This window comes from Schistocerca americana, chromosome 10 (genome assembly GCF_021461395.2).
Source record: "Schistocerca americana isolate TAMUIC-IGC-003095 chromosome 10, iqSchAmer2.1, whole genome shotgun sequence".
NCBI lineage: Eukaryota > Metazoa > Arthropoda > Insecta > Orthoptera > Acrididae > Schistocerca > Schistocerca americana.
Window position 1 is genome coordinate 142,710,053 of NC_060128.1, and position 1,153,433 is coordinate 143,863,485.

The 1,153,433-nt window shown below is 42.8% G+C and overlaps 4 protein-coding genes, 1 long non-coding RNA gene, 3 other non-coding genes and 1 pseudogene across 9 annotated transcripts; 5 read left to right on the forward strand and 4 right to left on the reverse strand.

The window, feature by feature from the left end:
• The first annotated feature begins 50,962 nt into the window (after nt 1-50,962).
• Nucleotides 50,963-61,192, forward strand: LOC124552549 (mitochondrial import inner membrane translocase subunit Tim17-B-like). Of its 2 annotated transcripts, none has more exons than XM_047126866.1 (3): nt 50,963-51,098; nt 51,492-51,681; nt 60,587-61,192. In XM_047126866.1, exons 2-3 carry the CDS (start codon nt 51,509-51,511, stop codon nt 60,897-60,899), a joined length of 486 nt encoding a protein of 161 aa, XP_046982822.1. In that variant the 5' UTR covers nt 50,963-51,098; nt 51,492-51,508; the 3' UTR covers nt 60,900-61,192. The 2 variants fall into 2 exon arrangements, with proteins under 2 accessions (XP_046982822.1, XP_046982823.1); XM_047126867.1 differs by having other exon boundaries at nt 51,004-51,106.
• A 12,145-nt stretch (nt 61,193-73,337) lies between these two features.
• LOC124552574 lies at nt 73,338-144,521 on the forward strand. The gene is made up of 5 exons (XM_047126897.1): nt 73,338-73,484; nt 109,058-109,196; nt 123,247-123,459; nt 138,425-138,649; nt 144,243-144,521. The coding sequence occupies exons 2-5, from the start codon at nt 109,059-109,061 to the stop codon at nt 144,360-144,362; spliced, it is 696 nt and encodes a 231-aa protein (XP_046982853.1). The 5' UTR covers nt 73,338-73,484; nt 109,058; the 3' UTR covers nt 144,363-144,521.
• Nucleotides 144,522-154,793: 10,272 nt separating this feature from the next.
• Nucleotides 154,794-196,905, reverse strand: LOC124552535 (WD repeat-containing protein 61). Its single transcript, XM_047126851.1, has 8 exons — nt 196,769-196,905; nt 195,658-195,779; nt 195,397-195,560; nt 187,919-188,154; nt 184,693-184,786; nt 179,377-179,470; nt 160,033-160,204; nt 154,794-155,151 (listed from the first exon to the last, which is right to left on the reverse strand). The coding sequence occupies exons 1-8, from the start codon at nt 196,769-196,771 to the stop codon at nt 155,062-155,064; spliced, it is 975 nt and encodes a 324-aa protein (XP_046982807.1). The 5' UTR covers nt 196,772-196,905; the 3' UTR covers nt 154,794-155,061.
• Nucleotides 196,906-197,239: 334 nt separating this feature from the next.
• LOC124552612 (unconventional myosin-Ia) lies at nt 197,240-927,880 on the forward strand. Its single transcript, XM_047126936.1, has 26 exons — nt 197,240-197,304; nt 480,508-480,633; nt 602,750-602,865; nt 650,973-651,095; nt 651,246-651,328; nt 684,018-684,064; nt 684,619-684,682; nt 684,778-684,791; nt 692,279-692,363; nt 708,856-708,968; nt 715,581-715,728; nt 731,595-731,824; nt 742,245-742,478; nt 769,504-769,658; nt 782,090-782,226; nt 786,665-786,854; nt 812,415-812,631; nt 847,884-848,033; nt 856,033-856,119; nt 865,834-865,971; nt 866,772-866,878; nt 879,400-879,535; nt 887,242-887,394; nt 903,832-903,840; nt 903,877-904,058; nt 927,757-927,880. Exons 2-26 carry the CDS (start codon nt 480,514-480,516, stop codon nt 927,878-927,880), a joined length of 3,162 nt encoding a protein of 1,053 aa, XP_046982892.1. The 5' UTR covers nt 197,240-197,304; nt 480,508-480,513.
• Nucleotides 412,007-412,081, forward strand: Trnap-ugg. Its single transcript has one exon. It is a non-coding gene; the product is annotated as a tRNA-Pro (tRNA).
• On the reverse strand, nt 536,299-536,416 carry LOC124552831 (annotated as a pseudogene).
• Nucleotides 561,396-561,470, reverse strand: Trnat-ugu. The gene has a single exon. It is a non-coding gene; the product is annotated as a tRNA-Thr (tRNA).
• Nucleotides 641,488-641,562, reverse strand: Trnat-ugu. Its single transcript has one exon. It is a non-coding gene; the product is annotated as a tRNA-Thr (tRNA).
• Nucleotides 927,881-972,248: 44,368 nt separating the features above from the next.
• On the forward strand, nt 972,249-979,675 carry LOC124552715. The gene is made up of 3 exons (XR_006967963.1): nt 972,249-972,361; nt 978,624-978,777; nt 979,354-979,675. It is a non-coding gene; the product is annotated as an uncharacterized LOC124552715 (long non-coding RNA).
• Nucleotides 979,676-1,153,433: the final 173,758 nt, after the last annotated feature.

A 1,153,433-nucleotide genomic window follows, 5' to 3' on the forward strand; every position in this document is an offset into this window, starting at 1 on the left:
TCACTTTACAATGCATTTTCTACCACCACAGAGTCTCCACTAAGAGTATCATGTCCATACACTTCCCTATCCACCCGCTAACTCCTAGTCTGTCCAACAACAGAATCTCTTGCCGAGGGTGCAGAGCGCTGTCAGTGATATTAACACAGTCTATTATAGTGCTGCCAACATACAAACAGACTACTTACAACCTGTCTGAAACTTCGACAAAGATTAAGGGGAGTTTTCTGGTCTAGAAGTGTCAAAAAATCGATTTTTTATTGCATGGAAATGAATGCTCCAAACCAACTGCAATTGCAATAAGGTTATATATATATATATATATATATATATATATATATATATATATATATATATATATATATATATACGACAGGCCATATTCGGCCAACTGCCGCTATCGAGTGACGTCTCGAAGCTACGACCGTATTGCATCTATAGTGAAGTCTTTCTGTCATGTCTCCGAAAGTATAATAGTTCTTGTATTTACGAAACATAAAAATGCGTTTTTATCAGATATTTTGACAGTTCAGTTTTGACACTTCATACTTACCGAGACATGACAAAAAGACTTCACTATAGATGCAATATTGCCATAAGTTCAAACTAGACGTTACTTAACAATGGCAATAAGCCGAAACAGGCCTGTCGTGTAAAATATTAGAAAACAAATTACCTTATTGCGGCTGGTTTGGAGTATTTATTTTCCATAATGTCTTACACCAACAAATACTATGCTGAGGACCCAACAGAACGCAAAATTTTTGTTGCATATTTCGATACCACATATTATGGAGAACAACGGGCGAAACCGTTTTTCCCGTAAACTACCGCAACAGTCGAAGTACACGACCATGAGACCGACAGTCTCGCGTCATCGAGCGCCTACGGCTGGCTCTCAGAGGCAATCAGACCTGTATACGAAGACCCATCGAATGACAGTTTACTGGAAAGGTGCAGTGGCGCGAACACTCAAAACTCTAATGAGTCGATAAATTCTATGATTTGGACGGTTTCCTCAAAACACATATATTCCGGTAAAGAAGCAGTCGAAATTGCAAACGATTTGGTTACAATTATCTTCAACTGCGGCTTCACGGGTGCTGCACAGAGAATGAATGTCATGGGCATTCGACTTGCCAACGCGGCGTCCGACTTTTGCAGAAGGCACAAAGCGGACCGCCTCGTACGCTCAGAGTGCCGCACGTCTACGACCAATAAGAAGCTGTGAACGCGAACGAGATTTACGAGATCGATAAAGGCGTACTGCATGCTCCAGGCATCGCAGACTGATCGCAAGTCCCAAATAGCTGACGAAAATCCTTCATAAAACTTTAAACACGATATCCTAAAAACCACATTTTTTTGCTGGATGTCTGGATTACCGAAAAATTACTTGGCCGATTTAGATGCCGCTTAACTATTATTGTAGAGAATTGAACTGGCTATGGTCCTAACCCCTATATGTTAAATAACTTTCAAAATATCGATTTTTTGTGTACGTTTGAATGCCCAAACAAAGTTGACCTTTCTTACTTTTTTCAAATAGCCGCCATTTTGTGAAAAAAATTTTTTCACTTTTTAGGGGTCTGACCATAGCTACACTCGCATATTTTAATAATTTTTTGGTTTGGTCTGTTTCAGACCACACAGTAACCTGAACCAGGTTCATCGGCCTACCGGTGTACGGCGTGCATTACGATGTTCGGGGCTACTTTATTTAATAAGCTCTTAACATTTTTGGACAAAAGAATTTTGTAATGCAGGTAAAAGATAGATGAATAAAAGGATGTAAGCATTGTTTGACTTATGTTTTGATTTCACGTCAAAAAAAAGTTGAAAATGGAGTAAAAATCGGATAGAGGTCCAGAAAACCCCCTTAGCCTCGTGGCTGCTTTAGCGCCTGAGGGTTAGGCTACCCCTTCGACTCTTGTCAGGCGGGGTTTGCACTACAGCAGCCACAGGGCAGAATGTGTGTCCAAGTTTCAGACAGGTGTAGGGGTGTAGGGGTTTGTCTACCTTCATGCACTACAGCAGCCACAGGGCAGAATGTGTGTCCAAGTTTCAGACAGGTGTAGTCACTTCAGACAGGTACATTCGTAACGTGCTCAGCCAAAGTGCGGTAGTGGTACCCAGGGTGTTGCAAACTGGGTGGTCTTAGAGGGACCCCTTGCCGTTTTCTTCACGCGCACCTTAATGTTCACCCCCCTCCCCTTCCACCCCCGCCCCGTGATCACGCCGTAGAAGGGAGCGAAAAACGAGGGATGAAAATACATAAGTATCCTTTCCTGCCACGGACCACGTTCAAGTTTCGTCGAATGGTTTTGAACGGTCCCAAGTGGTTCCAACTTGTACACAAGAGCAAAAATTGCGGTTGTACTGCCCTACAAAGGGGTCAGATCACGTTTAATGAGGATGCAGCCCTACAATGTCCTTAAAGAAGAGTTGAAACGTCCGAGGCTATCAGCAGTGCCAAAGGTTGGAAAGTTTTCCTCGGCCACTCGTAAACAAACTGTGTAGTTTCAACGCAGTCAGGCGTTTCTGACCTTGACATGTCCAGGGTGGCACTAGAAAGAATTGTTTGGTTCTAATATGATATCATCAACCCACCTTGCACATCACATCAAATTGTGAGCGCTGGTCTTTTTTCTCGCTCGTGTTGACACCTTGCTGTTTGAAGAATCGTGGAGCCAGAGAGTGAGGTCGCAGGGGGCCACGCTTTTGCACCGCTAGAGAAGAAGGTTGTACACACCTTTGAGCCAAATTTCAAACGTATGCATCGGAATGGGGGACAATTACGGGGTTTCGAAAAAGCAAATCTTTAGTTCTGCTGCCCAGTGTAGTTGGAAGTTCAAATGGCTCAAATGGCTCTGAGCACTATGGGACTCAACTGCTGAGGTCATGAGTCCCCTAGAACTTAGAACTAGTTAAACCTAACTAACGTAAGGACATCACAAACATCCATGCCCGAGGCAGGATTCGAACCTGCGACCGTAGCGGTCTTGCGGTTCCAGACTGCAGCGCCTTTAACCGCTCGGCCACTTCGGCCGGCAGTTGGAAGTTCGCTTGTATCCATCAGTGTAGATGAAGAAATAACCTGGCCATTTATTGAGCATCTCCCACACATGTTTGAGTGGATACGACGCTATCCTTCTCCGAACTAACAATTAGACTTGTAGCTGAGTAATACATTATTGCGGAATAATCACTTTCATAGCCGGCCGTTCTGACCGAGCGGTTCTAGGCGCTTCAGCCTGGAACCGCGCTGCTGCTCATCATTCATCCCCATTACGGTCGGAGGAAGGAAATGGCAAACCACCTCCACTAGGACCTTGCCTAGTACGGCGGTGCGGGTCTCCCGCATCGTCCCCTACGCTCCTCGGAGTATGCGACCTCATCAGCATCATCATCAATCACTTTCATACATTGGAGGCTTCTTCGGGACAATTACGTATCTTGTGACTATGGCATACGGCGGGGGTGATTCTTCTTCTACAGTTATCTCTGGTCACAGTAGAAAATGACTCTACGTTTTTGGTTGCAAGGTGTACTCGATCGACAGTCTGTTTAAATGATATTTGAAGGGGGCATTTAAAGTAGACTGGGGCGGCACTGAGAATTTGGATCGAAGGGGAGGCGTGCCAGCGTAATCCGTGCAGTAGTGGGAACCGCTGTGCCAAGGTCGCTTAGTGGCTGACACACCTACCTAGTATGCAGGAGACCCGGGTTCGATTCCCGGGCTTGGTATAAATTTTCACTCGCTGCTTCATTCTATATACAAAACGAAAAATCATATCTGTATGAGACTAGTAAAGTTTGAAATTGTATCATTACATTTAAATAACATTTATCTGCCAGTAAGTGTCTTCTGCTGGATTATTGCTGCGCAGTATGGGATCTTTACAAGGTAGGATTGACGGAGGACATCGAAAAAGTGCGAAGAAAAGCAGCCCATTTCGTGTTATCGCGCAATAGTGGTGAGAGTGTCACTGATATGATACGCGAGTTGGGGTGGCAGTCGCAGAAACAAAGGCGGTTTTCTTTGCGGCGAGATCTATTTAAGAAATTTCAATCAGCAACTTTCTCTTCCGAATGCGTAAATATTTTGTTGACACCCACCTACGTAGGAAAAATGATCATCATAATAAAATAAGAGAAATCAGAGCTCGAACGGAAAGATTTAGGTGTTCCTTTTTCCCAGGCGCCATTCCAGTGTGGAATGGTAGAGAAGTAGAATGAAAATGGTTCGATGAACCCTCTGCCAGGCAGTTAAGTGCGAACTGCAGAGTAACCATGTAGATGTAGATGTCGATGTAGAACTGTCTTCGTAGGTAAATTGTAGTTTCGCATGTTTCCACAGTGAAAGCGTTCGTTGGAGTCATTACTCCGAATCATATCCTGATGCATCTGTACTGCTGTTTATGCAACTTGTTTGAAATGGCCTTCGTTGCTTTCTGTCACACATGCTGATTCCTATTAACGTTTAAAAACCTACGAAGCAACGCAGATGACGCAAAGAACAGTAATTTAACACAAGAATTATGGGGCGCAAATGTCAGGAAATATCCCAAATGATATAATAAGGGAAATTAGAGCTCGCAAGGAAAGATATAGGTGTTCATTTTTTCTACGCGCTGTTCCAGTGTGGAATAATAGAGAATTAATGTGAAAGTGGGTAGTCGATGAACCCTCCGCCATGCACTTAAGTGTGCTTTGCACAGTAGTGATGTACATGAATGACATTAAGGATACAGGGTACTTATAAATGGTGGAAAATGGAAATTTTTTATGACTTTAAATTCTGTAGCCTTTCCTGATTACATTGATAAATACATTATAGGGTTTCAAATGAAAAATGACCTATACAGGGTGTTTCAAAAATGACCGGTATATTTGAAACGGCAATAAAAACTAAACGAGCAGCGATAGAAATACACCGTTTGTTGCAATATGCTTGGGACAACAGTACATTTTCAGGCAGACAAACTTTCGAAATTACAGTAGTTACAATTTTCAACAACAGATGGCGCTGCGATCTGGGAAACTCTATAGTACGATATTTTCCACATATCCACCATGCGTAGCAATAATATGGCGTAGTCTCTGAATGAAATTACCCGAAACCTTTGACAACGTGTCTGGCGGAATGGCTTCACATGCAGATGAGATGTACTGCTTCAGCTGTTCAATTGTTTCTGGATTCTGGCGGTACACCTGGTCTTTCAAGTGTCCCCACAGAAAGAAGTCACAGGGGTTCATGTCTGGCGAATAGGGAGGCCAATCCACGCCGCCTCCTGTATGTTTCGGATAGCCCAAAGCAATCACACGATCATCGAAATATTCATTCAGGAAATTAAAGACGTCGGCCGTGCGATGTGGCCGGGCACCATCTTGCATAAACCACGACGTGTTCGCAGTCTCGTCTAAGGCAGTTTGTACCGCCACAAATTCACGAAGAATGTCCAGATAACGTGATGCAGTAATCGTTTCGGATCTGAAAAATGGGCCAATGATTCCTTTGGAAGAAATGGCGGCCCAGACCAGTACTTTTTGAGGATGCAGGGACGATGGGACTGCAACATGGGGCTTTTAGGTTCCCCATATGCGCCAGTTCTGTTTATTGACGAAGCCGTCCAGGTAAAAATAAGCTTCGTCAGTAAACCAAATGCTGCCCACATGCATATCGCCGTCATCAATCCTGTGCACTATATCGTTAGCGAATGTCTCTCGTGCAGCAATGGTAGCGGCGCTGAGGGGTTGCCGCATTTGAATTTTGTACGGATAGAGGTGTAAACTCTGGCGCATGAGACGATACGTGGACGTTGGCGTCATTTGGACCGCAGCTGCAACACGGCGAACGGAAACCCGAGGCCGCTGTTGGATCACCTGCTGCACTAGCTGCGCGTTGCCCTCTGTGGTTGCCGTACGCGGTCGCCCTACCTTTCCAGCACGTTCATCCGTCACGTTCCCAGTCCGTTGAAATTGTTCAAACAGATCCTTTATTGTATCGCTTTTCGGTCCTTTGGTTGCATTAAACCTCCGTCGAAAACTTCGTCTTGTTGCAACAACGCTGTGTTCTAGGCGGTGGAATTCCAACACCAGAAAAATCCTCTGTTCTAAGGAATAAACCATGTTGTCTACAGCACACTTGCACGTTGTGAACAGCACACGCCTACAGCAGAAAGACGACGTACAGAATGGCGCACCCACAGACTGCGTTGTCTTCTATATCTTTCACATCACTTGCAGCGCCACCTGTTGTTGAAAATTGTAACTACTGTAATTTCGAAAGTTTGTCCGCCTGAAAATGTACTGTTGTCCCAAGCATATTGCAATAAACGGTGTATTTCTATCGCTGCTCGTTTAGTTTTTATTGCCGTTTCAAATATACCGGTCATTTTTGAAACACCCTGTACATACCAAATTTTAAAGTTACAGTCATGTATGTCGCCACGCCCCTGTAACAGAAACCAGTATCATTTCGAAAAGAACTGTCGCTGAAGTATCTATGAAACGTGCAGTAGAAGAAACTGTAAATATTAGTGCAACCAGGAACATTGCTAATGCACTTGATGAAATGGAAATCAGCGTTTGGCGTCATTGGCCGGGAGACCCCTTACGGGGCAGGTTCGACCGCCTTGGTGCTGGTCTTATTACATTCGACGCCACATTGGGCGAACTGTGCGCCAGATGGGGATGAAATAATGATGAAGACAGCACAACACCCTGTCCCTAAGCGGAGAAAATCCCCGACCCAGCCGAGAATCGACCCCGGGCCCCTTAGGACGGCAGTCCGTCACGCTGACGATTCAGCTATCGGGGCGGACATACTGCACTGGATGAGACGTGGCAACGTCGTGGACGTCGTTCCTTGAAAGGTGTTGTAAGTGCTACTCCTCTGGAGAATGGAAAAGTTGTTGATGTTGAGTGCTTATCTAAGTAGTGCCACACCTGCCATGGTAACACTGAAGGACATATTGAACATCAGTATTCTAAGAATTATGATGGTTACAGTGGAGGTATGGAGTGTGATGGCATTCTAGAAATATTTCAGAGGTCGGTGTCGGTTTATAACGTTACATACACGAAGTACCTAGGTGATGGGGACTCTAAGGCTTTATATCAAATTAATGAGTTCAATGTTTGCGATGATACATTGGTAACAAAACTGGAGTGCAAAAGAGGATGGGTGCTAGATTGAGGAAGCTACGAAGGGAAATGAAAGGAAAGTTGCTATCTGATGGAAAACCTTTGTCTGGCAGAGGCAGATTGACAGAAACTGAAATAGAACTTCTTCAGAGTTATTATGGTCTGTCTTCAAAGTTATTATGAACTGGCCATTTGGCGAACTGCACCTCTGAATGATGTTACAGCAATGAGAAAAGCTGTATGGGCCACCTACTTTCTTAAGTTGTCCACAGATAACCACCCTGTTCACGGATTCTTGGTGTGGTTACCAAGAAGCAAAGGATAGTGGTCATCATAAGAAGTCTCTTCCTGAGCCTGTTATGAATGAAATAAAACCATTTTTAGAGACCTGAATGACCCTGTTTTGCTTAGTAAATGTCTTCATGGGGGCACTCAGAATACAAATAAAAGTTCCAACCATTGCATACGGGAAAGATTATCAAAGAATGTTTTTGTAGGACTAAATACATTAAAGTTGGTGTACTAGATGCAGTGATATGTTCCAATAATGGAGTGATAGGATGGTTGGAAGTCCTGAGAAATTTAGGCTTAAAATGTGGCCCTAATACGGAAGATCAATTGCTTGCGTGTGACAAGACAACGGGTGCATGGCGCTGAAAGATCCGCTCTTCAAGTTATCAAAGGAGGAAGAAGTGCTAAAAGGAATGCCAAGAGGAAGCTTGAAGATGACGAAATGCTGCAGGATGAAGGCTATTCTTCAGGAACGTTCTGAAGCACACTTTAATTGGGCTCATATCTTCATTCGCAGTTTGCCGCAAGTTGTATTTTTCTGAATTCAGATATAAATATTTCCTAAAGTTTATAAAGCGGTGCTGTAATTTTTTTCTGTAACTTGTAATAGTCCATACTTATGTAGTAGACCTAAGCTTTATTGCAGAATCAACTAACTTACAGAAAAAATAACATTTTTATTAGGAAAAAACTATAAAAATTAAAATGTAAGATGTGATATTTTTTAACCTTGTAATATACATAATAGGTGGAATTAAATAGGTCTAGTACCTCAGCCATCATGTCATGCACATCTCGTAAAAATTTGGCCTCTTTCAAATGTATAACATTGGATTTAATGGTACCTCAATTTGAGGGAGCATTTTTGGGAAAAAATTGCATCAATTAATTTGTAATTTTTTTAATAACCCTAAGCAGGTTCAAAAATATTGAAAATACTTCTAATTTGTTTAGAAGGTGTTCTGCATTATCTGATATCAACAAAAAATCTGTAAAACATATACATTATAAGCAGTGCCTGGAAGAAATAGGTGTTGACTTTTACATAATATTAAGTCGATCACATGTAATTCAATCCCCTGCACGCGATTGTGGTGGTACGACATATAGAGACACAAATCATATCTTATTACAATTTCCGAAATATCAATAAGTTGGGAAAAATATTACTAATAATTTACATTAACAGCAATTGACAGCAGCTGACGTCAGTTAAGGCTCTGTTATATACAGCCAACAAAAAAAATCGATAAATTCTAAAGTATGATTCCACCGTCAACTTTGATCAGTGACGAATAATTCTAGCGAACGATTTCACCAATTTGCTTTGACCAGTGACGTCAGGCTGGACTCAAAGATGTTACAAGCAGACAAGATTTCAAATCCACAGACCATATATAACTTAGACAGCGCATGTCCCTATTTCTGCCTTATATGACTTGAAACCAACATCTAAGTCACGTGACTCGAGACAGGTAGCCCAGTTCCTGTCATTATTCGTTATGTGAAGTGGAGCTGATAGTTAACAGTTTTTCCCATTTATAGCTGAAATCAAGCACTGATTTTGAAAAGTCAACGAACTGCAATTTTCCTGTTACACATATATCAGTGCAGTTAACCTAATTTCTCCGAAATTCCTGATAGTATAGGAATGGTTATCGTTTTTACAAGTGGTCAATAAGAAATGCATTGATAGTTCTTTTTAGCAAATGACGGAATCGCTGTTCTTTAGTGAATACTTTTTTGCGCTGTGAATTCTTCTAGTTCACCGCTTCCACAGGAGTGGAAGACAAAATAACAATTTTGCAAGCAGCATTTGTTCTTTAACGATTTCACATGAATATGTGTGAAACGCTTTTGTAAGAAATAAAATTCGTTTCTGTGCATAATGTCAGGAATTTACGCTAAAATTTGCGGGTATATTTTCTGACGTTTGCTTCATCCAGTACAGATACCGAAACGATATCAAGATATGAAGCGAAATACATTACAAAACGTTGATTATACTAGTGTAGTGAGCTAGGTATTAACAACATGTAGTCTCAAAATCTTAGTCACTCATCGAGTATTAGATCCATACTAACTTCCAACTCATGGAAATATCTCTGCAAGGACTTTCAAATAGTTTCCTTTCATAACTGAGATTTTCATCCGTTTGTGAAGTGTGTAGGGTCAAAAGAAGACTTCTCTGGGCATATATGAAGGTTATTAATTATGCTGCTAATACAAAGCACCAAATTTGATCTGTAACAAAATTACAATGTAGATGGAGAACGCTCAGGGCTGTGGAATGACTCAAGATCTACAGTAACAACAATCTGTATTGACATTAATATACCTATCTCTATGCTGCATAGTTATATTCATACCTACAGCGCTGCTCTGAAAACAGCTGCTGCATCCACAGTTACACTAAATAATTACTGTTTTCCTGCCACAGGTAGCTTAATACTAACTTGATTATACTTGAATATTTCAAACAAAATGGTTACTTACATTTGCAAAAACTGTCCACCTTCCAGTGTGCTACTATTTACTATACAGGGTGTTACAAAAAGGTACGGCCAAACTTTCCGGAAACATTCCTCACACACAAATAAAGAAAAGATGTTATGTGGACATATTTAAGGAAACGCTTAATTTCCATGTTAGAGCTCATTTTATTTTCTTACACCTACGCCCAATGGAGCACGTTATCATGATTTCATACGGGATACTCTACCTGTGCTGCTAGAACATGTGCCTTTACAAGTGCGACAGAACATGTGGTTCATGCACGATGGAGCTCCTGCGCATTTCAGTCGAAGTGTTCGTACACTTCTCAACACCAGATTCGGTGACCGATGGATTGGTAGAGGCGGACCAATTCCATGGCCTCCACGCTCTCCTGACCTCAACCCTCTTGACTTTCATTTGTGGGGGCATTTGAAAGCTCTTGTCTACGCTACCCCGGTACCAAATGTAGAGACTCTTCGTGCTCGTACTGTGGACGGCTGTGATACAATACGCCATTCTCCAGGGCTGCATCAGCGCATCAGGGATTCCATGCGACGGAGGGTGGATGCACGTATCCTCGCTAACGGAGGATATTTTGAACATTTCCTGTAACAAAGTGTTTGAAGTCACGCTGGTACGTTCTGTTGCTGTGTGTTTCGATTCCATGATTAATGTGATTTGAAGAGAAGTAATAAAATGAGCTCTAACATGGAAAGTAAGCGTTTCCGGTCACATGTCCACATGACATATTTTCTTTCTTTGTGTGTGAGGAATGTTTCCTGAAAGTTTGGCCGTATCTTTTTGTAACACCCTGTATAGTTTTACAACACACATTCGTACCTGCCAAGTAACCAACAGAACTTTTTAAGTATATATCCAAGTATGAAAAGAGTGCCTAATTTAAGTATAGTTTTCTTTTGAATTAGTAAAAATTCCCAATTTCTTGCTTGATGTCAGATGGGAGCTTGTTGAATACTTACCTATGCAGCAGAATCCATTATTCCTCTCAGAACACTAGCCAAGAGTGCAAAGTGCACATGAAAATAATTTTGATTGCCTTGTACCAATTATATTAAGTACATCACAGTTCAGCTGACACTCGCTTTTGTTGTCAGTAAGAAAAATCATTGAGGAGTACGGATACTGGGGAGAAAGCATTCCAAGAGGCTTAGAAAGCACTCTGCACAATATGTAGGTATCTCCTTTAACAGTAATCTTGCTGTTCACTTCTGGTGAATAGACACTACACATGCCCAAACACTTTATTTACTTAAATTTCCTTGTCCCAGACGATTTATTTACAACGGAGTGAAAATATGCTAACACCAATGCCCAACACTTCTCCCCCCTCCAAAGAAAATCATCGTTTACGTGGACAGCAATGTACACCCAAAACATTTCATACAGGCATTATTCAAGCTTGACACCAGTATGTTCGTCTTAATATTATTGAATATTTCTTATAGATGAAGTGCTCTCTCGGAAGAATAAGGTAAACATAAGGTAAACAACCTTTCTTAACAGAATCATTATCAATTTCATAACTTCCTTAGGATTTGCAATAGGCTATATTACCTGTATTATGGTTGCAGCGTTTTCTGGTAAAGTGTCAGGCAGAAATACATTTCTGATGCCAACATTTTCACTTTCTGACCAGGTGACAAAAAGTTGAACAGAATTCTAAAATCAGCGGTTAATACAAAATAAAAATGAAAGAACTGATACCAATAATACAAGCATTTAATTTATCACAGAAAAACAGCACTTATGCAAAAATTATACCATCGTACTGTGGAAATTTATTATTGTATCACTTAACACAGATATTTTAGAATCAACTTTATTTAACCCAATCGTTGCTGAACTGGAAACTCTGTATGAGAGGGAAAATGAAAAAAGTATTCAGTCATCTTAGAAAGTAAGAAGATAACAGTTTTAAGGCATAGAAATTTGGAAACTGATGTTCTGAATTACACACTGAAACAAATATAAGGCGTTAGTTTCAAACTTGTCACCAACAGAGTTAAAGAAAAATACAGAGCAAGTCTACAGAAAGAGACTGAAATTTATTAATTTATTTCACACAAGCAAACAAAAAAAACTACAGTTCAACTGTAGGTGACTGGACTTCTGCAGCTGTAGGTGCCACCACATGTTATGTAATTCTATTTTCAAAACAATCACAAAATCACTATTTTTGTGTAGACACTTCTAATTAGAGCATGGTGTAGCTTCTTGCAATGGAGTCTCACTTCGTCATGTAGCCTTCTTTTACACTACTCAATGAGCATAGCTTTTTTGCAGTTGATGAACGGGATTATCAAGGGGAGGACTATTCGGACCAAGTTTATTCAGCTGAAGGAAAACATCGTTCCTTATGTCTGCAAAGCTAATGTAACCAATTACTTAAAAGAATTTTTCACATTAAAAATGGACATTTAAATAACCAACTTCTGTTTTTCCTGTTCAAGATACCAGTACTACAAATTTTAGAACACAGTGAAATTTGCCAAACGTGGCACTCCAGTTTTTTGTTGAGTTTTTAAGCCAAATACGAAGTATAAGAAACTAGATGAGGTATGTAATCATAGTCGTTATTTCTGCAACGGCAGAGCAATTAGCACTAGTAGATGTACCAGACTGAATGTGTACCAAAAATCCACACTGTTGGATTGATACTCTTCCCCTCCATGATTTATCAAAGCGTTAAAAACCATTTCCATCACTAAGAAAGTTCTTCGTGGCGACATGTGCTTCTGACAGGGTCATACACAACTAAAGGTGAATGTAAACTGCTGACTGTACCTAGAAAATCTGTTCGTGTTTAGTGAACCAGTTAAGTTCCATCAGGAGATTCTTAACTGTCAATCTTTTACTTGCTTTAGATAGCTCCGTCACTAAGTGACAAAAGTCATACAATATGAACACTTACGTTGCGTAAAAACCGGACCTTACGGTTATAAATGGATTTAATTTCTTATAAAAGTATAACAAAACATTTTCACAGTGTTGATGAGGACTCGTCAGAAAAGTAACGTTGCCTGCCAAACTGACATTTTGTGTTCCACTCTTGCAACAGAAACAAGTATTCACTGAAGAACTGTAATCTTGTTGCTTGGAAACAGAACTGTCAGTACGTTTCACTTCACCATATGCAAAAACGATAATCATCGCATCAATATTAAGAATTTCGGAGAAATCAGATTAACTGCACTATCACATGTGTAATACACTCCTGGAAATGGAAAAAAGAACACATTGACACCGGTGTGTCAGACCCACCATACTTGCTCCGGACACTGCGAGAGGGCTGTACAAGCAATGATCACACGCACGGCACAGCGGACACACCAGGAACCGCGGTGTTGGCCGTCGAATGGCGCTAGCTGCGCAGCATTTGTGCACCGCCGCCGTCAGTATCAGCCAGTTTGCCGTGGCATACGGAGCTCCATCGCAGTCTTTAACACTGGTAGCATGCCGCGACAGCGTGGACGTGAACCGTATGTGCAGTTGACGGACTTTGAGCGAGGGCGTATAGTGGGCATGCGGGAGGCCGGGTGGACGTACCGCCGAATTGCTCAACACGTGGGGCGTGAGGTCTCCACAGTACATCGATGTTGTCGCCAGTGGTCGGCGGAAGGTGCACGTGCCCGTCGACCTGGGACCGGACCGCAGCGACGCACGGATGCACGCCAAGACCGTAGGATCCTACGCAGTGCCGTAGGGGACCGCACCGCCACTTCCCAGCAAATTAGGGACACTGTTGCTCCTGGGGTATCGGCGAGGACCATTCGCAACCGTCTCCATGAAGCTGGGCTACGGTCCCGCACACCGTTAGGCCGTCTTCCGCTCACGCCCCAACATCGTGCAGCCCGCCTCCAGTGGTGTCGCGACAGGCGTGAATGGAGGGACGAATAGAGACGTGTCGTCTTCAGCGATGAGAGTCGCTTCTGCCTTGGTGCCAATGATGGTCGTATGCGTGTTTGGCGCCGTGCAGGTGAGCGCCACAATCAGGACTGCATACGACCGAGGCACACAGGGCCAACACCCGGCATCATGGTGTGGTGAGCGATCTCCTACACTGGCCGTACACCACTGGTGATCGTCGAGGGGACACTGAATAGTGCACGGTACATCCAAACCGTCATCGAACCCATCGTTCTACCATTCCTAGACCGGCAAGGGAACTTGCTGTTCCAACAGGACAATGCACGTCCGCATGTATTCCGTGCCACCCAACGTGCTCTAGAAGGTGTAAGTCAACTACCTTGGCCAGCAAGATCTCCGGATCTGTCCCCCATTGAGCATGTTTGGGACTGGATGAAGCGTCGTCTCACGCGGTCTGCACGTCCTGCACGAACGCTGGTCCAACTGAGGCGCCAGGTGGAAATGGCATGGCAAGCCGTTCCACAGGACTACATCCAGCATCTCTACGATCGTCTCCATGGGAGAATAGCAGCCTGCATTGCTGCGAAAGGTGGATATACACTGTACTAGTGCCGACATTGTGCATGCTCTGTTGCCTGTGTCTATGTGCCTGTGGTTCTGTCAGTGTGATCATGTGATGTATCTGACCCCAGGAATGTGTCAATAAAGTTTCCCCTTCCTGGGACAATGAATTCACGGTGTTCTTATTTCAATTTCCAGGAGTGTATGTTCAAATCAACCATTATTCGTAAACAAACGAATGTACCACAGAAACAAAAGATAATAGATACACATGGGTATACACCATAAATTACAATCACAGGTCACGCGAGTACCTATTTAACAACCACAGATAGCCCTTAACATCCACTTCAATATTCCGCATCGTAAACTTACGTCGTAGTATCACGGTCACTCTTAATAATAAATTTTGAATTTAACTACACGGGGAAAGTGGATATTCTAGGCGGAGACAAAGTATAATCAAACATAAGAACCGCAAGTGGTAACATCTACAAAACGCACAAACGACAGAAACAAGAAATAGCGGAAAATAACACATAAATCCTAAAAGTACAGCATTACACACGTAACGAAAATACTCGACAAATCACGAAACGTGGAATCGACAAGTAGAATTTATCCATATACGAGTAGTTGCCGATTCCAAGGTATGTTATATCTCGCGTTTTTGAACTGCACTTGGGTCTCCTTTTAGGATTTTCATTTTTGGTATCTAACTGTCGATTCCACGATCCGTTATTTTTCCTGGTTTTTTGTTAGCTGTCTCCAGTTATTTCGTTAAGAATGGATTTTTTTCGCATTACTCTGTGTACTATTGCCAAAAGGCGATAAATAACAAATCTCGGAATCGACAACCAGAAGTCGCTTACAAGGCAACTCTCTCTGCCAATTCCTGGATTTGTTATTTTTCACGTTTTTTCGCGAGATGTGTACCGTGCCTCCTTTCAGGATTCCCATTTCTGGTATCGCTCTATGCCCTTTTAGGTTCCTGACTAATTTATGCCTAAACTCATCCTCGGAAATCGTGCCACATTCGAAAAAAAGACAAATCTTTTTGAGAACGAAGATTGTACATATGATTGCTGTTCATTTCACTTGCAGTAATTTAATCTGAACTCTCAGGTTCCTGCCTAACCACAGCGTCGGAAATCGCGACATATTCGTAAGAAACAGCACAGTTTGCGCCAGATACTAAGCCAACCGCGGATAATACACTCCTGGAAATTGAAATAAGAACACCGTAAATTCATTGTCCCAGGAAGGGGAAACTTTATTGACACATTCCTGGGGTCAGATACATCACATGATCACACTTACAGAACCACAGGCACATAGACACGGGCAACAGAGCATGCACAATGTCGGCACTAGTACAGTGTATATCCACCTTTCGCAGCAATGCAGGCTGCTATTCTCCCATGGAGACGATCGTAGAGATGCTGGATGTAGTCCTGTGGAACGGCTTGCCATGCCATTTCCACCTGGCGCCTCAGTTGGACCAGCGTTCGTGCTGGACGTGCAGACCGCGTGAGACGACGCTTCATCCAGTCCCAAACATGCTCAATGGGGGACAGATCCGGAGATCTTGCTGGCCAGGGTAGTTGACTTACACCTTCTAGAGCACGTTGGGTGGCACGGGATACATGCGGACGTGCATTGTCCTGTTGGAACAGCAAGTTCCCTTGCCGGTCTAGGAATGGTAGAACGATGGGTTCGATGACGGTTTGGATGTACCGTGCACTATTCAGTGTCCCCTCGACGATCACCAGTGGTGTACGGCCAGTGTAGGAGATCGCTCCCCACACAATGATGCCGGGTGTTGGCCCTGTGTGCCTCGGTCGTATGCAGTCCTGTTTGTGGTGCTCACCTGCACGGCGCCAAACACGCATACGACCATCATTGGCACCAAGGCCGAAGCGACTCTCATCGCTGAAGACGACACGTCTCCATTCGTCCCTCCATTCACGCCTGTCGCGACACCACTGGAGGCGGGCTGCACGATGTTGGGGCGTGAGCGGAAGACGGCCTAACGGTGTGCGGGACCGTAGCCCAGCTTCATGGAGACGGTTGCGAATGGTCCTCGCCGATACCCCAGGAGCAACAGTGTCCCTAATTTGCTGGGAAGTGGCGGTGCGGTCCCCTACGGCACTGCGTAGGATCCTACGGTCTTGGCGTGCATCCGTGCGTCGCTGCGGTCCGGTCCCAGGTCGACGGGCACGTGCACCTTCCGCCGACCACTGGCGACAACATCGATGTACTGTGGAGACCTCACGCCCCACGTGTTGAGCAATTCGGCGGTACGTCCACCCGGCCTCCCGCATGCCCACTATACGCCCTCGCTCAAAGTCCGTCAACTGCACATACGGCTCACGTCCACGCTGTCGCGGCATGCTACCAGTGTTAAAGACTGCGATGGAGCTCCGTATGCCACGGCAAACTGGCTGACACTGACGGCGGCGGTGCACAAATGCTGCGCAGCTAGCGCCATTCGACGGCCAACACCGCGGTTCCTGGTGTGTCCACTGTGCCGTGCGTGTGATCATTGCTTGTACAGCCCTCTCGCAGTGTCCGGAGCAAGTATGGTGGGTCTGACACACCGGTGTCAATGTGTTCTTTTTTCCATTTCCAGGAGTGTATTTAATACCAGGCCACTTAAGCGTCCCTTAGACAATTAATGTTTTCCCTAGACTGCTCAATAATACTGTGCAATAATACAGTGGTTCAGAGTGATAAAGACGGTGCTGCTGCGATAGTTGCTCTACTTTGTTGCGTGCGGGAAAAAAGGTGGATGAAAAATTGATACCTGGAACGTCAGAGATTCACTGACAACTACTTGATGAAAGAACTGAGGTTGCAGGAAAGATTATCATAACGTTTTACATGTTGATGGTCAAAGAGGTAAATATATATAAGAAGATGGTATCTGTTCTTTCGGACATGTCCGAACAGATGCCATCTTCATATATATATATATAGTTAAGGCTCACCGGCCATCTGACCATCTTCTTCTGTGCAGATGCACAAACAGTGCCCGAACTCTTACGGGAATCGGCGGTAAAGCCGCGAGTAATGAGTATGATGGGCAGGGGCACTATGAATATAGTGTGGGAGACTAAGTTGTGAATGTGGGTCTCACGGGAAGCGCGCAAGGGATAACTCCCTGCAGTCGCGCTATTCACCTGTGTCCTCGGTGGCTCGGATGGATAGAACGACTGCCATGTAAGCAGGAGATCCCGAGTTCGAGTCCCGGTGGGGCACACATTTTCAACTGTCCCCGTTGACTTCAATCAATGCCCGTACGCAGCTAGGGCTATTCATTTCATGGTAAAGTGGTAAAGGTTCCCCTCGTATACTGGCGTCCCCCTGGATAGGCACTGGCGCTCTTCATCCGCTCAGATAAATTTCTTAGAATGCCCATATTCCCACGATTAAATAAGAGACCGAAAGGCACAATTCCACTAAGTCACCGCTTATCTATTACGTTATAATACCTTGCTACTGACAGTGCTTTCACCTCAAAGTACAATGAGGTAACAAAATTCATGGGATACCGAGTCGGACTCCCTTTCAGACAGAGAAATGCAGCAGCTCAACGTGACATGGACTCAGCGAATCGTTCGATGACCCTGTAAAAATATTGAGCCATGCTACATTTATAGGGCTCCATAACTGCGAAAGTGTTGCCGTTGCAGGATTTTTAGCACGAAATGACCTCTCGATTGTGTCCCATAAATGTTCGATGGGATTCAGGTCGGGTGATCTGGGCGGCCAAATGATTCGCTCGAACTATCAGAACGTTCTTCGAACAAGGCGCGGACAGTTGTGGCCCGGTTACATGGCGCACCGTCATCCATAAACATTCCATCATTATTTGGGAACATAAAGTCCATGAATAGCTGCAAAGGGTTTCCAAGTAGTCCTGTTGAACCAGAGTCACAGTCCATTCCACATCTACATCTACATATATACTCCGATAGCCACCAAGCGGTGTGTGGCGGAGGGCACAATTCGTGTCATGTTTCTACCTCTCTATTCCACTCGCGGATCGCGCGAGGGAGAAACGACTGTCTGAACGCCTCAGTACGAGCTAATGTCCCTTATCTTTGAATGGTGATCATTGCACGATTTCAAAGTTGGTGGTAATAGTATATGGTCTACATCCTCGGCGAAGATCGGATTTCGGAATTTAGTGAGCAGCCCCTTCCGCTTAGCACAGTGTGTCCCACTTCAAACTTTCTATGAGATTTGTAACGCTCTCGCGATGGCTAAATGTACCAGTCACGAATCTTGCCGCTCTTCTTTGGACCTTCTCAATCTCTGGAATCACACCCAACTGGTAAGGGTCCCATACAGACGAGCTAGCGTATTGTAAGCCATTTCCTTTGTTGAAGGACTGCATCGCTTCAAGGTTCTACCAATAAACCGCAATCTAGAGTTCGCCTTACCCGTTGCTTATGTAATCTGATCATTCCATTTGAGATCACTTCGAATAGTCACACCCAGATACTTGACGGATGTTACTGCTTCCAAAGACTGGGCATTTATTTTTTACTCGTACATTAATGGGGATTTTCGCCTTGTTACACGCAGTAGGTTACACTTACTAATATTGAGAGATAATTGCCAGTCATTAGACCAAGCATTTACTTTCTGCAAATCCTCATTGATTTGTTCACAACTTTCGTGTGACACAACTTTCCTGTAGACTACAGCATCATCGGCAAACAGTCTAATGCCGCTGTCAGTACCATCAACCAGATCGTTTATGTAAATCGTAAAAAGCAGAGGACCTATTGCGCTGCCCTGGGGCACACCTGAAGTTACGCTTGTTTCTGTTGAAGTCACCCCGTTCAGGACGACATACTGCTCCCTGTCTGTTAGAAAACTTTCTATCCAAGCGCATATGTCATCGGATAGACCGTAAGCGCGCACTTTTTGGAGCAAGCGACAGTGTGGAACCAAGTCGAACGCCTTTCGAAAGTCGATAAAAATGCCATCAACCTGGGAGCCGGTATTTAGAGCCTGTTGAATATCATGCACAAAGAGGGCCAGCTGTGTCTCGCATGACCGCTGTTTCCTAAAACCGTGGTGGTTTCTGCAGATGAGCTTGTCAGAGTCTAGAAAGATCATTATGTCTGAACACTAAATATGTTCCACGATTCTACAACAAATCGATGTCAGTGAAATTGGCCGGTAATTATGTGCATCCGATTTTCTACCCTTTTTATAGATTGCATTCCAGGTAAACACAGCCCACACCATTATGGAGCCACCATCGGCTTGCTCGGCACCTTGTTGACAACTTGAGTCCGAGTCGGCGCCGCACTCGAACCCTGTCATTAGCTCTTACCAACTGAAATCGGGGCTCAACTGACCAAGCCACAGTTTTGCAGTCGCCTAGGGTCTAACGAGCTCAAGAGAGGCGCTGCAGGTGATGTCGTACTGCCAGCAAAGGCACTCGCGTCGGATGCCTGCAGCCATAGCCCACTGAGGGGAGGTTTACTATCTTTTGGCACAAAAAATCGATTTTTCTTAAATTGCGTTTTTGGATCCATATAAGTGTTTAGAATCCACCCCTGAAGCCTTTTTTTCCGAATACGGATAGGAAATGTTTGTCATTCGCGGTGGAAAAAAAAATTCACCTGCCTGAAATCGGCCTTTTTCAAGCACCAGGTTTTTTTCTTTCGGTGCTTGGGAGGAAACACACAAAATTCAAATGAAAGTTTGAACGCGTGTGTTTGGAAGTTAGCCCCCATGTATTTGCATACTGGCGCGAAGACTGCGGAGATGGCGACTTTTCTTGGCGGTGAGCGGCTTCAACGAAGGGCATTCAGCAATTCTGAAGACCATGACAACGATGGACGTCACCCTAGGACTCTATTCGGACGAGCACCGGATTGAAGCGGCCGAAAACCGCTACGAAAGTACAGGGCGCGTGGTCTCAGACGTCTTGTCACGGTTCGCGCGGCTTCCCCGGTTGGAAATTCGAGTCCTCCTTCGGGCATGGGTGTGTGTGTTGTTCTTAGCGTAAGTTAGTTTAAATGATAATTAGTTGAAACCCTCAGCTGCCGACAGATGTTGTTGACATACCTCGATGGGGACAGCTGAAAATGTGTGCCCCGACAGGGACTCGAACCCGGGATCTCCTACTTACATGGGAGACGCTCCATCCATCTGAGCCACCGAGGACACAGATGAATAGCGCGACTGCAGGGACTTATCCCTTGCACGCCTCCCGTGAGACTCACATTTCCAACTGTCCACAATCTACATACGTAATGTTTCTAATAGATATTTGGCCATCCACTCATTACTCGCGCCCACTAAGGTGACGATTCCCATAAGGGTAATTTCCAAGAATGATTGCCTATCGAAGTTGGAGCGCTCCAAACGATACATAACGAAGTTGCGATAGTAAATCGATTATGGAGGTCTCGTTGCGCGTGTTATGATAAATTATTTGTGATCGTCATTTGTATCAGTTTTGCGTTGTTTCTTCAGTTTCAGTACATTACGTTCCGGCCATAATTGTTTGTGACATTTTCCCTTCATAGCTAGTGTAATGAATGCTGCTTCTCAAGTTTCGTCTGCGGATTGCCTCACATGGAGAACTCTCATTCCATGCATGTGCAGTGTAGACAAATATTTGACTTTTTCCCGGAAATATGGACTTCTGCCCGACGACGACACGAGAGACTGTATTGACGGTGGTGCTGCCAAGTCTGTGAAACTGCGTAAGATGAGTGCGGACGCTGAGATTCCATTGCAATTTCATTGCGGACTTTGTGGAAAGCGAACCAGCATCAGGAAAAATACGCGGTCTGAGTCCTCTAAATTATCGATTGAGACGAGCATAATTCTTGTGTCGTGCTGGATTCGTGATTACACTCTGCAAGCCACAGCATCAGAAACTGAGCTATCGGCGAATACTGTCTGTGATTTCTTCGGGTTTTGCCGGGAAGTGTGCTACGTCATAGTGACAAACGACAGTGTGCCAATTGATGGACCGAATAAAGTAGTCGAAGTAGACGAGTCTCACTTTGCTAGGCGAAAGAATCAGAGAGGGCGGCCTACTAAAACTGAAGTAGATCATATTTGGGTTTTTGGTGGCATAGAAAGGGAGTCACGCAAGTGTTTCGTTGTCAGGGTATTGCCACGAGACGAGGTGACTCTAGTGGGTCTTATAAAGCATTTCATACTGCCTGGAACAAAAGTCATCACCGACGGGTTTCAGTCATACCAGAGTCTCAAAGCTGAAGGGTTCGAGCACGAATTTGTGAACCACTCTGTAGAGTTTGTCTCTTCAGATAACGCCAGTGTCCATACCCAGAACATAGAACGCCTGTGGAAGTCTGTCAAGTCAACCATAAAAAGAGAAGGCTGTCCAAGAGAGAGGGACGAACTCTATTTGTTCCAGTACCTATACTTTCACAACTTGCGTCTGCAGGGGAAAGTCGACGCATGCGACACTCTGCCGATATTCCTACACGATATTGGCAGAGTTTACTCCGGGTATGGCAAAAAAGGACTTGTCCCTGCAGCTGTCACAAGACGATAACACCGACGGCGCCTAAGGTAAGTCGTCTCCTTTCAATTTACCAGTACTTATCTAAAGCTTTTCCTCTGTCGTTCCCTAGTAACACCTTCAAACATACTCGTAACGTGCGCCACGAGACCTTCATAATCGATTTACTATCACAACTTCGATATGTATCGTTTGGAGCGCACCAACTTCGATAGGCAATCATTCTTGGAAATTAAGAGTTCAGGCAACCTGTGCGCATTCGCACAGATTGTGGACAGCTGGGAATGTGGGTCTCAAGGTCGGGACACACATTTTCAGCTGTCCCCATCGAGGTATATCAACAACATCTATCGGCAGCTGAGGGTTTCAATTAATTATCATTTATTCTAGAGAAGCTGCACAGTCAACAATGGCATCTTTCGAGAACACTTACTATCTTTATATTAGTCGAGTACATGTCACGTCGTGTAGCGGCACTTCCGCGTGCTCGCGGGTGCCCTACGCGATATTAGACAGGTGTACCAGTTTCTATGGCTCTTCAGTGATCTAGATGTATCGAGAGTTGCACAAGACGTGGTACCGACCTGCTCTGCGGCGGCGGGCGCGTTGTCGGCGGCCTTCCAATAGCGCCGGGTCCTGTCGAGCGCGGTCCAGAACTCGGGCAGCGACGCGACGCCGACGGTGAGCACGGCCGTGGCGCACCAGTACACCAGTTCCGCAGCGCGCCGCAGCTCCGGGTCCGGCTCGTCGCAGAAGGGACTCCGGACGCCGGCAGTGGCATCTGGCGGCGGCAGAGACCGCGCCACCACGTACGTCATGAGCACTGCCACCGGCACCAATAACAGGCTGCAGCACAGCATCGCGCCCTCTGCTCTCTGCCCAGCTCGTCACTGTTTACATGTTGCCGTGGCAACCACAGATCACAAAACTATCGGAAATGCAACGCCCGTATTGCGATACGGAAACGGGTAACACTCTTTTCACAACACTTCCCGCAAGCGTAATGTCATTTTATCGCCACGTGCTGTAACTATGACCGCAGGAACCGCGGGTCAACTAAAGAATACTCGTCGATATTAATGTATTTATTTTCGACCCATAGATAATAAATCTGTTATCTTCTGTGTTGAAGCGTTATCATTGTAAATTCAAACAAATAAGTATCTTTGTAGACATTGTGTACGATTTTTGGGTCTAGTGAAGAAGGGGATACAACCCGTTGGCTTTGACCAATGACGTCATACATTACTCATAGATAATAATGGGGTCAACTGAAGTACGGGATACAAATATTATGTATGTAGGTCTTTTCGCATTCGCTAGTAGTAGTGTCTACGTAAGAACAGAATGCTAGTAGTAGCGGAGGCGAAAGTACCAACACCTATAAAATTTGTGTCCTGTACTTCAATTGACCTAAATAGGTCTACTGAAGAGTAAATTACTAATGCTAATGAAAACGAATAAATCGACCTAAGTTAAATTCGTTTCCCGTACTGCAGTTAACCTATACAGATCGACTGAAGTTTCGGATACAACTCATATATATGTAAACGGAAGTATTCCATGCTAATGTTACTTCTATCCTTTTCTTCTTTATTTTGTACAGAAGTATTAGGACTGAAACAAGCGATATATTTAACATAATGTTAGAAATATTAATGGACGTGATATAGTTTATCATCTGTTTCCTCTCTGCTGCATTCCTTTGTTTACGGACACTCATCTTTCTTGTTAAATCTGTGTAATAAATCATCTCTGGCAAATTCTGACGTCACTGGTCAAAGCCGACGAGTTGTATCCCGGTCTTCAGTAGTCCCGCGACAAAAAATCGGGGTCTAGTGAAGCAGGGGATATAACCCGTCGGCTTTCACCAATGACGTCAGAATTTGCCAGAGATCATTTATTACACAGATGTAACAGCTGACAAGAGTGTTCAGAAACAAAGGAATACGAGAAACAAAAAATATGGTTGACATATATCAAGGCAAGTAGTATTTTCACGTTAAAGATATCGCGTGTTTGTATCGTATTATTTCTGTGGAAAATGAAGGGGGAAAAATGGATGGAAATATTGGTAGCATATAATACTTCACGTCACATATATATGGGATGTATCTCGAACCTCATTCGAACTGTATCCCCTGCTTCACTAGACCCAACTCGTCGGCTTTGACCAATGACGTAAGAATTTGCCAGAGATGATTTATTGCATAGATTTAACAGAAAAGAGGAGTGTTCGTAAACAAAGGAATGCAGCAGAGAGAAATGGCTCTGAGCACTATGAGACTTAACATCTAAGGTCATCAGTCCCCTAGAACTTAGAACTACTTAAACCTAACTAACCTAAGGACATCACACACATCCATGCCCGAGACAGTATTCGAACCTGCGACCGTAGCCGTCGCGCTGTTCCAGACGGAAGCTCCTAGAACCGCTCGGCCACACCGGCCGGGCGCAGCAGAGAGAAAACAGATGATAGACGTATATCACGTCCATTAATATTTCGAACATAATGTTAAGTATATCGCTTGTTTCAGTTTTAGTAATCCTGTAAAAAATAAAGAAAAAAAGGGATAGAAGTAACATTAACATGGAATACTTCAGTTGACGTATATATGAGTTGCATCTGAAACATCAGTCGATCTGTGTAGGTTAACTGCAGTACGGGAAACAAATTTGACTCACATCGATTCATTCGTTTTCATTAGCGTTAGTACCTTATTCTTCAATTGACCTATATAGATCAATGGAAGTACGGGATACAAATTTTACAGGTCTTGCTTCTTTCGCCTCCGCTACTACCAGCATTCTGTTCTTAAGTAGATACTATTACTAGCGAATGCGAAAAGACCTACAAACATAATATTTGTATCCCATACTTCAGTTGATCCGAGGATACATTTGCCCAACACGTTTAAGGAAACACTTAAACGGGCAATATGTAATAGGTACACTATGCCTCCATGAGTATTCATCTAAATGGATCTGTAGTGTCGAAACGCGTCGTTTCCCCCTCCCTATAACATATTTCATGGCTGACCAATAACCTTCTATACAAATACCTATATGAAGAAAAACCATCGGAAATAGCTACAGAACCCTCTGCAACATGATCTTCAATTAATTTAACCGACACTTTTTTTCGTTCGATTAGGAACTACTTAAAAAAAAGACATTATCACTTTCTAGACCTGAAATTACAGCCCCCAAACCCACAATCCCACTGCAAGTTCCCCCCCCCCCCCCCCCCCCCCATCCGCTACTGTACTTCGTTTTGCCAAAATGAGACTCATCGATGTCGACTATAACACTCCCCCCCACCCAAGGGCTCCCTATACGATAAGTATTCCCCACAAACTTCCCTACAAAACGAGTAGCACTCTAAAACGGCACGACGCTCACTCACACGGCATTCATGCACATACCACCACACAGGATACCTCAAACATCAACAGTATATAATTTTTATTATATCTCTCACGGCCAGCTTCGATTACGCAAACAATGTTCCTAGTCTAATTGAGCGCCACAGTCGATCCTTGCTGCACCTCCATATGAATAAATCGTGAGTACGACGAGCAGACACACTTACCAGGCGCATGTGTTCGCCGCACTCACATCTCTTGAGTATCGTAGTACTCCTTCAAGGCTTATATAGTTGGTGCATTATTAATTGACATTTAATTATAATGGTGACGTGTTGGTGATGAATTATCAGTGCTACTTGATCTTGAAACAACATATTGCAAATCATAATACAACGTGATTCATGCTTAATTTGTAAATTATTGATGACGTCACATCCAATATCGGAAATCGATGCAGCGGACGTCACAATCTAACGTAACAGACACGACACTTTGTCTCATTTTTATTACCCAAAGCGACAGCACTAAACTATGTGGCCAGCAAGTGACACTTCTCAATGCACTATTCGATGAGTGGAAATGCTAATGTTTACACTGAATTGCAACACTGCTTTTACAATAAGGTGTGCATACAGAGCCTTAAAAATCGACAATAACTAAAATATCACACCACATTGGTCTTTCATTAGTTTTCTAAGGACCTTGGGACATAACGAAACGTTACATTACGTGACAGATTATTTACGATTCTGTCGTAAGGTGCAGATATTTACTGAATAATATCGTTTTCCTTTAATTGCAAAAGACTGCTAGTCAACACGAGTAGACTTGACCTTTAGCAGAAGTACGTCGTGTTTCTACCCAACAAAGGGGAGTTTCGTTCGCTTCACTTTCTGCCAAATTTATGAATGTGAAACGTAGAAAACCTGTTTGGTATGTATTAAATACTCTATTTATGTACAAAATTAAGTCATCACACTTGCAGCTGAATGTAAAACCACCCAGAGACGTGGTAATAAAATACCAAAAACAATAAAACTTCCCCAACAAAGATGAAACTGATTCCACAATTCTCGGTACATCTAAAGCACAAACGGCTAGTATCTTCAACACATTCGCATTAAAGTCAAAAGAAATTTTATTTTCAAAAATTTCGTGTATTATAATGTGTAAGAATGAGCTACTCACTAGACACCGCAAATAATTTTTTAGTGACGAAGAAAGAGCTTATCGTTAACAAGGACAGAAAACAAAAGAGATGCACTACTGGCCACTAAAATTGCACCACGAAGATGACATGCTACATACGCGAAATTTAACCTACAGGAAGAAGATGCTGTGATGTGCAAATGATTAGCTTTTCAGAGCATTCACACAAAGTTGGCGCCGGTGGCGACACTTACCAACGTGCTGACATGAGGAAAGTTTCCAACCGATATCTCATACACAAGCAGCAGTTCACCAGCGTTACCTGGTGAAACGTTGTTGTGATGCCTCGTGTAAGGAGGAGAAATGCGTACCATCACGTTTCCGACTTCGATAAAGGTCGGATTGTAGCCTATAGCGATTGCGGTTTATCGTATCGCGACATTGGTGCTCGCGTTGGTCGAGATCCATTGACTGTTAGCAGAATATGGAATCGGTGGGTTCAGGAGGGTAATACGGAACGCCGTGCTGGATCCCAACTGCCTCGTATCACTAGCACTCGAGATGACAGGCATCTTACCCGCATGGCTGTAACGGATCGTGCAGCCACGTCTCGATCCCTGAGTCAACAGATGGGGATGTTTGCAAGACAACAACCATCTGCACGAACAGTTCGACGATGTTTGCAGCAGCATAGACTGTCAGCTTGGAGACCATGGCTACGGTTACCCTTGACGTTGCATCACAGACAGGAGCGCCTGCGATGGTGAACTCAACGACGAACCTGGGTGCACGAATGGCAAAACGTCATATTTTCGGATGAATCCAGGTTCTGTTCACAGCATCATGATGGTCGCAGACGTGTTTGACAACATCTCGGTGAACGCACATTGGAAGCGTGTATTCGTCATCGCCATACTGGCGTATCACCCGTCGTGATGGTATGGGGTGCCTTTGGTTACACGTCTCGGTCACCTCTTGTTCGCATTGACGGCACTCTGAACAGTGGATGTTACATTCCAGATGTTTTACGATCCGTGGCTCTACCCTTAGTTCGATCCCTGTGAAACCCTACATTTCAGCAGGATATTGCACGACCGCATGTTGCATGTGCTGTACGAGCCTTTCTGGATACAGAAAATGTTAGACTGCTGCCCTGGCCAGCACATTCTCCAGATCTCTCACCAATTGAAAACGTCTGCTCAATGGTGGCCGAGCAACTGGCTCGTCACAATACGCCAGTCTTTATGGACTGTGGTATCGTGTTGAAGCTGCATGGGCAGCTGTACCTGTACACGCCATCCAAGCTCTGTTTGACTCACTGCCCAGGCATATCAAGGCCGTTATTACGGCCAGAGGTGGTTGTTCTGAGTACTGATTTCTCAGGATCTATGCACCCAAATTGCGTGAAAATGTAATCACATGTCAGTTCTAGTATAGTATATCTGTCCAATGAATGCCCGTTTATCATCTGCATTTCTTCGGTGTAGCAATTTTAATAGCCAGAAGTGTATATGGCTCTCATACTTGATATATGTATTTATATTCTCTTTCTTTCAGCGGAGTTAGGTGCTGTTATACACATACTCGAAAGTATTTCTTCATGAATAAGTTGAAGCTTATGTCATTGAATCAGTGAGAGTCGGTTGTCTTTACTTTTATTTCACGATAATTCATGCCTCTCGGTAATTTATTAATGCATAGTACGCTAAATATAACAACTATTTTATCAGTTAAGTACGAAAATAAATAAGAAGAAGCATACAATGCGTAATACTAATCGCTTCCTTACCGCTTGGAGCGTTAGTGTCGCTCCAGTTACCAAACGGCAACATCTTTCGCAACAGAGAGTTCCTTGGCTGCGTTTACTCGTATTTCACTGTTGCAGACGTAATATTCATTTTAGCATATTTAGCTGTTTTGTATTATAACTTCCAGTATGCCGTTGGGTAACACTTGTTTCCAAACATTTCCCGGGTACATGACTTCATTTTGACGTCACGCGCAATATCGACAACAGCAGGAGCTGCTATCGACTTTCGCTAGCGTCCGATATGGGCCTCCTAGAAGATTTCATGCAACATATCGGATATTTATAAGAAACATGTCATTTTTGGAATGATTTATTTATTTATTCGTTGGGGACATCTAGGATCTCTTTAAGTTCTCTCACACTTAGCACTGAGTCTGGCTTTTATCTCAGCCAAGATTCCCCTCATTTGTTATGAGTGGTCCTGCTTGCGCTCTTATGTCCAAAGAACACCGTGTCTTCTTTTCTGTTGCTCGGCCGGTTTGTTCCGTTTGTCACTATCTTCTTTCGGAAAAGAACTCTGTCAAAAGCATCTTCGGGTTTGATATGTAGTATCTGGAGGTCTTTGGTGTTTTTCAACCATGGCACGGTAATTTTTTGTTTTAAATCAAAAAAGAGAAATATATTTTTGATTAACCTATTTCTGTCCATTCGTTTGAGGTGACCATAAAATCGTGCCTGTCTTTCAAGGATTGTGTCTGTAATTTTTTTTTCTATTTTACTGTAGACTTCCTTATTGGATCTGCTTTGATGGATGCCATTTTTGTACTTGGATCCTAGGATTCTTGCAATGATTTTGCGCTCTTTTTTCTCCAGTTCTTCGAGGAGTCTTTTATCAGTGTTTAGGGATAATAAACTGAAGCGCCAAAGAAACTAGTATAGGCGTGCGTATTCAAATACAGAGATATGAAAACAGGCAACACACACCGCTGCAGTCTGCGACGCCTATATAAGACAAGTGTCTGGTGCAGTTGTTAGATTGGTTACTGCTGCTACAGTGGCAGGTTATCAAGATTTTAAGAGAGTCTGAACGCATGAGCGATGGGACACAGCATCACCGGGGTAGCGATTTAGTGGGAATTCTCCCGTGCAACTATTTCACGATTGTACCGTGAATATCAGGAATCCGATAGAACACCAAATCTCCGACGTCGCTGCGGTTGGAAAAAGATCCTGCAAGAATAGGACCAATGACGACTGAAGAGAATCGATCAACGTGACAGAAGTGCGGCTCTTCTGCAAATCGCTGCAGACTTCAATGCTGGGCCATCAACAAGCGTCAGCGTGCGAACTATTCAAAAAATGGTTCAAATGGCTCTGAGCACTATGGGACTTAACTTCTATGGTCATCAGTCCCCTAGAACTTAGAACTACTTAAACCTAACTAACCTAAGGACATCACACACATCCATGCCCGAGGCAGGATTCGAACCTGCGACCGCAGTGGTCGTGCGGTTCCAGACTGTAGCGCCTTTAACCGCTTGGCCACCCCGGCCCGCACTAACTATTCAACGATACATCATCTATATGGGCTTTCGAAACCAAAGGCCCACTCGTGTACCATTGATGACTGTACGAAACAAAGCATTACGCCTCGCCTGTGTCCGCCAGCACCCACATTGAACTGTTGATGACTTGAAACATGTTGCCTCGTCGAACCAGTCGTTTCAGATTTTATCGAACTTATGGACACGTACAGGTATGGGGACAACCTCATGAATCCACGGACCCTGGATGTCATCAGGGGACTGTTAATATGGTGGAGGCTCTGTAACGATGTAGGGCAGGTGCAGCTGGAGGGATGTGGGACCTCTGATACCTCTAGATAAGCTTCTGACAGGTGACACGCACGTAAGCATCCTGTCTGATCACCTGCATCCATTCATGTCAATTGTTCATTCCGACGGATTTGGGCGGTTCCAGCAGGACAATGCGACACTCTACACGTGCAGAATTGCTATAGAGTGGCTCCAGGAACACTCTTCTGACTTTGAACACTTCCGCCGGCCACCAAACTCCCTAGACATGGACGTTATTGAGCATATCTGGGACACCTTGCAACGTGCCGCTCAGAGGAGATCTGCACCCCCTCGTACTCTTTTTATGGACAGTCCCGCAGGATTCGTGGTGTCAGTTCCCTCCAGCACTACTTCAGACATTAGTCGAGTCCATGCCACGTCGTGTTGCGGCACTTCTGCGTGCTCGCGGGGGCCCTACACGATATTAGACAGATGTACCAGTTTCTTTGGCTCTTCAGTGTATATTGAATTATTCTTTAAACTTGGGAGGATACAGCTGCCTGTCTCCAGTCACGAGAAAATGGAATGTACTTAAAGCGCTCTGTCACGAACTCGTGCGTCAGTGAAAAAGCTAGAATGAAATATTCATAAATTCTTCGTATCTTATAAATGTTTTGAGATATCGAAACAAGATTCTGGCAAATGGTAGCGCCCAAAGACGAAGAGTGTTTTGTCATATGATCAATATGCGAAACTTCCAGATCCACCACTATATTAAAGAGACTACAGATTTTTTCAGTCAAATAACGTGATTATTGAGGGCCATCGATAGCTGGTGAAGCGAGAACTGCTGTGAATTTTGTAGCAATATAAATGGTGAAGCTACATGTTTATTTTTGTACTGATAATGGTATGTTTCGTAAACTGTTGACCTGACTTGCACTCAGTTGTTGGTTTGTATTGTATGTTAACAAGGGGCCTAGAAACGACGGAGAGGCTCCGTCCCCGCCGCAGCCGCAGTGGTCCTGAACCCCACGACGACTACCGCAGTCCACTTCACCCCTCTGCCGCCCCACACCGAACCCAGGGTTATTGTGCGGTTCGGCCCCCGGTGGACGCCCCCGGGAACGCCTCACACCAGACGAGTGTAACTCCTATGTTTGCGTGTAGAGTAATGGTGATGTACGCATACATGGAGAACTTGTTTGCGCAGTAATCGCCGACATAGTGTAACTGAGGTGGAAGGAGGGGAACCAGCCCGCATTCGCCGTGGCAGATGGAAAACCACCTAAAACCCGTCCACAGACTGGCCGACTCAACTGGACCTCGACACAAGTCCGCCAGGCGTATTCGTGCCGGGGACCAGGCGCTCCTTCCTATCCGCAAAGCCATGCGTTAGACCGCACGGCTAACAGGGTGGGCCAGTTGTTAGTTTAATAATACACTATTTCAGGATTCTGTCACAATTTTAACTGCATAAAAATGTTTGTGAGATGAATATTTCTAAACTTTGCTGCATTCTGACAAAATAAGCAGATTTTAACATAGCAACTATAGAAGTTACATATTCCTTAGGACTCGTCACAGTTCTCCATGAATGGCTGGCTCTTCAACCATCTTCCTGGTATGGCTGATAACTCAAGACCAGTCCTGTCGTGTAAGATGTGCAGTGGTTTCTTTTGTCAGCATTTCAACCTCGGTTAGTGTCAATTTCTTGCTGTTTTAATGCCTCATTACTTTTCACCTAGGTCCATATACTCTCAGTCGGATTTAAATTAGCATGATACGGAGGAAGCCCGGTTAAACTACGCCCTTTACCGTTAGCCAGTTCGTCGACTCGGTAGAGAGGAGTTTTGACTTATACAACATTACAAGCTCCGTTAACTTCGCTTTATACACGCTAGGTTAAACTTTATCTCATGGACCATTTCAGAGCAAAATTCAGCTTTCCTCTGCTGCACTGTTGGAGCTTTACGCATCACAACAGCATGGTATTGCGTTTTATCCATTACTGTTTTCGAATTCTGAGGAATGTTTTGCAGCAGAAGGTTGTCTTCTCAGCCGGTCAACGTGTTCTTGGACGACAATGTTATTGCAAATGTCGTATTCAGATGTACTGCACTGTTATTAATGCAACAACAAAACAATACCTGACGACTGCAGAACATTTCAGTGCGAGAAAATACGACTTTACAATGCGAGCTGACAAACGCTGATGCACCTAATGCGTGTCATCACGTGGTACTGTTTACTCACGGTGTGGCAACAGGGGCGCTTACCGCTGGCGTCGTGGTAGGGAAAGCCGGCTCGCCATCGGTGTTACCTGGGCAACAACGGCGTCTCGTCCTCCTCCGGTCAGCCAAACGTCAAAAGTCTCACTACGTAGTAACTATGAAACGAAAACAAACATGGAAGACTGAAAATCAGCCAATAAGAAAGCGAGATGATGGACTGATGAACTTACAGCGCTCCAAGTGGCCTGGCAGCCAACTAATGCTGCCTTACCAGAAGTCATTCTATGAGTTTCACATCCCCGTAATGGCAACGCAGTTACACATTGGGCCTACATATTAGGTTTGTTCAAGCAGCTAACAGCGGGATCATGTGCTTGAGCAGAGTTGAGATCGTGTATAAGCAGGGCCTTCTCCCACTTCTCGCTACTGGTAGTGTGGCTGTTTGCTGAGCAAAGAGTAGGTACGTTCAAGAAGCAGCCCCCTTCGCTTTTCCTCTCCTCCCCCCCCCCCCCCCCTTTTTTATTTTACCATCATCTGTCCAGTTCCCCCCACCTGCCATCGGCTGTGGTATGTCATATTTGCCAACTTTTTAGTGCAGTGTTCAAGTGAGTGTTCAGTGTTGTTCGTCTTTGCAAAGTGTTGCGAACAGACATCAAGCTATCGCTGGGTGTGAATTTTATGTCTCTTGCGAACAGAAACCAGACTGTCGCCGTGTTTTTTACTTGTCTGTCTATTATTTTACCTGTCTTTCCACGATTTTTCCGCCATGTTACCATTTAAGTCTCCGATTTTATCGCCTGTTTTTATTATTTATTATCTTCATCTTTTTAAAACAAATTCTGTAGGCCGAAGAGTGGCGTACTAAGCTGCTGCCAGCCCGCCCCCTTGGGGAAGGGGGGGATCGAAACTCAATAAAGAAAAAAAAAAGCAGCCAGCAGGCTCACCGACTGCTCTATGACAAAAAACAAAAGAAAAAAAAATAGCGCATCACGAAGCAGTTATCTGAATGGGACAAAGATCGGTACATATACAAACAAATGATTACAGTTTCAGAAAAATGCGATGACTTTTTCAAGAGAAAGAGCTACACAAATTAAGCAAGTTTACAACGGGCTGGCCGGCTGCGGTGGCCGAATGGTTCTAGGCACTGCAGTCTGGAACCGCATTGCTGCTACAGTCGCAGGTTCGAATCCTGCCTCGGGCATGGTTGTGTGTGATGTCCTTAGGTTAGTTAGGTTTAATTATTTCTAAGTCTAGGGGACTGATGACCTCAGATGTTAAGTCCCATAGTGCTTAGAGCCATTTGAACCATCTGAACAACGGGCTGGACCACCTCTGGTCCTCATGCAAACAGTTATTCGGCTTGGTATTAATTGATAGAATTGTGGATGTCCACCTGGAGATATCATGCCAAATTCTGTCCAAATGCTCATTACATGGTCAAAATCCCATGGTAGTTGGAGGGCCCTGCACATAGTGGTCCAAACATTCTCAAATGGGGAGAGATCTGGCGACCTGGCTGGTTAAGGTGGGGTTTGTGAAACATGAAGACAAGCAGAAGAAATTATTGCCCTGTGCGGGCGGACATTACCTTGCTGAAATATAAGAGCAAGATGGCTTGCCGTGAAGGGTGACAGAGTGGGATACTGACTATCGTCAACGTACCTCTGCACTGTAAGGGCGTCGCAGATGACAACCAAAGGGATCCTGCTATGAAAAGAAATGGCACGCCACACCATCACTCCTGGTAGTCGGGCAACAGTCAGGTAGGTATACTGGTATTCCATCGCTGTCTGCGGCGTCTCTAGACACTTCTACACTGGTCATCGTGGTTCAGTTCGAAGTGGGACTCACTACTGAAGATAGTTCCAGGCCGAAGACGTGTCTAGACACACACAGAACAGCAAGCAAGTCGCCGATATTCTACGCCTCGTTTTGTTGCCCTTAATGGCAAGCGATCCTGGGTCTACATTTCAGCATGATAACGCCCACATGCACACGGCTAGAGTTGCTATTGCGTGTCTTCTTGCTTACCTAACCTTACCTTGGCCAGCAAGGTCGCCGGATCTCTGCCCAATTGAGAACATTTGGAGCGTTATGTGCAGGATATTCCAACCAACTCGGGATTTTGACCATCTAATGCGCCAGTTGGTCAGAATTTGGCATTGCGTCCCTCAAGAGGACATCCAACAACTCTGTAGATCAACGCCAAGGTGAATAATTGCTTGTATAAGGGCCAGGTTTTGATGAGCGTATTACTGAGTTGCTCAATTTGTGAAACACTACACTTTAATAAATAATCCAATTTTTCAGAAATTGTAATCATTTGTTCGACTGTACATGAACATCACGTCCACCAATTTCCGCACCATTCGGATAATTACTTCGTGCTGCGTTTTTACTTGCCTTAAAGTGGATACAAAAATAAATACACCAGTAATCAATCTTTATTGAGATGTGTGCGTGTATTTATACCCTGAGCAGGTACGATTCTCAAAAGAGATTCATCAGTTGTGTAGGTGGTTGACTGCCATGCATCCAGAGTGACACTGTGATTTCTGTTGTTCCTCATAGTGGGATTCCACAAATTTCTTTCCTGCTGCTAAGGTTCCAAAAACTCAAACACTTACATGTTTCCAGAATGAAAGCTAGGAGACGAGGTACTGGAAGAAGCGAAGTAGTGAGGACGGGGCGTGAGTCGTGCTTGTGTAGCTCAGATGGTAGAGCACTTGCCCGCGAAAGGCAAAGGTCCCGAGTTCGAGTCTCGGTCCGGCACACAGTTTTAATCTGCCAGGAAGTTTCAACTTACATGTTATTCCCCTGTTCCTGAGACACTGTACTTTCAAATATCCAGCCTGGAAGTACGAGAGACAAATAAACTCGGTTTTCGAAATGGCAACCAAAATGAACGACAGTGGTGCAAATGTGTGTTGATATTGGTCCCAGTGCCCTCTGATGTTAGGTCCAAATACCAACATGCAATGGAGTAGTGACAACACTTGGGCCATTGTTGGTTCCAATACTATTTCCTCGAACCACGCAATGGACCAACATTGTTGGCGTCATCGTTGCCTCCAACGTGTGGACCCAGTCTTACACGCTACCAAACTTCTGCAAGACTAAAACCGGAATTTTGGGAACTGTCTTCCGCTGTCGTATTTACATGTTAAGCATGAATTGGTTTCGCTAGCCTGATCAGATACCTGTTTTTCAAGAGCCCGTTGTTTTACACTAATGGCACAATCTAAAACATACAGTTACGGCAGTCCATTTCATTACTGTTATACATTAAATGTGCGTTTACGGCTGATACTTTCGTCCAAAAATATAACTCGAGTATTGTACAGAAAATCGCTTTGGTTGTTTACATGTCGGTACTGACGGAAATCACTAGAAATTTGTATCACTGATATGTATATGACAGTCCCTAAAAAGTTATAATTTGTCTTAAATGTGTGGCCCGCTTAGGTACTTTTACATCTGACAGTTACTGGATGCTACACATAAATGTGACCTGTGTCGTATGTCTGCCTTGTTCTGCTTGCCATGTTCAAAGCTTCGAAACGCTAAATTTCAGTGTGTGTAATCATTCTAAAGACGTCAAAAAAGAATAAAAATCATTCTGTGTGGGTCGTAGAATGGATTTGGGGATTGAAAATTTCGTTGCTTACAGTCAATTAATGTCTGAAATTGGTATTAATGATCCAGCGCGGATTTTAAATTTTTTAATAATAAAACCAGCTAATTTCTAAAAGCTTGCTTGTAAAATTGGCCCAATGACTACAAAGCAAGACACCAAATTTAGAAAAGCTATTGATGTAACAGAACGACTTTCTCTAACTTTGCAGTTTTGAGCATTAGGAATTTTATTTAATGAAATGTTTGAAATTGAACATTATTACAAATGGTGATTCATACCCAAGCCTAAATTCTTTATTCAGAATAGCAAAAAGTACAATGAGCTTCAATGCCATTGCAGTACGCAGAGCAGTTATGTTTTCAGAGCCACTGGAATTGCAGATTTCACTGAACCAACGGCGACAGGTCTCAAAATGACTCCTCTGCCAGGAAGAAGATCAATTGTGCCACATGTTTTTGTAGCAGACGATGCTTTTCCTTTGCAGCCTCTTAGTATGAAACCAAACCTTTTTAATATTGAAGTTTCCATGAGCATTAATAACTAGACACGCTCTAGAACAAGAAGATAGTGGAAAACACCTTTGGCATTATGGTTCAAATGGCTCTGAGCACTATGGGACTTGATATCTGTGGTCATCAGTCCCCTAGAACTTAGAACTACTTAAACCTAACTAACCTAAGGACATCACACACATCCATGCCCGAGGCAGGATTGGAACCTGCGACCGTAGCAGTCGCGCGGTTCCGGACTGAGCGCCTAGAACCGCGAGACCACCGCAACCGGCTTGGTATTATGTCTAGCCTATTTAGAGCACTAAGGAAATCGTTTCTTTTTGCTTCAGAACGTGTGGAATCTGTCGTTTTGGCCGTTTGCAGTTTAGATCATTGTTTATTGCCTGAAAAATATTCTGCAAGTGTATATGCTACCAGTGCACGTCCCCACTGAGAAAATTTAGAATCGCGTGAAATAACATGCGGAAGCCTACATGATAAAGATGTGCCAGCTGACAGCCAGCTACCACCATCACTAGGCAGTAACAACTACTCCAAGAATGCTAAAGAAGTACATGAAGAGCATATAGACCAGGAAAATTACACCCAAAAAGTGGGCTGCCTTCCAAATATTAGTGGAATTCTGGAAATTGTTTCAATCGCTCAAGAAGCTTTCTAATATGAAAAACCTGAGTTTTCCACGATTTCTGTTTCGAGGTTTAGTCGTGATGAAATGAAAACCACAAAAATTTCGCAGTTTTTCTGTTTTTCTAACTCCTCTGAAACTAAGCATTTAACCAAAACAGCCAAGAACATCAAAATGTAGGGCATTAAATTCTGCACCGATTGAGTACCAAATCTTTGCTGTTTGATTAAACATTACTATAGGAAAGCTACATATTAAACCTCTTATTTTTCATACTTTCTGAGAAACAATCATTTTGTCGGAATAAAACGTGCAACACTTGAGAGCTGGCGAACTTGGTGAATAGGTTAGGTTAGGTTAGGTTAGGTTAGGTTAGGTAGGAGAAAATTTGTACAGCGAACTGTATGTCAAAAAGTCAATGAAAGTGACAAAAAAACTAGCTTGTAAGCAAATATCGCTATTATTATGTTTTAGGAAACCAAATGGGAATCCCTGGAGTGAAGGCGACCTTCTTTCCAAGGAACACTATTGAGAAAATTTAGAGAACCAGAGTATGCAGCTGACTGCAGAACGATTCTACCGCCGCCAACATGCATTTCATAAAGATGGCGAAGCTAAGATACGAGCAATGGCAGCCCATACGGATGCATTTAGATTATAGACAGTTGTTTTTTCCTCGCTCTATTTGTAACTGGTACAGGAAAGGATATGATTAGTAGAGGTACAGAGTATCCTCCGCTAAGCATCTTAAGGTGGCTTGCGAAGTATGGATGTCGATGTAGATATAGATAAGCACATTCTATATTTTTCAAGAATATCCTTCACATTCGATTTCGTCGTTCCACAATCCTCCACGCGGTTCCCCTCCGTATTCCCTGTGACGATGCAAGAAAGGCAAAGTAGGATTGTGTCAAGAACAGATAAGGTAATTGGCCTTGCCCTTTGAAAGGAACCATCCCAGCATTTGCCTAGAGTGATTTAGGGAAATCATAGAAAACCCAAATCTGGATGGCCGGACGCGGGTTTGAACCGGTGTCCTCCCGAACGCGAGTCTAGTGTGCTAACCACTGTGTCACCTCGCTCGATGTGTGTGACAGTGGAATTGGAGGGGGTACAGTACTCGCTGCTCAAAGACCAGCTCTCACTGTCTGCTCACAGAGCACGCTGGCTGTGAAGCCCTGTTACCGAGCGAGATGAATTGGACTGGTGGCTGTTTCTAGACCTATGTAAAGCCCACGATCTGATCAATAATGACCTGATGTTTCCGCCTCCATATCTACACATTAACCCTGCAGACAATGGTGAACTGCATGGCACAGATTACTGCCAAATGTATAGGATGACACACGGGAGACGGACGGTTTTGAACTGCGTAGTACTGAGGGCGCGGTGGTGGGAGGTGGTCGTGATGGGGATAGTTCTGATCCACACAAGACGCCATTTCATTTACTCAGTCACTGTGGAGCAGTGGGACTTGCAACGTCGAGTGTTTGTCTATAATAGTTTCGTGAAAAGTGGTGAGTCTATTACTGCTACGTAGCGATTGTTTCGTGCGCGGTTTAATGTCGGGGTCGACATGGAGCTGTTCTGAGCCGTAATACAATCCTCAGATGGGTGGAAAACTTCAGATTAACTGGAAACGTACCGGATAAGAAGCATCCTGGCCCGAGACGCAGAGTAACGACACCAGAAAATGTTGAAAAGGTAAGGCAAGCGGCAGTCAGAAGCCCAGGACGGTCAGCTAGTGAGTTACGAATCAATCGTGAATCAGTTACATGAATTTTGCATAAAGAATTAAAATTCCATCCCTTCAAAATGCTCATTGTCCAACAACTTAAGGAAACTGATTTTGCTGTACGAGAAGACTTCGCTTACAGAATGCAAGTGATTTTGGGATCGAATGAAAAATGAAATTTTATTGATGAGCGGGACCGCGAATAAGCAAAACCTACGTTACTGGGCTCCAGAGCATCCACACCTCATCCACCAGCGTCCTCTACACTCAGAAAAAGGAACAGTCTGGTGTCCTCTTGACTCTGTTGGCATTGTTGGACTTTATTTTTTTGAAGAGAACGGGGCCACAGTTACTGTTAATTCGGTTCGTTACATTCGTATATTCGAAACATTCTTGAAACCAGAACTAAGAAGACGACGAATCCCTTTAAAACGCGTTTGGTTCCAGCAGGATGGGGCAACGTCGCACACCGCAAACACTTCAATGACAGTTCTTAGACGCATGTTTCCTGGCCGGATTAGCTCACGTTTTGGCAATGTTCCTTGGCATCCCAGGTCTCCCAACTTTTCAGTATGTGACTTTTTTCCTTAAGAACTGTGTCTATAACCACAAACCACGAAATCTGGACGCATTGAAGAATGCAGTCATTCAAGAAATTGCTGCCATCCCTGCAGAGATTTTAGTCCGTGTAATGGAGGATTTTGAGAAGATTCGAAATGATGGACATCACCTTGACGACATTATTTTTCACAAGTAACTTTGTTAACTGAAATGGCAAATAATGAGCTTTGATTTTGTGTAAATAAACATGCATTAATTTTAAAGTTGGCTGAGTATTATTTCATTAAAAACCGCCCGTCTCCCGCGTGTCACCCTGTACCAGTTGTTGGTGGGGACAGGAAAATTTTGTGAAAATGGTAACGCGAAATTGACAATATTAGCAAAATAACGAGAAATTGAAGATTTTTACGGAATATCATGAAATTTATCATTTTACAATTTAAAGATGGTATAAATCTGAGGACAACAGTTTACCAATATTCGTAACTGTTCCAGCGTAAAGACAAGCGCCGCCACAACCGGCCAGGAAAGTTGCAGCAGAGAGGCCCGTGAGACGACGTCAGACATTAGTACGCTGGCGGACCTCTCTCTAGGACGAAACCGAGACAGCAGCGGCATCTAGGAGAAGAGACTACAAGCGCCGCGCCGCCTGGCCACGGCCCAGTTGAAGTCTAGGCAGTCTACGAACGCTGCAGTAGTGACTTAGGAACTATATTGTTTTTCTTGTGTAACGAATTGTATTCAGGGTGGTCCATTTATCGTGACCGGGCCAAATACCTCCCGAAATAAGCGTCAAACGAAAAAACTACAAAGAACGAAACTTGTCTAGCTCGAACGGGGAAAACAGATGGCGCTATGGTTGGCCCGCTAGATGGCGCTGCCATAGGTCAAACGGATATCGACTGCGTTTTTTAAAAATAGGAACCCCCATTTTATCACATATTCGTGCAGTACGTAAAGAAATATGAATGTTTCAGTTGGACCACTTTTTTCGCTTTGTGATACATGGCACTGTAATACAAACATATGGCTCACAATTTTAGACGAACAGTTGGTAACAGGTAGGTTTTTTAAATTAAAATACAGAACGTAGGTACGTTTGAACATTTTATTTCGGTAGTTCCAATGTGATACATGTACCTTTGTGAACTTATCATTTCTGAGAACGCATGCTGTTACAGCATGATTACCTGTAAATACCACATTAATGCAATAACTGCTTAAAATTATGCCCGTCAACCTCAATGCATTTGGCAATACGTGTAACGACATTCCTCTCAACAGCGAGTAGTTCGCCTTCCGTAAAGTTCGCACATGCATTGACAATGCGCTGACGCATGTTGTCAGGCGTTGTCGGTGGATCACGATAGCAAATATCCTTCAACTTTCCCCACAGAAAGAAATCCGGGGCGTCAGATCCGGTGAACGTGCAGCCCGTGGTACGGTGCTTCGATGACCAATCCACCTGTCATGAAATATGCTATTCAATACCGCTTCAACCGCACGTGAGCTATGTGCCGGACATCCATCATGTTGGAAGTACATCGCCATTCTGTCATGCACTGAAACGTCTTGTAGTAACATCGGTAGAACATTACGTAGGAAATCAGCATACATTGCACCATTTAGATTGCCATCGATAAAATAGAGGCCAATTGTCCTTCCTCCCATTATGCCGCACCATACATTAACCCGCCAAGGTCACTGATGTTCCACTTGTCGCAGCCATCACGGATTTTCCGTTGGCCAACAGTGCATATTATGCCGGTTTACGTTACCGCTGTTGGTGAATGATGATTCGTCGCTAAATAGATCGCGTGAAAAAAATCTGTCATCGTCCCGTAATTTCTCTTGTTCCCAGTGGCTAAACTGTGCACGACGTTCAAAGTCATCGCCATGCAATTCCTGGTGCATAGAAATGTGGTACGGATGCAATCGATGTTGATGTAGCATTCTCAACACCGACGTTTTTGAGACTCCCGATTCTCGCGCAATTTGTCTGCTACTGATGTGCGGATTAGCCGCGACAGCAGCTAAAACACCTACTTGGGCATCATCATTTGTTGCAGGTCGTGGTTGACGTTTCACATGTGGCTGAACACTTCCTGTTTCCTTAAATAACGTAACTATCCGGCGAACGGTCCGGACACTTGGATGATGTCGTCCAGGATACTGAGCAGCATACATAGCACACGCCTGTTGGGTATTTTGATTACAATAGCCATACATCAACACGATGTTGGCCCTTTTCCGCAATTGGTAAACGGTCCATTTTAACACGGGTAATGTATCACGAAGCAAATACCGTCCGCACTGGCGGAATGTTACGTGATACCACGTACTTATACGTTTGTGACTATTACAGCGCCATCTATCATAAAGCGAAAATAGTGGTCCAACTAAAACATTCATATTTCTTTACATGCTGCACGAATATGTAATTAAAAATGGGGTCCCTACTTTAAAAAAACGCAGTTGATACCCGTTTGACCTATGGCAGCGCCATCTAGCGGGCCAACCATAGCGTCATCTGGTTTCCCCCTTCAAGCTAGACGAGTTTCGTTCTTTGTAGTTTTTTCGTTTGACGCTTATTTCGTGAGATATTTGGCCCGGTTACTATCAATGGTCCACCCTGTATACTGAAGCGCTTGCTTATATATAAGGAGCGTCCAAAAAGAAACGAGCCGGAGGCATAAGTACAGAAAACAGTACCTTTATGTTAGAAGTATTGACCCTGGCTGTTGAGGCACTTATTCCACTGTGACACAAGGCGGCGAATGAATGTCTCATAAAATTCCCGGGACTGCAATGTTAACCAGTTCTGCACATACAGCTGGATGTCTTCATCTGAGATGAATCGTTTGCCCCTATGCTGACGTTCTTCTTTGAACAAGATGGCCCCCTTCTGATTCACTTCCTGCAGCACAGGACAACAGCGAATGTCCAGCGTTACTCGCAAACCTTGACCACCCTTTGCCAAGCGATCAAATCAAAACGACCAGGCAACTCACCTGTCGGGTCATTCTGCTCCACGACAATGCAAAGTCTCATACGGTCAACTCAGTCGCGGCACTACTGCAGAAATTCAAATGAGAGGTTCTCGGCCACCCTCCATACAGTTCGGACCTCTCTCTCTGTCATTGCGCCATTCCCCTTAAAAAGGTTCTGAGGAGCAAATGATTCACCTTGGACGACGACATCCAGCTGCACGTGCAGAACTCGTTAACATCACAACCTCGGGAATGTTATGAGATAGCCATTCACCACCTTATGTCACTGTGGGACATGTGTCTCAACACCCAGGGTAAATACTTCTAACATGCAGGTATTAGTTTCTGTAATTATGCATCCAGCTCGTTTCTTTTTGAACGCCCCTTATGTTTGTCAGTCCCTTATTGCTCGAGACACTTCTATAACTCACAAAGTTAAGTATTGTAATCATATCCTTCTGTAATAAACTCCATAAATACGATTTGCTTGAATTATTGTCTAGCGATACGAGAAAGTATTTTTCCTAGGCACCTTATATTTGATGAGTGGGCAGAACACAACAGTCACTGACAGTTATTGAATGTTGAAATTACATTTTGCCTTGTTTCTCACCAAGACTGATGTTCGTGTATAATCCTATACTGACAGCACACTTCCCACATAACAAACTGTGACGTAACTTCAAAAATAGCACCAAAATTGGCTGGAAACACCGAATTTCGCAAAACATTACATCTACTTTGGCAAAAGAAACACTGAATCTGCTTTAAAAAAAAGACAGAATCTGGCAAGCAAGATAACACCGAATCTGCCATAAAAAGCCAAAATGTGGCAGAAAATAGATCCGAATTTGTCACAAAATAGCACCGAATTTGACTAGAAATAGCATCAATTTTGGCCAAAAATAACAATCAAACTGGCAAAAGACTACCTCTAATTTGGCCAAAAACTACGGAAATCAGCAAAAAAGCATCGAATTTTGAAAAAAGGGGAAAGTATAGCAACGAAACTGGCAAAAAACGCCAGATGTATCAAAAAATAGCATCGAATTTGAAAAAAATAGTACCTAAATCAGCAAAAAATAACAAAGAAATTGGCAAAAACATAACACCAAATTTGGCAAAAAAAGTAACAACGTAATCGTCAAAAAAATAACCACAAAATCGGAAAAAATACCAAATTTGGTAAAAAAATCACTGAAACTGGAAAAAATGACGTCGAAACTGGAAAAAAATTATAGCAAAATTGGAAGAAAGAACATAGAAAATCAAAATATTACGCAGAAATTGGTGATGAAATACCACTGAATCTGGCAAAAAATGACACCAAATTTGGGAAAAAATAACTCCGAAATATGCCGCAAAATAAAACGAGTTTTTCATGTCCATAATTACTAGGGTTTCTTCCCATGCCATTCACTATGGAGCCCAGGAAGAATGATTACTTAAATGTCTCTATATGTGCATTAAATAATCTAATCTCGTCCTATCGATCCCTACGGGAGTGATACATAGGGAGTGGTAGTATATTCCTAGATTCCCCACTTACAGATAGTTCTTGAAACTTTGTAAGTAGGCTTCCTTGGGACACTTTACAGCTATCATCAAGCATCTGCCAGTCCAGTTTTCTTAGCATCTTCATGACACTATCCAATAAGTCAAACAAACTTGTGACCATATCTGCTGCCATTCTTTGCATACATTTAATATCCTCTGTTTGATATGGGTCCCACACACTTGGGCAGTATTGTAGGATAGGTCACACAAATGATTTGTAAGCAGTCTCCTTTGCAGACTGACTACATTTCCCTCTATTTTTCAATGAATCAGTCTGACACCTATTTTAACTATAACTGAGCTAATGTGATCGTTCCATTTCATATCCCTACAAATTTTTACACTCAAGTATTTGTATGTGTTGACCAATTTCACTTGTGACATTGATATTGCAGTCATAGTGTTCTGGCCTAACGACAAGCTCTGGCACAAAGATGAAGAATGCAAGAGCAGAGGGGTCTGTGAGGCGACATCAGCCAATAGCAGGCTGACTAGGACGTCACCATGACAGGAGCGGCATCTAGAAGAAGAGAATATAAGTGTCGCTCGTGCCAGCCTCAGAGGGAGTAGAAGACAGACACTAGTGGAGGGACTAGCAGAGAGGCTTAGAAGAGCAGTGATATTAATGATAGCAGTGACTTATGAGCGAGTGTGAATAACTTGCATGGACATTGTAATTAGTGAAGAAATTTGATCATTTGCATGTCGTCATTCATCTGCAACCCAAAGTTAAGTATTGTCAATTTACTTTCTTGTAATAAAAATCACTAATGTGGTTTGCTTGAATTCTTTTATATCTATCCAAGAAGGTAGCATCCTTTAGGCACCCTATAAGAGACAAGTGGGCAGGACCCCACACATAGGGTACTGCATATTTTCTTTTTGTGAACTGCGTTATTTCTACATTGCTGAAAATTTAAGATAGGTTGCCAGGCTTTGCACCACTTTGAAATTTTGTCAAAGTCTGACTAAATACTTGTGTGGAATTTTTTCTGCATCAGCTGTGAAAAGTCTGACCCTGCTATTAATATCATCTACAAGCTCATTAATATACAGTGTGAAGAGCTAGGGTTGCTACACAGTTTCCAGGGGCACAGCTGAAGATGCTTCTACATCTTTTGATGACTCTTCATCCAAGATAACATCCTGCATCCTCCCTACCAAGATATCCTCAATCTAGTCTCAAATTTTGCTTGAAACTCCATATAATTGTACAATCGATAATAATTGCGGAAATGTACTGAGTCAAATTCTGTTTGGAAGTCGATACATACTACCTCTACTTGACTGCATTGATCATTGATGGTTTTCAGGATATCATACAAAAGAAGTGAGAGTTGGTTTTCTCAGAATCCATACTGGTTTTTTTGCTAGCTTAAGAAGTTATACAGTGCCTGCAGAATAGCCTAGAATTACTTTACGTTTTATCTTTCTGGCAGGCAACAGATGGCAGGAAAATGTCATAAAAATAAAACTTACTTTTCAAGTTACAGCAAAACTAATTGCTGTGTACCTCATAGCTCCATGTTGGACCCTCTGTTACTCCTGATTCTTGCAAATGATTTATCGTAAAAATCGTCTGTGGTAGATCCAGCGTTGTTTGCAGATATACTATAATTTTTATTAAACTACAGAATTAAGCAGAAAGTCTCTGTGAGGACAGAAGAAGCAGAATTATGGTTTAGAGACAATGTGAAGGAGGTAAATGAGAAGAAAATGGTATGGATGAGCTTTAGGGAGGTAAGCACAAATGACAGAAGTAATATAATCCTAAAATTAGTGGCTGTAGCCACAGATGTCTACAGAAATTTAACTAGTGGGGGTGAGTGAGAAGACTCTAAAATTGCCGTTTTTTATGGAAATGAATTGGTCAGTTTTGAGATGTATCACACTACAAAAACTAAATTCTATAGATGACAAAGCTTATTATTTTCCAGAAAACTGATGTATAGCCAGTCAGTCATTTCTAGAAGCGAGAATTCTGCAATGAATGAAACTGTGTATTCTTAGAAAGGGAGCAGTGAGTTCTCCCCTCATTCCCTTCTTGCAGATGCCTATGGCTGTAGCACTGAACATGAAGTTTCAAGTAGTTTGGTCAGGTGACTAGTTTAGGTAGCAAAAATACACTGAACTACTGAATAAAAGGCTTGAGTAATACTTAGGGACTTCTGTAGTACTTTGTGCTTACTTTAAAAATGTGCATAGCCTGTAAAAGTATGGTGTATTGCTCTGGAGGAATTGAAGTGTTACAAAACAATAATTTTGAATTAAAAAACGAGCAATAAGAGTTATGAAAGGGGTGACATATATGTAATCATGCAGAAACATTTTTACAGAATCAAAAATTTTATCTCTTGCAAGAATGTATATACTGTAAAGGAAAGTGTGTTACCTTAATCACATACTGAATTTTCAGCATTAAATGGCGAGTTCCACAGTTATAAAGCTATAAATACGAATTATTTTCATAGATATGTAGATACTAGGCCCTATATCAATAAACTATGTTAGATAAACATAAAATAATTTACGTTATGCTGTATGCAGATATAAAAAGTGTAAAAATACTGTATTAGATATACCAGTATTAAAGAAAAAGTTGAAAAAGGTGTTAACACTCCATGGCTTTCTACAGCAGTGAGCCATGTGTACATTATTTATATTGACATGTCTGTCACTTTGTTCAAGAATGGGATGTGTTTTACTATGTCTTTCACATAAAGAAACTTCCTGCTGCTGCTTCTCTGTTCTGACCATTTCAGTCAAACAGTAATTGAGAAAGCTGTGGAAATGATGAACCATGAGTAAATGTGAACAACACAAGTGAAACAAACTTTAATAATTTACCAAAAGAATTTCATTGCCACAAAGTTGTTGAAATGAGCTTGGGAAGGAACAATAGAAATTGCATGAGTGAAATTAACTCTATAAAAGAGTTTTATGATCTGATTAGTGCTAAGATCAGTTTGTATCAGCGACTATACTCACCATCTATACTACTTATGAGGATGTATCAAATATATTATATAATAGTTATTAGCATGTATGATAATAGCTACATTCACTATTGAAAGAATTTTTGTGCATCATATATCTTAAATTATTAATTGCATTTAATCATTGTGTTTACTGCATCAATATATTTTCAGTGTGTTGGTTATGTATGCCAACTATGTTCACCACATTACTAACTGTAATGTGGAATGAACACCATATTCACTCTCTTAATATTTATACTATTTACAAATTCCTAGTGCATCAGCTCTGTTTACTGTAAATAGCGTCAGAATTTTTTAATTTTATTTGTACAAAAGATGAAACCTACACAGACCATCCAAAACATTATGGCCACTGCCCAGTGTGACGTTCGATGCCGCTTGGTGGTATTTTGGGAGCATGACACACTAACAAATGTGTATAACTGTAGCAGACATGGACAGGGGATCACCATAGCGAAGACATTGGCTGCAAATGCGAAAATCCATTGAGACAAGCCCTTTGACAAAGCGCAAATTATTATTAATCAGAGCCTCTGAACGAGTATCTCGAAAACAGCGAAGCTGATCGAATGTTCACATGCTACTGTCTTGAGCATCTGCAGAAAAAGGTAGAAGGTCAATGATACTACCATTAGGTGCTAAATGGTTGGGTGTCCACGACTCTTCGTAGTATGTGGCGTTCAGAGGCTTGTCTGCTCTGTAAACTCTATAAAATAGGATACATGGTAAACTGTGATATCTATTTTGGAAAAACATAATGCTGGTGCATGCACAAGTGTTTTGGAGCACACCGGTCATCATACACTGTTGAATATGGAGCTTCGCAGCAGAGCACCCCTATGTGTTCACATGTTGGCCCAACGACGTCCTTAATTATGACAGAAATGGAGATGGGGCCACCGGAATTCGACCGTTGATCAATGGATACGTGTCGACTCTTCAGGTCAATCACATTTTTTGTTACACTAGGCTGATGGTTGTATACATAAACGCCGTCATCGAGGTGAACTGAGGCTTGTAACGTGCAGCGTGCCATGGATGCAGGCTAGTGGGAGCAGTATTATGCTATGGGAGACACTGTCCTGCACTTGCATGGGACCAGTGGTAGTAATCCAAGACACGCTGAGAACTGCGTGCGCCTGTATCCCTCCATGCTTGATGTCTTTCCCGACAGCGATGTCGTCTTTCAGCAGTATAATTTCCCATATCTCAGAGCCAGAACCACACTGCAGTGGTTTCAGGCGCGTTATAGTGAACTCACGTAAATGTCTCGGTGACCAAGTTCGCCTGGTGTAAATCCTATGGAACCCATGTGGGTCGCTATCGGACGCCATCACCCCATATACAGATCAGTGGCCCGTTATTTACGCGAATTACATGATTTGTGTGTAGACACTTAATGTCACATACCTCCACACACCTACCAACAAACTTTCGCATCCGTGGTGTGCAAAATAAGTGGTGCATTTCGTTCAAAAGAGGGACAAACAAGCTATTAACTAGGTATTTCATCCTGCATGATCAATACTCAATAGCAAACAGAGATTCTTGATAGGTCTAAGAAGTTCTGAACTGGTGTCAGTGTTGTGTGTGTGTGTGTGTGTGTGTGTGTGTGTGTGCGTGTGTGTGTGTGTGTATGTGTGTGTGTGTATGTGTGTATGTGACTCTAGAAGTGTTGAAATATCACATAGAATATAATACACTCCTGGAAATGGAAAAAAGAACACATTGACACCGGTGTGTCAGACCCACCATACTTGCTCTGGACACTGCGAGAGGGCTGTACAAGCAATGATCACACGCACGGCACAGCGGACACACCAGGAACCGCGGTGTTGGCCGTCGAATGGCGCTAGCTGCGCAGCATTTGTGCACCGCCGCCGTCAGTGTCAGCCAGTGGCATACGGAGCTCCATCGCAGTCTTTAACACTGGTAGCATGCCGCGACAGCGTGGACGTGAACCGTATGTGCAGTTGACGGACTTTGAGCGAGGGCGTATAGTGGGCATGTGGGAGGCCGGGTGGACGTACCGCCGAATTGCTCAACACGTGGGGCGTGAGGTCTCCACAGTACATCGATGTTGTCGCCAGTGGTCGGCGGAAGGTGCACGTGCCCGTCGACCTGGGACCGGACCGCAGCGACGCACGGATGCACGCCAAGACCGTAGGATCCTACGCAGTGCCGTAGGGGACCGCACCGCCACTTCCCAGCAAATTAGGGACACTGTTGCTCCTGGGGTATCGGCGAGGACCATTCGCAACCGTCTCCATGAAGCTGGGCTACGGTCCCGCACACCGTTAGGCCGTCTTCCGCTCACGCCCCAACATCGTGCAGTCCGCCTCCAGTGGTGTCGCGACAGGCGTGAATGGAGGGACGAATGGAGACGTGTCGTCTTCAGCGATGAGAGTCGCTTCAGCCTTGGTGCCAATTATGGTCGTATGCGTGTTTGGCGCCGTGCGGGTGAGCGCCACAATCAGGACTGCATACGACCGAAGCACACAGGGCCAACACCCGGCATCATGGTGTGGGGAGCGATCTCCTACACTGGCCGTACACCACTGGTGATCGTCGAGGGGACACTGAATAGTGCACGGTACATCCAAACCGTCATCGAACCCATCGTTCTACCATTCCTAGACCGGCAAGGGAACTTGCTGTTCCAACAGGACAATGCACGTCCGCATGTATCCCGTGCCACCCAACGTGCTCTAGAAGGTGTAAGTCAACTACCCTGGCCAGCAAGATCTCCGGATCTGTCCCCCATTGAGCATGTTTGGGACTGGATGAAGCGTCGTCTCACGCGGTCTGCACGTCCAGCACGAACGCTGGTCCAACTGAGGCGCCAGGTGGAAATGGCATGGCAAGCCGTTCCACAGGACTACATCCAGCATCTCTACGATCGTCTCCATGGGAGAATAGCAGCCTGCATTGCTGCGAAAGGTGGATATACACTGTACTAGTGCCGACATTGTGCATGCTCTGTTGCCTGTGTCTATGTGCCTGTGGTTCTGTCAATGTGATCATGTGATGTATCTGACCCCAGGAATGTGTCAATAAAATTTCCCCTTCCTGGGACAATGAATTCACGGTGTTCTTATTTCAATTTCCAGGAGTGTATTTTGATTATATTTCTACATAATAAATATGAAAATTTGTTATCATGTTACATTATCTGGTATGTCTGTACATCTCTTTCTAAGTCACTTGCACATATAATTGAAGAAAATGAACAAAAAGTGAATGGCAATAATTACCATATTATTACTGTGCCAGGGACATGTCTCATTGGGACAAGAGAATATGACTAATGCAATAAAACATATACACAGAAGTGCAAGTATTGTGCACTTGTACCATATGTTCGCTGTCTGTTTTCACAGAGATGTTGCAAGTCGAGGTAATTATACAAGTTGACAGGCATAGACCATAGGTGACCAGTATTGACTTGATTCTGCTCGATACCAACCTTAGTTCATGAAGCGCTTGATTTGTAAACTAAAAGAGATTTCGGTAATGTGACCTTCCGGGTGGCGTTTTGGAAATTTAGACTTCTTAAAACTTTATTTTAACTTTTTTCTGAGCATTTGAAAAGTGTGAATACAACATTTATTTCACATCGCTTCAAGAGCAACAGAGTTCTATCGTAGCACATCTCAAAATCTGTGGTTCGAAATTTTTTTCTTTTTTTTCGCCAGAGGTACCGGTAATGCGTACCGATGCGTACTGTCACAAATCAAGCACTGATTTTTACTGTCTCCTTTAGAACTGTGCGTCAGTATTTTGTAATTTGTATCAACAATATTTAAGTTTCAAATGTATAAAATCATTTAAACTGTCATTACCTTCTTGTGTCCCCTCTATTATCACAGAAACAATGTGCCTATATGATTTCTGTATGCTGACTGGCTGCGTAGCGTATGTGTGACGCAAAACCGACACACGATTCCTGCACCCTCCGCGCGATAATACTTTCTTTAAAGGCACATGTAATTGAGGTTTTTAGCAGATAATCATATCGAATATTGGCAGCACCGTACTCTGGAAAATATCAGTAAAACAGTAAAACGTAAGCATAGAAAATTGTTTCAAATTAATATGCTGATCGAAAACCGACAAAGACATAACACGATGCACGTTGATCTATGGACAGAAACAGAACTGTGATTTCTCTGAAGCGATTTTCTTTGGTGTGCGGTGGAGGATAGTGGTGGTACAGACTTGAAGTTTGAAGTCAAAAATTAGGGTTTAGTTACGTGTGTCAGTATTCCTGTAAGTAGGTCTTCAATGTTCTGTATGCGGGTATTTTTATGGTTATATGTCTATCTTGTTTGTACGTTGACCACACTATACATATGTGTAGGCGTATAGGTTAAATGATGCAATGCTGGACTCTGCTTTGTGAAATTAAATTCTCTTTAAAATTTTGGCAGTTGTCCATTATACACCACAATATCGACACGAGTGTGTTCTGCAATGTAATCGCACATCTTTAGCAAACAGGTTTTGTCACAGAGTTTACCGTACCAGATTAACACACGTTTTTCCGCATGATGCTAAAATACCAAGACATGTTTTACCATTTTTTAAAGCTCATTCCATGTACTGACAATTGCAAACTTTGTAGTATATAATGATATTAATTGTTATTATATATGGTTGCAGTAAAACAGCCAGTCGTAATGGAAGAATATGCTCGAGAACCTTGCCCATGGAGAATAGTTGACGATTGTGGTGGTGCGTTCACAATGGGTTGTTTGGGTGGTGCTGTTTTCCAGAGCATTAAAGGATTCCGTAATGCGCCGTCGGGAATCTCCCACAGATTGATGGGCAGCCTCGCAGCGATTAAGCAAAGGTCAGTAAAATCCTGTATCTGAGTAGTAGTCGTACTATTGAATACGTCAGTGGTTGTAAAAACATTCTGTATAGTTGCTTTACAACTTACTGATCTGTTTTGAAACACTTTTAATTTCGTGTAGTTATAAAATTGAAATCGTTTTCGGTTATTTTGTGTATGTTGTTGGACTCATTGTTTACTTCAAGAAAATGAGTTTCTGTCATTGCCTTACTTTCACAGCTGTTCTCACACTGTTTGTGTAGCGTTATGATACATCTCTGAGGGTGGATGAATTTCAAAATATATCGCATAGTTAATGTTAATTTCGGAAACTTTCAATATAATGTAGCATTCTGCGTATCTGTTGTCACAATAAGTTTGTTTTTGTTGACAATGTCCTAACAGCAGTAAGTCATCTTGTTCTGCTGGTTAATTGTAACCTTCGTTACTGCCTGATGACATTGACTGTCTTCATTAAAATGTATCTTTGAATTCCAGTATGTGTAATGTGTGCTGTATAATAGCACATATCTCATGTGATTCCATTTGTTGAATTTCAACTTACAATCATTCTTTTCATCTTTGAACCCAATGCAGACCTCAGGCTATGCTAAAGATCATTGTCTCCATTACATTCCTTCTAAAATATAGTATAGACTTAAAACAATATATTTTCATTGTTTGTTTATTTTTGTGTTTGTGAAGCTACCTTGTGGTGTTACACACCACAAATTACCATGGGGTTGAAGTTTTCTTGTTGCTGCAGGGTTTGCTGTTTTGCAGTTTTAAATTTCAATAATAACACTGGAAAAATGAAGTTGAGAATAAGGTCTATAATTTATTCTTAAAATCTGTTTGCAAATTTCTTATGGTCAGGATTAAAGATGCTTCCAAATGGAGAAATCAGGAAATAAGTTCTCTCAGAAAAGATAACGCATGGCATTTCAGTGTCACAACAGATTAGAAATGTCCAGCATGCTAGAAGTGGTGAATTGTTAAGTATGGTAGGCACCGTAGGCATTAGGGTGCCCATTGTTTCATGCTTACTCAGTACAAAGAGTACTTACTTCTAACGCTGCTGTACTTAGCTTAGCAGTCTTATGTCGAAATTGATGGAAAAAGATTGCCAGTCTAAGGCTGTTAGATAAAATGAATCAGAATTTCATAGACTGTAAAATCATTCTAGGGCATCTGTCATCTTTCTATCAGTTCCCATAAAGACTCTGTATGGAAATTGACAGTGTGCTTGCGAGCATAGGTACTGTTGTGGGGTGGTGAGAGAATAAGGATCTCGTGCAGGAAGCCAGTGTGTTGTTAGTGGTATGGCACGTATGCTCGTCAGTGGAAGTGACAGCGGTCCAGTAGAGCTGTGCCAGAGGTGGATTGATGTATTGATCATTTCAAACTGTGCTCAAGTTTAGTCCCCCCACTTGTGGGGAAAGGAATGCACATGGTGATGTACTTATGAAAACACCACAGAGCCCTTTAGTTAATTATCCGGAGGCATTTCTTGGAACACATGCTGTCAGAGACAGCAAAGGACTTGGAAGAGCAGTTGAATGGAATGGACAGTGTCTTGAAAGGAGGATATAAGATGAACATCAACAAAAGCAAAACAAGGATAATGGAATGTAGTCTAATTAAGTCGGGTGATGCTGAGGGAATTAGATTAGGAAATGAGGCACTTAAAGTAGTAATGGAGTTTTGCTATTTGGGGAGCAAAATAACTGATGATGGTCGAAGTAGAGAGGATATAAAATGTAGGCTGGCAATGGCAAGGAACGCGTTTCTGAAGAAGAGAAATTTGTTAACATCCAGTATTGATTTAAGTGTCAGGAAGTCATTTCTGAAAGTATTCGTATGGAGTGTAGCCATGTATGGAAGTGAAACATGGACGATAAATAGTTTGGACAAGAAGAGAATAGAAGCTTTCGAAATGTGGTGCTACAGAAGAATGCTGAAGATTAGATGGGTTGATCACATAACTAATGAGGAAGTATTGAATAGGATTGGGGAGAAGAGAAGTTTGTGGCACAACTTGACCAGAAGAAGGGATCGGTTGGTAGGACATGTTCTGAGGCATCAAGGGATCACCAATTTAGTATTGGAGGGCAGCGTGGAGGGTAAAAATCGTAGAGGGAGACCAAGAGATGAATACACTAAGCAGATTCAGAAGGATGTAGGTTGCAGTAGGTACTGGGAGATGAAAAAGCTTGCACAGGATAGAGTAGCATGGAGAGCTGCATCAAACCAGTCTCAGGACTAAAGACCACAACAACAACAACAACAACAACAACAACATGCTGTAATTATTGTACTAATTCCCAGTGTATTGCTTGACTTGGTATAACTCCTGCCATAAAACCAGTGTTTGTATTCGTGTTTCATTGAAGATTATCACTTGGTTTTGAACCAAGTGTGACAGCCTTTCATCACTTTAATAATCTTCAGCCAGTAGGAATGAGTATGCTATAAAGAAAGACAGAATTATCTCTACTATACAATAGATATGCATACATCTCCAGCCTAACCGATGGAAGTATTTTATTTGTTCCACGTACAGTAAGTACAATACATTTTTTTAGTGTGAGCATTGCCAACTACATGATGCTTGTTTGCAGAAGTCATGAGAATGGTGTGCTATGTGGTGAACACAGTGCACATAAAATACATTTGCATTTTCATTCACCATAGAAAGACAGCATTTGTGCCCTTTGTTCACCATGCATGGCTTAACCCTTAGATTGTCAAGGTAACAATCTAGCATTACCCTCTACTGGTGCCAGTACTGTCAGAGTGCCGATTTGTCAGGACTCTGTTTACAGTTAGGTACTGCGTTGTTAGTTTGTTGGCTGTGTGCTTAATACTAATGTTTACATTTCGTTATTTCATCTGATGTTCTTGTGCATCATTGTTGTTTAATATTGTTTCTGCCCTATTTCTCTTTAAGTTAATGTTATCATTTTGTTTATTTCATTCACTTTTTAAATTTATTTTTTAAGAATGAGTTATCGGAAAATACTAGTGCTACAGAGTATTTTAGTGTAAGTAGTAGTGGTTCACAAAGTCACAATTTTCTTGTGGGTACAAAATGAAGACAGAACATAAGACATAGTTCACTAAAGTGATTGCGTCTGAAACACTAAAACTACCACCATATCCATTTCACAAGGTACCTGCACTAAGGCATGTGCCACCAGTGGGATCTTCTGGAATTGAATATTTCAATTTATTTTTCAGTGCTGGGTTACTTCAAATAGTTGTCACTGAAACAAGTTGCTCGTGGAAGCAATTGATATCTAAACATGATGCTACTGTGTTCAGCCCATATAAAAATGGAAGAATAGTTTGTTGGTTGGTTGATTCAGGGGAGGGGACCAAACAGCGAAGTCATTGGTCCCACTGGATTAGAGGAGGATGGGAGAATGAAGCCGGCCGTGCCCTTTCAAAGGAACCAGCCCAGCATTAACCTGAAGTGATTTACCTGCAGTGGAGTGTCCACTGATATGAAACTTCGTGGTAGATTAAAACTGTGTACCAGACACACTCGCATCACAAGTGTGTGCAATTCGAGTTCTCCAAATTGAGGCAGTCGGTCCATTCACTGTATCTGTAACATCTTTGTGCTGCTGAGATGTTGCTACTGTTCTCAAGGAAGATCCAATCACTGTACTGGCATGGAGGGGCCTTGAATCAGATGTAATATCCACACTGCACAAGATGTAGTAGTAAGTTTCTACTACTGGGTCTGTAACACCTTGAATTCTAACTTGTCTTAATTCATCATCTATCAATTCTATATATGTTGGGTGCCAGTAGAAGACAGCAGGAGGAAAGCTGAAGCTAAATTCCGTGTTGTGGAAATCATTTGCGTAAGAGGATTGTGTAGTCACACTATTGCACATACTACTGTTTGGAGAACGTACCAATAGGTATCCCTGGCATAGAGAAGCAAACGAAAGAGTTTATAACCAATGTCACTAGCTCCGGATGGAATCCCAATTCAGTTGTACAAGGAGTACGTTACGGAAGCAGTTCCTTGCTTAGCTTGTGTTATTGTGAATCTCTCGTAGAGTGCAGAGTCCCAAGCGACTGGAAAAAGTGCAAGTTACTCCTGTGTATAAGAAGGGTAAAAGCACGGATCTGCAAAAGCACAGACCAATCTCCTTAACCTTAGTTTGGTGCAGAATTCTTGAACATATTCAGGAAACATTCAGAGTTTATCATAAATTTCCTCGAGGTAGAAAAGCTTCCGCGACAAACCAGCATGGATTTAGAAACAACTGCCCATGGGAAACCCAGCTTAATCGTTTTTCATGTGACATCCTGTGAACTGTGGATGAAGGGCAACAAGCAGACTCCTTATTCCTAGATTTTCGGAAAATGTTTGACACTGTCAGTGCTTACTAATTAGATTATGAGATAGGTATATTTTGTGATGCCTTCTTAAGAAACAGAACAAAATTTGTCGTCCACAGTGGTGAGTGTACATCAGAGAAATTGGTACCATCAAGAATCCTGCAGGGGAGTATGATACGACCACTCTTGTTATCTTTATACATAAATGATCAGACATACAGGGCAAGCAGAAATCTTTGACTGTTTGTGGAAGTTGCTGTGCTGTATGGCAAGATGTCATCATTGACTAGTAGAATATGAAATAACTGAGAAAAAATTTCTAGTAGGTGTGGTGAATGGCAGTTTGCTCTTAATGTAGAAAAATGTAAGGTAATTCAGATGAGTAGGAAAAGATACCCTCTAATGTTTGGATTCAACATTAGTAGTGTGCTGTTCTACACAGTGATGTTCATTAAAAATCTAAGTGTAGTGCTGCAAAGCCATATGAAATGAAATGAGTGCATAAGGGTGCTAGTAGGGAAGACAAATGGTCAGTGTGTTTTTTTGTTTTGAGAATTTTAGAAAAGTGTAGCTCATGTATAAAGGCGACTGCACATATAACAGTAGTGAGACATGTTCTTGAGTACTGTTAGAGAGTGTTGGGGATTCCTACCAGGTCAGATTAAAGGAAGACGGAAGCAGTCCAGAGGTGTGCTGCTATATTTGTTACCGTTAGGTTCGATCAACATGCAAGTGTTATGGAGATGCTTTGTGGACTCAAATGGGAATTCTCGGAGGAAAGATGGAAAATCTTTTTGGAAAAAACACTATTGAGAAAATTTAAGAGAACAAGCATTTGAAGTTGACTGCAGAAAGTTACCTCAGGAGATGAGTCTGGTGGGTGATATAAGCATCCAGTTATCATCTTATGCCCACTCCTGATATTGAGTCTTGCCCAGTCTCACATGCATCTTCAATTTCTATGTTGGTAGAACTGAGTTTCTTGTCTACTGCGACAAATACGCTGCCTCCATTTGCCTGTCCTTTCGATATACACTTAAATTTTCCTCAAAAATCTCATTGCTATCAATTTCAGGTGTCAACCAGCTTTCTGCACCTAGTATTATGGGTGCTTCACTGCTTTTTAGGAGTACTTCAAACTCGGGCACTTTGTTGCAATGATGTGGCAGTTTACCATTAGGATTTTAATACTCTCACCTGTGGGAAGCATGTCTTCTGATCTTACACTGATACTTCTGGGTTATCTGGATTGGATGGAGAGTCACCTGAAAAAAAAAAAAAAAAAAAAAAAAAAAAAAAAAAAAAAAAAAAAAAAAAAAAAAAAAAAAAAACGGAGATACGGAAGCGTCCAATCCCGCCCGTCTGCTTTGACCCATGACGTCACACATATGGCGGATACAACCATAAACCACGATCCCAATATGGCGCGTATAAAGTCGTTACGTACACATTATGAAGACGAAAACACACACACACACACACACACACACACACACACACACACGTTCCACAAAAAGCCTAATGACACTAAAGGGACAAGTGCGGGAAATGGGGGGGGTTTTGGCTGGGGACAAACTAAATATAAACAAATTTAGACACCCACCTCCATACAAAACCACGCAAAACGACGAAAAAAGCGGACATCACAGAACTCCCCAAATACCACTAAACACAATATCATCTGAAATTGGACACTTCCCTTGACCTATATAGCTCAACACGATGACATCTAGAAACACGCCACACAAACAAACCAAACTCCGCGCCATCATGACGTCACACACAACACCCTTACATCATGGGTCAAAGCCGACATGTGAGATCGGACACTTCTCTTGACACAAAGAACCTTATGTGCACCCCACACACTGTCAGCTACTTGAGTAGCAGCCTTTAATGTTTAGTGCATACCTGACTCATTTAGGGGGAGCTGACAGTTCTCAACCCTATTGCGCAAGTTCAGGAAGTCACTGCCTAGCTTGTCACAGAACTTTCGAAGTATCTGGTTCAGTCCTTCCATTTGATTCAGAACCAAAAGAGCATGATCAGGTCTGGGCACAGTGCTCCAATTTGTGAGCTGCTTTGGTACTCCATGCATAATGCTGGAAGGAGCCAAGGATGACCTCACAGCCCGGTCAACATGCATCATATGTTCCAATGTGCACTACAATCTGCAGTTGGTTGCACCGTGTTCCCTCAATAGCTGTTGGAACAGCCTCTTAAACATGTTGAATGAGGCTGCCAGGCATACACTCTAAGTGCGCCTGGTGTCCTTCCCTGTCCCTTGCTGCAATTTCCCTAAGGGGTACCATCCTTCACCGTGCATTTCAAGTACCGACGATTAATAGACCCCCTACCCTTTTGCGTTTGCTGCCTCCTGGCACCGGGCAAAACAGGTTTCCCCAAAACAGGTGAAGTAAGTTCCACTGGCTCATTTTAAGTGAAAGACGCACCTCAAACTTTTTAGTTAGGGGGATCGATACAACACCGCGAGTCCTCCCTGGTCCCCTTCCACCCTGTACTGGACACTTGGAGCTAACATTGACATGTCACTCACAATAAAGTGGAAGACTAATGACAGATCTTGTACTTTTAGCAGAGGGGACTGGATCCACAGGAGAGGATATTACCTGTACCTCTGCTGCAGGTATCACAGTTACTTGGCTCTCAAGAGCTCTTCCAACACAGCAATTTGCAGCAACTGCCAATTGTTTGACAGAGGTCAGGCCCCTTTTCAGCTGCTAAAGGCCCCGTAAAAAATTAAATGTGTTGGACAAAATTGCTCTTATCTAGCCACTGATTTGCCAAGCAAACCTGTACACATTCAATGTTCCAGTCTAACCTCACTTGGAAGCAGACACTGTCATCTTTGTAAGTATTTTGACAGTAATCTGAACTTCCACAAATGCAGACAAACCAATCCTGGCACAGATTCCAGCACTGTGTTTGAAGAAGAAGACTATAGTCCAGGGAATGGCGTAAAATGAGAGATTCGCCTGTAAATATCCGATAAAGGAAACATTAACCTCCTAAAGGAGCAAACTTAACTGTTGAGCTCACTCTTATGTAGCCACGGATGTATCAAAGAAGCCTGTACACTTACCAAGAAAGCTTGTCAGTTTAACCTTACTTTTGAAGCAGGAGCTTTTCATGTGTGCTGTATTTTGGCACTACTGTAAATGGCAATAGATGCCGATAAAGCATTTCTAGTACTGTGGAGAGCTACATCAAGCCACTCTTCTGACTGAAGACCACAAAAACACCACCACTTACTCTGGCAGTAAAGACACTGCTCCAGGGAATTGTTAAAAATTATAAGGAAATATATAACTGAAAACATTTTATTGGGAAATATTACATTAAGAACCTGATGATTACATCAACTTTCTGTGGATGGACAGTGAAACGTTCAATAACTTGTTCGGCATTACTTCACCTTCACATTGAAAAAGAAGACCCAAGTACGCAGATAATTTATTCTGTACTACTTATCCCTTTAGGACAGCTCAGTAAAGAGCACAATGTAGGAACATATTGCTCACATTGTCTGTGAAAGAACCAGAAACTTAGATTTCTTTTATTTCATCCCACTTTTTTGTGAATGAATGTGTGGGTAAAATATTAATTTTGTTTATAACTTTTTCACGTGTGATACATGACTGGCAAAAATTCTATACCTCTACCATGTTTGTAATTGTCAGTGCTTTTTTTTTATACTTCACCACAGTTTTCCATGGCTGTGGAAATTCACAATACTAGACACATAGTATTAAAACAATTTTTCACTAAATATGTGCGGCGAAATATCATCACAAATAACATCCGCCATCTTGTCAAATTTCTTGCCAATCAAAATTTTTGGTAAAAGATCAAACACGATCTGTGCTTTACAAACATGTCAGACAGAACCATACATGGTCAAATATTTGGCAAGCATATTAAAGTTTGACAAAATGTTTTATGATTTATGGTGGCCTTAATGGAAGCTTTTTATGGAAATCTCCTGTTTTAGGAGACAGATTGGTGTAGAAGTTATGATAATCAACAAGTGCTGTTAAAATTGGAAACAGAGTGGTGAGGAAAAGCCACCATGCACCCTATAAAAGAAACGTTTAGCAGTGGGCACACACAGAGTATTGGTAAAAGTAATTCAGCTATCTAACCATCATGTTAACCACATAGCAACGGATCCGTATTAGTTAACTGATGTTATTTTTCTGCAAATGTAAACCACCTGGAAAACATGAAATTTATTTACCTACTAGCTGTTTTCCTTTAGTCGCTACCTACATACGTACATACATCAATACATACATATATACAAAAACAGACCACATGTTGCATATAAAGCTATACACATAGCAGGTATATTTAAATGAAGTTTAAAATGTGTTAGTGTATTTCAGTGTTATAGTGCTTTAAAAAGTAAGTGTGTGTGTGTGTGTGTGTGTGTGTGTGTGTGTGTGTGTGTGTGTGTGTGTGTGTGTAACAGTTTGAAGTTCCCATTAAATTGTGTGTGAAGTTTCGCTCCTACATCATGTTGAGATGAAATTTATGTCCACAGGTCTCCTATCATAGCTGGAAACTTTGCCGTATGGGGAGGCATGTTCTCAACTATTGACTGTACACTAGTACACTTCAGACAGAAAGAAGATCCATGGAACTCAATTATATCGGGTGCAGCAACAGGCGGAATCCTGGCGGCTCGATCAGGCTTGCCGACCATGGTAGGCAGTGCTGTTGTTGGGGGAGTCCTCCTCGCCCTAATTGAAGGGATCGGCATAATGGTAACAAGACTCACGGCTGACCAGTTCCGACCTGCCAGTCCAATAATGGAAGACCCTGGCCAACTAGGCAGACCACCAAATGTACAATAGCATAATACGAACAGCCATTAGTTGCCGAATTACCTGTTATGCCAGTGGACAAATCTTTTGTGATTCTATGCAGTGAGCATATTTGTAGTGCTCTTCAGAAACTTGGCACTCGCTGCCTGTGTTTTAGGACCTTTGAGGATTACTGGCACATGTTGAGATCTTTTGTGTAAATAACTGTAATGTATATAATTCCATAATTTTATGTACTGTAGTAATAGATGAAGGTGAAGCAATAGTTTCTGATTTTTAAATTTGAGAGTTGTTTCATTTTTTAATACAACTGCACACCATTACTGGTACAGTTTTTTATTTAATATAATGTTAAAATGTGTTCCTTACTGTACATCAGTGTCCTGTTACTAGTCATCATGTGTGCACATCTGATAACATTCCTTGTCATTTTTTCGGCTCAAAGAAATATTATAAATTTACTGTTCGTTTCATGACTCTGCTTCCAGTCATTTCATTTCTGGATTGTTGGTATTATATGAGACTAGTCTAGTAAAATATGCTGTGGCGTGAGGTCAGACTAGTGTGATGTAAATACAGAATTTCAAAAGTCAGTTGGCATCTGCTGGGAAGAAAGTATTCTTATCTGACTTGTAACTCATAAACAGCTCAGTTACTTTTCTGATTCCTAATGTGGAAAAATAATGAACAGATTTTGCCTGTTATTGCTGTTTACTATGTTTCCACTCCTCTAAAAACTACTGATTAGCTGTATGTGGTAGTCTTTGCTGCCTTAATAAACTATTACTCTTCTTGATGTGTTGAATGTCAGCAGAAGTCATTAACAGTTCACAGCATATATACTGTTCACTTACGAAATTAATGTTCACACACTCAAAATTGTATTTAATAATTCCCCAGTGTCAGATTTAAAGCAGGTACACAATTGACATCAACAGATTGGCACCGACTGATGGTTTGTTTACGCTAGACAAAATGTCCACATCATAATGTTTATGATGGAGCGTGATGTAGTTTCAGCGTTAAGATCTGAAAGAATGGGAAAAGTGTGGTAACTGAAAGTACAGATGCAATGTAAATAATTTAACAACAAACTAAACTAATCTAGATGCTGAATTGTCAGAAAGGGTCATAAACAATAACAAAATTTCCTCTAGTTCAAATTCTTGCTCAGTGTTTTAGTATATAAAACACACACACACACACACACACACACACACACACACACACACACAAACTTGAAATGGATGCAGCATTGCATTGTTTGACGCTTTCCCATATTTATTGACTCAGTTATTACAATGATCAACTTGTATATGATGCTTCATACATTGTATTCATCACAGGTTAGCATATACATTACATAATAAATAATTTGATAATGGTTACTGTGGGTCCTGCCCGCTTGTCTCTTGTAGGGTACTGAAAGGACCTTGGATAGCTATACAAAAATTCAAGCAAAGCATATTAATAGTTTTTACACCCCTAAAGTGAACTGGCAATACTTAACTTTGGTCTACAATGGTGTCGCAAGCGATGGGCGACATGGAAATAATCAAAGTCCTTCGCTAATTAGTGGTCATGTATGCAAGTGATATAAGGCACAATTCTCAGTATAACAGTTAAGATGACGGCTCATCTAATGCCCGGATACTACTCCCCAGCCGAGGCTGGCAGAAGAGGCACTTACAATCTCTTCGTATAGAGGTTGCTCCTGTCAAGGTGCGGTCCTAGTCAGTGGGCTATTGGCTGTCATCTCACAGCCTTCTCTGCTCTTGCATTCATCTTCGTGTTGGCCCTTGTTGTTATGCTGGAGCAGTTACATATTGGTAACTACATCTGAGAAATTTAATGATATTTACAGACTGACTTGCCACATGACATCACAGAAATGAATGCGAACTACTGACTGGCTGAAGTATAGTTAGTTTCATATTCTATGGATCATTTTGCACAGTAAAAAGCAGTGATGTGGAAAGAATCATTTTACATCCACGTCACAAATTAATTTGCACATATGGTTATATTCTCAACATTTCTAAGCGTTTTTCTTTGTGTAAAACAGTAATAAATGAATGAAGATGTGAGTTAGTAATTCCTACCCACCGATTTTACATATCACAATAATCAGAATTATCCTACAAAACAGGAGATGTCATGGAGAAACTTTCTCAGTTTGTCTCAAATTTCCCTCCACAACCATTTATACAATTGCATGAAAATAATAGTTCAAATTTGTCATTAAATTTTGATTTATAATAGGAAAGCTAGCAAAATTGGGGGGGGGGGGGGAGGGGTGCGCAATTTCAGTGAATTAAGGAGTAAGCTGGTTGACGTGTTGGATAACAAGAAAACTGGCAAAGTTATATGTATTGTATTGTGGATACAACATGTACTTCCATGTGGATTCAAAATTCCCATTAGAAAGCCTAAAACATTGAATGGGCATATTTGATTTTTGTAATCAGAAAAACTAGGGATACAAAACAATGTAACTGAATTTTGGAAATAATCGATAATTGAAAATGGATCTTTCTTGAAGACATGAACTTTGTGTGGATAACTTTTCAAATACTGTATGGTAGTTTCGGAAATAGTAAGTTGTTTGCTAAGAAGATGGGGGTGAGGGCTTTAACCTGAGGTGGACCACTTCAGCCAGAACAAATTATTAGCTCTCACCATATTTGATCTAGATGTGTTTCTACCAATTATCAAATTATTGGTATTTACTCATAATAAATTATTTTTTGTGTACATCAGTTAGGTTATAAGCATCAGTAATTGTGGCATTACCTTTGAACATCAAACTTTAAGGTTCTTTGCTTATATAAGAAAATAGAGAACTTATGTAACAATTGTATGTATGTTCATCATAAAACCAGATCATATAAAGGTAAAAATGTATATTACCATGAGTAGTGGTACAAGAACTGATAGGATGGGCACACCTTCCTCTGTTTCAAATGGAGTGAGGGTTGTGTTGGGTTGAGTAGATGGGGGGAGGGGACTGGGAGGAGGTGGCAACAGGTGTGTGGTATCAAAATGACCTCAGCACTGGTGAGTTCATTCTGGCCTCAGACAAGGGGGAGTAGTTCAGTGATAATGTGGGGGAGTGTATTGGGAAGGAGAGAGAGAGAACAGAGGAGTGGAGACGGTGGGGAATAGTTAGTGGATGCCGGGTGAGTCAGGTTAGGGTCCAGGGGCTGTGGAGATAGCAGAGTTTGAGCCAAGAGAATTGTACAATTAGTGTTCTTTGTGAGGTCAGGTGCCGTATACATAAGTCAAGGAAGCTGGTGTTTGAGAGGAGGATCCATATGGCACAGGTTTTGAGTACAGCCACTGAAGTCGAGCACACTGTGTGGTCAGCAGCTCTCAGCCAGAGTTTGACAGTGGCCAGTTATTCTGGTTAACATCTTCTTGGTCTTGCTCATGTAGAATGTTGTGTTGATACTCCATTGCTTAGCCAGTGCAAATCAGGCTCAGCTGTATTAACAGCACTGGGAAGATGGGACTTCCTCTGAAAGGCTGCAAGGTTCTTTGTTGGTCTTCACAGAGCAGTGACTCTGTCCTGATTACACAACAGTGTTCTTCACACTACCAGAGGACAGATGTCCTTCATAGTTAGATGAACAATGTGTAGACAGTCAGTTTAATTTCTAAAATTTTAGGTGCCAGTCTGCACGTCTTCAGCAATACACTGCCCTCCCCCCCACCCCACCCCCTCCCACTATCACAGCCATAAAAATGAAGTTGGTCACCTATTTCACATTCACTGGTTCCCAGTGCAGCAGCAAATTTTAATTACATTGCAATTTAATACACACATACTATCTTAAATCTCTGGTGCTGAGTTGTTCCAGGGAAGTGCTGGAATGCCGTTTGGCTGAAATTTAGCCCTGGATACAGTGTTGTAGTATCAAACAGTGTAAGGGTGCTAATTAGACAGCTGTTGGGGGTTCTGATGCCTAATTTCCACTGAGTGAATAAAAGCAAGCACAAAGGAATGAATATTCAGACAATTTGCCACTGTTCACTACCGTTCTTTTATTTGTGTGAACTAACAACTGCAGTAGAGGGAACAGAGTATAGTACCAATCCCATGATCACTTTGTTTTTGCTAATATTCACCACACACATTTCACTCGAGAGACACTAGCAAAAGCCACAATGTAAAACTGTGATGTTCAGGTAGGATTATTTTCCATGGAAAGTTTGCTACTTTTTTGAAGGGGAAATAACATACGAAAAGAAAAATGTAGGTCTGAATGAGAGTGAAATGCTTATAGGTAGTGCACTTGATCATTGAACTATAGCTTCAGACTTCCATAGCGTTATTCCAAAACCGTGCATACATCTCGCCTGACACTTTTAAGTGGGTTTGCATTATTGTTAAAAAGCTAGTTCGGTCTTGTGCTTCTTATACCAAAGTAAGTTCATATTTTGAACATTTTATAGCCATAATAAAAGTATACTGACATCTTTGTTCTACCAAGATCAGCCAGGAAGATCCTCCCTCAAAGTGATGTTAATACAGTCGAGCCCTGTTTGCACTGGCTAAGCAATGTGGTATCAACAAATGAATATTCTCTTCAGTGTAAACAGTACATGAGCACAAACAAACATCATTCAGTCATGCTGACCAAAAATAAATATGCATGGTAGAAAATTGCCATAGCACTCAAATATCCATCTGGGAAAGTGGCAAGACAAAAACTTCCATTAGTTGCTTCCATCAAGCAGGAACAGAATGAAGAGGCACAAGCAGTTGTATTCCTTTTTATTGAAAAGGGGCAGCACAATTTCATTGAACACAAGCAAATACAAATATCTAACTTTCAGGGTGATTAATGTCAAATTGAAAGTATGCAAAAGACCTGCTTATTTTTATGGCATGCTTTAGATTTATAAATACTGATTTATCACTGTTATTTTATTATCTATTGACATAAAAGCTTTGTAAAGAAATACCATATTATCCCTTGATCACACTTTTCCCCCAACATCCAGCTAGCTTTTTTGAAGCAGCCATTGTGACCAGCTGTATGTATATTATACATTAATTGTATTTTTTACATTAACTCCTTTCTGTATACCTTGAGTGCTTCATATACATAATTTTACATCAGAAACTGAGATATAGCAACTATTGAAATTCAAGAGTTGCATCAGTAACTGTCTTAATTTGCTAAGTACCAGCAAGTTAGCCTATGTTGCTCGTGGCTAATTAATGTCCTGCTTTTAAATTCCCCCATCAATTGCAATGCAAAGTCAGTGAAAAATGTCGGTTCACATTAGGGTGTCCATTTCATTTTCATTGAAAAAGGGGACATTTAAAATAAATCAGAGAAAAACCCGGGACAATGAAGAAAAAAATGGGACATGAATATTGTATTGACTGAATTTAATATACATACAAGTTTACCTTTACAACGTGCACTCAGATGATCCCAAATCACTTTTTACAATTATTCTGCCACACAATCACCGTACTTTTCACTTTTATGTACTTTATCACGAAGTGCATTTTCGTTTGAAATTGTATCATAAGTCAGTACACGATACACCATTAAAGTGTGTTTTGACAATGACCAAGGCCCTCACTGTTTCAACTTTCATTCTGTTTTTTCATCTGACCACAAAGAGTTCACTAACGAAAAAACACGTTCCGCAGCAGCATTTGACCCAGGAACTGCCAGACAAAACTCCACCAAATGAATCATGTTTTTCATGTTAATGTTTTTACTTTTGAAATAAGCAAATATTTTACACCACGTTGCAATAACACTTTGTCTCCTCCTTCACTTTTTATGAAGTTCTGTGCAGACGAAAATTCATCGAACAGTTTGTCTTCAACAGGAAAATTTGGTACAATACTTTTTAACAAAAACACAAGTCCTGAATATGCTCCCACTGTAGCTGCTTCTTTTCAGTATTAACCCAGTCAAATGCTTTAAAAGGTGTGAGAAATGGTAAACACCATTCTTAAATATACTCAATGCAAGAGTCATAGAAGATGTCAGCATAAATATGAAATTGTTCTACAGTAATTTCACCCTTTTCCAGCTTTCTTAGTCTCATGTACAAAGAATGTGAGAAATCTTTGGGATTTTCTACATTGTAACTTGCCCAATAATTTATTTCTTGATAAACTTCCACTATTGTGATTTCTTGTTTCTCAATACATTTAATTGTTGTGGAGAAAGGTTTTAGCTGGCTAACAATAAAATATAAAAGAACAATAGACACAGGGTTATCGAAGAATTGCTTAATGATAACAGGACACTTATCAAGGGAAATGAAATTGATTTCAAAGCAGGAAATATCTCTACAATTCTTTCTAGCCACCTTGTCTTGCTGTGCCCAAGTACAGTTTTGTATTCAGTTTTAGTAAACTTACAGAATGACTTCAGAGATTCAACCCTTACTGTATATATGTGTAAATGCTGGTAGATCTTATTTGCAATTAATTGGCAGTTGATGGGTAGGCAATCTGAGCCAGTTTGTAAGGAATTCTGCACCACATTTGCTGGACAGCCAACACCTGCTATATTATTCACTGTGTTCTGTTGCAGTTTATAGAACAAATTGTTTTTTCCTTTCCTCTGCTTACCACCAAAATTGGTGTTAGTGTTGTCTGCAGAAACTGCAATCACCTTTCCCTCAAGATCATATCTCTGTAAAACCTCCAGCACATAATTCTGAAATAAATCTGAAGTTTCTCCAGCTAAATTAACCAATTTGAGCCCTTTCACCGTGATGCCATTTTCAGGGTAAAAATACCTGATAAGGAGAGGAACCAACTTCAAATCCAGATGATTCGATGTATCAATCATTACAGAAATGAATCGAGCACTTTTCAGTTCATTTAGAACGTGCTGTCCTGCATACGGTGCAATAACATTTGAAATGATTGCATTACATTTTGTGTGTCCACATGTGAATTTAGGATCGTAAAGGTTTTTAACAACTGCTGTAGTACAGTCCATTGACTTGAAGCTATGGTTATGCATTGCACTGTGGTATGCAGACGTAGCTTCTTATGCTGCCAACTGCCTATCCATTTCTGTTACTGATTTTATGTTTACATAGTAGTTACGCATTTATTTGCTCTTTTTGTTTGATCACTCATGCGATGTTTCTTCGTCTTAATGTGGTTCACAATGTCAGACCTTCCACCATGACCAATAGCAAATTTTGATCTGCACAACGTACATTCTACAGTTTCTCCACTACCAGTGATAAAAGGAAACTAGCTTTTTATATTGCTGTTAAAATTACACTTCCGTTTTGGCATAATGAAACAGTGATTGCACAGGGCAAAACATTAACAGTGTGGTGATGAAAGCGAGAGAGCAAGTATCAGTGGTGTAGAGTATCTCTGGACCGAAAGGACAGATTCAGTGGATCGATTTAGAAGAGAAGAATCTTCTTTGTTATTTGTAACCTATAGTGTGTTTAAAATTACTTGCGATTTTTGACAGTTCGGTACATGTTGGGGGTATGCTGAAAGTCATCACACGCTTCCTAGTGTAAATAATTGTGCAATTAATAGCGAGTCAAACAACCAATAGTGTAAAATATTCTAGCCAAGCAAAATCATAAAAAGGGACATTTGAGCGTCCCCAAAAAAACTTTCGGGGCAGTGGGACATTTTGGTAAAAAATGGGACTGTCCTGGGAAAAATAGGATGAATGGACACTCTAGTTCACATACATGCAAGGTTTTGGAGTAATGGTATAGACACCTGGAGCTACTTCAGTGATAAAAGTCCACATTACCACTACGCATTTCAGTATTGCACATTTACATTTTTTCTTATTCTGTGTTATGTTGCTCCTTAAAAAACAGCACACTTCCCATGTAAAATAATCCTATTCAGATATCAGTTTTGCATTGTGGCTGTCAATAGTGTTGTATGGAATGAAATGTGTGATGAATATTAGTACAAAAAAGAAACAATAACAAACTGATCATACGGCCGCTACTCTATGATTGTACTCTTCTGTTCCACCTAGGGTAATTGTTCGTGTGCACAAATGTGAGAGCAATTGTATATGTTTACCAGAGGACGAAAACAAGGTGTAAACACCCTGATGCTGGAGACTGCAATGCCAAGCAGAGGTAGATATTTGCCACCTGCCTTGCCAGTGAACTAAGCTCTTCTATCCTAGATGTCTTAAATATTGAAAGCCTTATTATTTTAATATCTTGATAGATAAAAAGATACACACAGCAAAGTACTTGTTCCTTTGTGTGCTGTAGGTACTAGTCAATAAGTATGCAATGTATTTTTATCCTCAGTCAAATCTTGTTGAAAAAAATAAGGAATGTGTTGTGGAGTACTGTGGAATATTTCTGCTTCAGTCTCCACTGTTTCATGAAGCTCCAGCAGGTAGCAGTACTGTATGTTGCCCTCAAAATGGCATCTCTAATGGATGTGTGTACCAAGCAGAGAGCTGTCCTTGAGTTTCACTTGGATGAAAACCAAAGCAGCCCAGATATTCTTAGGCATGTGAAGAATGTCTATGGAGACTGGCAGTGAACAAAAACAGGGTAAGTTGGGCGAGGCATCTGTCGTCGCAACAAGATTGCACAAGCCTGTCTGATCTCCTGCATGCCAGCCGGCTGCACACAAATGTGATCCCTGCATGTCAGAATGTGCACACACTCTCATTGAAGACTATCAACGGATCACTATTGGACACTTTGCTGCTAAACTGGATGTCTGTTGGTAGTGCTGACATACTGACTCAGCAGTTGTGGTATTCATAGGTCTGTTCCTGCTGGGTTCCTTACCACTTAACTGAAGACCATCTGTGCACAATTGGTTTTGTGTTACGAGGCTGATCATGATCGTTTTTTGTTGAACATCATCACAAGCGGTGAAACATGGGTTCGTCACTTTGAACTGGAAACAGAACAGCAATGCATGAAGTGGTGCCACACCACCTTTCCTAGGGAGAAAAAGTTCAAAGCTGCATCTCCAGCCGGTAAAGTCACAGCAGTGGTCTTGTGGGGCTCAGAAGCGTAAATTCAGAAAGCGACTCCAGAATGTTCGTCGTCCCAAAAAAGCAAACGAACTGCTACTACTCCATGACAGTGCAAGGCTTTCCACAAGTGTGCCCACATGAGGCACTCACAAAACTTCATTGAATTGTTCTTCCTCATCAATTCCACAGCTTGAATCTCAAATCTTTCATCTGTTTGCACTCCACGGGAAGCAGCACGTGGACGGTGGGGAAGTTATTGATGGAGCAAGACGTTGGCTCCAACAGTGACCAGTAGAGTGGTACCATTCGAACATACAGGCCCTCCTAGTAAGGTGGCGCAAGGTTCTTGCATTGAACGGAGATTATGTTGGAAAATAGCATTTTGTGACCAAAAGAGAGGGGAATAATATAGTTTATTGGAACCCAGAATAAAAATAACATGCTTTCAGAACATCTTTTATATAATTTACAGTAAACTTCGATATCTACATCTACATGGGATGCTCTGCAAATCACATTTATGTGCCTGGCAGAGTACTTATCGAACCACCTTCACAATTTTCTCTTATTCCAATCTTGTAGTGTGCGCGGAAAGAAAGAACACCTATATCTTTGCGTACGAGCGCTGATTTCCCTTACTTTATGGTGGTGATCGAGTCTACTTATGTAGGTCAGTGTCAACAAAATATTTTCTCATTCAGAGGAGAAAGCTGGTCATTGGAATTTCGTGAAAAGATTCCGTCGCAACGAAAAACGCTTTTGTTTTAATGATGTCCGGTCCGAGTCCTGTATGACTTCAGTGACTCTCAGTCCCATATTTTGCAATAATACAAAACGCTCAGCAGCAGATATGACGTATTTTGTTTACTCTCTTGCTTAACTAATGGGTCAAGTCTTTCACGAGAAATGTATTTGAAATTTTCTCTCTGCCACAATCCTTCGTTTTCTTGACACATGGGCCTATTCTAAATAGGTGCAACTTGGGTTTCTAATGGTGACATTTGTTTGCAAGTGGGAAGAAGAAAGACTGTATGCAGCTGAACAGTTAGCAAAGGCATTCATGGACAACTTTGTATGTGTATTTTTTATATTTCTCGAGTGGATTCTACCGAAATTTGTGTCTCTGAGTCAATATTTTCAAACCGAGAAATTAGTAATTTGTTCTTTGCATGATAGAATGTGAGAAACGTACAAAGAAGTCCTTCTCTGTTATATGTCTCCTGATTATATCAATAAAACTGATTTGACAGACATACATCCAGCAAACCCCGCCGAACTTGTGCCTTATACGCAAATGTATTTAGGTGTAGGTGTGATGGATTTCATGAGCCAATCTGAAAACATCTCACAAAAATCTAAAGTGACTGATTTCTACTACAGAGTGCAACACTTTCTTATAGTATCTTGTTGTGAGATAAAAAAGCGGTATGATTTCAACAATTCTGTTCTAAAAATGTTGAGTTGGTTAACACCAGAAATAGCATTGTCAAAAAGTGCTACAAGGCCCACAATGCTTGTTCCACTTATAAAGTCGGTTCAGAGGATTTCTCCAAAAGACAAAAGGCTTATGCAAATGATTGATGATCAGTGGAGAGCATTGCCACATGCAGAATTTCCCGAAAATCTACGGTCTAAAGAGGTGGACGAATTTTGGTTGTTCGTAAAGAACGCTAGGGACCTTCATGGTAACCAAGAGTTCCTCCAAATAGGAATCTTTGTGCTAAGATATTAGTTTTACCACATTCTAGTGCTGATTGTGAGCGGGTCTTTTCAAAAATGAATCTAGTGAAGACACCATTGAGAAATAAGTTGCATTCGGCTACAGTCAGCGCAGTAATGCTCACTTCCCAGCGTGTGAAGAATTGTGTACAGTTCGAACCAACCAGCGCAATGATTGCATCAATGAACACATCGAACATTCATGCTAAGAAGAAGTAATCTCATCGGCATAGTGACGCCGATGTGGAGTTCGACAACGATGCTTATTAGGGCAAGTTTAATTACATTATTATTTTTAATTATATTACGTACACAGGGATACTTTTAGATCGGGGTTAGCGAATTTTCCTTGCATAAAATCTGTGATGCTTTGGACACTTCCGAATTTATCTGGTTCTGAACGTATTTTTAATACGTAGCATCGCCATTAAAGACGTTTTGGTTCGTAATTAGGTGGTTTTATGGATAAAAATTTTAAAAGATGAGAAGACTTTGCCATTCGCGATTGAAAACGAATATTGTGTACGTCATATTATCAGCATTATTGTTTTTTTTTTAAGATTATCAATATACGATAATTTTAGATAAAAAACGATAATTTTAAATACAAAATGCCATAATTTTATCTTCTGGGGTTGGCAACGCTGATTCTAAATAGGTGCAACTTGGGTTTGTAATGGTGACAGGTTTGTTTGAACCACAGGAGAGGGCCACGAAAACGCTGGGGGGAAAAAAAAAGAAATACCGCATGCATATTAAGGAGTCATGCGCAAGCGTGTTTGCACCAGCGTGCACAAATTTATCGCGCCTCCACTTATCAAGCATAAGTTTGTCAGAAAATTTCGAGCTCAGACGACGATGCGTCGGCTTTGGCAGCCATTTTGTACGTTACGAAATAAAGACAAAAGGGGAAACGTGATATTTGGAGTAAAGAAGCGGAAATAATATTCCCACATTAACTATTCGCAGTAGACACGCTGCGGAACTTTTGAACATAATGCAACTTAACCGGACCAAATAGAAAATCAAATCACTGACGAATGCTTGCTCAAGTCTCCCTATTGTTGGGACACATACATACGCCTGAATGCTGGCACAAGCGTGCATAATCGAAATTCGATCAAGCCGCGTGAACACTCCCACTGCTACGCAAATGTATCCTACACAGGATCAAGAATGCTTGGACAAGCACACTTACGCATGCGTGCTTGACAAGCACGTTTGGCTGCCTTGAGCACGTAACTGTCAAAGCGTCTGCGCAATAAATGTAATTCTGTGGCGCAAGGGCGTGACCACGCTATTGGCCTGACGCTAGAGTTTCTTCGCCGCGTCAGAAGTTGGGAGTGGGTACTGTCTGATAAAATAGCTATTTCAAAGCGTCTTTACTGTTCTAGTGCGGTACCATTGTGGGCTCCCAAAATGCTGTGATTTTTTTCCTCTGCTAAAAAATCGTACGATTTTGTAATTGGACAACTGCCAGATTTTCGTGGGATTTCTACAAGCAAAGCTGGAAGCATACCACTTCCGCGTTACTGGTATTTACATGTCACAGCATTCATCCATCTATTTAATGACAATCATGCCGCCGCCTCCTCCCCCCACCCCCTTTCCACGCCCACACACACAGAACTGATATGATACATTTGCGACAGTTGTTTATGTGATGTGCGTAGGTATCATTCGCTGATCATTCTAAACGGAACACTTTTGGACTGGTTCCTCGTGGACGTAGCTTGCTTTGCGTCATGTTTATCCCCCTCTCGCAGCTTCTGTCTGCCTCCAACCCGTTCTCTAAACTTAGCTCCGAGACGGCGTAGTATTAATAGAAAACTCAGTAGCGTACACAGAATGTAGTTTGGTACCAGCGAACGCTGTGTGTGGAGATCTGCTGCGATTGCGTCTGAAGGTTAGTGTACATAGGCGCATTAGAAAGCATCTTCTACAAACTCGCTGCCGAGCTGTAAACATTGCTCTTAAGAATCGAGTGCGGCTAATGCTGGCCTCTTAGTTACCACGAAGCCTAATGGGAGTGATATTGTAGTGAATTTGAATCGCCTTGATTTGTAACAAAATAAAGATGAGCGTGTGAAGTAAAAACTTTTAGTTGAAGATAATGGTTGATGCCCGATATAAGGCAATAATGGCGTGTCATTGTTTCGCGTCGAAAAGAACCGCAACAGTTAGCATTTCAAAACTGTCATTCACCTCCGCAGTAGAAATACTATCAAGGTGTACTTAAAGACGTCTATTTGCTTTTCCCGCGATTTCGAGTTCTGTAATTTTGTGAAGTTTAATTTTACAACCGCACAAGAACAACGCACCTACTCTGGAAGGAAACATCGCACATGATACTGAACACGTGCGTAAATGTTTCGTCGGCGGACACGTGAATCTTTCAGGAGCTATATCTTACAACAATAAATTAATTCATCACAGAACACCGCAATGGAATATACATGGCTGGTCATTTCACAACCCGATGATATCAGCGTTTTGGAGTCTATATGCTCAGATAATCTTCGACGCTCTCTCTCTCTCTCTCTCTCTCTCTCTCTCTCTCTCTCTCTCTCTCTCTAAACCCGTGGAGATGAAAAAATGCACACTCATTGAACGAAAATGTCCTTCAAAGAAGGGTCATTTCTCGAGGAGTATTGCAATTACAAGATAGGTTATCATTAACCAACGAGTTTACCTTGTTTTATGCATGCCCCTTAATGTTTCCCCTTTCAAAAACCCGCTGCAATACTCTTTTCCATCATTTTCTTTCTCTGTTTTACAAAGTGAGCTTTGATTCTGAAGTAACTTATATATCAGTACAACACGTCAAAACCTTTTTGATATATTGAGTACAGAAATTAAGTAACTATTAGTACCTTCAAGCGGCATTTCCCAAATTAGTAAGCAAGCAAGCTTGCAGGTACCAATAGCTACATACATTCTCTGTTTGATGTTTGACACATTGTACCGGTAAATAAATTATTTAGTCTAAATAAGATAAGATATGATTAAAGGATCTCCGTGGCAAGTGTCTGGTCATCAAGAGATCGTGTGATTGATACTGGTAATGCAGGTTGCACGGGGCTGGAATATAGTAGCCCTTCTTGTTGCACAATATATGTGAACAGTTACCTATGTGAGAAAATTCTACTGTTCTCTATGATATAAATTCACCTACATACGTTTCTATTTATTTCGCTGTCAGCTTGCTGATTCAACTGATACATAATCTTATAACTAGGAGACTAGGCATACAACATGTGCAGCTGTTCAGTCATGGGCACTTAAATTGTTAGTTCAGTGGTTGAGGATTGATTTGTTTTTGTAGGATTGTAATTGAGTTAAAATAATAGATCAACATCCCAGTTCAGATTCTGTGTGGGCTTCTTTTAAGATATAGCAAATGCAAGTGGTGAAAAACTCTCGGGTGGCAGTTCTAAAATCAGATATGTACACATTACGCTGTTAATCTGCGTTTGCCTGCCTGTTAACCAGGCAGGCAAGCTACTGCACGTTATCAGCAGAATGGGCAGGCTGCTTTACTCCTGTCCAAGCCAATGTATGTCCAACTGAAGCAGGCTCAAGGATTCTTGCTTGTCTGCCCATCTTCTCACTGTGCTACAATATGTAGCAATTTATTATGGTATGATTTCATTGGACTGTTATGAATAGGGTTGGCAATTCAATGAAAAGCCTTTTTTATCCAAGTATCACAAGGCAAGGCCCATTGAAATGTATATTCATTTTGTGTCATTGTAGGCTACAAAATGGTGGATTTTATTTGTCCTTTTCAGTGTCTTTTTGTGCTTATTTATTTATTTTGCTATGAGAAGTTTTCTCTGGAACTTCACCATTTTTCGTCTAGTACTGGCAATTTTCTATTCGAACTATCTTCACGTCAGCTTTAATACATGTTTCCTGTAGTAAGCAGACCCATCTCTGAAAGTAAGCAGACCCAGCTCTGAAATTTGAGATCCTTTACACCAAAGAACCTGAAAATGTCTATTACACTGCAACACCAACTAAAGTAAGGTTTTGAAAGTCTAGTTTCTGCAACCTCAGGGTTCTCCAACAAAATATGACCCCAGTTATACCAGTTTTAATTACTTTTTCCAGGATGTGTATTGTGAGTTTGCTGAATTCATTGTAAGTGGCCAAAATAGTTCATTCTAACTTCCCCAAATGCATTTCAGCAAACATGAAGTTAGCTTTTTTATTATGTTAATTTAAGAAAGTATGTGTCTGAAAGAAGAAGCTTTTCTTTCGTACTAAACTCTCTTTATGCTATATTGCATACTGACAGAATGTAGTGTTTAATATCCACTGAGTCATACTTTTTTCCCATTTCAATGTTTGCCCTAAATTTAGAAAGTCTATTCACTGCTAAACTGCCTCAAGTCCTTAGCATACATTTCAGTATACTTGTCAGCCCCTAAATGTACATCCTCTTCCAAAATATGGTTTGGAGTGAGGAAACTGCTGGTCAAATTTACAGATACACTGTAACATACCTGAAGCTTCCCAGTGAGTGTATGGTAAGTTTTTACACAATATGCATTGTGAGACACTCCCTATTTATTTGAAACTGCCTCATAAAAACATTTCCCCTACTGGACTATGGATTCTTTTCATGACTGGTTTATATTCCCCAATTCTAAATTTCTCCTTAATCTCCTGTAAGTTTGGTTTGTTTCTTTTGCTGCTCCAACTGTTACGATAACTGAGCTGCAGTGAAACTTCCTACGCAAACATACATCTGGCTAGTGATGTTGGACTGATAGTGCAACCTGTTGTAAGTTGCAGCAGGCTGAACAGATCCCATAAAGCTTATCAGGCTTGTGTCAACCCTAGTTAGCATGCTTTAACCACAGTATTACTCTTATTTCTCCATTGTGACAGGTTGAGCTACTTTAATGGTTGTGGTGGAGATAGGGGGCAGGTAGGCTAGAATGGGAATTTGTACACCTCTGGCTAAAATACCACATTTCAACAAGTATCATACTCATTATCTTCTGGTGACAAATTTGCCAGAAGTATGACACTCTCTGAAATGTCATGGCATTTTAGCAGTGCCACATGGCTGGAAATCCAAAAGCTTTTCATCAGTAGTACACAGTGGTAAAGTCTACATCCATACAAGTGCTAGGATTATTCCTTCAATAATGGAATAGCCGATTTTCTTATCCTTTGATGAATGATTAGGGTCAGCACTCAATTTTTTTATATATATATATATATATATATATATATATATATATATATATATATATATATATATATATATATATATATATATATATATATATATATATATATATATATATATATATATATATATATATATATATATCCCTCTCTCTTTCCCCCATGTCAGTAGACTGTCAAATCTAACCTACTGTTCCTTTAATTAGGTTAAGCAAGGTGAATTTACTTGAATGTTTCATTACCGGTACTTATAACTTATCGTGATGTGGTTGCAAATTAGTTTCTTTGCACTTGTGTAAATAAAGTTCTCTCCGATACCACTACCAAGACATAAAAGTGATGCCATTGTATTACAGTCGGCACATACACCAAAGAGCCCAAACATTGTGTCCACTGCTCACCACAGTATTCAAGGCCACCTGGTGATGTTGCAGGCACGTGATGCATATAATAAAGTATGTAATGGATATATGTGGAGCTGAGATGAATGAGCAGTCCTTTTAGGTGGAGAAAGCCACTAACATAAGTGACTTTGAAGACAAATTCATATTTTTGTTTCTCTATACCTGGTAATGGGTATCTCTTAAGCAGTGAAGTTACTGGAATGCTACTGACATCAGTGGCTTGTCTGCTCTGTAAAGCAGACTGGGCAGAGATGTGTGGCCGCTGTGCCCACAGTGTACAATGTCGGTGCAGGCACAAATGTTTAAGACCATACTATTCGTCACATGTTGTTAAACGTGGGACTTTGCAGGAGGTGACACATACATGTTCCCATGTTGACCAAACGACATTGTCATTGGACTTTGGAACAGTGGAAAAATGTTGCCTTGTTAATGGCTACAGGAGAGCTTTGCCAACAAGCAAGTAATAAAGATTTTCATCTAGCGGTAACAAGAGCAGAGTTCCTTTCTGCAATAACTGCTCAGGAGTCAGTGACTCCTGGAATGATTGAAGGCTGAAGTAGGCCTATTAGTTGAGACTGTTGTGGAAACCTCTAAACATAAACACATGACATTTTATGTGTTAATATTACCACTCTAGAAGTTATCATTATTTAAAAATGAGTGTAAAATCTTTTCAAATGCGGCTTGCATCCTCACAATGATTGGTTTTTGTACTACCTACAAAGAACAATAATTGCTTTTTGAAAATACTGGAATTCACAACCTCACTCCCCAGAATATTAACACATAATTAGTTTCTGCTGCTAATGATAAAATTCAATTTCTTTATATCTTAGTGTTAGAAAGCACAAATAGTTTATAACAGTTTAACAACAGGCTGTGATTAGTACATATTTAATAGCTGCTTCACTTTTTTGGTGGCTATCTTGATTCATTCCTTATTTCTAGAAGTTCTGCTTCATCACAGATTCCAAAAACGTCAGTCATGTGAAATGCAAACTGTACTTTTCTCACATGACATCCTGAATGTCACAGAACAAGGCAGTCAGGTGGATGCAGTATTTCTTGATTTCTGAAAAGCATTTGACTTGGTACCACACCAATGATTATTAACAAAACTACTATTATATGGATATCAAAATTTGTGACTGTACAGCAGAGTCCTCCTAATCTGAACCCCGGTAATCCGAACATTCAGTTAATCCAAACATGAAAAATGTTAGTCTAAGTATGGAAAATTGTGTGGTTAATTGCTGTTCATACACACTATTTTAATTTACACAGTACAGTAAACATTTATTAGAAAAATTAGCAAGAAAACATTAGGTTTAAACAATGCATAACAATAAAAGAAAAGCTGTCAAACTTACTAAAATACAGTGGACATTTTATCTCTGCTTTTTAGATGACAAAAACTCAGTCGTTTTTTGGCGTAATGGCATGTAGTTGCACCATCATCTCATAAACATCAAATCAGCATGTGTAGCAATGGGCTGTTGCTCCAAATAATGTTGCGCAAGGTCAAGGGCTTCTGCTGTGGCACTGTGTGGCACCAGCTCTCCTTTGTCGCTTTCAGGCTCATTGTCACGTCCGTCACAGCAGTCCACTTCTTCCAGGTGTCGAGTCACAGCAGCAACTAAATCAGCATTAGTAAGGTTCTCCACACATGCCCATCCGCTGCCATCCTCTCATCTATGTCTCCTTCACCAGCTTCTTCACATCCAGGGATTGTCTGTATCATTTGTAGTAGATTTTCCTCTTCATTTTCGACTATGTTGTCCTGAAATTCAAGAGATGTCCACAGTTTTCTCTATGATTTTCTCAGAGTATTTTCTGGAATATTCTGCCATGCCTCAGCGACCCAATAAACAACATCCTTCACATTGGTCTTTTTTATTTTGTCTACTAAAGGAATGCTATCATCTTGGATCAGCATTCTTAAAAATTGTTTTCTGTAAATCAGTTTTAATGTATGCAGTACACCCTGGTCCGTTGGCTGTAGAAGTGGTGTAACATTTGGCAGTAAAAACTTCGTCACAATTTCTCCATCACATAATTCCTCAGTGCTGGGGTGAGATGGCGCGTTATCAGTCAAAAGGATTGCTCACAGAGACAAGTGATTTTCCTTAGAAAGCCGTTGAATAGAGGGAACAAACTGACCGTGAAACCATTCTTTGAACAGCTTACCATCCATCCATGCTTTTTTCTGGTTGCGATAATATACGAGCAGGGACTACATGTTGCAGTTTTTAAAAGATCTGGGCCTAGCAGATTTGCCGATCAGCATTAAAGGCAGCTTTTGATTACCAGCAGCGTTGCTGCCTGCTAATAAAGTCATACGATCTTTGCACATTTTAAAGCCAGGAGTATGATCTTCTTCTTTTGATGTCAAGTTTTTTGTTGGCAATGCCCTAAAATTAAGGCCAGTCTCGACAGTGTTATAAATTTATTGGGGAGAATACTTTCCCTCTCTTAATTTTGTTTCAAACTCACCTGAGTTGTATTCCTTCACTGTATCATGGTCAGAAGAAAGGTTCTCTCCAGTAATTGTTAGCTGATGGATTCCATGACGTTTTGTGAATCTGTCCAACCAACCCGTACTTGCACAAAAAGACTCATCACGATTCATTAACTTGTTCATGTAATCAACCTTGTCCTGAACCAGTGCTCCACTCAAAGGAGTTCCCCTTTCTCTTTCCTGTGCAAACCAAAGGAAAAGAGCTTCATCCACTTTATCGTATTGGGACTGTTCCAAATTCTGCCGAATTTCAAGTGTTTTTCCCGAAGACGTTGCACAGGACTGTTCAAGCTTCACTCTGTTCTTCTTCCAATCACAAATGGTTGCTTTACCAACACCCAGTTCTGTTGCCAGTTTAGATACATTCTCACCATTGTCTGACCACTTCAAAGCATTCAGTTTTTCTTTGAGAGTTAACGTTGTATGTTTACGTTTACTCATGGCGAAAATACATACACCACTACACCTGAACGAATACAATACAACTGTTACGCATGCCAGCGATCGATAACTAACATAACCAAGTGCTTGCGAGCCAACTGGCATGACCTCAGACACTACAAAGGTCTCAACAATGCACAACAACAAGGGCAGGGAGTGAGAGTGAGCCATTGTTCCCACAGTTATTTGCAGTTGTTACCATGGTGTACCTACTTATCTGCTTGATATACTTCATTCTAGAAACTCGTCACTGTAATTCCTGCTAATCCGAACAAATTGGTAATATGAACAAGGTCCGGTCCCAATTAGTTTGGATTAACAGGACCCTACTGTACCAGTGAAAACAATCAATTATTGACAAAGTTATTTAATTGGAGAGAGAAAAAATCTACTCACCAAGCTGCGAAAGGGTTTTTACATAATAGATGGTTGCCATTGGCAAGCTTTTGGAGCCAGTGGTTCCTTCTTCAGGCAGGAGGGTGGAAGGGGAAGGAAGAAGGGTGAAGGAAAAGGACTGGAGAGGTCTAAGAGAAATGTTAGATTTTGGGAAAGTCAACCAGAACTGCCGGTCAGGGGACACTTGCCATACGGAATGAGAAGGAAAGCCTGATTGTTGGGGACTGCATTGGTTGAAAACCTGAGAGCTTAAAGGTTTGCATTGTAATTAACAGAGGTGGGTGGGGGTGGTGAAAAATAGGCAGCAAAGACAATGAAAGATGTAAAAAACTAAAACAAAGTGAAGCAATGAGTAGTTACAGTGCAGAATTGCTCACATGGAAGAAATTAACATAAATCAAGGCCAGGTGGCTGGCGAGAACCAGGGATATGTTGTAATGCTAGTTCCCACTTGCGGAGTTCTAAGAAACTGGTGTTTTGGGGAAGAATCAAGATGGCACGCGTGGTGAAACAGGTGCTGAGGTCACGAATGTTACGTTGTAGAGCATGCTATGCAACAGAATATTGCGAGTTGTCAATATACATCCTCTGCCTATGCCCATTCATCCTAATTGATAATTTGGTGGTAGTCAGCCGATGTAGAAGGCCAAATAGTGTTTACATAATAGCTGGTATATAATATGTCATTTCACAGGAATTCTCTCTTTGAAAGTATGTGTCTTGCCAGTTACAGTGCTATTATAGGTGGTGGTAGGAGGGTGCATAGGGAAAGTCCTGCAGCGGATAGTCACAGGGGTAGGAGCCATAGGGTAGGGAGATGGGTGCAGAAGGACTAGAATATTAAGAAATTAGAAAGAAATTTAATTGGGAGAAGGAAAATTTTACATGGCCCTATTCTGAATCCCATGCCACTTTGATGTTGATCTCATCCTCACTGAAGGCAAGCTACACACTTCCGTCCACATTAAACCTACCAACAAACAGCAGTACTTACATTTTGACAGTTGCTATCCATTCCATGTCAAACGTTCCCTCCCATACAGCCTTGGCATCCAAGGCAAACGTATTTGTTCGAATGCAGACTCTTCACAGCAATACATGACCATTCTCATCCCAGCCTCCACTGCATGTAATTACCCCACCAACCCAGTTAAAAAGCAGATTTCCCGGGCCATCACATCCAGTCCTGGTACTGCTGATTCCTCCACAAAATAGCTTCGTAGCACACCATTGGTGGCACAGTATTATCCTGGCCTGGAATGTGTTAATCAGTTACTTCGACAGGGCCATGACTTTTAAAAGCATGTCCTGAAATGAGATCCATTCTGTCTGAAATTTTGCCCACCACACCTAGAATAGCTTTCCATTGCCCTCCTAATCTCCACAGTATTCTTGTCAGACCCTACACTCCTTCTGCACCCATCTCCCAGTGCTACGGCTCCTTCCCCTGTGACTGCCCCAGCTCTAAGACTTTCCCTATGCACCCTCTTACCACCTCCTATAATAGCACTGTAACTGGTAAGACATATACAGGGTGTTTCAAAAATGACCGGTATATTTGAAACGGCAATAAAAACTAAACGAGCAGCGATAGAAATACACCGTTTGTTGCAATATGCTTGGGACAACAGTACATTTTCAGGCAGACAAACTTTCGAAATTACACTAGTTACAATTTTCAACAACAGATGGCGCTGCGATCTGGGAAACTCTATAGTACGATATTTTCCACATATCCACCATGCGTAGCAATAATATGGCGTAGTCTCTGAATGAAATTACCCGAAACCTTTGACAACGTGTCTGGCGGAATGGCTTCACATGCAGATGAGATGTACTGCTTCAGCTGTTCAATTGTTTCTGGATTCTGGCGGTACACCTGGTCTTTCAAGTGTCCCCACAGAAAGAAGTCACAGGGGTTCATGTCTGGCGAATAGGGAGGCCAATCCACGCCGCCTCCTGTATGTTTCGGATAGCCCAAAGCAATCACACGATCATCGAAATATTCATTCAGGAAATTAAAGACGTCGGCCGTGCGATGTGGCCGGGCACCATCTTGCATAAACCACGAGGTGTTCGCAGTGTCGTCTAAGGCAGTTTGTACCGCCACAAATTCACGAACAATGTCCAGATAGCGTGATGCAGTAATCGTTTCGGATCTGAAAAATGGGCCAATGATTCCTTTGGAAGAAATGGCGGCCCAGACCAGTACTTTTTGAGGATGCAGGGACGATGGGACTGCAACATGGGGCTTTTAGGTTCCCCATATGCGCCAGTTCTGTTTATTGACGAAGCCGTCCAGGTAAAAATAAGCTTCGTCAGTAAACCAAATGCTGCCCACATGCATATCGCCGTCATCAATCCTGTGCACTATATCGTTAGCGAATGTCTCTCGTGCAGCAATGGTAGCGGCGCTGAGGGGTTGCCGCGTTTGAATTTTGTATGGATAGAGGTGTAAACTCTGGCGCATGAGACGATACGTGGATGTTGGCGTCATTTCGACCGCAGCTGCAACACGGCGAACGGAAACCCGAGGCCGCTGTCGGATCACCTGCTGCACTAGCTGCGCGTTGCCCTCTGTGGTTGCGTACGTGGTCGCCCTACCTTTCCAGCACGTTCATCCGTCACGTTCCCAGTCCGTTGAAATTTTTCAAACAGATCCTTTATTGTATCGCTTTTCGGTCCTTTGGTTACATTAAACCTCCGTTGAAAACTTCGTCTTGTTGCAACAACACTGTGTTCTAGGCGGTGGAATTCCAACACCAGAAAAATCCTCTGTTCTAAGGAATAAACCATGTTGTCTACAGCACACTTGCACGTTGTGAACAGCACACGCTTACAGCAGAAAGACGACGTACAGAATGGCGCACCCACAGACTGCGTTGTCTTCTATATCTTTCACATCACTTGCAGCGCCATCTGTTGTTGAAAATTGTAACTACTGTAATTTCGAAAGTTTGTCCGCCTGAAAATGTATTGTTGTCTCAAGCATATTGCAACAAACGGTGTATTTCTATCGCTGCTCGTTTAGTTTTTATTGCCATTTCAAATATACCGGTCATTTTTGAAACACCCTGTACTTTCAAAGGGAGAGCCCCTGGCAAATGATACATGTCATACATCAGCTATTATGTAAACACTGTTTGGCCTTCTATATCAGTATGACTACCACCAAATTATCAGTTAGGATGAGTGGACATAGGCAGAGGATGTATATTGGCAACTTGCAATATCCTGTTGTAGAGCATGCTCTACAACATGACATTCGTGAACTAGGCACCTGTTTCACCACATGCGCCATCTGTATTCTTCCCCCAGACTCCAGTTTCTCAGAATACCAATTACAAAATTCTGAAAAACTGGAATTGGCTGATGCTTGAAGATAGGCACCAATTATCCCACACAATCCTACTAACAAAATTTTAGGAACAGTATCAAGTATTCCTCATACCTCTATGTATTGCTCCCTCAGGGACTACGAAGGCAAGATTAGACTTATTACACACACAAAGCCATATAAGCAGTTATTCTTCCTGCCCTCCATAGTTGAAACAGGAGGAATCCATACATGTGGTATCATGCTAAGTATCTTCTGAGATGCACTTCACAATGGTTTCCAGAGTATGCATGCAGATGTAGATGAAACCAGCAGAACACTGTCTTAATGTATATAAAGCTGAGACTTTGTACAGATATCTGGAAACTGCTCCCAGGCCCCCCAGACCGAAGTGGACCAAATGTGGCACACAAACTACTTGCCCTGATGGGATCTACATAGAGGGTTAATAATGGTCTAGTTCTGATATTTATGGAGATACAGGAATGCAATGTTTTTTATTTTATTTATTTTTTAGCCACTGCCATATAGGCTGCCCTGTACAACAGATGCGTTGTGTGGGAATGGTATCGACCTGCTCTGCAGGGCGGCCTACATGTCAGGGACAAGAAACAGTTTTCCAACCTCCAGAATGCAGGCTGGCCATCACTGTGTTGTGTCTTTGTGTCATTTTTTACACAGCAGGAACCTGCATCTTTATAGGCGGTATCGGTCACTTTGGGAATGAGAACTGTGAGTGTGTGGATTTACAGAACTACCGGATGGTTATAATTAAAGTGCAGCTACTCGCAGAGATCCAATGTGGGCTGTAATTATCATATGGCAGCGAAACTTGGCTGATATTTAAATGCATTGACACGGATCTGATTTTTGCTGGAAAGAAATTAGTACCAATTTTGGTCACCAAGTCCAAATCTGGTGCAGCGAATGCAAGAAAAACATATAGAAATGTTTCCATATGTAATGGATTAGGAACAGGATGTGGGGAGAAAGATCAAACAAGTGAGAAAGGCATAATGTTGATTTTATAATTAACTACCACTTATACAGTTTATTCAATATGACCAACTGAGACATCGATGAGGTGCTGTGCAGCACCAGATTTGCACCTGGTGGCCAAAGTTTGATTTAACTTTTTTCCAGTGTAAATCAGTTCCGCAAAATGCATTAACATATCTACCAAGTTTGTCTGCCATATGATAATTACAGCCCACTAGACCTCCGTGAATAGCTGCACTTTAACTATAACCATGTGGTCCAAGTTTGATTATTTTGTCTGCCCTGTTCTTAGCCTTTGCATATGGTTTACCCTTGGCACCAGAGGACTCTTCATGAACTGTGCTGTTTGCTGATGATGCTAGCATACTGATAAAGAACACAAACACATCCTTACCAGACAAAGCCAAGAGCATAATGGAATGAGCTTACAGCTGGTTCATAGTAAATGTTTCATTGCCATCACCTTAATGCTTAATCTTACAATAATTCATATCCTCCTGAGACCTGGCAGCAATTGTCATGAATTTTTTTTTAAACTGATTTTGTATGCCTGTTAAACAGAAGGCAGTGAAAGGGAATTTACAAAAATTTTGGAATTATTTAAAAAAATATCATAGTTTTTCAGGTATTGCATTGTACACTGGGTCTTGGTGACATTTAAGTATGCATTGGAAGAAAGTGAAAAATTTAAAAGAAGTATGTTATTTTAAGAAAATACAGTCCAATAGGAAGATATCACTTGCATCACATACCAGTTACAAATCTGAAAGAAAGAGTGAGATTGAGACAATTTTATTTGTAATGATACTGAGAGAAACAGTTGTTCTGTGGTGCTAAACAGAGGAAAAAGAGTCCTCATCATCTTCTTCAGGACGTTGTCGATCTTGGCCATTTAACAAATGCTCACCAGTTCTTAGTTTGAAATCAAGGCACTGCAGAATACTCTTCTTTGGCTCATAATTCTTGATTTTGTGAATCCTGTACTGAATCCAGCTGTTTGCAATTCGTAGAACTAGGAAGTGAAGAATAGTTTTTACAGTCCAATTTACTCTGCTCTCTCGGGGAAGGAACATCATCTTGCTGCACTGCATCATCTGGCAGATCGACATCCCCCTCTTGCTCCTCCTCCTCCTCACTGACATCAAGATCTGAAATGGCTCCATTCAAGAGAGAGTCTAAAATATCTTCCGAATGGAGCTTTGATCTGCATCCTTTAATAATATGGTTGAATTAACATATTACGTCCTTTGATTACCAATAATAATAACAATGCCAGATAATGTAATTTAGCAAAATTCACAAGAAAAAATGTATTGGAAATTAGTGAATATAATCACCACTGAGGCATAGGGACCATTGCTCGAAAATTTGACACGAAGTCCCAGTGTGCATTACAGTGGACAAACGGTACTACCAAAAATTATTACACAGTAAAACCATATAAAAATGAAACTTCCTGGCAGATTAAAACTGTGTGCCCGACCGAGACTCGAAGCATATAAAAATGCTTTAAGAAATTGCCTCCAATAGGAATATATTTTCATGAAATAAGTTTTGAAAAATACACAGTGATGGAGTACTTACCTGGCACAGTATTATGCTGCAAAGAAAGCTGGTACTTGGCACCAAGTGATTGTAGTGACCATTTTTCCCGCCATGTGGCAGCACCGTACTGTCCATTCAAATGGACCAGTGATATTATGATGGAAAATGCAGAATCTTTGATAGCAGGACAGAACTCTTATGTCTGTTGTGATGAACATCATGCCTGAGAAGGATATATGCAATTTCAAGCAGATAAAATATTTAAAGATGACAGAAGTAGAGATGATATAAATACACTGGATGTGGCTTCATGTGTGAAGTTTAGGATCATCCAAATGGATAATAAACAGAGGTGACACTAGAACAAGGATAAGTTAGTGAAAAAGTGTATATGTACAGAACTATGAGGTTAGAAATCTCTCTTAGTGTGTTGACATGCAGGTAAGTGAATTTAGGATGCACTTTGCAGTTCACAACCACAATAGTAGAAGTAAAAACAATTTCCAAATAGACTGTGTAGTCTGAGCTAATGTTCAACACAGAACTTTATATTCTGGAACAAAAATCTATAACAGTTTATCAGCAGACATCAAGTAGAAAATTTAAAATACTCAAATATTCAAAAACAAAGTAAAAGAAAACTTTGTTAGCCACCACTTCAATTTTTCAGAATATTTGGCCTGGGCGATGTGAATTCCGCATAACTGTAAAGTTTGTGTGAAACAGATCTCAATGCTTTCAGTGTATGGGCAGCTGATAGTGGTCTGTTTAAGGATACATAAAAGCTTTGTTTGAAGTACTAGATGAAAAGAGCAGGTAAGCAGTTTAAGAGGAGGGGCAGTAGATCAAAGTAGGTACCTTCCTCCCAAAACACATAAACATCTATGTGGTGTCCCAATAGGAATCCTCAATATTCAGGGATATAACAGGAATATAAATATAACATTTGCTGTATTCCAAATGGTTTCTTAGATAAAAAACATTTAATGTATAATTGTTTTGGGCTAGAGGCACCCGCATGTGTGTGTTAACCACCCAACCTCTTTTGACATTTTATGCTAGCCCAGCCTAACTCATTGCTTCCAAACTCTTTGCTTGGGGTATGTTTCTGCCATTAAACTAGCTCTTCAAATTCGCAGTTGTCCACAGTTTGTGAGTACTGAGACTATATCAGGATGAAGCATTGGTTAATTGTTTGTACACACACTAGTTAAACTGCCACACTTCTATCCTAATGAAGAATATGCAAATATGGTGTATGTTTATGGCTTCTACAATGGAAGCGGCCCTGATATTGTCAAAGAGTACCATCAGCACTTCCTGATAAGTCAAATTCCTGATCACAGTGTGTTTACCAGAGTTTTCAGCACACTGCATGGAACAGGTATTCTTCCACATTTCATTTGTCTTATGAACATGTAGTTCTACAACCCTTGCAGGAACAGCAACACAGTGTGATATGGTGCAGGATTCTCCCGCTACATGCATACATTGACTTTCTGCACACAACAGAGCCCCACAAACATGTGTATGACCAACATAACATGAAGAAAACTTGTACATATTTCCCATGCAGAATGTCCACAACCTTCATACTGGTGACAATGCTACACGACCTGAATTTTATCACTGAATAAATGACAATTGTCATTTGCCTCCTTTAATACTTTCACTGATGAAACCACGATTACACAGAATGGTATCAACAACACACGTAGTAATCATTGATTGCCACAGGAAAATCCACACGATACAGTGGAAGGTAATTTTCAAGTTCTTTTTTTGGTCAGTCTTTGGTGTGGCACGGTTGGTAACATGTTAATATGAGGGTGGTTTGAAAAGTTCTTGGAATCACCACGAGAGGTCAGCACTAGTGCAATGAATTTTTCATGTGATATTCAGTGGACTGTTGCCTGTAAAGACGTGCCCCATCAGTGCTCTCGGAAGGGCGCTGTGGCAGTGATGTGGCTCTGTTGTTGTTTCCACGTAGTGATTTGCGAAGATGGAAAAAATCGAGATTCGAGCAGTGATTAAGTACTTTGTAAAGAAACATATGAAAGCAAATGACATTCATGCCGATTTCCAGAATACGCTGGGGGACTCTGCTCCTTCATATTCAACTGTTTCCAATGAATTTGGTCGGGAGAGCTTAGAAGATGATCCGCCCAGTGGTTGGCCAAGAAGTGTCACTACTCCAGATATCATTGCAAGAATGCACAAAATGGTCATGGAGGATCGCCGATTAAAAGTGTGTGAAATTTCTCACACTTTCCAGATGCCATCTGAAAGGATATATCACATTTTAACTGAAGAATTAGAAATGAAAAAATTATCCGCAAGATGGGTGCCACGACTCTTGACGCTGGATCAAAAATGCATGAGAATGGACATATCGGAACAATGTTTGGCCAGTTTTAGGAGAAACGAACAACATTTTTTGCGCCAGTTTGTGACCACAGATAAAACTTGGGTGAACTAGTATACCCCAGAGACAAAATATTCTAAGCAGTGGAAACATGCTGATTGTCCACCACAAAAGAAAGCAAAGACAATTCCTTCAGCGGGAAAGGTCATGGCATCGGTGTTCTGGGATGGAAGGGGATTCTGTTTGTAGATTATCTCCCCACTGGGCAAACAATTACTGGAGAATACTATGCCAACCTCCTAGACAAATTGCAACAAAAGATACGCAAAAAAAGGCCTGGTTTAGCAAGGAAGAAAGTCATCTTCCATCAAGACAATGTGCACCTGCACACGTACCATCGCCATGCCAGAATTACACGAACTAAGGTATGAATTGTTACCACAGCTGCCTTATTCACCTAATATGGTTCTGTTAAAGATCCCTCTCTTCCCAAAACTGAAAATTTTTCTTGGTGGACAAAGATTCACTTCAAACGAAGAATTGATAGCCAGAGTTGACAACTATTTTGCAGGCCTGGAGGAAACTCATTTTCGAGATGGGATCAAGGCAGTGGAACATTGTTGGACCAAGTGCATTAACCTACAAGGAGACTACATTAAAAAATAACAGAAGTGTCAGTTATGTGAGTACTTTTTTTCTATTCTGTTCTGAGAACTTTTCAAACCATCCTTGTAGATCCAGTCATTTTAGAAGAGTGAATGACAGGACAGAATTACTTACATTTTTTTGGAAAATTCATTTGTTGAACACCCTGAGTACATTCCTTTGGCCCTGCAGACTGCAATGTACTTCCAACACAACAGAGACCCTCGACATTTTACCAGACAAGTGAGTAAGCCTCTCAGCCCCACTTACCCTTGTCGCTGGATTGATCATTGCAGTGCAGTTAATTGGCCACCAAGATTTCCAGACCTCACACTATTAGTTTTGGTTTATGCAGTTAGGTGAAGTCCGAGGTGTACAAACGAAAGCTGAATATGTGAAATCCTTGGTCACATCATGTACACTGCTGCCTTCATTAGGGAATGCATAGAAGCAGTCAGAGAAGTAACACAGTATGTTCTCTCAAGAGTGAACAAATGCAATAAAGTTCATAGTGGGATATTCGAACATTGTTTGTGAACTGTACAACAACTGTAATAGGACATGAATGGTAATGCTTAGAGGTGAATGTGCAAAAAATTTGTATTTTTCAATTTGTAAAATGCATGTTGTAATGTTTACTAACTGTTGTACACATGTACATGTTTAGTCATGACAGTGTATTGAAAAATGCAGGAAATAAGTAATAATGTACGTTAAATGTACTCTATCTTGGAAACCATTTGGAATACTACATGTATCCATATGAAGTTTTTGGCTTCAAATGATCATTTCTGTCATAATCCTGAATAATGTCCATTCCTTGTGGGACACCTTATATAAAGGAATTTAGTATTCATTACCATAATTATTAATACGAGTAGGTTAGCTCTAGTCATTACTGTGTTGCTACCAACTATACTGCACATAAGTAGCCAGCAGGGATGACATTGCCTATTGATGTATAACTAGACATGTTTCATGTCCCTGAAGGCTGTCCTTTGTGATGGGGTTGACAGAACAGCATGTGCAATTGAATGAATAAAAGACATGCTTCTTGCTTAAATATGTGCAGTTTTTGATTATGTAATCGTACAATCAACCATTGCTTGAGCTCAGTTCATGGAGGAATATCCTCAATAAGAAAAAAAGTAAGTATAAGTGCATAGTGCTGTCAGTTTGGTTTCCTGATTTGAATTCCACAGAGCATGCTGGGGACCTCCTCACTAGGAATGTTGCTTTTCACAACGAGAGTAGCTCTCCTATATTGTTGCTCAGGGTAGTCACACTCCATGATGATATTACCCTTCAGCAGACTGACCACTTCACAGACAGGGGATCACCCTAGTGAATATATGGGCTGCAAATGGTGAAATCCATTGAGATAAGCAGCTCTGACAAAGGGCAGATTATTACACTGAGCCTGTGAATTACACTCCTGGAAATTGAAATAAGAACACCGTGAATTCATTGTCCCAGGAAGGGGAAACTTTATTGACACATTCCTGGGGTCAGATACATCACATGATCACACTGACAGAACCACAGGCACATAGACACAGGCAACAGAGCATGCACAATGTCGGCACTAGTACAGTGTATATCCACCTTTCGCAGCAATGCAGGCTGCTATTCTCCCATGGAGACGATCGTAGAGATGCTGGATGTAGTCCTGTGGAACAGCTTGCCATGCCATTTCCACCTGGCGCCTCAGTTGGACCAGCGTTCGTGCTGGACGTGCAGACCACGTGAGAAGACGCTTCATCCAGTCCCAAACATGCTCAATGGGGGACAGATCCGGAGATCTTGCTGGCCAGGGTAGTTGACTTACACCTTCTAGAGCACGTTGGGTGGCACGGGATACATGCGGACGTGCATTGACCTGTTGGAACAGCAAGTTCCCTTGCCGGTCTAGGAATGGTAGAATGATGGGTTCGATGACGGTTTGGATGTACCGTGCACTATTCAGTGTCCCCTCGATGATCACCAGTGTGTACGGCCAGTGTAGGAGATTGCTCCCCACACCATGATGCCGGGTGTTGGCCCTGTGTGCCTCGGTCGTATGCAGTCCTGATTGTGGCGCTCACCTGCACGGCGCCAAACACGCATACGACCATCACTGGCACCAAGGCAGAAGCGACTCTCATCTCTGAAGACGACACGTCTCCATTCGTCCCTCCATTCACGCCTGTCGCGACACCACTGGAGGCGGGCTGCACGATGTTGGGGCGTGAGCGGAAGACGGCCTAACGGTGTGCGGGACCGTAGCCCAGCTTCATGGAGACGGTTGCGAATGGTCCTCGCCGATACCCCAGGAGCAACAGTGTCCCTAATTTGCTGGGAAGTGGCGGTGCGGTCCCCTACGGCACTGCGTAGGATCCTACGGTCTTGGCGTGCATCCGTGCGTCGCTGCGGTCCGGTCCCAGGTCGACGGGCACGTGCACCTTCCGCCGACCACTGGCGACAACATCGATGTACTGTGGAGACCTCACGCCCCACGTGTTGAGCAATTCGGCGGTACGTCCACCCGGCCTCCCGCATGCCCACTATACGCCCTCGCTCAAAGTCCGTCAACTGCACATACGGTTCACGTCCACGCTGTCGCGGCATGCTACCAGTGTTGAAGACTGCGATGGAGCTCCGTATGCCACGGCAAACTGGCTGACACTGACGGCGGCGGTGCACAAATGCTGCGCAGCTAGCGCCATTCGACGGCCAACACCGCGGTTCCTGGTGTGTCCGCTGTGCCGTGCGTGTGATCATTGCTTGTACAGCCCTCTCACAGTGTCCGGAGCAAGTATGGTGGGTCTGACACACCAGTGTCAATGTGTTCTTTTTTCCATTTCCAGGAGTGTAATTCCTTAAAAATGGTGAAGCTGGTCAAATGTTCACATGCTACTGTGATGAGCATCTATGGAAAGAGGTAGAAGGACAATGAAACTACCACTAGGTTTTAAATTGTTGGGCATCCACAACTCTTCACAGAATGTGAGTTTTGGAGGCTTGTCTGCTCTGTAAAATAGCTTAGATGGTAATCTGTGGCACAACTATTTCAGAGCACGCTGTTCATTGTACATAGTTGAATGTGCAGCTCCACAACAGCCACACCTACATGTTCACACGTTGAACCAATGGCATCGTCCATTATGATTGCAGTGGGCATGGGGCCACTGGGATTTGACCATCGATGAATGGAAACGAGTCAGCTCTTTGGGTGAATCACATTTTTGCTACACTAGGTCAATGGTCATCTCCACAAATGCTGTCATCGAGGCAAACAGCGGCTCGAAATGTGCAGCACACTACAGACACAGGCTGTTGGGAGCAGTATTATGCTATGGGAGACATTCTCCTGTGCTTGCATGAAGACACACTGACACCTGTGAACCACATGCATCCCTCCATGCTTGACATCTTCCCTGACGGCAATGCCATCTTTCAGCAGTATAATTGCCCATGTCTCAGAGCCACAAATGTGCTACAGTGGTTTGAGTAGTGTTATAGAGAACTCCTGTTGATGTCTCAGCAATTAAATTTGCCTGATGAAAATCCTACAAAATCCATACGGGTCGCTATCGGGCACCTTCACCATGTACACAAATCAGCGGTCCATTATTTACATGACCCGTGTATAGATATCTAATGCCACATGCCTGCACAAACTTACCAACAAACTGTTGGATCCCTGATATGCAGAGTCAGTGATGCAAAGATATATGAACAAACTGTTAAGCAGGTAGTCATAATGTTCTGAGTCATCAGTGTATACGCTGCACAACAGGATTTCTTTTGGAAAACCCCATATTTCCCACCCATTGCAATGTGTAAGTACAAAATTAGGCCCAGTGGTGCATATATCAGTACTCTGTAATGGTGCAGAAGCTTGGCAACCTGTGACATTGCCCTCAGGCTCGGTAATGAGTCAGACAGCAAGGTGTCGGCACTTCTGAAAAAAAAAGGCCACAGCTCAGAAGTGGCATGTAAGGTGAGTTAAGAATGTCACATTGGCACCAAATTTCACCACAGTTCTGCCCAGTCACATGATGGGAAGGTCATCATACCTTCTCTTACCTACGTTCCACACCTTCTTCTGACTCCTATCCGATGGCTGTCAGAATGGTAACACCCAGCATTGAAATCATGCTGTTTTCTTATGAGTGTCTAAGGAAAACATTCAAGATGTACCACTGCACAGAATTGGCACAAAAAATCTCCAGAGGTTGGCACAGAGGGCATCAGTGAAACCACTCCTTTCCCTGGGGCATTGATTTCCATACATTTTGTGGTCGAAAACAACAGTATGCAGTGAGATGAGTGACAGGCAGACATTCTTCAGAACCTTTGACACTGCTGACACCCTCAAGGGTTCCAACCCTTCTGTAAGGACATTGTGGGGCTGTATCCCCATCAAACATGATCACTCCCATTTGGAGCACAGTATGACTACAAATTTTGCTCTTGTCTACAGGTTGAACCTCTAGTGAACATTCAGAACCATTCAACAAAATATGATAGTGACCCAAAGCAGGGAAGGGTGCTTATGCTTTTCAGCACTTTTGCTTTGTGTCCTCCTGTGGCGTCGTCACGGGGGCTGCAGCACTGACACACATGTGAATAAAATGACGAAGGGTCCCTCTAAGACTTCCCAGTTCCAAAACCATAATGTATGAGACAGGCAAAATACCCTCAGACTTCAAGAAGAGTATAATAATTCCAATCCCAAAGAAAGCAGGTGTTGACAAATGTGAAAATTCCTGAACTATCAGTTTAATAAGTCACAGCTGCAAAATACTAATGTGAATTCTTTACAGACAAATGGAAAAACCAGTAAAAGCCGACCTCAGGGAAGATCAGTTTGGATTCTATAGAAATATTGGAACACATGAGGCAATACTGACCCTACGACTTATCTTAGCAGAAAGATTAAGAAAAGGCAAATCTACGTTTCTAACATTTGTAGACTTAGAGAAAGCTTTTGACAATGTTGACTGGAATACTCTCTTTCAAATTCTGAATGTGGCAGGGGTCAAATACAGAGAGCAAAAGGCTATTTACAATTTGTACAGAAACCAGATGGCAGTTATAAGAGTCGAGGGGCATGAAAGGGACTGCTTGGGAAGGGAGTGAGACAAGGTTGTAGCCTCTCCCTGATCTTATTCAATCTGTATATTGAGCAAGCAGTAAAGGAAACAAAAGAAAAATTCGGAGTAGGTATTAAAATTCACAGAGAAGAAATAAAAACTTTAAGGTTCACCAATGACATTGTAATTCTGTCAGAGACAGCAAAGAACTTGGAAGAGCAGTTGAACAGAATGGACAGTGTCTTGAAAGGAGGATATAAGATGAACATCAACAAAAGCAAAACGAGGATAATGGAATGTAGTCAAATTAAGTTGGGTGATGCTGAGGGAATTAGATTAGGACATGAGACACTTAAAGTAGTAAAGGAGTTTTGCTATTTGGGGAGCAAAATAACTGATGATGGTTGAAGTAGAGAGGATATAAAATGTAGACTGGCAATGGCAAGGAAAGCGTTTCTGAAGAAGAGAAATTTGTTAACATCAAGTATAGATTTAAGTGTGAGGAAGTCGTTTCTGAAAGTATTTGTATGGAGTGTAGCCATGTATGGAAGTGAAAAATGGGTGATAAACAGTTTGGACAAGAAGAGAATAGAAGCATGTGAAATGCGGTGCTACAGAAGAATGCTGAAGATTAGATGGGTAGATCACATAACTAATGAGGAGGTATTGAATAGAATTGGGGAGAAGATGAGTTTGTGGCACAACTTGACTAGAAGAAGGGATCAGTTGGTAGGACATGTTCTGAGACATCAAGGGATCACCAATTTAATATTGAAGGGCAGCACAGAGGGTAAAAATTGTAGAGAGAAACCAAGAGATGAATACACTAAGCAGATTCAGAAGGATGTAGGCTGCAGTACGTACTGGGAGATGAAGCAGCTTGCACAGGATAGAGTAGCATGGAGAGCTGCATCAAACCAGTCTCAGGATTGAAGACCACAACAACAAGAACAATGTCCTTAGAGAAGGATTGAAATGCCCAAGGGTATCAGCAGTGTCAAAAGTTGTCAAGAATGTATTCCTGTTACTCATTGCACACTGCTAACTGCTGTTTATGACTGCAAAATGCGTGGGAATCAGTATCCCAGGGAAAGACGTGGTTTCAATGAGGGCCCCGTCATGTTACGCCCTGTGGGCTGTTTGTGCTGATTCTGAGCAGCAGTGTGTCTGGAGGGTTTTCCTCAGCCACTCATAAGAAAACTGCATGAATTCAGTGCTGTGTGTCATGGTTCTGATCTCCATCACAAACTGGTCGAGAGGAGGGATAAAATGTGGGTAAGCAGGGCATGATGACCTTCCTATCATGTGATATGTCAATGGTGGCATTGGGCAGAATTGTGGTGAAACTCAGTGCCAATGTGACATCATTAACCCATTATGAACCTTTTTTATCATTATGTCTCAACACCTTGCTGTTTGAAGCACCATCGAGCCTGCAGGTGATGTTACAGGGCTACATACTTTTGCACCATTACACTTTTGAGCCAAATTTCAAACTTAAGCATCACAATGGGTGGGAATTAAGGGGTTTTGAAAAAGTGATCCTTTAGTTCTGTTGTTCAGTGTATTAACTTCTGACTGGTTTTATGTGGCCCACTAGGAATTCTTGTGCAGTGTCAATCTCTTCATCTCAGAGTAGCACTTGCATTCCATGTCCTCAATTATTTGTTGGGTATATTCCAATCTTTGTCTTCCTGTATAATTTTTATGCTGTATGGCTCCCTCTAGTACCACAGAAGCTATTCGCTGATGTCTTAAAATATGTCCTATCATCCTACCTCTTCTTCTTACCAATACTTTTGACAGTCTCATAGATTCTACAGACCAACTTCACTAGTCTTTTGTTGTCACTTCCCCCAGTGATTTTAGAAATTCTGAAGGAAATTCATCTATCATTTCTGTCTTACTAGACTACAAGTCTTCAAAAACTTTGCTAAACTCTGTTTCAAATGTAGACTTCCTTTCTCTTCCATTTCAGCCCTCTTCTCACAGATTCTGCAGGGAACTTCCCCATTTCTTACCTTATCAGTACACCTGACTTTCAACATTCTTCTATAGCACTGCCCCCCATCCCAAATGCTTTAATTCTATTCTTTTCCAATTTTTCCCCAGTTTGTGTTTCATTACCATACAATGCTCTGCTCAAAACTTACATTCTCAGAAGTTTCTTCCTCAATACCAATAGACTTCTTTTGGCTAGAAATACTCTCTTTACCAGTGCTTGTCTGCTTTTTATGTCCACCTTGCTCCATCCATCATAGATTACTTTGCTTCCTAGGTAGAAGAATTCCTTAACTTTATCTACTTCTTGGTCACCAATTTTGATGTTAAGTTTGTCACTAACCACAGTGCTGTTACTCCTCATTACTACTGTCTTTCTTTGGTTTACTCTCAATCTGTACTATGTAATCATTAGACTGTTCATTCCATTGAGCATGTTCTGTAATTCTTCTTCCCTTTCTCTAAAAATAATAGTGTCATCAGTGAGTATCGTCATTGATATTCTTTCACCCTGAATTTTAATCCCACTCTTGATCCTTTCTTTTATTTTCACCATTGCTTCTCCGATATCTAGATTGAACAGTAGGAGCAAAAGACTGCATCGCTGTATCACACCCTTTTTAATCCGAGTGCTTTATTCCTGGTCTTCCATTCTTATTGTTCCTTCTTGATTTTTATACATATTGTATGTTATCCATATTTCCTTTTAGCTCACTCTTATTTTTCTTAGAATTTTGAACATTTTGCCCCATTTTACACTGTTGAATTCTTTTTCCAGGCCAACCAATCCTATGAAAGTGTCTTGCTTGTATTATCAACTGCAATGTTAGAACTGCCTCTATGGTGCCTTTATCTTCCCTAAAATTTAACTGATCACCATTGCTGTTTTTGGGATTGCTTGAATGATATTTTTCCAATAATTTGTCTCCAGTTGCATAGATTCTACACACCAATTTGAATAGTCATTTGGTTGCTACTTCCTCCAATGATCTTAGAAATTCTGAAGGAAAGTCATCTATCATTTCTGTCCTATTTGATTACAAGTCTTTAAAAACTTTGTTACACTCTGACTTTAATGCAGGATCCCTTTTTCTTCCATTTCAGCCCTAATTTCTTCTTCTATCATGTTATCAGGCAACTCATCCCCCTCAGAGAGACCTTCAGAATACTCTTTACATCCATGCATTCTTTTCTCTTAACAGTAGAATTCCGATTGCACTCTTAATGGTACCAACATTGCTTTTAATTTTGCTGAAGGTTCTTACGACTTTTCTATATAGTGAATTAATCCTTCCAATAGCTATTTCTTTTTCAGTTTCTTCACAATTTTCCTGCAGCCATTTCACCTTGGCTTCTCAGTATTTCTCTTCTGTTACCCAAGGTTTCTTTGCAGTTATTTTCCTTGTACCTATATTAGCTTGTCCAGCTTCAATGACTGCTGTTTTCAGTATGTCCATCCCTCTTCAACAGAACTGTGTATTTGTGGTATTAATTGTCACAGTATCTACAGCATAACACAGCTGAAAACATGCCTCATCATTTCCCAGTACTTCAGTTTACTCTTCATCATTGTGATCTGAGTGTATATCTGCTCTTGGATATGCCTTACAATCCAATATCTGATTTCAGAATCCCTGTTGACCATTATGTAATGCAACTGGTATCTTCCATGTCTCAAGGTCTTTTCAAAATATACCACCTCCTATTGTGATTTTTTAACTGTGTATTCGCTACTACAAACCGAAATTTATTGCAGGACTCAATTAGTCTTCCTCCTCCATCAGGACTACTACCACATCCATATTCTCCAGTAACTTTTTCTTCCATTCCTTCTCCTACTTCTGTGTTCCATGCCTTATGATCTTTAGATTTCCATCTTTATTTACATGCTGTATTACCTATTCCAGATCCTCTTTAAATTCTCTGCTTCTTCATCTTCTGCTTTTGATATCCACATATTCACTGGAATTACTGTTGTTAGAGTTGATTTACTGTTGATTTTGATGAGAACAACCCTATCACTGAACTGTTCACAGTAACTCACTCACTGTCCTACCTTTCTATTCATAACAAATTCTACTTCTGTTATACCATTCCTACTGCTTTTGATGTTATTTATCTGAGCATAAATCGCTGTCTTCTTTTCATTTCACTTCAGTGGCCCCTCTTATATGTAGATTGCACCTTTTCATTTCCCTTTTTTAGATTTTGTAACTTTTCTACCACATTAAAGCATCTAACATTCCATGCTCTGATTCATGGAATGTTATTCTTTCATTGGTTATTCCATCTTTTTCTCATGGTCACCTCCACCTTGCCAGTCCCCTTCCAGAGATCCAAAAGGGGGACTAGTCCAGAATCTTTTGCCAAATGGAGAACTCGTCATGACATTTTTTTTCAATTACAAGTCACATGTTCTGTGACTACACATTATTATGTTTCTTTAATGCAGTGGTTTCCATTGCCATCTGCATCCTCATGCCATTGATTGTAACTGTTTCTTCCCAAGGGCAAGAGGATGCTTTTATCAGGCTATAAATACTGTTATAATTAAATGAAATGTATTAGAAAAGCCTCAAATCTACACATTTCTATTAATTTTCTAGTCAATAACCATCAGTGTCTGAGCTAAGGGATAGGTGGTGGGGTGGGAAGGTGGGGAGCTTATGTTAGTTTAATGGTGAATAATAAAATAGATTAGAGATTTTGTTACTAATGATTCTGAGTACAGTTACATCTAGTCAGTACACATTACATGTATTGGATTTTTTGGAAGCGACAGTGAATTGATATGTGTATATGTTTGGGAGGGGAGGATATGAGACTGCCGGCCACGGTGGCCGTGCGGTTCTAGGTGCTCCAGTCCGGAGCCGCGCTGCTGCTACGGTCGCAGGTTCGAATCCTGCCTCGGGCATGGGTGTTTGTGATGTCCTTAGGTTAGTTAGGTTTAAGTAGTTCTAAGTTCTAGGGGACTGATGACCACAGCAGCTGAGTGCCATAGTGCTCCGAGCCATTTGAACCATTTTTGAGGATATGAGATTGGTTTGTGAAGACTTTTTTTTCTAGGAGTGAACAGCTACCTTTTCTGTTGTCATCCCTAATATGAGAGTTGCACCTTGTTGGTTACACCCTTAATACTCATTCAAATTTAATTATTTGTCTGATCTCTTAACCAGCAGACAAATCTCCTCTGCATAAAAACAAGTGTCTGAGGTCCCAGCCAACCGATGACACTGTCTTGAAATCCATCACAGTCAAAGCATTTCGAGTTATAAGTAGGCATGGAAATCACTTGAAGCCAAGTCTGAGTTAAAGGGTGAATATTTCAAAATGGCAAATTTGAACTGAAATCATGCAGAGTGGCTGAACATTTACATGCAAAAACTCAACATTTGCGATTGAGCAACTCTGACACTGGTTTTGGATTACCCACTTCAGATGTCTTAATGTGCAACAGTAGGCTTCAGAATTTAATGTCAGTTCAAAGTTCAATAAAATCCATTAACAAAATTCCTTAACTGTGGTGCATTAGATTGTCAAAATTCTGAACCGGTTGAGGGCCCTGTCCATAGTGTTCCAAACATTCTCAGCTGGGGAGAGATCTGGCGACCTTGCTAATTGAGGCAAGGTTTGGCAAGGATGAAGACAAGCAGTAGGAACTCTCGCCATCTGCAGGCAGCATTATCTTGTTGAAATGTAAGCTCAGGATAGCTTGTCATTAAGTGCAACAAAACAGGGCATAGAATATTGTCAATCTACCGTTGTGCTGTACAGGAACCATGAATGACAACCAAACAGGTATTTGTATGAAAAGAAATCACACCCAGATCGCTTCTGTTGTATGGTGGGCAGTAGTCAGGTTGGTACCTCACTGTTGTCTGGGGCATCTCCAAACATGTCTTCCACCTGGAATCTCATTGACTGGAGTAGAATTGTCATCAGTGATGAATCCCACTTCAAACTTAGCTCTGATGGCCAGCTTGGACATGTCCCTAGACATCCTGGATGGCTGTGCAATACAAATCTGACAGTTGACACAATATTCTATTAAATAAATTAGAAGCATTAGGAATAAGATGGGTAGCTAACAACTGGTTTCGATCATACCTAACAGATAGGGCTCAAAGAGTAGAGATAACACATACTTGAAATAGATCTAAACATTTAGTAAAACACTTATCAGAACCAAAATACATTAATATAGGGGTTCTGCAAGGTAGCATATTAGGACCAATACTGTTCCTGATATACATCAATGACTTTCGCCGTAGTGTTACTCATGGTGAAAAAATCCACTTCGCTGATGACAGCAATATTATAGTCACTGAGAAAACAAGAGGACTCCTTGCCGAGAAAGCAAATGAAACTCTCAAGGAAGTTTATGATCAGTCAATAATTAATAAAATGACATTTAACATAAAGAAAACTAATGCCATGAATTTAAGTCTGAAGAGGAAAAATGACAATGTTAAATTAAATGTAGATGGCACTCTATAGACTGTGTAACAAATGCAAAATTTCTAGGAATGAATATTGATTCTCAGTTGAAGTGGTGTGAACACACAAAGGTACTTGCAAACAGAGTGTCATCAGCATGTTATGCCCTTCGAATCCTATCATCAGTGTGTAACATGCAGTGTCTTTTAGTTACATATTATTCAAATGTACACTCAATTCTTAACTATGAAATTCTTTTTTGGGGAACAAATGCACAAAATGTGAACACAGTTTTCAAACTCCAGAAAAGAGCCATAAGAATAATAACCAAAAATACTAGTCGAGCTCATTGAAAAGATCTGTTCAGAACACTGGGGATCTTAACTGCTCCATGTGAATACATTTACCGGTCAGTTGTACACATAAAAAATAACATTGGTAATTACTGCACAAACAGCTCTGTCAATGACCATGCAGCAAGAGATAGACTCAACTTACATTTACCAATAAAAAATAAACATAAAACTCAAAACAGCATTTTCTACCAAGGAATAAAGCTGTACAATAAATTATCAAAAGAGATTAAAGAAATTGCCAAAATACACTTATTTAAAAAGGCAGCTAAAAAGTGCCTGTTATGCAATACATTTTATACATTGAAGGATTACTTAGCTAAAACAGAGTTGGGGTTTGATAAAAAATGTTACACAAATAAATATTAATAATAATGATAATAAAATATCCAGTGTGTGCAGTGACTGACAGTGAAATATGAGTGAACAATGTGGCATTACATTATTTAATAAGTTATTTGTCAAAAAAAGTATTGTATACCAGAAGTAAATCTAATGATTGTCTCTAACTAGAAGTCTGTAAATATATGTGTATACAAATTAGCTTATTTTAAATTGATCTAAATTTGTAAATACTTTCACATGTCCTATATCCTAGTAAAAAGAGACCTACAGATGAATAAAGCTACTACTACAACCAGGAATGATGGCCTCGGTGCCATTTTGTTGTCATATGCAGCACCCTTACAGCACAGCAGTATCTCAATGATAGTCTATGCATTGTTTCATTGTATTCAATAGCAAGACATCCTGGGCTTACATTTTGGCAAGATAATGCCCACCTGCACATGGTGAGGGTTTCTACTGCTTGTCTTCATATTTGGCAATCCCTACCTTGACCAGCAAGGTCACCAGACATCTCCCCAATTGAGAATATTTGGAGCATTGTGATTATGTAGAATGTTACCTACCATCACATGTTCTGGTTCAAATGGTTCAAATGGCTCTGAGCACTATGGGACTCAACTGCTGAGGTCATTAGTCCCCTAGAACTTAGAACTAGTTAAACCTAACTAACCTAAGGATATCACAAACATCCATGCCCGAGGCAGGATTCGAACCTGCGACCGTAGCGGTCTTGCGGTTCCAGACTGCAGCGCCTTTAACCGCACGGCCACTTCGGCCGGCTCACATGTTCTGTCTACAGTGAAATATAGAGGAGGTGATGTTAAGATATGGAGGTGTTATTTGTGGTTAGGGTGTGATCCCCTTATTGTACTTAAGAATATGCTAAATGTAAAGAGGTGGGTACATATTTTACAGCATTTTGTACTGTGTACAGTAGAGGATCAGTTTGAACATGAAGCCATTTTATATCACAACGACAATATACCCTATCACAACACAGCATCTGTGAAGCAATAACATTCCTGATTGGGCTGGCTTGCCCAGAGTCCCAACCTGAACCCAGTAGAACACCTGCATTAGAACACTGATTTTGCCCCAGATACCAGTGTCTAGCATGATTAACTAGTTTTGGCTCTTGAGGAAAAATGGGCTGCAATTCCCACACAGGCATGCAGACGCATTGTTGAAAGTGCTCTAAGGTAAAAGGAGGACACAACCGAAGTTAGTGTCACTGGTAGGTGTCTTGATACTTTTGGTCACATAGTATACAGGGTGATCCATTGATTGTGACTGGGCCAAATATCTCACAAAATAAGCATCAAACGAGAAAACTACAAAGAACGAAACTCGTCCAGCTTGAAGGGAGAAACCAGTGGCACTATAGTTGGTCCGCTAGATGGCGCTGCCATAGGTCAAATGTATATAAACTGTGTTTTTTAAAAATAGGAACCCCCATTTTTCATTACATATTTGGGTAGCACGCAAAGAAATATGAATGTTTTAATTGGGCCACTTTTATCGCTTTGTAATAGATGGCACTGTAATAGCCACAAACATATGGCTCACAATTTTAGACAAACAGTTGGTAACAGGTAGGTTTTTTAAATTAAAATACAGAACGTACGTACATTTGAACATTTTATTTCGGTTGTTCCAATGTGATACATGTACCTTTGTGAACTTATCATTTCTGAGAATGCATGCTGTTACAGCATGATTACCTGTAAATACCACATTAATGCAATAAATGCTCAAAATGATGTCCATCAATCTCAATGCATTTGACAGTATGTGCAATTTCATTCCTTTCAACAGCGAGTAGTTCACCTTCTGTAATGTTCGCACATGCATTGACAATGCGCTGACACATGTTGACAGGTGTTGTCAGTGGATCACGATAGCAAATATCCTTCAACTTTGCCCACAGAAATAAATCCGGGGATGTCAGATCCGGTGAATGTACGGGCCATGGTATGGTGCTTCGACAACCAATCCACCTTTCATGAAATATGCTATTCAATACCACTTCAACCGCACGCGAGCTATGTGCCGGACATCCATCATGTTGGAAGTACATCGCCATTCTGTCATGCACTGAAACATCTTGTACTAACATCGGTAGAACATTACGTAGGAAATCAGTATACATTGCACCATTTAGATTGCCATCGATAAAATAGAGGCCAATTATCCTTCCTCCCATAATGCCGCACCATACATTAACCCGCCAAGGCTGCTGATGTTCCACTTGTCCCAGCCATTGTGGATTTTCCGTTGCCCAATAGTGCATATTATGCCAGTTTACGTTACCACTGCTGGTGAATGACTCTTCATCGCTAAATAGAACGTGTGCAAAAAATCTGTCATTGTCCCATAATTTCTCTTGTGCCCAGTGGCAGAACTGTACACGACGTTCTAAGTCGTCGCCATGCAATTCCTGGTGCACAGAAATATGGTACGAGTGCAATCAATGTTGATGTAGCAGTCTCAACACTGACATTTTTGAGATTCCCGATTCTCGCGCAATTTGTCTGCTACTGATGTGCGGATTAGCTGCAACAGCAGCTAAAACATCTACTTGGGCATCATCATTTGTTGCAGGTTGTGGTCGATGTTTCACATGTGGCTGAACACTTCCTGCTTCCTTAAATAACGTAACTATCCGGCGAACAGTTTGGACACATGGATGATGTCATCCAGGATACCGAGCAGCATACATAGCACATGCCCATTGGGCATTTTGATCACAGTAGCCATACATCAACACGATATCGACCTTTTCTGCAATTGATAAATGGTCCATTTTAACACGTGTAATGTATCACAATTTGTCTGCTACTGATGTGCGGATTAGCTGTGACAGCAGCTAAAACATCTACTTGGGCATCATCATTTGTTGCAGGTCATGGTTGATGTTTCACATGTGGCTGAACACTTCCTGTTTCCTTAAATAACGTCCACACTGGCGGAATGCCACATGATACCCTCCTTATACGTTTGTGACAATTACAGCGCCATCTATCACAAAGCAAAAAAAGTGGTCGAACTAAAACATTCATATTTCTTTACGTACTACACAAATATGTAACAAAAAATGGGGTCCTATTGAAAAAATGCAGTTGATATCCGTTTGACCTATGGCAGCGCCATCTAGCGGGCCAACCATAGCGCCATCTGGTTTCCCCCTTCAGGCTAGACGAGTTTTGTTCTGTGTAGTTTTTTCATTTGATGCTTATTTCCTGAAATATTTGGCCTGGTCACTATCAATGGGCCACCCTGTATATGTAAACATGTCCAGTTCTTACAGAGACATGTTTCCCAAAATTTAAGGTGCTGTGGTATACATTCTTGTACTATTTATCATTTAAGTACAAATGTAGAGTTATAATGAAGGGATTAAAACAGACTGGAATGGAACAGCATGCACACTTAACAAGGGCAACATTTGGGGATGCTACATCAGTTTTATTGAACTGGCACTGCTACAATCCAATAGCAAAAGGCACAGTGATCATATGATCCAGATCTTTGCCATGAGCTGTTCCAGCCTGCTGTGTTTTAATTATTTTATTGTAACTCGACATTTGCACTTTGATGATAAGTAAGAGGACACATGACAACGCAAAAACTTGCAAACATGACTGTAACTATCACATTTGTTAACATCCATTGTTCCAAGCTAATGTTTAGCTTTTTGACACATAACAGCTCAGGTATAACTCTTATGAATCTACTGGTCACAATTTTCTGTTATTCAGTGTTGTTTCTCCTGTGGCTTGTGCTTCTGTAGTCTTCATATTCACCAACCTTTGAGCATTGATTAGTTACGTAGTTAGTTAGTTACTTTCATGTTCCATGGATCATTTGCACAATAACCTGTAATAATGTGGAATGAGTCGTTTTACATTCACATCGCAAATTAATGACTATGTGCTGAACAAATACAAGTTCTTATTTTGTTTTATTATTGTTATTATTATTATTATTATTATTCTTTCTTTCTTTTCTCAGACGTTATGTCTGGTCAAAAATGGAAAGTGACGCGCACCTTGATCAAGCGTGACTTCCTTTTAACTGTACGGTATATGTTATATTGCATTTAGGAACTTTCGGGTAATTGAACATGTATCAATAGTTACGGATTTCTGTAGTTGTATATATAAGTTTGGATGTAGCTGTATTGCATTGATGTACTGGTGGATATTGTGTGATATGACTCCTGTAGTTGATAGTATAATTGGTATAATGTCAACTTCATCCTGATGCCACATGTCCTTGACTTCCTCAGCCAGCTGGATGTATTTTTCAATTTTTTCTCTAGTTTTCTTTTGTATATTTGCTGTATTGGGTATGGACATTTCTATTAGTTGTGTTAATTTCTTCTTTTTATTGGTGAGTGTGATGTCAGATTTGTTATGTGGTGTTGTTTTATCTGTTATAATGGTTCCTTTCCAGTATAATTTGTATTCATCATTCTCCAGTACATTTTGTGGTGCATACTTGTATGTGGGAACGTGTTGTTTTATAAGTTTATGTTGTAAAGCAAGCTGTTGATGTATTATTTTTGCTACATTGTCATGTTTTCTGGGGTATTCTGTATTTGCTAGTATTGTACACCCGCTTGTGATGTGATCTACTGTTTCTATGTGTTGTTTGCAAAGTCTGCATTTATCTGTTGTGGTATTGGGATCTTTAATAATATGCTTGCTGTAATATCTCGTGTTTATTGTTTGATTCTGTATTGCAATCATGAATCCTTCCGTCTCACTGTATATATTGCCTTTTCTTAGCCATGTGTTGGATGCGTCTTGATCGATGTGTGGCTGTATTAGATGATACAGGTGCTTGCCATGTAGTGTTTTCTTTTTCCAATTTACTTTCTTTGTATCTGTTGATGTTATGTGATCTAAAGGGTTGTAGAAGTGGTTATGAAATTGCAGTGGTGTAGCCGATGTATTTATATGAGTGATTGTTTTGTGTATTTTGCTAGTTTCTGCTCGTTCTAGAAAGAATTTTCTTAAATTGTCTACCTTTCCATAATGTAGGTTTTTTATGTCGATAAATCCCCTTCCTCCTTCCTTTCTGCTTAATGTGAATCTTTCAGTTGCTGAATGTATGTGATGTATTCTATATTTGTGGCATTGTGATCGTGTAAGTGTATTGAGTGTTTCTAGGTCTGTGTTACTCCATTTCACTACTCCAAATGAGTAGGTCAATATTGGTATAGCATAAGTATTTATAGCTTTTGTCTTGTTTCTTGCTGTCAATTCTGTTTTCAGTATTTTTGTTAGACTTTGTCTATATTTTTCTTTTAGTTCTTCTTTAATATTTGTATTATCTATTCCTATTTTTTGTCTGTATCCTAGATATTTATAGGCATCTGTTTTTTCCATTGCTTCTATGCAGTCACTGTGGTTATCCGATATGTAATCTTCCTGTTTCGTGTGTTTTCCCTTGGTATGCTATTTTTCTTACATTTGTCTGTTCCAAAAGCCATATTTATATCATTGCTGAATACTTCTGTTATCTTTAGTAATTGTTTGAGTTGTTGATTTGTTGCTGCCAGTAGTTTTAGATCATCCATGTATAGCAAATGTGTGATTTTGTGTGGGTATGTTCCAGTAATATTGTATCCATAATTTGTATTATTTAGCATGTTGGATATTGTTATTATTATTATTGTGGTTGTTGTTGTTGTTACTGTTATTATTATTATTATTATTATTATGTTAATACTTCTATGGAATAGAAGGAGCAGTCAAGGAGAAACCTTTTCAGTTTGTTTTCAAACTTTACTTTGCTGTTTGTCAGACTTTTATGAGGTGCTACCAAAAATATCCAAGAATTTCCTGCTAAAAATCAGAAAACTATACTTACATCCTAATGTCCTCTGTCACCTCCAGACTAGCCACCTTTGGCATGCATGAAATGATCCCAGCATTGTTTCCATCTATGAAACCACTCCTGGAAGTTTGAAGGGTGAAGGGTGTTCAGGACCCATTGTGATTCCCCTTGGATATCTTCAATCAAGTCAAAACATCACTTTTTCAATACGAATTTCATCTTTAGTAACAGGTAGAAGTTGTACAGGGCTACATCTGGTGAGTAGGGAGAGTGGTGGGTCATTACTATTTTGTTTGTTGGCCAGGAATTCTTCCATAATGAGCCAGGTGTACACAGGTGCATTGTCATGATGTACTAACAAGTCTTTCTTTCTCCGCAACTCTGGCTATTTACACTGAATGTTTTCTGTCGCTCATGTCAGAACCTTGCAGTAAAACTGCCTGTTGCTAGTTGGATCAGGTGGAACAAACCCCTTATGTACTATTCCCCAAATATAAAAAAAATGACCAGCATTGACTTTACATTGGTGTAAACTTGTTGAGCTTTGTCCTGATACACACCACTACAACTCACAACTGCATGCGCCAAAGACAACACGACATTTTGCCACAGTAGTTAGGCTGTGTGCCTTGAGACATTAGTGGCAGAATGTTGTAGTGCTACTGGTTTGACAGGTACAATGAATTTTTTCAGATATTTTGGGTAGCATCTCGTATGTCACTGGGTGAGTTACGAAAAATTTTATTTGTGATATTGTGCACCCCATTTTGTGCAAAAGACAGCCTTAATGTGGAGTAATGAATGTCATTTCTCCTTCAGTTACTGTAATAATATATGTCATAGTTCCTTTTGAACTGCAGTGGATTATTTCCAACAAACTTCATAAGGGAATAAATATACTGTGAAGCAGAAGTCATAATGCCCAATGTCTTAAATAGGTGTCTACAAGACAACTGTGGGCAAGCACCACATATTATTCTTCCTGCATTTTTATTTTATTTTTTTTATTTTTGAGCAATGAAGACTTTCTTTTTTAAAGATGAACTATCATAGAACATTATTCCACATGACATTATTGAACAGAAATATGCAAAATATGTCAACTTCCTGATTTGTCTCTCCCCAAAATTTGCAGTGATTCTAAGTGCCAGCTGATAAATTGTCTTTATGGTGGTAGAACAGTGAAATCTACATATTGCAAACCAGTTTTCATATGTTTTTAACCATTCAAACTGGGCTACTTCCCTCATAATTATAAGCTTCACATTTGTTTAGGGTTTCACTAGCAATTCTCACTTTGAATAACCGCTGCAGGTGACAGGAACATTGTGGCTTTGCTGTTGCCACATCTCTTAAAGCACTTACCTATTGTATGAAGCAGTAAAACACATATTCTGCCCATGCCACTCTGCCCCCACTCTAGCATTTCCCTCCCTACATGAAAATGAAAGCCACTTTCTGTGTAGCCCTCACTTTTGTGCCTTGTAATGTGTACTAAACATTGGCTAAGTTTCATGTAATTTGGCACATCACTTTACTATTGTTCCATCTGATTCATCACAGGATGTCGGAGGATAAAAGCAGTCAAGTAGATGGCAGCACGCAGGAACTGGCAAAACCGGTGCAGGACCAAGGGAGTCAAGCGACAAACCACAGAGACGAGGCCCAGGAGGAAATAAAAAGACTGCAAGAACAGATCAAGGTAAAGAGACACTGGAAAGCAGCTAGGGACACCTCACCTCATTATTCTGCCAATGCAAATTTCTCAAAGATACTTTATACCTTGTGCAGTAATCAACATACTCATACATTGAGGTGTCAAAAATCATGGGATACCTCCTAATATTGTGTTGGACCTTCTTTTGCCTGACATAGTGCAGCAACTCGATGTAGCACGGATTCAACAAGTCACTGGTAGTCCCATGCAGAAATATTGAGCCACGGTTTCTCTATAGCCGTCCACGATTTCAGGATTTTGGGCACAAACTAGCCTCCTGATTATGTTCCATAAATGTTCAGTGGGGTTCAGGTCAGGTGATCTGGTTGGCCAAATTATTCGCTCAAATTGTCCAGAATGTTCTTCAGACCAGTTGCGAACAGTTGGGGCCCAGTGACATGACACATTGTCATCCATAAAAGTTCTATAGTTGTTTGGGAACATAGCATCCATGAGTGGCTGCTGTTGGTCTCCAAGCAGCCAAACCCATCCATTTTCAGTCAATGATCAGTTCAGCTGGACCAGAGGACCAAATGCATTCCATGAAAACACAGCCCACACCAATATGGAGCCACCACCAGCTTGCACAGTGCCTAGTGACAACTTGGGTCTGTGAGTTTGTGAGGTCTGTGCCACACACAAAACCTACAATCAGCTCTTACCAACTGAAACCAGGACTCATCTGACCAGGCCACAACTTTCCAGCCAACTAGGCTCCGACCGATATGATCACAAGCCCAAGACAGTTACTGCAGGTGATGTCAAGCTACACTACTGGCCATTAAAATTGTTAAACCAAGAAGAAATGCAGATGATAAACGGGTATTCATTGGACAAATATATTATACTAGAACTGCCATCTTATTACATTTTCACGCAATTTGGGTGCATAGATCCTGAGAAATCAGTACCCAGAACAACCACTTCTGGCCGTAATAACGGCCTTGATATGCCTGGGCATTGAGTCAATCAGAGCTTGGATGGCGTGTACAGGTACAGCTGCCCATGCAGCTACAACACGATACCACAGTTCATCAAGAGTAGTGACTGGCGTATTGTGACTAGCCAGTTGCTCAGCCACCATTGACCAGACGTTTTCAATTGGTGAGAGATCTGGAGAATGTGCTGGCCAGGGCAGCAATTGAACATTTTCTGTATCCAGAAAGGCCCATACAGGACCTGCAACATGTGGTCGTGCATTATCCTGCTGAAATTTAGGGTTCAAAAATGGTTCAAATGGTTCTGATGGCTATGGGACTTAACTTATGAGGTCATCAGTCCCCTAGAACTTAGAACTGCTTAAACCTAACTAACCTAAGGACATCACACGCATCGATGCCCGAGGCAGGATTCAAACCTGTGATCGTAGCAGTCACGCAGTTCCAGACTGTAGCACCTAGAACCGCTCAGCCACCCCGGTGGTGAAATGTAGGGTTTCACAGGGATCAAATGAAGGGTAGAGCCATGGGTTGTAACACATCTGAAATGTAAAGTCCACTGCTCAAAGTGCCGTCAATGCGAACAAGAGGTGACTGAGAACTGTAACCGATGGCACCCCATACCATTACGCTGGGTGATACGCCAGTATGGCGATGATGAATACCCGCTTCCAATATGCGTTCACTGTGATGTCACCAAACATGGATGTGACCATCATGATACTGTAAACAGAACCTGGATTCATCCAAAAAAATGACGTTTTGCCATTCATGCACCCAGGTTTGTTGTTGAGTACACCATCACAGGCGCTCCTGTCTGTGATGCAGTGTCAAGGGTAACCGCAGCTGTGGTCTCTGAGCTGATAGTCCATGCTGCTGCAAATGTCATTGAACTGTTCGTGCAGATGATTATTGTCTTGCAAACTCCCCATTTGTTGACTCAAGGATCGAGACATGGCTGCACAGTCCATTACAGCCATGCGGATAACATGCCTGTCATCTTGACTGCTAGTGATACGAGGCCATTGGGATCCAGCACGGCGTTCCTTATTACCCTCCTGAACCCACCGATTCCATATTCTGCTAACAGTCATTGGATCTCGACCAACACGACCAGCAATGTCGCGATACGATAAACCACAATCATGATAGGCTACAATCCGACCTTTATAAAGTCGGAAACGTGATGGTACGCATTTCTCCTCCTTACACGAGGCATCACAACAATGTTTCACCAGGCAACGCCGGTCAACTGCTGTTTGTGTATGAGAAATCGGTTTGAAACTTTCCTCATGTCAGCACGTTGTAGGTGTCACCACTGGCGCCGACCTTGTGTGAATGCTCTGTAAAGCTAATCATATGCATATCACAGCATCTTCTTCCTGTCGGTAAAATTTCGTGTCTGTAGCATGTCATCTTTGTGGTGTAGCAATTTTAATGGCCAGTAGTGTATTAGCAAAGGCTCACACATCGGTCGTCTGCTGCCATAGCCCATTAACACCAAATTTTGCTGCACTATCCTAATGGCTACATTTATTGTATCTCCCACATTGATTTCTGTATTTATTTTACACAGTGTTGCTTGTCTGTGAGCACTGACAACTCTATGCAAATGCTGTTGCTCTCGTTCATTAAGTGAAGGCCTTCAGCCACTGCTTGTCCTTGGTGAAGGGCAATGCCTGAAATCTCGTATTCTCAGAACACTCTTGACACTGTGTATCTCAGAATATTGTTTTCCCTAATTATTTCTAAAATGTAATGTCCCACACATCTAGCTCCAAAGCATTCAAAGTCTGTTGATTCCTGTTGTATGGCCATAATCATGTTGGAAACGTTTTTACAGGAATCGTCTGAGTGCAAATGACAGCTCCACCTGATTATACCTTGTGTACACAATACTAATGCCATCTGTATATGTGCATATTACTATCCCATGATGTTTGTCACCTCAGTGTAATAGGCTCCCATACTCAAGGAGTGAATGTTGGACAGCAGTTGCAGGAATCCTGCATCACCACTTATGGCAAGATACTAGTGGAGGTGGTTTGCTGTTGCCTTCGCCGAACTTGATATGTAGTGTCATGTGGTTTAGTGTGATGAGTGCTTGCACAGTGCAGTGTCGGTTCATGTTGTTTTGGGTGAAGGGAAGGGAGAAGGTGGAACACAATGCTGGAACATAGCCTACTATTTTCAAACAGTGCCAAGAGGACTGCCAACCTCAATGTCCCCATCCAATGAATGGATCACCATCAACAGTTTCATGTGCCCTCACTTCATGAAACATTGTGGAGAGGTTTGGAATTTAATGCAGGACATTGGCACAAGGACTGGTGATCAGGAACTTTTATGTCACCACCCATCTTCCCCTTGTTGCCCAAATACTGGAAGTGAGAATTTTTGCCACCAGGGTTCAGACCGGATTATGTCCACATCAGTTATGGGCGCAAGTAGTAATTGACATAATGTCAAATGAGGTGATTGCAGACACTAGGGGGGGGGGGATTTCAGACAGTATGGTGTATTTGCTATTTCCTGCTTCGCAATAATGAATTTCTGCTCATTTTCATTTCTGCATGCCACTTATTTTAAGCACAAAATTGTTTTATCGCATGCCATGACTTTTATTTTTGGTTGATTGTTTACCAAGGTAAATATCTGATGAACAGTCTAATTGTTGAAAGATCAAGCAGTATCATCAAGTGGAAACTTTCTGTTGTTGTGACCAGCAGGAAAGTATTATAACTGCAATTGTGATTGAGCTCAGTAGCCTACACCATTGGGACAATTCATGTACAAGTTTGTTGAGTTCTTTGTGTAAAGCTATAAAATAATGACAGTTTTTACAGAACTGTGAACTGTGTGGTTCGATTTTGGACAATGGCAAGAATGTATAAAAGCAGGAAAGGTGCTAAAGTATGGTGTAATTGTGACCAGGAACTTTTAGATAAAGTTGTTCAGAATATTCAGTGTGGCAGATTATTATGTAGAAAAGTGTGTGATTTGTAGGGTGTACATACATCAGCCCTACAAAATAAAGTGTAGTAAATACATCCAAAAGATTGGGAGGAAAGCCAGTACTAAATGAGGAAGAAGAAGAGAAAATGTTGAAGTGAGGTATCTTGAGGGCTAATCATTGAGGACTTCCTTTCTCTAAATTGGATATTAGATATTTAGTTAAAGGCTATGTTGTTAAATCTGACTGAAAAGAGAAGAAATTTTCTAACAGTTTACTGTAAGGGAGGTCAACCAGCACTAAATGAGGAGAAAAAAGAAATATTGAAATAAGGTATCAAAGACCTTTAATGTATAAAATACATTATATGAACACTTATCACCTATCTGTAATGATGGACAACATTAAAATGTGTCAAAAGTTACTAAAATCAAATAGGAAGAATGTAGAATTTAAAAAAAAATGTCAATTTTTGTACAAATTTCGCCATATACTTTGAAATTTTGAACAGAGATTTAAAAAACATATCTGAAATCACCCCTATCCATGGGGTGATTTTGGACATTTTATTTGTCTGCTCAGGCAAATAGAGGTACACACAAATTTTCTGTTTTTGGGATATTTTGTTTGTTAAACGTATAGCCACCATTCCTGTAACAAACAGTTAAATCTAACAAAAGCTATGGAAGTTATGATGAAAATAAACACAAAACTGTCCAAAATCACCCCATTGGATGGTACTCATGAGCATTTTGCTCAGTTAGCAACCTGTAGCACTGACCTTCTCCCTGATGATGGGTGTGGCTCATCACAACACGGACTACACAAAGCACTGAAAGCATTGCAGAGCCACCTTGTTCCACAACTACTCGACTCTACCCACAACTCATAGAGATTGCTCAGAGTTGGCTCTAAGGCTGTTCACATCTCACTCAGTGTTGTCTCAGATGTACTAAATAGCACTGAGGCAGATGGCATAAAGGGCCACAGAAGTTCTCCCATACCCATGAAGTGTTGCTGTAACCATTCTGGCTCAGTTCAGGAGCAGTGGCGTGATGCAGTGCCTTGCTGGAGTTAAAGGCCATCTGCAGAGTGCTGTATGTAACAAACTGGTACAGAAGTTCAGACATGATCAGTCCGGTAAGAGGCAATGGTAGACCTATAAGGAGACCCACTTCATACCATGCAAATATCTTCTTCTTCATTTCAAAAAATCTGTACAGATAAGAGAAGTGTTCAATAAGTAATGCAACACATGTTTTTCTCAACAAATTTTGGTTGAAAAATGCAGAATTTGTTGTGGAACATTATGAAATATTCGCAGTTCAACTCCTATAGTTTCGTGAAGTTCCGATTTGTGGCAGTGCTATACACAGCCTTCAAAATGGTGTCTGTAACGGAGGTGCATTCAAAGCAGAGGGATGTCATTAAGTTTATTTTGGTAGAAAACCAGAGCACTGCAGATATTCATAGGCACTTGCAAAATATCTGCAAAGACCTGCCGGTGAACAAAAGCATGGTGAGTCGTTGGACGAGGCATCTGTCATCATTGCAACAATGTCACGCAAACCTGTCTGATCTCCTGCATGCCAAATGCCTGCACACAGCAGTGACTCCTGCAATGTTGGAACATGAAGACACTTTCATTCGACATGATTGATGGATGGCAATGAAACACCTCACTGCACAACAGGACGTCTCTGTCGGTAATGCTGACACCCACGTCCACCAGTCGGGGTATTCAAAGGTGTGTGCCTGCTGGCCTCATCAGTGCCTAACACAAGACCTTAAAGAGCAATGCAAGACCATCTGTGAAGAATTACTTGTGCTTTACAAGGCTGACTGTGACAATTTTTTGTTGAACATTGTCACAATCGATGAAACACGTGCATTCTTTATTCTTTATTTGTCTGTAGGTCATATCTTACAATGATATTGGAAACTTCATGTTTACGTAAATCTAGCATATATATAGCGGAAAAATAGTGATATATATCAATTTATGTATGATTGCATGTATAGTCTGTCTGTTACATATATTTGCTAGTTACAAAAAGATAGAAAATGTCATAAAAAGTACATTATAAAAAATGTATACTGACACACTATTTAATTTTCTATTTTAAGATATTCTTTAACACTGTAAGGGCAAATATTGATCAGATATCGTTTTAATTTTCTTTCAAAAAGAGACATACTTTCTGTCATCTTTATACATTGTGGCAAACTGTTAGTTTTATCCTACTTCCTTCTATATGATGGTCATTTTTTATTCTTGTATTATGTTTGTGATAGTCTCTGTTTAGCAATGCAGTGCAGTTAGTTTTTAAGTAGATATTTATACTGATGCTACTGTTAAAATTTTTAGCTCCTTGAATTTATTTCTGTGGGATTCTCTTGCAGGTCATGTGTTGTAGAACTGGTAACAACAAATGAAATGTCGTCTACACTATTAGATACTGATTTGGTCATATCATTGACATAAAAAATGAAAGGTAGTGGACCAAGGATGAATCCTTGAGGAACTCCATATTTCACAATTTCAAAATTTGAAAAGACACTTGTAATATTATTTTTCACTTTTTGCTTTATTTCTACACACTGCTCTCTATTTGCCAAAAATGATTTAATGATGTCTACTGCTTTCCCCGTTATACCATAACAATAAAGTTTTTCTAAAAGGATGTCATGAAATACACAATCAAATGCTTTAGATAGATCCAGGAACATACCATAGACTTTCTTCTGTTCATTAAGTGCTTTAGTTACAAGTGTTACAAATTCAGCTGTTGCTCTTTTGGTAGATTTGCCCTTTCCGAATCCATGTTGTTCATCGTTGAAAGTATTGCGTGTTTTTATAAAATTTAATATTCTATCTTTTATTGTGGTTTCTGTTATTTTAGAGAGTACAGATGTAATAGTTATAGGTCTGTAATTTCCTTTTTTTTTTTTTTTTTTTTTTTTTTCCATCCTCCTTTGTGTATAGGGATTACTTTGTTCTTTTTCAGCCACACTGGAAATATTTCTTTTTCTATAGATTAGTTTATCAGACAGGCCAATGGGTTTACTACCCATTGTAAACAGCATTTGATTAGTTTTAGGGATATACCATCTAGTCCCTCAGTGTTTTTTGTTTTTAGACTATGCATTATTTTTATAATTTCTGATTCATTGGTTTGGGTCAGGAATAAGCATTTTGTCTCATATGGAATGTTTATTGTGTTTATTTTGGAAGTATTATTTTGAGTTACAAATTTGTCCACAACTTCAATATAATGTTTGTTTAAAGTATTGCTGACATTTTGTGCATCCCTGAGTTCCCTCCCATTTATCTCAAGTATTATGTTATTATCAGTGTTTTCCACACCTACACCATTCCTCTTTCCATTTATGAGAGACCATATGGTCTTAGTGGTATTTGTTGAGGTTGCTATCTTGTTCTCATAATATGTCGATTTAGTCTCTTTTATCAGTTTGGTGTATGTTTTCTTCTTTTTGCTATATGCATCCCTATTTTCTTGGGTTGGCCTTAAACAACAATTTTCATACATGCTTTTCATCTCTTCCCTCTTCCTTTTTACCATCACTTTGAACAGAAAACCAAATGGCAATCCATGAAGTTGTGCCACACTACCTCCCCTCCGAAGAAAAAGTTCAAAGTTGCACCCTCAATTGGACTTTGAAGCAGTTATTCTGTTTGAAGTTCTCCCTCATTGTGCAACAATCATCTCAGAAGTGTATCATGCTACCCTCAGGAAACTGAAGAATGATTTCAGTTTGTTTATCACCCCAAAAATAAAAATGAACTCCTTTTCCGTGACAATCCAAGACTTTATACAAGTCTGCACACCCAGGAGAAGCTCACAAAACTTCATTGGACTATTCTTCCTCATCCACTCTACAGCCCGGATCTCACACCTTCTGATTCCCATCTGTTTGGCCCAATGAAGGGTGCACTCTGCAGGAAGCAGTACATGGATGATGGGGAGGTCATTGATGCAGTAAAACATCGGCTCCAATTTTGACCAGCAGAGTGAGATACCATGCAGGCATACGGGCCCTCCCAGTAAGCTAGCATAAGGCTATCACATTGAATGATGATTATGTTGAAAAAAAAAGGGTTTTTTAACCAGAGGAGTGGGGAATAATATGATGAATTCTGAATAAAACCAACCTGCTTACAGAAAAAAGGTGTTCATTACTTACTGAATGCCCTTCTTGTTTGCTATAATGTTCCCCCTTTTCCAATATATATGTATTCAGATCAGAGTTTTTTGACTTCCTGTAGCTCTGAGCTTCTGCATCTGAAATTAAATTATATTCTGACTGTGCCACTGCAATTAGTATGGTCTTATTCACTGGTGCAGCCTCGATTATGCTGGAGTCGAAATGCTCCAACATATATTAAACATTTGTAAATGAATATGAATCATTTCTTCTGCAACAAATTCCATATATTGTTCAGTAAAATATAACTTCTTCTACTCTGAACATTACAAGATTTCCATGTTCATCTGGCATCACAGGAGGGATAAGTAACAAAAAATTGTTAAGATAGCTGATATTGGAGACATTAATCTTATAACATATATTTGCATCTCCTATGAAAAGACAATGTAAAGCTGTAGCATGTGCTGAATACTGCAATAGAGTGCACTGTTTAGTGCAAGGAATTTGTGTTTGTGTGTCATGAAAGCTTACTGCCAACAAAAATTGTCCACTGTAATGTGCTCATGTTATAGACTATTTACACATCAGATCTAAAATAATAAAGAAGAGAGGGGTGGAGGGGAGAGGAATTGGGTTGATGTATGACTAAGTTAGAAAGAACATAATCTTCAAGATAAAGTTCTCCATTTTAGGAAATAAGATGTGCAAAAACTGTAAAGCTTCATCTGAACTCTGTTATAAGTTTTCTTACTCCACTATTGGAGAAATAAATTATATAGTACAACTATATAGATAATTGGGCTGTTTGGAAAGTAAGTTCTGATGCTGTCTGGTGCATGGAGGAGTGGAGACAGTGGAGTGATTTTAGCACAGCTGTGGCGCTGGTCTAAATATGAGACTACAAATTTGTCAGCACTGCAGGAAGGTTATTGAATTGTCATTTACACTATCAAAATGGCCACTATCATAAAAAGCCCTGCCAACTGTGAATTAAGTGCTGTGATCCATTCTCAACATACAAAACAAAAAGAAAGCTGTATACATTTGTAGTGAATTTTGTGCAGTGTGCAGATAGAACATTATGAGTGATAGAGCAGTGTGAAAATGATACTGTTTATTTGGAAAGGATGGATGAACTTGTTGAAAATGTTATTGACAAAATCAGAGAAAATTATCAATTCATTTCACAGAATTGTCAGTTTTCCTCTTATATCAGAGGCAGTGTTGTATGAACTTGTGGCTGATAAGCTTGGTTATCACGTATGTGCTGCAAATCCCATGTTTCGTCAGTTTCACCCTGTCAACGACAACTGCTGTCTATGAGTGCATCAGTTCCATCCTAAACCTGATGGACAAAAAACAGGAAACAATAGGAGTCTTTATTGACTTGTCAAAAGCTTTTGACATGGTGGACTATAAAATTCTGCTATCAAAGCTAGAAAGATATGGTATTCAAGGTCTGTCCAACAAATGGATCAGGTCCTTCCTGACAAATCGTATGCAGGCAGTATGCGTCAAGCACAGAAATATTGAACTAAAAACTGTATCTAATCACTTATCTGACTATAAACAAATAAAATGTGGTGTACCCCAAGGATCCGTTTTGGGACCCCTTCTGTTTCTTCTGTACATAAATGATCTAAGCTTAAATATTGATGCACACAAATCAATCATATTTGCAGATGACACCACGATTCTACTAAAAGGAGACGACGATGAACAGTTACAGCAGACAGTAAACACGGTCACGAAACAACTTAGCAGCTGGGCACAGAGTAATCAGCTTGTAATAAACAGTAAGAAAACCGTTGCTCTAAAATTCCACAATGTTCCTAATAAGGACATGTTTATCCCATCAGTCTCTATCAATGACGAACCAGTTGGTAACAGTACTGAAACCAAATTCTTAGGACTTTGGCTGCAGAGTAACATCAGATGGAATAAGCATATTGAATATCTCAATGCAGAACTGAGCAAAACATGTTATCTTCTTTGTTCATTAAAATCATGCTGTAGTGAGAAAACAGTATTGAATGCATATCATGCGTACTTTCATTCTTGTCTTAGATATGGGGTCACCTTCTGGGGAAACTCTAAAATAGCTAATAGCACTTTTAAACTACAAAAAAGGGCCATTAGAATCTTGTTTGGGTGCAAGCCTAGAGACTCTTGTAAACCCCTGTTTAAGAAATCTGGTATTCCCCCATTACCATGTGTATACATTATGGAAACCCTTTTGTTCTTTAAATTAAATGTAATAGGCAAGGACCAGAGACTACAAAAAATCTGTGATATACATGAGCACTTTACCAGACAAAACAGAAACTTACATATGACTCAAATCAGCACAGCACTGTGCCAAAAAGGTACTTTTCACATGGGAGTTAAGCTTTATAACAAACTTCCTGAAAACATAAAAGCTATCACTGAGGTCAATACATTGGGAAAATCTCTAAAGTCATATTTACAGCATCACTGCTTCTACTCCATTGAAGAATATTTATATTTATGAAATGTGTTATATAAATACTTACGTGTAAAGTGTATTATTGTAAGCTTAAATATGTATGCCTTGAAATTACTTTCAGACTGTATATTTATAACTTGACTTGTCCAATGTCTTATGCATAAGCTGCTATGTAGACAACAGGATCAATAAAATACAATCTACAATCTACAATCTACCTTAGATATGTCTGCATAAGCAGAAGAAACTAATGATCTAAGTTCCAAAACTATTTATTGGACTGTTCAATTAACCAAAACAAATTCTCCAAGTATAACACCAACACAAAACAGTGATCTGTTTTCAAATCACAACTACATACAAGAATAGTATAGAAAACAACTGAAATAATTTCGTACTAGTCTCCGCCATAGACTTCTCTGATATACCAAGCCTAATCCAGAGATCAGCGACAAGATCCAAGCCGGGCTGCCGGGGCGGCAGCTATCCATGTCTGCTGGCAGTTGATGAACTGCCGATGTGCGGCCGAGTGCCGGCCTTGGGCGGATGAGTACCTCAGAACTATTTTCCATCACGTGGCTTGACATGTGGAAATAGTTCCAGGATTTGCAGCGACCTCTTCCTTATGTTTATGTGGGTCAGTAGTGGCCCCTGGTGGCTGCTGGTGTCTTTGCTGTGGTGTTGTTGTTGTTGTGGCCGTTAATCAATATTGCCTGTCGGTTGTGTAGTGCTTCGATGTGCCTGCAAAGCGGGCAACCCGCGGCTGCAGACTGTCAGTTTGGTTGCTGGTACTCTAGGCACCATGATGTCTGGTGGAGAAGGCCACAGCAACTTTCATATCATATTGATGGTATTCCAACACCCCACTGCATCTGACAATCTGTTGTCTCTGAGAGTTTTGAAATTGTTGCCTGGTGCAGTTAATGACAGAGCATTTGGTGTACACTATCCTGTAATTTCCAATACATAATACAATCTATCCAAGACTTGAGACCTAAAATGTAAAAACATACTTCATATTTTCAGTTGCATGTACAATATTTCCTTTTCTTATTCAACTCACTGGTGAGCCTATACTCTTCATTCTGATAAGGAGGCCTCCTTACCCATGAGGCCATTTACTAGGCTTGCTTTGCTGTGTGTCTGAGGAGGATTTCTCTTCATTCTGTTTTGTGGCTCTAATATATGTTAACAAGCCACAACTGTCTATAACACACTAATCTGAACTCATAGTGTATGTGTGCACACCTAACAGCGTTAGGCATGTATGCACAATTTCTGCAATGGCCTGTAAACTGCCTTATTAGCACTTTGCAGTCTGGTTTAGAAATACCATAATTTTTCCAACATAGGTACTGCTGCAGATTCCTTATTTCATTTTTATAAAGGGTTAAAACCACATCATCCACCTTGCATAGTTCTAGGAATGCTTCCAGCTGACATCCATAGAATGAAAAGATTTGGTAGCTGCATTAATGTTTCTGATGCAGTATGATGTAGGAGGAGAGGAACTCCTTAGTCACATTGTGGCAGGAGAAGACACATGAGTTGCATGTGTCAGTGTGGAAGCAAAAAAAACTAATCAATGGAATGAGCCCACAGTAGGTGGACATATAATTCTTTAAAGTGCCACCAAACATTTTCTGCATGAAAGCTAATGGCAACTGTTTTTGGGATAGGAAAGGAGTACTCCTTGTTGATCTCATCAAAAGAGGCACTACATTAAACTCCGAAATTTGCTGTAAAACTCTAAACAAGCTCAGAAGCGTCATCCAAAACAAAACACATAGGATGTTGAGTTCCGGCATCATTTTTGGGCATGATAATACTAGGCCACATACAGCCACATGCACACAAATCTTGCTTAAGGGTTTGAAATGGGAATCGTCTGATCATCCTCCATACTGCACTGATTTGTCATCCTTTGATTTCCAACTGTTTCTCAAGAAGAAAGAATTACTAGAGTCACAGCAGTTTGAAGATGATGACGAGTTGAAGGAGACTGTCAAAGTACAACCACAGTAGCTCATTGTGTAAACCTGAGAGCTGCTTCCCCATAGGTGGCAGAATTTTATGAAAAACTCACCCCTTAGGAGAAAGTTACGTACAAAATAGCTAACATTTTAGCTTTAAGTTGTATATAATACAATAAACTTGTAATGCATTAGCATTTTTCATAAAGTAACAAAACTTTAGTCTCTGAATAGCCCTCATAATACAGAGCACCAGGCAATTTGATGCTTGACATGTTTGTTTGTGTCATATGAAAAGAGGATGATACGCTTGCTGTGATGGTTTGAACGCTTGTCTTGTGCCTGGTGCTTGCAGGGGTACATAGTCATAACACACGACACTGCAATGATGTAAGAAAAGACTACTGCTCATGTACCAAAACTCTAAACAGCTTCAAACACACATCTGTAAAGCTAGGTAATAAACTACCAGAGTCAGTTAAGAGTCTGGAGCTGAAAAAATTTAAAATATTTCTAAGAGCTTTATTAATTCAAAATTGTTTTTATACAATGGAAGATTTCTGTGAGCATAATTTCTAACATAGATTAATTATTTGTGTATTTATTGTCATTGTTGTTTGTACATTTATTGACATTGCTTATACAAGCTTTACATCCCTGTAAATGTTTTGTTTTTGGCGATAAAAATCAATCAATCAATCAATCAATCAAACCTACCAGTTACACACATCTTCCCAGAATAGTAGATGACTTTTGTGGATTCAATTTTTCATTAATATCTTCTGGATACTATGGTTGCCTATAAATTTATCTTGTAGAGCTGTTCCTGCTATTCAGTTCCACCTGATAATCTTCTTCACCTCACTCTGATTCTCTTCCCTGAAGATTTTGTGAGTTAGCTGGGAAAAGAGCTCACTTCTCTTCTCAAACTACATAAAGCATTCATAACCGGAATACCACCTTTTCAACCATATATTGTCAAATTAAGCACTAGTACAATGTACTTTACAATGAGCTCCGTGCCCCTTCTTCTCTCCGGTCTGTATGCAACAGAGTAAGTCACATATGTTACATTTTGCATAATGTTCATTGCTAATACAGGCTCTTTGGTTCTTCCTTGGTGAGCCACCATAAGACCTTCCATCAGCAGCTGCACGGAATAACATGTTCACCACAGCAAGTGATGATGTCCGTACAATATTGTTGGCTCTGCATTAACAGAAGACTAGTGACAATGTCGACTCTAGCTCAGTTAACTTAAAATAATAGTTTTTCTCTCTATATTCATGTGAATATCTCTCCTTTCTTGAAGAGCCTAAGAGTGTGCCATGGCTTTTCGTAAGCCATAGCAAGCCTCTAAAAATGGCATATTTCATAATTGGTGTTGGCTCCACAGTTGAAAATTTACAGCAGAAATATTTCTTTTTGCACAATTATGTTTTGGGTTCCAGCTGCATAACAGAAGCCTAATGAACCAATTATTATATCAATTACATCAGGCATATACAATAATGCATTCATTCCTCTTTTCCAGACAAATACTGTAGAGCGGGAAGGGTTTGAGAAACGCTTGCAGCTGCAAGAGAGTGAGCTGGCAGAGTTGCGTCAGAAGCTGGCTGCTGCCACCAAGGGCAATGACTCACTGGACGAACTGCGAGCAGCTCTGGCAAAGGCTTCGGAGCTCCTGCGTGACAAGGATGCCGTGTGCAACAGCCAAGAGCTCAAGAACAAGGCACTCCTCAACCAGGTCTGCCCCCATGTTCTGCTTTATATTTTGTACATATATTACTTTTCCTGAGCGCTATCATGCCCATCACCATTCGTCCACTGCTGGATGTATGTAGATGCAACCCACACATTTGTTAATCAAAATGTAATCATGATGTTGTACAAACAGCTGCAAAGAAAACCAAACACAAGTTTGGAAAGGAAATAAAAATTTAAGGGGGTAACAAATTAAAACTTTGAGTTTTGTTGATGACACTGTAATTCTCTCATGGATTATAAGGGTCTTGGAAGAGCAATTAAACACAATGGGTAGTGTTATGAAAAGAGGTTGTAAGATGAATAATTATGAAAGTAAAACAAGTGTAATGGAATGTAGCTGAATGAAATAATATATATGTGTGTATGTGGTGACTGTTCTTTTGGACATGTCCAAAAGAACAGACACCATTTTCATCCAGCAGCCACAGTGAATTGACATGCATGGGAATTACAGACATTGACTGTGAGTGAGCATTAATTTAAATCAATGGAGAAAGTTGAAAATGGCAGTTGCATGGACTACCTTAGCATACCTCCTGTTAGACCCAAATCCTCAACTTATACACCTACTACTAATGTAGTGCCCCTGCCCATTATCCTAATTACTCATGGCAACATGTACCGGATGATCAAACAGTCAGTATAAATTTGAAAACTGAATAAATCATGGAATAATGTAGATAGAGAGGTACAAATTGACACACATGCTTGGAATGACATGGGGTTTTATTAGAACCAAAAAAATACAAAAGTTCATAAAATGTCCGACAGATGGCACTTCATCTCATCAGAGTAGCAATAATTAGCATAACAAAGTAAGACAAAGCAAAGATGATGTTCTTTACAGGAAATGCTCAATATGTCCACCATCGTTCCTCAACAATAGCTGTAGTTGAGGAATAATGTTGTGAACATCACTGTAAAGCACATCCAGAGTTATGGTGAGGTATTGGCGTTGGATGTTGTCTTTCAGCATCCCTAGAGATGTCGGTCGATCACAATACACTTGCGATTTCAGGTAACCCCAAAGCCAATAATCGCACAGACTGAGGTCTGGAGACCTAGGAGCTCAAGCATGACGAACGTGGCGGCTGAGCACACGATCATCACCAAATGACACGTGCAAGAGATCTTTCATGCATCTACCAATATGGGGTGGAGCACCATCCTGCATAAATATCGTACATTCCAGCAGGTGTTTATCAGCTAGGCTGGGGATGATGCGATTCTGTAACATATCGGCGTACCACTCACCCGTCATGGTAGCAGTTACAAAACCAGAATCACGCATTTCCTAGAAGAAAAGAGGCCCGATAACGGTAGATGTGGTAAATCCAACCCATACCGTGACTTTCTTGTCATGCAATGGAGTTTCCATGACAGTTCTAGGATTTTTGGTAGCCCAGATTCTGCAGTTGTGGGCGTTGACAGATCCTCGGATCGTGAAATGAGCTTCGTCGGTCCACAACATGTTACTCAACCAGTCGTCATCTTCCGCCATCATTTGAAACACCCACACCGCAAATGCCCTCCGCTTCACTAAATCGCCAGGTAACAGTTCATGATGCCGATGGATTTTGTATGGATAGCATCGGAGGGTACGCCTAAGTGCCAACCAAACAGTAGTGTATGGAATGCTGGTGCGGCGTGCGACTGCACGAGCGCTGGCTTCCCCATGCATAGACGAACCCGCTACAGTCTCCATTTCTTCCTGAACTGTCTCAGCATCATTACGCCTTGTGCTTGGTCGGCCACTACGGGGTCTATCATCTAAACAACCCGTGGTTTCGAACTTTGAAATCATTCTTGCCACAGCTGCATTTGTCAACGGACCTTTACTCGTTCAAATCCCCTTCCTATGGTGATAGGATCGTAATGCTGAACTAGCACATTCCCCATTCTGATAATACAGCTTCACTAAAAGCGCCTTTTCAGGTAACGTCAACATGCAGCGACTGCTGGCGCATCTGATTCTCTCTCTCATTACAGCTCCTTCTATACGTAATTGTCATGCGCAGTCACTGACATTTTGCTGTCCAGCGCCATCTGTTGGACATCTTGTGAACTTTTTTTTTTTGGTTCTAATAAAACCCCATGTCATTCCCAGCATGTGTGTCAGTTTTTTACCTCTCTAGCTACATTATTCCGTGGTTTATTAAGTTTTCAAATTTATACTGACTTTTTGATCATGGAGTAAATGCTATCATCAATGGGGAGGTGCAGGTAACAGTTCTGCGACAACTTTTAACTTATGCATTTCACAACTTCACACGATCAATGTCTTTATGTCATTTTCAAGTGTGAAGTAGCTCGCGTGTAATTCAGGCATCCATTGATCTCTTCAGTGAAGATGCACACCAGGCTCGAACTCTTATGGAAACTGATGAAATGCCATCAGTATTGAGCATAATGGGGAAGGGGCACACGAATGGTACATTAGTAGTGTGTGGATAAGTTGAGAATATGGGACTGATAGGAGGCATGCTAAGGTAGTGCGGTTGCAAAGTCTGGATGGCACAATGGCCAGCGCATCTTCTTTGTAAGCAGGAGACCTGGGTCCAAATCCTGGTTTGGCACAAATTTTCAATTTTCTCCATTGATTTAAATCAATACCTGCTCACTGCCAATGTTTGTAATTCCATTTTGTCGGAATTTAATAAGGCATTACTGATGGAATTAGCTTGGGAAATGAGATATTAAACATAGTAGATGAGTTTTGCTACTTGGGCAGCAAAATAACTGATAATTGCCAAAGTAAAGTGGAAGCAAAATGTGGAGATATAGAATGTGGACTGGAAACAGCAAGAAAAGTGTTTCTGAAATAAAGAAAATCTTTGACATTGAATATAAATTGAAGTGATAATAGGCTTACTATATGTCGGGTTTAGCCTGGACAGTCCTTGTTTTTTAGCACTGTCTGGGGTAATATCCAGGAGTGCAAAAATGTCCGGGGCTTGAGAATTTTGTGACTGACGAGAAACTTTTTTTAAACCTTAGGGCTATGTGTTTGACATCATGTTTTTAAACATTTTTTATGGTGATGCTTCACTCAGCCAACCATGGAGCAAGTGCTATCATCAATGGGGAGGTGCAAGTAACAGTTCTGCGACAACTTTTAACTTATGCATTTCACAACTTCACACGATCAATGTCTTTATGTCATTTTCAAGTGTGAAGTAGCTCACATGTAATTTTTTGATCATTTTATCTCTATTAATTTTTCATCTCATTATTTAGCAATGGGCAAAAGAAAGTGTCTATTTCATGTTAACATGTAGCTGGAATAAAAGTTTTTAAAGCTGTGTAATAACAGTAACAAATAGGGTGTTTACAGCATGCTATGTACTGGAGAATTTTCTGTTGTGCATAAAGGAATGAGTGCTGTTAAAGACCATGTGAAATCAGCTAAACATAGGAATGTTATTCATGCTATAGCGTCACCAAATGTAAGAATTTTTTTTAAAAGCCAAAGATGGGAATAACACTGATCTGCCTTCTACTGCTAAAGAGGCTATGTTTTCATGCACACAGCTAGAGATGAGCAGCATTTCTGAAAAAAGTGATGTTCAGTGAAAAATACAATAGAATAAACAAAGTTAATGTTCCAATAAGCTGCTTTAACTAATTTCAAAGATATGTTCTGGGCTGGACCCAAGAAATATGGCAAGTCTAGCGATAGGAAGCCTTTTCTGAAGGTATTTATCTGGAGTGTATCTATAACATAGGTCTCTTGGGAGTAAAGCAGTTAGCAGACTTTGGTTTGTTGGTAGAATAGTAGGGAAATGCAATCAGTCTACAAAGGAGACTGCTTTCAAATCACTCATGTGACTCATCCTAAAATATTGCTCAAATGTATGACCTGTAACAAATAAAACTAGCAGTGGATACTGAATGTATACTGAAAAGGGCAGTATGAATGGTCACAAGTTTGTTTGACCCATGGAAGAGTGTATTAAGATGCTGAAACAACTGAACTGGCAGATGCTTGAAGATAGACAGAAACTATTCTGAGAAAGACTACTAAGGGAGTCTCAAGAATTAGCTTTAAATGATGACTCTAGGAATATACTACAACTCCCTACGTATTGCTTCCATAAGGACCGTGAAGACAAAATTAGATTAATTACAGCATGCACATAGACACTTAAACAATCATTTCTCTCGTGGTCCATAGGTGAATGGAACAGGGAAAAGACCTAATAACTGGTACAGTGGAATGTACCTTCTGTTGTGTACTTCACAGTGGTTCACAAAGTATAGGTGTAAATATAGATTTATGGATGTGAAGCAGGAGTGGTAAACAGTTCAGACAAGAAGAGAATAGAAGTTCTTGAAACATGATGCTACTGAAGAATGATGGAGATTAGTTGGTTATATTGAGTAAGTAATAAAGAACTATTCACCCCAATCAGGAGGAAAAGAATTTTGTGGCACAACGTGACTAAAAGAAGGGATCGGGTGATAGGATACATTCTGAGACATCAAGAGACTATCAGTTTGGTAATGGAGGGAAGTGTGCAAAGGAGTAATAATTGTAGAGTGAGACCAAGGAAGTAATATACTAGTCAGGTTCAAATGAATGTAGGTTGCAGTAGGGATGGGAAAACCAACTGGTTAAAACTGATATCCATATTTTAGTCCTGAATAACCTGTATTTGAAGGTATTTGTTTGGTTTCAGTTATAACAGGTGTTTTTTATTTTTTACTAAGACATATCAATCAGCCATAACAGCAGTGCTAAAGTTTTTCATTTTTAAATAAACCATTTTTGAAAAAGGATTAATTTTTATCTGCAGAATTTGCATTGGTTTGAAATGTTGTGTTATTCCAGAAAATGTGAAAAATGATCAGTGCTATTGTAATAACAGTGCCGACAGAAACGAGAAACAAACACATGGCATAAGAACTGGTACAGCATTGCTGAGACAATAATGTCCTTGTTGCTGTGTGTTGCAGCTGAGAAACTGTTATTTCGGAAACCAGTTATTTTGAGTGGTTTTAGCAGTCAGACTAAACTAGTGTGGTGAAAAACTGATATAACTGAAAGCTGGTTGTTTCAGTGATAACCATCATCCCTAGTTAAGTAGCTTTGGAGAGATGACAAGACTTGCACAGGGTAGACTAGCATGGAGAGCTTATCAAACCAGCCTTCATGGAAAAGATCACATCTACAACAACAGTCAAATGTGACATAAAAACAATGGTAACACAAATACACGCAAATAGCAACCACATTACACTCTGTGATCAAAAGTGTACAGACACCTGGCTGAAAATGACTTAGAAGTTTGTGGCACCCTCCATCGGTAATGCTGGAATTCAGTGTGGTGTTGGCCCACCCTTAGCCTTGATGACAGCTTCCACTCTCACAGGCAATACCCTCAATCAGGTGCTGGAAGGTTTCTTGGGGACTGGCAGCCAATTCTTCATAGAGTGCTGCACTGAGGAGAGGTATCACTGTCAGTCGGTGAGACCTGTGATGAAGTCAGCATTCCAAAACATTCTAGGTCAGGACCCTGTGCAGGCCAGTCCATTACAGGGATGTTATTGTCATGTAACCACTTCGCCACAGGCCGTGCATTATGAACAGGTGCTCAATCGTGTTGAAAGATGCATTGCCATCCCCGAATTGTTCTTCAACAGTGGGAAGCAAGAAGGTGCTTAAAACATCAAAGTAGGCCTGTGCTGTGATAGTGCCATGCAAAACATCAAGGGGTGAAAGCCCCCTCCATGATCACACCGTAACACCACCTCCTCCAAATTTTACTGTTGGCACTATACACACTGGAAGATGACGTTCACCAGGCATTCGCCTTACCCACCCTGCTATCGGATCGCCACATTGTGTACAGTGATTTGTCACTCCACACAACATTTTTACACTGTTCAATTGTCCAATGTTTATGCTCCTTACACCAAGAGAGGCATCGTTTAGCATTTACCGACGTGATGTGTGGCTTATGAGCAGTGGTGTGATGTGTGGCTTATGAGCAGCTGTTCAACCATGAAATCCAAGTTTTCTCACCTCCTGCCTAAATGTCATAGAACTTCCAGTGGATCCTGATGCAGTTTGGAATTCCTGTGTGTTGGTCTGGATAGATGCCTTTACACGTTATGACCCTCTTCAACTGCCGGCAGTCTCTGTCAGTCAACGGACAAGGTTGGCCTGTACGCTTTTGTGCTGTGTGTGTCCGTTCACATTTCCACTTCACTGCCACATCAGAAAGAGTGGACCTAGGGATGTTTAGGAGTGTGGAAATCTCGTGTACGGACATATGACACAAGTGACACCCAATAACCTGACCACATTCGAAGTCCATGAGTTCTGCGGAGTGCCCCATTCTGTTCTCTCACGATGTCTAATGTCTACTGAGGTAGTTGATATGGAGTACCTGGCATTAGGTGACAGCACAATGCACCTAATATGAAAAACATGTTTTATGGGTGTCCGGATATTTTTGATCACATAGTGCATGTACAAACCGAATGGAGAGTTCACCCTTGTTCAATGAATGGGAAGTAACCTGTGCTATGCACTCACAATGATTTGTAGAGTATGGATATGAATGTAGATATGTTTGGAAGCTTAAATGATTTAACAAAAAATTAGTGAAAAATAAATTATCTATATCACTAAGCAACTAACCGAGAACCCTGTGTCAGTTACAGGTCGCCTGTCTGACAGCTTGCAGGGATAACAAAAATTAGATTTTCAATATTTCATGTAATTATTTAGTGAATTACAAAATTTAAAAGCTGTCACAAGCTATTCATTAAGGGATATACTCTTACGTTAAAAGTTAACCTCAATAAGGCGAGCATTGTAGTTAGAAACTGCATGTTTGTCTCAAGGCAATGTGACTGACAGTGTGCAGATATCCAGACTTTATTCATCGAATATTTGATAATGAAAGTACTTAGTGATTTCCAACAAACTTTAATGTAGTTTCAAACATTTAAAAACTATTTATACCTGGCACTCCCTATAAAATGAAAGTTTATCACTTTCTACATTTTCACTGTTCATGCAGCAAAACTTCAACATCAGACATGACTTTTTAATTTATTAGTATTTTACTACTAACTCTATGCACAACACAGCCTGCAGACAGTATCCACATATACCACTGACTATACCTGCAAAATTACTTCATTATACAACACATAATTCAGGAGATATGTCATAGACATTTAGATGCATGAATAACTAGTCTTTGCTCAAAATGAAGTGCACATTACTCAAACTATATTCATCCAATGTTTCATAAGTGAAGCACTTAGTGACTTCTGACAAATATTAAGAATAATTCCAAACCTTTTCTTTACTTTTTCTCACTAACTTGTTTATTATGAAATATTTAGCACATTAACTTATTTGTAAAGTAATCAGACATTTGCAGTTGTTTTATACATGGTAGTTCAATTCTTTAAGGAATCAGAGGTTTACTGATAGTGTACAAAACTGTTGAGGATTTTGCAAGCCAGTTTTTGACTTTTTGTTTGTTGGTACCCTTCTCCTGAGCTTTGGCTGACAGTCAATTAGGATCCCAAGGTGAACATCGACAGGCAACATGTCAAATTATAATATTTTTGTTGGACCTCAACTACTAGCTAACTTTATGCAGAATTTATGAAATTGAAAACAGAAATTGAGGCTGATTGGTATTTATCATCATATCCCACATCATTCCATCTCATTTTGTGGGTCAGTGAGTGAAGCTTCTTTTTCAATTACAGTCCTTAAACTTCTCTCCCTCTTCAGTGCTGTCCCTTTCTGCTCTGGTTTTTGCCATATCCTTGTACCTCACTCTTGGTCATCCTCTGGTGTTTTGCCTCTGCATTTCAAATCATACATTAGTCTTTACATGGTAGATAGATAGATTTAGTCATCTCATAACATACGATTTCAAATCATTGTTGATTTTATGCATTAGAGACATATCACAGTGTTTAATTTATTTTATTTGCATTTCTGAGATATTGCTACACAATTAAATACTACTGTTTTCAGTATATGAAAGTAAATGTATAATTTCCTTGTTTAAACTGTAAAACTACCCTCAAAGAATTCTTCAGTAGAATAGTAGCACTTTTCCATCAGAGAGGTCTAAAGTAATCTTCTCAGCAAACCTAACTCCATGTTAAATATATTACAACCTTTTATTTTACTGTAAATTTTTACCCCATATACTCTGATGGTTGGGTATAGAGTTTTAAACCATGTGATGGGAGTTTAAATTTCTCTCTGTGGTGAGTGCTGTAGTTGTGGCTGAAATGGAAAGAGTTAAGTACATGTTGATTTTTTACATAATAATTGCAATACCTCTTACATTTAAAGGGAAGGAATAGATAGTATTTTTAGATTTCTTTAACAGTTGTCATCATGATGCCTGTTGTTTGTCAATACACATGTTCCTATTTTTTTAATTTTTTGTAGTACTGGGTGTGTCATAACATTTGCTGAATTTCCTCAGAAGATTATGCCATAACAAGTAACTGACTCAAAGCAAGAATGATAGACTATGTTTTTGATGTCTACATACATTGCAAAAGCTAGGGTGTTAAATTTGTTTGCTAAGTAGTCTATGTGTACCTTCCAATTTAAATTTTTATCAAGATTTGGGCCTAAGAACTCCATTTGGTTTGCTTCTCTGTTATTCTGATCATTGCAAGTAATCTTTTTTTCACTTCATTCAAATGATTTATCTTCAAATTACATCAATTTGGTTTTAAGTTACATTTAGTTTCAGTCTATTTTGATGGCACCAAGATTCAAGTTTCTCTAAAGTATTTACGACACTTTCCAGAATTCTTCCAGGCACTTCATTTTCAGTTGGTTTGCTAGCTTGTTGGCATCCATGTATCGTGTATCATCTCAGCCACTGTGAATTTATTTTGTCTTGTAGTCCTATAACTTGAGCCTATTTTTGGATATCCTCATTCAGGCTTCTATCCCTCTCTGTCTTCCCTGCCATGTTAGGAACAAATCACATCTCAGCTGCCTGAATTCTGCTGATGTTTTTATTCCTCAATTTTATTGCCTTAAGCAATTTAGGGAAATCATGAAAAACCTAAATCAGGTTGGCTGAATGTGGATTTGAACCATTGTCTTCCCAAATGTGAGTCCAGTGTGCTAATCACTGTGCTACTCTGCTAAGTTTTCACTTCAATTATACAATTGTTTTTTACCATTCCCATTGGGACAGAGTTGCAGTTATAGTTTCATCTGATTAGAGGTATATTTATATTTTTAGCATGCAAACTACATGCCACAAAAAAAAAATGGAACAACATCAAGGATGAGGTCATTTTATTGACAAGTGAGGTGACAGGCAGTTCATCATTGTAGAAGTATATGATAATAAGCTCAGACTAAATGAAACACGTGTCACAGTAATGAGTGCCTAACAGTCGCATCAATGCAGAGGAAGGGCAGTTGTTGTACACCACGAAGAGCATGTTGCATCACAATACCCATATGTGGACATGCATTGTCCTGCTGAAAAAGCACATCACCTTTCTGTCAAAGAAATGGCTGAAGCATGGCTACAACAACCTGTGCAATGTAGCAGGCAGTGGTTACTTTACCCTGTAGAAACACCAAATGTGACTATGAGTTGCAACTGATGGTCCCTCACCTAGAAGCCTGGGATGGGATCTGTATGTCGTAGGTGAATGCACTCTGGAATAGGCAGGTCACCAGGTCTATACCATATGCATGCACATCCAACACTTGCATACAGGCACAAACTACTCTCATCACTGAAGGCAACAGAGCACCATTCTACTCTACAGCTGATTCTTTCATGACACAACAGGAGCCATGCTTGGCGGTGTCATGATGTCAGTGGAAGTCCAGCCAGAGGCACATGTGATCTTAATCCTGCTGCAGATAGTTCAAAATCATCCTTGGTGACACGTCCCCAGATTTTGTCCCTGGGTGGTGTTTGGTTGGCCACCACTGCTTGTGCAATACGTCAAACTTGATGTGTAGCTGTAATCGAGAAGTAGAGTGTGATTGCGAAGTTATCTGGACATGTTTAACAGGGCTAGGAGAAATAAAGTTAATTGTTGGGTGTTATTACCGGCCACCAGGTTCCATCGTAACAGTTATAGAACCATTCAAAGGGAGTCTACACTCTGTATTGCAGAAGTACCCGGATCATGCTATATTAGTCGGAGGGGACTTCAACCTACCAAGTATAGACTGGGATGTCTATGGATTCATTACAGGTGGTACAGACAAGCCGTCGTGTGAATTACTTTTGAACACATTATCCAAAAACTGTCTTGAGCAGCTAAATCAACAGCCAATGCAATGGAAATATTTTAAATCTGGTAGCCACGAACAGACCAGACCTCATCGACGGTGTAAGTGTTGAGACAGGGATTAGTGATCATGATGTTGTCATTATGACTATGGTTTCAAAAGGTTAAAAGTCAGTCAAGAAGGCTAGGAGAGTATTCTTACTTGAAAGAGCAGATAAGCAGTTGTTAGCATCCCACTTAGCAAATGAATTGACTTCATTTACTTCCGGTACGATGGACGTGGAAGAATTATGGGCAAATTTTAAACACATTGGAAATGACGCATTGGAGAAGTATGTGCCGAAAAAGTGGGTTACGGATGGAAAAGACCCACTGCGGTTTAACAGCACAATTCGGAGAATGCTTAGGAAGCAAAGACAGTTGCACTCGCGGTACAAGAAAGATCAGGAGAATGAGGACAGGCAAAAGTTAGTAGAGATTCATGGTGCTGTAAAAAGAGCGATGCACAAAGCATACAACCACTACCACCGTCATACCTTAGCAAAAGATCTTGCTGAAAACCCAAGGAAATTCTGGTCTTACATAAAATCGGTAAGCGGGTCAAAGGCTTCCATCCAGTCACTCACTGATCAGTCTGGCCTGGCAACGGAAGACAGCAAAACGAGAGCTGAAATTTTAAATTTAGCATTTGAGAAACCTTTCATGCAGGAGGATCGTACAAACATACATTTGAGTCTCGTGCAGATTCCCGTATGGAGGACATAGTGATATACATCCCTGGGGTTGTGAAGAAGCTGAATGGGTTGAAAATAAATAAATCGCCAGGTCCTGATGCGATTCTAATTCAGTTTTACAGAGAGTACTCTAATGCATTGCCTCCTTACTTAGCTTGCATTTATCGCGAATCTCTTGCCCAATGTAAAGTCCCGAGTGACTGGAAAAAAGCACAGGTGACGCCTGTATATAAGAAGGGTTAGAAGGACGGATCCTCAAAATTACAGACCAATACCCTTAACATCAGTTTGTTGCAGGATTCTTGAACATATTCTCAGTTCAAATATAATGAATTTCCTTGAGACACATAAGTTGCTGTCCATGCATCAGCATGGCTTTAGAAAGCATCGCTCCTGCAAAACACAACTTGCCCTTTTTTCACATGATATATTGCGAACCAAGGATGAAGAGTATCAGATGGATGCCATATTCCTTGACTTCCGAAAAGCATTTGACTCGGTGCACCACTGCAGACTCCTAACTAAGGTACAGGCATATGGGATTGGCTCCCAAATATGTGAGTGGCTCGAAGACTTCTTAAGTAATAGAACCCAGTAAGTTGTCCTCGATGGTGAGTGTTCATCGGAGGTGGTACGAGGTACCATCTGCCATGCGCCGTATGGTGGATTGCGGAGTATGTATGTATGTAGATGTAGACGTAGATGTAATCTACAGACATCCAGAACCTTATCCACAGACATGAAATGTTCCACAAACCAATGCCAAAAGCAGCAACACACACTAATGCACTGTGTCCAACATGTGCAGCAATCTGTCAAGATATCCCACAAGCCCACAATGCGACCACGTTCAGATGGTTCAAGCTGTTCCACAGGAGTATGTATTCATCACTGGGGCATTGTTCCATCATAGAGTAAATGTTGGTAACACTGTTCGCCTCTAAACTCATCACTGTTATTGCCTGCAGATTCAAAATAAAGGGTGTGTAGACGGGCCTCCTGAGTGCCATCTGATCAACGATAACTAACACTACAACCCTTAAAATACACATATCACACCCTGGTGCCAGAGGACACTGTCCTTGAGTGTGTTGCATTTTTTTCTGACCATGTATATCTCATATCCCCCCCCCCCCCCACCACCACCACCACAAAAAAAAAAAAAAAAAAAAAATCAGTCCTCTGACTCGATTGATGCAGCCTACCAAGAATTCCTCTCCTGTGCCAACCTTTTCATCTCAAAGTAGCACTTGCTACCTGTGTCCTCACTTATTTGCTGGACATATCCCAATTTCTGTCTTCCTTTACAGTTTTTACCCCCTACAGCTCCCTCACGTACCATGGAGGTTATTCCATGATTTCTTAACACATGTCCTATCATCCTTTCTCTTCTCCTTGCCTATGTTTTCAAGTCTCATAGACTGTACATGCCAACTTGAATAGTCATTTGGTTGCCACCTCCCCAGTGATGCCCTACTATTCTGTCCCTTCTTCTTGTCAGTGTTTTCCATATATTGCATTCTTTGTTAATTCTGTGGAGAACCTCCTCATTCCTTACCTGATCTTCAGCATTCTTCTGTAGCACCACATCTCAAATGCTTCTTTTCCCTTCTGTTCCAGTTTCCCCATACTTCATGTCTCACTACCATACACTGCTGTGTTCCAAACATACATTATCAAAAATTTTGTCCTCAAATTAAGACCCTGTTTGATACTAAAGTGCGTGTCATTTACGATGGCGGCCGAGTTTAGGTTCGTTCTGTGCATCTGACATCACTAAACAGTCAGCCAATGAACAGAGAACGACGTTGCCAGAGCTCGACTGCAGTGCGGGGCACGGACGAGTGTCTTCAGTTTTCGAAACGTTCAGTCATAAATAAAGTAATTGAACAAAAGCAATGTCTAGATAGCAGACTTTCTTTTATAGAAAGTTTGGAAAAAGCATTCTTTATACCAATCGCTTCATATTCTATTAATTAATTAAACCAAACAAGCAATAAGCCTCCTAATTCAGGTGATAGCAAGGAAAGGTGTTTGTATCATTCTCACTAACCGCTTTTTCACAATAAAGAACAGCGGTAATTGTTTATTTCCTATTGTACTTCGACGAAACGTGAGTAATTCATAGTCATACCAACAGTGTTTGTCAGTATTTTGTGTGATATTTAAAGTCCTCCGCCGGGAGATCTATTAAATGACGGGTTGCGTCAGCGTAATGGTTAAAGTGTATGGCTGCTAAGCGAAAGGTTCTGAGATCAAACCTTCTTTGGAGTTTAATATTTTCTTTATTTAAAAACAATATTGAAGTGTTTTACTACATGAATTTTATTCGTTTGAATGTAATTTTTTTGAAATTTCTGGTGGCAACTAAAATTGACCATACGGAAATTATACGCTATGGACTTTTACCTCTGCAAACTCTTCAAAATTTCATGCAATGGTTTACTACATCTAACGCTGCACAATAACTGCGTTGAACATCGAAACAAAATTAAGTCATTTATGGGAGGAAGGTATCAGTCAAGAAGATGTGTAAAAATCAAATTTTTGGGCCAAATAGTTTTTGTGAAATCGAATGATAAAGTGTGTCAAAGCAGTTGAAACACCATGTGTCTGCACAGGCGAGCAGTGCAGTGATGACAAAATCGCGCACAGCGCGGATTGCGGGGAGCACGTCTCTGTAGCAGTGAAAGGGTTATTGCGGCCGTGATGGCTTTACTTCATAAATTGCGCACTCCCCCCAAACGTAAGTTTGCGAACTATACTATGGTGCTGCTTCTCTTGGTGCGTACAACTGGCAACGCAGCAATCTCCCGCATCTGGGCGGGCATGCGCGAACCGACAAGGTAAAAGAATTGAACTATAGTAGACTTGTCTTGGCCAGGATTGCCCTCTTTGCCAATGCTAGTCTGCATTTTATGTCCTCCTTGTTGTGTATGTCCTGGGTTATTATGCTGCCTAGGTAGCAGAATTCCATAACTTCACCTACTTCAAGGTCACCAGTTATGATGTTAAGTTTGTTACTGTTGTCATTTCTCCTACTCCTCATTACTTTAGTCTTTCTTTGATTTACTCTCAATCCATATTCTATACTCATTAGACTGTCCAATCCATTCAACAAATCCTGTAATTCTTCTTCACTTTCACTGAGATAGCAATGTCATCAGCAAATCTTGGCGTTATATCCTTTCATCTTGAATTTTAATCTCACTCTTGAACCTTTCTTTTATTCCCGCCATTGCTTCTTTGACATATAGATTGAATAGCAGGGGTGAAAGCCTACATCCCTGTCTTACACCCATTTTAATCTCTGTGCTTCATTCTTGGCCTTCCTCTCTTATTGTTCCTTCTTGTTTCTTGTACATATTGTATCTTACCTGCCTTCCCCTATAGCTCACCCTTATTTTTCTCAAGATTTTGAACATCTTACACCATTTTACATTCTTGAACAATTTCTCCAGGTCAACAAATACTGTGAACATGTCTTGATTTTTCTTCACTCTTGCTTCCATTATCAACCACAACATCAGAACTGACACTCTGGTGCCTTTACCTTTTCTAAAGCCAAACTCATGATCATCTAACAGATCCTCAATTTTCTTTCCTATTTTCTGTTTTTCCCTAAAAACTATTATTTTGGTATATGAAAGATTACAGAATTCTTCAGGCTGCCCCTTATTGATATTGCAGATATTGTGTGGTGTCAGCCAATCATTTGATGTTGATGCTGGGATGGATCGTTTAACAGGGTCCACATTGTTGTTGCCCCCCGCCACACACACACACACACACACACACACACACACATTCTTGTGTAGTTGAATCCCCAATAAACTCAGTGTTCCACTGTATTCAAACACGTCCTTTTTTCTATTACAGTTTTCTGTTTCTTTTTGTTATTAGCAGGTTTTCAAATATTTGCTCTTGTAATATGGATTTCAGGTGTCATCATTGAAGGAGGTTGTAGCCCTTACAAAGGACATGCTGAACATCCGCAACATGGAGGTGGAACACCTGCAGCGTGACGTAAATGCCATGGAGGAAAGGATCAAGGGAGAGAGGGAGAGGTACGCAGAAGCCGTCAAGAAGATGCAGCTCGCGACACGCCTGAATGCTGACGTCAAAGCAGAGTACGAAAAGCAGGTCGCTCTCTTCAATGACTTGAAGGTATATACTGAGCTGAAAATTCTTACTGTGCAACTTAAACTTAGGGCTAAGAATCACAGAGATCCTATGCTTGTTACATAAAGAACATACAGAAGTCATTGATACTGTTTTGATGCCAACAAGTAAATAAACAAACAAATATTTCTTCTTCTTCCTTCCAAGAGTAGGTTCTATAATACTGTTACTGTGTCACCAACAAGTTCTCCTGCCATCTTTCCATTGGTTGACGAAGTGATCTTACACCATTATGGTTTTAGTGTAAAATGGACTTGTAGATATTTTCTCCAGTTATTTTGGTAGTTCTGTATACAATTTGTGATGGACTTCACTCTATGTGCCTTCAAAACATCTTTATTCCTTTTGTGATTTCCTTTGGTGTAACCAGTTGTTTGTCTCAAGAATTTCATTTGACAGACTGTTTATCGTTTTGCATCTTTTGCCTTTTTGTCTGGATTCGCTGCCACAGCACAACGCTGCTGTTATAAAGGCGTAATGTGGTGTATTTCTGGACTAGGGAATGTTTTATTGCATTATTAGTGATTCGCATTGTTTTTCTACATGTGGTAGCTTTTTCAATTAGAGCTGTTTCTCGCATAAAAGATAATTTATAGCTTAAATATTTGAATGTGTCCACTCTCCCCAGTATTTTATTTTTCATGCAGGTCTCACTCTGTACCGGCTGTTTTCCCTGTTGTATTCCAGCATGGATTCTGCCATATTCTGATAACTTGCCCTCTCTTTATACAGGTTAATTTGTTCTCCACATTTTATAAATATTTTTGATAACTTGCTTGGGAACCTGATCTACTGCCAGAATCTGTAATAATTTGTTTCTGTTAACCTTATCAAAACACAGTTCCATAAGCAGCAGTGGTGTCACTTTTATATGTGTCTGTCTGCAGTAGTACATATTTTGCCTCCCGAATGGATTTACTGGTCAGCAATTCCGTCTCATAACTTAGTACTTTTTGGGCAGAATTTTCCTTTTGATACAATTAGGAATGTATTTATACAGTTATAATGTTCTTGAGCTTGAAAATTAGGCAACCTTTTTTTATAAGTTATGACTTTCACTTGGCTTATCTAAAAAAGTATTTCTTGTTCAGTGTAATTCTAACCTATTATAATAAACAATTTGGTAAGGTCAGTGATAGGAAAATTATAGTTCGAGCTAACACCACAGATCCACAATTTCTTCTAATGTCTACAGTAAAAGGCTCTATGCTCAAGGGTACATAGTACTGTGTTATGCAAAGAGAAATTAAATTAGATTAGATTCAGTTTTCGTTCCATAGATCCAAAAATGAGATAATTCCCATGGGTGTGGAACAAGTGAGAAAGTGTAACATAAAACATTTGAATATAATGCTACCTGCACTGATCATTTGTCAGGAGATTGTCAAAATATGTTAATACATTACAGTAAACTGGAACTGCTAATATTTACAGAATTAATAACCTGTCAGGATGAAATATAGTAATGCGTTTTTAATAAGTTTGTCATACACAAAATACCTAATCCTTACTGTTGTGACCGAAATCTAACAGACTTTTTACTGAAGTTGGTCTTACAGTCCCTGTTAAGAAATTCATCTATAGAATAGGAGGAGTTACCTATCAAAAAAATCTTTCAAGCTCTGTTTAAACTGTACTTTATCTGAAACCAAAGCTTTAATAGTTGCTGGAAATTTATTGAAAATGTGTGTTGCTGAATATTGGTCCCCTTTTCGGACCAAGGTAAGTCTTTTTAGGTCTTTATGTAGATTGTCCTTATTCCTAGTATTGATGCTATATTTTGAGCTATTGGTTGGAAATAGATACATATTACTTGCAACAAATTTCATTAAGGAATAAATATACTGAGAAGCAGTGATTAGAATACCAAGTTCCTTGAACAGGCTTCTATATGATCTTGAATTTCCACCCCATGCTTTTGCACGTTAAAAACTTTTGTTCAGTTTGATGAGTTACCCCAGAATATGATCCCACATGGCATAATAGAATGAAAGTAAGCAAAGTATGCAAGTTTTATTTTTATATATTTAAATTTCTTATACCTGACTTCATTCTCACTGCAAATACAGACTTGTTTAGGCGCTTCAGCAATTCTGTGGTATGCCCTTCCCAACTGAACTCATTATCAAGTTGTAATGTCAGAAATTTGACAGATAGGCCAGTGAGTGGGCTGGAAGAGGGACTAATGCAACAGATTTGTGTTTTGGTGAGTAAATTTTAAAGCATGGATGAGCCATCCTAGATTAGGTATTCAACATTTTGTCTCTAATACTATACATAAACATAGGGGAAATTCCTTCACACATTCATTATTTTGGTGTATTTTATTTGTCCTGTTGTGAGGGAAAACCTCCGGTGATGTGGAATGGGATAAACTATTCATTAACAAAGTGAGGGAGCTGCATTAATAATCAGCCAAATATGAAACCTTGCATACACCATTACCAATGAAAGCAAAATTTTCTGGGTGATTAGGCTGCAACAGTTTTCTCCTTTTACTTCTGTTAACTCAATGTTTCATCATATTCATTGGGATCTTCTTCAGGAGGGTTCTGGTGAGAGAACACTTTTGTTAGTCACTGTCACATCTGCATGTAAATGGGTGTGTTTAATGTTTTTTCTGAAGAAGTGAATTTATCAGATAAAATTTCTCAAGAGCTCATGATATGCCACTGTTTTGGTTCCTTACTGACACCAGGTCATGCAAGGAGTGGGGCCAATTATTAAGCACATCATCATCATCATCATCATCATCGTCGTCATCGTCAGACACTAATGCGGTGCTTTCCCAGATAGCTTCCTGGAAATTATTCTATATTATTCATGTGGTATGTTTGGCTTGTTACTTGCTGCTTGATCACCAGAAGCCATGAAACCGATAATCTGTAGACATCCTATCTGTTGAAATCAGACACTTTTGTAGATATTTCCACATCTCCCCAGGCTTTCCTTTTGCAAGTATTCCATTTCTTGTGTAGAGGTGAAATGCAAAGCTGCAGAAACACAAGTAGATATAATAAGGTTAAATGCTGATTGCAAGAAAATTGAAGAAATTTTTGGAGAAAAAAAGCAGATGTATGAATATCAACAGCTCAGATGCTAAGTCAGTATTAGAAGGGAATGCTGAAAGATGGGAGAAAACACACAGGAGACTATACAAAGGAAAGAAATCTAAGGACAACATTATGGAAAGGAATATGGAAATAAATGAAGATGGAATGGGAGATATGATACTGTGCAAAGAATTTAATGTAAATGGATAGATAAAAACTTACTCACTAAGCAGCAGCGGGAGAACACACACACACACCAAAAGATTTAAATTTTACAAGCTTTTGGAGCCAGTGGCTCCTTCTTGTGGCAGAAGAGTTGAAGGGGAGGAAAGAGGGTTGAAGGGAAAGGTGTATTCCACTGTTAAGCTCTTTGGTTTTAAATCTCATCCAGTGTAGTTCCCAAGAATCAGTCTTTCCTTCTCATCCCATCTGGCAAGTCTCCCCTGACCCGGGATCTGGGTGGTTTTTCTGAACTGTACCCCTTTTCCTTATCCTCTCCAATCCTTTTCCTTCACCCCTCTTCCTTCCCCCTCAACTTTTTTGCCAGGAGGAGGAGCCACTGGCTCTGAAAGCTTGTAAAAGTTAAACCTTTTTGTGTCTGTGTTCTCCTACCACTTCTTGGTGAGTAGATGTTATATCTATTCATTTATGTTACAATATATTGTCAATAATTGATTATTTTCATTGTGCAAAGAATTTGACAGTGCACTAAAGGACCTACATTGAGAAAATCATCTTGAGTAGATAACATTCCATTCATGATATGAATATAATAGAGGGAAACATTCCACATGGGAAATATATATATATATATAAAAACAAAGATGCTGTGACTTACCAAACGATAAAGTGCTGGTAGATAGACACAATAAAAAAAACACAAACACACACACACACCAATTTCAAGCTTTCGCAACCCAAGGTTGCTTCATCACGGAAGAGGGAAGGAGAGGGAAAGATGAAAAGATATGGGTTTTAAGGGAGAGGGTAAGACACAGGCAGACATGTGTCTGTATATGTGCAGATGGATATATGTGTGTGTGTGTGTGTGTGTGTGTGTGTGTGTGTGTGTGTGTGTGTGTGTGTGTGTGAGTGTGTGTGTGTGGGCGCGCGCGCGAGTGTATACCTGTCCTTTTTTCCCCCCTAAGGTAAGTCTTTTCGCTCCCGGGATTGGAATGACTCCTTACCCTCTCCCTTAAAACCCACATCCTTTCAACTTTCCCTCTCCTTCCCTTTTTCCTTTTAGAAAACCTTTTGACAGTGTTGACTGGATTTAAGTCTACGGATTCTCAAATCATGACACATAATATACTGCAACACATCTTGCTAAATGTGGACACAAGAGATTCAGTTGAACACGTATATCAGGCACAAATCTTGATAATTCTAATTGATCACCTTACGTCTTCTAAAGCTGAGTCCCTCTCACAGAAGATCACTCACAGTTGTGGTCCCATTTATGACCTGTCTCTATGAAATTGTTAAGGGAATGTGCAGGTCTACCTTCGAGGAATGACTGTGTAATTTTCTTTAAGGGCTGTCATGAATTTATTTCACAAGTGCAATGCTTGCCACAGTACTTTTCATTGAATTATACAATCACCGTGCCTCCTGATACAGACAGTGAACACATTATAGCTCATACTGTGAACTTTCGTTACAAGTGTGTTCTCATTCGTGACTGCTGTTGGTGGTGGACACCACCCAATTATTCTGTGAACTGGCAGTGCAGTCTCTATCTCATACTTCTGGTGACTCAGAGGCCTAGAAAAGCAACACCACCATACGAGGTGTGATCAAAAGGTGAAGGGGAATTTTTCTTTTCTTTAGGGCATCCTCCCTTTTATTTTGCCATTCTGCAGGAGCTGGGTTGCCACATTATCAGTAGTCACACTCATAAAATTGTTTTGTGATTTTACAGGGTTGCCACTCAGGTTTTTCAGCAGTTTCCAGGCTTGTCTACTGTTCAGCTTCATGTCGAGTTTCTCTACCAGGTTACTCCACTTGGCCTTGCAAGTTGCTGAAATGGCTTGCGGCAATATTTCACCAGCTTGGCTCGTTTCTTCTGCAAATGGATCCTCTCCATAGAGTGTTTGGTATATTTCTAACGACAGTTTGTCGTCATTGGACATGCCTGGAACATACTGAGTCCTGCATCTTCTCGGAATAGTTTTCCTCGAAACTTGCTGGATGCATTTGATAAAGATTTTGTACATTTCAGGTTGCGGTGGAGTGTTTATCACTTTTGAGTCACGATCTTCACTGAACTGCCAGTCAGCCTTCTTGAAGTTAAACCTCCTCTTGAATCGTACCTCTTCAGGCGCTACTATAGAATTACTATGCTGAAATTATTCCATTCATCCAGTATCACAAATACAGGAATAACTGAGCAATAGTGGTCTGTTTATTGTGCTTTTTACCTTGAATTGAAGCAATTTCCATTATTACTTGTGTGTTCTGGAAACCCAATAGTATAATTGATTTAAAAAAATTGCAAAGATGCCTTTAATTATTTTTTTCCACAGCAAAAATATGAAGAAAAAGTACAGTTACTCATCAAGGAGAATGCAAGACTGCGGGAAAACGCCGCTGCGGAAAATGAAGATTTTGTTGATGCTCATGAGGACCTCAATGGTTCGGCATGAATTATTCTTGCATAATAAAGGGACTGCTGGTGGTATACAAAACTGATGTGTGATATGATGTACAACTTATATCTCCACAATTGTGCTTGATGGCCCATTTTGAATAATTTGTTACTTCATTTCTTATACATCAATTTAATAAAAACTTTGAGAACATAATTAACTTTCATTTATTGCACATATACACAACGCCTCCTCTCATTCATTTATGTCAGCTTAGAGCAATTTTTTTTTTATGGATCAAGGTTAACACAGTAACGTGGAATAGTGAATGGTTATAGCTTAAACACTGCTGCACTTATTAATCTAGGTCTTAGTGCAGATGGTTTCTCTCTGTCTTCATCTAACCTGTGACCTGATTCACCCAGCAAATTATGTGGAGCCTGCAGTTTAACATACAGTGGAAAGCAGTGGGTGACATAGCACTTTTTCACATACACGAGAGACTGAATTACATTCTGTTTACAGGATTTGTAGAGAGAGGTTGATAAATGGGCTGTGTAATTCATTACCAATTTCCAGTAGTCACTGTGCAAGTGTTGAGGAAATGCTCAATGATATCCAAAGCCCCTATGTGAAAACACCATTAATTGTAGGAGGGGGAAAATGTGTTGTCCTGTGCCTATGATGTCACCAGTAATCAGTATGGGGTTGTTGGGTGTTAATGTTGATTTCGTCAGACCAAAAATGCTAGTTTCCCCCCTTGCGACCCGAGTGTATGCTGTTCCAGTCCTCCCAGTTAGTAAAAAATGTCTTGGTAACATTGGAATTCAAAGGTGTGTCCTCCAAATGACACACACAATGATCGTTCAGTTAAGCAGAATAAATTTACTGTAAATCTGCCATGGTTCGTCCTTTGTGGGCACCCAGCAAAGCTTTTTTTTCCCCATTAAAATGTGATTGCTATATTTAATTTTGGACAATTTCATTTTTGTGATTCAGAACCAAAAATTGTGGTGGTAAGTATTCTTCCCCCTACCCTTTTGTGCACTATTGTGGGTTGCCATTACATACGAAAAAACAGAAGGTGGCACTTTGTGTTTCTATTTTACTTTATTACAAAAACATTTAACTTTATTTCAAATGAGTAATATTTATTTCTAAAATAAATAAATAAATTTTCCATGAAATTGGTGATACCTGGAGGTACTCTGCAGAAGCTGCGTATTCTTTGTTATCTTGTTTCAAGCTCTTTTGTAAAACGCATTCAGCACTATCTGTAGGTTTTTCCGAAATAGGAATATGATCTAATTTTGCCAGTCAAATAGCATGCATTAAGGCTTTCTTCTTGGTTGTAAAAGTTGCTGGATGGCCTTCCTTCGTGCGGTATGAGAAACCGTTTATCAGTTGTTTCACAAGTTGCAGTCAAAAGTTCAGTTGATTTTGGTATCTTTTTTATCCTGTATTCATTTTGTACAAGAATATAAAGGCATTTACAATTGCCACACATAGTAGGAAGCAGAGAATCGCACACCACCCATCACAGGAGCCTCAACTTAATGCATTACGTTCTCTTACTTGACTGCAGTGGCAGGTTTATTGTACATCCATTTTACAGCTGAAATACAACTTTTGCTTTGGAACTGAAATTCTTCTCTTTTCCAGGCAAATTTCTCTTTCATCACTGTAAGCAATCCTTTCCAGTCTGCAGCCAATGTCTACAGAACAGATACCATTGTTGAACAGCATTTGCATTATACTCACAGTGGAAATGAAGTTTACAGATGCCATCAGAACACGTAAAACAATCCTAGAAATTTTGTTTATCATGCAATAGAGAGATCAGGAAAAATTTAAGTCACGATGTAGAAATGAAGCAATGTGATCAGACTTTACAGTCAACAACAGCAGTAATCTCATGACAAAAACTTATTGTTGAAGTTTTTGTACACATGATACAGCATACTTCCACAGTATATGAAGTACATTCGAAGATGGTAAGACAAATTCCCATGAGCATAGTAAAACTATTATGTTAGTGGTAAGTATACCTCTCACAGTCCAGAAAAAAGAAATATTAATTTTGTTTTAAATATATTTCCCATGACCTATTAAAAAATTACTTTGGTGGCAAGCATATTTTCTGATGGCTTTCAAACAATTTTGTATTTCACAACAAATTACAACTGATCCAGCAAACTACCCCTAGATGCCAGGACCTATAGAGACGGTATGATGTATTCCTATGAAAGCAGTAGGGAAATCCAGTTGGTGTAAAGCACGTTTCCCACTGCTTACAAAAGAGTTTGCGGATAGAGCTATTATAAAGTGCTCAAAGTTCTGAAAGATGATGTTTCATGACAAGTAAAGAAACATATTTAGGGATGTAGAAAGTCCAGGACACTCTTGCTCTGAAGTAGCGTGCTGGGTCCTGACGCTGTTCAGTACATTAAAACTGTCTACCGGACCAGGTTTTAACCCAGAATATTACCTTACACAGGTAATGCTGTTACAGACTCAGTATCATCTTCAGTTCCACCAGCAACTCTCTTCTACTTTCCAAACTTCATAGACTTGCAGACCTCGCTGGACACTAGCATTCCTAAAAGAAAGGATATCGCGCCAGCCATATCTCAGCTTAGCCGTATCTCTAGGCAGTACCTACATTCCACCTGTGAATTAAATAGGAAGGGAAAGGAGACGAATTTTATGGCAAACAACACTACATTCTCCACATGTGACTGTAAGTGATATGTTGACAACATTGCCGAAATCTGTTGCACTAAAAGATCTGGCTAGTAGTATTCCAGATACACATAAATTACATTTGATAAATAAAACCTGAGGGACAAAATATCTTATTGCAAGTTCAGAAAATATGGATATTTTCCAGTAATGTCACGTAAGTCCTTATTCATACTTACACATTACATTTAGATCGTATTTCCCTGAACATCCTTTATGGACCATCTAGCCAACAAACCAAGCATTGCCCAGGTATTCATTTCGCCGATTTTCTATTAGAAATGAAAACAAAAAAGAATTGCATTTGTAGTGAAGTATAAAATTTCATTTCCATCTGTTCATAAAGTAATTTTGAATTACAAAACAGTTGTATGCATAATGTACAAATGTATAAGTACAGTATACAAATTAAAAAACATGGTCCCGGACAATTTCTGTACACTGGGTGCAGCTGTTCTGCATGTCTACAATGCAGTTTTGTAAATGTCGCTTCATAGCTCTACAGTTGGTGATTGTTTTTACCTACAGCCATTTGCACGTTTCAGTTGAAAGCTGTCAAAAGTGCTGCCAGCTGTCAGGTATTTCCTTAAGTTGACTCAACTGTAGGACTATCTTAATAATAAAGAATTAGAATATTAAAACTTCATGTATGATGCAACATTTTTTCCATGTATCTCAGTGTTTATAATGTCATATCCCTTGAACTGTGTCATCCAATGACATATTTGTCTAGGTACGTTCAGTGTCATACGTTGATACTGCTAGCGAAATATGTTGCGAACAGAGTAAGAAGAGCAAAGAAGTAATAAATTTAAATGTCTTGCATGATGCAACACTTTTAAACACAGCTCAGTGTTTATGATGATGTACCAGGTGGTTCTTACACCCATGGCGACTGTTGCCTAACAGTAAGAGAAGTGTGTACAAAGCTTTGTCGAAATTGGTCCAGTGGTTTAGGAGGAGATTTAGGGGAAACACACACACACACACACACACACACACACACACACACACACACCTTATTTCTAGAATTCAATGACTCAGTCAATAAAAACAGAACCTAATACGAGGGTTGTTTTTTAAGTAAGGGCTGTTTTTATTTTTAAAAAAGATACAAATACTTTTGTAAAAAAAACTTTTATTTTCTGATTCTACAAACTTTTACCTATTTTTCTACATAGTTGCCTTGTTTATTTAAGCACTTGTCATACCGTACAACTAAGTTTTTAATTCCCTCTACAAAGAATTCGGCCGCCTGCTCCGACAGCCAGGAGTTCACGGCCGCTTGCACTTCATCGTTGTCATTGAAGCGCTGCCCGCCAAGATGGTGTTGTCAGGTACCGGAAAAAGTGAAAATCGCTAGGAGCAAGGTCGGGGCTGTATGGTGCATGGTCCAGAACTTCCCAGCCAAAAGAATCAATCAAATCCCGAGTCTTTTGAGAGGTGTGAGGCCTAGCGTTATCGTGCAGGAGCAAAACTCCTTTTGTCAGCATGCCGCGCCTTTTGTTTTGAATTGCTCAGCGGAGCTTCTTTAGAGTTGCACAGTAGGCATCTGAGTTGATTGTCGTTCCTCGTGGCATAAAGTCCACTAGCAAAACACCACGCCGGTCCCAGAACTCAGTTGCCATAATCTTGCGCTTTGACAGCGTCTGTTTGGCTTTGACCTTGACGGGTGAGGTTGTGTGTCGCCATTCCATCAATTGTCGCTTGCTTTCGGGAGTGATATGGGATACCCATGTTTCATCTCCAGTGACAATTTGACTCAACAGGTCATCCCCTTCTTCCTCGTAACGAATCAAAAAGTCCAATGAAGTGGCAAATCTCTTCCCTTTGTGGTCCTCTGTGAGGAGTATGGGTACCCACCGAGAACACAGTTTCTTAAAGTTTAGGTTTTCAGACACAATTTTGTACAAAACCGATCTTGAAACTTGTGGAAATTCCAAAGAAAGAGTGGAAACTGTGAATCTTCTGTCCTCACGAATCTTTGTTTCGACTGCAGCCACCAAATCATCAGTAATCACAGAGGGCCGGCCTGAGCGTTCTTCGTCATGGACGTTTTGACGGCCATTTTTAGACTCTCTAACCCATTGATGCACTTTATCTTCACTCATTGCATTCAAGCCATAAACTTCTGTTAACTGACGATGAATTTCTGCAGCTGATAGGCTTCTCGCAGTCAAAAAACATATCACTGACCGTATCTCACACGCGGCGGGCGATTCAATAATCATAAACATTATAAAGTAGCACAGCGATGCGTACACGTCAGCTACAGAGCTGCAACTTGCATCACTGTGAACGGGAAGGATGCCGGCAAGTGGCGCGGTGGCTTGTTGCGGCGTCCGCGCGAACTACGGGACAATACGCGCGAATGGCCCTTACTTAAAAAACAACCCTCGTAGGATCACTTTGTTGCCTGTGTCTGTCCATCTGTCTGTCCAACTGTTAAAAATTCTTTCTCAGCAACAGGTAAATTTATCACATTGAAATTTATGCCACATACTGAGGTCTATGGACCCTTGGTGGTGCAAAACACTGAAGCTTCTAAGTCAATGAAGTAAAAAGATATGGCCACTTATGTCACACATTTTGATACTCACAAACTCACTCTTCAGAGTCTATAGAGTACTCCCAATTGACCTAGAATCATGAAATTTGGCAAGAAAAAAGTGTTCACAGTAGAAAGAAAGGAAAAAATTCTAAAATACTTAATTTGTAATTATATCACATGAAAAAAATATTTATTTTGTCTTCTGTTATCAAACTTGAAACTGAAACAGCCGACAGTTCTGCATTCAGGCTGACTGGGTTGCTACGGTAAAAGTAAAAAACAGGTAAGGAATGAGTTTATTGTTGGAATCCATGGGACTGAATTCTTGCCAGTATCAATGTCGATAAAAGACAGAAATTGGGATTCTCGATTCCCGGCATGGATTAACTGTCTATATAAATAATTACGTTTGTACACAACCCTCAATGAGCAATTCCTACTCGCACCTAGCCAATTTTTATATGTATGGATTATGTTTCTTACAGACAGGAAGCAATCAAAGACAATTATACTAAAACTCAAATGATAAACTGTAGAAAGAGATACTGTAATGGAAATTTCTTTCAACAACTGCTAAAGGTATGTATGGACAGTTTCACTTTTCTGTGGGGAGATACCTTTCCAGCCCTGGAATGAATGAAGGATGTAACCAATAGCTATTCGCTAGAACGGAAAACAGCACCTGACGGTGAAACGTGTCGCTAAGCGTGTGGCAGTCAACGTATTACGGACAGAGCACTAGCTTGGATTACAAAAGAATCCAAATGAAAATCAGCGATACCCTTTTAAAAGAAATTGTCCTGGAAATTGCCCTATGCGATTTAGGGAATCTGAATGGCCAGAAGGGATACAAGCCATCTTGTTGAGTATGAGTCTATATCTTTCCACTGCAGCATCTCCCTCAGGTCCATAGACTGAGGTGACAAAAGTCATAGGATACAACCTAATATCATGTTGGACCTACTTTTGCCCGACTCAGTGCAGCAACTCCATGCGGCATGGACTCAACACGTCGTTGGAAGTCCCCTGCAGAGATAATGAGCCACGCTGCCTCTACAGCCGTTCATTATTGAGAAAGTGTTGCCGATGCAGGATTCTGTGCACGAACCGATCTCTCAATTGTGTCCCGTAAATGTTTGATGGGATTAATGCATACACAATACTTCTGCCATCTGTATCTGTGCATATTGCTGCCCTATGACTTGTCATCTCAGTGTACGATACAAATGTAAATCGCAGTACGCAATATCAGAACTCCTCAAAACGATAACAGTGGTTGCAAGAACAATTAGCTGACGACACACGACTGGATTTTAGTGAATGGCAACAGATATTTCTGACAGTTTCTGGAAAACCGACAGCTCCCATCTGTGTGTTTGTGGAGATACAACATTCAGGCTATTACCTGCAGTTTTTCTAACTGCTGATCCTACCTCCCTAGTTGGGCACACAGGGATGTTCTTCAGCAATGGATCAGATTTGGAAAGTCTCGAGTTTTCTGTGGTTTTCACAGAACAGCAAGTTTTTTGCTTCGAGTATGGTGAAGGAGTAGGCCAGCAACGACACAGAAGAACTTCCTAAACTGTACTGCGAAAGTATTACTTATCTCAACATTTGTGCTGCAATCCTTGTGAATTTTAAATTCTCTTAATGCTGCCCTATAGTTAAATATCGAAGCATTGCAGATAATATGCTTTTATGGTGGAATGATTTCATGCATTAATGAGTCCTGTTTCTGTAGCATGGAGCCCACCATTTCTAAAAACAACATCAAAGTAAAATTTGCTGTACCACATGCTCTACACCAACTATATAATGCTAACAAAAATGAAAGGTAGACACCTAAAAGGGCACCGGAATTGTACAGACTCCTTTTATGTTCTTGTAGTTATCAAGGTCAGGATCAGATCCATATAGCTGTAATGTTACCTTTAGGCAATCGATTTTGTGCAATTTTCCTTTCAAGGAGTACATAGCGTAAAAACTATTGCTGACACACAGGTATCTTCCTATTATTGTCCATACTAACTTCCTCTCTCTGCGATATGAACACGTTTCAAAATACAAACTGTACTGCATTAAAATAATACCTAAAACACATACAATGTACCTCAGGGGAGCACAGCAGAGCCACAACTGCTGATATCTTCCTGTCGCCTCTGCCCTGACAAGCATGAATCACAGTCCTTGGTGCTTATTTACTCCACTCACAGAGAGACCTGGCCTCCAGGCAAATAAGAGAATGACTTGATCCATCTGGCAGGACCAGCACATTAGTGGAAAATGATGGGTTTGAGATGAGCAGGCCCGATCCGTCAAAAATATGCATGGAATTGGTCTGCCAACATGGTGGATTGCAGAAATTTGCTTGTGTGTGACAAGCTATTGTGCCAATTACTGTGTTCATTATGACTGATAATTTTTTTCTGCTTTTAGGGACAACGGAGGCTGTTCAGGAAGCAGTTTGTCATCACAAGTGGATAAAATGACTTAAATTAGTGTACATTTCTATGATGACAAGCAACATAAGCCAGATTAAATTAGAATAAGAGTAAGAAATAAATGGAGAGACTGCTTATAATGAATTAATACCAACTGGATCCAGTTGTGATGAAAATAATTTTGCGTTTCCTTAATGTCATAACTGCAAGTAACTACCTTAAGAGAGTATTCCAACAACAGATATAATACTTATTTTTGTACCTTCAATAACAGGGAATATTTTAGAATTCCATTTTTGTAGACCACTTTGAGATCTACAGTATGCTCTCCACAATATTCTGTGTTCCATTGTTCCTTGTTAGGTGTGTTCCTAAACAATTACATATTTTTTCCCAAGAGCTCCTCATTCGATACAAGATGCTTTCCATCAAATAACTATTGTAAGTTTTGAAAACTTAGCTGCAACCACTGTGTCTCTAACTGCGTGTGCATGACCACTAACAAGTCATCTGTCCACATGAATGACCAGTGCCAAACTGTGGCCAAGAGACAACTGGACCACCCTATTGCTGAGCAGACAACGCAATCCAATGTGCTTGACTTTACCTGCTGTACAGCCTGTGCCATCTGGATTCTCCCCACTGATACCAGCTTTTCTGAACTGCATAGGTGGGAACTCTCCCTGTAACAGATCCTTCATTCCCGTAAGTATCTGGTCTCAACCTTAGCTTGTCCCTGTCTTCCCAGATACATATCCCCTTCCCTGTTCCCACTCCGGCACTACACGAGCATTATACCCCATCAATGCATCTACATAGGCACACCCCCACAGCCAGTGAAGGTAGAGTTCTATCACTCTATCCAGTAAAACTTTGTGTGTGACCCATGTTAAAGCCTCATTGATGTAGCAACAAGAATCATATAAACTTCCCAGACTCATTTGGTTCTTTACTCCTAATTTTTCTATATATTTAAACTTCCACTCATTTCCCAAATCTGGAGGGTTCGTTGCATACACAGCAATTCTCAGCTGCCATCTCCGAAAACAGGAGACTTGTGTACTTCATCCGTACGTTCAGGGCAGTAAAAAAAAACACACACACACACACACACACACACACACACACACACACACACACAGTTACCCCGTGCACTAGCGATGGGCAGCCAGGCCACTCTTCCTTTTACAATGACAAAATATTTTGCTCTTTTGATACACAATTTCTTATGTATAAAATATCCACTTCTCACTGTTAAAAATATCACTGTGGGCAGCTGGCTAAATAGGAATGGCAGAATAACAATGCTGACTCCACAGAAGTCTAGCCTGACTTATAAACTATGAATTCAAACTACTCATAGTTTCTATTGCATTCTACACACCCATTAGCTCTTCGAAAAAGATTAATGAGAGTAATGCTGGCTCTAGCAATGAGCCCCATCAGGTACTGAGTCATCCAAGTGAAAGCAATGGCTACAATTATAGTTACTGTGGATGGCCACTTACTTTTTGTAGGCTTGAAGATGCAACTCCCAGTGAAGCAATGTCAGGCTGTGTCCTACCTGCTCCCATCTTGGGCTCTAAGCAAAATTCCATAGAAAGTACTAAAGTTCTTAGTTAGGCATATTTAAGGCTGCAATGAAATAAATGTCAGCAGTTCAAGAAACCAATTCTGGACGTCATATTCCCCATTAATTGCCAAAATATTTCTGAACAAAAGGGCTATGATATTACTGGCGGGTACTAGTTGATGTCCCAGTAAGCCTCTGGAGCAACTTCCCCTCTCCCCCTCCGCCATGAATGGAAGATATGTTAAAATAAACTGCTGACAGCTTGCAGTTGGGACTCTTCGCAGCACAGCCTGTATGCCATGAACCGATTTACCTTACATTTCTGGGCGGAGACTTCCAAAATGACAAGACCACATTTCGTTGATGGCAGTGGCTGATGACAGCACGTTGGACTGAATTATCGGAGGCCGAGATGAATGGTGGGAGCTCTGTGAAGTCCCCACCACCACCCCACGTCACTTGTACCACATTTACTGTGAACGATCCACCTGCCTCCCCAGTGGTTCTGTCATTAGCAGTGACTGAAGTATCACTTCATCTAAGCCTTCCCTTGGTTAGTTGTTCCAGTTTTCTATCTTGTTCTATCTTGAAGGTATGTAAGACACACACACACACACACACACACACACACGCACGCACGCACGGAAGTGCGCGTGCGCAAATGCAACTCGCACACCCAACTGCAGTCTCAGGCAGCTGAAACCAATTTAACCTTCACCTGTTTCAGAAAATAATTTACACTCCCTGTTTACAATTTTAGAGTAGTCTCTACATTCCCTTCTTTGTCAGCATTAAATTTAATATTATAAGTATTCCATAGTTACTTCAGAAACTCCTTTACTGCCTCCTCACCAATGACAGGCTTCTTGCCAATTGCTAGGACCACTCGTCCCTCCTTGTCTCAGTTCACTACGTCACAGCAACTAAGGTATCCATTCTCTTTATTCCACAACATTACTAAAATTTTCAACAAATCTCTTTTGGACAAAAAAACGTAGCTGTTACAATTTGTGTACCTGAATTTTCTGTATTGATTGTTCAATTGGAGGAAGTCGGAGACTGTGACTGAAATGGCAATAAACTCCTTACGACCAGAACTCTGTGGCTAATAGCAGCAACTGTTTCTGTTGGAGTCCGACAAACAACACAATGCTTAGAAAGAGAAGAAATTCTTAACACAGTTTGCGCATTAAATAAATTGCACTTTATTTTGATTAAATAGAATTTCTCCTGTTAACAACTCAAAACAGAACTTAAATGCACACAATCTCATTACATCACTTCATTATTTTAACAACAGTGCTTTCACAACATGGAAAACCACAGGCTCCAATAACGGGAGATAGCAGCCAGCAAGTGTTTTGCACACTTAGCCTGGCTCCACTGTGCTCCAACTGCAGCCAAAAAGCTGTGAGATTTCAATACAGGCATTCTGCCCTCTGTTACATTTCAGATGGGACACTCATACACGTTGATGGAACGATCTTCCGACACTGAGACAACTTTGTTGCCATCAGGATTGTACTTCACACCCCACACCTGGAAGCAGATCACACAAGTAAAAGATTTTAATGATGCAAAGCTTCTTGTTCAATTCCTCACAGATACACTGTTCACTCTACATAAATCAAATGTCTTAATTAATTTATGTACAAAGGCATTGCAAAGAAAAGTACTCGAGGTACACTAACATAATCATAGTCAACAAGAGACTGAAATGGCCTTTTATTGGACTAACACTTTCAAATCTTCAACACTACTTTGGATGCTCCACAGAAAAAAAAGTACTTAAAACAAGTATGTCAGTGGCACTGAAGCTGGACTGCACACAACACACAATGGAAATTGACATCTCTTTCAATTTCAAGTTGGTCGAGTGTTCACAGAAATTTTTAAGAATTGCTCTAGCCTGAATGCAGTATTACAAATGGTATTCCCATTTAAAAAATGGCTGGGTATAACTGAAAATCACTGTCATTCAGAAAGGCCTTTGACCTTGGAGAAGTGGCTGGAATTTCAGTTGGTTCGTGTCTTGAGATTTTAAGCTAAAAATCAATGATTCAATTTGTCAAAATTGATTAAGATGTATGCACTGCACTGATTACGAAAAACATTTGGTATTGTTCATACGCCAAAAGATTAAACTGATGAATTTTGCAAGATCAACACTGAAGTTCTCATCCTCATTACAGTACACATGTGATCCTAGTTAAACTTATGTGCAGCAATTGAAATGTGAATTCATAAGCTGACATGAATAAAATGGATGATACTGAACAATACGATGCCAGGGAGGGGGCGAAGCAGAGAGAGAGAGAGAGAGAGAGAGAGAGAGAGAGAGAGAGAGAGAGAGAACCATTTTCAAGTGCATAGCATAACCTGTCATTGTCACAATTTCTTTAAAACAGTTGACCGCAAATCATTCTTGCATATGTTAAAACAAATGTTAAAGACCTGAAGTCCAAGGATAAATTTATGGGGAATTGCAGATCTTTTTGAGTTGGACATCCTTAAAAACTGGTGCAAAAAAACCTAGCCACAAAATTGAAAGAACGGTCACTTTAGGCAGAGGCAAGTTATCTATAGATTGCCTAGCATTTGCAAATGATTTAGCAATTATAACTCTTCACATTTTACCAGCTTGAAATCAAACTGAACTCTTACAGGAAACTACAGAAAAAGTCAATCTTCAGATATCTTCCGAAATAAGCAGCAAAATTAACAGAGACAAAATATGGCAAAATCGAAAAATTTCCACAATTTAAATGTCTTGGTGAAACCATTTAGGAAAATGGAATATAAAGAAAAGCAAACAAAATTAGATGCCAAAAGATGGAAACTGCATACCGACTTATCTAAAATATCTATGGCAAAAATGTATCTCCAAACACACAGAACTAAGACATTACAATACTGCAATTACACCAAAATGCCTCAATGGATCAGAAACACCAATTCTGAGTAGGAAAACAGACACTGAAAACAATAAGAGAATGGAAAGCAAAATTGTAGGAAAAATTCTAGGTCCAAAACTTGCAGACGAACAATACTGGCTCACAGTCTAACAGGAATCAAACAGTATACAAATATCTAGCCATTAGAAAATGCATATTAAGATTCTATGGACACATTAAAAGGATGTACCCAGATAGACTTACAAAACAAATAGTCAGATTCTTTGACAACAGGAGTAAACTAAAATGGACACAAAAGAAAGGACTGACAACCTGAAATTGGCAGGAATTACACAAGATGCCAAAAAATGTGAAATTTTCAGTTCCAAAATTTACAAATGGCCACAGGCAGTCAATAAAAAAGAGAAGGGCAAATGTTCATGACCACATTTAAGTACTTTATATAATCCTATTGGCTTATTCACAAATAATAATAAATGAACAAACAAAAAGATGCCAGGTGTTTCTTGGTATCGTGGAGTTAATTTTATAATTCAGCCTATCCACTGCATTTTAACAATGCATGACCAACATCTGCCTTCTGTCCCACATTTTCAATGATATGAGTGAGAAGCTTAAGGAATTGGAAACAGAAGCTCAGAGAGTTGGATTAAAAATAAACATGGCTAAAACAAAAGAGCTTAGGATGAACAGTAAGAACAAGAATGCACTAGCCCTGAAAGATGAGGAGATTGAGTAGGTGGAGAACTTTTGTTATCTGGGAAGTATTGTTTCCAAAAAAGGAAGGGCAACAGAGGACGCCAAAAGTAGGATAAAAAAGGCAAAAGGAGCCTTTGCCCAGCTGCGACCAGCTTGGACATCTCGTGAAATACTGTTGGTTCTCTTTTACGGGTGTGAGACGTGTACGGTGACAGCACAAATTAAAACAAGAGTACAAACCTTCATCAATAAATGTTTGAGGACTATAGTGGGAGTACATTGGCCAAATGTTATACTAAACCAAGTACTATGGCAATGCACCCAACAACAAAGCCGAGATAACTGTAAAAGAAAGGAAATGGAGATTGATTGGATACACCCTCAGAAGAGGCCCACAACATATTCCAAAGCAGGCTTTAGAAAGGAACCCACAAAGAGCAAGGAGGAGAGGCAGACCGAGGTCGACCTGGCACAGGACTGTTGAAGCGGAGGTGGCAGCCACTGGCCACTCCTGGAGTAACATCAAGAAGATGGCAACGGAGAGGGTCAGATGGTGAGTTCTAATATGTGCCCTATACTCCACATCGGAGTAAAAGAAATTAAGTCAAAGTCATGACCAACATACGTTTTGACTGTAACCCAAAAATGTCTGTCAGGTTATACACTACTGGCCATTACAATTGCTACACCACGAAGAAATGCAGATGATAAACGGGTATTCATTGGACAAATATATTATACTAGACCTGACATGCGATTACATTTTCGCACAATTTGGGTGCATAGATCCTGAGAAATCAGTATCCAGAACAACCACCTCTAGCCATAATAACGGCCTTGATACACCTCGGCATTGAGTCAAACAGAGCTTGGATGGTGTGTACAGGTACAGCTGCCCATGCAGCTTCAACACGATACCACAGTTCATCAAGAGTAATGACTGGCGTATTGTGACGAGCCAGATGCTCGGCCACCATTGACCAGACGTTTTCAAATGGTGAGAGATCTGGAGAATGTGCTGGCCAGGGCTGCGGTCAATCATATTCTGTATCCACAAAGGCCCGTACAGGACCTGCAACATGCGGTCGTGCATTATCTTGCTGAAATGTAGGGTTTCGCAGGGATCGAATGAAGGTTAGAGCCACGGGTCGTAAAACACGTAACCAATGGCACCCCATACCAAAACGCCGGGTGATACGCCAGTATGGCGATGACAAATACACACCCCCAATGTGCGTTCACTGCGATGTCACCAAACACGGATGCGACCATCACGATGCTGTAAACAGAACCTGGATTCATCTGAAAAAATTAACGTTTTGCCATTCGCGCACCCAGGTTCGTCGTTGAGTACACAATCGCAGGCGCTCCTGTCTGTGATACAGCATCAAGGGTAACCGCAGCCATGGTCTCCGAGCTGATAGTCCAGGCTGCTGCAAACATCGTCAAACTGTTCGTGCAGATGGTTGTCGCCTTGCAAACAACCCCATCTGTTGACTCAGGGATCGAGACATGGTTGCATGATCCGTCACAGCCGTGCGGATAAGATGCCTGTCATCTCGACTGCTAGTGATACGAGGCCGTTGGTATCCAGCACTGCGTTCTGTATTACCCTCCTGAACCCACCGATTCCATATTCTGCTAACAGTCATTGGATCTCGACCAATGCGAGCAGCAATGTTGCGATACAATAAACTGCAATCGCGATACGTTACAATCCGACCTTTATCAAAGTCTGAAACGTGATGGTACGCGTATCTCCTCCTTACAGGAGGCATCACAACAACGTTTCACCAGACAACGTCAGTCAACTGCTGTTTGGGTATGAGAAATCGGTTGGAAACTTTCTTCATGTCAGCACGTTGTAGGTGTCGCCACCGGCGCCAACCTTGTGTGAATGCTCTGGAAAGCTAATCATTTGCATATCACAGCATCTTCTTCCTGTTGGTTAAACTTCGCATCTGTAGCACGTCATCTTCGTGGTGTAGCAATTTTAATGGCCTGTAGTGTAGTATACACTTGGAAGCTCAGTCTGTTAAGTAGTGAAGAATACAAAATGAAAGGGTATTTTAATCCGAGCATTCAAAGCAGAGGAGCTTATTGTTGCATTTTTTTATTTTTTTTATTTTCAAAACACTGCATAACAGACAGGTTAATGTTTATGTAACTGCTGTGGAACTTTTGAAGTGTGTGCAAACTGTCATTTGTTCTCTCTTCTTTTTCGCCATGAGCTCAGTTGCAACAAAAATAAAATTCTTTTAAACCAAAAAATTTCAGTCCCCTCATGCCACATTAAACATTTTTCACTTTACACTGCTTTAAACAGCAGTTTTAACATTACAGTGCTTACTGTACCCTTGTCTAATAGAATGTGATATGGCCATACGGCCTTGCATTTGTCCAAGTGAACCCATTACCCCTGGCATTTATAGCTGATCATTGCACAGCAATGTGGAATACAAATCTAGGTGAAAATTTGAATTTTCCGTACAGTAATACAAATGTCACAACAACTTGAGATATCCCAAAACCAATGAAGGCTCAAGCCAAATATCTTTACAGATCTATTCTGAAACTGCAACAACACTGCCACTAATCAACTGCTGAATTCCGTAAAGTCAACTTTCTTTGCAGTCTAGGAAGAGCCATAAAAATATAGTTTCTTATAACATTGTTCCATTAATTATTTTGTTATATCAAGTCCTATACTAATAATTTCCTTACCTGAAAAATCTGCAGCTGTAATTAGCAGCTTGGCATATAATACACTAAGTAGACTGCATTTCAGTGTGACAGATTTTCTTACCTGATCTGTGTGCTCATTGAACGTGTGAACACACTGTCTATTGCTGAGGTCCCATATGCGAACTGTGCGGTCAGAAGAGCCTGAAGCAAAATGTTGGTTGTCTGGTGAAAATGCGACACTCAGCACCCACGAGGCATGTCCTGAGAGCGTTCCGACAACATTAGCGTGCTGCCTGCAAGATGAAATAAAACAGTCTGCTTTATTCCAACGAAACTTTACTCCATAACTTCATTTATGTCCTATTTACCACTATTTATGCATTACTGTCTTCATATATATTGTCTTTTTCTATGCATTATACCATTTGATCACATATATCTTCTAAGAATGATGGAATGAGTAAAAGCTACTACTCACAAAGAATGGAAAAGCATTTACTGCATTTGCACAAATACAGACAATGTGGCAATATAGACTGAACCTAAACTTTTGACATGAGATTATGGTACAAGTAAACCTTAAATACGCCCGCCCGGTTGGCTGTGTGGTCTTAAAATGCACGGCTTTCCAGGCAGGAAGTAGCGCCTGGTCCCCAGCATGAATCCGCCTGGCAGACTTGTGTCGAGGTCCGGTGAACCGGCCAGTCTGTGGATGGTTTTTTGGCGGTTTTCCATCTGCCTCGGCGAATGCGGGCTGGTTCCCCTTATTCTGCCTCAGTTACACTATGCCGGCGATTGCTGCGCAAACAAGTTCTCCATGTACGCGTACACCACCATTACTCTACCACGCAAACAAAGGGGTTACACTCATCTGGTGTGAGACGTTCCCTGGGGGGGTCCACCGGGAGCCAAACCGCACAATAACCCTAGGTTCGGTGTGGGGCAGCGGAGGGGTGAAGTGGACTGTGGTAGTCATCGTGGGGTTGTGGACAACTGCGCCTGCGGCGGGGACGGAGCCTTTCTGTCGTTTCTAGGTCCCCAGTTAACATACCATACAATACATACAAATCTTAAGTATAGGCTGCACTACTAAATTTAAAATAAAATTCAGTTAGTATGTTGAGTTGCATCTCTCTCCTCTCCCCTTCTACAGCTACCTCATAACAAAGGATGACTACCAACAGGGCTGGTTTGGCATATTAGGAGATCTGGCCATGTGACTAATTTAACAGAAACTGTAAGGAAGTTGTTCAAAGCTAAGACTGAGAAGAAAGTTGAATATGTGGTTTGTGAGTGACAATGTGAAAGGAGCATACTAGTTCTACAGTGAAATTTAAACTTCAAGTTATCAGCTACATAAAAGAATACAGAAAGTGGGAACCTGGATGCAGATTTTATGTTGATGGGGAGTTTGTCGGTGGTGAACAAGTGAAGAGAACCTCTTAACCTTTTTGCTCCTACAGATGTGCTCTTCACACTCCGTGCTGAAGAGCTTTTGTTATGGATGTATTGCTTGTCAAATGCTGGTGCCTGTGCTGAAAGATAGCCTTCTAACTGATATGAAATACTTATCACCTGATTTTTTGAAAATTATTATGAAAAATGTTGATTTTCACACATCTTACAGTCTGATGTCTTTGCTCATTAAAGACTTTAATTTCTTTTCGTTATATGCCATAGTTATTGTGTTGCATCAGATTAGGTAAAACACTGCGCAAAGTTTTACAAATTTTGCGGCGGTAAAAATGCACGACATAAAGTTTGTATATGACTGATTTTAACTCACACATTGCGGCGATTGAAATGTCTATAAGATTATCAAAATTTTATATAAAATTGAGAGCAGAACGATCTCTCATTTCATTCTCAAGTTACTGGGTTTCATACCAGATGGACGGTTGCGTGCGACACGTCCATTCACGTCCTTGTGCATTGCAAATTATGTGGTCATAACAATCGTTATATCTCATAAATGATTCAAGATATCGAAATGAGGTTTTTTGTACATTATAGCACACAATGAGGCACACTCAAAACTTTTTTTATTCACTGAAGCATGGGAGTAACTTGCCCACAGCAGTGAGAGGTCGGCAGCTGAGGACGCATACAGACATCCACAGCAGTGTAGGAAAACCATGCAGTCCGCATATCCGTGTCCACAGCACTTGAGGAAATGATGCAGCAGGAATGTGTAAACACTCCCACAGCAGCAAAAGGGTTAAATAGTTCAAAAAGTCGATGTTCATTTCCAAGGTAAAACTGCAAATACTCAGAAGTGGGAAAAGACTTGCTTGATTTTGTACTTCAAAACAGAAAATGTGGATATATCATTACAACCAAAATGGTTAAAATTGAGGGCTCCAAGATAAACATTTTGCCAATGGAATTTAAAGTTTCATATGGGTGTGTTCGGTGATTTGTGGAATGAAATAAGTTATCTGTGCATTGCAGAACTACAATTGTGCACAACTGCCTCAAGTTTATGTAAATAGTTGATTTACTTTTTCTGCAAAACATGGCCCAACTTTAATGAAAATTTTTTATTTACATTCCCAAATAGGGAATGCAGACCAAAAAGTGGTCTATTTTGACATGCTGGACAGCACTACAGTATATGATGTAGCGGGATATAGCATGCACATATGTAAATGTGGTGCTGAAAACAGCGCTGCACATATTGAACATTATGGCTGATGGATGAAAACTGCCACCATATGTGGGTTTTCGATTGGAAAACCCTTTGCAAAGGAGAAAGCTTCTCAACTGGTATTATTGTAAGAACTCACGATGGTGGGTGGATGACAAGAGGAACTGGTTTTCAGCAGCATGGAAGAAGAAGCCAGGTGCTCCTCTTCGCTAACAACCAGTGCTTCTATTGGATAGTTCTGCTAGCACACTGGTGGTTGAGAGAAACAAATACTGAAAGAAGGAAATTGTGACCTAGCGATTATTCCTGGCAGTGTGGAAAACATGTTGGAGCCTTTGGATATGTGTATCAACCATTTGTTCACAGCTTGTGTATGAAAACTCTATAGAAATTGTATCACGAGCCTAGTAACTTCGACACCAGGAGGCCATTTGCAACGTGGATCTCTGTCAGAAGCATGTCATTGGATTTTGGCTGTTTGGCAGTGAACATCAGATAAGCTCGTAATAAAAAGTTTCAAAAAATCTGAAATTTCCAATAAATGTGATGGGACTGAAGCTGACCTCCTTGATAGTGACTGAGCAGCATTGTGGATCATCCAGTGAGGACAAAGAATCAGATGCTAGTGATGGTGGGTTGTGGAAATGACTGTGCTCGATTTGAGTAGCAAGAACAGCTGCTGTATTAATGAACATGTTTTCTACTAATTTCGTCTTAAGTATTTGATGGTTTCCAAAAGAAACTGCAGTACTTACAATGGCATTAATTTCTACCAACAAGATATGTGTACATGTCATTTCTGTAATTAATGACTTATGATCTGAGGGAGAAATACTTTTGTTTTACACTAAAGGATCATGAAAAAGCATTGAGGTGTGAGCAGGATCATTATCGTGATGCAATTTCCACGATTGTTTTGCAACAACCCTGGTCGTTTTCTTTGGACTGCTTCATGCAAATGGTCCATAACTTCCAGGTAGTATTCCTTATTGATTTTACGACCACAAGGAAGGCACTCATGATGTACTATCTCATTGCTATCAAAGAAAACAAAGAATAACCCTCACATGTGATCGAAATTGTTGAACTTTTTTTGATCTTGGCTCTTCAGGTATCTACTGGGACAACTGGGCTTTACTTTCAACATCATACCTGTATACCCATGTTTAATGACATGTTATAACCTCCTTTAGCATCACATGTTATAATCTCCTTTAGAAGTCCTCGAGCATTGTCGACTTCTTATGTGACGTCATTTTGGGTCAAAATTCAACAATTTTGGAACAATCTTGGCTGCTACTAGTTTCATACCCAAAACATCTCAAAAAATTGCTTGAAATGAGCCAAAGGATATGTTGACATCATCAGCGACATTGCTGACAGTGATTTGGCGATTTTCCAGTACAATTTTCTTTACTTCTTTCACATTTTCATCAGTAATTGATGTGCTGCGTTCAAGGCACTTGTCATCTTCAATATCTTTTCACCATTTTTTAAATGTTTATATCACTACTGAACTCATCTTACTCATAGTAGATTCGCTAATAGCCACAGTCAACATTTCAAATTTGGTGCTGCACTTTCTTCCATTTTTCAAGTAAATTTAATGCAGATTATTTGAGCCATCTTTTCTGAAAGTAAAAATTCAGCGAGCACTCGAAAACACATCTACACTTTTCAATTGTCAACAATAAACTAAATATTCAAAACAGCTAAAAATGCAAACCTACACAAGAGCACATGTGCTAATAACATAAAAGTTGTTTTGAAAATCGCACGTATAAAGCCCACAAAATTAAAAAAAATTTCGATTACCTTTTGATCACACGTTGTGTTCGCATATATAAGCCATTGATTCTATTTGCATCTCACCCAGAAATCTCTGCTGTCACATTTCCCTCTTTTGGTTCCTATATTTATTACATGCATTAAGTCAGAGATTTGTTCCTCTTTTATGAATTCTATATATCAGCTTACTTGCATTAGAAACTGTGTACACATCTATTAACAACCCGTTCTTTGAAGTCTCCCGTGATAATATTAACAGATGCACTGCCATTCTCAACTAGATCTATCATGTTTTCCATAGCCACTTCAAGTGAATGGCTTTAACATCACTGCAAATTCCCTGTCTAGTTTCAATAGTTCTTCATATTTAACGATATGGATAACAATAGGACATGACAATTTGACTTTCCTTCTATCTTAATCACAATTTCTACTTTTATTAACTATCATCCATTCATTTCCCCCTTCAATATCAGCTGACACTTTCACTCTGTGCTAATATTTATTTCTTTGTTCAGGCAAAAGAACGACCATAATGTGCTGTCTTACAGCCATCAACTATTTTCATATGTCAGTTTCAATTACATTAATTACAGCATTTTTTGTAAGAGGTCTTACACTTGGTATGGAGTCCAAGCACTACGAAAAAGTTAAATAGTAAAAACAGTAACAGCCAAAGGAGATTATGTTTGTACTGGCTGTGAAAAGTTGTACAATAAAAGACAAATTACTGGCAGAAAAATGTAGACTGTGGTTCATGGTAGCAACAGATACACAAGATGAGATGGAAGAGGAAGAGAAAGATGAATGTGGTATGACATGTAATAAAAAGCAGAGGATAGGGAAAGACAGCAGCATTGAAGGAATTGGAGGAGGAGGAGGAGGAGGAGGAGGAGGAGGAGGAGAAAGAAGAAGAAAGCAGTTGTTTGAATGAAAAAGAAAGGAAGACAAAGGAGGGGAAGGAAGATGAAGTGAACATTTGCTTCACTGTCTGGCAGAGAAGAATGGGAATTTATGAGAACACAATGCAGACGGATCCCAAGGTTACACGTGTTTTGTGTGCCAACTGTTACGGGTGGCCCTCGAAATGGCTCATGTTTTCTACATGCTGCCTGTGGATGCCACCTGACGTGATATTTTTTAACTACATCTATTTAGGTCTTACATCACTAATCAATGAATCAAACTTGATTGCCTTCATGTACCTTTGTTTATACAGCATTTTGATATTTCACATAGCTACTATTTTTGTAAAGTTCCTCCTGCTTTAAGAGACAGTCCTCCAGAAAACTGGATGAAATTAACAATCTTAAGCACTTTCTGAGGTTTTTGACGATTATTCAGATGTTCCTGGAGATAGCGAAGGTCCGAATGACTGTGTGAGTTGCACGTTTTTACGGTTCAGAGGACATTTCCAGTGACAGTGACATCATTAGACTTGTAAAGACATATAAGGTAGCAGTGTTCTCAAGTGATTAAGAAAATAATCATGCAAGTGATTCTGTTCTTGAAAATGATTTGTTTTGTCATAATGTCACCCCCTCGACATATTCGCTATGCCAGTGGACGGGTGAGACTCGTTTGCTATCTTGAATGTGTTTTAATTTTTTGAGGAAAAAAAGTTGACAAAGTTTTTAAATGTCACAGAATATTTAATTGCACATAGAGTGCATGGTAGCTTGCTTCAGAGAATGCCAGTAGCAACGGAAAAGGTTATTTAAAAACTATTTCTGTAACATCACTGATGCAAGACACACCAAGCCTCAGAGCGGTACATATCCTACACCCCCTTTTCAGATACAAAGTGGTACATGCAGTCCAGCAACCACAATGACCTTGTGTACAGAGTTAAATAGAATGGGGATACAACTGCCGAGCAGGCCTTCAGAAGGCATACATTTCTGTAGTCGAGGCTAAGTGATGCTTGAGATGGTGTAGATAGTGGTGCCAATGGACAATGGATGACTGAAAATGAGTGATTTGGATTGATGGACCACACAAAACTATGTATCACTATGATGGAAGGGTTTAGTTTGACAAATGCTGAAAGAATGTTCCCTGGCATCATGTGCAGTGCCAACAGTGAAGTACTGAGGATATGGTGTTATTGTATAGGGTTATTTTTTGTGATTAGGGTGTGGTTCCCTTATTGCGCTTAAGGAAACGTTAAATGCAGAAGGATATGAACACATTTACAGCATGTTATACTGCGTACAGTAAAGGAACAGTTCAAGGGCTATGACTGTCTCGGCATGACAATGCATCCTGCCAGAAAGCAGCATTTGCAAGGCATGATTTGTGTGCAATAACATTCCTGAAATGAACTGGTCTGTCTGGAGCCCCACCCTGCACTTAATGGAACACCTTTGGGATGATATAGAATGTCAACTTCGCTCCAGACTCCTGTGTGCAAAATCACTACCTCCTCTGGTCACGGCTGCCGTTCCTCGACAGACGTTCAGACACTTCTCTGAAAGTGTCTCCACAACAGATTCACTCTGTCGTACGGGTGAAGGGTGAACACACCACATATTAATTTTACTAATACCATTTATACAATGAATAATCTGCACATTTTTGCCTGAATTTAAGGACAAAAAACCGGGGTGGACGAATCAATTGCAGTAAGGCTGGTACTGCTCTGCCTCCAACAATACATCCAGTTATACTACAGTGTTGTTGCAGCGCAGTTTGTGATGTGTCAGTAGCATGTTAGAACTGAAGTGTTAATCACATGTTAACTTGTTAATTATGTCTACAAGTTCTCATTATCACTCGTACAATGGTAGAGAAAACCTTAAAATTATAGAAGAAGCAGCAGTCTTTGAAAATCGTACAATGTGATTGGGTTGTATTCAAGACTGGTGGAAATACAAAAAATAGCTTCAAGAAATGAACAGTGATCGTCAGGCATTTCGTAGCCAATAAGTGAAGTGTCCAGATCTTGAAAAAATGCTCTGCAATTACATATATGAGGACTGACAATACAGAAGAGCTGGAACTAGTGAAAAGTGCGAACTCAAAGCACTGGCTTCAGCCAAAGAACTAAGCATCACTACTTTCGAAGCTAGCTAAGGTTGACTATCAAGATTTTTCAATGTGGATTAAAAGGGGAATCCGGCATCACAATACAAACTGGTAGCAATGAGAAGCAGAGGTGTACTGAGATATGTGCAACTGGAATTGATAAAAGCTACCATCTTACGTGATATTTAGAAGGAAAACTATTTAAAAAATATCAATGGAAGACATATTGGTGAGAGTGAATCTAAAAGGGTGGACAGACAATGACCTTGTGGTTGACTGGCTGACCCACGTTTGGCAGTGTCGCCCCGGTATGTTACTGAATATCCATGACACACTGAACCCGGACAGCTTATGCTGATATACAACTGAGGAAATGTGAGGAAAGTTACATGAAGGGGAAACTGAATTGGTCGTTATCCTTTGAGGTCTACCATACATCCTGCAACCACTAGATGGGTGCATAAATCAGCCATTCAGAGCTGCAGTTAAAACAGCCAGACACACAATGGATGGCATACACAAACACAAATTAAAGTCAATATTTCCTTTTTTTCATCCCTTAAAATTAGGGGACACTGATTATTCAATGGTGCGGATTCTTCGCATGTATATAGTAGGTGTCCATAAAGCTTTAGTCAGATAGTGTACTAAAACAACACTGCAAGTGGTCACTTTGAAGTATATTCACTTGAGAAAATTATAAAATTTAAGGAGCCAGAACTGTTGGCTAGTACTTATCTTTGTGAAGTGAAATTTCTAGTACTGCCAGCGGGGACAGTTAAAATTACACAAGATCATAACTAACTATAGGAACTTTTTCTCCCTTCACCCTCATGACAGGGGAGTGTTTCAAACTGGGTCTGAAAATTTCCAACACTCCCCGAGGCAGGAACTACAAGTTCTGAGCACTGCCCCCCCCCCCCCTCCCTCTCCGGCCCCCGCCTCCTACTTTTCAATGCATCTATCAATAATATTCGGAGATATGAACTTTGGTGGTCAATGCTGGCCAGCCATTTTGCCTCCTTTTAACTTTGCAATTTACATAATTCCTGTCTGTTATACTTGTGCTAAAGCTAAGTCCTAACTATGAGACATATTCCAAAAGCAAAGTCCAGTGACCTATATTTAACTGAAGGTAAGCTTGAATGAAGTTTCACATTTTCAGCACTGTCTACTGACACTTTAGGAAACCACTGCAGTGTTGGTTTGATTCAGTAGTCATTTGCTAATCGGTGAGGGCAGATCGTCAGACCAACGATATCGTGAATCACGTGAACCAAAACCCCTGAGGTGATTGGGAATTGACCATTAGTGCTGTGTATAATGAATTTCAGAATGTTGCTTGAACCTCAAGTTACAGGTTTGTCACTTAACAGCTTGGACATCAAAACTGTATGCGAGGGGGGTTCAAAAAATTCTCACTGATCGTCACAAAGAGCAAAGAATGCCAAGTGAATGACAGTTTTTGGAATGCTACAGACAAGATGGAGATGATTTGTTTTCCCACATTGATATGGGGGTACAAGACATGGATATCATACACCACTGCAGAATTGAAACAACAGTGGTGCCATTCAAGTTCACCCCCCCCCCCCCCCCGTGCCCCCAAAAAAAGGGAGGAGAGGGAGGAAGGAGGGGGGGAGAGAGAAGTAGCCATCATTCTCAAGACAAAAAAGAAAAGCCTACCTTTTTTTTAAAATGTAAAGAGCGTTCTGATTGATTTCATGCACCGTGAGTCACCAATTACAGCGGACATATACTATACCGCGAAACACTAAACAGACAGAGACGTGGAATCCAAAAGCCATGCCATGTTTAATTCTCATCTGGTATAATCCTCCTTAACAACAACACACATCCACACTGCTCCCAAAACCAAGGAGAAGATTCAAGAGTTTCATTGCAAACTTTTCGATCACCCTCCGCACAGTCCCAACTTTGCATCAAGCGATTACTTCCTCTTCTTTCATTTGAAAATGTGGCTAGGTGGACAACAATTTGAAGACAACAACGAACTCAAGACTGGTGTAATCAACTGGTTCAGTTTCTAAATGGCAGAGTTCTAAGCAGAGAAGTTGAAGCTGGTGCAGCATTACAAAAAGTGTACAATTGTGAATGGCAATACGTGGAAAAGTAAAGTTGATATGTAGTAAATAGTACTGCCGATAAAAAAAAAAAACCTTTTCTTGTGAGTATTTTTTAAGACAAAACAGATCTTAGTTTTAGAATGTGGCTCGCATTAATGTGTATTCACACTTTTACACACGGCAACACATAAGTTGCATGAATACATTTACAGTATTTGACTGTGAAGATTGTTATTATGTTAGTAAGTATTTACACTCTTTGTAGCTCAGGAAATTCCTAATAGGTGGCTAAAAACATTTCAGAACAAGAAGCAGTATCAAAGAAGGGTGGGCACCTCCTTGTATGTGCTTAAGGGTTAAAATTTAACACTTGCAAAAGATCCTAGTTCAAAATGGTTCAAATGGCTCTGAGCACTATGGGACTTAACATCTATGGTCATCAGTCCCCTAGAACTTAGAACTACTTAAACCTAACTAACCTAAGGACATCACACAATACCCAGTCATCACGAGGCAGAGAAAATCCCTGAACCCGCCGGGAATCAAACCCGGGAACGAAAAGATCCTAGTCCGAATACTCACAATGAATTATGTAAAATGTAAGACTTCTCTGAATATACCATGCCTGAATGACTCCCAATTGCTCTGTTAGTATATTAGAATGCTCTTAACATTTCAGTAGAATAACATGTCACCGCTGCCAAGTAACATGATGTTATGTTAACACATGTATTCGTCTCTTTCTATTATCACAAACGATTTAATGTTGTTTGACAGGTGGGAATTTAAGGAGATGGGACCTGGATAAACTGACTAAACCAGAGGTTGTACAAAGTTTCAGGGAGAGCATAAGGGAACAACTGACAGGAATGGGGGAAAGAAATACAGTAGAAGAAGAATGGCTAGCTCTGAGGGATGAAGTAGTGAAGGCAGCAGAGGATGAAGTAGGTAAAAAGACGAGGGCTAGTAGAAATCCTTGGGTAACAGAAGAAATATTGAATTTAATTGATGAAAGGATAAAATATAAAAACGCACTAAATGAAGCAGGCAAAAGGGAATACAAACATATCAAAAATGAGATCGACAGGAAGTGCAAAATGGCTAAGCAGGGATGGCTAGAGGACAAATGTAAGGATGTAGAGGCTTATCTCACTAGGGGTACGATAGATACTGGCTACAGGAAAACTAAAGAGACCTTTGGAGAAAAGAGAGCCACTTGTATGAATATCAAGAGCTCAGGTGGAAACCCAGTTCTAAGCAAAGAAGGGAAAGCAGAAAGGTGGAAGGCTATACAAGGGCAATGTACTTGAGGACAATAATATGGAAATGGAAGAGGATGTAGATGAAGATGAAATGGGAGATACGATACTGCGTGAAGAGTTTGACAGAGCACTGAAAGACCTGAGTCGAAAGAAGGACCCGGGAGTAGACAACATTCCACTGGAACTACTGACGGCCTCGGGAGAGCCAGTCCTGACAAAACTCTACCATCTGGTGAGCAAGATGTATGAGACAGGCGAAATACCCTCAGACTTCAAGAAGAATATAATAATTCCAATCCCAAAGAAAGCAGGTGATGACAGATGTGAAAATTACCGAACTATCAGTTTAACAAGTCACAGCTGCAAAATACTAACGCAAATTCTTTACAGACGAATGGAAAAACTGGTAGAAGCCCACCTCGGGGAAGATCAGTTTGGATTCCGCAGAAATGTTGGAACACGTGAGGCAATACTGACCCTACGATTTATCTTAGAAAACAGATTAAGGAAAGGCAAACCTACATTCTAGCATTTGTAGACTTAGAGAAAGCTTTTGACAATGTTGACTGGAATAGTCTCTTTCACATTCTAAAGGTGGCAGGGGTAAAATACAGGGAGCGAAAGGCTATTTACAACCTGTACAGAAACCAGATGGCAGTTATAAGAGTCGAAGGGCATGAAAGGGAAGCAGCGGTTGGGAAGGGAGTGAGACAGGGTTGTAGCCTGTCCCCGATGTTATTCAATCTGTATATTGAGCAAGCAGTAAAGGAAACAAAAGAAAAATTCGGAGTAGGTATTAAAGTCCATGGAGAAGAAATAAAAACGTTGAGGTTTGCCGATGACATTGTAATTCTGTCAGAGACAGCAAAGGACTTGAAAGAGCAGTTGAACGGAATGGACAGTGTCTTGAAGGGAGGATGTAAGATGAACATCAACAAAAGCAAAACGAGGATAATGGAATGTAGTCGAATTAAGTCGGGTGATGCTGCGGGAAATAGATTAGGAAATGAGACACTTAAAGTAATAAAGGAGTTTTGCTATTTGGGGAGCAAAATAACTGATGATGGTCGAAGTAGAGAGGATATAAAATGTAGACTGGCAATGGCAAGGAAAGCGTTCCTGAAGAAGTGAAATGTGTTAACATCGAGTATAGATTTAAGTGTCAGGAAGTTGTTTCTGAAAGTATTTGTATGGAGTGTAGCCATGTATGGATGTGAAACATGGACGATAAATAGTTTGGACAAGAAGAGAATAGAAGCTTTCGAAATGTGGTGCTACAGAAAAATGCTGAAGATTAGATGGGTAGATCACGTAACTAATGAGGAAGTATTGAACAGAATTGGGGAGAAGAGGAGTATGTGGCACAACTTGACAAGAAGAAGGGACCGGTTGGTAGGACATGTTCTGAGGCATCAAGGGATCACAAATTTAGCATTGGAGGGCAGCGTGGAGGGTAAAAATTGTAGAGGGAGGCCAAGAGATGAATACACTAAGCAGATTCAGAAGGATGTAGGTTGCAATAAGTACTGGGAGATGATGAAGCTTGCACAGGATAGAATAGCAAGGAGAGCTGCATCAAACCATCTCTCAGGACTGAAGACGACAACAACAACAACAACAATGCAGTATCACTTGATAGAATACATCAAAATAGTACAAGAATATCAAATATGGTGCACATAAAATATTGGAAGGTCCTAGGTAGAATACAGATTGTGGATGGAGTAGCTGTAGCACTGAACAATTCACAGGCATAAAAACAAGATAGAAATCGATCAGCTAATGCAGACTTTCACAACCTGTATTTGCATTCTTGATTAATTATCTTTCATGGGCATTAGGCCATGGTCCGAAGCACAGTTCTGTGCTGATTACCTCAGACCACGGCCTAATGACCAGAAAACAAAATTCACTGAAGATTGAAATTGTAGCTACATTTTCAGACAATGTTAATTTATTCATGTTCATGGCAGTTGAGCTCTGTGGCTTCAGACTGAATTACAGAATTTTGAATGCTGCAGCTGCTCTGTGCAAAACAACAAATTATTTTGTAACAGAACAAAAGTGCACCTATCTATTAATAAAACATAATTACACAATTTGGGAAACTAATTATTAGGGCAGCTGCAACGTGCAAAATTTAGTTAATAAAAGAGTTGTTCTGATAAATATACAGGGTGTTCCAGATTTGTTGCAACAAACTTAGAGCGGATGTAGAGGGTGTCTTGTAGAACAAATTGAGAATAGGAACTCATGTCCAGAACCATCATCTAATGACACTACAGAGTGGCTAAGTTATAGGCCTTAACACCTGGCACTAGGCTACCCTTCAGCAGCGAACGTGACTTTGTATGCAGACAGATCGCAAGTGGAACATCTTACAATGTTGTTATTCAGTGATCATGGCTGACTGCAACAAATGCCAATGGAGAAGATGGAGCTAGCTGCTGCATAGAGAAGTCTTGTCTCTCACTGATGCAATGCTCTGTTGCTTTGGCGGAGGACAGCTTTGGATATGGGTTTCCATCTGCAGTTTATTTTTCTCCTGTATACTGAAAAAAACTGGATATTTTAGAGGGTTCGACAAGAAAGATAAACTGTGAATGGAAACCTGTGCCCGACGCCATGATCCACCGAGGTAAATAGCATCACACTCATACGAGACAAGGCGTTTCTACCCAACAGCTAGTCATCGCAATCAGTCATGATTACTGAATAACTAACAACATTGCGAGACGTTCCGCCTAAGGCCCATTTCGTCAGCGTACAAAGTCATATTTGCTGGCAAAGGGAGGCCTAGCTGCAGGCACCACCACCTGTAACTTTGATGCTCTATGGCACCGTTAGATGATTTCTTCGGTCACAGGTTACTATCTTCAATTTGTTCCTCAAGATACCCTCTACAACAGCTCGAAGTTTGTCACAAAATTTTTGGGACATCCTGTATAAATGTATTACACCAACTGGAGATGGGTGGGAATCTGAAACATCTCGGCTCAAATAAAGCTATACAAAAAGTGGCCAGACGGTGTTATTTTGTCATGTAATTTCAGAAAATCTTTCATAGAGTTAACTAATAAAACCACATATAAGCAAACATGTGGTTACATTGGCCAGGGCAGGTGGACTGCTCTGGTTAGTGAGAGGAGTAACAACAAGGGGAGGGGAAGGGAGGAGCAAGTACTTCAAGGCTTGCCTTACAGTTTGAAGAGAGCAAAATCAATCATTACACAAACTAGCAGCCAGCGTGGGGCCTATTAAAGTAACCACTATGATAGTACACAGTATTTAGTTTGCATCCAATACAGAGTTGTGCACATACGTGAAAGACTGCCAAATGTTAATCACACAAATACAGCCACAAAATGGTAGCTTAGCTTACGAGTTTTTATCCTCCTTTGGAGCACACAAACATAGACTGAATTCTAACAAGGACTTTCCAGTATCGCATAAAATTGTTCACACTAAACTTCTAAAAGTAACATTAATAACAAGAACTATACTATGAGGAAACTTTAACTTACTGGAACAGATACATCTACGAAAACAACAATATTATAAAAAGGAAAGTTGCTACTCATCACACAACAGAGATGCTGAGTCACAAATAGGCGCAACAAAAAGACTGTCACAAATAAGCTTTTGGCCAACAAGGCCTTTGTCAGAAATAGACAGACAGACACACAAACACCATCACCACGCAAACATACATGTGAATTGCGTATGCATGACGCGTGTGCGTGTATCTCTCTGACAAAGGCCTTGTTGGCTGAAAGCTTATTTGTGACAGTCTTTTTGTTGGGCCTCTCTGCGACTCAGTGTCCACTATATGGAGAGTAGCAACTTTTCATAATATTGAACATTCCATCCTGGATTTTCCATTGTTTTATGAAAATAAATGTGAAGCCAGAATTATGGTCTTTGTATAGGAACACAGATGTATGCTAGAAGCAGTGGTCTTATTATACAATGTCACTACAAGAGGAAGTCAAATGAAAACCTTTTTTTATTAAAAAAAATAGTGAATACACAGCATTATTTTATCAACATAGTCACTTTCATTCTCAACATTATTTTGAAGAGTTTTGCAATTTTCCCAATGAAAATAAAGTGTTTTCAGTTTAATGTGTTCTATCACCTCTGTAGCTTGTGGATTACTGCCTAAGAAACCACTTCCACATGTCTCTGAAGCAACTCATGTAAAGCCCAGAGAACATACTCATCAATAGTGCAGTTTAACTCATGATGCCTCTTCGAGTAGGTCAAATAAGTGGAAACTGCTGATGGTCAGACTGGTAAGTGTGTTTGTATTTCAGAACACAAGCTCCTTAATGTCAATTGTTGCACAGACAGTATGTTGACATGCATTGTCATGCTGCAAAATGACACTGGTAGAAAGTAAAACCCTGTCACCTCAATATGATTGCAAAATACTAATTGTTAGACAATAAAATGGTACACCAATGACAGGATTCCTCTTAGAAATGTGGTGCTCCATCACTGTTTGCCCAAACTGACATAGCACAAAATTCCCACCAGAAAAATGTATTTCACAATTCCCAAGTTCCAGTAAAGAACCTCCTGGACAAATTGCAACAAAAGATATGCAAAAAAAGGCCAGGTTTAGCAAGGAAGAAAGTCATCTTTCATCAAGACAATGTGTGGCCGCACACATGTGCCGTCGCCATGGCAAAATTACACCAAATAAGGTATGAATTGTTGCCCCACCTACCTTATTCACCTGCTATGACCCTGTCAGACTTCCATCTCTTCCCAAAACTGAAAAATTTTCTTGGTGACCAAAAATTCACTGTGAACAAAAAATTGATAGCCGGAGTTGACCACTATTTTGCATGCCTGGAGGACACTTCATTTTCGAGATGGGATCAAGGCACTGGAACATCGTTGGACCAAGTGAATTAATCTACAAGGAGACTACATTGAAAAATAAAAACAGTTTCAGTGATGGAAGTACTTTTTTTCTATTCCGTTCCAAGAACTTTTCAAACCACCCTCGTACATAACCAAAGAGGTGAGAAAACAGTGTTCAGAATAGCATGGGCATGTGATGAAATTATGGGGTGAATAAGGGCTGCAAAACATACATTGCTGGGAACCTCCATACAAGAGAACGAGAGGAAGACCTTGTGTAGAACGAAAAATTCTAGTGTAAGAGGAAATGCAATAAAGTAAACTGAACAAGAAATTGATACAAGGATCAAGAGGTAAGAGTACATGGTTATGAAAAACATCCCAAAGAGCTGTAAACAACTCTGAAATATATGAACAACCAACAGTATTATGTGGTCTGCAACTAATTTTACTTTACAGACAAGAGCATCTTCAGACATTCGTCGCCCTGATGCTTTACTGACAATGGCACTGAGCGGCAGTTTGAAAATTACATGCTGCCATCAGAGCAATGAATATCTGAGTTGCTCTTACCTGTTCAGTAAAACAAGTAATAAACAAATAATATATGGCCTGTGGCAGTGTAACTGTACCTTTATTCCTCATGGTCGCTGTGTTTCCTGCGGGTAATACTGGTGTTTGCATATAGACTTTATTCTACGACTACACTGCGCATGACATAAATTCTCAATTCACTTCATAAGAATTCCTAAATGAGTTTAAGCCAGTTGCATGAATTACACTACAATATAATTGGCAACTGGAGCATTTTCACTTCAATAAAAATGCTGTCAACAGTTGTGGAAGAACTCTGGTACTTTATAGCATTTCAAGTAGGGGCAACTCCACCACTTCCACATGGGCAAGACAAAAATAATGCCATGTACCAAAATGAGTATGTGTTCTTCTATATGTCCAGCTGTGTTCACAGATTCACTTTTTTCTGTACTATTTTTTAATGACCAAACACAGGTCATCCACCTTTATGTTTGCACAGCTCAATGACTGCTCTACTAAATTTTAGGTGTGGAACCATATAAATTTTCTTCGTCCTCCTCCTCCTTGTAATAAATCATACACCCATCTTCAGACTGAGCTAATTGTTTTTAGTGGAGGATTTTGAGAAAAAGGCACTGGAATCCACTAGCTTAAAGCCCACAGTGTTTTGGAGATATGTTGACGACATGTTCGTATAGTGTGCCCCAAGGTGATGATAAACAACAAGAATTTTTAAACCACCTGATTTCCGTCTATGGACAAATCCAGTCTACAATGGAAACTGAAAAGGAGTGATGCCTCTGATTTTTGAATGTCTTGAGTTTGGCACAAAGAGAATGGTACTTTGGGACCCAGTATAACGGAAACTGGACACATACAGACATATACAAGTATTTATGTGTAAATAATTTCCACCATTCTTCCCGGATGATTAGTGTTCTCAGAACTTAGGTTCACAGAGCACATATTATTGCTGATGAGAGCAGTCTGCAGGATAAGCTTCTACACTTGAAGAGAATTTTTGAAGCCAATGCGTATTCTCCACAGCAGATACCTAAAGCACTACAAATTAAATCATAGGTGTCACAAGGATTGCAGAAAAAGATATGGAAAGATTTAAATCCACGGTTTTCCTTCCACTTATGGGAAGCCAATAGCCAAAAAGCACAGCAAGCACAAAGTAAAAGTGATTTTTCATCCTTTCCCGAAGAAAGCACCACTCTAGGGTTCCATTAGAGATGATCTGATGCTTCAGGAGGCAAAAGTTTACAAGATCCCCTATGAATGTGGTCATTCATACATCGGACAGATGCCTCTTACAGTCCATGAAAGATGTACAGGACACTGAAGGTATACAGGTTCATGCAGATCTCACAGCCCAATAAAGCTGCTGTGGCAGAGAATTGCATTGACTCTGGTCACTTAGTTACACGAAAATGCTGAATTTTAGCATCTACTTTATCGTTTTGGAACTCAGTGGTCAAAGAAGCAATAGAAATTCACTTGTTAAAGAATTTAATTAAAAGAAAGAGTGGCTTCAGCATTTATAATTTATAGAACCCGGCGCTTTCTGCAACAAACTTACAAACACATCACAGTGCAGCTCACAGTGATACGTCAACATTCCAGTGTAGACTGACCGCACAGCCACAGATCTAAATGATGCATATTTTACTTTTTTATCATCTATCAATGTCTCTGGCAGCTGTGTATCTGTGGACGGATACGCAGAGGTGCGGTCTGCAAGTTATGAAGGATGGAGCAAGTGCTGGAGTGTCAGTCTTTTGGTTCACTCTGGAGATGGCTCAAATATTGGGAGAAAAACAAGAAGAAGAATATACACACTAGTGACACTATTAGTTGATTATACCCTTTGATATTTTCTCACACACTTCCCTCTCCCCTGTCCCTTTCCTTTCTCCTCTTGCCACCAAGTGCCTGAGCTGATGGCCCATGAACCACATCCCTCTTAGAACAACCACGTAACAGGCGAGATGGCTGGTAACACTGACAAGGGAACCTCCCCATCGCACCCCTCTCAGATTTAGTTATAAGTTGGCACAGTGGATAGGCCTTGAAAAACTGAACACAGATCAATCGAGAAAACAGGAAGAAGTTGTGTGAAACTATGAAAAAATTAGCAAAATATGCAAACTGAGTAGTCCATGCGCAAGACAGGGAACAACAAGGAAAGAGCAAGGTCAGGATTGCCATGGTCCCGTGGTTAGCATGAACAGCTACAGAACAAGAGGTCCTTGGTTCAAGCCTTCCCTTGGATGAAAATTTTAACTTTTTATTTTCGGTTTACGGTTTATGTGACAAACACTTATGTTTTCATCACTTTTTTGGGAGTGATTATCACATCCACAAGAAAACCTAAATCAGGCAAGGTAGAAGAATCTTTTTACCCATTCGCCAAGTGTACAAGTTAGGTGGGTCGACAACATATTCCTGTCATGTGACGCACATGCCGTCACCAGTGTCATATAGAATATATCAGACGTGTTTTCCTGTGGAGGAATCGGTTGACCTATTACCTTGCGATCAAATGTTTTCAGTTCCCATTGGAGAGGCACGTCCTTTCGTCGACTAAACGCACGGTTTTGCGGTGCGATCGCAAAACACAGACACTAAATTTATTACAGTGAACAGAGACGTCAATGAAACGAACGGACTTTTCACCCGAGGGAAGACTTGAACCAAGGACCTCTCACTCCACAGCTGCTCACGCTAACCACGGGACCACGGTGCTGCTGGGCTCACATTATCCTTGATGTTGCCTATCTTGCACATGGACTAATCCGTTTGTATATTTCGCTTATTTTTTCATATTTCCACACAACTTCTTCCTGTTTTCTCGATTGATCTGTGCTTAGGTTTTTAAGGCCTATCCACTGTGCCAACTTATAACTAAATCTGAGGGGGGTGCGATGGGGAGGTTCCCTTGTGAGTACCAAATCCCTTAGCCTAGTTCTCAAGTTGCACCTTTTATCTTCATTTATCAGGTTCTCTGACAACTGTATTTGATAGATTATCCTGTCACAAATCCTCAGGAAGTGGAAAAATCTGTTCCAAATTCCATAGCAAGAACTAGGAGCCAGCATTCTTTACACCATTTCCCACAACACTGCCAACATATGGTATACTGGCACGTTTTCAATTTTCACTTTACATTCCAGGTTTTCATTTGACTTACTCTTGCGTACACTAATCATTAATTTGCAGATATTCATCGTGGCACGTACACGTCATACAGCTTCATGTGACCGTCGTCCGATCCTGTCAGCAATAATTGGGAGTCTGGAGAGAAGCACAGGGAACGTATAGGCATAGCGTGACCTGTCGACATAAGAAATCACCAAATTTAATGTAATGAAAAGTTTCAAATGATCATACAGTCAGCAAAAAAGATTCAGCACATCAAGAAACCAAAAAGCACAATGTATTGACTGAATGTTCTCTCAAAATCGAACAAATCAGTAGCTTCAAAATAAGTGACTGATTTAAAGAAAATGTTACAGGTAGCTTACGTTAAATGCACTTCCTCCCAGCACAGACAATGTTTATTTTAATTTACACTGAGGTGACTAAAGGCCTCGGACAGCGATATGCACATATACAGGTGGCAGTAGTATCCCGTACACAAGGTACAAAATGGCAGAGCAATGGCGGAGCTGTCATTTGCACTCAGGTGATTCATGCAAAAAGGTCTCCAACATGATTACAGCCATACAACGAGATTAGAAGACTTAAAGCTGAATGATAGTTTGAGCTAGACACATGGGACATTCAATTTTGGAAACTGTTAGGGACTTCAATATTCCAAGATCCACAGTGTGCTGTGAATACCAAATTTCACGTATTACTTCTCACCATGAACACAGTGGCCGATGGCCTTCACTTAACGATCGACAGCAGTGTTGTTTGAGTGCCAACTGACAAACTACACTGTGCAGAATAACCACAGAAATCAATGTGGGACATACGAAAAATGTATTTGTTAGGACAGTACAGCGAAATGTGTCATTAATGGACCATGGGAGCAGATGATCTATGAGAGTGCATTTTCTAACAGCACGACACTGCCTGCGGTGCCTCTCCTGGGCTTGTGACCATATTTGTTGGATACTAGATGACTGGTAAACAGTGGTCAGGTCAGATGAGTCCTGACCTCACTTGGTAAGAGCTGATGGTACAGATAGAGTGTGGGGCAGACTGCACAAAGCTAAGGACCCAAGTTGTTAACAAGGCACTACGCAAGCTGGCAGCGGCTCCACAATCGTGTGTGTTGTGTTTACATGGAACAGACTGGGCCCTCTGGTGCAACTGAACTGATCATTGAATGGAAATGGTGATGTTCAGCTACTTGGAGACCATTTGCAGCCATTAACAGACTTCACGATCCCAAGCAACTACTGAATTTTCATGGATGAAAATGCGCTGTACCACTAGGCCACAACTGTTCACAGTTGGTTTGAAGAAAATTCTAAACAATTTGAGTGAATGATTTGGTCACCCTCACCCGACACGAATACAATTGAACTTTCATTGGACATAATCGAGAGGACACTTTATGCACAAAATCGTACACTAGCAACAATATTGCAATTATGGATGGCTATACACGCAGCATGGCTCAATATTTCTGCAAGAGGCTTCCAAAATTTGTTGAGTGTATGCCACATCGAGTTGCTACACTATGCCAGCAAAAGGAGGTCCAACAGGATATTAGGAGCTATCCCATTACTTTTATCACCTCAGTGCATAGACTAAAATAGAAAAACACAGTCCCCGAGCAACATAATATGACTCAAAATTTCGAGAGGTTTGTACTTTATGAGGGTACAGATATGTTGGTCATTATTTTAGGGGTTTTGTGAAACACCTGTATCCTTAGCCCTTCGACTGCTCCTGTACAACACACAAAATGCATTTAAGATGACGATCCAGAAAGCAATCTTACAATATTTAGTCATCAAGACATTTAATAAAATCTACAAAATAGCAACCTGGCCTCTAGTGAGAAAGCAACACTATAAATCCAGGTTTCCACAGGCACGAATTTCTTAAACACGCGTTCCCTACCACTATTCTTACATACATCTTAATGTTTTCAGATGCTGAAATTGAAAATGCTACTTAGGCAACTTTCAAGATGACGACAAGCAAAGGTTTTTATAAGAAGTCATGTGTTGAACAAAGCTTAACAGTAAGTTACAGGTGAAAGTAAGTTCTCCCTGTAGGGAAGTTAAATATGCTTGAACAGCTTTTAGTCCAAGAACTTAATCTGACACTGTCCAAGAAAAAAACAAACCCACAAATGTTGGATACAGAAAGAGATATATTGTAGAAATCGTTTGGGAGACATGCAGTGTGTTAATAAGTAAGCTACCTGCCAAGGAAAAAATCATTTTCATGACTGCAATTCATGTATCACACTCGGAAGACTTCTATTTCTAAGTTTTATTTTATGTCGTAGCGGCCCCTCATTGTTAGAGGGCCCACAGAACCCAGCAGCGCAGAGAGAAACATCGCCAGCGGACAGAAACAGCAACAGACTTTCCAAATAAACACAGAACTACTTCACCAGACAACAAGTGACAGTGTTCGACCAATCGGAAATCATATGACTGTTGTAGCACTCCGCTAAACTGGCTTTATAAGCACGCCTCGACCCTCAGATCAGCAGTGTTTACCAACCACTAGGAACAGCTCCAGCCAGTACTTAACGCAGGCCCTAGCCTTGTATTCACTCGCCGTAGTCTTGTAGTAGTATGTTGTATTTTGTAGAGTAGTTTTGCTCAGTATTTTCTTTCATTGTCTTGTTTTCTTATCTGTTTTGCTACCACAGAGTTGTGGTTTTTTTTTTTTTGGTTCTGCATTTAAAACTTAAGTGTATGCCAAGAAGGCATTTTTTTTCTTTAATTGTAATAAAGTGTGTTCAAATCGACTGTTAGTTCTTTCATGATGACCACAGGACACTACAGTTATTGGCGAGGAGGATAAAACTTTCATTTTTGAAAGGAATGGCCTCCTCTGAGGAGCTTCTTCAGTCCTACAGCAGATTCATGCAACGCTCATGCATTCAGAAATTTGTTCTGACTTGCCAGCATTGCAAGAAGTAGCCGATAGGGTTGATTCTATCGCAGGTAAATCGAACAGGATGCACGTGGCTCCACCCATGTTTCAGGCTTTCAATAGGGCTGTTGAACCATGGTCAAATTATGTCTAACGGTCGGAACAACATTTACTGGCGCATGGGATCCACGACAAAAATCAAAGTCGGGCTGCTTTTTGGGCAACAGTCGGTCCACAGGTATATCGTTTAATTCAACAGTTGAACCCTGAGCAGTCCCCTCGAGATCTCTCATTTACTCACATAAAGGGCTGCCTTTTTGAGTACTTTGATGCACAAATACATATCACCTCCAGCTGTCATACTTTCTTTTCTTGTCGGAAGTCTCCAGGTCAGACTTATCGGGAATGGATTATGACACTCCAGGGTCCCTCCCACAATTGTAAATTCTGGTGCAACAACATCGCCTGCAACCAGTCTTATCCCTCTTCATTGAGTCGCGATATGGTGGTGTTTCACGCACCCGACAAGGGTCTTTGAGCTGATATTTTGAAGTTACAAGATCCGTCCCTCAACAACTGTCTGCATATCATTCATGCGTTTGAACAGTCTCACCGGCAAGCAAGATGCACGGCTTGCAGCCGAGCGGGACGTATCGCTGTGGTGTGCCGGGCTTCACAGAAACAGCACGCCAACACCACCCTTTCTGTGCATGCACAAGCTTGTCATGAATCATCACCTCAGGACCTGGAAGCCTCACATTCGACCAACGACCAAAGCCAAACTGTGCTTTACACATCTGTGACGATTTTAAGGTCACAGTCAATTTTCAGTCCGTCATTGATGCCTATCCAATCCCATTGCTGGACGACATACTCACACGTCTTGCGCACTCGACTATTCTCGCCAAAATTGATTTGCGCGACACTTATTTGCAGTTGCTGTCTGACGAGGAATCGCAGCAGATCCTAGTCATCAATACCCTGTGTGGCCTTTTCTGGAGCAACCGCCTCCTGTTTGGCACTGCCAGCAGCCCCGCCATTTTCCAACGTTATTCGGATCGCCTCACAAGCCAGGTGCCCGGGGCGGCCAATTATCTGGATGACGTCACTGTCAGTGGTTCGTCCGCAGTGGACCTCGCGGACAAGGTGGACCAGCTGTTCCAGGTTTTTTCCCGAGGCTAACCTAAGTTGTTAGAAAGAAAAGTGTGACTTTTTTGTGCGAGAGGTCAGCTATCTCGGGTTCACGATTGATGCCCGTGGCCTACACGCCTGTAAGGAGTATATTGAGATGATTCAAAACCTGCCTCCTCCCAACAATGTGAAGCAATTGCAGTCCGTCCTTGGTCAAACCAACTGCTATCAGTGTTTTATACCCCACGCCGCCAAGATTTCGGTGTCCCTGACTGGTTTATTGCGCAAGGGTAAGAGTTGGGTTTGGGACACAGCGTGTGAGGTGGCTTTCACATGCCTCTAGTCAGCTCTCTCCCACCCTCCTTGTCTGGCCGCTTACGATCCGTCCCTGCCCCTCATCGACGTCATCGATACCTCGGTTTATGGCCTGGGTGTGGCCCTCTCACATGTGGTCGACAGCGTTGAGAGGCCGGTGGTTTTCGCAATCAAAAAACTGACCAATGCTCAAACCAAATATAGTCCACAGTTTACTTTGACCAAGTTTAAGCAATTTTGTACTGCCAATGAAATTGCCCTCATCCACACTGCCCCATTTCACCCTGCACCAAACCTCCGGGGTGGAATTATTTTGTGCGGACATTCAAGACTCAGCTCAATAAGCTGCTGAGCCATAATCTGCTGGAGGAGGCCGTGCTTCTTTACTTGACTACATACTGCACTGAAATTTTCTTTATAATTAGACAGAATATTTCATTCAGAAAACAAATTTCTGGTTGTGATAACTAGGAAGACAAAAACTTCTGCTAGTGGTTAAGAAGTAATGCCTATGAATTGAGATCTAAGCAGACATGGATATAATAAAATAAATGAGTTCAGCACAGGAAGAGAGTGAAGATGAGATGCTAAAATACATTTTATCTGTTACTAGAGTATGCAGGACCATATTTGTTTCACTATTCTGATGCTCTGACTCTGTGGGGCAAAAAGTAGTAGTAGTTCAGTTATTAGCCAAAACAGAGATGAAAGTAAGCGCTCACACAGTGTGTTTCTAATGTGACATGTAGCGTATTTTGTAAATACATTAGGTAAGTTTCCAGTATAAACCATGTCTAGTTTCGAACATCCACATTTTTTCAGTTACATGTCTAGCCTAAAGTCCATGTTAACCCATATAATCAGGAGCATACTGTGCAACCCCCCCCCCCCCCCACACACACACACAAAGAGAGTAAGAAAGCAATTTTGTCTGTTCTCTGATAGAAAACAAAAAAATTAATCCAAAATCCAGTTTAAATATCAATACTTATACTTCTTAAGACTTCAGATAATCTTAAGTGTTCCAAAAATATTACCTTCAAGCGTATGTACAAGTTTTCCAGAGCTAACGTCAAACACGTTAATGATGCCGTCAATCGCACCACTTGCTATGTATTTGCCATCAGGACTCTGAAAATACAAAACACATCTATTAAATTTTGTGATAGTAATTTTATCAATAATCAACATATTGTAATTCAGCAAGTTAATATGTGCTATAGTGGATTATTTGTCTCAGTTACAGTTGCAATTTAATATATGCATTAAACAGCTTTGGTGATCTTTATAGTTTTGTTACAGTGTAAATCACCTACTTGATCAGTGTGTATGGCATGATAAATATTAAAATACTGTACTGCCAGTACTGTATATGACATTAAGTTTCAACATTAATGTTGCAGCCATCTCTGATAAACAGTCTTCTTCGCAATAACTTAACTGAAATTCATTGTACTTTCAATTCATGCAGTAATCTTTATACCCGTTGTCACCCTATCTCTAGCATGGAAGCATGAAGTTGAACAGAGTGGCGAGGGCTCCTCTCAATGTAAACTAACACCGGAATTGTTCTCCAAGGAACATGCTGGTCGAATGCCATATAATGGCTTATTTTTCAGGCCTGAAATAGTTTCTTCAAAATTGTGTACCCATGTTGCAATTGCATGAACAGCTAGGATATGTCCTTAATGCTCTATCTGGTAAAGTTGCTTTACGCAGTGCCCTAAAACCACAAAACTATCACCCTGGTTGTAAAATGCTCTCACAGCAATAGCATGTACTGCACCATCCCATGCCGCACAATTACTAAAAGGCAACACATTCAGAGTGCCTACACATTTGTTTCTACCAACTGGTGGCTATATAGTGTTGACAACACTTAACATTCAAAATTACCTATTTCCATGCAGCACTCCGCATAATGTCCTAGACTGTGTTAAAAAAAAAAAAAAATGAACACAACATGCTCATGCTCCAAATCTCAATAGTTTCATAGTGGTTGCATTCCACCATACAGAACTAAGCCCCTTATTTCACAGCCATGACAATTGTGTGTGTGTGTGTGTTTTGAGGTTTTCGGGTGCTAAACAGCGTGGTCATCAGTTCCCAAACGCATAGAAACAGGAACACATGCGGTGAAGGGACGAAGACAGACAGCGAACAATGAGAACGGCTAAAAGACACAGACCTGACGCAGTTCCAAATCCTCACATACAGAGGCAAAACAAGAGGAGAAGAAACGCACTAAAAAAAGGAAAGGAAACACAAGGAAAAGAGAACAGAAATCGAAGGGAAACAAGTAAGTAATCGTGACTGGTGGACCTCTTACCTAAAACCTGGGTGAGCCAGTCACCAAGCAGCACATTAAAATCCTCTCCCTAAAATCCGAGGCAACAAATTGGACAGGACACAAAACCGGAAGACCTTAACCACAGTCGTTGCGTCGTCTTGCAAAATAGAGGGCAAATCTGGTGGCAAGGAAACCACCGCCCTCTGGTCAGAGAATAAAGGACAGTCAAGTAAAATGTGGCGGACAGTAATCTGGACGCCACAAGCACTGCAGATTGGGGGGTCCTCCCGCCGGAGTAAAAAACCATTCGTTAAGGGACTGTGCCCGATGCGGAGGCGAGTGAGGAGAACCTAATCATGTTACCTTCTGCAGAGAGAACATGAGGAAGTGGACATGTAAATGACTTTAATCCTCCTACAGTTCGATCAACAAGTTGTAAAGCAGGGAGTGAGCAACCAAACAAAGCCCTGAGCCATGATTTCACTTAATAAACACAGTATTGAGTACGCACTATGGGTTTTGGGAAGATTTCCTGCTTAATCACTGTAGAATCTTGTCTCATTCAACTCAACTTCTGACATACCATATTATGCAAAGAAGTTTCGTGCAGGGCAAGTTGTCACAATTAGCAGATTGTTTAAAGATCTGTTACCAGTAAGACAGGTCTTTCCCATCTCTCTATTTTGTCCAACGTGAACAGAACTATTCCAGACTATACTGAAAAATGTATAGAATTACAGCAACCAGTCACATGTACTGCACCTTAAACCACAAATGATTGTGCACATTTTGGAATGGTTTAGATTCAGTGTGGATTCCTCATAAAGATAGTGCATAGTTTTTACTGTAACATGTGGTAGATTAGCTTTTAGCTTAAGCTGCTCATTTACATCACAATCTGAGGCACTTTAGATTGGGGTGCAGTGTCCATTTGTAAATAATAACAAGTTGATGAAGCTTTTAAATAAGTTTATCAACTGTGTGCTGCAAACAATTGCATGAAAAATCCATCCTTAAATGGACACCACCTGATGACAAGTAGGACACGCTCCAAACTGATCACGTAATTTCTGTGGACAAGAGCTGGAGTAACTGCTCAGTGGCAGAACACATTGCTCCATGTTCAATCTCAATTGCTGCGCCACAGCTCGAGTCATCTGGATGTTTTCCCTCGGCATCAGCTTCTGTGAATTGTACAATGGTATTTACATTCTGCCAGGACTTTTCATTATCGTATTTTGATTGGCTGCTTCCAGAAATAAAATCATGTGACAATTAAAAAGATTTGCATACATAGGAGATCAGGAAAGCACCTGTTAGGAAATGTTGAACTTAAAATTGACAATTTGTTGAGCAATATCCTACAGATATGGGGTGTCCCAGGAGGAATGGCCAGTATTCAAGGATATGACAGGAATGACCACTGGAAGCAAGAAAGTCTAGTACACACGGGCTACAAAAGACATACCTTAATGGCTATGAGCATTACATATTTGTGAAACAAATCTCATTTATCGCAGGCTCTTTGCATTACATATGTTGAGAGGTGATAGTATGGCCCAAAATGAGAGAAAAAGGTCCAGTAAACGTGGGAACTATGAGCACTTGCTCGTCTTTGTTACTGTCATAAACATATCTTCTACTGAAACAGAGCAGACAGTTCTTGAAGTATGCATTTTAGAGCCCATGTTTATTGGAATTTTTTCTTCTTCTTGTTTTGGTGCATACTTCCTCCTCCCATGTTATGGAAAGTGAAGAGCTTGTAGCAGAAGAGCTCTGTTTCACAATATCGAAGGTGAGGAAGTGCTCATATCTCTTAAGATATGCATTTTGGAGCCAATGTTTGCCAGACTTTTTTGCTCTGTATGATCTTTCCTGTCTTATTCCTGAATATTGACCATTCTTCCTGGGACACACAACAGATATGTTATGTAGTCATAACCATTAGACAATTGAATGCTACAGATACTTACATATGCTATACTCAACGTAAATTTTCCTCTGGAATCCAGGACTTGTTCCTGCTTCCCAGATTCAACACCGTACATATTAATTTTGCCTGAATGACTCCCAGATATTATGAATTTGTCATCAGGTGAGAAGGCTACAGTCCATATGTCTACAGGGCCAACTTCAATATTCCCTATCTTCTCACCAGTGTTAAGGTCCCACAGCCTCAAGCTGGAGTCAAGAGAACTAGATGCACAGGCTGTAAGAAGAGAAGTCCGTATCACAACAGAAACTAGACATTATATCTTGTTTTGTAATTATACAGAGAAGAAAGGTTACTCATACTTATTGGTCGAATACAGTTTTTTAGGCTTTTTTATTTGCAGCATGATCCATTATAATACTTGTAATACTAAATCTATGTATATTTGTGTGTGTGTGTGTTGTTGTTGTTGTGGTGGTGAGAACACTGGCACAAAGTCTGGTGGTCAGGAGCTTCATGCCACCATATCTCCTCCCCTTGCTGGCCAAATAGTGGCAGTGAAAATTTTTTTCACCAGCAAGATTCAAACCGACTTACCACTGGGTCAAGAGTTTTAGGTGTTTTTATCAAAAATTCAAATTTAAAACTGCCAACATCACAAGCGAAACTAATGAATGCAAAGTCTCCTGTAGCTACATCATCCTAAATTTTGTCTCTCTCATAGAGGATAAGCAATGTGAGGTGGTTCACGGTAATGGAAGGGCTGCTTCTTGCCTTTATCACAATCATTCTTCACATGTCCTTCACATGTCTGACTCCATCACATACCCCTTCTGCTACAATTACGCAACGGTTTTGAGAAATTATAAAATAGGTGATGTACTGGGCCAAGCCTAATCAATTACTTGTAAAAGTGGTCACATTAACAACATATTTCCAAACTGCTGTAGCAAGGAATCAGTTCATTTCCAGACATGGGTTTCAATTCAAAATCTTGTCCCCTCTACAATTTTTAGAAGTTTGTAATGGAACTTTCCGAACATCCTGTAATTGCACATACAGTAAAGACCACTTTACATGAATAACTTTCTTGTCTCAATCAATTACTCACCGTGAGTGAGTCTACTGCAGTGGCTCTGGCTCATTACTCTGGTATTGAGCCCCACCTGTCAAGAGTCATACTGGCATGAAAATTGTGTGTGATGCAAGAGCTGTCTGCCATGCAGTTTGGTACCTGAATGGTGAAAGTGAGGCAATGGGGGCCAACCTTCTTATAGGAAATTGTAAATATAGTAATATAATTAAGGAGCTGGCAATGAAAATAATTTTTAATTATGAAAACATAATTCACATTGGGTGTCCTTCACAAAGATTGTATGGTACATTCTCTATACTGGTGAGGAATAAAAGAATAACAAAGTTGAAGCTGAACATTTCATAACACATTCATTCATTTGCTCCAGAAAGCATATACATATAAACACAACAAACAATATTTAAAGGCAGTACATACTGTCTTTACTTTATTACTTGTATCTTATTTCCATGAAAGTAAATCAGTCCTCAATCCAAAGGCTGGTTTGAATTCCAAAGTGCTCTATTAGGCATGGTCATGGAGGTGTTATCCCATCACCTTCTTCCAACTTTTGAACTGACTTACAAAGCCAGTTATAGGATGACCTAGGGATTACAGAAGTGTCCGATTCCACCCATCTGCTTTGACGCATGACGTCACCAATATGGTGGAAATGGCTACTCTAAGCATCTTCCATATAGTGCCTATGATGTCACTACATACACATGGCAAAAAACATAAAAATATGTATAAGACAGCAACATCTCCCTCCAAAAACATACTCAAACTAAAGGGACAACAACAGGAATTTGGGTGGGGGTTCATCCCAAAACACACAAAATGAAGAAAAAAAAAATTACAAAATCTCAGGAATCGGACACTTCCCTTCACCTATATAGATCAACCGCAGCTGACGATACCAAACACCAACGCTTACAGCAAAAACAGTGGAAACTGGAATCAGACAATTCCTTTGAACACAGCTGTCGATACCGAAACACCAGTACCAGCATATAAAAGTGTACGAAAATTGTAATCGGTCAATTCCCTTGACCTATATAGGTCAACCATAACTCTTGATACTGAGCCGTGGCGGCTCATATCAATAGTGCCACTCTGGTGGTTTATCTTTCCTGCCATGGTCAGGGTGGTAAGCAGCGCCCTCTGGGACCTAGGCGAGAAGTAACGAGGCGAGGTCCTGTGGGGTGTGGTGCTCTGGGACGTGGTGGAAGACGGTTGTCGGGTTGACGCAGCAAGTGTAGGACCGGACCTATCGCATGGAGATATACAAGTTGGCTCTGAACGGAAGGTACCGTAGCAAGCAGTGGGAAGCGGGCGTCCTGTAATTTGTGTGAAGGAGTAACAATTTTTGCATTGGATGTCCCAGTGGTTCCCGAGAGTTGCGGTGGCTGCTTTTGGAGAAGAGAATTGGTAAGAGCTTGTGTCTATGCTCTTTTCCGTACGATGTTGCTGCCTGCCGTTATAAACGGGTGAAAGTCAGGCGCTTGTATTGACTACACGGGAACTGGTGATGTAAAATTACATTTGTGATTGAGTCTCACTTGTACTGTGACAATTTAGAGGCGAAAACTGTGGTGGTTTCATTAGGTCTCGTTCTTTGCTGTGCAACTAAGGGAGTCAGTTATTTGGGGTAACTGAGGGAGCACCATTATGTTGGTAAGTGATACGTTCTCCCCGTTTTGTCTAGGGCTTTGCGAATCGAAATTGTGGGGGAGTACACGTGTGAGTAATTTGCTGTTCTATTGATGGTTATGTTGTGAAGACTGTTCTCTGGTGTGTTAAATTGCGCCGATTTGTAGCCAATCCAAGAAGAAGTTACCATTGCTACTTGCTTATGTTTTACTGTCCTTATGATTGGCATTGTTTGTCTTTCGATTGTGGGTGTGCTCACATTTAAAAAAAAAAAAAAAAAAGTTGCGGTTACTATTCATAAGGGTTGTCTAGTAAGCAAACTGCTTAAGCTTTTATCATATGCTGGTCTGTTTGCCCATCACATTGGCTTTCTATGCAGTAACTGGAGGAATGTGTATGGTGGTTCAAGATGGTAGGCTGACTAGTATTGGAACTGGTGTTGAGGTTAAGGGTGAGATCAGCATCCCGCAAAACTGCACGCTGCGCGTGGTTAGATGTTCCGCTATTGGGGAGCCAGCTCTCTGTTCTTGGATTTTGTAAGGATACGTGATGAGTGCATCGTTGTAGTTTTTCGTGTGCTAAATTGCGGGGTGTCGGTGCCATCCTAGGGCTAGACTTGTGATGTATGTTATGTTGAAAGGGAATTAACTGTACCAAACTGAAGAGAGCTTTTAGTTTGTTTTAGGTCTGTACATGGAATGATGCTGATATTTTGTCAATTGCGGCAATAACTTCCTGTGTGGGGAGATCCTCTGAGGGACTTGTATTGTACTGTTGCAGTGCAGTCCATCTGAAATGTGCTGCTTAAAACTTGGGACTGCAGCTCTCTGATGTTATATATTACTGTTTAATCTTAAGTGTCTTGGATGTAATATAGTTGTTGAGGATTATAGAATTACTTTTGATTGCTGGTTCCTTAAAGGAAGTATTTCGTTTTAAAATATGTGCTTGGTCAGAGCCTATTTAAATATGATTTTAACTCATCATTCAAATTTTCTAGTCTTGCTTTCTTAAAAGGCTTACAGTTAAATGATTGCTATTTGCCTGTTTAAATGTCTGAGTGACTTAAAGGAAAAGAATATTATTTTGTAATTTTTACTGATTGTTCCGTTTGGGTAATACCTGACTTACGTGTTCAATAAATGAATGTCTAGTCAATGGTGATGCACTGTTCTATTGATGGCCTACCCCTTCCACTCCACAGCCTATTGAGCTGCTTTGTGTTGAAATTGTGTTCAGAACACCCATCTGACCTGACACCTCAGATACGAAAAAAGCAACACCTAAAACTATGAAAAACAGAACCAAAACCACAATACCTTACAAATAAAAAAGTCAAATATCCCTACGTAAATTAAAACACATTCGATACACAATAAATACACAAAACATTACAACTCGAGGGAAAAAAAAAAAAAAATTTACTTATCGCGAACAAATTTCGGCGCTGCAAAGTAGGTTGGCCATCTCAAAACACACACACACACACACACACACACAACAAGACGACACCTACAAACACAAGCAGCTCATAAACTGCATGCCGTAATGACGTCACACACCACAACACCCTTAAGCCATGGGTTGAAGCAGGTGGAATCTGACGCTTCCGTTGATCCATGACCTGTAGTTTAATGTAAGATTCCAAATCACGATTTAACTATAACAGAATATACAAAGCCAGTGGCAAAGACAGAGTGCTGGGAACTGGGCTCTGAACATTGCTGACCAACACCACTGCCACTACAGCAGCTGAAGCCACCACTTCTGTGTGCCAAGGACCTGGTCCACTGACCAGCCTCCAGGAAGTTTCTCCTGTTCTTCCCCTTACCAGGGGACAACAGATGGATGCCAGTCACCGAAGCTATTCCAGATTCTTCCACAGCAATGCAATTATGAAGTCCCTTCTACACAGTCAGCACTGAGCATCTGCATTTCAGACCCCCCCCCCCCCCCCCCCCCCAATCTCCACCAGACCAGCTGTTGTCATCAAGCAACGCAGCTGCACCCAGTCTGTGTCAGCCACTGTCTTTTAGTCCCCATTGAAGCCTTGTTGCTGCTATATTGCTGTGGCCAGGCCACAAGCCGAGAACCATTTCCGACTGCCCAGACCTCTGAGGCCAATGCTCTACTGCTCAACACCTTTCTGCTGCTGGAGACCACCGCCTGCTGCTCTCCATTCTTCGATCCGGAGGGACAAGCAGCACTGTAACCTACCACAAGTGAGAAGACATCACTGCCCTGTCTTGTGTCTGTAGTGGGGCTGTAATCAGTGCTCTGTGCCGCTATTGACTGAGCTTGATTTGCCCACAATGCCATCTCTTCGCATTGTCTCCTAGCAGAAGATGGGCCCTCCACAATACACTGCCTCGCCCACCATTATAAGTGTGAATATTACAAGCCGATGCCAAACCACACTACAGACGGAGTACTCAAGAGGACTGCCCGAGATGCAGGAATTAATAAAGAACTGTTTATGTTCACTGTTTGTTTCTCTACAGCTGCCCAAATAACTTCGTTCTTCCAAAATATCTACAAACCCTCAATCCCCAGTGGAAGAGCCATTGCTGTTCTTAACACAAGAACAGCAGCTCTTCCACCCCTCCACAGCAGTCGTTGCTACCCCAAACTGCAACATTTCAATGCCTGACAGGGTAAATCTTCCTGCACCACTCCACAGCACTGTGTTTTCAAGAACCCCAGACCTCTGGATACATAGGCTGGTAGTCTGCCACCTCATCATAAAGGCTTGCCTTGTTTTCTTTCAAAGTGCCAAATAACATTCAACATAATTTTCTCCTTTAATACAGATGACTTCACTGTTGAAATATTTTTAATGAAAATTTTTTCACCTATTTACATTCTTATTTATGCAGAGTGTAGGCTTTTTCCTTTGTAAAAATTTCATGAACCCTGTAACATTTTTTCTTTAGGATATTTGGTGTATCTTGCGGTAGATCACTCATAGCAAAATTATAGATCTCTCATGGACCTGTTGACGGTGCCAGAAAAGCCACAGGAAAAAATACCAGGTAAAAAAAAGGAGGTTCAAATGGCTCTGAGCACTATGGGAGTTAACATCGGAGGTCATCAGTCCCCTAGAACAACATCGGAGGTCATCAGTCCCCTAGAACTTAGAACTACTTAAACCTAACTAACCTAAGGACACCACACACATCCATGCCCAAGGCAGGATTTGAATCTGCGACTGTAGCAGTCGCGCGGTTCCGGACTGGAGCGCCGAGAACCACCGCAGCCGGCTGGTTAAGAAGGAACAGAAGTTCATAATCCATTACTATAATACAAGCGAGCAAGGCAAAGGCTGGGTTTATAATTTTACACTTGGCAGAATCAATCAGTCAATCGGTTGGAAGATGACTGGTTATGAGCTGGCAAAGCCAACAAATGTGTCATTACAGTCTAGTTTTCAATACACTCCACATACTACAGTTACATTTAAATTTCAGTTAGTGGGTGCTACTGGACCCCCCCCCCCCCCTCTCCGGCCCCCGCAAAAAAAGCAGCAGCTTTGTTCTGCTGATAAAATCAGCAATCACAGCCTGTAGTCTAGATAGGGTGAAATGTGATAATTTGGTTGCGAGCCAACAAATGTAAATGTCAAAGTTTGTGGCAAGACATTACCCTGTGGTAAGACATTAACCTGTAATGTAATAATGTTTAACACAATTTTTGTCATGAAAACTAAAACTTAAAAGTAAAATTAGAAAATTATATTAGATAATGGACATGTCTTTGCTGAGCATTTTGATGCATATTATGTATATATACCATACATTAACTACGAAAAATACAAGGGAGAGACCCACTATGCAACTTTTACTCAGAAATTCCCACTGCAAACACCTGTTTTCCCTGCCAGAGGCTGATATTTAAGCTAGGCTGACATTTAAGCTATTGATATTAGAAGACATGAAGACATTAACAACAAGAACATTCCCACTAATAAATCCCACATTTTAGCACAAGATCCAATATTTTATTTAATATGATGTGGGATTGTATGAGATAATGGTCACCATACTAGTTACGTAGTGCGGTCACCATACTAGTTATGTAGTGCTGACACACAGTTGCTACACTGAAAAGAACACATGACGAAGGTGACATGTTCAGTCATATTCTTCACTATTTGTGAATATTTTGTTTACACGCATCTACATAGGGAGACATGATCATCATAATAAAATAAGAGAAATCAGAGCTCGAACGGAAAGATTTAGGTGTTCCTTTTTCCCCGTGCGCCATTTGAGAGTGGAATGGAAGAGAAGTAGTATGAAAATGGTTCAATGAACCCTCTACCAGGCACTAAAGAGTGAATTGCAGAGTAACCATGTAGATGTAGATCTGTATTTAACTCCAATAACGAACAATCCCCCCCCCCCCCAACTTCACTACATATATAGTTGCACATGATCATTTCGTAGTGATGGCACTCGATAGTGGAATTATTAGCAACTCTACTATAATTTAGGGACAGCCTGCAGAGGTAAGTTGAGGGTCCTTGTGGCACCACTTATGTCTTCTTCCCCATTGCCATTTGCTAATGTCATGTTGGAAAATAACTGTCACTAACCTACCACATGAGCTCTGTTTCCTTGCTCTGGTAATTCTGTGAGGTGAACGTGGTGGACAGACTGTTTTTACAACATAAGCTTCCAGAATTTTAACAGTAAATCTCTCCGCAATGCACAAAGTCTTCCTTCTAGATTTCACATGTGACACAGGAGATATATAATTTTGATATTAGAGTGTTCATTTTGATAACCTACTTGTTCCATCCGAACTGATGTCAACACACACAACACCAAGGGAATGACCTTCCAGTTTGTGTTTCAACTTCAATTGGTCATCTCTGAACTGCCAAACCTTTACAAGGTCATCAACACCACCAGTTACAATGTAATCAGTTGGTTCTTCAGTAGTCATGGAATCCCTAAAAAGAAACAAAAATATGCAAACTGACTCAAGTAAAATGCACATTTCTACAACATTGCATAAATATGAGAATATTCTAAATGTAGAACACATACCTCGAGTTGTCACCCCCAGCATTTTCCGAGTTTTCGTCATCTTTTTTCTTTTTAAGTCTTCCCCAGGCACAGCTCCAGACACTGTCATCATGTGCATTGTCCAACCTCACTTGAAGAGAGTGCTGGGGAAAGAAATGAGCACTTGAATTTTCAAAACAACTAAATGCTTATTTCATTGGCAGAAAGGACTAATATAGTTCAGAAATTAATGAGTTCTAGATCAAATGGCTAAGGCATTTTAAGATCTAAACAGTTCTCCTAGGATGCTAGTAATAAGTACGTAACTTCTTACTTTGTGACCTGTCAACAAGAATTTAAAAAATTATCTGACTTCATCCTTACTTTCAGTGTTGAAATAGCTTTATTTACGGGTGCAGATAATGTGGTATTTGCCACAACCACAGCTATTTCTGCTTTTAAAACTTGGCGCACTACTGTTGGTAGGGAGGACACAACAACTTATCGTTGGTGAAGAGTCATCAACAGATGTAGAAGCAACATTGGGTGTGCCCCAGGGAAATGGGAACATCTGCTATTCATTTTGTATATTAATGACCTTGCAGACAATAACTACCACTACTGTTGCACCACAACCAGTTTCGCTCCTGTTTTCTACAGCATAATAACACGCTCAGTTTTAATTATATAGTAACATAAATTTTAACGTTTCCTCATAGCCTTTCACTACTGCAATTTGGTACATTCATCAATGTAATGAAGAGACTCCATCTTAAGACTATCACATCGCAAACATGGTGCAAGTGGAGATAAATTGCAAATATTACGAAAGCGCATCAGAAATATTGATGAGCGTGGTTCGTGAAACATGTTTCACGGGATTTAGGGAGAAAAAAGGTCTCCCGAAACCGGCAACAGCCGGCATCTCGGGAAAGTGCACTACAGAGAGGTAAATACGAATAGTCAACACTTAATACAACCTTCTACTTATTGTACATATATGCGGCACATTGGCTGAGAAAATGAATGCGATTAACAAATTGAATGTGCGGTCACGATATGCGTGAAAGACATACTTCATAACCCCAATGGAACTACAAACTAAAAGAAAGTGTTTTCAGTAAGGTCTTGTCTTATCATTATAAGTACTGACCATATTTTTTGTAGCTGTCAAATACCATAAAAAATCACTATATTACATCGACTTATCACTTCTTTTCCGAATCCCACGCCCGCATACCAAAGATTTACACATGTGTGTGGTACAGACCTCACAAATGCCAACATAACAAACAGAAAAAGAAAAAGTGAATGAAATCTTGAAAAATTAAGTGGCAGTAAACTATGAGTTTACGATTGTGCAACTAATATGAAACAATGCAGTGCTTTATTTACCAGAAAGTAAACATTTACAAAAAATTTATTGACATTTGTACTACTCCCCTTGGTTTGGCGGTCCTACCGCGGGATGGCGCTGACATTCAAATGTTTCCTCAGTCCAACATGGCCGGCGTCATGTTAAGGATGTTAGAAGTTTATTCCTGGAATATTTGAAGCTAAAATATGTAATATATGTACAGTGTTGTGACAAATATGCGACATGAACAATTAAATATGACTATTTTGTATTTGTTATGAATATGGAATGTACCGGTATCCTGAATTCTTAGGAAACCGGACAGTATTCAGGTGAGTGCAGACGACGATAATCCTTTCTGCTAGTGACAGGTCTTGATGTTCATATATCGAAACAGTGTAGTTACGCTTGATATTTGTTTATTATCGCTGCCTTTCATACAGCTTTGTAGTGTATAGACTGTGGAGTCTTGCAATGTACTTCTGTAAACGACGAAAAGTAAAAGCTGCGATAATCGCTAACCTAAATCGAACTTTGGCCTAATAAGCCCCACGCCAAATGTTGTACGACTTCAGTGGGAAGACATACGGACTAAATCATCTGAAAGCAACTGCGGCAATGTAGCACTCCCAGACCATACTTACAGTTCGTAGCTATTTTACAAAAATTTGTGGTTTTTACAGTAGTTGATTTAGGGTTTGATTAATAATCATCTCGTAAAAAGTTGTAAAGAGATTGAGCGCTCTAGATACATCACCTCATGAAAGTCAGAACGCAAATAAACTCAAAATTGTTAATTTATTTTATAACTAATGTAGCAGCATTAAACTCTGCAAGTCACTAATTCACGTATATACTTCCGCTGTTTTCTTAGTATATAATGCCGTGGGTTCGATTAATAGCAGCAAGGAATTTGAATGACAAGGTGGCCATACGTTCGTAAAAAGTATATACCGGTATTGGAATATAAGAGGTAAATCTGACTAAATGTTGCTTTTTGGGTAGAATAGTGGAACATGGCTCAGAAACGTGGTATACCTGTACTCCTCAGCAAGTGATGGAAACGAGTGGAATTATCTGTTGGTAGCGTTCGTATGGTTTCTGCTGCCGGTGGGTAGTCATACGGTATTTGTGCTGCTGCTTTCTACTGCTTCAGGTTTCGTCGCATGTGACTTTCTTACTACTTTTACTTATAAACTGACGCTGAATACATTGAGTTTTGCTTGATAGCAGCACGTCCTTTTCCAAAAGGCACAAGAAAAGAATGGATAAATAAGGGAGCACAGCTAAGACATTACAGCGTACACACCGATAAATCGTTTATGTCCAGCTGACGTCGATGCTTAAGTTACCGTACTTAAGTTTTGCCTGAGAAATAGTTGCTTATACGTCCCTACACCATAATAGTTACACAAATCTACATGAATCCAATGCTGTATGTTGTTTACGATGACGCTCGAACAAGTTCGTAATTACCGCGTGTGTTGTACGTCGGTTGCGCACTTGGAGCTTTCCGTTCAATCCCCTCCTACGTATCTAGAATTCAGATAGCGTGTGATTATTTAACATTTTTCAAGTTCAGAAAATAACCGGTGCATAGGCGTGTGTTTATATGTCCAAGGAGTATTTTTCATTTTATCGTTTTATTTTTGGGTGAGACGTTGCACCAGCGACATGGTTGCGAGCAAGCTATCGAACTTTCATAAGTTGTTTACAAGATGATGAACAGCTTATTCTTCTATTTGAGACGATAAAAGTATTCCTGCGTTCTTCTTCGCTTGCTGACTGTGCAAGACGAATCATCTAGTTGTTTATATATAAAAACCTCAATTGATTTCTAGCGTTAATCTGACACCATACCAACGCTATCACTGCATCACAATTTAAGAATACCCTGCGCGGCAAAAACGGTAACTTCTTTCTGCCAAGGTAGCGTACTTTCCTCCGGATGGATGGTATTTTTTTCGAAGCAGTGGACGACGAAGACGCGGAATGCATTTGAATTATCGTATGTAATTGCAGTTTCGTAGGTATCCGAAGACGTGCTGAAATGTAATGCCTCCAAATTTTTTAAGCGGTAGCTCTCAAATCTTTTTTAACAAAATAAACATTATTAACATTCTACGTATTTGTTTCTCATCGGTCACCCTTGGGACGATCACATTTCTTCCAACAAGAAACCAGTTCCTTGAACCGTCACTGTAGAATGATTGATTTTGTTGACGGAGCCACAACCATAACTTTATTTGTACTGATTCATCGCCATCAAAGTGAAGTCCTCGAAGGTGTTCTTCAAGTTTTGCAAACGGATGGAGTCAAGTCGGGAGTGTATGGAGGATTATCGATGACAATGAACTCGACGCATCCGATTGTAGCAGATGTCACAGCTATCAGTGTATGGTCTGGCAGTATCGTGCTGAAGGAAAGGGTGTTCGATGTGTGCAAGAACTCTTCGACTTCGAATCTCAATTACAGCACGCTGATTCTCATGCGTCCAAGTAGTTACTGTACGCACGATACAATTCGGAGCCCTCTAGTGATAGAGGGCTGAAAATACATAGACACGAAGAATAAAGATGTAGAACGTTAATAACGTACCTTTTATTTAAAAAGCTTCCAGTTTTCACACAAAAAACGGAGGCATTATTTTCAGCAGCTCAGGTATATCCGAAAATCGTCAGCAATCTCACAGGATGCGTTTTTTCTTGCTGACTAGGAGCGGTTCGAGTTTTTCCACACGATAGACGTATTATTCGGCGCCTCCCGCTTTCCAATTGATTGCCTTTCCTTCGGCTCTTGGTAACAAAATTTTCAGGTAAATGTTTAATTTAACTTCACGAAACATTAAAATATGCACATGGTGTAGAAGGAAATCCGCACTTTCAATGACGCAACACAGATTTGCACTCGGTACTTACGGAAATTTAGGCAGACGCCAGGGTGCAATACATTCACAAAGCTGTTAGGGCTGGTTAGTATGGAGGATTGCAAGTTGCGAACCTGATAGTCCCATCTACTCTCTAGCGTGTCGTCATTACGAGATACGTTTTTTTCTTTGAATACAAGCCTGCCTGACGACTGTACTGACAAAGAATTATACTATTAAAAATACCGTACCGTTTCTCATATAAAATTCGTACATTTTTGTTAGGCAAGGAAGAAGGTTTGAAAACAAGCAACTAAATTAAGCTCTTACCTTTGTCAGCATTGGTTCAGCTCTTGAAGAAACAGTTGTAGCTGTATGGAGGTCGCCACCTAAGTTCACAGTTCTTCTGTTTGGAGAACTTTGAACAACTTTACAAGATTTTCCGCTCTTGCAGAAGGCGGCGTAAAAACACTTTCTTAGCGTTAGTTTCTGTTTCACCTCCTTCCTTTCCTCAGCTTTTCTTTTCGATAAAATGCGCCAGAAATTTTGCTTTTCGACCATATTTTCGTTTGTTGGTACACCGTCACGACGACAGTAACGACACAGTAATTTCACAAAAGTCCCCCTGAGCGGACGTAGAACAGAGTATTCGCGCGATGCAGTTGCACGGTTGGAGACCAGCTCAACACTGGTCTGGAATGTAGCGATGCTGCGACATTGTTTAGAAGTCATTGTTGGCTATGCTGTGGGGAAGGTAGACAGTGTTGTCAGATCTACTGTTCTGCAATAGATTTCCTGCTTTAAAAAAAATCTACTGCTAAAAAGCAAATAAAACCGAAAATCTCCTGCTTTTTCGCTCACGTTCGTGTCTATTCCTTCAAAGTAATTTTGGCGAATGTTGGTACACCAGCTGACTAACTCTTTATTTCTTGGGATACCAGTTAAGTTTTGGACTACCTTCTGTGAATTCCTTACCCCAGAGACTTCTCTCTTATCACTTTCAAGGCCTGAGTGACGTTGCTCTGGTTTTATTTTCGCATGGATACTATTTAAAACCTCTGTTTATCCGTTTATGCCTAGGCAACGATAACCCACCCTATGTGTGGCTGCGAGAAGCTGAACAGATTCTTAAAGTACAGTCAAAAGACTCATAACGTTCTCAGATGGAAATGTCTGTCATTTATTTCCATATAATGCTGGCAAAATAAGCCTGCAGTAGCCTCTTTGTTACTCATTTCAAGAAAATGAAGCTGTTCACATGGTGTCTGTTTTCTCGTATGTGTGAAAAACGTGGGTAACGGTGACTGACGTGCTTGCAAATCTATGGTGTCGAAGCGTTGTAGAGAAATGGTGATGGTAAGATGTTTCACTTGGTATCAACTGACTTGAGTTACTGGAATGATATGAGAGAAGGGTTTGAAAACGTAAATAATGTAATCGGTTATAGCGGATCACATTGACAATAATTATTAGTTTACTACATTTCAATGATGAAGTTAAGGTGCTTCAGTTCGCTGTTTTTTTTTTTTTAATCTCATTTTGTTCGTTTTCGTTCGTTGTATCTGCTCGGGGCGGACGTCACAAGACACCCGTTTCTATTCGTCGTTGATCTAATAGTTTTTTTTATTACAGAGGGTAGCTAACCCGCTGACCGACCACGCTGAGTTACCGTGCCGGTAACTGTTAGTACTACGTGGTGTACATTTCCAACACTACAGTTACTGTTTTCGTTAAAGTTAAACGCAAAAATGAGTGCACCCCAGAGATAGGAAAAAATAAGTAATACTCAAAAGTGAGTGGGAAAGTGAAGTTAATTTAAGTGTCGGTTACAGCGTAGTAAAACGGGCGATAATTTTAGATACGTTGTTTGCGAAATCACTGTAGTAATAATTTCCTAATTTGGTGTGAATTTTATATATGTTTTATAATTTTTAACGTATAAGGAAACAAAAGAAAAATTCGGAGTAGGTATTAAAATCCATGGAGAAGAAATGAAAACTTTGAGGTTCGCCGATGACATTGTAATTCTGTCAGAGACAGCAAAGGACTTGGAAAAGCACTTGAACGGAATGGATAGTGTCTTGAAAGAAGGATATAAGATGAACACCAAAAAAGTAAAACGAGGATAATGGAATGTAGTCGAATTAAGTCGGGTGATGCTGAGGGAATTAGATTAGGAAATGAGACACTTAAAGTAGTAAAGGAGTTTTGCTATTTGGGGAGCAAAATAACTGATGATGGTCGAAGTAGAGAGGATATAAAATGTAGACTGGCAATGGCAAGGAAAGCGTTTCTGAAGAAGAGAAATTTGTTAACATCGAGTATAGATTTAAGTGTCAGGAAGTCATTTCTGAAAGTATTTGTATGGAGTGTAGCCATGTATGGAAGTGAAACATGGATGATAAATAGTTTGGACAAGAAGAGAATAGAAGCTTTTGAAATGTGGTGCTACAGAAGAATGCTGAAGATTAGATGGGTAGATCACATAACTAATGAGGAGGTATTGAATAGGATTGGGGAGAAGAGAAATTTGTGGCACAACTTGACAAGTAGAAGGGATCGGTTGGTAGGACATGTTCTGAGGCATCAAGGGATCACCAATTCAGTATTGGAGGGCAGCGTGGAGGGTAAAAATCGTAGAGGGAGACCAAGAGATGAATACACTAAGCAGATTCAGAAGGATTTAGGTTGCAGTTGTTACTGGGAGATGAAGCAGCTCGCACAGGATAGAGTAGCATGGAGAGCTGCATCAGACCAGTCTCAGGACTGAAGACCACAACAACAACAGCAACAATGGTGAAGTATTAACATGGAGAGTAGGTTATCCAGTATCTGTTGCTATCTCCTTTTTCTACATTTTCGAGTTTCTATCTCTTGATTTCGGGACTGTTGTATGTGGCAACACTGAAGGAGGGGAGGGAGGCACAACAACTCACAAGGGCACGTGATTGTGTGTCCGTAAACTGTTTATTCCTCGTCGCTGAGCATTGCAAAGCTGTCGGTATTTTGCTGTGGAGAGCAATTGTAATTTATTAATCACAAGACCCTAAGGTTAATGATATTTTACTCGTAGAGGAACCATACCTAAGAGTGAGCAGTTCAGTACTATCGCGAAATAGGGGAGATAGTGGCACAGACATGATACGTGAATTGTAGTGGCAATCATTAGAACAAAGGCGTTTTTGGTTGCGATGGGATCTTCTCATGAAATTTTAATCGCCAGTTTTCTCCTCCGATTGCGAAAACATTCTGTTGGCACCCACCTACATAGGGAGAAACGATCGTTACGATAAAATAAGAGAAAATAGGGCTCGCACAGAAACATTTAAGTGCTCGTTTTCCGCGCGCGGCGTTCGAGAGTGAAACAGTAGAGACAGCTTGAAGGTGGTTCATTGAACCCTCTGCCAGGCACTTTATTGTGAGTAGCAGAGTAATCACGTAGATGTAGATGTAAGGAGTAACCATAAATATCTATGTTATTATCAATAGGAAAACAAAATCATAGTAGGTTTGTATTTGTTAACACAAAATCTACATATTCAGAAAACTACAGCTGCAGAGAGGCCATACTTTTACTGAACTTTTCAAAAATGCAAAAAACGAGAAATGCGCACTCTTTCGGTCACCTGCACTTAAGAGTACGCACAACATGCCCAAAGAGTGCGCATTTACCAAATGTCACAAATGAATGCAATATCACCCTCAAATGAAGAGCACTTTTCGAGCCACCGTCTCCCACATTTAATGCACTGGATCCAGTCCTCTCTACACGCCAAAATCTATATTCTCTGCCCACAGTTTCAGTATTTTCATTAAAGCAGACTCCTTCGTAGCCGGCCGCGGTGGACGAGCGGTTCTAGGCACTTCAGTCCGGAATCGCGCTGCTGCTACGGTCGCAGGTTCGAATTCTGCCTCGGGCATGGATGTGTGTGACGTCCTTAAGTTACACTACTGGCCATTAAAATTGCTACACCACGAAGATGACGTGCTACAGACGCGAAATTTAACCGACGGGTAGATGATGTTGTGATATGCAAATGATTAGCTCTTCAGAGCATTCACACAAGCTTTGCGCCGGTGGCGACACCTGACATGAGGAAAGTTTCCAACCGATTTCTCATACACAAACAGCAGTTGACCGGCGTTGCCTGGTGAAACGTTGTTGTGGTGCCTCGTGTAAGGACGAGAAATGCGTACCATCACGTTTCCGACTTTGATAAAGGTCGTAGTGTAGCCTATCGCGATTGCGGTTTATCGTATCGCGACATTGCTGCTCGCGTTGGTCGTGATCCAATGACTGTTAGCAGAATATGGAATCGGTGCGTTCAGGAGGGTAATACGGAACGCCGTGCTGGTCCCCAACGGCCTCGTATCACTAGCAGTCGAGATGACAGGCATCTTATCCGCACGGCTGTAACGGATCGTGCAGCCACGTCTCGATCCCTGAGTCAACACATGGGGACGTTTGCAAGACAACAACCATCTGCACCGACAGTTCGACGACGTTTGCCCTTGACGCTGCGCCTGCGATGGTGTACTCAACGACGAACCTGGGTGTACGAATGGCAAGACGTCATTTTTTCGGATGAATACAGGTTCGTTCTGTTTACAGCATCATGATGGTCGCATCCGTGTTTGGCGACATCGCGGTGAACGCACATTGGAAGCGTGTATTCGTCATCGCCATACTGGCGTATCACCCGGAGTGGTGGTAAGGGGTGCCATTGGTTACACGTCTCGGTCACCTCTTGTTGGCATTGACGGCCCTTTGCACAGTGGACATTACGTTTCAGATGTGTTACGACCCGTGGCTCTACCCTTCATTCGATCCCCGCGAAACCCTACATTTCAGTAGGATAATGCACAACCGCGTGTTGCATGTCCGGTACGGGCCTTTCTGGATACAGAAAATGTTCGACTGCTGCCCTGGCCAACACATTCTCCAGGTCTCTCACCAATTGAAAACGTCTGGTCAATGGTGGCCGAGCAACTGGCTCGTCACAATACGCCAGTCACTACTCTTGATGAACTGTAGTATCGTATTGAAGCTGCATGGGCAGCTGTACCTGTACACGCCATGCAAGATCTGTTTGACTCAATGCCCAGGCGTTATTACGGCCAGAGGTGGTTTTTCTGGGTACTGATATCTCAGGATCTATGCACCCAAATTGCGTGAATATGTAATTACATGTCAGTTCTAGTATAATATATTTGTCCAATGAATACCCGTTTATCATCTGCATTTCTTCTTGTTGTAGCAATTTTAGTGGCCAGTCGTGTAGTTAGGTTTAAGTAGTTCTAAGTCTAGGGCACTGATGACCTCATATGTTAAGTCCCATAGTGCTTAGAGCCATTTGAACCATTTGAACTTCTTCGTACCAAGAGCAACGGCAACCTTTCTTTGCTTTCTCCGTTTTCAGTCCGTTGTGTGGCCTCATTGAGCAGCTCTCCAGTTTATATGGGTTTCCTGTCCGAGTCATTCAGAAACAAAATCTATCCTTCGGACTCCACAACGCACTCAAGAAGTACAAATTTGCAGTTGTGCCCTGCAGATACACTGGGCGAGATGGCGTAGTGGTCAGCACACTGGACTCGTATTCGGGAGGACGACGGTTCAAACCCGCGTCCGGCCAACCTGATTTAGATTTTCCGTGATTTCCCTAAATGGCTTCAGGAAAATTGTGGGATGGTTCTTTTGAAAGGGCACGACAGACTTCCTTCCCCATCCTTTCCAAATCCTACAGGACCGATGACCTCGCTGTTTGGTCCCCTTCCCCAAATAAACCAACCAACCACTCCCGACTCCTGACGAGAACGCACTCACTGTTTGTGGACGTTATATGAGCGCTCTTGCGTACAGAAACGATGATTCCAAACGAAGTCATCAGATGAGAGCACACGCCACATTTGTACGAGGGTAATCCCCAAAGTAAGGTATCCTATTTCTTTATAAGTACATAGACCTGTTTATTTCTACAATGGTTTACATCAGTTTACAGCTTGAACATTTAGCTATTTTTCGACATAATCACCATTTCTGTCGATGCATTTTTGTAGACGCTGTGGCAGTTTATGTATGCCCATGCCATACCAGCTCGCCGCCATTCTGTTCAGAAAGTTACGAACCTCTTCTTTCACCTCGTCGTCGGAGCTGAATCGCTGGGAACACAATTAACGTTGACAGGTACTGTGAGAGACTGAAAAAACTCAAACGGGCAATTCAGAACCGGAGATGAGGCATGTTGAGCAATGCGGTACACATTCTCCATGACAACGCTCGCCCACACATCGGTCGGCAAACCGTTGCTCTCCTGCAGCAGTTCCAGTGGAACATAATCGCCCACCCACCCTGTAGTCCTGACTAGGCGCCCAGTGACTTTCACCTGTTCCCTAAGTTAAAAGAACATTTGGACGGAAAGCGATTCAGCTCCGACGACGATGTGAGGTTCATGAGTTTCTAAACAGCATGACGGCGAGCTGGTATGACATGGGCATACAAAAACTGCCACAGTGTCTACAAAAATGCATCGACAGAAATGGTGATTATGTCGAAAAATAGCTAAATGTTCAAGCTGTAAACTGATGTAAACAATTGTAGAAATAAACAGGTCTATGAATTTATAAAGAAATACGAGACCTTACTTTTGGGATTACCCTCGTATACTTTGATTTGATAAAGTACAATCTTTATGTGTTTACACTAAATTTTAGACACTCTCAACAATCCGGCGCTCCCGCTAATCAGGTATCCATATGTGCGAGGGATAAATTTCACTCTGTCAGTTTTCGCTACTGACAATGAGAGGACCCCAGCCGTGGGATCCACTTTTTGAAACCATCTATACGATTATGTAAGTTAAGATCCCAGGTGAAACTTCCTGGCCGGCCGCGGTGGCCGTGCGGTTCTAGGCGCTCCAGTCCGGAGCCGCGCTGCTGCTACGGTCGCAGGTTCGAATCCTGCCTCGGGCATGAGTGTGTGTGATGTCCTTCGGTTAGTTAGGTTTAAGTAGTTCTTCGTTCTAGGGGACTAATGACCACAGCAGTTGAGTCCCATAGTGCTCAGAGCCATTTGAACCATTTGAAACTTCCTGGCAGACTGAAACTGTGTGCCGGACCGAGACTCGGGACCTTTGCCTGGCAGATGTAAGGCTATGAGGACGGGACGTGAGTCGTGCTTGGGTAGCTCAAATGGTAGAGAACTTTCCCGCGGAAGGCAAAGGTACAGAGTTCGAGTCTCGGTCCGGCACGCTGTTTTAATTTGCCAGGAAGTTTCACAGCAGCGCACACTCCGCTGCAGAGTGAAAATCTCATTCTGGAAGATCCCAGGTGTCACACACTGCAGCCATTCACCCTGGTGGGCCCTCATTTGCGAGTAATTAAGGGAAAAAAAATCAGAATTTTGTGTGATACTCAAGAGCGTAGAAAAAGAGTAGCCTCACATGCAGGAGGTTGTGGTATCGAATCTCGCGAGGCGCAGTAATTTTTCTACTTTTAAATCCTTATCGAAATGACATTCATCATCACTATTATTCAATCAATTGATTTACATGCAATTTTTTATCTCTATCCCTTTGTCACATCATATTAATCGTAAGTTCAACTTCTTCATTTGCTCTTATTTTTCTTCCTGTCATTCTTTTTCCACTTGAAATCTTTGTTCATGTGTTTTTAATTAATTTTATATATTATTTCGATTTAATTTCTTTTGTTTCATCACCCTGTTTTTTTGTCCACATTATTGCGTGTATCTATTCCTCATTTTGTTTGAATTTCGTTTTGTTTATAAACCCTCCTTTCATTAAAATCTTCATCTGCGTAATTTTCTCCATATTGAAATAGGTATTTAGCTCATATTTTAAATGTTTGTATGTCGATTATCATCCAAAAAAATCTCATCTTGTAACGAAAAATACATTTTTCACACAAATATACATGAAATGTAAATAGTTTATTTGGTCTTCTATTTTTTGGCTGATAGGAATTTTCAAATAATTGAATATTGTAACAGTCAAGTATAATTAAATTCATATTCGCACAAATTCCGACTGGGAAAAGAATGATATATAGAAATATGAAACAATTGGAAATAGTTCATACGGTGATTAAAATAATGTTAGAAAGGAAAAGAAATGAAAAAATAAATGTAAATGAATTAATTGAATAAAATGATAATCAAATCCAATCCGATAAAAATTAAAAAATTACTACACGTGACGAGATTCGAACCCACGACGTATTGCATGTGAATGCTTTTACCATCTCACTTACACCACACAACCAAGCTATGCAATTCAAATTTTTTTAACAATCTTAACCTGCATCCCCGTATATCTGAATTCAAAAAGCGGCAGCGTGTGTCGCTTGGGCCTTAAACCGGCCCTGGTTGCGCACTGTTTTAAGTTCAACGAAGTTGCGAAGCTAAGTGACACAAGACACCAGAAGAAATGCAACGAATCAGTGACGAGACTGCCGCCTGGGTTGCCAGATGTTCGGTTTTTTATCGAACAGTTCGGTGTTTGAGGCCATTGTTCGGTGCCAAAGTATCGACCCGTTTATATGCGGCTTCCAAAACCAGATCTCGCAAACCGATTTCCCAATACCGATTCCGGGTGGTCATGTAAACACTTTAAAATTGAATCTAGAAATCCGCGTCTGGTTGCTGGTTTTCCAACTCCGCAATCGATTTTCAGTCCCATGTAAGCGCAGCCGGTTTTGGAGCGTACATAGACTTTCAGGTATCGTCTTGTTTAAAAAAAAAAAAAAAATCGGCTGATGTGGACGCAGTGGCTTTTTGTACAGTGAAAGATAAGTTGAAATATTAGAGTGAATCTGTTTACGCCGCGGCTAATTGGAGAGAAAGAGCGACTGTGCTGAATAAATCAGAAACTGACAGCTGTTTCTCAGGCACCATATTTAACTGGGTTAGCAAATTCACTTCAGACCTTAACATGTAAACAGGACAGCGGAAAACGGTTTCTGAAATTCGATTTTCGTCTTTCGGAAGACGTGTCACATGTAAACGTAGTCTATGAGCGGTTCGGTATTTTTAGTATTCCATTTACAAGGGATGTCCACATATTATTCCTAGATTTTAAAAAGGCCTATGATATCATACACCGACAGAAACTCCTAAATATAATGAAGGAATTTAAAATACCATCAAAAGTAATCAAATCAGTTAAAATGTGTATAGATGAAACTTTGTCGCATAAAGTCACCGGTAGGAGAAACTGAAGATTTTAAGGTGTACACTGGACTGAAACAAGGGGATACCATTTCACCTGTTTTATTTAACTTTGTTCTAGAGAAGATCGATAGAGAATTTTCTAAAACCAGTCCACAAGGGATCCAGCTACAGGATGTGACTTCCCTATGCAGATGATGTAGCACTAATAAGTAGTTCCAAAAGAGAATTAATCAGAATGATGCAAAATTACTACAAAATTGCTGAGAAAACAGGATTACATGTTAATGAAGAAAATACAGAATACTTGCCCATAAGTAAGAAAACCAGAAAAGATGCACCTCTGACTGTAGATGGATTCAATTTCAAGACTGTTGACCGCTTCAAGTACCTAGGAAGTCTTTCTAGTAATAACAACAGAATAGATATGGAAATAGATGCCCGTTTATCAACAGCAAACAAGACACTTTTTAGTTTCATCAAAATTCTAAGAAAAAGATCACTTAGCAGTAACTTCAAAATCCGCTTATATCAAGTTCAAGTGGCTCTGAGCACTATGGGACTTAACGTATATGGTCATCAGTCCCCTAGAACTTACAACCACTTAAACCTAACTAACCTAAGGACGTCACACAACACCCAGTCATCACGAGGCAGAGAACCGCTTATATATATCGACCATTATACCTGTGATGTTATATGGATGTGAAACATCAATATTTAGAAAGAAAGATGAAAAACTGTTAATATTCGAAAGAAAAGTACTAAGAAAAATTTTTGGTCCTGTATACGACGAAAATAATATGGAATGGAGAATAAGAAGAAATTAAGAATTAAGAGCGCTGTACAAACACCGTAACATCGTTGAAGTGTTCAAGAGGAGAAGGTTGAATTGGGCAGGCCACATAGCAAGAACGACGGAGAATAGACTACCTAGAACGACATTCAGCAGAACAATAGATGGATCGAGAGGAAGAGGGAGACCCAGAATCAGATGGCGGGATAACATTCGGGAGGACACAACTAGGGTGAACAGCAACAGCAGCTGGACAAACAGCGCATTGGACAGGCAGAAGTGGAAGAGGCTCATAGAGCAGGCGTATGGTCGATAAGGCCCTTGCCACATATAAAGTAAAGTAAAGTAAATTAATTTACCGGGGATAGGCAAAATAATGTGAACAGTGGTAGAAAATGGCTCTGAGCACTATGCGACTTAACTTCTGAGGTCATCAGTCGCCTAGAACTTAGAACTAATTAAACCTAACTAACCTAAGGACATCACACACATCCATGCCCGAGGCAGGATTCGAACCTGCGACCGTAGCGGTCGCTCGGTTCCAGACTGTACCGCCTTGAACCGCACGGCCACTCCGGCAGGCGAACAGTGGTAGAAACGAGATGTTTGTGTTTGACAGTCAACAAGGCAGGTAAGGCGCGTGTTGCACTGGACTCTGGGTGTTCAGTACGGACTAGGCATCGGTGCAGGTTGTTTCGTATTTGCATTCAGAGGCCGATGTCGACGTGCAATGAAAGACCAAACAGAGCAAGATTGTGGGGGGCCTGATTAGCTGGAACATCAGTAACCAAGACAGCAAACTTGTTGTATGCTTCAAGGCCAACTGTTTCAAGGTCCTGACAGCCTACACAAAACATGGAAAGACATCATCGTCTAAACGTAATAGTGAGCGCAAATCAAAACTAAATGACAGAGATCGTCGTACGGTAACACAAATTGTGCCAAAACAACGCAAAACTACAGCAGCTAAAGTGACTGCAGAGCTCTACAGCCTTCTTCGAGACTCTGTATCTATCAACGCTGTTGCCGAGAACTCCATAAAGCGAATATTCGTGGACGAGCTGCTATGTCGAAACCATTAGTGACGACAACAAACGCAAAGAACCGTAAAACATGATGTCAGGAGCATACGAGGTGCGACAATAAGGTAATGAGACTGATTTTCTTTGCAAGATGTGGCAACCCTGCAGGCTTGCGTAGGCACAATATCTTTGACCTTGGTCTATACGCTGCTTCTAGTTCAAGCGGCACATCGATGCAACTGCTGTCATGAGTTGTGCTGTAAAAAGTTAACACGTGTTTGTGTCTCTCGTCACGGAAATGGAACCGCATAATATTGCGCAATGGTATGCCATTTCCTTTTGCGCTAAATTGGGTGAAAACGCGACGATAACTTACGTTAAGCTTCAGAAGGCGTTTGGAGAATAAGTTATGTCAAGAGCTCAAGTTTTTTGTTGGCATAAAATGTTTAGTGAAGGCAGAACGAGTGTTGAAGATGAAGACCGCAGTGGACGACCACCAACCTCACGGACGGATGTCAACTTGGCCAGGGTGCGTGAACTCGTGCGATCTGATCGATGATTATCCGTGAAAATGATTGCAGAAGAACTGAACATCAATCGAGAAACGGTTCGTCTAATAATAACTGAAGATCTTAGTATGAGAAAGATTTGTGCAAAAATGGTCCCCAAAAATCTCTGTCAGTACAGCAATTTTTAACCTCAAAACGAATTTCAGTATTACCACAGCCACCTTATTCACCAGATATCGCTCCGTGCGACGATTTTTATTTCCAAGAGTCAAAACGGTGGTCAAGGGCCACCATTTTCAAACAACACAAGATGTCCAAAAAGATGTGATGAGGGTCTTTGAGGATATTACGGAAGAAGAGTTCCAGAAATTTTACCATCAATGGCAGAAGCGCTGGAAAAAGTGAGTGCAATCAGAAGGGAGCTACTCTGAAGGAGACAACACTAAACTTGACTAAAGTGGTAAGCAACTTTTTTTTTCACACCAGTCTCATTACTTTATTGTCGCATCTCGTAAATCATGTATGGCTGATCAGTGGAAATACGTCATATGGTCCGACACGTCAATGTTTTCGTTATTTCCAACATTGGGCCGAAAGAATCCTACAATCCTGATTGCTTGATTCTAACTGTTGAGTATGGAGGCAGAAGTGTGATCGTGTGGGCAGCCATATCATGGTATTCTGCTGGTCCCATCATTATTCTCAAAGGCCGTGTTACATCCAACGATTACATGACATATTAGGTGATCAAGTGCACCCCATGATTCAAATGTTGTTCCCCAACAGTGATGCCGTACTTCAGGATGATACTGCACCCATAATACAGCCAGTACAATCGGGGTATGAGGAGCATGCAACTGAACTGCAGCGTCTTCCGTGGCCAGCACAGTCCCTGTACTTGAACATCATCGAATTCTTGTGTGCTGTATTGGAGCAAAGACTCCGGAGAATATTTCCGCCTCCCTCGTCACTGCAGGAGTTAGAAGAAGTTCTGACTGAAGAGTGGCATAACATTTCACTGGAGACTATACAATCGTTATATGCCAGTATTCCAAGAAGAATTGCAGCTTTATTATGGCCAAATGGGGGTCCAACCCCTTGTTAATAAACCACTCCCAAGTAATTACAGGTGTTCGTATTATTTTGCTTATCTCCTGTATATCACCAAATTATTAAAATAACAATGGTGCTTCCATGCGGCAAATACTGTGTGGAAAGAGTTTTTAGCCACATTAATCATTTATGGGCTGATGCAGAAAACAATTGAATCTCAATGTGGTAAAAACAGAAGAAACCTGAAGATGGCAACTTGCAAACAGTTTTATCTAAAATGTAAAGGTAACAAAAATTTTTTGAAAGCTGTAACTAGCAATAATATAATTTTTAATGCTTACTTGTTGTTTTATTGTGTTCACCCTTCAGCTTAGCAGATCCTTTTGCCAATCAATATTCGATAATTTTGTCAATTTAGTCTGGCAACCCCACACCTTGGGTCCTTTACGCTAAAATATTCAACAGGTATCTCTGAACAATCTCTCGGTTGTAGTTTTACGTATCGGCTGAATTATTCATTCATTCTTTCGAGTGAAACCAGTGTGTGGGGGCAACCGAATGAAAACAGACCGGCGCAGTTAGTTCTGAACGGGAACATTCGATAGTTTCACCGTTGTTAGATGATTACTGTTGACTGCATTGTTTTACCGCCTGTCGTCAGTGTCAGTCATATCGAAATTTGCTCTTTATTAAGCGCCAGAAGGTATCTTTTAGTTCAGTTATTCGTCCATGTTTATGCTATATTTGTCTGAATCAGAATGCCGAAACACTCAATGACGTGAGAAATGGAAGAAATAATAAACTAGATAAAAAATGTCCCTCAAATCAAATTCGTTGGGGTACACTGTGTCTAAGAAATGGTTAATATTAGAAAACTATAGTAATTAAAGTAATTCAAAGAAAATTAACAAATGATGACAAATATTTCTCGCAAAAAATACTTACGACAAGTGACAGTATGTGCTTCAGTCCGGAACCGCGCTGCTGCTACGGTCGCAGGTTCGAATCCTGCTTGGGCATGGATGTGTGTGTTGTCCTTAGGTTAGTTAGGTTTAAGTAGTTCTAAGTCTAGGGGGCTGATGACTTCAGATGTTAAGTCCCATAGTGCTCAGAGCCATCTGAAGCATTTTTGAAGAAGTGACAGTATATTCTTAAAAAGTAAGTCATTACGTCACTAAACAATTTTTTAAAAAATACTTCTTATACGAGGGTAAGTCAATTATTATCCGCAATTTAGTCGTAGTTATAAAATTTTATTGTAATCAAACAGGAAATTTACAAGAACATCATTTTCGACAGTCTCCTTGCGTTTCATCGCACTTGGTCCATCGTTGTACAAGCTTTCTGATGCCCTCATAAAAGAAGGTTCTCGGTAGAGCTGCGAGCCCGGAATGCACCGCTTCTTTCACTGCTTCGTCCGAGGCAAATCGACGGCCCCTTAATGCCTGTTTGAGTGGACCAAACAAGTGATAATCAGAAGGGGTAAGATCTGGACTATATGGAGGAGACCCAGTACTTCAAATTTGAGTTTCTGGAGCGTTTCAGCAGTGTGGGCAGTAGTATGCGGACGGGCATTGTCGTGCAACAACACAACGCCTTTTGACAGCAAGCCTCGGCGTTTTCTTCGAATTGCAGGCTTTAGCCTGGCAGTAAGCATCTCACTGTAACGAACACTGATTACTGTTGTGCCCCTTTCCCCATAATGTTCCGGTACTGGACCTTGTGCGTCCCAAAAAACGGTAAGCATAACTTTTTCTGCGAACGGTTGGGTCTTGAACTTTTTCTTGCACAGCGAATTTGGATATTTCCATCCCATACTCTGCCGTTTATTCTCCGGCTCGTAATGATGGATCCATGTTTCTTCAGCAGTTATGATCCTGTCTAAGAAGTTGTCCCCTTCGTTATCATAGCGATCCAAATGTTTTTTGCAGATGTCCAAGCGCGTTTGTTTATGCTACTGTGTGAGTTGTTTTGGGACTCATCTTGCTCAAACTTTAAGAAACCCAAGTCTGTTGTGGATGATTTCGTAGGCAGAACCGTGACTAATTTGCAGACGATGTGCCACTTTGTCAATAGTTAATCGTCTGTCTAAGACAATCCTTAAAGCTCAATGCCTTCTTCATTTGTGGCGGTAAACGGTCGTCCGGCTCCATCATCGTGCTTAACACTTGTGCGACCATTTCGGAATTTTTCAATCCATTCGTAGACACTCCGTTGTGGCAGAACACTGTTACCGTACTGTACCGAAAGTCTTCGATGCATTTCGGCCCCTGATACGCCTCCTGACCACAAAAACCGGATCACTGAACGTTGCTCTTCTTTGGTGCAAATAGAGAGCGGAGCAGCCATGATTAACAGCACGGCAGCGATAACGAAACTAACCTAGCAGCTTGAAAATTGCAAAGATATAACAACAAATAACCAAAGCATGCGTCATCAACGTAAAACGACAGTACTACCAAAATAAACAAAAATATAACTAAATTGCGGATAATAATTGACTTGCCCTCGTATTTTTTTTTCCTCCACATCGCCTCAGTGACTACCAAATGTTTCAAATGCCTCTAAGCACTATGGAACTTATCAGTGCCCTAGACTTAAAACTATTTAAACCTAACTAATCTAAGGACATCACACACATCCATGCCCGAGGCAGTATTCGAAACTGCGACCGTAGCAGCAGCGCGGTCCCGGACTGAAGCGCCTAGAACCGCTCGGCCACCGCGGCCGGACAGTGTGTACCGAAACAGATTGATCGGTGATGGCTGCAAACCAGTGGAGGACAGACAGAGCTCCAATGAATTTTAATTAAAAAATAATTGTTCATTTATTTAAATATAAACTTACACAGTGAAATATGCTCGTATCATACCACAAAAAAGGCGAATATGTCTTGGGTAGAGTTACGGATGTAACCTAAGGGAACTAACTTTTCAACTTATCTGACATCTTCAAAGACATTTAAATCAAAATATCTTGACGTATTAGGCCTTTTTTTTCGAGTTAACCCTATTTCCCCAATGCAGTGAGCTCTCTTAGACCCACCCCTGTTACATGTATGGTGAGGGGTTTAAGGGGCTCCGGAAAGGCTCAAAATCATGAAAAGTTCAATTTTTACTTTTTTGCGTTTTCTGAATCTGCAGACTATTACCTTTTAATAGATATATAATTTATTCAATTCCGAAGACTACAACTATTTTTAAATTTTTTTTGAAATGTGTTCTACATGGGCGTGACCCACTGTGGCGCTGTTAAACTGCTGTCAAATGGTGTTATTATTAACGTCCGTGTTCATCAGGTACATTTTAGTGATGTGAGATAAAGTATGTGTTGTGGCTAACCTGTGATGGTTCAATATATATCGCTGGTGTGATTGTCGATTGTTTCATGTTTATTTACTCTGTCGTTATCTCGAAAATATTCGTAATTAATTCTGTTTCTTGAGTCTCTGTTTTGTTGAAGTATAATAATGAGTAAAAGTAAAAGGCAAATTACACAAAGTGTCGACGAAATGAAGAAGGCTGTTTGGGCTCTTTTCTTCATACTTCTTGAACCGATGAAAATCCCCAACATAGCTTGTGTCCCAAAGAAGAAGACAGTTGGTGTAAATATAACAAAGGATTGCTAACTGGTGAAGTGTACACTCATAAGCATAGTCTGCCTCATGCAATAATGGAGGTGATAAAACCTATTTTCAGAGACTTAGCAGCACCTGAACTGTTGAAAAAGTGTATTCACGGAAAAACTCAAAACCCCAATGAAAGTGTAAATAGTGTTATATGGTCGAGAATCCCCAAGACTGTATTTGTTGGAATAGAAACACTTCACTTTGGTGTGTATGATGCTGTTGCGACTTTCAATGATGGCAACATTGTAAGGTGCAAGGTATTTAGAAATATGGGAATGAAGATAGGTTCTAACATGGTACGAGCTATGCTTGCTTTAGACAAGGAACGCCTTAGGGCTGCAGACAGGGCTGTAAAGAGTCTAGAAATACAAGCAAGAGTAAACAGGAGGAGGACAAGAGGAAGCTGGAGGAGGAGTTTGCAGAGGATGAAGATAATCCATCCTATGGACCTGGAATGCACTAAAAAGTTAATCCAATCTTTGTCGCTCGATTCCCAAAACTTTTATTTTCTCATACTAATTACATGTTTTCTAAGGATCTTCCAAACATATTTGTTTCAAACTTTCAGTAAATGTTACACAGTACCTTCTGCATAATTTAAAACAGCCATTTTCCAAAAAACTGTATATTTTTGAATATATAAATAAAAAATTGCAAAAAAATGTTGTGAATTTTCATTACAATTGAAAAAAAATCATCTTTAATAACTGAACTAAAATTTTGTAAAATCCCTGTGTTAAGTTGTAGCCCATATTCCAATAAATAATCTGTAAAAAGTTCAACTTCCTACCTCAAATACTTTGTGAGGAAAGATGTAATTTATAAGCGTTATTTTAACATTGCAAGTATAGGCCGTTCCGGAGCCCCTTAAGAACAGACAGACACAAAGTTATGTGCTTCCAGGGACTGTGATGCGTCTACATAGAAAGTATCCGAGGGCGGCGGTACATCTATAACAGAAAGGATCCCAGGGTAGGGATGCGTGCATCCTAAACTTTTATGACACGTTGTGTCACATGGCACTACATGACGAATGCCATGTTCGATGATATGATGGTGTATGTCATGTTATGCGAATGACATCATGTATCGTGTTACTTTACTTGACACGATGTATTATGTTACAGAGTCAGCGGATACCCCCTAATATCGTTTCAGACCTCCTTTTAACCTGTGTACTACAGCAACTCGACGTCACATGGACTCAACAAGTCGTTGGAAAAGTCCCCTGCAGAAATACTGCGCCGTGCTGGCTCTATACCTGTCCATAATTGCGAAAGTGTTGCTGGTGCAAAATTTTGTGCACGACCTGACTTCTCCATGACGCCCCATAAATATTCAATGGAATTCATGTCAGGCGATCTGGATGGCCAAATGTTCTCCAAACCAGTCGTGAACAACTGTGGTCCGGTGACATGGCGCATTGTCATCCATAAAAGGTCCATCGTTGTTTGGGAACATGAGATCCATGAATGGCTGCAAATGTTCTCCAGGTAGTCGAACATCACCATTTCCAGTCAATGATCAGTTTACTTGTACCGGAGGGCCCAGTCTGTTGCATGTAAACACAGCATACACTATTATGGAACCACCGCCAGTTTGCACAGTGCCCTGTTGACAACTTGGGTTAATGGCTTCGTAGGGTCTCCACCACACTCGAACCATACCATCAATTCTTACCAACTGAAAATCCAGACTCATCTGATCTGGCCACAGTTTTCCAGGCGTGTAGTGTCCATCTGATATGGTCACGAGTCCAGGGAGGCGCTGCCGGTGATGTCGTGCTCTTAACAAAGGCACTCACATCGGTCATATGCTCCTATAGCCCATTAATGCCAAATTTCGCCGCACCGTCCGAACGGATACGTTCGTCGTACGTCCCACATATGTTTTTGTGTTCATTTCACGCAGTGTTGCTTGTCTGTTAGCACTGACAATTATACGAAAAACGGTGCTGCTCTTGGCCGTTAAGTGAAGGCCACCGGCCACTGCGTTGCCCGTGACGAGAGGTCATGCCTGACATTTGATATTCTCGGCATACTCTTGATACTGTGGATAACGGAATATTAAATTCCTAACGATTTCCGAAACGGAATGTCCCATGTGTCTACCTCTAACTACCATTCCGCGTTCGAAGTCTGTTAATTCTCGTCATACGGCCATAAACACGTCGAAAACTTTTCCACATGAATCATCTGAGTACAAATGACGGCTCCGCCAATGCACTGTCCTTTTATACCTTGTGTAGGGTATGGTATGTTATGTTAACCGGGGGCCTAGAAGCGACGGAGAGGCTCCGTCCCCGCCGCAGCCACAGTGGCCCGCAACCCCACGACGACTACCGCAGTCCACGTCATCCCTCCGCCACCCCACACCGAACCCAGGGTTATTGTGCGGTTCGGTCCCAGGTGGACCCCCCAGGGAACGTCACACACCAGACGAGTGTAACCCCTATGTTTGCGTGGTAGAGTAATGGTGGTGTACGTGTACGTGGAGAACTTGTTTGCGCAGCAATCGCCGACATAGTGTAGCTGAGGCGGAATAAGGGGAACCAGCCCTCATTTGCCGAGGCAGATGGAAAACCGCCTAAAAACCATCCACAGACTGGCCGGCTCAGTGGACATCGACACAAACCCGCCGGGGGGATTCCTGCCGGAGACCGGCGCTCCTTCCAGCTCGGAAAGCCGTGCGTTACACCGCACGGCAAACCGGGAGGGCTTGTGTAGGGTATACTATCACCATCTGTATGTGCATATCGCTACCCCATGATTTCCATCACCTCGTTATACATAACGTGGGTACTGCACTGAAGAGCCAAAGAAACTGGTACACATGCCTAATATCGTCCCCGCGAGCACGCAGAACTGCTACATGACGACATGACATGGACTCGACTAATGCCTGAAGTAGTGCTGGAGGGAACTGGGACCATGGCTGTCCATAAGAGTACGAGTGGGTGGAGATCTCTTCTGAACAACACTTTGCAAGGCATCCCAGACAAGCTCATTAATGTTCATGTCTGGAGAGTTTGGTGGCCAGCGGAAGTGTTTAAAGTCGGAAGAGTGTTCCTGGAGCCACTCTGTAGCGGTTCTGGGCGTTTGGTGTGTCGCAGTGTCGTGCTGGAATTGCACAAGTCCGTCGGATTGCACAAGTCCGTCGGAATGCACAATGGACATGCAGGTGATCAGACAGGATGCTTACATACGTGTCACCTGTCAGAGTCATATCTAGACGTGTCAGGGGTCCGATATCACTCCAGCCGCACACGCCCCACAACATTATAGAGCCTCCATCAGCTTGAACAATCCCTTGTTGACATGCAGGGTTCGTATGGTTGAATTGGCTCTGAGCACTGAGGTCATCAGCCACCTAGAACTTAAAACTACTTAAACCTAAGGACATCACACACATCCATACCCAAGGCAGGATTCGAACATGCGACCGTGGCGGTCGCGCGGTTCCAGACTGAAGCGCCTAGAACCGCTCGGCCACAACGGCTGGCCGACATGCAGGGTCCATGGATTCATGTCGTTGTCTACATCTCCATTCTTGACTTGGGTTGCCAACTTTTTTTAGAGACAAATGACGCTCCTTATTTCAAGGAGAAGTGAATAAAAATTCCTCACATATTACTAAAAATGAATTGTTTCAAAATTTATACAATTATTTACCTAAGTACGAATTTTTCGTACTTCTGATACTAAACGGGGACTTTTGATTGGTTTTGAGAGGTTAATAACTGGTGCTACATTATCGTTACAGCGCTTCCGCGCTGTAGCAAATACACTAGTGGCCATTAAAATTGCTACACCACGAAGATGACGTGCTACAGACGCGAAATTTAACCGACAAGAAGAAGATGCTGTGATATGCAAATGATTAGCTTTTCAGAGGATTCACACAAGGTTGGCGCCGGTGGTGACACCTACTATGTGCTGACATCAGGAAAGTTTCCAGCCGGCCGCGGTGGTCCCGCGGTTCTAGGCGCACAGTCCGGAACCGTGCGACTGCTACGGCGCAGGTTCGAATCCTGCCTCGGGCATGGATGTGTGTGATGTCCTTAGGTTAGTTAGGTTTAAGTAGTTCTAAGTTCTAGGGGACTTCTGACCACAGCAGTTGAGTCCTATAGTGCTCAAAGCCATTTGAAAGTTTCCAGCCGATTTCTCATACACAAACAGCAGTTGACCGACGTTACCTGGTGAAACGTTGTTGTGATGCCTCGTGTAAGGAGGAGAAATGCGTGCCATCACGTTTCCGACTTTGATAAAGGTCGGATTGTAGCCTATCGCGATTGCGGTTTATTGTATAGCTTAGCAGAATATGGAATCGGTGCGTTCAGGAGGGTAATACGGAACGCCGTGCTGGATGCCAACGGCGTCGTATCACTAGCAGTCGAGATGACAGGAATCTTATCCGCATGGCTGTAACGGATCGTGCAGCCACATCTCGATCCCTGAGTCAACAGATGGGGATGTTTGCAAGACGACAACCATCTGCACGAACAGTTTGACGATGTTTGCAGCAGCATGGACTATCAGCTCAGAGACCACGGCTGCGGTTACCCTTGACGCTGCATCACAGACAGGAGCGCCTGCGATGGTGTACTCGACGACGAACCTGGTTGCACGAATGGCAAAACGTCATTTTTTCGGATGAATCCAGGTTCTGTTTACAGCATCTTGATGGTCGCATCCATGTTTGGCGACATCGCGGTGAACGCACATTGGAAGCGTGTGTTCGTCATCGCCATAGTGGCGTATCACCCGGCGTCATGGTACGGGGTGCCATTGGTTACACGTGAGTCCATTCTTGTTCGCATTGACGGCACTCTGAACAGTGGAAGTTACATTTCAGATGTGTTACGACCCGTGGCTCTAACCTTCATTCGATCCCTGCGAAACGCCACATTTCAGCAGGACAATGCACGACCGCATGTTGCAGGGCTGGCCGGTGTGGCCGAGCGGTTCTAGGCTCTTCAGTCTGGAACCGCGGGACCACTACGGTCGCAGGTTCGAATCCTGCCTCGGGCATGGTTGTATGTGATGTCCTTAGGTTAGTTAGATGTCCGTAGTTCTAAGTTCTAGGGGACTGATGACCTCAGATGTTAAGTCCCATAGTGCTCAGAGCCATTTGAACTATTTTGTTGCAGGTCCTGTACGGGGCTTTCTGGATACTGAAAATGTTCGACTGCTGCCCTGGCCAGGACATTCTCCAGATCTCTCACCAATTGAAAACGTCCTGTCAATGGTGGCCGAGCAACTGGCTCGTCACGATACGCCAGTCACTACTCTTAATGAACTGTGGTATCGTGTTCAAGCTGCAATGGCAGCTGTACCTGCACACGCCATCCAAGCTCGGTTTGACTCAGTGCCCAGGCGTATCAAGGCCGTTATCACGGCCACAGGTGATTGTTCTGGGTACTGATTTCTCAGGATCTATGCACCCAAATTGCGTGAAAATATAATCACATGTCAGTTCTAGTATAATATATTTGTCCTATGAATTCCCATTTATGATCTGCACTTATTCTTGGTATAGCAATTTTAATGGCGAGTAGTGTACTAAAAGGCTAACCGAGGGCACTATACCTGTTGCAGGCTAACTATCTAACAGTTCCCAGCGGCAACAAAAATTAGTATTTCAATATTCTGTACAGACTTTCCACTTCCTCTTTGACTCAATAAATCAAATGGTTCAAATGGCTCTGAGCACTATGCGACTTAACTTCTGAGGTCATCAGTCGCCTAGAACCTAGAACTAATTAAACCTAACTAACCTAAGGACATCACACACATCCATGCCCGAGGCAGGATTCGAACCTGCGACCGTAGCGGTTGCTCGGTTCCAGACTGTAGCGCCTAGAACCAGACGGCCACTCCGGCCGGCTCCCGTACTCGAACCCTTATTTAAGCTCTTGCCAACTCGGGACTCATCTGACCAACCCACAGTTTTCCAGTCATCTACGGTCCAACCGGTATCGTTATGAGTGCAGGACAGGTGATGCCATGCTGTTAAAAACGCACTCTTGTCGACCTCCTGCTTCCAGTATCCATTAAGGCCAAATTTCATCACATTGTCCTTCTGCGTACGTTCGTTGTACTTGTTACATTGATTTCTGCAGTTATTTCACATAGTGTTGCTTGTCTGTTAACACTGGGAACGCTACAGAATCATCGCTGTTCTCGGGCGTTAAGTGAAGGCCGTTGGCTACTACATTGTCTGTGGTGAGAGATAATGCCTGAAATTTGGTATTCTCGGCACACTCTTGACTCTGTGGGTCTCGGAATTTTGAACTCCCTAGCGACTTTCGAATGTGTTTAGCTGCAACTGATATTCCACATTCAATGTCTATTAATTTCCATCGTGCGGTCATAATCGCGTCAGAACCTTTTGACAAAATCAACAGGGCAGAACTTTTCACAAAATACGTGATACTACGGCCATCTGTATGTGTGCGCATCACTATCCCGTGACTTTTGTCACCTTAGTGAGTCAGAGAATACGAAAATCTTGTGTCGTAATTGAAGGTGTTGTGGGTTGCATAAAACCTAGCGGTAGGGGCAACTGAATCACCTGTGTGTCTTGCGTCAGTGTAATTCACAGTTCGCACATTACCCAGGCTACATCCGTCCAGAGAGTAATTAGCAACTTCCTGCGCACTTTACAAACAATTTCAAACGTTTACGCAACCTTTTCTCGCTGACACCCAACGCAAAATGAGACAAGGAGAAAAATTCATCTCAATCCATTTTCGCTGTTCATGCAGTAAAACTGCAGCATCAGGCATGACTTTTTAATTTGTTGCCTCTTTACTACCAACCCTGCTCGCAACATATTTTGCAGACAGTATCCCCATATGCCACTGAAGGTACCTGCAAAACTATACCAGTGTGCGATACATACGAGGGCCGTTTGAAAAGTCCGTGCAAAAATAAAAACTACTTACTTGTTTGGGGTAAACCTTTTTTGTTTTTCGACATAGTCTGCTTTTACACTTATCACTTCGTCCAACGCTGTTCTAATTTGTTGATCCCTTCCGAATAATAGGAATTGTCCAAGTCTGCAAAATAGCTATTAGTTGCTGCAATCACCTACTCGTTTGATAAAATCTTCATCCTGCCAGCCATTTCTTCAAACTGGGGAACCGATAGTAGTCCGAGGGAGCCAAATCTGGAGAATAGGGGGTATGTGAAACGAGTTGGAATCCTGTTTCCATTAATTTTGCGACCAAAACTGCTGAGGTGTGTGCTGGTGCATTGTCATGATGGAAAGGACTTTTTTGCGGTCCAATCGCCGGCGTTTTTCGTGCAGCTCGGTTTTCAAACTGTCCAATAACGATGAATAATATGCACCTGTAATTGTTTTACCCTTTTCCAGAGGGATTATCCCTTGTGAATTCCAAAAGACAGTCGCCATAACCTTTCCGGGCAAAAGACTGGTCTTCGTCTTTTTTGGTGCAGATCTCCCTTGGTAATCCATTGTTTCGATTCTGGTTTGGTCTCAGGAGTATAGTAATGGAGCCATGTTTCATCCACAGTGACGAAACGACGCTTAAAGTCCTGTGGATTCTTCCTGAACAGCTGCAAACCATCCCTGCAACACTTCACACGATTCCGTTTTTGGTCAAGCGTGAGCAATCGCGGAACCCATGTTGCGGATAACTTTCTCATGTCCAAATGTTTATGCAAAATATTATTTACCCATATTTGAGATGGCCACAGCACTAGCAATCTCACGCATCTTAACTCTTCTGTCATCCATCACCATATCATGGATTTTATCAATGATTTCTGGAGTCGTAACCTCCACAGGGCGTCCAGAACGTTCGGCATCACTTGTGCCCATATGGCCAATCCGAAAGTTTTGAAACCACTTATAAACTATTCTAATCGAAGCTGCAGAGTCACCGTAATGTTTATCAAGCTTCTCTTTATTCACTTGAGGAGTTCTGCCATTTATAAAGTAATGTTTAATCACCACCCGAAATTCTTTTTCGTCCATTTTTTGACAATCACTCGACATCCTTGATTTACACGAATGCCAAAAACAAAAAAATAGACCAATATGGCTGAAACTTGGTGTGTGCTCTCTCCAAAGATGCTACTAACTAAACATGACCTCGATAAACGCCGGTTGTGCCATCTCTCGGACTTTGCACGGACTATTCAAACGTCCCTCGTAGGTCGGAGATGTGTCATTTTGTACACTGGAGTTCGATGCTTTAAAGAATGAGGAATGGGAGTTTGTTGGTGTGCCACAGATTTAGCAGATCTTCTCATTATGCCCATAGAAACACAAATAATGGTCCTAACGTGGCTTGATAGTGGGATTGGAGTGGAGGCTTGTGAACAGACGCGTATGGCGCCTGTCCAATATGTGTCCCGTGTGTTAACTAACTGCGTCGAGGAACAGCGCAAACATCGAGGAACGGGAGCAAATTTTAACTGTGCCAATCACTACAAGCTGTTCAGTGTCTGAAACTGGCAGTTTAATTACTATTTGTTATTGCAGCCTTACGTCCTGTCTACGTCGAGCTGTTCCATGCTGACTTCCATGTCCCCTTATCGGATTTGGAGGGAATGGATTAGAGTCGGGTCGTCACATTACATTCTTGACACATTAAATGTTACGAAGATCAAACTAGCAAAGCTTTGTTGACCCTTTAAGTGACAAAATGTTTTATACAGCATGACAGTGAAATACGTCCCACTGTATGCACTTTGCGAATAGTAATTAATGAAACTGCTCAATTTATAAAGTACCAGCTGTAACGCCACTTCCTTTGGACGCAAGATTGAAAATATAAAATAGTACCGAAAACCCAATAAAAGTCTCAAAATCCAAGATCCAGATTTCAAGTCCCACTGGAATATCATAACTTGAATAGTAGCAAGTGTATAGAAAAGAAATCCAGTATAAGGTGAGTCCATTAATTTCAAATTAAAATAATAGTAGATCGCAAAGTAGTGTACTTATAGATCACGGAATAGAACGAGTGAACACAAGGAAAACTCTCTGTGAGTACTCTTTGAGGACACTGCGTAATACAGAAGAAAAAAATCGTACATTGTTAATGTGCTGCTAGCGCTTCTGGATCATGTCGTATCTCAACGTGTGCTCTTGTACGTAGGCGCGACGAGATTGTTTTTGCGCAGTTTTGCGATCTGCTGCGAATCATTAAACTTGAAATAGGTAGATCAGCAACCTTGAGTATATCACTATGTAAGGCCAAGAGAGCAAAAGACCCGAACTTTTCTTAATTGGTTATTATACAGGAAAGACTGAACTTTGCCCCGAAGTAATAGACTGTTAGAAATTTACCGAGGAAGTGCCGGCCGGTGTGGCCGTGCGGTTCTAGGCGCTTCAGTCTGGAACCGCGTGACCGCTACGGTCGCAGGTTCGAATCCTGGCTCGGGCATGGATGTGTGTGATGTCCGTAGGTTAGTTCGGTTTAAGTAGTTCTAAGTTCTAGGGGAGAAATGCGTACCATAAGGTTTCCGACTTTGATAAAGGTCGGATTGTAGCCTATCGCGATTGCGGTTTATCGTATCGCGACATTGCTGCTCGCGTTGGTCGAGATCCAATGACTGTTAGCAGAATATGGAATCGGTGCGTTCAGGAGGGTAATACGGAACGCCGTGCTGGATGCCAACGGCGTCGTATCACTAGCAGTCGAGATGACAGGAATGTTATTCTCATGGCTGTAACGGATCGTGCAGCCACGTCTCCATCCCTGAGTCAACAGATGGGGACGTTTGCTGGACAACAACCATCTGCACCGACAGTTCGACGATGTTTGCAGCAGCATGGACTATCAGCTCGGAGACTGTGGCTACGGTTACCCTTGACGCTGCATCACAGACAGGAGCGCCTGCGATGGTGTACTCAACGACGAACATGGGTGCACGAATGGCAGTACGTCATTTTTTCGAATGAATCCAGGTTCTGTTTACTGCACCATGATGGTCGCATCCGTGTTTGGCGACATAGCGGCGAACGCACATTGGAAGCGTGTATTCGTCATCGCCATACTAGCGTGTCACCCGGCGTGATGGTATGGGGTGGCGTTGGGTACACGTCTCGGTCACCTCTTGTTCGCACTGACGGCGCTGTGAACAGTGGACCTTACGTTTCAGATGTGTTACGACCCGTGGCTCTACCCTTCATTCGATGCCTGCGAAACCCTACATTTCAGCAGGATAATGCGCGACCGCATGTTGCAGGTCATGTACGCGTCTTTCTGGATAGAGAAAATGTTCGACTGCTGGCCTGGCCAGCACATTCTCCAAAAAAAAATGGTTCAAATGGCTCTGAGCACTATGGGACTCAACATCTGTGGTCATAAGTCCCCTAGAACTTAGAACTACTTAAACCTAACTAACCTAAGGACATCACACACATCCATACCCGAGGCAGGATTCGAACCTGCGACCGTAGCGGTCACGCGGTTCCAGACTGAAGCGCCTTTAACCGCACGGCCACACCGGCCGGCCACATTCTCCAGATCTCTCACAAACGGAAAACGTCTGGTCAGTGGTGGCCGAGCAACTGGCTCGTCACAATACGCCAGTCACTACTCTTGATGAACTGTGGTGTCGTGTTGAAGCTGCATGGGCAGCTGTACCTGTACACACCATCCGAGCTCTGTTTGACTCAATGCCCAGGCGTATGAAGGCCGTTATTACGGCCAGAAGTGGTTGTTCTGGGTACTGATTTCTCAGGATCTATGCACCCAAATTGCGTTAAAATGTAATTACATGTCACTTCTAGTATAATATATTTGGCCAATGAATATCCGTTTATCATCTGCATTTCTTCTTGATGTAGCAATTTTACTGGCCAGTAGTGTATATATACATACATTCTTCCGCTAGTTGGTCGTAGCACGAATTTCATCAACGAACAATACCAATGTACCTTAAGAGGAGCAGTTACATAAAAATTGGCGCACCTATATAATAATCAGTTAAGACAAGTTTGGGTGTTTTGCGTTCTTGGCTTTGCGTAATGATGTACTCAAGGTTGCTGATCTACCTATATCAAGTTTAATGATTTCTAGCAGATCGTAAATTTCCAAAAATGCACAAAAAAACATTCTCGTCGCGCCTGCGTACCAGACCACACGTGAGATACGACATGATCCAGCAAGCGCTAGCAGCACATTAACAATGTATGACTTTTTTCTTCCGTATTACGCAATGTCCTCAAACAGTACTCACAAAGAGTATTCTTTGAGTTCACTCGTTCTATTCCGTGATCTATAAGTACACTACTTTGCGAGCTATTATTATTTTAATTTGAAACTAATGGCTTCTATTTCGTTTCTTTCCCTTTTCGAAACATTAAGTCACGTTATACTGGATTTCTTTTCTATATACTTGCTACTATTCAAGTAATGATACTCCAGCGGGACTTAAAATCTGGATCTTGGGTTTTGGGACTTTTGTTGGGTTTTGGGTACTATTTTACAAGGTGTACAACTTTGCTTCCGCCGTTTTTCCCAAAACATTTGAGGCTTTAATGAAACAAATTGGTTACACATGTATCAGTCAAAGTATTTTCCATCGCTGGCCACTACTTTCCCCATCTTTCGGCCACTACTTTCTCCCATCTTTCGGGCACTGTACGAATCCCGCGTCGAGAAAATTGTTAATGTTTTGAAGCGATCTACGAATCGATCCAATTTGTGACTTCTTCATGAGATCGGAAGTGTTGGTCAGCCAGGCCATGCGCCATTGATCTAAACAGGTGATAGAGGGAGCAATGTCTGGATAATACGGCGGGTGGGGTAGGACTTTCCATTTTAACGTTTCCAAGTACGTTTTGACCTCTTTTTCATCGTGGGGTCGATCATTGTCGTGCTGCAAAATCACTTTATCGTGCCTCTCGCTGTATTGCGGCCGTTGGTCTTTTAATGCTCTGCTCAAACGCATTAATTGCGTTCGATAACGAGCACCTATGATTTTTTAACTTGGTTTTCGGGCACCTCATAGTACAAGACGGCGAGCTGGTCCCACCAAATGCGGAGCATGATCTTGTGGAGCCGTAAATATTCGGTTTGGCCGTCGACGTGGAAGCTTGGCCGGGATTATATATCCATGATTTTTGCGTTTAGGGTTATCGTAATGAACCCATTTTTCGTTACCGGTCACAATGCGATGCAGAAATCCCTTCCGTTTTTTCCTCTGAAGGTTGCCAATTATTCCTCTGAAGGAACTGTTCACAAACACACAAACGCCGTTCAACGTCTCTTGGTTTCAGCTCACACGGGAGCCAAGTTCCTTCTTTCTGAATCTTGCCAATAGCCTTGAGACGTTTTCAAATGGCTTGCTGTGTCGCTCCCACTAATCGTGCCAATTCTTCTTGAGTCTGATGCGAGTCTTCACTCATCAATGTCTCCAGTTGTGCATCTTCGAAAACATTCTCTCTTTCACCACTATGACGGTCTACGACGTTAAAATCACCGTTCTTGAAGCGTTGAAACTACTCACGACACGTTCTTTCACTAATAGCGTCATTACCATGTGTACTTGAGACCATTCGATTAGACTCAGCTGCTGTTTTCTTCATACTCAAACAAAACAGTAACACCTACCGCAAATGAAGAGAATTAGGCTCGTAAACTGACATTTTCAATCAAGAACAGCTTTATGATGCAGACACAAAACGACTAATGTTTGAATGAGGTTATGTTGACCGAGGTCCAAGCTAACTGCCTGACGTCTGCGAACTGTTTCTTTCGACTGCTACTTATCGTTGTCGCCACCTATCGGCAAACGGCGGAAGCAATGTTGTACGCCTTGTATATTTTCAATTTTGCGTCCAGTGGAAGTGGCGTTACATAACGAACAAACCTGGCGTTGTCCGGGTATTCATTTTGCAATTTTGCTGCTATTAGAAACGAAGAAAAAGACCAGATGCTAGGATGACTCGCGCACTGAAGGGCTCTGTACAAACTTAATTATGTATACACACAGTTCTTTCAGCCCAGGAATAGAGACACTCGACCATTTTGGCTGTTAGCGACATTGACACTGGCAAGATATCTGTTCCAAATATTCCAAGTTTTTCGAGAATGTTTTAATTTCAATAATTTAAATGTGACATAAAATCATGCAGGAAGCAGACGACCATTTTTATAATAATCAGAAGTTGTCCATTCAGACTGACTGGTCGCAGTGGTAAAAGTCAAACATCAGACAAGCAATGACTATTGCTCATAGGACGGTCTCGGAATTTATCCATCATCAGATATCGAGGAGCGATTACTTCACGTAGATATGGCGTTTAAAATTGTATGTGAAACAAATATTCGCTATCGTTCGTGGATATGCGTCGTAACAGCAATGAAGGCATCCCTAGTGTGTTGTCTGACTTTAACCATTGCGACACAGTCAGCCTGAATGCAGGACTGCTGATTGCCTTAATTGCAAGTTTGACGTCGGATAACAAGTGACAAAATAAAATTCTTTGCGTGATATAATTACGAATTGAGAATTTTCGATTTTTTTATCGTTTCCTTATACTGTGGACCTTGTTTCATGCCAGTTTTCGTAATTCCATAGGTTTTGATGAATGAGTTTGCTTGTATCAAAATATGTGACAAATCCCCGTACATTTTGACTGCATTGACGTAGAAGCTAATGTTTGTTATACCACCATGGGAACATAAGCCTTAGTATGAGACATTTACACTGAAGCGCCAAAGAAACTGGTATGGGCATGCATATCAAATACAGAGACATGAAAACAGGCAGAATACGGCGGTGCGTTCGGCAACGATTATATAAGACAACAAGTGGCTGGCGCATTTATTACATCGGTTACTGCTGCTATAATGGCAGATTATCAAGATTTAAGTGAGCTTCAACGGAGTGTCATAGTCGGCGCGCAAGCGATGGGACACATCATCTCCGAGGTAGCGACGAAGTGAGGATTTTCCCGTACGACCATTTCACGAGTGTACCTTGAATATCAGGAATCCGGTGAAACATCAAATTTTCGACATTGCTGCGGCCGGAAGAAGACCCCGCAAGAACGGGGCGAACGACGACTGAAGAGAATCGTTCAACGTGACAGAAGTGCAACCCTTCCGTAAATTGCTGCAGATTTCAAGTGTCAGCGTGCGAAGCGTTCAACGAAACATCATTGATGTGGGCTTTCGGAGCCGAAGACCCACTCGTGTACTCTTGATGACTGCACGACACAAAGCTTTACTCCTCGCTTGGGCCCGTCAACACTGACATTGAACTGTTGATGACTGGAAACACGTTGTCTGGTCGGACGAGTCTCGTTACAAATTATGTAGAACGGATGGACTTGTACGGGTATGGAGACAACCTCATGAATCCATGGACCCTGCATGTCAGTAGGGGACTGTTCAAGCTGGTGGAGGCTCTGTAATGGTATGGGACATGTGCAGTTGGAATGATATGGGACCCCTTATAATTTTAGATACCACTCTGACAGTTGACACGTACATAAGCATCCTGTCTGATGTCCTGCATCCATTCATATCCATTGTACCCGGGCACTCCAAAAGAAATGCACACTATTTTTTTAAAACCCATCTTGTATTCTACATGTTTCAAAGTTTTACAGTGTGTAGATACATCCTTTAGCAACAATATTTTCATTTCTCCACATAATTTCCATCCTTCTCAACTGCCTTACGCCATCTTGGAACTAGCGCCTGTATACCCGCACGGTACAATTCTGGACCAAGGCGTTGGAGCCACTGTTTGGCAGAATGCACAAGGGAGTCGTCATCTTCAAACCTTGTTCCACGAAGAGAGTCTTTCAGTTTCCCAAAGAGATGATAGTCACATGGAGGCAGGTCAGGACTGTAAGGCGGGTGTTTCAGTATTGTCCATCCGAGTTTTGTGATCGCTTCCATGGTTTTTTGACTGTCAAGTGGCCATGCATTGTCGTGCAACAGCAAAACATCCTGCTTTTGCCGATGCGGTCGAACACTTCCTTCCCCTAGCCCAACGTAGCGTGACAATTCGTTCACTGTGATGTGTCTGTGAGCAGTCACCAATTCGTTAACTCTCTGGAGTGTGTGCAGTACTAGGCCTGCCGTTACGAGGACAATCCTCAATATTGCCGTGCCCGCTTTCATCACATAACCTGCTTGCCCACCGCCTAACTGTACTGCGACCGACAGCAGCATACTCCTTTTTCAACCTCTTGTGGATGTTTCCCACTGTCTCATTTTCACAGCACAGGAATTCTATGACAGCACGTTGCTTCTGACGAATGTCAAGTGTAGCAGCCATCTTGGAGACATTCTGTGACGGCGCCACTCACGGCAACAGGTTGAACTTAGTTTGAAAACAAGCGGGAAGGATGTATCTACACACTGTAAAACTTTCACACATGCAGAATGAAAAACTGTATTTTTAACAAAAATAATGTGCATTTCTTTTGGAGTGACCCTCGTACTTTCCGACGGACGTGGGCAATTCCAGCAGGATAATGCGATGCCCAACACGTTCAGAATTGCTACAGACTGGCTTCAGGAGCACTCTTCTGAGCTTAAACCTTTCCGCTGGTCACCAATCTCCCCAGACATGAATGTTGTTGAGCATATCTGGGATGCATTGCGACGTTCTGTGCTCCACCCCTTCGTACTCTTACGGATTTATGGACAGCCCTGCAGGACTCATGGTGTCTGTTCTCTCCGGCACTACTTCAGACATTAGTCAAGTCGATGCCACGTCGTGTTGTGGGGGCCCTACCCGATACTCGGCAGGTGCACCAGGCCTTATGGCTCTTCAATGTACTCCAGGTTGCTGCGTCTATCCGTTCCTGAGATAAAGGGGTCTTAACAGACGGACGGACAGGCAGATAGTCTGATAACAAATAACAAAAAAATGGTTCAAATGGCTCTGAGCACTATGGGACTTAACATCTATGGTCATCAGTCCCCTAGAACTTAGAACTACTTAAACCTAACTAACATAAGGACATCACACACATCCATGCCCGAGGCAGGATTCGAACCTGCAACCGTAGGAGTCACGCGGCTCCGGACTGAGCGCCTAGAACCGCTAGACCACTGCGGCCGGCAAACAAATAACAGCAAAAGCTCTTTTTCGTTTGATATACCGGTTACTACAAATTTACAATTTTCGGATTTTTTCCTTTGGCTGTACTGTAAATGAAGAAGGGTTTTTAACAGTCGGACAGACAGCGATACACACTGACAGACAGACGACAAAGCGAAACTATACGGGTTTCGTTGTTACCGACTGACGCATCCTAAAAATGAACCGTGTTTGTAGTGAAGTATCGAAAAAATGTCGTTTCGTTATATTCGTGAAAATACCTTTGAAACTATAAAACAGTCGTACAAAGAAATATACGTGATGTACAAATGTCTAAGTACAGTATCCAAATTAAGGAACATGATACTGGACAGTTTCTGTTCGCTGGGGGCAGCTGCTTCGCGTGTCTACAACGCGATTTTGTAAACGTCTCCGCGGCAATGCCTCTTCATAGCTCTATAGACTGTTACTGTTTTCGCCTACAGCCGTTTGCGCTTCGCAGTTGGAAGCTGTCAAAAGCGCTGCCAGGAATTCCTTAATTTGACTCGCTTGTACGAGCGTCTTGATAGTAAAAAATAAATGTATGGAAGCTTAATTTATGATTCCATTTTTCACGCACCAGTGTGTTTATGACGTCTTCTTCTTCTTCTTCTGCTACTGCCTTTATCCTGCATTGTGCGCAGGGTCGGCAGGGTTAAGTACGGAATTGGCATGGTTAATTTTTAAGGGGTGGCCAGATGCCCTTCCTGCCGCCACCCCATAACCCCCCCCCCCCCCCCCCCCCCCCCGGGATGGTTCCTTTGAAAGGGCACAGCCGACTTCCTTCCCTAATCCGATGAGACCGATGACCTTGCTGTCTGGTCTCTTCCCCCAAACAACTCAACCCAACACCCAACCCAACCCCCCCCCCCCACTCCCCTGGGATGGAAGTAGTGTACCCCAGCTGTCTGTGTCTAGTGTAAATCGTGAAATAGTGTGAATGTGTTTCACATGTCTGCGAGTTGTGTAACTGAGGTGGGACGTGGGGACCATCCCGGTATTCACCTAGTATGATGTGGAAAACCGCCTAAAAACCACATCCCGGCTGGCCGGCACACCGGCCGTCGTCGTTAATCCGCCGGGCGGATTCGATCCGGGCCGGCGTGCCTACCCGAGTCTAAGAAGCCGCGATTTAGTGCTCTCAGCTACCCTGGCGGGTAGAGTGTTTATGACGTCATATCTCTTCAACTATGCGACGTGCAGTGATGTACTTATGTAGGTAAAAAAAAAAATTGTTCAAATGACTCTGAGCACAATGGGACTTAACACCTGAGGTCATCAGTCCCCTAGAACTTAGAACTACTTAAACACCTATCCAACCTCAGGACATCACACACATCCATGCCCGAGGCAGGATTCGAACCTGCGACCTTAGCGGTCGTGCGGTTCCAGACTGTAGCGCCTAGAACCGCTCTCGCTGTATTGCGGCCGTTTGTCTTTTAATGGTCTGCTCAAACGCATTAAATGCGTTCGATAACGAGCACCTATGATTGTTTAACTTGGTTTTCGAGCACCTCATAGTACAAGACGGCGAGCTGGTCCCACCAAATGCGGAGCATGATCTTGTGGAGCCGTAAATATTCGGTTTGGCCGTCGACGTGGAAGCGTGGCCGGGATTATATATCCATGATTTTTGCGTTTAGGGTTATCGTAATGAACCCATTTTTCGTTACCGGTCACAATGCGATGCAGAAATCCCTTCCGTTTTTTCCTCTGAAGGTTGCCAATTATTCCTCTGAAGGAACTGTTCACAAACACACAAACGCCGTTCAACGTCTCTTGGTTTCAGCTCACACGAGAGCCAAGTTCCTTCTTTCTGAATCCTGCCAATAGCCTTGAGACGTTTTGAAATGGCTTGCTGTGTCGCTCGCACTAATCGTGGCAATTCTTCTTGAGTCTGACGCGAGGCTTCACTCATCAATGTCTCCAGTTGTGCATCTTCGAAAACATTCTCTCTTTCACCACTATGACGGTCTACGACGTTAAAAATCACCGTTCTTGAAGCGTTGAAACCACTCACGACACGTTCTTTCACTAATGGCGTCCTTACCATGTGTACTTGAGACCATTCGATGAGACTCAGCTGCTGTTTTCTTCATACTCTAACAATACAGTGACACCTACCGCAAATGAAGAGAATTGGGCTCGTAAACTGACATTTTCAATCAAGAACAGCTTTATGATGCAGACACAAAACGACTAATGTCTGAATGAGGTTATGTTGACCGAGGTCCAAGCTAACTGCCTGACGTCTGCGAACTGTTTCTTTCGACTGCTACTTATCGTTGTCGCCACCTATCGGCAAACGGCGGAAGCAATGTTGTACACCTTGTATATTTTCAATTTTGCGTCCAGTGGAAGTGGCGTTACATAACGAACAAACCTGGCGTTGTCCGGGTATTCATTTTGCAATTTTGCTGCTATTAGAAACGAGGAAAAAAGGCCAGATGCTAGCATGACTCGCGCACTGAAGGGCTCTGTACAAAGTTAATTATGTATACACACAGTTCTTTCAGCCCAGGAATAGAGACACTCGACCATTTTGCCTGTTAGCGACATTGACACTGGCAAGATATCTGTTCCAAAGATACCAAGTTTTTCGAGAATGTTTTAATTTCAATAATTTAAATGTGACATACAATCATGCAGGAAGCAGACGACCATTTTTATAATAATCAGAAGTTGTCCATTCAGACTGACTGGTCGCAGTGGTAAAAGTCAAACATCAGACAAGCAATGACTATTACTCATAGGACGGTCTCGGAATTTATCCATCATCAGATATCGAGGAGCGATTACTTCACGTAGATATGGCGTTTAAAATTGTATGTGAAACAAATATTCGCTGACTAGTCAGCTATCGTTCGTGCATATGCGTCGTAACAGCAATGAAGGCATCCCTAGTGTGTTGGCTGACTTTAACCATTGCGCCACAGTCAGCCTGAATGCAGGACTGCTGATTGCCTTAATTTCAAGTTTGACGTCGGGTAACAAGTGACAAAATAAAATTCTTTGCCTGATATAATTACGAATTGAGAATTTTCGATTTTTTTTATCGTTTACTTATACTGTGGACCTTGTTTCATTCCAGTTTTCGTAATTCCATAGGTTTTGATGAATGAGTTTGCTTGTATCAAAATATGTGACAAATCCCCATACATTTTGACTGCATTGGCGTAGAAGCTAATGTTTGTTATTCCACCATCGGAACATAAGCCTTAGTATGAGACACTTACACTGAAGCGCCAAAGAAACTGGTATAGGCATGCATATCAAATACAGAGACATGAAAACAGGCAGAATACGGCGGTCCGTTCGGCAACGCTTATACACTCCTGGAAATGGAAAAAAGAACACATTGACACCGGTGTGTCAGACCCACCATACTTGCTCCGGACACTGCGAGAGGGCTGTACAAGCAATGATCACACGCACGGCACAGCGGACACACTAGGAACCGCGGTGTTGGCCGTCGAATGGCGCTAGCTGCGCAGCATTTGTGCACCGCCGCCGTCAGTGTCAGCCAGTTTGCCGTGGCATACGGAGCTCCATCGCAGTCTTTAACACTGGTAGCATGCCGCGACAGCGTGGACGTGAACCGTATGTGCAGTTGACGGACTTTGAGCGAGGGCGTATAGTGGGCATGCGTGAGGCCGGGTGGACGTACCGCCGAATTGCTCAACACGTGGGGCGTGAGGTCTCCACAGTACATCGATGTTGTCGCCAGTGGTCGGCGGAAGGTGCACGTGCCCGTCGACCTGGGACCGGACCGCAGCGACGCACGGATGCACGCCAAGACCGTAGGATCCTACGCAGTGCCGTAGGGAACCGCACCGCCACTTCCCAGCAAATTAGGGACACTGTTGCTCCTGGGGTATTGGCGAGGACCATTCGCAACCGTCTCCATGAAGCTGGGCTACGGTCCCGCACACCGTTAGGCCGTCTTCCGCTCACGTCCAAACATCGTGCAGCCCGCCTCCAGTGGTGTCGCGACAGGCGTGAATGGAGGGACGAATGGAGACGTGTCGTCTTCAGCGATGAGAGTCGCTTCTGCCTTGGTGCCAATGATGGTCGTATGCGTGTTTGGCGCCGTGCAGGTGAGCGCCACAATCAGGACTGCATACGACCGAGGCACACAGGGCCAACACCCAGCATCATGGTGTGGGGAGCGATCTCCTACACTGGCCGTACACCACTGGTGATCGTCGAGGGACACTGAATAGTGCACGGTACATCCAAACCGTCATCGAACCCATCGTTCTACCATTCCTAGACCGGCAAGGGAACTTGCTGTTCCAACAGGACAATGCACGTCCGCATGTATCCCGTGCCACCCAACGTGCTCTAGAAGGTGTAAGTCAACTACCCTGGCCAGCAAGATCTCCGGATCTGTCCCCCATTGAGCATGTTTGGGACTGAATGAAGCGTCGTCTCACGCGGTCTGCACGTCCAGCACGAACGCTGGTCCAACTGAGGCGCCAGGTGGAAATGGCATGGCAAGCCGTTCCACAGGACTACATCCAGTATCTCTACGATCGTCTCCATGGAAGAATAGCAGCCTGCATTGCTGCGAAAGGTGGATATACACTGTACTAGTGCCGACATTGTGCATGCTCTGTTGCCTGTGTCTATGTGCCTGTTGTTCTGTCAGTGTGATCATGTGATGTATCTGACCCCAGGAATGTGTCAATAAAGTTTCCCCTTCTTGGGACAATGAATTCACGGTGTTCTTATTTCAATTCCCAGGAGTGTATAAGACAACAAGTGGCTGGCGCATTCATTACATCGGTTACTGCTGCTATAACGGCAGATTATCAAGATTTAAGTGAGCTTCAACAGAGTGTCATAGTCGGCGCGCGAGCGATGGGACACATCATCTCCGAGGTAGCGACGAAGTGAGGATTTTCCCGTACGACCATTTCACGAGTGTACCTTGAATATCAGGAATCCGGTAAAACATCAAATTTTCGACATTGCTGCGGCCGGAAGAAGACCCCGCAAGAACGGGGCGAACGACGACTGAAGAGAATCGTTCAACGTGACATAAGTGCAGCCCTTCCGTAAATTGCTGCAGATTTCAAGTGTCAGCGTGCGAAGCGTTCAACGAAACATCATTGATGTGGGCTTTCGGAGCCGAAGACACACTCGTGTACTCTTGATGACTGCACGACACAAAGCTTTACTCCTCGCCTGGGCCCGTCAACACTGACATTGAACTGTTGATGACTCGAAACATGTTGTCTAGTCGGACGAGTCTCGTTTCAAATTATGTAGAACGGATGGACGTGTACGGGTATGGAGACAACCTCATGAATCCATGGACCTGCATGTCAGTAGGGGACTGTTCAAGCTGGTGGAGGCTCTGTAATGGTATGGGACATGTGCAGTTGGAATGATATGGGACCCCTTATAATTTTAGGTACCACTCTGACAGTTGACACGTACATAAGCATCCTGTCTGATGTCCTGCATCCATTCATATCCATTGTACCAGGGTCACTCCAAAAGAAATGCACACTATTTTTTTTAAACCCATCTTTTATTCTACATGTTTGAAAGTTTTACAGTGTGTAGATACATCCTTTAGCAACAATATTTTCATTTCTCCACATAATTTCCATCCCTCTCAACTGCCTTACGCCATCTTGGAACTAGCGGCTGTATACCCGCACGGTAAAATTCTGGACCAAGGTGTTGGAGCCACTGTTTGGCAGCGTGCACAAGGGAGTCGTCATCTTCAAACCTTGTTCCACGAAGAGAGTCTTTCAGTTTCCCAAAGAGATGATAATCACATGGAGCCAGGTCAGGACTGTAAGGCGGGTGTTTCAGTATTGTCCATCCGAGTTTTGTGATCGCTTCCATGGTTTTTTGACTGTCGTGCAACAGCAAAGCACCCTGCTTTTGCCGATGTGGTCGAACACTTCCTTCCCCTATCCCAATGTAGCGTGACAATTCGTTCACTGTGTTGCGTCTGTGAGCAGTCACCAATTCGTTAACTCTCTGCACATTGTCTGGAGTGTGTGCAGTACGAGGCCTGCCGTTGCGAGGACAATCCTCAATATTGCCGTGCCCGCTTTCATCACGTAACCTGCTTGCCCACCGACTAACTGTACTGCGACCGACAGCAGCATCTCCATACTCCTTTTTCAACCTCTTGTGGATGTTTCCCACTGTCTCGTTTTCACAGCACAGGAATTCTATGACAGCACGTTGCTTCTGACGAATGTCAAGTGTAGCAGCCATCTTGGAGACATTCTGTGACGGCGCCACTCACGGGAACAGGTTGAACTTAGTTTGAAAACAAGCGGGAAGGATGTATCTACACACTGTAAAACTTTCACACATGCAGAATGAAAACTGTATTTTTAACAAAAATAATGTGCATTTCTTTTGGAGTGACCCTCGTACTTTCCGACGGACGTGGGCAATTCCAGCAGGATAATGCGATGCCCAACACGTTCAGAATTGCTACAGACTGGCTTCAGGAACACTCTTCTGAGCTTAAACCTTTCCGCTGGTCACCAATCTCCCCAGACATGAATGTTGTTGAGCATATCTGGGATGCATTGCGACGTTCTGTGCTCCACCCCTTCGTACTCTTACGGATTTATGGACAGCCCTGCAGGACTCATGGTGTCTGTTCTCTCCGGGACTGCTTCAGACATTAGTCAAGTCGACGCCACGTCGTGTTGTGGGGCCCTACACGATATTCGGCAGGTGCACCAGGCCTTATGGCTCTTCAATGTACTCCAGGTTGCTGCGTCTATCCGTTCCTGAGATAAAGGGGTCTTAACAGACGGACAGACAGGCAGATAGTCTGATAACAAATAACAAAAAAATGGTTCAAATGGCTCTGAGCACTATGGGATTTAACATCTATGGTCATCAGTCCCCTAGAACTTAGAACATAAGGACATCACACACATCCATGCCCGAGGCAGGATTCGAACCTGCAACCGTAGGAGTCGCGCGGCTCCGGACTGATCGCCTAGAACCGCTAGACCACTGCGGCCGGCAAACAAATAACAGCAAAAGCTCTTTTTCGTTTGATATACCGGTTACTACAAATTTACAATTTTCGGATTTTTTCCTTTGGCTGTACTGTAAATGAAGAAGGGTTTTTAACAGTCGGACAGACAGCGATACACACTGACAGACAGACAACAAAGCGAAACTATACGGGTTTCGTTGTTACCGACTGACGCATCCTAAAAATGAACCGTGTTTGTAGTGAAGTATCGAAAAAATGTCGTTTCGTTATATTCGTGAAAATACCTTTGAAACTATAAAACAGTCGTACAAAGAAATATACGTGATGTACAAATGTCTAAGTACAGTATCCAAATTAAGGAACATGATACTGGACAGTTTCTGTTCGCTGGGGGCAGCTGCTTCGCGTGTCTACAACGCGATTTTGTAAACGTCTCCGCGGCAATGCCTCTTCATAGCTCTATAGACTGTTACTGTTTTCGCCTACAGCCGTTTGCGCTTCGCAGTTGGAAGCTGTCAAAAGCGCTGCCAGGTATTCCTTAATTTGACTCGCTTGTACGAGCGTCTTGATAGTAAAAAATAAATGTATGGAAGCTTAATTTATGATTCCATTTTTCACGCACCAGAGTGTTTATGACGTCTTCTTCTTCTTCTTCTTCTTCTTCTTCTTCTTCTTTTACTACTGCCTTTATCCTGCATTGTGCGCAGGGGCGGCAGGGTTAAGTACGGAATTGGCATGGTTAATTTTTAAGGCGTGGCCAGATGCCCTTCCTGCCCCCACCCCATACCCTCCCCCCCCCCCCCACTGGGATGGTTCGTTTGAAAGGGCACAGCCGGCTTCCTTCCCTGTCCTTCCCTAATCCGATGAGACCGATGACCTTGCTGTCTGGTCTCTTCCCCCAAACAACTCAACCCAACACCCAACCCCCCCCCCCCCCTCCCCCGGGATGGAAGTAGTGTACCCCAGCTGTCTGTGTCTAGTGTAAATCGTGAAATAGTGTGAGTGTGTTTCAAATGTCTGGGAGTTGTGTAACTGAGGTTGGACGTGGGGACCACCCCGGTATTCACCTAGTAGGATGTGGAAAACCGCCTAAAAACCACATCCCGGCTGGCCGGCACACCGGCCGTCGTCGTTAATCTGCCGGGCGGATTCGATCCGGGCCGGCGCGCCTACCCGAGTCTAGGAAGCCGCGCGTTAGTGCTCTCAGCTACCCTGGCGAGTAGAGTGTTTATGACGTCATATCTCTTCAACTATGCGACGTGCAGTGATGTACTTATGTAGGTAAAAAAAAATTGTTCAAATGGCTCTGAGCACTATGGGACTTAACACCTGAGGTCATCAGTCCCCCAGAACTTAGAACTACTTAAACACCTAACTACCCTCAGGACATCACACACATCCATGCCCGAGGCAGGATTCGAACCTGCGACCTTAGCGGTCGTGCGGTTCCAGACTGTAGCGCCTAGAACCGCTCGGCCCCCCTGGCCGGCTATGTAGGTACAACCATCTGCGTATTTGGATACTATCTGTGATATATGTTGTGATTAGGGTTAGGAGCAAAGAAGTAATGAATTTGAAGGGCAAGCATGATGCAGCAGTTTTTCACACGTCAGTTTTTATCACGTCATTTCTCCTGATCCATGTGTCATACAGTGATACAATTTTGTAGGTACATTCTGCGGTGTATCTGGATACTGCGTTGCAAAATGTGTTGAGAATAGAGTTATTAGAAAAGGAGTAACAAATTTATACATGCACAGTGCTGCAATTTTCCTCCTCGCATCTCAGTGTTTATGACGTCATATCTCCTGAACTGCGTGTGTTGTCATGATACACTTTTGTAGGTGAATTCAGCGAAAAATGTGGATACTGTCTGAGAAATTAATTGTAAATAGAGTCAGTTGCACAGAAGTAATAAATTTAAACATCATGCATTATGCATGACGCGGGAGTTTTCCGACGCGCCGAATCTCCTTAATTATGTTAGCTAGATGATTGTTACATACTCAGCCATTGTTGCCTGATTGGAAGGAATATGTGTACCAAGTTTGGCCGAAATCGGTCCCATGTATTAGGAGTAATTATATATATATAGGGTGTTACAAAAAGGTACGGCCAAACTTTGAGGAAACATTCCTCACACACAAATAAAGAAAAGATGTTATGTGGACATGTGTCCGGAAACGCTTAATTTCCATGTTAGAGCTCATTTTAGTTTCGTCAGTATGTACTGTACTTCCTCGATTCACATTCAACATGCGTGGGCTGACGAGAATCCGCACGCAATTGTGCAATCACGTCATCAACACAGATTTTCTGTGAACGTTTGGGCAGGCATTGTTGGTGATGTCTTGATTGGGCCCCATGTTCTTCCACCTACGCTCAGTGGAGCACGTTATCATGATTTCATACGGGATACTCTACCTGTGCTGCTAGAACATGTGCCTTTACAAGTACGACACAACATGTGGTTCATGCACGATGGAGCTCCTGCACATTTCAGTCGAAGTGTTCGTACGCTTCCCAACAACAGATTCGGTGACCGATGGGTTGGTAGAGGCGGACCAATTCCATGGCCTCCACGCTCTCCTGACCTCAACCCTCTTGACTTTCATTTATGGGGGCATTTGAAAGCTCTTGTCTACGCAACCCCGGTACCAAATGTAGAGACTCTTCGTGTTCGTACTGTGGACGGCTGTGATACAATACGCCATTTTCCAGGGCTGCGTCAGCGCATCAGGGATTCCATGTGACGGAGGGTGGATGCATGTATCCTCGCTAACGAAGGACATTTTGAACATTTTCTGTAACAAAGGGTTTGAAGTCACGCTGGTACGTTCTGTTGCTGTGTGTTTCCATTCCATGATCAATGTGATTTGAAGAGAAGTAATAATATGAGCTCTAACATGGAAATTAAGCGTTTCCGGACACATGTCCACATAACATATTTTCTTTCTTTGTGTGTGAGGAATGTTTCCTGAAAGTTTGGCCGTACCTTTTTGTAATATATATATACAGGGTGATTCAAAAAGAATACCACAACTTTAAAAATGTGTATTTAATGAAAGAAACATAATATAACCTTCTGTTATACATCATTACAAAGAGTATTTAAAAAGGTTTTTTTTCACTCAAAAACAAGTTCAGAGATGTTCAATATGCCCCCCTCCAGACACACGAGCAATATCAACCCGATACTCCAACTCGTTTCACACTCTCTGTAGCATATCAGGCGTAACAGTTTGGATAGCTGCTGTTATTTCTCGTTTCAAATCATCAATGGTGGCTGGGAGAGGTGGCCGAAACACCATATCCTTAACATACCCCCATAAGAAAAAATCGCAGGGGGTAAGATCAGGGCTTCTTCTCGGCCGTCCAGAACTTTTCCCTTTGCACAAACACCCATTCTCTGTAAACTGTTTATACCAACGTTTAATACACCACCGATCAGGAGGTTTAACACCATACTTCGTTCGAAATGCACGCTGAACAACTGTCGTCGATTCACTTCTGCCGTACTCAATAACACAAAAAGCTTTCTGTTGAGCTGTCGCCATCTTAGCATCAACTGACGCTGACGCCTAGTCAACAGCGCCTCAAGCGAACAAATGTACAACTAAATGAAACTTTATAGCTCCCTTAATTCGCCGACAGATAGTGCTTAGCTCTGACTTTTGTCGTTGCAGAGTTTTAAATTCCTAAAGTTGTGGTATTCTTTTTGAATCACCCTATATATATATATATATATATATATATATATATATATATATATACTCTTACCGGGTGCGGGCGGTCATTATCTTGCTGAAATGTAAGTTCAGGATGGCTTGCCATGAAAGGCAACAAAATGGGGAGTAGAATATCGTCGACGTACCGCTGTACTGTAAGCGTGCCGCGGATGACAACCAACGAGGTTCTGCTATGGAAAGAAGTGGCACCCCAGACAATCACTCTTGGTGGTCGGGGTGTATGGCAGGCGACTGTCATATTGGTATCCCACTGCTGCCAGGGCGCCTCTAGACATATCTTCAGTATAGAATCTCAGTGACATGAGTAGAAGGGCTTTTAGTGATCACTATCTGGAGCATCTCCAGACAGTGATCTCTCTTCGCTAGTCATCAGGGCTCACTTCGAAGTGGGACTCATCACTGAAGATTCTATTCCAGTCAATGAGATTCCCGGCCGAAGACGCCCCGTACAGCGATGAATTACGAACCTGACTGTTCCCTGTCATACAGTACCTTGCCGAAACGTAATCCCAGATGGCTGGCTATGAAGGACAACCAAACAGGCTATAGATTAACGTCGACGTACGGCTGTAGTGGATAGATGCTGCAGAAGACAACCAGTTCATAGATGCACCCCTTTGGTTGTGATTCATGGGGTCCTTACAATACAGCAGTACGTCGACGATATTCTACGCCCCGGCTTAGTGCCCTTCACGCCAAGCCATCCTGCCAGCCCGCGCACGGTGAGCAATTCTATTGCTTGCCTTCCTCCTTGCCAAACCCTACCCTTTACAGGAAAATTTTTCTCGATTCCGAACGAGGACAGGTCAGAAACTCAACGTTGTGGAGGTAAAACAAAAAAATTGGCCAGTTCTTGCAGTGGAGAAGATATTGTGAATAGTGTATTTCATAGAATGAGATTTTCGCTCTGCAGCGGAGTGTGCGCTGATATGAAATTTCCTGGCAGATTAAAACTGTGTGCCGGTCCGAGACTCGAACTCGGTACCTTTGCCTTTCGCTGGCAAGTGCTCTACCATCTGAGCTACCCAAGCACGACTCACGCCCCGTCCTCACAGCTTTACTTCTGCCAGTATCTCGTCACCTACCTTCGAAACTTCACAGAAGCTCTCCTGCGAACTTTGCAGAACTAGAACTCCTGGAAGAAAGGATATTGCGGAGACATGGCTTAGCTACAGCCTTGGGGATGTTTCCAGAATGAGATTTTCACTCTGTAGCGGGGTGTGCGCTGATATGAAACTTCCTGGCAGATTAAAACTGTGTGCTGGACCGAGACTCGAACTCGGGACCTTTGACTCTCGCGAAAGGAGACGAGATACTGGCAGAAGTAAAGCTGTGAGGACGGGGCGTGAGTCGTGCTTGGGTAGCTCAGTTGGTAGAGCACTTGCCCGGGAAGGGCAAAGGTCCCGAGTTCGAGTGTCGGTCCGGCACACTGTTTTAATCTGCCAGGAAGTTTCAGTGTATTTCATAGTTTGTGTCAGGATATCCAGCCTTTTAAAATGGTTCAAATGGCTCTGAGCACTATGGGACTTAACATCTGAGGTCATCAGTCCCCTAGAACTTAGAACGACTTAAACTTAACTTACCTAAGGACATCACACACATCCATGCGCGAGGCAGGATTCGAACCTGAGACCGTAGCGGTCGCGCGGCTCCAGACTGAAGCTCCTAGAACCGCTCGGCCACTGCGGCCGGCTATGCAGCCTTTTAGTTCACCTTAGTCACATTGCAAGAAGACAAGTGTTTCTGGGTACCACACAACTTGAACAACCCAAAAAAAAGTTGTGTATATATATCTATGTGTGTGTGTGTGTGTGTGTGTGTGTGTGTGTGTGTGTGTGTGGCTCAAAAATGGTTCAAATGGCTCTGAGCACTATGGGACTCAACTGCTGAGGTCATTAGTCCCCTAGAACTTAGAACTAGTTAAACCTAACTAACCTAAGGACATCACAAACATCCATGCCCGAGGCAGGATTCGAACCTGCGACCGTAGCGGTATCGCAGTTCCAGACTGCAGCGCCTTTAACCGCACGGCCACTTCGGCCGGCTGTGTGTGTGTGTGTGTGTGTGTGTGTGTGTGTGTGTGTGTGTGTGTGTGTGTGAGAGAGAGAGAGAGAGAGAGAGAGAGAGAGAGAGAGAGAGAGAGAGAGGGAGAGAGAGAATAGCGTCGTGTGACGTGAGGTTCAAATTCAAAATATGTACTTTATCGTAACTTTACATTAGCCCTATAAACGGAATTTTATGGATTTTTAATTCTTTTTTCTTTTTTCTTTCTAACCCGATGATGTGACATATGCTCACTTCATGGGTCACATTGACATTTGCTTTTGACCGCATGTTGTCTGCGAGTTTCACACCCCTGCTCTGTATGTTAGCTAAAACAATTTGTTATTTATTCTACAGTCTCAGTTGCGCATCTCCAGATTTAAGTAACTGCGTCAGCAGTGTGTCTTGTCTATGTCAGAATGTCATCTTAGGGTACAGTACTCTGATACGTGGTTCTGACACAGTCAGAACGAGTTGCTGAGGCGGGCTTACGCTGAGTTCGCAACATTGTTCGCGGCTAGTAATGGACTACCGGTGTTCGCAACACAAAATCAACGTACGGGTGCGTCCGTAGAGATCAAAGAAACATTGTTCGTTGTCTGCTACCACTAAATTCCGCTACGCACCGCTAGTGTTCGTTTGCTCTGAGTGAGTGTTTTGGTGTTTATTTTGCTGGAGTTTAGTGGTGCGTTTATTTCATGTCCCTTCATTTTTATTTGAAATGGAGTGGTCGCGAGACAAAATTTTCCACCTGATGTCGCTCTATGAGGCAGAGGAGTGCCTGTGGAATGTACGTTGCGCAGGTTACAAAAATGCTAAAATCAAACACGATTCATTACAAAAACTTGCTGCCGCACTTGGCACCAGCAGCAGTGACGTGGACAAAAAAATTAAATCTCTCTTGTCTCAGTACCGACGATAGAAAAGAAAAATAGAGGAAAGTAAAAAATCTGGATGTGGTACTGACACACTCTACGAAACGAGGTGGTTTGTATTAAAATATCTACGTTTCCTGGATGATAAGGAACTATTTGAGATATGGCTGACCTTCATAGGAGTTTCCTGATGCCAGAAAACGAAGAGTAACAGTGTTGTATTCTCCAACAGTTTATTGAACGTAACTTCTTCTACAATACAATAGCTGGCTGTACAGTAGATGTAGACGTCCGTCGATCTAGCTGGAGATGTGGTTCCTGTCGGTCGGCTGGTACTTCGATCGACGGTGCAGAACAGTGGCTTCGATGATATCTTCCCGGAGACTCTGCTATAGCGGTTGCCATTAGCAGCGGACGAAGACTGGTCTGTCTTCGACCGGCCGGGCCAATATAGTGAGCTGGAGCCAATAGAAACCCGGCGTAGGAATCCGTGGCCGGATATGTCGTGGCGACCTCTGCAAGGAAAGGTTCCTATTAATCGGCTGGAATCTTCGGCGCCTTTACCTGATGTCTTCGCCTGTTTGGCTGTTGGTTTGTTTCCCTCGTAGCGTGGCTGTTATGCGGTGCTGCCTGCCATGTAGGGGAACCCGATGGCAGACAGTACAAGCAGCAAGTCTTTGGTGCACAGGGATTGATTTTCTGAAATTTTTGTCTTTCTTTGAAACAACTGGTCCTATAATATTCAACAACATTTCAAAATCTGACGGCGACATCCTAGTGAAGTTAGGAAAGCCAGAACCGTCTTCCAAATTCAGCTCACGAAGCTTGTCATTCCCGCCACGTCTTCTATAGTAGGTTTTGGTCCACCAACGACGACTACGTCGTTTTCTTCGTCTGTTCATTTCGTTAAGTATTATTAATGCAGCACCAAATGTCATTAATTCTTCCTCTTCACTTGGTATCTTGATGTGAATACACAAAGTAACCTGTCAGTTCACCGCAGCAGACTATGCGAATACGCAGAAATGTTGGTCGCTAGTGTAAACGGGAATGTGTACAACGAACAATGTTGCCAACATGTTGAGGGAACAAGTTGCACACAATGTTCCGAACAAAAACATGTTCTGAGCTCAATGTAAACGCGCCTTTTGAGGAGGTTCTGACACGGAGAAGTCTGGTTGCTGACACAACTATTTACATCTGTCGATGATCAGAGAGAGCGAAACATGCCATGTAATTAGAAATGTGCAACTGAGACTGAAGAATAAATGAGGATTGGTGTAAATATCAGTACACGTGCCGATTCTGTCGACTATAGTTTATACGTTACGTTGTTACTCTACTACATACCAAGAATCAGTAAGTCAAAACAAATTAAGAAAAGGGTTGTCAAAAACAAGTTACGAGTTTAACAAGTTTTGAAGCAGAACCTATTGGTGAATAACACGAATTTCCACTTTTAAGACAGGCAAAATGAAGAAACTTTTAGTAGCCAAGATCCGCGTTCGGTACTATGTATTCCTCAAGACCGTTTCAAGAGTTGAGACAGTCATGTTCCCATCTTCAGAAAACTTGTTACACGTCCCGTTCCATTATGACAGCACTATACAATCCCATGTTGACATTATGATAGAGGATAGTATGTAGGACATTCCACACAGGCTTGTTAAAAATAAAAATAGGTTTCTCGTAAATAAAACAATACAGTTAAAAAGCACTTGTTTTGTGTTATTTGTGGCACACCTTTTTTTATTATTAACAAGCCTATGTGGAGTGTCCTGCATAGTATCCACTATAATGTCAACATGGGACGTATGGTAATGGAACAGGACGTATAACAACAAGTTTTCTGAAGATCGGAACGTGACAGACTAAACTGTTGAAGCCGGTCGTGAGGAATAAATAGTATTGAATGCAATCTTGGCGGGCCGGCCATAGTGGCCGAGCTGTTCTAGGCGCTTCAGTCTGGAACTGCGCGACCGCTACGCTCGCAGGTTCGAATCCTGCCTCGGGCATGGATGTCCTTGGGTTAGTTAGGTTTAAATAGTTCTTATTCTAGGGGATTGATGACCTCAGATGTTAAGTCCCATAGTTCTCAGAGCCATTTCAACTTTTTTTTTCAATCTTGGCTATTAATAGTTTCTTCAAAGCCGAAACAGATAGCTCCTTCCAGTCTCTAATTCCGAGAAACTTCAAAACAGGTAAAATGGTTAAGAGATTAAAGAAACGCAGTTCATTTAGAAGTGTCACATGTTCCGTGGTAAAGCCCCTTCCTCTGTTTCATGACACAAGAGGATGCACGTCCAACTAAGTGCGGCTCAACTTAGTTCTCACAATAAAATTTTGTGTATGAAGAACTAACAATACACTACTGGCCATTAAAATTGCTACACCACGAAGATGACGTGCTACAGACGCGAAATTTAACCGACAGGAAGAAGATGCTGTGATATGCAAGTGGTTACCTTTTCAGAGCATTCACACAAGGTTGGCGCCGGTGGCGACACCTACAACTTGCTGACATGAGGAAAGTTTCCAACCGATTTCTCATACACAAACAGCGGTTGACCGGCAACGGCCTGGTGAAACGTTGTTGTGATGCCTCGTGTAAGGAGGAGAAATGCGTACCATCACGTTTCCGACTTTGATAAAGGTCGGATTGTAGCCTATCGCGATTGCGATTTATCGTATCGCGACATTGCTGCTCCCGTTGGTCGAGATCCAATGATTGTTAGTAGAATATGGAATCGGTGGCTTCAGGAGGGTAATAAGGAACGCCGTGCTGGATCCCAACGGCCTCGTATGACTAGCGGTCGAGATGACATCTTATCCGCATGACTGTAACGGATCGTGCAGCCACGTCTCGACCCCTGAGTCAACAGATGGGGACATTTGCAAGACAACAACCACCTGCACGAATAGTTCGACGACGTTTGCAGCAGCATGGACTATCAGCTCGGAGACCGTGGCTGCAGTTACCCTTGACGCTGCATCACAGACAGGAGCGCAAGCGATGGTGTACTCAACGACGAACCTGGGTGCACGAAAGGCAAAACGTCATTTTTTCGTATGAATCTAGGTTCTGTTTAAATATCATGATGGTCGCATCCGTGTTTGGAGACATCTCGGTGAACGCACATTGGAATCGTGTATTCGTCATCACCATACTGGCGTATCACCTGGCGTGACGGTATGGGGTGCCATTGGTTACACGTCTCGGTCATCTCTTGTTCGCATTGACGGCACTTTGAACAGTGGACGTTACATTTCAGATCCCTGCGAAACCCTACATTTGAACAGGATAATGCACGACCGCATGTTGCAGGTCCTGTACGGGCCTTTCTAGATACAGAAAATGTTCGACTGCAGCCCTGGCCAGCATATTCTCCAGATCTCTCACCAATTGAAAACGTCTGGTCAATGGTGGCCGAGCAACTGGCTCGTCACAATAGGCCAGTCACTACTCTTGATGAACTGTGGTATCGTGTTGAAGCTGCATGGGCAGCTGTACCTGTACACGCTATCCAAGCTCTGTTTGACTCAATGGCCAGGCGTATCAAGGCCGTTATTACGGCCAGAGATGGTTGATCTGTGTACTGATTTCTCAGGATCTATGCACCCATATTGCGTGAAAATGTAATCACATGTCAGTTCTAGTATAATATATTTGTCCAATGAATACCCGTTTTTCATCTGCATATCTTCTTTGTGTAGTAATTTTAATGGCCAGTAGTGTATATTCCAAATAGGTTTAATATATTATACCACCGTCAAATGTGTAGAATGCGCAATATTTAGAAACGCTGCACGAAACACACCCTGATGTCTAACAACAACAACAAAACTGTAGAAAATCGCGGACTCTGTTTATGGCTGTGTCTAGTACGTATTGCTTCTAGTGATTTTAAAATCAATCATTAGACTGAAGTACTGACCAAAAAACATCATGTGTCCCTAGATACACTATCGTGTAGGTACGCTCCTCTACATCGGACGCTGGGTGGGAGTGTTGTAGAAACAGAAGGGCATTCACGGAGTTGGAGCAGACAAGTGATTTAGCAGTCGCAACAAATCCTGTCTGTTCAGGTGCAGTCCAGTTCGGATGTAATTCGGCATCGAACACTGTGTGTGTGTGTGTGTGTGTGTGTGTGTGTGTGTGTGTGTGTGTGTGTGTGTATGTGAATGGAGCGCGGCAAAGTGTGGGACGGACTGCCGAATACGGTTATCAGGTCAATCGATGCCACCTCAAGAGCCGTAGGCGCCGTCCGTTACGTAATCAGCACGTGGTCTCCCGCCAGGTGAAAAACGGCCGTGTGTTCCTGTCGTCCTTGGCCAGCCGATCTGTCGAAAAAAAGCGTTTCATTAGTAATGTCGCCAAGGAATATCGCAACAGGCAGGGTAAAACAGGCATAGACGCCCATGATTTTCTTCAAATGCCAATATGAAACAGTAATACACAAAAAAAAAAAACTGCGAAACTCGCATATACAGCTTTATAAAATGGCGAAAAAAATCTCAGCACCAAGGAGTCTGGCATGTAGGCATGTTTTTACACCTGAAAAACGATATCTATTCACATTTCGCGCCAGTCGCATAACAGTGTAACTACGCTCATGTTCATAAATTAAGGATAATGCTGATAAATGGTGAAACAACGCTCTGGGAGGTGGCGCAGTGGTTAGCACACTGGACTAGCACTCGGAAGGACGACGGTTCAATCCCACGTACGGCCATCCTGATTTAGGTTTTCCTTGATTTCCCTAAATCGCTCCAGGTAAATGCCGGGATGCTTCCTTTGAAAGGGCACGGCCGACTTCCTCCCCCATCCTTCCGACCGACAACCTCGCTGTTTGGTCTCTGCCCCCAAACAACCAACCAACCAACGCTCTGCCGGGTTTAAATCATCTCTGGGTAAGATCATGCGGTGCATTTGACCTGCGGTCGTCGCACGGTGGCGCTGGCAGAAGTCCACATACGCAGAGGTGTGTTGGTGCATGTCAGAGTACGATGCAGCGAGTAAGTGTGCAGACGTTTCCAGACGTTCTAATGGTGACTGGTTCAAAGAACACATATTGATGACGTTATGAGTTGTAGAATATTAGGGCGATTGGAGGCTGGTCAAACACAGCAGGTCGTGGCACGGGCCCTCCGTGTGCCACAAAGTGTGATCTCAAGAGTATAGCAAAGATTCCAGCAGACAGGGAACGTGTCCAAGCGCTACAGTACGGGACGTCCACAGTGTACAACATCACAAGAAGACCGATATCTCACCATCAGTGCCCGCAGACGGCCACGGAGTACTATACGTAGCCTTGCTCGGGACCTTACCGCAGCCACTGGAACACTTGTCTCCAGACACACAGTCTACAGACGACTGAACAGACATGGTTTATTTGCCTGGAGACCTGCAACGTGCATTCCAGTGACCCTAGTCACAGGTGAACCGTAAAGCCTGGTGTCAAGAACACAGTACATGGTCATTGGAACAGTTGTCCCAGGTTATGTTCACGGAAGATTCCAGGTATGGTCTGAACAGTGATTCTCGCCGGGTTTACATCTGCCGTGAACCAGGAACCAGATACCATCCCTTTAATGTCCTTGAAAGGCACCTGTATGGAGGTCGTGGTTTGATGGTGTGGGGTGGGATTATGACTGATGCACGTACACCCCTGCATGTCTTTGACAGAGGAACTGTAACAGGTCAGGTGTATCGGGACGTCATTTTGCACCAATATGTCCGCCTATCCAGGGGTGCAGTGGGTCCCACCTTCCTCCTGATGGATGATAACGCACGGCCCCACCAAGTTGCCATCGTGGAGGACTACCTTGAAACAGAAGATATCAGGCGAATGGAGTGGCCTGCCTGTTCTCCAGACCTAAACCCCATCGGGCACGTCTGGGTTGTTCTCGGTCGACTTATCGCTGCACTTCTTCAAATCCCTACGACACTTCAGGAGCTCCGACAGGCACTGGTGCAAGAATGGGAGGCTATACCCCAGCAGCTGCTCGACCACCTGATCCATAGTATGCCAACCCGTTGTGCGGCCTGTGTACGTGTGCATGGTGATCATGTCCCATAGTGACGTCGGGGTACATGCGCAGGAAACAGTGGCTTTTTGTAGCACATGTGTTTCGGGACGGTTTTCTGAACTTATCGCCAATACCGTGGACTTACAGACCTGTGTCGTGTGTGTTCGCTATGTGTCTATGGTATTGGCGCCAGTTTTGAGTAGTGTCACGTTGTGTGGCACCACATTCTGCAATTATCATTGATTTATGAGCATGAGTGTAGTAACTCCACTACGACAATGCAAGTCAGGTTTGGTGAGCGTTAGTTACCTTTGAGACTGGGCGTTGTGAGCTGATGTTAGTCAAGAATGCCTGTATGGCGACAATGACGCCATAATCGACACCTCACTGAGTTTGAACGTGGTCGTGTATTAGGGCTAGGAGAAGCTAGATGTTTCTTCTCCGTTATTACAGAAATGTAACCACTGTACACAATTGCTGGCAGTGATGTTCACGAGAATGTATGTTCGCAAGAAGATCGGGCTCTAGACGGCCGCGTTGCGCTACCGAGAGAGAAGACCGTGGTTTTCAGCCAGGCTCTGGCGCATCGTTCTGCATCTGCTGCTGCAATCTGAGCAGCAGTTGACCTAACGAACTGTTAGAAATCGGTTACTTCAAGGGGAGATCCGAGCCAGACGGCCTGTAGCGTGCTTTCTGCTGACCCAAAACCACCGCTATTTGCGACTTCAGGAGCAACATGCGAGAGCTCACCGGAGGGCAAAAGTGGAGGTCTGTTTTGTTTTCTGATGAAAGCGGGTCCTGCCTCGGTGGCAGTGATGGCCGTGTGTTGGTTACAAGGGGGCCAGTTGAAAGCCTGCAACCAACCTGCTACACACACTGGACCTACGACGGGGCGTTTGTAAAGTCCGTGCAGGTGTTTCTTCATTTTCGTCCATTTTTTGAAAATCACTCGACTTTCTTGATTTACGAGGCGTGTTTTTTAAGTAAGTACCGTTTTGACATTAAAAAAAGACGTGCTAAAATACGAGGGCAGTTCAATAAGTAATGCAACACATTTTTTTTCTCGGCCAATTTTGGTTGAAAAAACCGGAAATTTCTTGTGGAATATTTTCAAACATTTCCGCTTCGTCTCGTATAGTTTCATTGACTTCCGACAGGTGGCAGCGCTGTACGGAGCTGTTAAAATGGCGTCTGTAACGGATGTTCGTTGCAAACAACGGGCAGTGATCGAGTTTCTTTTGGCGGAAAACCAGGGCATCTCAGATATTCATAGGCGCTTGCAGAATGTCTACGGTGATCTGGCAGTGGACAAAAGCACGGTGAGTCGTTGGGCAAAGCGTGTGTCATCATCGCCGCAAGGTCAAGCAAGACTGTCTGATCTCCCGCGTGCGGGCCGGCCGTGCACAGCTGTGACTCCTGCAATGGCGGAGCGTGCGAACACACTCGTTCGAGATGATCGACGGATCACCATCAAACAACTCAGTGCTCAACTTGACATCTCTGTTGGTAGTGCTGTCACAATTGCTCACCAGTTGGGATATTCAAAGGTTTGTTCCCGCTGGGTCCCTCGTTGTCTAACCGAACACCATAAAGAGCAAAGGAGAACCATCTGTGCGGAATTGCTTGCTCGTCATGTGGCTGAGGGTGACAATTTCTTGTCAAAGATTGTTACAGGCGATGAAACATGGGTTCATCACTTCGAACCTGAAACAAAACGGCAATCAATGGAGTGGCGCCACACCCACTCCCCTACCAAGAAAAAGTTTAAAGCCATACCCTCAGCCGGTAAAGTCATGGTTACAGTCTTCTGGGACGCTGAAGGGGTTATTCTGTTCGATGTTCTTCCCCATGGTCAAACGATCAACTCTGAAGTGCATTGTGCTACTCTTCAGAAATTGAAGAAACGACTTCAGCGTGTTCGTAGGCACAAGAATCTGAACGAACTTCTCCTTCTTCATGACAACGCAAGACCTCACACAAGTCTTCGCACCCGAGAGGAGCTCACAAAACTTCAGTGGACTGTTCTTCCTCATGCACCCGATCTCGCACCGTCGGATTTCCATATGTTTGGCCCAATGAAGGACGCAATCCGTTGGAGGCACTACGCGGATGTTGAAGAAGTTATTGATGCAGTACGACGTTGGCTCCGACATCGACCAGTGGAATGGTACCGTGCAGGCATACAGGCCCTCATTTCAAGGTCGCGTAAGGCCGTAGCATTGAATGGAGATTACGTTGAAAAATAGTGTTGTGTAGCTAAAAGATTGGGGAATAACCTGGTGTATTTCAATGCTGAATAAAACAACCCCTGTTTCAGAAAAAAAAGTGTTGCATTACTTATTGAACTGCCCTCGTATCTCAATAAATTAATTTTTTCACGAAAGCTTGTAAGTTAATATACTATTCTTCATAATTCCCGTCAATATTGAGGCACTTGTCATAACGTTGTACCAGTTTTTGAATACCCTCCTCACAGAAGTCTGCCGCCTGACTTGTTAACCACTGCGCCACCACTGTTTTGACTTCGTCATCGTCTTGAAGACACTGACCGCCCAGGTGTTTCTTCAAGTGCAGTCACTGGGCGCAAGATCGCGGCTGTACGGAGGATGATCTAGATCAGTGCTTCCCAACGTATGGTCCGCGGACCCCTTAGGGGTCCGCCGGCTCTTTCTAGGGGGTCCGCCGCCACCCTTCACCAAAACGTGTAAAATAATGAGTAAAATTATTGAATAAAAATGTGAAAATAAAAATCATCACTGTTTTTTTTCGTGTGAAAAACATGTGTACTTTTACTTCAGGTCGTATTCCCAAGCAGCCTTTGCGGTTCCTAAGTGAGAACGTATACACAGTTTAGTGCCGGATAATGCGGCTGCTCTGATCGACTGTTTCCCAACAATACGGGGGTCGTTTGCGCGCCGGCTCGCGGCGGTAGATGCACGGAAACCTGTTACGCATGCGCGGACCGAGGTTTGTCGACCAATCACAGCGCTCTCTGGCGCGTATGCGGCCCCAGTCATAATTAAATGTTAAACTTCCTTTGTCAGTGCACTACCTATTTCATAAGTCGATTTTTGACCTTCAAATTGTTTTCATTCATCTCTAAACCAAACACTATTGATACTTCGGGTGGGGAGGGGGGGGGGGGGGGTTGGAGTCATCGGGAACATGGAACTTGCATTAAGGAGCTTTCAGTTCCCATGGGTTTCGCCCTGAAATTTAAAGTTACTGTGCTCTTGACTGACTATGGGTCCGCCATGGATTTTCGACTGAAGAAGGGGTCCACCAGCTGAAAAGGTTGGGAAGCCCTGTTCTGGAGTTTCCCATCGAAAAGATGTGATGAGATCTTTGGTCTGATTCGCCACATGCGGCGCGTATCGATGTCATGTTGAGTTAGTAGCATCGTTGGAGAGAACGCACACCAAGTCTCAGCCACATTGGTCTATTTCTTTGTGTTTGACATTCGTGTATGAGGCGTGATTTTTAAGTAACACCGTTTTGAAATTAAAAAAAAGACGTGCTAAGATATCTCAGTAACTTTATTTTTACATGGAAGCCAGTACCTTAAACTACGCACTGACGCCATTACAGTCTGGTTCTTCCTTGTTTACGTTGTGTACTGAGTGTTTAAGATGCCTCCGATAATCGTGAGTCCTGCCGACTGTGAAGTACGGGCTGTTATAAGATTTCTTAGTGCTGAAGGCCTAAAAGAGATCGATATTCATCGTCAGATCTGTGCAGTTTACGGAGAAAACATTATTAGTGATAGAATGGTAAGAAAGTGGGTGAGAGCATTTGAAGATGGCCGGACAGATGTGCATGATGAACAACGGAGTGGGCGTGCTTCGGTCGTTAATGAAAGCTTGGTGCAGGAAGTGGACTATAAGGTGAGAGAAGACAGACGCTTTACGTTTTCCTCCTTGAGGGATGACTTTCCTAATGTTTCTCGTAGTGTTTTGTATGGCATTGTGACCGAGCACTTGAATTACCCAAAATTGTGCGCACGTTGGGTACCGAAAATGTTGACGGATGTGCACAAAACCAAACGTTTAGACAGTGCATTGACTTTCCTTGAGTGTACCACAACGACGGTGATGATTTCTTAATCCAAATTGTTACGGGGCATGAAACATGGGTGGCCTACGTCACGCCAGAATCAAAGCAACAGTCCATGGAAGTTGAGCAAGGGCATCGTTTTGCTGCAAGACAATGCCCGTCCGCATGTGACGAATCAGACCCAAGATCTCATCACATCTTTTCGATGGGAAACGCTAGATCATCCTACGTACAACCCCGATCTTGCGCCCAGTGTATACCATCTGTCCATGCACTTGAAGAAACACCTGGACGGTCAGCGTCTTCAAGACGATGACGAAGTCAAAACAGTGGTGATGCAGAGGTTAACAAGTCAGGCAGCAGACTTCTATAAATGGAAATGTCGTGTGGCTAGGGCCTCCCGTCGGGTAGACCGTTCGCCTGGTGCAGGTCTTTCGATTTGACGCCACTTCGGCGACCTGCGCGTCGATGGGGATGAAATGATGATGATTAGAACAACACAACACCCAGTCCCTGAGCGGAGAAAATTTCCGACCCAGCCGTGAATCGAACCCGGGCCCTTAGGATTGACAGTAGACTTCTATGAGGAGGTTATTCAAAAACTGGTACAACGGTATGACAAGTGCCTCAATATTGACGGAAATTATGTAGAAAAGTAGATTAAGGTACAGGCTTTCATGTAAAAATAAAATTATTGAGATATCTTAGCACGCCTTTTTTTAATTTCAAAACTTACTTAAAAAACGCGCCTCGTAAATCAAGGAAGTCGATTGATAGTCAAAAAGTGGACGAAAAAGAATTTCGTGTGGTGACTAAACATTACTTTATGAAAGACAAAACGCCTCAGGAGACTAAAGACAAGCTTGATAAACATTAGGTGACTCTGGACCTTTGATTAGTATAGTTTATAAGTGCTTTCAAAGTTTTTGGAGTGGCCATATGGGCACAAGTGATGCTGAATGTTCTGGACGCCCTGTGGAGGTTACGACTCCAGAAATCATTGATAAAATCCATGATATGGTGATGGATGACAGAAGAGTTAAAGTGCGTGAGATTGATAGTTCTGTGGGCATCTCGAATGAACGGGTACACAATATTTTGCGGAAACATTTGGACATGAGAATGCTATCCACAACATGGGTTCCGCGATTGCTCACGCTTGACCAAAAACGGAATCGTGTGAAGTGTTGCAAGGATGGTTTGCAGCTGTTCAGGAAGAATCCACAGGACTTTAAGCGTCGTTTCGTCACTGTGGATGAAACATGGCTCCATTACTATACTCCTGAGACCAAACCACAATCTAAACAATGGATTACCAAGGGAGATCGGCACCAAAAAAGACGAAGACCAGTCTTCTGGCCGGAAAGGTTATGGCGACTGTCTTTTGGAATTCACAAGGGATAATCCCTCTGGAAAAGGGTAAAACAATTACAGGTGCATATTATTCATCGTTATTGGACAGTTTGAAAACCGAGCTGCACGAAAAACGCCGGCGGTTGGACCGCAAAAAAGTCCTTTTCCATAACGACAATGCACCAGCACACACCTCAGCAGTAGTGGTTGCAAAATTAATGGAAATAGGATTCCAACTCGTTTCACATCCCCTCTATTCTCCAGACTTTGGTCCCTCGGACTACTATTTGTTCCCCAATTTGAAGAAATGGCTGGCATGACAAAGATTTTATTCAGACGAGGAGGTGATTGCAGCAACTAACAGCTATTTTGCAGACTTGGACAATTCCTATTATTAGGAAGGGATCAAAAAATTAGAAAAGTGTATAAGTGTAAAAGCAGACTATGTCGAAAAATAAAAAATTTTTACCCCAAACAAGTAAGTAGTTTTAATTTTTGCACGGATTTTACAAATGCACCTCGTACACCCGGAGTTACGGTCTGGGGTATGATTTCGTATAACAACAGGAGCACTCTCGTTCTTATCCAACACACCGTGACTCAAATTTATACGTCAGTCTAGTAGTTTGGCCTGTTGTGCTGACGTTTATGAACAGCATTCCGGGAGGTTTTTTCCAACAGGATAACGCTCGCCCAGATAACGCTGTTGTAACCCAACATGCTCTTCAGAATGTCGCCATGTTGCCTAGGTCTGCTCGATCACCAGCTCTGTCTCCAGTCGAGCACATATGCGACATTCTCGGACTAGAGCTATAGAGCCATCTACACTACTGGCCATTAAAATTGCTACAGCAAGAAGAATGCAGATAATAAACGGGTATTCATTGGACAAATATATTATACTAGAACTGACATGTGATTACATTTTCACGCAATTCGGGTGCATAGATGCTGAGAAATCGGTACCCAGAACAACCACCACTGACCGTAAAAACGGCCTTGATACGCCTGGGCATTGAGTCAAACAGAGCTTGGATGGCGTGTACAGGTAAAGCTGCTCGGCCACCATTGACCAGACGTTTTCAGTTGGTGGGAGATCTGGAGAATGTGCTGGCCAGGGCAGCAGTCGAACATTTTCTGTATCCAGAAAGACCCTTACAGGACCTGCAACATGTGGTCGTGCATTATCCTGCTGAAATGTAGGGTTTAGCAGGGATCGAATGAAGGGTAGAGCCACAGGTCGTAACACATCTGAAATGTAACGTTCACTGTTCACAGTGCCGTCAGTGCGAACAAGAGGTGACCGAGACTTGTAACCAATGGCACCCCATACCATCACGCCGGGTGATACGCCGGTATAGCGATGACGAATACACACTTCCAATGTGTGTCCACCGCGATGTCGCCAAATACGGATGCGACCATCATGATGCTGTAAACAGAACCTGGATTCATCAGAAATAATGACGTTTTGCCATTCGTGCACCCAGGTTCGTCGTTGAGTGCACCATCGCAGGCGCTCCTGTCTGTGATGCAACGTCAAGGGTAACCGCAGCCACGGTCTCCGAGCTGATAGTCCATGCTACTGCAAACGTCGTCGAACTGTTCGTGCAGATGGTTGTTGTCTTGCAAACGTCCCCATCTGTATACTCAGGGATCGAGACGTGGCTGCACGATCCGTTACAGCCATGCGGATAAGATGCCTGTCATATCGACTGCGAGTGATACGAGGCCGTTGGGATCCAGCACGACGTTCCGTATAACCTCCCTGAACCCATCGATTCCATATTCTGCTAACAGTCATTGGATCTCGACCAACGCGAGCAGCAGTGTCGCGATACGATAAACCGCAATCACGATAGCCTACAATCCGACCTTTATGAAAGTCGGAATCGTGATGGTACGTATTTCTCCTCCTTACACGAGGCATCACAACTAAGTTTCACCAGGCAACGCCGGTGAACTGCTGTTTGTGTTTGCACGCTTGCTTTCAGTATTCCGGCGGCACACCGGTTATTAACGTACCAGCATTTCACATTTGCGATCGGCTATCTCGCACTTACATTAACCTGTGATCTGGCAATGTTAATGACTTGAATATGTTATCTAGGAAAATGTATTTTCGAAATTTCATTACTCTACGTGTCCGCTCCCGGTAGCTGAATGGTGAGAGCGACAGAATGTGAATCCGAAGGGCCCGGGTTATTTTCCCGGCCGGGTCGGAAATTTTCTCCGCTCAGGGACTGGGTGTTATGTTGTCCTAATCATCATCATTTCATCCCCATCGACGAGCAAGTCGCCGAAATGGCGTCAAATCGAAAGACTCGCACACGGCGAATGGTCTGCCCAACGGGAGGCCCTAGCCACACGACATTTTTTCTCTACATGATTTATTTTTTTGGTGTTGCGCCTTTTTCCGTCAGCGTGTATGCAGAAAGAAACAAAATAAGACTTCTTTCACAAAATATACCAAATTTCAAACTAAGTACGATTTTTCAAATATTATGTAACACTTGAACATTTCACTCATGTATCAGGGTTACATGGTAAGACACTCAAAGTATAGATGACCACCTGGCGAATCACTTTAAAAATAAAGAGGAAATCATATTAAGAGTATTGAACAATCTTAACATGTCTTTACTGAACTACTTGTAAAAGGATTATGTGAAATCACACAAGTCGTTCCGCTTTGGCTAAACCCAAATGGGAGCGTGGACCGATTGCAGTTTTACGAATCACAACCGGTTTTTTTCATTTTTCCCACTAAGGTTTTCCTTGGAATACTGTGTGCTATACAACCGTCTGTGACTGAATTTTATTATTTTATTTGTTAATTATTCCTTTAACTCCTTGTGTAGAGCATTGGGCTGCAACAAAGGATCGCCATCTTGTTCAGTCTTCTGCTCGTTTTTTCACTTCTTCCCATCCTCTTCCTTGCTGTCGACTTCTGCTTCAGCGTGTCGTTTCCATATCATTCTGGGCCTTTCTCGTGTGCGTCACCCCTGCAGCATCCAATAAAATGCTCCCTTCGCTATGTGTACCGAGCGAGGTGGCGCAGTGGTTAGCACACTGGACTCGCATTTGGGAGGACGACGGTTCAATCCCGTCTCCGGCCATCCTGATTTAGGTTTTCCGTGATTTCCCTAAATCGCTTCAGGCAAATGCTGGGATGGTTCCTTTGAAAGGGCACGGCCGATTTCCTTCCCCATCCTTTCCTCACCCGAGCTTGCGCTCCGTCTCTAATGACCTCGTTGTCGACGGGACGTTAAACACCAATATCCTCCTCCTCCTATATCGCTATGTGTTCATTTGGTCTCCTAAGTGTATGTCCTAACCATATCCACTTCCTGCTGCTTATTTGGAGCTCAATTGGCTTCTGGCTGGTTCTTTCCCCGGAGTGTTTCGTTAGAGACTACATTTTGCCATCGTACCCCCCAGGATGAAACTTCCTGGCAGATTAAAACTGTGTGCCGGACTGAGACTCGAACTCGGGACCTTTGCCTTTCGCGGGCAGGTGCTCGCAGGAGAGCTTCTGTGAAGTTTGGAAGGTAGGAGACGAGGTACTGGCACGACTAAAGCTGTGAGGACGTGGCATGAGTCGTGCTTGGGTAGCTCAGATGGTAGAGCACTTGCCCGCGAAAGGCAAAGGTCCCGAGTTCGAGTATCGATCCTGCTCACAGTTTTAATCTGCCAGGAAGTTTCATATCAGCGTACACTCGACTGCAGAGTGTAAATCTCATTCTGTACCCCCAGGATGTTCCTCAGACATCTGTTGTTGAATGTCTGCAGCTTATACACTCCTGGAAATGGAAAAAAGAACACATTGACACCGGTGTGTCAGACACACCATACTTGCTCCGGACACTGCGAGAGGGCTGTACAAGCAATGATCACACGCACGGCACAGCGGACACACCAGGAACCGCGGTGTTGGCCGTCGAATGGCGCTAGATGCGCAGCATTTGTGCACCGCCGCCGTCAGTGTCAGCCAGTTTGCCGTGGCATACGGAGCTCCATCGCAGTCTTTAACACTGGTAGCATGCCGCGACAGCGTGGACGTGAACCGTATGTGCAGTTGACGGACTTTGAGCGAGGGCGTATATTGGGCATGCGGGAGGCCGGGTGGACGTACCGCCGAATTGCTCAACACGTGGGGCGTAAGGTCTCCACAGTACATCGATGTTGTCGCCAGTGGTCGGCGGAAGGAGCACGTGCCCGTCGACCTGGGACCGGACCGCAGCGACGCACGGATGCACGCCAAGACCGTAGGATCCTACGCAGTGCCGTAGGGGACCGCACCGCCACTTCCCAGCAAATTAGGGACACTATTGTTCCTGGGGTATCGGCGAGGACCATTCGCAACCGTCTCCATGAAGCTGGGCTACGGTCCCGCACACCGTTAGGCCGTCTTCCGCTCACGCCCCAACATCGTGCAGCCCGCCTCCAGTGGTGTCGCGATAGGCGTGAATGGAGGGACGAATGGAGACGTGTCGTCTTCAGCGATGAGAGTCGCTTCTGCCTTGGTGCCAATGATGGTCGTATGCGTGTTTGGCGCCGTGCAGGTGAGCGCCACAATCAGGACTGCATACGACCGAGGCACACAGGGCCAACACCCGGCAACATGGTGTGGGGAGCGATCTCCTACACTGGCCGTACACCACTGGTGATCGTCGAGGGGACACTGAATAGTGCACGGTACATCCAAACCGCCATCGAACCCATCGTTCTACCATTCCTAGACCGGCAAGGGAACTTGGTGTTCCAACAGGACAATGCACGTCCGCATGTATCCCGTGCCACCCAACGTGCTCTAGAAGGTGTAAGTCAACTACCCTGGCCAGCAAGATCTCAGGATCTGTCCCCCATTGAGCATGTTTGGGACTGGATGAAGCGTCGTCTCACGCGGTCTGCGCGTCCAGCACGAACGCTGGTCCAACTGAGGCGCCAGGTGGAAATGGCATGGCAAGCCGTTCCACAGGACTACATCCAGCATCTCTACGATCGTCTCCATGGGAGAATAGCAGCCTGCATTGCTGCGAAAGGTGGATATACACTGTACTAGTGCCGACATTGTGCATGCTCTGTTGCCTGTGTCTATGTGCCTGTGGTTCTGTCAGTGTGATCATGTGATGTATCTGACCCCAGGAATGTGTCAATAAAGTTTCCCCTTCCTGGGAAAATGAATTCACGGTGTTCTTATTTCAGTTTCCAGGAGTGTAGATACCTGCTTTGTCACTTTCCATGTTTCACATCTATATAGAAGCACACATTTTACATAACTTCCAAATCTCCGCAGTCTGGTCCTCAATGTTATTTCCTTCGATATCCAGATGGAGTGGCGAGTTGAAAAAGCGCATTTGGCTTTGTTGATGCAGATGTTAATGTCTTCTGTTGCACCACCATATGATGTAATCATGATTCTGGGGTAGCAAAATTTATCCAGCCTTTCGATTACCTGGCTCCCAAGCTTAAGCTCTGCGGTGTTGTTATCGTTTGTCGGTACGTCTTTTGTTTTTTTGGACAATAATTTTAAAAGCGACTTTCTTCGCTTCAGATTTAAGATCTTCTAGTTTCTATTTCATGTCGCTGAGATTGTGGCATAGAAGGCAAAGGTCACCTGTTAAATCTAGGTCTTCTAGGTTTTATTTCTCTCACTTTATCCATTCCTTGCGTCATTATAACATTCAGTACTATGTTAAATAGTATCGGTCAGAGCATCCAACCTTGCTAGTTCCTGTTTCCACTGCTATTTGATCTGAAAGCTTATCTTGATGTTGAACCTAGCACACGTAGTTTTTATACACTGAAGAGCCAAAGAAACTGGTACACCTCCCCAATATCGTGTAGGGTCCCCGAAACATGCAGAAGTACGGCAACACGACGTGGCATGGACACGACTAATGTCGGAAGTAGTTCTGGAGGGAACTGACACCATGAATCCTGCAGGGCTGTTCATAAATCCGTAAGAGAAAGTCGGGGTGGAGATCCCTTCTGAACAGCACATTGTAAGGCATCCGAGATATGCTCATTAATGTTCATGTCTGGGGATTTTGGTGACCAGCGGAAGTGCTCAAACTCAGGAGAGTGTCCCTGGAGCCACTCTGTAGCAATTCTGGATGTGTGGTGTGTTGCATTGTCCAACTGGAACTGCCCAAGTCCGTCGGACTGGACATTAATAGATGCAGGTAATCAGACAGGATGCTTATGGACATGTCAACTGTCAGAGTCGTATCTAGACGTATCAGGGGTCCCATATCATTCCAACTGCACCCGCCCCACACCATTATAGAGTCTCCCCCAGCTTGAACAGTCCCATGATGACGTGCAGGGTCCATGGATTCATGAGGTTGTCTCCATACCTGTACACGTCCATCCGCTCTATACAGTTTGAGGAGACTCGTACGTCCATGCAACATGTTTCCAGTCATCAACAGTCCAGTGTTGGTGTTGACAGGCCCTGGCGAGGCGTAAAGGTTTGCGTTGTGCAATCATCAAGGGTACTCGAGTGGGCCTACCGCTCCGAAAGCCCATATTGATGATGTTTTGTTGAATGGTTCGCACGCTGACACTTGCTAATGGCCCAGCGCTGAAAACTGCAGCAGTTTGCGAAAGGTTTGAACGATTCTCGTCGTCGGTGGTATCGTTGTTGCCGAATCTTTTTCCGGCCACAGTGACGTCGGAGGTAGGATGTTTTACCGGATTCCTGATATTCACGGTACACTCGTGAAATGGTCGTACGGGAAAATCCCCACTTCATCGGTACCTCGGAGATACTGTGTGCCATCGCTCGTGCACCAACTATAACACCACGTCCAATCTCTCTTAAATTTTGATAACCTGCCAGTCTAGCAGCAGTAACCGATCTAGGAACTGCGCCAGACACTTGTTGTCTTATATAGGCGTTGCCGACCGCAGCACCGTATTCTGCCTATTTACATATCTCTGTATTTGAGTAACATTCCTATACTAGTTTGTTTGGCGCTTCAGTTTATAATCGTACTGATGAACGGAAGGAAAACTTTCCGTCGTTCCTCGTCTATCCTGATCCTCTCCCTACAGAGAAATGGTCGAGCTATCTCGTTGTTGAAATAACTATTGTTTTTGAATGTCGACCATAGATGTTCAAGCTCATCTTTTAAACAAGTCAGTTCGCAAATTTTGTGTGCCCTGTCTACCCCGGTTTTAATCACACCTCTCTTTTGTCAGGGATGACGGTTGGAATCCTTACGCGGGTAACGGTTAGTATGCGCGGCTTTTCTGGGTGCAGTTTACCCCTGAAGATGTCTCCCGCAGTCGGAGAGCTTTTTAGACATCGAACCCGGCCTACTAGCGTGGAAGTTTTAAGCTTGAGAGCGTACAGTGTATACTTGTCAGCTCTTACAATTGATCTTGGTTTAGCTGCGGTTGTTCCTTCTCGTTTCCACTTCTCTATCATACGGCAAACAGTAGATTTGGGCAACTTTAAAAGTGCTCAAATATCACTGAGGGATTTGTTAGTCAAGTGATATCCAATGGCTAACCAGTGAGCCGTAAGGCTTCTCTCATGACAGCACAATATCTCCCTCTCTCCTTTTATGCGGGTGGAACCGCCTCTCGCCACATTTAGTGGCCAATTCCACATTATATAGTGATGTAGGGATACTTTTGATCACATAGTGTAGACGTGCAGTCGGTGCTCTGGTGTGGTTAGCTCCCCTGCATTACACGCGGAGGCCTGCCCTGTGACCTTATCAATATGATCATAGCTGGGACGTGGATGCACACCGGGGCATGAGATTGGTTTATCAGTGCATGCCATCGCGTGATGGGTTAATTCAGCGGGTAGTGGCGTATAAACATCGACACAGGTGTGCTTTGCGTTTTACACAGGAATGTACGAAGTGGATATGATGAAAATTCCAACACGAGGCAACAGTGAGCGCGGGAACGAACCAGCAGTTAAAAAAAGAAGGGAGGTGTAGATGCTGTACTAGAGGTGAAACGGATATCTGGCAGCTATCCAATATCCCACCTCATCTAACTATCCGGCTGCATACAAGATAGTGGGTCGGTATCCCGCGGATTTTCGATAAATTTCATAAAATCGACTTTATTTAATTGATATGTTAATACTCTAAACACAAACGATATCTTCAAATCAAAACAGCATTTATTATTGTCTAACAGAAAAATAAATAAATAACATAAAAATATAAATTTAAACAAATTGGCCAGGTCGAATAGAACTAGCGCACTGAGGGTTCTGTACAACCTTAATCTCTATATAGAAGGCAATTTCCTGATTGATAGACTCATCATCCCCCAGCCGAAACCGCTGAGGACGGAAACTTGAAATTTGGCGAAATGGTTCAAATGGCTCGGAGCACTATGGGACTTAACTTCTGAGGTCATCAGTTCCCTAGACTTAGAACTATTTAAACCTAACTAACCTAAGGACATCACACACATCCATGCCCGAGGCAGGATTCGAACCTGCGACTGTAGCGGTCGCGCCGTTTCAGACTGTAGCGACTAGAACCGCTCGGCCACTTCGGCCGGCAAATTTGGAGAAGATGTGGATCTTATACTGCAGGCGTCGTTTAAGAAGGAACTATCCGAAATTCCAACGCTAAGATGATGAATAGGGGATGGAGGGGTTTTTTGAAAAATGTCAGTATTAAGGCAAATTTGAAGCTAGACCTACGAAAATTGGTATTTGGTTTCTCGGTCAGAAGTAAAGAAGTACGCGTTTGAGCATTTTTGTTAATTCAACCCTACGTGGGTCAAAAGTGGGTGAAACTAAAGAACTACTAAAAAAAATGGCTCTGAGCACTATGGGACTTAACATCTGTGGTCATCAGTCCCCTAGAACTTAGAACTACTTAATCCTAACTAACCTAAGGACATCACACACATCCATGCCCGAGGCAGGAATCGGACCTGCGACCGTAGCGGTCACGCGGTTCCAGACTGAAGCGCCTAGAACCCCACGGCCACACCGGCCGGCAAAGAACTACTAAAGTATTTTTAAAGCTATATGTATGAATATTGGTATTTGACTTCTCTGCTACAAATAAAAAAATACTTGCTTCACTGTTTTTGGAAATCGAGTTCCTATCTTGAACGTCATATCTGTGTGCAGTAATCGTTCCTGGGTATCTGACGATGCATGGATTCCGAAACGCGTCACCTGAGTAGTAAAGTCATTCCTTCCCTGATGTTTGATTTTTACCACTGCGACGCAGTAAGCCGGATTGCAGAACTACTGATTGTTTTAATTTCAAGTTTGACGACGGATAACAAGTGACAAAAGAAATATTTTTTCGTGTGACATAATTACGAATTATCAATTTTCGGATTGTTTTCCTTGTATTATGAAACCTTGCTTCTTGCCAAATTTCATTACTGCAGGTCAACGGGAAGAGCCCTATAGGTTTTGAAGAGTGAGTTTGCGAGTATCAAAATATGTGACAAAAATGGCGATATTTTTTTATTACAGTGACTTAGAAACTTCAATTTTTACACCGCCAAGGGACCGTAGACCATCAGTATGTGACACAAATTTCAAGTTGATGCGTCTGTCTGTTCCTAAGAAAAAGTGGTCTTAACAGACGGAGAGTTAGATAAGAAATGACAAAAAAATTTTCTTTCGTGTGGTATGATTACAAATTTACAGTTTTCGGATTTTTTCCCTTGGTTGTGCTGCGGAAGCTACGGATTCGCCCAATTTCACGACTCTAGTCCAACGAAAGGTATCTTGTAGGTTATGATGAATGAGTTTGGTAGTATTAAAATACACTGAAGCGCCGAAGAAACTGGTATACGCAAGCGTATTCAAACAGAGAGATATGCAAACAGGCAGAATACGGCGCTGCGATAGGCAAAGTCTATATTAAACAACAAGTGTCTGGCGCAGTTGTTAGATCGCTTACTTCTGCTGCAACGGCAGGTTATCAGGATTTAAGTGAGTTTGAACGTGTTGTTGTAGCCGGCGCTTGAGCCATGGGACACAGCATCTCCGAGGTAGCAGCGAAGTGGGGATTTTCCCGTACGACCATATCACGAGTGTGCCGTGAATATCAGGAATCCGGTAAAACATCATATCCTACAAGAAAGGAATCAAGCCGGCCGAGCGGTTCTAGGCGCTTCAGTCCGGAACCGCGCTGCTGCTACGGTCGCAGGTTCGAATCCTGCCTCGGGCATGGATGTGTGTGATGTCCTTAGGTTCTAAGTCTTGGGGACTGATGACCTCCGATGTTAAGTCCCGTAGTGCTTAGAGCCATTTGAACCAATATTTTGAACGGAATCAACGGCGACTGAAGAGAATCGTTCAACGTGACAGAAGTGCAACCCTTCCACAAACTGCTTCAGATTTCAATGCTGGGCCACTAACAAGTGGTAGCGTGCAAACCATTCAACGACTCATCATCGATATGGGCTTTCGGAGCTGAAGGCCCAATCATGTACCCTTGATGACTGCACGACACAAAGCTTTATGCTCGCCTGGGCCCGTCAACACCGATACTGGACTGTTGATGGCTGGAAACATGTTGCTTGGTTGGACGAGTCTCATCTCAAATTGTATCGAGGACATGTACGGGTATGGAGACAACCTCATGAATCCATGGATCCTGCATGTCAGCTGGTGGAGGACCTGTAATGGTGGGGGACGTGTGCAACTGGAGTCGTATGGGACCCTTGATACGTCTAGATACGGCTCTTGACAGGTAACACGTACAGTTCCCTCTAGCAGTACTTCAGCCATTAGTCGAGTCTATGCCACGCCATGTTGCGACACTTCTGCGAGCTCGCGGGGGCCCTACACGATTTTAGGCAGGTGTGCCAGTTTATTTGGATCTTCAGTGTATGTAATTTAAATAGCCGTATCTTTTGATTGCATCGGCATATTACCTTCAATGTTTTACACCGCTAAAGGATCTTAGACATCAATATGAGACACAAATTTCACCCGGATACGTCTACCGTTCGTGAGAAAAAGAGTTTTTAACAATCGGACGGACGGACAGATGCACAGACGGAAAACAAAGCGATCCTCTAAGGGTTCAGTTGTTACCGACAAGGAACCTAAAAGTTAAAAAAAAAATGGTTCAAATGGCTCTGAGGACTATGGGACTTAATATCTGAGGTCATCAGTCCCCTAGAACTTAGAACTACTTAAATCTAACTAACTTAAGGACATCACACAAATCCATGCCTGAAGCAGGACTCGAACCTGCGACCGCAGCGGTCGCGCGGTTCCAGACTGAAGTGCCTAGAACCGCTCGGCCACTCCGGCCGGCCCTAAAAGTTAGTTCTCGTACTGAACTAGGGGCAAAGCGTGGTGAATGAATACCAATTTCTCGGCATTAAGAGATAAAACAACGCCAGGTTCACCGACAAGTCTTTCGCTATGCACGCTCCTACAGAACACTAAAAGATAAATTATGGCAAACTTTTCAAATTCAAGTACAGTGTCAGGTTATCTGACCACAAAATATGAGTGTAGCGATTGGGATCGATTCGAAGTCTCTGCATTCGCATTTCTTTCTTGACCGTCACACTGACGTTTGTTATTTTCATTTTATACCTTTCTAAAGTAATCCCAAAATGTGTCGTGAGCTTTGTGAGTGAATACTGGTTGAGTCCTGTCTCCCGTACTTCTTTTAGCAAGCACTGCAGATGAACTGCTTGTTTTGGAAGATTCTTCGATAAATTCCAACAAGGTTTTCTGTCGAACTCTTTCATGGACCACGACCTTACATCCCGGAAAGTTTACCAGAAGATATGTCATCCGGTCGTGAAAGCCTTCATACTATGAACTCTTTCAGCTTCAGCAACGCCCAGACTCAAATCATGGTTCTAGAAAAGTCGCAATTAAGTAATTTCTATCGTCGGTTAAGGAGCTGAAACGACTTTCTGATTCGCCTATGAGGCGTTCATGTGCGGTAAGCGAGGAGTTCTTTGTGGTGTCTCATTCTTATCCAAATACGTATTTAATGCCGAGAAGGAGATAAGTGTTTAACGTCCCGTCGACAACGAGCTCATTAGAAACGGAGCACAAGTTCGGATTGGGGAAGGATGGAGAAGGAAAGCGCCCGTGCCCGTTAGAAGGGAACCTCCCGGCATTTGCCTGAAGCGATTTAGGGAAATCACGGAAGACCGAAATCAGGATGGCCGGACGCGGGTTTGTACCGTCGTCATGTTCGCCCCGATAGCTGAATGATACCCGGCACGGTAGCTCAGCGTGTTCGGCCAGAGCTGGTTGGCCTCTGTAATAAAAAACTGAGTGGAAGGATCAGCCACCGAACTTGAACAGGATGTCTTGCGACGTCCGCAACGACCAAACACAACGATTAATAACGAATAAAATGAAAAAAAAAATAAAAAAATCAGCGTGATGGACTGCTGTCCTAAGGGGCCCGGGTTCGATTCCCGGCTGGTCGGGGATTTTTCCCGCTCAGAAACTGGGTGTTGTGTTGTCTTCATCATCATTTCATTCCCATCCGGCGCGCAGGTCGCCCAATGTGGCGTCGAATGTAATAAGACTTGCACCATGGCGGTCGGACCTGCCCCGTAAAGGGCCTCCCGGCCAATGATGCCAAACGCTCATTTCCATTACCGTCGTTCTCCAGAATGCGAGCCCAATATGCTAACGACTGCGCCACCTCGTTCGGTCATAATGCCGAAGTACGTAGTGTCACTTCAGATTTGCAGGAGAGACCAAAATTTATTTTTGTTACTTCTGCAGTAGGAATACAAACGTCTCAAAAATGAGATCTACAGGAAGTGCAAAATGGCTAAGCAGGGATGGCTTTACAACTTTACAACTTTAAGTGTCTCATTTCCTAATCTAATTCCCTCAGCATCACCCGACTTAATTCGACTACATTCCATTATACTCGTTTTGCTTTTATTGATGGTCATCTTATATCCTCCTTTCAAGACACTGTCCATTCCATTCAACTGCTCTTCCAAGTCCTTTGCTGTCTCTGACAGAATTACAATGTCATCGGCGAACCTCAAAGTTTTTATTTCTTCTCCATGGATTTTAATTCCTACTCCGAATTTTTCTTTTGTTTCCTTTACTGCTTGCTCAATATACAGATTGAATAACATTGGGCGGAGGCTACAACTCTGTCTCATTCCCTTCCCAACCACTGCTTCCCTTTCATGCCCCTCGACTCTTATAACTGCCATCTGGTTTCTGTACAAATTGTAAATAGCCTTTCGCTCCCTGTATTTTACCCCTGCCACCTTCAGAATTTGAAAGAGAGTATTCCAGTCAACATTGTCAAAAGCTTTCTCCAAGTCTACAAATGCTAGAAACGTAGGTTTGCCTTTCCTTAGCCTATTTTCTAAGATAAGTCGTAGGGTCAGTATTGCCTCACGTGTTCCAACATTTCTACGGAATCCAAACTGATCTTCCCCGAGGTCGGCTTCTACCAGTTTTTCCATTCGTCTGTAAAGAATTCGCGTAAGTATTTTCCAGCTGTGACTTATTAAAATGATAGTTCGGTAATATTCACACATGTCAACACCTGCTTTATTTGGGATCGGAATTATTATATTCTTCTTGAAGTCTGAGGGTATTTCGCCTGTCTCATACATCTTGCTCACCAGATGGTAGAGTTTTGTCACGACTGGCTCTCCCAAGGCTGTCAGTAGTTCTAATGGAATATTGTCTACACCCGGGACCTTGTTTCGACTTAGGTCTTTCAGTGCTCTGTCAAACTCTTCACGCAGTATCATATCTCCCATTTCATCTTCATCTACATCCTCTTCCATTCCCATAATATTGTCCTCAAGTACATCGCTCTTGTATAGACCCTCTATATACTCCTTCCACCTTTCTGCTTTCCCTTCTTTGTTCAGAACTGGGTTTCCATCTGAGCCCTTGATATTCATACAAGTGGCTCTCTTTTCTCCAAAGGTCTCTTTAATTTCCCTGTGGGCAGTATCTACACTCCTGGAAATTGAAATAAGAACACCGTGAATTCATTGTCCCAGGAAGGGGAAACTTTATTGACACATTCCTGGGGTCAGATACATCACATGATCACACTGACAGAACCACAGGCACATAGACACAGGCAACAGAGCATGCACAATGTCGGCACTAGTACAGTGTATATCCACCTTTCGCAGCAATGCAGGCTGCTATTCTCCCATGGAGACGATCGTAGAGATGCTGGATGTAGTCCTGTGGAACGGCTTGCCATGCCATTTCCACCTGGCGCCTCAGTTGGACCAGCGTTCGTGCTGGACGTGCAGACCGCGTGAGACGACGCTTCATCCAGTCCCAAACATGCTCAATGGGGGACAGATCCGGAGATCTTGCTGGCCAGGGTAGTTGACTTACACCTTCTAGAGCACGTTGGGTGGCACGGGATACATGCGGACGTGCATTGTCCTGTTGGAACAGCAAGTTCCCTTGCCGGTCTAGGAATGGTAGAACGATGGGTTCGATGACGGTTTGGATGTACCGTGCACTATTCAGTGTCCCCTCGACGATCACCAGTGGTGTACGGCCAGTGTAGGAGATCGCTCCCCACACCATGATGCCGGGTGTTGGCCCTGTGTGCCTCGGTCGTATGCAGTCCTGATTGTGGCGCTCACCTGCACGGCGCCAAACACGCATACGACCATCATTGGCACCAAGGCAGAAGCGACTCTCATCGCTGAAGACGACACGTCTCCATTCGTCCCTCCATTCACGCCTGTCGCGACACCACTGGAGGCGGGCTGCACGATGTTGGGGCGTGAGCGGTAGACGGCCTAACGGTGTGCGGGACCGTAGCCCAGCTTCATGGAGACGGTTGCGAATGGTCCTCGCCGATACCCCAGGAGCAACAGTGTCCCTAATTTGCTGGGAAGTGGCGGTGCGGTCCCCTACGGCACTGCGTAGGATCCTACGGTCTTGGCGTGCATCCGTGCGTCGCTGCGGTCCGGCCCCAGGTCGACGGGCACGTGCATCTTCCGCCGACCACTGGCGACAACATCGATGTACTGTGGAGACCTCACGCCCCACGTGTTGAGCAATTCGGCGGTACGTCCACCCGGCCTCCCGCATGCCCACTATACGCCCTCGCTCAAAGTCCGTCAACTGCACATACGGTTCACGTCCACGCTGTCGCGGCATGCTACCAGTGTTAAAGACTGCGATGGAGCTCCGTATGCCACGGCAAACTGGCTGACACTGACGGCGGCGGTGCACAAATGCTGCGCAGCTAGCGCCATTCGACGGCCAACACCGCGGTTCCTGGTGTGTCCGCTGTGCCGTGCGTGTGATCATTGCTTGTACAGCCCTCTCGCAGTGTCCAGAGCAAGTATGGTGGGTCTGACACACCGGTGTCAATGTGTTCTTTTTTCCATTTCCAGGAGTGTATATTTGTCCAATGAATACCCGTTTATCATCTGCATTTCTTCTTGGTGTAGCAATTTTAATGGCTAGTAGTGTATATCTTCACGTATTTAAGCGGCCATTAAGGAGGAAAATTGCAACAAAAAATCCACATCTTCTTCAAATTAGATGGATCCTTTCTTCGACGTAATGCACCTGTTCATTCCACCATCAAGACTCAAGAAACAATCTCTGAATTCGACACTGAGGTGATGCCACAATCACATTATTCCCCGGACCTGGCGCCGTGTGACTTCCGCCTATTTCCTGCAGTGAAAAAAGAGCTTCGGAGTCGGTATTTTCAAATGTGCCTCTTTCCTGGTGGAATGACTGGAACTGATCGGCTGTCGGACTCCCTCCGTCTAATAGGCGCTGCTCATGCGTGGTTGTTTACATCTTTGGGCGGGTTTGGTTCAAATGGCTCTGAGCACTATGGGACTTGACTCCTAAGGTCATCAGTCCCCTAGAACTTAGAACTACTTAAACCTGACTAACCTAAGGACATCACACACGTCCATGCCCGAGGCAGGATTCGAAAATGCGTTCGTAGCGGTCGCGCGGTTCCAGACTGTAGCGCCTAGAACCGCTCGCCCACCCTGGCCGGCTCGGTATATTCATAATGATCGAGAGCTTAACTATAAATATTCGGGTGTACTGAACAGATTATCAAAAAGTGGCCTCAGGGAGGATTTTGAAATTGGACTGAACTGTGGAATCGGTGTATTGTGCCCATGGGAGATTACTTTGAAGGTTTGTAATGGAATTTGAATAATGGTGAGCAGTATTTTCCATTAAATAAGTAATTCTGGTTATTGTTTGACGCTCTCCTCATAGGAGAGGGACAAGTTCTTTCGCATAATCTGTGTAGAATGGAACTGGTACCCCGTCAGTTCCAATGGCATTTCATCTGTTGAGCAATTTCATTTGCTTGGCTATCCTTTGGTCACGTATTTCGATACTTGTCATTTTGTGGTTCGTGCGGCAGTTTAAAAGAGGAAGTGGAGTGTACTCTGACTCTGTGAAACAAAGACGTTTATTACGTGTTTCTTCCTGTGTGTGGTGTCACCGCCAGACACCACACTTGCTAGGTGGTAGCCTTTAAATCGGCCGCGGTCCGTTAGTATACGTCGGACCCGCGTGTCGCCACTATCAGTGATTGCAGACCGAGCGCCGCCACGCGGCAGGTCTAGAGAGACTTCCTAGCACTCGCCCCAGTTATACAACCGACTTTGCTAACGATGGTTCACTGACAAAATACGCTCTCATTTACCGAGACGATAGTTTAGCATAGCCTTCAGCTACGTCATTTGCTACGACCTAGCAAGGCGCCATTATCAGTTACTATTGATATTGTGAATCATGTACCGTCCAGGCCGACGTTCACCATTAATGGATTAAAGTTAAGTATTCCACCAGCTACCTCCTTTTTTGCTAAAGTCTAATTTCCTTGTCCTGTTCCAGACCTCACGCCAGCCTGCGTGAGCTAAAACGCGTGCCTTTCGGCCGCCTCTAGTAACACGTTGTTGGCTCTCCTGCCAACCAAAACACTGTGTTTCAGTGCAATTATTGTCACAGAATGTCGGGACAGATGGCTCCGAATTTTACTTTCGTATTCGTTGAACGCTACACACACAGCCCTCAGCAATCGTGCTAAATCGTGCATCAGCTGATGCTCCGGTAAATTTCTCTTTTTTTGAATTGCCTGCAGCGTTTCTTGAACTAGCATAAGTGACTGAACCACTCAGGTATCGGTTGCTGCAGTTGTCTCCATTTACTGAGATCACCCTGTGATTTACGGTCAATGCTAACAAAATTTGTATTACGCAGAGTATTGGATGAAAGAGAAGTCCGTACCTCATTTTTGAAGTCAGGCCATTTTGTAGTACTGGACAAGCAACAAAGCACTACTTAGCATAAACACTACTGACATGAGAAACTAATTAAAACAATTTGAAATTATGGTGTAACGTGAATGGTTGTAGAAACAAGAACATTGTATTGAAGGCTTTGTTTGAATTGCCGCAAATTTCGTGTCTAACGCAACGCTGGCACCAACAGACGAGCGGATTTTATTTTGAAACTGTTGGATCGTTTGGTGCTACTTTAAATACTCTAAAATATTTTGATTGGTGGACAAAGCGCAAAATACACACCAAACTCTCGTTAAATATTTGAACCAAATGTGAATAAAAGATCTCTGTCACTTCCACAGTAATGTTGACATTTGCGTTATCGTGCGGCTAAAATTAGCTCCGAATATGTAATGATGCTGTAATCGAGGGAGTCATAATGTTTCACTCTGAATTTATAACCACTGCGAAGCGACACTGCTCTCATGTAGTTACGGTATATGGTATAGAGGAAGACATCAGATAAACAATATGATCAATAACTAAGAAGGAACGTTGAGAATGGAAGGTTAAGAACGAAGTGATGTGATTAGAATGGGCCTATAAAGAGGGATGCGATATTCTTCCCTATTGTTCTGTTTGTAAGTTGAAGAAGCAATGGCGGAACCAACAGAACGCTTCAGGAATGGGGTTCAAAATCAGGGAAAGAAGGACAATGCTTAATTTCTAAAATTTTAGGTGTCATAATGCACCTCTTCAACGACACTCCCACCCTCTCTGCCACCCACCCTTTCTCCACCCCCCCTCCTCCACCTACACCATAAAAATAACAAGTATCGATTTTCGAAAGATATTGGTTAAACTTACAATGAGAAATAATTTTTTACAAAATACACTCCTGGAAATGGAAAAAAGAACACATTGACACCGGTGTGTCAGACCCACCATACTTGCTCCGGACACTGCGAGAGGGCTGTACAAGCAATGATCACACGCACGGCACAGCGGACACACCAGGAACCGCGGTGTTGGCCGTCGAATGGCGCTAGCTGCGCAGCATTTGTGCACCGCCGCCGTCAGTGTCAGCCAGTTTGCCGTGGCATACGGAGCTCCATCGCAGTCTTTAACACTGGTAGCATGCCGCGACAGCGTGGACGTGAACCGTATGTGCAGTTGAGGGACTTTGAGCGAGGGCGTATAGTGGGCATGCGGGAGGCCGGGTGGACGTACCGCCGAATTGCTCAACACGTGGGGCGTGAGGTCTCCACAGTACATCGATGTTGTCGCCAGTGGTCGGCGGAAGGTGCACGTGCCCGTCGATCTGGGACCGGACCGCAGCGACGCACGGATGCACGCCAAGACCGTAGGATCCTACGCAGTGCCGTAGGGGACCGCACCGCCACTTCCCAGCAAATTAGGGACACTGTTGCTCCTGGGGTATCGGCGAGGACCATTCGCAACCGTCTCCATGAAGCTGGGCTACGGTCCCGCACACCGTTAGGCCGTCTTCCGCTCACGCCCCAACATCGTGCAGCCCGCCTCCAGTGGTGTCGCGACAGGCGTGAATGGAGGGACGAATGGAGACGTGTCGTCTTCAGCGATGATAGTCGCTTCTGCCTTGGTGCCAATGATGGTCGTATGCGCGTTTGGCGCCGTGCAGGTGAGCGCCACAATCAGGACTGCATACGACCGAGGCACACAGGGCCAACACCCGGCATCATGGTGTGGGGAGCGATCGCCTACACTGGCCGTACACCTCTGGTGATCGTCGAGGGGACACTGAATAGTGCACGGTACATCCAAACCGTCATCGAACCCATCGTTCTACCATTCCTAGACCGGCAAGGGAACTTGCTGTTCCAACAGGACAATGCACGTCCGCATGTATCCCGTGCCACCCAACGTGCTCTAGAAGGTGTAAGTCAACTACCCTGACCAGCAAGATCTCCGGATCTGTCCCCCATTGAGCATGTTTGGGACTGGATGAAGCGTCGTCTCACGCGGTCTGCACGTCCAGCACGAACGCTGGTCCAACTGAGGCGCCAGGTGGAAATGGCATGGCAAGCCGTTCCACAGGACTACATCCAGCATCTCTACGATCGTCTCCATGGGAGAATAGCAGCCTGCATTGCTGCGAAAGGTGGATATACACTGTACTAGTGCCGACATTGTGCATGCTCTGTTGCCTGTGTCTATGTGCCTGTGGTTCTGTCAGTGTGATCATGTGATGTATCTGACCCCAGGAATGTGTCAATAAAGTTTCCCCTTCCTGGGACAATGAATTCACGGTGTTCTTATTTCAATTTCCAGGAGTGTACAATTCCGAAATTCAGGTTTTTAAAACATGATTTCTCATAGTCGAAACGATAGAACCACAAGATTTAATACAAACAACAGGTGCTACCGTCTACCCTCGTAGCGGTGTCACTTTGCTCCCTAGTGCTGGTCGATACGTATCGGCACATTTCGGCACTCTTCGTCACTATAAGGTCATGTTTTCAACTGCATCAGCCGCAACGTTCAAACATTTGCCTTGTAGCATCTCAGTGGAGCGGATGTTTTGGTGTGCACTTGCACTCCTACAGTTTAGAAAAGCTGACCATGAATTTTCTGGAAATTTAAATCTTCCGATTGAAATATTTCATTAACTAACATGATATTCTAGTTACTGTAGTTACGGAGCACCTTGCCCCATGCCGCTGCCCATCGCAATACGTCGGTCACCTATTGTCACGTTTTTAGAAATTTGTGGTAAGGTCTTACGAGACCAAACTGCTAAGGTCATCGAAAAAATGTTCAAATGTGTGTGAAATCTTATGGGACTCACTGCTAAGGTCATCAGTCCGTAAGCTTACACACTACTTAACCTAAATTATCCTAAGCACAAACACACACACACCCATGCCCGAGGGAGGACTCGAACCTCCGCCGGGACCAGCCGCACAGTCCACAACTGTAGCGCCTGAGACCGCTCGGCTAATCCCGCCCGGCTGAGGTCATCGGTCCCTAAGCTTACACACTACTTAATATAACTTATGCTAAGGACAACATGCACACCCATGCCCGAGGGAGACCTCGAACCTCAGACGGGAGGAGCCGCGCGAACCGTGACAAGGCGCCAAAGACCACGTGGCCAACCCCCCGCGGCTGTCACGTTCACTGGTCCCAGCGGGGCGGCAAATCATAGTTACGTTGGAATTTGTTACATGACACGGTCGAGTCACATTAATATGACCTCTGTCCATGTCCGACGTCGACGTGCAATAACCACTCACAGGCGGAAGGTTCAAATGGCTCTGAGCACTATGGAACGTTAACATCTGAGGTCATCAGTCCCATAGAACTTAGAACTACTTAAACCTAACTAACCTAAGGACGTCACACACATCTATACCCGAGGCTGGATTCGAACCTGCGACCGTAGCAGCAGCGCGGTTCCGGACTGAAGCGCCTGGAACCGCTCGGTCACAGCGGCCGGCTCAGACGGCAGGTGGCAGGAATAACAGTGGGGGGTGGGGGGAGTATATAAAGCGTGCCGGGGGAACGCGGAAAACATTGCAGTTGTTGTAATGCGGTAACAGAGCAGTTTGGCTGACGCGCAAAACGACTTGATCATTGGCTGTCGAGCCAAGGTTGGGAGAATGTCCGAAATGGCTAACCTTTTAAACTGTTTGTGTGCTGCTATGGTTACAGTGTACCATGAATGACAAAAATGTTCACATGTGTGTGAAATCTTAAGGAACTTAACTGCTAAGGTCATCAGTCCGTAAGCTTACACACTACTGAACCTAAATTACCTTAAGGACAAACACACACACCCATGCCCGAGGGAGGACTCGAACCTCCGCCGGGACCAGCCGCACAGTCCATGACTGCAGCGCCTTAGACATGAATGACAAAACGGCGCTCTGAGTCATTGTGGTGCACCATAGACCGTAGATGACAGGAGTGGAAGATGGCTGCGGAGATGTGTACAGGTGAATAGAATTGCAACTGTTGATCAACTGACCGGCCAGATGAACCAAGGGGCTACCAACAGCGTCTCCTCAACAATCGTTCAGCGAACGTTGATGCACATGGGCCTCCTCAGCAGGCACCTGGTTCATGAAGTCATGCTGACTGCTGTTCGTCAGGGACGAAGGCTGGAATATCCACGCCAGTTCCGAAACTGAACGTTCACTGACTGACGACCAAAGTGGTCTTTTCAGATGAATCGCGTTTTATGCTCCATTGGAGCTGTAGGTGTGTACCGTGTGATACGTCTGGAAAAAAAAACAGCATGCAATAATCGTCGGAAGGGTCCAGGCCAGAGGGCATTCCCTCGGTGATTTCGTCATTCTGGAAGGCACAGCGGATCAACACAATTATGCACCTCTCCTTGGGGGACAATGTACACCTCTGCATGTACACTATTGGCCATTAAAATTGCTACACCACGGAGGAGACGTGCTACAGACGTGAAATTCAACCGACAGGAAGAAGATGCTGTGATATGCAAATGATTAGCTTCTCAGAGCATTCACACAAGGTTGGCGCCGGTGGCGACACCTACAACGTGCTGACATGAGGAAAGTTTCCAACCGATTTCTCATACACAAACAGCAGTTGACCGGCGTTGCCTGGTGAAACGTTGTTGTGATGCCTCGTGTAAGGACGAGAAATGCGTACGATCACGTTTCCGACTTTGATAAAGGTCGGATTGTAGCCTATCGCGATTCCGGTTTATCGTATCGCGACATTGCTGCTCGCGTTGGTCGTGATCCAATGACTGTTAGCAGAATATGGAATCGGTGCGTTCAGGAGGGTAATACGGAACGCCGTGCTGGATCCCAACGGCCTCGTATCACTAGCAGTCGAGATGACAGGTATCTTATCAGCATGGCTGTAACGGATCGTGCAGCCGCGTCTCTATCCCTGAGTCAACAGATGGGGACGTTTGCAAGACAACAACCATCTGCACGAACAGTTCGACGACGTTTGCAGCAGCATGGACTATCAGCTCGGAGACTATGGCTGCGGTTACCCTTGACCGTGCAACACAGACAGGAGCACCTGCGATGGTGTACTCAACGACGAACCTGGGTGCACGAATGGCAAAACGTCATTTTTTCGGATGAATCCAGGTTCTGTTTATGGCATCATCATGGTCGCATCCGTGTTTGGCGACCTCGCGGTGAACGCTCATTGGAAGCATGTATTCGTCATCGCCATACTGGCGTATCACCCAGTGTGATGGTATGGGGTGCCACTGGTTTCATGTCTTGGTCACCTCTTGTTCGCATTGACGGCACTTTGACCAGTGGACGTTACATTTCAGATGTGTTACGACCCGTGGCTCTACCCTTCATTCGATCCCTGCGAAATCCTAAATTTCAGCAGGATAATGTACGACCGCTGTGTACGAGCCTTTCTGGTTACAGAAAATGTTAGACTGCTGCCCTGGCCAGCACATTCTCCGGATCTCTCACCAACTGAAAACGTCTGGTCAATGGTAGCCGAGCAACTGGTCGTCACAATACGCCAGTCACTACTCTTGATGAACTGTGGTATCGTGTTGAAGGTGCATGGGCAGCTGTACCTGTACACGCCATCCAAGCTTTGTTCGACTCAATGCCCAGACGTATCAGTGCCGTCATTACGGCCAGAGGTGGTTGTTCTGGGTATTGATTTCTAAGGATCTATGCACCCAAATTGCGTGAAAATGTAATCACATGTCAGTTCCAGTACAATATATTTGTCCAATGAATACCCGTTTATCATCTGAATTTCTTCTTGGTGTAGCAATTTTAATGGCCAGTAGTGTAGTCTGTTTTTGCTGAGCAGGATGGCATCAGGAGAGCCAGATGTGTCACACGGCATACAGTGTAGAGCACCAGATTAAGTTTACTGTACTGGCGACCAAACTCCCCAGATTTAAACCCAATCGAGAATATGTGTGACCATCTCGTTTGGGCTGTTAGCACCACGGATCATGAATCGAGATATCTAGCGTAGCTGGGCGCAGCACTGGGGTCGGTATGGCTCCACATCCCTCAGACGTCCCAGAACCTCGTGGACACTCGTTCTGCACGTCTTGCAGGGACCCACACTACAAAACGACAGGTTTCTGACAGGTGGTCACACTATGTGAGTGGACAGTGCACTGCAGTGTGCATCTCTGGTGGATCTGAACCTGTCCCACTCTTTGAGACTGTTGTGGCTTGATATCCACACCATCACTCTCCCAGCCAACCACCGTGATCGGCACCGCTATCTTTGGTAGTTTTGGGCGCCTGCCGGGAGCAGGCGGACAGCAGAGTTGGGGGTTGAGGCGCCGGTGCGTGGGCAGGTGCTGGAGAGGTCTGAGGGCTACACGGGACACAGGCCTCATTGTTTGCCGTCGGCGCGGCCACAAAGCGGACAGCGCTTCGAGAGGCGGCCGGCCCCCACCCACCCACGGCGATCATTAGCCTCCGGCGACGATAAGGTGTGACGTGACCTCGCGCCGAGGTGGCTCAGTTCTGGCCCTGCGTTCAGGGATTGGAGCCTGCCTATACGGCCCCCAGCGGGGCTCTTCTTCACTACCGGAAGACGAGCGGCTTGTAGGGGTGGCGCTTATAGTCGAAAACACCGGTTTTCGGTTGTATCTGTTATTTTCCATGCCACTTTAACCGGACTATTAAAGCCGCTCAAAATAACCGGTTTTCGAGATAATAGATTTTTGAAATCATGTGTGTGGAGTGTGGCATGCTATGGGTGTGAAACATGGACTCTCGGAAGACCAGAAGCTAAATTATTTTGAAAAGTGGTGCTATAGACGCATGCTCAAAATAAAATGTATCGACAAGGTCACAAGCGAAGTGGTTCTGGAAAGAGCAGGTGAGAAGAGAAGCTTCTGGAGTTTCATTGTTAAAAGAAGAGTGCAATTTACAGGCCATCTATTAAGACATAAAGGACTCCTGAACACAGTCATAGAGGGATATGTCGAGGGAAAAAGACCAAGAGGAAGACCACGACTGAGGTACATGGATCAAATCGTGAAAGATGTGGGATGTAACACCTATAAAGAAATGAAGAGAAAAGCTGAAAGACGCACAGAATGGAGACAAGCTGTCATTGTAGCTGTTGCAAACCAGTCCTTGGATCGACCTCTACAGAAGAAGAAGAGATGGTTCAAATGGCTCTGAGCACTATGGGACTCAACATCTGAGGTCATAAATCCCCTAGAACTTAGAACTACTTAAACCTAACTAACCTAAGGACATCACAGACACCCATGCCCGAGGCAGGATTCGAACCTGTGACCGTAGCAGTCCCGCGGTTCCGGACTGCAGCGCCAAAACCGCACGGCCACCGCGGCTGGCAGAAGAAGAGATGTTCTGTATCTTATTCCTCTTGTTTCCTGTAATAAACGTCGAAATCGAACAAAGATTGAAAATTTTGATTCCCTCAGTGTCAAAGTACGTATACTGAAGAGCCAAAGAAACTGGTGCACCTGCCTAATATCGTGTAGGGCCTCTGCGAGTATGCAAAAGTGCCGCAACACGACGTGGCATGGACTCAACCAATGCCTGCTGGAGTGACTAGACACCAAGAATTCTTCAGGGCTGTCCATAAACAGGCAAGAGTACGAGGGGATGGAGATGATGGAGATGTCTTCTGAACAGCAAGTTGCAACGTATCCCAGATGTGCTCAATAATGTTCATGTCTGCGGAGTTTGGTGGCCATCGCAAGTGTTTAAACTCAGAAGAGCGTTCCTGGAGCCACTAAATAAATGGATCTGAGCACTACGGGACTTAACATCTGAGGTCATCAGTCCCCTAGAACTTTGAACTACTTAAACCTAACTAACCTAAGGACATCACACACATCCATGCCCGAGGCAGGATTCGAACCTGCGACCGTAGCAGCAGCGCGGTTCCAGACCCTGGAGCCACTCTGTAGAAATTCTCGACATGTGGGGTGTCGCATGGTCCTGCTGGAATTGACCAAATCTGTCGGAGTGCTCAATGGACATGAATGGATGCAAGTGAACAGACATGAAGCTTCCATACGTGTCACTTGTCAGAGTCGTATCTAGTATCAGGGGTCGCATATCACTCCAACTGCACACGCCCCACACCATTACAGAGCCTTCTAGTATGATAAATGAAAAAAAGTTAAATATATTTCAATTTTTTCAATTTTAATCTGATAATAATATATGTATTGTGTTACATACTAGAATGTCGTGTTCCCAGTTTGGCACAGCTTTGCCACAGGACACACGAAAGCGGTCGAAGACGTCCGTCTTCTGGTCGGCTCCTGATCGTTGTCAGAAGGAGGCTACTTTTTGATTACGCAAAGGCTTCTATTATTTGGAAACGAACAACCCGGATTCCTTTACGTAATCAGTATGAATTTTGTAATTACCTATGGGACCTTTAACAATGAACATTAAAAAAATTGCATTTGCAAATGAAATCATTAATAAATGGGGCAGCTATGAGTTGTATAGAAGACAGGGAGCGGCCTTCTGTCTACGACCAGGATGCCGCAGTATTCTCTGCTGTAGTAAAGGCCGTTTGACATTTATAAAAATAATATGACATGGAGGTAAAAAGAATGAAGGAAAAGAGTAGAATAAGAAATCTGGTAAACACTTAATACATTCAAATAATTCTCACAAGCAATTAGGGCTTATTTATACAGCATAACTTACGTAAGTAATTTTCTGACTGTATGGTGCGATCAGATTTCAGCCTGTCCTGTGCTATCTTCTTGGTTCACGTTTTTGTCACAAATTACAGTCACTAATTTTCTCCTTCCTTCGAGACAATTGTTGCACCGTGCAACACCTTCATAACAATAACTTGCCGGTTTATAGCATCGAACATAAATTACTCGAATTTTATTATTTAATAATGTTGTATGCACGCTGGCAAGACCGCTCACTTTTATGGCTTAAAGACGACCTTCTTTACGCTTTCACATTACAAGCAGAAGTACGATAAAATCTGAAGATCCACAAATATTTTTACTGTCATCTTTTATTTAGATCGAAGCGGAACGTTCAGTACAGCTTCTGTTAAAATGTTTCTTTGACTGCGCAATCCATGTATTAGCGTCCGCACTAGATGCGCATCTTTACAGTTACGTAAATTATATAAAACAAATGTCTTTCAAAGAATAGGTCTCATCTCATAAGTTCATCATTTAATATACAGCTAGGTGAATGCCTTTCCAAGGGTACTCACAGCTTTCATACGACGGAAATCCCAATTATATTACAGCCTCCACCAGCTTGAACAGTTCTCTGCTGACACGCAGGGATTCATGAGATTGTCTCAATACCCGTACACATCCATCCGCTCGACTCAATTTGAACCGAGACTCGTCCGAGAAGAAACATGTTTCCAGTCATCAACAGTCTAATGTCGGTGTTGACGGGCCCAGGTGAGGTGCAAAGGGTACACGAGTGGTCCTTCGGCTCGAAAGCCCATATCGATGATGTTTCGTTGAATGGTTCGCACGCTGACACTTGTTGATGGCCCAGCACTGAAATCTGCAGCAATTTGTGGAACGGTTGCACTTCTGTCACGTGCGGCGACTATAATGCCACGTTTAAACTCACTTAACTCTTGATAGCCTGCCACTGTAGCAGCAGTAACCGATCTAACAACTGGACCAGACGCTTGTGTTACATAGGCGTTGCCGAACGCAGCGCCGTATTCTGCCTGTTTACATATCTCTGTATTTCAATACGCATGTGTATACCAGTATCTTTGGCTCTTCAGTGTAGTATCGAAAAACTAAATTAAATATGCAAATAAAGGAAAAGTTGGTCAGTCCACCGTTTGCTTCTTTTCTTGAAAAGTGATAATTTGTTGATACTACAAAAATGACCAGTATTCTCCTAGTGATTCTATTTTTTTTTTTTTCAAATTGTGCTCAAAAATCATATTGTAGTCGGGGCTCATGTTTGGACATTACGAATAGCCATTGGTAAAGGGTGAAAGCTAAGGTCGAAGTACTCACGTTTTCGTGTTAATTTGCCTGTTTTCAAGGGCTACAACCAGATAAACACATCTTATGTAGATACAGAAGATCAGCTACTTTCTATTTTTATTGTAAAATGGACTGTTAAGTTTTACGTTTTTTCCCTTATATTATATTACAAGTTGCTTGTGGCTCCTCCAGCATTGTACTTCACTGATACCGCACTTCGTAAAATGCTACCGGACTAGGGACGGTGCCATTTTGTAATAGAACTGGAGTATGAAGATGCCAGTGATAAGCTATCATACAGACCAGATGGGACACGTCTCGCCCACTACGTGCTCGTGGCTGCCATCCAGTAGGTCACACCAGATGGTGAAGAGGTACATTCTCTCACCAAAGCTGTACAAACTTTTATGCCATGTGTTTGTTGCTCTTTTCTGTCGGCGTTGTTACTAAAATAGTACAGATAGTTCTTCCCATTTCCTATAGCACTCCGCCTTCAGGCCACAAGTGGCCCATCGGGACCATCCGACCGCCGTGTCACCCTCAATGAGGATGCGGATAGGAGGGGCGTGTGGTCAGCACACCGCTCTCCCGGTCGTTATGATGGTTTTCTTTGACCGGAGCCGCTACTATTCGGCCGAGTAGCTCCTCAATTGGTATCACGAGGCTGAGTGCACCCCGAAAAATGGCAACAGCGCATGACGGTCTAGATAGTCACCCATGCAAGTACCTGCCACACCCGACAGCGCTTAATTTCGGTGATCTGACGGAAGCCGGTGTATCCACTGTGGCAAGGCTGTTGCCCCATTTCCTACAATAACAGAATATTTGAAAACAATGAACATCTTACGATTAAAAATTACTTGTTGTTAAAAAAAGATTTATTTAAAAATCAAAAAAGTTAGCGCTGTTCCTATGGATAACTGATATTTGTTTTTTTTTTTTTACATCGGTATTAGTAAAAGATGTAAACTCTTGTGATAACTGAGAGTAGTCAAATACCGAAAAATACCGATCACACAGAGCTAAAGTACCGGTACTGGTTTTAACCTTTTTTCCGGCAGCTGGTCACACACTACAGGCTTGCGTAGCTGGTATTTACGACCCTGGAGTTTTTTTTATATTATTTTATGGCCGTTAGGCCGTCGTGTAACGCAGAGGAATATACCTTGGCCCATAGCCTAATGCCTATAAAGTAAATAAATGAATAATTAAATTACCAAGTGAAACAGATTGCTCTTTCTAATTTATCAACATGACAGAATTCATGCCTACGACGTCAGTCACGAGTGGCTATCTAGAAGCATTACCGTCACTAGGTGCTGATCACTTTTGGTTCAGTGCTACGGCAAATGTTTAAGCCAGAGCAGCGAGTGTGCAGAGAAATAGCTTGAAGGTGTAGCTAACTGTTGCAAATAAAACATTTTTAGTTTTCACACTAGTTTTCATTTCGCAACCGATCGGATGTTACTTTCCGAATACCGATCGTAGTTACATTACAGACCGCCAAGTTATACGCCCTCTAGAGCAGACAGCTATAAACATGTGGAAATGAACAGTAAAGATGTAGAACGTTAATAACGTTTATTTTACGATGGTTGGTACTTTAATAGTGGCAACTATTTACGCTCGTACAAAACAGATACGTGTTTCAAAGTTTTACTGACCTTCAAAGTAGTCACCAGCATTGTGTATAACCCGTTGCCAGCGATGTGGAAGTCGTAGGGTACTCTTAGCAGTGCCAGTAGTGTTGACAGCTCGAGCGACACGGTCTATTGCCCGCCGGATTTGTAGCAGTTCTGAAGGAACTGCCGTGAAGTGTTTCCTTCAGTTTAGAAATCTAGTTGAACTCACGAGGGCTTAAGTCAGGGGAGTGCAAGAGGTGGTATAGCCCTTAGCAGCCCCATCAGTCAAACAAATCAGTAACAGCTTGCACTGTACGTGCTTGAGCATTGTCCCGCAAAATGATGGTCAGGTCCTGCAAAAAGTGTCATCACTTCTGTCTCTAAGCTTGTCGCAGGTTGTGTTCCAAAAATGAACAGCATAGCGACAGAAGTGATGACACTTTCTGCAGGACCTGACCATCATTTTGCAGGACAATGCTCGAGCACGTACAGTGCAAGCTGTTACTGAGTTGTTTGACGGATGGGGCTGCTAAGGGCTATACCACCTACCGCACTCCCCTGACTTAAGCCCTCGTGAGTTCAACTCGATTTCTAAACTGAAGGAAACACCACGGCATTCTGTTCAGAACTGCTACAAATTCGTCGGGCAATAGACCGCGCCACTCGAACTGTCAACACAACTGGCACTGCTAAGAGTATCCTACGACTTCCACATCACTGGCAACGGGTTATACACAGTGCTGGTGACTACTTTGAAGGTCAGTAAAGCTTTGAAACACGTATCTATTTTGTACGAGTTGTAAATAAATAGTTGCCACTATTACAGTTCCAACCCTCGTATTTAAAAACCTTAAAGAATTTCACATAAGAATTCGGAGGCATTACTTTTGAGCACGCCGTCATTGGTTGGTTGATTTGGGGTAGGGGACCAAACAGTGAAGTCATCGGTCTCGTCTATGAGGGAAGGATGGGGAAGGAAATCGGCTGTGCACTTTCCAAGGAACCATCCCGGCATTCGCCTGAAGAGGTTTAGGGAAATCACGGAAGACCTAAATCCCGAATGCCCTTGTCAGATAGGGCGGAAGAGCGGACAGAGGTTGAAGCTAGTCTCTTGTCCTTGGGGTGGGAAATTTCCCCTAACAGGCGGAGTGTGATTGTTTCTGTTGTATGATGATGATGATGATGATGATGATGAGAGAAGGGAGAGGGAGATGCCCGGTCCAGGTACATAGCCTACTCCCAGCATGTAGCATCAAGGAAGGCGCAGAGCTCAACCAACGTCCCCATCCTGCGGACACGTCACCATCAACAGTGTCACATGTCCTCACTTCATGAGGTTAATGTGAGCAGAAACTAAACTCAGGTCGTCCAAAAACACGTTTACTGGCTGCGAAGATAATGCTCTGCTGCTAAATATTTCTCCGAATTCGACAATAGTAATGGACAACGCACATACCAGTCTCTTGTGTTAGATGAAGCTGCAACAATGCAGTGGAGGAAAGCAGATATTTTACCTGTGTAGAAAGAAATGGCCCACTTGATAAAGTTGAATGTAGCATGAATAAGGCAGAGTAAATGGAACTTGCAGTGCTGTACAAGAAATTTACGGACAGTGAGTTTGAAATGCTGACGAAAGAAGCCATTGTAACTGTTACACCACAGGACTGGTCTCGAGTCGTCATGCATACCAAGAAGGCAGTTGAGGAGACGTGGGTTCATAAGGGACTGTGATGTGTTTTGAGTAATACATATCTTCTCTTGTGCAATGTTAAAATCTGCTACTTTTACCTAACCACAGCAGAGTTTACAAATATTTATGTCACTAACATTCCAATGCTGTTGAAATTGACTGAATCCTAAAACAGTGCGTTATTAAACTAGGAACTAAGGACAAGTCAGATTAATAATTATGAGAAAACCGATTCTCAGTATAAAAATAAACGTTTAACTTCTTCACTTATACTGTAGCAAACCTGCAGCAATTTTGGTTTCACCAGATATTTATGGACCTTAAAAGTTACAATATTTCATCTAAAAAAACTGTAGTTTCTTGAATATAGCGGTAGATATGGAAGTTTCGCGTATCACTCATATAGCAAAATACTCTCCTCTTTTGAGTGCTATCATTTGCCAAAATCTTGCTTTGATATCTGAGATCGTTTGTGAGATACAAGGGATTTATAAATGTTTAATTCTGGGTGTTTACTGGTGCGGACGTTATTGATGGAGCCCTTTACATCCATTCTGTGATCAAAAGTATCCGGACACCTGGCTGAAAATTACTTAAGAGTTCGTGGCGCCCTCCATCGGTAATGCTGGAATTCAGTATGGTGTTGGCCCACCCTTAGCCTCGATGACAGCTTCCACTCTCGCAGCTCTATGTTCAATCTGATGCTGGAAAGTTTCTTGGGGAATGGCAGCCCATTCTTCACGGACTGCTACACAGAAGAGAGGTATCGATGTCGGGCGGCGAAGCCTGGCGCGAAGTCAGGGTTCCAAAGCATCCCAAAGGTGTTGTATGGGATACATGTCGGGACTCTGTGCAGGCCAGTCCATTACCGGGATGTTACTGTCGTGTAACTATTCCGCCACAGGCCGTGCGCTATGAACAGGTGCTCGATCGTATTGAAAGATGTAATCGCCATCCCCGATTTCTCTTCAGCAGTGGGAAGCAAGAAGGTGCTTAAAACATCAATGTAGGCCTGTGCTGTGATAGTGACACGCAAAACGACAAGGGTTGCAAGCCCCTTCCATGAAAAACACGACCACACCATAGCACCAACGCCTCCGAATTTTACTGCTGGCTCTACACATGCTGGCAGATGACGTTCACCTGGCATTCGCCATACCCACTCCGTACCATCGGATCGCCACATTGTGAACCGTGATTCGTCACTCCATACAACGTTTTTCCAGTTTTCAGTCGTCCAATGTTTACGCTCGTAACACCAAGCGAGGCGTCGTTTGGCATTTACTGGCGTGATGTGTGGCTTATGAGCAGCCGCTCGACCATGAAATCGAAGTTTTCTCACCTCCCGCCTAACTGTCATAGTACTTGCAGTGGATCCAGATGCAGTTTGGAGTTCCTGTGTGATGGTCTGGATAGATGTCTGCCCATTACACATTACGACTCTCTTCAACTGTCAGCGGTATCTGTCACTCAACAGTCGAGGACAGCCTGTGATCTTTTGAGCTGTGCGTGTCCCTTCAAGTTTCCACTTCACTATCACATCGGGAACAGTGGACCTAGGGATGTTTAGGAGTGTGAAAATCTCGCGTACAGCCGTATGACGCAAGTGACACCCAATCACCTGACCACGTTCCAAGTCCGTGAGTTCCGCGGAACGCCCCATTCTGTTCCCTCACGATGTGTAATGAGTACCGAGGTTGCTGATATGGAGTACCTGGCAGCAGGTGGCAGCACAATGCACCTAATATGAAAAACGCACATTTTTGGCGGTGTCCGGATACTTTTGATCACATAGTGTAGATTCCATTTTCTCAACATTGGAGACAGATAGCGACATCCTTCAAAGTTTAAAGATTAATTCAATATGTTATCCAAATTTCATACGCCACAGCATCTGAACTAACACGCACCAAACGTATATTCATAGTGACTCGTGTTTTTATTGGAAAAATGGTTCAAATGGCTCTGAGCACTATGGGATGTAACATGTGAGGTCATCAGTCCCCTAGAACTTAGAACTACTTAAACCTAAGTAACCTAAGGACATCACACACATCCATGCCCGAGGCAGGATTCGAACCTGCGACGGTAGCAGTCGCGCGGTTCCGGACTGAAGCGCCTAGAACCTCTCGGTCACTGCGGCCGGCTTTTTATTGCAAACTTAAGAATTTCGTGCAGTAGTTTACCTAATATTGAACTATCACAGTAATTATGAGCAATGACGAAATGATAGGCAGCTCATCATGAAGATGACGAACGAGAATCAGAGTTCATTACGGAATAATTTCTTTAGAATCGTCTGAGAAAGATCGTAGATCGGCCGGCTTGCGGTTCACGCATTCAAGCGAGCGACCGCGTTCAGCACGCGTCGGCAGCTACGATACCGACCACGTGCTCCATACTGAACTGTCAAAAGTCGCATCTAATTGTAAACACACTGTAATGTCTGACTGCACTCAGGGGTAATGGTCTAAAGCCGTCGGCACACGGACCGTGCATCCGAACGTTGAGGGTTGAGCGTGCCGACTTTCTGACGTCATAGCGTGGAACATCACGTTCGGGAGTCTTTCCGAACGTGCAGAGCATTATCTGGCATGTCAGATATTCTAAGCGTGCGTCTGAGCGTTGACCAATGAGATGGCACAACGCCACCTACGTCACACGCACACCGTCTCCCTTCAGTAGAGAGTTGTGAGGCGCCATATTGGCATTCATATTCTGAGCACCAGCAAATTGAGAATCACTGGAAAACCCGTTGTTAGTTGTTTGATTCTATCCAATAAAATAAAGAGAAACATCATATTGGAAGCCAAAGAATTATTGTAACTTGCGTATTATGAGAGTAGGCTATTTGAAGGCAGCTACACACTGAAGATCCACCAAAAACGCATTGTTCTTGGTCCAATTTGTTATAATTAAATTTCAGTTATTAACATAATTATCTACCATTAACGTTTTTAGCAACGGGTAACATACAGGGTGTTTCAAAAATGACCGGTATATTTGAAACGGCAATAAAAACTAAACGAGCAGCGATAGAAATACACCGTTTGTTGCAATATGCTTGGGACAACAGTACATTTTCAGGCAGACAAACTTTCGAAATTACAGTAGTTACAATTTTCAACAACAGATGGCGCTGCGGTCTGGGAAACTCTATAGTACGATATTTTCCACATATCCACCATGCGTAGCAATAATATGGCGTAGTCTCTGAATGAAATTACCCGAAACCTTTGACAACGTGTCTGGCGGAATGGCTTCACATGCAGATGAGATGTACTGCTTCAGCTGTTCAATTGTTTCTGTATTCTGGCGGTACACCTGGTCTTTCAAGTGTCCTCACAGAAAGAAGTCACAGGGGTTCATGTCTGGCGAATAGGGAGGCCAATCCACGCCGCCTCCTGTATGTTTCGGATAGCCCAAAGCAATCACACGATCATCGATATATTCATTCAGGAAATTAAAGACGTCGGCCGTGCGATGTGGCCGGGCACCATCTTGCATAAACCACGAGGTGTTGGCAGTGTCGTCTAAGGCAGTTTGTACCGCCACAAATTCACGAAGAATGTCCAGATAGCGTGATGCAGTAATCGTTTCGGATCTGAAAAATGGGCCAATGATTCCTTTGGAAGAAATGGCGGCCCAGACCAGTACTTTTTGAGGATGCAGGGACGATGGGACTGCAACATGGGGCTTTTCGGTTCCCCATATGCGCCAGTTCTGTTTATTGACGAAGCCGTCCAGGTAAAAATAAGCTTCGTCAGTAAACCAAATGCTGCCCACATGCATATCGCCGTCATCAATCCTGTGCACTATATCGTTAGCGAATGTCTCTCGTGCAGCAATGGTAGTGGCGCTGAGGGGTTGCCGCGTTTGAATTTTGTATGGATAGAGGCGTAAACTCTGGCGCATGAGACGATACGTGGACGTTGGCGTCATTTGGACCGCAGCTGCAACACGGCGAACGGAAACCCGAGGCCGCTGTTGGATCACCTGCTGCACTAGCTGCGTGTTGCCCTCTGTGGTTGCCGTACGCGGTCGCCCTACCTTTCCAGCACGTTCATCCGTCACGTTCCCAGTCCGTTGAAATTTTTCAAACAGATCCTTTATTGTATCGCTTTTCGGTCCTTTGGTTACATTAAACCTCCGTTGAAAACTTCGTCTTGTTGCAACAACACTGTGTTCTAGGCGGTGGAATTACAACACCAGAAAAATCCTCTGTTCTAAGGAATAAACCATGTTGTCTACAGCACACTTGCACGTTGTGAACAGCACACGCTTACAGCAGAAAGACGACGTACAGAATGGCGCACCCACAGACTGCGTTGTCTTCTATATCTTTCACATCACTTGCAGCGCCATCTGTTGTTGAAAATTGTAACTACTTTAATTTCGAAAGTTTGTCCGCCTGAAAATGTACTGTTGTCCCAAGCATATTGCAACAAACGGTGTATTTCTATCGCTGCTCGTTTAGTTTTTATTGCCGTTTCAAATATACCGGTCATTTTCGAAACACCCTGTACTATGATAAAGTGCAGGGAGCGTGTTGTCGATTTAGCGTAGAGACTAGCGTCTTTGTCCAGTAATGAGTCTTTGTGGGGGCGGTGGTTTGCATCGTAACACATCCAAATTTTGTTTCCCAACATTCGCGTTTTCATTGGGTTCTGATACTTTATTATTAGTTTAATATAAGTATATACTATAATATTTGATGTTATGTAAATACAAGCTCACCTTTTTTTGAGGAGTGACTTTTTGCGATTGGCTTAATTACAGGACAGCTTGCGCTACTTGCATAAAGATATTTTGCTCCTTTTTGTTTTACGCTTCGTAAATCACATGTTGCAGAGATTCTGCTACTGGGCAGGAACAGTGATCAAGTAAGACTGACCTTGGGGTTTTACTAAAAGGTGGGTGTTGTGTGATTTCCTTAGGTTAGTTAAGTTTAAGTAGTTCTAAGTTCTAGGGGACTGATGACCATAGATGTTAAGTCCCACAGTGCTCAGAGCCATTTGAACTAAAAGGTGGGAATGATGAAATAATGTTTATCTTATGCGGAGAAGTGTTCCAAGTTTGTACCGCACTGTTTGTAATGGAACTTTTATAAGCCTGTGTCCTAATTGATTGGACATTGTACTGTCCTTTTTGTGGACGATGAAGGAAATGGGCGTTTTCATAGAGCTAACGATCGAATTTTACGCCCGCCCGTTGAGTAAACAGTGTGATTTACGAACTAGAAACATCCCTCAAACTGCCGCTGGAGTGCGTTGCGATCGCGTATACCGCGCTGGGGCCCACGTACCGTGTGCACAAGTCGCATCGTTCCTGAGCGTTCAGCAGCACGTTGAACTTGGCACGCTCATCGTTAACGTTCGACAACACGGTCCGTGTGCCGATAAGAGAGGTTGGAAACCAATGACAAACAGGGCGGTCAGAAACACACTGAAGAGCTTGTAAGGGTGTTGCAGGGGAAATAATCGTTGAGAAAAAAAAAAAAAAATTCCAGACGTTGCAGCATTTCGGAGCTATTGAGCACTGAAGTTAGGCTGCTGCGTTCGCGTGTCGGACGCAAACATTTCGTCGCACGTCTCACACGCGCTGGCTCGGCTCGCCGTTCTGAAAGGCGACTCTGCCGCCACGTTTCCCAAATCCTGTTAACGAATGTCGCCGCCAATGGCACTGGGAGGGGGTGGAGGGGGAGAGGAGGAGGAGGAGGAGGAGGAGGAGGTGAGTACACGCGGCCAGTTTCCCCCCTCCCCCTCTCCCTCAGGCCGCGCCACAAACGCCCCACGACTTCCGTTTCGGTGCCCTCCAGCGGGCGGCACCCATACAAATATTTACACCTCTCGTGCGTCGGCAGCCGCCACAAACCGGCGGCCGTCTTATTGTTAGCGCTTTGCCCTGACATTCGCTTTGCTGCTGAATTTGCCCTCTGCGTGTACAGTGCTGTTTTTGAAGGGGTTTCCTGTAATGGACTACGTCTGCATCTACATGGGTTGCCCAGAAAGAAACGCACGTCGTTTTTTTTCTCTCAGTCGAAAACAATACTACGAATGCGAAACGTAACGTATGTACACTACTGGCCATGTAATTAACAACGTTGTGTTTCACTGAGTGGTACACTATGATACAGTTCTGAATTGGTCTTTAGGAGAGGAAATGAATTACCGAATAAAAAAATACAGCATACCATTTAAAAAAAAAGTCATACCGCTGTTCATTTCTTTGTAAATAAACAAAACTATAACGAAGGCAATGATGCTGATTGATGTCCCCCTGACGGCTAAAGAACATCCGCTTGAAACATGCATCTGGACAAATAGTTATTTAGGGTGGTCAAAATAAATGGGACACCCTGTATAGTGAATTAGGAATGGGAAGTGTTCAGAAAAAGGTAAACAACTTTGAAAGTCATACGTTGATTTTATTATAAACAATTTGTTCAGTATGAGCGCCGGAGACATCGATAGGAGGGTACATCTGATCAACAGTTGCCCTCAGCAGTTCGGGTGGAATCTGAGCATCGTGTTCCTGGTACTGGCTTTCAGGTAGAGACCGAACATGCCCCTGGCAAACACGTTCTTTTCGATATCCCTAGAGCGAAAGTCGTATGGATTCAGATCAGATGATACTGCAGGCCATGCATCTGCCAAACCTCTGGAGATAACACGTTCGTGAAAGGTTGTATTAAGCAGATCATTCACTGTTCGAACGACAGAGGATGTTGCCCCATATTGGATGAAAAAAGTGGTTTCCACGCAGTTGCGGTCTTCCAAAGCAAGAATCACATGCTGTACAAGGAGGTCTCGATAACATGCAATCGCCACGATACACCTGACAGGCCATCTGGGTGTATTGTCTAAGAAGAACGGCTCGTGAATGAAGGTGCTTGTGGATTCCCTCTACACTGTCACATACGGCGAGTGCAATGGCTCTTCTTGCACAACCCCAGTAGGCCAAATTCGGCTCTTCTGTGTATGCACTGCACCCTGCAGTGTAAAATGTACTTTGTCAGTCCATAGAATATAGCCTGGCCACATGCCGTCAACTTCTATCCGTGCCTGTAACTGAAGAGCAAATTCAGAACGTTTCTGCGGATCATGACGTTTCAGTTGCTGCACCGTCTGGGTCTTGTAATGGTCTCGAGGTTTTAGGCGCGCAGTCCGGAACCGTGCGACTGCTACGGTCGCAGGTTCGAATCCTGCCTCGGGCATGGATGTGTGTGACGTCCTTAGGTTAGTTAGGTTTAAGTAGTTCTAAGTTCTAGGGGACTGATGACCACAGCAGTTGAGTCCCATAGTGCTCAGAGCCATTTTTTGGGTCTTGTAAGGGTACTAGTGTAAACTATACCACAAAACTTTCTGTACTGTTTACTGTGGGATGGATAATTCTTGTGACACTGCACATGCCCTAGCATTAAGTACGACACGTGTTGCATTGTCAGGAATAGTAGCAGCTGCAGCCTCGTTGATAATTTCCACTGGGATAGGTCGCCTTCCCCTTCCAGATGCCACACCAGGCTCGAATTTCATTATCATCGCCTTTAAAACAATTAATGACGTTGAGCCTCTCTTGAGAGCTTTCAGTCGGCGATACTCTCTCAATATAGCACTAACCGTAACCATCCAGTATGTAGATGTAGAAATTTGGAAAAGAAATCATATTTCAGGGACAAGAAATGAAAATTTTGCAGTTTGAGAATGGCAATGTAATTCTCTCTGAGACAGCAAAGGACTTGCAAGAGCAATTAAGAGCGTGGGGTAGCGTCATGAAAGGAAGTCGTAAGATGAACATAAATTAAAAAAAAGTGTGACGGAAAGCCTTCGAATCAAATGAGGTGTTGAGGAGAGAATTAGGTTACGAAATAAGTAACTGAAGTTAATAGAGGAGTTTTGCTATTTGTGCAGCAAATTAACTGATGATGATGGTAAAATACACTCCTGGAAATGGAAAAAAGAACACATTGACACCGGTGTGTCAGACCCACCATACTTGCTCCGGACACTGCGAGAGGGCTGTACAAGCAATGATCACACGCACGGCACAGCGGACACACCAGGAACCGCGGTGTTGGCCGTCGAATGGCGCTAGCTGCGCAGCATTTGTGCACCGCCGCCGTCAGTGTCACCCAGTTTGCCGTCGCATACGGAGCTCCATCGCAGTCTTTAACACTGGTAGCATGTCGCGACAGCGTGGACGTGAACCGTATGTGCAGTTGACGGACTTTGAGCGAGGGCGTATAGTGGGCATGCGGGAGGCCGGGTGGACGTACCGCCGAATTGCTCAACACGTGGGGCGTGAGGTCTCCACAGTACATCGATGTTGTCGCCAGTGGTCGGCGGAAGCTGCACGTTCCCGTCGACCTGGGACCGGACCGCAGCGACGCACGGATGCACGGCAAGACCGTAGGATCCTACGCAGTGCCGTAGGGGACCGCACCGCCACTTCCCAGCAAATTAGGGACACTGTTACTCCTGGGGTATCGGCGAGGACCATTCGCAACCGTCTCCATGAAGCTGGGCTACGGTCCCGCACACCGTTAGGCCGTCTTCCGCTCACGCCCCAACATCGTGCAGCCCGCCTCCAGTGGTGTCGCGACAGGCGTGAATGGAGGGACGAATGGAGAGTGTCGTCTTCAGCGATGAGAGTCGCTTCTGCCTTGGTGCCAATGATGGTCGTATGCGTGTTTGGCGCCGAACCCATCGTTCTACCATTCCTAGACCGGCAAGGGAACTTGCTGTTCCAACAGGACAATGCACGTCCGCATATATCCCGTGCCACCCAACGTGCTCTAGAAGGTGTAAGTCAACTACCCTGGCCAGCAAGATCTCCGGATCTGTCCCCCATTGAGCATGTTTGGGACTGGATGAAGCGTCGTCTCACGCGGTCTGCACGTCCAGCACGAACGCTGGTCCAACTGAGGCGCCAGGTGGAAATGGCATGGCAAGCCGTTCCACAGGACTACATCCAGCATCTCTACGATCGTCTCCATGGGAGAATAGCAGCCTGCATTGCTGCGAAAGGTGGATATACACTGTACTAGTGCCGACATTGTGCATGCTCTGTTGCCTGTGTCTATGTGCCTGTGGTTCTGTCAGTGTGATCATGTGATGTATCTGACCCCAGGAATGTGTCAATAAAGTTTCCCCTTCCTGGGACAATGAATTCACGGTGTTCTTATTTCAATTTCCAGGAGTGTATATGTATTATTTGATTTTATGATATTTTGCCGTATGGTTGTTGATTTAATAAATCGATAAAATTAAAAATTAATTAACCTGCATATGTTTTCAAAAAGCAACAAAAAGTTAAGATTCACTTCCGTGTCAAAATCAGTATTTCAGTTTTAAAAATAAGGTAACGCAACTATAAAGAAACGTCTGACAGATAACAAAGTGAAAATATCAGCCGTGCAGGTTTAATCTGCATTTAATTCAAACACATTACACTTTCTGATCAGGGGAGATTGAGTCAGTAATTAAATCACTGAAGACTAATGACTCTCATGGATATGATGGAGTGCCTATCAGAATATGAAATACTGTGATGCACATGTTAGTCCTATACTTAGCCATATTCGTGATTTTTCCTTTAAGAGTCGTCAGTTTCCTGAACGATTAAAGCACTCATTGGTGAGGCTGCTTTATAGAAAGGGATAATGGGATAATGTAGATAATTTTAGACCTATTTCTATGCCATCGGTGTTATTGAAAAGGCTGTGTGTGTAAGGATAATTGCACATTTTATTTCACGTAATTTGCTGTCATATGTACAGCTCGGTTTTAGAAGTGGTTTAACGACTCAAAATGTTATATTCTCTTTTATCTGTGAGGTACTGTATGGATTAAACAAAAGGTTTCGAAGGCTGGACGTATTTTTTGATTTAACTAAGGCGTTCAATTGTGTTGATCACTAAATATTTGCTCCAGAAGTTGGACCATTATGGAACACAAGGAGTAGCTCACAGTTGGTTTACCTCTTACCTTAACAACAGACAGCAAAAGGTCATTATCCGCAGTGTTGAGAATGGATATGATGTGGGGTCCGAGTGGGGGGTACTGCCCCAGGGATCAGTGTTAGGGCCACACCTGTTCCTTGGTTATGTAAATGATATGCCTTCTAGTATTACAGGTAATTCTAAAATATTTCTGTTTGCTGATGACACTAGCTTGCTAGTAAAGGAAGTTGTGTGCATCGGTGGCTCTGTTTCAAATAGTGTAACTCGTGACGTAAGTTCATGGCCCGTAAAAAATAACGATAAATCACATTAAGACTCAGTTTTTACAGTTCGTAACACGTAATTAACAAAAAGCGACATTTTAATTTCACAGAATGGGCATACGATTAGTGATAGTGAACTGTTAAAAATTCTAGGTGTTCAGATAGATAGTAAGCTGCCTTGGAAAGCCCACGTTCAGGATATTGTGCAGACTTTATGCTGCCTTTTTTACTATTGGAACGGTGTCTGAAGTAAGTGATAGTTCAACGCGAAAATTAGTCTACTTTGCTTATTTTCATTCGCTTATGTCGTATGGTGTTATGTTTTTTGGGTAACTCTTCCCATTCTCGAAAGATATTTTTGGCTCAGAAACGGGCAGTTCGCGCAGTAAATGGTGTACCTTTGCGAACCTCTTGTCGATCCCTGTTCACTAGTCTGCGTATTTTTGCATTGGCCTCTCTCTCTCTCTCTCTCTCTCTCTCTCTCTCTCTCTCTCTCTCTATATATATATATATATATATATATATATATATATATATATATATATATTGTTAACAATATCAGCTTATTCCCAAGAATTATCAGCTTTCACTCAATACTAGGCAGAAATACAATCTGCGTTTGGATCGCACTTCCTTGACACTTGTGCAGAAAGGGGTGCGATATACTGCTGCATCCATTTTCAGTAAGCTACCACAAGAATTCAGAGACCTTAGCAGTAATCCACGTGCTTTCAAATCGGAATTGAGAAGTTTCCTCGTGGGTCACTCCTTCTATTCCGTCGAGGGGTTCCTTACAAAATCAAGTTGATTCCTATGTTATATTGTTGATTGCGTTTACTTAAACTTATGACTTGTCTTTTTTTTGGGTTCACAAACATTTTATCTGTTATCAGCTTTATATTGTAATTTCATGTACTGACACGTTCCATGACCTTGGAGATTTACTCCTCAGTGTGGTCCTACAGACCTAGAAGTACAAAATGGAACAAAATTCTGTCGAGGAGTTCCTTACAAAATCAAGTTGATTCCTATGTTATATTGTTGATTGCGTTTACTTAAACTTATGACTTGTCTTTTTTTGGGTTCATAAACATTTTATGTTATTAGCTTTATATAGTAATTTCATGTACTGACACGTTCCATGACCTTGGAGATTTACTCCTCAGTGTGGTCCTACAGACCTAGAAGTACAAAATGGAACAAAATAAAAGCAGGTGCTCGCAGCAGTTCCAGTGGAATCTGAGTAACGTGTTTCTGTATGTTGGCCTTCAGATCAGGTAAAGGCCGAACGTTTCCGAGGTAAGCGCGTTCTTTTAGTTGTCCCCAGAGCCAAAAGCCACATGGATTCAGAGCAGGTGATCTTCCATGCCAGTCATCTGGAAAATCTCTGGAGATACCAAGTTTGTGGAAGGCTGCATTAAGCACATCTTTCGCTGGACGAGCGACACGAGCTGTTGCCCCATCTTGCATGAAAGCAGTGGTTTCCACACACCTGAGCTATTCCAAGGGCGAAAATACCTGTGTCTCGTCTCGATGACGCACAGTCGTCACGGTACACCTGACAGGCCGTCTGGGTGTATTCTCTAAGAAGAACGGAATTTTGAATGAAGGTGCTTGTGAATCCACACGACAATCTCACAAACGGCGAGTGCAATGGTTCTTCTTGCAGAATTCCAGTATCCCAAATTCGGCGACTCTGTGTATGCACTACAACAAGTGTAAAATGCACCTCGTCACTCCATAGAGTATTGCCTGGCCACATAACATCAACTTCGATCTGTGCAAGAAACCATAGAGCAGATTCAGAACGTTGCTGCGGATCATGACGTTTCAGTCGCTGCACTGTCTGCATCTTGCACGGGTACTAGTGTAAAATAGTCCGCGAAACTTTCCGTGCTGTTGACCACGTGATGGACAATTCTCTTGGCACTGCATGAGCATTAGTACTACCCGGAGCACGTGCTGCATGGTCAGTTACAACAATAACTTCCACCAGGATATGATGCCTTTTTTTAAAATGCTATACCAAACTGACTCGTGTTTTAGAATTTCATTATCATCTCCTTCAAATCATGCAATGACTTTGGGCTAAACCGAGCGAGGTGGCGCAGTGATTAAACACTGGACTCGCATTCGGGAGGACGACGGTTCAATCCCGCATCCGGCCATCCTGATTTAGGTTTTCCGTGATTTCCCTAAGTCACTCCAGGCAAATGCCGGGATGGTTCCTTTCAAAGGGCACGGCCGACTTCCTTCCCCGTCCTTCCCTAATCCAATGAGACCTCACTGTCTGGTCTCCTTCCACAAAACAACCCAACCCAACTTTGGGCCACTCCTCCGAATTTTCGGTTGGTGATGCTCTGTCACTTCTTTTTCTTCTTCTTTCGCTTACGCCATAGTCCCGCAGCGATCGCGATTAGAACGGATTTGGCAATGTTAGGGGTGGCCAGATGCCCTTCCTGCCGGCACCCCGTACCCCCAGGGATGGAATCAGCGTTCCCCAGCTGTCTGCGTCTAGTGTAAATCGTGAAATAGTGCGAACGAGTTTCAAGTGTCTGCAACATGTGTAACTGAGGCGGGACGTGGGGACCAGCGCGGTATTCACTTAGTAGGATGTGGAAAACCGCTTAAAAACCACATCCAGGCTGACCGGCACACCGGCGCTCGTCGTTAATCCTCCGGGCGGATTCGGTCCGGGGCCAGCGCGCCTACCCAAATCCAGGAAGCAGCGCGTTAGCGCGCTCAGCTACCCTGGCGGGTGGTGATGCTCTGTTGCTGCAGCGCTGTAATTGCTGCCATTCACATAAAACAGTTCTACTAACAGCGCAAGGTGTCTCTTCTCGATAGTCATAATTCTTACTCACTTGTCTGTAACATGGCTTGTCAGTGTGTATGTCAAGCCGTCATACAAACGCTGTACAGCGCCAGATTTGCACCTGGTGGGCAAAATTGGAACTAACGTTTTTCCACCACAAATCGGTATGCTTCGCTGCCATACGATAATTACAGTCCACACTGAACTTCCGTGAATACTCCTTCCGAACAGGCCTTGGAAGCCCCTACGTTACCGACCGGCCGCCGTGCCATCCTCAGACCACCGGCGTCACTGGATGCGGATATGGAGGGGCATGTTGTCAGCACACCGCTCTCCCGGCCGTATGTCAATTTATGAGACCGGAGCCGCTACTTCTCAGTCAAGTCGCTCCTCACTTCGCCTCACAAGGGCTGAGTGCACCCCGCTTGCCAACAGTGCTCGACAGACCAGATGGTCACCCATCCAAGTGTTAGCTTTCCAAGAAAGTAACGCACCGTGTTTTTTTCTTCAGCAACCCTTTATTGGACATAATGAGAATTACACACACGAAAGATTTTTCCACGTAATCTGCATGCCGTTCCATGGCCTTCCTCCAGCGCTAAACGAGGGCGTGAATGCCTTGCCGGTACAAATCCTTGTCCTGGTGGCGGATACAGCGCTTCACTGTGTGTATCATCTCATCGCCCTCAAAATGTTTTCCACATATGACATCCTTTAATAGCGCAAACAAGTGGGAGTTCAAAGAGTCTAGGTCAGGGCTTTAGGGTTGATGGGGTAACACTGTCCAACCCTATTTTGCAATGTGTTCATCAGTCTGCAGAGTTGATTGGGGCCGTGCGTTATCGTGTTGGAGCAAAACATCTCCTGGGTTGTCTTGGCGCCGAAGTCGCCGGAAGCGCGTCTTGAGTTTTGTTAGTGTGTTGACATATGCTCCGCCTCTTGGCATCACATCAATGATAATCACACCTTGAGAGTCCCAGAACACAGTGATCATGACCTTACCCGCGGAAGCAGCTGCTTTGAATTTATTTCTTCTGTGGCGAGTGGGAATGGCTCCATTTCATCTACTGTCGTTTTGTTTCGGGCTCAAAATGCTGAAGCCAGGTTCATCACATGTCACAATCCGGGACAAGAAGCTCTCCCCCTCAGCTTCAAAACGTTGCAACAAATCAAGACAAATATTTCTTCTGTGGGATTTGTGATGCACTGTTAGACACAGTGGGGCCCATCTTGCTCACACTTTTGAATAGCCGAGAGTGCGGATAATTGCATCCACACTTTCTTTGATGCCGCGCCAACAGCCGAGTCGTACTGCGCCTGTCCTCGCGAATGACATCAGCACCTCGCTGCAACATGTCAGGTGTGACAGCGGTGGATGGTCTCCCCGACCGCTGTAAATCATGGGCCTCCGCCGAACGCCTTCTGATGACCTCACTCTCCGTGCCCAGCAACTATATCTACATCTACATTTATACTCCTCAAGCCACCCAACGGTGTGTGGCGGAGGGCACTTTACGTCCCACTGTCATTACCTCCCTTTCCTGTTCCATTCGCGTATGGTTCGCAGGAAGAACGACTGCCGGAAAGCCTCCGTGCGTGCTCGAATCTCTCTAATTTTACATTCGTGATCTCATCGGGAGGTATAAGTAGGGGGAAGCAATATATTCGATACCTCATCCAGAAACGCATCCTCTCGAAACCTGGACAGCAAGCTACACCGCGATGCAGAGCGCCTCTCTTGCAGAGTCTGCCACTTGAGTTTGCTAAACATCTCCGTAACGCTATCACGCTTACCAAATAACTCTGTGACGAAACGCGCCGCTCTTCTTTGGATCTTCTCTATCTCCTCTGTCAACCCGACCTGGTACGGATCCCACACTGATGAGCAATACTCAAGTATAGGTCGAACGAGTGTTTTGTAAGCCACATCCTTTGTTGATGGACTACATTTTTTAAGGACTCTCCCAATGAATCTCAACCTGGCACCCGCCTTACCAACAACTAATTTTATATGACCATTCCATTTCAAATCGTTCCGTACGCATAATCCCAGATATTTTACGGAAGTAACTGCATCCAGTGTTTGTTTCGCTATCATATAATGAAACAATAAAGGATCCTTCTTCCTATATATTCGCAATACATTACATTTGTCTACGTTAAGAGTCGGTTGCCACTCCCTGCACCAAGTGCCTATCCGCTGCAGATCTTCCTGCATTTCGCTGCTATTTTCTAATGCTGCAACTTCTCTGTATACTACAGCATCATCCGCGAAAAGCCGCATGAAATTTCCGACTCTATCTACTTGGTCATTTATATACAGGGTGTCCCAGCTATCTTGTCCACCCAAAATATCTCTGGAACAATAACAGCTATTGGAAAACGACTTTCACCGGAATCAATGTAGGGCTGGGGCCCATGGAAACATTCTAAAACGAAAGCATATGTGTTTTTTAACACAAACTTATGTTTTTTTAAATGGACCTCCTGTATTTTTTCTTCAGTAATCCATAGCATGACAAAGCACATACACAATGGCGTTGATAGCATCGCAATATTCCCATTACATCCCGAGATATTGAGACGCGAAGTTGACGCTTGAAACACCCGACGTGCGCTGCTAGCGCACGTCCTGAGGCTCAGGTGTGAACCCCATGCTGCCCGTAATCGCGATGTGATTGACATGCGTAATCACACTTCCATACATATCAAGAGGTCCGAAACGAATAATACGGTCTGCTGCCACCCTGCATTAACGTCGTACATTCCAGCAGGTATTTATCCCATAGGCTAGGGGTAATGCAGTTCTGTAACGTATCTGTGTACCGCAACGTTAGTCACAAAGTTAACTTCGCTTATCGTTAATCCGTTACTAAAAAGGTAACGCCGTTCAACGTTAAAACTTTACTTTACTGTAGATCTAGTGCAAGTGACAGTTAATCATTCACTCGTAATAGTAAAATTCATGTTGATGGTTTTAGTGAAACGAGCAAGTGGACTAAAAGTTTTACCGTTGTTTAGGCAAAAATGTTTTGATTTGGGAAGTTCAGGTAGGACATAGAAGATGAATGTAAACATGTTTAACCAATTAGTTTTATTATCACATAATTATCAATGTTATGTTTATCTAATGCGTTAAATGGCAAAATGTTGCAAACAAATGTTTCTTAACATCACTGGGTAAAATGGCCCTTTGTAGAAACTTCCACTGTGATACCAGCACTACATACTAAACATAGCGTTCACATCTCATGCTCAAAGTGATGCCCATTGGCTTGCATACATAGGGTCACTCTGCGGATGAAGGATGCCCTACTTCGTGCTACTGTTTCCCCTTTGATGGCTGTACAAGCATCAATAATTCGTTGCTTCATGTCCTCTGGTGTTGTTGGTTCATGTTGGTAAACAGCATCCTTCACTGCTCCCCAGAGAAAATAATCCAGCGGTGTAAGGTCCGGAGATCGGGCAGGCCACCTAACTGGGCCACCTCGTCCAATCCACCTACCAGGGAACTTACGGTTCAGAAGTCGTCGTGCTCGTAAGGCGTTATGTGCAGGGCATCCGTCATGCTGATACCACATGACCATTCTCCGGTTCGGAGGTACGGTGTCCAAGAGAACAAGAAGATTGTGTCGTATAAATCTGGAGTATTGTCTGCCATTGTGGATGCCATTTATAAAGAAAGGTCCGATAATGGTATCTCCAATAATCCCACACCAAACATTAACTTTCCACGGACATTTGTGCTCAACCTGACGGAGCCATTTTGGATAGTCTGCGGACCAATAACGCATATTCCTCATACTGACAATTCCTTTGTTGGAGAATGATGCCTCGTCCGTAAAGAGAACATCTGCAAAAAAATTTGGATTAGTCAGAAGTTCTTGCTGAGCCACCGACAAAATGTTACCCTATTGCGGAAGTCGTTTCCATGAAGATCCTGGTGTAAATGAACATGGTAAGGATGAAATTTATGACGTTTAAGAATACGCTGTGCACTTGATTTCGACACACCAACTTCACGTTCAGTTTGACGTGTGCTGATTTGAGGATTCACAGCTATGGTAGCGAGCACAGCAACTTCAGCACGTTCATCTGTGCGTGTTGTAGGACGATGTCGAGGTCTTGGATTTAAGCTTCCTGTTTCACGTAGACGAGATGTGAGACGACCAAAGATCCGGCGCGAAGGCGATGGCTTGTCAGGGAATCGTCTTCTGTACAGTCGTTCTGCCTGAACAGCATTTCGTCCACCTACAACAGAGTACAGTACAGGTATGTAGAGTAGGGTAGAAAAAAGACATATTAACTTAATAATCAGAATGTTCGCTAACAGTACTATCAACAAACAAGCAATCTCATAACATATTTCCCGTCAACGTACATAGATCAGCAGCATTTCTACCATATCTTCATGTGTGTACATTATACTGTACAGTATAAGTTCCACAACACAACGTTTATTCACAATGTGTACTACCTCCATGCCGTCACTAGATTACTCTGATGCACGACTACACTGGCAAGCGGTGTACTGCACGCCACAGCAACAACAAATGGGATGCTCGGAGGGTGGTGGAGTACAGGAGTTTGCATGGGTCGCAAATCATAAACAAGGCGAAGTGGTAACTGTGGCAGTAGTGGGAACTACGTTGGACACTTGACTAGGTAGAGCCAGGCCCTGCGCGACAGGCACAACGGGCCATATAACGCATTAGATAAACCTTATTTTGGGTGTGCAGGATAAATAAGACAACCTGACGGGTGTACACCGATCGGTACTGGTTCATATTGTGTACGTAGACACGTAAAACGTGCAAGAAGGAAACCATTATGTGCTTATGAGAGTTGATGCCAGCAGACCGTATTATTCGTTTCGGACCTCTTGATAAGTATGGAGGTGTGATTACGCATGTCAATCACATCGCGATTACGGGCAGCATGGGGTTCACACCTGAGCCTCAGGACGTGCGCTAGCAGCGCATGTCGGGTGTTTCAAGCATCAACTTCGCGTCTCAATATCTCGGGATGTAATGGGAATATTGCGATGCAATCAACGCCATTGTGTATGTGCTTTGTCATGCTATGGATTGCTGACGAAAAAATACAGGAGGTCCATTTAAAAAAACATAATTTTGTGTTAAAAAACACATATGCTTTCGTTTTAGAATGTATCCAAATATGTACATTCATGGGCCCCAGCCCTACCTTGATACCGGTGAAAGTCGTTTTCCAATAGCTGTTATTGTTCCAGAGATATTTTGGGTGGACAAGATAGCTGGGACACCCTGTATATTGTGAAAAGCAGTGGTCCCATAACACTCCCCTGTGGCACGCCAGAGGTTACTTTAACGTCTGTAGACGTCTCTCCATTGAGAACAACATGCTGTGTTCTGTTTGCTAAAAACTGTTCAGTCCAGCCACACAGCTGGACTGATATTCCGTAGGCTCTTACTTTGTTTATCAGGCGACAGTGCGGAACTGTATCGAATGCCTTCAGGAAGTCAAGGAAAATAGCATCTACCTGGGAGCCTGTATCAAATATTTTCTGGGTCTCATGAACAAATAAAGCGAGTGGGTCTCTCACGGTCGCTGTTTCCGGAACCATGTTGATTCCTACAGAGTAGATTCTGGGTTTCCAGAAATGACATGATACGCGAGCAAAAAACATGTTCTAGAATTCTACAAAAGATCAATGTCAGAGATATAGGTCTATAGTTTTGCGCATCTGCTCGACGACACTTCTTGAAGACTGGGACTACCTGTGCTCTTTTCCAATCATTTGGAACCTCCCGTTCCTCTAGCGACATGCGGTACACGGCTGTTAGAAAGGGGGCAAGTTCTTTCGCGTACTCTGTGTAGAATCGAATTGGTATCCGGTCAGGTCCAGTGGACTTTCCTCTGTTGAATGATTTCAGTTGCTTTTCTATTCCTTGGACACTTATTTCGATGCCAGCCATTTTTTCGTTCGTGCGAGGGTTTAGAGAATGAACTGCAGTGCGGTCTTCCTCTGTGAAACAACTTTGGAAAAAGATGTTTAGTATTTCAGTACTAACTGTACTTTTGTCGACAGCAGTTGCTCCATAGATCTTCCACAAGCGTTTGTGAATATTCCCCGCAGTTTTTTTTCTCGGTAGTGACGGGACGTTGCTTGTAACGTACATCACCTACAGACACCATTTGAAACTGTCCTGCAGCACCGCTATCTGTCAGAAGTGACGGAAAATTGGCGCGCTGAGTCAGGAGGATTCGAATTCGCATTCGTAGCATTGATTTCGGCTGAGAAAAAATATGCGGTGCATTACTTTCTGGGCTGTCCTCGTTATATACACTCCTGGAAATGGAAAAAAGAACACATTGACACCGGTGTGTCAGACCCACCATACTTGCTCCGGACACTGCGAGAGGGCTGTTGAAACGTCCCCTTTGAACAATTATACATGACTGTACTTAAACTGACACACAATATTTTGTTAGCGCAACGCAATCTGACTTTCAAAATTCCTTACAAAAGAATGGCCCTGACTAACATTAACCTATACCTTTCACAAATCACTTACCTCACAAAAATCTTCGCTGCTCAAGCTACTGCAATACAGCGAGCGCCACTACTGCCAGCTAAATAAAAGATTCAAACTAGGGAAGGCACTAACTACTGATAGGGATAGTTAGCAAATGAAAGATATTAATAGAGAACAAACAATGTATTTACCTTGATATCATCATATATAAATATAGCAGTTCATGACAAATTTCAAAACTCCGCCATCTCTCTCTCCACATCCACCACTGCTGGCGGCTCACCTCCAACTGCGCAACGCTACGCGCTGTTCACAGCCAGCTGCCTAACACTACAATGGCGAGTATTACAACAATGCAAAGCAGCCACAGACTGCACACAGCATAGCCAGTGATTTTCATATTGAGCGCTACGTAACGTTGCCAATAAGAAAACATAAACAGCCTACTTACATAGAGAAAACATAAACAGCCTACTTACATAGCCCCCATGCTCCCCACAAAAAATTTTTACAAATGGTGTTGGGCACTGGCCAATATAGATTTGACAAAAATTTTTCACAATTACAGTAACAAAGATATAAAATGCACACACTTATTGATACAATGTTGGTCAAAAGCTAAAATTTTCTCACAGTCCATAAAGATAGTCCTGATCATTCATCATAATAGTAATTACAGTTTTTTTTTACAAAGTCTCATTAGTAAAAGAAATTGCACACAGAAGTAGTGGATTTCCATGCAGTTTTGAAGAAGTAGTGTTGTCCTTCCAACGAAAAGACAATGCTGACTCTTGACATGCTGACAGATAATGGGCCACAACAGAGCAAACCCACAGCAGAGTCATTCGACGTTTTGCAGAGTATTGGTAGGTAGGTCATCACAGAGCAGACGCACTGTAGTCCTGGTAGAGATTACGGTATTGGTGGGCCACCAGAGGTGCAGACCCACTGCAGTCCTTGTAGAAATAATGGTATTGATGGATCATCAAAGATGTAGACCCACTGTAGTCCTTGAAGAGATGGCCAGCAGCCATCTGTTGTGACTGTGCAGGTGCACAATCACCACTGAAGAGTGTTGCGGACAATATAGCAAGTCCATAAATCACCACTAGTGCACTCACAAAGTTTTTGAAATTGTCCTTAGAACCCGCAATGCTGTTATCCAGTCCCTTGCTGAATCATTAACACACGTGCAAACACTATCAGTCCCTACTTCTCACATATTGTCCATATACTATGACCAACAGAAACGTGTGCAGTGAAATGTAACTAACAAGTTAATAATATCATGAACTGGTGACAATTACAATTTTATAACATAAGAATACAATAACAAAGGTACAAAACACATCATTAAAAACATAATAATACAGATAACATTTGTAGTAATAGGGACTTTACAAAAGAATAGAAATAAACATATACATCAGTGTTACAGGAATTATGACATAAGTAAATACATAAAAGATCAGAATAACTTTTGAAACATCAACTTTACACATGAGCATTAAAACAAAACAGAATTAATAATGTCTAACATCTTTACAAAGTAAATAACATATTATTAACGCAAATTATATTTGAGGATAACAGTATTCCTCATCATAGTTCATGTAGCTGAGTATGAGAAAAATTCTACAACAAAAGTCTGATGAGGTAAACATATAAAGACAGGAAGAACATATATACACAAGGGTACCCAAACACATAGTGGGATAACACAAAAGGAAAGGACAGGGTTTGTTTCATTGCAGTATTTTGCAAACAAAACTTTCTTTGCTTCTTGGAGATCTCTCTTCATTCATCATTATTCCCAAAAGTCTTATCTAAGCCTGCCTTATGTATTTCGTTCACATCCTCTGTCAAAAATAGTTTTTCTCTCTGCTTTCTGTATTCTGTTCTCATCCTCTGTCAATAATAGTTTTTCTCCACTGTACAGTATTCTTTTTATTTTGCCAGACCATTTTCTGATAGCTTCTCAATGCATTTCTTATAAATTTATAATAGTTAGTTTCTTATATAGTCTCCTCTTAAGCTAACTTAAATCTACTGAGCTCAGATACTAAACTAAGGGACGAGGCAATGCAGCAGCACATAACAAATTAACACAAACAGCAATGCAAAAAAATGGAAAATTGCAAAGCAAGCTACAGTAAATATAAATTACCAAGCAATGCAACATTACAACTAACATGAGCCAATGTACAGTAGCAAGAAAAATAAGTCAGTAGTAAAATTAGCTTAACAGAGTAACACAATTTAAAATTCAGTAGCACTATGCCTGCCAAACAGCAGCAGCAAATATAAAAAATATAAAAAATATAAAACTTATATCTATACATGACAAAGCTCAAGCAGAAAAAATATTACAGTAAAAACAACAATGCAGATAAGGGAAATGTATATTCACATCTTAATATCTATGTAATTAATGTGGTGCACCACAACAACTGATTGTAAAAAGAAATATTACCATGTACTTGAAAAGAAAATTATGTGTTACTGTTACTAGTTCCTTCTTATTGTTCTTTCCTTTCGAAGTGCTCCTTTTTTAAAGAATGTGGATCATAAAATAATTATGTAATAGATCTGTTGACAGAATGTGTTCACATTAGCAAATGCATTTTATTTTATAAAAGCAATGCTGCAACACAGCTGGAAACCAGATATCAAGTGAAATAAGCAACTACGAAAAGCAAAGCAAAAAAATATCATTCAATAGTCATGTGGCATTTCGTAAGTCAGTAGCTCTCAACTCTCATAGAAAGACACTTGTCATAATCAGGTGTGCAGATGTACGAATTTTTCCCATCAATTCATAAGCATTGCAGTAATTAGCACAAAGTATGAGTAATCATATGTTTTCAGGTAATGAGCGTGTAATATTTGCGATGCTTTCTACAAAGGAATGTCAATAGCACGGTTAATGGAAGTAATGAGGGTGTCGCATTTGCAATATTTTCTCTAAAGGAATGCCAATGGCGAGGATAAAGGCCTGCCTTTTTTCTTTTTTTTTCTACCTGTGCTTCCGGAAAGGCACACCCTAATGGCTTGTTCTCCAGTGTTTGACACAGCTGCGTGCCCACGACGCATTACGTGCAGGTGGTCACTTAACTTTCTTACAGAAATATTTACGACACCAGTTTCCGCTACAGTGACAGTCTCACATAAAAATATTTCACAGGTCAAGAATTAGCGTTGCAAATCTGTAGAAAGAAAATCCTATGAATATAACGTTGTCCAAAAAATTTTCGCCGGCATTGTGATACATTCACGCATTTACACACATTTCATAACTCTTAAAGTACGATTCTTGGTTTCCAACATCCTTTTTCACAAGTCAAGAGTCCCTATCCACTATTCATTACTCCTTACCTTATTACACATATATGTATCCATCGACACTCGTCAATATTTCGTCATTATAAATATGAAGCATAATCAAATAACTCATATAGCCTCAGCCTATTAATCGTAAACATACCTCAGCAGCATAATACACATCGTCGTCGTAAAAATAACATCATAACACCTCAGTCAAATCTCAAAATCGTCGTAGCTTCCTCCAATAATTAAAAAAATTCTCTACTCATGTCAAAAGTGTCATCTGCCTCAAACGTACTTTAAAAATCATGAATCCATACCAAATACATCATTCAAAGCTCTCATAGTATCACAATGGTTCCGATAAAGTATGAGCATTTCACAAAGTACAGACAAAATACAATTTCGTAAGTGTGAAGTCATCCAACGGTGTAATTACGTAAACATGTGTCACTGACGTAGTAAAAAACATGTTTATCTCTCAGTTAAATGATCAGATAGCTGCGTAATTTGTGTGTTAGAGAAATATGGTACCGATGTGTAAAGTTGTATAAGCAAATACCATATTAGCTACGGTTCCTTGTGGTTGCCACACACATGGTACACAAAGTAAGCGTGTACCCCCCTGAGGATTAATGTAATTATACCCTCAGGTGTTACAGATTACAGCAATAGAATGAAATATATCACGGAAAACTTTCTTTGTAATTCAAAAATCTTGAAAAATAAATGGCTTAAGTACAAAATCTCTCAAATGCGTGTCCTGTAGCGCTAAATGTGCGTCTTGCTGTAAGATAATTCTGTGGAAGTGTCGTACTTATCGTCCTCCGAAAGCCAAGTTCTGCAGAAGTCAATGTACTTACCTCATGATAAGCAAAAGTGAAATGCTTTGCGTATAGATATCGTAGTTATTATGCTTATTGGCGTGATGAAGAAAGTACTGTACAGTAACGTATTGTTATGCCACGAAAAAGGCTGTCTCATTGTTGCTATACCACAAAAGTTACTACTAAAACATGTTTTTCTTCCCAGAAGAATTCAGAAAACTGTGCAGATATAAAACAGATACACTGCAAAAGCAACATTGTAAATTGTCACTCATTAGTAGCGTCGTGATAAAATCGTGTAGCTGTCACATAAACTAACCACTGTGCCATCTGGTATCTCACTGAAAGTACTTTAAATCCAGAATATATTTTCAAGTAAACCAAAATGTTGCATTAAAATCTCATTAGCAGTACTGGTAAATGTTCTAAGTATGTAAGCCTTATAGTCGTTCCATAATCGTGCAACTAACAAGCAAGAATGTACACACACAATAACACTGTGACGTCTGTTCACTATAACAATGCATTCGTCATTTCTGTTTAAGTAAGTTCTCTTGGTTCTTGATTGGATATTTAACTTCAAACATTGTTGTATGTTAACAGATTCTAAGTCTGACAATGCATATTAGTAATGTGAAGCGAAAAATTTTATGGCAAAGACTAAGTTAAAAAGCAGATTATCTCTCAGTAAGCTGTTTTACATGTGAAGTGTGGTGCAATACTTTACTTTTCCCAGTACGCAGACTTTCAACTTCAAAGCAATTATCATGTTGTTTACATCGGTAAAGAATGCTAAATCTTTTCTCAAGGCTAGCGTCTTTGTTATTTTTCCCTGAGCCAGCGGCCGCACGCAGCTGCCTGCTGTGCGAGTCATTGTCTGTCTCTTTGTTGGCGCGCGTTGTTATTGGGATTAGGAGACCTAACTTCTACAAATTCGCCTTGCCGAGAGGCCCCAGCTCTGTTTGAATCCCGCCAGTTCTGATGCAATTCAGGTCTGTCGTTACGATCACATCGTCTGTCGTCATGTCGGTAGTTCCTGTAGTTTCTTTCTTGTCGGTTAAGTGGTGGAGAATTTCTCCCTGAATCGTAAATGCGCACTGGACCGTTGCGTCTCAAGTTATTCTGTCTCCCGTAATAATAATTGTTTTGGTTACCATATTGTCTGTTTCTCTGATTGTCTCTGTGATAGTCATTACCGCAGAGAGGTGATCTTTCCCTGTAATTATTACTACTCTGCCAACGGTTGTCATACGGGTGGTGTCTGTTTTGGTCACGATTTGTGTTGTGAGAATAGCCTTGTCGCGTCCAGTTATTATCGAGGAATTGTGACGGATGTGACCTGTAATTGTTGTGTTCCTGTTTCCGCATTCCGCGATTGTCAGTCTCAATTTCCAATTCTTGTAACAGTCCCTGAAAAGCTTCAATGTCGTCTTTGCAACGTCCTGCCAAAATAATGTGTCGTAAATGTTCAGGCAATTTGATTAAGCAAATGCGGATAAGTTCTGAGGGGCTGTATGGGTTTGACAGGTACTGATTCTTGTGCAACATGTCTTCAAAATATTTCATAAGACTGGAAAATTCAGATTGTTCGAAACGTTTCATCATTATGATGCTTTGTTTTACTCGGTCTTGTGTGGCCTGAGACCAATATGCTGAGAGGAAGGCATGGTAAAACTCTCCTTCACTGTGGCAATCGTGAATGACCGACCGCATTCTTACAGCTGGTTCATTCTCTAAGTAGCCACACATAAATTCTAATCTGTGCTCTAATGACCAGTTGGGAGGAAAATAATGAGAGAATTGATGGAGCCATGCTTGTGGATGAATGTCGTTGCCAGAATTCTTAAATGTTTTGAATTTACGTGTAGTAATGAACAGCTTATAGTCAAAGTCATCATGTCGGCGAGTCGCATATCGGTCATTGTTACGTCGTTTCGGCGGTTCCATTTCAAAATTCGGTGCACCTTGCCAATTTCTTTCATAACTTCCGAAGTGTCCTGTGTTATTATTTTGTGGTTGTTCCGTATTTCTAAGTCCCTCTTCCCGTATTGGAGCGCGAGTGGCCTCTGAAATACGTAATTCTTGTATTACCTGAGTCAGCTGATCTTGTACTTCCCGGATTTCTCTTTGGTGTTGCGTATTAATTTGATTCTGATTTTGTTTGAATTTCCTAATTAGTTCGCACTCTTCTGTGTCATTAAAGACTACCGGTTTTGTGTCGTTCAGATTATCATCTACCTTCGTAGATAAGTTAGTGAACTGATCCGAAAGTTCGGCTACTTTCTCCGATAGTGAACACATTTCCTCAATGTGTTTTTCTGAACCAAGTTTCAGAGTGTCTATTTGTGTTGAAATCGAATCTACTGTGTTCTTTAAGTTTTCCTGAGTTTTTGCAAGTTGCGTAACCGAATCGGTAGATGCAACTGAGTCAAATTTAGCTTGCAAGGTCTCATGATTTTCATGAACAATAATTTGCAGTTCTTTTATGGCTGCTTCGTGATTCTGTAATGCCTTTTCATGCCGCGAAAAAATAGGTTGAAAATGCTCACAAATTTGAGTTTTTACGTCATTACAGACTTTTTGACATTTCGATTCAATGTTATGTAACTCAGTAGTTAAATCTTCACGCGTTTGTTCAAGAGTTTGTTCCAATGAGTCTAACTTTTGAAGCTGTTGCTGTGTTTGTGTCTGATTTTGTTCCAGTGTGTCTAACTTCTTAAGATTTTGTTCCACTGTGTCTAACTTTTTGAGATTTTGTTCCACTGTGTCTAACTGTTGCTGGGTTTGTCTCTGGTGTTGTTCCATTGTGTCTAACTTTTCAAGCTTTTGTCCCATTTGTTGCATTAATTGTAATAACAATGCACTGGTGTCTGAAACATGTTCCTCAGTGCTTTTCGGCAGTGAAGTTGCACCGGCAACATTCACATTTTGACAAGCGGAAAATGTGTCTTGACTCATTTGAGAAAACGGTGAGAACCCAAAACCTGAGTCTGCAGTATTTGCAATATTGTGTTCTGTCATTTCCGATTCCTGAGGCGAGCTGTTGCAGACCAATCGATCGATAACGCTTCCCTGTTCACTACCTGTTTACTGTCTACACCATTGTTTGCCGCCCGCTCCATTTCCCTATGCGCAATTACCAAATTACTACTTTGAACATTAGTTAATTCATTACTCTGCGGCGCTAACACACTGCTTTCGTCTTCACTGTCATTTCTCAGTTTACTTTGGAGCCTAGTATTACGTTTTTCACACGCCATTATTGTCACAGTATTTCACATGACAACACAGAAAAACACAATTTGAAGATCAAAAATAAGAGAACACATTAACATAGCACTGAAAATAATATCTAGTTAATTGCAGCTGCGAAATACTTGGTGCAAATCTACATGCATGCCACAACTGTTTTACTGTACAACAATGAAAGTCTGCAACTACAAAGGAGATTTTCTCTACAATTACGCGCTAGCAATAAACAAAATCTACACTAATAACACAAACTACAACAAAAAATCAGAAGATTCCAGTGAGGTATCCTTGAATAGGATCGACATATGAAACGTCCCCTTTGAACAATTATACATGACTGTACTTAAACTGACACACAATATTTTGTTAGCGCAACGCAATCTGACTTTCAAAATTCCCTACAAAAGAATGGCCCTGACTAACATTAACCTATACCTTTCACAAATCACTTACCTCACAAAAATCTTCGCTGCTCAAGCTACTGCAATACAGCGAGCGCCACTACTGCCAGCTAAATAAAAGATTCAAACTAGGGAAGGCACTAACTACTGATAGGGATAGTTAGCAAATGAAAGATATTAATAGAGAACAAACAATGTATTTACCTTGATATCATCATATATAAATATAGCAGTTCATGACAAATTTCAAAACTCCGCCATCTCTCTCTCCACATCCACCACTGCTGGCGGCTCACCTCCAACTGCGCAACGCTACGCGCTGTTCACAGCCAGCTGCCTAACACTACAATGGCGAGTATTACAACAATGCAAAGCAGCCACAGACTGCATACAGCATAGCCAGTGATTTTCATATTGAGCGCTACGTAACGTTGCCAATAAGAAAACATAAACAGCCTACTTACATAGAGAAAACATAAACAGCCTACTTACACTGTACAAGCAATGATCACACGCACGGCACAGCGGACACACCAGGAACCGCGGTGTTGGCCGTCGAATGGCGCTAGCTACGCAGCATTTGTGCACCGCCGCCGTCAGTGTCAGCCAGTTTGCCGTGGCATACGGAGCTCCATCGCAGTCTTTAACACTGGTAGCATGCCGCGACAGCGTGGACGTGAACCGTATGTGCAGTTGACGGACTTTGAGCATCGCAGTCTTTAACACTGGTAGCATGCCGCGACAGCGTGGACGTGAACCGTATGTGCAGTTGACGGACTTTGAGCGAGGGCGTATAGTGGGCATGCGGGAGGCCGGGTGGACGTACCGCCGAATTGCTCAACACGTGGGGCGTGAGGTCTCCACAGTACATCGATGCTGTCGCCAGTGGTCGGCGGAAGGTGCACGTGCCCGTCGACCTGGGACCGGACCGCAGCGACGCACGGATGCACGCCAAGACCGTAGGATCCTACGCAGTGCCGTAGGGGACCGCACCGCCACTTCCCAGCAAATTAGGGACACTGTTGCTCCTGGGGTATCGGCGAGGAGCATTCGCAACCGTCTCCATGAAGCTGGGCTACGGTCCCGCACACCGTTAGGCCGTCTTCCGCTCACGCCCCAACATCGTGCAGCCCGCCTCCAGTGGTGTCGCGACAGGCGTGAATGGAGGGACGAATGGAGACGTGTCGTCTTCAGCGATGAGAGTCGCTTCTGCCTTGGTGCCAATGATGGTCGTATGCGTGTTTGGCGCCGTGCAGGTGAGCGCCACAATCAGGACTGCACACGACCGAGGCACACAGGGCCAACACCCGGCATCATGGTGTGGGGAGCGATCTCCTACACTGGCCGTACACCACTGGTGATCGTCGAGGGGACACTGAATAGTGCACGGTACATCCAAACCGTCATCGAACCCATCGTTCTACCATTCCTAGACCGGCAAGGGAACTTGCTGTTCCAACAGGACAATGCACGTCCGCATGTATCCCGTGCCACCCAACGTGCTCTAGAAGGTGTAAGTCAACTACCCTGGCCAGCAAGATCTCCGGATCTGTCCCCCATTGAGCATGTTTGGGACTGGATGAAGCGTCGTCTCACGCGGTCTGCACGTCCAGCACGAACGCTGCTCCTACTGAGGCGCCAGGTGGAAATGGCATGGCAAGCCGTTCCACAGGACTACATCCAGCATCTCTACGATCGTCTCCATGGGAGAATAGCAGCCTGCATTGCTGCGAAAGGTGGATATACACTGTACTAGTGCCGACATTGTGCATGCTCTGTTGCCTGTGTCTATGTGCCTGTGGTTCTGTCAGTGTGATCATGTGATGTATCTGACCCCAGGAATGTGTCAATAAAGTTTCCCCTTCCTGGGACATTGAATTCACGGTGTTCTTATTTCAATTTCCAGGAGTGTAGCTGCACAGGGCGTTACACTCTTCAAGTACCATCTGTTGATAGCGGTATGACGGTTTTGGGAAAGTGCGATGTGAGCTGCTGGGACGCGCTGTTGGTGATTCTGCGAGCAGCCGGCGATAATCTGCGGCTTCCGAGCCGTGCGTTACAACCCCCTGGGGGGTACGTGGGGAGGGCGATACCTCGGCAACAAGTGGCCGTCCAGACGCATGCGCAAAACGGCCACATCGTACAGGGGGCCGACGCGGCTGCCTCGCAATAAATAGGCCCGATTTCGCGGCTATGGCACTGGCTGTGCTGTCCATAGAGACAAAATGGGGAATACAGGAGACATTTCGCCACGCTTACATTTGTATCATTACGCAACGTTTTTCGAAGTGGAATAGTAGATAAACTGTCATAAAAATATCGCTACGGCAAAATTAATGTAATGAAACTTCGGTAATACGTTTTTCTACGCTACTGGCCATTAAAATTGCTACACCAAGAAGTAATGCAGATAACAAACGGGTATTACATTTTCACGCAATTTGGGTGCATACAACCTGAGAAATCAGTACCCAGAACAACTACCTCTGGCCGTAATACCGGGCTTGATACGCCTGGGCATTGGATTCAAACAGAGCTTGGATGGCGTGTACAGGTACAGATGCCCATGAAGCTTCAACACGACACCACACTTCATCAAGAGTGGTGACTGGCGTATTGTGACGAGCCAGTTGCTCGGCCACCATTGACCAGACTTTTGCAATTGGTGAGAGATCTGGAGAATGTGCTGGCCAGGGCAGCAGTCGAACATTTTCTGTATCCAGAAAGGCCCGTACAGGACCTGCTACATGCGGTCATGCATTACCCTACTGAAATATAGGGTTTCGCAGGGATCGGAATGAAGCGTAGAGCCACGGGTCGTAACACATCTGAAATGTAACGTCCACTGTTCGAAGTGCCGTCAATGCGAACAAGAGGTGCCGGCCGAAGTGGCCGTGCGGTTAAAGGCGCTGCAGTCTGGAACCGCAAGACCGCTACGGTCGCAGGTTCGAATCCTGCCTCGGGCATGGATGTTTGTGATGTCCTTAGGTTAGTTAGGTTCAACTAGTTCTACGGTCTAGGGGACTAATGACCTCAGCAGTTGAGTCCCATAGTGCTCAGAGCCATTTTCGAACAAGAGGTGACCGATACGTGTAACCAATGGCACCCCATACCATCACGCCGGGTGATACGCCAGCATGGCGATGACGAATACACGTTTCCAATGTGCGTTCACCGCGATGTCGCCACACACGGATGCGACCATCATGATGCTGTAAACAGAACCTGGATTCATCCGAAAAAATGACGTTTTTCCATTCGTGCACCCAGGTTCGTCGTTGAGCTCACCATCGCAGGCGCTCCTGTCTGTGATGCAGCGTCAAGGGTAACCGCAGCCACGGTCTCCGAGCTGATAGTCCATGCTACTGCAAACGTCGTCGAACTGTTCGTGCAGATGGTTGTTGTCTTGCAAACGTCCCCATCTGTTGACTCAGGGATCGACACGTGGCTGCACGATCCGCTACAGCCATGCGGATAAGATGCCTGTCACCTCGACTGCTAGTGATACGAGGACGTTGGGATCCAGCACTGCGTTCCGTATTACCCTCCTGAACGCACCGATTCCATATTCTGCTAATAGTCATTGGATCTCGACCAACGCGAGCATCAATGTCGCGATACGGTAAACCGCAATCGCGGCAGGCTAGAATCCGACCTTTATCAAAGTCAGAAACGTGATGGTACGCATTTCTCCTCCTTACACGAAGCATCACAACAACGTTTCACCAGGCAACGCCGGTCAACTGCTGTTTGTGTATGAGAAATCAATTGGAAACTTTCCTCATGTCAGTACGTTGTAGGTGTCGCCACCGGCGCCAAGCTTGTGTTAATGCTCTGAAAAGCTAGTCATTTGCATATCACAGCATCTTCTTCCTGTCGGTTAAATTTCGCTTCTGTAGCACGTCATCTTCGTGGTGTAGCAATTTTAATGGCCAGTAGAGTAGGTAAAGTGTTAATGTCTTTAAACATTGTAAGATCACAGGTTGTGGTGCGAGATAAACCATTGCTTATGGGAAATGCTGGCACATTAAGGGGTGGTATACTATCTTGTGGTTCAAAAAATCGAAAAAAAAATAAACAGAAAATAATGCACCTGCGTGAAGTCGGCCTTTTTCACGCACCAGTTTTTTTTCTTCCGTAGGACGAGTTATTGTACCGGTGCTTGCGAGGAAACGCACAAAATTCAGATGAAAGTTTGAACGCGTGTGTTTGGAACTTCGCCCCCAAGCATTTACATTCTGGTGCGAAGACCGTGGAGATTGCGACTTTCCTGGCAGTGAGCAGCTTCAACGAAGGGTATTCGGCAATTCTGAAGACCATGACAACGATGGACGTCACCCTGGGACCACCGGATTCGAGCGGCCGGAAACCGCTTGTCACCGGCCGTACGAACGGCTGTGGAGCAGCGCAGGATGGCCCAGATCGAGCAGAAGGCCCTCTGTGAGGAAGAGAAAGGACTAGTTTACGGACCCGGAATAGCAGATTGAACGTACGTTGCATAATATTGCATTTATATGTAGTCAAAACATCAAACGCGTTATTCTCGAAATGACTGTTTTTTATCGCGCGGTATGGTAACTTCAAATCTACTTAACCGATTGGCCTGATTCCTTGTTTCCGACGAAGCTAACTAAATTGTCTAGGAGCTGTACCACTTTTATTCCCATCCATCAACTACAAATATTTTTACTTGGCCGACGAAGTCGAAAAATCGATGAAAAAAAACCCTATTTTTCTTGAAATGGCCACCATTTTGTTTCCTAAGGTCCAAATATCTTAAGCGAGGTACAATTGGTAAAGAGTCTTATATACTTCGCTAACGTCAACTCAGTTTTGATTTCAGACGAGCCGGCTGACCTGTGACATACAGCGCGTGGAGGTCTACATCGAAATTTTTGTTTCGTTCCGACGGCACTTCCGCCATTTCTCTCCGACATTTCCGGTCGAAAAAAATTCCAGTTCGTAGAGGAAATATCAATAAACATTTTGACCGAATTTGACACTGATATCTATAACACATCCCGAGAAGAAAACTCTCAAAGAACATCCTTTTTTCGGGGCAAAGATAGTGGACCTCCCCTTAATAACCAGTGTGATGTGAATGTTGAATGCAAGCACACAAACGTGCCGCATTGTGCTGTACAGGTGCTACTAGATCTCAGTTTTCAGGGTGGAGCTCGATACCTGTTGCGCTAGGTCGATCAATGCAAGGATGGTTGATGCTGTTTGTGGATGAAACTGGAGTTGTCGTCCAATGGTGTCCCATTTGTGCTCGGTTGGAGACGGATCTGGTGATCGAGCAGGTCGAGGCAACATGTCGACATTCTGCAGAGCATGTTGGGCTAGAACAGCGGTGTGTTAGCCTTCTGCCGCCGAGCAGTGTGTCAGCAGTGCGCATGTAGCAGCTGTGTGACTGGATTGAAGAGGTTTTAGCAAACAGAGCACAGCATGTTGTTCTCAATGGAGAGACGTCTACAGACGTTAAAGCAACCTCTGGCGTGCCACAGGGGAGTGTTATGGGACCATTGCTTTTCACAATATGTGTAAATGACCTAGTAGATAGTGTCGGAAGTTCCATGCGGCTTTTCGCGGATGATGCTGTAGTATACAGAGAAGTTGCAGTATTAGAAAATTGCAGCGAAATGCAGGAAGATGTGCAGCGGATAGGCACTTGGTGGAGGGAGTGGCAACTGACCCTTAACATAGACAAATGTAATGTATTGCGAATACACAGAAAGAGGGATTCTTTATTGTACGATTATATGATAGCGGAACAAACACTGGTAGCAGTTACTTCTGTAAAATATCTGGGAGTATGCGTGCGAAACGATTTGAAGTGGAATGATCACATAAAATTAATTGTTGGTAAGGCGGGTACCAGGTTGAGATTCATTGGGAGAGTCCTTAAAAAATGTAGTCCATCAACAAAGGAGGTGGCTTACAAAACATTCGTTCGACCTGTAGTTGAGTATTGCTCATCAGTGTGGGATCCGTTCCAGGTCGGGTTGACAGAGGAGATAGAGAAGATCCAAAGAAGAGCGGCGCGTTTCGTCACAGGGTTATTTGGAAAGCGTGATAGCGTTACGGAGATGTTTACCAAAACTCAAGTGGCAGACTCTGCAAGGGAGGCGCTCTGCATCGCGTTGTAGGTTGCTGTCCAGGTTTCGAGAGGGTGCGTTTCTGGATGAGGTGTCGAATACATTGCTTCCCCCTACTTATACCTGCCGAGGAGATCACGAATGTGAAATTAGAGAGATTCGAGCACGCACGGAGGCATTCCCGTAGTCGTTCTTCCAGCGAAGCATACGCGACTGGAACAGGAAAGGGAGGTAATGACAGTGGCACGTAAAGTGCCCCCCGCCACACACCGTTGGGCGGCTTGCGGAGTATAAATGTAGATATCGATGTATGGGGGATCGTTACCCTGCTGGAAAACAACCCTTGGAATGCTGTTCATGAACGACAGCACAGCAGGGCAAGTCGTCAGATTGATGTACAAATTTGCACTCAGGGTGCGTGGGACAGCCACGAGAATGCTCGTGATGTCATACGATATAGCTGCCCAGACCAGTACTCCAGGTGTAGGGCCGGCCGCGGTGGTCTAGCGGTTCTAGGCGCTCAGTCCGGAGCCGCGCGACTGCTACGGTCGGAGGTTCGAATCCTGTCTCGGTCATGGATGTGTGTGATGTCCTTAGGTTAGTTAGGCTTAAGTAGTTCTAAGTTCTAGGGGACTGATGACCACAGATGTTGAGTCCCATAGTGCTCAGAGCCATTTGAACCATTTCCAGGTGTAGGTCCAGTGTGTCTAGCACAGAGACCTGTTGGGTGCAGGTCCTTAATTGGTCTCCTCCTAATCAACACACGGTCATCGCTGCCATCGAGGCAGAGCCAGCTGTCAGCATAAAACCCAACAGACCTCCACCCTGGCATCCAATGAGCTCTGGCTTGGCACCACTGAAGTCGCAAATGGCGATGGTTTGGGGTCAGTTGAATGCACGCTGCAGGGCTGGCTCGGAGCTGTCCATGAAGTAACCGATTTGTAACAGTTCGTTGTGTCACTGAGGTGCCAACTGGTGCTCAAGTTGCTGCTGCAGGTTCAGTACGGTGCGCCAGATCCATCTACAACTACATGACTACTCTGCAATTCACATTTAAGTGCTTGGCAGAGGGTTCGTCGAACCACAATCATACTATCTCTCTACCATTCCACTCCCGAACAGCGCGCGGGAAAAACGAACACCTAAACCTTTCTGTTCGAGCTCAGATTTCTCTTATTTTATTTTGATGATCATTCCTACCTATGTAGGTTGGGCTCAACAAAATATTTTCGCATTCGGAAGAGAATGTTGGTGACTGAAATTTCGTAAGTAGATCTCGCCGCGACGAAAAACGTCTTTGGTTTAATGACTTCCATCCCAATTGGCGTATCGTATCTGCCACACTCTCTCCCCTGTTACGTGATGATACAAAACGAGCTGCCCTTTTTTGCACCCTTTCGATGTCCTCCGTCAATCCCACCTGGTAAGGACCCCACACCGCGCAGCAATATTCTAACGGAGGACGAACGAGTGTAGTGTAAGCCGTCTCTTTAGTGGACTTGTTGCATCTTCTAAGTGTCCTGCCTATGAAACGCAACCTTTGGCTCGCCTTCCCCACAATATTATCTATGTGGTCTTTCCAACTAAAGTTGTGAGTAATTTTAACACCCAGGTACTTGGTTGAATTGACAGCCTTGAGAATTGTACTATTTATCGAGTAATCGAATTCCAGCGGATTTATTTTGGAACTCATGTGGATCACCTCACACTTTTCGTTATTTAGCGTCAACTGCCACCTGCCACACCATACAGCAATCTTTTCTAAATCGCTTTGCAACTGATACTGGTCTTCGTATGACCTTACTAGACGGTAAATTACAGCATCATCTGCGAACAACCTAAGAGAACTGCTCAGATTGTCACCCAGGCCATTTATATAGATCAGGAACAGCAGAGGTCCCAGGACGCTTACCTGGGGAACACCTGATATCACTTCAGTTGTACTCGATGATTTGCCGTCTATTACTACGAACACTCCGAACACGATGGTCTTCCCCCTCGGTAGTGCCACGCGGGCGTCCAGAGCCCTGTCTTCTTGCGAACGTACGTTCTCGTGATCACTGCTGCCAGCAATCATAAGCAGTGCCTATATTCCTGCCACGCCTTTCTGCAGTATCGCAGAAGGATCATGTAGTTTGTCGTAGTCCTATTACACGGCCGCGTTTAAACTCAGTGAGAAGTTGATAATGACGTCTTTGTCGCCTTAAAGGCATTCTTGACTAATATCAACCCACCACGTCCAATCTCAAAGGTAACTAACGCTCACGGCCGCTACTGCCGTTAAATGTGAACAGACGGCATCGTTCAGATGTAGAACCACAGCTACAAACTTTCAGTTACGTCATAAAACTCCTCCTTGGTATTGCGAATTTTTTCCGTCAGTGTTTACGAGGTGCGACAATAAAGTAGTGAGACTGACGTGAAAAAAAAATTGCTTGACGCTTTAGTCAGGTTTAGTGTTGTCTCCTTCAAAGTAGTTCCCTTCTGATTGCACACACTTTTTCCAGCGCTCCTGCGTTGATGGTAACATTTCTGGAACTCATCTTCTGTAATATCCTCCAAGACCCTCGTCACAGCTTTTTGGACATCTTGGGTTGTTTGAAAATGGTGTCCCTTGGCCGTCGTTTTGACTCTTGGAGATAGAAAAAAGTCGCATGGAGCGATATCTGGTGAATAAGGTGGCTGTGGTAGTTCTGAAATTTGTTTCGAGGTTAAAAATTGTTGTACTGACAGAGCAGTATGGGATAGCGCATTATCATGATGCAGAATCCAATTATCAGCAGTGTTGGTACGGACACGAAGAACTCTTTTACGAAGTCTTTCTAAAATTTCTTTGCAGTAATATTGGTTAACTGTTTGTCCAGGAGGCACTCACTCTTTATGAAAATTTCCCTTGGAATCAAAGAAGCAGACAAGCTTGCATTTTTGGTCTGGGTGATCCCTTTGAGCACCATTGCGAACTTTGGCGTTTTGTCTCTGAATGGTGCTGAAAAAACCAACTTTCATCACCAGCGACAAATCGGCTCAACAATTCTGGATTGATTTCCGTTTGCTCTAACAGATTGGCTGCCACATTTTTCCGTGTTTCTCGCTGTTGTGGTGTGAGATTTTTGGGAACCATTTTTGTACAAATCTTTCTCATACCAAGATCTTCAGTTATTATTAGACAAACCGTTTCTTGATTGATGTTCAGTACTTATGCAATCATTTACACTGATAATCTTCGATCAGATCATACGAGTTCACGCACCCTGTCCAAGTTGACATCCGTCCGTGAGGTTGATGGTCGTCCACTGCAGTCTTCATTTTCAACACTCGTTCTGCCTTCACTAAACATTTTATGCCAACGAAAAACTTGAACTCTTGACATAACTTAGCCATCTGAAGCTTACTGTAAGTTGTTGTAGCGCATTACCCAATTTGACAGAAAAAGAAATGGCATACCGTTGCGCAATATTATGCGGTTCCATTTCGGTGACGAGACACACAAACATGTGTTGTCTTATTACAGCACAACTCACGACTGAGCAGTTTCTTCGGTGTGCTGCTTGGACTAGAAGCAGCTTACAGACCAAGGTCAAACATATTGTGCCTACACAAGCCTGCAGGGTTGCCACATCTTGCAAAGAAAATCTGTCTCATTTCTTTATTCTCACACCTCGTATAAGGGAATCAAATGAAAATGAGACAAACTGAAAGAAGGTAAGTAAACTGTTTACTATTTGAAAGTAATCGCCAGAATTATTAATACATCTATCCCACTGTGAGACAAATCAGTCAGTGTCTTCATGGCAAAATTTATGGTTGGTGTTTGCCTATGGAAACATGATTGTACCCATACCTGCACCTCTTCCTCCGAAATAAATCGACGACCCCGAATGTCTTTCTTCAGGGCTCCATAAATATGAAAATCGCACATAGCGGTCCACGGATGTTGCAAAAATTGCAGTGGACCACTAAGCCCAAATGCCCAGGTATGTTGACGGACGGCATCATTGTGTTGCAAGATAATGCCCATCTACATGTTTCCAAGGCCATTTGACTACACTGCAGAAGTTTCGCTGAGAAGTCCTTACTCACCCTCCAAACAAACCCATGTCTCCACATGGGATTTCTTGAAAGGGAATTCAAAAAGTTTTACACAATAGTCTCTAACTTTTTTATTTTTTGTAGGAGGAGAATGAAATTTTTTTTAAACATACTTAGAACATTTAGCTATACATTGAGCCTAATGACTGTAGCCTCCATCAGCTGTGAAGCATCTGGCCCAACGTTCTTTCCATGATGTAAACGCACTTTGGTAATATTCTGGGGATTGACTTTTACACCATCGTTTGACATAGTAAATAAGGTCTTTCTGACTATCAAATATTTTACCGCGCAGGTGGGCCTTCAGGCGACCAAAGAGGTAAAAATCAGATGGAGCCAAGTCCGGACTGTAGGGAGGACGAGAAACAATTTTCCGACCCATTTTCCTGATTTTCTCCTGTGCCATAAGGGCTGTGTGGAGTTTGGCATCATCATGGTGTAGTCTGATGAGCTGACCCTGAAGCTGTGGTCTGTGGGTTTTGATGGCACGTCGCAGCTCGTCCAATGACAAACAGTAACGGTCCCGGTTAATTGTGGGGCTAGGTTCCAAAAAGTCAGTGAAAATGACACCACACTGATCCCAGAAGAAGAAGGGGGTCATCACCTTTCGGCCTGCTGTTTGTGAAAGTCTTGGTTTCTTCTTCCGAGTAGAACGCGGATGACGACACTCCATGGATTGGGTTTTGCTCTCAGGTTCGGACAAAAACAACCATGTTTCATCCTGGGTAATGACGCCTTCAGAACACTGTTTCCACTCTTCAGTAAAGGTCTTCATGAGACCCTCGCACGTGCCGGCCGCGGTGGTCTAGCGGTTCTAGGCGCTCAGTCCGGAACCGCGCGACTGCTACGGTCGCAGGTTCGAATCCTGCCGTGGGCATGGATGTGTGTGATGTCCTTAGGTTAGTTAGGTTTAAGTAGTTCTAAGTTCTAGGGGACTGATGACCACAGATGTTAAGTCCCGTAGTGCTCAGAGCCATTTGAACGTTTGAACAGACCCTCGCACGCATTCTTCCTCGTCGTTTTCATTTCTCTTGAGAGTAGTCTAGGCAGCTAACGTGCACAGATTTTTTTGTACCCTAGTGACTGTAGCCGTGATACCACACTACCCAATGACAAACGAGTTATTTCAGCAAGCCGTCGTGGCATCACACATCTGTCATTTTGGATGATTTGATCAATGGTCTCCTTATTCATGTCACTCACTGCCGTCGATGGTCTACCGCATCGTGGATTGTCCAGCAGAGAGAAATCACCTTCTTTAAACCTCTGCAACCACCGCAGGATACTGCTGCGATCCACTGTGTCCTCCCCATAAACAGGGAGCAACTTCCTGTGAATCCATGTGGCAGAGTCATCGCCGGTCTTGACAGACCATTGTCGCAACCTGACATCTACTTCACGGTCCATTATGGCTCACCTGTCAATAAAAGAAAATGCTTTTATACATCAACTTATGGCTCCATGTTCGAAGTATGTCCACAAAAAATTTCATTTTCCTCCTGCAAAAAAAAAAAAAAAAAAAGAAAAAAAAATAAATAAATAAATAAATAAATTAAAGACAACTGTGCAACACTTTGAGCGCCCTTTGTATATTTTTGGAATTCTGAAGAAAGATATTCATGGCTGTCGATTTGCTTGGCCGAAGAGGTGGACGCCTGGGAGCCATCTCGCTTCCATAAGCAACTGCAAACAATTTTCCTTGAGGGCACTGACCGTCTTATCTCACAGTAGGATAAATTTATTAACAGCTATGGCGATTACTTTTAAATAATAAACAGTTCACTTCTTTTCTGTCTGTCTTCTTTATCATTTGACTGCCCCTTGTATTTTAGGATGTGGTAGTGTACACTAAGTGGAATATAGCGTTCCATATAACATGTGTCAAATTTTATTGCTTACAGAGACACAGCTGTTAGAATGTAATTCATACATGCACTCCCAAAAGATTTAATCAAAAGCAAATGGTTAAGTTGAAAGTTCATTTTCATAAATTCCAACTGTGACAACATTGTAATTTCGCAGTCTCTTGCCAACATCACATGTAGCTGTTCTGATTATGTCTTAGCTTTTTTTTGTGAGCGATGCTCAATTCATAATCCGAAAGACGAACTCATCTCTTGTGTTTACATTTCGTTCGTAGAACTTGCCTTTTGAACGATGCGCACTGGTAAAATTAAAGGGGTAAGGTCTGAGTACTTTCTGGCGCAGTAACACAACAATTTCTGCTGAAGCAACTTCTGAGGAATGTTCTACGCTTAGATAATGTGTGACGTGTGTAGCGATCCCATCATACTAGATGAACACGTCCATCCTTGTAGCCAAAGTAGCCTCTTCCAGTAACGCTGGAACCATATTTTCAAGTTGATACACGATATGTTTACAAAAATTCCTTTCGTAACGCACGTAACCAAATTCTCGACGAGCAAGATACTTTTCTCTTTTGAATTTTTTGTTTTGTTTTGTAGTAGCATATTATGTGAAACAAATCTTAAGAATAAATAATGTTTCTTCCATTTCAAGATTTTGTTGACAGTTAACCAGCAACATCTTAATGTTCCGTATAGCGTTTATTAACGATTCTGTCAACAGTTGCAGTATTTATATTGGACGACTCCTTTGGAACATTTTCAAGCCCCATCTATAAAGGCTGCACTGACAGTTGATCTTAGCAGTAAATACCAAAGTTGCAACACATACTTCATAAACGTTTACGGAATGAATGCCACAATCCACACATACCTCTTCAAAAGTCAAAATCAAACTCAAACTTGATTTCTACTTAGCAGAGGCATGTGTGGATTATAGCATTCATTCTGTAAACATTTACACTAAAGCGTCAAAGAGACTGGTATAGGCATGCATATTCAAATACAGATATGCAAACTGGCAGAATACGGCGCTGCGGTCGGCAACGCCTATGTAAGACAACAAGTGTCTGTCGCAGTTGTTAGTTCGGTTACTGCTGCTCCAATGGCAGGTTATCAAGATTTAAGTGAGTTTCAGCGTGGTGTTATAGTCGGCGCACGAGCAGTAGGACACAGCATCTCCGAGGTAGCAACGAAGTGTTGATTTTCGCGTACGACCATTTCACGAGTGTACCGTCAATATCAGGAATCGGGGCCGGGAAAAGATCCTGCAAGAACGGTACCAACGATGACCAAAGGGAATCGTTCAACGTGACAGAAGTGCAACTCTTCCGCAAATTGCTACAGATTCCAATGCTGGGCCATCATCAAGTGTCAGCATGCGAATTCTTCAACGAAGCATCATAGATATGGGATTTCGGAATCTATCAGCAGGGGACTGTTCAAGCTGGTGGAGGCTCTGTAATGGTGTGGGGTGTGTGCAGTTGGGGTGATCTGGGGCACCTGATACGTCTAGATACGACTCTGACAAGTAACACGTACGTAAGCATCCTGTCTGGTCACGTAAATCCGTTCGTGTGGACTGCGCATTGCCTTGGGCAATTTCAGCAGGACAATGCGACACCCCACGTGTCCAGAATTGTTACCGAGTGGCTCCAGGAACACTATTCTGGGTTAAAACACTTCCGCTGGCCACCCAACTGCCCAGACATGAAGATTATTGAGCATATCTGGGATGCCTTCCAACGCGCTGTTCAGAAGAGGTCTCCAGCCCGTCGTAATCTAAAGGATTTATGGATAGCCCTGCAGGATTCTTGCTGTCAGTTGCCTCCAGCACTACTTCTGACATCGGGCGAGTCTATGCCACGTCGTGTTTGCGGCACTTCTGCGTGCTGGCGGGAGCCATGCACGATATCAGGCCAGTTTCTTTGGGTCTTCGGTGCATAACCTGACTAGAGAAGCTGGCAGTGCTATGCAATTGCTAAATGTGTATAATTCGATATACGTGCCCCGCTCTCGTAAATGTGACTCAAGTAGGTAAGCGATACCACACATTTTTCCAGCATAGCACAGAATTTTCTTCCTCGCTGTCACTTTTGACGGAAAACCTGTGCATTTTTGTTTAAAAAATTCAGTGTGTAATACGTCAGTGTAAATGGTTGTTGGGGTGTCGGGTAACACCTTACTGTAAATCGGTCAAGAAGTTTTCGAGATATGAATAAGATGAGGGGCTCTAATGTAGTCTCTGATCCTAACTTCGTCTCCCTTGTAATTTCCGGTTTCCACAGTTGCTAACAAACGTTGAGCTGCAAGAGCGTGTGTTACGTAAGTTCACTGTTCTGTTGAGAGTTGGTTGTCTGCAGCAGGTTTAGCTTCCATGTACGAGGGAATTCATATTTTTATGCTGAAATGAGTTACTGCAGAACTCAAAGTAACAGCCTGCTATTCCTAGTGTGGGCACTGATTTTTGTTCAAATATTAGTCTCTGTTTCACTCGTGCGTTGTAGTTTCAGCCGTGTAGTCGATAAAGTCAAACGTTGAGCGTATGTTGCAGCCATTGTAATAAGTCTGCAGATGTTCGTCATTTCGATGCCCTTGCAATTCGCTTGCAATACGATAATTGGGTTTATTAAAAACTGATTTGCTTATTTACAATTTTTTCATATGGGAAAACGAAGGCAATGCGCTTACATTGTTATCACGACACGCACTTTTCATCTATACAGGCATACGACTGACTACACACTATGTCAAATACTGGTTTTATTACACTACTGGCCATTAAAATTGCTACACAACGAAGATGACGTGCTACAGACGCGAAATTTAACCGATAGGAAGAAGATGCTGTGATATGCAATTGATTAGCTTTTCAGAGCGTTCACACAAGGTTGGCGCCGGTGGCGACACCTACAACGTGCTGACATGAGGAAAGTTTCCAACCGATTTCTCATACACAAACAGCAGTTGACCGGCGTTGCCTGGTGAAACGTTGTTGTGATGCCTCGTGTAAGGAGGAGAAATGCATACCATCACGTTTCCGACTTTGGTAAAAGTCGGATTATAGCCCATCGCGATTGCGGTTTATCGTATCGCGACATTGCTGCTCGCGTTGGTCGGGATCCAATGGTTGTTAGCAGAATATGGAATCGGTGGGTTCAGGAGGGTAATACGGAACGCCGTGCCGGATCCCAACGGCCTCGTATCACTAGCAGTCGAGGTGACAGGTATCTTATCAGCATGGCTGTAACGGATCGTGCAGCCACGTCTCGATCCCTGAGCCACCAGATGGGGACGTTTGCAAGACAACAACCATCTGCACGGACAGTTCGACGACGTTTGCAGCAGCATGGACTATCAGCTCGCAGACCATGGCTGCGGTTACCCTTGACGCTTTATTACAGACAGGAGCGCCTGCGGTGGTGTACTCAAGGACGAACCTGGGTGCACGAATGGCAAAACGTCATTTTTTAGGATGAATCCAGGTTCTGTTTACAGCAACATGCTGGTCGCATCCGTGATGGCGACGTCGCGTTGAACGCACATTGGAAGCGTGTATTCGTCATCGCCATACTGGCGTATCACCCGGCGTGATGGTATGGGGTGCCATTGGTTACATGTCTCGGTCACCTCTTGTTGGCTTTGACGCCACTTTGAACAGTGGACCTTACATTTCATCCGATCCTTGCGAAACCCCACATTTCAGCAGGATAATGCATGACCGCCTGTTGCAGGTCCTGTACTGGCCTTTCTGGACACAGATAATGTTCGACTGCTGCCCTGACCAGCACAATCTCCAGATCTCTCACCAACTGAAAACGTCTGAGCAACTGGCTCGTCACAATACGCCAGTCACCACTCTTGATGAAGTGTGGTATCGTGTTGAAGCTGCATGGGCAGCTGTACCTGTACACGCCATCCAATCTGTGTTTGACTCAATGCCCAGGCGTATGAAGGCTGTTATTACGGCCAGAGGTGGTTGTTCTGGGTACTGATTTCTCAGGATCTATGCACCCAAATTGCGTGAAAATGTAATCACATGTTAGTTCTAGTATAATATATTTGTCCAATGAATACCCGTTTATCATTTGCATTTCTTCTTGGTGTAGCAATTTTAATGGCCAGTAGTGTATATACTGACCTTTCTGATGACGATCTTGGTGTGTTACAGGTATGTTGACGCTGCAGCCGGCGCAGGAGATATCGTCGGGAGTCCAGCTACGACGGTAAAATCTCTTCGCTAACATTTCCTAACACCCAAGTACGAGCTGTCGCTACTGGCACAAACCCGCCAGCAGCCCTACTAACAGTCCAGACTATCGCAGACGGTCTTATCCCACGACCATTACTGTGGCGCTTTCTTCCCTCTCTGCCTTTAAAACCGCTACCCGTCAATCGATTTCTGTTTACCACCTCCTCCATGGGACCGTAACTCAAAGTGTTTATACATTAGTTATACGGAAGCAACATTGAAATGTGAAAAAGGGAAATGACTTATAAAAATGTTTGATACAGCACTGAACGCAGTATATCTTCAAGTTTTATTTGCGAATGCTCAATGTTGCTACCTTTTGTAACACGACAAATGTCCCATCAGCGACAGAACTGCCCTGGCCATAACTGACTGCTGTTGCCATGCAGCAGCGCTGCTCAATCGCTGCTGGAGTACTGTTTGCTATTCTTCGTGTTTTACTGTCACCGTTAATACTTATCGATGGAGCAAATACCGCACTACACTAATTTGGGAGTGCTCTGTCGAATGGACACATAAAGTTCCGCTTTAAAAATCATTTTGTTTGCAACGGAAAACGAACTGACGCTTTCCGTCGACGCTGGACGTCGCATGAAAGACATGATGAGAGCTGTATTATTTCGGGCTGACTCCGTCAACACCTTTAAAAAACGGAAATCGCAATTGCATGTATCTGCCGAAACACCAGAGAAAATACGCCTTAGGAGATACACCTTGCGTATTGAAATCCATACAGCACCCGTATTTAATCATTCCGACATGACTGGAAGCTGTTTCGAGTGCCAACGGGTTTCCTACACCGTTAAGGCAGGCACGGTAATGTGTTGTGTTTGTAGAGTTTCCATATTTTTTAACCTCCTGTATATGACGGTATGCGATATTAAACTGTCATCATAAGAATAAAAAAAAAAAAGAAATGATGATTAAATCGACACTCCAGCTGCAAACAGGCGTTGATATACATCATTAAGGACGTGTTGAAAATGTGTGCCCCGACCGGGACTCGAATCCGGGATCTCCTGCCAACATGGCAGACGCTCTACCCATCTTTTTTTATTTTTTATTTTCCTTTTTTTTTTAATCTCATTTTGTTGGTTGTATCTGCTCAGGGCGGACGTCGCAAGACACCCGTTTCAGTTCGTCGTTGATCCATTAACTCAGTTTTTTTATTACAGAGTGCTGCTAACCCTCTGACCGAACACGCTGAGTTACCGCGCCGGCATCAAATCAAGTTTACAGTCCTGAATCATCCCCGCTACTCACTACGCCAAAGTGGCAACAACAGTGATGAGGATTACACAAACACCCAGTCATCTCGAGGCAGGTGAAAATCCCTGACCCCGCCGGGAATCGAACCCGGGACCCCGTTCTCGGGAAGATAGAACGCAACCGCGGGACCACGAGCTGCGTGCAATCCATTTGAGCCACTGAGGGCACAGAGGATAGTGCGCCTGCAGGGACTTACTGCTTGCACGCTCCCCGTGAGACCCACATTCCCCACATGTCCACACCACTACATTCGTAGTGCGCGTAATAGATGTTTGCCCATCACAAAAAATGGTTCAAATGGCTCTGAGCACTATGGAATTAACTTCCGAGGTCATCAGTCCCCTAGAACTTAGAACTACTTAAACCTAACTAACCTAAGGACATCATATACATCCATGCCTGAGGCAGGATTCGAACCTGCGACCGTAGCGGTCGCTCGGTTCCAGACTGAAGCGGCTAGAACCGCTCGGCCACACGGTCCGGCTGCCCATCACACTTTTTACTCGTGGCAGATTTATCTACGAAGTCCAGTGCCAGTTGGGGCATAACTTGTCGTTCACCATGTAAGCAGGAGATCCTGGGTTCGAGTCCCGGTCGGGGCACACATTTTCAACATGTCCCCAATGATGTACAGGGTGATTCAAAAAGAATACCACAACTTTAGGAATTTAAAACTCTGCAACGACAAAAGGCAGAGCTAAGCACTATCTGTCGGCGAATTAAGGGAGCTATAAAGTTTCATTTAGTTGTACATTTGTTCGCTTGAGGCGCTGTTGACTAGGCGGCGTCAGCGTCAGTTGATGCTATGATGGCGACCGCTCAACAGAAAGCTTTTTGTGTTATTGAGTACGGCAGAAGTGAATCGACGACAGTTGTTCAGCGTGCATTTCGAACGAAGTATGGTGTTAAACCTCCTGATAGTTGGTGTATTAAACGTCGGTATAAACAGTTTACAGAGAATGGGTGTTTGTGCAAAGGGAAAAGTTCTGGACGGCCGAGAACGAGTGATGAAAATGTAGCACGCATCCAGCAAGCATTTGTTCGCAGCCCAGGAAAATCGACTCGCAGAGCTAGCAGAGAGCTGCAAATTCCACAATCAACTGTATGGAGAATCCTACGAAAAAGGTTAGTTATGAAACCTGAACGTCAACTACCCGAGGCGATGGATCGGCCGCCAGGCAGCCCGTGACAGAGCACTTCATCATTGGCCTCCAAGAAGCCCTGATCTTACCCCCTGCGATTTTTTCTTATGGGGTATGTTAACGATATGGTGTTTCGGCCACCTCTCCCAGCCACCATTGATGATTTGAAACGAGAAATAACAGCAGCTATCCAAACTGTTACGCCTGATATGCTACAGAGAGTGTGGAACGAGTTGGAGTATCGGGTTGATATTGCTCGTGTATCTGGAGGGGGCCATATTGAACATCTCTGAACTTGTTTTTGAGTGAAAAAAAACCTTTTTAAATACTCTTTGTAATGATGTATAACAGAAGGTTATATTATGTTTCTTTCATTAAATACACATTTTTGAAGTTGTGGTATTCTTTTTGAATCACCCTGTATATCAACGCCTGTTTGCAGCTAGGGTGTCGATTTAATTATCATTTCATTCTACAGAAGCTGCATGGATATCAACAGTAACTGTTCTTTCGGGAACAGATACTACCTTCATATATAGTTGAAATATGGCTACCTGGCCATTGACCTTCTTGTACGAATGCACACGCTATGCCCCAACTCGCACGACACTTGGTAGATTAATCTGCCACAAGTAATGTTTGGTTGTGTGAGGGAGGAGACCAAACAGCGAGGTCATCGGTCTCATCGGATTATGCAAAGATGTCGGCCGTGCCCTTTCAAAGGAACCATCCCGGCATTTGCCTGTAGCGATTTAGGGAAATCACGGAAAACCTAAATCAGGGTGGGCGGACGCGGGATTGAACCGTCATCCTCCCGAATGCGAGTCCAGTGTGCTAACCACTGTGCCACCTCACTCGGTCGCGAGTAATGAGTGTGATGGGCAAACATCTATTAGGCGCACTACGAATGTAGTGGTGTGGACATGTTGGGAATGTGGGTCTCACGGGGAGCGTGCAAGGAGTAAGTCCCTGCAGTCGCGCTATTCATCTGTGTCCTCGGTGGCTCAGATGGATAGAACGTCTGCCATGTAAGCAGGAGATCCTGGGTTCGAGTCCCGGTCGGGGCAAACGTTTTGAACATGTCCCCAACGATGTATATCAGCTAGGGCTGTTTGCAGCTAGGGTGTCGATTTAATTATCATTTCATTCTAGAGAAGCTGCACGGTCATCAGTAGTATCTGGTCTTTCGGGAACAGATACTACCTTCGTATGTAATAAAAAAAAGCTAATCGTCTAGAAACCATTTTATTCATTGAACAGTTCGTCTGGCTCCTTCAAATGATGACCAAAAAGTTCAAGTTCTTGCAGTATATTAAGGTAACGACTGTCTGTTTTGTTTTAATGGACGTTTTGATGTAGCATGTGTGGAGGACGACACCTCTTAACATGCGTGACTACACTCCTGTATAATTCCTGACATTATAAGAGGGGCCGCCGGCCGCGGTGGTCTCGCGGTTCTAGGCACGCAGTCCGGAACCGCGCGACTGCTACGGTCGCAGGTTCGAATCCTGCCTCGGGCATGGATGTGTGTGATGTCCTTAGGTTAGTTAGGTTTAAGTAGTTCTACGTTCTAGGGGACTGATGACCACAGCTGCTAAGTCCCATAGTGCTCAGAGCCATTTGAACCATTTATAAGAGGGGCGTTCAACAAGTAATGCAGCACATATTTGGTCCCGGCCAGCTTCGATTGAGGAAAAGGTTTTTTTTGTGGGGTATCACGAAACATTTCCTCTTCAGCCCCTGTACCTTCATGAAGTTCCGTTGGGTGCCGGCGTTTTACGTAACCTTCAGTATTGTGTCTGTAACGGAATTGCGTTCCCGGTAGAGACCTGCCATGAAGTTGGTGGAAAACCAGAGCGTCGGAGATATTCACAGGCGATTGCAGAATGTCTACGGAGGCCTGTCGTTGAACAAAAGCACGGTGAGTCGTTGGGCGAATCGTCTGTCATCATCGCAACAAGGTCGCACAAACCTGAAGTTAAAATCTTCTGGGTTATTAGGCCGCGTCGTGTTTCTTCTAAAATGTTCGACGTTTCGATTCCTCTGCTGGGATCTTCCTCAGAATCTTTTGGTGTCTACTACTGCTGTAACACTGTCAGAGGCGAGTGTCGCGTCCAGTTATAAAGGGGGAGTTTTCTGACGTTCGTGCTGGAGAAGTGATAGTATTGGTTAACATTCATATGGCTACCATTGGTGGGCCATAGTCATAGGCTAATGCAGAAGAAGGGGCGTTGGTAGCTCATCTACTGTGGATAAAATTGGCGGTCCATCGTCACTGGATAGAAAGGCAGTATTCCACTCTTAGGCTGGAGGCATGTTATTGATTGAAATTCCTGCTACCACTATTGGTTGGTCGTCGTCATTGGCTAGAATCGAAACGGACAGAGCAAGAGAGGGTGAATGTTTACCCAAAATATTATTGTCCGCCGAGGTGACCTGCAGCGCGTTGTTTATGCCGCTCACACACCGCAGCCGCGTATTTACTTCCTTGATGGCGGGGAGACACGATGCCGGAAGCCTATAGCCGTCCTCTCTATTGAAAGTAAATACGCGGCCTCGGTGTGTGAGCGGCATAAACAACGCGCTACAAGTCACCTCCGCGGGCAATAATATTTTGGGTAAACATTCACCCTCTCTTGCTCCGTCCATTTGGAATCTAGCCACTGATGACGACCAACTAATTGCGGTAGCAGGCATTTCAACCAATAACCCTTCTCCAGCATGTGTGGAATAGTGCCTTTCTATCCAGTGACGACGGACCGCCAGTGGTATCTACAGGAGATGAGCTACCAAAGCCCCTTCTTCTGTATTAGCATATGACTATGGCCCACCAATGGTAGCCATATGAATTTTAACCAATACTATGACTAATCCAGCACGAACGCCAGAAGACTCCCCCTTTATAAGTGGACGCGACACTCGTCTCTGACTATGGCCGTCCTATCGCCCTCACCCCCACCCTTAAGTACCTTGGCGTCACCCTTGACCGTCACCTCTCCTGGACCCCCCACCTCCGGACAATCCAAGCCAAGGCACGCTCCCGACTCCGTCTCCTCAAGCTCCTTTCTGGCCGTATATGGGGTCTGGACCTCTCCACCATCCTCCATACCTATAAATCCCTCATCCGCCCTATCCTCTGCTACGCCCACCCTGCCTGGATCTCCGCCCCTCCTACCTTTTACAAATCCCTTCAGATCCTCGAATGCTGTGCTCTTCGCCTTGCCTATCACATCTGTCTCCCCTCCCCCAAGCGGATCCTGTACGACCTTATTCCGTTCCCCCTTCTCCTCCTTTTCCTCGAACGGATATGGATCCTGTACACCTCCCATAAACTCGATCCTCCTCACCCACTGGTCCCTCCCATCCTCTCCATCCCCCGTCCGCTGCCGCGTCTGTATTTCCACGTCCCACCTGCTCTCCATCTCTCCACCCTCCTTACCCTCTCCCAAGGTGGCTTCCACCTGCTCCCCCTCCCTCATGATGCTCTCCTCTCCTCCATCTACCCCTCCTACCAACTTTGATACTCCCTCCCTCTTCCTGTGTTTGTTCCTATGGGCACACTCTCTCCCTTCTCTCCCCCTTCCCTTCCTCCTGCCTTTCTCCCCACTCCTCCCCCATGCTTCTCCTACCCCCATACCTCCATTCCTCCTACCATCTCCTCTGCCGCTGGCATCTTTGCTCTCCCCTCCCCCTCCCCCACCCCTTTCTTCCCCTCTTGGCAGGTCCCCGGACTCGCACACGCTACGTGAACATTCGCGCGCCGGAGATCATCGCCCTCAGTTTCTCGTGTGTGTGCCACGGTGTTTGTGATTTAGTGTTTTTCGCCGTCACGCTCCTTCGTTCACCTGTACCGTCTAAGTCGTCAGTGTTTGTGCGCTGTGCCGACAGTTTTTAGTGCTTTTTCTTCAAGTATGAACGGCTTCGTGTTATTTGTTTCTGTGTCTACTTTTGCCCCCCACTTTGTTCTGTATCTTTTGTGTCTCCATTGTATTTTCTTTGTAAGAGATGTGACTGAAGAGCGGCGTGGTATGCTGCTGCCAGCCCACCTTATGTAAAGTGTTAAATAACAATAAAGAAAAAAAAATCGTCTCTGACAGTGTCCTAGCCGTAGTGAACACCAAAAGATCGTGAGGAAGATCCCTGCAGAGGGGTCGAAACGTCGAGCATTTTAGAAGAAACATGACGCGGCCTAATAACCCAGAAGATTTTAACGTCAGTGACAACGGCCACGAAAGCCTGCAGACTTACATAAATCGCACAAACCTCTCTGATCTTCCACGTCCCGGCCGGCCGCACGCAGCCACCATCTGGAAATCGAAGAAACGACTTCAAAACGTCGCAACAAAAAATGAAAGCGAATTTCTCCTTCTCTATGACAATGCAAGGCCTCACACAAGACCGCGCACCCGAAAGGAGCTCACCAAACCTCATTAGAAATTTCTTCTGCATCCACCCTACAGCCCGGATATCCCATATCCCGACTTCCATCTGTTTGCCCCAGGCGAAGGATGCACTTCGGTGGAAGCAGTACATGGATGATGGGGCGGTTACTGCTGCAGTAAGAGGTTGGCTGCGACATCGACCAGTAGAGTGGTAATATGCGGGCGTACAGGACCTCCCGCCGCGCGGTCTCAGGCGCCTTGTCACGGTACGCGCGGCTCCCCTCGTCGGAGGTTCGAGTCCTCCCTGGGGCATGGGTGTGTGTGTCGTCCTTAGCTTAATTTAAGATTAACTAGTGTGCTTAGGGGCTTAGGGACCGATGACCTCGGCAGTTTGGTCCCTTAAGACCTTACCCCCCCTCGGTAAGGCGGCGTAAGGCTGTCGCATTGTTTTGGTTTTGTAGCCAAAAGAGTGGGGAATAATATGGTGTATTGGAATCCTGAATAAAATCCAACCTACTTTCATAAAGAAAAAAGTTTCCCATTACTTACTGACCGCCCCTCGTAATTTATGCTCATTAGCGGCTTATGGATGTTACGTACAGCAGATGATACTGGCGGGTTCCTCTGCAACTGAAGGGAGTCCAATGGCGATCGCAAACCTGGAGTGCATAATAACTTACAAATCTATTGATGAAATTAAATAACATGCTACTGCAATCTCTACTACATGTGATTATGTTGTTGTTGTTGTGGTCTTCAGTCCTGAGACTGGTTTGATGCAGCTCTCCATGCTACTCTATCTTGTGCAAGCCTCTTCAGCTCCAAGTAACTACTGCAGCCTACATCCTTCTGAATCTGCTTAGTGTATTCATCTCTTGGTCTCCCACTACGATTTTTACCCTCCACGCTGTCCTCCAATGCTAAATTTGTGATCCCTTGATGCCTCAGAACATGTCCTACCAACCGGTCCCTTCTTCTAGTCAAGTTGTGCCACAAACTTCTCCCCAGTCCTCTTCAACACCTCCTCATTAGTTATGTGATCTACCCATCTAATCTTCAGCATTCTTATGTAGCACCACATTTGGAAAGCTTCTATTCTATTCTTGTCCAAACTATTTATCGTCCATGTTTCACTTCCATACTAACACTCCATACAAATACTTTCAGAAACGACTTCCTGACACTTAAATCTATACTCGATGTTAACAAATTTCTCTTCTTCAGAAACGCTTTCCTTGCCATTGCCAGTCTACATTTTATATCCTCTCTATTTCGACCATCATCAGTTATTTTTCTCCCCAAATAGCAAAACTCATTTACTACTTTAAGCGTCTCATTTCCTAATCTAATTCCCTCAGCATCACCCGACTTAATTCGACTACATTCCATTATCCTCGTTTTGCTTTTGTCTATGTTCACCTTATATCCTCCTTTCAAGACACTGTCCAATCCGTTCAACTGCTCTTCCAAGTCCTTTGCTGTCTCTGACAGAATTACAATGTCATCGGCGAACCTCAAAGTTTTTATTTCTTCTCCATGGATTTTAATACCTACTCCGAATTTTTCTTTTGTTTATTTTACTGCTTGCTCAATATACAGATTGAATAACATCGGGGAGAGGCTACATCCCTGTCTCACTCCCTTCCCAACCACTGCTTCCCTTTCATGCCCCTCTACTCTTATAGCTGCTAACTGGTTTCTGTACTATTTGTAAATAGCCTTTCGCTCCCTGTATTTTAGCCCTGCCACCTTTAGAATTTGAAAGAGAGTATTCCAGTCAACATTGTCAAAAGCTTTATCTACGTCTACAAATTGTAGAAACGTGGGTTTGCCTTTCCTTAATATTTCTTCTAAGATAAGCCGTAAGGTCAGTATTGCCTCACGTGTTCCAATATTTCCACGCAATCCAAACTGATCTTTCCCGAGGTCGGCCTCTACTAGTTTTTCCATTCGTCTGTAAAGAATTCGTGTCAGTATTTTGCAGCTGTGACTTATTAAACTGACAGTTTGGTAATTTTGACATCTGTCAACACCTGCTTTCTTAGGGATTGGAATTATTATATTCTTCTTGAAGTCTGAGGGTATTTCGCCTGTCTCATACATCTGGCTCACCAGATGGTAGAGTTTTGTCAGGATTGGCTCTCCCAAGGCCGTCAGTAGTTCTAATGGAATGTTGTCTATTCCCGGGGCCTAGTTTCGACTCAAGTCTTTGAGTGCTCTGTCAAACTCTTACGTACACCACATGAAACTGGCGGGTTGCTCTGCAACCGAAGGGTGTCAAATCGCAACTTGGAGTGAATAATAACTTACAAATCTATTGATGAAATTAAATAATTAACATGCTATTGCAATCTTTGCTACATGTGATCATGTATGCCACATAAATGGTAACCCCGTCTGACTAGGGCCTCCCGTCGGGTAGACCGTTCACCTGGTGCAAGTCTTTCGATTTGACGCCATTTCGTTGACTTGCGTGCACCCAGTCTGACTAGGGCCTCCCGTCGGGTAGACCGTTCACCTGGTGCAAGTCTTTCGATTTGACGCCATTTCGTTGACTTGCGTGTCGATGGGGATGAAATTATGATGGTAAGGACAACACAACACCCAGTCCCAGCGCGGAGAAAATCTCCGACCCAGCTGGGAATCGAACCCGGGCCGTTAGGTATGACATTCCGTCGCGCTGACCACACAGCTACCAGGGGCGGACGTATGCCACATGATATTACTCAAATGCTCTCCATGATCCTGAATGCAGGCTGTCGTGCTTTCCACGAAATTTTCCTTAATTTTTGGGCATAGTTTACCTCCTAAAATTGCACCGCAAATATTGTGGAAGCGTGCTATTGATGCATCGATTGGATTGGTAGTCAGGGGTTCGTATTGTAGCCTATAAACAGATCGCACAAAAATTACGCTAACAGTGTGAGCCCCTGTCTATCAATCCATCCTGTGAAAACCACACATCAACAGCACTTGCCATTTACACATTATTTGCGGAGCACGTTTTAGATGATTCAGCTTATGTATATATCCTATGTCCGTTCGAATGTTCATTAGACTATTATGTAAAAATTTGAAGTAAATCGGTCAATAACTTCTCGAGATTTTCGATAATAATGTTATCCATTTATATATTACATATTTATATAATATTAAACACATTTTAAAAATTATTTATATATTACATATTTATTTAAATATTATACAAATTTTAAAATGGTGTATAAAAACACGTTCATGTTCAAATGCAAAGTGTGTCAAAATTTGGAAGCATTCGATGAAAAATTCTCGGAAATTTAAGCTTTTGAAGAAAAAAAAATCATGAGAGTTAGGTAACAACATATCACAGAATGTTTGTATTAACTGTAGCCGGCCGGAGTGGCCGAGCGGTTGTAGGCGCTACAGTTTGGAACCGCGCGACCGGTACGGTCGCAGGTTCGAATCCTGCCTCGGGCATGGATGTATGTGATGTCCTTAGGTTAGTTAGGTCTAAGTAGTTCTAAGTTCTAGGGGACTGATGACCTCAGATGTTAAGTCCCATAGTGCTCAGAGCCATTTGAGCCATTTTTTATTAACTTTAGATAACTTAATATTTAGGAAACGGCACATCGTTCTAGGTTCAAATGGTTCTGAGCACTATGGGATTAACGTCTGAGGTTATCAGTCCCCTAGAACTTAGAACTACTTAAACCTAGAATGAGATTTTCACTCTGCAGCGGAGTGTGCGCTGATATGAAACTTCCTGGCAGATTAAAACTGTGTGCCCGACCGAGACTCGAACTCGGGACCTTTGCCTTTCGCGGGCAAGTGCTCTACCAACTGAGCTACCGAAGCACGACTCACGCCCGGTACTCACAGATTTACTTCTGCCAGTACCTCGTCTCCTAACTTCCAAACTTTACAGAAGCTCTCCTGCGAACCTTGCAGACTAGCACTCCTGAAAGAAAGGATATTGCGGAGACATGGCTTAGCCACAGCCTGGGGGATGTTTCCAGAATGAGATTTTCACTCTGCAGCGGAGTGTGCGCTGATATGAAACTTCCTGGCAGATTAAAACTGTGTGCCCGACCGAGACTCGAACTCGGGACTTAAACCTAACTAACCTAAGGACATCGCCCACACCCATGCCCGTAGCAGTCGCGCGATTCCGGACTGAAGCGCCTAGAACCGCTCGGCCACCGCGGCCGGCTCATTCTACCTGAAAAGTTAATGTTAGTAAAGAGAATATCTCTCCCTGGTACAACTAACCACTTCCTAATCACAACTCCTGTCTGAGCACAGTCAACTTTGCATTCTCAAATGGGAACCCCCCCCCCCCCCATTTTTATTGCTTACTAGAAATTCTGAAGCTCTTCTTCAATACTGCCGTTCAAGTGTTACCTTTCGACACTTTGTTCTTCAGAACAGTTTGAGGCGTTTCGAAGTTTATCGTCCACCATCAGTATCTAAACTGCTATTTGTTTTGTAAAGGTTGATGTTTATGTTAGAAATTTACTTTAGTGTTGCAAACTGGACTGAACATAACATGGTATGATATCCCTGTCGAGCACATCCAACAGCTGATCAATTAATTCCAAGCCAAATAACCGCTTGCATAAGGGCCAGAGTTGGACTAACGCGTTATTGACTTGCTCAATTTGTGAAGTTCTTTCTCCCGAATAATTCATCCATTTATTAGCTTATAGTGTACAGCACTTGCAGTGAGAGAGTCACAAAAGACCATTCATAAAATGCAGATAAAACGCAGCAGAATAGCTAAAGAAAATTAAGTAAATAACAGAATAGACACAGTTAAAAGGGGCCATATTGTCGTGGCTTGGTGACTGTCTTAGAAATAATGAGCGGCTAAGCATGCCTGCGACACTTTGAATTCTCACACTCAACAGTTTGGAAACGAAGCTTCACATCATATAGAAATTTTAAAATATTAACCGTGCTTGCGACATAATGAGATGAAAAAGGGAGCAGGTCCTTTGGGAGACTCAGATGAGCGGTCAGATGATTATATGAAAGACATTGAATCAAAATATCAAAAAAATTCTTCAAATGGCTCTGAGCACTATGGGGCTTAACTGCTGTGGTTATCAGTCCCCTCGTACTTAGAACTACTTAAACCTAACTAACGTAAGGACATCACACACATCCATGCCCGAGGAGGGCTACGAACCTGCGACCGTAGCGGTCGCGCGGTTCCAGACTGTAGTGCCTAGAACCGCTCGACCACCCCGGCCGGCTTCAAAATATCATATCGATAGCTCTTTCCCCCGTCTTTAACGCACTAGCAGCTCCTCGCGGAGCAAGAGAAGGCATTATGTCGATGGACAATTTACCACTCTGAGAAGGAGTGATCCCCAGCGGTGACGTCGCCTTTTTGAAACTACACTACTGGCCGTTAAAATTGCTACACCACGAAGATGACGTGCTACAGACGCGAAATCTAACCGACAGGAAGAAGATGCTGTGATATGCAAATGATTAGCTTTTCAGAGCATTCACAGAAGGTTGGCGCCGGTGGCGACACCTACAACGTGCTGACATGAGGAAAGTTTCCAACCGATTTCTCATACACAAACAGCAGTTGACCGGCGTTGCCTGGTGAAACGTTGTTGTGATGCCTTCTGTAAGGGGCAGAAATGCGTAACATCACGTTTCCGACTTTGATAAAGGTCGGATTGTAGCATATCGCGATTGCGGTTTATCGTATCGCGACATTGCTGCTCGTGTTGGTCGAGATCCAATGACTGTTAGCACCATATGGACTCGCTGGGTTCAAGAGGGTAATACGGAACGCCGTGCTGGATCCCAACGGCCTCGTATCACTAGTAGTCGAGATGACAGGCATCTTATCCGCGTGGCTGTAACGGATCGTGCAGCCACGTCTCGATCCCTGAGTCAACAGATGGGGACGTTTGCAAGACAACAACCATCTGCACGAACAGTTCGACGACGTTTGCAGCAGCATGGACTACCAGCTCGGAGACCACGTCTGCGGTTACCCTTGACGCTGCATCACAGACAGGAGCGCCTTCGATGGTGTACTCACCCACGAACCTGGGTGCACGAATGGCAAAACGTCATTTTTTCGGATGAATCCAGGTTCTGTTTACAGCATCATGATGGTCGCATTTGTGTTTTGCGACATCGCGGTGAACGCACATTGGAAGCGTGTATTCGTCACCGCCATACTGGCGTATCATCCGGCGTGGTAGTATGGGGCGCCATTGGTTACTCGTCCCTGTCACCTCTTGTTCCCATTGACGGCACTTTGTACAGTGGACGTTACATTTCAAATGTGTTACGACCCGTGCCTCTACCCTACATTTAAGTAGGATAACGCACGACCGCATGTTGCAGGTCCTGTACGGACCTTTCTGGATACAGAAAATGTTCGACTGCTGCCGTGGCCAGCACATTCTCCAGATCTCTCACCAATTGAAAACGTCTGATCAATGGTGGCCGAACAACTGGCTCGTCACAGTACGCCAGTCACTACTCTTGATGAACTGTGGTATCGTGTTGAAGCTGCATGGGCAGCTGTACCTGTACACGCCATCCAAGCACTGTTTGACTCAATGCCCAGGCGTATCAAGGCCGTTATTACGGCCAGAGGTGGTTGCTCTGGGTACTGATTTCTCAGGATCTATGCACCCAAATTGCGTGAAAATGTAATCATTTGTCAGTTCTAGTATAATGTATTTGTCCAATGAATATCGGTTTATCATCTGCATTTCTTTTTGGTGAAGCACTTTTAATGGCGAGTAGTGTAGAAATGGCAGAAAATAGACACAGGTAGCTGTCAGTGGCTCGGATGTTAAGACTGATGTGTAGAAAGTTAATGGCCGCGAGTCCCGTCCACATGCGGCACAGTGCGCATAATCAGCCTGTGTAACTCGGCAGCTGTCGCGCAGTGTCGGCCATTAGGCCCTCTGGCTGTGACGCGGCCGGTCGCAGGACGTCCGGCGCGCCGCGCAAACCCAGTCGGAATTTCCGCCCGCCGCTGCGCCGCCTAATGGACGTGATTTGCCGCCCCGCGCGGGGGAGGGAGAGGGAGTTGGGGGGGAGCGACAAGGGGGAGGGGGAGGGGGAGCTCATTTTATCGGCGCGCCCGGCCGGGTGATTAATGCCCTGGACGGCGCGGCGCTTTCCCGGCAGCGGTGCGCCCAGCTGCGCGTTTCTGCTCTCTGGGGTCGCGAGGGCAAGCGAGCCAGCCAGTCAGGTCCACCTGGAGCCGTCCACACGCGGAGATCCTGACGTCACATCGTGGGGGAGTCTTTCCGAACGTGTAGACCAATATCTAGCGTCATACTACACTACTGGCCATTAGAATTACTACACCAAGAAGAAAGGCAGATGATCAACGGGTATTCATTGGACAAATATATTATACGACAACTGACATGTGATCTACACGCAATTTGGGTGCATAGATCGTGAGAAATCAGTACCCAGGACAACCACCTCTGACCGTAATAACGGCTTTGATACGCCTGGGCATTGAGTCAAACAGAGCTTGGATGGTGTGTACAGGTACAGCTGCCCATGCAGCTTCAACACGATACCACAGTTCATCAAGAGTAGTGACTGGCGTATTGTGACGGGCCAGTTGCTCGGCCACCATTGACCACACGTTTTCAATTGGTGAAAGATCTGGAGAAGGTGCTGGCCAGGGCAGCAGTCGAACATTTTCCGTATTGCGGTCGTGCATTATCCTGCTGAAAAGTAGTGTTTTGCAGGGATCGAATGAAGGGTAGAGCCACGGGTCGTAACACATCTGAAATGTAACGTCCACTGTTCAAAGTGCCGTCAGTGCGAACAGGAGGTTGAAACGTCCCCTCTTAGAAAAATTATGAATGACTGCTTAAACTGACACACAATATTTTTTTAGCGCAACGCAATCTGACTTTCAAAAATCTTTACAAAAGATTGCCCTGACTAACATTAAACTATACCTTTCACAAATCACTTACTTCACAAAAATCTTCGTTACTCAAGCTACTGCAATAAGCGAGCGCCACTACTGCCAGCTAAATAAAAGATTCTAACTACTGAAGGCACTAACTACTGATAGGCATAGTTAGCAAATGAAAGATTTTGATAGAGAAAAAACAATGTATTTACCTTAATAGTCATAATATATATAGCAGTTCATGACATCCATTCTTACAAATGTACTGTTTCTAATGGACACACCTGCAGATTATCCATTCTCAAAAATCCGCCATCTCACTTCCCCACATCCACCACTGCTGGCGGCTCACCTCCAACTGCACAACGCTATGCACTGTTAACGTCCAGCTGCCCAACACTACAATGGCAGACAACAATGCAAACTAGCCACAGACTGCACGTAGCACAGCCAGTGATTTTCATACAGATCGCTACGTGGCGGTGGCGTTGCCAATATAAGAACCTAAACAGCCTACTTACATAGCCCCCATGCTCCCCACAAAAAATTTTACAAATTGTTTTGGGCACTGGGCAATACATATTTGTTAAAAAAATTTTCACAATTACAATAACAAAGGAATCATAAAACTTGAAATTAAAAAAATGAAAGAAATCAGTCAAATATTTTATGAAATGAACTGTTTAATAGAAGTAAGTATATCAGAGAAACGTTCTACGTGCCTTTTAATGATTCTCGAAATCATGAACAGAAATGAGGTGCACCGAACGTTTCCCTAATATTTTTTATTTCATACTTTTGGACAAATCATTACGCAAAACGTTTGACTTTCTTTTCAAAAATTAAGCTTTACTTTTACAGACTATTTAGAGAAATTGAAATGCTTGGCCTTAACATTGACTGCTGATGAATTACGTTTGAAACATCAAATATCTGTAAAATTTCCTTTTCATTGTAATTTATTAGGATTTAAACGTGTGATATACTGGGATAGGTGTGAAGATCAAGTTCTTTGCCAAGACCTTAAAAATATACTTAGCGATGCAGTGGAAACAGTGTACATAAAAATTAGTATACAGAATTGTAACTGAGTCAGTAAAAATATAAGAACGGCCCAGAATCGAACCCAGGACCTTTTCCTAAAACGTAATCCCAACCTCTTTACGCTCTCCCTACACCAAGCATTGATTTCGTCTTATGCTATCTGTTGTGTACATACACTCCTGGAAATGGAAAAAAGAACACATTGACACCGGTGTGTCAGACCCACCATACTTGCTCCGGACACTGCGAGAGGGCTGTACAAGCAATGATCACACGCACGGCACAGCGGACACACCAGGAACCGCGGTGTTGGCCGTCGAATGGCGCTAGCTGCGCAGCATTTGTGCACCGCCGCCGTCAGTCTCAGCCAGTTTGCCGTGGCATACGGAGCTCCATCGCAGTCTTTAACACTGGTAGCATGCCGCGACAGCGTGGACGTGAACCGTATGTGCAGTTGACGGACTTTGAGCGAGGGCGTATAGTGGGCATGCGGGAGGCCGGGTGGACGTACCGCCGAATTGCTCAACACGTGGGGCGTGAGGTCTCCACAGTACATCGATGTTGTCGTCAGTGGTCGGCGGAAGGTGCACGTGCCCGTCGACCTGGGACCGGACCGCAGCGACGCACGGATGCACGCCAAGACCGTAGGATCTTACGCAGTGCCGTAGGGGACCGCACCGCCACTTCCCAGCAAATTAGGGACACTGTTGCTCCTGGGGTATCGGCGAGGACCATTCGCAACCGTCTCCATGAAGCTGGGCTACGGTCCCGCACACCGTTAGGCCGTCTTCCGCTCACGCCCCAACATCGTGCAGCCCGCCTCCAGTGGTGTCGCGACAGGCGTGAATGGAGGGACGAATGGAGACGTGTCGTCTTCAGCGATGAGAGTCGCTTCTGCCTTGGTGCCAATGATGGTCGTATGCGTGTTTGGCGCCGTGCAGGTGAGCGCCACAATCAGGACTGCATACGACCGAGGCACACAGGGCCAACACCCGGCATCATGGTGTGGGGAGCGATCTCCTACACTGGCCGTACACCACTGGTGATCGTCGAGGGGACACTGAATAGTGCACGGTACATCCAAACCGTCATCGAACCCATCGTTCTACCATTCCTAGACCGGCAAGGGAACTTGCTGTTCCAACAGGACAATGCACGTCCGCATGTATCCCGTGCCACCCAACGTGCTCTAGAAGGTGTAAGTCAACTACCCTGGCCAGCAAGATCTCCGGATCTGTCCCCCATTGAGCATGTTTGGGACTGGATGAAGCGTCGTCTCACGCGGTCTGCACGTCCAGCACGAACGCTGGTCCAACTGAGGCGCCAGGTGGAAATGGCATGGCAAGCCGTTCCACAGGACTACATCCAGCATCTCTACGATCGTCTCCATGGGAGAATAGCAGCCTGCATTGCTGCGAAAGGTGGATATACACTGTACTAGTGCCGACATTGTGCATGCTCTGTTGCCTGTGTCTATGTGCCTGTGGTTCTGTCAGTGTGATCATGTGATGTATCTGACCCCAGGAATGTGTCAATAAAGTTTCCCCTTCCTGGGACAATGAATTCACGGTGTTCTTATTTCAATTTCCAGGAGTGTAGTTCTGCATAGACAGCGCGTACACAACTTTCCCACTAGAGTGCGCCCCACTAAGCACAACAGCGCAGGCCTCCGTCTCCGCAATACGAGAGGGCGCTGCCTTAGAGACGGACCAAATTGTGCTTCCGCCGATCCGCGTATTAATATGTAACACAGCCAATGAGATTGCTGCTAACGTAGAACCTTTTCTCCTCACGGATCATACTCGCGCAGTCATACCTGAACGCGCGAGGTATTATAACAAGTGTACAGACCACTCATGAGTAAGTCTGCATTTGTCTGCACTAGTCTGCATTAGTCTGTACCAGTCTATAGTCAAGTTTCAGTCTGCGCCTAATAAGATTACCATATTCCTGTACATAGCCATGAAGATAAATGTATAGATACTTTTGTCAAGTATCAATTTGAGAATAAGATTAACGTACCAAGAGCAAAGGAACTTCAGAATGTCAATTGTAAATAGCATCCCGAATCAAGTTAAGTAATTTTATGCTTTTTATTATTTTAATAAATGTGTGTGAATATTAATCAAGTTCTGTTTAAAGTTGGTCACCGTCAATCTGCTACTCTAAGCGTGCAAGTGGCATCTCTATCGTCTGACCTAACGGCAGAAGATAAACACGCCACGATAAGACCACAAGACATATTGCTGACACTCGCCTACTTTGTTAGATCGACAAATCAAATAATCTGATGGTGTGCGTGCGGAAGGTCCTACAGTAAGCACACCACACAATCAATCTGTATACTTATGTTTGTATTTAGCGTATTTGGTCATTTAGTAGTCATTCTTCTTCTGTTAAAAGTTGTTGATCATGCAAAAAAAAACCATTTGTATTTAATTTATAGATGAGATAGTCGACTACTCCTCTGCTCAGTCACGTGTATTCGAAGAATTTATCAGGTGATCTTCGTAGTTGATGATATTTATGAAATTCTCCATGGAGATTACTCCCTTTGTAAATTTCGTGCACAGTATTCTTTTTCGCTTTATTTTCTTAAGTAAACCTAATTCTGTAGCCTTACTCTCCAGCTACAGTATTCTACAGGTTAAGGACGCCGTTTTACTCGTATAGAAACAGCTGGTTGACTCTAAGCAGCCTTCTTGTAGCGCGACATGGTTGCTCGCACGTAGGAGACCCAAGGTTTTCGCCCGATTTTGCTGCTTGTCGTTGGAGTGTCGCGTATCCAGAAGTCGCGCGCTGTCGCTCGCTCCTGTCGCTCAGGTAGGACACGCTTTACTTCGTGGCGCTCACATTCCGCCACTAGCAGGAGATACGCCTGCTAGTTAGACAGCCAGCTACACACGCCGCACACGCCGGCTCCTATCTCACTCCGCGCCCCCTGTCTGTCAAAGCAGCAAGCATCTAGCCGCGCCCGTCTCTCAGTCTCTCCGCGACCAAACTCAGCATTTCTTCTTTTAAAATATGTAAAATTAAATCAATACCTTTTTTAGTTTACTGCGAATATCACTTTTTGAAGCACTGTAAACATTTTCTTTGTTTAATTACAAAGAGTGGAGATAATATGGAAAATGTTCTCAAACATAATTTTGAGCGACGGATGTTTAGTATATATACGAGATTTGGAAGGCTTCCTAATACCAAACGCTGATTGGAAGTATCTTGCACGATCAGGGGCCCTGTAGTCTTCAGGTTGACAGAAACTGTTCCGTCAGTGGCGGCGCGCCTATTTGGTAAAACATCCACACCCCGCCTCCGTACGACTCATCGCCTGCCCCGGGTGGGTCCTGAACCCGTCCTAGAGAGAGGAGGCGTGTTTCAGCCCGAATCAATGGAGCGCTCTGTTAGTTCAGAGGCAGGTCTCCGTGCAGGCGCTGACGTACGGCGGGGTAGGAGGTCCATAAAACCTCAGGCGTGGTGGGGATGTTTTGCACTTTGCGAGAGCAATAAGGAATCAACTTCTACACTAGTATGGCCAGTGTAGCTGGCTGTGTGTAGCCTTCTTATCTTGAGAAACTGCAACTCTATTGGAATTTTCGTAAGAATCCTTTGATGCTTCTGCAGAACTGATATTTTCGTGTTTATTAGTGAAGGGCTGCGCTGCTGTTATTACGAAAGCGGGCGCAGCAGCAGCATGCTGAGGAACTGTAGAGTTGGTTGGTTGGTTGTTTCGGGGAAGGAGACCCGACAGCGAGGTCATCGGTCTTATCGGATTAGGGAAGGAGGGGGAAGGAAGTCGGCCGTGCCCTTTGAAAGGAACCATCCCGGCATTTGCCTGGAGCGATTTAGGGAAATCACGGAAAACCTAAATCAGGATGGCCGGACGCGGGATTGAACCGTCGTCCTCCCGATTGCGAGTTCAGTGTCTAACCACTGCACCACCTCGCTCGGTGCAAGCGGGCTCACGACGTACTTGTAGGGATGTAAAGGACAGCTGTTTTATGTTACTAAGGCAACCATGTATGAGCAAAATCGCAATTAGCTTCATCAAACAACGAACGGAGAGCTTCTGTAAAGTTTGGAAGGTAGGAGACGAAGTACTGGCAGAAGTAAAGCTGTGAGGACGGGGCGTGAGTCGTGCTTGGGTAACTCAGATGGTAGAGCACTTGCCCGCGGAAGGCAAAGGTCCCGAGTTCGAGTCTCGGTCCCGCACACAGTTTTAATCTGCCAGGAAGTTTCATATCAGCGCACACTCCGCTGCAGAGTGAAAATCTCATTCTGGAAATGAAACAAAATAAACCTACATTATATGAGCTAAATCACTGTTTAATTAAACAGTAATAAAGTACCCAGTATCATTCTGGAAACATCTCCCAGGCTGTGACTAAGCCATATCTCTGCAATATCCTTTCTTCCAAGAGTGCCAGTTCTGCAAGGTTCGCAGGAGAGCTTCTGTGAAGTTTGGAAGGTAGCAGACGAGGTACTGGCACAATTGAAGCTGTGAGGACGGGTCGTGAGTCGTGCTTGGGTAGCTCAGATGGTAGAGCACTTTCCCGCGTGAGGCAAAGATCCCGAGTTAGAGTCTCGGTCCGGCACACAGTTTTAATCCACCAGGAAGTGCCACTAATAAAGTAAACTTTCATTACGTCAGGTTGTTGCTGCATGCGAAGAAACAAACACCGCAGCTGCAACAGATCCCAGCCACCAGCTTAAGCTCGTGAAAGCTGTCTCATTGTGAGATTGTGCTTCTGGCTCGGGACGTGGGTCATTTTCTTGCAGGTATCGCAATTTTTTCTCATCCAGTTCTTTGTCCGGGTCAGAATGTATGGCATGGGAGCATCCGTGCCTAGCGTTCTAGATATGATTGTGAGTGCAGTTATCCTGTTCGTTTGGTCGCGGTATATGGTAGTGGCTGAGTCAGGTAGGCAAAATCCGCGAAATATGGAGCAATACATACTATTAGATAATACTAAATAATATACACGGAAGCGCCAAAGAGACTGGTATAAGTATGCGTATTCAAATACAGGTAGAATACGGCGCTGCGGTCGGCAACGCCTATATAGGGGAACAGGTTTCACGCGCAGTTGTTAGATCGGTTACTGCTGCTACAGTGGCAGGTTATCAAGATTTAAGTGAGTTTGAACGTGGTGTTATAGTCGGCACACGAGCGATGGGATACGGCATCTCGGAAGTGGTGATGAAGTGGGGATTTTCCCGTACGACCATTTCACGAGTGTACTGTGAATATCAGGTATCCTGTAAAATATCAAGTCCGACATCGCTACGTCCGAATAATTTAACGAAACATCATCGATATGGGCTTTCGGAGCCGAAGGCCCACTCGTGTATCCTTGATGACTGCACGCCACAAAGCTTTACGCCTCGTCTAAATCCTTCAACACCGACATTGCACTGTTAATGACTGGAAACATGTTGCCTGGTCGGACGAGTCTCGTTTCAAATTGTATCGAGCGGATGGACGTGTACGGGTATGGAGACAACGTCATGAATCCATGGACCCTGCATGTCAGCAGGGGGCTGTTCAAGCAGGTGGAGGCTCTGTAATGGTGTGCGGCGTGTGCAGTTGGGATGATATGGAACCCCTGATACGTCTATATACGACTCTGACACGACTCTGACACGTGACACGTACGTAAGCAACCTACCTGATCACCTGCATCCGTTAATGTCCGTTTCATAGTTCTTAATATGAGGAAAATATTTCCCAAACTATACGTTTAGAGCACAGCATTGTATTGTAGTGAGACATGGACTATTGGAAAACCGGAACTGAAGAGAATCGAAGCCTTTGAAATGTGATCCTACAGAAGAATGTTGAAAATTAGATGCACTGATAGGGTAAGAAATAATGAGGTTTTTTGGAGAATCTACGAGGAAAGCAATATATATAGAAGACACTGACAAAAAGAAGATACAGGATGATAGGAAGTCTGTTAGGACATCAGGGAATAACTTCCAAGCCAATAGAGAGAACTGTAGGGAAGACAGAGATGAGATAAATCCAGGAAATAACTGAGGACGTTGGTTGCAAGTGCAGCCGGCCGCAGTGGCCGAGAGGTTCTAGGCGCTTCAGTCCGGAACCACGCGCCTGCTACGGTCGCAGGTTCGAATCTTGCCTCGGGCATGGATGTGTGTGATGTCCTTAGTTAGGGGACTAATGACCTCAGATGTTAAGTCCCATAGTGCTTAGAGCCATTTGAACCATTTGGTTGCAAGTGCTACTCCGAGCTGTACCTGTACACGCCATCCAAGCTTAGTTTGACTCAATGCCGAGGCGTATCAAGGCCGTTATTACGGCGAGAGGTTTATATTCTGGGTACTGATTTCTCAGGATGCATGCACCCAAAATGCGTGAAAACGTAATGACATGTCTGTTCCAGTATAATATATTTGTCCAATGTCATCTGAATTTCTTCTTGGTGTAGCAATTTTAGTGGCCAGTATTGTATTTGACCGCCTAGTACTTCAATATCGATATTCGTTTCGTAAGTTCATTCGAAAGGAGAGGAGATTTTTTTTCGGAGCTGCTCCCATTGTTGAAAACTATTCCAGAAATATTGGACTTAAATTTCACCGATTTTTGTATGGACGCTGTTTTTATGTATCCGTTGATCTTACCTAGGCGTCCGGTATGCGAATGTGTTCTCGCTGTGCGGTAATGGTTTGGAGCGCCGCTAGAGATGAGGCGGGAGGGACCAGGCACGTGAGAGGCTGAGCAGCGGCGCCTCCCCCCCCCCCCCCCCCCTCTGGCTCTCGGAGGGAAGACGGAAAGGACGGCTGGCAGCCTCGCCTCGCCTCGCCTCGCCTCAGCTCGCCTTATTGATCAGCGGCGCCCTCCGCCGTCACGATGCGACGTCGCGGGGCCCGACGGAGTGCCTCGCACCCTCCGCCACGCACTCCGGAGGCGCGTGCAGCAATGCGGGGCCGGGACGGACCCCCTGCCCTGGCTGGGCGTATGCACGGAAATGAACGTGCGTGCGTGACGACTCTCTCCGGCGGGCAGAGCGATGAGATGAGGTTCTCGACTCTCACAACAACCCCGTCAGTCTGTGGGACCGCTGTAATTGGGTCAAGCATCCCTATTGGCGGTTCGAGACGAGGAACACAACTTCTGCTTTTTAAGACGGCCTCCCTCGATCCCCATCCCTCTGCTCTGTCCATTATTCTTCCATTCCTTCCTCCTCATCTGCTCCACCACACCATTTCTCTCAAGGAGCAAGAAGCAACATTAGAATGTAGCGTCCAGTTCACATACACTTTCCAGGCCAGGCCTTGATAACCTCTATCACTATCCTCCTCTATTCCTCCTCTATCCATGCCTAATTCTTCACATGCTCCAGCACACTCGTTTTCCAGGTTATCTTTCTTTCTCGATGCGTAAGTCGCCGAAGTGGCGTCGAATAAAAATATATCCACCATGCAGCCGAACTACCCCAGATGGGGTTGAACCGTGCATGGCTCGTGTTCATGCCCTTTATTGTTTGTCATCTGCTATTACTGCCGGCTCGTTTTCTTATTCCATTTACTGCTGTCACTAACTTCCTGCCTTACTTGCCCATGAGTGGCAGCATTAGCGAGTATCGAAAAGTGCACTGTCGTACCATCTCTGGAGGACCGATAGTATTTTCGGGTCGTCGTGTGTCTGGTTCAAATGGCTCGGAGCACTATGGGACTTAACATCTGTGGTTATCAGTCCCCTAGAACTTAGAACTACTTAAACCTATCTAACCTAAGGACATCACACACATCCACGCCCGAGGCAGGATTCGAACCTGCGACCGTAGCGGTCACGCGGTTCCAGACTGAAGCGATTAGAGCCGCTCGGCCACACCGGCCGGCTTCGTGTGTCTGGCAGTGAGTTGATGACGGACCAGTAGTGCAGTCGGGACGCAGCAGCAGTGAAGTCGGGGACGGAGCGCCGGTGAGGTGCGGACAGCCAGTGCTCGCAGACCGCTGGCGACACACATGTACTGTCCGACGGAGGGGGATTGGAGTGGGACGACTGGTGGTTGGTCGTTCGGTTGGTCGTCTCATCAGCTGACGTATGTTTGGTCCTTCACCGTTTCCGGGCCTGGGCTGTGTGTGAGCAGTTGGTCGGTTGGCGTGGGGCAGCGAGGAATTCTCCGCGGCGCATAGTATGGCGGGGCCCACTGGCGGCCTTTATGCGGTGTTGGAGTGTGTGGTGCTGTTCACATTGCTATGAGGGTCGTGGTTCACCGATCCTGGACATGAGACTTGAGTTTTCACTTATATCTACCAGCAAGTCACGGCTGTTCGCATTGTGTCGTTTGGAGTTCGTTGTCGGCTTTTGGGATATTCCCACGAGCAACAATGTGTGTTTTCAGGTTGGCAAAATTTAGCCACCCTCCGGTGGAGTTTAACTGTACTTGGTTATTTGAACTGAAGTGCACCAGTGGAATCTTCTGCCTTGTGGCCGCTAAAGTTCCGGTTACCTTCCCTAGCCGTTGGTGTATATTCAGCAGTGTATTTTCCTCATCATGTTGTCGCTGTTCAGCATGGTGTCTAGTTTGACAGCTCAATGTATAATTGGTTGTGGGCGCCAATACCTTCTACGTTGTTCCATTGAACACCCTGATTGTGTGCTGCTCGGGTGAAGTGGAGGGTTATCTTGTCGGTGGGTCCGTTGACTGTTGGTTAGGTTGTCGTCGGATCGACAATGGTTTGGCCGACTGCCTGTCTCACCTAAGCGAGCGTTAGTGTTAAGAGTTCCAGGCCGACCATCGGAACTTCTGAGCGCTCTTGGGTGTGCTGCCTTTTCTTGTTTGTTCTTGTTGTTTGTACATGTATGGCTTCTAGCCGATTTTTTAGATTAAGGTCGTTTTGCCCTTAAGGCGTCAGATGTTTTGGGCCTTCACCCGATTTCCAATTTAAGTTGTTCTGCTTTTAATGTGTCAGATTCCTTGGGCCTTCAGCCTAATAAAGGAACTGTTTTAAGATAAGGCTTTGTCTTTTAAATTTTTGATTTTGGTTGAGCTTTAAGTTATTGGCTTTCAGCCGTTTTTAAATTAAAGTGGTCCTAAGGAAATGCAATCCGAAAACAAAGGAAGTAGGTTACAGTTCGCTTGTCCGCCCACAGCTTGAATACTGCTCAGCAGTGTGGGATCCGTACCAGATAGGGTTGATAGAAGAGATAGAGAAGATCCAACGGAGAGCAGCGCGCTTCGTTACAGGATCATTTAGTAACCGCGAAAGCCTTACGGAGATGATATATAAACTCCAGTGGAAGACTCTGCAGGAGAGACGCTCTATAGCTCGGTACGGGCTTTTGTTGAAGTTTCGAGAACATACCTTCACCGAGGAGTCAAGCAGTATATTGCTCCCTCCTACGTATACCTCGCGAAGCGACCCTGAGGATAAAATAAGAGAGATTAGAGCCTACATAGAGGCATACCGACAATCCTTCTTTCCACGAACAATACGAGACAGGAATAGAAGGGAGAACCGATAGAGGTACTCAAGGTACCCTCCGCCACACACCGTCAGGTGGCTTGCAGAGTATGGATGTAGATGTATATGTCTTTCCCTTTGGGCATGAGATTGTACGGCGCATTCAGCCGCTAATTAAGTTCCAAAACTAAAGCTGTGTTTTTTTTTTTTTAACTTTTCTTGGCTCTTGTAATGTTTGATCAAAAAAAAGGTTGTATGTTCGAGTGTAACTGACAACCGCTTATTTTGGCCCCTTTCCGCAACTTAAACTACCTGTCCTGTCCTGCGGGTTTAGCAGGGTGTCTCAGGGGTCTCCCAGCCAATAATGCCAATCGATCAATTTTTCATCTTTCTTTCAAGGAGGAAGAAGCCAATTTAGAATTAAGCACACTGTTGAAGAATACCTTCTAACATGGGCTCCATTAACCTTCACCACACTCCTCTATCCCCTATTCTTCTGGTCCTTCATCTCGTCTCACTTCCTCTGTTATCTACTTGTTCACGGGGGACAAGCTACGTTAGAGTGTCCAGTTGGCGTACACTTTTGAAATCGGTTTCTTTCTACCTCCATTGCACTCCTCGTCCATCCACTATTCCTCATCCTTCCCTCCTCATTTCCTCAGCCGACATTTATTTCTCTCGGTTGTTTTTCTGGATTAGGAAGAAGCAAGGTTAGAATTTTGTGTTCATTTGACACATACTTTTCAAACTGAGCTCTGTCAACCTCCATCATACTCCTTTATTCCTCCTCTATCAAGTATTCATCCTTCCCTGCCTACTCATCTCTTTCACCTACACCCATTTCTCCTGGTTATCTTTTTCTCAAGGAGGAAGAACCAAGATTAGAGTTTAGCATTCAGTCGATGTATGTTTTTAAGCAAAGCTCCGTCACCTCCATCACACTCCTCTTTTACCCATTATGGCTCCATTCCTCCTCCTCCTCCTCCTCCTCCTCCTCCTCCTCATCTCCCATTCCCAGCTATCTTTTTCTGAAGGAGGATGAAGGAACGCTAGGGTTTTGCATCCATTATATGTACAAATTTTAAGATGGGCTCTGTCAACCTCCATCACACTCTTCCACTGTTCCTCCTTTGTCCATCATTATTCCTTCATTCCTTCCACCTCATCCTCACTACCTACACTCATATCTCCTGCTTATGTACTTCTCAAGGAGGAAGAAAGAAGGTAATGCATTGCGTCCAGTCCACGTATACCTTTTCAGACCGACTGTGACAACCTCCATTACACTCCTTCTCTATCCATTATTTCTTCAAGCTCATCTCCCCCACCTACACTCATCTCTCCTGGTTTTCTGAAGAAATAGAAGCAAGATTAAAGCCACCATCCACCAACATGTATTGTTTAAGACGGGCTCCCTCTACCTTCATCACATTCTCCTCTATCTATTATTCCTTCGTTCTTTCCACTCCATCCCCTCTATCTACACTCTTTTCTTTGGCTATATTATTCTCAAAGATGAAGAAAAGAGTTACAGTTTAATGCCCAATCCTAAAGCGCTTTTTAAGCTAGCCTCCGACAATCTCCATCATTCTCTTCCTCTATCCGTTGCTCCTCCATTCCTCCTTCCCCATCTGTGCTGCCTGGTTATCTTTTTCTCGAGGAGGAAGAAAAGAGGCTGTAGTTTAGCCCGCAACACATGTGTACTTTTTAAGAATGGCTTTGTCGACCTCCATCATTCTCTAGCTCTATCCATTACTCCTGCATTTCGTCTTCCTCGCCTCCTCCACCTAAACTAATTTCATCGGTTATCTTTTTATCAAGGGGAAAGTTTTGCTACTGAAATTCCGAAAGAGTACGTTCCTTCAACAATCGCATAACATACACTGCAGCCACAAAGAAACTGGTATAGGCATGCGTACTCAAATACAGAGATTTGTAAACAGGGACAATACGGCGCTGCGGTTGGCAGCACCTACACAAGAGAAGTGTCTGGCGCAGTTGTTAGATCGGTTACTGCTGCTGCAATGGCAAGTTATCAATTGTTTCAAATGGCTCTAAGCAGTATGGGACTTAACATATGAGGTCATCAGTCCCCTAGACGTAGAACTACTTAAACCTAGCTAACCTAAGGACATCACACACATCCATACCGGAGACAGGATTCGAACCTGCGGCCGTAGCAGCCGCTCGGTTCCGGACTAAAGCACCTAGAACCGCTCGGCCACCCCGGCCGGCTCACGAGCTATGGGACACAGCATCTCCGAGGTAGGGATGAAGTGGGGATTTTCCCGTACGACCATTTCACGCGTGTATCGTCAATATCAGGAATTCGGTAAAACATCAAATCTCCGACATCGCTGCGGCCGTAAAAACATCCTGCGAGTACGGGACCAATGACGACTGAAGAGAATCGTTCAAAGTGACAGGAGTGCAACCCTTCCCCAGATTTCTGCAGATTTCAATGCTGGGCCATCAACAAGTGTCAGCGTGCGAACCATTCAACGGAACATCATCGATATGGGCTTTCGGAGCCGAAAGACCACTCGTGTTCTCTTGATGACTGCACGATACAAAGCTTTACGCCTCACCTGGGCCTGTCAACATGACGTTGGACTGTTGATGACTGGAAACATGTTACCTGGTCGGATGAGTCTCGTTTCAAATTGTACCGAGCAGATGGACGTGTACGGGTCTGGAGACAACCTCAAGAATCCATGGACCCTGCATGCCAGAAAAGGACTGTTCATGCTGTTGGAGGTTCTGTAATTGTGTGGGGCGTGTGCAGTTGGAGTGATATGGGACCCCTGATACGTCTAGATACGACTCTGACAGGTGACTTGCTCGTAAGCATCCTGTCTGATCACCAGCATCCATTGTGCATTCGACGGACTTGGCAAATTCCAGGAGGACAACGCGACACCCCCACACTCCAGAATTGCTACAGAATGGCTCCAGGAACACTCTTCTGATTTTAAACACTTCCGCTGTCCACGAAACTCGCCAGACACGAACATTATTGAGCATATCTGGGATGCCTTGCAGCATGCTGTTCAAAACAGATTCTCACCCCCTTGTACTCTAACGGATTTACAGACAGGCCTGCGGGTTCCAAGGCGTCAGATCCCTCCAGCACTACTTCAGGCATTATTCGAGTCCATGCCACGTCGTGTTGCGGCACTTCTGCGTGTTTGCCGAGGCCCAGTGTACCAGTCAGGTGTACCAGTTTCTTTGGCTCTTCAATGTTTTACTTCCTCCCACATAAATCTAGCGAAATAAACAGGTCGAGAAGATCAGAGAAATTAGGGCGAATTCGGAAGTTTACCGACAGCCGTTCTTCCCGTGTACAGTTAGTGAACGGAACAGGTTGGGGAGAGGTGATATCTGCATTTACATACATACGCCGCAATCCAGCGTAGGGTGCATGGCGAAGGTTACCTTGTATCATTAGTACTCATTTCCTCTCCTGCAGCACTCGCAAATGGAGCTAGGGAAAATCTAAAAGCCTCCGTGCGGGCCGTAATTTCTCGCTTCTCATCTTTATGGTCCTTACGCGAAAAGTACACTACTGGCCATTAAAATTGGTACACCAAGAAGAAATGCAGATGATAAACGGGTATTCATTGGACAAATATATAATGCTGGAACTGACATTTTCACCCAATTCGGGTTCATAGATCCTGAGAAATGAGTACTCAGAACAACCACCACTGGCCGTAATAACGGCCTTGATATGCCTGGGCATTGAATCAGACAGAGTTTGGATGGAGTGTAGAGGTTCAGCTGCCCATGCAGCTTCAACACGATACCACTGTTCATAAAGAGTAGTGACTGTCGTCTTGGGACGAGCCAGTTGCTCGGCCACCATTGACCAGACGTTTTCAATTGGTGAGAGATCTGGAGAATGTTCTGGCCAGGGCAGCAGTCGAACATTTTCTGTATCCCGTACAGGAACTGCAACATGCGGTCGTGCATTATCCTGCTGAAATGTAGGGTTTCGCAGGGATCGAATGAAGCCACGGGTCGTAACACATCTGAAATATAACGTCCACTGTTCAAAATGCCGTCATTGTACAAGAGGTGACCGAGACGTATAATCAGTGGTACCCCATAGCATCACGCTGGGTGATACGCCAGTATGGCGACGACGAATACACGCTTCCAATGTGCGTTCACCGCGATGTCGCGAAACACGGATGCGACCATGCTGTGAACAGAACCTGGACGTTTGGCATTCGTGAACCCAGGTTTGTCGTGGAGTAAACCATCCCAGGCGCTCCTGTCTGTGATGCAGCGTCAAGGGTAACCGCAGCCGTGGTCTCCGAGCTGATAGTCCATGCTGCTGCAAACGTCGTCGAAGTGTTCGTGCAGATCATTGTTGTCTTGCAAACGTCCCCGTCTTTTGACTCAAGGATCGAAACGTGGCTGCACGATCCCTTACAGCCATGCGGATAAGATGCCCGTATCTCGACTGCTAGTGATACGAGGCCGTTGGGATCCAGTACGCCGTTCCGTATTACCCTCCTGAACCCACCGATTCCATATTCTGCTAACAGTCATTGGATCTTGACCAACGTTAGCAGCAATGTCGCGATACGATAAACCGTAATCGCGATAGGCTACAATCCGACCTTTATCAAAGTCGGAAACGTGATGGTACGCATTTCTGCTCCTTACTCGAGGCATCACAAGAACGTTTCACCAGGCAACGCCTGTCAACTGCTGTTTGTGTATGAGAAATCGGCTGAAAACTTTCCTCATGTCAGCACGTTGTAGGTGTCGCCCCCGGCGCCAATCTTATGTGAATGCTCTGAAAAGCAAATCACTTGCATATCACAGCATCTTCTTCCTGTCGGTTAAATTTCGCGTCTGTAGCACGCCATCTTCGTGGTGTAGCAATTTTATTGCCCAGTAGTGTACATTGGCAGCAGTATAATCGTTCTGCAGTCGGTCTGAAATGCCGGTTCTCTATTGTCTCGTGGCAAGAGCACTTCGTTCCTCCACGGATTCCCGTTTGGGTTCCCGAAGCATCGCCGTAGTAATTGCTTGCTGACTGAACATATAGATAAAAAATCTAGCAGCCCACCTCTGAATTACTTCGATGTCTTCCTTTAGTCCGACCTGCTGGGGATCTCAACCAGGAGAACAGTACTTGAGAACGGGTCGCTCTAGCGTTATGAGCTCTGTCTCCCTTATGGTTCAAATGGCTCTGAGCATTATGTGACTTAACTTCTGAGGTCATCAGTCCCCTAGAACTTAGAACTACTTAAACCTAACTAACCTAAGGACATCACGCACATCCATGCCCGAGGTAGGATTCGAACCTGCGACCGTAGCGGTCCCGCGGCTCCAGACATTAGCGCCTAGAACCGCTCGGCCACTCCGGCCGGCTCTCCCTTAGGGATGAGCTACATTATTCCAGAAGTCTCCCAATAAAACAAAGTCGATCATTCGCCTCCACCTCTCCCAATCTGACGTTATAGTGACTATGTCAAGCCGCACCTGACTAATTATGGTAGTGGTACCAGAAGTATCTTCTGGCGTAAACCTTAGAGCAGGTTACGGAGTGTAGATGCAGATGTAGACTTTAGCGCCCCGTCCACGTCTACGTCATTATGAAATGGACTTGAGCGGGTGGAAAATAGGTCATGGTCAGTGGCCTGGAACCACAAGTGCTTTCGTCAGAGATGTTTTGTGTATTTTTATTTACCTACATCTACATCTAAACTCCGAAAACTACCTTTCGAAGTGTGGCGGAAGATATTGTGATATCACTATCATTTGTCTTGCTCCTCCTCCTCCCTGCTACATTAGCGAATGGAGCACGGCAATAACGATTGTCATTAAACATCAATGAGCGTAAAGCTGCCATCATCGTGAAAGTTGGTTTGAAGACCACAGTTCACTACCCTTGTGCTATTGGAGGAGATATACCGTAGAGTTTCCCCGATGTTCGACCCGTATTACTGTACTTGTAGGGGGGAGTTATAGTTAAACGTGGACTGCCAACCGCGGTGAAGTTCAGCATTTTTCATACTAACAAACATTATAGAGTTGAGTGAAGTGATAGGTGTGAGACAAAAATTCTTACGCTGGCTAGGGATATAACTATTTGGGTGTGTAGTCGCGCATTTAACCGCTGAAGCAGCGAGCCACCATTTTACTGTCTTAACAATGGAAAAGAAAACTGAGGGTTTTCGGAAGGGTAAAGACATCAGAGGGGCAATTCTGACCTATAATGGAAGCAAAACTTAAGAAAAATGAAGGCAGACGATTTCCCGATTTGGAAAAAACGCTCGGTAGTGTAAAGTGGTGCAAGGTGATCGAAATTCAGAGAAAAATCGGTCAGCTATGGGGAAAGACTGGTAATATAAAAACTGTACAAGAACCAAGAGGGAACTCTGAAGATGGAAGACGAACAGCGAAATGTTCAGATTGAAAAGGATGTAAGGCAGGGATGTAACCTTTTGCCCCCACTCTTCAATTTGTAGTAGAAGCAATGACGGAAATAAAAGGGAAGTTCGACGGTGGGATTAAAATTCAAGGTGAAAGGATACCAATGATAAGATTCACTGATGACACTGATATCGACAGTGAATGTGAAGAACAATTACCGGAGCTGTTGAATCCAATGAACAGTCTGATAAGTACAGAATATGGACTGAGAGTAAACCGGAAAAACACGGAAGTAATGAGTAGCAACGGAAATCAGAACAGCGAGAAACTTAATATCAAAAATTGATGTCACGAACTAGACGAGGATAAGGAAATCTGCTAAGTTGGATGCAAAATAGCTCATGACGGACGAAGCAAAGAAGAAATAAAAAGCAGACTAGCACTGTCAAAAAGGGCATTCCTGGTCATGGGAAGTCTACTAATATCAAGAATCGGTCTTAATTTGAGGAAGAAATTGCTGAGAAAGTACATTTCCAGTACAGCTATGTTTGGTAGTGAATCTTGGACTCTGGGAAAACAGGAACAGAAGAAAGCAGACTAGCACTGGCAAAAAGGCCATTCCTGGCCAAGAAAAGTCTACTAGTATCAACTATATTCAACTATTCATTTCGTTGCCAGCTAAATACAATAAATGCAGCCTTCAGGTCAATGCGAATAATATAAAATACTAGATAACAAAAGGAACAGATCAAGATTTGACACTGTGAGAAGGAATGCGAACAATTACACGTACTGAAAAGTACAAATATAAAGACAAAAAAAAAGAAAAAAACGACAAACCACGAAAGAATTATCTGCTAGGGACGGGGTAGATGTGGTGTACGTGCGTGTACAAACAAATGCTTACAATTTCAGAAAAATTTGATGATTTATTCAAGAGAAAGAGCGTCACAAATTCAGCAAGTCAATAACGTGTTGGTCCACCTCTGGCCCTTATGCGGGTGGTTATTCCGCTTGGCTTTGATCGACACAGTTGTTGTGATGTCCTCCTGTGGGGTATTGCGCCAAATTCTGTCCAACTGATGCGTTAGATCGTCAAAATTCCGAGATGGTTGGAGGTTCCAGCCCATAATGCTCCAAACGTACTGGGTTAGGGAGAGATCCGGCGACCTTGCTGGCCATCATAGGGTTTGGCAGGCACGAAGACGAGCAACAGAAACTGTCACCGTGTGTGGGCGGGCTTTATCTTGCTGAAATCTAAGCAAAGGATGGCTTGCCATGAAGCGTAACAAAACGTGGCGTAGAATATCGTCGACGTATCGCTGTACTATAAGGCTGCCGCGAATACCAACGAAAGGCATCCTGGTATGAAAATAAATGCCGCTACAAAATATCACTCATGTCTGTCGGGTGACACAACAGCTTGTTATCCCATCCCTGTCCGTGTGGCGTCTCCAGACAAATGTTCGGCCTGAAATCACATTGATTGGCGTAGAACTGTCTCCAGCCATGAGCTGCGCTTCGAATTGAGTTCCGGTGACTAGTGCAGAATCACAATTTACATCCATACTCCGCAAGCCACCTGACGGTGTGTGGTGGACGGTACTTTGAGTACCTCTATCGGTTCTCCCTTCTATTCCAGTCTCGTATTGTTCGTGGAAAGAAAGATTGTCGGTATGTCTCTGTGTGGGCTCTAATCTCTCTGATTTTATCCTCATGGTCTCTTCGCGAGATATACGCCGGAGGGAGCAATACACTGCTTGCCTCCTTGGTGAAGGTATGTTCTCGAAACTTCAACAAAAGCCCGTACCGAGCTACTGAGCGTCTCTCCTCGAGTCTATCTATCATCTCCGTAACGCTTTCGCGATTACTAAATGATCCTGTAACGAAGCGCGCTGCTCTCCGTTGCATCGTCTCTGTCTCCTCTATCAACACTACCTGTTAGGGATCCCACACCGGTGAGCAGTATTCAAGCAGTGAGCGAACAAGTGTACTGTAACCTACTTCCTTTGTTTTCGGATTGCATTTCCTTAGGACTCTTCCAATGAATCTCAGTCTGGCATCTGCTTTACCGACGATCAACTTTATATGAACATTCCATTTTAAATCACTCCTAATGTCTACTCCCAGATAATTCGCGGAATTAACTGCCTCCAGTTGCTGACCTGCTATATTGTAGCTAAATGATAAAGGATCTTTCTTTCTATGTATTCGCAGCACATTACACTTGTCTACATTGAGATTCAGTTGCCATTCCCTGCACAATGCGTCAATTCGTTGCAGATCCTCCTGAATTTCAGTACAATTTTCCATAGTTACAACCTCTCGATATACTACAGCATCATCCGCAAAAAGCCTCAGTGAACTTCCGATGTTATACACAAGGTCATTTATGTACATTGTGAATAGCAACGGTCCTACGACACTCCCCTGCGGCACACCTGAAATCACTCTTACTTCGGAAGACTTCTCTCCATTGAGAATGACATGCTGCGTTCTGTTATCTGGGAACTCTTCCATCCAATCATACAATTGGTCTGATAGTCCATATGCTCTTACATTGTTCATTAAACGACTGTGGGGAACTGTATCGAACGCCTTGCGGAAGTCAAGAAACACGGCATCTACCTCCGAACCCGTGTTTATGGCCCTCTGAGTCTGGTGGACGAATAGCTCGAGCTGGGTTTCACACGATCGTCTTTTTCGAAACCCATCCTGATTCTTACAGAGTAGAGTTCTAGTCTCCAGAAAAGTCATTATACTCGAACATAATACATGTTCCAAAATTCTACAGCTGATCGACGTTAGTGATATAGGTCTATAGTTCTGCACATCTGTTCGACATCCCTTCTTGAAAACGGGGATGACCTGTGCCCTTTTCCAATCCTTTGGAACCATACGCTCTTCTAGAGACCTACGGTACACCGCTGGAAGAAGGGGGGCAAGTTCCTTCGCGTACTCTGTGTAAAATCGAACTGGTATCCTATCAGGTCCAGCGGCCTTTCCTCTTTTGTCATCTTTTTCTGTTTCTATTTCGATATCTACCATTTTGTCATCTGTGCGGCAATCTAGAGAAGGAACTACAGTGCAGTCTTCCTCTGTGAAACAGCTTTGGAAAAAGACATTTAGTATTTCGGCCTTTAGTCTGTCATCCTCTGTTTCAGTACCATTTTGGTCACAGAGTATCTGGACATTTTGTTTTGATCCACCTACCGCTTTGACATAAGACCAAAATTTCTTGCCGGCCCGGGTGGCCGAGCGGTTCTAGGCGCTACAGTCTGGAACCGCGCGACCGCTACGGTCGCAGGTTCGAATCCTGCCTCGCTCATGGATGTTTGTGATGTCCTTAGGTTAGTTAGGTTTAAGTAGTTCTAAGTTCTAGGGGACTGATGACCTCAGAAGTTGTCCCATAGTGCTCAGAGCCATTTTTTTTAACCAAAATTTCTTTTGATTTTCTGCCAAGTCTGTACATAGAACTTTACTTTCGAATTCATTGAACGCCTCTCGCATAGCCCTCCTCACACTACATTTCGCTTCGCGTAATTTTTGTTTGTCTGCAAGGCTTTGGCTATTTTTATGTTTGCTGTGAAGTCCTCTTTGCTTCCACAGCAGTTTCCTAACTCGGTTGTTGTACCACGGTGGCTCTTTTCCATCTCTTACGGTCTTGCTTGGCACATACTCATCTATTGCATATTGTACGATAACTTTGAACTTTGTCCACTGATCCTCAACACTATCTGTAAACGAGACAAAACTTTTGTGTTGAGCCGTCAAGTATTCTGAAATGTGCTTTTTGTCACTTTTGCTAAACAGAAAAATCTTCCTACCTTTTTTAATATTTCTATTTACGGCTGAAATCATCGATGCAGTAACCACTTTATGATCGCTGTTTCCCTGTTCTGCGTTCACTGTTTCAAATAGTTCGGGTCTGTTTGCCACCAGAAGGTCTAATATGTTATCGCCACGAGTCGGTTCTCTGTTGAACTGCTCCAGGTAGTTTTCAGATAATGCACTTATAAATATTTCATTGGATTCTTTGTCCCTGCCACCTGTTATAAACGTTTCAGTCTCCCAGTCTATATCCGTCAAATTAAAATCTCCACCGAGAACTATAAAATGGTTGGGAAATCTACTCGAAATATTTTCCAAATTTTCCTACAGGTGCTCAGCCACAACAGCTGCTGAGCCAGGGAGCCTATTGAGACATCCAATTACCATGTCTGAGCCTGCTTTAACCGTGACCTTCACCCAAATTATTTTACATTTCGAATCTCCGTCAATTTCCTTCGATACTATTGCACTTCTTATCGCTATAAACACGCCTCCCCCTTCACTGTCCAGCCTGTCTCTGCGGTATGCATTCCAATCTGAGTTTAGAATTTCATTACTGTTTACGTCTGGTTTCAGCCAACTTTCTGTCCCTAGTACTATGTGGGCATTGTGACCGTTTATTAATGAGAGCAGTTTTGGGACCTTTCTATAGACGCTCCTGCAGTTTAGTATTACCACATTAATATTGTTATTCTCTGTTGCCTTTTGCCTACTACTATCTTGTCGCGTCTCAGGAGGCGTCTTTTCGGGCCTCTGGAGGGAATTCTCTAACCTAAAAAACCTACATGTGCACTCCACACGTACTCCGCTACCCTTGTAGCCGCTTCTTGCGTGTAGTGCACGCCTAACCTATTCAAGGGGACCCTACCTTTCTCCACCCGATAGCGGAGGTCGAGAAATTTGCACCCCAGATCTCCGCAGAATCGTCTGAGCCTCTAGGTTAAGCCTTCCACTCGGCTCCAAACCAGAGGACCGCGATCGCTTCTGGGAACGACACGACAAATAGTCAGCTCAGATTTCACCCCGCGAGCGAGGCTTTCCGCCCTCACCAACTCCGCCAACCGCCTGTATGAACTGAGGATGACCTCTGAACCCAGATGGCAAGAGTCATTGGTGCCGACATTAGCAACAATTTGCAGTGGGGTGCACCCAGTGCTCTCTATCGCCGCCGGCAGGGCGTCCTCCACATCTCGGATGAGACTCCCCGGCAAGCAGACAGAGTGAACACTGGCCTTCTTCCCCGACCTTTCCGCTATTTCCCTAAGGGGCTCCATTACCCGCCTAACGTTGGAGCTCCCAATCACTAATAAACCCCTCCCCCCGTGTGCCTGCTCGGACCTTGCTGAAGGAGCGGCCACATGTCCACTCACAGGCAGAGCGGACGATGCCACACGGCCAGCCTCCACATTGACCCTCCGCCTCGTGCGCCGCGAACGCCGCTGAACCCGCCACTCCCCTTGGGGAGAGGGTGGCCCAACCACGCCCGGTACCCGCGAAGATGTCTCGACAGCAGGCATCGTGGGTGAAGCATGTAACACCTGGGGTGTACCATGCGACAAGGGGGAATACTGCCACCAAAACTATCCAAAAGCTGTTGACCGATTTACTTCCAATTTTTACACGATGCTGCAATAAACGTTCAGACAGGCTTACGCTACGTTTCCAGAATGAAATTTTCACTCTGCAGCGGAGTGTGCGCTGATATGAAACTTCCTGGCAGATTAAAACTGTGTCTCGGAGAGACTCGAACTCGGGACCTTTGCCTTTCGCGGGCAAGTGCTCTTCGCAGGAGAGCTTCTGCGAAGTTTGGAAGGTACTGGCGGAATTAAAGCTGTGAGGACGGGGCGTGAGTCGTGCTTGGATAGCTCAGCTGGAGCCGGCACGGTAGCTCAGCGTGTTCGATCAGTCTGTCATAAAAAAAAAAAAAAAAAAAAAAAAAAAAAAAAAAAAAAAAAAAAAAAAAACTGAGTGAAAGGATCAACGATGAATCTGAAGAGATGTCATCTGACGTCCGCCCCGAACAAATGCAACAAACAATAACGATCACAATGAGATCAAGAAAATAATAAGTTGGTAGAGCACTTGCCCGCGAAAGGCAAAGGTCCCGAGTTCGAGTCTCGATCCGAGACACAGTTTTAATCCGCCAGGAAGTTTCATACGCCAAGTTATATAAAAGAAGGAGAAATTTTGGCAGCAAAAGATCCTGACCGATTTACTTTTTCACACAATGCTGTAAATAAACATGCAGAAAGAGATAGGCCGTATATGTTTCTAACTACAGTGTACAAGTTATGACTATGTTAGCAGCCCATTTAAACCATAAGGAAACTGATTTTCCGATGTTTATTCTTTCTCCCTATATATAGTGTTAAACAGAAATTGTGTACCCAACAATGTGCTGTTTAGCGCGAAGGAAGGAGGAGGAGGAGAAAATTGACAGCAAGAGGGAGGCAAGGAGATTAGGACGTATATCCAATTCATATTTAGCATCCTTTGTAGCAATACTGGGTTCGCTAGTGGAATTTAAAAAAGAAACAAAACTTTTTCTATCAACGAGAGTTGGAGCAGCTTCTTCACGAGTACTAAGACTAGTGCGCTAGCGTCTCAGCTAGCGACGATTTTGTTGAAATATATCAAGGATTTCGCACTCAGCATCGCTGGAAAAGGCGGTTTTTTCGAGTGGTTTTGAGAACTGCGTCTGTAGCTTTAAGAAACTGATGTTCGGGCTCTGACTTTGAAATCCTATAAGTGTGTAGAAAATGGAAGAGGCCAAGACCACTTGATCGTCTTGTGACAGTGCGGCGTTAGTGCTACTCCCATAACGCAGCTGCTGTAAGTAGAAATTTCCGCGGGTGAAATGAGTGTTTAGACTGAGGTTTCTGATAAAATAAAGATTTTCCAAAAAGACTGTCATATGTTGCGTGAAATAATTAGTGTCAAAGTAAGAAATAAAATAGATTAGAGAAACAAGTACAGTACATGAGGGACCTCTTGAGAATTTGAAGTTCAATATTTAGCTTAGCACCTTAGAATAGAGTTCACTTAACAATATTGTACCTTAAAGCCACACAACAGCAGACTGCATGTTGTACATAATCCACCAGACGGGTAACTCTTTAGTCCTCTTCAAAGATTGTTGACTTCTTCACACCTCTTGCTACACATCAGAAACTATGTCATAGCCACATAGCAGCATTGAGTACTGTGAACTATATACAGCCGGTCGTTGTGGTCGAGCGGTTCCAGGCGCTTCAGTCCGGAAGCACGCGGTTGCTACGGTCGCAGGTTCGAATCCTGCCTCGGGCATGGATGTGTGTGATGTCCTTGGGTTAGTTAGGTTTAAATAGTTCTAAGTCTAGGGGACTGATGAACTCAGATATTAAGTCCCATAGTGCTCAGAGCTATTTGAACAATATATACCAAAAAATACTTCCTACAATCTTTAAAATTCTCAGTTGGAACCTCATTTGCTGTACATAGTTTCGAGCATCATTCAAAGGCACGTCAGATGCTTCTGTGATCTATTTTGTTTCTAGCTTTAATAAAAACCATTTCATGAAATGTTGAACCGTTCTATTCAATTTTTTTAATTTTTTACTTTTCGGCAAATAATTTCATAAGGAATTTGACCATTTTTATTTCAACTTTTTTTATTTTCAAAACTAGACCTCTCGCTGGTCAATTTGATACCCCATTTGTTCATTTCCCATTCTTCGTTTGGCTTTGAAAATTCAGACAAAAAATTCCCCTCAAATTAATAATTCATATTTGCTTAATTATCTTGATTACTTTCAAGCACCTAAACCTTTTTTTTTTACCTAGGCCTCAAGCAGGCGTATATGATACACCATTAGTCCATTTCCCACTCTTCGTTCGGGTGTCAAAATTCAGACAAAAATCCATTGTGTAATGTCTAGGGCCCCTCATTTCCGCTTCGCTCAAACGTTTTACCCGAAAATTATGAAAGCTATGCATCCCATCCAGGTTGTGCGAATCGTTATTGTGCAAGTGATTCGTTCTCTTCCTTCATTGGTCATTGGATACAATTGAATCGATGAATTGAAAAAGGGTACTGTGAGCCGTGGTGCAGCTCGCTTTGGTGCTGTTTGTAGGATTCCGGCCTCTGTTGGAGGCCAGACCGTATCGTTTAGTTGGCGTCGTAGCGGTTGTTCGTCTTCTTCTCGTCTTGACTGACGCCACTCGGTTTGCCTGTCCGCTAGTGGCAGCAGCAACGGTTATCGATATGTAGTAACTGTTGCCCTATCTTTGGGGCGACATCGTTGTCTTGCCGGGTCAAGTGAGTGGTTCACCAGTCCCCTAGAACTTAGAACTATTTAAACCTAACTAATCTAAGGACATCACACACATCCATGCCCGAGGCAGGATTCGAACCTGCGACCGTAGCGGTCGCGCGGTTCCAGACTGTAGCGCCTAGAACCGCTCGGCCGCCACGGTCGGCCCTGAGACTGGTTTGATGCAGCTCTCCATGCTACTCTATCCTGTGGAAGCCTCTTCATCTCCCAGTACCTACTGCAGCGTACATCCTTCTGAATCTGCTTAGTGTCTCCCTCTACGATTTTTACCCTCCACGCTGCCCTCCAGTACTAAATTGGTGATCCCTTGACGCCTCAGAACATGTCCTACCAACCGGTCCCTTCTTCTTGTCAAGTTGTGCCACAAATTCTTCTTCTCCCCAGTTCTATTCAGTACCTCCTCGTTAGTTATGTGATCTACCCATCTAATCTTCAGCATTCTTCTGTAGCACCACATTTCGAAATCTTCTATTCTCTTCTTGTCTAAACTATTTATCGTCCTGGTGAGAGATAATGTCTGAAATTTGTTATTCTCGTTACCCTCCAGACGCTGTGGATCGCGGAATATTGAATTTCCTTACGATTTCCGAAATGAAATGTTCGATGCATCTAGGTTCAACAATCATTCCGCCTTCAATGTCTGTTAATTCCCGTTGTGCTGTGAAAAACGCATCGGAAATCTTTTTACATGAATTACCTGACTATCTATGATACCTCCATCAATGCTCTTTCCTTTTATAGCTTGCGTACGCTGTACTACCGCTATCTGTAAATTGCATATTGCTATCCCATGACTTTTGTCACCTCAGAATAAAGAAAGGAAACCGAGTGAGGTGGCACAGTGGTTAGCACACTGGACTCGCATTCGGGAGGACCACGGTTCAAACCAGCGTCCGGCCATCCTGATGTACGTTTTCCGTTATTTCCCTAAATCGCTCCAGGCAAATGCCGGTATGGTTCCTTTGAAAGGGCACGGCCGATTTCCTTCCCCACCCTTCCCTAATCCAATGGGACCGATCACCTCGCTGTTTGGTCCCCTCCCCCAAATCAACGAACCAACCAAAGAAAGAAAAATTTCGTGGGGAGGGGGTGTCTCACAACACTTCTATTACTACAATGGAGATATATAATATAAACTTACGTAACACAATCCTTCCGCTGCAAACAGAAGACTAGTTGCCTCAGCAACATCATCACGTTTGAAAAGGGATCATCTACAGTGCGTCCAGACTCGCTTATTGACCACACTTGACATCTAAAGTACGAGGGTCACTCCAAAAGAAATGCACACTATTTTGGCAAAAATACAGTTTTCTTTCTGCATGTGTGAAAGTTTTGCAGTGTGTAGATACATCCTTCGCGCTTGTTTTAAAACTTGGTTCAACCTGTTCCCGTGAGTGGCGCCATCACAGCATGTCTTCAAGATGGCTGCTACACTTTACATTCGTCAGAAGCAACATGCTGTCATAGAATTGCTGTGCTGTGAAAACGAGACAGTGGGAAACATCCACAAGAGGTTGAAAAAAAGTTTGATGGAGATGCTGCTGTCGATCGCAGTAAAGTTAGTCGGAGGGCAAGCGGGTTACGTGATGAAAGCGGGCACGGCAGTATTGAGGATTGTCCTCGCAGCGGCAGGCCTCGTACTGCACACACTCCAGACAACGTGCAGAGAGTTAACGAATTGGTGACTGCTGACAGATGCATCACAGTGAAAGAATTGTCACACTACGTTGGGATAGGGGAAGGAACTGTTTGCAGAATACTGGAAGTGTTGGCGTTAAAAAAGGTTTGTGCCAGGATGTTGACAGTGGCTAACAAAGAAACAAGAAAAACGGTATGCAGCGAACTTTTGGAACAGTGCGAGAATGGTGGAGACGAATTTCTTGGAAGAATTGTGACAGGTGATGAAACATGGCTCCATCATTTTTCACCAGAAACGAAGAGGCAATCAATGGAGTGGCATCATGCAAATTCACCCAAGAAAAAAAATTCAAAACCACACGTTCTGCAGGAAAAGTTATGGCTACGGTGTTTTTCGATTCCGAAGGACTCTTGCTTGTGGACATCATGCCAAGTGGAACCACCGTAGATTCTGATGCATATGTGACGACACTTAAAGCTTAAAGCTCGACTGAGTCATATTCGACCACATCGGCAAAAGCAGGATGTTTTGCTGTTGTTCGACAATGCACAGCCTCATGTCAGTCAAAAAACCGTGGAAGCGATCACAAAACTTGGATGAACAACACTGAAACACCCCACTTACAGTCCTGACCTGGCTCCATGTGACTATCATCTCTTTCGGACACTGAAAGACTCTCTTCGTGGAACAAGGTTTGAAGATGATGGCTCCCTTGTGCACGCTGCCAAACAGTGGCTCCAGCAGGTTGTAAGTAGGCTGCTTAGGTTTTTATGTTGGTAAAGTCACCTAGCGCTCTGTATGAAAATCACTGGCTGTGCTGTGTGCAGTCTGTGGCTGGTTGGCATGGTTGGTATATTTGCTGTTGTAGTGTTGGGCTGTTGGCTGTTAACAGCGCGTAGTGTTGCGCAGTTGGAGGTGAGCCGCCAGCAGTGGTTGATGTGGGGAGAGAGAAGGCAGAATCTTAAGAGCGGACGATCTGGACGCGTGTCCGCCAGAAAGAGTAAATTTTTAATACTGGATATCATGAACTGATATATATTATGACTTTTGAACACTATTAAAGTAAATACATTGTTTGTTCTCTATCAAAATCTTTCATATGCTAGCTATGCCTATCAGTAGTTAGTGCCTTCAGTAGTTAGAATCTTTTATTTAGCTGGCAGTATTGGAGCTCGCTGTATTGCAGTAGTCCGAGTAACGAAGATTTTTGTGAGGTAAGTGATTCGTGAAAGGTATAGGTTGTTGTTAGTCAGGGCCATTCTTTTGTAGGGATTATTGAAAGTCAGATTGCGTTGCGCTAAAAATATTGTGTGTCAGTTTAGTGTTGATCAGAATAGGTAAAGAGCGAAACGTCTGAGTACGTTCAGTTTTGCTGAGCTGTTTGAAAATCAAATAATGTAAGAGGTTTATCATCACAGTCATTCATAAATTTTTCTAAGGGGACGGGCGTTTCAAGGTTGGTCCAGAATTTTACCATGCGGGTATACAGGCGCTGGTTCCAAGATGGCGCAAGGCAGATGAGAGGGATGGAAATTATGTGGAGAAATCAAAATATTGTTCCTAAAGGACGTATCTACACACTGTAAAACTTTCAAACATGTAGAATGAAAGACGGATTTAAAAAAAAAAGTAGTATGTATTTCTTTTGGAGTGCCCCTCGTATGTTGCACAAGACATCATGCTGTTGCTAAAGAGGCATCATGGCAGTCAGTATATTAAATTTTTATCAATTTATTGCATCCTTGAGCCCCCGCTTCGCGATGTGCCCTTGTCCGGTTGATGACGTCAGCAGTGAGAGATTAAGGCAGCAAAGTTCTTATACATTGAGGAATAGGAAAATCAATGTTTACAATGCTATAAAATAATTGTATACGTTACTTTAGATAAGAAAAAACTTGTCCACGTTAATTAGAAGTAAATAAAAAGGGTACACGCCGGTATTAGTTTTTGTAAATTATTAATTTTTTTTTGTTGAGAAAATACGTCATCCCGGACGCTTGCTGTAGTAGATATAGCAGCAAGCGCGTCCGGGTACACCAAGTCCTTTCATCCATACATGTATTTTTTCATCATTACTAACTTTACGACATGAGCGCGTATACAATGTAAAAGGCATATTACTATATACATAACTAGGTCTAGATTGGGATTTAGCATCTATTCCACAATGCCAAGTCTTGTAGGCGATGACATCTCGGTCGGCGAATGATTCCAATCCAGGTAGAGAGGCGTTCTCACATCGAACAATAGCAAGGGTAAACCATCCACTTCCAGTATTCCCTGTGCCAGCATCGAGGCTAAAATTAACTCAGCATCCACGGAAAAATATAGGTCCATTCAATATAACACCGTTGCTGTTCAATTGTGCTCTTGAGAAAGTAGTCAGAGAATGGAACACAAATATTAAGGGTGGTATAAGACTGGGTTGCAAAAAGAAGAATCTTAAAGTAAATTACATTGTTTTTGGAGATGATATGGCCCTGTTTGCTGAAACAATGGAAGAAGCACGGGAGCAAATCCTTGAACTAAAGAAACAAGCAGCTAAAATTGGTCTTCACATCTCCTCTGAAAAAACTAAGATATTGACAAACATCAAGCGCTCATGTAAATACCTCAAAGTTCAAGAACAGAAGATTGAAATAGTAAAAGAATTCAAATATCTCGGAGAATGGATTACTTGGAATGCTGGGGAAAGCAAAGCAATGGAATCCAGAAAAAATAAACTTGAATTGGCCTTCCAACTAACAAAAAATACATACAACAAAAAATCCCTTTCATAGGGGTCCAAAATTACACATTACAAGACAGTGATTAAGCCAGAAGCACTGTATGCAGCAGAAACACTTAACATGAATTTCAAAGGCCAAATGGAGAAACTTGAGATAAAGGAAAGAAAAATTTTAAGAAAAATCATTGGGCCAAAATTTCAAGACAATAAGATTATATACATCAAGAATGAAACTCTCTACAAGAAAATTGAAAAACTTTCAGATTCTATGCGAAAAAGGAGAATAAATTTTTATGGTCATCTTCTCAGAATGAATTCCAACAGATTAACTAAACAAATCGTTGACTTCTTCCGTAACCGAAAAACGAAGCCCAACTGGTTTAAAGAAACTGAGAAAGACCTAGTGGAATTAAATATTTCAGAAAATTCACTTATTGATCGAACTGCTAAATTAATTACTAAAGATGAAAACATAAGGTTCCAAGACAAATCCACACAAAAGTCCAAATCCTTCATCTCGGAAGAAGAGAGGAGAAGAAGATCAGAAAGAATGAAGAAATACTGGGCCCTAAGAAAAGAACAACACACAAAGAAATGATTGATCCAGCGTACCCCAAAGAGGGTGAAACGAAAGAAGAGAAGATAACAGATTGGGCTGTAATACTGGATGCAGTATAATAATGGTGTGTACTGTTTCACCCTGGGACCAGCTGTTGCATGGGACTTTTGCAACACCATGTTTGAACGCCTTATTTTTGTGTCTCCTGAAAAATTTGCTAACTGGGACACGGCGCCTTTTCCAGACTCACCCACTGAGTTCAGTTGCTACATTCGCACCAGCGTCATCGGCGCAGTTAAAGTGTGCCCTTTTGCACGGGTTGGCTTTCGACTCCGTTATTTAATTAGCCTGCGCGGGCGGTGGCGGCAGACATAACGTATTGGCGGCGGCGGAAAGAGCGCTTCGCACAGATAAGCGGCCGGCGCCTCTGCGAACACTCCGCTGGAGTCTGGAACTGGAGGCGCGCGCTGGAATTACCCCTGGAGCGGCGGCTTACGCCAGATTAATGAGCTCCACAATTATTACGGGCGCTCGCGGAGCGGGCCCCGGCGATATTGGGTCCCGCAGCCGGGGCCTGCGAGCAGGAAGGAAAGGCAGGGCTAGGCGCGAGCTGGTGGGACCTGCGTTCGCCGCGCCAGCCGCCACGTGCTGGGCCGTTCCGTCGCTCTCTGGTCCCACCACGCCTTGCCTCGCCTCGCCTGTATCGATCGCCTCCAGCCATTAAAACCTCCGTCCCGCGGCTAGTGGAGCCGTATCGCTTTCGCGCTAGCAGGTCGCAGGCCTACACGCTCGCCAGTCCTGTGCGTCTTTGGACCCGTGCCTCAGATGGGTTCAAATGGTTCAAATGGCTCTGAGCACTATGGGACTTAACATCAGAGGTCATCAGTCCCCTAGAACTTGGAACTACTTAAACCTAACTAACCTAAGGACATCACACACATCCATGCCCGAGGCAGGATTCGAACCTGCGACCGTAGCAGCAGCGCGGTTCCGGAATGAAGAGCCTAGAACCGCTCGGTCACAGCGGCCGGCTCGTAATTGTAATTCCTAAGTATTTAGTTGAATTTACGCCCTTTATATTTGATTGATTTATCGTGTAACCAAAGTTTAACGGATTCCTCATGACCTCATATTTTTCATTATTTAGTGTCAACTGCCAATTTTCGCACCATTCAGATGTCTTTTCTAAATCATTTTGCAATTTGTTTTGATCTTCTGATGACTTTACTAATCGATAAACGACAGCGTCATCTGCAAACAACCTAAGATGGCTCCTCAGTTTGTATCCCAAATCGTTTATATAGACAAGGGACAGCAAAGGGCCTATAACACTACCTTGGGGAATGCCAGAAATCTGTTTTATTCAATGACTTTCAGTTAATTACTACGTACTGTGACCTCTCTGGCAGGAAGTTACAAATCCAGTCACACAACTGACGACGATATTCCATAAGCACGCAATTTAACTATAAGCCGCTTATGTGGTACAATGACGAAAGCCTTCTGGAAACCCAATAGCACCCAACACTTCATGTGAATAAAGAGCTAGTTGTGTTTCACGAGAACGATGTTTTCTAAACCTACGTTCTCTGTGTGTCAATACATCATTTTCTTCGAGGTGATTCATAATGTTCGAACACAATATGTGTTCCACAATGTTGCTGCATATCGACATTAATGATATGGGCCTGTAGTTTAGTGGATTACTCCTACTACCTTTCCTGAATATTGGTGTGACCTGTGCAACTTTCCAGTCTTCGGATAAGGATCTTTCGTCGAGCGAACGGTTGTATATGATGGCTAAGTATGGAGCTAATGCATCAGAATACTCTGAAAGGAACGTAATTGTTATAGAGTCTGGGCCAGAAGACTTGCTTTTATTAAGTGATTGGTATTGGTTATTTTGCTGCCCAGGTAACAAAATTATTTATTTTCATCCGCTTTGTGATCCACAATTCCGATGTTAAGTTTGCCACTCCTATCATTCTGCTAGCTCTCATTACTTTTGTCTTTCTTTGACTTATTCTTAATCCATATTCTGTACTCATTAGACTGTTCCTTCCATTCAACACACTGCGTAAGTCTTCTTCACTTTCACTAAGAATAGCTATATCAGCAGCGAGTCTTAACATTTATATCTCTTCACCTTGAACTTTAATCCCGCTCTTGAATCTTTATTTCCGTCATTGCTCCTTCGATGTCCAGATTCAAAACAACAGCACGAAATACTACATCCCTGTCTCACACTCTGTTAAACCTGAGCACTTCCTTCATGGTATTCCCTTCTGATTGTTCCCTCTTGATTCTTGCACATATTGTATATTACTCGTCTTACACATATTTTTCTCAGGTATCAAATATCTTTTTCTAGGTCGACTAATCCTGTGAACGCGTCTTGATTTTTCATCAGTCTTTTTTCCATTATTAACCAGAACGTCAGAAGTCTCTCTCCAGTGCCTTTACGTTTTTTAAAGCCAAACTGATGGTCGTCTAACACATCCTCAATTTTCTTTTCCATTGCACTTTATAGACCCTCCAGCACCTGTACCCAGAATATAAAACGGACCCATAATGTCCAGGATGGCCTTCTTCACTTGCAAAGTCAAGGCAAGGAGGTGCTATTTTGGAACTTACTGGATGCCGGACCAGTATCTACATCTACATCTACATCCATACTCCGCAAGCCACCTGACGGTGTGTGGCGGTGGGTACCTTGAGTACCTCTACAGGTTCTCCCTTCTATTCCAGTCTCGTATTGTTCGTGGAGAGAAGGATTGTCGGTATGCCTCTGTGTGGGCTCTAATCACTCTGATTTTATCCTCATGCTCTCTTCGCGAGATATACGTAGGAGGGAGCAATATACTGCTTGACTCCTCGGTGAAGGTATGTTCTCGAAACTTCAACAAAAGCCCGTACCTAACTACTGAGCGTCTCTCTTGCCAAGTCTTCCACTGGAGTTTATCTGTCATCTCCGTAACGCTTTCGCGATTACTAAATGCTCCTGTAATGAAGCGCGCTGCTCTCCGTTGGATCTTCTCTATCTCTTCTGTCAACCCTATCTGGTACGGATGCCACATTGGTGAGCAGTATTCAAGCAGTTGGTGAATAAGTGTATTGTAACCTACTTCCTTTGTTTTCAGACTGCATTTCCTTAGGCTTCTTCCAATGAATCTCAGTCTGGCATCTGCTTTACCGACGATTAATTTTATATGGTCATTCAGTTTTAAATCACTCCTAATGCGTACTCCCAGATAATTTATGGAATTAACTGCTTCCAGTTGCTGACCTGCTATATTGTAGCTAAATGATAAAGGATCTTTCTTTCTATGTATTCGCAGCACATTAAACTTGTCTACATTGAGATTCAATTGCCATTCCCTGCACCATGCGTCAATTCGTTGCAGATCCTCCTGCATTTCAGTACAATTTTCCATAGTTACAACCTCTCGATACACCACAGCATCATCTGTAAAAAGCCTCAGTGAACTTCCGATGTTATCCACAAGGTGATTTATATATATTGTGAACAGCAACGGTCCTATGAGACTCCCCTGCGGCACGCGTGAAATCCCTCTTACTTTGGAAGACTTCTCTCCAGTGAGAATGACATGCTGCGTTCTGTTATCTAGGCTTCAGTCCGATCACATAATTGCTTGCCGCAGTCTTCAAGAATGGAGCAGATTCTGCCTGAACGCAATGATGCTCGTTTGCGTGTACACCTAGACCTGGTAATTGCTGTCTCTAGAGTGCATACATCCAAGACAAACCTGCCGCCCCCTCCCCGCCACCGAGTGAAGTGGCCCAGTCGTTAGGACACTGACACTGGACTCGCGTTTGGGAGGACGATGGTTCAAAGCCATGTCTGCCCATGCCTATTTAGGTTTCCCGCAATTTCCCTAAATTGCTTCAGTTCAATGCTGGGATGGTTCTTTGAAAGGTCACGGCTGACTTCCTTCCCTTTCCTTCCTTAATCTGGGGGGACCAATGATCTCGCTATTTGGGCCCCTTCCCCAGACCAACCAACCACTCTGGCCCCATCCCAGGTCCTATGGTCAGGGTGCGATAAGCTACAGTTGTCGTTCAGCTTTGGTGTATCTGGAAGGGACGCTAACTAGCGTTAAATATCATCGTCATTGGACGATAAACTATGTAAGAAATCCATCAGGGGCATTTCAACCCTTCTAAAACTGTCCAAGACGACTGTTGGTGGTGCAGCTAAGTGGAAACGCAGAGGAACAGCCAATGCTAAACCAAGACCAGGCAGAGATCGTGCACTGGCGGACAGCATTGCCAAGGTTGGTTGTAAGAAATCGCCCGAAATCAGCTGAAGGAATCACTGGTGAGTTCCAAAGTGCTACCATCAGTCCAGCTGGGTCAATGATTCTGCTGAAAATAATGGGCTACAATGATCGAGCAGCTCCTCATAAGCCACGCGTTTAAGTTGTCATAGCAACTGACGCTTGAAGTGCTGTAAATAGCAGCACTATGACTGGAAACGAAAGATCTGAAGTGATGAATCACATGTTACACTGTGACAATTCGTTTTGAGGGGTTTGGGTTTGCAAACGCCTAGAGAACTTCACCTGCCATCGTTTGTACTGCCACAGCGAAGTACAGAGGAAGTGGTGTTACGGAATTGGAGTGATTCTCATGACTGGGGTGTGGTCCTCTTATTGCGCTTAAGAGAACGCTAAATACGGAATGATATGAACACATTTTAGTGCATTGCTTACTGCGTACAGTATGGGACCATAGTGGAGACCACGCCTCTTTGTATCAGCATGGCGATGCACTCTACCATAAAGCAGTATCTGTAAGGCAACGATTTGTCTACAATAACATTCATAAAATGAACTGGCCTGCTAGAGTCCCGACTTGATCCAAATGGAACACCTTACGATCGAGTCAGAGCGTCGATTTCGCTCCAGACCCCAGCGTCCAACATCACTGCCTTCTATGATTTCAGCTGCTGAGGCGGAATGGGCTGCCATTCGTCCACAGACGTCCAGATATTTCACAGAAGGTGTCCCCAGTAGAGTTAAAGCCATCGCACACTGAGGTGACGAATGTCATAGGATAGCGGTATGTGCGTACACAGATGCATTGTCATGTTGAAAACATCATCGTCCACCAACTGCTCCTCTACTGTACGCATTTCTCTTAAGCGCAATAAGAGGAACATAGGCTAACCACGAAAATCACCGTCTCCTCGGGTGCTGCTACTACACATAGTGGCACGTAACGTTCTCGAAGCATCGCCAAACCCAAATGGTTGCACGGATTGCTATAGTGGTCCATCGCTCCAAAGTACTGCATTCCAATCGTCCATTGTCGCGTGGCATCGCTCTTTACATCATCTGAAGTGTCTCCTAACATTAACTAGGGAAATGTGTGGCTCATGAGGAGATGCTGGACGCCGCGCGCGATTAGCCGAGCGTTCTAAGGCGCTGCAGTCATGGACTGTGCGGCTGGTCCCGGCGGAGGTTCGAGTCCTCCCTCGGGCATGGGTGTGTGTGCTTAGGATAATTTAGGTGAAGTAGTGTGTGAGCTTAGGGACTGATGACCTTAGCAGTTAAGTCCCATAAGATTTCACACACATTAAAGAAAAAAAAAGCTGCTGGACCATTGTATCCTGTTTACTTCAGCTTCCTACAACGCAGAGTCATTGTTCTAGCTGGACTGCAGGTAGCACTTCGGTACTCACCAGTGATTCCTTCTGTCGACTTCATGCGATCACCGTCGACAATGCTCGACAGTCTCTGCCCATCAGTACATCACGTCCTGCTGGTCTCTGTTTAGCCGCAGTTGTTGCTTGTGAGTTAACGAGCGTTGCGCTCTTATTTAAATATATGGCCGAAAGAGTCAGCCTACAAGAATTATGAAACGAACCCTGTCGTCCAGGACCGCGTGCCACAAAGGACGCAGATTCACCACGGGATAAATCATGATATTACTGCATAATTGTGATCATTTATGTGTTTGTACATGTCCATCACATCTAGCGATAATTCTTTCGTGGTACGTAGTATTTTTTCGTCTGGAGTGTATTTGATAACGTTTGAACACAGTGCATGTTCCAGAATCGTACTGTAAATCGACGTCAATGATATCGGTCTGGATTTCTGCGAATTGCTTCTGCGAACGGGACTGGAAAGAGCAACTCGGTTACGGACGTTGCTCCCTCGTGTGACGTCGGCCTCGACAGAGCTCATAATTTCGCCGTCGCCCGAAGTTTCCCCGCCGAATCCCTGTGGTCTGTGGCAGTTGCGGCGACTTTTGCGCAGTCGGTGGCCCGGACGTGGGACGTCGTCCACCGCTTGTTTCCCAGAAAGTCCCCGCGGCCGCTACACGGCGACGGCGGATCGCGCTGCGCCAGGGGTGCCCAGCCTTTTAGCTCACCTGCGCCACGCTGCAAGAAGAGTATTTTTGGGCCACAAATCATAACACGCTTAACTCTAACAGACTAACAAACCAACCTTAGGAAAAAAGAAGGGCATCGTGTTGCGAGAGCTTCAAATTGAAAACATTGAATTTATCTTAAGTTGTTAAACGAGGGTCACTCCAAAAGAAATGCACACTATTTTTGTGAAAATACAGTTTTCGTTCTGCGTTTGTGAAAGGTTTACAGTGTGTAGATACATCCTTCCTCTAGGCGCGCAGTCCGGAACCGTGCGACTGCTGCGGTCGCAGGTTCGAATCCTGCCTCGGGCATGGATGTGTGTGATGTCCTTAGGTTAGTTAGGTTTAAGTAGTTCTAAGTTCTAGGGGACTGATGACCACTGCTGTTAAGTCCCATAGTGCTCAGAGCCACATCCTTCCCGCTTCTTATCAAACTTAGTTCAACCTGTTCCCGTGAGTGGCGCCGTCACAGCATGGCTTCGAGATGGCTGCTACACTTGACGTTCGTCGGAAGCAACGTGCTGTCATAGAATTCCTGTGCTGTGAAAACGAGACAGTGGGAAATATCCGCAAGAGGTTGAAAAAGGTGTATGGAGATGCTGCTGTCGATCGCAGTACAGTTAGTCGGTAGGCGAGCAGGTTACGTGATGAAAGCGGGCACGGCAATATTGAGGATTGTCCTCGCAGCGACAGGATTCGTACTGCACGCACTCCAGACAATGTGCACGAAGTTAACGAATTGCTGACTGCTGACAGACGCATCACAGTGAACGAATTGTCACTCTACGTCGGGATAGGGGAAGGAAGTGTTTGCAGAATACTGGAAGTGTTGGAGTTAAAAAAGGTTTATGCCCAGTGGGTTCCCAGGATGTCGACAGTGGCTCACAAAGAAACAAGAAAAACGGTATGCAGGGAACTTTTGGAACAGTGCGAGAATGGTGGAGATGAATTTCTTGTAAGAATTGTGACAGGTGATGAAACATGGCTCCATCATTTTTCGCCAGAGACGAAGAGGCAATCAATGGAGTGGCATCATGCAAATTCACCCAAGGAAAAAAAATTTAAAACGACACCTTCTGCTGGAAAAGTTATGGCTACGATGTTTTTCGATTCCGAAGGACTCTTGCTTGTGGACATCATGCCAAGTGGAACCACCATAAATTCTGATGCATATGTGACGACACTGAAGAGAAAATTGAGGATCGACTGAGTCGTGTTCGATCTTATCGGCAAAAGCAGGATGTTTTGCTGTTGCACGACAATGCACGGCCACATGTCAGTCAAGAAACCATGGATACGATCCAAAACTCGGATGGACAACACTGAAACCCCCGCCTTACAGTCCTGACCTAGCTCCGTGTGACTATCATCTCTTTGGGAAACTGAAAGACTCTCTTCGTGGAACAAGGTTTGAAGATGATGACTCCCTTGTGCACGCTGCCAAACTGTGGCTCCAACAGGTTGGTCCAGAATTTTGCCGTGCGGGTATACAGGCGCTGGTTCCAAGATGGCGTAAGGCAGTTGAGAGGGATGGAAATTATGTGGAGACATGAAAATATTGTTCCTAAAGGATGTACTACACACTGTAACACTTTGAAAGATGTAGAATAAAAGACGGATTTTTAAAAAAAAAGTAGTCTGCATTTCTTTTGGAGTGACCCTCGTACATGGATTCTTTATTTATTTATTTATTCCCATGATAGATAGTCACTTTTTGGGCCCCAATGGTACTTGCTTTGGTCGCTTTGATACTTGCTAGGGCCGTATTGATAGTTGGTTGGTTGGTTGGTTGGTTTTGGGGAAGGAGACCAGACAGCGTGGTCATCGGTCTCATCGGATTAGGGAAGGATGGGGAAGGAAGTCGGCCGTGCCCTTTCAGAGGAACCATCCCGGCATTTGCCTGGAGTGATTTAGGGAAATCACGGAAAACCTAAATCAGGATGGCCGGACGCGGGATTGAACCGTCGTCCTCCCGAATGCGAGTCCAGTGTCTAACCACTGCGTATATTGATAGTTGCGTCAGTTCGCATGCGGCCCGCGGGCGGCGGTTTGGACACCCGTGCGCTACGGGCTGGGCGTGAGCCGAGGCGCTGAGACGGCGGCGCGCTTCCGTCGTACTGTTTCTGCCGCCGCTTCGCCGTGCGCTCTCTCTTCAGCCGGCGAGTGTCGCGGGAGGCGGGGGCGGGTCCTCGAGGAGCGGCGCCGCGGGCACAGACGCCTGAATGCGTAATAATTCGCCGCCGGCCTCCGCTCGTTACTCAGCGACGCCTGCGTCGCCGGTGCCGGCTTCTCCACGCTCTGTCTCCTCTATCTGCTCAGTCCGGCGAGTGCTGGCTCACAGCGAGACCAGCCGGCAATCAGATTTTTGTAATTTCTTGTGTTTATGGTGCATGAATAGCAAATATTAGATCAACCAGAGCTGCTACATGCGAACTCTGCAAAAGTTTGAAACTGCTAAATAGGTGTGAAATTGGTCACACATTCTACTTTCGTTCTTTTCCCTGCCCATCTCTTCCTCCACTTCCTCTCTCTGTCCAACTATCTCCTTCTCACACCCATTTCTCTCCCTCTCCTCCTGCCTGACTCTCACTTCATCTTCTCCTGTCTCTCTCTCTCTCCATCCCCTCCTTCCCCATCTCTTCCTCCACTTCCTCTCTCTGTCCAACTATCTCCTTCTCACCCCCGTTTCTCTCCATCTTCTCGTGCCTCACTTTCACTTCATCCTCTTCTCTTGCCTCTACCTCTCCATCTCCCCCATCTCTTCCTCCACTTCCTCTCTCTGTCCAACTATCTCCTTCTCACCCCCATTTCTCTCCATCTCCTCGTGCCCCACTCTCACTTCATCATCTTCTCCTGCCTCTATCTCTCCATCCCCATCTCTTTCTCCACTTCCTCCTCCTCCCCACTCTCTGACTCCTTCTTCCCTCTCTCTCTGCCCATGTCCTCCTCTCCCTCACTTTCCCATGACCTTCTTCTTCTTCTTCTTCTTCTTCTTCTCCTCTCTGTCCATCACTTCCATCCACTCTATCACTATACCTCCTCCTCCTCCTGTCTGTCCATCATCTCCTTCCACTCTCTCACTACATCTCCTCTTCCCCCTCTCTTTGCCTTTGTCTGTCTTCTCTCCCTCTTTTTTTCCCCTCTACCCTCTCTCTCTGTCTGTCACCTCCATCCACTCTCTCATACATCTCCTCCCCATTTTTCTGTTCATTTCCTTCTCACCCTATCTCTGTCCATCTCCTCTTCCATCACCTTCTACGAGGGTAATCCCAAAAGTAAGGTCTATTTTTTTATAAGTACATAGAGCTGCTTATTTCTACAATCGTTTACATCAGTTTACAGCTTGAAATTTAGCTATTTTTCGACACAATCACCATTTATGTCGATGCATTTTTGTAGACACTGTGGCAGTTTTTGTATGCTCATGTCATACCAGCTCGCCGCCATGTTGTTCAGAAAGTTATGAACCTCTTCTTTCACCTCGTCGTCGGAGCTGAATCGCTGGGACCACAATTAACGCTGACAGGCTCTGTGAGACTCTGAAAAAACTCAAATGGGCAATTCAGAACAGGAGAAGAGGAATGTTAAGCAAGGGCGTACACATTCTCCATGACAACGCTCGCCCACTCATCGCTCAGCAAACCGTTGCTCTCCTGCAACAGTTTCGGTGGAACATAATCACCCACCCACCCTATAGTTCTGACTTGGCGCCCAGTGACAATCACCTGTTCTCTAGGATGAAAGAACATTTGGCCGGAAAGCGATTCAGCTCCGACGACGAGATGAAAGAAGAGCTTCACAGAATTACTGCAGGATCACTTGAAAACAGCAAAAATTGTCGCAAGGAGCTCGTCGACAAGTAATTACAGGCGAATAAATAAAGAGCCAGTTGCAGTAAAAACTTGGGAAAATATGTACAAGGTGTTTCAAAATTACACCGACGAACTTCGAGGGGATGTGGAGGATGTCTTGAGGAACAAAACGAAGATAGGAACTTTTCCGGAAACATCATCCAACGACGCTTCACGACGTCGAAGATACAGGCGCCTCCGCCTTTTATGTATGTACGTACTGTCTTGGGAGATCCGGCCCTGACAAAACTCCACTATCTGGTGGGCAAGATGTATGAGACAGGCGAAATACCCTCAGCCTTCAAGAAGAATATAATAATTCTAATCCGAAAGAAAGGAGGTATTGACAGGAGTGAAAATTACCGACCTCTCAGTTTAATAAGTCACGGCTGCAAAATATTGACACCAATTCTTTACAGACGAATGGAAAAACTGATAGAAGCCGACCTTGGGGAAGATCAGTTCGGATTCCGTAGAAATGTTGGAACACATGAGGCAATAGTGACCCTTCGACTAATCTTACAAGATAAATAAGGAAATGCAAATCTACGTTTCTAGCATTTGTAGACTTAGAGAAAGCTTTTGCAGTGTTCACTGGAATACTCTCTTTCAAATTCTGAAGGTCGCAGGGGTCAAATTCAGGGAGAAAAAGACTATTTACAAATGGCTCTGAGCACTATGGGACTTAACATCTGAGGTCATCAGTCCCCTAGAACTTAGAACTACTTAAACCTAACTAACCTAAGGACATCACACACATCCACGCCCGAGGCAGGATTCGAACTTGCGACTGTAGCCGTCGCGCGGTTCCAGACTGTTGCGCCTAGAACCGCTCGGCCACCAGCGGCCGGCAGACTATTTACACCTTGTACAGAAATCAGATGGCAGTTATAAGAGTCGAGGGGCATGAAAGGGAAGCAGTGGTTGGGAAGGGAGTGAGACAGGGTTGTAGCGTATCCCTGATGTTATTCAATCTGTATATTGAGCAAGCAGTAAAGAAAATAAAAGAAAATTTGGAGTAGGAATTAAAATCCATGGAGAAGAAATAAAAACTTTGCGGTTTGCCGAGGACATTGTAATTCTGTCAGAGACAGCAAAAGACCTGGAAGAGCAGTTGAACGGAATGGACAGTGTCTTGAAAGGAGGATATAAGATGAACGTCAACAAAAGCAAAACGAGGATAATGGAACGTAAATGAGGTGATGGAATTAGTTTAGGAAATGGGACACTTAAAGTAGAAGATGAGTTTTGCTATTTGTGGAGCAAAATAACAGATTATGATCGAAGTAGAGACGATATAAAATGTAGACCGGCAATAGCAAGAGAAGCGTTTCTGAAGAAGGGAAATTTGTTAACATCCAGTATAGATTTAAGTGACAGGGAGTCTTTTCTAAAAGTATTTGTATAGAGTGTAGCCATGTATGGATGTGAAACATGGGCGATAAATAGTTTAGACAAAAAGAGAATAGAAGCTTTCAAAATATGGTGCTGCAGAAGAACGCTGAAGATTAGATGGGTAGATCACATAACTAATGAGGAGGTACTGAACAGAACTGGGGAGAAGAGGAATTTGTGGCACTACTTGGCCAGAAGAAGGGATCAGTTGGTAGGTAATGTTCTGAGGCATCAAGCGATCACCAGTTTAGTATTGGAGGGCAGCGTGGAGGGTAAAAATCGAAGAGGGAGACCAAGAGATGAATACACTAAACAGATTCAGAAGGATGTATGTTGGAGTAGTTATTCGGAATGAAGAAGCTTGCACAGGATAGAGTAACATGGAGAGCTGCATCAAACCAGTCTCTGGACTGAAGACCACAAAAACAAGAGATTGATTGCATAGTAATGTAACAGTCTTTCAGGACTGATGGGGAAGTATAAATGTATCAATTTGAGATGAGGGACACTGGTCTGGAAACGAACAAGTCCAAAATTGTAAGCGACAATTGTTTTGTTACCTCTGACAGTGGAATACGTGTAGCGGTGCTGTCGTTGCTAAGATAGTAGGGTAGGCAACTTTCAGAGGAAATACTATGAGCCAAAAGAGGAAAAATGTGTAGTTAACATGGGCTCTAAAATGCATAACTTAAGAGGTTGCTGTCCTCATTTTGTTCCTCAAGACGCCTTCTACATACCCTCTAACTTTATCGGCATAATTTTGAAACGTCCAGTGTAATTATCAAAGATTGTCAATATATTTGTAATGCTTTTTTTAAATGTAAGCAAACTTTATTAACAATCTTTATAAAATGTCGATGATTAAGAATTTATAATTAGGATTACATTTTCACTCTGCAGCAGAGTGTGCACTGAAATGGAACTTCCTGGCAGATTAAAACTGTGTGCCGGACCGAGAATCGAACTCGGGACCTTTGCCTTTCGCAGGCAAGTGCTTTACCACCTGAGCTATCCAAGCATGACTCCCGACTCGTCCTCACAACTTTACTTCAGCCAGTACCTCGTCTCCTACCTTCCAAACTTCACAGAAGTTCCCATGCAGACCTTGCAGAACTAGTACTCCTGTAAGTTCCGCATGGTCTGCAGGAGACCTTCTGTGAAGTTTGGAAGGTGGCAGGCGAGGTAGTGGCTGAAATAAAGCTGTGAGTTCGGGTCGAGAGTCATGCTTGTGTAGTTCAAATGGCGCCGGCACGGTAGCTTGGCGTGTTCGATCGGAGGGATAGCTGCCATTTGCACTAAAAAAAAACTGAGTAAATGGATAATCGATGAACTTGAACGGGTGTCTTTGACGTCCGCCCCGAACAAATGCAACGTGCAATATCGAGCAAAAAATGAGATTAAACAAAAAAATTAAAAAAATGGTAGTGCATCTAACAATACCACCAGTTGCAAAGTAGGTTAGAAGTCAGATTAATAATGTTGCTCACGCAGCGTATGTTCGCTTTATCGGGCAACAACAAAGTTATTGTATCGTCAGAATGGAAATAATGAAGTCACTGTAAAAAAGTCGTTAATTTTGGCACTTATCTTGAATGGATTCCCACGTAGATTTCGTCGAAGTTATTATGGCTCATCTTGTTGATTCTAGGGTGATTCCACTTTGACTGCTAGAAGGTCCAGATCTGTATTTTAGCAATATTTGAAGACCTAACAAATGCGTTTTTCAGGAAGTTCTTAATGATCAAACAATCCCAGATCAGAACAATGGTACGGTAGAAATAATATTTGACTTGGTGTTCACGATCCACATTTTTATTATTACTTCTCGTAAATTCACATATACTTCTCAATTGTCACATCATCAAGAAAACAGTTTTTTATCAATCTTCATATATTTAATTTCCACTTTAACCAAACACAAGACTTGACTGTTCTTTTACAAAGCGCCGGCCGGAGTGGCCGTGCGGTTCTAGGCGCTACAGTCTGGAGCCGAGCGACCGCTACGGTCGCAGGTTCGAATCCTACCTCGCGCATGGATGTGTGTGATATCCTTAGGTTAGTTAGGTTTAATTAGTTCTAAGTTCTAGGCGACTAATGACCTCAGATGTTAAGTCGCATAGTGCTCAGAGCCATTTGAACCATTTTTTTTACAAAGCGAAATAACAAGTTAACTTCTGCAAAGTGAGACAAAGACTGCTCTGTGCGCATTCGCGCCAAAACGGTTACAAGTTAGTCAAAGATTATGACAGTCTCACAGAAATGAATACATACAAGAGCCATATCACTGTAATATCGGATTACCTGTACATTAATAAAACTAAATGTGAATATTGCCACAAAAATATGTCTGTTACTTCGCAGAAAAGTAGTACGACATTACTGGTATCGAGAACTGGGGTTGGAGTGCCGTAATGGTCACGTAAATAAAGAACCATTACAAGCACTTGCTCCGGAAAGGCAAAGGTCCCGAGTTCGAGTCTTGGTGTGGCGCATAGTTTTAATATCTCAAGAAGCTTTATATTTGTAATGTTTTCAATATGTAATTAGAAGCAAGAAGTTGTGAATTTACGTGAAAATTGACGATCAGCTATGATTTAATTAGCATATGTTTGATGAATTGTATACTCAACTGATATAGGTATGAGAACTGGACGAAAAAAAAGACAATACACAGACTCGACTGCTTTATCCGTTTACCATTTTCTGACGCTACCGAGAAAGCGACGTGGTCCAACGTGAAAGTCGCTTTATTTTACTGAGGCAGAGTTTCTTGGAAAAGTTCAAAGTCGATGTTGTCGAGAGTATTTGCACTTGTGGACTGATGTTTACGTTCTGAGATGCATGTGCCATAAATACAAAAAAAATTTAAAATCCAATTTCCGGGTTACCTCCATGCCTGTCATACAAGGAAGCTAATGTCGTTCTACTGGGAACCGACGTCAGAATGACGTGTAGCCGCATATCGCGTACGTTTGTCGACTGCTGTCGAGTCTCGTGGTAGCATTGAGTTTTGCGGAACTAACGTGTGTGAGTGGGCCCTAGGAAATAGAGACATATTCGGAGAAAAACTGAATATTCGTGACAAGAGAGAATATAAATGTCATTGCTATCCCATTTCACTCGCAGTAATTTAAGCTGTGCTGTTAGTTTCCTGCCTGAGCATGCCCTCGGAAATCGCGAAACATTCGGAAAAAGCAGCCAAATATTTGTGACGAGCAAGGAATACAAATGTCATTGCTGCGGGTGAAGCGAGCAGCAATTTAATCGTTCGTTTTTTTAATCGGACTGAAATCACAAAAATCGGACAAACTCACTCCTGACAGAGCGCGCTCTTGTATGTAAATAATATCGAATATTGCAGGACATACTTCTATTGCAGTAACATCAGAATCCCAGAATCTTTTACAACCGCGAAGATGCATAAAAATATTTGAATACAGCAGGAATATCGATGCCAGATTTTGTAAAATTAAAAAAGGAGCGACGGCTCGTTATTTTTTTATAAAAGTATTTTCGAAACTACAATAGACATAATATTGTGTCGCACAAAAAAGTAGATAGCCGATCCATATATCTAATGAACTGCACAGAACACACTGCTAGAAACAATTAGTGTACCTATTTAGAGGTTTCCAATTCACTCAAAATTTGTTGTTGCAACAGTGCACATGGAGGACATGAAATGATTACATTTATAGATCAATAGCAGAGGTGGTTCCGAGTTACCAGGTATTGACCCGTGCTGAAACACCCTTATCAGCACGTGGAGTTGCCTCTATGGGCGGCAATGCAGATGCTGACTCTAACATCCAGTCGATCGCACAGATGGCGAATACTGTCTTGGGATACGTTATCCACGCTTCGTCGACCTATTCACGTACTACTACATCTACATGCATACTCCGCAAGCCACCTGACGGTGTGTGGAGGAGGGTACCTTGCGTACCTCTGTCGGTTCTCCCTTCTATTCCAGTCTCGTATTGTTCGTGGAACGAAAGATTGTCGGTATGCCTCCGTGTGGGCTCTAATCTCTCTGATTTTATCCTCATGGTATCTTCGCGAGATATACGTAGGAGGGAGCAATATACTGCTTGACTCCTCGCTGAAGGTATGTTCTCGAAACTTCAACAAAAGCCCGTACCGAGATACTGAGCGTCTCTCCTGCAGAGTCTTCCACTGGAGTGTATCTATCATCTCCGTAACGCTTTCGCGATTACTAAATGAACCTGTAACGAAGCGCGCTGCTCTCCGTTGGATCTTCTCTCTCTCTTCTATCAACCCTGTCTGGTACGGATCCCACACCGGTGAGCAGTATTCAAGCAGTGGGCGAACAAGTGTACTGTAACGTACTTCCTTTGTTTTCCGACCGCATTTCCTTAGCATTCTGCCGATGAATCTCAGTCTGGCATCTGATTTAGCCACGATTAATTTTGTATGGTCATTCAATTTTAAATCACTCCTAATGCCTACTCCCAGATAATTTATGGAACTAACTGCTACCAGTTGCTGACCTGCTATATTGTTGCTAAATGATAAAGAATGTATCTTTCTATGTATTCGCAGCACATTACACTTGTCTACATAGAGATTCAATTGCCATTCCCTGCACCATGCCTCAATTCGTTGCAGGTCCTCCTGCATTTCAGTACAATTTTCCATTGTTACAAGCTCTCGATATACTACAGCATCAGCCGCAAAAAGCCTCAGTGAACTTCCGATGTTATCCACAAGGTCATTTATATATATTGTGAATAGCAACGGTCCTACGACACTCTCCTGCGGAACACCTGAAATCACTCTTACTTCGGAAGACTTCTCTCCATTGAGAATGAGATGCTGCATTCTGTTATCTAGGAATTCTTCAATCCAATCACACAATTGGTCTGATAGTCCATATGCTCTTATTTTGCTCATTAAAAGACGGTGCGGAACTGTATCAAACGCCCTGCGGAAGTCAAGAAACACGGCATCTACCTGTGAACCCGTGTCTATGGCACTCTGAGTCTCGTGGACGAATAGCGCGAGCTGGGTTTCACACGATCGTCTTTTTCGAAACCCATGCCGATTCCTACAGAGTAGATTTCTAGTATCCAGAAAAGTCATTAAACTTGAACATAATACATATTCCAAAATTCTACAACTGATCGACGTTAGAGATATAGGTCTATAGTTCTGCACATCTGTTCGACGTCACTTCTTGAAAACAGGGATGACCTGTGACCTTTACCAATCTTTTGGAACGCTACACTGTTCTGTAAGAGTTGTTGGTTGACGAGTTGCACGAGTCACGTCTTCTGGTCTTATCATGTCCCACACATACTGGATTGGAGACAAGTCCACAGATCGTGCTGGCCAGGGGAACTGCTGCACATCTTGCAGAGCACATTGAGTTTCCTGGGCAGCGCGTGGGCGAGCGTTATCCTGTTGGAACAACACATCACCTTCGTGTTGCAAGAACTGCAAAAGGACGAGTCTAACAACATTATGCAACTACCGAACGCGTCTCCTACAAAAACACCAAAGGTGAGTGCCGGCCGGTGTGGCCGTGCGGTTCTAGGCGCTACAGTGTGGAACCGCGCGACCGCTACGGTCGCAGGCTTGAATCCTGCCTCGGGCATGGATGTGTGTGATGTCCTTAGCTTAGCTATGTTTAAGTAGCTCTAAGTTCTAGGGGACTGATGACCTCAGAGGTTAAGTCCCATAGTGCTCAGAGCCATTTGAACCATTTTTGAACCAAAGGGACCAAGAGTTGTAGATGGCGCTGTGGTAGCTATTCAACTACGCTGTCAGTTGGGGGACGACGTTGATACCATTTCAGTACACCTAATATCACCGAGATGACAAATGCTGTCATCAGATCAGAGTGGACGTCGCCTTTACAGGTGTACTAATTTTTTTATTCTGGAAGTGTATAAATACTGCGGAAGCCCACATCTAAAGAACACAAGAAGTACATATTTGTCATCCTCCAGGACTAGTCATTGAGATTTACATTGATTCTAATTGCACTTCACTGAACTTTTCGTACTTTTTAGTGACTGAATATCACTCTTCGCAGATTTAAGGGGAGGTTTACTATCTTCGGCCCGAAAAAAGCATGTTCTTTGAGAATTTTTTTTCGGGGTGTGTTATAGATATCAATGTAAAATTTGGTCAAAATGTTTATTGGTATTTCCTCTACAAACCAAAATTTTTTCGACAGGAAGTGTCGAAGAGCAAAGGCGGAAGTGCCGTCGGAACGAAACAAAATTTCGATGTAGACCTCCACGCGCGGTATGTCACAGGTCAGCCGGCTCGTCTCACATCAAAATTGAGTTGGCGATAACGAAGTATATACGATTCTTTAGGAGTTGGATCTCGCTTAAGATATTTGGACCATAGAAAACAAAATGGCGGCCATTTGAAAAAATAGGTTTTTTTCATCGATTTTTCGACTTCGTCGACCTAGTAAAAATATTTATAGTTGATGGCTCGGAATAAAAGTGGTACAACTCTTAGACAATTTAGTTAGCTTCGTCGGAAACAAAGAATCATGCCAATCAGTTCACTAGATTTGAACTTACCATACCGCGCGATAAAAAAAAATTCATTTCGATAAAAATGCGTTTGAAGTTTTGACTACATATAAATGCAATATTATGCAACTTACGTTCAATGTGCTATGCCGGCTCCATAAACTAGTCCTTCCTCTTCCTCATAGAGGGCGTTCTGCTCGATCTGGGCCATCCGGCGCTGCTCCAGAGCCGCTTGTACGGCCTGTAACAAGCGGTTCTCGGCCGCTTGAATCCGGTGGTCGTCCGAATGCTTGGCGAACTGCATCGAATAGAGTCCCAAGGTGACGTCCATCGTTGTCCTGGTCTTCACGATTGCTGAATACCCTTCGTTGAAGCTGCTCACTGCCAGGAAAGTCGCAATCCCCACAGTCTTCGCGCCAGAATGGAAATGCTTGGGGGCTAACTTCCAAACACACGCGTTCAAACTTTCAGTTGAATTTTGTGTGTTTCCTCCCATGCACTCGTCCTCTGAAAGAAAAAAAAAAGGTGCCTGGAAAAGGCCGATTTCAGGCAGGTGCCTTTTTTTGCTCAACCACGAGTAACAAACATTTCCGTTCCGTATTCGGAGAAACCGTTTCAGGGGTGGATTCTAAACACTTTTATGGATCCAAAAATGCATTTTTTTAAAAAAATATCCATGTTTTTAACCAAAAGGTAGCAAACCTTCCCTTAAGAATTCTGAACAGGGCATGCTTTAATAGCACACTGTCACCTAGAGTTCTGCCCTGAATGAATCTACTGAACTACCTGTTTCTTGTTCTTATTCTCCATGAATGAATAGATTCGCTCGTCAAAAGTATTGGAGCTACGGACACTGAACAAAAAACCTGCCGCACTATACACTTGTTCAGGTACTCAAACAAAAATTTCAAGCCAGTTTGAAACATCGCCATCTTTGTCACACTGTTGCTAAGGTAAACTCGATGACTGCTGAAAAGCAGATGTGAACTGGAAACATTTTTCGGTTACTTTTGTTTGATGCATGTGTTGACAACAAAATCAAATATTAAAGTAGTTTTCTTGACACCTGCCGGCCGCTGTGACCGAGCTGTTCGAGGCACTTCTGTCCGGAGCCGCGTTGCTGCTACAGTCGCAGGTTCGAATCCTTCCTCGGGCAGGGGTGTGTGTGATGTCCTTAGCTTAGTTAGGTTTAAGTAGTTCTAAGTGTAGGGGACTGATGACTTCAGATTTCAAGTCCCATAGTACTTAGAGCCATTTTTTCTTGACACCTCAAAATAGACACAGCGTCTTCAACACTATTAGGAACAAGAACATTCTTTACAATCATTTTTTTACTGAATCCACATGAAAGTTTGGAACCAATTACAGAATCACTAAAATTATTGGACACCAGATGGTTTCAGCAGTCGAGACTTTAATAACTTAGGTTACATCGTACTTGTTAATAACACAGGTACTGCTATTTCGTATTCATTTTCCAATACCAGGCCTTCGAATCTCAATAAACATGTCCTTCCCGGACGGGAATATACGTAACGTACGAGTGCAGGTTGTGACATACACATGACGACATATGGAGGTTTGAGTGTGGATGTGATTCGTACACAGATAGCCGAAGCAGATAAGGTGACTGCTCGCGTACAGCTTCGAGTCCTGGTCTGGCACAAATTTTCATTGTCGTCACTCCAGTATACAGCCAATAGTTGTTCGTATTCGCAGTTGCGAATACGTTTCTTGTATAACTTAGGTTTTGTTTCACTGCATGATACACTGAACTAAGTTCACATGCAGTATTTTTATCACATTCTTGTTTACTGTTTAAGTTAACAAAGTAGCTCAATAATTTCTCTGAACTTCCACAACTATACTATTTCATAATTTGGAGTCTCTTTTATCGTGCGTGTTGGTTCAGGTCAGTTTGTCCACCGTGCGAAATGCTAAAATGCTTCCTACACAAAGTACAAAACGCTCGGCTCTTTTTTGGTCCTGGCTCAACCCACGCAGATGTATCGTCCCACTTCTTAAGAGATCTGGTTCCGTTTGCCTTGAGAGTTAAACTTTTTTCGCGGAGGAGTCTTTGAAGAAGTCTCCTCGGCGTCAAACATTTTTAACTTGAAACCAATTTACTACTGAGGACTAACGGCAAAGAACACATTCCGAACCGCGTTTCAATCAGAGTGGAGCCGTTGGGGAAAGAAATGTAAATCATTATCGGTGTTTGTTACCTCGGTTTGGAAGCTCAAGCCTTGCCAACATTCACGAAATTCCCTCGTATGAGACCTAAGTTTTCGTATCTTCTTAGTAGTCCTTATCCAAAATGTATTTTCGCGGCAGTAGAATCGTTCCTTAGTCGGCTTCAGATGCTGGTTCTCTTAATTCTCTCAATAGTGTTCCGCGAAGACATTGTCGTGTTCCCTGAAGGTACTTTGCCGGCCGCGGTGGCCTTGCGGTTCTAGGCGCTGCAGTTTGGAACAGCGGGACTCCTACGGTCGCAGGTTCGAATCCTGCCTCGGGCATAGATGTATGTGATGTCCTTAGGTTAGTTAGGTTTAAGTAGTTCTAAGTTCTAGGGGACTGATGACCTCAGATGTTAAGTCCCATAGTGCTCAGAGCCATTTGAACCATTTTTTGTTCCCTGAAGGTATTCCCGTTTCAGTTCACGAATCGTCTCCGAAATACTTGTGGGACGTTGGGTTAGTAATAAGAAACTAGAAATATTGTTCGCCGCCTTCTACGATTTCCTGAAAACTACACTCATGCTCATAAATTAAGGATAATTGCAGAATGTGGTGCCACACAACGTGGCACTACACAAAACTGTCGCTAATAGCATAGACATGTAGGGAACACACACGACATAAATTTCTAAGTGCACAGTTTTGGTGATAAGTTGAGAAAACCGTCCGGAAACACGTGCTACAAAACGCCACTGTTTCCTGTGCATGTACCCTGACATCAATATGGGATATGATCACCATGCACACGTACACAGGCCGCACAACGGGTTGGCATACTCTGGATCAGGTGGTCGAGCAGCTGCTGGGGTATAGTCTACCATTCTTGCATCAGTGCCTGTCGGAGCTCCTGAAGTGTCCTAGGGGTTTGAAGACGTGCAGCGATACGTCGATCGAGAGCATCCCAGACATGCTCTATGGGGTTTAAGTCTGGAGAACAGGCAGGCCACTCCATTCGCCTGATATCTTCTGGTTCAAGGTACTCCTCCACGATGGCAGCTCGGTGGGGCCGTGCGTTATCATCCATCAGGGGGAAGGTGGGACCCACTGCACCCCTGAAAAGGTGGACATACTGGTGCAAAATGACATCCTGATACACCTGACCTTTTACTGTTCCTCTGTCAAAGACATGCAGGGGTGTAAGTTCACCAATCACAATCCCACCCCACACCATCAAACCACGACCTCCATACAGGTCCCTTTCAAGGACATTAACGGGTTGGTATCCGGTTCCTGGTTCACGCCAGATCAAAACCCGGCGAAGATCACCGTTCAAATTATACCTGGACTCGTCCGTGAACATAATCTGGGACCACTGTTCTAATGACCATGTACTGTGTTCTTGACACCAGGCTTTACGGGCTCTCCTGTGACCAGGGGTCAGTGGAATGCACCTTGAAGGTCTCTGGGCGAATAAAGCATGTCTGTTCAGTCGTTGGTAGACTGTGTGTCTGAAGCCAACGGTTCTAGTGGCTGCGGTAAGGTCCCTAGGAAGACTATCTGGCCGTCTGTGGCCACTGATGGTGAGATATCGGTCTTCTTGTGGTGTTGTACACTGTGGACGTCCCGTACTGTAGCGCCTGGACGCGTTTCCTGTCTGCTGGAATCGTCGCCATAATCTTGAGATCACACTTTGTGGCACACGGAGGGCCTGTGCTACGACCTGCTGTGTTTGACCAGCCTCCAGTCGCCCTAGTATTCTACCCCTCATAACGTCATCAATATGTGTTCTCTGAGCCATTTTCAACACACAGTCACCATTAGCACGTCTGAAAACGTCTGCACACTTACTCGCTGCACCGTTCTCTGACTTGCACCAACACACCTCTGCGTATGTGGACTGCTGCCAGCATCACCGTGCGACGACCGCAGGTCAAATGCACCGCATGGTCATATCCCGAGGTGATTTAAACCCGCAAACCGCCCACCAGAGCTTTATTTCACCATATAGCAGCATTATCCTTAATTTATGAGCATGAGTGTATTTTTGTGTCAGCCAAAAAGCGATGGGGAACATACTGGCCATAGTTTCCAGCCTGCAAGTCCACATTTTTCGGCGGACGGAGTGGCCGAGCGGTTCTAGGCGCTATAGACTGGAACCGCGCGACCGCTACGGTCGCAGGTTCGAATCCTGCCCTGGGCATGGATGTGTGCGATGTCCTTAGGTTCGTTAGGTTTAAGTAGTTCTAAGTTCTAGGGGACTGATGACCTCAGAAGTTAAGTCCCATAGTGCTCAGAGCCATTTGAACCACATTTTTCTTTTGTTTACTGAAAGAAATATTTCTACTCTGTTCACTCAGCGGTATCAGGAGCTATAATTATAAATAAAAGTTTTGAGTTCTAACTGATTCGATTATATTTAAGAAAATTTAATACGCGCAACACAGTAATATTCCTGATAATAATAGTAATGTCTCTGTCATAAACAGCATTATGAGCAGTTCAGGGGCCACCTCTAAGGTAAGTTCCCAATAAATGTTCTTCCGTCCCCATTTCTAATAATCTAACACGGGAACCTCCCCATCGCACCCCCTCAGATTTTGTTATAAGTTGGCACAGTGGATATAGGCCTTGAAAAACAGAACACAGATCAATCGAGAAAACAGGAAGAAGTTGTGTAGAACTATGAAAAAAAGTAAGCAAAATATACAAACTGAGTAGTCCATGAGCGAGATATGCAACATCAAGGATTGTGTAAGCGCAGGAGCGCCGTGGTCCCGTGGTTAGCGTGAGCAGTTGCGGAACGACAGGTCCTTGGTTTAAGTCTTCCCTCGAGTGAAAAGTTTACTTTCTTTATTTTCGCAAAGTTATGATCTGTCCGTTCGTTCATTGACGTCTCTGTTCACTGTAATAAGTTTAGTGTCTGTGTTTTGCGACCGCACCGCAAATCCATGCCATTAGTAGACGAAAGGACGTGCCTCTCCAATGGGAACCGAAAACATTTGGTCGCAAGGTCATAGGTCAACCGATGCCTCCACAGGAAAACACGTCTGATATATTCTATACGACACTGGTGACGGCATGTGCGTCACATGACAGGAATATGTTGTCGACCCACCTAACTTGTACACTTGGCGAATGGGTAAAAAGATTCTTCTACCTTGTCCGATTTAGGTTTTCTTGTGGATGTGATAATCACTTCCAAAAAAGTGATCGCATCGGACGGACAGATAATAATTGTCTGAAAATAAAAAATTAAACTTTTCACTCGAGGGAAGACTTGAACCAAGGACCTTTCGTTTCGCAGCTGCTCACGTTTACGACGGGACCACGGAGCTCCTGAAGTTCCACTATCCTTGATGTTGCCTATCTAGCGCATGGACTACTCAGTTTGTATATTTTGCTTATTTTTTTTCATAGCTCCACACAACTTCTTCCTGTTTTCTCGATTGATCTGTGTTCGGTTTTTCAAGGCCTATCCACTGTGCCAACTTATAACTAAATCTGAGGGGGGTGCGATGGGGAGGTCCCCATGTAAGTTAACTGCTCTCCACAGAACTGGAAAATAATCTTATTACTTGCCAGGCGGTTTTGTTGTCATCAGGGGCGGCACACAGACAGTTACTTCCGCGAAATCTAAGCGATGCAGGGCGGTGTACAGTCCTCGCGAGTTCAGTTTCTATTATTACTGAAAACATGCGTTTAGTAACGGCCTGGTTGTGACGTCATCCGAGGCAGCGCGTAAGCCGGCGTTTGACAGACGCGGACCGTATGATAGCTGGGTGCGAGGTGAAGTCGTCTTTTCAAAAATCTAAACAATCCAGGACGGTGTACAGTCCTCGCGAGTTCCCTTTCTACTCTTACCGAACACGACCACGAGTTTAGTTGCAGCCTAGCTGTGACGGCTTTGACTGACGTGGACCGATTGGCAGCTGGGTGCGAAGTGAGGTCACTTCCTGCTGCTCTCATCTGTTGCTTTCCCCTCTTTGGGGAAGTGTGAGGGGGAGTCTGTAGCCTTTCGGCTTTTACTCCCCTGTGAACGTGTGTGTGTGATCTTTCTATAGTTTTTGGTGTCTGTGATTTGTGATGATTGTTGTGAGTGTGTCTGGTACTTGCCTGAGGTAGGCGAGAAATTTGGTGTTATATGGGAAGGAACGGGATGATGGATTGGGTGTTGGGATTTTCTCTTCGACTTAGTCGTCGAAGATCGTCATAGGGCGCTTGTGCTTATCGCGCGACATGTCATACCGACCTAGGGAGTGGACGAGCGCGTTTCCGGATCTGGAAGAACCCTCATAGAAGGCCCTTGCCAGATCCTGGAAACGCTCTCTCAGGAGTGGGATTTCGGCTGCGGCGTGCAGGTCGTCTGTGGGGAATCCGAGAGGTAGGTGCAGTGCCCTTCTGAGGGCGCGGTTCTGCAGCCTCTGGAGTTTGTCCAGGTGCTGCTTTGCCGCGTATCCCCAGACAGGGCACGCATACTCCATTACTGGCCGGATCAGGGCCTGGTACACATTTACTGCTACTGGGCAGGGTAGGGAGCTGGGTGTCTTCAGGATGGGATATAGGATGGACATTCTGGCGCAGGCCTTCCTGTGGACCTCGTCTATGTGGGATTTCCACGTAAGACGAGAGTCCAAGGTTACGCCAAGGTACTTGGCGGTTCTGCGCCAGAGGAGTTGGGTTCCATTTAGGTGAAGGTGGAGGGGGGGACGTTGAGGAGGTTCGCGCCTTCCCAGCCTGCGGGTAATCAGCACAGCCTGCGTCGTTTCGGAGTTGATGGTGATACGCCAGCGACGGGCCCAGGTTTCTGTGTCATCTAAAACCTTTTGTAGCCTACGGATGACCAGGTCCTTGTTCGCGTTTCTCGTGTAGAAGGCTGTATCGTCAGCGTACTGTGCGGTGTGCACCAGGGGGGCCGTTGGAGTGTCCACAGTGTACAAACTGTACAATACGGGCCCCAGGACCGATCCCTGTGGCACCCCAGCACGAATACGCCTCTTGGTGGAGGTAGCAGTTTCTACTTTAGGTCACTTCCTCTCAGCCCGTTTTTATATATGGGCAGCCCGCCCGGTTGGCCTTGCGGTCTAAGGCACGGCTTTCCGGGCGGGAAGGAACGCCTGGTCCCCTGCACGAATCCGCCCGGCGGACTTGTGTCGAGGTCCGGTGAACCGGCGAGTCTGTGGGTGGTTTTTAGGTGGTTTTCCATCTGCCTCGGCGAATGCGGGCTGGTTCCCCTTATTCCGCCTCAGCTACACTATGTCGGCGATTGCTGCGCAAACCAGTTCTCCACGTACGCGTACACCACGCAAACATAGGGGTTACACTCGTCTGGTGTGAGACGTTCCCTTGGGGGGTCCACCGGGGGTCGAACCGCACAATAACCCTGGGTTCGGTGTGGGGCGGCGGAGGGGTGAAGTGGACTGCGGTAGTCGTCGTGGGGTTGTGGACCACTGCGGCTGCGGCGGGGACGGAGCCTCTCCGTCGTTTCTAGGTCCCCGGTTAACATACAACATATATATGCGCGCAACGGACAGCCGAAGGCAAGACCTGCCATCATCCGGTCTATCCCCAAGTAGTAGTCTCTGTGGCCGCTTTTTCAGACACATAATACTTTATAACACTGTTGTGTTCCAATTTACAATCTTCGTAATTTGTGTATGAATGGAATTACGTTGACTATAATCACAGAAAAAGTTTTATCTTGCCTGCAGTTAAACTTTGCCGTCTACAATTTTTTGAACAGAACTGACAGTAGAACATAACCTCTGAACTACAACTTTAAGAGTCTTGAAACTTGTTATAACGCTATTATTTAATGGGTTTCATCAGGCACTGTAATCAAAACTTTCTATCATTAATATAAATGGTACTAAATGTACTACAAATATGGACGTTTTTGTTCCAAATTTAGTTTTCAGTAAATCACTTGAAAACTATTAGTGGTAGCTTAATGGGGTAACATAGTTAAGGCTCTTATATCAGACTGACGCTTCATACCAGTTTTCATCTTTCTAAGATTTAGCGCCTTTCATTTTTCTTAAAAACGTGCATTCTGACCAAAATTTTGTTCCGATCAAGTTGAAACTCGTTACAGTTAATTTCGACATACATTTGCATATTCTGACCGATTTCTGGCTTTCTAGCTTCACTATTGGTGCCTCTTATTTTTTTCTTAAAATGATGTATTTAGGGAAAAAATATTGTGGTAAGTCCTATGGGACCAAACTACTGAGGTCATCAGGCCCTAAGCTTACACACTACGTCATCTAACTTACACTAAGGGCAACACACACAACCATGCCCGAGGGAGGGCTCGAATCTCCGACGGGGGCAGCCACTCAATCCGTGACAAGGCGTCTAAGACCACGCGGCTACCCCGCGCGGCATTTAGGGAAAGATATTCATGTGATCACTCCGAGATTTAACAGTTTGAACATTAATATACTGGAGCATATGTTGACAAAGTTTGGAAAAGCAACTGCCGGCCGCGGTTGCCGAGCGGTTGTAGGCGCTTCAGTCCGGAACCGCGCTGTTGCTACGGTCGCAGGTTCGAATCCTGGCTCGGGCATGGATGTGTGTGATGTCCTTAGGTTGGTTAGATTTAAGTAGTTCTAAGTCTAGGGGACTGATGACCTCAGATGTTAATTCCCATAGTGCTTAAAGCCATTTGAACCATTTGGAAAAGCAGCTTTAATTTTTAATTTCGTCCTTAGATTATGGCGCAATACTCGTATGCTTCGCACAGGCACGTTATGGTGACGTGGCGCTAGCAGCAGTGAACTGGGCTACATCCCGGCACACCCGTTCGCCACTCTAACTCTCAAATGATACAGCGTTTCTTTAAAGACAGTACCGCCATTAGGCTGTTGTTTATTTACAGTGTTACATTTACACTTACGCAATCATGATTTCGCCTTCAAAGTGTCATCATCTAGTGTTTTAAGTGTTATAAATTGCCTAAGATGACATACAGTCGTATTAAAATACACTATTACACACGCTGTCTAAGAGTCGATATTTATGGGAGAGCCTAATAGTGTATTTTAACACCACAGTATGCCATCTTAGGCAATTTGCAACACTTAAAACACTTGATAACGGCACTTTGAAGCCGAAATCATGATTGCGTAAGTGTAAATGTAACACTGTAAACAAACATCAGTCTAATGACGGTACTCCCATAGTGCTCAGAGCCATTTGAACCATTCTAATGACGGTATTGACTTTAAAGAAATATATTATGACCGTGGCCCCCATTATGAAAATAATATTGGATACAGCTCTTGTTTCGTCACGTATTCCTGTGCTGGTCGAACTTACCGGTAACAAATATAGCCCGCTTCTGAATTGCTTTGATGTCTTGCTTTAATCGGGTCCGGTAGTGCTTGAGCAGTACTCAATAATAGACCGCACTGACGTGCTATTCATGGTCTCCTTTACAGATGAACCATACTATCCTGAGATTCTCCCAATATACCGAAGTCTTCCATTCACCTTTCCTACCACAATCCTCACAAGCTCACTCCATTTCATATAGGTTTGAGACGTTATGCCCAGATATTTAAACGACTTGACTGGGTCAAGCAGGACACTGTTAATGTTGGCTCCGGACTTTACAGGTTTGACTTTCGTAGTCATCCGCAGTTATTTACATTTTTTCACTTTTAGAGGTAGCTGCAATTCATCACACCAGCTAGAAATTTTGTCTAGGTCATCTTATATCAACCTACAGTCACTCAACTTCGACATCTTACCGTACACCACACCATCATCAGCAAACAACCGCAGATTGCTGCCCACACTGTTCGCCAGATTATTTCTGTATATAGACAACAACAGCAGTCCTGTCACACTTCCCTGGGGCACTCCTGACGATACGCTTCTCTCTGATGAACACGATGATTATAACTGTCGTCTATGCAGCATACACTGAGCTGACAAAAGTCATGACACTCCCCAGGCCACAAATGGGTCATCGGGACCATCCGATCGCCGTGTCATCCTCAGCTGAGTATGCGGATAGGAGGGGCGTCTGGTCAGCACACTGCTCTCCCGGTCGTTACGATGGTTTTCTTTGACAGGAGCCGCTGCTATTCGGTCGAGTAGCTCCTCAGTTCGCATCACGAGGCTGAGTGCACCCCGAAAAACAGTGCATGGCGGCCTGGATGGTCACCCATCCAAGTGCCGGCCACATCAGACAGCGCTTAACTTTGATGATGTGATGGGAACCGGTGTATCCACTGCGGCAAGGCCATTGCCACAAAAGACATGGGATACTTCCTAATATCGTGCCGGACCTCCATTCCCCAGCGTAGTGCAGCATGCCAACGTGGCATGGACTCAACAACTCGTTGGAAGACCCCTGCAGAAATACTGTGCCATGCTGCCTCCACAGCCGTCCATAATTGTGGAGATGTTGCCGGTGAAGGATTCTGTGCACGGACTAACATCTTGATTATATCCCATAACATTTCTATGGGATTCATGTTGGGCTCCCTGGGTGGTCAATTCATTCGCTCTAATTGTCCAGAATGTTCTCCAAACCAATGACGAACAAGTGTGGCCCGTTGACACGACGCTTCGTCATCCATAAAAATTCCATTATTGTTTGGAAAATTTCAAGACCATGATTGGTTGCAAACGGTCTCCAAGTAGCCGAACATAACAATTTTCAGTCAATTATTGGTTCAGTTGGACCAGAGGACCTAGTCCATTCCACGTTAACTCAGCCCACACCTTTATGGAGCTACCACCAGCTTTCACAGTCCTCTGTTGACAACTTGTGTCCACGGCTTCGTTGGGTCTGCCCCACATTCGAACCCAACCATCAGCTCTTACCAACTGAAAATGGGACGCATCTGACCAGACCAAGGTTTCCCAGTTGTCTAAAATGGTTCAAATGGGTCTGAGCACTTTGGGACTTAACATCTGAGGTCATGAGTCCCCTAGAACTACTTAAACCTAACTAACCTGCCCGAGGCAGGATTCGAACCTGCGACCGTAGCAACAGCGCGGTTCCGGACTGAAGCGCCTAGAACCGCTCGGCCACAGCGGCCGGCCCAGTAGTCTAGTGTCCAAGAAATACAGCCAAGAGTCCAGGAGAGGTGCCTCAGGCAATGCCGTGGTATTAGCAAAGGCACTCGCGTCGGTCGTCTGCTGTCATAGCCCATTAACACCAATTTTCGCCTCACTATGCTAACGTATACGTTCGTCGTACGTCCCACATTGATTTCTGCGGCTGTTTCACGCAGTGTTGCTTGTCTGTTAGCACCGACAACACGACGCAAACACTGCTGCTCTCGGTCATTAACTGAAGGTCGCCGGCCACTGTGTTGTCCGTGTTAAGAGGTAATACCATGAATCTGGTATTCCCGGCACACTTTTGGCAGTATGGATCTCGGAATATTGGATTCCCTAACGATTTCCGAAATGAAATGTTCGATGCATCTACCTCCAACTACCATTCCGCGTTCAGTGTCTGTTAATTCCTCTCGTGCGGCCATAATCGCATCGTAAACCTTTTCACATTGAAACGCCCGCAAAGGCCACTGGGCAGTACAGGTGATTAGGGTTGTGCAAAGGACCAAATAAGGTGTCAGTCAGGTTCTCTCAAAATTGTGATTTATTGTAATCTAATAACACCTTTAAACGAAAACGGCACATAGCCGAACCTTTAGAACTACGAGTTTCCAAAAGGCAATTATTTCACGGCTGAAGGCCTCCAAATAAGTAATCTTAAAAGTCAACAAAATAAAAAATGCACTTAAAATAGCAAATAAAATAATTAAAATATGCATGGTATCGCAGCTAGGCTGGAAAGTCTCAAGGCAAAAGTGGATAGAACAAACATATGCAAGGTACAATACAAGCGGCTGAGGGCCACAATTACATTTGAAAATTTTAAAATATATTACCATAATCTTTTAAGGCAGAAGGCCGCAATGTTTTTGCTTAAAGTGTAATTCAAAGAATAAGGTTTTAAGCGGCTTAAGGCCCACAATTGATTTTCCAAAATCAGAAATACATAAACTCCAGTAAAGACAAGAATTTTTTAAATCATTGACTATGATAGATTATAAACAGGCAATTAAACACCGGTGAGAAGGACAATAAAGGAAACGGCACTCAGAAGCCTCCAGGGGGTCGGCCTGCCCTCGTTCACTTAGGTGAGACAGGTGGCGAGCCCAACTACACTTGATCCGTCGGAACCCAACCAGGGGACAGCCACGGACCGCCCGACAAACTACTTCCTTGCCACCAGTCGGTACATGACAATTCAAACACAAAATGTTACCGGCGTGATTATCCACAATGAAATATGTATTAAGCTGTCAAAACTACACACCGTGTTGGACAGCGACAACAGGTGAGGAAAGGACACTGCCTGAAATTACGTTAGTGGCCAGGGCAGGTAACCGGAACACTAACGGCCACAAGGCAGAAAATTCCGCTGGTGCACTTTAATTGTAGTCTACCAGTATTATTAATTGCGCTGAATTTCAGCAATAGCAACACTCGGTGATGCTCACAGGAAAAGCTCCCCAACAGCAAACCACCGAAACGAACCGCACAACATGGATGGACGTGGTTGTTGAAACCACTACTCCACTTTGACCTGCTGGGTCGGTGAACCATGAAGCTCATAGCGATCGGACAGCTCCACACACGCTCCGACTCTGCGCAGGGACCGTCAGCGGACCCAGTCGACTGCACCGCGCAGAGATAACTTCCCTGGTCCGCAACAACCGACCGACTGCCCTCAGAATGCCAACAACTTCTAAAATAGCCGTCAGTGAAAATAACGCCAACTACACACACAACCTGACAAACACTTGCGCGAAGACCTGTACGATAGCCAACAGTAACTAAGCAGGCATGACGACAAATCGGGGGTCGATGCGCGCGCGCACACACACACACACACACACACACACACACACACACACACACACACACAGCCGACTCATGAACGATCGGCGAGCCAAAACGCGTCGTCCGGTAGAACGACCGACCGACAATCCACCAAGACCGTGGGCCGGCTCAAGTGATGCGTGGCGGCAATGGTCGGGCGAGCCACGTCGACGAAGACCTCACTGCTGCTCCAACCCGACTGAACCAGTGCCGCATTGCAACTCCCCGACTGGCAGGTCCAGACTGCGCTCCAGACGCTTTCCAACTGACTAGCAGACCCGAACTCGCGACCCGAACTCCCTTACGACAGACAACGACCAGGAAGTAATAGCAGTCGAGCAAAGATACTACGAGAGGGGATATATCGACACGCGCTGCTAGCGCTGCTCACGGACAGGCAAAGCGATAACTCAGTGACAGTAGTCATTTAAATTAACGTAGGGAGGGGGAAGTACGTTAAAAACAGGGTGTAAAGTACATGATAGCGGGAACATGAGCCACACACGGCTCACACATGTATCACCTGAGCAAAAATGACGGCTCCGCCAATGCACTTTCCTTTTATACATTGTATACGCGATATCACCGTCATGTACCGTAGGTCTCTAGAAGAGCGTAGCGTTCTAAAGGATTGGAAAAGGGCACAGGTCATCCCCGTTTTCAAGAAGGGACGTCGATCAGATGTGCAGAACTACAGACCTATATCTCTAACGTCAATCAGCTGTAGAATTTTGGAACACATATTATGTTCGAGTATAATGACTTTTCTGGAGACTAGAAATCTACTCTGTAAGAATCAGGATGGGTTTCGAAAAAGACGGTCGTGTGAATCCCAGCTCGCGCTATTCGTCCACGAGACTCAGAGGGCCTTAGACACGGGTTCACAGGTAGACGCCGTGTTTCTTGACTTCCGCATGGCGCTCGATACAGTTTCCCACAGTCGTTTAATGAAGAAAGTAAGAGCATATGGATTATCAGACCAATTGAGTTATTGCATTGGAGAGTTCCTAGATAACAGAACGCAGCATGTAATTCACAATGGTGAGAAGTCTTCCGAAGTGAGAGTGAATTCAGGTGTGCCGCAGGGGAGTGTCGTAGGACCGTTGCGGATGATGCTGTAGTATATCGAGAGGTTGTAACAATGGAAAATTGTACTGAAATGCAGGAGGATCTGCAACGAATTGACGCATGGTGCAGGGAATGGCAATTGAATCTCAATGAAGACAAGTGTAATGTGCTGCGAATACATAGAAAGAAAGATCCCTTATCATTTAGCTACGATATAGCAGGTCAGCAATTGGAAGCAGTTAATTCCATAAATTATCTGGGAGTACGCATTAGGAGTGATTTAAAATGGAATGATCATATAAAGTTGATCGTCGGTGAAGCAGACGCCAGACTGAGAATCATTGGAAGAATCCTAAAGAAATCCAATCCGAAAACGAAGGAGGTAGGTTACAGTACGCTTGTTCGCCCACTGCTTGAATACTGCTCAGCAATGTGGGATCCGTACCAGATAGGGTTGATAGAAGAGATAGAGAAGATCCAACGGAGAGCAGCGCGCTTCGTTACAGGATCATTTAGTAATCGCAAAAGCGTTACGGAGATGACAGATAAATTCCAGTGGAAGACTCTGCAAGAGAGTCGCTCAGTAGCTCGGTACGGGCTTTTGTTGAAGTTTCGAGAACATACCTTCACCGAGGAGTCAAGCAGTATATTGCTCCCTCCTACGTATATCTCGCGAAGAGACCACGAGGATAAAATCAGAGAGATTAGAGCCCACACAGAGGCATGCCGACAATCTTTCTTTCCACGAACAATACGAGGCTGGAATAGAAGGGAGAACCGGTAGAGGTACTCAAGGTACCCTCCGCCACACACCGTCAGGTGGCTTGCAGAGTATGGGTGTAGATGTAGATCCCATAACTGGCGTCACCTCAGTGAGTAAGTCGGCAAAGACCACACCTGTAATTTTATAATTCCCATATCCATCGCTGAAGAGGAGAGAGTGTGAAATCCAGTGCTCCAGCTGCCCGTAAATGTCGCCTCGACGGCACTGCATTCTGGACCGCCTTCCAGGACCTTTTTTGTGGAAACTCCAGCGGGAGAACAAAAATTACGAGCGAGCATGGCCGTATTTAATTCGAAAGTCGGCGGTGGAGTCGTAGCGGTCGAGTAATCGCCGCGGAATTTTTGGTTAACTGCCTCTTTAATTATGCGCTAAATGGAGAGGGAGTATCCAGCTCCGACAATGGGCCGGCTGGACAATTTTACGCAGCGCGCTACTAAGTCAACAGCGTCCTGGGCCGCTGAACACCCCCGCTAAATGGCCGTTCCAGCACAAAAGAGTTACCAGCCGCTGCCTCCGCCCTTTTACTAGATCCAGCCGTCTCCAGGTGGAGAGAGCACTCACTCAACTTTATGGAGGACGGTCGCTCCGTCCCGAAGGGATTTCCAGGATTGTCTGTCGGGTTCATTTTTCTCTGACTGAACTCACAAAAGGAGAGTCTGACATGCGGGTCACCGATTTTGATAAAGTTCTACAAGGATGTTCTACAGTGAAACTAAAAAGACATGTGTTTCAGATTTTTCGTAGACAGTCTATGAAATAAAATCGATGTCAAGGTTGATGGTGGAAAATCGTATGATCAAAGCGGTACATCGAAATAGCGTCTATTTTTGTTAAATATAATATGGGGTCCAATGTTAATAATGTTCTAGTTATTTACGTTTTTGTGTTTTCATCCTCTAGCTTTAGTACACGCCATTCATTGTCTAGCAGAGCGAGGTCGGTGCTAGGGTGGTCAACGCATTAGACTACCAAATTTGTCCGTGGACATTTTTACATTCAATATTCGTTTCAGTGTATCTGGTAATTTTACGACAACGGAAATAGGTTTCATTCGCCCTTATTTTTTTAAACAGAACGTTGGAAGGTGTGATTAATAGTCAAATCTCTCTCGCCAGTCGATTACAGGGATGGTATTGTTGTGCAACCACTCCGCCACAGCCCGTGCTTTATGAACAGGTGCTCGAAGATGTTGAAAGATGCAGTCGCCATTCCCGAGTTCCTCTTCAACAGGGGAAGCAAAAAGGTGCTTAAAACATCAATGTAGGCCTGTAGTGTGATGGTGCCACGCAAAACAACAAGGGGCGCAAGCCCCCTCCATGAAAAACACGATCACACCATAACACCAGAATTTTAGTGTCGGCACTACACACGCTGGCAGATGACGTTCACCGGGCATTCGCCATACCCACACCCTGCCATCGAATCGCCACATTGTGTACCGTCATTCGTCACTCCACGTGACGTTTTTCCATTATTCAGTCGTCCAATGTTTACACTCCTACACCAAGCGAGGCGTCGTTGGGCATCTACCGCTCGACTATGAAGTTTTTTCACCTCCTGCCTGTCGCAATACTTGCAGTGAATCCTGACGCAAGTTTGGAATTCCTGTCTGATGGTCTGGAAAGATATCTGCCTATTACACATTACGACCCTCTTCAACTGTCAGTCAACAGACGAGGTAGATTTGTACGCCTTTGTGCTGTGCGTGTCCCTTCACGTTTCTACTTCACTATCACATCGGAAACAGTGGACCTAGGGATGCTTAGGAGTGTGGAAATCTCGCGTACAGACGTATGGCGCAACTGACAATCACCTGACCACGTTCGAAGTCTGTGAGTTCCACGGAGCGCCCATTCTGCTCTCTCACGATGTTTAATGACTACTGAGGTCGCTGACATAGAGCACCTGGCAGTGGGTGGCAGCACAATGCACCTAACACGAAAAACGTATGTTTGTGGACAGAAGCCTTCCCGTCACAAGCAAATTTAGTATATTCGAAATGAGGGTATATTCTATAATTCTGCAGCAAACCGGTATTACGAATAATCCAGAATGAGATTTTCACTCTGCAGCGGAGTGTGCGCGGTTATGAAACTTTCCTGGCAGATTAAAAGTGTGTGCCGGACCGAGACTCGAACCTGGGACCTTTGCCTTTCGTGGGCAAGTGCTCTACCATCTGAGCTAGCCAAGCGCGACTCACGCTCCGTCCTCGCAGCTTTACTTCCGCCAGTACCTCGAGTGTCTGTCCGACACACGGTTTTAATCTGCCAGTTAAGTTTCATATCAGCGCACACTCCGCTGCAGAGTGGAAATCTCGTTCTGGAAACATCCCCCAGGCTGTGGCTAAGCCATGTCTCCGCAGTATCCTTTCTTCCAGGGGTGCTAGTTCTGCAAGGCCGCGCGGGATTAGCCGAGTGGTCTGGGGAGCTGCAATCATGAACTGTGCGGCTGATTCGGGTGGAGGTGGGAGTCCTCCCTCGGGCATGGGCGTGTGTGTTTGTCCTTAGGATAATTTAGGTTAGGTAGTGTGTAAGCTTAGGGACTGATGACCTTAGCAGTTAAGTCCCGTAAGATTTCACCCAAAAAATGGCTCTGAGCACTACGGGACTTAACTTCCGAGGTCAGCAGTCCCCGAACCAACAGAAATTACGCGTACAAAATAGGCCCCAGCTGTCAGCAGTTGACATTCAACATCAGTTGTTTATTGTACAAATACGATTAGCAGCGAATTAGTAACGCCTGATTCATCTCCTAAGCGAATTAAACGGCCATGAGTTTATTTACAAATATGGGGAAATTAATACAGTAGCTGTATCACTAAACAGCTGACGCCGTTCGTGTTCCACACCTCCCTGTCCCTGCCGGCGCAATATCCTCTGTGCCCTCGGTGGCTCAGCTGGACAGAGCGTCTGCCATGGAAGCAGGAGATCCCGGGTTCGAGTCGCGGTCGGGGCACACATTTTCAACGTGTCCCCAATGATGTTTGCGGCTAAAGTGTCGATTTAATTACCATTTTATTCTAGAGAAGCTGCACGGTCATCAGCAGTATCTGTTCTTTCGGGAACAGATACTACCTTCATATATACATCACACACATCAATGCCCTAGACAGGATTTGAACCTACGACCATAGCAGCAGCGCGGTTCTGGACTAAATCTTCATTTTGAGTATTTAATACAATTACTGACTTTATTTAAAACTTGAAAGTGCGGTCATAATACACCCATTAAGAGATATAATTTTACGTGATAGGCTAGCACAGTAAGGCAAGTACACACAAAGACCAAAAAAAGACGCACCACGAAGGAAATGACCGAATGGGACAGAAATCGGTATATAAGATGTACATGTACCGACAAACAAACAATTACGACTTCAGAAAAAATCAGATCATTTATTCAAGGGAATTGAGCAAGTGAATAACGCACTGGTCCACCTGTGGCGCCGGCTGCTGTGGACGAGCGGTTCTAGGCGCTACAGTAAGGAAACCGCGCGACCGCTACGGTCGCAGGTTCGAATCCTGCCTCGGGCATGGACGTGTGTGATGTCCTTAGGTTAGTTAGGTTTAAGTAGTTCTAAGTCCTAAGGGACTGATGACCTCAGATGTTAAGTCCCATAGTGCTAGGAGCCATTTGAACTATTTGTTTTGGGCGTTTCCGTATTTCTGTCTGTTTTCCACATATGTGAAAGTAAACTTCTCATTATGATAGACTTTATTGTTTTAAGATGCAGACTGTCCACTAGTTGTATTTGTTTTTCTCGTGCTTTATTGCAGATTTGAGATGGTCTTCCCTGACCGAAACCGCTAGCCGGAAAGTTTTGTGATCATAGACGAAAATAAGAGAGATTTAGTCTGCCCCGTGCTAGAGTTGCTAGATCGGTGGTTTCTCCCGTTGGCGACCGTTATGGTCATTAGATTGCTTCCCTCCTCGTCTCTGCTGCCCTTATAAACGTATTTTCACTACGGCGTCACGTGCCCACAACAGCACGATGCAGCGGTCAACCTTGCGGTGGGCATTAGTCGTAATGTTATGGCTGATCAGTGTGTTTATTTGGGCCGGCCACGATGGCCGAGCGGTTCTAGGCGCTTCAGTCCGGAACCACACGGCTGCTACGGTCTCAGGTTCGAATCCTGCCTCGCGCATGGGTGTATCTGATGTCCTTAGGTTAGTTAGGTTTACGTAGTTCTAAGTCTAGGGGACTGATGACCTCAAATGTTAAGTCCCATAGTGCTCAGAGCCATTTGAACCATTTTGAACCACCTGTGGCTCATATACAGTCGGTTATTCAGCATGATATTGATTAATGGAGTTGCTGGGTGTCCTCCTGAGGGATACCTCACAAAACTTCTGTCCAATTGGCTCGTTAGATCGCCAAAATCCCGAGCTTGTTGGAGGGCCCTGCCCATAAAGCTTCAAACGATCTCATTTAGGGAGAGGTCCGGCCGCGTTGCTGGCCAAGATAGGGTTTGCCAAGCGCGAAGACAAGCAGCAGAAACTCTCGCCGTGTGCGGAGGGGCATTATCTTGCTGAAATGTAAACCCAGGATGGCTTCCCATGAAGGTCAACAAAACGGGGCGTAGCGCTGTGCTGCAAGGATATCATAGATCACAACCGAAGCGGTCCTGCTGTGAAATGAAATGGCACCCTATGTCATCAGTTCTGGTTGTCGGGCCGAATGGTGGACAACACTCAGGTTGCGGCCTGGAATCTCACTAACTGGAGTATAGTTACCTTCAGTGATGAGGTCCACTTCGAGGTAAGCTCCGATGACTGCCGAAGACGTGCATCGAGACGCCCCGGACAGCAGTGGGGTACCAACTTGACGGTCGCCTGCCATATGGCCCACAACCAGGACTGCCATTTCGTAGCAGAACTCCTTTGGTGGTCATCTGAGGCACTCCCACAACACAGCTCTACGTCGACGAATTTTGCGTCCTCTTTTGTTATCCTTCATGGCAAGTCGTACTGGGTTCCATTTCAGCAAGATAACGGTCGCCCGCACACGGCGTGCGTTTCTACTGCTTGTTTTCCTGCTTGCCAAACCCTGCTCGGTCTGCAGGGTTGACGCATCTCTCCGCAATTGAGAACGCTTGGAGCATTGTCGACCGCCCCAACAACCAGCTCGGGATTTTGACAATCTAACGCGCCGATAGGACAGAGTTTGCCACGATAACCCTCAGGAGTACATCCAACAACTCTGTCAATCAATGCCAAGGCGAACAACGGCCAGAGGTTTACCAACGCGTTACTGACTTGCTCAGTTTGTGGTGCCTTTCTCTTGAAAAAATCATCCAATTTTTCTGAAATTGTAGTCATTTGTTTGTCTATCTGGGCGGCCGCTGTGGCCGAGCGGTTCTAGGCGCTTCAGTCCGGAACCGCGCTGCTGCTACGGTCGCAGGTTCGAATCCTGCCTCGTGCATGGATGTGTGTCATGCCCTTAGGTTAGTTACGTTTAAGTAGTTCTAAGTTCTAGGGGACTGATGACCTCAGATGTTAAGTCCCATAGTACTCAGAGCCATTTGAACCATTTGTCTGTCTGTACATCTACATCTCCTGATTTCTGTCCTGTTTGGATAATTTCGTCTTGCTTCATCGGTTATTATGTCTTAGGGTGTGTTATTATTATTATTATTATTGGGAAGGTTTTGTAATATACAAGGGCTATTCAGAAAGTAGGGAACGTTTCCGTCTCACGCCGCTAGGCGCGCGCCGATCGCGTATATTTTGGTATGTACGTGCTCAGCAGCTCAGTCGGCATCCATCTGTGACAGCGGGAACCTCTCTGCATGTCTGGTTTTTTCGATATTCGAATTTGAAATGTGCGCTGCAATCGGAAATCCCGCCAGTTGTGAGGTGCGGCCTGTGGTACGGTTCTTTTTGGCAAAAAACCTAAAACCTGTAGAAATTTATCGTGAACTGTGCGAAGTGTACGGAAACAATGTAATGAGTGGATGTTCTGTCCGGCAATGGTGCATTCGGTCGAAAAATGGCCGAACCGACGTCCATAATGAAGAGAATGGACGCCCTAGCATTGTGACTGACCATCTTGTCGCTAAAGTTGATGAAACGATTCGTGAAAACCGTCGCTTCACAATAACGGAGCTTTCGCTTTCTTCTCCACAAGTATCACAGACTTTGTTGTTTGAAATTGTCACTCAAAAGCGTGACTCATTGGCTGAAGTCTCCGGCGGCACAATTTTACGACGAATGTCTTTCAGAGTTTGTCCACCGCTATGATAAGTGCCTCAATGTGTGTGGTGACTATGAGGAAAAGTAGTATGTCAGTCGCTTTTCCAGATGTATATAATAAAATGTATTTCTTGGACTTAGTTTTTTTTTTTTAATGCGAAAACGTTCCCTACTTTCCGAATAGTCCTCGTATTTGTTATATGTTGTTCCTGGTCGGACATAAGAGTTTGCCTTATGGCCCTAATCTGCTCAGACTAAATAAGCAATAAATAAAAATACCAATAAACCATAATTTACAACCTTTTCTAAAGTTTTTCTCAAATATTTAACTCGTTTGTAATCAGAAGTCTGAAACTGTTTTATAAACGGAAATTCGATTGTTTAAGAGATCGGAGAGTTACTGGTTTTACAAATGGTTCAAATGGCTCTAAGCACTATGGGACTTAACATCGCAGGTCATCAGTCCCCTACAACTTAGAACTACTTAAACCTAACTAACCTAAGGACATCACACACATCCGTGCCCGAGGCAGGATTCGAACCTGCGACCGTAGTAGTCGCACGGTTCCGGACTGAAGCGCCTAGAACCGCTCGGCCGGCATTTGTTTTACACTAAACTGAGAAACGTATCGTTTGTGGTTGCTACAGTGTATATGTCTTTCCATCTTTACGATAACAGATGAAACAGGCAAAAATATGAAGTTGTTATTGGTGTCCCTTATCGGGATATTGTAGACGCTAGCTGTCTATTAGGGTTGTAGTGTCATCTTTTATTGTCTAATCTGACAATTCAGTGTATCCGTGTGAAACCATTAATTTTGCTAGTTATGTAAGAGGGTCATTTTTAAAGTAAGAACAGATTTTTAACGGAGTTAGAGAAACATTATTTATAGACGTAAATTGTATCGAAAATTACAATATGCACATTTTTTCACTTTTCAACATAGTCACTACGAAAATTTAAACATTTGTCGAGTCGTGGCTCCAGCCTTTGGATTCCAACATCAAAGAATTCTGCAGCCTGACCGTTAAACCAGATAGTAACAGTTTCTTTCAGGAAGTCTGATAGTGCTGAGTTAGGACTGTATGGTGGATGACCCAGTAATTCTCAATAAAACTTGTCCAGCTGCGTCTCTGTTCGTGCCGCAATGTGAGGCCAAGCGTTGTCGTGAAGCAGAACGAAGTCTCTGTAGAGCAGTCCATGCCAGCGATTTTCAATAACGCGCTTAAGGTCACTTGCTAGTGAATCTGCTTCAAAAATCCGAAATTTTTTCCATCTTAAATCAATATTTAGAGTTTTGTGAACAAAATGGTAGTTAAATGAATCGATTCGGACATCGGGAACATCTTTAAAATCAAATCTAAATATATCTCGGTATGCAGTAACGACCTTGTTTCCCCTGCGGTCGGATGTCAGAAGACGTCATTATTATTTGCGTTGACCCAGAAGCCTGAGACGCGGGAAGAAACAACGTTTCACACTACAATTGAAGGAAAGTGACGGGAAGTGTTTAATTTGTAATTACATTTGACGAAAAAACAGCTTTTCTCTGAGTTCCTTTTCTGTGCCATTCCGTCTTTGAGATCGTTATTCCCTGGAAAAGCAAGCGCGTATGAAGTTGAAACTGATTTCGCGTACTGAGGTCGGTGGTCGTTCGGCGGTGTCAGGCGAGGAGTTAGGGTAATTTATGCTTTCACGATGTGTCTAATTTATGCGATTCTCTCACTGTCACTTGTTTGGACTTGTCCCCTTAAGTGGGTGCAGTGGAGTCGCATGCAAACCGGAGTGCCCCACAAACGCGAGAGATGAGAAACAGATGAAATGCACCCCCAAGCCGAACCCCCCCCCCCCCCCCCCCAAGAATCAAACCCCCAGACATCCCCATTGGGATGCAACAACAACAGAGGCGAGTAACAGATGAAATGCACCCCCAAACCGACCCCCCCCCCCCGCCCCCAGAAACAAACCCCCAGGCATCCCCATTGGGACGCCGACCCCCCCCCCCCCCCCCCCCAAGAATCAAACCCCCAGACATCCCCATTGGGACGCAACAACAACAGAGGCGAGTAACAGATGAAATGCAGCCCCAAACCGACCCCCCCCCCCCCGCCCCCAGAAACAAACCCCCAGGCATCCCCATTGGGACACCGAACCCCTCCCCCCCCCCAAAGAATCAAATCCTCAGACATCCCCACTGGGACGCAACAACAACAGTGGCAAGTAACAGATGAAATGCACCCTTAAACTGAATCTTCCAAGAATCAATTTTTCTGACATGCTTATTTTATGCAATAAAAAGTATTTGAGCTAGAGGTTCGAAATTTTTTGTGGTATTTCAGGCTACCATTTTGAGAAAAGTAGACTACTATCACCAGGAGGAAAAATATACATTTACAAAAAATTATCTTAATTTAATTGTCTAATTTATGTATTTAGAATATAAAAGCTATTGATTGAAATCATTTGATTGTAGTCTGCTTTTCAAATAAAAATGTCATAAATGTGTGCAGAAAGTTTTAAGCATCTAGGAAAAGTAGTTAATAAGTCTATAGACTTCAAACGTAGACTGGCAGGAAGAATTTTAAATTACCGACCAATATAAATGTTTATATAATAAGGTTTATATCGAAGATGTTCTGATTATTCTTATACCAAAATCTTCAACCTCAAAACTCTTTCATTGTCCCAAAATTTCTTTGTATTCAGAGTTCACATTATGTAGTTAGACCTTCATAAACTTTATGAAAATTATTACTGTTTTTCCAGCCATTCACTGGCAGATTACCTTAAGCTTCGATAATGTTTCACAGTACCTCTCAGCATTTATCCTCATTCCTCTTGGCAAAACGTCTAATAGAAGAATGCTTTTCTGGTCCCGAAAAACTCTAGCCATGTTTTTCCCCATTGAAGGTTCCTGTTTGAATTTTCGTGGTTTCGTCGGGGAGTTTGAATGATAACACTCACTGGATTGGCGTTTGTCTTCTGGAGTGTAGTGCACAATCCCCGTTTCATCAGTGGTCCCAATGTGACCACGATCCTTGTGCCAGCGCTCCAAAACAAAGACTGTGTCATTCGCTTTGTTTTGTGTTGATGTGTCAACAGTTTCGGCAACCATCTTGCACACATTTTTTTGTAGTGAAGCTTGTCAGTAACAATGGGAAAAACTGCTCATCTTGAAATTTGGGGAAATAGTGAAGCGCCGGTTTTGTCGAGTTAACGCATCAACGTTTTGCGTCAATCCATCATTCATGACAGTTAGTCTTTACATATCTTTCTTCATCATGAATATTTGTCCTTCCTTCATTAAACAGCCTATACCATTTACGCACATTTCCATCATTCATTCCACGTGATCCATAGTCTTGAACAGTCTGTCGGTGAATTTCAGCAGGACGAACTTGTTTTGCATCTAGGAACAAAATAACAGAGCGCACTTCACAATCGGTGGGACTACTGATTGGCATGGCGACGAACGAAGCAATATAACCATACAACCAACACTGGTAGAGACGTGAATCACAATGGCAGCGTAGTGAGAGACTAGGCAAGTGTGGCGACCGTGACAGGATGCGTGGACACTATGTGCTATCGGTTCTTACTTTAAAAATGACCCTTGGATATTGGCAGTGCACCACTGATTGACCAACAATTACATGTGTATCATATCATAGATGCAATATGCTCTCTGAGAGCTGATTATTCTTTGAAAGAGAGAATTGTCAGGTTTTCATGTATGGAATTGTGAGTTTTTGCCTTTGTATCTTTCTGTACGAAAAAATCGTGGAAATCGGTGTTAATGGATCGTAACAAGACGTTCGAAATACACTACTGGCCATTAAAATTGCTACACGACGAAGATGACGAGCTACAGACGCGAAATTTCACCCGCAGGAAGAAGATGCTATGATATGCAATTGATTAGCTTTTCAGAGCATTCACACAAGGTTGGCGCCGGTGGTGACACCTACAACGTGCTGACATGAGGAAAGTTTACAACCGATTTCTCATTCACAAACAGCAGTTGACCGGCGTTGCCTGGTCAAACGTTGTTGTGATGCCTCGTGTAAGGAGGAGAAATGCGTACCATCACGTTTCCGGCTTTGATAAATGTCGGATTGTAGCCTATCGCGATTGCGGTTTATCGGATCGCGACATTGCTGCTAACGTTGGTCGAGATCCAATGACTGTTAGCAGAATATGGAATCGGTGGGTTCAGGAGGGTAATACGGAACGCCGTGCTGGATCCCAACGGCCTCGTATCACTAGCAGTCGAGATGACAGGCATCATATCCGCATGGCTGTAACGGATCGTGCAGTCACGTCTCGATTCCTAAGTCAACACATGGGGACGTTTGCAAGACAACAACCATCTGCACGAACAGTTCGACGACGTTTGCAGCAGCATGGACTATCAGCTCGGAGACCGTGGCTGCAGTTACCCTTTACGCTACATCACAGACGGGAGCGCCAACGATGGTGTACTCGACGACGAATCTGGGTGCACGAATGGGGGGGGGGGGGGGTTCTCTTTACAGCATCATGATGGTCGCATCCGTGTTTGGCGACATCGCGGCGAATGGACATTGGAAGCGTGTATTAGTCGTCGCCATACTGGCGTATCACCCGGCGTGAATTTTGAACAGTGGACGTTACATTTCAGATGTGTTACGACCCGTGGCTCTACCCTTCATTCGATCCCTGTGAAACCCTACATTTCAGCAGGATAATGCACGACCGCATGTTGCAGGTCCTGTACGGGCCTTTCTGGATACAGAAAATGTTCGACTGCTGCCCTGGCCAGCACATTCTCCAGATCTCTCACCAATTGAAAACGTCTGGTCAATGGTGGCCGAGCAACTGGCTCGTCACAATACGCCAGTCACTACTCTTGATGAACTGTGGTATGGTGTTGAAGCTGCATGGGCAGCTGTACCTGTTCACGCCATCCAAGCTCTGTTTGACTCAATGCCCAGGTGTATCAATGCCGTTACTAAGGCCAGAGGTGGTTGTTCTGGGTACTGATTTCTCAGGATCTATGCACCCAAATTGCGTGAAAATGTAGTCACATGTCAGTTCTCGTATAATATATGTGTCCAGTGAATACACGTTTATCATCTGCATTTCTTCTTGGTGTAGCAATTTTAATGGCCAGTAGTGTACGTGTTGAGTGAATGGGAAAGGAACTCTGAAGAGGCAGGAGTCAAATTGTAGATCGCTGGTGAGACTCGAATCAAATTATATCGACTACTTGTTTTATTAATGTGTCATCCATGTTTCAGTTACGACGTTAAGAACTTGATAGGAATTTTAGATACTAGCGATGAGCCTGCTGCACGGTCAGCGGTATTTCATGCCTCCACTGCGAGAGCTTTTATTTTCACTATTCCGATATGGATTGCACATAGCGGACACCCACCGATCGTCAACTATCCTTTGCTCACTGTCACCGTACCTGGACCTTCTGTTTAGACTCGTAAACAAAATCGTAAATTAAGTTTGAAAAGTTATCATCAACGTACGAACTCAGTAATAAGCAGCGTAACAAAACATGTCGTAGGAGGTAATTCAGGGCGACTTCCAAAGAGAGCTGGTGGCCACGTCATTCGCAAGGGGAGACCACGAAGTTGCGATCACAGATTTACTTCAAACTTTGTACATCTTTTGTAGGCCATTACAAGAACATTTCGAGAAAACTGCAAGAGAAGTTTTACGCATCTATTATGTAACTGATGTATCTGTGCGTGGGGGGTCGGATGTTGGAGTTCATTGTGGACAGATAGTCACCGTTCGAGCTTCGTAAGAGACGACGTGTAGAGGTGACGGTTCCACTCGCGTTGAAATTTAATTTTTGTTCATCATTTTTTCCATCATTGGTCGTATTATTTAATTTATATGACATCTGAGAGATAATGTAATTAAAAAAACCACGTGTAATTACCTGAAGTTTTAGTGAATTTTACGGTGTTTGACCGCTTATTTTTAACTAAATTTAATTATTAGAACAAACATAGTGACAAGCAAATAAAGAAACGTATAGAATTTTCCTGGAAATGTATGTATGTCGTGATTTGCGGAATCCGTTATCCATGCAGTCTGGTTCAAATGGTTCAAATGGCTCTGAGCACTATGGGACTTAACAGCTATGGTCATCAGTCCCCTAGAACTTCTTAAACCTAACTAACCTAAGGACAGCACACAACACCCAGTCATCACGAGGCAGAGAAAATCCCTGACCCCGCCGGGAATCGAACCCGGGAAGCCGGGCGCGGGAAGCGAGAACGCTACCGCACGACCACGAGCTGCAGCCCACGCAGTCTGGTAAGGTACTCGGAACTACAGAGTGTATCAAAAAGAATCATCCGATATGGCACGTCTATAGTTCTGAAATTAATAAACATATACAATGAATTTTGTTTTTTGATGAACAGGAAACTCGGAAAGTATTTTTTTTCATACCTTCTCATAGGTGTTCGGTATGCCCCCATTGAGATGCACGGCATATGTCAGTGCGTTATTCAAATTGTTCCCACACTGCAGGGAGCGCGTCCTTATTTACAGCTTCCACAGCTGCTGTTATGCCATGTCTCAATTCATTCGTTGTTGGTAGCGGAAGCACATAAACAGAGTCTTTTATATAAACTGTTGACCTGAGGCTAGTAATGTGAATGCGGTATCAAATTGTTCCCACACTGCAGCGAGCACGTCTTGAGTTACTGCTTCCACAGCTGCTATTATGCGTAGTCTCAGTTTATCCACTGTTTTTGGTAGCGCAGGCACACAAACAGTCTTTTTATAAACCCCCACAAGATATAATCATTCATACTGTCAGGTCCGGTGAGTTTGGAGGCCAGTAATGTAAGGCAGAATCATTCGGTCCATTGCGACCGATCCATCATTGAGTAATCCATTGAATTAAAAATTCCCGTCCTTCCAGATGCCAGTGTGGCGGTGCCCCATCCTGTTGGTAAATGAAATTGTTGTAATCAGTCTCCAACTGTGGGAAAAGGAACTTCTCAAGCATATCGAGATATGTGCTTCCTTTAACAGTGTTCTCGGAAAGGAAAAGTGAACCATGCACCTTTTCCTACGAAACTGCACAAGATACGTTACATTTTGGAGAGTCCTTCTCATATTGTACAGCTACATGTGGTCGTTCCGACCGCATATTCTGATATTATGATGGTTCAAATGGTTCAAATTGAAGTGTTGGCAGAAGAGCCAACACCGTGTTGCTAGAGGAGGCCGAAATGCACGCTTTTAAGCTCACGCAGATTGGCGTGAGGTCTGGAACAAGGTAAAGTAATTATCCTATAAAGAAAAGAACGTAGTTCTTGGAATACTTAACTTTAATCCACAATTGGAGAACATCGGTCTTGTTGATACATCAATAATAATCTCAATATAAACTGGTAATGGCGCCTTGCTAGGTCGTAGCAAATGACGTAGCTGAAGACTATGCTAACTATCGTCTCGGCAAATGAGAGCGTATTTGTCAGTGTAGCATCGCTAGCAAAGTCGGCTGTACAACTGGGGCGAGTGCTAGGAAGTCTCTCTAGACCTGCCGTGTGGCGGCGCTCGGTCTGCAATCACTGACAGTGGCGACACGCGGGTCCGGCGTATACTACCGGACCGCGGCCGATTTAAAGGCTACCACCTAGCAAGTGTGGTGTCTGGCGGTGACACCACACAAATGGCTCTGAGCACTATGGGACTTAACATCTGAGGTCATCAGTCCCCTAGAACTTAGAACTACGTAAGCCTAACTAACCTAAGGACATCACACACATCCATGCCCGAGGCAGATTCGACTGAAGCGCCTAGAACTTCTCGGCCACAATGGCCAGGTATGACGGTTCGTCTTTCCATGTAAATGGAATGTTGCCTCGTCACTAAACACTAACCGTGAAAGAAAACCGTCGTCCTCCATCGCGGCGGGAACGAAATTATTGAACTCCACACGATATTGTTTGTCACCTTCATGAGAAGCTTGCAGTAGCTGTATTTTGTACGGTTTCATGCGTAAACGTCGACTCAACACAAGCCAGACGGACATCGGGGGCATGCTGAGCTGTCGAGCTGCACGGCGAACGGATTTCTGCGGACTCCTTGTGAAACTATAACGGATGCGTTCGATGTCTGTGTCAGACACTCGGGGACGGCTGGCCTATTTGCCTTTGCACAAACAACTTGTTTGTTCATGCCGTCATATAATGCTCTATACTGTTGTTCATGCCATCGTCTAATGCTCTGTGATGTACGAGGTTCAAATGGTTCAAATGGCTCTGAGCACTATGGGACTTAACATCTTAGGTCATCAGTCCCCTAGAACTTACAACTACTTAAACCTAACTAATATAACGATATCACACACATCCATGCCCGAGACAGGATTCGAACCTGCGACCGTAGTGGTCGCGCGGTTCCAGACTAAAAGCGCCTAGAACCGCTCGGCCACAGCGGCCGCCGCTGTAGGAGGATCCACACCATAGCTATTATGGAAATGACGCTGAACAGTTATTACTAACACACACTGTTCAAACGCTTTCTATTGTCCTGACATCGTTTTTATTAGAACTGAAGTGGGCGCATACTGCTATTACCTAGCGGGACCCATGCAAAACTCGAAAGTTTACTCTTTCCAACAGCACGTTGTTCACGAACTCTGAAGTAACACAATAGTTATGATTTTTTTTAAATCGGATGATTCTTTTTGATACGCCCTGTACTTCGAGCTGCAAACACAGAGGCAGGGTCCATTTGGCAGTTAATCTTGGTAGCCGTGAGACGTAGCTAATATAGCAAGAACGAACAGTGTAGCCGCTAATTTTTTGAATATCACAGAATTTGTACTTGCACTACAAAAATGAAAATTTGAGCGGGAATCGAACTGTCGCCTCATACACGTTCTTTATCTATTGAGACTCGAACGCTGACCGCTTGACCACCACGAACTGTATCATTCAGCACCTACGCACAGATACATCAGTTACGTAACAGACACGTGAAACTTCTCTTGCGATTTCGCCGCGCGGGATTAGCCAAGCGGTCTAAGGCGCTGCAGTCATGGGCTGTGCGGCTGGTCCCCGCGGAGGTTCGAGTCCTCTCTCGGGCGTGGGTGTGTGTGTCTTTGTCCTTATGATAATTTAGGTTAAGTAGTGTGTGAGCTTAGAGACTGATGACCTTAGCAGTTAGTCTCATAAGATTTCACACACATTTGAACATTTTTTTGATCTTGCGATTTCCTCGGAATTGGCAAAGTATTCCTCCTTACTACGTGGCATTACGTTGTTTTGCTGGCCTACTAAAGTAAAGGAGTGTTGCTATTTGGGGAGCAAAATAACTGATGATGGTCGAAGTAGAGAGGATATAAAAGGTAGACTGGCAATTGCAAGGAAAGCATTTCTGAAGAAGAGAAATTTGTTAACATTGAGTATTGATTTAAGTGTCAGGAAGTCATTTCTGAAAGTGTTTGTATGGAGTGTAGCCATGTATGGAAGTGAAACATGGACGATAAAAAGTTTAGACAAGAAGAGAATAGAAGCTTTCGAAATGTGGTGCTACAGAAGAATGCTGAAGATTAGATGGGTAGATCACATAACTAATGAGGAGGTATTGAATAGAATTGGGGAGAAGAGGAGTTTGTGTCACAACTAGACTAGAAGAAGGGATCGGTTGGTAGGTCATGTTCTGAGGCATCAAGGGATGACCAATTTAGTATTGGAGGGCAGCGTAGAGGGTAAAAATCGTAGAGGGAGACCAAGAGATGAATACACTAAGCAGATTCAAAAGGATGTAGGTTGCAGTAGGTACCGGGAGATGAAGAAGCTTGCACAGGATAGAGTAGCATGGAGAGCTGCATCAAACCAGTCTCAGGACTGAAGACCACAACAACAACAACAACAACTAAAGGTGAACAAGTTTGAAGTAAATCCGTGCTCCAAACGTCATGGCCTCCCGTTGTCAGAATATTTTGCATCTTAGTTAGAAAATTTCCGGTAGTTTGAGGAATATGTATGGTCGTATAACAATCTCTTTTATCAGGAAGGTTGTCGCTGTAGCTTACAAGAGGTCATCCGTCACCTTCCAGCAACTTTATGAGCTATGCGGGTAACTTGCTTGGGAATTAATACAAGAAAGAAAGTTGCTGACGGGAGTTTGTATGTCACTTTACTTCTTTGTTATGAAGTGCCCCGCTTTCAAGTGCACTGCGTTAGTAATTAAGCTGGCTCGCTTGATGAGAGGTGTTGTTGGCGACGGACAATTGATGGTGCTGCTACTGTGCGGGGGCGGGCGTGGGTGTCACGTAGGCGGAAGCCGTTGCGTAGTTGGCCGCTGCCAGTAGGTGGGCGAGGGCGGTACCGGCGCTCGCTACGCACTGTGCTGCGAGTGCCTAGAGGGGAGTGCAGGCGCCCACGAAACTACCTCGCGTCGGCAACCCCGAAGGGGCAGTTGGGCTGACGGACTCGGCTGGTGTGGCCGTTACACCAGCTATTGTCTTCCTGCGACAGCCATCTGCGGGTGCCTCTGGTAAGCCTGGATTAACTGTGGTCTGGATGTCGGTGTGTCTCCTACCGTTTAGCCGGGCGGTGTGGCCGAGCGGTTCTAGGCACTTCAGTCTGGAAGCGCGCGACCGCTCCGGTTGCAGGTTCGAATCCTGCCTCGGGCATGGATGTGTGTGATGTCCTTAGTTAGGTTTATTTAGTTCTAAGTTCTACGGGACTGATGACTGCAGATGTTAAGTCCCATAGTGCTCAGAGCCATTTGAACCTACATTTTAGGTTGGTTGATGCAGGTACACTACCGGACCATAAGTACCACATAGCTGTAATTAAAGTGCATCTACCCCACGCAGGTCTAGTATGGACTGTAACTACACTACTGGCCATTAAAATTACTACGCCAAGAAGAAATGCAGATGATAAACGGGTATTCATTGGACAAATATATTATACTAGAACTGACATGTGATTACATTTTCACACAATTTGGGTGCATACATCCTGAGAAGTCAACATCCAGAACAGCCACCTCAGGCCGTAATAACGGCCTTGATACGCCTGGCCGTTGAGTCAAACAGAGCTTGGATGGCGTGTACAGGTACAACTGCCCATGCAGCTTCAACACGACACCACAGGTCATCAAGAGTAGTTACTGGCGTATTGTAACGAGCCAGTTGCTCGGCCACCATTGACCAGACGTTTTCAATTGGTGAGAGATCTGGAGAATGTGCTGGCCAGGGCAGCAGTCGAACATTTTCTATATCCAGAAAGGCCCCTACAGGACCTGCCGAAATGTAGGGTTTTGCAGGGATCAAATGAAGGGTAGTGCCACGGGTCGTAACACATCTGAAATTTAACGTCCACTGTTCAAAATGGGGTCAATGCGAACAAGAGGTGCCCGAGATGTGTAACAATTGGCACCCCATACCATCACGCCGGCTGATACTCCAGTATGGCGATGACGAATACACGCTTCCAATGTGTGTTCACTGCGATGTCGCCAAACACGGATGCGACCATCATGATGCTGTAAACATAACCTGGATTCATCCGAAAAAATGACGTTTTGCCATTCGTGCACCCAGGTTCGATGTTGAATACACCACTCAAGGTGCTCCTGTCTGTGATGCAGCGTCAAGTGTAACCGCAGCCATGGTCTCCGAGCTGATAGTCCATTCTGCTGCAAAAGGCGTCGAACTATTCATGCAGATGGTTGTTGTCTTGCAAACGTCCCCATCTCTTGACTCAGGGATCGAGACGTGGCTGCACGATCCGTTACAGCCATGCGGATAAGATGCCTGTCATCTCGACCGCTAGTGATACGAGCCCGTTGGGATCCATTATGGCATTCCGTGTTACCCTCCCGAACCCACTGATTCCATATTCTGCTAACAGTCATTGGATCTGGACCAACGCGAGCAGCCATGTTACGATAAACCGCAGTCGCGATAGGCTACAATCTGACCTTTATCAAAGTCGGAAACGTGATGGTATGCATTTCTCCTCTTACACGAGGGATCACAGCAAGGTTTCACCAGGCAACGCCGGTCAATTGCTGTTTGTGTATGAGAAATCGGTTGGGAAGTTTCCTCATGTCAGCACGTTGTAGGTGTCGCCACCGGCGCCAACCTTGCGTGAATGCTGTGAAAAGCTAATCATTTGCATATCACAGCATCTTCTTCCTGTCGGTTAAATTTCGCGTCCGCCATCTTCGTGGTGTAGCAATTTTAACGGCCAATAGTGTATTTTATAGCAGTGATACTTGGCAGATATGCGAATGCTTTAATGCCTGACTGGGTTACACTAGAAAAAAATTTTGTTCCAGCTTTGACCACAAGGGGCAAATCTGGCGCTGTGAATACAAGAAAGACATATAGAAATGTTTTCGTGTACAGTAGATTAGGGACAGGATGTGGGCAGAAACTGTCAAACAAGTGAGACAGACCTAATGCTGATTTTATTATTAACTGCCGCATACGCAGTTTGTTCAATAGTAACATCGGAGACATCAGTTACGTGTTGCAACTGTAAAATGACATGAAGAATGCTCGCTACAGTTCCAATAGAATCTGAACAACGTGTTCCTGTATACTGGCCTTTTGATCATCTAGAGACTGATCATGTCCTTGTAAACACGTTCTTTTAGATAGCTCCACAGCCAAAAGTCACATGGACTCAAATGGTTCAAATGGCTCTGAGCACTATGGGTCGACATCTGAGATCATCAGTCCCCTAGAACTTAGAACTACTTAAACCTAACTAACCTAAGGACATCACACACATCCATGCCCGACGCAGGATTCGAACGGTCGCGCGGTTCCAGACTGAAGCGCCTAGAACCGCCCGGCCACTCCGGCCGGCTCACATGGATTCAGGTCAGGTCATCTTGCAGACCAAGCATCTGGATAAACCTCTGGAGATAGCATGTTCGTGGAAGGCTGCATCTTTCACTGGCCCAGCAACATGAGGTGGTGTAGGAAAACTGTGGTTTCCACACACTTGCGACCTTCCAAAGCAGGAATTACGCACTGTACAACAGACATCGCAGTACACCTAACTGGCCCTCTGTGTGTGTTCTCTTCAAAGAAGAACGGAGTGAGAGTAAAAGGTGCTTGTGAATCCACACCAAACAGTCACATACGGCGAGTGCAAAGGCTCTTCGAGCACAGCATGTGGTTTAACAGTACCCCGAATTCGGCAGTTCTGTGGATCCACTGCACCCTTTAGTGGGCCGGCCGGAGTGGCCGAGCGGTTAAAGGCGCTACAGTCTGGAACCGCACGACCGCTACGGTCGCAGGTTCGAATCCTGCTTCGGGCATGGATGTGTGTGATGTCCTTAGGTTAGTTAGGTTTAAGCAGTTCAAAGTTCTAGGGGACTTATGACCACAGCAGTTGAGTCCCATAGTGCTCAGATCCATTTGAACCATTTTGAACCCTTTAGTGTAAAATGTGGCTTGTCACTCCATAGAATGACGCCCAGTCATATGTCATCGACTTCGATGTGTGCCAGAAAATGAGGAGCATTCAGAACATTGCTGCAGAGTCATGAAGTTTCAGTTGCTGCACTGTCTGGATTCTGTATGGACACCAGTGTAAAAGAGACAGCAAAACTTTCTGTCCTGGTGACCATGGAATGGACAATTCTCGTGACACTGCCTGGGCACGTGCTGCATGGTCAGTTATAGCAACAGCAACCTTGTCGATAACGTCCAGTGGGAAAGGCAGCCTTCCTCTTTCAGCTGCCACACCAAGCCCACCCGTGTTTCCAAATTTCATTATCATCTTCTTTCAACCATTTAATGACCTCAGGTCTTTCGATTGGTGATACTCTCTCAATGCAGCACGGTAACTATTGCCATTCGCGTAAAACAGTTTTACTAACATTGCACGTTCTCCCTTCTCGATAGCCATACTGTTCACTCACGCTAGACTTGTGAAGTGACAGTGTGGATGTCATTCTATCATATGAGTCCGCCTCTGTAGCACAAAAGTAGCATTACCGCCTACCACGCAAGGGGGCCTGGGTTCAATTCCCGGCAGTGGACTGGGTGTTGTGTGTCCTTCATGATTTTCATCATCATTGACACGCAAGTTGCCGAAGTGGCGTCAACTGACGGCCGGTATGGCCGAACGGTTCTAGGTGCTTCAGCCTGGAACCGCGCGACCGCTATGGATGCAGGTTCGAATCCTGCCTCGGGCATGGATGTGTGTGATGTCCTTAGGTTAGTTATGTTTAAGTAGTTCTGAGTTATAGGGGACTGATGACCTCAGATGTTAACTCCCATAGTGCTCAGAGCCATTTCAACCATTTTTTGGCTCAACTAAAAAGACTTGCAATACAGTAGTGGAACGCCAAAAGGGGATATCCCGGCAGTAGTGGAGCAACCTTCGCTTTGGGCCATTTTGTTAGTGTGGGTTGCCTACATCAGGGGCAGGTATGTACTCCTATAGGTACAAAAAGGGGATCGCTATAATTTCGAGCCGGCCGCGGTGGTCTAGCGGTTCTAGGCGCTCAGTCCGGAGCCGCGCGACTGCTACGGTCGCAGGTTCGAATCCTGCCTCGGGCATGGATGTGTGTGACGTCCTTAGGTTAGTTAGGTTTAAGTAGTTCTAAGTTATAGGGGACTGATGACCGTAGATATTAAGTCCCATAGTGCTCAGAGCCATTTTTTATACTTTCGACTACCTAGTTTCATCTACTTTTCCAGATCACCCAACTACCCACTGCTTAGCAAGAACACTTTATCATGCCAAAAATTGATAAACAGTCTCCTATTTACGATAATCCACTCACGTATTTTGCACATTTATAGTATAAAACAGCAAAAACGATAGTTGGGTGACCTGGAAAAGTAGTTGAAACTAAGTAGTCGAAAGCATAGCGACCCCCTCTTCGTACCTATATGAGTCCATACCCGCCCCTGATGTAGGCAACCCACAGTAACAAAATGGCCCAAAACGAAGGTTCCTCTGCTGCTTCCGGCCAATAAATGCCATTTCAGTTTACTGTCATACGAACTGTATACAGCGCCTGATTTGTACCTGGTGGTGGCAACGGGAACCAATTTATTTTTCACAATAAACCGGTTCTGACTTAATCCATTAGCATATCTACCGAGTTTTTCTGCCACATGGCAATTATAGCCTACACTGGGCCTCTCTGAGCTCATTTTGAACGAGTTCCATTGGGCCCAAGTTGGGAGGAGTGTGTAGGCAGGCCGCGCGTGATTAGCCGAGCGGTTTAAGGTGCTGCAGTCATGGACTGTGCAGCTGGTCCTGGCGGAGGTTCGAGTCCTCCCTCGGTCATGGGTGTGTGTGTTTGTCCTTAGGATGATTTAGGTTAAGTAGTGTCTAAGCTTAGGGACTGATGACCTCAGCAGTTAAGTCCCATAACGTTTCACACACATTTGCATATTTTTTTTTGTGTAGGCAGGTCACTTAATTTTAGGAATGTTATTGTCCGCAAAGCATTGCCTCACAGACACTGCTTTGCAGCAGAGGTTATAAAATCAATGATCGTCTCTGAAATGCTCCTCTGCTATATGCTGTACACAGTTGTGTAAATGTATACATACCCTTCTACATTCAGCTTTTTCTTAAGCATAATAAGGAGATACAGCCGGCCGCTGTGGCCGAGCGGTTCTAGGCACTTCAGTCCGGAACCGCGCTGCTGCTACGGTCACAGGTTCAAATCCTACCTCGGGCATGGATGTTTGTGATGTCCTTAGGTTAGTTAGGCCTAAGTAGTTCTAAGTCTAGGGGACTGATGACCTCAGATGTTAAGTCCCATTGTGCTTAGAGACATTTGAACCATTTTTTGGAGGCACAACCTCATGCCTTAACATTAATTCCTCTGTGCTTTGCTGCTAGCACTACTCATAATGACAGATAACTTTCTCCAGGCATTCAGTAAACCAAAAGCCTTCCATCGCACTGCCACTGGGTATAGAGGGCTTCCTCACTCCAAATAAATAGTTTTCAGTCATGCACTGTCCAGTCTCGTCTCTCTTTACAGCATCTCAAGCGTAACTCAGCGTTGGCTACTGAAATATGTGGCTTATGCGGAACTGCTCGACCATCGTATCCACTTCTTTTAACCTTGTGCATGCTGTTACTGTACTAGTTCGACTGCTGGTAGCACTTTGGAGCTCACAAGTGATTGGTTCCGTTGACTTCATGCAGTTGTCCTCCACAATACTCGATGGTCCCTATCCATCAGTACATCGGATCTGGCTGGTCCTGGTTTAGCTGAGGTTGCTCCTTCAAGTGTCCACTTCACAATGCCAACAGTCGACTTGGACAGCTTCAGAAGGAATGAAATGTCCCAGATGGATTTCTTACTCAGGTGACTAGTCCACTTTCGAAGTCACTGAGGTGTCCTGACCAATACATTCTGCACTCACTACTTCTGTACTGACAACACAATAAAAAAAGATGGTTCAAATGGCTCTGAGCACTATGGGGCTTAACATCTGAGGTCATCAGTCCCCTAGAATTAGAACTACTTAAACCTAACTGGCATAAGAACATCACACACATCCATCCCCGAGGCAGGATTCGAACCTGCGACCGTAGCGGTCGCGCGGTTCCAGACTGTAGCCCCTAGAACAGCTCGGCCACCCCGGCCAGCACAACACAATTCCCCACGTCTCTTTCTAAACTGAGAGGTCTACCTTTCTTGACGTCCAGTGGTGAACTCCGCCTTACTTGTGGGTGTCCTGATACTTCTGACCGGATGGCGTAAGAACACTGCACTGTTTTGCTTAGCATGCCCTATCCGGTGAGCCTTACCAAGTATTTGTAGGTTGTTACGCGTCTTTTATAGCTGCTGGAGCGCAGTCACATCACACCGACAATGGTTTTAGTAGCGAGAATGTCGAGCCTGCACTTTTAAGGGCCCTGTACACGATTACACACTTTGCCAAATTTTATCATGTTTGCCTTATACGTGACCATGTTCGGTGCTGTTTGACGTGTTTGTGAAACATAGTACACGTTTGAGAGCGAAGTATGTTCTGACTGAATATTTGACAAGACGGCGGGCGTTGTTTGTGTTGATGTTCTGTCCCATATGTTAGGTGTAAAAGAATTTTATTACAATTTATCTCACTGTGACCTGAGTTTTCACGACTAAGGATAAAACAAGCTAGCATCGACAGTTACCAAATTGACAGAGGTATCGCAGCTTTCCCAGCCATATGCTACGCCGGAGGAGGTGTAAGAGAAAATAAATGTTTACGCTTAACATACAAGCGGTTGTGCAATAAAATAAAAAAATCTAAGCTCACCGGTTCTGCCACGAACGCTGTAGGCTATATGTTTCCACTTTGTGGTATTTTAATCAGATGTCACTAAAGGACCTCGTACAAGAGAATAAATGCTGTCTTACAACTGTCTCCTTTTTCAGTGTGAGTTCCAAGTAAGTAAACAAGTTATTAAATGGTTCACTATCCTATTGATGTAATCATTAGGCTCCGAGTGTAAAATTTCCTTCAACACGTTTTCTTGTGTATATTTCTCTCTCATTTTAAGCCATTCCCTGGACCAGTGTCTTGTTTTCTTCATCATCATCATCATCATCTTCTTCTTCTTCTTCTTCTTCATCATCATCATCTTCTTCTTCTTTAAACACGATGTCACAAGTAAATGTTAGAAATGATTTGAATGCATTTTTACCCATTCCCACTAGTACCGACATACAGCATACACGAACAGCGCCTTCTTCAAAAGTGAGATTACACCGACAAACTTCTTGGCTTGTGTATGGGATTGTTTGACAATAGATAAGATCTCGTGCGGAGGCCTAACGGCCATTAGGCCCCTGTTCACGATCAAACTTCTTTTGTCAAATTGGCTATTTTCGATCCACGAGTTTGTCAACCAATCTCATACACGTAACAACAAAGTTTGTCAATTCAACTTCACTTCTGAAGCAGATCCCGTTTGTGTCACAAATTATTTTAACACTGGTGGCAGTGGGTATCAATGGAGAGAAAGCATTGCTTGCACCGACTTTAGCACTATGAGTAAAGAAGAAGAAGAAAACAAGACGTTGGTCCAGGTAGTAGTTTAAAATGAGAGAGAAATATAGATCTCAGAGTAGCAAATGACCCGACGTCTTCAATTATTTGCTTGGTATATTCCAGTGTGTGTTTACAGATTTTAACCTCTACAGCCTCCTCTAGTACCATACAAGTCAGTCCCTGACGTCTTAACAGATGTCCTATCATCCTGTCGCTTCTACTTGTCTCTATCTGCCATATATTCCTTTCCTCGCCGATTCTCCGGAGAACCTCGTCACTCCTTTCCTTATCAGTCAACCCTATTTTCAGTATTCTTCTGTAGCATCACATCCCAAATGCTTCGATTCCCCGTTGTTCCGGTTTTCGCACAGTCCATGTCTCATTGCCATACAATGCTACACTCCAGACACACATTCTCAGAAAAACTTTTGCATCACCTCGGTTCCGAGAGCTCCGGAACATGTACAGAAAACGGCAATAGAGATCAACATAAACATCATTTCCACCCTTTTTACTGCACATCAAAAACACACGTTGCCTGTTGTACCATCATACAGCGAGATCTTCAGATGTGGTGGTCCAGATTGCAGTACACACCGGTTCCTCTAATACCCAGTAGCGCGTCCTATTGCATAGGTGCATGCCTGTATTCGTCGTGGCATACTATCCACAAGTTCATCAAGAAAATGTTGTCCCAGATTGTCCCACTCCTCAACGGCGATTCGGCGTAGATCCCTCAGAGCGGTTGGTGGGTCCGCCGTCCACAAAAAGCCCTTTTCAATATATCCCAGGCATGTTCGATAGGGTTCTTGTCTGGAGAACGTGCTGGCCACTCTGTCGAGTGATGTCGTTATCCTGAAGGAAGTCATTCACAAGATGTGCAGGATGGGGACGCGAATTGTCGTCCATGAAGACTCGCCAGTATGCTGCCGATATGGTTGCACTATCGGTCGGAGGATGGCATACACGTATCGTACAGCCGTTACGGCGCCTTCCATGACGACCAGCGGCGTACGTCGGTCCCACGTAATGTCACCCAAAAACAGCAGGGAACCTCTACCCTGTTGCACTCGTTGGACAGAGTGTCTCAGGCGTTCGGCCTAACCGGGTTTCCTCCAAACACGTCTCCGACGATTGTCTGGTTGAAGGCATATGTAACACTCATCGGTGAAGAGAACGCGATGCCAATCCTCAGCGGTCCATTCGTCATGTTGTTGGGCCCATCTGTATCGCGATGGATGATGTCGTGGTTGCAAAGATGGACCACGCCATGGTCGTCGGGAGTGAAGTTGTGCATCATGCGACCTATGGCGCAGTTTGATTCGTAACACAACGTATTGTGGCTGCACGAAAATCATTATTCAACATGGTGACGTTGCTGTCAGGGTTCCTCCGAACCATAATCCGTAGGCAGCGGTCATCCACTGCAGTAGTAGCCCTTGGTTGGCGTGAACGAGGCATGCCATCGATAGTTCGTGTCTCTCTGGATCTCCTCCATGTCCGAACAACATCGCTTCGGTTCACTCCGAGACGCCTGAACACTTTCCTTGTTGCGAGCCCTTCCTCGCACAAACTAACAATGCGGACGCGATCAAACCGCGGTACTGACGGTCTAGGCATGGTTGAACTACAGACAACACGAGACGTATACCTCCAGGTGGAATGACTGGAACTGTTCGGCTGTCGGACTCCCTCCGTCTAATAGGCGCTGCTCATGCATGGCTGTTTACGTCTTTGGGAGGGTTTAGTGACATCTCTGAACAGTCAAAGGGACTGTGTCTGTGATACAATATCCACAGTCAGCGTCTATAGTCAGGAGTTCTGGGAACCGGGATGATGCAAACCTTTTTTTGATGTGTGTATGTTCCTCAAATTAAGACCTTAGTTTGCCACCACTAGACTTCTCTTGGCCATGAATGCCCTGATAGTCAGTACTAATGTACTTTTTATGTCCTCCTTGTTCCGTGCGTCATAGATTATTTTGCTGGCTAGGTAGCAGAATTCCTTAAGTTTATCTAGTTTTTGATCAACAATCCTAACGTTAAGTTTCTCACTGTTCTCATTGCTGTTACTTCTGATGAATTTCTACTTTCTTCGATTTACTCTCAGTCCATTTTGATACTCATTATTCATTCCATTCAACATATCCTGTAGTTGTTCTTCACTTTCACCGAGGATGACAGTGCCATCAGCGAATCTTAAAATTGATATCCTTTAACTTTGAATTTTAATCCCATTCCTGAACCTTTCTGTTACTTCCATCATTCGACATATAGATTGAAGAGCAGACGCGAAAGACTACATCCCTGTGTTACATTCTTTTTAATTCGAAAATTTCGCTCTTCGTCTTCCACTCTTGGTTCTTGCACGTATTATTTATCACCCGTGTTTCCATACATCTTACTGCTATCATTTCTAAGAATGACGAATATCTTTCACCATTTTTCATTGTCGAACGCTCTTTCCAGGTCGACAAATCCTGTGAACGTGTCTTGAATTTTCTTCAGTCTTCTCTGATCATCGAGGCTCAGTCCTAAGACTCATTACTGAAGTCAAATCTATTCCAGTCAATGATATTCCAGTCCGAAAACGTGTCTGAAGACGCCGCAGACAGCGATGGGAAACCACCCTGTCAGTTTCCCGCGATACGGTCCGACAACCAGGAGTCTTATATGAAGATGGTATCTGTTCTTTCGGACATGTCCGACCGACTGTCTTGAGTAATGAGTATAGTGGGCAGGGGCACTACAAATGTAGTGTGTGGACATTAAGTTGGAAGTGTGGGTCTCACGGGGACCGTGTCAGAGATAAGTCCCTGCAGACGCACTATCGGTCGGACAGAGCGTCTGCCATGTAAGCAGGAGATTCAGATGGTTCAAATGCGTCTGAGCACTATGGGACTTAACATCTGAGGTCATCAGTCCCCTAGAACTTAGAACTACTTAAACCTAACTAACCTAATGACATCACACACATCCATGCCCGAGGCAGGATTCGAACCTGCGACCGTAGCGGTCGCGCGGTTCCAAACTGCAGCGCCTAGAACCGCTCGGCCACTCCTGCCGGCTAAGCAGGAGATCCCGGGTTCGAGACCCGGTTGGGGCACACATTTTCAACTGTCCCCGTTGATATTTATCAACACCAGCTAGCAGCTAATGGTCTGGATTTCATTGTACTTTCATACCAGGAGCCGTGGTCGGGGCGCCATTTCTTTTCATAGCACGATCCATTTGGTTGTCATCTGCGGCACCCATAAAGAACAGTGATACGTGGACTATATTCTACTCCCCGTTTTCTTACCCTCCATAGCAAGTTATACTGAAGCGCCAAAGAAACTGGTATAGCCATGCGTATTCAAATACAGAGGTATGTAAAATGGCAGAACACGGCGCTACAGTCGGCTACGCCTATATAACACAAGTGTCTGGCGCAATTGTTAGAACGGTTACTGCTGGTACAATGGGAGGTTATCAACATTTAAGTGAGTTTGAACGTGGTGTCATAGTCGGCGCAGGAGCGATGGGACACGGCATCTCCGAGGTAGCGATGAAGTGGGGTTTTTCCCGTACGACCATTTCACGAGTGAACCGTGGATATCAGGAATCCAGTAAAACGTCAAATCTCCGACATCGCTGTGGCCGGAAAAAGATCCTGCAAGGGCGGGACCAACGACGACTGAAGAGAATCGTTCTACGTGACAGAAGTTCAACTCTTCCGCAAATTGCTGCAGATTTCAATGCTGGGCCATCAACAAGTGTCAGCGTGCGAACCTTTCAATGAAACATCATCGATATGGGCTTTCGGAGCCAAAGGCCCACTCATGTACCCTTGATGACTGCACGACACAAAACTTTATGCCTCACCTGGGCCCATCAACACCGACATTGGACTGTTGATGAATAGAGAGTCTCGTTTCAAACTGTATCGAGCAGATGGACGTCTAAGGGTATGGAGACAACCCCATGAATCCATGGACCCTGCATGTCAGCGCGGGACTGTGGAGGCTCTGTAATGGTGGGCGGGGAGGGGAAGCGGAGGGGGGGGGGGGCGTGTGCAATTGGAGTGATATGGGATTCCTGATGTGTCTAGAGACGGCTCTGACAAGTAACATGTACGTCAGCTTCCTGTCTGATCACCTCCATCCAATCACGTCCATTGTACATTCCGACGGATGTGGGCTGTTCCAGCAGGACGATGCGACACCCCACATATCCAGAATTACTACAGAACAGCTCCAGGAATGCTCTTCTGAGTTTAAACACTTCCTCTGGCCACCAAACTCCGCAGACATGAACATTACTGAGCATATCTGGGATGCCTTGCAACGTGCTGTTCAGAAGAGATTTCTACCCTCTCGTACTCTTACGGATTTATGGACAGCTCTGCAGGATTCATATTGTCAGTTCCATCCAGCAATACTTCCGACATTAGTTGAGTCCATGAAACGTCGTGTTGTGGCACTTCTGCGTGCTCGCGGCGGCCCTACACGATACTGGGAAGGTGTACCAGTTTCTTTGGTTCTTCAGTGGATGTCGGGTGTACATTTCAGCAAAATGGCCGCTCGCAAACAGCGAGACTTTCGTCTGCTTGCCTTTATGCTTGTCGAACCCCTAACTACGCCAGAAAGGTAGTGTGGTCTCCTCCTCAGGGCCCTCCAACCAGCTCTGGATTTGGACGATCCGATGTGCCAGTTGGATAGAATTCGCCACGATATACCCCTGGAGGACACCCAGCAACTCCATGGATCAATGCAGAGCCAAATAACTACCTGTATAAGGGCCACAGTTAAGTTAAGTTAACTCAACTTATCTTAACTGTTTGGGAGGCTCAGTGATATGCTTCTTCCAATTCAACTTTTCATCAACATGTACACCCTGAAACTGGGAGCGTACACTGCTATTACAACCGTACTTCTACGGATCTCGCCGCGTCTGCCGTCACCAGCAGCTGTAATGGCGGTGAAAAACCTCAGGATGTTCTGAGGAAAGGGCCGGAAACGGTTGCTAACAAAAAATCTGAAAACGCGACAAAGACTGTCTTTAACTGATTTTTAGTCTTAGTTCTTACTGCCTCCTGGTCATGTGCTACATCAGTTGTTGGCTTGAATCTATTTCTTATACAGAACTGAATGTAGTGTGTTTTTTTCAAAATTTAGGAGGAGCCAATTTTCAGAGAACCACTTAATAATTTTTTTTTTATTTATTTATTATTCCGTGGGACCAAATTAAGGAGAAGTCTCATGGTCATGGAACGAGTCAATACATGAAATTGTAACACGATATTAGAAACAGATAAAATGAAATATAAAAAAAAACATATTCAGGTGACAAGTTGTAAGTTTAAATGAAGAAAATCAACAATGTAACACTGGAATTTGCTTAATTTTTTAGCTCTTTCAGGAGCTCCTCGACAGAATAGAAGGAGTGAGCCATGAGGAAACTCTTCAGTTTAGACTTAAAAGAGTTTGGGCTACTGCTAAGGTTTTTGAGTTCTTGTGGTAGCTTATTGAAAATGGATGCAGCAGAATACTGCACTCCTTTCTGCACAAGAGTCAAGGAAGTGCATTCTACATGCAGATTTGGTTTCTGCCTAGTATTAACTGAGTGAAAGCTGCTAACTCTTGGGAATAGGCTAATATTGCTAACAACAAACGACATTAAAGAAAATATATACTGTGAGGGCAATGTCAGAATTCCCAGATTTTTGAATAGGGGTCGACAAGACGTTCTCGAACTTACACCACATATAGCTCGAACAGCCCGTTCTTGAGCCAAAAATACTCTTTTTGAATCAGAAGAATTACCCCAAAAATAATACCATACGACATAAGCGTATGAAAATATGCGAAGTACACTACTTTTCGTGTTGAAGTGTCACTTATTTCAGATACTGTTCTAATGGTAAATAAAGCAGCATTTAGTTTCTGAACAAGATCCTGGACATGGGCTTTCCACAACAGCTTACTATCTATCCGAACGCCTAGGAACTTGAACTGTTCTGTCTCGCTTATAATATGACAATTCTGTCTGATCAAAATATCGGTTCTTGTTGAATTGTGAGTTAGAAACTGTAAAAACTGAGTCTTACTGTGATTTAGCATCAAATTATTTTCCACAAGCTACAAACTTATTTCATGAACTACATTATTTGTTACTGTTTCAATATTACACACAAGATCCTTCACTATCAAGCTGGTGTCATCAGCAAACAGAAATATTTTTGAATCACCTGTAATACTAGAAGGCATATCATTTACATAAATAAGAAACAGCAATGGCCCCAGCACCGACCCTTGGGGAACGCCCCACTTAACAGTGCCCCATTGGGACTGAACATCACTATCACTCTCAATACTGCGGAGAATTACCTTCTGCTTTCTGTTCTTAAAGTAAGAGGCGAACCAATTGTAAGCTACTCCCCTTACTCCATAATGGTCCAACTTCTGCAGTAATATTTTGTGGTCAACACAGTCAAAAGCCTTCGTTAAATCAAAGAAAACACCTAGCGTTCGCAACCTTTTATTTAATCCGTCCAAAACCTCACAGAGAAAAGAGAATATAGCATTTTCAGTTGTTAAACCATTTCTAAAACCAAACTGAACATTTGACAGCAAATTATGTGAATTTAAATGCTCCAGTAACCTTGTATATACAACCTTCTCGATAACTTTAGCAAACACCGATGGCATAGAAATAGGTCTAAAATTGTCAACATTATCAATGTGTCCCTTTTTATAAAGTGGCTTCACTACTGAGTACTTTAATCGGTCAGGAAACCGACCACTCCTAAAGGAAAAGTTGCAGATATGGCTGAGAACTGGGCTAACATACATAGAACAATACTTCAGTATTCTGCTAGATAGCCCGTCATATCCATGAGAGTTCTTGGTCTTTAGTTATTTAATTATTAACTCAATCTCCCTCTTGTGAGTATCATGGAGGAGCATTTCAGGTAACAGTCTCGGAACACTTTTTTCTAAGAGCGCTATATGATTCCCTGTTGGGACTAGGTTTCTATTTAGTTCACCTGCTATATTCAGAAAGTGATTATTAAATACTGTACATATATGCGACTTATCAGTAACACGGACATTCCAACTACGCACTGATTCTATATCCTCGACCTGTCCCTGCAGACCAGCAACTTCCTTTACGACTGACCATAAGGTTTTAATTTTATCCTGAGACTTAGCTATTCTATCTGCATACCACATACTTTTTGCCTTCCTAATAACATTTTTAAGCACCTTACAATACTGTTTGTAATGGGCTGCTGCATTTAGATTTTGACTGTTTCTAGCGTTTTGATATAATTGCCACTTTGTTCTACAAGATATTCTTATCCCTCTAGTCAGCCACCCAGGCTGCCTGTTTGTGCTAGTACCCTGTTTTAAACGTTCTAACGGAAAGCAACTTTCAAAGAGCATGAGAAAAGTCTTGAGAAAAGCATTGTATTTATCGTCTACTGTAATAGCGCTATAAACATCTTGCCACTCTTGTTCCTTTATAAGGTTTACAAAGGTCTCTACAGCAACTGGATCAGCTTTCCTGAACAGCTGATGACTATATTTAACACGTGTTGCAGCACAAAAATATTTTAAAGTTAATTCTTTAGAACATGTCATTTACCAACTCTTCCGTTGCTTTGTCTCGAATAGGATTTATCATAAAATTAGTATTGTTTGCAAAAAGTACCAATTTTACGTCTTGAACGTTAAGTGGGAGATGGTTCACATGTATAAGGACCCAAAATTGAACCCTGTGGGACTCCTTTCCCCCCCCCCCCCCCCTAGTCACTAAAATTTTCTACCTTACCGACACTGTCTGAATTATTCAGCACAACCTTGAATCAAATGATACGGAAAAAAAATTGGCAGCTGGTAGGCGGGAGATAAGAACAATCCACCAAAGCTTGAGTTGGTTACTCAATTGAAGAGATCACGTAGAGGTACGGTAAATGACGAATTGGCTACCACTGATTCAGATTTATTTCTATTTATATATATTTGAGGGGGTGAGAACGAAGCTCAGTTGGAGGGAAAGAATTCGGAAACTCAGCCGCACCCACACTTAATAACATTATTTAATTAGACCCCGGAAGGAGTCCTTAATTACGCTTGCCTTGAAATATCATAAATTCGATTCTTATAATGCTCCGGTTCACGGGACATTTAATTCTCCAAGAGCAAGTACTTCAGATCGCAATATATCGGCCGTTCGCTACCGCCGCTAAATTAAATAAAATAATTTAATTATAAGTCGTGAGGAGAACAAGTGTTTCCCTTCTATTGATGTCACTGCCGACGAAACTGTCGACTGGAACGAGGGGGGAAAAAAGAAGAAGGCGCTAATTATCTTGATATTGTGCCAGTTCGGTTTCGTCCTGCTAGATTCTTCGCCTCAGCGCCTGTTAACAAAAAGACTTTCAGCACTAATACTCGTTCCTTTTTTAATTTTATCGTTTCCGTAATTGCATTCATAATTCTAGTGTTCAGTTAGGATTTATTCGGAGAGTTATTCTTCTTTCCCCCCTTCTCGGGCAGCCATCGCGATTTCCTCATGACCCTGAGATGCCACATGTACACCTATAGCGATATTGCAGCAGGCTAAGTGCGGTGTTTGGCGGCGGGTACGTGGATACGTCGCGTAGCAGTATTACACTACTGACCATTAAAATTGCTACACCAAGAAGAAATGCAGATGATAAACGGGTATTCATTGGACAAATGTATTATACCAGAACAGACATGTGATTATATTTTCACCCAATTTGGGTGCATAGATCCTGAGAAATCAGTACCCAGAACAACCACCTCAGGCCGTAACAACGGCCATGATACGCCTGGTCATTGAGTCAAACAGAACTTGAATGGCGTGTACAGGTACAGCTGCCCATGCAGCTTCAACACGATACCACTGTTCATCAAGAGTAGTGACTGGCATATTGTGACGAGCCAGTTTCTCGTCCACCATTCACCAGACGTTTCCAGTTGGTGAGAGATCTGGAGAAAGTGATGGCCAGGGCAGCAGTCGAACATTTTCTGTGTCCAGAAAGGCCCGTACATAACCTGCAACATGCGATCGTGCATTAGCCTGCTGAAATGTAGGGTTTCGCAGGGATCGAATGAAGGTTAGAGCCGCGGATCGTAACACATCTGAAATGTAGCGTCCACTGTTCAAAGTGCAGTCAATGCGAACAAGAGGTGACCGAGACTTTTAACCAATGGCACTCTATACCATCACGCAAGGTGATACGCCAGTATGGCGATGACGAATACACGCTTCCAATGTCCATTCACCGCGATGTCGCCAAACACGAATGCGACCATCGTGATGCTGCAAACAGAACCTGGATTCATCCGAAAAAATGACGTTTTGCCATTCGTGTACCCAGGTTCGTCGTCGAGTACACCATCGCAGGCGCTCCTGTCTGTGATGCAGGGGTAACCGCAGCCACGGTCTCCGAGCTGATAGTCCGTGCTGCTGCAAACGTCGTCGAACTGATCATGCAGATGCTTGTTGTCTTGCAAACGTCTCCATCTGTTGACTCAGGGATCGAGACGTGGCTGCACGATCCGTTACAGCCATGCGGATAAGATGCCTGTCATCTCGACTGCTAGTGATACGAGGCCGTTGGGATCCAGCACGGCGTTCCGTATTACCCTCCTGTACCCACCGACTCCATATTCTGCTAACAGTCATTGGATCTCGACCAACGCGAGCAGCAATGTTGCGATACGATAAACCACATCGCGATAGGCTACAATTCGACCTTTATCAAAGTCGGAAACGTGATGGTACGCATTTGTCCTCCTTACACGAGGCATCACAACAACGTTTCACCAGGCAACGCCGGTCAACTGCTGTTTGTGTATGGGAAATCAGTTGGAAACTTCCCTCATGTTAGCACGTTGTAGGTGTCGCCACCGCCGCCAGCCTTGAGTGATTGCTGTGAAAAGTTAATCATTTGCACATCAGAGCATTTTCTTCCTGTCGGTTAAATTTTGCGTCTGTGGCACGTCATCTTCGTGGTGTAGCAATTTTAATGGCCAGTAGTGTAATTTACCATTCCTGTTCGCAAATGGTGTGCGACTATAACGTCTGTCTTCTGTATAAGACCAAATGCTGCTAATTTGTGGGTCTCGCGGTTAAGGCGCTCAGTCCGGAACCGCGCGACTGCTACGGTGGCAGGTTCGAATCCTGCCTCGGGCATGGATGTGCGTGATGTCCTTAGGTTAGTAAGGTTTAAGTAGTTCTAAGTTCTAGGGGACTGATGACCACAGAAGTTAAGTCCCATAGTGCTCAGAGCCATTTGCTAATTTGTGGGACCGATGACCTAGCTGTTTGATCCGCTCCCCCAAATCAACCTGAATGAAATAATCACTGCGACAGGAAGTAATACCCACAGAAATACACTAAAAAAAAGTGGTGCAACACGAAGGAAGTATCCGAATGAGACAGAAATCGTGAGGTATCATGTTCACATGTACAGACAAACAAGTGATACAGTTTCAGAAGATCTGGATGGTTTATTCAAGAGAGAGAGCATCTCAAATTTATCAAGTCAATAACGCATTGGTCCACATCTAGCCTTCATGCATGTAGTTATGCTGCATGGCATTGACTGATAAAGTTGTTGAATGTCCTCTGGAGGGATATCGTGCCAGGTTCTGTCCAACTGGCGCGTTAGATCGTCAGAATCCCGATACGGTTGGACGGCACTGCCCATGATGTTCCAAATCTCAATCGTGAAAAGGTGACGTTACTGGCCAAGCTAGGGTAAGCACGAAGACAAGCATAAGAAACTGTCGCCGTGTACGGGCGAAATGTAAGTCCAGGATTGCTTGGTATGAAGAGAAACAAAACGGGGCATAGAATATTGCCTTCCGAAATGATTTCTTGGAGCAACGCTTGAAAGTCTTTCGCTCGTCCAACAAGATCTTCAGTCACACTTTACCGTTTTGTGCGCTTCCCATTGCGCACAGCCAAAATACATTTGTTTAAAACATTGAAAATATTCTCGTCCTATGTAAAATACACCAGTGGAAGTCGCAGTCGATACCTTCACTGCACGATAATAATGGTGATGGACAGTGCCACTAAAGCAGAGATACTAAACACGGTTTTACGAAATTTGTTCACCGAAGAAGACGAAATAAATATTTCAGAAATCGAATCAAGAACTACTGCCAACATGAGTAGCTTAGCAGTGGATATCCTAGGTATAGCGAACCAGCTAAAAACATTTAACAAAGGCAAGGCCTACTGTTCAGATCGTATTCCCGTCAGGTTCTTTCCAGAGTATGCTGATACAACAATTCCATACTTAGGAATACAAACGCTCGCTCGTAGAAAGATCCGTAGCCAAAGACTGGAAAGTTGGACAAGTCACACCAGTACAGGACAAACGAAAAATAAGTAAACGCTGAATTACAGACCATATCGCTGACGTGTGAATGGATTTGCAGTAGGATTTTGGAACATACTGCAGCATTATGAACTACGTCGAAGAAAACGCTTTATTGACAAATAGCCATCATGGATTGAGAAAATATCGTTCTTGTGAAACACAATTAGCTCTTTATTCTCACGCGCAATTGAGTGCTATCAACAGGGTGTGCCAAATTGATTCCATATTTCTAGATTTCCAGGAGGATTTTGACACAGTTCCTGACAAGCGACTTGAAATCATACTGCGTGCCTACGGAGTGTCGTCTCAATTGTGTGAATGGATTAGTGGTTTACTGTCAGAAAGGTCACAGTTCGTAATAGCCGACAGAAAGTCATCAAGTAAAACATAGTATATGGAATGATAGTCCGCAGCTCGTGGTCTTGCGGTAGCGTTCTCGCTTCCTACGCACGGGGTTCCGGGTTCGATTCCCGGCGGGGTCAGGGATTTTTCCTGCCTCGTGATGACTGGGTGTTCTTGTGTTGTCTTCATCATTATCATTCATCCCCATTACGGCCGGAGGAAGGCAACGGCAAACCACCTCCACTAGGACCTTGCCTAGTACGGCGGTGCGGGTCTCCCGCATCGTCCCCTACGCTCCTCGGAGTGTGGGACCTCATCATCATCATAATCATCATCATGGAATGATAATTAAATGGACACCCTAGCTGCAAACAGGCGTTGATATACTTCATTGGGGAAATGATGAAAATGTGTGCCCCGACCGGGACTCGAACCCGGGATCTCCTGCAGTCGCACTATCCGCTGTGCCCTCGGTGGCTCAGATGGATAGAGCGTCTGCCATGTAAGCGGGAGATCCTGGGTTCGAGTCCCGGTAGGAGCACACATTTTCAACATGTCCCCAATGAAGTATATCAACGCCTGTTTGCAGCTAGGGTGTCCATTTAATTATCATTTCATTTCTAGCAAAGCTGCATGGTCATCAACGGTAACTGTTCTTTCGGGAACAGATACTACCATCATATGTAGTTACAATATATGGAGTTTCCCAGCTGTTCGAGAACTGTATAAGCTATGTAGGAAATAATCTGAGCAGCCCTCTTAGACTGTATGCAGATGATGCTGTAATTTACCGTCTTGTAAAATCATCAGGTGATAAACCAATTGCAAAATGATTTGCACAAGTTATCTGTATAGAGCAAAAAGTGACAACTGACTTTAAATTATGAAATGTGTGAAGTCATCCACATCAGTACTAAAAGGAATGGCTGTAAACTCAACTAAATATTCAGGGATTACAATTACGAATGACTGGAACGATCACACAGACAATGTTGTAGGGAAAGCGAACCAAGTCTGCGATTTATTGGCGGAGCAGTTAGAAAATGTAACAGATCTAATGAAGAGACTGCTTAAATTACACTTGTCCGCCCTCTTCCGTAGTACATCTGTTTGGTGTGGGATCCGCAGCCGATAGGATTAAACGGACTACATCGAGAAACTTCAGAGAGAGGCAGCTCGTTTTGTACTATCACGAAATAAGGGAGAGAGTACCACAGATATGATACACGAATGAGGGCGGAAATCGTTAAAACAAAGGCATTTTTCACTGCGGCAGGATCTTCTCATGAAATTTCAATCACCAAATTTCCCCTTAGTGTGTGAAAACATTTTTTTGGTGTCAACCTACATAGTGAGAAATGATCATTATCCTAAAATAAGAGAAATCAAAGTACATTTAAGTATTCGTTTTTCCCGCGCGCTATTCGAGAGTGAACGGTAGAGAAATAGCATGAAGGTGCTTCTATGAACCCTGTGCTGGGCACTTGATTGTGAATTGCAGAGTAAGCATGTAGATGTATATGTAGGTGTGGGAACAAAACTGTGGGTTTTTCTTTCATTTAATGTGTTACTTGTAATCGTAAGTTGAATGTAATCAATGCTACAAAGCCTTAAAAACTCTGTATTCATTTTTAAACACCGTGTATTCCCTCGCTAAAAAGAAATGTGAATGTTTTCAAAACTCTTTCCGTTACTTTTCATATTCTTTCAGTTCTCAGAAGTGTCCGAAATTTTGAGTACCACGTTCACCAAGAACATACGTTATGAGTTTCACTTCGTCATTAACAAAATTTATTAACTTTAATGGTTCGGGTGCCCTGATACCACATTACTGACCATTAAAACTGCGACGTCATGAACGTTCAAATGGCTCTGAGCTCTATGGGACTTAACATCTGCGGCCATCAGTCCCCGAGACTTAGAACTACTTAAACCTAACTAACCTAAGGACACCACACACATCCATGCCCGAGGCAGGATTCGAACCTGCGACCGTAGCGGTCACGCGGTTCCAGACTGAAGCGCCTAGAACCGCGCGGCCACACCGGCCGTCCGTCGTGAACGTGGCATGCAACAAACGTAAAATCATCATGAAGCTGGTGGATATGGAAATAATTCGCATTCGACCTCTGTGTAGTACATCATGCGCAAAATTAATCATGTTTTATTCCTTCTATACTACACTGAAGAGCCAACGAAACTGGTACAACTAATATCGTGTAGGACACCCGTGAGCACGCAGAATTGCCCAAACACAACGTGGCATGAACTCCACTAATATCTGAAGTCGTACTGGAAGGAACTGAAACCATTAATCCTGATGGGCTGTCCATAAATCCGTAAGAGAACGAGGGGTTGGAGATGTCTTCTGAACAGCATGTAGCAAGGCATCCCAGATATGCTCGATAATGTTCATGTCTGAGGAGTTTGGTGGCCATCTGAAGTGTTTAAACTCAGAAGAGTGTACCTGGAACCACTGTAGCAATTCTGGGCATGTGCGATGTCGCATCGTCCTGCTGGAATTGCCGAAGTCCGTAGGAATGAACAATGGACATGAATGGATGCAGGTGATCAGACAGGATGCTTACGTACGTGTCACTTGTCAGAGTCGTATCTAGACGTATCAGGGGTCCCATATCACTCCAACTGCACACGCCCCACACCATTACAGAGCCTCCACCAGTTTGAACAGTCCCCTGCTAACATGCAGCGTCCATGGCTTCATGAGGTTGTCTCTATAGCCGTACACGTCCATCCGCTCGATACAATTTGAAACGAGACTCGTCCGACATGCAACATATTTGTAGTCATCAAAAGTCCAGGGTCGGTGTTGACGGGCCCAGGCGAGACGTAAAGCTCTGTGCCGTGCAGTTATCAAGGGTACACGAGTGGGCCTTCGGCACCGAAAGCCCATATCGATCGTGTTTCGTTGAATGCTTCGCACGCTGACACTTGTTGATAGCCCAACATTGAATTCTGCAGCAACCTGCGGAAGAGTTGCACTTTTGTCACGTTGAACGATTCTCTTGAGTCGTCGTCGTTCCCGTTCTCGCAGGTTTTCTTTCCGATCGCAGCCATGTCCGAGGTTTGATGTTTTACCCCATGTCTGATACTTGCGGTGCATTCGTGAAATGGTCGTACGGTATAATCCCACTTCTTCGCTACCCCGGAGATGCTGTGTCCCATCGTTCATGCGCCGACTATAAGGTCACGTTCAAACTCACTTAATCTTGATAAACTGCCATTGTAGCAGCAGTAAGCGATCTAACAACTGCGCCAGACACTTGTTGCCTTATAATTATAGGCGTAGTCGACCGTAGCGCCGTATTCTGCTTGTTTACATATTTCTGTATTTGAATACGAATGCCTGCGCTAGTTTCCTTGGCGCTTCAGTTTATGTAGGCATAATAGGTAAATTTTCGTAATTTCCTATCCTTCGTTGAATTGCAGTTTCAGTGGCCAGCAGAGCATATTCCGACTTACGTATCGCCGGCCGCGGTGGTCTAGCGGTTTTAGCCGCTCAGTCCGGAACCGCGCGACCGCTACGGTCGCAGGTTCGAATCCTGCCGTGGGCATGGATGTGTGTGATGTCCTTAGGTTAGTTAGGTTTAAGTAGTTCTAAGTTCTAGGGGACTGATGACTACAGATGTTAAGTCCCATAGTGCTCAGAGCCATTTGAACCATTTTTGAACTTACGTATCAGCAGGGATATTTCGTAACCTTGCTTCCGCCGTTCGGTATTGAGCTAAGCGACGTCACTTTGCGTTGACTTTCTGTCTGTACAGAGTGAAGGAAAAATTCGCACCCTCGGACTTCACATCGCGATTCCTCACGTACTAACAAAAAAAAAAGTGTATCTCACAAAATTTCGTCCTGGGTCGCATATTTAGAGCAGTAAATCGAGCCAAGCGGTCTCGGGCGTCTTGCCACGGTCCGCTCGGCTCCCTCCCCCCCCCCCCCCCCCCGCCCACCACGTCAAAAGTTCGAGTCCTCCCTCGGGCATGGGTGTGTGTGTCGTCCTTAGCGTAAGTTAAAGTTAGATTAAGTAGTGCGCAATCTCAGGGACCGATGACCTCAGCAGTTTGTCCCATAAGACCTTACCACAAATTTCCAATTTACAGTAAATGGACGTTAAAGATAGGCAGTCTGGCAACGCTGTAATCACATGTACGGTAACTACCCCTGTCATCTGACAGAGCAGTGCTGTGCAGTGGGTACAGTGGATAGCATTTTGGTTTAGCATGCAGGAGGTCGAGGGTTCGATTCTGGATCGAGGCCTAATTGTTTTTATGTGCTAAAAGTAGTCTGCGTGGAACGGTATCTGGAGTCTTAATCTTCATACAATGGGTCTTCTACAAAACATTTGCAGTTACGTACTACGAACTCAGAAATGAAAGTACAATCGTTTTCATTGGTCAGCTTTTGAAGAAACCTTTTGCACGTCGTGGACGCGAATTGTTTCCGGCCACTGCATCTCCTAGAGTCCAAACTTGTTTTCTGAGTACCTTCCTCCAACTGTCCCATTGAAATTATTTGAAAAACATTTTGCTAGTCCTACTTGTGACTTAAGTCCCTAACTAAATGCAACGTACCAAACGTGGCAAAAATAGTAGTTGGTATTAATCGATGGGACCACTGAGGGGCCGGCCGCGGTGGCCGTCCGGTTCTAGGCGCTGCAGTCCGGAACCGCGGGACTGCTACGGTCGCAGGTTCGAATCCTGCCTCGGGCATGGATGTGAGTCATGTCCTTAGGTTAGTTAGGTTTAAGTAGTTCTAAGTCCTGGGGGACTGATGATCTAAGATGTTAAGTCCCATAGTGCTCAGAGCCATTTGAACCATTTTTGAACCACTGAGGGAGGTTGCAGACAAAACAAGTTGGCAAATGGTGCGAAACAATTCGTATTCCCGACGTACAAAAGGTTTGCTTAAAAGGTGATCAGTGAAAACGATTGCATTTCCGTTTCTGTGTTCGTAGTACCTAACTGCAAATGTTTTGTAGAAGACCCATTGTATGACGATTAAGACGCCACATACTGTACCACGCAGACTTCTCTTAGCGAATAAAAATAAATAAACTTCGATCCAGAATCGAACCCTCGACCACCTACATGCTAACCCAAAATGCTGTCCACTGCACCAACTAGACAGCACTACGTCTATAGCCTGACAGAGGTAGTTACCGTACACCTGATTACAATGTTGCCGACTGCCAACATTTAACGTCCATTTACTGCCGAAATATGCGCAGGACGAAATTTTGTGAGAGACATTTTTGTATTCCTCGTGTTTGAGGAATCGCGCTGCGAAGTCCGAGTGAGCGAATTTTTCTTCACCCCGTTTACTGCGATCGGGCCTCCATCTGACGGTGATGTCCCATTCGGTTCCGCTGACGTCCGGTGTGATTATACAGGGTGGCGCAGGGGAATGGGAAATTTTGAACGTTGCGGTTGGCAGCACTGTAGCGCCGGCTGATGTTCTAAACTTTGCACAATTGATGTGAACGCATTGCTATTTAGTAATCATGGAGAATTGGACTGGTGCGGAACGTGCAGTAGCTGCGAGAGCGTTTTACAAAAATGGTGATAGTGCGACTGCCGCGCAGAGAACATTTCGACAGCATTACCAGCTTGGACGTCATGGACGTGTCCCATCTGCGCATGCGATTACGACGTGGGTGCGTAATTTTGAAGAAACAGGAGCTGCCTTGAAAAAGAAACCTCCAGGTGGCATTCCAACGGTACGTACCCCAGAGAACATTGCAGCTGCTAGAGCTGCAATCGAGAGAAGTCCTCGCCGCTCCTTTCGACTGCATGCATCTTCGCTAGGGATTAAGCGACGAAGCTTACAAAGAATACTGCACCAATTGGGCTTCCATCCCTATAAGTTGCAGATTGTGCAGCACTTACATGAATGAGACCCAGCGTCACGTATGGAGCCAGATATTGGCTAAAATCAACGAGGACGCGAATTTCCTTGGTAACGTATGGATATCAGACAAAGCCCATTTCCACCTGAACGGATTCGTGAACAAACAGAATTTTCGTTATTGGGCACAGGACAATCCTTGTGAGTTTCACCAGCGACCACTACATAGCGCCAAGGTCACAATATGGTGTGCTGTATCATGTCACGGTGTTATCGGCCATTAATTTTTTGAACGTGAGGATGGTAGTGCAGTGACAATAACATCCGCTCGATATGTTGAAATGCTTCAAACATTCTTTACACCGAGACTGTACGAGCTTAATCTTAACGTCGAAGACATGTGGTTTCAGCAGGACGGAGCCACGTCACACACTGCTCGACAATCGATGGCAGCAGTTCGTCAATTGTTTGGAAGACGCATTATTTCACGTAACGGTGACATTGCATGGTCTGCGAGATCCTCTGGTCTTAGTGTGTGCGACTTCTTCCTGTGGGGATATCTTAAAGGCAAGGTGTACCGTACACGTCCTGCGACAATCCATGAACTGAAGGAGAACATTGAAAACGAAATCACTGCCATTCCCCAAGATTTGCTACACCGCGCATTCAAGAGTTTTCATAACAGGCTGTTAGAATGTGAACGCCGAATGGGAGCACATCTTTCCGATGTCATCTTTAAAAAGTAAAGAGACACTTTTGGACATTTTGATTGTAAAGACATACTGAATAATGGCATACTGAATACATTCACTTCCGTTAATAAATTGCTAGTTTTATGAATTTATTCATTGAAATGACATTTCGAAATTTCCCGTTTCCCTGCGCCACCCTGTACCTTCCAGCGACCCGTCGCACCTAACGTTAATAAGAGAGCAGTGGGCGAGGTCCGCCATGTGTATTCCAGGATGAGGCCGATCAACGATTTCTACGCTCCGCGGAGCGTACGGCATCCAAAGGGCACCGAAAGGGCGTCCTTGCTGCGCCCGGATTTAGAAGGGCGATTGGCTGCGTATCGCCCTTTGACCACAGACCGTAGCGCAGGTTAAGGAAACACAAGTCTCACGAATCACTGCTCGCTGTTCTCAGACACAGTATTTCGTCATTAACAGGCGCTGGTGAACTGATACTTGCCGCTGCCGTCATACTTCCGAAAGGCTTCAACAGTGGGCAAAGTTCCTTTCACGTACAGGTTGTTTCCGTTAGAGCGTGCAAAAATTTAACAGGACATAGAGGACGCTCCAGTGAAGAACTTGAGGTAGGGAACCTGGGGTCAGAGAAGCCAGCTTAATGACATAATAGGACTATAAGCAGATTCGTAGGAGGGAAAGGAAGAGCAGGAAACGTAGTAGGTGAATATGGAATAGGGATAAGTAACGAAAGAGGAAGCCGCCTGGTAGAATTTTGCACAGAGCATAACTTAATCATAGCTAACACTTGGTTCAAGACTCATAAAAGAAGGTTGTATGCATGGAAGAAGCCTGGAGATACTGGAAGGTTTCAGATAGATTATGTAATGGTAAGACAGAGATTTAGGAACCAGGTTTTAAATTGTAAGACATTTCCAGGGGCAGATGTGGACTCTGACCACAATCTATTGGCTATTAACTGTAGATTAAAACTGAAGAAACTGCAAAAAGGTGAGAACTTAAGGAGATGGGAACTGGATAAACTGACTAAACCAGAGGTTGTAGAGAGTTTTAGGCAGATCATTAGGGAACGATTGACAAGAACGGGGGAAAGAAATGCAGTAGAAGGAGAATGGGTAGCTTTGAGAGATGAAATAGTGAAGGCAGCAGAGGATCAAGTAGGTAAAAAGACGGGGGCTAATAGAAATCCTTGGGTAACAGAAGATATATTGAATTTAATTGATGAAAGGAGAAAATACAAAAATGCAGTAAATGAAGCAGGCAATAACGAATACAAACGTCTCAAAAATGAGATCGACAGGAAGTGCAAAATGGATAAGCAGGGATGGCTAGAGGACAAATGTAAGGATGTAGAGGCATATATCGCTAGGGGTAAGATAGATACTGCCTACAGGAAACTTAAAGAGACCTTTGGAGAAAAGAGAACTACTTCCATGAATATCAAGAGCTCAGATGGAAATCCAGTTCCAAGCTAAGAAGAGAAAGCAGAAAGGTAAAAGGAGTATGTAGAGCGTCTATATAAGGGCGAGGTTCTTGAGAACATTATTCTGGAAATGGAAGAGGATGTAGTTGAAGATGAAATGGGAGATATAATACTGTGTGAAGAGTTTGACAGAGCACCTAAGTCGAAACAAGGTCCCGTGAGTAGACAACATTACATTAGAACTACTCACAGCCTTGGGAGAGCCAGCCCTGACAAAACTCTACCATCTGGCCAGCGAGATGTATGAGACATGCGAAATACCTTCAGACTTCAAGAAGAATATAATAATTGCAATCCCAAAGAAAGCAGGTGTTGACAGATGTGAAAATTACCGAACTATCAATTTAATAAGCCACGGCTGCAAAATACCAACGCGAATTCTTTACAGACGAATGGAAAAACTGGTAGAAGCCGACCTCGGGAAAGTTCAGTTTGGATTCCGTAGAAATGTTGGAACACGTGAGGCAGTACTGATCCTACGACTTATCTTGGAAAATAGATTAAGGAAAGGCAAACCTACGTTTCTAGCATTTGTAGACTTAGAGAAAGCTTTTGATAATGTTGACTGGAATAGTCTCGTTCAAAGTCCGAAGGTGGCAGGTGTAAAATACATGGAGCAAAAGGCTACTTACAATTTGTACAGAAACAAGATGGACGTTATAAGAGTCGACGGACATGAAAGGGAAGCAGTGGTTGGGAAGGTAGTGAGACAGGGTTGTAGCCTATCCCAGATGTTGTTCAATATATTGAGCAAGCAGTAAAGGAAACAAAAGAAAAATTCGGAGTAGGAATTAAAATCCATGGAGAAGAAATGAAAACTTTGAGGTTCGCCGATGACATTGTAATTCTGTCACAGACAGCAAAGGACTTGGAAGAGCAGCTGAACGGAATGGACAGTGTCTTGAAAGGCGGATGTAAGATGAACATCAACAAAAGCCAAACGAGGATAATGGAATGTAGTCGAATTAAGTCGGGTGATGCTGAGGGAATTAGATTAGGAAATGAGACTCTTAAGGAAGTAAAGGAGTTTTGCTATTTGGGGAGCAAAATAACTGATGATGGTCAAAGTAGAGAGGATATAAAATGTAGACTGGCAATGGCAAGGAAAGCGTTTCTGAAGAAGAAAAATTTGTTAACGTCGAGTATAGATTTCAATGTCAGGAAGTCGTTTCTGATAGTATTTGTGTGGAGTGTAGCGATGTGTGGAAGTGAAACGTGGACGATAAATAGTTTGGACAAGAAGAGAATAGAAGCTTTCGAAATGTGGTGCTACAGAAGAATGCTGAAGATTAGATGGGTAGTTCACGTAAATAATGAGGAGATACTGAATAAAACTGGGGCGAAAGGAATTTGTGTCACAACTTGACTAGATGAAGGAATCGGTTGGTAGGACATGTTCTGAGGCATCAAAGGATCATCAATTTAGTATTGGAGGGCAGCTTGGAGGGTAAAAATCATAGAGGGAGACCAAGAGATGAATACACTAAACAGACTCGGGAGGATGTAGGTTGCAGTAGGTACTGGGAGATGAAGCAGCTTGCACAGGATAGATTAGCATAGAGAGCTGCATCAAACCAGTCTCTGGACTGAAGACCACAACAACAACAACAACAAACACATTACTGTGTACTCTTTTGTTCACATTAGTTACAGTTAACTGCAAATAGCATCATTGGCACAATGAACATACCACTTGTACTGTATCTTACAAAATGTGGTGAAACTGACGGTCATGAACCTCAATGCAAGCATGACATCGGCGAACAAGATTCTGACGCACCCCGGCAAATACCGCTGGTGTGTTTCGGATGACATCACAGACAGCTACAATTATGGCAACTAATTCCATCTGCGTATCCATTGGAGTGTCATGCAAAAGTGGTTCTAGATATCCCCTTAGGGAATTCAGTAAGGTGACCTCGTAGGTCCAATCCAGTGACCAGGAAATACAGGTGTGCGATGGTTGCGGACGTCCACACTGAAGTGAGGCAGTGTACCGTCATGTTCTCTCCACATCCTCTCACAAACAGCCCAGGGTACGTTCTCCAGAAACTTTGGTAGAACTGTTTGCACGAACCTCAAAAACAGGTGGCCATTCAGACGGCCAGGTGGAAGATATACCCCAATGAGATTGTCGTCTACAATGCCGGCCCATATATTCACAGCAAAACGTACTTCATGGTGTGACTGTACTTCAGCGTGAGGTTTTTTCAGCATCCCAACGTGGCTGTTCCTGCTGTTCGAAATACGATCACGATCAAATGAGGCTCGTCAGTAAACAGCACGGTTGGAGGAAATCTGGTCGGTCAATCCGTTGCTGGAGCAACAACTGACACAATGCGATCCTTGGTGCAAATTCAGTCACAAGCACTGCATGGGCTCGTTGTGGGTGATATGGGTGTAATTGTTGTTCGTGGAGTACTCTCCACACGTCAGTATGTGCAGCGCCCGTTTCACGTGCAGTACGAGTAGTATTTGTGTGTGTGAGGGGGGGGGGGGGGGGGGGGGGGTCCGCTGCAACACTTCCAACACCTCCTCTCCAAAATCTGGTTTTCGAGTGGTCCTCAAGTTGCCAGGTCCTTCGTTTCTTCTTTCCTATGAACCATTTTCCCACATTCGTCGATAGAGAGAGAGAAATAAACACTCGTCCTGAGGGATGATACCTGTCAGGAAATCGTTCCCTGTACAGCCTTTCAGCAGCGAAGTAAATGAAACCTGCATCATGACTTCCTTCCGCTCCCGGTAGCTGAGTGGTAAGCGCGACAGAATGTCAATCCTAAGTGCCCGGGCTCGATTCCCGACTGGGTCGGAGATTTTCTCCGCTCAGGGACTGAGTGTTGTGTTGTCCTAATGATGATCATTTCATCCCCATTGACTCGCAAGCCGCCGAAGTGGCGTCAACTCGAAAGACTTGCACCCGGCGAACGGTCTACCCGACGGGAGGCCCTACTCACGCGACATTTATTTATCATGACTTCGTGGTAATCAAGCTCAAAAATGGCTCTGAGCACTATGGAACTTAACTTCTGAGGTCATCAGTCCCCTAGAACTACTTAAACGTAACTAACCTAAGGACATCACACACATCCGTGCCCGAGGCAGGGTTCGAACCTGCGACCGTAGCGGTCGCGCGGTTTCAGACTGAAGCGCCTAGAACCGCACGGCCACTTCGGACGGCTGGTAATCAAGCTCGTCCACCTAGTTTCCTTGCAGCAGGTATAGAACGTACATATAAATAAACAGCACACTAGGTGTAAACTTGAACGCTTGTTAGTTGTAAGTAAGCTGGAGAACAGTAATGCTGGACAAAGCTGTTGACTAGTTTACTACCATATCTCATAAGCTGCCTACTCCGACAGTAGGTTCCCTACTTCAAATTGTCCATTAGAGCATTCTACAGTTACATTTTTGCACGCTCGTACTGAAACCCCCTGCATAGTTGGTACACGAATGTGGCCATAGTGGTCTAGCAGGTAAGAATGGGAAAAAACTGCCGGTTAAAATCGATACCGGTATTTTAATTCCGAATAACCCGTGTTTTTCGATATTTCTTTGCTCTCAACAAATTTTTTTCTCTTTTTACTAATAACTGGGTAAATCACCGGCGCATCAATTTTCCATAGCAAAAGTACTAAAATGTTGGTTTTTAAATTTAAAAAAAATTTTCAAAAACGTGTAATGTTTGTAACATTTGCATTCCTTTGAAGTATTGGGTTATTATACAAATTGGAAAAGGTGATCGCCAGTATTTTAACAACTACGCCTAAAGTAAGAAACTAGCAACGAGCACGTGACATAAGAATCGGTACAGCACTGCAGAGACAATAACGTACCTTACAATGAAATGAATACCCTTAGCTGCATACAGGCCTTGATATAAGTCAACGGGGACAGTGGAAAATGTGTGCCCCGACCGGGACTCGAAGCCGGAATCTCCTGCTTACATGGAAGCCACCGAGGACTCAGAGGATAGTGCGACTGCAGGGACTTATCTCTGGCACGCCTCCCGCGAAACCCATATTTGCAACTTATTGTCCCGCACTACATTCATAGTGCCCCTGCCCATCATACTTTACCGCCGATTCCCGCAAGAGTTCGGGCACTGTTTGTGCATCCGCACAGAAGAAGATGGTCAAATCGCCGGTGAGCTTTAACTATGGTATATATATATATATATATATATATATATATATATATATATATATATATATATATATATATATAGTGTTGGCAGAAAAGCCAACACTGTTTTTCTAGAGGAGGCCGAAATGCACTCGTTTAATTACACGCTGACTGGCGTGAGGTCTGGAATAGGACAATATCTTGAGAATTGCGAATAAAGTATGTAGATGATGTAATACTTAACTTTAATCCACAATTGTAGAACATCGCTCTTGATGATACATGCTTCACATAATAAATATCAATTGAATACGGCGCCTTGCTAGGTCGTAGCAAATGTAGCTGAAGGCTATGCTAACTATCGTCTCGGCAAATGAGAGCGTATTTGTCAGTGAACCATTGCTATGAACGTCGGCTGTACAACTGGGGCGAGTGCCAGGACGTCTCTCTAGACTTGCCGTGTGGTGGCGCTCGGTCTGCTATCACTGACAGTGGCGACACGCGGGTCCGGCGGATACTAATGGACCGCGGCCGATTTAAAGGCTACCACCTAGCAAGTGTGGTGTCTGACGGTGACACCACAAAATATATATATATATATATATATATATATATATATATATATATATATATATATGAAAATGGTATCTGTTCTGACATGTCCGAAAGAACAGATGCCATCTTCATATATAAATAATGTACCTGTTGCTGTGTCACGTAGCCTATTAGACGGTCCGCGAGTACGTGCAGTGTCCAAGACTTAACCCCAATCTGGTCTGTATGGTAGTTTCGCCATGTCGTCCTCAGACATCGGTTGTATTGCACAGTGGCATCATTCCTAGTTTTTAAACATTTTAGGAAGTGCGTCAGCAGTGGAGTACAGTGCTCGATTTGTTTTAAAGGACTAAAAACTGGTGGTAACACAGCAGTCTGGCGACATCATACAAGGAGAAAACATCCAGAATGTTCGTAGGAATGGAAGGTAAATTTGACTGATATGCGTACAATTTTATTGACCTGCTATGACCTTTGTGTGATAACGGAACCCATAATTTTGTGGTTGCTTCAGATTGAAAAATTGATACCGCCCGAAAGTGATGGTAGGGGGAAGTCATCACCAGGCTACTTTTGATCACATAGTACAGTATCCGCACACCCCCAAAAACATACGTCTTTCATATTAAGTGTATTGTGCTGGCACCCACTACTAAGCGACCTCAGTAGTCATTAGACATCGTGAGAGAGCAGATTGGGCGGTCTAAGGCTCTGCAGTCATGGACTGTGCGGCTGGTCCCGGCGGAGGTTCGAGTCCTCCCTCGGGCATGGGTGTGTGTGTTTGTCCTTAGGATAATTTAGGTTAAGTAGTGTGTAAGCTTAGGGACTGATGACCTCAGCAGTTAAGTCCCATAAGATTTGACACACATTTTTGAAAGCAGAATGGGGCGCTCCGCGGAACTCACGGACTTCGAACGTGGTCAAGTGATTCGGTGCCACTTCCGTCTCATATCAGTACGCGAGGTTTCCACACTCCTAAACATCCCTATGTGCACTGATTCCGATATGACAGTGGAAACGCGAAGGGGCACGTACAGCACAAAACGTACAGGCCGACCTCGTTTGAGACTCACAGAGACGGCCGACAGTTGAAGATGGTCTAAATGTGTAATAGGCAGACATCTATCCAGACCATCACACAGGAATTCCAAACTGCATCAGGATCCACTGCAAGTACTAGGACAGTTAGGCGGGAAGTGAGGAAACTTGGATTTCATGTTCGAGCGGCTGCTCATAAGCCACACATCACGCAGGTAAACGCAAAACGACGCCTCGCTGGGTGTAAGGAGCAGTGGAAAAACGTTATGTGGAGTGACGAATAACGGTATACAATGTGGCGATCCGATGGCGAATGCCCGGTGAACGTCATCTGCCAGCGTGTGTAGTGCCAAAAGTAAAATTCGGAGGCGGTGGTGTTATGGTGTGGTCGTGTTTTTCGTGGAGAGGCTCAAATGGCTCTGAGCACTATGGGACTTAACATATATGGTCATCAGTCCCCTAGAACTTAGAACTACTTAAACCTAACTAACCTAAGGACATCACACGACACCCAGTAATCACGAGGCAGAGAAAATCCCTAACACCGCCGGGAATCGAACTCGGGAACCCGAGTGTGGGAAGCGAGAACGCTACCGCACGACCACGAGCTGCGGACTTCATGGAGAGGGCTTGAACCCTTTGTTCTTTTGCGTGGCAGTATCACAGCACAGACCTACATTGATGTTTGAAGCACCTTCTTGCTTCCCACTGTTGAAGAGCAATTCGAAGATGGCGATTGCCTCTTTCAACACGAGCACCTGTTCATAGTGCACGGCCTGTGGCGGAGTGGTTACACGACAATAACATCCCTGTAATGGAGTGGCCTGCATAGGGTCCTGACCAGAATTCTATAGAACACATTTGGGATGTTTTGGAACGCCGACTTCGTGCCAAGCCTCACCGACCGTTATCGATACCTCTCCTCAGTGCAGCACTCCTTGAAGAATGGGCTGCTATTCCCCAAGAAACCTTCCAGCGCCTGATTGAACGTACGCCTGCGAGAGTGGAAGCAGTCATCAAGGCTAAGGGTGGGACGACACCATATTGAATTCCAGCATTACCGATGTATGGCGCCACGGAGCTGTAAGTCATTTTCAGCCAGATGTCCGGGTACTTTTGATCACATAGTGTAATCTAGTATTTACACAATACACGTATGCTTTATACCGGGTGATCAAAAAGTCAGTATAAATTTGAAAACTGAATAAATCACGGAATAATGGAGATAGAGAGGTACAAATTGACACACATGCTTGGAATGACATGGGGTTTTAATAGAACCAAAAAAATTCAAAAGTTAAAAAAATGTCCGTGAGATGGCGCTTCATCTGATCAGAATAGCAATAATTAACGAAACAAAGTAAGACAAAGCAAAGATGGTGTTCTTTACAGGAAATGCTCAATATGTCCACCATCATTCCTCAACAATAGCTGTAGTCGAGGAATAATGTTGTGAACAGCACTGTAAAGCATGTCCGGAGTTATGGTGAGGCATTGGCGTCGGATGTTGTCTTTCAGCATCCCTAGAGATGTCGGTCGATCACGATACACTTGCGACTTGAGGTAACCCCAAAGCCAATAATCGCACGGACTGAGGTCTTGGGACCTAGGAGGCCAAGCATGACGAAAGTGGCGGCTGAGCACACGATCACCACCAAACGACGCGCGCAAGAGATCTTTCACGCGTCTAGCAATATGGGGTGGAGCGCCATCCTGCATAAACATCGTACGTTCCAGCAGGTGTTTATCAGCCATGCTGGGGATGATGCGATTCTGTAACATATCGGCGTACCTCTCACCCGTCACGGTAGCAGTTTTGCTGTCCAGCGCCATTTGTCGGACAATTTGTGAACTTTGTTTTTTTTTGTTCTAATAAAACCCCATGTCATTCCAAGCATGTGTGTCAATTTTTACCTCTCTATCTACATTATGCCGTGGTTTATTAAGTTTTCAAATTTATACTGACTTTTGGTCATCCGGTACATTCTGCTACTACCTCAGTGGGAACCGCTCCTTTATACTGATATCCTTTGCCCTATTTTAGCCGGCAAGCTTATGTTACCTCCACTGCCCTCCTGAAACAGATTCTTTCCCAAAACGAGAAAACCAGACAAGAGGCATGTTCCCACCCGGAGCGCAATACAAACAGCAGCCATTTGTCCCTGAGGCTCCCGACGCGCACAGCAGCTTTCAATTACAGCAGCCCGTTGCTTGTGGTGCGAGCGCTACCTTATTAAGCACTGCCCGGCGTGGTCGAGCAGTGTACTCTGCCAAACGTCACGTCCCAGTCAACGCCACCAGCCGGCGCGGCTTACTCAAGTAAGGACGTATGGGCCGTATCCGAGAAGTAACGTTGCCTTGATATGAACAGTTGTAGGGCGTTATCACTGACGTCATACCAATAACTTTGATACGCTTCTATTGGTCTGTGTTTGACTACAAAAACTACAATATGGGATTGTGGTTACGCCTTGATACAAAACACGCCGTCTTCAGGCCACAAGTGGCCCATCGTGACCATCCGACCGCCGTGTCATCCTCACCGGAGGATGCGGATAGGACGGGCGTGTGGTCAGCACACCGCTCTCCCGGTCGTTATGATGTTTTTCTTTGACCAGAGCCGCTACTGTGAGAGGTGGCATGAGCCCCCTCTCATATTTCTATCTTACGATTTTCCTCTGTAATTGCATGCAGTGAAAAGTCGCTATTCCTTCACACGCGGACTTCCCACGCAGCGTCTCTCGTCACCCGGGTGGTCCGGTGACAGGCGGGCTCTGCTGATCTGTAAAGGGTTAAGCCGACGGGTGTGAGGAAGTCGAGTGAATGCTTTGCAGACGCCGACATTGTCAAAAGACACGCCCAGAGGGGTCTGAAGTAGCGGCTGGGCTAGAGGTTCCGTTACTTCGCAGAAACTTAGCGAAAACACTTTCTGGCGGGCTACCAGCGAGGCGTGGGAATGACTTGTGTACCCAGGCAGTTGTGGCGGGAAAATTCCCGCGCTTTCTGCAAAATAGTAACTGTGATTGGCTTGCTCAGGGCATAGCTCCGTGACGTAGCAAAATCAGCGCAGAAATTGGCGCCAAGAATCTCCATTGGTGGAATGGTAGTGCTCCGGCAATAGAGTGGAATTTTCCGCCGGTTTTCGAGTTGCTGATTGGAACGTTTAACCACGGCCACTGTCGTGGGGGCGGGAATGTTGTGTGTTCGGCCTGTACGGGTGCTCTAGGTAGTCGGCTCTCCCCTTCCGGTCGAGGACGTCGAAGCAACCAGCCATCGCCTCCGGTACGCCAAATCGTGTTCTTGCAGTTAAGAAGACAGTTTGGTAATGTATGTCCGCAGTACCGGCAGATAGGGATTTTCCTAGGTGATAATCAGAGCTCAGCAGAGCGCGCCTGTTCGTCTTTTTCTAACTTTGTTCTGTCTTGGGTAGCAGCAATTAATGTTGGGATAGCTGTGTGTCTCTCTTAAGATTTGAGTGGCAAGGAATTGGCTCCACATACCACTTCGTGATAAACCTCACAATCTAGTTTAGGGACAACTTCACCTTCACAGCGTTTGAGTATCCAATTTGAGCCAATTTGATGTATTATAAATGTTTCATGTGTTTTTGTTTATTATTTTGTGTTTAGTCTTAATAAATCGTTATTTTGGACAGAACTGTCATTCTGTTAGTCGGTAGAGCAACCCTATCATTTCCACTACGTTAGTGAAACCTTCCTTTATTTAACCTATTTATCAAATTAAATTATTGCAGGTGCCAAACTCTTTTCTACTCCACTCGCAGGGTTGATTACAGTTAGTTCGCGTATATATTTTTAATCCATGTGCACCAGCAAAAGTCGGAGTTAGAATAGGGGGGGCTTAGAGCATCATTTACATATATAGATTCTAGAAGAATTTAGTGTTAAATACACTGCTAGCCCCGGCACCTCGCAACTGTTCGGTCGAGTGGCTCCTCAGTTGGCATCACGAGGCTGAGTGCACCCCGAAAAACGGCAACAGCGCATGGCGGCCCGAATGGTCACCCATACAAGTGCTGGCCACACCCAGCAGTGCTTAACCTCGGTGATCTGAAAGGGAACCGGTGTAGCCACTGTGGGAAGGCCGTTGCCTTGATGCAAAACACTTTCATTATTCATTTATTCCCCCAAACTAGTTTCAGCGACAAGTATCGCCATCATCAGTGGGTTCTTTGATATGAACTCAAGAGGTCAGGGGAGTGCAGTAAGTGGTACAGCGCTTAGCAGCCCCATCAGTCAAACAACTCAGTAACGGCTTGCACCGTACGTGCTTGAGCTTCATTTTTGGAATGCAACCTGCGACCACCTTAGGGACAGAAGTGATGGCACTTTCTACAGGACCTGACCATCACTTTGCAGGACAATGCTCAAGCATGTACAGTGCAAGCTGTTACTGATTTGTTTGACTGATGGGGCTGCTAAGTGCTATACCACCTACTGCTCTCCCTTGACTTCAGCCCTCGTAAGTTCAACTCTGTTTCTAAACTGAAGGAAACTCTTCACGGCATTCGCTTCAGAACTGCTACAAATTCGTCGGGCAATACACCGCGCCGCTTGAAATTTCAACAAAACTGGCACCGCTAAGAGTAACCTACGACTTCCACAACGCTGGCAACAGGTTATACACAATGCTGGTGACTACTCTGAAGGTCAGTAAAACTTTGAAACACGCATCTATTTTGTACGAGCTGTAAATAAATAGTTGCCACTAAAGTTCCAACCCATGTATTCTGAAGAATTTCGTATTCTTCATACTTTGCAGTAAATATGATATAAAGGAAGCGAGAGTGAAAAACAAAAAAATACGCAAACTACAATGGGAAGAACGTTTTGCCAATGCTCATGGTTTACAATGCAGCACAGATTGTGCACTATTTTGCTACCGATACGTTAATAAATTGCACTAAAACGCCACTTGTGGCAATTCACGTAATGCAGAAACCCTCGCGTTCATACTTTTGAGCAAAAAACCGTCATGTCTAATAGTTATAAATATTTAATATTTCGGTGCCTATAATACGTATGTGGAACCTTTTGGGTCTGGAGTAACATACTCTGTAGCGGAAGATGTGGGATTTTGCTCAGCAGCTTTCAGTTATTGGTCCTTCTGATAATCATGTTTCTGCTGCGAGAATGATATTTTCACTCTGCAGCGGAGTGTTCACTGATATGAAACTTCCTGGCAGATTAAAACTGTGTGCCGGACCAAGACTCGAACTTGGGACCTTTGCCTTTCGCGGGCAAAGGTCCCGCGTTCGATTCTCGGTCCGTTACACAGCTTTAGTCTCCCAGGAAGTTTCATATGTTTCCGCTGCTCCTGAAAAATTGTGGTACTCGACATAAGGGGTTTCCGATTTTACCAGTTCAGTTTAGGAACACGTAGTGGCAGTCTATTGCGAAACCCCATGTTCGCCGATGTGTGCCGAATGGTGCGCTGCGAAACACTCGTATCTTCCCCGACACTGTGCTCTGTCGATACATCTGCCACAGAACGCCGCCTATCCTGGTTTGCATAGCGCGCAAGCCTCCGACCTACTCATTCTGTGACGAGGATTGGACGTCCGACACCTTGTCGCCTATTCTAGTGCTTTCACCGACCTTCAACCACTTTCCACGGATGCTCCACGACAATAGCACGCGAACAGCCGACCGGCTCCGACTTTTCCGACAGGCTCACTCCCACGCGCCGAGGCACAACAGTCTGCCCCGTGCCACAGTTGCTCATGTCAGCGGTTTTTCCTTTTCGCGTGCCGTATCGCCGCTAAACCGATCACCCATTCATCTCTGCTCCCCTTTTTTTTATCGCAATGGGCAGTGGTCGTAATGTTTTGTTACATCAACGCATTAAACGTTAAGCATATAACCATCGTAATATTAATACGTGAACAAAAAAATTGAAATACCGATTTTCAGTTTTAATTGTACAAGGATGCCAATGAATCTTATTACAAATGATTGAAGCGATTTCACAGCTCTACAATAACTTTATTATTTGAGATATTTCCACAATGCTTTGCACACACATACAAAAACTCAAAAAGTTTTTTTAGGCACTCACAAATGTTCGATATGTGCCCCTTTAGTGATTCGGCAGACATCAAGCCGACAATCAAGTTCCTCCCACACTCGGCGCAGCATGTCCCCATCAATGAGTTCGAAAGCATCGTTGATGCGAGCTCGCAGTTCTGGCACGTTTCTTGGTAGAGGAGGTTTAAACACTGAGTCTTTCACATAACCCCACAGAAAGAAATCGCATGGGGTTAAGTCGGGAGAGCGTGGAGGCCATGACATGAATTGCTGATCATGATCTCCACCACGACCGATCCATCGGTTTTCCAATCTCCTGTTTAAGAAATGCCCAACATCGTGATGGAAGTGCGGTGGAGCACCATCCTGTTGAAAGATGAAGTCGGCGCTGTCGGTCTCCAGTTGTGGCATGAGCCAATTTTCCAGCATGTCCAGATACACGTGTCCTGTAACGTTTTTTTTCGCAGAAGAAAAAGGGGCCGTAAACTTTAAACCGTGAGATTGCACAAAACACGTTAACTTTTGGTGAATTGCGAATTTGCTGCACGAATGCGTGAGGATTCTCTACCGCCCAGATTCGCACATTGTGTCTGTTCACTTCACCATTAAGAAAAAATGTTGCTTCATCACTGAAAACAAGTTTCGCACTGAACGCATCCTCTTCCATGAGCTGTTGCTACCGTGCCGAAAATTCAAAGCGTTTGACTTTGTCATCGGGTGTCAGGGCTTGTAGCAATTGTAAACGGTAAGGCTTCTGCTTTAGCCTTTGCCGTAAGATTTTCCAAACCGTCGGCTGTGGTACGTTTAGCTCCCTGCTTGCTTTATTCGTCGACTTCCGCGGGCTACGCGTGAAACTTGCCCGCACGCGTTCAACCGTTTCTTTGCTCATTGCAGGCCGACCCGTTGATTTCCCCTTACAGAGGCATCCAGAAGCTTTAAACTGCGCATACCAACGCCGAATGGAGTTAGCAGTTGGTGGATATTTGTTGAACTTCGTCCTGAAGTGTCGTTGCACTGTTATGACTGACTGATGTGAGTGCATTTCAAGCACGACACACGCTTTCTCGGCTCCTGTCGCCATTTTGTCTCACTGCGCTCTCGGGCGCTCTGGCGGCAGAAACCTGAAGTGCGGCTTCAGACGAACAAAACTTTATGAGTTTTTCTACGTATCTGTAGTGTGTCGTGACCATATGTCAATGAATGGAGCTACAGTGAATTTATGAAATCGCTTCAATCATTTGTAATAGCCCTGTATAATTTGAAGTGTACTTTGCGATAGGTGTGCACAAAGACGACATCATGTGTGTAAGTAGCCATTAAGAGTGGTCAAAGGAAGTAGATGTTTCTATATTCGTGACTCTGATGATACCTTCTCTACCACGCATTTAAATCTCCAGTAAGTGAACATTGACATATGAAGTGCTACCACCGTCTACTCTGCGTACCATTCAGGTTCCATGGCAGAAATCATCCACCGAAGTAAAAATGTTTCGTGGAATCGCATTCCAGCGACGTTTATGTTTATTTGGTTCATTTGCAGGGAGACAACCATAACTGACAGCTAAAATGTGACAACGGCTATGTCGATGATATTCTTTGCAATGGAAATCAAGATATTATACTAACCAAGTCTGTAAATAACGTTGTATATTGGCGTCCCTGTTTCTCTTACTTTTTCGTGGTCATTTGCCACCGTTGCCAGAAATGTTTAATTTCTTCATTTTGAATAATTTTAGCTTCCGTCTTACCTTTTTTACTGAAACTATGATTTTTTAGGCTGTGAATAGAAGAAGGACTCTAACAGGTCGGAGTGAAAAACTCAGAGCTAGACAGGCAATTTCTGCGAGCACAGAGAAAGAGCAATGCGGATATTTATAATGATAATGCATCTGGTATATTGAACGACCATAATATCAATACGTGACAGTCGAAAATTGAAGTAATTACTATTGAATACATTGTGGGAGTGAACACTGATCAATGTTGTTACAAATATTTACTATCAAATGCTGTCTTGATCACAATTTATTTATTACGGTGACCGGTTTCGACCACTACTGTGGTCATCTTCAGACCAATGAGTAAGTGATTTACCACCAGAAGGAGGTTCTTACTCATTGGTCTGATGATGACCACAGTAGTGGTCGAAACCGGTCACCGTAATAAACAAATTGTGATCAAGACTGCTTTTGATAGTAAAAAAAGATAAAGTACCGATTTTTAATATTAATTATACGAGGAAGCTAATGAAACTTGTCTAATTCGAAAGGTACCTTGCCACAGATGCGGACAAAAACTTATGTATGTACATAGCCATTGAGGGGAGCAAAAGGAAGAAGTCGTACACACCTAATATGTAAAACGTACGTTTTTGCAGGTGTCCCGATACTTTTGATCACATAGCGTAGTATAAATCCCAACTGCTGGGGAATGAGTGTGGAGTGGCGGTGCGTTTGAAGGTCACTTTTGTACACTGTTCTTCAGTAACTCGAAAACTAGGGCCTCTAGCTAAAACGTATCCCGCTACAAAATTTAACTATATTAAACTTCCAACGAAAAGGTCGCGTTAATTTTTGCTGTAGGACTAATAGTTTGCGCGGAGCGAGCGGGGGAATACGAAAACCTCAAGCGTGGTTTTTGAGGGCCAGATATAGAATTGGCGGCTGCATAAAACCACATCGGTAGGTCAGCTGAATCTCCCTGTGTGCAGTTAAACTACTCTGAAGTAGTAGCAAAAATTAATCACAAATTTCATTGCGAGCTTATATCTATGGCTCTATTTCTCTCCGCTTCGACTCTGAAGAGGCGGTAGCAGTTTTGGAAACCAACAGGAAACTCTCTTGCCTGCAACATGTGCAGGGCGTGATTGTTTTTTTTTCCCCTCCAAAGTTGCTCCCTTCACAAATAAGATTCTCCCTCCGCCCTCGCCTTTTATGAGTTCGCTTCTTGCGTGGAGAGGGTACGTCAAGGAGAAAATACATGTATTTTAATCTTTTAGAGACTAATATTAGTTCAGATCGCATAAAGCGAGAGTTATGCAAGTCGGGTATTGGGCATCTGACGTTCTTCATATCAGTAACTGCATCTGAGATGAATTTATGTAGTGAGTTGTGGAGTATTCGTTTTGGTGACCCTTCTGGCCGGTTTGATACTGTGATGTGGGCAGAGTTGAACTAAGGCTGAGTACAACCGTCAAGCCATTCACTTGGCATTCGTCTTAGGCTTATTTTGAGGCCGGGTGTTCGGCATTAGAGGGACTTTGTTTGGAAGGAAGGCAAATTACGGGGTTAACGTCCCATCGAGCTGAGAAGATCAGATTGGGGAAGGAATTCAGTGTATTGTATGAATGGGGTGGCCTATATCATCCAATTTGTCGGTGGTTTGTTGTACAGATTGTACCAGATATTGGTGCAGATATTTTTGTATGTGGTATTTTAATACGCAAACACATGAGTGTGGTGATTGTTTTTTCTCTGCGACAAAAACAGTGTTCCCGCAAACACGTCACAAACTTTACGATCTGATGTTTTCCACACTGCTCCACAAAGTGAACTGCATCTGTCAGTACAGACGAACTGTTTTGCACCGACGCGTCCACACTTCGACACCTGACCTCTTGCCCAGGTGAGAAGAAGCATTAATGGCTTGCTCTTGTCACATGTGCTTGGAGGTACTAACCAACATAAAATCATATAACTTGTAAGAGCTGTAATTATTAGTCTGCAAATGACATAAATGTGAGATAGAAAGCGAAAAGGGACATCTTGTCGGAGAAGTAAAGTTTCCAGCCCAATATTGAACGATCATAATATCAATACGTGACAGTCAAAAATTGAAGTAATTACTTTTGAATACATTGTGGGAGTGAACAGTGATCAATGTTGTTACAAATTTCATAATGTCTAAAATATATGTTTTAATTTTTTTTCGATTTTGTAGTAATTTATTTCACCTGTACACACTCTTACTATCTGAAAGTTATTTTAACCCAACGGGAGTCAGTAATATCATTAAAAGCAATTGATCTAAGTTTTCTGAAAATGGACCTCTAGTCGTTATGACGAAATATCATTGGCCTGAGAAGTAAATCTCGCAGTTGTGTATGGAGTGCTTCAAAAAATAGTAGCGTTTTAAGGAGCTAAGAGTACCTTTGTATAAAAGAAGAATGATTAGTGAGTACAATACCAAATAAGATAAGTGGTCCCTTTTATGTGAGAGTTATACATGCCTACAGATGCTACCAATTTGTAGCCGGCAGCCCTAAAACGCAAACTAACAGCTCACGTTACTGTAGCAACATAAACCTACACCTTCAACTCTGCTGTGGCTGCTAGAAATGAAAAAGGTGAAGTTGCTGCGAATAGATATGACGGGCTAAGTATCTTGAAGAACAGTAGTGCTAACAAAGTACCTAACGTAACTAAATACATCCACTTGGAGTTCATTAGGTACAAACGTAGCGTACACTGAAAAATGTACATTGAAGTAAATGAATGTGTGCACGGCATCTTTCCTGAAAAAAAAATGGACCTATAGTGTTCCCTGCTGCAGTAATTCCAGCAGATGATTAAACGAAAAAGCTTACCTAACAAAACAAATCAGGACCTATTGCAAAGAGGATTAAAAAGAAACTCTGTGTCTTGAAATACAACCAGAACTTGAATCAGAACCTCAACTCAATGAAGATCCTGAGGAAGAACATTAACAGCCAGAAATTCTAGAACCAAAAAAGAAGAGGTGAAAAAGTTGTTTGTGAACGCTCTTGGACGCCTTCAGACCCAAGCATTTTAGAAGTAGGCATAAAATCCTGTATCCACTATAAAATATCACAATAGTCTATTTTTAGAGTGTTTTTTCCCATTAATGGCTCCAAAAATCACAATTTGGTCAAACATATCCCATAACACACAGCAAAATTACGAATATTATGCCAAAAAGTCTTTAAAGAATGCGCTAATTTTTCTCAATTTGGCGCAGATTTACTTTGTTTTAAATTTTTATGCACTATAGTGTGCTATAGGTCTGAAGGGGTTAATTGCTTGATTTGCAATGTTAACGTGAACAGGTGTATACCATTTGACAAAGGACATTTTAAGGGTACCACATGTGCAGAATTTAATTCTGAAGTATGTAGAATTAAACAATGGTAATAAAGGAAACTTCAAAACGCATTATCTCAAAAGCACCTATATTCCGTCACCAATATTCAACCTCTCATAACTCACTCAAATTTAGAGGTATAATTCTATTGGTTTTGCGAATTGTTCAGAATTTAATGCTGAACACAAAAATTACGATAGCTCAAAATTAAAAATTTTCGACTAGAGGTCCCCTTCCGCTTTCCGTCTCATATACTGATGCAGTGTTGTTCAGTACGCCGTCCTCAGTCTCAAATAGAAATACCTGCGCTTGTACCCGTTACATCCTATATATACAGGGTGTTTCAAAAATGAGCGGTATATTTGAAACGGCAATAAAAACTAAACGAGCAGCGATAGAAATACACCGTTTGTTGCAATATGCTTGGGACAACAGTACATTTTCAGGCGGACAAACTTTCGAAATTACAGTAGTTACAATTTGCAAAAACAGATGGCGCTGCAAGTGATGTGAAAGATATAGAAGACAACGCAGTCTGTGGGTGCGCCATTCTGTACTTCGTCTTTCTGCTGTAAGCGTGTGCTGTTCACAACGTGCAAGTGTGCTGTAGACAACATGGTTTATTCCTTAGAACAGAGGATTTTTCTGGTGTTGGAATTCCACCGCCTAGAACACAGTGTTGTTGCAACAAGACGAAGTTTTCAACAGAGGTTTAATGTAACCAAAGGACCGAAAAGCGATACAATAAAGGATCTGTTTGAAAATTTTCAACGGACTGGGAACGTGACGGATGAACGTGCTGGAAAGGTAGGGCGACCGCGTATGGCAACCACAGAGGGCAACGCGCAGCTAGTGCAGCAGGTGATCCAACAGCGGCCTCGGGTTTCCGTTCGCCGTGTTGCAGCTGTGGTCCAAATGACGCCAACGTCCACGTATCGTCTCATGCGCCAGAGTTTACACCTCTATCCATACAAAATTCAAACGCGGCAACCCCTCAGCGCCGCTACCACTGCTGCACGAGAGACATTCGCTAACGATATAGTGCACAGGATTGATGACGGCGATATGCATGTGGGCGGCATTTGGTTTACTGACGAAGCTTATTTGTACCTGGACGGCTTCGTCAATAAACAGAACTGGCGCATACGGGGTACCGAAAAGCCCCATGTTGCAGTCCCATCGTCCCTGCATCCTCAAAAAGTACTGGTCTGGGCCGCCATTTCTTCCAGAGGAATCATTGGCCCAATTTTCAGATCCGAAACGATTACTGCTTCACGCTATCTGGACATTCTTCGTGAATTTGTGGCGGTACAAACTGCCTTAGACGACACTGCGAACACCTCGTGGTTTATGCAAGATGGTGCCCGGCCACATGGCACGGCCGACGTCTTTAATTTCCTGAATGAATATTTCGATGATCGTGTGATTGCTTTGGGCTATCCGAAACATACAGGAGGCGGCGTGGATTGGCCTCCCTATTCGCCAGACATGAACCCCTGGGACTTCTTTCTGTGAGGACACTTGAAAGACCAGGTGTACCGCCTGAATCCAGAAACAATTGAACAGCTGAAGCAGTACATCTCATCTGCATGTGAAGCCATTCCGCCAGACACGTTGTCAAAGGTTTCGGGTAATTTCATTCAGAGACTACGCCATACTATTGCTACGCATGGTGGATATGTGGAAAATATCGTACTATAGAGTTTCCCAGACCGCAGAGCCATCTGTTGTTGAAAATTGTAACTACTGTAATTTCGAAAGTTTGTCCGCCTGAAAATGTACTGTTGTCCCAAGCATATTGCAACAAACGGTGTATTTCTATCGCTGCTCGTTTAGTTTTTATTGCCGTTTCAAATATACCGGTCATTTTTGAAACACCCTGTAAGTCCGTCTCGAAGAATGATATTAGAATTTTTTTAAAGTTTACGTTGCTGTTAGGGGAATTGCGCTTGATATGATCGGATCGATGTTTTCGGAAGCAGTGCTCCTCTGTATGCAAAAGGTCATTCTGTTGGAGTTACCTCATTATTTCTGAGTCCAGTATGTGTTTTAATATTCTACAGCAAACGAATGTCAAGGATGTTGGACGCTGGTTTCGTAAACAGGTATGACTTATTTACTATTAAAAACAGTCTTGATCACAATTTATTTATTACGGTGACCGGTTTCGACCGCTACTGTGGTCATCTTCAGACCAATGAGTAAGAACCTCTTTCTGCTGGAGAATCACTACTCTCCAGCAGAAGGAGGTTCTTACTCATTGGTCTGAAGATGACCACAGTAGTGGTCGAAACCGGTCACCGTAATAAATAAATTGTGATCAAGACTGTTTTTAATAGTAATTATTTGTAACACATTGATCACTGTCACTCCCGTAATGTATTCAAAGGTATCACCTATGCTTTCTGTTACCAATCTTTCATACAGTTAAGACCCGTGCTTTCTTCCAACTACTGGCCGCAGTTTCTAATTGGAGGGATCTATAGCAGATTGTAGTTAAAAAAAAAAAAAAAAAAGGACAATTCAGCTCCAATTTCGCTATAGAATCTAATACTGATTTTTACGGGTCCTGGAGCTTTGTTCCATTTTACCGATTTCGTCTGTTTCTCAACACCACTAACACTAATATCTATTTCACTCATCTTAATGATACGAGAATTAGGTTGGGGCAGACCTCCTGGGTTTTCCCCTGTAAAAGAACATTTAAAAACAGAGTTAAGCATATCTACTTTTGTTTTGCTACACTCAGCTCCATTCTCTGCCCAGTTTATGAGTGGCCGAACACTAACTTTGGTGGCACTAACAGCGTTAAACACGTTTCGTTCAGCATCTCTCTATGTATAGCCCTGTCTTACACCTCTTACGCAGAAGATTCTTTAGAAGTTTCTTTACAGGGAGTCTATACTACGGAGGGTGCCTCCCACTATCAACTATTGTACAAGTAGTAGGTAAATACACTACTGGCCATTAAAATTACTACACCAAGAAGAAATGCAGATGATAAACGCGAATTCATTGGACAAATATATTATACTAGAACTGATATGTGATTACATTTTCACGCAATTTGGGTGCATAGATCCTGAGAAACCAGTACCCAGAACAACCACCTCTGGCCGTGATAACGGCGTTGATACGCCTGGGCATTGAGTCAAACAGAGCTTGGATGGCGTGTACAGGTACAGCTGCCCATGCTGCTTCAACACGATACCACAGTTCATCAAGAGTAGTGACTGTCGTATCGTGACGAGCCAGTTGCCACCATTAACCAGACGTTTTCAGTTGGTGAGAGATCTGGAGAATGTGCTGGCCAGGGCAGCAGTCGAATATTTTCTGTATCCAGAAAGGCCCGTACAGGACCTGCAACATCCGGTCGTGCATTATCCTTCTGAAATGTAGGGTTTCGCAGGGATCGAATGAAGGGTACAGCCACGGGTCGTAACACATCTGAAATGTAACGTCCACTGTTCAAAGTGCCGTCAATGCGAACAAGAGGTGACCGAGACGCGTAACCAAAGGCACCCCACACCATCACGCCGGGTGATACGCCAGTATGGCGCTGACGAATACACGCTTCCAATGTGTGTTCACCGCGATGTCGGCAAACACGGATGCGACGATCATGATGCTGTAAACAGAACCTGGATTGATCCTAAAACATGACGTTTTGCCATTCGTGCACCCAGGTACGTCTTTGAGTACACCACCGCAGGCGCTCTTGTCTGTGATGCAGCGTTAAGAGTAACCGCAGCCATGGTCTCCGAGCTGATAGTCCATGCTGCTGCAAACGTCAAACTGTTCGTGCAGATGGTTGTTGTCTTGCAAACGTCCCCATCTGTTGACTCAGGGATCGAGACCTGGCTGCACGATTTGTTACAGCCATGCGGATAAAATGGCCGTTGGGATCCAGCACGGCGTTCCGTATTACCCTCCTGAACCCACCGATTCCATATTCTGCTAACAGGCACTGGATCTCGAACAACGCGAGCAGCAATGTCGCGATACGATAAATCGCAATCGCGATAGGCTACAATCCGACCTTTATCAAATTCGGAAACGCGATGGTATGCATTTCTTCTCCTTACACGAGGCATCACAACAACGTTTCGCTAGATAACGCCGGTCAACTGCTGTTTGTGTATGAGAAATCGGTCGGAAACTTTCCTCATGACAGGACGCTTTAGGTGTCGCCAGCGGGTCCAACCTTGTGTGAATGCTCTGAAAAGCTAATCATTTGCATATCACAGCATCTTCTTCCTGTCGGTTAAATTTCGCGTCTGTAGCACGTCATCTTCGTGGTGTAGCCATTTTAATGGCCAGTAGTGTATATATCAAGCGCATGGTCACGTTTTTGTTTCCCGTTCCTGATTGAGATACGATACTACCGCCACTACTCCAAGTGTGCTGAAAATATAAATCCCTCTACTTGTTTTAGGCGCGCTTTGTATTGTGGTATTCATTGTTGCTACAGCTACCCCCTGCTCACTTACAGTAGTTTCTATTTGGCCACCATGGAGGAAATCAGATCTGTTTGTTGCTAATAGATTTCCATTACGAGTGGGCTTCTCAACAATCTGGTCTAGGTAGTTATTAGAGAATGTATGAAGTTATGTTTCGCAGGATGTCTTGTTACGCCATACACACGCCGTACACTAGGCTTTCCCCAGAATTAAAACCGAGCTAAGTGGAGGAGAGGTTAGCACACTGGACTCGTATTCGGGAGGACAATGGTTCAAACCTGCGTCCGGGCATCCTGATTTGGGTTTTCCGTGAGTTCCCTAAATCGCTCCAGGCAAATGCCGGGATGGTTCCTTTGAATGGGCACGAGCGACTTCCTTCCTCATCCTTCCCTAATCCGATGGGACCGATGACCTCCCTCTTGGTTCTCTTCCTCGGCTCAACGAACCTACCAACGACCCAGAATTAACCTAAAGCTCTGAGGGTGGACATAAATACGGAAACGCCAAAAAACAAATAGTTCAAATGGCTCTAAGCACTATGGGACTTAACACCTGAGGTCATCGTTCCCCTAGACAGAACTACTTAAATCTAACTAACCGATGGACATCACATCCATGCCCGAGGCAGGATTCGAAACTGCGACCAAAGCAGCAGCGCGGTTCCGGACTGAAGCACCTAGAACCGCTCGGCCACAACGGCCGGCAAACGCCAGAAACACAGCACAGTACCTTGCCTAATTTGGTTTAGGAAAACCGTTGCCATTCAACACAGCTTCCAGTCGTCTCGGTTTGGGTTGGGTTGTTTTGGGGAAGAGAGGAAACTGCGAGGTCATCGGTCTCATCGGGTTAGGGAAGGACGGGGAAGGAGGTCGGCCGTGCCCTTTCAAAGGAACCATCCCGGCATTTGTCTGGAGCGATTTAGGGAACTCACGGAAAACCTAAATCAGGATGGCCGGACGGAGGGATTGAATTCGTGCGAGTCCAGTGTGCTAACCACTGCGCCACCTCGCTCGGTCTCCAGTCGTCTCGGAATGGAAATTCAGGTTCTGTGTGGTTTTCAAGGGACTCTTACGAATTTTATACAATTAGAGGCAAATTCAAGCAACGATGATGGAGATGGGTAGCGATTGCGCAATCTACTGTCCACTATAGACCACGAAGGCTCGATAATACTGAGAAGTGATGACTGCGGTAGCCAGGCGAGATACGACAACTCATCTTCGTGTTGACGTAACCACTTCTGGATCTACATCTACGTCTATACTCCGAAGGCATCTGACGGTGTGTGGCGGAGGGTACCTTGAGTACCTCTATCGGTTCTCCCTTCTATTCCAGTCTCGCATTGTTCGTGGAAAGAAAGATTGTCGGTATGCCTGCGTGTGGGCTCTAATCTCTCTGATTTTGTCCTCATGGTCTCTTCGCGAGATATACGTAGCAGGGAACAATATACTGCTTGACTCCTCGGTGAAGGTATGTTCTGGAAACTTCAACAAAAGCCCGTAACGAGCTACTGAGCTTCTCTCTTGCAGAGTCTTCCACTGGAGTTTATCTATCATCTCCGTAACGCTTTCGCGATTACTAAATGATCCTGTAACGAAGCGCGCTGCTCTCCGTTGGATCTTCTCTATCTCTTCTATCAACCCTATCTGGTACGGAACCCACACCGGTGAGCAGTATTCAAGCAGTGGGAGCACAAGTGTACTTTAACCTACTTCCTTTGTTTTCGGACTGCATTTCCTTAGGAATCTTCCAATGATCTCAGTCTGGCATCTGCTTTACCGAAGATTAATCTTATATGGTCATTCCAAAAATGGCTCTGAGCAATATGGGACTTAACTACTGAGGTCATCAGTCCCATAGAACTTAGAACTACTTAAACCTAACTAACCTAACAACATGACATACATCCATGCCCCAGGCAGGATTCGAACCTGCGACCGTAGCGGTCGCGCGGTTCCAGACTGTAGCGCCTAGAACCGCTCGGCCACACCGGCCGGCATATGGTCATTCGATTTTAAATCACTCCTTATGGCTACTCCCAGATAATTTATGGAATTAACTGCTTCCAGTTGCTGACCTGCTGTATTGTAGCTAAATGATAAAGGATCGTGCTTTCTATGTATTCGCAGCACATAACACTTGTCTATATTGATTGGTTGGATGATGCGAGCTATGTGAACAGGGGCCCTATCGTCACGGAATACGGAATCACAACTGGGGAACTAAGACTGTACGATGGGACAGACCTGATCAGCCACAGTTGTCACGTGATCCTTTGTGATAATGCGATCTTGCAGAGTAGCTATGAGGCCCATGGAATCCCACGAAACGGTTGCCCAAATCATTAACGAACCCTCACCCTGTTTCATAATTGGGACTAAACTCGGTAGGAAGTTGGAAACAGTGTGAAACAAGACTCATCCGACCAAATGACTTTCTTCTATTGGCCCATAGTCCAGGTTTTATGGCTTTAGCAGCACGTAGTCCTCTTACGGGCATTCCCATTACTGATGACTAGTTTTGGAATTCTTCAATTCTTCCCTGCTTATGGAACTACCTCCCCTTTGGTTTGGTGCTGAGATGGTTTGCAAAACAAAAAAAAAAAAAAAAAAAAAAACAAAAAAAACAAAAAAAAAGATGTGTGTGAAGTCTTATGTAACTTAACTGCTAAGGTCATCAGTCCCTAAGCTCACACACTACTTAACCTAAATTATCCTAAGGACAAGCACACACACCCATGCCCGAGGGAGGACTCGAACCTCCGCCAGGACCAGCCGCACAGTCCATGACTGCAGCCCCTTAGACCGCTCGGCTAATCCCGCGTGGCTGAGATGGTTTGCGAGTGTGACAGTCAGTTCTGCAATGACTTTTGCAACTGTCCTCCTATTATTCTCCCGTTACAACCATTTTCAATAGTCGTCTGTCTCTGTCACTCAACACACAACTCCGTCCACCTTGTGACTTAGCGAAAGACGCTTCTCCGCTTTCTCTGTGTATATTATAAATCTTAGATACGGTGCGTCTTGAAATTCCAAACACTTCGTCTATCTTGCATACGGAATCACCAGCCGTACGATCAGCAACAATGTCGCCGTGTTCGAGTTTGCTTAGCTCCGACCACTATGCACTGACAACTACACGGAACACATTTGTGACCACGAGTGACACCTGAAACGTTTTGAGAACATTACAAAGTTGCCGTCTATGGTCAAGTACAACAGCGCAACCTGCAGGCAGCCTCCGCTAGCACCTGCATTTATGTTGAAAAATACATTTCACGCTGTGTTTCCATATTTTTGTCCACCTACGCTGTAGCTTCCATTCTTCGGTTCTGACCCAGGTTTAGGAGAGATTGCTCTTGGTTATAAGGCCAATGCTGCAACAGGAAACTCCTCCCAAAATATCTTTGTACACACATCAAAAAAAGTTTTGCATCATTCCGGTTCCCAGAACTCCTGTGGATATTTTATCACAACACAGTATAGTCCCTCTGACTGTTCAAATGGTTCAAATGGCTCTGAGCACTATGGGACTTAACTTCTGAGGTCATCAGTCACCTAGAACTTAGAACTACTTAAACCTAACTAACCTAAGGACATCACACACATCCATGCCCGAGGCAGGATTCGAACCTGTGACCGTAGCGGTCGCGCGGTTCCAGACTGAAGCGCCCAGAACCGCATAGCCACTCCGGCCAGATTTGACTGTTCAGAGATGTCACTAAACCCGCCCAAAGATGTAAACAACCATGCATGAGCAGCGCCTATTAGACAGAGGGGGTCCGACAGCCGATCAGTTCCAGTCATTCCACCAGGAAATAGGTACATGACTCGTTTGTATGTAGTTCAACCATGCCTAGACGGTCAATACCGCGGTTCGATCGCGTCCGCATTGTTACTTTGTGCCACGAAGGGCTCTCAACACGGGAAGTGTCCAGGCATCTCGGAGTGAACCGAAGCCATGTTATTCGGACAGGGAGGACATACAGAGAGATGTAAATGACATGCCTCGGTCAGGCCGCCCAGGGGCTACTACTGCAGTGGATGACCGCTGTCTATGGATTATGGCTCGGACGAACCCTGACAGCAACGCCACCATGTTGAATAATGCTTTTCGTGCAGACACAGGACGTCGTGTTACGACTCAAACTGTGCGCAATTTCACTCCCGACATCATTGGCGAGGTCCATCTTTGCAACCACGACACCATGCAGCGCGGTACAGATGGGCACAACAACATGTCGAATGGAGCGCTCAGGATTGGCATCACGCTCTCTTCACCGATGAGTGTCGCATATGCCTTCAACCAGACAATCGTCGGAAGAGTGTTTGGATGCAACCCGGTCAGGCTGAACGCCTTAGACACACTGTCTAGCGAGTGTAGTAAGGTGGAGGTTCCCTGCTGTTTTGGGGTGGCATTATGTGGCGCCGACGTACGCCGCTGGTGGTCATGGAAGGCGCCGTAATGGCTGTACGGTACGTGAATTCCGTCCTCCGACCGTTAGTGCAACCATATCGGCAGCATATTGCCGAGACATTCGTCTTCTTGGACTACAATTCACGCCCCCAACGTGCACATCTTGTGAACTACATCGCTCGACTTGAGTGGCCAGCATGTTCTCCAATCATGAATTATATCGAACATGCCTGGGATAGACCGAATAGGGCTGTTTATGGACGAAGTGACCCACCAACCACTCTGAGGGCTCTGAGCACTGAGTTCATCAGTCCCCTAGAACTTAGAACTACTTAAACCTAACTAACCTAAGGACATCACACACATCCGTGCCCTAGGCAGGATTCGAACCTGCGACCGTAGCAGTCGCACGGTTCCGGACTGAAGCGCCTAGAACCGCTCGGCCACCGCGGCCGGCAACACGGAGGAATCTACGCCGAATCGCCGTTGAGGAGTGGTACAGTCTGGACCAACAGTGCCTTGATGAACTTGTGGGTAGTATGCTACGGCCGGCCGGGGTGGCCGAGTGGTGCTCAGACCCATTTTTGAGTATGCTACGACGAGTACAGGCATGCATCAATGCAGGAGGACGTGCTACTGTGTTTCAGAGGTACTGTTGTGTGCAGCAATGTGGACCACCACCTCTGAAAGTCTCGGTATGTTAGTGGTATAACATGTGATGTGTGGTTTTCATGAGCTATGAAAAGGGTGGAAATGATGTTCATGTTGATGTCTATTCCAATTTTCTGTACAGGTTCCGGAACTCTCTGAACCGAGGTGATGCAAAATTTTTTTTGGCGTGTGTGTTTCTATCGTTGTAGTAGAAAGTTACAGCGACTTCGGCTGTTCAATACGAAGTGAAAATTAACAACCCTGCAGCAGTTTCTTTTCCATTTAATCTATTTATGCAACCTGTTACTGGTCCCAGCGGAGGTTCGAGTCCTCCCTCGGGCATGGGTGTGTGTGTTTGTCCTTAGGATAATTTAGGTTAAGTAGTGTGTAAGCTTAGGGACTGATGACCTTAGCAGTTAAGTCTCATAAGACTTCAAACACATTTGAACATTTTTGAACAACCTGTTACAACGTTGTTCCAGTACACTGTCTTCAGGCCCCTTTCACCAATGTAAACTGGGAGGAATCCAGTATACGGACACAGGTTATTTAATATTGGCTCCTTTTGTGACTGCACGTAAGTCTGAACCCCTCCCAGTGTTAAGGGACAAAAGATTGTGTAATGGGACACTGAAACTTCTGCGTAAAAAAATTAAATGCAAAAGATACAGCTGCAAGTGTATTACGAGTAATTTTCATTTCCTCCCAAAATATTCGCAAATGGAGCTCCCTCTGCCCCACTAGCAACTCGTGTGCTATTTGGCCAAAAAGATCCTGACTCTGGTATGGGGCATTACTGGAATGTGGAAGACAGAGTTCTCTTACACAGGGTATTTTAGAGTGTAGGTGTATCTATGGTGCCAGTAGGATGCTGTGATGTGCCGACTTATTGCGCTGTGGTGTTTGGTGTTGTGCAGCGTTGCGATGTTTGGTGTTGTGTCGTGACGTTTGGTGTTGTCGTGTTGTTGCAGGCTGGTATGGACGTCCTGAGTCTGGAGCACGAGGTGGGCGCCTGGGACTCCGTGCTCCTCGATCCTCTGACCGAAGACAGCTTCATCGCCAACCTGCACATGCGCTACAAGCGGGACCACATATACGTGAGTAGCGCCTGCCTCCCTGTACAGCCTCCATCGAAAACCTCAATCTGAGCGGCCTGGTGGCGATTAGGCCGGTATTACACTATCAAATTTCTTTGTCCAATATCTTTGTCAAAGATATTTGATAGTGTAATAGGGACTTTGTCAAACGTCGTCCAATATTTGATCAAATCTAGGGCCTCGCTGTATATTTGATCAAAGAAACCGCTTGTCTTCTGTTCACTGCAATGTGACATGTTACCACATGGAGCGCTAGCATCGCTGCAGCGTTCTGTCGTCTGTAGTGTTTTTATAACCATTGCCGGTAAATACAATTGGTGTGTGCCGACAACTACAAAATTAATAGAGATGACTGAAGCTGATGAGGCGCTTTACAACGTGAGGCACCCTGAATACAAAAATAGATTAAGAAGATTGGAGACCTAACCTGACCTAACCTAACCTAACCTAACCTAACCTAACCTAACATAACCCTCTCCTGTAGCAAGGAATCGGAGTGTTATAGTGAGCCTGTCTTCTGAAGATGTAGCAGTTCTTAAGTGAATATTGTGCTTTGTGATATGAGGATACACTTCATTGAGCACATACAGAAATGTATGTTCATCCATTCTTAAGTAATTGATGCACGACTTGACGTCTTCCACTGTAAGCTCACGTAACAAGTTTTGTTGAATGCTTTTATCGTGTCGTCGTAAAACCCACGTCTTCACCCAGATTAGATTAGTTTTTTCGTTCCATAGATCCGTGCTGAGGAGATCCTTGTGGATGTGGAACATGTCGATTTTTTTAAGCTGAAATACCAATACTAATAGTATGAATAAATACAATACATCATTTGTTTCTATTAAAAATTTCGCCAATGGAGTAGAAGGAGTTGGCCAGTAGTAAGTCTTTCAGGCTCCTTTTAAACTGATCTTTATTTCTAACTAAATTTTTTATGTTTGCTGGCAAATTATTGAAGATGAGTGTTCCTGAGTATTGGACCCTTTTTTGAACTAAAGTAAGCGCTTTTAAGTCCTTGTGCAGATCATTTTTGTTCCTGGTATTGTATGTATGAACTGAGTTGTTTGTTGGAAAAAGAGATATATTATTTACGACAAATTTCATTAAGAAGTAAATATACTGAGAGGCAGTAATTAGTATACCCAGTTCTTTGAAGAGGTCTCTGCAGCAGGTCCGTGAATTTACTCCACAAATAATACGTATTACACGCTTTTGGACCTTGAAAACTTTTGTTTGACTTCAAGATTTACCCCCCAAATATTATCCCATATGACATTATGGAATGAAAGTATGCAAGCTTTTTCATTTTTATGTTGCCTATGTCTGCTAACACTCGAATTGCAAATACAGATTTGTTAAGGCCTTTCTGCATTTCTGTGGTGTGCTCCTCTCAACTGAATTTATTATCAAGTTGTAATCCCAGGACTTTTAAGACTGTCAACCTCGTATGTATGGTTCCATTTTTCCCCCCACTTCTTTTCCGCATGTGCACACAATGCAATTGGAGTACGTAGAACTGCTGCGGTTAAATAACAAGTTGTTGTCAGCCATCTTGAACTTTGACGTAAAATTTGATGACAGTGTAATACCCCTTCTCGCGCTACGTCAAAGATCTTTGTCAAATATATTGGACGGAATATTGGATCACATCTTTGATCAAATCTTTGACAAAGAAATTTGATAGTGTAATACCGGCCTTAGAACCTGCCGAATGCGAATGCAGTGTCTTACCACTGCCGTAGCTACGTGGCTCGCTAGAAACTGATGAGCAGACAGACCAAGAGAGAGAAGGGGGGGGGGGGGGGGATGTACCAGGTGTTAAAAAAAGTGTCGAATACATTGAGAGGTGGTCGCAACCATCACAACAAGAAAACATTTCAGGGAACATGGACTCTAAAATACACTGAAGCTAGAAAAGTCACGGGATATATTCACATAACAGATGGCGGTAGTATCGCGTACACGAGGTATAAATGGAGCACTTCATTGGCGGAGTTGCCATTTGTAGTCAATTGATCCATACGGAAAGGTTTCCGGCGTACGGAAATTCAGTATTCCGCGATCCAGATATCAGGAGTGTGCCGAGAATTCCAGATTTCAGGCACTACCTCTCACCACGGACAATGCAGTGGCCGACGGCCTTCACTTCACAACTGACAGCAGCGATGTTAACATAGAGTTGTCAGTACTAACAGACAAGCAACACTGCGTGAAGTAACTGTAGATATCAATGTGGGCTGTCCGACGAATTTGTCCGTTGGCACAGTGCGGCGAAATTTGACATTGGTGGGCTGCGATCTTTGCTACACGACATCGCCTGCAGATCCTCTCCTGGATCGGTTCGACCTAAGACGACTGGAAAACCGTGGCCTGGTCAGATGAGTCCCGATTCTAGTTACGACCTGATGGTAGGGTTCGAGTGTGGCGCAGACCACATGAAGTCATGGACCCAAGTTGTCAACAAGACACAGTGCAGGCTGGAGGTAGCTCCATTAACGTGTAGGCTGTCTTTACAAGGACTCGACTGGGTGCTCTGTTCCAACTGAACCAATCATTGACTGGAAATTGTGCCTCTGCTAACAGCATGGCATCGCCTGCAGCGTCTCTCCAGTCATCAACAGTCCTATGTCGGCGTTGACTGGTCCAGCTGACGTGTAAAGCATGGTATCGTGCAGTCGTCAAGGGTACACAAGTGGGCCTTCGCCTCTGAAAGCCCATGTTGATGATCTTTCGTTGAATGGTTCGTACACGTCTGCAGCCTGTGGTCTAGTGGCTAGTGTTGCTGTCTCTGGATCATGAGGTCCCAGGTTCGATTCCTCACAGGGTTGGGGTTTTTCTGTGTCCAGGGACTGGGTGTTTGTGTTGTCTCATCATTTCACCATCATCATCATCATCATCATCATCATTATCATCATCATTCGTGACAGTGGTTAGATGGGAATGTCAAAAAATTGGATTGTGTGAAAACTGGGACTTTGTATGGGCGCTAATGACCGCGCAGTTGAGCGCACCACAAACCATACAGCATCATCATCATCATCATCATATCATCCTGGGCTCGCGACCATATCAGTTTGACCCTAGACGTCTGGGAAACTGGGTCTGCTCAGGTGAGTTCTGAAGAGCTGATGGTAGGGTTCTAGTGTGATGCTGACCACACGAAGCTATGGACCGAAGTTGTCAATAAGACACCGTGCAAACGTGCTCTGGTCCAACTGAAAGGATCATTGACTGGAAATTGTGCCTTTGCTAACAGCACGACATCGTCTGTAGCGTCTCTCCTGGGCCTGCGACCATATTGGTTGGACCCTAGACGACTGGAAGACCGTGTCTGGTCAGATGAGTCCCATCTCAGTTGTTAAGAGCTGATGTTAAGGTTCAAGTGTGGCGCAGACCTCACGAAACCAAGGACTCAGCTTGTCAACAAGACACTGTGCAAGCTGGTGATAGTTCCATAAACACGTGGGCTGTGTTTACTTAGAAAGGACAGGGTCCTCTAGTCCATCTGAACTGATCATTGACTGGAAAAGGTTATGACCGGCTACTTAGAGACCATTTGCTACCATTCATGGACTTCATGCTCCCAAACAACGATGGAATTTTTAAGGATGACAATGCGCCATGTCACCTGGCCACAATGGTTCGCCATTCATTTGAAGAACATTCTGGACAATTAGAAGGATTTGGCCACCCAGATCGCCCGACATGAATCCCATCGAATTATGGGACACAATCGAAAGGTCAGTTTGTGCACAAAATGTTGCACCGGCAACACTTTCGCAATTATGGACGGTTATATCTTGCACCGGTAACACTTTCGCAATTATGGACGGTTATAGAGGCAGTATGGCTTACTATTTCTGTGGGGGACTTCCAACGACTTATTGATTCCATGCCACGTCGAGGTTCAGCGCTACGCAACAGGAAACGAGATCCGACACGATATTAGGAGGTATGCCAAGACTTCTGTCACCTCAGCACACATACCTTAGGAGGTATGAGCGCTTGTTCGATGAAACAGATCTTTCATGTTATCGTGGATGAACATGTGCTCATAGCTCTTAAAATATGCATTTTAGAACTTTTGTTTACTGGTTTCTTTTTTTGTCCTGGTGCTTACTACCACCTCTCAAAATATTCGACATTTTTAACACCATGTTTATCTACTGTTTACCAGTGATCGCTATGGCACGCTGGTATATGGGGATCCAGACTATTAGATGCCTCCGTGTTACGAATGAAAGATGTGAGAGTCAGAAAGTGTCGCGAGAGCAAATACTCTATTCTCCACGGAAACAAAGAAGCCTGTTCCAAGTTATTATATCTCCCCTAGTTCGTTTCTTCTAACAGCGCCCACTCTAGCTAATTGTTAGCACCCTCACCCGTCACAAAACTGATAATGGAAGGAAGGCTATTATGACCGGTCGCCTTGGTTGCTGATGAATTTCCCGCCTTGTACTGTCGCGGTCCGTGAAACTTTTTGTTCCTGACTTTTCGTCCATAACTACCTTCAGAGGTACTTCCGCTTTTGCCGCGTCTTGCCGACAGATATTCACTTAAATCAACAACAACAATAATGTCTACATTTTTCCCTATTCGCATTCGTTATCCCATTACATCCTTCCACATTTCCCAATTTTCTTATCTGGTGGAGTCTATATAAATTTCCCTTCCCCGGAACTTCATATCTAAGAAAATGTCACTTTAGTGCCCATATAGCTGAAGAGCCAAAGGAACTGATACACCTGCCTAATAACGTGTTGGGCCCCAGTGATGTGGTGCAGCACGACGTAGCATGGACTCCACTAATGTGTGAAGTAGTGCTGGACGCAATTGACACCAATAATCGTGCAGCACTGTCCATAAATCCGTAACAGTACGAGGGAGTGGACATCTCTTCTGAACACCACGTTGCAAGGCATCCCAGATATGCTCAAAAATGTTCATGTCTGGAGAGTTTGGTGGCCAGCGGAAGTGTTGAAAGTCAGTAGAGTATTCCTGGAGCCACTCTGTAGCAATACTGTGTGTGTGAGGTGTCGCATTATCCTGCCCAAGTCCGTCGGAATACATAAGGACGTGAATGGAAGAGGAGGATCAGACAGGATGCTTACGTACGTGTGAGCTGTGAGAGTCGTATCTCGACGTATCAGGGGTCCCATATCAATCCAACAGCACACGCCCCACACAATTACAGAGCCTCCACCAGCTTGAACAGTCACCTGCTGACATGGAGGGTCCGTGGATACATGAGATTGTCCCCATACCCGTACGCGTTCATCCGCTCGGTACAATTTGAAACCAGACTCGTCCAACCAGTGAACATGTTTCTACTCATCAACAGTCCAATGTCGGTGTTGACGGGTCCAGGAGAGGCTTAAAGCTTCGTGTCGTGCAGTCATCGAGGGTACATGACTGGTCGGTCGGCTCCGAAAGCCCAAATCGATGATGTTTCGTTGAATGGGTCGCACAGTGACAGCAATTTGCAGAAGGATTGCACTTGTGTCACGTTGAACGATTCTCTCAGTGGTCGTTGGTCCCGTTCGTGCAGGATCTCTTTCCGGCCGCAGCGATGTCGGAAATTTGACGTTCTACCGTATTCGTGATATTCACAGTACACTCGTGAAATGGTCGTACGGGAAAATGCCGACTTCATCGCTACCTCGGAGATGCTGTGTCCCATCACTTGTGCGCCGACCGTTCAGACTCACTTAAATCTTGATAACCTGCCATTGCAGCAGCAGTGACCAATCTGACAACTGCGCCAGACACTTGTTTCTTTCTTATATAGGCGTTGCCTACAGCAATGACGTATTCTGCTTGTTGATATTTCTCTATATGTGAATACGCATGCATATACCAGTTTCTTTGGCGCTTCAGGGTAAATATTTTTACTCTCTGTCACCAATATTATTATTATTATTACTAGAGGTAGCAGCAGGATCAGCAGCAGCGATAGTGGTAATACTGCCAGTATCATAATACACTCCTGGAAATTGAAATAGGAACACCGTGAATTCATTGTCCCAGGAAGGGGAAACTTTATTGACACGTCCCTGGGGTCAGATACATCACATGATCACACTGACAGAACCACAGGCACATAGACACAGGCAACAGAGCATGCACAATGTCGGCACTAGTACAGTGTTTATCCACCTTTCGCAGCAATGCAGGCTGCTATTCTCCCATGGAGACGATCGTAGAGATGCTGGATGTAGTCCTGTGGAACGGCTTGCCATGCCATTTCCACCTGGCGCCTCAGTTGGACCAGCGTTCGTGCTGGACGAGCAGACCGCGTGAGACGACGCTTCATCCAGTCCCAAACATGCTCAATGGGGGACAGATCCGGAGATCTTGCTGGCCAGGGTAGTTGACTTACACCTTCTAGAGCACGTTGGGTGGCACGGGATACATGCGGACGTGCATTGTCCTGTTGGAACAGCAAGTTCCCTTGCCGGTCTAGGAATGGTAGAACGATGGGTTCGATGACGGTTTGGATGTACCGTGCACTATTCAGTGTCCCCTCGACGATCACCAGTGGTGTACGGCCAGTGTAGGAGATCGCTCCCCACACCATGATGCCGGGTGTTGGCCCTGTGTGCCTCGGTCGTATGCAGTCCTGATTGTGGTGCTCACCTGCACGGCGCCAAACACGCATACGACCATCATTGGCACCAAGGCAGAAGCAACTCTCATCGCTGAAGACGACACGTCTCCATTCGTCCCTCCATTCACGCCTGTCGCGACACCACTGGAGGCGGGCTGCACGATGTTGGGGCGTGAGCGGAAGACGGCCTAACGGTGTGCGGGACCGTAGCCCAGCTTCATGGAGACGGTTGCGAATGGTCCTCGCCGATACCCCAGGAGCAACAGTGTCCCTAATTTGCTGGGAAGTGGCGGTGCGGTCCCCTACGGCACTGCGTAGGATCCTACGGTCTTGGCGTGCATCCGTGCGTCGCTGCGGTCCGGTCCCAGGTCGACGGGCACGTGCACCTTCCGCCGACCACTGGCGACAACATCGATGTACTGTGGAGACCTCACGCCCCACGTGTTGAGCAATTCGGCGGTACGTCCACCCGGCCTCCCGCATGCCCACTATACGCCCTCGCTCAAAGTCCGTCAACTGCACATACGGTTCACGTCCACGCTGTCGCGACATGCTACCAGTGTTAAAGACTGCGATGGAGCTCCGTATGCCACGGCAAACTGGCTGACACTGACGGCGGCGGTGCACAAATGCTGCGCAGCTAGCGCCATTCGATGGCCAACACCGCGGTTCCTGGTGTGTCCGCTGTGCCGTGCGTGTGATCATTGCTTGTACAGCCCTCTCGCAGTGTCCGGAGCAAGTATGGTGGGTCTGACACACCGGTGTCAATGTGTTCTTTTTTCCATTTCCAGGAGTGTATTAACAAGTAAACATTGAAAATTGAAATACGAATTTTTAATATTAATTATAAAAGGAAGTCCTTACAACATACGTACTTCGAAAGGTGCCTTGACACAGACGTGAAAAAAAAATCGTATGTGTTCATAGCCGCTAAGAGATGTAAAAGGAAGTCGACAAGCACACGTGAGTAACGTTTTCATCAGTATCTCAAACTGCTACCAACTTTTATCCCGCGTGCCGATCGGGTGCTATGGTAGGAATAACACGTGAAAGTAAAAACATTTCGTGAGATCGTATTCTACGGACGCTCATGTTCAAATGCTGCAGGTGGTTCAGTTGCAGTTGCACACGTATACCGAGAAGATACAGTACTACAACTGCTACTTCGTCGATATTGTCAGTAGTGGGAAAAAGCCATAAAAGTCACTGCAGTATTGAATGTCACACTCGCGAACCATGTCAACACCGAAACAACACGAAGGGACCTCCATAGGCAGGGAATTGGAGGGCGAGCTGGAATTTCGAAACCACACACTAGTGATGCCAATGCCCCTGTCAGGAGTGGGTGACGCCGAAGCCATAAAACCTGCATTAGGGAGCAATGGAACAATGTCATTTGATTGGGTGAGTCTTGTTTCACTCTGTTTCCACCTTCTGGCGGACTTTGCGTCCCAAGACTGAAACACGGTGGAGGTTCGGTGATTATTTGGGAAGCCATATCCTGCCGTTCCATGTGCCCGTTTTGGCTGGTCAGGTCCATTCTACGTTACAGTGTTTTTCCCCCAATGATGATGCTCTGTTGCAAGACGACGGAGACCCTGTTCATACCGCTCTCATCGTCCAGGACTAGACGAAATCTATTTGCAGTTGCGAATGTAGACCACCATCAGTCGTGTAATGGATTAGCGACAGTGAAAATTTGTGCCGGGCCAGGACTCGAACCCGGATTTCCTGCTTATCGCGAGCGGTCACCTTGCTATTTGGCTATCCGAGCACGACTCACGGCCACATCCAAACTTCCATATGTCGTCAGCCATATGACTACAACCTGTACTCTTACATCCATTATGTATATTCTCGTACAGGGGAGACATTTTACTTGAAAGTCGCCTGCCCGGTATCGGCAGATAAATACAATATTGCAGTGCCTGTGTTGTTCCGAATTACGATGCAATACAAGTCCGATGGAACATGGGATCATAATTCTGAGTACCACAGGCACTCAAATATTGTATTCGTCCAGTACTGGTTTCGTGCGTGCGAGGGTGAACTGTCCCATTTCCTCTGGACACCACAGCCACCAGTTCGCTATATTATTGAGCCTTTGTGGTCTACTTTGGAGAGAAGGGTGCGTTACCTGAACTTGCCTCTATTTTGCAGGAAGAACGGTATAAGATTCTCTTGAAAACTATACAAGTCCTTTGTTTATCCATTTCGAGACGACTGGATCTGTTTTAAATGCCAGTGGGTTTCCTGCACCGTATTAGGCATGCTTTTGATATTTCCATACTTTTGCCCACCGCTTGTATTTCATTATGAGAGGCCTCGCCATCTACCTGTTCTAGGTAGTTTTCAAGGAATGCGTGTAGCCATTAATCACAATACGTCTTTTCACGTACACATCACTTACCAAAATTTACCTATCAGAACCAGCTGTTGCACGTTATAGCTTGTTCCAATGATGCCACTATGACATCGAACTGAGGTTTCCTACAAAGTTTTCGGTTACATCTGGAGTCAGCCTGGTGGCCAATAGAAGCATCCTATTATGCGTTTATGCCCACACTTTATACTGAGCCTTACCCTAACGAATACACATGTAAATTCAGTTTGTATCTTGGTGCATCTGAGTTTCTTGTCTACTGTGACATATACACCACCTTCGTTCCCCACTACCCTATTCTTTCCATATACACTTAGATTTACGCCGAAAATTACACTGCTGACTACTTTGGGTTTTAGCCATCTTTCTGACTCTAGTATTGTACACCGAAGCGAGAAAGAAGCTGGTATAGGCATGCGTATTCAAATACTGAGATACGTAAACAAGCAGAATAGGCTGCTTTGGTCTACAACGCCTATCTAAGATAACAAGTTGGCGCAGTTGTTAGATCGGTTACTACTGCTACAATGGCAGTTTATCGAGATTTGAGTGAGTTTGAACGTGGTGTTATAGTCGGCGCACGAGCGACGGGACACAGCATCTCCGAGGTAGCGATGATGTGGGGATTTTCCCGTACTACCATTTCACGAGTGTACCGTGAATATCAGGAATCCGGTAAAACATCAAATCTCCGACATCGCTGCGGCCGGAAAAAGATCCTGTAAGAACGGGACCAACGACTACTGAAGAGAATCGTTCAACGTGACAGAAGTACAACCCTTCCGCAAATTGCTGCAGATTTCAATTCAGGCTCATCAACAGGTGTCTGCGTCCGAACCATTCAACGAAACATCATCGATATCGGCTTTCGGAGCCGAATGCCCACTCGTGCACCCTTGATGACTACACGACACAAAGCTTTACGCCTCGCCTGGGCCCTTCAACACCGACATTGCACTGTTGATGACTGGAAACATGTTGCCTGGTCGGACGAGTCTCGTTTCAAATTGTATCGAGCGGATGGACGTGTACGGGTATGGAGACAACCTCGTGAATCCGTGGATCCTGCATGACAGCAGGGGACTGTTCAAGCTGGTGGAGGCTCTGTAATGGTGTGGGGCGTGTGCAGGTGGAGTGATATGGGACGTCTTATACGTCTAGATAAGACTCTGACAGGTGACACGTACTTAAGCAATCTGTATGATCACCATCCTTTCATTTCCATTGTGCATTCCGACGGACTTGGACAATTTTAGTGAATGGGTGTACGGGAAAATCCCCGCTTCATCGCTACCTCGGAGATGCTGTGTCCCATCGCTCGTGCGCCAACTATAACACCACGTTCAGACTCAATTAAATCTTGATAACCTGCCACTGTAGCAGCAGTAACCAATCGAAGAAATGCGTCAGACACTTGTTGTCTTATATAGGCATTGCCGACCGCAGCGCCGTATTCTGCCCGTTTACGTATCTCTGTATTTTAATACGCATGCCTATACCAGATTCTTTGGCGCTTCAGTGTACCTCCTCCGTGGGCGAAAAACACTTGCTCAGGACTCTGGCAATGAATCTCAGTCTGAATCTGCCTTACGTACGATTAGTTTCATGAGGGTGTTCCACTTCAAATCGCACAACGCATATCTGTTCAGGGTGTTAACTAATATGACTTCGTATGTTTGTCTTAGTTCCCATGGTTCTACGAAGTAAACTAATGCTGTTAGTATTAATCACAGTCATTACTGTGTGCTTATTCCACAGTTCTTATTGGGTTATTGTTCAGTGTGTACTGAAAATTCTTCGCCCACCGGTAGTCAAATTTTTCAGTACTCCTTCACCTTTATTATACCCTACTGGCCATTAAAATTTCTACACCACGAAGATGAAATGCGAAATTTAACCGACAGGAAGAAGATGCTGTGATATGCAAATGATTAGCTTTTCAGAGCATTCACGCAAGGTTGGCGCCGGTGGTGACACCTACAACGTGCTGACATGAGGAAGGTTTACAACCGATTTCTCATACACAAACAGCAGTTGACCGGCGTCGCCTGGTGAAACGTTGTTGTGATGCCTCGAGTAAGGAGGAGAAATGCGTACCATCACGTTTCCGACTTCGACATATGTCGGATTGTAGCCTATCGCGATTGCGGTTTATCGTATCGCGACATTGCTGCTCGCGTTGGTTGAGATCCAATGACTGTTAGCAAAATATGGAATCGGTGGGTTCAGGAGGGTAATACGGAACGCCGTGCTGGATCCCAACGGCCTCGTATCACTAGCGGTCGAGATGACCTGGGTGCACGAATGGCAAGACGTCATTTTTTTGGATGAATCCAGGTTCATGATGGTCGCATCCGTGTTAGGCGACATCGCGGTGAACGCACGTTGGAAGCGTGTATTCGTCATCGGCATACTGGCGTATCACCCGGCGTGATGGTATGGGGTGCCATTGGTTACATGTCTCGGTCACCTCTTGTTGGCATTGACGACACTTTGAACAGTGGACGTTACATTTCCGATGTGTTACGACCTGTGGCTCTACCCTTCATTCGATCACTGCGAAACTCTGCATTTCAGCATGTTTCAGGTCCTGTACGGGTCTTTCTGGATACAGAAACGAATTTCAGCAGGATAATGCACGACCGCATGTTGCAGGTTCTTTACAGGTCTTTCTGGATACAGAAAATGTTCGACTGCTGCCCTGGCCAGCACATTCTCCAGATCTCTCACTAATTGAAAACGTCTGGTGAATGGTGGCCGAGCAACTGGCTCGTCACAATACGCCAGTCACTACTCTTGATGAACTGTGGTATCGTGTTGAAGCAGCATGGGCAGCTGTACCTGTACACGCCATCCAAGCTCTGTTTGACTCAATACCCAGGCGTATCAAGGCAGTTATTACGGCCATAGGTGGTTGTTCTGGGTACTGATTTCTCAGGATGTATGCACGCAAATTGCTTGAAAATGTAATCACATGTCAGTTGTAGTATAATATATTTGTCCAATGAATACCCGTTTATCATCTGCATTTTTTCTTGGTGTAGCAATTTTAATGGCTAGTAGTGTAGTTACCTACAAAATTATACTTGGGGATTCATTACGTAGTGCACTATACTTTTTCCTCGGCCAGTTTCGTTTGAAAAAAGCGGGATTTCTTGTGGGACATCGTGGAATATTCCTGCTTCAGCACATAAAGTCTCGTAAAGTTTCGTGAAGCGGCGGTGCTATACGTAGCCTTCAAAATAGCGTTTGAACGGAGGTGCGTCCCAGGCACAGAGCTGTCAGTGTGTTCCTTTTGGCGGAAAACCAGAGCGTCGCATATATTCATAGACGTTTGCACAATGTCTGTGGAGATCTGGCTGTGAACAAAAAAGCACGGGGAGTCGTAGGGCGAGGCTCCCGTCAGCATCGCAACGAAGTCGCGCAAACCTGTCCGACCTGCCGGAACGTGCGGACACTCTCATTCGAGGTGATCGACGGATCACAATCAATCTCCTCGCTAAACAACTGGACGTCTCTGTTGCTAGTGCTGACACATTCGTCCTCCTGTTGGGGTAGTCAAAGGTGTGGGCCCGCTGGATTCCTCGCCGCATAAGGGAAGACCATAAACAGCAACGAAGGATCGTCTGTGCGGAACTGCTTACGAGGGGCGTTTGAAAAGTCCGTACAGAAATAAAAACTAGTTACGCGAATAGGGTAAATCTTTTTTATTTTTCGACTTTTAGACTTTTCACTTTATCCAACGCTGTTTTAATTTGTTGATCCCTTCCGGATAATAGGGATTGTCCAAGTCTGCAAAATAGCTATTAGTTGCTGCAATCGCCTCCTCGTTTGAATAAAGTCTTCGCCCCGCCAGCCATTTCTTCAAATTGGGGAACAAATAGAAGTCAGAGGGAGAAAAGTCTGGAGAATAGGGGAGATTTGAAACGAGTTGGAATCCTATTTCCATTAATTTTATGACCACAACTAGTGAGGTGTGTGCTGGTGCATTTGCGGTCCAATCGCCGGCGTTTTTCTTGCAGCTCGGCTTTCAAATGGTCCAGTAACGATGAATAATATGCACCTGTAATAGTTTTACCCTTTTGCACATAGTCGAATCCCAAAAGACAGTCGCCATAACCTTTCAGCCGAAGCAATGGTCTTCGCCTTTTTTGGTGCTTATTCTCCCTTGGTAACCCATTGTTTAGATTGTTGTTTGGTCTAAGGAGTATAGTAATGTATGCATGTTTCATCCACAGTGACGAAACGACGCTTAAAGTCCTGCGGATTCTTTCTGAACAGCTGCAGACCATCTTTGCAACACTTCACACGATTCCGTTTTTGGTCAAGCGTGACCAATCGCGGAACCCATCTTGCGGATAGCTTTCTCTGTCCAAATGTTTATGCAAAATATTATGTACCCTTTCATTCGAGGTGCTCACAGCACTAGCAATCCCACGCACCTTAACTCTTCTGTCATCCATTACCACATCATGGATTTTATCAGTGATTTCTGGAATCGTAACCATCACAGGGCGTCCAGAACGTTAAGCATCACTTGTGCCCATACGGCCACTCCGAAAATTTTGAAACCACTTATAAACTGTTCTGATCGAAGGTGCAGAGTCACCGTAATGTTTATCAAGCTTCTCTTTAGTCTCCTGAGGCGTTTTGCCTTTCATAAAGTAATGTTTAATCACCACATGAAATTCTTTTTCGTCAATTTTTTGGCAATCGCTCGATTTCCTTGATTCACATGAATGCCAAATACAAAGAATTAGACGAATATGGCTGAAAATTGGCGTGCGTTCTTTCCAAAGATGCTACTAACCAAACATGAGCCCGCCTGGTTGGCCGTGCGGTCTAACGCACGGCTTTCCGGTCGGGAAGGAGCTCCTGGTCCCCGGCACGAATCCGCCCGGCGGACTTGTGTCGGGGTCCGGTGAGCCGGCCAGTCTGTGGATGGTTTTTAGGCAGTTTTCCATCTGCCATGGCGAATGCGGGCTGGTTCCCTTTATTCCGCCTCGGCTACACTATGTCGGCGATTGCTGCGCGAACAAGCTCTCCACGTACGCGTACACCACCTTTAGTCTACCACGCAAACACAGGGGTTACACTCGTTTGGTGTGAGACCTTTCCCTGGGGGATCCACCGGGGGCCGAACTGCACAATAACCCTGGGTTCGGTGTGGGGCAGCAGAGGGATGAAGTGGACTGAGGTAGTCTTCGTGGGGTTGTGGACCACTGCGGCTGCGGCGGGGACGGTGCCTCTCCGTCGTTTCTAGGCCCTCAGTTAACATACAATACAATACAACCAAACATGACCTCGACACTCGCATGTGGTGCCATCTCTCGGACTTTGCACAGACTTTTCAAACGCCCTCTTACGTATTACTAGGCAGACCATGACAATTTTTTGTCAAACATCGTCACAGGCGCTACAATATGGGTTCATTGGTTCGAAACGGAAACTAAACGGCAAGACGCCACACCACCTTTCCTCTGAAGATTATGTTCAAAGCCGCACCCTCAGATGGTAAAGTCATTGCGACCGTCTTCTGAGACTCTGAAGGGGTATTCTCTTTGATGCCCTCCCTCATGGTGCAGCGATCAACGCTGAGTTGTATTGTGGTACCCTCAGGAAATTGAAGAAACAACATCAGCGTGTTCGTCGCCATCTTATTACGACGAAATTCCTCTTTCCCATCTCAACGCAAGGCCTTGCATAAGCCTGCGCACCCGGGAGTAGCTCACAAAACATCATTCCACTGATCTTTCTCATTCACCGTACAGCCCGGATCTCGCACTTGCGACTTCGGTCTGTCTGGTACAATGTAGGATGCAGCCCGCAGGGAGCAGTACATGGATGACGGGGTTATTGATCTAGCGAGGCATTGACTCCGACGTCGATCTGTAGAGTGGTGCCATGTTAGCATACAGGCCTTCACAGCAAGGTGGCGTAAGGCTGTTGTATTCAACGAATATTAAGTAGAAAAGAAGTATTTTGTAGCCAAAAGGATAGCGAATAATATGGCGTATTGCAATCCTGAATGAAACCAACCTACTTTCAGGAAAAAAGTGTTGCATAACATGCCGGATGCCTATCGTTGTTGCAGTCTTCAGTCCAGAGACTGGTTTGATGCAGCTCTCCATGCTACTCTATCCTGTGCAAGCTTCATCTTCCAATACCTACTGCAACCTACATCCTTCTGAATCTGCTTAGTGTATTCATCTACTAGTCTCCCTCTACGATTTTTACCCTCCACGCTGCCCTCCAGTACTAAATTGGTGATACATTAATGCCTCAGAACATATCCTACCAACCGATCCCTTTTTCTAGTCAAGTTGTGCCACAAACTCCTCTTCTCCCCAGTTCTATTCAATACCTCCTCATTAGTTATGTGATCTACCCATCTAATCTTCAGCATTCTTCTGTAGCACCATATTTCGAAAGCTTCTATTCTCTTCTTGTCCAAACTATTTATCGTCCATGTTTCAGTTCCATACATGGCTGCACTCCATACAAATACTTTCAGAAACAACTTCCTGACACTTAAATCTATACTCGATGTTAACACATTTCTCTTCTTCAGAAACGCTTTCCTTGCCATTGCCAGTCTACATTTTATATCCTCTCCACTTCGACCATCATCAGTTATTTTGCTCCCCAAATAGCAAAACTCCTTTACTACTTTAAGTGTCTCATTTCCTAATCCCCGGAGCGTCACCCGAGTTGGCTTTTGTTGATGTTCATCTTATATCCTCCTTTCAAGACACTGTCCATTGCGTTCAACTGTTCTTCCAAGTCCTTTGCACCGAGCGAGGTGGCGCAGTGGTTAGCACACTGGACTCGCATTCGGGAGGACGACGGTACAATCCCGTCTCCAGCCATCCTGATTTAGGTTTTCTGTGATTTCCCTAAATCGCTTCAGGCAAATGCCGGGATGGTTCCTTTGAAAGGGCACGGCCGATTTCCTTCCCAATCCTTCCCTAACCCGAGCATGAGCTCCGTCTCTAATGATCTCGTTGTCGACGGGACGTTAAACACTAACCACCACCACCACCAAGTCCTTTGCTGTCTCTGACAGAATTACCGCTGTGTACATAGTTCCGCGTAGTCAGCGCGTACACAACTTCCCCACTAGAGCGCGCCCCGCTAAGCACAACAGCGCAGGCGCAGCGCTCGTCCGTCTTCGCACTACGAGATGGCGCTGTGTTAGAGACGGGCCAAATTCTGCTTCCGCCGATCCGCGTATGAACATGTCACGCAGCCAATGAGATTGCTGCTAAAGTAGAACCTTTTCCCCTCGCGGATCACACTCGCGCAGTGATGCCTGAACGCTCGAGGTATTATAACGAGTGTACAGACCTCCGATTAGTCAGTCTGCATTAGTCTGCATTTGTCTGCACCAGTCTGTACCAGTCTGCATTAGTCTGTACCAGTCTATAGTCAAGTTCAGTCTGCGCCTAATAAGATTATCATATTCCTGTACACAGCCATGAAGAGAAATGTATAGACACTTTGTCAAGTATCAGAGATATGTTAGAATAAGATTAACGTACCAAGACCAAAGGAACTTCAGATTGTCAATTGTAAACAGCATCTAGAATCAAGTTACGTAATATCTATGTTTTTTATTATTTTAATAAATGTGTGTGAAAATTATTCAAGTTCTGTTTAAAGTTGGTCACCGTCAATCTGCTACTCTAAGCGTGCAAGTGGCATTTCTATCGTCTGACCTAATGGCAGAAGATAAACACGCCACGATAAGACCACGAGACGTATTGCTGACACTCGCCTACTTCGTTAGAGCGACAAGTCAAATAATCTGATGGTGTGTGTACCGAAGGTCTTACAGTACGCACACCACAATTACAATGTCATCGGCGAACCTCATAGTTTTTATTTCTTCTCCATGTATTTTAATACCTACTCCGAATTTTTCTTTTGCTTCCTTTACTGCTTGCTCAATACACAGATTGAATAACATCGGGGAGAGGCTACAACCCTGTCTTACTCCCTTCCAAACCACTGCTTCCCTTTCCTGGTCTTGACTCTTATAACTGCTATCTGGTTTCTGTACATATTGTGAATGCTTTTCGCTCCCTGTATTTTACCCCTGCCACCTTCAGAATTTGAGAGTATTCCAGTCAACATTGTCAAAAGCTTTCTCTGAGTCTACAAATGCTAGAAAAGTAGGTTTGCCTTTCCTGTATCTATTTTCTAGGTTGAGTCATACGGTCATTATTGCCTCACGTGTTCCATCATTTCCACGGAACCCAGACTGATCTTCCCCGAGGTCGGCTTCTATCAGTTTTTTCATTCGTCTGTAAAGGATTCGTGTTAGTATTTTGCAGCGGTGGCTTATTAAGCTGATAGTTCGGTAATTTTCACATCTGTTAACACCTGCTTTCTTTGGGATTGGAATTGTCATAGTCTTCTTGAAGTCTGCGGGTATTTCGCCTGTCTCATACATCTTGCTCACAATACGGTAGAGTTTTGTTAGGCCTGGCTCTCCCAAGGCTGTCAGTAGTTCTAATGGAATGTTGTCTACTTCCGGGGCCTTGTTTCGACATAGGTATTTCAGTGCTCTGTCAAACTCTTCACGCAGGCTTTGTCAGGACTGGCTCTCTCAAGGCTGTCAGTAGTTCAAATGGAATGTTGTGTACTCCCGGGGCTTTGTTTCGGCTTAGGTCTTTCATTGCTCTGTCAAACTCTTCACGCAGTATCGCCTATCGTAAAATTTGCTAAATCTGTGGGGAAAGATATTTGTTTTGTAGGGGGCGTAAGAGCTACAGGTTTAGCAGTTCTGCCAGAAGCGCACGGTCACCTCGGGATGGATATGCCCTTGTTGTAGACTTGCACGCCTAGCGCCAGCGTGACAGCCGGAGCCTTGACCAGTTTAGGTGAGCGCCTGCAAGGTCCGGGACGCTACTGACACAGCACGGCTGTCGAGTGGGCTGCCTGCCCCGCAGGCGCTGCCGCCTGCCTTACTGCGCTCTCCGGCTATCGATTGAAGGCAGACTCGGCCAGCGCATCTTTCCACGGCCGCCACCGCTGCCGGCATTATCTTTACTGCGGCTGGGCCGGCTGCGAGAGTAAGCACCGGTCGAGTACCTCGTCAGCAGCACGCCACTGCCATCGTCTTTATCCCCGTCTGTGGCTTCTCGCCAAGAGACTCTGTACACCTCGTCCAGCACACCGCGTTCCGCCTCTGTAACAGCAATAAGATTTTCTCGACTATAAAGAGCTCCGGATACCGTCAGCACAGACGACTTTGCCACTTTCATCGAAAGTGTCTATATTCCATGTTCCGCAGCTGCTATCTGACCTTGTCGAGCGTGCAACTACTACATTTTCATCCAGATACATACTCCACAAGCTTGCAGGGCAGGGGGTACCTTGCAACACTACTAATCATTTCCTTTGTTTTCCATTTGCAAATGGAGCGACGGAAAAATCTCTACATGTATGCCTCCGTACGATACCTACAGGGTGTTTCAAAAATGACCGGTATATTTGAAACGGCAATAAAAACTAAAGGAGTAGCGATAGAAATACACCGTTTGTTGCAATATGCTTGGGCCAACAGTACATTTTCAGGCAGACAAACTTTCGAAAATACAGTAGTTACAGTTTTCAACAACAGATGGCGCTGCGGTCTGGGAAACTCTATAGTACGATATTTTCCACATATCCACCATGCGTAGCAATAATATGGCGTAGTCTCTGAATGAAATTACCCGAAACCTTTACAACGTGTCTGGCGGAATGGCTTTACATGCAGATGAGATGTACTGCTTCAGCTGTTCAAATGTTTCTGGATTCTGGCGGTACACCTGGTCTTTCAAGTGTCCTCACAGAAAGAAGTCACAGGGGTTCATGTCTGGCGAATAGGGAGGCCAATCCACGCCGCCTCCTGTATGTTTCGGATAGCCCAGAGCAATCACACGATCATCGAAATATTCATTCAGGAAATTAAAGACGTCGGCCGTGCGATGTGGCCGGGCACCATCTTGCATAAACCACGAGGTGTTCGCAGTGTCGTCTAAGGCAGTTTGTACCGCCAGAAATTCACGAAGAATGTCCAGATAGCGTGATGCAGTAATCGTTTCGGATCTGAAAAATGGGCCAATGATTCCTTTGGAAGAAATGGCGGCCCAGACCAGTACTTTTTGAGGATGCAGGGACGATGGGACTGCAACATGGGGCTTTTCGGTTCCCCATACGCGCCAGTTCTGTTTATTGACGAAGCCGTCCAGGTAAAAATAAGCTTCGCCAGTAAACCAAATGCTGCCCACATGCATATCGCCGTCATCAATCCTGTGCACTATATCGTTAGCGAATGTCTCTCGTGCAGCAATGGTAGCGGCGCTAAGGGGTTGCCGCGTTTGAATTTTGTATGGATAGAGGTGTAAACTCTGGCGCATGAGACGATACGTGGACGTTGGCGTCATTTGGACCGCAGCTCCAACACGGCGAACGGAAACCCGAGGCCGCTGTCGGATCACCTGCTGCACTAGCTGTGCGTTGCCCTCTGTGGTTGCCGTACGCGGTCGCCCTACCTTTCCAGCACGTTCGTCCGTCACGTTCCCAGTCCGTTGAAATTTTTCAAACAGATCCTTTATTGTATCGCTTTTCGGTCCTTTGGTTACATTAAACCTCTGTTGAAAACTTCGTCTTGTTGCAACAACACTGTGTTCTAGGCGGTGGAATTCCAACACCAGAAAAATCCTCTGTTCTAAGGAATAAACCATGTTGTCTACAGCACACGTGCACGTTGTGAACAGCACACGCTTACAGCAGAAAGACGACGTACAGAATGGCGCACCCACAGACTGCGTTGTCTTCTATATCTTTCACATCACTTGCAGCGCCATCTGTTGTTGAAATTTTAACTACTGTAATTTCGAAAGTTTGTCCGCCTGAAAATGTACTGTTGTCCCAAGCATATTGCAACAAACGGTGTATTTCTATCGCTGCTCGTTTAGTTTTTATTGCCGTTTCAAATATACCGCTCATTTTTGAAACACCCTGTAAATTCCCGTATCTTCACGATCTTTACGCGAAATGTATGTTGGCAGCAGTAGAGTCGTTCTGCAATCGGCCTCATATGTCTCTTCTCTAAAGTTTCATATTAGTGTCTCGCGAAAAGAAGGTCGCCTTACCTCCTGGGATTCCCATTCATCTTCACGAAGCAATACTCGCTCGTTGATCGAACGCCACTGATAACGAATCTACACTGAAGCACCAAAGAAACTGGTATAGGCGTGTGTTTTTATTTATAGATGTACGTAAACAGGCAGAATACGGAGCTTCCGTCGGCAACGTCTAATAAAGACAACAAGTGTCTGGCGCAGTTGTTAGATGGTTTACTGCTGTTACAATGGCAGGTTATCAGTCCGGAACCGCGCGACCGCTAAGGTCGAAGGTTCGAATCCTGCCTCGGGCATGGATGTGTGTGATGTCCTTAGGTCAGTTAGGTTTAAGTAGGTCTAAGTTCTAGGGGACTGATGACATCAGAAGTTAAGTCCCATAGTGCCCTGAGCCATTTGAACCATTTTTTTGAGTTTGAACTAGATGTTTTAGTCGGTGCACAAGCGAAGGACACGGCGTCTCCGAAGTAGCGACGAAATGGGGATTTTCCCGTATGACCATTTCACGAGTATTCCTTGAATATCAGGAGTTCGATAAAACATCAAATATCCGACATCGCTGTAGCAGGAAAAAGATCATTTAAGAACGGGGCAAACGACTAAAGAAAACCGTTCAACGTGACGCAAGTGCAACCCTTACGGATATTGCTGCAGATTCCAATGCTGGGCCATTAACAAGTGTCAGCTTGCGAACCATTCAACGAAACATCATCGACATGGGCTTTCGGAGCCGAAGGCCCACTCGTGTACCCTTGATAACTGCACGACGCAAAGTTTTTCGCTTCTTCAAGGTCCGTCAACGACGATATTGGACTGTTGGTGAGTGGAAACATGTTGCCTGGTCGGACGAGTCTCGTTTCAAATTCTATCGAGGTGATGGACGTGTACGGGTATGAATACAATCTCATGAGTCCATGGACCCTGCACGTCAGCAGGGGGCTGTTCAAGCTGGAAGGCTTTTGACGCTGTACCACACAAGTGGCTCGTAGTAAAATTGCGTGCTTATGGAATATCGTCTCAGTTACGTGACTGTATTTGCGATTTCTTGTCAGAGAGGTCACAGTTCGTAATAACTGACGGAAAGTCATCGAGTAAAACATAAGTGATTTCAGGCGTTCCCCAGGGTAGTGTTATAGGCCCCTTTGCTGTTCCTTATCTGTATAAACGCTTTAGGAGACAATGTGAGGAGCCGTCTTCGGTTGTTTGCAGATGACGCTGGCGTTTACCGACTAATAAAAGCATCAGAAGATCAAAACAAACTGCGAAACGATTTAGAAAAAATATCTGAATGGTGCGAAAAGTGGCAGTTGATCCTAAATAACGAAAAGTGTGAGGTCATCCACATGAGTGCTAAAAGGAACTCGTTAAACTTCGGTTACACGACAAATCAGTCTAATCTAAAAGCCGTAAATTCAACTAAATGCCTGGGTATTACAATTACGAATAACTTAAATTGGAAAGACCACATAGGTAAGCCGGCCGCGGGGGTCTAGCGGTTCTAGGCGCTCAGTCCGGAACCGCGCGACCGCTACGGTCGCAGGTTCGAATCCTGCCTCGGGAATGGATGTGTGTGATGTCCTTAGGTTAGTTAGGTTTAAGTAGTTCTAAGTTCTAGGGGACTGATGACCACAGATGTTAAGTCCCATAGTGCTCAGAGCCACATAGGTAATGTTGTGGGGAAAGCGAAACAAAGACTACGTTTTGTTGGCAGAACACTTAGAAGATGCGACAAACCCACTAAAGAGACAGCCTACATTACACTTTTCCGTCCTCTGCTGGAATATTGCTGCGCGTTATGGGATGATTACCAGGTAGGTTTGACGGAGGACATCGAGAAAGTGCAAAGAAGGGCAGCTCGTTTCGTGTTATCGCACAATAGGGGTGAGAGTGTCACTGATATGATACACGAGTTGGGGTGTCAGTCACTGAAACAAAGGCGGTTTTCTTTGCGGCGAGATCTATTTATGAAATTTCAATCACCAACTTTCTCTTCAGAATGCGAAAATATTTTGTTGACACCCACCTACGTAGGGAGAAATGATCATCATAATAAAATAAGAGAAATCAGAGTTCGAACGGAAAGATTTAGGTGTTCCTTTTTCCCACGCGCCGTTCGAGAGTGGAATGGTAGAGAAGTAGTATGAAAATGGTTGGATGAACCCTCTGCCAGGCACTTAAGTGTGAATTGCAGAGTAACGATGTAGATGTAGATGTGGTGCGTGCTACTGTGGTGAGAATCTACGGAAAGAGGCAGGATAGTGAAACTACCATTAGGCGCTAAGTGATTGGTCGTCCACTAGTGTTCACAGAACGGGAGCATCAGAGGCTTGTCTGCTCCGTAAAGTGGGACAGATGGTGATCTGTGGCATTTCTGCCGAAAGAGCACAATGTTGGCTCACGCACGTTTCAGAGCACACTGTTCATCGTACGTTGTTGAACATGGTGCTCCGCAGCAGACCACCCCCGCGTGTTCACATGGAGGCCCAACAATATCGTCGGTTGTGATTGCAGTCGGCACGAGATATCGACACTGGACTGCGAAACAATTCTCCTCGTCGGATGAGTCACGTTTTGCTACATCTGGTCGTCTGTACAAACACGGTCATCCACGGGAATGGCGGTTCGAAATGTGCATCGCGGCAAGGACGCAGAGATGGTGGAGGCAGTATTACGCTATGGGAGACATTCTGCTCCACTTGCATGGGGTCCATGGTATTAATCGAAGACACGCTGACAGCTGCGAACCATGCTTGATGTCTTCTCCGACGGCTATGTTATCTTTCGGCAGTATAGGTGTCCATGACTCGGAGCCATAACCGTGCTACAGTGATTTGAGGAGCATTATAGTGAACTGACGTTCACCTCTTGGACACGAAACTCGCTTCATGTGAATCCAATGGAACCCATTTTGGTCGCTACCAGGTGCCATCACCGCTTGGACAAATTAGTGCCCTTGCTGTTTAAAAAAAATTACATACTTGTAGGTGGACATCTAATTCCACAAACCTCTACAAACCCAAGAACAAGCTGTAGAATCCGTCATACGCAGAATCGGATACATATTGCGTTCCATAGATGCACCAACAAGTTATTAAGCACGTAGTCATAATTTAATAATTAAAAACAAACTTGAAAAAAATTTTAGAACCCAAGAAGAACAATGTGGTTTCACGGCTGGGAGATCATGTGTAGACCATATTTTCACATTACGACAGATTTTTGAGAAACATAGGGAAAAGTCAAAAAATGTAGGATTTATTTTCATAGATCTAGAAAAAGCGTATGATACTGTTCCAAGAACATTACTTTGGAGAGCACTACATATGGCAAACATAAACCCTCCCTTGATTAAAATAATACAACAAATGTATAAAGATAACATTTGCCAAGTGAAAGTTGGTAATAAACTTTCACAGAAATTTAGAACAAGCAAAGGCCTTTTACAGGGCTGTCCCATGTCTTCATCATTATTTAAAACCTATAGAGATATTAGCCTTAGAACATGGTCTCGTAAATGTAATAATATGGGATTAGAAATAAGAGACGGAGTTTACCTGCATCATTTATTGTTTGCTGATGACCAAGTAGTCGTAGCACAAGATGGGGAGGATGCTAACTATATGTGCAATCAACTAGCAGTAGCATACAAAACTTGGGGTTTGAAGATTAATTACCAAAAAAAAGAATATTTGGCTAATGATTCAGATGAGCTATACATTGAAGGAAAGAAAATCAAAAAGATAAACACTTTCTGTTATTTGGGATCCATTTTAGAAATCGAGGGAAAATCAGAGTCAGAAATCAATAAAAGAATTAGTAGCGGACGGAGGGTCATTGGGATGCTTAACTCAGTCTTATGGAGCAGGAATGTAATGAGCAGAACTAAAAAATTAATATACAAATCCATATTACAGAGTGTGGTTCTGTACGGAACGGAGACCTGAACAATTAACCTGAAGCACATTAAAAAATTACAAGCTGTAGAGATAGACTTCTGGAGAAGATCGGCAAGAATCTGCAGGAAAGAAAAGATAAGGAACACCGAAGTAATAAGGAGAATGGAAATAAAAGAAAGAATATATGACGTAATGGTTAGGAAGAAATTACAGTGGTACGGGCATGTACGACGAGTGGAGGAAGCCAGAATACCAAAATTGATACTGGAGTGGGAACAGGAGGGCAGAAGAAGAAGAGGACTACGTATGACCACCTGGTTCCAAAATGTACAGCACAGAAGGGGGAGAATGGGCGCAGAGGAAGAGGACACACAAGAGCAAAACACCTGGGGGAATATTTTGAAAGTTTAAGAACGTTTATTCTTTGTATTGTAATTTCCGAGTAAATTATTATGTTGGAGATAAGGCTCTGTAATGAGGAAAAGCTCAAAATTAAAAAAAAGTCATAATGTTTTAGCTCGTCAGTGTACGCACTGAGAAGTCATGGGAGAGCGATATGCACATGTACAGATCGCAGTAGTATTGCATACGCAAGGTATAAAACGGCAGTACATTCTCGGAGCTGTCACTTGTTCTCAGGTGACTGATGTGAAAAGGTTTCCGACATGATTATGAGCGCACGACGGGAATTAATAGACTTTGAACGCGGAATAGTAGTTAGAGATAGACGCATGGGACATTCCATTTCGGAAATACTTAAAGAATTCAGGATCCCGAGATACAAAGTGTCAAGAGTGTGCCGAGAATAGCAGATTCCAGGCATTGACTCTCACCACGGATGGGCTTCATTAATGACAGGGAGCAGCAGCGGTTGCGTGCAGTTGTCAGTGCGATCAGACAAGCAACACTGCGAGAAATAACTGCAGAAATCAGTGAGGGACGTACGACGAACGTATTCATTAGAACAGTGCGGCGAAATTTGGCATCAATAGGCTATGGCAGCGGACGACCGATACGAGTTGGTGTGCTAACAGCGCGACATCGCCTGCAGCGCTTATTCTGGGCTCGTGACCATATCGGCTGAAGCCCATACGACTGTAAAACCGTGGCCTGGGCAGATCAGTCCCCATTTCAGTTGCTGAGAGCTGATGACAGGGTTCGAGTATGGCGCAGACGCCACGAAGCCATGGACCCAAGTTGTCAACAAGGAGCCGGCCGCTGTGGTCGAGCGGTTCTAGGCGCTTCAGTTCGGAACAGCGCTGATGCTACGGTCGCAAGTTCGAATCCTGCCTCGGGCATGGATGTGTGTGATGTCCATCAGTTGGTTAGGTTTATGTAGTTCTAAGTCCGGGGACTGATGACTTCAGATGTTAAGCCCGATAGTGCTTAGAGCCATTTGAACCATTTGTCAACAGGGCACTGTGCAAGTTGGTTGAACCCATCGTTGACTGGAGATGGTTATGTTTGGCTACTTGGACACCATTTGTAGCCACTCATGGACTGCATTTTCCCAAACAACGATGGGGTTTTTATGGATGACAGTGCTCCACGTCAACGACCACAATTATTGGCGACTGTTTTTGAGAACTTTCTGGGCATTTCGAGTGAATGGTCACCCAGATTGCTTGACATGAATCCTACGAACATTTATGGGACACAATCGAGAGTCCAGTTCGTGCAAAATATCCTTCACCGGCAACACTTTCACAGTGATGGACGGCATGGCTCTGTATTTCTGCCTGGGACTTCCAATGACTTTTTGAGTCCATACCGAGTCGAGGTGCTGCACTACGACGGGCAAGAAGAATCCGACACAATATTGGGAGGTATCCCATGATTTTCGTCACTTTAGTGTGTTGCGAAGTAACGTGACACGTGTGTCAACGAACTGTCTACGTGATGTTCAAGTCCTCCCATAGCTTCCAAGATCCCCAAATCTCTCCCAGATCGAACGAGCGCGGCCATCTACCTCGTCTCTGTGCCAGTATCCAAGATATTAAAAACCAGTAAGAACACTGCAAGCCAGCTTGCCTCAGGAGCGAATACAACGCCAGTATGACATCCTTCTCAATGGAATCGGTGTATACATCCAAGCCAGACCGGGGATAAGCACGTCTATATTGCCTAAGTACGTCTATATTGCCAAGTTCTTTGTAAATTTGACCCGACTTTCTAATAACTGAAGTACACTGTGTGATCAAAAGTATCCGGACACCTGACTGAAAATAACTCACAAGTTCGTGGCGCCCTCCATCGGTAATGATGGGATTCAATATGGTTTTGGGCCCACCATTAGCCTTGATGACAGGTTCCACTCTCGCAGTGACACGTTCAATCAGGTGCTGCAAGGTTTCTTGGGGAATGGCAGCCCATTCTTCACGGAGTGCTGCACTGAGGAGAGGTATCGATGTCGGTCGGTCAGTTGTTCTATAGGATTCAGGTCAGGACTATGTGCAGGTCAGTCCGCTACAGGGATGTTACTGTCGTCTAAACACTCCGTCACAGGCCGTGCATTACGAACAGCTGCTCAATCGTGTTGAAAGATGTAATCGCCATCCCCGAATTCTTCTTCAACAGTGGGAAGCAAGTGCTTAAAACATCAATGTAGGCCTGTGCTGTGATAGTACCACGTGAATCAACAAGGGGTGCAAGCCCCTCCATGAAAAACGCGGCCACACCATAACACCACCGCCTCCGAATGTTACTGTTGGCACTACACACGCTGGCAGATGACGTTCACCGGGCATTCGCTATACCCACACCCTGCCATCGGACCGCCACACTGTCTATCGTGATTCGTCACTCCCCACAACATTTTTCCACTGTTCAATCGCCCAATGTTTACGCTCCTTACACCGAGCGAGGCGTCGTTTGTCATTTACCGGCGTGATGTGTGGCTTATGAGCAGCCGCTCGACCATGAAATCCAAGATTTCTCACCTCCCGCCTAACTGCCGTAGTACTTGCAGTGGACCATGATACAGTTTGGAATTCCTGTGTGATGGTCTGGATAGATGTCTGCCTGCTACACATTACTACCCTCTTTAATTACCGGCGGTCTCTGTCAGTCAACAGACGAGGTCAGCCTGTACGCTTTTGTGCTGTACGTGTCCTTTCACCTTTTCGCATCACTATCACATCACTGGACCTAGGGATGTTTAGGAGTGCGGAAATCTCGCATACAGACATATGACACAAGTGACACCCAATCACCTGACCACGTTCGAAGTCCGTCAGTTCCGTGGAGAGCCCCACTCTGCTTTCTCACGATGCCTAACGACTACTGGGGTCACTGACATGCAGTACCTGACAGTAGGTGGCAGCACAATGCACCTAATATGAAAAACATATGTTTTTGGGGGTGTCCGGATCTTTTTGATCACATAGTGTAGCTCCACGTAGCCTTTCAATCCGCGAAGATCTGATTTCGTTTTCTCCACCCGTTCTAGGTGCCTCACATTTTTTGTCGGGCATCGTATTTTTATATTTCATTATACGCTGCGTCTGACGTTTCTCGGGAACCAGCAGCCCCGTAGGGAGAATGCGATCACTGCATGACACTGTCGCCCTTTTGCCCGGACATTGGACTGCGGCGTACCGGTTTACAGATTGCCGCTGATACACCATATCTCTCTCAAAATAAAATGATTGACATAACACGCGGAGAAAGGTGATGCTAGCGATTGGCTGTCACACGCTTGCCCAATACGACCTCAGCAGCAGCAGCAGCTGCGGGGTTCAGTGCTGATTTCTTTCGTAAGTTTTCCGTCCGTCTGGAGTGCTTAGTTCATCTTGTGACGTCATTACAGCCTGGTCACTCCGCTGTTTATTTTCGCTAATATTATTAAAAATCAGGACAGAGAAACGAAGGTGGTGACGAAAACGATGTAGAAAAGTTACGTTAGCGGTCAAAACAAAAAGAAAACTCCCCCTAGCCGTCAATCAGTCTCGTATTCTCATTCTGGTACAGTTTGAATTACAAAATAGCAGTGCCTGCGTTATTAAGAAGTACAACGCATTCTTCTTTGGGACATGAATGAATGTCCGAAGGAACAGGCACTACAGCAGCTATAGTCTTCAAGAAATAAAGGAGTGTGTTTGCAGTTGCGAATATCAACATTCTTCGGCAGTATATTAGAATGACGACTGCGAGAATTTGTGCCAAACGGGGACTCCAACCCGGATTTTCCGCTTTTTGCGAGCTGTCGCCTTAACTGCTTCGGCTATCCGTGCACGGATGCATGGATCGCGGCCACAACCTGCACTTATACGATACGTATATTCCCGTCCAGGCCGGCCGAAGTGGCCGTGCGGTTAAAGGCGCTGCAGTCTGGATCCGCAAGACCGCTACGGTCGCAGGTTCGAATCCTGCCTCGGGCATGGATGTTTGTGATGTCCTTAGGTTAGTTAGGTTTAACTAGTTCTAAGTTCTAGGGGACTGATGACCTCAGCAGTTGAGTCCCATAGTGCTCAGAGCCATTTGAACCATATTCCCGTCCAGGAAGGACATATTCATTGATAGTGGAGGGCCTGGTACTGGCGAATGAATATCAAACAGAAGTGTCTGTGTTATTAAGGTACATAATGCAGTGTTACTTTGGACATGCTTAATTCATACTACAATTTTCTCTGGTTTCTTTCCAAGGCCCGTCCTAGCTCATCTTGTTTCTTTGAGGTTGAAACACTCCCTACTGTGTCCGCCTCTATCGTTGAGTGACGAGCGCGGCTGACTTGCATGCGAAGGACCTGGGTTCGATTTCGCTACTGCCAGGGTTTTTCCTCGATGGTGGCTCTGGTCAACACCGACTCAAAGGAAGGCCTCGGCGCTTGTTGGTGACGTCACGTCAGCTAGGCACGGCGAACGCCAGGTTTGTCGCAAGCAGAAACGCCTGGGCGTGCTTATCACTATAAATCTCTAATTTTTGGACAAAATGTTTGGTATTGTTTTGGATTCTACAGTTTTAATTAGATGAAAGATTTTCTTACTATCGTAAAGCTACAAATGAAGATCACAGTTCTGTATTACTGAAGCCTGTCGAAACAAACGCCGGCCGGTGTGGCCGTGCGGTTTTAAGTGCTTCAGTTTGGAACCGCGTGACCGCTACGGTCGCAGTTTCGAATCGTGCCTCGGGCATGGATGTGTGTGATGTCCTTACGTTAGTTAGGTTTAAGTAGTTCTAAGTTCTAGGGGACTGATGACCACAGATGTTAAGTCCCATAGTGCTCAGAGCCATTCGAAACAAACGTAGATCAATATGAGAAGATGCTTTGCCCCATTGCAAAGCTTCGGAAATTTTACATTCAAGTAACTATATTTACTTGATCCATTTTGCTATCGAAACTTACCCCAACCCCCTTACAATTAACTCGTTTCTTTTATTTATTTATTTATTTTCGTTTGACATCGTCACTGGAAATATGAACTAATTTACATGTGTAAATGTCCAACTCTTGCCAGTCATTAGGTTACAGTCGTTGTCAACGAAAGGTATTCTAAACAGGAAACAAAATAGCTACATACATCGAAAATACTGCTGAGCTTAAACTTTTTTAAACATGCACATTAGAAAAGATAAATATTCCCCTCTTGCAACTGAAAGGAGAAACTTTATAAGATAAAAAAGTTTTATTTGATAAAACAAGTATCTCTCTTTTGCCTCTTCTTCTGTCCCCCACACCCTCCCCCAACGTGTACATTAACATTCAGTGCTCCTCACCCAATAGTCAACCAAGATACCTAAAGAAGAGCACCAATATGTTCACAGTTTCTTGTAAAAGCAACCCAGTGCAAACGTAACTTTCTCAGATTTACAAATAAGGTAAACAAGCACGAGTTCTGTTGCTGCTGGAATATGAAGTTGTTTTTGTATGTCAATCCTTAAAACAGATGGAAATTTAAGTTCAGGAGATCACTATTTGTTAAGAAGTGTAATGAATTGTACAATTAATTGATTGCAGAAATCTCTCAGAACAACGTGTGTTGGTCAACTACCGCCAATAGTTTCACATTTTCGTGTGTCAGAGAGGGAGACTCCACCATTATGAGTATGCCTGCAACAGACCTGGCGTTCGCCGTGCCTAGCTGACGTGACGTCACGAACAAGCGCCGAGGCCTTCCTTTGAGTCGGTGTTGCTCTGGTGCGGTCTGCACTCAGCCTCGTGAGGCCAGATGAGGAGCTGCTTGCCCAAGTAGTGGCGACCGCTGGTCATGAGAATTGACAAAGACCAGGAGAGCGGTGTGGTGATCACACCCCCGACCATACCGCATCCGATGACACCATTGGCGGAGGATGACACGGCGGTCGGTCGGGACCGATGGGCCCGCCAGGGCCTGTACACACCCCAACACAAAGAAAACGACAAACCACGAAGAAGCTATGCAAATCGATCACAAACTGGCATTCATACAGGTATCAATCGAAAACGTAAAATTGTAAACTTTGGCGTTCGATGGATGAACGGGGGACGCTGCAGTGCAATGTCCCCTCGCAGCTGGCAAGGATAGTAAACAGGGGACATGTCGATATCAGGGCACTAAGTCTTTGTGAATTTCATTCCGTGTACCCTGTAGGACAGTAAGTATTGCTTGTAGACAGCTGCGTGAACAATACACGCAGATGTCAGCATTTGAGAGAGGACGTGTAGTTGGGCTCAAAGAAGCCGTAGGAGTAATCGGCGAATCGCTCGACGTTTATTTAGGAGCGCTGGCATTATTTGACGATGTCGCCGGGAATGGATGAATCATGGACGAACACACTTTAATATTTTTTGGTGGGATCTAAAATTTAAAAAACCTCTCTCACACCGGCCTGATTTAGCTTCACTGATCAGGATAGTAAACACATGCGTATGTTAAGGGAATTTTCATTCACAAAGCAGGCTTATCACATTCACACAGTTCAATACTGTTCTATCCTGATTAAATGGAGCTTAACTTAAATTCCATAAGGCAGTGAAGCAATTTCGAAGTCTCGGTGCGACGAAAATTGTCAGTCGAACTCCTGAAAACATTTGTAATAATTATTAAGTTTCGGTGATCACATGGGGAAGATCGGAGATCTGCTGGTATGACCGTGTTAGCCTATTTATTTGAAGTAACTGGATATCTTGAGCATACAAAACGGCAGGTTCGTCCAGTGTAAATCAGACGTTCCCCACTGATCCCGTGCAACACAGCGTAGTAAGCAGACACTGTCAATAATAATCAGTTAAATAATACGCGAACACACTTACTTTAGTTTAGTTCATGTATTAAATTCCTTCTCATACAGAATCTCATCAAGATGGCGACTAGCTCAACAATACGTACATATACGTCCTCCTTCTCTCACGACTAATCGGCAAGAATTCCTTCATTCTTTTCATAAGAGAAAACATAGATAGCAGAGAAGCTATTCCATGGAGTAAATGGACGCTCCAGGGAATAATTGGGCTTGAAACTACTTTGCATTGATAATCGGTAAGATGAGAAGAGATATTTCGAGATATGTACTGAGTTATATAATTTATAAAATTTCTGAAAATATCGCGGAGAGACCGCTGCGAGAGACATTACAACACCGTCAAGAAGGAAGCGGTCGACCTAGAGACAGAACCCACTATGATTTGCCGGACAGGGTGGGCAGCAGTTGCTTTTTTCTTCTGATGATTCTGTGGTGTACAGTAGGTTGTTGAAGTTGAGTGATGAATGGCAGCTAGCTCTAAATGTGGAAAAATTTGAGCTAATGCGCTGAGTAGGAAGAACAAAACTGTTATGTTCGGTTACAGTGCTACTATTGTCCTGCTTGACACAGTCAAGTCGTTTAAATATCTGGGCGTAAAGCTGTAAAGCGATATGAGATGGAACGAGAATGAGAGAACAGTGGCAGGGAAGGTGAATGGTTGACTTAGGCTTATTGGAAGAATTTAGGGGAAGAGTGGTTCGCTTGTACAGAAGACCGCATATAGGACGCTGGTGCGACCTATCCTTGAGAACTGCTCGAGTGTTTGGGATCCGTACCAGGTCGGATTGAAAGAAAACATCGAAATAGTTCAGAAGGGGGATGCTAGATTTGTTAGGTTCGAACAACACGTGTTATGGAGATGCTTCAGGAACACAAATGGTAATCCCTGGAGGGAAGGCGACGTTGTTTTCGAGAAACACTACTGAGAAAATTTAGAGTACCGGCGTCTGAAGCTGACTGCCAAACGATTCTACAGCAGCCAACATAAATTGCGCGCAAGGGCCACGAAGATAAGATACGAGGCATTAGGGCTCATACGGAGGTATATACAGGGTGGTCCGTCTGAAGTTTTGGATGAGATTATGTCGAAAACTACACATCGGGTAAGAATAGTGGGTAACACAAGTTCGTAAGCTCAAACGGGAACATCAAATCATACTACACCTTGGGTGGGGTGGGGGGCAACTTTTAAATCTTAAATGAAAACACCCATTTTTATCGCAGATTCGGATTCTCCATAAGAATTAATCACGTTTTGTCTGAAACATTTTTGTAAACCATTGACAGATGGCGCTGAAATAAACATTAAAATTGGGGAAGAACTCCGATTTATTTAGAATTATCGGAGAAAGACGTATCAAATCGATAAAAAATTTGCACCAATTCTTTCGTTACGCGAAATTAAGCTATTTTTGTACAAAATGTGCCGTATCCTACACTTAACGTTACCGAGGAATAGCGACATGGACGTAGTAGAATGATGTTCCCATGGGGTGCTTCATTAGTGTGAGTCCCCTTGCGTCTCACAATTTGGGGTGCTTAATTAATGAAATTAGCCACGAAGAAATAGTTTGAAATTATCCCGATTTGCTTCAATGCATAAAGTCAATCGTCTGCGAAAGTTGTCCTCAGTTTTGAGCAGCACATCCCGCAGTATGACTGTAAAACGCTCTTCGAATGCGTTGTCCCATATCGTTTCGGGTTGTGGACTGTCTTTCATAAACAATATTTTTTAAATAACCCTACAAGAAAAAATCAGGAGATGTTAGGTCTGGTGAACGTGGAGGCCACTGAATTGGTCCGCCGCGTCTTGTCCACCGACCAGGGTACCGTAAATTTAAAACGTTCCGCACATTTTTAGCATAATGGGGAGCTGCTCCGTCCTGTTGGAACCACATTCGTAGCCTTGTTTCTAAATCGACATCTTCCGTTAGCTCCAACAAACCATCGCGGAGAAGTTGTAAATAAGATTCCCCAGTAACATTTCGGTCAAAAAAATACGGTCCTATCAAGTAACCCCCCCATGAACCATGGACCTTGCCGTTGGTGGGGAGGCTTGCGTGCCTCAGCGATACAGATGGCCGTACCGTAGGTGCAACCACAACGGAGGGGTATCTGTTGAGAGGCCAGACAAACATGTGGTTCCTGAAGAGGGGCAGCAGCCTTTCAGTAGTTGCAGGGGCAACAGTCTGGATGATTGACTGATCTGGCCTTACAATACTAACCAAAACGGCCTTGCTGTGCTGGTACTGCGAACGGCTGAAAGCAAGGGGAAACTACAGCCGTAAATTTTCCCGAGGACATGCAGCTTTACTGTATGATTAAATGATGATGGCGTCCTTTTGGGTAAAATATTCCGGAGGTAAAATAGTCCCCCATTCGGATCTCCGGGCGGGGACTACTCAAGACGACGTCGTTATCAGGAGAAAGAAAACTGGCGTTCTACGGATCGGAGCGTGGAATGTCAGATCCCTTAATCGGGCAGGTAGGTTAGAAAATTTAAATAGGGAAATGGATAGGTTAAAGTTAGATATAGTGTGAATTAGTGAAGTTCGGTGGCAGGAGGAACAAGACTTTTGGTCAGGTGATTACAGGGTTATAAATACAAAATCAAATAGGGGTAATCCAGGAGTAGGTTTAAAAATGAATAAAAAAATAGGAGTGCGGGTTAGCTACTACAAACAGCATAGTGAACGCATTATTGTGGCCAAGATAGACACAAAGCCCATGCCTACTGCAGTAGTACAAGTTTATATGCCAACTAGCTCTGCAGATGATGAAAAAATTGATGAAATGTATGACGAGATAAAAGAAATTATTCAGGTAGTGAAGGGAGACGAAAATTTAATAGTCATGGGTGACTGGAATTCGTCAGTAGGAAAAGGGAGAGAAGGAAACATAGTAGGTGAATATGGATTGGGGGGAAGAAATGAAAGAGGAAGCCGCCTTGTAGAATTTTGCACAGAGCATAACTTAATCGTAGCTAACACTTGGTTCAAGAATCATAAAAGAAGGTTGTATACCTGGAAGAATCCTGGAGACACTAAAAGGTATCAGATAGATTATATAATGGTAAGACAGAGATTTAGGAACCAGCTTTTAAATTGCAAGATATTTCCAGGGGCAGATGTGGATTCTGACCACAACCTATTGGTTATGAACTGCAGATTGAAACTGAAGAAACTGCAAAAAGGTGGGAATTTGAGGAGATGGGACCTGGATAAACTGAAAGAACCAGAGGTTGTAGAGAGTTTCAGGGAGAGCATAAGGGAACAATTGACAGGAATGGGGGAAAGAAATACAGTAGAAGAAGAATGGGTAGCTCTGAGGGATGAAGTAGTGAAGGCAGCAGAGGATCAAGTAGGGAAAAAGACGAGGGCTAATAGAAATCCTTGGGTAACAGAAGAAATATTCAATTTAATTGATGAAAGGAGAAAATATAAAAATGCAGTAAATGAAGCAGGCAAAAAGGAATACAAACGTCTCAAAAATGAGATCGACAGGAAGTGCAAAATGGCTAAGCAGGGATGGCTAGAGGACAAATGTGAGGATGTAGAGGCTTGTCTCACTAGGAGTAAGATAGATACTGCCTACAGGAAAATTAAAGAGACCTTTGGAGAGAAGAGAACCACTTGTATGAATATCAAGAGCCCAGATGGCAATCCAGTTCTAAGCAAAGAAGGGAAGGCAGGAAGGTGGAAGGAGTATATAGAGGGTTTATACAAGGGCGATGTACTTGAGGACAATATTATGGAAATGGAAGAGGATGTAGATGAAAATGAAATGGGAGATAAGATACTGCGTGAAGAGTTTGACAGAGAACTGAAAGACCTGAGTCGAAACAAGGCCCCGGGAGTAGACAACATTCCATTAGAACTACTGATGGCCTTGGGAGAGCCAGTCATGAAAAAACTCTACCAACTGGTGAGCAAGATGTATGAGACAGGCGAAATACCCACAGACTTCAAGAAGAATGTAATAATTCCAATACCAAAGAAAGCAGGTGTTGACAGATGTGAAAATTACCGAACTATCAGTTTAATAAGTCACAGCTGCAAAATACTAACGCGAATTCTTTACAGACGAATGGAAAAACTGGTAGAAGCGGACCTCGGGGAAGATCAGTTTGGATTCCGTAGAAATGTTGGAACACGTGAGGCAATACTAACCTTACGACTTATCTTAGAAGAAAGATTAAGAAAAGGCAAACCTACGTTTCTAGCATTTGTAGACTTAGAGAAAGCTTTTGACAACGTTAACTGGAATACTCTCTTTCAAATTCTGAAGGTGGCAGGGGTGAAATGCGGGGAGCGAAAGGCTATTTACAATTTGTACAGAAACCAGATGGCAGTTATAAGAGTCGAGGGGTATGAAAGGGAAGCAGTGGTTGGGAAAGGAGTGAGCCTCTCCCCGATGTTATTCAATCTGTATATTGAGCAAGCAGTAAAGGAAACAAAAGAAAAATTCGGAGTAGGTATTAAAATTCATGGAGAAGAAGTAAAAACTTTGAGGTTCGCCGATGACATTGTAATTCTGTCAGAGACAGCAAAGGACTTGGAAGAGCAGTTGAACGGAATGGAAAATGTCTTGAAAGGAGGATATAAGATGAACTTCAACAAAAGCAAAACGAGGATAATGGAATGTAGTCAAATTAAATCGGGTGATGCTGAGGGGATAGATTAGGAAATGAGACACTTAAAGTAGTAAAGGAGTTTTGCTATTTAGGGAGTAAAATAACTGATGATGGTCGAAGTAGAGAGGATATAAAATGTAGACTGGCAATGGCAAGGAAATCGTTTCTGAAGAAGAGAAATTTGTTAACATCGAGTATAGATTTAAGTGTCAGAAAGTCGTTTCTGATTGTATTTGTGTGGAGTGTAGCCATGTATGGAAGTGAAACATGGACGATAAATAGGTTGGACAAGAAGAGAATAGAAGCTTTCGAAATGTGGTGCTACAGAAGAATGATGAAGATTAGATGGGTAGATCACATAACTAATGAGGAAGTATTGAATACGATTGGGGAGAAGAGCAGTTTGTGGCACAATTTGACTAGAAGAAGGGATCGGTTGGTAGGACATGTTTTGAGGCAGCAAGGGATCACAAATTTAGCATTGGAGGGCAGCGTGGAGGGTAAAAATCGTAGAGGGAGACCAAGAGATGAATACACTAAGCAGATTCAGAAGGGTGTAGGTTGCAGTAGGTACTGGGAGATGAAGAAGCTTGCACAGAATAGAGTAGCATGGAGAGCTGCATCAAACCAGTCTCAGGACTGGAGACCACAACAACAACATCAAGTAACCGTTTAAAATTCCACACCAGACCATTAACGACCATTTGTCTTGATTGTCAACTGGTCTGTGCCAGTGTGGATTGACAGGGGGACCAATAATAATCATGACGATTTAATTCGCCATTGTTTTTGAATGTGGCTTTACCGGTGAACATAACGTATCTAAAAAAAATCGTTGTCTCATCTTATAATTTCCAATGCCCATTGGCAGAAATGCACCCGTATTTGCATATCTTTTGGCGTTAATGCCTGAGTCAGTGTGATGTGATACGCATGATATTTATGTGGCTTCAAAACAGTTGATTTTGGTATTACAGTTTGTCTCTGAATCGCACGACTACTCATATCGGGATCCAGTTGAACGCAGGCGAGAATGATAAGGGTACGAGCGTCATTTTCACTGTATTCGCAATGACGAGGTGGACGGTGCATGTATCCATTTCGAGCTCGTTGAGTGCAATTTCGAATAATGTCTTCGCTTGGATGTCGTCTGTTTGGAAAACGATCCGCATACAACTGCGCAGCTACAGCGTAATTGTTATGGCATTCACTTAAAATTAACATCATATCAACAATCTCTGTAGGTGGATAGTGAGCCATGTTTCACTAAACAATAGTTTACTTTCGTCAGTTGACGTTTACAGTTCACAACCTGAAAGTGACGTCTGATCGCATTGCGCCGACCTTTATACTGAGCCGTAGTTCGCAGTTTGGCCACGGTAGCGCCAAGGTCGGGTGAGAAATGCAATTGTGAAGAGTTCCCTAACGACCTTTTAATACCATTCCGCCTCCCTCCATCAAAACCTGCGGCGGGTACGATACATTTTGTTAAAAAAAAAAAAGCATAATTTGGCGTAATGAAAGAATTGGTGCAAATTTTTTATCGATTTCATGCGTCTTTCTCGCATAATTAAATTGGAGTTATTCCCTAATTTTAATGTTTCTCTATTTCAGCGACATCTGTCAATGGTTAAAAAAAATGTTTCAGACAAAACTTGATTACTTTTTTGTGGAGAGTCCGAATCTGCAATAAAAATGGGGGTGTCCATTTAAGATTTAAAAGTTGCCCCCCCCCCCCCCCGCCCCACCCAGGGGGGCGGGGGGCTGGGGGTCACGTATACATCTACATCTACACCTACATGGATACTCTGCAAATCACATTTAAGGTCGCGCGGGATTAGCCGAGCGAGCGGTCTAGCGGGCTGCAGTCCTGGACTGTGCGGCTGGTCCCGGCGGAGGTTCGAGTGTGTGTTTGTGTGTTTGTCCTTAGGATAATTTAGGTTAAGTAGTGTGTAAGCTTAGGGACTGGTGACCTTAGCAGGTAAGTTCCATAAGATTTAACACACATTTGAATCACATTTAAGTGCCTGGCAGAGAGTTCATCGAACCACCTTCACAATTCTCTGTTATTCCAGTCTCGTAAAGAGCGCGGAAAGAATGAACACTTATATCTTTCCGTACGAGCTCTGATTCCCCTTATTTTATCGTGGTGATCGTTCCTCCCTATGTAGGTCGGTGACAACAAAATATTTTCGCATTAGGAGGAGAAAGTTGGTGATTGGAATTTCGTGAGAAGATTCCGTCGCAACGAAAATCGCCTTTCTTTTATTGACGTCCAGCCCAAATCCTGTATCATTTCTGTGACACTCCCTCCCATATTTCGCGATAATACAAAACGTGCTGCCTTTCTTTCAACTTTTTCGATGTGCTCCGTCAGTCCTATCTGGTAAAGATCCCACACCGCGCAGCAGTATTCTAAAAGAGGACGGACTAGCGTAGTGTAGGCAGTCTCATTAGTACGTCTGTTACATTTTCTAAGTGTCCTGCCAATAAAACGCAACCTTTGGTTAGCCTTCCCCACAACATTTTCTATGTGTTCTTTCCAATTTAAGTTGTTCGTTATTGTAATACCTAGGTATTTAGTTGAATTTACGGCATTTAGATTAGACTGATTTATCGTGTAACCGAAGTTTAACGAGTTCCTTTTAGCACTCATGTGCATGACCTCACACTTTTCGTTATTTAAGGTCAACTGCCACTTTTCTCCCCATTTAGATATTTTTTCTAAATCGTTTAGCAGTTTATGTTGATCTTCTGACGACTTTATTAGTCGGTAAACGACAGCGTCATCCGCAAACAACCGAAAAGGGCTGCTCAGATTGTCTCCCATACCGTTCATATAGATAAGGAACAGCAAAGGGCCTATAACACTGCCTTGGGAACGCGTGAAATCACTTATGTTTTTCTCGAGTATTATCACTTGATGTTCCCCTTTGAGCTTACGAACTTGTCTTACCCACTATTTTTACTCGATGTATAGTTTTCGAGATAATCTTATCCGAAATTTCAGATGGACCATCCTGTAGATTTTCCCCTCGTTCTGTTTGTGAGTGGAACAGGAAAGGAAGTGACAATTAGTGGTACAAGGTACCCTCCGACACGCACTAAGTAGATGTAAATGTAGACGTTAGAACGTGATGACCGAGCAATCGTCTGAGAGGCACTCAGAGTACCGGGTTCATCACTATCGTGGATCCGACATGCAACTAGTGTTTCAGTTACCTCAAGGACCATTAATAGGCGGCTCGCAGAAAGGGATTTGAGCTGATGGCATCCATGCGCCACGTCTACCATTGACCTCTGTGGACCAGCAAACGCATTTGTAGTGGCATGGAATCACATTGACTGGAGTAGAATTGTCTTCAGTGATGAGTCCCACTTCGAACTGAGCGAAAGTGACCAGTGAAGACGAGTGTCCAGACGCCCCAGACAGCGGTGGGATACCATCCTGCCTGTCGCCCGCCATACGGGCCGACAAGCTGGAGTGATGACCTGTGGACCCCTTTCATTTCATAGCGGAAACCCTCTGGTTGGCATCGGATGGCACCCTTGCTACACAGCGGTACGTCGACTATATTCCTCTGTTTTGTTGCCCCTCATGGCAAACAATCCTGGGCTTACATATCAGCAAGATAACGCCCGTCCACACGCGGCGAGATTTTCTACAGCCTGTCATCGTGCTTGCCAGACCCTACCTTGTCCAGCAAGGTCGCCAGATCTCTCCCCAGTAGAGAACGTTTGGACCATTATTGGCAGACTCCCCCCCCCTCCCCCAATCCATATCGGTATTTGGACGATCTAAAGCTCCAATTGGACAGAAGTTGGCACGATATCCCTCAGGAGAACATACAACGACTTTATCATTCAACACCGAGTGGCATTAACTGCTTGCATAAGCGCTAGACGTTCACCAACGCGTTATTGACTTGCTCAATTTATGTAGTTTTTTCTCTTGAACAAATCAGCAAATTTTTCTTTAATTGTAATCATTTGTTTGCTCATGTACATCTATTCTACAGGTTTCCGTCCTATTCAGGTAATTCCTTCCTGCTGCGTCATTTTTTTCTTGCCTTTTTTTGTCTTAGAGTGTATACCAAAGGTTGCCACATTCCATTTGTCATCTGCGTACGGTCCCAGCATTTGCTGTGATGGAATTGGGTGCCACTGGTTACAGAACGCGGTCACTTCTGATTCCCATAACTGTAGCATCCGCAACATTTCTGACGTGTTAAGGCTGGTGGCTGTGACCCGTCTTCCAGGCCCCTGTGACCTTATCTTTCAACAAGATAATACAAGACCGCTCGTCGCCCATGCTCTTGTTAGCTGTCGCAATTACAGACGGTGTTTGACTGTTGCCTTGGCTAATACCTTCATTACATCTACATCTACACGTACACCATACTTTTCCGGCCGGTGTGGCCGAGAGGTTCTAGACCCTTCAGTCTGGAACCGCGCGACCGCTACGGTTCAAATCCTGCCTCGGACATGGATGTGTGTGATGTCCTTAGGTTGGTTAGGGTTAAATAGTTCTAAGTTCTAGGAGACTGATGATCTCAGATGTTAAGTCCCTAGTGCTCAGGGCCATTTGAACCATTTTTACACCATACTTTCATTTCCCCCTTTTCCTGTGGCAGTGTCCTCTTAAATTCAGTCCTAGCCATAGACCATGTTTGTGTAACCACTGAGGTGAGCATTATAATTAATGGGCAGAATGTAAACATGCTGCATCACACGAGTGGCACTGCTGTGGTCACACAGACGGATGAAGACCTAGAGAAGATCCTCAGCACAGTCGAACGGATTTTCTGTAATCAGTACGGTATGAGAGTAAACAAGCGAAAGACTATAATAATTTTATGTAGTGCTGAATAAGAATATGAACCTTTAAGAATAAGAATTGTAAGCTAGAAGTGATAGAGGAATTTTGGAAACAGTTTCACAGAGTTCTGTAGAAGCTGGAAAGAAGTCATGAGCAGAATAAAAGCAACCCAAAACAGCATTTAATTTGAGAAAGTCACCAGCAAGAATATAAATGTGGAAATAAGAAAATTGATTATGAAAGCATTTGTTACAGTGAGGACCTGTACGGTTGTGAAACTTGGACAATAAGAAAAGAAGAGACAAGACAGTTAGAAGCCATGGAGATTTTTGTTTTGGTTTTTGCTATGGAAAGGTGATAATGATCGTCTGGGCAGACAGAGTTACCAATGAAGGGATGACAATAACAGTAAAGCAAACCAGGTCTGTGTGGAACCCATCCAAAAAAGAAGAGACAAACTCGTAGGACACATGACAAAATCAGAGGAACAATAGCAGATGGTCGGTCAGCATACAAAGTCACGTTAGCTGCTGAAGGGGTGGCCCGGTAGCAGGCGTCGGCGCCTATAATTTCGACGTTCTGTAGCAGCGTTGGCTGACGTTCCCAGAGAGGAGTTCCTATCCTCCATTTGTTCCTCAAACCACCCTCTACAACACCTCGAAGTTTGTCCCAGTTTTCCTGGAACACCCTGCGTACAGCTCACATAGGGCACAGTAGCTGATGCGGAGTGATCAGTTTTCGTCCAAAGCACTGGGCATATTCATTCGTCTGTTTGGAAGGGGTACAGAAATAACTGTTTTCCACCTTTCAGCCGGTAAGGGATGACAGAATCAAGGTGCGAACCCTGCAATTTATCTCAAGCAATTTTACAGAAACTATTTGGTAAAAAAATTTCATTTTTCTTTTACTTACAGCTTTATATGTCAAGTTCATGATGATGTGCCCATCATATCGTTAATGGTCAAATTATTATGATATTTACGTGCCGGCTGCTGTGGCCAGCCGGCCGTGGTGGCCGAGCGTTTCTAGGCGCTACAGTCTGGAACCGCGCGACCGCTACAGTCGCAGGTTCGAATCCTGCCTCGGGCATGGATGTGTGTGATGTCCTTAGGTTAGTTAGGTTTAAGTAGTTCTAAGTTCTAGGGGATTGATGACCTCAGATGTTAAGTCCCATAGTTCTCAGAGCCTTTTGAACTATTTTTTGCTGTGGCCAAGCGGTTCTATGCGCTTCAGTGCGGAACTACACTGCTGCTACAGTCGCAGGTTCTAATCCTACCTTGGACATGGATGTGTGTGATGTCTTTAGGTTGGTTAGGTTTAAGTAGTTCTAAGTTCTAGGGGACTGATGACCTTAGATGTTAAGTCCCATAGTGCTTAGAGCCATTTGAACCATTTTGATATTTAAGTGAAAGTCAGACACTGTGCGAAATTCGGAAAAGTGTGCAATGAAAAATAGAGGTCGCTATGATTTTGCATTCGGTGCATATTAAGTAATCACATAATATGTTGTTACATACGAAATTTAGCCAACATATTGAATTTCTCTTTAGACGCACATTGAAGTATTTATCTGTCACCAATCTCGAGAAAACTGATCTGACGTAGCACACCCATTTGCGGTCCCGCCGTACCAGCAATAAAGCCCCAGTGAAATATCCACAACATTCCTCATATTTCATAAACAGTTTCAGATGTCAGAATTAGATTTTGGCAAATGATAGCACGCAAAGAGGAGAGCATTTTACCATATCATTATTATGTGAAACTTTATTATCTACCGTGTTATTCCAATAACTGCAGACGTTTTCGGTGAAAGAATGTGTTTTTTAAGGGCCTTCGATAGCTGGTGAAATTGGAAATGCTGTCGGTTTTGGAACAACATATGTGAAGACATTACACGTTTTTTTGTACCGAGGACGTGCCTTTTCATAAGCTACTGACTTTGCATTTTCTCAGTTCCTCAGTTAATAAACTACTGTTTCAGAATTCTCTCACAATTGTGTCTGCACAACGTGATATTGAGGTGAGACAGTGTAAACTGCATTGTGTTTTGGCAAAAGAAGCAAACTTTGGCATGGTAACCAGAGAATGTGTAGGTTTTACTCAAAATTCGCCACTCATGACGCTTCTCTGGAAGTTACAAATGATTATCAAGACAGGTGAAAATACGAGTAAATCGATACATTATCAGTGGAATTATTTTTAGATACTAACGAAAGCAGAGATGACAGTAGATCTTCTTGAATGGTCACCATGGGCGTGGAGGGGCCCCACTTAATATTTACAAAAGATGTGAGGTTGGCTTCAGTTTAGAACAGCACTTCCCCTCCAGCGCTCGTCATTTCCCCTACAGCAATCTGAGCTCCCCCCCCCCCCCCCCCCCCACTACTGCCGCTCCCACCACACTTCCCCAGCCGATTGCGCATCTAGCAACCACGGCATTTTGCGCACACTACTTGTGTACAGTGAGAAGTGTTCATAAAATATGACCATAGGTTGCTGAAAGATCACCACCACAACAGATAAACTCTGAATCAGAGCTGAGATAGTGTACAGTGACACATCTATGTTAGTCATCATAGCTCTGTTCGATTCGATGTCCACTCAGGTATGAATTGTCGCTGACAGAGACAGCACATCTGAGTATTAAATTACATGTAATTTTAATCATTTATTCTCACTACTACACTGAAAATGTACAGAAAGAAAAATTTCATTGTTCGATATCCTTGAGATTTGAATTGATTGCAGTGTATCTGATTACACGTTCCGAAATCTCTACGGCGCGAGAAACAAATTCGTTATCAGAAAATAAGATGGTCGGAGGGGGAGGGGGCGGGGTGGAAGGAATGGAGAACATAGTAAGAGAGAATCGGTTGGAACGCTTGGAATGCAACGGAGAAAGCGTTCGCAGTGGCACGTGAAACAGGGAGATAGCTAGGTTGGCGGGTTGCCGAATTGGGCGGTTGTAGGCGCGGAGTCCGGTCTCGTAGCGATGGGCGAGTTTGAATTACGGCCTTACTAGCAATTAGCGAGGTTCAGATCGACTACTTTGCTTCGTTAGGTGCTCTGACCAGACAATTCCTACTGATTCCGAGGCTCAGAATGGATGTCGTGGACTGTCCTTTGTTACAACTGCAGTCCCAGCAACACGTAAAGGACTGTGTCATCGTAATCTATTGTCCTTACATCAGTCGCATCGTACTCACAGACTAAATTAACGCGGGAAGAAAAGGTACCAGCAAGTTTACTCAGAAACGCAGGCTTATTTTGAAAGTACAATAAGTAAAGGTGCAATAACTACGATGTTGTTGTTGTTGTTGTTGTGGTCCTCAGTCATAAGACTGGATTGGTGCAGCCCTCCATGCTACTCTATCCTGTGCAAGCTTCTTCATCTCCCAGTACCTACTGCAGCCTACATCCTTCTGAATCTGCTTAATGTATTCATCTCTTGATCTCCCTCTATGATTTTTACCCTCCACGCTGCCCCCCAGTACTAAATTGGTGATCCCTTGATGCCTCAGAACATGTCCTACCAACCGATCCCTTCTTCTGGTCAAGTTATGCCACAAACTTCTCCTCTCCCCAGTTCTATTCAGTACTTCATCATTAGTTATGTGATCTACCCAGCTAATCTTCAGCATTCTTCTGTAGCACCACATTTCGAAAGCTTCTATTCTCTTCTTGTCCAAACTATTTATCGTCCATGTTTCACTTCCATACACGGCTACGCTCCATACAAATACTTCCAGAAACGACTTCCTGACATTTAAATCTATACTCGATGTTAACAAATTTCTGTTCTTCAGAAACGCTTTCCTTGCCATTGCCAGTCTACATTTTATATCCTCTCTACTTTGACCATCATCAGTTATTTTGCTCCCCAAATAGCAAAACTCCTTTACTGCTTTAAGTGTCTCATTTCCTAATCTAATTCCCTCAGCATCGCCCGATTTAATTCGACTACATTCCATCGTCCTCGTTTTGCTTTTGTTGATGTTCATCTTATACCCTCCTTTCAAGACACTGTCCATTCCATTCAACTGCTCTCCCAAGTCCTTTGCTGTCTCTGACACAATTACAATGTCGTCGGAGAAGCTCAAAGTTTTTATTTCTTCTCCATGGATTTTAATACCTACTCCGAACTTTTCTTTTGTTTCCTTTACTGCTTGCTCAATATACAGATTGAATTACATCGGGGAGAGGCTACAACCCTGTCTCACTCCCTTCCCTACCACTGCTTCCCTTTCATGACCCCCCAACCCTTATAACTGCCATTTGTTTTCTATACAAATTGTAAATAGCCTTTCGCTCCCTGTATTTTACCCTGTCACCTTTAGAATAACTACGATAAGACTGATGTATTCTTGCTGTCAAGAAATAAATAATGAACCTCTTCGTTCCTTCTATCCACACGTGTGGACCTTCGTTCATTATTTTTTTCTGTAAACAGGCGTATTTTTTCGATTATAGACCGATAGTCCTCGAGTGTGAACTTTCTAATTCTTAGTCTTAAAACCAGGGCGTAGTACCTTTCAAAGTACGAATCGTATGTTAGTTTACAGCTGATAGTACGCAGAAAATGATTACTTCTACAAATCGATAAGGTGTGTAAATAATTACTGCGTCAAACTGCAATATCTGTTCAAAAAAATTCCGGAACATTCGTAATTTCGCGTCAATGGTGTGTTGGAGCGAAATGCAGTTGGCGTCCCTGCACACGCCTGTGTGTAGTGCGTAACTGCCGGAAGTTTCATTGTTGTATGTGTGTTAGTCATTGTTCAGTGCTGTATTGTGTGGAACGTTGCGACGCACAGTTCGCGAATTTCGATATGGAAGAGTTGAGGAGCATCTGCATTAAGTTTTGTGTGGAACTCAAGAAAACCTTTACAGTGAGACACCAAATGACGCAGTAAGTCTACGGTGATGTGTGCTTAAGCCGTACTCGGTGTTATGAATGCTTTACGCGGTTTAAAAATGGTGGGACGAAAGTTAAAGGTCACGCTTCGATATCTATTGTGCGTGCCAATCGAAGACTAACTGTGCGACAGATTATAGAGAAATATAACATTTAGGTTGGATCACGTCATGGAATACTGACACGGTATCTTGGACTGCATCGTCTTGCCGCCAAGTCTGTCCCGCGACTCATGAGTCAAGACCAGAAAGACCTTCGCCTCGCAATCTGTGAAGAGGTTTTGGATCGCGCAAATGAGAAGGAGATGTTGCTTAGGGGAATCATATCTGGTGACGAAACGTGGGTCTGCTGTTATGAGGCTGAGGCGAAGGTTCAGTCTGCACAATTGGTGGGGAGAGCTTCTCCAGGACCAAAGAAAGCTCGGGAAGCCATTCTAATTTTTGTGGCTTGGCAAGACAACCAAGCCACTCTGAGGAAGCCGAAAGGCACGCGTTTAAGCTCACGCAGGCTGGCGTGAGGACTGGAACAGTTAAAGGAATAGAGACTAGCAAAAAAGGTACGTAGCTTCTGGAATACTTAACTTTAATCCATAATTGGTGAACATCGGTCTGACGGTACATGCATCACAAGATAAATAGCAAATGATAATGGCGCCTTGCTAGGTCGTAGCAAATGAAGCTGAAGGCTATGCTAACTATCGTCTCGGCAAATGAGAGCATAATTTGTCAGTGAACCATCGCTAGCAAAGTCGGCTGTACAACTGGGGCGAGTGCTAGGACGTCTCTCTAGACCTGCCGTGTGGCGGCGCTCGGTCTGCAATCACTGATAGTGGCGACACGCGGGTCCGACGTATACTACCGGACCGCGGCCGATTTAAAGGCTACCACCTAGCAAGTGTGGTGTCTGGCGGTGACAGCACACTTATAGTTTTCTTTGAAGGATTAGTTCATCATGAATTGGTGCCACAGGGAGAAACTGTTAATCGATGGTACTATCGGGACGCGTTGCGACGTCTGCGAGAAAATGTGAGAAGGAAACCGCCTGAAATGTGGCGAGACCATTCATGGCTCTTCCATCGCGATAACACACCGGCACAGCACATACATCCCCGTTGGTTCGTGTCCAATAAGCGTGGGCTCTAATGTGAAACACATCTCCTCTACTGAGCAAGTTTTCATAGCTGTTAAGGTACGCACTTTAGAGCCCACGTTTATTGGGCATTTTTTCTCGTTTTTGTCCACACTACCACCGCTGAAATTTACCAAACCTACACTCTTCGCAACACAAGAACCGGTACATGTATTCAACTGTCAGAGGTATCAGAACGGTTTTCGTTTATAACTTTCGACTCGTTCGTTCCCGGTACAGGGATCCCTACTTCAAATTAATACATTTATCGTCCTCCATCATCCTAGAAAGTCTGTAACATCATCGCGGAATCACCCCGTGTATACGTACATTTGCCGCGCGGGATTAGCCGAGCGGTCTGGGCGCTGCAGTCATGGACTGTGCGCCTGGTCCCGGCAGAGGTTCGAGTCCTCCCTCGGGCATGGTTGTGTGTGTTCGTCCTTAGCATAATTTAGGTTAAGTAGTGTGTAAGCTTAGGAACTGATGACCTTAGCAGTTAAGTCCCATAACATTTCACACACATTTTTGAACATACATACATTTACAGACGCCCGCGCCTAAAACTTGACGCTCTGTAGTCTCGTTGTATGGGTTCCTGTTCAAAATACACTCCTGGAAATTGAAATAAGAACACCGTGAATTCATTGTCCCAGGAAGGGGAAACTTTATTGACACATTCCTGGGGTCAGATACATCACATGATCACACTGACAGAACCACAGGCACATAGACACAGGCAACAGAGCATGCACAATGTCGGCACTAGTACAGTGTATATCCACCTTTCGCAGCAATGCAGGCTGCTATTCTCCCATGGAGACGATCGTAGAGATGCTGGATGTAGTCCTGTGGAACGGCTTGCCATGCCATTTCCACCTGGCGCCTCAGTTGGACCAGCGTTCGTGCTGGACGTGCAGACCGCGTGAGACGACGCTTCATCCAGTCCCAAACATGCTCAATGGGGGACAGATCCGGAGATCTTGCTGGCCAGGGTAGTTGACTTACACCTTCTAGAGCACGTTGGGTGGCACGGGATACATGCGGACGTGCATTGTCCTGTTGGAACAGCAAGTTCCCTTGCCGGTCTAGGAATGGTAGAACGATGGGTTCGATGACGGTTTGGATGTACCGTGCACTATTCAGTGTCCCCTCGACGATCACCAGTGGTGTACGGCCAGTGTAGGAGATCGCTCCCCACACCATGATGCCGGGTGTTGGCCCTGTGTGCCTCGGTCGTATGCAGTCCTGATTGTGGCGCTCACCTGCACGGCGCCAAACATGCATACGACCATCATTGGCACCAAGGCAGAAACGACTCTCATCGCTGAAGACGACACGTCTCCATTCGTCCCTCCATTCATGCCTGTCGCGACACCACTGGAGGCGGGCTGCACGATGTTGGGGCGTGAGCGGAAGACGGCCTAACGGTGTGCGGGACCGTAGCCCAGCTTCATGGAGACGGTTGCGAATGGTCCTCGCCGATACCCCAGGAGCAACAGTGTCCCTAATTTGCTGGGCAGTGGCGGTGCGGTCCCCTACGGCACTGCGTAGGATCCTACGGTCTTGGCGTGCATCCGTGCGTCGCTGCGGTCCGGTCCCAGGTCGACGGGCACGTGCACCTTCCGCCGACCACTGGCGACAACATCGATGTACTGTGGAGCAATTCGGCGGTACGTCCACCCGGCCTCCCGCATGCCCTCTATACGCCCTCGCTCAAAGTCCGTCAGCTGCACATACGGTTCACGTCCACGCTGTCGCGGCATGCTACCAGTGTTAAAGACTGCGATGGAGCTCCGTATGCCACGGCAAACTGGCTGACACTGACGGCGGCGGTGCACAAATGCTGCGCAGCTAGCGCCATTCGACGGCCAACACCGCGGTTCCTGGTGTGTCCGCTGTGCCGTGCGTGTGATCATTGATTGTACACCCCTCTCGCAGTGTCCGGAGCAAGTATGGTGGGTCTGACACACCGGTGTCAATGTGTTCTTTTTTCCATTTCCAGGAGTGTAAGATGTACTCACTCCCTTCTACAAGTCGTAGAAGTCTGTAAGGGGAATTTTCGACCACGCTGTATATACAAGGTGAAAAGTAATTAAACCGAGAAACTGTGGGAGGTTGTAAGGGACATCAAAACAAATACTATTCCCTAATGTCATTTTTTGCTATGAGGATTATTTAAGCCGGTGGAGGCCGTATTACGCTCTTCAGTTGTTAGAGGGCGTATTACACTCTTCAGTTGTAGGCAGCTGCTGTCCACCAGTGTATTAGTGCATTGTGTCTGTTTACTAATGGAGCGATACACCTGGAGTGAGTACACTGATATGGTTGGTGCGTACTACGTAGCGTACCACAGCGGACGAACTGCACAGCGGGTTTATCAACAACAATATCCTAATCGCCGTATCCCGCATCACACGACCTTTGCTGCTGTGTACCAACGTCCGCGTGAGACCGGGTCATTTAGCAGATTACCTGGACAGGGACGCCGTCGCACGGTAAGAACGCTGCAATTTGAGGAAGCTGTCTTGCAGCATGTGGAGCGGGATCCTTCAATCAGCACTCGTGCAATTGTACGTAGCATGGGGACTAATCAGACGAATGTGAGAACAGTCCTTCGAGAGCAGTTGTCACGTCCATTTCACTTACAGCGTGTCGACAACCCAGAACCAGTTGACTATCCACCCAGAGCACAGTTTTCGCAGTGGTATCTGTAACAGTGTGAAATGTAACCTACATTGGCATCCTCTGTGTTGTTTACCGCTGAAGCAACGTTCTGGCGTAATGGAGTCTTCAACACGCACAATTCGCATGTTTGGAGTGAGGATAACACACATGCCACAGTTACTAGCGCTCATCAAGTGCGGTTCTTCGTTAATGTGTGGGTCGGTGTTGTTGGGGACTGTTTAATTGGGCCGTATCTGCTACCTAGGCCATTAAATGGCAGGCACTATTCCAATTTTCTCGCCAGAGCATTGCCAGAATTGCTGGAAGACGTCCCGCTCCCTACAAGACAACGCATGTGGTCCCAACATGACGGGGCGCCGGCACGTTTCAGTCGTCGTGTGCGTCGATTCCTGGACCGACTGTTCCGAGAAACGTGGATTGGCAGAGGTGGTCCTGTACCGTGGCCTACTCGATCCCTAAATATGTCCCCTCTGGACTTTTTTGTGTGGGGAGAGATGCGCAACCTTGTTTACGCAACTCCTGTTGTATCAGAAGAGGATCTGGTTGCCCGGATAGTAGCAGCAGCAGGAACAACTCACGATACTCCTGGGGTTTTTGCCCGTGTCAGACAGAACATGATCCAACGGTGTAACCTTTGTTTACGTGTCAGTGGAGGCATTTTTGAAAATCTACTGTAACTGAAATTGGGTTGTGTTAATGTGTTGTGTCTTGGTCATAAAAAAATGGAAAAGTGTTTGTTGGTTTAACGAATTTGCCGCCAGAGAAATCTTCCTCTACCGGTTTAAATAATCCTCATAGGCGAAAATGACATTAGGGAAAAATATTTGTTTTGATGTCCCCTACAACCTCCCAGAGTTTGTCGGTTTAAATACTTTTCACCCTGTATAGAACATCAGCGATCCTCTCACATTTCCCTGGGGCACTCCTGACGATACCCTTTACAGTCACATAACTCCCTCGAGGCGCGTCGTTCTTTTCTGTCCTAGACTGTATGAGCGGTTTTATGGTAGTACAATGTTGCTCTTATTTAGCTACGGGTGTCCCATCACACGACCCCCATTATTCCGCGCCTGCCACACTTTCCAATCCTAGAGCTGCGCCCCGGTACAGCGGACGGCACGCCAGTCCGTGTGGCGCTGGGGCCGTGTAGCCGCTCCCCGACTGAGAGGCGTCCCGTGTTCTGCGGTAACTCCAGAGTCCAGCAGGCCGGCCGCGGCCGCTGGAAGCTGGAAGCTCGCCAGAGCCTCCTCCTCCTCCCCCCCTTCCTCCCTCCCACTCTGCTGACCAACTCACTTCGCTGCTCTCTGCTTTCCTCAGCACAGACTCGACACGACTCCAAAAATGCCGCAGGCGTTCCCCACTTTAGTATACGTGCAGCTTTAGAGAAGGCTTTTGACACTGTCGACTGGACTACACTGTTTGAAGATTCGGAGATAGCAGGGAGCGAAAGGTTGCTTACAACTTTTGCAGAAACCAGACTGCATGCACCCAGCAGGGATGTTGTCTGCCGCATCCTAATGTGGAGTAAGTGAAACGCCGTGTTAAAGCCGCAGGACAGGACAGGTAGTTGCAATTGTGGAAAGGGGCCAAAATGAGCGGCTGTCAGTTACACTCCAACACATATAGCTTTGTTTTTTCGACTAAACATTACAGTACAAAATCTCGAACTTAGTTATCGGCTGAATACGCCACACTATCTTATGCCTTAAGGGCACAACCAGTTTAATTTAAAAAACAAAAAAACGGCTAAAAGCCATTAACTCAAAATTCAGATGGCCGGTCGGGGTGGCCGAGCGGTTCTAGGCTCTACAGTCTGGAACCGCGTGACCGCTACGCTCGCAGGTTCGAATCCTGCCTCGGGCATGGATGTGTGTGATGTCCTTACGTTAGTTAAGTTTAAGTAGTTCTAAGTTCTAGGGGACTGATGAACTCAGAAGTTAGGTCCCATAGTGATCAGAACCATCTGAACCAAAATTCAGATGCCAAAGAGAATATTTAGAGGGCAGAATGCCTCACGTTAAGTAAGTTCTACAATTTGGCTGAAGGCCCGAAATCTAACACTTGAAAAGCCACAACCTTAATTTAAAGACGGCTGAAGGCCCATGATTTAAGACTCAAGGTAAAATTAAATAAGGCCTTATCTTCAATTAGGCTGAAGATCCCAAACAGTCTGATGCGCGAAAGACAAATATCCTTAATTTAAAAACGGCTGAAGGCCCCATGACTTAAAACTCAAGGTAAAATAAATTTAAACGACAAAGCCTTATCGTAAATTAGGCTGAAGGCACCAAACAATCTAATACTTGACAAGCAAAGAACTTTAATTTTAAAACGGCTGAAGGCTCATGACTTAAAATACAGCCAAAATAATTTTTAGTAGGCACAAGGCCCAAGGCTTAATCTTTAAACAATATATTAATCAGGCTGAAGGCCCAAACAATCTAACACTTGACAAGCAAGGAAGTTTACAAGCAAGGAAGTTTAGTTGTAAATATATATTTCTATACCTGCAAATTCGCTCTTCAAAGCTTCTAGGGTACTTTCCGCTGACCTGGAACCACGAAATTTGGTGCGAAACGATGTTTCACAGCGCAAGTAAAGCAAAAAAAATCGTAAATTGTTAATTTGTAATTACATCAATGCAAAACCTATTTCTTTTGTCGTTTGTTATACGACTTCAAACTTGAAATTAAAAGATTTACGAAAGACCTGGAATCTCTGGGACCTACACTATGTGATCAAAAGTATCCGACACCACCAAAAACATACGTTTTTCATATTAGGTGCATTGTGCTGCCACCTACTGTCAGGTACTACACATCAGCGACCTCAGTAGTCATTAGACATCGTGAGGGAGCAGAATGGCGCGCTCTGCGAAACTCACGGACTTCAAACATGGTCAGGTAATTGGGTGTCACTTGTGTCATACGTCTGTACGCAATATTTACACCCTCCTAAACATTCCTAGGTCCACTGCTTCCGATGTGATAGTGAAGTGGAAATGTGAAGGGACACGTACAGCACAAAATCGTACAGTACGACCTCGTCTGTTGACTCACAGAGACCACCGACAGTTGAAGAGAGTCGTAATGTGTAATAGACAAGACTTCTATCCAGACCATCACACATGAAGTACAAACTGCATCAGCATCGACTGCAAGTACTATGACAGTTAGGTGGGAGGTGAGGAAACTTGGATTTCATGGTCGAGCGGCTGCTCATAAGCCACACATCACGCCGGTAAATGCCAAATGACGCCTCGCTTGGTGGAAGGAACGTAAAAATCGGACGATTTAACAGTGTACAAACGTTGTGTGGAATTACGAATCACGATACGCAATGTAGCGATACGATGGTAGGGTGTGGGTATGGCGAATGCTCTGTGAACGTCATCTACCAGCGTGTGCCAACAGTAAAATTCGGAGGCAGTGGTGTTATGGTGTGGCCGTGTTTTTCATGGAGAGGGCTTGCACCCCTTGTTGTTTTGCGTGACACTATCGCAGCACAGGCCTACGTTGACGTTCTTGCTTCCCACTGTTTAAGAACAATTCGAAGATGGCGATTGCATCTTTCAACATGAGCACATGATCACCTGTTGATAATGCACGGCCTGTGGCGGAGTGGTTACACGACAATACCATCCCTGTAATAGACTGGCCTGCGCAGAGTCCTGCCCTGAATCCTATAGAACACCTTTGGGATGTTTCTGAACGCTGACTACATGCCGGGCCTCACCGACCGACATCGATACCTCTCCTCCGTGGAGCACTCCGTGAGGAATGGGCTGCCATTCCCCAAGAAACCTTCCAGCACCTGACTGAACGTATACCTGCTAGAGCGGAAGCTGTCATCAAGTCTAAGGGTGGGCCAATACCATATAGAATTAGCATTACCGATAGAGGGCGCCACGAACTTGTAAGTCATTTTCAACCAGGTGTCCGGATACTTTTGATCAGATAGTGTATTATGAAGTCCCTACGCGTTTTCTGTCTGTTCGTGAAGACCGATCTCAGGAACTATTATAAGGATTTTGATGCAGCTTTTACTAATGGCTATACTGCTTCATGAGGAAAGTTTGTGTGTGCAATTTCTTACCGTGATTTGAGAGAAGTTGTCCAGCCGTATACACGAGGAGAACACGGCAAGTTCCATAAATCAATTTCCAAGGAACTGCACTCAATGTAAGAGGTGTCAAAATAAGGGAACCGTGGAGACTCGACCGTTCCTGAGAAAAGCTTTTGTATGCCTTTTAGCGAGTAAGTAGTTCAGTCGAAACAATAGCGCAGTGGCTAGCATTCTGATTTCACACTTTTGCCCCCATGTTCGAAACCCGACTATTATTTCTACTTTTTCATTTGTATACTCATGTCCGTAGAAGATTACTTCACGAATGGTTTCCAGTATATAGTAACTGTATATCTAATTAATGAATTGGAACAAAATTAGAAAATTATATTTGAAATTGTTTCCGGTGAAAGTCCTGTTGTGTATCTTGATTCATGATCAACTGCAAGCGGCTGTTTCCTCTAAACTAATCTGCTGTGGCGTGGTTTACTGCGAAGTTATTGCCAACGCCTGAAATCTCCAGTAATGTTGACGCCGTTTCTTTCCCGAGTGAGATTCATATGAATAAATTTCGCTGTCGCAAACTGCTTTCGCTTGTGGAATTCGCAATTTCTGTGTATCTAATGTTTCTGTGATCGGTATCCTCCAAGAAAATGCACCAAATATTCCTGAATAATAAACATAAGAACCGAATAGAAGGATTAATATAAGATCAATTATTATTGGTTTTCCGTCTTAAGCAGTCTAATTAACGAGAATTACACCAGATGGGTTTCGCTGTTAGTTATGAAGCATCTTCCGTGGTTACTGGTTTTTCTATACATGTTCCCAAAACCACTGCTTTTTCCGTCCTTGCTTGCAACGGTTGACATCGAAAGACTTACACCACTGGCCATTAAAATTGCTACATCAAGAAAAATGCAGATGATAAACGGGTATTCATTGGACAAATATATTATACTAGAACTGACATGTGATTACATTTTCACGCAATTTGGGTGCATAGATCCTGAGAAATCAGTACCCAGAACAACTACCTATGGCCGTAATAACGGCCTTGATACGCCTGGGCATTGAGTCAAGCAGAGCTTGGATGGCGCGTACAGACAGGTACAGCTGCCCATGCAGCTTCAATACGATACCACAGTTCATCAAGAGTAGTGACTGGTGTATGAAGGCCATTATTACGGCCAGAGGTGGTTGTTCTGGGTACTGATTTCTCAGGATCTATGCACCCCAATAGCGTGAAAATGTAATCACATGTCAGTTCTAGTATAATATATTTGTCCAATGAATACCCGATTATCATCTGCATTTCTTCTTGGTGTAGGAATTTCAATGGCCAGTAGTGTACTTTCAGAAAAAAAAATTGTTGCGTTACCTATCATCGTCAATTACAACTGCTTTGCGTGCGGGTTCATCGAGAATGGATCGTGGCTCAGTGGAAACGTGTCGACTGCTCGGATGAATCACGTTTCTAGTTACACCAGGTCGAGGGTCCTGTCTGGACACGCCTTCATCCAGGCCAACTTCTACTTGGTACATGCACTATGCCACTGACACAGGCCCATGGAGCAATATTGTGCTGTGGGGGACAGTCAGCTGGGCTTCAGTGGGACCTCTGGTGATAATCGTAGACATCTAGACAGCTCTAGACTACGTCAGTGTTATTATGGACCACGTCCATCCTTTCTTGTTTTATATTTTTCCAGACGCCAATGGCATCTTCCAGCAAGATAACTCTCTGTGCCATAAGGCCAGTATCGTGATACAGTGGCTTTAGGAACACTACAGTGGCTATTGAACTAAGGTAATTCGGATCATCTGAATCTGATGTAACACGTCTGGAACACTATTTGGAAATCTACAGGGGACTTCTGGAATCCATGTCACGCAGAATCGCTCCTGCACTGCCTTCCACGCGCTATTAAATTTGCGTCATTATTTTTGACTCATCAGTGTATACAAAGCACTCCGTGTTCAGACCACGAGTGGCCAACTGGGACCACCCGACCTCCGTGTCATCCTCAGTGGAAGATGCGGACAGGAGGGGTATGGGGTTCAGCACACCGCTCTCCCGACCGTTATGATGGTATTCTTGACCGGAGCCGCTACTATTCGCTCGAGTAGCTCCTCAGTTGGCATCACGAGGCTGAGTGCACCCCGAAAAATTGCAACAGCGCATGGCGACCTGGATGGTCACCCATCCAAGTGCCGACCACGTCCGACAGCGCTTAACTTCGGTGATCTCACGGGAACCGGTGTATCCACTGCGGCAATGCCGTTGCCCATCAGTGTATATACATAAATCTTTTTCTGTGATTCACAGATATATTGCACCGCGTTCTCTCACCTGCGTAATGTGAGCAAGGCCTTATGCAATATATATGTGTATGGTTGCCCCCAGTGTTTGTTTTCTCGTGTTTGCGGTCGGCCTCTCTTTTTCCCTGTGAATATTTTGGCGTCCTGCACCACTCGTGGGCGCTGTTTGTTTACTACTACTGTATGTGTCTGCATCTTTTACATACGTAAATTTTGCGCTTTTATTTTTAACGAAACGGGAAAACACTGTGTCCCTGAGCACTGCGCGTGCGTTTTGTTGCGTCAACAGACGGCTGTTAAGAACCGCAGGGTATTTCGTGGCTCGCCTGATAACTGTAGAAGGGAGCATCTAGGATGGCCTGAAATTCGTCTAGTAATGTCGTCGGTGGGAGGAGACTGAATAAGTTTTTGCGTTAAATATTCATTGGAATGTCTGGTGAGTAATACGAGGACTATTCAGTAGTACTGAAACACATTTTTTGTCCTAAAAGCAGGTTGGCTTTCTTGAGGATTCCAACACACTACACTACTGGCCATTAAAATTGCTACACCACGAAGATGACGTGCTACAGACGCGAAATTTAACCGACAGGAAGAAGATGCTGTGATATGCAAATGATTAGCTTTTCAGAGCATTCACACAAGGCTGGCGCCGGTGGCGACACCTACAACGTGTTGACATGAGGAAAGTTTCCAACCGATTTCTCATACACAAACAGCAGTTGACCGGCGTCGCCTGGTGAAACGTTGTTGTGATGCCTCGTGTAAGGAGGAGAAATGCGTACCACCACGTTTCCGACTTTGATAAAGGTCGGATTGTAGCCTATCGCGATTGCGGTTTATCGTATCGCGACATTGCTGCTCGCGTTGGTCGAGGTCCAATGACTGTTAGCAGAATATGGAATCGGTGGGTTCAGGAGGGTAATACGTAACGCCGTGCTGGATCCCAACGACCTCGTATCACTAGCAGTCGAGATGACAGGCATCTTATCCGCATGGCTGTAACGGATCGTGCAGCCACATCTCGATCCTTGAGTCAACAGATGGGGACGTTTGCAAGACTAGAACAATCTACACGAACAGTTCGACGACGTTTGCAGCAGCATGGACTATCAGCTCGGAGACCGTGGCTGCGGTTACCCTTGACGCTGCATCACAGACAGGAGCGCCTGTGATGATGTAGTCAACGACGAACCTTGGTGCACGAATGGCAAAACTTCATATTTTGAACAGTGGACGTCACATTTCAGATGTTTTACGACCCGTGGCTGTACCCTTCATTCGATCCCTGCGAAACACTACATTTCAGCAGGATAATGCACGACCGCATGTTGCAGGTCCTGTCCTGTACGGGCCTTTCTGGATACAGAAAATGTTCGACTGCTGCCCTGGCCAGCACATTCTCTGGATCTCTCAGCAATTGAAAACGTCTGGTCAATGGTGGCCGAGCAACTGGCTCGTCACAATACGCCTGTCACTACTCTTGATGAACTGTGATATCGTGTTGAAGCTGCATGGGCAGCTGTACCTCTACACGGCATCCAAGCTCTGTTTGACTCAATGCCCAGGCGTATCAAAGCCGTTATTATGGCCAGAGGTGGTTGTTCTGGGTACTGATTTCTCAGGGTCTATGCACCCAAACTGCGTGAAGATGTAATCACATGTCAGTTCTAGTATAATATATTTGTCCAATGAATACCCGTTTATCATCTGCATTTCTTCTTGGTGTAGAAATTTTAATGGCCAGTAGTGTATATTATTCCTCATTCTTTTTGCTACAGAAGTCTATTTTTCAATGCATTCTCCGTTCAATGTGGCGGGCTTATGCCATCTCACAGGGAGGGCTAGTATGTTCCCGTGGTCGACGTTGGAGCCAACGTCTTCCATCATTAATAACTTCCGCGTCGTCTATGTACTGCTTCTCGCAGAGTGCATCCTTCGTTGGGCGAGAGAGTTAGAAGACGCAAGGTTCAAATGGTTCAAATGGCTCTGAGCACTATGGGACTCAACTGCTGTGGTCATCAGTCCCCTAGACCTTAGAACTACTTAAAACTAACTAACCTAAGGACATCACACACACCCATGCCCGAGGCAGGATTCGAACCTGCGACCGTAGCAGCAGCGCGGCTCCAGACTGAAGCGCCTAGAACCGCACGGCCACACCGGCCGCCATTTAATTCGCATATTCCAGACAAGACGCAAGATGCGAAATCCAGGGTGTAGGGTTGATGAGAAAGATACGTCCAGTTATGTTGTCTGGCCTGCTCTCGGGTGCACTGATTTGTCTGACGCACTGCGGTGTCATGGCGAAGGTGGAGAGATCGTTCGATTTTTTGTTGCGACTAACACGCTGATGTCGTTTCTTCAATTTCCAAGGGTAGCATGATACATGTCGGAGTTGATCGTCGCATCATGAGAGAGAACATCAATTCGAAGATACAGTATCGGCAGCAATAGATAGATTCAAACCGCATAAGTTAATAAGAGACGGGACTGATCTACCGTGGTACATAAAACACGTCAGAACACTGTTGCAGAAGCAAGGAAAAAAGCATGCCAAATTCAGAAGAACGCAAAGTCCCAAAGACTGGCTTTTTCACGGAAGCTCGAAATTTAGTCAATGCGAGATGGTTTTAATAGTTTCCACAATGAAACATTGGTTGGTTGGTTGGTTTGGGGAAGGAGACCAGACAGCGTGGTCATCGGTCTCATCGGATTAGGGAAGGATGGGGAAGGAAGTCGGCCGTGCCCTTTCAGAGGAACCATCCCGGCATTTGCCTGGAGCGATTTAGGGAAATCACGGAAAACCTAAATCAGGATGGCCGGACGCGGGATTGAACCGTCGTCCTCCCGAATGCGAGTCCAGTGTCTAACCACTGCGCCACCTCGCTCGGTACAATGAAACATTGTCTCAGAATATGGTAGAAAACCTAAAGAGAGTCTGGTCGTACGTGAAATACGCCAGTGGCAAAAAACAGTCAATGCCATCACTGTGCGATAGCGATGGAAATGTTACCGATGATGGTGCCACTAAAGCGGAGTTAATAAATACAGTTTTCCGTAATTCCTACACGAAAGAAGACGAAGTGAATATTCCATAATTCGAAACCAGAACAGTTGTTTGCATGAGTGACATAAAAGCAGATATCTTAGGTGTTGCGAAACAAATCAAACACTTTAAAAAAAGCAAGTCTTCCGGTCCAGATGGTATACCAATCAGGTTCCTTTCAGAGTATGCAGACACAATAGCGCCTTTCTTAGCAATCACGTGCAACCACTCACTTGATGAAAGGTCTGTTTGTAAAGACTGGAAAGTAGTACAGGTCACACCAATATTCAAGAAAGGAAGTAGGAATAACCCATTGAATTACAGATCTGTATCACTGACCTCAATTTGCAGTAATATTTTGGAGCATATACTGTACCCGAACATTATGAATCACCTTGAAGAAAATGACTTAGTGATACATAACCAACACGGATTCAGAATATATCGTTCTTGTGCAGCACAACTAGCTCTTTATTCCCATGAAGTGCTGTCGACAAGGAATCTCAGATCTATTCCTTATTCCTAGATTTCCAGAAGGCTTTTGATACCGTTCCTCACAAACGACTATTAATCAAATTGCGTGCGTATGGAGTATCGTATCAGTTGTGTGACTGGATTCGTGATTTCCTCTCAGAGAGGTCACACGTCGCAGTGATAGACGGTAAATCATCGAGTAGAACAAAAGTGATATCTGGCGTTCCTCAAGGTAGTGTCATAGGTCCTCTTCTGTTTCTGATTTATATAAATGATCTAGGTGATAATCTGAGCAGCCCCCTTAGATTGTTTGCAGAAGGCGCTGTAATTTACCGTCTAGTAAAATCATCTGACGATCAATTCCAACTACAAAATGATCTAGAGAGAGTTTCTGTATTGTGAGAAAAGTGGCAGTTTGCTCTAAACGAAGAAAAGTACGAGGTCATCCATATGGGTACTAAAAGAAATCCGATAAATTTTGAGTATACGATAAATCGCATAAATCTAAGGGCTGTCAATTCGACTAAATACCTAGTAATTACAATTATGAGCAACTTAAATTGGAAAGACCACATAAATAATATTGTGGGGAAGGCTAAACAAAGGCTGCGCTTTGTTGGCAGAACACTTAGAAGATGCGACAAACCCACTAAAGAGACCGCCTACATTGCACTTCTTCCGAATGCGTAAATATTTCGTTGACACTCACGTATGTAGGGAGGAATGATCATCATAATAAAATAAGAGAAATCAGAGCTCGAACGGAAATATTTAGGTGTTCCTTTCACCCACGCGCCATTCTAGAGTGGAATGATAGAGATGTAGTATGAAAATGGTTCGATGAACCCTCTGCCAGGCTCTTAAGTGTGAATTGCAGAGTAACCATGTAGATGTAGACGTAGATCAAACACAATATCTCATTCAGAGTCCCAGGACGCCGTCGCCATGGCTTTCCCGGCTGAGAGTCCAGGTTTTAACGTTTTCTTCGGAGATGTGGTATGGCGCCACGGATTGCGTTGTGTTTGGCAGCGTGCACAAGGGAGTCATCATCTTCAAACCTTGTCCCACGAAGAGAGTCTTTCACTTTCCCAAAGAGATGATAGTCACATGGACCCAGGTCAGGACTGTAAGGCGGGCGGTTCAGTGTTGTCCATCCGAGTTTTGTGATCGCTTCCATGGTTTTTTGAGTGACATGTGGCCGTGCATTGTCGTGCAACAGCAAAACATCCTGCTTTTGACGATGTGGTCGAACAGGACTCAGTCGAGCTTGAAGATTCTTCAGTGTCGTCACATATGCATCAGAATTTATGGTGGTTCCACTTGGCACGATGTCCACAAACAAGACTCCTTCGGAATCGAAAAACACCTTAGCCATAACTTTTCCAGCAGAAGGTGTGGTTTTGAATTTTTTTTCCTTGGGTGAATTTGCATGATGCCACTCGATTGACTGCCACTTCGCCTCTGGTGAAAAATGGTGGAGCCATGTTTTATCACCTGTCACAGTTTTTCCAATGAATTCATCTCCACCATTCTCGTACTGTTCCAAAAGTTCGCTGCATACCGTTTTTCTTGTTTATTTGTGAGCCAGTGTCAACATCCTGGGAACCCACCTGGCACAAACCTTTTTTAACGTCAACACTTACAGTATTCTGCAAACACTTCCTTCCCGTATCCCAACGTAGCGTGACAATTCGTTCACTGTGATGCGTCTGTCAGCAGTCACCAATTCGTTAACTCTCTGCACATTGTCTGGAGTGTGTGCAGTACGAGGCCTGCCGCTGCGAGGACAATCCTCAATACTGCCGTGCCCGCTTTCATCACGTAACCTGCTTGGCCACCGACTAACTGTACTGCGATCGACAGCAGCATCTCCATACACCTTTCTCAAACTCTCGTGGATGTTTCCCTCTGTCTCGATCTCACAGCACAGGATTTCTATGACAGCACGTTGCTTCTGACGAACGTCAAGTGTAGCAGCCAACTTGGAGACATGCTGTGACGGCGCCACTCACGGGAACAGGTTGATCCAAGTTTGAAAACAAGGGGGAAGGGTGTATCTACACACTGTAAAACTTTCGCACATGCAGAATGAAAACTGTATTTTTACAAAAATAGTGTCCATTTCTTTTGGAGTGACCCTCGTATTAGCCGGCGAGGAGCGCAGACGGCACACACCTTCGAGTACCCCAATTGGCGGACAGGTGTGTGAGAGCTACTAGGAGAGACGTCCAGTTGAGTAGCGAGCTGTTTGTTTGTGACCCTTCCATCATCGTCCGCATGACAGACGCCTCACTCAACTCACCCTGCTTTGGGTCACTGCCAGGTCTCCGTAACCATTTTGCAAACGCCTGCGAATATCTGCGATGTTCCGGTTTTCCGCCAAAAGAAACTCAATGAGAGCCCTCTGCTTGGAGAACACCTCCGTCACAGACGCCATTTTGAACCGTAGGCATAGCGCCGCCACCTATCACGACTTCATGAAGCTAGGTGCCGAAGCAGGAATATTTCACGATGTCCCACTACCGGCATTTTTTTCAACCGAAATTGGTCGAGAAAACAAATGTGTCGCATTGAAACGTCCCCTTTTGGAGAATTATATACGAGACTGTGCTTATCTTGACACACAATATTTTTAGCGCAAAGCAATCTGACTTTCAAAAATCCATACAAAAGAATTGCCCTGACTAACATTAACCTATACGTTTCACAAATCACTTACCTCACAAAAATCTTGGTTACTCGAGCTACTGCAATACAGCGAGCGCCACTACTGCCAGCTAAATAAAAGATTCAAACTACTGAAGGCACTAACTACTGATAGGCATAGTTAGCAAATGAAAGATTTTAATAGAGAACAAACAATGTATTTACCTTAATAGTCATAACATATGTAGCAGTTCATGACAAATTTCAAAACTCCGCCATCTCTTTCCCCACATCCACCACCGCTGGCGGCTCACCTCCAACTGCGCAACGCTACGCGCTGTTCACAGCCAGCTGCCCAACACTACAATGGCGAGTATTACAACAATGCAAACTAGTCACAGACTGCACACAGCACAGCCAGTGATTCTCATACAGAGCGCTACGTAACATTGCCAATAAGAAAACATAAACAGCCTACTTACAGCATTACCAACGCCCCGCGTATCTACATCTACATACATACTCCGCAATCCACCATACGGTGCGTGGCGGAGGGTACCTCGTAGCACAACTAGCATCTTCTCTCCCTTTTCCACTCCCAAACAAAACGAGGGAAAAATGAGTGCTTATATGCTTGTGTACGAGCCCTAATCTCTCTTATCTTTGTGGTCCTTCCGCGAAATGTTAAGTTGGCGGCAGTAAAATTGTAGTGCAGTCAGCCTCAGATGCTGCTTCTCTAATTTCCTCAGTAGCGATTGACGAAAAGAACGCCTCCTTTCCTCTAGAGACTCCCACCCGAGTTCCTGAAGCGTTTCCGTAACACTCGCGTGATGATCAAGCCTACCAGTAACAAATCTAGCAGCCCTCCTCTGAATTGCTTCTATGTCCTCCCTCAATCCGACCTGATAGGGATCCCAAACGCTCCAGCAGTACTCAAGAATAGGTCGTATTAGTGTTTTATAAGCGGTCTCCTTTACAGACGAACCACATCTTCCCAAAATTCTACCAATGAACCGAAGGCGACTGTCCACCTTCCCCACAACTGCCATTACATGCTTGTCCCACTTCATATCGCTCTGCAATGTTACTCCCAAATATTTCATCGACGTGACTGTGTCAAGCGCTACACTACTAATGGAGTACTCAAACTGTTGTGTCTAGACAAGACAGCCTAGACACAATGAGAGGAAGCCGAAAGGCACGCGCTTAAACTCACGCAGGCTGGCATGAGGTCTGAAATAGGATACGTAATGAATGCTATAAAGAAAAGTACGTAGCTTCTGGAATACTTAACTTTAATCCACATTTGTCGAACATCGATCTTGTACAGATATAATCTCCATTTCAATATACTTGGTGATGGCGCCTTGCTAGGTCGTAGCAAATGACTTAGCTGAAGGCTATGCTAACTATCGTCTCGGCAAATGAGAGCGTAATTTGTCAGTGAACCATCGCTAGCAACGTCGGCTGTACGACTGGGGCGAGTGCTAGTCAGTATCTCTAGACCTGCCGTGTGGTGGCGCTCGGTCTGCAATTACTGACAGTGGCGACTCGCGGGTCCGACGTATACTACCGGACCGCGGCCGATTTAAAGGTTACCACCTAGCAAGTGTGGTGTCTGGCGGTGACACCACACAAACATTACCGGATTCTTTTTCCTATTCATCTGCATTAATTTACATTTATCTATATTTAGTGTTAGCTGCCATTCTTTACACCAATCACAAATCCTGTCCAAGTCTTCTTGTATCCTCCTACAGTCACTCAACGACGACACCTTTCCGTACACCACAGCATCATCAGCAAACAGCCGCACATTGCTATCCACCCTATCCAAAAGATCATTTATGTAGACAGAAAACAACAGGGGACACACCACACTTCCCTGGGGCACTCCAGATGATACCCTCACCTCCGATGAACACTCACCATCGAGGACAGCGTACTGGGTTCTATTACGTGTCCCCATTAATTTTCGTAGTCAGTGATGAACAGCTGTAATTACTGTACTGAATGTGATAATGGAGATGGGCTGTTTGGACGTATGAAGGTGGTAAGTGTGAAATACAGGGAACAGACCGTTGTCTATAACTTGTGCAGACACCGGACTGAAACTGTAAGTCACTGGACGTGAATGGGAGACAAGTATTTAAAACGCACTGAAACAGCGTTGTAGCCTACCTCCGGTCTTAATCTGTACAATGAGCATGCAGTACAGGAAACCTAGGAGATATATGGGAAGAGAATTAAATTCTAGGGAGGACAGCTAGAAGCTAAAATAAACTGTAAATCTGTCACACTGGACAAAACAGTTGGAAGATCAGTTGCGCCGGCCGCTGTGGCGGAGCGGTTCTAGGCGCTTCAGTCCGGAACCGCGCTGCTGCTACGGTCGCAGGTTCGCATCTTGCCTCGGGGATGGATGTGTGTGATGTCCTTATGTTAGTTAGGTTTAAGTAGTTCTAAGTTCTAGGGGACTAATGGCCTCAGATGTTAAGTCCCATAGTGCTCAGAGCCATTTGAGATCAGTTGAACAGAATGGATAGTGTCTTGAAAATAGTATATAAGATGAAGTCGGCGAAAGTAAAACAAGGGGAATGGTAAGACGATGGTGTGGGTTTTAGGTTGGGAAATGAGACACTAATTGTTGTTGATAAGTTTTTTGTATTTGGCCAGCAAAATAACTGATAGTGGCAGAACTAAATGCAGGATGTAAAATGCTGACTTGCAAAAAACAAGCAAAGCGTAGGTTTTCTGCAAAAGAGAAATATGTTAAAATCTGATATAAATTTAAAATGAAGACGTTTCGTACGCCGCGATCGCATTGTAGACACTTTTATTGTTTCAAACTGAGCGGTTTCAATAGCCTTCTGCCGCTATCATCTGATCTCCTGGGACTCGTTATACGAGGGCTATCCACAAAGTACATTACGTTCTGGAATTAAAAATAAATAAAGTATTGGAAATTTTTTTATTATATACAGATGAAAGCCACACTTAAATACTACTTTTCCACATAGTTGCCATTTAAATTAAGGCACTTATCGTAGCGATGGACGAGCTTGGAAATTCCTTCGTCGTAAAATTCGGCCGCCTGCGCCTTCAACCACGTGGTTACCTCTTTTGGGACAGAAAAGGTGTGATTTTTGTGGATTTCGTGGAAAGAGGCACTACAATAAACTCTCAAAGGTATTGCCAAACTCTGCACAACCTCAGAAGAGCAATACAAAACAAGCGCAGGGGAAAGTTGGGCTCAAAGATCTTGCTGATTCGCGACAACGCTCGGGCGCACACGGCAAATGCCACTCGTGAAGTTCTCGAATCTTTTAAGTGGGAGTTGTTTCCTCATCCGCCGTACAGTCCCGCCCTGGCACCGAGCGACTTCCACTTACTCCCAGCAATGATGAAGTGGTTGGCTATGCAGCGTTTTGATGACGACGCACAGCTTCAGGAAGAGGTAACCACGTGGTTGAAGGCGCAGGCGGCCGAATTTTACGACGAAGGAATTTCCAAGCTCGTCCATCGCTACGATAAGTGCCTTAATTTAAATGGCAACTATGTAGAAAAGTAGTATTGAAGTGTGGCTTTCATTTGTATATAATTTAAAAAAATTTCCAATACTTTATTTATTTTTAATTCCAAAACGTAATGTACTTTGTGGATAGCCCTCGTAAAATTACCATTTTACATTGCATGAGGTCAAAACATATAAGGCACTCCACAAGTATCCATATCTCGATAAAAATCCAGTTAATAAAATCCTCGTACCATCCACGCCTGTTGGCAGCGAACAGGCATGGGTGGTACGAGGATTTTATCAACTGTGTTTATTTTATCAATTGTGTGCATTCAATGAACTGTATTTAAGAACACCCCGGAGTGCCTTTTATGATTTGACTTCAAGTAGTGTAATATGGCAATTTTGTAGTAAGTTCCACAAGATCAGATGAGGGCAGCGTAAGACTGTTGAAATCGGTCATCATGGAACAATAAAAGTGCAATCAGGGCGTAGCAACTGTGTTCATTTCCAGCAATACCGATCGCTCCACAGCACAGCTTGTGCACCTTATATAAATTTAAGAACTGCTTGGTGCAGTACAAGCCGAAACGGGATACTTTGTTACAGATGATCGATTTCGATTTATGATCAGACCATGATCACGTCCAAAAACCATGTTACCTATACATTTGCGTGCATAGCTGAGATTTCTTTTTTGACACGATGATGATCTGATCCTAGACTCAAATCGATCGTCTGTAAAAAAATATACCGTTACAACTGTGTATTGCATAATGCGTTTCTTTACATTTGTCTAAACACTGAGGTGACAGAAGTCATGGGATACCTCGCAACATTGTGTCGGGCCTCCTTTTGCCCGGCGTAGCTCAGTAACCCGACGTAGCATGGCCTCAACAAATCGTTGCAAGTCCCCTGCGGAAATATTAAAGTATGTCGCCGCTGACTGCGAAAGGGTTGCCGGTGCAGGATATTGTGCACGATCTGGTCTGCCGATTAGTCCCACAAATGTTCGGTGAGATTACCGTCGAGTGGCCCGTGTGGACAAATCGCTAGGTCGAATTGTCCACATAATTCTGACATGGCGCATTGTCACCCACAAAAATTTCTTCATTGTTTCGGAACTTGATGTTCATGAACGGATGCAAACCGTCCGCAAGTAGGCGAACATAACAATTTCCAGTCAATGATCGGTTCAGTTGGACCAGAGGACTCCATGTAAACACAGCCCGCACCATAACGGAGCCATCACCAGCTTTCATTGTTTGCAAAAACAGACGTAATGTCTTATGGGAAACCGCAATCACAGGTTATACAAAGTTAATTATAATCCGTCTTGAATGAGATTTTCACTCTGCAGCGGAGTGTGCGCTGATATGAAACTTCCTGGCAGATTAAAACTGTGTGCCGCACCGAGACTCGAACTCGGGACCTTTGCCTTTAGCGGGGAAGTGCTCTACTGGCAGAAGTAAAGCTGTGAGGACGGGGCGTGAGTCGTGCTCGGGTAGCTCAGTTGGTAGAGCACTTGCCCGCGAAAGGCAAAGGTCCCGAGTTTGAGTCTCTGTCCGGCACACAGTTTTAACCTGCCAGAAAGTTTCATAATCCGTCTTGATTGCAAAAATGTTAATTCACATGACTGGTTTCGGTTCCTCTAGAACGATCTTCAGATCTGAAACGACGATGATACTAATTTACTATTTCACAAATGCAAACCTTTTTTTTTCTTCACCCTATCCAATCAACACCAAACGTACCAGAACCTACTTGCAGTTTCGGTTACAGGAGTAACCCGTCCACACACATCAACCTTCGCATGCTGCGTCACATTAAATTGGTTGTTTTTTTTTCTTTATTGTAATTTTAAAACCTTATACAAGGTAGGCCGACAGCGGCAAAACTACGCCGCTCTTCGGCCACAGTTAATACATTCAGTACAAGTGGACACATCGAAAAACGAAACAATACGGTGGATAGACAACAAAATGGCTCTGAGTACTATGGGACTCAACTTCTGTGGTCATCAGTCCCCTAGAACTTACAACTACTTAAACCTAACTAACCTAAGGACATCACACACGTCCATGCCCGAGGCAGGATTCGAACCTGCGACCGTAGCGGTCTCGCGGTTCCAGACTGTAGCGCCTAGAACCGCACGGCCACTCCGGCCGGCGATAGACAACAGTAGACACACTATTTTAAAATACATGAAGTCGCTCACAGGTGCAGCGTCCAAATAAAAACGTTCAGCACTCGTACACTAACAGAGACGACAGAAATAGCATACGTGAACGAAGGAGCACAAACGATGAAACACTGAAACACAAACACGATGGCACACACAATCACCGGCGACGACCTCTGGCGCGCGAATGTGTACTTTACGTGTACGAGTCCGGGGACCTGGCAAAAGGGGAAAAGGTGGGGGAGGAGGGAGTGGGGAGGGTGGAGATGCCAGTGGTAGAGGAGATGGGAGGGGGAGGAAAGAAGGTAGGGGGTAGGGGAAGCCCAGGGGGAGGAGGGAGGGAGGAAGGGAGGAGGGAGAGAAGGGAGAGAGGGTGCCCGTTGGGAAAAAACACAGTGGGTGGAAGGGGAGGATCAAAGTTGGCCGGAGGGGTAGACGGAGGGGATGAGGGCATCATCAGGGAGGGGGACTTGGTGGAAGCCACCTTGGGCGAGGGTTGTTGTTGTTGTGGTCTTCAGTCCTGAGACTGGTTTGATGCAACTCTCCACGCTGCTCTATCCTGTGCAAGCTTCTTCATCTCCCAGCACCTACTGCAACCTACATCCTTCTGAATCTGCTTAGTGTATTCATCTCTTGGTCCCCCTCTACGATTTTTACGCTCCGTGCTGTCCTCCAGTACTAAATTGGTGACCCCTTGATGCCTCAGAACATGTCCTACCAACCGATCCCTTCTTCTAGTCAAGTTGTGCCGCAAACTCCGCTTCTCCCCAATTCTGTTCAATACCTCCTCATTAGTTATGTGATCTACCCATCTAATCTTCAGCATTCTTCCGTAGCACCACATTTCAAAAGCTTCTATTCTCTTCTTGTCTAGACTATTTAGCCGGCCACGGTGGTCTAGCGGTTCTGGCGCTGCAGTCCGGAACCGCAGGACTGCTACGGTCGCAGGTTCGAATCCTGCCTCGGGAATGGATGTGTGTGATGTCCTTAGGTTAGTTAGGTTTAAGTAGTTGTAAGTTCTAGGGGACTGATGACCACAGATGTTAACTCCCATAGTGCTCAGAGCCATTTGAACTACTTGAGCACCACGAACTGGGAGGCCCACAGCTTTAACAGAAGGGAAGCCCGACGCCATTTCGGACCTCGTGTTGCGGAGTGGAACAGAATCGGTGATGAGATTACCACATGAGGCTAAAGTCTCTCGTACGACAGCACATAACGCCGTATCCAAAGAACTGGCGATGTATCCGTATAAAATTACAGCTGTGCAAAAGTTATATTGTATGAACCATTCGAAACGAATAGCATATTGTGAATAGTGTCAGCGATTTGTTAACCGACATAGAGTCCGTATTTTAAATCGAACTTTTTTCACTGATCTGGCTACCTTAATTTCCAAAATTCACGAATCTGGATATCAGAAAATCTACATTCCTCAAGAGAAACGCCACTGCACGAAAGAAAATCGGAGTTTTGGTTGCCATAACACGAACGCGAATTATAGGGCCTATCTTTTTCCATAGTATCGTCACTTCCGATGTCTGTCGTTCCCAGATAATTTATCCATTTATTGTCCTGCTGAATGAAAATGAGATCAATCGTTCATTTTTCCAACAAGACAGCAACACACCTGTCCCTAAGACTTTTAAAAATCTTTGGAGACTGTGTAATTACGAAAGGTATCTGACCATCGCGCTCACCGGATCTGTCCCCGCCCGACTATTTCCTTTGGGGTGCGGCTAAATCATCTGTGTATCTAAATAACCCAAAGATAACAGATGAACTGAAGACAGTGATAACCGATTATCTGCATTCGATTACACGTAAAACATTGGTAAAAATGTTAGCAAGTAAATGTAAACGTGTTGAATTATGCCTTCAAGAAAGAGGAAAACGTCTTCAGCACTTACTATGATATTGGTGAGTACAATGTATTTAACTATAATGGTTCAAATGGCTCTGAGCACTATGGGACTCAACTGCTGAGGTCATTAGTCCCCTAGAACTTAGAAATATTAAACCTAACTAACCTAAGGACATCACAAACATCCATGCCCGAGGCAGGATTCGAACCTGCGACTGTAGCGGTCTTGCGGTTCCAGACTGCAGCGCCTTTAACCGCACGGCCAATTCGGCCGGCTACTTAACTGTAGCAAATATAGTCAATTAATGTAATTGTTTCAATTGTAATAATGTTGAATCCCATCTCTCAACGTAACTGCAGCCACTAGCAATGAACCCCGGCCCCTAGCTTACACAGCGACTTGAATGAACTGCCAACATCACGCGCCTCGCAAGTGAGACAGGCAGAGCTCGCCCGTGCGAGAGACTTTGCGGACGCAGTCTACTTGATCTCTCAATAAAAAATACAAAAACACAAAAATCTCATTGCCATGTGGTCTCCTTGCTAGCCAAGTTGAGCTATAAATTTAATTTCTCCCCAGTGCTATTCATAAAGTCTCCATTAGATATCCGAATTATCCATTTAATCTTCCGCCTTCTTCTGTAGCACAACATTATTTTCAAAACCTTATATGCTCTTACGGTGTGCAATATTTATCGTCCGCGTTCCACTTCTGTATAAGGCAAAGCTTCAGGTAAATGCCGGCCGAAGTGGCCGTGCGGTTAAAGGCGCTGCAGTCTGGAACCGCGAGACCGCTACGGTCGCAGGTTCGAATCCTGCCTCGGGCATGGATGTTTGTGATGTCCTTAGCTTAGTTAGGTTTAACTAGTTCTAAGTTCTAGGGGACTAATGACCTCAGCAGTTGAGTCCCATAGTGCTCAGAGCCATTTGAACCATTTTCAGGTAAATACTTTTAGAAAAACACTTCCTGGCGCTTAAATTTATATTTTACGGAGGTGCTGTCGCACACCGACGTGACAAGAGTCATGGGATACCGGTATGAACATATAAAGATGTTGGTACTATCGCGAACACAAAATGTAAAAGGGCAGTGGATTGCCGAAGCTGCCACTTGTAGCCAAGTGTTTGATGGGAAAACGTTTCCGACATGATTACGGCCGTACGACGCGCATTAACAGACTTTTGGAGCTAGACGCATGGGACATGCCACGGAGAGACTTTGCGGACGCAATATATTATTCTTTCTTAGCGGTTCGATGTAACTCTGAAAAATTCCCGAGAAAATCGACTACGAAGTTTTTAGAGCTAAAGCAAGGACGGTTTTTCTTTGGGGCATGTGACTGTGTGATAAAATGCTCGGCAACCACGTGGTCAGCCTGTATTCGATTCCCAGACGACGCAAGAATCATGCGTGTTCTATGAAAATTTCCGTGAAGCGCAAAGTACATTAAGATGAAAAAATATTGGTAGCGCTCGAGTAAGGTAACTGCTGTTTCTGGTCTTGTTTTGGTCGTTGCTTTTTATCGATTTTCTCATTATTAGAATACGTACGTTATTTAAATATAAAATGCATATTAATTAACACAGATTTAATTGTCATTTTTTATGAGAAGTGTACCTCTTCTTATTTCTAATTACATATCGCACACAAAACTCCAGTTTTCATTGCAAATATAAATTCTTAATTACCTAGCTTTTATATAAGATTTTGTTTTTAAATTACAAATTAAGTTTTTTCATTTTTGTGTATTTTATACTTTACAGAAAAGCTCATACAACATGTATCGTTGTCTGAACATGTACAGCGGCCGGGAATCGAACCCAGGCCACTTGTATGTCAGAAAAGCGTTCTACCACACAGCTACAAGGCCCATGGTAGTAAAGTCGTTCTAGTAGTAGCGAGTTAAGGCAACTCGGAAGCCTTCAAAGTCGGTTTTCTCGATCATTTTTGAGAACTGCATCGAATCGCTTTGGCGAATTGAATTTTAATTCTAAACTTCACGTATCGCAAAGATAAAAAATTACAAAAATCGAATTTCCATGTAGTCTTCGCATCCAAAATTTTTTCACTTTTTATGTGACGAGAAATAACCTAATCCGGCAGAACCGTATTTCAATAATTATATGTAAGGAAGCAAGTACGAACCAGAAGTAAGCTTCAACCACAAGATGAACATGCTTGCTTCGTCATCTCGTTTGATTCGAGAGTTAAGAGGATCAAGCATACAACAAAATCACGCTACAACATTATCGGTTATGATATTTACATCTACATCTGTACTTAAGAAAATACAGTAAGGGGCATGGCGGAGGATGCATACCACATCAGCCAGCCGTTGTGGCCGAGCGGTTCTAGGCACTTCAGTCCGGAACCGCGCTGGTGCTACGGTCGCAGATTCGAATCCCGCCTCGGGCATGGGTGTGTGTGATGGCCTTAGGTTAGTCAGGTTTAAGTAATTCTAAGGGACTGATGACCTCAGCCGGCCGGTGTGGCCGTGCGATTAAAGGCGCTTCAGTCTGGAACCGCGTGACCGCTACGGTCGCAGGTTCGAATCCTGCCTCGGGCATGGATGTGTGTGATATCCTTAGGTTAGTTAGGTATAATTAGTTCTAAGTTCTAGGCGACTGATGACCTCAGAAGTTAAGCCGCATAGTGCTCAGAGCCATTTGAACCATTTGACTGATGACCTCAGATGTTAGTCCCATAGTGCTCAGAGTCATTTGAACCATTTCACTTCAGGGAGGAAACACAGATTGGTGAGAAAATCTTAAACTGAGAGAGAACCACTTGTTGTCAACACGAGGCGAGACAAAGACGAAAAGAAAAGCAAATATGATTGGAGAGAGACAGAAGATGATCAACTAAATTCAGAAAAACTGCAGCCTAAGAAGGAAAAAAGTCATTGATAAAATAATACGGAAGAACCATCACCAGCCGGAGAGAGAAGGTAGTCCAGTAGCGTAAAGCGATCGCCAAACATCTAAACCTACATACATACTTTGCAAACCACTGTGAAGTGGATGCCAGTGGGTAGTTTCTATTATACCAGGGATCAGGATTTCATCTTCTTCCATTCTCATATGAAAAGCGGGAAGAAAGTGTCGTTCAACACACTGCCAGGAAAAAAATTAGCAGAACTGGAAAAACGATGTTCATATTGATCTGATGACGGCATATGCCACCTGGAGGAGAGTAGATCCACTGATAATGGTTTCAACGTCGTCCGCCATCAGACAACGTAGTGGCATAGCTACCACCGAACGAGGTGGCGCAGTGGCTAGTACACCAGACTCGCATTCGGCCATCGTGATTTAGGTTTTCCGTCATTTCCCTAAATCGCTCCAGGCAAATGCCAGCATGGCTCCTTTGAAAGGACACGGCCGACATACTTCCACATCCTTCCCTAGTCCGATGAGAACGGTGACCTCGCTGTCTGGTCTCCTTCCCAACACAACCAAACCCCACCCCACATAGCTGCCACAGCGCCATCTACGTCTACCATTTAATATGGAACGCTCAGAATCAGAAAGTTCAGTGTGGTGCAGATGTGCGAAGCAAGCAGGAAACCATGCCACGGAGACACACTCGTGCTTCCTACAGCCACCTGAGAGAATTTGGCAGGGATCAAATTCTGGTATTCCGAGTGCCGGGATGGTCCTTTCGGAGAACTGCCTCACAAGGTGGAGGTGCTGCGCCAGTTGTGCAGCGATGCTGGTATCAGTTGGTCACGTGTACATTCTCACACTCATAGAGGAGGTCCTGGACGTCCACGCAGCGCCGACCCCTCCCAGGATCGTCGTACGAGGTGCATTAAAGTTCTAAGGCCTCCGATTTTTTTTTCTAATTAACTACTCAGCCGAAATCGATGAAACTGGCGTTACTTCTCGACGTAGTCGCCCTGCAGACGTACACATTTTTCACAACGCTGACGCCATGATTCCACGGCAGCGGCGAAGGCTTCTTTAGGAATCTGTTTTGACCACTGGAAAATCGCTGAGGCGATAGCAGCACTGCTGGTGAATGTGCGGCCACGGAGAGTGTCTTTCGTTGTTGGAAAAAGCCAAATGTCACTAGGAGCCAGGTCAGGTGAGTAGGGAGTATGAGGAATCACTTCAAAGTTGTTATCACGAAGAAACTGTTGCGTAACGTTAGCTCGATGTGTGGGTGCGTTGTCTTGGTGAAACAGCACACGCGCAGCCCTTCCGGGACGTTTTTGTTGCAGTGCAGGAAGGAATTTGTTCTTCAAAACATTTTCGTACGATGCACCTGTTACCGTAGTGCCATTTGGAACGCAATGGGTAAGGATTACGCCCTCGCTGTCCCAGAACATGGACACCATCATTTTTTCAGCACTGGCGATTACCCGAAATTTTTTTGTGCACTTCCATTGAGCTGACTGGCGCTTTGTTTCTGGATTGAAAAATGGCATCCACGTCTCGTCCATTGTCACAACCGACGAAAAGAAAGTCCCATTCATGCTGTCGTTGCTCGTCAACATTGCTCGGCAACATGCCACACGGGCAGCCGTGTGGTCGTCTGTCACCATTCATGGCACCCACCTGGATGACACTTTTCGTATTTTCAGGTCGTCATGCAGGATTTTGTGCACAGAACCCACAGAAATGCCAACTCTGATGGAGATCTGTTCAACAGTTATTCGGCGATCCCCCAAAACAATTGGTTCAAATGGCTCTGAGCACTATGGGACTTAACATCTGTGGTCATCAGTCCCCTAGAACTTAGAACTAATCAAACCTAACCAACCTAAGGACATCACACACATCCATGCCCAAGGCAGGATTCGAACCTGCGACCGTAACAGTTGCGCGGTTCCGGACTGAGCGCCTAGAACCGCTAGACCACCGCGGCCGGCCCCAAAACAATTCTCTCCACTTTCTCGATCGTGTCGTCAGACCGGCTTGTGCGAGTCCGAGGTTGTTTCGGTTTGTTGTCACACGATGTTCTGCCTTCATTAAACTGTCGCACCCAAGAACGCACTTTCGACACATCCATAACTCCATCACCACATGTCTCCTTCAACTGTCGCTGAATTTCAATTGGTTTCACACCACGCAAATTCAGAAAACGAATGACCGCACGCTGTTCAAGTAAGGAAAACGTCGCCATTTTAAGTATTTAAAACAGTGCTCATTCTCACCACTGGCGGTAAAATTCCATCTGCCGTACGGTGCTGCCATCTCTGGGACGTATTGACAATGAACGCGGCCTCATTTTAAAACAATGTGCATGTTTCTATCTCTTTCCAGTCCGGAGAAAGAAAATCGGAGGCCTTAGAACTTGAATGCACCTCGTATTGTAAGGGCAGTAGTGGAAGGTCGTTCAGCTGCCACAGTACAGATAAGAGGGCTTCAGAGCCCAGACGTGTCAACACGAACTGTTGCGACCCAATGGAACTACTGGCACGCACACCTGTAGCCCATCTTCTACTGACGCCACAGCATCAAATGGTTCAAATGGCTCTGAGCACTACGGGACTTAACTTCTAAGGTCATCAGCCCCCTACGACATAGAACTACTTAAACCTAACTAACCAAGGGACATCACACACATCCATGCCCGAGGCAGGATTCGAACCTGTGACCGTAGTGGTCACGCGGTTCCAGACTGAAGCGCCTAGAACCGATCGGCCACAGCGGCCGGCCACCGCAGCATCGACGTGCACGGCTCGACTGCTGCCGTCAGAGGATCACTTGGAAGATTGAATGGCGCTCCACGGTCTGCAGAGTTGAAAGCATATTTTGCATCCTCGAAGTGAGGGTTGTTTGCACGTACACGTGGACCTGGTGAGCGCGTAATCGTAGAGTGCATTCATCCCAGATACACTGTCCCGAACCAGGCCTTATGGTCTGGGGTGCGGTAAGCTACGAGGGCTATTCAGAAAGTAGGGAACGTTTTAGCATTAAAAAAATAAATTTTATTACCCTACCGGCCATTAAAATTGCTGCCCCCCGAAGATGACGTGCTACAGACGCGAAATTTAACCGACAGGAAGAAGATGCTGTGATATGCAAATCATTAGCTTTTCAGAGCATTCACACAAGGTTGGCGCCGGTGGCGACACACACAACGTGCTGACATGAGGAAAGTTTCCAACCGATTTCTCATACATAAACAGCAATTGACCGGCGTTGCCTGGTGAAACGTTGTTGTGATGCCTCGTGTCAGGAGGACAAATGCGTACCATCACATTTCCGACTTTGATAAAGGTCGGATTGTAGCCTATCGCGATAGCGTTTTATCGTATCGCGACATTGCTGTTCGCCTTCGACGAGATCCAATGACTGTTCAGAAAATGGAATCGGTGGGTTCAGGAGGGTAATACGTAATGCCGTGCTGCATCCCAACGGCCTCATATCTCTAGCAGTCGAGATGACAGGCATCTTATCCGCATGGCCTTAACGTGCAGCCACGTCTCGACCCCTGAGTCAACAGATGGGGACGTTTGCAAGACAACAACCATCTGCACGAACAGTTCGACGACGTTTGCAGCAGCACCGACTATCAGCTCGGAGACCACGGCTGCGGTTACCCTTGACGCTGCATCACAGACAGGAGCACCTGCGATGGTGTACTCAACGACGAACCTGGGTGCACGAATGGCAAAACGTCATTTTTTCGGATGAATTCAGGTTCTGTTTACAGCATCGTAATGGTCGCATCCGTGTTTGGTGACATCGCGGTGAACTCACATTGGAAGCGTGTATTCGTCATCGCCATACTGGCGTATTACTCGGCGTGATGGTATGGGGTGCCATTGGTTACAGGTCTTGGTCACCTCTTGTTCGCATTGACAGCATTTAGAACAGTGGACGTTACATTTCAGATGTGTTACGACGCGTGGCTCTACCCTTCATTCGATCCCTGCGAAACCCTACATTTCAGCAGGATAATGCACGACCACATGTTGCAGGTCCTGTACGGGCCTTTCTGCATACAGAAAATGTTCGACTGCTGCCCTGGCCAGCACATTCTCCAGATCTCTCACCAATTGAAAACGTCTGGTCAATGGCGGCCGAGCAACTGGCTCGTCACAATACGCCAGTCGCTACTCTTGACCAACTGTGGTATCGTGTTGAAGCTGCATGGGCAACTGTACCTGTACACGCCACCCAAGCTCTGTTTGACTCAATGCCCAGGCGTATCGAGGCCGTTATTACGGCCAGAGGTGGTTGTTCTGGGCACTGATTTCTTAGGATCTGTGCACCCAAATTGCGTGAAAATGTAATCACATGTCAGTTGTAGTATAATATATTTGTCCAATGAATACCCGTTTATCATCTGCATTTCTTCTTGGTGTAGCAATTTTAATGGCTATTAGCGTATATACGTCTGAAAGCGCGAGTGATATACTACTTTTCCACATAGTCACCAAACACATTGAGGCACTTATCACAGCGGCGGAAAGACCTTCGTCGTAAAATTCTGCCGCCTGAGGCTTCAGCCAGTGAGTCGCGCCCGCCTGGAGTTCCGCGTCGTCATCAAAGCGCTGCGTTGCAAGCCAGTTCTTCGTCTTGGGAAACAAGTGGAAGTCGCTTCGTGCAAGATCGGGGCCGTACGGCGGATGTGGGAAAATTTCCCATTTGTATGAATTAAGGAGTTATTTTGTGCGGTTTGCCGTGTGAGGTCGGGCATTGTCGTGCAGCCGGCCAGAGTGGCCGAGCGGTTGTAGGCGCTACGGTCTGGAACCGCGCGACCACTACGGTCGCAGGTTCGAATCCAGCCTCGGGCATGGATGTGTGTGATGTCCTTTGGTTAGTTAGGTTTAAGTAGTTTTAAGTTCTAGGGGACTGATGACCTCAAATGTTAAGTCGCATAGTGCTCAGAGCCATTTGAACCATTGTCGTGCAAAAACAAAGTTTTGGAAGTCGGCTTTCCTCGGCGTTTGTTTTGAACTGCTCTTCTAAGGCTGTGCATAGTTTGACAGTACCGGACAGAATTTATGGTTGTTCCACGTTCAAGAAATCAATAACAAGCACACCTTACCTATCCCAAAACACTTTCGCCATCAACTTCCTTGCTGATATGGTTTGCAAACATTTACTTGGTTTTTGGGAGCACCTTCTGTGCCCCCACTCCATTGCCTCGCAATTGACGTGTTTCACCCAGGTCTCGTCATCAGTTACGATTCGATCCAGTAATGAAACACCATGTTTGTGGTAACTGTGGTGTCACCGCCAGACACTACACTTGCTAGGTGGTAGCTTTAAATCGGCCGCGGTCCATTAGTACATGTCGGACCCGCGTGTCGCCACTGTCAGGGATCGCAGACCGAGCGCCACCACAAGGCAGGTCTCGAGAGACGGACTAGCACTCGCCCCAGTTGTACGGACGACGTAGCTAGCGACTACACTGACGAAGCCTCGCTCATTAGCCGAGCAGATAGTTAGAATAGCCTTCAGCTAAGTCCATGGCTACGACCTAGCAAGGCGCCATTAGTAACATTGTATGTATCTAAAGAGCCTCACTTGTATCGCCACAATCTCCAGATGTACCAAAAAGGATGGATTAAAGTTAAGTATTCCAGAAGCTACGTACTTTTCTTTGTAGCATTCATAACGTATCCTGTTTCAGACCTCACGCACCCTGCTTTGGCTTAGCGCGTGCCTTTCGGCTTCCTCTCATTGTGTCTAGGCTGTCTTGTCTAGACACAACAGTAACCTCCTCAAATGCTAACGTTGGTCCCATTCGCTGTTCTTTACGGTGCTCTGTAAGCATTTTGCGCGCCCATCGTGCACAAAATTTGTGGTAGCCTGGCTTTTGAGTGACAATTTCAAACAACAAGGTCCGTGAAACTTGTGGAAAAGAAAGTGAAAGTTTCGTTATTCTGAAGCGACGGATTTCACGGATCGTTTCATCAAATTTAGCGACAAGATCGTCAGTCACATTGCGCGGGCGTCTATGCTTCTCTTCATCATGAACGTTGGCTCGGCCATTTTTAAACCGAATGAACCATTTCCGGAGGGAACATTGTTTCCGTACACTTCGCACAGTTCACGATAAATTTCTATAGGTTTTAGGTTTTTTTCCAACAAAAACCGTACCATAGACCGCTCCTCACAACTGGCGGGATTTTCGATTGCGGTGCACATTTCAATTGGAATATCGAAAAAACCAGGCACGCAGATACGTTCCCGCTGTCACGGCTGGACTTCGACTGACAAGGGGTGGCCGCCAATTGTGAAATTCAGATTCGATTCATACTGCGCATAATAAAAGCTCATGCCCAGAGGTGTAATGTGGCAAAGCACCAAGATGCACTTCTCAGCCGTTGTCGAGAAAATCGACAGTTAAAAGAAACCGTTGCGGTGAAATACTCTCAACAATTAAAAATTTTCAACAGCGTCGTGGCGCAGCGGTAAGCGCTCGTGTTCATAATGAGAAGGTCGCCGGATCGAATCTCGCACCGTGCAATTTTTTTATAATTAGTTTTTTGTGATTAAAATATATATATATGTATATATATATATATATATATATATATATATATTACTATTAATGAATTGCTTATGCATGTTGGTGAAGGCGTATCGCTCTCCAATTGTACCGCCTCCATTTTTCCGATTGTTTAACAGGGTGTACCAAAGCTCTCCCGTCCGCACTGATTTTCGACGATGTTATAAGTTGCGCTAGGGACCACATCTACCTTCTTTCGAAGTTAGCAGGCAACTACGCTGTTATGCGGCGGCTCGTTTCGGCCCATTCAACATCTGTCCTTCAAGTGTAACGAGCGAGTAACGGAGTTTCTTTTTCATACCTGCCACAGCAAATTTGTGTTCGTGGGGTCTCTATTCTAATTCGAACGTTTGACTTACGCTATACGTATTCGTTTCGGAATATCGTTTCTACGTCTTCCGTTAACTATACGTGGTTAACATTATGAAGACAATTAATAACATTTGTGAAATACAACTTTGTTTGCGGAAAACATAATGATGTTCGAAGTCGTCAGTTTTTCCACGACAAACGACTTTCAACAACTTATAATATGCATAATTGTTGCAACTGATTGCCGGGAATTATATATATATATATATATATATATATATATATATATATATATATATATATATATGTGTGTGTGTGTGTGTGTGTGTACATTTGAATTACAAAAAACAAATACTAAAAAAAAAGGTTGCATGGCGCGAGATTCGAACCGGCGACCTTCTCATTACGAACCCGAGCGCTTACTGCTGCGCCACGGCGCTGTAGAAAACTGATAATCGTAGAATTTCACCGCAACGGTTTCTTTTAACTGTCAATTTTCTCGACAACGGCTGAGAAGTGCATCTTGGTGCTTTGCCATATTACACTTCTGGCCACGAGCTTTTATTATGCGCAGAATGAATCGTATCTGAATTTCACAATTGGCGGCCCTCCCTTGTGAGCTACAGAACACGCAGATACCGAAATATACGCGATCGGCGCGCGCCTAGCGGCGTCAGACGGAAACGTTCCCTACTTTCTGAATAGCCCTCGTACAATTCTCGTTCGTTTTGGTGTTTCTGAGTGGGACGCTAACCAGCCTTGGTACGTGCAGAATGTCGTTAAACCCGTCTTTTTACTGTTCAGGAAGGCGATGTGTTGTTCCAACACGATAATGCTCGGCCACACATGCTCTGCGAGACGTGCAGCAACTTCTCTGGCGAGCATGATCTCTGGACTTGTCTCCAACCGAGCACGTGTGAGGTAAGATGGGACGGAAAGTGACTTGTGGACCTCACCAACTGTCAACTCTTACAGAACTACATGAACAGGTCGAGCAGGCTTGGCATAACGTTTCCGAGGACAGTATTCGCCACCTGTGCGACCGACTGGATGCCAGAGTCAACACCTACATTGCCGCCCGTCGAGCCTACACCACGTACTGATAAAGGTGTTTCAGCATGGTTCGACACCTGGTACCTCACACCCGCTTGTGCTATTGATCTGTAAATTAGTCATTTCATGTACTCCATATGCACTGTTGCAACAATAAATCTTTAGTGAACCGAAAACTTCTAAAAAAGTGTACTAACTTTTTTTCGGCAGTATACATCTGTGCATATCGTAATGATTCAAATCTTGTCTTCACTGCTCCCATTGGAGCGGTACAGAATGGGCTGAAGAGCGTCTCTAGATTCGAAATGATAATTAAATGAACACCCTAGCTGCAAACAGGCGTTAATGTACTTCATTGGGGACATGTTGGAAATGTGTGCCCCGATCGGGACTCGAACCCGGGATCTCCTGCTTACATGGCAGACGCTCTATCCATCTGAGCCACCGTGGGCACAGAGGATAGTGCCGGCCGAAGTGGCCGTGCGGTTAAAGGCGCTGCAGTCTGGAACCGCAAGACCGCTACGGTCGCAGGTTCGAATCCTGCCTCGGGCATTGATGTTTGTGATGTCCTTAGGTTAGTTAGGTTTAACTACTTCTAAGTTCTTAGGGGACTAATGACCTCAGCAGTTGAGTCCCATAGTGCTCCGAGCCATTTGAACCATTTGAACCACAGAGGATAGTGCGTCTACAGGGACTTATCCCTTGCACGCTTCCCGGGAGATCCACATTCCCAACATGTCCACACCACTACATTCGTAGTGCGCCTAATAGATGTTTGCCCATCATACTCATTACTCGTGGCAGATTAATCTACCAAGTCTCGTACGAGTTTGGGCATAGCGTGTGCGCAGTCGAAAATTTTTGTACAGTATTAGAGGGAGTGCCATGAGCAGCATACTAGAAATCCTAACTGTTGGGAGCAGACTTTGGGTGTAGGGATGCGTTTCAACCTCAAAGTTGTATGGCTTTCCTGAATAGCTCGGAAACGGCGGCCTCCAGCGAAGGCATAAGCCGGCACAAAATTTAACCGCATTAAATTTACTACAAAAAGGTGCTGTTCTTCTTTTCTGTAGGACTAACAACTGGCGCGCAGCGAACGAGAGAAAATGAAAATAGCGCGCTTGGCCAGATGTAACATTTCGGGTTGCATAAAAGGACAATAGAAGGAACAGTTGAATCACCCTGAATATTTCCTTTTCCTTTCTGTCTCTGTCCATCTTCTCCTTACCCCCGCCATGTTTTAACAGAAAACCTGTCCATAGGACGTAGAATGGTCAAAACGTTTTCGAGACTTTTGATAACACCATTGAACAACGTCTTGTCTTTGCTTGCGAGGGCGTTCAATAACTAATGCAACACATTTATTTTTGCTGAAACCAGGTTGGCTATAAAATCGTATTATTCAACATTATCTCCGATCAACGCGACGGCCTTACGCCACCTTACAGGGAGGGCTGATACGCCCGCATGATACTGCTCTATTGGTCGATGTCGAAGCCAACGTCTTGCTGCATGGCCAGTGACGATATTCGACAAAAAAATCTCACGATCAGCACCGCAACGCGCAAGCAATTCCGCACAGATGGTACTCCGTTGCTCTTCACGATCTTCTGTTAGGCTGGCATACACCTTCGAGTATCCCAACTGGTGGACGTGTGTGTCAGCAGCACCAACAGAGACGTCAAGTTGAGCAACGAGGTGTTTGATTGCGATCCGCCGATCACCTCGAGTGAGAGTGTCCGCACGTTCCAACGCTGCGGGAGTCGCAGCTGAGTGCGGCCGGCCGGCACGCGGGAGATCGGACAGGTTTGCGCGACCTAGTTGCTGTGATACAAGCGCCTCTCCCAACGACTTGCCGTGCTTTTGTTCACTGCCAGCTCTCTGAAGACATTCTCCAAGCGCCTATGAAAATCTGCGATGCTCTGCTTTTCCGCCAAAAGCAACTCAATGACACACGGATATTTGTGTGGGTTTACTGTTTCCAATTCTTAATCATTGGTACTGTCGTCATAAGATACTACTTTTGTCAGTAGCTGAACCCTATCAGAGCGTTAGGGACACAGTCCACGGTTGAAATTCACAACAATAAGTGTTGTGGTCTTTATTGTGAATAAGCAGCTCTCCAAGCTAGTGTGTCCTGTGGAAGACTCTTCATTCCGCATTACTAAAGCAACCGATATCCATACATAAGTTGTGTCGGAAAGGTTCTTGCCGCATGTCAGCATTCTATCTAATGAGACAAGGTATTTTTGATTATGGTAGTCTCTGACTATGCTAAGGAGACCAAGCCATGGGCAGGACTTCGATGATGCTAGAATATCATTGTGGTCCTCAGCAAGAATACTCGTATGATGCAGTTCTCAATGCTATTCTATCCTGTGCAAAACTCTTCATTTCCGGATAACTACTGGAATCTACATCCATTTGAGACTGTTCGTTGCATTCATATCTTGGACTCCCTCTCCAATTTTTACCTCACACACATCCCTCCTGTACTACATTGCTGATATCTAGATGTCTAAGAATGTGTCGTATCAACCAGTCATTCCTTTTAGTTAAGTTGTGCCACAGATTTCTTTTCTCCCCAGTGATATTCAGTACCTCTTCATTAGTTACAGATACACCAACTTCAGCATTTTTCTGTAGCACCACATTTCAAAAGCTTCCATTCTCTTCGTGTCTGAACTATTATCATCCGCATTTCACTCCCATACAAGAATATACTCCAAATACCTTCAGAAAAGGTCTTCCTAACACTTAAATCTATATTTGATGTTAACAGATTTCTGTTGTCCAGAAAAGTTTGTATTGCCATTTTCAGTCTACAATTTGTATCCTCTCTGTTTCTGTCATCAAGGTTATTTTGTAGCGCAGATAGTAAAAGCGCTTCTACTATTTTTAGTGTCTGATTTTCTAATCTAACTCCCTCAATATCGCCTAATTAATTTCGGCTTCATTCCATTACCCATATTTTCTTTGTTTAATGATCATCTTATCTCCTCCCCTCAAGACACTGTCCGTTCCTTTCAACTGCTTTTCCAAGTCCTTCACTGTCTCTGACAGAATTACAATGTCATCGGCAATCCTCAAAGTTGTTACACTAACGGAAAAAGACCGCACCACCAAAAAATAGTTAATGTAGAATAATGAAATTTCGGAAATACGTTTGTTTAGGTAACATAATTAAGTGATTAGGATTGGAAGATCACAGGTTAATGCAACTGCAAGATAAGCCATTTCAAATGTGAAATGCTGGTACATTAATAACTAGTGTAGCTTCCACGAAGTTGAATGCAAGCGTGCAAATTAGCACGCGTTGTGTTGTACGGGTGCCGGATATCGGTTTGTGGGACGGAGTTCCATACATGTTGCACGTGTTCGCTCAATACACGGGCGGTTAATTCTGTTTGTGGGTATGCTGGAGTTCTCCCATATATGCTCGACTGGAGACAGATCTGGTGATCGAGCATACTGTAGAGCATGTTGGGTTACAAAAGCGGTATGTGGGCGAGCGTTATCCTGTTGGAAAACACCCCCTGGAATACTGTTCATGAATGGCAGCACAACAGGTTTGTGGATATGCTGGATTTGTCCCATATATACTCTACTCGATACCGATCTGGTGATCGAGCATACTGTAGAGCATGTTGGGTTACAAATGCGGTATGTGGACGGGCGTTATCCCGTTGGAAAACACCCCCTGGAATGCTGTTCGTGAATGGCAGCACAACAGGTTTGTGGATATGCTGGATTTGACCCATATATACTCGATTCGAAACAGATCTGGTGATCGAGCATACTGTAGAGCATGTTGGGTTACAAAAGCGGTATGTGGTCGAGCGTTATCCAGTTGGAAAACACCCCCTGGAATGCTTTTCATGAATGGCAGCACAACAGGCCGAATCACCAGACTGATGTACAGATCTGCAGTCAGGGTGCGTGGGGTAACCACTAGAGTGTGTTCGTGCTGTCGTGCGACATTGCATCCAAGACCTCAAATCCAGGTGTAGGACCTGTGCGTCTATTACGCAGACAGGTTGGTTGCGAGGCCTCAACTGGCCTCTTTCTAACCAACACACGCCCATATCTGGCACAGAGGCAGAACCAGCTTTCATCAGAAAACACAACAGACTTCCAGACCGTCCTCCAATGAGCTCTCGTTTGACGCCACTCTAGTCGCAAATGGCGGTGGTTTGAAGTCATTGGAATCCACGCGACAAGGCAACTAGCTCGGAGCTGCCCTTGAAGTAACAGATTTCTGGTGCTCAGATTGTTGTTGCAGATGCATCGCGATGCAAGAGAGCCATACGCAGAACAAGATAGTCGTCCATTCGATTGCAGTCTTTCACGGCGTATTCCACTGACGAATTCTTCTCGTGTTATGGCCAGAACATGATGGGTACGAAACTCATTGAAACGTTGCGACAAGACGACGCCACCACTCGGCTGATAACCAGAGAAGAATTCATCACACGATAGTCATCTCTCTCGGTAGTGCAACATGGCCGTCCGTAGCTCGGTCTTCTGGACTGTACAATCATGTAAAGTGGCTACATTCCTGCCAAGTCTTTCTGCAGTACTGCAAAACAAACGTTCAGTCTATCGCATTCCTATTACACTATCTCTTCCGAACTCACTGAGGTATTGATAATGGCGTCTTTGTTGCCCTGAAGGTATTCTTCGTTCACATCAAATCACCACGTCCAGTCTCAAAGGTAACCAGCACTCAGAACCGTTACAGCGTGTATTTAAAACAAGCTTGATTTGCATCTTCATAGTGATGCTACTGGTGCGTGACAGGAGTGAAATCTGAATAGACGTCACCTTCGGGATGTAGAAACACGCCTACCAACTTTCGTTTATGTTGCTCAACTCCTTCCTTGTGTTGCCATTTTTTCCCCGTCAATGTACACTAATGGCCATTACAATTGCTACACCAAGAAGATGACGTACTACAGTCGCGAAATTTAACCGACAGGAAGAAGATGCTGTGATATGCAAATGATTAGCGTTTCAGAGCATTCACACAAGGTTCGTGCCAGTGGCGACACCTACAACGTGCTGACACGAGGAAAGTTTCCAACCGATTTCTCATACATAAACAGCAGTTGACCGGCGTTGCCTGGTGAAACGCTGCTGCGATGCCTCGTGTAAGGAGGAGAAATGCGTACCATCACGTTTCCGACTTTGATAACGGTCGGATTGTAGCCTATCGCAATTGCGGTTTACCGTATCGCGACATTGCTGCTCGCGTTGGTCGAGATTCAATGACTGTTAGGAGAATATGGAATCGGTGGATTCAGGAAGATAATACGGAACGCCGTATTGGATCACAACGGCCCCGTATCACTAGCAGTCGAGATGACAGGCATCTTATCCGCATGGCTGTAATGGATCGTGCAGCCACATCTCGATCCATGAGTCAACAGATGGGGAAGTTTGCAAGATAACAACCATCTGCACGAACAGTTCGACGACGTTTGAAGCAGCACGGACTATCAGCTCGGAGACCACGGCTGCGGTTACCCTTGACGCTGCATCAGAGACAGGAGCGCTTGCGATGGTGTACTCAACGACGAACCTGGGTGCACGAATGGCAAAACGTCATTTTTTCGGATGAATTCAGGTTCTGTTTACAGCATCGTAATGGTCGCATCCGTGTTTGGCGACATCGCGGTGAACGCACATTGGTAGCGTGTATTCGTCATCGCCATACTGTGGTATCACCCGGCGTGATGGTATGGGGTGCCATTGGTTACACGTCTCGGTCACCTCTTGTTCGCATTGGCACTTTGAACAGTGGACGTTACATTTCAGATGTGTTACGACCCGTGGCTCTACCCTTCATTCGATCCCTGCGAAACCCTACATTTCAGCAAGATAATGCAGGACCGCATGTTGCAGTTCGTGTACAGGCCTTTCTGGATACAGAAAATGTTCGACTGCTGCCCTGGCCAGCACATTCTCCAGATCTCTCACCAATTGAAAACGTCTGATCAATGGTGGCCGAGCAAGTGGCTCGTCACAATACGCCGGTCACTACCCTTGATGAACTGTGGTATCGTGTTGAAGCTGCATGGGCAGCTGTACCTGTACACGCCATCCGAGCTGTGTTTGACTCAATGCCCAGGCGTATGAAGGCCGTTATTACGGCCAGAATTGGTTGTTCTGGGTACTGATTTCTCAGGATCTATGCACCCAAACTGCGTGAAAATGTAATCACATGTCAGTTCTAGTATAATATATTTGTCCAATGAATACCCATTTATTATCTGCATTTCTTCTTCGTGCAGCAATTTAAATGGCCAGTACTGTGTTTGTCCTCCCGAGCTTTAGTTCCTACTTAAAATATTTCTTTGGTTTCCTCTACTGTTTGCTCAGCATACAGACTGAATAACACGATGGATAGGCTGCAAGCCTGTCTCACTCCCTTCTCAACGACTAGTTCCCTTTCATGCCCCTCGACTCTTACAACTGCCGTCTGGTCTCTGTACAAGTTGTAAATATTCTTTCGTTGCGTGTACCACCTTCTTTCCCCACCTCCCTTCAAAATTTCAAAGAGATTGTTCCAGTCAACATGGTCAACAACTTTCTGTAAGTCTACTAATGTAGATTTACCTTTCTTTAACGTATCTTCCAACTTAAGCCGTAGGGTCAGCATTGCCTCCTTCATTCCAAAACCAAACTGATCTTCCACTAAGTCGAGTTCAACCAATTCTTCCATTCTTGTGTAGATAATTCGTCTCAGTACTTTGCAGCCATGACTTCCAAAACTTATTGTTCGGTAATATCCACACCTGTCAGCATCTGCTTTCTTTGGAATTTGACATTCGTATTGAAGTTCGGAGGAAAGTTTCTTGTCTCATATAGTTTGCACACGAATTGTTTGGATGGTTGGAAAGATGTAAATGACGTATTTCTGTTTTAAAAACATTAGGTATAACTCTACGCGTTTTAAAACAGTTATAAAGTGTAGTGAGGCTGTTCGTTACGTGTTATGCTCTTTCAAGATGTTGTTTGTTGTAGTCTTCACTCCTGAGACTGTTTGATGCAACTCTCCATGCTACTCTATCCTGTGCAGACTTCTTCATCTCCCAGTACATATTGCAGCCTACATCCTTCTGAATCTGCTTAGTGTATTCATCTCCTGGTCTCCCTCTACGATTTTTACCCTACACGCTTCCCTCCAGTACTAAATTGGTGATAGCTTGATGCCTTAGAACATGCCCTACCAACCGATCCCTTCTTCTAGCCAAGTTGTGCCACAAACTCCTTTTCTCCCCAATTCTTTTCAATACCTCTTCATTAGTTAAGCGATCTACCCATCTAATCTTCAGCACTCTCCTGTAGCACCACATTTCGAAAGCTTCTATCCTCTTCCTGTCCAAACTATTTATCGTCCATGTTTCACTTCCATACATGGCTACACTCCATACAAATACTTTCAGAAACGACTTCCTGACACTTAAATCTATACCCGATGTTAACAAATTTCTCTTCTTCAGAAACACTTTTCTTGTCATTCCCAGTCTACATTTTATATCCTCTCTACTTCGAGCATAATCAGTTATTTTGCGCCCCAAATACCGAAACTCCTTTACTACTTTAAGAGTCTCATTTCCTAATCTAATTCCCTCAGTCTGAGGGTATTTCGCCTGTCTCATACATCTTGCTCACCAGATGCTAGAGTTTTGTCAGGACTGGCTCTCGCAAGGCTGTCAGTAGTTCCAATGGAATGTTGTCTACTCCCGGGGCCTTGTTTCGACTCAGGTCTTTCAGTCCTGTGTCAAACTCTTCACGCAGTATCATATCTCCCATTTCATCTTCATCTACATCCTCTTCCATTTCCATAATATTGTCCTCATGTACATCGCCCTTGTATAGACCCTCTATATATTCCTTCCACCTTTCTGCTTTCCCTTCTTTGCTTAGAACTGGTTTTCCATCTGAGATCTTGATATTCATACAAGTGGTTCTCGTTTCTTCAAAGGTCACTAATTTTCCTGTAGGCAGTATCTGACTTACCCCTAGTGAGATAGCTGGCCGGGGTGGCCGAGCGGTTCTAGGCGCTACAGTCTGGAACCGCGCGACCGCTACGGTCGCAGGTTGGAATCCTGCCTCGGGCATGGCTGTGTGTGATGTCCTTACGTTAGTTACGTTTAAGTAGTTCTAAGTTCTTGGGGACTGATGACCTCAGAAGTTAAGTCCCATAGTGCTGAGAGCCATGTGAACCATTTTGAACCTTAGTGAGATAAGCCTCTGCATCCTTACATTTGTCCTCTAGCCATCCCTGCTTTGCCATTTTGCACTTCCTGTCGATCTCATTTTTGATACGTTTGTATTCCTTTGTGCCTGCTTCATTCAAGACATTCACTCTGCTATTGAATTGCAAAGTTATCTGCATACTGGAATTTGCGACAGGTCAAGTTTGGCCGGTCTGCTGTATGGAGATCATGCAGTTTACTCGATTAGTATAGGCGATACTGCTTCATTATTTTGGTAACTGCCGAGCACCGTTTAAATGCCGCGTTCTCAGTACCACTAGATTCCAGTAACTGCTTCTGAGGCAAAAGGGGTGAACCGTCGGAATGAACGACAATGAAACGAAAGCGGGGATTTTAAACTCTGCCCCACGAGAAGTCTTCAAAGTGCATTAACGTGCCGGCACTCCTTTGAGCCGCGGGCTGTTTAAAATTGCTCAAAAAGCGTGACTTTTGAAGAGTTGCCCGCAGTAGCTTTTTAAGACCGAATCTCGCTTCACAGAATGCGGCTTTTTTCCCCTTTTACGCCCCGTTTTCGGCGGCTTGAAACGCGAGAGGGTTTACTTTCAACTGCTTAGCGGCGGTGAAGGATAAAGAGACAGAACTTGTGATGCCGTAGTACAGTCAGGTCCGCCAAAAGTTGGGAAGGACTTTCAGTAATCCGACCGCACATCTGCTCCCCGCTCGACTGATTCACCCCCCCCCCCCCCCCTCCTCACGGCTATCACTCGCTTTAATGAGAATTCAGCGAGCGCGTTCAACCTGTGTCATCGGACTCGTCTCGTGCCTTTAGCTGCCGCTCCAAAGCGGGAACAGCGTACAGAGCGTAGGCAGGTTTCACACTTGTCCCTTGGCCGTCTATACGGCGAAATGCAGGAAGATCTGCCGCGGATAGGCACTTGGTGCAGGGAGTGGCAACTGACCCTTAACATAGGCAAATGTAATGTATTGCGAATTCATAGAAAGAAGGATCCTTTATTGTACGATTATATGATAGCGGAACAAACACTGGTAGCAGTTACTTCTGGAAAATATCTGGGAGTATGCGTGCGGAACGATTTGAAGTGGAATGATCATATAAAATTAATTGTTGGTAAGGCGGGTGCCAGGATGAGATTCATTGGGAGAATCCTTAGAAAATGTAGCCCATCAACAAAGGAGGTGGCTCACAAAACATTCGTTCGGCCTATACTTGAGTATTTCTCATCAGTGTGAGATCCGTACCAGGTCGGGTTGACGGAGGAGATAGAGAAGATCCAAAGAAGAGCGGCGCGTTTCGTCACAGGGTTATTTGGTAAGCGTGATAGCGTTACGGAGATGTTTAGCAAACTCAAGTGGCGGACCGTGCAAGAGAGGCGTTCTGCATCGCGGTGCAGCTTGCTGTCCAGGTTTCGAGAGGGTGCGTTTCTGGATGAGGTATCGAACATATTGCTTCCCCCTACTTATATCTCCCGAGGAGATCACGAATGTAAAATTAGAGAGATTCTAGCGCGCACGGTCGCTTTCCAGCAGTCGTTCTTCCCGCGAACCATACGCGCCTGGAATAGGAAAGGGAGGTAATGACAGTGGCAGGTAAAGTTCCCTCCGCCACACACCGTTGGGTGGCTTGCGGAGTATAAATGTAGATGTAGATGTAGCTATACGGCCCCGTGTACACATCATTCCGCATGGGCGGCTCCATATTTATCCGCTTGCTTAAAGCATCACAGACGGGAAATGAGCCTTGGACTTCCTTTTTTTTTTTTCACCAGTCTTCTGACCCGGTGGCCCGCCACAAATTCCTCTGCTGTACCAACCTCTGCATTTCAGACTAGCACTTGCAACCTACGTCCTCAATTTTTTGCTGCATGTATTCCAATCTCGGTCTTCCACAACAGCTTTTGCCCTCTATAGCTCCATCTAGTACCATCGAAGTCATTCCCTCATGTCTTAACAGATGTGCTATCATCCTGTCCCTTCTCCTTGTCAGGGTATTCCACATATTACTTTCCTCTCCAGTTCTGTGCAGAACCTTCTCAATCCTTACCTTATCAGTCCACCGATTTTTTAAAAAAATGTTCAAATGTGTGTGAAATCTTATGGGACTTAACTGCTAAGGTCATCAGTCCCTACGCTTTCACTCTACTTAACCTAAATTACCCTAAGGACAAATACACACACACACCCATGCCCGAGGGAGGACTCGAACCAACGCCGGGACCAGCCGCACAGTCCATGACTGCAGCGCCCAGACCGCTCGGCTAATCCCGCGCGGCCCTATTTTTCAACATTCGTCTGTAGCACCACATCTCAAATGCTTCGATTCTCTTCTCTTCCGGTTTCCCCACAGTCCACGTTTCACTACCATACAATGCTGTGCCCCAAACGTACATTCTCAGGAATTTCTTCCTCAAATTAAGGCATATGTTTGACACTAGTAGACTTCTCTTGGACGACAATGACCTTTTTGCCAGTGCTGGTCTGCTTTTGATGTCCTCCTTGCTCTATCAATCTTTGGTTATTTTACAGCCTAGATAGTAGAATTCAACCTCATCCACTTCGTGACCATCATCCTGGATGTTAAGTTTCTCGCTGTTCTCACTTCTTCTGCTCCTGATTACTTTCGTTTTTCTTCGACTTACTCTCAATCTACACCACTGGCCAATAAAATTGTTGCACAAAGAAGAAAAGCAGATGATAAACGGGTATTCATTGGATAACTATATTATACTAGAACTGACATGTGATTACATTTGCACGCAGTTAGGGTGCATAGATCCTGAGAAATCAGTATCCAGAACAACCACCTCTGGCCGTAATAACGGCCTTGATACACCTGGGCATTGAGTGGAACAGAGCTTGGATGGCGTGTACAGGTACAGCTACCCATGCAGCTTCAACACGATACCACAGTTCATCAAGAGTACTGACTGGCGTATTGTGACGAGCCATTTGCTCGGCCACCATTGACCAGACGTTTTCAATTGGTGAGAGATCTGGAGAATGTGCTGGCCAGGGCAGTAGTCGAACATTTTCTGTATCCAGAAAGCCCCGTACAGGACCTGTAACATGCGGTCGTGCATTATCCTGCTGAAATGTAGGGTTTCGCAGGGATCGAATGAGGGGTAGAGCCACGGGTCGTAACACATCTGAAATGTAACGTCCACTGTTCAAAGTGCCGTCAATGCGAACAAGAGGTGACCGAGACGTGTAACCAATGACACCCCATACCATCACGCCGGGTAACACGCCAGTATGGCGATGGCGAATACACGCTTCCAATGTGCGTTCACCGCAATGTCGCCAAACGCGGATGCGACCATCATGACGCTGTAAACAGAACCTCGATTCATCCGAAAAAATGACCTTCTGCCATTCGTGCACCCAGGTTCATCGTTGAGTATACCATTGCAGGCACTCGTGTCTGTGATGCAGCGTCAAGGGTAACCGCAGCCGTGGTCTCCGAGCTGATAGTCCATGCTGCTGCAAACATCGTCGAACTGTTCGTGCAGATGGTTGTGGTCTTGCAGACGCCCGCATCTGTTGATTCAGGGATCGAGACGTGGCTGCACAATCCGTTACAGCCTCGCGGATAAGATGCCTGTCATCTCGGCTGCTAGTGATACGATAAACCGCAATCGCGATAGGCTACAATCCGACCTTTATGAAAGTCGGAAACCTGATGGTACGCATTTCTCCTCCTTTCACGAGGCATCACAACAACGTTTCACCAGGCAACGCCAGTCAACTGCTGTTTGTGTATGAGAAATCGGTTGGAAACTTTCCTCATGTCAGCACGTTGTAGGTGTCGCCACCGGCGCCAGCCTTGTGTGAATGCTGTGAAAAGCTAATCATTTGCATATCACAGCATCTTCTTCCTGTCGGTTAAATTTCGCCTCTGTAGCATGTCATCTTCGTGGTGTAGCAATTTTAATGGCCAGTAGTGTATATTCTGTATTGATTGGCCTGTTCACGGCTTTCAGCAGAGCATGTAAATCTTCTTCTCTTTCACTCAGAATAGCAGTGTCATCAGCGAATAGTATCATTAATATCCTTCCACCTTGAATTTTAATCGCACTCCTGAACCTTTCTTTTATTTCCATCATTGCTTCTTCGATGTACAGGTGGAACAGTAGGGGCGGAAGACTACATCCCTATCTTACACCCTTTTTAATCCGAGCACTTCGTTCTTGGTCGTCCAATCTTATTATTCTCCATTGTCTCTTGTACATATTGTATATCCCTATAGGTTATACCTATTTTTTCATAATTTCGAACATCTTGGACCATTTTAAATTGTCGAACGCTTTTCCCAGGTCGACAAATTCTATGAACGTGTCTTCATTTTTCTTGTCTTGCTTCCATTATCAACCGCAGCGCCAGAATTGCCTCTCTAGTTCCTTTACCTTTCCTAAACCCAAAATGATCGTCATCTAACACATCTTCAGTTTTCTTTTCCATTCTTCTGTTTATTATTCTTGTCAACAACACGGATTCATGAGCTGTGGCCGGCCGTTGTGGCCGGCGGTTCTAGGCGCTTCAGTTCAGAACCGTGCTGCTGCTACGGTCGCAGGTTCGAATTCTGCCTCGGGCTTGGATGTGTGTGATGTCCTTAGGTTAGTTAGGGTTAAGTAGTTCTAAGTTCTAGGGGACTGATGACCTCAGAAGTTAAGTCCCATAGTGCTCAGAGCCATTTGAGCCAAATAACGGTAATGGAAGAAGAGGTTTAATTATGAAAGAAAAAGAAAAAGATACGCGGATAACCTACTACGAACAGTAATATCGAAAACAGCTTCATTCAGTTTGTGACCAGCACTGCAGTAACATGCCACATAAAGGCACACAACACTTTGATAGAATCAGGACAGTGGCTTTATTTTTGGCAGGTCATAACAACAGGATGTTGCCAGTCGGTTTCGTGTCACTAGGAGTGGCGTGTCTGAGGTATGGAGAAAGTACAGAGAGGTGGGAAATGTGAACAACAGACCTCGCAGTGGTTGTCCTCGTAAGGCAACACCAATGCAAAATAGTTTCCCCTAACTTTCCGCTCGCAGGGGCCCACCATGTTGTTGTTGTTGTGGTCTTCAGTCCTGAGACTGGTTTGATGCACCTCTCCATGCTACTCTATTCTGCCCAAGCTGCTTCATCTCCCAGTACCTACTGCAGCCTACATCCTTCTGAATCTGCTTAGTGTATTCATCTCTTGGTCTCCCTCTACGATTTTTACCCTTCACGCCGCCCTCCAATACTAAATGGATGATCCCTTGATGCCTCAGAACATGTCCTACCAACCGATTCGTTCTTCTAGTCAAGTTGTGCCACAAACTCCTCTTCTCCCCAATTCTGTTCAATACCTCCTCATTAGTTATGTGATCTACCCATCTAATCTTCAGCATTCTTCTGTAGCACCACATTTCGAAAGCTTCTATTCTCTTCTTGTCCAAACTATTTATCGTCCATGTTTCACTTCCATACATGGCTACACTCCATACAACTACTTTCAGAAACGACTTCCTTACACTTAAATCTATACTAGATGTTAACAAATTTCTCTTGTTCAGGAACGCTTTCCTTGCCATTGGCAGTCTACATTTTATATCCTACTTCGACCACCATAAACTGCCAGAAATATTGGAATTGACTTCTCCCGGGCAATAGGGATTCGTATCTCAGACCAAACAGGGTGTAGAACACTGCGTCAGGGTGGTCTTCATTCCAGAAGACTGATGAGAAGTTTTGTACTAAACAAACAGAACCGACGTAATCGAAGGACCTGGACTCTTACCCATAACATTGGACCATTGTAGAGTGGAGTCATATCATGTTTCCTGATGTGAGAAAGATTGGTTTGCGAGCGAACACTAGACGTGTTAGGGTTTGGGGAAGCGCTAGACGACATCAGGAACGCCGATACGTTCAGGAAGTCCATCCGTTTGCAGGTGGAAGTGTAATGTTCTGGGAGGCAGTAATGATGGGACGGTGGACCCCTCTAATTCCCAGCTACGGCAATTTTACCGGTCCCCGATACCTCCAAGAGGTTCCTGCAAACGACTGTAAGGTCCTACAAACGTGCAGTGGGTGACTTTTGTCACCCACTGCACGTTTGTAGGACCTTACAGTCGTTTGCAGAAAACTCCCCCTAGCCGTCAATCAGTCTCGTATTCTCATTCTGGTACAGTTTGAATGATTGACGGCTAGGGGGAGTTTTCTTTTTGTTTTGACCGCTAACGTAACTTTTCTACATCGTTTTCGTCACCACCTTCGTTTCTCCGTTCTGATTTTTAATAATACTAGCGAAAATAAACAGCGGAGTGACCACGCTGTAATGAGGTCACAAGATGAACTAACAAGGGGAGGCCGCCAATTGTGAAATTCAGATTCGATTCATACTGCGCATAATAAAAGTTCATGGCCAGAGGTGTAATGTGGCAAAGCACCAAGATGCACTTCTCAGCCGTTGTCGAGAAAATCGACAGTTAAAAGAAACCGTTGTGGTGAAATACTCTCTACGATTAATGATTTTCTACAGGGTCGTGGCGCAGCGGTAAGCGCTCGGGTTCGTAATTCAAAGGTCGCCGGATCGAATCTCGCGCCATGCAATTTTTTTAATATTAGTTTTTTGTAATTCAAATATATATATATATATATATATATATATATATATATATATATATATATATATACTCCTGGAAATTGAAATAAGAACACCGTGAATTCATTGTCCCAGGAAGGGGAAATTTTATTGACACATTCCTGGGGTCAGATACATCACATGATCACACTGACAGAACCACAGGCACATAGATACAGCCAACAGAGCATGCACAATGTCGGCACTAGTACAGTGTATATCCACCTTTCGCAGCAATGCAGGCTGCTATTCTCCCATGGAGACGATCGTAGAGATGCTGGATGTAGTCCTGTGGAACGGCTTGCCATGCCATTTCCACCTGGCGCCTCAGTTGGACCAGCGTTCGTGCTGGACGTGCAGACCGCGTGAGACGACGCTTCATCCAGTCCCAAACATGCTCAATGGGGGACAGATCCGGAGATCTTGCTGGCCAGGGTAGTTGACTTACACCTTCTAGAGCACGTTGGGTGGCACGGGATACATGCGGACGTGCATTGTCCTGTTGGAACAGCAAGTTCCCTTGCCGGTCTAGGAATGGTAGAACGATGGGTTCGATGACGGTTTGGATGTACCGTGCACTATTCAGTGTCCCCTCGACGATCACCAGTGGTGTACGGCCAGTGTAGGAGATCGCTCCCCACACCATGATGCCGGGTGTTGGCCCTGTGTGCCTCGGTCGTATGCAGTCCTGATTGTGGCGCTCACCTGCACGGCGCCAAACACGCATACGACCACCATTGGCACCAAGGCAGAAGCGACTCTCATCGCTGAAGACGACACGTCTCCATTCGTCCCTCCATTCACGCCTGTCGCGACACCACTGGAGGCGGGCTGCACGATGTTGGGGCGTGAGCGGAAGACGGCCTAACGGTGTGCGGGACCGTAGCCCAGCTTCATGGAGACGGTTGCGAATGGTCCTCGCCGATACCCCAGGAGCAACAGTGTCCCTAATTTGCTGGGAAGTGGCGGTGCGGTCCCCTACGGCACTGCGTAGGATCCTACGGTCTTGGCGTGCATCCGTGCGTCGCTGCGGTCCGGTCCCAGGTCGACGGGGACGTGCACCTTCCGCCGACCACTGGCGACAACATCGATGTACTGTGGAGACCTCACGCCCCACGTGTTGAGCAATTCGGCGGTACGTCCACCCGGCCTCCCGCATGCCCACTATACGCCCTCGCTCAAAGTCCGTCAACTGCACATACGGTTCACGTCCACGCTGTCGCGACATGCTACCAGTGTTAAAGACTGCGATGGAGCTCCGTATGCCACGGCAAACTGGCTGACACTGACGGCGGCGGTGCACAAATGCTGCGCAGCTAGCGCCATTCGACGGCCAAGACCGCGGTTCCTGGTGTGTCCGCTGTGCCGTGCGTGTGATCATTGCTTGTACAGCCCTCTCGCAGTGTCCGGAGCAAGTATGGTGGGTCTGACACACCGGTGTCAATGTGTTCTTTTTTCCATTTCCAGGAGTGTATATATACTCCTGGAAATGGAAAAAAGAACACATTGACACCGGTGTGTCAGACCCACCATACTTGCTCCGGACACTGCGAGAGGGCTGTACAAGCAATGATCACACGCACGGCACAGCGGACACACCAGGAACCGCGGTGTTGGCCGTCGAATGGCGCTAGCTGCGCAGCATTTGTGCACCGCCGCCGTCAGTGTCAGCCAGTTTGCCGTGGCACACGGAGCTCCATCGCAGTCTTTAACACTGGTAGCATGCCGCGACAGCGTGGACGTGAACCGTATGTGCAGTTGACGGACTTTGAGCAAGGGCGTATAGTGGGCATGCGGGAGGCCGGGTGGACGTACCGCCAAATTGCTCAACACGTGGGGCGTGAGGTCTCCACAGTACATCGATGTTGTCGCCAGTGGTCGGCGGAAGGTGCACGTCCCCGTCGACCTGGGACCGGACCGCAGCGACGCACGGATGCACGCCAAGACCGTAGGATCCTACGCAGTGCCGTAGGGGACCGCACCGCCACTTCCCAGCAAATTAGGGACACTGTTGCTCCTGGGGTATCGGCGAGGACCATTCGCAACCGTCTCCATGAAGCTGGGCTACGGTCCCGCACACCGTTAGGCCGTCTTCCGCTCACGCCCCAACATCGTGCAGCCCGCCTCCAGTGGTGTCGCGACAGGCGTGAATGGAGGGACGAATGGAGACGTGTCGTCTTCAGCGATGAGAGTCGCTTCTGCCTTGGTGCCAATGATGGTCGTATGCGTGTTTGGCGCCGTGCAGGTGAGCGCCACAATCAGGACTGCATACGACCGAGGCACACAGGGCCAACACCCGGCATCATGGTGTGGGGAGCGATCTCCTACACTGGCCGTACACCACTGGTGATCGTCGAGGGGACACTGAATAGTGCACGGTACATCCAAACCGTCATCGAACCCATCGTTCTACCATTCCTAGACCGGCAAGGGAACTTGCTGTTCCAACAGGACAATGCACGTCCGCATGTATCCCGTGCCACCCAACGTGCTCTAGAAGGTGTAAGTCAACTACCCTGGCCAGCAAGATCTCCGGATCTGTCCCCCATTGAGCATGTTTGGGACTGGATGAAGCGTCGTCTCACGCGGTCTGCACGTCCAGCACGAACGCTGGTCCAACTGAGGCGCCAGGTGGAAATGGCATGGCAAGCCGTTCCACAGGACTACATCCAGCATCTCTACGATCGTCTCCATGGGAGAATAGCAGCCTGCATTGCTGCGAAAGGTGGATATACACTGTACTAGTGCCGACATTGTGCATGCTCTGTTGCCTGTGTCTATGTGCCTGTGGTTCTGTCAGTGTGATCATGTGATGTATCTGACCCCAGGAATGTGTCAATAAAGTTTCCCCTTCCTGGGACAATGAATTCACGGTGTTCTTATTTCAATTTCCGGGAGTATATATATATATATATATATATATATATATATATATATATATATATATATATATATATATATATATATATATAGTTGCTTATGCATGTTGGTGAAGGCGGATCGCTCTCCAATTGTTCCGCCTCCATTTTTCCGATTGTTTAACAGGGTGTACCAAAGCTCTCCCGTCCGCACTGATTTTTGACGATGTTATAAGTTGCGCTAGGGACCGCATCTACCTTCTTTCGAAGTTAGCAGGCAACTACGCTGTTATGCGGCGGCTCGTTTCGGTCCATTCAACATCTGTCCTCCAAGTGTAACGAGCGAGTAACGGAGTTTATATTTCATACCTGCCACAGCAAATTTGTGTTCGTGGGATCTCTATTCTAATTCGAACGTTTAACTTACGCTATACGTATTCGTTTCGGAATATCGTTTCTACGTCTTCTGTTAACTATACGTGGTTAACATTATGAAGACAATTAATAACATTTGTGAAATATATATATATATATGCACATTTGAATTTAAAAAAAAAGTTGCATGGCGCGAGAATCGATCCGGCGACCTTCGGATTACGAACCCGAGCGCTTACCGCAGCGCCACGACGCTGTAGAAAATTGTTAATCGTAGAGAGTATTTCACCGCAACGGTTTCTTTTAACTCGATTTTCTCGACAACGGCTGAGAAGTGCATCTTGGTGCTTTGCCACATTACACCTCTGGCCATGGGCTTTTATTATGCGCAGTATGAATCGAATCTCACAATTGGCGGCCTCCCCTTGTAAGCACTCCAGACGGACGGAAAACGTACGAAAGAAATCAGCACTGAACTGCGCAGCTGCTGCTGCGGCCGTATAGGGCAAGCGCGTGACAGCCAATGGCTAGCATCACCTTTCTCCGCGTGTTATGTCAATCACTTTATTTTGAGATAGATATAGTGTATCGGCGGCAATCTGTAAACCGGTACGCCGCAGTCCAATGTCCGGGCAAAAGGGCGACAGTGTCATGCAGTGATCGCATTCTCCGTACGGGGCTGCTGGTTCCCGAGCAAAGTCAGACGCAGCGTTTTTGTCGTGCATAGGATGAAGTTTCGATGACAAAGCAAGACCACACCGTAATCAAGCAGTGTCTCGGCATGGCCAGCACAGTCTCCAGACATGAATGTAACTGAGCATTCATGGGACCTGTAGGAGGTGGCCATTGCACAGCGTCTGAACCCGCCAGACAATCTCCAGAACTTGCTCACTGAAGAGTGTGACCTCGTACCGCGAGATAAACTTGATCTACATCTACATCCATACTCCGCAAACCATCTGACGGTGTGTGGTGGAGGGTACTTTGAGTACCTCTATCGGTTCTCCCTTCTATTCCAGTCTCGATTTGTTCGTGGAAAGAAAGATTGTCGGTATGCTTCTGTGTGGGCTCTAATCTCTCTGATTTTATCCTCATGGTCTCTTCGCGAGATATACGTAGGAGGGAGCATTATACTGCTTGACTCCTCGGTGAAGGTATGTTCTCGAAACTTTAACAAAAGCCCGTACCGAGCTACTGAGCGTCTCTCCTGTAGAGTCTTCCACTGGAGTTTTATCTATCAACTCCGTAACGCTTCCACGATTACTAAATGATCCTGTAATGAAGCCCGCTGCTCTCCGTTGGAACTTCTCTATCACTTCTATCAACCCTATCTGGTACGGATCCCACACTGTTGAGCAGTATTCAAGCAGCGGGCGAACAAGTGTACTGTAATCTACTTCCTTTGTTTTCGGATTCCATTTCCTTAGGATTCTTCCAATGAATCTCAGTCTGGCATCTGCTTTACCGACGATCAACTTTATATGATCACTCCATTTTAAATCACTCCTAATGCCTACGCCCATATAATTTATGGAATTAACTGCTTCCAGTTGCTGACCTGCTATACAGTAGCTAAATGATAAAGGATCTTTCTTTCTATTTATTCGCATCACATTACACTTGTCTACATTGAGATTCAATTGCCATTCACTGCACCATGCGTCAACTCGCTGCAGGTCCTCCTGCATTTCAGTACAATTTTCCATTGTTACAACCTCTCGATATACTACAGCATCATCCGCCATAAGCCTCAGTGAACTTCCGGTGTCATCCACAAGGTCATTTATATATATTGTGAATAGCAGCGGTCCTACGACACTCCCCTGCGGCGCACCTGAAATCACTCTTACTTCGGAAGACTTCTCTCCATTGAGAATGACATGCTGCGTTCTGTTATCTAGGAAGTCTGCAATCCAATCACACAATTGGTCCGATAGTCCATATGCTCTTATTTTGTTCATTAAACGACTGTGGGGAACTGTATCGAACGCCTTGCGGAAGTCAAGAAACACGGCATCTACCTGGGAAGCCGTGATTCGCAGAGCGGAAAAACTCATCCGTGTCCGGGAAGGACATACAACTAAAGTCAGATAATCATCACCATGAGATGATTTTTTTATAACTAACCAAATTCGTCCTAGTTTTCAGAAGTAATTGTGTTTATTTTGTTAATAAGGTATCGTGCAAACCTCAGTGGGTGTACTACGGCGTGTTCAAAAAGTCTCTCCGCAGTGCCTATGATTGTTAACCGCGTGTGCCGTATGATTGTTCTCCTGCCTGCGTTACTTCCCTTCAAGTGGACTCTCCCAACGTTCCACTGTTTCCTTTATGTCAGCCAGCGTCAGTAGTATCGTTGGTGTGTGTCGTTACGTGTTGACGTGAACGTTTAAGTTCAGTTCCTATGTTAGTTTGTTTCGTTTTTGTCACTGGTAAAATGCTAACCATTGAAGAACGTGTGTTTGTAGTCGAACACGTATTCAAATCTGGCGGTGAATGCACAGTTTCAGTTCGTCAAACATTTAAATCAGTTTTCCCGGTGACAGCACTCCCACATCGCGATACTGTGCGAGATTTGATTAACAAATTTCGAAATACGGGTTCAGTGACAGATGCACCGAGAAGTTGTCGTCCTAGCGTTTTGTCTGAGGATTAACTACTCTATATTTCCGATAATATGTCCATGAGTCCCAATAAGTCAGTGAGAAAACTCGCCCAGGAAATCGATGTTAGTGTCGGAACGGCCCACACAGGTGTAAGGAAAAAATTAGAACTTTTCCCTTACAAGGTGACAGTCGTGCAAGAACTGAAAAATACTGATCATGGCAAGAGACTGCATTATTATCAATGATTCAAAAATTTCGTTCAGCAGAATGAAAGAGATATTCTTAATTAAACGTTTTTCACTGATGATGCGTGGTTTCATTTATCCGGGTACGTTCAAAAATGGCTCTGAGCACTATGCGACTCAACTTCTGAGGTCATTAGTCGCCTAGAACTTAGAACTAATTAAACCTAACTAACCTAAGGACATCACACACATCCATGCCCGAGGCAGGATTCGAACCTGCGACCCTAGCGGTCGTTCGGCTCCAGACTGTAGAGCCCAGTTCTACCGCACGGCCACTCCGGCCGGCTATCCGGGTACGTGAACTCGCAGAATTCTCCTATGTGGAATACTGCAAATCCATTGTGATTTCGTGAAGAACCACTTCATTCTGTGAAAATAGGAGTTTGGATTGCAATTTCTAGACGTCTGAATCTGGGTCCCATATTTTTCAACGAAACAATAAACGCACAACGATACTGCAGTGATATTTTGTACCCATTCGTAAGAGAACTTGTGTTATGTGAAATACTGAACGGTTATTTTCAACAAGATGGGGCAACCGCGTATACAGCTCGCGTTTCGATGTCGTTGCTTGCTGATGTTTTTGGTGATCGCATAATTTCACAGGGACTTTGGACTTCACGATCGCCTCACCTAACACCACACGACTTTTTCTTCTGGGTTGTAGCGAAAGCGACTGTCTATAAAAACCGTCCAAAATCCACCGACGAATTGAAAACTGTAATATCCACTTTCACTGCTTCTCTTACAGAAGAAATGTTACACCGTGTGTTTGGAAACATGATTAGACGAATTGATTTGTGTATTCAGCAACAGGGGGGACACTTTTAACATTTATTGTGAAAATTTGTAAGTAAAAATGAATATTTAATAAATTAATAACTTGTATTTCACTGAGTTTCATTTCGGTTTATTCACTGCGGCATACGGCACGCGCGGCTAACAATCATATAGCACTCCGGAGAGACTTTTTGAACACTCCGTATGAGTCATTGTAGTAAACTCTATAAAGGCGCGTTTACACTGGGTTCGCAACATTGTTCACAACGTTATTCGTAACATTGTTCGTGGCTAGTAATGGACTACCGATGTTCGCAACACAAAATCAGTGTTCCACGGCTATGTCGGTAGAGATCAAAGAAACATTGTTCGTGACCTGGTACCACCAAATTCCGCTACGCAGCGCTAGTTTTCGTTTGCTCTGAGTGAGTATTTTGGTGTTTGCCTTGATGGAGTGTGGTGGTGCGTTTATTTCATGTCCCTTCATTTTTATTTGAAGTGGAGTGGTCACTCGACAAAATTTTCCAGCTCATGTCGCTCTATGTGGCAGAGGAGTGCCTGTGGAATGTACGTTGCGCAAGTTACAAAAATACTAAAAAATCAAACGTGATTCATTACAAAAACTTGCTGCCGCACTTGGCACCAGCAGCAGTGACGTGGACAAAAAAATTAAATCTCTCTTGTCTCAGTACCGACGAGAGAAAAGAGAAATAGAGGAAAGTAAAAAAACTGGATTTAGTATTGACACCCTTTACGAATCGAATTGGTTCGGATTTAAATATCTACGTTTCCTGGATGATAGTGAACTATTTGGAACTATCTGAGACATGGATGGCTTTGATAGGAGTCTCCTGATGCCAGAAAACGAAGAGTAACAGCAAGTCTTTGATTCACAGGGATTGCTTTTCTGAAATTTGTGACTTTCTTTGAAACAACTGGTCCTATAATATTGAACAATATTTCAAAATCTGACGGCGACATCCTACAGAAGTTGCGAAAGCCAGAACCGTCTTCCAAATTCAGCTCATAAAGCATGTCATTCCCGCCACGTCTTCTATATTATGTTTTGGTCTACCGACGACGACTTCATCGTTTTCTCTTTATTTGGTTAAGTATTATTAATGCAGCACCAAATGTCATTAATTCTTCCTCTTCACTTGACATTGCGTATATCTTGATGTGAATACACAAAGTAACTTATCAGTCCACCGCAGCAGACTATGCGAATACGTAGAAATGTTGGTCGCTATTGTAAAAGGGAATGGGAACAACCAACAATGTTGCCAACATGTTCAGGGAACAAGTTTCTCACTAATGTTCCGAACAAAAACATGTTCTGAGCTCAATGTACTCCGCCCCCCGGTAGCTGAGTGGTCAGCGTGACAGAATGTCACTCCCAAGGGCCCGGGTTCGATTCCTGGCTGGGTTGGAGATTCTCTCCGCTCAGGGACTGGGTGTTGTGTTGTCCTAATCATCATCGTTTCATCCCCATCGACGCGCAAGTCGCCGAAGTGGCGTCAGATCGAAAGACTTGCGCCAGGCGAACGGGAGGCCCTAGTCACACGGCATTATACAGGGTGTTACAAAAAGGTACGGCCAAACTTTCAGGAAACATTCCTCACACACAAAGAAAGAAAAGATGTTATGTGGACATGTGTCCGGAAACGCTTAATTTCCATGTTAGAGCTCATTTTAGTTTCGTCAGTATGTACTGTACTTCCTCGATTCACCGCCAGTTGGCCCAATTGAAGGAAGGTAATGTTGACTTCGGTGCTTGTGTTGACATGCGACTCATTGCTCTACAGTACTAGCATCAAGCACATCAGTACGAACGTGGTTTTGCAGTCAGTGCAATGTTTACAAATGCGGAGTTGGCAGACGCCCATTTGATGTATGGATTAGCACGGGGCAATAGCCGTGGCGCGGTACGTTTGTATCGAGACAGATTTCCAGAACGAAGGTGTCCCGACAGGAAGACGTTCGAAGCAATTGATCGGCGTCTTAGGGTGCACGGAACATTCCAGCCTATGACTCGCGACTGGGGAAGACCTAGAACGACGAGGACACCTGCAATGGAGGAGGCAATTCTTCGTGCAGTTGACAATAACCCTAATGTCAGCGTCAGAGAAGTTGCTGCTGCACAAGGTAACGTTGACCACGTCACTGTATGGAGAGTGCTACGGGAGAACCAGTTGTTTCCGTACCATGTACAGCGTGTGCAGGCACAATCAGCAGCTGATTGGCCTCCACGGATACACTTCTGCGAATGGTTCATCCAACAATGTGTCAATCCTCATTTCAGTGCAGATGTTCTCTTTACGAATGAGGCTTCATTCCAACGTGATCAAATTGTAAATTTTCACAATCAACATGTGTGGGCTGACGAGAATCCGCACGCAATTGTGCAATCACGTCATCAACACAGATTTTCTGTGAACGTTTGGGCAAGCATTGTTGGTGATGTCTTGATTGGGCCCCATCTTCTTCCACCTACGTTATCATGATTTCATACGGGAAACTCTACCTGTGCTGCTAGAACATGTGCCTTTACAAGTATGACATAACATGTGTTTCATGCACGATGGAGCTCCTGCACATTTCAGTCGAAGTGTTCGTACGCTTCTCAACAACAGATTCGGTGACCGATGGATTGGTAGAGGCGGACCAATTCCATGGCCTCCACGCTCTCCTGACCTCAACCCTCTTGACTTTCATTTATGGGGGCATTTGAAAGCTCTCGTCTACGCAACGCCGGTACCAAATGTAGAGACTCTTCGAGCTCGTATTGTGGACGGCTGTGATACAATGCGCCATTCTCCAGGGCTGCATCAGCGCATCAGGGATTACATGCGACGGAGGTTGGATGGACGTATCCTCGCTAACGGAGGACATTTTGAACATTTCCTGTAACAAAGTGTTTGAAGTCACGTTGGTACGTTCTGTTGCTGTTTGTTTCCATTCTACGATTAGTGTGATTTGAAGAGAAGTAATAAAATGAGCTCTAACATGGAAAGTAAGCGTTTCAGGACACATGTCCACATAGCATATTTTATTTCTTTGTGTGTGAGGAATGTTTCCTGAAAGTTTGGCCGTATCTTTTTGTAACACCCTGTATAGCTCAATGTAAACGCGACTTAATATTCCAAACTTTTGTTGAAGTCTGTACATTGCTGTGGAATGTTTTGAACTGCCAGACCAGGCACCAGTGGCCTGACTACATATAAAATTAAGTCACCGTTATGGTCGTCAGAAATTAGGTGTGGGGAGATTACGTGTGAACACCTCCTGCGGTACTCTTTAACTCGAGGCGTGGCCGCATGCAACAGGTATCCGCGTGGTGACGTTCGCCAACCAGCTCGCGCCTCTGCAGTGGTGTTGGCAAGTAAAAGCCGATTCGCTGCAGCTGCCCGATGTCCACTCGACACGAGCAGGACTACTGTTATTATCAGTTACCTTAAATCCGACTCCATTAAAATCACTGACATAAAATGAAATGGCTGGAGCCAGTGCGGAGGAAATCAGTAACGACGCAAGTGAGACGGTATGACATCCACGCTGTCATTTGACAAGAGATCGTGCGCTGTTAGTGAAACTGCTTTATATGAACGGCAGCAATTACAGTGCCGCATCGAGAGAGTATCGCCGACTGGAAGGTATGAGGATAGGCCAGATGTCATTAAATGGTTTAAAGAAGATGATAGTGAAATTCGAAGACACGGATAAACTTGGTGTGGTACCTGGAAAAGGAAAGTGTGGTGGTAGCTACTGACGAAGCTGCTGTTGCTATAATTGGCCATGTAGGACGTACCCCTGGTAGGGCTAGTGCTGATGCAGTGTCACGAGAATTGCCCACCCCATGGTCAACACTACGGGAAGTTTTGCCGTCTATTTTACGCCGATACCTGTACGACATCGAGACGGTGCCGCAACTGAAACTTTATGATCCGCAGCAACGTTCTGAATTTGCTATTCGACTTATGGCATGCATCGAAATTGATGTCACGTGGAAGGGCAATATTCTAGGAGTGATGAGGCACATTATACACTTCAGGGTGCAGTGAATACACAGAACTGCCGAAAATCGGGTACTGTTAAATCGCATGTTGAGCACGAAGAGCGACTGCACTCGCCGTATGTGACTGTGATGTGTGAAATAGCAATCAGTTATACTCTCGGTCCGTCCTTCATTGAAGAGAATACACCCAGAGGGCCTGTTAGGTGTTTTGGAAGATTGCAACTGTATGGAAACTGTTTTCATGCAAGATTAGGTAACACGTCATGTCACCTGCCCAGTGACAGATCTGTTCAATGAAGTCTTCCACCTAAGTGTTATCTCCAGAAGTATTCCAGACGCATGGCCTGCAAGATCACCTCATCTGAATCCACGTGGCCGGCCGGTGTAGCCGTGCGGTTAAAGGCGCTTCAATCTGGAACCGCGTGACCGCGACGGTCGCAGGTTCGAATCCTGCCTCGGGCATGGATGTGTGTGACGTCCTTAGGTTAGTTAGGTTTAAGTAGTTCTAAGTTCTAGGGGACTGATGACCACATATGTTATGTCCCATAGTGCTCAGAGCCATTTGAACCATTTTTTTGAATCCACGTGACTTTTGGCTCTGCATATACCTAAAAGAACGCGTGTTCCAGGGACACGCTCACACTCTACCTGATCTGAAGCCCAGTATACGCGAACACGTTACTAAGATTCCACCGGAAATGCTACGAGCTACTGCTGATCACGACGTTTTACAGATGCAGTATCTCGTGGCGTCTCGGGTGCTCATACTGAACAAAGGCTGGAAGCTGAGGTTAATAATAAGAGCAATATCACACCTTTCTCACTTGTTTGACCTTCTCTTTCCATGTCCCGTTCATAATCCATCACAGAATCGTTTCCTCATGTCTTTCTCGCGCTGACAGCGCCAGGTTTGTACCTGGTGGCCAAAATTGGAACTTTTTTTTCAGTTTAAATCAGTTCCGCATTAACGCATTGGAATATCTAAAAATTTTCGCTGTCATACGATATTCCACAATGGAGCTCTGTGAGTTATAATTATACAGGGTGGTCCACTGATCGTAACTGGGCCAAATATCTCACGAAATAAGCGTCAAACGAAAAAACTACAAACAACGAAACTTGTCTAGCTTCAAAAGGGAAACCAGATGGCGCTATGGTTGGCCCACTAGACGGCGCTGCCATAGGTCAAACGGATATCAACTGCGTTTTTTTTATAAATAGGAACCCCCATTTTTTATTGCATATTCGTGTAGTACGTAAAGGAATATGAATGTTTTAGTTGGACCACATTTTTCGCTTTGTGATAGATGGCGCTGTAATAGTCTCAAATATGTGGCTCACAATTTTAGACGAACAGTTGGTAACAGGTAGGTTTTTTAAAGTAAAATACAGAACGTAGGTACGTTTATACATTTTATTTCGGTTTTTCCAATGTGATACATGTACTTTTGTGAACTTATCATTTCTGAGAACGCATGCTGTTACAGCGTGATTACCTGTAAATAGCACATTAACGCAATAAATGCTCAAAATGATGTCCGTCAACCCCAATGCATTTGGAAATACGTGTAACGACATTCCTCTCAACAGCGAGTAGTTCGCCTTCGGTAATTTTTGCACATGCGTTGACAATGCGCTGATGCATGTTGTCAGGCGTTGTCGGTAGATGATGATAGCAAATATCCTTCAACTTTGTCCACAGAAAGAAATCCGGGGACGTCAGATCTGGTGAACGTGCGGGCCATGGTATGGTGCTTCGACGACCAATCCACTTGTCATGAAATATGCTATTCAATACCGCTTCAACTGCACGCGAGCTATGTGCCAGACATCCATCATGTTGGAAGTACATCGCCATTCTGTCATGCAGTGAAACATCTTGTAGTAACATCAGTAGAACATTACGTAGAAAATCAGCATACATTGTACCATTTATATTGCCATCGATAAAATGAGAGCCAATTATCCTTCCTCCCATAATGCCGCACCATACATTAACCCACCAAGGTCGCTGATGTTCCACTTGTCGCAGCCATCGTGAATTTTCCTTTACCCAATAGTGCATATTATGGCGGTTTACGTTACCGCTGTTGGTGAACGACGCTTTGTCGCTAAATAGAATGCATGCAAAAAATCTGTGATTTGTCCCGTACTTTCGCTTGTGCCCAGCGGCAGAACTGTACACGATGTTCAAATTCGTCGCCATGCAATTCCTGGTGCATAGAAATACGGTACGGGTGCAATCGATGTTGATGTAGCATTCTCAACACCGACGTTTTTGAGATTCCCGATTGTCGCGCAATTTGTCTGCAAATGATGTGCGGATTAGCCGCGACAGCAGCTAAAACAGCTACTTGGGCATCACCATTTGATTCAGGTTGTGGTTGATGTCACACATGTGGCTGAACACTTCCTGTTTCCTTAAATAACGTAGCTATCCGGCAAACGGTCCGGACACTTGAATGATGTCGTCTAGGATACCGAGCAGCATACATAGCACACGCCCATTGGGCATTTTGATCACAATAGCCATACATCAACACGATATCGACCTTTTCCACAGTTGGTAAATGGTCCTTTTTTTCTGTATTGTCATTTCACACCTTACATAAGGTGGGCTGGCAGTGGCACAGTACGCCACTCTTCAGCAACAGGTATTACAAGAGAAAAAACAATGGAGACACAGAATGAAAATAACATAATGGGGGGACAAAAAACAGTAGATACGGTAACGAAAAAACACGAAGCCGTTCACACACGAAGAAAACCAAAGAAACTGGTAGCACTGAACAGGGACACTGACGGTGGAGATGACACGTGAACAATGGAGCGAGGGCGGTGAAAACACTGAAGCACAAACATGACAACACACACACACAACTGATGGCGATGATCTCCGGTACGTGAATGTCCACTTAATGTGTGCGAGTCCAGGGACCTGCCAAGAGGGGAAAAAGGTGGGGGGGAGGGAGAAGGGAGAGCGGTGATGCCAATGGCAGAGGAGATGGGGGGAGGAATGAAGGTATGGGGGTAGGGGAAGCCCAGGGGGAGGAAGGGAGGAGGGAGAGAAGGGAGAGAGGGTGCCCTGAGGAAAAAACACAAAAACTGTGAGAGGAGGATCAAAGTTGATAGGAGGAGTACATGGAGGGGAGGAGGGCATCATCAGGGAGGGGGAGCAGGTGGGACGTGGAAATACAGGTGCGGCAGCGGACGGGGGCGGGATAGAATGGGAGAGACAAGCGGGTGAGGAGGATCTACTTTACGGAAGGTGTAGAGAATCCGTATCCGTTCGAGGAAAAGGAGGAGGTGGGGGAACGGAATAAGTTCATACAGGATCCGCGTGCGGGAGGGGAGACGGATGTGATAGGCGAGGTGGAGAGCATGGCGTTCAAGGATTTGAAAGGATTTATAAAAGGGGGGGGGGGGGGGGCGAAGATCCAGGCAGGGTGGGCGTAGCAGACGATAGGGTGGATGAGGGATTTATAGGTGTGGAGGATGGTGGAGGGGTCCAGACCCCAAGTACGGCCCGAAAGGAGCTTGAGGAGATGGAGTCGGGAGCGTGCCTTGGCTTGGATTGTCGGGGGGGGGGGGGGGGGGGTCCTGGAGAGGCGACGGCCAAGGGTGACGCCAAGCTACTTCAGGATGGGGGTGAGGGCGACAGGACGGCCGTAGATGGTGACATAGAAGTCGAAGAGACTGAAGGAAGGGGTGGTTTTGCCTACAATGATCGCCTGGGTCTTAGAAGGATTGACCTTGATCAACCACTGGTTGCACCAAGTGGCGAACCGGTCAAGATGGGATTGGAGAAGGTGTTGGGAGCGCTGCAGGGTGGGGGCGAGGGTAAGGAAGGCGGTGTCATCGGCAAACTGGAGAAGGTGGACGGGGGGTGACGGCGGCGGCATTGTCCGCCGTATACAAAAGGTACAGAAGGGGGCAGAGGACGGAGCCTTGGGGCACACCAGCTGAGGGAAAAAAGGTGTAGGAATCCGTGTGGTGGATGGGTAAACGGTCCATTTTAACACGGGTAATGTATCACGAAGCAAATACCGTCCGCACTGGCGGAATGTTACGTGATACCACGTACTTATACTTGTGTGACTATTACAGCGCCATCTATCACAAAGCGAAAAAAGTGGTCCAACTGAAACATTCATATTTCTTTATGTACTACACGAATATGTAATTAAAAATGGGGGTTCGTATTTAAAAAAACGCAGTTGATATCCGTTTGACCTATGACAGCGCCATCTAGCGGGCTAACCATAGCGCCATCTGGTTTCTCCCTTCAAGCTAGACGAGTTTCGTTCTTTGTAGTTTTTTCGTTTGATGCTTATTTCGTGAGATATTTGGCCTGGTCACTATCAGTGGACCACCTTGTATATGGAATCATTTCCTTTTGTGTTTCTCACGCTGACGGCGCCAGGTTTGCACCTGATGACAAAAATTGAAACTATTTTTTTTTCAGCGTAAATCAGTTCCACATTAACGTATTGGAATATCTAACAAGTTTCGCTGCCATACGATATTTACAGCTCATACTGGACCTCTGCAGGTAGCTGCACTACAATTTTAACAACCCAGTACAAAGCTACCAAGGAGTTGTCAAACCTAAGGCTCGCGTTACTGCTCCTCCATTGCATTCCACATGTGGACCAATGCGATATTAAGGAGGTGAGCGTAATGGTTTGGGACGTTAGCCAAGCTTCTAATTTTTAATAGTCGTTTTTGTTATCGAGAAGTTTGGTTTTCATGCTACTTTGGTCTCCGAGTATTAGAAGCTTTTTGGGGGTGTGTGAATCTGCGTCGTTTGAAGAGGCACATGTGGTGGAACCCCCCCCCCCTCTCCCCCTCCTTCCTCAGGTTCTGCGCCTGTCATAGGCACAGCAGAGCGCGCTCGTAATGCCGCGTAAGCTGCGGTAACAGTTTCCAAAGTTGCGAGCGGCAGCGGTGTCACACAGTTAGCTTCGAGCCTCGGCGCGCGGGAGGTGCGAGGCGGGCTACACCGGGCTTAAACGCTCGCTGCCCCAACTTGGCTCGTTAACTCGCCGCTTAATTCTCCCTGACGAATGGCCGCCGCTGCGAGGCGCTCCGTTTCCGCCTTCTTCTAGCCGAGAGACCCCTGCTGCACCGTGTTGTCGTTATCGGTAAAAACCGACGCCACACAACTTTCTTCAGATTAAATACGTAGCCTTCCATGGCTTGTCAGTCTCATTAAAGCACATTGTAAGATAAAAAGAAAGAAGCACCACGAAGCAATAATCCGAAGGGGACGGAAATCGAAAACATATTCAAATACAAAATTTAACTACATTAAATTTCCTACAAAAAGGTCTTGTTCTTTTTTCCATAGGACTAATACGAGGCGTGTTTTTAAGTAAGTACCGTTTTGAAATTTAAAAAAAGACGTGCTAAGATATCTCAATGATTTTATTTTTACATGAAAGCCTGTACCATAATCTACGCACTGACGCCATGACAGTCTGATTCTTCCTTGTTTACGTTGTGTACTCACAAGGGGACCTCCCCGTCGCACTCCCCTCACATTTAGTTATAAGTTGGCACAGTGGATAGGCCTTGAAAAACTGAACACAGATCAATTGAGAAAACAGGAAGAAGTTGTATGAAACTACGAAGAAAATAAGCAAAATATACAAACTGAGTAGTCTACGCTCAAGATAGGCAACATCAAGGATACTGTGAGCTCAGGAGCGCCGTGGTACCGTGGTTAGCGTGAGCAGATGCGGAACGAGAGGTGCTTGGTTAAAGTCCACCCTCGAGTGAAAATTTTACTTTCTTTATTTTCGCAAAGTTATGATATGTCCGTTCGTTCATTGACGTCTGTGTTCACTGTAGTAAGTTTAGTGTCGGTGTTTTGCGACCGCACCGCAAAACCGTGCGATTAGTAGACGAAAGGACGTGCCTCTCTAATGGGAACCGAAAACATTTGATCGGAAGGTCATAGGTCAACGGATTCCTCCACAGGAAAACACGTCTGATATATTCTATACGACACTGGTGACGACATGTGCGTCACATGACAGGAACATGTTGTCGACCCACCTAACTTGTACACTTCGCGAATGGGTAAAAAGATTCTTCTAGCTTTCCTGATTTAGGTTTTCTTGTGGATGTGATAATCACTCCCAAAAAAAGTGATGAAAACATAAGAGTTTGTCACATAAACTGCAACAAAAGAATGCAACAGTTTCACAGTCGCACAGTTTTCCCTGTGCTCTGTCAAAACATATGTTTTTAACGTTTTCAATTTTTTCCGTGTGTAGACCGTCAAATCCTGCAAATGTCCAAGCAAATCTGAACATGTCCTGTAATTTTGGAGAGCGAGTTGATTATGTGCGAGTGCCTGAACTTTGATAACTGTCTGAAAATAAAAAATTAAACTTTTCACTCGAGGGAAGACTTGAACCAAGGACCTCTCGTTCCGCAGATACTCATGCTAAACACGGGACCACGGCGCTCCCGAGCTGGCATTATCCTTGATGTTGCCTATCTTACTCATGGACTACTCAGTTTGTATATTTTGCTTATTTTTTCATAGTTCCACACAACTTCTTCCTGTTTTCTCGATTGATCTGTGTTCAGTTTTTCAAGGCCTATCCACTGTGCCAACTTATAACTAAATCTGAGGGGGATGCGAGGGGGAGGTTCCCTTGTCAGTGTTTAAGATGCCTCCGATTATCGTGAGTCCCGCCGACTGTGAAGTACGGGCTCTTATAAGATTTCTTAGTGCTAAAGGCCTAAAAGCGATCGATATTCATCGCGAGATCTGTGCAGTTTACGGAGAAAACATTATGAGTAATGGAATGGTAAGAAAGTGGGTGAGAGCATTTAAAGATGGCCGCACAAATGTGCATGATGAACAACGGAGTGGGCGTCCTTCGGTCGTTAATGAAAGTTTGGTGCAGGAAATGGACAATAAGGTGACACAAAACAGACGCTTTACGATTTCCTCCTTGCGGGATGATTTTCCTATGTTTCTCGTAGTGTTTTGTATGGCATTCTCACCGAGCACTTGAATTACCAGAAATTGTGCGCACGTTGGGTACCGAATATGTTGACGGATGTGCACAAAACGAAATGTTTAGACAGTGCACTGAATTTCCTTGAGCGGCACCACAACGACGGTGATGCTTTCTTAAACCAAATTGTTACGGGCGATGAAACATGGGTGGCTTATGTCACATCAGAATCAAAGCATCAGTCCATGGAAGTTGAGCAAGGGCATCGTTTTGCTGCAAGACAATGCCCGTCCGCATGTGGCGAATCAGACCAAATATCTCACCACATCTTTTCGATGGCAAACTCTGGCTCATCCTCCGTACAGCCCCGATCTTGCGCCCAGTGACTACCATCTGTTCCTGCAGTTGAAGAAACACCTGGGCGGTCAGCGTCTTCGAGACGATGACGAAGTCGAAACAGTGGTGATGCAGTGGTTAACAAGTCAGGCGACAGACTTCTATGAGGAGGGTATTCAAAAACTGGTACAACGTTATAACAAGTGCCTCAATATTGACGGAAATATGTGGAAAACTAGATTAAGGTACAGGCTTTCTTGTAAAAATAAAATTATTGAGATATCTTAGCGCGTCTTTTTTTAGTGTCAAAACGGTACTTACTTAAAAAACAAGCCTCGTAGTTCGCATATAGCGAACGAGAGAATATGAAACTCTTGCGTGTAGTATTTAAAGGTGTTGGGCATTGTATAAAACCTATTGGTAGGGGCAGCTGAACCACATATAAAATATATATTTAAAATATGTTGAGCCTATGTGCGTATGATCGGTTTCTTTTATTTTGTTTTTTTTAGTACTATGTAAAAATTTGAAGTAAATCGGTCAAGAATTTTCCGAGAATTTTGGTAACAACGTTAAACAGTAACTTGTTTATACATAGCAGTATACATTAACGGTCTTTTCCTATATTTATCAAAACTAGACATGATTGTCTTATTTGGATTGCCGCGATCGTTCTTTAAATAAAAGTGTGGCATTTCAGTCTTTGATCGCTATTTTTTTTTTATTTTCAGTGACCGGTTTCAGGCTAGTTGCCCACTTTCAGATATGTTAGATAAAGTTAAAAATACTATTAACAAGAGAGATTCAGTTACTGATAGAACTATGTTAGTTTACAAAAAGAAATTTTGGAATGTATTAAATGCCAACACACCATATATTGCAGTTACAGCGTAAGCTGTTAGTACAGAACTATTGGTTGGCTGTCATAACTAAAGTAATTTTTTTTGTAATCTGTTTAAACCTTACATCACAGCTTGGAGAAACCTGATTGGTAAAAGTAAAAAGTGCCCTCTATCTGTAAGAATTGTACATATATAATAAGATGTTATTTTTTCACCATACATGTTAATGGCGAATATACTTTTTAAAAATAAGACAATTTTTAAAGAAATAACATATGAATAATCTTTTATGAGTGGACCATGAACTGAAATAATTTACACTAATTTAAAAATTTTTTTGGCGTGGCGCTGTATACCTTTCGACGTAGGGAAATCCTCTCCACCACCAATCAATAAAAAGAAGAGGAAACGCACATTTTCGAAAGAATATGTATATGTTTTAATTATATTTTTAAGTTTCTGTATAAAAATTTTCATGTGTTATTTCTTTAAAAATTGTCTTATTTTTAAAAAGTATATTCGCCATTAACATGTATGGTGAAACAATAACATCTTAGTACATATATACAATTCTTACAGATAGAGGGCACTTTTTACTTTTACCAAGCAGGTTTCTCCAAACTGTGATATAAATTTTAACAGATTAAAAATTACTTTAGTTATCACAGCGAACCAAGAGTTCTGTACTGACGGCTTACTCTGTAACTGCAATATATGGTATGTTGGCATTTAATACATTCCAAAATTTCTTGTTTAAAACTAAGATGGATCTATCAGTAACTATATCTCACTTGTTAATTGTATTTTTAACTTTATCTAACAAATCTGAAGATGGGCAGCTAGCCTGAAACCGGCCATTGAAAATAAAAAATAGCGATCAAAGACTGAAATGTCATATTTTTATTTCTTTTCCTATATCTTACCCATATTTTCCTCAGAATTCCAAACATATTGCACCGTTTTACATTTGCAAATGCTTTTTCCAGGTTGACAAATCCTGTGAAAGTGTCTTGATTTTCCTTCGGTCTTGCTTCCAATTGCCAACCGCAATGTTAGAATTCCCTCTCTGGCGCCTTTACATTTCCTAAACCCAAATGAATATGTTAGCGAAACCAAATTTAGTATCAATTATTTATTTCATTTAATTGCAAGGAAACGGACTAATAAAAGTGTGGAGCTATTTTCTGGTGCGCATGAATATTTCCTTGAATTTAGAAACTATGCTGAACTGGTGGGAGACATGGCGAAGCATCAAACTACGTCATATGCATAATCGTGGTGTTATTTCGTTTCTCTTTTAACTGGAATATTTTTAGAATGAGGAATAAATCTCATCTTTGTCAGCATACACTTTCCTGCAATTTAACAAATAAATGACGCCTGGTTTGCATTTTCTATTGAGAGTTGTACAAAATTTATTAGCCACCCCAGTGGCGCAGAGGTCGAAGCGATTGGCTTTTGACTATTCATCCGAGATGAGTCCAGGTTCGAATCTCGCTGAGGCATGGATGTTGTGTTTGTGTAAAGGCACTGGCTCTTTCACTTCCGTGGAGTCCGTGGTCCTAAATTAATGACGGGCGACTACTCATCGGCCATTGAGTTCCTGAATGTGGTCATTAAACCCCAACTAAAAAAACATTTATTAAGTACATTTTTTCATTAAATTGTTTCTTTCAGCGAAGTTACTGGACTTGCAATGTTCCTTCTTCTGTGCAGTAAATTTTTGTTTCAAAATGGCTCTGCCGGCCGGAGTGGCCGAGCGGTTCTAAGCGCTACAGTTTGGAACCGCGCGACCGCTACGGCCGCAGTTTCGAATAGGTGTGTGTGATGTCCTTAGGTTAGTTAGGTTTAAGTAGTTCTAAGTTCTAGGGGACTGATGACCTTAGATGTTAAGTCCCATAGTGCTCAGAGCCATTTTCAAAACTCAAATGGCTCTAAGGTCATCAGTCCCCTAGAACTTAGAACTACTTAAACCTAACTAACCTAAGGACATCACACACATCAATGTCCGAGGCAGGATTCGAACCTGCGACCGTAGCGGTCGCGCGGTTCCAGACTGAAGCGCCTAGAACCGCTCGGCCACACCGGCCGGCAGCACCTTTTTGGCTTAAGATTTTTTTTTTCGTTAGACAGAATCAGAGTCAAAGTCAGTGTTTAAATTTTTTCTCTTTCTCAGTTTTCTCTCCTAATTTGCCCAGTTTTTTCACTGTTCGATTTGAAATTAATTTTTGCGTTGCCGCCCTTAAAGTTTTTCTGCCCTAGATGGCCGCCTAGAGTTGCCTAATGGTAGAAACAGGCCTGTCGCTGTAATACCCACTAGCTTCCCTCGCCATAAACCCAGGAGTTAAAAAGGCAAGAGCCTTGATAATCGCTGCTTCCTGTAACCATTCACCAGATATTGTACGAACACCCCAGCGTCGTTGTGTCCGCCACACACTGAAGCGAGACTATCACTGAACACCACATGATGCTACCCAATGTCCCAGTTGACTCTTGTTCTACACCAGGGAAGTATATGCTGTCTGCGGTATGTTGTCGTTGGTAAGCGACACTTGGAAACTGTTTCTAGCAGTCTGTTCCCGATAGTTAGTGCGGACAGCCTACCTGTAAACTCTGTCCAGAACTCAGCTGTTTCCATCTGCATATTCCTCGGATCAAGACGGATAATTCTAGGATCTGTTCTTGGTATAGCCCTTCTGGAAGGACTCGTGTTTGCTGCACTGATGTCCAGAATCAGTCACATGAAGACCCGTTCTGCATTCACTGGACTATTATCCAGCAGTCTGTCGGTACAATGTTCTCATGTCGCTCTTGCAAATCATTCGACCTTTCTCAGAGTGAGGGTGAAAGATGGTCGTGAGCTGTTTGTATGCACAGTGTGTCCCAGTTCCGTTAGTACAGCTTGTGCGAAATTCGAAACTGCAGTGCTATCTCGTGGCGAGTTGCGGTGTTACGATCCTTGAAGTTTGAAAAACAGCTGTACATGAAGTCAAAGCGCTAGTATTGCTGCAGCAGGCATCCTGACCTCGAACGTAACAGTACGTGTCCAACACGCGTCTGAAAATGGCAGTGGAGCAGTAAAGCAACAACAAGCTTTTTTAGTCCTCTAGCGTTTGTGGCCGAGAATCCGTCGAAATCGACCAGAATACCGAGAGGAAGCTTCCTCCCTGACGACGCGTCATCCCACAATGCGAAGACTGCGCGTGACTACTTGGCCAGCGATTGGATCACAGTCCTACATCACCCGCCGCATTCGCCGGATTTGGCTGCATCCGACTTCTGGTTATTCCCCAAATTGAAGCTGGCAATAAAAGGACACAGCTATGGTGCTATTAAGGACATGTAGCAAAACAAGCTGAGACGCATTCCCATTTTGTTTTGTTATTTGCCTCCTCAAATGACTTTTTTTGCTTTCTTAATTTCACTACTGGCCATTGAAAGTGCTTCACCACGAAGATGACGTGCTACAGACGCGAAATTTAACCGACAGGAAGAAGATGCAGTGATATGCAAATGATTAGCTTTCCAGAGCATTCACACAAGGTTGGCGCCGGTGGCGACACCTACAACGTGCTGACATGAGGAAAGTTTCTGATTTCTCATACACAAATAGAAGTTGACCGACTGCCTGGTGAAACGTTGTTGTGATGCCTCGTGCAAGGAGGAGAAATGGGTACCATCATCACGTTCCGACTTTGATCAAGGTCGGATTGTAGCCTATCGCGATTGCGGTTTATCGTATCGCGACATTGCTCCTCGCGTTGGTCGAGATCCAATGATTGTAAGCACAATATGGAATCGATGGGTTTAGGAGGGTAATACGGAACGCCGTGCTGGATCCCAGCGCCCTCGTATCACTAACACTCGAGATGACAGGCATCTTATCCGCATAGCTGTAACGGATTGTGCAGCCACGTCTCGATCCCTGCGTAAACAGATGGGGACGTTTGCAAGATAGCAACCATCTTCACGAACAGTTCGACGACATTTGCAGCAGCATGGACTATCAGCTCGGAGACCGTAGCTGCGGTTACCCTTCACGCTGCATCACACACAGGATCGCCTGCGATGGTGTACTCGACGACGAACCTGGGTGCACGAATGGCAAAACGTCACCTTTTCGGACGAATCCAGGTTCTGTTTACAGCATCATCAAGTTCCATCCGTGTTTGGTGTCATCGCGTTGAACACACATTGGAAGCGTGTATTCGTCATCGTCATCGCCATACTGGCGTATGACACAGCGTGATGGTATGGGGTGCCATCGGTTACACGTCTCGGTCACCTCTTGTTCGCATTGACGGCACTTTGAACAGTGGACGATACATTTCAGATGTGTTACGACCCGTGGCTCTAGCTTTCATTCGATCCCTGGAAACCCTATATTGCAGCAGGATAATGCACTACCGCATGTTGCAGTTCCTGTACAGGCCTTTCTGGATACAGAAAACGTTCAACTGCTGCCCTGGCCAGCACATTCTCCAGATATCTCACTAATTGAAAACGTGTGGTCAATGGTGGCCGAGCAACTGGCTCATCAAAATACACCAGTCACTACTCTCGATGAACTGTGGTATAGTTTTGAAGCTGCATGGGCAGCTGTACCTGTAAACGCCATCCAAGCTCTGTTTGACTCAATGCCCAGGCGTATCAAGGCCGTTATTACGGCCAGAGGTGGTTGTTCTGGATACTGATTTCTCAGGATCTATGCACCCAAATTGCGTGAAAATGTAATCACATGTCAGTTCTAGTATAATATACCCGTTTATCATCTGCATTTCTTCTTCGTGTAGCAATTTTAATGGCCAGTAGTGTATCATTAGTGTTAGTGAGCGTTAGTGCTGTGGCCTTCTCCACCAGACATCACGGCGCCTAGAGTATCGGCTACCAAACTGACAGCCTACAGCTGCGGGTTGCCCGCCTTTGCAGGCACACCGAAGCACTACACAACCGACAGCAACAACCACAACAACAAAGCAAAGACATCAGCGGCTACCAGGGGCCACCACCGGCCCACATAAACATAAGGAAGAGGTCGCTGCAGATCCCGGAACTATTTTGACACGTCAAACCACGTGATGGAAAATTGTTCCGAGTTTCTCATCCGCCGGAGCGCCATAAAGGCCGGCTCTCGGCCGCACATCGGCAGTTCATCGACCGCCAGCAGACGTGGATAGCTGCCGCTCCGGCAGCCCGGCTCGGATCTTCTCGCTGATCTCTGTATTAGGCTTGGTATATTGTGAGGTGTTGGCAGAAGAGCCAACACCGTGTTGCTAGAGGAGGCCGAAATGCACGCGTTTAAGCTCACGCAGACTGGCGTGAGGTCTGGAACAGGAAAAGTATCTGAGAACTTAGAAAAACGGATGCATTTGGTGTAGTACTTAACTTTAAGCCATAATTGGAGAGCATCGCTCTTGATGATACAGGATTTACAATCTCAATATAAACTGGTAATGGCGCCTTGCTAGGTCGTACCAAATGACGTAGCTGAAGGCTATGCTAACTATCGTCTCGGCAAATGAGAGCGTATTTGTCAGTGAACCCTTCCTTGCAAAGTCGGCTGTACAACTGGGACGAGTGCTAGGACGTCTCACTAGATCTGCCGTGTGGTGGCGCTCGGTCTGCAATCACTGACAGTGGCGACACGCGGGTCTGACGTATACTAATGGACCGCGGCCGATTTAAAGGCTACCACCTAGCAAGTGTGGTGTCTGGCGGTGACACCACATATTGGAGAAGTCTCTGGCGGAGACTAGTAGGAAATTATTTCAGTTGTTTTCTATCTTATTCTTGTATGTAGTTGTGATTCGAAGACGGATCACTGTTTTGTGTTGGTGTTATACTTGGAGAATTTGTTTTGGTTAATTGAACAGTCCAACAAATTGTTTCGGGCTTTGATCGTTAGTTTCTTCTGCTTACGCTGACATATCAATTAGTGTTAGTCAGAGATGTGCTATAAGACAGACCTGCCATTCTGTAATTCCGACTATGCGGTACTTACGCGAAATGTCCGTTGGCGGCGGTAGAATCGTTCTGTAGTCAGCTTTAAATATTCTCAACAGTTTAAAGATAGATTAAGAGCAGTGTTGACAGCAATAAAATGTATATTTGCAATGTTTACCGGTTTCGCTCTGCACGTGGCCATCTTCAGACTATCATATACCATGATGGTTGGTGATGACGATGAACGGATCAGAAACAAAGTGCAAAAGTTTAGTTTTTCTGTGTAAAAAAAAAAAAAAAAAAAAAAAAAAAAAAAAAAAAAAAAAAAGCAGCCACACTTCATCCAACGAACGTGAGTACACGAATAGCTAAGCAACAGCTAAAAACAAAACACACCAAAATAACTGGTTTCCACAACACTTCCACTATCCCAAGTATATACTGTTGACAAACGAATTTCACCTTTGTGTATTTGTTTACTAACAACCGCTCACATGGTCGCAGATGGAATGATATTCGCTCAGTTAAAAATGCGACAACAGAAAAAAAGCACAGAAAATATGTCACAAACAGCGCCAATAATAGCTGAAAACATGCTGTAGCATACAATAAATGATGTAGTATGAAAGTATCAATATAAAATTATATTTCAAAAGACGATTTGTAGTAATGTTTTACTGTGTCTACACAACCATACCATTTTCTACGAGTTTTAAATTTAAAAATAAATAAAAAACCACTTATGATGGTGATATTTGGCGCCGAAACGAGTTTGCGATAATAAAGAAATAAACAAGTAAACAGGTTCGCAGGAGAGCTTCTGTAAAGTTTGGAAGGTAGGAGACGAGGTACTGGCAGAATTAAAGCTGTGAGGACCGGGCGTGAGTCGTACTTCGGTAGCTCAGATGGTAGAGCACTTGCCCGCGAAAGGCAAAGGTCCCGAGTTGAGTCTCGGTCGGGCACACAGTTTTAATCTGCCAGGAAGTTTCAAGTAACACGGTGTTTTGCATCAAGGCTGACTCAGTTTCTGACATTAATGAACTGAGCTGGTGCTATGACTCCACGAACGCCAACTGCTCGAAGATAGACACATCGTAACCGAAACCGGAAATCTTTGCAAATATACGTTTTATTGTGGCCAAGGTTGATTTTAATCCATTTTTAAATTATTTTAGCCAGACCGAAGTCTTTTTTTTCCGCGAGAAATGTTCTCAACAGTATTCCTCGAAAAGGACGTCTCCTTCCCTCCAGGCATCCTCATTTGAGTTTCCAAAGCATCTCCATAATGTAAGCTTGTTATTGCACAACTTGAGTAAAAGAAGGATGAACTGATGCGACACATCCTACGGCATGAAATAACTGTTAATTTGGTAATGGAGGAAAACGCACGAGTAAAAGTTGTAGGGGAGACCATGGGATGAACACAGTAAGTAGGTTCAAATGGTTGTGCGCGGGATTAGCGGAGCGGTCTCCGGCGCTGCAGTCATGGACTGTGCGGCTGGTCCCGGCGGAGTTTCCAGTCCTCCCTCGGGCATGGGTGTGTGTGTTTGTCCTTCGGATAATTTAGGTTAAGTAGTGTGTAAGCTTAGGGACTGATGACCTTAGCAGCTAAGTCCCATAAGACTTCACACACATTTGACCATTTTTCAAATGGTTGTAGGGTGGAGTAGTTACTGGGAGATGAAAAGGCGTGCACCTGCGTCAGACCAGTCTTCAAACTGAAAACAACAACAACAACAACAACATGATTTTATTGAAACAGTACAACAGTTTTGCAGCTGTCACTGAAGGTTTTCGTGATGTATCACTGTACTTTCCGGTCTATGTGTACGCTACAAAATTTGGAAAATCATTTTGTGACCCTGCTGTGTGTGTGTGTCTTGCAGACGTACATCGGTAACGTGCTGGTGTCGGTGAACCCGTACAAGAAGCTGGCGCTCTACTCTCCAGACGTGGCCAGGGCGTACCTCTGCCACGGACCCCACCAGCTGCCGCCGCACGTGTAAGTCTGTCACCCAACTCCTCCACCTAGCTGTTAACATTTCCTCACTGTCACACTGACGCTTGTAGGGAAAGGTCGACTAGCGTCGGACATATACGCTTTCTTTGTTATTTTTATTATGCACTAGCTGTTTCCAGCCACACGTTTCTATGTCTCTATCTGGTCAAATGGAAAAGAAAGAAAAGAGAAAGCGTGCCTTTCCTATATGTACATTGGATAAACGTTCTGATGTCCTTCTCCCTCCTGTCTATATCCATCTCCTCTTCCTTCCCCTCTCTCTCTATCTTCTCCCCCACCTCTCTATCCATATCCTTCTATTTTTCTGTCCACCTTATCCCCACTTTTTCTGTCCTTTCCTCCCTTTCCCCTGACCTTGAGTCTTGTTTATTGTTACTTCAAATTCAGATTCTGTAGCAGTATCTAATCGTAAGCCGATAAGCCTTAAATACAACATTCCTGTGTGCTAACAATATTTGCCTATCATAGAGGGTGTTTCAGAAGTGGTGGTCAATATTGAGGGATATGACTGGAATTATCATTCGAAACAAAAAACTCAAGCAAACATGTGCTGTAAAAGGCATACCTTAAGAGCTGTGAAACAAATCTCGTCACTGCAAGCTCTTTGCTTTCTACGTTTTTGGGCAGTGGTAGTATGGACCAAAACAAGAAAAAAAAATGTACTCTAAAATGCTTACCTTAAAAGTTACGAGTAATTGTTCATTAGAAGAGTCGTGTTTCCACGGAATGAAGATGAACAAGTGCCCATAGCTCTTAAGGTATGTATTTTAGAGCACAAGTTTACTGGACTTTTTTCTTTTTTTGTTCCATACTACCACTTCCCAAAATATGGAAAGAAAAGAGCTTGCAGTAGAAGAGATTTGTGTCACAGTATCGAAGATCAAGAATTGCGCATAGCTCTTAAGGTATGCGTTTTACAGCTCATCTTTACTTGACTTTTTTTGTTTCAAATGATCATTCCTGCCATATCCCAGAATATTGATTAACAGGGCACTGTGCTGGGCTGCGTTTGCATGGAATGGAAGATGGAGCTGTTATGGATGAAATTGAGCCTTATCACCGGGCACAATTGTTCGTGATTGGTTTGAAAAACATTCTAGACAATTCGAGCGAATGATTTGGTCACGCAGATCGCCCGACTTGGGACATAATCGAGCGGTCATTTCGTCTGCAAAATCCTGCACTGGCAACTCTTTCGCAATTCTGGTCTGCTATACAGGTAGCGTTTCTCGCTTCCCGCGCACGGGGTCCCAGGTTCGATTCCCGGCGGGGTCAGGGATATTTCCTGCCTCGAGATGACTGGGTGTTGTTGTGTCGTCTTCATCATCATCATTATTCATCCCCATTACGGACGGAGGAAGGCGATGGCAAACCACCTCCACTAGGACCTTGCCTAGTACAGCGGTGCTGGTCTCCCGCATCGTCCCCTACGCTCCTCGGAGTATGGAACCTCATCGTCACCACACAGGTAGAGTGGCTCAGTGTTTCGGCTGGGGACTTGAACGACTTGTGGAGTCAATGCTACGTCGAGTTGCTGCACTACACTGGGCAAAACGAGATCCGTCACTACAGGGTGGTCCATTGATAGTGACCGGTCAAAATATCTCACAAAATAAGCGTCAAACGAAAAAACTACAAAGAACGAAACTCGTCTAGCTTGAAGGGAGAAACCAGATGGCGCTATGATTGACTCGCTATATGGCGCTGCCACAGGTCAAATGGATATCAACTGCATTTTTTAAAAATACGATCCCCCATTTTTTATTATACACTCCTGGAAATGGAAAAAAGAACACATTGACACCGGTGTGTCAGACCCACCATACTTGCTCCGGACACTGCGAGAGGGCTGTACAAGCAATGATCACACGCACGGCACAGCGGACACACCAGGAACCGCGGTGTTGGCCGTCGAATGGCGCTAGCTGCGCAGCATTTGTGCACCGCCGCCGTCAATGTCAGCCAGTTTGCCGTGGCATACGGAGCTCCATCGCAGTCTTTAACACTGGTAGCATGCCGCGACAGCGTGGACGTGAACCGTATGTGCAGTTGACGGACTTTGAGCGAGGGCGTATAGTGGGCATGCGGGAGGCCGGGTGGACGTACCGCCGAATTGCTCAACACGTGGGGCGTGAGGTCTCCACAGTACATCGATGTTGTCGCCAGTGGTCGGCGGAAGGTACACGTGCCCGTCGGCCTGGGACCGGACCGCAGCGACGCACGGATGCACGCCAAGACCGTAGGATCCTACGCAGTGCCGTAGGGGACCGCACCGCCACTTCCCAGTAAATTAGGGACACTGTTGCTCATGGGGTATCGGCGAGGACCATTCGCAACCGTCTCCATGAAGCTGGGCTACGGTCCCGCACACCGTTAGGCCGTCTTCCGCTCACGCCCCAACATCGTGCAGCCCGCCTCCAGTGGTGTCGCGACAGGCGTGAATGGAGGGACGAATGGAGACGTGTCGTCTTCAGCGATGAGAGTCGCTTCTGCCTTGGTGCCAATGATGGTCGTATGCGTGTTTGGCGCCGTGCAGGTGAGCGCCACAATCAGGACTGCATACGACCGAGGCACACAGGGCCAACACCCGACATCATGGTGTGGGGAGCGATCTCCTACACTGGCCGTACACCACTGGTGATCGTCGAGGGGACACTGAATAGTGCACGGTACATCCAAACCGTCATCGAACCCATCGTTCTACCATTCCTAGACCGGCAAGGGAACTTGCTGTTCCAACAGGACAATGCACGTCCGCATGTATCCCGTGCCACCCAACGTGCTCTAGAAGGTGTAAGTCAACTACCCTGGCCAGCAAGATCTCCGGATCTGTCCCCCATTGAGCATGTTTGGGACTGGATGAAGCGTCGTCTCACGCGGTCTGCACGTCCAGCACGAACGCTGGTCCAACTGAGGCGCCAGGTGGAAATGGCATGGCAAGCCGTTCCACAGGACTACATCCAGCATCTCTACGATCGTCTCCATGGGAGAATAGCAGCCTGCATTGCTGCGAAAGGTGGATATACACTGTACTAGTGCCGACATTGTGCATGCTCTGTTGCCTGTGTCTATGTGCCTGTGGTTCTGTCAGTGTGATCATGTGATGTATGTGACCCCAGGAGTGTGTCAATAAAGTTTCCCCTTCCTGGGACAATGAGTTCACGGTGTTCTTATTTCAATTTCCAGGAGTGTATATTAGTATAGTACATAAAGAAATATGAATGTTTCAGTTGGACCACTTTTTTCGCATTATGATAGATGGCACTGTAATACTCGCAAACGTATAAGTACGTGGTATCACGTAACATTGCGCCAGTGCGGACGGTATTTGCTTCGTGGTACATTACCCGTGTTAAAATGGACCGTTTACCAATTGCGGAAAAGGTCGATATCGTGTTGGTGTATGGCTATTGTGATCAAAATGCCCAACGGGCGTGTGCTATGTATGCTGTTCGGTATCCTGGACGACAACACCCAACTCTCCGGACCGTTCGCCAGGTAGTTACGTCACTGGGCACAATAGAAAATACGGGACGATGACAGATGTTTTGCACGCGTTCTGTTTAGCGACGAAGCGTCATTCACCAATAGCGGTAACGAAAATCGGCATAATATGCACTATTGGGCAACGGAAAATCCACGATGGCTGCGACACGTGGAACATCAGCGACCTGGGCGGGTTAATGTATGGTGTGGCATTATGGGAGGATGGATAATTGGCCCCCATTTTATCGATGGCAATGTAAATGGTGCAATGTATGCTGATTTCCTACGTAATGTTCTACCGATGTTACTACAAGATGTTTCACTGCATGACAGAATGGCGATGTACTTCAAACATGATGGATGTTCGGCGCATAGCTCGCGTGCGATTGAAGCGGTATTGAATAGCATATTTCATGACAGGTGGATTGGTCGTCGAAGCACCATACCATGGCCCGCACGTTCACCGGATCTTACGTCCCCAGATTTGCTATCGTGATCCACCGACAACGCCTGACAACATGCGTCAGCGCATTGTCAATGCATGTGCGAACATTACGGAAGGCGAATTACTCGCTGTTGAGAGGGATGTCGTTACACGTATTGCCAAATGTATTGAGGTTGACGGACATCATTTTGAGCATTTAGTGCATTAATGTGGTATTTACAGGTAATCACGCTGTAACATGCGTTCTCAGAAATGATAAGTTCACAAAGGTACATGTATCACATTGGATCAACCGAAATAAAATGTTCAAACGTATTGTTTTTTCTTTATTGTAATTTTAATCACCTCATACAAGGCGGGCTGTCAGCAGCATATTACGCTGCTCTTCAGCCTTGAGTGATACAATAATATGACATATAGGTGGCACAGATAATACAATAAAAACGGCGGGCAAAAAATGTAGATACGAAAAACAATAAACATGAAGTCGTTCACGCTGGACGAGAAAAAACAATAACACTTGTTGACACGGCGCACATAACACGGATGACTGCGGCGGCACACGTGAACAGTGGTGGCGTGACGGCGAAAGAACACTAAACACAAAACGACGTCACACACGGGAAACACGAGGAGATGATCTCCGGCGCACGAATGTTCACTGAGCGTGTACGAGTCCGGGGACCTGCCAAGAGAGGAGGAAGGGGGTGGGGGAGGGAGAGGGGACAGCAGAGATGCCAAGGGCAGAGGAGATAGGGGGAAGGGAGGAAGGGGGAGGGGAAGCCTGGGGGAAGAGGGGTGGAGGAAGGGGGAATGGGGGGAAAAGGAGAGAGAAGGGAGGGAGGGGGCCCAAAGGAAGAGACACAGGAAATGGGAGGGGAGGATCAAAGTTGATAGGAGGGGTAGATGGGGGGGAGGAGGACATCATCAGGGAGGGGGAGCTGGCGGAAGCCACCTTGGGAGAGGCTAAGGAGGGTGGAGAGATGGAGACCGGGTGGGACATGAGAATACAGGTGCGGCAGTGGGCGGGGGTGGGAGAGGATGGGCGAGACAAGCGGGTGAGGAGGATCGGGTTTATGGGAGGTGTACAGGATCCGTATCCTTTCAAGGAAAAGGAGGAGGTGGGGGAACGGAATGAGATCGTACAGGATCCGCGTGGGGGAGGAGAGACGGATGCGATAGGCGAGGCAGAGAGCATGGCGCTCAAGAATTTGAAGGGATTTATAAAAGGTAGGGGGAGCGGAGATCCAGGCTGGATGGGCGTAACAAAGGATAGGACGGATGAGGGATTTATAGGTATGGAGGATGGTGGAGGGGTCCAGACCCCACGTACGGCCAGAAAGGAGCTTGAGGAGACGGAGTCGGGAACGTGCCTTGGCTTGGGTTGTCCGGAGATGGGGGGTCCAGGAGAGGCGACGGTCGAGGGTGACGCCAAGGTACTTAAGGGTGGGGGTGTTAAAACGTACCTACGTTCTGTATTTCAATTTAAAAGACCTACCTGTTACCAACTGTTCGTCTAAAATTGTGTGCCATACGTTTGTCACTATTACAGCGCCATCTATCACAAAGCGAAAAAAGTGGTCCAACTAAAACTCATATTTCTTTATGTACTACACGAATATGTATTAAAAAATGGGCGCTCCTATTTTTAAAAAATGCAGTTGATATCCGTTTGACTTATGGCAGCGCCATCTAGCGGGCCAACCATAGCGTCATCTGGTTTCCCCCTTCGAGCTAGACAAGTTTCGTTCTTTGTAGTTTTTTCGTTGGACGCTTATTTCGTGAGATATTTGGCCTGGTCACTGTCTATGTACCACCGTGTATACTAGGAGGTATCCTGTTCAAAAATGTTCAAATGTGTGCGAAATCATATGGGACTTAACTGCTAACATCATCAGTCCCTAAGCTTACACACTACTTAACCTAAAATATCCAAAGGACAAACACACACACACCCATTCCCGAGGGAGGACTCGAACCTCCGCGGGACCAGCCGCACAGTCTATGACCGCAGCGCCGTATACCGCTCGGCTAATCCCGCGCGGCGGAGGTATCCTGTGTCTTTTTTCATCTCAGTGTAGGAATACACACCGTTGCATCGTGTCGTGGCAGGTGATTAGCACGCACCGCTGGCAGTAACTGGCCACGCTGGAGTGGAGAGCCTGGAACTGCTCCACCCTCCCCCATCTGGCAGGCCCCTGAGTTGGCTGTATAATGCCTCCCCATCGTCGCCGCCGCCTCCGCGGAACAAAAGGCAGTCAGCCAGCGATGCAGATTCCCGCCTCCCGCCGGCGGATTAATATCGGGACATTGGCGCTCATTTAGCACTGGCGAGATTAAAAACCCGTCCCGCCTGCTGATCGCCAGACAACAGCCGGCGACAAGTGGCGGTCCCCCGCCCACGAACGTGCTAAGCGGCGCGGCGCCGTTCTCAATTCTCTGCAGCAGCCCACGTGTGAAAATGGTGTTCCCGTTAATGGCCCGCATATCTAACGTTTAGATTAGATTAGTACTTGTTCCATAGATCATGAATACGACACTTCTAATGCTGTGGAACGTGTCAGGTTAATAAAAGGTGTCTATACAAGATATTACATTACACAAAATGTACATGACACTTAATATTTTTAGTTTTTTTTGTGGGTGTTGGGGAAATTACCCACTTACTACACTACTGGCCATTTAAATTGCTACACCACGAAGATGACGTGCTATAGACGCGACAGGAATAAGATGCTGTGATATGCAAATGATTAGCTTTTCAGAGCATTCACACAAGGTTGGCGACGGTGGCGACACCTACAACGTGCTGACATGAGGAAAGTTTCCAACCGATTTCTCATACACAAACAGCAGTTGACCGGCATTGCCTGGTGAAACGTTGTTGTGATGCCTCGTGTAAGGAGGACAAATGCGTACCATCGCGTTTCCGACTTTGATTAAAGTCGGATTGTGGCCTATCGCGATTGCGGTTTATCGCATCACGACATTGCTGTTCGCGTTGGTCGAGATCCAATGACTGTTAGCAGAATATGGAATGGGTGGGTTCAGGAGGGTAAGACGGAACGCCATGTTGGATCCCAACGGCCTCGCATCACTAGCAGTCGAGATGACTTTTTAAGTAATAGAACCCAGTCCGTTGTCCTCGATGGTGAGTGTTCATCGGAGGTGAGGGTATCATCTGGAGTGCCCCAGGGAAGCTTGGTAGGTCCGCTGTTGATTTCTATCTACATAAATGATCTTTTGGATAGGGTGGATAGCAATGTGCGGCTGTTTGCTGATGATGCTGTGGTGTACGGGAAGGTGTCGTCGTTGAGTGACTGTAGGATGATACAAGACGACTTGGACAGGATTTGTGATTGGAGTAAAGAATGGCAGCTAACTCCAAATGTAGATAAATGCAAAGTAATGCAGATGAATAGGAAAAAGAATCCTGTAATGTTGGAATACTTCATTAGTGGTGTAGCTCTTAACACAGTCACGTCGATTAAATATTTGGGCGTAACATTGCAGAGCGATATGAAGTGGGACAAGCATGTAATGGCAGTTGTGGGGAAGGCGGATAGTCGTCTTCGGTTCATTGGTAGAATTTTGGGAAGATGTGGTTCATCGGTCAAGGAGACCGCTTATAAAACACTAATACGACCTATTCTTGAGTACTGCTCGAGCGTTTAGGATCCCTATCAGGTCGCATTGAGGGAGGACATAGAAGCAATTTAGAGGCGGGCTGCTAGATTTGTTACTGGTAGGTTTGATCATCACGCGAGTGTTACGGAAATGCTTCAGGAACTCGGGTGGGAGTCTCTGGAGGAAAGGAAGCGTTCTTTTCGTGAATCGCTACTGAGGAAATTTAGAGAACCAGCATTTCAGGCTGACTGCAGTACAATTTTATTGCCGCCAACTTTTATTACGCAGAAAGACCACAAAGATAAGAGAGATTAGGGCTCGTACAGAGGCATATAGGCAGTCATTTTTCCCTCGTTCTGTTTGGGAGTGGAACGGGGAGAGAAGATGCTAGTTGTGGTACGAGGTACCCTCCGCCACGCACCGTATGGTGGATTGGGGATTATGTACGTAGATGTAGATGTAGACAGGCATCTTATCCACATGACTGTAACGGATCGTGCACCCACGTCTCGATCCCTGAGTCAACAGATGGGGTGCCATTGATTACACGTCTCGGTCACCTCTCGTTCGCATTGTCGGCACTTTGAACAGTGGACGTTACATTTCAGCTGTGTTACGACCCGTGGCTCTACCCTTCATTCGATCCCTGCGAAACCCTATATTTCAGTAGGATAATTCACGACCGCATATTGCAGGTCCTGTATGGGCCTTTCTGGATACAAAAAATGCTCGACTGCTGCCCTGGACAGCACATTCTCCAGATCTCTCACCAATTGAAAACTCTAGTCAATGGTGGCCGAGCAACTGGCTCATCACAATGCGCCAGTCGCTACTCTTGATGAATGGTGGTATCGTGTTGAAGCTGCATGGGCAGCTGTACCTGTACACGCCATCCAAGCTATGTTTGACTCAATGCCTAGGCGTATCAAGACCGTTATTACGGCCAGAGGTGGTTGTTCTCGGTACTGATATCTCCGGATCTATCCACCCAAATTGCGTGAAAATGTAATCACATGTCAGTTGTAGTATAATATATTTGTCCAATGAATACCCGTTTATCATCCAAATTTCTTCTTGGCGTAGCAATATTAATGGCCAGTAGTGCATATATAGCATTTTCCGTTGAAAAACCTTTCTGTAAACCAACTTGACACTTTGTTAAATCTTTTTTATTACGAAGGTGTGAAGCTACTCTACGTGCCCTACTAATTGTATCCCCACAGTACACAGTAGCCGAAACTTCTAACACAATAACAGATGGATACACACTAAGTCAAGCCACACACACTACGTGACTCGTTGTTGCAAAATATTACCACGAAGTCTTTACAGAAGGATGGAAACGCTGGTAGAAGCTGACGTTGGGAGAGATCAGTTTGGACTCCAGAGGAACGTAGGAACACTGGAGACAATACCGACCCTAAGTTTTAACTTATAAGACAGGTTAAGGAAAAGCAAGCCTACATTTATACAAGATGTGTACTTAGAGAAAGATTTTGACAACGTTGACTGGACCACTCTTTCTGATGTTCTGAAGGTAGCAGGGCTAAGATACAGCCAGCGACAGGCTATTTACAACTTGTTTAGAAGCCAGATGGCACTTATAAGAGTCGAGGGATATGAAAGGAAAACAGTGGATGAGAAGGGGTGAGACAGGGTTGTAGCCTATCCCCCATGTAATTCAATCTGTACACTGAGCGAGCAGTAAAGGAAACCAAAGAAAAATTCGGAGTAGGAATTAAAGTTCAGGGAGCAGAAATAGAAACTTTGAGGTTTGCAGATGGCACTGTAACTCTGTCAGATACAGCAAAGGACCTGGAAGAGAGTAGCTAAACGGAATGAACAATGTCTTGAAAGGAGGATATAAGATCAAGAACATCAAAACAAGGATAATGGAATGTAGTCAATAATGATTCAAATGGCTCTGAGCACTATGGGACTTAACATCTGTGGTTATCAGTCCCCTAGAACTTAGAACTACTTAAACCTAACTAACCTAAGGACACCACACACATCCATGCCCGAGGCAGGATTCGAACCTGCGACCGTAGCGGTCGCACGGTTCCAGACTGAAGCGCCTAGAACCTCTCGGACACTCCAGCCGTCGGAATGTAGTCGAATCAAATCAGGTGATGCTGACGGAATTCGATGAGGGATACGTTTTACTATTTTGGCAGCGAAATAACTGATGATGGCCGAAGTAGAGAGGATCCAAAATTGTAGATTGGCAAGAAAATCATTTCTGAGGAAGTGAAATTTGTTAACATCGAATATAGATTTATGTGTTAGGAAGTCTTTCAGAAGGTATTTGTCGGAAGTGTTGCCATGTATGGAATTGAAACGTAGATGATAAATAGTTTAAACAACGAGGGAGTAATAGCTTTTTGAATGTGGTGCTACAAATGAATGCTGAAAATTACATGGACAGATCACGTAAATAATGAGGAGATACTAACTAGAATTGGGAATACATGAAATCTGTGCCACAACTTGATTAGAAGAAGGGATCTTTTGACAGAACACATTCTGAGACATCGAGGGATCATCAGTTTAGTATTGGAGGGCAATGAGGGGAGGGGGCGCGGTAAAAATCATAGAGGGAGACCAAAAGATGAATACAGTAGGCAGATTCAGAAGGGTGCGGGTTGCAGTAGTTATTCGAAGATGAAGGTCATAGCAACAACAGCACTGTGTGGACAAAAAAAAAAGCGCAACATCCAGAAGACATAGGTCTTCAGGTTTTCCCGACGAGGCGTTGTCATCTGGAAAAATCGGTATTTCTGCCGGTAATTCGCGTCGCACTTCTTCCATGAACAAGCACATGATGCAGACTGCCAGTTACGCAATCGAAATATCGTGCGGATTACCGCCAGAAAACCCGATTTTCCAAGATGACACCCAGAAGACACGTCCAGATGTCAACAAAGCAACATACACGCACACAGCGTCGGCGAGTGTGTAAATGTTGAGAGTTGCAATTGCCTGTGACTCGTAGGACAGCCACCAGAGTACATTAGTGCTGAAACTTCCTGGCGGATTAAAATTGCGTGCCGGACCAAGACTCGAACTCGGAACCTTTGCCATTCACGGGCAAGCGCTCTACCAACTGAGCTATCCAAGTACGACTGACAGCCCGTCCTCACAGCTTTACTTCCGCAAGTACCTCGTCTCCCAAACTTCACAGAAGCTCTCCTGCGAAACTTGCATAAGTAGCACTCCTGGAAAAAAGGATATTTCGGAGACATGGCTTTGTCGTGAGTGGTGCTTCGATAGTGTGTGTGTGTGGTTTGGGGTTTTCGGGAGCTAAACAGCGTGGTCATCAGCGCCCAAACGCATAGAAACAGGAACACATGCGGTGAAGGGACGAAGACGGACAGCGAACAAGGAGAACGGCTAAAAGACACAGACCTGACGCAGTTACAAATCCTCACATACAGAGGCAAAACAAGAGGAGAAGAAACGCACTAAAAAAGGAAAGGAAACACAAGGAAAAGAGAACAGCAATCGAAGTGAAACAAGTAGGTAATCGTGACTGGCGGACCTCTTACCTAAAGCCTGGGTGAGCCAGTCACCCAGCAGCACATTAAAATCCTCTCCCTAAAATCCGAGGCAACAAATTGGACAGGACACAAAACCGTAAGACCTTAACCACAGACGTTGCGTCGTCTTGCAAAATAGAGGGCAAATCCGGTGGCAAGGAAACCACCGTCCTCTGGTCAGAGAATAAAGGACAGTCAAGTAAAATGTGGCGGACAGAAATCTGGACGCCACAAGCACTGCAGATTGGGGGGTCCTCCCGCCGGAGTAACAAACCGTGCGTTAAGGGACTGTGCCCGATGCGGAGGCGAGTGAGGAGAACCTCATCCCGCCTGCATGACTGGTAGGACGTACGCCATGGCCGCGTGGTGGCCTTGACCAGACGCAGCTTATTTACACCGACTGCCAGCCACTCCTCTTCCCATTGACGCATAACGCGAAAACGCAAAAGTGAGGTAACAGCATGGAGGGGGACGGCACATTCAACAACGTGAGGGAGGGAACATGCATCTTTGACAGCCACATCCGCCAGTTCGTTCCCCCTAATACCCACGTGCCCCGGCACCCAGCAAAAAGAAACCTCCTTCCCCTGCCGTTGCAGGTGGAGTAGGGCATCGTGGATGTTCTGGACGACCGTATCCGCTGGGTACAAGTGTTGCATGGCCTGAAGGGCACTCAGGGAGTCAGAACAGATGAGAAACTTAAGACTGGGAACACATCTCATCTGCTCCAATGCCCGCAAGATCGCAAACAATTCGGCATCAAAGATGGTAAACGCTGCAGGAAGCCGTAACTTGACGACTCGATCAGGGAAAACAACAGCACAACCAACAGAGTCCCCCTGTTTGGAGCCATCCGTAAATACTGGTACATGGTCGGCGTGCTGGTTTAAAATATCGTAAAATAAGGAGGTAAAAACAAACGCAGGAGTGCAGCTTGTAGCGACAACTGTACATATAATAATTTTTTTATTTATGAATTTAGATAAATTAATGTAAGCAATGTTTTGAACTTCTTTTTCGGTTCGTTTCGTTATGTTAAAGAAACTGTGAGTAACTTTTGAAATGAATAGTATTATTTATGTTAGATTTCAAATAATGTGGTAATCAAAAGGAAGTGTATTTAATGTTAAAACTATTGTAAGATGTGAAAATTGTAATTTATACACTTGGTCCATACGTAGGTAATGCATTAGGATATGTGAAGTAGAAAACCTGTGGTGAATACCCTACCTGTAGGGGAGCGGGAAAAGGTGGAGGCAGGCGAGGCGGGAAAACGCACACTGGCGCGGTTCGGCACAACGGACTCAGTATAACAGTCGGAGGCGAGCAACGGTCGGAGTTGGGCATCGTTCGTAAGTACACGTACTGTACCGAGGAGGCTACCCTGGAAAAGTGGATTCCATTGAGCCTCGGATGAACCGATTCCGACGACTACTTAGCATGGCTATATTCTGAGGCACAAAGTTGGAAAGATAACGACGCTAAGAAGAAGGAAAGTGCCGATGTTGTGTGAGCCTTAGCCGTGCTTGTATGTGTGCCGTGCTGCCCGCTATCCCGCTGCCCGCCATCCGCCGCACCGACTTGCACAGGTCAAACATTTATTTCATCTTTAGAAGTGTATCTGTGTGGACCAGTGTCGAAAATGTTTCTGACTGTTCAATAATAACGTGACTTTTACCAGCATTGCCTTAGCCGTGACTTATCCTGATCACTGACCTAGACAGGGTCCTTACCTCGTATTGTGCAACCCGAGTATGCTGAACTGAAAGTTTAATGTTAGTGTTAATAAAAATTATCAGCAGATTAATCTATGCCATAAAGGAGTCTAAAGTTCTGTGTGTTATTGCAAATGTTGGTAAAGAACAAAAACATGACTAAATTGGAAGAGAGTTTTTTGAATTGAGTTAGCGATGTTATTTAATTAATTTGAGACAGAAATAATGACAGTTAAATTATTCAGAAGTAAGACAAAAGAGTAGTTATCCATAGATTGATAATTTTGAGTGTTAATTTGCCTGCAGTACTTAATAGTTTCAGTTTAACGACCATAACAGTTTCAGGGCCCCACCCCCCCCCTTCTCTTGTCCATTCTTTCAAACCTTGAAATGTGTTGATCAGATTTGACCAGTAAAGCTAAATTCTATATTAATCCTAAGTGTATTAGTGTTTTTCCATCATTAATAGTGATATTGTGTGTGTACTTTCAAGATTGTCGATGCTAGGGCAATCTATGCCCGATTTCAGTCTGCTCAACATACAAAATGCAGTTCGTAGTAATCATTACTGTGTGGTGTTGTGTAAGTTTAGCTCGTCCAAATTAGTACAAAAAGAGAAAACTTTAGTTCAGTGGATTTTTCTGGTTCCAAACTTTGCCATATAACGCATCATTACTACGTGTTACTACGCTTGTACATGCACCCACTTGTACAAGGAAAAACTCACTCATTGCCTAAGTAGGCTGGCGACCGAATTATTAATTATAGGTAGCATCTACTGTGTGTACTTCTTGTCCATGCGAAAGAGTGATTATACTTTGCTTTTGCTTGATTCATCACTGTAGTTATTGACTGAGTACAAGTCCGATCTTGCTTCTATTAGGTACACGCGGTCAACTTATGTACTAAAATCCTTGTTTATAAGGTGAAGCCCGTGAACTTATTACAGTACAGGCTTTATAGAGCTAACGTACGTCCGAGCAGGATGGTAGCGTTACAAGCTTCTCCGGTACTCTGACAAGTCTGAAAGGACGCTGGGCCTCTGGAGCAACCAGGGAGGCAGGCGGGTAAAACCCTGGAGTTGGGGTGCCACACGCTCCACACCAAGGGACTCAAGCAAATGCTTGGCACGAATCCCAAATGGTCTCGTTGCCCTTGGACGACTGGAAAAGAGACGTTCCATAGACGGTCGGGCAACAGTAGGGTATGCAGGGGAGGTAGGACAGGGAAGGAATTGACACACCCGTCGCACCATGAGGAGTTTCCGCCGGATGGCGAGCGGCGGTTCCCCTGCCTCAGCACACAGGCTGGGGATGGGACTGGTACGGAAGGCACCAGTAGCCAGCCTGATACCCTCATGGTGTACTGCGTCAAGAATCTTCAGATACGAAGAAGGCCTCGCTGACCCATACACAGTGCATCCATAGTCAAGACGCGACCGGACGAAAGCCCTATAAAACTGCAGCAGACGCGCCCGATCTGCTCCCCAGGACCGATGGCTCAGACACTTCAAAATATTCAGCGCCTTCAGGGCCCGCACCTTGAGGTCTTTAAGGTGCGGCAACCACGACAACTTGGAATCAAAAGTGAGGCCCAGGAACCTCACAGTGTCTCTAAAAGGAAGAATGGTGTCCCTCAGACGCAATTCAGGGGAGGTAAAAGCACGTCTAGAACGATTAGAATGAACACACACACACATTTGTCTGCTTCGATAGCTCCGTTACGGCTTCTGCACCACTTGTGAGCAGCAGACACAGTGGCTGCGCCAATGACTGAGACGGCGTGGAGTTTTACAATTATTTATTGAACTTCCTTTACAATTTCTCCCTGGTCGTCGCTGCCCAGCCCTGCGGATCCCTCCGCCTGGCTGCTGGTGTGTAGATTCTCCGACAATGCGTGCAACGAGCGCCGCTGATCGCACTCGGGAGCCTCAGGCCACCAGTGCTCCGCTGAAGCCAGGATGCCCTGTGGTTGGGATGAACTCGTCGCCGTAAGGTCAGCTGCCGACGCCTGCTGCACCGGCGGCTGGGAAGCCGTCAGTCGCGATGTCCGCGAGGTCCCGTCATGGACAGACCACGCGCCGCGGGGCTGGGTTGCCGTGGAGTCCGGGCGTCAGTCCCAGGCGGCGCCTGTGACCAAGACCACGCTGTGGCCGGTCCTGCTGGAAGTTCTCGCTGTAAGTCAGCCATGGTGCCGACCGAACTTGGGCCGGCCTCCAGAGCTGAAGTAGACATCTGGCGGCGAACGGGTGACTCCTGCGAGCTGGAACAGACTTCTGGAATCGTCACGTACGAAGATTGAACATTCGGACACGGACCGCGTCGTCCTCACATCCGAACTGCTTCCTAATGGCTTCTGTCTGTTGCTGCCTGCGCTCCACTATTTACATCCGGCAGGAGGACTTTTTTACCCTCGGTGGTAGCTTTTTGTTATTACTCCCGCAGTATATTGCAGCGTAACTCGGCGTGCTGGCCTCACTTCTCCTTACTCAGAACTCTCCAGGCTTCACTCGGCGCTCGGTCTGTGTGCGTCCTTGCGTCAGTCTGTTGGTAAACTGCTGCTGTCAGCAAAGCTATCTGTGCGTTCTTATTTCGCAATGCCTCGGTCGCCGGCGTGCCCCTGTTTTGCCATTCCCCAGTGCTTGAGACTACATGTGGCCACAACAGCTCAGTGGGCAGAGCACTAGCCCGCGAAAGGCATAGGTCCCGAGTTCGAGTCTCGGTCCAGCACACAGTTTTAAGCTTCCAGAAAGTTTCATATCAGCGCACACTCCGCTGAAAAGTGAATATTTCATTCAGGAAATATCCCTCAGGCTGTGTCGGTCGGTCGTTACTGCTGGGCCCGCCCTGACCTGTGGACGGAGTTTACGTTATCGTCGATATTGAAATATCATCAGCGTAGGATGCAATGTAGGACATAAGTGGCGTTTTCAAAAAGTGTTACACGTTTCGTGCGATAGTACACTTTTTTATAACCAAACCCATTCATGCATTTCATTTGAGAACAGTAACGGATTACGGGACTATGAATAAGAGGCCACTCGTTAAATGGCGATAACAGCACAACGTGGCACCGTCAGCAGAGTGCGTCAAAAGGTGCATGTAGTATGCAACAATATAGACTGCCCTATTGTTCAATCCATCAGCCGGTGGAGGAAAAATGAGTTAGTGATACTGACGGACATATACACAGATCAAAAAAACTTTTGCATCACCTCGGTTCCGAGACTTCCGGAGCCTGTACAGAAAACTGGAATAGAGACCACCATAAACATCATCCCCGCTCTTTTTATTGCTCATGAAAATCAGAGATTGCATGTTGTACCACCATATAGCGAGACATTCAGAGGTGGTGGTCCAGATTGCTGTAAACACCGGTCACAGCAGCATTGATGCATGCCTGTATTCGTCCTGGCATACTATCCACAAGTTCATCAAGGCACTCTTGGTCCAGATTGTCCCTCTCCTCGGTGTACACGTCTGTGGAGTTTGGTACCCAGCTGAGCACTATGGGACTTAACTTCTGAGGTCATCAGTCCCCTAGAACTTAGAACTACTTAAACCTAACTAACCTAAGGACATCAGACACATCCATGCCCGAGGCAGGATTCGAACCTGCGACCGTAGCGGTCACGCGGTTCCAGACTGAAGAGCCTAGAACCGCTCGGCCACTTCGGCCGGCGGAAGTGTTTAAATGCAGAAGAATGTTTTTGGAGCCACTCTGTAGCAATTCAGAACATGTCCTGCTGGAATTGCCCAAGTCCGTCGGAATGCACAATGGGCATGAATGGACGCAGGTGATTAAAAACAATGCTTACATATATGTCACTTGTCAGAATCATATCCAGGCGAGTCTCATATCACTCCAACTGCACACGCCCCTTACCATTACAGAGCCTCCACCAGCTTGAACAGACCCTGCATACAGGGTCCATGGATTCATGAGGCTGTCATCACACCTGCACACGTCCATCCGCTCTATACAATTTGAAAAGAGACACGTCCGACCAGGCAAGATGTTTCCAGTCATCAACAGTCCAATGTCAGTATTGAAGGGCCCAGTCATCAAGAGTACACGAATGGGCCTTCGGCTCTGAAAGCCCATATCGATGATGTTTCGTTAAGTGGTTCGCACGCAGCGATGTCCGCGATTTGATATTTTGCAAGATTCATGTTATTCACGGTACACTCGTGAGATGGTCGTACAGGAGAACGCACAATTCGTCGCTACCTCGGAGATGCTGTGTCCCATCGCTCGTGCGCCTACTGTAACACCACGTTCGCACTCACTTAAATCTCGATAACCTGCCACTGCAGCAGCAGTAACAGATCTAACAACTGTGCCAGACAGTTCTATTCTTATCTACTTCTACACCTACATGCACACTCCGCAAGCCACCTGACGGTGTGTGGTGGAGGGCACCTTGAGTACCTCTATCGGTTCTCCCTTCTATTTAAGTCCCGTATTGTTCGTGGAAAGAAAAATCGTCGGTATGCCTCTGTGTGGGCTCTAATCACTCTGATTTTATCATGGTCTCTTCGCGAGATATACGTAGGAGGGAGCAATATACTGCTTGACTCCTCGGTGAAGGTATGTTCTCGAAACTTCAACAAAAGCCCGTACCGAGCTACTGAGCGTCTCTTTTGCAGAGTCTTCCACTGGCGTTAATCTATTATCTCCGTAACGCTTTCGCAATTACTAAATGATCCTGTAACGAAGCGCACTGCTCTCCGTTGTGTCTTCTCTATCTTTTCTATCAACGCTATCTGGTGTGGATCCCACATCGGAGAGCAGTATTCAAGCATTGGGGGAACAAGTGTACTGTAACCTACTTCCTTTGTTTTCGGACTCCATTTCCTTAGGATTCTTCCAATGAATCTCATTCTGGCATCTGCTTTACCGACGATTAATTTTATATGGTCGTTCCATTTTAAATCACTCCTAATGCCTACTCCCAGATAATTCATGGAATTAACTGCTTCCAGTTTCTGACCTGCTGTATTGTATCTAAATGATAGAGGATCTTTCTTTCTATGTATTCGCAGCGCATTACACTTGTCTACATTGAGATTCGATTGCCATTCCCTGCACGATGCGTCAATTCGTTGCAGATCCTCCTGCATTTCAGTACAATTTTCCATTGTTACAACCTCTCGATATACCACAGCATCATCCGCAAATGCCTCAGTGAACTTCCGACGTTATCCACAAGGTCATTTATGTATATTGTGAATAGCAACGGTCGTACGACACTCCCCTGCGGCACACCTGAAATCACTCTTACTTCGGAAGACTTCTCTCCATTGAGAATGACATGCTGCGTTCTGTTATCTAGGAACTCTTCAATCGAGTCACACAATTAGCCTGATAGTCCGTATTCCCGTACTTTGTTCATTAAACGACTGTGGGGAACTGTATCAAACGCCATGCGGAAGTCAAGAAACACGGCATCTACCTGGGAACCCGTGTCTATGGCGTTGCCGACAGCAGCGCCGTATTCTGCCTGTTGAATACGCATGCCTATTTCTTTGGCGCCTCAGTATATGATTGCATCCAGGCGCACACCCCTTCTTCCGAAGAGGAGCCCACATGTCGGCAAAAATTTTGCGACTATGCTTTAGAAGTTTCGCTGGGAAGCCCTTACACATCCTCCATGCAGTCTCCATGTCTCCCATGCGTTTCCTATAGTTGAAGCACTGAAGCTCATTCGTGGCCATCGGTTCGCTTCGAACCAAGAGGTGAACACCTGGGTACAATCATGTTTCTGTAGTCAACCGCAAACATTTTACCATGAGGAAACTGACCGTCTTGTCTCACAGTGGAACAAATGTATTAACAGTTATGGCTACTCCTTGCGAAATAGTGACAGTTGCGGTGGCCGAGCGATTCTAGGCGCTTCAGTCCGAGGCCGCGCGACTGCTACGGTCGCAGGTTCGAATCCTGCCTCGGGCATGGATGTGTGTGATGTCCTTAGGTAAGTTAGGTTCAAGTAGTTCTGAGTTCTAGGGGACTGATGACCTCCGATGTTAAGTCCCATAGTGCTCAGAGCCATTTCAACCTTTTTTTTTTTTTTTTTTTGCCAAATAGTAAACAGTTTACTTACTTTTTAGGGTTCCGTAACACAGTTGGTAAAAACGGGAACCTTAAAGGGTCACTTTGTTGTTCATATGTCTTTCTGTCTGTGTATCCAACTGTTCGAAACCCTGTTTCTCAGGAATGGGTAGCCGTAGCAAGTTGAAATTTATGTCACATATTTCTATAAACCCTTCGATACGTATAAAAGTTAAGCTTCTAAGTCACTGCAATCGAAAGATACGGCCTTTACGTCACAATTTTCGATACTCGCAAACTCATTCATCGAAACCTGCAGCGTACATCCCGCTGACCTAGAATCATGAAGTTTGCCAAGAAGCACGATTTCACACTATAACAAAAAATCCGACAAATGTTAATTTGTAATTATATCACATCTTTTTTTGTCATTTTTTATTAGATTATTTGTCCGTCCGTGCGTCTGTTAAATCCCCTTGTTCTCGGGCAGAGGCAGACGTATCGAGTTCAAATGTATGTCGCATACGAAGGTTTATGGCCCCTCGTTAGTATAATAAACATTAGCTTCTAAGTCAATGTAATCGAAAGGTATGGCCGTTTATGTCACTGCTCACTAAAACCCATAGGGTACTTCCCCTTGACATAGAACCGCGAAATATGCAAAGAAGAAAGGTTTCACAGTACAATGAAAAGGGAAAAAAATCCTAAAATTCTTAATTTCTAATTATATTACACGAAAAACAATTATTTTTTCAGTTTTTAACCGACTTAAAGCTTGAAATTAAAACATTTTCGATAGTCCTGGAATCCCTGATACCGGTATCTTGCCAGTATCAGTGTCGATAAAAGGCAAAAATTGACGAGATCCTCGATTCCCAGGAAGTCTATATGCATAATAAAGTTCGTACGGAACCCTCAGAGATGGGAGGCCTACTCGCGTCTAGCCAATTTTTTCCTGGATGAAATTTTCACTTTGCAGCGGAGTGTGCGCTGATATGAAACTTCCTGGCACATTAAAACTGTGTGCCAGACCGAGACTCGAACTCGGGACCTTTGCCTTTCGCGGGCAAGTGCCCTACCATCTGAGCTATCCAGTTTCATATCAGCGCACACTTCGCTGCAGAGTGAAAATCTCATTCTGGAAACATCCCCCAGGCTGTGGCTAAGCCATGTCTCCACAATATCCTTTCTTCCAGGAGTGCTCGTTCTACAATGTTCGCAGAAGAGCCTCTGTGAAGATTGGAAGGTAGGAGACGAGGTACTGGCAGAATTGAAGCTGTGGGGACGGGTCGTGAGTCGTGCTTGGGTAGCTCAGATGGTAAAGTACTTGCCCGCAAAAGGCAAAGGTCTCGAGTTCGAGTCTCGGTCCGGCACACAGTTTTAATCTGCCAGGAAGTTTCAATTTTTTTCCTGTCTGTATCGTTTTCGTTTGACTTCCTCTTATATTAGGTACTATTAGTACATTACATTACATCCATTTCAACAGTGACGAAACAAGGCCTAGAACCGTTACGGTGGGCTTCCCTCCCAAGCAACGGAATTCCAGAAATAAGATCATCAAGGGCTTTTGTACCGTTACCATAATCTAACGTGGAAATTACTTCGATAAATAGGGAAATATTACCATAATCATGCAAAAACACGTCTTAGAACTTTCCCTTTGTCATTAATCAATGGACTTTAATTTCGAAATTATCGTCGATTATCCACTCTGCAGCGGAGTGTGCGCTGATATGAAACTTCCTTTCAGATTAAGAACAGTGTGGCGGACCGAGACTCGAACTCGGGACCTTTGCCTTTCGCGGGAAAGTGCTCTACCGTCTGACCTGTCCAAGCACGACTCGCGATTCGTCCTCACAGTTTTACTTCCGCAAGTATTTTCCTCTCCTACCTTCCGAACTTTACAGAAGTTCTCCTCAGAAAGATGCGGGATTAGTACTTCTGGAAGAAAGGATATTGCGGAAATATGGCTTAGCCATAGCCTGGAGGATGACTGCAGAATAAAATTTTCACTGTGCAGCGGAGTGTGCGCTGATATGAAACTTCCTGGCTGATTAAAACTGTGTGGCGGGCCGAGACTAGAACTCGGTACCTTTGTCTTTAGCGGCCAAGTGCAAGTGCTCTTGCACTTGCCCGCGAAAGACAAAGATGCCGAGTTCGAGTCTCGGTCCAGCACACAGTTTTTATCATAGATTACTTTCCGCAAACAAATGCCGAAACGCGAGAACGCAGAGGTAAATTTCAGGTACGAAGTGTCAAATTTGTTGCGGTCTGGGTAGAATGAGAATCTTCGGAAGTGCCGCTATATTGTATGTATCAACTATTTCGGCATTATTCGAAAGAGAGGGAGTATTGCTCCACTGGCCGTAAGTTACCAGCCTGTAGCTAATTGGTAGCCGTAGAACTGTATAGATGAAATCTTTCTCCACAGTTCGCAATGCAACAATCATAGCATGAGATGGCATCTTGAAAGTCATGAGTAAAGAAAATCAGGATGCTACGTTTCTTACTTCTGGAAAGCATTTGCCTCTCGAGCACCCCACCCCACAGCTTGCTGAGGAAAGAACCGTCCACAGCTATAAAATAAAATAAGTGATTCGATTGAAGATTTTTACCTACTGTGGGTGCAGAACGTTATCTTGGATGGAGAGTCGTAGGCAGGTATCATGGTATTCTGATGGTCCCATTGTTACTCTCGAAGGCCGTATTACAACCAAAGATTATGTGAACACTTTAGGCGATCAATTGCACCCCATGATTCAAATGTTGTTCCCCAACAATGATGCCATATTTCAGGACGATAACGCACCCATTCACACAGCCAGGACAGTACAGTCGTGGTATGAGGAGCATGCAACTGAACTGCAGCGTCTTTCCTAGCCTGCAGAGTCCCCAGACTTGAACATTATCGAACCCTCGTGGGCGATATTGGAGTGTACACGCCGGAAATTTCCGCCTCCCTCGTCACTACATGAGTTAGAAGAGGTTCTGATCGAAGATTGGCACAACATTCCACTTCCGGGAAGAATCGTAGCTGTATTTCGGACATATACTTATTAATAAAGCATTCTCAAGTAAGTACAGGTTTCCACATTATTTTACCTATCCCTGTTGTGACTGACGACTCGCAATTTTTCACAACACAACTTTTATTGATGTAAGTTCACAAGGTTGATGACTGAACATACAAATGAAAGGTAACAAAACGAAAAATATAGTCTCCTAATTGAGGCAAACAAAAGTTCACTTCTTGTTTTCCACAAAGGTTCGTGGTAACACTCTCACACACTAGGAACAGTCCAATTCGGAGACGAAGACATAATCTTCGACGGTTGCAGTACACATCCGGCGTGCACTGAACTTCAGGCCAGGTTTTAGCCCCCAAATAGCTGTGTCCAGCCAATCAGATTTCGCCGTAGTGATACTTCCTGCAGGCCGTGGCTCGAGCTCCCCCTGCAGGAAGTAGTGCTCGGAATGTTTCTTTACATTATCTTGTGTGTAAATAGCCGGTGTTTACCATGGAAGCTTTTGGGTACGCCTTTGGGCATAGACAACCTCGTCCTCTGTGGTGTAATGTGGGGCTACCTTGGCTCCGGTATAACACCTGATATTCCCACTGACCTAGAATCATGAAATTTGCCAAGAAGCACGATTTCACACTACGACCAAAGGAAAAAAAATTCGACAGTTGTTAATTTGTAATTATATTACTCCAGGAATGGCCCAGGGAGTTGTACTGGGACCCTTGTTGATCTTGTTGCAAATTCATGACCTGGCAGAATAGTAGTAACATTAGTATTGGTAGTATAAAATAATATAAAACAGTATTATACTATATTATGTAATAATTATTAAGGTAATAATAGTGATCTCAGACTCCTTGCAGATGATGCAGTTATCTACAGGGAAGTACCCTCCGAGAAATAGTGCGCAATTATTCAGTCAGCTGTAAAGAAAATTTCAAAATGGTACACTGATGGGCAACTTGCTTTAAATGTTCAGAAATGCAAAACTGTGTATTTCACTAAACGAAAAAAACACCTTTTCCTACGATTAAAATATCAGTGAATTACAGATGGAATCAGTAGTGTTATACTCGTTCCTGGATGTAATGATTTGTAAGTCCAGAACCGCGTTGCTGCTACGGTCGCAGGTTCGAATCCTGCCTCGGGCTTGGATGTGTGTGATGTCCTTAGCTTAGTTAGGTTAAGTAGTTCTAAGACTAGGGGACTGATGATCTCAGATGTTAAGTTTCATAGTCCTTAGAGCTATTTGAACCATTTGAATGATTTGTCGGTGTATGAAATGAAATGATGACATACGCCCAGTATTGAGTAAAGCAGATGGTAGACTTCGATTCATTGATAGAGTACAACGAATCTACAAAGGCGATTGCTTGTAAAACGCTCCTACGACACATTCTAGAATACTGCTCAAGTGTGTGGGGCCCATACGAAATAGAACTAACAGGGAATATTGTTGTGTATGAAGTAGGGCACCGCGAATGGTGACAGGTTTGTTTGACCCGTGGAAGACTGCCACAGAGATGCTTGAGAAATGAAATGGCGGACACTTTAACATCGATGCATTCCGAGAAAGTCTACTAACAAAGTTTTAAGAACTGGCTGACGATTCTAGAAATATAGAGGGTGAGGCAAAAGTCTGGTACACCTCTATGAAAGTTTAACTTTGTGAGGAATCTTAATGGCGTCTGGTATGGGGTGTCTGCAGGCGGGGGCGCAGATCATAGGAGCTATGGCGACAATGGCGGTCCACTCGAAATCCGCCTTCTTGGATTTTGGTTATATGTTTCAAATCGTAAGGGGTCATGTGGCTTCTTGGATTTGGGTTATATGTTTCAAATCGGAGGGGGTCATGTGGCACTTCGTTTTGAATTGCCTCTTTCTAGGGAATACACTTGTGAAATCTGTTTTAAGGTATCTTTATTTGTGTAGTAGTTAAAGTTTAGGATACTTGCCAAGAGTCGGCACAACGGCATACGCTCAATGTGACGACCATTGCGCTGCACACACGATCTGAGGTCTTTTTTGCCAGTCCTCCTGCACACGCTGCAGGATCTGTGGATCAAGGCACGCACCTTCTCAACACGCCGACAAAGATGGGCTATACTGTTGATTTTTATACCGTAAACAATTGAACATTATGAGGTACCTCGAAGAAAACGATTTATTGACACACAGCACGGTTTCAGAAAATATCGTTCTTGTCAAACACAACTAGCTCTTTACACTCATGAAGTAATAAGTGCTATCGATAGGGGATGTCAAATTGATTCCATAGTTTTAGTTTTCCAGAAGGCTTTCGACACCGTTCCTCACAAGCGTCTTCTAACCAAACTGCGTGCCTACGAAATATCGTCTCAGTTGAGCGACTGGATTCGTGATTTCCTATCAGAAGGGTCACAGTTCGTAGTAATAGACGGAAAGTCATCGAGTAATATCCGGCGTTCCCCAAGGAAGTGTAATAGGCCCTCTATTGTTCCTGACCTATATTAACGACATAGGAGACAATCTGAGTAGCCGTCGTCGATTGTTTGCAGATAATACTGTCATTTACCGTCTTGTAAAGTCATCAGATGATCAAAACGACTTGCAAAATGATTTAGATAAGATACCTGTATTAGTGCGAAAAGTGGCAATTGACCCTAAATAAGGAAAAGTGTGAAATTCACATGAGTACTAAAAGAAATCAGCTAAATTTCGATTACGCGATAAGTCACACAAATCTGAAGGCTGTAAATTCCACTAAACACTTAGGGATTACAATTACAAATAACCTAAATTGGAACGATCACATAGATAATGTTGTGGGTAGAGCGATTCATTGGCAGAACACGTGCAACAGGCGTACTAAAGAGACTGCTTATACTACGCTTGTCCGCCCTATTCTGGAGTATTGCTGTGCGGTGTGGGATCCGCATCAGGTCTAACTGACGGATGACATCGAAAAAGCACAAAGAAGGGCAGCTCGTTTTGTAGTATCGCGAAATAGGGGAGATAGTGTCACATACATGATACGTCAATTGGAGTGGCAATCATTAAAACAAAGGCGTTTTTCGTTGCGATGGGATCTTCTCATGAAATTTCAATCACCAGTTTTGTCCTCCGATTGCGAAAAAATTCTGTTTCCACCCACCTACATAGGCAGAAATGATCATCACGATAAAATAAGAGAAATCCTGACTCGCACAGAAAAATTTAAGTGCTCATTTTTCCCGCGTGTCGTTCGAGAGTGGAACGGTAGAGAGAAAGCTTGAAGGTGGTTCATTGAACCCTCTGCCAAGCACTTCATTGTGAATAGCAGAGTAAATATCATAGATGTAGATGATTTTAAATGTCTCCACGGATGAAAAGAGGTACAAGATCAGGGGAGGACAGGCCATCCGATAGGATCTCTTCCATCCATCCAGTGACCTCCAAACTGTTCATCCAGAAACTGACTTCCGCAGCCTAGTGGGGACGTACATCTTTCTGTTGGAAGAAGCTTGGGAAATAACACTGCGGAGTCAACAGCGTTGGTAGCACATAATCACGGAGCATGTTAAGATGATGTTGTTGTGGTCTTCAGTCCTGAGACTGGTTTGTTGCAGCTCTCCATGCTACTCTGTCCGTGTAAGCTTCTTCACCTCCCAGTACCTACTGCAACCTACATCCTTCTGAATCTGCTTAGTGCATTCATCTCTTGGTCTTCCTCTATGATTTTTACCCTCCATGCTGCCCTCCAATACTAAATTGGTGATCTCTTGATGCCTCAGAACATGACCTACCAACCGATCCCTTCTTCTAGTCTAGTTGTGACACAAACTCCTCTTCTCCCCAATTCTATTCAATACCTCCTCATTAGTTATGTGATCTACCCATCTGATCTTCAGCATTCTTCTGTAGCACCACATTTCGAAAGCTTCTATTCTCTTCTTGTCCAAACTATTTATCGTCCATGTTTCACTTCCATACATGGCTACACTCCATACAAATACTTTCAGAAACGACTTCCTGTCACTTAAATCTATACTCGATGTTAACAAATATCTCTTCGTCAGAAACGCTTTCCTTGCCATTGCCAGCCTACATTTTATATCCTCTCTACTTCGACCATCATCAGTTATTTTGCTCCCCAAATAGCAAAACTCTTTTACTTCTTTAAGCGTCTCATTTCCTAATCTAATTCTCTCAGCATCACCCCATTTTATTCGACTACATTCCATTATCCTCGTTTTTCTTTTGTTGATGTTCATCTTATATCCTCCTTTCAAGACACTGTCCATTCCGTTCAGCTGCTCTTCCAAGTCCTTTTCTGTCACTGACAGAATTACAATGTCATCGGCGAACCTCAAAGTTTTTATTTCTTCTCCATGGATTTTAATTCCTACTCCGAATTTTTCTTTTGTTTCCTTTACTGCTTGCTCAATATACAGATTGAATAACATCGAGGAGACGCTACAACCCTGTCTCACTCCCTTCCCAACCACTGCTTCCCTTTCATGGCCCTTGACTCTTATAACTGCCATCTGCTTTCTGTACAAATTGTAAATAGCCTTTCGCTCCCTATATCTCTCCCCATTCACAGTTCCATCAATAAACACCGTAACCAAGATTCTTGTGTCCTAAGTCCCACACCAAACCATCACTTTTTCACCACCAGCGCTTTCATCAGCTTCCACCCTCGAGGGGTATGCATCTGACCAGTAACGATGATTCCGTTTGTTTACTTCTCCTTACACATAAAAATTGGCTTTGTCACTGAAGATCACAGGTTGTATGAAGTTTGGATTCCCGTTACATTGATCCGGAGCCCATTCTGAAAACTTCACCTGCCTATCAGGGTCATCCTCCGAGAGATGATGTTACACTTGTAACTTCTACAGGTGCTATTGGGAGCGTGCAACATACGCAGGATTGTACGCTGACTGACGCCGGATATTGCTGATAACCGGCGCGTACTGCAGTGTGGAGTTTTCACAAACGATGCCACAATTACTGTTGCAGTCACCTGGCTAGTGGCTGTTATTGGAAGTCCACTGCATGGCTTGTCCACCACAGAACCCAATGCACGAAATTTGTCAAATAACTTGGATACTGTCATGTGCGAAATGACATTTCTCTCAGGATACCGATCCTTGAAGACAGCAGCAATCTCTCACGTACTTCGGCCCCCACTCATTAACAACGTCCTCAGTGGTATTGTAGCGGGAAGGAAGCGACTCTGCCTTACTTCTCTGGTTTCTGTATCACTGACCTGGTGTCTCGCTGCTTCGGTAGTTCGTCCCTCGTCGCACAGGAGTAGCGCTCAGGCGCCAGGTTCCATGTAGGTTATGGTTCAAATGGTTCTGAGCACTATGGCAGTTCACTTCTGAGGTCATCAGTTTCCTAGAACGTAGACCTATTTAAACCTAACTAACCTAAGGACATCACACACGTCCATGTCCGAGGCAGGATTCGAACCTGCGACCGTAGCAATCGCGCGGTTCCGGACTGAAGCGCCTAGAAACGCTCGGCCACCACGGCCGGCAATGTAGGTGATCCTGCTGAAGTGGAGTGTTTCGGGATGCCAGTTGTTAAATGTCAACGACTATTTGTACTATACACTTTTTAATAAATAATATACTCTGACACACACATCACCGAATTTGCAATATGGCGCCTCTGGGCTACGCCGTGATATTCAACCCTTTAGAACACATTAACAGAGTTCTTCCTTTCCATACTCTTGATAGACACTGCCCAAAACCCGTAGCGTTCGGATAACTAATACCTCCACTTTATATCTTGTTTAAGAGCTGAAATATTTACTCGCGATCGTTCTTTAGCGTCGCCCCGGTTACTCGACCGTGCGTTTTGAGTGGCGCCTCGATACTAACACGCGCTGTCTCCCCGAAGAACAAGCGAGACTCCCCCCCCCCCCCTTTCTCCCTCAGCCAATAAGGACACTTCTCTCCTTTCCTACATGTATATATACCGGGTGATCAAAACGTCAGTATAAATTTGGAAACTGAATAAATCACGGAATAATGTAGATAGAGAGGTACAAATTGACACACATGCTTGGAATGACATGTGGTTTTATTAGAACCAAAAAATACAAAAGTTCAAAAAATGTCCGACAGATGGAGCTTCATCCGATCAGAATAGCAATAATTAGCATAACAAAGTAAGACAAAGCAAAGATGATCTTCTTTACAGGAAATGCTCAATATGTCCACCATCATTCCTCAACAATAGCTGTAGTAGAGGAATAACGTTGTGAACAGCACTGTAAAGCATGTCCGGAGTTATGGTGAGGCATTGGCGTCGGATGTTGTCTTTCAGCATCCCTAGAGATGTCGATCGATCACGATACACTTGCGACTTCAGGTAACCCCAAAGCCAATAATCCTGCGGACTGAGGTCTAGGGACCTGGGAGGCCAAGCATGACGAAAGTAGCGGCTGAGCATACGATCATCACCAAACGACGCGCGCAAGAGATCTTTCACGCGTCTAGCAATACGGGGTGGAGCGCCATCCTGCACAAACATCGTACGTTCCAGCAGGTGTTTATCAGCTAGGCTGGTTCAAAATGGTTCAAATGGCTCTGAGCACTATGGGACTCAACTGCTGAGGTCATTAGTCCCCTAGAACTTAGAACTAGTTAAACCTAACTAACCTAAGGACATCACAAGCATCCATGCCCGAGGCAGGATTCGAACCTGCGACCGTAGCGGTCTTGCGGTTCCAGACTGCAGCGCCTTTAACCGCACGGCCACTTCGGCCGGCAGCTAGGCTGGGGATGATGCGATTCTGTAACATGTCGGCATACCTCTCACCCGTCAAGGTAGCAGTTACAAAACCAGAATCACGCATTTCCTCGAAGAAAAAAGGCCCGATAACGGTAGATGTGGTAAATACAACCCTTACCGTGACTTTCTCGTCGTGCAATGGAGTTTCCACGACAGTTATAGGATTTTCGGTAGCCTAAATTCTGCAGTCGTGGGCGTTGACAGACCCTCGGAGCGTGAAATGAGCTTCCTCGGTCCACAACATGTTACTCAACCAATCGTCATCTTTCGCCATCTTTTGAAACGCCGTCACCACAAATGACCTCTGCTTCACTAAATCGCCAGGTAACAGTTCATGATGCCTATGGATTTTGTACGGATAGCATCGGAGGGTACGCCTAAGTGCCAACCAAACAGTAGTGTATGGAATGCCGGTGCGACGTGCGACTGCACGAGCACTGACTTCCCCGTGCATAGACGAACCCGCTACAGTCTCCATTTCTTCCTGAACTGTCTCAGCAGCATTACGCCTTGTGCTCGGTCGGCCACTACGGGGTCTATCGTCTAAAGAACCCGTGGCTTCGAACTTCGAAATCATTCTCGCCACAGCTGCATTTCTCAACGGACCTTTATCCGTTCAAATCCCCTTTCTCTGGCGATAGGATCGTAACGCTGAACTAGCACATTCCCCATTCTGATAATACAGCTTCACTAAAAGCACCTTTTCAGGTAACGTCAACATGCTGCGACTGCTGGCGCATCTGATTCTCTCTCTCATTACAGCTCCTTCTATACACAATTGTCATGAGCAGTCACTGACAGTTTGCTGTCCAGCGCCATCTGTCGGACATCTTGTGAACTTTTTTTTTTTTTTTTTTTTTAGTTCTAATAAAATCCCATGTCACATTCCAAGCATGTGTCTCAAATTTTACCAGCCAATGGGCGTTCAGATCGCTGTTGCCAGGCGGATCTCACGTTTGCGGACGTTGTGACGGAAGTTTATCTCGGAACACTCTCAGATTGTAAGATCCTACTCCCGAATAATCGGATCTTGTCCCTACTAAGGTTGCACAACATTGCCTCCTATGATTTCATCACTAATGCTCCTTGCTGACGCTTAATTGTCAAATGTACATGTAACCTGGCTGCTACAGAGTATTCCCGATCGCATAAATGTGCCTAATACTTGGCTTAAACACGTGAAGGGAATGCACTTATGCATTACACGTTCCTGGTGTGCAGGTGTTGTTGTCGATTGCCTGCAACAGTAAACAGAATTGGTCATCTAACTGCAATTTCAAACTTAAACAGATGCACAAATGAAGATGTCTTAAAACAGATTTCACGTGTGTATTCCTAAGAAAGGGGCAGTTCAAAATGACACCCTTCCCACTTGAAACACTCGACGCAAATGCAAGATGGTGGATTTCATGATGGCAACAGCCCTCGACATAGCTCCTGTAAGTTGCGCCCCCGCCTACAGTGTCTCCATATCGTTATGAGCCCTCACAGCATTCTATTTTTATAGGGGTGTAGCCAGACTTTTGTCTCACATTTTACTTCAGTTCGGTTAGAGTCGTTCCGGCAGGGATTGTAAGGAGAAGCTTAGATTAATTATTGCAAAAAATGGTTCAAATGGCTCTAAGCGCTATGGGACTTAACATGGGAGGTCATCAGTCCCCTATACAAGGTGCATTCAAGTTCTAAGGCCTCCGACTTTTTTTCTATTTAACTACTCACCCGAAATCGATGAAACTGGCGTTACTTCTCGACGTAATCGCCCTGCAGACGTACACATTTTTCACAACGCTGACGCCATGATTCCATAGCAGCGGCGAAGGCTTCTTTAGGAGTCTGTTTTGACCACTGGAAAATCGCTGAGGCATTAGCAGCACGGCTGGTGAATGTGCGGCCACGGAGTGTGTCTTTCATTGTTGGAAAAAGCCAAAAGTCACTAGGAGCCAGGTCAGGTGAGTAGGGAGCATGAGGAATCACCTCAAAGTTATCACGAAGAAACTGTTGCGTAACGTTAGCTCGATGTGCGGGTGCGTTGTCTTGGTGAAACAGCACACGCGCAGCCCTTGCCGGACGTTTTTGTTGCAGTGCAGGAAGGAATTTGTTCTTCAAAGCATTTTCATAGGATGCACCTGTTACCGTAGTACCCTTTGGAACGCAATAGGTAAGGATTACGCCCTCGCTGTCCCAGAACATGGACACCATCATTTTTTCAGCACTGGTGGTTACCCGAAATTTTTTTGGTGGCGGTTAATCTGTGTGCTTCCATTGAGCTGACTGGCGTGTTGTTTCTGGATTGAAAAATGGCATCCACGTCTCATCCATTGTCACAACTGACAAAAAGAAAGTCCCATTCATGCTGTCGTTGCGCGTCAACATTGCTCGGTAACATGCCACACGGGCAGCCGTGTCGTCGTCCGTCAGCATTCGTGGCACCCACCTGGATGACACTTTTCGCATTTTCAGGTCGTCATGCAGGATTGCGTGCACAGAAGCCACAGAAATGCCAACTCTGGAGGCGATCTGTTCAACAGTCATTCGGCGATCCCCCAAAACAATTCTCTCCACTTTCTCGATCGTGTCGTCAGACCGGCTTGTGCGAGCCCGAGGTTCTTTCGGTTTGTTGTCACACAATGTTCTGCCTTCATTAAACTGTCGCACCCATGAACGCACTTTCGACACATCCATAACTCCATCACCACATGTCTCCTTCAACTGTTGATGAATTTAAATTGGTTTCACATCATGCAAATTCAGAAAACGAATGATTGCACGCTGTTCAAGTAAGGAAAACGTCGCCATTTTAAGCATTTAAAACAGTTCTCATTCTCGCCGCTGGCGGTAAAATTCCATCTGCCGTACGGTGCTGCCATCTCTGGGACGTAGTGACAATGAACGCCGCCTCATTTTAAAACAATGCACATGTTTCTATCTCTTTCCGGTCCGGAGAAAAAAAATCGGAGGCCTTAGAACTTGAATGCACTTCATACTTAGAACTACTTAAACCTAATTATACTATTATTTAAACTAGTTGTCACTTGAGAGGCAACAGGCTGCAGGGCTCCCGCCACCAATAAACCAATGGCAGCCAGCGCTGTCGGCTGCCACTGCGTTGCCACTTCGCTCTGCTGAGCTGACTAAGGTATTGTGCCACCCAGTCCTCGGCGAACCGTTGTAGACGTGCGGGTGAGAGATTTGAGTGACTCGTAGCTTCGCGTGTTTACGATGTCTGACGAAAGCAGTCGCAAGAGCGGGAAGGGAGGCCGAGACTGCACACTCCTCGGAAACCTCCAAAAAGTGGCGGACATGGCGTCGTTATACGCAGCCAGGCGCGTGAATATGTGTGTTTCTTAAGGGAGTATTTTGAGAGAGGGAGGGATGCGGGAGGGCCTCTCGTTCCTTTGGATAAGGTGGTGGAGCAAACTGCAGCTGCTCTCCAAGTTAGCGAACGATCAGTAATAAGAATCTGCAAGGAGAAATTCACGAAAGAAGGCTGAAGTGAATCATCTAAATTGGAGACACCTGGGAAAAAGAGGTGACTAGAGAAGAGGGTCACAAAACTTGACTCTTTTCACGAAGATACCGTTCGTCGTCAAATATACGCATTTTATTCGAGGAAGGAGTATCCAACACTCAAAAAACTACATGCTATGCTCACAGCGGCTGACCTGTTTCAGGGTGGTAAATCGTCTTTGTTACGAGTCGTGAAAATGTTAGGATTCCGCTATAAATCCATCTCTGGCAGAAAGTTACTAATGGAACGCCAAGATATCGCAGCCTGGCGATGCCGCTTTCTTAGAGAATTAGTGGGGACAAATTTTGATGATATCGTTTGGCTTGATGAAACGTGGGTGAATGCAGGACACAGTTAAAAAAAAGGCTGGACAGACGGTACCATCAGCTGTAGTATGGCAGCTCCGATCGGCAGAGGAAAAAGGATAACTGTAGCACATGCCGGAAATTCATTAGGTTTCATTCCAAATTGTCTGCTGCTATTCGCCGGCGGCGGTGGTCTAGCGGTTCTAGGCGCTCAGTCAGGAACCGCACGACTGCTACGGTCGCAGGTTCGAATCCTGCCTCAGGCATGGATATGTGTGATGTCCTTAGGTTAGTTAGGTTTACGTAGTTCTAAGTTCTAGGGGACTTATGACCACTGCAGTTGAGTCCCATAGTGCTCAGAGCCATTTTTTTTTTTTTTTTTTTTTTGCTGCTATTCAGTTCAAATAAGACCTCCGACTACCACGAAGAGATGAACCACAATACTTTTGCGAAATGGTTTGAAGACTGTGTGGTCCAGAATTTAACAAAAAACTCTATCATTGTTATGGATGACGCCCCTTATCACTCAGTAATACAAGGTAAAGCACCCACAAAGGCAACGAGGAAAAACGACATTGTTAGCTGGTTACAGAAACATAAGGTACAGTTCGACAGTAATTTGACAAGGGCAGAATTATTAGAACTTGTATCGCAACACAAGCCAAAGAACCCGATATACACTCCTGGAAATTGAAATAAGAACACCGTGAATTCATTGTCCCAGGAAGGGGAAACTTTATTGACACATTCCTGGGGTCAGATACATCACATGATCACACTGACAGAATCACAGGCACATAGACACAGGCAACAGAGCACGCACAATGTCGGCACTAGTACAGTGTATATCCACCTTTCGCAGCAATGCAGGCTGCTATTCTCCCATGGAGACGATCGTAGAGATGCTGGATGTAGTCCTGTGGAACGGCTTGCCATGCCATTTCCACCTGGCGCCTCAGTTGAACCAGCGTTCGTGCTGGACGTGCAGACCGCGTGAGACGACGCTTCATCCAGTCCCAAACATGCTCAATGGGGGACAGATCCGGAGATCTTGCTGGCCAGGGTAGTTGACTTACACCTTCTAGAGCACGTTGGGTGGCACGGGATACATGCGGACGTGCATTGTCCTGTTGGAACAGCAAGTTCCCTTGCCGGTCTAGGAATGGTAGAACGATGGGTTCGATGACGGTTTGGATGTACCGTGCACTATTCAGTGTCCCCTCGACGATCACCAGTGGTGTACGGCCAGTGTAGGAGATCGCTCCCCACACCATGATGCCGGGTGTTGGCCCTGTGTGCCTCGGTCGTATGCAGTCCTGATTGTGGCGCTCACCTGCACGGCGCCAAACACGCATACGACCATCATTGGCACCAAGGCAGAAGCGACTCTCATCGCTGAAGACGACACGTCTCCATTCGTCCCTCCATTCACGCCTGTCGCGACACCACTGGAGGCGGGCTGCACGATGTTGGTGCGTGAGCGGAAAACGGCCTAACGGTGTGCGGGACCGTAGCCCAGCTTCATGGAGACGGTTGCGAATGGTCCTCGCCGATACCCCAGGAGCAACAGTGTCCCTAATTTGCTGGGAAGTGGCGGTGCGGTCCCCTACGGCACTGCGTAGGATCCTACGGTCTTGGCGTGCATCCGTGCGTCGCTGCGGTCCGGTCCCAGGTCGACGGGCACGTGCACCTTCCACCGACCACTGGCGACAACATCGATGTACTGTGGAGACCTCACGCCCCACGTGTTGAGCAATTCGGCGGTACGTCCACACGGCCTCCCGCATACCCACTATACGCCCTCGCTCAAAGTCCGTCAGCTGCACATACGGTTCACGTCCACGCTGTCGCGGCATGCTACCAGTGTTAAAGACTGCGATGGAGCTCCGTATGCCACGGCAAACTGGCTGACACTGACGGCGGCGGTGCACAAATGCTGCGCAGCTAGCGCCATTCGACGGCCAACACCACGGTTCCTGGTGTGTCCGCTGTGCCGTGCGTGTGATCATTGCTTGTACAGCCCTCTCGCAGTGTCCGGAGCAAGTATGGTGGGTCTGACACACCGGCGTCAATGTGTTCTTTTTTCCATTTCCAGGAGTGTACATTTTGGATGAAGTAGAAAAAAATAAGGGCATAAAGTGCTTAGATTGCCTCCTTACCATTGCCATTTCAACGCAATGGAGCTGTTTTGAGCTCAGGTTAAACGGCATATAGCTGTAGAAAATAAGAAATTCACATTAACCGAAGTGGAATGCCTTTTGAAAGAGGCAGTAAAATTCTGACATCGAAAGACTGGCAGAAGGTAGCGCATCACGTGAAAGGAGTGACACAGGACGCATGGAACAATGAAGGTTGTTGTTGTTGTTGTTGTTGTTGTGGTCTTCAGCCCTGAGACTGGTTTGATGCAGCTGTCCATGCCACTCTATCCTGTGCAAGCTTCTTCATCTCCCAGTACCTACTGCAACCTACGTCCTTCTGAATCTGCTTAGTGTATTCATCTCTTGGTCTCCCTCTATGATTTTTACCCTCCACGCTGCCCTCCAATGCTAAATTGGTGATCCCTTGATGCCTCAAAACGTGTCCTACCAACCGATCCCTTCTTCTAGTCAAGCTGTGCCACAAACTTCTCTTCTCCCCAATCCTATTCAATACCTCCTCATTACTTACGTGATCTACCCACCTTATCTTCAGCATTCGTCTGTAGCACCACATTTCGAAAGCTTCTATTCTCTTCTTGTCCAAACTATTTATCGTCCACGTTTCACTTCCATACATGGCTGCACTCCATACAAATACTTTCAGAAACGCCTTCCTGACATTTAAATCTATACTCGATGTTAACAAATTTCTCTTCTTCAGAAACGCTTTCCTTGCCATTGCCAATCTACATTCTATATCCTCTCTACTTCGACCATCATCAGTTATTTTGCTCCCCAAATAGCAAAATTCATTTACTACTTTAAGTGTCTCATTTCCTAATCTAATTCCCTCAGCATCACTCGACTTAATTCGATTACATTCCATTATCCTCGTTTTGCTTTTGTTGATGTTCATCTTATATCCTCCTTTCAAGACACTGTCCAGTCCATTCAACTGCTCTTCCAAGTCCTTTGCTGTCTCTGACAGAATTACAATGTCATCGGCGAACCTCAAAGTTTTTATTTCTTCTCCCTGGATTTTAATACCTACTCCGAATTTTTCTTTTGTTTCCTTTACTGCTTGCTCAATATACAGATTGAATAACATCGGGGATAGCCTATAACCCTGTCTCACTCCCTTCCCAACCACTGCTTCCCTTTCATGTCCCTCGACTCTTATAACTGCCATCTACTTTCTGTACAAATTGTAAATAGCCTTTCGCTCCCTGTATTTTACCCCTGACACCTTCAGAATTTGAAAGAGAGTATTCCAATCAGCATTGTCAAAAGCTTTCTCTAAGTCTACAAATGCTAGAAAGGTAGGTTTGCCTTTCCTTAATCTTTCTTCTAAGATAAGTCGTAGGGTCAGTATTGCCTCACGTGTTCCAACATTTCTACGGAATCCAAACTGTTCTTCCCCGAGGTCGGCTTCTATCAGTTTTTCCATTCGTCTGTAAAGAATTCGCGTTAGTATTTTGCAGCTGTGACTTATTAAACTGCCGGCCGTGGTGGCCAAGCGGTTAAAGGCGCTACAGTCTGGAACCGCGCGACCGCTACGGTCGCATGTTCGAATCCTGCCTCGGGCATGGATGTGCGATGTCCTTAGGTTAGTTAGGTTTAAGTAGTTCTAAGTTCTAGGGGACTGATGACCTTAGAAGTTAAGTCCCATAGTGCTCAGAGCCATTTGAACCATTTATTAAACTGATAGTTTGGTAATTTTCACATCTGTCAACACCTGCTTTCTTTGGGATTGGAATTATTATATTCTTCTTGAAGTCTGAGGGTATTTCGCCTGTCTCATACATCTTGCTCACCAGATGGTAGAGTTTTGTCAGGACTGGCTCTCCCAAGGCCGTCAGTAGTTTTAATGGGATGTTGTCTACTCCAGGTATCTTACAACAAAGTCTCGAAGACTTGATTATGTCTGTCAATGCGAGCAGCGACGCGGATAGTTCCACTGACTCTGACTCTGAATTAAGCGGTGTTTTCGCATTGTCTGATTAGTGTGTTGTGTACTGACTGCCATTAAATAATGTGTTTGTGAATTTATTTCGATTAATTCTTATTCTTGTTGTGAGACTAAAAAATACTGTTTGGCCAGCTCTCGTCATCTCCGTACGGTAAGTTAGACTGAATTTTAATTCTATTTCATTTTGTATACACACTAAGATGTTATTCAATGTGTGCAATAGTTTTCGAGATTTGCAATCTAAAGTAGAAAACTTTTCCGCATGCGAAAATTTCTCACACTTCAGTAGTTAATGTAACAACGGCCCTAATTAAAATTAAGAAAAGATATTTCATATGCTTATAGATACCACTGAGACCGATACTGTGCGTAAATTTCAAAATATTGACTTAATATTTATAGGAGATAGAGATTTTAAACTTCATATTTGTTTCGAGTCCAGTACTGATAGGGTTGCTTAAAAACGCTGTTTTCAGAAATTTATATACAGGAAACGTAATGCACTACGAAAACTTTTAAGGATTCTTTGCCGACTGCATTATTTTGGTCATGAATAGAAAAAAATATTTTGCTGTGACACCAATAGTTTTTCAGTAATGACGTGATAAGTTAGCTATTTGCGAAATCGAGAATTTAAATGGTTTCAAACAAATTAACTTAACTCTTGTCCTAATTAAAATTAAGAATAGATAATTGACAAATTGAGAGACATTGTAAAGATATACGTCATATGTGGCTTTGAAATTTTTTACTTACTTTTTGTAGAAGATACAGGCTTTAAAACGATTTTCTATCGCCGGGGGTAGCGATGCGCTGAGGCGGCTGCCTCCAGCCAGTGCTTGACGTGGCAACGCCGCAACTTCGCAACTCAAACGTCAAGTGACAACTACTTTAAATCAGACTGTAACCTGACATCACACATATCCATGCCCGAGGCAGGATTCGAACCTGCGACCGTAGCAGCAGTACGGTTTCGGACTGAAGCGCCTAGAACCGCTCGGCCAGAGCGGCCGGCAATTACTGCACGTGCGGCGGCATTTAAACAACCATTCTTCCCGCTCTCCAAATGTGAATGGTACGGGAAAAGTCGTAATAACTGGTACAATGGAACACACTCTCTGTCATGCATTTCACTGTTTTACAGAGTATACATGCAGCTGCTTTTTTGTTTTCAAAAACTTTTGATATTGTCGGTTTGACGCAATTTTTTGCGCTGCTCCAGAGCTGCAACTTTCCACTTATTTTCAGTTTTTGAATATTTTATGCTGTACTGTAAGTGGTGTTTTATGCGAAAAACCGTAAACCGCGAAGCCGTCAAAAAGCTTTCTGCGGTGCGCTGCTATACCGAAATGACTGCCCACTTCAGGTGTTTCATTAAATTTTTTTCTCTATAAATTACGATTAGAGGAGGTCGTGTTTCCACCGAGGCTGCATATTATCTGGATAAGAGGCTTTATTCACAGCTATTGGCCAATTTCAACATATCGCTCTTTTTATTGAGTACATGTACCTCAAACAACTCTACACATACTTCAAATAAGTCTAAACTTGTAGTAGAACGCTTATCACAACTAAGACGCCGGCCGGTGTGGCCGAGCGGTTCTAGGCGCTACAGTCACGAACCGCGCGACCGCTACGGTCGCAGGTTCGAACCCTGCCTCGGGCATGGATGTGTGTGATGTCCTTAGGTTAGTTAGGTTTAAGTAGTTCTACGTTCTAGGGGACTCATGACCTCAGGTGTTAAGTCCCATAGTGCCCAGAGCCATTTGAACAACTAAGACAAACTACATAACACCATTAAAGGATCACTTTTTCGAAACCCCGTCATCATTTCCCATTGTGACGAATAAATTTTAAATTTGGCTCAAAGGTGCCTCCAACCTTCCTGTGTAATATACTTAAATGGATATGGTGTCTGTTCTTTCGGACATGTCCTGTATCCGTCTAGAACGAAATTAGAATTAATTTAATACCTGAAGCTGCTGACGAGCGTTGATATATATCAACGGGGACAGGTGGAAAATCTGTGCCCCGACCGGGACTCGAACCCGGGACCTCCTGTTTACATGGCAGACGCTCTATCCATCTGAGCCACCGAGGGCACAGAGTATAGTGCGACTGCAGGGACTATCTCGCGCACGCATCCCGCGAGACCCGCATTCTCACCTTGTATGTGCACACACTACATTCGTAGTGTCCCACCCCAACACACTCATTACTCGTGGAAGACATTCTTACCAACTCCGTAAGAGTTCGGGTAATATGTGTGCATCCGCACAGAAGAAGGAGGTCATGGCCGGCATTGCCAGTGCTATATACTTATATGGATATGGTGTCTGTTCTTTCGGACATATCAGAACTATATACTTATGTGGATATGGTGTCTGTTCTTTCGGACATGTCCGAATTAATAGATACCATATCCATGTAAGTATATAGTTCTGGCAATACCGGCCATGACCTTCTTCTTCTGTGGGATGCACACATATTCCCCGAACTCGTACGGGGCTTGGTAAGAATGTCTTCCACGAGTAGTGAGTGTGATGGGGTGGGACACTGCGAATATAGTGTGTGGACATACAAGGTGAGAATGTGGGTCTCGCAGGAGGCGCACGCGAGATAGTCCCTGCAGTCGCACTATCCTCTGTGCCCACAGTGACTCAGATGGATAGAGCGTCTGCCGTGCAAGCAGGAGATCCCGTGTTCGAATCCCGGTCGGGGCACTTTACCTTTCCCCGTTGATGTATATCAACGCCCGTCAGCAGCTGAAGGTATTAAATTAATTCTAATTTCCTTTGTAATTGAGCAAAAGGCGCTTCAAACGGCAAGGTGTCAACACATACGTAAAAAGGCTACAGTTCAGAAGTTCATGTGAGGTCTGAGATGGGCTAATGATGGCAGGTTGGCATCAAATTTCACCACAATTGTAGCCAACGCCATTGCGGACGTCTCACACTACGCAAAGGTCCTCACACTCCCACTTACCCACGTTTCACTCCTTCTTTTGAGGCCTCCCTGATGGATGTTAGCCGGCCGGAGTGGCCGAGCGGTTCTAGGCGCTTCAGTCTGGAACCTCGCTACCGCTATGGTCGGAGGTTCCAATCTTGCCTCAGGCATGGATGTGTGCGACCGCTACGGTCACAGGTTCGAATCCTGCCTCGGTCATGGATGTATGTGATGTCCTTAGGTTAGTTAGCTTTAAGTAGTTCTAAGTTGTAGGAGATGATGACCTCAGATGGTAAGTCCCATAGTGCTCAGAGCCATTTGAAACATTTTTTTATGGATGTTAGAACCGCGACGTCCTGCTCTGAAATCACGCTGTTTACTTGTGTGTGACTGACGAAAATGTCTCAGACAAATCGCCACTCAGAATCTACACGAGAATGTCTCAGGGGGTGGCACAAAGGGCGTCGATGAAACCACCCCTTCCCTTGAGTTGTTGATTCCCACACATTCACAACAAAACGACAGTTCCTAATACAATGAGCAATAGAACAAATTTCCGGTCAATCTTTGACAATGCTGACATTTTACAGACGCTTTTACCTTTCTCTAAAGACATCATAGGCCAATAATCACCTGCAATATGATCCCACCCCTCTGAAGGGTAATGCGACAGCAATTTTTGCTCTGGCGTGCAGTATGGAACCACAAAGGACCATTCAAAACCATTCTACGACATTTGAACACGATCGGATATAGCAAATTGCGCTTATACTTTTTTAGCTCTCCTGATTTGCTGCCTCATGTGGCGTGATCACAGCGGGGTGAAACATTGACACAAGCGTGAATAAATCGGCAGTGGGTCCCTCCAGGGCCCCACTTCGACAAGATTATCACCGCCACAGAGAAGACCGGTGACAGTGTGTCCTAGGTGCCTATAGGTAGGCAACCCCTTGACAGTGCTCTGCTCTGGCACGCATGATACTTCAAAGCTGTGCAGATACATGACACTGTATTTTTCACCATGACCGCCAAGTCTCTCTAGACAACATTCCGAACGATCCACCAAATGTACAATTCCTCGACCAAAGAAATCCTCTCCTTGGTAATAGAAGCATTCGAGAACTGCCCTGTGAACATCCTCATAGTTGCGAAATTTCTTTCCAACCAGATGTTCATTCAGATTTCCCAAAGATGGAAATTGCATGGTGCAAGATCTGTGCTTACCAATTATCATAGCCCATGTCTGTGTGGCATTAGCCAAATCATCATCATCATTTTCTGTGGCCTTTGTCCCACCCATCGCTGGGTCGGCCTTGTTACTATGGGTTTGGCTATATCAGTGTCAGAGGGTGGCCAGATGCCCTTCCTGTCGCCACTCCATACCCCTGGGACTGAATTAGTGTACCCCAGCTGTCTGCATCGAGTGTAATCCATGAAACAGTGCAAACGTTTTCAAATGTATGCGAGTCATGTAGCTGAGGCAGACCGTGGGGACCAGACCGCTATTCACCTAGTTGAATGTGGAAAACCGCATTAAAACCACATCCAGGCTGGCCAGCACAATGGCCCTCGTCGTTAATCCACCGGGCCGATTCGATCCGGGGCCAGCGTGCCTACCTGAGTCCAGGAAGCAGCGCATTAATGCTCTCAGCTAACCTGGTTGGTAGCGGTCTTCGCTAAAAGTTGCAGCCATTTCACTATGGCTGGACACCAGACTTTCACGGTGATCTGTGTGCAGTTTAGACGTTTTGTCGACAAGAAGAATACTGTCCTACATTCTAAACTTTGGGATATGTTTCCAGTTGCTGCCACATTTCACGCACTTACTGCTGGCAACTGTTATAAGTACTGCAGCAGAACCGTGTCTGAAGAAAATTGGGAACACGTACTCTCTTATGATAACATGCCAGTCAGTATGTATTCTACGGGCATTCAGGCACCAAAGTGATGAGTCATGGGATTCTTCCCAGCCTCACTCCCAACCCCTATCCCTATCCTCTGATAAAGGCCAATTGCTCTATGAATAAATTGGCAGGAAACTCAAATTTTGGCGGTGAATTCAAAAAATAGCCCAATTGCGCTAGTGTTTCCTGTGGAAGGAGGGTTGTTGTCCTAAGTATAAACTGATAAGAAATTCTAAATGCATTGTTGTGCTGGCTGACCTGGAATATTCCGATGGGCTCTATGACATCACAATCGAGCTCGGATCTGTTGGGCTATATATAACAGTGTACAATTCCAATACACTGCTCCAGGGGTACAAAACAGTCTGTGACGTCACAATCTGGCTCAGACCTGTCAGGCTATATATAACAGTGTGGAATACTGGCATACTAATCCAGATTTTAGATATTGGCTTATTCCTTATATAACATAATCATTTAAGCACTCTAAGTTTAAGTTTGGAATGTCATACAGTATAGACCTGTCTGCTGACCTAGTCGACATGCTTCTCCAAGCTTGCTCAGTGGTGTTTGGTCACTGCTTCTCCTAATTTTAAGTTTGGATCTATCCACTCGCATCTTTATTTAAACAAACACTGGGGCTGAGAAGGGCACTTTGCCCACCACCACTCCCCAGCGCCAGCGTGTGTCTCCACTGCTCACATCGAGCTGGGTCCACTTTGCCCAAGCCCAGTCCCCTTTTAACAGTACAGTTTAAACAATTCACCCCTCCACAGCAGCTGCCATTTGTTCAAAATATTGTAGAAATCCACTTACCGCAGTTTAAAATAAAGTTGATATCAATGCTACCACCCGGCTGGAGACCCGAGAAACCTCCATCAATGGGAACTCTGTTGATTGTCACTATAGAGCACTCATCCTAAGTTTAAAACCGATTACACCGCAGATGCAGCCTGTATGGTTGTCAGTATCATGCTCAGTAGGAATGGGAGAGGTATCCACTTGCATCTTTATTAAAATAAACACCACACGGAGGAGGATTTCTTCTGCATGCATTGTGAGGTTTAGTGTCTCTGTACCACTGTCAGTCGGCCAATGTTGCCATGCAGCGCTGGACTGCCGCTGCCGCCACCATCATAGACTGTACAGTGTTGTGTAACACTCCAAGGACGTCTTCGAACTGTTGACAAACCCTGGCTCCGAATGCTGCGGAGTGTACAATGTACTGCTACGGACTCACCTGCCTCCACCTACTAGTATGGAGCAGCGGTGCCACATCATACAGTGAGGAATGCAAGACAGCATCTCTCATCTACATGGTCCTGCAGACTGCTCGCTCAGAGCTTGCCACACTGTGCATGACATCACACGGTTCAGCATAAGTAACAAACCGTGATGCTCCCGCTTTCCCCAAAACAGAATGGGTAAGAGCATCTGATACTCTGTCATACAGTTTGAAGGCTGAAATCTGCATTGGAAACTGGGGCCATTTTGTAACAGAATTCCTTAGCTTCATCTACCTTGTAATCACCAATCCTGATGCATATGTCTCCCTATGGTGGACATATACATCAAAGCATCAAATTTAGTTAAATACCCAGCAAATGACACATGACAACAACAACTTAACAATTTCACATCTAAAAGGCCATGTCGCTATGTGTTTTACAGTACATAGTATCAGACGTCTCCATATGATTTATAAATGGCGACAGGTGGCATGCGTACAGCAACTCACTGCATGTTGACATCATTTTTATGGTGAAATAAACGAATAATGTGTCTAAATCGATGAAATTTCCACCAAAAAATGTTGTAGTCTTTTGCTTTCAAAATTAATATTGTATCGGCAACACAGAATTGTGCATTGAAAACAGTAAATACACACACACACACACACACACACACACACACACACACACACACACACATGTGTGTGTGTGTGTGCCAAGGCATGCTTGACAAATATGTTAAACAGTCAGACGACATGGTCGGAAGTCAATGCAACTACATGCATGTACACACCATGTGTGGATACATAAATGAATAAAGTTGTGATTGTCTCTGACAGGCAGATCTGCAACAACAGTGCATTAGTGTTGTTCATGTTTTGTCTTTCTGCCAGGCCCGGTAGGGTATGTCATGTGCATGAACAGTGTCAGATGTTGAGTGATCACTATGAAGGATAAGGGGATGCCTTGTACTCATGTGAGACAGCTTTATCAGCACCCGACGGAGTTTGAAACAAGCTTCATTGTCAGTCTCCATTTGGCCACCTGGCTGATGCTAAACAGAGGACAGAATACACATGTACCACAATTCTTCGTCCTCTCCCACAGGTACATCATAACGTGATAATTCAATGGGTATTTACTGTTTTTATCGAAAAATTCAGTGTTATCTATACAATATTCATTTTGAAAGCACAAGACTTCACCTTCTTTAGGTGAAAATTTCATCCATTTAGATACGCTATTCGTTTATTTCACCATAAAACAGACATGAAAATTCAGTGACTTGCTGTATGTATACCACCGTCGCCATTTAGAAATCCTATGGAGACATCTTAAGTTAAATATGCACTGTAAAACACAAAGCAAGGTAACCTCTCAGATGCGAAATTCCTTTATTTTGTTGCTGTCAATTTTATTTTCTGTGTGGGATATTACATTCGACTCTTCGACATATGTGTCCATCGTAGGGAGAGAGGGATCGATTTGACCCAGAAATTCTCAGGTGTGTGTGTGTGTGTGTGTGTGTGTGTGTGTGTGTGTGTGTGTGTGTGTGTGTGTGTTGTGCGCGCTCACTCTCTATGAGATGCTGATGCTGAAAAACAGTATTTTACAATTAAGTTAAAAGAATTTATCAAAACAGTTCCCTCGACCACTGTATCCATGCAGCTCCTGGGGCACAGCCATTAATACATTGACGGGCATAAAGGGCCGTTGGACTATTTGAAGACCATTTTAACCTCAATTTTGTTCGCTGAAGTCACCAACATTTTTAGTTCGAATTTCTGATTACCAAAATTATCTACATGTTTTAGTTTTTGTAAACTGACAACATTTTTGCTAGGCTACATGTCTTCATTTTTTTAAAATTAGCGGAGTGGTGCAGTTGTCACAAGAAAGAGTTTTCACTAGAAACTTCTTATGAATTTTCATTTAAATATTAGTGCTGTTTCAATGTTCACGCCAAAACAAATAGGAGTACGCACTCTTCGCCCCACCCCCCTTCCCCCTCTCACCCACATGTCCCAGATAATGGTTACGCTTTTGTTATTGGGTACAGCAACAGAGGTCATGTTTCCTAGGTTTTTCACATTTCATTTCCATGGTAATTTTTGTTTGCTTTCTACATTTCTTCTTTTGGACGTCAGAAGGCCCCTCGTCCTCAGTGGCTTTGCTCCAGTTGCCCCAGTCTTATTGGAATCACATTTGGGACGACAACGGTCCAACCCCGCGTCCAGCCATCCCGATTTAGGTTTTCTGTGATTTCCCTAAATCGCTTCAGGCAAATGCCGGAATGGGTACGACCTACTTCCTTCCCCATTCTTACCTAATTCGATGGCACCAATGACCTCGCTGTTTGGTCCCATCCCCCAACCGACCAACCCAGTCCTGCCCTGTTCAAATGGTTCAAATGGCTCTGAGCACTACGGGACTTAACATCTTAGGTCATCAGTCCCCTAGAACTTAGAACTATTTAAACCTAACTAACCTAAGGACATCACACACATCGATGCCCGAGGCAGGATTCGAACCTGCGACCGTAGCGGTCGCATACATCCATGCCTGAGGCAGGATTGGAACCTCCGACCATAGCGGTAGCGAGGTTCCAGACTGAAGCGCCTAGAACCGCTCGGCCACATCAGCCGGCCACTATGCCCTGTCCGAAAGGTCAATGAGTAGTTAGAAGAGTACGTGAGCACGCGTGGCCAGGCTACAGTGTTCTAGGGTGCCGGCAGGTACGCATCGGCTGTTTGGTCCCTTCCTCCAACCGACCAACCCAGTCTTACTATGCCCTGTTCACTTGGTTGAAATGGCTCTGAGCACTATGGGACTTAACATCTGAGGTCATCAGTGCCCTAGAACTTAGATCTACTTAAACCTAACTAACCTAAGGACATCACACACATCCATGCCCGAGGTAGGATTCGAACCTGCGACCGTAGCGGTCGCATACATCCATGCCTGAGGCAGGATTGGAACCTCCGACCATAGCGGTAGCGAGGTTCCAGACTGAAGCGCCTAGAACCGCTCGGCCACATCAGCCGGCCACTATGCCCTGTCCGAAAGGTCAATGAGTAGTTAGAAGAGTACGTGAGCACGCGTGGCCAGGCTACAGTGTTCTAGGGTGCCGGCAGGTACGCATCGGCTGTTTGGTCCCTTCCTCCAACCGACCAACCCAGTCTTACTATGCCCTGTTCACTTGGTTGAAATGGCTCTGAGCACTATGGGACTTAACATCTGAGGTCATCAGTGCCCTAGAACTTAGATCTACTTAAACCTAACTAACCTAAGGACATCACACACATCCATGCCCGAGGTAGGATTCGAACCTGCGACCGTAGCGGTCGCATACATCCATGCCTGAGGCAGGATTGGAACCTCCGACCATAGCGGTAGCGAGGTTCCAGACTGAAGCGCCTAGAACCGCTCGGCCACATCAGCCGGCCACTATGCCCTGTCCGAAAGGTCAATGAGTAGTTAGAAGAGTACGTGAGCACGCGTGGCCAGGCTACAGTGTTCTAGGGTGCCGGCAGGTACGCATCGGCTGTTTGGTCCCTTCCTCCAACCGACCAACCCAGTCTTACTATGCCCTGTTCACTTGGTTGAAATGGCTCTGAGCACTATGGGACTTAACATCTGAGGTCATCAGTGCCCTAGAACTTAGATCTACTTAAACCTAACTAACCTAAGGACATCACACACATCCATGCCCGAGGTAGGATTCGAACCTGCGACCGTAGCGGTCGCATACATCCATGCCTGAGGCAGGATTGGAACCTCCGACCATAGCGGTAGCGAGGTTCCAGACTGAAGCGCCTAGAACCGCTCGGCCACATCAGCCGGCCACTATGCCCTGTCCGAAAGGTCAATGAGTAGTTAGAAGAGTACGTGAGCACGCGTGGCCAGGCTACAGTGTTCTAGGGTGCCGGCAGGTACGCATCGGCTGTTTGGTCCCTTCCTCCAACCGACCAACCCAGTCTTACTATGCCCTGTTCACTTGGTTGAAATGGCTCTGAGCACTATGGGACTTAACATCTGAGGTCATCAGTGCCCTAGAACTTAGATCTACTTAAACCTAACTAACCTAAGGACATCACACACATCCATGCCCGAGGTAGGATTCGAACCTGCGACCGTAGCGGTCGCATACATCCATGCCTGAGGCAGGATTGGAACCTCCGACCATAGCGGTAGCGAGGTTCCAGACTGAAGCGCCTAGAACCGCTCGGCCACATCAGCCGGCCACTATGCCCTGTCCGAAAGGTCAATGAGTAGTTAGAAGAGTACGTGAGCACGCGTGGCCAGGCTACAGTGTTCTAGGGTGCCGGCAGGTACGCATCGGCTGTTTGGTCCCTTCCTCCAACCGACCAACCCAGTCTTACTATGCCCTGTTCACTTGGTTGAAATGGCTCTGAGCACTATGGGACTTAACATCTGAGGTCATCAGTGCCCTAGAACTTAGATCTACTTAAACCTAACTAACCTAAGGACATCACACACATCCATGCCCGAGGTAGGATTCGAACCTGCGACCGTAGCAGCAGCGCGGTTCCAGATTCAAGCGCCTAGAACCGCTCGGCCACATTGGCTGGCTACTATGCCCTGTCCAAAAGGTCAATGAGTAGTTTGTGTTTGGTCCCTTCCCCCAACCGATCAACCCAGTCTTACTACGCCCTGTTCAAATGGTTCAAATGGCTCTGAGCACTATGGGACTTAACATCTGAGGGCATCGGTCCCCTGGAACTCAGAATTACTTATACCTAACTAACCCAAGGACATCACACACATCCATGCCCGAGGCAGAATTCAAACCTGCGACCGTAGCAGCAGCGCGGTTCTGGTCTGAAGCGCCTAGAACTGCTTGGCCACATCGGCTGGCTACTCTGCCCTGTCCAAAAGGTCAACAAGTAGTTTTTATTTGGTTCCTTCCCCCAACTGGCCTACCCAGTCTTACCATGCCCTGTTCAAATGGTTCATATGGCTCTGAGCACTATGGGAATTTACATCTGAGGTCATCAGTCCCCTAGAACTCAGAATTACTTATACCTAACTAACCTAAGGACATCACACACATCCATGCCCGAGGTAGGATTCGAATCTGCGACCGTAGCAGCAGTGCGGTTCCAGATTCAAGCGCCTAGAACCGCTCAGCTACATTGGCTGGCTACTATGCCCTGTCCATAAGGTCAATGAGTAGTTTGTGTTCATGTGGTTCAAATGGCTCTGAGCACTATGGGACTTAACATCTGAGGGCATCGGTCTCCTAGAACTCAGAATTACTTATACCTAACTAACCTAAGGACATCACACACATCCATGCCCGAGGCAGGATTCAAACCTGCGACCGTAGCAGCAGCGCGGTTCAAACGAGTAGTTAGCAGAGTACGTGAGCATGCGTGGCCAGGCTACAGTGCTGTGGGGTGCCGGCAGGTACGCGTCGGCAGCGTGCGCGTACCGCTTCCTGCGCGACCGCCACGAGGACCAGTGCGTGGTGGTGTCGGGCGAGAGCGGCGCGGGCAAGACGGAGGCGGCGCGCCTCGTGCTGGCCTTCCTCTGCGTGCCCTTCCACCAGCCGCGCCACGGCCGCCACCACCACCAGCACCACGCGCACCAGCACCAGCACCACGCGCCGCACCACCCGCACACGCCCACGCACGCGCCCTCGCCCGCGACTGCGGGGGCATCAGCGTCGGCGTCGGCGTCGGCGGCGGCGACGGCGGCGGCGGCGGCAGCCTCCGCGGCGGCCATCAGGGAGAGGCTAGTCCAGTCGGCGCCGCTGCTCGAAGGTACAGTGCGCGCAGAAAGGCCTGCCCGCTTGACGCGAAGGTGTGGAGAGAGCAGTAGTAGTGGGGGTAACAAACAGTTTTGATCAGCTGTGGATTTCCTTCGAATGCTATGCTCGTTATGAAACTACTCCTATAAGTAGAATGCGCTATTTGTCATTGACAACAAGTGTCTGTTTTTCATTTGAATGTTCTTACAAAGACTATAGCCTGCTTTAAATGTCTGTATATCTAACTTGATGCTCTTCTCATAACATGATTCTATGTCTACATTGTACGAGGGCTGTCCAGAAAGTAATTTCCGACTGATCGCGAAATGGAAACCACAGTAAAAATCAGCAATGTTTTATTTGTAATACTTAGCTACACCGTCCAGCTACTTCTCTACGTAGTCGCAGTTCTGACTTGGACGTTTGTCGTAGCGTTGTACCAACTTTCCAATACCCACATCACAGAAGGCAGCCGCCAGTGCTTTTCACCAATTCTCTACGCTGGCCTACAGCTCCTTGTCAGTGCCAAAATGCAGTCTTCATAGCCAGCGGTTCATGTGAGGAGAGATGAAACTCAGAGGGAGAAAATTACGGGCTGTATTGTGGGTAATCAAACATTTCCAATCTTCATTACCCCTGCAGAATGTGGCTGAGAATTGTCTTGAAGAAGAAATCGCTCGACAGTTATGTAATGTTGGCTGCATAGCTTCAGGCGAAATTTCTCACCAGGCCCTCGTACTTGGCGGGAGACACTATTTTCTAGACATCTTTACTCGCTCACTGTGAGCTCAGAAATGAGAAGAGCGACGTGATGCTGTCTAGGGTCATACTAGAGACACTGCCCAACACATTTGTGCAAAGCTTTATCGGATTTTCATAGTAGTATCCATTTCGTGACCAATCGGAACTTACTTTCTGGACACCCCTCGTATATGTTAGACTCAACTAGTACGCAAATATTTGATCAACTGCGGAAATTCTTTAAAGCTTTCTCCTCGTAAAGCTTACAATGCTATTTCGTTTCAGAAAATTGTGTTAGGACCACACACAAACTGCCTAACACCGTCATCTTACCCCGACAAACGTCAGGCTTCAGTAAAACTACGGCTTTGTCAGTCTAATAACATATGTCTGTGGTAAGGTGGAATTTTTGGTGGTGGTAAGTGTCTATGGGACCAAACTGCTGAGGTCATCGGTTCCTAGGCTTACCACACTGCTTAATCTAACTTTACGCTAAGGACAACATGCCCGAGGGAGGACTCGAACCTCCGACGGGAGGAGCCGCGCGAACCGTGCAAGGCGCTCTAAACCACGTGGCCATCCCGCACTCTATGGTGCAATCCGCACACGACAAAATATTTAAAACTTTACTAACAATGATTAAAAGTAAGTTCTGATTATTGTCAAAAAAGACTGTACAGCATAAAAAGACTGCAACAATTATGAAATTCACTCATTACCAAAATTACAGACAGTTAAATCAACTGCATTATTTGTGACTTAATGAATGCAAAGAGATCAATGAAATCTAGTAGGCAGAACAGAGCGGATCAGGTTATAGTTGTGAAACGGGCCAAAATCAGCTACTGTCAGTTGCACAAAACATACAAACTTAATCACACATGCCCTTAAAAGCATTCAAAGACAATACGGCTGAAGGCCCGAACAGAAGTTATTAAAATTTCCTTAAGGAATACACACGGCTGAAGGTCTTAGTTACAAAATTTTACATAAAACTCGGCTGAAGGCGACACACTGGATACAGAAGAACTGAGGGCTTAAGGCCTAAATAACAAAAATTTCAGATAGGGAAGAAATTTTTAAAAGGTTTTAAACAAGTGACTTTTCAAATTTTAATTTAAGATGGCTGAAGGCCTTATCTTAAGATATTTCAGGTAAAGTTCGGCTGAAGGCCACATACTGAAAATAGAACAACTTAAGGCTTAAGGCCTGGATAACAAGAACTTCAGATAGAAAAAAATATTTTCAAAGTTTTAAACAAGTGATTTTTCAAATTTTAATTTAAGGCAGCTGAAGGCGTTATCTTAAAATATTTCACATAAAGTTCGGCTCAAGACCCCATACTGAACATAGAACAACTCAAGGCTTAAGGCCTGGATAATAATAAGGATTTCCAATGGGCAAAATCCCCTTTTTTTTAAAAAAAATAGTTTAAGCAAGAATCTTCCAAGTTTTAATTTAAGGTGGCTGAAGGCCTTATCCTAACAAATGGCTCTGAGCACTATGGGACTTAACTGCTGAGGTCATCAGTCGCCTAGAACTTAGAACTAATTAAACTTAACTAATCTAAGGACATCACACACATCCATGCCCGAGGCAGGATTCGAACCTGCGACCGTAGTGGTCGCTCGTCTCCAGATTGTAGCTCCTAGAACCGCACGGCCACTCCGGCCGGCCTTATCTTAACACTAAAACAAAGTAAATTAATAGACAGCTGAAGGCCTCGCACAGAACTTGAGACTAAAAGAAAATCACAATCTAAAACAACAGAACAGTGGCGCTCAGAAGTCTCCAAGGGTCGACCTGAGGAGGTAGCTCCAACACAAGTTTAGGTGAGACAGGCAGCTAAGCATAATACTAAATAATCGGATGGCAACCCGAAACCCGACCCAGGGTTTGGCTGAAGGACCGACCAACAACCTAGTCAATTCCCTTCCGCTTGACCAATAGCACGACAGCGGAAAAATCAGCGAGGAAGGAGATACCAGTAGCACTATGTCTTGAAAATTGGCGTCTAAATACAGTCAAGACACAATAACCACTCAAAAATATGAACAACACCAGAATCTGTCGAACTACACGCTGTGCCAGACAGCATCAACACTGAGGAAAAACACGCTGCTGGAAAATGACACTAACGACCAGGGCAGGTAACTGGAACGTTAAAGGCCACAAGGCAGAAGATACTGCCGGTGCACTTCACTAATAAGTATCAACCAATTCAATAGTTAAACACCATATAGGAAGACAGCTGCAAAATTTCACCGACTCCAACACACCATAGGTTGCTGCTTGTGAGAACGGCCCAGAAAGCAACAACCGGCAATGAACCAAGAGATGTCACAGCAGTTGAGGTTTCATAACAGGTTACGTGATCACTCTACTTCAGTGTCCAGGTTCGGTGGGCGACGAACTTTGTAGCTCTCGCAGCTAGTGCCTCACAAATCCGACCGCACGTGCACGCCACCAGCAGCCCCGGCCTGACCCTGGGCTGTGGAGACTTCCTTGCTGCTCTGTCCCAACTCACCCTCTGCATCCAACACGCATACAGCGTTACAATAACTGGTCAGTCAAAAACACAAGCTACACACGGTTCCATGGAAACACTTCCACAAAAACTCGAACGACACTAAAACCAGTCACTAAGGAATAACTAGAACGAATCACAAATCGACACACACAGAGAACCCAGAAGCGGTCGGCGACCAAATACACCGACCGAACGACGAACCAAAGTCGTGCCCACTCAAGTCATGTGTGTCGGCAATGATCGGGCGAGTCATGGCTGTCCGGACCCGACTGCTGATCTGTCCCGATTCCCTTGATGTCCGTTCGCAACTCGGACACATGACGACCCGGAGACACTGGCTCGGACCCAACCATACAGGGGGAACACTTGCCCATTGGCCACCCGACATCTCTGCACAAGGAAGGAATTGATCCATGTCCTGCAAGATAACCAATTGAATGAGCCCAGAAGCGGTTGGAAGACCAAATACACGTCACCCGATGAGACGACTGACCGAACGACCAACCAACGGTCATCCCTGCTCAAGTCTCCTTCCGTCGGACAGCGTATGTGTGTCGCCAGCAGTCGGGCAAGTACTGGCTCTGCAGACCTCACTGGAGCTCCATCCCGACTGAACTCAACGCACACCACGACCCGGAAATACTAGCGGTCGCTCCAAATATAGTACGACAGTGCTCTTATCGATAGCGCTGCTGCTGCCACTCATGGGCAGGCAAGCCAGCAACTTAGTGACGCCAGTAAATTAGTCTTAATCAAATTGAGACTAATGATGAATATTATTAGGTATCTAAGTGTCAAAGAGTTCTTTCAGTTAATAGTTCTGACAAACAAATACACTCCTGGAAATGGAAAAAAGAACACATTGACACCGGTGTGTCAGACCCACCATACTTGCTCCGGACACTACGAGAGGGCTGTACAAGCAATGATCACACGCACGGCACAGCGGACACACCAGGAACCGCGGTGTTGGCCGTCGAATGGCGCTAGCGGCGCAGCATTTGTGCACCGCCGCCGTCAGTGTCAGCCAGTTTGCCGTGGCATACGGAGCTCCATCGCAGTCTTTAACACTGGTAGCATGCCGCGACAGCGTGGACGTGAACCGTATGTGCAGTTGACGGACTTTGAGCGAGGGCGTATAGTGGGCATGCGGGAGACCGGGTGGACGTACCGCCGAATTGCTCAACACGTGGGGCGTGAGGTCTCCACAGTACATCGATGTTGTCGCCAGTGGTCGGCGGAAGGTGCACGTGCCCGTCGACCTGGGACCGGACCGCAGCGACGCACGGATGCACGCCAAGACCGTAGGATCCTACGCAGTGCCGTAGGGGACCGCACCGCCACTTCCCAGCAAATTAGGGACACTGTTGCACCTGGGGTATCGGCGAGGACCATTCGCAACCGTCTCCATGAAGCTGGGCTACGGTCCCGCACACCGTTAGGCCGTCTTCCGCTCACGCCCCAACATCGTGCAGCCCGCCTCCAGTGGTGTCGCGACAGGCGTGAATGGAGGGACGAATGGAGACGTGTCGTCTTCAGCGATGAGAGTCGCTTCTGCCTTGGTGCCAATGATGGTCGTATGCGTGTTTGGCGCCGTGCAGGTGAGCGCCACAATCAGGACTGCATACGACCGAGGCACACAGGGCCAACACCCGGCATCATGGTGTGGGGAGCGATCTCCTACACTGGCCGTACACCACTGGTGATCGTCGAGGGGACACTGAATAGTGCACGGTACATCCAAACCGTCATCGAACCCATCGTTCTACCATTCCTAGACCGGCAAGGGAACTTGCTGTTCCAACAGGACAATGCACGTCCGCATGTATCCCGTGCCACCCAACGTGCTCTAGAAGGTGTAAGTCAACTACCCTGGCCAGCAAGATCTCCGGATCTGTCCCCCATTGAGTATGTTTGGGACCGGATGAAGCGTCGTCTCACGCGGTCTGCACGTCCAGCACGAACGCTGGTCCAATTGAGGCGCCAGGTGGAAATGGCATGGCAAGCCGTTCCACAGGACTACATCCAGCATCTCTACGATCGTCTCCATGGGAGAATAGCAGCCTGCATTGCTGCGAAAGGTGGATATACACTGTACTAGTGCCGACATTGTGCATGCTCTGTTGCCTGTGTCTATGTGCCTGTGGTTCTGTCAGTGTGATCATGTGATGTATCTGACCCCAGGAATGTGTCAATAAAGTTTCCCCTTCCTTGGACAATGAATTCACGGTGTTCTTATTTCAATTTCCAGGAGTGTATTTCAATCTTGCGTGTGCATTGGTTACATTGAAATATTCCTCCAAAAATGTTCTCCATCCATACCATCAAGGAAGCATTTTGACAAACAAGTTTTCATCTACATAGAAAAGTATTCAAGATTATTTCTCCCACATTCAGAAATATCAGACTGCTTCTCTAAAGCTCAATTGCTCGCTATTAAGAGCGCCCCTGAGCTGCACGACTGACTGGCGACAAATCGAACCACAGATTACATTAAACACAGAGGCAAGGATCTGTCCACTACTCGTGCAACGTGCTAGTGCAGTCCCTACCGAGCGAGGTGGCGCAGTGGTTAGCACAAAATCTGGCCATCCAGATATAGGTTTTCCTTGAATTCCCCAAATCACTCCAGGTAAATGCCGGGATGGTTCCTTTGAAAGGGCACGACCGATTTCCTTCCATAATCCGATGGGACCGATGACCTTGCTGTTCGGTCCCCTCCCCCAAACCACCCAACCAATCTACACTCATGATCATCAATTAAGGATGATTGCAGAATGTGGTGCCACACAACGTGGCACTACGCAAAACTGGTGCTGATAGCATAGGCACATAGGAAACACAAACGACACAGATCTGTAAGTCCACGGTATTGGTGATAAGGTGAGAAAACCGTACCGAAACATATGTGCTACAAAACGCTACTGTTTCCTGCGCATCTACCCCGACGTCAGTATGGGATATGATCACCATGCACACGTACACAGGCCGCACAACGGGTAAGCACACTCTGGACCAGGTGGTCGAGCAGCTGCTGGGGTATAGCCTAAAATTCTTGCACAAGTGCCTGTCGGAGCTCCTGAAGTGTCGTAGGGGTTTGGAGATGTGCAGCGATACGTCGACCGAGAGCATCCCAGACGTGCTCGATGGGGTTTAGTTCTGGAGAACAGGCAGGCCACTCCATTCGTCTGATATCTTCTGTTTCAAGGTACTCCTCCACGATGGCAGCTCGGTGGGGCCGTGCGTTATCATCCATCAGGAGAAAGGTGGGACCCACTACACCCCTGGTGCAAAATGACGTCCCTTTACACCTGACCTGTTAGAGTTCCTCGGTCAAAGACATGCAGGGGTGTACGAGCACCAATCATCATCCCACCCCACACCATCAAACCACGACCTACATACAGGTCCCTATCAAGGACATTACGGGGTTGGTATCTGGTTCCTGCTTCACGCCAGATGAAAACCCCGCGAGGATCACTGTTCAGACTATAACTGGACTCGTCCGTGAACATAATCTGTGACCACTATTCCAATTACCGTGTACTGTGTTCTTGGCACCAGGATTTACGGACTCTCCTGTGACCAGGGGTCAATGGAATGCACCTTGCAGGTCTCCGGGCGAATAAACCATGTCTGTTCAGTCGTTTGCAGACTGTGTGTCTGGAGACAACTGTTCCATTGGCTGCGGTAAGGTCCCGAGCAAGGCTACCTGCAGTACTCCGTGGTCGTCTGCGGGCACTGATGTTGAGATATCGGTCTTCTTGCGGTGTTGTACACTGTGGACGTCCCGATCTGTAGCGCCTGGACACGTTTCCTGTCTGCTGGAATCTTTCCCGTACTCTTTTGAGATCACGCTTTGTGGCGCACAGAGGGCCCGGTCTACGACCTGCTATGTCTGACCAGCCTCCAGTCGCCCTCGTATTGTACCCCTCATAACGTCATCAATATGTGTTCTTGAGCCATTTTCAACACATAGTCACCATTAGCTCGTCTGAAAACCTCTGCACACTTACTCGCTGCACCGTACTCTGACATGCACCAACACACCTGCTGCTAGCGCCACCGTGCGACGACCGTAAATCAAATGCACCGCACGGTTATACCCCGAGGTGAATTAAATCCGCAAACCGCCCACCAGAGCGTTGTTTCACCATGTATCAGCATTATCCTTAATTTATGAGCATTTGTCCCAGTACAGTGAAGATGAATTATTTACACCGGTAGATAACAAAACCTCCTGGTCAAAAATTGAAAATTAATGGGCGTTAATATTGTCTATGTCCACCCTTCGCCTTTATGGCGGCTCGAAGTCTGCTGGGAAGACTTTCAGTGTGACAGTGTGAGGTGTCTGAATGTCTGTGGAGGAATTCTTCCTCAAGAGTGGCTAGAAACGACACCACTATTTTAGTTCTGAATAACCGGTATTTTTCGGCGCTTGTTTGACCTCGGCTAGAACAGGCATTTTTTATTTTTTTACCAATAGCCGGGTAAAAAGCGATACATCAATTAGCCATACCAGCAGTGTTAAAATTTATGGATTTTAATAAACCTTTTTCGAAAAAAGATCATTTTTATTCGTAAAATTTCCGTTAATTTGAAATATTGTGTCTTGGCAGAACATGGGGAAGCAATCAGTGTTACTTTTTTAACAATGCCAACAGGAACGAGCAACAAACAGATTTGCTGAGACAATAATCCATGTGGTACGCATGTACATGCATTGTGTGAGACTTGTCCCCCTCGCGTTGTTGTCACCGCGCACCAGTTGTATGGCATCATCCCTACTCTGGAACTACACTCCTGGAAATGGAAAAAAGAACACATTGACACCGGTGTGTCAGACCCACCATACTTGCTCCGGACACTGCGAGAGGGCTGTACAAGCAATGATCACACGCACGGCACAGCGGACACACCAGGAACCGCGGTGTTGGCCGTCGAATGGCGCTAGCTGCGCAACATTTGTGCACCGCCGCCGTCAGTGTCAGCCAGTTTGCCGTGGCATACGGAGCTCCATCGCAGTCTTTAACACTGGTAGCATGCCGCGACAGCGTGGACGTGAACCGTATGTGCAGTTGACGGACTTTGAGCGAGGGCGTATAGTGGGCATGCGGGAGGCCGGGTGGACGTACCGCCGAATTGCTCAACACGTGGGGCGTGAGGTCTCCACGGTATATCGATGTTGTCGCCAGTGGTCGGCGGAAGGTGCACGTGCCCGTCGACCTGGGACCGGACCGCAGCGACGCACGGATGCACGCCAAGACCGTAGGATCCTACGCAGTGCCGTAGGGGACCGCACCGCCACTTCCCAGCAAATTAGGGACACTGTTGCTCCTGGGGTATCGGCGAGGACCATTCGCAACCGTCTCCATGAAGCTGGGCTACGGTCCCGCACACCGTTAGGCCGTCTTCGGCTCACGCCCCAACATCGTGCAGCCCGCCTCCAGTGGTGTCGCGACAGGCGTGAATGGAGGGACGAATGGAGACGTGTCGTCTTCAGCGATGAGAGTCGCTTCTGCCTTGGTGCCAATGATGGTCGTATGCGTGTTTGGCGCCGTGCAGGTGAGCGCCACAATCAGGAATGCATACGACCGAGGCACACAGGGCCAACACCCGGCATCATGGTGTGGGGAGCGATCTCCTACACTGGCCGTACACCACTGGTGATCATCGAGGGGACACTGAATAGTGCACGGTACATCCAAACCGTCATCGAACCCATCGTTCTACCATTCCTAGACCGGCAAGGGAACTTGCTGTTCCAACAGGACAATGCACGTCCGCATGTATCCCGTGCCACCCAACGTGCTCTAGAAGGTGTAAGTCAACTACCCTGGCCAGCAAGATCTCCGGATCTGTCCCCCATTGAGCATGTTTGGGACTGGATGAAGCGTCGTCTCACGCGGTCTGCACGTCCAGCACGAACGCTGGTCCAACTGAGGCGCCAGGTGGAAATGGCATGGCAAGGCGTTCCACAGGACTACATCCAGCATCTCTACGATCGTCTCCATGGGAGAATAGCAGCCTGCATTGCTGCGAAAGGTGGATAAACACTGTACTTGTGCCGACATTGTGCATGCTCTGTTGCCTGTGTCTATGTGCCTGTGGTTCTGTCAGTGTGATCATGTGATGTATCTGACCCCAGGAATGTGTCAATAAAGTTTCCCCTTCCTGGGACAATGAATTCACGGTGTTCTTATTTCAATTTCCAGGAGTGTATTTTACGAAAATCGGTGTCACTAAAGCAATGCTCCATTTGCTTAAACAAATACAAAAGGGAAGAGCCACAACGAACCTGCAACTTCAAATAAGGAGAAAATTCAAAACTTCATTTGTTTCATAGTTTACAGTAAAAATAGAAGTCAGCAGAGTTTCAAAAAATTAGGATGACTAGGAGAATGCTGATGATTTTTTTGTAGTACTCATTTTCTTTTATATTAACGTTTTGATTCTATGTATCTTCAATCTTTGTACCATTAATTCGTTTACTACGCGAGATAATAGGAATAAAAAACTGAAAATTCGTTACTTCAGAAATCGGTTATTTTGAGCGGTTTTAAGAGCCAGGTTAAACTGACGTTGAAAAAAAAACCGAAAACCGGTTGTTTCAGTGGTATCCGCTATCCCCACGCTAAATACCGCTCACTATTGCGGGTAACAGTGGCATTGCCCGAGGTGGAACTACGTCTGTTCGCTAGTCTTGGAAATACAGGACGGACTTCTCTTAGTCCGGCTGGTTGATTCTGTAGATGTGGAAAGTTCAGAAGTGCTCGGAATTGCGTTCACTTTCGTGTGCCTGGGAAATATCTTAAATCTGTTGCTGGTTTTCGAGGCGGAGGTTTGATGTTAGCGAAGGTTGTGGCGACTCTAGTAATCTTGATATTCCTTGACTAGTTGGTAGTGGTCAGTCGTCTTTAATATTGATTTCTACCTGAACTCACGGCGTGGTAAATTTTCCTTGCGAGAAGACGCCACAATTTACTATCTAAAAAATTTGTCCTAAAACAGGGTTCGGAGGAGAACTGAATTTTTCGTAGTATCGGCCCTCTTTAACTTTGATGTATTAATCAATGAATAAAGACGATGATATTTAAGCAAGTCCTGTCCAAGTTAATTTTACACTCTTGCAAGTAAGTTAAATCACGTCAGAAGTTATTTTTTGCGAATTATTATAAAGTCAATGTTCATTAACGCTGGCTGTCAAAGATCCTGTGCTTCTCTTAAACTTTCCTTCTATTGATGAAAAAATGGTGATCGCTGCGCTGTGCTGCGTAATGTAGCGCTTAAAAATAATTAAAGTTCTCCTGTCTCACTCCCTTGAATTCACTTAAAAATTAATTAACAGTTCTTAATAATAAAACTTTTACCTCTCACAAAGATAATTACTTTCAGAGAAGGCGGGAGGTACCTCTAAAATTAAAATTATCAACACCACATTATATATTTTCACAATAAGCGCTCACGCAAGCTAACACAATACAGAGAACTGGAGACAATATGAGTTGAGACAGAATGATAAAATGAGAACGAGACACTATCAAATGGTTCTCTGAGCACTATGGGACTTAACATTTAACATGTGAGGTCATCAGTCCCCTAGACTTTGAACTACTTAAACCTAAATAACCTAAGGACATCACACACATCCATGCCCGAGGCAGGATTCGAACCTGCGACCGTAGCAGCAGCGCGGTCCCGGATTGAAGTGCCTAGAACCGCTCGGCCACAGCGGACGGCTGAGACACTATCGTAACAACTGTTTATAGAATTATACGCACATAAAAAAAAATGTTTTGCATCACCCGAGTTCACAGAACTCCTGAAGACAGACGTTGACTGTTGATATTGTATCATAGACACAGTCCCTTTGGCTGTTCAGGGATGTTACTAAACCCGCCCAGCCGGTCGGTGTGGCCGTGCGGTTCTAGGCGCGTCAGTCTGGAACCGCGTGACCGCTACGTCGCAGGTTCGAATCCTGCCTCGGGCATGGATGTGTGTGATGTCCTTAGGTTAGTTACGTTTAAGTAGTTCTAGGGGACTGATGACCACAGATGTTAAGTCCCATTGTGCTCAGAGCCATTTGAACCAAACCGGCCCAAAGATGTAAACAACCATGCATGAGCAGCGCCTATTAGACGGAGGGGCTCCGACAGTCGATCAGTTCCTGTCATTCCACCAGGAAAGAGGCACACGGCTCGTGTTGTTTGTAGTTCAACCATGCCTAGACGGTCAATACCGCGGTTCGAACGCGTCCGCATTGTTACTTTGTGCCAGGAAGTACTTTTAACAAGGGAAGTGTTCAGGCACCTCGGAGTGAACCAAAGCAAAGTTGTCCGGACATGGAGGAGATGCAGAGAGACAGGAACTGTAAATGACGTGCCTCGCTCAGGCCGCCCAAGGGCTACTACTGCAGTGGATGACCGCTACATGCGGATTATGGCTCGGGGGAACCCTGACAGCAACGCCACCATGTTGAATAACGCTCTTCGTGCAGCCACAGGACGTCGTGTTACGATTCAAACTGTGCGCAATAGGCTGCATGATGCACAACTTCACTCCCGACGTCTATGGCGACGTCCATCTTTGCAACCACGACACCATGCAGTGCGGTACAGATGGGCCCAACAACATGCCGAATGGACCGCTCAGGATTAGCATCACGTTCTCTTCACCGATGAGTGTCGCATATGCCTTCAAGCAGACAATCGTCGGAGGCGTGTTTGGAGGCAGCCCGGTCAGGCTGAACGCCTTTGACACACTGTCCAGCGAGTGCAGCAAGGTGGAGGTTCCCTGCTGTTTTGGGGTGGACGACGTACGCCGCTGGTGGTCATGGAAAGCGCCGTAACGGCTGTACGAACGTGAATGTCATCCTCCGACCGATAGTGCAACCATATCGGCAACATATTGGCTAGGCATTCATCTTCATGGACGACAATTCGAGTCCTCAACCTGCACATCTTGTGAATGACTTCCTTCAGGATAACGACATCGCTCGACTAGAGTGGCCAGCATGTTTTCCAGACATGAACCCTATCGAACATGCCTGGGATAGACTGAAAACTGAACGATGTGACCCACCAACCACTCTGAGGGATCTGCGCCGAATCGCCGTTGAGGAGTGGGACAATCTGGAACAACAGTGCCTTGATGAACTTGCCACTATGCCACGACGAATACAGGCATGCATCAGCGCAAGATGATGTGCTTCTGTGTGTTAGAGGTACCGGTGTGCACAGCAATATGGACCACCACCTCTTAAGGTCTCGCTGTACGGTGCTACAACATGCAATGTGTAGTTTTCATGAGCCACAAAAAGGGCGGAAGTGATTTTTATGTTGATCACTATTCCAATTTTCTGTACAGGTTCCGGAACTCTCGGAACCGAAGTGATGCAAAACTTTTTTTGATGTGTGTAGAACACAAAAGTTGACGTACCTGTAACTTCTTAGGCCTAGAAGTTCTTAGTACATGACTTACTCTTTTGAAATGGTTGTTCATAAATAGTTCACAGTTATATAAAAATATTAACGAAATTATTTGAAATCATGGCTTACTGCCATATAAGAGAGGCTTCAGCGTACACGGACTGGTAACGAAGATGCGACTTAACAGAGCGAGGAGCAACAGGCTAGCTCGAATCGTTGTCTGACGAACGAAACGGTCTTGGCAGCGGATATTAGAAGAGAATAGTCTGTGTTTCGCTTCAATAGCAATTTGAAGTGTGGAGTTCTCTTGTATGAAGAGTTCTCTTGTATACACTTAACCTCTTTGACATTAGACTGTTTTCCTGCGTCGCTTACGGGAGAGATGGTTGAAACCGATTGGTGTCGGTGCAGAATCTGATTGTTGTGTTTGTTTTCCAGTCCAGCTGGGCAGACTTTTAAGAATAGTCACATTGCTGTAAGATCTGGAGTAGTGGTGTATTGGAAGTGACTAATTTAACTTTGTCTCGCGGGTCTAAGAGAAGCTGGTAACCCTTATTTGGCTTTATAGCGTAGGTTAGCAGGGTCTAGAAATTATACAGGTCCGCCGTCAAACGTTTAGGAGGAAGTCCACGAAGCAATACGTCGCGTGATTTACTGCTCGCTCAATATACAGATTGAATAACATCGGGGATAGGCTACAACCGTGTCTCACTCCCTTCCCAACCACTGCTTCCCTTTCATGCCCTTCGACTCTTATAACTGCCTTCTGGTTTCTGTACAAATTGTAAATAGCCATTCGCTCCCTGTATCTTATCCCTGCCACCTTCAGGATTTGAAAGAGAGTATTCCAGTCAACATTGTCAAAAGCTTTCTCTAAGTCTACAAATGATAGAAACGTAGGTTTGCCTTTCCTTAATCTATCTCCTAAGATAAGTCGTAGGGTCAGTATTGCCTCACGTGTTCCAACATTTCTACGGAATCCAAACTGATCTTCCCCGAGGTCGGCTTCAACCAGTTTTTCCATTCGTCTGTAAGGAATTCGCGTTAGTATTTTGCAGCTGCGATTTATTAAACTGATAGTTCGGTAATTTTCACATCTGTCAACACCTGCTTTCTTTGGGATTGGAATTATTATATTCTTCTTGAAGTCAGAGGGTATTTCGCCTGTCTCATACATCTTACTCACCAGATGGTAGAACTTTGTCAGGACTGGCTCTCCCAAGGCTATCAGTAGTTCTAATGGAATGTTGTATGCTCCCGGGGCCGTGTTTCGACTTGGGTCGTTCAGTGCTCTGTCTAACTCTTCACGCAGTATCATATCGCCTATTTCATCTTCATCTGCATCCTCTTCCATTTCCATAATATTGTCCTCAAGTACAACGTCCTTGTATAGACCCTCTCTATACTCCTTCCACCTTTCTGCTTTCCCCTCTTTGCTTGGAACTGGGTTTCCATCTGAGCTCTTGATACTCATACAAGTGGTTCTCTTACTCCAAAGGTCTCTTTAATTTCCCTGTAGGCAGTATCTATCTTACCCCTAGTGATATGCGCCTCTACATCCTTACATTTGTCCTCTAGCCTTCCCTGCTTAGCCATTTTGCACTTCCTGTCGATCTCATTTTTGAGACGTTTGTATTCCTTTGCTGCTTCATTTACTGCATTTTTATATTTTCTCCTTTCATCAATTACATTCAGTATTTCTTCTGTCACCCAAGGATTTCTACTAGCCCTCGTCTGTTTACCTACTTGATCCTCTGCTGCCTTCACTACTTCATCCCTCAAAGCTACCCATTCTTCTTCTACTGCATTTCTTTCCGCCATTCCTGTCAGTTGTTCCCTTATGCTCTCCCTGAAACTCTGTGCAACCTCTGTTTTAGTCAGTTTATCCAGGTTCCATCTCCTTAAATTTCCACCTTTTTGCAGTTTCTTCAGTTTTAATCTACAGTTCGGAACCAATACATTGTGGTCAGAGTCCACATCTGCCCCTGGAAATGTCTTACAATTTAAAACCTGGTTCCTAAATCTCTGTCTTACCATAATATAATCTGTCTGATACCTTCTAGTATCTCCAGGATTCTTCGACGTATACAACCTTCTTTTATGATTCTTGAACCAAGTGTTAGCTATGATTAAGTTATGCTCTGTGCAAAATTCTAACAGGCGGCTTCCTCTTTCATTTCTTACCCCCAATCCATATTCACCCACTACGTTTCCTTCTCTTCCTTTTCCTACTATCGAACTCCAGTCACCCATGACTATTAAATTTTCATCTGCCTTCACTATCTCAATAATTTCTTTTATGTCATCATACATTTCATCAATCTCTTCGTCATCAGCAGAGCTAGTTGGCATATAAACTTGTACTGCTGTAGTAGGTGTGGACTTCGTGTCTATCTTGACCATAATAATGCGTTCACTATGCTGTCTGTAGTAGCTTACCCGCACTCCTATTTTTTTTATTCATTATTAAACCTACTCTAGCATATCCTTCAATACTCCATACTACACAAAATAGAATCGAAATATTAAAATAAATAGGCTAGTAAGAGAAAACTTAATCCGTCCACCGTCCGCTGCTTTTCTCGAAAAGTGATAAGTGGCTGAATACTACAAAAAATCACGATATTCTCCTATCAATTCTGATTTTTTGAGACGCTGCTCAAAAAGCATACTGTAATCGGGGAATATAGCACTTTTTTGGCATTACGAACAGTTAGTGCTAAACGGGGAAAATTGCGGCTGAAGAACTCTGTTTATCATGTTAACTTGTCCGTTTTCAACAGCTAGAGGCAGGTAAAGGCATATTACGTAAACACAGGCAGCGGATCAGCGACTTTCTGTTTTTGTTGTGTAATACGAACGAATTATTACGTTTTTCATTGGTCGAAGTAGAGAGGATATAAAATGTAGTGTGGCAATGGCAAGGAAACTGTTCCTGAAGAAGAGAAATTTGTTAACGTCGAGTATAGATGTAAGTGTCAGGAAGTCGTTACTGAAAGTATTTGTATGGAGTGTAGCTGTATATGGAAGTGAAACATGGGCGATAAATAGTTTGGACAAGAAGAGAACAGAGGCTTTCGAAATGTGGTGCTATAGGAGAATGCTGAAGATTAGATGAGTGGATCACATAACTAATGAGGAGGTATTGAATAGAATTGGGGAGAAGAGGAGTCAGTGGCACAACTTGACTAGAAGAAGGGATCTGTTGGTAGGACATGTTCTGAGGCATCAAGGGATCACTAATATAGTAGTGGAGGGCAGCGTGGAGGGTAAAAATCGTAGAGGGAGACCAAGAGATGGATACACTAAGCAGATTCAGAAGGATGTAGGTTGGAGTAGGTACTGGGAGATGAAGAAGCTTGCACAGCATAGAGTAACATGGAGAGCTGCATAAAACCAGTCTCAGGACTGAAGACCACAACAACAACATACGTCTATGGTCACGAATTTTTGTCATCGACTACCGGTTTCGGTTTTTAAGACCACCTTCCGATCTGTTTTATAAATACATGTCCTAATATACTGGACCCATAGTGGCATCGTAAAGTGCCACTATGGCTCCAGTACATTAGGACATGTTTTTATGAAGCAGATCTGAAGATGGTCATTATAGACCGAAACCGGCAGCGCGATGACAAAAAATTTGTGGCCATAGACGTACAGGAATTTTATTCTATATTTGGGAGACTGTTCGGTTCGTGACTATGTCACAGCTTGTTAATCTTTTAAAGCAAATGCAGCATTGTGCTTCATTGCTGCGTCAGTTTGTAAAAATATTTCCGGGCTAGAGTTGATGCAATGCAACAGATTTTGCCTAAGTCATAAATGCGTGATAGTTTGGAAGGTTTCCAATATCAGGATTCACATAATTGCTTTCCATTGTTACTTGAAAGTTGTAAACACGTTTCGATGATTACAAAGTAAACCATATATGAGAATAAGTACACAAAGTCACTAGTATCGTCAGTTCACACTCATGTAATGTACGTAAGCAGAGCCGATGTCTTGGTATTTAATGATCTTTAAACTCTTATTTGCACAATAATAACACGTATTTTGAGAGAATATTGACAGAAAACGTTTGTTTAGATGTAACCATTCACAGTAACAACCTAACCTAACCCTATTTCTAACAAAGGAAAATAGTCTATTTTGAACTCACTTTCCAACTGGATGCGTCGTCTGGTGATTCTTTACTAACACAATCACTAAATCCAATGCTAAAACCGCTAAATATGTTTAAAATAACAAATAATAGGTGTACATAAACCACAGATCACCGATCGACAAGGCCACACCGAAATCCAAAACCTCTCGGTACAATTGTCGTAAAATCGGTGGGAGGACCGTTCGGTAACAAGTCTCAGAAGCTTACTGAATAGGATATTTCGATAAAGAACCAAAAATGACGTCACTACCGAGTTCGAGTCTCGATCCGGCACACAGTTTTAATCTGCCAGGAAGTTTCATATCAGCGTACACTCCGCTGCAGAGTGAAAATCTCATTCTGGACTACCGAGACTAACCTACAACACCGAACGGTATGAACGATACAGAATAGGTCCCCTGGCGACGACAACGAGAAACGTACCGTATAGAGGAGGTGGGGGCAAGTCTTGTACACTCGATGTACACGCGTACCTTAAACTAGTGCCAGGACAGACGGCAGTGCTGACATTATTGTCTCAGCAATGCTGTACCAGTTTGATGCCATGTGTTTGTTGCTCTTTACATCGACATTCTTATTAAAGTAGCACTGATTGCTTTTCTCATTTTCTATAATAATACAAAATTTCAAATAAGTGCAAAATTTACAAAGAACAATTACTCTTTTTTACAAAAAGGTTTATTTAAAAACGAAAAAATTTAGCATAGCTGCTATGATTAACTGATAAAAAAACCACCAATTATCCCTTGACTCACGAGGTGACTTTTCTGTAACATATAGTACGAAGTGTGGTCTCTGAGACGCCTATTTTTAAACCAAAATTTAAGCTGTAAATCATTTGAAAACTTAATTTGTTATATAAAAGTTATGGTTACAACTATGTAAGTGTTGTTTAAATGCTCCTTGTTGATTTTATTGCACTAAATAAAGGCAACAGTATTTTCTTTTCGTATCAAGCAAACATCACATACTTATGTGAAGCTTCTTCAGTAGTACACAAAACGAACTGTTAGAGAACTGAACTTTATGTTCTGTAAAATTATGGTATCTCTGTAGAAAGCAAATTTTCGCATAAAACTAATTTCTGCGGTTTAAACTTGCATATAAAAACTGAACTCAATATCTAGAAAAAGAAAGGCTGCAAAATTAATATTCAGTACTGAGGTGTACATATTTCTTTACCACCACTCAGAACACATTTAATTTTAACTAACGCTAAGTATTTTGTTGGAGAAACAGGAAGGTCCTCGTCACCATTGTCCTCAAGTTCTTCCTCTGAATGGTCCTCTTGTTCGCTATCAGAATCGTGATCACTGGCTATCGAAAAATCGTTGTCTTCTTCGTCTACGTCTTGTTCTATATCATTGACATCATTCCCCATCCACTAACTAAAAGTTTCGTCGCACTTGTGTGTGTAAAATTGACACATTCTTGCTAACACATTTTGTACTGTACTGTCGAAAGCAGGTGCGTAGTTCACGAGGCTCGGTCTAGGAGACACCATCACAGGTCAACAACAATGAAATATGGCGATAATGCAACTGACAATGATAATTTGTTGGGTTGGTGATTAAAGAGGTTAGGCGGTGTATCAAAACGTTCCGCTATGATTGATCTACGAGAGCGACTTGGAAAATTGTGGCGCGGTCTGAGAGACCACACCTCGGGAGTTAAGGGTTATAACCGAGACCAAATCAATACCGGAAAATACCGGTTATTCAGAACTAAAATGCTGTTATCGGTTTTCAAAGAAGGCTCTAAGCAGCATGGGACTTTAAAAAAATGTTTCAAATGGCTCTGAGCACTATGGGACTTAACTTCTGAGGTCATCAGTCCCCTAGAACTTAGAACTACTTAAACCTAACTAACCTAAGGACATCACACACATCCATGCCCGAGGCAGGATTCGAACCTGCGACCGTAGCAGCAGCGCGGTTCCGGACTGAAGCGCCTAGAACCGCTCGGCCACAGCGGCCGGCTTATTGGTTTTAACCTGTCGGTTTCTCCTATCACTAGCTGGAGCGAAGTCAACGTTCTATCTCATCCAAAAGGTGTACATTGGCTTCAGGTCGTGATTCTGAGCAGACCAATCCATTTCAGGAATGCTATTGTCCACAAACCATTGCCTTCATGACAAGGTGCATTGTCATGCTGATACAAACAGTCATAACCTCGGAACTCTTCCTGTGCTAGACTCGGAACATAACACTGTAAAATATGCTCATATCCCTCCGCGTTTAGCGTTTTCTTATGTTCTATAAGGGAACGAGGTAATTAAATCATGACCACCAAAAACACCTCCTTAGAGTAAAACCACCTCCTGTGTACTTCACTGATGGCGCTATACATGACGAGAGGTAACCTTCACTAGGCATCTGACAGATCCAACCCCTTCCATGAGATTGCCATGGGGTACGGCGTGATTCATCATTCTAGATCATTCGTTTCCATACATCGGCAATGATTACAGAAATGTGTGCCTCATGAGAAGCAGCTCCACCACCGTACGACATTCTTTTCAACACCTTAGAGGCGGCCACACACGCAACTATGTGCTTGACAAGCACCCTTGAGCAAACATTAACACTGTCCAAGCAGCTTGATGTTTGATCGAATTTCGAGCATGCATGTTTGTGCAAGCATTCAAACGTACGTATGCTTGAGCGTGTGTACCTAGAATAGGGAGGCTTGTGCAAGCATTTGTTAGTGATCTGATTGGGTTTAATTTTATTTGCTAGTATTAAACTACATTCTGATAATGGTTGCACTGTAATGCAGGTCGAGTCAAAGAACACAATATTACATGGAGAAAAAGAGAAATAAGAAAATCAACGCTACTGTTACTCTTTTTTCATACTGTGTCTACCGCGAATTGTTAATATGGAAATAGTATTTTCATTTCCCTAACCAGTCCTTACTACACGTATCACGTTGTCTCATTTGGATATAAGGTGTACAACTATGCTTCCGCCGTTTTTCCCTAACATTTGATACTTTAAGGAAGCAGATTGGTTACACATGAATCATTCAAAGTATTTTCCATCGCTGGCCACTACTTTCCCCCATCTTTCGGCCACTACTTTCTCCCATCTTTCAGGCAATGTTCGAATCCCGCGTCGAAGAAATTGTTCATCTTTTGAAGCGATCCACGAATCGATCCAGTTTGTGACTTCTTCATGAGATCGGAAGTGTTGGTCAGCCAGGCCATGCGCCATTGATCTAAACATGTGATAGTCGGAGGGAGAGATGTCTGGATAATATGGCGGGTGGGGTAGGACTTTCCATTTTAACGTTTCCAAGTACGTTTTGACCTCTTTTTCATCGTGGGGTCGATCATTGTCGTGCTGAAAAATCACTTTATCATGCCTCTCGCTGTATTGCGGCCGTTGGTCTTTTAATGCTCTGCTCAAACGCATTAATTGCTTTCGATAACGAGCACCTGTGATTGTTTCACTTGGTTTTAACACCTCATAGTACACTACGCCGAGCTGGTCCCACCAAATGCAGAGCATGATCTTGGAGCCGTGAATATTCGGTTTGACCGTCGACGTGGAAGCATGGCCGGGATATCCCCATGATTTTATCCGTTTAGGGTTATCGTAACGAACCCATTTTTCGTCTCCCGCTACAATGCAGAAATCCCTTCCGTTTTTGCCTCTTGAAGCAACTGTTCACAAACACAAAAATGGTTCAAATGGCTCTGAGCACTATGGGACTTAGCATCTTAGGTCATCAGTCCCCTAGAACTTAGAACTACTTAAACCTAACTAACCTAAGGACATCGCACACATCCATGCCCGAGGCAGGATTCGAACCTGCGACCGTAGCAGTCCTGCGGTTCCGGACTGAAGCGCCTAGAACCGCACGGCCACAAACACACAAACGCCGTTCAACGTCTCTTGGTTTCCGCTCACACGGGGCCCAAGTTCGTTCTTTCTGAATCATGCCCATAGCCTTGAGACGTTTTGAAATGGCTTGCTGTGTCACTCCCACTAATCGTGCTAATTCTTCTTGAGTTTGACGCGAGTCTTCACTCATCAATGTCTCCAATTTTGCATCTTCGAAAACATTCTCTCTTCCACCACTATGCCGGTCTACGACGTTAAAATCACCGTTCTTGAAGCGTTGAAACCACCCACGATACGTTCTTTCACTAACAACCATCGTACTTGAGAGCATTGGATGAGACTCAGCCGCTGTTGTCTTCATATTGAAACAAAACAGTAACACCTACCGCAAATGACGAGAATTAGGATGTAAACTGATATTTTCAATCAAGAACAACTTTATGATGCAGAACAAATCGACTAATGATTGAATGAGCTTATGTTGACAGAGGTCCAAGCTAACTGCCTGACGTCAGAAAACAGTTTCTTTCGACCGCTACTTACCGTTGTCGCAATCTATCGGCAAACGGTGGAAGCAAAGTTGTACACCTTGTATGTAGAGGCTGCCAAATCTTGCGCTTCATCGTCTGACTTTGACATTTTCTGGTAAACAGACTAATGCTTGTGCGTGGTATCCTGCTCAAATGTGGCCCTACAAACAAACTTTTGCGCAAATTACACTTCAAGCCTTTGCATAAAAATCAGGAAATGGACTGTAATGAACATGTCATAATTTGTTCATGGGGAAATGAAGATGAATCAAGAAAGCTGCTGGAAGTGACCGCCCTCGAATTGTAAACACAATTGAACATGACACCGCAGATTCTCGAATGTAGCTGCAAGAACCTCAGGTGTCACTACCTGGGTTTCCAAGTTGTGTGATTTGTTGCTACAGTCCTTGTCTTTTAGGTCACCCCAAAGGAAAAGGTTGGTGTTAAATCGGGTGACCTGGGGACCAACAGTCCTTTAGAAATCACTCTGTCGGAGAACAATGATTTGACCCCAGCCACGGTTATTCAAGACTTGTGGCTGTGGCGCCATCCTGGTGATACCAGTCGAGGCCAGCCCGTGTGGCCGTGCGGTTCTAGGCGCTTCAGTCTGGAACCGCGTGACCGCTACGGTCGCAGGTTCGAATCCTGCCTCGGGCATGGATGTGTGTGATGTCCTTAGGTTAGTTAGGCTTAAGTAGTTCTAAGTTCTAGGGGACTGATGACCACAGATGTTAAGTCCCATAGTGCTCAGAGCCATTTGATACCAGTCGAGGGTAAGTTTTCCATCGTCCAGCTGGTTTACAAATTCCCGAAATATTTCGATGTAAACTGCATTTCCCCCCCATGAACCATGGACCTTGCCGTTGGTGGGGAGGCTTGCGTGCCTCAGCGATACAGATAGCCGTACCGTAGGTGCAGCCACAACGGAGGGGTATCTGTTGAGAGGCCAGACAAACGCGTGGTTCCTGAAGAGGGGGAGCAGCCTTTTCAGTAGTTGCAGGGGGAACAGTCTGGATGATTGACGGATCTGGCCTTGTAACATTAACCAAAACGGCCTTGCTGTGCTGGTACTGCGAACGGCTGAAAGCAAGGGGAAACTACGGCCGTAATTTTTCCCGAGGGCATGCAGCTTTACTGTATGGTTAAATGATGATGGCGTCCTCTTGGGTAAAATATTCCGGAAGTAAAATAGTCCCCCATTCGGATCTAAGGGCAGGGACTACTCAGGGGGACGTCGTTATCAGGAAAAAGAAAACTGGCGTTCTACGGATCGGGGCGTGGAATGTCAGATCCCTCAATCTGGCAGGTAGGTTAGAAAATTTAAAAAGAGAAATGGATAGGTTAAAGTTAGATATAGTGGGAATTAGTGAAGTTCGGTGGTTCAAAATGGCTCTGAGCACTATGGGACGCAACTGCTGTGGTCATAAGTCCCCTAGAACTTAGAACTACTTAAACCTAACTAACCTAAGGACATCACACACATCCATGCCCGAGGCAGGATTCGAACCTGCGACCGTAGCGGTCGTGCGGTTCCAGACTGTAGCGCCTTCAACCGCTCGGCCACTTCGGCCGGCGAAGTTCGGTGGCAGGAGGAACAAGACTTTTGGTCAGGCGAATACAGGGTTATAAATACAAAGTCAAATAGGGGTAATGCAGGAGTAGGTTTAATAATGAATAAAAAAATAGGAATGCGGGTAAGCTACTACAAACAGCATAGTGAACGCATTATTGTGGCCAAGATAGACACGAAGCCCACGCCTACTACAGTAGTACAAGTTTATATGCCAACTAGCTCTCCAGATGACGAAGAAATTGAAGAAATGTATGATGAAATAAGGGAAATTATTCAGATAGCGAAGGGAGACGAAAAAATAATAGTCATGGGTGACTGGAATTCGGTAGTAGGAAAAGGGAGAGAAGGAAACGTAGTAGGTGAATATGGATTGGGGCTAAGAAATGAAAGAGGAAGCCGCCTGGTAGAACTTTGCACAGAGCACAACTTAATCATAGTTAACACTTGGTTCAAGAATCATGAAATAAGGTTGTATACATGGAAGAACCCTGCAGATACTAAAAGCTATCAGATAGATTATATAATGGTAAGACAGAGATTTAGGAACCAGGTTTTAAATTGCAAGACATTTCCAGGGGCAGATGTGGACTCTGACCACAATCTATTGGTTATGAACTGTAGATTAAAACTGAAGAAACTGCAAAAAGGTGGGAATTTAAGGAGATGGGACCTGGATAAACTGAAAGAACCAGAGGTTGTACAGAGTTTCAGGGAGAGCATAAGGGAACAATTGACAGGAATGGGGGAAAGAAATACAGTAGAAGAAGAACGGGTAGCTTTGAGGAATGAAATAGTGAAGGCAGCAGAGGATCAAGTAGGTAAAAAGACGAGGGCTAGTAGAAATCCTTGGGTAACAGAAGAGATACTGAATTTAATTGAAGAAAGGAGAAAATAAAAAAATGAAGTAAGTGAAGCAGGCAAAAAGGAACACAAACGTCTCAAAAATGAGATCAACAGGGAGTGCAAAATGGCTAAGCAGGGATGGCTAGAAGACAAATGTAAGGATGTAGAGGTTTATCTCACGAGGGGTAAGATAGATACTGCCTACAGGAAAATTAAAAAGACCTTTGGAGAAAAGAGAACCACTTGCATGAATATCAAGAGCTCAGATGGAAACCCAGTTCTAAGCAAAGAAGGGAAAGCAGAAAGGTGGAAGGAGTATATAGAGGGTCTATACAAGGGCGATGTACTTGAGGACAGTCCTGACAAAACTCTACCATCTGGTGAGCAAGATGTATGAGACAGGCGAAATACCCTCAGACATCAAGATGAATATAATAATTCCGATCCCAAAGAAAGCAGGTGTTGACAGATGTGAAAATTACCGAACAATCAGTTTAATAAGTCACGGATGCAAAATACTAACGCGAATTCTTTACAGACGAATGGAAAAACTAGTAGAAGCCGACCTTGGGGAAGATCAGTTTGGATTCCGTAGAAATACTGGAACACGTGAGGCAATACTGACCCTACGGCTTATCTTAGAAGCTAGATTAAGGAAAGGTAAACCTACGTTTCTAGCATTTGTAGACTTAGAGAAAGCTATTGACAATGTTGACTGGAATACTCTCTTTCAAATTCTGAAGGTGGTAGGGGTAAAATACAGGGAGCGAAAGGCTATTTACGATTTGTATAGAAACCAAATGGGAGCTATAAGAGTTGAGGGGCATGAAAGGGAAGCAGTGGTTGGGAAGGGTGTGAGACAGGGTTGTAGCCTCTCCCCGATGTTATTCAATCTGTATATTGAGCAAGCAGTGAAGGAAACAAAAGAAAAATTCGGAGTAGGTATTAAAATCCACGGAGAAGATATAAAAACTTTGAGGGTTGCCGATGACATTGTAATTCTGTCAGAGACAGCAAAGGACTTGGAAGAGCAGTTGAACGGAATGGATAGTGTCTTGAAGGGAGGATTTAAGATGAACATCAACAATAGCAAAACGAGGATAATGGAATGTAGTGGAATTAAGTCGGGTGATGTTGAGGGTATTAGATTAGGAAATGAGGCACTTAAAGTAGTGAAGGAGTTTCGATATTTGGGGAGCAAAATTACTGATGATGGTCGAAGTAGAGAGGATATAAAATGTGGACTGGCAATGGGAAGGAAAGCGTTTCTGAAGAAGAGAAATTTGTTAACATCGAGTATAGATTTAAGTGTCAGGAAGTAGTTTCTGAAAGTATTTGTATGGAGTGTAGCCATGTATGGAAGTGAAACATGGACGATAAATAGTTTGGACAAGAAGTGAATAGAAGCTTTCGAAATGTGGTGCTACAGAAGAATGCTGAATATTAGATGGGTAGATCACATAACTAATGAGGAGGTGTTGAACAGGATTGGGGAGAAGAGAAGTTTGTGGCACAACTTGACTAGAAGAAGGGATCGGTTGGTAGGACACGTTCTGAGGCATCAAGGGATCATCAATTTAGTATTGGAGGGCAGCGTGGAGAGTAAAAATCGTAGTGGAAGACCAAGAGATGAGTACACCAAGCAGATTCAGAAGGTTGTAGGTTTGAGTAGGTACTGGGAGATGAAGAAGCTTGCACAGGATAGAGTAGCATGGAGAGCTGCATCAAACCAGTCTCAGTACTGAAGACCGCAACAACAACAACAATAACTGCATTTGGCACAGTAGACTCGAAAAATATTGGTCCGATGATGCGACGCTGTCATATTTGCACAGAACACGCCGGTCTTTTGTGAATGCAGGGGTTGCTCGACCAGCGCATGTGGATTTTCATTACACCACGAACGCGTGTTGTGAGAGTGTACATAGTCAGGGAGGTAGAACCACGCCTGAACCATGTGTACTGCAATATTCCTGGACTTTGAGCAATAAATTGCTGAAACCAACGGCAAAAAGTAGTACGCTTGTCTTTGTTATTGACATGCAGTTCCTCAACAATTGTAAACCTGTAAGAGTACATATCCGTTTTCTTTGCAGTTCATTCACCCCGTTTACATGGGACTCCCAAAATCAGATTTCGGAAAGCAATTTCCCAATACCTCTTTGGGAGGTCACGTAAACACTTCAAAATCGATTCTGGAGAACCGCTTCTAGTTGCCGGTTTTCCAATTCCGCAATCGATTTTCGCGCCCATGTAAACGCGACCGGTTTTGAAACGTGCTTGGGCTGTCAGGTTTCGTCTTGTTTTTTAAAAAAATTTGCTAATATGGACGTTGTGCCTTTTGGTACAATAATGGATAATTAGAAATACTAGACTAAAGCTGTTTACACCTCGCCAGAAACTATAAAGCTTTTTTCCAGGCGCCATATTTAACTGGGCTGGCAAAACCGCTGCCGTAACGTGTAAACCTTATAGCGAAAAACGGTTTCCCAAATTCGGTTTTCGTTTTTCAGATGTGTCGCATGTGAACGTTGTGTCATTGCGTACCTTGCAGTACATATCGTATGGAATGATCCTAGTAATGAATTATCTAAGTTTTATTCGTTAGTCAAAATTTTGGCTGCATGACTCATTCCCACGCTTTCAACAATCGAATGTGCGAGCGCAAACACGTCAACAATTGAGTGACCGGTGTGCATACGAGCGACAGAGTGACTGTACAGGAGTACACTAGGGCAACGTTTCGTTGGCAGTTCTTTAACCTTGGAGTCACTATTTTTCACTTGTTTGTTTATTTTGTGTTGCCGTTTAAATGGAAGAATTGACAAATCAGCAGAGGGAGTCACCTCTACCAAAAGTGAAGCTTAGCAGTTATTTGATGAGCTCAGAAGTCTTTGGTAAATACTTCAAACACGAGAAGGCATTTATGAAATCGCTCCACTTCAACAGCAACGTAAAATTATTTACTTAACAAGGAATTCAAATCGTAGCAGTGCAATCTGCCATGATAAACTTGATCAGATGGAAGAATTCACTTTAACTGCTTTTCTAAATTTTCTTAGATTAGGTTCTACTATAAATGGGTGCATTTTGTACTGCTCTCCAAAAAATGGATAACCATCGGAAAATTTCTGCTTGTGTCTGGCTGTGTGCCCAACTCCTAAAATATCGAACTGATTCGAATGATAACAAGGACTGACGATGGCTTTCTCTCAGATAGTGTGCGTACCGTGAAGCGGTAGATTGAAATTGATTGGATATTTCGAATTATTTTATATCTAAAGGACATATTTCTAGACACGAGTTCGTTGAAGAAACTTTTTCCACTAAGCCCATATATATATATGCTTCTAGGAATTATATATATATATATACACTGTACTTCACAATTCACACACACACACACACACACACACACACACACACACACACATATATATATATATATATATATATATATATATATATGAATTGTGAAGTACAGTGTATAAACGTCGTCAATAGCAATGCTGGGAGTTGGTTCAAAATGGCTCAAATGGCTCTGAGAACTATGGGACTTAACATCTATGGTCATCAGTCCCCTAGAACTTAGAACTACTTAAACCTAACTAACCTAAGGACAGCACACAATACCCAGTCATCACGAGGCAGAGAAAATCCCTGACTCCACCGGGAATCGAACCCGGGCGCGGGAAGCGAGAACGCTACCGCACGACCACGAGCTGCGGACACTGGCAGTTGTTGCAACCGTTTTGTTATATGCACATGTAGAGAGTTTGTGTAACAGAAAGAAAGCGCAGGATATTAACTGAAGTTGGAGGGAGAACCCAGTGTGAAGATCTGGTTAAAAATTTTAACATTGTGACTGTATATGCAATGTATAGATTAGTTTAAATTCAGTTTTCGTTCCATAGACGTGAAAATGAGATGACTCCCGTGGGTGCTCTTATACGTGATACTATGTATTGAGCTATTGGTTGAAAATAGACATATTATTTGCTAAAAATTTGATTCAGGATTAAATATACTGTGAAGCAGTGGTTAGAAAATCCATCTCCTTGAACAGTTTTCTACATGATTTTATTGAATTTACACAACAAATTAGTCTTATTACACGCTAAAGACGTGCCCAGTTAAACTTGTTGCCCCACGATATGATCCCATATGACATAATAGCAGGGAGGTAAGCAGAGTTTTTTTGTATTTATATCGCCTACATCTGACATAATTAACTCTGCGAATACAGTCTTGTTTAGGCGCTTCAGCAATTGTGTGGTATACTCTTCCCAATTGAATTTATTATCGATTTGTAATCTCAGTTCAAATGGTTCAAATGGCTCTGAGCACTATGGGACTTAACATCTTAGGTCATCAGTCCCCTAGAACTTAGAACTACTTAAACCTAACTAGTCTAAGGGCATCACACACATCCATGCCCGAGGCAGGATTCGAACCTGCGACCGTAGCGGTTGCGCGTTTCCAGACTGAAGCGCCTAGAACCGCTCGGCCACTTCGGCCGGCTGTAATCCCAGTAATTTAACACTGTCAGCCTCTTCTATCTGCATGTTCTACACATGCTGGAAAGAAATCTCTTGTAGGACCTGAACTGCATATAGTATGTCTTTTCAAAATTTAATGACGGTGAATTAGCTTGAAACCATTTATTAATGTCAGTGAAAATTTGATTAGCACCCATTTCTAAATCTGTACTTAACTTGCTATTTATTGTAATGTTTGTATCATCTGCAAAAATAAACTTACCATCTTGCCATGTAACAAATGAGAAGTAATTAATGTATGCGAGAAAAAAAAGCGCCCGACCCAAGATGGAACCCTGAGGTACTCAATGTGTTCCATACAACTAAAATAGTAACAGAGGGCAGAAAAATTTCTGTCAGAAATATGACATTTCTTGGTAATAACACAAGGAATATTTTCAGTTAGATTATACAAGACGCATACTGATGAAAAGCAGTCTATAATCTGTACCAGAGGAGCTAAGCACCTATTGATCTGCTGAGCTCAAAAAGTTAGAGCGAAAAATTTAAAAGACCTCAAGAAATAGCTATTTGAATGCTAAAGGATCGTGGAGTTGAGAAAAAATTAAATCTGGAACGTTGTGCTTTTTTTTCAGTGTATTTAGCTGTGTAACTTAACCATCAGTATATTTTAAACCCAGTGTTGTGCTTTTAATTTTCAGCTCATGCCCTTTCTGTCACATGTGGGAAGCTACTAAATAAAGTATATGTGTGTGTGTGTGTGTGTGTGTGTGTGAGAGAGAGAGAGAGAGAAGTAGATAGACATGAAAGATCAGTGGGTTTTTATATTTGTATTCTTTTTTAATGTTAGTGACAACTATTCATTTGGCTTTATTTTTCAAAGTGGTTTGTCCTCCCTGAATAATTCTTTAAATTCTAACATAAAGCCGTTACCCTACAGGATCATAGTGGAACGAAACAAAATTATGCAACCATAGTTAATAGGCAAACGGGCTGTAACTGTAATACCACAGGTGAGAAGTTTGCCACCTACGATTCATCTGATTGCTTGGAACTATAAGCAGTCAGTGATCAATTTCTGCAATTTGTGTGCACACATGCAATCTTCAGACAGAGCTTGCAAATCGGCAAATGACTACTTCAACACAATACGGTGTGGGGCCTATTAAATATAGAGCAAATTTTGTCACCAACATGCTCAGCCCTTGAATGGTACATCAGTCAGTTACAGCAGTGTTTATTCCTTATTTACATTATTTGGCTTCTACAACTTCCATTGATAGTGTCACCTCCCAGTGTAATGTAAATGGAGAACTCTTGTTACACTAAAGATCAGTTACACTAAAGATCAGTAAACAAAGTAAGAGCCTACGGTATATCAGACCAGCTGTGTGGCTGTATTGAAGAGGTTTTAGCAAACAGAACACAGCATGTTGTTCTCAATGGAGAAACGTCTACAGACATTAAAGTAACCTCTGGTGTGCCACAGGGGAGTGTTATGTGACCATTGATTTTCACAAAATATATAAATGACCTAGTAGACAGAGTCGGAAGTTCCATGCAGCTTTTCGCAGATGATTCTGTAGTATACAGAGAAGTTGCAGCATTAGAAAATTGCAGTGAAATGCAGGAAGATCTGCAGCGGATAGGCGCTTGGTGCAGGGAGTGGCAACCGACCCTTAACATAGACAAATGTAACGTATTGCGAATACATAGAAAGAAGGATACTTTATTTTATGATTATATGATAGCGGAACAAACACTGGTAGCAGTTATTTCTGTAAAATATCTGGGAGTATGCGTGCGGAACAATTTGAAGTGGAATGAGATTCATTGGGTGAGTCCTTAGAAAATGTAGTCCATCAACAAAGGAGGTGGCTTACAAAACACTCGTTCGACCTATACTTGAGTATTGCTCATCAGTGTGGGATCCGTACCAGGTCGGGTTGACAGAGGAGATAGAGAAGATCCAAAGAAGAATGGCGCATTTTGTCACAGGGTTATTTGGTAAGCGTGATAGCGTTATGGAGATGTTTAGCAAACTCAAGTGGCAGACTCTGCAAGAGAGGCGCTCTGCATCGCGGTGTAGCTTGCTGTCCAGGTTTTGAGAGGGTGCGTTTCTGGATGAGGTATTGAATATATTGCTTCCCCTACTTATACCTCCCGAGCAGATCATGAATGTAAAATTAGAGCGATTCGAGCGCGCATGGAGTCTTTCCGGCAGTCGTTCTTCTTGCGAACCATACGCAACTGGAACCGGAAAGGGAGGTAATGACAGTGGCATGTAAAGTGCCCTCCGCCACACACCGTTATGTGGCTTGCGGAGTATAAATGTAGATGTAGGTGTATGTTGTCACTACACATATAAAAGATTTCTGGTTTGCTGTAGGGAGATGGGGGGGGGGGGAGGAGGTGTGGTGAGAAGCGGTCTCGCTCTAATCTAATTTCAAATGTCGATCTCATTGGTCCTGCATTAGTGTTCATGAATATGCCATTTGTACAATATTTTAAACACAAATGGACAATATTTTGCATCATTTAGGACACTGTGCATTGTCACTCCAGTCTGTAAATTGCAAATACAGTCTTCAGGTCCTCTGTTTCTGTTTCTTTTATCAGTCATGTAATTCAGCTACATATAGCTACACAATGACTTAGCAATTTCATTGGTACACACTAAAAAAATGTAAATTAAAATGTCTACATTTTATTTAGAAGTTAGGAAGTTTAATCATGTATCAAGCATCTTCATGAATAACTCAAAATCAGGAGCTGGAGTCCAGTATATAGTAACTGTTACTATTAATTTCCCATGCCCTTTTGCTTCTGTAGCAGAAGCTACCAAATTTCAATTGTTGGTACAGCAAAATCTAAGAGTATCAATGTTTTTATATTAATATTCATTTTTAAAATAAGTGGTAGCACCTCCTTTCACTCAATTTTTCTCACTGGATTGTACTCCCTGAAAAACTACTAATGGTAATGCTATCTCCTTACACCATATTGTCATAACAAAAGTAAACATAATAAAACAACTACACCAAATAGCTAGAAAAAAATGTTGTAGCCCGCCAGTTATGTTCCCTCACATGGGTGGTTCATTGGACTACCTGGAAACTAGGAGTGATCAGCAGTCCATTGCTACAATCTGCAGTTTTTGGACATATGTGCAATCCAAAGATGGCTCGTGTAACCTGGTGATTGACTGCTGTGAGCTGTCACTAGTTTGTGAGACCCTTTAGTTACAGAGCTAACTCCAACCTTGGATGACACTACAAATCACTCAGTTCCTACAGTTTCTGCTCTGTATTTACATTATTTATACATCACCATACATTGTAACAGAAGGCCTCGTTGCTACACTGCAGATTTTATGTGTCAGCACAACAGAGATACAAGATATCTAGTTTGCTGGATAAGGAGATGGGGGCCGAAGACCAATATCATTCAAATACAATTTCAAATGTTGACATTATTATTGCTGCATTAATGTATGTATTGTGCTCTTTAACAACATATTAGCCTCAAATAAACAGTGTTTTGCATAATTCAGAGTAGTGTACATTTTTACCTTATTCACGGGCCTCAGATGTTGTGCATTGTGCTTATCTTAAAGGTTCAGCAGTGCAATAATTGCATATTTTCCAACATGTATATTTGTTTGCTATTGTATTAGTTTTTTTTAGGAATAATAAACTCTGTTCTTCTGAAAGCAGAGGATATGCTGTTAACATATGCATTTTGCTTGGTGATCTATATTGATGTTACTGCTCTGTTATAACTCAGTAACTAACACACTTATGTCTCTCTTTGCATGATTCTCTTGAAGGCATTTGTGAAGCAGCTTTTCACTGGCAAGATGTTTAATAATTTCATCTCATAGGTTAAACTCTTTCTCAACGTCTGTGCCTAGCTGTGTCTATTTCTCAATTTCATTTTATTGCCTAGATCCCTATTTCTGTTCTTGTGTTCTCAGGTAGTGCCCAGGGGTGTTTTTTTACTGTCTTATTCTTGTCATGATATTGGATACATTAGTGCACACAATAGGCAATAGGGAATTAAAAAAATGTTTACAGGTAGTTAAATATCAGTTTTACAGATTTTAAGGGTTCAACCATATTTATAACAGTCTATTATATGTGTACATAGTAATCAGTTAACATGTTCATAATGAGGAAGGATGCAGTTGAGTAAAGGCACAGATGAAAGCATGTAAAATCAGTATGACTACCCGTAATTCTGTGAAGTAATCTCTCTTGATCAATATTTCTTATTTACTGGTGTTAGTCTCCAGTTATATCTATCCACATGAACCCCAGGAAAAATATCACCTGTGTTCTTTACAATGCAGTTATACTGTATAATGCTAAATTATCTCCTGTTCAGTGAAATTAATTAGTTGCTGATTCTTCAACTAATATTGTGGAATTTTTCACTAGAGCAATCCACTTTTCATTTCAGCTCCAAAGCATTACTGTCCACATGTAATTATTGGTATTGTTATGGTAATGAATTTATGACTTTTTTTTCTTTTTAATGCAGCATTTGGAAATGCTAAAACGTATAGGAATGATAACTCTTCGAGATTCGTAAGTATTGATTAACAATAAAATACAGTAATATAATTGGTACTATTGAGGCTCTTTGCTCAGTTGTTACTGAGTGGAATATTAAAATTACTGTGGATATTAGAATATGAATTCATCAGACCTGTGGAGTAATAACTAAACTTTATGGTCATAAGAAACTTTCTGCCGAAGCTCATGTTTAACAGATGAACTGAAGTGAAAAGGCTGGGAACTAATGGAATAGTCAATAAGGTAGCCACAGATGTGAAGTAGGCCCTGATATTAAATTTCAGACATCCATGACACAGTTCTATCACTTTCTGCTTGAATGATAGTAACTTTCACTTAATTTTGAAATATATAATGTAAAGTAATTAGGCAATGAAGCCCCAGTAATTGTTTCAGAGAAAATTTATTTCATTTATTTTTAACATGAGATTTAATAGTCAGTATTGGTGTATAATTTTTAATTAATTACATAATTCAGAGAAGAAATTTTTAACTCATACTATTTTTATGAAAGAATTTTGTGACCAGTTTTATACTTACATCTGTTTCCTTTATGTATTTTTTAGGGTAAATATCTTGACATAGAGTTTGACTACAAAGGTGATCCTCTTGGAGGGACCATTACAAACTGTAAGTACATCCATGTCTTCCAAAATCTAGCTTGTTTGTTACAAACAATTGTTTTTTCCTAATTTCACTAAAATTTGTTTTGTTTTCCTTTTTAGACCTCTTGGAAAAGGTGAGTTTAAAATTTAATTTTTTCCATTGCATGGCATTACTATGTCAGATACACAATCAGCAAATTTACTTTAGTTTTCAGCCACTGTAGTCCAGATAATTATAAATTGTAAATACTTCAACACATATTTTGCTTTTTCGATAAATAGAGGAGAAAAACAAGAACTGTCTTTAAGATTTTTTGTTATGTTGAGTGTTTATTTATCATGTACTTCAAGAAGTAAATTATTTGTGTAGACAGTTACTTTAATGTTCTATAGATCATTTCTTTGATATAGCAATGTGGAGCTTGACATGAAAAATAAAGTATGAAGTTAGCATGTAAGAATTTCCTCCAGATATGCTACTAGGATCTTGTGGAAAAAATATTCGGTGGATCAGGAATAATCCCTGGTAGCAAAAAAATTTATTTTGCTCAAATAACATCAATTTTATGCTTCAGTGTCTCTTTTCTATCTCCCACTACACAGTTCAGTAATCATACCATTGTCATCATGTTCATTATAATCTGTTTTATCGTACAGACTGACTTGGGTCACACCTATGTGCACAGATGCAATCCATAATTTAAAACTGAATGAGGCCCAGGTAAAGGTAAAGGTATGTGAACTGGTATTGTATCGTTATTTGACCATTTCACAACTCCCAAATGAAGGACAAAAGGCATTCGTGGCATTGAGAAACAGCTGAAAGAGTTGAAAACAAATAAATCACTACATCTGGATAGAATCTCGATTAGGCTTTGTAGAGGGTACTTTTCCACATTGTTCCCTCACTTAGCTTGCATTTATCATAAATGTCTTGCCCAGTGCAAAGCCCCAAGTGACAGGGAAAAAGCACAGGTAACTCCTGTGTGCAAGAAGTGCAAAAGAAGGGAACTGCAAAATTACAAACCAATATGCTTAATGTCAGTTTGCAGCATAATTCTTGAGCTTATTCTAGATTCAGATTTATTTGAGAGAGAATATCTTATATGCACAAATCAATACAGATCTAAAAAGCGTTGCTCATACAAAACCCAACTACCCTTTTTCTTTTGCAATATTTTGTGAACAAGGGACAACAGACAGATTCCATATTCCTAGGTTTTCAGAAAGCATTTGACACAGTGCCCCACTGCAGATTGTCATTGAAGTCCTAGGGGGTGGAATGGTGGTTCCCAGATATGTGAATGGCTCAAAGACTTTTAAGTAAAAGACCCCACTAGATTGTCTTGGACAGTGATTGTTCGTCAGAGTCAGGGGCATCACCAGGAGTGCCCCAGAGAAGTGTGATAGGATCACTTTTGTTTTCTGTATATATGTAAATGATCTGTTGGATAGTGAGACCAGCAATCTGTGCCTGTTTGCTTAAGACAGTGTAGTGTACAGGGAAGTGTCATCACCGAATGACTGTAGTAGAATATGGATAACTTAGAATTCATATTTGATGTGATGAATGGCAACTTGCTCTAAATGCAGAAAACTTTAATGCAGTACATATAAGTAGAAAAACCAATCCCATAATGTTGGAATACAATATTAGAGGTGTACTGCTTGACGCCACCGTGTCAATCAACTATTTAGATGTTACATAGTTGTGTAACTAGGGCCTCCCATCGGGTAGACCGTTCGCACGGTGCAAGTCTTTTGATTTGACGTCACTTTGGCGACTTGAGCATCGATGGGGATGAAATGGTGATGATTAGGACAACACAACACCCATTCCCTGAGTGGAGGAAATCTCCGACCCAGCCTGAATCGAACCCGGGTCCTTAAGATTGACATTCTGTCGCGCTGACCACTCAGCTACTGGGGATGGACATGTAACATAGTAAAGTGATATGACATGGAATGAGCACTCTGTCGTAAGAAAGGTGAATTGTTGATTTTGGTTTATTGGGAGAATTCCAGGAAAGTGTAGTTCATCTATAAAGGAGATCACATGTAGAAAAAAAAACTTGTGTGAGCTATAGTTTATTACTCCCTGAGTGTTTGGGATGCCCACTAGGTCGGATTATAGGAAGACATCAAAACAATTCAGAGGCAAGTTGATAGATTTGTTAGTGGTAGGTTTGATTAACACTTGAATACTGTCTAAATGCTTCATGAACTCAAATGGGTATTCCTGGAGGGAAGATGATGATCTTTTCATGAAACACTATTGAGAAACATAGTTTACAGAACTTTCAAGCAGAAAAATTCGGATTTAAAATGCGTAACACTGATGAACATATAGCTGAATGAAAGCTCAATAATCCAATACCAGGTGTACCGGTATGAAATGAGTGTTTTTTTTTTTTTGTTTTTTTGTTTTTTTTTTTGTGAAAATGAAACACTAATTTTGAATTGAAAAGTAAAAACATTTTATTCAAAGTACTGACCATTGCTTTCTATACATTTTGACCACCTTTCTGACAATTTGTGAACACCACGCCAATAGAAATATTCGTCTTTTGAAGCAAACCAATCAGACACCCAATTTTCGACTTCTTCGTAGGAATCGAAGTGTTCCTCAGCCAATGCGTGTCCCATTGATGAAAACAAATGGTAGTCAGAAGGGGTCAAGTCTGGTGAATACGGTGGGTGGGGTAGCAGCTCCCAGCCAAGTGCTTTGATTGTATCCTGAACCATTACTGATTTGTGTGAAGGTGCATTGTCGTGTAAAAAAATTACTTTGCCATGTCTTCTGGCCCATTCTGGTCTTTTTTCGATCAATGCATAGTTCAAATTGATCATTTGTTGTCTGTAGCGATTAGTATTCACAGTTTCACCGGGTTTTAAAATCTCATGATACACCACACCTTTCTGATCTCACCAAACACAGAGCATTGTCTTCTTGCCATATCTATCTGGTTTTGCAGTCAATGGTTGTCCCACATTAATCCATGATTTTTCCCATTTAGGATTCTTAAAATAAATCCATTTTTCATTGCCAATAACAATTTGATGCAAAATTGATTTTCTTTCTTGTCTTTGAAGCAAAATTTGACAAATGGTTTTTTGGTTTTCCATGTGTCTTTCATTCAATTCATGTGGCTCCCATTTTCCACACTTTGGGATCTTTCCTATACCTTTCAAACGGTCAGAAATTGTTTGTTGTGCAACATTTAGCATTGCTGCCATTTGCTTCTGACTCAAAGTATCGCCTTCATCCAATATTGCTTGCAATTCGGCATCTTCGAACTTTTTTGGTGGTCTTCCATGTTCTTCATTTCTTACATCAAAATCATTATTTCTGAACCGTTGAAACCATCTTTTGCATGTTGCTTCTGATAGAGCATGATCACCATATGCCTTGACAAGCTTTCGATGCGACTCTGCAGCACTTTTTTTTCAAATGAAAACAAAAAATTAATGCTTTCTGCAAATCATAACTTTCTGGTACAAAATTCGACATTGTTAACACGATGAAAACATTTGATGTTGTTTGTTCCGTGACTTGATGTATACTAAATATCTTTGACAGATGCTATACAAACCAAAAAAAAAAAAAAAAAAAAAAAAAAAAAAAAAAAAAAAAAAAAAAAAAAAAAAAAAAAAAAAATTAAGGCTCGTTCACAACAAATGTTCCCTATCGACACATTTGTATCTTAACGCTCGTTTCATACCAGTGCACCTGGTACGTCTGTCTGCAACTTGACATGTCTTTTTTACGCTGAGTAGGTCTCTGTCTTTCCTACATTATTTATTGAAGTCATTGTAGATTATGACAGTCTGCAAGGACAGTCTACAAGGACTTCAATAAATACAGCTATAGTGGATTAAAGAGCTTTTATTCAGCTATATATTCACCCGTTTTATCAAGTTTAACATCAAGATTTTACTGCCTGAAACTTCTATAAACTATGTATAAGTATTTCAACTGTAGTTGCTCTTGGTTTGAAATTATCTAGTATTGAGAAAGTTTAGACAAATGGCATTTGTGACAACTGCAGAATAGTTCTACTGCCAACAGTGTGCATTTTGTATAACAACCATGGGGATGTAGAAATCTAGTGGATGTACATTTAGAGTGATTGAAGCAGGACAATTTTTTCTGTCATAAGGCCAAAATGGTTCTACAGTTATTTTAGAGGCACAATAGTGAACTCATGTTGACGTTTTAGCCACCAAATTCACCTGATCTGAACCCATTGGAACAAACCTCGCGTGCTGTCAGGAGCCACCTCTGCAGCCACAAATTGATGGCCCATAATTTATGGGAACTGACTGACCTTTGCATAGATGGTCTGGTGCCACATACCTCTGGAAAACTACTGATTTCTTGTCAAATCCACGCCACCCAGAATTTCTGCCATATTACATTTCAGAGGTCGCCCGACTCCCTGTTGAGCATGTTGTTCATAATGTTTTGGTTTCTCAATGTATGTTATGAGTGTTTATATAAAATTCTGGATCAAAAATAGGAGTAGTTTGCAATTTCAGTTGAGTCTTGGAGTTAACATTACTGATTATTACACAGTAAATACTTTAGGATTAAAGGAGGCCACACACCAAAAGGAACAAAACTTGCTTACCACACACACACACACACACACACACACACACACACACACACCTATGCCCCTACATAGTGCCAGCTATACTGTAGCTCTTCAAAGTATAAAATCCAAAAGAAAGAAATTTTTCTTCCTATTGTGTGTGCCTATTGACGACTCAAGGTTTCTGCTTTTTGGTGAGAACTCTCCTTTAATCCTGAAGTACGAAGGTTGACTGTGAAGTAATGCCTCCACCTTCATAACTCTTCAACAGTTGGCAGCATTGGTATGTGGCAGGTACTGGCTTGTTTCGCAGCCTCTTCTCCACAGCTCCAGTTGGTGGGAAGCCTGAGCAGTGAACAGTTGTGTTGTTACAGTGTAAAGTATGGAACGGTGCGCAGATGGTCAGCCAGTGTGATTTAAGCAATGTGCAGTCATTGAATTCTTGACAGGAGAATGTGTCATTCCAAGGGAGATTCATCAAAGAATGAAAGCAGTGTGTGGTGATTGTGTTGATGTGAGTACTGTGCATTGTTTGGCGAAAGCAAAGAGTTGGACGTCCTGTGACAGCAACCACTGTGTTTCACAAGCAAAATGTTGACAGATTGATTCAGGATGATCCTCCTATCACTCAGAGAGCAATTGCAAACACAATTGGTATTTCACAAGAATGTGTGGGGCACATTATTGCTTTGCATGGCTATTGGAAGATCTGTGCATGATGGTTACCCCGGATGCTGACTCCTGAAATGAAAGTGCACAGACTTGAAATTTGCCAGGAACTCCTCTCACATTACGAGAATGAAGATGCACAGTACTCACATCAACACAACCACCATAAACTGCTTTCATTCTCTGATGAATCTCCTTTGGGTGACACCTTCTGCTGTCAAGAATTCAATGACTGCACGTTGTTTAAATCGCATTGACTGACCGTCTGCGCGCAGTTCCATACATTACACTATAACAACACAACCGTTCAGTGATAAGGTTTCCCACCAACTGGAGCTGTAGAGAAGAGGCTACAGAACAAGCGAGTACCTGCCACAAACCAATGCTACCAACTGTTGAAGAGTTACAAAGGTGGAGGCATTACTTTTCAGTCAATCCTCTATTTATATCCTCCAAGGACTTACCTCAACATTTATACTCACTATTACACAGTTGGTTAACATTCAGTTGCATATAATCACTTTTTCTGAGGAAGCTCACTTCTCTTCAGTACGTAAATCACTGAATCAAAAGAATAATTTCAAAAATAATGTTGTAGGTTCTCTTGTCACCGGCATGAGAAATAAAAGTCATTAGATTAATAACAAAATTGGTTCAAATGGCTCTGAGCACTATGGGACTCGACTGCTGAGGTCATCAGTCCCCTAGAACTTAGAACTAGTTAAACCTAACTAACCTAAGGACATCACAAACATCCATGCCCGAGGCAGGATTCGAACCTGCGACCGTAGCGGTCTTGCGGTTCCAGACTGCAGCGCCTTTAACCGCACGGCCACTTCGGCCGGCGATTAATAACAGGGATGATATCAGTAATGTGTTGCTTCAATTTAAACTACTGTCAGTTAATACTTTATCCATTGCTGGGCAACAAAGAGAATGTATTCTTGTATTCGTAGTTGCAACAAACAGTAAATAAAATTCTTTACTCATGTAACAGTATACTCAGACTCCTCAATAAACAACAGTTTCTGTTTAAAATGTTCTGTCATACTTCTCCTGACTTCTTTGTTTGTAAAAGATAAACTATGTCATTCAGTAAAAAATAATCTTTGTACTCACAGATAACATTTAACACCACATAATTTATTATCAAAAATATTTTTATTAATCACACTGAAATTAACCAGGCAGTGAGTCATTATTAACTAACTGTTGAAATGATCCAACAGAACAAGAAATTATTACGCATTCGTCTTAATAATAGTTATTCTGATGCTTTGGCACTGATGGGAGATTACAGGGCTGCTTTTCTGTGGAGCCATGGTATTCAACACATTACAGCTGGCCATCAGCCACTTGTGTGCTTGACTCGGTCTTGTGTTCTCCCAGCTGTCTGCAGTTACATGAAAATAAAAACACAATTTTTGTTCTTACATAGTAAACATATATCATTCCAGTACAACTTGTAGTAATATGTAATACATAATATATAACACATACAGGGCTATTACAAATGATTGAAGCGATTTCATAAATTCACTGTAGCTCCATTCATTGACATATGGTTACGACACACTACAGATACGTAGAAAAACTCATAAAGTTTTGTTCGGCTGAAGCCGCACTTCAGGTTTCTGCTGCCAGAGCGCTCGAGAGCGCAGTGAGACAAAATGGCGACAGGAGCCGAGAAAGCGTATGTCGTGCTTGAAATGCACTCACATCAGTCAGTCATGACAGTGCAACGACACTTCAGGACGAAGTTCAATAAAGATCCACCAACTGCTAACTCCATTCGGCGATGGTATGCACAGTTTAAAGCTTCTGGATGCCTCTGTAAGGGGAAATCAACGGGTCGGCCTGCAGTGAGCGAAGAAACGGTTGAACGCATGCGGGCAAGTTTCACGCATAGTGATGTGAAAGATTCAGTGTTTAAACCTCCTCTACCAAGAAACGTGCCAGAACTGCGAGCTCACATCAACAATGCTTTCGAACTCATTGATGGGGACATGCTGCACCGAGTGTGGGAGGAACTTGATTATCGGCTTGATGTCTGCCGAATCACTAAAGGGGCACATATCGAACATTTGTGAATGCCTAAAAAAACTTTTTGAGTTTTTGTATGTGTGTGCAAAGCATTGTGAAAATATCTCAAATAATAAAGTTATTGTAGAGCTGTGAAATCGCTTCAATCATTTGTAATAACCCTGTACATTTGGACACCTGTTGCAAGTAGTGTGTGTCAGAAATAAGTTTCTGATACTACAATAGCCATATTTAATCTTGAACTATATTAGTATTTCAGAAATTTAATTATTGATACTTTCATTAGCACCTTTTAATACATTCTTTCTTTGCAGTCGCGCGTCACGAGTCATGCTCCTGGAGAGCGAAACTTCCATATTTTCTATCAGCTACTTACGGGAGCTGACATTCACCTGCTCAGTAAGTACTTCTGTTTTGTTTACATGGTTCTCATTTGCAACTCTTGTATCCTTAGTGGAGAAATTTGTAGTTATGTGGTATATGCTTCTTGGGTGCTTGCCCATTTAATTTTTGTACAAGGTCTGGAGCATTTTAAGCTACCATTATGTGGGATGTACGCTGCAGAAACAAGAAAAGAAAAAGGTTAGAAGCAACAGAGATAGAGATTAACCACAAAAACACCCTGGAATGAAAGAAAAATCTAGTGAATGAATACAAAAAGTAAATTAAAGAGAGAAGGACACTGATTAACTTGGTAAAAGGAAAACTAAATTAGTTGGACACATCATTCAACACAGCAGCTTCATGAAAAACATCTTAGAAGGTAAAATCCTGTGAAAAAAAGTCAAGGGGTAGGCCGAAAACATCCACATTAGGAAGTGTTCCCGGTGGAACGAACTGTGGCAACTACAACCAGATGGTAATGATGTCAAAGGATAGAGAAGGAGGCTACGTTACCCAGACATTGCCTTTAGTGTCTGGTGATGACACCAAAGCATACTGGGTGTTAAAAAAAAGTGTTGAACATTTCCAGAGGCGGTAATAAAGAAACATGTAGAGTCAACATGAGCTCTGAAACACATATCTTCAATAGAAGATTCACAGTACCAAAGATGAACAAGTGCTAATGGCTCTTTAGGTATGCTCTTTTGAGCCCATATTTACTGGACATTTTTTCCTTGTTTTTGTCCATACTATCACTTCTAAAAATATGGAAAGCAAGGAGCTTGCAGTGGAAGAGATGTGTTTCACAATATTGAAGATGAACAAGTTCTTCTAGCTCTTAAGGTATGCATTTAAGGGCCCATATCTAGGCCTACCAGACACTTTTCCTTGTTTTATGAGTACTCCTACCTCTCAAAATATTCAACAGCTTTTTTTTAAATTTTTTGTTTATTTATTTATTTATTTTTATCACTCTGTATAAGAGTATGCATGGTATGTCAGTTGTAACTGTTCCAAGGAGAGTAAAGATTGAAGTGAAGTGTTGATGGGTGAGTCAGGCTTGTCATGTGTCATTGAGGTATCTGAAAATATCCCAGAAAAGGCCAAAAATACTTTTAAAAAACTTGAATCTTTGTTCTATCATAATAAATGTAACTAAAACCAAAATGATGCAATTTGAAGCTAAATCAGTAGAAAGGAGTGAAATAAAGATAACTTGCAATGATCAGGATATCACAGAAGCAAACCACGTGAAGTTCTTAGGCCTAAATCTTGACAAAAATTTAAATTGGAAGGTACAGATTACTTAGCAAATAAATTGAACAACTTAGCATTTGATATGTGTATTTTGTCAGGTGCCACAAACATGGATACCAGAAAAATATTTTATCACTGCTACTTTGAGTCAGTTATTCGTTATGGCATAATCTTCTGGGGAAGTTCAGCAAATGTCACTAGGCTCCTAGTATTACAAAAGAAAGTAATTAGAAACATGTGTGTTGCAAAAAAAAAAAAAATGGGAATCCTGTCGACCACTGTTAAAAAATTTGAAAATACTATCTAGCCCCTTTACGTATATGAGATGGTGGTGTTCCTATGTAGAAATCAACATACACTAGACACTTTCCGTTTTGACCACAACTACAGCACTCGCCACAGAGATAGCTTCAAACTTCCAACACATCGTTTAAAACTTTATGCCCAAACGCCAGAGTTAATGGGGTTAAAAATTTTCAATAAAATAAAAGGCAGTAATATATTTAAAATGGAGATTGGTTCACTGAAAATATTGCTCTTTACTCTTCTGGTGGAAAAGTGTTATTATTCTGTCGATGAATTCATTGAGGACAGCTTCACAATCTGAACACAGGGATTGTATTACATGTATTATTTTATGTACATGTGTAGCTGTAACTTAGAAATGTAAAATATAATGAAAACTTTTGTATTTCTCTTAAAGTGAAAAAAGTTTCTTTTGTAAACCTTGACAGGTCTCCTGTACATCAAATCAAATTATTTGAAAATTGTATGTAATGAGATGAATAAACCACATATCACATAACACATTGTGCATACATGTGCGTCCTTTAGAGGTCACAAATGAAAAACAAACCCCAGATACATAGTAAGCAATACGTATTATTGCAGATTCTTAGCAACTGACTCACTGATGAACTTATTGTTGGATTATCATTTTTGTATCAAATGTCTCTAAACTTTAGGTCACTTTAAATCCCAACTAACCTCAAATAAAAAATTCAGAGAGAAAAGAGACTCTCATGGACATGGATACCAGAAAAATATTTTATCACTGCTACTTTGAGTCAGTTATTTGTTATTGCATAATCTTCTGGGGAAGTTCAGCAAATGTCACTAGGCTCCTAGTATTACTCTGTGCAATTGGTCACTGTGCTCACCCATACAGCTCCCTCCCTGTTCCCATTCCAGCACTACACAGCCGCAATTTCATTGCCACACCCAGTCTTTTAATTTATTTTTATTTCTCTCCTTTCCTGCCCCCCACCCCCACCTCCCTCCCCACCTTCTCTCCGTCTAAACTGCAGTGCAATTTTGGGTGCAATTATCTTGAGGGGACATAATTATTTGCTCAGTATGGCAGCAGCTGTTAAATTCAGATAAAATACACAGTGCTGTCCTTCTTCTGTAAGGAGATGCAGTAGTACAAAGATTACTGGGTTTTGATGATTGAGGATGAGGCAGGATGTGGAAAGGATGCTGTTTGTTCTCTAAGTCTCAGCAGCCCTTGCACTGCTGACACCAGTAACTGATATTAGCCCTATTTTTTGAGGTCGGATGCTCATCAGTGTGTGGTCACTCTGAGGTCAGGAAATCTCAGAACACAGCTGCTGTGCCCAAGCTTGCTATCTTCTCTTCAAACCAACAGCAACAGAATGACAACTAAGATGCTGAAGTATTGTGCTTTTGCCATTTGTCACTTTGATTCAGATTACAGCTTGGCTGTTCATTATTTCGAGCAGAAGATAATAAATATTGTTTGGTCAGAGGAGTGAGCAACCGCTTTCACTTGACATGTGTGGCTACATCAGCTGTTGCAGTAAGATTGCACACTCTCTCTCTCTCTCTCTCTCTCTCTCTCTCTCTCTCTCTCTCTCTCTCTCTCTCTCTCTCTAACAACCTCCATCATTTGTCAGCCTGTTCACTGTGTCACCGGTTTAGCTCTCTTTCTCTCTCTCTCTCTCTCTCTCCTCTCTCTCTCTCTCTCTCTCTCTCAGGACTTCCACATGAATTCAACTCTCTGTAGGACATTAATAATCTAGTTGTCATTTAAGTTGTTTTGGTAGTTACACTGTACATGTTGGTTCCTACATTCATCGATTGCTGTACGTGTATGATAGTAATATTAACTTGTCAGTGAAGGCTGCTGTTGGTTAAAAATTTATGAAAACTGGGAGGATATATCTCATTGTTGAAGTTTAATCTGTTTTATTAGTGTTGAATCCCCCATTATCCACTTTCATCAGTCTCTTAATAAATTTAGATTGCCTGTAGGCATGGATGATGTCAGCTGCCTTCCATAGTGAAGACTAAGGTAGATACCAATTAAATCCCTGCAATATGCACAAATTTCAGCTCCAAAACACAGAGCAAGTTGCTATGTTGAGAAATTCTGTGATGGTATTAGAGAAGGAAAGTTGCTACTCACCATATAATGGAGATGCTGAGTTGCGATAGGCACATCAAAAAGATTCACACAATTATAGCTTTCGGCCATTAAGGCCTTTGTCAGCAATAGACACTCTCTCTCTCTCTCTCTCTCTCTCTCTCTCTCTCTCTCTCTCTCTCTCTCTCTCGTGCAAACGCAACTTGCACACAGGTCTGCAGTCTCAGACAACTTAAACCACACTGCGAGCAGCAGCACCAATGCATGATGGGAGTGGCGACTGGTGGGCATAAGGGGAGGATGGATGGAGAGGGGAGGGGGAGGGATAGTACGGTGGGGTTGGCAGACAGTGAATTGCTGCAGTTTAGACGGAGAGAAGGTGGGGAGGGAGGTGGGGGGGGGGGAGGGGGGTGCAGAAAGGAGAGAAATAAAAATAAATTAAAAGACTGGGTGTGGCAGTGAAATTGCGGCTGTGTAGTGCTGGAATGGGAACAGGGAGGGAGCTGTATGGGTGAGCACAGTGACCAATGAAGGTTGAGGCCAGGAGGGTTGTGGAAATGTAGGATGTATTGCAGGGAAAGTTCCCACCTGTGCAGTTCAGAAAAGCTGGTGTTGGTGCGAAGGATCCATATGGCACAGACTGTGAAGCAGTCATTGAAATGTGGGTTATGATGTTTGGCAGCAACAGGATGGTCCACTTGTTTTTTGGCCACAGCTTGTCGCTGGCTATTCTGTATTGAGGCTGGTCGGGGCAGCACAGGCAACATCTGCTGTCCAAATTACTGTCAGTGTGAAGCAGAGGTGATCCTGTTACCTTCCCAATGGCACCCTGTATTATCGTACCAGGTGCTCAGACAGCATTGTGCTGACAAATGTAAGCTGGTGAAGTTCATTCCCCTCAGCACTTCCATGCAGATGCATCCATTGTGACGGTGTATGTAGTACTGGGGGTCATCTAAAATGGTGATCTGATGACACTCCTGTGTCCCATGTAGTCATCAGGCACCATGCTGTCGGCACACCTCTCTGCTGCCACATTCAGGAAAACTGCAATAATGGTCAATGCACTGACGGTCTGCGCTGCTGTAGATATTGTTGCACTGTTTGTGTGGGTACTTGTCTTACTGAAAACATGTTCGCTATGGGTCACACCATTAAAATCCCCAACGGAAGTGTCTGATTCCACCTGTCTCCTTTGACCCCATGATGTAAAGGTGCTGTGGTGTGTGACGTCATTACGACGCGGAGTTGAGTTGGTTGTGGTTTCTTTTTTTTTTCTTTTTCTATTTTTTAGATATCGTCTTGTTGTGTTTGATGGCACTGTCTGTGTGTGTGTGTGTGTGTGTGTGTGTTTTTTAATTTATGTAGGTATGTTTGACTTTTGACTTTTTGAGGTGTTGTGGTTTTAGTTTTGCTTTTTGTAGTTTGATTTTTTGTATTAATAGTTATGGTTGACCTACATAGGTAAAGGGAAATGACCGATTCCAATTTTTGTAGTTTTATATGTAGGTATTGGTGTTTTGGTATCGTCAGCTGTGGACAAGGGAAATGTCTGATTCCAAGTTTCATAGTTTTTGCTGTTTTAGAATTGTCAGGTGCGGTTGACCTATATAGGTGAAGATTCCTCTAGGAATCCTGTAGGGATTCCTGTAGATTTTGTAATTATTGTTTTTTGTTCATCGTTTTGTGTGTTCGAGACTGTGGTGTGTAATTTTTAACTGTTGTATTTAGCTTGCCTCCCCCCCCCCCCCCCCCTCCCACACACACACACACCCCCAAAAAAAAAGAAAAGAAAAAATCCAATTTCCCATGGTTGTCACTTTAGTTTGATTGTATTTTGGAGAGAGATGTTATTGTCTTATTTATACATATTTTCGTGTATGTTGCTGTGTGTATGGAGTGACATCATAGGCGCCATATTGGAGATGCTTAGAATAGCCGTCTCTGCCGTATTGATGACGCCATGGGTCAAAGCAGACGGGTGGAATCAGACATTTCCGTAAATCCCCTGAATGGCTGAGTAAATTGTATGTGTGTCCTCTTGGAGACTAGGCATGGTGAGCCATTGAGATCGTGCATGGCACTGAGTGTGTGTCTCTCGAACCCATTGATTCTGTATTTCCTGTCAGTTGTGGAATCCAGAGCAATGCGAACAAAAGTATCATGGAACGGTAAACAACAGTTTCAGCAGACCACAACCTTCCACCTGTCGTATTCTGGCACATGCTGCACAGGCCATTCACATTAATATGACCACTGCCAGTGTTCGACATTGACTTGCTATAACCAGTCACCAATGGCAGCACTACCTGTGGAGGGCATATAAAGTTTGTCTGGGTGACATGGAAAACAGTACAGTTGTTGTTGTAAGGCAGAAATGGAATGATTTACCCAACATCTAAAAGGGCACAATCATTGGGGTTTGGGGTAAGAGTGGAAGTGTTTCCAAAATGTCTATGCCTGCAAACTATTCACATGCCTCCATGGCAAAATGGTATTGTCCAAAACTGGTGCCAAAGCAACAGTGGGGCAGCAAAGGCCATAGATGACAGGGATGGATGATGGCTGTGGAGATGTGTATGGGTGAATAGACATGCAAGTGTTGAACAACTGACCACCCAGATGAACCGAGGGGCTACCGACAGTGTCTCCTCAGTGACCATTCAGTGAACACTGCCACATTTGGGCCTCCACTGCAGGCACCTGGTTCATGCACCTATGCTGAATGCTCTTCACCAGTGACAAAGGCTGGAATTTGCATGCCAATACTGCAACTGGGGATCCATTGAACTTTCCTGATGAATCATATTTGATGCTCCATCGGATATGTATTGCTCAACACAAATTAGAAAAAGAATTGCAATGACAAAAGAAGGAGTCAAGAGGAAACAGAAATTACTTTGAGGACCACTAAACAAAGATCGGAGGGAAAGACTTGTCAAATGTTACATATGGTGCTTTGCACTATACGGTGCGGAGACCTGGACATTGAGGAAGGAAGATGAAAGAAGATTGGAGGCACTAGAGATGTGGATATGGAGAAGAATGGAAAAAGTGAAATGAGAAGACTGAGTAAGGAATGAAGAAGTATTAAGAAGATTTGGAGAGGAAAGAAACATACTGAAAGTCATCAGAAAGAGAAAATGGAACTGGATTGGACATTGTTTGAGAAGGGACTGTTTACTGAAGAAATGAATAGAAGGAATGGTGGAGGGAAAAGGGGGAAGAGGATAAAGAAGATATCAAATGCTGGGGAATATCAAAGGAGACAAATATTCAGAAATAAAAAGACTGGCTATGGACAGACAAAAGTGGAAGAGGATTAACCCACGACAAGACACGCCACAAGGCAGAACACCGTACAACAACAATAGGACAGATGGCCATTGCCGTGTACAGCTTGAAACATGAAAGCAAACAAGAAGGTAGCGTGGTATACCCTGGGTAATGTTATCATTCCGGAAGGCACAGTGGACCAACACAAGAATGTATCTATCTTTGGGGACCATGTCCACCCCCACATGCAGTTTGTTTTTCCTTGGCAGAATGGCATCTACCAGCAGGACAATGCAAAAATGCTGGGCAATATCAAAGGAGACAAATATTCAGAAATAAAAAGACTGGCTATGGACAGACAAAAGTGGAAGAGGATTAACCCACGACAAGACCCGCCACAAGGCAGAACACCATACAACAACAATAGGACAGATGGTCATTGTCGTGTACAGCTTGAAACGTGAAAGCAAACAAGAAGGTAGCGTGGTATACCCTGGGTAATGTTATCATTCCGGAAGGCACAGTGGACCAACACAAGAATGTATCTATCTTTGGGGACCATGTCCACCCCCACATGCAGTTTGTTTTTCCTTGGCAGAATGGCATCTACCAGCAGGACAATGCAACATGTCACACAGCTCGCAGTGTACATGTGTGGTTTGAAGAGCACCAGGATGAGTTTATAGCATTCCTGTGGCCACCAAACTTCCCAGATTTAAACCCAGAATCTGTGGGACCACCTCAGTCGGGCTGTTCACGCCGTGGGTCCTCAACCGAGAAACCTGGTGTAGCTGGGCACGGCATTTGAGTCAGCATGACTCCACATACCTGTCAGTGCGCTCCTGAACCTCAGTGACTCTCTTCCTGCACATCTTGCAGTGATCAGTGTGGCAAAAGGTGGTTATTCAGGCATTTAACTGATGGTCACGTTAATGTGACATGTTCACGTTAATGTGACTGGACAGTGTAGTGTACGAAATGTTCAAATGTGTGTGAATTACTAAGGGACCAAACTGCTTAGATCATCGGTCCCTAGACTTACATACTACTTAAACTCGCTTATGATAAGAACAACACACACACACATGCCCAAGGGAGGACTAGAACCTCCGGCGGAAGGGGCTGTAGTGTACGTTTCTCTTTCTTACACGGGGCATAACATAATTTTCTCACAAACAAATAACAAACACATGTGAGTTCTGAATGAGAAAAAGGCTGCATAATGCTTCTGTATATTCAGGCTAGCCAATATGGCAATGTTTTGCAGTTACTGAATGTGAATGGGAATTGGATATACATCCTAAACTCCTTCTCTCTGTCCACCTACTGCCTACCCCCACCCCCACCCGCACCCTCTCTCACCATCTCCTCCTCTCCCTCTCTCTCTGCCCACCCCCTCCTCCTCCCTCACTATGTCTAGAACAAGATATATATAATGGAATCACATTAGATAGAAGTTACACACAACTGATAGTGCCTTTATTTCTCAACCCCATGTTATCAGCTGTAAAATTTCATTTGCAAGTAAATCACTGTAAGTGATTTCCATTCTCTCTCTTTCATCTGGAATAAATACTAATTTTTCATAGGCAGTGTAGGTAATGCATAAAGCTGAGGGATAGTGAAGGGTTGGGGTTGTTTGGGGGAGGAGACCAGACAGCAAGGTCATCGGTCTCATCAGATTAGGGAAGGACGGGGAAGGAAGTCGGCCATCCCCTTTCGAAGGAACCATCCTGGCATTTGCCTGGAGCAATTTAGGGAAATCGCAGTAAACCTAGATCAGGATGGCCAGATGCAGGATTGAACCATCGTCCTCTCAAATGCGAGTCCAATGTGCTAGTCACTGCGCCACCTCACTCAGTGGATAGTGAAGATCAGATCCCTTTTTTAAAAAGAAATCTGCAAGCAATGTGTGGGCCACAAGTCTGCCTTAATTCACCTTAAAAAATAAAAAATTAAAAATAAAAATAAAAACACTTGTTAGTGGTTTTGATTTTCCTAAATTCGTCTGCAGAAGGCTTACAAGCTTTTACGTTCAAAAGTCATGATACATTGTTTTATAGGTAAGCTAACTGAAGATGAATTTTTTAGAACTGAAACCAGTAACACTGTTTTGTTCATATAGCATAATACACAGTGTTCTAGCTTGCAAAGCAGGAATTTGAGCCAGACCCGGACCGAAACTCCACAGTGGATTAAAGACTGTGGGCTGGTACAGTGGCCAGCACAATTGTGGTTGCTAGGCAGTTTGTCATTCTCATTTAGGTAAGTGCTGGACTGGTTCCCAAATTCAGCATCAGAGAATTTGTTAACAAATGGAACAAGGTTGACATAATTGAAGACAGATAGTGCACACAACTTCCCTCCCTGAGATTACTTTGATGACTGATGTCAGGAGGGGCATCTGATCACAAAGCTAAATCTATATCTATATGAATAAAAATGTAAATGTTCGTTTGTACAGAATCTTAAATTACTGAAAGTTCTTCACTGTTTGCTTTAAAATTTTGGCACAACATTGCATTCAAATACATGCATGCTTTTATATACTTACTGGAAGGCCATCTTATAATACATGAATACATATTTAAAATATAAATGAGAAACATTGTTACCAAAACTCTCGAAAAGCTGTTGAGCATTTATTTCAAATTTTTATGGGATGCTCTAATACACATTCATAAGGATGTAGGCTATATATTTTTTGAAACAACAATGTACAAATTTTCTTTTAAAACCAACTGCGAGAAACAAAATACTGTGCTGTGCTTTGCTCCGCTGTGAATATGTACGGATTTGTTTTCTTTCTTGCAATCAGTTTTAACCATGATACTATAACATGTGAATCATTAGAAATATTGTATTCCCCCCCACACATTTTCTTTTTTATTACATGTATCTTTAAACAAAAATTTTATACACAATAATGTGCTGTTTTGTTTTCTTCCTCTCAGTCGTTTTTTACTGAAAACAAGTAAGTTGTATTGACAGGTTCTCTGCTTATGGTTAGAATGTACTAATGAATCTGTATTTGCAATAACAACAAACTAGGGCCAATATCAGAAATAGGATGAGGAGAAGGTGAATAAAGAAAGGGAAAGGGGGGGATGGACATGGAGATGGGGAAGGAGGACATCGACAGAGAGAGGGGGAAGAGGAGATGGGTAGAGAGAGTGATGAGAAAGAGGAGTAGGACAGAGAGAGGCAGAGGAGGAGATGGACAGAGAGAAGGGAGAGGAGGAGATTAGGATATAAGCTATGCAGATGACACATCAATCTTATTTTATGGGAGTAAAAGCAGAAAGGTGGAAGGAGTATATAGAGGGTCTATACAGGGGAGATGTTCTTGAGGACAATATCATGGAAATGGAAGAGGAGGTAGATGAAGATGAAATGGGAGATATGATACTGCGTGAAGAGTTTGACAGAGCACTGAAAGACCTAAGTCGAAACAAGGCCCCGGGAGTAGACAACATTCCATTAGAACTACTGACAGCCTTAGAAGAGACAGGCCTGACAAAACTCTACCATCTGGTGAGTAAGATGTATGAGACAGGCGAAATACCCTCAGACTTCAAGAAGAATATAATAATTCCAATCCCAAAGAAAGCAGGTGTTGACAGATGTGAAAATTACAGCTGCAAAATACTAACACGAATTCTTTACAGACGAATGGAAAAACTGGTAGAAGCCGACCTCAGGGAAGATCAGATTCCGTAGAAATGTCGGAACACGTGAGGCAATACTCACCCTATGACTTATCTTAGAAGGAAGATTAAGGAAAGGCAAACCTATGTTTCTAGCATTTGTAGACTTAGAGAAAGCTTTTGACAATGTTGACTGGAATACTCTATTTCAAATTCTGAAGGTGGTAGGGGTAAAATACAGGGAGCGAAAGGCTATTTACAATTTGTACAGAAATCAGATGGCAGTGATAAGAGTCGAGGGACATGAAAGGGGCTATTCAATCTGTATATTGAGCAAGCAGTAAAGGAAGCAAAAGAAAGTTCGGAGTAGGTATTAAAATCCATGGAGAAGAAATAAAAACTTTGAGGTTTGCCGATGACATTGTAATTCTGTCAGAGACAGCAAAGGACTTGGAAGAGCAGTTGAACGGAATGGACAATGTCTTGAAAGGAGGGTTTAAGATGAACATCAACAAAAGCAAAACAAGGATCATGGAATGTAGTCAAATTAAGTCGGGTGATGCTGAGGGAATTAGATTAAGAAATGAGACACTCAAAGTGGTAAAGGAGTTTTGCTATTTGGGGAACAAAATAACTGATGATGGTCGGAGAGGATATAAAATGTAGACTGGCAATGGCAAGGAAAGCGTTTCTGAAGAAGAGAAATTTGTTAACATCAAGTATAGATTTAAGTGTCAGGAAGTCATTTCTGAAAGTATTTGTATGGAGTGTAGCCATGTATGGAAGTGAAACATGGACGATAAATAGTTTGGACAAGAAGAAAATAGAAGCTTTCGAAATGTGGTGCTACAGAAGAATGCTGAAGATTAGATGGGTAGATCACATAACTAATGAGGAGGTATTGAATATAATTGGGGAGAAGAGGAGCTTGTGGCACAACTTGACTAGAAGAAGGGATCAGTTGGTAGGACATGTTCCGAGGCATCAAGGGATTACCAATTTAGTACTGGAGGGCAGCGTGGAGGATAAAAATCGTAGAGGGAGACCAAGAGATGAATATACTGAACAGATTCAGAAGGATGTAGGCTGCAGTAGGTACTGGGAGATGAAGAAGCTTGCGCAGGATAGAGTAGCATAGAGAGCTGCATCAAACCAGTCTCAGGAGTGAAGACCACAACAACAACAACAATATAATGAGCTAGAATCTCTTGCTACTAGTGGTGTAACAGAAGTAACAAAATACTTCAATGATCAGGGACTCAAGGTGAATGTCACCTAATCTCAATTACTGACGTTTAAAACAGGCAGTTCTCACCCCAACAATGTGAATAGTGTGTGTAATATCTCTGCAACAGAAAATGGTAACTGTAAATTACTGGGTGTGTATGTTGATGAACATTTGTGGTGGATGTACCACATTAATTTCGTATGCGGAAAAGTCAGTAGTGCCATATATCTCCTCAGTCAGCTCGCAAAGATAGTTCCTAGCCAAGCACTGAAATTAGTGTATTATGGAACACTTTACTCCTTTCACAATTACGGAATTGAACTGTGGGGCTGTGCAGCTGGTGTAAATTTAAAAAGAATACTACTACTACTACAGAAAAGAGCAATAAGACATATACAAAGTCAACCAACAGAAGCTATCAAGGGCAGTGATGTACATGATCACAACACTAGAACAAAGTGTAACTATTTCTGTAACAGAACAACATTAAAAATGACTGATGGAAGTCCATATATTAGTGGTTTGATTTGGTATAACTGGCTACCAAACTCTCTAAGAATGTACACGGGGAATGTTTCTAAAACAAAATTAAAGTCTTTTCTAATAGAAAAATGTTTATATTCTTTCAATGAATATTAAGATAGTGATTGTAACATGAGGCATTAGCATTGTAACATGAGGCATTGTAATGTGATAAATGTAGAAAATAGACATAAGAAGCAACAGCTACAGAGTATAGTGTATTTTATAAGTGTAAGTATAACCATAGTATTAAGTCTGACATTTGCAAAAGCAATCACTACGATGGCTTCACGCAAAGAAAATGTAAATAAATAAATAAATATATTTTCAAATCCCATACAAATTTAGCAGTTGTGCAGCATTGCCATATTCACTAGTAATAAAATAAAGTTTGCTAAATCCTGGTAAAGCAGCCCCTGTACTAGACAGGATAAACACTAGTGCAAAGGAAGAAAGAAAGAAAGAAGTAATGCTGTTTTGTAGACAAATTGAACAAAAACCAAATCGTGATTGGTTGCTACTGTGTATTATCACAGGACAGTCACAGTTTTGCAAAACTGTCAATATTTGATAGGATGCTATTAACTGTAAAATATTGCAGATATTTTATAATAACTGTAAGATGGGAATGTGCATTTCACTCCAGTTGAAAGAAGTTTCATTTTCATTTAGTGTTTTTCATTATTTTTGCAGTGTAGATTGTTGAAAATGTTTGATTCTTTCATAACTTTTGTACAGCACATTAATTCTGTGCTAAGCAAGATGTCTTTTTGTGGATAATGACAAACTTTTGGTACTTTTTAATGCCTTTTCTGCTCTCATATAATGAATAGAGCCCAGACACTCCCAGTGTGACGTCTGCTGCGTAGGCTGGCATGCACAATAGCTTTATGGTGTGGCTGACACCCCTAACAACATGTGATGGATGATGCATTGTTAGGACCGAGGCTTTCAGCAAGCGACATCCATTTATCTTGCGTTTTTAATTTAAAAGCCCCTGAAAGGGAAACAAAAACAAGGGGCAGGTTTTTCTGATACTGCCACTACTAAAAGTACTTTGGTGAGGACAGTTGAGCAGTTTTTATTGAATTTACATTAACTCATTAATTGCTGTGAGCTTATCTTTGGTCAAGTCTCAAAAAGGTTAAATTGTATCTTTTATTCAAGTGTCTAACTAGACAAAATATTAGGAACAAGGAATTGTATATAGTTCTCATGTCTAAATTCAGGACTGTAACTATTGTAGACTGATTAGTAATGGCCATAGACACTTTTACTACTCAGATTGTAACTGCACACTGACAGATAATAGTTTAATTTAGTAGGGAAGCTTTCTTTTTGAAAAGAAGATCCATTCTCACACTGAAAGATGCATAACTATAATCATGGCCGGCTATAAATGAGTATCATAATGTCTGCATGTAGCTTAAAAGCCAGGAACCTATTTAGTTTTTATAATGGACTATCCAGATGCAGAAAAGTATATAAAACCAAATTCTCTCTTAATATTGCTGTTGCCACTACAACACTGATTACTTGTGTTGTTTCTGTTGGATGTAGATAGTAGTCAAATTTTTGCTGAAACTTGGGCTAGATACTTTTGCTACATGAAGTATCATTGTGCTTAAAATACACAAAAATGTCAGTAATATGATATATGAGATGTATGTTACATATGTAAACTTATGTGATGTGCCACTACATCTACTGTAGCTACTTTAACAAATCTTCTACACAAAACTTCAGAGAGAATCGTAATGCCATGGTATACACATTACCTTATTAAATTTAAGCGCAGAAAAGTGTGTAATTTAGTATACTTGCTGAAAACTTGTTGTCATATTCCTCTTGTGGGTAGTGGGAATGAAGTACTGCACATCTTTGTAACATAATTGACCTTGGTGACACAGGAGCCAAGTCAGAGGACAAGCATACCCCAGGAGCAGGGTTCAAATCCCCGTCTGACCATCCAGAATTAGGTCTAAATTCATTAAGCATAAATTCATTAAGCATAACTCTGGAACTGTTACTGTGAGGAATACTTGCCCAAATTCATTTCCCCCACTTTTCCCTATTCCTTTGTCAGCTTGTGCTTTGTCTCTGATGATTTTGATCTTGCTGTGTGGTTAATTCTATTCATTCTTTCATGTCTAAAATAGCAGCTACGTTAATTTGAAGAAAGAAACACTAAAATGTATTGCAAATTTTTATTAAGAGATGCATTTAGCGTAGTGGATGTTTCATTGAGACAGTAGTAGTTCAGTGACTTCAGAGAATTGACCATGTCAGTCACATTTTTGTATTTTTGCTCATATGTATGTTAATAACACATACAATTATAATTTTATGCTGCTTATATTGGACAGCAGCAGTATTGAAGTATTAATTTTTCTGTAAATACTATGTCACCAGAGGTTGATGTTTGATAAACTGAGACAATTAAGATTTTTGTGTGTGGGTTGCAGTACCAGCAACTTCAAATGTACCTTCAAGGGATATTTTGCTAAGGTCTGTGACTGAGAACTGTGTATCAAAGTTGCTTTTAATGTAGATTGAGACCATACCATGTGAAATATTTGTTCTGCAATAGCTAACAACTAGCAAGTATGCATGAGGAAAACAAAAGTCTTTACCTCTAAGAGATTGTAGATTTATATGAAGAAGGAGAAACTTGTTGTTGACACTGAAAAGTATTTTGATTTTTCTTGGGCTTCATTTATTTTCACTAGATGGACTAGAACAGCACAATTATGTGAATGAATTGATCTACTGCAGTTCCCTCTTACATGTGATTTGTACCCCTCCTTCCTCTGTAATGTTGATTTCTTTAAACAGGAGGAAATGAGCTTGACAGAAAGACTGTCTTTTAAAACCAGTCTTTTGCCTTCATTTATAATTTTGTTTATCTATTGACAGAAATTTCTTGCCATGGTCATTTAGATGTTCACCATATCACTACATTGCATTTGGCATAAATGGAACAGCATTGTCTGATTTTAATATTATGTGTCAGGTCTGTTTGTCAACATGTAAATTAAAGATTAGGTATCATCACAAAAACAGTGTTCATCTTATTTATGTCCAAACAAATTCTTGGAACCTGTCGGAAATTTCCATTACAAACTTCTAGGACTTGTAGAGGAGAGTGAGTACATAATATTTTGAATAGGAACCCGTGTCTATAAACATTACATTTCTGTTCTACACCAGTTTCAATTCAGATGTATGACACATCTACTTCCGCTTTAGGAATTGAATTAGGTGTGACACAGTACCATTATTAGGTAACAATTCAAAAGGAAATGTAATAAAACAACCATTTATTACTTAAGCACATTTGTTTGTATTAACACTTAAACATTAGGTGTTTACATTATTCCAAAAGAAAAAAGAACCCAGCATACCTTGTGTACAGAACAGTACTAACGCATTACAACAGCGGCTCGATGTGGCAACCATCAATATTGTTACAGACATTGTATCTATGGAGCACATTCTGGTACACACTGTCCTTGCCTCCTGGCATCTCTTCAACTTCTTGTGCAGCGACCTGAACTCTTGTGAGCAAATGTTCCTCTGTCTGTACAGGAGTCTCACAAATTAAACTTTGCATATGACCCCCCAAGAAGTAATCCATAAGTGTTAAATCCCGCAATCGCAGTGGTCATGCGGGTGGACCATCTAGGCCTATCCATCTTTCACCATTTCTGTTGAGATGTCTCCAATCTGCACATCTGAAGCAAGGTACTGACACATTTCCTGATGGACATTCGGTGATACATCATCCTGTCTACCCTATTGCATATCAGGACAACCAACTCTGACCATTGTAGAATGGAATCATACATTTCCAGATGTGGGTTCCTGTTCAAAATATTGTGTACTCACTCCCCTCTACGAGTCCCAGAAGTTTGTAATGGGAATTTCCAAACACCCTGTATAATTTTTGGCTTTATTGTGTGCTACATTGTTTGCACTAGTCACACGAACTGTATAGTCACTGTCCTTCAGTAAATTCTCAATAACATTTTTCGTCCTCACGCCCTGTGCGTATCTTGAGGAACAATCACATGTCAATACCTAGAGATGCATGTATTTGTGAGACAACAATTACTATAGAAAAATAAATGCATAAAAAGATATACTGCAGCAGCATTTTATTGTGAATTATCTCGGATGGTTATATTTCAGAACAGCTGAAGCTGCAACGCAACCTGGATAATTACAGCTTCTTACGCAACAGCAACAATCGCTGCCACGGTCCTGACAGTATAGACGATCGACACGATTTCCAAGTCACCAGGGTTTGTTTACTTTCCTTACACTTACTAGTTTTTAGTGGTTTTTCCTATAATTTACAGCTTCCATAAAAATTTCTATTATAAAACTGGATATAATCTTAAACAGTCAGCACCCAGCTTGGTAGAAATCAACTATGTGTTCTTTAGACATTAGAAATCAGAGAAATTTACAATTTCTGATCAAAAGTAACCAAACACCCTCATGTAATACAGATTTGATTGCTAGATGTTACAAGAGACAGTCCTATCAGTATAAAAGGAGCCAGGGAGCACTGTGCTGTCAGTAGAGTAACAGTAGCAGCAGCAGCATTGGTCGCTCAGGTTACCTCAGTGACTTAGAACATGGACTAGTCATTGGATGTCACCTAATTCACAAATCTATGAGGGACATTTCAAACCTTCTGAAGCTTGTTAGTTTCTCCATGTGATGATTCCGCCACTGTTTGTTGAGTTACTGAAAAATCGCTCCAGTTGCTGTTGAGAACATTGCTGATTCCACTATTGTATTATGACTGATTTGATGCAGCCCACCGAGTTTCTCTCCTGTGCCAGCCTCTTCATCTCAGAGTAGCACTTGCAATCTATGTCCTCAATTACTTTCTGAATGTATTCCTCCACAATTTTTACCCTCTACAGCTCCCTCTAGGTCCATGAAAGTTATTCCCTGATTTCTTAAAAGATTTCAAATCATCCAGCCCCTCCTTCTTGTCAGTGTTATCCGTATATATTCCTTTCCTTGATGATTCTCTGGAGAACCATTTCATTCCTTACCTTATCAGTCCAGAGTATAAAATGACATTATAAAGGCTGAGTAGTTCGCCATTCAGCCTGTATAATGTCATTTTATACCCTTATCTGTACTTATATTCTATCTATATACTCTAGCTCAGCATTCTTACCCGAGCTGCCAGAGTTGGCAGTCATGTGTGTGAGGTGTGCTTGCTTGTGTGAATGAATGGTGTGTATTTCTCTTTCTTGTTCTGATGTAGGCTATGGCTGAAAGCTAATGTGTAACTGTTTGTAATTGTGGCTGTCTGCTACTTAATATTTCATTTTTACATAAGTAGCGGTCTATCTTCTCCTACATTGTTGATATTCCTACTTGTACTTATAGTATACAGATGGAAGCCATTTTTCTCATCTTTTGTTATATACAATTTTTATATATCTGCCATGTTTATGGCAATTTTCAGAACTTCCGCCGTTTTTTCCCCAACATTTGAGGCTTTAATGAAAGTATTTTCCATCGCTGGACACTCCTTTCCCCCATCTTTTGGGCACTGTACGAAACCCGCATCAAAAAAATTTTTCTTCTGTTGAAGCGATCCACAAATCGATCCGATTTGTGATTTCTTTGTGAGATCAAAAGTGTTGGTCAGCCAGGCCATGCACCATTGATCTAAATAGGTGATAGTCAGAGGGAGCAATATCTGGAGAATATGGCGGGAGAAGTACGACTTCCCATTTTAACGTTTCCAAGTACGTTTTGATCCCTTCTGCAATGTGGGGTCAAGTGTTGTCATGCTGCAAATCACTTTATCATGCCTCTCACTGTATTGTGGCCATTTGTCTTTTAATGCTCTGCTCAAACACATTAATTGCATTCAATAACAAGCACATGCGATTGTTTCACTTGGTTTTAACACCTCATAGTACACAACACCGAGCTGGTCCCACCAAATGCAGAGCATGATCTTGTAGCCATGAATATTTGGTTTGGCCGTTTACATTGAAGCATGGCTGGGATATCCCCATGATTTTTTGCATTTAGGGTTATTGTAATGAACCAATTTTTCATCACCAGTGACAATGCGATGCAGAAATACCTTCTGTTTTTGCCTCTGAAGCAACTGTTCACAAACACACAAATGCTTTCAACGTCTCTTGGTTTCAGCTCACATGGGACCCAAGTTCCTTCTTTCTGAATCGTGCCCATAGCCTTGAGACATTTTGAAATGGCTTGCTGTGTCACTTCCACTAATCATGCCAATTCTTCTTGAGTTTGACATGGGTCTTCACTAAGCAATGTCTCCAATTCTGCATCTTCGAAAACATTCGCTCACTATGCCAGACTACGACTTTAAAATCACCATTCTTGAAGCATTGAAACCACTCATGACATGTTCTTTCATTAATAGCGTCCCTACCATACGTACTTGAGAGCATTTGCTGAGACTCAGCCACTGTTTTCTTCATATTGAAACAAAACAGTAACACCGCCCGTAAATGACGATAATTAGACTCGTAAACTGACATTTTCAATCAAGAACAACTTTATGATGCAGACACAAATCGACTAATGTTTGAATGAGGTTATGTTGACTGAGGTCCAAGCTAACTGCCTGACGTCTGCGATTTATTTCTTTCGACCGCTACTTACCGTTGTCGCCACCTATCGGGAAATGGCACAAGCAATGTTGTACACCTTGTAAAAGCCAGAACTGGTTGTTGTTGTTGTGGTCTTCAGTCCTGAGACTGGTTTGATGCAGCTCTCCATGCTACTCTATCCTGTGCAAGCTTCTTCATGTCCCAGTACTTACTGCAACCTACATCCTTCTGAATCTGTTTAGTGTATTTATCTCTTGGTCCCCCTCTACGATTTTTACCCTCCACACTGCCCTCCAATGCTAAATTTGTGATCCCTTGATGCCTCAGAATATGTCCTACCAACCGGTCCCTTCTTCTTGTCAGGTTGTGCCACAAACTCCTCTTCTCCCCAATTCTGTTCAATACTTCCCCATTAGTTATGTGATCTACCCATCTAATCTTCAGCATCCTTCTGTAGCACCACATTTTGATAGCTTCTATTCTCTTCTTGTCCAAACTATTTATCGTCCATGTTTCACTTCCATACATGACTACACTCCATACAAATACTTTCAGAAACAGCTTCCTGACACTCGATGTTAACAAATTTCTCTTCAAAACGCTTTCCTTGCCATTGCCAGTCTACATTTTATATCCTCTCTTCTTCGACCATCATCAGTTATTTTGCTCCCCAAATAGCAAAACTCCTTTACTTCTTTAAGTATCTCATTTCCTAATCTAATTCCCTCAGCATCACCTGATTTAATTCGACTACATTCCATTATCCTCATTTTACTTTTGTCATTGTTCATCGTATATCCTCCTTTCAAGACACTGTCCATTCCATTCGACTGCTCTTCCAAGTCCTTTGCTGTCTGTGACAGAATTACAATGTCATTGGCAAACCTCAAAGTTTATATTTCTTCTCCATAGATTTTAATTCCTACTCCGAATTTGTCTTTTGTTTCCTTTACTGCTTGCTCAATATACAGATTGAATAACATCGGGGAGAGGCTACAACCCTGTCTCACTCCCTTCCCAACCACTGCTTCCCTTTCATGCCCCTTGGCTCTCATAACTGCCATCTTGCTTCTGTACAAATTGTAAATAGTCTTTCACTCCCTATATTTTACCCCTGCCACCTTTAGAATTTGAAAGATAGAACTGGTAATACAGTCACTAAAGTTCTCAACAGGAAGTGGAGCAGTTTTTCATTAATTCTTCTAAAGCTGCACGGGTTGCCGTTTGCAATGTGATTGTGAAGCGGAAACGTGAAGAAGCAACCACAGCTGAAACAGGATCAAGCAGACCTCATGTACTGACACACAGCAACAGTAGAGCACTGTAGAGAGTGTATTTAAAAAATCACATTAGTTCAGTTGAAAGAATCACTTCTGACTTCCAAAGTGTTCCAGCAGTCCAGCTAGCACAATGACTGTCTGTGAGGAGTTAAAAAGAATGGGTACAGTGGCCAAGCAGAGCCTTATAAGTCACATATTTTACCAACCATTGCCAACTGATGTTTGTGATAGTGTAAGGAGTGATGGCACTGGACAGTGGATGACTGGAAAGGAGTGATTTGAAGTGATTAATTATGTTTCATCTGGTGGAAATTCATTGGAAATGTTTAAGTTGAGTGTGTGCCTGGAGAATGTTACCCACCATCATGTGTCGTGTTGGCAGGGAAGTACAGAGGAGGTGATTTTACAGTGTGGGTGTGTCTTTTCTGTTTAGGTTGCGATCCCATATTGCACATAAAAAGATGCTAAATGTAGAACGATATGAACACATTTTATAGTGGGGATGATTGTTGATAGTCTCAGCATAACAATGCATCCTGTCATAAAGAAGCTCTGTGGGGCAATGGTTTGTGGACAGTATCATACGAGGGGCATTTGAAAAGTCCGTGCAAAAATAAAAACTATTTATGTGTTTGGGGTAAACCTTTTTTATTCTTCAACAGTCTCCTTTTAGACACATTGTCCAATGTTATTCTTATTTGTTGATCCCTTCCAAATAATAGGAATTGTCCAAGTCTGCAAAATAGCAATTAGTTGCTGCAATCACCTCCTCGTTTGAATAAAATCTTTGTCCTGCCAGCCATTTCTTCAAATTAGGGAACAAATAGTAGTCCGAGGGAGCCAAGTCTGGAGAAAAGGGGGATGTGAAACGACCTGGAATAGTATTTCCAATAATTTTGCGACCACAACTGCTGAGGTGTGTGCCGGTGCATTGTCGTGATGGAAAAGGACTTTTTTGCCTTGCAGCTCAGTTTTCAGACAGTCCAATAACGATGAATAATATGCACCTGTAATAGTTTTACCCTTTTTGTAGGTAGTCGATGAGGATTATCCCTTGCGAATCCTGAAATACAGTCGCCATAACCTTTCTGGCCGAAGGAATGGTCTTCGCCTTTTTTGGTGCAGGTTCTCCCTTGGTAACCCATTGTTTAGATTGTTGTTTGGTCTCAGGAGTGTATTCATGTATCCACAGTGACGAAACAATGCTTAAAGTCCTGTGGATTCTTCCTTAACAGCTGCAAACCATCGTAGGAACACTCCACACGACACCGTTTTTGGTCAAGCGTGAGCAATCGTGGAACCCATCTTGCGGATAGCTTTCTCATGTCGAAATGCTTATGCAAAATATTATGTACCCATTCATTCGAGATACCCACAGCACTAGCAATCTCACACACCTTAACTCTTCTGTCATCCATCACGATATCATGGATTTTATCAATGATTTCTGGAGTCGTAACCTCCACAGGGTGTCCAAAATGTTCAGCATAACTTGTGCCCATATGACCTATCCAAAAATTTTGAAACCAGTTATAAACTGTTCTAATCGAAGGCGCAGAGTCACTGTAATGTTTATCAAGCTTCTCTTTAGTCTCCTGAGGCATTACGCCTTTCATAAAGTAATGTTTAATCACCACACGAAATTCTTCTTCGTCCATCTTTCGACAATCACTTGACTTCCGTGACTCACACGAATGCCAAACACAACGAAATAGCCCAACATGGCTGAAACTTGGTGTGCGTTCTTTCCAAAGATGCTATTAACTAAACATGACCTGTATACACACCAGTGGCGCCATCTCTCGGACTTTGCACAGACTTTTCAAATGCCCCTCACAGCTGAAATGGACTGGTCTTCCAGAGTCCTGACCTGAACCCACCGAAACACCTTCAGGATGAGTTACAACATTTACTTAACAAGAAACCCCAGCATCCAACATCACTACCTTCTTGTATTTCAGCTCATGATAGAGAATGGGCTGCAATTCCTTCACAGACATTCAGGCACCTCATTTGAAGTGTCCCCAACTTAGTGCAGCCCATCAAAAAGGTGAAGGTTGGGCACACCCCATATTAATGTCCACAAATATGTGTCCTGATACTTAAGATCAGATAGTGTATGACCAGACATTCAAATAATAATTATAAATACAGGAAACAAGATAGAAGGTGTAATGGCAGTGTTGGTTCAGTGATGTGGGAACCGAAAATTGTCACTGAAATATGCACAAGAAAGATAAAAATACCAGCTTCAAACCAAAGCAACTAAAGTGCCTGCATCGATTTTAAGCTTGCATGTGTGTTATTTCTCTACGTGCAAGGCACGAAAGGTACTGTTCTCTTGTCTGCATGTTCGGTGTTAAATTGTATCACTTAAAGAAAGATGGAAGAATTGCAAGCATTCAGACCCAGTAATTCTTTCGTCAAGAAATAGACAGCAGCTACAGATGGAAGAAAGAAAAAGTGTAAGTGAGACAAGTCATTCAGATCCAAGGACTGAGATGAACTGGAATCAATAACTTTCATTTTTAAGTTCTACCATGCTCTATTCAGCTGTCCCTGTTGTAAATCATAATTCTGAGTGAATTTACGGTAAACACTTTTGACAAGACTCATATCATCTGTACATTCTTTTTCTGAATTATAATTCAGAAAAAGAATGTACAGATGATATGAGTCTTGTCAAAAGTGTTAACCCTTTTGTTTATACCTATTAAGATCTTCACTCTGTTAGCAGTTTTTATTACTAGTAAACCTTCACTTTCCCAATATTCATATGGTTCATATTTCATTTTGGGCTAACCTTTTTGACACATCTGCAGTGGTTTATACGTGAACATTAAAACACTAGTGGTTTTATTGTTAAATACTGCTGTGTATGTATTTCATATAAAACTCCTTTACTTTCGTTTTGTACAAGTATGAGATGATGGGAAAGAAATAATGTGTTGTCTTAATGGTTTACAAAAGAAGATAATTTAAGATTAGACTACTCATTTTGTTGCAGAGAGCTATGGATACGCTGGGGTTCATGCAGGACGAGGTGATGAGTGTCTTCAAGATTGTTGCTTCCGTACTGAAGCTAGGCAACATCACTTTTGTGCCAACGAATAATATTGATGGCACAGAAGGCTGTACTGTAAACAATGATTATGGTGAGAATTTATACTTTTCAGTATTGTTTTATACCAGATAATATGTTAAAAATGAGACAGTTCTTTCAACTGGTGGCATACTAGCTAGAATTACAAAAAATATATATAATATTTATAACTTTGTTATTGGAAGCTAGGACCAAATGTTATTCATACACATCACATCCTGTTGTTCTTCCACAATGCTGTGGGTACAGTTCTGAAACATTATTGTGAGGGAAAGGCAACACTTCACAATATAGAGGACACATTGAGCTGCAACTGGGCACATAATGCAGTACTATAAAGTTCTGGGCGCAATGTAAAAAATGGAAGGAGTAAACATAATAGTTCAACTGCTGCTCTGTTGATAGGCACAGAAATTAGTATGATATCTGTGCTAAGTTTTTGGATAGTGCTAACTGATAAACAAGAATGTACACATACACATATGTGACTGCATTGTCCCAGCACTGTAGCCCAGCTGCTGAAACCGAGTTTTGTTACCAGAAACAAAAAACATTAAGGAACAAATGCGCTCGGTAGTGAGTGTAGGAGTTGCAGGTGTCTTAAAGGCCCAGGACTGGGCCCAGTCAGATGAGACATTTTTGAAATATATCTCTGTGGTCACACTACATGTGTCCAAGTGGCAGCTGAGTTCATTCCATACCTTCTGTAGGAACATCTTGTCATCACAGTGACATTGATGCATTCCCTGAGCAGGTCCGGTGTCATTAGCAGCAGTGGTATGTAAATGTGGTCCTTAAGGCCAGGTTCTCATTCAAATGAGCAAGGAAGTAGGCAAAGTTTGGAACTTTTATTTTTTTGAAACAATAAAAAACGATACAAAGGAACTGTTTGGGGATTATGATTGGCCATACTTTGTACTTTATTTTAGATTTCCAATTTTTTTAAAAAATTACAACCGTAGTTATGGTTTGGTCAAGGGCCTGTGAGTTTGAAGTACGCAGACTGCGTGCAGTGTAGCCCCTCAGGAGTTATCTGAAATAAAAAATGGATAACATCTGTTGATACTAAATTAAATTCAGGGGAGTTTATACCTACTCAAAATGAAATAATCTTAAATTTAACAATTTGGTACTAACTCAAACTTTGAGTTCGATTTTTGGTTTTTTTCCCACTCTTTATGGCTTCACAAAAAATAGTTAATAATAACAAATTTCATGTGTTGTAGGTATAAACTCCCAGAAAAAGTGTTTACTTCTCTGGCATCAAAGGTAGATGTTAATAAGTTGAACCGTTTTTATTTTATGCTGTATGCAGTTCTGGAAAATTGTTTCTCAAAAAAACTAGTATAAAATATAAGGAAAACTTTTATATGTATTATTAGTTCAATTTGCATAAAATTACACATTATTATATATTTTTGATGTCGCTGAACACAAATCTGAAGTTCGATTTTCAAAATTCAAAATGGCTCATTAGCAATTGCTTTGTTCTTCTTGAGGAGAAAAGCTGATCTGGCTGACTGGATATGCTGCATTTGGCAGCTTCAACACATTGTTTATCAGCTTTTTTGGCGAGTGTGTTTGCATGCATACTGCAGTACAAATCATTTTGTAAACATGCGTCCTGCCACAGCAAGTTTTCTACCTGAGCCAGGCATCTCTGGTTTAGAGTGTCCCATGGCAGCTGTGACACAGTTTTGAACAATAGGCTGTAGAAACTTTTGCAACACATGGATCAATAAACCTTTACGTCCCAACATTCTAGAAATGTATACTTCACAAAAAATGACTGTGAACCTAGCCTTAATGTACCCCCAAAGGAAAAACTGTTAAACTGTTGAGTCAGGCAATCTGCACGTGAAGGGAACACAGGCACATCATATTCACCACTACACCCAATTGAGCAATGCAAAAGTTCGTCATTTAGGCAGTGACAAACATTGATGCTGCAATGCTACAATGAGGGGGTGTTCCATCACAGTATCTTCCACACAGTTCATGACTTTTGTGGACCATTTTTTGGACTGCATACAAAATTTTCCCTTACGCTCTTCACAGTTGCATCTGGAACACTTGGTAAGCCAGTACTTTTCTGTTTACCGAGGCAACTAGTATCCCTAAATTGTCTATACCAGTGCACAATGCTCTGTTTACATGGAAGTTCTGTTTCATAATTACTCTTGAATGCCCACTGCACTATTGTAACAGATAAACATCTTGCATATTCCAACACACAAAAACTCTTTTCTTGCTTTGTTGGTTGGCACAGTGCAAACTAGGTGAGTTTTTGGTTCTATTTGTGCACCACTCCTGTTTGTACATTTAATACTTTGGAAAATATAAAATGAATCTACATCTACAGCTACATAGATGCTCCACAAGTCACCATACGGACTGTGATGGAGGGTCCTCTGCTCAAATACTAATTATTTCCTTTGCTGTTCCTCTTGCAAATAGAGTGAGTGAAAAACAACTGTCTATATGCTTCTGTATGAGCTTCTCGAATCTTATCTTCATGGTCCTTACGTGCAATGTATGTTAGCAGCAGTAGAATTGTTTGGCAGTCAGCTTCAGATACTGGTTCTCTAAATTTTCTCAATGGTGTTTCTCAAAAACAATGTCACCTTCCCTCCAGGAATTCCCATTTGAACTCTCCTAGGATCTCTGCAACATTTACATGTTGTTTGAACCTACCAGTAACAAATCTGGCAGACCACTTCTCCGCTTCTGAATTGCTTCGATCTCTTCCTTCAGTCCAACCTAGTACAGATCCCAAACACTTTTATCAGTACTCAAGAATATGTCACACCAACATCCTATATGTGGTCCCCTTTACAAGTGAACCACACTTTTCTAAAATACTCCCAATAAACCAAAGTTGACCATTCGTCTTCCCTGCCACAGTTCTCATATAATCCTTCCATTCCATTTCATATCGCTTTGTGATGTCGTGGTCAGATATTGAAATGACTTGACTGTGTCAACCAGGACACTAGTAATACTGAAACAGAACATTATAGGTTTGTTCTTCCTATGCATCCACATTAACTTACATTTTTCCACATTTAGAACTAGTTGCCATTCATCTCACCAACTAGAAACCTCGTTTAAGTCATCTTGAATCATTTACAGTAGCCCTGCATTGCCCATCTGGCCATGCAGGTGACATTGATGCACGCAAGAAGAATGAAAAGGTTTCAGATCCTGGAATTGGTGGCATCAATGTTTGGGCTTTAAATTAGTACTGAAAGACAGAGTATGTATCCATAGGAAGTAAGATCCATAAATCCCAAGATCTGTCTGTAAACTATATCAGATGAAAGCATGTAAACAGTTAAAATATCTTGGAACAGTGTTTACTGCAGTAACATTAATGGAAGTGCAGATTAACACACACTGCAGGCGAGAAGCAGGTGCTGTAACTCTCTAAACCCTGTATTAAGATCTAGGGAGATCATCAACAACTAAAACTAAGACTCTATAAAACATTAATTACGCCATTGGTACTATATATGGCTGTCAAACCTGGAGGACTTAAAAACAAGACCATAAACAACTACTTACATTTGAGGAAAAGGTCCTCAGGAAAATATATGAGCAGGTCTGGGTTCCAACGACTGGAGAATGAAGAATGAGCCAAAATACAGAACTATAATAACTGTGCAAGAAGCCTATTATCATTATAGTGATGAAAGGCAAAAGACTTCAGTTGGTGGACATGTAGTGACAATGAAACAAGTGAGATGGTCCAAAATTGCAATGGATTTGATCCCATCAGGGGGCAGAGCAGTGGGAGTAACTAGGGAGGGATGGACTGATGGATGGATGGTTGGATGGATGGATGGACCTACCTCACCTTGTTCACAGATGGAGAATTGAGGGGTATCATATTGTCTAACCCTGTGGGGCTGTGGTGGTGGGCTTTGCTGTTACAACAGCATGTGCGGACAAATTGTGCTCACTTTTTTGTGTATATTGTTTTTTTTTGTTATTATTTTATATATAATTTATTTAATTTCTTTAAAAATGTAAACAGTTCTATGAAAAAGACAGATTGCTACTCACTGTAAACATGACATATTGAGTTGCAGACAGATACAACAAAAAGACCATTACACATCCAGCTTTCAGTCAAAGCCTTCTTCAGAAAAGAAAACACACACACATTCCCACAAGCGGGGGCACACCTCACACACACACACACACACACACACACACACACACATACACACACACACACACACACACACACACACGGCTGCTATCTCCGGCCACTGCAGCCAGAATGCAACTGCCGCGTTGAACAAAATCGACAATCTGGAATGGGATGGGAAGGATGGATAGCAGGTTATGAGTAGGGAGAGACAAGAGGGCTGCCTGGAGGAGCATGTAGGGACTAGACAGTGGTAGGACCAGGCACAGTGTCAGGAGGCTGTGAGGAGGAGGAAGAGCGGGAAGGGGAAAAGATCAGTGGGTTTGTGGACGGTGAGAGGTATGCAGTGAGGGTGACTGGACGAGAGTATGGAGGAGGTGGATTGACTGAGGGGGAGGAAACTTCTGAGGTCGTCAGTCCCCTAGAACTTAGAACTACTTAAACCTAACTAACCTAAGGACATCACACACATCAATGCCTGAGGCAGGATTCGAACCTGCGACCGTAGCGGTCGCGCAGTTCCAGACTGTAGCGCCTAGAACCGCTCGGCCACTCCAGCCGGCCACCCGACTGTTTTCACCCCTTCTGTCCTATCACTTCCTCCCAGTTCACACTCCCTCATCCTCATTGTATGCCACTGTCTGCCAATGCACCCACTGATCTTTTCTTGTTTTGTGCTGATCTTCTTTTCAACAAAAAAGAAAAAAAAAAAAAGAAAAAACTTCTAAATGTGAACTTTAGGCCAAAAACCCTTTTTGTAGGGTAGAAAACACACATACCTTCACACAAGCACAAATCAGACACATACATCATCAGTGGCCAGAGTCAATGGTCGTGTGTGTGAGTTCTGCTTATGTGAGTGTTTTCTGCACAACAGAAAGGCCTTTTGGGCGAATGCTTAAATGTATAGCAGTCTTCCTTTTGTTGTGCCTCTTTGTGACTCAGTATCTCCTCTGCATCATGAGTAACAATCTGTCATTTCCATAATGTTGTCATTTTTCTTAAATTATTTGCATTCTGCCAGGAGTTTCTTTACTATAACCATGAATGTGAGAAAAGTGTCAAATCTCAGATTGTATGAGTTATTTTATTGTGATTAATGTGTGACATATCACATAGTTCAACAACAGATCAACTGGAAAACAAAAGTTTTTAAATGAGTGTGACATTTTTCCACTGTGGCCATAATTTTATTAGATATTCTCAATCACATCACAGACATACATCTAACTTCAGCATATTCAGATAGTACAAAGATTTTCATAATCAACTTGGGATGATCTAGCCAGAACAAAGAATTTGCTTACTCCTGACAAAGAATTAAAGAAGTGACTCCTAAGCAGACAAACTAAGACACTGTGATTATCAAATGTGAATTATGAACTTTTTCTAGTGCACTATTGGTGAGTATATATAATTTATGGTTACACACCAGAACATCTGAGAAACCCCTAGTGTCATTTCATTTATTTTAGTTACATCCATTTTTTTAAGTGAAGAATAAATTTAAATAAAAATATAAATTTTATTGTGAAGGAAAATAAAGAAACTAAAATAGTCACAATAATTATTTTAAGTAATTGCAGTTGTATGTTGGAACATTCCAGAATAAAAGTTGACTAGTTTTTCACAAATGTATTTTTAACGAAACAGAGTATTTGCTGACAAGAAGATGGTAAGAACCTTTTAAATCTGTTGATGACAATTTATTTTCACAATTTTTTTGTTTTTGACAAAATTTTCACTATTTGTTTTGCTTACAGAATTATGTTGCAGAATTTTTTACTTAACGAACATGCTTTTTTAATAATCCAGCTGCATTTACATGATCAAAAAGTAGATGATTAACTAATGAATTGTAGTGTTAAACAACTTAAGTTTATGTAAAATATGGGAAAGGCAACCACTTACCTATAAAGGACTGGTGTGTGGCACACCAAACCACTTTATAGAAAACTGTAAACGCTAGCTTTTGAGCTCTTGCTCTCTTTCTAGTGAGAGTACCCACATTCACTCACATAGTCACGTATACACCAAAACATACATGCTCACAGTAACAACTGCAAGCTGCGAGCAAGAGCTTGATAGTTAATTTTAACTATTTTCCATTATATGTTTCTGGTTGCCTTTCCTTTATTTTATGTATTTTTCAATCCAGGAATTTCCATAATTGTCATTTAAACAAAGTTTCATGAATTTGCAAGTTTACATGACATTTAGTAAGACTCAAACTAATTAAATAATGGAATGTTATGCTGTTTTTGACTTATGTTTATCTTCAAAAATCATGTACTTACTTCCTCTCTATTTTAAAGTGAAATTAATAGGATCACTAGCTTTGAAGAATATTATTTTTGCATATTGACATTAAAGAAAGTCATTGATGCTGTATAAGCTCCAATTAATCATATGTTCGTCGGAAGATGTGTATTGTTCATTCCAGGACTGAAATGGTATCAGACGCTTGAAATCCCAAAGTGGTATCAGTCTCTTCATTTTGTTAATCGGTGTAGTCTTGGTACATTACATGCTGTTGTTCTTGGGTAGCAAGCAGTGGCTGCAGGAATATACACTTTTGCAGAGCTGTTTGAAGTGTGTCAGCTGCTGGGGACGGACATGGCCAGCCTGACCGCAGGCCTCACGCAACGCACAGTGGCAGTGTGTGTGTCGTCCAAATGCTGCTCACCAGTGCCACGATCTGTTGCGTCTGGCCTCAACACGCCCTCCCGCAGTGTTGCCAGAGGTAGTCTGTTCTGAGTTGCCAGAAGCATTCTTCCTGCAAAAGTCACACGAGAAACAGCTTTTACTGATGCACTTCCCAAAAATAGGAAGCGTGTTTTTTAAGTAAGTACCATTTTGAAATTTAAAAAAGACGTGCAAAGGTATCTCAATAATTTTATTTTTACATGAAAGCCTGTACCTTAATCTCTGTACTGACGCCATTACAGTCTGATTCTTCCTTGTTTACAATGTGTACTGAGTGTTTAAGATGCCTCCGATAATCGTGAGTCCCGTCGACTGTGAAGTACGGGCTGTTACAAGATTTCTTAGTGCTAAAGGCCTAAAAGCGATTGATATTCATCATGAGATCTGTGCAGTTTACGAAGAAAACATTATGAGTGATGGAATGGTAAGAAAGTGGGTGAGGGCATTTAAAGATGGCCACACAAGTGTGCTTGATGAACAACAGAGTGAGAGTCCTTCGGTCATTAATGAAAGTTTGATGCAGGAAGTGGACAATAAGGTGAGAGAAAACAGACACTTAACAATTTCTTCCTTGCAGGATGACTTTCTTAATGTTTCTCGTAGTGTTTTGTATGTCATTGTAACCGAGCACTTGAATTACCAAAAATTGTGCGCACATTGGGTACTGAAAATGTTGACGGATGTGCACAAAACCAAATGTTTAGACAGTGGATTGACTTTCCTTGAGTGGTACCACAATGACTGATGATTTCTTAAGCCAAACTGTTACGGGCGATGAAACATGGGTGGCCTACGTCACACCAGAATCAAAGCAACAGTCCATGGAAGTTGAGTAAGGGCATTGTTTTGCTGCAAGACAATGCCCGTCCAAATGTGGCGAATCAGACTAAAGATCTTTTCAATGGGAAACTCTAGATCATTCTCCGTAGAGCCCCGATCTTGCGCCCAGTGACTACCATCTGTTTCTGCACTTGAAGAAACACCTGGGCAGTCAGTGTCTTCAAGATGATGATGAAGTCAAAACAGTGGTGATGCAGTGGTTAACAAGTCAGGTGGCAGACTTCTATGAGGAGGGTATTCAAAAACTGGTACAACATTATGACAAGTGCCTCAATATTCACAGAAATTATGTAGAAAAGTAGATTAAGGTACAAACTTTCATGTAAAGACAAAATTATTGAGATATCTTAGCACGTCTTTTTTTTAAATTTCAAAATGGTACTTACTTAAAAAACACACCTCGTATTAATATAGCACTCACTAGCTAAGAAGCAAGCTCTCCAGTGTATTAGCAGAGAAGTAATTGCCCCCATAGCGCCACGGATGGTGTAGTTGTAAAATCCCTCCCCTTTACAACCATTCTTTCTGTTGAAAAACTGGATATAAAGATTGTAGCTTTGGTTGTTTTCATAGGATTATTACCCTATACTTTAGACAGTACAGTGAGGTGACAAAAGTCACGGGATAGCAGTATGCACATTTACAGATGGCAGTAGTATCACATACACTAGGTATAAAAGGGCAGTGCATTGGGTGAGCTGTCATTTGTACTCATGTGTTTCATGTGAAAAGTTTCCAACTTGATTATGTTCGCACGACGGGAATTAATAGGCTTTGAACATGGAATGGTAGTAGGAGCTAGACACATGGGACATTCAACTTCAGAAGTCATTAGGCAGTTCAATATTCCAAGATCCACAGTGTCAGTAGTGTGCTGAGAATACCAAATTTCAGACATTGCCCTTCACGACTGACAATACTGTGACCGACGGCTCACTTAATGACTGAGAGCGCTGGAATTTGCATTTGGTTGTTGGTGCCAACTGACAAGCATGAAGCGTGCTGCGTGAAATAACCACAGAAATCAATATGAGATGTACAACAAACATATCCGTTAGGACATTGCGTTCAAATTTTGCATTAATGGGCTGTGATAGCAGATGACCAACGCGAGTGCCTTGCTAACAGCACGACATCGACTGCAGTGCCTCTCCTGGGATCGTGATGATACCTGTTGGGCCCTACATGACTAGGAAACCTTGGCCTGGACAGCTGGATCCCAATTCCAGTTGGTAAGAGCTGACAGTAGGGTTCAAATGTGGTGCAGACCTCATGATGCCGTGGACCAAGTAGTCAACAATGCACTATGCAAGCTGGCCATGGATCCATAACGGTGTGTGCTGTGTTTACATAGAATGGACTGGATTCTCTGGTCCAACCAAACTGATCATTGACTGGAAATGGCTATGTTCAGCTACTTGGAGACCATTTGCAGCCATCCATGGACTTCATTTTTTGTGGATGACAGTGCACCATTCACCAGGCCACTACTGTGCACGATTGGTGTGGAACCTTCGGGCAATTGAAGCAAACGATTTGGCCACCCAGATCGCCCACATGAATCCCATCGAGCATTTATGGGACGTAATCGAGGGGTCAGCTCATGCACAAAATCCTGCAGTGGCAACACTTTTGCAATTATGGACAGCTATAGAGGCAGCCTGGCTCAGTATTTCTGCAGGGGGCTTCCAATGACTTGTTGAGTCCATATCATGTCGAATTGCTGCACTACACTGGGGAAAAGGAGGTTGGACTTGATATTAAGAGGTAGCTCATGACTTTTGTCACCTGATTGTATATAAGGAATATTCAGTTCTAAGTCTTTTATGGCACTAAATCCTTCAAACCGAAATTGCCTACCTGTTTAGTCTATGCTGGAACTGCTGCAAAGTTCCTGATTACTAGATAAAAGCTCAGATGGTATCTATATTTAAAAAGAGGTGATAAACACATGACAACAACTATATACATAGTATATGGAACAGTAATTAATGAAAATTACATTTTATACCAGACATGTCTTTGATCAAAGACCGACGACATTTAAGATAACGTCAGTCATGCACAGACATAATTGTTTCCTTTAATTTTGAGACACACATCACATCCATTGATTAAAAAGACAGAAACGGCCTCTAAGGATAATCTCTCCATCTTGTGGATGCTGTGAAACGTTTTCATTATGACACACAAATAACATTGATAAAAGAGAACCTACTATCTGAGGAAATGTTTATTAACCAAGGAGATTGTCAGGACTGTAATTTGTCCCCCATAATTTTTAATGTAATGTAGATGATATAACTAGAAAGTACAATGTTATTTGTTGATGATCAGGTTACTGTTCAGCAAACAGAGGATGACTTTCATATAGCTGTGTATTACCGTCTATAGATCTACTTCGTATATAATATTAAAATCTTTCAATGAAAAATGAGAACTGTGGCTTTTATAGTTACAGTGGCAAAGTTCTGTAAAAAATGCATCTGAAAAGGCCGCACACAGAATCATGATTGAGGGGGAGAAGGAGGGGGGGGGGGGGCGGGGTTCTTGGTGCTCAGTTCCTATTTGAGCTAGGAACATCAGGTCTAAGGTTTTAGTCTGGACCATTGGCTATTTGTATAGCTCTTTGAACACCTGTCTTAATATAACTATATTATTATAATAGAGGGAAACATTCCACGTGGGAAAAATTTATCAAAAAACAAAGATGATGTGACTTTCCAAATGAAAACGCTGGCAGGTCGAAAGACACACAAACATACACACAAAATTCAAGCTTTCGCAAAAAACTGTTGCCTCATCAGGAAAGAGGGAAGGAGAGGGAAAGATGAAAGGATGTGGGTTTTAAGGGAGAGGGTAAGGAGTCATTCCAATCCTGGGAGCCAGTATTTATCTTTGTGCCTACAAAGCATGCCTGTGTAGCGCTACATATATTCGACGGCAGAAGTTAGTTGTGGCGGCACCTACCAACATTTTTCAGAACTTCCACTTACTTTGCACTCGATTCTAAGCCGCAGGCAGTTTTTTTAATTACAAAAACCGGAAAAAAATTGTGGCTTAGATTCGAGTAAATACGGTAGATCAGTAGAGTTCAGGGACTTCAAACACTTTCTAGTCACTGGATATCAGCTGAGTAACAAATTGGTCTGGAACATTTCAAAGCTTCTAAAGCTGTGCAAATTGGCAGTCGGTGATGTGAATGTGAAGTGAAAACATGAACGAAAAACCACAGCTAAATCATGACCATGTAGACTTCACGTATTGATGGAAAGGGACCGTCAACCGTGCGGAGGACAGTTGAAAAAAATTTGATCCGCTAGTGTTCTGTGTTTGGCCATTATCAGTCTTACAGATTTATTAATAACAACACTGTGTGTAGCATTCTAAATTCATTACATACTGAACATCATGTACTGTTGTTTGGATTTTTTAAAATGAGTGATGAAGCAATTCACAGGCATCACCTGTGACCCCTCAGAGAAAAAGGGTTCCAGTATGTGGTAAAATATTTATGACATTTAGTTTCATAGGCGCTCAGTATGAAGCACAATGACTTGGCAAAAAGATACAAGACTGGTGCTGTAAATTTGTTCCAAATTGTCAAATTGTGATAGTTATGTTTCCACACACAATGCATTCATTCTTCCACTGCTTACAGCATTTCTGCATGTGGCAATTTTTTTTTCCTGTGACAGTGTGCCGGAACTCTCCCTTACTTGTCAGAGTGCAAGAATGTATCTGGAGTAAACTGCTTGTCTGCCACATTGTCATCTGAATCTGATGGAATAGGGCAGAGCGCAAGGACATACTTCAAGATCAAAAATTATTTGTCCACTAACATGTCATAGCAAATAGTTTTCTCCCATGACAAACAGTTTGTTAATCACACAAGCACTCTTGATTTTATATCTTTTATAATGTTTTATCCTTTATAATGTTTCATTTGCATTCAGGATAAGCATTCCAGTTACTCTCCAAAGAAAAAAAAAAGCATACAATTGTGTGTATCGTACATGGACAATGACAAATTAGCAAAATTGCATGGGTCTATAGCATTTACTTTACACTTTTGCTATAAAATTCTGTGTGCCCCTACACTGCGACTTAGTGTGCTGGTGTTTTCTGTTAAGTTTTTTTGTCGAGTTTAATTGCTTCAAATATTGTTGATAGGCATCATTATTGCAACTACACCAAGTTCGAGACTTTACTGGTATATATATCACTGGGCTTGAGTTTAATTGCTTCAGATATTGTTGTTAGACATCAATATTGCAACAGTTCTGAGTCCAACGCTTTCCCAGTTCATATATCACTGGGCCCAGTCCTCAGACAGAAACACTGTGTGTGTGTGTCTTCTATACCGTGTGACTAGATCATATTAGATTAGAGTCAGTTTTCATTTCATGGACCCAAAAAATGAGATGATTCTCGTGAGTGTGGAACATGTCAGAAAGTATAACATAAAAACATAAAACACTTGAATATAATACTTACTACTCTGATGATTTGTCAGGAGATAGTCGGAATAGGTTAATACAGTACAGTAAACTGGAACAGCTAATATTTACAGAATTAACACACTGTCAGAATGAAACACTGTTATGTACTATTAATAAATTTATCATACACAAAATACCTAATCTTGACTGTTGTGACCAAGTATTGTCAAAACTGGAATCTAACAGATATTTTTACTTAAGCTGGCTTAACGGTCTCTGTTAAGATATTCATCTACGGAGTAGAAGGAGTTGCCTATCAAAAAGTCTTTCAAACTCTGTTTGAACCGTGTTTTATCTGAAACCAAGCTTTTAATGGTTGCTGGCAATTTATTAAAAATGTATGTTCCTGAATTTTGGAGTAAGTGATTTTAGGTCTTTATATAGATTGTTCTTATTCCTAGTATTGATACTGTGAACTGAGCTATTGGTTGGAAATAGAGATGCATTACTTGCAACAAATTTCATTAAGGAATAAATATACTGAGAAGCAGTAGTTAGATTACAAAGTTCCTTGAACAGGTTTCTACAAGCTGTTCTTGAATTTACTCCACAAATGATTCTTATCACACGTTTTTACACTCTAAAAACTTTTGCTCGGTTTGAGGAGTTGCCCCAGAATGATCCCATATGACATAATAGAATGAAAGTAAGTAAAGTATGCAAGTTTTTTTTTTTTTTTAATATTTATATCTCCTTGATCTGACATCATTCTCACAGTAAATATAGACTTGTTTAGGCACTTAAGCAATTCTGTGGCATGCCCTTCCCAACTGTATTTATTATCGAGTTGTGATCCCAGAAATTTATGAACTAGTGTTCAAATGTTTTGTTTTGAGTTTGCTGTCGAGTTTCCATTTGCTATGGTATACGTGAAGGATCAATGAATGTTTTTTGTGTTGAACTATACAAAAACAGAATTGTATATGGAATGTTGGTTTGAATCCATACAAAAAATTCCCCAGTGTTCATATTCCCAGCGATATGCAGATTAGTGATGAAATTTGAAGAGACTGGATCTGTGTTACACAAATGAAGGCCTAGAGAACCTAGTGTTTTAACCGAAAATAAATTAGATGAGATAGGGGAGGCCTTGGAAAGAAATCTGAGAAAATCTGTGTGCCTTTTGTTACATCAGACTGGTGTGTCAAAAGCAATCTGCTCACAGAGTTGTGCACAAACTGAAATTGAAACCATACAAAATAACGGCATCAACTGAGGAACTCAAATACTCTTGCTCGATGTCATTGCAACTGGCTGTTACAGGCTGTGCATGGTGGGGAAGTTGATTCTGAGGTACTTTTTGTCTCTGATGGAGCATGTCAGTGTACATAAATTCTCAGAACAATTGATGTGGGAGCTCCAAAAATCCTCATGAATTACATCAACAACCTATGCATGATATGAAAACAGGAGTGTGGTGTGCAATTAGTGCAAGATGAGTTACTAGAGCAATCTTTTTCCATGAAACAATACATACTTACAGGTACATGAACAATATACTGCATTCTTTTTTCTTGAGAACTGACAGCAAGATCACACATTGCCAATGCTTCTAAGACCGCAATATGAAGTGTCTTTGGTGACAGGATAACTGACTGGCCTCCTTCTTCTCCGGATATAAATCCTTGTGATTGTTATCTTTGGAGAATGTTAAAAGACAAGGTGTATGCAAGCAATCACCACACACTCGAAAAATTGGAAGACAGGGTTTGCCTGGTCATTTCCCACATTTTGGCAGCTGAAATTTGTCAAGTGTTTGCTAATGGCTTCAGGAGGCGTCAGGCTGTTCTTACCACAAGGGACATCATTTTGTGAACCTGCTGTAATCAGATGACAAGGAGACCAGACCTCGCTGTCTGGTCTCCTTCCCCAAAACAACCCCCTCAGATGACAACGTTGTTTGTGCTTAACTCAGGGGAAGGATACGTGCAGCTGACTACTGCCAGATTAGTGTCCAAGAGTCGTGTGTGTTGGCAGCCGGTGGACGTGATGGCGGCTACTGGTGGCCCTATCATATGACCCGCGGACCAGTCCAAGGCATCTTTCATGAGACACCGTGTGCTTTTGATCAGATAGTGTGTACTGAATGTTAGTGATCTGGCAGTCAATAATAATATTAACTTCAAACTTTTTGCAGATGATGAAGTTATATACACTACTCAAAACAACTAGAGGGACAAAAATTTGATCAAATGCGACATGTATGTAGTCCATGATGAAGATACTGTTGCTCTTAGTTTTCTGACATGTTTTAATAATAAGAGCAATCCTCCACAATACTTTTTAAAGCCGCAGTTTAGTGGGAGTATTCAGACATATAGTGTTATGCTTAAGATTGAAATGAATGAGCAGTGTCTCACTCTGCCATCTAGTGAGTGTGAGTAATGAGTGCCTCCCTATACTCTTTGTGTATGTTTCATCAAACAGGAGGCATCTGCCTGAGGCAGAATGTGTTCCAGAAATGACCTTACTGCATTAAGGTTGGACTGTTTGTGCAGAGTCTACAGAACTTAATTTAGCTGCACCTGTTGTTGTTAAGGTTTGGAAACAATTTTGTGAAACCAGTAAATGCACAAGAAAGCCAAAGCAAGGAAGAAAATGGAAAATATTGGCCAGAGACAATCAATATGTGGTTCACTGTTCTGTCCACCAGCCCAGAACCTACAAAATTATCGAAGAGCAGCAACTAGTTGCAGTGTTAGTGACCAAACAGTATACAACAGACTCCGAGAGGCCAGTGTAAGACCAAGGAAACCTCATCACATCCCGCAATTAACTGCTTGGCATATGAGATATTGACGTGGATATGCTGAAGAATGTAGACACTGGCTGTTGTGTCACTGGTGCAATGTATTGCTTGTGAATTATGGTGATTTCTTTACCAACTGGGTCCAAATAGGACCAACGTGCTGTTATTTTTTCCTTGGTTGCTGAAGGACAAATGCTAGTAGACATCCACTGGAGACTGAAGAATGTGTATGGGGCAACACATCTCCCAAAAACCACCATGGTGGAATGGTGTGCCAAGCTCTGTGCTGTTTGTGATTTGATGCAAGATACTAGTCAAGCTGGGAGCCCAGCCTCTACTGGGAGACTAAAGTGGCAGACACTCGAGCATTCGCTGTACAGTCTCAATCTCTCTTCATGTGAATATCATGCCTACGGGCCCTAAAAATGGCCTCGAAAGGTAGACAATGCCTGTTGCACGAGGATATACAGTAGCCAGTTACAGATGTCTTTGTGCAACAGGACACGTTGTTTTACTAAACAGGTATCTTCAACCTGGTGTATCACTGGGATCATTGACACATTGTTCATGGTGATTTTGCCTCATTGGCATACCGATTCTGGATTGTACTGCCTATGAAGAGAAGCTTTTTGACTGTCCCTTATAGTACTACCTCACATTTATTGCTTCCATGGGAACCGCAAAGGTGAGTTTAGACTAATAGTGTGCAAAGAGGCACTTAAGCAGTTGTTCTTTTGGTGCTTTGTACACTGATTCACTGGGAAGAAAACTTAACATTTTGTCGAATCTAAAGTATCCTCTGCTGCTCAAATTAACTAGTTTGCAGAGTCTTGATGGAGATATAGATGACCTGCTGCACTTGCTGTGTGGCAGCACTTCCAAATAGTGAATGTTAGTGCATCTACTGAGCACTTAGCACAGCTTATGGAAGTCACTTCTTTTGATATTGTAACTCATTTATTCGACAGAGCTGTACGATGTGTGCGAACTGCTCGGAACGGAGCAGGGCACACTGCAGACGGCCCTCACATCACGGACGCTGCTGCCGGGGACGGTTTCCGGCACAGACGACGGTGAGGAGCCCGTCACGGCAGAGCTCAGTGCCGGCGAAGCGACACACGCCCGGGACGCACTCTGCAAGGCACTCTACAGCCGCCTCTTCACGTGGCTCGTTACTAGGATCAATGACAGCACAAAGGTAAGTTCAGGGCAGTGTGTTTCTTATTGTAATCTGGAGGGATGTAAAGAGAAATTCAGAAAAAAATAAATACTGACCATATAGATTAAGTGATTGATTGAGTGAATATGTTTGCAAGGGGGTGTTCAAAAGAAAAGATGCGAAAGAACACTGTGGATATAATTGAAATCTCATTCAAAAGTAAACACCAGGAGTCTGAGCACAACTATCCCACTGTTTCACAAACCGATGTATTCCCTTTTCCCAGAATTCTTATGGCTGTGACAGGAGCTAGTCTTCTCTGTGTCCTTCAGTTCATCACCCAAGTTGAAGTGCTTCCCTTTGAGATGTTTCTTTAGAGAACCAAACATATGGAAGGCACAGGGTGGCATGTCCAGGTTATGGGATGGATGCTGATGCTGCTCCCACTTAAAATTGGTCATTACACTTTGTGTGACCTCAGAGACGTGTGGATACATATTGTGGAGCAGAGTCTCTCCCTCAGTGAGCAGCCCATGTCCTTTGCTCTCAATGGACTTGTGTAGGCTGTGGAGTGTCTGACAGTACACATCACTGTTGACGGTTCTTCCATGCTTGAGGAATTTGATGAGTATCGGAAATCAGACTCTCGAAAACGCGGTGGGCATCACCTTGTCTGCTGAGCGTACAGCTTCGAAATTTTTAGGTGGAGGTAACAATACATACTTCCACATCCACTGATACCTCATTACATTATCCCAAAGTGGCATATGCAAATTTCAACTGTTTTGGTTGTTATGGTGTGTTTACATTTTCATTTTAACAGTCATAAATGGTTTCTCAACACAGTCATTTGGCATTTCACAGTGCTGTAATTGTGGTGGTCATCTTCAGACTGTTTATGAGTAAAAAGAGGAAAGACACTATCATTATAGAACATATCAAATGTGCTAAGTAACTATCTGTGTAATGATAAAAAGAATAATATCATATCTAAAGGGACATACTGCAAGTGGTTTCTGTTGCATTATGAACAATACTGATGGTGGTAACACTAGGAAGAGGTCGAGGTTTTGTAGACAGACTGAAATCTTCTCTTTTTCATTCATTTATGCAATCACCATCGTTCATCAGTCCCATCACGGAGGGGAGTCTTCAGGGATAGGGAACAAGTGAAGTTACACAGTAACACACAGGAGGAGTGACTGCTGGCTACTTACCACTAGCTACTTACTGCTGGCTACTTCTGAAGTGTCTGACAACACACTACAACTGGTGCCAATCTATTCAAACTGATATTTGCAGTAATTACTTCTAGGTTACTTGGATATAAGTCTTGTCATCTAATGTACGGAATTGTGGCAGCTACAAAAACTTTTTTGTTGTTGTTTGTTTAGACTGGTACCTTAGTACAGTACTTCATAAAGAATGCATAGACTGTGTCAGTTGAGGCTGGCAGATGTTATTTAATCTAACATGTATTAAAATTCAGGGCAAAGTAAGACACCAGTGTTTGTTTTGTTCTTTTCTTTTCTATATTTTTTTATGTCACAATCACAGGAACATTTTGCTATATGAATACATCATGAAAAAATAAGTAATAAAAGAACATAATAAGTCAGTCACTTATTCTCCAAGAGGGTATGTATCTTTTTCATTTATTCCCCAAAAAATTCCTGGCTGAAGATACAGGCCTCCAAAGATGGCACCGCGTGTGATATTTGCCATGTGTGTAAAATAATAAAATGATCTATCTCTGGAAACATTCAAGATATCTTGTTGCTATTTTTCATTTGATAATTCAGATTCAGCGTCCACAGCCATGGGGTGTGACAGACAACAATTGAAATCCGCAAGTCATAGTAACAACTATTTATTATCAAACTAAGCAACAGAAATCAAAATACAGTTTTTGAGGGTGAATGTCCACACTACTTAATTGCCAACAAAACATTCAGTCCTTGAGATTGCTGGGAATGTGCCTACAGTGCCAAAATCCACAAGTCATAGTTGGTGGCAAAGCAGAAGGTGCCCAGGATGATCGACAATAGGATCTGAACTGGTGAGAGTGTGCCCTCGCACACAGTGGTGCTTCTGGGATGTCAGATGTCTGCAGTCGATGAGAGTGTGGCTCCAACAACAGTAGCTGCCAGTGGCATGATGGTGTTTCTGGGGCGTCTGTGTTAGGGGACTGACGAAAGTCCAGTGTAGCATTGACAGTGTGTGCTCACGGCAAAGGCGAAGATGATCCCTATTGGTGGGCTGTAGATGCAGTCAGCATAAAGCCTGGAGGGTACACTGGATGCAGTGAGGTCGATTGGTGGCCTAAATAGCCTCTGCCGGGGGATACGAGAGTGGTGCTATGTGGGCACATTATGTTAGGTAGGAAAGTGGTGGCCATGACTGCAGCACTGCTTATTACAAAATAGGGGAGAAAATACTACAGATATTACCAGGTGATAATGAAAATGAAACACTAATTTTGAATTGGAAAGTAAAAACATTTTATTCAAAGTGCTGACCATTGCTTTCTATACATTTTGACCACCTTTCTGGCAATTTGTGGACACCACGCCAATAGAAATGTTCGTCTTTTGAAGCAAACCAATCAGACACCCAATTTTCGACTTCTTCGTAGGAATCGAAGTGTTCCTCAGCCAATGCGTGTCCCATTGATGAAAACAAATGGTTGTCAGAAGGGGCCAAGACTGGTGAATATGACGGGTGGGGTAGCAGCTCCCAGCCAAGTGTTTTGATTGTATCCTGAACCAGTTTTACTTTGTGTGCAGGTAAATTGTCGTGTAAAAAAATTACTTTTCCATGTCTTCTGGCCCATTCTGGTCTTTTTTCGATCAATGCATAGTTCAAATTGATCATTTTGTTGTTTATAGTGGTTAGTATTCACAGTTTCGCCGGGTTTTAGAAGCTCATGATACACCACACCTATCTGACCCCAACCAAACACAGAACGTTGTCTTCTCGCCGAATCGATCTGGTTTTGCAGTTGATGTTGATGGTTGTCCTGGATTAACCCATGATTTTTCCCGTTTAGGGTTCTTAAAATATATCCCTTTTTCATTGCCGGTAACAATTTGATGCAAAATTGATTTTCTTTCGTGTCTTTGAAGCAAAATTTGACAAATGGTTTTTCGATTTTCCATCTGTCTTTCATTCAATTCTTGTGGCACCCATTTTCCACACTTTTGGATCTTTCCCTTAGCTTTCAAATGGTCAGAAATTGTTTGTTGTGCAATATTATCATTGCTGCCATTTGCTTCTGACTCAAAGTATCATCTTCATCCAATATTGCTTGCAATTCGGCATCTTCGAACTTTTTTGGTGGTCTTCCACATCCTTCATTTCTTACATCAAAATGATTATTTCTGAACCATTGAAACCACCTCTTGCATGTTGCTTCTGATAGAGCATGATCACCATATGCCTCGACAAGCATTCGATGCGACTCTGCAGCACTTTTTTTCAAATGAAAACAAAAAAATTAATGCTTTCCGCAAATCATCACTTTCTGGTACAAAATTCGACATTGTTAACATGATGAAAACATATGATGTTGTTTGTTTCAGGACTTGATGTATACTAAATATCTTTGACAGAGGTCATACCAACCAAACAAAAAAAAATTAAGGCTCGTTCAGAACAAATGTTCCCTATCAACACATCTGTATCTTAACACTCATTTCACACTGGTACATCTGGTATATGCAAATTGGGGTGACAGTCATTAAAGTTATGGCAGGATCTTCTCACAAAATTTTGATCACCACCTTTGTCCTCAGAGTGTGAAAATATTTTGTTAATGCTCACATACATAATGAGGAATGATCATCATAGTGAAATAAGTGATAGAAGATTTAAGTGTTCATTATCTCCATGTGCTGTCAGAAAGTGGAACAGTAGAGAAATAGTTTGAAGGTGGTTAGATGCACCATCTGCAAGGCACTTAATTGTTAATTCCAGAGTAATCATGTAGATGTAGATAGGCATGCCACCTATCAGTGAGGTTGACCCCACCTGACACCGTGAAGGCCGTGTGAAGCTATAAGGTAAAATGATCAAGCTATGTGAGGCGAGAATGTAAACGGCTCACTGTGTTGTTCCAATGTGAGCTGTCAGCTTACGAACTCCTCAAGAGACTGTAGCCCACAATGCTCGTCTGTTGTACATAACAGTGTAGTCCAGGCAGATACAGTATCCCTTCTCCCTTAAAACCTGTGGGGCAGCCAGCTCAGTGGTATGTGCCGTGGCAGCAGTGGCTGGCTGAGATGTGATGATGCTGGCTAGCCGGCAACCCCTCCGATGTGGCCAACAAAAAATACTGTGACTGTTTACCTGAAAAACCGTAGAGGGACAGCGTCAGCTTGGAGAAAGACCACCCAGCCACCTAGGGGTGGCGACAAGGGTATAGCCCAGCATACCGACAGGTTTGCAGTTAAATTCATCCCTAGAAATGCCAACCACAGTGTAGCAACAGAGAGGATCACCCCATGGCTAGAGCAACCTGGGGAAGGAATGACACCAACATCTCTGAATAGAAGGGAGGAGGCATTGCACCACAAGTGCACAACAGGCCCAGGAGGTATAGGAGACAAGGTGTGGGATGGAGCTGAGGAAACAAAAGGGTGGGCAACGCAACAGGATGATGCGACTGACTTCAGGGCTGTCTGTGGCAGCGGGACTGGTAGTTGAGACAGTGGTGGCAAAATTTGCGATGCCGGCTCCAGGGCTTGCCGTGACAGGGTTGCTGCTGGTCGGGTTAAAGGCGTGGAGGTCGGTGTCGGTGTCAACAGGGCTGACCGGAACAGCGCTAATGTCAACCGGCCTGACGAAAAAAGAGCTGGTGATGAGAAGATGGGTGTTGGCAGCAACAGGGCCTGTTGTGACAGGGTTGGTGTCGACCGGGCTGAGAAGAGGGCTAGAGGTATAGATGGCTCTATCAGCAGCACAGGAGGTAGCTGCTGTGTCTGCAGAAGCAGAGATGGTGGCAGCAGCTGGATTCTTGTTGTCAACCACGACCACTGTTGTGAGTGGCAGAGGTGAAGAAACCTGTGAAGGCACCAGACTTGACACCTGTGGTGTGACTGGAGTGGCTGAGGAAGAGCCCATTGAATGTGGCATTGGAGGCAACAGAAGTGAAGGCATCTTTGCAGGCACCTCGACCTACGCCAGTGCAGTGATAGCAGCCTGCAAAAGAGCTGCTAGCAAGTATTGTCAGGAGTGGTGGAGGGGAACGCATCTTCTCAGGCACCTAGGCTGACACTATCACAGTGTCTGGTTTAGCTGTGAAGTTGCCTGTGGCGAGCAGTGTTTGGGTGATGGTGGAGAAGGTGTCTCCACATGCATCCAGGACAAACGGGCTGGTGGTGTTAGAGGCAGCTGCCGCAGCAGCAGAGGTGGCAGGAGTGAGTGGAGATGGGTTGACACCCACTGCGGCCAGCGTCTGGGGCAGCAAAGAAGAAGACATCTCTGCAGATGCCCAGCTGACACACGGTCAGGTGTTGGAGCTTGTGTCATGGATACTGGGATGATGGAAGACACAGAGGGTCCTGGAAACAAGACTAGTTTTTCTTGTAACCAACCATTTTATTCCTTTTACAAACCACTGTTGTACCATTAAAAATATCCTTGAGGAAATGGAGGAGTTGTTTCCAGTTGTTGTAGCAATTCTGGGGGGAGGGGGGGGGGGGTGTCTGCAGGACAGCATTACAGTTGATGAGTTACATTCTTCCAGATATTATCCAAAGCAGCCAAGTGCTTTTTGAGTTGGATGGTAGGGGTCCTGAGAACCATAAGAATGCTATTTAATATCAAAAATGCATTGATGGAGATTGTAGTGGTGCAGCACCCAATGCTTGCAGTGCCTGCTAGCCCACACATGACCCTTTTCCTGGGTCTCAGGTGCTTACCGGTACAATGATCAGACCTCACACGACACTGCACTCTTTCAACATTGTCATTCATTCTTGAAGGTCTTCCTGCACCAGCTTCACATTTAGATATTTTGAACATGTGTGTTGACAGCATATTTTCATTGGACGGATGTCAGATTGCTTCATTATTCGCTATTTTTCCAATGTGAAAGTACTAGGTTTTATTCTTTTCTTTATGTTTTATGATATATTTAATATTCCCACCCCTTTGTAGGGATCTGAGCTCTCTATGATGTGTATTATGACATGTATGTTTCTTGGTTTGTAGTTATTGTTGTTACATTGTCTTCAGGCTCCATGTATTTCTGAAGAAGGCAGGTTTATATCTGTTGAATCCATAGTCAAAGGTTGAAAAACCCACTTTTTGTTTTAACTAGTTGGCTGCTTTGGATTCATTTACTTCGTATTTTAATTCTTCTCTGGCTGCTAAAATGGACTTGTGCAATCTGAACATTTTTGCTGTGGATAGGAAATGTTTTCTCTAAGCCCTTCATATCTTTTCTTAAGGAACAATAGTTATATTGCCAAGATTCACATAAAAGTTGATGGTGTGGAATCATTTATACGTCTGCCGATCCATGTTGAAAATGCACTTGATAATTAAAAAAAAGTTGCAGAAATGTTCAATCAGATCTTGATAAACATTTCAGTGTGGTGTAAAGGCTGGCAACCTGCTTTAAATGTATGGAGTCTTGTGACTACAATACCAGTGGTTCACAGGTAGAATCAGCCATCTGATACAAAAAGCTAGATAGCCTATAATGATTTGTAGTGATATGAAGTGCAATGATCACATAGGATCAGTCGTAGGTAAGGCAGGTGGTACATTTCAAATCACTGGTATGATACAGCAAAAATAGAATCAAAGTTGAATGCCTACGAATAGAGTCTGCACAGGATGCAGTGGCCGATGCACAGTGACCAATTTTTGTCCAAAGTGTTGGACAGGTTCATTCATTTGTTCAGAAGGGGAGGCTGACAATTATGTCCCACCTTTCAGCCAGTCAGCAATGACAGAATTGAGGTGCATGCCCTGCAATCTTTCTCAAATAATTTTACAGAAACTATTCGCTAAAAAAATTCATTTTTGCTTTACTTATAGCTTTATATGTCAGGTTCATGATGGTGACTTCATTAATGGTCATAGTAATTGTGACAGTTACATCAATGGAAGACATTGTCCAAAATGCAGAAAAGTTCACTATGATTCAGAAGAGTTCACTATGATTTTGCGAATGGGGCGTATTACATAATATGTTGTAAATGAGATTTAGCTAACATAGTTAATTTTTCCTTAGACTTGGGTAGACATACTATCTGTCGCCAACCTCAAGAATATTGATCTGATTAAGTACACTCATTTGCAATCGCATTGTGCCAGTGATAAAGCCAGTCTGAAATATTGACAACATTCCTCATATTTCATAAACGGTTTCAAATATCGAAATGAGATTTTGACAAATGATAGCACACAAAGAGGGAAGTATTTTGCTATATTGCTATTATGTAAAACTTTATTACCTACAGTGTTATTCCACTAACTGCAGACTTTCTTGATAAAAGAATATAATTTTTAAGGGTCACTGATAACTTGCAAAATGAGAAATGCTTTGGGTTTTGGAACAACATAAGTGAAATCATTGCACATTTGTTTTGTACTGAGGATGTGCTTTTTTATAGGCTACTGACCTTAATTTTCCTCAGTTCCTCCCTTAATAAACCACTGTTTCAGAATCCTCTAGCAATTGCGTCTGCAAAACATGTTAGTGAGGTGAGACTATGTAATTCTGCTGTTTTTTTGGTGAAAGAACAAATTTTAACATGGCAACCAGAGAAATGTTTTACTCAAACTTCCCACTCGTGATGCTTCTCTGAAAATTACAAATGATTAACAAGCCAGGAAAAAATAAATTGCTGCATTTTTGGTGGGATTCTTTTTAGATACTAACCAAAGCAGAGGTGACAGTAGATCTTTTTGAATGTTCACCATGCAAGTGTGGACATCTAGAGGCCCCACTTAATATTTACAAAAAATGTGAGCATAGGCTTCAGTTTAGAACTGCACACCTCTTCCAGCGCTCAGCATTTCCCATACAATGTATGCCCGTAACCCCCTCCACTACTCCTCTCCCCATGCGGGCCCTGCCGTCTACACATCTGCTGGCCACGGCATTCTGCTCGGGCTGTAACTTGTGCGGCCCATCTTCAAATAATGCGCAAGACTTTTGGGTCCATACCAAATAGGGCTCTCAGGGGATATTGAATTGGAGAGCCTCATGGAAACATTGAAAAACCAGAATTAGTAGACTTGAATACAAACACAAAGTATCCTTCGAAAGCTTACTTACAAAATTTCAAGAACCAGTATTAAGTGAGGAATATAGAGCTATGCCTCAACCCACTTCATACACTATCTGGTCAAAACTATCTTGACACCCCTATGTAAAGCAGAATTGACCACTGGAGGCAATCCTACCAGTATAAAGGGAGGCTGTGAGTACTGTGTTGTCAGTAGAAAAGGATCAGCAGAACAGACCAGTCAAGAGTACTTACTGACTTTCAAGTCATTGGATGTCCACTGAGTAACAATCCATAAGGGAATGTCACTCCTTCTAAAGCTCTCCAAGTCTACTCGAGTGTTTCAGAGAGTGATTGTAAAAAAAAAATCCGATGAAATCAGCAGAAGGGTCCCAAAGTCGTACCAGCAGTTCAGCTAGCACAATGACTGCACATAGGAAGCTAAAAAGAATGGTATACAGTGCTTGAGTATCTGCTCATAAGCCTCTCATTTGTGAAGTAGGTGCTAAGTGGTTCTTGAATTGACGTAAGCAGTGACATCACTGGACAGTCAATGACTGGAAATGAGTCATTTGGAGTGAAGAATCACACTGTACCTTGTGGTAGTCTGACAGAAGAGTTTGGATTTATGAAATACCTGGAGAATGTTTGCTACCATTAAATGTAATGCCAACTGCGAAGTGTGAGAGGCAGTGCTGTGGTATCATTATGTGTTTTTGATGTTAGGGTGTGGGCCCCATGTTGCAAATTAAGAAAATGCTAAATGCAGAAGCACAGGAACACATTTTAGTAGGAGACAATGATTATTTGTATCAGCATGACAATAAACCCTGTCATAAAGCAGCATCTGTGAGGCAATGGTTTGTGGACAATAACATCCCAGAAATGGATTGGCCTGCCTAGAATCCTACCTGAACCCAATGGAACACTTCTGGGATGAGTTAGATTGTCAGATTTTCTTTGGACCTCACTGTGCAATATCACTGTTTTCTCTGGTTTAGGTTCTTGAGGAATATTAGGCTGCCACTACTCCACATACATTCAGACAACTCATTGAAAGTGTCCCCAGCAGAGTTCAATTCATCGTGAAGGCAAAGTGTGGACACACTGCATATTTGTGTTGTCCACTAGTACGTCTTCAATTACTTAAAATCAGGTAGTATATCACTTCTGTGGGGATAATGAAGCTACTATTAACCTTAACAAAACCTATGTAATATCTACGATAATGATCAAAGCAGAAGAAATGAATTAAAAACTTTTTATTACAAAATAACAGTTTTTATTTTGCAAAGCAGTTTACATTTTACGCTTTCCTGTATGACAATCTGTTCTGTTCTTTTTTTCTGTTATTGTCAGAGTAACTATTTTCATTGATTTCCATTGGTTTTCCGTATTTTTCAAGTGTCCATGAGGGTGAGTTCATTAGTAGTTTCTTACACTGTTTGTTAATTCAGTTTAGCCTTTTATGGAGATTGATACATTATATTTGTAAATTGGGCAGAGGAGAGTTGGAAGAAGACATTAATCGCAAGTTTGGCATATGTTACAGAAGACGTTTGTGGTATAAAAGTGATTATAAAGTTTCTTTACTTAGCATCCGGGACTCGAACCTGGGTCTTCTTGCTTACTAGGCTGAAATGCTAACCATTACACCACCACCAACCCTTAAAAAATTTATAAAATGCAAATTTGATTAATTGTTGTTGACTTTTACTCGCAATATACTTCTTAAAGAGGTACTGATGTGTAAATATGGTCCTGAACCTGAAAATATTGAATATGACATTCATTGGGGAAGTGACATCTACTACTAAGACTTAACATCTTGGGTTCATGCATAGTGTTGCCATCTCATACAGGCTTTCTTCAAGTGCAAAGCTATAACTCGCAGATGGGTTGTAGATGTAACCAGGCTGCTCTAAAGGACACAACAGTCTGTAGCTATTGTTGGGAACCAGCAGTACCACAATTATTAATCCTTTCCATCTCTGTATGGCATGTTATCGTTCGTGAGTAGCTCAGGAGCTTAATTGTGAATGACTCATTACTGTTTATGAACAACTTAAAAAAACAATAGTCTCTCAGTTTCCTATTTAATAAATGATTTTTCTATATTTGTTTTCCATTGCTGGAAAAAGTGTTATAGCACACTAATAAATGAACATCATGTGTGCCATATTTTTAAGTTGATCTCTCTCTTTTTCTTAATCCAGGTGAAAAGATACGGACGGAGAAAAGTTCTCGGTATCCTCGATGTGTACGGATTTGAAGTTTTTGACAAAAATGGGTTCGAGCAGCTGATCATCAACTTCTGCAATGAGAAACTGCACCAAGTGGTTGTAGAGATGGCGTTACGGGAAGAGCAGGAGGAGTATGTCCGGGAAGGACTCGAGTGGACACACATCGACTTCTTCAACAATTCCGCCATCTGCAGCCTCATAGAGAAGGTAGCATGTAGTGGGTGTCTGCCAAGTGAAATGCTATTGCATGCCCTTTAATAATAAACCTAGTATTAGCAGTACTAATTATAACACATATGAAAGTAATGCATGATATGCTGTACAATAGCACCTAATAGCAAGAAATTAGACACATTTAATTCATAAACTATTTAACACAAAATGTTTATTGGCGCTTCATGTGTGGGAAAGTGAAGTGTTGTTTTGAACCCTTGGTAGATAGTGTTATAAATATCATCTGTTGTTGCCTTTTGATGCATAAATATTCTGAAGAGCTGTGGGGGAAGGAAGAAAGGAAAGGGGAAGGGGGGAAGGGGAGAGGGATTCAGTCAGTGTACTGGATTAATGCAGAAGTCGTATTTGATGGTTAATTGAATTTTTCATTCTCACATGACAGAACATTGCAAAGTTAACAAAAAAAAAAAAACACTTTTTTGCCAACAATTTTTACTGATCACCCCAAAGGAATTTTGCCTTATTAGGCTGTTGATTAATTAATTTTTTAAATTGCATAAATCTGTATTTTAAAAAATCAGTTTTGAATTTCTAATGTCTTAACTTCTTTGTCACTGAATATCTCTTTCTGTCACACATATACAAGGTATATTTTTAATTTTTACATTTACTTTGCACTTTTCAAAATTTTTAAAACAGTTTACATTTAACAGTAATTTTATATTTTTGTCTTTTCTGAACTTTTAATTCAGTGATGGCTCATTGTAGTCAAAACTAGTTGTTGTTGTGGTCTTCAGTCCAGAGATTGGTTTGATGCAGCTTTCCATGCTACTTTATCCTGTGCAAGCTTCTTCATCTCCCAGTACCTACTGCAACCTACATTCTTCTGAATCTGTTTAGTATATTCATCTCTTGGTCTCCCTCTACAATTTTTATCCTCCACACTGCCCTCCAATACTAAATTGGTGATCCCTTGATGCCTCAGAATATGCCCTACCAACCGATCCCCTCTTCTAGTCAAGTTGGGCCACAAATTTCTCTTCTCTCCAATTCTATTCAGTACCTCCTCATTAGTTATGTGATCTACCCATCTAATGTTCAGCATTCTTCTGTAGCACCATGTTTTGAAAGCTTCTATTCTCTTCTTGTCTAAACTATTTATCGTCAACAATTCACTTCTATACATGGCTACACTGCATACAAATACTTTCAGAAACTACTTCCTGACACTTAAATCTATACTTGATGTTAACAAATTTCTCTTATTCCAAAACATTTTCCTTGCCATTGCCAGTCTACATCCTATATCCTCTCTACTTTGAACATAATTAGTTATTTTGCTCCCGAAATGACAAAACTCTTTTACTACTTTAACCTTTTCATTTCCTAATCTAATTCCCTCAGCGTCAACCGATTTAATTCGACTACATGCCATTATCCTTGTTTTGCTTTCGTTAATGTTCATCTTTTATCCTCCTTTCAAGACACTGTCCATTCCGTTCAGTTGCTCTTCGAGGTCCTTTGCTGTCTCTGACAGAATTACAATGTCATCGGCGAACTTCAAAGTTTTTATTTCTTCTCCATGAATTTCAATTCCTACTCCAAATTTTTCTTTTGTTTCCTTTACTGCTTGATCAATATACAGATTGAATAACATCGGAGATAGGCTACAACCCTGTCTCACTCCCTTCCCAACCACTGCTTCCTTTTCATGCCCCTCGACTCTTATAACTGCCATCTGGTCTCTGTACAAATTGTAAATAGCCTTTCACTCCCTGTATTTTACCCCTGCCGCCTTCAGAATTTGAAAGAGAGTATTCCAATCAACATTGTCAAAAGCTTTCTCCAAGTCTACAAATGCTAGAAACGTAGGTTTGGCTTTCCTTAATCTATTTTCTAAGATAAGTCGTAGGGTCAGTATTGCCTCACGTGTTCCAACATTTCTACGGAATCCAAACTGACCTTCCCCGATGTGTGCTTCTACCAGTTTTTCCACTTGTCTGTAAAGAATTCGTGTTAGTATTTTGCAGCCATGGCCTATTAAATTGATAGTTCGGTAATTTTCACATCTGTCAACACCTGCTTTCTTTGGGATTGGAATTATTGTATTCTTCTTGAAGTCTGAGGGTATTTTGCCTGTCTCATACATGTTGCTCACTAGATGGTAGATTTTGTTAGGCCTGGCACTCCCAAGGCTGTCAGTAGTTCTAATGGAATGTTGTCTACTGCCGGGGCCTAGTTAACTATCATAAATTCACCAAATGCAAACAAGATGTTTGCAAATAAAAGAGAATCAACTGTCTTTGTTTATCATCTTCAGCTCAAGTCAGTTTTGTGGCCCTTCTTTAAGCACACAGTCCTGTGAAGTATATTTTTGGAGTACCTTTATTTTTTCATAGCCCAGACATGGTGAGTTTTTAATCAGTGCCTGCAACTGCCATGTTGATGGCCTGGCCGTGTTTTACATGATATTTGTGCTTGTGGCGACTCACCTCAGTTGTTCATACTGTCTCAAGAATTTACTCTTCACCACACTGGCAGAGGCTGCAATAGACTTTTGTCTCATGAAGGCTGATATCATCCATCATAGACCCCAATGAAACTGACGTCTGGAGAGGTGAGTGGAACACACACTCAATGCTGTGCCATCCAATGATCCTGCCACCTTCTTTCAACAGTTTGGCTGCCTGTATTCACTTGAGATGGGGGTCGAAAGCTCATCATGCTTTCATGTTTGAGCTAGCTGCTACAAGGCGCATCATGTTTCTTGGTCGACCCCATTATCAAGTTCTTAAAATTAATTTGTCATTAGGCAAAATCAAAATGCAGCAAGCATCAAATGTGCATTGCCAAACATGTAAGATTCTCTGTTATGCATATCACAGTACAATGTTACACAATTCCTGGTGATACTTATTGCACTCCTGCAGCTCTGTTTATTTTGTTACTCTATGAACTATTGTTGTGAGACTCTTTCATGCTGCATATTGTGCTGACAACTGGATGCACATTCATGTAAATCATTGTATGTAGGTTTCCTGCATACACTGTGCCCCACTATGAGATCGTCTTCTTGTCTCAGTAGGACACCCAGGAATGGGCAGATTCCATCTCGCTCCATCTCTGTGGTGAACTGTGTGTTAGTATGGTACAAATTCAGATATGCAGAAACTTGTTCAAAGTTTACCACCCAAGTGACCGCGGGACAAATATGTTATTCACGTAGTAGTGGTAACATCTGTTTTGGAATGGAGTATTCCAAAATCTTCTCCTTTGAAGTCTGCCGTATATAAGTTCACAACCAGTGTTGATGGAGGGCATATCAGGACTTATAGGGGACCAGCCCATCATTCCTCAATGTTCATCTGAACATGGCTGTGAGTCTTATTGCTGAAAATTTGTGCACAGCCAGTGATTCGACCCAACAGATTTGCTAAATACACTCCTGGAAATGGAAAAAAGAACACATTGACACCGGTGTGTCAGACCCACCATACTTGCTCCGGACACTGCGAGAGGGCTGTACAAGCAATGATCACACGCACGGCACAGCGGACACACCAGGAACCGCGGTGTTGGCCGTCGAATGGCGCTAGCTGCGCAGCATTTGTGCACCGCCGCCGTCAGTGTCAGCCAGTTTGCCGTGGCATACGGAGCTCCATCGCAGTCTTTAACACTGGTAGCATGCCGCGACAGCGTGGACGTGATCCGTATGTGCAGTTGACGGACTTTGAGCGAGGGCTTATAGTGGGCATGCGGGAGGCCGGGTGGACATACCGCCGAATTGCTCAACACGTGGGGCGTGAGGTCTCCACAGTACATCGATGTTGTCGCCAGTGGTCGACGGAAGGTGCATGTGCCCGTCAACCTGGGACCGGACCGCAGCGATGCACGGATGCGCGCCAAGACCGTACGATCCTACGCAGTGCCGTAGGGGACCGCACCGCCACTTCCCAGCAAATTAGGGACACTGTTGCTCCTGGGGTATCGGCGAGGACCATTCGCAACCGTCTCCATGAAGCTGGGCTACGGTCCCACACACCGTTAGGCCGTCTTCAGCTCACGCCCCAACATCGTGCAGCCCGCCTCCAGTGGTGTCGCGACAGGCGTGAATGGAGGGACGAATGGAGACGTGTCGTCTTCAGTGATGAGAGTCGCTTCTGCCTTGGTGCCAATGATGGTCGTATGCATGTTTATCGCCGTGCAGGTGAGCGCCACAATCAGGACTGCATACGACCAAGGCACACAGGGCCAACACCCGGCATCATGGTGTGGGGAGCGATCTCCTACACTGGCCGTACACCACTGGTGATCGTCGAGGGGACACTGAATAGTGCACGGTACATCCAAACCGTCATCGAACCCATCATTCTACCATTCCTAGACTGGCAAGGGAACTTGCTGTTCCAACAGGACAATGCACGTCCGCATGTATCCCGTGCCACCCAACGTGCTCTAGAAGGTGTAAGTCAACTACCCTGGCCAGCAAGATCTCCGGATCTGTCCCCCATTGAGCATGTTTGGGACTGGATGAAGCGTCGTCTCACGCGGTCTGCACGAACGCTGGTCCAACTGAGGTGCCAGGTGGAAATGGCATGGCAAGCCGTTCCACAGGACTACATCCAGCATCTCTACGATCGTCTCCATGGGAGAATAGCAGCCTGCATTGCTGCGAAAGGTGGATATACACTGTACTAGTGCCGACATTGTGCATGCTCTGTTGCCTGTGTCTATGTGCCTGTGGTTCTGTCAGTGTGATCATGTGATGTATCTGACCCCAGGAATGTGTCAATAAAGTTTCCCCTTCCTGGGACAATGAATTCATGGTGTTCTTATTTCAATTTCCAGGAGTGTAGAATAGAATCAGAACAATACATATACAGACAAAGGTACTTGACACTGGGAAACGTGACAGGTTTGAAATTTGAACTGTTGAAACATTGTCCAAATTTGTGACCCCTTAACTTCCCCCTATTTCCACACCTAAAAAAAATTATAGTTGAGAAATCTTCAGCATCTGTCATACAGGTTATGGAAGTCATAGGTTGGAGGTTCCAGAATCAAAGTTTAGGGGTGGGACCTGCTCTCTGGAAAAATGTTGGACAAACTGTACTGAACTAGAAAGGGATTATATTGAGAAGTAAGTGGCAGGTTAAGCAGTTTTCATTTTCATCTCATACTGCAGCTAGATAGGCATGAAGGATTTGAAGCTAGTGAGAGTTTCTAACATTTTTGTGTGTCTGTGTCCCATTCAACATTCGTCAATTTCTGTGTGGTTTCCTATCGTGATTTTTGTTTATTATTTGTGTACGTGGTGAACCAGACTAAACTCCACTGACACAATGTTGGGGGTTGTTCAAGGATATTTTTTTGTTATTACTTCGGTATAAGGGACCCATGGTCTGCAATAGCTAGTTACGGAGTAATTATTTGATTTTTATACCTCCCCCCTCCCCTCTCCCATTTATGTGTGTATCTATTAGGTTGGCAGCCAGGAACATTTGTGGCATGTATGAGAATGATGCTGTTGGACAGATCACAGCTAGAAAATGGTTTTCTCATTTTAAGGAGTTTCATTTTGACATTAGTGACTCTCCATATTCAGGAAGATCTTCAGGGTTTGATGAAGATCATTTAAACCCATAAATTGACACTGATACACGTCATTTACTCGAGAACTGCAAATGTGATGAACTGTGATCATTCCACCATGTGACATTGGTGGGGGGTGGGAAAGGTTCAAAAATTGGGTGTATGGGTACTGCGTGGTCTAACTCAATATCACAAAATTAAGAAGGTGGCCATATGTACATCTCTGCTTGCTTGTCACCACTTGGCTCATAAACAATATTGACCATTTCTATCCCATACCATTGCTAGTGACAGAAAATGGTGTCTTTATGCTAACATAAGGAAAAAGAATGGAATGGCAGAGCCCAGACAAAGCAGCAACTTCTCATACAAAGACCTACATGTATCCATAAAAGGTAACATGATTCATCTGATGGAACAGCGAGTGTGTGGTGTACTACGAATTGCTTCCTGGAGGTGTAATCACTACTGCTGAGATGTGTTGCAGGCACAGTCCAAGAATAATGACCAGAAAGACTGTGTGAAGTGATGCTACTCCATGATAACACACGCTGTGCGCATTCTGCTAGGTAGACAAAAAATGCTATGCCAGGGTTGCATTGGGAAGTCTTTCTACATCTACATACATACTCCGCAATCCACCATATGGTGCATGGTGGAGGGTACCTCGTACCACAATTAGCATCTTCTCTCCCTGTTCCACTCCCAAACAGAACGAGGGAAAACTGACTGCCTATACGCCTATGTACGAGCCCTAATCTCTCTTATCTTATCTTTGTGGTCTTTCCATGAAATATAAGTTGGCGGCAGTAAAATTGTACTGCAGTCAGCCTCAAATGCTGGTTCTCTAAATTTCCTCAGTAGCAATTCATGAAAAGGACGCCTTCTTTCCTCCAGAGACTCCCACTCAAGTTCCTCCGTAACACTCGCATGATGATCAAACCTACCAGTAACAAATCTAGCAGCACGCGTCTGAATTGCTTCTATGTCCTCCCTCAATACGACCTGATAGGGATCCAAACGCTCGAGCAGTACTCAAGAATAGGTCGTATTAGTGTTTTATAAGCGGTCTCCTTTACAGATGAACCACATCTTCCCAAAATTTTACCAATGAACCAAAGACGACTATCCGCCTTCCCCACAACTGCCATTACATGCTTGTCCCACTTCATATTGCTCGGCAATGTTACGCCCAAATATTTAATCGACGTGATTGTGTCAAGTGCTACACTATTAATGGAGTATTCAAACAATATGGGATTCTTTTTCCTATTCATCTGCATTAATTTACATTTATCTATATTTAGAGTTAGCTGCCATTCTTTACACCAATCACAAATCCTGCCCAAGTCATCTTGTATCCTCCTACAGTCACTCAACGGCGACCCCTTCCCATACACCACAGCATCATCAGCAAACAGCTGCACATTGCTATCCACCCTATCCAAAAGATCATTTATGTAGAAAGAAAACAACAGCGGACCTACCACACTTTCCTGGGGCACACCATATGATACCCTCACCTCCGATGAACACTCACCATCGAGGACAACGTTCTGGGTTCTATTACTTAAGAAGTCTTTGAGCCACTCACATATTTGGGAACCAATCCCATATGCTCGTACCTTAGTTAGGAGTCTGTAGTGGGGCACCGACTCAAACGCTTTCCGGAAGTCAAGGAATATGGCATCCGTCTGATACCCTTCATCCATGGTTTGCAAGATATCTTGTGAAAAAAGGGTGAGTTGCGTTTTGCAGGAGCGATGCTTTCTAAAGCTGTGCTGATGCATGGACAGCAACTTCTCTGTCCCAAGGAAATTCATTATATTCGAACTGAGAATATGTTCGAGAATCCTACAACAAACCGATGTTAAGGACATTGGTCTGTAATTTTGAGGATCCGTCCTTCTACCCTTCTTATATACGGGCATCACCTGCGCTTTTTTCCAGTCGCTCGGGACTTTACATTGGGCAAGAGATTCACGATAAATGCAACCTAAGTAAGGAGCCAATGCAGTAGAGTACTCTCTGCAAAACCGAATTGGAATCCCATCAGGACCTGGCGAGTATTTATTTTCAACCCATTCAGCTGCTTCCCAATCCCAGGGATGTCTATCACTATGTCCTCCATACAGGAATCTGAACAAGACTCAAACGGCGATATGTTTGTACGATCCTTCTGCAGGAAAGATTTCTCAAATGCTAAATTTAAAATTTCAGCTTTCGTTTTGCTATGTTTTGTTGCCAGTCCAGACTGATCAGTGAGTGACTGGATGGAAGCCTTCGACCCACTTACCAATTTTAAATAAGACCAGAATTTCCTTGGGTTTTCAGCAAGATCTTTTGCTAAGGTATGACGGTGGTAGTGGTTGTATGCTTCGCGCATCACTCTTTTTACAGCAGCACGAATCTCTACTAACTTTTGCCTGTCCTCATTCTCCTGATCTTTCTTGTACCCCGAGTGCAACTGTCTTTGCTCACTGAGCATTCTCCGAATTGCGCTGTTAAACCACGGTGGGTCTTTTCTGTCCGTAACCCACTTTTTTGGCACATACTTCTCCAATACGTGATTTACAATGTGTTTAAAATTTGCCCATAATTCTTCCACATCCATCATACCGGAAGTAAATGAAGTCGATTCATTTACTAAGTGGGATGCTAACAACTGCTTATCTATACCCACCTTATTCATTTGATCTTGCATCCTCAGATTTTTGCCTTTTCCACTCTCTATTGAACAACCTTCAAGGAACCTCTTTTCTGGATGAAAATGCACTCTGAACATTGCTTGATGAGTTCTTTGCCTCAAAGTCATGTGGTTTCTTGATTTGCAGAATCGAAAAGTTACTCCGGCATTGGCGGGCTGTTGTAAATAGTGAAGGAGAATATTGTATTGATGACTAAAATCTCTGTTATGTGTATCTGTTGTATTTATTAAACTTATGAATAACCTCTATGAACTTGTGCTCCAACCCAGTATAAGGCACTGAAAATATCTGTAAAACAGTGTAAATGTGAAATACACTGTGTGTCTTGCTTGGAAACAAACTTGTATTATTCACTCACAATACTTTTTGTTGACAAAAAGAATGCTGATCTTACTCTTCATTCTCAAGGTTGCTCAGTTTTCTCTTGGGTTTGTTTTTTGACAGAATTAGTTGCACATTAACTGTGATACACTGCAGTACAGATAGATTTAGTAGTAAATAGCAGGTTGATATGCACCTTGTGTATGGGTTCACTCAGTGCATTGGACAAGCGACACAATGACACGAAATGTAGCTGTTTGCATAGTGATGACAACCATATGGCAGTACTTTTTCATCAGTACATAGCTCATTGCATTGCAATCTATTTTGTGTTGTATGGTTCGGTGGTTCATGTCACATGCATTTTTTGGTGTTGTAAGGATATTTTCAGATAAACAAATGTAGCTGGGAAACAAACTAAATAAATGGTAATTACAGTAATACTCTGTAACAAGCTAGGGGAGGCCAAGGGCCCTGATACCTAAATATTCAGAAAATATCTCTGAACAATCTCTGAAATTTTGCTGCTTAAGTTTCACATATATCCTGTACATAATATTCTGTAAAATTATTTGCTCAAATTTTTGTCTCACTGGACCTGGAAGTACACACAATGTTAACAGCTCCATTTTATTTGTAGTATTGCATAACAGCTAAAATCTGCTTGAAAGTACCTTTTACTTACAAATTTTGCGTTTTAAGTGAGGCCATCATGGTCTGTAGACAACCTCCTAGTTTCAAAACTGCACAGAGTTTTTTCTACATAACTTGCATGGAATAACATGATGAACCAGGGCTTAGGGACACCTACAGACTAATTACAAGTAATGTGTTAGAGAGCTTTGTTGTAGCAGGCACTCCATAGCAAGAGAGAAGACTCATTCTTGAAATGACCTGTAAATTGTGTCAATCATTCTCTACCACATCTTTTCTCCCACTTAGTATACATCACACACAACAGAGATAGTGCAAGAGAGGGATGTAACTTCTGGATTCAGTAATTCCAAATAGGATTAGTGCACTATTTTGAACTTCATCGAATTAGATGCGTGTGATATAAGAATATAATCAAACAAGGGAAACTCCAGGTAGGAAGATAAACAATATTGGCCTTCCAGCAATTACCTGATTCCTCTACCTATAAACTCTGTCAGAGTGATCCCATCCCAGAAGTCCATCACAACCTCCAATCCCTACTTAAAGCCTTAGGCCCTTCCCAGTGTCTCTCCCCTAAATCCATTTCCCTCCTCACCCCTGTCACACCCCGCACACCCACCTTCTACATGCTCCCCAAAATCCACAAACTCAGCAATCCTTGGTGCCCCATTGTGGCTAATTATTGTGCCCCCACTGAAAGAATTTCAGCCCTCATTGACCAACACTTCCGACCAGTTGCCTGTAATCTAGTCTTCCACGTCAAAGACACCAAACTCTTCCTTCACCAACTCTCCACAGTCTCCATCCCCTTACCTCCTGGATTTGTACTCGTCCCTGTACACCAACATCCCTCATGCCCATGGTCTTACCACTATTCACCACTACCTTTCCCAACATCCTTCAGACTCCAAACACACTACCTCATACACCTTACTAACTTTAGCCTATCCAACAGCTACTTATCCTTTGAAGGGGAGACATATAAACAAATCTGAGTCACAGCTATGGCACCCACATGGCATCCTCCCATGCCAATCTTTTTATGGACCATCTAGGTTCAGGTTTATTTTTGATGTCATCATGATCCGCTCTCAGGGACAGGACTCCCTATCTTCCTTCCTTCAACACCTTCTCTCCCATCCACTACATGTGGTCCTCCTCACCCAGCGTGCCACCTTTCTAGATGTTGACCTCCTCCTCTCTGATGGCTCCATCCCCACCTCTGTCCACATTAAACCAACCGACCACCAACAATACCTACATTTTGACAGTTGTCATCCCTTTCACACCAAAAAGTTCCTCCCATATCCTCTGGCCACCTGGAGACAGCGCATCTGCAATTACAAAAACTCCCTTGTTCAGTATGCTGAAAGTCACATCAAGGCTTTCACAGACAGGCACTACCCCCAGACCTAGTCCACAAACAGATCTCCTGTACCATTTCCCTTCACACCCCCAGTCCTCCCATCACTACCAAGAACCAGCCACAAAGGAGAGTCCCCTTCATCATCCAGTACCACCCCATATTGGAACAACTGAACCACATCCTTCACCAGGACTGTTGTTGTTGTTGTCATCGTCTTCAGTCCTGAGACTGGTTTGTTTCCTCTCCATGCTACTCTGTCCTGTGCAAGCTTCTTCATCTCCCAGTACTTACTGCAACCTACATCCTTCTGAATCTGCTTAGTGTATTCATCTCTTGGTCTCCCTATATGATTTTTACCCTCCACGCTGCCCTCCAATATTAAATTGGTGATCCCTTGATGCCTCAGAACCGGTTCCATCTTCTTGTCAAGTTGTGCCACAAACTCCTCTTCTCCCCAATTCTATTCAATACCTCCTCATTAGTTATGTGATCTACCCATCTAATCTTCAGCATTCTTCTGTAGCACCACATTTCTAAAGCTTCTATTCTCTTCTTGTCCAAACTATTTATCGTCCATGTTTCACTTCCATACATGGCTACACTCCATACAAATAATTTCAGAAACGACTTCCTGACACTTACATATATACTCGATGTTAACAAATTTCTCTTCTTCAGAAACGCTTTCCAAGCCATTGCGAGTCTACATTTTATATCCTCTCTACTTCGACCATCATCAGTTATTTTGCTCCCCAAATAGCAAAACTCCTTTACTACTTTACGTGTCTCATTTCCTAATCTAATTCCCTCAGCATCACCCAACTTAATTCGACTACATTCCATTATCCTCATTTTGCTTTTGTTGATGTTCATTTTACATCCTCCTTTCAAGACACTGTCCATTCCGTTCAACTCCTCTTCCAAGTCTTTTGCTGTCTCTGACAGAATTACAATGTCATCGGCGAACCTCAAAGTTTTTATTTCTTCTCCATGGATTTTAATACCTACTCCGAATTTTTCTTTTGTTTCCTTTACTGCTTGCTCAATATACAGATTGAACAACATCGGGGGAGGCTACAACCCTGTCTCACTCCCTTCCCAACCGCTGCTTCCCATTTGTGCCCCTTGACTCTTATAACTACCATCTGGTTTCTGTACAAATTGTAAATAGTCTTTTGCTACCTGTGTTTACCCCTGCCACCTTTAGAATTTGAAAGAGAGTATTCCAGTCAACATAGTCAAAAGCTTTCTCTAAGTCTACAAATGCTAGAAACGTAGGTTTGCCTTTCCTTAATCTATTTTCTAAGATAAGTCGTAGGGTCAGTATTGCCTCACATGTTCCAACATTTCTACGGAATCCAAACTGATCTTCCCCGAGGTCGGCTTCTACCAGTTTTTCCATTTGTTTGTAAAGAATTCGTGTTAGTATTTTGCAACCGTGGCTTATTAAACTGATAGTTCAGTTAATTTTCACTTTTGTCAACACCTGCCTTCTTTGGGATTGGAATTATTATATTCTTCTTGATGTCTGAGGGTATTTCGCCTGTCTCATACATCTTGCTCACCAGATTGTAGAGTTTTGTCAGGACTGGCTCTCCCAAGGCCGTCAGTAGTTCTAATGGAATGTTGCCTACTCCTGGGGCCTTGTTTCGACTCAGGTCTTTCAGTCCTCTGTCAAACTCTTCATGCAGTATCGTATCTCCCATTTCATCTTCATCTACATCCTTTTCCATTTCAATAATGTTGTCCTCAAGTACATCACCCTTGTATAGACCCTCTATATACTCCTTCCACCTTTCTGCTTTCCCTTCTTTGCTTAGAACTGGGTTTCCATCTGAGCTCTTGGTATTCATACAAGTGACTCTTTTTTTCTCCAAAGGTCTCTTTAATTTTCCTGTAGGCAGTATCTATCTTACTCCTAGTGAGATAAGGCTCTACATCCTTACATTTGTCCTCTAGCCATCCCTGCTTAGCCATTTTGCACTTCCTGTCGATCTCATTTTTCAGACGTTTGTATTCCTTTTTGCCTGCTTCATTTTCTGCCTTTTTATTTTTTCTCCTTTCATCAATTAAATTCAACATTTCTTCTGTTACCCAAGGATTTCAACTAGCCCTTGTCTTTTTACCAACTTGATCCTCGGCTGCCTTCACTACTTCATCGCTTAGAGCTACCTATTCTTCTTCTGCTGTATTTCTTTCCCTCATTCCTGTCCATTGTTCCCTTATGCTCTCCCTGAAACTCTGTACAACCTCTGGTTTAGTCAGTTTATCCAGGTCCCATCTCCTTAAATTCCCACCTTTTTGCAGTTTCTTCTGTTTTGATCTACAGTTCATAACCAATAGATTGTGGTCAGAGTCCACATCTGCCCCTGGAAATGTCTTACAATTTAAAACCTGGTTCCTAAATCTCAGTCTTAACATTATATAATCTATCTGATACCTTCTAGTACCTGCAAGATTCTTCCAGTCTTCCAGGACTATGATTACATATAATCATGTCATGATATGATGGACATCCTACCTGAGATACTTCCCACCACTCCTAAAGTGGTATTCTGTCACCCACCCAACCTCCACAATGTCCTACTTAATCCCTATGCCACTCCAATCACAACCCCTGCTCAATCCCCCCACCCAGCACTTGCTATTCCAGTCCTGTCACTGGTTTATCCTGCCCCATCAGGGACCGGGCCACCTGTGAAAGCAGCCATGTCATTTGCCAACTCTGCTGCTATCATTGCATAGCTTTTTATATTGGTATGACCACCATCCAGGTGTCCACCAGAATGAACAGCCACCACCAAACTGTGGCTAAGAGCAAAGAAGACCACTGTGAGCTAAATATAACACACTTGATTTCAATGGCTCCTTCAGTACCCAAGCCATCTGGATCCTTCCCTTCACCACCAGCTTTTTTGAACTGCGTATATGGGTGTTACCCTTGCAACACATTCTCTGCTCCAGTAATTATCCCGGCCTCAGCTTATGGTAACATACTGTCCCCACATGCTTCGCCCAACTGCTTCCACCCCCTTCTGTCCTATCATCTCCTCCCTATTCACATATTTCAACTTGTTTATTTGCAGTCCTCTGCCAATGCACACCTATCTTTCAACACTCCTTTCCTTTTCTGTTCTTTTTTTCCCCACCTCCCTGCTCCGCAACCTCCTGACACTGTAATGATAATTAATCGAAACCCTGAGCTGCCAACAGGTGTTGTTGATATACGTCAATGGGGACAGCTGAAAATGTGTGCCCCAGCCGGGACTCAAACCTGGGATCTCCTGCTTACCTGGCAGATACTCTATACATCCGAGCCACCGAGGGCACAGAGGATAGTGTGACTACAGGGACTTATCCCTTGCACGCTTCCCGTGAGGCCCACATTCCCAACTGTCCACAACCTACAGTGGTAATCAGAATGAGATTTTCACTCTGCAGCGGAGTGTGCACTGAAATGAAACTTCCTGACAGATTAAAACAGTGTGCCGGACTGAGACTCAAACTCGGAACCTTTGCCTTTCGCGGGCAAGTGCTCTACCAACTGAGCTACCCAAGCACGACTCACACCCCGTCCTCACAGCTTTACTTCTGCCAGTACCTCGCCTCCTGCCTTCCAAACTTAACAGAAGCTCTCCTGTGAACCTTGCAGAACTAGCACTCCTGAAAGAAAGGATATTGCGGAGACATGGCTTAGCCACAGCTACAGCCAAGTTCAATACAGTGGTAATGTTCCTAAAGGATATTTGCCCATTCACTCATTACTCGCACCACCTAAGATAACGAATCCCGTAAGAGTTCGGGCAAAGTGTGCGCATTTGCACAGAAGAAGGTCAATGACCGGGTAGCTTTTAACTATATAACAACACCTGTTGGCAGCTGAGGGTTTCGATTAATTATCATTTCTTTCTAGAGAAGCTGCATGGTCATCATTGGTATCTGTTCTTTCAGAACAGTTACTATATTCATATAGTTAAAGGCTACCTGGCCATTGACCTTTTTCTGTGTGAATGTGCGCACTTTACTCAAACTCTTACGGGAATCGTCACCTTAGTTGGCGTGAGTAATGAGTGAATGGGCAAATATCCTTTAGGAACATTACGAATGTAGATTGTGGACAGTTGGGAATGTGGGTCTCACGGGAAGCGTGCATGGGATAAGTCTCCTCAGTCAAGCTGTCCTCTGTGCGCTCGGTGGCTCAGATGGATAGTGCATCTGCCGTGTAAGCAGGAGATCCCGGGTTCGAGCTCTGGTCGGGGCACACATTTTCAGCTGTCCCCATTGAGGTATATTAACAACATCTTTTGGCAGCTGGGGGTTTTGATTAATTATCATTTCTTTCTAGAGAAGCTGCACGGTCATCAGTGGTATCTGTTCTTTCGGTATAGTTACTATATTCATACCCCGACACTGTACCTGTTGACAGTCTAGTCCCTGCACACTCCACAAGACAGCATTCATCCCTCTCACCACCCATACACTACTATTCCTTCCCCTTTCCTGCCCCTTGCAGATTGTTGCTTACATCCCACATGATAGTTGCATTCTGGCCCAAGATGCTAGAGTTGGCATTCGTGTGTGTGTGAGGTGTGTGAATGGTGTGTCTCTCTTTTACTGATGAAGACTGTGGCCAAAAGCTCTATGTAAGTGTCTTTTATTTGTGCCTGTCTGCAACTTGACAGGTTTTCTTTACAGTAAGTAGCAATCTGTTTTTTCCTACATTGTTGATACAAGAATACATGAGAATGAGAAGCACACTTAAAATAGTTTAGCACTTATCTTGATTATATGTTGAGATCAGTCTTCTTTGTTCTTGCTCTTTCTTCATTTGTCATCTCAAGGATGCCTCCCTCCTGCTTCATCTCCTGCATCTTCTTCCTGTGTGTATGTGTGCGTGCCCATGCATGTGCGCACATGTGTCAATGTGTGCTTCTTCATCCGATGAAGGGCTTTGTCCAGTAGCTACAAAACAAGCAACACTCTGGATTGTTATTCCATCCCGGATTTTCCGTTGTTTGATTTTGACTATACCGAGGGGTGTCCCATAAAGAATGCAACTTGTGAAAGCATAATAATATACAAATTTGATGATGAAATGATTTACATAATGTTGCAGTACATGCTGTCTGTGATTACAAGTGAGATATGATATTACTTATAGTCCCTCAATGAGGCTGCAGGCACGCTCTTGTTATTTCAATGAAATTTTTCACCATATTTGCATCAGTAGAGCAATGAAATGCTGAATCTCAGTCTAGAGCTCTGAAATTAATCACTGTTTGCTGGTCTACACATGAGATTTCAAATATTGACAAAGAAATCACATGGTGTCAGCTCATAAGATCTGAGTGGCCAATTTAAGCCACAATTGCAAGAAATCACCCAGCCAAGGAACCTGTCTCATAACTGGTCCATTGTTGCAATGAGTGTGTGACAAGTTGCAGCGTCTTGTTGAAATCAAACCACTTCAGCATTTGCACAGTCAAGTTCAGACCATAAAAACTCTCTTAATACAAGATGTACATAAAGTCCGGGAACACTTTCTATTGTTTATTCCACAAAAAAACAAACATTGTGCAGTTATTATACATATGTCATTTTGAAGAGAAACCCTGAAAGTTTTTTTTTCCATGTATACCTCCACAGCGTACCGTATTTACTCGAATCTAAGCTGCACTTTTTTACCGGTTTTTGTAATCCAAAAAACCACCTGCGGCTTAGAATCGAGTGCAAAGCAAGTGTAAATTCTGAAAAAAAGTTGGTGGGTGCCACCACAACTTACTTCTGCCGTCTAATATATGTAGCGCTACACAGGCATGCTTTGTAGGCACAAAGATAAATACTGGCACCAAAACCTCTGCGTCAGTAAATAAATTTAAAAAAAAAGGTGGAAGACGAGCTGTTTTCTCCACCCCGAGTTTCGACCACTGCATTTTCATACGTTATCCAACGAAGTAAATACAAATTCCGTATTGTTCATCTTCGAATGTAGCAGCATTTCAATGTACTACGAAAATCCGACTGGCAAGACTGTTTGGGATGTTTGTCAATATGGCCAACTCTACGTTCTGAATTCTTTCCTACCTGTGAGAAGAGATGGTTGCTAATAGGAACTCTTATGAATTGTGAACCACATGCAGTATTCTCTTCACCATAAGAATAATACGCATATAAACATTTTGCCATGTATCTTTTCATGTTTGCTGCTATCTCATTTAAATCCTGTCTGCCTAATAAACCACGAAACTCGCACAAAAGCAAGCCATGCCGCGAGCGGCGACAGGCCGTAAGCACGCACTATCAGAATGCGACAAACAATGCATGACACAGTACAGTAATGCATTTCAGCTTAGAGTGACGTAAACACCTATAACAAAGAAAACTGCACTTATCAGATCAAAGAAAAATAAGCCATCAATTCAAACCAGACGAAGCAAGTGGAAAAGGAAGGGTACCTGTATAAATACGGACGGAGTGCCTGACGCATAGCAATGGCTACCTGGTAAAGCTTAACTGCTAAGTTTACGACTCGAATCAAACTACTGTACCTGTATCATCATTCATTCGACCTAAATTGTGTCTCATATTACAATGGACTAACTTTGTTTTGATTTGGAGGTGAGGCCTAAAACTTTTCTCTCCCCTTGAATTTCGAGTCTCAAATTTCACGTGCGGCTTAGATTCGGGAAATTTTTTTTTACTTGATTTCGAGTCTCATTTTTCAGGTGCAGCTTAGATTCGAGTAAATACAGTAGTTTGTTAATTTGCCGATAGTCAACGCTAGTCACAAACATGGTGATTTCAGTTGTGGAACAAGCTTTCTGTGTTCGACAAAAACAACTGTGCTACAGTTGTTCAATGGATGTTTAGAACCAAGTATGGTAAGAAGCCACCAATGAAGAAGACCATTTACCACTGGCAGAACAAATTTATTATGATAGGTTGTCTGTGTGTGGCAGAGAGAATCGGGCACCACAGTGTGAGTGAAGTGAATATGGGGAGCGTGCGAAAGACATTCAAAGAAGTCCAAAGAAATCGGTACATTGTACATCCTGTGAACTTCAAATGGCTACAATGACAGTGTGGAACATCCTGCGACAAAAGCTGTCTATGAAATTGTTCAAATTGGAGCTAGTGCAGAAGCTCAATGACGACGACAAAGACAAGCATTTTGATGGCATTGTTGAGCACATAATTTTTAGAGACGAAGCCACTTTTCACACTAATGGGAAAGTGAACAGGCATAATTGTCGAATGTGGGGTACAAACCATCCACACGAATGCATTGAATTTGAGTGTGATTCCCCAAAGGTAAATGGATTTTTTGCCTTGTCACGTCGAAAACTGTATGGGCCATTATTCTTCACCAAGATCACTGTCACTGGATATTCCTACTTGGACGTGTTGCAGCAATTTCTGATGCCTCAAATGCAATTGGACTCACTGATCATCTTTCAGCAGGATGGAGCTCAACCCCATTTTCATCGTGAAGTTCATGGGCACCTGAACACGGAGTTGCCACATCGATGGATTGGCTGTGCTACAGAAGGGGACAGCTGTTTCATGAAATGGCCTCTCCGATCACCAGATCTCATGCTGCATGACTTTTGTCTGTGGGGCCACATTAAAGATCTGGTGTATGTACTGCCTCTAAGACGTGATGTAGCAGAGCCCCTGAAGAGAATACGGAAAGCAACTACCACAGTCGACGATGCCATGCTGGGACGGGTATGGCAAGAATTTGATTACAATATTGATGTCTGCCGGGTAACTCATGGTTCGCTTATAGAATGTTTGTAAAAAAATACTTTCAGAGTTCCTCTTAGAAACGCAGTGTGTATGACACCTGTACAATGTTTAGTTCTTGTGCAATAAATAATTGAAAGTGTTACTGGACTTCATTCAGAACGTGTTTCGTGCTGGTTCCAGCAGTATCCAATTGTTGTGAATGTCAGCAAACAGATTTCATCATATTTACAGTTGCATTTTGATTCATGATGGTAATGTTTTCTGCAGAATGTGGTTTTCTCAAATTTAGCAATCAGTTTCACCACACTTGACTTTATTCAGTGTATTATGTCGACCAAATGTCTCCTACATTTTCAAGAAATTTCCACTGTCAGAACACTCTGTCCCATTTTGAAGTTCTCCATTACTAACCACAAAGAAAATATATGAAAATTGTGCATGCAAAAGTGCTGCCAACCTACTAGAGTAGAAATGGTGGGCATTTCCAAAGTTGCATTCTTTGTGGGATGCCTTGTAAATGCCTTGACAAACAAAAACTGATCCAACTGAGCACATTAGTGCAATATTAATTTTTGAGATTTAAATTTTTTTACTATTTTACCATGCTCATGTTTTGTAATCATGTTTTCAGTTGCTTACAATTTTGAGCTTAAGATTTTATAATGCTTCTGTTTATTATTATGTCCAGTTCTTTTGATCACTCCTCCAATTCAAATGGGTGTCTAGCAAATGCAGGCATTACCTGCTGAGCAGACTGTGACCATTGTAATTTACGCTCAGGTAACAAATCATTTAGGAATAAAGGAGATGACTCACCGAAAGACAGAAGCACTGCATCATTGACAGGTACATTTGCTAGCTTTTTGGAATGAAATTCCTTTCTCAAGCTGTAGGAGAAACATTCACACACACACACACACACACACACACACACACACACAGAACACTATTGGGTGGGGTGTAGGGAAACAGCGAGTTACCTTAGATTTAGGCCAGCTTACAGGAGCGAAGGATGTGCTGTAAGGATAGCTCCCATCTGCGCAGCTCGGAAAAGCTGGAGGTGCTGGGGAGGACCCAGATGGCATGGGTTGTGAAGCACTCACTGAAATCTCTGCAGCATATTGTACCACTGGGTGGTCCACCTTGTTTTTGGCAACAGTTTGTTGGTGGCCATTCATTCTGGTTGACAGCTGTTTGCTTGTCATACCAATTTAAAACACTGTGCAGTGGTTGCAGCAGAGCTGGTATACAACATAGCTGCTTTCACAGGTGGCTGGTCTCTGGCACGGTAGGATAAACCCGTGGTAGGACTGGAGTAAGAGATGCTAGGTCTTCCACAAGGATATGATCCCTGTGGCAGAGGACTGGGGGTAGGATGGCATAGGTATGGGCTAGGATGATGTGGAGGTTGGGTGGGTGGCGGATCACCACTTTGGGTGGGATGGAAGTATCTTGGGTAGGATGTCCCTAATTTCAGGGTTCTCTCTACCTGCACCCTCAGGTAGTTGACAGATGGCTCTGTACTCTTCTATGATCCACTAGACGCTTCCTCCCAACCCCCTCCCTGCCTCATGCCCTTTCCATTCCTAACCCCCCCCCCCTGCAAACTCCCCACCCCCCTTCCCCCATTACATTCACCGTGGGCCAGGAAAGACCTGGCGACTGAGCACAATGGAGGGAGACATGTGTGCATGTGAGTGAGTGTATGTGTGTGTTTGTGAGCGTGTTTCTCCTACAGCTTGAAAAAGGAATTTCATTCCAAAAGCTAGCAAAGCAAAGCTCTGTACCTTTTGTTTGTGTACCTGTTGATGATGCAGTGCTTCTGCCTTTCAGTGAGTTGTCTTCTTCTTTGCTAAATAATTCGTTATTTTCAAGCAGAATTTTCTGTACATTGTAATACTCAGGTAAAACAGCCACAGCTCATGCACAGTTAGATTCACTACTTATTCATTCATCATTGTGTCATTAGGTAATCACAGTGCTGATGGCAACATGTTAGATAGTTAAAAGCATCACTCAGTATGTTAAACACAAGCAGCACTTTTAACCCATAACATGTTGCCACAAGGGTAATGATTGTCTGTTGATGCTTGTGTCTGACAGACAAAACTGGTGAGTAATAAATCTGATTGTGCATAACCTGTGAACCGGTGGCTGTTTTGTTTGAATAGAGGCACGTATCTCCATATAATTTATAAATGTTGTATAAAATGATATAAAATAATTTGCAATAAAAGGATTGGTTCTATAAATTACACCAGATGCATGTAATTGGTTTAGAAACATCAAAACTAATAATGTATATAGCTAATATTTGTAATTTGTTTATCTTGAGCTGAAACAATTATGTAGTTACTGTAGTTAACTCAACAAAGCTTTTCCCTTCCACACACATTCCCATAGAAATGAATGTACTACACTAACACACATTGTTAATTTTTAATGTTTACTAATATAATCTGGATTATTACATCACAAAATGAGATGTAATAGAAGAAGACAGTCAAAACATCCCATGCTGTGAAAATAATTTATTGTCTATGAGTTTTACTACTGAAGCATTGGCGACTCGACAGACATAGTAGCTCTTCTGTTATAAATGTGTAAGTTACTGTCAAAACTGATTCTTTTATCAGTTCTTGTTATAACCTCATTGTTACAAATGAAAAGCACAAACAAACTTGGTTTTACAGTATTAATTTATTTTGCTAACCACTTTGTAGCTTATATGATCAACAACACTGAAAAAGATATGGGACCTGGAGACAAAGATGCAAACACAGAATAAATGGCACCTTTCAAAAATTAACCAGGTGCAAGTAGGACTCGCCTACTGAGGTTTCACTACAACCTAATTATGTATCTAGACATTTCATCCATTCTGGAAACTGAGAATCTCAATAATTTTTGCCTGTTACTGACATTGATACTCACAATTGGTCACTAGGATTCTGATACTTTAGAGAATGTTTTAATTCCAAGTTTGAAGTCGGATAACAAATGACAAAAGAATTTTTTTTTTTCACGTGATACAATTACAAACTGAAGATTTTCTGGATTTTTTTTTTTTTCATTTATTTGTACTGTGGAACTTTGCCTCTTGCCACATATTGTGATTCTACGTCATTTGGAAGTACCCTATAGGCTTTAATGAGCAAGTTTGCGAGTGTCAAAATATGTGACATAAATAGGCATATCTTTTGACTGCATTGACTTAGAAGCTTAACTTTTTTTCACCACCAAAGGACCATAGACCTCAACATATAACATAAATTTCAACTTGATATATGTACACATTTCTGAGAGAAAGGATCCTAACAGACAGAGTGACAGAAATACAGTCTGCTAACAAATGACAATATTTTTTTTCATATGATGTAATTACAAATTAATAATTTTCTGTTTTTTTCCCCCTTTACTTGTACAGTGGCTTCCTTCTTGTGAAATTTCACACTTCTAGGTGAATGGGAAATACTCTATAGGTTTTGTTGAGTGAGTTTGTATAAAAATATATGACATAAAAAGCCATCTTTTGATTGTATTGTCTTAGAAATCTCAATTTTTTTGCACCACCAAGGGATTGTAGACCTTATTGAATGACATAAATTTCAACTTTAGACATCTATCTGTTCCTGAGAAAAAGGGTTTTTAATAGTCGGACAGACAGAAAGACAACGGAGTAATCTATTAGGGTTCCATTTTTATCAACTGAGGTATGGAACCCTAAAAAGAAACTAAACTCTCCAATCATGCCTGAGGATCATGCAATGCTTACTAATCACCCTGTCATCTTCTTCCATGTGGTGTCAGCTGGATGTTGTATGGAGGGGCATGACATCAACACAGTGCTTTCCCAAGTGTTGATGGCTTAGCAGACATTAGACCTACTACTTCTCATTCAAGTAAGTTTTCAGCTGGCATGAAGTTCAGTGTACACCATTCCAGCCCTCACACTAAGGACAAATCTCTGATAGTATCAGGAATTGGACCTGGGTCCTTCAGTTATCTCTTTCCAGCCCTCCTCCTATGGACAAATCTCTGATAGTATTAGGAATTGGACCTGGGTCCTTCAGTTATCTCAACAAATCTGTAGATAAATTAATGTGGTGCTGGGCTTGTAGACATCACACTTGTTACAGTGTGTGCTGACACAGGGGTTCTAACAATGGACACTCACTTGCTTAAATCCAGCTGTCATGCCTTATGCTTTCCATGGTTCTCCTAAATAACGTGAGATGAAAGCCATGATGGTTTGTTAAACACAACCCTATCCTTGTGCAGTCCAACAATGGAGGGGGGGGGGGGGGGGGTTGGACCTCATTTGAGGGCATGATTTTAGGAGGTCATAGCCTTGTGAAAAGCAAATGAAGCAGGTGAAAGGTAATACAAACATCTAAAAAATGAAATGAAGTGCAAAAGGGCTAAACAGGAATGGCTAGAGGACAAATATAAGGGTTTAGAAGCAGATTTCATTAGGGGAAAGATACATACCACCTACAGGAAAATTAAAGTGGCCTTTGGAATAAAGAGAAACAGCTATATGAGCGTCAAGAGCTCAAATGTAAAACCAGTCCTAACCAAAAAAGGAAAAGCTGGAAGGTGGGAAGAGTATATGGAGGATCTATACAAGGGAGGTGAACTTGAAAGCAATATTATAGAATGGGAAGAGGATGCAGATGAGGATGAGATGGGGGATATGATACTGCAGAAGAATTCGACAGAGCGTTAAAAGACCTAAGTTGAAACTAGGTCCGGGAGTAGACGACATTCCGTTAGAACTAATGATAGCCTTTGGAGAACCAGGTATGACAAAATTATCCTGTGTAGTGTGCATGATAAATGAGGCAGGCAAAATACCCTCAGACTTCAAGAAGAATGTAATAATTGCAATTCCATAGACATCAGTTGGTGAGAATGTGAAAATTACTGAATTATCAGTTTAGTGAGTCATGATTGGAAAACACTAACACAACTTCTTTGATGAAGAAGAATGGAAAAAAACTGGTAGAAGCTAACCTCAGGGAAAATCAGTTCAGATGTCAGAGAAATGTAGGAACACGCGAAGCAATAGTGAACCTATGACTTACTTTGGAGGATAGTTTAAGGAAAGGTAAACCTAAATTTGTAGCATTTGTAGACTTGGTGAAAGCTTTTGACAGTGTGGACTAGATTAGACTCTTTTAAATTGTGAAGGTAGTAGGGGTTAAAATACAGGGAACAAAAGACTACTTACAGCTTGTACAGAAATCAGGTGGCAGTTATAAGAGTTGAGGGGCATGAAAGGGAAGCAGTGGCTGAGAAGGGAGTGAGACAAGGTTGTAGCCTATCCTCAGTGTTATTCAATCAGTATAAAGGAAACAAAAGAAAAATTTGGAGTAGGAATTAAAGTTCAGGGAGAAAAAATAAAAACTTGGAAGACCAGTTAAACAGATTGGACAGAGTCTTGAAAGGGAGCTATAAGATGAACATCAACCAAACCAGGACAAGGATAATGGAATGTTGTTGAATTAAATCAGGTGATGCTGAGGGAATTAGATTAGGAAATAAGACAAAGTAGTAGATAAGTTTAGCTCTTGGGGCAGCAAAATAACTGATGACCAAAGTAGAGAAGATATATGGATTGGAAGAATTTCTATGTAAACTGATAGTGACAAGCAATGTGTTTCTGAAGAAGAGAAATTTGTTAACAACAGATATAGATTTAAGTGTTAGTAAGTCTTTTCTGAAGGTATTTATATGGAGTGTAGCTGCGTATGGAAATGAAACATGGAGCATAAACAGTTCAGAAAAGAGGAGAATAGAATATGATGCTACAGAAGAATGCTGGATTAGATAGGTAGATCACATAACTAATGAGGAGGTACTGAACAGAATTGATGAGAAAAGAAATTTGTGGCTCAACCTTACTAGAAGAAGGGATCGCTTGATAGGACACGTTCTGAGACATCAAGGGATCACAAATTTAGTATTGGAGGGAAGTGTGGGAGGGAAAAAATTGTAGAGGGAGACCAAGAGGTGAATATAGTTCGCAGATTCATAAATATGTAGGTTGCAGTAGTTACTCAGAGATGAAGGAGCTCACACAGGATAAAGTAGCATGGAGAGCTGCTTCAAACTAGTCTTTGCACTGGATACCACAACAACAATAACCAGCCTTGTCAACATAGTTGATTAATACATTAAAGACCAGAATAGTACTGAGTGATGAGAGGTGTATTCTGAAACAGTTTTCTGGAGACATCAGCAGTACCGGTATTCTATGTGATGGTCCAGGAAATCTCCTTTTTCACTTGGCTCATAGGGTAATTATGTCCAGTGAAGGCTTTCATCCAATTCTTTCCACTTTGTCTATTCTATTCTGTTCCTCCATTTTTTCCTCTGTTTGTATAGTTTTTTGTGCTTGCCTTAATATTCCATATATTCCATTGTTTTTATTATCTCTACATCCATTCCTTACATTGAGAGTAATTCTGTTGTCGAAAATTCTCACGGTTGAAAACAAAGAAGCTCATCAATATGTTTGTACTGACACTTTGAATACCACTGAAAAAGATCCTAATTTCTAGGAAAGAGTGATAATATGACAAATCTTGGTTTTTCACATATAATCCAGAGACTAAGCACAAATTTATGCATTGAAAAGGCCAAACTTACTGATAGTGGAAAAAGCTCAAATGAGCAAATCGAGATTCAAAGTGATGATGAGTGTCTTTCTTATATTCATCGAATTGTGTATCTTGATTGTGTACTTGAAGATCAAAGTATTAACCAAGATTGCTACCTTGAAGTTCTTGCTCAACTCCATAAGAAAATTAGAATAAAATGACCCAAATTGTGGAAGAACAAGTCATGGGTTCTGCATCAAGACAACGCACCAGCACATACCACATTGTCTGTTGAGAAGTTTCTAACAAAGTGCAGTGTTCCAGTGTTAGAAACCCCATCTTATTCACCTCACTAAGCACCATGTGACTTTTACCTATTTCCTAAGACCAAATCTGCTTGAAAGAACCAGATTTCAGTCCATTGGGGCAGTGAAAGAAAAAGCGGCACACATCCTCAAAGAGATTATAGAGGAAGACTTCACGAATGTTTCCATCAACAGAAAAATCACATGTAATGTAAGGATAGAGGGGTGGAGTATAACTACGTCCGTTCAAAAAATTCTGGAATTTTGTCCACCTTTTACTTATTGTGCATTGTCTCCTTCGAAATACTCTTCTCCAGAATTGATACACCGCTCCCAGCACTTCCACTTCCTGAAGCAGTCTTGCTACACCTCTTGTGAAGCACTGTCTGCGAATTTTCTGTTATCTAATCTGTCATTGCAAATCTTCATCCTTTCAACGGGGTTTGCAACTTTGGAAATTAAAAGTCCACAGGAGCCAGGTTTGGAGACTACAGAGGATGAGGCAGCATAGTGATGTTGTTTTTTGGTGCAGTAGTGATGCACAAACAGGGATGAGTGTGCAGGTGCCTTATCGTGATGCAAGAGCCGTGAATTGTCTCACCACGTATCAGGCCATTTTCTTTTCGCAGGAATCGCAACACGTCCCGACAGTACCACCAATTAACAGTTTTTCCCTGTGGCATTAATTCATGATGAACTAATCCTTCAAAGTCAAAGAAAACTATCAGCATGACTTTGACATTTGACCTGATCTGATGAGCTTTGGAGAACCTTTCTCAACCCATTGTGAAGACTGAACCTTGATTTCAACATCATAACCACAGACTTGCGGCTCGTCATGAGCTATGATTCTCTTAAGGATCACCTCATTCTCATTTTCGCAATCTCAAAACTCATCACAGATTGCAAAGTGATGGTTTTTCTGGTCTTGACACATGAATCATGAGACAAAATTGGTGGCAATATGGTGCATTCCAAGATGCTGTGTCAGGATTTCATGGCTCGATCGAACTGAAATGTTACATTCTTCTTCTATCTCTCAGTCAGTCAACCTTTGATTGGCACCCACAGTTTCATTGACATTACTGACATGAGTGTCGTTAGTAGACATCGAAGGGCATCCTAAACAAGAGTCATCTTTACATCCATCTGGCCATTTTTAAACTGTGTGAACCATTTGTAACACCAAGTATGGCTTAAACGCTCATCACCTTAGGCTTCCTGCATTGTCTGGCATGTCTCTGTAAAATTTTTCTTGAGTTTCACGCAAAATTTAATACAGCCACATTGCTCCTCTGACTGTACCGTCTCAAAACTCACAACCTACTTAATACAATAACTAACATACATCATACAGTAACTAACATACAACAGTGAAACTTCTCGCAATTACACATTAAACACAGGCGTGTACAGGGATACCAACTGCATTTCGCTCCAACACACCACTGGCGTAAAATTACAGATGTTCCAGAATTTTTTGAATAGACCTAGTAATAAGGGTGAAAGTAAATAAATATCAATGTTTTTTTTTTTTAATAAAATGTTTCACTGCAATAGTATCTTATTTTATAGACACACTTCATAGGTTGGTGATATACTTTCAGGTCAAATGCTGATTAAGGAAATAAGTTAATATTTTAGAACATCCAAAATATTGTGCTTTTCATTTGTAGATTTGAGCTATCACTCAACTTTGTATTTTATTGCTGCCACATTTCTTCATTCTGTTACTGACGGCTGTTACCTCCGCAGAACAGCCACGGGCTACTATCCCTGTTAGACGAAGAGGGCCTGCGGACGGACGAGCAGTTCCTCAGCCGTCTATCTCAGGGGCCAGCGGGGCAACGACCCGAACTCCTGGCCACGGCTTCCAACTCCGGCAACAATCTGCCACCAAACTGCTTCAGGTGAGCTTCCTACGGAAAGTGAGGGTTGGAGTTAGCAATGGTAGAGAGACATGTACCATGAAGTGCTAAATTTGGGCCGTTGCACAGGTACAAAAATACACGGTAGGGATCATGAGGCGTATGTGCAGTAACAAACTGTGATGCTGATGTCAGAGTGAACCCAACCAGTGCTCACAAGCCCACAATTGCCATAACATACCGTGTGGTAATTGTGTTAATGGGTGAAACCAAGTTTGTTTACAGCAGTATGAATTTTTATTAGTAACTGGCAATTGAGTACAGAGCTACACTGTACTTATCAGTACATTGTAGAATTTTTTAGAGTAAGTTTTTAAGTCAGAAATAATGTTTTGCTGCCTGATTGACAGTTGTACTAACCACAGCAGGCATATAAGTAACTTAAGAATTAAGTTTCAGACATTTCCTAAAAATAATGAGATGAAGTGAAAATGGATAAATGCTTATAACAGGCAGAATTGTGTTCAATTGAAAATGTGACCCGTACTGTGTGTTCTAGTATCCATGGACCATTACAGTATAAATACTGAAAATTTTTCACCATCTGGCAAGATAAGTGCTTCTCGGGTAGTTCAGGCATATCCTAATGTCTTATATGCGTGAGTTAAATATATTGCAGTTAACTAGCCAGTCTGTCCCATACTCATCAGTTGACATATCATATGATGTGTAGCCCCAGTGATGGAGAAATAGTCTCAAAAACTAGTCATGCTGATAAAATTCACTTACAACTGAAGTGGATTACTCAGTACTATCAATTTGAAAAAGAGACTGTACCCAGAATCAGATTAACAGATTCTGTAGAGTTTTACACCAGTTCTTCATGTTAATTAGTTAGTTTAATGATCCATGGATCATTTGCAAAATAAATTTGCAGTAATTTAGAATGATTCAGTTTACATTCACATCACAAATTAATTTGCAAATATAGATACATGGTGACCATTTTCAGTGTTTGATTTTATTTTTTTTCTTTATTTTTTTAAATCTACAAATATGAGGTAGTAACATCGTTTACCATTTCATATGTTGTTATCTGTATGCTTGCATTTATTACAACACTAGTGTCATCTGCAAAAATAGCTAATGCTGCTTGTTGTATATTAGATAGAAGATCTTTTACATATGTAAGGAAGAATAGCAGACCTAAGATTGAGCCCTGCAGAGCCCTTTACATGATTTCTCCCCAGTCAGAAGAATCTCCCCTGATTACATTGGCTGAATTATTAAGTACAACTTTCTGCTTTCTTTTGGTTAGATATGTCATTATCCATTGGCTGACTATACTGTCAGTTCCATAAAATCTTCGTGTATCTTGGAGAGTATTGTGGTTCACACAGTCAGGTTCTGTTGATAGGTCATGGATAATACTAACTGGTGTTATTTTGTTATTTAATACTTGTACATTTTATTGAGTGAAGATGTAAATGATAGTTTCAGTACAACAGCTTTTCTGAAATCCTTACAGTGATGTATTGGGGATATTATTCTTGCTATGGGTCCTATAGTAAAATACATCATCTTCTCAAAAATTTTGGAAAATGACATCAGTAGTGAAACAAGTTGATAGCTATTGACGTCTCTTGTATCACCTTTCTTAAAGGCGGGTTTAACAATGACATATTTTAATATCAAAGGAAAAGTGCCTTGAGCTTGTGATGCAGTATGTATTTGAGATAATACATGGCTTGTTGTATGGAGGAAAATCTTTAGTGCTCTATTGAAAATAGTTTCAAAACCAGGTGAGGTTTTATTTGTGAGAGAATATATAATTTTCTGAATTCTAGAAGAAGAAGTTGGTGATACATTTGTATGATTGAATTTTGTTAGAGTTGTTTTTCTAACATGCTGCTGTGAGTTTTCTCTTGAACTGTTTGTAACTATAATTTCTACTATATTTAGTAAATGACCGTTAATGTATTTACTACCTATGATTCATCATTCACAGCCCTTCCATTCAATTCAGTACTGATGTTGTCTTGTTCTGGTGGTTCTCCTGTCTCACTTCATTCTATATAGCCCTAAGTCTGCTCTCAGAATTACTAATTATTTATATCATGTGCATGTTCCCTGATTTTAATAACTTTTCTTGGTTATTTTGAGTTGTTTTTGTAGTGTGAAATTACTGCTAGATCTTTGCTTGTTCTTGCCCCTAGATATGTTTCCCTTTTCCTTTCACAAGATACTTTAATCACTTTAGTGATCCATAGTTTTTTACATTGCTGTTTAACATCCATTCTGATTAGCCTATGCAGATAGAGATTTTCAAATAATGATATAAAATTTATCATGGAATAGACTAAATTTTATGTCAGCATATTGTTCATTATGAACTCCATCCCAGGATTTACTACATGGTGCGTATATTGTAAGTCAAAAAGGGGTGGGGGGTGACACAGTACAAAGGAATTATCTGGATGTGATGTACATGTACAGGCAAATAAATGATTACAGTTTAGAAAAATTGGATGATTTATTTAAGAGAAAGAGCTTCACAAATTGAGCGAGTCAGTAATGTGCTGGTCCACTTCTGGCTGTTATGCAGACTAGGCACTGACTGATAGAATTGTTGGATGTCCTCCTAGGGTATATCATGCCAAATCTGTCCAGTCGGTGCAGTTGGACATAAAAATCCAGAGCTGGTTGGAGCGCCCTGCCGATAACACACTAAACATTTTCAATTGGGGATAGACCTGGTGATCTTGTTGGTCAAGGTAGGGTTTGGCAAGCATGAAGAAAAGCAATAGAAACTCTCACAATGTGAGGCCGGGCATCATCTTGCTGAAATGAAGCCATTGTGGGCTTGCCATGAAGGGCAACAAAACAGGGCATAGAATATCATCTACATACTGCTGTGCTGCCAAAAGGGTCCTGCTATGAAGTGAAATAGTGCCCCAGCCCATAACTCATGGTTTTTGGGCCATACAACAGGTTACAATCAGGTTGCTATCCTGTCGCTATCTGGTGCATTTCCAGACACATCTTCACTGGTCGTTGGGACTAAATTTGAATTGGAACTTGTCACTGAAGACAATTCTGTTCTAGTCAGTGAGATTCCAGGCCAAAGTTCAGTTTCAAGCCACTTATCATCATCTTTTAGTTTTTTCTGCTTTTATTGTTCAACTGTTTTCTTGCTTAAGCTTTGGTCTCATCACATATTAGTCTGAACAGTGTCCTGACATATACATAGTTCAGAGGCTGGCTGTGAACTCTACTTATTCAACAAATCTTCACAAACTTCACTGTAAATGTTGAAGGGAAAGATAATAGTGCCGTTACCAATTTTTTTTCTAGTGCCCTTCACTTTGCTTAGTCTGTTTCATAATATAAATGCATTATGCACATGTCAGTACACACCCATCATACCATTACTTTCATCACTACTTTCAGAAGATAAGTCATTTTGAACTACTGCTTGTTGTGCTTCAGAATTTGTGCCACTGAAAGGCAAATCACTTACTTCATTACATGTTGAAAACACTTATGAGCATGCTTTTGTAAACCGTCTTCATCATCAGCACAAATTGCTCCCTTTGCCATGTTGGTTCTTTACTAAGACTTGGTACTATGTGAAACACATGACCTGTGCTTCATTTTAAGTACAGCACATTAAGAGCCACTTATCAGCTATAAATTGAACTTAATGCATTCATATAGTGAAGTGTACATGTGCAAGCTCAGCTCTTCATACAATTTAAATGCTATAATAATTTTATGCCCATACAGTTTGTTACTAATGAAACAGTAATTTACAAGGAGATTTTTCAGAAATATGTAGATGTCATCAGAAACTGGATCCAGGAAAATGGGATGTCAGTAAATGCAGAGAAGAGTCAACTGGTCATCATCTCAAATAGTGGGAGTATTGTAAGATACCAATACAGGCTGAGATCTGACAGCATCCCAGCAGACCAACAATGCCAATACCTGGGGGTGACACTGAATACAAGGAAACTACACTGGGAACTACATATAAATAAAACATTAAACAAGGTGTATAAGCATTTCTGAAAAATATGATTTTTTTTAAAGTTCTATATACATTTAAGGGTTAGGAAATCTTTTGTGAACATGTATGTCTGGAGTGTAGACATGTACGGATGTGAAACATGAACAACAACTAATTGTGGCAAGAAGAGAATAGAAGCTTCTGAAATGCGATGCTACAAAACAACACTAAGCATTAGATTGGTAAATAGAGTAACTAATGAATCATACTGAAGAAAAAAGGAACTTATGACACAACTTATCTAAAAGAAGAGATTGGTTGATAAGAAACATCCTGAAGAGTCAAGGGATTCTCAATTGTAACATAATCTTTTCAACGGCTTTCTCCAATAAATACAACGTAATTGAGTTTCTATATGTATGCAGATTCAAAACAATAATTTCCAAAATTGGCTAATTGGAAGTTCTTTTGTTGCAATTCGTGTAGGTAGTGGAGAGCGGTCATGGCAATTATGATGATAAATAATCACTTGCACTCCCATCACTTACTATGAATACTGTTTATTCTCACAGCATATACAAAATTCGTGTAGCATAGAGCGTATACTATAGAGAACTGATCTGGCAAAGATACAGTTGTCTTGCTGTGGTAGGGCAGCGATATTATTGAGGGGTAGAGTCAGTGGCTCTACGCCCCCACACAGCTCCACCCCTCCCCCCACCCTCTCCCCAACAAGTGCAGAGCACAAAGCATGATGACTGGTGTACGTCTTGATGCGTTGTCCTGCTGACGATGGTAAGAGCCAACATATTTTGGTCCCCAATGTGTCTGGGTGGCTGTAAAGGGTAGCCAACCTGTGACATCAGCAGCGGTGCCAATGGGGAGCTGGCAGTGTCTGTGAAGGTGTTGGTGGTTGGTGGTGCATTGTCCATTGTTGGTGAGGCTGTTGGTTCACCGGTAGTGGTGTCCAGGGTGTCAGCCATCGCTATATCGGTATGAAGTGTTCTGGGGCTGACTTGACCAGGTAGCCAGATGAAGAAAGAGTGGATTTCTCCTGTGTCGTTGTAGGCAGAAGGGGTATGGCGTGCTCTAATGACTTTGAGACCATGCTGTAGCCCAACTGTCTATTGTTGAATTTGGTCATAATCATGAGTAGTGGTTCACTGACACTGTTATCATTTTTCCAGCTTGCAGGATATCAAAAGTGTTTGGCCCTCATTTCAACACCTTGTACAGGCAACTGTACACAGGATGGAGGGTGGGTTTGATGGTGTCAATCTTGAGTATGATGTGTGTACACGGTTGGAGGTCCTTGTGCACAAAGATGGTTGGTGTTGGTGTGGAGGTTGTTCAAAAGCACCAAAAACTTGTCGTGGTCATCTGTGATCCCAGCCAACTGCACCATGCACTCGCAGAGTGCGAACCATACTTCCAGAGAATCAATTTTTCATGGCGGCGGATGTAACGCGGTGTGTGGCCGGTGGTAATGTGCCTGGTGGCAAGGGGCTGGGACCGGTGAGGTTGTTGTAATCATGCAAAGTACATGGTGCAGGTTTGTGAACACTGTCTGGTGGTGCTGATAGAGGCAGCAGCTGGTGCCATGGCATGGTAGTCACGGTAGGTGTGTCGGTAATGCGGGTGTCGTGACCGTTATCACAGGACGTGGTGCAGGTAACACAGCTGGTGCATTGACATAGTGCAGTATGGTGTCGTAGTGGGGTACCGAGCAATGTAGCACGGTGGATGGGTCCAGGTTGGTGACAGTCGTGGCAGATGGCACATCAGTGTAGGTCACCCAACATGGCAGCTGTTGTAGGTACTCCTTGTGTTCCACGGTGCACGGGTTGTCATTGCAGTCAGGCTCACCATATTGATATTCTGCGGTTGCGAGGTGTGAAAACTCTGTACGGTTGCAGGTAGACACAGTGTGCCTGCTTGCTGAGTGATGTCAATTGGCAGGCACAGCCCAGAGCGCAGTACGGCTGTTGTCGTGGAGCAGCCTTAACAAGTGTGACATCACCTGAGTGATGTACGGTATCGTGCAGAAAGTAAAGTTCAGTCATAGGCCATGGGAAAACGTGGTCTGGTACAGGAAGGTCACTTGTAGGATGGGTCTGTCTGCAATAACCCATAAATATCGGTTTTGTGCAGTGGAAGGTGGTTATATATGGTGGCGATTGTTTGTCAACAATTACAGTAATCTGGAGGGTCTCCATAATTTTGGTACATTGTACACAGAATGTCGATACACACTGAGACATTAGAATGAAAATGAGTGTGGTGTAGTTCATTAACTCTGTCAGTGATTGGTATATTAGTAGTTCTGCTTAGGTGTGAGGTGGGGATGGCAGCAGGCAGCCATTGCTCACTGTGTGTGGTTGCTGTTGGTGTAGCACAGTTAATTAAAGGAGTAGCAGGCTTCATCTCACCATGTTCACTGATGACATCATACTTTATTTGTGATTTAGTGTGTTCGTCAGTTTGGCGAGAGGTAACGATGCCCTGGTTCGGCGGTTGTTGAAACAATGGAAACATTGCCAACCATTCAAGAACCACAGTTGCACTGGTTATATCATCTGGGAATTGGTGAGAACACAGAATAGATGCACAAATAAATTGTCTGTAGTGATACCAGGCAATAAAGCACCGTCATGGGATGTGTTCTTCACGGCGTGGTGTTTGTATCCCACGCTGATTGTCAGTGTGCCAGTGTGAGTAAAGCTCAGTGTTTCATGATGCAGGTGAAAAGAAAATAACAGGATCACCACTGTAGGTAGTGGGGAGTGGGTTTGGTAATTACAACAATAAATAATCACTCACACTCTCGTCACTTACTATGAATACTCTTATTCTCACAGTGTATACACAATACATTTAGCATAGAGTGCGTACTACAGAGAACTGAGACCGATGACCTCATTGTCTGGTCTCCTCCCCCCAAAAACAACTACAGAGAACTGATCTGGCAAAGATATAGTTGTTCTTGCTGTGGTAGGGCAGTGATATTATTGGGGAATAGAGCCAGTGGTTCTTCGTCCCCACATTCTTGTTGTTGGGGTCTTCAGACTGAGGTCTAGTTCGTTGGTCTCCATGCTACCGTATCCTGTGCAAACCTCTTCATTACTGAATAACTACTGCAACCTACAACCAGTTGAACTTACTTATTGTATTTATCTCTTGATTTCCCTCAACAATTCTTAGCTGCCCACACTTCCCTCCTAAACTAAACTGATGATTCCTTGCTGTCTTAGAACGTGTCTGTCAACCAATCCTTTCTTTTGGTCAGGTTGTGCCAGATGTTTCTTTTCTTGTCAGTTGTGTCCAGTACCTCTTCATTAGTTACTCAATCTAATCATCAGCATTCTTCTGTAGCACCACATTTCAAAAGCTTTTATTCTCTTCTTGTCTGAGCTGTTTGTCATCCACATTTCATATCCAACAGGCTACACTCCAGACATATAACTTCAGAAAACACTTCCTAACACCTAAATCTGCGTTTGATGTTAGAAAATTTATTTTCTTCAGAAATAGTTTTCTTGATGTTACCAATCTGGGTTTTATAACCTCTTTACATCAGCTATCACCAGTTATTTTACTGCCCAATAGCAAAAATCATCAACTACTTTTACTGTTTTATTTCCTAATCTGATTTCCCTCAGCATCACCTGATTTAATTCAATTGCATTCAATGACTTTTATTTTCTTGCCAGTGTTCATCTTGTATTGTTCTTCAAGTCACTGTCCATTTCATCCAATTGCTCTTCCTAGTGTGTTGTCTCTGACAGAATTACAGTGTCATCAGAAAATGTCAAAGTTTTCATTTCATTTTCAAAATGTTTCTTTGGTTTCCCTTGCTGCTTATTCAATGTACACCCCTACTGTGGGGTCAGCTGCAGCAGCCAGAGATAGTGGTCATATGTGTGTGAGTTGTGGTTGTGCAAATGTGGGTGTGTTTCTTGTTTCTGAAGAAGGACTTTTGGCTGAAAACTTAAATGTACACAGTTTCTTTGTTGTGCCTGTCTGCGACTCAGCATCTCATCTGAACAGTGGGTAGCAGCCTGTCCTTTTCATAATACTATTGTTATTCCACTCTGGACCTTCCAGTGTTTAAATTCAGCATCTCCTGTGATATAAAAGGAGTGATCAAAATATACAGTGAATAATTTTATCAGGAACAAAGTAATAAGCCTATATGAAATTTGATTTTGTCTTCTTCAAAGTCCTGTCCATGGCTAGCAAAGCACTAATCCCAACATTTAATCCATTACTGGAAGCATCCTTTTGGCAGGGCATTCAGCTTCTCTGTCATAGCCCTTTCAGTGTCAGGGATGGTGACAAAACATTTTTCTTTAAGCACAGTTTTAATTTTTAGGAAGAGCTAGAAGTTGCATGGTGCTAAATTTGGTGAGTATGGCAGATGTTGACAGACATGAATACTTTCCTCTGCCAAAAACTCGTGAATCAAAAATGAAATGTGGCACGGCGTGTTGTCGTGATGAAGAAGGAAGCCATTGGCCTATTTTTCTGGTCTCTTTCTTTGTACATCTGTCACAGATGTTGTAGCACACCCTTGTAAAATTTGGCATTTACAGTTTTTCCCTTTGGAACAAACTCTAATGGCACTGTGCTCTCAATATCGATTTTGGATGATGTGCCTTCTTTGGCCAAGGAGATTCACTTGGTTTTCCATCAGAAATTCTAAATTTTTGTCTCAGGGCTATACCCATAGGTCCAATTTCACCTCCAGTTGCAAACAGAGCTGAAAGAAGACAATCCTTCAACTCTCTGCAAACTGACAAACGATTTTCCTTCTGTTCATCACTCAAAAGTTGGGGAACAAATTTTGCACTCCTCATCTCATTTATGAATTATTGGTTAAAATGCTTTGCATGGACCTGTACTAGATAGTAAGTTCTTTGGTATGCTCTTGAATAGTTATTCACCTGTTTGAATTAACCATTTTTGCCACTTTTTTATGTTTTCTTGTGTTTTTTGAGGTTAATATATGTTCTGAACATTGTTTGAATTCTACCAACTCATTTCCACTTTTAAGCCTGACTGTAGCATCTGTGGACTCTGTCTGATATGTCAGAAGGTGTTCCAACTTGATGCTGCCTGTCTCAACAGATAAGGGTATCAGACAAATTAAATCAAATGGTTGTAGCATCTGCAGTTGCTGCTAAAAAAATTATTTGCTGCATTTTTTTCATCGTGCCTTGTACAAGGATGTTTACTAGGCTCTGTCTTTTTATTTACTTAATCATATACTGCTTTCACTATTTCATCTGTCTTCATCTCCCAAAGCTATCTATTTGTCTTCTTCTGTGTTCTTTTCCCCTGTTTCAATCAATCATTGCCTAATGCTCCCTTTGAAACTCTCAACAACCTCTGTTACTTTCAACTTACCCACGTATCATCACCTTAATTTCCTAACTTTTTGCAATTTCTTGAAAGTAGGAAGCCCAAAAACCTAAAAATGATTTTCCATGTAAATATTAATATAAAAATGCTATACCGTCTAGAAGAGTCCCTACCTCATTTACACTATACTTATGTTAGCTGACTTTTTACTGGATTTCAACTGGACTGCGTTTTGGATCGCTGTTTTATGGATTTTCCTTATTGATAGATTTTCTAGGTTATGCAATTTACAATCTACAATTTACAATGATCCAGCGTGGACTAGAATTTTGAGCTGTCAAGTTATTAGAGTGTATCCATAGTTTCAGACTGTGAGCCAGAGGTTTTCTTCTTAATATTTTCCTCTCTTTGTTTATTTATGTCATTCTTTTCAGCTACTGCACCATTGTGTCTGCCCTTGTCCCAAATTTCATTTTCCTCTGAGGAACCATGCCTGGAATAACAAAGGAGACACTTTACCTTTTTGTCATTTGCCAGTCAGTGACTCAGTGTACCAAATAGACATGACTGCCAATGTTTAAAGCAGTGGTTTTTTTTCTGTCCCAGTTTTTTCCAATTTATAATCCACAGATTTCTTAATTTAGTATTCACCTAACCAGCAAGTCACCCAGTGTATCTCACTTGCAGTCATATGGTACAAATTTTGTTTCCAAACCATTTCATTTCCTGTGGGTTCATCATGGACTGGAATAACCAGTTCATGAGCTCTTTTTGTTACGATTGTGCAAATCTATTGACAAAAGATTTCCAGTGTCATCAATTAATTGATTGTGAAGTACCCTACTACTGATTTATTATGTGGCATACTATATTGACATTACTTAAATGTTTGCATCCTTTTTTAAAACTGTAATATTATTAGAAATCATGATTATTTTGCATTTATTCACTTCGAAATTCTGTTCATTAACACAAAAGTAGAAAAGAAGGGGTTCAGTTATTGAGCCCTAGGGCATTTATTATACACATTTCTAAACAACCATTCAAGTTATCTAATTTTATTTTCTCTTCTCAGAATGACATAGGAATTTTTTGAATGATTTCTTGAAGCCTACAGCTGCCATTCTCTTTATTTCCTGTACAATTGTACAATTTCAGCCTTAGGCCATTTTCAAGTATTTTATGGATGATTTTTTAGTAACATGTTATGTTGTGTATGTTGTTGCTCCTTTGACATCATGTTATGCTCATAAATTAGTTTGAGGTGAATCATCCATAAAATACTTGAAAATAGCCTAAGGCCGAAATTGTACAGTTGTACAGGAAATAAAGAGAATGGCAGCTGAAGGCTTCAAGAAATCATTCAAAAAATTCATCAGAGCTGCGGACCCTAACACATTGAAAATTATAGCCGTAGGAATTGTCAAGGTAATACAGTACAAATCAGTAGCTAACAATAAACAACACACAGAATACTTAACTTGCTTTATGAGGATAGAACAGGTGGTCGGTGAGGATAGAACAGGTGGTCAGCCGTGGCATTGATTAAGGGACCATCTGCGATTTACCTAAGTGATTTGGAAAACCATTGAAACACAAGTCATGATGGCTGAACATAGTTACTCTTTCATTTGAAACTCAAGATCAGTATCTTAGCAACTGCACTGCCCTATTCATTTGGTCCCTATTGTACATCTAGCCTTTTCCCCATGGTTTCATCCGTATATGTGTTTGACATGTATACACCTCCTCCTCCCCCATTCTGTGCCCAGTGCTTCCTCCCTCTGCCTGTTCATCTCATTCTACCATCTCTATCTATGTATCTATCTGCCAATCTATCTATCTCTTCCTCCCCCCCCCCCCCCCCCCCATTCTCTCTGTCTCCACAGCTCCTCCCTCTCTTTGTCCTTTTCCTCCACCTTTTTACTTTGACCATATCTTCCTCCCTCCTCCCATATCCTTCGTTCCATCTCTCTTTCCATCTTTGCCTCTGCTCTTCCTGTTCTTCCTGTGCACTACCTGTCTCCACCTTCTGTTGGTCTCGTGAATCTCCCCCTCCTCCCCCCTCTCTCTGTCCATTTCTTCCTGTCCCTCACTCTGTCCACCCCTCCTCTATCCATCTCACCCTGTCCCCACCCATGCTCATTGGAACATGTAGCCCCTGAAATACAGTTCAATAAAGCAAACCAATACTACTCTCACAACATGCCTGCCTTGCAGGAAAGACTACATGTCAGGGGCCCGGAAATCATTTATTTCTCCTTCACAGACAGGCTGCCATGTAAAGCAGGTCGATAAAGTAAACCAGTTGTACTCCAACATAACACACCTGTCAGGCAGGGCAGCCTACATGTCAGTGCCCAGAAAACCGTTTCTTGCACCTGACATGTAAGCTGCTCTGCAAACCGGATGATTTGCAGGCTATAGGCCAGGATCTGGAAAAACACAGTATCTCCCTGCTCCTATTGGATATCATAAACCACACAGTGCTGATACGCATGATTCCTGGTGTTTTTGTGCTAAATTTGGTTGAAACTGATCCAAGGATTTCAGAAGAGATCCCATACACGCACACATACATACGTACATACACTATGCTTTCTATGTGTAACAGATGCTCCTTGATTTATACACAGTTTGCTTCAGGTAACTCATAATATAGAACATAGTTCTCTACTTTACTGTTGAACACACTAAGGATACCCACTGGTGACTCTGGGCCTTTTAAGATGCTGCTGCACCCCTCATATCAACTCCAGTCCATTCAGAAAGCACTAAAATCTGAGTCAGCATCCTCCATGATGAGTGAGATGTTGAACTCAGGAGAGTTACAAGATGTTAGTATCACACATCTTACATCTTGACACATGATTTCCTAGTGAAATCAGTATACCATGATAATGTATTGACATGTCACAGGGTGTCATAGTTATCCCGTTTCATTACCACCCACTGCTTTGAGTGTTGATTTGTATCTTGAATTCACATGTATGTAATAGTTTTCAGGAAATCTAGCTAGATTTAGGTTGTTACTTATTACTAGATCATATACATGAAAAACCATGAAATTTACACCAATACCAATTATATGCAATTTTTTCAGGCTGAAGCACTTTGCTGGCACCGTAACGTACAATGTAACAGGTTTTGTGGAAAAGAATAATGATATTCTTCCACGGGACTTGTCGCAGTCCATGTACCGCTGTGAACATCCGCTGTTGAAGACCTTGTTTCCTGAAGGTAAGAAGTATTTATTACTGCTAAATATTTTTGTTTGAAAGTGTCCAAAGGAGTAACATTAATCAGGAGAAAAGGAAAATGAAATTCAACACAGTATTTGTATGAGGATAGAAGCCAGACTATCATTATAGCTCTTGTAGATTTAGAGGAAGCTTTTGACAGTGTTGACTGGAATATACTCTTCGAATTTCTGAAGTTAGTAGGGACAAAATACAGGAAGATAGTCAAGATTATTTACAACTTACATAGGAACCAGAATGCAGTTATAAGAACTGAATGACATGAAAGTGAAGCAGTAGTTTATAAGGTGAGACAGGGTTGCATACTGTCTTTAATGTTATTCAATCTGTATGTTGAGCATGTAGTAAAGGAACCTAAGAAACAATTTCTAGGGGGAGTTAAAGTTCAGGGAGAAGATATAAAACTTTGAGGTTTACTGATCACATTGTAATTCTATCTGAGACAACAAGAGACGGGAGAGAAGTTGAATGGAATGGATGGTGTCTGGAAAAGAGGTTATAAGTGAACATCAAGAAAAGCAGAGCAGGGGAAATGGGAATTAAAGTGAGTGATGTTGAAGGAATCAGATAAGGGAATAAGACACTAGAAGCAGGAGATGAGATTTGCTATTTGAGCAGCAAAATAACTGATGGTGGTTGAAGGAGAGAGCATATAAAATGCAGACTGGCTGTGGCACAAATAGTATTCCTGAAAAAGAGGAATTTGTTAACATCTAATACAAATTTGAGTGTCGGGAAGTCATTTTGGAAGACATTCATATGGAGTGTAGCCTGGCATGGAAATGAAATTTGGACACTAAGCATACCAGAAGAGAATAGAAGCTTTTGAAATGTGATGCTACAGAAGAGTGTTTAAAGTTACATGGGTAGCTTCTGTAACTAGTAAGGAGGTATTGGACCAAATAGGGAGGGGGGAGAAATTCATGGTACAACTTGAATCATTAATTTGGTAATGGAGGGAAGTGCAGGGTGTAAAAACTGTAGAGAGTGACCAAGGGGTGAATGCTGTAAGCATGTTAAAGTGGATGTAGGATGCAGTATGTGTTTGGAGATGAAGAATCTTGCATCAACTGAAGACACATCTTCAGATGATAGAGATTCTTTCTGAGAAGTCACAGCGGAAAGGTAACTGCCTTAGAGCCCATCCCCATTATTCACGTCAAGTTATAAACACATTGCGCACCAAATGCAGTAGTCTATACCAGTTCTGCTATCTCCTGCATTTTCACTATGGACTGCCACTTTTAGCACCCTATGTGTTTATAACCTGACATGAATTATGGGGAGTGGCACTTTCCACTACAGCTTGTTGAAAAGAATTTCTTGTCATCTGAGGATTGACGCAAAACTGGTCATTACTTTTATTAAAAGTATTTTACAGTCAGTGTGAATCATTCAAAACATGGACATTTGCCTGTGGTTGCCCTCAATTTAAAATAACGTGCTCCAGACTGAAGACCACAACAATCAATCATCATCATCATCATGTTTGATTCCCACTACTGGATAAAGGCTTCCTCCAGGCTTCTGCATAAATCACAGGTCTGCTTGTGCTGGTAAGCATTGCATATGATGTATAGTCTCCCACAACAGCCCAGTCGCATGACAACATGGCACTCATAGTGCTGCTCCCGGGCAGTGCGTGTGGATGTTTGTGGGCATTTTTTAAAGTTATGCAATGTATACATTATGCAACAAATTTTGCAGTTTGGTAATGCACTTAATGTTCACATATGTAAAAAAAAAAAAAAAAAAAAAAAAAAAAAAAAAAAATGATGTTCCATTCTTTACTTCGTTGTCTTGCAATCCATTTTGTTTTTTAGCTTTCAAAAAAAATCATTGCTCTTCCTCAGAGTTAAAGCTATCTCCATACCTTAATGTGATCAAAATCAGTCCAGTGGTTTAGTCATGATAGTGTAACTTAGCGAGTTATGTTCATATTTAATTATAAAGTCAGAATTATGTATGTGCGGGTATCAGATACTTCATTAATATGGCACACGTCAGGTACATCTCGATCTCAATAACTAATATGAAATCCCTGAGAAATAACACGGAAATTATTTATCCACTTTGGTAACACGTGAAACTCATATCCAGGACAAAGGCAGTAAGACATAAAACTCATATCCAGGACAAAGGCAGTTCAGATCTGCATTTGATTATTCAGATTTAGCTGAACGCAAGAGCCAGGATAGTTCATTTGAAAGGGTAAAGCAGATACCTGTGCCTGTTCTTCCACACCCTCCATCTCTTTTGATTTCATTGCCAACAGGACATATTCCTCCTTTAGTGATTCCCTTTCAAATGTCCCTCCACATGTGACTGTGGAAGCTTGAAATCATCATGCACCTGTGGCCATCTGATTCAAAGAGGCTCATTCACAAAGGTTCTCCCAATAAGAATGCACAATTGAAATTCCAGCCAGTTTTTAGAATGAGATTTTCACTCTGCAGCGGTGTGTTCGCTGATATGAAACTTCCTGTAGCTACCGAAGCACGACTCATGCCCGGTACTCACAGCTTTACTTCTGCCAGTACCTCGTCTCCTACCTTCCAAACTTTACTTTACAGAAGCTCAGTTGGTAGAGCACTTGCCCGCAAAAGGCAAAGGTCCCGAGTTCGAGTCTCGGTCGGGCACACAGTTTTAATCTGCCAGGAAGTTTCAGCCAGTTTTTGTTCTGATAGATTGGCAGCACTTGCTACTGCTCACTTGCCATCTAAAGACACTGCAGTCAGTGATTAAAAATCTATTTTCCATAGAACAGTCTGCTGCAGTCATCAAAACATACACGGAGAAAGTTCTTTAAAGACACTTTGCAAATTGTGTACAATTTTCCATGAGTGATATATATCTGATTTATTGACAGTTTGATGAGTAATTGGAAAGATAGAGGGTAGTTGTTCAGTAGCTCATGTTAAGCCACTGAAACATCATCATATTGGCCAGTCTGATGAAAATATTGTGTAAATGAGAGTGTAGCATAAAGTCCCCAACCAAAATTCGCTGTCAAAAATGGGGAAAGAACATTAAGAGGGCTGCAAACCAGGGAATTCTGGCAAAGGATCTTCATCTATTCCCTTACAAGGCTCATCTGATTGAAAAATTACTCCCAAACAACCATTTTCTACGTCATGAAATCACCAGTTGGGTTGTGGAAAAGAAAAATGTTGATGATAATGTTTAGAAGTGAAGTGCTTTTCTAACTGGATGGTTATGTCAACAAGCACAACTATCAGATTTGAGGCAACAAGAAGCCTCACATAACATTTCAAAAGCTGATGTGTGAACAACAAGCACTGTATGATGTGGCTTTTAGGCAGACAGAGTGGTTGGACCTTATGTTTTGAGAATGTTGCTGATAATGCCGTGGCGGTAATGGTGTACATTATGTGCACAGTATACGTGAATTTCTTGAGCCAACATCTGAGGGGTATTAAAAATAAGTGTTCCAGCGAGATGGCACCACCTGTTGAATTGCGCTCAAATAATGTGCACTGTGCAAGTGAAGTTTCCTCGTGCTGAGGAGTTCCAAATGGGTTGAAATCTTATGGCATGACATCATGTGACTATCCTATAGGGATTACATTTTGCCATGTGTGCACGGAAATAAACTGAGAATGATTCCTGAACTAAAGGACCAAATTGAGTGCTTCATTGCACAATACAGTCGAGACATGTGCAAAAACCTCTTTAAAAATGTACTAAAAGCAGTGAGAGTTGTCAACAATATTTAGGCATAACTACATTGTAAACTGTGACAGTATTATGAAAAAGATAGTTGCTACTAACCAAATAGCGGAGATGCTGAATTGCAGATAAGAACAACTAAAGACTGTCAGAAAGAGAGCTTTCGGCCAACAAGGCCTTCATCAGAAATAGATAATGTACACACTCTCATACACTCTCACAAACACAACTCTCACACACATGATCACAGTCTCTGGCTGCTGGGCTGGTCTCAGCAACCAGAGACTGTGGTTTTGTGTGTGTGAGTTGCATTTGTGTGAGTGTGTGTGTGTGTGTACATTGTCCATATCTGATGGAGGCCTTGTTGGTCGAAAGTTCACTTTCTGACTCTCTTTCTGTTGTGCCTATCTGTGCGTCAGCATCTCTGCTATTTGGTGAGGAGCAACTATCCCTTCCATAAAATTGTTACAGTCCATCATGGATCTTCCACTGTTTGATTTTACATTGTAAACTGGTAAGTTTAAAATGAAAGTATTTCAACTGTCATGTAACGAACATGTTTCATTCAAATATTAAATGATAAATTCTTATTGAGATATCTGCAATTTGATTCACCCTTTTAAGTTTTTGCGCCGTAACTTTTAGGTTCAGTTAATTTATTTAAGTAATGTAATACTCTGTAATTAATTTGTGTCTAGATATGATGACGATTAAGAATCGTTTTGTAGGAAATCCAAAGAGGTCGACACTGAAGAGGCCGGCAAGTACGGGAGCACAATTCAAAATCTCACTGAGTGCCTTGGTGCGGTCCGTGACGAGCAAAACACCGCACTATGTCCGCTGTGTCAAGCCCAACGAGCTGAAGCAGCCTCGCATCTTCGAGATGGCCCTGGTGGCGCACCAGGTCAGGTACCTAGGGTAAGTGGGGGGGAGGGAAGCAAACGACAGCCGCCAGCGAGTGAGCACTTGGCTCGTGTGCCACACTATGAGCCGGGGCCCGGACACTGCACTGTTCCTGATAATGACACAGAACAATTTTTGTCCAATGCCCATACCTGTCGTGCCTAAGTAGTTTCAGCGAACTGAAGTTGTACTCGAATAATTTTAGGAGATTTAGAAAATTTTTGTTTTTAAAACTTCTACATCTACATTTATATCTGTACTCTGCAAACCACTTTGAGGTGCTTGGCTGAGGGTATGCACCATTGTACCAGTTATTAGAGTTTCTTCCTGTCCCATTCACTTATGGATAGTGGGAAGAATGATTTGTTTGAATGCCTCTATGTGTACGTTAATTACTCTAATCTTATCCTCACAATCCCTATGTGAGCAGTATGTAAGGGATTGTGGTATATTCCTAGAGTAATCATTTAAATATGCTTCTTGAAACTTCGTTAATAGACTTTCTCAGGATATTTGTCTTCAAGAGTCTGCTAGTCCAGTTCCTTCAGTTTCTCTGTGACACTCTCCCACAGATTAAACAAACATGTGACCATTCGTGCTGCCCTTGTCTGTGTATGTTCAATATCCCTTGTTAGTCCTGTCTGGTTCAGGTCCCACACACTTCAGCAGTATTCTAGAACTGGTTTCACGAGTGATTTGTAAGCTATCTCCTTCATAGACTTCCCCAGTATCCTACCAATAAACCAAGGTCTATTGGAGCAAGTTGCCAATCGCTGCACCACATTGAAATCTTATCAAGATCCAACTGAATATTTGTGCAGCTTCTTTCAGACAGTACTTCATTATAGATAATTGCATCATCTGCATAAAGCTTGATTTTACTATTAATATTGTCTGCATGGTCATTAATATACGATATGAACAGTGAGGGTCGCAACACACTTCTCTGGGTATACCTGAAGTTACTTCTACATCTGTTGATGACTCTCCATCCAAGATAACATGCTGTGTCTCCCCTACCAAAAAGTCCTCAAGCCAGTCACAAATTTCACATGATACCCCATATGACTGTACTTTTGACAATAAGCATAGGTACAGTACCAAGTCAAATGCTTTTCAGAAATCAAGAAATAACTGGATCTATCTGGCTGCCTTGATCCACAGCTTTTAGTATGTCATGTGAGAAAACTGTGAATGGGGGTTCATATGATCGATGTCTTCGGAAGATCATTCTGTTCAAGATACCTCATTATGTTTGAGCTCAGAATATGTTACAAGATTCTACAACAAATAGATGTCAAGGATATAGGATGGTAGTTTTGTGGCTCTCTTGTACTACCCTTCTTGTAGGCTGGTGTGAGCTGCGCTTTTTTCTGAGAAATATGACAGTTTTTTGTTCAAGGAATCTATGATGATTATAGTTAGAAGAGGAGCTAACCCGTCTGCAAATTCAGTATAGAACCTGACAGCAATTCCATAGGGGCCTGGAGGTTTGTTTAATTTTAATGATTTCAGCTGTTTCTCAACACGTCTGATGCTAATACTTATTTCATTCATTTTTTCAGTGGTACGGGGATTAAATTGGGGCAATTCTCCTGGGTTTTCCTTCGTGAAGAAACATTTGAAAATGGAGTTAAGCATTTCAGGTTTTGCTTTGGTACCCTCAATTACAGTTCCTGTCTCATTCAGAAGGGACTGGACACTAACTTTGGTGCCACTAATAGCCTTTGCAAATGACCAGAATTTCTTGGGTTCTGTGAAAGATCATTTGACAATATTTTGCTATGGTACTCATTGAAGGCTTCACACATTGTTCTCTTGACTGCCATATGCGTTTCATTCAGCATCTCTCTGTCTATAACCCTATGCTTTGTTTTACACCTATGTGCAGTAATCTGTTTCTTTACAGTAACTACCATATTTACTTGAATCTAAGCCACACTCGAATCTAAGCCGCACTCGAATCTAAGCTGCACCTGAAAAATGAGACTCGAAATCAAGGAAAAAAAATTTTCCCGAGTCTAAGCCGCACCTGAAATTTGAGACTCGAAATTCAAGGTGAAAGAAAAGTTTTAGGCCTCACCTCCAAATCAAAACAAAGTTGGTCCATTGTAATACAAGACACAATTTAGGTTGAATGAATGACGATACAGCTACAGTAGTTTAGTCCGAGTCATAAGCTTAGCAGTTAAGCTTTACCAGGTAGCCATTGCTATGCATCAGGTGTTCCGTCCGTATTTATATGGGCACCCTTCCTTTTTCATTTGCTTCGTCTAGTTGTAATTGATTGCTTATTTTTCTTTGATCTGATAAGTGCCGTTCTCTTTTTTATAGGTGTTTATGTCACTCTAAGCTGAAAATGCATTACTGTATTCTGTCATGCATTGTTTGTCACATTCTGATAATGAGTGTTTACAACCTGTTGCCGCTCGTGGTATGGCTTGCTTTTGTGCGCGCTACCGCCGCTTACAATTAAAAAAAAAAAAGAGAGAGAGAGGAATCGTCTCATTAGCGAAACAATGGCAAGATACTGCTATTTGTTGTTACTTACAGTGCTGCTTTCTTTGATAGTGATCAACAACAACCAAATAATAGACTGTGTATGATAGAAGATGTTCTGAACGAGAGTTTAGCGAAAATTTTTCTCCATTTGAAAATCTTTGCAGACGCCTCTTTAGTACATTACATTCTGCACAGAAATTAAAGTCATCTTAGATTTAAAAATCTAGTCAATTGCCGTGCTTCATTTCTGACTATATCACTATTAGGCATAAGAATAATTCGAATATAAACATGACATGATGTGCATATTCTTCCGCGTTTGCTATTGTCTCACTCTAGTTTCGTAGTTTATTAGGCAGACAGGATTTAAATGAGATAGCAGCAAACATGAAAGAATACATGGCAAAATGTTTATATTCGTATTATACTTATGGTGAAGAGAATACTGTATGTGATTCACAATTCATAAAAGTTCCTATCAGCAGCCATCTCTTCTCACAGGTAGGAAAAAATTCAGAATGTAGAGTTGGCAAAATTTGTATTTACTTTGTTGGATAATGTATGAAAATGCAGTGGTCAAAACTCGGGGCAGAGCAAAAAGCTTGTCTTCCACCTTTTTAATTTATTTACTGACGCCAGTTTTTATTTTGCGCCAGTATTTATCGTTGTGCCTGCAAAGCATGCCTGTGTAACGCTACATATATTCGATGGCAGAAGTTAGTTGTGGTGGCACCTACCAACATTTTTTAGAACTTCCGCTTACTTTGTACTCGATTCTAAGTCACAGGTAGTTTTTTGGATTACAAAAACCGGAAAAAAAGTGCGGCTTAGATTCGAGTAAGTACGGTATATACCAGGAGGTTCCATACCATTATGAACTTTTATACTGAGTACATATCTATCTAGTGCATGTTCAACTATTGTTTTAAACTTGAGCCAGAGTTCCTCTACATGCTCCTACACTGTGCTGAAAGTTTCAATTTCCTCATTGAGATATGACGTTCAGGCTTTCTTTTCATTGCTGAGATTTTAGATGAGATGCAATTAAAACACTACATTTAGTACCTCTATCTGTTCATCAGGGACAAGCAGGTTAATTTGTGGCAGACATTCTTTTAATCACCTCTGTCATCATCAACTGTCCTCAGCTCTTTGCGTTTGCTGCAGTTTATTGGCTGGCCACAGGTACTTTAGCTGAGGTAATCTCCAGATATGAGGGTCATCCACAAAGTAAGTTTCATTTCTGTATCTATCGGCTGCAGCACTACAATCGCAGTTCCGAGCATGTGCAGCAATTACTCTGACTCAAGGAGAAGACACGTACACCATTTTCAGATCGCTGCTGCCATCGTGTGCTTTGTAGTGCTTCTTTGTAATGTCAGCCATAATTGAATATGCCACTGTGTGTGAAATCAGATCTGTGATTCGTTTTCTAAATGCAAAGAAAGTTAAACCAAAAGGAAATTCATTGGCAAATCTGTGAGGCTTACGAACAAAATGCAATGAGTGATTCAGTGGTTAGAAGATGGGTCAGACTGTTTAATGAAGGATGTGATCAAGTGCATGATGAAGAACGTAATGGACGCCCGTCTGTGGTTACTGATGAACTGGTTCACACAATTGAAGAGAAGATTAAGCACAACCGCTCCTAGCAACTTTCATCTCTTCTTACACCTCAAATCTGTCCTTGGTGGTCAACACTTCAATGATGATGACGAGCTGAAAGAACATGTTACCACATGGTTGAATACACAGCCTTCTATGAAGAAGACATACAAAAACTTGTGCCACGCTGTGACAAGTGCCTACAAAATTTCAGAAGCTATGTAGAAAAGTAGTTTAACAATTCTAGATTTTTGTACAATAAATATTTTTTTTTGTGTCTTTACACGTATTTTCATATAATCAAACGGAACTTACTTTGAGGACATACCTCGTATTCTTTCCTTGAACTGTCACTTCTAAAACATGTGAAGCACCCAGGAGGGGAGGAGCAAAATAAATGAAAGTTCATGGGTTGAGAGCTTATGTTATGTTATTTCAGTGATTACGAAATTGAACCAAATTTAGCAGGAATTTGGCAGTATGAGGGCTCACTTTTCAATATGATGTTGCGCCCTCTCTTGCTTGGACGCATGCACTGATTCTGCAGGGAAGGTTGTCACAAAGCCATTGTATAGTCTCCTGAGGCAAGCTGGCCAAAAACATCCTCGATATCCTGGATGCTGGCATTGGGGTGGAATTGACTTCTGAACGGGTCTCACACATTGTGTTGGGGAGAGACCTGGTGATCTTGCTGGCCACAGGAGTACTTCAACATCATGCAGAAAGTACACAGACACACGTGCCGTGTGTGGATGAGCATTGTCCTATTGACTAGTCACCACAACACTGTTGCACGAGAAGTAAAAATGAGGACACAGTGAGTGAGATGAAGCATGAACACCCCCCCCCCCCCCTCCCCTCCCCCTCCAAGTATTACTCTTACCAGGAATGACATTGCTCATGTAATACAAGTGGAGGAAACATGATATGTCTCCAATGAAATGTACATGAGATGTCATGTATGAAAATTTTGAAGTAACTAAAGCCATGAAAGAATTGCCTGTTGGCTTCTTTGATGGGTTCTTTGACCAATGTTTGTTTGATGATTTGTCTGGCATTTTACCACCACAAATGGCTGGCATTGTCAGAGCTTCACTCTCTAATGCTGGTGGTAGATTGGTCCACCATTGGCAATGGAGGGTGAAGCTTCGACAATGCCAGTCACTTGTGCTGGCAAAATGTCAGAAAAATTATCAAATGAATGTCGGACAAAGAACCTGAGAGAGAAGCAAACGGGTAATTTGTCAACAAGTGGCCACAAAATTCTTAATAATTTTGTAAAACCTTGAAGTTTAACTACTCCTAGAATGAATTAAATATTACACCCATGTGGACTGAGCTAGTTACTGGTATTCACCAAACAAGTAAGCAATGCCTCACAATGGCTTTAGAATACTATATCATTACAAAATCTGATATATAAACTAATTCCATGCAACATGTCTCTGTCTGATTCAATTGAAGCACAGCTACTGTTTTCTGATTGGCTCCAGGCAACTGACATAATGGTGGATACCATATGAGGTGCACATTTTACCAGTACATTGCAATAAACAACATGTAATTTGATGTATAATTTTTCATATGAACAAAATGTGGGAGTAAAACTCACATATACTACAACTAAACATTTATATGTAGCCAAAGGAGAAGAGAAACAAAGAGTGAAATATGTTGTATTCCTGCCAATAGTTAGGTAGTACTCATAAGTTTTATATGAATGAAGGAAGAATTAAAAGATATAGTACTTTTCAACAAATGTAATATTGGTTATGGAAAGTTATTTGAAAAATGACATCAATTTTAGTTTGATATTTGAAACACGGAAAACATTATTTCAAATGCCTGGGAATTAAGGCATGTTATCTAGGTAGACATAGTAAGAGTACCTTCAGCACAGATGATACTGTTATTACAAAAATATTTCTGACATTAGTCCATGAAAGGACAGTTTCCTAACAATAGCCAGGTTCAATGAATAATTACTTAACTGATGTCCTCGGCACATCTTCATCCGGCAATCCTGGCCTGTAAACCATAAGTGTAAGTCATGTAAAGATTGCTACAGTAACTTTCCTTTGAACAATGAGTGTTCGTTTGCAGATGCAGCAAGGAAATGCAATATTTACAGTCTCTTTAATGACTGTAGCAGCTGCAGTTGTCAATGTAGACCAGACCAGCTTCACCCAGAAAACACAGGTGTATGTCAACATCATAACACTTCTAAATATTTTCTCAGCACTGCTTGATCATCAAAGAGGAGCACTTCATATGTCTCATTCCACAGTGTGCCTCTGAAACCGTTCACTTGTTAAACACATTACTTCACAGTCCCAACATAATGGTGTTCCAATTATTATTGAACAAAATGTTAATCCACAGTAAGAAGTTAATTGTCTTACCACAAAGTTACAGTTTACCCTGTTTACAGAAAGCATATATCTCAATGTAATTGTCTCTCCACAGTCCTAATAGTTAGCTTACATCTTATTAGTTTCTGACACAATAAATGATAGTATAATCACTATAATCGGTGTGATCATAAAGATCACAGTTCACTCTGCTTAGCAAAAATCATCCACTTAGCAGATATCTTACTGCACTGTCCACAGATCATAATATTCATGTTCACTTTATGAGATGTCAGTCCACGACATGAGAGTACATTAATATCTTTACATTTTAAATTTGCAGTCTGTGGTACACATCGAAACAGTGCACACACCGGATACCATCCAGACAGCAACCACATGGCTAGACTCGCTGAACATCATGTTTTCAACATTATTTTTCAAGATATCTGTCCACGATATGAAGCACTTAGTGATTTTATCTTTTGGATTTAAAGTTCACGATGGTTACGAAGTATTTCGCAACAGAGTTCTTGCATAAAAAGTTTTGGTTTACCTGCTGCATCACATAAACCGAGAACTTTTTATGTAAAGTTCATGATGTTTGTCAAAACCGTCCTCAATATGCTGATAAAACAGTCTTAAAACCAGTGGCCACTAACATGTCACTCTTTTGCTCGCACGTACAACACAGACATCCAACCCTTACTCACCTCCAGACATTTGTGTTGTTGTTTCACCTATCAGTATATTTGGAAAGCTCAACTTCTCTCACAGAATATTTCACAAATTACAATACTCAAGCTCATATGTGAAATTACACGTTTTGTATTATTATGTTCGTGGGAATCTACATCTAAATCTACATTCATACTCCGCAAGCCACCTGACAGTGTGTGGCGGAGGATATTTTGAGTACTTCTATTGATTCTCCCTTCTATCCCAGTCTCGTATTGTTCGTGGAAAGAAAGATTGTTGGTATACCTCTGTGTGGGCTCTAATCTCTCTGATTTTATCCTCATGCTCTCTTTGTGAGATATACATAAGAGAGAGCAATATACTGCTTAACTTCTTGGTGAAGGTATGTTCTCGAAACTTCAACGAAAGCCCGTACCGAACTACTGAGTGTCTCTCTTGCAGAGTCTTCCACTGGAGTTTATCTATCATCTCCATAACGCTTTTGCAATTACTAAATGATCCTGTAATTAAATGCACTGCTCTCCGTTGGATCTTCTCTAACTCTTCTATCAATCCTACCCGGCACGGATCCCACATCGGTGAGCAGTATTCAAGTAGTGGGCGAACAAGTGTACTGTAACCTACTTCCTTTCTATTCGGATTGCATTTCCTTAGGATTCTTCCAATGAATGTCAGTCTGGCATCTGCTTTACCATCGATTAATTTTATATGGTCATTCCATTTTAAATCACTCCTAATGCCTATTCCCAGCTAATTTATGGAATTAACTGCTTCCAGTTGCTGACCTGCTATATTGTAGCTAAATGATATTTCTATGTATTCGCAGCACATTACGTTTGTCTACATTGAGATTCAATTGCCATTCCCTGCACCATGCGTCAATTCGTTGAAGATCCTCCTGCATTTCAGTACAATTTTCCATTGTTACAACCTCTCAATATACTACAGCATCATCTGCAAAAAGCCTCAGTGAACTTCCGATGTTATCCACAAGGTCATTATATATATATTTTTTGAATAGCAATGGTATGTTAATAAATGTGCAAGTACTCAACAAAAAAAAGTGGAAAATACAGTTTCGTAAATAGCAAGTGCATGACATGTATAGGAACAAAATTACAAAATTTGCACTATTGTAACTCTCTCTAAGAAAAGACAAAGAAAAGAAAGCAAAAAACAGTTACATCCATATTATAATATGGGTGTTCATAAAGTCTCTCCACAGTGCCGTCTGATTGTTATATGCATGTGCCATATGATTGTTCACCTGCCTGGGTTACTTCCCTTCAAGTGGACTCGCCCAACATTCCACTGTTTTGTTTTTCTCAGCCAGTATCAGTAGTATCATTGGTGTGTGTCGTTACGTGTTGACATGAACATTTAAGTTTAGTTCCTTTGTTAGTTTGTTTCATTTTTGTCACTGTTAAAATGCTAACCATTGAAGAACATGTGTTTTTAGTCGGTGTTCAAAGCTGGCGGTAAATACACAGTTGCAGTTTGTCAAACACTTAATTCAGTTTTCCCGGAGACAACACTCCCACATCGCGATGCTGTGAGAGATTTGATTAACAAATTTCAAAGTACAGTTTCAGTGACAGATGCACTGAGAAGTGGTCATCCTAGCATTTTGTCTGAGGATAAACTACTCGATATTTCCGATAAAATGTCCATGAGTCCAAACAAGTCAGTAAGAAAACTTGCCCAGGAAATCGATGTTAGTGTCGGAATGCCCAACACAGCTGTAAGGAAAAAATTAGAACTTTTCTCATACAAAGTGACAGTCGTGCAAGAACTGAAAAATACTGATCATGGCAAGAGACTGCATTATTGTAAATGGTTCGAAAATTTTGTTCAACAAAATGGAAGGGATATTCTTAATGAAATGTTTTCAAAAAAATGGTTCAAATGGCTCTGAGCACAATGGGACTCAACATCTGAGGTCACAGTCCCCTAGAACTTAGAACTACTTAAACCTAACTAACCTAAGGACATCACACACATCCATGCCCGAGGTAGGATTCGAACCTGCAACCGTAGCAGTCACGCAGTTCTGGACTGAAGTGCCTAGAACCGCACGGCCACCGCAGCCGGCAAAATGTTTTCACTGATGAGGTGTGGTTTCATTTATCCAGGTACATGAACTCGCAAAATTATGGTATGTGGAGTGCTGCACGTCCATTGCGTATTCATGAGGAACCACTTCATTCTGTGAAAATAGGAGTTTGGATTGCAATGTCTTGGCGTCAGATTGTGGGTCCCATATTTTTCAATGAAACAATAAACACACAATGATACTGCAGTGATATTCTGTACCCATTCATAGGAGAGCTTGTGTTAAGTGAAATTCTGAATGGTTATTTTCAACAAGATGGTGCAACCGCACATACAGCTCGCATTTTAATGTCACTGCTTGCTGACGTTTTTGGTGATCGCATAATTTCACAGGGACTTTGGCCTTCACAATCATCTGACCTAACACCACCTGACTTTTTCTTCTGGAGTGCAGTGAAAGCAACTGTCTATAAAAACCGTCCAAAATCCATCGATGAATTGAAAACTACAATATCCACTTTCACTGCTTCTGTTACAGAAGAAATGTTACAACTTGTGTTCGGAAACATCATTAGACGAATTGACTTGTGTATTCAACAACGGGGGGACACTTTCAACATTTAATGTGAAAGTTTGCAAGTAAAAATGAATACTCAATAAATTAATAACTTGTATTTCACTGAGTTTCATTTCGGTATATCCAATGCGGTATACAGCATGTGTGGCTAACAATCATACAGCACTGCGGAGAGACTTTTTGAACACCCCAGAGTATCTTCGCTCAAAGATGCCATTGTGCCATCAGAATCCCTTTAATCACTGTCTGCCCACACCATGACGTCAGGATTAATACTGCTGTGCCTCTCTGAAACATTGGAAGAATGGTCCAGTGCAAGCTGGATAATGAGTGTGCCAATCTCAGACCTCTGTCACATACAAATGGACCACAAAACTGGATAGTGCACAATTTGACCAGCTGGCCAAATGGAGACCCACAGAGTACTCTGTTTCAAACTCTCCCAGGTGCTGATAACGCCGTATCACAGGACAATGTGACAACTTGCACTGACTTATTTATTTGTATTTAATCTGCAGAAATATTGTTCCACTCAGCTTGCAGTGATTTCTACCTCTGCAGTCTGGTCCACTCTCCTTTCCTGTTAAAAACAAATAATGTTCCTCTACTGGGAAAGCTGTAGTAGAACCAGTAGCATCACACAAGTCCAACGGGTGCTACAAATTTTTTCAGTATCAGGTTAGTGATTAATTGAAAGTTAGTTTGCAAGTTTGATACAAAACACAGCCAGGTGTGTGCTGATCCAAAGTTATAATTTTGACTTCAAAACACAATCACGTTTACATGTCATAGCCAGCTTATAGTAGTTAACAGAACCCAATGCTAAAAAGATTACAAAACAGATTGTAACAATATTATGAAAAGGAAAGTCGCACTGGCAACGGCCTTGCTGCAGTGGATACGCCGGTTCCCGTAGGATCACCGAAGTTAAGCGTTGTCGGGCTTGGCCAGCACTTGGATGGGTGACCATCCAGGCCGCCATGCACTGTTACCATTTTTCGGGATGCACTCAGCCTCGTGATGCCAATTGAGGAGCTACTTGACCAATTAGTAACGGCTTCGGTCAAGAATGCCATCTTAACGACTGGGAGAGCGGTGTGCTGACCACGCCCCCCTCCTATGCGCATCCTCATCTGAGGACGACACGGCGGTTGGATGGTCCCAGTAGGCCACTTGTGGTCTGAAAACGGAGGGATATAAAGTTGCTACTGACCATAAGTGGTGATGCTATACAAAAAGAATGCAAATGCAACTCTCCAACTCTCACACACATGACTGCAGTCGTGTGTGTGTGTGTGTGTGTGTGTGTGTGTGTGTGTGTGTGTGTGGGTGGTCTAATTTTGACAAAGGCCTTATATTTGTGACAATCTTTTTGTTGTGGCTCTCTGCAACTCAGCATCTTTGCTATATGGTGAGTAGCAACTTTCCTTTTCATAATACTGTTACGAAAAAATGGCTGACATCGAAATAAGTGTCCAAGGAATAGAAAAGCAACTGGAATCACTCAATAGAGGAAAGTCCACTGGACCTGACGGGATACCAATTCGATTCTACACAGAGTACGCGAAAGAACTTGCCCCCCTTCTAACAGCCGTGTACCGCAAGTCTCTAGAGGAACGGAGGGTTCCAAATGATTGGAAAAGAGCACAGATAGTCCCAGTCTTCAAGAAGGGTCGTCGAGCAGATGCGCAAAACTATAGACCTATATCTCTTACGTCGATCTCTTGTAGAATTTTAGAACATGTTTTTTGCTCGCGTATCATGTCATTTCTGGAAACCCAGAATCTACTATGTAGGAATCAACATGGATTCCGGAAACAGCGATCGTGTGAGACCCAACTCGCCTTATTTGTTCATGAGACCCAGAAAATATTAGATACAGGCTCCCAGGTAGATGCTATTTTTCTTGACTTCCGGAAGGCGTTCGATACAGTTCCGCACTGTCGCCTGATAAACAAAGTAAGAGCCTACGGAATATCAGACCAGCTGTGTGGCTGGATTGAAGAGTTTTTAGCAAACAGAACACAGCATGTTGTTATCAATGGAGAGACGTCTACAGACGTTAAAGTAACCTCTGGCGTGCCACAGGGGAGTGTTATGGGACCATTGCTTTTCACAATATATATAAATGACTTAGTAGATAGTGTTGGAAGTTCCATGCGGCTTTTCGCGGATGATGCTGTAGTATACAGAGAAGTTGCAGCATTAGAAAATTGTAGCGAAATGCAGGAAGATCTGCAGCGGATAGGCACTTGGTGCAGGGAGTGGCAACTGACCCTTATCATAGACAAATGTAATGTATTGCGAATACATAGAAAGAAGGATCCTTTATTGTATGATTATATGATAGCGGAACAAACACTGGTAGCAGTTACTTCTGTAAAATATCTGGGAGTATGCGTGCGGAACGATTTGAAGTGGAATGATCATATAAAATTAATTGTTGGTAAGGCGGGTACCAGGTTGAGATTCATTAGGAGAGTGCTTAGAAAATGTAGTCCATCAACAAAGGAGGTGGCTTACAAAACACTCGTTCGACCTATACTTGAGTATTGCTCATCAGTGTGGGATCCGTACCAGATCGGTCTGACGGAGGAGATAGAGAAGATCCAAAGAAGAGCGGCGCGTTTTGTCACAGGGTTATTTGGTAACCGTGATAGCGTTACGGAGATGTTTAATAAACTCAAGTGGCAGACTCTGCAAGAGAGGCGCTCTGCATCGCGGTGTAGCTTGCTCGCCAGGTTTCGAGAGGGTGCGTTTCTGGATGAGGTATCGAATATATTGCTTCCCCCTACTTATACCTCCCAAGGAGATCACGAATGTAAAATTAGAGAGATTAGAGCGCGCACGGAGGCTTTCAGACAGTCGTTCTTCCCGCGAACCATACGCGACTGGAACAGGAAAGGGAGGTAATGACAGTGGCACGTAAAGTGCCCTCCGCCACACACCGTTGGGTGGCTTGCGGAGTATCAATGTAGATGTAGATGTAGATGTAGATTCCATCCTGGATTTTCCACTGCTTGATGAAATGGATCGTCTGTGGTAGAATGCTCACTCAAATATTACCCAATATGTCCAGTACAAATGTTCAGTTTGCGGTTGCGCCTTGTATAACACACCACACGAAGTCTGGTTATTCAAGAGTCACAGTTTGCATATTACTATCAGAATTTCATGTATTGGTCTTTTTCATACATCCACATCCACTTTGCAGCACCACACGGTCAAATTTTAAGCATTATCCCGTAAAATTTTCACATCTATTCAGAGCTACTTATATACACATTGAAACATGATCACACCTGAGATCCCAACTCACCTTAGGTTTCACAAAGCAGTTCTCTTAACCCACAAAATATGAACGAATGTAATGTCCTCTGACTGACTGATATACGTTGTAACCAGTCCAACATTAGTATTAAACTGTGCAATTCTGCATCTTTTACTTTTGACCTACTGCAACTTAAAAGTTTTTATGAACAGTTTGTCAAAAGAACAAATTTATGAAATCCACAATTATCAAAATAATTCCCTCTTTAAATAACAAAATTATCATGAAAGTATCTTATTTGTTTTCTCAGTCCCATAAACTGGCTAGATGCACTTTACAATTTCCCATGAGTATGATTCACTCTCTCAGTACACAGTTCTCACACTAATGTGTGCTCAGTTAATAGACATAACAATATACACTTATTTAACACTTTGTATTCACAACATCATGCACACTAATAATTAAACAAATTAGCAATAATTAATGGAAGTTGCAATAATCGCAATAAATACAGTTTTGCTTCTTAAATATACAGTCTTAACTACTAGGTAATTTCATAGTTCATAAGATGCTGACACCTTTCAGCCACAGCCAAAACTACTTGCAGCTAGCTACTGGATCTGAGCGTATCTGTTATGTGAGACGTGACTCGTGTATGAAGCTGTCTGCCTGCTTCTGTCTCTTACTTACATAGGCGCAATGCAAGATGCTACGCCTTAATATATCTGTTCTGCAAAGTGCTCACTGAAAGATGCCATGCCTTAATATCTCTGTTCCGCGAAGTGCTCACTGAACATCTGTCTCTGTTCAAATCTTCTAAATACCCTACCAACCCTTGTAACAACACTAAACATGAACAACACTAATGCTCTCTGGTTGCTGTTCTACCTCTCACAAAGAATTTCAGCTTTAACCATTTACTTACCAACCAATGGAGTGTATGTGTACAAAGTTACATTGACTTCCAACCATTCTTCTGGGTATTTCATTTTTTTGTCAGGCAGTGCACAATAATGAACCAGAAAATTATGACCACCTAGCTAAAGCCAACATATACACCTTTGGCATGGATAACAGCAGCAACAAGTTAGGCTATGAAAGCAGTGAGGTCTTGATAGGTCACTGGAGGATGGTGGCATCACATCTGCACACACGTCACCTAATTCCCATAAATTCTAGGGACAGGGGGTGATGATTTCTGATGCTGTTGGGATCAGATCTAGAAAGTTGGGGGTGCTGCACATCAGCTGGAACTCACCACCGTGTTCATCAGATGAGTCAACCACACTCCTGTCCTCATGATATGGTGCATTGTCTTGCTGAAAAATGACACTGCCGTCGGGAAACATGATCGTCATGAAGGGGTGTACATAGTCTGCAACCAGTGTTATGATGTTTGTTGGCCATCATAGTGCCTTGCATGAGCTCCCGTGGACATACGGATGCCCATGCGAACGTTCCCCAGAGCATAATGGAGCTGCTGCCAGCTTGTCTCCGACCCGCAGTACATGTGTCAAGGAGCTGTTCCACTGGAGGTGATGGTTTCACTCCCTCCCATTGTCATGATGAAGAAGGTATTGGGATTCATCAGACCATGCAATGCTCTCCCACTCTGCCAGTGTCTTGTGCCAATAGTCACGTACCCATTTCAGTTGTAGTTGCCATTGTCATCATGCCAACACTGACACATACAAGGGTCATCAGCTGTGGAGGCCCATTGTAAGGAAATTGGTGCACCGTGTGTTCAGACACACTTGTACTCTGCCCAGCATTAAAGTCTGTTGTTAGTTCCACTATAGTTCACCGCCTGTCCTGTTTTACCAGTCTGCCCAGCCTATGACATCCGACCACAGCATTCCTCGAACAGCCGACAAGTTGTGCTGTTTCCGAAATGCTCGTGGCAAGCCTCCGGGCTATCACAGTCTGCCCTCGGTCAAACTCAGATAGATCATGCGCCCTCCCCATTCTACATGTGGACAGCACACTCACTTTGTGGTCCATTTGTATGTGACAGAGAGGCCTGACTAATAGTCATTCTTCTAACAGTCATTCTTCACCAGGTAATGCTGCTATCACCTAGATGGGTTTATATCAATAGTATGTCGATGGTCATACTTTTCTAACTGCTCAGTGTATGAGGGTAATCCTAAAAGCAAGGTCTCCTATTTTCTTATAAGTACATAGACCTGGTTATTTCTACAATGGTTTACATCAGTTTACACCTTGAACTGTTAGCTATTTTTCAACATAATCACCACTTCTGTTGATGCATTTTGGTAGACACTGTGGCAGTTTTTGTATGTCCATGTCATACCAGCTCGCCGCCATGCTGTTCAGGAAGTTATGAACCTCTTCTTTAACCTTGTCGTCGGAGATGAATCGCTTTCCAGCCAAATGTTCTTTTAACTTAGGGAACAGGTGATAGTCCCTGGGCACCAAGTCAGGACTATAGGGTGGTTGGGTGGTTATGTTCCACTGAAACTGTTGCAGGAGAGCAATGGTTTGCTGAGTGATGTGTGGGCGAGCGTTGTCATGGAGAATGTGTAACATTCCTCTTCTCCGGTTCTGAATTGCTTGTTTGAGTTTTTTCAGTCTCACAGTACCTGTCAGCATTAATTGTGGTCCCAGTGGGCATAAAGTCAACCAACAATACCCCTTTCCGATCCCAAAAAACGGTTGTCATGACTTTACCGACAGACTGTGTTTGTCTGAATTTCCGCAGCTTTGCCAAAGAAGGATGCCGCCACTGGTGTGATTATTCCTTGGTCTCAGGTGTAAAGTGGTATGCCCAGGTTTCGTCACCTGTGACATCTGAGTCCAGAAAGTTGTCCTGTTCGGCTGCAAGGCAGTGAAGAAATGCGCGGGAAGCATCAACTTGTCGCCGCATGTGGTCCTCAGTCAACTTGTGTGGCATCTTGCGCACAACTTCCGTTAGTTCAGTGTTTCTGTTAAAATTCTGTGAGTGCAGAGATCATCCATGGCTATCCACCAATCTTCATACATGCTTTGCTCATCGTTCAACACTGTCTCCTCAGAAATTGATGGTCTCCCACTCCTTTGTTTGTCGTGAATTTCGGTCCGACCGGCTGCAAACTGTCTACACCACTTACAAACATTTTTGACATCCGTGCACAACTCACCATACACTTCCATCAATTGGCGATGGATTTCAATTGGCGCAGTGCCCTTTGTGTTCAAAAACCAAATAACTGCGTGCAATTCGCACTTGGTGGTAACATCCAACGGGAGCTCCATTCTTAACGGCTGCCAAGCCAAGATTGAGTGCTCTCATATGTCAAGACTGAGTGTCTCAGCGCAGCGTGCGCATGTTTACACACAGCACGTGAAGCATTCTTCATAACAGTGTGTCCAACTGCCACACAAACAGAGTTCTGTACTTAAAAAAATAGGAGACCTTACTTTTGGGATTATCCTCATATATAACAATGTTTTTACAGCAACAACAACATCAGACAACTGCCTTTCCAGGAGCCAGATCCAAGACATAGCTGGAATGTATAAATATCAGTAATCATCAATAGCTTTGACCAGAGCTGTTCGCTGTATGGTGATCAGTAAGCTTCACTAATTAACCTAGTTTTGCAAAGTTCACTGGTGGCAGCATAATATATTCCTTAACAGTGCTCTAAATAAATGGCATAGTAATTGTACACTTTAGCTGCCCAATAATGACTGACTGAAATTTATGAAACATATATTGTTTTGTGTAATGAGAACAACGCAATGTTTACAGTTTCATTCCTGGGTACTGACTGACCCAAAGTAAATAAACACTTTAAGCTAGTATCGATTACTTGGTGTTTATAGAATGAATGTTCTCCTCCAACTGACTGAAGCTTGCGCGCTTTGTGTATAGATGCCTTTAATATGGAAAAATTACTATTTGTTGAAATACAGAGCTATTACATTTTGGATATTAACATGAAAATCACCAAATGACTTAAATTTGTTTAACAGCAATATAGTTAGAAAATGGCAAAATTAGTGGTACTATCTTATATGAGAGCAGATCCCTGTAAAAAGGGATTCGCTAGAAAAATTTCAGATAGTGAAATTGTCTTACTGGAATTATTAACAAACTAACAAATTAAATCTGTATTTTTGGAAACAAAAAAATCATATCTATAAAACTGATACAAAATTTTGGAAATAATTACATTTTAAGACTGGAACATTCTAAAACACTAAACTTTTGAGTACAAATAACTTTCAAAATGTGAAGTTTTGGAAAAAATAAAGCAGTTGCCGAAAAGAGAAAATTAGGAATTTCACCTTCTAATTGTTTGCATATACAGGAAATCTACATTAATAATAAAATTGTATAACTGTTATGTCTCATTCTGAACATACTAATCTCCAAAACTACTATACAAATTTTATGGGATTTTCGGAGGTAAATTGAATGTAGCTTGGGGCTATATACAGGGTGTACATAAAGTGCGGGAACACATTCAGTTATTTATTGCACAAGAACCAAACATTGTGCAGATATCATATTTATGTCATTTTGAAGAGAAACTCTGAAAGTTTTTTTTCATGTACATCACCACAGTGTGGTTTGATAATTTGCTGATAGTCAGTGTTAGTTGCAAACATGGCAAGTTCAGGTGCGGAGCGAGCTTTCTGTGTGTTGGGGTTCGGCAAAAACAAGTGTGCTACAGCTGTTCAGTGGATGTTTAGAACCAAGTACGATAAGAAGCCACCAACAAGGAAGGCTATTTACCATTAACTCGTTACGACAGGTTGCTTGTGCCCGGCAAAGAGAAGCAGATGTTCCAGTTTGAGTGAAGTGAATGTGGAGTGCATGCGAGAGACATTCATAAGGAATCCGAAGAAATCATGCATCCTGTGACCTTGAAACATCTCCAATGACAGGGTGGAAAGTCAATTCTGTTAAGCTGTCAATGAAACCTTTCAAATTGAAGCTATTGCAGAAGTTCTATGGTGACAACAAAAGCAAGCATTTTAAGTTTTGTTTGCAGTTACAACAATTGAATGAGGATGGGAATGGCATTGTTGATCACTTAATTTTTAGTGATGAAGCCACTTTTCACACTAATGGGAAAGTGAACAGGCATAATTGTCTAATCTGGGGTACAAAGCATCCACACAAATGCACTGAATTTGAGTGTGATTCCCCAAAGGTAAATGTTTTTTGTGCCTTGTCACGTCAAAAAATGTACAGGCCATTCTTCTTCACAGAGAGCACTGTCACTAGATATTCCAACTTGGACATGTTTCAGCAATGGCTGATGCCTCATATGCAATCAGACTCTTCGTTCATCTTTCAACAGGATGATACTCCACCGCATTTTCATAGTGAAGTTTGTGGGTACCTGAACATGGAGCTGCTGCATTGATGGATTGTCCGTGCTACAGAAGGGGACAGCTGTTTCATGAAATGGCATCTGCAATCACCAGATCTCACTTTGTGTGACTATTTCTGTGGGGACTCATTAAAGGTGAGGTATGTGTACAGCCTCTACCACACGATGTAGCAGAGCTCCTGGAGAGAATACGAGAAGCGACTGCCACAATCGACGATGCCATGCTGGGATGGGTATGGCAAGAATTAGATCACCGTATTGACGTTTGCCGAGTCACTCATGGTTCGCATATTGCATGTTTGTAAAAGAAATACTTTCAGAGTTTCTCTTCAAAACGCAGTATGTATGACATGTATCCAATGTTTAGTTCTAGTGCAATAAATAATTGAATGTGTTCCCGGGCTTTACGTACACCCTGTATAGGCTTTATTTCATCAAAATTGAAACAAAAGTAAAAGAATGTATATTGTAATTCAAAAGTTTTATCTAAATTCATCTGCTCAGCTTAGTAGATCGGGTGTTTAATTCTCATGGCATAGTACTCCAGAGAACCAATAGGTGGCACTGCTAGTTTTTTTTTAATTTGACAGTAACAAATGTATTTTCGGAAGTATATGGCAATGTGAGAATTAAGTGTGGCAATCTTATCTTTACAAATTCAAACTAATGTTGCATTTACATGGCTAGGATATATGCATTTATTGATTTCACTTTGTGTATAAAAACCTTAACGGTATTGTATTGCGGCTTTTGATAGGTTTTATTTGCTTTGCTGCTTTCAATAGGTTTTCTGCATATTATTTGCTGGGAAAAATAAATTTAATATGTTTGCTTGATGATTTGGGTGCTTACACACTACAATTTGATTTCGTTTTGTTTACAAATAAAAGTGCCTGGATAAGGTTGAGTCTTTCTGAGTGCACCAGAATAGCTAAAAGAATGAGGACTCTGTGTCTCAAGAATCAGATGAAGACCTTGAAGTGAGACTTACTGCAGCTTGAGAACATCAGGTTTTAAGTTGCTCTTTGGAACCTCCTTTCAAAAGTGAGGCGCAACATATCTCTGATCGACAGCATCAAGCGTTATCTTGCCCCTCAGAACCTTTCACTCACAGAAGCTTAGGGTTGCTTCTCTCTAACATAACACTGTCGAAGTAGAAATTTTGACAGGATATGGTGCAGTCAAGCGAGTGTTTATGCCTCGATTCCTGCTTATTCCTAACAGTTTAGTATTTCAAATTAAATGTGTAGAATTCCTGGTGATACAGTTTTGAACCTGGCTGTCTTTCAGCAACTGTATATAAGTTTCAATGGAGAAATAACACAGCCAACCAGTTACAAATAATTGTTTAGACATTTATCTAGGTTTTGGCACCTCTAAGGGTGTCTTCATCAGAATGAAAATTTAAAAGCCCTATAAAATAATACGTAGAGAAATAAATTTGACAGAAACATTAACCAAGATGAAAAATGTCATTACATAGAAAGATTACTTACTTTAAGTTTCATTGCAAGAAGACAGTAGTAAAGTTTAGAACAGATATGCTCAAGTCAAAAATCAAAATTTGAAAATGTTCCAGGCTTCAGTGCATATACTTTGCAAGGAACAACACCAGACTATGTGGCCCAGTGGCTTACATTGCTGCCACAAAACAAGACACAAGTTGCACCACCTGTTGGATATGGCCAGTGACATATGCCCATTTGAGACATTATGCATTTATGTTGTGCCATCACCATAACCAAAGCACGAGGCCAGACATGTTGATCCTAGTGGTGGCTGCTTTTTGCAGAGCCAGCTCTATGTTTGGCTCTCTACCATGATAATGAAGCAAACAAGCTCTTTGTTCACGTCCCCAATAATATTGTATACAAAGAAGCTTTATAAGTCAAAAATGAATTTCATGCATATGAAGTCTCAGGCACAGTTATAAATAAATGCCCAGGTACTAAGGGTTCCTTAGCTAATCATGAATATTTTGTTAAATAAAATATTTCCAAGTGAATTAACCATAATACCTGGTGATTCAAAAAGAAAGAGCAGATTCTAGTTTTTCAGTACATAAAAACTGCAAAAGATAGAAACATATTGTGCATCTCATTGGGTAGAGGATAGTTCAAAGTTTTGACACAGCTGCACTGTTGCTTTTGTGTAGCAGCTTCAGCTTGGTGACTACACTGCAAGAGAAATCATTTTGTGTGTTGGAATTTGCACGAAGTCAATCCAATGTTCAAGTGCAAAGTGCATTCTGCCTTCGATTTGGAAAGAAACTGCCCTTGGATGAGCACGTTCATGACTGAGACACAAAATTTTTGGAAATTGGTTGCTTATGCAAAGGGAAGAACACTGGTCAGCCACACATATCTGATGAAAATGTCGAGCATATCCACAATGCCTTCACAAGGAGCCCTCAGAAGTCTACAAGATGGGCAGGCCAGGAATTTGGACTTCCTCAAACAACAGTGTGGTGTGTTCTGAAATGAAACCTGCATATGAAGCCTTACAAGTTGTAGTTACTGTAGCAATTGTGTCCTGGCAACCATAATAAAAGGTATGAATTTTTCATTTCAGTTCTCCATGATATGGCAGAAACTTTTTCCAAATGGCTCAGCTTTTCAGTCACATTCCCATTTCATCTGCAGGGTAAAATAAACTGCCATAATGCAAGAATATGGGGATCACAAAATCCTGGTATCGTCATCGAATCTGAAAGAGCCTCACCGAAACTGAATATGTTTTGTGCCATTTCTGTTCACAAAGTTTTCGGACCTTTCCTTTTGCAGAGGAAACTGTGATAGGAATGTCATACATGGATGTGCTGCAAAATTTGTTGTTTCATCAACTTTACAAAGATTCCAACGATTTCATTTTTATGAATGATAGTGCCCTGCCTCATTTTCACCATGAGACACAGTGTATCTTAACGACACAATGTCACAACATTCGCTTGAAAGGGGTGGACAACAAGATCTCGTTCAATGCTTTTGGGCTCCCAGATCACCTGACCTTACACCTTGCAAATTTTTTTTCAGAGGGGGTACATAAAAGTCTTTGTTCCACCTATGTTCTTCAAGAGCTGAGAAATCAAATAGTTAAAGCCACAAATTCAGTAAACAGGGACTGGTTGATTTGTTGTGGAATGAAACTGACAACCATTTCTGTGTTTCTTGAGCCACGCAAGGTGCTCACATTAAGTGTATGGTATAGTGTCTGTGCAAAAATAAAACTTCGAGCCTTCCTCTATCCACTGACATGCACAGTGTATTTTTATTTTTCATTGTTTGTCTGTAATAAACAACTAAAAATCACTATGTATTGTCATCTGTAATTGAATAAATTATGCAGTGAATAATAAATTTTAATGAATTCCTGCTTGGCAAGACATAGGGTATTTTGACTAACTGTTGTATATGTATTACAAACAGAAAGAGATCAGACAAGGGAAAAAAAAGTAATTGATGTCAAGGGTGGTACGAGAATAAGGCTGTGTTATGGTGTTCCCATATTTAGTCCTGACCCTGTGATCCTTACCTTCCCTCACATTTAGTTTTTTATCAAAACAAACAATTAAGCACTTTGCAGCTGTTCAAAGTGACAACTGCCAGTCTCATTTGTGTATTACAACTCTGTACGAAATTGTGCCCCACTCTCTCAAATACCCGTGTTGTCTTCTGTAAAAGGCAGCTAACTAAGTTCCAACCAGTTCTCGAGTTTCTACTGTAGTTTCACACAGCAACAAATTCATGTAACCTCACATCAAAGAATTTATAAGAGAGAGAGAGAGAGAGATCTTGTGATTGCACTGGCCACGCAATACATTCTCTTCTTGTCTGAAACGTTTATTGTCCACATTTCATTTTCACACAGGGCTACACTCCAGACAGATAGTTAAGAAAACACTTCTTGACACTCAACTGTATATTTGATGTTAACAAATGCCTCTTTTTCATAAATGCTTCTCTTGGTATTGCCAGTCTGTGTTTTATATCGTCTCTACTTCAGCCATATTCAGTTATTTTGCTGCACAAATAGCAATGTTTATGTACTACTTGTATGAGGAGAACATATCAAGTGCTATAACCGGATTTCCCAAAAAATTCACTCAGTGGAAGAGGGGCCAAAATAAAGGAACACGTGTCTCAGCTTATCCTTAGATACCCGACTGTCTCTGAGAAAACAATATCAAAGCATTTGATGTAATTTAGGTGTCTCTTAGCATGCAGCAAGTCCTGGACAAATGGTGGCAAAGTGGCTAGCATTGCAGCTTCTCACTTTTGCATCCCCTGTTCAAAATCCGATTATCGTTTTTATTTTCTTTTTTTCTTTTATCTACCAATGTCTGTGGAAGGTTGATACGTGAATATTTCTTATCCAGTTATAGGATATAAGGGTGTTACATCAATTGTAAAATTAATGCTGGGTTTCACAATAAGTGTCATACATTTATTATATAATATATGTGTGCATGATATTTTCAGGGGTTACAAGCTTTTTAAATTCTCATGTTCGTATATTTCATTGTTATATCGATTCTTAATTCTTATATTTTATTCTTAGGAAGATTAGGTGCATTACCGTGGAATGATACCAACCATAAAAACATTCAAAACATATAAATTCTGAATGCCACGAGTATCGTGCAATGGCAGGTTTGCCACAGCGACATCTCCTTGTATGACTCTCACTCAGGAAGAAAACGTTATTAACATTGCTGAAGATTTCACATCTTGGTAATAATTTTGCAGAAAAATAACAAATCACTTTTGCAGAAACTGGATGGTGCTTGCAATTCATTATGAATCAAGATACACTATGGGAATTTCACTGACAACAGTTTCAAATAATTTTCCATTAATATATTTTCATTCTTTTTATGAATTCGTCCATCAAACGTACAATTAGTAGACAAATAAGAGCAACATTATTTCAATATACATTGGAGAACATTTGTGTAGCAATCTTGTATGGACATGGATAGATAAATACAAATAAAAATAATAATCGAGTTTTGAAAACAGGCACAAAAGCGTGAAACCATGATGCTAGTTACTGGACCACCGCTTCAATTGAAGTACTTACTCACTAAAAGGTAAATAAAGTACCTCATAAACTTTGACCAACATTTTCACAGAAATGGTCGAATATCTGCGGACAAACCGAGGCACGTGTTCTCTTATTTTGACCCTTCTTCCACTAAGCGAAGTTTCTGGGAATTCAGATTCTGGCACTTGCTGTATTCTACTTGTTAGTGTCTCATTTCCTAATCTAATTCCTTGATTATCACCTGATTTAATTCGAATACATTCCATTACCATAGTTTTGCTTCTGTTGGTGTTCATCTTGTAACCTCTTTTCAAGCCACTATCCATTCCAGTTAACTGCTTTTCAAAGTCCGTTGCTATTTCTGACAGAATTACAATGTCATTGGCAAACTTCAAAGTCAATATTTCTCATCCTTGGACTTTAACTCCCTCTCAGAATATCTCTTTGGGTTCCTGTACTGTGTGCTTCATGTGCAGATTGGACAACATTGTGAATAGGCTACAACTGTGTCTCACACCCTTCTAAACACTGCTTCTTTTAACATTAATAATGTAAATTTGCTCAGCAAAACTGTGAGTTCTAGAGAGTACTGCTTGTAACAGAACCAACCTGTCTGCTTGGCTTACAGGCATAGTGAAGGAAACTGCCCAGCTGCTAACAACAAGAACCATACCTTGCTGCTTAACTTGAGGATTAATTAACACCAGTTAGGAGAGCTATTGAGAAATGTGAAATGTGATCAAGTAGTCTTGATACGTACAGTGTACAGATCATTAGATCTACTGTACAGGAAACACATCAAGTAACATTTTTCTTCTAAAATGTTGTGGAGTAAACTTTTCAAAGAGCCAACATCCATGTTTAATAGGTTCCTACCTTGTAGTTCGTTGTATATTTATAGCCCCATGGACGGTGGTGTCTGAGCATAAAGCTTTAAGTGCTGTGAAGGAAGTTTGAAGTTCTCCTTTTGATGAGTTCCATAGCTATGGTTAAAACAATGCTTTTCAAATTTATTTTGATTATTGTATACAAAATAAATTTTAAAAAAAGTGAATGATGAAGGAACGGTTAGAATTTTTAATTGCCTAAATAATGGGCAACAGGACTTATTTTTATGAGCAGAACAAATTTCTATTGATTTTTTTTTCTGAAGAACTAATAGCCTTGAGTTGTTTGTGTAATTTCCCTAGAAAATTATCCCATACCAAGTAAAAATAACTATGATAGTTGGTCTTTCTTGTGTCCACATGAGTGGGTCCAGATAAAATAAACATTGCAAAAGCAAGGATATTTAATTTGTTTGTCAAGGAGTCTATATGCATCTTCGAGTTTAGCCTTTTGTTGAGGTTTATGACCAAGAACTTCACATGGCCTATTTCTGTCATCAATTGATTATTGTGAATTATTCTTATAGAGCACATTGATGATGATTTAGACAAACTGCATTATCTGCTTCTTTTCAGTTTTTGTCCATTTTTATGATTCAAGTTTTCCTAGAACATTTTCTGCACTACTGGAATTTTTTCAGTAGTGTTTTTTCTACCAAGATGGAGGTGTCATCCATCAATGAGACTGAACGAGTGTTAATATTTATTGGTAGACCATCTACATACAACAAGAACAGGCATGGATCAAGTATTGAACCGAGCAGGACCCCTTGGAAATCTTTTTTTCCATTTGGAGTATTGGTTAACGGAATTTGATGTTAAAGTAACTCTCTGTTCCATGGATCATTTGCATGATAAATTGTGATGATGTGGAATGACTCATTTTATGTTCACATTGCCCAATTTTCAGAATGCTGCATAATAATTCTTTGAAATATATTGTTAACAATTTGTTTGTTGCTGTCCCTCTAATAATGATGTTGATTCTCCCTGATGTGTGTTAAGTGGATAGTTGTTCCCATATATAAGGAATAGGAGTGGACCCAAAACTGAATCCTGTGGGACTCTTGTTCATGCTTTCTCCCCAGTCACTAAAATTGTCTCCCCTTCTAAGGTTGTTGAATTATTTAGCACAAAAATTTGCATGTTGTTGTTGTTACTCTGCTAATTTTCTGATTTGTTTGTAATAAAGTCAGGAAACTGCAGTTTGAAAAGAATTTCTCCATCATCTGTGCAGGCTCGTGGAAACGGTGAGAGTGCGACGAGCGGGTTTCTGCCACCGGCAGACATACTCGTCGTTCCTGAGCCGCTACCACATGCTATCTCCCCACACCTGGCCACATTGGGCGGGGACCCCCGTGGAGGGTGTCAGCTACCTCGTGCGCGATCTGCCCATTCCGAGTGGAGAGTTTGCTTTCGGACGAACAAAAATCTTTGTTCGTAGTCCTCGATCGGTAAGTGCTTATTTTGCAGTTTTTGCACCGAAAAATGGAAAGTAGTCCTAACTATTGTACTACTTCTTTTTGCAAGCAATGTGTTTCAGAGTGGTTATTGGGTTATGATGTCATAGAACATCAACTGAATTTTTGTGCCTCTGTTCCCTAAAGAATTCTTATTGTCAGTCAAAATTCTGGTTTGATACAGCACTCCACACAAGTCTGTCCTGTGCAAATCTATTCATATTCTATAGGGCATCCATAATAAAAGTTCCAGTTTCAGAACACTGTAGAAAGAGAACTACTGCTCAGAATGACTCAGAATAACTTTAACAGCATATTATTGATGCACAGGATATGTCACAGAACCAAAAAAAAAATTCTTTCTAATAGATGGTGCTGTAAGCATGTCAAAGTAAATGAAGCTGGCTACAAATGACAGGTGAATCACAATACAATGGCTATGGTTTGAGTTGAAGTACCACATCGAATGGGAAAAATTGGTTTTTAATTGTACTGTAGCCAAAAACCACATAAAAAGCAAAATGACATCAGTTTTTAATTGTCCCATGCACAAAAACTGCATAAAAACAAAATGACATTGGTTTCTAATTGTCGTGAGACTGGCGCAAGGTATGTTCAGTGTTATGTCTAGACAAGACAGCCTAGACACAACGAGAGGAAGCCGAAAGGAACGCGCTTAAACTCACGCAGGCTGGCGTGAGGTCTGAAACAGGATACGTAATGAATGCTATAAAGAAAAGTACGTAGCTTCTGGAATACTTAACTTTAATCCATAATTGTATAACATCGCTCTTGATGATACATGCTTCATATAATAAATATCAATTGAATACGGTGCCTTGCTAGGTCGTAGCAATTGACTTAGCTACAGGCTATGCTAACTATCTTCTCGGCAAATGAGAGAGTCTTCGTCAGTGTAACATCGCTAGCAAAGTCGGCTGTACAACTGGGGCGAGTGCTAGTAAGTCTCTCTAGACCTGCCGTTTGGTGGCGCTCGGTCTGCAATTACTGACAGTGGCGACACGCGGGTCCGACGTATACTACCGGACCGCGGCCGATTTAAAGACTACCACCTAGCAAGTGTGGTGTCTGGCGGTGACACCACATTCAGTATGCTGTCCACCTTTTTTTTTACAACAAGCTGACATTGAGAAACAGCATGTTCTAAAAACAAAGGTCAGAGTGCCTCAGGAGTCACTTTCAGCAAACATTGCGCAGTGTGCACCTTTAATTCAGCTACTTCATGATTACAGCACTGAATGGAACATCTTTTAGAATATCGGGTGATTAGAATAGCCAGGCTGTAGTGAAATGACAGCTGATAATTCTAGCGTTTCTGAGATACCTCTGTAGCAGCCACTTCACTCACTATGCAGTGTGCAGAGGAATGCCATTTACCAGTGATGGTATGGGTAACAAGACCCATATGACTCATCTCCTCAAAAAAATTTCATACATATTTTCTGTTGCCCATATTCTGCAATTCTGCATATTTGACATGTTCTTGGAGATGGAAATGGCTTTCACCTGTCCACAGAATGTTCCACCGCCATTCAGAGTCCATTTCCAATCAAGCAGGAAATTCCACAGCAAATGTTTGTCTTGTTGGCAGGTCAGGAGGAAGTAACTACTCAACATGGATGATTTCTTATGGATAGCAATCCAGGATGTTTTGTAGGATTTTATGCACCATGCTTGCAAGCATATCCAATGTTTGGACAATTCCCTGTCCACGGCATGTGTGCTCACCAATGCTCAACCCACCCTGCAATGTTGTGACCACATCTTTGACAGACATCAAATTAACTACTTTCCTCCCTCTGTCACATTGCACTTCAAAAGAAGTCGTCTTTTCAAATTTTATAAGAATTTTCTTCAGACCCTTAGCAGACATTGGGCCAATGCCTTTTTTCCTACCGTTGAGTGCACAGAACTTCTGCAGGGCTACTGCCATGCTGTCATTATTCTTGCAAAGGAGCTTTACCAGCAGTGTGCTATCCTTTAATTCAATTCAATTCAATTCAATTTTTATTATCACATAACATGCCTTATACAATCAAAGATTGTGACATAGGTGACTTGTCAGTTTTTACACTATATATAACAATACTAAAAATAGACAATAAACTAATAATATACATGGTGTAACATCTTCAAAGAGGTATTTTAATTACAATTATAATGCATTGTTACCATTCATGAAATCTTCTACACTATAGTAACATTTATCTTTCAGATATTTTTCCAGGTCTCTTTTGGTGCCTTTTATATTTGGGTCATCCATATCTTTCCATATTTTATTTACAAATTTCATGCCCATATAGTATGGGGTTTTTTCATATGATTTTAAACGGTGGGTAGGTAACATGTAGCTCGTTTTATGTCTTGTATCATATTGATGCAAGAAGAAGTTGCCCTCAAAAAGTTGTGGGTTTCTTTTCGTGAAAGTGAGAGTTTCATAGATGTATATGCTTGGAATGCTCATTAGATCCAGTTTTACAAATAAAGGTTTGCAGTGTTGCTTTGGTTTTGCTCCCACCATTGCTCGGATGATTCTTTTTTGTAGTCTAAAAGCTCTAAGTAAATTTGTTTTTTCAGACCCCCAGAAAATTATACTATACCTAATGACTGAAACAAAATATTCATTATATACAGTTTTTCTTACAGCTAAATCAGTAATACTATACAAGATATTCATAATATATACAAGGCTATTCAGTCGACCCAGTATGTTATCCACATGGCGACTCCATAACAGGTTTTTATTGACTAACACGCCAAGGAATTTGACACAGTCTGCAGTCTCTAATTTTTTGTCCATATACCTTATTTCACTTATAGACTGTGCAGATTGTTTTGTGGTAAAATGAACAATTTCTGTTTTCGTAAAATTTAATGTCAAGTTATTGTTTTTGACCCATGCCTCCACTTCCCCAAGTGTTTGTTCAATATGACGAATTAGGTCTACCTCATTTTTACAACAGACTACAGCTGTTGAGTCATCTGCATAGAGGATAGTATCAGACTGGACCTGACATGGCATATCATTAATATAATATAGAAAAAGCAGTGGCCCTAATATTGAGCCTTGTGGAACACCTAATTGAGTGTTTTTCCAGCCAGAGAGAAATTTCTTGCCGTTGATGTTAATAAGTACTCTTTGTTTTCTGTTTGCCAAGTATGATGACATCCAGCTAAGAGATTTGCCTTGAAAACCATAGCGTGCCAATTTTTGGAGAAGCAGGTCATGATTTACTGTGTCGAAGGCTTTGGACAGGTCACAAAAGATGCCTGACACACACATTCTATCATCAAGACATCTGCTGACTTTTGTGACTAATTCATTTATTGCATGGATTGTGCTGCGGCCTTTTCTGAAACCATATTGATTGCCTAAGATAATGCTGTTAGATGAATTGTGATTTTCAATCTGATCACATGCAGCTCTTTCAAATATTTTTGAGAAAATTGGTAACAGTGAGATTGGCCTATAGTTGCCCAATTCATCTTGTTTGCCTTTTTTGTGTATGGGCCGAACTTCTGCATATTTTAATCGATCTGGGAAACATCCCTCATCAAATGATTGGTTGATTATGAAAGAGAGTGGATATGCAATACTGTGACGGACTATTTTTATTATTTCAGTGGGGACCTCATCCCACCCCGCAGGTTTTGAATTTTTTAGGGACATTATGATTTTGATGACATCTGAGATGGAAACATGAGAAAACTTAAAACATGTGCAATTGCTATCTGTCATATTGGGCTTTGTATTTGGTGGTGAACAGTCACCAAATTTGTTACAATTTATGAAAAAGTCATTGAATGATTCACAAATGGCACTGCGTTCTGTAACAGCTCTACCATTAATCACTATTTTAGAAGGGCATTTTCTCTCTGCCTCACTGCCAACTTCACTTCTTATAACAGACCAAACAGCTTTTGATTTGTTTTTTGCATTTGTAATGAAGTCGTTATTTGCAGTACATTTTGTTAGTTTAACTATTTTGTCAAATGTTTTTTTGTATGTGCTTACATACTTAAGAAATTGAGGGCTTCGATTCACTTTTGCCTCCATATGCAGTTTCCTCTTAGTAGCACTAGACACTCTAATTCCTTTTGTTACCCAGGATCTACTTTTTTGGGACCTGGTCCTCACTGTTACAAAAGGGAAGCATTCATTGAATACACCCAAGAATTCAGTTAAAAAGTTATTGTAATTGTCACTTGTGGAAGTGTGTTTGCTGACTGTCCACTTGGTTTGGCTTAGTTTTTTGCAAAATACTTCCACATTTTCTTGACTGAAATTCCTACATCTTTTTGTTGTGCAGACTGAATTTTGCTTCGGTAGTGATACAAATAGTGCTTTATGGTCTGATACTCCTAAATCTAGAAGAAATTTTTCTTTTACATAATAATTATAACTACTTACAATATTGTCAATACATGTTGCAGAGCTTGCTGTAATTCTTGTATACTGATCGAAATTGAGATTTAGCCCATTTGTGGCTACCAGGTTCTTTAAGTGTGAAGAAAATTTGTCATCAGTCCTTACATCTATGTTGAAGTCAGCACATATAACCACTTTCTTGTACAGTTTCTCACATTTTAATTTATGTAGCAATGTATCAAACTTATCTAGGAATACAGAGCTTATATGGCACCCAGGGGTGCGATATATGCTGATAATTAGTGTGTTATACTCTTTAAGTTCTATACAACAACTTTTAAATGTGCCTTCTTCATTCAGATGGCTAAAATTCTGTCTGATATCATAGTCTACCGTGGAATGAACTAATATGCAAGAGCCTCCATACCCATTGGTCCTACAAAAGCTGGTAGCCAGTTTATAACCTGTAAGTTTATTTAGGAGACTGATATTTTCAGATTTTAGCCAATGTTCATTAAGGCATATTACTTTCACAGATTGTTTCACACTTTCTAGCAAAATTTCTATATCATAAAGCTTCCTGATCATTCCTTCAGACAGACCTCTTATGTTCAAGTGCATAACGAAATTACTACTGCATATATTATTAGGTAGAGGGTCTTTAAAACTAATTTGACTATAAAGTAACGGATCGTCCACCTGAGTGTTGACTACTTGTTCTGGATTCGTTGTATTGGGCCAAATTCGGATAGAACTGGCCCCCTTCATCAGTTTCCCTGTGTGTGAGCATCTGGATGATGAGTAGGTACAGTTTTCTTGACGATAATTTCAGTCTTTGCTGTATGTTCTGAGGCTGGTTCTGGCACCTTCTCATCTTCTGGACGTGATGTTCCTGTTTGAGCTGGCGCTGTGGCTGCGATTTTGAAATTGTTTTCTCGTTTATCCATTTCCTTGGTCGAAACTGGTTGCACAGCAATTGGTTTTCTTGCAACGTCGTCGTCTTTTTGTATTAATTTCGCTAGCATTTTGCCAACGTATGACTTGCCAGCGTTATTATAATGTAGTCCATGTTTCGTAAACAAATCTCTTGCATCTGGAAGATCAAGAAATGGTACATTTTGTTGGGACTTGCATATTTTGTAGAATTGTCTGTTTACTTTTGCAAGCTCCAGATTTACGATGGAATTGTCTTGCAGGTCGTATCTGTGAGGCAAACTAGTAACTATGATGTTCGGAACTTTCAGATCAAGTAATGTAGTTTTTAAACACTGGGTCGCATGTTTACTCTCATTTCTGTATACATCATTACTTCCACCCATGATTATGGCGGCATCAGTCTTAGATAGCTCATTAAGTGAGTTGCTGCTCTTAATTATCTCAGTCAAAGGTGCACTGGGTTTCGTCATACCTGTTGCCGTGAATAACGTACTGTACTCATTTATTTTTTCGGCAATTTTCTTGGCGTGGCTATCACCAAGTACAACAACTCGTCGTTTGAGGTTTACTGGTTTATTTTTCGTATTAGATGTTTTCTTGGCTGCGCACTCGATTGGAAGTTTCGTCACTGATTTTTGTTCGTCATTGTTCTTTGTCTTATCACAGTCTTCGTCTAGTGTTGCGAATTTATTTGCTAGCGGTATCGCCAGAACTGTACTCACTGTCTGTTTGTTTGTTTTTTTCGGCAAACGCCACGTTTTTTGCGCAGAACGACGGTTAACAACACTGTCTTGTGCTAGACGATGATCTCGCTCTATCTCTTTGTATTTCGTTTCCAGTTCTTGATATTTCTGCCGAAGTTCTTCATATTTCGTATTTATAGTCATTAAATCCTCTGTAAGCACACTTATTATTTTTTCTTTTGATTTTATCGTGTCCATTGCCTCGTTTTTCGTGACACTCACAACGCACTGACGGCATGTCCAGTCATGTTCGTCTTTTATATATTTTAGATTCACTTTAACACATTTGTCGTGATACCACGACCTGCACCGGATGCATAGTATACCTCTCTTTACCTTTTTTACGCAGATTTTACACACGTCACTATCACTTTTTAAGGAAACTGAGACATCGTTACAGAACAAAGTTTCATTCGGCGCCATCTTGTGTATCTTGTGTATTATGAAAAAAGTCATGTTGGGCGTTTTAGGCACTAACTGAGGGAACAGCTGTGTACCATGTGGCTGTTGGCGTGCGTATTCTGGTGCTTACAGTGCTATCTGTTGGTCAAATTTTCATTAAATTTTTTTGTTCTATGGTAATTCCCTCTGCGTCAATAAAATTCTGTTCAAATTTGATGTCATTCTGAGCAATGGTTCTCTTTCTACATTGTTTTGAAACTGGAACTTAAATTGTTGACACCTTGTTTGTAACTACTGCACAGTGTCTTGTGCAGATCTGTTCATATCTGCGTACCTACTAAACACACTTGAACCTGCCTATTATATTCAAGCCTGGCCTCCTTCCACAGTTTCTCCCTTCCCCTTCCAACTCACTTCCGTGCATTATCAAATTAACTTTCCATCTAGCACAGGGCTAAACTACTCACTAATCTTGAGAGTGAGCACTCACACCTGCTCACACTTTTGTTCACGAGCTGAACAGTTGTGGCACACGGTGGGAAGTGAGAAAAATGTACGTGCACCGTGTGTCGTGACGACATGTCAGAAGCACTGACTGTGGAATAGGGAAGAACCAGTTTTGGGAGTGGTGTATTCTAGTAGGAGAATTGGTGAGTTGGCATTGCGACATCTGTGCGTTTCAATCCATAGTGTGAGGAAAGATGAGTTCACAAAATGTTTGGTGTGTCACAGAACACTGAATATTTTGAGGATGTGCAACGACGAAGGAACTATATGTCTTATTATCACATCAAAGGTTACAGAAACAGAAAAGTTGAAGGCTCTGAGTATGTATAAGAGGTTTTAAAACTTAAAAGAAACTCTCTGAAGAGGAAGAATGGTTCTGAGTACTATGGGACTTAACATATTGGGTCATCAGTCCCCGAGAACTTAGAACTCCTTAAACCAAACTACCCTAAGGACATCACACACATCCATGCCTGAGGCAGGATGAGGTGTTCAGACTCCCGCGGTTCTGGACTGCAGCACTTAGAACTGCACGGCCACTGCGGCCAGCTGAAGAGGAAGAAAAATCAAATGAGTGCGCTGTTCAGATGAGCTACAAAATTGCACTACTTTTAGCAAAGCCCTGGTGTCCTTTCACATATGGTGATATAATAGAAGAATACTAGATAGTTGCAGCTGAACTACAGGTTGAACAATTTCACTTGGTGCCATTATCAAACATGACAATTGTGCATTGCACATAGGTTATAGCTTACAAATGTTTAGAGCCAGCTTGCAAAATCTTTGTTGCATGTTCTGTAGTGCTCTATGAAAGTGTAGATATCACAGGCACTCAGCTGGAATTTTGAAAAAAGTGTAGAAAATCTAGATTTGTCAAGGAATTTATTAGTTTGTGTGTGTACTGATGGAGTGTCATTCATGTTAGGAAATAAATCAGGATTCACAACACAACTAAAAGAAAAATAATACATCTTCCAGTACTCAATTCACACTGTTTCCTGCAGCTTGAAGTATTTTATCTGCAATGTTACAGGGAACATAGAGGCATTCTGGGTTTCTTCAAGAATTTCCTTCAGACTCAATTTCCTCATTTATGCAGAGGTTCTATATGCCATAAATTATCAAGAGTAATATACGTGTTACATAAACTTAGAACATGAACAGTGAAAACATGATGCTCAGCTCCTATTATGCATTTTTTATTGCCAGAAAACATACTTCATATTGCTTTGAGGCAGCTTCACTGGGCCAAAAAGAAGTTTGGGGAGAGATTGGCACTATATGGAGGATGTGTTAGGGCCTCCCAGTGAAACTTGTGCAAAGTAGTTGAAGCAGTTGGAATACTATGTCCATGAGTCATGATGAACTTTCTCTTTGACTGCAAGAGCCCACTGCTCAATGACTTTCTGGAACCCGGCACCACAGTTAATGCACAACAGTACATAGGCACTTCACAAAAATTGAAGTGCGTCGTCAAGTCCAATCGCACAGGAATGTTGATGGATGGCATCGTTCTGTTGTAGGATAATGCCTGTCCACATGTTGCCAGTGTTGTCTTGACTGAGCTGCAGAAGCTTTCCTGGGAAGCCCTCAAACATTCACCATGCAGTCCCAGTCTCTCTCAGTACAATCTCCATATTTTTGGAGCCATGAAAAAAGATATCCATAACCATCTATTTTCTTCGCACCTGGGTACAGTGATGGTGCTATAGGCAACTGCAAACATTTTTTAGTGAATGCATTAACTATCTTGTCCCACAATGGAATAAAAGTATTAGCAGTTATGGTGATTACTTTTGGTATAATAAACAGATTATCTTCTTTATTTCCATCTGTCTTGTTTTCACTTGACTGCCCCTTATGTATTCAGTTCACTACTTCAGTACATTGTCACATTTCTGTGTTGCATCATTATCCTTTGTTGATGCCGATTTAGGAGTGACCCCTCAGTTGCTTGATGGTGTTCAAAGGACAGCTGCAGGAAAGGAAACTGTAATATACTCCACAGATGCACACAAATAATTGTGGAGCAGTGGTAATATGCCGGACTTGCTTTTGAGAGGAAGGCAGTTCAAATCCTCACCTGAGCATCAATAGCCCGATCCACAAATGATGTAGGTTCAAGCATCACGAGACGAGGACTCGGACTTCATTGTTCATTGTTGCCAGTTCCAAGAGACAGTTGCGGTACACATGCACATGATTTGTGCACAATGGAAGTGTGTATCCCACAAATTATGCATCTCACTTGCTTGTGTACAATTTGTCACTCGCCACACCATCAGCCATGACAACTCACAGCAAATGGAATAAAAATTTACTAAATAATTTGCTGTGATCACGTATAATGCTCACACTGCATACAACATTCACAGCAGGATGCTCAGAACACTATGAACAGCCATTGGCTCTCAGAGATGTGCAGAGCAAGCCTAAACTTGACTGCCATAATTCATGACTCCAACTTTTGATTTAGGTGTTCCATGGTTTCTTTAACTCATTTAACATAAATATTGAGATGGTTTGTTTAAAATGAATGCAGCCAAATTCCTTACATCCCAAATTCTAGCGTGTGCTCCATCTGTAGTGACTTCACTGACAACTCATTCATTCATTTGAGGGAGTAGGATATAGTTGTAGATAAACAACTAGAATTCTCTCAGATACAGATTTATTAGCACTTTGCTTCTACACAGATACAGGTCCAGAGGCTAACTGCCGTTAGCGGCCAACATCCTCCCAAAGCCCTCTGCCCAAAGATAACACACTTATACACTGAAAAGATATCGATATTTATGGCGCTCTACGCCACATAGTCCCCCCCCCCCCCCCTCCCCCTTGCACTGTATGGAGTACGTCCCTGTGAATGGGGTGGGGGGGGGGGGGTGGTGATGAGAAGTTAGGAAGATTACGTACAGTTCTTCCATGTCAGGCAGAAGTGGTCGACTGGTAGGAGACCAGTGGGTGAAACCTGGTACGTCGACGGCAAAGTCAGCAAGCGACGCCGGCGGCTGAAGACGACATCCTGTCCTGAAGTGGAGGTGTAGCACTTCGTCAGCAGGCAGGTGGAGAATCACCTTTGCCAGAAGGCCTAACAAAGGCACATAAATTGCCACACGCAGCACTTGTGCTCAATTCAAAACGGCACACCACACGAGTTTCTGCGCTTCCTTCCTCAAGCTTGTCACACCTGAGTAACACACACACCGTATCGCCATCTACGACAACAGATAATTTATGTATGTCATCAGGGTGTACATGTGTTGTGAATTCTTGGGTGGCACCTGTACGAGCAATGGTAGGGAGGCAGGGAGGTGTGGGAAAGCCATGGCAGGGGGAAGCATCTGCGAAGAGGAGGGTGGCAGGTGCACTGGACTGCGCAGGCGCCAACCTCAGGCGATCAGCTGACGGACGAGGGAGCATGACCGAAGGCAACGAGAAGCCAGCGTGGATTGAATGGCGTGACAAAGAGCTGTCACACGAAGATGGTAACACAATGGTAGAATCCGAGTGGTTGGCAGCTCAACTGCGAGGGCTGTGAGCAGTGAAACCTCGAAAAGAATGGCCACTCGAATTCGATGAATGCGGAGAAGAAGCAGTGCTCGGCAGAGAAGCACGCTGTGGAGAATCATTACCCAAATGTATGGTATGAGAAGATGGATGGCTGCTCGAAGCAGGAGTGAGAGAAATAGGGGCAGAATCAGGAAGGTTCACCTGAGGCTCAATGAAAGCTGGTTTCACTCAGTTACAGAGTCTTTTATGAGCAGATCCACGTTATACTCAGAGCATTTTATAACCTTGTAAGGACCTGTGTAGGGCGACTGAAGCGGGGCTTTGATTGAGTCGTCTCTGAGAAGCACGTACTGACAAGAGTCTAGCGTGCGCGGTACATACACACGCGGATGTGTAATAGTAGCCAGAGGTGGCGGCTGAATTTTACTGCAGTGCAAGCACACTCGCTCGAGAAGTGAAGGGAGTTCAGAGGGCCATGGAAGTGGGGTGGGAGTGACTAATTCTCCAGGCAAAACCAGAGGTTGGCCATACACCAACTCAGCTACGGAACCCTTGAGGTCTTCCTTCAAAGTCGCACGAAGGCCAAGAAGCACGAAGGGCAGTGCTTCTGTCCATAGTGAGTCATGGCAACGCAAGACAGACTTTAAGGTGTGATGCCATCGCTCGACCAGCCCATTGCTTTGGGGGTGGTATGCGGAAGTATGAATTTTGACAATACCAGACATTTTACATAAGTCGGAGAAAACTGAAGACTCGAATTGTCGTCCCTGGTCAGTGGTGAGGTAAACAGGTGAGCCAAATCTAGAGATCCATGAATCTAAGAATGCTCAACTTACTGTCTCAGAAGTAATGTTCGGAATAGGCACCGCCTCAGCCCACCGAGTCATCCTGTCAATAGCTGTAAACATGTAATGGAAACCCTCGGAGGGGGGCAAAGGGCCTATGAGGTCGACATGAACATGGTGAAACCGGCCTGGCAGTTGGGCAAAACAGCCAAGGGGTGGGGAAGTGTGCCTGGAAACTTTTTTCTGTTGACACAACATGCATGCCCTGTCCCAAGACTGACAGTCACGGCGCACGTCTCTCCATACAAACTGTTCAGATACCAGACGGGTGGAAGCTTTGACACCGGGGTGTGCTAATGTGTGTAATTTGTCAAAGACCTGGCGTTGAAGGGGCTTAGGAATGAATGGCCGCAACATACCAGTCAATTCATCACACCACACTAAGTCAGATATTCCAGGGAAAGTAGAGCATACCGGTTGGAGAGAGGAGCTGTGGTCCGAAATTCACTGCACGGTATTGGGGTCTGCCAATTGCAACTGAGGTAGGTCCGTTAAGTCAATTAAGGTTTTGACAGCACCAACATGTGAGAGAAAATCAGCAACCACATTGTCCGCTCCTCGGATGTAGCGAATGTCATTTGTAAATTGCAAGGTGTAATTGATGTGACGAAAGCATCGTGGGGGCGGATCAGCCGCAGGATTTTTCATGGCAGGAACCAATGGCTTGTAATCAGTGAGCACATAGAAATCTCATCCCTCAACATCAGTTCTGAAGTGTCTTATGGCCTCGTAAACTGCAAGTAATTCTCTGTCGAATGCTGAGTATTTCTTCTGCGTGTTGTTTAGCTTTTTTGAGAAAAACTGCAGGGGGATCATGACATCATTGTATGTCTGACTCAGTACTGCACCGACAGCATTGTCACTAGCGTCAGCAGTGATAAACATTGTGGCGTCCGCACGTGGGTGAGCAATAGTGACAGCGGAGGCCAACAGCTGTTTGAGTTCGTTAAATGCCTTGTCCATGTCTGGTGTCCATGGGACCTGGCGGGTGCCAGAAGTTTGTGGGCCAGTGAGAGCATCTGTGAGAGGAGCCTGCACTGTAGAAGCAGCTGGCAAATGTTTATGGTAATAATTAACAGTTCCGATGAACCTGCATAATTCCCTGTAGGTCTGGTGGCGCGGCATCTCGAGAACAGGCTTGATCTTGTCCTGTGGTGGTGTCAGACCATCCAACGACACAACATAACTTAGGAATGTGATGGATGACTGGTGCAATTGAGTCTTTTTATTGTTCAGTTCAATACCAGTGGCTGCTAAAATATCTGTCATGACTTGAAGACGCTCCTCACTCTGTTCCAAGGTAGAAGCAAAAACCAATATGTCGTCCATGTATACGAAACAAAAGTCTAGATGGGATAAAGTTTGATTGATGAAACGCTGCCACATTTAGAGGGCGTTTTTCAACCCAAACAGCATAAATTTGTATTGAAGCAGCCCGAAGGGAGTGGTTATGGCAGTCTTTTCAATATCCTCCGGAGCCATAGGAATCTGATGAGATGCATGCTTACAGTCCAAAACAGAGAAGTACTTTGCACCTGCGAGCACATGATTGAATTGCGCAATGTGTGGGACCGGGTATTTATCAATGATGGTGCGGGCATTTAAACGCCTATAGTCTCCGACCATACGCCAAGTACCGTCTTTCTTTTGGTCAAACAGGATAGGACTAGCCCAGCAACTGGAAGAAGGTTCAATTACTCCCTTTTGTAATAGATCATCTAATTGTTCTTTTGCAATTTTCATAAATTTTGGCTTGAGGCGGCGTGGGCGTTGCGATATGGGTGACCCATTGGTTGGATGTAACCAATGAACTGTGCCATTAGTGACTACTGCAATTCGTGGCGCGGCACGACAGTCAGATGTCCGTGAAGCGGAGCAGGCGGTGGCGGACGGGCAAAGCTGTGGCGCTGAGGGCGCGGAAGTACAGATGTGCCAACCGCTCATAGGCTGCGTAAAGGCCGCACGCGTGTTAACATGGGCGAGGTTGGTACACTGGTTCTTGGACAGCAGATGGCCGTAGTTCATTGCCACGAGCTTGGGAAGTTAATTGTCCATTCGGAACACAAGGAACGTGAGCACTCAGGCATACACTGTCATTACAAGAGGGGGTGCTGACACAGTTTACAGAGTTCACAACATTGTCGTTAACGTGTGTGGGCACGGGAACACCAGATTGACACGGACTGACCTTGTCTGTAGCCGACGAGTCGTCTGCTCGTAGTGTCGTGAGGCGTTGTTGTGTGGAGGCCAACTCGTGGTGTATGTTGTGGAGATGCAGCAGCATTTCCATACGTTCCATCCGCAACTTAGAAGACTTGGCGCACTCCACTAGCCACTTGTTTGTCCAAGATTGCAGCTCCAAAGATAGGTTTAAACACTTCTTAGCACAGCACACATGTTTGGTGTTAGCCGAACTATCACTCGGCGTAGCGAAAGGAATATGTTTGTTTAGTGGGGGGTAAAACACAGTATTGTGCACAAAATCTAGTGACAACTGATAGTGCTTGAGGAAATCAATCCCGAGAATAGGTTCTTCAATTGTTGACACTAAAAACGTTCACTCCAGCTTGCCCTCGGGCGAAAGTTTCACTGTATACAGAGTAGAACCCAAACATTGTAGGGTAGATAAGTTCACTGCACGAAGTAGTGTTTTGTGTGGTTGCACTTTATTGGTTGCTAGGCGAACCTGCGGCAAAGAGATGTCTGCACCAGTGTCTACCAGAAAACGTACACCTGATTGTAAATCGCGAACATAGACTCGACCACACTTACTGTTGTTGTCCGAAACGGAATGCAACGTTGGATGGTGGCCGCTGTTTACATCGCAGGAGGTGGCACCACAGCCTACCTGCGGTTGGAGTTTGAGTAAGAACACGGTGACTGGCATTTGCGAGCTTGCTCCCCGAATCTTGCGTGGAAGAAACAGTAAGGTTGGGCGGGCCTGTGATCCTGTGGGTAGTTGCTAGGTGATGGATTATTTGATCCAAAGTCTTCCACAGAGGCCGATGCACTGTCGTTGCAGGGAGTTGAAGGTGCAGGCAGGGCGGCTAATTTAACAAACTTGTTATTAGCAGCACCAGACAAGCGCGTGGTGTCAGAAAGCTTCTTAGTGCAGTCACGTCCAGAATGCAGTGCACGGAGCTCACGTTGCCTGGCGGAGTATGCCTGTCGGCGGCACGTAAACATTCATTTACTGGCCTATCTTCATGTGCAGAGATTGCAGTCTGGACAGGCAAAGGCAGCTTTTCTGTCCAGATTTCTGCGAGCATGCCATCAGGCATAACTTGCTCATCAACAAGAAGATGGATGCACTGCCACAGCTGGGACAGAGGCCTGTCGCCGAGACGCTCTTTCTAGATGAGCTGTCGCACATTCTCTCTCCTGGTTTTTGAGACACGCTCCAGTACAGCCTGTTTCACCACAACATACTTCCCTGCTAGGGAGGGGTGCTTTGACCAGATTGTAAATTAAATCGACACGGTCGTGAAGACGGTTCATGAGGCAGGCGAAGCGTGCGTCGTCGTCCAAAGCACAGACATTGAATGTTTGCTCAACCAGGTTAAACCAGAACTCTGGGTGAGCGGGTTTGAAGTCTGGTTGTTTCAGCAGACTCGGCACTGCAGTCACTGCAGAGGTGCGCCTATTTCTTCGGACGGAAGTAGACCATGCAGAAGATAGTGAGTCCGAATTATTGGCGTCCCGTAGTGCGGGTATCGCGAAATTCGCTTGACGCCAGGTGGGCGGCTGAGAAGCGACGGACGCTCGAATGGTGTGAGTATCGTAGTCAAAATGTGCATTCTCATTGACGTGATAGCTCAGAGAGAAGCCACAAGTACTTAAGTATGCCGGTGAATGTCCGTTATGCACACAGTATTCACTCGACCGTGAGTGGTGGGGCTGGTTGTAGATGTCGGAGTAATTACTATCCAGCACAGAATTGTTGACTTGATTAGAAGCAACATAAGGATACCACACATGTCCACTAGGATGCACACTCGTGTGATATTTGCTGTTTGGCAAGCATTGAGCACCTGTTGACTAGCCGGTGCGGAAAGATACACATGTGGCGGGAACTGATTCGAGTTTGAATTTACTACTGGATTTTCCAAAGTAGCAAAACTTTGCTTGACGCCACGAACTGTATTGAATTGTGTGTTCGACACAGGAGTAGGAATGTTCCGAACAACACTGTGGAGAACACGTGGAAAGATCTAGGCTAACAAAGCCAGTGTCCGCGACCGTTGGCAGTTGGAATTCCACTGCATGTTCGGGCTGAAGGATTCCAAAGAGTCTTGCGGCATGTCCACTACGATGGCAGGAGTACTGGAGAGATGTTGCTGAAATCCGGGTGGCAGTGAGTGCTGAAAGGGCATTATCTGAAGCTGAACAATGGCCCTCGCGATCGTGAAGAAACCTGACGCGGTAAGCGCGTAAATAACCTTCAGGCAGTAACTTGGATGCGTATTACACAAAAAACGGGGTCACCAGTGAGGGAATAGGATATAGTTGTAGGTAAACAATTAGAATTCTCTCAGATACAGATTTATTAGCACTTTGCTTCTACACAGATAAAAGTCCGGAGGCTAACTGCTGTTAGCGGCCAACATGCTCCCTCAGCCCTCTCCCCAAAGATAGCACACTTATACACTGAACAAATATCGATATTTATGGCGCTCTACGCCACACATTTATTCAATCATTCATTTATATACACTTTTGTTCTGTCAATTGCATTGTGAAGGAGAGCCTTTAGGGCATGGATCAAATCAAGTTATATATTAATAGGCAGAAGCAACTGCAACTGGCACTTCCAAAAAGTATACTAACAACAAATTATGACCAGTGCTTACACAAGGTACATAGGAAATGAAGGTAGGCCATGTCAGCATGAACGCTATCATTGGTCAGTGAAATGTTACGTCATTGGGCAGCCAGCATGAGCACAGTCAGGCACCCACTAGCAGGAAGTATGCACGATAAAACAGTTTTCCAGGTCTCTTATTTTCAATCAATTTTGAAGATTTCATTCATGATTTGAAAGAATTAGCATCTGAAATATTCTAAAGGAAATGTTAAGCAATAACAGTACTGATGACAATGCTTGTCAGTATCCAAACATAGCAGTTGATTGTCGTCATTCACACTTATAAGGCTTAAGCGTGTGACTACAGAGAATATTTTATGGCTTTATGTGCTACTTTAGTTCAGACATATTTAGAGACAATGAGACAGATGATGAAACTTATTGTACAATGTTGATGTGGAAAGTTTAACTTGAAGTTACTGAAAATGATGCAGTCAAAAGATTTCTTTTCACTGAAGCCCACTTCATCACATTCCATTTAGCTCTTTTATTCAAGAATTTGATGCGGATAATAGATCTCATTCTTACATATAAATCAATTCTTTTCTTTTTTATTGTGAGAAATCTTGATTGTATTGGTGATGCTAATGATTCCATCATGCATTTGCAATGTGAAATATTTGTTCCATGAAAAGATGCAAAAATAATTTCAAACACAGATACTGTAGCAAAAGCACTCAGGTGATGAAGAAGTGAGCCCATTTATCAAAAGTACACTTCACTGTTAATTTTCTGTTGTAATTGCTGAAGAACTTCTTATGTTTTTACACTGAAAAGAGATGCACCGTGTCACATTGCCAGCCTGTATTAGTTGGAAAATTCTGTTTTTTACCTCAAATGGTATGGGATTATTATGAAATGCAACAAGTCCAAGTAGTCTAGAAAATAAATTTTCAAGATGCAGTCTGGTAGTAAGGCTGTCAGTTTGCCCAGCATTTTTCACATCTGTGAAAAATCCAAAGAGTGAATTTATTGACAGTAAATCCTTTTAGAAATAGGTGAGACTGTTTCTTTTCCCTGTTCACATATTCAAGCAAATTCCCACCTGCCTCTTCAGGGGATTTGTTCGACTTCTGAGGCTGAAACTATTGATCACTTTTAAGAGGTTTTTCTGAACTTAGATGTACCTTGAATTCAACGCATTGAAAATGTTATTTACCAATTCGATGGAGCTTCCCTCACGATCTATATGGAGAACATATCACACAGTTTGGGCAGTGCGACATGATAATAGATGTGCAGCCATTTTTACATTTTGAACATACACATTCACTCACATTCATTTGAGCTTCCAATATTTGATATGTGATTGAAAGACTGATTGTAATAATGTAAGACTCCACTTTTTTATTGTTTGCTCAGGACTAAAAGTAACTTTGATTATTTGTGTTATATTTGACAATATTTTACACTAATGCATTCATTATTATTCAGGTAATAATCTCTAATTTTTGATGACTGCATATTTCATTTGCGTTAGTGACAAAGTGTAATGTCAGAGTAAAAACTGCCTTTATTGCTTTACTCAAAATGGAAAACAGTACTTTATTATCAGGATGACAGAGGCACCACCCTCAATCATTGGACCAGAACAAAGATAATGTTTAATAATGGCTCTGAGCACTATGGGACTTAACATCTATGGTCATCAGTCAATGTTTAATAAACAGTAATCACAGGTGTTAAAGGAATTATAAATTAATAGATGCAAGTGCCCACTCTGAATTGAGACATGTTAAGGTATATCACCCAGTAGAGTATGAACTTAAGTTACAATGGGGGAAGTCAGAGTTCTTTCACAAATTTATAACTGGTAGATCCCATGGGACTTAGTAGGTGGTTTATTAGCACATCTCTATGGGTGGGTGTCGGCAGAAATTTATCCATGAGGTGCTGAGATACTAAAATTGCCATTTTTTATATAAGTGATTCAGAGAGTTTAAAACATATCCTTCCCCAAAAACTAATATTTACAGAATGTTTACAAAACTATTTTACCTCTTATGATTCCTAATCATTCACTTAGTACTTTTGAAGGTAGATTAGTTTAAAGCCTGACCAGTAAGCATATTTCAGTAGTGTATGCAAATATAAGTTTTTATATTATTAGCATGAGTATGGGTGCCACCTTTTAATTCAGTGATTACACCACTTTACACTTTTAGGGGATCTGAGGATTGGTGGTGTAAGTGAAGGGAAAGTTTAAAACGAGGTGAAATCACTTTCAAAGGTACAAATGTTCTGGAAAAGCCAGACGAAGGTTTTGCGATGCATATTCATATATAACAGTGTGCTTAAGTCCTATTTCTAGTACTTACCTCAAATATCAAGTGAAAAGCTACTGCTGCTAATTCTACTTATCCGCTGGTAAGTAAATGGTACTAGTAGTTGAAACATTGTGAGATAGCCCCCCCCCCCCCCTCCCCTGCCCCCTGTGGGCTGGTTCTTATGTTTTGCTTATATTTCATAGCATGGCAAATGGTGCTATCCATGATAGAAATGTTGTGTCTTTTTAATAAACATTCAGATTTTAATAATAGCTCAGTTTTTACAACTAAAAGAAATCACAGTTGTGACAATTATTGTTTTTGTTCTGCTCTTTTGTTTGATATGCCCTCAGTGTGTTTCTCCAATTCATAAAGAGCCTCAAGAGTATTTTCACACCCTTCAACACAAGAAAAATATCTTTCAAGTACCTCCACTGCTGCAGTTGCCTGAGAACTGGTAAACACTGATACACTTCCTTCTTCTTCTTCTTCTTCTTCTTCACTGAGAGAGGAATTAGCCAACAATTTTTCTGTAGCTAATTCCTCCATCATTCTTTCCTCTGTAGTTATAATATTGTCTACCTGCAGAAACTCATTAAAAGTGCACTGTGGCTGTACTGTTTCCCAGTAGGAAGCAAGCCTTCTGCTTCTTCGTGTTCTGGCAGCTGACACCTTGTTGTATCATTAAAGAATCCTGCTTTTAATAAACAGTTCTCTATCATATCCTACTTCACAGCTTTCCACTACTGCAGTGTTCTCAGCACTGAAATCCTACTAAATGTGAGATCCGTACCAGAATCCATCATGGACAAAAGTCTTTGAACAAAGTTCTTCCTATGAGATGACCTGCAGGAGTGTGTATTTCTCAAATCCATGGGCTGCAGTTTCCGTGTGCTGTTAATTGGGAAAAATCTTAACTGCACATGTTGTAAGTTCCTATCAGTAGGATGTGGGACACAGATCAACAAATACAATTATTTCTCTATTTTGAGCTCCCATTTTTTGCACCAAGTGCAGCTAGCTGCTTTATAAAAAGGTCTACATCTACATAGAACTCTGCAAACCACTGTACGGTGTATGGCAGAGAATACTCTGCACCACTACTAGGCATTTCCTTTCCTGTTCCACTTGCAAATAGAGCGAGGGAAAAACGACTGTCTGTATGCATCCATATGAGTCCTAACTTCTCATATCTTATTTTCATGGTCATTATGTGCATTGTATTGTGGCGGCAGTAGAATTGTTCAGCAATCAGCCTCGAATAACAGTTCTCTACATTTTCTCAATAGTGTTTCTCAAAAAGACAGTCTCCTCCCCTCCAGGGATTCCCATTTGAGTTCTGAAGAATCTCCGTAGCACTTATGTGTTGTTCCAACCTACTGGTAACAAATCTAGCAGTCCACTTCTGAATTGCATCACTGTCTTCCTTCAGTCCGAATTGGTACACATCCCAAACACTCGAGCACTACTCAAAAATAGGTCACACCAGCATCCCATATGTGATCTCCTTTACACATTAACCACTCTTTCCTAAAATTCTCCTAATAAACCAAAGTCCAACGTTCACCTTCCCTACCACAGTTTTCCCATGCTCTTACCATTTCATATCACTTTGCAACATTACGCCCAGATATTTAAGCGACTTGACAGTGTCACTCATGCACCGATGATAACACCATGTTCAAACTCTCTTAAATGTTGATAAACTGCTATTGTAGCAGCAGTAACCGATATAACGAGAGCACCAGACACTTGTTGTCTTCTGTAGGCGTTGCTGACATCAGTGCCATATTCTGCCTGTTCACATATCTCTGTATTTGAATATGCATGCCTGTACTAGTTTCTTTGTCCTTCAGTGTATTTTAACAAGATTGGTTTATGGTTTGGAGGTGTCATAAATATGCTGCGCCTCACTCACCATTCTTAGGTGACATCTGAGCATGAGCTAATAGCTGAGCAAACCTATAGTGTTTATGAAAGTGAAGTTTCTCATTTCCTTATTAATTTTTTTGCTGTTGAAGCATTAAAATAGTTATTGCTGATTTATTAGTTTATTTGTTAAGCTTTCATTTTTTGTTATTGTTACTGTATCTGACTTGAGAGGCCAAGTCATTTGCCATGATCTCTCTTGTTTCTTGGCTTATTTTCTTGTAAATCTTCGTGTCTTGCAGTATTTTTATTGTTTTGTTATCAGCTCTTTCTGACCAATGGAGAGAAAAGAAAGAGAATCTTTTACTATGGAAGGGAAGATCTGGATTTTGGAGAAAGTGGATGCCTTCCATGGAACACGAGTAACATTTGGACAGGAATTGCAACTTTCAGTATCAACACAGAATTCAATTGGAAAAAAAGCAGTCCAAATGCCAGAAAGAAAAATAAGCAACCTTCTCAAAATAGGATGCTTTGGAAGAAATGATAAAATGTTGGTTTGAGATGTCGAGGACAGCAGGTATCTCAGCTGATGGGGTGCTTTTAAGGGACAAAGCATTTAAAGTGGTCAACATTCTTCGTATTGAGAACTTATGTGCATCCAATGGCTGGACTGACAGGTTTAGAAGAAGATATAGCAGGTTTAGAAGAAGATATAATACCTCTTATAGAACTGTCTGTGGTGAATCAAATGATACAGACGGTGATACTGTGCAGCAGTTGATTAATGGAACATTACAAGCTGTAATTGCAAAACATGAAGCCAAGAACATATTTAACATTGACAAAACTGGATTTTTTTAATGTGTTTCCAAATAAAACTTGGGAATCCAGAGGTGATAAATGCCATGGTGGCAATCACAGTAAACTAAGTCCAACAGCGATATTGGGAGTTAATACTGAGGTTCTGAGAAGCTCCAGCCTTTTTAATAGGCAAGTAAAAAAAAAAAAAAACCCTCATTGTTTTATAAATATACTCTCACTTCCAATTTGCCAACCTAAAAGCTTGACTGACCTCACATATCATCATTTGACCATCAGACAGACTCCCGTATGGACAAAATAATAATAAGCATACTTGGTGTAGAGAAACAGATGATAGATTTGAAAGCAAATAAATCACCAGGTCCGGATGGAATCCCGCTTCAGTTATACAAATATTACTCTACAGCTTTAGCCTAATACCTAGCCTATATTTATCATGAATACCTTGCCCAGCACAAAGTCCCAGTTGACTGGAAAAAAGCACAGGTGACTCCATTATATAAGAAGCATTGCTCATGGGAAACTCAGCTTGCTCATTTCTCACATAATATACTGCAAACTATGGATGAAGGGCAACAGGCAGATGCCATACCTGTCACAGATATGTGAGTGGCTTGAAGACTTCTTAAGTAATAGAAGCCAGTATGTTGTCATCGATGGTGAGTGTTCATTAAAGACAAGGGTATTGTCTGGAGTGCTACGGAGGAATGTGACACGACTGCTGTCACTCTCTATATACATTGATTTAAATGGACAGTGGTGGCAGAAGAACACATACACAAAAGAATTTAACTTTCACAAGCTTTCAGAGCCAGTGGTTCCTTCTTCTGGTGGAAGAGTTGAAGGGGAAGGAAGAAGGGTGAAGGAAAAGGACTGGGGAGGTTTAGGGTAAGCGGTACAGTTTAGAAAAGTCATTCAGAACCCCAGGTCAGGGGAGACTTACCGGATGGGATGAGAAAGAAAGACTGTATCGGAAGAGATTTGAAAATCTGACAGCTTAAAGGTGGAAGACAGGGTAATATGCAAGTCAGAGATTACTGTTAAAACATGATGCACAAGTTAATAAGAGTGAAAAGCTAAGTGCATTGTATGTAACATAGGTGAAAGGGGGGATGGCAAAAAATAGACAAGTCAGAAAATGAAAGATGTAGAAAACTGAAATGGAGGGATGAAGGGGGTAGTTACTGTGAATAAATACACTGCTATGATTTCACCTAAGAACTGTGTATGAGGTGCAGCATATTTACGACACTTCCAAAACATAAACCGGCTTTAAGTCAAAATACACTGAAGCTTGGAAGCCTATCCTTTCCCAATCGTTGTGAATTGTATGCAGTTTGAATTATACATTGTAAAGAGAGTGCTCTTACAGAGCCTGCTTAAAATTGGATAGATTCCTTTTACTCAATATTTTTCAAGTTGAGTTGCCAGGTGTGGTGTAACTGGTAGAAAATACAGAATTTCAAAAGCATAGAATCGAGGCCTTCAAGACATTGTGAACACACAAAATTTGACAGGATTGGGGGAAAGATGTGTAAACAGGAAAACATAAAATGCGTGAACCTAAAATGGGATAATACTGTAGATTTGAATTACAGCTAGAAAATGCACACAAATAAGAAAATGCTTCTGCCAGTACCTCATCTCCTATCTCCCAAACTTCACAAAAGTTATTCTCCCTACCTTCCAGAACTAGCAGTCCTGGAAGGAAGGGTATTGCAAAGAGATGGCTTAGCAACAGCATTATGCATTGTTTCCAGAATGAAATTTTCACTCTGTGGTGGAGTGTGCACTGATAGAAACTGCACAGCAGGTTAAAACTGAGTGCCAGACTGGGACTTGAACACAGGACCTTTACCTTTTGCAGGCAAGTGCTCTACCAACTGAGCTACCCAAGCAGTACCTGCCAGTACCGCATTCAGGATATATGTTCCTCCACTCCTTTTCTGGCCTTGTTCAGCAAAGTAATATAATTTTCAAGTAAAAGGGCAGTCTCTGTTGGAGTTATTAATTTTAAAATTGACCTGTTTCATGCTACTGACACATCTTAAGAATTTCTTAGGTAGCATAAACAGCACTAGTCAGTTCAGTGTTTACTTTTTAATTAATGTGGTTTATGCTGTCTAAAAAATTCTGAGTGTATGCCACTAGCATGACACACATCAATTTTAATAAGTGCCTGTGCAGAGACTGCCTTTTTATTTGAAAATCGTGCACAAAAACTTATGGGAAGTGTGGAACATAGGAGATGTGATACTGGTCATGCCTGCAAAAGGCAAAGGTCCTGGGTTTGAGTTCCAGTTCACAAAGTATTAATCTGCCAGGAAGTTTTATATCAGCGAACACACCACTGCAAAGTGAAATTTTCATTCTGCAAAAAATACTGTTGAATCATCAAACACTACCAACAAATAGTGCCACATTAATGCTCCTCAAAGTGGAGAAACACAGAATAAACTTAAAAACGGTTATTCAGCTTGGATGAACATCTGTTTGCATACAGACTATCACAGCTGATCTTTTTAATTGATATATTGCTTTATTTTCTATTTTTTAATGTAGACTAGCAGAAGTGTAACTCAGTGCCAGCATGTGACTAGATGTATGTGGAAAGTCCATCAAAAAACCACCCCCAGATTGGCCAGTTCTTGTCTCTCCATTCCTGGAGGGTACATCTTTTTGCCCTAGGAACTTCATACTTTCTCTCTCTTCTTATCTCCTAGTGCACAAAACTGATATTTTCTTTCTTCAGTTGATGTATTTGGCTCCGTAGATTAGGTATAGATCTACTCACCTACAGTATAGCGTAGATGGCTCTTCAGAGCCCACTACAATAGTTTTGTTGTATGAAACTGAATGTATAAACAGCAAGCCAACATCGGCCTACTACACCCACGTACAAATAGTAAACTACTGTTGTGATTCCATTGTGCATGAAAGTGAGGGGGCTGCCTTATGGGAATTAAGGACATATCTCAAGCTTGTATAATACTGCCATATTTATGGTGTGCTGGTAACTTCAGATGTTTTCTCTTGCCTCCCCTTGCGGACTCTATGCTCAACTTGCAGCTGGGGGCACAGACAGAACATCAGTGATCTTTTTGCTGCTGAAATCAGGAATGTGGGACCTCATTCACATAGTCTCTGCCTCTGCTGGGAAATATTTTCCAGGAGAGGGAAATGTTCAGTTCTGATTATTCTTGCAAAAATCCCTGAAATTATTCATGGTTCAAACATTAACTTTGTGAGTATAAATTTGGACCTTCTATCCCACTATTTGCTGTTTGTGAGATTCAGTAGATTTTCTGGTGATGTTTCCCAGCATCGTAGTACTGTGTATCCATCTACTATGAATGATAATGGAATAGTACTAAAATCAATAAGCATTTGAAGCATGCAACAGCCATAGTAAAGGCTGATTAGTGGAGAGTCACAACACTGATGCTTAATTGAGGGTGATTGCATTGTTGAATTTTTTAGAAATATAAGGCTGGAATCTTCAGCATTTAGCATGTTCACTGAGCACTCTTCTGAGTAATAAATGCAGTTTTCTTCATTCTTAACAACATGTTGGTTTAACTTAACAAACTTTGATCTTTACAAACTGGACCCTGCTTTGATTATAACTTTACAGAACAAAAACTAAACTCAAATGGAAATTGAACCCATGGTTTCCAGTGCTGTAGCATTACTTACACATTTTATAACCACAGATATAAAGGGTGTAACGGGTATACGTGCAGATATTTCTGTTGGTGATCGAGGATGATGAACTGAACATCATCAGTATTTATGTCACTTGCAGACTAATAATTATAACTGTTACGAGTTGTATGTTTTTAGGCTTTGTAGTACCTCCAAGTACATGTCGTGAGAGCAAGCAATTAGTGCTTATTTTCTCCTGGGCAACAGCTCAGGTGTTGAAGGGAGGACGTGTGGATGCAAAAATTACAACTGTGCAGAAAACATCAGGTAGTAAATTATGTGATGTGCGTGTGACAAGACTGTTCAACACAGAGAAAAAGACAACCCATACACTGATCTGTGTACATATTAAGGTGCCACATGTAAAAATATCTGTGCTTAGACCCATTACACCCTGTACTATAAAACATTGCTTACATCAGTAAATCATTAAACTAACAACTAAAAATTATCATGGTACGAAAATTTCAGTATAGTATTTTGTATTACTAAATGATGATAAGTAACTGACATAAAAAATATTACAAACATTGTTTTTCTATACAAATTTTAACGAATATAAACTTCTAAACAATTATGTAATGCTTAATTTTATATTGAGTACCTGTGCAGCAAACTGGGTAGCTTCGCATATGCCATGTACATATTATCAAGTGCTACTAACATGTCCACTCACAAAGTTGCATATCTAAGTTACTTTGAATCAGTGATGAGATATGGCATTATTTTCTGGAGGAGCTTCAATAATATATCTCTTGTACTGAATTTCCAGAAGAAAATTATCAGAAATATGTGCATTGCACAGCAAAGAGAATCATGTCATCCATTATTACAGAAACTAAAAATTTTGACTGTTCCCTCCCTATACACATATGAGCTAATGATATTTTTACACAACAAACCGGAATTGTTTATTAAAAACCAATTTGATCATCCATACAGTACCAGGAATAAAGATAATTTTATGCTTCCTGCCCATAGATTGAAATTGTATTCTCAGACCTCACAATATATGGGCATGAAAGTCTACAACAAACTTAAAGGCAAAAACATGCTAAACATGGAACTAGGGATACTAAACAAGAATTTACATGAAATTCTTATACACAAATGTTATTACTCATTAGAAGAGTTCATGGAAGATGAACTGATAATTTGAGCACAATCCAACTGCAAATTAGCATTATATTGAGAAAAAAACAAATTTTCCATTATCAAGAAAGATATTTACCCATGCTGGAAAATAAGAAAATATAGATACTAATATAATAGAGGGAAACATTCCACGTGGGAAAAATATATCTAAAAACAAAGATGATGTGACTTACCAAAGGAAAGTGCTGGCACGTCGATAGACACACAAACAAACACAAACACACACACAAAATTCTAGCTTTCGCAACCAATGGTTGCTTCGTCAGGAAAGAGGGAAGGAGAGGGAAAGACGAAAGGATGTGGGTGTTAAGGGAGAGGGTAAAGAGCCATTCCAATCCCGGGAGCGGAAAGACTTACCTTAGGCGGAAAAAAGGATGGGTATACACTCGCACACACACACATATCCATCCACACATATACAGACACAAGCAGACATATTCAAAGGCAAAGTTTTTGGGCAGAGATGTCAGTCGAGGAGGAAGTGCAGAGGCAAAGATGTTGTTGAATGACAGGTGAGGTATGAGTGGCGGCAACTTGAAATTAGCGGAGATTGAGGCCTGGTGGATTACGGGAAGAGAGGATATATTGAAGAGCAAGTTTCCATCTCCAGAGTTCGGATAGGTTGGTGTTAGTGGGAAGTATCCAGATAACCCGGACGGTGTAACACTGTGCCAAGATGTGCTGGTCGTGCACCAAGGCATGTTTAGCCACAGGGTGATCCTCATTACCAACAAACACTGTCTGCCTGTGTCCATTCATGCGAATGGACAATTTGTTGCTGGTCATTCCCACATAGAATGTGTCACAGTGTAGGCAAGTCAGTTGGTAAATCACGTGATTGACCAGCAACAAACTGTCCATTCACATGAATGGACACAGGCAGACAGTGTTTGTTGGTAATGAGCATCACCCTGTGGCTAAACATGCCTTGGTGCACGACCAGCACATCTTGGCACAGTATTACACCGTCCGGGTTATCTGGATACTTCCCACTAACACCAACCTATCCGAACTCCAGAGATGGGAACTTGCTCTTCAATATATCCTCTCTTCCCGTTATCCACCAGCCCTCAATCTCCGCTAATTTCAAGTTGCCGCCACTCATACCTCACCTGTCATTCAACAACATCTTTGCCTCTGCACTTCCGCCTCGACTGACATCTCTGCCCAAACTCTTTGCCTTTGACTATGTCTGCTTGTGTCTGTATATGTGTGGATGGATATGTGTGTGTGTGCGAGTGTATACCCGTCCTTTTTTCCGCCTAAGGTAAGTCTTTCCGCTCCCAGGATTGGAATAACTCCTTACCTCTCCCTTAAAACCCACATCCTTTCGTCTTTCCCTCTCCTTCCCTCTTTCCTGACGAAGCAACCGTTGGTTGCGAAAGCTAGAATTTTGTGTGTGTGTTTGTGTTTGTTTGTGTGTATATTGATGTGCCAGTGCTTTCGTTTGATAAGTCACATCATCTTTGTGTTTAGATATAAAATATAGATACTGCTACATAGACTAAATATAGTTTTAAAAATTAATATTAGATTATAGTTTGTAATTTTTGACGTGTCTCCTGTACCATAATCACATGATTTGTAAGTGTATGTTATGAGACTAATAAATCACAATTCACCATGAAAAGGATAGTTGCTACTCACCATGTAGCGAAGATGCTGAGTCGCAGATAGGCACAACAGAAAGACTGTCAGAAACTAAGCCTTCAGCCAACAAGGCCTCCATTGTAAATAGACAAAACACACACACACACACACACACACACACACACAAAACCCCGCACTATGGCTGCTGGCCTCCATTGTAAATAGACAAAACACACACACACACACACACACACACACACACACACACACACACACACACACACAAAAAACCCCGCACTATGGCTGCTGGCCTCCATTGTAAATAGACAAAACACACACACACACACACACACACACACACACACACACACACACACACACACACACACAAAACCCCGCACTATGGCTGCTGAGGCCAGACTGTGAGCAGCTGCACATGATGGGAGAAGCAACAAGATTGTGTGGCGAAGGAGGAGGCTGAGGTGGGCAGGGGGAGAGATAGTAGGGTTGAGGTGGGGGTCAGTAAAGTGTTGCTTGTGTTAGGGAATAAGGTGGAGGGAGGGTACGGCAGCTGGGTGAAGTCAAGAGGTTAGACAGTGGGCAGGGGGGAGGGGATGTGGAAAAGGAGAGAAGTAAGAAGACTGTGGATACATTAGTGGAATAGAAACAGGGAAGGGACTGGATGGGTAAGGACAATGATTAACGAAGGCTGATGCCCAGAGGGGTACAGGAACATAGGATATATTGCAAGGAGACTTCCCACCTGCACAATTCAGAAAAGGTGGTGTTGGTGGGAAGGATCCAGATGGCACAGGCTGTGAAGCAGTCATTGAATTGAAAAACGTCATGTTGGGCAGCGTGCTCAACAACGGGGTGGTCCACTTGTTTCTTGGCCACAGTTTGTCGGTGGTCATTTGTGCTGACAGAGAGCTTGTTGTTTGTCGTGACCACATAGAATGCAGCACAGTCGTTGCAGCTGAGTTTGCAAATCACTCGGTTGGTTTTACAGTAAGCCCTGCCTTTGATGGGATAGGTTATACTTGTCACCAGATGGGAATAGTTGGTGATGGGAGGTTGTATGGGACAGGTCTTGGATTCAGGTATATTACAGGAATATGAGCCATGAGGCAAGGGATTGGGAGCAGGGGTTGTGTAGGAATGGATGAGGACACTGTGTAGGTTTGGTGTGTGGCAGAATACCACTGTGGGAAGGATAGTGGGTAAGACATTTCTCATTTCAGGACATGGCGAGAGGTAGTCAAAACCCTTGCAGACAATGTCAGTTGCTCCAGTCCTGAGTGGTACTGAATCATGAAGAGAATGCTCCTCTGTGGCTGGATGGACATACTTTTGTTCAAGGTTGGGAAAGTAACTACAGTCTGTGAAGACCCCACCAAGACCCTTGGTATATTTTGAGAGGGTCCACTTGCCTCTACAGATGCAGTGGCCCTGGGTGACTAGGCTGTATGGAAGGACTTCTTTGTGTGGAATGAGAGGCAGTTGTCGAAGTGGAGGTATTGCTGGTGGTTGGTAGGTTTGATACGGGCAGAGGTACTTATGTAGCCATCTTTAAGCTGGAGGTCAACATCAAGGAAGGTGGCTTGTTGGGTTGGGCAGGACTAGCTGAAGCAAATGGGGGAGAAGGTGTTGAGGTTCTGTAGGAATGTGAACAGCGCGTCCTCAGCCTCTATCTAGATCACGAAGATGTCATCAGTGAATCTGAACCCGATAAGGAGTTTGGGATTTTATATGTTTAGGAGGGATTCCTCTAGATGGTCTATGAATAGGTTGGCATAGGATGCTGCCATGCTGGTGCGCATATCTGTACCACAGATTTGTTTGTAGGTGATGCCTTCAAAGGAGAAGTAATTGTGGGTGAGGATATAGTTGGTCATGGTGACTAGGAAGGAGGTTGTAGATCAGTTGTTGAGAAAGGCGGAGTTCAACAGTAGTAAGGCCATGGGTATGAGGGGTATTAGTGTAAAGATAGGTGGCATCAATAGTGATGGGCAGGGTACTGTGAGTTGAAGGAACAGTCGGTGGAGGAAATGATCGGTATCTTTTACATAGGAGGGTAGGTTTGGGGTAATAGGCTGAAGGTATTGGTCTATGAGAGCAGAGATTCTCTCAGTGGAGGCACTCTAACCAGCCACAATGGGGCATACTGGGTGGTTGGCTGTATGGACTTTAGGAAACATGTAGAAGGTAGGAGCACGGGGAGTGGTAGAGGCAAGGAGAGAGATAGACTCTGGGGAGAGGTTCTAGGATGGGCATAAAGATTTGAGGAGAGACTTGAGATTGCGCTGGATCTCTGGAATGGGATCAGTGTGGCAGGGATTGTAGGTAGATGAATCTGACAGCTGGCCAAGTCATTCTGCCAGGTAATCCTTCTGGTTCAAAACTACAGTGGTGGATCCTATGTTAGCAGGTAGGTTTAAAAAGTTCGGGATCAGTTTTTAGCTGATGGGTGCAGTTCTTTTTGTGGACGTAAGGTTAGTTTGCATGTTGAGGGCTTTGGGGAATGATTGTGAGGCAAGGTTCGAGTTTAAGAAATTCTGGAAAGTTAACAGGGGGTGATTTGGGGGCAGTGGGGTGGATCACGGTTGGATGGAGGAGTGAACTGAGTCTGACAATTCAGACAGGGTTCAGCATTGGTCTTTGGTTGAGTCATTGTAGGGTTCATGGCGAAAAAGTGTTTCCACTGTAGGGACCAGGAGAAGGTCTTTAACAAGTCCTGTGCGACTGAATTGGGAGTGAGCTAAAATCTGAGGCCTTTGGAATGGACTGTTACTTCTGTGGGGCTAAGATCCTGTACAGTGGTGGTGGGGGGTCCTTGAGGAAGGGGTAAATGTAGTAGGTCTGCAGGGCAGGGTTTGTCAGCTTTGAGGAGATGTGGAAGAGATTTGGAGGTTGTTGTCGCAGTAGCGGATAGTGATAGTCCAAGGTGTGAGTAGTAAGTGAGCGCGATGAAGTTTTTTGAGGTGGCATCGTGCATGTTGCTCTAGTTCCAGGAGGGCAGAAGTGTCATTGCGTGATATGGGATCCAGGAATTTGGGACTGCATAGCAGGAAACTTTTATGGGTGGAGAGGAGGTATTGCAAGGAGGTTTGGGCCTTATTGATATGGTTTTGAAGGACTATATTGCTGAAGGTTAAGGAATGGTAGAATCTGAACAAATGGAGGTCATTGTGGAAGGAGGGATGGCAGCCAGAGATGGGTAATTTGATGATAAGGCCATTTGTGGGGATTCTATGGACCAAGCAACAATGCAGGAACGATATGTGGGACAGGGTTCTGGCTAGGAAATTTTCTGCATTGATGGAGATGGAAGGAGCAAGGATCCACGGTGGAGGATAAAATGCATAAAAATACTAAACAACGTAGAAATATGTCAAAAAAATTGAAAAAATACACCCAGATACATGGAAAAATCCCAAAAAGGATGAAATGAATGAGGAATGAGGAAACAAGGTGAAATCTGAGGCAGTAGGTCGATAGTGAAAGGCGAAAAGCAACTGCAGTTGGCATGAAGGCACAATGAAATAAAAAGATTGTAATATAGGTTGCAGGTCTGTGGGTGGATAAGTGTGAAGAAAGGGTATGCCAGACGTGACTAGATTAAGTGAAGTTGGTAGGAGTGAACTGGAATAGAGAGGAGGAGAAGGAGTGGGGGTGGTTAAGGAGGTGTTGGTAGGATGAGATAAAAGTTTATGTGGCACAGGAAAGGATGGGAAATAACATGCAAAAATACACAAGAATGGTTCAGTTTGAAGGTCTATGATTGATAATATCAGCGGGACCAATGGGACTAATAATATGAGCAGGAGTAATGTGGGATATGAGCTGCTGCACCTACAATCAACACAGTCTTGTAGTTGTCTGTCGTGTGGCGGAGACAGTTGGTACCTTGTGGCTCATAAGTAGAGTGTGCAGTGTGGTTTGTAAGGCAACAAGTGAAACACAGGAAAGAAGAGGCAGAAGGATGGGCATTGAATATAGTAATGTGTTAGAAAATAGTAACAAAGGAAAACAGCACTGGGCTACCAGATGGAAGAAAAGACGTTAGTCAAAATCAAACAGTGGAAAACCCAGGATGAAATATGACAATATTGTGAAAATGATAGTTGCTACTCACCAAATAGCAGATATGCTGAGTGACAGATAGCACACAAAAAGACTATCAGGAAGGCCTTCATTGGAAATAGACAAAAAACACACACACGCGCGCGCGCACACATGTGCACCCCTCTCGCCCTCCAAACAAACACACACACACACACACACACACACACACACACACACACACGACCATAGTCTCTGGCTGCTGAGGCCAAACTGTGAGCAGCAGCACATGATGGGAGAAGCGACCGGATGATGGGGGTAAGAAGGGGAAGGGATAGCAGGGTAGGGGTGGGGGATAGTAAAGTGCTGCTTATGGGAGCATACAGAGACAAGCTAGAGAGAGGATAAGGCAGCTTGGTGCAGTCGGGTTGTTAGAAAGGGAGCGGAGTAAAAAGGCTGTGGGTGGGTTGGTGGAATAGAGAGCTGTGCATTGCTGGAATGGGAACAGGGAATGGGCTGGACGGGTTAGGACAATGGCCAAGGAAAGTGGCATTCCAACCATTTCCTCCACCGACTCTCCACAGTTCCTGTTCCCTTACCACATGATGCCCTGCTCATCACTATTGGTGTCACCTCCTTTTACACTAACATCCCTAATGCACATGGCCTTACTGCTACTGAACACTACCTTTCCCAATGCTCGACCTGTACCTTGGTCTCCTAACTTCCATACTTCACAGAATTTCACCTGTGAACCTTTCATGTTAGCAGAGGAGCCAACACCATGTTATGAGTGGAGGCCGAAATGCACGCGTTTTAGCTCACGCAGGCTGGCGTGAGGAGGGAAGAACTATACTGATGTGAGGTCTGGAACATGACAAGGAATGAGAATTTAGAAAGCAGACGTAATTAGTTTGATACTTAACTTTAATCCATCAATGATGAACATCACTCTTGACAGTACATGATTCACAATATTATCTGTTCAGAATACATTCTTGAAGATAGTAATTATAGTAACTGAATATGGTGCCTTGCTAGGTCGTAGCAAATGATGTAGCTGAAGGCTATGCTAAACTGTCGTCTCTGCAAATGAGAGCATATGTAGACAGTGAACCACCACTAGCAAAGTCAGCTGTACAACTGGGGTGAGTGCTAGGGCGTCTCTCTAGACTAGACCTGCCGTGTGGCGGCGCTCGGTCTGCAATCACTGATAGCGGCAACACACGGGTCCGACGTATACTAACGGACCGCAGCCAATTTAAAGGCTACCACTTCGCAAGTGTGGTGTCTGGTGGTGACACCACAGAACCTGTAAAGCTGTGAGAATGGATCATGAGTCATGCTTGGGTAGTTCAGTTGGCAAAGCATTGCCCATGAAAGGCATAGGTCCCATGTTTGAACCTCAGTCTGGCACAGAGTTTTAATCTGCCAAATAATTTCTGTGAACAATACTCTACTACTACTACTACTACTAATAATAATAATACTAATACTAATACTAATACTAATACTGATCTTGACAGCTTGTGTTTTTGTTCACAGCACCTGTTTTAAGACTGGCATAAGAAGGTTTCTACAGAATGTTAAAATACGAAGGTGTTATATATATCAATGAAAATAATCCATTTTTTTAAAAACATGATGTGATTGGATAGATAAAGACCTATTCACCAAGTAGCTTTTGGAGAACACATGTATAAAGGTGTAGAAATCTGAGAGCATTTGGTGCCAGTGACTTCTCCTCCTAGCAGAAGGGTGTTCTGTCTACAAGAAAACATAGGTAACAATGAACACAGCACTTTATTACTTCAATAGTATGGGTACAGAAAGACACTTGCCACCGAGTGGATGCCCTACTAGTTCAAGACACATGGGCTAAAAGTAAACGTAGGACTGAGAGCGAGGCTGGTCAGGCCTGATTCTATAAGCCATTGGCCAGCCGGTAGAGTCCAATGCAGAGAGGCTGTCTGAGAGTAGGGTCCTCTGCTAGTGCTGGCATCTTGCGACTTCTGTGGAACATTGTACAGCTGCGCACCATATCGTGGTTGTGGAATCTTATGTGGGTTACAGCAAAGATTTAAAGGGGAAGGAAGAGAGGTAACGGAAAAGGACTGGTGAGGTTTAGGAAGTGGGTAGAGTTTGGAAAAGTTGCCCAAAATCCCAGGACAGGGAACACTTACAGGACAGACTTCTCATCCTGTCCAGTACATCTCCCCTGACCCGTAGTTCTAGGCAACTTTTTCAAACTCTACCCATTTCCTAAATCTTGCCAGTCCTTTTCCATCATCTTGCTTCCTTCCAATTTAATCCCTTGTCAGAAGAAGGAGCCACTGGCTCCGAAAGCTGACAGATTTCTATATCTTTATACTTGTGTTCTCCTGTCACTGCTTGATGAGTCAAAGCTATTACATATTCAGGTACAGCATGAAAGACAGCAGTGATAGCTAATACATATTCACTTTTAACAGTGAAGTTGTGTTATTTAACTGTCGGCGATATACAGGGTGTTTCAGAAGTGATAGTCAATATTCAGGGATAGGACAGAAATGATCATTCTAAACAGAAAAGTCAAGTAAACATGGGTTCTAAAATGCATGCCTTAAAAGCTATGAGCAATTCTTGATCTTCAATACTGTGTAATGAATCTCTTCTATTGCAGTCAGTTTGCTTTCCATAGTTTGGATAGTGGTGGTATGGACCAAAACAAGAAGAAAATGTACAGTAAACATGTGTTCTAAAAGGCACACCTTAAAAGTTATGAGCACTTGTTCATTAGAAGAGTTGTGTTTCAAGGAAGTGCATTTTAGACCACATGTTTACTGGACATTTTTATCTTGCTTTGGTCAATACTATCACTTTTCAAATTATAGAAAGCAAAAAGCGTGCAGTATAAGAGATTTATTTCAAAGTATCAAAGATCAAGAATTGCTCATAGCTCTTAAGATATGTGTTTTAGAGCCCATGCTTTTTTGACCTTTTTGTTTGAATGATTATTCCAGACATATCCCTGAATTTTGACCATCACTTCTGAAACATCCTGTATACTTAAAATATCATTAATACCATACTCAGTTCTGTTGAGCTGAGTTTGTGGTGCATCCTTATATCCCCATGTCAAAAAAAAAAAAAAAAAAAAAAACCACGGAATTTATATTTGTAATATTTGACTGCAAAACTTGTTACTCCAGCAGAAGTAATTAATATAGAAAAATTAGAGCTACAAGACAATAAGATTGGATTTTTGAAAAAATTAAAACTATAATTATTGTTTTCCTAAGAATGTTCGACTATAAAAATGTAGACATGAACATTCTGGAATTCTTATGACAATAATAATTTGAATAAAAATATTTATTTAGTTACACTAGTTTCAAAGAAGACAAGTTATATAGAGGGAAACAAGGGATCAACTTATTTTGTTTTGTCGGGTTTTCTGTCTGTTTCCAGAATGAAGAATACACTTCAGTATTCTGCATGTTGTACAAGTACTTTCAGATAAACCTGCAGGTTTTCCATTTGCTGTTTGGTTTATTTTCTGAATGAATTTTTTATATTTTTATCTCTTGTTAGATATACGAACTGGAAGAGTTTCGACTTGTTCGTTTGGAGGACTTGGCAGTACTCATCCAGAAAGTTTGGCGTGGTTATCGCGATCGGCAGTTGTTTCTCTTAAAGCGTCGGAGCCAAATCATCATCGCCTCTGCTTGGAAGAGTTGGAGGGTGAGATACTTCAGTAGATACTCATTCCACTTAACTACCAAATGAGTATTGCATGATATTCATGAAACTCTTTAAAGAGTTCTTGCTATTTGTCATGTCAATGTTGTGTGGCATTAGAGTCACTTTTACTGTCAGTGACAGAGTCATCTATTTGTTCCTGCAACTTACGAGGTAATAATATAATGTGTACCATGCATTAGAAATTCAAGTGAGTAAAATAGTATTGTTAAAGATTTACAGTAGGCTGTCATATTTTTTCAGTTAATTAATTGTATTGCATCTTTTATAAGAGACACTTTCAGGCCAACACAAAATAAAGTTAAATGATAACCACAGTTTATTTCCTTATGAAGTCAAACAGTGAATTTTGGGTTTGTAAATCTGTCAGTCTCTTATTTCTGAAGCTTCTAAATAAGAAACATATGAAAAATGGAGAAGGAGAAAATACGGCCAAATTTTCTTCTCTATATCCCCCACTTTTAATCTTTCACCATATGCAAGTGTAACTTTCTTCTTTCCACCATGCAGGAATGTCGTTTTGGGGTCAGCTTCAAGGGTCGGAGGCACCTGTGGTGTTTATACAGAGTGGTATGTAGTTTACACTCATACCCCATCTAGTCAAAAGTCCTCAAGTTGCTAATGTAAATATAGCTGGAAGGTTATTGCGAAGTAGCAGATTTGCTGTGCTGACCCGTTTCACAATTCCAACCTTCCTGCATTTGTATTTGCTGGAGCTGTTGTTTTCCTCTTTTTCTTTTATTTTTACCCTGCAGTAAAGAGCAGAGCTGGGTTTACTATATCCTAATGTTTAAGAGTAATAGAAACTATTGTTTTATAAAGATGTAGGAAATACAAGTGCTTCCTGTTGAGTGACTGCTTCTGTGTAGAAAAATTTCATCATTACCAGTATTGCAATGGTTGTAGACCCATGTATATATTATATATCCTTTTTTAAATAAATGAGACACCAGTGGTAATGACGATTGTAATATATGTCTCTATTCTATTTTATCACTATATTTGTGAAGCTGTTCAAATTATAAGTCTTCATTTCCTTTTGTGCCAATAATGGATAAGAGGTATCACAAAATGTAACTGTCATCCAAAACTTATCTCCTCGAACCTGCACTGAGCTAGAACTGATCATGTTTAGCTACTCAGGCTGACAATACCCTGATCCATCTCACCTAAATTTACTGTGTCCAGAAATTTTGAACTAACTGAAACCAGGAGTACTCTACTTTTCTTCAGTTTGGCTGAACATTACATTCACACATGTAAGTAATTACCCAAAAACTATAATGTTGTGAATGATCACCCATTAGCCCAAATCAAACAGATTACAACCGATAATACATTCTCCTAAACAAACTCAACAATTCATGTGTTTCTTCTTACAAATGCAATGGAGGTTAGCGCACAGCATGCAAAATTCATCAGCAGGGCACAATAATTCATGCGAGGTTAAACACAGAACAACAAAACATGCAAATGTAGGTAAACACTTGCAGACTACATAAATAAAGAAACATTTGCAGTTAAAAGCAAACAAAAAGAAAACAAAACTGTTTAATTCTTAAATCATTAGCATTAGTAACTATTGTTTACAAAAATGATTGTGTCAGAAATTAATGAGTTTTCAAAGTTATTATGGTTATGAAAAGATATAATTAAATGAATGAAACCAAGTTTTAACATCTGTTCTGAATGTCATTGAAAATAAAGCTGAATAGTATTACAATGTGACAATTTAAAATTATGTAAAATGAATGGGCAACAAAAGTTATTATGTTTCTATATAAAGAGTTTTTACATCAGTGATTAGAATGATGTATTTCACATTGTCACTTAGCCAATGTTCCTTCAAAACAGTGTCCACATAGCTGATGGTGCTGGAAATTCGTTGATAGCCACATTGTTAGTCCATGATCCTTAAGTGTGTAATCTAATAGTTGGTGTCTTTTTGCTGATCTCCTAAATTGTGAGTACCACTTGTGATTGTAACAGGTAGACTCAGTGCCTACAGATTTAATTCCAATCTGCATACAACGACGAGAATAAAACACACTTTTTTCTACTAATGTGTGACATACCCTGACGTCATAATATTAGTTACAGACTTAAGCCACAGTTTTCATGTTTATGATTTACAATCATAGTGCAGCACTTTTCACAGTATAGCTGTCCACACTATGAAAGTAAATCAAGTTGATTGTACTGTAAATTATTAGTGCATGGTTTAAACATTCCACAGCCTGTGTTATGCACTAACAGTTTGTGTTGTCTACAATAGAAAACAATACCTTTATGGTGTGCAGATAGCTAATTGGTCTGCATATCAAAGTTTTATGCTTAATGATTCAAAATTCAGTTCTGGCAAATGAGCAACACAACATGTAAAGCCACTAGTTCTTTAATCTCGGTACACACAGAGATCATAAATGTAGCACCGTCCAAACACTGATGTCTTTCACAGGCTTGTCTGCCTGTGTCTGTATATGTGCAGATGGATATGTGTGTGTGTGTGTGTGTGTGTGTGTGTGTGTGTGTGCGAGTGTATATCTGACCTTTTTCCCCCTAAGGTAAGTCTTTCTGCTCCCGGGATTGGAATGACTCCTTACCCTCTCCCGTAAAACCCACATCCTTTCGTCTTTCCCTCTCCTTCCCTCTTTCCTGATGAAGCAACCTTGGGTTGCGAAAGCTTGAAATTTGTGTGTGTGTTTTTTTATTGTGTCTATCTACCAGCGCTTTCGCGTTTGGTAAGTCACAGCATCTTTCCAAATGTGCGTTTATAGTGAGGCTCACATTCAGTGACAAAGTCATATAGAGCAGCTTTAAAGTACATGACAAAAAGTTTTTGTTTTTTGCATTCTCTGAAATTATTATCACTGTATCACTATGTGTTAAATGGCTATAGCCATTTGTAATTTCTATACTAATTTTGAATTTCTGTGTGCCGTAAAACAGTGCAATATATAATACAGTTACATTATTGAGCCCTTTCAGTCTTAATATTAATTAATGCCCCCTACAGCCACACCTAGAATGTACATAAAACACAGATGTGTATAGTAACAGACAAGACACATACATACAGTGATGTCGTTTTCCTTACGTATAACCTGGTGGTGTTGGCAGTTAACATGCATTTTGGTGCCAGAAACAAAATAGAAACAGTAGAACCAATGATCTAATTGATATAAAATGAGGTACCATTCTTTAACCAAAAAACAAAGACTTTAAACTCTGTGTCTCTGACATTTCTGGAAATGAGGAGATACACAAATGTGGTCTCCCCCCCCCCCCCCCCCCACCCCACCCTTGTGGGACTATTTGCTTCATAAGTGAACAAATCCCATTCGTACTTGTCTGCTTTTTGGTGCTTCGCATTTTCATGGCCAGTAAAAGTGCTGTAGCAATTGCATAATCACATTTACCGTACACTGATTAGATATGCACCCAGTAAAACTGTGCATAATGGAAGGACCCTTCATAGTATACACCTATTGTGATTTAAAAGAAAAGAAACCCAGAGACAAGTGCGTAGTAAGTGTAAAACAAAGCATGAGGCTGTACATAGAGAGATGCTGAGTTAAATGTGTTTCGTTGTCAAGAGACCAATGTGTGAAGCCTTCAATGACTAGAGTAACAGAATTTCATCTAATGGTCTATCACAAAGCCCAAAGAAATTCCAAACATATGTAAAGGCTGTTAGTGGCACCAATATTAGTATCCAGTCACTCACATATTAGACAGGCACTGAAACTGAAGGTATCAAAGCAAAATTTGAAATGCTTAACTCCATTTTCAAATGTTTCTTTACAAAGTAAAACCCAGGAGCTTTGTCCCAATTTAATCCTCCTACCACTGAGGAGATGAGTGAAATAGATAATAGTGTCAATGGCACTGAGAAACAATTAAATTAATTAAAACTAAACAAAGCTCCAGGACCCAGTGGGATCCGTATCAGATCCTATACCGAATTTGCAGCTGAGTTAGCCCGTCTTCCAACTTAATCTGTCATAGATTCCTTTTACACAAAACCATGTCCAGTAGTTAGAAAAGGCACACGTGACACCCATTGATAATAAGGGTGGTAGTAATGATCCACAAAACTGTCATTCAGTATCCTTGATGGAGAATTGTTATAGAATCTAGAACGTATTCTGAGCTCAAACATAAAGAGATACCTCGAACAGAATGTCCCCCACCATGCCAACCTGCATGGATTCTGAAAACGTCAATCATGTGAAACCTGACTTTTCTCACACAACATTCTGAAAGCTTTGGATCGAGACAGTCAAGTAGATGCATTATTTCTTGAGTTCTGAGAAACAATCGACTCAGTACCACATCTATGCTTGTTATCAAAAGTACGGTTCATGTGGGGGTATCAAATGAAATTTGTGACTGGATTGAAGACTTTTTGGTAGGGACACACAGCATGTTCTCTCAGATGGACCGTCAGATGTGGAAGTAGCTTCAGCTGTGCCCAAGGGAAGTGTGTTGGGTCCCTCACTGTTATTGTTGTATATTAGTGACCTTGGAGATACTATTAATAATAACCTCAGACTTTTTGCAGATGATGCAGTTATCTATAATGAAGTACTGTCTGAAAGTAACTGCATAAATACTCAGTCAGGTCTTGATAAGATTTCAAAGTGGTGGAAAGCTTGGCAACGTGCTTTAAATGTTCAGAAATGTAAAATTATGCACTTCTCAAAATGAAAAAATATTGTATCCGATGACTATAGTGTCATTGAGGAGGCACGGTTGGTATCGGTGAACTCATACAAATACCTCGGTAATATACTTTGCAGGGTTATGAAATGGAATAATCACATTGGAATAATAACATAGGATCAGTCATGGATAAAGCAGGTGTTAGACTTCGGTTTATATGTAGGATACTGGGGAAATGCAATCATCCTACAAAGGAGGTTGCTTACAAATCAGTTGTGTGACACAATATTGCTCAAGTATGTGGAACCCATACCAACTAGGACTAACAATGGATATTGAATGAATACGAGAAGGGCAGCACACACAATCACAGATTTGTTTCACTTATTGGAGGGTGCCACAGAGCTGCTGTAGGAACTGAACTGGAAGATAGACATAAACTATCCTAAGAAAGCTTGCTTATGAAGCTTTAAGAACTGACTTTAAATTATGACTCTAGGAATATAGTACAGCCCCCTCAGTATCGTTCACATAGAGATCGTGAGGACAAGATTAGATTAATTGCAGTGTGCACAGAGGCATTTAAACAGTCATTCTTCTCACGCTCCATACATGAATGGAGTGGGAAGAATGCCTAATAACTGGCACAGTGAGACTTACCTTTTGGCATGCACTTCACCGTGGTTTGCAGAGTATAGACATAGGTGTAGGCATTCAATTGCATACATGAGATGAGGAGCTTGTTCTGTCATTTTTCCTCACTTTCTGTCTGGTGTTAAATCTTTATGAAACTGTTACAAACCAGTACAGAGAGTACTAGTTTGCAACATACGTAAATGTGACTTTTGCGTCTATCGAACACGAACTGAAGATGGTAAACTCGGCATTGTGGTATTGGGTATGGTATTGCCACTCTACTATAATACTAGGAAATTACATCAGGAATTGTTCAGTCACATTCACTGGCTTGTGTTCATTTCCATTGGAAAAGGGGTAAAACAGGCTTTAGAAAACAGAATTGAAATACTACGGTTACTGTGTGGGAGGCAGTGATGCTGCATGGTATCAACATGTAAGATCTACAAAATTTAGACAGGATCCAGTGGTTAGGACTCTTTATTAGATCTTACTTGTAACTAGTTGCCAGAATACAAAGTCCACCTCTTCATCATTGATGGGAAACCCTCTTTCCTTCCCAGCCAAAGTAGGTACCATTTACCTCCTATGGCAAAATACTTCATAAAGAGTTGCAGTGTTCAAACTGAAATTCAGGCTGAGGAGATTTCTTTTTATTTTCTACCATCAGAAAGGTGACTACAATCAGAATCTGACAACCAGAACATTAATGTGCAGTTCCAGACAATCACTACCAACTTCTTTGTGAACCCTCCTGATTCCCCAAATTGCAAGAATGGCAGTGATGAGATGCACTGACTGAACAGTAGCAAGTTTGTGAAGGAAAATGGTGAACCTAAGCTGTTGAAGGGTTGTGAAAACATGAAAACTGCGAACACTCCTGGTTCGCCTGTTACCAGGGAGTGACATGGTGTCGAAGTAGCAACTTATGCCACTAAGCCTCTCATGTAGACGTTAGTAACATTACATGGCTGATCGCAGTGAAACAGTATTATGGTTTCATGAAACTGACCAACTCATTTATATTAAAAATGGGAATTTTAGAATGTCATACATGTTAAACTTCCCAGATTTTGTTGCAGTGTGAGTGCACATGCCATAATGTGCAAATTTTAAAATGTGCAATGCAAGTACACAAGGAATACGCCACACAGATATGTTCACCACTGCACAAAACAAGTAAAGACTACAAAAAGAGGCCCTAGTAGGAAAGCAAGAAAATCTGTAAGACTTATCAAAAGATGGATTTGTAATAAATCTGGAACTAGCATGGTTTTATTTAAATAATTCTCTAAAAACTGTACTTGTGGCTGGTTTCTGTTTTAAATTAAACTTCTTGTCTGTCTTTTGAAAAGTTTTAGTGAGCCATGAAAGTTACCAAAAGAAAAATTAATTGGTTTTGGTGGTACTTCTGTAATCTCACCAAGGATTTTAGTCAGGAGAACCATAAAATTTCAATAAGGTTGCTGTTGGATGTTTTGTTCTGCTCTGATTCTGCACCTTTGTTTCTCAGCTTAGCATGTGATTAAAATGGATTTATTCCTCAACTATACTTTTCTGTTTTTCCTTCATCCCTCCCTTCCCCACCCCCATATCTTTTCTTGGTCTGAGTATTTCAGAAACTAGAAAATTCATCATCTTAATCATTTTGCATATGTATGGCACTGAAAGAATGAATTGTGTTCTTATGTGAGATACATTACTAGTGCACCAAGAAGCTGTAACTGTATACTACATTTTGGCCTGGGTGTAAAGTAGTGGAACAACAGAAACATTGCATCATCAAAAACTGGAGTGTACCAAAGCAGCAGACATTCTTCCAGTGTAACATACTGTAGAATACAAATGCATCAAAATATGTGCAAAAATAGGCATTGTTCAAATAAAGAAAAGACTTGCATAAAACAGTGACTTGGCTCTTCACTTCATTGTCTTTTGGGATTCCTCTTTTAACAATGTTGTACTGGTGTCACACTTTCCACTATTGGTGAGTACAGGCTTTTTATTTGCATCAATATGGTTCATACCTGTGCTCCCCATAGGTTGAGGTTGCATCTAGATGTAGGAGGATGCAGCAGATGTAGTGGAGAAAACTGATACCATCACGACCCTGCCCCGTCTTTGTTATTCAAGATTCTGCAGAAGCCACATGTCATACACAAATGCTTTCCCAATAAAGTACATGCCACTATACTGTGGATTTTTGGATCAATCCTTACTTATAACTCTGGTAGTTCCTTTAATTTACCCTGCATCTGCACTGTGTAAATACTTTTGGGACAAAAGTTGCAGTATTTGTTGTCGTACTGCTGCCAATTGATACTGTTCCTGCCTCGTTCGTAGCTGGACCAAGCTTAAGTTTTTACACCTACATCTTTATGTACATTGTAAATAACCAGTATAGTTTTCTAAGTTTTCTGTTTCTTTTTTCTTGTTTCATAAGCTTCCTCTGGCCCCCCTGAGAGCAACAAATTAACACAGTTTAGCTACTTGGAAAATGGCTATCAAAACGAATATGCAATGCTTCAATAATATTTACTCCAACCCTACTTCTTTATTTTCTTAGCAGTGTAACACAATTTTTGATCATGCTTGATTTTTCACTTATATAAGGAGTGTAGTAAATATTACTTTTTTAAAATGTGAAAAACATTGATTGTATTGCATTTTATATTTTCAGGCGAGAGAAGAGTATCGCATTTTGAAAAGGCGGAAGCAGATTGAGTGGGCAGTCTCTGTTATACAAAGGCACTATGTCTGTTGGAAGGTACTGCATAGATAATATTAATATGGCTTTTTTAATCTTGGATAAGTAGTTTATTCATTTTCTAGACTGTACAGTGGAGCAGGATCTCAACAGCAAGGACAAACATATACCAATATTTTTCAAGTAATGAAAATATGTACGATGAATATTAGAAATATGTTGTTGATTGAAAAAGGGAACATATTACTGGTTAATAGGCAATACTTGTAAGGATCAGCTTGGGAATTGCATGTTATTGCACTGGAAAAGAGTGCAGCTCAATGTCCTTGGTGGCCATCTTTTTTGTGCGCATAACAGAGCATGAGAAAAGATGTTGACTTGCATCTGTAATTGTTATTTTCTGTTTTAACGTTTCACTTATGGTGCAAACCTGAAGTATTAAAATTTTTGTTTCAGTCAGCAGTATGTCTGGATACAACTCCTATTCACTAGTTCTGAACAGTAACTAATTATTTCAGTGTTGTATATTTTAAGTAGCTTATTATAGTCGAATCCACGAATGATGGTTGGTCATGCAGGTCTGCACAGTGTAGAGGCATAGATGGGGATTGCAGTGTTGCCGGTTGCAAACAACAGCTGCAATAAGCACATAGTTCGTTAGCTCATGTTTAAAGCAGAGAAAGTTATTTGGTGAATTTTTATTCAGTTTGTTGTGATTTATCAGAGAGTTACACTCCACCATCACACGACTACCACTTTGAGATAGTCAGCTCGAAATGAATGAGAAACGCAATGTTGTCTGGCACAGCAAGTTGTGATGCTACATTCCAAGAATCTACATGCAGGGAAGTACGAATGCTTGTGCCCAATGTCAGATAATTATATTCGTAAAGTACCAAAAAACTGCTGTCATTTGCAGTGCTTAAATGTTTCCAGCATGGACACAGTCTACCACATATTACATGTTATATAACTTTCTGAATGAAATAATATTAATACCACAAAAATATTGTATGTAGTATTGGAAAATTTTCCATCTTTTGCAATGGTGACAATCGTTCTATCTCTGCCAGACACATTTCACTTTTTTTAAAGCACCTTGATTAAAATGAAGTTGATAAAATAGACAAAGTCAGTTATGGGCTCATAAAAACATAAATACTAAAATTTATTGAGTGTCGGTGAAGTGTAATGCAACAAAAAATGAATTTATTTGAGGTCTGTCACACACAAACAACAATTATTTACTAAAATATAGATCAGTTGAGACAAACATAGAATATGATCTTATAACTGCAACAATGCAGAAAACTACAAGAGGTATAGAAGCCAAAATACTGTCCACTGAAGATGCTTCAAAATAAAGCAAAAAGCAGCTGGTATATATAAGACTTTTATTGCAGTTGCAAAAGACAGAATTTATCTCAGTATTACTGGTAAAACTGCGACTGTAGAAGAGAAGCTATAGAAAAAGAAAAGACAATGTGAATATTGTATGTGTGGCTCATCTTTGGTTGTGTTCAATTGCTGCAACCATCATCTACATCACTGTAGTCCATGTCAGTGCCTGACTCATCTTGTCTTAGAGTGATGGCAAAGGGATTGAGCATATTATCAATTTAAATTTCTGTCTCCATGTTCCTCTCCTGTAGCCATTCTGCATGTTGAACACATTCAATCCATACTGAAGGTATTATTCTGTTGAGTGCTCTGTGCAAAATTCTCTCTGTGTCGGCAATTTTAAACATCTTGTTTCATTCTGCAACATATCCATTCACTTGTGCCCATATGAGCTTAATAGGACTGTACTAGCAATGATGTGGTGGCAAAGGTAAAACTGTATGTCCATATTCCTGTGCAATACAACTGATTTCGTACACTTTCAGATGGGATTTATAAAGCCCTATTACATTTAACAATTCAGCCCAAGTTTGAGTGGCAGTGTGCCGAATCATCTTACTTGCAAGCCACAGCATGATATCACCTTTTTTTGTACTTGTTGTGGGAGCCTTTTCAACAACAACTGATTGGTAACTCGCATTGTCCGTAACAATTGCTGAGTTTGCAGGTAAGAAAGGGAGAAACTATTTCCTAAACAATAATGTAATTGTCTCTGAGTTCATTTCAGACTGATAATCAGCTGAATTGCTCTTTTTTGCTTGGGTCACTAATTTGCTTTCTGGAATAAATCCAGAAGCAGAACCAGCATGAAGCACAATTATTTGTCACCCTTTACCAACTGGTACTTTAAAACCACATGAACCAACACTCAATTTCCAACATGCTTTCCTTGTATGATTCTGGTTTACCCATGTTTCATCCAAGTAAAAAATGTTCTTATTGCCAGATTTTCTTATTTCAAGATTACTTCTTAAAAACTGTGCCCCTGAAGCAGCGATATCACAATGTGCCATTAAAAATTTTCAACCGTCATTTGTATTTACATATTTGAACCCAATGTCTTTCAGTATTCTTCACATTGAGGTAACACTGCCTTTAAAATTTATAGTTTTGTGCATTTTCAACATAATTTTTTTAACAGTAGGAAGTTCATCTGTGTTGTACATATTTCACACAAATCACCTTAGAACATCTTCGTCAAATCTTTTAAATTTGTGACAAGCTTCTCACTACTGTGGTGTTTCCCTGGTGATCTGAAAACTGGGCTTCCACTTGTCTGAATAAATAAATCACCTTCACTGGCAATCCACTGAACAGTTCTCAAGCTGATGCCACTCACTTCTGCTGTACATTCCTGAGACCTGGCAACATCTTTGATAGGTCCACCATTTTCTGCTTCGAACTTGAAGAAAATGCGTATTCTGTAAATTATGTCTCTCGCTTGCTTGTGGAGAATTAGTCGCTTACTGTCACCATCAGCCATGACAAATCGCAACAAACTGAATAAAAATTCACCGAATAACTGCCACAAACACGTTTAACACTCGCACTGGCCAAGAGCAAAGTGCTAAGAGAACTACTTAACATTCATTGGCTGTCAGAGGACGACATCACGTCAGATGCGCAGAATGAGCCTAAACACGGCTGCCGTCATTCGTGGCTCCAACTGTAGTAAATCTGGAATGTTTTTGAATGATTACTTGTTTCACAAAATTGCTTGGTAAGATATGTGAGTAAATACTTTTTAATAAAAATTTTGCCTGTAATAATATTTTTGTTCGAGTGATCTTTTGTCGAGTGAAGGCTACAACTTTTACTAGTATGTGCTGACATCTGAGTTCTGTGAAGTTTGTTATCCAGCAAGGTGTGTTGCAGGTTTGTAAAGGCTGAGAACCAGTTCCTCTGAAGAGTGAACTAAAGTCACTGAAACTTCACACACCAGTTGAACACACCTGATGTGTGCAGTTTGGAGGGCTTTTCTCTTAGTGACTTGAGTTTACTCTTCAGAAGAAGTAGTTCTCAACCTATCCTAATCTACAATTCATCTTGCTGGGTAATAAACTTCACAGAAATCAGATGTCATCATATGCCAATAAATGATGTAGCTTTTAGTCGACAAAAGATCACTCCAATAAAAATTTTATTACAGTCTAAACTTTTACTAAAACTTGTTCATTCACAGATGAAATACCATAGATCTCAAGAACAAAAAAACAATCCCAACTCCATAAAAGGGAGATACTGACAGAAAGACATGTTAATGAATTATCAATTTAATAAGTCATATTTTCATAATATTTACACCAGTTATCTACAAAAGGATGTAACGTCTGGCAGAAGTGAAGATGGAGGAAGTTTGATCCTGCAGAAATATAGGAGTATGTGAGATAAAAATGACATTCTTGCTTATCCTAAAAAAATCAAAAAACCACTTGCCATACATTTACAGATTTAGAAAGGTTTTTTGACAGATTTAACTGGAATACACTGCTGAAATTCTTAAGTTATTAGCTATAAAATAAAGAGAGTGGAAGGTTATTTGCAACTAGTACTGAAACCAGTTGCAATTGTAGGATTGTATGGACATGAAAGGGAAGATGTTCTTGAGGAAGGGAAACAAGGTTGTAGCCTATTCCCTAGTTGATGATAATCATCGTCTTTCTTCCAGGTATTATGGTTCTTGACCAGTTACAGTCTCATCAAGCAGTTCTTTTATTTACATCCAGAGAGAACACTAAAGACAACTAATAACAGTTGGAAGGGGAATCTTATATTAAGGCAAAAGAAATAAAAACTTTTTGCCACAGGTGATAAACAAACACTTGTAAAACGATGACGAAGAGAAAGAATTTGTGGTTAATACTTACCTTATGGGGAAAAGCCCAGTACTTGTGGTATACACATCTAAAAGTGAAAAACTAATCCTAGAACTTGGGAAATCTATTGTACGAAATAGGCAGAGTATGACATGAGTTTATAAAATGAACATCAACATAAAGAAAACATAAGTAATGGAATGTATTCAAATTAAGTCCAGCAACACTGGAGATATTGTAAGCTGAAGTGAACCACTGTAAGTATTAGAATGAGTTTTGCTTGTTGGACAACAAAACAAGTAATGATGGGAGAAGCACAGAGAATATAAAATGCATACTGGCAGTAGTAAGATAAGCATTTCTGAAAATGAGAAACTTGTTACCACTGTATGTAACAACATAAACTTAAGTTTTAGCAAGTCCTTTCTGAAGGTAATTGTGTGGAGTGTAGCCTTGTATGGATGTGACTTGCGAACAGTAAACAGTTCAGACAAAAAGAAAATAGAAGGTTTCTAAAGTTTTCTGATTCCAGAAGTACACAATACAGATTTTTTTGTGTTATGAACTCAAGATCGTACCTCAAGACCTCGTCAAGGAATTATTACTTCACAATATAGGAAAGCCTGTGCAAAACTATTGGACAGAAGTAACTTTTGCACGATATGTAATTGCCGAGTAACGTAGCTCAACGGATCTTGAACAGTACATAGAAAGATTTGCTACAGTGTAGTACAGAAGATAATTGAAATAAATATGCAGTGAGATGAACAAAAATTATACCTTCATTTGAAGACAATAACCACACTGAAGTCAAGTGATTTTTGATGGTCCCCTGGGCATTACAAAAGGCAGGACAGCCGGTCGGTGTGGCCGAGTGGTTCTAGGCGCTTCAGTCTGTAACTGCGTGACCGCTATGGCCACAGGTTGGAATCCTGCCTCAGGCATGGATGTGTGTGATGTCCTTCGGTTTCTTAGGTTTAAGTGGCTCTAAGTTCTAGGGGACTGATGACCTCAGCAGTTAAGTCCCATAGTGCTCAGAGCCATTTAAACCATTTAAAAGGCAGGACATTATTCTTTATAGGGTGTCTGTAAGCAGTTCTTATGGTGTGGCATTCTATTCCTCCACCAACGCAGTTGCCAACTGCCAGATGGTCATTGCTGCATGTGGATGTACTGCAGTGCATTCCTCAGTGCTTAATGGGGTTTAAATCGGGGTGACGGACAGACCAGTCCATTTGTCGAGTATCCTGCATTTCAAAAGCTCCTCTGTCAGCATTGTTTGATGTGTTCACACATTGTAATCTGTGAATATGAAGTTGGGGACAAATGTACCCCAAAAAGAAACACAAGGGGATGGAGTACAGCGTCATAAAATGTTGACCAATGAGTGTACTTTGTTCACTCTTTGCAGTGTTGCCAAGAGCATAAAGACTACACCATTGAGGAGTGGTGTCAAGTGCTGTTCTCGGATGAAAGCAGATTCATTCTGCATAATGATTCTGAGTGTATCTTCATATGGCAAGAGGTGGGACCAGCTAGTACACACAGGAACATCGTCAAACATGATTGTTTTGGTGGTCCGGGTGTGATGGTCTTGGGAGGCATTATGGAGTGTGGGCATACTGACCTCCAAATCGTTGAACATAGTACACTCTGTTATATCCACAGATTAACACCCACGTGCAAACAAAAATTTTTTGTTAGGTGGAGCAAGGCCACTGCTTAATTGTACAAAAAGATAAACTTTCTTCAAAAACAAAAGGCTTCGTCTCCTACCAAAATCTTATAACAAGCCAAAGAATATGCCACCTTATTGAATTGAAATATTAGCAACTCAACTGAATTTACGTTCCTTTGTTGGGTTTTCTCTCAATGCTTTCCAGCAGATGCCAAGGAAGTAGATGGGCGCAGAGTCCGGGGTTGATGGCCGGCGTACAAAAGACGTGGCACCTGGACGTTCCGGCTGTGTCGAAGTATCTTCCGGGTGGCAGTCCGCAGCGGGTTGAAAGACCCCTGTTTCCCATTCTTCCGGCTATTTAACACAGCAGCTCCAGTCTTCCTCCTCTGATTCCGGAGCGATGATTGGCGGCCATTGGCGATCCCTGACCGGTGGATGGTGATATTATAGTGTGACTATCCATGCCAGAAAAAGGCTCGTGCGCGTGCGTAGTTTGCGGCTGATTGAATGTTTGGCGGGAACGCCTCTAGCTCCGGCTCACGGAACGCGTTGGCACAAAGTTGCAAGCGCCGCTTAACTCTGCCGCGGTAGCCGACCATTGCATTTGTGTGGCTGTGCGTGCCACAGCACACCCACCAGTCAACATTATTGCAACACTATACTCCTTCCCAAATGCATCTCGTCGTGAATACATTCAGCCCTGATTTCATTTGTGTGGATGAATGACAATGTGCAGCTGCATCAAACAGTGCAGCTGGAGGAATTCATGAAATGAGAGAATATTTGGCAGATTGACTGGCCTCCCCATTCCCCTGACTTAAATCCCATTGGGCACATACAGGGTGCATCAGGAAGACATATTACAGCATGTCCACATCCATTAATAACCATCTGTCAGTTGTCAACTTCGCTGGTGGAGGAATGGAATTCTCTACCACCAGAATTCCTTACCAATCTTGTGGCCAGCATGGAAGGACATGGCTGAGCATGCATTTGTAATGTTAAGTGAGCCTCACTGCCCTTTTCTTAACTAATTTGTGCCTAATTTTATTCTGAGAAGCTCAGTAATGTATGTAAATACCAAGTGAAGCGCAGATGGACAGCAAAAAACTCTTTAGCGCGCAATCCCCACAACGATAGTAGTTGTGAATCTTTGAGTATGGACTCAAAGACAATTGATTTATTAAAAAAAGAGGACTGTTAATCTGTATCTTGTGGAAAGAGGGCGTGTTGTTAGACTGTCACTCAGAAAATGTTGTTACATTTAATGAAAATTGCTATTTTAGTGATAAAACCGAGTAAAGTATGTGTAAGAGTTGCCAAACATTTATGTATACAAATTTTCTGGAAGTGCAGAATAGGAATATCTTGTTTTTGGAAAAGGAGTTGAACTTCATTGTCGTCACCAGCTATCAATCGACAGAATTGTAAGTGTACTAAAATACAGGAAAGGAAATGCAGTCTCTATAGTTTTCATTCAGTGCGTAACAACCTCTCATAATTTTTTAATTACAGTAATTGGATTATGTTCTTGTATATTAGTATGGTGCTGAACTCCACTGACCAATTTCGATGCAACAGGACGTGTAGTTTGAAGGAAGTTTGTGTGCCAAACAATCTCCTTTTCTCACGAAAAGCAGATTGCTGTTTAATCTTATTTACTTACAACAGTGGTCCCTTACGTATGAAAAGCTACAAAAACTTGGGCTCAAAGCTATCTGCAATACGGCCAAGTAACCAACAATCTTAAAGAACAATAACTTCCTCCATATTATAATATGTCACCAACTGGTGCAGAAGCTGATCATTTAAGGAGGCAGCAACCAAAATTCAGGTACCAGTTACGACTTAAAGTAAAGTTTCAATCAAAAACCAATCTATCTCTCTCTCGCTCTCTCTCCAAACACATATATAAACATTCATATTATTAAGATAAAAGTCATTTTATACATTGCCATCCATTGTGATCACACACCCTATTAACAACCATATCTTGCCATTTGTAATGACTGGGCAACCATCATAAATCATGGCAACATCAGTGTAATTATGTCTTTGCGTAAAAGTGTTGTTTCTGTTCATCTCATTGCGTATTTCTTTCAGTCACCTTCCATATTATACTGTCGCAGTTCTTTCTATGTGAAGTCCTAGTTTTATCGAGTTATGTCACTTGGCAGTGATACATCCTGCTAAAGTTACTTTTGTCCTAAAGTTTCACACACCAGTGTATATCATTTCAAATCAATACTAGAAATACAAATAAACTTCATAGTTTCCAGAATGAGATTTTTGCTCCGCAGCAGAGTGTGCGCTGATACGAAACTTCCTGGCATATTAAAACTGTGTGCCAGATCGAGAGAGACCCGAACTCGGGACCTGTGCCTTTCAGGGGCAAGTGCTCTACCATCTGAGCTACCCAAGCATGACTTTCGCACCGTCCTCACATCTTCACTTCTGCCAGTATCTCGTCTCCTACCTTCCAAACTCCACAGAAGCTGTCCTGCGAGCCTTGCAGAACTAGCACTCGTGGCAGAAAAGATATTGCGGAGATATGGCTTAGCCACAGCCACTGCACAGTGAAAATCTCATTCTGTAAACATCCCCCAGGCTGTGGCTAAGTCATGTCTCCACAATATCCTTCCTTACAGGAGTGCTAGTTCTGCAAGGTTTGCAGAAGAGGTTCTGTGAAGTTTGGAAGGTAGCAGATGAGGTACTTGCAGAATTGAAGCTGTGGGGACTGGATGTGAGCCGTGCTTGGGTAGCTCAGATGGCAGATCACTTGCCCACATTAGGCAAAGGTCGCGAGTTTGAGTCTCGGTCCGGCACACAGTTTTAATCTGCCATGAAGTTTCAAACTTCGTAGTTATTTAAAGTCTCTTTATTTGCTCCAGAAAGATGTCCCTAATACAGGATTACATATTTTCAGTAACTTGCCAGCAGCCATAACAAGTTTAACTCCTGATAAAGTTGAGTTTAAGAGGAAGCTAAGTGATTTATTAGTGGCCAAGTCCTACTCTATTTCCAAAGTTAATAGTAGAACCAATGAATATGTATATATTATTGACAGTATCCAATAGCATGAGTTTTATATAAAATTTGACTTCTGTACACCTACAGTAGAGTAACGTGAGCAGTATAACTGAGTCTTGTCAGTGGATTATTTGTGGGATAATATGAGGCTACAGTAGTTTAAGAACTATAATGTGCACCTCAGTTTATTGTACATTTACATGTTTTGTGATACATTCATTATTGCTTTTTAAATGAAAATAAGTTTTAAGATTTTTTTCCATTTCCATGGCGACAATTCTCTCTCTCTCTCTCTCTCTCTCTCTCTCTCTCTCTCACTCTCTCTCTGCCTTTCTCTTCTACCTTTTATTTTTAAATGTGTGTTATTTATTCTTGGTTTTTGGCATGTCCTACATCCTCTCCTCACGATAGATGTATGGAATAGAAATTTTAATCTAACTTCCTTTATAGCATGTCTCAGATAACTATAATTTTAAAACACTTATTGATTTTGCAAATGATAACTATGTTATTAGTATTAGCAATACTTCTTATTACATTTTATGTAGTTATCTCACAATTTGAAATTTTTAGTTGGGTCATTGGAATATAATGACTGTGAGACAAGAACAAAATTTAATGGTTAACTCTGCTTCACAGGTTGTTTTCTGTAAAATCAGTGAACGGGTTTTGGAAGAAATAATGTGTTAATTAGTTTCCTATAAAATTTTGTGAATTATTTTGTAGTTAATTATGTATTAGATTCTCATAATCATTGAAAGCAGTTTCTATTTACATATCTGAATTCAGTTACTTGAAATGGACAGTGATGAGTACTATCTCCCTCATTTGCTGTCACTGCTGTTGCAGAGAAGACAATTTCTGCTGCGCCTTTCTCGTCTTCTCCCTCCTGAAAGCGAATCTCCTACCTACCGAGACTGGCCTCCCTGCCCACGCCGCCTTGCCGACACGTCTCTGTTGCTCCGAAGGTTGCACCACAAGTGGAGGGTAAGACTAATATCTAACATTTATAAATAATTGTTCAATTTTTATAGTTATTTATCAGTTGCCAAAATTCGACAATCTGGAGATAGGATGATACAAACATCTAGAACACAAGAAGCTATGAACTTCATTTTCTGTAGTTACAGTTCCCTTCACAAGAAGCCAAGCAAAGAGTGAAAGAGGATAGAAAATTAAAACTATTAAAACAAGGGAGAGATGAAATGTCAATTGCAACACAAAGCTAAGCAAATTTCCTTGATGCTGGCTTCTCTGGAAGACTCATTTGCCATATTAGTTGAACTACATATGAAATTCCTTTTATTGCATCTATTCACTTGCTCTTAAAGTTGGGGAAGTATTATCACATTCTTTAATTTGTGTTCATATTGGCTTGCTGCAGTTATCTTACTGATAAGTGGTAAGCAAATTTTAAACCACAGCTCAGGAATACTTTAGAGGAAAGCTACATATGCACAATACATGATTTTAAAATAAAGGTAGTAGTGTGATTACTGTTAGTGTAACCACTGAAAATGTTAAATTAAATTAATAGCTCGTAGACTTGCTGTTTAGCAGATTTTTGAAATTTGTGTTGTTCCTTAGGCAATGTCTGAGGTGACTAGCAGGATATGTACATGTTTCCATTTCTTTTATGTGTTACATATCTGTCCTCCTTTAACCACATAAAAATTTAATTTAAAACATTGTTAAGAAAGCACTTTCTGTTGTCCTATCTAGTATCTCTCATTACTTTCTACTTTAGTATTTATTTTATTCTTCTTTAATATGATTTTCCTTTTCAGTGTCACAAGTACCGCCTTAAATTCGATCAGACAGCTCGGAATCGTATGAGGGAAAAAGTAACGGCCAGCATCATCTTCAAAGAACGGAAAGCATCGTATCCCCGCAGGTAACCACGGAACAAAACTTGCTTGAGTGTTATATAGTCCTTACACATTTATCAAGTAGGTACCATTAAATTTTTATCTTAAGGAGAAAAAAATGGCCAAATGCAAGTAAGACTTGTGCTCTGAGGGTTCTATACAAACTTAATTATGTACATAGATAGTTCATCCTTATCGAGAAATGAGGGAAATGAGAATCTCTACGATTTTTGCCTGTTATCAATATTGATACTGGCCAGATATCAGTCCCAGGAATTCTTAGACTCCCAAAATCTCTAAAGCAATTTCTGAGGCTAGCCAGGACACAGAAAAAGATGCAAGCATGGGACATTGGCCTATGTATGTAGAAAAAGAAGATTTAATAAAATATTTTTTATTTACTGCTGAACTTGACTCTAACTTATGTTTTCTTTTTCCGTGCAGTACTGTTTTCTGTTATGCTTTTGACAGATGGAGAATGGCAGAAAGATATTTTTACATGATATAATAGCAATTTTCAGATGGTTTTTTTTTTTTTTTTTTGGCTACGAAACCTTGTTTCTTGCCATATTTTGCGATTCTAGGTCATTGCAAAGCACCCTATAGGCTTTGATGAGTGAGTTTGTGAGTGGCAGACTATGTGATATAAAATGGCAATGTGTTTCAATTTGATTGACTTACAAGCTTACATGTTTAACACTGCGAAGGGTCTGTAGACTTAGATATGTGATATAAATCTGAACTTGACACGCCTACCTGTTCCTTAGAAAAAGGGGTATTAACACATGGACAGACAGGTGGATAAAAAAATGACAAAAAATATTATTTTGTTTTTGATATAATTACAAATTAACAGTTTTTTTTTATTTTTTCCTTTAGTTGTACAGTGAAATCTTCCTTCTTGCTAAATTTCATGATTCTAAGTCAATGGGAAGTGCCCTATAAGTTTTGATGAATGACTTTGCTAATATCAAAATATGTGACGTAAATGGTCGTATCTTTTGATTTCATTGGCTTAAAAGCTTAAATTTTGTACGCAATTAAGGAGTCATGGACCTTAGTATGTAACGTAAATTTTAACTTGATAAATGTACCATTTCCTGAGAAAAATGGTTCTTAACAGTCAGACAGAAGATGGACAAAAAAGCGATGCTGTAAGGGTTCCATTTTTATCAACTGAGGCCTGCTACCCTAAACAGAAACAAACACTTGATTCGTGTTTGCATCAAAATTATGGTCAAATATTTACTAAGATTTATTATAAATACACAATGATCTGTGATCTGTGTGATTTGTTAGAGAACTGCTTTACTGTCAGTTTCATAACTCTTAACACTGTATGTACACTTCAAACTGAGTACAAACTTAACCATTCATACACAGTGGTATTCAGTTAAAGACACAACATTTTCCTTCAGCAAATGATGTTAAGGATTTTTAGTTGCATTAACATTCCTTTATTTATTCTTCCGTTATCTGTTGGCATATTTTCAGATAGGATATGCTTGAATTTCCTTTGCACCCTTACTTGCACCACTAATGAAATATATTTGCCTGTAGTTCCTGCTATACTAGGACTGACAGCACCAACTTTTTCATGAAATAGCCAGCAGTCACATTGTGTAGAGTCTGTCATTTCACTTTTCTGCATCTACATTTACACTTTGTGATCAAAAGTATCTGGACAGCCCTGTGCAATGTGGAATTGACCACTAGATGTGATGAGAGGTGGACACACTGAAGATCTGCTGAAACGTTTGAGTTCAGCTACTTATGCTATTAGGGTCATTGCAAATTTTGGCAATATACATCTCGGTAAGTTAGCTTACCATGCCTATTTTCATTCTCTGCTTTCATATGGCATCATATTCTGGGGTAACTCATCGAGTAAAAGAGTGTTCATTGCACAGAAGCGTGTAATCAGAATAATTGCTGGAGCTCATCCAAGATAATCCTGCAGACACTTATTTAAAGAGCTGGAGATCTTCACTGTAGCCTCACAATATATATATTCGCTTATGAAATTTGTTATTAACAATACAAACGAATTCAAAATTCGTAGCAGTGTACATGGCTACAACACTAGGAGAAGGGGTGATCTTCTCTACTCAAGGTTAAACCTGACTGTGGCTCAGAAGGGGGTAAATTGTGCTGCCACAAAAGTCTTTGGTCAATTACCTAATAGCATCAAAAGTCTGACAGATAGCCATAGAGCATTTAAAAGGAAATTAAAAGAATTTCTTAATGGCAACTCCTCCAACGCATTAGATGAATTTTTGGATGTAGTAAGTGGGTAATTTCCCAACACCACAAACAGCAGTTGACCGGCGTTGCCTGGTGAAATGTTGTGGAGATGCCTCGTGTAAGGAGGAGAAATGCGTACCATCACGTTTCCGACTTTGATAAAGGTCGGATTGTAGCCTATCGCAATTGCGGTTTATTGTATTGCGACATTGCTGCTCGCGTTGGTTGAGATCCAATGACTTTTATCAGAAATTGGAATTGGTGGGTTCAGGAGGGTAATACGAACACCGTGCTGGATCCCAACAGCCTCGTATCACTAGCAGTCGAGATGACAGGCATCTTATCCTCATGGCTGTAACGGATCGTGCAGCCACGTCTCGATCCCCGAGTCAACAGATGGGGACGTTTGCAAGACAACAACCATCTGCATGAACAGTTCGATGACGTTTGCAGCAGCATGGGCTATCAGCTCAGAAACCATGGCTGCGGTTACCCTTGACGCTGCGTCACAGACAGGAGCACCTGTGATGGTGTACTCAGTGACGAACCTGGGTGCGCGAATGGCAAACCGTCTTTTTTTCGGATGAATCCAGGTTCCGTTTACAGCATCATGATGGTCTCATCCGAGTTTGGCGACATCGTGGTGAACGCACATTGGAAGCGTGTATTTGTCATTGCTATCCTGGCGTATCACCTGGCGTGATGGTATGGGGTGCCATTGGCTACATGTCTCGGTCACCTCTTGTTTGCATTGACAGCACTTTGAACAGTGGACGTTACATTTCAGATGTGTTACGACCTGTCACTCTACCCTTCATTTGATCCCTGCGAAACCCTACGTTTCAGCAGGATAATGCACGACCGCATGTTGCAGGTCCTGTATAGGCCTTTCTGGATACAGAAAATGTTCGACTGCTGCCCTGGCCAGCACATTCTCCAGATCTCTCACCAATTGACGTTTGGTCAATGGTGGCCGAGCAACTGGCTCATCACAGTACGCCAGTCACTACTCTTGATGAAATGTGGTACCGTGTTGACGCTGCATGGGGAGCTGTACCTGTACACACCATCCAAGCTCTGTTTGATTCAATGCCCAGGCGTATCAAGGCCGTTATTACCACCAGAGGTGGTTGTTCTGGGTACTGATTACTCAGGATCTATGCACCCAACCCAAATTGTGTGAAAATGTAATCACATGTCAGTTCTAGTATAATATATTTGTCCAATGAATACCCGTTTATCACCTGCATTTCTTCTTGGTGTAGCAATTTTAATGGCCAGTAGTGTATCTTGTATAGACACCTTTTATTAACCTTACACGTTCCACATCATTACGAAGTGTCATATTCATGATCTATGGAACAAGTACTAATCTAATCTAATCTAATCTAGAAGATGGTAGGGAGTATTGTGTTGTCAGTAACAGGAGAATGAGAGATAAGTGATTTCGAGTATGGACTAGTTATTAGGTGTAATCTGAGTAACAAATCAATCAGGGGCACCTTCTGCCGCTGCCCAAGGTGACTGTTGGTGATGGGATTGTGAAGTGGAAACACAAAAGGACAACCCCTGCTAAACTAAGGCTTGGAAGACCTCGTGTGTGGATGAATAGGGACTGTTGAGCATTTTGGAGCGTTTTGTAAAAAATCACATGAAACTGCCAGAAGGAATCACTCATATAAACAGAGTGTATACGACCTGGGACAAGTTAAATTTTTGTAATTTTGACTGGTAAGAATTGATTCTCTAGCAAAGACTGTTACTCTATTCTGCTGCTGGAAAATGATACTGCAGCAATAAAATATAAACGAGAGGAAAAAAAAAAAAAAAACTTCAGTGGGAAAGGAAATGCGCCATTTACAACAACAAACCATTGTGCATGCACAAGCGTCTGCGAACAGTAAAACTATATCAAAGGTCGTAGGGTGAAGACTATGTAATCCTTCATAACAATGGAAATGAGTGTTTTACTTACAAGAATTTCGAGCACAGAACACCAGACATTTATGTCATAATTTTAAATTTACTGGCACATTTGTGTGATGTATCTTAAAGAATAACACATGCAAAAAAAGACCAATATTATATGTGAAAGCTTAGCTTTTCTTGTAGTTTATTTATGTATATTAATGTAAACTGTTAACGTTTCCTCTTTGTGTGTTCATGCTAAGTAACATTGATCTTGCTATTGGCAAACTATAACATGTGTCCTGTGCTCTGAATATCTGCTGTCATTGGCTGGCAAGATCATGTGGCATTAGATATGACTGACTTACAAAAGGACATCGCTATCTTGATTTCAATGCTTGGGATACTAACGCACTGTGTTTGTTGCAATTCGAATTTATACTCTCGTAATACAAAAATATGCAACTTATATGTTGCTGCACATCAAAAGTCTTTCCAAAACTTCTCTCCTTTTTTGTCATTAAAAGTCTTTCCAAAATTTCTCTCCTCCTTTTTTTATATTTTCTTTTTTTCCAGGAAGTTTTACACCAGTGTATAAAACATTAACCATTCAAGGGATTGATAAGTTTTACAGTACTGATGGAAAAAACTATGGAAAAACCAGTGTCACTTAGCATGGAAAAAGTGTATTTTCACCCAGAAAAAGGCATCTTTTAAATGGGATATCTGGAAAAAAAACCCGGGATTTTTTTTTTCCTTGTCCCTGTATAGACCCTGATAAAAGTGTGTTACTGGAAGTCCAGTTAGCATAATGACTGAGCATGGGGAGGTAAGAAGAATGTGATACAATGGTCACACAGCTCCTCACGAGCCACACATTTCTGTTATCAGTGCTAAGCAATGCTTGGGGGGATATAAAGAGTGATGCTATTGGACAGTGGGTGACTGGAGGTGAGTGATTTGAAATGGTGGATCATGCTATACCCAGTGGCAATCTGAAGGAATGGTTTGAGATTAGTGAACATCTGGAGAATGTTACCTGCCATCACGGTCATGTGTAGTGCTAATAGTGAAGTATGGAGAAGCTGATCTACATCTACATCTACATCTATACTCCGCGAGCCACCTTACGGTGTGTGGCGGAGGGTACTTATTGTACCACTATCTGATCCCCCCTTCCCTGTTCCATTCACGAATTGTGCGTGGGAAGAACGACTGCTTGTAAGTCTCCGTATTTGCTCTAATTTCTCTGATCTTTTCGTTGTGATCATTACACGAGATATATGTGGGCGGTAGTAATATGTTGCCCATCTCTTCCCGGAATGTGCTCTCTCGTAATTTCGATAATAAACCTCTCCGTATTGCGTAACGCCTTTCTTGAAGTGTCCGCCACTGGAGCTTGTTCAGCATCTCCGTAACGCTCTCGCGCTGACTAAATGTCCCCATGACGAATCGCGCTGCTTTTCGCTGGATCATGTCTATCTCTTCTATTAATCCAACCTGGTAAGGGTCCCATACTGATGAGCAATACTCAAGAATCGGACGAACAAGCGTTTTGTAAGCTACTTCTTTCGTCGATGAGTCACATTTTCTTAGAATTCTTCCTATGAATCTCAACCTGGCGCCTGCTTTTCCCACTATTTGTTTTATGTGATCATTCCACTTCAGATCGCTCCGGATAGTAACTCCTAAGTATTTTACGGTCGTTACCGCTTCCAATGATTTACCACCTATGGCATAATCGTACTGGAATGGATTTCTGCCCCTATGTATGCGCATTATATTACATTTATCTACGTTTAGGGAAAGCTGCCAGCTGTCGCACCATGCATTAATCCTCTGCAGGTCCTCCTGGAGTACGTACGAGTCTTCTGATGTTGCTACTTTCTTGTAGACAACCGTGTCATCTGCAAATAGCCTCACGGAGCTACCGATGTTGTCAACTAAGTCATTTATGTATATTGTAAACAATAAAGGTCCTATCACGCTTCCCTGCGGTACTCCCGAAATTACCTCTACATCTGCAGATTTTGAACCGTTAAGAATGACATGTTGTGTTCTTTCTTCTAGGAAATCCTGAATCCAATCACAAACCTGATCCGATATTCCGTAAGCTCGTATTTTTTTCACTAAACGTAAGTGCGGAACCGTATCAAATGCCTTCCTGAAGTCCAGGAATACGGCATCAATCTGCTCGCCAGTGTCTACGGCACTGTGAATTTCTTGGGCAAATAGGGCGAGCTGAGTTTCACATGATCTCTGTTTGCGGAATCCATGTTGGTTATGATGAAGGAGATTTGTATTATCTAAGAACGTCATAATACGAGAACACAAGACATGTTCCATTATTCTACAACAGATTGACGTAAGCGAAATAGGCCTATAATTATTCCCATCTGATTTATGACCCTTCTTGAAAATGGGAACGACCTGCGCTTTCTTCCAGTCGCTAGGTACTTTACGTTCTTCCAGCGATCTACGATAAATTGCTGATAGAAAGGGGGCAAGTTCTTTAGCATAATCACTGTAGAATCTTAAGGGTATCTCGTCTGGTCCGGATGCTTTTCCGCTACTAAGTGATAGCAGTTGTTTTTCAATTCCGATATCGTTTATTTCAATATTTTCCATTTTGGCGTCCGTGCGACGGCTGAAGTCAGGGACCGTGTTACGATTTTCCGCAGTGAAACAGTTTCGGAACACTGAATTCAGTATTTCTGCCTTTCTTCGGTCGTCCTCTGTTTCGGTGCCATCGTGGTCAACGAGTGACTGAATAGGGGATTTAGATCCGCTTACCGATTTTACATATGACCAAAACTTTTTAGGGTTCTTGTTTAGATTGTTTGCCAATGTATGGGGATGTTTTTCATGGTTAGAGTGTGCTGAAGAAAAGCAATTCTAAATTCAGTCTAAGGATGTAAACAGATTTTACAGCATTGTATGATGTATGAGGGGGGACCCAAAAATAACCGGAATTTCCTTCTAGGAAGTATATACTTTATTGTTTTCAAATACAACCCGTAGACATTCTTTGAATGACTAGAACTGTCACAGCAGAATCTGGTTGCCAGTAGAAACATCCAACAACTAACTTGGTTTCACCTAGACCTATTAAATACAACCAGATAACTACACTGTCACACTCAACTTTGACCTCAATAGAGACAATATTTTTGTCAATTGCAAGTGAACACTCTCCCTCCTGTGGGCTCTGATCTCTATTTCCAATACATGTTCCATGACTTGCTAAATATCTCAGAGCTTTCCACTTCGAGTTTCAGCCAGCTGTCAGTCCCGAGAATAATCGGAGCACAAGAACTTTCCTGGAGGGCAGTAAATTTGAGAACTTTGTTACAAGTAATTCAACAGTTTACAGATACAATTTTGACAGCTGAAATGTCGTTACTCTGAACACAGTCTGACTTCCCTTGCAGTGTATCAACTAGCAATGTTCATCAGAGTACCTCAAATTACCTCCTAGCCGAAAATATCCTCATGTGCACGCCACAATTACTCTGCTACATAAGTAGCTGCTTCCATTGTATAGTACACCCATGATCTATCTTCCCAACTGGTAACATAAGTCTAGAAATATGCAGCCAACACTGTCACAGAGTCCAGAATCCTTTGGTTGCGACCCTCTGCTCAGCTCCAAACCAAAGGAGCCCGATCAACTCTGGGAAAAATGCTGTAAACTGTGAGCTCTGTTTGCTTCCCATGTGTGAGGCCAGCAGCCTTCACCACTTTGCTAGCCACATGTATGAACTGAGGGTGGTTTCGGAACCCATGTCACAGGTGCAGTCGGTGCCAATGTGAACCACAACTTGCAGACGAGTGCATCCTGCATGCTCAATTGCCGCAGGCAAAGCTGCCTCCACTTCTCAGATGAGGGCCCCCGGCAGACATACTGAGTGCACATTGGCTTTCTTTCCAACCCTGAACACTCTCTGTCCAAGTGGCTCCATAATGTGCCTAGTGTTGGAGCTCCCAATAACTAGTAAACCCCTTCCCCTGTGTGCTTGCTCGGACTCCACTGAAGGAGCAGCCACCTGTCCACTCACAAGGTGAAGGGGTGAGGCCAGATAACAATTCTCCACACTGGCCCACCACCTCGAGCAATGCAAACACATTATCACCTATCACTCACTCTGGAGTGAGGGCGGATCCACTAAGCCGCATACACTAGGAGGTGCCTCTGTACCAGAGCCCATGGGTGAAACAAGCGATACATGAGGTGTCCCATGTGATGCACCATATTCTCTGCCAGTGCTACACACCAAGGCAGCAGCATGCAGGTAACTGACAGTAGCCAAAGGCGCATTCAGCTATTTGTTAACTGTGGCCAGCTCCTCCTGTATTTGCACACAGCATGTTCACATCCTACTCATCGTATCAAGACTAACTGAAGAAGTAAACTATAAAAGCAGACAGAATCCTAGATATGGAATTTGCTACCCTCCTGATGCGTCACCGATGGACACTGATGCCTCACTGAGCTAAGTAGCTGGCAGTTCAGAAGAAATGAAAACTGCACTACAGACTAGCCAAATTTACACTTACAAAATGAATCTCTGTTTTGAGATTGTGTATGGCTATTCTTTCCTCTGCTGAAAAGTTCATGTTATTAAGAAGGGACCTGGGGAAGCTGGGGAAGGATGATGAGCCAAAGTTGGAGGTACAGAATTCATGGAAAATGACCATGGAGTAGTTAGGTGGGAGGGTGGGGGGGGGGGGGGTCATAGTTGGATGGTGGTATGAACTGGGAGAGGCAGGGTTCAATGATGGGATTTGTTGGCCTTGGTTGGATTGATTGGTGGCAAAGAAGTGTTTCTACTGCAGGCATCATAAGGGGGAGAGTAGGTCTTTGACAAGTCCAACATGGTTAAATTTGGACATAGGGCTAAAGGTGAGGCCTTTGGATAAGACTAAAACTTCTGTGCAGCTGAGGATTTTGGTGGAAAGGCTAACGAAATTGTTACGGGAATGTTTTGGCTCTTGATTTGGAGGAGTGTTGGTAAGGAGTTTTTGGGCATGTGGCAAGTTGAAAAGGTCAGCTAGGCAGGGTCTGGGTGCTACAAGGGGTTAGTGAAGATTTATTTATTTATTTATTATATTTTTTGTATATAGTCACCAACTGGTGACTTTTGCAAACATAATAGCATTTTTATTCAGTTTTTGTGCAAACAGTAGGAATTTGCAATTCACATGTACAAGAAGCCACTTAACAGATGATGCACTTGGCAATATATGGTACAGTACTTCATAATGCAACATACAGTTGTTACATAGTATAGGTATTTGAATTTACATAATGTTGTTACAAAGATAGTGTATATTACAATCACCTCAGAATAGTACATCGTATAGATGGAAGGGTTAGGCCTACATTTAAGAATACCTACATTTTAATATCAGTATTGATTCAGTGAGTACAAAGATTTGAGAGTTAAGAATTATTTTAATTCCCTTTTGAATACTTTACCTCTGTGGCATCTTATAGCACTTTGCAGTTTGTTAACCCATATCTGGCCATTAATCCAAGGACTATGATCTGTTGTCTTTAGTTTGGTTCTGTTTCTGAAGGAGCAATCTTTTTGTCTTGTGTTATGTGTATGCACATCAGAGCACTTAGTTTCATTATTTTTATGGTCCACAAAGAATGTTGTTAATTTGTACAGATACAAGGAATATACTGTTAGATATTTATGTTTTACAAAGATTTCCCTGCATGAATCTCTGTGTCCTAGTCGGTGCATGGTCCTGATTGCTCTTTTCTCCATTGTTAGGATTCTGTTCATGTGTCTATCAGCAGCACATCCCCATACCTCTACTCCATAATTAATATATGCAAATATTGTCCCATAATAAGCAGTTTTTAATGTTTGTTCAGAGACTAATTTTGATAGTTTGCTAATTAAGTGCAGCGAACTGCTGATTTTATTGCATACAAAATTGATATGGTCTACCCATATAAGATTTTCGTCTTGGTATATCCCCAAAAATTTACATTTGTTAGTGTCTCCTTTTTGATGCCACTAATATTATCAATACAGGTTTGGTATGAATTATCAAGTTTAAATGGTAGTAGCTGGGATTTGCTAACATTGACTTTTAGACCTTGATCATGGAAGTAAGTAGTTATCTGACTTAAGCCATCAGTTACAGCCAATGTCAAGTCATTAGTTTGTTTTGCAAAAGAACAGAAGTGAGGTATCATCTGCATAACTTACTAATTGCGAGTCCAGAGTGCCTCTAAATCATTCATGTAGACCAGGAAAAGGAGAGGGCCCAATACAGAGCCCTGAGGTACACCTTGTTTTACTGTTTCATAGCTGGATTGGAAATGTCTGACCTGATCATTAATTTCATAACTCAGCTTTGTACACTGCTTATGATTGGTTAGATTAAGTGATCAGTAGTTGTATGGATATGGCATTTATATTGTGAATTTCCTGTTTGCTTTGTAGTAGCTCATGGTTCACTGAGTCAAATGCCTTAGTAAGGTTGAGAAATATCCCTGTTGTCTGCATTCCCTCATTCAGGGCATCATACACCCTGTGGAGAAATTCGATAATTGCTGTAATAGTACTGTGATGCTTTCTGAAGCCATGCTGTGTTTCTACTAGTAAATTATTCTTTGTGAAATAACCAATAAGTTGTGTCAACAAGACAGTTTCAAATATTTTACCGAAAATTGGTATTAGTGATATGGGCCTGAAGTTTGATAGCTCTTCTTTCGATCCTTTTTATGCACAGGTTTAACTGTACTTTTCTTCAATATATTTGGAAATGTGTGCTCCCTGATATTACTGTTCATCATATGGGTAATTATTACAAATAACTCCTTATTGCATTTTTAATTATAATCTCTGTGGGTTGGGAAGGGGCTTAATAGTGGTTCTCCAAGGTATCAATAGCATGTCAGCAGAAAAATGCCCCTCCAGATGCTAAAAAGCAAGGTGGCCAGGCCACCTGTGAATGCAGCCAGGTCTTATACCAGTTCTGCTGCAATAATTTAACAGCTTTTTATATTGGTATGACTACCAAACAGCTGTCCACCAGACTGTGACCAAGAGCAAAATAGTCAGCCTTGTGGCAAAACATGCAGCTGAACATAATATGCTTGATTTCAATGTTCAATGCTGCTTCACAACCCAGGCCATCTGCATCCTCCCCTCCACCACTCGCTTATTTGAAGCTTGCAGATGGGAGTTGTCCTTACTAGACGTCCTCTGCTCCCAAAATTTCCCTGGCCTACCATAACATCCACAACTTCTATCTAAAAGTTTCTGCCCCTCTGATCTGTCACCTCCTCCTTGTTTTCGTCCCCTCACCCTGTTTTTGTGGCGCCCTCTGCCAGTGCACCTACCTGCTTCCCCCTCACCATTCTTTCTTTTTTACTCTTCCTCCTTCCCTGCTCATCTCTGTGCCCCACAGCTTCCTGACACTTCACCTGTTAGCAGTGTAGTCCTTGCACACTCCATCACGCAGCATTCCTCTCTCTCTCTCTCTCTCTCTCTCTCTCTCTCTCTCTCTCTCTCCATCGGTGCCCTGCTATCTCTTCCCCTTTCCCACCCCCTCCAGATTGCTTCTTCCATTCTATGTGACAGTTACATTCCAGTCCAAGCTGCCAGATATGGTGATCACATCTGTGTGAGTTGTGATTGCTTGTGTGAAGGTATGTGTGTATGTGTGTTTCCTTTCTGAAGAAGTCTTTGGTTGAAAGCTAGTTGTGTAACTGTCTTTTTGTTGTCCCTGTCTGTAACTAAACATGTTATCTTTGTAGTGAGTAGCAGTTTATCTTTCCCTTTTGTTATTGATATTCCAGCCTGCAGTTTCCATTGTTTCATATGTAAATAAAAGCGAGATGCTAATAGGGACATAAATAAGACTGAGAATGTGGCTAGTTTACTGGAGAATTCTCCTTTTTCTCAAGCCATCTTTACTTTAACTCTGTCCTTCTGTTGTCACTGGACTGTACTGACACAATACTTATCAGTGCACCACGTTTGACCCCTGCTCTCTTTGACACCTACACAGTCACCCACTGACTGTGCATCGACCCCCTGTGGAGCACACCAGTCTGAGGATGGCTGAAACTCTTTATCTGAAAACTTAATTGTGGTTGAAAATACTAATGATTGTAATGACTGCAGAAATCAAATTCTTCTCTGAATGATGTAATTGTTGAGCTTTATAAAATAAATAGATGGTATACCAATGTAAAAAGATTGAAACAAATATATTCTTTGTGGCATTAGGTTGAGTTTCCTGAAATGGTGAATTCTCAAATACTATACATATCTCTGGTAGTTTAATAATTCAGCCCACATTAACTGAATGTGATCTGCAATTTAGAAAAGTGGTAACACAAACATACTGCTTTGTCTCTTTTTAGTGTATCCCATCCTTTCCTGGGTGATTATGTGCGTCTGAGGCAAAATGTGCAGTGGAAGAAGACGTGTGTAGAAACGAATGATCAGTATGTTGTCTTTGCTGACATTATCAACAAGATAACCCGATCTAGTGGGAAGGTAAGTATATAAGACATAATACAATATTAATCATAAACAAATTGAAAGGAGTTACTGTTTCTGCCACCCTATATAAATTCTAATGTATTGGTACACTGGGAAATATAAAGGTGCACTGGGGAATATGTAGCCTGGAAGTATAAGGTGCAAATCATCAAGAGACAGCTTAAAGGTACATGATAATGATTCAGTGAGAACAGTTTTAATCTGTACAACACAGATCTATGTTTAAGGATATTGTAATGGATGTGTTACACAACATGAAGTAATCTTTGTAATTGCACAACTCTCAGTTAATTACTCACACTGACATTGATGATACTTCATATTTTGACAGTTTATCATTATGCAAAAGGTAAAGGAGACACGTCAGAAAGAAAGAGAATGAGTTGTACAGATGGTGGAAGATACAAAGCAGGAAGAAATTCACATACGTTAAGCTGAGATGGATGTAAAAGATAAGTGCACATCAGATAGCTTGTTCTCCTCCCAAGAGTTTACAATATCTGACTTTGGGAAGGGGTATCAACTTACTTGAATGGTTGAGTAGGTTTGTATTTGAAGCTATTTGTCCAAGAAGCATTTACACTTGTGAGTAATATAATCAGACAAACATACCTTGCAGTATGTATATCTGTCTTTCACCCAGATGACAGCAGCAGCGCATCATGGTATAGACTCGACAAAACCCCAAAACTATTTGGGACCCATCCACTCGACTGCAGTGAGAATTTTCAAAGCTTGGCCCAAGGTGTTTAAGTAATAGAAATGACGCATTGTATTTACCTGAGTGTAAGACGATCCCCCCCTTTGAGAAAAATTTGTTGTTAACATATTCTAACTAATCAAAATTACAAACTATTGTATTGGCATAAAGTATCTGCCTAGAAATTTAACATTATATCTATTCTAAATTGATGCAATTTGTTGGTTATCTACATTTTGACAAAACAAGGAATAATAAAATAAACAAAAAGAAACGGTTTACTTCAATTTGCAGACTGTTTTCTGTTCTATATTTTTGCTTACTAACCTGCAGTGATTTACCACCAGAAGGAGGCTCCTGCTCATACAGCATTTTGGTCTGAAAATGACCACAGGCATGGTTGAAACCAGTTACCAGAACAAATAAATTTGTGATCAAGACTTATTTTAATAGTAACTATTATATCTTTGTTGTCACAAATATTTGGCTGCTGCTTCTGAATATGTTGCAATTTCTGAGGCTGTAGTTACCATGGGACCTGAGAACACATATGTTTTTACCCGAATACATATCAGATTTCATTTCTTTACTGATGTGAGAATTTTACATCACTTGCCCCCAAACATATTGTCTGCCCACTGCTCTCTCATTGGCTGCGTGGAACCAGCAGCTGACACACCCTCTTCAGTTCCTGTCATACATCACAGTGAGCACTGACAACATTGTAGCATAAACACATAAGTACACCATTAGCCCCTATCTACACTTTTACCATCTCCTCCAAAAATGAATACTATTGTGCAGTATTTGTCCAGTTTTAAAGTCAGTTCAATTCTGACTAGATTCAGGCAAACTGCAGCTTAAACAAGGTAGATGCTCATAAAAAACCAAACTACGCAGCACATATTCCCATGGTTGAAAACATGATGTAATTTGCTGCTGGCTTACTATTCCCCTCCCCACACTCATCTAGTTCTTGGCCAGGCTGGTATCACTGTCCCCTTCCAACCCTTTCATAGTGCTGTAATCGCGCAACTGTGAAACACGGACTGCAATATCTTCTAGGGTGCTGGTCATTTGTAACAACAGCAACTAATACCTAAATAAAAAACTGCAATCACGATTCACTGATATTCTGAAACTAACACTTGCCCCATGATCTACTGAACGTCTGTTGGTACTGTCTTCACAATGGGTCCTGCGGTTGTAATTTATTCTCACAACAATTACAGTCAGCTTTGTGTGAAGGATTTCATTTGTTAGACCTTGATTCTGGAATAATTTTCCTTATTTTGTCATCTGAACATCACTGTCATATGTTAAAGTTGATTAAAAGCTGGTAATATTTTTATCTGGTATTCTAATACATGAACAGTGACATAATTTCTCATTTGCAACCCACTTAGTAAATCATTACAGTCTCTCATAATCAAATAAAATATTAATCTTGGTTTGGAATCACGTAATATTTTATAAAGGGCATTATTTCCGCTTTAGAATATTACCTTCCCTTAAAAGGCAGCATTAATGTTTGTACGAGATACCCATACATGTATAAGAACATTTGCAAACCTGTTCAAATACAACAGCAGTTTACAAGATTGTAGAATTTAGTGCTATTTCCTCCAGTGTTTCACAAAATTGTCAAATTTTAAGCAGGACATTAGATTGTTGTAGTGGCTGGTTCATAGTTTCTCACTTTTCCCTTGCACTAGCGCCGCCCAATTCAAATGTCACTTGATCATTCAAGCAAAGTCGATACTGTATTGAGCGGGTCAGTCTACTGGAAAATCTTGAACCTGTCTGAACATGAATATCCTTTGCCCAGTCCTGCCCTTCCGACTTCTTCAGAATCCATCTGTACGTAACTTCATTATCCAAAGTTTGATCTTCAAATGTAATACAGCCCCTATATACTCTATTAAACTATGGAAAAATGTTAACCTCAGCAGCAATTGTTCAATCTATGAATATAAGAAGATGCTGTATTTTTTAATGACAAATTTGGCAAAAAACCTTATCTTATAATTGGGTAAAGACAGTATTTAAATGGGACAGAAAATGCAAACAGTAATGTAACAATATTTTAGGAGTACAAGGATGCTTTAGTAAGTACCTGTGTTAAGAATCAAGACATGCGTTCTTTTTTTTTTCTTTCTTTAAAACAATTATTTATATTTCAATGTTTATATAATGGAAGGAAACATTCCACGTGGGAAAAATTATATATAAAAACAAAGATGAGGTGACTTACCGAACAAAAGCGCTGGCAGGTCGATAGACACACAAACAAACACAAACATACACGCAAAATTCAAGCTTTCGCAACAAACTGTTGCCTCATCAGGAAAGAGGGAAGGAGAGGGGAAGACGAAAGGAAGTGGGTTTTAAAGGAGAGGGTAAGGAGTCATTCCAATCCCGGGAGCGGAAAGACTTACCTGAGGGGGAAAAAAGGACAGGTATACACTCGCACACACGCACATATCCATCCACACATACAGACACAAGCAGACTGCTTGACACAAGCAGACTGCTTGACACAAGCAGACTGCTTGACACAAGCAGACTGCTTGACACAAGCAGACTGCTTGTGTCTGTATGTGTGGATGGATATGTGCGTGTGTGCGAGTGTATACCTGTCCTTTTTTCCCCCTAAGGTAAGTCTTTCCGCTCCCGGGATTGGAATGACTCCTTACCCTCTCCTTTAAAACCCACTTCCTTTCGTCTTCCCCTCTCCTTCCCTCTTTCCTGATGAGGCAACAGTTTGTTGCGAAAGCTTGAATTTTGTGTGTATGTTTGTGTTTGTTTGTGTGTCTATCGACCTGCCAGCGCTTTTGTTCGGTAAGTCACCTCATCTTTGTTTTTATATTTCAATGTTTATTTGACAATATACACTTTACTCGAAGTGCTCCCCATTTTTTAATCCCTACAAAAAAGGATGAATTGTCGAGCTCTCTAAAATATGTCTCTGTCTTGACACCTTCAGATGAATGTGCTGACATGCTTTCATGGTGATACAGCATTTTTTTCTTCTCCAGAAGGTGCCATGTTCTCTTCAATTCCTAGCTGAAGTGGTCCAATATCTCACTGTAGAATTGCCTAGTGGTAGGTTTTTCTTTCTCTAAGAAGCCTGTGAGTATGATTCCCTTTGCATTCTAAAGATCATTGCTTAACTTTTTTTGATTGTGGGGCTGCTTGCCTTTTTTGGAGCTGGCTACAGGAAGGGGGGTTGGGGGGGGGGGAACAGTGAGGGTGGGGGGTGGCTAGCAGTTCAGAGCAAAGCGGATGGTCAGCTGGCTAGAAATATGGGAGGGAGGATGGAAAGGCGTGGGGTCTGTGCTGAAGATCTCACAAAGGTCTTCACAGACAGGCACTACCCCCTAAACTAAATCGGCCAACAGATTTATAGTACCTTCCCCACACACCCCTAATCCCCCTACCCCCTTAAGAATCAGCTACAAAGGAGCACCCTATCTCATCATCCAATACCACCCTGGACTGGGACAGCTAAACCATATCCTTCATCAGGGTTTTGATTATCTCTCATCATATCCTGAATATCCTTCCCACCCTTCCTAAAGTGGTGTTCCATTCCCCACCCAAACTACATAACATCCTTGTCCATCCCTATGTCACACCCACTCCCAATCCCTTGCTGCAAGGATCATGTCCCTGTGGAAGCACCAGGTGCAAAACATGTACCATCCACCTATCCAGTCCAATACCTCCTAGTCCAGACTTGTCACAGGCCAGAGGCCAGACCATCTAGAACAACAAATTGCTGCAATAACCCCACAGCTTTTTGTATTGGTCTGACTACCAACCAGCTGTCCGCCAGGATGAATGGCCATCGCCAAACTCTTGCTGAGAACAAAGTTGATCACCCAGTGCCACAATGTGGAGCTGAGCATAACATGCTCAATTTCAATGGCTGCTTCCCTACCTGGGCCATGTGGATACTCCCCTCCACTGCCAGAATCTCTGAACTATGCAGATGCGAGTTATCTTTGCAACACATCCTACACTCCTGAAACTGTCCTTGCCTCAATCTCCGCTATCCCATTGGCCCCATACCCAATACCAAATAGTTCTCCTTTCTCCATCCTATCACCTCCTCCCAAGCATTGTCCCAAAGCCATCCATCTTCAGCATGGGCAGCCTCCCCCAACGGCTCCGGACCCTGCACCTGCCACCACTCCCTCTCACATTCCTAGCTGTCAAACTGACAGGCCTGCCTCCAACCTGCTAGCCACCCACCCCAATCTCTCTCTCCTTCTAACCATCTCACCTGACACAACCTCCATCCCAACCTATTCCACCTGCCAAAATGCATCGTGTGTCCAGCCAGTGCCATGTGAGGGCATAGGTGTGTGTGTTTGTGTTTGTGTCTGTGTGTGTGGGCATGCACATGTGAGTGCATGCGTGTTTTCTGTGTGTATTTGTATTCTAGTCCAAGAAATGATCCAAAAGCTGACAAGTATTATTTCTTTTTTGTGTATGCCTATCAATGACACAATCAATTATTTTCATAAAAACTACTGGTGGATGGGTCATGTAGTTACAGAACTGTGTTTTAAAATTGCCTGCATCTAGACAAAGAAAAAGTGTTTTATAGTGAGAGAACACTAAGAATCTGTTACAAGGCCAGATTGGCAATAAAAAATTGTCACTCCTAACATGATCAGGGAACAATGCAAATCACTCTATGGAATTGTATAAAGTGGGTGACAGCAGGGCAACCCAGTGTTTGGAAGAGTAGAAGTGACCCGGACAAGTGACTAAGATGGAATGGAAACTTTCTATGTGGACAGTGTGATGTCATTTACTCATGACTAGATGTGCTGAGTCACTCCCTTTACAAGCAAAACTAATACTGAATTTTATTACATATGAGTACTTAATCACATAAACAATCAAAGCTAGCCAGAATGCTATGGTGCTTTAATCCTAATTGATCATTCAACCTGAACTGCGCATTTCCTTTCTTATATCTAAAAATTTCTGCTTCCTGTAATCTATCCAGAATATTTTCTAAAGGGGTCATGATGCTGTGCCCTGTGTTGTGGAAGTGTATTGGTAATGCAGGTTAGGGATTATGTAAATTAAGGTGTTCCTGAAATATTTTTCAAAATGATCTACTGGTTAGCACATTATATTTCTTAGGGCAATCGCGGCACATAATGCAGTATATACCCACTTCATTATATTTATTTGCCACAGGTTTTCCTTATGTAAATGAGCAGCTGTCAAACCCAAAAACAATAAAAAGAGGTGTGCCACAGGGCTCCATACTTGGGCCCTTCCTGTTTGTAGTGAATGTTAATGATATGCCACAGCATTTACCCTGTAAAACAGTCCTCTATGCGGACGATACAACTATTATCAGTTCAGGACACACTCTTGAATCTGTACGAGAAAAAAATAATATAATATTTGAAAAGTCGGTTCATTGGTTTAGTGCAAACTCCCTATACATAAATGAAACAAAAACTGAGGAAATATTCTTTAATTTGAAGGTATCAAACAAAGAAAATAAGTCTGTTAAACTGTTAGGAATGATGATTGACCAGAAACTTTGCTGTCTGTTCTAAACTTGCACGTGCTATGTTCCTACTTTATAAGCTTAGGGATAATGTCAGCCAAAACTTACTGCTGCATTCATATTTTGCTTATATCCACCCCTATTGTTCATATGGTATTCTGCTCTGGGGAAATTCTCCCAATTCAGTATCAATTTTCAGATGGCAAAAAAAAAGCTCTTCGATGTATTGTGGGTTTATCTACTAGGGATACATGCAGGGAACATTTCAAAAAACTTAACATCATGACAGTTCTTTGTTTGTACATCTATTATTGCATATTACGCGTAAAAGAAAACATAGCTCAATATCCCCTTAGGTCATCTGTCCACGCCCATAATACAAGATGAAACCACACAATTGATCTGCCATACTCTAGATTCTCCAAGACACATAATAGTTATAAATATGTAGGCCTCGAACTGTTTAATATGCTCCCTAAAATTGTACAAACAATATCTAAAAGTAAATTGAAGACAACATTGGGTCAATGGCTCAAAGGTAAAGCATTTTATCCAGTTGATCAATATAAAGATTGTAATATGGCAGATTTGCTGTTTTAACATAGAGAAAGGTACCTCTGCCTGTAGTAGGACCTAAATTTGGAAAAATAATATCTAACATATAGGCATAACAGACCTATTTCGAGTGCTCTATATTTGTATCAATATCTTAGGATAATGACGTAGTGTTATCAATATGTATATGATAATGACCTAATGCCATCGACATGAATACTCCCCGCTTAATATAAATTTCTATAATGTTTTCTTTTTTATTGTAAAATTAACAATATATAAAATTCCAAATGTGTGCTATTGTACTACACTAACATTCATATGATTTATATATACATTGTTATGAGAATATAACCATCTTTATACCGTAATTGAACTTATTGACGAAGCCCATTGTATAAGAAAATACTGAACGGCTAATAAAGATTCTTATTCTTATTCTTATGCCGAGTTTACTACTGTATCTGAAGAAGTAGAATGTACTGGAATAATGTTTTTAGATCTCACACATTACCTTTTTTTGCATACTGCTCCCAGATATGGGATTCTACTAAATTATTATTGGTCTCAGAGGAGATGTCTTTGGCTTCTGCAAGGTACAATTTTAGTATACAATTATTTTCCCTGACAGTTACATTTTCAGTATAGTTGAAGAATGTATTTTTTAAATATTATCCCATATCTACAGTTACCAACTTATACAATAAAGTTCTGCTGCACAGAGACTCATAATTATTAATTCATAATGTACATACTCAAGGGCCTGTTGTGACCATATATATCAAATGTACTGATAATAATCCTATTTTTCTTTATTTCATATTATCTTATGTGCAGTTAATTCTTTGTAATTTCTAAATTATTACAAGCCAGATAGTAACCAATGTGTTATAAAATTTGCAGTTTGTGCCAATCCTGTTTGTGCTGTCAACGAGCTCAATGCTGATTCTAGACCAGCGGACGCTACAGATTAAGTACCGAGTGCCTGCCGCTGAGATCTACCGGCTGTCCCTGAGTCCCTACATCGACGATGTGGCAGTCTTCCACGTGCGAGCAGTGAGTAATAACTGGCTGTGCATTTCTCAAGATGGAAATGGATGCATAATAGCCATAATTTAAACTGCACTTTATTCAGGAAAGGGCATAATTTTGTAGCAGAAAATGAGCTGAGGAAACAGTTTAGCAGTATCAAACCACATTGACTACATACTACATTTTAGAGCCAGCTGTGTGCTATTAACATAGTAGTTCAATCAGCTCTTCAATCAGAATTTTGAAAGTATTTTTATTCACACATGTGCTGTAACATTACTGGTCTGTCCGATGGCTCATACATCTTCTTTTTCTGTAAATGTCCTTTTGATGACTGCTATGTGACGTAAGAAATTCTGAAATAATTTGAGGATACACTGACAAGGGTGATTTTCCATTTACGCATATTTGTTGCTACTGGTCACAATGTAGATGAGATACTGCCTGCAAGAAAATTCTCAGTTATTACAGAATAGGTCAGTAATGCGCAAAGACTTAGAAGCATAAATTACATAAACAAGTGGCTGTTCATAGCGACACAGATGACAGAGCAAACTGACTGACACTATTAACATTACTCTTCAAATACTGAACACGGACTACTTAACTATATACAGGGTGTTCGACTACTATGGGCAAAAATGAAAGGAGTGAGTAGGGAATAATGATAGAGCCAAACAATCTCAATAAATACGGATCCGGAAACTGATGGTTTCTCCAGTGTGGCCACATTTCCTACATGACTGACTTGCTGGTCGTGTGTACCTTCATTTCCTGCAACTATATGCTAAATTATGACTTCACAGTTGACTTTCTGCTATTAAATTATGTTCTCTGATTATTGTTGTATTATGGCTTGATCTTGTGTCTAGGGTAACCTAATCTAAATCTCTGTACTCTGTATTCTTCAAGAAGGCCCCCCAGTCAAACTCAGTTGTATTCTAGGCAATGTGTTACATGGTACAGGTATTTTCTGGCACTGATGTTGCTGAATCACATACTGACATTCGATCAGTAGCGAGATGTGGCAAAACCAGGTCATTGCAAGCATTGCTCTCTTGTTAAATTTTTCCATTATCAGCAACAATTACATTACAAGAAATGGGAAATTGCTGTAAATCAGTCCTAAAAGAGAAAATTAGTGTAAAGTTAAACTGAAAAAGACGTTTCTCCAGAAACTTGAGACTTGGTGTTTATGGTTCAATCTTTCTTAGCAAATATAGTTTTTGGATGACATTTTTGTTCTTATTTAAAGACTGATATTTAGAAGGCCATTTCCTTTTTGTATATTTTAATAAGATGAATAGTTAAATATCATTTCCAAGTACAACAGGAACTGAGCTACATATCATATTATTTGTGGGAAGATGGCTCCTTTATTTATGTTGTTTCTGTGAACTATTGTGATTGCATAAATGATGATGAAGTCAACCTGCTGTGAACTATAGCTGTTGGTTTAATATGTATTGCTCATTTGTGTAACCATCTAGTTAGTTGTAAGTTGCATGCATAAACTGTTTTTCCACATTTTCATTTTGATAGAATGTTGGTAACAAGACTCTATGCATAAACCCTGTAATTCATTTGTGTTTCAGTTTTCTGCTCCCTTTGTTCATTTGTTGTAAATAAGGGCCCAAATATTTTTCAGACATAACAAGAGTTTGATTTATAGCTTTGATACAATATTTGTTGTACTCTTTACACAGTGTGATATTCGCAGTGTTAGGAACTTGCACACACAATATACAGAATGCAACCAAAAGTACAGCCAGAATTTAAAGACACACATGTGAGAATAAAATGTAGTATACGTACATGGCTCCAGAAATGCTGTATTTTGTATGTTGCAACTCATAGTACATCAATTATGAAAAACACCCAGGAACAGAATGTACCAGCCTACAGCAGTAATCTATTTCATACATGCAGTGTTCGTAATGCTCTCCATTATCATTGACACATTAATCAGTCCACTGTAACATTGAATCCTGGGTGAACTGATGTATCCGTGGAGTATTTTGTATGGTTTCACAGCTCTCAGCAATACAGGTACCAAGACTCTCCATCTCTTGAGCCAGTGTTCAATCCATGAGCTCCCATACTCGACAGGTAAATAAGCCAATGGCATGAGTAAAATGTTTACACAAACAATGGCTAGTGAAAGGAACAATTGCCTCATGTAATGGGTAATTTTGGAACTATTTTCACCATTACATCCAAACCCACCAGAAAAAACACAAAATACATCTTTAAAAAAACATAATAATAAAATAAAATAAAATAAAAACCGATAAAAATTTGCTCAAGACTTTCCTAAGAGACAGTCTCCACTCTTTCAAATCTTTGTAATGTGAGTGTAGAACAGGTGTGGTTTAAATTCAAAGAAATAGTATTGATTGCAGTTGAGAGATATATACTAAATAAATTAATAAGGGATGGTAAGACTGAGATTTAGAAAGCAGGTTTTAAATTGTAAGACATTTCCAGGCACAGAAGTGAACTCTGTCCACAATCTACTGGTCATGAACTGCAGATTAAAACTGAAGAAACTGCAAAAAGGTGGGAATTTAAGGAGATGCGACCTGGATAAACTGACAGAACCAGAGGTTGTAGAGAGTTTCAGAGAGAGCATTAGGGAATGACTGACAACAATGGGGCCAAGAAATACAGTAGAAGAAGAATGGGTAGCTTTGAAAGATGAAATAGTGAAGGCAGCAGAGGATCAAGTAGATAAAAATACGAGGGCTAGTAGAAATCCTTGGGTAACAGAAAATATATTGAATTTAATTGATGAAAGGAGAAAATATAAACATGCAGTACATGAAGCAGACAAAAAGGAATACAAACATCCCAAAAATAAGATTGACAGGAAATGCAAAATGGCTAAGCAGGGACAGCTAAAGGACAAATGTAAGGATGTAGAGGCATATATCACTATGGGTAAGATAGATATTGCCTACAGGGAAATTAAAGAGACCTTTGGAGAAAAGAGAACCACTTGTATGAATATCAAGAACTCAGATGGAAACCCAGTTCTAAGCAAAGAAGGGAAAGGAGAAAGGTGGAAGGAGTATATAGAGGGTTTATACAAGGGCAATGTTCTTGAGGACAATATTATGGAAATGGAAAAGGATGTAGATGAAGATGCAATGGGAGATATGATACTGCGTGAAGAGTTTGACAGAGCACTGAAAGACCTAAGTCGAAACAAGGCCCCAGGAGTAGACAACATTCCATTAGAGCTACTGATAGCCTTGGGAGAGCCAGCCCTGACAAAACTCTACCATCTGGTGAGAAAGATGTGTGAGACAGGTGAAATACCCCCACACTTCAAGAAGAATATAATAATTCCAATCCCAAAGAAAGAAGGTGTTGACAGATGTGAAAATTTCCAAACTATCAGTTTAATAAGTCACAGCTGCAAACTAATAACATGAATTCTTTACAGACGAATGGAAAAACTGGTAGAAGCCAACCTCAGGGAAGATCAGTTTGAATTCCGCAGAAATGTTGGAACACATGAGGCAATACTGACCCTATGACTAATCTTAGAAGATAGATTAAGGAAAGGCAAACCAATGTTTCTAGCATTTGTAGACTTAGAGAAAGATTTTGACAATGTTGACTGGAATACTCTCTTTCAAATTCAGAAGGTGGCAGGGATCAAATACAGGGAACGAAAGGCTATTTACAATTTGTACAGAAACCAGATGACAGTTATAAATGTAGAGGGGTATGAAAGGGAAGCAATGGTTGGGAAGGGAGTGAGACAGGGTTGTAGCCTCTCCCCGATGTTATTCAATCTGTATATTGTGCAAGCAGTAAAGGAAACAAAAGAAAAATTTGGAGTAGAAATTAAAATCCATAGAGAAGAAATAAAAACTTTGAGGTTTGCCAACAACATTGTAGTTCTGTCAGAGACAGCAAAGGACCTGGAAGAGCAGTTGAAAGGAATGGACAGTATCTTGAAAGGAAGATATAAAATGAATATCAACAAAAGCAAAACGAGGATAAAGGAATGTTGTCGAGTTAATTCAGGTAATGCTGAGGGAATTAGATTAGGAAATGAGACACTTAAAGTAGTAAATGAGTTTTGCTATTTGGGGAGCAAAATAACTGATGATGGTTGAAGTATAGAGGATATAAAACGTAGACTGGCAATGGCAAGGAAATCGTTTCTGAAGAAGAGAAATTTGTTAACATTGTGTATAGATTTAAGTGTCAGGAGGTCATTTCTGAAAGTATTTGTATGAAGCGTAGCCATGTATGGAAGTGAAACATGGATGATAAATAGTTTGGACAAGAAGAGAATAGAAGCTTTTGAAATGTGGTGCTACAGAAGAATGCTGAAGATTAGGTGGGTAGATCACATAACTAATGAGGAGGTATTGAATAGAACTGGGGAGAAGAGAAATTTGTGGCACAACTTGACTAGAAGAAGGGGTCGGTTGGTAGGACATGTTCTGACACATCAAGGGATCACAAATTTTGTATTGGAGGGCAGCATGGAGGGTAAAAATCGTAGAGGGAGACCAAGAGATGGATACACTAAACAGATTCAGAGGGATGTAGGTTGCAGTAGGTACTGAGAGGTGAAGAAGCTTGCACAGGATAGAGTAGCATGGAGAGCTGCACCAAACCAGTCTCTGGACTGAAGACCACAACAACACAGGATGGTACTGATCCTCTATGGTACACAAAGCAGATCAGGGCACTATTCCAGGAGCAACAAAAAAAAAAAGCATGCAAAATTTAAAAGAATGCCATATCCCTAAGATTAATGAAGTTCTACAGAACCTTGAAATGTAGTGTCAACTTTGATAAGATAGATAAAAAAATCTACTAACCAAGAAGCAGTAGAACACACACATAAAAGCTTTCAGAGCCAGTGACTCCTTCTTCAGACAGAAGGGTTGAAGAGGAAGGAAGAAGGCTGAAGGAAAAGGACTGGAGAGCTCTAGGAAAAGGGGTAGATTTTGGGAAAGTCACCTAGAACTGCGGATCAGGGGAGACTTACCGTACAGGATGAGAAGGAAAGACTGATTGTTGGGGACTGCATTGGACAAGATTTGAAAACCTGAGAGCTTAAAAGTGGAAGACAGGGTAATATTCAAGGCAGTGATTACTACTAAAACATTGTGCACATTTACTGTGTTCAAACATTATGAATAACCAACACAGTTCAAAAAATATAGCTCTTGTAGAACCCCCGTTAGCTCTTTATTCTCACAAAGTAATGAGTGTTATCAACAAAGATTCAAATTGATTCTATATTTTTAGATTTCCAGGAGGCTTTTGACACCATTCCTCACAAGCAACTACTAATTAAATTGCATGAGTATTGAGTATTGTCTCAGTTGTGTGACTGGATTTGTGATTTTCTGTCAGAAAGGTCACAGCTCATAATAACTTATGGAAAGTCATCAAGTAAAGTAGAAGTAATACCTGGCACTCCCTAAAGAAGTATTGTAGGCACTCTGTTGTTCCTGATCTATATAAACGTCTTATGAGACAATCTGAGCAGCCCTCTTGGATTGTTTGCAGATGATGCTGTCATTCACCACCATGTAAAGTCATCAGATGACCAAAATGAATTTCAAAATGATTTAGACAAGATGTTTGTATGGTGCAAAAAGTGACAATTGACTCTAAATAACAAAAAGTGCAAAGTCATTCACATGAGCACGAAAAATTTCAGTTACACAATAAATGGCACAAATGTAAAGGCTGTAAACTCAGCTAAATACCTAGGAATTGCAGTTACAAATAACATAAATTGGAACAATCATGTAGACAATGTTGTGAGGAAAGCATACCAAATACTGCAATTTATTGGCCAAGTGCTTTGTAACAGATCTACTAAAGACTCTGTATGCACCACACTTGTCCGCCCTCTGCTGGAGCACTGCTGTGCAGTGTGGGATCCACATCACATAAGATTGATGGAGGACTTCAAAAAAGTTCAAAGAAGGGCAGCTCGTTTTGTATTATCATGAAATAAGGGAGAGTGTATCACAGATATGATACACAAATTGGTGTGGAATTTTTTGCTGTGGCACGAACTTCTCATGAATTTTCAGTCACAAGCTTTCTCCTCAGGGTGTGAAAATATTTTGTTGGCACCCACTTACATAGGGAGAAATGATCATCATAATAAAATAAGAGAAATCAGAAAGAGTTAAGTGTTCATTTCTTCCATGTACTGTTTGAGGGTCGAATGGTAGAGAAACAGCTTGATGATGGTTTGATGAACCCTCTGCCAGGCACTTAATTGTGAATTTGAATTACAGTGTAATCATGTAGATGTAAATATACAATTTTAGTGTTCTCTCTCTCTCTCTCTCTCTCTCTCTCTCTCTCTCTCTCTCTCTCTCTCTCTCTCACACACACACACACACACACACACACACACACACACACTGTTTTTTTTTTCATTTTTTGTGTTATTTGTAGCCAGTTTTGTTGTTAGTTCCTTACTTTTGTTGCACTGCATTGTCTTTCAGCGTTATGTTTAAAATGAAAATGTACCTACAAATTACTTTGTATTTATTGATATCTCAAAACATGTTCATTTATATTACTCAAAATAAATTGCTTATGCTAATAATAAAGAAAATAAAGAAATAAAATAAGAAAATGAAGAAAAAAAATTCTTCAACTGAACATTTTTGAAAGTTTTCCAAAAGAAGGCGTTGTCATAGCATCGGAGTTCTCTTTGCCATCCAGAATCTGTACTTGAAAATGGAAGACAATATGGCTGTCAGTAGAGTATGAGACATTTGACAGTATCCTAATTTGTAGCTAGCATGGGATGTTCCTTTTGCACTAAATTGTGAAAAGATTTGTATCCCTTCAGAAAAACTATACATCTGGGACTACCGTTCCAGAACAGATCTTTGCCACGTCAGCATTAATAGAGTTAATGATTTTCATCCTATAGTTAAAACCAGAACATAGGGCTGCACACAAACTGGCATTGATCTGTGGTCAAAATAGCTGTTAGCCTAGTTTGAAGGTGTAATTCAATGGTTTCTGGAGTTCCCTTCTTGCCCTTATATATTTCTCAAATGCTTGCTGGTTTCAGTATCAAAAATAACTTTCCTACTATCTACATCTACATACATGCTGTGCAAACCGCCATAGGGTGCAAGGTGGAGGGTTCAATAATGACATGCTCTTCAAACTCTCTTAATTTGACACAGAGGCGTAGTTTTATATGGCAGACTGAAATTTGTTGGAAGTATTGTCTTCATTTGACACCATACCTGGAGCCACAAATATTTATGTGGAAAATGAACTGTTATTTCAAGATTATACATGTACCTTAGCCATGAGAAAAAAAAGGCAAAATACAAGTTCTATTTTCAGTAACTACCAGACACCAGTATTAGTAAAATACTGCTCTCAGATCAATGACATTTTTGTTAGTCACAGAGGAAAATGCCAAATATCAAAAGACTTTTGTAAAGATTGCCAGTTTTGTGTTATTGTTTTTGTGAAGCTTTCCTGTCCCCAGCAATGACATAAGACACGTGTCAACATTACATTCTGTGAAATGTTAAGCAAAACATTGGCAATAAACTCTAAGTTCTATTTACACTGAGTTTTAAGTATATCTTGCAACATTGTTTGCAGCTACTGCTGGACTATTGATGTTTGCAGCATGTTGCAAACATGAAAACAGCTATCCTTGGATGTGTCAGTAAGACCAAGGGAAACATTGCTGTGTGTCTGCTGCTACTAAATACCACTGTATGTTGTTTGTGTTCCGAGTAACAGAGCATAGTAATTGTGTTGCCTCATATAGGGTGATAAGTTCAGATATCTGTTGTCATGTCGAGACAATGGATATTTGATCTTATCACACTCTCTCAGGCAGAGGAATGCCTGTGAATTGTATGAAGTGAAATCTGTAAATATTCCAAGTTAAAACAGGACTCCATCCAGAAAATCGCTGCTGTGCTTAACACCAGTAGCAGTGAAGTAGGAAAGAAAATGAGGTCTCTGCTAACATGTTACAGGCAACTACATCAGGCACTCTTTGAGGCAGAAATGAACTTAAGTAAGAGAAAAAAGGAATCATGAGTCAGCTTGGAAGTGTTACAGGGGATGACAACAACTGCTGATGGCACTGTCACATTCATTAATAGCAGACTGTGACGTGACGGTAGAAGAGTTCATAGATTTAGATAATGAAGATGACTTTATTTTATATATTAATGTATTATTACTATTTCAAGATACAATAAAACATACACTAGACCTCAATATTGTTGACATAACTGAATTGCATTTGTGTAATCCTTCATCCAGTGCTGCTCAAACAGCAGGAATTATTTGAGATATAGGTAGTTGGCTTTTAAATATGGAATAAATATGGCTTCGAAAGGATTCTCTTATTGCCAAAAATTGGAGGCTAACAGCAAGTCTTTGCCTTGCAGGAAGTGTTTTTTTCTGAAATTTGTGTCTTTCTTTGAAACAAATAGCTCTATCATATTCATAGAATTTCAAAATCGTGCAGTGACATCCTAATGAAGTTACAAAAAGCAGTGCTGTCTTCCACACTCATCTCGTGCAGCATATCATTCCTGTCATGTCTGCTATAGTATGTTCTCACCCAACATGGCAATTGCACATATTTGTCTTCATCCACTTACATTGTTGAGTGTTAATAATTTAGTCTTAATTAATAATTGATTCAGCTTTCTCAGTACACGCAGCATAGTGCACAATCTTATACCATAGTGCCCAATCTTCGTGTCCAGCTTCAGTGTTGCAGTAAGTGCAAATACACATACAGAAATGTTTGTCAGTAGTGTTGGTGGGGACGCAAACAACTGATATAGTTGTAAACATTGCGGCGGGTTGGTGTGCACATACTATTTCTTCTCCATGTCTGTCAATTAACAACAATACATTTCCAATGATATTAGTAACTCTGGTGCTAAATGTTGCCCCACTTAGCCTTTCAGTACTGTTAGCAGCTTACTAGTCTTCACACTTGCTGATAAGGTTATCCTGCTAAGGCCTTAACTTAGCAAGAATGTTGCAACTGTTCCACCAACACTGATTGGGTCGATATCACTGTCACTTGTTCCGAAGACATAAATTATCCTGGCAGGTTCTTGTTTAATAGGAGTAGCAGGCATTACTGTGTAACAGTGATAAATAAATCTGCTCATAATATCAAGCAGTAATATATTTTTTTCAGCTCAGCATTTATTGTTGTCATCTGTTGCTAAGACAACCAGCAATATTAGCACATTCAACAAATCAATCATGAACACAACTATGTAACTCCTATCTCTGAGCTAACATTACATCGGTGTCAAAAATTGTGTCACCTTTCAGCTTTCAAAAACTCTCGGTCACTTAAAGAACATGTAATAGCCATTCAAAATTGATTGTGAATGTTAATATTACCACCCACACCCAAAGTCACTTCACCAAAAATCATCAGTCTCGAAGATAGCTAACTTCCTTTTTTCTCAGCCTCACTCAATTAATGATTTGGCTTCTGTTCAGTGACATGAAATAGATAAGATTTAATACAGTTAACATCTAGAACAAACACTCTTGCATCAAATAATTTCTCAACACAGATTTTAAATTTTTATTAATAACATCTTCTGTTCAGTTTTTATTCATTCTTCATAATAAATTTGTATCATCAATGTAATAAAAGAAACTCTGGTTGCTCATGTGTATGAGAACAATTTAATGCTGTGAATACAACCAGGCAACAACTGAATGAAGATCATACAAAGCTAGTCCTGTTTTTTCTTTCTACAGTACAATATCTTTCTCTACAATAAGGAAAGGCTGCAGTTCCAATGATGCCATCTTTCAACAAGCCACAGCCATTGGCTTTGCATGTACCAACTTTCAGGGCGCCATTGTTGCAGCAAGTCCATTGCAGTTGTTCCAGTGTCCTTGAACCCGAGTAACAGAAGGAAACAACACTGCACCGCACACACTATTTCTGACATAAAACTATACATGTCATTGATATTCTGACCCAATACAGCTTAACGAGATTTCCTTTTATATGAATATTACATACTTTAATTATCTAGAGTTCTTACCACAAACCACGTCACAAGAAATGTAGTGCTGGCCACGGATGTGCTATATTCTCTTGCCAAGGATATTCCCTCGTGAATGTCAGTACAAAGTGTTGTAGTCTCAGTTAGAAACAAAGTTGCAAATAGAAACATATATGAAAACTCAGTGTAAATATAGCTTTAGAACTACAACTTAACCATACATAATTCAGAAAATACTTTGACATTTCATGGAAAAAAGCATTTCATATGGTTTGGTGGTATTTTGTATTACCAAATTTTTTCCACAATTAATGTGTGTGAATAGTGTGTTTGGCTGTGCTTTTTGATACATCCCACATATTTTTCCATTTTCATTGTTCAGATAATATTTGTCTCTCAGTGATTATTATCTGTTACAGGTGGTAATTTGTTACACCATTAGTCATGAGAAGGTACCTCACAGTTGTATACAAAAAGAGCAGGATTAAGTCTTCAAATCTCTTGTCATCAAGGTTTAGAGTTTTGATAATTAATTTAGAAAGTTCCACTTCAGTTGTACTAATTATTTATTCAAACCACAACAAGTAACATGCAAAGGAAGGAGGCAAGAAATCTAAAGCAACGTATCTGTAAAAACTAGAGGAGCGTACTATCAAAACAGGGTGGCTCACTTACTGTATTTGGTGGTGGATAACATGTGGTCGGGCCCATCAGTGCAAGGGCTCCAAAAAATCAGTGCGTCTTGGTGGAACTTGAAAAAAGGAGAGAGCCTAATAATCAGACAGATATAAAAATGTAACATCGGGGTGGGTGGGACAGAGGAAACAGAAACCAGAACAAAGACTGTACTCACTCTCTGCACTATCGGGCAGCCACACGGTATGAACACGAACCACAACCGAGTGGAGGATCATGCTGGAGGTTTGAAGACATGGTGTGGCACAGGTGCCAATGATGTACAATCAAGTAAACTGGCGTTATCAGTGATGATATAGAAAATATTGACTGACTCCTCTGAGAGCATGCAATACTTCATTTAAAAACATACACTACTGGCCATTAAAATTGCTACACCAAGAAGAAATGGAGATGATAAACGGGTCTTCGTTGGACAAATATATTATACTAGAACTGACATGTGATTACACTTTCACACAATTTGGGTGCATAGATCCTGAGAAATCAGTACCCAGAACAACCACCTCTGGCCGTAATAACGGCCTTGATAATCCTGGGCATCAAGTCAAACAGAACTTGGATGGCATGTACAGGTACAGCTGCTCATGCAGCTTCAACGCGATACCACAGTTCATCAAGAGTAGGACTGGCATATTGTGACAAGCCAGTTGCTCGGTCACCATTGACCAGACATATTCAATTGGTGAGAGATCTGGAGAATGTGCTGGCCAGGGCAGCAGTCAAACATATTTTGTATCCAGAAAGGCTCTTACAGGACTTGCAACATGTGGTCGTGCATTATCCTGCTGAAATGTAGGGTTTCACATGGATTGAATGAAGGGTAGAGCCACGGGTCATAACACCACTGAAATTTAATGTCCACTGTTCAAAGTGCCGTCAATGCGAACAAGAGGTGACCGAGACGTGTAACCAATGGCACCCCATACCATCACGCCGGGTGATACGCCAGTATGGCGTTGACGAATACACGCTTCCAATGAGCGTTCACCGCGATGTCGTCAAACACGGATGCGACCATCATGATGCTGTAAACAGAGCCTGGATTCATCCGAAAAAATGATGTTTTGCCATTCGTGCACCCAGGTTCGTCGTTGAGTATACAATTTCAGGCGCTCCTGTCTGTGATGCAGCATCAAGGGTAACCGCAGCCATGGTCTCCGAGCTGATAGTCCATGCTGCTGCAAACATCGTCGAACTGTTCATGCAGATGGTTGTTGTCTTAAAATGTCCTCATCTGTTGACTCAGAGATTGAGACGTGGCTGCACGATCTGTTACAGCCATGCGGATAAGATACCTGTCATCTCAACTGCTAGTGATGCAAGGCCATTGGGATCATTGGATCTCGACCAATGCTAGCAGCAATGTCGCGATATGATAAAGCAAAATCGTGATAGGCTACAATCTGACCTTTATCAAAGTCGGAAACGTGATGGTACGCATTTCTCCTCCTTACACGAGGTGTCACAACACCGTTTCACCAGGCAATGCCAGTCAACTGCTGTTTGCGTATGAGAAATTGGTTGGAAACTTTCCTCATGTCAGCACTTGTAGTTGTCGCCACCGGCGCTAAACTTGCGTGAATGCTGTGAAAAGCTAATCATTTGCATATCACAGCATCTTCTTCCTGTTGGTTAAATTTCATGTCTGTAGCATGTCAGCTTCGTGGTGTAGCAATTTTAATGGCCAGTAGTGTAATATAATATGATCAAGCTGTGGTATGCTTTTTGGCTAAATAACTCTCAAACGTGTAACAAAATGTGACTTTTTACAGAACAAAGCAATGACATATAATCAAAATGAATTTATGAAGGATAAAAACAGTAACAACAGTGATAAAAATTAATGGCAACATAGACATGCTAAGCAAATAATCACATGTATGATACATTATTGGCTCGAGTGACATAAAATGAAATATGTAAAAATCAACACAAATCTAAAATGTGAGCGCGGTAATGTAAGCAATGAAATCACAAATGAAAACGATGAGGTTGAGCACCCTAAATTATATGCTGTGATAAAAAGTATCTCCAGATCTACAGCGTGGCCTCCATTCAGTTACGGTTCACGTTCACACTGTGCAGCTGCTCTACGGCGGACAGTGTGAATACAGCGTTTGCTCTCAGTTTCTTTAACTTTTGTCCTCCCATCCCAGCTGTAATATTTTAAGGTCTGTTTCATTATTAGACCCTCTCCTTTTTTTCTAGTTTGGCCAAGACTGTGTGTTCCGCGTTACCAAATACAATAAGTGAGTCACCTTGTATCGCTAGTCTGATCTTCTAGTTTTTACAGATGTGTGGCATTCTAGTTCTTTCCTGCTCTCATTTGTATGTCACAGTTTCATACACCAGAAGATGGGATTTTAACATCCTGAAACCAGTTGTAGTTTGAATAAATAATTAATACAACTGAAGCAGATATCTCTGAATTATTATCTTGCCTCTCACTTGCAGATGTCCTACACCTACATACCAAATCTTGTGGAATTTAGAGTTTTCATTATTTCTCCTCTGGACTCGCATTCGGGAGGACGACGGTTTCCATCTCCAGCCATCCTGATTTAGGTTTTCTGTGATTTCCCTAAATTGTTTCAGGCAAATGCCAGGATGGTTCCTTTGAAAGGGCACAGCCGATTTCCTTCCCCATCCTTCCCTAACCCGAGCTTGCGCTCCGCCTCTAATGACCTCGCTGTCGACGGGACATTAAACACCAACCTCCTCCTCCTCCTCCTCCTCCTTTATTTCGCAAAATCACTTTTGCTGAATGCTCGAATGGTTCATTTGAATGAACCATAGCCAGTTCTTTACTACCTATATTACTAAATGGCTAACCCAGTTCATTGTTCATACTACACAGTCCCAGTTTCGTTTCCTGTCTAATGGCTCCAGGGGCAGCAGAAATTTTATTTTCTGTCTTTCATATAATTATTGATCAAATTTAAAAGTTTAAAATGCTGTCATAATCTACACACTAAGAGGTATAACCTTGTGTTAAAGTTTTAACACGTTAAGACATTTACAGGGTGTCCATAAAGTCTTTCCCTGATTACATAAATTGATAACTCAGGCTAGAAGTAAGATACAAATATGAAACTGGTGTCTAATAGTTAACAAACTATCAAAGTTTTTTTCACACATCAGTAAACTTACACATGAGCACCCATGGTAGCATGTAGCACATCTAGGCGATATTCAATTTCCATCCCCACGTTAGCCAACACCACTGGAGGGATCGATTCAACGACTGTGGTTATCTGTTGCCTGCAGGGTTTCAAGATCTGGTACACGTGTTTGGTAGACCTTGTCCTTGACATAACCCCATATAAAGAAGTCTAATGGGGGTTATGTCAGGAGAGTGGAGGCCAAACCGTTGGCCCATCACGACCAATCCATCGCCCAGGAAATGTCATATTGAGATAGGCACAGACGTCCAAACCCCAATGAGGTGGTGCACCATCTTGCTGAAACAAGACATTGGGGTGATATTGAAGCAGCTGAGGAACAGCATACAGTTGCGACATGTCCAGATACACTGCAGATGTGATGGTAGCCTCAGCAAAGAAGAATGGCCCGATAATTCGATCGTGCAATAGCACGCACCAAACATTCACCTTTGGACTGCCTCTGGTGCACTCCATGACCTCACCAGGGGGTTGTGAACCCCAAATGAGCACATTATGGTGATTCACTACTCCACTGACAAAAAAGGTTGCTTCATCGGAAAAGGCAATTTGTCTGAGATAACCATCATCGTCCTCAATACATGATAGCATTTCGACTGCAAAGTCATATCGATGTGAACTGTCATTGGGCAACAAGGCCTGAACAATTTGCACTTTGTATGCATGAAACAATAAACGTTTGTGTAAAATGTCACGGAGAGAGCTTTTTGGCATCTGTAATTCACATGAGGCCCTGCGCACCGATTTCTTCGGACTTCGCGGAAAAGACTGCCTTACAGCTTCCACGCTGTCTGCTGGGGTTCTTGGTCGACCAGACCTTGGAAGGTCAGCAACCGATCTTGTGTTCTTGAACCTCTCATACCAGGCTTTAATGCTCTTGACATCAGGTGAATTCCTTCCAAATGTTGTCTGGAAGTGTCTCTGCACTGTGGTTGGTGATCATGTGTCATGGTACCACAGGACACACTGTGCCTTCTCCTGATTGGTTAACATGGCTTCTTGGGCACTATACCTCATCCACTACTTACGTACTGCGAACCTAAAACAGAAAAAAAAACTTTGATAGTTGTAAACAATTCGACACAAGTTTCATATTTGTATCTTACTTCTAGCCTGAGATATCAATTTATGCAATCAGGGAAAGTCTTTTCTGACACCCTGTATTACAGTTAGAACCTATGTTTATGTCTTGAGACAGTGTAACTCATGGCATGCAAATACCCAAACTACATTCGTGCAGTACTTGAGAATGAGAGCACTTAAGTGACTTGCAACAAACTTCACATCTAAATTCAAACCTTTACAAAACTTTTTCTTGCTGACACCCCTGCAGAATGGTGAAAGAAAAAAGTTTATCATTTAACATATTTTCACTGTTAATGCAGTAAAACTGCTGCACAAGACACAGCATTTTAATTTATCATGACTAACAGTGTTCGCAACACATTTTACACAGTATCCACTTATATCACTGAGGAATACCTGCAAAATTGTACCATTATGTGAGACATACTTTAGGAAAAATGGCTCTGAGCACTATGGGACTTAACATCTGTGGTCATCAGTCCCCTAGAACTTAGAACTACTTAAACCTAACTAACCTAAGGACATCACACACATCCATGCCCGAGGCAGGATTCGAACCTGCGACCGTAGCAGCCGCACGGTTCCGGACTGCGCGCCTAGAACCGCTAGACCACTGCGGCCGGCCATACTTTAGGAGATATGACATTACAAACATTGAGATGTGTGAAAAACTATTTTTCGCTTAAAATGGCACACAAAGTATCGAGAATACACTCAAATACTTTTTGAGAGCACTTAGAAACTTCCAGAAAACTGTCAACATAATTTCAGACCCTATGTAAACGTTTTTTGCGTTTGTAGCTTTAATATCAAACATTTAACACTTGAGCTGTTTTATACATGGGTGTTCAATTCTTTACAGAGCCGGGGTTGTACTAATTCTAATGCAACTGGACACGTACCCTGTTTCTAGTTGCAATTTCCCTTGCAAGGTTTTATACTTTGCTAAATTCTAATTCCCCTTATTTGGATTTCATTGTTAATGATATGAGAGTACCATGTGATGTGCCTAGGGGGCCGTGCTCTGTTCAAAACTGTGTTTTTGTGGCAAATGAAGTATGTTACTTAGATTGCCCCTTTCACTGAAACATAAGAGAACTGTAAGAAAAGATTCACTGGACAGGAATTGAATGTAACATACAATAAACTCACTCTCTGACTGCTGTATTTTTCCATTTACCGTTGTTCCCATTAAAGCTTTTTGTTAACCACATATAGTCAATGCCCAATTTTTACTTACAAATTAGCCAGAATTTAGTGGTTGATGATGGTAGTGTATCATAGTTTAGCTTGTGTGTTTAACATTTTGTGTGTAGATTTCTCCCCCCCCTCCCCCCCTTATTGTTGCAGGTATTGAAGTATTTGAAGCCAAATGTAGAAATATTTGTTACTGGTGATCTCTGTAGCAGGCCTCTTGAACATGTATTACCTTCTGTAGTGTCCTGTAGAGTAGCGTAGTGTAGCAGCGCAGCCCCTGTTGGTTCCTGTTACAGTTGAGCCCCAGTTCTGATGCGAGCCACCAGAACATCCCAGGATGCCTGTTTCAGAGCGACCTCGGGAAGAAGAAAGGTGACTTCATCTTCCAGACAGGCCACGTCATCGAAATTGTGACAAAGCTATTCCTCGTCATCCAGAATGCTGTCGGGAAACCCCCAGAGGTCAACATCAGTACTGAGTGAGTATCATTCCCTGAAATTTGCAAGGCAGTGACATTTACTTGTGCTGTGTACATCAGAAATATATGTTCACCTGGTACCTACAGACCCCCCCCCCCCCCCCCCCCACTCCATTTCAGTTCTACAAATAGTCATCTAAATTTCTGTATCATTCTACATATAGCCGTTGCAAAGTGATTGGTAGATTGTATTCACTGAATTACTTTAATGTTCCGTGTACAGGGTGCCACAGGAGAAATAGTTTATTACGAGGTTTGCTGTATATTTACACTAATATAACTCATGGATAACAAAAAGTCCAGGTTGGAATATCAGGAACTTTATGAAAAGGATAGATTGCTACTCACCATGAAAATGACACGTTGAGCTGCAGACAGGCACAACGAAAAGACTGTTACACATTGAGCTTTCGGCCAGAGTCTCCTCCAGAAAGGGAAAGAGAAACACATACACATTCACACAAATGACCACTGCCTCCTGATGCTCCGGCCATAATGTACTGTATTGTGTCAAGCAGGAGCAGCAATCCAGTATGGAATGGGAATGGGAATAGGAATGGGGAGGGATAACAGGGCATGGGTGGGGGGGCATTCAGAGACTAGGTGGCAAAACAGAGTGGCGTACAGTGAAGATGAGGCGACTTGAATTGGCAGGAGATTGTGGGACGGAGGGGGTATGAACTATTGGATGGAGGGTGTGGGGATGGTAGGTTACTGTAGATTGAGGCCAGGATGATTTCGAGAGCAGATAATGTATTGTAAGGATAACTCCCATCTGTGCCGTTCAGGAAAGACTATGGAGGATCTGAGGGTCCATGTGGCCTGGGTTGTGAAGCAGATGTTGAAATCAAGGATGTTATGTTCAGCTGCATGTTGTGCCACAGGGTGCTACACTTTGCTGTGAGCCACAATTTGGCAGAGGCCATTCATCCTGGTGGACAGCTGGTTCGTAGTCATGCCAGTATAAATAGCTGTGCAATGATTGCAGCATTATTGGTATGTGACATGACTGCTTTCGCAGGTGGTCCAACACCTGATGGGGTAGCATAAGCCTATGAAAAGACTAGAATAGAAACTGCTGGGTGGGTGGATTGAGCAGGTCTTACACCTGGATTGGCACTGGGTGGTGTAGGGATGGACTAGGACAGGGCTTCACAACATATGTGCTCGCGGAGCAAGCTGTGAGCAGCAAGGCGCGAGCACGGAACAGCGCGAGCACGCTACCCCCACTACCAGACCAGAGTGGAGAGTGGGGAGAGTCACGTGGGGCACACAACAGCTGCTGCCAGTCAATGTAAATTCGCGGCCACCTGCAGGGATATCACTCACGAATTATTACTGCGACAAATGAAACAAATAAAGGAGAATGTACACGTGCCACATAATTTTATTAGCTAAGTGTATGCCTCTACATTCGTATTAATTTGTGAACTGTTACACAATAAAAGGTGTCGCTGAAGTGTGGGATTCTCGGTTGTCTTGTACATATTGCCCTTTACAATTGCTTCTATGTTCGGAGTAATTGTTCTTATGCATTGTAGGCGCAGCGTGCAGTTTAAATTTCGATGAGGCAATGCGTTTCTCAGGCATGCCTTGTTACATTTCATTGCACAGAACAGTTGTTCACAAACATACGTGGAACCGAACATTGATATTATTGTAGCCGCCAGTTTGTGCAAACGAGGTAATCTATCCTGAGGGAAGTGTGTGTAGAATTCCAAAATGTTTTTTTTGTTCTGAAATTTGTCTCTGTACGAGTATTCTCTGTCACACTGCAGGTCAATAATTTCTAGTTGGAGCTCAGGACGAATCTCTTCAATATTCGCTGAATATGGAGAGGAGAACAGATCAAAATCACCGTCTGGTGCTGTCAGATCTTGAAAGCGTTGATCAAATTCTTCCTTAAGGGCAACTAAACTATGTGAATAACGTTCACAGTCCTTGTGAACATCTTGCATGGGTGATAATTTAGGAAAATGAGCTAGCTTTCCTGTTTCCAGCTGACTCACCCAAAGTGTCAATTTCATTTTAAAAGCTCGTATTCGATCTATGAAATGAGTAATTAGCAGATCTTTACCTTGTAGTGAAATGTTCAAAGCATTCAGATGGCTAGTTAAATCTGCTAAGAACGCGAGATCACATTTCCATGAAGGGTCTTTCAATTCAGGAACACACATGTTATTTATTTTCATGAACATATTGATCTCATCTAATAGGCAAAAAAATCGATTTAATAATTCGCCATGACTAAGCCAGCGGACCTCGCTGTAATAAGGCAGGCCACCATACTGGGTTTCTACGTCCTCAAGAAAGATTTAAATTGCCTGTGTTGTAGCCCATGCTTCTTTATATAATTGGTTGTATGAACAACAACACTCATCATATTTTTTAGAGTGATACTCTTTGCACATAAGTTTTCCTGGTGGATCACACAGTGAACGCCCCTTATTTCATTTGGCACGGTCAGTTTTTGCATTTTCTCCTTCAACAGCGCAACGAAACATGATTTTTTCCCTGTCATCGCTGGTGCACCATCTGTAGACACTGAAACTAAAGAATTCCACAACAATCCTATATTTTCAACACTTTCTTCAACACTACTTAAAATATCACCTCCGGTTGTAGTGTTCTTCATGGCTACTATATTGAGGAGCTCCTCCCTCACCTGAAGATCTCTATTAACACCTGTAATAAATATGGCAAGCTGCGCTGTTCCAGTGATATCAACACTTTCGTCCAGAGCTAGAGAATACGCCATAAAATCTGTGCAGATATTTGCAACCTGGCTGTGGACGTCATCTGCCATGTCCTGTATGCGACACATAATGGTCATGTTAGATAATGGCACAATCTGAAACTGTTCAACTTGAGATGGACACAAATGTTCTGCTTCAACTACCAAACATTCTTTTATTAAATCGCCATCAGTGAAGGGGCGCAGGGATTTTGCTAAAAGCAAAGCAATTTTGTAACTCACTCTGACAGCTGCCTCAGTTGATTTTTCTTCCTCGTCCAGATAGCTTCCTTTTAAGTTTAATAACTTCCTGTGCACAATCTGGTCCATTACATTTTCCACTTCCGTAGTCTTTCGCTTGGTATGACATATAATGTCACTGCAAATTAAATTTCCTAAAAGAATTCAGCATTTTGTGACATACTAAACATTTTGCAACACCATGTTTTTCTGTAAGCAGATACAATTCCTCCCAGTGGGGGTTCAACTGCGAAAGCATGGTTGGGGTTACACAATGGCGACTTGACATGATTCTTAACCAGCAAAGTGACTGTTAGAGCTGATCGTAGTACTTTAAACGTTACACAGTCAGTGCGAATTCAATAGGCATGCTGCAGCCCTATTCAAACGTGCGCACGCATTTCCCCTCCCTCCCTACTCCAGGACCTTGCACCTGCTTGCGAGCATGTGCCTGAGCATACGCGAGTACTCGTGCTCAAAACCGGCCAGTTGTTAAGCCCTGGACTAGGATGATGCAGAGGTTGGGTGGGTGACAGAACATCACTTAAGTATGGGCGGGAAGGATCTTGGGTAGATTGTCCCTCATTTCAGGGAATGATGATAGATAATCATCAATGCCTTGACGAAGGATGTGGTTCAGTTGTTCCAGTCCGGGGTGGTATTAAGTGAGAAAAGGGGCTCTGCTTTGTAGGGTTGGTGGGAGGACTGGGAGTGTGTGGGGATATGGCATGGGAATTGTGTTTTCTGATTAGATCTGGGGGACAGTGCCTGTCTGTGAAGGCTTTTGTGAGGCCCTCAGCATACTGGGAAAGAGAGTTCTTGTTACCGAAGATAAGCCATCCCTGGGTGGCTGGCTGTATTGGAGGCAGTGCCAGAGATAGCGATCACTTGTGTGTGAGGTGTGCTTGCTTGTGGCAATGTGTTTGTTTTCTCTTTTCCTTTCTGAAGAGGGCTTTGGCCAAAAGCTAATGTGTAACAGTCTTTTCATTGTGCCTCTCTGCAGCTCAACAAGACATATTTGTGGTGGGTAGCAATCTGTCTGTTTCATAATACAGTTAACTTACAGATAACTTTTCTATACACAATATGTTCACTGAAAAGCGAAATACGTGGGGGAGTTGGAAAATAAGTTTCCCCTATCAACTGTGATCAGAGTTGGGTGTGAAAGGAAAAAAAGAGAATGAGACATTGAAGATAAGACATATCTTTATTTTTCTACATAATTCCCAAGTACATTGAGACATTTGTCACACCACTTTATAAGCTTCAAAAAGCCTTCCAGGAAAAAATCAGAGCATTGCATACGGAAGAAGCGTTGAACTGCCTGTTTGACATCAGCATTGTTGCCAAAGCACCTTCCACCGAGAGTCTTCTTCAAAGCAGGAAACAGATGGAAGTCACTTGGTGAGAGATCCGGACTGTAAGGCGGATGGTGTAGGTGCTCCCAACCAAGAATTGCAATACGGTTTTGCGTTGCTGTCACCATGTGTGGTCTCCCTTTATCATCCAACAGCAGAACACCAGATCTGAGAAGACCAGGCCGCTTTTTCCAAATCATCTCTTTCAAATTGACAGAGTGGCACGGTACCGTGCAGCATCCTTCAGAAAGCCCATCAGCAAAACTCCTTTGGTGTCCCAGAAAACGGTGAGTAGCAGTTCACCTGCAGACAGAGTGCTTTTGAACTTCTTTCAGACAGGTGGTGACAGATGGATGCGGCCTTCGATTCGGGCGTGTAATGGTGGACCCACATTTCATCTCCCGTCACAATCCGAAACAGAAGGTCATTGCCAGATACATGGTAACACATGAGCTGTTCCACCCTGAACGCCATGTGTTGTTCCATGTGTGTCGGGATACCCATCGTGCAGACACCTTCCTGTATCAAAGGATGTTGTGGATGATCATGTGAGCTTGCTCATGTCCGATTTCAGTTCTGCCACTACTCCATTGATAATGATCCGCCAGTTTGCTTTAATCATTGCATCCATCTTCCTAACATTTGTATCTGTAGTGGCCGTGCACGTCCGCCCAAGTCTCGGTATGTCCTGCACTTGCTGAAGTCCATCACCGAATTGCTGGCACCATCTCCACGCCATTTGCCTCGACATCACACCTGACCCATACACCTCAACAAGGCAGTTATTAATTCATGTGCCTGATACTTCATGTGCCCATTCATAGCGGATGACTGCTCTCACTTCCGCCTTTGACCACGCCTCCAAAACACACCTTCTCTCCATAGCTCTGGAAAAAGACCGAGCGGCTGGCCTCCGCCATCTGCTTGATCGTGGTCGACCTCTACCCAATGGTGTATCAGTGTCTTGCACATGGGCATTCACCTGCCGTGTCATCTTTCGCCCATATCACACGACTCTGCCCACAGTCGACAGGGGAAACTTATTTTCCCACTCCCCCTTGTAGAAGTTTATTTCTTAAAAAGTGCATCATATAAATGTCTTCCTCATTGGCAATACATTGCTGAAGGTATTTGCAGAAGCTCCTCACTACGTTCTCATTCATTTCTTGATGAATAGTGTCATCTCTTCCTGACTTGTGGATTTCAGCTCATCAGTATTGTAGAATCACCGTGACAAAACTTTGATCTTGAGATAACTCCACAGGGAAAAACCAGGGACTGAAAGATGAGATCTCACCAGCCGTGGAATATTGCTGAATCATGAGAGTAGTCGAAATGGCAAGTGGTGCCTTTGTATTGTCACTGAACTTCTGGCCCTACGGGCTTTAGCTCCATGTTGCTGAGTGTTTCTTTTAGACAGCAATCTCCTTGCAGCTCTGGAATGAAACAATTGTTAAATGTGGCATCATACTGCTCTGAACTGACACTCACTAGTCGACCACTGTCGTTTAGGGCCCAAATGGCCAAATGATTCTAGTGGGCTTTAATACACCGGACAATGGCATTTGTGCTACCCTGGCCATTTTCTCAGATGATCTGTAAGCTATTGTCTGAGTAATATCTGAAGTTTTATTTATTGACAAACCTATTTGATGAAGGTTTGTCTCATCAGACATCACAAGAATTTTCAGAAATGTGCCAGCCTTGTCAATTCTGTCCAATAATGTTGTGCAGAAATTCCCCATACTCACTTTATCCTTTCACAATCCTCTGTAAATACATGTGACACATTTTAATGTTCTGCAATGGCCACAGACAAGTAACTATGGGCTTCATTGCAGAGCTGCACAAATTTGTCAGATATTTTCTGATGCTTGAACTGTCATTTCAGATCCCTTATGCTTCACGTCGGTTACAGAACTCATCTTGAGTTATTGTGTTATCCATCGGGATATTGAACTCCTGTCTGGAACGTGACATGGCAGTCTCTTCAACAGCACATTGCACATTGGACAGCTGCAATAGTCTGCACATGACAGAACTCCTCCACTGCCTCAGTATGCACCAGCACTGGTGAACATTCCATACTGAACTGAACGACACACCATGTGGGTCTGATTGGAGGCGCTAGATTACATGAGCACATCTATGTCTTAGCAAGAAGATCAATTGAAAATTTACTATTTTTTGTGGGTCACACTGTATATTGGTCATTCTACTGAACTGACTTGTGTGTTCTTTACCTTTTTGATTCTTCGCCAAATGAAGGACAGTCATACCATTTGTATTATTGTGGTAACAATGAAGTGTGTCAATTAGTCCCTCTCGACATATTCACAAATTAATGATCAGGTGGGTGTTCACATTAAAAAACTAAAGAACTTCTACACCTTTCCTGTAACTCATTGTGCCCTTAAACTCCCTACCACCTAGTTTGTTGTTGACATGAGAAAACGGGAAGAACTCATTGTGTGTCAGATGGAGGGAATATAGAGGACGATACAAAATTTTACATGCAAAAGCTGCATAATACCAATACCACCAAGAAAAAGTATTAAGCTAGTGATAGGAGATAAATGACAGTTACTGAATATAACTGAGGCAGCAACAACTTCTTACAAAGTGATAGCTTTGTTTCTTATTTACTTCATTGAATTTAACTAGCATAAGCAGTACAGTGACAGGTAATACACTATACAGATAAAGTTTCTATGATTTCTTTTTCTTTTGTTAATTTATAACTTAACTTGTTCCACATTCCTGATGTGATCTACGGAGCACAATGAAAAAATGAATGCCAGTTATGTTCGGGAATATTTTGGTGCATTGTTGTGCAGGAAACAAACTTTCTGACAGTTTTGCTCATCAGCATTCTGCTACCCCACCAAATGATTGTAACACTGTCCAGTAATTGTCTAGCACATACAAGCATAATGTGTCAATAGCACCCCATGAAAATCCAAAAAACACTCAATACAACCTTCCCTGATGACTTTTGTGTCATCCTTTTTTGATGGTGTCAGTGCTGAGGATCTCCAATGTTTGATCTGCTGTCTGGTCTCAGGGCAATAACAATACATCTAACTTTAATCTCTGGTGACCAGGTTCAAAAGAAATTTATCAGGATCAGGCTGGTAATGATGTAACATTTTGCCTTCTACTTCCTTTTGGCCCTGTTTTATCTAGGGTACCCACAATGTATAGACCTCTGACATACTGGGAAGCTTGTCAGCAATTATTGTCACTGATTGTTGACTGACGCCCACCTCGCTCATTAACGACTCAATAGAAATGTGAAGGTGATCGTGAAGCATCATTTGCAGTTTCCCTATTCCCGTGCCGTGAGATAGGCGGCCACCTTCTGAGTCCTTTCTTCGTACTGGACTCGCAAACACTGCTTGACGACAGTGTTGTATCTTGGAACATTGAAGCCATATGTGGTAAGCAGCACATTTTGACTTTACTTTGGATCTTTACTTTCTTTTAAAAACTGAAAATGAATTTCTGCTCAGTCTTTGATCATATCGAGAGTGTGCAACAGCTTGGATTTTGTTCTCTAGCAGCATTGCCTGAAGGAGTAACAACATCACACTTTACCCTTTTGAGTATGCTTTTATGTTTGTCTTGTCATAATATTTAAACAACTTAGCTTGTCATCATTGGGAGCTGCTCTTCTCTTTATATCTTGTAATTAATCTCCCATCACCTTTCTGTGAGCATGCAGTAAGTGGTCCATATGCCATCAGTTTCCAAGTACAGGAGATTTAAACTGAATAAAAAAAGGTTTCTGCATGGGTTTGTGATATTGTACTCTGCCCTTTGATTGGTTTGTTGATTGAGTCATTTATTCATCTTGTGACAATGTTACATTGTATAGATCTCCCCAGAAGACTGTAAGGAAGAAATAATTGTCCCTGTCTTCCAGAAAGGAAACAACAGAGTGTTTAAGATCTGTATAGGGGTGACACTGTACAAAAATACAGGGTTATTCATAAGTACCTCTAGGGTTCCAGAAGACGATATAGATGATTGTGCAAAAACTACAAGACATACAGAAGAGACACACATATCAGTGGGCAGAGCATCTCTCCAAGTTTTTAGCTTACATTACAGATGCTGAGTTTGTATGCCATTTGGGACACTGCAAATTTCAGTACAATAGTCAAATTCATGCCATACAAGTCCCAACAAAACACAGTCAGTATCAGCAACTGCGCTAACTATCTTTCCTTGCAATTCTCCCAGTTTAAGTGTCAGTGAAGGGAGGAGCACATGACCATTGATGTAATCCCATAAGACAAAATCATAGAGTTATGTTAGGTGACCACTGGGCCACAGAAGAAGAGCAGAGTCTTCATTGTAAGCATGTCCATTCCAACTCTTGCAGAATGAGATACCTACTACAAGTGACAGACGGTCTGTTTATTCTTTGGAGGAATATCTCTGACTTGTTGATTTTTGTTGATATATGTAATTCTGTGATGAGAAATACACTTGTTGATAGTACACTCTGTCATTACTATATTTTCACAACACAACAGTTTTTGGTGCCAAAACCCTGGAGGAGTGAGCCAGGAAGAAAGGGACAGAACTAAGAATGAACTGGACAACACAGGTAAGTACAACTGCAACATTGTAATATATACTGTGGAAGCTCTATGGCATTATTTTTTGATTCCCAGGTTATAAGTGAGATAACGTATATTGTTTGTGCTTCCATTTCTATTTAAATCAAACCTTTCTTTCACTCATCATGGTAATAGGTGCTGTTCTGGAATGCTACTGCGAATACGCATGTAACTTGTGCAGCCAAAGGACAGCTGTTTGTTCCACCACACAGACTAGTGATCTTCAGATATCGCTCATTCAGGAATTTCTGATTGTGAGCCAACACTGCCATACCTTAACGAATAATGTGATGGACTGTATATGATAGATAACAGTTCAGAAGCACAATTACATGGCCCAAAGATGAGACGCATGAGAGAAAGAATGAACATTACGCACTTCATCACAGAAGTTGAAAAGTTGACACACACTGTGGAACTCGCAGATGACATGCTATAAAGAGAAACCACAAGACATGTTGGACCAGCTCACCAAACTAGCGGGGGGAGGGGCGGGGGGGTAGTCCATGACCTGTTAGATGATGATAATGAGTACAAGGCAGACATTAAAAAAATGTGAAGATTATATAGAATCCGCAAAATGTGCTATTTCTCAAATGTCACATGAAATAGAGAAACTGGTTGCAGAATGTGTACCAAATTGAAACATTTTTGACACCCCCACATTACCGTCTTTTCTTCAACTTCAGTAAGACTTCTGACGATCAAACTTGAGCCCTTTTCAGGTGATCTGGAGAAATGGGCACAGTTCTGGGAGCAGTCTGATCAGTTGCTCGACAGGAACCCATTGGTATTTACCATCAATAAACGTGTTTTTCTTTGCAGCTATTTTTCAGGTTTGCCAAAACATTTAGTACAAGGTATTGCACTGTCAGCTGAGGCATCTGCAGAAATGAAGAGGATTCTCCAATCTCATTATGGCAACAAGGATTGGATAAATCAGATCCACCTAGATAATGTAGCAGTCATAAAATACATTCAGTTGGCCATCCCAGAGGAACTCAGTTCACTACTCATTGAATGCCAGTAAAGTATTCAAGCTCTCTGGGCTCTTGGGGAAGATGTGAACAGATATGGGCGAGTCCTCATGCCGAAAATTCTCCATGCTTTTCTTGGTGAGGTTTGCCGCCACTGGATAATTCACACCAAGCATACAGCAGTATCCAAAGGGGATATTTTGCAGCTGATGGAGTTTCTGAGTGCAGAAGAGGATGGGCCACTTACCACACAGAAAATACATGGTGATATTTCTGCCACCTCTAGGACTCCCCCCCACTGCTGCCGCACTCCACATGCGTGGAAAATCTAAAACACCAACCCAGAAAGATTCTATAGTTCAAGAAATATTCTGGGTCTTTTGTGAATCTCGTGGCCATTGTGTGCAGGACTGTACAAAGATCATACATCTCAGTGATTGAATAGATAAATTGAAATGAGCAAGCAAATGTTTTCTTTTGCTTGAATGTGGGCGTATAGTTTCAGATTGTAAGAAGAAGGAAAAGGCTCGGAGTGCTAAGAATAGAGAGCTGCACCATAAGTCCATTTGTGATGAAGGAAAGGATATTAATATTCCTACAGCCCAAACCAACATTACCTTCATGGGAAAAATAGCTGTTGCTCCCCATGGATTCACATACTTTCAGACAGTACAAGTATGCATCTCAAGGCTTAGAGGACTAGCAGACAAATCGATGTGTGCTGGATGCTGGAAGTCAGTCCAGCTTCATAGCAAAATTGCTGATTGATGATTTGGAACTCCAGACTATACTTCAATGAGAATTAATTGTTTGTTCATTTGAATCAAAACCTACGACTTCATTGCACCACAGAATTGTTCAGTTTAATAGGAAGGGCCTTTGGAGGAATTCTTTGGTGTCACTCACTGCCTTTGAAAGTCTTCATGTGATTTCACACCAGCCACGTGATCCACAATGTGTAAAGAGTTTATCATACACCATAAGATTATGCAGGTCCATACACCATAAGATTATGCAGATCCAAAAACTAACTCAACAAAAGATATTCCCATGCAGATAGTCATAGGAGGGGATTTTTATTAAAAAACAGTGAAAGATAGTTTGCCAGTATACATAACTGAATCTTTCGTGTTACTTCCTCCCATAGTTGGCTGGATACTTAGTGAGAACAAGTCAAGAGCATGTGAGCATACCAACATGGTGAATTTTGTTAATCTTGGCTGGTCTCCTCTATCCTCAGATAATGACTTCAGATGCTTTTGGGACTTGGAGACTACAGGGATTATTGCCAGTCGAGACTGATGCATGAGCAATGAGGGCATTAGATTGCTTGAGGAGTTCAGAGCATTTTTCTATATTCAGGATCAATGAGCAGTGGTTTCACTACCCAAAAAGCAGGATAAAACCCTACCGAGTAACAGATTGTGTTGTGTGCCTAGACTTTAGTAGATTTGATTTGTTTGCTCTTCTGGATACTATGGTCACTCATAAATTTATCTTGTAGAGCTGGTCCTGCTATTCAGTCCCAGCTAGCAATTTTCTTCACCATGCTTGGATCCTCTTCCCCAAAGATTTCATGAATTAGCTGGAAAAAAAGCTCATTTTTCTCCTCCAATAACGTAAAGCATTCATAACCAGAGTTCCACCATTTCAGCCATATATTGTCAAATTAACCATGACCACAATTTACTTTACAATGAGCATCAGGCTCCTCCTTCTCTCTAGTCAATATAAAATAGAATAAGTCAATTAAATTTCATTTTAAAAAAAGTTCATTGCTAATATCCATCAGCAGGTGCACGGAATAACACATCCACCACAGTAAGTGACGACTTCTGTTTCCACCCATGCCAACATATATATTCTTATATTATATTCTTATATTCTTGGCTCTGCGTAAACAGAAGCCTAGCAACAGTGGTTTGCTCCACTCTAGTTCAATTAACTTAAAATAATAGTTTTTCTCTCTATGTGCACCTGAATATCTTCCCTTTCTCAAAGAGCCTAAGAGTGTACCATGGCATTTTCTAATGAAATGTCATGTTACACTACAACTGTCTGCAGAGAAACAATTCGGCCACATGAGGACAAAATTTCATCATCAAGAAGTCTTTAAGTAACTGTACTATGACTTAATACTAGACTACATTACCAAAGGGCAATTAGAGGTAGTTCCCATCCAACTCTCAGGAAGGCATTGTTTTATCTCACTCATCATGCAGTGAGCAAAGAGAAACATGGGAACACTAAGTGGAGGAGAGTCTTTGATGCATCATCTCATCATCTCATGAAAGCATTGCACCTTCTCTCAGTGAGGTACTAGAGGCAGGACTGAATCTACTGCTAGCTGTCCTAGAGATTTTACTTTAATTCTGACAAAATTTCTCTGTTCCTGTCACAGATAACACACATGTGTTCCTTCAACTGGTCTTACATGAGGAAGACAAAGACATGACCTGATTCTTCTGGTTCAGTACTAACCAAAACAAAACAGGAGATCTTCAAATGATGGACAGCAGAATACAATACCACTTCACAAGGCTCCCATTCAGTGTGACCTGCAGTCCCTTTCTACTCTTTGCAACTGTAAGAAAACATGCTGACTAGTGTATGAAATCATTTCCATGCATGGTGCCTCTTGTAAAGAAGCATACATATGTGGACGACTTTGCGATCACAGTAGAAATAGATAATTTCGGAATCACTATACACTATGAACTTGTAGATCTAATGAAACTGATCAGCATACCCTTATTGAAATGGGCTACCAACTCTGAACAATGTCAGACTATTTGGAAGGGTGAAGGTTGAGAACCCCACATACAGAATCACGTTTTATGTGCAGACTGGAACATGAGGATGACTACTTTATTGACCCCAGCAAAATGACCATAAAGTCACGCAAAGGCCAAGCCACCAAACATCAACTCTTGAAATGTGTGGCTAGGTTCAGTGATCTGCTTGGACTGCTCTTACCTATCTTTCTTACTGGAAAATTGTTATTTCAGGACATGTGATGCAGGGGAATTGGCTGGGGTGAATTCGTGCTCTGGGTCCTAGGAGAAAGTTGGTAGACTTTGATATCCAGCTTACCATCACTGGCACAGGTCCACATATTTTGTGTTGCATCCAAAAAGGCATATTGAGCAGCTCCGTAAGCTCTTAAAGCCTTAGAGAATGAAGTCCTCACTAATTTAGAGTGTAGCAAGAACAGACTTACTCCTATGAAGAAGGTGACCTTGCCTAATTGGAACTTTTAGTGACAGTAGTGGGAATCGTACTACTGTGTTACTTCTGCTGTGCAACAGAATTTAAAACTGCTCATGCGACACTGTGGTCTGATGCTACAGTCACACTAAGCTGGATTCAGAGTGATCCAGACAGATGGAAGACATTAACTTGTAATTATGTGACAGAGATAAAACTCCCACACAATGGAGGCACTGCTCAGGACAAGGAAACCCAGTTGTCATCTTTCACGAGGACTCCTCGGAGGTCAAATACATCTCCTGCAAATCTGGTGGCATGAGCCACCATGGCTTGCATACCTTCCTGAGTGTTGGCCATCTGAAACTCTGACAGTGGGCCAACTATCTGCTGAAGAGAAGATGAAGAAAAGCCATAGCCAGATTCTGTTGATGTCTATGATGACTAGCCTCATGAACCTATCTAAATTCAGTTCATACTGGAGGCTCATTTATACTACATGTACATTCATCAGAAAGAGAAATCTTTGGGAAACGTTACAGCTGCTTAACTGTCAGTTGCCTCAATGAAAAATGTATACGAGTACCCCAGAGAGAATCCTTTGCCGGAGAACAACATGCACTTCAAAATAATTCATCACTACCAGGAGAGTCAAAGACTGCACAGTACAGTACTATCAAGTAAGATGGACTGATATGCCTAGGTTGTCAACTGCAGTACACTAACCTTGTCAGGGAACAAAAACATCCAGTGCTCCTTGTCAGTTCCCATCATTTCACACAACTGGTTGTTCGAGAGACAGACATCTGCTACCATCACTTTGGCATTCATTGCATACTGTCCAAACTGCAAACTCAATTTTGGATCCTCTCCTCGTCAGACAATCAAAAGAATCCTACACTCTTGCTTCTTGTGTAAAATCCTGAAGAGTCCACAAAGGCAACATATTGAAGCACCCCTACCATTTGAATGAGTGATGCTCACTAAACCATTCACTATAATGGGGATAGACTTAGCTGAACCATTATTCATCAAAGTGTGAAGAGAAATGCACTAGTCACTTATCGCTCTTTTCACATGCGCTACCATATGAGTGGTACACCTAGAACTCTGTACAACTGGGCAATAGACAAGTTTCTAATGGAACTCCAGAGATTCACAGGATGACATGGACCTACCCCATACAAATTACACAGACAACATGAAAACATTCCAGGCTGCCAACATGGAACTAACACAGCTTTGGAAGGCATTAACCACCATTAAGACTTACCAATCCTTTGCTAAGCTCAGAAACTCCATCAGATGCATGCAAGATATCCCTTTTGGATACTCATGTACACTTGGCATGAATTATTCAGTGGTAGCAAATATTATCTGAAAAAGCACAGAGAATTTTCGGTGCAAGGTCTCGGCTGTATCCATTCGTGTTTTTCTACGTAATCTAGGTGGGCCTGAATTATCCAATCCTTGTTGTCATAATGAGATTGGAGGATCCTCTTCATTTCAGTACATGTCTCAGCTGTCTCCACAATACCTTCTACTAAATGCTTTGGCTTTCCTGAAATGTAGGCTTGCAGAAATATGTATTTATTAACAGCAGATAACGACGGGTACTTGTCAATCAACTGATGAAACTGCTCCCAGAACCATGCCCATGCCTCCACATAACCTGAATAGGACTCATGATTGGCAGAAGTCTTATTGAAGCTGAAGGAACACTCATTGTTATAGATTGTACCATTGGGGGGGGGGGGGGGGGGGGGGGGGTTGGAAATGTTTAACTTTGATGCAAGCTATTTCCCTATGTCATGTGACATCCGAGAAATATCGCATTTGTGGCATCTGTATAATCTTTGGAGTTTAGAATGTCTGCCTCATATTTGTAATCATCTAACAGGTTATGGATCCCCCCTCATCTAGTTTGGTGAGCCAGTGCAAAACATTTTGTACTCTCTCTTTATGGCATTTATAATTATTGTATTCTCCAGTGTCTGTCAACTTTCAACTTCCCTGACAAAGAGTATAATGTTCACTCTTTCTCTTGTGTTTTCTCCTTTGGGCAGTGCAATTGTACTCCTGAATTGTTATCCACCATATCCAGTCCATCATGTTATTTGATAACGTGTGACAATGCCTGCTCGTGTTCGCAGTAGCATTCCAGAATAGTGCATATTATCATTATGGGCAAAACAAACATTTGATTTAAAGAGCAATGGAAGCACAAACAATAATCATTATCTCATTTGTATACTGAGCATCTAAAAATACTGCCATAGAGCCTGCATAGTACTACAAAAATATTACAATGTTGTATTTGCACTTACCTGCATTGCAGGAGAAATACATGCTACCTCCTGCTGTCCTGATTGCCCATAGTTCTGTCCCTTTCTTCTCAGCTCACTCCCTTCTGGGTTTCAGGATCAAAAAAGGCTGTCATTAAAATACAGTAAGGACAGAGCACATTAACGACAAATTTATTACTCATCACAGAACTACTTAAGTATATCAACAAAAATCAAGAAGTCAGACACGTCCCTCCAGAGGATAAATGGATGGTGTCACACTCGTAGCAAGTATCTCATTCCACAACATTGTTTCCATCCTGGTTGACCTCTAAAGGTACAACCAGCTACAGGATGCCTGACCGTGTGACATTCAGGTGTGCAGAGGATTGTTGTTCTTATCTTCTCTTCTTTCCCTGGTAATGCTCTCTTTATTCTGACCTGCCACCACATTTGTCATGGGCGCATGTCCTCTTGTACCAGAATGATGTCTCCAGGGTGGAATTTGATGAGTCATGACAGCAGACATTTAACTTCATGGAAATTCATCAGCTCCAATAGGTACTCTTTCAGCCAATGTTTCCAAAAGCTGTCGGAGAGTTTGCTGTCTCAGTCAGAATTCTTTTTCTAGACTGTGTTCCTGTTGGAGTCATTACGAACTTCTCTCCAGTCAGAAAATGAGAAGGGATCAGTGCATCGACATCATCTCTCTGTGTGATAGGCCCTGAGTTCACAGTGGGGAGGATGGTGGGAAAGAATGGTGAGCATTATAAAGCATTGCCTGTGAAAGATATTTGGGACTCACAAGGCTCAGAGAGGAACAACTGAACACCACCTTGGTTAGTACTGAAGAACAAGGAGATGATGCATTGCACAGATGCTTTCCCATTCTTTGACTGGAGAGAAACTTGTAACAATTCCAGCATGACCAGAGCTACATAGAAAACGAAGCTGGCAAAAGAAATCCAGCTGAGACAGCAGCTATCAAACAGCTTCTGGAAACTTTGGATGAAAGAATACCTGTTGGAGCTGAAGAACTTCCATGAAGTTAAATGTCCACCAGGGCAACCCATCAAATTCCATCCAAGGACATCATTCTGGTTCGAGAGAATATGTGCCCGAGATGTGTAGGAAGGTCAGAGTAGAGAGATCACTACCAGAGAAGATAAGAACAATAATCCTCTGCACACCAGAAGATCACATGGTCAGTCATCGTGTGCAGCCAGTTGTGCCTTTATAGGTTGACCAGGATAGGGAGGACATTGCAAAATTATATACTTGCTACGACTGAGAGACTACCTGCTTATTCTTTAGAGAAATATCTCTGAGATATTACATTTTGTTGATATATATATGTAATTCTGTGGTGAGAAATACAGTAGATGTTAGTATACTCTGTCATTACTATATTTTCACAACACAACACCTGTACTGAAGCAAATACTAACAAAGAGATAGAGGGGCTGGCCAGTACTTACCTCAGCTCAGTACAGGCGATAGATACACAAAACAGAACAGAAAATTTACGTATCCTAGCTTTTGGAACTTTGTACCTTCGTCAGGGAGGAGAGAGGGAAAAAAGGAGAAAAAAGGGAAAGTGGATTCAGTTACTCACAACCCAGGTTATGAAGCAACAGGGGAAAGGTGGTTATGACGCAACAGGGGAAAGGTAAACAGGGAGGGTAGCAAAGATGGAGGCATGGGTGTCAGAGGGATGCCAAAGATATTCTATTGTAAGTACTGTGCCAGCTCCAAACCATAGAGGATGCATACAGAAGTAAAGAGGTCGCATACGGAAGTAAAGAGGTATATAGTATAAAGATAGTTGTGTTTATCTTTATACTATATACCTCTTTGCTACCCTCCCTGTTTACCTTTCCCCTGTTGCTTCATAACCTGGGTTGTGAGTAACTGAGTCCACTTTCTGTTCTTCCCCTTTTTTCCCCCTCTCTCCTCACTGATGAAGGAACAAAGTTCTGAAAGCTAGGATACGTAAATTTTCTGTTTTGTTTTGTGTATCTATTGGCTGTATTGAGCTGAGGTAAGTACTGGCCAGCCCTTGTATCACTTTCTTAGTATTTGTTTCACATCTTTATTTGAGATTTTCCATTAATTGTTTAGAACACCTGTACTGAGGCAGTTCACAATCTAGATCATCATGAACATCCTGAAAAAAAGTGTGGTGGAGCACCATATTGTGGCAGAATGAAGTCTCCACTGTATTGCTGAAATTTTGTCATAGGTATTTGCTGCAGCATGCCCTGGTACACAAAGCCAGTCTCAGCTTTCTCTGCAAAGAAGAATAGGCCATTGACTTACACTATTAAGATCAGCTTTGCAGGTGCTTGAAACATTACTTTGTCACTGAAAACAGGCTTCTGTGAAAAACTGTCTTTCTGTAGGAACTGCATCATTGCAAAAGCTCATTGTCCTGAGTACTGACCAACCAGTTCAATTTTAGGCACAGATATTAGTGTAGAATGTGCCAGACAGTTGTCGGCGGTATCTGTCCATACAGTCATCAGTTCAATAGGGAACCTGACAAATGATTGTCACACACATTCTACCTTCTCTATTAATGATCCCAGCTGGCCTATTTTCCTCAGAGCACATAAGCAGCCAGCCATCAATGGATTGTTTTTGTCTGTTGGAGCTTTTACCTGATACTACCTTTGTCAGAAAAGTTACAGCACAGGCTTTTTAAAAATAGAAAATTGCACTTACCAAATAACGCTCATAGCTCCTTTTGAAGAAGTCCCCTTGGCTACCAATACACAGTAACAACATTTCTGGAAGTCTTGGAAGCAAGCAGGGAAATTTTCAACTGTGATGCTTAAATGCTCATTTGTCACAGGCTGTTGGATGCCTGTGACATCTTGATGAAGCTTTCATTTCAGTCACCTTTTCACTTGCAGAAATAAGAAAAACTCGTAATGGGAGAGGTCTGGTGAATATGACATACGTGGGATGGCAATAAGAGAATGTCTGGCCAGATACTCAGTAACAGATAAAGCAGTATGGGGTCTTACCTGTCATGCAGTAAGAACGAGTCCTGAAAATGCTGTAAATCAGGGCGATGGTGTTGAATTCATTGTCGTGGCAAACATTTCAAGACTTCAATGTAAAGAGTTTAGTTTACTGTTAGACCTGGAAGAACATACTCACGGTGAACTAAGCCTTTTGTATTAATGGATGCAATCAGCATTGTCTTTGTTCTCGAAGTTTGTCATTTTACTTTTTTTTTAGTTTGGTGATCCAGGACTCGGCCATACAGCATTTTGCCGCTTCATGTGAGCGTCATACTGGTAACATCAAGTTTCACCCCCAGCGATAATCTTTGACCAAAATGTGGAATCACACCTGGCTCTATCCAGTAGTTTATCATAAATTCTTTGTCTTTCCTCTTTCTGTTCATCTGTTAGTGTGTGAGGGATGAGTTTTGCATTAAGTTTCCATTTCACTAAATCTTCACATAAAATTTTGTGACACACATCATGATTCAGATTAAGTTCATTTGATGTTTCACACACAGTTACATGACGGCTTTTGTGCAATAACTGCCTTACACACTCCATGTTTGCATCGATATGTGCTGTAGACAGGCAACCAGCTCTGCAATTGTCTTGCACTGAATTTGTGCCTTCACAAAACCTTTTGTGCCACTCAAAAGCATGACTTTTTGAAACTGCCTTGCCTACATGTGCTTGCTTAATCACTCAATGCCATGTATAACACATAATAATAAATAATAGAAACTGTTTGTGGAAATATCGAGGACAGTACAACCCAGATGAAAACAAAAATATAATAAAAGTTGTTCGTCTCAAATGGGGACATCCAGTGACACTAAACTCGACCCTCTGTCCTAATCCCAAGGGGACAAGGTAGTTCAACTTTGAAATATTCTTCAAAAGGAACCCCTAATTTTTATTGTGGATTTGGATTCACCAGAAAAAAATGTAAGAGTCATTCTGTCTTATCTCACTGGGGGTGTTAAGGTGACCAATTCCCAATGAGAATTGTCATATTTGGCACATGGTTACCTACATGTCGTAATAGTAAAACTGCCAAATAGTACTAACTCCAGCCATTTTTGATAAATCAGGTTTGGAGGCTCAAGGGTGTGTATGCAGTTCACTGGGGGCACCAATTTTCTGATTTTCAAGAGCCTAATACTCAGTAATTAAGACCTCAATTTTTTATGCATCTACACTCCTGGAAATTGAAATAAGAACACCGTGAATTCATTGTCCCAGGAAGGGGAAACTTTATTGACACATTCCTGGGGTCAGATACATCACATGATCACACTGACAGAACCACAGGCACATAGACACAGGCAACAGAGCATGCACAATGTCGGCACTAGTACAGTGTATATCCACCTTTCGCAGCAATGCAGGCTGCTATTCTCCCATGGAGACGATCGTAGAGATGCTGGATGTAGTCCTGTGGAACGGCTTGCCATGCCATTTCCACCTGGCGCCTCAGTTGGACCAGCGTTCGTGCTGGACGTGCAGACCGCGTGAGACGACGCTTCATCCAGTCCCAAACATGCTCAATGGGGGACAGATCCGGAGATCTTGCTGGCCAGGGTAGTTGACTTACACCTTCTAGAGCACGTTGGGTGGCACGGGATACATGCGGACGTGCATTGTCCTGTTGGAACAGCAAGTTCCCTTGCCGGTCTAGGAATGGTCGAACGATGGGTTCGATGACGGTTTGGATGTACCGTGCGCTATTCAGTGTCCCCTCGACGATCACCAGTGGTGTACGGCCAGTGTAGGAGATCGCTCCCCACACCATGATGCCGGGTGTTGGCCCTGTGTGCCTCGGTCGTATGCAGTCCTGATTGTGGCGCTCACCTGCACGGCGCCAAACACGCATACGACCATCATTGGCACCAAGGCAGAAGCGACTCTCATCGCTGAAGACGACACGTCTCCATTCGTCCCTCCATTCACGCCTGTCGCGACACCACTGGAGGCGGGCTGCACGATGTTGGGGCGTGAGCGGAAGACGGCCTAACGGTGTGCGGGACCGTAGCCCAGCTTCATGGAGACGGTTGCGAATGGTCCTCGCCAATACCCCAGGAGCAACAGTGTCCCTAATTTGCTGGGAAGTGGCGGTGCGGTCCCCTACGGCACTGCGTAGGATCCTACGGTCTTGGCGTGCATCCGTGCGTCGCTGCGGTCCGGTCCCAGGTCGACGGGCACGTGCACCTTCCGCCGACCACTGGCGACAACATCGATGTACTGTGGATACCTCACGCCCCACGTGTTGAGCAATTCGGCGGTACGTCCACCCGGCCTCCCGCATGCCCACTATACGCCCTCGCTCAAAGTCCGTCAACTGCACATATGGTTCACGTCCACGCTGTCGCGGCATGCTACCAGTGTTAAAGACTGCGATGGAGCTCCGTATGCCACGGCAAACTGGCTGACACTGACGGCGGCGGTGCACAAATGCTGCGCAGCTAGCGCCATTCGACGGGCAACACCGCGGTTCCTGGTGTGTCAGCTGTGCCGTGCGTGTGATCATTGCTTGTACAGCCCTCTCGCAGTGTCCGGAGCAAGTATGGTGGGTCTGACACACCGGTGTCAGTATGTTCTTTTTTCCATTTCCAGGAGTGTAGTATGTAGGCCTGTAAGTTGATATAATGCATAAAAAGTAGGATATATCATAAATATTTTTTTATGAAAAATATTGTAAAACAGATTTTTTCCATGCTGTGCTTTATATTTTTGATTTATAAAAAAATCAAAACATTGTAGAGGGAAGTAGTACAGACCTTGGCTTGTTCATTGCAACTCTTTAGTCCTAGTATTAAGTATAAATAATAATGAAAAGTATTTGGCATTGCAATTAGTATTTCTTGCCTTCACTTAAAGGCAACTACATCACAAAAAAAGTCAGATTTGATGAACTTGAAAGTCCTTTGGGGGGAGGAGTACGTGAACAGTTGAATCCCAACTGTCTTTTTTTCTGAAATTTTTGTGTATGTTTTAGCAGTATTAAATGCAAACAAGAATATCCTAACTCACTTCATTCATTGGCAAAGAATAAAATAAAAACGCCACTTATACATGCCATTGACATTCACTACTACAGGGGACTGGTAAATAAAAACTTTGTGTATTCTTTGAAAAAATGTTCCTAAGATATTTGTTGTTGACCTTTGGGTCAGGACTGAAAACAGATATGAGCTGAAAACAGCTATCAATCATTTTTCTTAACGTATACACTGATTTCACTGGTAAATGTCTTTGCAGTGTAAAGGATTCCAAAGGAACAGATTTGGTGCACAAATGTGACGATATATCTTTATTCTGTCAGTTTAAATTAAAAAGACAACTTTAATGAAACAAAAGAGAAGATGCAAGCAGTAATCAGAGACATTAATAACTTTTTACATATATACTGCTATACATAGACATAAAAGTTCTGCAAAGAACAGTTTCATATACAAATTCAATTATAAAGAAGGAAATTGTATTTTTTAAAATATTCCACCTTGCATATAACTTTATTTTCCTTGACATATTGATCCAAAAATGAACGAACTTCATCTAAAGGTGAGAGATACTATTTTTTTGTAGCATTTATTGTCAAGTTTATGCAACCATGCACTGTGACTGTGTAATTATGGGACATCCACATTTCATATAACACTGTTTACAGTTCTGACCTACTGGTCAACCATAAGTGTTTTAGGAACCCTTTTTAAAAAAAATACACATGGGTTTTATATACCAGTTCCCTGTAGTGGTGAATGTGAATGGTATATGTGTCATTTTTATTTTATTCTTTCACAGTGAATAAAGTGAGGTAGGTATTCTTCTTTGCATCTAATATTGCTACCAGATATGTAAACATTTCAGCAAAAAATCAAGTTGAAATTCAACTGTTTATGTACTCCTCTCCCCCCCTTCCCCCTCCCTCCCCCAGCACTTATAAGTTTGTCAAATTTGACATTTTTCTGTGATGGTGTCATATTTAAGTGAAGGTAAGAAATACTAATGGCAATGTCAAATGCTTTTCATTATTATTTATGCTTGATACTAAGACTAAAGAGTTAGAGTGCACAAGCTGATGCCTGTTCTCCTTCCCCGTGCAGAGTTATGATTTTTAAAAAAATCACATATTTAAAGCATAGCATGGAAAAATTGTGTTTTACAACATTTGTAATAAAAAATCTAATGATGTAGCTCACTTTTTATACATTACATCAACTTAGTCCGAAGTGGAGTGCTATAGCTGTCCATTATTATATTTTATGAAACACTTTTGTATCTAGTTTTTAATGTATATATCTGATGACTGATAAATTACTAAATATGTCATATAAGCAGTAAAGTCATTCCTTGCCCGATGTTTGACTTTTACCACTGCAAACCAGTCCACCTGAATTCACAACTACTAATTCTTATATATCAGATTATAAACTTCAGATTTAAAATTTGTTCCAGGATTGTCCTTTCCTAAACCATCTTTGGTATTGCTGACCCAGTTGGCTTTCAAGCCTGTTTTGCAAAGCTTTTGAAATAATTTTACAAGTCACTGATACCCGAGAAATTCCTCTATAGTCGTTGGGTCAGTTGTATACCATTTTTGTGAATTGGGTGAAATAATGCTGTTACCCAATCTTCTGCTTTGCCTTTGGTATCCCAAATTTTTTGGAAGATCCATGTAGTTTCTTGGCTGCCCCAACATCTGCAATGTTACACTTTTCAGCAGTTACTGAATCTTTCCTGAGGGGCCTTACCATTCTTCAGATCTTTAATGATATTTTGGATTTCAACCATACTAAGGGGTTCTGAGATTGAGTAAGTGCACCTTAGATTTTGTTCTAGAAATTTTCCTCTTGGTTCGTCACAATTTAACAACTTGTTGAAATAGCTTGCTAGTATTTCACAGTTTTCTTGGTTGTTTATGACTAAGTTTCCATTTTCATTTTTGAAGGCCAAATTAGGTCATTGAGGTTTGGAAGCATTAAAAAATGAGCAAGTTCTTGGTATTTTTCTTTGGAAGTCTTCCTCGGTTTTAATTGAGGTATTTTTATTATATATGAAATTCTTTGCATCACTGGGTAGGTGGTCGGTTATTTTTATTGCTAACCACCACACTCCTTCCTGTGCTGCACTAAGGCCAAGTGACAAAGAAAAGCATAAATCACCTCTCCATCTAGTGTCATATATGTGAAAGCTATCATTGTTTGAAACTGTAATTTTTGTGACTATGGTGATTTTTTTAAAATTTGTCATTACAGGTTTGAAGCAAACTTTGGCCAGCAGACTGTATTATTCACCTTCAAGTGCCTGGGGATGCCCGAGGTCCCCCCGGGACAGATCAGAATAGTGCGTAAAGCCAACAAGATGGAGGTGCTGCTCTGAGCTGCAGTGTGAAGAAGCTGAACTGTGATTGCTGCCTGGGCCTGTGAACTTATGCTCTGCCCCGCTGTGATGCCTAGTATCTCACACCACGAGGATTTGTCAGTATTGTGAGTTGTTATGTTCACTGTAGTCGGGAATAGTCTGAAGAGTTGAGAATGAGACTTGGTGTCAGTAAGTGTCACACAGTGGTCTGTTTGTGTTCTCCAGTAGTATTTATGGGTCTAACAAGAAGAAAACTGTTTTTAATTTCTTGAGCCCTGTTTCATTTTAAATACTTTCAAAAGATTAAAGTTATCGTCTATCAGCAGAAATGCTGGATCCATCTGAAGGATTTGCAAAAGGATTGCTTTGAGAATGAGCAGGCATTGTGGGGCCGATACAGATTAAGGAAGAGAGTTGAGGAGAAATGTGAAAGGCAATAACACAGTATTACTTTCCTCGGCGATAAAGTGGACATTGTGGAGCAGAAAGTTATGCCCTCTAGTCAGTTGGGCCTTGCAATCCATCAGCCTTATTGCTAGTGTGACCTTAGAATGGAAATGTTCATGCAGATGTGATGCTGTTGTGGCATAAATTTTGGCACTTCAGGAATTTGTGACTTGAGGTTATGTGCATGTAAACTGACGAACTATGCAGAAGAAGCCACAAACTTTAACTTTTCTGGGTTTTGCATGAAAAAGCCATCCTTTCAGTGCAAATTAGGTCTCTGAATATGGTATTCTAGTAAATTAGTATGACCTAGAATTGTGTTCTCAGGCTGTTCACCATAGATTGTTGTGCATCCAGAGGTTTTTAGTTTCAGCTGGTGAAGTCATTCAACATCACTGATAATCTTAAGTAAACTTAACCATACCTATGATCATTTCTTTCTTCAACACACTTCATTTACTTTCCTGATATTTGACTGTGCAAGACACAGTAGTCTCACTTCAGTTTTAATTCTGTATTGCTGTTCCCACATTGACTCAAATGGCTGTCTTTACATTTTCACTTTTCTGTAAAATAAAGCCATATTCTGATGTAGGCAGTGATATACCCAAGTGAAATGAAATCAAATAAATGTTGGATTGATAATAACTTTAACTCTGAAATATGGACTCAGCAGCAGTAAAAAAAAAGGTCTAAAATTTCATTAAAATTAAGCAGTGGCATTTTATCTTTCTTATAATCTTTCTTGGATGTCATTTACATTTTTGTATGTTATTTCCACCAATTACTTTTCATGTAATGTTTGGTATTATCTGCAGAGTTCTGCATTTTTTCGCTTAGCACTGCTTTATATTGTTCATTGTTATGCTACGGGTTTCTATCATCTTTTTCTATTTTTGAAAATATTTCTTCCTTTCCTAGCCTCAGTTTTTATTTTCTTGTCTGTCTTCTTATGTCCCACTAGCGCAATTCCTCTTGTTCCTGTAAATTATTATCTTTTGCATTCTACCCTACCTCATTTTAAGATTTCGTTCTCTTACCTATTCGCAGCAATGTTTGCACACAATTTTTACAATTTTTGTAACAGTTAGACATCTTTAATAGTGCCCATCTCATTAGTCACTATTATGGATTTGGTTTTGTTGCCTATAATTCAGCGAAGGGTATTCAGTTCTGTTAAAATTATATTGACTGAATTATTCAGATGGTCTGCGGGATTTAGATATAAGCCTACTGTTAAAAAACTGAGGACTTCTCTGTGGTAAAGCAGAAGTCAGATGTATGATAGGGATTGTATAGAAAGCCCTGTCATCAAAGCTTTTGCTTTGTTTCTATAGAATGAGTGACCTGAAGTAGTTAAACTTTTCATCAGTCATTTGATGTTTCATGACGACGTATTTGTGCTGTTCACAGAATTTTATACCTACCTCAGATAGATGTCAGCTTTTATAATTTTTAGCCACAGCAGTTCAAGTTCATCTACCACCCACTGTGTGATACCAACCAAGGTTCCTTTCATCTGGTCTCAAAATACAATTTCCCAGTAACAATGCTCTTTATTGTTGTTATGTTAGTAGTACTATTGTATGAGGAAGAGGACATCAGAAAGAAATTTACGCAAATCCTCGTTTCTGGGAGGACAGGCAGAGATAAGCATAAGAGATAAGTCCAGATTCAGTGACAGAAGAAGAGGAGGAAAAAAAAGGAAATTTTATGAGGAGTGTTGCTTTTCAGAGACTTCTCACAGATGACATTGTTAAGTAAAATACATTGTTACAGAGTGTTTGATGTTGAATGGCATAATAAATATATAGGTATGAATAGATTATATTGTGTTAATAGTGAAGATAAAATATATTCATTTCTTCTGTGGCCGTGTTCCTACTGTGGACCGCTTGTGAGCCACGAGGAGCATGGCCGAGAGGAAAATTCCAATTTTGTGATAGGGGGTCAGTTCTAGTGACCCTGGCAGATGCCACCACCACAGTACCGTTTACACTGGCACCTGTACTTTGCTGAAATTTTTTTTTCATTGGTAGACCAGTGTCCTTTGCACATTGTATTTTATCATGTTTAAACAAAGAAGAATATGGCAGTGACTGGTGTATTTAGATGTGTCACAGATGCAAACTATCAGAGTACATGTGATTTCCCCTAATCAAAACAAAGAAATAAAATTATTTTCAAGCTAGATCATGGCAGTATTGTACAAGTCATTTCATTGTTTGATAGGTATGTTTCTTTTGTAAAAGTATCAGTCACTTATCTTAAGTGGTTCACATTTGAAGACCTTATGGTAGTTCATGTAGTGTTGTTCCCTGCTTCTTGTTATGTTACAGTTTTTAGATTTTCATCTGTTTCATAATTGATATTATGGATTTTGTGATGTCTAATGAGGTGCAGTCATACTGTGCTTTTCATACTTTGTGTTTGTATTGGACTGGGCATGAATATTTCTAACTCATACAGTATGTTTCACCCGTGTGAGTCACTGTTATAAACACTTATTTCCAGTGCCAAATCTTGTTGAAATTAACCGATAACATGTTTACATCACTTCATTTAGAGCTTGGATTTGAAATATCCTTCTTGCTCAAAAACTGTGCATTTGAATTTTCTCATACATGAACATCAGACAGCTAGTCAGCATGAAATAAAAAGAGCTCTAAACTGTCAGGAAAACCATAATTTTTCCAAATTGTTTTTGACTAACTTCTTATCTATACTGCCAAAGTATTTAATCAAATATGTCATTGCCACTGTGATGCAATCAAGCCAACAGTGTAAATGTACTGAGTCTCATACTTAATATGTTACACTGTCTAATATATTTTATGAGAGAAGAGTTAATGTAATTTCCTAAATTATTTCTTACCTTTCTTGCAAAGAAAATCATCAGCACTGCCTCTGGTTATTTAGCAGACAATGCAGTGATAATATTCTGTATTGGCTTTGGTTGTATTTTTATTAATCTCTATAAAACTGAAGAAGAAATAATTTAGTCAAACATATTTGCAAAATATGTATTCAAAAATGTGCAGAGGGCATCAGTTATTGCGTCTACATAGAAATTTTATCTGGTCATCAGAGCTGATGTCACATTTTACTTTGTTAAATTTTGTAAGTGTTTCCCCAAACATGTGATAAGATATACTTTTAGTTAAAAAATAAACTTCATGCTGATTAAAAAATATGTCTTAAAGCAATTACATTTACCAACAAGCTATCTGATACAAAGCAGTTTTATTTTGTTTGTGTTTGAAAAAATTATTTTCACCATGTGCCACTGCTTATAAAAGAAATTATGTTTGGATCAAAAAACATTTGTCTCTTTGAACAAGTTACTGATTTAATTCATAGCATAAGTGCTACAGTTTTCTATGTATGAAACAAAGTGGGTTCATTATCAAAGGTATAACAGCTGTACTTGTTTCCATATCTGAATGCTTTTCATATAACCCAACAGAACATAATTTTCTGTTTGACAGGGATATAAATCTGTCAAAATTTTATCAGAATCAGTTAGAATGAGGTACTGGAATTTAACTCTATAGTTTACATAATTTTTTTCACACTGACACAAATTGAAATAACAGTGAATAAATGTCAGTCCATCAATTATTAATGGAAAGGAAGAATATTTGTCAACATTATTCACGAAGGCTCAGCTCATGATTGCTGTTTTATCATACAGCATAATTATAAGTCAGTTCATCATTAACAACAGGTTTCCAAACTTTTGTCTCTGCATTGCTTTTTAGCTCTTCTGGAATGATGGTGCTCCAGGGCTTCAAAAAGAGCTCAGTAAAGTCACTGTGGATTTTTGTTCTTTCTAAGTAATGTAAATACATAAGAACATCAAAAAATTTTGGGCAAGTTTACTTCTGAATGTGGTTTATCACTATGACCCCTCCCCTTTTTTCTTATATTCAGATATGCCAGTTATTATTATTTATCAACAGTTAAGCAACTGTCTTTTTATGAGCCTGTGCTATTTTTGTTCATATAAGAAAAACTGTAACATGAATTTGCTTCTTTCTATAACAAAATTGACAATAACAGTCAAAAGCTAAGAAAAAGGCCAAATTAATAAACGAAATTACAGTAGAAAATTGCAGTTGGAAACATTTTCTCACTGCACTTGTATATCTTTGTTGTATTGTAATTTTAAAATAGATACTGTTCAATTTAAATCTGTTGCAAGAAATTTCTTCCATTGATGGGTGTTAAAACACATGTGAAAGCTGTTCTGTTAATGAATTTGAGTAAATTAACTTATTTGTATATCTACTACATGAGAAAGCCATTTGAGTGCAGCAATGTCTTTTAGTTTTTTTAATGGTTAAGTACTCTCATGAGTGGACATATTTTTTCTGCCACGCAAATACAGGCTTTGTTTACAGATTGTTTTTTAGACTTGCTCAACGGCAATTTTGTTTTCTCTTCTCTGAGTGCATTGTGATACAGCGAATACTGTTGGAAGTGTTCCCAGCCTGATTTAAAATGAAAGGTGCTGCTGAGATAAGAAACAATCCATAAAGTTGAGCTTCCAGTTTGTGTTCAAGAAATATTTCTGTTGATATCTCCAGACAGGACTTGTAATCCCAAGCCTGGACTTGCCAAATATAGGTATATTGACATCTACATGAAAGTGGTGTAACTTATATAAATAATGTACAAAGGTTTAAAAAGCATCAGATGTAATTTAAGCAAAGGTATTGTTTCGTAACACTGAGATTTTTTGTAACAAATAAAAAAATATCTGTTAAATATGTAGCTTTCACTTATTCATATTATGAGTATTTTCCTTTTCTATATATTTGTTCTGTGATTACTCAATTGTTAATGATTTACTTTCATTAAGTATGTGTGCTTTCATGGATAGTTCACAGTTTCAGCTAATTCCTTTGAATATAATGCTGTGTCACACAGTAAAAAGAACTAATTTCCAACATATTTTGTGCAGGTGGTGCCCTTACAGGCCATAAATATTTAAAGAAACAAATTTTTATGTTAGGTTGGTGTGTAAGTTCATAGTGTGTTTGTTTTGCATGTTGATATTTCAGTTGCTAACGGGTTTAAGTATTGATTGTCAGACAGATGTCTGCTTGTGTCTGTATGTGTGGATGGATATGTGCGTGTGTGCGAGTGTATACCTGTCCTTTTTTCCCCCTAAGGTAAGTCTTTCCGCTCCCGGGATTGGAATGACTCCTTACCCTCTCCCTTAAAACCCACTTCCTTTCGTCTTCCCCTCTCCTTCCCTCTTTCCTGATGAGGCAACAGTTTGTTGCGAAAGCTTGAATTTTGTGTGTATGTTTGTGTTTGTTTGTGTGTCTATCGACCTGCCAGCGCTTTTGTTCGGTAAGTCACCTCATCTTTGTTTTTATATATAATTTTTCCCACGTGGAATGTTTCCTTCCATTATATTGAGTCTATGTATTGTCATTCTGTCATTTGGAGATAGTGAGTGGAGCTGTGAATGCTAGAAAATGGAGGTACCAAGTGTAGAACATTTCTGACATATTTTTCTGTTTGACTTCAATAGAGGAGTGACAACAGTGGAGGCAGCCAGAACTGTTTGCATTGTGTGTGGGGATAATGCCATTGCTCAGAGAAATCCAAGAAAATAGTTTTCTCATTCTAAGAAGTATCATGTTGACTCCCCAGATTTTAGAAAGACCATTTGGGGTTTGATGAAAATTATTTAAATCGACTAGTCCACAATGATCCACATCAGTGTATACAGGAACTGGTAAGTGTGATGAACTGTGATTATTCCGCCCCCAAATAACATTTGTACACAGTGGGTAATGTTCAGAAATTAAGTATATGGATACCACACGCTCTTGAGCCAAAATCACAAAAATCAGAGAGTGGCCATATGAGCATCCCTACTTGCTCGTTGTCAATTGGCTCGTGAGCAATATGGACCATTCCTATGCTCTATCGTAACTGGTGACATGAAATGGTGCCTTTATGCTAACATAAGGAAAAGAAAGGAATATTTGAGCCCAAACAAAGCAGCAACTCCCCGCACAATATCCTGCACACATCCACAAAAGATAATGTTATGCAATTTGTACAGAAACCAGATGGCAGTTATAAGAGTCGAGGGGCATGAAAGGGAAGCAGTGGTTGGGAAGGGAGTGAGACAGGGTTGTAGCCTCTCTCCGATGTTATTCAATCTGTATATTGTGCAAGGAGTAAAGGAAACAAAAGAAAAATTTGGAGTAGGTATTGAAATCCATGGAGAAGAAATAAAAACTTTGAGGTTCGCCGATGACATTGTAATTCTGTCAGAGACAGCAAAGGACTTGGAAGAGCAGTTGAATGGAATGGATAGTGTCTTGAAAGGAGGGTATAAGATGAACATCAACAAAAGCAAAATGAGGATAATGGAATGTAGTCGAATTAAGTCGGGTGATGCTGAGGGAATTAGATTAGGAAATGAGACACTTAAAGTAGTAAAGGAGTTTTGCTATTTGGGGAGCAAAATAACTGATGATGGGCAAAGTAGAGAGGATATAATATGTAGACTGGCAATGGCAAGGAAAGCGTTTCTGAAGAAGAGAAATTTGTTAACATCGAGAATAGATTTAAGTGTCAGGAAGTCGTTTCTAAAGTATTTGTATGGAGTGTAGCCATGTATGGAAGTGAAACATGGATGATAAATAGTTTGGACAAGAAGAGAATAGAAGCTTTAGAAATGTGGTGCTACAGAAGACTGCTGAAGATTAGATGGGTAGATCACATAACTAATGAGGAGGTATTGAACAGAATCGGGAAGAAGAGGAGTTTGTGGCACAACTTGACAAGAAGAAGGGATCGGTTGGTAGGACATGTTCTGGGGCATCAAGGGATCACAAATTTAGCATTGGAGGGCAGCATGGATGGTAAAAATCGTAGAGGGAGACCAAGAGATGAATACACTAAGCAGATTCAGAAAGATGTAGGTTGCAGTAAGTACTGGGAGATGAAGAAGCGTGTACAGGATAGAGTAACATGGAGAGCTGCATCAAACCAGTCTCAGGACAGAAGACCACAACAACAACATGCATCTGGTGGAACAACGACTGTGTGGTGCAGTACAAATTGCTTCCCTGAGGTGTAACATTTATTGTTAACAGCTGAGATGTCTTGCAGATGAAATCTGAGGACAACTACCAGGAAGACTGCGTCAAGTGATTCTACTCCACGACAACACTTTCTGCTAAACTGACAAAAAACACCTTATTCACCTGATTTTGTGCCCTCAAATTTTCACCTTTTCTGCTCTGTGTTGAACAGCCTTCAAAGAACTTCCTTTCCAGGTGAGAAAATCTCTGAACATGGCTCGCCGAGTTCTTATGCTCAAAACAACATGATTTATACACTTGCAGAATCTAAAAGTTACTCCAGCTCTGACAGAGTGTTGTAAATATCAGAGGAAAATATATTATTGATGACTGACATCTCTGTTATGTGTATCTGTTGTGTTTATTAGATTAGATTAGATTAATACTAGTTCCATGAATCATGAATACGATATTTCGTAATGATGTGGATTGAGTCAAATTTTCCAATACATGACATAATTAAGTTAATTTAACAACATAATTAAGATAATATAACAACTTTTTTATTTTATTTTTTTTAATTTTTTTTTTCTTAATTTATATCTAAAAATTCCTCTATGGAGTAGAAAGAGTTGCCATTCAGAAATTCTTTTAATTTCTTTTTAAATACTTCTTGGTTATCTGTCAGACTTTTGATACTATTTGGTAAGTGACCAAAGACTTTAATGGCAGTATAATTCACCCCTTTCTGTGCCAAAGTTAGATTTAATCTTGAATAGTGAAGATCATCCTTTCTCCTAGTATTGTAGTTATGCACACTGCTATTACTTTTGAATTGGGTTTGGTTGTTAATAACAAATTTCATAAGAGAGTATATATACTGAGAAACTACTGTGAATATCCCTAGATCCTTAAATAAATGTCTGTAGGATGATCTTGGGTGGACTCCAGCTATTATTCTGATTACACGCTTTTGTGCAATAAATATTTTATTCCTCAGTGATGAATTACCCCAAAATATGATTCCATATGCAAGCAATGAGTGAAAATAGGTGTAGTAAGCTAATTTACTAAGATGTTTATCACCAAAATTTGCAATGACCCTTATTGCATAAGTGGCTGAACTCAAACGTTCCAGCAGATCATCAATGAGTTTCTTCCAATTTAATCTCTCTTCAATGGACACATCTAAAAATTTTGAATATTCTACCTTAGCTATATGCTTTTGATTAAGGTCTATATTTATTAATGGCGTCATACCATTTACTGTACAGAACTGTATGTACTGTGTTATGGAAAAATATTACGTCCTTATGCACCAACCCAATAAAATTGATGAGGTTTGCAGATGCTTCTTGATGTGTTGCCTGTTGCAACTTCAGCTAGTGGTTGTTTAGTGGCTTTCCTCCATTGTTGATAGTCAACAGGAGTTGAGCCCATGGCCAGAAGTTATATGTAATTGCCAAACAAATGTCTGAAGCATTTCACTGATTATTACCACTGTAATTTTGTCTTTGTTACCTTCACCAGTTGTTTGCTGCAACAGAAGAATCTAGCCTCTATTTATCTTGACACCTTACCACATGTTTTGAAACTTCCTGTATGTTCATGAATTTAGATGATTTGCATGACCAAAGAGATGTGGCAGTTGTTATCCACTGTGAGAAGTTGCATGTTGGCAAATTTTATTATGGATCAGTCTCATATAGTGTGTGGCTGGCTGGTCTGCCATGGTTGATTTCTTCATCTGTCCCCACCTGCAGTGGATGAGCCTGGTATTGATTAATCGTCTGGCCATTCCAACAGTCTTTTCCACATGTACACATTGCTGTAAACTGGGATGGGGGGAGGGGGGGGGGGGGGGGTTTGCTGTAAACTGACACACACAGATCAACACCCGAACAAACTTTCAGAAAGAGATACAATTATGCTCATAATGTCTGTGAGATAAATATACAATCCACAACACTTCAGGCTTGAAATGCAAAACCTGCAAAGCATTCTGATGAACAATGGGCTCTCCATCACAGATATAAGAAGTCTCACAAAATCTAATTGAAATATCAGAAGTATTAAAGTCATACACTGACAGTATCGGCCATATATTGCATAAACATAGTGTGGTGACAATATATGAGGGGAGACCCAAAAGTAACGGGAATTGTAATGCTGCACATCGTGTACTTGTAGTAGCAGGTTGCGCTGCCAGAGGGTTGTAGTAGGAGCTCTGCTGAGTCATTCTGCCACGCAACGTCAACCAACAGTGAGAACTGTGGTTCCTTTGGCAGTTCTTTGAGTGTGCATACAATGCAGACGTGACACAAGGAAATGGCTAGTTCTTACGAACAACATGCGGCAGTGAAGTTTTGTTTCTTGCTCGGCAAGAATGCAGCAGAAACTGTTGCGATGATTCAGACAGCCTACACAGACCATGCTCTTAGTAAAACACAAGTGTACGAATGGTTTTCTCAGTTTAAAAAGGGAGAAATGGTGGTTGAAGATCAGTCCCGTTCCGGTTGACCTTCAACTGCTCGAAGCGAAGACGACATCGACAAAATCTGTGATCTCATCAGTGAAGATTGATTCAGGACAATCGACCAACTCGAGAACTTGTCTGGGTTGTCCTGGAGCTCAATTTGGCACATCTTGACCATCGATTTGGGGATGCGAAGAGTGACAGCAAAATTCATGGCAAAGCTTCTGACTGGAGATCAAAGGGATCATCGCGTTCAAGCGTGTCTCGAAATGAAGGACGCGTTCAAAGATGATCCACATTTTTTCAACAAAATCATTACAGGTGATGAGTCATGGTGCTATGGGTAGGATCCAGAAAATAAACAACAGTCATCACAATGGAAGTCACCTGTCTCACCTCGACCAAAAAAAGCTCGACAAGTGAAATCAAATGTGAAAACGATGTTGATCTGTTTTTTTGACATAAAAGGGATCGTACACTCTGAATTTGTCCCTGAAAACCAGACAGTAAACCAACAATTCTATTTGGAGGTTATGAAATGGCTTCGCTGAAGTTTGTCGCGAAAACGTCCGGCTTTGTGGGATTCTAGCGTGTGGTTCCTGCATCACGACAATGCTCCCGCACACACGGCTATCAGCGTTCGCCAGCTTTTGACCCTTAATGAAGACAACTACCTACGTGTCCTATTCGCTAGATTTAGCACCCTCGGACTTCTTCCTATTGCCAAGGATGAAAAGAGGCTTGAGAGGGAAGCGTTTTGCAGATGTGGAAGACGTAAAACGCAATGTCATGAAGGTGCTAGCTGGTATCAAAGAGAACAAATTTAAAAGGTGCTTCAAACACTGGAATGAACATTTGGACAAGTGTATTAATGCTAATGGAGAGTACTTTGAAGGAAATTAACGTTGTATTTGAAAACAATATAGTATATGCTTTCTAGAAAGAAATTCCAGTTATTTTTGGGTCCCCCCTCGTACAAGCTGGCTGAGAAGATCAGTGTTTCAGATCAGTGAAGGACAAACAGAAGTCTATGTTGGGTTGGCCAGATGTTCTACTAATACCAAGATTATCCAGCATAAACAGCATTTCTTAAATGATTCTGTGCCACTTTCAGCAGTTGAATTTTAGATCAGTTGTAGAGTGTTGGGCAATTTTAGCCTTAGGCCATTTTCAAGTATCATTTGTTAGCTGTTTGGCCATCAAAATTCTATGATGACAAATGTTGCCATCCTGGTATTTTGTGCACTGCCTCACAAAATAAGTAGAGCCCCCAGAAGGGTAGGACAAAAGGAAATGAAACTTCACTTGCTGAGAGAGTATGTGATTCTATTTCAGTGATCACAAAATTGGGCCAAATTTACAAAGAACTTGGCAGTATGAATCCACTTATCAGTATGACATTGCACTCCATCTGACCTGGATGCATGCATGTAACTGCTGTATCTTCTCCTGAGGCAAGCTGCCCCACAACTGTTGTAAATGTTCCTTGATATTCTGGATACTGACACTATACCCCTGCCGGCGAAACATTGCACTTGACAATTCACTTTTTGTCAAGTTAGGTTGGCTATACTGTAATAGCGATGTTGCAACAGCAACCTCTATACACACAGCAGATGATAACAGTTTTCCATCCTGTCTCGTAAATGCAAGCGATTGAGCAATTACAGAATATATAAAAACTCGTTTTTAGTTATACTACAATGACAGGAAGATAACAACCGTATAATAATACATGTAAAAGCATAACAATACGCACCCTTTCAGTAACAGAGGAAAGAAATACAGAAAACAAGCACGTGATGACTGGTACTTTAAAATCAATACTGTACATAGTTTACAAAATAAATAATAACTGAGATTGCAATAAATAACCAATATTAGTAATTTTTCACTCTCCAGTTTACAGTGATGATGGTGCAATTCCATCCAGCTCACCATCGTCACTGTTGTCCGATTCATCGCCAAAACGGTCTTCATCATCGTCATCGGCAAGACAAATCATTAACTGTTCATGGCCACTGATAATGCCTTCTATTGTCTGTGCTGCTCGTATAAGCTTCTTGACGTGCTCAACTTTTTTCCTCCATGAGGCTGCATCCACAGTCACAAGAGCTTCACGCAACAGCTTTTACACCTTTGTTATTGTAAAGGACTTCTTTTTGTTCCTTACGTACATTTTTACATCAGTCCATACTAACTCAATAGGGTTGAAATAGCAGTGATATGGTGGCAGCCTTATTACACTATGACCCTGCTCTTTGGCAATTTTGTCTACTACATATGTAGGTGTCGTAGGCTTATTTTCTTTAACAAGAGAATATAATAGAACCTTTGTCATACTCATATCCACTGGAATATTTCGAGCCTGTAACCACTGCACCATTACTTCTTTCCGAACATTTGTGGTTGGGGCTTTGTTCAGTATCACCGAACGATATGGAGCATTGTCCATTACAATTATTGTAGGGACAGGAAATTGTTTTAAAAGTTTCCTGAACCATTCAACAAATCGTTTGTGATCCATATCTTCATGGTAATCACCAGTCTTTTTTTATCTAAAAACTAAAAGTGCGTTGGGGACAAAACCACTTGATGAGCCTGCATGGATTACAATTAATCTAGCTTCTCTTCCCGTTGGCTGATGGCCGCCACTGCTAGGTGTGTTAACCGTCCAGCATTTACTGACAGTTTCCCTGGCATTAACCCACATTTCGTCTAGCCAAATTATGGAATGAATGTCTCTGCCCACAATTTTGTGCATGAAAATGCTTCGAGCGGTAACAATATGTGCCCTTTCTAACAGTACTTTGCATTCGTCTAGCGTTTTGTAACGGAAACCCATATTTTTTAGCACAATTTTTAGTGATGTTTTACCAGCCCTGAAGAGTTCACTTTCTTTTAAAGAGACTAATAACTTGGCTACAGTTGGATACTCTTTTCTGCTGTAGTAAGTATAAACATGCCTCCGAATTGCATCAGTGTGGAAAGAATCTAAATCTGTGATAGGATTAGGCTGCTTTTCCTTCTTTCCCGGGGTCGTTAAAAATGTATTATTTGATCCAGACAGCTCGGACTCATTACAGCTCACTTCAGTACGTTCTATCAGGGATAGAAATGGGGATCTTGTAGGCCACGGTACTACCGCATCATCACTCAGACACTTAAAAGGATGTGCCGTGTGTGGATGAGCACTGTCCTGTTGAAAAATGACACAACAGTACTGCTGCGCGGGAAGGGACATGTGAGAATACAGAATGTCTGCGATATACTGTTGTGCTGTCAAAGATCCCTCAGTCACTACCAGCCGTGGCCTGACATCGTATCTGACAGCTCCCCACACTGCGACGCCAGGAGTAACACCACTGTACACTCCAGAGCATTGGAAGCTTGGTCTTTCTCCTGGTCACTGACATATTCACTGCCAGTGGTCATCTGGGGTAGTGCAGAAACACAGTGCACTGCCGCACACATTGCAGTGCCATTTATCAGCACTCCGTGTTTCCTGGTCACAGCATCACTCCAAATGCAACCAATTGTGCTGTGTTGCTAACAGCAGCCTACTCATGGGAGCTAATTCTGCGCAGGGTGTATATGACCTGGGACAAACGGGAGATCCGGGAAAAACCCGGGAATTGTTTAGAATTCCGGGAATTTTTCATTGTTTTAGTTTTCAGTTAAATTTTTGTGATTTTGACTGGTAAGAACCAATACTCTAACAAAGGATATTACTGTATCCCGCTACTGCAGAATAATACTGCAGCAACAAAACATGAACGAGAGAAAAAAAACGAAAATAAAACTTAAGTTGCAAAGGAAATGCGCTGTATACAACAACAAAACAGTGCTCATACAAGCGTCTGCCAACAGCAAAGTGCGTCAAAGGCTTTAGGAAGACTATGCAATGCTTTGTAACAACAAATTGCCTCTGATGAGCGTGGCGTGACAACTGTTTAAATTAGATTCGATTGAGCAGTTGTGGGCAGGCTCTCGCGCATGCGCAGTTGAGTCGCGTATGAGTAGTACTTTCTCCCGCTTTTGGTTACAGAAGTGTGGCTGGGTGCCACTACTTAATATTGCCCTGGTTCAGAAATTAGCAAATCTGGGGCTGATGCACAGAGCAGTCTGAGTTGTGGTGGGGAGATGGGTCGTCTCCACGTGACCTGTGTTTACGTTTAGTTCAAATGGCTCTGAGCACTATGGGACTTAACACCTGTGGTCATCAGCCCCCTAGAACTTAGAACTACTTAAATCTAACTAACCAAAGGACATCACACATATCCATGCCCGAGGCAGGATTCGAACCTGCGACCGTAGCAGTCGCACGGTTGCAGACTGTAGCGCCCAGAACCGCTTGGCCACTCTGGCCTGCTTTACATTTAGTGATTTTTGTTGTTTCCTCTTCGTTTATTGCTCTCACATTAAATGATAACAAAATGGATTTTTGTGGCCAGGAGCTATCAAATGAATTAAAATATGTTTGTGTAATTACGGAAGGCTAAAATATGTTATTAGTTTCAGATTTGATTTCCACCTTTCTGACAGTCAAACATTAATTGCCTTACAGAACAATGAAGTTATTTATGCCAGTTTGCTAAAGAGATTTGGCTTTTATTAATCTTTTCTGTTGAGGCAGTCAATTTATTTGAAATGAAGTGTTTAATTTCACACTATTGGCTAGTTTCAGCTGTTCGCTGCATTTCAAGTGCACATATGGCATTATGCCATAATAAACAACCAAACATGAGATATTACAGTACTGGTTCTCCAAGAAAATTTACATACGGATGTGCATTTTAAGCTGAATTGTGCGTTTTAGTATGGTTCACGAAATTCCAATGCTCTTGATGTATCCTCTGATGTCTTGTTTCTTTTATGACATATGGTAACTTAAGATCTTTTAATGTTTTATACGTACTAACATATGGGCTTCCTGCGTCATCGGTGACACTTGTTATCTGGTGCTCTCTTCCAACTGCTGAAACGAACCTATTTCTAACAGGTCACGGGAAAATATTGCGAATTGTGGTTTGAAAAGTGTCACATTGAAAGCAGATTTCCTTTTATGCAAGATGAGCTATGTGCGAGATTGTACGATGAATTTTTTAAATCACGAAGCGTTTGACTCTCATTTAAAAAGCAATTCTTTGAGGATGACCATTTAGAAGAATTCGAGCCCAGAAGATCAGACATTTACGTCGTTATTAAAAATTTTACTGGCAAATTTGTGTGATGTATCTTAAAGTGTAACAAGCGCAAAAAAGATCAACATTATATGTGGAAGCTTAGCTTCTCTTCCAATTTATTAATCTTCGAGACCAATATTATATGTGAATGCTATGTCTATCAATTTAAACCACTAACTTTTCTTATTTGTGTGTTCGCGCTGGTGGAATTCAAATACATACCTTCGTAATATGAAAATATGCAGCATACATTTTGCTGCACATCTAAGGTCTTTCAAAATGTGTTTTTCCTCCTGATTATCGTTTTCTAAAGTGCTGGCAAATTCTACTCCGGTATATAAAACTGTAAACATTTAAAGGATTGATGAGTTTTACAGTGCCGAATAAGAGTGTACTGTCACTTAACATGGAAAAAGTGTATTTTCACCCAGGAGAAAGTGTATTTTTAACTGGGAAATCCGGGAAAAATCCGGGAATTTTTTTTCCTTGTCTAGTTATACACCCTGCTGTGGTTTGGCTGCTTCTAGTCTCTGACCAGTGTTGCAAGATGACACAGAATGCTGCAGCAAGTCCATTACTGGTTCTCAGATGGAAGGCACAGATGTGAAGTGGCTATGATGTGCTCAGTGTGCAGTATGGTGGCACTCGCTTGTGGTATCCAGACTCTGTAGACCAGTACCTTAATAATGAGTACTCCTAGTCTCATTTTCCTGTGCCCATCCACCGGACACTGCACGATTTTACACTACTGGCCATTAAAATTGCTACACCATGAAGATGACGTGCTACAGATGCAGAATTTAACCGACAGGAATAAGATGCTGTGATATGCAAATGATTAGCTTTTCAGAGCATTCACACAAGGTTGGCGCTGGTGGTGACACCTACAAAGTGCTGACATGAGGAACGTTTCCATCCGATTTCTCATACAAAAACAGCAGTTGACCGGCGTTGCCTGGTGAAACGTTGTTGTGATGCCTCGTGTAAGGAGGAGAAATGCGTACCATCACATTTCATACTTTGATAAAGGTCGGATTGTAGCCTGTGGCGATTGCGGTTTATCGTATCGTGACATTGCTGCTCGTGTTGGTCGAAATCCAAAGACTCTTAGCAGAATATGGAATCGGTGGGTTCAGGAGGGTAATACGGAACGCCGTGCTGGATCCCAATGGCCTCGTATCACTAGCAGCGAGATGACAGGCGTCTTGTCCGCATGGCTGTAATGGATCGTGCAGCCACGTCTCAATCCCTGAGTCAACACATAGGGGCATTTGCAAGACAACAACCATCTGCACGAACAGTTCGACAACATTTGCAGCAGCATGGACTATCAGCTCGGAGACCATGGCTGCGGTTACCCTTGACGCTGCATCAGAGACAGGAGCGCCTGCAATGGTGTACTCAATGACAAACCTGGGTGCACGAATGGCAAAACGTCATTTTTTTTGGATGAATCCAGATTCTGTTTACAGCATCGTGATGGTCGCATCCGTGTTTGGCAACATTGTGGTGAACGCATATTGGAAGCATGTATTTGTCATCGCCATACTGGCATATCACCCGGCATGATGGTATGGGGTGCCATTGGTTACACGTCTTGGTCAGCTCTTGTCCGCATTGACGGCACTTTGAACAGTGGACGTTACATTGCAGATGTGTTACGACCCGTGGCTCTACCCTTCATTCGATCCATGCGAAACCCTACATTTCAGCAGGATAATGCACGACCACATGTTGCAGGTCCTGTAAGGGCCTTTCCGGATACAGAAAATGTTCGACTGCTGCCCTGGCCAGCACATTCTCCAGATATCTCACCAGTTGAAAACATCTGGTCAATGGTGACCAAGCAACTGGCTTGTCACAATACACCAGTCACTACCCTTAATGAACTGTAGTATCATGTTGAAGCTGCATGGGCAGCTGTACCTGTACGCGCCATCCAAGCTCTATTTTACTCAATGCCCAGGTATATCAAGGCCGTTATTACGGCCATGAGGTGGTTGTTCTAGGTACTGATTTCTCAGGATCTATGCACCCAAATTGCGTGAAAATGTAATCACATGTCAGTTCTAGTATAATATTTGTCCAATGAATACCTGTTTATCATCTTCATTTCTTCTTGGTGTAGTAATTTTAATGGCCAGTAGTGTAACAGCTGGCCAAATGGTGACTCACAGTAAGTCCCCTTTCAAACTCTCATCTGGTGCTGATAATGCAGTCACACATGAGTAAATGATCAACACTAATGCACTCTGGTGGGTATTCTTGTCAGAGGGCTGCAACACTAATCATTTACATAGCCACCGATATTTTTTGTGTGTATGAAGTTAATTTACATCTGTGCATCTCTTCCGGGTGCTTCACTTCTTTGTCAGGCCGTGTACATGCGTATGAAGCATCCCGCTTAGCCTAGTACTTCTGAATCCACATGTTATATGTAAGACTAAAATGTTCCTACTAGCACCGCTGTTGTGATAGTGTGTCTCTAGGTTAAAATCACATAATTGTGATGATAATACACACAGTCACACTCTATGTATACTTGTTGTTGCAGACTTTTTATGGCCAAACAGCCATAAATGATACTTAAAAATGACCTCAGTCCAAAAATTCACTGCAACTGTGGAGCTGACTTTAAAGAAAATCATTAACACCACTGCAGTTTGGGACAGATGGAGAAATTAGCCATGATGGAGTACACACTGCGAGAGATTGACCACATAACAAAATTCATTGACACACAGGTTCTCAGTATGGAGAAAAACTGCTGTACCAATTCGTTCAACGAAGACATTTAAATTCGTCAGTGCAACAACAGTTTCTATGAGAGAGAGGAAATTCAAGATAAATGGAGCCCAGATACCCCCGCTGCAGATAACAAAAGGAAAACTACAGCAGTAATGACCAAGAAAAGACTCTCTGATGTTGGGACGGTGAGTAACATATAATCACTGGCTTCAAGCTCAGCTTCAGTTGACCACCAACAATGGAGGGTGAACCTTTGACAAAGCTACCCATTTGTGCAAAGCAACATCAGAAGAACCACTAAATGACTGTCAGCCAACCTATCCGAGATGGTCGACAGGTGACATGTCAAAGTCATTTCTCTTTGACATTGTAAGGTGCTAATAAACAAACCTTTATTTGCTATGAATTGTAAACCATCTAATTGCCACAGGGCAACACAAAAATTGTTATTGCTGTCTATATGACACCTTTACTACTGTGGGATCAAGAATAAAAATAAAATTATAAGAAGCCGTTACCAGTCACTGTCATCAAAGGATAAAATGCCATCATCTCCATTTTCATCCTGGCTGCTGTTCTGTGGAGTGCATTCTGCTTACTGCAATCAGCTGTCCAGTTTGTCACGCAGTGTTCCCCTTTAATACATTCCATTTGTTCAGATTCAAGTTTGTTGCCTTCTCTTTGTTCTGAAGATCTGCACCTGCAATTAAATTCTCTTCAGACTATGCTGGTGCAAATCTGATTGACTTCATACCTGCTGCCATGTTGCTTATGCTGGAATTGAAAAAGTGTGCAATCATTGTTCAAGTTGCATATAAATAAATACGAAGTGTTTCTTCTTAATAACTTAATATATTATCTTTCAGATACAATGGCTTTTTCCAGTTCAGTACTTGTTTTACAGGAAACATGATGCCATGTGATAATTACAGCCCACACTGGAGTTCCGTATGTAGCTGCACTTTATACCACCTAGCAAAATGGTCATTGTATAACTCATGATGACTTCCTATAATTTTATTTTCATTAGTGGTGCCACATAGGCTGTAATAACAATTTTTATGTTGCCTGGTAATGATCAGATAGATTGAAACAGAAAGCAGTAAAGGTTTGTTTATTAGCAGCGTATGATGTTAAATAAGAATGATGTTCATTAAATAGTCTACATCTACATGGATACTCTGCAAATCACATTTAAGTGCCTGGCAGAGGGTTCATCAAACCACCTTCACAATTCTCTATTATTCCAATCTCGTATAGCGCGCGGAAAGAATGAACACCTATATCTTTCCGTACGAGCTCTGATATCCCTTATTTTATCTTGGTGACCATTCCTCCCTTTGCAAGTTGGTGTCAACAAAATATTTTTGCATTCGGAGGAGAAAGTTGGTGATTGGAATTTCGTGAGAAGATTCCGTTGCAACAAAAAACGCCTTTCTTTTGATGAAGTCCATCCCAAATCCTGTATCATTTCTGTGACACTCTCTCCCATATTTCATGATAATACAAAATGTGCTGCCTTTCTTTGAACTTTTTTGATGTACTCCTTCAGTCCTATCTGGTAAGGATCCCACACCACACATCAGTATTCTAAAAAAGGACGGACAAGCGTAGTGTAGGCAGTCTCCTTACTAGGTGTGTTACATTTTCTAAGTGTCCTACCAATAAAATCCAGTCTTTGGAGCCTTCCCCACAACATTTCCTATGTGTTCCTTCGAGTTTAAGTTGTTTGTAATTGTAATATCTAGGTATTTAGTTGAATTTATGGCTTTTATATTAGACTGATTTATCGTGTAACCGAAGTATAATGAGTTCTTTTTAGCACTTATGTGGAAGACCTCACACTTCTCATTATTTAAGGTCAACTGCCACTTTTCGCACCATTCCGATATTTCTTCTATATTGTTTTGCAGTTTGTTTTGATCTTCTGATGACTTTATTAGTCAATAAACAACAGCATCATCTGCAAACAACCTAAGACAGCTGCTCAGATTGTCTTCCAAATTGTTTATATAGATAAGGAACATCAAAGGATCTATAACACTACCTTGGGGAACACCAGAAATAACTCCTGTTTTACTCGATGACTTTCCATCAATTACCACGAACTGTGACCTCTCTGACAGGAAATCACAGATCCAGTCACATAACTGAGACGATATGAAAAAGTGATGAAACAGCAAGGCTCATTCTGATATCAATTATAGTATGGCAGTTATTAGAGTGATGGGCTGTTACAACAGCAGGTGTTCAATGTGTATAACAAAGGGTGGCCTGTGTGCTTTCAGAAACCTCTCTTCTGCAGTATCTGCCTTCAGAACAAACACCAGACAGTGTTATAATTTGAACGCCCACTGTTGTAAAGGCCCACCATGCTAATAACTGCTGCACTATAATCGATACCCAATATAATCAGCCTTCCTGCATCCCAAGCATGTACGTGCCCATGCATCGTGCACACGCTCTTCCTGGGTGGCGGGGGGCGGGGAGGGGGGGGGGGGACAAGAGCTTGGAAGCCAGTGATAACTGTTTTCTTTTGTGTATTCCTGTATATAATGCATTCCTCTATAGGTAAGAAGTTGCCTTTTCCTTATTTTATGAAATAATAAGTTCACTGATTTTAATTTTTGGCTCTCTAATATTTTGATGCAGTATGTTTATTTTAATTTTATTTTTAACTAATACTGATAGCCTGAAATCTATCTCAATTTACACTAAAAAAAAAAAAAGGTGCTGCCCTTACTCCGGTGACTATGGGATATGCTAGTGAGTGAGTGATAGGATGAGAGAACAATTTAAAATCACCTATTTATCAATAGTTACATCACGACAGCTACAGCTATTCATTACAGATATAATTATTGTAGCAAAATATTGCAGGTCAAACCTAGTCATGAATACGACTGCTTCCCACAGAAGCTACATGGGCAAATCAGGAATATGCAAAATCACTTTTATTCCCTCGCTGTGTAAGTGGAAAAGACGTGTTTGTCATGATTTTTTCTTGTCTATCTCATCTGAGACAGAGAAGTGATGTTTTAAAATACTGTGAGAGCATTTTTTATCATGAAAAATGTGGCAAAAACAAGACACAATCACAAAATGTCTGAAAGTGGTGATTATCTTGTAAGGCAGCATATCCTGATTGTTACACTACTATACAGTAGACTGAAGTCATCAAGAAGATACCTTGGTTCAAGCCTGAATATGACAGTAATGTACAATGACTATAAAACAAAATATAAATAAGACTACTGCTAGCCAATGACACTTTCAAGATACAGACGAGTACAATTTATGAGTCTTTAGAGTGAAGACAGTTACCAGAAATGTGCTGCATTTAATTTGCTGAGAGTGTGTGATTAGCACAGGAAACAAGACAATTATGACAAAATTTACAAAATATAAATAAGACTGCTGCTAGCCAATGACACTTTCAAGATACAGACGAGTACAATTTATGAGTCTTTAGAGTGAAGACAGTTACCAGAAATGTGCTGCATTTAATTTGCTGAGAGTGTGTGATTAGCACAGGAAACAAGACAATTATGACAAAATTTACAGAGAAGAGATCTGCTTCAAAAAAGTGTAATGACAAACTGCAAGCACATAGTGACTTAACTTTTTAAAGTTAATATTTCGATCCACAATATATGATGAACACTGCAGTATGATACTGTGGGCAAACTGATGACTGATATGGAAACTTTAAATACACACAATAAGGACGTTAAAAACAACATTTCAGAGTGAGAGGGACACTAAAAGATGGTCCATTTAAGTAAATGACTAAATGATGGCATTATACATGTGAGTACAATGCCGGATGGATGTGGGAGTCTACAGAATAATTCTATATCAGCGCACACTCTGTTGCAGAGTGAAAATCTCATTCTGGAATTCTATATTTGTTTATATGCTTATTGCCCTGTGCAAGAATTATGCAAACTTAACAACTACCGTGACAAAAAATAAAAACACCTACAGCCGTCCTTATGATTTTATTTTATTTTGTCGCTACCAGTTTCAACGCTTCATCTTTGGATGATCTCTGGATGTCGTATTTGAATGGTTCTCGTGTCAGTTTACTGTTAATGGTTGGAGTGCTGACACATTACCTGCGTATCCAGTAATGCCGGCAACTGATGTGTTATGCATGGAGATCGTATCAACCGGTACCGCATCAAAACAGCCTGAAGATGACACAATGAAGTGTTGAAACTGGTAGCTACAAAATTAAATAAAATTGCAAGGACTGCTGTAGGTGTCTTTATTTTTTGTCAAGATTGCTCACACATTTTTTTGTAACAGGTCACACAGAAATGGAGAATAAGTATTCATTCCAAGACAGATAAAAATGTTTAACAGTGCACTTCCTTGTAGCATGGACACAAATCATTTAAATGTGCCAGAAGGCATCTTTATCCCTTCAGTGCTTGCACTAACCTGTTTAGCAATTTTCTGAAGTTTAAAAGTGACCCATTCCAAAATTCCAGTCTCCAGTGTCCTATTTAAAGAAACAAATTTCTTCTCTTTATGCAAGACAATTTGATGGGGCCTGCACTGCAGTAACTTTGAAAAGAAAGAAGAAACTTCTGATGTGTGTGTTTTCCCTAGGTGCACTCCAATTCACTGAAGTGTTTGGTCTCTTTCTTGGCAGTTGTCATACTATATATTGGTTATAGAATATGAGTCGTGGTAAGAATGTGTTACCGTCCCAAGTAAACATGATGAATAGTGAGAGCAGGTAAGATACCACATAGACATTTCACAGAAATGAAAACAACAAATAAATGGGCATGAACTATGTTACAACAAAGGAATTCCAGAGTCAGAACTTCAAAAAAATTAAAATCATATATTACAACAGAGCACAGAGAAACTGTGTGAGGTGGCCGGTGTGGCTGAGCAGTTCTAGGCGCCTCAGTCTCAGGCATGGATGTGTGTGATACCCTTAGGTTAGTTAGGTTTAAGTAGTTCTAAGTTCTAGGGGACTGATGACCTCAGATGTTAAGTCCCATAGTGCTCAGAACCATTTTTGAAACTGTGTGATTGCAAAACTGTTGTATTCATTTGTTGCAGCTTATGTGACATTTCCTTGAGAGTAATCGCATTCACATTCATATGATCCCCTAAATCAGGCAAGGAGACATATTTCACTCACTTACATGGCATACAAATTAGGTACATCGGTACGAAATTTCTATCATATGACATACATATTGTTACTAATGCCGTCTATGACACACCAGGCATGTTCTCTGGTGGAGGATTCAGTTGACTTGTTGCCTTGTCATCAAACATTTGTGGTTCCCATTCGAAAGCCACTGCCTTTTGGCTGCTAATAGAGTAGTTGTGTAGAATCAACTGTCATTATAGTTCCCTTCCTTACACCTTGCTGTTGCAAATGGAAGTTACACCATGCCACACACACAAATTTAAATAGAGCGGGGGGAAAAAACAGAGGCATGAGTGGGGTTAGAACAGGGCTCTTCCACTTGGCAGTCCAACACCGTGACCACTGAACCGTGACACCATTGCTCTTTCACAGCTGGTCCATGTTGCACTAATTTGTGTCCTTGGACAGTTCACTGTTTCTATTTTGCTTTTTTTTCATAGTTCTTTTCTTCTTGTTTTCATGCTTGATCTATTCAGGTTTCGACAGGCTGTCCACAGGGCCCCCTTACCACTAAATGTGAGGAGGGTGCGATGGGGAGTTTCCGTTGTTAGAAATATTGTGGCATTAGTGAAAAAAAGGACACACTACATGTCACTTTTAGAACATAATTTTAACTCCTTGTGGAATGCTGTTTTTTCCCATAAAGCTGGTAACAAATCTGAAATTGAAGACTTGTATCTGTATTCAAGATCCATCTGCTTGGCACCAACATTTTAGCAAGGAAGCTAAAGTGTCTTCTTTGGTATCAAATATCCACTGCCTTGTAATGAAAAGCAGTGAAGGTAGGCTGTAGACCAGTGACATCAAGGTGAATAGGATCACTGCAGGCGTCCAAGAAACCTGTAATGTTCAGCATGTCTAGGAACCTGGTGGCTGTATACCAAACAGAAGAAATTCTGATAGAGGTCTCAATGGCAGGTTGTGCCTCAGCAATGCTCATGCGCAGGAGACTTTTCACCATCGCACGAGTCCCATCGCCATACCAGACCCTTTGCCACATCCAGCAGCATTGTAGGAAATGACAGAAGTGACTTTGTTAGTGTCCACAAGTTATCATCAGTACACCCCGGTGGGTCAGTTGGATAGAGTGTCTGCCATGTAAGCAAGAGCTCACGGGTTCGAGTCCCAGTAGGGGCGCACATTTTCAGGTGTCCCCATAAAGGTATATCAACAACACCTGTCGGCAGCTGAGGGTTTCAATTAAGTATTACATAGAAGCTGAGTTTTTCAAACGGGGGTCCCCTATTATCAAGTAGATCATTCTACATTTAAAAAAATGTTGATGATATTTTCATTATCTTCAATGGTTACGAAGGTGATATAAACCTCCGCACTGAAGAATTTAATCGCCTACATCCAAAACTAACTCTTATGCATGAAGTCATGAACTGTGAGGGAATATTAAACTACTTAGATCTTTCTTTGTAAATCATGGCAGATAGGATTTCCTTCGATATCTTTAGGAAACCAGTGTGTCTGCTATGCATTCCACCTCCAATCATCCGAGGCGCTACAGGCTTAGTTATTTTCAAGCTGTTATTGTAAGAATTTGTGAGCTCCCCCTTTCTGACAATGCTATTAGGAAAGAAGTGAACAATCTGTGTTAAGTAAAACAGAAAAATGGGTACAGCCTGTCGTTGGTGCACCGGTTACATTCCGAACGCAAAAATGCCTTGCAATCAGGTGTCACACCTCTTCCCACCACTTCTCAGTTACGTTTATGTTTTAGGCCCTTTTCTTACAATTTAGCTAAGTTATTTAAACAGACTAATGTCTAAATTGTTTTTCTTGGGGTAGCTTGAGTCAGTATGCTCTCCCCCATAATGAGTAACCCACTAATCATTTATTTTTTAAATAGGGGGTTTATAAAATTAGGGGCTCAGAATGCCCGGCCAAGTATATTGGACAGACAGGGAGGTCATTTACTGTTAAATCATCGAACACTTGCTACTGAGAAAAGGAAAAATTAAACAATATTCCCCGTTCGCAGAGCGTGTAAAAGTTTCAACTAACAGTCCCCCAGTTTGGAAAATCTTATGATCCCACATATAGAAAACAAAGGGCGAAAATTAAATTTGCTTGAGGAATTGGAAATATCGAAACATATTCGCTTCAAATCTCGGAGGCTTTTAAACGAACAATTACTGTCGAAAAATCGGACATTTTTCAATGATATGATGCACATCTTGAAATGAGTTTATGAATTTATATTAGTTCAGACACTGGGCATCCTTCCCGATTATTTACATACAGCCTTCTGTAGTTAGAAACCGTAACATCACCACCTGGTGAGCTCACCATTACTTACGACACCGTAGGCCTTCGTCTAGTTAGACCAGTGCTAGCATGTAAGGTTGTGCATATATGGCAGATGCACACAGACCCTATTTTGTGTTCAAGGGGCGTCATCTCCATAAGGTAAGTCAAATAATGTCTCTGGAAATTTTTGTAAATTTGTGGCAAACTCTTATAGGACCAAACTGCAGAGGTCATCAGTCCCTATGCCTACACACTGCTTAATCTAACTTAAACTAACTTACACTATGGACAACACACACACACCCATGCCTGAGAAAGGACTCGAACCTCTGAGGGGGGGAACCGTATGGACCGTCACAAGGTGCCTGAGACCACGAGGCGCAAATAATGTCTCTGTCCTAGCTATTTCAACATGCAGACAGTTTGCTTCTTCCTGTTATATAACGGGTTCCCGGGTTCGAATCCCAGTGGGGTCAGGGATTTTCTCTGCCTCGTGATGACTGGGTGTTGTGTGATGTCCTTAGGTTAGTTAGGTTTAAGTAGTTTTAAGTTCTAGGGGACTGATGACCTCAGAAGTTAAGTTCCATAGTGCTCAGAGCCATTTGAACCATTTTTGAACCTGTTATATAAAGTCATTGTTTATACATTTTAACAGTGTTGTTTCCTTCTCCAGATCATTTTTTATGCAGTTGATAGAACCTCTGATCTTACCATATGAGAGTTCTCTTTTATTACCATTACTGGCTTGTGATGTGTTACCACATTACTATAAACCTTCACATAATAGGCTTTTGCCTGTTTCTCATTTTTTGGTATTGCTGATAATCTTGTACACAACCTAATGCTGTTCTTGTTTTAGGTACAAATTCCAGTCATCAGATTTGTTCCGTACTTTAGTGTTATATATGCACTTGGCTCATTTTTTGCTGGGTGTAATTTTATGAGTTTGACTCCTCATTTCATGAGATGGTTACTTAGCTGTAGTTTGGTAAGTGTTAAATTTTTTACTTCATTACTACGGGAGCTAATATAATCTTCCATCCCTCCTTCCCCCTTCACCCTCCTCATCCCCCCCCCCCCCTTTCCAGCTAAACACAATTTAGGATCTGTAACTTTTATGTTGTAGGGTTAAAGGTTTTGTACATGGCCATTATATTTATACTGTGTTTTGTAATTTTCGTAGAATGTCTGATGATGTCTTTCAATACAGGCAAAACACATCGCAACTTTTTTGCAACTACGACTGAATTCTCTCTAAAACATATTTCTCGGAAGGTCATCATCACTGCCATTGGAAAATATATGCACCTTAATTGTGGATGTCTACCAAGTATAGAACATTAAACATTACATTGATTAACAAATTTATATACACTAAAGTATCTGTGTTCACAAAATGTTGAAACTGGAATAGTCTGACACATTAAAGTAGGAAGGAAATTGGGGAAAAAAAATGAACAACCAAGGAAAGTGGGAATTTGAAGGCACTGCGAATGAAATGCGTACTAGGGAACGTTGCAGAAAAAACACAATAATGTGCAGCTATCCAAAATAAGGCAAAATTCATTGATTTATCAAATGAGTTCTGTAGCCTAACTCATACTGCAGTCTACTGTATTTTCGTATTTTGACTTTTGAGACAGAGATTCATTCATGCATCGCTTTCCATAAATTATACAGGGTGTTTGAAAAAGAGCTCCCTAGTTTTATTTATAAATTTAATGGGTAAATTAATGAAAAATTGCATCAATGGGTACATATCATGAAAGAGAAGTCTTTCAAGTTTTGTTTAGTATTAGTAGACTTCTACGTGGGATCCATTTGTTGCCCTGCACACATTGAGACAATATTCCACTTCTCGCCACATATCCAGCAACATTTCAGGTGTAACTGTCCCAGCCACTGCAATGATTCTTTCCTGTAAATGATTCATGTCTCTGATATTTTTACTGTACACAACACTTTCTATGTGGCACCAAAAGAAAAAGTCCAGTGGGGTTAAGTCTGGGCTTTGTGGTGGCCAAGGTACTGGGCCAACCCTTCCTGTCCACCTTCCTGGATAGTAAGAGTCGAGAGCTGCACACATATGGTTACTGCAATGGTGGGGCACCATCTTGTTGGTAAAATACAAGCCCCTTTTCTGCCTCAATATCGTCCATTTGGGGACAGTAAACGTCAACGTTTATTGTTTTTTATACCTCATGATTTTGCTTTTAAAACTCTACCGGTTTCCTTGAAAGACTTAAGCCAATGATGGATAGTTTCTGCTCTAGGTGGTTCACCACCATACTGACGTCTAAAGTTACGTTGCACTGTTATAACTGACTCAGTTTGCACAAGCCAAATAACACATTGCGCTTTCTGTTGCGGTGTACACATTGTTACTGAGCTGTTCTACACTGCACTGCATGCACGCCTGGACTGAAATGAGGGAACAGAGGAAAAAACAGCACTAGTGCCATCTTAAGGTCAAGCGGACTTGCCAACTGCAGTGGAGCCAAACTTGGAGGGTTGATGAGTCAAACGCCACAAACTAGAACAAAATATGTCACATTGTACAGATTCTAGGACACATTAACACTAGGAAGTTATTTTTCAAACACACTGTATTATTAGGGGAGGGATGTGGGATGCGCTGTTACACATTATTTGATAAAGCTGCCACAATACTTCTCTAAAGCATGCTTATGTCTGTTATGGAACTGAAATAAAATGTTGTGTGGCTAGGGCATCCCATCCAGTAGACCATTTGCCTGGTGCAAGTCTTTTGAGTTGACGCCACTTCGGCGACTTGAGTGTCAATGAGGATGAGATGACGATGATTAGAACAACACAAGACCCAGTCCCTGAGCGGAGAAAATCTCCAACGCAGCTGGGAATCAAACCCGGGTCCCTTGGCATGACATTCCGTCACGCTGACCACTCAGCTACCGGGGAAAACGTTATAAAACTAAGCTACTCAGAATGAGATTTATAGGTATTATTTCTAAATTACTGTATTTGGAGCACAACAACTTTTAAGTTGATTGAGCTAGAATGGAGCAAAACACTGTAGCTAGGCTTTTGTTTATGCAGAGCCAAGAATACATGCAGGAGGTCCACCTCCCACGGGCATGAGTGGAGATGTTATGGTGGCCCGCCAAGCAATAACAAAAGAACCTGTATTAGCAATAAACATAATTTAAAAAGTAATGTACACTGAGGAGCCAAAGAAACTGGTACACCTGCCTAATATCATGTAGGGCCTCCACAAGCTAACAGAATTGCCACAACACGACGTGGCATGGAGTCGATAATGTCTGAAGTAGTAGTGGAGGGAACTGACACCATGAATCCTGCAGGGCTGTCCATAAATCCCTAAGAGTATGAGGGGGTGGAGATCTCTTCTGAACAGTGCATTGCAAGGCATCCCGGGTATGCTCAATAATATTCCTGTCTGCGAAGTTTGGTAGCCAGCAGAAGTGTTGAAACTCAGAGGAGTGTTCCTTGAGCCACTCTGTAGGAATTCTGGATCCCCAAGTCCGTTGGAATGCACAATGAACATGAGTATATGCAGGTGATCAGATAGGATGCTTACTACATGTCACCTGTCAGAGTCCTATCTAAACATATCAGGGGTCCCATATCACACCAACCGCACACGCACCACACCATTTCAGAGCGTCCACCATCTTCAACAGTCCCCTGTTGACATGCAGGGTCCATGGATTCATGAGGTTGTCTCCATACCTGTACACATCCATCCGCTCAATACAATTTGAAACAAGATTTGTAACATGTTTCCAGTCGTCAACAGTCTGTTGACGGGCCCACACGAGGTCTAAAGCTTTGTGTCATTTTGTCATCAAGGGTACACGAGTGGGCCCATATTGATGATGTTCTGTTCAATGGTTCGCATGCTGACACTTGTTAATGGCCCAGTATTGAAACCTACAGACCTTGCGGAAGGCTTACACTTCTGTCACGTTGAATGATTCTCTTCAGTCATTGTTGGTCCCGTTCTTGCAGGATCTTTTTCCGGCCGCAGCGATATCAGAGATTTGATATTTTCCCCAGATTCCTGATATTCACAGTACACTCGTGAAATGGTCGTATGGGAAAATCCCCACTTCATCGCTACCTCGGAGTCGCTTTGTCCCATCGCTCGTGTGCCGACTATAACACCACATTCAAACGCTTGTAAATCTTGATAACCTGCCATTGCAGCAGCAGTAACTGATCTAACAACTGTGCCAGACACTTGTTGTCTTATATAGGTGTTGCCGATGGCAGCACCGTATTCTGCCTGTTTACATATCTCTGTATTTGAATACACATACCTATACTAGTTTCTTTGGCGCTTCAGAGTATTTGACTTACTCTACTGTATACAGATCAGACAGAAGGAACAGTCTGGTGCTCATTGTAAAGTTATTGATTTGACAGTATGCGATTGAAATGATGGAAGTCTGCTTATATGTTGTTTGAAGAGAGGAAAGAGCTCTTTCTCCAGTTAATCCGCACACGATGAAGAAAATTATTAGCTGGGACAGAATAGCAGGACCATCTCCACAAGGTAAATATTTTCCTCAACAATGCCTACCACGCCTTGCTTCTCTCCATCAGAACCAGCCTGCAAGAAGTCACAGTGTCTGTACATGTGTGTTATCAGTTGATATGTTCACTTCACCTGCCCCGACATGAGGTGCTAGACGAAGAGGCTCTCAATGATCTCCTTACTCAACTCCCCTACCCCTTCATCCTGTGTGGTGATTTTAATGCACGTAATGTGCTTTGGGACTCTGCAGTCCCTTCTCCGGGGGTCAAGCAACTAGGAGCCTTTCTTGTTCTTGTATTCATGTATGTTGAACGTGGGGGGGGGGAGGAGGGAAGTGGGGGGGGGGGGGGAGAGTACACACTTCAGCACTGCAGCAAGGTGGTATGCTCTCCAGCAGTCGCATACAGCACTTGGTGGAAACTGATTGGTGAACTCAAGTGACCTCTTCTCAATCTGGATTCATCTACCAGACAGTGTGGAGTCCGAAAGAAATAGGCTACGTTGGAAGCTTCGAAGGGCAAACTCGACGCTTTACAGACAACTTGCTGTATTTGAACAGCGTGACAATTTGCAGGAATGGGTGGATGATATTACACAAATGTTCCGCCATACCTCTAAGACATCCATTCCAAAGTCATCCAATTAGCTGTAATTGCAACCAGTCAGTTGGTGGAGCGACGAATGTTGCTCTGCTATCAGGTCCATGTAGGCTGCTCTGCTTTGGTTCAAGTGCTGGCCAACTGGAGAGAACCTCGCACCGTTTTGGGTAGCGAAGGTGAAATGTCGCCGCATTATAAGGGAGAGCAGGAACAAATTGTGGCAACAGTTCCTGACTACCATAAAACGTCCATTAAAAGTTCAGTTGTTTTGGAAGGTAACCGACGGATTTCTAGGAGAGGAGGGAGGTGCCCAATGGCTGCTGTAATGGGAAGTGAAACTCTCCAGGCCTATTTTGCCATAGTTACATCTTTTGCCAGCCAAGATTCAGCTTTCCAGCGCTTCAGAGTGGCTGCTAGGAACGGCAGTTGGGACTTCAGTTCCACTACTAATGACGAATACAACTACCTCGTCTTCATATGGGTAGTGGATTGTGCATTAACCGCAGTTCATAACTCGTCACATAGTCACGATCGGGTCCATTATACACTGAGGTCTTCATATAGTGACGGACCTTCTTTTGGCTGGTGTAGTGCAGTAACTCGACGTGTCGTAGACTCAACAAGTCGTTGGAAGTCCCCTGCAGAAATAATGAGCCATGCTGCCTCTACAGCCGTCCATAATTGCGGAAGTGTTGCCGGTGCCGAATTTTGTGTACGAACTATGCGTCTCGATTATGTCCCAGAAATATTCAGTGGGGATCGATATGGGTGCCCAAATCATTTGCTCGGATTGTCCAGCATGTTCTTCAATCCAATCGTGAACAACTGTGGCCTGGTGATAGGACACACTGTCAACCACAAAAATTTCATCGTTGTTTGGGAACGTGAAGTCCAAGACTGGCTGCAAATGGTTTCCACGTACTCGAGCATAACCATTTTCCGTCAATCATCGATTCAGTTGCACCAGAGGAACTACCCAATTCCACGTAAACCCAGCTCACAACATTATGGAGCCTCCACCAGCTTGCACAGTACCTTGTTGGCAACGTGGGTCCACGGCCTCGTGGGGTCTGTGTCACACTCGAATCCTACCATCAGCTCTTACTAACTGAAATCAGGAGTCATCTGACCGGGTCACGGTTTTCCAGTCATCTAGTATCCAACCGATATGGTCACGAGCCAAGGAGATGCACTGCAGGCGATGTCGTGCTATTAGCAAAGGCACTCGCTTTGGTCTTCTCCTCCCATAATCCATTTACACCAAATTTCGCTGCACTCTCCTAACGGATACATTCGTCGTACGTCCCACATCGACTTCTGTGGTAATTTCACGAAGTGTTGCTCGTCGGTTTGCACTGACAACTCTATCCAAATGCCGCTGCTCTCTGTCATTACGTGAGGGCTGTCGGCCACTGAGTTGTCCGTGGTGAGAGGCACTGCCTGAAATTTGCTATTCTCGGCACGCTCTTGACACTGCGACTCTCGGAATATTGAATTAGCTAACGATTTCCAAAATGGAATGTCCTGTGCATGTAGCTCCAACTACCATTCCCCATTCAAAGTTCATATGGTTCATATGGCTCTAAGCACTATGGGACTTAACATCTGATCTCATCAGTCTCCTAGACTTAGAACTACTTAAACCTAACTAACCTAAGGACATCACATACATCCATGCCCAAGGCAGGATTCGAACTTGCGACCGTAGCAGCAGTGCAGTTCCAGACTGAAGCTCCTAGAAGCGCTCAGCCACATCGGCTGGTCATTCAAAGTCTGTCTGTTAAGTCCCGTCGGGCAGCTATAACCACGTCGGAAGGCTTTCACTTGGTTAATTTGATTCACCTGAGTGCAAATAGCAGCTCCGCTGGAGCATTGCCTTTTTATTCCTTGTGGACGCAATAGTACCGCCATCTGTATACGTGAATATCGCTATCCCGTGACTTTTGTCATGACTTTTGTATGTTCCAAGGCGAAAACACTACACTGAAGCGCCAAAGAAACTCGTATAGGCATGCGTATACAAATACAGAGATACGTAAACAGGCAGAATACAGCGCTGCGGTCGGCAACATCTATATAAGAAAACAAGTGCCTGGCGCAGTTTTTAGATCGGTTCCTGCTTCTACAATGGCAGGTTATCAAGATTTGTGAGTCTGAACGTAGTGTTATAGTCTTAGCACGAGCAATGGTACACAGCATATCCGAGGAACAATATGACCATTTCACGAGTGTACCATGAATATTAGTAAGCCGGGAAAACATCAAATCCCCGAGATAGCTGAGGCCGGAAAAAGATCCTGCGAGTGCGGGACCAACGACGACTGAAGAGTATCGTTCAACGTGACAGAAGTGCAAGTCTTCCGCAAGATCTGTAGATTTCAATGCTGGGCCAAGAACAAGTGTCAGCGTGCGAACCATTCGACGAAACATCATCAATATGGGCGCACTCGTGTACCCTTGATGACTGCATGACACAGAGCTTTAAGTCTTGCATGAGCCCATCAACACCGACTTTGGACTGTTGATGACTGGAAACATGTTGGCTAGTCAGACGAGTCTCGTTTCAAATCGTATCGAGCAGATGGACATGTACGGGTATGAAGACAGCCTCATGAATCCATGGAGCCTGCATGCCAGAAGGCGACTGTTCAAGCAGGTGGAGTCTCCGTAATGGTGTGGGGGGTATGCAGTCGGAGTGAAATGGGACCCCTGATACGTCTTGATAGGATCTGACAGGTGACACATACATAAGAATCTTGTCTGATCACCTGCATCCACTCATGTCCATTGTGCATTCCGACGGACTTGGTCAATTACAGTAGGACAATGCGACACTCCACACGTCCAGAATTGCTACAGAGTGGCTCTGGGAACACTCTTCTGAGCTTAAATACTTCCGCTGGCCACCAGACTCCACAGCCATGAACATAATTGAGGATATCTGGGATGTCTTGCAACGTGTTGTTCGTAAGAGATCTCCACCCCCTCGTACTTTTACGGATTTATGGACAGCCCTGCAGGATTTATGGTGTCAGTTACCTCCAGCACTACTTCAGACATTGGCAGAGTCCATGCCACATCGTGTCACAGCACTTCTGCGCGCTTGGGAGGTGCCCTACACGATATTAGGGAGGCATACCAGTTTCTTTGGCTCTTCAGTGTAGAAGGGCCTGTGGCAGAAACTGAGGTCTAAACGCAAGGAGTATGTATTGAATATACACAAATGTAATAAAACCTATGATTATGTATAGTACGGTGAAATAAAGTGTAGCAGGAGGTGTAAAGTGCAGGGATTTGTCTGTGTAGTCATAACAGGCGAAATTAAAAGCACACCCACTGTTCTGAGATGAAGACTACGCTGGACTCACCTCCATTTTGGGTTGGCAGGGACATACAGGTTAAAAACCGGAAATAGCTGGGTTCCTTTAGCATATCCAGAATCTCAAACCAATACAGTGAGAGTGGCAAAGGTAGGAATGGTAGGGGAAATTTCGGCTCACCATACGGTAACTTCCACCTGCTTCAGAAAACCTTTCATTGTAACAGTTGGAAGAAGGGAGCAATGAAAGGATGAACTACGACACCATTCAGGAGTACAGTCTGGTTTCCCGGCAGGTCAAAAACAGGCGAAGGTGTATACAGGGTTCAGCCTAGACTAGAGAGAGCAGTCCTTCTAGGAAAGCTGGCCACAGTATTCAGAGCAGAAATATCCGTTATCAGAGTGTGCACGTGGGAGCATTTGTATTGGTGTTACGAGGATTGCCGGCTGAAGTGGCCGAGCGGTTCTAGGCGCTACAGTCTGGAGCCGCGCGACCGCTACGGTCGCAGGTTTGAATCCTGCCACGGGCATGGTTGTGTGTGATATCCTTAGGTTAGTTAGGTTTAAGTAGTTCTAAGTTCTAGGGGACTGCTGACCTCAGAAGTTAAGTCCCATAGTGCTCAGAGCCATTTGAACCATTTTTTGTTACGAGGATCATAGGACCTACAGTTATTCAGGCAACCAAGCAACTCTGAAATCTCAAATGAGCCCCTGCAACGAAATCAGAGATCATTTAAGAACGCCACGAAGCACTTGAAGAGACCAGGAGAAACCAACCTGCCCCTGTATGTCCATCTTTTCAGAGATGGTTGCGGGACTCGGCTGTTCGTTACAGGATGTAAAAAAGAGAGAGAGAGTGTGATATTGATACGAAAGTGTGATAAAACTCTGCCCTCAAAAACATTTCTCTCCTTCACACCTCCTCTGTGTTACCACACATGAGGTGTCACTGACCTCCTTTATACTAAGATTGCAATACATGCGAGGTGCCTATTTGCTTCGACCGCCAGAGTGGAGTGCATAAGTTCTAATAAAGGTTCATCAATCTGCAGTCTTCTACTGTTGTTGTCCCCTGCGCATAAATCAGCACGTAGGTCGCTAATTCATTATCTTGAGGCCGTAAGAAACTCTTAGCGAGGAACTGTTATTTCAGAAATAATTGTATTTCCAATCAGTTTGTTTATGCGGGATTCCACTCACCTTTTATTAACAGAACACGAGAAACTGCACAATTACAGTCCACTTCAGGGTAAAAACAATTTCTATTATTCAACAAGTTAATGAACTGCGTATTTCTGAGATTACAAGCGCATTGTTCTCAGCTACAAGTCCATGTAACCATACTTGCTAATAAAGTCACGAAAGAACTTGCCCCCCTTCTAACAGCCGTGTACCGCAAGTCTCTAGAGGAACTGAAGGTTCCAAATGATTGGAAAAGAGAACAGGAGGTCCCAGTTTACAAGAAGAGTCGTCGAGCAGATGCGCAAAACTGTAGGCCTATATCTCTGACATCGAACTGTTGTAGAATTTTAGAACATGTTTTTTGCTCGCGTATCATGTCATTTCTGGAAGCCCAGAATCTACTCTGTAGGAATCAACATGGATTTCGGAAACAGCGATCGTGTGAGACCCAACGCGCATAATTTTGTTCATGAGCTCACGTATCGTGTCATTTCTGGAAGCCCAGAATCTACTCTGTAGGAATCAACATGGATTCAGGAAACAGCGATCGTGTGAGACCCAGCTCGCTTTATTTGTTCATGAGACCCAGAAAATATTAGATACAGGCTCCCAGGTAGATGCCACTTTCCTTGACTTGCGGAAGGAGTTCGTTACAGTTCCGCACTGTCGCCTGATAAACAAAGTAAGAGCCTGCGGAATATCAGACCAGCTGTGTGGCTGGATTGAAGAATTTTTAGCAAACAGAACACAACATGTTGTTCTCAATGGAGAGACGCAGACGTTAAAGGAACCTCTGGCGTGCCGCAGGGGATTGTTATGGGACTATTGCTTTTCACAATATACTCTACTGGCCATTAAAATTGCTACTCCAAGGAGAAATGAAGATGATAAATAGGTATTCATTGGACAAATATATTATACTAGAACTGACATGTGATTACATTTTCACGCAATTTGAGTGCATAGATCCTGAGAAATCACTACCCAGAACAACCACCTCTGGCCGTAATAATGGTCTTGATACGCGTCGGCATTGAGTCAAACATAGCTTGGATGGCGTGTACAGGTACAGCTGCCCATGCAGCATCAACACGATACCATAGCTCATCAAGAGTAGTGACTGGCGTATTGTGATGAGCCAGTTGCTCGGCCACCATGCCCAGACGATTTCAGTTGGTGAGAGATCTGGAGAATGTGCTGGCCAGGGCAGCAGTCGACCATTTTCTGTATCGAGAAAGGCCCGTACAGGACCTGCAACATGCGGTCGTGCATTATCCTGCTGAAATGTAGAGTTTCGCAGGGATTGAATGAAGGTTAGAGCCACGGGTCGTAACACATCTGAAATGCACGTCCACTGTTCAAAGTGCCGTCAATGCGAACAAGAGGTGACCGAGACGTGTAACCAATGGCACCCCATACCGTCACGCTGGGTGATACGCTAGTATGGCGATGACGAATACACGCTTACAATGTGCGTTCACCGCGATGTCGCCAAACACAGATGCGACCATCACGATGCTGTAAACAGAACCTGGATTCATCCGAAAAAATGACGTTTTGCCATTCGTGCACGCAGGTTCGTCGTTGAGTACACCATCGCAGGTGCTCCTGTCTGTGATGCAGCATCAAGGGTAACCGCAACCATGGTCTCCGAGCTGATAGTCCATGCTGCTACCAACGTCGTCGAACTGTTCGTGCAGATGGTTGTTGTCTTGCAAACGTCCCCATCTGTTGACTCAGGGATCGAGACGTGGCTGCACGATCCGTTACAGACATGAGGAAAAAGATGCCTGTCATCTCGACTGCTAGTGATTCGAGGCCGTTGGGATCCAGCACGGCGTTCCATATTACCCTCCTGAACCCACCGATTCCATATTCTGCTAACAGTCATTGGATCTCGACCAACGCGAGCAGCAATGTCGTGATACAATAAACGGCAATCGCGATAGGCTACAATCCGACCTTTATCAAAGTCGGAAACGTGAAGGTACGCATTTCTTCTCCTTACACGAGGCATCACAACAACGTTTCACCAGGCAACGCCGGTCAACTGTTGTTTGTGTATGAGAAATCGGTTGAAAACTTTCCTCATGTCAGCACGTTGTAGGCGTCGCCACCGGCGCCAGCCTTGTGTGAATGCTCTGAAAAGCTAATCATTTGCATATCATAGCATCTTCTTCCTGTAGGTTAAATTTCGCGTCTGTGGCACGTCATCTTCGTGGTGTAGCAATTTTAATGGCCAGTAGTGTATACAAATGACCTAGTAGATAGTGTCGGAAGTTCCATGCGGCTTTTCGCGGATGTTGCTGCAGTATACAGAGAAGTTGCAGCATTAAAAAATTGCAGCGAAATGCAGGAAGATCTGCAGCGGATAGGCACTTGGCGCAGAGAGTGGCAACTGACCCTTAACGTAGACCAGGGGTCTCCAAACTTTTTAGTCCGCGGACCACATTGACTCCTCCACGAAGTCGTAAGGGCCACGATCTACCTAGTGGCATTAAAGCACCCTAGCACTCCATGATCACCGTGATGCAAGACTAAAGGAATGATGAAATCGCAAAAATCTAAGGTTGTGGGAATAGCTAGCACTGAAACGAAGTACGATTTTTATTTAATTACATTATTTTGATTGGTGGACGTACCTGACCGAAATTCTGGCGTATTTTATTCTGGCGGATTTCACCGACAAAGAAGTATGTCACTGCACATTCTTCACAAAAGCGTCCCTCAAAGTTAACGAAATCTCAAAGTCATTGTCAGCAACACTATTACTGCAAGACGTAGAGGTAGAGAATGTCAATGCATTGTTATTTCAAGCGGCGCAACAATAAGTTTAGTTATGTAGTCTTGTAGCGAGTAGCAGAGCCAGAGTATAGGTACCACTCAAATATTTGGCGGCCCGGATGCTGGGGATGTCCAGCCAGCTAACGCGGGCCGGTTTGTCGGCCCTCGCGGGCCACTTTCGGCCCACGGGCCGTAGTTTGGAGACCCCTGACGTAGACAAATGTAAGGTATTGCGAATACATGGAAAGAAGGATCCTTTATTGTATGGTTATATGATAGCGGGACAAACACTGGTAGCAGTTACTTCTGTAAAATATCTGGGAGTATGCGTACGGAACGATTTGAAGTGGAATGATCATATAAAATTAATTGTTGGTAATGCGGGTGCCGGATTGAGATTCATCGGGAGAGTCCTTAGAAAATGTAGTCCATCAACAAAGGAGGTGGCTTACAAAACACTCGTTCGACCTATACTTGAGTATTGCTCATCATAGTGGGATCCGTACCAGGTCGGGTTGACGGAGGAGATAGAGAAGATCCAAAGAAGAGCGGCGCGTTTCATCACAGGGTTATTTGAAACGCGTGATAGCGCTACGGAGATGTTTAGCGAACTCAAGTGGCAGACTCTGCAAGAGAGGTGCTCTGCATCGCGATGTAGTTTGCTGTCCAGGTTTCGAGAGGATGCGTTTCTGGATGGGGTATCGAATATATTGCTTCCCCCTACTTATACCTCCCGAGGAGATCACGAATGTAAAATTAGAGAGATTCGAGCGCGCATGAAGCCTTTCCAGCAGTCGTTCTTCCCGCGAACCATACGCGACTGGAACAGGAAAGGGAGGTAATGAGAAAAAAATCGCTCTGAGCACTATGGGACTTAACTTCTGAGGTCATCAGTTCCCCAGAACTTAGAACTACTTAAACCTATTTAACCTAAGGACATCACACACATCCATACCCGAGGCATTATTCGAACCTGCGACCGTAGCGGTCACGGGGTTCCAGACTGTAGCGCCTAGAACCGCTCGGCCACTCCGGCAAGCGGAGGTAATGACAGTGGCACGTAAAGTGCCCTCCGCCACACACCGTTGGGTGGATTGCGGAGTACAAATGTAGTCGTAGATGTAGCAGCAGACAACATGTCTCTCCTTCGAGGCTTTCGAACCAGCTCTGATTTACACACTAGACATTGCTACCTAAGTCTTGTCCTCCGAGGCTTCCAAATCAGCTGTGGTCTTACAGCCGAACACTTAGCCCGCCATCCAAGTCAGGCGAAGTGCTTCGTCTGCCTTTTCGTTTAGCAGTTGTCTATTATTCTGCTGGTTATTAATACTTGTGAAGTAATGGAATGATAGCACGCTATTGAGAGATGCTTTAATTTGAAATTCAGCTCTAATATTAATAATAGAAGATTACCATTTTGGCGCGCGACTACCGAATACAGCAACCGGTCGCGAAGAAGGACCACAAATTAGGCGGTCTTTCTCACAATACCCAGGCCGAACAAACCATATATCATCGGTACCTCACACCACTTTACGTCGTCTTGCCACTGCCGCCTTCTCAACTGCTCTAAGAAGAGCTTCTTGTACCTGAATATGATGGCTGCAAAGCCAGAAATGTTACAATGTGAAATCAAACACTTGTCAATCGTCTAATTTCCAAATTTATTTTATTTGGCTACCAGTTTCGGCCGTTTACTACGCTGTCTTCAGGCTCCTGACCGACGTGTAGGAAGATTCCAACCTAGGTTCCGGTCAAAATAGGGGCCAGCATTGAAATACTACACTACTGGCCATTAAAATTGCTACACCAAGAATAAATGCAGATGATAAACGGGTATTCATTGGACAAATATATTGTACTAGAACTGACATGTGACTACATTTTCACGAAATTTGGGTGCATAGATCCTGAGAAACCAGTGCCCAGAACAACCACCTCTGGCCGTAATAACGGCCTTGATACGCCTGTACATTAAGTCAAACAGAGCTTGGATGGCGTGTACAGGTTGTAATGGTACTTGAATTACGTAACCATTATGGTGCCTCACCTGAACCTCTCGATACCAGTAATATTCTACTGTGTTTCTGCAAAGTAGTTGACATATTTCTGAGACAACATTCAGATTTGATTTCATTTGTGATACATCGATATGTTTATATTGCAATGACATTACTCTTATGTGTATTCTTTCTTTTGTCACTATGGTCTTTGACGTACTTGTAACTCATATTTGGGCGCGTAAGCGATTGTTAGTTAGTTGTTAACTTGTTAGAGTGTCGGACCTTGAAAAAGTCAAGTCTTGGCCGTCATGTTGGAAAGACACATATTATAGTTGGCTTATAAAATGTGAGGAAGATGTTTTCATGTATGTTTTGTATTGTGAAGTGATGTTTTGTGTGATACGTGATATTGCAATAAAAGCAGTTAAAAGGAAGTGTAACTTAAATTCGGAGTGCTGATTATTTTTTTACATCTCCATTGTGCTAGCTTTGGAAGGTTTAATCTCCAAGAATGGTTTGAGAAGCACATCTGCAAAACTATTGAATATAGCAGAATAAAACCTAGACCTCTTTGCATCTGAGCTTGGAATCATAACCACCTAGATTTTCAACGATTGAGCCATGATTTTACGATGAGACCAGGGTGGGAAACACAAAAAGATGAGTGCCTAGTTTTTTCATTATTACATGAAATGACTTTATTAACTGTGCTCTAATGACACCTGCCACATAATATGACTGTTGTTGCCCGAAAATGCAGTATTTAGCAGCGTGAGCAACACCACAATCGTTATTAAATGCTGACCTTTGATTGTGGTAGGGTTGTTGGAAGGTACGGCTGCCCATGCAGCTTCAACGCGATACCACAGTTCATCAAGAGTAGTGACTGGCGTATTGTCACGAGCCAGTTGCTCGGCCACCATGGACCAGACATATTCAATTGGTGAGAGATCTGGAGAATGTGCTGGCCAGGGCAGCAGTCGAACATTTTCTGTATCCAGAAAGGCCCATACAAGACCTGCAAAATGCGGCCGCGCATTAACCTGCTAAATGTAGGGTTTCGTAGGGATCGAATGAAGGTTAGAGCTATGGGTCGTAACAAGTCTGAAATGTAACGTCCATTGTTCAAAGTGCCGTCAAAGCCAACAAGAGGTGACCGAGACGTGTAACCAATGGCACCCCATACCATCACGCTGGGTGGTATGTCAGTATGGCGATGACGAATACTCGCTTCCAATGTGCGTTCACCGCGATGTCGCGAAACACGGATGCGACCATCGTGATACTGTAAACAGAACCTGGATTTATCCGAAAAAATGACCTTTTGCCATTCGTGCACGCAGGTTCATCGTCGAGTACATCATCGCAGGCGCTCCTGTCTGCGATGCAGCGTCAAGTGTAACCGCAGCCACGGTCTCCGAGCTGATAGTCCATGTTGCTGCAAACGTCGTCGAACTGTTCGTGCAGATGGTTGTTGTCTTGCAAACGTCCCCATCTGTTGACTCAGGGATCGAGAAGTGGCTGCACGATCCGTTACAGCCATGCGGATAAAATTCTTGTCATCTCGACTGCTAGTGATACGAGGCCGTTGGGATCCAGCACAGCGTTCCGTATTACCCTCCCTAACCCACCGATTCCGTATTCTGTTAACAGTCACTGGATCTCGACCAATGCGGGCAGCAATGTCGCGATACGATAAATCGCAATCGCGACAGGCTGCAATCCGACCTTTATCAATGTCGGAAACGTGATGGTACGCATTTCTCCTCCTTACACGAGGCATCACAACAACGTTTCACCAGGCGAAGCCGGTCAACTGCTGTCTGTGTATGAGAAATCGGTTGGAAACTTTCCTCATGTCAGCACGTTGTAGTTGTCGCCACCGACGCCAACCTTGTGTGAATGCTCTGAAAAGCTAATCATTTGCATATCACAGCACCTTCTTCCTGTCGGTTAAATTTTGCGTCTGTAGCACGTTATCTTCGTGGTGTAGTAATTTTAATGGTCAGTAGTGTAATAACAGAAGATTACCCTTTTGGCGCGGAACTTCCGAACACAGCAACCGGTCGCGAAGAAGGACCACAAATTAGGCGGTCTTTCTCACAATACCCGTGCCGAGCAAATCATCTGTCATCGGTACCTCACACCATATTACGTCGTCTTGCCAATTCCGCCTTCTCAACTGCTCTAAAAAGAGCTTCTTGTACCTGAATATGATGGCTGCAAACCAGAAATATTACAATTTTAAATCAAACACTTTTCAGCCGTCTAGTTTGTTAGCATCGAATATAGATTTATGTGTCAGGAAGTCATTTCTGAAAGTATTTGTATGGAGTGTAGCCCATGTATGGAAGTGAAACATGGACGATAAATAGTTAGGACAAGAAGAGAATAGAAGCTTTCGAAATGTGGCGCTACAGAAGAATGCTGAAGAACAGATGGGTAGATCACATAACTAATCACCGTTGTGTACATCACTGGCACATTGTTTTTTAACAGGTTGGGGTTCAAGGAACAAGGGCGCCCATGTGACTGGCCAGCGTATTGCGATATCCCTCGCCAGCATGTCATACACGACCTACAGGAGAGAGACGCATTGAACTCAACGGTTTTCACGCAAGATGGGGCCCCACCGCACATCAATCGTGAAGTTCGCCTGCTTCTTCGAAACACATTTGAAAACGATCGAATTATCAGCCGATCGTTTGCAAATGGTTGGCCGGCACGATCACCTTATCCCACTCCCTGTGATTTCTGGTTGCCTGACGGACAGGGCTTACCAGGGGAACATTCACACATGTGCTGATCTGAAGCGCAGCATATCGAGAAGGGTAGCCAGCATACCTACGGACATGCTTCGTTCTGCCGTGCAGAATGCAATCCTGCAATTTTAGATTCTTCTGGACACTGATGGGTGCCATATTGAGCCCATTTTGTAGCAGCAATAGTTCAGGTATGTAATGGTATGATGTACCGTATCAGCACATTAAAAGTGTTTCAGTTTAATTGATCCTGCATCATTTCTCTTCCCCATGTCTTTGAATTAATCTACCAAGTTTGGTACTCATACGGTAATTAGTTTCCGTGCTTTAACGTGTTAAACAGGGAAAGTTTAATTGTAACGAACCGGTACATCATTACGTTGAGGTTGGTTTGGCGCCATCACGTCTGTTTTGTTTATAGAATTCAATTTCCTATCCACAGAGGGCTCTGCGGGGCAAGGTCGCTTCGGTTTTGTGTTAATGTCTTTGAAATTGTGAATTGCATGTCGGATTTGTGGTTGCATCCCTTGCATACTGAAGGTAGTAATTTGTGTTTCCTTTTACCCCATGTAGTCATTTTATCCTCGTAGTCTTATTTGTTGGTTAGTTGCTTCTTATTGCCTAACGACCAGCCTTCCGACCTCGTAACGCACAAATTGGAAAAAGCTTGTGTAAACCTGTAGATTCGTTGAGTTAATTGATCAGCGCCACAACAAAAAAATCGGCATAAGCTGTCGCAGACACATGGGAAAATGAAATAAATTTTTACTTGCTACATAAATTTACTGAAACAAGAGCATGTGATTCTATAAACAGGCCAAGTCAAAATTGAAAAGTAGATGTGATGTAGGTTTCAAGAAACGATAAGAGTTATGTACCACAACGAGTAACAATATTTCAGAGAGAGAGAGAGAGAAAGAACGTAGTGCAGATTGGAAACTGGTATAAAACATTACAAAAAAGTGCTACAAAATAGCGCTCTCCCGACAATCCCCATAGCAATTATTGGACGAAGATAAAGTAATTAATATTAAGTGACAGTCCTAGCTTGCAGAATGCTCTTTATTCAAAAATGTTTTACCCCGATAGGGTAACAAAAATGGACGTAATAAATTACCGGCCGTGGACCTATCCTGGATATTTCTCCCTGTGTTAATATTTATTGTGAAGGTACTGTTTTTAATTTTTAACGCTTGTAGGTTTCTGTTATGGTTTTAAAAATTCTAGTTTTGTAATTGCATTATATTTTGTGGAATATTTGAGGTTTGCAGTTTCGCTTTGTTTTGTATCGAAGGTTCCTCCAGCTCATGACAGCAGAATTATATTTCAGACTAATTGTGTGCTAGGCTATACGCTCGTGACAAAATAAATGGTGCAATTTTTAATTTGTCATTCGCATAAAAAATTAAAATTTTTACTGACAGATGCACCTACATATGCACCTTCTAACTCGTGTCCTGGCACATAGTTTCGCCTAAATTTTAATTACGAAGGTTTTTGTTTGGCTGCTGTATTGCATAATTCTTTTTACTGTATTATTGCTTGTCAGCTTTTCCTTACTTGTTTATTGTATTACGGATCTCTGCCATCTTCTTACTGTACCTAAATCTTTTCTATTTCATTATACTATGTTCGCAAACTTGAACCCCATGCCGCTTGTATTGGACAGGATTCTGTAAGAATATTTGTTTCGTATTTAGTGCGAATTTCTTCCTCTCTACGGTAATGATTTTTCATTGATTGCTTTGTTCCAGCATGTGGCGCCACCTAGTGACGGTTATCGTTACTAGCGCCACCAGTCGCTACTGATTACATCAATCAATAGTCAGTACTTCAGTACTGCAGGTAGCGTGAGTACAGATCGGCTATCAGTAGTGATGGGGCCGTGTGTACAATTTATGAGTGTGGTCTTTACATACATTAATCCTTGTTCCATTGATTATAAATACGACATTTCGTAATGGTATGGAACGTCTCACACTTTAATATAAATTTTCTTTACATTTCTTTTTCCAGTTACTACATCGTATCTGAAAAGTTATGTATTCAGTAGAAGTGTCATTCAGAAATTGTTTTAATTTGCTCTACGGATGATCAACGCTGCACGAGATAAACAGGCGATTACACTTTTGAAGTATTCCTCGGGAGGTTTATTCTTCGTGTTTTTTTACAGTGTCTTTCACACTTGATTACCGGCATTTTAGGCGTGTTTGACGAAATTTTTTTTGGTAGTGATCATAACATTTTTTTATATCCTTTCCTATCTTTTGCCCTACATATTTACGTTTTTCGTTTTCACGCTCGAGTATAGTAGCTTAATGATGCCACGAGTTCGTCATCACCATAATAATGCCGAAAAAGGTTAGCACTTGTCTGTAAGAAATATATCGAGCCCTTTTCTCAAGTTCTATGTAGGAACGAATATGACATGGACACAAGGAAGACCATGGACCGTCAGCAAACTAGCAATACTCGAATTAATATCCACAGAAGCGCAACATGAATAGTATGTAAATAATTTTGCGAACATTTTGACTGTTACTCCGATAAATGTTAAGTTATATTCTGCTGTAGTCTTCTTCTGGATAAAAATCTAACTGGAAGTGTTAGGCATTGCGCATGCAGATGACATTTAGTGGTAACTTAGTGAGCAATGTAAACAAATCCAGGTTGTATGAGCTCTCTTAATTGTCAGCTAGTTTCATCTTTCACAATTTTTAATAGCAGACACAAGACTTTGCTTCATATGATGGCAAGTGTTCAGCTTAAACAATCATGCCATTGGAATTGATGCAGATCATGACTTAGCTTTTTCTTCCTATTCATATTTGTTTACTAATTGTAAATTTCTTTATCCAAAAAAGGCATGTTTTAGAGTATTTTTCAATTTGTTTACTGCATATATTATCATTACAGCATTAATCCAGCATGTCCACCTTGTATTTTATTACTTCTAATTTTGGTTTCTGGTATTTTCATTTTCTTTTATTTCTCGACTTTTTCTTGCTTTTGGAGTCATTCCAGAGAAATGTGGTCATACTGATTAAAACATATGAATGTAAACTTTCACAGTGATTTTCGCTAATTATTCTCAAAATCAGCTAGTACTTTGCTCACCATGTATAAGGTTTGGCATGGAGTGATTAACCATTTTAGATGAGTTTAATAATTCTTAAAAAACTTCCTGGCAGATTAAAACTGTGTGCCCGACCGAGACTCGAACTCGGGACCTTTGCCTTTTGCGGGCAAGTGCTCTACCATCTGGGCTACCGAAGCACGACTCGCGCCCGGTCCTCACAGCTTTACTTCTGCCAGTATCTCGTTTCCTACCTTCCAATAATTCTTGACTGTGCATTTAAATGCATGCAAGCTCTCGATAGCGTGCGACAACGTTAAGCCTTAGGTAGGTGCATGGGGTCATTTATGTCCCACGTACAATATGTACTTTTGGTTATTTCGGTAATGATAATCTTCACTGTATGGTCTTTCAAATATTCGTCCCGAATAGGGGAAACAAATACTTCGTCTAGAAACCAACAAACATGAATGATTTTCATCTTGGGTGTTAATAACCACATCAGCTCTGTTTTGGTCCTTTATTACTCTACCACTACCAGTTTCATGCCGTTAAAACCACATCTTTAGGTGACATATGATTAATACATTAGAGTGGAAAGGCTCGGAATCTTTTTTTCCCCAACATTCATTGTCCATCAATACAATACTCATAGCTGTGGTTGTCCCAACGACAAGGTTGTCTGCATTAACGATTTTATTGAATACAGTTGAAAATAACAATAACACAAACATAATATGCAGAATTTATGCTAATACTCCTAATACAGTTAATTCTAAATCATTTATGATTCCATATATTATGTTTGCTTGTGCTTTGCAAGTAAAGGATTTGCATCTTGAGCATTTCTGTGAAGTTTTTTTGTCATCTTTCCTGAGGCACATTTTGTCTCTCCCACAAGAAGGTCCAAGGGCATCAGGGGTCACTCCTGACGGTTTTATATCCTCTCCCAAATGTGACTTTATTTATTTATTATTTTTTTTCTTACAGCTTTGGGGATATTATCTATACATTGCCATATTCTGAAGTGCTTTTCAACAGATATTCCTTAAGAAGTTTTGTCATCCTAGGTAATCAGTTTTTGGGCCAACGTTATACAGCAAATGTGCATTTATACCTATTACATTTTGAAAATGGAAAAGGATGACCAGTGGCCACCTTCTGGCTTGTCTAGCAACATTAAAAATTTCCACACAACTGATCTCATGTACTGTAATTTTTTTTCCTTTTTGCAGTAACACTTGATACTAAAGCCATACCTTTGGTGAATCCATAAACACTGCTATATTGTTTTATGCTTACTAGGCTGAAATTCTGTTTAAATTTCACGCTTATTTTTTCGTAGGGCGCCCACAACTGTGAACTTTTTTGTAAGAAGCTGAGCTACTTTGTAATTCGTAAACCAATTGTCACAAGTTACATTCCTGTTGGTATTCACAACAGGTTCAGTCAATCTGTTCACCATTGATAATAATGTGTTGTCTTAACGAGATGGTACAACCGGTTGCGTGCTTCTATATATTTCAGTGTTGACTAAATAATTCATTTTGGGGTCTGCTAGTGCGGAAACCTTTATTCTATACATTTAGGGTTTTTTCAGCAAATATTGCCTAAATGGACATTTCCCCTCTGAAGGATATGTGTTAATCAGTTGCACAGGATTCACTCGGGCTAAATGCATTTTTACAATTATTACTAATAGCAGTGTGAGAGTCCGTCACATGTGCTAATTTATCGTGTTTTCTTCTTGTTTCGCGGGTGTGAATGTCGGCAAATCTGATGACCCTAAGTAAAAACAAAAATCATTTGCGTAACATTGTGAGAGTAAAGATTTCTGTGTCTTCCCATAAATCCTCATAAATCACATGAGTGGCTTTGTGAACCCTAGCCAAAAAGAGTAGCCCCAAAAATGCTAGTAATTCTTCTCATCATATGTTTGGCATCCCACTGTGTGGAATATTTGTTTGTTACTGACTATATAAACAACTGAGGTCACTGAATGTTCATCAAATAAAATAGAAAATGAATCAAAGACACACTACACTTCTGTAGTACATCTTTCTTCCACATAAATGCGTTATGATATTATGTTTCAGAGTTCTGGCGGTTCTGGCTGGTGTTTCCTTTTTTAATTTTATAAACTTGTTTTTGCATAGAAAGTCTATCAGCGTACTCTACCTCAGATCCACTTCCTTCTTGTTCTGTACCAGAAGCATGCTCTCTCCCCTCCTCGTGGTCCTAACCTTTTGTATCCATTCCTCCTATGTCTTCATCTGCTTCATACCTCTCCAACTGACTAAATTCTTCCCATATTTTTTTGGCTGTGTGGGTTGCAGCCATCTGAAAATATTACTACTGGAAATGGTGTATTGACAGAAGAGATAATGAAGCATCTGCAAGGTTGTCAGTGCAACTAAGTATATGTAAAAGGTTGAAAAGAATATATATAGTTCTTATTTCATTGTACTTCATTAATAATTATATTTATACAAATATTCATAGAGAATTAAAATTCGAAACTCCATACCAATTGATGTACTCCCAGGCGCATGGGGTCAGAAATGTCTTGCGAGGCTCTTAACTAGATGGTGACTGGAAGGGCCAGGGAAACGCACTGATGGCTTACTGCAGTGAAGAGTGGAAAGGTACTGCAAATGTAAACAATGGCACATAGCGCACATCAGGATGCGACAAGTTGGATCGTGCACATGGGCAGAAATGACCCCATGAGCCCAGTAAAGGGTTAAGATCCTTAGTGGATATCTTTTCAATTATATATTGATTTCCTGTGGGCACTGCATGAAGCTGAGTATTCACAAAGTTTGGTGGACAAGCCGATAGCATGACATTGCATGTTCATTGTGATGCCCCTATTTCTTGTGGGCTCTGTTGGTTTCTATATTCACAGCTTTGTTTTTAGTTGGCAAAGCCCATGAATGTGAAAGCAGAATAAAAGTGGTTGTGGTGGCAAATTGGTCTGTAGCTTAACCTGAGGTCCGAGACAGAAAAACCTGGTAGTGGGAGAGTCTGATCTGTTTCGTAGCTCACTTGAAAAAATCACCACTGACACCACACTATAGTCGCCATGTTGCTTTTGTTGCATGTTTACAGCATCACTGGGAAAAGCTGATGACTTGTATTGAATTTTCATCTTTATCCAGCAGTTTACTCAGCTGATGTTTCAAGCAAAATTCATTGGATGAAATTTTTTTTAATTTTTTTTTTCCTGCCTAACTTGACATATAATAAAGTTGCTGCTGATCACTTGTATTGTTTTACTATGAATTTTTTCTTACAGATTATTTTTTAGTGGTAAGCTTGGTAAACATACTGTAGTCTTGGTTTCAACCCAAACACAGGTTGATATTTTTACCTGCCTAAGTGAAATGAAGAGCTGGTCCATGTGGCAGCACCTTAGTTTTTGACTGAGAAGCAGGGAAGGAGGTACTATTAGCACATTCCAAGCTGAAATTCGCTGTGGCGGTGTATGGAAACGGAAAATATCATTACGACTGCTCCCATCAGCCATTGTGCTGAGTGTCAGTTTGGATCGCACAAATACTAGTAACAGCATACTCTCCAATTCTTGCAGTTAGAATGCTGTCACATACTACACATCTATAGGAGAATACTCTGCGTATGGCAACATATGTTGATTAGCACTCTTAACCGTAGTCCTCTCATATTTACCGTGACAAGATTGCATTACATTGTTGTTGGAATCCACTTTTGGCTGGACAAGTCACTGGCCACGTAAATTCTGATACTTCATTTTTTGGCAAAAATCTAATGTTTTCCTTTTTCTAAATTGTTGTTTTGAATGCAAAGGAAAGTTCATTTGTTTTGGCACCTTTTAAAACCAAATTCCATAGACAAAACAATTTTTCTCAGTTTCATTACTAGCTTTAAAGCCCAGTTGCATGTGAGAAAAGATGTGAAGGTATTGCAAAGTTAGTATTTCCTAGTATTGTTCATAACATGATCTAAATTGCTTCCTGGCTGCTCTCTCAAGTGCAGCTAGTGGACATTGTGTGGAAACAGCTAACTTATGTCCTTCCAGTGAGCCTTAGCAGCTGCTGGTGTCAGCCCAGGGCATCTTGGTCATTGAGCACAGACAACTCTGCACGGGAGGTCACAAGTTCGTTCCCAGATCCTGCCCCTATGGACGACGGCTTGTAGCTTGCTCCATGGGCCAGCACAGCTCCAAGGTGTAGCCCACCCTGCCACAGCTACGCCATGTCCCTGCAGCGGAGGTTGGTGGTAGTTTCAGTGGGTCGGTTGGCCTCCGATATCCATCACTAGAATGTCATCGTGATTGACCTGCGACTTAAGCAATCGTCATTCTCTACGGTTCTAGAAACGGACTGAACGGTGCAAAGACTGCCCCGATTTGCGCCTCTGGGCCTGCTTATGTACATCCTTTTCCTACACCTCTGACACAGGTCCTCTGGAGAGGACAAGTGGAGTCCTCTTTAATAATCAGAACACTAGCTTTCCTCAGCCCTTTTCAGCCCCTACACATAAGTCACCAGGCGCTGTAGTAACTGCAACATATGGGTTCTTCACAGCATGTCAGTGCCATGTGCTGCCCTGATTACTTCACACTTGTATAGAGTGCCCGCACGCGGTGGCGTAAAACTGCATTGCAGAATTGTTTGCTGAGTATCAACGTTGCCCGCACCTGCAATCCAATGTGACATTTGGTCCGTTAACTATTACGTTCCAGCTGTAGCTTTGTGAAATTTACAATAATTATACAAATCCAACCTGTACTTATTTGTGGTCTAGCAAATGGCTAGTTAAATCGGTTCAAATTCAAAAGTTGAAGGTCATGGGCGTGCAAACTCTAATAAGCTGTGCTCAGTAAAGCACTGGAATGTTCAAACTGGCCTTTGTGCTGATGGCAGATTAATATTTTTTTTACGTAAATGTATGGGCTGGTTAGAACACTTTCCCACCAGAACAGTGCTCGTGTGTGCCTAAGTATCCCAGTGTTCCCGTGTTTTAATTTCCATGGACATTATCAGAGATAAGACTGCAGAACTACAGAGCTTGTTTGTAAAAAGATGAACAACAGTTCAAAATAATTCAGTGTTAGAGGCAGGGAGGCAGAAATTTTCTGATTGTTCCATGGCCTAATTTGTTACAGGTGTGTCCAGTGCTGCAGTCACTTCTGCCATCAGATAACTAGTGACTGTTTATTTGTGCCGGGTATGGGATCCTCATTCCAGGTGCAAACATCAGCTGTAACAAGGTTTGATCTCTGCCGTGATGCTCACCAGGTATTGTACCTACTGTGACAGGTGAGTCAGGGCTGTTGGGAGTTGTAGATTGCCTTTTAAGTGCTGAGAGACTGTGTGTTATGTATGTTAAGCTAATGGTGATAAAGCATTACTAAATGAAGAACATTTATATCTATTATTCTCTTAATCTGTGTGTATAAAGTAATATAAGATAATTTGTTGATAGCGTCTTTGTAAATCTCATTAAGCTTGTGTTCTATGTAGATACTTAGTTGTAAAAAGTCGTATCTTTGGAAAGACAATCCTTGTACACCTATGAACTCCCGCTACTGCTGTTGCGTGGAATATCTGTTTATTCCTAAGTTTTCTTGATGATTATCTAGAAAGCCAGTTCATAACAACCCTTACAATAATTTTTGTGGGCCATCAATAATGTTTAAGCTTTTAATTTACGTCCATACCTGTATGTTTGGTTTTGTCTTTTCTGTTACTTGTATTAAAAAAAATAATCCTGCATTTAGTATTTGGTTACTTGTATCTTGAAACTCTAAATTTTTCCATGGTGTCCATCATTATCTTTAGCCCAGGTGCTGAATGAATGTGAATGACCTCTAATGAATTTGGTTTCTTCTGCAGACTGTTTTACCTGATATTAATTTGAGTGCTTATGGCAGATGTGATCAGGCTATCTAGCACCGTGAGCCACAAATGCCTTGCCATGGGACAAGTTATTCCGAATTGGGATCCCCCTGCCCCGGTGTCAGCTAGACTTAGCACAAAAGAACTTGGTTGGACAGTGGGCCGCTCTCTCCATTTTGGGAGGAATGAGAGACGAGTAAACAAAAAATTACAAAAACTAATGGTGTGGGATCACTGTAGCATGTTAAATGGTTGTATCAAACTTACTTCATTTCATATTGCATTTATGAATCATTAAATTGACTTTATAACAGACACTTTCTACCTAGATTGTATTTTAATTAGCAGTAGGTCTGTATTCATAACTTACCTTTCCGCAAAAACTGAAGTCTTTCTGAAAGATAAGATTCTGCTCTTGAAACTTGGTAATTGAATTGCAACAACAATAGTAGCTGCAATCTAAATAGGAAAAGCTGCAAAGATAAAAGCAAACATATTATCATCTACAGATGTTAAATGAAGTTTAGCTATTTTAAACTATTTTTTCTCCAGTAATTCTGTAACTGCAATAATTTTTTCATAATAGTAACATTTAAGATTTGTAGATTCAGAGGATTATGACATAAATTAATAAAATAAAAGAATCCTAAGCTCAGTGTCACATGGAATCTCACAAAGTATTAATATTTGACAATAATACTTATTTTATATTTCCTTGCAAACCAGGTTTTTAGAGCATCAGATAACTTTAGACTGAACGCACAGTCCACACGTCAGCAAGAGCTTTTATTTGTACAAAGGCTGTTGTCTCCAAAGATGTCACCATTTGAAGATTATGCATGTGTAGAAACACGAATTTCAGTGGTTCAGTTTGACATGAGTACAAAACAGGAAATTTTATCTAGTGTTGTAAGGAATGTTTTAGACTCCAAAACTATATATCCTTAAACCCACTAATATACTGACCTAAAAGTACTATACCACACAAATTATATAGATATTAAGTCTCCAAACTATACAAATTCACATACTGTTGTAAGGTGTCAGAAGCTCATTGAGTGCACACACAGAATGTACATACATATAAATCTTACATTGTATTGTACTTGTGTTGAAAGGATGAGAATGGAGATCAGAACAGTATACCAAGTGATTACTGCCTCAGCTTACTATGTTGTGTGGACAAAAATAATATGTTTGGTGAATTAATGAACAGAAATCTAGGGGGAGCGGGGGTCGTGGTATCAATGCAGTTTGGGGAGTGGGAAACAGTTTATAGTTGTTTCCAATTTCAACAGACTGGACTGTCAGGTAGGTTAGCAATAAAATCCTCTTTGGGCCCCTAATTAGCTGAAATGTTTGTGCCTTGTTTACTACAGTCTTTAAATTAAGGTCTCATATTTCCACAGCTTCTTTCTCACTACTGACAGGCCACTTACAGGGTTTTTATTATTAGTGTTCTGTTAAGGCCTCTGAGGCCTTTGTGGCTCAGCATTTATGACCTGATAGAAGAGCAAGTAATTGTAATTTGAACCTCAGAGATGCGCACAAGCAAGAGCAGAGGGAAGAAAAAAAAAATGCCTGCTCAGAACCAATTTACAAACTTTGGGTTTTTGTTGAACTGTGACCCATGAGGCATATGTGTAATTACACATTCTGTGATAATCTGAATTAGATATACAGCTTATATGAGCAAGGGAGAACAGTTCTGCCTCAGATACCTTTCAGAATTACATTGTACCATATGAAAGTATAATGCACTAAAATGCTAGATGTTTGGAATGAGTATGTAAATATGGTTTATACAAAACAAACAATTCTGTTACCTTTGACTCAGTATCTTCCTATTTTCTGACTGCAATGCCTCTTCTCTTGGTGCATTAGAATATCAACTATCAATATTGGACTGCAACTGAAAGACGTGTTTAATGTTTCATAATTTTTATTTACGTTATAGCAGAGATGCTGAGTCGCAGATAGTGCCTATCTGCGACTCAGCATATCCGCTCTATGGTGAGCAGCAACTTTCCTTTTTGTAATATTGTTAGATTCTGTCCTCGATTTTACATTGTTTGATAATTTTTATTTAAATCTGTACTGTGTAAACATATACCCTGATGTTAGCAATATCATTAGTGTACTATTTTGATCATTTATAGGGTCAGTTTCGATTTTTTAGGAAGAGCACAATAAGTTAGCAAGTTTTTAGAGAAAACTGTTCAGTAGCATTCTTCCCAGTTTATATGTCTGGTGAGCTCCTTATATTTGCCACTGCTCTGTAGTCTGACTCTTGACTGTGATCGCTAACTCTCTACTGCACCTCTTACACGCTCCTGTAGAATACATTAACACAACCTCATCTGCACGAATTGTGCCAAGTTGGCCCGTACCTCTGAACTTGCATTGGGTGTCTTGTAGGTGCCCTAGTTGTTGTCACCCCATAGGAGCAATCTGGGCAACCTTTTAATGTAATACTGGAGAGGCTGCCTGTTGTGTGCAAAGGTCTACCTTAACGTGTTGGTGCTTGTTTTGGCCCACATATTCCAGCATACACTATGGCACCTGACAATTGTGACATTGTCAGATCTTATCACTATCGCCGTAAAATGTTAATTTGAGCATAATACTCGTTGCCTGCTTTGATAACAACTTCAGAATGCTCATTACATTCTCTTCGTGAGCCGGAGACATCTGTATCGGGATCACGTGTCAAACTGCAGCAGCACATAGCTGTTCTTAGGGACCCGACGTCATATTGTAATGTATGATAACAACCACACCATGTTGACTTCTCCATGAATAGAATGCACACTCCTCTCAGATCCACACTTATATGTACTATGCTTCAGTTTCTAATGGGGCTCCCACAGGGTTTTCACTCGCAGTGGATGACCTCGCAGTTCCGAATAAGTACGCTGGCATGCGCGACAGCGGCATCTCCCATCTGTCGTCAAATTGAGATTGTGCAGAGTCCTCACTTGTCCCGTGCTGTGAAGAAAAAGTAGCTGTGTGATGTTCGGTACCTTGGGTCTGTTGATGACCATTGGTAATGGTTTCATACTCTCCTCTTCGGTATCCCACAGCAGGACGCAAGTTGTAAGCCATCCTGAAATATCCAATAAATAATACAAACATGCCAACAACTGCCATCTGAGATGTAAACAAAATTCATTCTCACATTTACAATGCCAATGCATCTTCTTTAGATAACTTGTGTACAAGCCTATATTTATTTTTACCCTGATCAGGAGACCTCACTACCCGTGAGGTCATTTTCTAGGAAGGCCTTCGGCTGTGCGTCTGAGGTATAACTTGTGAGATTTTCTTATTGAGGCTCTAATAAGTATACCACAATGGCCTATAACGACCTTGTCTAAAATCGAAGTACCTATTAGCACACCTGATACCATTAGGCATAAAAACAAATTCTCTGTATGCGTCCCTAAACTGACAAATTAAATCGTCCAAGTTTGGCTTATAATACCACAATTCTTCTAACACAATAACAGCTGCAGAATAATTTATTTTGTTGCCATAAAACGTAATAGCTAATTCATCAATCCTCTGTTGATTGTTGGGAACTAGGAATGCCAGGTGCAGGTCGTCCGGATAATTTCGGATATGGCCCCAGTTGGCATAAAAAAATTCCAATGCAGACATTAGCTGTAAACAATAACCTTTATTCAGAATGCACACTCCTCTCAGATCCACACTTATATGTACTATGCTTCAGTTTCTAATGGGGCTCCCACAGGGTTTTCACTCGCAGCGGATGACCTCGCAGCCTTTAATCCAAATAAATACAGACTCATTTACAGATATTTTTCTCTTATTACGAGTATACAAACTAAATGGGGATGGGGACATATACACAGATTTTCCAAAGTCTATTTGCCAGTTCACCAATATGATAGGTACGGTAGGCTATAATGTCTCTGTCTACAAAACTTTCAAGGCCAGGAACATTAGGAACTCCTGTACCACCTCGTACAATGGCTACTGTAAGCCATCCATTGCCATGAGTAAAGGAATTATTAATGTCAATGCTGAAATTAAGTCGACATCCACAGAAAACACACGGTCCATCGACGAGTGCAGTTGCAGCAGTGTTCTTCTTCTTGTCTGCAGCAGATGTTGTGAATTCGATGTTTTCAATAGTCTTGTACACAGTGTTCCTCTATTTCATACAACATATGTTACATATTTCACCTCACTCTGAACATTATCAGTTTTCGCAGGTTCATCACCAGCAATTTGAAGACCAATAAAAAATGCTTTAGTACCTTGAAACAAACGATTCTTAGCTTTACACTGCGTTTCCAAATCTGTCCATGATTTAACTTTAGATATATCAGCACTTGTTTCAGGTTTAGAATATGTTACAAACTTAAATCTATTCCTCCTACTATATTTACGCCATGGAACACCTGCAGAACGCTCGGGATTTAGATCAAATGCACCAATTTTATTAGCACACGCTATACGAACTTTTTCAAGAGCTCCTTGATCCTCAAATATTTTCTTGTTAGCCCTTTCATCCAAAGTAAGACGTTCAATCCTAACATTAATTCTATACACATATGTCACTACTTTTTTAATTATTACTGAGGCATATTTATTAGAAAAAAACTTGAATTCATCTGTAATATCATAATGTTGAAGTTTTGCAAAGTTCTTGGCTGTTTCGACATGTTTCTCACTAATGCCCATTTTACTATACTCGAATCTTACACCATTTGTTTGCGTAAACTCTGTACGCCATCTACACATACGACCAAAGTAAGGCCTACTCAGATTCGTTCGTCGGCGTATCCAACGCATCGGGCGTGCAGCGCGAAACTTGCGGTACATCCTCATCTGACGATATACAAACGGTTTCCTCCGGGGTTTCCACATCCGACGTGTTCGACGCATCCAGTTCCGCCTTCAAAGAACGACAATGTAAAATGTGACAATCAGCATGTACAACATTCAAACGTGAAATCAGTGCTTCGTCACCAATGCTAAATTCATTTGATACAAATATCACGAGGCCATGATGTTTAATAACCATCCCAGGTTTATTTTTTACATTAACAGAAACAGGACGTCCTTCAACAATACGCTTCAACGTAGAAGCATACTGCCTCCAACGAGACCATTCGAATTCTTCAAAAACAATTTCATTATGTACACGTGCATCATATCCGCCAAATCCGAATTCGGCACAAAACTGTAGATACACGTGCTGCTTTCGAGAAAGAATTTTTTCGCTTAATGTGGACTTGCCAATATTTGTATCGCCATAAAGGTATAATTGCTTCTTACTAACCTCCGTGGACCGAAAGGCCTTGTTATACCACCGTACAACGCGACCCGCCCAGCCATTATAATTTAGATGACACTCGCTCAAAGACTTGACGACCAACCGATTTGCCTGAAAAGAATCGAACTTGGTATTGAGGTCACTTTGAAATCGTTCGTTTCGTATCCTGATGCAATGAAGCTGTATGTTTTTATCACTATGCTGAATTGCACCACTTGCCACTTGAGTGCCATACCTGAAATTTAAAAGAACTGTTTCAACCTGTTGGCATGTACTTTTGTTTCCTTATTTCTCTTAACTCTTATAACTACGTTAGGACCTTCCACTTTTAACACTTCAAATGGACCTCTCCATTGCGAATCTAGTTTCAGAGATCTACCACGTCTCACTGATTCGTCGTGTAATAACACCTTGTCCCCTACATTGAATTCTTTTGGGTTCTGTTTCAGATCATACTGTCCTTTACTGATTACCTTACTCCTTATAATAGAATCCCTAGCCACTCTATGGGCTTCCTGCATTCTTGCTCTTAGCTTATTGACATACGAATCATATTCGTAACTTACCTGCAGTGTTTCTTGCTGCAGTACTCCTGGTATGTTAACCTTCCTTCCGTAAATTAACTCGAATGGTGTATAACCTGTGCTGCTGTGTGGTGTAGTGTTGAACACAAAAATTGCATACGGCACACATTTGTCCCATGAACTTTGATCTCCTGTTACAAAGTGTCTGAGATATTCTACAATTGTTCTATGACTCCTTTCTAGGGAAGTACAGAAACGTCCGATCCTACTCGTCGGCTTTGACCCATGACGTCACAAATATGGCGGAAACGACAATTCCAATATGGCGGATATAAAACCGTTGCATACGTATCATAAAGACGAAAATACACAGATAAACAACACCCACACAGGTTTCACAAAAAGCCTAATGACTGTAACGGGACAAGCGTGGGAAATTGGGGGTTTTTGGGTGGGGAGAAACTAAATATAAACAAATTTAGCCAACCACTGCCATACAAAACCACGCAAGACGACGAAAAAAATCGACATCACAAAACTCAACAAATACCACAAAACACAATCTTATCTGGAATCGGACACTTCCCTTGACCTATATAGATCTACAGTAGCTCCCGATCCCATAAATTGGGATCGAACACATCCCTTGACCTATATAGCTCAACAGCATCTCCCGATCCCATCCCCCAATACAAAAATCAAAATACACCACAAAATATAGCGAACAAACACTTCCCTTAACCTACATACATCTACAGCAGCTCCCGATCCCATAAATTGGGATCAAACACTTCCCTTGACCTATATAGCTCAACAGCATCTCCCGATCCCATCCCCCAATACAAAAATCAAAATACACCGCAAAACATAGTGAACAAACACTTCCCTTGACCTACATATATCTACAGCAGCTCCCGATCCCATAAATTGGCATCGAACACTTCCCTTGACCTATATAGCTAAACAGCAACCCCCGATCCCATCTCCCATTACAAAAATCAACATACTCCACCAAACATTGAGATTGAACACTTCCCTCCAACTATATAGCTCAACAGCAGCTACCAATCCCATGACTTAGGATCGACCACTACCCTTGACCTATGTAACTCAAAAACATCTCCCAATACGCATACCAATACCAACCTTCACAGCCACAAATTTCATTGAAACACTTCCCTATACCCCAATACACAACACATACACCAAAAACAAAAAAAAGGGAACTTACCACAAGAAAGTTCCAGCCCCACAAACTAGATTGGCCACCACACACACACACACACACACACACACACACACACACACACACACACACACACACACACACAAACCAACGAAAAAATACTGAACCAAAAGAAAAACCCAACCCACCCACACCTCAACCCCCTCCCCGCCCCCCCCCCCCCCACAACCCCAAAATAAAAAACCCACAAACAAAAACCAAATACAACATAAAAAACATCTCAATCACACACTACAACTCAACAAAAACTTCAACAAAAACTTCAACAAAAACTTCAACAAAAACTTCAACAAAAACTTCAACAAAAACTTCAACAAAAACTTCAACAAAAACTTCAACAAAAACTTCAACAAAAACTTCAACAAAAACTTCAACAAAAACTTCAACAAAAACTTCAACAAAAACTTCAACAAAAACTTCAACAAAAACTTCAACAAAAACTTCAACAAAAACTTCAACAAAAACTTCAACAAAAACTTCAACAAAAACTTCAACAAAATAGATCCTCCACAACTAAAACAAAAAACAAACACACTCCCCCTCCCCCTCCCCCCCACCTTAACAAACACTATACAACAAAATAAACCACCCACCCCACCCTGAACCACAGCCACCCACCCACCTACCCAGCCCCCCCCTAACTAACCACTTTCGGCCTATACATTTTACCTACAGCCCTTAAAAAAACCCGAACAATACAATAGCCCTCTGGGACACTCTTCCGCCAACAGTACTCATCTAAATGAGACTGAAGGTTGGAAGAGCGCCTCTTCCCCCTCCCAAGAACTGACTTAACCACCCCCCACATCCCCTCTATTGTATTAGTACAAGCCCCTGTATCATAATTCTTAAACTCTAAACTATGGTTCACTACTAAATGATTAATTCCCCTCTCACCCAACCCCCTATAAGAAGAAAAAGCATCAGAAACTATTGTGGACCCCAGCTCTATATATTCCTCAATTAACCCTACTAATTCAGCCTTCGACCTCCCTTCCACAACCCTAAAAACACATTCGGAACCCCCACTCCCCCGGAACAACAGCCCCCCCACACCCAAAGACCAGCCACAGACTTCCCCCTCCCATACTTCCTTTTCCCAAACTGTGACTCGTCCACCTCCACAACCACCCCATGCCCCCCCAACTTACCCCTGAACTTAATAAATTCCGAACACACTTCACGACAAAAGGAATACCAATCTAAAACAGTCCTCTTACTCACACCAGTCTCATTCGCGCAAAAACTCTGTGGGGATCTATAACAAAAATAATATGTAACAAGCACAATCTCACGCATGCCCAATCTAGACTTTTCGAACCAGGTACCGCGCCGTATGGAACGCCATATGTCATCTTTACGACAGCGCCACATGTAACCATCCCTGGTCCGAGAGGCCGGAACTTTAACCAATTTCATTGGTTCGCGGCACACACCGCACTTCACGACTTCGGCAATTAAGTCAAATAGGTGAAGAAATTTAATCAGCTCTATAGCTGTCTCCCCCATCATAGCCCTCAACCGAGCACTATTAATCCGGTCTTTCATATCCATTCCTGAACAAAAAACCACAACCGAATACCCTTAATAACAGACTCACCCGACGTACAGCAATCATCATTACATTAACCATCACACAAAACCGTTAACTCACTGATACAAATTCCGCTTCAAAATGACGCACACAGCACTCACCACTGAGCAACAGCAAACTGAGCCCAACACACCAAACAAACGAAAACCATGAACATATCACCAGAGGGCACAACAAACAACAACACGACATCTACAAACACGCCACACTCACAAACCAAACTCCGCGCCGTAATGACGTCACACACAACAACACCCTTACGTCACGGGTCAAAGTCGACGGGTGAGATCGGATCTTTCTGTTGACCCCCTTTCTAGAGCACCATTTGACTCAGTGTGGTACGCTGTGGTATTTATTCGTTTTACCTTCTACAATTTACATACCCTTTTGAATACGTCACTCAGAAAATTCGATCCTTGGTCTGTTAACAAGACTGATGGAATCCCATATCTTAGTACTATATTTTCTACAAATGCTTCTGCTACAGTTTCAGTGTCTTGCTTGTCAATCAGGACTGCTACTGTGAATTTACTCAGATCGTCTTGGAATGTTAGCATGTACCTTTTCCCTGTACTAGATACATCTAGTGGGCCCACTATATCCATTGCCCCTTTTTGCAAATACTGTTTCAGCTGTGTCTGTGATCTGTCCAATAAGATAATTCATGCTGCCGTTGTTGCTGTTCTTTGCTTGACAGGCCCCATTCACTGTCGGTTAGTTCCGTTGTGGAGCATTGCTATTGCCACTTCTATCCAGTTTGACCTCCCTCTTCAAAGAAATATGGCTTAGTGACCCAAGTTTTTGTTTCACCACACCACACAGTGACCTTAGGACTATGCAGAGGATGTTCGTGCAGGTCTTCAGGATTTGTAGTTGACCAATAATGAAAGTTCTGTTTATTTACACAACCGTCCAGATGAAAATGTGCCTCGTCGCTGCTCATGAAAATTTTTTCATGTCATCAAATTAATCATTTGCTCTGAAAATGCTTTTCGCTTTGCATAGTCATTGGGCTTCAATAGCTGAACAATGTTTTCTATGCAAGGACAGATTGAACTGCAAAATTCGTCTTAACGAGTGGTCACACATGCAAAGCAGCAGCTTGTTTATGGGTCAGCCACAGAGGACTGGCTTCCACAGCTTCTCTTACTCTGTCGATATTATCTGGTGTCCGGGCTGATCTTGGTCGGCCTGTCAACTTACGTTTCAATGCTGAACCAGCAGCTCTGAAGTACTCACCCACAGCGTAATTGTGTTGCGTTTTGGAACTTTACCTCGTGGACCTAAATTAAAATGCCTATGGAACTGTCACTGCACAACAACATAAGAATCACCACTTTTTAAAAACGCCTCTACAACAAATGTGTGAAGCTCAACCAACCACTGCACCATGGCTGCTAAAAATGTACACATGTAGGCTCTGAAACGCGCTGATCCCCACCACCCCCTACCGACTACTCACTCAACCGTGCGATAGCGAAAACCGTCAGATCATTTTGCTGCTCCCTGCACATTGAAGCTACAACAACAGATAATTAGACAAGTACGTGTATATTACTTTGATTTCCATAAGTTCCTGCATAAAGCAACACCCTACTAATAAGTAGCAAAATTAGTCTTGTTCGCCATATATTACTGAAAAATAAAATGAATTTTATCGTATAGGGGAAAAGGGAGATATACTGTATTTGTGATAAATTTGTTATTTTGCTAATTACTACTAATGTTTGTGCTTGCCTGTTACGAATGGGATATACTAGAACAGTTTTAGACTGTATTTATTATTTAACCCGTTAAGTGGGTAGTTTGCGCACATGCGCCTTTTCCACAGTGGGTAATATGGAATTTAAATTGATATTGGGTGGAAATGAATAAAAGATATTGCCGAAATTAAGAACACTGTATTTTCATAATATTACAATCCATTTTCAGTGTGAAACATTTTAAAACAAGGTGCTGCACACAAGGAAACTTCACATTCTGCGCACCAGTATGAAGTCTCTTTGTGAAGACCTTTTCTTGTGCACATCACACACCTCCTTGTTGGTCTTTCCTTTGTTGTGGGTGGCGGAAGGTCTGGAAAATGCCTGGCTGTAAGGAGAGTTGCTTTCGGTGTTCAATGTGGGCATCCTACTGATGTCCCTTGTTGTGATGAAGATATGGCCAACTGTTAACAGCCATGTCTTACCCACGTTGGCGTCTGAAGCAGGTTAGTGACCACCGCCACTCCACCCCTCTATTTTAAAACGTTGCCTGTTTCCGTAAACAGCATATGCTAAGCCCGAAGTCTCTCAGTATGGCGATTGCCTTCCATACCATGTTCGAAAGTTTCTTTGCTCTTGGTTACCAGACATTGTCTGTATGAAGGAGCTACACCCTGAGTTTTCTCCTATGGCATTCACATTTTGTCAAGTTTTCAGGTTCAATTTAGCAGCAAGGTTGTCACACCTGGAATGTAAAAAAACTTTATCTTACTACATGTTGAAAACCATTTGTTAGTGACTAGTATAGTTTTTAAGTTAACTAAGGTCTTAAGTTGTAAAAATACTTTATCGACACCGTGAATATCAGTGGAACAAATGACACAATGGTTTAGGTCAGAATAAATTTTAAGGAAGGATGAAATCGAGGGAGATAGTGAGAAATAGAGCCTCTTAATATGCACTGATGGAGAAAAACTATGATACCCAAAAATTAAAAATTAATTAATGTAGAGTAATGAAATTGTGGGAATACATTTGTTCCAGTAACATCTGTAATTGATTAACGTTGCAACCTCACATGTTAATGTAAGTACAAGATAAGACATCAAAAATGTGGAATGCTGGTACATTAATAACCGGTGTTATTGCAAGAATGATCAATGCGAGCTTTCGAGACGTTCATGCACTGTGTTGTACCATTGCCAGATGTCAGTTTGTGGGGGTAGAGTTCCATGTCTGTTGTACATGGTCGGTCAATACAGTGGCGATTAATGCTGATTGTGGACGATGCTGGCGTAGTTGTTCAATGGTGTTTCATATGTGTTAAACTGGAGACAGTACTGGTGATAGAGCATGCCAGGACTGCATATCGACACTCTGTGGAGCGTATTGGGTTACAATAGCAGTATGTGGGCGAGCGTTGCCATTCTGAATAACACCCGCTGGAATGTTATTAATGAATGGCAGCACAGCAGGTCGAATCACTAGACTGATCAACAAATTTGCAATCAGGATGCGTGAGATAACCACAAGAGCTCTTGCTGTCATACAAAATCGCACCACAGGCACTAATACCAGGTGCAGGTCCTGTGTGTCCAGCACACAGACATGTTGGTTGCAGGGCCGCAACTGGCCTCCTCCTAACCATCTCACACCCATCGCTGGCACTGAGGCAGAACCAGCTTTCCTCACAAAATACAGCAGACCTTCACCCTGCCCTCCAGTGAGCTCTCACTTGACACCACTGAAATTGGAAGAGGCGGCAGTTTAGAGTCGGTGGAATGCACCCGTGTGGCTCGGAGTTGTCTTTGAAGTAACCAATTTGTAACTGCTCATTGTGTCACTGTGGTGCCAGTGATTCTCCCTCAGTAAAGCTGCGTGGCCATCCGGAGCACGGTCTTCTTGCTTTCGTACAGTCTAGTGACCACCTCTGTCTGCAACCGTGTAGAGTGGCTACATTCCTGCTAAGTCTTTCTACAATATCACAGAAGGAACATCCAGCTTCTTGTAGCCCTATTATGCGACCTCCTTCCACTGAGTGAGGTGGTGATAATAGCGTGTGTGTCGCCTTAAAGGCATTCTTGATTACCATCACCACACCACTGCGAATCTCGAAGGTAACTAACGCTCAAAACTGTCACAGCGTGTATTTAAACCTGGTTTAGTCTACATTTTTGCATGGAAGCACATGTTACATGCACTTGTACACTATATCCTGGTAGGTTGTGTCTTGTTGCGTGATTTGCTTGCACTGGAAAAACACTGTGGGGGTTATGTTTGCATTTGACTCACTTTATGTCTGCGACACTTTGCACACTTAGAGCACAAGTCACTGGTGTTGACGTTGTGGGGACCTGACGATGTCGGCAACGAGGAGTGCGTGGGGTGTTGTAAGAGGGCGGCAGTCATGATGTGAGGAAGACATCTCTGAAGACTGCGTGCAGCAGCAGTACCTGCAGGAATATATGGAAGATGTCGCAGTACTTGAAGCCCTGTTTGTTGGTCCCCTTGTGTACATCCTGAAGGTCCTTGTGGAACAGCACCTTGTCTGTCCTGTGTTTGGTGACCACTGCATGTGCCATCATGGCTGGAATCTACATTGTGGCAATGCGTTTCAGATTCGGGAAGGGTTTTGCATCAGGGATGGTGAATGTCGTAATTTGTATGGTTCTTTCATCCATTAGGTTGACCTGGACAACAATTTCCCTCATATTGACCATATTTTCTTGCTCCCTGTGCATTGAACGTGATGTACGAGAGTGTCTGCAGAGTTCGCTCCCTGGTGTGCCGCCATGCTTATCAGTGTCAACCTCTTGTTTATAGGTACTGTCTTCTGTACAACTTTGTAGCAGGTGCACCTAGTGTGCTGTCAGAGCCCGTTCAGAGATGTTATTCCAGACTTATGGCCAGTTGTGGTCTGGAAGTTTTATCTCTCTTTTCGTTTTGCTTGTCTTCGCCAACGATTTTGCTAGCCGTCCTCTGTTGAGTCTGCCACAGTGGTGATACAGTAGCTCTCCTTTGTTGTGAGCTGGTTGAAGTGCCGCAACTTGTAAGGCAGTGTGGCTAGTGCCGATGGACACTTCTTCAGTTTGCTGTTTGTAAACTTTGATCAGGCTGGTCATGGTGCAGTCCAAATCCCTATTTTCTGTTTTGAGTGCTTGCTGGAGCAATAGTGCTGCACATTTTGTCTTCATATCAGCCGCTCAGGGCGCATGTTCTTCCCTCAACAACAAGAAACATCGCTTGGGGCACTTTAAACTATTCGTCTCCACCGCATGTAATAGGTCACACCTAATATCGTTTTGCGCAATTTCTGCAGATGCATATAGTATCTGCACCAAGTACCAGGCTTTGGACAGGAACATCAAGTTGATTAGTTGTACTCTTCGGCTTAGCGTGTGGTTTCTGCATGCATATGTTCTCACAAGCCCTGTTTTTGTATTTAAGATGCTGCCCGAATTTTGTGCTGCCAGCTTGAGAGGGCACTGTTGTATCTCTACTCCAGTTGCCTCATGGTTTCTGTCTCTCGGTACCACTGACTGGTCATTCTGTCTGCCACTGCCTGTCTGGAGTAACACGATTTTCCACAGATTTGTTTTGACCCCTGATGCTTTTTTGAAACTTTCCTGAATTGGTTCAAATTTGGTTTATTCCCTCTTCATCCTGAATGAATAGGCCCTCAATATTGGCATACGCCATGCATGTGACATTTATTGCTGTGATTCGGTATCCACAGATACCAACTGCTAGTTTTTGTAGCAGTAGATCCAGGGCTATTGTGAATAATACCATCGACAGTGTCCAACCAGGAAGATAGAGTACAGCATGAAGTACCATATGCTTTGTGATTTGGAAAGTAGTGAGTATTTGTAATTTTTTATTTGCTGCGTACAACAGTCTTTTTGAAGAAGGTGGAGGGGTGATGGTGATCCCTGTCCTCAGGCCACTGGAAAGGGACGTGTAGCATCTGACCTATGTGGAGTGTTGCTGGAGGACAAATCAAACAGTTCTGGAGAAATATATGCATCAGAGTAAATTTTGCATCGAAGCCATAATAACGATGTCAGTCGTACGATTTCCTGTTTAAATTTTTCGTTATCAACAGTGCTGGGTCAGGAAAGTCGCATTTATTGCAGCATATCATGTAATGTAAATTTAAGGATGAAAGTAACCACACAGTCGGTGTTGAGTTTGGATCAAAAATAGTGAATGTTGGGGGAAAATCTGTGAAGCCTCAAATATGGGACATGTGCACAGTGCAATTACTTTTAGCCATGGGAAAGGAATAGACGGTTGAAGGGATGTCGTGGAGCCAAAATAGAGCTTGCTACAACATATGCTAAACCCAAATAGTCGGTCAGGACGGTGATTGCCTTCCATACAGTGTTCGAAAGTTTCGTTGCTCTTGGTTACCAGACATTGTCTGTATGAAGCTTTCGCACACTGAGTTTCCTCCTATGGCATTCACATTTTGTCAAGTTTTCAGGTTCAATTTAGCATCAAGGTTGTGCCACCTGGGAGGTAAAAAACTTTATCTTACTGCATGTTGAAAATCATTTGTTAGTGCCTAGTATAGTTTTAATGTTAACTGAAGTCTTAAGGTGTAAAAATACTTCATGGACCCCATGAATATCAGTGGAACAAATGACACAATGGATTATGTCAGAATAAACTTCAAGGAAGGATGAAATCAAGGGAGATAGTGAGAAATAGAGCCTCTTAATATGCACTGATGGAGAAAAACTATGATACCAAAAAATTAAAAATTAATTAATGTAGAGTAATGAAATTGTGGGTATACATCTGCCCAGTGCATGCACTGTGTTGTACCATTGCCATATGTCAGCTTGTGGGGTGGAGTTCCATTTCTGTTGCGCATGGTCGGTCAATACAGTGGCTTTTAATGCTGATTGTGGATGGTGCTGGCATTGTTGTTTGACGATGTTTCATATGTGCTCAACTGGAGACAGAACTGGTGATCGAGCAAGCCAGGGCTGCATACCGACACTCTGCAGAGCGTGTTGGGTAACAACAATAATATGTGGGTGAGCGTTATCTTTCTGGAAAACACCCCCTGGAATGTTGTTCACGAACGGCAGCACAGCAGGTCGAATCACTAGATGGATGTACAAATTTGCAGTCAGGATGCATGAGATAACCACAAGAGACCTCTTGGTGTCATACAAAATCACACCACAGGCACTAACTGCAGGTGTAGGTCCAGTGTGTGTGTGTAGCACGCAGATACGTTGGTTGTAAGGCCCACTGGCCTCCTCCTAACCAACACACACCCATCACTGGCACCGAGGCAGAACCAGCTTTCCTCAGAAAACGCAACAGACGTTCACCCTGCCCTCCAGTGATCTCTCGCTTGACACCACTGAAATTGGAAATGGCTGTGGTTTAGAGTCGGTGGAATACACACATGTGGCTCGGAGCTATCTTTCAAATAACCGATTTGTAACTGTTTGTTGTCACTGTGGTGCCAGCTGCTTCTCAAATTGTTGCTGCACATGCAGGACGATGCGCGAGAGCCATACACCGAAAGTGATTCTCCCTCAGTATAGCCGTGTGGCCATATGTAGCACAGTCTTATTGCATTTGTACAGTCTGTTGACCACATCTGCCAGCAACCGTGTAGAGTGGCGTAACATTTTGTTTTATGTCATGGGTTTAAGGGGTACTAGACCACATTTAAGTTTTCTAATAATAAGGAAATATGCCATAGGTGCCGACCCAAACAAATTAAGAGACAGTTAAGGGTCGACCTGGGGAATGGGTCTTTCTGAAGAGGGGAATAATGTAGCAACACAACCGTTTTGGGTAGCAAAAGTTAGTTTTGTGCAATATTCTGAGCACAAGTTACAGCCAGATGCAGTCCGGTTTGCAGTGAGTTATGCATACCAACAGTTGCGAAGTAGAATAGAGGCCACAGGGCTGTGAAATAGCCGAAGTAGTATACGTAGCAGTTTTGCATGTCGCAAATCACAGACAGAAGGGGCCCACTGGCCAACCTAGTGTGTTATGAGTATGTGACGCGAAGCGGCGCGTGTGGCAGAACAGAGGTGCACAGCCATGTATAAATAGGTACAGATTTCTAGCGAGATTCATTCATTTGTGGTAGCTCTCCTTGATGGCGGGGCATGTCACATCACCATATGCATTCAGCGGCAGATAGGGTGGTAGTGTTCCAGTCCACGGCGGGTCGCTGGTCAGACGCTCTGAGGCCGACGCGGGGTCCTTAGCCAGTCAGCGGCAGGCCACTCCACGGGTCGCTACTGCAGGCAGTCGTCCTGGCTTTCGACACATGCTGGAGGCATCGTGAGGTAAGGGCAGCAGATTCGGACGCCGGGTCGCGGTCACTTGTTTTCGACGTGCTCTCAGCCACGCCAGGGAGAAGCACGCACTAGCCGCCTGCGGCTTACACCGAGCGGCACTGAGTCAGTAGGGACGCCGACCACTGAGCCGACTACCGTATCCTGATGATGCCACAACTCCGCGTCCAAGGCCGACACATGGTTTGTGCGTGGGATATGAGGCAGACATTCTGCGCCAAGCTGTTATACAGACAATGAAGTGGCGTCCTCAGCGTTGCGGGGCCTGGTGACGCAGATCGAGGGGAACACTGCACCGTAGTTGGAAACAATAAATCACTTGGAAAGCTTGGATGAGTCTTAATACTTTGCCTTCTACCTCTTCCTGCTACATTTGGTCATCCTGATAAATTTGGGGACAGAAGTTGACACTACACCTCATACATGATATCTACATGAAAAGTCCCTATTTTAAAGGTGTTCAATGTACAAAACTAAATGAAATAACTTTATTTTTTTTCACATAAATGGGTTGTATATGAAGATAAGTTATGAAAAAAATTACAATAACAAGTCAAAGCACTTCAGTGTGAGCCCCTACAGTGACAAAAAGAATGTTGAGTCTGTTTTCAATGTTCATCCAAGTCTGCTGCAACAAGCCCAAAGGAATGGTGTCAGTGACTTCCACAAACTAAGTACAGACATCTTGAATGTCTTGCACTGCAGTGGCAAAAACCCTGTTCTTGACATAGCCCTGTAGAAACAAATTAAATGGTGTGATGTCAGGACAACATGGTGGCCAATTCGTGGGTGCACCTTGTCCAATCCAGCATCCTGGAAATATTGCATTTAGAGTTTTCCGAATATCCCGTGATCCGTGAGGTGGGCCACCATCTTGATGAAAGCAAAGGTTTGATTTAAGTCTTCAACCTGGGGAAAGACAAAGATCTCCATCTTGTCTAGGTACATCATTCCTGTTGTTTCAGCAAAGAATAATGGTCCAATTGTCTTGTCACGCATGAGGTCACACGAAAAGTTCACTTTGAGCCTACCTTGTACCTCTTCCCTGGCACTGTGTGGATTCTGCAGTCCCCAGATTTGAACGTTGTGCTTGTTCACAATTCGAGAGGTGGAATGTAGCCACGTCAGAAAGCATTACACTTCACAGGAATGCAAGATTCCAGTCGATTCGGTTAAGCATTACACATGCAAATTAATAGTAGCTGCATGTTATCAGGCTTTATTGCCTTCAGTATCTGTAGTATCGTGCCCACATGTCTAATATAGGGTGACTAGGAGCGGTTTTATCTGATTGCTAGACACAATTCAAGCAAATTGTATTAATGGAGCTTATTATAGTAAATTAAATTGACAGTACTTAACTTTGCATATTTACAAAGGTGTGTTGCAAGCAAATGGCAACATGCAAATAATCAATGTCCTTCAGTATATACAATTTCAATGCAAACAAAACAAAACAGTTTAAAAGTCACTGCTGTGGCGTTTTCCTGTAGCTGCAGCTAGGCGGCGTGGGGTTATATTCTCTTTGTGTAGATGTTCCTTTAGTCATGGTGTCATCTTAGTTAGCGTATTATTGGCTGACATCATCTGACAGCCCTCTCTGCTCTTCCGTTCTCGATTGTCATTCCAGTGCTTTCATTACGCCGGAACAGTATCTGCACCTGGTGTGAACACACAGGTAACCTCTTTATGAGGACTTTTGTAAAAGACATTTGAAGTTCTTGTGAAGAACTGATTTACTTGGACTTCATTGGAATATGTGGCGGATATTCTCAACTTGTTCTTCAGAGACCCACCGACCTCCTCCATGCCCCTTTGGAATGCTGCCAGTTTCCAGAAACTGACTGTGCCATGCTTTTATGCTCTTGGCGTCAGGTGCTGCTTTCCTGTAAACACCACGAAACTGCCTTTGCACCGTAACAGTGAATAAACTGTGCGTACCGAAGCTCAGTTTGTGCCTTCTCTCCTGAACTGACGCTATTTCCACTTCTACGGACAACAAATAAACAATGAAAGTGCACCAGATGCTGAAAAAAATTAGGCAGCAGCTTTATGTCCTTCTGGACACAACAGACAAGTCAGACCTGAAACAAGGAAAGATTTACTATTTTTAAATTGTCTCACAGAATAGGGAATTTTGGTGTAGACACCCTTGACAGGGTCACTCTAAGACTGTGATTTCTTGCTGTAGGAGAGAACTACTCTAGCTTAGCATAATGCATCTGCCCATCAGCACATGATTAATCGTATATTGGTCACCCCCTGCTGAGCATATCACACCTCACCATCAGCACAACACCCCCCCCCCCCCCCCCGCCACCCCACCCCCTACACACCACCACCACCACCACCACCACCACCACCCCCAGTGATCCACCTCCTGTGGTCTAGCCACAATGAGGGTGGCAAAGGCGCTATACATCTTCTTGGGAATGTTCTGGGGGGGTTCTTGCCCCTCTCAGTCACTACCTACGACCTTCTCGTGGCCTCCAGAACATCGTCTGTTGATACTTTCCTTTCTGGGAGGCTGCTCATGTTGCTAGGGCTATTGCTCACTGTAGGCGACTTCAGTTTCATCTTGCAAAGAATATCCAGCCTCTGTTTCATACTATAAATATAGCAATGAAAACTCATTATTTACAGGTCCCAAAGCATAGAGGAGTGAGCAAATTGCAAATGATTTCGAGGAAAAGTGGAACTATTACAACATATTTTATTTGCCATGGTAGATGCTGTGAATCACTGATGCAACAGTGCACAGCCCTTACCAATCATTGTCCTTGAGATTCTCTCTTTCCATTTCACGTGTAACATGAGGCTGCTGTGAACCCCATATACAAAATATGATGATTTTTGATTGTAGGATATTTGAAATGGCGCCTCATTGGAGAAACAAATCCTTTTCAAAAAAAATCATTGCCTAGCATATCCGCATTCACTACAAACTGTTGGGATATAGTTGTAACCACTTACATAAGACTTTATACAATGCATGACACACACATACTGACTTTATCTGTATTTTATTCCAACTGCTTTTGGTCACAAGCCATATTCATGGTTGTCAAAAAGTTAATCTGCAACCGATATCACATATCAAAAGTTAAAGTTAGGAACATTACAGGTATACCTGCGCGAAGAGCAACTAGCTGAAGAGAACCGACACAAGACACGCAATCAACACTTATGCAACACGTTGTGTACTGTTGATAGTCTCATTTCAAACTCTCCGACCACCATATGCACCCATTTTGTCGGAATTCTTGCAAACACCAGCCGTATCTTTTCCACATTGCTGTCTGAAGCAGGTGGGTGATAGCCGCCACTCCACCCCTCTATTTTAAGACGTTGCCTTTTTCCGTAAACAATGTATGCTAAACCCAAATAGTCGGTCAGGACGGTGATTGCCTTCTATACAGTGTTCGAAAGTTTCGTTGCTCTTGGTTACTAGACATTGTCTGTATGAAGCTGCCGCACACTGAGTTTCCTCCTATGGCATTCACATTTTGTCAAGTTTTCAGGTTCAATTTAGCATCAAGGTTGTGCCACCTGGGAGGTAAAAAACTTTATCTTACTGCATGTTGAAAACCATTTGTTAGTGCCTAGTATAGTTTTAATGTTAACTTAAGGTCTGAAGTTGTAAAAATACTTTATGGACACCGTGAATATCAGTGGAACTAATGACACAATGGATTATGTCAGAATAAACTTTAAGGAAGGATGAAATCAAGGGAGATAGTGAGAAATAGAGCCTCCTAATATGCACTGACAGAAAAATTGACACCTAAAATTAAAAATTAATTAATGTAGAATAATGAAATTGTGGGTATACATTTGTCCAGGTAACATCTGTAATTGATTAACATTGCAAGAACACATGTTAATGTAAGCGTGAGATAAGACATTGAAAATGTGGAATGCTGTTACATTAATAACCGGTGTAAGTGCAAGAATGTTGAATGCGAACTTTCAAACATGCATGCACTGTGTTGTACCCTTGCCAGATGTCAGTTTGTGGGATGAAGTTCCATGTCTGTTTCACATCATCGGTCAATACTAATATATCCACTGTCCGCGGATAGGAAAGTCTCAGAGTGTGAGTCATAGCGGTTTTATTTGAACTAAAGGCTTTCTTCAAAATTTACAAAACAATATTCGTGAGGTAGGACTGATCCTCCAAGCCTACCAATAACAGGGTGTATACGATCCGGGAGATCCGGGAAAAACCCGGGAATTTTTTAGAATTCTGGGAATTTTTCATTGTTTTAGTTTTCAGCTAAATTTTTGTGATGTTGACTGGTAAGAACCAATATTCTAACAAAGGATATTACTGTATCCCGCTATTGAAGAGTAATACTGCAGCAACAAAATGTGAATGAGAGAGGAAAAAAAAAAAAAAAAAAAAAAAAAACGAAAATAGAACTTAGGTAGCAAAGGAAATGCGCCACATAGAACACCAAAACACAGTGCTCATGCAAGTGTCTGCCAACAGCAAAGTGTGTCAAAGGCTTTAGGAAGACTGTGCAATGCTTCCTAACAACTAATTGCCTCCAATGACCGTGACGTGACAACTGTTTAAATTAGATTCGTTTGAGCAGTGTCAGGCGGGCTCTTCCGCATGCGCAGTTGATTCGCATATGAGTAGTACCTTCTTTCAGTTCTGGTTACAGAAGTATGGCTGGGCGCCACTACTTAATATTGCCCCAGTTCGGAAATATAGTAAATCTGGCGCCGATGCCCAGAACAGTCTGAGTTGTGGTGGGTAGATGGATCGTGTCCACGTGACCTGTGTTTACGTTCAGTGATTTTGTTGTTTCCTCATAGTCAATTGCTCTCACGTTAAATGATAACGGGTTTTTTGCAGTCGGCAGTTATCAGATGGATTAAAATACGTTCGCATAATTACGGAAGTCTAAAATATCTTATTAGTTTTAGATTTTATTTCGACCTTCCTGACAGTCAAGGATTAATCGCCTTGCAGAACAGTGAAGTTATTTTTGTCGGTTTGCTAAAGAGATTTGGCTTGCATTAATCTTTTCTGTTTTATTTGAAACGAAGTGTTCAGTTTCATACTATTGGCTAGTTTCAACTGTTCACTGCATTTCAAGTGCACATATGGAATTATGCCGTAATAAAGAACCAAATATGAGATAATACAATACTGGTACTCCAAGAACATTTACATATGAATGTGCATTTTAAACAGAATTATGCATTTTAGCATGGTTCCCTAAATTCCGATGCTCTCGAAGTATCCTTTGATGTCTTGTTTCTTTTATGACATAATGTAAGATCTTTTAATGTTTTACACGTACGAACATAATGGGCTTCCTGCATCATCGTAGCTGTGTAAGCGTGGTGACGCCTATTATCTGGCACTCTCTCCCAACTGCTGAAACGATCCTATTTCTAACAGGTCGCGAGAAAATATTGCGAATGTTGGTTTGAAAAGCGTTACATTCAAACCAAATTTCCTTTTAAGCAAGATGAACTATGTGCGAGAATGTACAATGAATTACTTAAATCACAAAAGTTTGACTCATTTAAAAATCAGCTCTTTGAGGACGACCATTTAGAAGAATTTCAAGCCCAGAAGATCAAACATTTATGTCGTTATTAAAAATTTTACTGGCACATTTACGTGATGTATCTTAAAGTGTAACACGCGCAAAAAAGATCAACATTATATGTAGCAGCTTAGCTTCTCTTCCAGCTTATTAATCTTGGAGACCAATATTATATGTGAATGCTATGTATATTAATTTAAACAATTAACTTTTCTTATTTGTGTGTTGACGCTGCTTAAGAGTGATCTTGCTATTGGTTTACTACATCACGTGTCCGTGCTGTCGTCAGCTGTCGAGATCACGTGACAATGAGCTATGACTGGCTTACAAAAGCGCCTCACAGTCTCGAGTTCAATGCTTCGGAAAGTGACATGCGGTGTTTGGTGGAATTCAAATTTATACCTTCGTAATACGGAAATATGCAGCGTACATGTTGCTGCACATCAAAGAGCTTTCAAAACGTCGGTATATAAAGCCATAAACATTCAAAGAATTGATGAATTTCACAGTGCCGAGGAAGAGTACACTGTCACTTAACACGGAAAAAGTGTATTTTCACCCGGGAGGAAGTGTGTTTTTAACCGGCAAAAATCCGGGAATTTTTTTTCCTTGTCCACGAATACATCCTGAATAACTAAATCAGAGATTCTTCCAAACATTAACTGTCTGTAGTAACCATACAACTTCACCAAACCAAGCCCCGGGCGTCTCGTGAAGAGTGGTGCGGAGTCCACGTTGCTGTCACCTGAGTCTGAGGATGAGTAAAGGCCCTGCGAGGATGGCTCTGGTCGCTGGCGGCGGTGGACGATGACGTGGCGGCTACGATGACACCAGTGGGCTCGCTCGGCGTGAGCTGCCTCTCCAGGCTCCTGCGCCAGCCCATATACTGCTTGGCGCATGGATATGGCTGGCTCTATTTGCAGTCACGTGTCGAGCGGAAGGAAAGAGGTCCGCGGCTGTAGCAACCACTTGCGGCACCGTGGACGCCTCCTGGTGGTATCTGGGAAGCGTCTGTGTTTCCGGGACGACCGGCCAGGCTCTCCCCTACTCGGTCCGGGGCCCGCTGTATCGGTCTGCTTCGCAGGAAGCGAGAGTTGTAGGCGCTTAGTCTGGACACAGTAAATACGGTGGCGATTAATGCTGATTGTGGATTATACTGACATTGTTGTTCAATGATGTTTTCATATGTGCTCAACTGGAGACAGTACTGGTGGTTGAGCAAGCCAGGACTACATATTTACACCCCTCCCTCCCCCCCCCCCCCCCCTCCCCGCCCTGGAATGTTGTTAACAAATTGCATGAGAGCAGGTCGAATCACTAGACTGACGAACAAATTTGCAATCAGGATGCATGAGATAACCACAAGAGAGCTCTTGCTGTCGTACAAAATCACACCACAGGCACTAACTCCAGGTGCAGGTCCAGTGTGTCCAGCACACAGACAGGTTGGTTGCAGGGCCGCAACTGGCCACCTCCTAACCAACTCACACCCATCACTGGCACCGAGGCAGAACCAGCTTTCCTCACAAAATACAGCAGACGTTCACCCTGCCCTCCAGTGATCTCTCGCTTGACACCACTGAAATTGGAAATGGCTGCGGTTTAGAGTCTGTGGAATACACACGTGTGGCTCGAAGCTATCTTTCAAATAACCGATTTGTAACTGTTTGTTGTCACTGTGGTGCCAACTGCTTCTCAAATTGCTGCTGCAGATGCAGGATGATGCGCGAGAGCCATACACCGAAAGTGATTCTCCCTTAGTATAGCCGCGTGGCCATATGTAGCACGGTCTTATTGCATTTGTACAGTCTATTGACCACCTCTGCCAGCAACCGTGTATAGTGGCTACATTCCTGCTAAGTTTTTCTACAATATCACGGAGGGAACATCCAGCTTCTTGTAGCCCTATTATGCGACCTCCTTCACACTGAGTGAGGTGGTGATAATAGCGTCTGTGTCACCTTAAAGGCATTCTTGATTAACAGCAGCTCAGCACAGCGAATTTCAAAGGTAACTAACTCTCATGACCATCACAGCGCGTATTTATAATCTGTTTAGTCTACATTTTTGCATGGAAGCACATGTTATATGCGCTGTTACACTGTATCCTGGCAGGTCATGCATTGTTGAGTGATTTGCCTGCACTGGAGAAACACTCCTCAGGCCACTGGAAAGGGAAGTGTAGAATCTGATGTCTGATGTATGTGGAGTGTTGTTGGAGGAGAAATCAAACAGTTCTGGTGAAATATATGCATCAGAGTAAATTTTGCATCGAAGCCATAATAACGATGTCCTGTTTAAATTTTTAGTTATCAACAGTGCTGGGTCAAGAAAGTCGTGTTTATTGCAGCATATCATGTAATGTGAATTTAAGGATGAAAGTAGTCACACAGTCGGTGCTGAGTTTGGATAAAAAATAGTGAATGTTGGAGGAAAATCTGTGAAGCCACAAATATGGGACACGTGCACGGTGCAGTTATTTTTAGCCATGGGGAAAGGAATAGACTGTCGAACGGACGTCTTGGAGCTAAAATTGAGCTTGCAATGCGTCTGGATGCATTGGATCTTCTCCGTCTACGATAATTTGGTAGTAGTAGCAAGTTGTTTTGAGCGGGGAGGATGTGCAGAAGCGAAACGTATAGAGCTCGAGGGGAGCGGAATTTTAAACAGTGGAACCAAGTGTAACACAATAGGACCAATGTTCCAGCCAGCGTCATTTTCAGGAGTCACGCAATTGAATGTTACGCAGCCACAGCTGTACTGGCGAGAAGCCATTTTAGAGTTTTTACCAAGGCAGATTCTGACCTTGTTAAATCAAACTCTGGAGCCAGGTCTGTTGAGATCCGTAAACCAGTTCATTTTAGAGCAAGAGGGCACATATCAGCCGAACAGCTTGTGCAACTTGTCGCTCAGTATAGAGAAAGGCAACGGCAAATAACAATCATTTTGAGCACCTCTGTGCCAAGTGTCATCACAGCATTAACTTTGTGTTTTCTTTCTGATCAGGCAGAGAGCTAATTCCAAGAGGGAACCAAGGGTAGTAAAAGTCCTAGTGGATTGGATACCGAGTGCATGAGACGAGTAAGGGGTTCATCGAGCAGTGGTCGTCCAGTAAGGACCTTTTATGTTTTGTTTTCTGTCATGGGTTTAATGGGTACTAGACCACATTTAAGTGTCCTAATAGTACGGAAATACATCATAGGTGCCAATCTTAAAAAAGAAAAAAAAAAAACTTTATTTACGGGTCCCAAAGCATACAGGAGTGGGAACAAATTGCAAATGATTTCAAGGAAAAGTGGAATTGTTATAACATTATAGAGGCAAAGGATGGAAGCATATTTGCATCAAATGTCCACGAAAGCTTATGGTCCTCACGTTTTTGGTTATAAATCTTTTAGCAGCAGAATTTTATTTGCCGTGGTATATGCTATGAATCACTGATGCAACAGTGCACAGCCCATACCAACATTGACCTTGAGATTGTCTTTTTCCATTTCATGTGTAACATGAGGCTGCTGTGAACCCCATATACGAACATTGATCATAATTGATTGCCAGGTATATGAAATACTTCCTCATCGGAGAAACAAATCTTTTTCAAAAAAATCATTGCTTGTGTCAGTCTTGTCTAGCATGTCCGCATCCACTACAAACTGTTGGGATATAGTCGTAACCACTTACGCAAGACTTTATACAATGCATGACACACGAATACTGACTTCATTTGTATTTTATTCCAACTGCTTTTGCTCATATGCCATATTCATGGTCATCAAAAAATTAATCTGCAACCAATATCACATATCAAAAGTAAAAGTTAGGAACATTACAGGTATACCTATGTGAAGAGCAACTAACTGAAGAGAACTAACACGAGACACACAAGCAACACATTGTGCGCTGTCGATAGTCTCATTTCCAAATCTCTGGCCTCCATACGCGTGGATTTTGTCGGACTTCTTGCAAACATCATCCGTATCTTTTCCATGTTGGTGACTGAAGCAGGTGGGTGACCCCCACCACTCCTCCCCTCTATTTTAGAACGTTGCCTGTTTCCATAAACACCATATGCTAAGCCCGGATAGTTGGTTGGTACGGTGATTGCCTTCCATACCGTATTCAAAAGTTTCGTTGCTCTTGTTCACCAGACATTGTCTGTATGAAGCACCCACACACTGAGTATCCTTCTATGGCATTCACATTTTGTCAAGTTTTCAGGTTCAATTTAGCATCAAGGTTGTCACTAGAGAGGTAAAAAAACTTTCTTACTTACTACATGTTGAAAACCATTTGTTAGTGTCTAGTACAGTTTTAAAGTTAACTTGAGGTCTTTTTTAAGTTGCAAAAATACTTTATGGATACCGTGAATATCAGTGGAACAAATGACACAGTGGATTATGTCAGAATAAACTTTAAGGATGGATGAAATCGAGGGAGATAGTGAGAAATAGAGCCTCTTAATATGCACAGACGGAGAAAAATTATGACACCAAAATTTAAAAACTACTTAACGTAGAATAATGAAATTGTGAGTATACATTTGTCCAGGTAACATCTGTAATTGATTAACATTGCAAGATCACATGTTAATGTAAGTGCGAGATACGACATTGAAAATGTGAAATGCTGGTACATTAATAACCGGTGTAACTGCAAGAATGTTAAATCTGAGCATTCAAACGTGCATGCACTGTGTTGTACCGTTGCCAGATGTCAGTTCGTCGGATGGTGTTCCATGTCTGTTGCACATGGTTGGTCAATGCAGTGGCGATTAATGTTGATCGTGGATGTTGCTGGCGTTGTTCACGTCTAACATGAGGCTGCTGTAAACCCCATGTATAAATGTTGATGATAATTGATTGCCGGGAATGGGAAATACTGCCTCATCGGAGAAACAAATCTTTTTCAAAAAAATAATTTCTTGCGTCAGTCTTGTCTAGCATATCCACATCCACTATAAACTGTTGGGATATAGTCGTAACCACTTTTGCCAGACTTTATACAATGCATCAGACCCACAAATACTGACTTCATTTGTATTTTATTCCAACTGCTTTGTGGCCGAAAAAAAATTATTCTGCAACCAATATCACACATCGAAGGTAAAAGTTTCGTACATTACAAGTATACCTGTGTGAAGAGCAACGAGCTGAAGAGAACCAACACAAGACACGCAATCATCACTTACGCAACACATTGTGCACTGTTGATAGTCTCATGGCCAACTCTCTGGCCACCATATGCACCGATTTTATCGGACTTCTTGCAAACACCAGAAGTAACTTTTACACGTTGGCGTCTGAAGCCAGTGGGTGACCTGCACCAGTCCTCCACTCTATTTTAGAACGTTGCCTGTTTCCATAAACAACATATGCAAAGCCCGAATAGTCTTGCGGGATGGTGATTGCTTTCCATACCGTGTTTGAAAGTGTTGTTGCACTTGGTTACCAGACATTGTCTGTATGAAGCAGTCACACTCTGAGTTTCTTCCTGTGGCATTCACATTTTGTCAAGTTTTCAGGTTCAATTTTGCAGCAAGGTTGTGTCACCTGGAAGGTAAAAAAACTTAATCTTATTACATGTTGAAAACCATTTGTTAGTGACTACTATAGTTTTAAAGTTAACTAGGGTCTTAAGTTGTAAAAATACTTTATGGACACCATGAATACCAGTGGAACAAATGACACAATGGATTATGTCAGAATAAACTTTAAGGAAGGATGAAATCGAGGGAGATAGTGAGAAAAAGAGCGTCTTAACTCTTTCACATACAACTAATTTGACCAAAAAACAGCTCTAGAAGTACACGACTTTTACTGTCAAAAATTCGTACAAGCAACATATTTATAATAGAATGAACATAATTATTACCATTGTACACAAAAATTCAATTTTTATAATCATTGTTGGTCACAAGGGAGGTTGTTCATTTTTTGTATCACCATGCATCAAGATGCATGATAGTCTTGGAAGCATATCTTCCTTTTCCCTAAGCATAGAGGAACCTTACACACACTACACATCCAGTCGGTGCGAATTTGTTGTTTCTTGGAACTACATGCTGCACATCTCCCCCTTGTAGATCTTTCTGGCTGATGAGATGAACTTTCAAGACACACAGATTTCGGAACATTGGGTTTCTTCTTGTTGAACTGGAGATGGCTGCACAGACTTCGCTTTTCACCTCTTGAAGCTACCAAGGCAGGTGCCACTAAATCCCTTGTAATTTCTCTTCTGAATTCCTTCAGAGTCATCTTAGGCAACTTCATTTCTTTATGGATGATGGAAGCATTCACCACAGTGGCATCAATAAAGTACCAAAATATTCTGTGCCACCACTTTCTGCTCTTTGTCAGTTTCATATATGCCCTTCAGCTGGTCCAATTTATCTACACAATTCATGTTGGCATTGTAATCGGAGAGGCCAATGGGGCAAGAAACTTTTATTTCATTTCCATCTTTTTCTTTTCTTGTAACCTCTGTTGTTCGAGTTGGATCATGGAAATTTGAAAGCAGATGGACGGATCTCTTATCTTTCCACTTCATCACACTAAGGCCTGTATTGCTAGTAGCCCAATCATAGTCACCCCTTTTCATTTCCTTGTCACTTTTCAGCATAGGTAAAGATTTTCTACTTGGATTCACTGTACCACAAGCATGTATTTTGTTTTCTTTCAAATCTCTGAGGAGATCTGGGCAACTGAAATAATTATCAAAGTAAACTCTGTGATCCTTACCTTTAATATTTTCAGTGAGGTCTTTCACAACTGTTTCACCCAGTTTCTTTTCCACAGCTTTATCTTTCTTTCCAAGCCTAGCCAGATTTGTCTGCTGGTACCCACACCTTGTAGCCTCTTTTGATAGGCTTCTTTGGCAAGTACTGTTTTATAGAAGATCTTCCTTTAAATTTAATCATAGATTCGTCCACTGCCATGCATTCATTTGGATTAAGTGCTTTCTGAAAGTTATGTGAAATTCTTTCTAGGAAAGGACGCAACTTATAAATTTTATCATAGTTGGTGTCCCCTCGTGGCATTTTACTATTGTCATTCAAATGTAAGTTGGTGAGAAACCATTCGATACACCTCCTTGAAATCAGCTGACTCACATAACTGTCATGTAGATCAGCACTTGAACTCCAGTAGTCTCTGTAACTAGGAAGTGGTTATATGCCCATGAAGATATTTATCCCTAAGAAAGTTTTTAATTCTTCCATGGATGCTGGCACATCAGGTTTACCGGTAGTCAGAGACGACTGTTGTGCATATAAGTTCGTCTGAAACAAAAATAAATCCATAATATCATCTGAAAGCAGAACTCCAAATAACTGATATGGTGATGGTGTGCCTAACTCCACAATAAAAACACTAGGACCACGCTGGGAAGTGAATGCAGAGGCATCAGCAGGGCATTCAGTTTTGCTCCATTTATGTTCAGCCTTCGGCTGATGATCAGCAATCTCAGATGGAGTCTGATGCACTGTGATGGTTTGACGCACTGTGACGGTTTGACTTATCTCAGTCTCTGGTGACCTAATCACTGACGCGGTAGCTGGGCACTCAACTTCGGAATCACTTGACGTATAAGAATCAAACAGAATCGTTTTGGATGTAGTTGGTTCCAGATAATAAGAATTGTCATTGGTGTCATCACTGTCCCCACTATCAAATGATGTGTCAGATGGAATATGTTCTTCAAGGGCTTTCAAAATTTCAGACTCAGTCAGCTTTCTCTGACCCCTCATTATTACTGAAAAGTAAAGAGTAAGATTTACCTATGTTTGAAGTAGACTGACTGTTGTGGTACAGTGGTACATATTTTGAACCGATGAATAATTAGCTACATTTTAATAATTTCTCATAGAAATAGTCTGAACAACACAAAAACTACAATAAACAAATGTACTTACATATTCCAATAGAAATTTTGTTGGAAACTTCCGTTGGCAGGTAACAAATAACAATGTTGCACAAACATTGTCTCCACATTGTACTTGAGCGCACCTGACGTAGAAATATGAAGTACTGGTGCTGCTACAAGAACCCAGTAACAACTGCCATCTGGTGTTTACATCTAAGAACTACAAAGAACATGCCCTGCTAGTAGTTAAAGTAATCTACCATGAGAATGCGCTGTTCTACGCATCCAAATTGGTGGTACAAATAATGTACCACTGTACAACCTCGGTGCAACATAAGATGGTACACAAACTGTACCACCAGACTTGAAAGAGTTAATATGCACTAACGGACAAATGAAATTGTGGGAATACATTGAAAATGTGGACTGCTGGTACATTAATAACTGGTGTACTGCAAGAATGTTAAATGCAAGCATTCAAACGTGCACGCACTGTGTTGTACCGTTGCCAGATGTCAGTTTGTCGGAAGGAGTTCCATGTCAGTTACATGTGGTTGGTCAATACAATAGCAATTAATGCTGATTGTTCGATGGCATTGTTGTTTGATGATGTTTCATATGTGCTCAACTGGTGACCGAGCAAGCCAGGACTACATATCGACGCTCTGTGGAGCATGTTGGGTTAAGATAGCGGTATGAGGGTGAGCGTTATCATTCTGGAAAACACCCCCTGGAATGTTGTTCACGAATGGCATCACTACAGGTCGAATCACTAGACGGATGATCAAATTTGCAGTCAGGATGCATGAGATAACCACGAGAGACCTCTTGCTGTCATACAAAATCACACCACAGGCACTAACGGCAGGTGTAGGTCCAGTGTGTCTAGCACACAGACATGTTGGTTGCAACCCATCACTGGCACTGAGGCAGAACGAGCTTTCCTCAGAAAATACAGCAGACCTTCACTCTGTCCTCCAATGAGCTCTCGCTCGACACCACTGAAATTGGAAATGGCGGGAGTTAACATCAACTCAGCACTGCGAATCTCAAAGGTAACCCTCGCTCACGACCATCAGAGTGTGTATTTAAAGCAGCCCTGGTTTGAATCCTTATAGCGGTGCTACTGTCGACATTCTTGTGCAGCTGGTGCAAAATTTGAATAGGTATCATCGATGTAGAAGTAATGCGTACCAACATCCGTTTGTCACAGAACTCCTTTGTGCTGCGATTTTTTTCATCCGTGTATGAAAAACACACTCCAATCTACATTTTTGCATGGAAGCACATGTTATATGCACTGTTACGCTGTATCCTGGCAGCTTGTGTCTTGTTGCGTGATTTGCTTGCACTGGGAAAACACTGGGGGCTATGTTTGCACTTGACTCACTTTATGTCTGCGACACTAAATCACTTTCACTGTACACTTTTGCACACTTTCAGCACAGATCACTGGTCTTGACGTTGTGAGGAGTTGACGATGTCAGCGTGGGTGTTGTGAGAGGGCGGCAGTCATGTGAGGAAGACGTCTCTGAAGACTGCATGCAGCAGTACCTGCAGGAATATATGGAAGATGTCACGGTACTTGAAGCCCTATTTGTTGTTCCCCTTGTGTACATCCTAAAGATCCTTGTGGAACAGCACCTTGTCTGTCTGGTGTTTGGCGACCACTGCGTGTGCCGTCATGGCTAGAATCTACATGGTGGCAATGCATTTCGGATTCGGGAAGGGTTTTGCATCAGGGATGGTGAATGTCGTGATTTGTATGGTGCTTTCATCCATTTAGTTGATCTGGATAACAATTTTCCTGCATATTGCCCGTATTTCCTTGCTCCCTATGCATTGAACGCGATGTAGAAGCGTGTCTGCAGAGTTCGCTCCCTGGTGTGCCGCCATGCTTATCAGTGTCAACCTCTCGTTTATTGGTACTGTCTTCTGTACAACTTTGTAGCAGGTGCACACCTAGTGTGCTGTCAGAGCCCGTTCAGAGATGTTCTTCCAGACCTATGGCCAGTTGTGGTCTGGAAGTTTTGTCTCGATTTTCGTTTTGCTTGTCTTTGCCAACGATTTTGCTAGCCGTCCTCTGTTGTGAGTCTGCCACAGTGGTGATACAGTAGCTCTCCTTTGTCGTGAGCTGGTTGAAGTGGCGCAACTTGTAAGGCAGTGTGGCTAGTGCCGATGGACACTTTTTCAGTTTGCTGTTTGTAAACTTTGATTAGGCTGGTCATGGTGCAGTCCACATCCCTATTTTCAGTTTTGAATGCACGGTGGACCAATAGTGCTGCACATTTTGTCTTCACATCAGCCACTCAGGGAGCACCTTCTTCCCTCAGAAAGAAACATCGCTTGGGACACTTTAAAAGATTCTGGTCTCCGCAACAGGTACTAGGCCGCACCTTACATCGTTTGCGCAGTTTCTGCCAGTGCATATAGTATCTGAACCAAGTACCAGGCTTTTGACAGGAATGTCCAGTTGTTTAGTTGTACTCTTCGGCTTAGCATGAGGTTTCTGCATGCATATATTCCCGCGAGCCCTGTTTTGTATTTAAGATGCTGTCCGAATTTTGTGTTGCCAGCTTGAGTGCGCACTGTTGTATCTCTACTCCAGTTGCCTCATGGTTTTTGTCTCTTGGTACCAGTCTGGTCATTCTGTCTGCCACTGTCTGTCTGGAGTAATATGATTTTCCTTAGATGTGTTTTGATGCCTGATGCGTTTTTGAAACTTTCCTGAATTGGTTCGATTTTGTTTATTCCCTCTTCATCCCGAATGAATAGGCCCTTGTTATCAGCATACGACATCCATGTGACATTTGTTATTGCGATTCTGTATCCACTGATACCAACTGCTAGTTTTTGTAGCAGTAGATCCAGGGCTATTGTGAATAATACCGTTGACAGTAGGCTACCTTGCCGTACCGATTTCCCTAGTTTCTTGGGTTTGGATGTCCATCCGTTTAGCACTGTTTTCAAGGTATCATTTGTTGCAATGTCTCTTATAATTTGCATAGGGGAGAGTTCTACAGTACCAGGCACCTTAACCTTTTCACTTGTAAAATGTGAAATATTTAAAAAGTTAACACAGTAAGCTGGTACTTAGACTAATGTCTTATGGATGTTCATGTATGATTTCCCTGAAATTTTACGAAAGTGACAGGTCATGTAGAAGTAAAAACAGGTGGCTTTGCAGTCCATACAAAAATTGTTTTCCAGGACCGCCTAGTGCCTCTATAGAAAGATTTTCAAGCTTCAGTGGTTAACATTACATAAGTAAAGAAAACCATTAAACACATTACTGTATGAACAAAATTTACTAATTTCATAAACCATTGTTCACCTGTTGCAATGATCACAAATAAAATAAAACCAACTTTCTTGGTCTATACAACCAATATGTGCCCAATCTTTACATTAAGTGCTTTGTATCCATTCTTCAAATGGTTCACAGCATGTTACACATACTGTGCTCTAGTCCGTTGTTTGTGTGTCCCCACCAAATTGCGGCGTCTTCTGACGCTTCCTATTTGCTGCATCGCCGTTTGAGCTCGTGACTGGTTTGCTTCTGTCCTGACTTCCTTTTCTCTGCTCTGGTTTTTTTCTTCCAGTTGTTGCTTGTAAGGTGAAGTACTAAGAACTTCACTTCTGTGTCAATTTCTTTCATTTTCGGACTTGTACCTCTGAGTGTTGTGCTATAGGAGAGATTTTTCTGAACTAAATTCATAAAATGAGGAGATACTGAGCTAGAACGAATAGGAGTGTTCACAGTTGACAGAGGAGCAGTTGATATATGACAGGAAGATGAGGGATTGGAATTCTCAGGCCAGAAATTGGCTGAAGAAGTTGCTGAAGTTCTTGGCTCACCTGTGTAGGTCCCAAGTGTAGAAGGGATAGCTGATAGAGGTCCTGGTTCTGAGCTAATTGAGCTGAAGTTCTGACCATTCATAGGCACAGGTTCCATTTAAATGTTCAGCAGCTATAAATTCCAAATCAGTGAACACACTTGGGTTTAAGGGCCAGAGATCCGTGCAAGTAAAAAAATGCAGACTGCGCTTTATCCATTCTGCTGACAGGAGAGTAGACAGTATTCACCAGTCTGGCTACATCATTTTGGGAGATATTCAACAGCTGGTATTTTCTCACCCACACACTGCAAGTCCGATAGGCTACTTTGACCTCTTCACTCCCGAGATAAAAAGAAAAAATCACAGGAAATTTGTCTTTTCATATTTTTCAGCAAACTAATAAAGAAGTACGAGACGGATGCAAATGACTTATTTTCTTGATTATTCAGCAAGGCATAAATGGAGGTCCACATATGTGGACGTGAAGTCTCACTTATGCTCCTCCCCACTGAACCTTCTTTTCTGCAGCTCCCTGAAGAAATGATTCTCCAGTGTGGTCTGCAATATCACCCACATTGTTTAGTTTAGCTTTAGGAAGTCTTCACAAAACTACTTGTTTTAGTGGAAAAATTCCTATTTTGCGGAAATCAGACTTCAGATTTCTTTCTACATTTGATTTTGTGGCTTCCATAAGCTGCTTTAACAGACCAGGAAACTGATCCTTAGGAATAGATGAGCATCTGCGTCCAGAAGTTGTCATCTTCCACGAAGAAAGTATTTCCCTTCAATGGCTTTTCAAAGGGCGGAAAAATGCTACACTGAGAGGTTGCTGAACATGGGTTGTGTTTGGTGGGAGGGTCATAAATTTGATTTCGTTGTCCTCGCACTGATGTAGCACTTCCAGATTGATGTGAGAGCTCAAATTATCTCCTATTAATACTTTGACACCCGTTTGTTTTTTTCAAAATAGGCAACAGGAGAGGAATGGACCAGTCTTCAAAAACCTGGTGATCAAACCACCCAGATTTGTTCTATTACATCTAGACTCATTTGGTCCATTATCAGTCCAAGTGGACCAAGCCTTTTCTGCTTTATAATTAACATACAGGGTGAGTCACCTAAGATTACCGCTGGATATATTTCATAAACCACATCAAATACTGACGAATCGATCCCACAGACCGAATGTGAGGAGAGGGGATAGTGTAATTGGTTAATACAGACCATAAAAAAATGCACGGAAGTAAGTTTTTTAACACAAACCTACATTTTTTAAATGGAACCCCATTAGTTTTGTTAGCACATCTGAACATATAAACAAATATGTAATCAGTGCCGTTTGTTGCATTATAAAATGTTAATTACATCCGGAGATATTGTAACCTAAAGTTGACGCTTGAATACCACTCCTCCGCTATTCAATCGTGTGTATCTGAGAGCACCAAATTACGTAGGGATCCAAAGGGAATGGTGATGGACCTTAGGTACAGAAGAGACTGGAACAACACATTACATCCACAAGCTAACACCTTTTTATTGGTCTTTGTCACTGACGCACATGTACATTACCATGAGTGGTGAGGTACATGTACACACGTGGTTTCCGTTTTCAATTACTGAGTGGAGTAGAGTGTGTCCCGACACGTCAGGCCAATAGATGTTCAATGTGGTGGCCAACAATTGCAATCTCTGGCGTAATGAATGTCGTACACGCCACAGTACATCTGGTGTAATGTCGCCGCAGGCTGCCACAATACGTTGTTTCATATCCTCTGGGGTTGTAGGCACATCACGGTGCACATTCTCCTTTAAAGTATCCCACAGAAAGAAGTCCAGAGGTGTAAGATCAGGAGAATGGGCTGGCCAATTTATGCGTCCTCCACGTCCTATGAAACGCCCGTCGAACATCCTGTCAAGGGTCAGCCCAAGAAACATAGAATAAAAAAGGTATGCCAGATTGGCTTAGTGCACTCTCATTGGTCAGCGACTTGTTACATCACCTGGCAGCCGTCTCCGTTTGTAGAATATGAGAGATTGCAAAATAACTGTTTTCACGTCTCTTCTCTTCTCATATAACGTAAAGTTCTGCGCTCACAGGGTTGAACACACTTCATGTTAATATTATATAAAAAGTTTCTGAAAGAAATGCGTTAAATATTAGTAGCAATGATGATATATCGCCACGCAAAGCTAGTGGCCGATGTTCGCATCCACATTCATGCTCGTGTTTTAGGCATCTGACTACGGTAAATGTTTTACAGTTGAGTACTGCCTATTTTGCACATCTTTTTGTAAATAATAAGATAGTAATCTTCGAACTTACCTTACAAAGCTGATGCAGAAGCTACGTCGAAAATGCTGAAGGCGACGCTGACCAGAGCCGATTCTTCCTTGCCGAATTCTGTTTCGTTGCATCAATTTTGGCTCTTTTGTTTAAATGTCTAATCCATATAAATGTTCTTGTTCTGACATATAACTGAACTATTTTGCTATTAAGTTCGAGAAATTTCGCACTTATATGATCTGCTAAGGTTGCCATCACTCTATTACAATGAGAAATATTTGATCCATGAAAAGCAGCAAATATAATTTCTAACTCGTGTATTTTAGCAAACCAGTCAGTAGAGGGAGAAATGAGGCCCCCTTTTGAAATAATGGTAATCCAGTCTTGCTTCAGACTTAATTCTGTATCAACAAAACACTGCCCTGCTGTATTTCCCAAAGAACTGTCAACATTTTTGCACTTGCGTGCTATATATCCTGCAAGATATTTTAGAGCATCGTCATTCATGTCTTCACTGGTACACATTGAATCACTGAGCTCGAAATCTAAGAGCAAGTTTTCGTCATCTGTAGCGACGTCAAATGATTTATTAATTCACTCGAGAGAAAACGTGCAAAATCTTCCTCAGTTTCATCAGCTGGTGTTGGGTAGTTTTCAGAAGCAGAATTCTCATTTCTGTCCTCTGAAGTCGAAGCACCAGAAGACAAAGGTATTTCACTTGCACTTCGAGTCAGTATCAATAAACGAATTGTGTTTTTCACCTCGAAAGGAGTGGGATTGTTGTAGAAGACACCAAGGCCACGGATTCTGGAAAAGAAATTTTCCAGACAATCTTGATCAAGTCTGGCTGTCAATATATACAGTGGCGGTCAAAATAATAGAGCCACCTGGCAAAGGTTTGGAATAAAGTGCACATTTATTACTTGACATGTTTGAACTATGATGGAAACCATTACAACTGAGTCACATTGTACTATAGTCAGTTATATCGATAACACAACACAAAATAATCAGTAATAATCGATAATATTCAAAAGAATACCAGACCACAGGGTCAAAAAAATAGAGCCAATTGAAACAAATATATTGTACTTGATCTCAGTCTTATGAAACGTACAGGAACAGTCTTTTTTGCATAGGACTGCATTAGTACTTCGTGGGGTAACCCTTATTTTTGAGGATTGCCCTGCACCTCTTACCCATAGAGTCTACTAAACGCCTGCATTCGTCACTACTGATCGCATACCAGGCTCTCTGGATTTCTTCCCACAGTTTTTCTGACGATGTAGCTTTTGAGCGGTCAATTCTCTTGTCTAAGATCTCCCATAAGTTCTCAATGGGTGATGCGTCAGGGGACTGAGGTGGCCACTCTAATACTTCGATATTGTTGCTCTTGAACAAACTGCCTTATGATCCTTGCAGTATGCTTTGGATCGTTATCGTGCTGAAATTTCCATTTCAGCGGCATTTCCTCTTCAGCATAAGGCAGCATCACATTTGCCAAGATGTCTTCATACATTTCTGCGTTCATTATGCCGTTGATACGGTGTATTGGACCAATGCCGTACCACGAAAAACATCCCCATACCATAACACTTCCGCCACCGTATTTCACAGTTTTTAAAGTGTACTTGGGATTAAATTCCTGGTTTGGTGGGCGGCGCACATAGACCTTTCCGTCTGAGGCAAACCTATTAAACTTGGATTCATCGGACCAAAGGATGTTCCTCCACCAAGTATTAGGTTTTTGTTCATTTCTCCGGGCAAAGGCTAACCTTTTCTGAACATTAGCTTGTGAAACATGTGGCTTCTTTCTTGCAATGCGCCCATTCAATTTTGCAGATCTCAGTCGTCTTTGAATCGTTGAGGTTGATGGTTGAACATCATGTTCGTCGCTAAACAAAATGGCTTTCAGCCGTGGTGTTGACAAAAATGGGTCTTTCTTCACTTCCCTAGTGATGAGTCTGTCTACGCGAGGAGTAGTTACACGAGGTCGCCCCCTGTTCTCCACCTGCGGGTTTGTTTGTTTTGACCGTCTCATGGCGTTCTGGACTCGTTTTCGCGAAACGTGCAAGACATTGGCTATTTTATTCATGGACATCCCACTTTTGAACATCCGGAACATTACTATACGCTCATCTTCACTGGTATGCTTTGCTCTGCCCATCTAGACGAATGTAAACAAAACCACACGTCAATTTACATACAAAACAACTGCATAACAATCAATTTAAAGGCACATGTGTAAAGCGGCTCTATTATTTTGACCCATAAGATTCTTACCTTTATGCCTCTTTTCACACGTCTAGCTCAAACGCTTCCTTTCGGACGACTAAAGATAGCAGCAAAGTCTTCCCTGATGTTGTCTACAAGGGACTGACAACACGGCACTCGTGGCGATTTCGCGAACTAATAGATATCCTAGTTCTTAATCTCGTCAATAGAGGTGGCTCTATTATTTCGACCGCCACTGTAAGTAGCTCCGGAATTTTTCATATCATTGTAAAGTCCAAAAAGTGAATTTACTGATATAATGAATCCCTTCTGAAATGGGAGAAGACTGTTTCTTTTTCCTACTCGCATATTAGAGCACATTTCAAGAAATCTTTTTAGAGAGTTTTCCTGACTTCTGATATGAAACCCGTAACCACTTCTAAGGGGAGCTTTCTCATCTTGAGGGTATCTCGAATTCAGCACATCGAAAACATCGTTCATGAGCTCAATGAAGCTTCCTTCGCAATCTTTATGCAGAACATATCTCACTGCTTGGGCAGTGCAACGTGAAAATATCTGTGCAGCCCTTCGGACATTCTGGCAATCACGTCCACTAACGTTAAGATGAACCTCCGATATGTGGTGATTGATCGAAAGATCGCCTTTCTGATGTCGAAGATCATCTTCTATAACCATTTTTGTAATCACAGTACCATCAGGCAAAGTGATTCCGTCATCAAGAAAATGATTTCTTAATAACTTAAGCAAATGTGGAACATCAAAAATAACCCAAACTTTTCTGCTATGATCAGCAGGGTTTGAAAAGAATGTCTTGGATGTACACACACACACACCAAGTTGCTTCCACACATTCATATTTTTTGGTCCCATGTCACACGTAACAGCTACGATACGGATTCCTGCTGTTTCAACTTCTTTTATGACATTCTGCAACAAATCACTAGATATTGCAACATCAAAGTCATAATAGACTGGCTGCTTCCATTTTGAAAACAAGCTGCGAACCATGACGACTTGGACATTGTTGTGTGGTCCGAGTAGTACATCGTCAGACGAATCGTAAGTCACACGACCGTCAATGCTCATCTCGTCGAAGCTTAGGACACCAATCGCCTCTAATGATGTGAACATTTCTGACCTACTTTTAATTAACCCCAAAACTGGTTTCAAAATACCTGGTCGGCACTGGAACTGTTTCGTCCATGTCTGGAGTGTTGACCTGCAGGGAAAAGGATAATTCTTCCTCCTCAGGTAGGCATCTGCTTTAGGAGACAAAGCTCTCAATGTGAGAGCATTTGCAATGCCCTCTGAGCACCACTTTACTTGCTTCCTCTTCTTTAACAGACAACAAATTTGTCCTGGTGTGAAACACTGAGAAAGTGTACTTCTCACATCCGAGCATACACATTTGTGCTTCTTAGTGCGAGACATTACGTTTTATAGATGTAGCTTGCTTTATAACTTCTTTCATGGACTTAATTCTTTGTTCCAGTCGAACATTTTTAATCTTCAAACTAACCAATTCTTTCTTCAGTGCTTGAATTTCCTGGTCTTTAAGTGAAATTAGCGGATCAGTAAAAACGTCTGTGTTGCTGGGTTTGTCCAGCTTACTTTTCTTGGGAGATAAAGTTTTCAACGTTGAGAGAGCTCGTTTTTTTACTGTTCTAGTGTCACAGCGACGTTCTCTCTCTGTTAGAGCACTACCGGTAACATTCGCTGTGCTGAGGCCTGGAACTTGGAATACATTTCTGTGCCAGTTTGGTATTTTTAGAGACGGAACAGCATTATCCTGTAGCAGTTTCCGTGTAGATAGACCTAACAATTCATTCTGCAAGTCTCGTTTGTAATCGCTTTCACAAAAAATGTTCAGAACAAACTCTTGCATTATTAACATTAATTTTGTCCTCTCGTTTACAACAAGCAATCCACTTTCGCTGTAGTTCAACATTTTTTGGAAAACGATGATAAATTACGCCTTCAGTCTTACGTCCACTATTACTACATTCAGCAACTGCACAATACGATGTATTTGTAGACATAATTCCAAGAACGAAGCTACAAGACTCACGGAACAATTCCTTTCCAACTGAACACTCGGCAGGACAAGAATTACACACAAACTAACGTGTAACACGAACTCAGATGCACGCCTTCGATAGAAACACTGAGCGACACTGTTGTAAACAAACTGCAGTAGCTGCCTGGTGACGTCACAGCTTGAGATTCATCGTGGCGGATAACGGAGTGGGAGGTCGCATTTGCACTCCTGTGGGTCAGCGTAGTGTTAATTGCGGAATGTGCAGGTGCACCATCATGCTGATACCACATACATCGACGCGTTTCCAGTGGGACATTTTCGAGCAACGTTGGCAGATCATTCTATAGAACCGCGATGTATGTTGCAGCTGTTTGGGCCCCTGCAATGGAGTGAGGACCAATGAGGTGGTCGCCAATGATTCTGCACCATACATTTACAGACCACGGTCGCTGTCGCTCTACCTGTCTGAGCCAGCGAGGATTGTCCACGGACCAGTAATGCATGTTCCGTAGATTCACTACCCCGTGGTTTGTGAAACCCGCTTCATCCGTAAACAGCTAGAACTGCAACGCATTCTCTGTTAATGCCCATTGACAGAATTGCACTCGATGATTAAAGTCATCACCATGTAATTGCTGATGTAGCGACACATGAAACGGGTGAAAGCTGACAATGCAGTATGCGCATGACACTACTTTGACTCAGTCCACCGGCTCTCGCAATGTCCTGTGTACTCGTGTGGGTTCATGGCAACAGCAGCTAACACACAGACTGCACCCGCTTCTCCTGTGACGGGCCTGTTACAGACCCGTTTGCGTGCTGCGACCGTGCCTGTTGCATACAGTTGGCGGTAGATGTTTTGCAATGTGCGGCACGTTGGATGCTCTCTGTCCGGGTACCGTTCTGCATACACCCTGCAGGCTTCAGCTGTATTTCGTCGACACTCGCCATACATGAGTATCATCTCCGCCTTTTCAGAGTTCGAATACACCATGGTCACAGTTCCTAAAACACTACACTATCACAGACATCTGGTAACACGGTGTACTACAGTTGGTCTGCATGCGGAGACGAATGCAGAATAACAATAGCAGCAAGCGCTACATGCGGACACCGCGATAGCTAGACCAAACCACAACAGTGCACTACAGCCACACTCGTAAACACGGTTGTCATCGTAAACATGTCCCTGCAGATGCTGCTCGCCGACCGTGGCCCGTGTTTGTTACAACACGCAACTGAACGTCGGAAGTTTCAAGAGTCAACTTTAGGTTACAATATCTCCGGATGTAATTAACATTTTACAATGCAACAAACGGCACTGATTACGTATTTGTTTATATGTTCAGATGTGCTAACAAAACTGCATCTGTAGTGCGCATCTGTCCAATTCTCTGTATGTCCTGCTCTTTCTGACGTCCATAACAGTTGCTGGCACCATCTTCACACCATGCTTTGGCAACACACCTGACTCATACTCCTCAACAAGGTGGTTATGAATTTCTGTGCCTGATACTCCACGTGCCCATTCATAGCAGATAACAGCTCTCACTCCTGCCTTTGACCACGACTCCAAAACGCACCTTCTCTCCATAGCTCCAGGAAAAGACTGAGTGGCACTGCGACAGCACCATCTGCTTGATCCCGGTCAACCTCTACCCAATGGTGTATCGGTGTTTTGCACATGCGCATTCACCTGCCGTGTCATCTGTTGCCCATATCACACAACTCTGCCCATAGTCGACAGGGAAAACTTATTTTCTAACTCCCCCTCATATTTTCATCAGTTGAAGTCCTTGAATAGGTAATATTTTTGGCAGTTCTTTGTAAAATGAAACCTTTGTGATCTCTCATAAAAGATTCGGCTCAATCTCTGCCAGGAAGATTATTTTCAAAAGCAGGTACTTTTTGCCCTGTTCTATCCAGATAGCTCTTAGCAATGCAGCGAAGATCAAAACAGGTGATTAGAAATCCATAGGCAGACATGGAAACCGCATGTACTACAAATCCCATTTCCTCATCGTCTCAAACTCGCTGACCACCTGGTATTCTCACTGGTTCTGCTGTAGCAGCCACAGTGTGTTCTTATGAATGTTGTACCTGAGAAGAGCATATAAATTATTATTATGCATTGTAATAACATCTTTTCATAGTAATTCCATTTATGAGTATGTTACTGACCTGCAGGAAGCTTGCGTCCGTGATGGCTGTTTCTCCAAAACTTGTTTGACAGCTCTGCCAGAGTTTCCTCAGTATAATTGCGGTAAGAACAGTCCCCAATCCTTCTCACATATGTGCTCAGTGTGCTGGATTGTAAATATAGTTGGCTCAACTGACAATAAACTGGAAAAAACGTAACATTAATAAAAACAACATTGTGGAGTGACTTTGTGACAATCTGTATCTGTTACATAGTCACCCTATCAACCTTCAAAATTTTGGTTTTGTGTGTATAACTTTACACCAAAAGAATATATGCAAGTTCTTTAAACATTAAATGTTTGCCAACAAACATGGTTATTAATATGTGTATCTTCATATTTTTGCGGCGCAAATACTGATCCATAAAATTTCGGGTGTGCAGCTGCATAAATTTGACTTCGTCTTCTTCTAATATTTCGGCTGAATACCGCCCAGCAATCATCAGAGTGAGCCGAGGTGACTGAATCTTAGGGGAATGGAAAATTGTCTTCTAGCCTCGCAAGAAAATTCAGATCAGTTATAAATTAATTTCGTGGGTATCGCGTTGACAATATAAGGAAAAAATGTAGTAAAACAAAATCTGTAACATTTTATAAATTGGGGATTGATAACCGTTACTATGAAATGAAAGCGGAAATGCCGAATTAAGCAATTATTATTTCACAAAGTAAGTATTTTATACAGACATCTGACATCTCGAACACTAATCCCACAGTTTTGAACAAAATAAAGAATTGTGCCGTATTTCGGTGAAACATAGAAATTACAGTAATCTCAGCTCGATTCTGGAGCGAAAGAAAAATATTCATAGTACAATCATTTCGGTAATCGCAGGTGCCGATAATAATGACACAACTAAACAAATTCCTAACAGGAATACAGTTTCAGTTGATTGGAAGAATATAGGAGTCTGATAGCGTAGGATGCTGTCGGAAAGGTGTGCGATGAGAGAGAGAGAGAGAGAGAGAGAGAGAGAGAGAGAGAGAGAGAGAAGACGAGCGCGCATTCTTATATAGGACAAAGTACAGATGACAATGCTACGCCGTTCTCGTTATCCTAGGCGTGCATATTTGCTGACTTGCAGTGCAGTTAATTGGTGCGAAGATTAAATTATATCTTTAACTTTTGATATTTCGATAGGAAAGGAAAACAGTACATTACTACGTTGCGGGCAGGACACAATATTACATCGCCCCCTGCACGGGAATTTAAAAACTATGAACAACATTTTGAAATTATAGCCCATAATAGATTCTCTGATTTGTCATAGATAGGTATCAGTTATTTCAATTGATCATAGGGTTTACGTTCCCTTTACAATGTTAATTATTTAGTTTCCAGTGGCTTTCTGTTATTGACATGTGCACTCTCATCCTCTGCACTCACTCACCAATGTGGTATGTTGTATTCCTTTTTAACATTGGGTGTAATCCATTATTTTTCCTCGTTTACGTGATTTCCGGACCATCACAATTGTGTGCTAGTCAACAATGAGAGTCAAAACCACCACCGTCACCACCAGCCACATTACAGTTTCTGATACTTTGCCACTATTCATCTGCGTGCTATTCACACTTCCCTCCTCAGCCATTTCTGAGAAGCTATGATTTGTTGTTGTGCTACCTCTAGCATATGCCATTTTTGCCTTCTGCAAAATGAGTGCCAATTCAGTGAACTGTTTTCCCATAGCACATTGATAAGGTGTCGTATGACCAGGGTCTTCAATGTTCACATTAGCATTATATGCCCAAAAGCAGTCTGCCTATATCTAGAAGCCCATGGCATCCTGCTATTAGCAAAGGTATCCATCCGTGGCTAGTAATTTTATTAGGATCAGCACATGACTTCAGCAGTATGTGAACTGAAGCAGTTCGGTTGTTTGCTGCAGCCAAGTGTAGAGGTGTGAACCCGTGCATGTCAGGTGCATCAACATCTGACCCATACCATATTAAAGCCTGGACCAGGTCCTGTCCTCCTGTTGATGCTGCCCAATGAAATGCTGTTCTGTTTTTTCTGTCTTTTGCCCATGTATCTGCACCTTTTTTAAGGGGCGCTGTGGCTGCACCGGCCGTGCCATTCTGAATGGCTAGGTCCATCAACTTTTTATGTAACTCCTTCTGTTTGGGTTGGGGGATTACATCTGCTGTAACGATGGAACTTCTGAGTACTGCCGCATTTGCCCTGTACTGCTCGCAAAATGCTGCATTTTCTTCATCTGTCAGCATTGCGGGCTGTGCCTCTACAATTGGCAATGTGTCTCCTTTGAATAGCAATTCGAGCAGGTGGCAAGGGAGGTATGGTGGAGGGTGTGGGAGCTTTGGAAGGGGTGTATATTTTGGAGGACAATGGTAAGGAAACGGATGATGTCTTTGGCCGTAGGGAGTGTGTGGATGGACTGATCGATGGGGCATATGAGGACAGTAAGCTGTGGGTTGGTGGGAGCTTTGGCCTTGAATTTGTAGGAATCGGTGTGATGGGCTTCATTGCAGGTGTTGCAAGAAGGAGGGGAGGCGAGATCAGGACACTGTTTTAGGTTTTGGGAGGCTTTATAGTGGGGGCAGTTTTTTTTTAACCATTGTGTAGGAGGCATCGTGGACAGCTGGCAGCGGTAAGACTGAGGAGGGGAAGTGATCTATCGAGGAGGCAGGCTTGGTAAACCCATGCATTAGGAAGCTATGGCTGGGGCTGTTGTGGATATGTCAGGCCGAGCGGATTTCCAGGGCTGGGTGAGCATTCAGTTCCGCCAACACCTCTGCCTCCCTGACCACAGGGCGGATTTTTGTGATCACGACAGTGAGGTTTGGCTGACGATGATGGGTTGGGGCTCACGGGGAGAGGAGGAGGTAAGGAAAAGTGCGAGGGATGCTTGTGGTCCAAAGGTGATGCATGGTAAATTCTGGAGGAGATCGGTGTCGAAAGAGGGAGAGGGGGATTTGATAGGGGGGTAAGTTGAGCAATGGGGGCACTGGGAGTATACTTATGGGTTTTGAGGGTAAGGATGCGGGCATTGGGGAATTTAGGATCGGGGTTGGAAAGGACGAAGATATACAGGGCGGAGGCTGGGGATGTGGAGATGCAGGAGGAAGGGTGGTGTCCATGGGGAGATCAAAAGGAAGAGCGGCAGGCAGTGGTTTTTTGGCGGTGGAGATGAGTTGCCACAAACTAGAATAGTGTATGTCACTTTGTACAGATTCTAGGACACATTATAACTAGGGTATCCTTTTTCAAACACACTGTAGTTACTGATGTTTGGTCCTCAAAAGCATCTACAGCAGTATTATGGAGAAGGAAAAAACATATATTTGCAACGATGCTTCTGCTGCTGTTGCTCCTTGGTCTCTTCTATCATCCGCTGGATGTATGCTAAAACAATGAAAAACATTTCAATAAGAAATTCTTAGTGAAAAAAAGTTACAGTTATCGATATTGATCCCTCAAAATCCTCTACAGGCTCGCTGGTCACGCAGTACTACAAAGATGGAATATATATTTACAATGCTACGGTTGCTGCTGCTGCACCTAAGCATTCATTTCATCCAAGTTTTGCTCTTGGTAAACACTTGATGTAGCCTTTTGCAAGATAATCATTCACATTCCGGAGAACAGTGTTTTAATTATTGGCTGAGTAGAGCAAGACATTGTCATCAGTTTTGGGGTGGAGCCTCCTCTTGGAACTAGGTGCTCTGGACACAGTGGCAAATCAGTGTGCACATCATGCAAACTAATAGGATATGTGAGTTCTGCCTCCACCACATACCCTACATTAGAATCAGCTGCCATACCTCCCCATGATTTTTCCACCTAATCCCTTGCATTTGTCTTCGGGCACCCATCGAAACACCAATCGCCAGTTAATGCTGCATGGCATGTCCGTATCAGTTATATATGTCTAAGTACATTATGTAACTCAAATCAAGGAATGCTTTGAACCTGTAACCCATCTGTGGGTTGTTTGCTTTCGTGTGCGTATGGATACATTGGCAAAGTCCCCAATGGATCCCTCACTCAAAGAAAAGAAGCCATCAGTCAATAATTCGATACTGCACTTCGTTTTCTTGAGCATTGCATCCCATGACAACCCAGGTGCTGTGTAGTAAAAGGTGGGAGCCAGAGAATATGTTACAATGTATAAACTCCGAAATTTCTCGAACACGTCTGCAAGTCAAGTGCATGTCGGTGTCCATGGAAAGCCGCGCGTACTTTCCTAAAGTGGAGATGTAAAGCCGCGCGTACTTTCCTAAAGTGGAGATGTAAAGCCGCGCGTACTTTCCTAAAGTGGAGATGTAAAGCCGCGCGTACTTTCCTAAAGTGGAGATGTAAAGCCGCGCGTACTTTCCTAAAGTGGAGATGTAAAGCCGCGCGTACTTTCCTAAAGTGGAGATGTAAAGCCGCGCGTACTTTCCTAAAGTGGAGATGTAAAGCCGCGCGTACTTTCCTAAAGTGGAGATGTAAAGCCGCGCGTACTTTCCTAAAGTGGAGATGTTGAATTCCCGCCAGACATTCATGGCACGCTCATATTCTCCATCCATTGTGGCATTGCCTATAAGGTTGCTGGAGAATGAAGTTATGTCGGGTAGCTTGGTTTCATTGAGTTTCGTCATACTATCCACATACTCGTGTGGGAAAATGCCCGTCCTAGTCACAAGTTGCTCAAATGATATGCGTATCCTCCCAAGGTGGAGTTTCAATGACTTTCTGGAGTGTCGCCTGCATAAAACGTAGCGTACCAAGGAAGTGGTGTGTAAATCTCGGCATCTTTCTGTTGGAGAATGAAATGTATTTCTCAACGCTCTCATGTAGGACACTGATATGATTTTTCTCCCAATCGAAATCGGCCAAGTGCTCAAGTAGAAAGTGAGAGTCATCCGTGCTTCATTTGTGGAAGATAACAGGTATGTACCTTGGGAGCTGGTACTTCAAATTGCACATATTGTGGGCTACACCATGGAACTTCCACGTAAGATGACAGTGGTACCTATGAGGAGTTTCCACATTTCTGTCTAACGGCAGCCCACAAATATGACAGTTAATTTCATCATTGTATAATTTTTTATCCTCCTCTGATTCTGTCATGGGAATGTCAGTGCTGTAATGCCTATCGACATCCCATGAGAGTTTTTCAAGCTGGATGAACAACCAAAATGCAGGATTATTCCTGACAAAAGATTAGAGGTTAAGACTGGAATCATACAAACATGCAAGTTGGTACATGGCTGAGTACATATTTTTGCATGAAGGTAGTATGTGAGGCTAAGGGGTTCACTTCACAGCGGGTGATATGGACAAGGAGACATTCAAAGTCTGCGTATACAACAAATGGACATAGTTCCTGGTGGTGAGCATTCTTGAATTTAATGAACTTGTTTTCTTCAGTAGGCATAACAACACATACTGGTTCCTTGGATTCACGGTCCCCAAGATGTCTTTTTAAATACTTCTTCTGGAAAGTTATTTAGACACCTGAAGCAAATGTGCTGCTCACATATGTTTATTTAGTTTGGAATTGAGGAGGCAGGACATGACTTTGATCCATATAGAATGCTGATTGTCACCTTCAGAGAAGAGCAGCATGTTTACATGAAGATGATGCTCACCTGCATATTTCGAAAAATGCAATGGTCCAACTGTAGTGTGCTTGTCAAGTTCATCTGGCTTGCTTTTCTGCTTCTTCTTCAGACCATAAAAATAAACCAATATTCAGGGATTTTGTACTCCAAATTTTGGCATGTCCTGAATCTTTACAGGGAACTTGAAACTATCAAAATTATAACCTCCGCAGATTTTATTCTTTCGTACATTGTATATTGTTGAGTGCTCGGGTTGGTATCTGTAATGGTAATTTCTCTCTCAAGCCAGAAATGACAGTGCTAAACAAGTGTTATTCTTTTCATTTTGCATTTTAATACAGGCGTGCTTGTTCTTAACATCCTCAGGGAGTTGGATATAACTGTACTCTCCATTTAATGGATCATAGACACGGATATGGATGTCGAGGTGTGGTATTTGACTGAGTGCTTTAGCTGACACTCTTACTTCCATCTCAGAAAACTGGGCCAGAGTAGCACCCGGGGTGGATTCACAATACTCGGCGACTGATGTACTCAGAGACATAACGCCATTATCACCCCAGATGTAGTGTAAGCTTTTCTCCTCGTCAGCAACCTGCTGTTTGGATGGGTGAGTCAACTCGCAGCAGAGCACTGCAGTACATTTAATGGCATTAGATCTCGGATCATCTATGGCTTTGAGGAGCTCTGCCCCCAGCACCGGGAGGCGTGCTTCGAGAAACCTGACTGGGTCACGATACCCCTTAGCTGGATTCTCAATTCTAGTAAATGAGATACGCCCCTCAAAGGCCCTAGCAACTGCCGATTATTCTAGAGGGCTCAGACACCACTAATCTGATGTCCTTCACTAAAAGGATGGAATAGAGCACTACCGGTAGCCACAGGTTCGTTATCATTAATACTACATCTAGAAGATGACAGCATACACCCTGCAGATGATGGCCTTCAGGGGAGAGGGGAATGCACCGGGGCACATGTACCCTTCATTGCCGGCGAGCAGCTGGAGCGTGAATAGGAGGAAGTGGGGAGCATCGGCCTGTGGTGAGGGAGCTCTTTGATGCTGCCACATATTGGAGTGTACACCACCCCCGTCTGGGGGGGGGGGGGGGGGGGGAGGGAGGGAGATCGTTGCTCTGGTTGAACCACCCACGGATGCCAGAGGGTGTGCGGTGGTTCAGGAGCAGGCGCAGCGACGAGTGGCGCTTGGCACGGTGGTGCACGCCACTCGGGTATGAGTTTGTTACCTGCCCTCACATCCACCACTCTGGGTGTACGCGCCACAGCAAGTTGTTGTTGCAGCAGTGATAGTACATCTCTAGCGCACAAAAAACATAAAGGAAATTGAGCACAATGCTAAAGATTTTAAAAAATCTCTGCTGTAAATAAGCAACGACAATTGAGAACCTCACCATTCCTGAATAGTAATTATATGCTGTAATGACGACTGTCACATTGTACTGTAATCACTTTTTACACACTGGGTCCCCGGATTGAGCAGTTAAGTTGATCTTTCTGGTAGTTCTCCTATCCAGTAAAACATCTCGTTCCAGAAAGGAGAGATCGCACCACCTGTCAACTGCCACCATCTCACGCTCCCACACAAGAATTTTACCCTCACCAGAATAATTGTTGTTGTGGAGCTATCAATCCAATATCTTGTTGCAGATGACTTCTGTGAGATGATTATTAGAAAGAACGACAAAAAATTTGACTACAGTGAGATATTCATTACACATAAGCATGATAAAATTAAATAAATAAGTGAAAGGTTCACAGCAGATGGAAGTGATGACTCCTTGTCATAATTCCCGATGAATACTCCTACTGGAATTTCATTTTCCTCTTGATCCGCAGCTACATGTACAACAATGAATAATATATACCTCACAACTATATACAAAAAAAAAGTTGAACGGCAATATTCACTACTGGCCATTAAAATTGCTACACCAAGAAGAAATGCAGATGATAAATGGGTATTCATTGGACAAATATATTATACTAGAACTGACATGTGATTACATTTTCACGCAGTTTGGGTGCATAGATCCTGAGAAAACAGTACTCAGAACAACCACCTCTGGCCGTAATAGCCTTATACGCGTAGGCATTGAGTCAAACAGAGCTTGGATGGCGTGTACAGGTACAGCTGCCCATGCATCTTCAACACGTTACCACAGTTCATCAAGAGTAGTGACTGGCGTATTGTGATGAGCCAGTTGCTCAGCCACCATTGACTAGACGTTTTCAATTTGTGAGAGATCTGGAGAATATGCTGGCCAAGGCAGTAGTCGAACATTTTCTGTATCTAGAAAGGCCCGTACGCAACCTGCAACATGTGGTCGTGCATTATCCTGCTGAAATTTAGGGTTTCGCAGGGATTGAATGAAGGGTAGAGCCACGGGCCGTAACAATCTGAAATGTAACATCCCCTGTTCAAAGTGCCGTCAATGCAAACAAGAGGTGACCAAGACGTGTAACCAATGGCACCCCATATCATCACGCCGAGTGATACACCAGTACGGCGATGGTGAATACATGCTTCCAATGTGCATTCACCAAAATGTCGCAAACACGGATGCGACCATCGTGATGCTGTAAATAGAACCTGGATTCATCCGAAAAAATGACTTTTTGCCATTCATGCACACAGGTTTGTCGTTGAGTACACCATTGCAGGCAGTCTGTCTGTGGTGCAGTGTCAAGGGTAACTGCAGCCACGGTCTCAGAGCTGATAGTCCACGCTGCTGCAAACATCGTCGAACTGTTCGTGCAAATGGTTGTTGTCTTGCAAACGTCCCCATCTGTTGACTCAGGGGTTGAGACGTGTCTGCACGATCCGTTACAGCCATGCAGATAAGACGCCTGCCATCTCGAGTGCTAGTTATACGAGGCCATTGGGATCCAGCACGGCATTCCGTAATACCCTTCTGAACCCACCAATTCCATATTCTGCTAACAGTCATTGGATCTCGACCAACGCGAGCAGCAATGTCGCGATACGATAAACCGCAATCGCGATAGGCTACAATCCGACCTTTATCAAAGTCAGGAACGTGTTGGTATGCATTTCTCCTCCTTACACGAGGCATCACAAAAATGTTTCACCAGGTAACGCCAGTCAACTGCTGTTTTTGTATGAGAAATCGGTTGGAAACTTTCCTCATGTCAGCATGTTGTAGTTGTTGCCACCGGCGCCAACCTTGTGTGAATGCTCTGAAAAGCTAATCATTTGCATATCACACCACCTTCTTCCTGTCGGTTAAATTTCGTGTCTGTAGCATGTCATATTCGTGGTGTAACAATTTTAATGGCCAGTAGTGTATTACAACTGTACATATGTTGTTGCTGCATTTCAGACTCCAGCAGCAGCTCAGTAGCGATCAGATGCTCGTCTAACGCTGCAACAATGGAATCAAATGTCTTATAAACACTTGCTACGATCTGAATACATCAAGAGCTGTTTTCTGAACATGTTAACTATCACACAGAATTTGGAGATGTACTTACATGATGGTAGCACAAGCTCTTCCACTTGATGGAGACTTTCAGATTCCAGCTGGCAATCTAGTTGTATCAACATTTTGCTAATGAATGCTGTAATAGTAAGAAGAAGGAACTATCACTATCCATTGTTGCGAAAATGTATCACACTCTCAAAAAATTTGATTACTGTGCTATGAAATTTTATAGCTGTCATAATTTGAACTCATAATTGTTTTTATAAACACTTACATGGCAATTGTCCCAAGTTTGGTTTCCCACCAACACTATCACTAGCATTACTGCTGGCTGACCATTTCATGTTGCAGGAATCACACTGACACACCTAGACACTGTCAAAGGCTCGTGATAATTGTGCTGGGGGTTGGGCTTTATATAGCTTTCGAATCCACCCTCTATTTTGCAGAGGACCAATAGGAAGTCAGAGTGCCATACCAGCAACTTTATAAACTTGCCTTCATTTTCCTTCAAGAAGGCCTGGTGCAGCTGTTTGAGCAAAATATCACATGTGTTGGGGCAGGAAAAAATCAGAGACAAACATCCTTTCTTTGCTGGCAAGTGGCTGGATTATTGGACGCAGCTGCTAGCTTTGGAAACATCACTTTGTTCATTCTGAAGGAAACGGATAGTTTGATGTTTCTGACGTCAGTTGCACCCTTTGAAATACATGTTGTTGTTAGTCGGAGTGTAGCTGTGGTGTGGATGCTAACCTCACTACGTAGTGGGAGGAGAGGGTGTCAAGGTGGGTAAATGTGAGCCTGGTTGTGGGAGTAGGTGGCATAGGTGTTCAAGTGGAAGATGGAGCAGGTCCCAAGGAAGGTATGGTGGAGGGTGTGGGAGCTTTGGAAGGGGTGTATATTCTGGAGGACAGTGGTGAGGTAACAGATGATGTAGGTGTTCAAGTGGAAGATGTAGCAGGTCCCAAGGGAGGTATGGTGGAGGGTGTGGGTGCTTTGGAAGGGGTGTATATTCTGGAGGACAGGTAACAGATGATGTGGCCTGTCAGATGCCAAAATGTTTATTCCTTGCCTTCAGTTGCCGACATCACAGTGTCCTAATGTTTGCGAGTGTAATTATTTCAGAAGTCGTACACTGAAATTTAATTTTCAAAAAATCAATAGTCATTGCTTTGAATTTTGATTTGCTCATGCACACTTTCTTTTTCCTAGGGGCTTGAGAACTCTTCCAATCCATCGATTGTATGTTCAGAAAGGCTTCTTTTGCATGCTAGTGTCTCTGAAATGTGGAGTTGTATGTGGACTGTTTGGACCACATAAGTTAGCCAAGGAATAAGGGAAACAGTGTACATTACTGTTGGGAAACACCAGTTTAATTCACATACAATTCATATCTCTGGATCATATTGGAATATCCATGTTACACCACACAGAATTATTTTCGAGGTAATCAGGGTCTTTTGCAGAGTTTTCAAGAGTGTCGGTACAGCAGTCCAATCAACATTACTTTTGCTTGTTTATGAGGATTCTTGGCACAGTTTTGCACAAACCTTTGCCATGCCCAGACCATCGTGCAGAATCTGTTTAACGGTTTCCTTATTGATGTGGGCAAGTTCTGAAATTGTTTAAATGCTCAGGCAGCTGTCTTCTCAAACGGTTAGAACCACCGCTTTAGCACTTTGCTTTTCCGCAGCTGAATATGCTTGCCCTGTCTGTTCTAGATCGGCGCATGCAAAGAAGATTGACATAAGCTATAATGAAACCTGAAGACTAGTCGTAGGATGCGTGAAGCCCACTCCAAGCTGCAGGTTTCAGTCTCGTAGGGTAGTGAATGAACATAACAAACAGTTCAAGAAGACATTTGATGAGTGCCATCCACTATAAGGAAGCCTTTATGGATTAAAAAGAATAAAATTGAGATACCAGTTCCTCAGTTACACTTTGGATGAACACCCTGTCAGCTACCCTATTTCAGAACATCCACCAAGTGCTGCTGAATTAAACTACAGGTCATGGAAAATGCTAAACCGTATCAGAACTTGTGTAGCCCCTGTCAAAACCAGTCTGATACAATGGAGGGTATTAGAACCTGATGACAATAAGTGCAAGTTTGGCAAAACAAAAAAACGTGGAAAATCTTCTAACATGCCAGAATTGCCCTGCATGTTGCTTCGTAGGTGACTTCTGACTGAGCGAGCCTGAAGCTTTTGACTTAGCTCAGTGTTGGGTCAAAAAATTGACAGCTGTGGATATGAAAAAGAAAAAAAAAGAGAAAAGCAAGTATAGCCGTCCATAATAGCAAGTGTTGCCAGTGCAGGATTTTGTTCACAACTTACCTCTCAATTATGTCCCATCTGTGTTCGATGGGATTCATGTCGGACAATCTGGCTGGTTAATTCATTCGCTGAAATTGCACAGAATGTTCTTTGAACCTTTGGGAACAAGTAGTTGAACATAACCATTTCCAGTCAATGATCAGTTTAGTTGGACAAGAGGACCCAGTCCATTCCGTGTAAAAATAGCCCCCACCAAGATGGACCACCACCAGCTTGCACAGTGCCCTGTTGACCACTTGGGTCCCCATCTTCACAGGGTCTGCGCCACACTCGAACCCTACTATCAGCTCTTACCAACTGAAATTGAGACTCATCTTACCAGGTCACAGTTTTCTGTTCATCCGGGGTCCAACTGATATGGCCACGAGCCCAGGAGAGGTGCTGCTGGCGATGTCATTCTATTAGCAAATGCACTAGCGTCAGTCATCTCCTGCCATAACCCATGAACACCAAATTTTGCCACACTGTCCTAATAGATATGTTTGTTGTATGTCCCACATTAATTTTTGCAGTTATTTCGTGCAGTGTCGCTTGGCTGTTAGCAGTGACAGCTCTACCCATGCTGCTGCTCTGTCATTAAGTGAAATCTGTCGGCCAGTGCGTCGTCTGTGGTCAAAAGTAATGCCTGAAATTTGGTATTCTCAGAATACTGAATTATCTAACGATTTTCAAAATTGAATGTCCTATGCACCTAGCTCTAAGTACCATTCCTTGTTCAAACTCTGTTAATTCCTGTCGAGCAGCCATAATCGCATTGGAAACCCTTTCAGATGAATCTCCTGAGTACAAATGCACTCCTCTTTTATACCTTGTGTATGTGATACTACTACTGTCTGTATATGTGCATCCCATGAATTTTGTCTCCTCAGCATATCAGCACCCTCTGTTTTGGCCGACTGGTGTTAGCTCAAACATAACATTGCTCTCATATTGCCCTAATGAGATGTCGCCTTGCTCCAGCCTACCCCAGTCTGAGGCCAGACCCAGCCCCTCTGCAGCTTCTACATCAGCCTTGTCTGCTGCATTGCCTGTATGAGACAGGGCCACTGACAGTCGCAAGTGGCACTGTAGCAATTCCAGGTGTCTAGGCCTAGTGAATGAAAATAGGTATACACTGCCTCAGTGATTTATTGTAACACCACATGCAGAAGCTTTCATCATGTTCCAGAAGCTGTGTCATAATCAGATATTGAGAGGAAGCCCCCTGAGTCGATGCTGTTCAGAAGTGAAGTTTCGTTGAGCTCGGATTTGTCCTGTGACTGAGAAGAGACTGTCACTTGAAGCTGTAAATCCAACTTGGCTATTGCTAACAAGTGCTTCACCAGTACCTTGCTCCTTTAATCTTTTCTTTGGAGATGGTCTTGTTTTCTTATAATTTGTAAGTTCACAGAGTTGATCAGTGGTCGGAGACAGATGATGATCCAGAGTATGAGGCTGAAGGTGATCCAGAAGGCTCCGAGAGCTCCACCAGCAGTGTGGCTCAAAATCGACTGCGCAGAAAGCAGCTGCGTGTGGCTACCACCGTCGCTGAAGAAGAATTGGTGAAAGCACGGAGGCACATGTATGGTGAGTCAATTACAGAGGCACCGTGCTCCGAGGAGGGCAGATTGTTTCGTACGCCAGCAGTGTTGAGCAGTTGTCACATGTTAAGGCATTCTGTAAGTTGAAATAGTGCTTCAGAAGTATGGACATTGTTTTTAGAGTTGTATTTAAAAGGGTTTTTGGGTACTGTGACAGTGGATTTGAGTTGGTTGCTCCACAACCACACGAAGTACTAGCAGATTTTGTCAAAGCAAGAATTAAAACATTAAAAAGTAAACATATCACCTACTTGATCTACTGTACATGCTATTTTAGTGAAAATTTTTGCAAGCAGTATCAGCTGATATATATCTGCAATCATCATCATCATCTTGGACAGTTTCCAGCCACTGGCTGTGTCTGTCGGGAACACAAGCCTCTCCATCGTGTTCTGTCTTTCCACCATTCCCCCTCTTCCACCTTCGTCCAGTTCTCTCCTTTTCTCATCACACATTCCTTCACTCCCTTCACCCATCTATCTCTTGGTCTTCCTCTGGGCCTCTTCCCCTCCAGTTGCAGATCAAACATCCTCTTTGGAATTCTTCCCTCATCCATTCTCTTCATGTGTCCATACCACTGCAGTCTTGATTTTTCTATCCTGTCCTGTACTGGTTCCTCCTTTAGTCTTTCCCTCGCATACACATTTCGCAATCTGTCTCGTCTTGTTACACCCAACCTGCTCCTCTGGAACTTCATTTCACTAGCCTGTATTCTACATTTGTCGCTTTTGTGCATTACCCATGTCTCACTTCCGTATGCCAATATGGGGACAAAGTAGGTTCGGTATATAATTCCCTTGGATTTCTGTGGCACCTCCTTGCTCCAAATAAGCCCCCTAATGCATTTGTAGAACTGCCCTGCTTTTCTGCACCTTTCATTTATTTCCATTGCGTTTCCCCCCTTACTTTCAATCACGCTTCCCAGGTACTTGAAGTTCTCTACCACTTGTAGTTTTTCCTCTCCACAAGTTATATCCACATTTGGCCTATTCTTCTTCCTTGTTGTGACAATTATTTCACTTTTCTTTGCAGAGAAATGCATTCCATATTGTGCTGCCGTTGCCTCCCATGCATCTAACTGCTCTTGCACCTTCTCGCAATTTCCCCATAACATCAGGTCATCGGCAAAAAGCACTGCTTTCATTTTATGATCTCCAATTGCATCTGATACTTGCTGTAGGATTTCATCCATAACAATAATAAACAATAAAGGCGAAAGTGCACTTCCCTGTCGCAGCCCATTTTCCAGCTTGAACCATGCAGTACGTTCCCTCCCCACTTTCACACAACTCTCACTTCCCTCATACATTTTTCTGACTTTTCGTGTTATCTCTTCATCTATCCCTTTCGCGTTCAGCACATCCCAGAGCTTGTCCCTACAGATACTGTCATACACCTTCTCAATATCTAAAAAGGCCATGATTAAGTCCTTCCCGTACTCATAGTGCCTTTCCTGCAGTTGCCTTACCGCAAATATGAAGTCCGTTGTTGATCTTCCCGGTCTGAAACCGTACTGCTCCTCTTGCAGTCTACTTTCAATACTGCTTCTTATTCTCTTCTCCAGGATCTTTTCATAGATTTTTCCACAGTGGCATAGCAGGGTGATTCCTCTGTAGTTCTCACATCTCCTTTTATCCCCTTTCTTGAAGATCGGGACTATAATTCCTTTCTTCCAATCCTCAGGAATTCTGTTCTCCTTCCACACCACCCTCAGCACTCTGTATAGCCACTGGGTTCCTACTTCTCCTGCTGCTCGTATCATATCCACTGTCACTTCGTCCCAACCTGGTGCCTTGCCCCCTTTCATCCTCTTTATGGCTTCTTCCACTTCATTCCAAGTTAGATCATCAATTTCCCCACTATTATAATCGTCTGCTGCCTTAGGCTCTCCATCGCTGTTAGTTACCCGCTTGGCGGCATTCAACAGATCTTCAAAGTACTCCATCCAAATCTTTTTGAGCTCATGCATTTCCTCCACAACTCTTCCATTATTATCCATGATCCTCAGGCACTCGCTTCTGTTGTTCCTCTTATTTCTTACCATGGTGTAAAGTACTTTTTTGTTCCCTTCACTGTCCTCTTCTAACATTCTTGTCCATTTTTCCATCCACTTCTTCTTCTCCGCCCTTACTATGGTCTGTGCCGCTTTCTTGCTTTCCTTATATTTTACCCTAGCTTCCTGTGTTTGGGTCTGGAACCATTCTCTGAAGGCTTTGTTCTTTCGAAGTACTGCCTCTTTACATATGTTATTCCACCATGGGGTTTCCCTACTTCTCCTCTTTGTGCTAGTTCTTCCGCACACAGTCTCAGCTGCCTCAACTAGAGCCCTCTTAAAATCTCCCCATTCTTCTTCCACTGTTCTCTGATCTTCCTTTGGCAGCTTCTTCCTGATCAGTGTCTGGTACTGGGTCCTCCGTTCATCCTCTTTCAGCATCCATGTCTTCAACCTTTTCTCCTGTATATCTGTTGCCCTCCTATCTTTTTTCTCTCTCAGGGTGGCTACCAACAGCCGATGGTCACTGTCTAAGGCCTCAGATGGAATGACCTTAACATCTGTGAGGCTGCTCATCATCTGCCTATCCACTAGTACATAGTCTACTACTGAAGTTTGGGACCAGGCCCCACTGTACCAAGTTATTTTGTGACTACTTCTCTTCTTGTACCAGGAATTTGCAGTCGCCAGCCCATTCCTCTTGCAGAATTCCAGCAACAATTTTCCTTCTCTATTTCGGTTCCCCCAGCCCTCTGGTCCCATTATCTCCTCAAATCCTTTCCTGTCTGTGCCAACATGTGCATTGAAGTCCCCTATTATAATCTGATTTCCTCCATTTAGCTGCTTTTGCATGTCATCTTCAAATTCCTCCTCCTCCTTTTTTGTACACCCCACCTGTGGGGCATATGCTTAGATGATTTCAATGCTTTTTCCTTTCACCCGTACTCTGTCTTTTATCATTCGATCGTTGATACCTTCCACCTGCTCCTGCAGACCCTCTCTGACCACTATTGCCACTCCATTTCTTCCCCTCTCATTCCCTATCCAGTACAGTTTACATCCTTTACTTAGTGGTTTTTCACCAACTCCTCTCCACCTAGTCTCAGCAAGTCCCAAGATGTCCAATTTCCTCCTTTCCATCATTTCTACAATTTCTTCTAACTTCCCAGTTAGAGTCCTTACGTTTAAGGTGCCCAGTCATAAACCATCTCGTAATCCTTTTCCATTGCTTGGTCGGTTTCCTTTAAATCCGTTCCGTGATCCGAGGCATGTTCCCTTTTTAAAAGCAGTTGATTTATCCACTACTGGCTTGCCAGGCCTATCGCAGCTTCACCAGAGCCCCGTTAGCCGTCACGTTTCAGGGTTCCCATAGGGCCTTCTCAGCTACCGTAGCGGTCGTGGGGCACACGAAGTCCCCGCTGTACATCGCCCCTATAGGCAGTCCCCTACTTTGTGCCGTTGCCCATCTCCCACGACTTGGACGAGGGGTTGGACTTATGGGAGACATATATGTTTGCAATATGTTTTTGAATCTCGTAGGTCACAGCATCGCATGTTTTCGAAGGGAGGGTGTTTGCATCATATATGTATTGGAAAGACTCACCATTCATAGTACTGCCGCCAACTTACATTTCGCGGAAAGACCACAAAGATAAGATAAGAGAGATAAGGGCTCGTACAGAGGCCTATTGGCAGTCATTTTTCCCTCGTTCTATTTGGGAGTGGAACAGGGAGAGAAGATGCTAATTGTGGTACGAGGTACCCTCCGTCATGCATCGTATGGTGGATTGCGGAGTATGCATGTAGATGTAGATGTAGGCGTCTTCAACCTATGTTCTAAAACAAGTTTTAGAGTCCGTATTACCTCATATGTCAGTACATCCCTCTTCATGCCCAACTGATCTACCCCCAAATCAGTCTACTAGTTATTCGATTTGTCTGTATACAGGGCTGCAACAGTTTTTGGGTGTCAAAAAGAGACAAAATTTAGCAAAATGTGATAAACCTAATTTAAGACTGACAATATGTATTTCAAAAGTAAAATTATTGATTTAAAGAGAGAAATATTCGCCGCTCTTTCCTCATACACCTATCATAATTATATTTTGAGTGCTGATGTGGCACTGTGCAAAAGCTGTGAGTGTCAGAGACATTGAGTAAAGATTACACTAATGTCACGTAGTTTCAAAGAAGTTAAAGCTCAAAGATCTGATTAGCATATATCCAAGTTTCACAGCTTTTGGCAAGATCAATGTTTTGTTAGACCCCATAATATGCTGTGGCATAGATAATGTGAATATTTCATCTCAAAAACTTGTGTGTCTGAAATCACACATGGATTTGTGTATTTCATCACTTAATATACAACTATACAACCAAGGGATGCATTGCCAGAGTCCTGAAGTATGTTTTGATATTTTATACTCTTGTTTCCATTAAGGGATTTCTAGTGTAACAAAAGAGCTGACCATAATTAACTGTTTGAAAGTAAGAAAAAAAAAAATCTTTAACTACTATTGTAATATCTGTCAAAAGTGGCTTGCTTCATTCCTGCACAGCGAAGGAAAATAAGAGGAATATCGAATTTAATTTAAATGTACTGCACAAATTGTAATAGTAAATACAAGACTTTGGATGTGGTTTGGCCACTATTTACTTGTAATTACATAAGTTGTATACAGTTTACAAATTTTCTACCATTATTAATAAACAATTTCATTGCACAGAAAATTACATAGGAGTAATTAACACATTTAATTCTTTGATTTTTTTTTTGTTTTTTTGTTACAAATTTGAATGCTCTAAGATGTATTAAAAAAACTAAAAACCCGCCTCAATTGCGAAAAAAGCACCTAGTGTTAAGTGTTAACCCAGGTTTCAGCGTAGATAACTACACCTTCTTCAGAACAACAATAAAACCCACAAGTGCCTAAAAGGACCTTTGCCAATGATTAAAAGAACACCATAGCTATACATTTATAAACGAAAATGAAAGAGTTTATAAATGTATAGCTATGATGTTCTTTTAATCATTGACAAAGGTCTTTTTAGGCACTTGTGGGTTTTATTGTTGTTCTGAAGAAGGTGTAGTTATGTACACCTAAACTTGGGTAACACTTAACACTAGGTGCTTTTTTCGCAATCGAGGTGCGATTTTAATTTTTTTTTTTTTTTTTAATGTATTAACCAACGATTGCTGACGTGCTGCGATGTTGAAGGTTCTTAGATCTAAGATGTTTTAAGATTACAAAAAGGGCTTTTTCCAGTTTTAAGTTCTCATAAATGTGGACACTTCAGAATTTTTGAAGTTTCCACTCTGTTTATTGTTTCCTCACCGTGTGTTAAACTTGCCCTCAGGGGCTCAGTGACCCCAGGATTACAGAGGTGGGGACTGGCAAGCGCCACCAGTACTTTGTCACCATAACCTCAGGGTAGGCTTTAGTGATCACCCCTGTCGAAAACCCCTCAATCTTAGTGTGCTGCATGCCGATGAGATGCATGGCTGTTGAGGTTAAACATTTGTTAGCAGGCAACCTCTGGACAACCTACAGTCCCTCAGTTGTGTAAGGCCTCTCTGGCCAGTGGTTTTCTGTCTGGGCGGACTGTTTGTTTCCTTAGCTGCTCGTGGGATCTCTGTGGCATCCACTGCTTCTCACATACTTGCTCCCTACAGTCTGGGTGGTCCGTTGGGTAGTACTAACACCCATCCTTCATAGTGAGCAGGATAGCCCTGCTGAGCAATCTTCCTCTAAAGGTTCGGCATTTTATTGTAACAGGGTCTGCCCGGCATGTCAAAATGTGTTTCTTGTGAAAAGGAGACAAGGTGTTACATTTGAGAAGATATCGCCCTTCTATGTCCAAAATGACCTGGATGGTTTTGCTGGGACCCTCAGATCTGTTAAACAGTTGTGTAATGGCACATTGCTGGTCAAAACAGTGACACCACAGCAAGTTAACAACCTTTAGAGGTCCAAATTTTTGGGTGAGTCTCCAGTTTTGGCTGAACATCACTGTACCATTAACTATAGTCATTGAGTGGTCACATGCAGTGACACCATGCTTATGGGTACATCAGAGCTAAAGGAGGAACAGGCTGACAAAGAGATGATTGAGCTGTGGTTACATTAAAGTAACAACAATGTATTGAGATGAAAACATAGTGATAAATATTGTTTATATACAAAAATATAATTATCAGCTGGACTTACATGAAGTCAGTTGGGTAATCTGGTCTTCTACCGTGTCATTTAAATAAAGGTTAGCAAGAGTAGGCATTGCCTGTAGGAGAAGTGACTGTTAAAACTAAGTTTTTGAAAACAGTCAAAAGTCACACACTTACTAATGTATTTAACCTGCAGTCAGCGCCATCATTTACTGCTCTACTTTAAACATGAGTTTAAGTACTATCGTGCTGTCAGTTTAATCTGTACTGTTTTTTAAGATTATAATTATGTCATACTTTTAAGCAGTTCCTAAAATAAAGCCGTATGCCTATGTAAAATCTTTGTATGAATTTTTGTCTCTGTTCATACTTTGTTACAGTCTGGCTATTTGTTTTCTTATGTATTAATTTCTTACTGCGCTACTTCTGCAAGATAAATTTTCAAATAGTTTCATTTTTAATTAAATGGTATCTCTTATGTCAATTGGTCATTTAGCTTTACATTTCTAAATAACTTTCATTAGTATTCCTTAGAATCCTTTGAAGTAATTAATGAAACCACAATTTGTGCTCTCTATGCACGCGCGCAGAGGGAGGAGCATTCCTCTTATTTTTGGAAAAAAGTAACTCTAGTTCCTTTCTTCAGAAAAATTATTTAAAATGTTCCTATGTATATAAATGTATAATTCTTGACATCTCTTGCTAATTCAGTTTCATTTGATTTATCTCTCTTCAAAAGGAAACAGATATCTCACATTTTCATTGCTATTGTTTTTACTACAGAGCTAGTTCTTGCAGGTAGTCAAGTAATAATCAAAATTTGGTTGACACAGAAATTGTTTCATGAGGTGGTGTAAATGCAGCTGGAAATGTGTGTGTCAGAGAGAGAGAGAGAGAGAGAGAGAGAGAGAGAGAGAGAGAGAGAGAGAGTTGCACTATTGAATTTTGTTATCCGGAACATTTTTCAGCAGTCTCGATGACAGTATATTCTCCTACAGAACATGTGTCCTAATTTGAATTGAGAGAGGCAAATGAGTTCTAAAATCTCTCAACCCTGCAAAATGTTTGGCAGAGTATTATATTTGCATTTAACACAATTTATATAGAATTAACTTTGTTATGCAAAGATTGAAAAATTTAAATTTCGTTGTGGAGAATACATTACATATTTTGTATTATGACCAGATAATGTAACTTCCGTATTTGAAGTAACAACAGCTCAGCCGAACAAAATTGTTAAACTGGGTACTTTTTGTTTAAATTGTAGCCTCCATCTAGATTGCTTCTATAATTGTATTGTATTGGACAATAACTACAGTTGAGGTGAACAAAATTATGTTAACCTAAGTACTTTGTATTTTAGGTTTTAGGCTAAATTGTAATCTCCATCTAGGTTGCTTGTATAAATATATTGTATTGGACTGTGAAAGTGGTGCATAACATGCAAGAAATTTCTGCAGAATGTGTGTACATTAAAAAATTGCATTCATTAAATAACCGTAGTGTTACTGTTTGAAATTAACTTCCTTTGTGCTGATGTATGTTGTTAGATATCGCTTGTGCACACATGCATCTTGCAGTGACCTGCTTGTGTGTAAGTTTTTGAATCTGATACATTCAGCAAATATTGATTTACAACATGGCCAAATAATGTACTTTCAGTGTAAAATAACACAGCATTGGGTGACTGTATTGGCTCTGCATACCTCTTTTAATTACATAGTATCACTACAGTATGAGCTTACAAATGTTAAGGAGCTACATTGATAGCCAAATTTAATGAGGAATTAGTATAATAGTTCATAATGCAACAGTGGCCATTTCATGAGAAACAGTTTTTGACAATCTTGTAAATGTTAATTTCATGCCTAATTGCGAATTAGCTCTTCATTGCCTTTTTTTTCCACCCAGCTATATGGGAAGACCACTCCATCCAAATTTATGGTGTTACCATGATGGTGTACATTTGGATTTGTTTCACATTGTTTTATTCCTGATGTTACTGTTTTACATATGTTTAAGGATACAAATGTCTAGATAAGTCTTGTGAATAATTTATGAATAACCAGGCTAATCCTAAGAAAAAGACAAGTGTTGCTCTTTTTTTCACAAGTACGAAGATTTAGTTTCCTGACTGTATGGTCCAAGGAGTCAATGGAAACAATGTTTTGATGTCATGTATGTGAATGTTGTAATAGTTGTTTCATTGTGAACATAACTGCATTTAATTTATGTTGGACATTGATAATGTTTCTGTGTAAAGTCATTATCCACATTAATTCTCATGAATCGTGGAGCAGTTGCTTTTTCCACCATTTTTCATTTAAGACTGTGTCCATGCTTTCTCTTCTTTTCAATGCTGAATGTCATGTAAATACTGATATTTAAAATCATTTTCCCTGATCCGATGTGTTGTAAAGTTTTGCAGACATACTATTGGAAAACACTTGAGGGAACTATGGTCGTACTTTTGTGGTACATTGTGATTATTTTCCTGTATATATACTTTTATTATTTTTTGCACTGAAGGCATTATTAACAATGCCTGCATGTTTGTAGAATGAGGAATGCACAGTGGACAAGGAAGCTGAGTACTACTACATTTATGTCCATTACCGTCAACCGGTTGTCGAAGCAGCAATTGTGAGTAGTGTCCGTGATCCTGAAGATTCCATCCTAGGTGCCTGTTTTACTTAAGCTATTGACATTTTGTGAGTACAGATAGCAGTGGTCTTAACATGTACTCTCTCACAATAACTCTGTTCTTGGAAGGAACATTACTGACTGTTGGAGGCAATCCCCTGCGTCAAAAGTGTAGTGCGCTGGATTCAAGAAGTCTTTGGAGCATTTCCCATAAGGAACCATCCTCAACATCAGGATGTAAGTCACATCAAGTAGGGATGCTGATGCTAGTCACAAGCAATCATCGTCAAAAGATGTGGTGAGGATACTGGACATTTGTAATCCAAAGGGACAAAGCTGCATAGAAGCACACCACCAAAGCGACTGGTCAGCAGCTGTTCAGTAGAGAACAACTGGAACTGAGGCAAAGCAGGCATAATATTTCACAATTCCCAGGGTGGTTATTCCTGCTGGGCATCGCAGAGGTCATTTCTTCCGTGATGGGTGTGAAGCAAGAAGAGAGAGAATGCTATGGTGGCGCATTGCTGAAAGTATGCAAAGAAACATTGTATGTTCTCCCAAAAGAGTACCAGTTCAGTGCACAGCTTCCTGGATGGCACCATGTTCCAAGTTTGGCTGGCCGTGCCAGATCTCGTGGACATCTGAACCAGTTATCATCATTTGTACTGAAAGAACAGTGATTGTCATTGTAGAAGATTATTGTGGCCACTCCTAGCAGGAAAATGACACAATGGCTAGCCTACTTGACCACATCCTGAAGTATCTTCACCTGCAGATCTTCAACTTGACATGGAACATCATCTACTTCAGACAAATCATCATGTGTTAAACTGTGCTGCACTGGATGCTACAACAGAAGTTCTACATTGTATGCAGTAACTTCCTCCAGTAACATATCTGCCTCAACTATCTCGAGATGTACATCAGCATTAGAAGAGCAAGGATTGAGACACTGAATAGTAGTTCATAAGTGCTTCAATTTTCTGCCACATATCCACACAATAGCTGCTCACTCCACCGGGATAGCCCAATGATGTATTGGCTAAATGAAGTGTGATAACTTATGTGTTGTTACTTTTGCTTCTTTAGAAAGCAGACAGCTTAGAAGAAGCAGCAGCAGCAGCAGTCATGCACAATGGGAGTTTCAGACCAGCACCTAGACTGTGGAAGTCCTTTCATGATGTTAGCCAAGCAAGTTGCTGAGAAGAGATATGCAACAGCTAGATGAACTTTTTGTACAGTATGTACATAGAGCCAACACCAAAAGTTGAATACCATCAGCTGTTCCTCATTCAATGTGTTTCTGGACTTGTATCAAAGCTTTCTCATGGAAGACAGGATCATCAGAGAAGCGCAGGGCACCACATGCAACGAGAAAGATTACTGCCCACCTTCCACACTGCTCCTAGATCCATGTGGCTCAGGCTGTGTTGTGGGTACATTGGCTCCACTGTGAGAACTTTTGTTAGGCCATCCAGCTTCTATGATTGGATACAAAGAAGACTATTATTAGATGTGTTATTACGTCCCTGTGCATCCTGATTCCGTCTGTTAATAACTGTGTGCATTTAGTGTAATATTATGTTTCTGAAATAAATTGCTTTCAGCTTATTTCAGAAACGGATTAATTCGGCTGTGGTTGCCCTCAACAGAAAATTACTTGTTAGTATAATATCAGTCACAGTAATCACTGTTACGATGTATGGCAGAATATTATTTACATAATTAGCATGTGATACGATCCAAATTCTCTCCCTCTGTTTTATGGCAGTAACACTGATGCAGAGGAGCCACATAAGATACACGCATTCAGGTTCATGTAAACAACTGCATAATTTACAATGTAATGTTTATTCAGTCAAATATGCCATACCATTTCGAGCTCCCGGCTCATTTTCAGTGCTGATAAATACATTTAATACAGATGCATTCTAATAGTTCTTTAAATTTCCATTGTCATACTCGTGGATCTAATTTTTGATCACACATCTAATGAAGAACAAGTGATAATGGTTCTTTAATATAGTAAGTTTTGAAAGACGATGAAAGGAAATATGATAACGGTAGCTAATGCTTGCTTACAGCTCGATGTTTGTAATCACACGAGAATGTTTACATCTTTAAGTTGATATCAAAACTATAGTACACAAGAGGTACAGACATTCAAATCAAAATTCAGAGCTTTACACCATAATAAATATTTACAAACGTATTTTTGAACAGTAATGAAAATAGCTAACTCATATGTTTATTGAAAGTTACTGACATGTAGAGAGTTGTATTTACCTGATGTTTTGTGAAAGCCAACTTTAGTCATATTAATTACAGACTTAAATTGAAGTGTAATGAGAATCTCTGAGAAATTTCTTTTCAAGAAAAGCTCATTTGTCACTTTAGTCTGGGGGTTAAGGATTCACTTTTTTTGAATGGAATTTCTGTTATATTAAGCTCTTTGCCCATGTCAGCCCAGTGTAAAATCTTTACATTGCATTCAGTGTTATCCACTGTGTATTTATTAGTGACCAGATAGGAATCAAATCAGTTACTGAGAACCAGAAGGGCCTAAAGCACATCAGCGTCAATAGTGAGACAGTAAAATTTGTGCATGTTTCTGACATACGTTGGTCTGATGGAGGGACAGTATTTATCTGTGCTGTAGGCCGATATTGCATATATGAACATTCAAGGAAAGCTGTCTCACCAGTTCCTCTGATATTTACTTCAATGTGGGATCGACAATGATGTGCTTTAAGCCCTTATGGTTCGCAGTACCTCAAATATTTTGCATTTCAATGTACCTTCTATATCTCATTTTCACATCACACTACTTGCTTCAAAATGGCAAGCTTTTCCAGTTACTACACATTGAAATAATTTTTTTTAATTTTGTGTGTGGTTTTATATTTTATGAAATGTTGGCAGTTGGCTTCTTTAGCTTATTTTGACTTCAGTGTGGGGAAACATGTTCGAAGTAGATAGGTGTTGCCAGAAAAAGGTGCTGCAACAAATGTGAAATTTGGTTTGGTTGGGATTTACCTTCTGATGGTGTGAGAAAGAGCTTAGTTTGTGAGCTTTGCTTCAATTTTATTTAATGTCTTGTCTGTTATTACATATTGATATCCATTATTAGTCTGCAAGGTCAATATAATTACGTGTGTAGGTTTTTTGGTGTATTTCCTTGGTCCAACTTCCTAGTTGGAAATTTGTTGCTGTTCATTACTTAATGTGTCAAAAATGGGACTCAGAATATTGACACTCATATTTCACTTAATGAATTTATGCAATGAGAACGAAGCACTTCCTTTGTTACAGCAAAAGCCCACTAAACATATTTGTTCGTAAAACTAAAATGTTGTTTATAAGAGGATAATGGTAATCTGTGAACCATTACCAATGTGCATATATGCTTATTGAAATGCTATTTTCTGTACAAGCACATTATTTGCACTGATATTTCCAAATTGAATGTGTTTTTTGAAATTGTTAATTTATCATCCAGGCTATAAAATGTACATTTTATTGAATGTTTAATATTCTAATGTATCCCTTATGGTTTGAGATTGCTGTAGTAGTTATTTTAACAAATTAATGACTGAATTCATTGTTATGTAACATTGATGCAACGGTTTCGGGTAAACAGTTACTTGTAAAATGCTCGCTGACAGGCTGTGCGTAGCAAATCTCTTATTTTTTAACATATTAACCATAGCTACTATTATCACTACATATTCATCCGTGTATCTTGTTTGTTTTCCTTACACTCAGTATGGAGTACAGCATTTCATTTGTCTCTCAAATGTACATATTCATCCCTCTATGCAAGTTTTTGTTACAGTGAGCTTCATACTAACCTGGAGAAGTTACGCAGAAAACCATGAGAGTCTTGCGTAGAGCTGCCATGCTGGGCTGGGCCAATGTAATACTTGTGCCTATGGCATTCAAGTGAGTCATTCGGGGAACTGTAAACTAAACCTAAACAGTATCACATTATATCAGTAAGCAGTACTTGTAATTCTCACATTTAGCAGAACAGTTTGCCAATTTTTTCCGAGCTGTCATGGCATCGTGTCACGGTTTGTGCTTCATGGATTCTCTCCAGTTTGGATTTGAGCTCACTGCTTAGATATTATAAAATGTTATCACTGACTATGTATGGGTATTTTTCTCTTTTCCTGTTTTGCACATAATCTCATAACTGTCATGAAAGACTGCGAGAAATAGGTATGTCAAAGTGGCAGTCAATTGTTAATTGATAACTGCATAAGAAGGCATAACTTGTTCATAATACAATAAAATACTGTGGAACAGACAAACGTGTTTTAATGTGTGATCCCGCAAATATCTTGCACTTACATGCTACAGTATTCAAATTCCATGAACTGGAGTCCATTGTAGACCAAAGACCTTACACATTCCAATATACTTGCATTATGAAAAGCTTATTAAAGGCCGTGTTTGATGCTCTTCAAAGCACACTAACCACACAGTGCTACCCTTGCTACCACACTCTCACATTTTAAATATGCTCACATTTGCAAGACCAGCTGTGACTGTCAGTCAATGTATATGGTATTAGTTTAGGTATAGTTTTACCACCACAGACACTGGCATAGAGATAAACATTGCAATATAGGTTTATAAAAACAGCTAAGTAAACCAAAATGGTCCTGTGTGAACAAAGAAACTGCAGAGGCAAATAAACATGTTAGGAGTATGTAAGCATTTCAGAAATGTGGTGACTATAGACATTAGCAATATTGGTCAAAGATTTCATACTGTGCACGGCCTACATCTTAACTTTTTGGGGAAACAGGTGATAGCCAAACAAATAGCCAATATTGTGTCAGAAAGGCAGAAAAAATCCTCTGATCAAAAGCTGATTCTTCATTGGCATTACCCTCTCAATTCAAGTACACAGAAAAATTCAAAAGACTCTAAATTAAAACTACAAAGTCATTCTTCATTGGAGGAAACAAAAGAATGGGAAAAAACAAAGAATATAAACCAAACCAATGCCACTAAATAAGTGAATCTGACATCAAAAACATCCAATAATCCTCTGCAGGAGAAAAAGAGGACATAAAAATCACCACCTAATGATGAGCAACAGAAGAGGAATAAGACAGCAGTTCCAGGGCCGAGCGGGAAGATCAGAGCATCACCAGAAGTGAAGTGCTCAGCATCAAAAGAGCCAACAATGGTTCATCTACAGAAGAGGAAGGCAGTAACTCCAGCTCACTTAAGTAATTTTTTTCTGATGGGAGCCAGAAAAAGGACAAAAAGTTAGTACAGGAGGAGTAAATAACTCAGTCAATACATTAATAATTACATATCAAACCATTCAATCAATCAAAGACAAACTCAAACTTACAAGTAGCTACAGAAAGCAATGGTATAAGACCTTCTGTTCTCTGTATAACTGAATATTGGCTAAAAAACAATGAAATAACTTGTATAAACTCAGACAGTTATAAGTTAGTATCATACTTTTGCAGAAAGAATTTAAAAAATGGTGGTAGCTGCATATTTGTTAGATATTGCATCTCCTGCCCTGTAACTGCAATTCCATTGGGAAGGTATGCAACTGAAAAACATTTTGAGTGTAGTGGTATAAGAATTGAACTGCAAAATATAACCTATGTAATAATGTCCTTATACAGAGGTCCCAGTGGCGATTTTAGTGTATTCATAAAAAAACCCTTGATAGGCTGCTACCACAATTTTGAAAGAACAAGTTAATTTTATGCAGAGACTTGAATATTTGACTCCCTATCATTTATTACATAATTACAAGTATTCAGTCTGGCAGATATAATTGCCTTATAGAAGGCATGAATTTATCACATCACAACTCAAAGACAGTAATAATAAAAGAAGTAGGGAAATTATTCACTCAGCTTTATCCCTTACAGAGATATGAGAAGTTCTAACATGACAGACCTAAACATTAAACTACAAAATGAAAAGTGGCCAGAAATGTACTTATCTAATAGTGTTAATGATAAATCTATCAGTTTGCTAGATATCTATTTAAAAATGAGAACTAAACCAATAAAGAAAAAGCGAGGAAATCTGGCATGGCTAACAAAAGGTCTATTATTAGTATCCTGTAAAAAGTTGAAACTTCGTCATGCAATTTGAAAAGCTCCAGATAGGCCTATTCATTTTGTTGACTATTATAGTGCCTATAAAAAGATTTACAATAGAACTTTAATAGCTGCAAAAAAAACTGTATAATGGAAATATTACACAAGCTCCCAACAAAGTCAAAAGCACTTGGAAGATGATAAACAGGAAAGTCATCAGGAAATAACAATAAAAGCTTAAGCCTAAATATCAATAATGTTGTAACAGAAGATCCAATAATCATTAGCAACACTTTCAACCAATATTTTACCAGCATCTGCCAAAAACTTACACAGGGTAATAAGAGTGATTCTCTGCAAGCCCAAAAACTAGGAGAGAATAAACAAGTCACCCAGTAACTTGTGTTACCTGTATCCAGCAAGTGAACAAGAAATAAGAAAAATAATAGAGAAACTAAAAAATAAAGCATCCACAGACATAAATGGCCAGTCAAATAAAATTTTGAAGCTAACTACAGTGGAAATTGCTAAACCCCCTCTGTCACTTAGTCAACTCACGTCTCGAAAAAGGAATCTTCCTAAATAGAATGAAGATTGCCAGAGTAGTACCACTATTCAAAAAAGGTGATTACATGTGCCCAGATAATTACAGACCAGTTAGCCTCCTTCCCATTTTGTCAGAGATCCTAGAAAGAATAATATTTGTTAGGTTAATGGCATTTTTTGATCAAAACTGTATCATAAATGGCAGACAGTTTGGGTTCCAGAAGGAAAAATCTACAGTGTCAGCTGCATTTGAAATTAATAATATAATCTCTGCAGGCCTAGATCAAGGCCAAATCCTGGTTGGCTTTTTTTTGTGACTTATCTAAAGCTTTTGATCTTGTCAATCACCACATATTAATAATGAAACTACACCACTATGGAATTAGCGGAACTGCTCTTGATATCATAAATTAATTTCTACAGAACAGAAAACAAGCAGTGGAAGTGTCACGCAATCAAGGGAAACAGCTATCGGAACTACAAGATATAATACATGGGGTACCACAGGTTAGTATTCTAGGCCCCTCCTTTTCCTTATATACATAAATGATTTACCTTGTAACATAGACAGTGAATTGATACTCTTTGCAGATGACACAACAAGCATAACTATTAGACCAAGCTTACAGGAGGCCGTAAGTAAAAGTAATCAAACAGTTCAAATGATCACCCACTGACTTGAAGTGAATACGTTAATTCTCAATTAAAATGCAATCCTATTTAGGAACAACAAGAGAAAAACAAGTGAACTAACAAATTGGCAAGAGTTAGATGTAAGAGTAGTTGAAAGTGCTAAATTTTTAGGGATCACCGTGGACAGTTGTTTGGTAGGGAAAGATAATATTTTCAATATAAGCAATAAACTTTTTGCTCTGAGTCAAATTAAGCCACTAATAACTGGAGATGATGTGCACATGGTGTATTTTTCATACTTCAATGCTGTAATGAGCTATGGTATACAAATCTGGGGCCACTCGACAGAGGCAGTTAAAATAGTCAAATTACAAAAGAGAGCAATTAGAATAATGGGAAACAAAAGAACAAGAGATAGTTGCAAGCCTCTTTTCAAAAAATATAACATCCTAACCTTTTGCAGCTTGTACATATATAAAATTCTGATCCTTGCTTGGGATAATAAAGATAAATTCAACAAAAATGAAGATTTACACCCACCACCACACCAAAAACACCAAGAAAGTAAGAATTCCTGAGCATAACACAACTCCATATGAGAGAAGCAGTGGTTACATGGCAGTGAAGTTGTACAACTCTTTACTACCAAAGATCAGTAACACCAAGTCAAAGGATAAGTTTAGTCAATCAAACAACAGCTATTAGAAACCCCTTTATATTCAATCAGAGAATTTCTTTCAAACTAAAATAACTGAAGCGAACAGGCATAGTACACCCGAAAAAAACAGGTACACAGATATAGAGAAAAAGTAAAATATGTTAACTTCTTAACAGCACTGTTTTATCTAAATTTTTGTTTTCTACAGTATTATTTCTGTTAAATTTTTTTATAAATGTAAACAAAACGGGATCTAGAATATGTATGTGCTACATGACTGTATTATACCGTATATATAAAATGATGGACCCATAGTATAGAATTATTGCAATTAAATGTTCTGTAATTTAGGTACATAGATTAATAACAAGAACAAACAATACCGTTAGTATAAATCTATCTACGAAAAATGACCCAAAAAGACCCTTAAAAAGTGTAAACAAAAATGAAGTATGCACTGGGAAAAGTGCGAATCAAAAATCGATGTATATGGGGACAGCCACGCCAAGGGACTCTCTCAAGAACTTAAAAGCATTAGTAAGTCATTGGCAGTAACAGGTATGATCAAGCCAGGCGCTGATTTCAAGGAAGCGACGAAAAACATTGTGAAAAATAACTATACTGGACAAGACAGTGTAATTATCTGTGCTGGAGCTGATGACATGTACAAAAACAGAGCTATGTACTTGTGAGACTTCTATTACTCCTAACAAACACAAATATCATACTCATGAACTTCTGCCACAGACACGACCTGCCTGAATACTCACCCATAAACAAAGAAATTCGTAGAATAAATGATAAACTCAAGAGCACGTGTAAGATGTTCAGTAATGTGGAACTAATTGATGTCAGCTCACTTGACAGAGCATGCTTCACCAGACATGGACTTCACTTGAATTGTAAAGGAAAGTGCAAATTAGGAAAACTGATAAGTGAACTAATTAAAAGTAAGTCCCAAAAGACTGTCAGAGAACTAGGGTGGTATGAACCTTGTGTAAGATCAAGAACAGCAGCCCCTTCAACAGAGGACAACAGCAGTGCACCACCTAGAACTGCAGATACAGCCACATAAACAGCCACAAGGAACGATAGAGATGCCACTTGCTTATCTACCAGCAGAAAGAATGTGAGTAGCTGCAGTGTAGATTTTTTATGGACTGTCATCCCCCAGCCAGTGCCACAAAAACTGTAAATATAGAAGCATCTAATTCTTTGCCTATCCTTCTCGAAAACAGAACTTTAATTATGCACCTAAATGTACAATCAATCAAAACCAAAATAGGTGAAATTGATGTGTTCCTAAGTTCAAACCCATGCCATGTTTTCTGTGTAAATGAACACTGGCTCACACCAGCTGAAATTGCTCTGTATACCCCAGAAGGATTTGAATTAGCAAGCTTACATTGTATGACCAAAAGTAGTCATGGAGGAGTCACTATTTTTATAAAGAGAGACTCCAACATTGAATATGTAGCACAAAAAGTCGATCATTTTTGCAAGGAGCAACTTTTTGAAACTGCTGCATTATTGCTTCCCAAACTTAAATTAGTGATCATCTCTATTTATCGCCCTCCTAGCTCTGATATTCATCAGTTTATTGACCAAATGGAGACTTTAAATAAGTACCTGCTGGTAAAATACAGACACCACAAGATAGCATACATTGGTGACATTAATATAGACATACGACTAAAATCTCCAACTGTCACCCACTTTCAAAACATGTTAAGGTCTAACAACTTGTACTGTATGAATAACAAGCCAACCAGATTAGATACCTGCCTAGATAACATAATCTCCAATTTGACAAAAGATGAGTGTCAGTACGGAGTGATAAATCCAGTATTATCCGACCATGACAGCCTATGGCTAATGGTCAACTGTGAAAACTATCCTACTCAGCAACCTTAACATATTAAGAGGCTCAGATTATTATATCCTGACAACATTACAGAGTTAAGGCAACAATTATCAGAACTTGTGTGGGACAGAGTATATAATTGTAATAACAACGATAATGCTTTTAACTTGTTCATGAACATACTAATGAGTTTAGTTCAAAACTGTTGCCCACAAATAATCAAAAAGATGAAAATAGATGGTGCACCAAATAGAAAAAAGAAGCACAACTGTTTCACTCCTGAACTGCATGACCTGAGAAACACACTTATTGCCCTACATAAAATGGCTAAAACTGGTAACCTAGAATCGAAGCAGAGGTATAAAGAAGCCAGGAAGAATTATAGGACTGAAATACAGACAGCAAAGCAGAGAGCCAATGATGCTTTCATTGAAAACTCCAGCAACAAATGCAAAGCAGCCTGGCAAGTAATAAACAAAACGGCAGGGAAGCATAAAAACAGACAAGAAATTCCAATAGTGCCAGAAAAATTAAATGAATTTTTGGTTAACAGTACTAAGTTTGAAGCTACTGCTACCTCTGCACCAGATGATGCAACTTCTGAAAGTTTTACCTACAACATTCCTAACTTAAATAACTTATCCTTTAAATGGAAACAGGTGACCTGCCAAACTGTATACAGTCGCCACAAACCTACATGGCTCATACAGTGAAGATCTCTATGGCATCTCCAACACCATTTTGAAACAAATAATTGACATTATAGTTGCCCCCCTTACCTTTCTGATCAATAGTACTTTTACAGCTGGAAAATTTCCTGAGGTCCTGAAGGCTACTATTGTTATCCCAATCTAGAAAAAAGGAGAAAAAAACAAACCTGAAAGTTACTGTCCAATACCCCTCATACCTATATTATCCAAGATAATAGAATGCTGCATTAAAACACAGCTTTGCAACTACTTTGCTGAACAAAATCTTTTTTCCTCCTTGCTCTTTGGTTTTAGGCCAGGATTGTCTACAATAAATGCAGTAGAAACTCTTGTGACAGACATATGTGCTGGCTTCGAGAACAATTCTATCACTTGTGCTGTACTACTAGATCTGAGTAAAGCATTTGATACTGTATCCCTTGAAGTACTAATAAATAGAGTGCTATGGTGTCAAAAATAACGAACTGGCACTAATCAGATCATACCTGACAAACAGAACTCGGGTAGTTAGTAAATAGCCAGCAATCAAACGCCCTACCAGTTGTAAGAGGCGTGCCACAAGGCTCAGTGCTTGGACCTTTTCTCTTCCTGGTATACATGAATGACTTGCCTACTTTCATGTTTCACAAGTCAATAATATATGCTGACGAAACTAACCTGATTACCTCAGATAACAAATTGGAGGAAGTGAAGAAACAAACAAAAGTAATGCTTGAAAAGTCTGCCATATGGGTCCACAGTAACAAGCTGATACTCAACAGTAGCAAGACTGAAACTATGTATTTCTTCTTGCACAATCTACAGGAAAAATTAAATGAGTCTGACTCTGTAAGACTTCTAGGAATCCACCTGGACCCGAAATTAACATGGAACACCCACACCGAACTGTTATGTACCAGACTATCTAGAGTAGTCTTTTTGTTAAGAAAACTAAAAACATTAGTTAGCAGAAAACAACTTTTGTCTTCTTATTATGCCTTCTTTGAATCTCACTTACAGTACGGAATAAAATTATGGGGCAACTCATCCGGTGCTCAGACAGTGTTCATGTGGCAGAAGAAAGCAATTACAGGTATTAAAGGCCAAGAATCATGTCGAAAGCACTTTAAGGAACTTAACATCTTAACATTACCTTCTCTGTATATAAAAACGTGTCTTCTTTCCATAAAAAAACCAAATACATACCTTACCTTCCAGAACAGATCTTCATTCACATAATACCAGATATAAAAACAATCTTGATATAGACTTTACTAGGCTGTCTAAGGTCCAAAGTAGCATTAAACAAACAGGCTTAAAATTATATAACAAGTTATCACCATCACTGAAAGACCTACAAGGTGATGCCTTCAAGAGGCAGCTGCACAAATTGTTAGCTGATAAGTGTATCTATGATATAAAGGAATTGGAATGTAGTACAGAGTAACTATGATGTTAAGGAATTGGAATGTAGTAGATAGTAACTATGATGTTAAGGAATTATAATGTAGAGAATAACTCTTTATCCTCGTGTAATGTAATCTGAATGTACATAGCTTCCCAATTTTAGATTCACTATCAAATGTAATGTCAAAACTGTCTATTTCAACAAATGTTGGCTAATGACAAGTAAATAAACAAATAAAATAAAATAAAATAAATAAAATATGTATGCCTCATAAAATCCGTTCAGTTTACAGTATCTAAAATTTTGGAGAAAAAAAAAAGATTGCTTGATAGACTGCTCATCTTAACGTGAGGTTGTTTTCTTAGGATGCCATGCTCATCCGCGATTGTTACACTGCAAGTAAACATTATTTGTAGTCATTCCTGCCAGCGCTTTTAGTTGATGTAGTCTGATGTGCTAAGATGGTTTCTGTAAAAATTCATGTGGTGAGGATGATAGGGATGCCACATGTCTTGCAAGAAATGACAAATGTTTCCAGAATAGAGTTGATGTGCATGCTGTTTTAAAACTTTGACAAATTATTTCTGTTCCAGTCAGGAACTCAAACCCAGTACTTCGCTTTCTTAGTACAGTCATTGCATTTTGAAAAGAGATCCTCTGCAATCTAATCTACAGGGAATTAAGCTTTGTCAGGTGGGAGCTTACGGAAGACCTCCACACCAGAATACACAACTCCCTTTTCAACACAAATTGGGATGGGAAATTATTTTTCTCTCTCATATTGTGGTTGTGTGAACATAATTCAAGAGAAAGGAAGGAGCAAATTTAATGGGAAATGTGTATATGAAATTATAATTCTTTGATGTAACTTCTGCAAGTGTGTGACTATTTTACAACACACTCTTAACACTCATTCTACAGAATGGCAGCCCTGTTATTTTCATGACTTGGTCTCTTGCATAATTTTTGTGTCCACACTTCATTCCATATACAATGAATCATATTGGTTTAATTCACTCTAAAGTAACAGAAGCTGCAATTCGTATGCATCAGTATGAGTTAGTAGATTTTTAAACTATGGAAAATCCAGGATGGAGTGCAACAATACTAGAAAAGGAAAGCTGCTACTCACCATACAGCGGAGATGGTGAGTTGCGATAGGCACAATAAAAAGATTCACACAATTATAGCTTACAGCCATTAAGGCCTTTGTCAGCAATAGACACACATACACACAAGCACTGACGCAAACACAACTTGCACACATGCCTGCAGTCTCAGACAACTGAAACCATACTGCAAGCAGCAGCACCAGTGCATGATGGGAGTGGTGACTGGTTGGGGGTAAGGAGGAGGCTGGGGTGGTGAGGGGGAGGGATAGTATGGTGGGGGTTGCGCACAGTGAAGTGCTGCAGTTTAGAGAGAGGGCAGGAGAGAGAGGGGGGGGGGCTAGGGGCTAAGTAGCTGAAAGGAGGGAAATAAAAAGAAATTAAGACTGGGTTTGGCGTGTTGGTGGGAAGGAGCCATATGGCACAGGTTGTGGAGCAGTCATTGAGATGAGGGGTATGATGTTGGGCAGTGTGTTCAGCAACAGGGTGGTCCACTTGTTTTTTGGCTACAGTTTGTCAGTGGCCATTCATCTGGACAGACACCTTGTTGGTTGTCATGCCTACATAGAATGCAGCACAGTGGTTGCAGCTTAGCTTATAAATTAGATAACTTGTTTCACAGATAGCCCTGCCCTCGATGGGATAGGTGATGTTAGTGATCAGACTGGAGTAGGTGGTGGCAGGAGGACGTATGGGACAGGTCTTGGATCTAGGGTTATGAGCCATGAGGTACAGGATTGGGAGAAGGGGTTGTGTAAGGATGGACAAGTATATTGTGTAGGTTCGGTGGACGGCGAAATACCACTGTAGGAGGGGTGGGAAGGATAGTGGGCAGGACATTTCTCATTTCAGGGCACAATGAGAAGTAATCGAAACTCTGGCGGAGAATATTGCTCCAATCCCGGATAATACTGAGTTATGAGGGGAATGCTCCTCTGTGGCCGGACTGTGGTACTTGTGGGAGGTGGTGGCAGACTGGAAAGATAAGGCACGGGAGATTTGCTTTTGTACAAGGATGAGAAGATAATTACAGCTAGTGAAGGCTTCAGTGAGACCCTTGGTATATTTTGAAAGGGACTGCTCATCACTGCAGATGCGACGACCACGGGTGGCTAGCCTGTACGGAAGGGACTTCTTGGTATGGAATTGGTGGCAGCTGTCAAAGTGGAGGTATTTCTGGTGGTTAGTAGGTTTGATATGGATGGAGGTACTGAGGTGGAGGTCAACATCTAGGAAGTTGGCTTGTTGGGTTGAGTAGGACCAGGTGAAGCAAATGGGGGAGAAGTTGTTGAGGTTCTGGAGACATGTGGATAGGATGTCCTTGCCTTCAGTCCAGATAGCAAAGATGTCATCTGCAGTAAGCTAAGCTGCAACCACTGTGCTACATTCTATATATGCATGACAAACCAACAAGCTGTCTGTCCGGATGAATGGCCACTGACAAACTGTTACCAAAAAACAAGTGGACCACCCTGTTGCTGAAAAAGCTGCCAAACATGATACCCCTCATCTCTATTCCTGCTTCAAATCCTGTGCCATATGGATCCATCCACCAACACAAGCTTTTCTGAATTGGGCAGGTAGGAACTTTCCCTGCAATACATCCTACGTTCCCGTAACCCTCCTGGCCTCAACGTTCGTTAGTCACTGTCCTAACCCATCCAGCTCCTACACAGCTATCACTTCACCGCCATACCCAGTCTTTTAATTTCTTTTTATTTCCCTCCTTTCCGCTACTTACCCCACTCCCCCTCCCCACGTTCTCCCCTGCCCTCCGTCTAAACTGCAGCACTTCACTGTCCGCCACCCCCACCATACTATCTCTCCCCCTCCCCGCCCCCGCTCCTCCTTACCCCCACTCAGTTGCCTCTCCGATCATGCACTGGTGAGTCGAGATACATAATTATTTTTACATGTAACAATAGTATTAGTCTGGGAATTAATTTCAGATAAATTCACAAGATGCCATAACACAAGGAAACACACTAGCAGTCATTTCCATTTTCATCTGTAGCAGATGCCAACAATCTTTGCTGGCCTCACAGAGGAGGAGGGAGTGATATGTAGTTGGTGTGTGACTGTTACGTGTTTTATTTATTTATGACTAATCCTGTATATTCAGATAGTGAGTGAGTTGCATGGATGTAGGACCAGTCAAAAAATACATTTTACCAACATTGTTTTGAATATTATTACAAGGCACATGTGATATAATAAATACAAATTAAGTGACTGTTCATTTGTCACGTGTACAGTACAGAAGATAAGTAACACAATGGTATTAAAGTACTGAATGTAACATGATCAAATAAGGCAGCTTAATAGATAAAAATGTCGAATGAGAAGGACTGCTGTGGCTGTTTAAAATCTTTAAACCAAAGACACGACTGGTTTCGCAAACTATAATTGCATCATCAGGTGTTTATCTGTATACAAATGTATAAAGCAACTTATTAGAATTTCGGCTATCGGAGGTAATGGCAGATAAAAGTGATGAGGCATGTGTCTACTTACAGTATATCCGTCAAAGTGATCTGTTTAAAAGCTGGAAGAAGCACATTCCCGAACATTCTCAGCAAGATATTTAAAATTTCTAATTCACAAAAGTGAAAATGTCCGTGTATAAAAAATGGGAGCTAAGGCCATCCTGAAGCCTTTCTTGGTGATTAATATATTTTGCTGGATAGCATTAGACTACGTTGCACTACATAACTGTGTGGATTAATCAAAAGTGTGCTGGCACAACATTGTTCCCACTTAACCCCCCACCAAATAACGAAACAAAGTTAATGAGCATTATATTACTACAGATGGTACAGCGCTGCAGATTTAATAATTGATATAAATTATTCACGTGCTGAAAGCCTTGTATCAAGGCAACCAGGTAGACGCAGTGGTTCTTGATTTCTGAAAAGCATTTGACTAAGTACCCCATTTACACTTATTGTCAAAAGTACAATCATATGTCAAGTGACTGCACAGCATGTTATCTCGGATGGAGTTTAATCATCAGATGTAGAAGTAACTTCTGGTGTGTCTCAGGGAAGTGTGTTGGGATCCTTGTTGCATGTTGTATACTAGTGACATTGCAGACAATAGTTAAATCAAGCTTTTTGCAGATGAGTGCAGTTATACACTCCTGGAAATTGAAATAAGAACACCGTGAATTCATTGTCCCAGGAAGGGGAAACTTTATTGACACATTCCTGGGGTCAGATACATCACATGATCACACTGACAGAACCACAGGCACATAGACACAGGCAACAGAGCATGCACAATGTCGGCACTAGTACAGTGTATATCCACCTTTCGCAGCAATGCAGGCTGCTATTCTCCCATGGAGACGATCGTAGAGATGCTGGATGTAGTCCTGTGGAACGGCTTGCCATGCCATTTCCACCTGGCGCCTCAGTTGGACCAGCGTTCGTGCTGGGCGTGCAGACCGCGTGAGACGACGCTTCATCCAGTCCCAAACATGCTCAATGGGGGACAGATCCGGAGATCTTGCTGGCCAGGGTAGTTGACTTACACCTTCTAGAGCACGTTGGGTGGTACGGGATACATGCGGACGTGCATTGTCCTGTTGGAACAGCAAGTTCCCTTGCCGGTCTAGGAATGGTAGAACGATGGGTTCGATGACGGTTTGGATGTACCGTGCACTATTCAGTGTCCCCTCGACGATCACCAGTGGTGTACGGCCAGTGTAGGAGATCGCTCCCCACACCATGATGCCGGGTGTTGGCCCTGTGTGCCTCGGTCGTATGCAGTCCTGATTGTGGCGCTCACCTGCACGGCGCCAAACACGCATACGACCATCATTGGCACCAAGGCAGAAGTGACTCTCATCGCTGAAGACGACACGTCTCCATTCGTCCCTCCATTCACGCCTGTCGTGACACCACTGGAGGCGGGCTGCACGATGTTGGGGCGTGAGCGGAAGACGGCCTAACGGTGTGCGGGACCGTAGCCCAGCTTCATGGAGACGGTTGCGAATGGTCCTCGCCGATACCCCAGGAGCAACAGTGTCCCTAATTTGTTGGGAAGTGGCGGTGCGGTCCCCTATGGCACTGCGTAGGATCCTACGGTCTTGGGGTGAATCCGTGCGTCGCTGCGGTCCGGTCCCTGGTCGACGGGCACATGCACCTTCCGCCGACCACTGGCGACAACATCGATGTACTGTGGAGACCTCACGCCCCACGTGTTGAGCAATTCGGCAGTACGTCCAGCCGGCCTCCCGCATGCCCACTGTACGCCCTCGCTCAAAGTCCGTCAACTGCACATACGGTTCACGTCCACACTGTCGCGGCATGCTACCAGTGTTAAAGACTGCGATGGAGCTCCGTATGCCACGGCAAACTGGCTGACACTGACGGCGGCGGTGCACAAATGCTGCGCAGCTAGCGGCATTCGACGGCCAACACCGTGGTTCCTGGTGTGTCCGCTGTGCCGTGCGTGTGATCATTGCTTGTACAGCCCTCTCGCAGTGTCCGGAGCAAGTATGGTGGGTCTGACACACCGGTGTCAATGTGTTCTTTTTTCCATTTCCAGGAGTGTATATAGTAAATTACAATCTGAAAGAAGCCGCATAAATATTCAGTCAGATCTTGATGATAAGATTTCAACTTGGTGCAGAAATAGGCAATAGTTTAGAAATGTAAAATTTTGCACTTCACAAAATGAAAAAAACATAGTATCCTATGACTATAATATCGATGAGTCACCGATTGAATCGGCCATCTCGTTCAAATACCTGGTTGTAACACTTTGTAAGGATATGACATGGAATGATCACATAGGTCTGGTCATTCATAAAGCAGGTGGTAGACTTCAGTTTGTTGGTAAAATACTGGAAAGTGCAATCAGTCTACAAAAGAGATTGCTTACAAATCACTGTCACAGAGATACTGAAGGAACTGAACTGGCAGACACCTGAAGACAGACGTAAACTATCTCGAGAAAGTCTATTAACGAAGTTTCATGAACCGGCTTTAAGTGATTACTCTAGGAATATACTACAGTCCCCTACCTATCACTCACATAGGGATTGTGAGGATATGATTAGAATAATTACCGCACGCACAGAGGCGTTCAAATGATCATTCTTCCCACACTCCATATGTGAATGGAGCAGGAGGAAAACCTAATAACTGATACAATAGAATGTACCCTCTGCCATGCACCTCACAGTGGTTTGCAGAGTATAGATGTAGATGCTGAAGAAGGCATTTAAATTTTGACATTTAATTTGAGGAAGGAGTACACTTTTGTCTGACGTAATGCACTCGTTTCTGCACTGTGTTATGGCTCTTTAGTTCACAAGATAGATCAAGCATTCTTCTTGTGTTGTCATTGTGATACGAGGGGTTTGATTTGTACAGAGACTGATTCTTACAAATAAAACACATTGGTGAGTATATGTATTCAGATAGTATTGTCAGAATTCCTCATTTTCTGAACCACTTTCTGTATGAATGTCAAGGGTGAACCTTGTGCATCACTTACTGCCCTCATTAGAGGAGTGAAAATTTTTGTGGCTTGTGGCTGATTTCCCCCGAATACAATGCATAAGATAAGATGAATGGGATCAGTTGAAATACGCAGTTCAGCATCAATATCACAAATGGAAATAATGATACAGACATCATAATAGGCAGAGCTAAGCTTTTTTTGAAAGTGATGAACATGTCCAGTCTGCCTAAGATATAAGTACCCAAAAGCTTGGAAGATTCCACACTTGATCATTACATTTAATGTTAAGCCGTCTCTACAGTTGTTTTCTCACGAAGGATGAACTATATTTCGTTTCATTTAGGTGGAGTCAATTTGAATCAAACCATGTTGCAACTTCACCAGAAACATCGTTTGCAGTTTCCTCAAGATTATTGTTATCTTCTTGGTTAACCCATAATGATTATCAGCTGCTTTTAGCATATTGCAGTATACAATGTGTGTGCGCGCGCGCAAAGGAACAGATTGAAACAAGAAAATAAAATCTCTTAAAACTAAACTTATCAATGTCCTTAAGGAATTTCTAAAGCTTATAAGAGTTTTCCTATAGAAACATCTGAAAGCCTATCTGGGGCAATTGTTTATTGCAGTGATTCATTAAAGATATGGGACAGTATTTCATGCATATGAACTCCGATGACTGTTTCATCAATACTAGTGTTATTTTTCATCCCCATCTCAATTTTATGTACAGTGATAGGAGATAACTGAATTAAAAATTTGAGGCACCTGTGTCCTGAAGCAGAGCCATGGCCTCATCATTCTGAATTAAATATGTCTGCTTGTGTTTGTATATGTGTGGATGGATATGTGTGTGTGTGAGTGTATACACGTCCTTTTTTCCCCCTAAGGTAAGTCTTTCCGCTCCCGGGATTGGAATGACTCCTTACCCTCTCCCTTAAAACCCACATCCTTTCGTCTTTCCCTCTCCTTCCCTCTTTCCTGACGAAGCAACTGTTGGTTGCGAAAGTTAGAATTTTGTGTGTATGTTTGTGTGTCTATCGACGTGCCAGCGCTTTCGTTTGGTAAGTCACATCATCTTTGTTTTTAGATATATTTTTCCCACGTGGAATGTTTCCCTCTATTTTATATATATATATAAACACAGATGATGTGACTTACCAAACGAAAGTGCTGGCAGGTCGATAGACACGCAAACAAACACAAACATACACACAAAATTCAAGCTTTCGCAACAAGCTGTTGCCTCCCTCAGACTACTATTTTTTTCCCCAATTTGAAGAAATCGCCGGCAGGACAAAGATATTGTTCAAACGAGGAGGTGGTTGCAGCAACTAATAGCTATTTTGCAGACTTGGACAATTCCTATCATTCGGGAGGGCTCAACAAACTAGAACAGAGTTGAATGGAGTGTATAAGTCTAAAAGGAGTCCTTGTTGAAAAATAAAAAAGGTTTACCCAAACACGTAAGTAGTTTTTATTTTTGCACGGACTTTTCAAACGCCCCTCGTATACGGCTGCAGACACCCCTTAGTACCAACACATGGGAGGATGACTAGTGTGAAGTAGAAGGACAACACTCTTGCACGCATTGTCACCCCGTTTGGTGAATGTACTGTAGTGAGATTCACATTGATGTCCCAGGTTCGATTCCTGGCCGGGTTGGGGATTTTCTCTGCCCGGGGACTGGGTGTTTGTGTTGTCCTCGTCATCATCATCATCATCATTTGTGAGAGTGACTAGATTGGATTGTGAAAAGAAAATGGACTGTGTAAAAATTGGGACTTTGTAGGGGCACTGTTGACCGCACAGTTGAATGCCACAAACCAAAACATCAAACATCTTCACACTGATGGACAAAAATCCACGCTCCCACCATCATAATTTTGTGAACACCCCCTAGTGGAGCACAAAATCAGTTGGATGGAATGGCCTTTGTATTCTCCAGGTCTCAGCTGCTGTAGAGGAATAGGAGAATATCTCACAGTCTTATCTGGACAATTTGGCAAGAAGCATGCATAACTGTATTTAAAAGTGTCCCCATGTATGATGAGGACCAACTAGCTGATAAACAATGTGTTATGCATGATGACAGTGAGAAGAAACTGTAGTGTTTTGAAGTGGAATCTTTTGTAAGACTCTTTTTGTGTTCAGCAAGTGGAAGTGTGTTTATCTTCTTTATTTTTGTTTTCTTATGACTGTATCTGTCAGAACAAAATCAGTTTTGTTTGCTATTATGCCCAGTATTAACAATAAAGCACTATTCAACTTTTATTTTGACCACTGTATATCACTGGATTTACAAAGCATGGTTTGCCTCAAAATATGATATAAATAACTTCCAGACAACCCTCAATGTTCGTGTGTAAGTACCTACTTATTTTATTTTATTCCTCCATTCAAACTACATCAAATCTTTGTGGGAGACCACGAAGAGCATTTTGAGGCCGTGGACCAGATGCCCAATTCGTACTGTGATGAGGATTGAGATTCTCCAGTGGTAACAGAGCTCTTTACTCACATCTCTATCAGCCAATGATTACAAATTCCCACTGCACTGAAGGGTCAGTTGGGACTTAAAGTTTATCAACTATGTATTTACAACCACACTTTTCAAATATGGGAGCTGGATAAAGTGTTGTTAGTGGAAAGTGACAGAAATCACCTCTCCAAGTAATGCTTTCACACAAAATAATGTCGTGCATCTGTTGAGAGAAATAGAATGATGTGTATTACCTTGTTTCCTAGTGGTGTGCTCGTTGCAACTAACTTTTGCAGCCAACAACAGAGATGCCTTGTGGTTGCATTCTATGAAACAATGACTGAGGGCACTGCATTGAGTGCTGCCACTACACATCAGAGCCCATCCTGACTCAACTGCTTTTATCCTGGACCTTCGTTAGGAGTTCATCCCTCATCACAGTTTCCGCTGATGTTGCACCCTCAGATGTAAAAATTTTTCCCTCCCTTTTCAAAAATGTGTCTGAACCACAGACATTATCAGAGTTTGGTGGTTTGAGTGCCTCAGTGACAGTCACACCATAAGTGCAACTGCAATGGAGTATCAGTGAAGAGGCCACACAAATGTGTGGTTCCTGAAGAGTGGCATTAATCTTTTCAGTAGTTGGAGGGGCAACAGTCTGGATTATTCATTACTCTGGCCTTGTAACATCAGCCAGTATGGCCTCTGTACTGTGAAAGACAAAGTAAAGGAAGGTACAGCCATTACTTTTCCTGGGGACATGCAGCTCTACTGTATGGTTAAATGATTATGGCATCCTCTTGGTTAAAATAGTCCACCACTGGGATCTCCAGGTGGGGACAACTTAGGAGTATGTTATCATCATGAAAATAAAACTGGCAGTCTACAAAATCAGAGCATGAAATGTTAGATCACTTAATCAGGCAGGTAGGTTAGAAAATCAAAATAGAATAAATGGGCAAGTTTAAATTAGATATAGTTGGGATCACTGAAGGTCAGTGGCAGGTTGAACAGGATTTCTTGTCAGCTGAGTACAGGGTTATAAATACAAAATCAAACACAGGTAAAGCAGGTCTAGGTATTGTTATGAGTAAGAAAATAGGAATGAAGGTAAGTTACTATGAGCAGTGTAATGAACACACAAGATAGAGACAAATTCATATCTGAACTTACTGTGGAGGTGGTGAAGAAATTCAAAGAATGTATGACAAGAAAAGAAATCATTCAGATAGTTAAGGGAGAAGAAAATTTAATTGTGATAGGTGACTCAAATTCTCTAGTAGGCAGAGGAAGAGAAGGAAAAACAGTATGAGAATATGAACTTGGGGAAAGGAATAAAATACAAACTTGCCTGGTAGAATTCTGCACAGAGCATAATTTAATAATCACTAACACTTGGTCTAAGAATCATGAAAGAAGGCCGTATACGTGGAAGAGGCCTAGAGACAATGGAAGCTTTCAGACTGATTGTTACACTAAGAGATTTCAGAACCAGATTGTAAATTGTAAGATTCTGACGAAAATATATTAGTTAAGAATTGAATATTAAAAACTGAAGAATTTACAGAAAGGTGGGAAATAAAGAATATGGGACCCAGATAATTTGAAAGAATGAGAGGTTCTTGAGAGTTTCGGAGGAAGCATAAGACAACAGTTGACTAGAGAAGGGGAGAGAAGTACAGTGTAAGATGAATGGGAAGCTTTAATGATGAAATAGAGAAAGCAGCAGAGGCTCAAATGGGTAAAAAGAAAAAGTCTAGTTGAAATCCACAGATATCACAGGAGCTACTGAATGTAAATGATGAAATGAGAAAATATAAAAATGAAGCAGGTAAAAGAGATTATAAATATCTAAAAAAACAACTACGCAGGAATGGACAGAGGACAAATACAAGGCTATAGAAACATCTATAACTCTGGGAAAGATGGATACCTCCTACAGGAAAATTAGAGGCCTCTGGAGAAAAGAGAAGCGTGAATATTAAAGATCTCAGATGGAAAACCAATAGCAAGCAAAGAAGGAAAGCTGAAACATGGAAGGAATATACAGTGTGTCTATACAAGGCAGACGAACTTGAGAGCAATGTTATATAAATGGAAGAGGCATAGATGTAGAGGAGACGGCAGATTATGATGCTGCAAGAAGAATTTGACAAAGCACTGAAAGACCTAAACCAAAATAAGGCATATGGAGTAGATTACATTCCCTCAGAACAGCTGATATCCTTGGGAGAGTAAGCCATCAGAAAACTGTTCAACCTGCTGTGTAAGATGTGAGAGTCAGAAGAAATACACTCAGATTTCAAGAAGTAAGTAATAATTCCAATTCCAAAGAAATCAGGTGGTGACTAGTGCGAATATTATTGAACCACCCATTTAATACACAATGGTTGCAAAATACTAACAAAACTTCTTTACAGAAGTCCAGAAAAACTGGTAGAAGCCAACCTTGGGAAAGATCAGTTTCGATTGCAGAGAAATTCAGGAACAGGTGAGGCAATGCTGACCCTACAGCTTATCTTAAAAGATAGGTTAAGGAAAGGTAAACCAGCATCTGAGAAATCTTTTGACAATGTTGACTGGCATACTGTCTTTCAAATTTTGAAAGTAGCAGGGATAAAATAAAGGGAGCAAATGGATATTTACTACTTGTACAGAAACCGGACAGCAGATATGAGAGTCGAGAGGAAGGTGTTGGGGGGAGGAGGGAGCAGTGGTTGAGAAGGAGTGAGACAAGGTTGTAGCCTATCCCTGATGTTATTCAATCTGTGCACTGAGCGAGCAGTAAAGTAAACCAAAGAAAAATTTGGAGTAAGCATTTAACATCAGGGAAACAGCAAAGGAACTGGAAGAGCTGTTGAATGGAATTGACAGTTCCTTGAATGGAGCATGCAAGATGAACATCAACAAAGCAAAACAAAGATAATGAAATGTAGTCAAATTAAATCAGTTGACACTGAGGGAATTAGATCAGGAACTGAGATACTAAAAGAAGTAGATGAATCTTGCTATTTGGGCAACAAAATAAATGATCATGGCCAAAGTTGAGAGGATATAAAATATAGACTGGCACTGGCATGAAAAGGATTTCTGAAGAAGAGAAATTTGTTAACATCACATACAGATTTAAGTGTTAGCACATATTTTCAGTAGGTATTTTTCTGGCGTTCAGCCTTCTACAGAAATGAAATGTGGATAATTAGCAGTTCAGACAAGAAGAAAATAAAAGGTTTTGAAATGTGGTGCTACAGAAGAATGCTCAATTAAATTTATTAGTGTCCTTGTAGTACATCATCAAAATGACATGTACATGTACATGTACATGATAAATCTAAAAACAAAGATGATGTGACTTACCAAATGAAAGTGCTGCTTGTGTCTGTATATGTGTGGATGGATATGTGTGTGTGTGCGAGTGTATACCCGTCCCTTTTTCCCCCTAAGGTAAGTCTTTCCGCTCCCGGGATTGGAATGACTCCTTACCCTCTCCCTTAAAACCCACATCCTTTCGTCTTTCCCTCTCCTTCCCTCTTTCCTGATGAGGCAACAGTTTGTTGCGAAAGCTTGAATTTTGTGTGTATGTTTGTGTTTGTTTTTGTGTCTGTCGACCTGCCAGCACTTTCATTTGGTAAGTCACATCATCTTTGTTTTTAGATATATTTTTCCTACGTGGAATGTTTCCCTCTATTATAACCATGTACATGATAATTTATAATTGAATTTACATGTCACTTAGACATTACAATTTTAATAGAACTATAAGAACATTAACATAAAAATATACAAGTAGGATAGCAACGTAAAAAAAAAGCTAGTGTTTCTCACATCAAAGATTATTTCCATTCTTACATTAACACTGTTTCACACTTTCATAGAAACAGCAAGTATTTATTATGTCAGGGAAATATTAACTGTGCTTTTATTGTCAATGATTCATAAACTCTTCAATACTGTAAAAACTATTGCTCAATAACATGTTTTTTAATTCTCTTTTAAATATGTGCAGTTTTGGTATTTTTTTTAGTTCTTTGGGGAGAGCACTGCAGAGGACTTTGGGTTGGTATAGTATACTTTTGTGATACATAGCTGTTTTATGAATTTCTCTGTGGAAATCATTACTATTCCTTGTTTCATAGTTGTGAAATTCACTGTTTAATGTAGAAAATTCCTCGTGTTCTTTTAAGAAGCATATGCTTTCATACATGTATAAGGATGGTAATGTCATGATTTTTAATTCTTTGAAAGCATGCCACAAGAGTCTCTATATCCTATACCTTTTATTATTCTGACTGCCTTCTTTTGTAGTCTAAATGAATGTTTTGTCAGACTGTTGTTCGCCCAAAACTGTACACCGTATCTTAATAAACTGTGCATGAATGAGAAATAAACACATAACATTGTTTTAATATTACATGAGCTTTTAAGAAATCTAAGTATATAACATGTCTAAAAACAAAGAAGATGTGACTTACCAAATGAAAGCGCTGGCAGGTTGATAGACACACAAACAAACACAAACATACACACAAAATTCTAGCTTTCACAACCAACGGTTGCTTCATCAGGAAAGAGGGAAGGAGAGGGAAAGATGAAAGGATGTGGGTTTTAAGGGAGAGGGTAAGGAGTCATTCCAATCCCGGGAGCGGAAAGACTTACCTTAGGGGGAAAAAAGGACAGGTATACACTCGCATACACACACATATGCATCCGCACATACACAGACACAAGCAGACATTTGTAAAGGCAAAGAGTTTGGGCAGAGATGTCAGTCGAGGCGGAAGTAAAGAGGCAAAGATGTTGAAAGACAGGTGAGGTATGAGTGGCGGCAACTTGAAATTAGCGGAGGTTGAGGCCTGGCGGATAACGAGAAGAGAGGATATACTGAAGGGCAAGTTCTCATCTCCGGAGTTCTGACAGGTTGGTGTTAGTGGGAAGTATCCAGATAACCCGGACGGTGTAACACTGTGCCAAGATGTGCTGGCCGTGCACCAAGGCATGTTTAGCCACAGGGTGATCCTCATTACCAACAAACACTGTCTGCCTGTGTCCATTCATGCGAATGGACAGTTTGTTGCTGGTCATTCCCACATAGAAAGCTTCACAGTGTAGGCAGGTCAGTTGGTAAATCACGTGGGTGCTTTCACACGTGGCTCTGCCTTTGATCGTGTACACCTTCCAGGTTACAGGACTGGAGTAGGTGGTGGTGGGAGGGTGCATGGGACAGGTTTTACACCGGGGGCGGTTACAAGGGTAGGAACCAGAGGGTAGGGAAGGTGGTTTTGGGATTTCATAGGGATGAACTAAGAGGTTATGAAGGTTAGGTGGACGGCGGAAAGACACTCTTGGTGGAGTGGGTTGCCTGGAACAGTTCTGTCCTCCGTCACAGCGGGACCCACCTCCTCTTCCTCAAAATCACCCTCTCCAAACTTTCCAGGAATTTCTCACTTCCAGCCTTGCCTCTCAATCCTTCTTAAAAAACCTTCATCCTACTCCCAACATCACCAATGCTGAATCCCAGGCCATCCGTGATCTGAAGGCTGACCGATCCATCGTCATTCTTCTGACGGACAAGGGTTCCACGACCGTGGTACTTGATCGTCGGGAGTATGTGGCTGAGGGACTGTGTCAGCTTTCAGACAACACTACTTACAAAGTTTGCCAAGGCAATCCCATTCCTGATATCCAGGCTTCAAGGAATCCTCAGAACCTTAGGCCCCCTACAAAACCTTTCACCTGACTCCATCAACCTCCTGTCCCCACCGACACCCCGCACCCCTACCTTCTACCTTCTTCCTAAAATACACAAACCCAATCATCCTGGCTGCCCCATTGTAGCTGGTTACCAAGCCCCCACAGAACGTATCTCTGCCTACGTAGATCAACACCTTCAACCCATTACATGCAGTCTCCCATCCTTCATCAAAGACACCAACCACTTTCTCGAATGCCTGGAATCCTTACCCAATCTGTTACCCCCAGAAACCATCCTTGTAACCATTGATGCCACTTCCCTATACACAAATATTCTGCACATCCAGGGCCTCGCTGCGATGGAGCACTTCTTTTCACGCTGATCACCTGCCACCCTACCTAAAACCTCTTTCCTCATTACCGTAGCCAGCATCATCCTGACCCAAAACTTCTTCACTTTCGAAGGCCAGACATACCAACAACTAAAGGGAACAGCCATAGGTACCAGGATGGCCCCCTCGTACGCCAACCCATTTATGGGTCGCTTAGAGGAAGCCTTCTTGGTTACCCAAGCCTGCCAACCCAAAGTTTGGTACAGATTTATTGATGACATCTTCATGATCTGGACTCACAGTGAAGAAGAACTCCAGAATTTCCTCTCCAACCTCAACTCCTTTGGTTCCATCAGATTCACCTGGCCCTACTCCAAATACCATGCCACTTTCCTTGATGTTGACCTCCACCTGTCCAATGGCCAGCTTCACACGTCCGTTCACATCAAGCCCACCAACAAACAACAGTACCTCCATTATGACAGCTGCCACTCATTGCACATCAAACAGTCCCTTCCCTACAGCCTAGGTCTTCGTGGCAAATGAATCTGCTCCAGTCTGGAAACCCTGAACCATTACACCAACAACCTGAAAACAGCTTTCGCATCCCGCAACTACCCTCCCGACCTGGTACAGAAGCAAATAACCAGAGCCACCTCCTCATCCCCTCAAACCCAGAACCTCCCACAGAAGAACCCCAAAAGTGCCAAACTTGTGACAGGATACTTTCCGGGACTGGATCAGACTCTGAATGTGGCTCTCCAGCAGGGATACAACTTCCTCAAATCCTGCCCTGAAATGAGACCCATCCTTCATGAAATCCTCCCCACTCCACCAAGAGTGTCTTTCCGCCATCCACTTAACCTTCGTAACCTCTTAGTTCATCCCTATGAAATCCCAAAACCACCTTCCCTACCCTCTGGTTCCTACCCTTGTAACCGCCCCCGGTGTAAAACCTGTCCCATGCACCCTCCCACCACCACCTACTCCAGTCCTGTAACCTGGAAGGTGTACACGATCAAAGGCAGAGCCACGTGTGAAAGCACCCACGTGATTTACCAACTGACCTGCCTACACTGTGAAGCTTTCTATGTGGGAATGACCAGCAACAAACTGTCCATTCGCATGAATGGACACAGGCAGACAGTGTTTGTTGGTAATGAGGATCACCCTGTGGCTAAACATGCCTTGGTGCACGGCCAGCACATCTTGGCACAGTGTTACACCGTCCGGGTTATCTGGATACTTCCCACTAACACCAACCTGTCAGAACTCCGGAGATGAGAACTTGCCCTTCAGTATATCCTCTCTTCTCGTTATCCGCCAGGCCTCAACCTCCGCTAATTTCAAGTTGCCGCCACTCATACCTCACCTGTCTTTCAACATCTTTGCCTCTTTACTTCCGCCTCGACTGACATCTCTGCCCAAACTCTTTGCCTTTACAAATGTCTGCTTGTGTCTGTGTATGTGCGGATGCATATGTGTGTGTATGCGAGTGTATACCTGTCCTTTTTTCCCCCTAAGGTAAGTCTTTCCGCTCCGGGGATTGAAATGACTCCTTACCCTCTCCCTTAAAACCCACATCCTTTCATCTTTCCCTCTCCTTCCCTCTTTCCTAATGAAGCAACCGTTGGTTGCGAAAGCTAGAATTTTGTGTGTATGTTTGTGTTTGTTTGTGTGTCTATCAACCTGCCAGCGCTTTCGTTTGGTAAGTCACATCTTCTTTGTTTTTAGATATATTTTTCCCACGTGGAATATTTCCCTCTATTATATAAGTATATAACATGTTTGACTTAATTTTTTGTTCAGTGATATTACATGCTTTTCCCATCTTAAGTGTTCATCAAACCATGCTCCCCAGAATTTAGTGTATGATGCTTGTTCAGTCTTACACTTAGCCAGTTCTATTGTAAGGTTAGTTTTTATTTTATTTGTAATATGTCTGAAGTTGATCCACGTTGATTTTTTGGCATTCACAATGAGTCTGTTTTCATTAAACCATCTGTCTGCTTCGTCTGTTTCTAATGTGACTTTTTCCTGTAAGTCAGCTTCACTATTTGCTTTAACAAACAAACTTGTATCATCAGCAAACAGTACTGCCTCTGCTTCAGATAGTTGACTTGGTAAGTCATTGATAAATATTAAAAACAGTAATGGCCCTAATACAGATCCCTGGGGTACTCCATACAAAACTCTCTCGAATCTTGATGAATATGTCCTATCTGCATGGCTTATCTCCACCTTCTGATACCTGTCCGACAGATATGATTCAAACCATTTGTGGGCAACTCCATGTATCCCATAGGCATGTAAGTTCCTAAGCAGTAACTTATGGTTGATGACATCAAAGGCCTTTGATAAGTCTAAAAACAATCCACAATTTAATTCCAGATTGGTAGATCACGTAACTAACAAGGAGGTGCTTAATAAATTGGGTAGAAAAGAAATTTGTGGCATAACTTGACTAAAAGAAGGGATCAGATGGTAGGACACATTCTGAGACATCAAGGAATTGGCAATTTAGTGCAGCAAGTCCCCTTCTACCATGAGTAATGAAACATTTTAAAGTTTCAGTTAAAGAAGAAAGTTCTGGTGTTTACTTGAGATCCACCAGAATTGTTGTGGAAGACACATCTGACAGGCTCAAAGTTCACTGGAGAAGTCGTGCTAAACATATAGACATAAACTATGAATTTGTGCCTAAGCTTGTGTCTGCATATTGTGTTCTCCATGATATCACTGGAACACATACAGACCATTCTCAAGAAAACTGGCTGAATTATGTAGGAAGGGGGAAAAAAACCCAGTGCATATACTTGTGCAGAAACAAACAAGAAGCTGAACTGATAAGAGAATGTTTCGAAACATACTATGCTTCCAAATTAAATTAAGGAAATCACAATTAAGATTTTAATTTTATTCTGAAGCATTTATTTATAGCATGTCAGATGATAACCCATATGAAATATTTCTTAAAATATTTGGTGTTAGCAAATGATGCTCAGTATGAAGTTTTAATAAGTACAGTGTATACATGTTGATGGGGAACTGGAAGTTATGGGAATTGTTTTACATATTCCCATTCACTTATGACACATGTCATTGTATTCTGAGGAAATCAGCCATGAGCAAGTAAAGCCTTTATTGCACAGAAGAGAGTCATCAGAATTATGAGTACAGTGCACCCAAGATGCTCTTACAGAAATTAATTCAAACAGATGGGGATCCTTACCATGCCATGCCATTACATTTTTTTCACTAATGTGCTTTGTGAACAATAATCGTACAATTTGCAGAAGAAACAGTGAATATCATGAGTGTGATAAAAGAAGTAAATATGATCTTCACAAATATACAAAAAATCTCAGCGTGGTACAAAAAGGAGTACATTATTCAAGCATAAAAGTATACACTAACCTTCCAGTTCATGTTAAATCAGTCATTGGGAATAAGACTAAATTCAAGAAACAGTTAAAATTTTATCTTTTGAGTAGTCCTTTCTATGCTTTACAGGAATTTTTTGACAATGTCTAACAATTAGTGAAATGTGTTTAATTTTAAGGATTCCTACAAAAATGACTTTCAAGCACAGGTATATCAATTGTTGACAGAATGTTTTTTATATAAATGATAATGTAACCTTGCAATTTGTTTGTGTAACTATTACTACTACTATATATTCAGTGTTGTTATTTGAACAATTGATCCTCATGTATCTCTTTACATATGAGACTGTAAGCCTCATGACCATTTACATAGAGTTATTACTGTAAACATATGATGTGTTCTATATCGTAGTGATACACCAGCATCAAGGATCCATGGAACTTGAAAATAAATAAATAAATAAATATACAATGACGAGGAAAGGGGTGTTGAAGAGAAAAAGCCAGGTTTGTAAAACATTGTGATCATTCTACTACCAGTCATTTTTCATATCAGAGCTAATTTTCAGAGAATATGAGTCATTTATTATGAGTTCCATAGATCAGGATGCATAGGTTCCAAATGGCTCTAAGTACAATGGGACTTAACATCTGAGGTCGTCAGTCCCATGGACTTAAAACTACTTAAACCTAATGAACCTAAAGACATCACACACATCCATGCTAGAGGCAGGATTCAAACCTGCGACCTCAGCAGCAGCGTGGTTCAGGACTGAAGTGCCTAGAACCGCTCGGCCACAGCAGCCGGCGATGCATAGGTGTCCACATTACAAGAAAATAATGAAATCAGTGAATGGTGCCCAGCTACTACGAAAATGATAGCAAATGAAGTCTGTCAGGTAACATTCGTTTTTACACGTGTTGGCTGTGAACACGAGTTGACCCACCTTCATGCGACACAAAAAGAAAGACATGTTAATAGCTTCATCATTTGCTAGCAAAATCTCACGTGTAGTCTGAATACAGGGTGTCTGGATGGTAACGGGGTACTATAAAATGGCTGTCGAAGTTTCGATATCAGTGCAATCATAATGGAAATACTGTGAACATACAGTTCATTAAATAAGGTTTGGATTTTTGCATTCAAGGTGCAGGTGTGTGTCACCTGGATCCGAGATCATAGTGCCATAGTGTCACCAATACTGCAGCAAACATCTGGCCGCCACACCAGACTTGTGCTCCATGCAAGGCCACATAAGAATTGTCTTTTCCAAATGTGCTTCCGACAAAATGTGATTTCGCAGATCTAGCTTTAAAATTTTTTACTACAAGGAAATAGTTTATTAAAAATTTTCATCTCTTATTTCACTGCCTGAGGGGTTGAAATTCCACAAACACTGATACATCCAGTTTTTTGTTTGTAACTGAGAAATCAAATACCAATTTTCATAGAAGTAGCTTTAAAAATACTTTAGCAGTTCTTTAACAATGATTTCTTTTTTTAAAAAACCTTTCACTCGCTATTTTGACCATTAGTGGTTGAATTTACAAAAACGTTGAAACATCCGTATTGTTATTTTTGCCGGAAGCCTATAGCCATCCTCTCTATTGAAATTAGGCCAGCCAGTGCGGTTCTAGGCACTACAGTCTGGAACTGCGTGACCGCTACGTTCGCAGGTTTGAATCCTGCCTCGGGCATGGATGTGTGCGATGTCCTTAGGTTAGTTAGGTTTAAGTAGTTCTAAGTTCTAGGGGACTGATGACCTCAGATGTTAAGTCCCATAGTGCTCAGAGCCATTTGAACATTTCTATTGAAATTAGATGCACTCTTAGAAATTACGACCGCTTTTCAGACCTTTCTTCTATAAATGTTTGTTTCTTTAGCCAGTACACGTGCGTTATTAAAATCGATGTCAGAGCCATAGTTCTCGTGATGTTCCGCTACTGCCTATTTTGCACTTTGTTTTAGCCACATGTGCCGAACAGCATCGTGGCTTCCCGCCACCAAGGAAGTAAATAGGCGGTCGCAGTGTGTGATCCGCATAAACAATGCGCTGCAGTTCACCTTGGGTGACAATAATATTTTTGGTAAACATTCCCCCTCTCTTGCTCTGTCCGTTTCGAATATAGCCACTGACGATGACCAACCAATAGCGGTAGCAGGCATTTCAGCCAATAACCCTTCTCCAGCATAAGTGTGGAATGGCGCCTTTCTATCCAATGGCAATGGACTGCCAATGGTATCCACATGAGATGAGCTACCAACACCCCTTCTTCTGCATCAGAGCGGGAATATTAGCATGTGACTATGGCCCACCAATGGTAGCCATATGCATTTTAACCAATACTATTACTTCTGCAGCACGAACGCCAGGAAACTGCACCTTTATAAGTGGACGCGACACTCGTCAACAAAACAGTTCACAAAAAGACGCGCTAGGATGCCGCCACTGCACGGCGAGCGGGGTCTGGTCTAGAGCCATGCTGGGAAGGCCAACGTCCTCGCCGACTCCTTCGAGAAGCAGTTTCAAGCCGCAGAACCCCAGGATGAAGAGCATGAAGAGGTAGTCAGTCGTCAACTGGCTGTCTTCCTCAATGCTGAGGAGGACCCAGATGACGAACCCACACTTTTCGCCCCCCGAGGACGTGGCGAAAGTAATTAAGTCCCTCCCACAAAAAAGGCGCCAGGACACGACAGTGTCACCAATCAGTTAGTCAAAAATCTTCCACCCACGGCGATCTCACACCTCGCGAGCGTCTTCAACGAGGTTACTCGATCCCACGAGTTCCCAGCTTGCTGGAAACATGCGGAAGTGGTCGCGATACACAAACCAGGGAAAGACCCTCTATTCCCGCAGCACTACAGGCCGATTAGCCTCTTGCCAACTCTCAGCAAGATCTATGAGCGCATCCTGCTAAGACCCATACAGGAACACATTACCAGAGAGCAACTTCTGGCGGATTTCCAATTCGGGTTCCGGCAGAACCACTCTGCCCCACAACAGGCCATGAGAGTGGTTGAAGCAGCCACAGAGGGCTTCAACCACAGAGGCTACTGCGGGATAGTGCCACTAGACATAGCCAAAGCCTTTGATTCAGTATGGCATAGAGGGCTGCTCTACAAGTTGTACACACAAAGGTTTCCTGGGAGTATAGTTAAGCTGGTCAAAAGCTATCTCACGAATAAAACTTTCTCCATCAAAGCAGTAACTGCCACCTCCACCAAAAGGCGTATTCGTGCTGGAGTGCCACAGGGATCGGTCCTGGGGCCCATTTTGTACAGTCTGTACACTGCAGACACACCAACGGCCCCCCTGGTGCATACTGCACAGTGCGCAGACAACACAGCCTTCTCCACGAGAAATGCGAACAAGGACCTGGTCATCTGTAGGCTACAACAGGTTTTAGATGACACAGAAACTTGGGCCCGTCACTGGCGTATCACCATCAACTCCGAAAAGACGCAGGCTATGCTGATTACCCGCAGGCTCGTAAGGCGCGAACCTCCTCAACATTCCCCCCTCCACCTTCACTTAAACGGAACCCAACGCCCCTGGCGCAGAACCGCCAAGTATCTTGGCGTAACCTTGGACTCTCATTTTACGTGGAAACCCCACATAGACGAGGTCCACAGGAAGGTCTGCACCAGAATGTCCACCCTATACCCAATCCTGAACTCAACCAGCTCCCTTCCCTGCCCAGTAGCAGTAAATGTGTACCAGGCCCTGATACGGATACGCAGGAAAGTAGCACCTGGACAAACTCCAGAGGCTGCAGAACAGCGCCCTCAGAAGGGCACGGCATCTACCTCTTGGATTCCCCATAGATGATCTGCACGCCGCAGCTGAAATCCCACTCCTGAGAGAGCGTTTCCAAGATCTGGCAAGGACCTTCTATCAAGGTTCTTCCAGGTCAGGAAACGCCCTCATCCACTCCCTAGGTCGGTATGAAATGTCCCGCGACAAGCACAAACGCCCCATGACGATCTTTGATGATTAAGTCGAAGAGAAAATCCCAATACCCAATCCCTTAATCCTGTTCCTTCCTATATAACACCAATCATCTCGCCAACCTCAGGCAAGTACCAGACACAAACAGAACAATCATCACATTTCACAGACAGTAAAAAACTACAGAAATAATCACACACACACGTACACAGGGAGTAAAAGCCGAAAGGCTACAAACTCCCCCTCACACTTCCCCAAAGAGGAGGAAGTAAAAGATGAGAGCAGCTGCGTCTCTGACAGAGTTCTAGCAGTAGTGGACACCAAAAGACCCTGAGGAAGATCCCAGCAGATGGGTCGAAACATCGAACATTTTAGAAGAAACATGATGCGGCCTAATAACCCAGAAGATATTAACTTCAGTGGCAACGGCCACAAAATCCTGCAGACTTACAACAAACAACTACACTTTCTAGATGTGCTGCTGACAAGGGATGTTGAAAACCTGGGACACAGCGTGTACCGAAAACCGACAAACACGGACCACAAACTATCAAATCAGCACCTGAACCAGAAAAGAGGCATGATTAATACGCTCGTAACGCGAGCAAGACGAATATATGAGCCGTAGCACCTCAGATGCGAGAAGCAACACCTGGAAAGAGCTCTGAGGAGCAATGGTCACTCCACCAGTTATACACAGAAGAGACAAAGAAACTGGTACACCTGCCTAATATCGTGTAGGGCCCCCGCGAGCACACAGAAGTGCTGCAACACGACGTGGCATGGACTCGACTAATGTCTGACGTAGTGCTGGAGGGAATTGACACCATGAATCCTGCACGGCCGTCCATAAAACCGCAAGAATACGAGGAGGTGGAGATCTCTTCTGAACAGCACGTTGCAAGATATGCTCAATCATGTTCTTGTCTGGGGAGTTTGGTGGCCAGCAATGTTCCTGGAGACACTCTGTAGTAACTGCGGACGTGTACGGTGTCGCATTGTCCTGCTGGAATTGCGCAAGTCCGTCGGAATGAACAATGGACATGAATGGATGCAGGTGAACAGACAGGATGCTTACGTACGTGTCACCTGTCAGAGTCGTATCTAGACGTATCAGGGGGTCCCATACCAATCCAACTGCACACGTCCCACACAAATACAGAGCCTCCACCAGCTTGAATAGTCCCCTGCTGACAGTCAGGGTCCATGGATTCATGACGTTGTCTCCATACCCGTTCACGTCCATCTGCTCGATACGATTTGAAACGAGACTTATAACATATTTCCAGTTGTTAACAGTCTGTTGAAGGGCCCAGGCGAGACGGAAAGCTTTGTGTCGCGCAGGTATCAAGGGTACACGAGTGGGCCTTCAGCTCCGAAAGCCCATATCTATGATGTTTCGTTGAATGGTTCGCATGTTGACACTTGTTGATGACCCAATATTGAAATCTGCAGCAAATTGCGGAAGGGTTGCACTTCTGTCACGTTGAACGAGTCTCTTCAGTCGTCGTTGGTCCCGTTCCTGCAGGATACTTTTGGGGTAGCAGAGTTGTCGGAGATTTGATGTCTTACCAGTTTCCTGATATTACGGCACACTCGTGAAATGGTCGTACGGGAAAATCCCCACTTCATCGGTACCACGGAGATGCTGTGTCCCACCGCTCGTGCGCCAACTATAACACCACCTTCAAACTTAACTTAAATCTTGGTGACCTGCCACTGTAGTAGCAGTAACCGATCTAACAACTGCAACCGGCTGGGGTGGTCAAGCGGTTAAAGACGCTACAGTCTGGAACCGCGCGACCGCTACGGTCGCAGGTTCGAATCCTGCCTCGGGCATGGATGTATGTGATGTCCTTAGCTTAGTTAGGTTTAAGTAGTTCTAAGTTCTAGGGGACTGATGACCTTAGAAGTTAAGTCCCATAGTGTTCAGAGCCATTTGAACCATTTAACAACTGCGCCAGACACTTGTTATAGGCGTTGCCAACCGCTGCGCCGTATTCTGCCTGCTCACATATCTCTTTATGCTTCCCGACTCGATACACCACAAGTGTCCTGAATCAGACTGTTCGTTTCAACTTGCTACCTCAATATGCTGCTTCAAATTGGCCTACAAAAGCTACGTAAGCGACAGCGCATCGCGTCGAGCGAGTTTTTCAACATTCTCGCGCTCTCTTCACACAAACCATTAGTTCTAGACAAAAAAAATGAATAGGACCTTCTTTGTAGGAAATTTAATATCGTTTAATTTTGTACTGGGACACGTTTTCGCTGGAGGGTGCGGTTTTCGAGTTATTAAACAAACGTACAAATGTGATATTAAATGAGTTCTATCTCGGAAATCATTCGGAATAGGGCATACGTCCAAATGAAGTTTTTTGTTCAGAATCATTAATACTATCACCCCTCAAAGCATGTACCTTTCCTCCTGACTCACCATATATATATATATATATATATTAGTTTTAAAGAGGGATCTCCAATGACACCAGGATCGACCCCATCTGCCCCACTCTCAGGGTGGGGGTGGGGAGGTTAACTTTGAAAACTTAAACAGGAACCCCCATTTTTACTGTGGATTCGGCTTCTCCGGGAGCAAATGCGTAACTTTTGGAATTTTAAACATGGCTGTGAGACGGCAACTATATAAGAATGTGATGATATGAAACAGCCAAACAGTTGCAACAAAATTTTACTTTTACACGTTTTCGACACAGGCTATGGGAATCTTCATCAGAAAATCCACAATAATATGTTGTAACTGACAAATTTAAGAGCAATAATGTTCTCGTCTCATATTTCACAAAAAGTTGATATGAAAACCACATAAAATGGAACAGAATGAAACTGAGATAAACTAACAGTATAACTACAGCTCAATGGAGTAGAACAGTACACGCCGCTAAGCCTACAATAGATACCAGTCTCTGGAGGCGGCATCAGACATTTGTATTAAAATGTTTTTCGTTGCGTGATAAATGGCTCTGTGATAGATAAAAATCCAAACCGGTTAAAAACCGTTGAAATAATATCTGAAGAAGTACACGTTAGATCAGGATCCCAGGAGGTTAGAGAGGTAGTTATTCTAAAATCTTTAATGAGAAACCGGTATCTTTATTGCAGACGAATTTGATTCTCCAGAACATAAAACGTTACTTTTTCCCCAACATTGGTGTAATTTCTTTCACAGATATCCCTGAAGTGGAAAGCAGTCGGAAAAATTCATTGATTTGTTTATCAATGAATAAGAACTACTTGCCGGCCGCTGTGTTCGAGCGGTTCTAGGCGCTTCAGTCCGGAACCACGCGGCTGCTACGGTCTTCGAATCCCGCCTCGGGTATGGATGTGTGTGATGTCCTTAGGTTAGTTAGGTTTAAGTAGTTCTAAGTCTAGGAGACTGATGACCTTGGATGTTAAGTGCCATAGAGCTTAGAGCCATCTGAACCATTTTTGAAAAACTACTTTTAGCATTACCCAGGAACTGCGACAGGAACTGTACTAATAATGTGGACAAAGTAATGTATTATGTTCTGGAGAATCATGTTTTATTGCTATAAAAATCAGTTACTCATTAAAGACTTTAGAATAACTGCCTTTCTAGCCTCCTAGGATCCTAATCTGCTGTGCATTTCTTGAGATATCATTTCTCAACGGTTTTTAGCCCACTTTGATTTTTGTCGATTACAGTCCCATCTGTCACGCAACGAGAAAAAAAAAGTTAAATACGAGGGTAATTTCAAAAGTAAGGTCTCCTATTTTTTTATAAGTACATAGACCTGTTTATTTCTTCATTGTTTACATCAGTTTACAGCTTGAACATGTAGCTATTTTTCGACAAAATCACCATTTCTGTCGATGCATTTTTGTAGACGCTGTGGCAGTTTTTGTATGCTCATGCCATACCAGCTCGCCGCCATGCTGTTCAGAAAGTTAAAACATCTTCTTTCACCTCGTCGTCGGAGCTGAATCGCTGGGACCACAATTAACGCTCACAGGTACTGTGAGACTCTGAAAAAACTCAAACGGGCAATTCAGAACCGGAGAAGAGGACTGTTGAGCAATGGCGTACACATTCTCCATGACAACGCTCGCCAACACCGCTCGGCAAACCGTTGCTCTCCTGCAACAGTTTCAGTGGAACATAATCACCCACCCACCCTATGGTTCTGACTTGGCGCCCAGTGACTATCACCTGCTCCCTAGGTTAAAAGAGCATTTGGCCGGAAAGCGATTCAGCTCCGACGACGAGGTGAAAGAAGAGGTCCATAACTTTCTGAACAGCATGGCGGCGAGGTGGTATGACATGGGCATAAAGAAACTGCCACAGCGTCTACAGAAATGCATCGACATAAATGGTGATTATGTCGAAAAATAGCTAAATGTTCAAGCTGTAAACTGATGTAAACCATTGTAGAAATAAACAGGTCTGCGTACTTATACAGTGTGATTCAAAAAGAATACCACAACTTTAGGAATATAAAACTCTGCAACGACAAAAGGCAGAGCTAAGCACTACCTGTCGGCGAATTAAGGGAGCTATAAAGTTTCATTTAGTTATACATTTGTTCGCTTGAGGCGCTGTTGACTAGGCGTCAGCGTCAGTTGATGCTAAGATGGCGACCGCTCAACAGAAAGCTTTTTGTGTTATTGAGTACGGCAGAAGTGAATCGACGACAGTTGTTCAGCGTGCATTTCGAACGAAGTATGGTGTTAAACCTCCTGATAGGTGGTGTATTAAACGTTGGTATAAACAGTTTACAGAGAATGGGTGTTTGTGCAAAGGGAAAAGTTCTGGACGGCCGAGAACGAGTGATGAAAATGTAGCACGCATCCAGCAAGCATTTGTTCGCAGCCCAGGAAAATCGACTCGCAGAGCTAGCAGAGAGCTGCAAATTCCACAATCAACTGTATGGAGAGTCCTACGAAAAAGGTTAGTTATGAAACCTGAACGTCAACTACCCGAGGCGATGGATCGGCCGCCAGGCAGCCTGTGACAGAGCACTTCATCACTGTGGCCTCCAAGGAGCCCTGATCTTACCCCCTGCGATTTTTTCTTATGGGGGTATGTTAAGGATATGGTGCTTCGGCCACCTCTCCCAGCCACCATTGATGATTTGAAACGAGAAATAACAGCAGCTATCCAAACTGTTATGCCTGGTATGCTACAGAGAGTGTGGAACGAGTTGGAGTATCGAGTTGATATTGCTCGAGTGTCTGGAGAGGGCCATATTGAACATCTCTGAACTTGTTTTTGAGTGAAAAAAAAACTTTTTAAATACTCTTTGTAATGATGTATAACAGAAGGTTATATTATGTTTCTTTCATTAAATACACATTTTTAAAGTTGTGGTATTCTTTTTGAATCACCCTGTATATAAAAAAAAGGAGACCTTACTTTTGGGATTACCCTCGTATAAAGAATCAGTTACTGATTAAAGATTTTAGAATAACTGCCTTTCTTATCTCCTAGGACTCTAATCTGTTGTGCATTTCTTGAGATATTACCAAATTTCAAGGTTTTTAGCCCACTTTGATTTTTGTGGACTACAATCTCATTTGTCACGCAACGAAAAAAAAAATGTTAAATACAAAAGTTACATATCTTTCCCCGGAGAATCAGAATCCGTTCTGAAAAATGTGGAGTCCTTACGATTTCAAATTTGACCCTCTCCCTCCCACCCCATGGGGGTGGGACAGGGCGAGACGAGTGTGGTGACATCGCGTGTTCCCCTTCGAGACGAACAACTTTTATTGCATCCTTATTCTAAACCCGATTTATAGTTTTCCAGATATTTCCAAACACTGTTTTGAATAGCTCACGCAGTATAAGGCTGCGGAACGAGGTTCCAAACCAAATGACGAATAATTCTAAGAAGCAATCAGAACGTCCCAATAGGGATTTCTGAATGAGGAATCTCTCCTTATACGCAGAATATAGGGGGCGTTACTCCTTCGGTTGCGCTGAAATGCTAATAATTTGCCACTTTGACGTTTGCCGCATTTCACTTTCCTGGCCAGCAGTGGAACTAGGAGTTAGTGCACTTCCCTGTGAAACGTGAGTCGCCGTTAGCCAAGTCTCGTGACTGAACACGTGAGCCAGTTCGCTTCTCGTGCCACTGACGCCACACGCGTCAGGGATTTATCTATCGCTGGCTGCTGCCCTGATGCGTCGGGTTTGGCAGTTGCGGCTTGGCTTACGGCACAAAACCCTGACTCGTTCAGAACTGCAGATGCGTTCGGTCAAACGTCAAGGTTATCGTCTGGCAGTGACTGCTTTTAAATTATTGGCTGTTATCTTCCACTATTTTGTTGCTGCCCGCCGTTTCATGCTACGTTTTGGCGAACTCTTCATCTCGGCACATACTAGCCCCAAGCACCAGGACAATTATCTCTCATGTTTTCTCAGCGCGGCGCTTTTCAGATGTTCAGCCGCGTAGATGACTCTTATTAATAAACAGACACAATGCCCACATAGTACTAGGGACAGAAAGTTGGCTGAAACCAGATGTAAACAGTAATGAAATTCTAAACTCAGATTGGAATGTATACCGCAGAGACAGGATGGACAGTGAAGGGGGAGGCGTGTTTATAGCAGTAAAAAGTGCAATAGTATCGAAGGAAATTGACGGAGATCCGAAATGTGAAGGTCACCGTTAAAGCAGGCTCAAACATGGTAATTGGATGTCTCTATAGGCCCCCTGGTTCAGCAGCTGTTGTGGCAGAGCACCTGAAGGAAAATTTGGAAAATATTTCGAGTAGATTTCCCCACCATGTTATAGTTCTGGGTGGAGATATTAATTTGCCGGACATAGACTGGGAGACTCAAACGTTTATAACGGGTGGCAGGGACAAAGAATCCAGTGAAATTTTTTTTAATTGCATTATCTGAAAACTATACCTTGAGCAGTTAAACAGAGAACCGACTTGTGGCCATAACATATTAGACCTTCTGGTGACAAACAGACCTGAACTATTTGAAACAGTTAACGCAGAACAGGGAATCAGCGATCATAAAGCGGTTACTGCATCGATGATTTCAGCCGTAAACAGGAATATTGAAAAAGGCAGGAAGATTTTTCTGTTTAGCAAAAGTGATAAAAAGCAGATTTCAGAGTACTTGACGGCTCAACACAAAAGTTTTATCTCAAGTACAGATAGGGTTGAGGATCAGTGGACAAAGTTCAAACCCATCGTACAACATGCATTATATGCGTACGTGCCAAGCAAGATCGTAAGAGATGGAAAAGAGCCACCGTGGTACAACAACCGAGTAAGAAAACTGCTACGGAAGCAAAGGGAACTTCACAGCAAATATAAACATAGCCAAGACCTTGCAAACAAACAAAAATTACACGAAGCGAAATGTAGTGTGAGGAGGGCTACGCGAGAGGCGTTCAACGAATTCGAAAGTAAAGTTATATGTACTGACTTGGCAGAAAATCCTAAGAAGTTTTGGTCTTATGTCAAAGCGGTAGGTGGATCAAAACAAAATGCCCAGACACTCTGTGGCCAAAACGGTACTGAAACAGAGGATGATAGACTAAAGGCCCAAATACTAAATGTTTTTTTCCACAGCTGTTTCACAGAGGCAGACTGCACTGTAGTTCCTTCTCTAGATTGTCACACAGATGACAAAACGGTAGATATCGGAATATATGACACAGCGATAGAAAAACAATTAAAATCGATCAAAAGTGGAAATGCCGCTGGACCTAATGGGATACCAGTTCGATTTTACACAGAGTACGCGAATGAACTTGCCCCCTCCTTGCAGCGGTGTACCGTAGGTCTCTAGAAGAGCGTAGCGTTCCAACGGATTGGAAAAGTGCACAGGTCATCCCCGTTTTCAAGAAGGGACGTCTAACACATGTGCAGAACTATAGACCTATAACGTCGATCAGTTGTAGAATTTTGGAACACGTATTATGTTCGAGTATAATGACTTTTCTGGAGACTAGAAGTTTACTCTGTAGGAATCACCATGGGTTTCGAAAAAGACGATCGTGTGAAACCCAGCTCGCGCTATTCGTCCACAAGACTCAGAGGGCAATAGACACGGGTTCCCAGGTAGATGCCGTGTTTCTTGACTTCCGCAAGGCGTTTGATACAGTTCCCCACACTCTTTTAATAAACAAAGTAAGAGCATATCGACTATCAGACCAATTGTGTGACTGGATTGAAGAGTTCCTAGATAACAGAACGCAGCATATCATTCTCAATGGAGAGAAGTCTTCCGAAGTAAGAGTGATTTCAAGTGTGCCGCAGGGGAGTGTCATGGGACCGTTGCTGTTCACAATATGTATAAATGACCTTCTGGATAACATCAGAAGTTCACTGAGGCTTTTTGCAGATGATGCTGTAGTATATCGAGAGGTTGTAACAATGGAAAATTGTACCGAAATGCAGGAGGATCTGCAACGAATTGACGCATGGCGCAGGGAATGGCCATTGAATCTCAATGTAGACAAGTGTAATGTGCTGCGAATACAAAGAAAGAAAAATCCTTTATCATTTAGCTACAATAAAGCAGGTCAGCAACTGGAAGCAGTTAATTCCATAAATTATCTGGGAGTAGGCATTAGGAGTGATTTAAAATGAAATGATCAGATAAAATTAATTGTCGGTAAAGCAGATGCCAGACTGAGATTCATTGGAAGAATCCTGGGGAAATGCAGTCCGGAAACAAAGGAAGTCGGTTACAGTACACTTGTTCACCCACTGCTTGAATACTGCTCACCAGTGTGGGATACGTACCAGATATGGTTGATAGACGAGATAGACAAGATCCAACGAAGAGCAGCGCGCTTCGCTACAGGATCATTTAGTAATCGCGAAAGCGTTACTGAGATGATAGATAAACTCCAGTGGAAGACTCTGCAAGAGAGACGCTCAGTAGCTTGGTACGGGTTTTTGTTGAAGTTTCGAGAACGTACCTTCACCGAGGAGTCAAGTAGTATATTGTTCCCTCCTACGTATATCTCGCGAAGAGACCAAGAGGATAAAATCACACGGAGGCATACCGACAATCTTTCTTTCCACGAACAATACGAGACTGGAATATAAGGGAGAACCGATAGAGGTACTCAAGGTACCCTCCGCCACACACCGTCGGGTGGCTTGCGGAGAATGGATGTAGATGTAGATGTAGATGACTAGTTGTAACATTACTGAAAATGTTATTTTCTCCTTCAGCTCGTGCAGCTACACTAAAACAAACCAGAAGAAATGATTTTCGCTTAGATTTGAAACTTGCTTTGCTACCTATAAGACATTAAAAAAAAATCTTAGATCCGCCCGAACAGGGCATGAAGGTCCAACGGTACCGCCCGGCCGCCGTGTCATCCTCAGCCCACAGGCGTCACTGGATGCGGGTATGGAGGGGCATGTGGTCAGCACACCGCTCTCCCGGCCGTATGCCAGTTTACGAGACTGGAGCCGCTACTTCTCGATCAATTAGCTCCTCAGTTTGCCTCACAAGGGCTGAGTACACCCCGCTTGCTAACAGCGCTTGGCAGACCGGATGGTCACCCATCCAAGTGCTAGCCCAGCCCCACAGCGCTTAACGTTGGTGATCTGACGGGAACCGGTGTTACTACTGCGGTAAGAGCGTTGGCCGGACGTTTTATAATACGACGGAACATTTTTGTATATGCGTACTGAGCCATTGACAGCTTCAATAGTGGGTAATAAAGGTCATTTTTTCTTCCAGTCGTCTAGATATGGACATCGGTATTCTTCTTTAATTTTGATGGATTATTTATGACGAGTTTTATTAACTCTGGGACTTCGTTCTTCTAATCTAGCATTCCACCCGTGTATCTTGTCTCTATATGTTTCTGTCTTCAGTTTCTATTGGATCAACAAGTGCTTTTTCTAGGTCAAGTTTGACGTGTGATTTGACCTCTCGTAAGTACACTATATGATCAAAAGTATCCGGACACCCCAAAAACATAAGTTTTTCATATTATATGCATTGTGCTGCCTCCTGCTGCCAGGTACTACATATCAGCGACCTCAGTAGTGATCAGACATTGTTGTTGTCGAAATCAGGATCACTTTGGATAATGGGGATGAAATCATCTCCCAAAACCTTCACGTACCGTTCGGTAGTCACCGTGCCATAAAGGAATATAGCACCGATTACTCCGTAACTGGACACTGCACACAACAACGTCACCTGTTGGGGCTGAAGAAACTTCTCGATCGCGAAATGCAGGTTCTCAGTCCCAATTTTGCTTATTGACGAACCCATCCAAATGAATGTGGACTTCGTGGCGGATGCGCATACTAATTCCCAACATGCCCCGCAGCCAACCGTGCAGTTTGAACGTCCTAACGCAAAATGTTCAGAAGTTATGACCATTTTATTTCATATAGTTCAACTATTTTCTCCTTGTATATTGCACTCTCAATATCACACGGGAAAAAACGAACACCTAAAATTTTCCATATGAGGGGGTAAGTACTCTTTATTTTATTACAATGGTTATTTCTCTCAGTGTAGGTGGGAGTCAACAAAATCTTTTCACAATCGGCAGAGAAATGTGGTGACAGAAATTTGGTGAAAAAATCTGGCTGCGACGAAAAACGCCTTTGTTTTAGTGATTGCCATCCCATCTCGATTATTGTATCTCCATCAATCCAATGTGGTATGGATCCCATAACGCACGATAGTACTCTATTAGAGGACGGACAAACCTTGTACAGACAGTCTGTTTGGTAGATTTGTTGCATCTTCCAAGTGTTGTGCCAATAAAAGGCAGTCTCTGATTGGTCTTCCCAAATCATCATCGATGTAATCAAATGGTTCAAATGGCTCTGAGCACTATGGGACTCAACTGCTGAGGTTATTAGTCCCCTAGAACTTAGAACTAGTTAAACCTAACTAACCTAAGGACATCACAAACATCCATGCCCGAGGCAGGATTCGAACCTGCGACCGTAGCGGTCTTGCGGTTCCAGACTGCAGCGCCTTTAACCGCACGGCCAATTCGACCGGCTCGATGTAATCGTTCCAGTTTTAAGTTCTTCGTTATTTTAGTCGCTAGGTATTTAGATGAAGCGACTGTCTTTTAATTTGTATTATTTATCGTGTAACTGAAATTATTCCTTACATAGCCAGTACTTATGTGGAGGACGTCACACTTTTCATTGTTCAGGCTCAGTTGCCACTTTTGACGCCATACAAATGTCTTTTCTAAATGTTTTTTTATATCGTAATGCTCTACTGATGACTTTACTACCCTGTAAACGACAGCGTCATCTGCAAATGATCTGAGAGGGCTGTTCACATTGTCTCCCAGATCGTTTGCAGAGATCAGAAACAGTAAAAGTCCTATAACACTCCCCTGGGGAACGCCCGATATCGCTTCTGTTTCAATTGATGACTTGCCGTCAGTTACTAAGAACGGTGTCCATTCTGACAGGAAATGACGACTCCCGTCGCACAACTGGGGTGATACTGTGCAGGCACGAAATTTGGTTAGAGTCCGCATGTGAGGAACGGCGTCAAAGACCTTCTGGAAATGTAGGAATATGGAATTAACTGGAAGATATTCGAGTAGCCTTGCAACAGGGCACGTTAAGCCAATATTTCCATTTTTCCTGCAAGCACTCTTCCCCCATTTCCTCCATATTTGTTTCATAATATGTTCTGATCTCTGCTCTTGCGGCTGTTTTACATTATGAGGCTCTTCTCTTTTCCTTTCTTGTTCGTCCCGGACGACCACTCTCTGAAGTTTGTTCCGAAATAAATTCCTGCTATTGGTGTCCATTATATTAAAGTTGTCTTCTTTGCAGTCATTCAGTGTCTGAGTAAACCACACTGATTCTCCTTTAGCTTCATAATTTTACTGAAGCTTTTGTTCGTGCATTCATCCATTCTAGCCGATTGTGCGAAGAACGACGTACTTCTTTAGTGCATTGTGTGTATTATGTGCTCTGATGTTCGTAGATTTCTTTGTTTGTTCGGCGCCTGTTATATTCCAGCTGTGTTGTTCTTGGGCCAAGTATCCACACCTACATACATACTCCGCAAACCACCTGACGGTGTGTGGCGGAGGGTACCTTGAGTACCTCTATCGGTTCCCCCTTCGATTCCAGTCTCGTATTGTTCGTGGAAAGAAAGATTGTCGGTATGCCTATGTGTGGGCTCTAATCTGATTTTATCCTCCTGGTCTCTTCGCGAGATACTTAGGAGGGAGCAATATACTGCTTGACTCCTCGGTGAAGGTATGTTCTCGAAACTTCAAAAATCCCGTACCGAGCTACTGAGCGTCTCTACTGCAGAGTCTTGAACTGGAGATTAACTATCATCTCTGAAACGCTTTCGCGATTACTAAATGATCCTGTAACAAAGCGCGCTGCGCTCCGTTGGATCTTCTCTATCTCTTCTATCAACCCTATCTGGTACGGATCCCACACTGGTGAGTAGTATTCAAGCAGTGGGCGAACAAGTGTACTGTAACCTACTTCTTTTGTTTTCGGACTGCATTTCCTTAGGATTCTTCCCATGAATCTCAGTCTGGCATCTGCTTTACCAACGATTAATTTTATATGGTCATTCCATTTTAAATCACTCCTAATGCATACTCCCAGATAATTTATGGAATTAACTGCTTCCAGTTGCTGACCTGCTATATTGTAGCTAAATGATATAGGATCTTTCTTTCTATGTATTCGCAACACATTACACTTGTCTACATTGAGATTCAATTGCCATTCCCTGCACGATGCGTCAATTCGTTACAGATCCTCCTGCATTTCAGTACAATTTTCCATTGTAACAACCTCTCGATATACTACAGCATTATCCGCAAAAAGCCTCAGTGAACTTCCGATGTTATTCACAATATCATTTATATATATTTTGAATAGCAACGGTCCTACGACACCCCCCTGGGGCACACCTGAAATCACTCTTACTTCGGAAGACTTCTCTCCATTGAGAATGACATGCTGCGTTCTGTTATCTAGGAACTCTTCAATCCAATCACACAATTGGTCTGATAGTCCATATGCTCTTGCTTTGTTCATTGAACGACTGTGGGGAACTGTATCAAACGCCTTGCGGAAGTTAAGAAACACGGCATCTACCTGGGAACTCGTGTCTATGGCCCTCTGACTCTCGTGGACGAATTGCGCGAGCTGGGTTTCACACGATCGTCTTTTTCGAAGACCATGCTGATTCCTACAGAGTAGATTTATAGTCTCCAGAAAAGTCATCATACTCGAACATAATGTGTTCCAAAATTCTACAACTGGTCGACGTTAGAGTTAGAGGTTTATAGTTCTGCACATCTGTTCGACGTCCCTTCTTGAAAACGGGGATGACCTGTTTAACTGCTCAAGGTAGTTTTCAGATAATGCACTCAAAAGCATTTACTCAATTCTTTGTCCCTGCCAACCGTTATAAACGTTGGAGTCTCCCAGTCTATATCTGGTAAATTAAATCTCTACCCAGAACTATAACAAGGTCGGGAAATCGAAATATTTCCCAAATTTTCCTTCGGGTGCTCTGCCACAACAGCTGTGAGCCAGGCGGCCTATAGAGACATCCAATTACCATGTTTGAGCCTGCTTTAACCATGACCTTCGACCAAATTATTTCACATTTCGGATATCCGTCTATTTCCTTCGATACTATTGCACTTTTTATCGCTATAAACACGCCTCCCCCTTCACTGTCCAGCCTATCTCTGCGGTATATATTCCAATCTGAGTTTAGAATTTCATTACTTCATGCTTCGAACGAGTCTTCATTCTATTTTCATAATTTTGTTTGTACCACCTTTCCGTACTAGTTTCAATGTTTCGGTGTTACTCTATGGAATGTAATTTTGAATTGCGGTGTGTCATGAAAGATTCTTCTTCTTGTGTTTGTTTCTTATATTCTGGAATACAATGAAAGGAAGAGAAGGAAAATAGTAGGTGAATATGTACTTGGGGAAAGGAGTCAAAGAGGAGGCCACCCGGTACAGTTTTGCACAGAGCATAATTTAATCATCGCTAACACTTGGTTTAAGAATCAAAGAAGAAGGTTGTATACGTAGAAGAGACCTGGAGACAAATTAAGGACACGGGACCTGTATAAGTTGAAAGACCCAGAGGTTGCTGAGGGTTTCCGAGGGAGCACTAGGTAACGGTGGCTCGAACGGGGAAAAAATACAATAGAAAACTAATGGGCAGCATTAAGAGATGAAATAGTGAAGGCAGCAGAGGATGAAATAGGTAGAAACACAACGCCTAGTAGCAGTTCTTGGATAACAGAAAAGGTACTGATTTTAATTGATGAAAAGAGAAAATATAAAAATGTAGGAAACGAAAGCAGGCGAAAGGGAATACAAACGTTTAAAAACATGTCATCTTATTTGCTCTGCACCTCTAGACTGTCCACCTCACTGCTGTTTATGATTAGGCACTCACCTGTATATCTGAATGACATGACTTGTTTGGTTTCGATCTGAGTGACTAGCTTACAAACCCGGTATTGCTCGGGTTTTCTTTTTGCCAATGTTCTTTTACAAACGAAAACAAAGAAATGGGCTGTGCGTGTAGTCAAGCATTTGAAAAGTTTCATTTCCATGTATTCGTGAAAATACCTTTGAAACTACAAAACAGTCGTACAAAGAAATACGCATAATGTACAAATGTCTAAGCACAGTATCCAAATTAAGAAACACGATCCCGGACAGTTCCTGTACGCTGGGCGCAGCTGCTTCGCGTGTCTACAACGCGATTTTGTGAACGTCTCTACCGCAGTACCTCTTCGTTTTCGCCTACAGCCATCTGCTCCTCGCAGCTGAAAGTTGTCAAAAGCGCTGGCATGTATCAGGGATTTCCTTAAGTCGACTCGAGTGTGGGAGCGTCTGTTAAGAATAAATGTACACTACTGGCCATTAAAATTGCTACACCAAGAAGAAATGCAGATGATAAACGGGTATTCATTCGACAAATATATTATACTAGAACTGACATGTGGTTACATTTTCACGCAGTTTGGGTGCATAGATCCTGAGAAATCAGTACCCAGAACAACCACCTCTGGCCGTAATAACGGCCTTGATACGCCTGGGCATTAAGTCAAACAGCTTGGATGGCGTGTACAGGTACAGCTGCCCATGCAGCTTGAACACGATACCACAGTTCGTCAAGAGTACTGACTGGCGTATTGTGACGAGCCAGTTGTTCGGCCACCATTGACCAGACGTTTTCAGTTGGTGAGAGATCTGGAGAATGTGCTGGCCAGGGCAGCAGTCGAACATTTTCTGTGTCCAGAAAGGCCCGTACAGGACCAGCAACATGCCGTCGTGCATTATCCTGCTGAAATGTAGGGTTTCGCAGGGATCGAATGAAGGGTACAGCCACGGGTCGTAACACATCTCAAATGTAACGTCCACTGTTCAAAGTGCCGTCAATACGAACATGAGGTGACAGAGACGTGTAACCAATAGCACCCCATACCATCACGCCGGGTGATACGCCAGTATGGCGATGACGAATACACGCTTCCAATGTGCGTTCACCGCGATGTCGCGAAACACGTATGTGACCATCGTGATGCTGTAAACAGAACCTGGATTCATCAGAAAAAATGACGTTTTGCCATTCGTGCACCCAGGTTCGTCGTTGAGTACACCATCGCAGGTGCTCCTGTCTGTGATGCAGCATCAAGGGTAACCGCAGCCATGGTCTCCGAGCTGATAGTCCATGCTGCTACCAACGTCGTCGAACTGTTCGTGCAGATGGTTGTTGTCTTGCAAACGTCCCCATCTGTTGACTCAGGGATCGAGACGTGGCTGCACGATCCATTACAGCCATGCCGGTAAGATGCCTGTCGTCTCGACTGCTGGTGATACAAGGCCGTTGGGATCCGGCACGGCGTTCCGCCGTATTACCCTCCTGAACCCACCGATTCCATATTCCGCTAACAGTCATTGGATCTCGACCAAGGCGAGCAGCAATGTCGCGATATGATAAATCACAATCGCGATATGCTACAATCCGACCTTTATCAAAGTCGGAAACGTGATGGTACGCATTTCTCCTCCTTACACGAGGCATCACAACAACGTTTCACCAGGCAACGCCGGTCAACTGTGTATGAGAAATCGGTTGGAAACTTTCGTCATGTCAGCACGTTGTAGGTGCCACCACCGGCGCCAACTTCGTGTGAATGCTCTGAAAAGCTAATCATTTGCATATCACAGCATCTTGTTCCCGTCGGTTAAATTTCACGTCTGTAGCACGTCGTCTTCGTGGTGTAGCAATTTTAATGGCCAGTAGTGTGTTAAAACTTCATACGTGATGCGACATTTTTTCACGCAGCTCAGTGTTTATGTGGTCACATCTGAACTACGATAGATATGCGATGCTTACCACCACAATGATTTCTGCCTGAGAGGTAGAGTTAAGTGAACCAGGTTTGGTTGAAATTGGTCCACATACATATATCCATTTTTATAATATATATCGATTTCTGTGGACAACTTTTGTTCTTGTTATTATTGTGGTCTTCAGCGCAAGGACCGGTTTGATGTAGCTGTCCGCGCTACTCTACCGTGCGCAAGCCTCTTCATCTCCGAATTTTTGACGTTTGTTAAATGCCTAGGTCCTTGAAGAGATACCTTAAAGATGACTGCTGGTGAACACGGCGTATTATTCTTACTGTTGTGCGAAAAAACAGACTTAGTCGCCTCCTTCAGCCGCTGCGAGCTGAGTTATAAAGTGTATTGGCTACATGGACTCTAACCAGTGTAGTACTGCTGATTTCAAAATGGCTCAAATGGCTCTGAGCACTATAGGAGTTAACATCTGAGGTCATCAGTCCCCTAGACTTAGAACTACTTAAACCTAACTAACCTAAGGACATCACACTCATCCATGCCCGAGGCAGGATTCGAACCTGCGACCGTAGCGGTCGCGCGCTTCCTGACTGTAGCGCCTAGTACCGCTCGGCCACTCCGGCCAGCATTCTCTCTGGTTTCGGGCGGCTGGCGGAAATGGTAAAGACTGTCAGCCTTGCTTGCGAGATTAAGGCGGAGCTCACCATCTGCAGCATCGTCGATAGAACCGACTGTGGTGCGGAGCCGAGTGGAGGGTCTGAATCAGAGGCTCAGGCGGTTCTGTGACCGTGTAGGCTGCAGATTCCTTGACTTGCGCCATAGGGTGGTGGGTTTCCGCTTAATGGGAGTCCACCAGACACAGGAAGCGGCTACACGGATAGCGGGGGATGTGCGGAAGGGACTAGGCGGTTGTCTTAGGTTAGAGGGTCTCATGAAATCACGGAAAGGGCGCCAGTCTGAAAGGGGGCAAGTAAAACACAGCAAGTTAGTTGTAGAAACGATCGGTATTGTAGTTGTAAATTGTCGTAACTGTGTTGGGAAAGAACCAGAGCCGGCCGCGGTGGACGAGTGGTTCTAGGCGCTTCAATCCGGAACGTCGGGCATGGATGTGTGTGATGTCCTTAGATTAGTTACGTTTAAGTAGTTCTAAGTTTAGGGGACTGATGACCTCAGCTGTTAAGTCCCATAGTGCTTAGAGCCAGTTGAACCATTTTTGAAAGAACCAGAGCTCTAAGCCCTAACAGAAAGCACTGAAGCTCAAATATTTTTAGGTATAGAAAGCTGGCTAAAGTCGGAAATACGCTCAACCGAATTTTTTTCGAACGATCTAACAGTGTTCAGAAAGGATGGATTAAATATAGTTGGTGGTGGAGCGCTTATTGCTGTCAGAACTACTTTACCTTGTAGTGAAATTGAAGTATATTGTTCCTGCGAAATAGTATAGGTAGAGGTTATACTTGGCAATCGGACTAAATTATTAACTGGATCGTTTTACCGATCCCCCGACTGAGAAGATATAGTCGCTAAACAGTTCAAAGAAAACTTGAGTCTCATTTCAAATAGGTACCACACACACCTCGATATGCTGGAAAAATTACAGGTTTAAAGCCGGCGGCAGGTGTAAAACGTCATCTGAAATTGCAGTGAATGCTTTCTCAGAAAATTATCTTGGAAAATTAGTTCACGAGCCTACTCGAAGCGTAAATGGTTGCGAAAGCAAACCTGACCTCTTAGCAACAAATAATCCTGGACAAATAGTGAGTATCGTCACGAATACAGGGTTTAGGAATTAGCGACAACAAGGCAGTTGCTGGTAGGCTGAATACCGTAACACCTACAACCATCAAAAAGAAACGCAAAGTATATCTATTTAAAAATCCCGATAAAATGCTCTTAACGCCTTTTTAAGAGACAGTCTCCACTCCTTCCTATCTGATCATGTAAGCATAGAAAAGATGTGGAATGATTTCAAAGAGATAGTATCGACAGCAATTAAGAGATATATATCACATAGATTAATAAGTGCTAGTACTGGTCCTCCGTATGAACTTAGGACCTTGCCGTTGGTGGGGAGGCTTGCGTGCCTCAGCGATACAGATAGCCGTACCGTAGGTGCAACCACAACGGAGGGGTATCTGTTGAGAGACCAGACAAACGTGTGGTTCCTGAAGAGGGGCAGCAGCCTTTCCAGTAGTTGCAGGGGCAACAGTCTGGATGATTGACTGATCTGGCATTGTAACACTAACCTTGCTGTGCTGGTACTGCGAACGGCTGAAAGCAAGGGGAAACTACAGTCGTAATTTTTCCCGAGGGCATGCAGCTTTACTGTACGGTTAAATTATGATGGTGTCCTCTTGGGTAAAATATTCCGGAGGTGAAATAGTCCCCCATTCGGATCTCCGGGCGGGGACTACTCAAGAGGACGTCGTTATCAGGAGAAAGAAAACTGGCGTTATACGGATCGGAGCGTGGAATGTCAGATCCCTTAATCGGGCAGGTAGGTTAGAAAATTTAAAAAGGGAAATGGATAGGTTAAAGTTAGATATAGTGGGAATTAGTGAAGTTCGGTGGCAGGAGGAACAAGACTTTTGGTCAGATGATTACAGGGTTATAAATACAAAATCAAATAGGGGTAATGCAGGAGTAGGTTTAATAATGAATAAAAAAATAGGAGTGCGGGTAAGCTACTACAAACAGCATAGTGATCGCATTGTTGTGGCCAAGATAGACACAAAGCCCACGCCCACCACAGTAGTACAAGTTTATATGCCAACTAGCTCCGCAGATGACGAAGAGATAGATGAAATGTATGATGAGATAAAAGAAATTATTCAGATAGTGAAGTGAGACAAAAATTTAACACTCATGGGCGACTGCAATTCGATAGTAGGAAAAGGAAGATAAGGAAAAGTAGTGGGTGAATGTGGAATGGGGTAAGGAATGAAAGAGGACGCCGCCTGGTAGTTTTGCACGGAGCATAACTTAATCGTAGCTAACACTTGGTTCAAGAATCATGAAAGAAGGTTGTATACATGAAAGAGGCCTGGAGACACTGGAAGATTTCAGATAGATTATACAATGGTAAGACAGAGATTTAGGAACCAGGTTTTAAATTGTAAGACATTTCCAGGGGCAGATGTGAACTCTGCCTACAATCTATTAGTTACGAATTGTAGATTAAAACTGAAAGAACCAGAGTTTGTAGAGAGTTTCAGGGAGAGCATTAGGGAACGATTGACAAGAACGGGGGAAGGAAATACGGTAGAAGAAGAATGGGTAGCTTTGAGAGATGAAACAGTGAAGGCAGTAGAAGATCAAGTAGGTAAAGAAACGAGGGCTAGTAGAAATCTTTGGGTAAAAGAAGAAATACTAAATTTAACTGACAAAAGGAGAAAATATAAAAATACAGTAACTGAAGCAGGCAAAAGGGGATACAAACGTCTCAAAAATGAGATCGACAGGAAGTGCAAAATGGCAAAGCGGGAGCTAGAGGGCAAATGTAAGGATGTAGAGGCATAAATCACTAGGGGTAAGATAGATACTGCCTACAGTGAAATTAAAGAGACCTTTGGAGAAAAGAGAACCACTTGCATGAATATCAAGAGCTCAGATAGAACCCAGTTCTAAGCAAAGAAGGGAAAGCGGAAAGGTGGAAGGAGTATATAGAGGGTCTATACAAGGGCGATGTACTTGAGGGCAATATTATGGAAATAGAAGAGGATGAAGATGAAATGGGAGATATGATACTGCGTGAAGAGTTTGACAGAGCACTGAAAAACCTAAGTAGGCCCTGGGAGTAGACAACATTCCATTAGAACTACTGATAGCCTTGGAAGAGCCAGCCCTCACAAAACTCTACCATCTGGTTCCAAGATGTATGAGACGCGCGAAATACCCTCACACTTCAAGAAGAATATAATAATGCCAATCCCATACAAAGCAGGTGTTGCTAAATGTGAAAATTACCGAACTATCAGTTTAAAAAGTCACGGCTGCAAAATACTAACACGAATTCTCTACAGACGAATGGAAAAACTGGTAGAAGCCGACCTTGGGGAAGATCAGTTTCGGTTCCGTAGAAATATTGGAACACGTAAGGCAATACTAACCCTATGACATCTTAGAAGATAGATTAAGGAAAGGCAAACCTACATTTCTAGCATCTGTAGACCTAGAGAAAGCTTTTGAAAATGTTGCCTGGAATACTCTCTTTCAAATTCTGATGGTGGAAGGGGTAAAATACAGGGAGCGAAAGGCTATTTACAATTTGTACAGAAACCAGATTGCAGTTATAAGAGTCGAGGGGCATGAAAGGGAAGCAGCAGTTGGAAACGAAGTGAGACAGTGTTGTAGCCTATCCCCGATGTTATTCAAGCTGTATATTGAGCAAAGGAAACAAAAACAAAATTCGGAGTAGGAATTAAAATCCACGGAGAAGAAATAAAAACTTTGAGGTTTGCCGATGACATTGCAATACTGTCAGAGACAGCAAAGGACCTGGAAGAGCAGTTGAACGGAATGGACAGTGTCTTGAAAGGAGGATATAAGACGAACACCGACAAAAGCAAAACGAGGATAATGGAATGTAGTCGAATTAAGTCGGGTGATGCTGAGGGAATTAGATTAGAAAATGAGATACTTAAAACAGTAGAGGAGTTTTCCTATTTGGGGAGCAAAATAACTGATGATGGTGGAAGTAGAAAGGATATAAAATGTAGACTGGTAATGGCAAGGAAAGCGTTTCCTTGGGAATCTTTTCTGAAGAAGAGAAATTTTTTTAACATCGAGTATAGATTAGCCGGCCGGTGTGGCCGAGCGGTTCTTGGCTCTTCAGTCCGGAACCGCGGGACTGCTACGGTCGCAGGTTCGAATCCTGCCTCGGGCATGGATGTGTGTGATGTCCTTACGTTAGTTAGGTTTAAGTAGTTCTAAGTCTAGGGGACTGACCTCAGATATTAAGTCCCATAGTGCTTAGAGCCATTTGATTTTGATTATAGATTTAAGCGTCAGGAAGTCGTTTCTGAAAGTATTTGTATGGAGTGTATCCATGGATGGAAATGAAACATGGACGATAAATAGTTTAGACAAGAAGCTTCCGAAATGTGGTGTTACATACGAATGCTGTTGATTATCTGGGTTGATCACATAACTAATGAGGAGGTACTGAATAGATTTGGGGAGAAGAGAAATTTGACTGGAAGAAGGGATCGGTTGGTAGGACATGTTCTGAGGCATCAAGGGCTCACCAATTTAGTATTGGAGGGCAGCGTGGAGCGTAAAAATGGTAGAAGGAGACCAAGAGATGAATACACTAAGCAAATTCAGAAGAATGTAGGTTGCAGTAAGTACTGGGAGATGAAGAATCTTGCACAGGATAGAGTAGCACGGAGAGCTGCATCAAACCAGTCTCAGGACTGAAGACCACAACAACAACAATTGATCCTCCATGGTACACAAAATGGGTCAGGTCGCTGCTGCAGAAGCAACGAAAAAAGCATGCCAAATTTAAAAGAACGCAAAATCCGCAAGATAGGAAAAGTTTTGGGGAAGTTCGACACATAGAGCGCGCTTCAGTGCGAGGTGCCTTTAATAGTTTCCACAACGAATTTCCGGGGTCAGGGATTTTTACCTGCCTCAAGATGACTGGGTGTTTGTGCTGTCCTCATCATATAATCATCATTCCAGAATGTGGCGAGACTGGTCTGAGTAAACGTTGGGACTTTTTACGGGCGCTGATTAACGCGCTCTTGAGCGCCCCGCAAACCAAACATCATCATCAACAACGAAATCTGGCAGAAAACCCAAAGAGATTCTGGTCATACATAAAGAACACCAATGGCAAGACGCAATCAATACCTTCACTGCGCAACAACAACAGTGAAGTCACTGATGTCAGTGCCACTAAAGCAGAGATACGAAACACGGTTTTACGAAACTCCTTTACCAAACAAGACGAAGTAAATATTCCTGAAGTCCATTCAAGAACAACTGCCAAGATGAGAAACATATAAGAAGATATCCTCGGTGTAGGAAAGCAGCTTAAATCGCTTAATAGTGGCAAGGTCTCCGGTCAAGATTGTATACCAGTCAGGTTCGTTTCAGAGTATGTTGATACAATAGCTCCATATTTAGCAATTATATACAACCGCTCGCTCACAGAAAGATCCGTGCCTAAAGACTGAAAAATTGTTCAAGTCACATCAGTACCCAAAAAGGGAACTAGGAGTTATCCACTGAATTACAGGCCCATATCACTAGCGTCGATTTGCACCATATCACTAGCGTCGATTTGCAGTAGGGTTTTGGAAAATATACCGCGTTCGAACAATATGAAGTACCTCGAAGAAAATGATTTATTGACACATGGTCAGCACGGATTCAGAAAATATCGTTCTTGTGAAACACAACTAGCTCTTTATGCTCATGAAGTAATGAGTACTATGGACAGGGGATGTCAAATTGATTCTATATTTTTAGATTTCCAGAAGACTTTCGACACCGTTCCTCACAAGCGTCTTCTAACCAAACTGCGTGCCTGTGGAATATCGCCTCAGTTGTGCAACTGGATTCGTGAGTTCCTGTCAGAATGGTCACAGTTCGTAGCAATAGACGGGAAGTCATCGAGTAAAACAGAAGTAATATGCGGCGTTCCCCAAGGAAGTGTTATAGGCCCTCTATTGTTCCTGATCTATATTAACGACATAGGAGACAATCTGAGTAGCTGTCGTAGATTGTTTGCGGATGATACTGTCATTTACCGGCTTGCAAAGTCATCAGACGACCGAAACGAATTGCAAAACGATTTAGAAAAGATATCTATATGGTGTGAAAAGAGGCTGGCTCAAATGGCTCTGAGCACTATGGGACTTAACATCTGTGGTCATCAGTCCCCTAGAACTTGGAACTACTTAAACCTAACTAACCTAAGGACATCACACACTTCCATGCCCGAGGCAGGATTCGAACCTGCGACTGTAGCGGTCACGCGGTTCCAGACTGAAGCGCCTAGAACCGCACGGCCACACCGGCCGGCCTGAAAAGTGGCAATTGACCGTGAATAAACAAGAGTGTGAAGTTATTCACATGAGTACAAGGGAAATCCGCTAAATTTCGATTACGCGATAACTCACACAAATCTGAAGGCTGTAAATTCAACTAAATACTTAGGGATTACAATTACAAATAACCTATATTGGATCGATCACATAGATAATGTTGTGGGTAGAGCAAAGACTGCGATTCATAGGCAGAACACTTAGAAGGTGCAACAGGTCTACTAAAGAGACTGCTTACACCACGCTTGTCCGCCCTATTCTGGAGTATTGCTGTGCGGTGTGGAATCCATATCAGGTGAGACTGACGGATGACATCCAAAAAGCACAAAGAAGGGGAGCTGGTTTTGTATTATGGCGAAATAGGGGATGGACAGAGAGAGGGACAGAAGAGGATGTGGAGAGACGGGAGGAGAAGATGGACATAGAAAGGGTGGAGGAGGAGATGGACAGAGACAGGGTGAGAAGGAGATCAGTCCATATATGTAATTCTCGTACATATTAAAAACGTACGCATTCTCTTTTCTTTCTTTACCATTCAACCAGGTTGAGTCACAGCAACGCGTGCCGAGAAGATGTATTTGTCAGCTTTTCACGACTAATCAGCTGAACTGATTTCAATGAAATTTGGTGTGCACATAGTTTGAACCCTGATAAGCTACTGTAGAACGTGTGTAGCAATCGATATACACTGAAAGGCCAAAGAAAATGGTGCACCTGCCTATTATCGTGTAGTACCTCCACGAGCACGCAGAAGTGCCGCAACACGACGTGGCATGGACTCGACTAATGTCTGTAGTGTTGGAAGGAAATGACGCCATGAATACTGCAGGGATATCAATAAATCGGTAGGAGAACGAGGGGGTGGAGATGTCTTCTGAACAATACGTTGCAAGGAAATCCAGATACACTCCATAATGTTCACGTCTGGAGAGTTTGGTGGCCACTCTGTAGCAATTCTGGACGTGCGGGGTGTCGCATTGTCTCGCTGGAATTGCCCAAATCCGTCGGAATGCACAATGAACATGAATGGATGCAAGTTGGTTCAAATGGCTCTGAGCACTATGGGACTCAACTGCTGTGGTCATAAGTCCCCTAGAACTTAGAACTACGTAAACCTAACTAACCTAAGGACATCACACACATCCATGCCCGAGGCAGGATTCGAACCTGCAACCGTAGCGGTCGTGCGGTTCCAGACTGTAGCGCCTTTAACCGCTCGGCCACTCCGGCCGGCTGGATGCAGGTGATCAGACATGATGCTTACGTATGTGTCACCTGTCAGAGTCGTATCTAGACGTTCCAGGGGTCCCATATTACTCCAACTGCACACGCCCCACACCATTTCAGAACCTCCAGCAGCTTGAACAGTCCCATGCTGACATGCAGGGACCATGGATTCTTGAGGTGGTCCCCATACCCGTACACATTGCATGGGGGCTTAATTAAATAAAATGCAAATATTTTTAGTTTTTGGTAGCTGTCTGTCCGATTACGCTGTTTCGTAAACGGTTGGCCCTGACTAGTATTATTACGCAATCTGACTGCATAGAACAACAACAAAGAATGAAATGTAGTGTCGGTAGCTGGACCGACACTGTGGAGTTGACTGCTGCAAAAGAAAGCTAGTGACTAACGCTGTGGCCGATAGTGCACGCACAGCAATAAGCAGCCGGGCGTGAAGTCTGGAACATGAGAACTTATGAATGAATAAGAAGAAAAGTATGTAGATGCTTTTTACTTAACTTTTATTTATCCTTGGAATACATCTCTCTTGAATACTCGTAAGCTATAGGCACTGATACAAATGGCTCCTTGTTAGTTCGTAGCCATTAACTTCTGATGGCTATTGTGTCTCTCGGCTAATGAGAGAGAAAGGCTTCGTACAACTGGGCGATAGCTAGGTTCGCGTACAACTGGCCGGTAGCTTGGTTCTCGTACAACTGGCCGGTAGCTTGGTTCTCGTACAACTGGGGCGAGTCCACTCTCGTATCACGAGACCTGCCTTGGTGGTGGCGCTAGGTCTGCGATCACAGTGGCGACACGCGGGTCCGACATGTACTACATGGACCGCGGCCGATTTAAGCTACCACCTAGCAAGTGTGGTGTCTGGCGGTGACACCACATGAAATGAAAATTTTCTGTTAACACAATTAATTAATTAAGTCCCCAGCAACTATAAAACCTACGAAGCCAACAAAGCACAAGTGTAGCTGTTCTGTGTGTGGAAGTATGACTCAACGTACACATCTGGCACGGTTCTTCTTCAATAAGACAAGAAATTTCAAATATCATTTATACTGAAGTAATTAAAAAATAGAAATACTATAATTGCGTAAGGAAAGCAGAATTACACTCTAATACAAGAACACAAGCCAGATGCTTTGTTGACTGAACCTGTAATAACGCAATATTCAGGACATTGAAATAATGAGAAAAAAAAAGAAAAGTAGTTTGTTACCTTAATTTATATTGATGAAAAGCACTCTAAACATTACAATCTCTCCACACCGACTCGCTACTACCACATTTCAACCAGAACTCTCCAATATCACATCTCAGCAAGCACTGCCTACTAGCACATCTCAACAAACACTCTACTACGAGCTCTCCCCAAGAACTGACTACCACGAGTCCTCGACAGGCACTGACTACTACGAGCTCTCCCAAAGCACTGTGGAGGCGGCTGAATAATACTCTTTGGCGCAATCTCTGGCGCAGTGGCTCAGTGTAGCCACCTTTCAACATCCATCCGCTCGATACAATTTGAAACGAAACTCGTCCGACCAGGGAACACGTTTCCAGTCACCAACAGTCCAATGTCGATGTTGGCGGGCCGAGGCGACGTGTAAAGGTTTGTGTCGTGCAGTCACCAAAGGTACACGAGTGGGACTTCGCCTCCGAAAGCCCATATCGATGATGATTCGTTGAATGGTTCGCACGCTGGCACTTATTGACGGTCCAGCATTGAAATGTGCAGCAATTTGCGGAAAGGTTGCCCTTCTGACATGTTGAACGATTCTCTTCAGTCGTCGTTGGTCCCGTTCTTGCAGGATCTTTTTCGGGTCGCAGCGATGTCAGGTATTTCATGTTCCAACTGTTTCCTACTATTCATAGTATAGTCGTGAAATGGTCGCACGGGAAAATCCACACTTCAACGCTACCTCGGAGATACTGTGTCCGCCGGTCGGTGTGTCCGAGCGATTCTAGGCGCTTAAGTCTGGAACCGCGCGACCGCTACGGTCGCAGGTTCGAATCCTGCCTTGGGCATGGATGTGTGGGATGTCCTTAGGTTAGTTAGGTTTAAGTAGTTCCAAGTTCTAGGGGACTGATTCGTGAGTAATGAGGGTAATGGGCAAGGGGCACTACATTAGTCCTCTGTGGATAAGCTGAGAATTCGGATCTGACGGGAGGCGTGGTACAGGATCCCGTGCAGTTACGCTGTCTACTGTGTCTGGATGGCTTAGTGGCCAGGGCATTTCCCTGGTATACAGGAGGCGCGGGTTCGAATCCCGGTCTGGTAGAAATTTTCAACTTTCCCCATTGATTTAAATCAATGACCACTCGCATTTAATGTGACTCCTTTATGTCTTAACCCTTAAGAGTTGATCGTTGTTGCATGAAGGAATACCGCAAACCCAATAACCCCTTCACAGTCCTAGAAAGACTGTCGCTATGACTCATCGGCTGAGGGTGTTGCTTTGAACTTTTTCTTCAGAGGAGACATGATGTGACACCACTCCATGGATTATTGTTTTCTTTTCCATTTGAAGTGACGAAACCATCTTTCATCACCTTTGAAGATGCGCGACAAAAAATTGACACAATCAGCCTCATAATGCGTAAACAATTCCACACAGCTGGTCCTTCGTTTTCTTTATGGTCTTCTGTTAGGCTACGAGTAATCCAGCAGGCGCACACCTTTGAGTACCCCAACTGGTGGACGAGTGTGTCAGCACAACTGACAGAGACGTCCAGTTGAGCAGCGAGGTGTTTGAATGTGATCCGTCCATCACCTCAAACGAGAGTGTTCGCACGTTCCAACATTGCAGGAGTCAGCTGCGTGCGGCCAGCTGGCACCAGCGAGATCGTACAGGTTTGAGCGACCTTGTTGCGGTGATGACAGACGCCTAGCCCAACGACTCACCGTGCTTTTGTTCAGTGCAAGGCCTTTGTAGATATTCCACAAGCACCTATGAATACAAGGAACGTTCTGGTTTTTTGCCAAAAGAAACTCAGTGAGAGCTCTCTGCCTGGAACGCACCTTCGTGACAGACTCCATTCGACGGCTACGTATAGCGCCGACACCTATAGAAACTTCATGAAACTAAAGGAGCTGACGCGGGAATATTCCACCAAGTCCCACAACAAATTCAGCATTTCTGTTTTATGTTGATATTGGCCTAGGAAAAGAATTGTGTTGTATTAGTTCCCGAACGCCCCTCTTTCATCAATACTCCGCAAACAAGTATTAAGAACATGGCAGAGGACACGTGTCATTATACCAGTTATTCCAGCTTTTTCCACTTTCAATTCGTCTATGAAGCGCAGGAAGAATGTTTGAATGCCTCTGTGCTGGCTGTAATTAATCCAATCTTGTCCTCGCTCCCTACGGGAGCGACATATAGCGAGTTGTAGTATATTCCTAGAATCATGATTTGAAGCACTTCTTGAAACTTTACAAACAGGCTTCTGGGAATAGTTTACGTCTGTCTTCAAAAGTTATGCCCGTTCAGTTCCTTTGACATCTCAGTGGCGTTTCTCCCTCCGGTCATACAAACCGGTGACCATTCCCGCTCGCCTTCTCTATACGCTTTCAATACCCTCTGTTAGTCCTATTTGGTGCGAGTGCTACACACTTGCGCTGTATTCTAGGCTGGCTCGCACGATCTTTTTGTAAGCAATCTTCTTTGTAGACTATCTCTGAGTTGTAATTATGATATGAAGTCACTCAGGACGAATGCAACCATACTCCAAATTGAAACTTCCTGGCAGATTAAAGCTGTGTGCCGTACCGAGACTCGAACCTTTGCCTTTCGCGGGCAAGTGCTCTACCATCTGAACTACGGAAGCACGACTCACGCCCGGTCCTCACAGCTTTACTTCTGCCAGTGTCTCATCTCCTACCTTCCAAACTTTACAGAAGTTTCATATCAGCGCACACTCCGCTGCAGAGTGAAAATCTCATTCTGGAAACATCCCCCAGGCTGTGGCTAAGCCGTGTCTCCGTAATATCCTTTCTTTCAGGAGTGCTTGTTCTGCACGGTTCGCAGGAGAGATTCTGTAAAGTTTGGAAGGTAGGAGACGAGATACTGGCAGAAGTAAAGCTGTGAGGACCAGGCGTGAGTCGTGCTTCCGTAGCTCAGATGGTAGAGCACTTGCCCGCGAAACGCAAAGGTCCCGAGTTCGAGTCTCGGCCGGGCACACAGTTTTAATCTGCCAGGACGTTTCATATCAGCGCACACTCCGCTGCAGAGTAAAATCTCATTCTGGATACTGCAAATTAATATTAAATTCCACTAGTTAAAAAAACAATGATTTTATTTGACGCGTCTCGGGAGATAGGCATCATCAGATAGTATATAAAAATTACTAAGTTTCATCATATTGACAGCTGACATACACACCATGGTCATCCACGTATTCAGATACATAGAACCACATTGTAACTGATATAGCTGTCATGGCTGACTAGTTTCGCAACTGCTTCATGATCTCTAGGTAGACAATTTACGCCACCAGAGGGTGTTGAAGCATACACAAGTGGTGCCGCATAGCGGCAAAAACAGAATGATAAATTTTAGTTTATTTACATAAAAGTTCTTGAATATAAAACATAAATTTCAGAAAGGTATACAAAGCAAGAAAGTTAAACAACACGCCAAAAAACATTTTTTACGTTGGTATAAAATAACAGTATCAACAGAATAGAATATAAAATAATATGAGTAAGGTATACAAACTTGTACAAACTTGAGGTTTGCCAATCCCACAGCACTTCTGTCGGAAACAACAAAGGACTCGGAAGAGCAGTTGATCGGAATGGACAGTGTCTTGAAAGGAGCGTATAAGATGAACATCGAGCTAAAAAAAAAAGAAAAAAAGAAAAAGCAAAGCAACGATAACGCAATGTAGTCGAATTAAATCAGGTGATATTGAGGGAGTTAGATTAGGAAATGAGACACTTAAAGTAGCTGATGAGTCTTGCCATTTGGACAGCAAAATAACTCATGATGGTCAAAGTAGTGAAGATATAAAATGTAGACACTGGCAATGGCAAGGAAAGCGTTTATGAAGAGAAAATTGCTAACATCGAGTATAGATTTAAGTATCAGGAAGTCTTTTCTCAAAGTATTTATTTGTATAGAGTGTCGCTATGTATAGGAGTGAAACATGGAATTTAAACATAGACAAGAAGAGAATCGAAGCGTTTGAAATGTGGTGTTACAGAAGAATGCTGAAGATTAGATAGGTGGATCACGTAACTAATGAACAGAATTGGGGAGAAAAGAAATTTGTGCCACAACTTGACCAAAGGAGAGATCGGTTGTACGACGCATCCTGAGACATCAATTTAGTACTGGAGAGAAGTGTGGAGGGCAAAAATTGCAGACGGTGACCAAGAGATGAATATAGTAAGCAGATTCAAAAGGATGTAGGTTGCAGTAGGTACTGGGAGATGAAGAAGCTTGCACAGGATAGAGCAGCATGGAGAGCTGCATCAAACCAGTCTCAGGACTGAAGACCACAATAACTACACTCATGTTCATAAATTAAGGATAGCTGCAGAATGTGTTGCCACACAACGTGGCACTACACAAAACTGGAGCTAATAGCACAGGCACATGGGGAACACACACAACACAGGTCTGTAAGTCCACCATATTGGTTATAAGTTGAGGAAAACGTCCAGAAACGTATGTGCTACAAAACGCTACTGTTTCCTGCGCATGTACCGCGACATCAATATGGGATATGGTCACCATGCACACGTACACAGGCCGCACAACGGGTTGGTATACTCTGGATCAGGTGGTCGAGCTGCTGCTGGGGTATAGCCTCCCATTATTGCACCAGTGCCTGTCGGAGCTCCTGAGTGTCGTAGGGGTTTGAAGGCGTGCAGCGATACGTCGACCGAGAGCATCCCAGACGTGCTAGATCGGGTTTAGATCTAGAGAACAGGCAGGTCACTCCATTCGGCTGATATCTTCTGTTTCAAGGTAATCCTCCACGATGGCAGCTCGGTGGGGCCATGCGTTATCATCCATCAGGAGGAAGGTGGGAGCCACTGCACCCCTGAAAAGGCGGACATACTGGTGCAAAATGACGTCCCGATACACCTGACCAGTTACAGTTCCTCTGTCAAAGACATGCAGAGGTGTAAGTGCACCAATCATAATCCCACCCCACACCATCAAACCACGACCTCCATACAGGTCCCTTTCAATGACATTAAGGGGTTGGTATCTAGTTCCTGGTTCACGCCAAATGAAAACCCGGCGAGAATCACTGTTCAGACTATACCTGGACTCGTTCGTGAACATAACCTGGGAACACTGTTCCAGTGACCATGTGCTGTGTTCATGACACCAGGCTTTACGGGCTCTCCTGCACCTTGCAGGCCTCCAGGCGCATAAACCATGTCTGATCAGTCGTCTGTAGACTGTGTGTCCGGAGACAACTGTTCCAGTGGCTGCGGTAAGGTCCCGAGCAAGGCTACCTGCAGTGCTCCGTGGCCGGTTGATGGTGGGATATCGGTCTTCTTGTGATGTTGTACACTGTGGACGTCCCGTACTGTAGCACCTGGACACGTTTCCCGTCTGCTGGTATCGTTGCCATAATCTTGAGATCACACTCTGTGGCACACGGAGGGCATGTGATACGACCTGTTGTGTTTGACCACCCTTCAGTCGCCCTACTATTCTACCCCTCATAACGTCATCAATATGTGTTCTTTGAGCCATTTTCAACACACAGTCACCATTAGCACGTCTGAAAACGTCTGCACACTTACTTGCTGCACTTACTCTGACATGCACCAACACACCTCTGCGTATGTGGACTGCTGCCAGCGCCACCATGCAGCGACCGCAGGTCAAATGCACCGGATGGTCATACCCCGAGGTGATTTAAACCCACAAACCGCCCACCAGAGCGTTGTTTCACCATGTATCAGCATTATCCTTAATTTATGAGCATGAGTGTACATCGAAATTAATATGTCAGAATAATTTGCGTTTCACGGAATACCAGTGCGAACTCTGGGAAACAATGGAGCACCAGGGGGGGGGGGGGGGGGCTGTGGGTGTCGGGAATCTGAACCACGTCGTATTGATAGTACTAGCGGTGAAAACAGCAGCGTGAGATCAACAGTAGTCCATAGCGTGACTGGAGTCCACGCAACGAGTACACATAGCGGGAAAACTCGCAGCCCCTGAAGACGACGGATGGATCGGCCGTTGAAATGTTGAGCATAATGTGGAAATAACAACTCGGCAGAACACCCGGAAACTCAAATATTAATCGTTTGTAACCTGATTGCATTCCTCTAGTATTCTAGCAATAAAACGAAGTCTACTATCAGCTATACCCACGCCTCAAACTATGTGATCGTTCCATTTCATGTACGGACAAATTGTGAGCAACGTATTAAGAAAAGGATATCTTAAAAAAAATTCAACAAGCATTAACAGAGGTGTAAATTTTCTAGTTTATTTTCGGTATTCCAAAAAAGTGACGTAAGCTTTATTTTAATTTGATGTGTCTTATTTCACATGTGCATATTGGACATTTTTCAAACAGAACTTTTCGATTGCCCACAAGAAGTTCTGAGTACATGCACTGTGATCTTTGGTTGTCTGTAATATTGTCATTGCAGTAGGCATTCTAAGAGCAGCTAGTGAAAAAGTCTGGTGTTGGCTATGCTACTGATTGGAAATGGCTTGTACGGCACAGATATAAAGGTACAGAGAAGGATGAATTGTGGTTTATGATTTTGTAAAGATTAATTGTTCAGACGAGAATAAATAAAGTTTTCCACTCACATGGCTTGCACTCAGGAGTTAAGCACTCATCAAAAAAAAATTTTTGCATCACCTCGGTTCCGGAACCTGTACAGAAAATTGGAAAGAGATCACCGTAAACATCAAATCGTTCAAATGGCTCTGAGCACTTTGGGACTTAACATCTGAGGTCATCAGTCCCCTAGAGCTTAGAACTACTTAAAACTAACTAACCTAAGGACATCACACACATTGATGCCCGAGGCAGGATTCGAACCTGCGACCGTAGCGGCCGCGCGGTTCCAGACTGAAGCGCCTAGAACCGCTCGGCCACAAAAGCCGGCAACATAACCATCATTTCCGCCGTTTTTCTTGCTCATGAAAACCACACATTGCATGTTGTACCACCACAGAGCGAAACCGTCAGACGTGGAGGTCCAGACAGCTGTACACACTGATACCTCTAATACCCAGTAGCACGTCCTCAGCCGACCGGTGTGGCCGTGCGGTTCTAAGCGCTTCAGTTTGGAACCGCGTGACCGCTACGGTCGCAGGTTCGAATCCTGCCTCGGGCATGGATGTGTGTGATGTCCTTAGGTTACTTAGGTTTAAGTAGTTCTAAGTTCTAGGGGACTGATGACCTCAGAAGTTAAGTCCCATAGTGCTCAGAGCCATTTGTACCATTTGAAGCACGTCCTCTTGCATTGATGCATGCCTGTATTCCTCGTGGCATATTATCCACAAGTTATTAAGGCACTGTTGGTCCAGATTGTCCCACTCCTCAACGGCGATGCGGCGTGGATCCCTCAAGTGGTTGGCTGGTCACGTCGTTCATAAACAGCCCTTTTCAATCCATCCTAGGCATGTTCGATAGTGTTCATGTCTGGAGAACATGCTGGCCGCTCTAGTCGAGCTATGTCGTTTTCCTGAAGGAAGTCATTCACAAGATGTGCACGATGGGGGCGCGAATTGACGTCCATGAAGACGAATGCCTCGCCAGTATGCTGCCGATACGGTTGTAATATCGGTCGGAGGTGGCATTCACGTATCACACTGCCGTTACGGCGCCTTCCATGACCACCAGCGGCGTACGTCGGCCACACAGAATGCCACCCCCAAAACAGCAGGGAACCTCCACCTCGCTGCACTCGCTGGGCAGTGTGTCTAATGCGTTCAGCTCGACCGGGTTGCCTCCAAATACGTCTCCGACGACTGTCTGGTTGAAGGCATATGCGACACTTAACGGTGAAGAGAACGTGATGCCAATCCTGAGCGATCCGTTCGGCACTGTTGTTGAGCCAATCTGTACCGCGCTGCATGGTGTCGTGGTTGCAAAGATGCTGCCATGGACGTCGGGAGTGAAGTTGCGCATCATGCAGGCTATTGCGCACAGTTTCAGTCGTAACACGACGTCCTGTGGCTGCACGAAAAGCATTGTTCAACATGGTGGTGTTGCTGTCAGGGATCCTCCGTAGGTAGCGATCATCCTTTGCAGTTGTAGCCCTTGGGCGGACTGAGCGAGGCATGTCATCGAAATTTCCTGCTTCTCTCCATCTCCTCCCTGTCCGAACAACATGGCTTTTGTTTATTCCGAGACGTCTGGCCACTTCTCTCGTTGAGAGCCCTTCCTCGCACAAAGTAACAATGCGGACGCGATCGAACCGCGGTATTGACCGTCTAGGCATGGCTGAACTACAGACAACACGAGCCGTGTACCTCCTTCTTGATGGAATGACAGGAACTGAACGGCTGTCGGACACCCTCCGTCTAATATGCGCTGCTCATGCATGGTTGTTTACATCTTTGGGCGGGTGTATTGACACCTCTGAACGATCAAAGCGACTGTGTCTGTGATACAATATCCACACTCAACGTCTTCAGGAGTTCTGGGAACCAGGGTGAGGCAAAACTTTTTTTTGGCGTGTGTAGATTTTAACAGTCCTTTAACATCTGAATCAATAATTTTTGACAGAGTAGAATTTGTTATAACGGATGAATTTTCGAAAGATGATTGTTATAGTTTGTTTCAAATGGCTCTGAACACTATGGGACTTAAAATCTGAGGCCATCAGTCCCCTGCAACTCAGAACGACTTAAACCTAACCAACCTAAGGACATCACACACAGCCATGCCCTAGGCAGGATTCGAACCTGCGACCGTAGCAGCAGCGCGGTTCCGGACTGAAGCGCCTAAAACCGCTCGGCCATAGTTATGTTTAAGTAGTTCTAAGTCAAGGGGACTGATGACCTCAGATCAGTGATTTATTAAGTGACGAACTGAGGAAAGCAAGGTTCAGTAGCTTATGAAAAAGATCGCCCTCCGTACAAAATAAAAGTGTAATGTCTTGAATTCTGTTGTTTCCAAACCCGTACCATTTCTCGTTTAACCAACTATCGAGGCCCTTAAAAACTAATTTTTTTCATTAAAAAAGTCGGTAATTAATGGAAATAGATAATGATGCTTTGCATAATAAACATACGGCAAAATACTTTTCTGTTTGTGTACTATCGTTTGCCGAAATCTCTTTTCGATATCTCAGATCGTTTATGAAATATGAGGAGTGTTGTGGATATTTCACTATGGTTTTATCGCCGGCGCGATGCAATCGCAAATGAGTGTGCAACATCAGCTCAATTTTCTCGAGATTGGTGACAGATAGAGACCTCCACCCAAGTGTAAAGAAAAATACGATATGTTATCTAAAGTTCATATGCAACACGTGTTATGTAATATGCACCAAACGCAAAATTACAGCGACCCCTACTTTTTCTTTGCAAACTTCTTCGAATTTCACAAGGTGTCTAACATGAAATACCAGAATAACTGTGAACATTACGAAATGATCGTCACATCATCATGAACCTGGCACATAAAACTACACTACTGGCCATTAAAATTTGCTACACCAAGAGGAAATGCAGATGATTACGGGTATTCATTGGAAAAATATATTATACTAGAACTGACATGCGATTACATTTTCACGCAGTTTGGGTGCATAGATCCTGAGAAATCAGTACCCAGAACAACCACCTCTGGCCGTAATAGCGGCCTTGATACGCCTGGGCATTCAGTCAAACAGAGCTTGGATGGCGTCTACAGGTACAGCTGCCAATGCAGCTTCAACACGATTCCACAGTTCATCAAGAGTAGTGACTGGCGTATTGTGACGAGCCAGTTGCTCGGCCACCATTGACCAGGCGTTTTCAATTGGCGAGAGATCTGGAGAATGTGCTGGTGACGGCAGCAGTCGAACATTTTCTGTATCCAGAAAGGTCCGTATAGGACCTGCAACACGCGGTCGTACATTATCCTGCTGAAATGTAGGGTTTCGCAGGAATCGAATGAAGGGTAGAGCCACGGCTCGTAACACATCTGAAATGTAGCGTCCACTGTTCAAAGTGCCGTCAATGCGAACATGAGGTGACCGAGACGTGTAGCCAATGGCACCCCATACCATCACGCAGGGTGATACTACAGTATGGCGATGACGAGTACACGCTTCCAATCTGCGTTCACCGCGATGTCGCCAAACGCGGATGCGACCATCATGATGCTGTAAACAGAACCTGGATTCATCCGAAAAATTACGTTTTGCCATTCGTGCACCCAGGTTCGTCGTCGAGTGCACCATCGCAGGCGCTCCTGTCTGTGATGCAGAGTCAAGGGTAACCGCAGCCACGGTCTCCGAGCTGATAGTCCATGCTGCTGTAAACGTCGTCGAACTGTTCGTGCAGATGGTGGTTGTCTTGCAAACGTCCCCATCTGTTGACTCAGGGACCGAGACGTGGCTGTACGATCCGTTACAGCCATGCGGATAAGATGCCTGTCATCTCGACTGTTAGTGATACGAGGCCGTTGGGATCCAGCACGGCGTTCCGTATTACCCTCCTGAACCCACCGATTCCGTATTCTCCTAACAGTCATTGGATCTCGACCAACGCGAGCACCAATGTCGCGATACGATAAACCGCAATCGCGATAGGCTACAATCCGACCTTTATGAAAGTCGGAAACGTGATGGTACACATTTCTCCTCCTTACACGAGGCATCACAACAACGTTTCAGCAGGCAACGCCGGTCAACTGCTGTTTGTGTGTGAGAAATCGGTTGGAAACTTTCTTCATGTCAGCACGTTGTAGGTGTCGCCACCGCCGCCAGCCTTGTGTGAGTGCTCTGAAAAGCTAATCATTTGCATATCACAGCATCTTCTTCCTGTCGGTTAAATTTGGCGTCTGTAGCACGTCGTCATCTTCGTGCTGTAGAATTTTTAATGGCCAGTAGTGTAGATTCGCTTCAGTTGTACTATCTATCTTTTCAAACCACGACCGGTTTCGGGGTTTCAAAGTCTCATCTTCACGTGCATGAAATTATTGTATTTGGTAACTCATAACATGCAGTTAGGCCAGAGCTCCAAATCACTGCGTCCTGGGGGCACTGTCCATCGTCGCGCAGACGTACTGTATGAACGCCGACCATGACTGTTTTTCCCGGTTAATTCTGCTGCTAATCTCTTTTTTTCTACCTATCCAGGGTGTAAATTTTATGTTGACAAACCAGAATTGTAGTGTTGGCAGAAAAGCCAACACTTTTTCTAGAGGAGGCCGAAATGCACGCGTTTAATTACACGCTGACTGGCGTGAGGTCTGGAACAGGTCAGAGAAATAAGACTAGCAAAACAGGAGGTAACTGGTAGAATACTTAACTTTAATCCACAATTGTAGAACATCTCTCGTTACGGTACATGCTTCACATAATAATTATCAATTGAATACGGCCCCTTGCTAGGTCGTAGCAAATGTAGCTGAAGGCTATGCTAACTATCGTCTCGGCAAATGAGAGCGTATTTGTCAGTGAACCATTGCTATGAACGTCGGCTGTACAACTGGGGCGAGTGCTAGTAAGTCTCTTTAGACCTGCCGTGTGGCGGCGCTCGGTCTGCAATTACTGATAGTGGCGACACGCGGGTCCGACGTATACTAATGGACCGCGGCCGATTTAAAGGCTACTACCTAGCAAGTGTGGTGTCTGGCGGCGACACCACAAGAATAACTCGAAAAATAAGCTTCACTCGAAAACATGTGTAGAATCGAAAGTTGATTATTTTCGATGGGGACATCTGCTGGTGCTAAAATTAGCCCGCTACCCCAGCCCCCGGGGGGTGGGGTGAGAGGCAACTTTAAAATTTCAAATGGGAACCCCCATTTCTTATTGAACAATGAGATTCTACATAAAAAACTATATAAATTTTGTCGTAAACATTTGTTTTGATTCTTGGTTGTTGGCGCTGTAATTCAAGAAAATTCATGTTCTCATTTTTGCGTGGAAAATGGTTACGGATAAATAAAAAAATACTTATTTACTTCGTAAATTTTGATTCGCTAAAACTAAAACTCTCCCTCTCCACGCATAGGGTGGAGCTTGAGAGAGAGGAATTAGAGTTTTACAAATGTTGACCCAAATATTAATTTTTAGTTACCGATTGGGTTAGTATTTTTCTCAGTTAGTCTTTTACTTTGTTTACTCTGTGAGTTAATAAGTTCACTCGTTAGTAAGTAGAATGTTTGGTTAGTTAGTTAGCTAGTCAGATGATTTGTTTGACAATTAAAAGTTGTGTGACCTCATGACCACGAAACAAACAAAACTTATCCGAATTTGCAGAAAAAATTCATATGTGGGTCAAGTCAACATTTGTAAAACTCTAATTCCGCTCTCTCTCTATGGGGAGAGGGGGAGAGTTTTAGCTTCAGCGAATCAAAATTTACGAAGTAAATAAGTATTTTTTATCTGCAACCATTTTCCACGCAAAAATGAGAACATGGATTTTCTTGAATTACAGCGCCAACTACAAAGAATCAAAACAAATGTTTAAGAGAAAATGTACGTAGTTTTTTGTGTAGAATCTGATTCTGCAATAAAAAATGGGGGGTTCCCACTTGAAATTTAAAAGTTGCCTCCCGCCCCACCCCCAGGGGGCTAGGGTGGCGGGCTAATTTTAGCACCAGCAGATGTCCCCTCGAAAACAATCAACTTTGGATCCTACACATTTTTTCGTGTGAAGCTTATTTTTCGAGTTATTCTGATTTGTCAACTTAAAATTTACACCCTGTATATCATTCTAAATTTTGAAATTCATCCTTAAAGTAATTATCTCCGCTGTTTCCGATTCTTGAACATTGAAGTTCCATGGATTTTTTTTCTTATTTGTCTGATGCAAGCTACTGACTATTCCTTCTCCTAATTATCCAAAATGTTTGTTGCACTAATCTGTTCTCACTCAAGAATACAAACATTTAACTACAGCCTCTGTGGAGCAATGTGTTAGTTTTGCATGTCTGCAGGTGCATAACCTGCCATAGATGATCTGAGTTAAAACACGTCCTCCGTTTCTCCTGCTACCAGTTCTTTCTGGTATCGATCATCCGATGTTGTCAGAAGCGTGTACGATCGTAACTTGCTTATCTCTCATCGCTCCTCTTAATTTCGGTGATTAGTATCCACAGCTTCCCCAAGGACAGGTAATGAGGCAGATCGGACGCTTACAGGACAAGGTCCATAGCACAGAGGTCCATAAATTTATCTGCCCGTATCGTCGGCGCGTACAAAAAAGTCATATGGCGTGACAGTCTGTACGACAGCGAAGCAAAATTTCTGTTTCTGTCTCGTGAGCAGCGTCGCAAATTTTCAGACCAAAAGTAATTTTGTAACTGTTTGACAAATCGTGTTCTGAACTTTTGTGAAATCGTTAAAGGTGCCCATTTTACAACCGAAAATTTAATGTAAACTCTCATCTGTGTTATGTTATTACAAGTACACTGGACAAAATAGTCACTCCCAGAAAACAAGACTTTAATACCGTTTTACACCACCTATAAGCCTGCTAATGGCCCCAATTGCTTGCGGTTTACATTAGCTTCAAATACATGTTCTGTGCACAACGTGATTAAACATATAGGTTAGGTTTTACATGCTGTATCGTTATGCGCCTGAAACGTCCTGACAGGTCAAAACAATGTACCAGACCAGGACTTGAACCTGGGACCTTCGTCTTTCGCGGGAAAGTACTCTACCGACTGAGCAACCCAACCACGGGTCAAGGCCACTCCTCACAGATTTACTTCCCTAGTACCTCATCGCTTATCTTTCGAAATTAATAAAAGTTCCCCTTCGAAAGTTACAGGATTAGTATTCCAGGAACAAAGCATATTGTGGCGACATGGCTTGGCCAAATCCAGGGGAATTATTTCCAGAATGTGCGCTGTTATGAAACTTTCAGGCAGATTAAAAAAGTCTGTAGGAAAAATCCGCTACCAGTCACAATAAAAGGTTATTTATTTGTCACACGACCTGTTTCGGGCTTGCGCCCACCCTCAGGTGTTTATACATTCATGTACATGTCTATACAGCTGGAGGTCACTATATAAATACAAAAAATTATTTGTTTGTGACTAAACAAATACAAGTGGGACAACTGTAAGTGGCAAGGCAGCATCTGAGCCGCGCGGGATTGGCCGACCGGTCTGAGACGCTGCAGTTTTATAAAATTCAGCTGCATATTTCACTATTACAAAGTGCACTCGTGAAATAAACTATGTTTACATACAAACATGTAGACTGTGGTCAAAGAACTTAGACGTAGCAGATGTAAAGTTGTTGCTCATACAGAAACATGTAGGTTATGGTCAAAGAACTTAGCCACAGGAAGTACAAGGGTGTTGCACATATAGAAACTTAAAAAAGCAATTATAGACTGCAAAGTTTTTTGATACACATTATGAAACTTTTTTTTCTTTGGATCTAAATTTTTGTCGGAGAACTTAGATCGGGAAGTACAATGATGTTATATATATGAAAATACTAAAAGCTATTACAAATTTAAAAAATGACGTCTATAACTGTATTGAGCCACACTGTTGACAGAGAACTTCGATCTAGGAAGCACAATAATGTTACGCACATGAAATTTTGAAAGCTGTTACAAATTATACAACACCAGTTACAGCTTGTGTTTACAATATGATTATTACAAAATACGATAATGAGTCTTGGACTGTTGTATGACTGCTACATCGAATTTCCATAGTATATTACTTTGTTATTATATCAGAGGATAATTAGTTTCTGTTTTTGAAGGAAGTTTCATAATAGCACACAATCCGTTGCAGAGTGACAGATTTATCCTGGAAACAATTCCTCAAGCTGTAGTAGCTACGCCATGCTTCCGCAATATCCTCCCTTCCAGAAGTGCTAGTCCTGCAGGTTTCACACGAGAACTTCTATGAAATTTGGAAGATTGGGATGCGCTGCTGGCGGAAGTAAAGCTGTGAGGACGAGTCGTGATTCGTTCTGGGTAGTTCAGTTGGTAGAGCAGTTTCCCACAAAAGGCAAAGGTTCCGAGTTCGACTCCCCGTTTGGTATACAGTTTTAACATGTAGGAAGTTTCTTATCAGAACACACTCTACTGCAGACTGAAAACTTCGGTCTGTCATGCATCTGTTTCGTAGACTTGCACTGAAGGTCGTCACAATATACGAGGGTATTCCCAAAAGTAAGGTCTCCTATTTTTTTTTTTTTATACGTACAGAACTCTGTTTGTGTGGCAGTTGGTCACACTGTTATGAAGAGTGCTTCACGCGCTGTGTGTAAACATGCGCACGCCGCGCTGAGGCGCTCAAGCGCTTGGCAGCCGTTGAGAATGGAGCTCCCGTTGGATGTTACCGCCAAGTGCCAATTGCGCGCAGTTATTTTTGGAACGCAAAGAGCACTGCGTCGATTGAAATCCATCGCCAACTGACGGAGGTGTAAGGTGAGTCGTGCATGGATGTCAAAAATGTTCGATAGTGGTGTAGGCAGCTTGCAGATGGTCGGACCGATTTTCACGACGAACAAAGCAGAGGAGATGAAGATCGGCATATCACCCTGGATGATCTCGGCACGTTGGTTCCTGAGGTTTCAAAAATGGTTCAAAGGGCTCTGAGCACTATGGGACTTAACTGCTGAGGTCATCAGTGCCCTAGAACTTAGAACTACTTAAACCGAACTAACCTAAGGACATAACACACATCCATGCCCGAGGCAGGATTCCAGCCTGCGACCGTAGCGGTCGCGCGGTTCAAGACTGTAGCGCCTAGAACCGCTCGGACACGACGGCCGGCTCCTGAGGTTTCCCGAAGCACCGCTCACAGAATTTTAACAGAAACATTGAACTACCGGAAGGTGTGCGCAAGATGGTTGCCACGCGTGCTGACAGAGGACCACATGCGGCAACGAGTTGATGCTTCCCGCGCATTCCTTCGCGGCCTTTGCAGCCGAACAGGACAACTTTCTGGACTCAATTGTCACGGATGACGAAACCAGGGCCTACCACTTTACACCTGAGACCAATCAACAATCACGCCGAAGCCGCGGAAATTCAGACAAACACAGTCTGCCGGTAAAGTGATGACAACCGTTTTTTGGGATCGGAAAAAGGTATTGTTGGTCGACTTTATTCCCACTGGGGCCTAAATTAACGCTGACAGGTACTGTGAGACTCTGAAAAAACTCAAACGGGCAATTCAGAACCGGAGAAGAGGAATGTTGAGCAAGAGTGTACACATTGTCCATGACAACGCTCGCCCACTCATCGCTCAGCAAACCGTTGCTCTCCAGCAACAGTTTCTATGGAACATAATCACCCACCCTCCCTATAGTCCTGACTTGGCGCCCAGTGACTATCACCTGTTCCCTAAGTTAAAAGAACATTTGGCCGGAAACCGGTTCAGCTCCGACGACGAAGTGAAAGAAGAGGTTCATAACTTTCTGAAGAGCATGGCGGCGAGCTGGTATGACATGGGCATACAAAAACTGCCACAGCGCCTACAAAAATGCGTCGACAAAAATGGTGATTATGCCGAAAAATAGCTAAATGTTCAAGCTGTAAACTGATGTAAACCATTGTAGAAATAAACAGGTTTATGTACTTATAAAAAATAGGAGACCTTACTTTTGGGATTACCCTCGTAGATGATAACTGCAATGGCAGAGAACAGTTTTCACATCATTAACACGTAATGAGAAAATTAAGGAACCCAGTACTGACCCTTGGGTGACCTCTCATTGAGACCTTTCTGATAATTTCATTACTTACTGTTGATATGTTTTGCCGGCCGGTGTGGCCGAGCGGTTCCAGGCACTTCAGTCTGGAACCGCGCGACCGCTACGGTCGCAGGTTCGAATCCTGCATCGGGCATGGATGTGTGTTATGTCCTTAGGTTAGTTAGGTTTAAGTAGTTCTAAGTTGTAGGGGAGTGATGACCTCAGATGTTAAGTTCCATAGTGCTCAGAGCCATCTGCACTAGCATATTTGTTGATATGTTTTAAAGTATGAGAAGATGCACAGTGCACCAACTGAGGCAAAGAAGTTTGGATTATGAGCTATAGGTCATTTTCGACAGTATCGTAAGTTTTTTAAGTCCAAAAGGCACACACACGATCCAGTCGCATTAATGTGAGCACCGACTGTGTTCGGCGTCAACGTACACTAACCACTCACAGACGACGGGTGGCATTACTAGCAGTGGAGGGCATACATATTATACAGGTGTCGGGTGGACGCGGGAAACAGTGCAGTATTTGAAACTTCCTGGCAGATTAAAACTGTGTGCCGGACCGAAACTCGAACTCGGGACCTTTGCCTTTCGCGGGCAAGTGCTCTACCAACTGAGCTACCCAAGCACGACTCACGCCCCGTCCTTACAGCTTTACTTCTGCCAGTACCTCGTCTCCTACCTTCCAAACTTTACAGAAGCTCTCCTGCGAACCTTGCAGAACTAGCACTCCTGAAAGAAAGGGTATAGCGGAGACCTGGCTTAGCCACAGCCTGGTGGATGTTTCCAGAATGAGGTTTTCATCAACCGGAAAAAAAACCATTCAGTCGTGGTTGACGTTCATACAGTACGTCTGCCCGAAGGCGGACAGTGCAAGTTTGGCACTGACTTGCCCGACCGTATGTTATGGGTTATCGAGTTTGAAATGTAGGAGACGAGGTACTGGCAGAAGTAAAGCTGTGAGGGCGGGGCGTGAGTCGTGCTTGGGTAGCTCAGTTGGTAGAGCACTTGCCCGCGAAAGGCAAAGGTCCCGAGTTCGAGTCTAGGTCCGGCACACAGTTTTAATCTGCCACGAAGTTTCATATCACTGTAGTTCCTTCTCTAGATTGTCGCACAGATGACAAAATGGTAGATATCGAAATAGACGACAGAGGGACAGAGAAACAATTAAAATCGCTCAAAAGAGGAACGTCCGCTGGATCTGATAGGATACCAGTTCGATTTTGCACAGAGTACGCGAAGGAACTTGCCCCCTTCTTGAAGCGGTGTACCGTAGGTCTCTAGAAGAGCGTAGCGTTCCAAAGGATTGGAACAAGGCACAGGTCATCCCCGTTTTCAAGAAGGGACGTCGAACAGATATGCAGAACTACAGACCTATATTTCTCATGTCGATCAGTTGTAGAATTTTGGAACACGTATTATGATCGAGTATAATGACTTTTCTGGAGACTAGAAATCTACTCTGTAGGAATCAGCATGGGTTTAGAAAAAGACGGTCGTGTGAATCCCAGCTCGCGCTATTCATCCACGAGACTCAGAGGGCCTTAGACACGGGTACACAGGTAGATGCCGTGTTTCTTGACTTCCGCAAGGCGTTCGATACGGTTCCCCATAGTCGTTTAGTGAGCAAAGTAAGAGCATATGGACTATCAGACCAATTGTGTTATTGGATTGAAGAGTTCCTAGATAACAGAACGCAGAAGTCTTCCGAAGTAAGAGTGATTTCAGGCGTGCAGCAGGGGAGTGTCGTAGGACCGTTGCTATTCACAATATACATAAATGACCTTGTGGATGACATCGGAAGTTCACTGAGGCTTTTTGCGGATGATGCTGTGGTGTATCGAGAGCTTGTAACAATGGAAAATTGTACTGAAATGCAGGAGGATCTGCAGCGAATTGACGCGTGGTGGAGGGAATGGCAATTGAATCTCAATGTAAGCACGTGTAACGCGCTGCGAATACATAGAAAGAAAGATCCTTTATCATTTAGCTACAATATAGCAGGTCAGCAACCGGAGGCAGTTAATTCCATAAATTATCTGGGAGTAGGCATTAGGAGTGATTTAAAATGGAATGATCATATAAAGGTGATCCTCGGTAAAGCAGATGCCAGACAGAGATTCATTGGAAGAATCCTGAGCAAATCCAATCCGAAAACAAAGGAAGTAGGTTACAGTACACTTGTTCACCCACTGCTTGAATACTGGTCATCGGTGTGGGATCCGTACCAGATAGGGTTGATAGAAGAGATAGAGATGATCCAACGGAGAGCAGCGCGCTTCGTTACAGGATCATTTAGTGATCGCGAAAGCGTTACGGAGATGATAGATAAACTCCAGTGGAAGACTGCAGGAGAGACGCTCAGTAGGTCGGTACGGGCTTTTGTTGAAGTTTCGAGAACACACCTTCACCGAGGAGTCAAGCAGTATATTGCTCCCTCCTACGTATCTCGCGAAGAGACCATGAGGATAAAATCAGAGAGATTAGAGCCCACACAGAGGCATATCGACAATCCTTCTTTCCACGAACAATACGAGACTGGAATAGAAGGGAGAACCGATAGAGGTGTTCAAGGTACCCTCCGCCACACACCGTCAGGTGGCTTGCGGAATATGGATGTAGATGTAGATCAGCGCACAATCCGCCGCAGAGTGAAAATCTCATTCAGTGCAGTATTTGTTGTGAAGTTGAAATGAAGAGATTTAGGGGGACGTCCAAAATGGCATGATCGTTGGCTTTCAGGTCAAGGGTGGAAGTCTGTCCGAAACGGCTAAGTCTGTAAACAGTTCGCGTGCCGCCGTGGTTAAAATATACTGTGCACGGCCAGATGGCGCTATGTCACGGACTGCGCAGCCCCTCCCGCCGGAGGTTCGAGTCCTCCCTCTGGCGTGTGTGTGTGTGTGTGTGTGTTGTTCTTAGCATAAGTTAGTTTAAGTAGTGTGTGAGTTTGGTCTCTCTTAGCAATTCACACACATTTGAACATTTTTGAACAAGATGGCACTATGCAAAACCGGCTCCAGGGTAACTTGGTGCTCCTCGGGTCACAGATGACAGGACTGGATGACAGATGCAGAGATGTGTACGGGTGACTAGACGTGCAGTTCTTGGGCAGCTAACCGCCCCGTCGAACCAGGGGGCTACCAACAGTATCGCCTGACCGACCGTTCAATGAATGTTGCTGCTAAAGGGCCTCTGCTGTAGGCGCCTAATTCATGCACTCATGTTCACTGCCGTTCATCGGTGACGAAGGCTACAATTTGCACGTCAGCATCGCAACTGGATGTCCGCTGAAAGGCGACAGGTGAGTTTTTCAGATGAATCACGTTTTATGCTCCATCGGACACAAAGTAAACACTCTGGAACAGCCGTCGTGAGGTCCAGGTCGAAGGAGGTAGCTTTATGGTCTACGGCAGGGCTTCCCAATGTGTGGTCCGCGGACCCCTTAGGGGTCCGCCGGCTCTTTCTATGGGGTCCGCAGCCTCCTTTCACCAAATCGTGTAAAATAATGAGTAAAATTACTGAATAAAAATGTGAAAATCAAATTCATCACTATATTTTTTTTTTCGTGGGATCCCCAAGCAGCCTTTGCGGTTCCTAAGTGAGAACGTATACACAGTTTAGTGCCGGAGAATGCGGCTTCTCTGATCTACTGTTTAGCAACAATGCGGGGATCGTTTGTGTGCCGGCTCACGGCGCTAGATGCGCTGAAACCCTTTACGCATGCGCAGAGCGAGCTTTGTCGACCAATCACAGCGCTCGCTGACACTTATGCGGTCCCAGGCATCATTAAATATTAAACTTGCTTTTTCAGTGCACTACCTACTTCATAAGTCGATTTTTGACCAGTTTATTACTTCTAACATGGATCGGTGGCTGAAGTCAGGATCACCGAAGAAGGGTGCAGTTTCTCCATCGCCTTCACAACAAGGGAAGTTTCCAGTTGAAATGAATGAGGAGGGAGGACGACCAAAGGAAGACTTTACATACATTTGAACATTGTTCTTCGGATTTAACTAACCCCCCTTCTCCCCCCCTCCCCCCCCCCCCCCCCACACACACGACTGTTACGAAATATGCATGCTCCTCACACAGCAGTAGCCAAATAGTCGAAGTGAACAGACCTTAAGCGGCAGCTGGTCAACAGCGATCAGTTTGGACGTGACGTTGATTGCTCTTGGAGGAAGACAGCTCCATCGTGTGAAATTTCAATTACCAAGTAATTTTAATCAGGCTATAGTGAGTAACTCCACTAGTAAGTGTCTGGATACAATGGGAATTCAAATTGGATCGTTAATTTCAAGTTGTTATCATTCATCTCTAAACCAAAGACTATTGATACTTGGTGGGGCGGGGGGAGGGGGGGGGAGTCATTAGGAACATGGCACTTGCATTAAGAAGCTTTCAGTTCCCATGGGTTTCGCTCTGAAATTTAAAGCTACTGTGCTCTTGACTGACTAGGGGTCCGCTATGGATTTTCGACTGAAGAAGTGGTCCGCCAGCTGAAAAGGTTGGAAAGCCCTGGTCTACGGAATGTTTTCGTGGCCTTGACTGGCTGAACTCATCGGTCTGAAAGGAACAATGGATCAACACGAGTTTGTATCTATGAGGTGCGACAATAAAGTAATGATAATGATTTTCTTTGCAAGATGTGGCAACCCTGCAGGCTTGCGTAAACCCAATATCTCTGACCTTGGTCTACAACCTGCTTCTAGTCCAAGTGGCACATCGATGCAACTGCTCAGCCGTGAGTTGTGCTGTAACAAGTTAACAGGTGTTTGTGTCTCTCGCGACGGAAATGGAACGGCATAATATTGCGCAGCGGTATGCCATTTCTTTTTGCGTTAAATTGGATAAAAACGCGACGACAACTTACGGTAAGCTTCAGAAGGCTTTTGGAGAGGAGCTAATGTCAAGAGCTCAAACTTTTTGTTGGCATAAAATGTTTAGTGAAGGCAGAATGAATGTTGAAGACCACAGTGGACGACCATCAACCTCATGGACGGATATCAACTTCGCAAGGTTGCGTGAACTCTTCCGATTATCCGCGAAAATGACTGCAGAAGAGCTGAACATCAATCGAGAAACGGTTCGTTTAATAATAACTGAAGATATTGGTATAAGAAAGATTTGTGCAAAAATGGTCCCCAAAAAGCTCACGCCACAACAGCGAGAAACACGGAAAAATGTTGCAGCCGATCTGTTGGAGCAAACAGAAATCGGTCCTCAATTTTGAGCTGTGTTAGCGCTGGTGATGAAAGTTGTTGGTTTTTTGAGTACGATCCAGAGACAAAACGCCAAAGTTAGCAATGGTGACAAAGGGATCACCCAGCGCAAAAAAAGCTCTCATGTCGAACTCAAAAGTGAAATGCATGCTTCTGTGCTTCTTTAATTCCAAGGGAATTATTCATAAAGAGTGGACAAACAGTTAATCAATATTTCTACAAAGAAATTTTAGAAAGACGTCGTAAAAGAGTTCTTCGGGTCCGTGGTAACATTGCTAATAATTGGATTCTGTATCAAGATAATGCGCCATCCCATACTGCTCTTTGTCAGCATAGCAATTTTTAACCTCAAAACAAATTTCAGTACTACCACAGCCACCTTATTCAGTAGATTTCGGAACGTTTTTGAGGAGAAGAATTTGTCAAGCCATGCTCAGAGCGCATTTCCATCTGTAGTGGAATTTCCTTGAACATTGTTTAACAGGGAGTGGAAAAGATGAAAATCTGAGGACGCAAAACAAGGGAATAGGGTGGGCCCAGAATGACTTCCCAACCCAACTTCTACATCTACATCCACATCCATAGTCCGCAAGCCACCTGACCGTGTGTGGCGGAGGGTACTTTGAGTACCTCTATCGGTTCTCCCTTCTATTCCAGTCTCGTATTGTTCGTGGAAAGAAAGATTGTCGGTATGCCTGTGTGTGGGCTCTAATCTCTCTGATTTTATCCTCATGGTCTCTTCCCGAGATATACGTAGGAGAGAGCAATATACTGCTTGACTCCTCGGTGTAAGTATGTTCTCGAAGCTTCAACAGAAGCCCGTACCGAGCTAATGAGCTTCTCTCCTGCAGAGTCTTCCACTGGAGTCTATCTATCATCTCCGTAACGCTTTCGCGATTACTAAATGATCCTGTAACGAAGCTCGCTGCTCTCCGTTGGATCTTCTCTATCTCTTCTATCAACCCTATCTGGTACGGATCCAACAATGGTGAGCAATATTCAAGCAGTGGGTGAACAAGTGTACTGTAACCTACTTCCTTTGTTTCGGACTGCATTTCCTTAGGATTCTTCCAATGAATCTCAGTCTGGCATCTCCTTTACCGACGATTAATTTTATATGGTTATTCCATTTTAGATCACTCCTAATGCCTACTCCCAGATAATTTATGGAATTAACTGCTTCCGGCTGCTGACCTGCTATATTGTAGCTAAATGATAAAGGATCTATCTTTCTATGCATTCACAGCACATTACACTTGTCTACATTGAGATTCAATTGCCATTCCCTGCACCATGCGTCAATTCGTTGCAGATTCTCCTGCATTTCAGTACAATTTTCCATTGTTACAACCTCTCGATATACTACAGCATCATCCGCAAAAAGCCTCAGTGAACTTCGGATGTTATCCACAAAGTCATTTACATATATTGTGAATAGCAACGGTCCTACAAAGCTCCCCTGCGGCACACCTGAAATCACTCTTACTTCGGAAGACTTCTCTCCATTGAGAATGACATGCTGCGTTCTGTTATCTAGGAACTCTTCAATCCAAACACACAATTGGTCTGATAGTCCATATGCTCTTACTTTGTTCATTAAACGACAGTAGGAACTGTATCAAACGCCTTGCGGAAGTCAAGAAACACGGCATCTTCCTGGGAACCCGTGTCTATGGCCCTCTGAGTCTCCTGGACGAATAGCGCGAGCTGGGTTTCACACGATCGTCTTTTTCGAGACCCATGCTGATTCCTACAGAGTAGATTTCTAGTCTCAAGAAAAGTCATTATACTCGAACATAATACATGTTCCAAAATTTTACAGCTGATCGACGTTAGAGATATAGGTCTATAGTTCTGCACATCTGTTCGACGTCCCTTCTTGAAACGGCGATGACCTGTGCCCTTTTCCAATCCTTTGGAACGCTACGCTTTTCTAGAGACCTACGGTACACCGCTGCAAGAAGGGGGGCAAGTTCCTTCGCGTACTCTGTGTAAAATCGAACTGGTATCCCATCAGGTCCAGCGGCGTTTCCCCTTTTGAGCGATTTTAATTGTTTTTCTATCCGTCTGTCATCTATTTCGATATCTACCATTTTGTCATCTGTGCGAAAATCTAGAGAAGGATTCACAGTTGATTTAAACAATAAAAGAATAAGGTAGAGTACTTTCTGAGCGGCGCTCGTACGATAACATATATGAGTCGTATATCGTCATCATGGTAACAGAAATTAACAATATCATATGAATGAGTGGTATCTGTTCTTTCGGCCATGTCAGATTCATGTAAGTGATTAGCCTCGATAGGCACTGAATCCACAACCGTCAGCGCAGATGCACAATATTGTACCGAGCGAGGTGGCTCAGTGGTTAGCACACTGGAGGCCCATTCGGGAGGACGACTGTTCAAACCCGCGTCCAGCCATCCTGATTTAGGTTTTCCGTGATTACTCTCGGACTATCAGTTTAATAAGTCACAGCTGCAAAATGCTAACACGAATTCTTTACAGACGAATGGAGAAACTGGTAGAAGCCGACCTCGGGGAAGATCAGTTTGGATTCCGCAGAAATGTTGGAACACTTGAGGCAATACTGACCCTACGAATTATCTTAGAAAATAGATTAAGGAAAGGCAAACCTACGTTTCTAGCATTTGTAGACTTAGGGAAAGCTTTCGACAATGTTGACTGGAATACTCTTCTTCAAATTCTAAAGGTGGCAGGGGTAAAATACAGGGAGCGAAAGGCTATTTACAATTTGTACAGAGACCAGATGGCAGTTATAAGAGTCGAGGGGCATGAAGGGGAAGCAGTGGTTGGGAAGGGAGTGAGACAGCGTTGTAGCCTCTCCCCGATGTTATTCAATCTGTATATTGAGCAAGCAGTAAAGGAAACAAAAGAAAAATTCAGAGTAGGTATTAAAATCCATGGAGAAGAAATAAAAACGTTGAGGTTCGCCGATGACATTGTAATACTGTCAGAAACAGCAAAGGACTTTATAGCAGTTGAAAGGAATGGACAGAGTCTTGAAAGGAGGATATAAGATGAACAACAAAAGAAAAACTAGGATAATGGAATGTATTCGAATTAAGTCGGGTGATGCTGAGAGAATTAGATTAGGAAATGAGGCACTTAAAGTAGTAAAGGAGTTTTGCTATTCGGGGAGCAAAATAACTGATGATGGTCGAAGTAGAGAGGATATAAAATGTAGACTGGCAATGGCAAGGAAAGAGTTTCTGAAGAAGAGAAATTTGTTAACATCGAGTATAGATTTAAGTGTCAGGAAGTAGTTTCTGAAAGTATTTGTATGGAGTGTAGCCATGTATGGAAGTGAAATATGGACGATAAATAGTATGGACAAGAAGAGAATAGAAGCTGTCGAAATGTGGTGCTACAGAAGAATGCTGAAGATTAGATGGGTAGATCACGTAACTAGTGAGGAGGCATTGAATAGAATTGGGGAGAAGAGGAGTTTGTGGCACAACTTGACAAGAAGAAGGGATCGGTTGGTAGGACATTTTCTGAGGCATCAAGGGATCACAAATTTAGCATTGGAGGGCAGCGTGGAGGGTAAAAATCGAAGAGGGAGACCAAGAGATGAATACACTAAACAGATACAAAAGGATGTAGGTTGCAGTAAGGACTGGGAGATGAAGAAGCTAGCACAGGATAGAGTAGCATGGAGAGCTGCATCAAACCAGTCTCAGGACTGAAGACGACGACAACAACACGTGATTCCTCTACAGGGTGGAAAGTATTTAAGCCGACAACTCTGGGAGCTTTTAGGGGGCATCAAAACAAATATTTTTCCTAATGTCATTTTCTCCTATGAGGAGTATTTAAACCGGTAGAGAAAGATTTCTCTGGTGGCAAATTAATTAAACCAAGAGCCACTTTTCCATTTTTTATGACCAAGAGACAACACATTAACACAACCCAAAGTGAATTACAGTAGATTTTCAAAAATGCCTCCATTGATACGTAAGCAAAGGTTACACCGTCGGATCATGTTCTGTCTGACAAGGGAAAAACCCCAGGAGTATCTTGAATTGTTACTGCTGCTGCTACTATCCGGGCAACCAGATCCTCTTCTGATGCAACAGGAGTTGCGTAAACAAGGTTGCGCATCTCTCCCTACACAAAAAAGTCCAGACGGGACATATCTGGGGATCGAGCAGGCGATGGTACAGGACCACCTCTGCCAATCCACGTTTCTGGGAACCGTCGGTCCAGGAATCGACGCACACGACGACTGAAATGTGCCGGCGCCCCTTCATGTTGGAACTACATGCGTTGTTTTGTAGGGAGAGGGACGTCTTCCAGCAATTCTGGCAATGCTCTGGCGAGAAAATTGTAATAGTGCCTGCCATTTAATGGCCTAGGTAGCCGATGCGGACCAATTAAACAGTCCCCAACAACACTGACCCACACATTAACGAAGAACCGCACTTGATGAGCGCTAGTAAATGTGGCATGTGGGTTATCCACACTCGAAACATGCGAATTGTGCATGTTGAAGACACCATCACGCCCGAACGTTGCTTCATCGGTAAACAATACAAAGGATGGAAATGTAGGATGAATTTCACACTGTTCCAGGTACCACTGTGAAAACTGTGCTCTGGGTGGATAATCAACTGGTTCCAGGTTGTGGACACGCTGTAAGTGAAATGGACGTAACAATTGCTCTCGAAGGACTGTTCTTACATTCGTCTGATTTATTCCCATGTTACATGCAATTGCACGAGTGCTGATTGAAGGATCCCGCTCCACATGCTGCAAGACAGCTTCCTCAAACTGCAGCGTTCTTACCGTGCGACGGCGTCCCTGTCCAGGTAATCTACTAAATGACCCGATCTCACGCAGACGTTGGTACACAGCAGCAAAGGTCGTGTGATGCGGGATACGGCGATTAGGATATTGTTGTCGATAAACCCGCTGTGCAGTTCGTCCGTAGTGGTGCGCTACGTAGTACGCACCGACCATATCAGTGTACTCACTCCAGGTGTATCGCTCTATTAGTAAACAGAGACAGTGCACCACTACACTGGTGGATAGCAGTTGCCTACAACTGAAGAGTGTAATACGGCCTCCACCGGTTCAAATAATCCTCATAGGGAAAAAATGACATTAGGGAAAAATATTTGTTTTGATGTCCCCCGCAACCTCACAGAGTTTGTCGGCTTAAATACTTTTCACCCTCTACTGTATATCGCTTCAGACTTATGCCGGTATGGTTCCTTTCAAAGGGCAAATCCAATGGGACCGATGACCTTGCTGTTCGGTCTCTCCCCCGAATCAACCAAGCAACCACAATATCATTCGACCTCCAGCAATCTAAAATTAGTGAGCGTGGACGACATGGATGGGGACGGCGGATACGAGGCGCTGCGTGGGAGTGTGGGTGGGCCGCGAGTCGTGCCCAGACAGTCCGCGCAATTGCGATAAACACTGCGTCCGGATGGCGCAGTGGTTAACACAAATGCGAAGTAAGAAGTCTCGGGTTCGAATCCTGGCCCCAACACAAATTTTCACTCGTCGCCGCTAATTACGCATAAAGTCCCAAAGCAGCTGACATCAATATGAGATGCATTCAAGTTCTAAGGCCTCCGATTTTTTTTCTCCGGACTGGAAAGAGATAGAAACATGTGCATTGTTTTAAAATGAGACCGCATTCAGTGTCAATACGTCCCAGAGATGACAGCACCGTACGGCAGATGGAATTTTACCGCCAGCGGCGAGAATGAGAACTGTTTTAAATACTTAAAATGGCGATGTTTTCCTTACTTGAACAGCGTGCAATTATTTGTTTTCTGAATTTGCGTGGTGTGAAACCAATTGAAATTCATCGACAGTTGAAGGAGACACGTGGTGATGGTGTTATGGATGTGTCGAAAGTGCGTTCGTGGGTGTGACAGTTTAATGAAGGCAGAACATCATGTGACAACAAACCGAAACTACCTCAGGCTCGCACAAGCCGGTCTGACGACACGATCGATAAGTGGAGAGAATTGTTTTGAGGGATCGCCGAATGACTGTTGAACAGATCGCCTCCAGAGTTGGCATTTCTGTGGGTTCTGTGCACACAATCCTGCATGACGACCTGAAAATGCGAAAAGTGTCATCCAGGTGGGTGCCACGAATGCTGACGGACGACCACACGGCTGCCCGTGTGGCATGTTGCCGAGCAACGTTGACGCGCAACGACAGCATGAATGGGACTTTCTTTTCGTCGGTTGTGACAATGGATGAGACGTGGATGCCATTTTTCATTCCAGAAACAAAGCGCCAGTCAGCTCAATGGAAGCACACAGATTCACCGCCACCAAAAAAATTTCGGGTAACCACCAGTGCTGAAAAAATGATGGTGTCCATGTTCTGGGACAGCGAGGGCGTAATCCTTACCCATTGCGTTCCAAATGGCACTACGGTAACAGGTGAAACCTACGAAAATGTTTTGAAGAACAAAGTCCTTCCTGCACTGCAACAAAAACGTCCGGGAAGGGCTGCGCGTGTGCTGTTTCACCAAGACAACGCACCCGCACATCGAGCTAACGTTACGCAACAGTTTCTTCGTGATAACAACTTTGAAGTGATTCCTCATGCTCCCTACTCACCTGACCTGGCTCCTAGTGACTTTTGGCTTTTTCCAACAATGAAAGACACTCTCCGTGGCCGCACATTCACCAGCCGTGTTGCTATTGCCTCAGCGCTTATCCAGTGGTCAAAACAGACTCCTAAAGAAACCTTCACCGCTGCCATGGAATCATGGCGTCAGCGTTGTGAAAAATGTGTACGTCTGCAGGGCGATTACGTCGAGAAGTAACGCTAGTTTCATCGATTTGGGGTGAGTAGTTAATTAGGAAAAAAATCGGAGGCCTTAGAACTTGAATGCACCTCGTAGTTCCGTTTCCTTTCCTTCCATCCCCCTACACCTTCAATTCACTTAATAAGAAGTAAATAATAAAACACTCCCATCGACAAACTGCGCACCATTTCAAATAATATTATTAGATTTTGCAACCACGCCCTTGACAAGAGTCGTTCGAGGTGATCCCGTGCTTAAATTAATTTCTCGTATGTTAATCTTATCGACTGGCCGGGGATTATACATATTTACGGCCGGTTAAAGGTTAACGATACGAATTTGCAGCATCACGTCTACGACGCCGGTCTGCTGCAGAGATCCAGAGTATGTCGGAAGATTTACGGCCGAGAAAAATGCGGAGCAGTTGCCCTTATCCGTCTTGGCAGACGAGCTACGAGACGGTCGGTGCGACGACACCAGAGACAGAAGTGTCTCGAAACGAGCTTGGAACAACGGTCGCAGTCTGTTTTCGATTGCACCAGACACGGTGGAGCCCGGCAACGATTTCGCCCAAACTTGTGCTTTCCAGCATTTTTTATCAGAGAGAAAGAGGTTTTTGCAGAACATTTGAAATGTTTTTCGAGTATAAAAACTGTGATATAAATGGCCGTATCTTTTGGTTGCACTGGCGTAGATACTCCAAATTTTTACACTGCCAAGGGACCATAGACCTTAATGTTGTGGTTATCGTCTTCAGTCCAGAGACTGGTTTGATGCAGCTCTCCATGCTACTCTATCCTGTGCAAGCTTCTTCATCTCCCAGTACCTACTGCAACCTACATCCTTCTGAATCTGCTTAGTGTATTCATCTCTTGGTCTCCCTCTACGATTTTTACCCTCCACGCTGCCCTCCAATACTAAATTGGTGATCTCTTGATGCCTCAGAACATATCCTGCCAACCGATCCCTTCTTCTATTCAAGTTGTGCCACAAATTTCTCTCTCTCCAATTCTATTCAATGCCTCCTCATTAGTTATGTGATCTACCCATCTAATCTTCAGCATTCTTCTGTAGCACCACATTTCGACAGCTTCTATTCTCTTCTTGTCCGAACTGTTTATCGTCCATGTTTCACTTCCATACGTGGCTACACTCTATACAAATACTTTCAGAAATGACCTCCTGACACTTAAATCTATACTCGATGTTAAATTTCTCTTCTTCAGAAACGCTTTCCTCGCCATTGCCAGTCTTCATTTTATATCCTCTATACTTCGACCATTATTAGTTTTTTTGCTCCCCAAATAGCAAAACTCGTTTCCTACTTTAAGTATCTCATTTCCTAATCTAATTCCCTCAGCATCACCCGATTTAATTCCACTACCTTCCATTATCATCGTTTTGATTTTATTGATGTTCATCTTATACCCGCCTTTCAAGACACAGTCCATTCCGTTCAGCTGCTCTTCCAGGTCTTTTGCTGTCTCTGAGGTTCGCCGAAGACATTTTAATTCTGTCAAAGTTTTTATTTCTGCTCCATGGATTTTAATTCCTAATCCGAATTTTTCTTTTGTTTCCTTAACTGCTTGCTCATTACACAGATTGAATAACATCGGGGATATGCTACAACCCAGTCACACTCCCTTACCAACCACTGCTTCCCTTTCATGCCCCTCGACTCTTATAACTGCAATCTGGTTTCTGTACAAATTGTAAATAGCCTTTCGCTCCCTGTATTTTATCCCTGCCGCCTTCAGAATTTGAAAGAGAGTATTCCAGTCAACATTTTCAAAAGCTTTCTCTAAGTCTACAAATGCTAGAAACGTAGTTTGTCTTTCCTTAATCTATTTTCTAAGATAAGTCGTAGGATCAGTATTGCCTCACGTGATCCAACATTTCTACGGAATCCAAACTGATCTTCCCCGTGGTCGGCTTCTACCAGTTTTTCCATTCGTCTATAAAAAATTCGTGTTAGTATTTTGCAGCGGTGGCTTATTAAATTCATATTTCGGTAATTTTCACATCTGTCAATACCTGCTTTCTTTGGGATTGGAATTATTATATTCTTCTTGAAGTCTGAGGGAATTTCGCCTGTCTCATACATATTGCTCACAAGATGGTAGAGTTTTGTCAGGAATGGCTCTCCCAAGGCTGTCAGTAGTTCTAATGGAATGTTGTCTACTCCCGGGGCCTTGTTTCGACTCAGGTCTTTCAGTGCTGTGTCAAACTCTTCACGCAGTATCGTATCTCCCATTTCATCTTCATCTACAGCCTCTTCTATTTCCATAATATTGTCCGCAAGAACATCTCCCTTGTATAGACCTTCTATATCCTCCTTCCACCTTTCTGCTTTCCTTTCTTAGCTTAGAACTGGGTATCCATCTGAGCTCTTGATATTCATACAAGTGGTTCTCTTTTCTCCAAAGGTCTCTTTAATTTTCCTGTAGGCAGTATCTATCTTACCCCTAGTGATATACGCCTTTACATCCTGACATTTGTCCTCTAGCCATCCCTGCATAACAATTTTGCGCTTCCTGTCGATCTCATTTTTGAAACGTTTGTATTCCTTTTTGCCTGCTTCATTTACTGCATTTTTGTATTTTCTCCTTTCATCAATTAAATGTAGTATCTCTTTGGTTACCCAAGGATTTCTATTAGTCCTCGTTTTTTTACTTACTTGATCCTCTGCTGCCTTCACTACTTCAGCCCTCAAAGCTACCCATTCTTTTTCTACTGCATTTCTTTCCCCCATTCTTGTCAATCGTTCCCTTATGCTGTCCCTGAAACTCTGTACAACCTCTGGTTTAGTCAGTTGATCCAGGTCCCATCTCCTTAAATTCCCACCTTTTTGCAGTTTCTTTAGTTTTAATCTACAGTTCGGAACCAATACATTGTGATCAGAGTCCACATCTGCCCCTGGAAATGTCTTACCATTTAAAACCTGGTTCCTAAATCTCTGTCTTACCATAATATAATCTGTCTGATACCTACTAGTATCTCCAGGATTCTTCCACGTATACAACCTTCTTTTATGATTCATGAACCAAGTGTTAGCTATGATTAAGTTATGCTCTGTGCAAAATTCCTGCAGGCGGCTTCCTCTTTCATTTCTTCCGCCCAATTCATATTCACCTACTATGTTTCCTTCTCTCCCTTTCCCTACTCTCAAATTCCAGTCACCCATGACTATTAAATTTTCGTCTCCCTTCACTACCTGAATAATTTCTTTTATCTCATCATACATTTCATCAATTTCTTTATCATCTGCAGAGCTAGTTGGCATATAAACATGTACTACTGTGGCAGGCGTGGGCTTCGTATCTATCTTGGCCACAATAATGCGTTCACTATGCTGTTTGTAGTAGCTTACCCGCATTCCTATTGTTTTATTCATTATTAAACCTACTCCTGCATTTCCCCTCTTTGATTTTGTATTTATAATCCTGTATTCACCTGACCAGAAATCTCGTTCCTCCTGCCACCGAACTTCACAAATTCCCACTATATCTAACTTTAACCTATCCATTTCCCTTTTTAAATTTTCTAACCTACCTGTCCGATTAAGGGATCTGACATTCCACGCTCCGATCCGCAGATTGCCAGTTTTCTTTCTCCCGATAACGACGTCCTCCTGAGTAGTCCCCGCCCGGAGATCCGAATGGGGGACTATTTTACCTCCGGAATATTTTACCCAAGAGGACGCCATCATAATTTAACCATAGAGTAAAGCTGCATGCCCTCGGGAAAAATTACGGCTGTAGTTTCCCCTTGCTTTCAGCCGTTCACAGTACCAGCACAACAAGGCCGTTTTGGTTAGTGTTACAAGGCCATATAAGTCAATGATCCAGACTGTTGGCCCTGCAACTACTGAAAAGGCTGATGCCACTCTTCAGGAACCATACGTTTGTCTGGCCTCTCAACAGATACCCCTCTGTTATGATTGCATCTACGGTACGGCTATCTGTATCGTTGAGGCACGCAAGTCTCCCCTCCAACGGCAAGGTCCATGGTCCATGGGGTGGAGTTGACTCGTATAATTCGTAATTTTATAAAGAATCATAATATCAGTGTTCATAATGATTGGTTCTACACTTTTTTAGTTAGACTGCACGCAAATGTAACAAAAGTCACTTCGAGTTAAACGCGTTTGAAAAATAAATTCTCATAAACTAGAAATTCTAGGAATTCTGAGTTACTTAAGCTAACGATTTATGCAATAAAAAAATCGGGTTTTTTGAACCTCTTAATGTGGTTTCTCCCTTTAGGTTGCGGGAATACGCTTCCTTTGTAAAGGAACAGTTGAAAACGCAGTTCAGCGTCTCTCTTTTTGCTTTACCACTCTCAATTTCATTTCCTGTTTCGTCAATGAGCGTCTGCACAGTAACTTTGACACAGCTGTCAGCTTTTACATATGAGCAAAATTTCGTTGGGTTTTGAGAGACATGTTTACCTAGCGAGGGGGTTCGCACGCGGACCCATGTTTCCTGGACCTTTTTTGGTTTTACTGTCGTATACTTTCAGCCCTGTCAGTTTTCATTCTTTCATCTATATCTACATAAACAATCCGAAAGTCACCATACTTTACGTGGCGGACGATTCCCTGTATCACTACTAGACATTTTTTCCCCGCTCCAGTCGGAAACAGAGTGAGAGAAAAAGGACTGTCTACGTGCCTATGTATGAGCACTGATTTCTCGTTTCTTATCTTCGTGGTCTTTCTGCGAAATGTATGTTGGCGCCAGTAGAATCGTTCTGCCGTCAGCTTCAAATGCCGGTTCTCTAAATTTTCTCAGTCGTGTTCCTAGAAAAGAACGTCGCTTTCCCTTCAGGGATTCCCATTTGATTTTCCGAAGTATCTCCGTAATACTAAAGTGTTGTGCGAACGTACCAGTAACGAATCTAGCTGTATTTCTTGGATGTCTTTCTTTAATCCGATCTGGTGCGGATCCCAAACACTGGAGCAGCACTCAAGAGTAGGTCGCACCAGCGTTCTATGTGCAGTCTCCTTTACAGGTGCACCACTCTTTCCTAAAGTTCTTCCAATAAACCGAAGTAGACAGTTCGCCTTCCTTACCACAATCTTCACTTACCCATTCCACTTCATATCGGTTTGCAACGTCACGGCCAGATATTAAACAACGTCTACCTGTCAAGCAGGACACAACTAATGCCGTATCCGAATATTATGGGTTAAATTTTAGGGTTCCGTACGTCCATCGGTAATAATGGAACCCGTATAGGATCATTTTGTTGTCGATCTCTCTGTTTGCCTGTCTGTCCAACCGACCACTAAGAAACCCTTTTTTCACTAACGGTGAATGTATTAAGTTGAAATTTATGTTACATACTAAGGTCTATGGTCCCTTGCCCATGTAAAGTATTTAACCTTCTAAGTCAAAGCAATTGAAAGATGTGGCCATTTATGCCACAAATTTTGACACTCGCAAACGCGCTCACCATAACCGATAGGGCACTTCCAGTTGATCTGGATTCATGCAATTTGGCAAGAACCCATTTTCAATGGTAGAGGAAAAAAATACGAAATTTGTGAATTTGTAAGTATGTTGCATACTAAAGTTTACGGTCCCTTGGTGGTGTAAAACATTTAAGGTTGTAAGTCAATGCAATCAATACATACGGCCATTTACGTCACCCACTCTCTTACTCACAAACCGACTCATCAAAATCTGTACGGTATTTCTCGTTGACCTAGAATCAAAAATTTTGCAAGGAGCGAGGTTTCAGAGTACAAGCAAAGGAAAAATCCGAAAGTCTATTTAAAATTATATCATATGCAAAAAAATATGGGTGTACATAAAGTCCGGGAACACTTTCAATTGTTTATTGCACAAGAACCAAATATTGTACAGGTATCACACATATGTCTTTCTGAAGAGAAACCATGAAAGTTGTTTTTCTTGCACACCGCCACTGCGTAGTTTGGCAGTTTGCCGATGGTCAGCGTTAGTCGCAAACATGGCGAGTTCAGGTGCGGAGCGAGCTTTCTGTGTGTTGGAGTTCGACAAAAAAAAAGTGTGCTACAGCTATTCAACGGATGTTTAGAACCACGTACGGTAAGAAGCCACCAACAATGTACCACCTCTACCACGTGATGTAGCAGAGGTCCGGGAGAGAATATGGGAAGTGACTGCCACAGTCGACGATGCCATGCAGGGACGGGTATGGCAAGAATTCGATACCCGCATTGACGTCTGCCGGGTCACACATGGTTCGCATATCGAATGTTTGTGAAAATAAAAAACACTTTCAGAGTCTCTCTTCAAAATGCAATATGTATGACATCTGAACAATGTTTATTTCTTGTGGAATAAACAATTGAAAGTGTTCCCAGACTTTATTTACACCTTGTATTTTGTTACTGTCTAAAGTCCTGGAATCCCAGGGACCTTAAATCTTGTCGGTATCCATATCGATAACAGGCAAAAATCGACGAGATCCTCGATTTCCGAGATGGATCAACTGTCTATATACGTAATTAAGATCGTACGGAATCCTCGGTGCGCAAGTCGTACTCGCACTTATCCAGATGTTTACCTGCTCATTCACATTGACTTACATTTTTCCAAAAAAATGGTTCAAATGGCTCTGAGCACTATGGGACTTAACATCTGAGGTCATCTGTCCTCTAGAACTTAGAACTACTTAAACCTAACTAACCTAAGGACATCACACACACCCATGCCCGAGGCAGGATTCGAACCTGCGACTGCAGCGGTCGCAGGTTCCAGACGCTAGCACCTAGAACCGCTCGGCCACTCCGGCCAGCCATGCTCCTACCTTCGTTAACAGTCTACAATGGGGAACCATGTCAAACGCCTTCCGGAAATTTGGAAATGTGGTATCTTCCAGTTGCCCTTCATCCACAGATTGCAGTACACACAACGAGATGAAAAGTATCTAGACACCCCCAAAAACATACGTTTTTCATATTAGGTGCATTGTACTGCCACCTACTGCCAGGTACTACATATCAGCGACCTCAGCAGTCATTAGACATCGTGAGAGAGCAGACGGGCTCTCCGCCGAACTCACAGACTTTGAATGTGGTCAGGTGATTGGGTGTCACTTGTGCCATACGTCTGTACGCGAGTTTTCCACGTTCCTAAACATCCCTAGGTCCACTGCTTTCAATGTGACAGTGAAGTGGAAACGTGAAGGGACATGTACACAACAAAAGCGTACTGGCCGACCTCGTCTGTTGACTGACAGAGACCGCTGACAGTTGAAGAGGGTCGTAATGTGTAATAGGCAGACATCTATCCAGACCATCACACAGTAATTCCAAATTGCATCATGATCCACTGCAAGTACTAGACAGTTACGCGGGAAGTGAGAAAACTTTGATTTCTTGTTCGAACGGCTGCTCATAATCCACACATCACGCTTGGTGTAAGGAGCGTGAACATTGGACGATTGGACAGGGGAAAAACGTTCTGTGAAGTGACGAATCACGGTGCACTATGTGGCGATCTGATCTCAGGATGTGGACATGAATGCGCGGTGAACGTCATCTGCAAGCGTATGTAATGCCTACAGGAAAATTCGGAGGCGGTGGTGTAATCGTACGGTCGTGTTTTTCATAGAGGGGGCTTGCACCCCTTGTTGTTTTGCGTGGCACTATCACAGCACAGGCCTACATTGATGTTTTAAGGACCTTCTTGCTTCCCACTGCTGAAGAGCAATTCGGGGATGGCGATTGCATCATTCAACACGATCAAGTACTTGTTCATAATGCACGGTCTGTGGTGGAGTAGTTACACGACAATACCATCCCTGTAATGGATGTTTTGGAACGCCGACTTCATACCAGTGCTCACTGACCGACATCGATATCTCTCCACAGCGCAGCACTCAGTGAATAATGGGCCGCCATCCCCCAAGAAACCTTGCAGCACGTGATTGAACGTATGCCTGCGAGAGTGGAAGCTGTCATCAGGACTAAGGGTGGGCCGTCACCATACTGAATTCCAGCACTATCGATGGAGGACGCCACAAACCTGTAAGTGATTTTCAGCCAAGTGTCCGGATACTTTTGATCACATAGTGTATTATGTCACAAAAGGGCAAGCTGAGTTTCGTACAAACGGTGCTTTCTAAAACGGCGCTGAGTGGTGCACAGAAGCTTTCCCACCTCAAGGAAGTGTATTGTATTCGAACTGAGAATATGTTCAAGAACTCTGCAGAAAACCGATGTTAAGGAAATTCGTCTTTAAGTTTGCACGTCCATTGTTTTACTCTTTTATGTACAGGAGTCACCTGCGCTTTTTTCCACTTGGTTCTAGCTTTGCGCGATAAATGCAAAGCGCGTTAAGCGGCCAATGCCTTGCGGTACTCTTTGTAAAAGTGAACTGGGATTCCATGTAGGACCTGGCGATTTATGCGTTTTCATCTCTTTCAGTTGCTTCTCTACGTCAGGGACGCCCACTAGCCTGTATTACGTACGACACGCGTGGTACAGTTTCTGCTGCTCGCAGATCTCCTGAAGGCAGTTCCAAGAGAGGGCGGAAGCCGGCGTCAGAAGTTGTTGCCAACGACGCACTGTTTGCGACATGCGACACGAAGCGTGTAATAAATCGCGCGCTGACGTCAGGGGTCAGAATTCTATGGATAGCTCTGCGGGAGGGCAGGACAGAAGCCGCTGTCGAGGGAGGCGCGAGTTGGGTGCGTCACGCAAGTCCGCAGTGTGTGGTTTTCAAGTTTTGTGTGTAAGTTGATCGTCAACGCGCTTACGCCACAAAGCCAGCCGTAGACCGTCCGCAGCGGGACCCATCTCGGTCACGTGTGACTTATCACGTAATATGGGACAGCTCGTGTACTTAATATATGTGTGTGAGTTCCTAAGGGACTAAATTTAAACTAACGTATGCTATGAACAACACACACACCCATGCCCGAGGGAGGATTCGAAACGAAGTGTAACGCCGTAGACTGGCAACTGGGACACACTGCCTACAATGAAATGAACACCCTTAGCTGCTTACGGGGACAGATGAAAATGTGTGCCCCGAGCGGGACTCGAACCCGGGCTCTCCTGCTTACATGGCAGACGCTATATTCATCTGAGCCACCGAGGACACAGAGCATAGCGCGACTGCAGGAATTTATCTCTGGCACGCCTCCAGCGAAACCCACATTCTCAACGCATTGTCCCGCACTACATTCGGTCATGTCCGAAAGAACAGATACCATCTCAGCATATACACACTGCCTACGCCATTTCTGAGTTACAACTCAGTGACGCCGCGCAGTACATGGCCTACCTGTGGGAATGTCAAAAATGGTTCAAATGGCTCTGAGCACCATGCGACTTAACTTCTGAGGTCATCAGTCGCCTAGAACTTGCAACTAATTAAACCTAACTAACCTAAGAACAGCACACACATCCATGCCCGAGGCAGGATTCGAACCTGCGACCGTAGCGGTCGCTCGGCTCCAGACTGTAGCGCCTAGAACCGCACGGCCACTCCGGCCGGCGTGGGAATGTCTTCAGAGATAGCACCGTTCACCGAAGTACAGCGAACATTTTGCCAACACTATCAGTTGCGTTATTGTACGGATATCAGAGGACTTACAGTGAATACAAAAGAAAAATTTGAAGTAGGTATTAAAATCCATGGAGAAGAAATAAAAACTTTGAGGTTCGCCGATGACATTGTAATTCTGTCAGAGACAGCAAAGGACTTGGAAGAGCAGTTGAACGGAATGGATGGTGTCTTGCAGGGAGGATATAAGACGAACATCAACAAAAGCAAAACAACGATAATGGAATGTAGTCGAGTTAAGTCGGGTGATGCTGAGGGTATTAGATTAGGAAATGAGACACTTAAAGTAGTAAAGGAGTTTTGCTATTTGGGGAGCAAAATAACTGATGATGGACGAAGTAGAGAGGATATAAAATGTAGACTGGCAATGGCAAGGAAAGCGTTTCTGAAGAAGAGAAATTTGTTAACATCGAGTATAGATTTAAGTGTCAGGAAGTTATTTCTGAAAGTATTTGTATGGAGTGTAGCCATGTATGGAAGTGAAACATGGACGATAAATAGTTTGGACAAGAAGAGAATAGAAGCTTTTGAAATGTGGTGCTACAGAAGAATGCTGAAGATTAGATGGGTAGATTACATAACTAATGATGAAGTACTGAATAGGATTGGGGAGAAGAGAAATTTGTGGCACAACTTGAATAGAAGAAGGGATCGGTTGGCAGGATATGTTCTGAGGCATCAAGAGATCACCAATTTAGTATTGGAGGGCAGCGTGGAGGGTAAAAATCGTAGAGGGAGACCAAGAGATGAATACACTAAGCAGATTCAGAAGGATGTAGGTTGCAGTAGGTACTGGGAGATGAAGAAGCTTGCACAGGATAGAGCAGCAAGGAGAGCTGCATCAAACCAGTCTCAGGACTGAAGACCACAACAACAACTTTCGCTAGAAGTATCCCTTTTGTTTTTCTTTTCTCATTTGTGTTTTCCATTTTCTATTAGTTTCTTTCTTGATGCACTTATTTACATTTTGTTTACATTTCACAACACATACTGACATTTTTTTAGAACTGCTACTAAAATCTTTCCGTACATAACTTGTCACACATGTCAGTTGTATTTATTTCTGTTCTTAAAGGATCTCGACTATGTGAAATATTGACCAGCTTTTCACAATTACATTTTTCTGTTCAAAAATGGTTCAAATGGCTCTGAGCACTATGGGACTTAACTTCTGAGGTCATCAGTCCCTTAGAAATTAGAACTAGTTAAACCTAACTAACCTAAGGACATCACACACATCCATGCCCGAGGCAGGATTCAAACCTGCGACCGTAGCGGTCGCGTGGGTCCAGACTGTAGCGTCTAGAACCGCTCGGCCACCCCGGCCGGCACATTTTTCTGTACATGTATTGTTGTGATAAATAAATGCAAAAAAAAATACGCGTCACTTGGGTGCTCAATTTTTGGTAATTGGAATTGCGTTCGCGCTGTCCTGAGGGGGAAAAAAAATCCTCCGGCGGGAGGGGCAGCGCAGTCCGTTACATTGCTCCTCAAACCGCACGGCCACTCCGCGCAGCATAATATATAAGACAGGCAAAATACCATCAGACTTTACAGTATGTGTACTTATTTATTTGCCTTTACCTACGAGGGGGTACTTAAAAGAAAGCGAATTTTTTTAAACTTATTTATTCAAATTTCAAGCACAAATATTCAATACCCAAAGTACTCTCCACTTGCACTAATACATTCGTCTTATCTTTCGTTCCATGTTTCAAAACATTGTTTAAATTCATCTTTCGTGATGCATGACAGCGCCTCTGTCGTTCTTATCTTCACTCAACAAACATCAGCAAAGCGCTTTCCTTTCATGTCTCTTTTCACTCTTGGAAACAAAGTCGCACGGGGCAATGTCGGGTGATTATGGGGGAGGGGGGTAAGGAATAGGCATCATACCATTTTTGGTCAATAGCTGTCGCACAGACAGGGCTGTGCGAGCACAACTTCCAAGTAGAAAGACTGGTTAACTGCGGAGTAAACTCTGAACTGACAACTCCTCTCACATCGAAAAAACAAACATTGTCTTCAGGTTCCAAAAAAAATGGTTCAAATGGCTCTGAGCACTATGGGACATCTGAGGTCATCAGTCCCCTATGACTTAGAACTACTTAAACCTAACTAACCTAAGGACTTCACACACATCCATGCCCGAGGCAGGATTCGAACCTGCGACCGTAGCAGTCGCATGAACTCGTACTGATTCGCAGCAGACGAGAGACTAATTGTACCATCTTTGCTAATGAAGAGACTAAGTCGATAACTGTGCTCCAAAAAATGTATTGGAAAATGCCAGAATTAATCGTGTCAGAGAGAGGCCAAATATCGTTATGGAACATCTTAGAAAAATTATCTGAACCTGACTCTAGCGTTCCGTGTGTGTGTGTGTGTGTGTGTGTGTGTGTGTGTGTGTGTGTGTGTGTGTGTATGAAATCTTATGGGACTTAACTGCTAAGTTCATCAGTCCCTAAGCTTACACACTACTTAACCTAAATTATCCTAAGGACAAACACACACACATCCATGCCCGAGGGAGGACTCGAACCTCCGCCGGGACCAGCTGCACAGTCCATGACTGCAGCGCCCCTGACCGCTCGGCTAATCCCGCGCGGTCCTAGCGTTCCGTCATGGGGATTCACTTGAATGTGTTGCGCCAGAAATTAGTATGTAGACGTGGCAAGTTAAATTCAATACTAGCGCTCGTAAATGCAGAACACGTAATTCTAGCTTTCCAGTCGAACAGAAATTTGATTACAGGTGATTGCAGTCTATTCGGTGCAGCAGACATAACAGAGTTGAAGATAGGGTAAATGGGGTAAATCCGACCGGGTGGGTAAAATAGACCGCCCTCTATTTGCAAGAAACGGTAAAGCGGAGCGATTTCGCATTAGTGTTACCATATAGAGCATTCGAAACAACGAAAATGTCACCTTGACAGCTTTGCCGCATTTGACATTTAGCCGGCCGCGGTGGCCGAGCGGTCCTAGGCGTTTCAGTCCGGAACCGCGCGACTGCTACGGTCGCAGGTTCGAATCCCGCCTCGGGCATGGATGTGTGTGATGTCCTTAGGTTAGTTAGGTTTAAGTAGTTCTAAGTTCTAGGGGACTGATGTCCTCAGATGATAAGTCCCATAGTGCTCAGAGCCATTTGAACCATTTTTTTGACATTTAGACACTCAAAAGACAACAAGTGTGTTTTCGATTGCTCGAATTTAATTTTTGTGCAAATTGCATCGTTAGATTTACCTTATTGAATAAAACGATCGCAAAACGAACGGTAAGTTATTTTGCAGTGCATTTAGATACCTTTTCAATGTATGTATCGTTTTTGTTGGAAATTTAGTGTAAATTGTTTCTGTGTGTTTTAAATGAAAACTGGCATGGTGGGGTAAAGCCGACCGCTAAATGGTGGGGTAAATCCGATCGCATATTTTTTATTGTTTACGTGTATGGAATTATTTATTTATGGAAACAAAGTGAATTTTTGTTTATTTTTAGGAAAATGTTACGAAATTACAAACGAAAAACGACAAAACGCAATCAAAACGATATTCGCCGAGCAGTTGCTACAATGCAAATGGGAATATCTTTACGAGCTGTCGCTTGTCATTTTAACATTCCGAGATCGACATTGCTGTTGCACCGCCGTGCAATGAAATCAGTTATAAGAGTCGAGGGACATGAAAGGGAAGCAGTGGTTGGGAAGGGAGTAAGACAGGGTTGTAGCCTCTCCCCGATGTTGTTCAATCTGTATATTGAGCAAGCAGTAAAGGAAACAAAAGAAAAATTCGGGGTAGGTATTAAAATTCATGGAGAAGAAATAAAAACTTTGAGGTTCGCCGATGACATTGTAATTCTGTCAGAGACAGCAAAGGACTTGGAAGAGCAGTTGAATGGAATGGACAGTGTCTTGAAAGGAGGATATAAGATGAACATCAACAAAAGCAAAACAAGGATAATGGAATGTAGTCTAATTAAGTCGGGTGATGCTGAGGGAATTAGATTAGGAAATGAGGCACTTAAAGTAGTAAAGGAGTTTTGCTATTTGGGGAGCAAAATAACTGATGATGGTCGAAGTAGAGAGGATATAAAATGTAGGCTGGCAATGGCAAGGAAAGCGTTTCTGAAGAAGAGAAATTTGTTAACATCGAGTATAGATTTAAGTGTCAGGAAGTCATTTCTGAAAGTATTCGTATGGAGTGTAGCCATGTATGGAAGTGAAACATGGACGATAAATAGTTTGGACAAGAAGAGAATAGAAGCTTTCGAAATGTGGTGCTACAGAAGAATGCTGAAGATTAGATGGGTAGATCACATAACTAATGAGGAAGTATTGAATAGGATTGGGGAGAAGAGAAGTTTGTGGCACAACTTGACCAGAAGAAGGGATCGGTTGGTAGGACATGTTCTGAGGCATCAAGGGATCACCAATTTAGTATTGGAGGGCAGCATGGAGGGTAAAAATCGTAGAGGGAGACCAAGAGATGAATACACTAAGCAGATTCAGAAGGATGTAGGTTGCAGTAGGTACTGGGAGATGAAAAAGCTTGCACAGGATAGAGTGGCATGGAGAGCTGCATCAAACCAGTCTCAGGACTGAAGACCACAACAACAACATGTAAAAAACGTAATTGCTTCTAATTGTTTCCCAAAAAACCGTTCATTTAGAACTGTTTCTGAGCAAAATCAGCCAAACAAAATGAGGGCTCGGATTCACCCCCACCATTTTTGCTAATGGAAAATTTCTTAAAATACGGATATCACACAAACTATTGATGGTATAACAAAAATATTTTGCAAACAGTTGCTCCTTTATATATCCAGTAATTTAACGTATATAACATTACGATCCGACCTCGGATAAGTGTTTTATAGCCACAAGAAACTACTAGGTCGGATTTACCCCACCTTACCCAATGCCTAAATTCGTCTAGATATCGTAAAGAGAACTATTCAGTTCATGTCAGCACAAAAAATGCTGTGGAAGCTTATGAAATGTAGTGTAATATCCAGTCGCTGTATTATGGAGAGAGAGACCTAAGGAGAAATCCACTCATGAGTCGTACAGGGTTCCAAGAATGTCCCATATATTTGATCGATTGTTTGCATGAAGACTAAGAACCAGTGAAGTCATCTGTCATTGATATGAGACATATACACAGACTGAAGCGACGAATGAAAATTCGTACCAAGGCCAGGAATGGAAACCAGGTCTCTTGCTCACGATGCAGATGTGCTAACCGCTGCGGCACACTAGTACAGTGGCTTTCCATAGCTGCACGGATTAACCTAGCATGTCTCCCCCTCAATCCAAATTCACATTCACGTCTCAAACCACTTAGTATTCCCTTCAATCTGCATATATACATCATAGAAGTGTGAGACTTGAAAAGATCTCTGGAACAATGTAGTTTCATTTGCTTGATATGAGAATTGAAATGTGATTGAAAACACCGTTACCAAAAAATACAACACACTGCCTGGTTATTCGCGATTCAGCTATAGAAGGCCGGCCGGAGTGGCCGAGCGGTTCTAGGCGCTACAGTCCGGAACCGCAAGACCGCTACGGTCGCAGGTTCGAATCCTGCCTCGGGCATGGATGTGTGTGATGTCCATAGGTTAGTTAGGTTTAAGTAGTTCGAAGTTCTAGGGGACTGATGACCACAGCAGTTAAGTCCCATAGTGCTCAGAGCCTTCTGAACCATCATCAGCTATAGAAAAGACACCAACCAATTGGGTAACAAAGCGTACCCATGTATCAGAGATTTAATGATGCACATGTAAAAGGAATCTCGGAATTTATCAACCGGAAGTGACGTCACGATGATTGTACGAACTATTGAAAAGCCACAACAAATCAGTAGTCTGCCGGACGTCTTTCTGAAAGTTATCAACTTTTTGCTAGCATTACATTGCTCATTCGTGTGGTCTTTTTCTTTCCAGAACCATGCGCTTGCGCTTTGATTACCAAGGATTCGGCAGCACAGACAAGCAGTTTTTTTTCCGAAGGAACTTGTATTTCGGATGTTGGGTGGTCCTCGATGTAGCGTGCTTCCTTCTGGTGGTTTCATTCTACAATGGATGAGTTGGATATAACTTCTGCCAAATGACTGATGGAAAATCACCACCAGCACAGTATGGGCTGAGCTGGCGTGCCCTTGGAGACGGTGCTGAATAGCATACGCTCAGTTCATCTGAGTGTAGAGTCTTCGTGGACTTGGAGAAAGTGAGGAGAACTAAAGACTTGCTACCTCAGTCCGATGTACATAATACTGAGGACAAGGGGTACCCCTCACTTCCAGCGCTGCGACTGAAAGTGGGTGTTGGCTCTGAGCACTATGAGACTTAACATCTATGGTCATCAGTCCCCTAGAACTTAGAACTACTTAAACCTAACTAACCTAAGGACAGCACACAACACCCAGCCATCACGAGGCAGAGAAAATCCCTGACCCCGCCGGGAATCGAACCCGGGAACCCGGGCGTGGGAAGCGAGAACGCTACCGCACGACCACGAGATGCGGGCTGGGTGTTGACAAATACGAACCAGCGAATGTAGAGTTAAATGCGAGGTTGTTGGAACAGTTTTGTCGCGATAGTCACCTGCGAGAATCCCCAGACGACACCACTAAGTGGAACTGATTTAGTTGTTAAACGATGAAAGAAATGCAATGTTTTTTTATATTAAAATTTACATCTTAATGTTAATGAAACTTCTTGTTGAACAAAGAAATATTATATATATAAATATGTGCGTGTGTGTGTGTGTGTGTGTGTGTGTGTGTGTGTGTGTTAGACAAACAAAACATACCAGAAGAACATAAACCATGGCCAACCATTAAAGAAAGAGAACCTATTACAACCTCATCAATTCATTGTTATTAATCCACCAATAACTATTCTCATATAAGCAATTAAAGACTTTAAATCAACTTGACGAACAAAAATTAATCTAATAACAATGCCACCGAATAGACCTAAAGATAACCAGAAATAATTTAACTTCAACCCTAAATAAGAAATAACCTTCATCACACGGAAAAAAACATGACCTCTTAACTTCAACAAAACAGCTGCAAGAATATTTCTACCAGAAATAGGGGCCTCTACATGAGCCGTAGGAAGTCACAAATGAACCAAAAACATAGGTATCTTAACTAAAAAGGCCAAAATTATAAAAAAATAAAACATAAAATGATAAGAATCAAAATCAAACAGCAAAGGAAAATATAAAGAACTAGCAAAATCATAGAGCTTAAATTAAACTAACAATAAAGGCAATCTAGCAACTAAAGTATAAAAAATTAAATAAACACCAGCTTGTAAACGCTAAGGTTGATAAACTCTACCCAAAATTAAAAGTAAATTAGGAACCAATCCAGCATAAAAAAGATATAAAAAGAAAGAAGACTTAATCTAGCAAATGAACAATAAAGCATAATTATTAAAATCAAAATAACAAAAGCAAAAAAAAACAAAAAAAACAACAGAATGATATGAAGTGAAATAAACTGAACCTCTAGCAGAAATTATTAATGAACAAATCCAAAAACTCAACAAAATCAAACTAAAAGAAAAATAATCAAAAGTAAAATAATATCTAATTATACTTAAATCAGCATATGAATATACACAAATCGTAAAAACAAAACTTCACAGGAACATTAAAGAATAAACCAAACAACAGCAATTATTTAATAAATAAAGACAGATCAAAAAACATTTTAACATAGAGACAACCCAAAAGAATTAAAAAAATCATTACCATGAGATCGAATCATTGAAACCAAGATAGAAAGACCTAAAGCTCCCTCACAAACAGAAAAAACTGAAAAAGTGACACGAAAAAATAATCATAATCAAATTCAATAAGAAAAATAATAATTAGTATAAATATAGAAAGAAAAATACACTCCAGTCTCAACACAACCATCAATCAGTGTTTACGTTTAGAAGAAAAAAACAAACACCAGCAAAATAAACCAATAAAGATGTAAAAATAGAGAACATAAACATCGGATTTATTGCTACGTCGTTTTTTTTTTCGTCGGAAAGTGTATTATATAAATATATTTTGACTCCTTTTTTATACATTATGTGAGTGAACAGTCATCAATGTACAAATATTTACTATAAAAAACAGTCTTGATCACAATTTATTTATTATGGTGACTGGTATCGACCACTACTGTGGTCTTCTATAGACCAACAAGTCGTATACAAAACTTTAATTAGAGGACTACATACATTAAAGAAAGAAAATACATAAAGTTATAAAGCTATAAAACGATGATTACCAATGAGTAAGGACTTTCTTCTGCTGGAGAATCACTACTGGAGAAACCAGTGCACGTCTTACTATGTATAATGGAGGCTCCGCCCACTTCTGACGGAATGATGTCATTACTAACCAATGAGTTATAGGTCGAATAACAATGTAAAATTTCGGTCACCGTAATAAATAGTGATCAAGACTGTTTTTGATAGTATATATTTTGACGTTTTTCTTTCCTTTGTCCTGTCTCCTTGTGTAATACACACTCTGAGGGAAAGAAAACGATGCAGCATGGAGGAGTTGTGCAAATTGGTCACAAATTGGTATTGACATAGATATCGACGGAAAACGAGAAACTGTAAACTTCGGCGGCCGATGGGTGAATGTGTGACCATGCAGCACAATTCCACCGCACGGCAGTAAACAAGGGACATGTCTGACCAAGGCATACTCTTTCCGAATTTCACTCAGTTGGACAGTAACGATGGCTCGCGGACAGATTCGTGAACAATATACGCAGACGTCAGCATTTGAGAGAACGTGTAGTTGGGCACAAACCCGGCAGGGTAGCTGAGAGCGCTAACGCGCTGCTTCCTGGACTCGGGTAGGCGCGTCGGCCCGGGATCGAATCCGCCCGGCGGATTAACGACGAAGGGCCGGTGTGCCGGCCAGTCTGGATGTGATTCTTAGGCGGTTTTCCACATCCCCCTACGTGAATACCGGGCTGGTCCCCACGTTGCGCCTCAGTTACACGATTCGCAGACAGTTGCAACACATTCGCACTATTCCATGGCTTACATTAGACACAGACAGCTGGGGTACACTAATTCCTTCCCAGAGGTACGGGGTGGTGGCAGGAAGGGCATCTGGCCACACCTTAACCTTAACATGCCACATCCGCTTAACCATGGCCGACCCTGCGTAACTGCGGGACAAGGCTCAGACAAAGAAAGAAAGAAAGGGTAGTTGGGCACAAAGAAGCCGCTTGGAGTAAGCGGCGAATCGTCTGATGTTTGGAATAGGAGCAATGCCACTATTCGACGACGTTGGTAGGAATGGCTGACCACGGCTGAACACAATTTCAGCAAGAAGGCGTTCGACCTAGAGAAACGAAAGAACGTGAGGACCGCACAGTCGCCAGAGAGGCACTCAGAGCCCCAGGTTCAACACCATCATCGATCCGACGGGCAACTGGTGCTTTAGCGATCACAAGAACCATTAATAGGCGGCTCGCAGAAAGGTGGCTGAGTTCACGGCGCCTCTTTCACCGACCTCTGTAAACCATCTACCCCCTTTGCAGTGGCGTCGGGCACATTCGGCCTAGACTCTCATTCACTGTAGTAGAACTGTCTTCAGTGATGAGTCCCACTCTGAACCGAGCCCCAGTTACCAACGAAGACGTGTCTCGAGACGCCCCCGGACACTGGTGTTACAGCAACTTGACTGTCGCCCGCCGAACGGTTCGACAGCCAGGAGTGACGGTCTGGGATTGGCAATTCCGTTCGTACCAGGTCCCATTTGGTTGTCAGCCGCGGCATCCTTATAGCACAGCGCTACGTCGACGGTATTCCATGCCCCGTTTTCTCGGCCTTCGTGGCAAGCCATCCTTGGCTTAGTTTTCAACAAGATAATGTCCATAAGTTTAATAAGTCACGGCTGCAAAATAGTAACGCGAATTCTTTACAGACGAATGGAAAAGCTGGTAGAAGCCGACCTTGGGGAAGATCAGTTTCAATACCGTAGAAATATTGGAACACGTGAGGCAATACTGATCCTACGACTTATCTTAGAAAATAGATTAAGGAGAGGCAAACCTACGTTTCTTGCATTTGTAGACTTAGAGAAAGCTTTTGACAATGTTGACTGGAATACTCTCTTTCAAATTCTGAAGGTAGCAGGGGTAAAATACAGGGAGCGAAAGGCTATTTACAATTTGTACAGAAACCAGATGGCAGTTATAAGAGTCGAGGGGCACGAAAGGGAAGCAGTGGTTGGTAAGGGAGTGAGACAGGGTTGTAGCCTATCCCTGATGCTATTCAATCTGTATATTGCGCAAGGAGTAAAGGAAACAAAAAAAATTCGGAGTAGGGATTAAAATCCATGGAGAAGAAATAAAAACCTTGAGGTTCGCCGATGACATTGTGATTCTGTCAGAGACAGCAAAGGATCTGGAAGAGCAGCTGAACGGAATGGACAGCGTCTTGAAAGGAGGATATAAGATGAACATCAACAAAAGCAAAACGAGGATAATGGAATATAGTCGAATTAAATCGGGTGATGCTGCGGGAATTAGATTAGGAAATGAGACACTTAAAGTAGTAGATGAGTTGTCGTATTTGGGGAACATAATAACTGATGATGGTCGAAGTGGAGATGATATAAAATGTAGACTGGAAATGGCAAGGAAGCGTTTCTGAAGAAGAGAAATTTGTTGACATCGAGTATAGATTTGAGTGTAAGGAAGTCGTTTCTGAAAGTATTTGTATGGAGTGTAGCCACGTATGGAAGTCAAACATCGACGATAAATAGTTTGGCCAAGAAGAGAATAGAAGCCTTTGAAATGTGATGCTATAGAACAATGCTGAAGATTAGATGGGTGAATCACATAACTAATGAGGAGGTATTGAACAGAATTGGGGAGGAGTTTGTGGCAGAACTTGACTAGAAGAAGGGATCACTGGGTAGGACACATTCTGAGGCATCAAGGGATCACCCATTTAGTATTGGAGGGCTGCGTGGAGGGTAAAAATCGAAGAGGGGGACCAAGAAATGAATACACTAAGCAGATTCAGAAGGATGTAGGTTGCAGTAGCTGCTGGGAGATGAAGCTTGCACAGGATAGAGTAGCGTGGAGAGCTGCATCAAACCAGTCTCACGACTGAAGACCACAACAACAACAACAACAACAACAACAATGTCCGCCTGCACATGGCGAGAACTTCTACAGTTT

Excerpts from the sequence above, each read along its gene's own strand:
- LOC124552549 (XM_047126866.1), top strand. The coding sequence starts at position 51,509 with ATGGAAGAATATGCTCGAGAACCTTGCCCATGGAGAATAGTTGACGAT. Across the intron at positions 51,682-60,586 it reads CTCGCAGCGATTAAGCAAAG|GTCTCCTATCATAGCTGGAA; the intron begins GTCAGTAAAATC and ends TTATGTCCACAG.
- LOC124552612 (XM_047126936.1), top strand. The coding sequence starts at position 480,514 with ATGGACGTCCTGAGTCTGGAGCACGAGGTGGGCGCCTGGGACTCCGTG. Across the intron at positions 742,479-769,503 it reads TCTGCAGCCTCATAGAGAAG|AACAGCCACGGGCTACTATC; the intron begins GTAGCATGTAGT and ends TTACCTCCGCAG. Across the intron at positions 865,972-866,771 it reads GGTTGCACCACAAGTGGAGG|TGTCACAAGTACCGCCTTAA; the intron begins GTAAGACTAATA and ends TTTCCTTTTCAG.
- LOC124552535 (XM_047126851.1), bottom strand. Across the intron at positions 188,155-195,396 it reads CATCAGTTCGGATGGAACAA|CCTGTGCATCTAGTTCTCTT; the intron begins GTAGGTTATCAA and ends CTCTTCTTACAG. Across the intron at positions 179,471-184,692 it reads ACTTGTACATACGCTTGAAG|GTCACGCTATGCCTATACGT; the intron begins GTAATATTTTTG and ends TTATGTCGACAG.
- LOC124552574 (XM_047126897.1), top strand. The coding sequence starts at position 109,059 with ATGTCGGAGGATAAAAGCAGTCAAGTAGATGGCAGCACGCAGGAACTG. Across the intron at positions 123,460-138,424 it reads ACAAGGCACTCCTCAACCAG|GTGTCATCATTGAAGGAGGT; the intron begins GTCTGCCCCCAT and ends TATGGATTTCAG. Across the intron at positions 138,650-144,242 it reads CTCTCTTCAATGACTTGAAG|CAAAAATATGAAGAAAAAGT; the intron begins GTATATACTGAG and ends TTTTTTCCACAG.